The 1,141,015-nt window shown below is 41.7% G+C and overlaps 8 protein-coding genes and 1 long non-coding RNA gene across 16 annotated transcripts; 5 read left to right on the top strand and 4 right to left on the bottom strand.

The window, feature by feature from the left end:
* Positions 1-21,205: 21,205 nt before the first annotated feature.
* Positions 21,206-29,751, top strand: star (steroidogenic acute regulatory protein). The gene is made up of 7 exons (XM_072267238.1): positions 21,206-21,269; positions 22,872-22,985; positions 26,722-26,849; positions 27,413-27,571; positions 28,017-28,201; positions 28,841-28,934; positions 29,641-29,751. Exons 1-7 carry the CDS (start codon positions 21,206-21,208, stop codon positions 29,749-29,751), a joined length of 855 nt encoding a protein of 284 aa, XP_072123339.1.
* Positions 29,752-36,863: 7,112 nt separating this feature from the next.
* On the bottom strand, positions 36,864-74,122 carry ash2l (ash2 like, histone lysine methyltransferase complex subunit). Of its 5 annotated transcripts, none has more exons than XM_072266511.1 (18): positions 74,020-74,122; positions 73,201-73,264; positions 72,334-72,482; positions 66,563-66,651; positions 62,565-62,659; positions 61,462-61,557; positions 59,475-59,570; positions 58,243-58,318; positions 56,828-56,845; positions 55,573-55,635; positions 52,729-52,816; positions 49,711-49,928; positions 48,724-48,891; positions 46,709-46,902; positions 45,345-45,437; positions 44,248-44,346; positions 43,291-43,350; positions 36,864-38,317 (listed from the first exon to the last, which is right to left on the bottom strand). In XM_072266511.1, the coding sequence occupies exons 1-18, from the start codon at positions 74,112-74,114 to the stop codon at positions 38,210-38,212; spliced, it is 1,869 nt and encodes a 622-aa protein (XP_072122612.1). In that variant the 5' UTR covers positions 74,115-74,122; the 3' UTR covers positions 36,864-38,209. The 5 variants fall into 5 exon arrangements, with proteins under 5 accessions (XP_072122612.1, XP_072122616.1, XP_072122614.1 ...); XM_072266515.1 differs by lacking the exon at positions 74,020-74,122 and adding an exon at positions 73,801-73,834; XM_072266513.1 differs by lacking the exon at positions 74,020-74,122 and adding an exon at positions 73,389-73,664.
* Positions 74,123-87,278: 13,156 nt separating this feature from the next.
* LOC140202094 (nodal homolog) lies at positions 87,279-100,794 on the top strand. Its single transcript, XM_072266953.1, has 4 exons — positions 87,279-87,393; positions 88,547-88,777; positions 93,694-94,490; positions 100,577-100,794. The coding sequence occupies exons 1-4, from the start codon at positions 87,279-87,281 to the stop codon at positions 100,727-100,729; spliced, it is 1,296 nt and encodes a 431-aa protein (XP_072123054.1). The 3' UTR covers positions 100,730-100,794.
* Positions 100,795-149,085: 48,291 nt separating this feature from the next.
* LOC140201815 (eukaryotic translation initiation factor 4E-binding protein 2-like) lies at positions 149,086-164,738 on the bottom strand. Its single transcript, XM_072266509.1, has 3 exons — positions 164,533-164,738; positions 151,402-151,572; positions 149,086-149,550 (listed from the first exon to the last, which is right to left on the bottom strand). The coding sequence occupies exons 1-3, from the start codon at positions 164,663-164,665 to the stop codon at positions 149,519-149,521; spliced, it is 336 nt and encodes a 111-aa protein (XP_072122610.1). The 5' UTR covers positions 164,666-164,738; the 3' UTR covers positions 149,086-149,518.
* An 11,055-nt stretch (positions 164,739-175,793) lies between these two features.
* Positions 175,794-266,628, bottom strand: LOC140201814 (rho-related BTB domain-containing protein 2-like). Of its 4 annotated transcripts, none has more exons than XM_072266506.1 (10): positions 266,237-266,628; positions 245,905-246,106; positions 242,233-242,336; positions 241,049-241,234; positions 237,551-238,542; positions 224,977-225,095; positions 212,706-212,856; positions 192,914-193,002; positions 187,586-187,691; positions 175,794-185,448 (listed from the first exon to the last, which is right to left on the bottom strand). In XM_072266506.1, the coding sequence occupies exons 2-10, from the start codon at positions 246,094-246,096 to the stop codon at positions 185,255-185,257; spliced, it is 2,133 nt and encodes a 710-aa protein (XP_072122607.1). In that variant the 5' UTR covers positions 246,097-246,106; positions 266,237-266,628; the 3' UTR covers positions 175,794-185,254. The 4 variants fall into 4 exon arrangements, with proteins under 4 accessions (XP_072122607.1, XP_072122608.1, XP_072122606.1 ...); XM_072266507.1 differs by having other exon boundaries at positions 245,905-246,099; XM_072266505.1 differs by lacking the exon at positions 266,237-266,628 and adding an exon at positions 261,157-261,292.
* Positions 266,629-291,148: 24,520 nt separating this feature from the next.
* LOC140202329 (uncharacterized) lies at positions 291,149-316,634 on the bottom strand. The gene is made up of 3 exons (XR_011887075.1): positions 316,557-316,634; positions 313,574-313,812; positions 291,149-291,489 (listed from the first exon to the last, which is right to left on the bottom strand). It is a non-coding gene; the product is annotated as an uncharacterized lncRNA (long non-coding RNA).
* A 487-nt stretch (positions 316,635-317,121) lies between these two features.
* On the top strand, positions 317,122-779,631 carry LOC140201813 (phosphatidylethanolamine-binding protein 4). The gene is made up of 7 exons (XM_072266504.1): positions 317,122-317,172; positions 321,525-321,650; positions 329,593-329,725; positions 484,202-484,300; positions 626,780-626,825; positions 665,492-665,608; positions 777,787-779,631. Exons 2-7 carry the CDS (start codon positions 321,526-321,528, stop codon positions 777,876-777,878), a joined length of 612 nt encoding a protein of 203 aa, XP_072122605.1. The 5' UTR covers positions 317,122-317,172; position 321,525; the 3' UTR covers positions 777,879-779,631.
* Positions 779,632-896,651: 117,020 nt separating this feature from the next.
* Positions 896,652-900,728, top strand: egr3 (early growth response 3). The gene is made up of 2 exons (XM_072266503.1): positions 896,652-897,050; positions 898,155-900,728. Exons 1-2 carry the CDS (start codon positions 896,888-896,890, stop codon positions 899,150-899,152), a joined length of 1,161 nt encoding a protein of 386 aa, XP_072122604.1. The 5' UTR covers positions 896,652-896,887; the 3' UTR covers positions 899,153-900,728.
* Positions 900,729-932,671: 31,943 nt separating this feature from the next.
* bin3 (bridging integrator 3) lies at positions 932,672-1,130,643 on the top strand. Its single transcript, XM_072266502.1, has 9 exons — positions 932,672-932,772; positions 978,099-978,147; positions 1,015,860-1,015,900; positions 1,016,612-1,016,673; positions 1,022,262-1,022,398; positions 1,025,483-1,025,523; positions 1,079,318-1,079,459; positions 1,082,208-1,082,342; positions 1,126,461-1,130,643. The coding sequence occupies exons 1-9, from the start codon at positions 932,765-932,767 to the stop codon at positions 1,126,605-1,126,607; spliced, it is 762 nt and encodes a 253-aa protein (XP_072122603.1). The 5' UTR covers positions 932,672-932,764; the 3' UTR covers positions 1,126,608-1,130,643.
* The last annotated feature ends 10,372 nt before the right edge of the window (positions 1,130,644-1,141,015 follow it).

Below are 1,141,015 nucleotides of genomic sequence, written 5' to 3'. Positions count from 1 at the left end.
ACAGAGAGAGTGATTAAAATCATGAAATGAGATCCCAGAGATCTAATCGGTGACTACGAAAGGTAAAACAGGTTTCGCAAGTTGCGCACCTTAAAATAGAGACTTTGCAAGATTCGGAGCTAAAGGAAATTCGGAGGCACTTCAGAAACTTAAATGCGGCACAGAATGGTGACTGGCAGATTGCGAAAATTCCTTTTTGATTCTGAGCACCAATAACAACATAAATCTACTTAATACAAGGCCATGTAAGGCGTGAAATGGAGCAACAATGTTTATCATTTTAAGTCTGAAGTTCACGTCTTATCTGGAACTCTGGAATGGAGAAGTAATACCTGTTAGTGCAGAATTCTTTTCCCCCTACCAATCGAATCAAAACTTAAAGGTACTGCAAGTGACCCAGATCAGATGGACACATCGGGTGGAAATGTTAACCCGATTTCGGCGATTCTGTTGCAGATCGGCATGTGCTACAGGTTCAATTACATCTTGTTTTCCCGCCGTTGTGGTAGTCCTCCTACCCCTTCTCCTCTTCTGTACTCATGACCTGCCCATCTCCTTCCGCTAATTCCCCTCCTCCTTCCTTTCATTCCATGGTCCACTCTCCTCTCCTATCAGATTCCTTCTTCAGCCCTTCACATTTTCCACCTATTGAATTGACTTTATTACTTACGTCCTTCATATACATGAGGAGTAAAAATCTTTCCCTTGCGTCTCCGTCTAAATGTGCACCGTGCAATTTACGGTGATTTATAATAAATAGTATGTTCAACAGGACACTCAATATAATATCCAAATACAATTGTGTCAGCATGAATTAACCAGTCTGATGGCCTGGTGGAAGAAGCTGTCCCGGAGCCTGTTGGTCCAGGATGGTAGCAGCTGGAACAGTTTGTGGTTGGGGTGACTTGGGTCCCCAATGGTCCTTCGGGCCCTTTTACACACCTGTCCCCTCTCCCCTCCCGACCTTTTACATCTGCTCCTCATCCTTTTTTCTCCGGTCCTGCCGAAGGGTCTCAGCCCGAAACGTCGACTGTACCCTTTTCCACAGATGCTGCCTGGCCTGATGAGTTCCTCCAGCATTTTCTGTGTGTGTGTTGCTTGGATTTCCAGCATCTGCACATTTTCTCTTCCAAGAGATAATGCATTTTAATACTGTCTGGGCATATTCTAAAACAAAAGAAAATCTACAAATGCTGAGCAAGAGGCAGGGGAGAGGTGGGAGGAACAGAAGGTGATAGGTGAAACCAGGAGGGGGAGGGGTGAAGTAAAGAGCTGGGAAGTCGGTTGGTGAAAGAGACACAGGGCCGGAGAAGGGGGAATCCGATGGGAGAGGACAGAAGGTGGCGGAAGAAAGAAAAGGGGGAGGAGCACCAGAGGGAGGTGATGGGCAGGTAAGGAGATACAGTGAGAGAGGGAAATTGGAATGGTGAAGGAGCAGGAGCAGTTGTCTGAATTAAATTTCATCTGCCACTGCTCTGCCCAACTTTCCAGCTGATCTTTTGCCCTCCTGTAAAATTAGGTCACCATCCCCACTATCCCCACTATCTACAACTCCAAACTTCCTTATGAGACCACAAACATTCCCATCCAAGTCATTAGTATTGATAGTGGTTTACTACTGTCACATGTAGCAGGACACGGTGAAAAGCTTGGTTCGCACACTGTCCATACAGATCAAATCATTACACAGTGCATTGAACTAAAATAACAATGCAGAATAAAGTGCAATGCAGGTAACCAATAAAGTGCACGATCATAATGAGGTAGATTTGCATTTATATGACTAGCAAGAAAGGTCCCAGCGCAGAATTGGTCCAAAGAACGTCTTTCAAAATTGTAGTGAAACCTAATCCTTCCTTGTATTTTTGATCACTTGCAACAACAAAGATTGTCCTCTAACATTTACAACATCATGTATTTCAGTACAAAGCCCAGGGCGCCTCTGCACATTCCACATGAAAACCAATGAAAGCTCAGTGAGCTGACACTTGGTTTTCTCTCATTCACCACAAATGTTATCAGACGCAGAGGTTATTTTCGTTCTGCAGCTACCTAATTCAGTCATTCCCATGGCTGCTCCCTTCAAACTCAGTTGGAGATAAAAGGCTTCAGGATGTCCTGGAATCATTAAGAACAAGTTCTCTCTTCTTATGTCTTGGGCTCTAGGTCAAGGCATAACTGACTGAAATTACATTTTTATGAGAAACTACGCCGAAGGGCCAAAGAGTCATACAAATGGAATCTGGCCCTTTGGCCCATCGGGTCTGGACTGTCCGTCAAGCAACCATTTACATCCTTCCTGAAGCCATTTTATTCTCCCCACATTCCCACAATCTACCCTCCCCGCTCCATCTGCCATACACTGAGAGTGATAGAGCACAGAAACAGGCCTTATGTCCATGCTGTCTGAGCCATCCTAATTCTAATCGTCGGCACTTGCTACCGTACCTTGGCAATTGAAATGCTCGGCCTGGTGTTCCAGAGGGAGGATGAGAGGTGATCTGGTAGAGATGTACAAGATGACAAGGGCCATAGATTGAATGGACAATCAGGGCAGAAATGGCTAATACGAGGAGGGGGGGCATAATTTAAGGTGATTGGAGGGAAATATTTTATTAGTTTATTGATTGAGCTATGGAATAGGCCCTTCCGGCCCTTTGAGCTGTGCAGCCCAGCAATCCCTAATTTAATCCTAGCCTAGTCACGGGACAGTTTACAATGACCAAAATTAACAGGTACAGCCCTTGGACTGGGGGAGGGAACCGGGGCACCCGGAGGAAACCCACGCAGTCACGGGGAGAACGTACAAACTCCCGACAGGCAGCGGCAGGAATTGAACCCCGTGTCACTGGTGCTGTAGAGCGCAGGAGAATGTTAGAGCTAAGCTTCTTACACGGAGAGTAGGTGCATGGAACATGGTGGTGGAGGTGACTACATTAGGGACATCTTAGAAACTCTCAGATAGGCACATGGATGAAAGAAAAATGGAGGGCTATGTGGGAGGAAAGGGTCCGATTGATCTCAGAGTAGGTTAAAATGTGGGCACTGTTCAATGTTGGTACTGTTCTATGTTTCTTAAATGCTGTTAGAGTACCTGACTCCACCATATATTCAGGTGGTGCATTCCACGTTACAACCACACTCTATGGAAGAACCAAATTCTTCCTCAAATCCCCTCTGAACCCATTACTCTTCACCCTAAACCTATGCCTTCCAGTTTTAGACATTTGTATTTTGGGGGAAAGTTTCTCTCCAAATTACTTTCCTAATTTTGTACCTCCTCTGCTCCAAGGGAAAGCAAACCCAGTCTAGTTAGTCTCTTCTTGTTTTTTTCTTGTGTCTTGTGGCACACTGGGCAGCATTTTTGCTGTTTTCATAGCGTTTGACTGTTTATACGGGCTGAGTTGCTAGCTCGATGCTCAACCCAGCATGGATGGAAAGGGTGCAAGGAGCCGGCTGGATTTGAACTCAGGACCTTGGCTTTGAAGTCAGGTGCTGATGCCTCTACACCACTGGCCATCAGTCTTCTTCTTAGTCAGGGGAAAATAGTTCAGGAACGAATGATATCCTTTATGATATTGGGTTGTTTTCTCTGAAGCACTGGAGGCTGAGGGGAGATCTGATAGAGGGTTTATAAGATTATGAAAGGCATGAATAGAGTGGACAGAGAGTATCTTTTTCCAAGGGTTGAAATGCTTCATAGCAGAGGGTATGCATTTAAGATGAGGGGGGTAATTTCAAAGGCGATGTGAGGGGCAAGTGTTTTTTACACAAGGAGCGGTGGGTGTCTGAAATGCACTTCCTGGGGCAATGGTAGGGGCAGATGCATTAGAGACTTTTAAGATACACTAAGTTTGGCACGTGAATGTGAGGAAAGTGAAAGTATATGGACATTGTGTCGGCAGGAAAGATGAGTTTAGTTAGCCATTTGATTACCAATTTAATTGGTTCGGCACAACAGTATGGGCTGAGGGCCTGTTCCTTTGCCACAGTGTTGTATGTTCTAATGCATTCACATCCTGGAACCTCTAGCCCCTGGTGGCTCAAAGTAGATTGGAGCATTTAGAATACTATTGAGAATCTTGTGGCCACACCAACCATCAAGCCCTATGTAAGTAGGGGAAAAGTTTCAGCCCCCTTAAAACAGTGGAAGCCCGAGATCTAACTGGGTCTAAGTGCACATGTCAGCGATTGTTGGTTGCAGAATAATGAAGCACTTGTGTAAAATGCTAGTGGGTCACATGGAACACACCCTGTGCACGGCTCGGGGAGTTTTTCACAGTCCACTGTACTACATAGTGAGCACGGCTGCTGAATTTGCTTCCTTTTCTTCCTGCTCCCAAGCCAGGCTTTACCATTAAATGTTTCTCTGAGAGAGAGAGAGAGAGACACCCTAGGACAACCTAGGACCCCACCCCCACCCCAAAGTGGAATTCTGCTTTGTACCCATGGCTCTTTAAACCTCTCTGCTCCCACCCCTCAGCCTCTTTCCCTCTCAGGCTCTCAAGAGGGAAATGCTGGAGAATCTGGCACATGGTCGAAACCAAAATCAGGGTTTGAAGTTGACCTCTGCTGCTGCCTGTCTGACCACCTGCACGTTCGCCAATGTGACCCCATAGTGACCTCCAGGCCCCCTGGTTTCCTCCCACATCGCAAAGACGCGCGGCTCGGCATGTTGATTGGCCGCTGTAAGTTGCCTCTTGGTTAGTAGGAGCGCTGGGTTAGGGGGGGAGAGAAGTTGGGCGTGTGAGGGAGAAAGTGGGGAATGGTATGAATGGGATAATGGGATGACTCAGCGTAAACCTGATGGGTCACATGACCTCCTTCACATCGTAAGACCGAGACACCGAACAGGCCAGCTGTTCCTGTGGTTGCAGAAAGTGAGATGGCTATCGGAGTTGGAAATGAAATGACAGATTAAACTGAGAGGGGGACAGTAGGGTTCAGGAGTGAAGGTCGGCAGAAGGAACAGAGAGCAGCGAGGTACTCAAAACAGGAGAAGGAGGAATAACATGAACTGATATTCTGCACCTCAGACCCTGCTCAGTCGGACTGCTGGGGGGGGGGGCGGGGGTGCTGCTTCTGGGTGAGGTCACAGTTTGGGAACTCGATGGTGTCAGGACCCACTCGTGAATCCGTCACAGTAGGGAAGAGAAAATGTAAACTAGGTCAGGACATCACTGAGACACGTTATCTGGTCATCCGCACATTATCTGGAGCTTGCTGTGTGCAAATCCGACTCCACAACTGTGACTGAACTTCAGCACTACCTCACTGGTGAGAAACGGTGTGATGATGAGGTTCTACAAGGCATTGGTCAGATGCATTTGGAGTATGGTGAGCAGTTTTGGGCCCTATTTCTAAGAAAAAATGTGCTGGCATTGGGGAGGGTCTGGAGGAGGTTCACGAGAATGAAAGGGTTAACACAGGAGGAGTGTTTGATGGCTCTAGGCCTGTACTTACCAGAGTTTAGAAGAATGAAGAGGATCTCATTGAAACCTACCGAATATTAAGTAGAGTAGACTTGGAGAGGATATTTCCAAAAGCGGGAGAGTTGTGTATCTAATATTTAAGTAATATTTGAGTAATATTGTAAATGTTCGTTTAAGCGTTCTTTGTTGTTTATATAATTCTTAAGGTTGTTACAGCTGGGGGTGGTAATGGGGACAAGCTCCCACTACCTGTTAAACGCTCCCAATCGCATATGCCTCGAATAGCAAAGTCCAGCTCCTGTCCTTCACGTGTGGCTTAGCTACTAAGCTTGGCGGAACCGTTTCTACTGACAGGAGAGGGGGCAAAGGAGGGTTATTGGTGCCTTAAAACCAGTTGCTTCGGTCAGATGGGGGGGCTCGTCAGCCGTGGTTGGCAAGTCATCCAGGAGAAGGGAAACTCTGATCCCAAGTCTCCCTTGCGTCTATACTCTGTCATGGGGAAGGCTTCGGGAGTAAATCCCGAGGGAAAAATCCAGAACAGGAGTTCCTAGGGCAATCCTACACTGAGTTCAATGCTGACCGGCAACTCCTGCGACTCTTCTGGTACCAAACTGTATCAGTCTCTGCCGTTCCTTTGGGTTCATCAGATGCGTGGAGAGCAGGGGCTTGCTAGATGGGCAACATCTTGCTCTGCATTTCGTACTGCCCAGGCCTGCATATCCAGTCAGCCAGGACACAATATCCATGGTCAACTCTGACCAACAGAGGCCATCACCTCATACGTAAAAGTACATCATTACCCCATCACGTCATTTGCACATGCCTTGCTAAAACTAAAAACGAAGTTTACCTGCATCTGTCGGGCTCCTTTGTTTTCCCTCTCAGTTAGTGCTATGGTTTGGAGTCGCAGGGCATGACAGTGCCGACGAGGAAGTTGTAGGGGATTGTGAGCGGAACGGTGGTGCTACCGGTAAAGCCGCTGCCTCACGGCACCAGCCTCCCAGGTTCAATCCCAACCTCCAGGGCTGTCTGTGTGGAGTTTGCAGGATCTTTCTGAGACTGCACTGTGTAGGTCCCCCTTGCACTTCCCACAGACGTGCTGTGAATTGCCCCTTGTGTGGGGGGGGGGGTGGGTGAGTGGTGGAGTCTGGGTTTATGAGGAGAATGAAATGGGATCGGTGCGTGACTTGTGCAAACGGGTGGACTGATGGTCGGTGCACACTCCGTGGGACGAAGGGTCTGTTCCTGTCCTGTGTGATTCCACGACTGAAGCAAACCTTCCAGCAACACTTTCACACCACAGCAGAGGAGCCAATGATACAACAGTGGTGGGGCATCGCCAACGTCGACAAGATGGCCGGCAGAGAGGAGGTGGAAGAGCTCGAGGCCAGAAGCCAGGTAAATAGCCTCTTCCTCAATGTCAACGAGACAAAGGAGATGGTTATCAGCTTCAGGAGAACTCACGCCACACACTCCCCTCTTTATGTCGGCAACACAATAGTGGAAACTGCAAACAGTTCCAAACTCCTGGGAGTGCTCATCCCTCATGGTCCCAGAACACATCCTCCACAGTCAAGAAAGCTCACCAACGGCTCTACCTTTTGAGGAGGCTGAAGAGAGCTGGAATATGCATATCTATACTCACGACCTTCTACAGGTGCGCAGTTCAGAACAACCTAGCATGCTGCGTTACTGACGGAGCAGTGCTGCGAAGATAATCAAGGACACGACCCACCCAGCCAACACACTTTTCGTCCCTCTTCCCTCCGGAAGAAGGCTCAAGAGCTTGAAGACTCGTACGGCCAGATTTGGGAACAGCTTCTTTCCAACTGTGATAAGACTGCTGAACAGATCCTGACCCGGATCTGAGCCGTATCCTCCAAATATCCGGACCTGCCTCTCGGTTTTTTTGCACTACCTTACTTTCCATTTTTCTATTTTCTGTTTATGACTTATAATTAAATTTTTAATATTTACTATCAATTTGTAATTCGGGGAGCGGGAAGTGCAGAATCAAATATCGCCGTGATGATTGTACGTTCTAGTATCAGTTGTTTGGCGACAATAAAGTATAAAGTAAGTACGGAAACTGCACTGGGGTGGATAGGAAAGATCTACGACAGGTAGTTAAATTGCTCAATGCCTCACATGCACCAGCAAAGACATGTATACAGGAAGATGCCAGAAAAAAGGGTCAACAATATCATGAAGGACCCCACCCATCCCTCTTATGGACTGTTGTTCCACTACCATCAGGGAAGAGGCCAGGACCAATAGAGTCAAAAGCAGTTACTTCCCCCCAGCAGTCACTCACACATTATGTTTCATAGGATTGCTTTTATATTTATTGTGTTTTTATTGTGTTCTTTATGCTTGTTGTGTTTTTTATATATTGCATCAGACATGGAGCAACAGTCACCTCATTTTCCTTTCCCCTCCCGATTACACTCCTAAACAATCTTGATTCCTGAGTATTCTTACACAAAGTGACTGTCAGTGTCCTAAGTTATGCCACTTTCAGAGGTTTTCAGGCAGAAATACGATCCTGGGCCACATAAGGAGGTGATAGTGTAAAATGAGCAAAAGCTTGGACAAAAAAAAGCAGAAGTAAGAGCAGGAGTAGGGCACTCGGCTCCTCGAGCCTGCCCCATCGTTCAAAACAATCATGGCTGACCTATGATCTGCTGGAGGATCTGAGGAGGGGGAGGAATAGTTGGGATGTTTGGGATCCAAACCCTACCTTGAGAGAGGAGAAGCGAGGTGACCAATATAAAGAGGAGAAAGGAGGTGATTGGTGGACCGCGGGGGTGGGAGGGGGGTACGGTATAAGATGACAGGCAGGTTGTGCCAGGGAGGGGGGCTGGGAGACACTAGCAGGTGAATGGCTGATCTATGCGGTCCTCAATTCCTTTTCTGTAGCTGATCCCTACAGCTCTCAATCCCTAGATTTTTTCAAATACTCATCTCCCTCCACTTTAAGAACTTCCAATGGTCTAGCTTTCACAACTTTTCAGAGCAGAGAATTCCAGAAGTTCACTTTCTTCTGAAAAAAGAAAGCTCTACATACCTTGGTTATAAACAACCGGTCCCAAATTTAAAAATTCTAACCCTTCTTTCAAGACTCTCCCTTCAAAATCTACCTTGTCATGACCCTCTTAGAATTTTATATATTTCTAGAGATAGATTTCAACAAGCATTTTAACTTTCCTACTTCATTGAGATTTGGAACAAAGCCATTAATCCCATCAAGTTTATGCCAGCTCTCAGGACGATCTACCAATTCCATTTTACCATTAATTTTCCTGCAACCTATTCTTTGTCCCTGTCACCACCCACAACATGCTCTTTTTTTGTTCCTGCTAGCAGGAAGAAGGTACGGGAGCCTCAGGACTCAAACCACCAGGTTCAGGAACAGTTATTACTCCTCAACCATCACAGGCAACCAAAGGGGATAACTTCACTTGCCCCATCACTGAAATGTTCCTACAACCTATAGACCCACTTTCAAGGACTCTTCATCTCATGTTTTCAACATTTATTGCTTAATTACCTGCTTCAACACAGCGACTCAGATGAGAGAGATGTGGTGTGAGAGAGGCATTTGGGGAAGAAATCCCAGAGCTTGTGGCCCAGATACTGCAGGGAGAATAGATGTAGCAATCAATGTCACACACTGGTAAAGCCCAGAGTCCATGCTGTGCACAGATTTCTCAGGTTAGAGGAGGATTCTGAAGTAAACAGGTACGAGGAGACAGGGACATGAAAGGGAAATGAAAATTTTAATGTTTGGAAGTTTCTTAAGCCAGAGACAAGGAAGGCTGGAAAGCGCGGAGATAAGAAGTTTTGTAGGACTCTGCTTAGGCCACATCTGGAGCATTACAATCATTTCTGGTCACCCCATTACCATAAGACCATAAGGCATAGGAGCAGAAATGGGCCATTTGGCCCATCAAGTCTTCTCTGACATTCCATCATGGCTGATTTACTATCCTTCTCAATCCCATTCTCCTGCCTTCTCATAACCTTTGATGCCCTGACTAATCAAGAATCTATCAACCTCCACTTTAAATATACCCAGTGACTTGGCCTCCATAGCTGTCTGTGGCAACAAATTCCACAGATTCACCACCCTGTGGCTAAAGAAATTCCTCCTCATTTCTGTTCTAAATGGACATCCCTCTATTCTGAGGCTATGCCATCTGGTCTTAGACTCTCCAACTATTGGAAACATCCTGTCCAATCCACCCCATCTAGGCCTTTCAATGTTGGGTAGGTTTCAATAAGATCCTCCCCATTCTTCTAAAATCCAGTGAGTACAGGCTTTAAGCCATCAAGCATGCCTCATACCGTATGTTAACCTTTTCATGCCTGGAAAAAATCTCGTGAACCTCCTCTGGGCCCTCTCCAATGCCTGCACCTCTCCTCTTAGATAAGGGACCCTTGCAGGAAGAACGTGAAAGCTTTGGACAGCAGGTTTACCAGGATGCTGCCTGGATCACAGTGCGTATGCTATGAAGGGGAGTTCTGACAGACCGGGGTTCTTTTCTCTGGAGTGGCTGAGGGCAGGCCTGATAGAGGTTTATAAAATAGTGAGAAGTATAAGTAGACCAGGCTGGGATCTCTTTCCCAGGGTTGATACTAGAGGGCATGCATTTAAGGTGAGGGGAATAAGTTCAAGGGAGATGTGTGGGCAAGTATTTTACTCAAACGGTGATGAGGGCTTGAATGTACTGGAAGGAGTAGTGATGGAGGCAGATTCGAGGGACATGCCTAATAGGCTGTTATACACACAAATGTGCAGAGAAATGAAAGGATATGGACCCTGCACAGCAGAAGGGATCTGGTGCCATTGGCTTAATTAGTTTGGTACAATATTGTGAGCCAAGGTTCCTGTGCTATACTCTCCTATGTTTTTATTCTCTGACTGAGCGTAATTTGTCCACGCCAAAAGCAGGGACTCTTAATGTTGTGGATGAGGTCAAGTCTATGGAGAATAGAACAAGGGAGGATGGCCAGGAGTACTCTGGAATAGTCAAATCCAGAGGGAACAGAGGTATGGGTGAGGAGTTCTACATGAAATGAGCTGGGTCAGAGGTGAAACCAGACCACTCATCATGTCCATGATCATTAGTCATGTCACTGCGTTGTGCTGTTCTAAACAGGAGAGCCCTTGACGCTGCTTTGCACTCTGTAAAAGTAGCCTTGCTCAGTATTCAGTCTCTGCATAAACAATGATGTCTTTTTTTCAGAACCTATCACCACTTGTCAGTTGTGTACATCAAGTCCTATCTCTCAAGGGCAAACAAACCGTTGCACCACGAGATAAAGCAAGGTTAATGGACAGCTCTATTACAGGGCCCATATTTAGCAGCTGTGAAGGACGAATCTTGTTTCCGTTGACGTTAAAGTGTTGTAACGTCTGACTGTGCTGGGGAATTTCTTCTAGTCTGACAGGAAAGTAGAGCAGACTGCACGAATTATCCAGAGGGACAAGATTTGTAACAAGTGTACCAAGGAGTTGGCCAAGGAGATATTGTCTGTGGAGGATGAATGAATTGCAATGACTACTTCATTGATTGATTTGAATGAAAGAGTCAAACTAATTCTCTACTTGAATTGACATCTGACAACTCTGAATAAATCTCACAGAGTCTTAAGAGCAAAAAAAAATTACAGCGTGGACGAAGACAATCATGGCCCATGTTGTCCAAAGCAGTTGAAGAAAGTTATTCAGACTGCTCCCACTTCCCAGGTCTCTCATAGCCTTGTAGGTCACAGAATATCAAATCCAACTATATACTGTAAATCCAACTTCCATGATGAGGCCACTCTCAATTTGAAGGAGCAACGCCTCATATTCTGTCTGGGTAGCCTCCGACCTGAACAGGAACATTGATTTCTCTTGCTTGCAATAATTTCCCTCCATCTCCTTTCTTCCATTCCCATTTTGGCTTCCCCCCTTATGCCTCATCTTCTCCTCAGCTGCCTGTAACCTCCCCCCGCCCCCACGCACACACTTACCCCATGGTCCACTCTCCTCTCCTATCAGATTCCTTCTTCTTCAGCCCTTTACCTTTCCCATCTATTGCCTCCCAGCACTTCACCCCACCCCACAGCTACTCAGCCACCTTCCCCCTAACCTGCTTCACCTATCACCAGTCAACTTGTACTCCTTCCCCTCGCTCCACCTCATTCTTCCCTCTCCCTTCCCAGTCTTCATGAAGGGTCGGCTGTTTATTCCTCACCATAGGTGCTGCCTGACCTACTGAGTTCCTCCAGCATTTTGTGTGTGTTGCTCCAGCTTCATATGTCACATCATGTTTTCCGAAAATGAATTCCAAAGGGAGGGAGGAGAAGATGGCGGCGCGACGCAGCACGCGCGGCCGTTTCGAATGATATCGTATGTGTTAACTAGGGGGCCATGCACAATCCGGATTTGATGGAGACAGCCGTGAGAAGCACAGAAGAACACATGGAGTAACTTCTGAAATGCCCGCTTCGCTGCCGCTGCTACTGTGTGATCGAGAGCCTCCGGAGGGGAAGGCCCCAAATCCTCAGCTTTGCCTATTGCCTGTTGCCGAGGCCAGGGTTGAAGCGCTCGGCGGAGATGGTGCTTGGTGCTCGGAGGCTCGGAGTTTTTGGACGGACTCGGAGTTGGACTGTGGTCGGATGCTTCCGGGATGCTGCAACAGCAAGTTTGCGGTGCTGGAGGTTCACCGTCTGCGTGAGATGATGGGACTTTCGAGAGACTTTGAGTCTTTTTACCGTGCCCATGGTCTGTTCTTATCAAATCATGGTATTGCTTTGCACTGTTGTAACTATATGTTATAATTATGTGGTTTTTGTCAGTTTTTAAGTCGGTTTGTCACGTGTTTCTGTGATATCATACTGGAAAAACATTGTATCATTTCTTAATGCATGCATTACCAGATGACAATAAAAGAGGACTGTGTGTCCTCATAATCTAATCTAATATAAAGACCCATACCCTTTGGGTGAAATAATTTTGCCTCAACTTCACTCTGATCCTTCTACCAATTGTCTTTAAGTAACATCCGGTGGTTCATTGACCTTTTTCAGGGGAAATACGTCCTTCCTGTTCATCTTGGTCTCCCTTAATTTTATAAGAAATCTCTACCTTGCTAGGACATTCCGAGGAATGTCACCACAAGCAACTCTTCAGATGTTGGAAATCCCAGAGCAACAAAGACAAAATGTTGGAGGAACTCATTAGGTCAGGCAGCATCTATAGAAAGGAATAAACAATTAATATTTAGGGCTGAACCCCCTCACTATTTCTTTCCATAGATGTTGCATGACTTGCTGAGTACAATGGGCATTTTGTGTGTGTTACTGAGAAACATGTGTTAGTGGAACAGAATGGGGAAATTTAGCAGGAAGACAACCAGTATCTGAGATACAACAAACAATCTGCTGGAGGAACTCAACTAGTCGAGCAGCATCTGTTGAAGGGTAGGAATGATCAATATTTTGGATTTCAGGACCCTTTTCCCCCTGATGCTGCTCAATATAAATAAATCTCTTGAACCAAAAAGTAGCATCATCAGGATAAAGACTTGTCACATGTACATCAAACTATCGAAACATACGGTGAAACACGCCGTTTGCAACAGATCAAATCATCAAGGATTGTTCTGGGGCAGCCTGCAAGTGTCGCCACGCTTCTGGTGCCAACATAGCATGCCCACAACTTGCTAACCCCAAGTCCACGTACATCTTTGGTCGTACCAGAGCTCCCGGAGGAAGACCACGTGGTCACAGGGAGAAAGTGCGAACTCCTTACCGACAGTGGCGGGATTCAGAACCGATCGGTGATTGCAGGTGTGGTAAAGTGATTGCACTAACTACTACACTACTGTGCTGCCCCAAGCACGGTCCTTACAACCCTCTCACCTGAGTAAGCTGTTGTTACAGTCAATCACAACAGTGAGCTTTATACAAGTATCCTGGCAAGAATGAACCAGCACCCTGATTTGTTCATTAATTTGATACCTAATCCAAAGGTTTAAAGCTTCAAAATAAATTTATTATCGAACTATGTACATGTCACCATATACTACCTTGAAATTTATTTTCTTGCAGACATTCGCAGTAGAACAAAGAAATACAATAGAATCAGTGAAAAGCTACACACAAGCAAAGACTGACAAGCAACCAATGTGCAAAAGAAGACAGACTGCGAAAATATACAAAAAAATCACAAATAATGAATAAATAGTACTCAGAATGCAAGTTGTAGAGTCCTTGAAATTTAAATCCATAGGTTGTGTTTAGTGATCAATTCAGTGAGTGAAATTACCCACTCTGGTTCAGGAGCCTGATGGTTGAAGGTTAAAACTGTTCCAGGTCATGGTGGTGTGGATCTGATGCTCCTGTACCTGCTTCCCAGTGGCAGCAGAGAGAAGGGATCATGGTCTAGATGGTAGAGTCTCTGATGGTGGTTGCTGCTTCCTTGTGGTAGTGCTCCTTGTAGGTGTGTTCGGTGGTGTTGAGGGCTTTTCCAGGGCTGTATTCACTAGTTTTTGTAGTAATTGACCTAATTGAACAGTAGCAGCAGAATTAATGACAAAAGAACATAAATGGTTTCTGTAGATGCTGAGGGGAAGCTGTAACCATGGAGCTCTGCGACACGTGGGGAAATGCAAACCACTTTGAATGCAATGCACCCTAAACATTCCATATTTCATCAATTATTTATTTTCCCTTTGACAAAGCAGGAAGCCATTTCAGTTCATTCAGCCTGTGCCAATTTTCAGAGCAATCCAATTCCCAACAACATTTTCCTAAAGTTACATGCACAGAGTTGGAGGAACTCAGCAGGTCAGAATCAGAATCAGGTTTATTATTGCTGATGTTCATCGTGAAATTAATTGGCTTGCAGTAGCAGTGCAGTGCAAAACATAAGACATAGGAGCAGAAGTAGACCACTTGGCCCATCAAGTTTGCTCCACCATTCCATTATGGCTGATTTATTATCCCTCTCGAACCCATTCTCCTGCCTTCTCCCCGTAACCTTTGACACCCAGTCTAATCGAGAACCCATCAATGTCCACCTTAAATATACTCAGTGATCTGGCCTCCACAGTTGTCAGTGGCAATGAATTCCACAGATTTATTACCCTCTGGCTAAAGGAATTCCTCCTCATCTCTGTTCTACATGGATGTCCCACTTTTCTGAGGCTGTGCTCTTTGGTATTTTCCTCCCCACTATAGGAAGCATCCTCTCCTCATCTGCTCTGTCTTGGCTTTCCAATATTCAATGTGGTTCGGTGAGAATCTCCCCATTCTTCTAAACTCCAGGAGTGCAGACCCAGATCCATAAAACGCCCCTCATACATCAACCCTTTCATTCCCAGAATCATTCTCTTGAACCTCTTCTATACCCTCTTCAATGCCAGCACACATTTTCTTAGAAAAGGGGCCCACAACTGCTCACAATACTCCAAGTCTGGTCTGACCAATGTCTTACAAAGCTCCAGCATTACATCCTTGCTTTTGTATTCTAGTCCTTGGAAATGAATACTAACATTACATTTGCCTTCCTTAGCACTAATTCAACCTGCAAGTTAACCTTTAGGGAGTCCTGCATAAGGACTTCCAAGTCCCTTTGCACCTCAGATTTTTGAACACTCTCCCCATTAGAAAATAGACTATGCTCGAAGTCCTTCTGCACACTCCTTGCTGCTTCAACACTACCTGCCCCTTCTCCTGTCTTCACATTATCCACAAATTGGCCACAAAGCCGTCAACTCTGTCATCCAAATCACTGACATACTAAATTAAATAAGTCATGCAAAAAGAGGGAAAAGAAGTAGTGAGGTAGTGTTCATGGCTCCGGTGTCCATTCAAAATTCAGACGGCAGAGGGGAAAAAGCTGTTCCTGAATCACTGAGTGTGTGCCTTCAGGCTCCTATACCACCGACCTGATGGTAGTGATGAGAAGAGGGCATGTCATAGGTAGTGGCGGTCCTTAATGATGGATGCTGCCTTTCTGAGGCATTACTCCTTAAAGGTGTCCCGAATGCTGTGGAGGCCAGTCTGCATGATGGAGCAGACTGAGTTTATAACTTTCTGCAGCTTATTTCGATCCTGTGCAGTGCCCACCGCAACCCCCACCCAGACGGTGAAGCGGCTGGTTAGAAGACTCTCCATGGTACATCTGTAGAGTTTTGCGAGTGTCTTTGGTGACATACCAAATCCCCCCAAACCCCTAATGAGCTGCTGGCGTGCCTTCTTTGTAACTGCATCGATATGTTGGGCCCAGGATAGATCCTCGGAGATGTTGACACCCAGGAACTTGAAATCGCTCACCCTTTCCACTTCTGATCCCTAGATGTGGACTGGTGTGTGTTCATTCGATCCTTCAGACTTGCTGATGCTGAGTGGAAAGTTGTTGCTACAACACTGCTCAACCAGCTGATCTGTCTCCCTCCTGTACGCCTCTTCATCACCATCTGAAATTCTGCCAACAATATCATCAGCAAATTTATAGACGGCACTTGATCTGTACCTAGCCACACCATCATGGGTGTAGAGAGAGTAGAACAGTGAGATAAGCACACATCATTGAGGCGTTCCAGTGTTGATTATCAGCAAGGTGACTGCTCATTCCAGCCCCACCCAAATGTCCTTGAAGTCTGCTATGAATCTTCATATTGGCTACCACTTTTCCAGACTGTTCCAAGCAGCTAGAAGTCTGGGAATTATTTATTTCAATGGATCAACAATTTAAAATATTGATTTTGATGAAGAATTTCAGCCCGAAATGTTGACTGTTTATTTCCCTCTTGACTTGCTGAGTTCCTCCAGCACTGTGAGTTGCTCAAGATTTCCAGCATCTGCAGAACCTCTTGTGTTCAAAGTGTCTTTGATACTTAGACTTTTACTGACAGAACATTTCCATACATTTGGATATGCCTAACGGTGAACTTTGCATAAGCCATTTCTAGATGTGGAGCCTGTGTTAAATTTAGAAAGCTAGTGTTTTTCACTAACTGTAAAACACATTAAGATGTCCGTAGGCATCATTTCACTGACCCTTCTTAACAACCAGTGCTTTATTTGAAGAAGCATAGCAAATGGTGGGAAGTTTCTTGGATGTGACATTCTGCCAAAAATTACCATATTGTATGATACAAGACATGCTTAAGGAATATGGGACAATGATAATCAGTTGGAGTAAAATTGATGAAAAGGATAAAAACTTAAATTCAGGAGTTTAAGGCCAGTTTTTCCAAGGACCGGAAACGGCCAAAGACATCCCACAGATTGCAATACAGGAATCACCTTTGGATATCTCCAGTGAGAACAATGTTTCATTTCGACGACCACATCGAGACCTGGAATCTGTCAACAAACCCCAGCTAGACAAGTTAACTGGGCTGTCTAGACTAACGTGCTATAATACAATGCAGTAGGGGTTCTTTGTAGAGACAGAATACTTTACAGATGCTGGAAATTCAGAGTAACGCACAAAATGATAGATAGACACGTAGAAGTTTTGTGATGCTCAAAAAAATACTTTATAAAACTAATTCTTCACAAGACCAAAGGAAATAAGGGGGATATTGTTTTTGAAAATGAAGATGTCATTCAATATTAGTAAGTACATGGTAATGCTTTCAGAAAAAACTTCTGTGATTCTAATATTAAATGCAACGATATATAGTCAGTGTTGTCAGCTAGAATATTTTAAGGGAAATATTCATCAAACAACAAAAATGCAAAAAGAAAGGTAAGGGCATGCAATATAAGGGTTTTATTTACTCCTTCACAAGATGTTTACAATACTGATATGGAAACATCTATTGTCCATCTCCAACTAAATCCCAAAAAGGTTTCAGAGAGCCATTAAAAGTCAACCACATCATTGGGTCTGGAGTCATTTACAGGCCAGACTGGATAGAGATGGCAGATTTCTCTTCTGAAGGACATTAGTGAGTCTTGTGTTCTTAGGAAAATCTGGTCATTTCATGATCAATGTTACTGGTGCAAACCCTTTTCAATTCCTCCAGGTTTACGTAATCACTTGATATGAGATTCTGTGGTCATTGTGGCAGGATTCAAACTCATGAAGGATATGGGCAAATGTGACTAGTTTTCATGGGCATCTAGGCTGGCATGGACAATTTTCCATAAAATGTGACTTTCTCTAGAGCAATGGTTCAGGCCTCCAGATACAAGTCCAACAACTTAACCATTATACCAGTACAGCTTCCAAGACATAAGAACATAAGAAACAGGAGCAGGAGTAGGCCATCAGGCCTGTTGAGCCTGTTCCGCCAATTAATAAGATCATGGCTGACCTGGCCATGAACTCATCTCTGCCTACCTGCCTTTCCCCATAACCTTTAATGTCTCTACTATGCAAAAAGGTATCCAACCTTGTCTTAAATATATTTACTGAGGTAGACTCCACTGCTTCATTGAGCAGAGGATTTCACAGATTCTCCACTCTTTGGGAAAGCAGTTCCTCCTCATCTCTGTCCTAAATTTACTTCACCAAATCTTGAGGCTATATCCCTTAGTTTTAGTCTCACCTACCAGTGGAAACAACTTTCCTGCCTCTATCTTAACTATCCCTTTATAATTCTATGTTTCTATAAGATCTCCTCTTATCCTTCTGAATTCCAGCAAATACAGTCCAGCGAGGCTATCTCTCTCCTTATAGTCTAATGCCCCTCATCTCTGGAATCAACCTGGTGAACCTCCTCTGCACCACCTCCAAAGCCAGGATGAGGCTGCAACAGGGGCAAGATAGTCGGGGGGAAAAATAGGGCGAATTGGAAAACCTAATATTTTAATTGGTAGGATGCAGACTATCTCTTGTTGACAGTGTTTTAAAATCTATAAGCAATGGACAGGATATAAAAAGTACTTTCTGTATTTAAAGCATCTAGAAGCAGGAGCCATTGACACAAGATTAACCAGAGGGCATCAGGGCAAATATGCCCCCACAATTGTTGGGCAGTGGAAGTCATTTCTGGAATTAATAGTTGAGGAAGAATCTATTGCTGTGAATTTACATTAGATCACAAAGAAAAATGAGGAGCTAAGAGGAAGGGAAGGTGAAAATAATTAGGACTATTTGGGATGTGGAGGGTGAACTTCAGCATGAACCGGTTGGGCCAAATGGCCTCACAGTGCTGTAACCTAGTTGCCTATCTCCGTATATGTTTATTGTAAGCCTTTCGAAGTACACCTTCTATTTAGCTGGAAAGTGCAGTGGGTCACCTGAACCTGAACAGTTAGTTACCTAAATACACTGAAAGGTGTTCATCCTATCCCCATGGTTGGCCCTGGGAAATATCATTCATCACAAAGTAATCCTGATGCAGAAAATCATTGACATTCAAGTCAGAATTAAAATAGAGAACATGCTGCTCAAGAAGACTAGTTTGCAAACGTCTGCAAAACCATGCAGGAAATGTAATGCAAATTAAATAGGAAGCCTGAATTTCTTTAGCACCTTTGACAACTTCAAAGCCAGTGAGTTGCTTTTGAGGTGCAGTCATCACTGCTACAGAGCAAACGCAGCAGGAAATTGTACACAGCACCTGCGTTAGCAATATTGACTGACAAAGACAGCAGGAATAATCCCACTTCCCTCTGACCTTCAGAATGACACCATATGAATTTCTCCATTCAAATGAAATGACCAACAGGGCACCATTTTAACAGCTCACCTTCCCCAAGGCCAGACTCTTCCATTGGACTGGGAAAACACTGAGATTATTGGTTCACGTTTCTGGCATGCAGCTTGAACCAACAAACGTGCAAACCAGGGGAGAAGGCTAACAACAATAGAGAGCTGGCGTTTTTATCTCTTACAACACAGAGGAACAGAGCAAGTCAGGCAACATCGATGGAAAGACACACACAATCGATGTTTCGGGCCCAGACCCTTCTTCAGGACTGGAAAGGAAGGGGGAAGACGTCAGAATTTTATCTCTGCTCTGTTCATAATAATCTTGTTGACTTTGATACAATTTCTGACGGATGTTTGGCTAGAGAGATACAATGGATCCACCAGCTCTAGTATCTAGAAACATTGTTACAATTAAATCGTTGAAGTCAAGTTCATCTGCAATAAAAACTATTATCTAGTATCCTCAAAAAAATAACTGTGCAGATGACTAGCAGACACAGATGTAATTGCTTTTTATCGCTACGCTTTCAAAGATCTGTTTGTATATTGATATCTTATTTTTTAAACAGTTGACGAAGGGCAATTTTGTTGGCTACGATTGGTTCGGACAGACTCCATTTATTTATTTATTTAATATTTAAGGTCGATCATTACACCAGTCTTGGAGAAAGGGGGTGAACCTTTAATTGCAAACTTGCTACTGAACAGCGACTTAGAAAGCATTCCCAACTATCCAATACTGATTGGAAGGATATTGTATAAACTAGTTGGATATTGTATAAACTACTGATTGGAAGGATATTGTATAAACTAGTAACCTGAAAGTGCATGACTGCTACTTTGAGTAACTAATCTTGGAAATAATATCGGTAAGTACAGCAAGGGCTGGTGAATAATGTTGTTAATGAACTTGTTTGAACTGTTGGTTCACAGTGAATATGTATTAATTTCCAACTGTTACAGTTTCCAACTGTTACTGTTTCTGAATGTTATTTTGGTACAAACTAAATACTTAGGTCAATATCTGTGACATAGCAATAACTGAGTCCTTGAGTGTACTGGTTCATGTAAAATTCCAATTATTTTAACATAAAACACCATTCCAATGCAGCTTTTTTCAAGATTAATGGCTCCAGACCATGACCTTTCATTGAAACTTGAGTTTAAGAGAAAGATTGACTGCTTCAGCTGGAATTCACCATTAGGGATGACTGTTGTCAGGGTTAAAATGTCCAATATGAGGGGGCATGCACTGAAGGTGAGAGAGGGATTTGAGGGGGAAGTTGTGGATGCTTGGAATGCACTGCCTGGTATGGTGGTAGAGGCAAATACGTTAGAGGCTTTTAAGAGTTGTTTGGATAGGCACATGGTGGTAAGGAAGATGGAAGGATAACAACATTGTGTACGTTAGAGGGATTAGTGTTTGATGTTTTTGATTTGCTTTTTAGCAGGTCAGCACAACATTGTGGGCCGAATGGTCTGTTTCTGTGCTGTACTCTTCTATGTTCCAAGCAGTAGAAAATCATAATAATCATTATAGAGTATCAATGTAATTTTATAAAGGGACACATTTGACAAATTCAATAGAGTTTTTCTTAGAGTAAGTGGTACTTCCTGATGTAACCTACAATTTCTATGATTTGGTCTTTGTACCAAGCCCCTTTACATCAAAAGGCAAGTTACAAAGTCTGTTAAAATAAGAGCGCCATATTTGGTGGGACCAAAAGCTAATGAACCACAAGCACCTGATGATTTCTACTGCAGAGTTTTGAAAGTGGTGGTTGTTGTTAGTTGGGGAATTAGTTTCATTTTACAAAAAGCTATTGATCCTGAAATGGTGCCTGGAGACTGGGGGGGGGGGGGGGGGGTGGTCAACGATGCAATAAAACCTTTGCTGCACCTTGATGTCACATTCAACTTAATTCGGTGAACATTCCCGGCACTTGGATGTAGCTGTTTAGAATGTACTTGACACTGTTCTTGTTGTCGTCATAAATTTTGTGCCTGATGTCAAGTTGTCCTTCACAGAGGATATATATAAAAAAGAGGACAACAGACCAAAGGCAGAAAAGCATTTGAGTGAAAGACCGACTTGAGACACAAGATGATTCCAGCCACTTTTAAGCTCTGTGCGGCAATCTCCTACCAGCATATACGAACAGTAACAGGTAACTGGAAACAACTAATTATATCCACTTAGTTAGTTAACTGGTAATATACTGATGCTCAGATCAATGGCAGTTCAACCAGAGCAGAACTGAACTGGAAAAGGAGGGGAGAATTTGAATTGACTTTTATCCTGTTTGACTGTTTTGGGGAATTAAAGACCAGAAGAATTGTAAGTGCTTTTAAAAGGTATGTATCTTATTAACCTCGCTGAACTTTCTTACAACAGCAGGAACTGCTGGCCACTAAACTGACAGGTCTTCCTGAAGCTACTACTCTTACAATCATCCACTCATAAAATCTGTACTGATCAAGACATCCTTCACACTCCTAATGCAAGGACACCAATCAACAAAGTAGCAATGATACCCTTGTTACTTATTGGACTTTGTATTTCCATAGCAATCTATCTTTCCAATAGATGGACAGTGGAAATTTATCTCTACAATCAGAAAGCTTTATTGCAATTGGCACACATCCTGTTCTTGCTGATCTAAGTTTGCCCTTGAGGTGGCCAACTCCAATTTTAGGATCCTCATTCTTGTTTCAGTTACCTTTATGTCAACCCCACCACATCCCTATGTAATTTCCTTAGCCCTCCAACTTTTCAAGATATCTGCAGCATTTCAATCCTAGCCTGTAGGATCCCAGAATTCAATCCTTCTACCATGGAAGCCAAGCCCTCAGACACCTGGACCCTACATTCACGAACTCCTTCCCCAAATCTCTCTGCCTCCTTTTCTTCCTTCAAGATCCAGTACATCTGTGATGGAGTTCTTAGTCGCTCATGACTTGGGGTCAGTCTTTTTTGACAATGCTTCTCTGATATGCCTTGGGTCCCGACATAGTATTAAAAGTGCTCTATAAATAGAAAATATTGAAAGGAGTTTCACTATTTCTGTCAATTACTGTACAAGAGACTATCAACAAGGTGCCGTTGCAATGAATGAACCAACCTATGCTGTGCCTTTGATCTCTTGATCTTAAAAGTTTTACCACAGATATTTGCTGATCTACATCTATAGTAGATCTAGACCAGCAAACTATTGACCCTTGATGAGATAGGAAATCTCTGTTGCTTCAGTCAGGAAGAGATTCCATACCCCTCTTTCTAGACGATACAAGCAATTTTCCAACAATCCTGCCAGTATTTATCCGATGAGAATGAATGAATCCAATCACTATCACGTCCCTGTTTCTTGGTTCTTGCTGTCCACAAATTGACTGTTGCATCTCTTGCACTGATTTTAACCCATCCTGAGACTGCAAAAGGTGCATTAAATGCAAGGTTTGATTTGTTTTTACTGTGTACATTGCAATATATCTTCTCACTGAAGCCAAGTATCAGAATATCTGATTTTGAAAATTGGTATTAGTTTATTATTGTTGTCATGTGTACCGAGAAGAGTGAAAAAATTTTGTTTAGTATGCATTCCAGACAGGTCATGCTGTTCACAAAAGATCAGGGTAGCAAAAAGAAAACAGAATGGAGAATACAGTATTGCAGTTACAAAGAAGATGCAGGAGCAGGTAGACAAATAAGGTGCAATTTTGTAGAGTGAGAATCTGAACTGAAAATTTAATGCCCTCTTTTTGATCTTAAGGCTTGAGGCATTCAGCAATGGCAGCCCTGGGACACAAGCTGAGTCACCTCAGGCTGGGGAACCAAGGGCCCAGCACATGGGTGGATCTGGTTCGGAGAAGGAGCTCCCTGACCAGTAAGTACAGATCTTTCAGTGCCGCGGCATCGACGGGTTCCTTTCCTTCCACAGGTACCGCTGGACCTGCTGAGTTCCTACAGCAGGGTTGCTTGCTGCTCCAGATTCCAGCATCCACAGTCCCTTGTGTCTCCAGAACTTTACCTGCTCAGCTTTCAGATGTACAGGTATGTCCATATATGCTGCCAGATAGGCTGAGTTCCTCCTGTATTTTGTATGACTTGCTGCAGATTTCCAGCATCTACAGTCTCTCTTGGAATCTGCAGAATAGAGAATCAGGTTTAATATCACCTGCATAGGTCGTGAAATGTGTTGTTTTTGTGGCAGCAGTACATTGCAATACACAATAATTAAAACTGTAAATTAAAGTGTGTGTGTGTATATATATATATATATATATATATATTCAAATTAAATAAGTAGCACAAAAAAGTAGTGAGGTAGTGTTCATGGGTTCAAAGTCCATTCAGAAATCTGATGGCAGAGGGGAAGGAGCTGTTCCTGAATCATTGAGTGTGTGTCTTCAGGCTTCTGTACCTCCTCCCTGATGGTAGCAATGAGAAGAGGGCAAGTCCTAGGTGATGGGGGTCCTTAATGATGGATGCTGCCTTTCTAAGGCATCGCTCCTTGAAACTGACCTGTATGCTATGGAGGATGGTGCCCGTGATGGAGCTGACTGAGCTCACAACCTCCTGCAGCTTCCTCCGATCCTGAGCGGTAGCTGTCCTCATACCAGACAGTGATGCAGCCAGTTAAAATGCTCGCCACGGTGCACCTGTAGAAATTTATGAGCGTTTTTGGTGACATGCCAAATCTCCTCAAATTCCTAATGTCTTGCCTTCGTTGTAACTGCATCGATATGTTGGGCCCAGGATAGATCCTCAGAGATGTTGACACCCGGGAACTTGAAGTTGCTTAGACCATAAGACCATAAGATACAGGAACAGAATTAGGCCACTTGGCCCATCGAGTCTGCTCCGCCATTTCATCATGGCTGATCCAATTTTCCTCTCAGGCTAAATCTCCTGCCTTTTCTCCGTATCCCTTTATGCCGTGATCAACCAAGAATCTATCCTTATATTATTCAGTGCAACATAGTGTTGCATTCACCGAGCAATCGCAGTGGAGGTAGACAGGTGCAAGGACAATGACGAGGTAGAGTGAGAGATCAAGGGTTCATGTTTATCAGATGAGAGATCTGATCACGAGTCTTATAAGAGTGGGATAGAAGCTGCCTTTGAGTCTGCTGGTAAGTGTTCTCAGGGTTTAGTGTTCTATGCCCAATGATGGGGATACAGATTGGGAAGAGAGGAAAGAATGGCAGGGATGGAGGGCGAATGTGTTGTCTCCTGGCCTGCTGGTAGGTGCCATGATTCTAAGATTTCTTTACAATTTCAAGGGGCGTGGGGTGGATCTGTCACCGCACTCCACTCCTGCACTCTCTATTACATGATGCTTTCTTGTTGAGTTCCCCAATATTATTCTTGGCAATGGTCCCTCAGGTCCTGTGCCAGTCAGACCACTAGATTCCAAAGGAATTTTGGGGCTGTAGATTATGAGCACAAGGAACATTGTCTTTTTAAACAGTTTAATGTCTAAAGAACACTCAGTGGCCACTTTATTAGGTACAACCGTACACCTGCTCATTAATGCAAATATCTAATCAGTCTATCATGTGGCAGCAACTCAACGCATAAAAGCATGCAGGCATGGACAAGAGGTTCAGTTGTTGTTCAGACCAAAGGTCAGAATGGGGAAGAAAAGTGATCTAAGTGACCTTGACCATGGAATGATTGTTGGTGCCAGACGGAGTGGTTTGAGTATCTCAGAAACTGCTGATCTCCTGGGAGTTTCAGGCACAACATCTCTAGAGTTTGCAGTGAGTAGAGTGAAAAACAACAAAAAAAAATCCAGTGTGTGGCAGTTCTGTGGGTGAAAATGCCTTGTTAATGAGAGAGGTCAGAGGAGAATGGCCAGACTGATTCAAGTTGACAGGAAGACAAGTAGTACATTACAGTAGTACACGTAACATGCATATAACACAATAACTTAGGAAAGGAAGGGTAACTTCTACAGCTGAATTGCATATAAATAAACAAAGTAAAGTGCATAAATTAAATATTGTCAGGTACAGAACAGATTAACTGGTGACGCTTCAAATGCAATGCGTCATGGCGTTCAGAAGCCTAATGGCCTGAGGGAAGAAACTGCTTCCCATCCTGACTGCTCTTGTCTTTATGCATCGGAGTCTCCTGCTTGATGGTGGAAAGTCAAAGAGGATGCTGGATGGAAGGATTGGATCTTTGACAATACTCAGGGCCCTGTGGATGCAGCGCCTCTGATAAATTATCCTTAAGGATGGTAAGGAGGCCCCTATTCTCACAGTCCTTTGTAGGGACTTCCGGTCCAATATTCAGCTGCTCCCATACCAGATGGAAATTCAGATTGTCAGGACGTTCTCGATTGTGCTCCTGTAAGACTCAGTTAAGATTGGGGATGGGAGCCTCGCTTGCTTCAATCTTCTTAGGAAGTGAAGGCATTGCTGTGCCTTCTTGTTCAGGGAGGTAACATTAAGGAACTGGGTGAGGTCATCTGTGATGTGAATTCCCAAGAACTTGGTGCACTTAGCTCTCTCTAGTGTTCTAATAGCTTTACATATGTATGTATTTATTTATATACTGAAACACCATTAAAATGCTATATATGTGTAATAGTGTTTTAATTGTGTTTCAGTATTAAATACATTTTCATTATTTTCTTCAATTTAAATATTTGTTTCTAAGGTAGATGACTATTTCTGGTGGTGAATAGAAATATCATGGGCAAACTGTCAGTTCTCCCTGATCTTATGCCCAGCTTCATTTCCCTCCCAACTTCCCTCTAAGGAGTCGTAAACACAAAGTAATCTGCAGATGCTGGGGTCAAAGCAACACTCACAACAAGCTGGGGGAACTCAGCAGGTCGGGCAGCATCCATAGAAACGATCAGTCGACGTTTTGGGCCGGAACCCTTCGTCAGGACAATCCTGATGAAAGGTTCTGGCCCGAAACGTTGACTGATCGTTTCTACGGATGCTGCCCGACCTGCTGAGTTCCTCCAGCTTGTTGTGAGTGTTCCCTCTAAGGAGATCAGGATTATCAGAACATTTCCACATAGCCTCCAGGGTGGAAGATTGGTTTACCTGTTGAGAACTGTGGTTCCTCATCAGTACAACACAAAGAGGTGCAAGGATAATTTCACTAAGATGTAATACATGGCGAAAGGGCAAATCTCACTTTGATGCATCAAGCATTCGGGTGAGTTACCTGCTCTAACTATGGCTACAGAATGCTGGCAATTTGATCGTCAGCTGGCATTGCATCCCTTGGCCAATTCCAGCTGTATTTACATTCCACCAAGAATGGGCAGCCAGATTGGGTTAAAGATACTCAAAGGTGAGCATAAACTGTGTTCCTCCATGCGTCAGCTCACACAGAATTTGATTGAACTACTTCAGATTTCCGAATGTGCAGCCATACTCAAGCACATCACAATTTAATATTATCTCGAGAAATATTGAAGAAAGGACAAGAAAGTCCAAAGGTAGATACACCACAGAAATTAGCTGTGACAATTAACACCAAGCTTAGTTTACTCAAGAATCAGCTGGAATCATTTTGATAACCTACCAATTCTGCTACAAGTGATCAGTCTTAATTTTTTCTCTCTCCCTCTCTCCACTTAACACTCAAATTAGGCTCCAGGCTTGAAGACAGTCCGTATTCTGAAGCGGAGATGGCCTATGTTAAGCAAGGTCAAGAAGCACTGCATAAATCCCTCTCCATCCTCCAGGATACAAGTGGGTGGAAGACGGAGATTGAAGCGGTACGTTGCAATATCCCCAGTCAATCAACGTCCAGAAGAAAAATCAGGCGCATCTCACAGACAGCACTGCCTCAGTGATGACGTGTTTAAATTCGTAATGAACTCAAGAAGTCACTGCAAATTGAGTCTGCTTCTTTATAGTTCTTACTAGAATGCCTTAGAACATTCTGGCAAAAATGTAGGCATGAGGTCAAAGAAGCAAACTCAACTTGTTCAGTAACCTCAGCCTAAAGGACAGATCACAAAATGTTCTTTCGTTCTAGGTTGAAAAGAATGTTGAGGTTAAATGAAGTTGGGTGGGAGAAGGTTCAAGTGGAACACAATTGTATTCATAGTCCAATGGATCAAATGGCCTGTTTTTGAGCAGCAAGACACCATTAACCCACACCTGTCCTCACAGTAAGGTCATGAATTTTACCCACTCATATCAAAGCAATAATTTGGAACACTGTCCACAAAATAGGACACCTGATGGGTAAATGGAGATGATAGAATGGATAATGGTGGAGCAGGCTTGAGGCTCTGAACTGATTGGAGAACCTAACTTCTTGTACTCTTAACAGATAAACGGCGACAAAGTGGTCAGTAAGATGCTTCCAGATATCGGCAAAGTCTTCAAGCTCGAGGTTGTGATGGATAAGCCCACCGATCTGCTCTACAGTGAGCTGTTCGACAGAGTTGAACAAATGGGAGAGTGGAACCCAAACATTAAACAAGTGAAGGTAGGATATTTGATAGTGGTCTAATCAAAGCCCACGTTAAAATCAGGTTTCCAAACTGGAGGTGAATTTGATTCCAGTACTACATACTTAACATAGGCACAATTCATTCCTCAGTAAGGTGAAGTAGTGGAGAATTGGTAGCGACGAAGATGAGAATTTACCTTTGACAATGAGTTGATCCAATCCAGAAAAGGCTGTGTAATGCAGATTCATCTGTAGCCCTCAAGGTGGAATTGCATAAGAACTTGAAGGTGAAATCTATGTGCACCGTTCTGGGCAAAGAGCCAGGACTGGAATGGATGGGGAGTAAAGTGATTAGCCATCGCAGGTGGAATGTTGAACATTCTCCAAAATCCAAACGTTTCCAATGATAACTGCCAATCTGCTGAGCTTTGGCTAGACAAGGTGGAGCACTGTTTTATAAATTAGTTTGATTATTTTTAAGATACTGAAGAGGATTAACAAGGAAACAATGGTTACCTATGAGGTTTCTGCGGAAACTGCGGGCAATGTGATCAGCCCGCGGGACTTCGTCAGCGTGCGCTATGCCAAGAGACGTGGCTCGACTTGTTTCCTAGCGGGGATGTCCACGCACTGCAACCTGATGCCTCAGCAGAACGGTTTCATAAGGTAACACATCACAGATCCATGTCCAGGGTGTCGGCAAAGAACTTCGGCATTTGTGAAGCTGTAAAATATTCCTCATTCCAGTACAAATTACTGCCTTTGGATACCTGGAGCCCCGTTTCAGTTCCAAATCATCCTTGTCCACATTACTTCCCCAGAGTCACTTAGTTTCTGTTATTGTTCTTCTAACTTACTCTTTGTTCAGAAACCAGAACTGATGCTCAGTCCAGAATAGATTCTATTTTTAAATTTATATGCAGTAGACCTCTCAATCTTCTCCTATTCTGAAATCATTTACCCTTCAGCCTCCGTAGACTGTTCAAATATACCGCACGGTCAAAGCTCCAAGCGTTGCAAACCTATTACATTGAAAATAGTGTCGTTACAAAGACTGCAAGATTTTGGTTAATGTGTAGTATCTCTGACATTTGCTGTCATTTTTGGATGATTACACTGCCTTGAAGCACTTTAGCATGTTCCACTTAGCTTGTTGGCTTCTGAGGATTAAGAGAACGGTGCCAATGTCTTCTCTCATGCAATCTCCACACGTTGCCCTGCCTAGTGGCTTGGCTTCCAGAGATCAAATTTATTGCTCTGTTGCTTCCAATACTATGTCTTTGACATACCCTGCTTCGATCACAGGGGTGAGAATGGACCGACCTGCATTGTCCTCCGTCCTTCCGCAGAAGATCCAAATAAGACCAAGTTCACGTGGCTCCTGAGCATCGATCTAAAGGCAAGCCATTTGAGGATGAAGGGGTAACAGGGTTGAGTGTTGATTTAAATATATAAGTTTGATGGTTTCCAAGAATACTGGGCTATGAAGTACAGAACAACCTCAAGTAAAAGGACACAGCTTAACTAATCAGGCTAGCTCCTTGTGAAGACCTTCCTGACTGTAGGATGGGAACATAGGGGTGGCTTGGTAGTTAATGTTGCTGCCTCAAACCTCCAGAACTTTGATCCACAGCTCAGATGCTGTCTTTGCAGAGTTTGACCAACACATAAAAGCTATAAATTACAATAAAAATATATGAAAAGAAATTAAACTAAATAAGTAGTGCAACAAAAAAGAGAGCAAAAATAGTGATGTAGTGTTAATGAATTGGTTCATTGTCCGTTCAGAAATCTGATGGCAGCAGTTGTTCCTAAAACATTGAGTGTGTGTCTTCAGGCTTCTGTACTTCCTCTCTGATGGTAGCAATAAGAAGAGATCACGTTCTGGGTGATGGGGATCCTTAATGACAATAGTGATTTTTGAAAAAGCAAGTACTGGGGTAAACGCTCTCCTGAGCGGTATCATTTTAACACAACTGAAAAATTCAGGCAGGGTTCGAGCACTCAAAATGTATTTCTGCGCCTCTGCAGTGGGGAAGAAAACAAGATGATATCTAAGAAATATCTGATTGACTGTACTTACATTTTATTTCCTTTTTTGGTAGGGCTGGTTGCCCAAGTCTCTCATCAATCAGGTCCTTTGTCAAACCCAAGCAGACTTTGCTCAATGCCTGCGCCAGCACATGAACTCCGGAGCTGCTGCAAACAGTTACTGAAACGCACTGCATTCTTTTGTGGGTGGAGATCGCCAACAAACACTTCTGTTGGACTGCAACCTACTTCTGCAAAGATCTTTTGGCTTCAGTCAAAATCCACTTTGTGGTTCGCTGGAACAAATATCCAAATCAAAGAAAGGATTCGCCAGTATTGAAAATCTTTAATATTTATGAGGCTTTAGTTAAGACAATGGTATTCATTATTTTTAACTCAGTCAAAGGAATGATGTTATTGATGGTCAAGTAAACCTTTTCTTTACCCTGGCTGTCAGTGCTCTCAAGCCAAAATGGGTTAGGTATAGAATGGTCCCACTGTTCAGAAAAATTCAAAATGGTTCCTGACAGCATTATATCTCATTACATGAAATACAAGTAAGCCATGTAGTGCTTTGGGTTTATTGTGTCATTCAGTAGAAATTTTCTGTAGGAAATTGTGTCCTCAATTGTTTTTTCAGGCCACAGAAGGTTTGGACCTTCTGGAGCTTCTGTGGAAAATGAGGTCCTGCAAAAGCATGGGTTCTTGGATTGGCACCTCCAAGTTACCCCCTGTAGATTTTAAACCACAAACTGATTGTACTGTACGTCAAACAACAAAACCCAGAATATTGCACAGTACCCGGTCTATTTCTGAGCTAATAGGCGATAGGAGTAGGCCAAAGCATTTTCCCTATGCACCGCTGAATATAATTGATTGAGATCTGTTGATATCGACTGCATTTTCCAAGCTGAGGGAAATATGACTCAGCCTTAAATATATTTAATGACATGGCTTCCATAGCTCCCTGCACTGCTACCTTCAAAGATGCACAACTCTGAAAGGGGAAAGGAAACACCTTTCCTCACCCTTAGGTGACCCTTCATTCCGAAACCACATTTCCTAGTTTTAGGTACCACCACCATTGGAAATACAGTTTCTATCCTGTTAAGCCCCTTCAGAACACTTATTTATCTAGAAATACAGCACAGTATTTCTGGCTCAATGGATTAGTGTCATCCAAATACACCCATGTGATCATATGGTAGCGTAGTAATTAGCACAACATTTCTCAATTCCCGTCATTGCCTGCAAGGAGTTTGTATGTTCTCCCTGTGATCGCTGGGTGCTCCAGTTTCCTCGTACTGTCCAAAGACGTACCAGTTGGTAGGTTAATTGGTCATTGTAAATTGTCTGGTGATTAGGTGAGGATTAAATTGGGGGATTGCTGGGCAGCACGGCTCAAAGTGCTGGAAGGGCCTATTCTGTGCTGTATCTCAATAAAATAAATAAAAAAGCAAAATAACCTGTATGTCTTTGGAATGTGGGACAAAACCAGAACATTCAGCATTCCAGAGAGTAGAAGCCTGGTTGATTCAACCTTTTATCAGGAATTACCTTCAGTCCAGGATTCAACCTAATGAACTAACTGTGCATCTCCTCCAAGCAAGTACATCTTTTCCAAAGTTAGGTACATCTTTTCCAAAGATCTGAGATGCAATGAACTACCAAATTCACTTTCTCCATTGTTACTCATTGAATTGTGCCCGAGAAATTCCCATGCACCTTCACAGTTCAGTCCCAGCACTGATCCTGTGAGGAAAGGTATCAAAATGAAAGGTGGCCTACACTGGATGACAGAACAGGCTTGAGAAACTACTCCTCAGACATTGTGCTATTTATACATCCACTTGAACTCTGCAGATACTTCCAGCATCAACAGCAGTACCCCAGAGAAGTTACTCTATTTATTGCAGAACAGAGATTTTAACAACTTGCATTGGAATGAACTGCTCTACACTATGGCCAGGGATAGTTTAGGCAGTATAAGAGGGGTTACACCAGGGGATGTTGAAGTTCCTGTAGAATCGACAGCAGGGGACTATGACAGTTAACTTAACTGGACTACATATGCTACTGTTTATACGCTGCACAAATCTCTTCCCAAACACAAAATAATCTGCAGATGCTGGGGTCAAAGCAACACTCACAACACGCTGGAACGCAGCAGGTCAGACAGCATCCGTAGAAAAGAATGTGCACCCATGCTGAGCTCGTCAATTTCATCGACTTTACTTCAAACTTCCACCCAGCCCTCAAATTCACTTGGTCCATCTCGGACACTTCTCTCCCCTTTCTCGATCTCTCGGTCTCCATCTCTGGAGACAGACTGTCCACTGACATCTTTTATAAGCACACTGACTCTCATAACTACCTCAACTAAACCTCTTCCCACCCCGCCACATGCAAAAATGCCATTCCCTATTCCTAGTTCCTCCGTCTCCGCTGCATCTGCTCCGGGGATGAGGTTTTCTATTCCAGGACATCTCAAATGTCCTCTTTCTTTAAGGATCGTGGTTTCCCTTCTGCTGTCATCAATGATGCCCTCACCCGCATCTCCTCTATTTCCCGCACTTCGGCTCTCACCCCATCCTCCCGCCGCCACAACAGGGACAGAGTTCCCCTTGTCCTTACCTACCACCCCACCAGCCTCCGGATCCAGCACATTATCCTCCGCAACTTCCGCCACCTTCAACAGGACCCCACCACTAAGCACATCTTTCCCTCTCCACCCCTCTCCACTTTCTGCAGGGATCGGTCCCTCCGCGACTCCCTGATCCACACGTCCCTCCCTATGGATCTCCCACCCGGCACTTATCCCTGTAAGCGTTAGTGCTACACCTGTCCCTACACCTCCTCTCTTGCCACCATTCAGGGTCCCAAACAGTCCTTCCAGGTGAGGCAACACTTCACTTGTGAGTCTGTTGGGGTCATCTATTGCATCCGGTGCACCCGGTGCGGCCTCCTCTACATCGGTGAAACCCGACGTAGATTGGGGGACCGCTTCGTCGAGCACCTCCACTCCTTCTGCCACAACAGACAGGATCTCCTGGTTGCCACCGAATTCAACTCTGCTTCCCATTCCCATTCAGATATGTCCATACACAGCCTCCTCTACTGCCATGATGAGGCTAAACTCAGGTTGGAGGAACAACACTTCATATGCCGTCTAGGTAGTCTCCAGCCCCTTGGTATGAACATAGAATTCTCCAACTTCTGGTAATTCCCTCCCCCTCCCTTCCCCTATCCCCATTTCACTCTGCCCCCTCCCCCAGCTGCCTATCACCTCCCTCATGGTTCCGCCTCCTTCTACTGCCCATTGTGTTTCCCCTATTCCTTCTTCACCTTTCCTGCCTATCCCCTCCCCCACCCCTTTATCTTTCCCCTTACTGGTTTTTCACCTGGAACCTACCAGCCTTCTCCTTCCCACCCTCCCCCCACCTTCTTTATAGGACCCCTGCCCCCTCCCTCTTCAGTTCTGACAAAGGCTTCCGGCCCGAAACGTTGACTGTTCTTTTCCACCGATGCTGCCTAACCTGCTGAGTTCCTCCAGCTTGTTGTGAGTGTTGCACAAATCTCTTCCTTCCTTGCAGCACGTTATTCTCCTTACCCAAAGTTAATGGCTCATTCCAAGCTTCTTGCACTTGAGAAATGGGAGAGAATATTTGATAATTGGACTGATGGCTTTGAAAATGTCAGATTTCTCTGCCAGAGACACTTCCATCCAAGGCAGTGTGGTTTCTGGGCTTTGCACTGTGTGCACACATGAATTCCAGTTCTTGTATTTAAAATTGTAATTCCATAGTACAATTAACATGACTATTTATTAATTTTGAAACTGCTTAGAGAAAGGTCTGCAGAGAAAGCAATATACATGGATTTATATTTATTATATTTAAATAAATTTCAACTTTTAGCACCATGAAGTTGGACAATTCTTTTCAAGGATTGTAGATACATTTATCATGATGTAATAATGGTTATCACATTATTGTAGGGTTGCTTGGGGATCAGTGCAGTGGATGGGGTACATGATGATTGAGTGAAGCAGGACTAAGTATGTCATAAAGCACACTTCCTCCCACCAAAGCTGGCTACTGAATGATCAAATGGTCATTGCACAAGATGAGATGATGTTCACATTGAATTATTATCTGGCAGGCTTTACATTTATCCTCTGGTACATCCTTCTTTTTCTTGTTGCTGGGATCAAGTTGCATCGACTCCAACATGAAAGAATTCCTAAGCAGTGGGGTTTCAAGTGCTTTTGAAGTCTCACCTCTGTCCCATTTGACTGAGCACGGAGCAAAAATATGACTCCATGCCTTCCTGGTCACACCAAACAGTGTACCTCAACTGACTCTATCTTCCTTTCTCAGCATCCTTTGTATTAAGTCCACAGGAATCTCCAATTCCATTCTGTTAACTTCTCCGGCTTTACTGTATTGCTGACATTTTCAATGTGGTTTCCTTCAGTAGTGTACACATCTATTTCACATTACCACATCACACAAACCATTCTGTTCCCTTTTGTCAATATGTCCAGCTGAGGGCAATTTTCTCATCAATTTCACACACCACTTCCCATATCCCTGGACATTAGGCAAGCTATTATTTCCCGCTGACGCTTATGCACCAAACCTCTTCTCATGACCAGGGTTCTCACCGTTGCTTAGAGCCTGGACATTTGGAGCTAACTCAAACATGGTTAGCCACAGCAATCCACCTGTGGTTATGTTAATGTACTTTCTGTTCCAGATTATGCATTCTGGCAGATGCAAATGACTGTGAGATGCTGCACTTATGGAGGACAAACCAGGGTAGGCCTTATAGAGTGAACGGTAAGGTAATATGGAGTGCAGTAGAACAGAGAGAGCTGGGAATACAGATCCACAATTCCTTGAAAGGATCTGTTATGTACCCCATAACTGGGTTGCCAAACCAGCAGGAATGGATCACTCAGTTGGAGTCTGGATTACTAGAACTAAGAAAGTTTTATTAAAGAACAAGCAACACAGTACTCTAATCAAAAGGATAATAAATGCAACAGTTCAGCAATGATAAACACACATGTACACAGAATTAGGATAACAGGATCAATCAAGCTCTATCGTTGTCTAGGGGTAAATGACCAGTTTCAAAGTGACGCAAAGTTCAGTTCAATTTAATTCAGTTCAGTTCACAGTAATCACTGCCGTGGGAGATGGACAGTGGGGGGAAGGAGAGAGAGAGCAAAACGAATGAATATTCAAACGGCTTCCACACAGACCTTCGATATTCTTCGCAGTCAGCTTTCGGGCGAGCCCTTTGTGATGTCTTCTTAGGTCACCGACCGTGACCCCTCCGTTTCCAGATACGATCATTTCTCTGCGGTGAACCTGGCACCCAGGCAAGGGCGGACACACACCAGGTTCCCGTCGATTGTGCCTTTCCACCCTGTGCGTCTATGGCTTGGTCCCGCGACCAGCCGTCCAAAACTTTCCACTGACTTGTGGGAGACGCACCGCTTCCAGGGTCTCGTTAACTCGGGGTGTCGTGTGTGTCTTGCCTTAGCGAACCTGTCCCTTTTTATCCCCCTGCTGGGGTATCACCTGTCCATCACTTCAAACAGTTCAGGGTTCAAAGAGGGAGCCGATCTTGACAGCTCTCCTTCCGTTAAGCTCTCCCATCCCTTCATTAACATCTCCAAATGCTGCTCCATTGTTTTCCTTATCTCTCTTTCTCCTGAAGACAGGCGGCAGACCAACTGCTGATCCCACTGGTGCCAGCACAGGACAGCTAACATCTTAATCTATGTGTATTCTCGTCACAGATCCTACAGTGCTTTTGACACAATGGCTTTCATAAATCAATGTATTGAATATAGAAGCTGAGACATTATGTTGAAGTTGTATAAAACATTGGTGACGCCAAACTTAAGAGTACCATGTGCTGTTCTGATCACTTACGTACAGGAAAGAGATTAACAAGATTGAAAGGATACAGAGAAAATTAACAAATAATGTCGCCAGGGTTTGAGGACCAGAGTTATAGGGAAATGTTGAATAGATTAAGACTTTATCTTCTGGATCCCCTCCTCCATCCCTATCTCCACTCTTGTCTGCAATCAGATTCCTTCATCTCCAGCCCTTGACCATTCTCACTCACTTGGCTTCACCCATGACCTTCCAGCTAGCCTCCCTCCCCTCCCTCTACCCTTTTAATTTTTTTTTTGATCAGCATAACAAAACTTTCAATTTCTAGATACACTTACATTTACATTTCTTCCCCTCAGATATCAGGTATCAGAACACTTCCATCAAAATATAGACATCATCACGACATCCTATACAAAAGCCCTTATTAGTATAGCAGACAGGCTTACATCTTATATACTGCAGAAAAGGTTGCCATGTTTTATGAAAACCATTTGTTTTTGAGTGTACCATACATGTCAAAAAGTCCTAAGGAATGTATTCCATGATTAATTTACACCAACCAAAAAGTCCAGGGGCCCTCCACCCTTTTATTCTGGCATCTTCCCCTTTCCTTCTCAGTCCTGAAAAGGAGTCTCAGCCCAAACTGTCAACCAACTATTCATTTCCACGGATGCTGCCTGACCTGCTGTCTCCAGCATTTTGTGTGTTGCTTAGGAAGTTTAAGTTTAGTACACACTAGATAGACCAAGGGCCTGCTTTCTGTGGTCCATTATTTTGATCAAACATACATTTAGTGGCCACTTTATTAGATATCACCTGCACCTAATAAAGTGGTGTCCCAGTGTATGTTCGTGGTCTACTCTTGCCTTAGGCCAGCCATTTCAAGGTCCAAAGTGATATCCATTCAGAGATGCTCTTCTGCACACCACTGCTGTACACGTGGTTACTGTTGCCTTCCTGTCAGCTTGAACCAGTCTGCCATTCTCCTTAACAAGGAGTTTTTGCCCACGGAACTGCCGCTCACTGGATATTTGTTGTTTAGCGCACCATTCTCTGTACAGTCCAGAGACAGTTGTGTGTGAAAATCCCAGGAGAACGGCAGTTTCTGAGATACTCATACCACCCATTTGGCACCAACAATCATTCCAATGGCAAAGTCTCTTAGACCACATTTCTTGCCATTCTGATGTTTGGTCTGAACAACAATTGAACCTACTGATAATGCCTGCATGCCTTTATGCATCGAGTTGCTGCCACATGATTAGCTGATTAGGTATTTGTATGAATGAGCAGGTGTACAGTGTACCTATAAAGTGCTCACAATGTATGTTTTGAGTCCAATGATAACAGCGAGATGAAGACTCTTCAAAACCACAGACTGAAAATACAGGTCAAGTTTATTTACAATTAAAATACACAATGTAATACACAATGGCACTTGAATCTGAGCATTCACACTTACAATTGCCACCATTCGATAAAAAGTATTACACATTACCACTAATTTCTTTGCACCACTATCAACCCCAACTGGTTGATATTATCCCCTGCCTCCTAGTACAATATTGGGATAAGCTGTGGTACCTGAAATGAACTGACAGAAAAATATAGACAAACAAAGAAATAAGCTGCAAGTACATTTGAGGAACAGCATGTTGACACATTTCAACAGCGAGTGGTATAAGAACTGTTTATTACAGCCAAAATTCAAGTTAATTTTTCTCAAAGCTTGGAATGAAATGGAAAGGAATGACTTCTCAAATATCAATCATCGACCCAATTTCAAAATATGGGCTGCCTTTTATATCACCATTAACTTAAGATGAAGTTGGAGGTAAGTTATGACATTAGTAGATGAAAATAACATTGGAAGGGGGCAAGTTAATATATCAACGACTGGAAAACCAATTGCTGGCATGTTTTTTCCCAAACGTTGAAAAGAAAGTGAACAAAGCTCACAACCAAAACTGTGATAACAACATGTGGTACAATCGCTAATCCCAAATACACAAACATCTATTTTGGCTTTCGAAGCAGATAAATGGTATCCAAATGCACAGCTATATTTTGTGCACCTATTTTTCTGAGAGATTCCTTCTGTGAACCCATTTTTCCAGCACCATCTCTAGACACATTTACAACTCACATTGTGAGACAGTGGTCTGCCCTGTGGAATCAATTTCATTAAGCACTGTGTAATCTTTCATTTTTTTTATTTTGGTTCACAAACAATCTGAAGCTTCGCACCTATTTGATAGTTAGGATTCCATGAAGCAGCAGTTTCCGTTGGTTAGGTATCAAAGTCATCAATCCAAAATATGGAAGTGCAGGAACCATTGAACTTTGAGAATATGCCATCATTTCTACTGTTATTTAGGATTGAAGGTTCGTTATCTCAATATAAAGAAAATGCATCTTAAAGAAGCAATCGTGTGCACAGGTAATTGCACTGGATTATCGGGGTTAATGCGCCAGTCATGAAATTGACAACTGTATACCTCACAATTTACATGTGTATGGACTTCTTTGTCATCAGGCAGTATGGTAAAGGTTAATACCAGGATTAGCTCAGCTAAATCCACGCATTTCAAAACTGTCCTGAATTGTACCACTGATGTGTGATGCAAATACGATGCCTCGTGCTTGAAGAGCCTCTTCTATTAGCTTCAGATGACCAACACATCATTAAATAATTCTTAAGTTTGTTTTTTTAGTGTTAAGAGAGCTAAGGTTCCCAGGGAGGGCTTCGTCTGCCATCCACCTCTCCTTCAGCATGGTAAAGTATGTCTGCCAGTGTGTGCTCAACCACAGCATACCAGCCCATGTCACTGATCTGCAAAATAGATAAATGACAAATGTTAGCTCAGACCACTGGTCTATTTCAGTCATGTGACACTTTAATAGACAAAAGGGCAGAAAGCAATCATTTTAGTTAATAATTCTAATAATAATGATTTAGTTAATAATTTTAGCTCTTGCAACCCAAATATAATAGAAAGAATCTTCAGGTTGTCAACTAGGTGGCAACGTTTATCTATAGTATTACTGGACCTCTGAACAGAATCACCACGTTGGAATAAATGTATCTACCATCAGCTGCATGCCTGAAATCTGTTTCAATTCAGCGGAGCAGTGTAAGGTGTGTTATCAAAGATAACTATAACAAAAAGGTAAATCGAGGCACATCAGTGACAAGGTAGCCTAGTGGTTAGCACAACGTTTTACAGAACCAGCGACCCAGGTTAAATTCTCACTGCCATCTGTAAGGAATTTGTACGTTCTTCCCATGTTTGCATGTGTTTTCTCCAGTTTCATCCCACAGTCCAAAGACACATCCGCTGGTCAGTTCGTTGGTCATCGTAAAATATCCTGTGATTAGCCTCGGGTTATAATAAGGAAGGTTGCTGGACAGAGCAACTCAAAGCACCAGAAGGGCCTATTCCATGCTGTATTTCAATAAATGGTCACCCCCAAGGCTGCAGAAGACAGATAAATGGGTGAAGGGAGAACATCAGAAAGTGGAGAGCACCCGTGGCTGTCCCTCTCAACAATATTCCATTTTGCGTTCTGTGGGGGGTGAGGGGAACGAGCTACCTTGAGGAAGCAACAGTGGCCGTGCCTCTGGCACTAAGTCTGGCCCTGTAGCTCAGAAGGGTAGGGAACTGAAGAAGATGGCAGTAGTAAAAGGGAACTCTATAGTCAGGAGGACAGACAGGTGACTGTGGACACGAAAAGGAAGCACAGATGGTAGCTTGCCTCCCACGTGCCAGGGTCTACGATGTTTCTGAATGCGTCCACTATATCCTGAAAAGTGAGGGTGAGCAGCCAGAAATCGTTGTATACATTGGTACCAACGACAGAGGCAGAAAAAGGGAGGAGATCCTGAAAAAACAATACAGAGAGTTAGGAAGGAAGCTGAGAAGCAGCATCTCAGGAACACTGCCTGTGCCACAAGACAGTTAGGATTGGAATAGAATGACGTGGCAGATAAATGCGTGGCTGAAGAATTGGAGCAGGGAGCAGGGATTCATATTTCTGGATAATTGGGATCTCTCCTGGGGCAGGCAGAACCTCTATAAAAGGGTCGGGTTGCACTTCAGTCTAAGGGGGGCCAATATTCTTGCAGACAGGTTTCCTAGAGCTGTTGGGAGTGGTTTAAACTAATCTGGCAGGCAGATGGGAACCTGTATGATAGGGGTGAGGATGAGCTAGCAGGTTTACAAGTAGATGATGGATGTAACATGAACCTAAGGGATAACAAGCCAATGACTGGGTATAAATGCAGACACAGCAAAGAGGTAGATTGTACCACAGAAGCAAATTTCAAAAGGGTGATGAATGTAGGACTGAAGGTGCTATATTTAGATAAGGTGGATGAACTTGTGGTGCAAGATTGGTCGGTGTGATGTGGGCATCACTGAGTTATGGCTGAAAGAAGGCCAAAGCTGGGGGCTTAACATCAAAGGATATATTTTGTATCGAAAGGACAGGCAGGAAGGCATAGATGGTGATGCGGCTCTCTTGGTAAGAGATGGAATTACATTTTTAGAAAGAGGTGACATAGGGTCAGAGGATGTTGAATCTTTGTGGGTGGAGTTAAGAAACTGCAAGGGTAAAAAAAATCCACTAGGAATTATATATAGCCCTCCAAATAGTAGCCAAGATGTAGGGTTGAGATTGCAAAGGGAGCTGGAAAAAGCATGTAATAAGGATAATGACACAATTGTAATGGGGGACTTCATGGCTTTTTAGAGCAGCTTGTGCTTGAGCCTGCTCGGGGAAAGGCTATCTTAGATTGGGTGTTGTGTAATAACCCAGATCTTAATAGGGAGCTTAATGTAAAGGAACCCTTAGGAGACAATGATCATAATATGTCTGAATTCATACTGCAATTTGAGAGGAAGAAGCACAAGTCAGATGTATTAGTATTGCAATGGAATAAAGGGAATTACAGAGGCATGAGCAAGGAGGTTGCCCAAGTGGATTGGAGTAAGATACTGGTAGTGATGATGGCAAAGCAGAGATGGCTGAACTTTCTGGGAATAGTTCAGAAGGCACAGGGTAGATATGTCCCACAGAAGAATTTGTTCTCAAATGGCAGGGGTGGGCAACCATGGCTGACACGGGAAGTTAAGGACTGCATAAAAACCAAGGAAAGGTCATATAAGGTAGCAAAAGTGAGTGGGAAGTTGGATGTTTGGGAAGCTTTTAAAACCCAACAAAAGGCAACTAAAAAAGCTATAAAATGGGAAAAGATTAAATATGAGGGTAGACTAGCCAATAATATAAAGCAGGATACCAAAAGTTTTTTCCAGTTATATAAAGAGTAAAAGGGAGGTGAGAGTTGATATCGGACCATTGGAAAATGATGCTGGTGAGGTAGTAATGGAGACAAAGATACGGCAGATGAACGTAATGGGTATTTATATCAGTCTTCACTGTGGAAGACACTAGCAGTGTGCCAGAGGTCTGTGAGTGTCAGGGATCAGGAGTGAATGCCATTGCTATTACTAAAGGAAAAAGTGCTATGCAAACCCAAAGGCCTCAAGGTGGATAAGTCACCTGGACCAGATGGACTACATCCCAAAGCCCTGAGAGAGGTTGCTGAACAGATAACGGCTGTATTGGTCAAGATCTTTCAAGAATCACTTGATTCTGGCATGGTCCCAAAGGACTGGAAGATTGCAAATGTCATTCCACTATTTTAGAAGGAAGGAAAGCAAAAGAAAGGAAATTACAGGCCAGTTAGCCCAACCTCAATGGTTGGGAAAGTGATGGAGTCTATTATTGAGGATGAGCCTTCGGGGTACTTGGAGACCAATGATAAAATAAGTCAAGTCAGCATGATTTCTGTAAAGGGAAATCTTGCTTGAGAAATCTGTTAAGAGTTCTTTGAAGAAGTAACACGCAGGATGAACAAAGGAGACAGTGGATGTCACTTACTTACTTGGATTTTCAGAAGGCATTTGATAAGGTGCCATAGAGAGGAGACTGCTTAACAAGATAAAATCCTATCGTGTTCCAGGAAAGATACTGGCATGGATAGCGGAGTGGCTGGCAGGCAGGAAGGAAGCAAGTGGAAATAAAAGGGGCCTTTTCTGCTTTTCTGGTTGGCTGCTGGAGTCTAGTGGTGTCAGTGTTGGGTCCTCTACTTTTCACATTGTTTGTTAATGATTTGGATTATGGAATTGATGGCTTTGCGGCAAAGTTTGTGGATGATACAAAGATAGGTGGAGGGGCAGGTAGTGTTGAGGAAGTAACCTGATTACAGCAGGACTTCGACAAATTGGATGAATGGGCAAAAAATGGCAGATGGAATACAGTGTTGCAAAATGTATGATAATGCATTTTGGTAAAAGGAACAATAGTGTAGATCATTATCTAAATGGGGAGAAGATTCAAACATCAGAGTTGCAGAGGGACTTAGGAGTCCTCGTGCAAGACTCCCAGAAGGTTAATATGCAGGTTGAGTCTGTGGTAAAGAAGGCAAATTCAATGTTGGCATTTATGTCAAGGGAAATAGAATATAAAAATAAGAAGATGCTGCTGAGCCTTTATAAGACACTAGTCAGGCCGCACTGAGTATTGTCGACAGTTTTGGGCCCCATATCTCAGAAAGGATATGTTGTCATTGGAGAGAGTCCAGCGGAGGTTCATGAGGATGATTCCGGGAATGAAGGGATTAATTAACATGAGTAGCATTTGGTAGCTTTGGGCCTGTACTCAATGGAATTTAAAAGAAAGTGGGGGTGGGGGGGGAGGGGGATCTCATTGAAACCTACCAAATGTTGAAAGGACGAGATAGGATGGATGTGGAGAGGATGTTTTCTATGGTGGGGGTATCCAGAACATACAGGGCACAGCCTCAAAATTGAGGGGTGACCTTTTAGAATGGAAGTAAGGAGGAATTTTATTTAGCCAGAGAATAGTGAATCTGTGTAATGCTCTGGCACAGAATGCAGTGGAAGCCAAATCCATGGGTAAATTTAGGACGTAAGTTGATTGTTTCATGATCAGTCAGAGTATCAAAGGATATGGCAAGAAGGCAGATGTATGTGGCTGAGTGGGATCCAGGATCAGCCATGATGGAATGGCGGATCAGATTCAATGGGCTGAATGGCCTAATTCTGCTCCTATGTCTTATGGTCTTATAAATAAAACCAGAGCAATCAAGAGCTCATCTCAACAAGCTGTGATCTAATGCACAAACAAAGTAGTTGGTTAATCTCTGCCGCAACTGGTTAACAAATTGGCAGCTATAAATTTCAAATCACTACAAAAAGCCGACTCCCCCATCATTTAGACTGGTCAGGGTGTGGAATTCTTTACTTGAAGAAATGGTGAAAGGAATCTCTGTAAGTGACCAGGTACTTTACAGGCTGAGAATGTGCTTCTTAGAGACAAAATAGTGGGTATGAGATAAAGCACAATTCCTCTTTCAAAAACTCCAGAGCTGGCATGATGGCCAAAATGGCCACCTTCTGTGCTATTAAGACCTTTATAAGTGGCTCAAGTCTGTTAAAGATTGATTTTCATTTACATGGCATCTTCCAGAATCTTTGAACTTTATCTTCTGGCCTGTCGCTGTTACAATGGAGGAAACACAGCACCAACCTGATACCTTCAACATTAAAAAAGCTGAAGCTTGAAATCCAAAACCTTTCCACATAATTCTCCAAAACACGAGTAAATCAGTAAAAATCAAATTATGTTTTCCCCCCAAAGAGGCACAGAACACTGTCAATCTCTAAATATGCATTTCTATTTCTAAAACGATATAATCACGAATTTACGTCCATAACTTACGGGTTTGAATGGAACGTCTTTTGGAGGATACTTGAAATTTGGTCCAAAGTTGATTGATACCTAAAGAGATCAGTCAAACATGATCTACATACTTCATTTTAAACTGTTTGAATCAGTCGACTGCTTGTTGGATTAAATGTAGTGATTGAAGTAACGTGAATATCAACTCAAAACATAGAAATGAGCAACAAAATTTCATCTAATTCTTCTCTAATGCACTTGCTTAATAATGCTCTAAATCAATTAGCAAGTCAGACACTAAAATTTAACTTACAGATGAAAAGATCTATTTGCTTGCACATAGACCCATTTAATCCATATCTTTTTTTAACAAAACGTAAATGGTTCCCAACCACAACCACCACTTAGCTCAGTTCCTCTATCTCTCACATCAAAATAACAAAAAATAAGACATACAAATTCAGGTGTCTAGCAGTAAATCTGCTTTGAGGTTTACCCAACTTTACTGAAATTAAGAAAGGGATGTCTTCCATGATGTCGATGATCAGACACTGTGACACATTTCACATAACCTACCAGCAGCTTTCAGTCCACAACTTCCTAGGTCACATGAAAGTCAAAGGACAAGTTCTTCAAAGACCCTCAGCCATTGCATTCCATGATGTTAAAGCAGTGAAACAGTTAATTTGTCACCGTGAATCAATTTGAATTTTATTTTCATTCTCTGTATTCGTTCTTGGGATGTGGGGACAGCTGCAAGATTGGCATTGATTACTCAGCCTTACTTGCTCCGGAGAAAGTGACAGTGAGACACCACCTTGAAAAGTTCATGAATGGCAAGGTCAAGGATTTCAACCGAGATATCCAAAAATGCAATGGCAAAAAGATACTGAAAACCACAGACCATCAATATAGATGATACACTAATGAACTATTACCACTAATAGATTATTTGACACCACCCCCCCCATCTACAGCTTGCGCAGATATACTTACTGTGCAGTTCTTGTACAAAGAAATTGCAGGATGATATACACCAGCATACACATCTTCAAAGGCAGTTCCTTCATTCTCTCCATTCTTGTAAAATATCATCTAATGAAAACAAAATATGCTTCATAACTCAACTAAATTATAGCAAATTAAATCCAAAGGATCCAAACATAACCCTCAGTACAAATTGAAATTATATTCAAAAGAGCGTGCTTCCAAAGATACACCATATTATCAGTACTATTGTGCTTCCCTGATTACACACAACTGAACATCAGTGCATTTTGGAAGAGAAATGGGCTGGAATACAAAACCTTTCAATTCCAAGATCACATCTCCACCTCCAGTCAAAACCACATCTTACACATGATCAGAAGATTCCATGTTCAAAGTAAATATATATAACCATATGCACCCTGAGATTCATCTTGTAGGAATACACATAAATGCTACAGAATCAATGAAAAACACAGACAACAATACAGACAAACAACTAATGAGCAAAAGACAATGAACTGTGTGAATACACAAAAAAAAACAACAAAATGACTAAATATCAAGAACATAAAATGAAGAGTCCTTGGAAGTGAGTCCATAGGTTGTGGAAACAGTTCAGTGTTGGGGTAAATGAAGTTAAGTGGTTATCCTCTCTGGTTCAAGAGCCTAATAGTTAAGGGGTAATAACAGCTTCTAAACCTGGTGGTATGAGTCCTAAAGGCTCTTGTACCTCCTACCTGAGAGCATGGCCTGAATGGTGGATTTCTTGATGTACCATTCTGGTCTGAACTCCGCCATATAAAGGTGGCCTGAACACAGAATCAAATCTCAAATGCGAACTTATGAAGTGCACATCTTTTTTTTCGCCTCTATATTACGAGATAAAATGAGGCATGCCCCTTACAACCCAACCCAGATAGAGATCAAGTGGGCTGCTCAGCCTCACTGCTCCAGGCTCTCAAGGAAGGCGGCAGAAATCAGACCTCAGTACCACAGTGAATGGTGGGGAGGGCAATTGAGACCAGAGAGAACATCAAGCACAGGAAGCTGTGGAACAATAGCAAGTTGATACAAAGCTGTGGGGCACAAGTATAAGATTTTACCTTGCTGCCTGTTGCTGGTTTGAGACTTTTCTCAGCTTTGTCCACAAAATCTTTCTCCTCAAAGTATAAATAGCTCTTGAATTTAATCAGAGCCTGCAATAAAAGGAAAAATGGGCATTAACTGCACAAAACATAACTCTGTCACACCAATTCACATGTGCCAGTGCTTCTTATTGCATACCAAAAGTAGTATTATTTACAGAAATGTTCTTTACATCTGGAGTACTAAATAACAGATAAGGATGGACTTCCGGATGATTCCCATATGTTGCCACAGATCAGGCAGCACAATTTGACCACAGTGTTGCTGTTATCTCATCATGGAACTTGTCAACTCAACCCTTCACTTTGATCTGCCAACTTTAAACTATTAAAATATATGCCACTATATCTCAGCTGCACAATGTCAGGACGCCCCACAAGGAAACTAAGCTGACCTCAAGTATATTTTCCTGCTCCGTGCCATAAGCCTCGATTTATCAGTAGTCCAAAATCTGAGAGCCTTGCATTTACAGTGACTCAGTATCCACAGCTCAAAGAATTTCAAAAGATTCACAGTCCTCAGAGGCTGTCAAATCTTTAGAACTGTAAGAGCACAGGTCACCATTTCGCCCATTGACTCCTGTGGAGCTGCCCTTCACCTCATTAATTATCTGGGCTATTTACAGAAATCAATGTACAGCAAGCTCCAAAACCTGTAAGGTGTTAACAACCAGATGATTTTTCTTTAATAAGAACCAAATTGAGGGACCAGTTCTGAAAAGGGTATTTGCACAGACCCCTACACTATTTCTTCAAGCTAAGGCCACAAGACTTTTTTTAACCCCATCTGATACAGCAAGTAGGAGCAACACACACAAAATGCTGGTGGAACACAGCAGGCCAGGCAGCATCTATAGGAATAAGTAGAGTCGACATTTCCGGTCAAGACCCTTCGTCAGGACTAACTGAAAGAAGAGATAGTAAGAGATTTGAAAGTGGGAGGAGGAGGGGGAGATCCGAAATGATAGGAGAAGACAGGAGGGGGAGGGAAGAAGCTAAGAGCTGGAAAGTTGATTAGCAAAAGGGATACAGAGTTGGACAAGGGGGAGGACCAGCAAGTGGGACCTTGGTTTTAACATTTCATCCAGCAGCCTGCACTTCTGATCCCGCAGCATTTCCTCAAAACAATTACCTCCTCAATTTTTTGCAAGATGGTAACAAACATCCCATTGCAAACCAGCATAGACATGCGGAATTTAGTTTTCTAGCTATAACTACAATCCCTATTTTAATTAAAATAAAAACATACTAAGCAAAAAGCATAGTGGGTGGCTTGTATTCATTGATTTTTTTGATCCATGTATGAAATTCATGCAATTTACCTTGTCTTTATAAGTATCTGGTAGTGCCCGGGCAGCCTCTGTGTCCTCGGGAAGGTAGAGGTAAAACCCAAGAACATCTCCTTGCCCGTAGCCTTCAGAATAGTGTCTGCCTATTGATTGATGGAACTTGGTCCCCTTCTTACTGCGCCAAGAGTAACTGAACTTATCGTAGCCCAAGGGTGCCTGGAGGTTGCCTGAAGGAAATTTGAAAAAGATTGTAATGTAGATTATGAACATTTGACTCTTCAGCTCTGATAACACCTTCCATCAATATGTTAAGACTCCTCAAAATTCTTTTGTTGGCATAACAGTCCAGGGCTTTACAATAGGCAACTGGCGCTTCCTTTTATCTAAAGTTTTTCAAAATCCGGTTTTCAAAATCAGAAGTTTGGACCAACCAGTCATTTTAATTTGCCTCATAAGCTCTCAAAATTATTTCATCACTGGTAGCTAGGCTCTCTGGTTGCAGAATTAGCTCCACCCCCAACCCACAAAAAAAAAGTTAGCCACCTTTTTTCCTGCAGATTGAACTTTTTGACCAAGCCTATGTGTTACTCCTGTGAAGTATCATGGGACGCTTTCTACTATTTTAAAACACCAGGGAAAGAACATTGTGGTTACATATTACTATGTCTTTTATGTAGGTTCATTTAAGAATAACCTACAGTCTTTTTACCAGGAAACAGATGTTAGAAACAGGATATATTTTGTAAAAGCATAATAACTGCCAAAACAAGTCACCCCAAAACACTTTTTAAAATAAATATCAGAATTTGAGGCCACCTTGCCATTCCACTCAATGAAAAATGCAACTGCGCCTTCATCAACAAAACTATCAGCCCACACTCAGTTCAACTAATTGTCATCTGCATTATTTTTGATGACTGTCAATGTGTGTTTGCTCCAATATACCTGATCAACTACTGATGGACACTATAGGTTGGGAACCCCTTATCTGAAATTCCAAAAGCTGAAAACCTCCAAAATATGAAACTTTGAGTGTTGATATGATGTCAGAAATGGAAAATTCCACAAAGCACTCGGAAGGTTCCTAGGTAGTGGGCAGGTCTCTGTGCATCACAAACAGTTCTGAGAAGTGACCTTACATATGTAATGAACAAATAGAAACATAGAAAAACTACAGCACAATACAGGCCCTTCGGCCCACAACATTGTGCCAAACATGAACTTACTTTAGAAATTACCTAGGGTTACCCATAGTCCTCTATTTTTCTAAGCTCCATGTACCTATCCAGGAGTCTCTTAAAAGACCATATTGTACCCACCTTCACCAGTCGCCGGCAGCTCATTCCAAGCATTCACCACTCTCCGCGTAAAAAACTTACCCCTGACATCCCCCCCGTACCTTCTTCGAAGCACTTTAAAACTGTACCCTCTCATGCCGTTAATGAAAAATCGAAAAACATTGCATAAACTGAAAATTGAGGATGTTGATTGTGTATTGAAAGTGTGAATTCATCAGCACTGGAGTGAACATATGCCCCTTAACTGTATGCTGATCGCGACAAACTGAAAATTGATGGTAATTGTGAATATTCAGCTGGCTGGTTGCAGAAATTCAAGAAAAGGCACAGTATTAATTTTTAAAAGATTTGTGGTGATAAAGTGTCTGCTGATCACGTAGCATCAGATAAATTCACTGATGAGTTTGCCAAGATCATTGCTGATGAAAATCTAACATGCTGAATGGATGCATCCGTACATTTGCGTGATGAACAAGTGTAAGGCAAAGACTGCTCACGGTAGCACAGAAATTCAGAGACACGAGGACGATCCCAAACTATCACATTAGGTATTCCAAAATCTGAAATCCGAAACCTTTCTGGCCCCAAGGATTTCGGGTAAGGGGTACTCAACTTGTACTAATTCAGCCCCTTCTCCATTTAGCTTTTAATTCTGTTAAAAGTTTGCACTAAACACCCAATTGGATAAATTCATGTGTAGATATTTCCTTTATTTCAACAGTCTTGCCCAGGTTTTTATAGCTCCAATACCTAAGGGCTGTGACCAGCCAAGTCTTGCAGCTGTCTCTTGGGGCATTTCATCCACTGTAATCTCAAAGTACCAGCCTCCCTTCCGAATTCCATGAGACGCTCGCACCATGGAGTAACCTTTCTCTCCTGTCACAGTTAGCCGGTCATCTGAGATCTTCAGCTGAGGAGCTGGAAAAGATAAAGTCAGGTTTCAAACACATTCTCCTTACTGCTTCCAGTAAGTGCTTACCAGTGCACTGAAATTCAATTAGAATGTCAGTATGTGTCAAATTTCTCCCCAAATATTAGTACATCTGTTAGGAACTAGTTTAGCAAATGGTAGTTTCGGAAAGTGGATCATAAAGGCACAAAGCATGGAAACAAGCTCTTCAGCCCAACTGGTCCATGCCTACCAAAACGCCCATCTAAGCTAGTCCCATTTGCCTGCATTTGGCCCATATCCCTCCGTGTCCATGTTTAGTCTGTAGTTTGATACAATATATATTCAAAGCTTCTGATCTGTGCATTGAATACCAAGAGGCATCTGGTACAGCAAAAGCTCATCACAAATAAATACTCATCTTGGTATAAGCAGGGTTGGGTCAGGACTTCCATTCAGAGGCAGTGGTCCCGGGCAGGTGGGCAGAGCGAGACCAGATCTGCCAAAGAATTCAGTGCTGCTTAAACATGATGGGGGAATCCGACGACACGTTACATCATGACCACCCTTATCCCAATTCCACCATTCCCCATCCCAAAATTGCAAGCAAAGATGAGAACAGATAGGTGACAGGTGTGCTATAAGAGACCACGTGAATGCCAGAAATACTGCAATCTAAGCAATCCCACTCTCTGGCTTTTTCCTTGGAGATCTTTTCTGCATTCCTTCCAAGCTAACACCCCACTTGGGAATGAGGCACCACCCCACAAGGCACACCTGTCTTCAACTCCTTAACACAACCTCCAAGATGAAAAAACAGTACACACTGAAAATCCCTGCATACAAACCTCGATCGTGGAGTGCCAGAAGAACCTTTTCATAGAGGCAAGCCCTGTAAAGGTCCCCAGGAATTGGTTTACCAGCCCAACAGTCTAGTTCAAGTTTCTCTGGGTCTGGCGCATGGGGATCGGGCTCAGCCAGGATATACCGATACCCATCCTTATTGAACGGATGTTCCAGTGGATATCCATGCGGGGGAAGTCGCTGAGCAGCAAATAGGGGGTCACTGAGGGAAATTAGACACAAAAAGAGAATTTAGTTCACTTAAAACAATTTCCTTGCACATCTCACGTGTTATTCCACTTGCTAGAATTTAGCTGATAAATAGGTGAGTGCATGGAATGCCCTGCCAGGGTTGGTGGTACAGCAGATATATTAGGAGTATTTAAGGATTTCTTAGATAAGCACAGGGATGATAGAAAAATGCAGAGCTATGTAGGGGGGGGGGAAGGATGAGATTGATCCTGGTGGGGGGGGGGGGGGGGAGGGGGGTTAAAAGCGCAGCATAATACTGGTATTCCAGAGTACATAATCCCACCCAAATACAGAGAAAAAAAATTTAAGTAGAAACGCTCTGCTCACAGCCGAAGATTGTTGGTGTAAATTTGCACATTTCCCAATATCATCAAACCAACTGCTAAGGGTCTTTATGACTTTAACAAATTTAGTTCATTAGGTGCTGGAGGGATATTGCATACCTGTACTCAACTTCACAACTACTAAGGAACAGGAATAAAGGACTAGTCACAAGAACATAGGAAAATAGCAGGAGAGGGTCACCAGGTCTCTCAAGCCTGACCCGCAATTCAATACCGCATTGGTTGTTCTAAGGCCAATTCCTCATCTGTACCTACCTTCACATTAAATACTTCTAATGATCTAGTCTCCACAATTCCCTGGGGGTGGAGAATTCCATAGATTCATCACCCTCTGCAAAAAGAAGTTTGTAGTTGGGCTCTGTATTTTGAAACTATTTTCCTTTGTCTGAGAACGCCCTATTAGTGAAAACATCTCGACATCTTCCCTGTCACCCCCCTCACGATGACCTTGTATGCCTCAGTGTCATCACTAAACTCCAAAGAATGCACACCAACACTGTTCAGCCTCTCTCGATAGGACTACCCTCTCATCCTGGGAATTAGCCTGATGAATCTTCCTCAGACTGTCGCCAAATTTTCTGTACCTTTTTAAAGAAAGTGAGATCAAAACTGCACAGGAGTAACTTCACCAGTACAGTGCAAAACAATACCATATCATTCCTATTTGCAAACCATTACCTCCTCAAAGAATACATGCCAAGTTGTTCAATACAATTTAGCCATCATATTAAAAAACATACTTAGTTTAATTATATTAAGCCTTTTAAAATAATTATTTATTTCTTTTTTGATAATTTATTAGACTATAGTAAATACAGCCCTCGAGTTTGCCCAATGAAAAGTGTCTGATCTGTGACTCCAACTCCACAGACCTATCCTTTCTCAGATCTCAAAATCAACCCTTAAATTTAAAATTAACAATTGCCTATCAAGTTGCTGTTTGCAAAGACAACTCCAGATATTTAGCATGCTCTGGGTGCAGAAGTGTTCCATAACTGTTACTTCAAGGTCTGGCTTTCATTTTAAATTCCACTACCTTGTCCTAAACCACCTAAATCAGTAGAAATGATTTCTCTCTACTCCGATTTAAACAAACCACCCTTAAAATTTTAGTTCATCCAATTTGTTCACTCAATGAACAAATCTTTGTTTGTCTTTTAGTTATAAACTAACAGCAAAGATTTTGTGCACAATCCGCTTCAGAACTCTCAACCTGAAAGGGCAATGAAAGCAGAGTCCTTGAGTGATTTATGGCAGGGTGGACAATTTATCAAACCGAGGTGAAAGGGTACTGTGGATGGATGTGAATGTGAAAAGTGGCGTACTCCTAACTTGCGTGCCAGCAAGCAAGATAAATACTGCTTCTTGTGTCTACCTGTGGCCTACAGATGGGAAGGATAAGAGAAAGTGCATGAAACTCAGAGAATCAGCATCATCTTTACACACAGTGGCACATTAAACTCAGTCTTGGGGTGGTTCAACACTTTACCCATCCCAAAACAGTCTTGTATAAAAGACCATAAGATACAAGAGCAGAATTAGGCTGCTTGGCCTATTGAACCTACTCCGCTATTTTCCCCTCAACCCTCGTCTCCTGCCATTCCCCTGCAGCCTTTAGTCCTTTTACAAATGAAGAATACATCAATCTCTGCCATAAATATACCCAATAAATTGTCCCCCACAACCCTCTGTGGCAATAAATTCCATAGATTCACCATCTTCTAGCTTAAGAAATTCCTCATCACAGTTCTAAAGGGACATCTCTTTATCACGAGGCTGTGCCCTAAGATCCTGATAATGGAAAATACTCCCCAAGTCTATTCTAACCCTATATTGTGACTTCCAAAGTAGCAGAATATTTGAAAGTGTTTTATGCCCACTAGAGTGATTTTTCCTAAACAGGAGAGTACTTCATGACTCACAATGCAGGAATGGTCAGAAGAGAGGAGTGCAAGTGGAACTCCTGGTGAACATCAACTCAATGCCCAATTCAAATGGCAAAAATCTCCACAAAACAGGAAGGAAAAAGACAGGAAAGGCTGGAACCACTCAGTAGGTCATGCAAGAGTTAACAATTCTGGTCCAAGCACCTTCAGCAGAACATGAAGGATCTTGAACCTGTAATGGTTACTCTCTCCTGCAGATGCTGCCTGATCTGTTGAATGTGTTTGTTTTTTATGTTTTTATGCCAGATTTCCAACTCATGCAGTTATTTTTATTTACAGGGAGAGACGATGATTGTGCATGGAAGTTATTGGATTGCTCCATGACATAGCATAGTGTCGCTCCAACGTGGAGTTGCCCTCCGTAGAAACATGCCTGGAATCCACTTTCTGAGGAAGTATATTCTTGTTTCAGTGCTGCACTCCCACCTGTCTAAACTGCTGAACGCCCTGGATAGTATCACGCCATTTAAAAGACCCTCACCTTCGGGTCCTCTTGGCAGCCCCTCCTGAAGCTCCGTCCTGCTTACGTTTTGCTCCTCTTCCTTTCCCACTTCCTCCAACAGAGCCGCCTTGAAAAGAAAACACTGAAGACTGTGATCTGGAAATTAACAACGTGCACCCAAAACCCAGAGCTAAGCAGCCGTTTGGAGAAGCACATAACGATTCTGAGTGTATTGAAAACAGACCAGCCCATAAGCATTTGGCTATCACATGCCTAAGGTAGGGGAGAGTCCCAAAAGAAAATATTTTTTTTTTGGCAGCACCAAAACTAATTTCAGCACGGTTACGCAAGGTTACTCACTATGCTGTCCTCCAAGGGTGTTACTGCCAGAATCTCACAGGGAACAAACAAATAAAATTAGATGATTTTAAAATTATTTCCTTCTATCTAATTAAAGGTTAACACCATTTCAGCTTCAAATACAGTATATTATCTGTCTGATCATTAGAACAAATCAAGGAACTACATTGAAATAATGTCAAATATACAATGTATACAACATGAAGTGTTCAGGTGGAATCAGTCTGGATTAGTAATGCCCACCATTGTTATGTCAGCTCTCCAGCACCCATCATACGCAATCCCTCTTGAAAGCAGTTGTGCTCCTAATAAAGCTGCTTCCTCCTGTCCATGCCCACAGCCTCTGTCTCCCTTCATGCTAGTTAACAGATCTTCACATTTCACAATGTAAGCAAAGTGGTGGGTTTCAAAAATAAATTCATAGCAGAACACGTGGAAACACTGAATGACAATTTGCCCAGCAGAACCAATTTCCAAGTTAAGACGCAGAGTAGTGGAAATAACTAGATATCTAGAGAATGCCCATCCACTTTTGACCTTTCTGTATGTCTACTTAAAAGTTCACATTTAATCCAATTTAAGACCCTGAAATTATGAACACTAATATTATTTCATATTCAGTATTGTGGCAAAAAAAACCCAGCAGCAATCTATATTAAGCATTAAGGAAGGGCGCCTTTAGAGCAAAACAAATCCCTGGCCCAGAAGGATTTACAGCTTCATTATGCAAGCTGGTTACACCTAGGGTAGAGTCAATCTCATTGATGCTACACAGCAGAATATACATTGATGCCACTGCCTCATTACCAGGGTTTGAATGATCTAGGTAGTTTTTTATCAGTGTTTGAGCCTAGATACATAAACAACAAGCTTTTGGTGATGCCTCTGTAGTTGACTTGCCTACATGATTGATACCTCTTTGTCTCACTCTAGTATCTTGCTCCTCAAAAAACTGTCAGGAGCAAGAACAGGTGAAAGCTTTCACAATGCATATTTGAAAACTATGTCGTGTTTAAATACTTCCAGAAAGTTAAAAATGTTTTCTCTATGCACAAATGTGGTGCAAATTTTCACATCCTCTACAAGGCACATTAATGTTTGGGATTAGGTTAGGTTCCTGACTTGTTCCATTCACAACAGGAGGGATGCTGGAAGAAAATTGTGATGGGAGAACTATTGATTTAAAAAAAAGGCAATTTTTTAAAAAAGAGGAAGAAATAACTCAGACCTGGAATTAAGATATGTGTAAATGCTAGGGAAATTGGTGCTGAAGCAAGAGAAAATTAATACAAAAAAATGTTACCAACTTCAAGTCGTACTTAGTTCATCAGTATGAGGACAAGAAGCTAACACACTACAACAATAGTTATCATTCATTCCAAGTTCCTTTCCAGGTTTAGCAATTATCACCATCAGAGTGAAATGCTTTGGAGAACAACTATTTTAAACCCCATTTAGAGCCTGAGATTCTGTCTTTTCACCATAAATTATGACCTGTTGAGTCAAATTCTTCAAAGCAATCCCTTTCTCCAATTGGAGGTCCCCCCCCCAAGAGTTCAAAGTTCAAAGTAAATTTATTATCAAGGTACATATATGTCACCACGTACAACCCTGAGATTGATTTATTTTCTACTTAAGGACTAATATCCTTATGAACCATCAATAAACTCTATAAACTACATTTATCCAATTCAATTAGCAGACATCATAATTTACTGATTAGGAAAAAGAAACATCATCAATAAGCTGATTCTAACCACGTCTCCAGATTTGAAAACTCTCAGACCAACATGTCAATTAAGCATTTCACCTTTTGTCACATACTGAGAGGCAATGCTGTTTACCGTTTGCTCCACCATTTCATGCACTTAGAAAGTGTAATTTAATCATATATTGCCCAATGTATATATTAAACAAATGATAATTCATACATTAACAAAAATATTCCCAAATTAACCCTAGAGGTACCTCACATACATGTATACATTAAGGAATTTTTGTTGGTGCTTTGGGTTAGATCAAGATATTCAACATTCTGTCCATATGTGGGAAAGTAACCAGACATTCATTTAATGAGGACAATTTCAAACAGCTGTCCAAGTTACAAAACACACCATTCGTTATTCAACTTCTGAGCTGATCTTGTAGCGAATAAAAATCAAGTTGAACATAGCCCAAGTTTAAAGCTCTCTCCACTGCTCCTGCAGCTGCAGAAAACTATCTACCCCCATCAGTTTGTCACTTCCGATTCTAAAATGCATTCACCAACAGTTGGAGATAGCAGGCCAAAATATTTCCAACTTTAAGGTTGTTTAAACTTGTATTTCAACTGCAATGTAACCCAAAGCCATCAGCTGCACATCTTGACTGAATCTTTATTGAAGATGTCATACAGAAGACTTTCTAATCTCAGTTAAGCTGGCAAGTGACAAGAACGGAGCTCACAGCTGCATTGTTACTGGGATCTTCTCCCCAACCGACCACGCTCTGACTTTGGCAGTTCCAGCAGAAGTCGCAACTCACCTTGAGAGGAGTCACGGGTGCGACCCCCAGTTGCGTCACTACCCACCGCACTGCTCAGTTGCCCTGCAAACACAAATTGTGAAGCCACGATTCTCGCGTGTCAGTCTGTTGGGTTTAGTCAGCAGAATGCTGCCAGTGTCCAGAAGCATAAGAGGAAGCTTAATGCAAGAAATGGAGACCAACACTTCAATAAAGGCTCTGCAAGAGCTCAATAAGGCTATTACACTGGGGTTGGGAAACTCAACAATGACTTTATTACTGATGTCTGCTCTCCTGATGTTGCCCACTTGTGCCAGGGAATAGACTCCAAACATTGGTCATGCTCCAGTGCCAGCTCTTTAGCCATGCCTTACCGAATATCCTGGTGATCAACAGTGATGACTATCTGACACAATGTTAATGTCGAACTAGATTTTGCTCTTAAGCAATAATCAGTCAGGGATTTTTTAAAAAATTGATTAGCTTTTCCTAAACCCTCCATTCATGGAGACTGAAGCACTGTCACAGAACTCACATTGCCTCTTAGTGCAAACTTGCCCCAAAACAGCAAAATCAACAAGACTTTGACTGCCCATTTACCCAATCAAAAGGCAAATAGGGAAAAAAAAGCAGCAAGAGTTGCCAGGAGGAGATAATGATCAAAAGAACAATGAGAAAGCACTATGTGGAGGGGCACGGGTGGGGGAGAAAGGATACTGCACACAGAAATCCAGTGCATTTAAATGTGACCCCGTTCCCTGGCTGGGTATGAACTACGGTAACTCACCTGGAGCTACATTGAATCATAATTTTACAGGGACCAACATCATCGGCTGACCTAACCTCCCTTCCCCGGAGGTCAACTACTAATGCAACATATAACATTCTACAACTTTTAGAATGCTCACCATGGCAAAAACAGAACATCTCCACCACCACCACCCACTCAAAATTTCAGTTTAAATGGATCATTTGATTTGAACTGTGCAAGAAATGCATCACTGCTAAAACATGGCCATCACCTTCATCTGCATTTCAATATTTCATTATTACTGTTCCAATTATGGCTTGCTTGCCAACATTTCAGTTTACATTCACTGTATTAGAAAACATATTTGCTTCCTGCTGCATTAGTGCTGTATTTTGCCCAGCTCAGATCAGAGGAAAAAGGAAAAGTATTTTTTTTTAAAAAAGGCACTGCAAATCGCTAAACAAGCATTTTAAGCCAGGTACAAAATACTTAAGTTTCAGAACTTCTTAAGACACAAACTTTCACCTCCAAATGAAGGTCCACCTGGAAGAGAAGTTAGAGCATGCATTTGAAGTCTGAAGTCAATAGAAGCATCAACTATGGATTCTTATGCATTTATCTTTTTGATATAATTTGAAAGTAATGTTTCATACTCAGGTCTTGGTTAAAGTGGTTAGTACAACTCATCTTCCCCGAGATTTCCTGCTGCCTCGAAGATAGCAAGACACCCAAGTATACAGCTGAGTTTCCCTCTGGAATTTCCAAGGAAAGCCCATCTCTCAATAGGCAAGTATCCCATTTCCACCACCAAAGTCTTGCACACAGCTAAATGCAACGTGTGACTCTTGAGAGTTTACTAGCCAAATGGTCTTGCAATAAATGAATGGGAAGCTTGAATAACTGCAAAATGTTGGTTGTACCTAGGATATAATTTTTTTGTAGTTAACTAAGGAATGTTAAGTCAAAATAAATATGACAAAAAAGCCCCCAATAGTATATAAAAGATCATACAATACTTCAGACCTACTTTAAATTCTGAACATAGCAAAAGGACTTCTGTAAAATATTTTGGTTGGGACAGTTGACCTTGCTCCCATGATTTCTTCTAACCATGGAGTTTTCTTCACATCATATCTGTGTCTGTTGCAGGCAAGATGATACAGACCAATTTTATGCTTTGTTTTATAACAAAGCACAAAATAATAAGAAGTTAAAATAATGAAGGCTGCACTCAGAACTTTTGCATAGACCACGCAGTTACTTTCAGCTAACATTTTGTTGTTCCTTTTATTGATGAAACAACTTTTATTGATAAAATTCCTAATCTAAAAACATGCACAAGTATCAATTCATCTGCAGCAACTTCAATAATCCTGCAGCACGCAAATCCAAGATGGTAGAAGGCTAATTTTCTGGACCAGCGTTTGCTTTCAATTCATCGCTTTCTTTAACATTCAACATTAATCTTTTCCAAAAAAAAGGTAACGAGGAAATAACGTATTCTTGCATGAGGAATAGGAACCAGTCAGAATGTGGTATACTCAGCTCTGTGGGTTTCATGTAATGGGAGAAATATAGCGGAGAAGTTTGTACTACTTCCAACACTTTGGCACTGAAAGGTGATGGTCTGACTGGAAAACCAAGAAATTGGAGGGGAATTGCAAAGAGCTTTGCCCTGCAGCTCCACAATCCCTGCAAGCTGTCTTCTAGATCTCCCTCGATGCAAATACTTTGGTACTGTATATCACACAAAACAGACACTGCATTTTAGAGAAGGGCTGTCCATTAAATTAATAATCCCACATATCTCAGTTGAATGGTTCAGGCACTAAACTAAGAAAAATCTCCCCAAGACAGAACTAAGCCAGAAAATACATTCATGTCATAAACTGGCAAAATCTCTAAAGGAGATGAGTTCAACTCTGAAGTAATCCACATACCATTGAGGGTGCTTCCTGGAGTTAAGGATCCCCCTTGTTTCTGTGTGTCATATGCTGGGCCAATGTTAGAAAGATCCTGTAAAAGAGTTACAGGTGTCAAGCCAAATTCAATTTATAAGCACATGTAACAACTTGAGCATTCAAAGAGTTGGATGGCCCAAGAGGCCTTGATAAAGTGCACTCAGTCGACATCAGTTAATTTTTAAACCATGAAGCACATGACAACACAAATACGAGGAAATTCGAGCAACACACATAAAAGTTGCTGGTGAACGCAGCAGGCCAGGCAGCATCTATAGGAAGAGGTACAGTCGACATTTCGGGCTGAGACCCTTCATCAGGACTAACTGAAAGAACGTGATAATTTCATTTGACTTTTCAGTAATGAAAACAACCCCAATTACAAATGAGCTTGGATCATGAGACTACACAAATAGAACCTTAAGAATAATAAAATTTGTACTTATAGAAGCAAAGCCCCAAACTGCTTCACAAACATGTAGTCAGATAAATATTGTTCTTTGTGTGTGCCAACTAAAATCTCAGACCAATGTATCAATGAGAGCCCTTAAAGGGGAGATGGAGATGTATAGATGTGGGGAAATTCAGAATTCCATGGTTGAAAAGAGCCATAAGATATTGCAGATGCTGGAAGCTGAAGCAGAAAAAAACAAACTGCTTAAATCAGTCAATTGAAGATGTGCAGTCCTAATGCAGGGTCGACACTGTTTGACCCACTGGGTTTTTCCAGCAATCTGAACCATGGATGAAGTCACAAAAATGTTGAATGGAATGGTCATGGGGATACAAGGGATCATAGCTGACAGAATACAATTTTTATAAGAGAGCTTTAATACAAAGGGTCATCAATGTTGTAAAGGACAAGGGGTGAAGGATTTGAATACAAGCATGAAGGCTTTAAGACAAGGATTGGCGGATTGGAACCGACATGAGTTCACAAATTATTAGAGCTCAATATCTCAGTACGAGAAGCACAGCAGTGAATGAGATTAAATTCACAGAGAAGAGACATTGTAAAACTAGATCAAAACACATTTGGACAGGCAGATTTGGAGACAAGCTTCACAAGTGAGGTTTCTAACGGCAGCAGGCCGATACATGAATGAAGAGAATTTGTTGCAAGTGTAGATTGTATTTGGATAATGATAAACATGAATGGCATTCTCACCCTATCACTGTGGCAGTGCACCTTACATAGCCATGGTTCTTACCTGGTCTAGTAAACCAAATTTGGGGTAATCATCCTGTGGATCTTTGCTGCCAGGATCTGGGTTCTCCTTCACTAGAAACACATCCCGCTCTTTGGTCTGAAAGTGCAAACATCCAAAACTGGTTAAAGGCGCCACAAAGTACATCTGAACATCTGGCTTTACCCACGGCTAGGTTTGCCACTGCAATTTTAGTTCCACTTCCAATGACGTGTGATGAGGAAACAACCTAGTCGTAAAGTTGTATCAGTTCACACTGCAGATGAAATCTTGTATCCCAATACTGGCATCATGAGAACAAGGACTCAGAAACACACTACAATACGTTCATCCACACCATTAGCTGCCAAGTCTTTCAACCACTATCACTCCTCTAAACTAATTTGCCTCTCTCTCCTCAAGAAACTTCATAAAAGCGCTCTAAACAGATTTCTGATCTCACCTATCTTGGTTTGGTGCTATTTTTTGGCGTGCCATGATTTAACATGCTTCTGTAAGAGATATTGGAAAGTTTCACACATTGCACTGTAGTAACTCACAGGGACAACTGCACCAAAACCTGTGACCTCAGCTGCCAACAAAGGAACAGAGGAATATCACCACCTGCAGCCTAATATGTATTATTGCTGCATCTAAATCCCATAACTGTGGGAGTGTCTTCATTGGAAAAGAACCGTAGTTATCGCTTCAAGGTTATTTCTCTTCTCAAAGACATTTAAATATCAGCCATAAATGCTGGCCAGAAACAGATTGAAAATTTATGTGCTGTATAAATCAAAACTGTCAGTGTTATTATGGTTACGGGAGTATCATGTCGGAATGAAACAGTGAACATGGTACAAGGTGCCTCCCTTGCTTCTGCAGGAGTGATAGAATGGTACACGTCTTCTTACTTATGCTAAAACGTTGCTTGCATCAAGCTCGTACAATGAACAGGGATTCTGATCTGAAGACTAGACTCAATAAGTTAGCCATCTGTTTCATAATAGACAATGATCATGAAACAGATTAAAGTTTTAGTTTTAGCTGATTTTTTCCTTAAACCAAAATCTGCTTCTGGCAAATGTACTGTCCATAATGCCAAGCTCAAGAGCACAAACAAAAGTTCACTATTGGATATCACCTTAGCTCACAGAGTTTAAGAAATCCTTAAAATACAATTCTATAAGTTGCAGGCATTCCTTTAACTCTAGAGATCTTTAAATCACTCCAACTTTAAGGTTCCTTAACCTTGCCTTCCTTAGAGCTTTTGTGAACTCATTATCAAATTTTACATGATAACGTTCCAGTGAATTGCTGTGGGATGTTGCACTCAATTTTATGACTGCTAGTGCAAGCTCTTCAGCCACTGTCAATGCCACCCTAGACACGTTAGTTGTTCAAAATCTGAAATAAACATCTTCATTAAGATACCATGGTGCAGAAGAGATTCACAATGATGTTGCTGGAATTGGTGGGCTTGAGTTACAAGGAGAAACTGGATAGACTGGGATTGTTTTCCCTGAAGTGGAGGAGGCATGATTAATTAAATCATGACAGGCTTAGATAAGGAGGATGGTCACAGTCTCTCTGCCCCAGAGCAGATGCATCTGAAACCTTGAGGCTTAAGGGGAGAGTGATAAGATTTAAAGGAGACCCGGGTGGTGCGTGTTTTTCCATACAAAGGGTGGTGGGTCTATGGAACATGCTACCAGAAGTGGTACAGGAAAGGTACAATTACAACATGTAAAAGATATTTGGACAGTTCTTGGACATGAAAGATTCAAAGGGACATGAGGCAAATGAGACTAGCTCAGAAAAGTACTTCAGTCAGCATGGTTGAACTGGGCCAAAGTACCCGTTTCTATGCTATGGAACTCTTATGAATGGAGAGATGATTTATAAATGCACAGGAAGAGGTTTATCAATAACTATTATCACCACTTCTTCATTTGTTTAAAAAAATTTCACAGCAAACATGTTCATTCAGTTCTTACGGGAACTCACTCACCATTGTCTTCACGATGTTATTTGGCCAAGTGATTTTGCTAGGCCTTTGTCGGGTAGTCAAACATTCCCAGTACTTGTCAATAAAAGGTATGATATCCTACAGGTAAGCAGAGGAGAATGAAAGAAAATAGGCTCAAACTGAAACTGCACTTAAGAAAAGAAAATATTAGACGTTACATTTCAAAATCTCCAAATACGTAAGCAGGTTTATAATTCAATTCCCTTTGCCTGCCGATCTGCAGGGAAATCTGCCTGTCTCAGGTCAGGTCCCTTGTGGTTTAAGGTGCAGGTGGAGCTTGCTCAAGAGCTGACGTGTCACAATGGCAAGGTCCGTAACTGACAGTCAGCAACATTTGATCTCGGAGGTTAGCTCCAAATCCTCCTCCAGACTGCTTCACCAGAAGTGCAGTGACACACAGAAATGCAGACTGCGCCGATGGACTGCTCCATGCAATCAGATGGAAAACATTGCTAGGGTGAATTGCAACAGGAAACCATTTCAGCAATTTCATCAGAACAAGAAACAGAGCAATGAAAAATAAGAGAAAATATATCCTTATCCAAAATAGTGAAGTAACTCTTATTGTTGAAGACTCCTGTCCAAACAACCCAGGTGAAAATCCAAACACAACCCCACCCTCTAACTAGTCAACCAACTCTACGTGGAAAGAATCCACGCAACTGCAAGGCCAGAAGGGAATTCTTTGCATTTTATTCTTTTCAAAATCAACACTTTCAGGAGTCTAATTTCTGCATTCTTGAGCTACACTTCAGACTGTGAGCCACATAAACATGGCAAAGCCTTCAGCTTAATCCCAAATTAGCCAACCTTCTCAAAAATTTCTCCCTCAGAAATGCAACAGCAGAACTTCTGGTTTCCCTGGTTCTTTTAAGATGTTAATAAATGTAAACAGCTCAAAAATGAGGAAGCTGTCTCTCTGGTTTAATAAAAGGAACCATGACATGCTTTGCTTTCCTCGGCACAACACTTCGGTTAAGAATTAGTTAAAAACTAAAATAAAATGGTAGAAACACTCAGATCAGGCAGCATCTACGGAAAGATGCTATAAAGGAACAATCTAGACTCAAGCACTAACTGCATACCTTATCCTTTGAAAACATGGTCTTGGGATGTTCATCCTGAGTTCGGGAACGCCAGGTCAAATTAGCAAGACCCGTGAGACACATTTCCTTCAAGTCTATGAGGAGGAAAGAAAAACTTACATTTGTCCTGTTCCATTCACAACCTATCCCGAACCACTCTGCAGTCTTTCATACACCTCTGAAATGCCAACTCTGTCGCACTACTGTTTTTGGGTTTTGTTGCATTGCAAGGATGAGGAATAAATATTTTTGAAAACACCTGAGAATTTTCCAGCTCTTATAAACGGTATCAAGGGAACTTATACGTGCACATGACATGACAGATGGGACTTCAGTTCGACCTCTCAGCTGTAAGACAACAAGGCTAACAGTGTAGCGTTCCCTGAGCCTTGGTAACTCATTATAGATTCCGGATGATTAAAACTTTATTAATAGGTATTATGTGCAAAACACTACAGAGACATGCCCAGTGACAGCACTTCAATACACTGATCCTCCTCAGCATCTTCCCCTTTGGAGAGTTCGTAACTCAGACCTTTAAGAAAAAACAGTGTGTTGTTTGGACAAATGAACAATTTAACCTTAGCGAGGTAAGGAGTTAGCCCACGTTTAGAGCGAAAATAGAATTGGAGTCATAGAGCATTGATACAGAGGTGGGGGCCTAGGTGGAATTATCAAATATCTACTTATACTAATCTACAGAATCAGTGCTGGGATCTTTGCTGATTGACGAGGGGAGGGCACTGGATGCTATCGGCATAGATTCTAGCAAAGCATTTGATAAGATCCCTTGTGGTAGGCTGATCCAGATGAAAATGCAAGAGATCCACAATGACTTGGTGGACCGAATTCAAAATTGGCTTGGTCATAAAAGACAGAGAATAGTGCTGGAGGGGTGTTATTCCGACTGGAGGTCCGTAGCCAATGGTGTTATGCAGAGATCAGTGCTGGTACCTCTTGTTGCTATATATATGTAACTGAGCTGGATTAAAAATACAGGTAGCTAATTAGTAAGTTTGCAGATGATAAAAAAGTTGGTGGAGTTATGGATAGTGAAGAAGGTTTTCACACGATTCAGCAGGATGTAGATCAGTTGCAGATATTGTATCGGCAGAGAAATGGCAGATGGAGTTTAATCAAGTTTGAAACGTTGCACTTTGTGAGATTAAATTTTAAAAAGAATTTATAGAGTAAATGGCAGGACTCTTAAGAGCACTGATATACAGAGGAATCTTGAGGTCCAAGTCCTTTGATCACAGAAAGTAGCAACACAAATCAAAAGGCTGGTAATTTAGTTAAGAGCTTTATTGTCATTGCTGAGGACATTCGGTTTACTGGCAATTCAATTACTAAAGAACGCTGACGACGTGCTTGCCTTCAGCTATCAGGAAATTCTGCAATTGTATAAAAGGATTCCTTTGATCACATTTGGAGTACTGAGTTCCATTCTAGTTTCTTCATTAGAGAATGGATGTGGAGGGTTTGGAGAGAATGCAGAGGAGGCTCACCAGGATGCTAACTGGATCAGAACATGTGCTTTAAGGAGAGGATGGTGAGACATGAATTGTCTTTTCTGAAGCATTGAAGCTTCAGGGGAGACTTGATAGAAGTTTATAACATTATAAAAAGCATAATCAATATTTCTTTCCAAAGGTAACAAATATTGATTACTGCAGGGCATAGCTTTAAGGTAAGAGGAGGAAAGTTAAGGGAGTTGTGCAGGGCAAGGTTTTTTTAAAAGCACATAATGATACGTGCCTAGAATGTGCTGCCTGGGATGGTGGTGAAAGTAGAAAGGATAGAGTTTAAGAAGCACTTGGACAGACTCATTAATATAAAGGGATAGCAGAGATATCATGGGCCAAAGGGCCTGTTCTGCGGGTACTGATCTATGTTCTTGTAATACATATGAATCATCTGGATGTGGAAATAGGAAGCAAGCTCATCAAATTAACAAATGCCATGGAGATTGATGCAAGTTTTTGGGTGTGTTCAGCTTATTTTTAGGCTACAGAACGATATTGATGTGATGGTGAAATGCCTAAGATATAGCTTCATCCAGATACAAGTGTGATGTAGTATTTCAGCTACTTCATTCAGATGAAGTGTCATCCTTGGAGTGGAGAAGGTTAAAAGACCATAAGACATAGGAGCAGAAGTAGACCACTTTGCCCATCCAGTTTGCTCCGCCATTTGATCATACCCAATTGATTATCACCTCTATAAGGCATAACTGAGCTACGTAAAGTTGAAGGATATAGATAAGGTAGACTGCAGGAATATCTTCCCCACAGTAGATTAAATTGAAGACATAGCTTTAGGATAAAGGTTATAGAAACTTACAAGGGTTCTGAGGGGGTTCTTTTCCCAACCAGTGTTAAGCATCTGGAATAAACTTCTTGAAAATGACGGAATCAGTCACTAGCAGCAGTTACAAAGTGACTGGATGAGTACTTGAATTACCTAGGCATAGAATTCTATGGGCTAAGATGTGATTTTACGAAAAGGCATTACCATGTTGTATGACTCTAGAACACACTCAGTAGGACATGTCCATAGCCATCTGGTCCTAGACACACTGTCTTGTGCAAAGTTTTTTTTTTACTACCTGCCTTATGCATGTCACAGGCAGAAGGCGGGAGAATAGAGTTGAGAGGAATAATAAATCAGCCGTGATTAATGGTGGAATAGATTTGATGGGCCAAATGGCTTAATTCAGCTCCTATGCCTTATGGTCTTAGTGAGAATCTTTAACTTCAACAGCTCCCTCCAGTTTCTTCTGCTTCAAGTAAAACAGATACCATCTATCCAATCTCTCCTCACCGCCAAAATATTCTAAGCAGGCAACATCCTGGTGAATCTGCCCTACACCATCTCCAATGCAATCAAGTCCTTTCTAAAATGTGGTGAACAGATCAGCATGCATATTCCAGCTGTGGCATAAGCATTGCTTTATAAAGCATTGCCCAGCTAATGAACGCAAGTGTAGCTCCTTCTGTCTTTATCACCTTCTCCACCTGTGCTGCTGTGTCCTTCAAAGATATTTGGACTGAAATGAAAAAAAGTGAAAGCAGGAAAGCATAAAGGCTTCAATTATAAGGGCAATTTGTAGATTCTGGATTTGATTTCTCCTCAACATATAAGTTTAAGAAATGATCTAACTGGTGTTTAACTTCAATGAGAAGAGTTCAATTGAATAATTTTTAAGACAGGCCAGATTAATCAAAATGTCAGCTATTCCACATAGAAAAAGTTAGTGAAGAGGATGCTTCCTACAGTGGGGGGGTGGGGGGGTGGAATCTAGGGCCAAAGGACACAGCCTCAGAATACAGGGATGCTTTAGAAGAGATGAGGAGGAAGTTCTTTAGCAAGAGGGTGGAGAATCTATGGAATTCATTGCCACAGATGGCTGTGGAAGCCAAGTCATTGGGTACACTTAAAATGGAGGTTGATAGATTTTTGATTAGTAAGGATGTCAGTTTGCAGACAGAAGGGAGGAGAATGGGGTTGAGAGGAATCATACATCAGCCACGATGGAAAGGTGGAACAGACTTGATGGGTCAAATGGTCTAATGTCTTTTGGTTTTAGTGGGAATCTACAAACACTCAAGGCCGAATGGCTGCTCTCTCGGGAGTTCTTTCCAACAAAGCTGTTGAGCATGGTGATCAACTGGAAGTTCTGTCAGACAAAGCCATTAAGGGGAATGGAACCAAGGAGGCTAGATGGAAGACAGGTACCAATCATCCATCCGTGAACTGACTACACGTTGGCAAAGACACATGATGGATATTAACCTCCTTCTGTCCCACATAGCACCTTATTGTGATGCAATTTTTCCCTAAATCCAATCCTAGGACCTTTCACATCAAACAAAATCAATCATTGCTACTAACTTTCACAGCATAGTCAACACCCAACACCTCTAATCACAATGCTTTAACAACAGGGCAGTAAACCAACAATCAAACAAAATGTTTTGCTTAATTTGCAACCTTACTTGCTTGTTTTCGGAGAAAGTATGTATTCCCACTGTGGTGACACTGGTTGCAATGAAAAATATAGTTGGTCATGAACGGAAGGCAAGAGCTGTAAAACAAAAGGTCAGAAATAAAAGATAAAAGAACTACAGATGCAGGAAATAGGAGACAAAAAAAAGTGCAGGAAATGCTCAACGAGTCAAGCAGAGTGTTAACATGGTTAACATTTCAGATTGATAAAATAATGAACCTGAAACATTAATTTTGTTTCTCTCTCCAGAGGCTGTGACCTGCCGAGCAACTCCAGCCATAATCCGTTTTTAATCAAAATTAGTTACAACTCATAAATCCATCTATATCAAGGATTTCAAGGCAAGCTTATTTCAATCAGCATAAATAAGACACAAAGGTGGAGTAGTTATATGACTGATTCAAATCCCTCATTGTAAATTCTTATTTACATTTTTTAAATGTGAAAAGAAATTCTGACACTCTGAAAGTACCACTGGGTTTGCTTTTCACCACAGAAAACCTGTTTTGTCTTTCCCTCACCTGACAATGTACAACATTGTTTCCATTGTTACCCAGTTCAGAAAGGACAAATGTAACTGGGAGAGAACAGTAAATGCTGGTGCCAAACACAAAAACAACGAAGCCTCACTGTACCTGGTCCCTTGCATGACCTCTGGTGGTGAAGAGCTTTGGAACAACCAATGAAGTAGAAATACAAAACTTCTAAAAACTACAGTACATATCATGCCTATGATTCCACCTTACTTGTGTAGACCAGATACTGTAAATCCAAGGACAGCCTCAAACTCCTCTGATGATATGAGGGGGATGGGGCAGATGGGAAAGAATGCCAGTTACATCACCAGTTGATTTTAACCCTAGAAAAATGCAGCACCCGGCTCAGTGGTGTTTTCATCTACTGAGCCACTTTCCAGTTCAACACAACCAGCTCAGGGAGATGCATCAAAGAACTGACAACACTTCTGCAACAGAAGAGGGAGAAAACCCAACCTGGGGTGGAGGGTGAGAATAGATCCCCATTAAAACAACAACGCACACTCTTCTTTGTGCAACTCAGCAGTTATATTGTCCCCAGTTGAGCAAAAGGGCAGTCAGCCCATGGTCAATGCCTTCACAAGAGCCTTTCCTGAACCCACTTCACCAAACACCATAATCTTTCCATCCCTTTATAACTATTACTTATCTAGCTACTCCTTCAATGTTTCAGTGTAATTCACTGCATTCCACATTCTAACATGCCCTGGAAAATTATTTTTTTTATAAATCCCCTTTTGAATTTACCAGGGTCTACTTCTGACTCATAGCACTGCTTGAATTTAAGGTTATAAGATATAGGAGCAGAATTACGCCATTTGGGCCATTGTGTCTACTCCATCATTTCATCATGGTTGATCCAATTTTCCTCTCAGCCCCAAACTCCTGTCTTCTCCCTGTATCCCTTCATGTCCTGATCAATCAAGAATCTATTCAACTCTCCCTTAGATACATAAAAACTTGGGCTCCACAGCTGCCTGTGGCAAAGGATTCACCACTCTCTGGCTAAAGAAGTTCCTTATTGCCATCCTAAAAGGACACCCCTCTATTCTGAGGCTATGTCCTCTGGTCTTAGACATTCCCACCGGAGGAAACATCCTCTCCACATCCACTCTATCAAGGTCTTTCACCATTCGATAGGTTTCAATGAGGTCATCGCTCATTTTTCCAAATTCTAGTGAATACAGGCCTAGAGCCATCAAATGCTCTTCTTATGACAAACCATTCAATCCTGGAATCATTTTTTGTGAACCCCCTTTGAGCCTCTCCATTTTCAGCACATCCTTTCTAAGGGCCCCAAAACTGCTCACAATACTCCAATTGAGGCCTCGCCAGTGCTCTATCAAGTCTCAACATTACATCCTTGCTTTTATATTCTAGACCTCTTGAAACGAACGCTAACATTGCATTTGCCTTCCTGACCACAGACCCATTCATAAATTAACCTTTAGTGAATCCTGCACAAGGACTCACAAATTTCATTGTCTCTGATCTTTGTATTTTCTCTCCATTTAAGAAAGCAGTAAACCCCTTCATTTCTTCCGCCAAAGTGCATGTCCATACACTTCCTTATACTGTATTCCATCTGCCATTTCTTTGCCCATTCATCTAATCTGTCTAAATCCTTCTGTAGCCTCCCTACTTCCTCAAAACTACCTGCCTCTCCAACTATCTTCATATCTGCAAACTTTGCACATAGCCATCAATCCCAACATTTAAATCAGGGGTCGGCAACCTTTTTGCCTCTGTGGGCCGGATCGCTTATTAATGAGCGGACGGTGGGCCAGATAAATGCTATAAGAAACTTGAAATATGGGAATTATCCATTTAAATACATCTAGTTATGTCTTGCCTCAAATTAATGAATAACACATGCTAGAAAATAATTTGTGCTTAACCAAGGATGTCAATTAGTAATCAAAGAACTCAGTTTAGTTTTTCTGTCCCACCATTGCTGGTCTCCCATCAGTTGTGATGCAAATTAGCTTCAACACATTAAGTCTCATTTCTGGCATCATTTTCAACAAAGCTTCAAAAAATGTCTGCTCCAATAACCGTGTTCTTCATAGGAATTAATTGAATAAATTTGAAAAGTTGAGGTCACTCCTCGCACAAACACTGCAAGTTGAGCAGTGTCTCTACTCTCTTCAAGTCTGTACTCTCATCAAGCGCAATTGAAAAAAAAATGCAATTCGTTGCAGGCATCCCTTAAACAACTTTTAACATCTGCGACATTTCTTCAACTCGCCATGAGATCATTCTTGCTGACAGGCTGATAGATGCAAATAAAGATTTCTTTTCAGGACAAGCAAAATCCACCACTGCCCGTAAACATTCTTTGACAAACTCTCCATCTGTAAAAGGCTTCATCTTTTCTGCAATACGTTTTGAGACTTCGTAGCTGGCACGGGTATTTCCTTCATTTTCACTGCTTTTTCTGCACTCAGCGTCTACCTTCCTGCGTTTTGCATTCATTGCCACTGGAATTTTTTTCTTTGATTTTATTTCGAAATGCGAGTTACTCAACAACTATCATATCACATGCAAATATCTGGATATTTAGCGTGGATTTCTTATTAAAACACAGTGATGCTGTTTCTGTTTACAAATTTGAACAATCCCATCCGAAAACCTGTACATGCACGGAGAGTATCTACTACATATTAATAAGGTGGTCTGCCTTCCTGTCATTTGTATATACCAGTGTTTGGTTTGGAACAAAACGGAATCTGGGGCCAGTGTAACAAGACGCTATGCATGTCCATCAGTGTGGTCACATGAAACACTCAGAATAAGAAAAAGAATCACTCGCGGGCAGGATAAGCATAGTATCTCAATATTTGCTCGCCTACCCCGATCTAAATCATTGAACACAGACTAAATCAGTCTGAACACAGACCACCATGGAACACCACTAGTGATCAGCAGACAACCAGAAAAGGCTCCCTTTATACCTACTCTTTGTTTCAGCCACTACTTTATACATGCTAGAATCTTTCCTGTAATACCACGGACTCGTAGCTTGTTAAGCAGTCCCACGTGTGGCACCTTGTCAAAGGCCTTCTGAAAATCATCAACCATTTCTCATTTGCCTTGTTACTTCTTCAAGGAATTCCAACAGATTTGCCAGGCAATATTTTCCTTTCAGGAAACCATGCTCTCTACAGCCTATTTTATCACGTGCCTCCAAATACCCTCAGACCTCATCCTTCATAATCAACTCCAAAACCTTCCAACCACTGAGGTCAGACTAACTGGCTTATAGTTTCCTTTCTTCTGCCTCTTTCCCTTCCAAGAGTGGAGTGACCTTTGTAATTTTCCCATCTTCTGGAACAATTTCGGAATCCAGGGATTCTTTAAAGATCATTACTAGTGCCATCACAATCTCTTCAGCCACCACTTTCAGAACACTGGGGTGTACACCATCTAGTCCAGGTGTACACCCCACTTATCTACCTTCAGACTTTTCAGTTTCCCAAGAACCTCCTTTCTAGTTATGGTAACTTAACACAGTCTCCTGGAACTTCCACCATACTGCTAGTGTCACTCACAGTGAAGTCCAACACAAAATACTTATTCAGTTCATTTGCCATTTTGTTGTCCCCCATCACTACCTCTCTAGCATCGCTTTCCAGCAGTTTGATATCCACTCTCATCTCTCTTTTACACTTTATGTATCTGAAGAAACTTTTGGTATCTTCTTTAATAATACTGGCCAGTTTATTTTCATAGTCCATCTTTACCTTCTTAATGACTTTTTTTAGTTGCCTTCTGTTGGGTTTTTAAAAGCTTCCCAATCCTGTAACTTCCAACTAATTTCTGCTCTATCATATGCCCGTTTTGGCTTTAATATTGGCTTTGACTTCTCTTGTTAGCCACTGTTGTGTCATCTTGCCTTTAGAATATTTCTTCCTCTTTGGGATGTATATACCCTGTACCTTACAAAATGCTTCCAGAAATTCTACCTATTGCTACTCTGCCGTCATCCCTGCCAGTGTTCTTTTCCAATCAATCCTGGCCAACCCTTCCCTCATGCCTCTGTAATTCCCTGTACTCTACTGTAACACTGATACATCTGACTTTCACTTCTCCTTCTCAAACTTCACAGTGAATTCGATCATATTATGATCATTTTTTCCCCAAGGGCTCTTTAACCTTAAGTTCTCTAATCAATTCTGGTTCATTGCACAAAACCCAGCCCAGAATAGCTGATCTCCTAATGGGCTCAACCACAAGCTGCTCTAAAAAGCCAACTCATAGGCACTCTAGAAATTACCCCACCTGGAATCCATTACCAACCTGAATTCTCCAATCTACCTGCACATTGAAGCCTCCCATAACTATTGTAACATTGCTCTTTTGCCATGCATTTTCTATCTCCAATTGTAATCTGTATACTACATCCTTACTACTGTTTGGGGGTCTATATACAACTCCCATCGACCAAGTGGTTAAGGTGTTCATCTACTGATTTGAAGGTCACAAGTCCGAGCCATGGCTGAGGTAGCATGTGTGTCCTTGAGCAAGGCACTTAACCACACATTGCTCTGCGATGACACCGGTGCCAAGCTGCATGGGTCAAGCTGTATGGGTCCTAATGCCCTTCCCTTGGACAACATCGGTGGCGTGGAGAGGAGAGATTTGCAGCATGGGCAACTGCTGGTCTTCCTTACAACCTTGCCCAGGCCTGCGCCCTGGAAACCTTCCAAGGCACAAGTCCATGGTCTCATGAGACTAACGGATGCCTATAAATACAACTCCCATCAGGGTCCATTTGCCCTTGCAGATCCTTAGCTCTATTCACAATATTTGACACCTTGTGACCCCATGTCACCTCTTTCTAATGATCTGTCCTTTCACTGTTAGATTTCTCCGACTTCTTTTCTACAGAGAACGAGCCGACATCCCAGTCCTGAAATGCAAAGCATCTTCCCTAGAATAATGGAAATCAAACTTTGTTAGGCTAAACCAAAGATTGAAATAAATTTTACATGACTTCCTTGCTTTTTAATTCTACTGCTTAGAACAAGGTATTGTATGAACTGTCCTCAAATCCATCCAACTGCAAAGTAGTAGGTTCAAGTCATGGATTCAAATTAAAATGACTAGTCAGATTAAACTGACTAGGGAATAATGCCCCAACAAGGCAACAAGCTTTAAACTGAATTCTTGATATACAGACAGGAACCTGTGAACCATGGAGAACAAAAAGTTTATTACATACGTTGTGTCTAGGCCAAATGTTTCCGCTGAAAACCACTTTACACAGATTCCACACTGGAGCTCCACTCCACCAAGATGCCGTACAGATTCTTCCTCTATTGTCCCTGCCTGTTGGGTATCAGTGGCTTCAGTGCTGTCAGCAGATACCTCCTGGAAATATAACACATGGTTGGATTATTGAAGAGGAAACTGAGCAGCAATCATGGCAGTTCAACCTATGCATACATGAGCTTAACAAACTAAGCAATTGGAATGCAATTAATATAGAAATCAACAACCCATCATGTCACAACCATGCAAAGAGAGCCTTGTGGCTTGAGAGTGGGTGGTCACGTTGCATGGCAATAATGGCAGGTATCGAAGCAAATCCTTCCCTGCAGCAACTTGCCATCCCTTCAGCTGTATGGTCCGAACAAAAGACAGTACACAATGAGAACATCACAGCCTCCAAGCTTCCCTCCAAATTGTTCACCATACTACATGTGAACATTCTACCCGCTCCTTCAGATAAATGTCAGATTTACAGGAAAGGCCCATCTGGGGTGAAGATGTGAACCCTTCCAAGCTGTTACTTTCCAGCACATTGCAACAGGCCAGTCTAAGATTTGTGACCCAACTGGCTGCTTCACGCACTTGCTTTAAAGTGTTCAAGATGATGATTTTAGAATTATAAATGAGCCATTCCTGAGCTAACATTTGCAACTGAAGGTCAAGGTGAGAGAGAGGGTTGGGTGGTGAGAGTGAAGGGGGAGCATCAAAGGAGGGAATCATGACTGTAAACACAGGTAGAGATAACAAACAACACACCAAACAATCAGTGATCAAACTCGGGAGAGCCAGTCTCATTCAAAAACACTACCATACTTACAATATCTTTACAACCAGACATATCTGTATCCATGCTAACAGTTACATCTGCCATCGCTGAATCACTGAAACAAGACAAACAGATCAAAATTCAACCAATAATGCAATGTGCAGCCCAACACATTTACACTAACGTTAAAAAAAACTTTGACACCTGCCCCCCCCCCTTGGCCTATGCACTCTGCTTACTCCAGTTGGTCCTCCCACTCCATTCCATCTTGACCAGTCTCCCGTTCAACTCATGCGGTCCCTACGCTCTCCTTACTCAGACCATTGTCAATCGCACTTCATTCCCTCTATAAAATGATCACGTCCTTCTGACCCCGGATATCTCTCACACTCCCCTCGATGACCCTGTACTTCCCATTCCCTCAGAGCCCAACGCCTTTGCCCTTCCATGACACATGTGGTCTCGCTCCCTCTAACCTGTAACCTTCATGCGCTCTCCCTTCTGGTATGTGTTCTCCTTCCCTGATCCCCAGGCTCCCCCCTTCACCCCGCTGCCTGACCCTGTTCACCGTGGCCTCCATCCCCTGACCTCGGGCACCCTACTCCACCCTCTGCCCCCAACCACCTAACCCCGGACTCCTTCCTTCCCTGCCTTTGTGACACGAGGCGCCAAAACTATCTCGGACTCCTGACCCCGGGCTTCCACTCATTCCCAAACCCCGCCCCCTGACCCCACGCCTCTCTCCCGCCCTCCTCCATTAACAGCTAAGGCTCCGCCTCCTCTCCTCATTTCAAATCTCTGAGCCCATGATGCCAGCCCCAGGACGGCCCTTCGACCCTACACCGAAGCCTCCTCTTCTTCCGGTGATACCTGCCGCAGCCGGCGGGTGCCCGGGGCCCGGCCGGGACGTCCTCCTCCGCTGCCGCTCCACCTGCCGCTGTTCCCGCCTCCCCAATCGCCGCCATCTTCCAGCCCGCCCCACTCTCGCGAGCATTCACCCCACTGCTCTCGCGAGATCTCTTATACGTCACCAGGCACCGGCTATGGAAATGGACGAGCAGTGGACGTTTCCCCCTTCCTATCCAGTGCTGATGAGGGATCTGCACTAACAGGTATTCATCTCCATGACTTGCTGAGTCCCTCCGGCACTTTGTGTGCGTTGCTCTGGGTTTCCAGCATCTGCTCAGTCCGCTTCTCTTAAAGGGGCAGAAGCAGCACTGATCTGAAAAAAGGTGCGTGACCAGCTCTCTGCTGCGATGAGGGTGCTGCACTCACTATTGTGCAGTACAAAGAGGGAAAATAAAATATATTTTAAAATACCGAGGAACCAGGGGTTTTACTCCTTTGGTTTGTTAGTTGTGTTGACACTGCATTATTCTCCAACCCTGTATTAATGGAAACTAGATGTAGATTAAACTATCCCCTTCTCCATGTATTCAGATTCCCAACCTCTGTATGTCTATTGCTACCAGTCAGTCATCGACTGGCATTGACTTCTCCCTCAAAGTCCACGGGCTGTCCAGCAATATCTTTTTTCTCTCTCCCACAGAATTTGCAACTATTTGTTTTCATTACTTGAAGGATTTTGTAAAAGTCCAGAATTCCAAAATCCGTTCATGGCCAGAGTGGTCTTTGAAGGTGGCACAAAGCTACAGAGAGAGGATCCTAATGTGCTGTATGGTGTGGAAACTGCACAGCAGCAGACAGGGAGGATCTAGATTGGGTAGTCAAAACTGCCCAATGCATCACTGGCACCAGCCTGCCTGTTATTGTAGGGTATCGTAATTGGTGGAAGTGTACATAATTCATAACCACCGACATTGAATTGGAGGTATCTTTAAGAGGCTGGTCTGACATGATGACAAATTACACGAAGTTCTGTTACCATGCTTTGTGTTCAGTTTTTTACAAGCTGAGGCCCAATTCACTCTGCAAGAAATCACTGTCCTTGTTTTATTTTTAAAGAACCCTTCATGTAGCGAATGCCTGATCAAATTCACATAGCCCTCACTAATGCACCCATGAAGGGCTATAAGAAGCTTTCTAAAATGGCTAATAGTCTACACTCAGCCAGGCAGCGCAGCACAATTCCTCAATTTCCTGCCTCAATAACCGCGGTCAACAAGGCCTCCAATGTAAGCATGCCGGGACTGTGTTTTTGCAACGCTGGCTTTGGTACGAAAGTCAGGAAGTTCTGACCCCCCTGCAGCTTTGACGATGCCAGTGCATTAGGACATCAGAGGTCTGTGAACACCATGGGTTCCTGCTGCCAGCGACATCTACTGTTCATTACAGACGTTTTTTCAGAGCAATGCTTCCTGTGTGACACAGGTGCTTGAGTTAAGTGTGCTGCCATCATCGCCTATTGATGAAAAAGCAAAGCGCAACGAAACCTCATTGGAAGCCGGCAATGGCAGCAGGATCCAGACTTACAGGACACAGCAGATGCTCTGCTTCAGTGGGTGACATTACACATGGGTCTTCGTCCTGGCTAACGTGGCTAGACCTCAGTCTGGTGCAGATTTCCTGTATGCCTGAGGACTGTTAGTCGATCTTAAGAACTGCTGGCTAGTGACCATCAAGGACTTTGGGTCGTTACCCTACTTGTCCAGTAAGTTACCCATAATGGCACTGTCAAATGCATGCACCACCACATATGACTGCAAAAACTTGGCATGTAGGCCAGTCAAATAACTCCTGGGCTTGGCCCCCCCCAGTCATCCCCAAGTCCAATGGTGGTTATGACACCACGTGGCAATTAGCAATGCCTTACCTTGGCCACCATGTCCGATCATTCCCCAGTCCCACTAATCTAAAAATTTTCATCACGTTTAGCTGGAAAGTTAATTTTTTCCAAAGTCGATTTAGTTAGAGTCTATCATCAGGTGCATGTGTGCTCGGAGGACATTCCCAAAATGGGTGTGATATCCCCGTTTGGCCTCTTTGAATTTGTGTGCACACGGTTTGGGCTGAAAAATGCAGTACAAACTTTCCAGGAGGACTCTGCATTAACAAGACATAAATTTTCTTATTGTTTACCTGGATGACATTCTTGCTGCCGGTGCATCCAAATCCGAACACGTATCTCATCTCCGCACACTTTTCAAGCGCTTACGCCAACATGGGTTAATTATTAACCCTGATAAATGCCTGCTTGGGTTGTCAACCATTGACTTTCTCAGCTATCAAAACCCCTCACATCAAAAGTAGCTGCCATTATACAGTACTGTAGATTTCCCACCACCCCGCACTACTAAGAAACTACAGGAGCTTTTAGGCACGGTGAATTCCTATGACCACGTCATTCCACAAACTGCTGAACTTATGCTCCCCCTGGATAGTGTGCTTAAAGGCAATACCCTTAATCACATTTGACCGGACAGTGGACGTGACCAGGGCATTTGATGATACCGAGCAAGCTCTTTCCAACTGGACTCTACTGGCGCACTGATGGCCATTACTACCGACACTTCAGAGTACGCTATGGGTGCCGTGCTCGAACAGCCGGTCAGAGGCACGTGGCAGTCGCTCACTTTCTTCAGACGCATCCCCCGAAAGGAAGTAATGCAAGTTTGATCGTAAGCTTCTTGGTCTCTATCTGGCTGTCCACCATTTTCGTTTTCTTCTAGAGAATCGCCATTTCACAACTCGTTGACTACAATCCCTCATGCACGTGATGGCCAAAGTATCAGACCCCTGGTCTGCACGGCGGCAACACCACTTGGCCTACATGTCAGTGTTCATAATTGATATACAACATATAAAAGGGAAAAATAACGCTGTAGCTGATTACCTCTCACAGCCAGCTGATGAAGCCGGAAGCCATACACATAGGGGTTGACCATGCCGGCATAGCAGCCAACCAAGCTACTGACCCAGAGGTCTGAGACCATACAGCACTGACAGGCCTGCGGTTGGCTGACATTAAGTTCGGGGAAGCTGGGGCAATGTCTCAACCAGTCACCCTCGCCCTATAGTGCCCGCAAACTGGAGGCAGACTTTTTAACTCCATATCAGATCTGGCCCAGAAGGCCTCTTGAAAACTCGTTGCACTAAAGCATCAGCATCCGTTATTTATTATATATATATATATTCTTTTTCTCCCTCTGTCCCTCTCACTATACCCCTTGCCCATCCTCTGGGCTTCCCCCCTCTCCCTTTCTTTCTCCCTAGGCCTCCTGTCCCACGATCCTCTCATATCCCTTTTGCCAATCAACTGTCCAGCTCTTGGCTCCATCCCTCCCCCTCCTGTCTTCTCCTATCATTCTGGATCTCCCCCTTCCTCCTCCCACTTTCAAATCTCTTACTAGCTCTTCCTTCAGTTAGTCCTGACGAAGGGTCTCGGCCCGAAACATCGACTGCACCTCTTCCTACAGATGCTGCCTGGCCTGCTGCGTTCACCAGCAACTTTGATGTGTGTTGCACTAAAATTTGCTTGGTACAGTCTTGGGACAGGTGTAATTGGAGTGCCAGCAGGCAAAAGTTAACCGTCATGTCCAGGTGCCATTGGCACATTTTGAGGTCCCTGAGCAACGGTTTGACCTTGTCGATGTGAACTTTGTTGGTTCTCTTCCCCTCCCCCCTCTGTGGTTTCTTGCACCTCCTTACCATGGTGGACCGTAGCACCAGGTGGCCAGAGGTCGTCCCTCTAGCATCGGCAATGGCCGGGCATTCATCAGCACTCGGGTAGCTGGCATAGGGTAATGTAATTGGTGGAAACGCACATAATTCACAACTACCAACATTGAGTTGGAGTTCATTTTAAGGGGCTGGTCTGATATGATGATCTGTTACCGTGCTTCGTGTTCAGTTTTTGAAGTACGATAAATGAGCTGTTACAGCTTTTCTTAAACATAAAACGCATCACATCATCTTATTTGTGAAAACCTACACTATCAGGGACATGTATACAGAAAGCTGCCAGAAAAAAGCCAGCAAGCCTAATAGGTTAGATTTACCACAGTACATAATTATCCACTTAAATGTTTATTTTCCTTTTATATCATCTCAATGTGTACTTAAGAATGTATAAATAATTGTAGTTTTATACATATAAAAAAATGGAAAAGGTTATATGTGTGAAAAAAGTACATGATATTTGTGAATTCCTTATCCAAATAAAAATAAAATTAAAAAAAAAGAAAAAAAAAGAAAAATCACACCCACCCTGTTCGTGAACTGCTTGTCCCACTCCCATCAAAACCAGGACCACCAGGCTCAAGAACAGTTTCCTCCAAGCAGTAAGGCTGATCAACACCTCCACCCATTAACCCACCACCACTACTTTATTATTTCCTATCAGAGTCCCCTTATGTACAGACACTCCTTTGCCCAGAGTCACTTTGTGGATGTATTTACAATGAATCTTTGTATATGAGGTATTTTTGTGCTTATATTTATTCTTTTTTTATTATTATTTTGTTCTTTATCTTTTATGTTTATTCTGTGCTGCAGCAGATCCAGAGTAACAATTTTTTGTTCTCCTTTACACTTGTGTACTGGAAATGACTTTAAACAATCTTAAATCTTGAAAAGAGTGGAATTATTAAATTTGTATTGGCACTTGTCACACAAAGTTTGCATCGAACCACTTTTTCAATATCATTTAAGATGAAACACAAGCATTGAGGGTCGAGTATTATCCCTTTTTAATCCTCTTCTCAATGCTAGATATAGAAGCTTTCACTGCGTGAAGATTCAGAAACAGGACCAACCGCAGCAAGATGTTTAGCAGAAACCAGTAATTAATTAGTGTCAGGGTGATGTATCCAATCTCAGGATCTGTGACTGCTCCTGGAAAATTAGTTTATAAAGAGTTCTTTTATTTTTAAGTCTTGAAAAGGTAATTTGTTCATCAGACAAGATACTTATTCCACTAACTACTTTTAAGTCATCAAATTGGCATGGTACAGTGCACTAGCAGATCTTACCGAACAGTGGTAGCTGTTCCTGTTAAGAACATACTAGCCACAGGATGGCAGCAGGACCTGAGGGCTGTCATGTTAATGGCCATGTAACAGATTAAACTGGGATTATTCTGAAGAGATGCTCTCCATGTCTCCCACCACCAGCTACCTTCTTGCTATGGCCTTAACCTTTATGATAGGGAAAAAAAAAATCAATTTTATAGAAAATTAGTTTAGTGGATACCAGTTAATTGGGACTCATCAGGAACAGTACATTTTGGCCCAATTAAACTGCTACCCCAATTAACTGAAGTTTCCTGGAATAGTTAAAAGGTAGAAAAAGAAATTTAACAGAGTAACAAATTATGTATTTAAAAGAATTACAGAATAAATTAGAACATTACCAATATTACTATAGTACTTTAAAACTGTGTATTAGTTCTTAATATTTATCAGAGGAGTTAGTGTACCCTGCTGTGTTTTGTTTTGATTGACTGTAAATGACCAAAATCACTGTAGAGTAGTGGTTAGCACAATGCTTCACAAGACAGGCGACCGGGTCCCATTGCTGCCTGTAAGGAGTTTGTACGTTCTCCCCATGACCATGTGGGTTCCTCCAGGTGCTCCGGTTTCCTCCCACACTCCTAAATAGTATTGTTTGGTGAGTTAATTGGTCATTGTAAATTGTCCCGTGACTAACGTATGATCAAATCAGAGGATTGCTGGGCAGCATTGTTCGAATATCCAGAAGGTCTACTCCATGCTGTATCTCAATAAATAAATAAATAAATAAATAAAATCAGTACAAATAATGGACTGTGTTCATTCAAAGTATCATCAAAATCTTCATTTTCATTGTAACATTGAAGATTATTGTCAATATCTGCAAATTCTTCATTGTTTCTAACCTGTTAATGTAGTAAAATAATACTGCGAAATGTCTGTGCGAGGACTGGCGCCCCACACAGCCTTTCGAACTGCATGAAAACGCCTGACGCTGGCCTCTCAGGTCTGAGTCGACGTCATCATCATAATGTAGTGAAATCATTTTCACTCCCAGCATTTCTGGCATCTCCAAGCCTTAATGCTTGAAACTGCAGTGAGCAAAACAGTTTGGAATTATCTGATTGCTTATTTCTCACCAACTATCAGTGACAAAAGTCACTATTTTTTGAAGACAAACACATACACATGACGCTATTTAAAAACTCTTTGCTCTAAGCACAGTGTAGTGTTTAACAGCCACAGCAAGTGCACTGACTCTAGTTAGAAACTGCTGTGTTCTTTTGAATGACTGTAAATGAATGAAATCAGTGCAGATACCTAGTGCAGATAATGGACTGCCTTCATTCAATGTTTTCAACAATTGTATCCTCCAAATCTTCATTCTCATTGTAACATTCAAGATGAGTGTCAATACCTTTAAATTCTTTGTAGTTCCTAACTTGTAGAGGTAATGAAATTGTACGATTTTCACTCCAGGCCACCTTTAGCATCTCCAAGCCTGAATACTTGAAACCACAGTGAGCAAAACAGGTCTGAATTGTCTTACTGCTTATTTCTCGCCAACTATCAATGAGAAAAAAAATCACTGTTCTTTGAACACAAACTCATGCCACAGGTGCTATTTAAAAACAGTTCACACTAAGCACGGTGTTGGTGTCTAACAGCCACAGCAAGTGCACGTGACTGACGCCAGTTAGAAACTGTTCAGCAACAGGACCTTCTAAATCAGAAGAAGTCCAGCACTGCTATCAGCTCTGAACTCACAGAAACCACTGGAACCCAAGTACATTCCTCTACAGCCCGGAGAAGTCTTGTCAGAAATGATCTTCATGGAAGAGTTGCTGCCAAAAAACCGTTCCTTTGAAGTGGAATCAAAGCCAAGATTCACCTATGCTCAAAAACATAAGGACTGGGGTGCTGAACATTGGCAGTAAGTGCTCTATCACGACGTCAAAGAGCACTACATGGATGAGTGCCTGCAGCCAACAGTGAAGCACGGTGGAGATTCCCTGCATGTTTGGGGCTTCTTTTCTGCAAAAGGAGTTGGTGATCTGGTCAGAGTTAATAGAATCCTCAATGCTGAGAAGTACAAACAGATTCTCATCCATCACTCAGTACCATCGGGGAGGCGTCTGATCAGTCCCAACTTCATTCTGCAGCAGGACAATGACCCCAAACAAATGGCCTGGGTCATTAAAAAACCGTCTTCAGTGAAAAGAACAACAAGGAATTCTGTAACAGGTGGCATGGCCTCCACAGAGCCCTGATCTCAACATCATCGAGGCTGTCTGGGATTTCCTGGAGAGACGGAAACAAGCGAGACAGCCAAAATCTGCAGAAGAACTGTGGCAAGTTCTCCAAGATGCTTGACAATTTTCTTTTAAAACTGCATGACAATATACCTAAGAAAATTGATACAGTTTTAAAGGCAAAGGGTATCTCACCAAATATTGATCTGATTTGGATTTTTACTGTTTACAGTTATTTATAGTAATTTGTTTGATATTTAGAAACTTTAGGTGTATAAGATGTCAAGAGGCATTGATCGTGTGGATAGCCAGAGGTTTTTTCCCAGGGCTGAAATGGCTAACTCGAGGGGCATGGTTTTAAGGTGCTTGGAAGTGGGTACAGAGGAGATGTCAGGGGTAAGCTTTTTTTACTCAATTGCTGGCAACAGTGGTGGAGACAGATCCAATAGGGTCTTTTAAGAGACTCTTGGGTACATGGAGCTTAGAAAAATAGAGGCCTATGTGATAGGGGAAATTCTAGGCAGTTCCTAGAGTAGGTTACATGGTCGACACGACATTGTGGGCCAAAGGGCCTGTAATGTGCTGTAGATTTCTATGTTCTATGTTAACAGTCTCCTCTCCTAATTAAGTAGCATAGTGTCCCAAATAAATGAAGGGAATCCCAGATATTTTCTTGATTAGTTTTTGTTCTTTATGAGTTGTCCCAAATAAGCAGCAGCCCCAATGAACCCGACGGCTCAATTAGCTGTATTTGGATCGGTATTGGTATATATTGTCTCATGTACCAAGATACAGTGAAAACCTTGTCTTGCAACCTTTCCATATAGATCACATCGTTACACAGTGCACCAAGCTAGAATAAGGTAAAATGATAACAGAACGCAGAATGAAGTGTAAAGGCTACCAAAAAAGTGCTGTACAGGTAAACTATAAAATGGAAGAGCATGATGAGATAGATTGTGAGGTCAAGAGTCTATCGTATCATTTTCCTGTTAACACCTTACATATCACAGGATGGCAGCAGGATTTAAAGATCACCATCTTGTTGCCCATGTAACAGCTCAAGATGGGTTTATTCCAAAGAACTGCCCGCAGTCCCCTATCACCAGGACCCTTCACCCCACACCCAAAACCTTCATGACTGGAAAATCTAATAATATTATGAACACAAGTTCTAATATAATTCAGTCAGGCACATCCTCTCCATGACCTTCTGAATAAGCAGTGGAGCATCTTTTGAATAGGCTCACTTAGCTCCACTGTCACAAGAATCATTACAGAAAATCGTTCCTACCAAATGCAATAAGCATATGCAACAGTTCATCTCTGTGCGACAGGAGAACACACATCATGGGACAATAGTCTCTGTTTTATTATTGCACATTGGTAAACTATTGTGTATATGATTATTCTGTACTTTATTGTTAGTTAATGTTATTACATTTATTATTATTATTGCTAAGTTATGTTTTTAAATGTTGCTGCTGTAATGCAATAATTTCCCACTCAGGATCAATAAAGTATTATTATTAATAAATTTGGCAGATGAATTCAACTTTTTTAAAAAGCACTCAATAGGAGACAAACGAGCATCGGTTACTGGTGTGCCCTGTCTGTACATAATTTACTAATGTACTTTTATTCACCTTATCAAAGAAGGGATATGATGATATTAGAGAAGGTTCATGAGACTGATCGCAGGAATGAAAGGGTTAATGTATGAGGAACATTTCATGGTTCTGGGCCTGTATTCACTGGAGATGGGGATTTCATTGAAACCTATCAAATATTGGAAGGCTTAGATAGAGTGGACTTGGAGAGGATGTTCCCTATAGTGGGGGAGTCTAGGACTAGAGGGCACAGCCCCAGAACACAAGGATGTCCTTTAAAACAGAGATAAGGGGGAATTTCTTTACCGACAGTGTGGTGAGTCTGTGGAATTTATTGACACAGATGGATGGCTGTGGAGTGCAAGTAAATTGGGTATAGTTAAAGCAGAAGTTAATAAGTTCTTGATTAGTCAGGGCATCAAAGATTACAGGGTGGAGGCAGGAGACTGTGTTTGAGGGGGATAATAAATCACCCATGATGGAATGGTAGAGCAAACTCAATGGGCCAAATGGCTTAATTCTGTACCTATACCTGATGGGCTACGGCTAGTAATTTTCCAGTCACAAGGTAATATTTGAGGGCTGTTGAAACTTGGGATTCTATTGCTTGAGGCTATTGAATATTTCCAGTTTTGGAATTAAATTCTTGTATCTGAGATTTGTCTACTCCCAGATTTAGAATCTACCCTAGTTAGCCAGTGTCATAGGAGAGACTTGGAGGGTGGGGGGGGGGCGGTGGAGAGGGAAGAAGAGGAGGTCCATCAGTACTAGAGAGTCATACTGGTACATGCTGATCAAAGTTCCCTAAGCTTGTTTTATTTTCCCATGTTTGGCCCATATCCCTTTAAACCTTTCCTATCCATGTAAAGTGAAACACAATAAGTTATTCAAAATATTACAGGAAACTCTAGATCTCGATTCGAAAGACCTCCGCCTAATCAGAAATCTGTACTGGGAACAAACTGCCACTGTAAGAATAGATGGAGAAGTGAGTCAGTTTACAAAAATCAAGAGAGGCGTTAGACAAGGGTGTGTTTTCTCCCCTGATTTGTTTAATGTGTACAGTGAAACAATATTACAAAAAATAAGAGACATCTTGGATATCAAAGTTGATGGTGAAAACATCAATAATTTTAGATATGCAGATGACACTGTGTTAATTGCAAGAACGGAGGAAGAACTACAAAACTTAATTGATATAGTTGTTGAAGAAAGTGCAAAAATGGGTCTATCTATCAAATGCAAAAAGGCAGAATCCAAAAAGGAGAATCCTATCTGCAGGCTGAGAATAAACAGGGAAGACATAGAACAAGTACAGAACTTTTGCTATTTAGGAAGGTGGGTGACATCAGATGGCAGGTGCAACATGGACATCAAAAGAAGAATAGGGATGGCAAAAGATACCTTTACAAAAATGAAGAGTATACTGACCAACACTAAACTAGATATGACAACCCATCCAGAGCACTCAAATGTTACGTTTATCCAGTTATGTTATATGGCTCAGAATGTTGGACAATATCTAGTAACATGAGGAAATGAATTGAAGCAGCAGAGATGTGGTTTTTGAGGAGGATGCAAAGAATATCATGGACGAAACAAATATCTAATGAGGATGTCATGAACAAAGCAAGCACAAAAAGAGAAATAATGTATGAGATCATGAAAAGGGAACGTAACTTCATTGGACATGTGATTCGGAAAGAGGAGTTAGAATGCATGGTAATTATGGGAAAGGTTGAAGGGAAGAAAGCAAGAGGAAGGCAAAGACAAATGATGCTGGAGACAGAAGCCAGAGAACTCGAAAGAAATACCAAAGAATTGATCCAACTTGACCCGAAACAGGAGTGTGTGGGCCATGGCAGTCAAAGCTCAAACTGGGCATGGCACCTGATGATGATGATGACCTATGTACTCATCCAAATACTTTTAAGCATTGTTAATATACCTGCCTCAACAATTCTGGTAGCTCACTCCATATACTGAACACCCTCTGAGTAGAAAAAGCAGGTTCTCAAGTTTTTATTAAAATTTTCCACTCTCGTCTCAAATCTACGCCCGTAACTTCTTTGTTTCCCAAGCCTGAGAAAAGAACTATATGCATTGACTCCATCTATACGCTTGAAAGTTTATAACATCCTAATTCTCCTACATTTGAAAGAAAAAAAGTTTTAACCTGCTCAACCAGTTTCTATAACTCAGTCCCTTAAGTCCTGGCAACATTCTCATAAATCTCCTCTGTACATAATGTCATCTTTTCTACAGTAGGGCAACCAAAACTGAATGTAATATTACAAACACAATCTCACCTACATCTTATACAACTTCAATATAATGTCCTGACTTCTATACTCTATGCCCTGTCTAATAAAGGCTATCACAACAAAAGCCTTCTCTACCTGCAATAACACTTACTAGGAATCATGTGCTTGTACTTTTAGCTCCCTCTTTTCCACAAATCTCCCTCAGGTTGTACTCTTCTCTGTGAAATCCTTTCCTGATTTGCCTCCCTAGAATGCAACACCTACAACTATATGAGTTAAACTCCATACACCATTCCTTGGTGTTCTTACCCGGTTAATCAAGAACTTGTTTTTGATAACCATCTTCACTGCCAGTGACACCACCTAATTTAGTGTAAACTTATTAACCATGCCTTGTACATTCTTATTCAAATCATTGATATAGATGACAAATAGCAATAGGCCAAGCAACAAGCCCTGGGGAACACCACGAGTCTTGGGCCTTCAGTCTGGAAAAACAACCTTCCACCATCACCCCTCACTTCCTACCATCAAGCCAGTTCTGCATCCAATTAACTAGATTTCCTGGGATCCTGTGCAATCTAACTTTCCATAGCAGCCTAACATGCAGAACCTTATCAAAGGCCTTACCGAAGTCTACATAAACTACCTCCACTACACTGTCCTCATCAACCTTTTTGGTTACTTCTTCAAAATACTCAACCAAATTCATGAGGCTGGAGCTCTCACAGCACATAGCTGTAACCCTAATCAATCCTTGTCTTTCCAAGTGCTCATTTCTCTTACCTCTCAGAATCCCCTCCAGTAACTTACCTACCACATACGTTGGGCTTACTGGTCTCAGGTTTTTCTGTGCAGCCCTTCTTAAGTAAAGGCACAACATCAACGGCCCTCCAGCCTTTCAGCATTTTGCCTGTCACTGATGATGCAAATATCTCAGCCAGGGCTCCTGCAATTTCTTCTCCAGCTCCCCAGTGTTCTTCAACATACCTGATCAGGCCCTGGAAATTTATCTACCTTCATATGCTTTAAGACATTCAGTACCTCCTCTGCCATTATTCAGAACATACCCACAACATCCCCATTGAGCATCTCAAGTAACTAACTCATTATGTCCTTCTCCATTGTAAAAAAAAAGGAAAAACATTAATTGAGGACCTCACCCGCCTTATGCAGCTCCACACAAAGATGTCCACCTTGATCTTTTATGAGGTGCCCAATTCTCTCCCCCTAACTACTCTTTTGCCTTGAAATACTTGCGTATCACCATTACATCCAGCAGGGGATTCAGGAGAAAAAATTTCAGCTGGAATGTAGATCTCATTCCTTGAGGGACATTGAGGAAGATAACCAAGAAATATTTGAGGAGAAGCAACTTAATCACAAGGGGGGCGTGGTCCTAGAGGTGAGACTTCGGGATGTCCCCTTATTGTAGTGAAGAGGCTTGTGAGTTCCTTTGATCCCAAGAGTGATGCCACCTGGAGCTTAGCTTCTGGTGGTAAGGTCATGGGGGAAGTTCCAAACAAAGACTGATTCAACCAAGACCTTAGTGGTGGAGCTGGCAGAAGGAGATGACACATCACAACAGCAGTGGAGGTGAGGGAAGGTTGCTACAGTGAAGGGTACCCAGTCATCGTGTATGTCAACGGATGCTGATCCCAATCTATCTGTGTGGCAGGTGCCCGTGCATCAGCCTTTCCATGTTAAACCAAGCCATGCACAGGCACTATCCATCATACTTGACTCAAGTGATCACACTAGAAGCGCATGAGGAAGCCCACAGGGAGCCGAAATACTAGCACAAACAAGAGAGGCAGAATGGCCTGTTCCTAAGGCATATTGAGTGTAGTGAGATTGAGCAGGAGCATCAGACCAGTTGGAAGGTGCAAGGACTAAGAAAGTTGGTCCATTTGGTGAGGTGGGAATGGTGGGTGCGATGGGGCAGTGGGATTTGATGGACATGAGAGAGAGAAAGGGAGTGAGGCTAGAGGAAGCGTCAGTGGATGGGTACGAGGTTATGTGGGTGGGCCGAGGATCTGGTGCGAGGGCGAGAGATTTAATACCACGTGCCCATTGCCGACAACTGAACCAATAATGATAACCCCGGGGATCCTATCAACCCTCGGGCTAGGAGTCCCCAGCCAACAGACGTCTCACTACGCTCCGTGGCTGGGACCCAAGCACGAAAGCAGCCAGGAATCCAGCCGAGGTGTGTTTGGGGGGGTGGGGGGGAATGAGCGTATAATTAAACGAACAGGCCTGGTATTCGGCCCATTAGCAGCTCGTTTTCTCCGCCAATTCAGAGATGCCGGCAGCTGACACCTCGGTGACTGAAACCAACCTGAACCTCCATCCCGCCCCTCCTCCCTCCATTGAGTCCGCGGTGCTGTCCTCAACTCATAGCTATTCAGTTATTTCTACCGAACAGATTGTGAGGGTGGAGAGAGAGAGATTCTTAACTGGTTTCATCATTACGGGAAAACAAAATCTTCACACAATTTTAGACATATATCTTTCATCCTTGTGCGCGCCGTTAAATTTATTGATACATTAAGAGACGTAACTCTCCAATCTGGATTAGGGAGATGTGAGTTAATTGCGATGGATTAAAAACAGGATTGGGATTGAATAGGGTCTTTTATTCCAGAGATGGTGATCTCGTTTGCGACAAATTGATTTGATCATTGGCACGGGGAAGCAACGAGCGATGCTGCTCTGCTGAGTTAAAGCGTTCTGGCCGGCAGATTAATCAGGAGGTCAGACAAAACACCCGCTCAAAGTTCAAAATAAGTTTATTTATCGAAGTACGTACTGTATATGTCACTATATACTATCCTCAGATTTATTTTCTGGTGGGCATTCCATCCCAAAACAAGGAGCTGTTAAAACTATTTTATTTGCACCCCCTCCCCAACCCATCTTGTTCGAATCTGAACCCGATTTAAAATCTGACAGACGCGAGGCAATATTTCGGAAATTTGTTTTTGTTTTCGCTAATTGTTATTTCACTCGCAAGAGGGGAATTACGGCCCACTTCCACATTTAACGCATTTGTTGCGGAAAAGGGGACTACCTTTGGCTATAAAACATGTAGTGAAGACGGCGTTCCATGGAGTCTGTAGTTCAGGCTGGGGTGAGCTGCGAACTTGTGTGTATTGGGGTGAAGGAAATTGAAGTCTGCCAATAAGAAGGCGGCGAGATCAATCCGCAGCCCTGGTCTATAAGAGGCGGGCAGTCACTAAGCAGGCAGTTTCCTCCAGCTTTTCCATCAGCCGGAGACTGACAGCAGCTTGAAGATCCGTTCCAGATGGCCGTCCTCCTCCTCCTCCTCCTGCTGATCTCTGCCCCGCTCCTTGCTGTAGTCGCTTGGCACGGGAGTCCGGCACAGGAGCGGGACACCCTGCGTCGCTTCTTGGGTAGAGCCCAATCCGTACCTGAACGGGGAGAGGCGAGTCCCGGGCACCGACCTCGGTACCCGTTCTACATGATCCAACTGTACAAGGCTGTGACCGGCAGAGGTGGCAGGGATCTCTCCGCCCAGGACCAGACGGCGGTGCAAGAGGCAGACGAAGTGGTCAGTCTGATGGCCAGGGGTGAGTGGGTCTAACATTTTCGAAACTCTGCAGGTGCTGAGACCTGAAACAAAACCAGATAGTTCGAGATACACTTGTCAGGTCGGATGGCATCTGTGGAGAGAGACGTTAATATGGTTAGTGTTATAGGTCAGAGCCTGCTTCGTCAACTCTCCGATCTGGGAAGGTGGATTCTGCTTTGAGGGCGTTACCTGCGACATGTCTCTGGGATTAGACGGCGTGAAACTCGTACACAGTTTTGGGATGGGATCCTGACCCGCCTCGTTAAAGGACAATGTTTTCTATCGCTTTTCAGGAAGTTCCAAAGCGTTTTGGAATTAGTGACTGTTGGAAGTGTGGTCGCTGTAGACGAGGGCTTGGGAGTAAGGCAAAGTCTAGTTGGCCAGTAGGTCCCTTGGGCCGCCAACCTCACAGGGGTTAGGGTATCATCTGGGTCCCTTTCCTCACGCCGCCGGGGGCATGTGGAGAAGCCTCCGTCCAGGCAGAGGCAGAGCAAGATCCACAGCTCATCCCCCGAATGAAGTGAGAATGTGGACGTGTTTGATGTTATGTGTGGAGGGGGTCGAGACAAAGGACACCTACGTCCTCGAGGAACGAGCTGACACTTTCCTAGAATATTCTGGATAGCACAGAAATGTCCTAGGTATCTGATATGGAATGTTTTTTTTATAATTAATGAAGGGTCTTGGCCCGAAACGTCGACTGTTAACTTCATCCATAGATGCTTCCTGACCTACTGAGTTCCTCCTGAAGTGTGTGTGTGTGTGTGTGTTAGTTGTAATGTAGGAAAAGGAGCGGGCAGTTCACAGCCAGCGAATTCCCCTAATGGCAAAACGGAACTGTCCAGACAAGAAATAGATTGAGGTTAGAAGTCCTGTCCAGGATACCCATTCTGACCTCTAGTCAACCTCCAGTTAACAACATTAAATAGTTTATCCAGTCATTAACAGGTTGCTGCTTGTGGGAACTTGCCTACAATGCAACCCTGGCTATAATCCAAAAAGTACTTTATTGGTGATGAAAGGCATTGTATAAAAGCAATTATACGCCACTCGGCCCCTCGAGTCCCATTACTTAATATATTTGTGTGTGAGCTGATTACATCTTCAGCCCTGTGTTCCAGTCTATCTGATCAAAGATCGAAAGATTAGATTTATTTGTCACTTGTACATGGAAATGTAGGGTACATAAAAGTCTTTGGCACACACAGTGTATATAGTCAGGGTGCTTAAGACTTGTGCACAGTACTGTAGTAATTTTATGTATTGTACTGTACTGCTGCCACCAAAAAAAAAACAAATTTCATGACCTGATTCTGATATGGGTCTCTATTGTGGACTGAGGATGGGAAGGGGGCAGGGAGAGGGGGATCATGGTTGGGAAAAGGGGAAAGGAGAGTGGAGGGAGCAGGAAGCAACTGAGAGATATTCTGTAATGGTCAGTAAACCAATTGTTTAGAATCAAATGACATTGCCTGGTGCCTCAGGGTTGGGTGTGTCTGCACCTGGGTGACCCACTACCCTGCCACCTGTCCCACACCCCTCCGGCGGCACTCCACCATCGCCATTCCCAACATCCTTTTGCTCTCGTTAGATTTATAAACCTGCTCTCTGCACCACTTTGACAAAAGTCTTGGGTACCCCACCTGTATATATGTGCCTAACACCTTTCCACGATACTGCACGGTGAAATGTGTCATTTGTGCCAACATCCAATACAGTCTGAGGATATTCTGGGCGTAGCCCACAAGTGTTGCCATGCTTCCAGCCCCAAAACAGCATGCCCACAATTTACTAGCCCTAACCAGTCTGTCATCTGACTATGGGAGGAAACTGGAGAGCCCAAAGGAAACCCACCTGGTCATGAAAATGTTTAAAGTTTTACAGACAGAGGTGGGACTGCTGATCACTGGCACGGTAAAGCGTTGAGCAAACTGCTATGCTGACATGTTGCCTCATGATTATCCTTCCCCCCCCCCTCGCGTTTATCGAGTGTCAATCCACCTCTGCCTCAGAGGTTCAGATATTCTGCTTCTCCATGAAGAAAGTTGCAAAGGAATGCCACCCCTGGGAGGGACTGAACTGGTGTCAATTCAGTGTGAAATTGACAACTTTTTTGTCACCTTTCGCACACCTCTTCATCCTTTCCAGGTATTGATCCAGTAAACCTCTAAACTCTAAACCGCTCCCTAAAAACAACCACCCTAAGTAAGGACACCAGTACTTCCAGCTGTGGCCTCACCAATGCTCCATATAACTGATAACACCACCTCTTTACTTTAACCATATGCTCAGTGGCCCCTCTGAGGGGCCTCCTGTACCTAATAAAGTGGCCACTGAGTGTATGCTCATTATCTTTTGCTGCCGTAGCCCATCCACTTGCAGGTTCAACACGTGCATTCAACTTGTGCTCTTCTGCACACTCTGTCATGACATATGATTATTTGAGTTATTGCCCCCTTTCCTGTCAGCTTGAACCTGTCAGGCCAGTCTCCTCTGACCTCTCTCATTAACGAGGTGTTTTCACCCAAAAAAGCTGCCACTCACTGGGCGTTCTTGTTTTTCACACCATTCTCTGTAAACTCTAGAGACTTGTGTGTGAAAACCCCAGGAGGTCAGCACTTTCTGAGATACTGGAATCACCCCATCTGGCACCAACATTCATCTCAAAGTCACTTATCATTTTTCTTTGCCAATCTGATGATTGATCTGAATGACAGCTGAACCTCTTGACTGTGCCTGCATGCTTTTATGCATTGAGCTGCTGCTACATGATTGGCTGATTAGATGCTTGCATTAATGAGTAGGTGCGCAAGTGTACCTAATAAAGTGGCCACTGAATGTACAACAACCACTTTACTTTTGTATTCAATTTCCCATTTGGTGAATGACAACCATTCAGTTCAGCTTTTCCACTGCTGCTGTACCTGCAATTTATCATATAAAGATATTATCCTACCAAAATATACAATTTCACATTTTCCCCTATTATAATCCATTTGTCAGATCTTCTTCTGATTTTGCCTATCAATATTCCTTTTGTAATCTTCAGTCATCTTCATGACACATTCCTATCTTTTCCCTAGTCAAGTTTATTGCTGCATGTACTCATACGGGATGATACAGATACGATGTAGAATTACAGGCACAGAGACAGGAGTGATACACAGCCCCTCACTCTGTTCCATCAACACACTTGCTCTTGTACAAGTCATCAATATCATTTGTAGAGACACGGAGATTGCGGATACTGGACATCTGGAGCAACACACAAAGCTGCTAGCTCATCAGGTCAGGAAATATTGATGGAGTGAAATTTGTTTTATGGCAGCAGTTCAGTACAAAAACTTGACTAAGTGCTGGTAATAGTGCAAAAGAGGAGTAGAGAAATTTATTGATTCATGGATTGACAGAGGGGAAGAAGCTGTTCCTAGAACTGTGTGTGTCTTCGGGCTCCTGTACCTGTTCCCTGATGGTAGTATTGAGAGGAGGGCATGTCCCAGATGGGGAGGGTCCTTGATGACGGATGGTGCTCTCCTGAGATGGTGGGGAGGGTTGCACCTGTGACGAATCTATTTATTTGTTTGTTTATTGAGATACAGCATGGAATAGGCCCTTCTGGCTCCTCCCATGCTGCCCAGCAATCCCCCGATTTAACCCTGGCCTAGTCATGGCACAATTTACAATGACCAATTAACCCACCAACCAATATGACTTTGGATTGCAGGAGCACTGGGAGAAAACTCACGGGGAGAAAGTACAAATTCCTCATGGGCAGTGGCGGGAAATGATCCCGGCTCGTCTGTACTGCAGAGTGTTGTACGAACCACCACACTACCCCGCCGCCCTTGGCTGCGCCGACAACCCTCTGCAGCCTCTGTGCATCGAAGCCTCCATATCGGGCAGTGATGCAAGCCGTCGGAGCGCTGCGCGGAGTTTCCACATTCTCCCTGTGGATGTGTGAGTTCTCCCTGGGTGCCCTGTTGTCTTCCCGCGTCCCCGTGATTTGCAAATGGTATTGTGTACGCACTCACCTAGTGTGTTGGAGCGGTAGAATCTGGAGGAATTGATGAGAACGTGGATGATTTACTTTAAAATTAATATAGGATTGGTGTAACGTGTAACCATTAGGTTGGCATGGACTTAATGGGCCAAAGGGCCTGTTCTGTATGGAATGAATCTGGCTGACTCTTTGACCAATTTCAGTGTTCTTTCCTTCTATATTAGAAACAAGTGTAGGGAATCTACAATTAAATGTATGTTTGTAACTACTGCATTGAATGTAGACCAGCACAGCACAGGAACAAACCTTTCGGCCCACTGAATGTACTGAACTAACTAAATGCCGAACTAAACTAACCCCTTCTGCCTACACAATGTCCCTCTTTGCCCCGTTCCCCATTCTCTGCACATTCATGTGCCTATCTGTGAGCCTTTGAGATGTCTCTAATATACTTTGCATTTCTACCTCCACCACCCCCGTCACCACATTCCAGACACACACTGTTCTGTGTATTTAAGAAGATCTGCGCACTTCACCTTTGAACTCAACCCCCTCAAACTTAAATGTACTGAATGTCCTCTGTATTAGACATTTTGACCCTGGAGTAAAAGATATTGCTATCTAACCTGTGCCTCATGACCTTAAAAACTTCTTTTAGGTCTCCTCGGTGTCCACCACACCAGAGAAACCAACCCAATTTTGACCTTCCCTTCTAGCACCTGCCCTCTGATCCAGTCAGCATCCTGGTAAACCTTTTCTGAACCCTCAACAAAGTCCCCACATCATTTCAGTAATGGAGCAGCCAGACAGAGCAAATGTTGCTCCAGATGAACCCTGCTTCTTCAGAGGATGGAATTGCACGACCTCTTTCCCTGCTGTGGGTTTCGTTAACTTGATAATTCTATCTCTTTCAGCTTGGAATCACAGTGAAGATGGCTGGGTTATCAATTTTGACATGACCTCCATTTCGGCCCACGAGACTGTACAGTTTGCCGAGCTTCGGATCCGCCCACCTCTGTTCTCCACCTGTCAAAACACCACAGTTGTCATTAATCACAGCCACATCTACAATTGCCATGGCAACAGGACTTGCTACGACCACTTGACTCTCGGCTCCTTCACTGCAGGCCCTTCCAGCGCCAGGTCGGGTTGGCAGGTCTTCAACATCACCGGCCTCCTCAACACCTGGCTGGGCCACGAGTCTTTCGAGGGATCCGGGCAATGGGATATTCACCAGCCTCTCTCCGGGGACTGCCAGGAGAGTGAAGAGCGCCGGCGGTTGCTGCCGGCAAAGCGGGCCAAGCCAGAAGCCGCGGCGGGCCAGAGGAGGCCTCCCAAGCGGAATGCTCACCAGATCATGATGGTGGTGTTTCTCAAGAGGAATAATGCCAGGCTCGGAGGGCCGACCTCCACACTGCTGAGTACCGTGCTGCAGTCGGAGCACCGGCTGGGCGGCAGGCACCGGCAAGAGGCCGGCAGCAAGAGGCACAAGAGGAACAGGAAGGAAAGGCTGAACATGGGCAACAGCACGGTGGAGCTGAGGAAGGACCAGTCCCTGTGTCGGAGGATGGACATGGAGGTGAACTTTGATCAGATAGGATGGGGCGAGTGGGTCATCTACCCCAAAAGCTTTAATGCCTACCGGTGTGGCGGGGAATGCCCATCGCCAGTGGATGAGACGTTCATGCCCACGAACCACGCATACATGCAGGTGAGACAGAAGAGGTGACTCACCAGCAGTAGTTCCGCCAGGAGGAGATGCCCTGCCTTGGTGATTTTTCTTTCATCTTGGGTGACACCAGATGCCTTTCACTCCTTCCCAGAACCCCCTGTCCAACATTATTAACCATTTCTGGTTATCTGCTCCTCTATCTCAAACCACAACTAGACCCACTATAATAACACATCAAATATTTTGTAAAACATGTTTATTGAAAGTTAGACACAAGTATCTCACTCCTACTCCACTGTCGCTCCATCAGACTTCATTCACTGTTGAGATATTGGATAGATACTTTAATAATCTCCACTATCCCTTCCCTAGATAATCCATCTACTGCAGACTCTAATCCCAGGTGTATCATCTCTCTCTGAAACAAAAATTAACTTTGAAAACACTGATTATAGTGGTGCTAGAAAGTTTGTGAAAGCTGTAGAATTTTCTCTATTTCTGCATAAATATGACCTAAAATGTGGTCGGATCTTCATGCAAGGTACGAAACGCCGACTGTACCTCTTCCTAGAGATGCTGCCTGGCCCGCTGCGTTCACCAGCAACTTTTGTGTGTGTTGTCAGATCTTCATGCAAGTCCTAAAACTAGATAAAAAGAACCCAATTAAATAAATAACACAAACGTTATACGAGGGGTGATTGATAAGTTTGTGGCCTAAGGTAGAAGGAGTCCATTTTAGAAAACCTAGCACATTTATTTTTCCTACATTTATACACTTAGTTCAGCGTCGTGGAGCATATGGATCCGTTCTTTGTAGAAGTCGGCGTCTTGGACCTCCAGAAAATGGTCCACAGCAGGGGTGATTAATAAGTTCGTGGCCTAAAGTAAAAGGAGATGAGAAACTTCAAACTTTCTGCATTTTCACCCAGAGTTGAACTGCATGTACATGTAACGAGAGCTGTATAACTCATCTCCTTCTATCTTAGGCCACGGGCTTATCAACCACCTCTGCTGTGGACCACCTGGAGGTCCAAGAAGCTCTCGTTACAAGCACGTGCAGTTCAACTCTTTGAGTGATTATGCAACAAGTTTGAAGTTAATAACTCATCTCCTTCTACCTTAGGCCACGAACTTATCAATCATGCCTGCTGTGGACCACTTCTACAAAGAAGGGATCCATATGCTCTACGACCGCTGGACTAAGTGTGTACGTGTAGGAGGGGACTATGTTGAAAGATAAATCGACTAGGTTTTCTAAAACTGACTCCTACCTTAGGCTACAAACTTATCAATCACCCCTCATAGTTCATTTATTTATTGAGGAAAAGTGATCCAGTATTACATGTATTTGTTGGAAAAAAGTATGTGAATCTCTGGGGTAATGCCTTCTACAAAAGCTATTTGGAGTTGGTGTTCCAATCAATGAGATGAGATTGGAGGTGCCGTGCCCTGCCCTATTTTTAAAAAAAAAACACACACACAAATTCAGGTTACTGACAGAGCTGCCTCTTCTCAAGAAAGATCTGTTTATGTGCCCCATGCCTCGATCAAAACAACTTTCAGAGGACCTTTAGGAGAAGAATTGTGGAGATGCATGAAGCTGGAAAAGGCTACAAAAGCATTTCTAAGGACCTGATTATTCCTCAGCCCACAGTAAGAGAAATTGTCTACAAGTGGAGAAAACTCAGTACTGTTGCTACTCTCCCTAGGAATGGGCATCCTGCAAAGATTACACTAAGAGCACAATGTGGAATGCAGAAGGAGGTGAAAAAGAACCCAAGGGAAACAGCAAGAGACCCGCAGAAATCTGAAGAACTTGCTAAAGTCTCTGTTCATGTGTTCACTATAAGCAAAACATTGAATGGAAGGACATCACGGAGGAAACCACTACTCTCCAAAAAACAAAACCATTGCTGCATGTCTCAAGTGTGCATATTCTACAATGCTTCTGGGACAATGTTCTGTGGACAGATGAGACAAAAGTTGAACTTTTAGGCAGAAATGCACATTGCCATGTTTGGAGCAAAAAGGGCACTGCACACCAACACCAAAACCTCATCCTAACTGTGAAGCATGGTGGAAGCAGCATCATGGTTTAGGGACGCTTTGCTGCTCAGACTGCACAGCTTGCTATTGTTCAGGTAACAATGAAATGAAAATTGTATCGAGACCTTTTCACAGGAGAATGTCATGGTAACAGTCTGTCACCTGAAGCTTAATAGTAGTTGGATGATACAACAAGACAATGATCCGAAAGACAAGAGTAAATCAACAACAGAATGGTTTAAAAAGAAGAAAACTCATGTTTTGGAATGGCCAAGTCAAGGTCCTGACCTTAATCCTACAGAAATGTTGCAGATGGACCTGAAGCAGGCAGTTCATGCACGGAAATCCACCACCATCCCAGAGCTGAAGCAGCCTTATAAGGAGGAATGGCCTAAAATTCCTCCAAGCCGATGTGCAGGATAGATCAACAGTTATCGGAATTGGTTGAAGTTATTTCTGTACCAGTCACTGAAAGCAAAGGTTCACATGCTCTTTCCCAACATATACATTTTTCTCAATAAATGAACAAGTATAAAGTTGTTTTTTGTGTTATTTAATTGGTTCTTTTCATCTAGTTTTAGTTCTTGTGTGAAGATCTGATCACATTTCAGGTCATATTTATGGAGAAATCCACAAACTTTCTAGCACAACTAAGTCTAAATCATTTGATGTGATTACTTATTCATGGTGTGGAAAATCGAGCATGTCCACCTTCTGAATTATTTCTGTGCCCGCTTCTTGACTCTCTTCCTTAATTGATGTTCCTACCTTTCATTAACTTCACACACTCCCTTTCAGGAACTGTTTTGTACTGTACATAATGTAACCTAATCTTCTAAAAATTTACAGTTGTGCCACAACATGGGCCCAAATGTTGAATCCACTAATGGGAGATGGGGGGGAATTTGTGGTCCTCTTGTACTTGGTGTATGCTGATTACCCACAATCCATCACACTGAGAGGATGTGTCACCATGTTGGTGAAGGAGAGGATCCGTTTGATCTAGCTGATGGTGCTGAGGTTTTCCAGTGGGGGTTTGGACTGACTTGTTCGCTTGACCATTTTCATCCTTGCCTGATCTCTGTGAGAGTCCTGCCCACAGCAATGTGGCTCAATCTTGAATAACCTCTGAAGTGGCTAATTTACTTGGTCATATTAAACCATTCCTGGCCACTTAAGATTCCCTATCCCTATTCCATTCTCCTGGCAATTAGGGATGGATTTTTGCATCACTACACTTCTAGATAATGAGGGGCCAAGTCAAAGATTTGGCATGACCTTATTGAGTGGCAGGAGGGGCTGAATAGCCTATTTCCTGATTCTAGGTTTTAATGTAGTTCTAGTGAAGGTCCTCTCTCAAGAATGAACAACAACTTAAAAAACTATTAATTTCCCTGCTAAGGGTTTCCTTTAGAGTTGAAACTCTTGATTCTGTCTTGGTACCACCTCACACTGATACTGAATCTACAGCAACTGTTGTGAAGGAAGGCTTGGGGTCACGCTGATGCTGGAAGAACACAAGAAGCGTCAAAGAACAGAAAAGATCATTTAGTCCATTAAACGTCCCCAATCTGCCCCATTCTCCCATCATAATATGACTTAAATATTCCTCTGGCAGCATATTCAGTGTCTGAATGAGCCAGAATGACCAAGTCCTCCCAATCCCTACATTGGGACCACTCATTCTGACTCTTTAAACTCTTACTGTAAACCAGCTGAGTTCACAATGGGTCTGACACTTCGTTCATGTTCTAATTCTGGTGTGAACTCTGATTACGTTGCTTGGAATGAATTGGCAGTCCAGTCTGCCTCATAGTGGCTTTTGAGTTTAACCTATCTGTCTCATTTATTATTTTATTATCTTCACTGAGGACATTAAAGTCCCTTTTGTACCCCTTGTCTACTTCCAGCCTTGGATATACCATTAGTCTCGTAATCCCCTCCATGTCCAACTTGCCTGAATCTAGTATCTCCCACGCTAGTGCTCCCTGTCCTCGCAGTCTGACGGGGTTTGGAAATTTGTGCATCCTTTGTTGAACTTTGATGCAACGGAGACCAATCATCCATCTCTGGGCCTCTTATTCTGGCCCTTTTGTGTATCTACCTGATGCAAGTGAGCTTAACAAGAGTACTTCACTTTTGTGAACGTCTTCATTCACCAAATCTTTCCCCATTACTCTCTGTGCTTTACCACGCACCTCTCACCTCCCTTTAAAATTATTCTTGTCAACAAAACCTCAAGACCTAGATATAGAATCATACAGTAAGGCAATGTGCCCTTTGGCCCATCTGCTGACGAAGATTTCCATCCGAGCTAGTCCTATTTGCCTCCATTGGGTCCATAGCCCTCCAAACCAGGGTTTTCAACCTGGGGTTCACAGACCCCTCGGTTAATGCTCGGGGTCCATGCTATATAAAAGATTGAGAACCCCTGCTCTTAAACCTTTCCAATCCATGTACCTGTCCAAGTATCTTTTAAATGTTAATGTAGCTGCTTCACCTACCTCTGACGTGTCATTCTGTGTACTGACTACCTTCCAGGTGGAAATTTGTCTGTTGGGTTTCTATTAGATCTCTTCTTTTACCTTAAACCTATCCTCTCTAGTTCTTGATGTTTGCAAATCCTGGGTAAAGGCCTGTGTGCATTCGCCCCATCTCTGCCCCTCATAATTTTACGCAACTCTCTATGACCTGGATTCCTACCCTTTTTATGCCACGGACCCCTACCATTAACCAAGGAGTCTGCGGACTCCAGGTCAGAACCCCTGCCCCAAGATCGTCCCTCATTCTCCTACATACCAATGGATAAAGTCCCAATCTGCTCAGCCCCTCTCCATTAATCAGTTCCTCAAGTCCTGGCAACATTATTCCTATTATCCCATCCCCATGTGACCCACAAATTATGATGTTGTTTAATCTCTAATCATGGGTAGATGCTGTTCAGCCCATTATGTCTACTTGGTCCCTTTTTTTTTTGACATGGTTCTCCAACTGGTCACCTTCCCCAGCCCCAAACCCATCTTGTAGACAATAGGTGCAAGAGTAAGCCATTGGGCCCTTTGAGCCAGCACCGCCATTCACTGTGATCATGGCTGATCATCCACAATCAGTACGCAGTTCCTGCCTTATCCCCATAACATTTGATTCTGCTATCTTTAAGAGCTCTATCCATCTCTTTCTTGAGAACATCCAGAGACTTGGCCTCCACTGCCTTCTGGGGCAGAGCATTCCACATATCCAGCACTCTCTGGGTGAAAAAGATTTTCCTCAACTCCGTTCTAAATGGCCTACCCCTTATTCTTAAACTGTGGCCTCTGGTTCTGGACTCGCCCATCAGCGGGAACATGCTTCCTGCCTCCAGCACGTCCAATCCCTTAATAATCTTATATGTTTCAATCAAATCCCCTCTCATCTTTCTAATTTCCAGTGTATACAAGCCCAGTTGCTCCAATCTTTCAACATATGACAGTCCTGCCATCCTGGGAATTAACCTCGTGAACCTTTATGTGCAATTATCCACTTCTCTTTTCAAATGCTTCTGTTACATCTGCATCCCCACCCACTTTCAGAGAAATTGCCACAGTTCCTTGATGCCTTGCCAAAGAAAGAGGTTGTTTTCCTTTATTTAAAGTATATCTATTGTTAAAGTGCATATATGTCACCATGTACAACTGAGACTCATTTTCTGGCAGGCATTCAAAGTAAAGGTGAATAAACGCAATACAGAGAAAAACTGCACACAGGATGGGCAAACTACCAATGTGCAAAAGATGACTAACTGTGCAAATACAATAAATAAATAAATAAACAATAAATATCGAGAACATGAGATGAAGTGTTCTTGAAAGTGAGTCCATAGGTTGTGGGAAGAGTTCAGTGCTGGGGTGAGTGAAGTTCAGTGAGGATCTTCCCTATAGAAATCCTTTGTTTATAAGACTCCTACATCTTGGATATTAAATCATTTACTGGGCCACCTCTCTGCTTGGAGTGATTTATTGATCTGTCCTAAAGAGCCATAAAAGTTGACGTTGCTGTCCATTCCAAGTTGACTATTGTTCTGTTTGTGTTTTTGTCTGCAGAGTCTACTGAAATCCTTCCATCCTGAGCGTGTGCCCTGTACGTCCTGCGTTCCAATCAAAATGAGTGCCTTGTCCATGCTTTACTACAAGGACTGGGAGGTGGTGCTGAGTCACCATAAGGACATGATTGTGGAGGAATGTGGCTGCCATTGAACGAAGCCACACAAATGTTTGGCTCGTCAATTTAAAAAAAATGTAAATAATGAAAATACTGTATATAGGCTACAAGATATATTTTTGTATAAACATAAATGTAATATGAAAACCTTGATGGTACTTTGATCGTTCAATAAATTAGAAAGTGATCTGGATGATCCCAAAGCTTCACTGTGCTGGACACAGGCTGCAGTGTGCTCCATCCCCATTTCAATACATTTCAGATTGAGACAGCGGGAGATGCAAAACGGAGCCAGGTCTTTCAACCCACCAAATCTGCTTGACTGTCAAGCTATTTGTACTAATCCTACTCTCATCCTCACTTTTATTCTTACATCAACTCTTTCTCCCACCCCTTTATATATATCCATTAGTCTCATGAGACCATGGATTTGCGCCTTGGAAGGTTTCCAGGGCGCAGCCCTGGGCAGGGTTGTATGGAAGACCAGCAGTTGCCCATGCTGCAAGTCTCCCCTCTCCACGCCACCGATGTTGTCCAAGGGAAGGGCACTAGGGTCCATACAGCTTGGCACCGGTGTCGTCGCAGAGCAATGTGTGGTTAAGTGCCTTGCTCAAGGACACAACACGCTGCCTCAGCCACGGCTCAAACTAGCGACCTTCAGATCACTAGACGAACGCCTTAACCATGTGGCCACGCGCCCACCCCTACTGGTGCAGTTTACAGTGACCAATTAACCAAGCAACCTGCAGGCCTTTGTGATGTTGGAGGAAACCGGAACACCTGGAGGAAATGTGTGTGGTCACAGAGTGTCTGTAACGGTGCTATGCTAACAATCATGCTACTGTGGGGCAGGGCAGCAAGGTTGAGTAGTGGTCAGGGTAATGCTACTACAGCACCAGTGACCTGAATTCATTCTGCCTAGGAGGAGTTTGTCTGTTCTCCCCATAACTGCGTAGCTTTCTTCCGAGGACTCCGGTTTCCCCACACGTGCAATCTGTGCCACATACTTAGTTGAACCAGAAGGGCCTGTTCCTTCACCTCTAATTAAGAAAGACAACAGCCAAGGATGGGATTGAGCCTGGGTGGTTGGCACTGTGAAGCAGAGACTGGTATTTGTGCCACTCTTTTTATGGGAATCTGCAGGGGTGTGCCACCATTTACAGAGGCTTCCTTGTGAGCGTGTCAGTATTTCCAGGGGTTACAACAGTACAAAGGCCCCTGTAGGGTGCACCACTACAATCAGGATCGATCCCCTCCAAGTCCTACATTAATTCCCATTTGATAATCTCTTCATGTTCTCATCAGCTCGAGATTCAAGTTTTCAAGATATAAGTTTATTTATCACACGTACATCAAAAGTCAAAACCAACACGTCCAAGGGGGTACTGAGAGCAGCTCACAAGTGCCACCACACAGCATGCCCACAAAACTACCCCCAGGTTCTACTACTCATTACAAGCATCTCACAGCGACCAGTTAGCCTATCGACCAGCGTGGGAGGAATCCGCAGCACACAGAGGAACTTCCAAACTCCACGTGAATAACAGCTGAACTCAGGGTCGAACCTGGGTCCCTGGCATTCTGAGAAAGTGGCTCCAGCATCTGTATCACTGCCCCACTCTGAAAACCATCTCAGATCCTGGGCTTCAAAAACTACAGGCAGACAGCCGAGGTGGAGGGAAATTACCTTGAATATTGTTTGGGCCAGTTTTACGAAGAATGTGAAGGGCCACAGGAGGACATAAAATAGATCTACTCGGCGGGCTCCAGGGAGGAGAGAGATCAGCTTCGAAGTCCAATGGGAGAAGTTAGGCTTGTTCTCTTCAGAACAAAGAGGATCTAGAGCAGATTTGATAGGGGTAGGCAAAATCATGATGGGTGCAGGGTAAACAGGCATTCCTGGCAGTGGATATTTTGAGAGATGGCACAGGTATAAAATGATGGCAAGGCTGTAGGAAGGGACCATGAAGGCAATTTTGTTTGTGGAGAGACTTGTAATGACCCTGGAATAAGGGAAGAGGAAGCCCATCATTCAGGGCTTTTGAAAGGAAGGCATTTTGCAGTCTCTGGGCTTGGGATTGAGCCCAGCTCCTACTCCAGAGATTTTTGATGGAGTCTTCTGTGTTGTTACAGAATAATAAGCACTTAATTTATGGATGCCCCTAAATGGCAGGATGGATTGGGTAGGTTTGCTGGCTGCTGTGGAACTGTATGCACCTTCTGCTGGGAGGGAAGGGGGCATTTCTTGTGACTTCTCTACCCAACACCTTCCTCCCTGAGCCACAATAAACAGGGGCCTCGTGGAGCCCAGCAAAGCTGGGAGCACCAAGCCAGCTCAGTGGTCACTGACACCGGCTGGTGGCCACTCTTCCTGCCGTGCTCGCTCGTCCATCACCACTATTTCAGTGGGCCCCTGCCCCACCCTGTAGTTGCTTGTTTCCAACTCACAGAAAGCTTGGGTTACAAAAAATTCTCAGGAATGGGAAACTGCTTGTTCTTCGATTCTGTGAAGTCGCAGGGACTATTTTTCAATATTGGCCGCCACGGTAGCATAGCGGTTTGCATGAGCTACTGCAGCTCGGGGAGAGGGGGGGTCAAAGTTCAGCATTCAAAGGTCAGTCCCGGCATCTTCTGTAAGGGGTTTGCACGTCCTCCCCGTGGAATGTGTGGCTTTTCCCCGGGTGCTCTGGTTTCCTCCCACAGTCCAAAGATGAACTAAATAGGTTAATTGGTCATTGTAAATTGTCCCATGAATAGGCAAGCGTTAAAGCAGGTTTGTCGGGGATTGCTGGGCAGCATGGCTCGAAGGGCCAGCAGAACCTATCCCGTGCTGTACCCCTAAATAAATAAATAAATATTTCAATATTGAATCAGCCAAATACAAATTACTGCTATTTACATAAGGGCTTTGAGCAGAGGGACCCTTTACGCAGTAGGAATGTTAGCTTTAGAAGCTTTAAGCAGCTAATCTGTTAGTTCACAGGCAGCCCACTGAGAAGGAGCTGGTGTATGTTCTACCAGTAACATTCACTGAGAGGGAACAGGTGGTGACTTGCCTCACAATCGGTGTCTAGGGCTGGCAGGCCTGGTGTCAATGACCCCAGTGACATCCTACTACCGTGCTGTGAGAGCTTGCGGCCCCCCTCCCTCCCTCCCTCGGCCTGTCTGGAGAGCTTGTGTTTATTAGCAGTCACACCAGGAACCTACTGGGAATTCCGGAAGGGGCCAAAGTAAAGCCTCCGAAGAAGGCCTGGTCAGCGATTCGCGGGAACGTGCGGTGATCGGAGGATGCGGAGGGGAGTTGCAGGCAAGGTATCGGGGCTTGTTCTATGTATCCAGCAGAGAAAGCCCTGCATTTGCAAAACACTTCTCGTCCTCAGAAATTCTTGTAGTATTAATGCAGGAAACGGAACAGGAAAGTCAGGTATGGTGGCGTGGCATGGCTGGCAAAGCCACTGCCTCATAGCACCAGTGACCCGGGTTCAATGCCAACATCAAGTACTGTCTGCGCGGAGTTTGCATGCGCTCCCTGTGATTTATTCCACATCCCAAAGATGCGCAGGTTGGTAGGTTAATCAGCGGCTGTAAGTTACCCCTTGTGTTGGTGAGTAGTTGTGTCCGAGGGGAAGTTGATGAAAATGTGGAGGAGAATTTTTAAAAATAGGGAATAATGTAGGATTGTTGGAAGTAGGCGGCTGATGGTCAGTGAGATTTCATTAGGCCGAAGGGCCTGTTCCATACTGGATCTTTCCAAGATCCCACAAACGTGATGAAACAATCAGTGATTTTGATAGGTGGATGGGTATTGGCACTGGGAAGAAATTTATTTATGTATTTATTGAGATAGTGTGTGAAATAGACCCTTCTGGCCCTTTGAGCCTCACTGCCTAGCCATCTCCTGATTTAATCCGTGCCTAATCACAGGACAATTTCCAATGACCAATTAACCTGCTGACCGGAATGTCGTTGGACTGTGGGAGGAAACCAGAGCACCCGGAGGAAACCCACGCGGTCACAGGGCGAACGTACAAACTCCTGGCAGGCAGCGGCGGCAAATCTCTCTTCTTGCAGTGGCAGCTGTCTGAGCTTTGCCATCACCTGAGACACAGGCTTGTCCACTCTGGAACTGCAGGTCACGGGGCAGCACGGGAAGGGTCGAAGGTGGGCGGGCCCCTCTTCTCCGCCCTTTGCACCTTCCACCTTTGGGAGCTGGCTGCTGCAATCCCAACACGGAGCCCCTGTTTACCTCACACGGTTGGGTTTGTTGCACAGGTCAACGCCAGGCCCCACTACCTACATCACCACAGCAGTGGTAGTTCTGAGAACGAGAGTATCCTCAATCATAAGGGATAACGCATCTCTCAGATTCCTCCCTCACCTCATAATTCAACCTCTGAGTGATGTTACAAAGCACCACAGCACCAAATCAGGCTTTTCAGCCGACTTTGCCCATGCTAACCCTCAAGTACCTATACTTATCCCTTTACCCACACTCGATCCATTCCTGCAAATGCTTCCTAAATGACATGAGAATCTCTGCCTGCATCACTCATCACTCCCTCCGGCAGTGTGTTCCAGATTTTTAAAACCCTCTGTGGGAAAAAACTATTCTTCCTCAGCTCCCCTCTGAACCTCTTCCTTCTTCCCTTAAACCCATGCCCTCTGGTCTTAGACATCTGCTCTAGGGAAAAGTTTCTTCCTGTCACCCATGGCAACTCAAAGGCTGAGCTCAGCAGTGGGAGGAATGGAATGGAAATCTTTGCCTCTGGCCCTCAGCATGTTGCTGAGGATGGGGGTGGGGAGGGGAGGGGCTGAGTGGCTTGGAAGGGCGAAGTTGAAGCTATATTTGGTCCCGCCACCTTCCCAAGCCTTATCTTTGAGCGCCCGGCCTGCCACTCCAAAAGAATCAGCCTCCCGCTGTCCTCTGCACCGACACACAGCAGGCGACACTGCGGTTGCGCAGAAACGGGACGAGCTCGGCTACAGATGGTGCAAATGGCGTGCAGGATGCTGGGTGAGCACCGGGGCAGGTGGGGGCCTGAGGAGCTCAAGAGAGCGTCCGGGAGCGTGGAGCACTGAAAACAAGAGTTTTGGATGCAGCTCAGCACATCACAGAAACCAACATCTATCTATACTTCTGGGGGCCTCAGTAAAGCAGCCAGCTCAATCAAAGCCCATTCCACCCCAGACTTTCTGTCTTCTCCCCTCTTCCAGCAGCTAGAAGATAAAGCAACCTGAAGGCATCTACCAGCTGGCTCAAGAATGCATGGCCCGGTATGGGGGGTAGAGGCAAATAAATTGGAGGCTTCTAAGAGACATTTATGAATGTGAGAAAGATGGAGGGACTGTGTAGGTAAGAGAAATTGGATTTTGGGGTATTTTGATTTACTTTTTGGCTGCTTCAGCACAACATTGTGGGCTGAAGGGCCTGTACTGTGCTGTACTGTTCTATGTTTGAAGAGTAGCTTTGCCCCACTGCTATAAGACTATTGAATATCTCCCTCATATGATAAGATAGATTCTTGACCTCATGATCCACCTAGTGATGACCTTGCACCTTACCGTTTATGTGGTCCACACTCTGTTAGCAGCTGAATTCTGAATTCTGTTATTGTTTTACCTTGTTCTACCTCAATGCGCTGTGTAATGAACAGTATGCAAGACAAGCTCAGTACACATGACAATAATAAGCCAGGTCCAATTCTAATGCTGCTATCTCAGATACAAGAGGACATATATTTAAGGTGAGGGGGGGTAAACTTAAAGGAAATGTGTTTTTTTTATACAGAGAGCTGTAGATGCCTGGAATGGGCTGCCAGGAGAAGTGGATGAAACAGTGATGTTTAGGTCGGTAGATAAATATGTGGGGAATTGAGGGATGAGGAGCATGAATGGACAAAGCAACTCGGCTTAATTTAGCCTCATGTTTAGTGGGCCTGTGCGGTTCTCTTCTCGGTTTTACACTGTACTGGGAATATCAGCCTGTGCCTTGTCCTTAAGCTTCAGAGAGAAGGATTGAATCCACAACTTCTGACAGAGGCAGGTGTGCTCCCTCACAGTATGGGCCCCCGTGGCTTTGCCAGCAGCTGTCGCAAGCCATGTTTACTCGGGGCGGGGGGTGGTGGGCTACACCACACTGCCCCAGAACCTGCCGGTGCTTGTCAGACTTGTCACTGGTGACAGGCGGTCTGGCCAGGGTTCATTAACAAACGATTCTGCAAGCAGGAAGAAAGGAGGCTTCCCTTGAGTTTAGCCTGCTTGACAGCACCACTCTCGCCTCCTCCGGTGTTCCGGTGACTAATCCAATCCGATACCAGTAGACAACGCAAACAAAGAGCTGGCAAGAGTCAGCAAGTCAGGCAGCATCTATAGAGGGAAATAAACAATCAATGTTTTGGGCCAAAACCCTTCATTAGTCCTGATGAAGAGCCTCGGCTCAAAATATTGACTGCTTATTCCTCTCTGCCTGACCAGCTGAGCTGTGTGTGTTGGTCAGGGTTTCCAGCATCTGCGGAGTCTCTGTGTCTCTAATGCAGGCAGGATCAAGAGGGCAATCTATTCTCTCCGAACCAAAGCGGGGGCTATATTTAAATTAAAATTTAATTCAATTTCTAATTAAATTTTACTCATCATAAAACAGAGGAACATCGAGTTCACGAACCAACTTGTAAAATCGTAATCTTGCTTCAGCAATGGAACAGTACAGACCATCTCTACTTGCACCACTGTGGACTTAGCCATAGAGTCATACAGGAGAGATACAGGCACTTTGGCCCATCTGTTCCATGCTGACCAAGAAGCCCATTTAAGCCAGCCCCATTCGCTTGCTGTTTTCCCATCTCTCTCCGAACCTTTCCCATCCATGTGCTTGTCCAAGTTCCCTTTTAATGTTGTTAATGCACCAGTCACTTCCTCGGGCATCTCATTCTGCATATGGACCAGCCTCTGAGTGAAAATAAGTTGCCCCACTGGTTCCTATTAGATCTCTCCCCTCTTACTTAACCTAAGGCCTGTCACTCATGGTTCCCCAACCCTGGGGAAAAGATTGTGTGCACTCACCCTATCTGTGCCCCTCGTGATGGGTTTGATGACTTGTTTCTAATTGTGCATTTGCAATAATGTCTAGTTTTGATGTCTTTCTTCACTGCCTCGTATAATTTATGTATAATTAATGTCTGTGTATTGTCTGAACCTACATGCCCGTGATGTTGCGAGCATGCTTTCTTTTACCTCAGGATAGTTGTGTTTTTGACAAGAAATTCAACTTAGGCATAACTTTACTTTCATTCTTCGTCACAAACATTTCAATCCATTCACTGACAATATGTCAATGTCACTGATGTTCCATCTCTAAACACTGTACCAGTGGTCAGCTTGAGAGGCAGTTACACAGGGCCCGGTGGCAATAGGACCCTGTACGAGCGCCCTTCCCAAAGGGACTTAGTGGTGGTTACTCTGAGCTTCAGTGTGGCTCTCAGCACATACTCCGGCAGCCTGCAATGTGCCAGTCAGCAACACTTTTGCTTATTCTCCGCTCTAGAACACCAGATCGAAGGGTATCTTTCACCAAACTGAAGAGGAGGCCGTTCTCCTCGGGATCCCGGACCTGCGCTAAGCTCCCGTCTGCTGACCAAAAAGTGGGCTTTTGGATCCTTCCTGCTGGCCAGGGCCAAGGTGTCAGGTGATGTCAGAAACTACAAGGTTTTAAACTCAGTCTGACGCCTGCGTATGACAGTACGGTACAGGGGCACGGTGTAGTTGCCTGCAGAGAGCGAGAGGTTCTAAGCCAGCTTGCAATCAGAATCAGATCTGGGTTTATTATCACTCGCATATGATGTGAGGTTTTTTGTCTTGTGGCAGCCGTACATAAAGATGACTACAGGATTCAATATGAAATATATAAATAGAACAAGAGAGGAATAGTGGGGCAGTGTTCATGGGATCACAGACCGTTCAGAAATCTGATGGCGGAGGGGGAAGCTCTTTACGTTCAGGGGGACGGGGGTGGGGGGAGGGTCTTCCAATCCCATTCAGTGCCCTTTGACTTTCTTGGGAAAGGAAATGAGGGCATGGTGCAATATGTCCTAGTCAGATAGCGGGTGACCTTGCAGGGGTTCTGCAGGTGAGGGGGTGCCTTTTTTGGTGTTGTTGAATCCACCCTTGCTGGTGGAAAGGCAACATTCGGCTAGCTGAGCGTGAACACCACCTCACTACTTCTCTTGCCCGGCACTGCTGCCGCAAAACGGCTCCTTCCAGCACTTTTGTCTCTGATAACAAACCTGCTTCCAATTGTCCCGAGTGCAGGCCTGTCAGGCGTCACACTGGTTTTCAACGAAATAGGTCCTCGGCAACGAAAGGGCCGATCGGTCCATCCTCCTGTGCTGACTCCTAAGACTCACTGGTTGCGTCACCATCTGGCACGGAGGGGCCACTGCACGGGACTGGGAAAAGCTGGGAAGGGTTGCAAAACTCAGCCAGCTCCATCACGGGCACTGACCTCCCCAGCATCGAGGACATCTTCAAACGGCAATGACTCAAAAATGTGGCATCCGACATTAAGGATGTTTTTATTACGATGATCAGAGGGGAGGTACAGGAGTCTGAACAGCTTCTTCTCCTCCGTCACCAGATTTCTGAATGGACAACGAACCAACCCACGAATACTACCTCACTATTTTTGCTTTCTTTCTGTACCACTTATTTAATTATATTTATATATCTTTTATACTAATTTTTATGTCTTGCACTGTACTGCTACCACAAAACAACACATTTCATGACGTATGCTGGTGATATTATACCTGATTCTGAGTAGACCAACACTAGTTCTGTTGCAGAACTTCCTCTGCACATTTTTTAATCCATTCAAAGCCAAGCCCTGAACCCATATCAGACTCTCCCCACGTTCCTGTATCAATGCCAGTCTAATGCCAATGTTCTCAATTCCTCGGTCGCAGAATAATCCCACTACCCTACTTTCTCCACGGGTTTCTATATTGAACCCTGGCGACATTTCCACATTCACAGACCAACGTGGGTTGTAGTAATCCCACTGCCCAACATTCTCCCCACATTCCTGTGTCTGTCTCAGACTAACTCCTCCAACAGGACCACAACCTTGTCACAGGGTTTGGAGGCTTGCGTGCTTCAATAACCCGGAGAGCGATGTTGGCTGGAATCAGGGCTTTATGCTTTGGATCTTGGTAGGGTCACCATGCCAAACAGGTCAAAGGGTAGAGGCCAGACTAAGAGTGGTCCACCGGTCCTCCAGGTTCAGAGGTTCAGCTCAGGGCTAACAAGCCTGACTGGTCCAAAGAAAACATTGTTACAGAAACAGCAATGAAGGATTTTTCTATAATCTGTGTGAGACAGTATAACAGAGAGAGATGGAGGACCTTCGTTGCTGCCTTAAACACCAGTGGCGTAATAGGCAGTGACTTTTGTCCCAGATTAAACTTCCCCACTATTATATCACAACCCTGTGTCAATCCCCAACGAAGCCCCCTGCCCCACCCTCTCCCCATCCCATAAGATGTAGGGGCTCCCTGGTACCACAGTGCTTAGCGCGACGCTGTTCCAGTTTGGATGTCCAAGTCTGGACGCCATCTGTACCTTCTCCCAGTCACTGCACGTGTCTCCTCCAGGTGCTCCAGTTTTCTCCCGCTGTCCAAAGACACAGCAGGCTGACTGGTCCCGTGATTAGGCCAGGGTTAAATTTGTGGGTTGCTGGGCAGCGCCGCTCCTTGGGCAGGAAGTGCCTGTTCCACAGTGAATCACCGAGTAAATAAGTGGGGCCATTCGGCCCATTGAGTCTGCTCCACCATTCCATTGCATCTGCTTTATTATCCCTCTCAACCCCACTCTTCTGCCTTCTCCCTGTAACATTTAACGCCCTAACCAATCAAAAGCCTATCAACCTCCGCTTTAAATATACCCAATGACTCGGCCTCCACAGCCGACTGTGGCAATGAATTCCACAGATTCACCACCCCTTTGGCTCCTCAGCTCTGTTCTAAGGGGATGTCCTTCTATTCTGAGGCTGTGTCCTCTAGTTCTGTACTCTCCTACTGTAGGAAATATTCTCTCCACAACCCCTCTATCTAGGCCTTTCAATAGTCGATAGGTTTCAATGAGTTCCTCCCTTATTCTTCTCATAGATGTGTTTCTGTTTGAAAGAGGCATTGATTTTCCACCTCACCTAAATTATGTAAAAATCATTTCATATTAAACAACCAATTATGGAAAATAGTTCCTCCGAGCTCCTCACTTTTTTTTTATCCAACTTAAATGAATGTTCCTTCATTTCTGACACCTAAACAGGAACCTCTCCTTCTTGTTTTAAAAACCTCCCCTTAATCCCCTCTCAGCCTCTGCGTTGGGCAGGAAACTCTCACCGCTGTCCATTTCCCGTCATCAGCTGTGTCTTCTTGATGAAGATCGGACTGATTATATTATTGACGAAGGAGATCTTTCCCCGGTTTTATGTTATCAGCCTTCGTCCAGGCAGTGAATTCCTATCTCCAATTGGACAACTTGATCTGCCTGTTCACACTCAACCCCCTGCCTGGGAAGCCCCTCACATCAAAGAGTCGGTCATATCCTTTCGATAGTGCTCAAACCTCACAGCATTGAATAGAATATTGTTTTAAGCTCAGCTATGCACCAGAATCTGACTTCTCAGGACTCAACAAAAGGATTCAGCTGACCAGCTCCAGTATAAACAAGCCCCTCTGCCCTCTGAAGCCAGACACCTATTTGTTTGTTCAGACTAATGAAGATTAGCTCAATACACATCAGCCTGGGCACGAGAAGCTGTTACTGGTCCTCTGAGCGGTCCCGCCTCCATCTGTTTCTTGTACAATATCAGCAGCGACACTTCAAACCTGCATTCTACGCCTTTGTGAACCCTAGACACCATTATTCCACCTGGCTGGGGTCGAGAAGGGACACCCCCCCCACCCACCAGATTCTTCACGCACAGCTGGAGTTTCGACTCCGCTGCGCAGTGGCTGTGGTGAGGATGCGATCGTGATCCGTCCCCGTCAGGTGGGAAACGATGCGCCATTTTGGGGTCCACCCTGAGTGAGGCAGCACTCTGTGGTTGACTGGCTGTGGCCGGGGATACTGTATGTGTTTGTGTGATAGATAAATGAATTTGTATCTGAATCCGAGTCCGTTGTGGCACGGTAGGGTACGGTCAGTGCAATGATATCACAGCGCTAGCAACCCGGGTTCAGTTTCCACTGCTGTCCGTAAGGAGTTCACACATTCTCCCCGTGACTGCATGGGTTTCCTGCCACGTTCTAAAGACGTACGGGCTAGTAGGTTAATTGTTCACATGGGGGTGAAAGGCCCATTGGGCCGGAAGGGCCTGTCTCCATGCTGTATCTCTAAATTAAATGAAAGATCATCGACTCATTTAAAGTCTAGTCTGTGTCGATCCATTGGGTATATTTAAAGCAGAAAATGATAGGTTATGAAGGAAGGCAGAGGAAAGGGACTGAGGGGAATAAATCATCAGCCATGATGGAATGGCGGGGCAGACTCGATGGGCCAAATGGCCTAATTCTTCCCCTATGTCTTTTCGTCTTATGGTCTGCCTGAAACTTGGAGACACGGGTGATTAGGTGCTGGAATACGGAGGGAAAGAATACCCAGCAAAATGCTGGAACATAAACACAAGAGATTCTGCCAATACTGGAAATCTTCCAATCTTTTTTTATTGATTTAAAAGAATAAGGATAAATACAAACCAGAGGAGAGGTTATCTCAAATATATATTTCAATAGTAGTACAAATAAAGAAAGGAATACACACTGTCAAAATCACATATAGTATTAAGCTAATATAAAGAGAGAAAAGAACTGCTTCTCCTCTTAACAGTTCACAGAAAAAAAGTCTCATTTCAATAGTAGTACAAATAAAGAAAGGAATACACACTGTCAAAATCATATATAGTATTAAGCTAATATAAAGAGAGAAAAGAACTGCTTCTCCTCTTAACAGTTCACAGAAAAAAAGTCTCAAGATTTCTGTTATTGAGGAAAAAACCCTGCTAAACTAGCCTAAAACAAAAAAATGGGGGACTGGGCAGAATACTGAAATCTTGAGCAATGCGCATAAGACGGTGGAGGAACTCAGCGAGTCAGGCAGCATCTATGGAGGAGATAAATGGCCGATGATTCAGGACCGGAAAGGAAATGGGTAGAAGCCAGAATAAGAAGGTGGGAGGAAGGGGTAGAGCACAAGCTGGCAGGTGATAGGTGAGACCAGGTGAAGGGGAAAGTGTGCGGGTGGGGGAGAGGGGAAGAGGTGAGGAACTGGGAAGGGATAGGTGAAAGAGGTGAAGGGCTGAAGAGGAAGGAACCTGATTGAAAGGATAATGGACCGTGGAAGAGAGGGAAGGAGGAGGGGAACCGGAGGGAGCTGAAGGGCAGGTGAGGAGAAGAGGGGTAAAAGGATAACCAGAATGGGGAATGGAAAAAGAAAGAAGGAGTGCAGGGGTGAAATTACTGGAATTTGGAGAATTAATGTTTGTGCCATCAATTTGGAGGCCACCCATTTAGAATATGAGGTGTTGCTCCTCCAACTTGAGTTTAGCCTCCTCATGGCAGAACAGGAGGCCATGGACACACATGTAAGGACAACGGTATGTACAGGTAGGACCTATCACTTGCCAGCTCGGACTCCACTCCCTCCACCCATATTCTTCATATTCTGGCTTCTGCCCTCTTCCTCCCAGTCCTCATGAAAGATCTTCAGCCGAAACACCAACTCTTCATTCCCCCCATAGATGCTGCCAGACTTGCTGAGTTCCACCAATATTTTATGTGTGTGTCAACCAAACTGCTGGAGGAACTCAGAGGGGCAGAGACATGGGACAGTCCCAGCTCATCAGCAAATTCCGCACTCTGTACCCTCTGGTCCAAGTGAATGTGCCCGGCTCTTCCATCGAAACGTCTCACTGCTCCAAACTGTTCTAAAATGACACCATTCCCTCTCCAGCACATGCAGCCCAGAGAAAATTAATTGCATGCTCCACTTCTGTAATTTATGAAGAGATCTTGGCAGATTAAAGACTTGTATGAAAGCACAGTGGCTAAATAGGCCTTAATACTAATTAAATACTTTGTGAACTCAACAGCCAATCAGCACACAGCAAGCTCCACAAACAGCAGTGTAATTATGGACACATCTTTAGACTGAGTAACGTCGAGTGAAGAGAGAAAGATAAATATTGGCCAGGACAACAGTAATGTGCTCTTTGATGAATGTCCTGGGACTCTTCATGCCCACAAGAGTGTTCTATAATGTCCAGCCTTGGCATATTCCATAAGTAGAGTAACAGGTACCTGGAAAGAGCTCTGTCAGCATCCTAGGACTAAACATCACCAGGAGCCGGTCCAGGTCCAACCACATTGGCATCATTGGTCAAGAAAGCTCAGCAACGCCTCTACTTCCAGAGGAAGCTAAAGAAATTTGGCATGTTCCTGTCAACCCTTAACAATTTTTATTGATGCTCCATAGAAAGCATCCTGTCTGGATGCATCTCGGATTGGTATGGCAATTGCTCTTGCCATGACCACAAAAAACTGCCCAGAGCTGTGCACACTGCTCAGCGCATCACGGAAACCAGCCTTCTCGCTGCCTTGCTAAAGCTGAGAGGATCAAAATCCCCACCCACCCCAGACATTCTCTCTTCTCCCATCTCCCATCAGGCAGGAGTCTCGAAATACATACCACCAGGCTCAAAGACAGTTTCTCCTCCATGTTATAAGACCATTGAATGGATCCCTAGTTTGATAAGATGGACGCTTGACCCCACAATCTTCCTGGACATGATCTTCTGCCTTATTGTCCACCTGCACTGTACTTTTCTCTGTTGCTGCTGCACTTTATTCTGCTTTCTGTTCCCTCAATGCACTGTGTAATGATATGATCTGTTTGATCAGTACACAAGACCAGCTAAGTACATGTGCCAATAATAAACAAATTCTAATTCCAATTGCAATTCCAAATCCTCACCGGATCTGGGCCGTACCCTCCAAATATCCGGACCCGCCTCTCGGTTTTTTTGCACTATATTACTTTCCCTTTTCCATTTTCTATTTATGATTTATAATTTAAATGTTTAATATTTATTATCAATTTGTACTTCAGGGAGCACGAAGCGCAGAATCAAATATTGCTGTGATGATTGTACGTTCTAGTATCAATTGTTTGGCGACAATAAAGTAATGTGTTGTATACAACTTATTGATTTGAAACGTGACTAATGGAAGCTTGCGGCGGGGTGATACTGCTTCCTGGCTGGGTTGGGAGGTGCCAGCATGCACCTGTTAATCTCATTTCACCAAAGTTCAAAGTACATATATGTCACCATATACAACCCTGACATTTATTTTCTTGCAGGCATACTCAATAAGTCTATAATAGAATAATAACCAATAGAATCAAAGAAAGACCACATCAACTTGGGCATTCAACCAGTGTGCAAAAGACAAAAAAACTGTGCATATACAAAAACAATAAGAAATAAATATTGAGAACATGAGATGAAGAGTGCTTGAAAGTGAGTCCATAGGCTGTGGGAACATTTCAACGATAGTGCAAGTGAAGCTGAGTGAACTTACCCCCTTTGGTTCAAGAGCCTGATGGTCGAGATGTAATAACTGTCCCTGAACCTGGTGGTGTGAGTCCTCAGGCTTCCTGTACCTTCTTCCTGATGGTAGCAGTGAGAAGAGAGCATGTCCTGTGTGATGGGGGTCCCTGATGATGGATGCTGCTTCCTGGTGACAACACTCCATGGAGATGTTCTCAATGGTGCAGAGGGCTTTACCCCTGATGGATTGGGCCATACCCACTATCTTTTGTAGGATTTTTTTTCCATTCCAAGGTACAAATACCTACTACTCAACCAGAATAATCTCTCAATATGCAGACATCCCACCTCTCCTGGAAGTTCCGGGAGTCTCCCACATATTGATAGTGGCTCCCTGATGCCCACAAATTATATACAATATCCCAGAAATCAATTTTTTTGAGAGCAAGCGAGTGTGGGAGCGACCACAAGAGAGAGAGAGAGAGAGAGATCTTGCCATGGGAGAGTGTTCCAAAAAAGAAAATACAAAACATACGTCACCCCAGACTACACTAAAGTGTACCCCTGCCTCATAGGGGTCAAAAATAATGACAGTGTTGCTCGCTGCACTGTTTGCTACAGTGACTTTTCTATTGCCCATGGTGGGTTAAGACTGTAAAAGACATGTTGAGGTGAGTTTAGCAGGTGTCATTCGTACATTAGCATAGCTAACATTATTTAAACTAGCTGGCTAGCTGCTAAGGAGCTACTCTATTGCAGACATCCCACCTCTCCCAGAAATTCCGGGAGTCTCCCGCAAATTGATGGTGGTACCTCCCCGAAATGAGTTTTTGCAGGGTGGGATGTCTGCAGTATGGGGCAGAGATTTGGATGCCTCGTGCCAGTGTTAACTCCCAATAGGCGTGTAGGGGACAGCAAGTTACACACTATGCCAATCCATAACTCTCTGTCACTCCCAGATTTAGCAGGTCATGCATGTCTCTAGGACTTGGAGCTTGTGCACCTTGAGTATACTTAGCAAATCTTATAAACAGCCACTGGGCTAAAGACAATTTCATGCTAAAATTGGGGACTGGATTTTAACACAGCTTTCCGTCTCTTGATAACTTTGCACCCAAACAGTTAAAGCTGAGAGAAGCTCCCGAATCAGTTATCCTTACGCATGACAACAGTGAACAGACTTCAAAAGGCTTCACGGGCTGTGAAATGCTTCACAACACCCTGAGGTGCTGCAGAAACGCAAGACTTTCTTGCTTGCTGTGTCAACTAACCTGATTGCTCTTCTTGGGACTCAAACATTTAATATGTTTGCCATGACCCAGCTAATCCAAGCTGGCATGCTGGGGAAGGCCTACATGCAGGGTTTTGACTGAAAACTTCAAAAATTCTGTTCCACTCCCGCCCCCACTGATGCTGCTCAATCCGCTGAGTTCCTCCAGCAGATTCTAGGAAATCTGCAGATGCTGGAATTTCAAGCAACACACATAAAAATTGCTGGTGAACGCGCAGGCCAGGCAGCATCTCTAGGAAGAGGTACCGTCGACGTTTCAGGACTAACTGAAAGAAGGGCTAGTAAGAGGCTAGTAAGAGACTTACTAGCTCTTCTTTCAGTTAGTCCTGATGAAGGGTCTCGGCCCTAAATGTCGACTGTACCTCTTCCTAGAGATGCTGCCTGGCCTGCTGCGTTCACCAGCAACTTTGATGTGTGTTCCTCCAGCGGGTTGTTTGTTAGGCTTTACACTGCCAGCTGTGTCTTGTGCATTAATTTAACTATCTCACTCCCGAGCTACATCACGGTGTTTGGAACGTACTAGCAGGATAGAACTGCATCATTTGATGCAGACGTTTAACACCAACTCCTCCAAGAGGACCACAAAGTTGTCGTAGGGTTGGGAGGCTTGTGTGCCTCAATGACCCAGAGAGCTCTGTTGGCTGGAGTCAGGGCTTTATGTTTTGGCTCTTGGTAGGGTCACCCATGCCAAACAGGTCAAAGGGTAGAGGCCAGACTGAGAGTGGTCCACGGGTTCTCCAGGTTTGGGGGTTCAGCTCATTGGTAACAACCCTAACTGTACAAAAACAATTGTTACAGAAATCCTTCTATACAGACAGTGTTGGAGGACCTTCATTGTTGCCCTAAATGCCAGCGGCGTAACAGGCAGTGAATAAATTAACTATATCTGGGGCCAAAGGAGACAAGTGTCCAGAGGTCAAGTAGCAGAGAGCAAAGAGAGAGGGAAAAAAACGACAACTTAACGAGACTAACATGAACCAGATTCAACTCAAGAGGCATCTTAGAGGCATCAACTTCTACCCTTCCCTCCATCTGCGGACCACCCAACACCTCCCCCCCCCCATCCCTCCCTTCCCACAGCCAGTAATGAGGGAACACATTCAGTCAGCCTGATTAGCTGCAATCAACATCTTCAGAGGAACAAAGAATAAACAAATGCCTGTCTGGTTCTCACAGCAGTGAGGGAGCTATACTGATCACACGGGGCGGGCAGGCAAGGGGAAACAATCTGCAAGCCCTCAGATCAAGTATTTAGACAGCAAAGGGTATGTAGGAGTATTGACTAATTTGAATTGATATCTAAGGCCATCTCATAATCTCGAAACGATCTACGTTAAGTGACATAACACACCATGTTCCTTCGAGGGTTTGCGTAAGTCATTATGGGATCACTGATATTTAACCATTCACGCAGACGTTAATCCACCAATTACTGCAGATCTTAAAGTTTGCCCGACAAATGAGCCTATGCTGGAAAAGTCTTTAAGCACTGGTCTGCATGAGTGGGAGAGTTCAAAGTAAATTTTATTACATATATGCCATCTATGTCACCACATACAACCCTGAGGTTCATTTTTCCTGCAGGCATTCTCAGCAAATCTATAGAATAGTAACTGTAAACAAGAGAAATCTGCAGAAGCTGGAAATCCACACACAACACAATGTTGGAGGAACTCAGCAGGCCAGGCAGCATCTATGAAAAAGAGTACTGTATTATCATCGACGTTTTGGGCCGAGACGTTTCATCAGGACTGGAGAAAAAAAAGATGAGGAATCAGAGTTCATTATAACAGGATCAATGAAAGATCAACCAGAAGACAACAAATTGTGCAAATGCAAAGATAAATAAAAAGCAATAAATAACAAGAACATGAGATAACAAGATAAAGGGTCATTAAAGTGAGATCATTGGTTGTGGGAAGATCACAATGGATGGGGCAAGTGAGTGTAGTTATCCCCTTTTGTTCAAGAGCCAGCTGGTTGAGGGGTAGTAACTGTTCCTGAACCTGGTGGTGCGAGTCCTGATGTTCTTGTACCTTCTACCTGATGGCAGCAGTGAAGAAAGAACATGCCCTGGGTAGTGAGTGGAGAGGATATGTTGCTGACATGCAGGGCAGGTGTACAGGCAGGGCACACGGCCCTGCGAACAGGAACACTGACACAATAAAGCCATTTAATCACGAAGTGTTTCGGGTAGCAGCATAGTGACGCAGCTGGTTGAGTCGCTGCCTTGTGGTGTCAGAGACCCGGGTTTGCTCCTGATATCCGTGTGTGGCATTTGCATCCTCTCCCTGTTGACTGGATGTGTTTTCCCTGAGTGTCCCAGTTCCCCCTGACTTTCCGAAGTTGCTGTGGTAAGTTGCCCCTAGTGTGTGGGTGAGTGATAGAACCTGGGGGGAGAGATGATGAGAACGTGGGGCAATTAAAAAAAGGAGGATTAATGAAGACCTAGTATAAGTAGGTATTACTACTCTTCAAGATATTAATGGGGCAAGTACTATCCTTGGCTTTCAAGAACTGATATCTCGATATAATATTGATAAACATTCTCTTTTCTTCTACTTTCAAGTATGATCAGCTTGTAAAGCCTACAGTGTTCCCTGGGGGTCAGATTTAAAAGACCACCCCATTTTAAGTTGGATACAGCGTGCTCCAGGACAGATAGTGTCATATATCTATGATAAATTAAACTCCCAGAATTATATGCCCACATCGAGAATGAAAACCTAGGATAGGGACATATCTGAATTGGAACAAGACTTAGACTGGGATGCGATTTGGGATAATGCTGCCGGTGCTTCGAAACACCCGAATCATGGGATATACACTTGAAATTTTGTCATAGAGCATATTTAACACTGAGAATTAGACATCAAATGAGACTAGTTCCTGACCCATATTGCTCATTTTGCCCCCACGGAACCGTTGGCTCGTTTATTCATGTTGTATGGGAATGTCCAGGGGTTTTTGGTTTGTGGGGGAAGGTTATCAGTACTCTTTCACAACTAACGGGGGTACAATTACCAATGGACCCCGCTGTACATCTTCTAAATGATGACTCCCACCTTTCCCTTACGGAAAAAACACGCAAAATCTGGCTGGCAGGCCTGACTGCAGCTAAGAAGATGGTAGTCCAGCGTTGGAAACCTCCCCATGATATTTCAAATACTCACTGGCTTCAGAGCTTTTGGACATTTCTTACCTGGAACTTTCATCAGCAAGAGTAAATGATGCACGACCAAACATAATCTTAATGTGGACAAGTTTGATATCTAAGTTAAAAGATCTTTTGTTAAAATAGGAATGCTTTGTCTGTGTATGTACTACAATGCAGTTGGTTGGTGGAGAGAAGAGGGATGGGGGGAGAGAGGGGTGGAGGGGGGTGGCTGGGTTAAACAGTCAAAATGTAATTGGCAATTGGTATAATTGAATGTAATTTGTTGGTGTTGCAATAAAAAATTAATTTTAAAAGAAGACCGAGTGTAAGTGGGGGGGGGAATAGATGGCAGAGAATAGATGGGCTGAAGGGCCTGTTTCTGTGCTGTCCCTCTCTATCACTCCATGAGCCCCTTGAATATATTCTGCCAGCCTCCTTGTTTGCTAGTCCTCCAGGGCCGAGGGTGACTGCTTCTCCTCTACTTGTGCGGGTTCTGAAGTCGATGTCGGAGCCACAGACTCTTCCACAGCCAGGGCAGGACGTCTCTGAACGGAAAGACGGTGGGGTAATTGGAAAGGTGGTATGTCCGTTCTGCCATTTACAGGGGGGCTCCCATGCGCACGGCGCTCACGGTTTCCTCCGGGCGCACTGCTCTCCTCCCACACTCCAGACATGCATGGGCTGGGGTTGGTGCCTCATGGCCGTGTACCGCTAGCGCTGCGAGCGTGATGACACTAAAGCGCTGCCCCCAGCGCCGTCCTCGCTGATTTGATTTGATGCAAACGATGCGTTTCACTGTACATGCAACAAATCAAGCTAATCCTTAATCCTATGAATAGAGACAAGAATCTCGGCAGGAAACCTGGTTGAGTGCTGTCACAGCAACAACCTCTCACTCAGCACCGGTAAAACTACAGAGCTGAGCAGGGCAGGGGAGGAGGGACAACGTGCACCAGTCTACATTGGTGGGGGTGGTGGAGAGGGGCAGCTTTAAACAATGAAACGTTAATATATCAGATGCCCTATCTTAGACCCAGCACAAAGATAAAACCATGAGGAAGGCACTCCAATGTTTTCACTTTTTTTAGAAGGTTAAGGAGGTTCTGTTTCTCACGGAACACTCTAACAGACTTGGCGACGGCACTGTTGAAAGTACTTCAGCTGGTTTTGTCATCTGGTATAGCAATCTGAACGCCTAAGTATGTAAGAAGCTGCGGAGAGAAATGGGTTCTGCCCAACACATCATGGGCACATCCCTCCTCCTGCCCCACCACATGTAACATTTACGGGGATACTGCTTCGAGAAGGCAACATCCATCACAAAGATCCCCACCATCTGGGCCACGCCATCTTCTCACAGCCATCTTCACCTGAAGTCCCACACCTACGAGTTCAAGGACTGTTACTTCATTTTAACCCCTCTGTCCTTGGACCAGCCCTAATCAGTTCACTTGGCACTGTGGACTGTCGTTTTAGTTTTAATTGGTTCTTTCTTGCAAAAGTTGTACACAACTTCTGTTTTGATTGTGAGTGTTGTGCATCAGGTGCTCTGCGCAAGCAAGCTTTTCACTGCGCCTGTGCATGTGGCAGTAAACACACATCAAAGTTGCTGGTGAACGCAGCAGGCCAGGCAGCATCTCTAGGAAGAGGTACAGTTGACATTTCGGGCCGAGACCCTTCTTCCTGGCAAAGGGTCTCGGCCCGAAACGTCGACTGTACCTCTTCCTAGAGATGCTGCCTGGCCTGCTGCGTTCACCAGCAACTTTGATGTGTGTTGCTTGAATTTCCAGCATCTGCAGAATTCCTCGTGTTCATGTGGCAGTAAAGTTGACTTTGACTCAGCAGCATCCAGAATCCACTCTCCTCACGCTAAGTGATTAGAGGACAGGGATTCCCATTCAGAGGGAACATTGGAACGCTTTGAGGCAGCTCTGAAAATAACCTTGAACATTCCTGTCTGTCCGCCTGATAACCTCTCCAGAGCTTGGAATTTAGTGCCTGTCTGGGGTGTCTGGTGCCAGGCACGTGATCAGTTTGAAACTTTCACTGGCCACAGGTGAGGCGCCAGGTGACAAGAAGATAGTCCCTTTATTCAAGAGCAGCAGCAGGGACCAGCCTGATCATTCCAGGTCTATGAGTCTAATATCATTGGTATCTAAATTGTATCTAAAAATGCTGAGGGACAGGAGTCATCTACACTTGGAAAGGCAGGGACTGACCAGGGATAGTCAGCACCGACTTGTTTGTGGGAGATCCTGCCCAACTAACTTGATTGAGCTCATCGTTTAAAAGAAATAACACAATATATTGATGAGGGTAATGCGATTGATGTGGTCACATAAACTTCATTTGGGTCTTTGACAAGGTCCTGTGTACGATGCTGGTCCAAATGGTTAAAGCCCAGGGAATGCAGGGCTCACTGGCAAATCAGATGGAAAATTGGCTGGATAGTAGGAGACAGGGTAATGGTGGAGGAATGCTTTAGTGACTGGAATCCTGTAACCAGTGGTGTACCACGGGAGACAGTGCTAAGATCCCTACTCTTTGGATAACAATTCATGATTTGTATATGTTTATGTTTAAAGTCAGGGATATGAACGTAGGAATATGATTAGAAGATCCAAAAATTGGGGACGTTGTGGGCAGTAGAGTGGGTAGCCTGAGCTTGCAGGACGAGATTGATCAGAGATCAGAAATCAGATTTCAATTTCCGCCGCTGTCTGTTAGGAGCTTGCACATTCTCCCCGTGACCGCGTGGGTGCTCTGGCTTCCTCCCACAGTCCAGCGATGTACAGATTAGGGCCATTAAGCTGTAAGCAGGCTGTATTAGTGCCGGAACATGGCAACACTTGCCAGCTGCCCCCCAGCACATATCGGACTGTGTTAGTCTTTGATGCAAATGATGTACATGTGACAAATAAAACTTTGGGAGGTCTAACAAAGGTAATAAGGGTAGGACATACACCATGAATGGTAGGACCCAGGGAGTACTGAAGAACAAAGAAGCCTTACTGTACAAGTTTATGGATCCCTAAAGGTGATGGCACAGGTAGATAATGTGGTGAAGAAGGAACGTGGGATGCGTGGCTTTGTTTGCCGGGGCACAGAACATAAGTGCAGGGAGGTCTTGCTATAACTTTATCGGACATCAGTTAGGCTTCGGCTTGTGTGCAGTTCTGGTCACCTCACTACAAGAAAGATGTGATGGTATTGGAGATGGTGCAGAGGAGATTCACCACAATGTTGCCCAGGATGGAGGGCTTCTGGCTGAGAAGAGACTGAATAGTCTGGATTTGTTATTCTTAGAGCTGAGGGGGAACCTGATAGAGATGTATAAATTACAGTATGTGAGGCATAGATATGATGGATAATGAGAAACTTCTCACCATAACAGAGGCATTTAAAACCAGAAGGCACAATTTTCAGTGAAGAGTCATAGGTTTTAGTCATAGCACAGAAAGAGGTCCTTCAGCCCACGGAGACCATGCAATATCTGATCCCATTTACCAGTGCTTGGCTCATCAACACAAAGAAGGCTACAGACCAAACATCAGAAAGCACATTGGGTTAGGTATTATATAAGTGCAAAATCTCTTTAGGATAATTTGGGATGACACAATAAAGTTAGGTTAAATGGGTATTTTATGTTCTGTTAGCAAAAATGTCCAAAATAATAACTTTTCAGCCCTTCAATGTTATCAAACCTTCCAATGATCCTTGCCACTGTGATCAACACTGTGAGTCATGCAGCACAGAAACAGGCCATTCAGCCCAACTCATCCATGCCAGCCAAGATGCCCATATACACTTTTACCCAAATGAGGGCTATATTTTTCTAAAGCAGGGGCTCCCAACCGGGAGACCACAGACCCCTTGCTTAATGGTGTTGGTCCGTGGAATAAAAAAGGTGGTGATTCCCTGCTCTAAACCTTTACTATCCATGTACAATACCTGTCCAAGCATCCTTTAAACGTTGTTACTATACCTGCCTCAACCACGTTCCATACGGCATGCTCTGCGTGAAGAAGCTCCCCCACCCCCGGTCCATTTTAAATCTCTTCCCTTTCACCTTAAACCGATGCCCCCTAGTTTTCGATTCCCTTTCCCTAGGGAACAAAAATGTGTGCATTCATCCTATTGATGTCGTTCATTGTTTTATACACCTCTGTAAAGTCACTCCTCAATCTCCCATGCCTCGAAGGAATGAAGTCTTCCCCTGCTCTACCTCTCCCTAGAATGCAGGCCCTCGAGTCCCAGCAACATTCTCAAGAACCTTCACTGCACTCTCTTCAGATTAATGGCGTCTTTTCTGTAACAGGGTAATTAAAATTGTGCACAGCACCTTTGGTGCAGCCTCAATGATGCCTTGTGCAAATGCAACATAACATTTCACTTCCTATTTTAAGTGCTCCGACTGAAGAAGGCCAGTGTGTCAAATGCCTTTTTCACCACCCTGTGGACACCTCTTGCAGGGATCTGTATTTTGGTACTCCTGGGTCACTCTTTTCTAAAACAATTCCCACTGTGAAAGTCCTCCCATAGTCTGATTGGTCAAAATGAAACACTTAACCGAATTAACTCCATTTGCCATTCCTTGCTCCACCTGCCTTGTTGATCAAGATTTTCTTGTAGTATCTGATATCCTTCTTCACCGTATACAATGCCACCTATTTTCGTGTCATTTACAAAATCACTGACCATGCCTTGTACATTCAAATCCAAATCATTTACCTGTGAGGAAGAGAAAAGAGAGAAATCAGTCACCAGCAGGGGGCAGCTTGCCACAGTCTCCGGGAGGACAGATCCAATCCACAGTAAGCTGTGCTTTGAATGCTCCAAAACAGGACAATGCTCTCATGGCAGATTCTCTGAAACAATTTGACACCGAGTCACTAACAATCATGAGGTAAAGGCAGATGTCCAAAGAGTTGGGTTTAAAGGGCACGTACCAGTAGGCTCAAAGTCAGCTTCTAACTCACGGTTGTAAGACTGTTGGACGTTCACCTAATGTGATGAAGTGGACCCTAGACCTCACGATCTACAATCATGGTCTTCACCTTGTTATGTGCCTGCACTGGACTTTTCCCATAACTGTAACACCTTCTGTTATTGTAGTTCCTTAACGTATTGATCTGTACGCTGACATGCAAAGTTTAAAAAAGATTATGTTAATTCGTGATACAATGCAGGGTAGACCCTTCTGGCCCTCCGAGCCACACCACCCCAGCAACCCCCAACAAACCTTATTCATCCTAGTCTAATCACGGGACAATTTACAATGACCAATTCACCTACCCGGCAGATGTAATCTACCCGATAAGTCTTTGGACTGTGGGAGGAAACCGGAGCATCCGGTGAAAACCCACTCATTCCATGGGGAGGACATATAGATACTCCTTACAGAACAGCACCGGCATTGAAATCTGACCTCTAGACCTCCCTGATCTGTAACGGCATTGCACTAACCCTTATGCTGCTCTGGACCTCAATACATGTGACAACTAACCAATTTACCAATTTTTAATTTAAGCTGAAAAGGACAGTTAAGGAGGCAATTCCAGAGACTCAGCCCGAGTGTCTGGAGAGATAATGCAAGTCTCAGGATGATGAGAACTAGAACCGATTCATAAAATTATAGAGCACGACAGCGCAGAAGTTGTGACATGTCTAGTGTGGTAGTGCTTGCCGCTCTCACTTTCAGCTCCCACCGCTGGCTAGCAGTCTTGCGAGAAGGAGAGCTGAATGTGTAAGTGTCTCCCTGCCAGTACATAGCCTGTCCAACAACAAACCTCATGTAGTGCCTCCTCACTGGCAACACACGGAAACTGAACTCCTTTTGGACTGAGGCTGAACTGCAGAGGACGGGGAGGAGGTCTGGCCCCTGCACACGTAGCACACAGGCCCACCGGTGTGTGGACACGCCCTGGTCCTCGTGAACCAGATCCCCAGCTATGGGTAAATAACCTCACTGCCTTGTGGGCAGCCTCGGGAGAGATGAAGGCTATGGGAGTAAACCCAGATGGCAAATCCGGAGTGGAGCCCCTAAGGCAGCTGGTCGTCATTGAACATCCTTCCAGCAGGTTCTGCAGCCAAGCTGGTGTCAAACATATTGCCTCATAAGCTTTCCTTTGGACCAAGCTAGTGAGGCCAAGAAGGGGACCTTGACGACTGGGCATCACAGGATCTCCATACCTTCCGCCCAGGCTTGTGATGATGATCACCATCACCCATTGTCCTTTGAGACAGACGGATGCCAAATACCACAACCACAGCATAGAAACATGCCCTTCAACCCCTCTAGTCTGTGCTGACCTAGTTTTCTGCTGTCCCATCTAACACGCAGACCATAACCCTGCATACCCCTCTCATTCATGAACCTGTTCAAACATCTCTTGAGCATTACGATTGAACCCACATCTAACAGTTCCACTATCTTATTCCACACTCAGAACACAATCTGAGTGTAGTGCCCCCTGAAATATTTCACTTTTCTCCTTAAACCTAGTTCTAGTCTCACCCAGTATGAGGGGAAAAAACCTGCCTACATTCACCCTATCAATAACACCACCGTCCCCCACCCATAACTTTGTGTCGCCCTGTAAAATCTCCTCTCATTCTCCTATGCTCCAGGGAATATCCCGGACCAGATGGTGTACACCCCAGGGTTCTGAAAGAGCTGGCTGAAGAGATCATGGAGGCATTAGTAATGATCTTTCAAGAATCACTAGATTCTGGAATGGTTCCAGAAGCTGGGAAATTTGCAAATGTCACTTCACTCTTCAAGACGGGTGCGAGGCAGAAGAAAGGAAATTATAGGCCAGTTTGTCTAACCTCAGTGGTTGGGAAGATGTTGGAGTCGACTGTTAAGGATGTGGTTCAGGGGCACTTGGAGACACATGGTAAAATAGGCCATTGTCAGCGTGGTTTCCTCAAGGGAAAATCTTGCCTGACAGATCTGTTGGAATTCTTAGAAGAACTAGCAAGCAGGATAGACAAAGGAGAATTGGTTAATGTCGTGTATTAGGATTTTCAGAAGGCCTTTGACAAGGTGCACCACATGAGGCTGCTTAACAAGCTACAAGCCTATGATATTACAGCGAGGATTCTAGCATGGATAAATCAGTGGCTGACTGGCAGGACACAAAGACTGGGAATAAAGGGAGCCTTTTCTGGCTGGCTGCTGGTGACTAGTGGTCTGTGTTGAGACTGATTGTTTTTACGTTATATGTTAATGATTTGGATCATGGAATTGATAGCTTTGTTGCAAAGCTTGCAGACAATATGAAGATAGGTGGAGGGGCAAATAGTTTTGAGGAAGTAGAGAGGTTACAGAAGGACTTAGACAGAGAATGGCAAAGAAATGGCAGATGGAATATTGTGTGGGGAAGTGTATGGTCATGCACTTTGGTAGAAGAAATGAAAGGGTTGACTGTTCTCTAAATGGAGAGAAAATACAAAACACTGAGGCACAAGGGGACCTGTGAGTGCTTGTGCAGGATTACCTAAAGGTTAATTTGCAGGTTGATTCTGTGGTGAGGAAGGTACATGCAATGTTAGCATTTCAAGAGGACTAGAATATAAAAGCAAGGATGTAATGTTGAGCTGTTATAAAGCACTGGTGAGGCCTCACTTAGGTATTGTGAGCATTTTTGAGCCCCTCATTTTAGAAAGGATGTGCTGAAACTGGAGAGGGTTCAAAGGAGGTTCACGAAAATGATTCGGGGATTGAATAGTTTGTCATATAAAGAGTGCTCAATGGCTCTGGGCCTGTATTCACTGGAATTCAGAAGAATGAGGGGCGACCTCATTGAAACCCATTGAATGGTGAAAGGCCTTGATAGAGTGGATGTGGAGAGGATGTTTCCTATGGTGAGTGAGTCTAAGACCAGAGGACACAGCCTCAGAATAGACGGGCGTCCTTTTAGAATGGAGACGAGGAGGGGTTTCTTTAGCCAGAGAGTGGTGAATCTGTGGAATTCATTGCCACAGGCAGCTGTGGAGCCCAAGTTTGTATGTATATTTAAGGCAGATGTTGATAGATTCTTGATTGGTCAGGGCATAAAGGGATATGGGGAGGAGGCAGGAGACTGGGGCTGAGAGGGAAAATTGGATCAGCCATGATGAAATGGTGAAGCAGACTCAATGGGCCAAATGGCCTAATTCTGCTCCTGTATCTCATGGTCTTATAAAATCCCAGCTTATTCAACCTTTCCCTTAACTCAGGTCTTCAAGTCCCAGCAACATCTTTGTAAATTTTCTCCACACTTTTCCGAGCTCATAGATATCTTTCCTGTAGGTGAGTGATCTGTAGATGTTTGAATTGTAGGTGTGTAGGAAGTCTGGGGTTGTGTAGGTTACAGAAATAGTATGGAGTGACGTAATGGAGGAATCTGAGGGATGAGGATATTAACAATTGAAACATTTCTCATTTCTGGTCCAGAATCCAGTGTGGGTCAGGGTTCAAAATGGTGAACATTATATGATCTGAGTAAGGACATGGTCAGAAGGGCTTTGGATGAGCTTATAGAGGCTAAGGTGAAGGAGTTACACTTGTTGCAATGTTGAGAGGGCCATTCAGATAGCACGCCTAAATACCAAACTTCAGAAACAGTCACACACGAGGAAATCTGCAGATGCTGAGAATTCAAGTAACGCCCACAAAAAATGCTGGTGAATGCAGCAGGCCAGGCAGCATCTGTAGGAAGAGGGACAGTCGATGTTTCGGGCCGAGACCCTTCGTCAGGACTGAAAGAACAGATAGTAAGAGATTTGAAAGTGGGAGGGGGAAGGAGAGATCGAAAATGATAGGAGAAGACAGGAGGGGGAGGGATGGAGCCAAGAGCTGGAAAGTTGATTGGCAAAAGGGATACAAGGCTGGAGAAGGAAGAGGATCATGGGACGGGAAGCCTGAGGAGAAAGAGAAGGGGGGAGGGGAGCCCAGAGGATGGAGAGCAGGCAAGGAGTTATAGTGAGAGGGACAGAGGGAGAAAAAAGAGAGAGAGAGAAAAAAAGGGGGAAATAAATAAATAAACAAACAAATAAATAAATAAGGGATGGGGTACAAAAGGGAAGAGGGGCATTAATGGAAGTTAGAGAAGTCAATGTTCATGCCATCAGGTTGGAGGCTATCCAGACAGAATATCCCTTTTGCCAATCAACTTTCCAGATCTTAGCTCCATCCCTCCTCCTATCAATGATAGGTCTTCTCCTATCATTTCGGATCTCCCCCTCCCCCTCCCACTTTCAAATTTCTTACTATCTCTTCTTTCAGTTAGCCCTGACAAAGGATCTCGGCCCGAAATATCGACTGTACCTATTCCGATAGATGCTGCCTGGCCTGCTGCGTTCACCAGCATTTTTTGTGGGTGTTCAGAAACAGTCATTCTGTTTTGAGTTGAGTTAGGAAGAGGTTATCAGACAGAACAGAGGAAAACATTATGCTGAAACCTCCTTGAAGAAATGCAACATTTCCACCAACTCCTGGAATCTCTAGCTTGTGACTGTTCAAAGTGGAGAGGGAGAATTCAGGTTGGAATTGAGAACCTTGTAAACAGATGCGGGCTCTGCATCAGAAGTTAAAGCGGCGGATTGCCCCACAAACTACCTCCCTGCCCAACCTTTCTGCCGTTGCCTTCCCAGTCTACGGATGACTTTGTGGTGTCCCACGAGTCCATAAAACTGATCTCAAGGAACTGCATAATGAGAAGCATACAGAAGGAAACTGACAAGGTCTGTGTTAGAATAGCCAAGTCTAGAGATTGCAGCGTTGTGGATACAGATTTCAGCACTAGATGAAGTAGCAACAGTAAACCAACAGTGTAACACTCTCAGTAACGGTGTAGAACCAGTAACCCAGTATGTTAAAATTGTGGTCAAAAATGAGACTGAGATTGTGAATGAACCAGCCTAATGAATGGGATAGAACCACTGTCTTTGGAACATAATTTATAGAGGTGATGTTAAAGCAAAGACAATGGCCTTGGTCTTTCCAAAATTGCTCTTGTCCTGTTATTTAAGAGAAAATCAACCTCTCTAATCCACATTTTTTTTTCTGCAACAGTTAACTAATTTCTCACAGTCTCTCTGGAAAATGTTTGTTATTCACTGCTAGTAAGAATTGTACTTTTTTGCTGATGTATGCATACTTTGAGGAGAATTGAGATCATCACTGCATTTATAATCACACTGTATCATCTTGTACCCCGAGCACCCCACTCCTTATGGTTACTGAGCGGCTGTCAGTTCCACTCAGCAAGATCCCACAGACTGTAAACGAGAGAAATGGCCAGTTTCAGAAGCCCAGACCAAGAGTCCCTGTGAAAATTGGCAGCGGAATCAAGTACACTTCTTCTGGCTAAGCAATGCCTCCTTTCAAACATCCCAAATAAATGAAAATGAAAATGTCTGTAAATGCTGGAAATCTAAAATGAAAACATAAAGTACTCAGCATGTCAGATTGTGCTGGGGGTAGAGAAGCAGAGTTAAAGGAATATGGTATAGGAGCCACAGGACTTACCAGGTTCAGGAACAGTTCTTAACCCTCAACCATCAGGCTCTTGAATCGAAGTAACTTCACTCTACTGCAATTGTCACGTTATTGAAATGTCCCCACAGCCTATTGACTCACTTTCAGGAACTCTTTATCTCATATTCTCAATATTTATTGCTTATTTATTTATTATTATCATTTCTTCCTTTTTATATTTGTGTGGTGTGTTGTCTTTTGCACACTGGTTGAATGCCCAGATTGGTGCAATCTTTCATTAATTCTATTATGGTTATTATTCTACTATGGAATTATTGACCACAAGAAAATTAATCTCAGGGTTGTATAAGGTGACATATATGTACTTGGATAATAAATTTACTTTGTACTTTGAATCATTATACTAGTGCCTAAGAGCAATGTGAACTGCCTTAATGACCATCGCCTGGTCGCACTCCCATCTACAGTGCTGAAATGCTTTGGGAGGTTGGTCATGGCTAGAATCAACTCCTGCCTCAGCAAGGACCTGGACCCACTGCAGTTTTCCTATTGCCACAATAGGTCTGCGGTAATCTCAATGGCTCTTTACGTGGCCTTAGATCACCTGGACGACACAAACACCTATGTCAGGATGCTGTTTGTTCATTTTAGCTCAGTGTTTAACACCATCATTCCTGCAGTCCGGGGTCTCTGTACCTCCCGCTGCAATTGGATCATTGGCTTCCTAACCGGAAGCCCACAATCTGTGCAGATTGGTGGTAATATCTCCTCCTCGCTGATGATCAACACTGGCACCCCTCAGGGGTGTGTGCTTAGCCCACTGCTCTACTCTCTGTGTGGCTAGGCAAAGCTCAAATACCATCTATAAATATGCTGATGATACAACCATCGTTCCATTGTTGGAGATGAGAGGGTGTACAGGAGCGAGATATACCAGCTAGTTCAATGCTGTGCAGCAACAACATTGCACTCAATGTCAGTATGATGAAAGAGTCAATTGTGGACTTCAGGAAGGGTAAGATGAGTTTGAAGAGATTTGGTTTCTCACCTAAAATACTGGAAAACATCTATAGATATACTGTGGAGAGCATTCTGACAGGCTGGTATGGGGAGGGGGTGCTACTGCACAAGACCATAGGAAGCTACAGAAAGTTGTAAAATTAGTCAGCTCCCTCCTCCATCCGTAGGATCCAAGACATCTTCAAGGAGCAGCGCCTCAGAAAGGCGACGTCCATTATTAAGGAACCCCATCACCCAGCACATGCCCTCTTCTCATTGTTACCATCAGGAGGGAGGTACAGAAGCCTGAAGGCACACACTTAGTGAGTCAGGAACTGCTTCTTTCCCTCTGCCATCCGACTCCTAAATTGACATTGAACCCATGAACACTATCTCATTTTTTTAAACTATATATTACTTCTGTTTTTGCACTATAGTACTTTTAATCAATTTAATATACATATATATACTTACTGTAAATGATTTATTTATTTACTTAGACCATAAGGCTTAGGGGCAGAATTAGGCCATTTGGTCCATCAAGTCTGATCATGGCTGATCCATTTTTCCTCTCCTCAGCCCCACTCCTTGGCCTTCTCCCTGTAATGTTTGATGCTGCGTCAAATCAAGAACCTATCAAGCTCTGCCTTAAATACACCCAATAACCTAGCCTCCACAGCCACCTGTGGTAATAAATTCCACAAATTCACCACCCTCTGGTGAAGAAATTTCTCCGCATCCTTTTTAAATGGACGCCCCTCTATCCTGAGGTTGTGCTCTCTTGTGCTAGACTCCCACACCATGGGAAACATCCTTTCCACATCTACTTTGTCTAGGCCTTTTAACATCTGAAAGGTTTCAATGAGATTCCCCACCCCCCCATCCATTGAAATTACAGCATGTACAGACCCAGAGCCATCAAACATTCCTCCTATGATAACCCTTTCATTCCCGGAATCTATCTATTCCATCATCTAAATCATTGATATACAGTATAAAAAGAAGCGGTCCCAACACTGACCCCTGCAGAATACCACTGGGCACTGGGAGCCAAGTAAAAAAGATTCATTTTATTCCCAATCGCTGCCTCCTACCAATTACCCAGTGCTCTAACCATGCCAGTATCTTTCCTGCAATACCATGGGCTCTTAACTTGGTATGCAGCCTTATGTGCAGTACTTTGCTAAAGACCTTCTAAAAGTCCAAATATACAACATCCACTACATCTCTTTTAACTATCCTATGTGTAATCTCCTTAAGGAATTCCAACAGGTTCGTCAGGCAAGATGTTCCCTTAAGGAAACCATGCTGACTTTGTCCTATCTTGTCCTGTGTACCAAGTACTCCATAACCTCATCCTTAACAATTGACTCCAGCATCTTCCCAATTACTGAGGTCAGGCTAACTGCTCTGTAATTTCCCTTCTGCTACCTTCCTTCTTTCTTGAAGACTGGATTGACATTTACAATTGTCCAGTCCTCTGGCACCATGCCAGAGTCCAATGATTTTTGGAAGATCTTTACTAATGCTTCCACAATCTCTACCGCTACTTCTTTCAGAACCTGAGGGCGCAGTTCATCTGGTCTGGGTGACCTATGTACCCTAGATCTTTCAGCTTTTTGAGCACCTTCTCCCTTGTAATAGTAACTGCACTCACTTCTCTTCCCTCACACCCTTCAACATCTGGGACACTGCTAGTGTCTTCCACAGTGAAGACTGATGCAAAATACTCATTTATTTCATCTGCCATCTCCTTGGCCTCCATTATTGTTTCTCCAGCCTTATTTTCTAGCAGCCCTATATCCACTCTCATCTCTTGTTTTTTACATACTTGAAAAAGCTTTTACTATTTACTGTCATATTGTTTGCTAACTTCCTTTCATATTTCGTCTTTTCCCTCCTAATGATTCCTTTAGTTGCTCCCTGTTGGGTTTTAAAAGCTTCCCAATCCTGTCCTCCCACTAATTTTTGCTTTCTTGTATGCCCTCTCTTTTGCTCTTACATTAGCTTTGACTTCCCTTGTCAGCCATGGTTGTACTATTTTACTATTTGAATATTTCTTTATTTTTAGAATGTGTCTATCTTGCACCCTTCTCTTTTTCATAGAAACTCACACCATTGTTGTTCTGCTGTCATCTCGGTCAGCATCTCCTTCCAATTTATTTTGGCCAGCTCCTCTCTCATACCACTTTGCTCCACTGAAATACTGCTACGTCAGACTTTACTTTCTTTCTATCAAATTTCAAGTTGAACTCAGTCATATTGTGATCAATGCCTCCTAAGGGTTGTTTTACCTTAAGCTCTCTAATCACCTTCAGTTCATTACATAACACCCATTCCAGTACAGCTGATCCCCCAGTAGGCTCAACGACAAACTGCTCTAAAAAGCCATCTCATATGAACTCAACAGCCTCACTCTCTTGAGATCCATTTCCAACCTGATTTTCCCAATCGAGCTGCATGTTGAAATCCCCCATGACTATCACAGCATTACCTTTTTGACATGCCTTTTCTATTTCCCGTTGTAATCTGTGGTCCACATCCCAGCTACTGTTGGGAGGCCCGTATATAACTGCCATCAGGGTCCTTTTCACTATGTAGTTTCTTAACTCAGCCCACAAAGATTCAACATCTTCTGATCCTGTGTCTACTGATGTGATGCCATTCTTTACCAGCAGAGCCACGTCACCCCTCTGCCTACCTTCCTATCCCTCCGATACAACGTGTAACCTTGGACATTTAGCTCCCAACTACAACCATTTATCTGCTCTTTCTGTCTTATCACGTATTGCATTGTTCTGCTACTGCTAAGCTAACAAATTTCACAATACATGCTGGTGATGATAAACCCGCTTCTGGTTCTGATTCTAACCTTAATGATTCAGGTCGAATCTTTCATCAGAACTGGGAATGAAACAAAAGCAGCTTGTTCAGCTGCAACGAGCGTGGGTGGGATGGCTCTGATTGGGTGATACAGGATTAACATGCCATGAGCTGTGGTCAATGAGTGAATGGGAGTAGCTAGCGAGTGAGAACGTAGGGGTTGTGAAACGCAGAGCAGGAAGACGTGCCAGGCAAGTCAGGCTGTCTGACCAGATGAACATTTCCATTCATTCTGTTATTATAGTTTTCAGCAGGATTTTGAGGATTTGCAGAGTTGCAGGAGATAAGAAAGATAGCAAAGTCACACCAGGGCAAACTGTGAAGAGATTTAGAACTTAGAAAGCAGGTTCATGATCACTTGAATACGAATAAAATTTCCATCTATGAGAAACTATGCGCGTTGTGAAGAGAGATTTACACTATAAATCTAAGGTTTTCCTCAACTCAAAATTGATTCCTGCTGGGTACTTTATCAAAATTACATTCAACTCTCTGGTTCTTCACGAGATGGTGAATATTAACAGATTACTCAGCTGCCTGAACCATCACCATCAAACATGATCACGTTTAATTGGAAGCATAGTAAAATAATTATTAGTGTACAGTGTGAACTCTGCAGGTGATTAGGTAATTACCACTCAATTGCTTCTCATTATGTAAGGTGCTTTGTCCAGTGTTGTATATAGGCCAATTGAGATAACTATGATGCTCACATTGGAATAGGTAAGAATAAGGCCTTCTAATTGCTCCAAGTGTGGTGCAACAGTAAAATCAGTCCAGGGCAATACAAGCATCATGTGCATCTGTAATTACAATACTAAAGCGGCTCCAACTGATGTATTAAATTCTTGCAGGAAAGGTAAACTGTCATTTATTTGGATTGAAAGGAAACTAGATTACTCTGAGAATTGGAGCATAGCCATGCAGGTAGGAAGAACACTAACTTCTTAGACCATAAGACATAGGACCAGAATCAGGCCATTTGGCCCATCAAGTCTGCTCAGCCATTCCATTGTGGCTGATTTACTATCCTGCTCAATCCCATTCTCCTGCCTTCTCCCCATAACTTCTGATGCCCTTAATAGGTCAACAATTTTAATAACTAATGAGATTCACTTGAAGCAGATATCCAACAAACGCTGGAAAATTGAGTTTAATAAAAAAGTGAATGGCTTTTATCTGTTAAACTTTGCATAGAGGGCTTATTACAGATATTAATAACGATTGTTAGTGAGGACAATGTTTATCTGAATGTCTTAAATTTCGATGCAGATTTCTGTAGCCATTTGTTTGATCTTTTACAGAAGCCCTGTTCTCTCTGTGAATGTCTCTCTTTCTCTCCCACCACCTTCAACCTCGCAACTACCTCCCAATTATACTGTAGCCAGAACTGGGATAATTTACGATAATGATTCTAGGAATGAAAGGGTTACTGTATGAGGAACGTCTGGCAGCTCTTGGGCTGTATTCCCTGGAGTTCAGGGGAATGAGGGGGAATCTCATAGAAACATTCCGAATGTTAAAAGGCCTGAACAGATTAGGTTATGGCAAAGTTAATTCCCATGGTAGGGGAGCCTAGAACAAGAGGGCACAACTTCAGGATTGAGGAAGCTCCATTTAGAACAGAGATTTGGAGAAATTACTTTAGTCATCGGGTGGTAAATCTGTGGGATTTGTTGCCACGAGCGGCTGTGGAGACCAAGTCACTGGGTGTATTTAAGGCAGAGATAGATAGGTTCTTGATTAGCCAGCACAGCAAACGGTATGGAGAGAAGGCAGGGGAATGGGGATGACAGAAAGAGTCGGATCAGCCCATGATTGAATGGTGGAGAACACTCAATGAGCTGAATGGCCTACTTCTTCTCCTATATCTTATGGTCTTAATGACATAAATCCTCAGATTTTTTAAAAAAAGATCACATTTACTCATGTAATTTTTTAAAAAAGCTCCCCCTAGGGACTGACTTTGTGAATCAAAAGAAGATGTGGTCTTTCTGGGAGCACTGATGTGGATTTGGAACAACACCAATTTAGGGACCTCTGACTCATCTAGGAAGTAGTCACCAAAGTAGGTGGAGTGAATGAGGGATGGGATGGGAGATGGGTGGAGATACAAGACTCACCACAATACCACAGAATGATGACAGAGACACTAGCTGGCCACTATGGTGGTAAAAGACAGAGTTAGATTTGCGATTGAACCCTTTAATATTCTCTGTCCAAGCAGTCAGCAAATCAGCAGGTCAGACAATGCTCCTTGCTCAGTACAAGCTGTCCTCAGCTTGCAAATGGGTTTCATTTTTATGTGTCCATGCCTATTTTTATCCATAACGCAGAAAACATACAATGTCACTCAGTATGATAACTATACCTCCATATTATTGTAATGAATGACATTGAACGCATAAAAGACTGATGAGAAAGAACAATATTTGAAGGCCATGTGAGAGAGGAAACTTTTTAGCAAAGAGTTTGTGTACATTTCAGACTTTGGAATTCAATATCATGGGAGCTCATTCATACAGTACTGTGCAAAAGTCATGTAAAAAATCTGTAAAGTGAAGTTTATGAATATAAAGTGAAAAGTTTATGAATATCAAAAAAATTACCATAAAGAGCAGTAAACAGTTGTAAAAACCAAATCAAATCAATATTTAGTATGATCATCCTTTGCCTTTAAAATTGCATCATTCTCTGTCATGCAGTTTTATAAGAAAATTGGCTGGTAGGCTGTTTGAAGCATCTTGGAGAACTTTGTCACAGTTTTTCCACAGACTTCTGCTGTCTTGCTTGTTTCTGTCTCTCCAGGTAATCCCAGACAGCCTCGATGATTTTGAGATCAGGGCTATGTGGAGGTCATACCATCTAAAACAATATAGAAAATCAAGGGTGCCTAAGACTTTTGCATAGTACAGTATGTATAGGTATTGGGTATTAATATCCTAAGGATGACCTGTATGTCCTTCTTTTGTAGTTGAATCATTGCTGTGACACAACTGAAATGTGCTAAGACTCCCTCCTCCGTCAGTTCCAGTATAAAAGGACATTTCTCTTTAACATTTACTGTTTTACCTGCTCACTTGTTTCACTGCGTCTTAGGCATCCAATGCTACCACTTAACATGAATTGGCACAATTAATTTTCAACTTGAAATTATTACCTATACACTTTCATAAAATTATTTTAATTTTGTTACATAACACAGGAACAGAGAAACCTAAAATAAATCCTTAATTCCAGGAAATATGAAATTGTCCCAAGTCCATAACTCTCTGCAGTGGTAGCAGTAGTATGCAAAAGAGATTCATCAGAATATTGGCCGGAATGGAGACGTAATAAGACAGATTATTCTTAGTGGAATGGTAGAAGTCCAAGGAGTAACATTAGAGAAGTTGTTAAAATTTGAGTGACTGGGATAGGATAGTTGGTCAGAATCATTTTCCCCAAGGCATGGGAGTTGGGAACTAGAGGGTCCTGGTTTAAATTGAAAGGAGAGAAATCTAAAGAAGATCCAACGGGTAGTCTTTTTTCCTCACACAGAAAAATGAGCTGCCAGAGAGGTGTTAGATGCAGATACAATTATATTTAAATATGTTGGATAGACACTTCAATAGGAAAGGATTGCATGCTTAATGTAGATAAATGGATTTAGGGGAGCATCAGGGTCAGCATTAATAAGGGGGCCAGATGTGCTGCTCATCTTGGATTTTATGATTCTGAATGACTTCTTGATTCATGAGCTGCTCTTGCTTAATGATTTAGCTACACTTACACTTACAATACGTTGGAGGAACTCAGCAGGTCGGGCAGCATCCGTGGAAACGATTAGTCAATGTTTTGGGCCGGAACCCTTCGTCAAGACTGAAGAGGGAAGGGGCAGAGGTTCTATAAAGAAGGTGGGGGGAGGGTGGGAAGGAGAAGGCTGGTAGGTTCCAGATGAAAAACCAGTAAGGGGAAAGATAAAGGGGTGGGGGAGGGGATAGGCAGGAAAGGTGAAGAAGGAATAGGGGAAAACACAATGGGTAGTTGAAGGAGGCGGAACCATGAGGGAGGTGATAAGCAGCTGGGGGAGGAGGCAGAGTGAAATAGGGATAGGGGAAGGGAGGGGGTGGGGGAGGGAATTACCAGAAGTTGGAGAATTCTATGTTCCTACCAAGGGGCTGGAGACTACTAGACGGTATATGAGGTGTTGCTCCTCCAACCTGAGTTCAGCCTCATCATGGCAGTAGAGGAGGGCATGTATGGACATATCTGAATGGGAATGGGAAGCAGAGTTGAAGTGGGTGGCAACCGGGAGATCCTGTCTGTTGTGGCGGACGGAGCAGAGGTGCTTGACGAAGCGGTCCCCCAATCTGCGTCGGGTCTCACCGATGTAGAGGAGGCCGCACCGGGAGCACCGGATGCAGTCGATGACCCCAGCAGACTCACAAGTGAAGTGAAGTGAAATGATTTAGCTATCATGCTTTGAAGAAGCATGAAATATTAATTGTTTCTCTCTTTGCAGATGAAGCATTTCAAGCATTTTCTGATTGATCTGCAAGAAATTAAAATATAAAGATCTCCCTAGGCGTCAGGGAGTGGAGAGTGCTGAGACTTGAGCAATCTGGCCCACTTTTGGAAATGCATTGAATGGCTTTTATCTGTAATATTGGCAAAGAATAAAAGCCAAATTTGCTGATATTTTTGAGATTAAGAGAAGTCGAACTCCTTTGTTTGATGGTCGAACAGAACCTCATGAACTTCTGAGGAAAAGCTTGTTGTATCTAGCTTTGCAATGGTGAAGTAACTGCTTATTTCATGGTACTAATTCCTTACTGGAACTATTATCATTTCCCTTTTGAATTCATGGAGGTTGTTGGAGCAGGAACATCACAAGCGCAAGTGCGTGGACGTCAGCCAGTTAGAACAGAGAGAAGAGTTTAAAAGGAGACAGCTTTACAGAGCAGGCACAGGAGTAGAGGGAGATAGAGTAGGAGGGCTTTGGCGATAATGGGTCGAGGTGAGGCAGGTTGCCTGTGTAGAATACAGACAGGAAGTATGTGTGTGAGGCTGGTGTTCTGTGCTGGGTGTCAGATGTGGGAAGTCCGAGAGACTCTCAGCCTCCCGAACAGCCACATCTGCGCCAGGTGCATCAAGCTGCAGCTCCTTAGGGACCATATTAGGGAACTGGAGATGCAGCTCGGTGACCTTCATCTAGTCAGGGAGAGTGAGGACGTGATAGAGAGGAGCTATAGACAAGTAGTCACACCAGGGCCTCGGGAGACAGACAAGTGGGTAACAGTCAGGAGAGGGAAGGGCAAGAGTCAGATACTAGAGAGTACCCCTGTGGCTGTCCCCCTTAACAATAAGTACTCCTGCTTGAGTACTGTTGAGGGGTTGGGGGGGGGCTGCAGCCTGCCTGGGGGAAGCAACAGTGGCCACGCCTCTGGCACAGAGTCTGGCCCCGTGGCTCAGAAGAGTAGGGAAAGGAAGAGGATGGCAGCAGTGATAGGGGACTCTATAGTTAGGGGTCAGACAGGCGATTCTATGGATGCAGGAAAAGAAACACGGATTGTAGTTTGCCTCCCAGGTGTCAGGGTCTGGGGTGTTTCTGATTGTGTCCACGATATCCTGAAGTGGGAAGGAGGACAGCCAGAGGTCATGGTACATATTGATACCAACAACATAGGTAGGAAAAGAGAGGAGGTCCTGAAAGGAGACCACAGGACCTTGGGAAGGAAGTTGAGAAGCAGGACCACTAAGGTAGTGATCTCAGGATTACTGCCTGTGCCACGTGACAGTGAATATAGGAATTGAATGAGGCGGAGGTGGAGGCTGTGTGGCTGAGGGATTGGAGCAGGGGGCAAGGATTCAGATTTCTGGATGATTGGGACCTCTTGGGGCAGGTGTGACCTGTACAAAAAGGACTGGTTGTGCTTAAATCCCAGGGAGACCAATATCCTGGGAGGGAGGTTTGCAAAGGCTATTGTGGAGAGTTTAAACTAGAATTACTGGGGGGTGGGAACTGAACTGAAGAGACGGAGGAAGAGGCGGTTGGCTCACAAATAGAGAAAGCTTGGAGACAGTGTGAGAGGGAGGATAGGCAGGTGATAGAGAAGGGACACATTCAGACCAATGGTTTGAGATGTGTCTACTTTAATGCAAGGAGTATTATGAACAAAGCGGATGAGCTTAGAGCGTGGATCAGTACTTGGAGCTATGATGTTGTGGCCATTACAGAGATTTGGATGACTTAGGGGCGGGAATGGTTACTTCAAGTGCCAGGCTTTAGATGTTTCAGAAAGGACAGGGAGGGAGGCAAAAGAGGTGTGGGGGTGGCACTGTAGATCAGAGATAGTATCATGGCTGCAGAAAAGGAGGAAGTCATGGAGGGATTGTCTACGGAGTCTCTGTGGGTGGGTGGAAGCTAGGAACAGGAAGGAGTCAATAACTCTATTGGGTGTTTTTTATAGACCACCCAATAGTAACAAGGACATCGAGGAGCATATAGGGAGACAGATTCTGGAAAGGTGTAATAATAACAGGGTTGTCGTGGTGGGAGATGTTAATTTTCCAAATATCGATTGGTATCTCCCTAGAGCAACGGGTTTAGATGGGGTGGAGTTTTGTTAGGTGTGTTTGAGAAGGTTTCTTGACACAATATGTAGATAAGCCTACAAGAAGAGAGGCTGTACTTGATCAGGTTTTGGGAAATGAACCTGGTCAGGTGTCAGATCTCTCAGTGGGAGAGCATTTTGGAGATAGTGATCACAATTCTGTCTCCTTTACCATACCATTGGAGAGGGATAGGGACAGACAAGTTAGGAAAGTGTTTAATTGGAGTAGGGGGCAATATGAGGCTATTAGGCAGGAACTTGGAAGCATAAATTGGGAACAGATGTTCTCAGGGAAATGTACAGAAGAAATGTGGCAAATGTTCAGGGGGTATTTGCGAGGGGTTCTACATAGGTATGTTCCAATATGACAGGGAAAGGATGGTAGGGTACAGGAACCGTGGTGTACAAAGGCTGTTGGAAGTCTAGTCAAGAAGAAAAGCTTACAAAAGGTTCAAAAAACTACGTAATGATAGAGATCCAGAAGATTATAAGGCTAGCAGGAAGGAGCTTAAGAATGAAATTAGGAGAGCCAGAAGGGGGCATAAAAAGGCCTTGGCAGACAGGAATAAGGAAAACCCCAAGGCATTCTACAAGTATGGGAAGAGCAAGAGGATAAGATGTGAGAGAATGGGACCAATCAAGTGTGACAGTGGACAACTATGTATGGAACCAGAGGAGATAACAGAGGTACTTAATGAATACTTTACGGAAAAGGATCTTGCGATTGTAGGGATGAATTACAGCAGACTGGAAAGCTTGTGCATGTAGATATTAAGAAAGAGGATGTGGTGGCGCTTTTGGAAAGCATCAAGTTGGATAAGTCACCAGTACCCACCAGACTACTGTGGGAGGCGAGGAAGGAGATTGCTGAGCTTCTGGAAATGATCTTTGCATCATCAATGGGGATGGGACAGGTTCTGGAGGACTGGAGGGTTGCAGATGTTGTTCCCTTATTCAGGAAAGGGAGTAGAGATAGCCCAGGAAATTGTAGACCAGTGAGTCTTACTTCAGTGGTTGGCAAGTTAACGGAGAAGATCCTGAGAGGAAGGACTTATGAACATTTGGAGAGGCATATGATTAAGAATAGTCAGCATGGCTTTGTCAAAGGCAGGTCGTGCCTTACGAGCCTGATTGAATTGTTTGAGGATGTGACTAAACACATTGTTGAAGGTAGAGCAGTAGATGTCGTGTATATGGATTTCAGCAAGGCATTTGACAAGGTACCCTGTGCAAGGCTTATTGAGAAAGTAAGGAGGCATGGGATCTAAGGGGACATCGCTTTGTGGATCCAGAAGGCAACAAGTGGTTGTAGACGGGTCATATTCTGCATGGAGGTCAGTCACTAGTGGAGTGCCTCAGAGATCTGTTCTGGGACTCCTACTCTTCATGATTTTTACAAATGACCTGGATGAAGAAGTGGAAAGATGGATTAGTACATTGGATCTTGGAGTCCGAGTCCATAGGTCACTCAAAGCTGCTGCACAGGTTGATTCTGTGGTTAAGAAAGCATATGGTGCAATGGCCTTCATCAATCGTGGGATTGAGTTTAGGAGCAGAGAGGTAATGTTGCAGCTATATAGGACCCTGGTCAGACCCCACTTGGAGTGCTAAGCTCAGTTCTGGTTGCCTCACTACATGAAGGATGTGGAAACCATAGAAAGGGTGCAGTGGAGATTTACAAGGATGTTGCCTGGATTGGGGAGCATATCTTATGAGAATAGATTGAGTGAACTTGGCCTTTTCTCCTTGGAGAGACGGAGGATGAGAGGTAACCTGATAGAGGTATATAAGATAATGAGAGGCATTGATCCTGTGGATAGTCAGAGGTTTTTTCCAGGGCTGAAGTGGCTAGCATGAGAGGCCATAGTTTTAAGGTGTTTGGAGGTGGGTACAGAGGAGATGTCAGGGGTAATTTTTTTCACGCAGAGTGGTGAGTGCATGGAACGGGCTGCTGGCGTCGGTGGTGGAGGCAGATATGATAGGGTCTTTTTACAGACTCCTGGAGCTTAGAAAAATAGAGGGCTATGGGTAACCCGGGGTAATTTCTAAGGTAAGGACATGTTCGGCACAGCTTTGTGGGCCAAAAGGGCCTGTATTGTGCTGTAGGTTTTCTGTGTTTCTAAGGTACTGGAGGTTTGGAGGATAGCTAATGTTGTTCACTGCTTAAGTAAGGCTCTAAAACTAAACCAGGAAGTTGAGCCTGCCATCAGTCGTAGAAAAGTTATTGTAAGGTATTCTAAGAGACCGGATATGAGTATTTGGATACCCAGGATCTGATTAAGGATAGTCAGCATGGCTTTGTGAGTGGAAGGTCGTGTTTTCAAGGACATTACTAAGAAGGTTGATGAAGACAAGGCAGGAAAGTTGATGATGTTGTCTACATGGACTTTAGCAAGACACTTAACAAGGTCCCATATGAGAAGTTGGTCAAGAAGGTTCAGTTGCTTGGCAATCAAGATAAGGTAGTAAATTGGATTAGAAATTGGCTTGGTGGGCCGGCTGGTGGCACAACGACATCGGCACCAGACCCAGGAGCGGAGGTTCCCGGGTTTGAAACTAGTCGGGTCCGATCCCCAATAAGCTTTCCATCCGTGCTGGGTTGAGTGTCAAGATCGCAACTCGACCTCGTAAAATAAAGGGAAAGTACTGCGAAAATGTCTGTGTGATGAGTGGCATGCCACACAGTCTCTCTCTCGCTCCACGCCTTGTAAAAAAGCCATGAAAAAGACATCATCACGAGCACACGCTAAAAAAGAAGAAATTGGCTTGGCGGGAAAAGCCAGAGAGCTGGTGTTAGATGGTTACCTCTCTGGCTGGAGGTCTGTGACTAGTGCAGTGCCACAGGAATTGGTGCTGGGTCTGTTGCTCTTTCTCATCTACTGTATATTATTGATCTGGATGATAAAGTAGTTAACTGGATCAGCCAATTTCTAGATGACACCAAGATTGGGGTGTAGTGGACTAGCAAAGCTTGCAGTGGGATCTTGACCAGCTGGAAAAATGGCAGATGGAATTTAATGCAGACAACTGCGAGGTGCTGCACTTCTGTTGGACCAGTCATGGTAGGTCTTACACAATGAATAAGAAGGCACTGAGGAGTGTGGTAGAACAAAGGGACCTGGGAATACAGGTCCATAATAGTCTTCAGTGAGCCTCAATATTACTTAAAATTTAATGTTGCATTAGCATTTGGAAGTAACATGGTTCTGATCACCATTACTAATCCCTTTGGTATCATGTGAATCTATGAAGTGGTAACTAGGAGGAATTACTTATCTTGAAAACTGCAGACTCAATGTAACCAAGAAGTTCAAGTTGTAAGTGGGAATAGGTATTTGTCAATCCTGGCCAATTTAGAGTATGACTATTCTAGCATGCAAGCGTGTAGTACCTCTTTCCTTAATAATTCTGCATTTAAAAGACAATATATTAGCAAGAACCATTCACTATCCTCATGCCCACTTTGTCTAAGTGTGGATAACACATGTCAAACGCCTTCTATAAATTTATTACTTGATACCACTGTAAGTAGAATCTCAGATGGCAATGAGGAGACTTCCAGGAGTCAAATAACTTGGCTGGTTGAAACAGCAACCTCACACTTACTGTCAGGAAGACCAAGGAAGTGGGTTTCAGGAAGTGGAAGTAAAGAGAACACACAATAGTCGTCATTGAGGAGTCAGCAGTGGAAAGGGTGAGCAGCTTCATGTTCCTGGGTGTCAACATCTCAGAGGGTCTATTTTGAGCCCAACACAGATGCAATCATGTAGAAGGCACACTAGTGGCTCTACTTCATTACGAGTCAGAGAAGACAGAAGATGTTTCAACAATTCAGGAACAGCTTCTCCCCCTCTCTGCCATCAGATTTCTGAATGATCAAAGCATCTAGGAGGACTACCTCATTATTTCTTTTTCTGCACTCTTTTATTTTTGTAATTTATAGATTTTTGCTTTTCCTTGTTACTGCTGTTGCAAAACATCAAATTTCATGTCATATGTCAGTGATAATAAATCTAATTCTGGACTATAAAATCAACATCTATTTATAGTAGTAGCCTGCATAATTGGACAATAATTGTGAACAGAAGTGAAGTTAAAGAGATACCAGCTTTCAAATCATAAATAAATTGTAAAGCTTTCCTGCCTTGTTGAGTGCAGAAAATGTCACAAAACTTAAGACTTCTCTACAAAAGCACATTAAATGGTTGCAGACTGCATATTGGAAATGGTGTCTCAAAATGATTTATGCTACAAATTAAACTTAATTTGACCTTGGGCCAAGCTCTGTAGCCAGCTTCCAGTTGGTGTAACTGCCTTCTTCCCCCTCACAAGGTGTTGGATTGGGAGACCAGATTAAACTTTAGGGATAATATCCTAAAAATTGAGAATGAGGGAGCCACTGAAATCTTCCCGTTGGCCACACTATAATAAAGAGCATTTTGGAAGGAATATTAACTGACATGCAAATCCTTCTACTCCTTCACACAATAAACCTCAAGGAGGAATGGAAAGTTCTAACAAGACTGCTCATGCACTGACAGGAGATGATGGCACGCTCATGTAATAAAGCTGTTCAGAGGGCTTGTCTCCTCCATGACTTTCAATCACAAAGACTATGAAGAGAGAGCTCATCAGGCACAAGCAACCAAAATGCGAGGCAAGACATTGCAAGAAGCATCAGGAACAAAGGTGATGAACTTAGAGCTTGGATACATACATGGAATTATGATGTAGTGGCCATTACAGAGACTTGGCTGGCACCAGGGCAGGAATGGATTCTCAATATTCCTGGATTTCAGTGCTTTAAAAGGGATAGAGAGGGTGGAAAAAGGGGAGGAGGGGTGGCATTACTGGTCAGGGATACTATTACAGCTACAGAAAGGGTGGGTAATGTAGCAGGATCCTTTTTTGAGTCAATATGGGTGGAAGTCAGGAACAGGAAGGGAGCAGTTACTCTACTGGGGGTATTCTATAGGGCCCCTGGTAGCAGCAGAGATACAGAGGAGCAGATTGGGAGGCAGATTTTGGAAAGGTGCAAAAGTAACAGGGTTGTTATCATGGGTGACTTTAACTTCCCTAATATTGATTGGCACCTGATTAGTTCCAAGGGTTTAGATGAGGCAGAATTTGTTAAGTATGTCCAGGATGGATTCCTGTCACAGTATGTGGACAGGCCGGCCAGGGGGAATGCCATACTAGATCTAGTACTAGGTAATGAACCGGGTCAGGTCACAGATCTCTCAGTGGGTGAGCATCTGGTGGACAGTGACCACCGCTCCATGGCCTTTATAATTATCATGGAAAAGGATAGAATCAGAGTGGACAGGAAAATTTTTAATTGGGGAAAGGCAAATTATGAGGCTATAAGGCTAGAACTTGCGAGTGTGAATTGGGATGATGTTTTTGCAGGGAAATGTACTATGGACATGTGGTCGATGTTTAGAGATCTCTTGCGGGATGTAAGGGATAAATTTATCCCGGTGAGGAAGATAAAAGAATGGTAGGGTGAAGGAACCATGGGTGACAAGTGAGGTGGAAAATCTAGTCAGGAGAAAGAAGGCAGCATACATGAGGTTTAGGAAGCAAGGATCAGCTGGGTCTATTGAGGAATATAGGGAAGCAAGAAAGGAGCTTAAGAAGGGGCTGAGAAGAGCAAGAAGGGGGCATGAGAAGGCCTTGGCGAGTAGGGTAAAGGAAAACCCCAAGGCATTCTTCAATTATGTGAAGAACAAAAGGATGACAGGAGTGAAGGTAGGACCGATTAGAGATAAAGGTGGGAAGATGTGCCTGGAGACTGTGGAAGTGAACGAGGTCCTCAATGAATACTTCTCTTCGATATTCACCAATGAGAGGGAACTTGATGATGGTGAGGACAATATGAGTGAGGTTGATGTTCTGGAGCATGCTGATATTAAGGGAGAGGAGGTGTTGGAGTTGTTAAAATACATTAGGACGGATAAGTCCCCAGGGCCTGACGGAATATTCCCCAGGCTGCTCCACGAGGTGAGAGAAGAGATTGCTGAGCCTCTGGCTAGGATCTTTATGTCCTCGTTGTCCACGGGAATGGTACCGGAGGATTGGAGGGAGGCGAATGTTGTTCCCTTGTTCAAAAAAGGTAGTAGGGATAGTCTGGGTAATTATAGACCAGTGAGCCTTACGTCTGTGGTGGGAAGGCTGTTGGAAAAGATTCTTAGAGATAGGATCTATAGGCATTTAGAGAATCATGGTCTGATCAGGGACAGTCAGCATGGCTTTGTGAAGGGCAGATCGTGTCTAACAAGCCTGATAGAGTTCTTTGAGGTGGTGACCAGGCATATAGATGAGGGTAGTGCAGTGGATATGATCTATATGGATTTTAGTAAGGCATTTGACAAGGTTCCACACGGTAGGCTTATTCAGAAAGTTAGAAGGCATGGGATCCAGGGAAGTTTGGCCAGGTGGATCCAGAATTGGCTTGCCTGCAGAAGGCAGAGGGTGGTGGTGGAGGGAGTACATTCAGATTGGAGGATTGTGACTAGTGGTGTCACACAAGGATCTGTTCTGGGACCTCTACTTTTCGTGATTTTTATTAATGACCTGGATGTGGGGGTAGAAGGGTGGGTTGGCAAGTTTGCAGACGACACAAAAGTTGGTGGTGTTGTAGATAGCGTAGAGGATTGTCAAAGATTGCAGAGAGACATTGATAGGATGCAGAAGTGGGCTGAGAAGTGGCAGATGGAGTTCAACCCGGAGAAGTCTGAGGTGGTACACTTTGGAAGGACAAACTCCAAGGCAGAGTAAATGGCAGGATACTCGGTAGTGTGGAGGAGCAGAGGGATCTCGGGGTACATGTCCACAGATCCGTGAAAGTTGCCTCACAGGTGGATAGGGTAGTTAAGAAAGCTTATGGGGTGTTAGCTTTCATAAGTCAAGGGATAGAGTTTAAGAGTCGCGATGTAATGATGCAGCTCTATAAAACTCTGGTTAGGCCACACTTGGAGTACTGTGTTCAGTTCTGGTCACCTCACTATAGGAAGGATGTGGAAGCATTGGAAAGGGTACAGAGGAGATTTACCAGGATGCTGCCTGGTTTAGAAAGTATGCATTATGATCACAGATTAAGGGAGCTAGGGCTTTACTCTTTGGAGAGAAGGAGGATGAGAGGAGACATGATAGAGGTATACAAGATAATAAGAGGAATAGATAGAGTGGATAGCCAGTGCCTCTTCCCCAGGGCACCACTGCTCAATACAAGAGGACATGGCTTTAAGGTAAGGGGTGGGAAGTTCAAGGGGGATATTAGAGGAAGGTTTTTTACTCAGAGAGTGGTTGGTGCGTGGAATGCACTGCCTGAGTCAGTGGTGGAGGCAGATACACTAGTGAAGTTTAAGAGACTACTAGACAGGTATATGGAGAAATCTAAGGTGGGGGCTTATATGGGAGGCAGGGCTTGAGGGTCGGCACAACATTGTGGGCCGAAGGACCTGTAATGTGCTGTACTATTCTATGTTCTATAAAGAGGTATAGCACATTTCTGTGGGCAGAGCTAGATAAGTAATCTGAATAACTTCTGGAGGATTATTTACATGAATGTAGACCAAATTTTCTGATGTTGTTTGGACTGTGATCCAACAATTGAACTCATGAAGTCCAGCTGTGCAGTGTCCTTCATATAGTTATAAAGGGAAATCTGGGAACCAAAGCCAGATCAAGTTGGACTTAATTCAGTTTCTCTATTTAATTCAATGCCAAGGAAAGGATCCTTTGTATTGAGTTCATTAACTTAAATGCACTTCAGTTGGTTTAATTATTTCTACGTTTAAAAATTTAAATTAGATTAACTTTTACTTTTAATGTTTAATCATTAATAGTCTTGTTTTTAAATAATTGTGAATTTCAAACGACTGACATTCAAAATATTCGAAGTCCATTTTAGAGATCTTCTGACAAAAGATCACTGACGTGAATTGTTGACTACCCCTCTCTCCGCACAGTATTGTGCTTCTGAATTCAAAGTATTTTGACAGCTAGATCTGAGGCCATGAATACTTGTCACATTATTCTGGGGGCAGAACTTGCTATTTGCCACAGGCATTCCTTCTATAATTAGAGCTGGCTTTGAAAAACGAGCTTGTGCCCCAGGTAAAAGAAAATGGCAAAGCAGGGAGTGTAACTGGCTCATTGTGATGGGCCACACAGTACTTCCCTGCTGACCTGTTCTCAAGTACACAATAGTAAAATAAAATGGAAAGCTAGTTTTACTTTCAAGTTGTACTTTATTTGGCCAAGTGTGTTGCTTTGTTCCTGGGCACTTTGGAAAGAGTAGCACTCCACAATTGTACTTTGTTAACAAACTAGGAGCCATGCCGAGAAAGTGCTCAAGTCAGGTCACAACAAATTTAAATTTACTTAAATTTTATTTCATTGGCTTTCCTTCTCCTGCTCTTTCCCCTCCTCTCAACACGAGTTACATCTCTGAAAGGTTAACCTTTAACCTTGATTACCAAAGGTGTATAAAATTGGAACCAGATTAAACAGATCAAGAACCAGAGAGATGCCCACTCTTTACAAAGCTTGTTGCCAATTAGAACAGTAGATGCTCTACCGCGTAAAACACGCGGCACTTACACTTTTCACAGCATTTGAAGTAAGTGTCTACAGCTTCACAGAAGTGGACGGGTTCCATCAGTGGCAAGAACTGTTTGCATATTTTTTTTTGTTAATATGTAGAGCTGGTGGCTTGGAGAAAACAACGGGCCAGTGCACAAGCCCAGATGGAGAGGTTCCAGGACCAAAGCTCCTCACCCCGGAAGAAATCAAAAGGGTGTTCCTTAAATGTCCATCTCAAATTGGGCATCATCTCCTGTTACAGAAAACACAAAGAATGCTAAGTGACCTTCTAATCAATTCAAATTCAATAATCATCCTTTGGATTATTTTTCCTGCTTTATTCCCTCATCTCCACCAGCCATCCGCAGCACCTCTGGCACCACTGAGCACTAGTTTCAAAATTAGTACCTCTACTTGTTCTTCACCCATAGTCCACATTAATAAGCTTAGTTGCACCATGATAAGGTTGATATCCTCATGCACATATTTCACTGAATGGTTATCAATATTGAGTTCTACTGATTTTCCTTGCTGGCCCATTAACAAGAAAGCCTAATGAAGTCCCCCAATTTTGTCCTGGGCCAGTTCCTGCAACAGCAATTGCTAATCAAGGTCTACTATAGTTCATTAAAGTTTGTATGATACCAATTGTGAACCTTGTGACTTAGTGTTGCTGCCTCTTGGCTCCATGTTCGAGTCTGACCCTACTTGCAGGGTATGCAGAATTTGCATATTATACAGCACAGAACCAGGCACTTCGGCCCATTCAGTCCATGCTAACCATCCAGTACCCTTCTATAGCAATCCAATATACCAGCACTTAGTCCTTAGGCTTCCATGCCTTGGTCATTCAAGAGCTTGTCTCGATACCTCCCTCTGCCTTCATCACTTCCTCTCCTACTATACAACAGATTCCACTGCTGTTTGGGAGAAAAAAAATCCTTCTTCAACCCCCTCTTGACCTTCACTCCTCACCCTAAACCTATGCCCTCAAATTTTAGAACCTCCCTCTAACTTCCATGTTGCTTATCTTTGATTAATACATTTCCAAATGTAGCTTGACCATGTCCCTCAACACTTATCTTCAATAACTTCCCTACTATTGATGTTAGATTCAATGGTCTGGCATGAGTTGCTAGGGGACTTATTCTTGCTGCCCTTGTTGAATAAAGGTACTACATCTGCTGTTTTCCAGTCCTCTGGCAACTCGCCTGTACCAGTGAAGATTTAAAAATCTATCAAGGTCCCAGTAATCTTACCTCCCATGCCCTCCCCGTTACTGCACGTACAGCCATTGGGTGCCGGATCTGATTTGCTCCCCAGATCTCAAGAGCTACCTCATTTTTTTTCGCACTATTTATTTGACTCGAGTCCAAACTGACTGCTGTAAGTTACTCCTGGTGCAAAAAAGTGGAAGTGACAGGATAAGTTGCAGCGCTGTAGGGAAATATGGACAGAGGAACAGGACTAATGAGATTATTCTGTTGGGAGCTGACACGAATGGCTCTCAAGCCCTGTCCAGTAAGCAAGCTAAAGAGATTTTCACTAACAGGTGACTTCAACTAAGTTATTGCTACTTCAACTAAGTTATTGCTACTGCAACTTTCAACACATTTTTTTGTGAAGAGTATGCAGTAAATATTAGGCTTAAGCTGTCCTCTGAAGATTTAACAAAATATTTCAGGTGAAATTTCCCAGCTTTGAAAAACAAACTTGTTGTGGCAGTATCTAACTTACAACCCGTAGAAACTGTGTGTATTATTATACCCATGATTGTTACTGCCTGCTGTCTCACCGCACAAAATACTATCCAACCTCAAGCAAGTGGTGTAGGTGCTTCTGCTAAAGCAGGCACAGGCAGAATCAACCACTGATCATCATTCTAAAACAGCACAGGTAACATTCATTTAGACTGTGTACAAGTTTGAGGAATCAGATACTTTTCAACCGCTTCAATCTGCCCACGCCAACAGTGACAAGAGTGAACGCTTCACCCTTTTGTACTGTCTGGATGACTATAATTAATGTCATTAACTTAATACAAAGAAAATTGTACCCTCCCCCCACCAAATCAGCTTTCACTGAAATCTGAGCAATCCCTTACCACCGGCCCCCTTCTCTTCGTGGTTGTTTACATGGTTCACTGCTGGCTTCACCTCTGTGGTATTCGGACTTGTGACACCTGGGATGTTTGGGAGGTCACGCGGAGGTGTCCTGGCAACAGGGGAGTTGCGGCATTCCATGAGGAACTTGCGGTCATAAATAATACGTGTGCCTGCAACATAACAGTGATGCACCTGTTAGAACAGGGACGGAGGACAACTCTGTAACCATTACAAGTTTTATGGAATGTGGTCATCTTTTCCAATATGCAAGGCGGCCGCAAAGACTACATCTACGATTGAAATTATTTTATCTGTCCACAAGACACCAGACTGCTTTCATGTCAGCACCTAGCTTTAATGAGACTGCACTTTGAATGGCCCTGTACAGCAATTCTAATCCAAGTTTTATGCCTACTCACAGCTCAATACCAACATATAAAACTACTGCACACAAGTGAAACCGTAGAGTATGGGAAAGGTTTTCATTTTAGAAGTTATTTTTAATTAACACCTCAATGATCTTTTGGTCTTTACAGTAGCTGTTCTCTTATGTATTCCATTGTCTGCAAAGCATTTAAGAACAGCCTGCAGTCTTGAGGAGAAGCGCTCCTTTTATTTTTAAATCTGTCTGAGTTAAACTCTCATCTTTCTACAGTCCTTTCAAGAATTTTAATTTTAGGGATGATCAAATTTCAACCACAATTCCTGGTGGAGAGACTTACCAACCAGTTGTAGGATATGTATACACTCAGCAGATGGGAGTGTGTAATGGAACTGAGTGTATATCAAAAGACCTGAGTAAAAGGCAAACGTGACCAATTTGGGGATTTTATGCACATTACAGTTACACGTACACACCTACTTTTCTAGCCTTAATCATTTGTCAGTTTCAGGCAGTGTTTTTGGGCGTACTTATTAAAACCGTCAGAAGACTCTCAATCTTACTATAACACAAGCAAGTCTTCCTGCAGCATCACAGCTGTCCTATATGATATTCTGATAAAATTAGGCACTAAGTGCATTTAGCCTATCATGTCTATGCTGAGCAAGGACCACTCTTTTTGGGTGAATCTTTCTTTCCAGTTCTTAACCCACAAATCATTGATTATCCAGTTACTTTCAAGTACAGTAAGTTTCCACTTCTACCAACTTTGAAGTAGCAAACTCACCACCCTCACTGTTTACAGTGAATTGTTTTTTTAACCTTCTAATCCTTTCACCAGATTCAGATTAGTTTATTGTCATATTAAATATTGCCAGGGTACAATTAAATTCCTTCTTCCCGTGAAGCTCACAAGTAAACAGTGTATAACAATAAATGCAATGATTGTGTGCGAACAGAAAATAGTGCAATGGTTGTCTTGCAAACCGAAGAAGTGCAAAGAGAAATGATGAAGCGACCACACCAGACTGAGTGAGGTAGAATTACAAATGTCAGAACATGGCAGCACCACTAGCAAAAGGGTGTGAAAGAGGTGACTTGGTTCAGAGTCTGATCACAGTGGGGAAGAATGAACTGCATTATTGTTGATTTAAGGGAAATAAGTACTTCCTCATCAGTCATGCCAAAGCCACTCATCATACAAATCTTCACTCATCTCTTCTGTTCTAAAGAAACCCCTGAGAGTGTCTCCTCCAAACATTAATTCTCCAGCTGTAGCAACATTCCCGCATGTTCTTTCACATCCTTCCTCTGGTGTGGTGACATAACAAATCCTGTACAGTCACTGTGAAAAATTTACCCTCAGTCAATAGAGGCAAATGTCCTGCTTTCTTTCTGAATCACATAAATCTACTTTTGGGATGTGTGGCATCTACATTTCTCATTCATTGTGTACTCTTTTCACTTGTTCATAAGCTCCAAATACACTATCTGCCTTTTATTTTATAGTTTTCACTGACATTGTAAGAAGTTTGTACGTTCTCCCCATGACCGTGTGGGTTTCTTCCAGGTGCTCTGGTTTCCTCCCACAGTCCAAAGGCGTATCGGTTGGTTGGTTAATTGGTCATTGTAATTTGTCCCGTGATTTGGCTAGGATTGAGCTGGGGGACTTGCTGGGCGGCATGGCTCAAAGGGCCACAAAGGCCGATTCCACACTGTAGCTTAATAAATACATTTTTGCCACCACTGATATTATCCTGCAACTTAGAACTGTCTGCCTATTGGCTGTACAGCTTATTTTGGTATTCCACTGGCAAACTTCATAACTATGACCACAATATTCAAATTTGAATCATTAATTATTCCACAATAAAAGGGTCAGATCCTGAATCCTGCTACATATAGCCATGCAGTTACTAAAACCAGCTGACCATTACTATTTTGCATCTCCTAACAAATCAACTTTTAATCTAGCTTGCATTTTACATTGAATCCCTTGGGTTTTAATTTTGTGATCAATCTACCTCAAGGTCTTTGTCAAATGGCTAATATCCATATATACTACATCAAATGTGCCAATCTTAATAGTACTCTTTGTTACAGCATCACGCTGGCCACCCACGATGTCCCAGTACCTTGAAGTAATCAGTAGCTCCCTTAATGCCAACCAAGAGGCTAACCTTGGGAACTTTTCCCCAACATTTTGCAATTAAGCTAAAAAACCTGTAATTACTTGACCTGCCCCTTTCTCCCTTTGGTGAAGAGGAGGAGCACATCAGTAACTTCTTGCTCCAGCACCATACTGCAGCCAAGACAGAACTGCAAGATGACAACCACAGCACACACCATTTCCTTCACTCCTTCCTTTACAGCTTATGCAAGACTGCTGAATTATTCACTCCTGTGGGTACTCGACCTCTTACTATATCCTCTCCAGCTCACTATTTCTATAACTTCCAGCAATTCATATTCTACCTCTTCACTACCAGTGCTTTCACTATCTTTCATTTTTATGAAAATGAATGCAATGTAATCATCCCAAAGTTCACCGCCCTGACAACTGATTTGGTCTCTAATAGGAAACAAGAGAAAATCTGCAGATGCTGGAATTCCCAGCAACACACACAAAATGCTGGGGAAACTCAGCAGGCCTGGCAGAATATATGGTAAAAAGTACAGTCGACATTTTGGGCCAAAACTCTTCGGAAGTACTGATGAAAAAAAGCTGAGGAGTAGATTTAAAAGGAGGGGGGAGGGGGACAGAGAAACAGGAGGTGATAGGTGAAACCTGGAGGGGGAGGGAGCTGAGAAGTTGATTGGTGAAAGAGACAGAAGAAGATAAGGTGAGAGAAGGAAAAGGGGATGGGAAATGGAGAAAGGACAGCGGGACATTACCTGACGTTTGAGAAATCGATGTTCACGCCATCAGGATGGAGTCTACCCAAATTATCAATAAGGTGTTATTCCTCCAACCTAAGTGTGGCCTCATCATGACAGCGGAGGAGGCCATGGATGGAATTATCAAAATGGGAAAGGAAAGTGGAATTAAAGTGGGTGGCCACTGGGAAATCTCACTTGTTCTGGTGGACGGAGCGCAGATGCTCAGCGAAGTGGTTTCCCAATCTATATCGTGTTTCACCGATATACAGAAGGCCAGACCAGGAGCACCAACCACAGTAAGTGGCCCCAACAGACTCACAGGTGAAGTGTTGCTTCACCTGGAAGGACTGTTTAGGGCCCTGAACGGTAGTGAGGGAGGAGGTGTAGGGGCAGGTGTAGCACTTGTTCTGTTTGCAAGGATAAGTGCCAGGAAGGACATCAGTGGGGAGGGACAAACGAACAAGGGAGTCGCATAGGGAGTAATCCCTGCAGAAAGAAGAAAGTGGGATGGGGGAAGGACGATGTGCTTGGTAGTGGGATCCTGTTGGAGGCAGCAGAAGTTTCGGAGAATTATGTGCTGGACGTGGTGGCTGGTGGGGTGAGGGGTAAGGACAAGAGGAACTCTATCCCTGGTAGGGTGGCAGCAGGATGCGGTAAGATTGGAAGTGCATGAAATGGAAGAGATGCAGTTGAAAGTAGCATTGCTGGTGGAGGAATGGAACTCTTTCTTTGAAAAAGGAGGATATCTCCTTCGTTCTAGAATGAAAAGCCTCATCCTGAGAACAGATGTGGTAGAGACTGAGGAATTGAGAAAAGGGAATGGCATTTTTACAAGTAGTAGGATGGGACGAGGTGTAGTCCAGGTACACTGACTGTACTTTTTTCCCCCATAGACGCCGCCCGACCTGCTGAGTTCTTCCAGCATTTTGTATGTGTTGCTTGGTCTCTAATAGGATCGACTTTTATCTTTGTTACCCTCCTTCTCCTTAAATACAGATAAAATACCTCAGGGTTTTACTAGATCTTATCTCCCACGCACTGTCTTTGCCTTCCAAATTTCCCTTTCAACTTCACCTGCATCCTCTACATTACTCTGGGTTTTCTGTGATCGAATGAATGAAGGACTCATAGACAAATGCACATCATCAAAATGTAAAATTAGCCACCTGATATAGCAACACGAAGCTTATGACTAAAGGCGAGAATATAACAACACAAATGAGCAACCACCCAATTAACCATTAAAAGCAGGTGATCACTCGGGCATAGACAGTGCAGATTTTAAATACAAGACTGGGGTTGGGCTTGTGAAATCCCTTCCCTCATTTCACATTTTAGGGTATGTCTGTAGACATGGGGTAATTTGATTACAGCAGCAAGTATCAGGCAGGATGAGAGGCATTTCTAGGGGTTGTGGGGGAAATGAGAATAAATGCCACCAATCCCTAAGCGATATGGCTCAGAACAAAAACACTGACATATTGCCTGGGGTAACCAACAAGCAAAGAGCACCAGAAACTGAACTGAGATTGATGCAGCCACTTCTATACATTTGCCTGATTTTATTTTACTTCTCAGTGACTTAACTCAGCATATATTAAGATCACATTGAAGCAATAAATACAAACTCATGGTTACCAGAAATATTATACACTTGTGGAAATAGCATTAGAAAATATAACAAGCCTATAAAACAGGAATGTAGAAATGTTTCCCGTAACTACTATTCGGATTAGCTAGCTGGTGGCGTAGTGGCAACCGCACTGGACTTCGAGGCAAGTGGTCCCGGGTTCAAATCCGGCCAACTCCTTGCACACTTCACATCTGTGCTGATTTGAGCACTGAGCTAGCAACTCGGCCTCATAAAAACAAACAAAAATACTAAAAACGGCAATGTTGGGGCCAATGCACTACAAGACACAGAAGGGAACAACAACAACAACTACTATTTGGATGCTACAAATCCATTATATGGATTCCAAATTATTTTTACCTTGAATTTGGTCCCAACAGATAGTCTAATTTGAGTTGGCACTGTGTCTTTTTTAAAATGTACCCAGGCGCATTTCAATCCACGATAGCATTTGGATATAATACAAGGTCATTAAGGAGAAACACTTGTGAGAAAATTGGTATTTGGTAAACACAGGATCATATGGCCTCTTTCTTTAAGAGGAGATGGTGGGAAAGCAAACTTAGTAATGAATCACGCTTCTATACAGATGATGAAATGTTGCGTTTTTCTATTAAAGGAGAGAATTTCACAATGGATACATAAGATAATAACTAATATTTCCTGGATTACTGCATTAAGTACACCGTGCAGTGTTTAGTTTATACTGTCAAGTGGGGAAGACCCAACACGAGGAAGGTTAGGATAAAACCAGGAACAAGTTAGCACAAGAGAATTGTTCAATTTCTCAATCACTGGTAGCCTTGCCACAGCTACACTGTACACTGTACAAGCTAGTGCAGGTGAGCAAACAGTTCATTGTTCTCACCTCCACCCACGATTATATCTTAGCTGTCAACATGTATAGTCATGTTACATTAACAGGGCTAGGTGGTACTCATGCCCTGTTTCACAAACAATTTCAGGACCAGTGTCAACCAAAGAGTAAATGGGTTGCACAGAAAGCCTAAGTGAAAACTTGAGAAAATTTTCTCAAAAAATATATTTTGATTTTCATTAGTGATCAGTTACAAAATCATAAATCAGTTTATCTGCCAATAATGATTTGAAAGTTATCCTTTATTTGCTTCTCATATCTTTAAACACAGTAGGATTACTTGAATTGGTTTGACACATATTAGTTTTTGGAACTAAACCAATGTTATCCAATGCCTTCAATTAATCGTTAGGTTGTTATAATTGACAAAACTAACTGTAAGTGCAACATGCACAGGTCACACTTCTCTGTGCTGATGGCAATGCAAAAGATCTTGCTGCACTGATTTATGCAGCAGTATCTATATGTCCAATCCATCAATATTTAAGCCCGCTCTAATATTTAACCACGAAAAGGATTTAAGGCCAAATTACCATGAATGCACACTGGACACAGCAGCACTTCCCCAAATGTAGCCAGGCATGTAGGTCTCAGTTCACAGGAACTGAGAGGTCAAGTATCTAACCATCGCCTTATTGACAGAATGTGGATTTAGCAGTTAAACTGTTTACTAATTCCTATTACCACTAAATTGCAAGAAGCAAATGATATAAACCTTCAGACATAAAAGCGTAACTAATCAACACCTCACTTGACAAACCTTAAGTTGTCCCAAAGCATCACAGCATTAAGGATTAATCACTTTTTGATGATAAATCATGCTTCTCAGTATCCTGATTTGGAAGTTGGACTCATGCTCACCACCAAAACCAATTTTCCCAGTGCAACATTTAACACTTTTGGTTACAGGGGGCTAAGAACTCAGGGTCATTCACTACCAATTAATCTGCAGTACTGCCATTTAAACAAAACAGCAGAGCACTATTTCGTAAGTATGAAGAAATAAACAGAGTCTTGACTGATAAAGCTTCCTGCATGTTACTGATAGAGATCTGGAACTGATCACACCACATCCTCTAGAAGAACAGCGTCCAGTAAAAGATAACAAGCAAACATTTATCTTCTCATTAATTTTGTCTTATGCCTCACCAGCAGAACACAGCGCCTTGCTGAGGAACGTGATAATGAACAAGATTCCAACTGCCAGTTCATTTGTGTTAAAGGGTAAGTTCGAGACAAATCATCAATTGCTCTAGTTGTCCAACCTCAAACATTAACTATTTGCACTACAGCTGGAGATGAAATTAGGAATCTTGCTCTTTGGTAAAGGGATGAGAACAGCTGAACATTATTCAGCACCATAAGTAAACGATCATCAGTGTTTGCTTAGCCTCTGAGCTGTGCCAACTAGCTGTGCTGGAAAGATGCAGCAGCAACCGTCATCATAGAGTCATGGAAAAGTACAGCACATAAGCAGACCTTTCAGCCCATCTAGTCCATACTGAACCATTTAAACTGCCTACTCTCATTGACCTGCACCCATACCATAGCCCTCAATACCTCTACCATCTATGAACCTATCCAAACTTCTCCTAAACTTCTCACTTGCACTGGATAGTGAACTGAAGAGAAGTGACAGTGACAGGATGGCAGAGGAGACGTCGCAAGGCAGCTTATGGCGAACGTTGGAATGGTTAAACCAGGTGTCTTGCATATCTGTTAAATTGAGCTGGCTGTCACCAGGATGAGAGTTTTAATGCAGAAATGGGCATCAAAAGATACTGTATTCACTTCTTTTAGAGAAGGCAATGGAGAACAACCCCCTTCCAGTCCAATGAGCTGCATTACCCAACAATCCACCTATTTAAGCCTCACCTAATCACAGGACAATTTACAATGACCAGTTAACCTACTATTGGACTGTAAGAGGAAACCGACGTGTTCAGAAGAGGAACATACAAACTCCTTATGGATGGTGCTGGAATTGAACTCCAAACTCGCAATGCTCCGAGCTGTAATAGCGTCACTACCATGGTACCCTAAACCGTGGTTTTCAACAGAAAGGAAACAACACATCTCTATAATCCCATCAATACTCATCAGGAACAGCAAACAATCCAAACTGGTCTCACAGTAGCATATACTGAGCAACTGCTGTATTCTACACCCGGTACCTGATACAATTCCAATTTATTTTCCTCTCTTGTACAATATCCAACAAAGAACAACAATTAGAGAACAGCACCTGCAGAAAAAAGTCACCACAGCACCCTTGTACAAATATGGTTAAGGGAATTTTTCAGATATCACTTGCTTTTGAAAGGGAATCTCCAAATTGTCTGGGTAGCTGAAGACCTGGTAGTTGCCACACAAAACAATGTAGATTAGAAACCAGCACGGGTCCATGGAGGCGGCTATCAGATTATGCTAAAGTAAATCATACTGCCTGTCCAACTTGAAGTATGCCTGATATGCACTGCTTTTGATATCCCATCAGGCAAAGAACACTCAGAAACAACTCTTACTGCCTGTGAACCCTAGCAAACCAGGCGTTGGAGAAACTCAGGAATTGTTGAAACCCTGAATCAGGACTGGGAGTGCAGAGGCAAGATGGTCAGTATAAAGGGGCAAGGCAAGAACGAACTCTGAAGTGATCCGTGGACTGAGGACGGGTACAAAATTGGAGTCTTCTGGATATCGTGAACTTCCAACCTGTTCAATAACATGGACAAATTTCAAGAAGCGGCTCCTCAAGAAGGTGGCATCCATCACTAATGACCCTCATCATGCAGGACATGCCCTCTTCTCATTACTACCATTGGGGAGGTGGCTCAAGAGTATGAAGTCCTATGTTCAATGATTTAGAAACTGTTTCTTCCCTGCCCCATCAGATTTCTGAATGATCCATGAACCCAACCTCATTATCTCCCCTTTTTTGCACTATTTATTACATTTATAGTAATATTTATAACATTGTACTGTACTACTGCTTCAAAACACCAAATTTCACATCAAGGACATAAGTGATAATATACCTGATTCTGATTGATTGACACCAACTCCTCATAATGGAGCATGCAATTGAGAAAATCAGCCAGCATTCCACTGGTGACTTTTGGCGTTGAGAAGTGAGTGAATGCTTAAAGGCAGAGAGAGTCTCAGCTGGGTGATTTCCATGCAACACACATCAAAGTTGCTGGTGAACGCAGCAGGCCAGGCAGCATCTCTAGGAAGAGGTACAGTCGACGTTTTGGGCCGAGACCCTTCGTCAGGACCAACAAAGGGTCTCGGCCCGAAACGTGGATTGTACCTCTTCCTAGAGATGCTGCCTGGCCTGCTGCGTTCACCAGCAACTTTGATGTGTGTTGCTTGAATTTCCAGCATCTGCAGATTTCCTCGTGTTTGGGTGATTTCCATTATTGTTTCATGCATCAGACCCACCACTTGCTGAGGAGTTTTTATGACTGAAAACAAACTGAGATAAAATCATGGACAATAAAGGTGGTAGGGCTGGAGACAATGGGACCAAGAATACCAATCAAAAGGTTAATTGGAAACTAGACCACCATTTTATTGATTCTTCTAATAAAATTAAGAATGCAAACACACTCCTTACATAATGACAGTAAGCTAATTTTGCAGGGCACAAATCTTCAGCCAGTATCAAAAATCACAAAAGCCATAGACTGAATAAAGCTGTATTTAATAGGGTGTTGTAATCAGCTGCTTCACATCAGACTATCAATAATGGTTTCAGCATTTATTTACCCTAGGTTTGATCACAATTAATTACCATTGCTGCAGTGCTGGAAGTAACTGTATAAATGTATCAAAATTAAGTGATCTTCAGATGTAACATATTCTTACTTTATGGTTTGTAAGACCTAAACATCTTCAATCAAATTTGTTATGATAACATGTTGACAACTGATAAAAGAGGAAGAAAATTCAGCAGCAAGAAACCCCCCCAAAAAACTACACTATCTAGTACAGATTAAAATGATCTTTTGTGGAGGGTTAATGGGACAGGGCAGAGTAGTTATATACAGTGTCTATAAAAAGTATTCACCCCCCCCCCCAGAAGTTTTCATGTTTTATTGTTTTACAACACTGAATCACAGTGGATTTAATGACTCTTTCATGTGGAAGTGAAAACAGATCTCTACAAAGTGATGTAAATTAATTACAAATATAAAACACAAAATAATTGATTGAATAAGTATTCACCCCCATTTGATATGACAAAGCAAACCATCACTGGTGCAGCCAATTGGTTTGAGAAGTCACATCAATAGTTAAATAGAGATCTGTTTTTGGAGACCTGTGTGCAGTCAAGATGTCTCAATTGGTTGCAGAAAAACACACCTGTATCTGGAAGGTCCACATCCTGGCAAAAACTACACCATGAAGACAAAACACTCCAAGCAACTCTGCATAAGTGTTATTGAAAAGCACATGTCAGGAGATGGATACAAGAAAATTCCCAAGTCACAGAATATTCCTTGGAGTACAGTTAAGTCAATCATCAAGAAATGGAAAGAATATGGCACAGCTGTAAAACTCCCTAGAATAGGCCGTCCTCACAAACCGAGTTACTGTGCAAGGAGACTAGTGAAAGAAGCCACCAAAAGACCTACGACAACTCTGGAGAAGTTACAAGCTTCAGTGGCTGAGGTGAGGGAGTGGCAAACAGAAAGCCACTGTTGAAAAATACTCACATAAACTCTTGGCTAGAGTTTGCCAGAAGACATGTGGGAGACTCTAAAGTCAGCCGGAAGAAGTTTTCTATGGCCTGATGAAACCAAAATTGATATTGTTGGCCATCAAACTAAATGCTATGTTTGGAGTAAGCCAAACACCGCACATCATCAAAAGCACACCATCCCTACCAGAAAGCATGGTGGTGGCTGCATCATGCTGTGGGGATGCTTCACTACAGCAGGCCCTGGAAGGCTTGTGAAGATAGAGGGTAAAATTAATGCAGCAAAATACGGGAAAATCCTGGAGGGAAACCTGATGCAGTCTGCAAGAGAACTGCATCTTGGGAGATTTGTTTTCCAGAAGACAATGACTCCAAGCATAAAGCCAAAGCTACACAGGAATGGCTTAAAAACAACAAAGTTATTATCCTGGAGTGGCCAAGTCAGAGTCCAGACCTCAAACTAATTGAGAATTTGTAGCTTGGCTGTTCACTCACGATCACAAAGCAATCTGACAGAGCTTGAGCAATCTTGTAAAGAACAAAGAAAAAATTGAAGTGTTCAGATGTGCAAAGCTGATAGAGACCTACCCATACAGGATCAAGGCTGTAATTACTGCCAAAGGTCCATCTACCGACGAAGGGGGTGAATACTTATGCAATTATTTTGTGTTTTATATTTGTAATTAGATTAGATCACGTTGTAGTGATCTGTTTTCTGTTGATCAGCATCAAAGAACCCAAATTAAATCCACTGTAATTCAGTGGTGTAAAACCATAAAACATGAAAACTTCCAGGGGAGGGGGAATACTTTCACAGGTACTGCATATAAATTATTTATTCCTTACACACCAAATAAAATGCTTGCATTTCTATTATTCCTGTCATCTCCCTGTTAGAACATTTTGAGGTAAGCAAGCCTTAAAGAACCTTTTTGTGATATGTAATAACTGCTGTGGAGTAGAAACTATTACATCCAACTTGTGTTGAACAGCAGCCCACAAACAGCAATATGATAATGTCAGATTATCCGTTTTAGTGATACTAAGTGGGAGAAAATATTGATCAGGGGTAAATTCCTCATAATTCTTCAAAATAACTTGATGAGATCTCTTTCTTTAAGCTTTGTGGCCTTCTCACGTGAACAACAAATACCTTCAAAACCATAATTCCAAACAGACTCATCTCCAAACTCCTCAACCTTGTAACTCTGCACCCATCTCTGCAACTGGCCAACAGATCACAATCAGCAAGGATAAGTCACACCACCTCCACGATGAACTTCATTCCCCACAATGCCTTAACTACACTCCCCATACACTCATGACAGCATAGCCAAATTCTACTCTAACTTCATTGACAAATTTGCAGATTATGCCACCGTAATGAGCCGGATCTCAGACAATGATGAGACCTAGCACAGGAAGGGGAGAGAGAGCCCAGTGGCAAGGTGTCGACAACAACTTCTCCCCCAATGTTAACAAAACAAAGAAGCTAGTTTCACCGATTTCACAAAGCTGAGTGCCCCTTTCTGTGGCAAATGGTGCTGAGGTGGGTATGGTTGAGAGCTTCAAATTTCTAGTTGTAAATATCACCAACACTTTATCTTAGTCCAGTCCTGTTGACATTACAGCCAAGAAAGTACTTCCACAGAAGGCTAAAGAAATTTGACATATTCCTATTGACTCTTACCAAATTTACTGATGTGCCACAGAAAGCATCCTATCCAGATGCATTACACGGCATGCTTTGGATTTCCAGCATCTGCAGACACTCTTGTGTTTATGATAACATTAATAGCTCTGCCCCAGACCAGATGAAACTAGAGTTGTGAATATATCCCAGAACATCATGCAAACCAGCCTCCATCTACACTCCCCACTGCCTTAGAAAGGCAGCCAACATAATCAAGGACCCTGTCTTGCTCTCTCCTCCCACTCCCATCAGAGAAGACACAAAACCTTGACAACGCATACAAGCCTAAAGGTGATTTTACCCCACTGTTATCAGACTCTTGATGGACCTCTCATATGCTAAGCTGAAGATGAGTTCTTGATTTCCCAATCTGTTAGCCTTGATTTTTCTATTCAAACCTCGGACACGGTGTTTGAAACACAACATGCAAAAAAAGTATGAACCCTCCTGAAATCTAAACATTGATTAAAAAGGTTATATTTAACCTGGTCCTCAAACACGTAAAGTTACACACACAAACTGCTGGAGGAACTCAGCAGGCCAGACCAGCATCTGCAGACTTTCACAAACAAGAGAAAATCTGCAGATGCTGGAAATCCGAGCAACACACACAAACTGCTGGAGGAACTCAGCAGGCCAGGCAGCATCTATGGAAAAAAAGTATAGTCGACGTTTGGGGCCGAAACCCTTCGGCAGGACTGCAGATTTTCTCCTGTTTGTCAACTTGTAATGTTAGTCGCTTTAATACACGTTGTTCTACGTCAGATTTCAAATTTAAGAACACGTGTTGCACTGGCTTCTTCCAGAGAAACGCAATGATATGTAACTGGAAGTTGATTTTTCAACCATCGAACGGGATCGGGTTTGGTGATAGTGGGAGGAAAGGAGGAAGTTTAGAAGAGGGTCGGAGGTGAGGGCGAGGTCAGGAGTGCGGCGATGGGCCGAAGCCCGCCACGGCCTTACCTCCTGGGGTGGTGCTGAAGAGGGTGCCCCCGGGGGTGGTACTGAAATCGTGCGGCAGCTGAGCCGCATCGCTGACGATCACCCTCCGGGTGGGAATGGCGCGGCTCTCGGTCTTCTGAGCTGGGCCGGACATCCTCGCGTCGCCTCAGCCACTCGCACCGGACGGGGCACAGGAAGGCGGGCCCTGATCTCACTCACTCACTCACCCACCCACCCACCCACCACACACACACTCCCTCCCTCCCTCACACACACACTCCCTCCCTCCCTCACACACCCACTCCCTCCGCCCGCCGAGACCTCACACAACCCTCCCCAACCCCACTCACTCACTCTCGCCACCAAGCCCCAGCACCCCGCCACCGACAACATCCGCTCGGGCGTGGCGGAAAGAACCGAGCGCCTTCGGGGCCAGCCGACTGCTGCAACACCTTCGGCGACGGGCGGAAAGAGCCGAGCTGCTTCGCGAGAATTGTCCTCCAGGCTCCCAGCACGATTATTGCGTCACTTGCCACGAAAGGATGGAAAGGGCCGAAGGACTTCGGGCGATCTGTTTCCAAGCGCCGGAGCTGAGCGTTGCATCATCTTCGGTAGTGTGGCGGAAAGAGCCGAAGACCTGGCCTTCTGTTAATCGGGGAGCGGGTCGACAGCGAAAGTACTCTGGCTTATTGACAATCTTCAAATTTCAAAGTAAATGTGTTATAAAAGTACATACATGGCTCCAAATACAACCCTGAGATTCATGAGAACTGGGCTGCAAGTTGAAGACAGGAGGGTATGGAACTGAGGGGGGTGTATCTGGGACACCAGGTAGCACTGTTGAGCCCTCTGGAGACGTCGTGGGCTTATCAACGAAACGTCAAAGGAGGAGGGTGCCCACCTGATGACCCTGATGATGTACCTACGCGCCTTCCTTGTCACCACTCCAAGCCCACTGCCAACATCGAGAGTGCCAACTTATCATAGGGAGTGAAACATCACGTCCTAGTAGCTCTACTACTTGCCGACATAATCAATGAAAACAATAATAGAATCATTGAAAGACTGCCCCAACAAACAGCTGGTGTGCAAGACAACAAAGTACAGATACAAAAAGGAGGGAAAATAATACAGAAATATATAAATAATCAATACATATCAAGAACTTGAGATGAAGAGTTCTTGAAAGTGAGTCCATAGTTTGTGGGAACAGTTCAATTACGGGGCAAGTGAAGTTGAGTGATTTCTGATTTAAGAACCTGATGGTTGAGGGGTAATAACTGTTCCTGATCCTGGTGGTGTGAGCCCTGTGGTCCTGTACCCTCTTCCTGCTGTTGTAACGAGAAGGGGGGACGACCTGGGTGGTGTGGGTCTTTTTTGATGGATGCCGTCTGCCTATGACAATGCTCCATGCAGATGTGCTCAGTGGTGGAGTGGGCTTTATGTGTGATGGACTGGGCCGTATCCACTACTTTTTGAAGGACTTTCTATTCAAGAGCAATGGTGTTTCCATACCAGACTGTGAGGCACTGTCAAGGTCTTTCTTTCCTTTGGTATACTCTCCACCACGCATGTACAGAAGTTTGTCAAAGTTTTAGGTGTCATGTCATATCTTCGCAAACTCCTAAGGAAGTAGAGGTGCTGTCATGATTCCTCATGATTGCCCTTACGTGGCTGGGCCCAGGACAGGTCTTCTGAATTGATAACACCGAGGAATTTAAAGTTGTTGACTCTCTCCACCGATGACTGACTCGTGGAAAAACAGCTTCCTCCTCCTAAAGTCAATAAGCAGCTTCTTGGTCTTGCTGACATTGAGAAAGAGGTTGTTGTCGCGCCACTCGGCCAGATTTTCAATCTCCCTCCTATGTCCTGACGAAGGGTCTCGGCCTGAAACGTCGACTGTACCTCTTCCTATAGATGCTGCCTGGCCTGCTGCGTTCACCAGCAACTTTGATGTGTGTTGCTCCCTCCTATGTGCTGCTTTGATTCAGCCCACGACACTCAAGCCCTGCCACAACTGTCGAGCATCTATCGTCGATTCAAGTTCAGTCCGGAAGTTCCACTTCGCCCCTGAGATTGCTTACCGGAGATCGTACCTGTACCTCTTGCCATTGTCTTTGTCACCGGACTTGATCTGGCCCTCAGCAGATCGTGTATCTCATGGTTCATCTAGTTTGGGGGAAAGTCTGAATGACTTTGTGGGAACGCACTCGTGTACGACTCTCTTTTATAAAGTCCGTGACAATCGCAATGACTCGTTCAGCTCCCTGATGAGTCCTCGAACCAGCCCCGTCTACTGACTCGAAGGGATCACTTAGCCGCTCCTCTGCCTCCCACAGCCACGTCTTCTCCAGGCTCCAAGTTGTAAACATTTCAGCGGCTTTCCGATAAGGATTGCAGTGGTGTTCTTTTTTTGACTTTTAACCACTGACTTTTAATCCGTTCAACAACTAATTCAACCAGTAACTTTTTGGAGGGGATAAATTGCTTTTTTAAGGCTACTGCAGTGCAGCTGCAAATAAATATTTATGTTTCCGAATTGCTTTTCGCACCCTTCAAGGTGCTTCACATTCACAACCAATGAAGTATTTTTGGAATGTCGAAAACAATGTGACAATAATCCAATAACCCACTTTTAACTGAGGGATAAATAGCAAAAGATACAAAAGTATGATAAAAGTACCCTCAAACTCAAGGAGATTTTCTCTCCCGCTGTTATAAGCCTCTCCAATAAAGGTAAACTCACGATGTTACAAGCTACCATGTCGTGACCCTTGCACTTGCTGTTCCCTTTGCTACCACCTGAATGTGCTGATGTATGGAATGATTTGTCTGGATGGCAGGAAAATAAAGGTTTTTCACTGATCCAGCTATAATAATAAAGCAATTAGCAACACTAGGCTGGGCCGTGGCCCAGCTGCTGCCTCAATGTGCCGGAGACCAGGTTCAATCCCGACCTCTGGCGCTGACAATGTGGAGTCTGCATGTTCTCCCTGTGAGTGCCCTGGTTTCCTCCCTCAAAGATTTATGGCCTAGCAGATTAATGGGCCACGGTGATCTGTCCCCAGTCTGCAGAGTCTAGGGGGGATATTGGGGACGGATAAGGGGAGACTAAAATGGGATTGGTGTAAACAGGTGCCTGATAGTTTGTGCAGTGCCGGTGGGCTAAAAGGCCTGTTACCTTCCTGACCTACTGGCATCGGGGTAATTCTCCTCAACGTCAGAGCAGTGCCCTAGATTCCTTAAAGTTTGCCCCTGTTTAACATTGCAGCACCCTCAACACTGATACACAGGAACATCTCCAGGGATTTTGAAAACACAACAGAACAGTCCTTTAGTACACAGTTGTACCAACCTATATAAACCTATTTCATGACTAATCTAATACTTTCCTCCTACATAACCCATAACCTTTCACTTTTCTTACATCCATGTGCCCATCTACGAGTCTCTTAAATGTCTCTATTGTATAAGCCTCTACCCCCCTGACAGCGTATTCCAGATACTCTGTGTAAACAAACTATCTCTGTCATCTCCCTTAAATTTTCCTGTATTTACCTTAAAGGGTTTCCTCTGGTATTAGCCATTGCCACCCTGGGAGAAAGGCACTGGCTGTCCACAATATCAATGTCTCTCATGATCTTAGACACCTCTGTTAAATCGCCTTTCATCACCTTTTGCTCTAAAGAAAAAAGCCCTAGTTTGCTCAATGTTCTCTCGTAAGACATGTTCTCAAATCCAGGCAGCATCCTGGTAAATTTCCTTTGTACCCTCCCTAAAGTTTCCACACCCTTCCTATAATGAGGTGACCAGAACTGAACACAATACTCCAAGCGTGGTCTAACTAGAGTTTTATGGAGGAGCTCTTGAACTCAGTCCCTCGACTAATGAAGGCTAACACACCATATGCCTTTGTAACCACCCTATCAACAACAAGTGTGGCAACTTTGAATGAACTATGGGCATGGACCCCAATCTGTTTGTCCAATTTTTGTGCTTAAGATTGCTGCACACAGTCTCCAGCCCCACTGCAAGAGAAGGGCCCTTGACTGCCATTTTGAAATACACCAGGCTGAGTTTGCTGATGACCTTTGGCCTTGTTGCATCTGGATATTTGCAACCCATTTTGGGCTGTAATGCAGTGACACAAAAAAAAGGAAACCATTTAAAATACACAAAGTTGATTTTTAAAATGTGGGTGCGGAATTAAATCCCATAGGGTGGAGAACAGATTAACCTTGTATTGTGCGAAGTTAGTGATACTTAATTCCTGTCAACGAATTTAATTTTAGATCAGTTGTTGTAAATCACTGAAAATTGGCTCAATGCTGCTTTGTTTTGCCTCACTGCTCAAGACCAATTCTTAATGCAAAGACTTGGCCCTTCTCTTCATCCCCAAATATTCCAAAGCATTTTCCAACATTTGAGTGGTAGTCACAGTTATGGTGCAAAAAGCAGGAGTCAAACTGCATCCAGCAAACAGATAATGTTTTAGTGATATTAAATGAAGGGTAACACTGTTCCCCCCCCGCCCCCGATCTTATACTTTCTCCAACTGGGGAAGGCACTGGACTTGTACAAGAATATGTGCTTTCGATACTGCAGCAATCCTTCAATACTGGATTGGTGTGCTAGATGAAAATTTGTACCCTGAATGGGGATGCATTTACAAATTTCCAATTGTTAAGCCATAATTCACAATTTTTAAAGAAAGTTAGGATCAAATCACACTTGCCGTATCAGTGTTCTGATTCAAGATTTTTTATTGTCATTTCCCATACACAAGTGCAAGGCGAATTAAATAATAGTTACTCCAGCATAAATAAAATATAAATAATAAAAAAATATAAATACACAAGATGGCTTCTATACATAGATTGATTGTATGCCCATAAAGTGATGCTTTAGGGTGAAGGATCTTCCGCTGCAACTGTTATTTCTGTTTCTCTTTCCGCAGCTGCTGTCTGACCTGCTCAGTGTTTCCATTGTTTTCTGCTTTATTTCGGACTTCTAGCAACCGCAGTTCATTGAGTTGCTACCACTTGTCACATTGCAGATTTGCTTGGTACAGCTAACATGCCAGTTATTTTGTAAGTGAGGTTGTAAGTAGTTAGCATTTTAGGATTCATAAATGGAGTTTGGACTACAAAAGTAGGGAAGTTGCGTTGAATCTGTAGAAAACATTTCTTAGGTAATAACCGGAGTACTGTTTTAAATCTGGTTATCTAACTATGGGAGGTGTGTATGCAAATCTGCCTTTTTACCAGTGGACTTTAGGTTCAGACCCAAGTAATAACTGTCAAACACAGTTTACTTAAAAGTACGTACTGTTTATTAGCAAGCTTGCGTTGCTCAGTTGACAAAACAAAGTCCCCGCTCATAGAGCCTGGGAAGGTCCGCCATCAAGTGAGCCCCAAATACTGTCTGGGGCTGCTTGTTAAACATTCATTATCGCATACATACTCCGATAAGGGTACACAGAGCAGCTTTCTCATGCGACAAACACTTCTCTGTTCATATTTTATTCTCACAGCTCATCTCGTCCAGCTCGATTTTAGTCAGGTTAAAATCAGTTAGATATTAGCCCTTTTAATTCGGTATATAATTCCTCATGTAGGGCTGAGAGAAGGTATAGAGTGATCTCAGGAATGAGGGATAAGTTCCAAAGTTGGACTGACAAAGCTAGATTATTCTCTTCAGAGCAAATAAAAATGGGGGTGGGGTGGGGTTAAGTAGATACGTGCAAGGTCAGGACTGGTTAAGGGGAGTTGTTTCCATTGGCTGACAGATAAACTGGGGGGGGGGTGAGCAGATTAATTTTTTTGTTAGCAAAATATACAACACAGGATATGAGGAAAAAATTCATGTCCCCCAGTTTTGGCCTTTGAGGGAGAATAATGTAGAGGGTTATGAGAAAAGTTGATAGATCATAATTGATTGAACTACCAGGAGCAGCCCAGACTTGATCAGCTGAATAACTTCCTTTTATCCCACAGGAGTAAGAAGTCAATGTTTCAGGTTGATCTCTTTCATCAGGACTCAGTTCGAAATATCATCTCTTCGGTCCTTTCCATTGTTGCTGCCTGACCCGCCAAGCTCCTCCAGCATTTTTGTGTGTGGAACTGTGGATTCCCAGCAAATGCTTCTATCCCAGAACAATTCCATAATTCTCTAAATTTCACATTACCCACTTTTTTTTGCTGAAAGATCAACAATCCCAGATAGCTGTTCCAATTTGAATCCAAAGAGAGTTGCTCACTGTCCAGAGGGAGGACTAAAAGAAAATTGAATCCAAAGGGAGTTACCCACTCTCGACGGAAGACTAAAGAAAGAATCAGACAGAAAAGTCAGGTGAGAAAATTTAAGTGTCAGTCAATTCTTTCATTTGCAACTCATCAGTTCCAGTAAAGCACCCTTTGAAATTCTATCCCAAGCTGCTTCAGCACTTTTACCTACCAGCACTTGCTGAATATACTTCCACGGACATCCAAATCTATTCAGAAAAATTGGTTGACAAATTTTCTTTGATTATAAGCTCTGTGAATTCATTAATTAGTTTCACTTGGGAAGCATTATTTCATGTGATGCATTATGCAATTGATTGATGTCAGCCTTGCAGTGTTAACGGACACAGCTTCCTGGCTGTGTATTCTTCCAGGTGAGAGAAAGACAATTGCGTGGCCAAAGTTGGCCCCAACACGCATTCTGTGTAGTTAACTGTGCTGGTGGGTGGTGGGGGGGGCAACAATTTTTAAATTTTCATTTCAAATGTTGCTACAGGATATCATTTCGTTTCTACAATATCCCAGATCATTTCCCATCAGCAGTGCCAATAGTTTCCAAAAGAGGCTAACTGAGAGAAACACTTATCTAGAAATCTGACTGCAGGCAGTAGCTATTCAGTTCCAGTGACTTAAGCAGAATAAAAACATGCTGGAAATCTTGATCAAACGGGGAGATCAGCACAGGTACCCTAATCTTAAAGATCCTGCAGATGTTGAAGTAACACATACAAAATGCTGAAGCAATTCAGCAGGCCAGGCAGCATCTATACAGAGAAATAAACAGTCAACGCTTTGGGCTGAGAGCCTTCATCAGGACCAGCTCTACTCTTGAGTGAGAGGACTTCTGCAGGAGATTTTCGAGCACAGACCCCTACAGAATACAGACTCAGCAACAGAAGGATATTACGTGCAAGGAATTATCTAAAATCAGTTTATAAGTACCTTAGCATTTCACTGCTAATTTAATTATATGGATGAAGGAAATCAAAAGCTGCATATCCAAGCTTTTGGATGACAGTAGTTTAAGAGCGAGTTGTGTAGCAGGATTTTCAAAAGTATAGCAGATAGAATTCAAAGTTGGAGATGCTTCATTTGGATCTAAGAAATACTAATCAGAGTATTTCCTTAGTAAGCTAGAGGTGGAACAGGAGAGAGCAACCGTACGTAGGTGATTGCACATGCAAATCGGAAGGCAATGAAGAAGAAATGCAAACATCTCATCAAAAAGCATTTTGGATCATTAGCCTCAATTTTAAGGGAGCAGGAATACAAATATGGCTAAATACTATTTCATTTGCAGGGTGAAAGCCCACATGCCGGACAACCTCCATTTCTGGTTGTCACCTCTAGGGTACTATTACCCTTCGAGCATTTATTGAAGGCTTCACCACAATTATACCAGTGAAAGGACTATATTTGAAGGGTAGTTTGCATTCCCGAAAAGGATGATTTTACCCTGTTGGAAAAATTCAGAATGCAAAGCAATAGAAGAACTGGGAAGAAAAATGTTTTAAATACAAGAGATTCTGCAAATGCTGGTAATCTAGAGCAACGTACACAAAATGCTGTAGAAACTCAGCAGGTCAGGCAGCATCTATGGAGAGGAATAAACAGTCAACGTTTTGGGCTGAGTCCTTTCATCTGGAAATGAGTTGCAAATGAAAGAATTGACTGACACTTTAAATTTTCTCACCTGATTTTTCTGTCTGATTCTTTCTTTAGTCTTCCCTTGAGAGTTAGCAACTCTCTTTGGATTCAAATTGGGACAGCTATTTGGATTGTTGATCTCTTAGCAGAAAAGTGGGAAATGTGATATTCAGAGAATCATGAAATTGTTCTGGGATAGAAGCACAAGAGATTCTGCAGTGCTAGAAATTCAGAGGAACACAAAATCCTAGAGGAGCTCAGCAGGTCAGGCAGCATCTATGGAAAGGAGTAAAGAGATGATGCTTCATACTGAGTCTTGATGAAGGGCCTCGGCCTGCAACATTGACTCTTTACTCCTTTGGGGCAGAAGGAGGCCATTCAGCCTATCAAGTTTGTGCTTGCTCCTGATAGCTCAATCAACTATGATCTACACATAAAATTGCGAAGGGTCTCGGCCTGAAACGTCGACTGTACCTCTTCCTATAGATGCTGCCTGGCCTGCTGCATTCACCAGCAATTTTTATGTGTGTTGCTTGAAATTCCAGCATCTGCAGACTTCCTCGTGTCAACTATGATCTATCATTTTCCCCCATAACCTTCCAGTTTATTCTCCCTTAAAGGCCAAACAGACATGAAACTTCTCCTCATATCTTCTCTTGTATATTTAGCCAAAAAATTCAATCTGTTCCTCTCCCCCTCAATCCTGAAGAAGGGTCTTGGACTGAGACGTTGGAATGTTTATTCCTCTCCATACCATAGATGTTGCCTGATCTCTTGAGTTCTTCCAGCATTGTGTGTGTTGCTCAAGAAAAATGTAATGTTGGGCTTTATTTCAAAAGGAGCGCATTCAAGAGTTGATACCCTTATTAATTGATGAACCTATCAACATCTGATTTATACATACCAAATGGCTTGGCTTCCACAGCCATCTGTGGCAATGAATTCCATGCATTCACCACCCTCTGTCTGAAGAAATTCCTCACCTCCGTTGTAAAGGGACATGCTTTTATTCTGAATTGGTGCCTCCTGGTGCTAAACTCTCTTGCCATTGGAAGCATCCCCACGTGTCTGCTCTGTCTTGGCCTTTATATACCTTTTATGCAATTTATGACAATACTGTGGTTTTATATGGTTTCTATATGGCATATTTTGTGCCTTTTTCAATTTATGGACCAAATCAATTTATGCTAAAACAAGAACCTGTTCACTACCCAGGACCAGCCTTTGTGTGTGTCAAAGGGAGAGTATGCTTGGAAGATGGAATAAAACAGAGGTGAACCAGGTTGAATCCTGAGTCGATGGGTTTGGCAATGTGATGAGTGATTAAGCAGACTGCCCTATACCATTGTTTTTTTCAGTAGGATGAAAGGTAATCTCTGTGGAATGAAATGTCTCACAAGGCTTAGCAGGATGGGTGCAGGATATTACACCCAAGCCTGGGGTGTCTAGAACAGGGATCAGCTATTTGGGACTGGACTAATGAGAAGCAAAATGAGGAAGTATATTTCTAACAAATAACGGTCTAGGGTACTGCTGATAACATGAGATTGCTAAGACTAAGAACAGTAGACTTTTGTTGGTTAGCTTTAGCAATGCTCTCGTACAAAGGTGTTCATATGTACACTCAGTGGCTATATTATTAGGTACAGCTGCTTGTTTACGCAAACATCTCATCAGCCAAACATCTGGCAGCAACTCAATGCATAAAAGCTTGCAGACATGGTCAAGAGGTTCAGTTGGTGTATAGGCCAAACATCAGGATGGGTAAGAAATGTGGGCTAAGTGACTTTGACTGTGGAATGATTGTTGGTGCCAGATGGGGTGGTTTGAGTATCTCAGAAACTGCTGATGTCCTGGGATTTTCACGCACAGCAGTTTCTATACATTGCAGAGAATGGCACAAGAAACAACAAAAAAAACGCCCAGTGAGCAGCAGTTCTGTGGGAGCAAAACATCTGGTTAATGAGAGGGGTCAGAGGAGAATGGCCCGACTGGTTCAACCTGACAGGAAGGTGACACGAACTCAAATAACCTCAGAGATGTACAGAACAGCATCTCCGAATGTACAGCACGTCCAACATTGAAGTGGATGGGCTACAGTGGCCACTGAATGTACACAGGCGTGTGCATGTGCGTGCGCGGCACCTGGGTGTGTTTTTGTGTTAAGAATGCAGCAGAGCTTGGTCTTGTGGTTTTCCGCCTGGTGCTCAGGTTCCCTCCCACATCCCACCGATGTTCCGGTAGGGAAATTGGCTGCTGCAATATCACCCTGAGTCGATGGGAATGGGAGAGAGAAATGGAAATAAGCTGAGGGGGAGGGGGGGAAATGGGACAGAATGGATGGTTGAACCAGGAGCTGGCATGGCCTTCAGAGTCATGTCCTGGGTCCACCTCCCAGTGCACTAAGACCACACTGTTTTGAGACTGTCTGGTAGGTGGAGTACAATGGCCAGCCCATGTTCACACAGTTCGTGCACACATATTGACGTTTTACTTATTTATTTAAGGGATACAGGGTGGGACAGGCCCTTCTGGCTGATCGAGCCGCACAACCCAGCAACCCACCTAACAGCCCTAGCCTAATCACAGGACAATCTACAATGACCAATTAATCCTGCCCGTTGTGTGCCAATACAGCGTACAACAGGCTCTTCTGGCGAAATGAACCGCACGACCCAGCAACCCACCTAACAACCCTAGCCTAATCACAGGACAATTGACAATGACCAATTAACCTACTAAATGGTATGTCTTTGGACTGTGGGAGGAAACTGCAGCACCTGGAGGAAACTCATGTGCTTCGCGGGGAGAATACACAGCCTCCCGACGGATGTTGATGGAATTGAACTTCGAACTTGGGAACCCGTTGAGCTGAAATGATGTCGTGCTAACTACTATGCTACTTCTCAGAAGTGGACTGGAAGCAAGTCACCCTCCTCTACAGGCCCTCCGTTGGTCAGGTCGACTGTGGATATTGCGACCTAGCTGTCAAAGTCAATATGCAAGCCAGGGCAGTACAATATGGAGAACAAGCTGTTGCCCATGCAGTAGGCTCCCCCTCTCCGTGCAACTGATAAATCCAAAGGAACAGTGACCGATCCAGTCATCCCCAAGTGTCAGCCTAGAAGGAAGGTCATCATGGTGGTGAGAACACTTCCAGATTACTTGGTTGCCTGCAAATGGCTTTGACACTTCACAAAGTTCACAAAATCTACCGTATCCCGGGATCAAAGAGAATCTTTCACAGCCGATGTGGACATCTGGTGACAATACTCAGCAAACTGTGTGCTTTAGAATGGGTAAATCTGCAGAGCACAACAATAAAATGACCAACAAGGTAGTGAACTGAGAGCAAAGTTTTTTTTAATACATGAACATTACACGTGCCACATAATGCCACTTCCTAGTTCTCCGTTCAGCAATACATAAGCAACACCAACCCGGTACAAAAATATTTCTTCGCAATGAAAATATCTAACAGCAATTATCAATTCAGGATAAGAAAAGACAATACATTAATTCATCTGGTTACTACATTTAACAATTATCTTACATTAAAATATCTAATAATAAGGTACCAATTTGACATATTGCACAGCCAGGGCTGAGCACCACTCGTGGACTGAGCATCTCGCATTTCAGAGTTACTTAAACACCTGACAGTGGAAAAGCAGTTGACAGAAACAAAGGGGGAGAATAGTTTAACCTCCCCATTGGGAAGCTGGAAGGGGTTTTACATCCTGGCTGCACTCTTCTACCTCCGGTCCCTTGCACATTTCTGATATTAATCATTTAAATATTGATGGACATGTCTTCAAGGCTCTTAGCGCTGGGATTCCTATTCTAAAACCTCTCCCACATTCTCCTTAATGAATTCTTAAAGCTTTCCTCTTGGTCTGAGCCCTTGGCCACCTGCTCTGGCATCTCCTTAACGCTGCTGGGTGTCAAATCTTGTTTGTTAACACCCCTGTGAGGCACTGCAGGGTGTTTTACCAAGTTGGGGATCTGCATAAATTCCCTCTGCCCAATTCACTCTCAACTGAGGGCAACAGGGATGTAAAACCAGACCCTCCTGGGATTTCCTGCTTGGCCAGTTAGGTTAAAGTTAGCTCCCCAAAGTCTTCCCAATCCACAATTTTCAATCTCACAGGAAAACATTCCCGTGAACTCCTTAATCTGGAAAACCAAATATCTGCACAGAACATGACGTCTCATTTTCACGAGACCAATTTATGGCGGCAGTAGTGATGTTCTGTCCCAGGAGGCAAGTTCAGGATATATACATTAATTTGTAATCCCTCAAGGCACTTGCTCATGCTGGAGCTGGAGTTGCCAGAAGCTCTCCAGGTGCTAGTTAAAGGGGCTTTTCAGCTTTCCAGAGCCACGAAGGGAGCCCCAATGTAAAGACGGCAGAGGCCGTCGCTGCTGCGCTCAGTTCCGCCCTCATAAGAAAAGTACCCTCCCCTGCTCCAGACGATGCGTACACTTTGCAGTGTGGGTGGGATCACGAGAGGCACTGAGGCAAATTGGGACACCAACAATTGCCACACCAGCTGTAACCCTCTCATTCAGCACAAGGTCACCATTGCAACCTTCTTGGCCTGTCAGTGTGAGCAAAGAAATAATCCAGTCCCAGTCCCAAGTGAGATTTGAATTCAAATATATTATTTCCATTTGTTACATCAACCGTGCTCACACACACTGAGCTACCAAACCTTTCCCAATAGTAAGACAATTGGCCTTAAAAAGGAGGATTTGCTCCTGGTGGGGTAATGAAATCAAAAGGGTATGTGGAGGTCCTTAAGGCTAAACAGCCTTGTTTTCATGCTGTAAATTCTATATTTATACTAATCATAATGTCTGAAACACTCATGAAGAGGTAACAGCAGTGACAGAGAAAGATTTGGAGAAATGGTACCTGGGAGAGCTATAGGATCCCCGTTTGATTCTGATTCCCATTTCTGTTTGCACGTTCCCTCCAGGGTGCTGGTGTTCCAAAGATGTGCTGACATGTAAACTGCCTCCTGTGTAAATTGTCCCTGCTATAGGTGTGCGAGGAGTCATAGAGTTACACAGCATGGAAACGAGTCCTTCACCACAACTGGTCCATGCTGACCCAAGTGTTCCATCCAAGCCAATTCCAGTTGCTGGTGTCTGGCCCATAACCTTCTAAGCCTTTCTAATCCATGTACATGTCCAACTCTCTTTTAAAAGTTATCATTGTACCTGCCTCAAACTCTTCATTTGGCAGGTCATTCCACATACATACTGCGTAAAAAAAAAGTTGCCCCACAAGCTTTTGTTGAACCTTTTCCCCTCTCACCTTAAACCTACGCCCTCTAGTTTTTGATTCTCCAGCTCTGAGAAAAAGATTGAGTGCATTCACCCTACCTATACCCCTCATGATTTCATACACCTCTGTAACACCACCTCTCAATGAATGAGGTCCTAGTCTATCCAAGCTCTCCCTATAACCCAGTCCCTCAGGTCCCAGAAGCATCCTTGTAAATGTTTTCTGCACTCTTTCCCACCTAATAAGACCTTTCCTGAACTGATGGACTTTTGAGAGAGAATAGGTGAGATGGGAAAAATGGGGAATGAGATCATAGCTGTCAGATTTCATACCTGAGAACTTAAGGGAAGTTCCTAGGTTCCAGTAGCAAGGGCCTGAAATCCTGGTCAACATAGCTGAAAAAGCTCTTTACCCCTGGGTACGTGGCTGTTTCCAGTTCCCAGGTAGCACACTACCTTCAACATTGTTTAATTCATGGTAGCTCCCACCTCCCCATCACTCACCAACAATTTACAATCTCTCTTTTGTGTCTACACACACGTTTGGGGAGCTCCGCAGTGGAGCCAAGCCCGCCCACAAGGCGTTGAGCTTGTGCACATGGGCAACAGCATCCCTACCCTTTATCTTAAATTGACTGGATGGTGTGGGGAAAAAAACAGGATCTCAAAGAGAAAGAAAAATCAAAGAGCAGAGGAAGAGGCTGAGAAAAGAGAAGGGATTGGAGCACGGTGAGAGCGTGGGATAGAAGGGGGAAGGTGAATGGGGGATGAGGAACAGGGGATTAAAGCGGAAACATAAGAGCAAGAGGAGGGGCAAAAGTGATGGAAACTGGAGAGTGTACACTTTCAAAGTTATCAGGTACACACTCAGACCCCTTGTGCACAGAACTGGCAGATCTTGTTAGTTCCAAGCACCATGTGGCAGTACAGCTTGCCAGTTGAATAGAGCGTTTGTATCATTCCGGAACAACGTCTGAATGTGCTGCAACAGTGCTCTCCAGTCATATGAACTACATGTTATTTTGGAGCTTTGATGCAACTCTCAGACTGCTGAAAGCTTTCACTTTGCTACATTATATAACCTACATTTTTATGTCCTGCCTGCTTTGCTGTACTCACTCACGTGTAGCCTCTAAAAATTTGTACTAAACACAAGGGACATCACTTAAAACCTACAGAGACAGATAGCATGGTACAGGCCCTTCGGCCCATTTGGTCCAGGACATCCGTCTAAACTAGCTCCATTTGGCCATGCTTGACCCTCTAAAACTTTTCTATCCATGTACCTCTCTGTGTCTTTCAAACATGTTAATATAGCCGTCTCAACCACTTCCTCAGGCAGCTTAGTTATTGATAGTATTTTCCAGATGCATTTAAAGTGACTGAACAAAATATTGCAAGGAATTTTAAAAAACCATTAAGACCGACCGAGTCCAAAGGATTCCAAGTGTATCATGAAGATCAACTTCTTAGAGGCAAAATGAGCTTTTGTCAGTTTGCAGTGGTTACTAAAATCTACGTGTGACACCCAGTGGAAGAAAGACATTACTGCAGAGGTGTTTACAACATCAAGCAGGGAGCTTTGGGCATATAGTCCTTTTGGTGTCAGAATTTTCCCTTTCATTGGATCACTCAACCTGTACTGGCTCTTGGGCTAAATATTTTGTCTCCCTCTTCATCCTCCCTTTGCAGTTGTTGATACAATTGTAAGATATGACTGAATTTGTTCTGATGTCCCTTTCAGACAAGATAATAGGAATCATGAAGCAATACAGCAGAAAGTCAAGCCCTTCCACCCAACTTGTCCATGCCAACCAAGGTGCCTACCTAAACTATTCCCAGTTGCCTGTTTTGGGCCCAAATCCCTCCAAAGCTTTCCTATCCATGTCCCTGTCCAAATGGCCTTTAATCATTGTAATTGCAAGCATCAGGATTGTAAAGTCTGGCTTCTGATAACTTTGTCAGCTACCTTTTCTACAGATGATGGGCTATTCTCACTGTCACTAACTGTTGTTTCAAACATACTTGATTCAGCTTAACAGTTAAGTTTTACTGACCCTTTCCAAAGAGTGTGCTCAGAATTAAGATTATGTGCTGGTTTTATTCTCAGTAACTAGGGTTACATTTTTAAACTACCAAATAGGAGAATTTTTGCAAACAAACAAAAACATTTTGTGGACATTTTCACATTTCTAAAAAAATACAATGAAGCCCTTTAATAGTATCACAGCAGATAAGGTTACATCCTTTGTTAAAAGCGCTTTTCAACAATCCCACCACCCAGAGTGATGGCTAACAATGATGTTATTGTGTGTAATATTTATAATGAAGAGGTTTCTTATGTTTTATATTATGTATACACAACTTGCTCTGCGACAGCTACATTCAAAGCTGTACACAGTGTGTTACTTTGCAATCTGCATTATTGTGAAATGTGGATGGCCTGGTTTTTCCATTACAGGTAGAGAGGTGAACTGAATCAAAGCTCAGAGTGCATAGGACACTAGAAGAGAAGTGGTTATTTGAGTGCTGGCGGAAATACACTCCCAGAAATGGTGATGTCAGGAAGCCGTTCTTCACAAAGAGTAATGGAAATATTTAACTTTCCAGAACCAATAAGCCATTTGAGGCTGTACTTATTAGATGTTTGATAGGGAAGGCTATTAAGGTCTATGTCACCAAAGCATGTAGATGAAGCTGAGATACAGATCGGCCAAGATCTATCCAATCTCTGAGGATCTGAATGTTCCTCTCCCATTCTCCTGTTCCTAGCAGGTGTGATATATCAAACATGATCATGTTTTTGTCCTACAATAATTGGCTCATGTAATATATGTTAAAACACAGACTCTAGTATCTCCTACCATACAGAAGTCCCACACCACCAGGTTCATGAACAGCTACTTCAACCATATGGTTCTTGTCACTCTAGTCACAACTCCAGTCACTACAGTTAAGCAACATTTTGAAAACTTTGCACTAAAATATACTTCGTTTTTTTTTTGCTCCAATTATGTTCTTTCTTGTACAAAGTATACAATTTATGTCTTACTTGTGAATGATACGATGTTATGAGCCTGTGATGCTGCTTTCAGCGCACTTGTGCACAGGCCAATAAAGTTGACTTTGATTTTGACAGTGCCCAGTGTCATTATGAAGAATGTGACAACCCTTTAAAGTGCACTATTGTTGTGCATATCATAACAAATGGAAAAGTAATGGTTCCAGTCGTTTCAGGAACAAAGAATGCAAATCTCTGCGAGGTGACGTTGAACCTAACTCATAGGGTGGAGAACTATGTGATCTATATTTCCACAGTGACTTCAGCGGAGCATCAAATTGAAACTGATGCAAAACTAGTGATGTACCTGATTCAGTCAATTTCTCAATGCATGTGTTTGAATAAGATCGTCCCCATCTTAACTGCACCTACAATGCAGTCACCTGCAGTAAGCAGCATTCATATTTGTGCTGTGGGAGGAAACCGGAGCACCCGGAGGAAATCCACACAGTCACAGGGAGAACATAAAGCTCCTATTAATATTTTAAAAATTGTGATATTTCATCCGTTAAATTAAAATAATTCAAAACTCAATTGTTTAGCAGCAGCAATTACAAATTGAAAAGATTTTATTTCATGCAAGGTATTTTGAAAATTCAATCATAGATGTGCTCAGCAATTGGTTTTGTGCCTTGCCAATACATCTGACTGCAAGTCAAATTTATGAATCAAAGGAGTTAAGCAAAGGTTTGAAGAATCAGACAGGACCGTAACTACCTGCTAAAAGCAAACCACTCTTCATAAGACATGCACAATATGAATATATTTCAATACCACGCCCCACAGCATTGGCAACAACAATCTCATGGATCAGAAAGACATCAAGTTTGCCTAGGTACAGTTATGCAGCACAATTAACAACTTCTGTAACGTCCCTCGACATTAATGAATATTGTCTGAAACCAGCAATTCACCTTGTCCTCTAATATAAATCTTAGCATTTCTGTCATCTTTCCACCTAGTTTCATTTTGGAGCCGATTGATTTCAGCTGGTCTGGTGTCTTTTTTTCTGCAGGCTCACCCTTCCAAGTCTCTCACCAGTTTTAGCACTCCTCCAGATCAAAGCAACGTCGACAAGCTTTTACTGCCATCAGCTGTCTCACTCCAAGAGCACCAGGTAGATTTCTCCTTCATTCCCCACCTTCCCTTCCATTCAATGAAGTGACCTGCCTTGTAGATTTTGACAGCACAGAAGGAAGCCATAGCTTCTGAAACTGCACCCTCATCTCTCTTACTTTGACTCATCACTTTGCATTGCTAACGTCTCTTGTTCTTACCATTCACCCATTGCAAGGTTACAATTAAGTCAAGCGCCTGTCAGTTAATGAACTTTAATCACAGTTCACGCAGGAAAAAATTCTCACTATTTCCACTCTAGTTCTTTCAGAAAGTCTGGAGTCCCTGGTTACTGAACTAATACTATTACTGATTAAGCGGTCTCCACCTGCCTTTTGTATCCTCAGGTAATATTTGTTCACACATTTTTCTTGTCTTTGTTTCATTAACTATTCAGGGATCTCAATGAATAAAACATTGTTCTACAGGGATGTTAAATAGGCAAACTATTTGACCAAACTATTTCACCAGTGACAGATCTCCATCACATACCTTCAGTTTTTTTTCCTGTTTGGATCTTATTGATTGGTTTGTGCAATAGAATATCAAACCCTAGACCTGGAAAGAAATTTCAATACAGAGCTTCTAACTGATATTCTACATTCAGGGCCACTTTTTTTGTAGGTACACCTGCTCATTCATGAAAATATCTAAACAGCCATTCATGTGGCAGCAACTCAATGCATAAAAGCGTGCACACATGGTCAAGAGGTTCAGTTGTTGTTCAGATCAATCATCAGAATGTGGAAGAAAAGTGATCTAAGTAACTTTGACTGTGGAATAATTGTTGGTGCCAGATGGGGTAGTTTGAGTATTTCAGAAACTGCTGATCTCCAGAGAATGGTGTGAAAAATATTTTTAAAAAACCTCCAGTGAGTGGCAGTTCTGTGGGCGAAAATGCCTTGTTCATGAGAAAGGTCAAAGGAGAATGGCCAGACTGGTTGAAACTGTCAGAAAGGCGGCAGTAATTTAAATAACCACATGTTACAACAGTGGGGGTAGAAGGGCATTTCTGAATGCACAACATATCAAGCCTTGAAGTGAATGGGCTACAGCAGAGGACCATACCGGATTCCACTCCTGGACCTAACAAAGCAGCCACTGAGTATATGTTTACTGTTTGTTAAGTTCCCAATTCAATCAGAATTCTAATAATAAAATTGTTAATGTTTCAGTTGATGAATTTTCATTGAAACTTTATAGTTCGATGGACCAATGCCTTACCTTAACAACAAACAACTTTCAACCACAATTTGGCACATTCCACAACATGGTTTACAAGGGAGAGAGAAGAGTTCTAACCACATTTATGCAATGATTCCAGTTTATTTATACAACAAGTTCCACAGTCAAAAGAGAAAACCTATCAATAACAACATTTAAAATATCTTCACATTTCTCTTACCCTTGAACTGGCCTAAGCAAAATCCTATTTCCTTACAGCATTTTCTTATTGAATTCTCAACAAGCAATAAAATAATGTAAACGTTTGATCCTTTCAAATGTCTACAGAGATTTAGATCCTTACAACAAATATGAAATTATAGGGAAACGAGCCTCATGATGCAGAAATTTTCACCACTCAAAGGGAGCTCTGTCAGTAAAATTACAACTCAGCATTGGGTTGGTTGGAGACTCAGAGCTTGGCTACACTGAGTTCAGATACTCAGAAGTATTTCACAAAATGTAACGGACACTTTAACTTGCTTCGACTATTGTCACACAGAATTGATATCCAGCGGCCTTTTTTGGGGATCCTCCTCAGGCAAGCGGACACACCTTGTTGCTGCATGGCAAACTACTTGTTACATTTGCCTTATTTCGAACCATTAAACACACTCTGCTTTTGGTGCATAATATCTTGGATAATCAAGGTGCTGCACCAAGGATAATGTGCAGTGCAAGCACATGATCCCTGGAGTGGCCAGAGGCCATTTAAATGGTACATGGGTGCAATGTGCCAAAGTCATTGAAGCTTTTTTTGCAAATCCAAAATATCAATACCTGATCTTCTGTTTAATCACTGAAATTACAGATTGCATGACCTGTCCTGTCAGAACCTAAACCTAAAGGAATAGTCAAAAGATTATCATCTTTTTTTCCAGATCCCTTTCCAGGTCCTCATTGACTTTACAAAAGGAGAATGTCCTTGGAACAAGCCAACGTTCATGAAGCAACAGTGAATGCATGTCACTGCACAGTAGTTACACAAACTTAATCCAGCTACACACTTCTTTGTTGCTAATATGATCCTGGATCAGACTTCCTCAGGTTGTCCTGTTGATTTAGTGCAGTTTAGTCAAAAGATGGTGGTAGAAAAACTGTGATTTTTTAAAAATTTAAAATACCACAACTTGAAAATTATCACAAGCAAAGAAAAAAACATTTTTTCCCCCAATATAATTGTAACTCACCAGAGGGTTGTGAGGAAAAATTATTCTACATGTTTTGTAGCAGTCCCACAACACCTCATGTTGTAACTAGAGGGAGACACAAGGTGGCTTGTTAATTCCACTTTCTCATGCACTGCTTCTCAACCCTGTGACTTGTAAGTACAGTACAAAAGGAACAGCACTGTTCCTGATTCAGATCTATTTGCTAATAAATTCGGTTTATATTTTTTATATCTTTGAATACAAAATGTGTGTGTCTTCTACATAAGATCAGTGTGCAAATGAGGAAATAACAAATTCAGGGATTACTTTCCTAATCAACTGTTCAAAAAAAAAGAATTAAGCGCAGAATCTTATTCCTCAGTTTCTCTGAAATGAAGCCCTGATTTAAGAGAAGGTATTAGGTGTGAATATGAACTTAGCAGAGCATCCAATTTGTACCCAAATATGATTCCTGGAATATATATCAATTTGTAATCAATCTGGCTCAGCTAGAGCAATATCCATGCAAGGAAGAGTATCATGCTTTCTAGAACTGAACCCGTTGTGCTAAACAACCACACCCATGCCAGCAACAAGGTTTAATAACAATCACCAGTTACTGCTCCAGGGTCTAATGTATTCTCCTATTCTCCACAGTCTGATCTGATCGATGTAGCAGAAAAGGTCTGCACCACCAAACCTGCTCAGTCACTACTTGGGTCTATTGCGTCTTTGTATATGTGTGCATGTTTGGACGTGAGAGACAGAGAGTGAGAAGTTAGCGCTGACCATCAGGGAATTAAAAAAACTCACTTTGATTGCCATGATCTACCCAGACTGCAGTGGTCTGGTTGCTGGTTGTTAAAACCTGGTAAGCATTCAGCTGACTCGGAAGAAGGCCTTCAAACTGTTGGATGCTGGATTAGCTGTTAGTTTAAAACAGGGGTCCCTTGATCCATGCCATGTCTTCAAATGACAGTGGAGGAGGATGAGGCTGCAGATGGCGAGCTTGTATTCCAGAAAAACCACTTGCGCTTTAACTGACGCTTCTGGCACAAGTAGTCCTCCTTATCGCGCTCTCTCCTTGCTCGTTGGTAATGATCGTCTTCTTTGAGATACCAGACAGGAGGCCAACGGTGCTTTTCGAAGTAGTCCTGGTTCTCTGAAAGAAAATGTCAATATAATGGTTAGTAAGGGTGCTCCCACCTTACCTTCCATTTGAAGGACTACGGCAGCAGATCCAGCACATCCACATTGTCCCAGTGCTGATTTTCACAGCTTCCTCCAATTGCTCAGGGGGGCAATTGCCACCACCCCAGGCCCAAGCTGAGCCTGATTGCTTTTTCTACGTCAATCCTGACCCACCCAACACTGTCAGTACAGCAGACTCCAGTGTGCTGGGAATATTACCCTGGCCTTGTTCAGGTGCTGGACCATGCTGTGCTGATAGGAATGTGGCCTGAACCACCTTTGACACACGTGCTTTGTGACAGGATACACCTGACCCTACATTGGCCCTGAAATTAGTGTTTTGTCCTGTCAGGTTCAGCTGGTGCAGCTGATCTCCATTTTAAACCCTCAAGAAAACAAGGATAAAATTTCATTTATATAGCAGGCATCAAAATCTAAGGATACCCAACACACATTGAAGCCAATGCCATACTTCTCAAAAGCACTGTACTAAAATGTAAGAAACAGGTCTGCAAATTTGTATATAGCACCTAGTAACATTGTGATAACTGAATAATTTATTTGAACATTATTGCTTGAGGGATAAATACTAGGCAGGATACTGGGAACTACTTATTCAAGCAGTGCATTATGTTCATTTGGTGCAACAAAAGAGACCTCAGTTTCATTAAAAACAAAGGACGTTGTAAATGCTGAGCAAGCCAATCAGCATGGAGAGAGAAACAAAGTTAGTGGTAGGTTGATGACTTCATCAGATCCAGGAAAAAGTTTAAAATTACAAACACAAGAAATTCTGCAGATGCCGGATATCCAGAGTAACACCCACTGGATGGGAGTTAACAGCTGAGGTTTTGGGCCGAGACGCTTCAGCAGGGCTGGGAAGGAAGCGGGAAAGAAGCCAGAATAAGAAGGTAGGGGGTGGGGAAGTAGTACAAACTGGCAAGTGATAGGTGAAACTAGGTGAGGGGAAGGTAGGTGGGTTAATGCTGTCTACAAACTTGACATTCTTAGTCTTTGCAGACATCCATGAAAACCAGAAAAAAACCCAAAAGCATCAACACATCATGGGTGGGGAGAAGGGATGAGGTGAGATTCTTGGGGATGAAGTGAGAATCTTGGAGGTGATAGTTGGAAAAGGTAAAGGGCTGAAGAAGAAGGTTTATCCGTTTCGCAAGATGCTGCCTGATTTGTCGAGTTCCTCCAGCATCTTGTGTGTGTTACTCAAGGTGTGAAATTAAACTCACTTTAAATTGCGGAGAAGTAGGAGGAGCAGTGGGAAAGAAAGGTTGCTTGTAATAGGGTAGAGAGATTAAAAGACACAAATGGTGGTGGATATTGGCTGCGAGTGGTTGAGGGAGGCTTCTTGATCCCAGCTGATCTGATGGGAGGAGGTAGAAATAGGCAATGAATGAGAACATTGCAGTGGGAGAAAAATACAGGAATGGTGGGAATTATGATGCTGCAGTGGCAAATCTTAAATAAAATGGAATGCCACAATATCCAGTAGCTTACGCAATACCTGTGGAGGGAGAGGAACTTTGGGTAACTTTTCTTTAGAAATGGCCAGTCCTGATACAAACTGGAAAAGGTTAATATCAAAAGATGCAGCAGCAAGCCCCACCCCCAACCCCCGTGATTGTAATGGGAAAGTGTAATGAGAAGGAGTGGACGTTGCTGGAGATAGAGGATGAACCATAGAGTCATAAGGAGAAGAGTTTATTTGGAATGCTGAGAGGGTTGGGTCCGACTGCTTGTGGGACTTTCCCATTAGAGTCTGCCACTTAGAAAGATATGTATCTCTAACAGGGCATTAAGAGCCTTTTTCAACAACAAAAAACAACTGTTACATTTCTGAATAAAGTACTTTATTGATGTTACAAATAATATGATGCCAGTAAATACTTAAACCACTGTGTGTTGGATATAACTAAATAATTAACCGCAATTAAAAATAAGTTATTAACGACAGTCCTCATAAGTTGATAGTGAATGAAGAGCTCAGAGGGTTTGAGTTGAGAGACAGGTTGCAGAAACTAGCCTCAAATTCCCTCGAGTGTAACAGATCAAACAGCATTTTTACTGAGTGAGGAAAGGTATCGGAATCTTACCGGGAGACTTTGCCTTCATTTCCCTGGGAAACTTGCGACAGACGTTGTTGTAGTTTGTACAGATGTGGTGCAGGCACCATTCAGACAGTTGATGGGCACAGTGGAACTGCACATGAAACAAGTACCAGTCAATTCATTAAATCTATTGCACAATTACACATGTTATCAGTAACAGGGCGTCATTTGACTAAACCACAAAATACTCTGCAGATGCTGGGGTCAAAGCAACACTCACAACACGCTGGAGGAACTCAGCAGGTCGGATAGCATCCATGGAAATGATCAGACAACGTTTCGGGCCGGAACCCTTCATCAGGACTGTAGGGGGAAGGGGCAGAGGCCCTATAAAGAAGGTGGGGGGAGGGTGGGAAGCCCTCACTCTTTCACTATAGCCTTTTTTTCTGGCGTCTCAGAGTATCATCAGACAGATTAACTGGCTGTTGTTTTGAAAACTGGCCAGAAAAAAAGGCTACAGTGAAAGAGTGAGGGTTTCCCAATTGTTAAAAGTACCATATCAACGGTACAAATGACTCTTATCATTAATACTTACCCATCATTAACATTTAAGAATATTGCACACATTTTTAAGTGGTTTAAATATTATCAACTTTCCTCTCAGTCATTTGATTCCATCCTGTGGTTCTTGAAGCTGTTCTCCATCATTCTAGAATCATCGAAATTCACAGCACAGAAGGAGACAATTATTTCTGTGTAATCCAAACCAAAGGGCTATTTTGAATAATCCTGCTTCCTCGATTTTAGTTTATAGCTATATGGTTTATGGTTCTTCAAATACTCTCCTGGAAGTTTGTAATTAGAAACATAGAAAACCTACAGCACAATACAGGCCCTTCAGCCCACAGTGCTGTGTTTTAGAAATTACACTGGACAACAAAGATTTTGCTTCCTGAATACCTTTAGGTGTATCTTATGTATTTTGGGCTACTGATCATGAAAATCACCATGAAATTTCTGTATCACGCACCATTTTTTGAAATCACTTATGTTTAATATTTCAATTCATAATTCAAGTCAATTAAAATGTTGCTGACAATGTAAGCTGGAAAGTTTCCTGTCTTGTCCAGGCATGTTGGGCATGCCTAGGTAGTACGGCTGCTGCATGGCAGGACAGGTTTTAGAAATAATTATTCGGTTCAGGACTGTAAAGACGGAATTTGCTGTCACCAGGCTCAAAAATTTCTACAAACGTATGAAGGATTTTGATATTTGAGACAGATGCTTCCCAGAATAACTGAGGCCAGGATTAAGGAAAGCATTTTTGTTGGTCTACAAATCAAACAGGTCATCAATGACAGGCAATTTAAAGAATTTCTAGTAGGACCGGAGAAAATCACATGGAAGGCATTCAAGGAAGTTGTTGAAATTTTTCTCGGCATCTACAGAGCACCAAACTACATGCAGCTGGTTGAAAGTATGCTTCAAGCATATAAAACAATGAAATGCAACACGTCACTAAAGATTCATTTTCTGCGTTCCCATTTAGATTTCTTCCCTGCAAATCTTAGTGCTGTTAGTGACGAGCATGGTGAAAGGTTTCACCAGGACATTGTGGTCATGGAGAAAAGATACCAGGGCAACTGGAATCCATCAATGCTGACGAATTATTGTTGGACACTTAAGCGAGAAGTCTCAGACACTAAGTACAAATGAAAACCATTAACAAAATATTTTTAACTTAGTTGAACTGTTGCAAAGCATCAGCACCATTATGCAATTAAATACATTATATTCAATAAAAGTTAATTTGTTGTTTCTCCAAATTCCTACATGATACAAGTAGTCTGAAATTATATTTGCGTTCATCTTCAAGCAGTCTATCATAAACAAAAAAAAATTCTGAGGAAGCAACACTTTTGAAAAAATTTGTTGTCCAGTGTTACCTAGAGTTACCCATAGCCCTCTATTTTTCTAAGCTCCATGTACCTATCCAGGAGTCTCTTAAAAGACCCTATCATATCTGCCTCCACCACCGTCGCCAGCAGCCCATTCCACGCACTCACCACTCTCTGCGTAAAAAACTTACCCCTGACATTTCCTCTGTATCTACTTCCAAGCACTTTAAAACCGTGCCCTCTTGTGTTAGCCATTTCAACCCTGGGAAAAAGCCTCTGACTATTCACATGATCAATGCCTCTCATCATCTTATACACCTCTATCAGGTCACCTCTCATCCTCTGTCGCTCCAAGGAGGAAAGGCTAAGTTCACTCAACCTATTCTCATAAGACATGCTCCCCAATCCAGGCAACACCTTGTAAATCTCCTCTGCACCCCTTCTATGGTTTCCACACCCTTCTTGTAGTGAGGCGACCAGAACTGAGCACAGTACTCCAAGTGGGGTCAGATCAGGGTCCTATTTAGCTGTAATATTACCTCTTGGCTCTTAAACTCAATCCCACGGTTGATGAAGGCCAATGCACCGTATGCCTTCTTAACCACACAGTCAACCTACGTAGCAGCTTTGAGCGTCCTATGGATTCAGATCCCAAGATCCCTCTGACTCTCCACACTGCCAAGAGTCTTACCATTAATACTATATTCTGCCATCATATTTGACCTACCAAAATGAACCATCTCACACTTATCTGGGTTGAACTCCATCTGCCACTTCTCAGCCCAGTTTTGCATCCTATTGATTACCCACTATAACCTCTGATAGCCCTCCATACTATCCACAACACCTCCAACCTTTGAGTCATCAGCAAATTTACTAACCCATCTCCACACTTCCTCATTCAAATCATTTATAAAAATCCACGAAGAGAAGGGGTCCCAGAACAGATCCCTGAGGCACACCACTGGTCACCGACCTCCATGCAGAATATGACCTGCCTACAACCACTCTTTGCCTTCTGTGAGGAAGCCAATTCTGGATCCAGAAAGCAAAGTCCCCTTGGATCCCATACCTCCTTACTTTCTCAATAAGCCTTGCATTGGGTACCTTATCAAATGCCTTACTGAAATCCTTATACACTACATCTACTGGTCTACCTTCATCAATGTGTTTAGTCACATACTTAAAAAAATTCGAGCTGCCTTTGACAAAGCCATGCTGACTATTCCTAATCATATTATGCCTCTCCAATTATTCATAAATCCAGCCTCATAGGATCTTTGCCATTAATTTACCAACCGCCAAGGATAAGACTCACTGGTCTATAATTTCCTGGGCTATCTCTACTCTCTTTCTTGAATAAGGGAATAACATCTGCAACCCTCCAATCCTCTGGAACCTCTCCCATCCCCACTGATGATGCAAAGATCATCGCTAGAGGCTCAGCAATCTTCCTCCCTCGCCTCCCAGAGTAGCCTGGGGTACATCTTGTCTGGTCCTGGAGACTTCTCCAACTTGATGTTTTCCAGAAGTTCCAGTACCTCCTCTTTCCTAATGTCAAGCTTTTCAATCTGCTGTAAGTCATCCCTACAATCACCAAGATCCTTTTCCATAGTGAATACTGAAGTAAAGTATTCATTAAGTACCTCTGCTATCCCCTCCGGTTCCATACATACCTTTCCACTGTCGCACTTGATTGGTCCTATTCTCTCACATCTTATCCTCTTGCTCTTCACATACTTGTAGAATTGTGATGATTGGTAAATATTCTGTCTTTAAACCCACTCTAAATTTTCTGAAATATACAGTACTTCTTTCTTTAATCCCCTTAGATCAATTTCCTGACTCTTTCAAATCAATGTCCCCTGTTTTTAATAAACTCCTTGCAAGGGGAAATACATCCTTCCTGTCAACTGTACCCAAGCCTCTCATAATTTTATGCACCTTCATCAGACCTACCATTCTTCTCCTTTGTTTTAAATTTAACAAACCCAGCCTCACCAAACTCATTTCTTAATTAAAATGTAGCTGTCCTGTCAACATGCTCATAAACCTCTGCATCCTTTCCTGTATTATTCCATGCTTTCCATAAGGCGGTTAGCAGAACTCAACATGGTATGCGAGCCCTTCCTAAACTAGTAATGCGTACATTTCTAGCATCACCTTTCTACTCTTATATTCTACTTTTTGACTGATAAAGACAGGTATCCAGTGTGCTCAATCACCTCACTCATTTGTCAGGCTACCTCTAGAAACCTGTGGTCATGATTCAGGAGACTCTGTTCCATACACTTCCATGTCTATTACCATTCTCTTACCTTAACTGCCCTTTCCCAAGTGTAAATACCTCAAGCTTCTCGGGAATGAATTTCGTACGCTACTTCCCATCCACCTAAGCAATCTACTTACATCTTTCTCCACCTGAGAACTTCCACATAATTAACCAAAACGACCAAATTTTGTATTACCTGCAAATTCCTTCAGCATGGCCCCCACAATAAAGCCTGTTGTACATCAGGAAAAGAAATGCACCCCATACCAAGTTTATAAGAGTCTAAATTTTCATAGCTTTTTAATCAGTACCACCAATCATTATGATTTATTTACTGGCACTAAGCTAATTTTGGTTTCCACTCACTACTTTCCTTGGGATTTTACATTTCTGACTGGTCTGCTATGAAGGACTTCATCAAGTTCCTTGCTAAGGTCCGTGAACACCACATCAAGGATGTAACACTCCTCTAACCTCCTCAAAATGTTCTATGAAGTTCGTCAGGTATGATGTTACCTGGACAAATCCAAATGGCTGACCTTGATTTACCTGTACCTTTGGAGTGGGAACATCTTTACCACATAGATTTGTGAAATGGTTACACTAGGCAAAGTGCAGAGGAGGTTCCCCAGGATGTTGCCTGGGATGAAATATTTCAGTTGTGAGGAGAGACCTGACAGGCTGGGTTAATTTTCCTTGGAACAGAGGAAGTTGAGGAAGAACGTGATAGAATTATACATTATTAGGAGCATAACTTCTCCGTGGCAGAGTTATTAAAACTAGAGGATGTTGGTTTAGCGTAAGGAGGTAAGAGGTTTGAAGGGGAACTGAAGACTATTTTCTCCTCAGAGGGTAGTGGGAGTCTGGAATATAGTGCCTGAATGGGTGGTGGAGGCAGGTATTCCCACAGTTAAGAAGTATCTAAACAAGTACTCCAATTGCCAAACGTAGACGGCTAATGGCAGAATGTGGAATTAGTGTAATAGGTGTGTGATGTTGGGCATCAATGGGAAGTACATCTGTTTCTGTACTGTCTCACTTTATGACTGCTCCAAAAGGACAACCTGCTACTACCTTTGAAGAACTGTAACTGGGCAAACAATGGCTGATTTGCCTTACCTTAATGAGGAACATTTAGACTTGTTTTAAGTCACAGGGATATTTTTACGTTCTCACTTAATGTAGATCACAAACAGTTTTTACCTGAGCAATTTCCAAGAACAGTAAAACATCTCCATCTATGTCCACACCCATCTGTGTTGCTTCAATCAACCCATATACAGTGTACTGCTCTGCAACATAAGAATTGAATCATTCAATTAATCAGAGTCATAGAATAGTACAACACAGAAAAAGGCTCTTCGGTCCATCTAGTCTGTGCAGAAATTTTTAAGACTGCCTACTCCCATCAACCCACATCGGGACCAGAGCCCTCAATACCCCTACCATTGAACTGCATTAATCCACACAAAGTGAGAGATCTCCTGACATGCACCTTTTAGACACTGGAATGGTATGGGATACCCAACCACTGACCTGCTTCCACACTGACAGCATTTATGTCGCTGGACCTGTTGGGTTTCAGGTCAAAGGTGGACACCAGGATATTGACCGTGGGTAGGTTCGGCATGGCAATAGCATGCAACGTCATGGGTGGATGGTCAGGTTTTCTCTTTTGGATACAGACATTGGCATGTTTGCAGCATATAGCATGTTCCTTGCCCTTATCAACATATGCAAGAACATAAGAGACACAAGAGACTGCAGATGTTCGAGTCCAGAGGATCATACAAAATATTGGAAAAACTCAGTGGGTCGGGCAGCATCTGTGGACAGAAATGGACAGTAGACATTTTGGGTCCAGATAAAGGGTCTCGGCGAGAAACTTTGATTGTCTACTTCCCTCCAAATTGCTACCTGTTCTATTGAGCTCCTCCAGTGTTTTGTGTGATACATGGATATTGTCTCATGTCTTGTTGCTCGTAGATATAGATTGGTGATGTGGTGAAGAACTTCTGCAGTTACGTCTTGGAGCTGGGCTGACGGACCATCTTCCTTTGAGCAATAGACTCCAGCTATTGAAATGTTCACCTTAATTCCCATTAACTTGTTTCATTGGTGATATCAAAGTCAAAGTAAAATTTATTATCAAACTACGTATATGTTACCATACATTACCATGAGACTCATTTTCTTTCAGGTACTTACAGGAAAATTTTAAAAGTTAAGCAGAGTATATGAAAAATTATACATAAACAAAGACCGACAACCAATGTGCAAACGAAGAGAAGTTATGCAAATAAAATATAATGCTGAGGACACGAGTTGCAGTGTCCTTGAAAGTGAGTCGTTCTTTCTTTTCCAAAATTTTTTATTGATTCCTATATAGAGGAATAAAGAGTTCAAAAGAATAAATATTATAAAACAAAAGAAAAAATATAATAATACCAGATACAGTATATTAAATCACATTAATGACCTCCTTACTCAATATTCATATGGATTAGATTAATTCATATATTAGAATATAAACAACTTTATTTAAAAAAAGGATCTACACCCACTACCAAAGTCAAAGCTGTTTGTGGAAAAAAAAGAAAAAAAACTTATCAGGTAGTGAAATATACTATTAACCAACTTCTGTACTTTAACAAGAAGTCAAAGATTATGAAGATAATTTAAAAACAGCCCCCACAAATTTTGAAAATCTTGGTTAGATTCAGAAATTGAACAACGAATCTTTTCTAAATTTAGGCATGCCATAACATCCCGTAACCACTGAGCGTGATTAGGCAGAACAGCATCCTTCCATTTCCACAAAGCGCCCTTCTAGCAATAAGAGAGATAAAAGCCAGAATGTACAGATCAGATGTCTTCAGAAAGCGAATCTGTAGGTTGTGGAATTAGTTCAGAGTTGCGGTGAGTGAAGTTATCCACGCTGGTTCAGGAGCATTATGGTCGTAGGCTAAGAACTGTTTCTGAGCCAGATGGTATGGGGTCCACATCACATTTGATCAAATGCTCCCTTGGTAAAATGGACAGACACCTTCGTCTCATCCGCAATCCAGATCTTTGTCCATAGTTGGACCAAAGCTGTGCTAAGCCTCAGTGAACCAGGAAAAACACTCACTATGCTTCGTTGACTACCGACGTTACAGATGGTTGAGAGCAGACTGATTAGATGGTGATTAGCCAGACTCGCTTGGACCTGTCTTTTGTCAGCAGACTATATGTGAACTATTTTTGGCATGACAGTGCTGTAACTGAACTAGCACAGCTCAGCTAGAACACAAATAATTCTTAGGTATTACAGCACAGTATGATAACTTCTGCTGTGGTTACAGCTGTCAATCATTTCTTGATATCCTGTGGAAAGAGTCCCATTGGTTAAAAAGCTCCTTCTGTTTGACAGGAATCCCAGGAGGGAGCTGAAATGTGTTACTTGCTCAGCAATTCTCATTGGATACAGTTGAAAACACTTTAGCAAAACACACAAAGTGCTGGAGGAACTCAGCAGCTCAGGCATCATCGATGGAGAGGAATAAATAGTCGACGTTTCGGGTCAAGACCCTTCATCTGGACTGGAAAGGAAGGGGAAGAAGCCAGAATAAGAAGGTGGGGGAGTGGAAGGAGTACAAGCTAGAAGATGATAGGGTGAAGCAACACACACAAAATGCTGGAGGAACGCAGCAGGCCAGGTAGCATCTATGGACAGTACAGTTGACGTTTTGGGCCGAAACCCTTCAGATCCTGCTGAGAGGCCTTGCCCCGAAACATCGACTGTACTGTGTTCCATAGATGCTGCCCGGCCTGCTGAGTTCCTCCAGCATTTTGTGTGTGCTGCTCGGATTTCCAGCATCTGCAGATTTTCTCTTGCGGGTGATAGGTGAAGCCGAGCGAGGGAGAGGGGATTGAAGTGAAAAGCTGGGAGGTGATAGGTGGAAAAGGTGAAGGGCTGAAGAAAGAATCCAATAGGAGAGGTGATCATGGGAGAAAGGGAAGGAGGAGGGGCACCAGGGGAAAGTGCTAGGCCGGTGAGGAGAAGAGAAGGGATGAGAGGGGAGACAAATTGGGGAATGGAAGAAGAGAGAAGGGGGAGGGGGATAATTACCAGAAGTTACAGAAATCGATGTTCATGCTTTCACATTGGAGGCTATCCAGACAGAACATGAGGAGTTGCTTCTCCAACCTGAGATTGCCTTCATTGTGGTGGGAGAGGAGGCCATGGACTGACTTGTTGGAAAGGGAATGGGGATAGGGATTAAATGGATGGCCACTGGAAAATCCTGCTTTTTGTGGATGGAACAAAGATGCCTGGTCTACATTCTGTCTCACTAACGTAGAGGAGGTGGCATCGGGAGCAATGGATACAGTAGATGACCCCCGACAGTTCTGCAGGTGAAATGTTGCCTCACCTGGAAGGAATGGTGGTGAGGGAGGAGCTCAATAGGCAGGTGTATCACTTCTTCTGCTTGTGCTAGGTGGGAGATTAGTGGGGAGGGATGAATGGACAGAGGAATCGTGGAGAGAGTGAGCCCTGTGGAAAGCAGAGAGTGGGGGGTGAGGTGAAACGTTTGGTGGTGAAATCCTGTTGAACCTTAAAGCAAATGCTCTTGGTACTCAAATGTTGGAGCCTCCCTTCACCATCTTTCTGGGAGTGCACATAACGGACTAACTCAGCTGGTAGCTCAATGCCACCCCTTAGGTCAAGAAAGCAAGTTGCGTCTCCATTTCCTGAGGAGATTGAAGTGAGCGAGGTAAGCCCACCCCATTCTAACCAATTTTTACCGCAGCACCACTGAGACTGCCCTGACCAGCTGCATCACCACTTGGTACAGGAATTGCAAGACATTTGACTGCAAGATCCTACAAAGGATTTTGAGGACTGCCAAGAGTATCATCAAAGTCTCTCTTCTACCCATCAGAGATACTTATCAGGTATGCCTCTTTCACCTCAGACGGCTGAACAAGTTCAGCATGAGTCCCCAAATCTTCAGGACTTTTCTCCAGGGACACAACTGACAGCACCTTGGCTGGCTGTGTCACAGCCTGGGACAGAAACTGCACTTCCCTCAACCACAGAGCACTGCAGACAGCCCAGCACATCTGTGGATGTGCACTTCCCTCTATTCAGAACATTTACAGCAGCAGGTCCATAAAAAGGGCCCAGAAGACCATCAGGGACTCCAACCACCCCAACCACAAACTGTTTCAGTTGCTACCATCCGACGAACAGTACCGCAGCATTAAGACCAGGACCAACAGGCTCTGGGGTGGCTTCTTTCACCAGGACATCAGAGTTATCAATACAGATTGATCTGATTGCATATCCGACTCGACATTGATTGTGTATCTGACTGTATATACATGTATACAAAACAATTACATATACAATCTTAGTGTCTGGGTAATATACTCCCACATTTCCCTTCCTTATCGCTTGTACATTGTGACGGAGATGCAATATAAAGATTTTTACTCCCTTGGATGTAAGAAATAAAATAAATACAAATACACAGGGTCCCTTACGTTGTCAAGGTTCCCTCCCATCCGTCCCACAATCTCTTTGACCTCCTACTATCGGGCAGGAGGTACAGTAGCATTAAGACAAGGACTGTCAGGATGAGAAACAGCTTCTTCCCCCAGGCCACGAGACCACTGAACTCCCGGCCAATACCCAGGTCTCCAAGGCAGAGTACAAAGTAAATGGCAGGATACTTGGTAGTGTGGAGGGGCAGAGGGATCTCGGGGTACATGTCCACAGATCCCTGAAAGTTGCCTCACAGGTGGATAGGGTAGTTAAGAAAGCTTATGGGGTGTTAGCTTTCATAAGTCGAGGGATAGAGTTTAAGAGTCGCGATGTAATGATGCAGCTCTATAAAACTCTGGTTAGGCCACACTTGGAGTACTGTGTCCAGTTCTGGTCGCCTCACTATAGGAAGGATGTAGAAGCATTGGAAAGGGTACAGAGGAGATTTACCAGAATGCTGCCTGGTTTGGAGAGTATGCATTATGATCAGAGATTAAGGGAGCTAGGGCTTTACTCTTTGGAGAGAAGATGAGAGGAGACATGATAGAGGTGTACAAGATACTAAGTGGAATAGATAGAGTGGATAGCCAGTGCCTCTTCCCCAGGGCACCACTGCTCAATACAAGAGGACATGGCTTTAAGGTAAGGGGTGGGAAGTTCAAGGGGGATATTAGAGGAAGGTTTTTTACTCAGAGAGTGGTTGGTGCGTGGAATGCACTGCCTGAGTCAGTGGTGGAGGCAGGTACACTAGTGAAGTTTAAGAGACTACTAGACAGGTATATGGAGGAATCTAAGGTGGGGGCTTATATGGGAGGCAAGGTTTGAGGGTCGGCACAACATTGTGGGCCGAAGGGCCTGTACTGTGGTGTACTATTCTATGTTCTATGTTCTATGTCTCACAACTTATGAAGCCAGTCGTGTTATACTGTTTAGTTTTAACTTGTGTTGTAAAGGCACCTTTTTCAAAATGTCATCTTCTGGAATATATTTTAATATCTGTTAATTTATTTGTGGTAATATTACTTTACGTGCTGTGAGTTTGTTATATGTACTGTATTGTGCACCTTGGTCTGGAGGAACATTATTTTGTTTGGCGGTATACATGTATACAGTTGAATGCTAATAAACTTGAACTTAACACTTAGGACTATTTCAGCAGCAGCAAGTCAAACCACTAGAACTTTTGGTATAACAGCACCTTCAACGTAAAGACTCGACCAGTCAAAAATGCGATTTACCATCATCTTTTCAAATGCAATCCATGTTGGGTAATAAACATGGGTCTTCTCAGCTCCCCCCATAAACAAATTTCTTTAGCTCTGTCTTCCAATTGTATCTAGGTTCTCTGTATTCACTTGTCTGTACTCAGCAGATGACCTGAACTGAAAAGAACGTCTCGAAAGCAAAAGCTTTAACCCAGAGTATTAGCTGAGGTCTTGTGTGACTCACTGTAAGGCACTGTTAACCATATTAGTATTTCATAGGAAAGCCTGCCTTTTGCATTTGTGATGAAATTTTGGTTTCAGTTCAACGTAGGAGATCGTTTGATCTTTGTGCCTGTGCTGGGTTTGAGAAAGAAGTTTCCAATTAGCAGCGCGTAAGTCTCCTTGCCCAGACTTCAGCAATACTTTCTTTCCCAGTCTGTACTCAATTTTCTTTTGAAATGCAAAAAGGAGTCTGTTCATAATGATTCAGATCACGCTTAACAAGTTGAAACAACTCACTGTGTGAAAAAAAGTCTTCTAACTTTCTCTGTGGATAACTTGTCAATGATCTTCACTTCAGATCTACTTATCACATTGGGTTCTGCTGTTTCATTGGAGCTTACACAGTAATTCTCTATTTCTGCTGGTGTTGCCTTTACTGCCCGTTAACTGGGACATACGTCACCCTTCGTTGTCCATGAAAACAGGGCAAAGCAGTAACGAGAGCTGTACAACTGAGCAAATAGACAGAAGTTGGCATTGCTAGCATATGCCTAGATACGTGCCGCAGTATTCAGCTGTGCGGTGAAATTGAGTTTATCAGCTTCAATCGGAATCGGAAGAAGATAGCTCCAGTGACCAACATGATCAAGGTTCACGAAACTACTACTTATGTCTTCTTTTCCTTTCAAATGTGATTCTGCTACTGTTGGAGCCTGTGATCTACAATTCAGCAGTGTGATATTGGGATGATTGAGCAATCTGGCACCTTGCTGTCTCTCTGAGAGGGTTCTGTGAGGCTTCAAGTGGAGCATGCAGCCTCAAGGCCAAGAAGCCAGGAGTCGGGCCGTGGGCCCACGATTGACTCCATTTCTCACCGATTAAAGCACTGAGGAAGATTGAAATCATTGAGGCGAGTATGGAAGGGTGAGCAAGTTTTCAGCGCTGTCTACTAGCCTCTCGCTCGGTGCTGCCGTAAGAAGGTGTCGGCATGTGACGGTCTCTCTCTCCCCCCCCCCTCACTCGCAGCTCCCGGAGGAAGGTTCCTGCGTTCGAATTATTGGTCTTTCCCTCGATGCTGTCGGATGGAGGTTTAATCAACGCGGTTTGTGGAATGGACCCTGTAGTTCATGTTATGATGTGCTTCTGGTTTCTGGTTACACCTTTATCGTTGCTATTTTGGGTGATTTTGAATCGGGGTGGTCTGCAGATAACGAACACTGAGTTGAACCGAACATGCCTGGAGTCTTTTGATTTTTATTTTGTGTTTCTCGCTCGCTCTTTTCCTGTTGCTGCTTGCACAATTTGCTTTTTTTTGCATGGGGCATTGGATGACGTTCTTTTTTGAAAGGACTCCATGGCTTTCCTTGTTTTATGGCTGTCTGTGGGGAAGACGAATGCCAGGGCTGTCTATTGTATGCATACTTTGATAATAAATGTACTTTGAATCCTTTGAATCTTCACTGGGTGGGCATTCATATGCTTCAGGATGAGGTTTTAAATAAAGAGATTGGGGATCTAGAGACTACTGATTTCATTCACTGTTTAGGAGAGCATTGAACTGCCCACAAAGTTGTGCTGAACATGTCCCTACCTTAGAAATTACTAGGCTTACGTATAGCCCTCTATTTTTCTAAGCCCCATGTACCTATCCAAAAGTCTCTTAAAAGACCCTATCGTATCCACCTCCACCACCGTTGCCGGCAGCCCATTCCACGCACTCACCACTCTCTGAGTGAAAAACTTACCCCTGACATCTCCTCTGCACCTACTCCCTAGCACCTTAAACCTGTCTCCTCTTGTGACAACTATTTCAGCCCTGGGAAAAAGCCTCTGACTATCCACACAATCAATGCCTCTCATCATCTTATACACCTCTATCAGGTCACCTCTCATCCTCCGTCGCTCCAGAGAGAAAAGACCCAGTTCGCTCAAGCTAGTCTCATAAGGCATGCTCCCCAATCCAGGCAACATCCTTGTAAATCTCCTCTGCACCCTTTCTATGGCTTCCTGTAGTAAGGCGACCAGAATTGAGCACAGTACTTCAAGTGGGATCTGACCAGGGTCCCATATAGCTGCAACATTACCTCTCTGCTCCTAAATTCAATTCCAATCCTAAATTCATATGATGCATGTTAGGATGCACTGGGGTGTCCCGAATGCCGTAGTAAAGAAGCAATCTTTCTTTCTCAGCGATAACTTGAGAATGTGTGCAAGTTAGAAGCTGAAGTGCGCTTAATGGGAAAGTATTAAAAGTGACTGAATTTTCTGTAATAGTGGGTGGAGAGCAGAGTTGGCAGTCTGTTTTACCCGTCAATTCTGTGTGTGTCTCTGACGGACAATTGCATAAAAGGTGGAGTCAGTATTATCTCAAAGATAACATTGCAGCCCAGCCCAGCCCAGCCCAGATAGTAGTGAGATATTGAGTGAGTCAGAATGACAGTCAAATAAAGAGGGAAGATTACATTGATGGGATTATTCTGTAAATTCCCCAACAGTCAGCAGGAATAAGAGGGAAAGAATTAGGGAAATCACAGACAGGCAAAAGAATAATAGGGTTGCAACAGAAGGGAGTTTAACTTCCCTAATATTGACTGGGACTGCTTTAGAACTATGGGAACAGATGGGTATAATTTGCTAAGATTATCCAGGGAAATTTTCTGAAGCAATTTGTAGATGGCCCTACTAAAGAGAAGAATGAAGAACCCAGCACTGAGCCCTGTGGCACACCACTGGACACAGGCTTCCAATTATAACAACCACCCTCTGCCTCCTACAGCCAATAAATTTTGTACTGAATTTGCTACATCAAACTAGATCCAATGTATTCGAAATATCTGGACCAACCTACCACCGCAGAATCGTTCAAATTCTAGGTAGATAACATCTACCTCCTTGCCCTTGACGATCCTCAAGCACTTCCTCAAAAATAATCACATTTGTAAGTTGTGACCTCCCACAAACTAACGCTACGTCCACACTACGCCAGATAATTTTGAAAACGCTGGTTTTGAGTAAAAACGATAGGTGTCCACACTAAGCGTTTTTCAAAATATCTCTGTCCACACTAACATGGATATTTGGGCGAATCTCCTCCTACTGGGCACGCGCAGGACACACAGAAAACAAGCGAAGAGTAAACGATATACTTGGTGTGCGTTTGTCCAGTTACAGAGTAGAAAAACTTAAAAGGAATTGCTCTTGGCTCTTGCACAGGAGGACTTAAAATTTAAAAAAACACAAATACTGGAGTGTATGGAGGCAACTGACGGGGAGTTCACGGACAGTATAACCCGGCTGACAATGAACATTGAAAAACTGACTAACTCTGTTGCATACCTTGTTAAATGTATAAAACATGTCTGCATCAGTGTTATCTTGTATTTCCATACAATGTTACATTAGGCTGTTACATATTTATTGTCAGAGAAGTACTTGCATAAACAGGTAAACCACCTTCATACAAGCAAGGACAGAAAACAGGGCAAAGTGAGTATACTTATTTATCCAGTAAGTTATGGGTCACAAGTATTTGGTGAGTACATTTCTAACTCTTCTGGCTTCAGTCTCATTGCTGTCTGTTCTGAAATTGTTAGGTTCTGCGAAGCGCAGAATCAAATATCGCTGTGATGATTGTACGCTCTAGAATCAATTGTTTGGTGACAATAAAGTAGTAATAAGAATAATAAGAAGAAAACAATTAAATGCCGCGCTGTCGCCATCTGTTCCGGCACGTCATGACAGCGGTTTTAAAAAGCTCCGGTTACGCCGTACACACTGCATCGGATATTAGGCGTTTTCAGATTTACTCACTCTGGAGACTGTTTCTGAAAATCTCCATTTTCGGGGTCTGAAAACGCCGTTTCAGTGTGGACGGAAGGTCAAAATGAAGAGAAAAAGCTTGGTTTAAAAAATTATCCGGCGTAGTGTGGACGTAGCCTAAACCCTGTTGAATAACCTTAATTAGTCTCTGTCTTTTCAAATGCAAATAAATTCCATCCCTCAGCATTCCTTCCAGTAACCTTCCAACCACTGATGTAAACTCCACAGCCTATAATTCACTGATTAGTCATCGCAGCCCTTCTTAAACTAAGGCACATTAGTCCTTCTCCAGTCTTCCAGTACCTCATAAAAAGAGATGACTGATTCCTGTGGCCTGACCAGGTGACTAAGTGGGAAGCAAGTAACCTTTTTCCTTCCATCACATGTCGCCCGAGGATATACATACCTGGTCAAGCCCCAGGGATTTATCCACTTTTTTGAGCTACAAATTTATTTGCATTTGGAAAGGCAGAGACTAATTATGGTTTTTGAACCATCTTTGCCCTCCTAATTTCCTTTATAATCCCACGTCCCTTGCACTCCTCAAGGGACTTGCGTACTCCCAGCTGCCTACATGTGACATGCCTTCCTTTTTCCAGCGCCTCAATAGTCCTTGTGAACCAGGTTTTCCTTACAGTGTCAGACTTGCCCTTTGCTCTAACAGGAACTTGCTGGCCCTGAACGCTTCCTATCTCACTTTAAACAGACTCCCATTTGTCAGATGTCTCTTAGCCCGCTAAAAGCCTCTCCCAATCAAATGCTGGAATTTCCTGTCTAATACCATCAAAATTAGCCTTTCTCCAATTTAGGACCATAACTTGTTGGACCACTCGTATCATTTATGATAATTATCTCAAAACAAATATAATATGGTACTGGTGCTCCCCCAATGACGCAAAAACTCCTTGCCCCAACCTCACTTGCCAAGAGGAGGTCGAGTAGCTAGCCTCTTCTCTAGTAGGGCCATCTACATATTGTCATGTACATTAATGATTCAGATGAGAATGTTGGTGGCACGCTTAGTAAATTTGCAGATAACACCAAAATTAGTGGTTATAATGGGTAGGTAGGATAGGCCGTCTAAGGTTACAGAAGAATCTGGATCATCTGGGAAAGTGGTCGAGGGAATAGCTGATGGAATTTAAGTCTGACAAATGCAAAGTGATGCATTCTGGGAAGACAAACTAGGCCAGAACTTCTCCAGTGAAAAGCAGGACACCGAAGTGTTACCGGATGGCAAGGGTTTGGGGCACCCCTCACGGTTTTGTAAAAGTGGCGATACAAGCTGACAGGTTAGTGCTAGGCATGCTTGCCTTCATCAGCCAAGGCATGGAATTGTGATGTCATGTTACAGCTGTACAAGTCATTGGTTAGGTCACACTTGGGATACTGATGCAGTTCTGATCACCATACTATAGAAAGAATGTGATTAAGCGAGAGAGAATGCAGAAAAGATAGACAGGAATGAGGGCCTGAGTTATAAGAGGCTGGATGGTCTAGGTCTTCTCTGGAGAGGAGGAGGCTTGAGGGGTGACCTTATGGAGGATAATAAAACTATAGGAGGGTAGATAGTCACAGTATTTTTCCCCACAGTAAGAGAGTCTAAAGGTAAAGGGGAGAGGGAAAAGATTTAAAGGAGATTTCTCAGGAGACCATTTAACCCACTCAATTCAATTCAATCACACATTATGACACATTTGTGACTTAATGTACTTGCCTTTGTCCCATATCCTTTACAACCTCTGTTTAACAAAAAAACATGCATTAATTTGGATGGATTTCAGCTTGCTAATATTAAAATATTTTCAAAAACACAGGAGACAGGAGTGCAATCAGTAACCCAAGCCTGTTCCACCATTCAATAAGATTGTGGCTAATCCACCCTTGGCCCCAACACCACTTTCCTGCACTCTCTCCATGCCCCTTGGCTCCCTTGTGCTTCAAATGTCTGACAACCTCTGCCTGGCCTGCTGAGTTCCTCCAGCACTGTGTGTGTGTGTTGCTTGGATTTCCAGCATCTGTAGATTTTCTCTTGTTTGTGATCGGATCCGTCTTGAATATATTCAGTGAGCTCTCTGAGATAGAGAATTCCAAAAATTCAATGCTCGGAGGAAAGAAATTCCTCCTCATATCCATCTTAAGTGTTGGCATCTCTTTCTTAATTTACACCCAGTTGTAGATTCTCCCCCACCCCCCCACCCCACCAGTGAATAAACTTGCTCTCAATATCCACCCTGTTAAGCACCTCAGGATCTCAGGTTTCAATGGATCACCTCACATTCTTTGAAACCACCTGCTTAACTTTTTGTCAGACACCAACCCCCAGCCCACAAATCAACCCAGTGAGCCAAGCCTACACCGTTTCCATTGTAAGTCTACTTAAGATCCCAGATGTTGTTTTATTGGCTTGCAGGAGGGGAGGGGAGGGGGAAGTGTAAAATATTCAGATTAGTTAACAACATAGGAATAGGTGGGAGAGCTTGCAGGACGGTTGCTGGGCTCTTCACCGAAATTGAGTGGGGAAAAAAATCTGGCAAATGAGCTTAACGTGAGAAAGTGTAAGGTTATGCATTGCAGAAAGAGATGTCTAAAGCCGGACCTATTTAAATAGAAAAAGACAGCAAACTACAGAGGGATCTAGATGTTCTTGTGTATGAATCATAAAAGATTAGCAGGTAGGTGTGGCAAACAGATAGGAAGGCAATTGTCCTTTATTGCAAGGGGGTGGACGTTTGGAAATAGAGAAGTATTATAACAATTGTTAACAATTAACAATTGGTGAAGCCACACCTGGAATATTGTCACAGTTTCGACCCCCTCCCTTATTTGATAAAGGATTTATCAGCCTCAGAGGAAGTCCAAAAGAGATTTACTAGGCTAATTCCAGGGATGAATTACAAGCAGCTAAATAAATTAGTTCTATATTCTTTGTGGTTTAGAAGAATGAGGGGCGATCTTATTGAAACATATAGGATACTAAGGGGGCATAACAGGGTGGATATTGAGACACATCCACCTGAACATAGTGATGTGGTTACAAGATTAGGGGGCAGGCAGCTACAACTGAGGTCTACAGGAACTTTGTCACGCAGAGAACGGCAAATCGTTGACATTCTAACACCCATAGGGTTATGTAGGCTTTTTGTCGAAATGAGTCCATACCAACAATGGTACCCACTCAGTTAGCCCCAGTTTCCTGCTTTGGGCCCATATCCCTCTAATTCCGACTCCTTCACTAACCTATCCAAGTGCTTCTTAAATGGTGACTTTGAACTTGCTTCAACTACTTCATCTGGCTTTGGACTCCCCTACTCTGAGAAAAGACTGTTACCTTCCACCGTATCTATGCCTCTCATAATCCTGAACATCTCTATAAGGTATATGAGGCGGGAGGAGAGAGAGCAGCGTGCCGCGTGTGCGCAGCCCTCCAGTGATAAATGATATCGTACCCGTTAAATAGGGGCCGTGGACAATTCTGATTTGATGGAGAGTGGACGTGAAAGCACAGAGGAACACCTGGAGAAACTTCTGAAACGCCAGTTCGCTGCCGTTGTTACTGCACGATCGGGAATCTTCCGGAGGGAAGGCCTCAAATTCCCCAGCTTTGCCTGCTGTTGGCTACCAAGATTGAGGTCGAATTGTTCGGACAGAGATGGCGCTTGGTACTCGGTGTCGGAGGGCTGATCAGAGCTCGAGGTTTTCGGATGACTCAGAGTCGGACTGTGGTCGAGCATGGCAGGCAGAGTTTTTCTTCCTTCTCCCGTCTGCGTGAGACGTGGGACATTTGAGAAACTTTGAACTTTTTACTGTGCTCATGGATTTCTTCATCAAGTTATGGTATTGTTGCACTGTTGTAACTATATGTTATAATTATGTGGTTTTGTCAGTTTTTTCAGTCTTGGTCTGTCCTGTATTTTGTGATATCACACCGGAGGAAATATTGTATCATTTCTTAATGCATGCATTACTAAATGACAATAAGAGAGGACTGCGTGTCTTCATAATCTTAAAAAAGGGTCATCCCTCATTCTCCTGTGCTCTAAGGAATGATGACCTGGCATTGTCATCCTCGTCCTATACCTCATGCCCTCTATTTCAGGAAACATCCTCATCAATTTTTTCTCACACTCTCGCCAGTTTGACCACATCTCCCCTGTGATAGCGCAACCCAAACCGCACACAGTACCCCAAGTGCGGCCTCGCCAATGACTTATACAACTGCGACGCGTATACTCAGTGCTCTGACTGATGGAGGTCAGAAAATTAAACACCTCCCTCACCACCCTGTCTACCTGTTTTCAACAGACTATGCACGTACTCTGACGTCCCTCTGTTCCGTTACACCATTCATAATTCTACGTTCTACATTAATAAATTCTACACTGGTTTGCCTTTCTAGAATGCATCACTCACATTTATCTGTATTGAAATCTTTTTGCCACTCCTCTGCCCACTTTCCTTAACTCATCAAGACGCCCTTGTAATCTACAATAACCTTCTTCACGACCTACAATGCCTCTTAATTTTGTGTCATCCACAAACTTACCGAGCACACCTTATGCACTTGCATACAAATAATTTATGTAAATAATGAATAACAAGGGCCCCAACACCGACCCCTGTAGCTCACTACTGCTCACCTTCAACCACCGCCTCTACTTTCTACCTCTGAGCCAACTTTGAATCTACTTTACTAGCTCTCCCTTAATTCCATGGGACATAACCTTACATACCAGCCAACCATGCAGCCCTTGTTGAAGGCCTTGCTAAAGTCCAAATATACGACATCTATTACTCTCCACGTCTTCTTCACTTATCTGTTCAAAAAACTCTTCAGCATGACATCCTACACACAAAGTCACATTGACTCTCCCTAATCAGAGTCTGTCTATCCAAATACTGATAGAACCTGTCCCTCAGAATTCCCTTCACTAACTTCCCCACTACTGATGTTAAGCTGACTGACCTGTAATTCCCTGACTTGTCCTACTACCTTCCTTGAACAATGGAAAAGCATTAGCCATCTTCTGGTCTTTGGGAACTTCGCCAGTACCTAACTATGAATCAAATATCTCTGCAAATGCTTTTCCAGCCTCCCACAAAGTCCGAGGATGCACAGGTTCAGGCCCTGGGGATTTATACACCTTGATGTGTTGTAAGGCTACAAATAGCATAGTGTTTAGCTATTAGAGCGCCAGTGACCCAGGTTCAATGCCTGCTGCTGACTGTAAGGGGTTTGTATGTTCTGCCCGTCACTGTGTGGGTTTCCCCTGGGTGATCCGGTTTCCTCCCATATTCCAAAGTCGTACGGGTTAATAGGTTAAGTGGTCACATGGGTGTTTTTGGGTGACGTTGGCTCATTGGGCAGAAAACCCTCTAACAGTACTGTATCTCTAAATAAAAAATAATATTCAAAAAGTATCTCATCTCTGGTAATACAAACGTAGTCCAAAACATTTCCACCTGTTCTCCTTACATCTTGAGCAACTACGATTTTCTCATCAACAAGCACCAAGGAGAAATATTTGTCAAAAACCTCACATATCTTCAGCAGCTCAAGACACTGGCAGCCCTGCTGATCTCTAATGTGACCTACTCTCTCCCTGGCACATTTTAATTACAAACGTATTATATAGCTACAGAACCTATCGGGACTTCCCATAACCTTAACCCCCCCCAGATCCATCTCATACCCTCTCTTTAACCTCCTGACTTCCTTCTTAATAGTATTCTTAATCATTTTATAGTCACAAGGGATTCGCTCTTGTCCTAACCTCCTAAACCCAATTTAAGCTTCCTGGTTCTTTTTTGACCAGAGCCTCAATATTTCTTATCAGCTGAGGTTCTTTGAACTTCTGCAATTGTCTTTATTTTGGATTTGGGGCACAGAAGAAGCATTGCAAAATAGGAGCAAGAATAGACCATTTACCCTTTGAGCCTGCGGCCAGTTCAGTGCAATCATGGCGGATCACCCATCTCAATACAATATTGCTGTCCCCTCCCCTTAACCTCTGATGCCTTTTCACTCTGGACAATCATTTCAGACGTGAGTTTCTTACCCTTTTACTTAATATGAAGATCCGCCTTGCTACAATGATTCATTCCTAAAGTATGCCTTACTATGAATTATTCACTAACCCTGCCTTGGGAATCACTACCAGATCTAAAATAGCTCGCACCCTGATAATTATGCAACATTTTACTTTGAGATATATTCTATGAACTTGTCTATCCTTGCCAATTTGATTGCTCGAGATGACCCTGATCATCAAAGTTACCCGTAATTATTGTAGTACCATTTTATTTTAACAAACTCCCACTATTTCTTTATACAGTGTCCTACTGTTCAGGGGCCTACTTCTTATCCTTATTATTTCTTCTCTCCACTCATAACTTGAGTTTCTGGGCCATTATCATTCCTTGCCGCTGCAGTGACCTCATTTTGAATCACATGAGTAATCCATCAGTTTTTCCTTTCTGCCTATAATGAAACATCCCTTGAAATTTTACTTCTAAAACTGGGTTAAAACAAACTTAGAAAATAGTTGAAAACATCATTGCTAGCAGCAGTAACTGTATTAATTATATTCCGGTACCCTGCTCTCTTTATTCTGCTTTATCTTTCATTGTCTCTCAGGGTTTGAAGTGACATCCATAACACGTAGGATGGGAATGTGTAGAAAATGTAGGCAAGGGTGCTCTCCTCAGAGGAACCATGTTATTTAGTCAGATTGCAGCTGGTATCATCTTTATTGACAAAACCCTACTTTGTTGCTTTCCAAAATATCTTAAAGAAGGGGCAAACTATAAGGTGTGATAAAGGTTCAAGGTAAACCTTACTTGTCACATGAACATTGAAACATAAGAGTGAAATGTATTGTTTGTGTCAATGGTCAACAGAACCAAAGGTTGTGCCAGGGAGGGCAGCCCTCAAATATCGCCATGCGTCTGCCGTCAATGTAGCATGCCCGCAACTTGCTAACCGTAACCCGTACATCATTTGGAATGTGGGAGAAAACTGAAGCACCTGAAGGAATCCCAAGTGGTCATGGGGAGAAAGTACAAACTCCTTACAGACAGAGAAAGATGGGTAGCAATTTCAAGCTCCTGGCTCTGTGTCAGCATCTCTGAGGATCTGTCCTGGGTCCAGCATTTCAGAAAGAAGGTGTGACAGCAGCCATATTTCAATTGGAGTTTGAGGAGATCTTGAATGTCACCGGACGCTCGCAGATTTCTACAGACGTACTGTGGAGAGCATTCTAACTGGCTGCATCACTGTCTGGTATGGGAATTCCACTAAATGGGATCAACTTAAGCTGCAGAAAGTTATAAACTCAGTCAGGCCATCGTGGGCATTAGCCTCCCCAACATTCAGGACATCTTCAAGGAGCGATGCCTCAAAAAGGCGGCATCCATCCTTTAGGACCTCCATCATCCTGGACATGCTCTCTTCTCATTGCCACCATCAGGGAGGAGGTACAGGAGCCTGAAGACACACACTCAGCAATTCATGAACAGCTTCTTCCCTTCCGCCATCAATTTCTGAATGGACATTTGAACCCATGAACACTACCTCATCTCTTTTCTCCCCTCTCTCAATTTGTGCTAATAATTTAACTTTTTAAAATATATATACATCTTACTGTAATTTACAGTTTTTATGTATTACAATTCATTGCTGCTGCATGACAATAAATTTCAGTGATATTAAACCTGATTCTAATTCTGATTCTGATATTAGTTGCTGTTTAGAGGACAAATACTAGTCAGACTACTGGGGAGAAATCCCCTACTCATCATCATAACATGCCTTCCCTGGGAGGACAAAGGAATCGTACTATAATGTCTCATCTGAAAAGTAGCACTTTTAGCAATGGATCACTCTTGATGGTGCATGTGGACAGTGTAAATGCACTGTTAACTTTTGTTCTGCAGCTTGAACGCATGAGCTTTTGACATACTGTTGGTGAGATTACTGTTGCTGAACTAACAGCAGTCACAATCACAGCAAGAAAGTTATTTAACAGGTTATTATTTTTATTAAAGTCCAACCTTTCTGCAATTTTATTCAATCTCGTGTTGGCGCGTGGCCAAGTGGTTAAGGCGTCGGTCTAGTGATCTGAAGGTCGCTAGTTCGAGCCTCAGCTGAGGCAGCGTGTTGTGTCCTTGAGCAAGGCACTTAACCACACATTGCTCTGTGACAACACCGGTGCCAAGCTGTATCGGCCCTAGTGCCCTTCCCTCAGACAACATCAGTGGCGTGGAGAGGGGAGACTTGCAGCATGGGCAACTGCCGGTGTTCCATACAACCGTGCCCAGGCCTGCGCCCTGGAAGGCACAAATCCATGGTCTCACAAGACTAACGGTTGCCTATCTATCTTATCTTAATACTCTGGAATAGTACAGTTGCGAAGCTGAGTTTGATCCTGACCTGGAGTGATTTTTGTGTGCAGAACCCATGTTCTCCCTGTAACTACACGACTTTTTCTAGGTGATTCACTCCCTCCCACAAGCCAAAGACATGCAGGTCAGTGGGATGGCTGGCTCCAGTGTCAGCTGATTAGAGTAGGATCAGTGTAATTGAGTGCAACAAAGTTGAAAGTAAGTTTATTATCACCACATACTACCCTATTTGGTTGCAGGCATTCGCAGTAAAATCTGTGCTGACCAGTTGACGAGTCTGTGGTGGCCAGTGCTATCATGTTTGCTGTTGTGTGCTGGGGCAGCTGGCTGAGAGTAGCAGACACCAACAGAATCAACAAACTCATTCGTAAGGCCAGTGATGTTGTGGGGATGGAACTGGTCTCTCTCACGGTGTTGTCTGAAAAGAGGATGCTGTCTAAGTTGCATGCCATCTTGGTCAATGTCTCCCATCCACTACATAATGTACTGGGTGGGCACAGGAGTGCATTCAGCCAGAGACTCATTCCACCGAGATGCAACACAGAGCATCATAGGAAGTCATTCCTGCCTGTGGCCATCAAACTTTACAATTCCTCCCTTGGAGGGTCAGACACCCTGAGCCAATAGGCTGGTCCTGGACTTATTTCATAATTTACTGGCATAATTTACATATTACTATTTAACTATTTATGGTCCTATTACTATTTATTATTTATGGTGCAACTGTAACGAAAACCAATTTCCCCCGGGATCAATAAGGTATGACTATGACTATGACTAGAACAAAGGATCAAAAATTACCCAAAAAGATTGACAAACAATCGATATGCAAAAAAAAGGACAAACTGTGAAAATACAAAATATTCAAATAATAAAAATATATACAGGTAAATAAGTAACACTGCGAACATGACTTGCAGAGTGAGTCCGTCAGTTGTGGGATCAGATCAGAGTGGAGGTGAGTGAAGTTATCCATGTTGGTTCAGGTGAGCCTGAATGTTGAAAGGTACTAACTACTCCTGAACCTGGTGGTGTGGGACCTAAGGCTCCTTCTTTCCTTCCCGACAGCAGCAATGGGGAGAGAGCATGGCCTGGATGGTGGGGCAGGCAGTGCTCCTTGCAGATGTGCTCAATGGTGAGGGGGGCTTTGCCTGGACTGACTGGGCTATACCCACCATATTTTGTCAGCTTAAAGATCAACGAAGACATGGTGGCCCACTTCCACACCGTCTGACCATCTCATTAGGAATCCCGAACGATCTGCTCCACTACATGGCCTGTAAGGGCGTGCGAGGGGTTTGGTCGGTTGGAGAGTGGGGAAGGTATTTGTTTTGCTGTTGTCATCTTGTTTTGTTCCATTGTTGTTGATGCTGAATAGTTTGTGGGCTATCTATCTATAAATTAATTATTGAGATACAGCCTTTCGGCCCCTCAAGTTGTGCCACCCGGCAACCCCCGAATTAACCCCAGCCTAATCACGGGACAATTTACAATGACTAATTAACCTATCATCATGTACATCTTTGGAATGAAGGAAGAAACTGGAGCACCCGGAGGAAATTGACACGGTCACAGGGAAGAACGTGCAAACTTCTTATGGACAGCAGCGAGAGCTGAACCCATGTCGCTGGTACTGTAAAGCGTTGTGCTAATCACCATGCTACTGTGCACGTTTTGTTGGCACCGGAACGCGTGGTGACGTTTGCAGGCTGGCCCCAGCACATCCTCGGCTGTGTTGGTTGTTAATGTAGTTCACGGTGTGCTTCGCGGTACACAGAATAAATACATCTGATCATGCTGAGATCAAAACCCTTACCTGTTAATGCTACCAGGTGAGGTAGACAGAGGCGGTTTGCCAATACAATGAGCTCCATGGAATCCAGGTCCAGGCTAGAACAGAACTGTCCAGTGTACAGATATTCCAACACCGCTCGCATACAGCTCTTGCTTGTATTTGGGAAGTACACCTGTTAGGATGATACAAAAACTCATCAGTACCCCAACCGCAATAAACATCAGCACCTCGCAGTGATCTTGTCTTGGAAGTTTCTGCCTTCATCGCAGATCCGGGTAACACTTTGCCCCCACATTCGAATTCAGAAAGCCCCACAAAGAATTGCAGAGTTAGAGTTCTGAGCACAGTAACAGGCTCTTCAGCTCTGCGCTGATCAAGCACCCATGTTGATCCTGACCCACCAGCAGTCCTGATTTATTCTTCCCAGATTTCCATCGACTACCCCAAGCCTTTCCATTGATCTAACATTAGGGGCAAATTAGTAGCTGATTGACCTACTGACCTGCATGTTTTTGGAATGTAGGAGGATACCGAACACTGGGACAGTAGTTGGGGGGGGGTAGAATGTGCAAACTCCACACAGACAGCACTGCAGGTCGGGATAGAAACCAGGTCATTGGGGCAGTTCCAGCTATCCAACTATGCCAAAAGTGTCAGCTGTGGCTTAGAGGGTGTACTACTGTCTTTCAGTCAGAAAATTCTGAGTTCGAATTGCACTCAGAAACCCTGAGGACACAATTCCGGCTGATACAGCAGTACAGTAGTAATCGGTGGACGGAACAAAGGTGGTGGGCGGGGGTAGATGTGGAATTTCCTATTTTCTTCTACATCCTGCACAGCTCATTCAGTATTTAGCCAGTGACCAGGAACCTGTGCGAGCAGGAGGCACGCGGGCCGGTCAATCGGCGCTTCCGAACTTTGAGCTTGGAGTTTGGCGTCCCATCTGGGAAATTGACACTAAAGGTCGGAGCTCAAAGGTCAATCAGTGGTCTGGGAGTCAGAGCCTGACAGCTGAACCCTGGATGCTGGAGGCTGAAGGCCTGTCTTGGGGTTGTGTGTGGGTTGGTGGGAGGGAGGAAAGGATATTGTTTTGCTGTTGTTTTTTTGTTGCTAGTTCTGTTTTGTTCTGCATTGTGGGAATGCTATGCTGGCGCCAGAATGTGTACTGATACTTGCAGGCGGTCCCCAGCACATCCTTAGATTGTGTCGGTCATTAACACAATGGCGCTTTTCACTGTACGTTTTGATGTACGGGATAAATAAATTTGAAGCTGAAGTAGTTTGAATATATAATGTTTAACACTACTGAGCAGCTGTCATGAGATAGCTAGATAGATAGACATACCTTATTGATCCCGAGGGAAATTGAGTTTCGTTACAGTTGCACCAACCAAGAATAGAGTATAAATATAGCAATATAAAACCTTAAGTAATTAAATAATAATATGTAAATTATGCCAGATGGAAATAAGTCCAGGACAAGTCTATTGTCTCAGGGCGTCTGACCCTCCAAGGGAGGAGTTGTAAAGTTTGATGGCCACCGGCAGGAATGACTTCCTATGACGCTCTGTGTCGCATCTCGGTGGAATGAGTCTCTGGCTGAATGTACTCCTGTGCCCAACCAGTAAATTATGTAGTGGATGGGAGACATTGTCCAAGATGGCATGCAACTTGGACAGCATCCTCTTTTCAGACACCACCCTGAGAGAGTCCAGTTCCATGCCCACAACATCACTGGCCTTACGAATGAGTTTGTTGATTCTGTTGGTGTCTGCTACCCTCAGCCTGCTGCCCCAGCACACAACAGCAAACATGATCGCACTGGAGCTTCTCATTCATAAACATGATAGCATTAGAGCTTATCAAGCCCACAGCAACCTTGCTGGTGAAGAGAAGCCCCATGGTGGCTAGTGTTCTTTGATATTCTCCACAGTCTGGTCGGGAAATGCCAATGCCCAAGAATGGAAATGTCAACAAATAGTGGTGGAACATCACTGGCAAAGCCCTCGCCACCACTGAGCACATCTGCAAGGAGCACTGGCACAAGAAAGCATCATCCATCATCAAGGACCCCCAACATCCAGGCCACGTTCCCTTCTCGCTGCTGTCATCGGGAAAGACGTACAGGAGCCTTCAGGAACAGTTATTACCCTTCAGCCATCAGGCTCCCGAACCAGCGTGGATAATCTCACTCCCTTCCAACTCTCAATTAATTCTGCAACGTACAGACTCACTTTCAAGGACTCTTACAATTTATTGTTATTGTTTTTTTTAAAAAAAAATTTGCACATGTGTACTGAGAGCAATTTTGTGGCTGCTGTTCATTTGCAGCAGGGAGGAAATCTGGCTGGCTGCATCACATAATGAAAACGATCTCTGTCAGATCTCGGAGTGCCAACTGGCCAGCAGAGCCCTGGAGTCAGCACAAGGTGATCTTTAGGACACAGCGACAAGCAAGCTTCAACTTTGTTACCGGTGGTAAAATTTTTTGGAGGTGGGGAGAGCTGAAAGGCAGTCAAAAATAATCCAATAAGGAAATGGAGAGATAAAATTGTGGCAAGATTCAGCAGATCAGGGTGCACCGACAAACAGTGAGAGTGAATGGTTCCTGCTGAAGCCCCTTCTTGAGAACTGATTTTAAATATTAAATTGTCTCTCTATCTACAGGGTCAGCTTGGGTCAGCTGTGGTTTGGTGGCTATACCATGGCCTTTGAGTCGAAAGGTTACAGGGTCAGGTTTCAGTCAAAAGGTCTGAGCATGTAGGCACAGCAATATAGCAACGAGGGACTGCCTTAACTGTTCACATTTTCTGTGTGCTTTTTCTTCAGATTGTTGACATCTTTTTCCCTTCTGTGTTGTTGGATAACAAGGAGTTCAATCACTTTTTCACCATTGAGGGAAAACCACGAGAATGACTTGCCAAGTAACCACTGGTAGAGCAAGAACCTTTATGATAAATTACCCAAGAATAAATGTCCAAGCAGAGCTGACAAGCCTGCTTGCTAACGACTGCCACTTGGTTGGTGCAGCATATTTTAATAAATCACACTCCTTCAGGACAGGCAGTGAGCACAAGAGATGGGAATGAATATAAAGAGGAAGTAAAGTCCAATGTTGCTGAATTACATGAATTTTAAAGTCATTCAGCATTGTTCAATCTCCACAGTTGACACTGTTACAAAGCCACACCCCATTCAATAATGGACTCTGGTTCCTCAGATCCAATATAATGAATCAAATATATTACATATATTCATTGCAAAACTTAATTGTGATTTTGGAAATGTCTGCCTATACTCAGACACTGTCACCTTTGAACTAAAACACACACACGAATGGTTTTTTAGCATTATCGAAAATGTCTCTGTCATTTTGTAATGCCAGGCATCTTTGTGATGTGAATCCCATCAATCTGACAGGAAGTGGCATTATGGACAACGTAAGGATGTGATAGGAAGTTATATTAGTGCAGGTTCCTCCTTTGTCCTGCAATGACTTTTAATTAGCTGTTTGTGGTTGTGATTACTTCATAGCCAAATGTATAGAGCAGTCAGTGGTTGGCTGCAAACCAGAGTTAGACAATTGCCACTTTGCTCTGTTTTAACTCAACTAATATGGTGCAATGCAGTTTCCAGAGTAACACACACAAAATGCTGGAGGAACTCAGCAGGTCAGACAGCATTCATGTAGAGGAATAAATAGTTGACGTTTCGGGCCGCAACCCTTCATCAAGACATCCAGACCTGAAACATCAGCTGTTTCTTCCTCTCCACTGACGCGGCCTGACCTGCTGAGTTCCTTCAGCATTTTGAGAGCATTGCTCCAGTTTTCCAGCATCTGCAGAATTTTTGGTCTTAATGCAATTTCCAGGATCGTCTGAATGGATCAGCTGCTGCCTGGATGAACTCAATGACCTAATCCTGAATCGCTGTGGCTTCATCTTTACAGCAGAGGAGGCTGTGGATAGACATATCAGTAGTCCATTCATTCCCTCCATCCCTCCCCACCGATCTCCCTACCGGCACTTATCCTCGTAAGCGGAACAAGTGCTACACATGTCCTTATACTTCCTCCCTCACCACCATTCAGGGCCCCAGTCAGTCCTTCCAGGTGAGGCAACACTGTGAGTCGGCTGGGGTGATATACTGTGGCCGATGTTCCCGATGCAGGCTTCTATATATCGGCGAGACCCGACGCAGACTGGGAGATTGTTTCGCTGGACACCTACGCTCTGTACGCCAGGTAAAGCAGGATCTCCCAATGGCCACACATTTCAATTCCACGTCCCAATCCCATTCTGATATGTCTACCCACGGCCTCCTCTACTGTAAAGATGAAGCCACACTCAGGTTGGAGGAACAACACCTTATATTCCGTCTGGGTAGCCTCCAACCTGATGGCATGAACACTGACTTCTCTAACTTCCGCTAATGCCCCACCTCCCCCTCGTACCCTATCGGTTATTTATTTATATACACACATTCTTTTTTTCTCTCTCTCCTTTTTCTCCCTCTGTCCCTCTCACTATACCCCTTGCCCATCCTCTGGGCTTCCCCTCTCCCCCTTTCTTTCTCCCTGGGCCTCCTGTCCCATGATCCTCTCATATCCCTTTTGCCAATCACCTGTCCAGCTCTTGGCTCCATCCCTCCCCCTCCTGTCTTCTCCTATCATTTTGGATCTCCCCCTCCCCCTCCCACTTTCAAATCTCTTACTAGCTCTTCCTTCAGTTAGTCCTAACGAAGGGTCTCGGCCCGAAACGTCAACTGTACCTCTTCCTAGAGTTGCTGCCTGGCCTGCTGCGTTCACCAGCAACTTTGATGTGTGTTGCTTCACACACATTCAGGGGTTTTCAATAAACAAACTAAATTTCCTTTGAAATTCTTGTTTAATGGGACTGTTTTAAAAAGTGGTTATGTTGATATTTATCACACAACAAAATCTTCTGCACTTATTACGTAAATGCAATTGCTTTGTCATCAGCTCTATAAATAACCGTAACCTTTGAACAGGCAATGCAGTGCTACAGGCAGGAATGAAGGTCAGAATCTGCAGGCTGCATCAACCAACATCACTCTTAATTACTGCTGAACAGTAAAGAAATCCACATTCTTCAGGCAGCACCAGATCAGACATTATCTGTACATGCCAGCCCTTTATTATTGTACAGCCTCTCATTATGAGACAAACAACATAAATGTCACTTTTTAAACAGCAAATTGAATTATATAGCCTATAATGAAGTCAATGTACAGCTATACTGTGCAACTAAGACATAAAGGTAGCTAATATTATCAAATAATATTTCCTTGCTTGTATTACTGCCAAAAACCACCTGATACATCTTTTCTCTAAACTTGGGGTAAAGAAAATACTATCAGCCACACAGCTTAATTTTGAATGAGCCGTGGCCAACCTGTATTAACAACTGCTGTTGGGGGAATCTTACTGGAACCAAATCTATTGTAGTTTTTCCCTGCGTTTTATGAAATATTAATTAACTGGTTATGAAATATGGAGTGTTCTAATACTCTGAAAATTGTGGCTTAAATGTGTCAATCTCCTCTGACTGAGAAGAAGCTACATTACTGGACGATCATGTGTCTGCCCTGTGAGCTGGATGTGAAAGACATTATTTCAATGAATAGTATAATTTCACCAGCAACACAAGCACAAGAATATCTGCTGATGCCGGAAATCCAAGGCAAAACACACAAAATGCTGGAGGAACTCAGCAGGTCAGGCAGCATCTGTGGAAAGGAATAAACAGTCGACTTTTCGGGCAGAGAACCTTCATCGGGACTGGAGAAGTCAGAGTAAGAAGGTGGGGGGAGGGGAGGAAGTAGTACAAAGTGGTAGACAATATGTGAAACCAGGAGAGCGGGTGGAGGTGAAGTAAAGGGCTGAGAAGTTGATTGGTGAAAGAGATAAAAGGCAGGAGGAGGGGGAACCTGATAGGAGAGGGTAGAAGATCATGGAAGAAAGGAAATGAAGAGGAGCGACAGAGGGAGGTGATGGACAGGTAAGGAGAATGGAGAGTCACCAGCACCATGTCTGATATTTAATTGTAAAGGAACATTACAGAGAAAAAAAACATTATACTTATTTGAGACTTTGATTTTCCTTTGTTGAATGGAATTAAATTGGATAGATTATTCAAGGAACTAGCACAGGCATGACCACCTCAATGACCTCCTGTTATTTCTGCTCTCGGAACTGAATGCATGTGGGTGGCGATAGTTACACTCTGGCCTGACTCAAATTAGTTACTCCTCAGAGATAAAGTAATCTGCCACGTGAAATGCAGATAAGAGACTGCAAACAATAAAGAAAACAACCTTGCAACTGTTCAAGCAAATTTGATTTGGATTTAAGTGGATATGAAGCAACCAGCCTCAGAAAATGAATTATAGAATCCAAAAGTTCAGAGTAAATTTATTATCAAAGTATATATGTGTGCGTGTGTGTGTGTGTGTGTATGTATATATATATATATATATGTATACAAAAGTAAACAAACTGAACAAATATGAAAAAATAAATAATACTGAAAAACTTGAGTTGTAGAGTGTTTGAAAGTGAGTCCATAAGTTGGGGAATTAGTTCAGAGCTGAGGTAAGTGAAGTTATCTCCGCCGGTTCAGGACTCTGATGGTTGAAGGGTAATAACTAATTCTGAACCTAGTGGTGTAGGACCTAGGGGCTTCTGTACCTCCTTCCTGATGGCGAGAAGCGAGTGTGGCCTGGATGGCGGGGTCCACTGCTTTCTTGTGGCAATGCTCCTTGTAGATGTATTCAGTGGTGAGAAAGTCTTTGCCCCTGATGGACTGTGCTGTATATGCCACTTTGGGGTAGTAATCATCGGATTGCTACCAGTGCCATGGGTCAACAAGTACAGAAACAGAAAGATAGAGCAGATCAATACATGTCTGGAGAGGTAGAGCTTTAGATTCTTCAGGGAGTTAGATTTTCTTACAAGCTCTGTTGCTGTTGAGGGTTACACCTCAACAGGAAAATAACCTTTTCCCTCATACTAACTCTGTGCATGATCTATATGGATGGTTTTTCCACCGTACCTCAGTGCATGTGATCATAATAATGAGCCATTAACAGTTTCTATACAGTGTGGCTGCATATATATCAATACATTATAGAATCTGGAAAGAAAATACTGCAACATACCAGGTGATATTAATTATAATACAGATTAGATATATCACATTGACAAGAATTGTCTCAGTGACAATTTCATCAAGTGTATTTGGGATAATTTCATAGAGCAATAGGCAACCAACAAGGGACCCAGCTGCTTCAGATCTAGCATTCTGTAATGAGACAGGATTAATTCATGATCTCATTATGAAGGAAAATGTGATCAAAGCATGGCATAATTTCAGTTAAGACAAAGTTAAGGATAGTGTCAAATTAAAAGAAAGGGGTTAGAATATTTGTAACATTATTGGTAAGTCAGCAAAGGATGATGAAAAATAATAGGGTGAAGAAAAACTAGCAAATATTAAACATATAGTAAAAGCTTCCACACTTATATACTATAACAAAGGGAAATAGTTAAACATTGGCCCTTATAGGATGAAATGAAGGAATAAATGGGAAATAAATAAACTGTAGGAACTTTTGAAAGTTAAAATGAAATGCGGAGGCTTGATAACGCATTGGTCAAACCCTGTTTAGAGTATTATGAGCCATTTCAGGAGTCTTATCTAAGAAAGGGTGTTGGCATTGGAGAGGGTCCTGATGAGGTTAACGAGATCTTGGGCACGAAAGGATTAACGTATGAAGAGCGTTTGATGGCTCTGGGTCTGTACTCACTGGAGTTTAGAAGAATGAGGGGGGAATCTCATTGAAACCTATTGAATATTGAAAGGCCTAGATAAAGTGGATGTAGAGAAGGTGTTTCCAGCTCTGGGGGAGTCTTGGACCAGAGGGCTTAGCTTCAGAAAATAAGAATGTCCCTTTAGATCAAAGATGAGGAGGAAGTTCTTTAGCAAGAGGGTGGTGAAATTATGGAATTCATTGCCACAGGAGGATGTGGAGACCAAGTCATTGGGTTTACTTAAAGTGAAGGTTCATAAGTTCGTGATTAGCAAAGGTAAATTGAGGAATGTCTGCGGCAGAGTAGCGTAATGGTTAGCAACACGCTTTACTGTACCAGTGACCCAGGTTCAGTTCCTGATGCTGCCTGCAAGGAGTTTGTATGTTCTCCCGGTGACCATGTGTGATCCCTCAGGGTGCTCCGGTTTCCTCCCACAGCCCAAACACATACCGGTTGGTAGGTTAATTGGTCATTGTAAATGGTTCCGTAATTAGGCTAAGGTTAAGTCGGCGTTTGCTGGGCAATGCGGCTCCAAGAGCCTATTCTGCGCTGTACCTTGTGGAGAGGGATTATAAATCAGTCATGAAGCATACTTGATGGGCCAAATGTCCTCATTCTGCTTCTATGTATTATAGTCTTACAGTTACTTTGGACTGGATTACATGCTGGAAGACATTAAAAACATCCCAGTGTTAATTAAAAATAATCGAAGGGCCATGGGGAAGGAGGAACTTAAAACTATGTCATCAGACAAACAATATTAGGCAACTAATGAGCTAAAGTCCTGGATCATATCGCCTGTATTCTGGGGGCTTAGAGGAACGGGCTGGGTGAAAATAAAGAACTACTGATGATGTATATCCAAAACAAAAACAGAAAATACTGGGCGGGGGGGTGGGGGAAGAATCAGCAGTTCAGGCAGCATTTTTGGAAATAGAAACATTTAAAGTTTTACATTGAAGACTCCTTGCCTGTACAAAGAGAGATATCAATTTGGTCTAAGCAACAGAGAAAATAGGTATAACAATGGGAATGCTAGTGGGTGCACTGATTATAATCAAACAAAATCTGTACATTAGGAAAGATCCCAGTGTACAGGTAAACCACAAATAAAATGGCATGACGGAAGGAAGAAAGTTAAAATCTGTTGCTGTGAGAATGTTGGGATACAATTTCATCAAGCCATGATGAAAAGTGGAAAAGAATCAAGCAAAAATCAACAAGCTTTTATGAAAGTAAAATATTTGACAAATCTGCTGGGACTCTGAGGATGTTACAGACAGGGTAGTTAAAGGGAACTAGTAGGTGGAATATATTTGGATTTCTATATACCCCAAAAGAGAAGAGTGCTTGAGGTTGACTTGAAGAAAGGAACGGTTACACAAGACACAGAGTTAGGATAAATGGGTCATTTTCAAATCGACAATCAGTTTGGATGACAACTTAAGTGTCAAAGCCAAATTGAAAAGGTCAAGTGTCGGGGCCCGAGGCAAGGGACGGTCCAGTTCAGCTTGCTCTCCATTCTCTTTGTGGACTCAGTTTTGCTTGTGTTTATTGTTTGCACAATGTTTTTTCCCTCTCTCTGCACGTTGGGTGTTTGATGGTCTTTTTTATTAATAGGATCTTTTGGGTTTCTTTGTTTTGTGACTGCCTGTTAGGAGATGAATTTCAAATTGTATAATGTATACATATTTTGATAATAAATGTGCTTTAACTAGTGGGATGCCACTGGAATCAGTGCTGGAGTCTCAACTAGTTATTATTTGTAATGATGATTTAAATGAAAGACTTGAGTGCACTGTGGGCAAATTTCTGACAACACAAAATAGCTTCGTCTGAGAGGTTTGGAGGCTTGCATGCCTCAATGACCTGGAGAGTTATGTTGGCTGGAGTCAGGGCCTTGTGCTTTGGCTCTTGGCAGGGTCACCCATACTAAAGAGGTCAAAGGGTAGAGGTCACACTAAGAGCAAGGCCATCGGTGCTCTAGGTTCTGGGGTTCAGCTCAGGGCTAACAACCCTGACCAGTCAAAAAAAGAATAGTTACGGAAACAGCAAAGAAGAATCCTATATCTGTGCGTGACAGTATTGACAGATAGAGTGGCATAACGGGCAGGAAGTATAAAATAGTTAGGTGAACAAGTGAGGAGGCTTGTAAGTGCATCTAGATTGATGAAATGAGTGGGCAGGGAGTTGACAGACAGCATTAAGTGGAAACGTGTAAGATTATATGGAAAAGTGAAAAGGCAAATTAATATTTAAATGAATGATACTACAAAAAGCTGCAATACAAAAGGAATGGGTGGTGATGTGGGTGTGCTCCTGGTACATGAAACACAATAAGCCAGCATGCAGGTACAACAGATAGCTGGGAAGGCAAATGGAATGTAGGCCTTTGTTAGAAGTAGGGCAGTTATACAGGTGAAGGTGACTGTAGCTGCAGTATTGTGTGCAGTTTTGGTCCCTGTACTGAAGAACCGATACGCTTGCACTGGAGGCAGTGCTGAGAGCAGGTTGATTTCTGGGATGAAGGGCTGACAAATCTATTCAGAGACAGGCCCTTCTGACATTCCGGGCCTAAACCGCCCAATTATACCCATGTGGCCTACTGACCTACGTGACTTTGGAATGCGGGGCGAAACCCGCGTGGCCATGGGGGAGAACACGCAACTCCTTACGGATAGCGGAGTCAAACCGGGGTCGCTGGCGCTGCAGCAGCCGCGTCATGCCCCTGAAAATAAGGTTGAGCTGTAACAGTCGTACAGGCGATCCTACTGAAACATTCAGGCTCCTGAGAGCTCAGAGGGAGCTACATGTTTCAGTGTACAAGGCAGCGGGACGATTAGTGTCACCACCGATCAGGAGTTCTGGGTTCATTTCCTGCTGCTGGCTGTAAGGATTCCACACGTTCTCCCCGTGACCTTGCGGGACTTTTCCCCCCAGGATTCCAGATTTCGTCCCGCATTCCAAAGGTGTAGGGGTAGGGTAGGTAAATTCTGGGCATACTATATTGGCACCAGAAGCATGCCAACACTTGTGGGCTGACCACGCAATGCCTAGATTGACACATTTCACTGCACGTTTTGATGTTTTGAAGCACAGGTGACAAATAAAGTTCAACTTTATCTTTAAATAAGTTGGAGCTTAAGAATAGAAGGGTTTGTAACAGCTTTACAGAGTGTTGGTGAGGCCACATCTAGAATACTGCCCCCCAGTTTTGGTCTCTATACCTAGAGAAGTACATATTGGCATTGGAGACAGTCTAAAGCAGAACCATCTGGCTAATTTCTGGGATGTCAGGATTGTCCTAACAAGAAAGACTAGGCATTTTGGGTTTGTATTCCTTGAAGTTCAGAAGAATGAGGGGCAAACATTCAAACAGGCAAGATCTTAAGGGGGTTCGACAGGGTAGATATTGAGATGTTGCCTTTAGTGGGACAAAAGGGGTATAGCTACAAAGTAACAGATGAGTCATTTCAAACTGAGGTGTGTAGAAACCTCCAGGGTAAAATTCTGGAGAAACTTCTGAATGAACCTCTGGAATTCTCTGCTCCTGGGGAGGTGGAGGCCATATCATTGGATTATATTTAAGGTGGAAATCAATAAGTATTTGAAAGATCAAGGAATTAAGGGCTATGGGGGAACTGGCACAGAAGAGGAGTTGAGATCAGTATAGATCAGTCATGATCATATTGAATGGAGGGACAGAATTGAGGAGCAAAGTGGCCTAATGCTATTTCTAGTTTCTAATGGATTAGTGGGTTGACCCTACTGGCCTGAAAAGTTAGAATTCTCTTCCCAGATAGGCGAGAGAGGGGGATAGTTGAATATATTCAAGGTGATGATTGACTGTTACTTAGCATAACTTGGTCACACAGTTCAGAAACCGGCCCTTCAGCCCACCAAGTTCGACCAACTAACAAGCACCCTTTGCACCAATTCTATAAAATTTTCCCTACATTCCCCTCAGTTCCTCCCAAATTCCACCACTTAGCGACACACAAGGGTCAACTTAATGTGGCCAATGAACCCACCAAACCACCTAACTGGAGGAATCCCACATAACTCTGGGGAGAATGACGAACTCCACAGAGACTGTATTAAGTGTCACAACTGAACCTGGTCGCTGGTACTATGAAATGGCAGCTCTGTTAGCTGCACCCCTGTGTTACCTTGCTACAAGTTACCATGGAACGAAAGATATGGGGACAGAGTAGGTGAGAAGTATTGAGACCAAGATTGGATCAGCCACGTTCCCAGTGAATGAAGTCGGGCTAATAAGCTCCAAATGCCTCATACTCTTCTGTAGTTTTTCACTCCATCAGATGATTTATTATGTGATAGATTGGCAGCCTGTTTCATAACTCTTGCCAGTGTTATTTCTATCCAACTTGCGAAGTCAGATCTTTACTCCACCTTTGAGCCAGTATACTTCGTGCGATAGTACCGAGTCCGAGTCCTTACCTCTTTGGTTGAACTCTCCACAAACGGGCCTCCAAACATTGCTGCCATCCAGTCGCAACTGGAGATCAGCAAGGGCTTATGGGCACAGATTGTTCCATCGTCCATCTTAAATACCACATCTGTTATAAAACAACAACAATAGAAAGGTTCGCGGTGACATTGTCCTTTTGAATTGTATAGAAAAACTTGAACAGTTAACACCACACAAATATTTATGATAAATTAAGGAAGGTTGCATCAATTCTCCTTGAGTGGTTGCAATCACAAACATAATGGTGCATAGAAATCCATTACGATAAGACCATAGGAGCAGAATTAGGCCATTCGGCCCATTGAGTCTTCTCTTTCACTCCATCATCGCTGATTTATTATCCCTCTCAACCCTGTTCTCCTGCCTTCCCTTTAACACCCTGACTAATCAAGAACCTATCAACCTCTGCTTTAAATGTACTCAGTGACTTGGCGTCCACAGCTGTCTGTGGCAATGAACTCCACAGATTTACTACCCTCTGGCTAAAGAAATTCCTCCTCATCTCTGTTCTAAATGGACATCCCTCTAATCTGAGGCTATGCCCTCTCATCCTAGACTCCCTCCACTATAGGAAACATCTTCACTACATATCTAGCCTTTCATTATTCGATAGGTTTCAATGAGTTCTTCACTCAGTCTTCTAAACTCCGTTGAGTACAAACCAGGGCCATCAAATGCTCCTCATATATTAACCTTTTCATTCCCAGAATCATTCTCATGACACACCTTTGACCCTCCCCTCCCAAATCCAGCACATCTCTTCTTAGATAAGGGACCCAAAACTGCTCACAATACTCCAAGTGTGCTCTGAGCAACACCTTATAATGATCTCTTAAACCTGCTTTGCCACTCAATTATTTGATTGCTAATCTGTTCTTTGGTCTTAATGTGACTTTCCCACTTGATCCCCATAACTGGTGAAGCATAACTCCACAGTCCAAGCATCTTATAGCATTGTGAGCAGTTTTGGGCCTTTATCTGAGAAAGGATGTGGTGGCATTGGAGAGGGTCCAGAGGAGTTTCACAACAACGATAGGTATGAGCAGCGTTTCGTGGCTCTGGACCTGTATTCACAGGAGTTTAGAAGAGTGAGGGAGGATCTCATTGGGGTGGCACTGTAGTGTCATGGTTAGCACAACATTGGGTTCAATTCTCGCTGCTGCCCGTAAAATGTTTGTATATTTTCACTGTGACTGTGTAGGTTTCCTCCAGGTGCTCCAGTTTCCTCCCACAGTCCAAAGACGTGCCGGTTGGCGGGTTAATTGTAAATAGTCCTGTGATTAGGCTAGGATTAAATCAGAGGACTGTTGGGCAGTGTAGCTCGAAGGGCCAGAAGGGCCTATTCTGCATCGTATCTCAGTCAATACATTTTTTAAATCCCGAGGATCATCCCTGATGAAGGTGGCAGAATTTGTCATTGAAACTTCGGTTATAATCGACACCTGTACCCACTGAAAGCCCAAGAAGAGTTTACTCGTCATATATGCAGGGAAAGCACTAGATCCTTTTTCAACAAAAAAAAATCTATCTGCAGCTCTCTCTTTCACTACCACCTTGTCAAGGAGACCTACAGGTGGGTAGTGCATACTCTTCTTGCCATTGAAACACAGATCCTGAAAAAAAAAAAATCAGAACTGACAAGTTGACTTTCCCTAAATTGGATAGCTCAGTGCAAAAAATTTCCACCCAGGAAGTTTTCGAGCAACACAGCAAAATGCTGGAGGAACTCAGCAGGCCAGGCAGCATCTATGGAAAAAGAACAGTCGATGGTTTCTATAGATAGATACTTTTTTCCATAGATGCTGCCTGGCCCGCTGAGTTCCTCCAGCATTATATGTGTGTTGCTCGGATTTCCAGCATCAGCAGATTTTCTCTTGTTTGTGCCCAGAAAGTTTTCAATGATTTTTGGCAGTGCATCTGTGCCCATTTTTGAGAAAGTCGACACAATCAAAGATAATAGTTAGAAAGCCAACACATTTCTTTATAGATGACATGGTTCTCATTAACAAGCACAGTACTGTAACCAGCGTCGGCTGGGTAAAATGCTTTGGAACAGTGTGTTCAAAGCTCTTGAATATGTTTGCACTGTTCTTCGCAATGCAAGCCATGGTCTTTAATGAAAGCTCAGCCTGAAACTACTGACATTCAAGTGTATGGTCATGCATTTTGGCAGAGGGAATAAAGGTATAAACTATTTTCTATACAGGGAGCAGATTCAGAAATCGGAGGTACAAAGGGACTTGAGAGTCCAAGTGCAGGATTGATTCCCTTGCAGGTGAGCCGATAGTAGGAAAGGCAAATGGAATGTTGTTATTCATTTCGAGAGGACTAGAATATAGAAGCAAGGATGTAATACTGATGCTTTATAAAGCACTGGTCAGACTGCACTTGGAGTATTGAGAGCAGTTTTGGGCCCTTATCTGAGAAGGGATATGGTGGCAATGGAGAGGGTCCAGAGGAGTTTCACAATAATGATCTTGAGAATGAAATGTTAATGTATGAGAAGCATTTCATGACTCTGGACCTATACTCTCTGGAGTTTAGAAGAATGAAGAGGGATCTTATTGAAACCTATAGAATATTGAAAGGCCTAGATAGAGTGGACATGGAGAGGATGTTTTCAATAGTAGGGAAGTCCAGGACCAAGGGCACCGCCTCAGAATAAAGGTTGTCCCTTTAGAACAGAGATGAGGAGGAAAATCTTTAGCCAGAGGGTTGCAACAGATGGCTGTGGAGGCCAAGTAATTGGATATATTTAAAGCAGAGATTGATAGGTTCTTGATTAGTAAGTGCGTCAAAAGCTAAGAGGAGAATGCAGGAAAACAGGGTTGAGAGGGAAAATAAAATCAGCCGTGGTGAATGGTGGAAGAGACTTGAGGGGCTGAATGGCCCAATTCTCTTCCTATGCTTTTGGTCTTATTCCTCTCAGACTGAACATCCACTGAGTAAAATCCATTAGCAGAGGTCCCTCAGAATCTTGCTCTCTTCTTTAACTGCATATCAATTACTTCCTTCATTCAATACTAAGTACATCCACTCTTGCACTAATCGAGCCGCCTACTTTTAATAATGCCCTTTGCAGTTGATTACTTGGGCAATGCACTGTCTGAATACTGCAGCCCACTCTATTCTTGTGGAAGCTAATGGACATCACAAATCTGAAGTAATCTGTCTTTTATACTTTCCCAAATCCAGTCAGAAGTTAAAAACACTTATTTTTTCTTTAATTGGTCTCAACCACACTCTGTAGACATCCTTGATTTAATTATTTCCAATTTCAAATTACATTTCTTCTGATGAAAGATCAGTTATTCATTTACCTTATCTAATTTCCTGCCCTTTTTAAAGTATTGTCAGCCTTGGCTTTCACCTAGTTTCCTCAGCGAAGTAAGATTGTTCATAGCATTTGACAGCATCTGTACTCTGATGTATTTCAACCACAAGGTATTGACAGCAGTACACTGCAGAATAAATTGGACAATATGGAAAAGAGGCAATGGGGATTTGCTCACTTGACTACGTGAAAGCATCATGCAACTTTTATGTGACTAGCTCATTAATTATTGTAGTATTTAGCCAGTATTAACTGCACTGTTCTCACTACATTCTCAGCTGGGAGCCCAACTTCTGGAAATGCTGGCATCAGATGAAGCTAACCTGACCTATTTAAAGACTGCCTGCATCTCTTAAGTGAGTGGAATATTATGGCTTTTAAACTGGCCCGAGAGAATCCAAAGCAACACACACAAAATGCTTGGAGGAACTCAGCAGGTCTGGCAGCATCCACAGGAAAGAGCAAATAGTCAACGTCTTGGGTGAGTCTCTTCATCAGGATTGATGAAGAGTCTTGGCCCAAAACATCGACTGTTTGCTCTTTTCCATAGATGCTGCCTGACCTGCAGTGTTTTGTGTGTGTTACTTTGGATTTCCAGCATCTGCTGATTTCATCATGTTTGGGAGAGAATACAATGACTTGCTCAAGCATCCATTGAATAACCTGGAGGTAGTGTGGCATGACGCTGTGCTAAAAGCACTGGTGTGAAAGAAGAATTATCTTCCACCACCGAGCACCAGGTAGCCCATCAGTTGGATGTTGAAAGGGAAATGGTACAGAATAGTCTGAGCTAGCTTATGCACCAAGAATCTCGATGCAGCACCTCAAAAGCTCAAGGAATTCATGAGCATTGGTGCCACTAAATTTGCTGTTTTGTGCTCTGGGCCTGACATTCATTCCATCATGGAGTGACTTCCAGGAACAGAATACAATGTGCTAATGCTCCTGGGTTTGTTTTGGCCACCTGCAAAGGAGTGAATTTTTAGTAAATGACTTCACATGTGCAAGCAAGATTAGCAAATTTAAATGCCATATCCCACCAAGTGCAATTCTTGCCTTGCACCTTGTTCCATGGATCAGGCTGCCATCACTCACCTAATAATTTCTATTATGTCAGAGAGCAGATGGTATAGAAGCAGCCTTACAGCTAACACAGATACCACAAGCTTCTGGCACATCACTCACTGTGGACTTTACAAACTTCTAATAATTTTGGAAACACCAGATGTTTCTCAAACCAACATTCACTAGAAATCAAATTGAAGTAATTAATTATGATAAAATATGGCACTGGATATTACCTCCAGCTGCACAATTCTGTGTCCAGCTCCACGAGGTTAGCATTCTTGAGATCTTATATGGATGTGTTAACTCACATAATTGACTGACATCATGATCTACATTATTTGCATACATCTGCCAGACACAGGTCTTGTACACATTAATACTTCTGTCATTCAATATGTATGACACTTACAGGCCTGTATGTTGCACACTGTTCGATAACCAATTTTGGACCCAGAAGTTCGAAGTAATGGATGCCTTGCCTGAATTTAGGCATACTCAGTATGAGCTGTATCTTAATCCTGGTTGTATTTAATCCTGGTTCCACATTCGTAGATACCCCTCCTAACAAGAGTCATTGAGTTTGATTTGTGATTTGCAATTGATAGCCACGTTCAGAAACTTTGTACAGGACAGTATCTCATATCTCTACTTTCTTTTGAATGAAAAGTTTCCTAATATTTTGAACCCAGTAGTCTCTTTCCTTTAAGTCCCTCTCTTCTTCGGCCTCACACCATTCCCATCCCATCAACTAAATTCAGCTAGGAAGAAACTTTCCTCCTTGGTTCCTCCTTTGTCGAATGGGACATATTTGTGATATTACTTATGATATGTTTTCATAAATTCTATTGCATTCCTTTATTTTCCTGCAAATGCCTGCAAGAAAATGAAACTCAAGGTATGTAACTTTTAAAAGGGCAGGTAGTAATCAGTTCAGTGCCTAGCAATATGAATGGGCACCCACTATATTCTGTAATCGGAAGTGGATAAGCAAAGGACAGATTTTTCCTCGTGTGCAGATTTCAGAGGGAAAAACTTTAAAAGCATGTTAAAGGAAGCGTTATCACCAGTATTAAAACGATTAGCTTTATTTGTCACATGTACATCGAAACAGAGTGAAACGTTCATTTGCCTCAAATCAAATCAGCGAGGATTGTGCTGGGAAGCCCGCAAGTGTCGCCACACCTTCTGGTGCACGTTCACAACTTGTGAATCTTAACTGCATTTTCTTTGGAAAGTAGGAAGAAACCAGAGCACCTGGAGGTAATCTACGCATTCATCGGGAGAACGTACAAACTCCTTAAGGCAGTGGCAGGAATTGAACCCGCATCAGTGATCGCTTGCGCTGTAATGGCGTCACACTAACCACTATGATTAGTAAACTGGTTTATTATTGTCATGCATACTAAGGTAGGGTGAAGAACTTACTTTACATGGCATCCAAATAGATCATTCTGTTACAACAAGGGAGAAAAATAACAAAATGCAGAATAAAGTGCTACAGTTAGAGAGAAAGTGCAGTGCAGGTAACGTGGCCAGTTCCGATTACAGAATACAGCGGGTGCCCGTTCATATTGATCAGCACTGCACTTCGTTATTACTTGCCCCTTTAAAGTGCCAGGGCCATAGCGAGCTTGATTTTGGGTTTAGGAGACCATTCAGTAGTCATATATTCGACATATAGAGCCATCCTTAGGGCTGGGGGCTATGTGCTTTCAGGCTTTGCTGCCTTCTGCCCAATGGGAGAGGGGAGAAGAGGGAATATCCAGTGTGTGTGCAGTGTTAGTGTCAAAAACCCCACTGCAACTACAAAACAATTATTTGCATTCACATTGCAACTTTAACAACAATGAGTGCCCCAAGGTCCTTTACAGCACCATTTCCATGCAAATTGGATATGGGCCACTCAAGTAGGTACTTAGAACACAAACAGTTTGACTAAAGGAGCACCTCAAGAAAAAGTCAGCAGTAAATTAATATCAGGCAGCTGAAAGATTAAACACCAAGGGTTAAGTGATTAAAATTGGGGGTGCAAAGAATGGAAGGAGCAAATAGATCTTATAGGTCTTTGTAGTTGATAAAACACACAGTGACAGAAAGAAGCTGTGGAAGTATTTTAAAATTTGGAGATTTTAAAGCTAAGCTATTGCTGGACCAGGAGCTAGCATAAGTAGCAAATTCAAAGGGTGCTGAGTGTACATGGTTTGGTGTATTTGAGGAGTCAATTTACATATCTTTACTTCTTAAATATTTTGGGCAGCTATTTTTCCAAAACTGTCTTTAGGGTGTAAACATGAAATACTGTGAATGAAACCTCAGATAAGGAAAAGCTCAGCAAATTTCCCTTCACATTCTAACTACTCATAATCCTTCACTAACATAAAAAAGAATTAATTTAATATGAATTAAATTCGCAGTGGATTTCACATGAACAGATTTCACGGAAATGCCTTCAGCACAATTCCTAGGCAGTGGCAATTCTCTAGGGAAAGAAAATGCAAAAGAGCTGATCCCTGATGAATCTTCCAAACATTTTATCAAATGGAAAGAGACATATGAAATTTATTTGCAATCTCTTGAGACTTGTTGAGATCTGTTTACTGAAATCCTCAGCTGTCTAAAGCCTGAGGATTGGTGCCTATTCTTTTGAACACATGGGCTGTTCCCCAGCCAAGGATGATAGAAAACCGCTGTGGCTTTAATTATATTTAAGTACATTCACCATCTGCTACCTCTGTGTAAATCAGAATACACCGTCAACAGGTTATCTAACAACACTGGTTTGCCCATTAACATATTATGTTATTATTATTCACTCATGTTAATTCCCTCAAAATGTCCTCAGGCCATTATTCGCAATTTTTTTTTGCCACTGGAGAAAAAGTTACATAGAATTTTTGCTTGTGACAGAAGGAGTGGCAAACTTTTGTGCCCAGCAAGTTGAGGAATAGAAGTGGTGGAGCGTCATCCTAAATTTCATCCAGAAGACAAATTCAGTCCAATGTGTCCATGCCTTGCCCTTCCCTCAATCTCTCACTATGCACTTTCATCACCCCCTTACAATCTGCTCACCATTAAATATTTATCTAGTTTTCCCTTATAGTCACAGGGTCAAACAAGACGACAACACAGAAATAAGCAAGCCCTAGTCTGTGCTGAACTGTTATGCTCCATACTGAAACGATTCAGAAGGATTCGTTTATCTTAAGCAGAGAGTTGTGGACATCATTGCAATCAGCCTCCCCTCTATGGACTATATTCTTTGCTGCCTCAGTAAAGCAGCCAACATTATCAAAGACTCCACTCACCCTAGATACTCCCTCATCTCCCCTCTCCCATCAAGCAGACGATATAAAAGCCTGAAAGCACATAGTATCACACTCAAGGACAGATTCTACCCTATTTTTATAAGACTATTAAGTAGTTCTTATTGTAGTAAGTTGGGCTCTTGACCTCATAATCTATTCCGTTGTGACCTTGCACTTTATGGTTTATCTGCACTGCATTTTCCCTGTAGCTCTTACACTTTATTTTGTGTTGTTATTGTTTAACCTTGTTCTCCCTCAATGAACTGTGTAGTGATTTGCTCTGTATGAACAGTGTGCAAGTCAAGTTTTCCACTGTATCTTGGTACATGTGACAACAGTAAAATAACAAATAAACCAGTGGCTGTTTCACCAGGCTCAACATTCTCCAGATAAGGAATTTCACGGGAAATTATTGGTGACTGTGTTGCAGTTACGTCATGTGATGGAGGAAGAGATTTGAGGGTGTGTTCAGAGCCTCCCTGGAGTATGGGATGTCCCCACTGTCTCCTAGGAACCTCTAGTCCAGGGCTGCTCAAAGTGGAGGAGGTGCAACTGGGATGGAATTGAGAACCTCAAGCTGGAGAAGCAGGGGCTCTGTGCAAAATCAGATCATTTTACAAGCTACTTTCTGCTCTACTCTCTCTATACCCATAACTGTGTGGCAAGGCACAGTTCAAACACCTCCTATAAATTTGCTATACTGTGTCGATATCTCTGAGGACCTAGACTGGACCCAACATATCGATGCAGCTATAAAGAAGGCAAGACAGCAGCTATACTTCATGAGGAGTTTGAACAGATTTGGTCTGTCACCAAAAACGTTCTCAAATTTCTGCAGATGTACCATGGAGAGTATTCTGACTGGCTGCATCACTGTCTGGTATGGGGGGGGGGCTATTGCACAGGATCAAAGTAAGCTGCAGAGTTTTAAAATTAGTCAGCTCCATCATGGATACTAGCCTCTGTAGTATCCAGTCATCTTCAAGGAACGGTGCCTCAGAAAGACAGTGTTCATCATTAAGGTTCTCCACCACCCAGGATGTGCCCCCTTCTCATTGTTACCATCAGGGAGGAGGTACAGAAGCCTGAAGGCAGACACTCAGTGATTCAGGAACAGCTTCTTCTCCTCTGCCATCCAGTTTCTAAATGGACATCGAACCCGTGAACACTACCTCACTACTTCTTTTTACTTTCTAATTTTTTGCACGAATTAATAAACATAACTATTATTATATATATACACTTACTGTAATTCACAGTTTTTCTTTTTCTCTCTTATATATTGTATTGCAGTGCTACCACAAATTTAGCAAATTTCACAACATATGCTGGTGATATTAAACCTGATTAATATTACATGTGAACATGCAGAGAATGCATGGATATAGATGAGGCACAGGCAACAAGGATTGGTTTAATTCAGCATTATGTTCAGTGCAGACATTGTGGGCCAAAGAGGCACTGTCTACACTACGTTTTAGTCAGACACTACATGCCCTCGTGAAAGTGTCATTGAGCCTGATGCAAGAGTCAGAGTGAAAGTTCTTCAACGTCCCAGCCACCTTAACACATTGGTTCTTGCTCTCCAGTGATAAATATTTATTTAATACAAACACGAGGAATTCTGCAGATGCTGGAAATTCAAGCAACACACATCAAAGTTGCTGGTGAACGCAGCATCTCTAGGAAGAGGTACAGTCGACGTTTCGGGACGAGGTCCTGACGAAGGGTCTCGGCCCGAAACGTCGACTGTACCTCTTCCTAGGGATGCTGCCTGGCCTGCTGCATTCACCAGCAACTTTGATGTGTGTTGCATTTATTTAATGCCTTTTTTTTGGACATTGAGATTCAAATCTTGCTGATAGAAAAGGTGCTTCCAATGCATAACAGGGCAAGTTGGGACTGACCGAGGTATAGCAACAAGGTAGGTTCTTTAGTTGTACAGAAATAAATTACAGTAAAACTTTGATAATTCAGTACACGATTGTACAGAAATTACTTATTTGTAGAATGCCATTTTTATCTGTTACTATCGTTATTAAAGTTACTATCTGTAGCTGCATGCAATTGTGAGGTTGTCTGGGTGCATGGGCTAGATGTGTGGATGGGATTAGGGCAGACGTTCCAAACCTCTTATGCCATGGACCAATACCATTAAGTAAGGGATCCGTGGACCCCAGGTTGGAATCCTTGAATTAGAGACTTGGTAGGTATCTGGCCAGAGCCAGGGTCCAGAAAGTGGGTGAGGGTCAGACAGCAAACTGTGGTTCAAAGTGGGTGGATATTGTACACTTTCTCCTCTTTCCCACAGCATCTTTAAATTCACCGGGTCCAGTTTCCCACATACTGTACTTTAAATTCAACGGATTCACTGGAAAATTTATGTATCATGTGATTAAGTGTGTTGATAGAAGTAACATCCTATTGTGAGGAAAATCAACCTGTTCAACACCAAAGTCTCAAAGTTGCCGGATTACAAGAGGTTTAGCTATCAGGAACCTGGAGGCATTGAGAAGTTCAGCTTAGAAAACGACCCTTCGGCTCACCAAGTTCATCAGTGCTGTTGGCCACCAACTCACATCAACCTGACAGAGATTGACAATAAACAACTTGGAGAATCTACATATAGAACTAAACTTCTCATTCACTGCGTGTGGAAGCAAGTCCAAGGGCAACTTTGACATATTAGTTAAAGCAATTTCCTTCCACATGGAGAGAACAGCATGAACATGTTGAAAGGAAAGGTAGATGACAGCAGAATATAGAACTCAGTTCAGCAATGACAGCTCAGGATTGTGATGAAAATAGTGGGTTAGTAGAAAAGGTGATGATCACAGCAGCTGAAGAGCCAGTCTCACAAAACGGCACAGGCAGCCTCTGCATAATGGCAGATGGTGGGGTAGAGGGTGATGCATTCTTTGCAAATGGTCTCTAGCACTTTTTCCATGATGCAAAGGTGAGTCATCTGCACACGTATCAAGAAATGAAAACTGTAAATAAATGTTTGTGTTTATTATTTCACTTTATCTCTTTATGCCAATCCTATTAGAGGGAACTTTATTCTGCATCTTAAATTTTTGGGTGGTTATTTGTAAATGCTGTAAAGGCGATTTTTTGTAAATTGAATGACCATACTGTGTGTATTGCCTAGATCGTAATTTTGTCTAAATTTCTCCAGAGTAAATAAAACTTCCAGCACATGCAACATTTCCTTTGATGTGTTCCACCACTAATCCTTTTGTCTTAACCTAACTATTTGGCAGCACGCTGCTTGATGTAAGGTTGCTAAATAGGTTGTTCAACCCACGATAGGAGGCATTTTCATTGTCCAAAGAAAACTGGCATGTCTATAGCTGAAACAGAAGCTAGGCTCCTCATATATGCTCATCAGTCCCCTGATTGGGGTATTACTGCTGAGACTGGTTTGACAGAACAATTCTCAGGCCGGGTACAGCACTGAACAGATCTCACTTTGGCAAATCATTTCTCTAACAAATGAACTAGCCAGGCATTTTAATCTTAACCAGCTGTGACGTTGATTACAGTGGATTTCAACATTACGTATGGTGGGGCGGCACAGTAGCGTAGCGGTTAGCAAAACGCTTTACAGCACTAGTTGGCACAGTGGCAATAGACAATAGACAATAGGGGCAGGAGTAGGCCATTCAGCCTTTGAGCCAGCACCACCATTCACTGATCATCCACAATCAGTATCCAGTTCCTGCCTTATCCCCGTAACTTTTGATTTCGCTACCTTTTAAGAGCTCTATCCATCTCTTTCTTGAGAGCATCCAGAGACTTGGCCTCCACAGCCTTCTGGGGCAGAGCATTCCATACATCCACCACTCTCTGGGTGAAAAAGATTTTCCTTAACTCCGTTCTAAATGGCCTACCCCTTATTCTTAAACTGTGGCCTCTGGTTCTAGACTCACCCATCAGCGGGAACATGCTTCCTGCCTCCAGCGTGTCCAATCCCTTAACAATCTTATATGTTTCAATAAGATCCCCTCTCAGCCTTCTAAATTCCAGAGTATACAAGCCCAGTCGCTCCAACCTTTCGACATATGACAGTCCAGCCATCCCGGGAATTAACCTTGTGAACCTATGCTGCACTCCCTCAATCGCAAGAATGTCCCTCCTCAAATTTGGAGACCAAAACTGCACACAGTACTCCAGGTGTGGTCTCACCAGGGCCCTGTACAGCTGGAGAAGGACCTCTTTGCTCTTATGCTCAATTCCCCTTGGCGTAATGGTTCGCACAACACTTTGCAGTACAGGCAACCCGAGTTCATTTCCCTCCGCTGTCTGTCAGGAGTTTGTACGTTCTCCCTGTGACTGTGTGAGTTTCCTCCGGATACTCTGGGTTTCCTCCCATATCCCAAAAATGTACAATTCGGGCCAGTGAGTTGAAAGCGTGCCCCATTGGCACCGGAGGTGCGGCAGCAGAATCCTCGCTGATTTGATTTGATGCAAAATGATGCATTTCACTGTTAGTTTCAACGTAGATGTGACAAAACTAATAAAGCTAACAAATACCTAAAGGTATCCCCCATCGAGATGGCAGACAAACAAAAATACCCATTTTGGCCTAGAGCATCCTTTCTTATGTAAGCTGATGCCTTCAACTTTCATCTCTTGGCTGTTAAACAGAAGTTTCCTTCAAGTTATCTTGTTGCAGCGGTAAGAAAATGACGTGGAATTCTGGGTACAAGGCCTCATCATGGACCTGTGATGCTAGACACTTGCTTGTAAAATACATCAACATCCCCACCATAGCAAAAATTAAAATCAAAAAAAACTTTCTGAACACAGCAGGCAGAAACTGGACACACTTACCTGAGAAAGTCCCTTTGGCAAGGCATTCTTTCACTCGATTGGCTCTCCTTACATGGAATGCTTTGGTAATCTCTTGGTTCATGAAGGCCTCATTATTCAAGATATTGGCCACCATCATGCGCAAGTCAAACACCTCCAGAAGCTCAGCAATGTGGGCAATCTGCATCAGCTCCTTTTCGTTCTCATCCAGCTGACCGGTGTACAAGTAGCGCATCACTGCCCTGAACGCGTCAGGGTGAACAGAGTAGTCCATCCTGACGACAGTCATCAGCCGATTGTTAAAATTGATGGGATCTTCCGCCACCTCTTCTTGGATGCTAATGAAAGCTCTGCTCCATGATGAGAGAATCTTCCCCCTTCTGAGCCAAGCCTTCCCTCTTGAGCTGTTATCGTAAGCATTAAGTTTCAAGATGCTGTCACTTGTGGAAGCCCTTAGGCTTGATAATGGCTGGATGGCAGTAACTTCATCTGTGCTTTCACTCACGTCAAAACTGGCAGCTCTCATGAGATATTCCCTGCCCTGCCTGTCACTGTGACTCACTGATCTTTCACTGATGGGCTCCTGTTCTTCACTGAGATCCATTAAAAACAAGTCATAGAACTTTGAGGAGGAGGTAGACAAGTAAATCTTGTGAGCATAGATTTTAACTTTGTCCTGAAGCACTAAGATGACATCTGCACAAAGGGGATTAGCCAACAGCAGGGCAGGATGTTCTTCATTGGTTGTGGGTGGGTCGGGGACAGTGATGATGGGGGGAGGTGGCTTGGGAGGCAGGAACGGTGCCTGCAGTAAAGGCCTTTGAACATTTCTTAGGTGGGACTTCCAGAACTGGAGATGTCGCCTGGAAATCAAGGCAGCTCTGATGGCATTATCAAACACATCCTTAATGCCAAACTGGGCAACCACACTGGTTTCATAGTAGGGGATTCCGAGTTCTTTGGCAACCTCTCGACCCTTTTCAGGAGGCAAGATCTCATTGTGTTTTATTGGCCTGTGAATCCAAGAGAAATGAAACACAAGTTGGATAGGTCATTCAGAAGTTGACATATTATGCTCATTTGTTAAGGCACAATACTGAAATTTCTCTACAAATATCAAAGCATGCCATCTGAGGGATTTTCAAGTATGCTTCAAAGAAAATATTCACTAGAACTGTATATTGCTTTGGCCAATCTGCATTATAGCTCAGGATATATTGAGGAAGAGTGCACTATTGAATACAGTACACTTCTAAGACTGAATACCATGTATCTAATGAAAGAGAGCAAACAGAAAATGGTTGATTTTTTCTTTTAAAGTAACATTCAAACCATAATCTCAATTGTAGGAGTTTTAAATGGGATCAGCGTAGCATAGCAACATTGTTCTAGTGGGAAAAGAATCATCCACAGGTAAAAGATCAAGAGCCAGCAGTCTCCCAAAATTTCTTGTTTTTCAAAAGATGGATTTTTATTTATGTGGCGCCTCCAGAAGGGTCCGGAAGCACATCACCAATGTAATAGTGATCAAATATTCTGTTTTAGTGATGCCAGTTGAGGAATAAATATTTGTCAGGACCTAGGGTAATCTTTAGGTCTGCCGGACTCACTACTGAATTCTTAGTCTTTCTCTGTTGTAGCAGGACTGACCTTTTCTGCTTGTCATTCGCCTCTCAAATCTTCCTTCTTTCATTTGGATATTTTTACCAGCCTGGCACATCTCAGAACACTCGACTGTACAACATCATCCAGCCCTCGCTACTCACAGAAAAAGGAGCGTAACATACATCCACTGGCTACATTTTCAGTTGAATACAGACATTCCCTTTATTCCACCCTTCCCTATTACTCAGACTAACTTTTTCCCAGATGTGATACAGGGTTTTCAACCTGCAGTGTTAACTGCTTCCCTTTCCACAGATGCTGCCAGACCTGCTGAGTGTTTTTATTCCAGGGGCAGCCCTGCTGCTGGTCCTCAGAATAGCATCTAAGAGGTTCAGGTAGGAGAACAGTCATTGTTTCAATAATTTATGCAAAGAATGGCACTTCTAATTTGTGCAAAATCCCTTCAGGACTGTACGGGAATATCAGTCTAGTTTCCTTTACTGGAATTCACGAAGTAGGATTTGACTCAATAAGACCATAAGATATAGGAGCAGAATTAGGCCATTTGGCCCATCAAGTCTGCTCCGCCATTTCATCATGGCTGATCCAGTTTTCCTCAAACCTATAGACATGCAGATAAAATCAGTACAAAAGTCTTAGGCACATGTTAAAAAAAAGTCTGTAGAGCGAAGATGCTTTCAAAAATAATGAAATGAAAAGTTTGTAAATATATCAAAAAAATTACTATAAAGACCAGTAAGCAGTAAAAAAAAACTAAATCAAATCAGTATTTGCTGAGACTACCCTTTAAAACTGCACCGATTCTCTAAGGTACACAGTCGCGCAGTTTAATAAGAAAATTGGCTGGTAAGTTGTTCCCAGCATCTTGGGGAATTTGCCACAGTTCTTCTGCAGACTTTGGCTGTCTCGCTTGCTTCTGTCTCTCCAGGTAATCCCAGACAGCCTTGATGATGCTGAGATCAGGGTTCTGTGGGGCCATACCATCTGAAACCATATAAAAAAATCTAGGGTGCCTAAGCCTTTTGCACAGTACTGTAGATTCTACTAAGTTACATGGGGCACCACAGTAGTGTAGCAGCTAGCGCGATGCCGTTACCAACTGGGGCGTCGGAGTACGGAGCTCAATTCTGGTGTCCTCTGTAAGAGAGTTTGTCTGTTCTTCCAGCGTGTGTGAAATTCCCCTGGGTGCTCCGGTTTCCTACCACTGTCCAAAGACATGCCAGCTAGTAGGTTATTTATTCATGGTAAATCGTCCTGTGATTAGGCTAGGGTTGAATCAGTGGGTTGCTGGGCAGCGCAGCTCAGTGGACCAAAAACAAATAGAAGTAACTGAAATTGTTCTCCATTGAAATGTCACTCAGACGCATAATCAAATATAGAGAGGCAATAATCACATGATACCGATGTGAATTATTGAAAAGTTAATACAATAGACATTATAAGATAATTTTAAATCAACTGCATAATATTCAGTTCTACTTAATTCAATAAAACATCAGTCAAGATGCATAGCAGCCATCTGCCTTGACAGCCTACACGGATAACCAAGATTCTGATTTACTCCCCACTTCATTCAATTATTTATTCTTTACTTCCTTGAACACAGTGACTCATGACAAATTCTTGATCCTCTTTGGAAACTCTCACAGGTTTGAATGAGACTGTCATGGCGAACTGGCAAATGAATCCTGTGGAAAAATTCTGCTTTCGCATTTCCGTCGTGGGCATTTGACTCCAGTCCAAAGCAGGAACCCTGAGCGAGATCCAATCCTTAACTCAGCTGGGAAGCAATGGATCAATCATCCTGAGATCTTGTCATCATGGTGGAAAGCTTTATTCTAAATTTATTGCATTCTTGCCAATGCACTTTGATGTAGGTGTTAATGGACGTACCTTGCAAGAGGTCTCCGCGCGCGATTAACTGCTTCCAAGTCCGTGTACCGCAAGTCCAGCTGGCAGCCAACCAAGATAACAGGTGCTCGTGGGCAGAAGTGTTTTATTTCCTGGTACCACATGGTTTTGACGTGGTGCAGTGAGTTGGGATTAGCAATTGAAAAACAAAGCACAACCACATCAGACCTGAAAGCAAAACGACACAAGTACACAAATGCGCATGAGAGTAACACGTGGCTTTGTACAGGATAGATTCAAAATCTCATAAGCTGCAATTTATCACAGAGACCACCACTCTGTCCAAACAGTTCATGCTGTGCTTATAGGAGCCTCTTTATGCCTACCTTCATCTCCCCCACCTGTCTCTCCTGTTTCTATCACACTTTCTCGTCAACGTACTTGTCTACTGATTGGGCTAACAAGCACATTTATTTATGAATAAAACAGATGTGAACATCTGTTGCACATGGATAAAATCTTATAATCAGCTTCAGGTTCTCCTTGCTTTTAGGTAAGTACACATACCAGTAGAATCATTGCAGGTTGGATACATTTGTCAAAGACTATATTTTTAAAAACATAATATATAAAATATGGCCAAGGAACATTATTGCAGATTAATTAGATTGGGCAGACACTTAGAAAGAGACAGCAGTGCCTTTCTGAGAGAAAAATTGATCAACTTGGCAGCTCCAGCTGGTAGATTGGGGAATATAATTTCACTATTTCATTTGCTTATGGTTAGTTTTGTTCAGAGTATTAGCACTGGACTGATAAAAGGCCTTCTGGGTTTATGCAATCTCCCAGTTCTTTCTTCATAACTGTTAACCCCAAAGGAGGTTTGACAGATGAGGTACCTTCTTAGGGACGTGGAGAAATTCAACACTGTTTTAATTTCTCAGAACATTCTGAACTAAAACAGAAAATGCCTTGAACCTGAAATGTTAGCTCGGTTTCTCTCTCCACAGATGCTGCCTGACCTGCTGAGTGCTTCTGGAATTTTCTGTTTTCATTTCAGATTTCTAGCATCTGCAGTCTCAGAATATTCCAGACGTTGTGCCAATGTTTGCTTCACTACTTTTGGGCCAATTCCTCAATTAGATATCTGATTATTGGGGGGGGGGGAAGTTTTCCTCACCAAATCTAACTCAAGCAAGGCCTTTTCACCTTTTGCATTGCTATACCTGCCATAGGCAAACCGTCTGTCCTTGTGATGGTCACCAAATGTATCCCAGAGTCGCAATGATACACTGACATCATCAACTACATCACGGGAACGTTCCAGGACCTACGGAAAACAGAACAAGTTGATTCTGTTGGTGAAATGATCTTATGGAATTTATGTACAAGATCACTAACCCTCGATCTTACGCGTTCTGCGGTATAGGGCAAGAAAATGAGCTGCAAACGCTGAAGCAATTGAGAATGATTTAAAGAAGATTTAGGCACCTCAGTAATCTTATTACACAATAGCCTCCTCCCAACAATCAATGAAGTCACGGGTACATCAGATTACATTGTGACAACAGTGGTGTAAAGGTCAAAAGAGGTTGCATATTGTATAATGATTCCTGGGATCAGACTACACCCTGAACACCACATCTAATATTGGTCGTTAAAAGACACGGGAGAAATTATGATCTGTTTTCGTGATTGATTTGAAATGTAAGATCATTGTGAAATGGAATTGGCACACAGGATGATGATTTGCTGGCCTCTGAGGTGTAACGTGTGTATGCAGACTAGCAGAGCCTAGGAGTGGAATCATTCACTGCGAAATCCATGTTTGACACAGTTGCTGCAAACTGAGCATGCATGTATGCTGAGGAAGCCAAGCTGCGTATCATTGAATATAAGAGGGTAGTGCAGTGGCGCAGCAGGTAGAGCTGCAGTCTCACGGCTCTGACGACAGGGTTCAATCCTGACCTCTGACGCTGTTTGGCATTTGTAAGTTCTCTTTGCGACTGTGTGGGTTTTCACTAGGTGCTCCAGCTTCCTCCCACACCCTGAAGATGTGCAGGTCGCTAGGATGATTAGCCATTGCAATCCGTGTGAGGAGCTGAGAGGAATAAAACTGGAGTCGTGTATGATTGATGTCACTCGATGTTTGATGATCTGTGCAGGATCAGTGGGCTGAAGGGCCTGTTTCTGTGTTGTATATGATTCTAAGACTTCAAATGGGATGAAGGCAGCCAGCAGAAAGGAAGTTATGGGGCCTGTCCTTATTCAAGTTGCTTTTGGTCAGCATGCAACTGGTTGGTCATCATTAGTTGTAATGCTTCCATGGTCAAAGGAAGACTTGTTCTTTATAGGTGGGGTGGGAAGGTGGAGTGATGAAGGAGCTTCCTACAGCTCTGATCTTCCCTCAAAAATTCACCTCCACTACTGCAACGCAGTGCATCAATCTTTGTCAGACCAGTAACAGCCACCTCAGGAATCCTGTATCAGCCTCGCCCAAAAGAGCGGGACATCAGAAATGTAGGTTTAGGATTGTGAAACATAGTGTGCTTACTATATGTTCCCATGCTTAAAACCTGTGATTTACTCTCCGCAGCCCAACGAGAAACAATGTCACTCTGATGCACAAAGCCATCTGGTATGTTTTCTCACATGCCAAAAACATTCAAGCCCTGCATCTTAACGAAAGAAAAACTAAGGACGATTTGCAGTGTGAAAAGGCTGAGGGGAGAAGAAAATGTTGAAATAACAACTTGGAGAGGAGCTGTCCAAGAAGCATCGTTTCAGAGATGTGGAAGATAGCTTATCGGAAAAATTACTTTATGATCTTTAGTATTATTATTTTATGTCAACCTGAAAGGGCAGGTGAGGGTAGACTGACTCAGTACAACACCCAATCAGGGAGTCAACATGTTGCATTCCTTCGCTGCCAATGTGTCACCTTTATATTACATGCTCAAATTTCTAGACCTTGGACTAAACCTACGACCACCGGAACCTGGCGATAGTGCCACAGGCATTCTCACTGTTTTTTAAGTCTGCCTCTCTCAGATCTCTTTTTGATCCAAACACATCAACTAGCTTTCATGTTTGTGCAAAACAGCAGAATGGTTGATGATATTTATGTTTTGTAGTTACTTAAGAATAAATTCTGAACACATTCCCTCATCAGACCTGAAATGACTTATTAAAATGATATGAAGATATTGTGTATAGTCTTGGATTACAACCAAGGAAACGAAGATTAAAATCCTGTGATGGCTAAATCTGATGAAATATTAATTCTGCTACTCTGTGAGCTGCTAGTTATTTCCAGCCTTTTCTGTTACAATATAACATTCACAAGAGGCACAGTATTTAGCTTTGGTTTACCAGTCATTTGTATACAACAAATAAAATTCATCAGAGCTGCACGTCTGCTAAAACCTAACTGAATCCAGTTGGATGTAATCAGAAAAGGGAGCTTGCTGCCTCTACCTGCTTGGACCTTCGACATGACCAACTCCTCAGGGAAACACGCACAACTCCTGGAACACTCAAGATGCTAGAATGTGGAACATGTAACAGTGCAGCTTCCGAGACAGGCACTTCAGCCCACGGTGTTTGTGCCCGCCATGCTGCCAATTTAAACTAATCCCAGTTTGGCCTCCATCCCTCCATTCCCTGCTTGTTCATGCGCCTGTTTAAATGCCTTTTAAACCAATGCCAGTTCCATTTGATTCAAACATTTTAATGTTAATTATAGCCCAAGCTCATTTAAATTAAACCCTTTTTTTTTCTCTCCCCATTCCATTATCACTTTGACTTGACCGTGTGCCTACATTTTGTCAGGCTCTCTGTTAAACATCAACTAATGAGACAACACTGATTGTGGCTACTGACCCTACTTGTCCCTGTGTCAGATTGGCAGAATCCACTCAACAACTGAAATGTAAGCAAAAAGGCTGAAAATACTCAACAGGTAGGGCAGCATCAAAGCGGAGAGAAATAGGCTAACCTCTCACCTGGTTGATATCTTACCATAACTGGAAAATGTTATTGATGTAATAACTTTTAGGCAAGTGCAGTGCAGGGAAAGGCAGGGAAGGCATGAAGGAAAAGTCTGTGATAGGATAGAGAACTCTTAATTACACAAGGAATGATGGTGCAAGTGGGAATCAGACAATAACAAAAACAAAAGGACAGTGTAGTCTGGAAGAAGGAAAAGTGATCTGGCTGATCGGTGCAGGATCCTGAAAGGGATTGATAGAGTGGGTGCCAAGAAACTCCTTCCCCAATCTGGATAACTCAGAGCAGGGGTGATATAGTCACTGGAGAAAGGGCCATACATTTAAAGCAAATGATTCAGAGGAATTTCTTTGTTCAGATCATTGTAAAGCTTAATAATTCTCCACACTAATGGGCTATAGAAGGTCAGCATACAGTATATTCATGACCTAGTCCAATGGGTGATTAGAATCCAGAGGGATCTTGAGCTATTGAGACTGAGAGGCAAGATGGTCACCATAATAGTTGAATAGCAGAGTAGGATGAAGGGTCTGTGGGTGACTCTTCCTCCTATTTTTTAATATTTATTTTCCTTATAGGATGATACTAGAGGTGGCGTAAATATAGCCATTAACAATACCTGCCTTCTTAAAAAAAACAAAGGCAGGTTAATTCAGTTCCATGTTCAGCCCGCAGGATTGCAAAGTACTCATATGGAAGAAATTGTGCTTCACCTTGAGCTTTAGCTGATGCGTCATAGCATTGTATGTAAGCATTGCTGTATTTACATTGTGGATTCTTATGTTCAATTACAAGCTTCATAAGATTTATGAAAGGTGCATTTTGCAGTCAACTGGGATTGACCTTGCTTAGGCTGAAACACACAATAATAAAGTGCATCTATTTCTTACCTCTTGGCAGACCCGGTACTGGTCAATAGCCCAGACTGTTGGTACATGTGTCGCCAGTAGCTGGTATTGAGTCAAGGTGGCATTACATGCTCTCGCACAGATAAGCCTGGTCTTTCCAACTGCATTGTCACCCACAACCACACATTTGATTGTTTCTACGTTTGGCCTTTCGTAGTCCATATCTCTATCCATCAACTGTAGGCTAGACACAATGAAAAGAATAGTCAGATTAAAAAAAATGTACCAAAATGGAAAGTTCAACGTAATATTTTTTCTATGTTCCTGAAGGCTGAAGGTCGTTTGGCTAATGATGGCTGTGTTGGCTGTTGGAGCAATGTGGGTCTCAGTCTCTTGTTCTGCTTTACACTCATGTTGTTCTTAAGTTGTGCACATGAGCAGGGGCAAATTACAATACCTCCCATTCTGATATGTCTCTCCCAGTGGCCACACATTTTAATTCCACATCCCATCCCCATTCTGATATGTCTATTCATGCCCTCCTCTACTGTCAAGATGAAGCCACACTCAGGTTGGAGGAACAACACCTTATATTCCGTCTGGGTAGCCTCCAACTTGATGGCATGAACATTGACTTCTCTAACTTCCGTTAATGCCCCACTTCCCCTTCATACCCCATCCATCATTCATTTATTATCATTATTATTATTTTTATACTTTTTTCCCTTTTTTTTCTCTCTCTCTTTTTTCTCCCTCTGTCCCTCTCACTATAACTCCTTGCCCATCCTCTGGGTTCCCCCCCACTTTCTTTCCCCCTAGGCCTCCCGTCCCATGATCCTCTCCCTTCTCCAGCCTCGTATCCCTTTTGCCAATCAACTTTTCAGCTCTTAGCTCCATCCTTCCCCCTCCTGTCTTCTCCTATCATTTCGGATCTCCCCCTCCTCCTCCCACTTTCAAATCTCTTACTATCTCTTCTTTCAGTTAGTCCTGACGAAGGATCTCGGCCCGAAACGTCGACTGTACCTCTTCCTATAGACGCTGCCTGGCCTGCTGCGTTCACCAGCATTTTTTGTGTGTGTTGCTTACAATACTCTAGGTGGTGTGAGAATAAAGAGAAACTCTGGTGTGTCCCAGATTACAACAGTGACTGTATTTGGCATTAAATTCTGTAGAGTTCAGAAGAATGAAAGAAGAATTCATCAAAACATAAAAAATGATTAAAAATGGTCTTACAGCGTGGGGGGGGGGGTGGATTTCCCTTGGTTGAGGAGTCTAGCAGTAGGAGGTATAGTTTCAGACAAGGAATAGACAATTTAGGATGGAGAGTCAGTCACTCAGAGGACCCTTGGAATTTTCTACATCTTAGGGTAACGTAAACACAGGGATTGTGACTGACTGATTTCACAGGATTTGGGGAATCTGACACAATGGAGATAGTGCTGAATCTGGGACAATGGAGAAGATCAAGTGTGGTTTTAACAAATTGTGAAGCAGGTTTGCAGAGTGGAACAATCTTTCTCTGCTCATTTTTATATTCTTATGTAATGTACTTCGTTTGTTTGCTTTGTGCCGTTTTATCATGACGTGGGCGATCATGGTCTTTTCATGATTGTGATTGTTCTTGGCAACTTTTTCGACAGAAGTGGCTTGCCAATGGCTTCTTCTGGGCAGTCTTTGCAGGATGGGTGACTCCGGCCATAATCAATATGCCTCGGGGATTATCTGCCTGGCATCAGTGGTCACATAACCAGGACTTGTGATTTGCACCAGCTGCTCCCCTGGCTTCATGTGACCCTGATCGGGGGACTAAGCAGGTGCTACACCTTGCCCAAGGGTGACCTGCAGGAAGGCCTTACACCTCCTTTGGTAGAGACAGATCTCCATGCCACCACCCACACAATGTACCTAATTGTCTGTAAAAATGCCGGGACCTTTTTTTACAAAATACACAACACACAAAAAGCCAATTAAGTTATCTTACAAATAAAGTTTTCTCACAGCTATAATGCAGTTCACAAATAGTCATTCACCCTCAAAGCATGGAGGTCTTTTAGTTAACCTGAACAATACATAGAGTTAACGTGTAGATTTATTGCACATTGGTCTGTGGGAACACTGCATCAATAATATCACAGGAGTGATTATACCATTTTATGAATATCTCTACACACAGCAGAGACATTAGCAATCCTTTCAAACCGGGAAAAAATCATTTCTTCTCATAAATAATACTTCAAATGCTCTATAATAAATGAAACTGGAAAGCTCAGAAATCCAGAAAAAAGAAAACTTGTTTATCATCTTACAATTATAAAATGGCTTCATCATTAATCATGAATTTACTGTATTTCAATCCTTCTATTAGTGCAATTGTTTTACAGCGCCAGCGATCATTCGATTGGGGTTCAACTCCCGCCACTGCTTGTAAGCAGTTTGCACATTCTCCCTGTGAATGCATGGTTTCCTCCGGGTGCTCTGGTTTTCTCCCATACTCTAAAGCTGTTACGGGTTGGGGTTAATGAGTGGTGGGCATGCTTCCTTGGTGCTAGAAGTGTGCCAACACCAGTGGGCTGCCCCCAACAAGGTCCTCGGACTGTCTTGGTCATTGACACGAAATGGTGCATTTCACTGCATGCTTTGATGTACACGTGATAAATAAAGCTAACCTGATCTTTAATCATTAATGCAGGAACATTTCTCCAACACAATGTTACATCCCCTCACTGAGTATAGGACTGATTCTGTCTATTCCTTTTAATGGATATACAATGAGAAGATCATTCCATCTCGCCACCGCTTTGCTCACTACAGTACAAGTTACAGAACAACTGAGAAGTGCAATCAGCTCCTCAGCCGACTCTTCCAACAGATGGCTGAAGATCAGGATTCCTCACTGCTGGATGCCACAGTGTTCAGGCAAATGATTGGGAGCAAGGACCTTCTGTGGCCCAGCAGACTCAGCTCGTCCTTGGCTGAACTCGCCAAGCCACACCGTGAGGTCCCATCCACTGGTTTCTGATATTTACAACCTACTTAGCCCAGAGCATTAGAGGCAAAGTTACGGATGTACGACTTGATGTTTGGCAAAGGCTGGAATCTCCGTTACTTCCATGGAGTTTTAATCAGTAAGCTTAGACTTCAAGTTCTATTCCAAGGAATTCAACTAAAATTGTAGGCTGACAATCTAGCAGCCTATGAAAGGGTGATGAATTATCAAAGGGATTGCTAATCTGAGGCCTCACATTCCACTGTCAATGTACGTATATGTCACCATATACAAACCCAAGATTAAATTTCTCGCAGGCATTCACAGTATAATAAAAAAATTACAATAGATTCAATGAAAAACAACAGACAAAGACAGACAGACAATCAATGTGCTAAACAGGACAATCTGTGCAAATACAAAAACAAACAGTGTGAGAGCATTATCTCATTTCTGGTTGTGAGTGCTTGCTGTTGTGTTTACCACATCAGAATAGTAACTACACTTTAGTAACTACACTATAAAGTGCTGAAAGGCCCAAGGTTATGAATGGCACTCTATAAGTACAAGATCTTCTAACTCAATCACAGGGGAATTGGTAGAAAATCCTCAAAATTGTTTATGTTTCTGCTCTCCTTCTATGTCAGGAGCTGCGGCATTAGAGACACCTGGTCTAGGAAGGGCATCTACCTTTGCAATATGAATAAGGCGGAGTAAAGCATTAAGAAGGCAGAGCAAATACAAGTCTTCCCACCAGGATTATGCCGACTCGGATTCCAGAAACGTAATCAACCCATCTCCGCTGTCATCTATTTTTCATGTCACTGAATGCAATTCCAAAGGCTATAATAGGTGTGATCTATTTAAGGCTTAGCCAGGGACTGGGAAACTGGAGCGCAGTTGAATTTATTCTGCACACCACATATTGCAGATCTAATTTCAGTTGCATTAGGCTGGGGCACTAAAAGGCTTTCAGTTATTATGTCACGCTGCATCCATGATGTTACAAAAGGCTATGGAACAACAAGAAATGCCGTGACAAAAACAAGGAATGCTGGACGCTCAGCAGATCAGGCAGCCTCTTTGGAGAGAGAGATAAACAGGGCTATTGTTCCAGATCTGAGATTATTCATTAGAGTTAGTTTTTTTGTGAATACTGCAATAGTCTAAGATCAAGGCCTGAGCATTTTGGACTAAATCACTATAAAGAAGCCACTGCATCTCCACAATTTTTTGTTGGCTGAGATGCCAGCATTCCTTTGCTGAAGCTTCCGAGTTTGGGCCAATCCAACAGATCCCAGTATATAGGGATGTGACTTCCCATGTTGTACTGAATGATTGCTGAAGGTCATACAACCATATAGTGATAAAACGTGAAAATTGGCCATTCAGCCCAACTTGTCCATGGAGACCAAGATTACCATTTGGTCCCATTTGCCCGTTTGTCCCATATCCTTGTAAACCTTTGCTATCCATCTACCTGTCCAGCTTGCTTTTAAATACTGTTATAATACCTTCCCAACCACTTCGTCTGGGAGCTCATTCCATATACGCACCACCCTCTTGGTGAAGAAGTTGCCCCTCAGGTCCCTTTTAGACCGATGCCCTTTTGTTTTTGATTCCATTTCCCTGGGAATAAATGGGCTTACCCTATCTCTGCCCTTCATGACAGTATCCACTTCTATAAGGCCACATTTCAGTCTCCTACATTCCAAGGAATAATGTCCTAGCCTGTTGAACCTCTACATATAACTCAAGTCCTTGAACCCTAGCAACGTTCCTTTAAATCTTCTTTTCACTCTTTCTTGCTTAATGATGCATTTCCTAAAGCATGGCAGCCAGAACTTCAAATGTGGCCTTATCAACACCTTGTACAGCTATAACTGGTACTCAATATTTTGACCAATGAAGGCAAGCGTGCCATGTCTGCCTATGACACCACTTTCAGTACACTTTGCACCTTTAGTCCAAGATCCCGCTGCTCAACAAAACCCAAGGCCTTACTGTTCATTGTAAAAATCCTGCCCTGGTCTGACTTCCAAAAATGCAACACCTTGCACTTATTTCGGGCCAGCAGAAAGTCTTGAATGATACCGTACAGTGAGTCCGACCTCACACATCATGAAAACTCTAGAGAGGCTGGTCCTAGCTCACCTCTGACCTCTGGTCAGGTCAGCCCTCGATTCCCTGCAGTTTGCCTACCAGGAGCACATTGGAATTGATGATGCCATCGTCTACCTGCTGAACAGAGCCTACTCCCACTTGGATAAGCAGAGCAACACTCTGAGCACTGGTTTTGATTTCTCAAGTGTCTTCAATACCACGCAGCCCTCATGGCTGGGGGAAAAGCTCCGTTCAATGCAGGTTGGTACTTCCATTGTATCCTGGATAATGGACTACCTGACTGTCAGACCACAGTTTGTGCGGCTTCAGAGCTGTGTGTCACACATGGCTATAAGCAGTACTGGGGCCACACAGTGGACTGTATTGGCTCCCTTCCTGTTTACTCTGTATACCTCGGACCTTAGATACAACACTGACTCATGTCTTCTGCAGAAATTCTCTGATGACCCAACAATAGCTGGGTGTATAAAGGGAGGATGGGAGGATGAATACAGAGCCCTGGTGGAGGACTTTCTCAAATGGTGCAAGCTGAGTCATCTGCAGCACAACATCAGTAAGACAAAGGAGACAGTGATGGACTAAGCCTGCATTGCTCCCTGTTACTATTGATGGTGAGGATGTAGAAGTGGTGAGGACCTACAAGTACCTGAGGTTGCAGCTGGATGACAGACTTGAATGGAACACCAATGCAGAGGCTGTGTACACAAAGGGCCAGAGTTGCCTCTACTTCCTGGGGAGACTGAGGTCCTTTGGAGTACGCAGGCCTCTCCTTCACTTGTTCTACCAGTCCATTGTCACCAGTACAATTTTCTATGCGGTGGTGTGCTGTGGCAATGGCATCAACACGAGTGATACCAACAGGCTCAATAAACTGATTAGGAAGGCTGGCTCTGTTATAGGAGTCAAACTGGCCACACTGGAGGCTGTGGTAGAACAAAGGACCCGACAGAAAATCCTGGCAATTCCGGACAATGTTTCTCGCCCTCTGCATGCCACCCCAGCAGAACAGAGGAGCACTTTTAGTAATAGACTAAGACAACTGCACTGCTCCGAAGAGTGCTATACCAGGTCATTCTTGCCCTTGGCCATTATAGCCAATAATGAGTCAACCTATAGCTGGGGAAGTAATGACCCACTCCTGTTAGACTGTTTGAGATAATTTTTAAAAAATTCTTTCTTACTTCTCTTGTAATGTTTGTATATCTGTGCACTTGTAATGCTACTGTGACACTGTAATTTCCTTTGGGATCAATAATCTATCTATCCGAATTGACCACCATTGGTTGTTTCTCAACCCACTGACCTAGCTGATCAAGATCCTCCTGTAAATTTTGATTACTTTTTTCACTGGCTACACTACTAACTACTTCAGTGTCATCTGCAAATTTACTAACCATGTCTTGTATACCCTTATCTAAAATAATTTATGATTTTATAATATTAAAATACTAAATGACAATGGGTCCTTCACCAATCCCTGGAGCACACCGCTTGTGACTACCTCCAAAGCAAAAAGCAAACTTCTCCCATTCTAACCTTCCAGACTAGCATTCCATACGGCATCTTGTCAAAAGCCTTGCTAGAGTCCATACAGACATCCAGTGCCCTGCCTTCATCAATTTTCTCAGTTACTCCAACAAGTGTTGATAGCTGAAGAAAATAAACATACTATTGTGCATCCTTGATTTGTCTCACACACACACACACACACACACACACTTGCTTGTTACTTTCTGACTGATAGATTTGCATATATTTAATTCTATCACTTCAGTATGAAGACGATGCTATAATTTTAAAATAATGTGTTTAAGCTAATGAAAATTAGATGAAGAGTACCACAAAATTAGAACTGAACAGCTGACGGTAATCAGGCACTCGAGATATCACCAAAGAAGAAAGAGCCCACCACAACACATTTCTAATCAGAGTTGGGGACTTCATTCATTCAGGCTTGTTTGAGGAAATGCCTACCCAATGCCTACCCATCAGTATGTAACCTGCAGCACCAAGGGCTCCCACCACACTGAACCACTGCTAAACTACGACAAGGAATGCTTACCGCTCCATGATCAGACTGTATTTCAAGAAATCTGATCACTTACCTGTCCTTCTCCTACCTGCATACAGAGGCTAAAGAGCACGGCTCCAGAGGTAAGGAAGATAAAGAGATGGTCATGGGGAGGTGGAGGAGTTGCTATGGGATTGCTGAGAGTTGGTGGCCTGGGCCGTGTTCAAGGACTCGTCCGGTGGGGGGGGGGGGGCTGAACGAAAACACCACGGTTGTCATTGCATGCAAGTGCAATTATGAAGAAGACATGGGAGCCCCTCTACTTCCTTTTAAGCAACACACATCAAAGTTGCTTGAATTTCCAGCATCTGCAGAATTCCTCGTGTCTACTTCCTTTTATTTTCTTTTGTGTTTCCACAGATTGTTGTCTTTTGCACATTGGTTATTTGTTCATCCTGTTGGGTGAGGTCTTTCAGTGATCCTATTAAGTTTCTTGGAATTACTGAGTATGCCCATAAAAAAATGGGTTGTATATGGTGACATATATATACTTTGAACTCCTAACATACAAGAGATTAAAACTGCCACACCTTTAATATATTTAAAACCCTCATGTAAATAGATATTAAAAGTAGATCAATTAATTTCAAAGCAAGATACTGCAGAGTCTATAAATCTGAAACAGAAACAATGTAATTATTTAAAATTAAATTAAAGGCATCCGTTAGTCTTGCGAGACCATGGATCTGCGCCTGGAAAGTCTTCACTCTCCAGAGCACAGGCCTGGGCAAGGTTATATGGAAGACCAGCAGTTGTCCATGCTGCAAGTCCCCCCTCTCCACGACACCAATGTTGTCCAATTAGGACCCACACAGCTTGGCACCAGTGTCGTCGCAGAACAAAGTATGTTTAAGCGCCTTGCTCAAGGACACAACACGTTCCCTCGGCTGGGGCTCGAACTCACGACCTTCAGGTAGCTTGTCCAATGCCTTAACCACTTGGCCACGCGCCCACTACTATTTAAACTGGTGAATATAAAAATCAGTAAGACAGACATCAACAATTTGAGCATTAGCCAATGATGGCGATTTGAAAAGCAATGGTTTGTAGGCTTGAAATTCTTATTTATCAGTTTTTGATGCCAGGAGAAGCTGGATAAAACAAATCAGTTCTGAGTTATTTATTTTTTACTTCAGGAGATGGCAAGTATGGCTTCAGTACCCAGAACCGGAGGTCTGTGGGAATTTGGAAGTCAAGCCCTGAGGCACTCTGTGGTAGTAGTAGGCCAATGATTCTGGAGGTCAGGTTGGCTGAGGACCAAAGGTCAAACCCATGACTGGCAAGTCCTGGGGTCAAGGCCTGAAGGTCAAACTGTGATTGGTGAGTCCTGGGGTTGAAGTCCAAAGGTCACCTCTGCGATTAGCCAGTCCAGGGGTCAAGCCCCAAAGGTCAAACCCATGATTACTGAGTCCTGGGGCCGAGACCCAGAACTCAGCAATCATGCGTTTGACCTTCATGGAAATCTGGAGGGCATAACTAAAGGTCGAAGTGAGTCTGGAGATGGAAAGCCCAAAAGTCCTAAGACCCAACTTGGCGAGTCTGGAGGCAGAGGGTGAGTCTGGTCTACGGACTGAAGGTTGGAGGCCCGATGTTTGTAAGTCTGGGAGTCTGGGCCAGAGACTGGAAGTTGGAGGCTCAATGTTTCAGGGTCCAGGGCCAAGGGCTGTATGCCTGGAGGTAGCCTGTCCAGGGGTTGGAGGCCTGTGTGTGAGGGTGGAGAAGGACCTAATTTGCTGTTGTGGTCTTATTTTGATCTGTTTTTGCTGTTGCTGCTTGTGTTGTTCTGTGTTGAGTGTAGTGTTGGGCATGTTAGTTGGCACAGGAATGTGTGGCGACACTTGCAGGCTGGCCCCAACACATCCTTGGGTGATGGATCACTTCAAATAGTCATAAATTACATCACAGTACATGCCGATCAAGGATAAGGACGTTAGTTCGCAACCTGAGTGAACAAATTTGGTTTTAAATGACAATTCATTGGGACTTTTTTTAAACATATAGTTCACAATTTCATAACCAGCTAAACTTAAACTGCTAAAATGGAATTTGAATTTACTTATTCATCTCCTCCTTTGGACCACTAGTCCAAAAGCATAACCAATTATATTGGTACCATTGACAGTAATTATCACAAGCAGTACGCACCGGAAAAAAGACTCGAGGATAATCAAGAATTAAGATACTCATTGCTTCATTGATACTATTCATTGCAACCAAGATTCAAAACAGTTAAGTTTACTTAATCTGAATCATCAAGATATATCCACTTATCAATTTTGGTGCATCAATGCACATCCGTAAACATTTTAACCAGAAGATACTCATACACTCATCAGCAGATACATTAGAAACCAAAGCAAGGGATATTAATGGGTCCTACAACCCAGCAAAACCACTCCAGTACTCAGTGAGATACCTGTTTAATCTTTACATCACTTTAACACCGACTTTACATGAAGTCTGTCTCATCACAAGACAAAGGAGCAGAAGTAGGCCATTTGGCCCATCGAGTCTGCTCCGCAAACTCTGCTCATGGGTCAGCTAATTCTGCCCATTTGTTGTTGTTCCTTTCTGAGCCTTATGCTGCATCGGGTGGCAACCTTGCCACTTCCTTAGCGTTTTTGTCTGTTTTTATGAGGCGAGTTGCCAGATCGATGCTCAATCCAGCATGGATGGAAAGCGTGTAAGGAGCCGGCCAGATTCGAACTCAGGACCATTCACCTCGAAGTCCAGAGCGGTTGCCTCTATGCCACCTGCCAGCTAATTCTGCTAAGTCCAATATTATATGTAGGAATGGCCACACAGGAGTAAAAAATTCTTCCTCGTAAACTCCAACAACCATTCTAATTCCTTGTTGTAATTATATATATATATATATATATATATATTTTTTTTTTTTTTTTTTTTTTTAAAACCAGATTCAAATTGTGCAGAAATACATTGACTTTCATTTCTTCCAATGTATCTTTCAATCTCTGGATAAGGCAATAACTGCACAGCAAACCATTTCTGGAATTTGAGCACAGTAGGAGCCCATTTACAGGATCACAAGATCATAAATGGAGCAATATAGTTGCAATCTTTCGTCAAACAACAATATTCTTGTTTTACATTAGAATGGAGGCTCGACACATTTACCCTCCTTTGAGATTTTAATACTCTTCCTTCCAAATGAGCTGAGATCAGCCAATCCAGAACAAATGCAATTTTGAGCCCGTCCACATCCTCGTTGTCTCTGTGATGCACAAGCCTGGGCAATACAATACGAAGAGCAAGCTGTTGCCGATGCAGCAGGCTAACCTCTGACAAATGCAAAGGAACGGCAGAGACTGATATAGTTTGGCATGAATGACATTACAGGAGTTGCCAATCAGAGTTGAATTCAACGTTCAGCATTAGAGACTCCAGCTCTGTTTTTTTCCTGGGTTTACTCCCAAAGCCTTCCCCATGAGTGGGAATAGCCTTAAGGTTTGAGATCAGCTTTCCTTTTCCTAGGTAGGCCAACAAACACAACTGATGAGCCCCATCTGCCTGAGGTGACCGGTTTTGAGATGCCAGTAATCTTACGATCCTGTTAATGGGCTCCCACATTGTTAGATTTAGATTATGAAGACACGCAGTCCTCTTTTATTGTCATTTAGTAATGCATGCATTAAGAAATGATACAATATTTCCTCCGGTGTGATATCACAAAACACAGGACAGACCAAGACTGAAAAAACTGACAAAACCACATAATTATAACATATAGTTACAACGGTGCAACAATACCATAACTTGATGAAGAACAGTCCATGAGCACAGTAAAAAGTTCAAAGTCTCTCAAATGTCCCACATCTCACGTAGACGGGAGAAGGAAGAAAAACTCTCCCTGCCATGCTCGACCACAGTCCGACTCTGAGTCGTCTGAAAACTTCGAGCCTCCGATCAGCTCTCCGACACCGAGTACCGAGCACCATCTCTATCCAAACGATACGACCTCAATCTCGGTCGCCAACAGCAGGCAAAGCTGGGGATTTTGAGGCCTTCCTTCCGGAAGATTCTCGGTCACACAGTAACAACAGCAGCGGACCTGCGTTTCAGAAATTTCTCCGGATGTTCCTCTGTGCTTTCACGTCCGCCTCCATCAAATCAGAATTGTCCACAGCCCCTATTTAACGGATACGATATCATTTTCACCAGAGGGCTGTGCACGCGCGGCGCGCTGCTCTCTCCTCCTCCCGCCATAAAGTTCCCAAAACGATTTGCCATGCAGTCATGAGGTGGAAGATACATTGGAAGGAATAAGAATCAGTGTATTTCTGGATAATTTGAATCTGGTAAAAATATAGAGATACAGCTAAGAGTTGGAACGTTAGTTGGAGTTTATGAAGAAAGAAATTTTTACTCCAGGGAGACCATTTCTATAAATAGCATGTCTCTTTACCGAAAGGAGGGCTGGGCAGAACGAGCTAGTCAATGCCCTGTCCCTGCCCCTTCTCCTGTCAGTAGAAACAGTTCCACCGCCTTTATAGCTAAGTCACACATGATGGCCAGGAGCTGGACATGGTTGTCAAAAGCTATTTGCAATGCATGCCATTGGGAGCATTTAATAGGTAGTGAGGGCTTATCCCCACTACCTCCCCTGGCTTTGTCTACCTAAGGGAACCAAATGCTATTTATTAAAAAATAACACAGTATAGGGGTAATTACTTTTCATGGTAGGCATTATCAAATGGATTATACCAATAACCTTGCTAATGATTGTCGTAGAACTAAATATCAAGAGGTCATTATGATGGATTCTCTGTGAATGTCGTCCCCTTTCTGTTGTCACCCAAATTAAATTCCTCCTCTTCGGATCCCTATATACCTAGAGCTGTGGCTTGCATTTTTTTCCCCGAAAATAGTACCTTATCCTTGAGTGGTTTAACTGTGATTCCTGTTAATAAACCACATACATTCAGGTCTGAAAACTGTAGTCATTTTACAATTTCTCTTTACCACTGATCTACAGGTGATATGGAGCAAACAACTATCTCAGTTCCAGCATGAAATGTGCGACACCAAAAGAAGAGTTTCCATTTTGTGTTAAACGTGGACATTTGCAACTGCAAGTTATACCATAATCAAAATGCTGGGAGTTAAAACAAAGTCTACTTTTCGCAAAAGAGTAGCTGGTGGCATGCATAAGCTTCCATTTATGTAGCAACTTTCTCTAGCTTTTGAAAAATGCCAGAGCTGGTCAAGGGCCCAGTGAAATTGCCTGGCCCTCATACCACCAGAGTAGAATGGCACGGTAGTGTAGTGGTTAGCACAACGCTTTACAGTATAGGTGACCTGGGTTCCCACCGCTGCCCGTAAGGAATTTGTGCATTCTCCCCATGACTGTGTGGGTTTCCTCCCACAGTCCAAAGATGTATCAGTTGGTAGGTTAATTGGCCATTATAAACTGACCTGTGATTAGGCCAGGGTTCATTTGGGGATTGCTGGGTGGCATGGCTCAAAAGGCCTGAAAAGCCTATTCCGTACTGTATCCCAATAAATAAATAAATGTTTTGTGGGTGAATGGGGTGGGGATGAGGCTGGGGTTGGTCACTGAAAATTTCTTTAATCCTATTTCCACTCTTGGCTAAAATTAAGTCTTTCAGGATTTTTGTTGGTTTACCAGTGATCTGATCTCAGTGGCAAGGCTACAAATATTTATCCATCCTCTAATATGTCTAAAACAGATGGTCTAGTCGTTAACTTTATAGGACTTCCTGGAAGCTTCACTGTGCTTAAACCGGCTGTAGTTCTTCCCCCATCAATAGTGATGGATCAAAAACAAAACCTCATCTTAAGCACACCGAGACATTCTGTATATTAAAGGCGTTATATTAATGGAAGTTAAATCAGGTAAGGATCCAACTTTCAGCTCAAAGTGGAAACGCTCAGCAGGTTGGGTAGTTGCCATGGAGAGAACAAATTTTCAGCACTCTTATCAGCCTTAAAAACATTACAGATGTCTTAATGGTACAGGGAACAGGGAGTACTGCAAAGCATTGGAGTTGGATGCCTGGAAAATCATATAGTTACAAGATGAAGTGCTTGTCCTTTGGTTTCTAATAAGTTGAATTGGAAACGCAAGTAAGAAATGAAGGAGGGAAGGAAACAGGAAATGGGAAAGTCTGTCAACAACACAAGTTTACCCACTTTTATTTTTTTTTAAATCAGAACACAAGTGTTTCTTTTAAATTATGTAAAAAAAATGCCATGGTTGTTGTACTTCAGGCACTTAAAATGATAATTTTTTAAAAAGCTTCATTGGTTAAATTGAATGGGTTGTGAATTAATTAAGAGGAGAATATATTCTGATAGACATGGTATGAGTACATATCTGAAGGGTCAGAGAGTCATATCTTTCCCACTGATTTAGAATCAGAATCAGGTTTGATATCACTGGCATGTGCCGTGAAATTTGTTAACTGAGCAGCAGCAGTACAATGCAACACATGATACTACAGAAAGAAAAAAAAAGTAAATTAATTAGTGAATTATATATGTACATAAAATAGCTCTGGTGGAAGTAAATGTTTCCTGAATAGTAGTATCGGGCTAAGTTAGTTTTAATTTAACGTTGCGTGTGTAGGAGCAGCACTCTGTGGTGCAGGAATCAATAATGGGTGACAGTCCCTGGCTTTGTCTCGTTGCTTTTCAAACCCAATGTGCCATATCCCACACAACAAGGCCATGACAGCAAAAAGTTTGACTTTAAACACACCAAGCAAAAACTGCACTAGAGTTTCGAGGCTTTGCCTAGTCCATCTTGTCTCATATGACACGCTCACCAACTCAAGGATCAGACTGATTAATCTTTGCTGCATTTCCCCTATTAGAGGCGGATTGGGCATGAGACGAGAAGGGAGGCCAATTCCATCATCAAAGAACTTCTTTGGACCCCTAAAGAGCGGACAAAATGCAGGAGACCAAAGGCAACTTCGTACTACACTGTAGAGGCAGAAATGAACCACATCTGGGGCACCAAAGAGAAGACGGCCAAGGACAGACAGAGATGGAGGTCCCTTATTGCTGCCCTAAATGCCAGGGGCATAACAGGCAGTTAATATTTCCTCTACCGAAGCAGCCCAAAACTGTACACTACCCTCACCAAATTTAGAGCAACACTGCACAATTCCCAGTCCCATGGCTGCTCCATCTGGTGCATTAGGTTAAGATAATTTCCAATGCAGTGAGAAAATGAAGGCCACTGTTTACGTAATAAATCCTCAGGCTGAAACTCACTGCAGGACTAAGCAAAAGTGGCAGCACATGGCTTCACTTCGACCACAATGAATATGAAACACACAAAATCTCAGCAGGGCCATTATGCTGATTTCCATTTCCAGAATCACCACATCTGTGCCAAGTCATCCCAATAAATCAATATAGTTTTGAATATTGATTTCAGTAAAACATTTGCAAAAATATCATTTAAATGTCTATTTGAAAAACTATGGCTGAAGATTCCAACATTATGCTTTCACACTTTTTCAAACACAAGTTTACTTTGCAATTATTCCTGCTTGATATTTTGAGTGAAATGTTTGATTCAGGACACAACTTGTGACGGAGCAAGGAGCCAGCGTCTGTAAAGCTATTTTTAGATTTGATTTGGTGCAGAGTAGAAGAATATTCATATCTTGTCTTCTGTTATGAAGTAACACGTCAAAGGCAGTAACACTCATCATTTGACTGAAGAAATTTCTACTCATTTCAGTTCTAAGTAGCCGACCACTTACATCAAGACTACCTCTTAGCCTTAGGGTCCCAAGTGTTAAGAAACAAAATCCCATGGAATCCTCTAATAATCTTGTACATTTTAATGAGGTCATTTCTCATTTTTCTAAAGTCTCTAGAGCAATGTTTCCTCTATATTTTTTTACAGCTGTGTGGACCAACCATTGCCCTGAGCAGGAATTTTTTTTAAAAAACACGGCTTGAAAACTGCTTGACAGTTTAATAAAACATTACATAAAGAAAATTCCAGCTGCGCGGCCACAAACGCTATGTGCACAGGAACATTTTAGTTACTGCACGGCCACGCACCCACGCAGTTTAGAGGGAACAGTGCTCTAGAGAATAGAGAACCAACCTGTTCAATCTCTTCTCATCTGACAGCCTTGCCATCCAGGCTCCAAGTTTGGTGAATCTTCATTGTGATCTCTCTACAGCAAGTATATCCTTTTTTTTAGGTTAAAATAATCCCCAATGCTGTGAGCAAATGAGAACAACCATTTACGTAACAAGTCCCAGGCCTAAGAATGACTGTGCTGCTAAATGTATTTAGGGAACACAAGTGATTTACCACATGGTCATATAAATAATTCAGTGGCCTCACACTTGCAGTTTATAACCCAGCTCTATAGACACCAACTTTCCAAAATAGCTTCCTACGCTTTGACTTACTACAGACAGGTTTATCACATATTGATTGCAAAAAAAAAATTAAGTTATTCAGTATTTACTCATTATGCAAATTATGATCATTAAACAAAAGTGAGAGACTTATAGGGATCAACTCTGGGAATTTACTTGCCTGCATGGATGCAAAGTATTCATTATCTGAAAATAATTGGTTGAAATAAAACACTTGTTACATTTCAGCTGAATACTGATTGCAGTCTTCATCCGATATCAAATATTTAATTAATTTATTCATTGAGATACAGCACTGAGTAGGCCTTTCAAGGCACACCGCCCAGCAGCGGCCCCCCCACCCCCGACTTCACCCTGACCTAATCACTGGACTATTTACAATGACTAATTAACCTACCAATAGATACTCCTCTGGACTGTGGGAGGAAACTGGAGCACCTGGAGGAAACCCACGCGGTCATGCGGAGAATGTACAAACTGCTTACAGGCAGCAGCTGGAATTGAACCTGGGTCGCCTGTGTGGTAAAGCATTGTGCTAACCACTGCGCTACTGTGCCACCCAACTGTTCTGTGGCTCTGAGATATTAGATAATATTAGGCGTATATAAAAATATTAGACATGGAAAAATCATAAGGGCATAATTGTCAGTGAATGATATATTTTCAGTAGGATGCCGTGCACAATTCTGATTTGATGGAGACAGACGTGAGAAGGCACAGAGGAACATCTGGAGAAATTTCTGAAATGCCCAGTTCGCTGCCGCTGCTACTGTGCGATCAAGAATCTCAGGAGGGAAGGCCCCAAAATCCCCGGCTTTGCCTGCTGCTGGCGACTGAGGCTGAGATCGAAGCGTTCGGCAGAGATGATGCTCAGTACTTGGTGTTGGAGGGCTGATCAGAGCTCGAAGTTTTCGGACGACTCAGAGTTGGACTGTGGTCGGGCATGGCAGGGAGAGTTTTCTTCCTTCTCCCGTCTGCGTGAGATGTGGGACTTTCGAGAGACTTTGAACTTTTTTACTGTGCCATGGCCTGTTCTTCATCAAGTTATGGTATTGTTGCACTGTTGTAACTATATGTTATAATTATGTGGTTTTTGTTAGTTTTTCAGTCTTGGTCTGTCCTGTGTTTCTGTGATATCACACCGGAGGAATATTGTATCATTTCTTGATGCATGCATTACTAAATGACAATAAAAGAGGACTGCGTGTCCTCATAATCTAATCTAATTGTCAGTCTTCCTCCCAGGGAAAGGGAATCAACAACTAGAGTGCAGATGTTTAAGGTGACAAAGGAAAGATTTTAAAAGATTTCCTCATGCTGAGTGTTGCATACATATATAATGAGCTGCCAGAGAAGGAGGCTGAAGCATTACGATAACAACATTTAAAAGACACTTGGACAGGTATTTGGAGATGAAAGATCTAGACCGGGTTCAAATTTGAGCATACAGGACCTGCTTTGATGGGCAACTTGGTCAGCAGGGGGATGAGTTGGGCTGAAGGCTGCTTGCATACTGCGTGACTCCATGTCTAGGTGGTGGAGTTTAACTGGACTCAACCACCCGAACAGTACTATAACACTGAGGAATATGTCTGGACTCTTTCAATTTTGCTTTTCATATCCTGTGTTTTTCGCATGTTTTCCTTTTGTTGCCATTTGCGCAATTTCTGGGGTTTTTTTGTGCGTGGGGGGGGGATTTGATGTTTTTCTTTGAATGGGTTCCATAGCTGTCTTTGTTTCGTGGCTGTCTGTGCAGAAGACGAATACTGTATACATACTTTGATAATAAATGTATTTTGAATCTTTGAATACTTCTTCATTCATTGATACTATTGAGTCACGTTCTGAGATCTTGCTCTTCCTAAAACGGCTTGTGCATTCTCCGTACTACAACCATATCTACATATCACTGACTAGAAAGCACTCAGGGGTGGGTGTTCAGAGGTCATGAATGTCACAGTAGAAATGCAATGTTTTCCAGTTTATTTGCCTTTTCAGTACTAAAGCCATTCTGAGCATTCTTCTCAATTATCTATTAAATCTTGCTTAGCATTGAAAACAACCTACTTCATACCTTATTAGAATCAAGGTGCTACCTTGACATACATCTGAAGCAAGTTCCACACTATGTTTCATTCTCTTAATACTTGAAAGTGTGGTTGGTAAATACAACCCCCTCTGGCATAAACTAGCACATGGTAAAGTGGAGGGGGGGGGAATGGAGAAATGTTGTTTAGTGACAGGAATTGGCACAGCCATAATGTTTGTTCACTCCTAATACTCTCTGGTAAAATTTCCACAGCCCACTTCAGGCACACAATTACAGCATTTCCATTCCACTAATTCCCACTAATGGAACCAATATTTTCAGAGAATTAACGGGGATAGGATGGGAAAACAATGCCAATCTCCTCATATCTGCAACATTAACATAATAGACATGTAGGAACAGGGACAACTCTGAAGACTCCGGTTTAACCTTAACCTAATTGCACGACAATTTACAATGTCCAATTAGCCTACCTGGTACGTCTTTGGACCCGGAGAAAAACCCACACATTCCACAGGGAGGACGTACAAAAACTCCTTACAGTGGACACTGAGATTAAACTCTGAACTCCGACACCTTGAGCTGTAATAGCATCATGCTAATCACTATGGCGTTTCCTATTTAATTACAGACTGACTTCATCTGCCTTGCACTCTTTAGTTTAGAAGCTCATTTTATGCCCGAAATTCCAGTAAATTGGTATGACTCAAACTTTCAAGAAGCATTTGAATTTATGTTTTGAACTTAATCCTCAAGGAATACTTATTCATTAAATTTACAATGGAATTTTTTTTTGTGGCAGCAGTTGAATAACCACCTGTTAAATCATGTACTAAACCTGTTCTAATCCAATAATGGAACTAAAAAACTCCGGATGCTGCAAACCTGAAACAAAAACCCAGAAAACTACTCAGCAAGTGAGGCATTCGTGGAGAGGAAAAAGGAGTTAATAAGGTTTATAATCCTCAAGACCATAAGACATAGGCCATTTGGCCCATCGAATCTGCTCCACCATTCCATCATGGCTGATTTATCATTCCTCTCAACCCCATCCATCTGCCTTCTCCCAGTAACTTTTGATACTCTAATCAATCCAGAACCTATCAACTTCTGCTTTAAATATACTCAATGACTTGGCCTCCACCAACTGCCTGTGGCAATGAATACACTGTCCTCCTTACCTCTGTTATAAATGGATATTCTTCTGTTCTGAGGCTGAACCCTCTAGTCCACGACTCCCCCACTATAGGAAACATCCTGTCTGCATCCACTCTGTCTAGGTTTTTCAACTTTTGATAGGTTTCAATGAGATCCCCACTCAATCTTCTAAACTTCAGTGAGTACAAACCAGGGCTATCAAAGGCTCCCCATACATTAACTACTTCATTCCCAGGGTCGTTCTTGCGAACCTCCTCCAGGCCCTCTTAAATACCAGCACATCTTTTCTTAGATCAGCAGTCTAAAACTGCTCACAATACTTCAAGTGCAGTTTGATCAATGCATTATAAGGTCTCAGCATTACATCTTTGCTTTTATATTCTAGTCCTCTCAAATGAATAGCAACACACACTAAATGTTGGAGGAACTCAGCAAGCCAAGCAGCATCTACAGAAAAGAGTAAACAGTTGACATTTTCGGCTGACAACCTTCTTCAGGACCGAAGGATACTCTCAAATGAACGCTAACATTGCACTTGCCTTCTATACCACTGACTAAGCCTGAAAGTTAATCTTTAGGGAACCCTGCATGTGGACTCCCAAACTTTGTACCTTTGATTTTCCCCCACTTATAAAATAGTTCACGCCTTTATTCTTTCTAACAAAGTGCATGACTGTACACGTCCCTACACTATACTCCATCTGCCACTTCTTTACCCATTCTCCAAATCGAATTCCTTCTGCTTCCTCAACAATACCTGCCCCTCCTCCTATTTTCATATCGTCCGCAAACTTGGCCACGTCCCAATAATTGACATACAACAGGGTCAGAACTCCACCTGACATATGCAAGCAGCAATAAGTAAAGCAGACAAACTATACTGCATTTTGTCAGGGATTGGTCACGTTATTTAAGAGATCCGGAGATAGCCTTTTAAAGTCACAACCTGAGCAATAGTATAGCAGTTTGTAGGTGACTAGCAGATTTAACAGCAGGTCGAATCAACCCTACCCTGAATTAGTACACCCTTCGATTCTACTTATGAGTCATAGTTATGTATGGACGTTCAGGCTCTAAATTGCATTACTCGTGATAATTTTCCCACATAACTAAGGACCCTTCAAAAGTATTATTAATCTCTCCGGCAAGTCTCAGGCTGATATGTAAGATATTCTTCCCGAAGTAGCCAACACGAAAGAGGTTCGCAGTTCAAAACTGTATGAACGGGTCCGACATGCGTAGGATTGATACAGGAGTTACACTCGTGCAAGAAAAATTATAGACCAAGAGAACTTAAGTGGCCAATGCGTCGTATCCAGCAGGACATCGTATTCATCACTCGTGTCTCCTGTCCGGCACTTGGTACTTGGGATAAGTCCTGGCCAGGAGATGTGAACCAAATATTCTAGAATGAACTAAGAACAGATACCGTACCCACTCCGCCGATGTCTGTTTCCAGGACAACCAGCCCAACTTAGCCACTGGTGCGCTTGGCCAGACTCTTGACAATGGCAACAAACACACACACACGCCTCCAAATATAGAAACGGGTAAAAATATCCGAAATATAATGAAATTCACAACGCACCGTTTTTGTAAGTAAATCTTCCCTCAATGAGGAAGTAGATCCCTCTCTGCTCCTTGTTCTTCAGAGATTCGGAGGCATCTTAGTCATTGTATCCACTTGAAGAGCGTATCAATTAAAAATAAATAGTTCGACATCGTAACTAAATGAATGTTTACGCTATTAAGCAAAAACATAAAAACGTTCGCACAACAAAACAGAAACGGGATGGAGAATCAGTATAACCGCTGAGAAAATCATGCTTCCGCAAAAATAAGAAACCCTGTCTATAAATATTGGACGTAGATGTAATATCAGGTTAAAAAAAACTGGAAAATGAGTCTTCCGCTAATTCGGCTCACGCTGCAGCTATTATTCCATTCATAAAAATAAAATGATTCTGCAGCGAACACAATGCAAGTTGCAGGAAAGAGCAGCGCCCGCCTTCTCGGACCCTTGCTATTGGCTCAATCACCTCCCCACCTACCCGGACGTCACAATAGTTTTGCCCACAATCGAACTCTCAATTGGATCTTCGCTGATGCCAATCATATGACGTACTTTAGCACAGGAAGGGTAGGACCTTCCGAACAACGCCTCAACTGAGAAGCCGGCGTGAGATGTAAACGACCCAGAAACCAACGTGTTTCACTGAAAGGCGAGGGAAGCAGGCGAATGTTCTTTACAACTGCATTTCATCGATTGCTTCCAGGTGGTTCTTGAAAATAATAGTTTATCGAAGGGGACGCATTTTTCTCAAAGTATTAAAATTACTTTTGTCATTTTTCTATGACTGCAATTATTCTTTATAATTTATTTCTTGTCGGTGAGAAGCAGACAAATCATGTTTTTGAGGAGTAAAGTGTTTTCTTAAACTACTGTAACATTTAAACAAAGCAAACCACCTTCCCATAATTGTTATTCCCTCTGCACCTACAATTTCTAGAAATTTTCCCTTTTCTTCAAAATATTAACTTTTTAACGACATCGGAGCACAAAGAATCGTCTGTGATTGTTGTTGGACAGTTATGGTATTGCTGACTTTCACGTTTGGCTTCCCTTTTGGGGCGGTGCGAAAGCTATTTTACTTGAAACCGATAAAAGTACTTTTGAAGTTCATTTTGCGGATGATATGTTATGGATAGTGTAGGAGACTTGGCAAAGAATGCGGCACGATAGCGATCAGTTGCAGATATGTGCTGAGAAATAGCAGATGGAGTTGAACCCAGATAAATGTGAGGTGTTGCACCTTGGTAGGTCAAATAAAGGGGGAAAGTGCTGGGCAAGATCCTAACTGTGTTGCTGAACAGAGAGATCGAAGTCCGTAGCTCTATGAAAGTGAAGAAGGCTTATGGAATGCTTGCTTTTATTAATTGAGGCATTGAGTTCAAACGTCAGGAGGTTATGTTACTGTACCACTTAATAAAACTCTGTTAGGCCACATCTGGAGTATTGCATACAGTTATGTCGCCCTATTACATCTGCGGGGAGGATGTTGAGGCCTTGGAGAGGCTGCAGAAGAGGTTTCCCAGGATGCTGCCTGGTTTAGAGGGCACGTGCTATTAGGAGAGGCTGGATAAACTTTGGTTGTTTACTCAGCAGCTGAGGGGAGATCTGATAGAGGTTTACAAGGTTATGAGAGGCACAGATAGAGTGGACGGAGAGTATTCGTTTCCCAGGGTTGAAATGTATGTATTGAAGGTGTATGGGGGGTGGGTTCAAAAGGCATGTGAGGGGTAAGTTTTTTACTAAGAGCGGTGGATGCCTGGAATGAGCTGCCTGGTTTGGTGGAGGCAAGTACACTGGAGGATTTTAAGAGATGTTTGGATAGGCACATGGGTCGTAAGGAAGATGGGGGGATATGGACATGGTGTAGGTATGAGAGATTAGTGCTTTTGTTTTGCTTTTTGGCTGGTTTGGCACAACATTGCGGGCCAAATGGCCTGTTCCTGTTCTCTGCTTTATGTTCTATTGTCACAGTTGCAGGATTGCTCAAGAGAGAAATATTGACCATTACATGGGGGGGGGGGAGATAACTCCAGTGGAATACTGTCATTGGATCCAGCTGAGAAAGGAAGTCGTCAATAAAAGATGACACGTCTGGCAGTGGAGTTCTTGCCCCGCGCTGCCACTGGAACTTAACCTAGATTTTCATGCTCACGTTTTGAGTGTGAGACTTGAATCAAGAGTCCCACTGAGCCAAAACTGACAATGGAAGTGAGAACATGTAATTTTTAAAAGTGTTAATATTGTGACTGCATTGCATGTGGGAAGGGAGGACAAATGGAAATACATTCAGGGTTTGCTCAGATGACTTTTATATAACGTTTGGAAGCCAGAGATGTCAGTGTGCTACCTATAGTAAACAAAATGTTGGAAGTACACAGCATGTCAGACATAATTCCAATCATTGACATCAGGCCTGTGGCAATGAATCTCTGGCTGACTGGGTCTTTTGCAGCTCGTTTTTCCACCACCTCTCATTTTACATGAAGATATCTAATTATAAATCATTGTCATTCATTTGAGTAATTTATACAAACATCTTAAATCTTAACACAGACCGTTTATGCGTTTTAAAAATGAGCTGTCATCTGTGATAAAATGGGTAGTACATATCATCTGAGGAGATAGTGCACTGCTCGACAATGTGATTCGTGAAACCAACCTTTGACCAGTCTTTGGTCTTAACTATCAAAATAAAATTAAAATGAAACTTCATTTTACACAGTTCAATATTACCAAGATATTGGCTCAATATTACCATGTTATTGCATTTGTTACATTGATAGCTAGGACGGCCATTTTGTTGAAGTGGAAGGATACATCAGCTCCCACTTTGTCACAATGGTTCTCTCAAGTGATGCTATGTCTTAGCTGGGAGAAAATTAGAAGTCTAACCTTTGAACCTTTATTTGATTTTGAGAAAAGATGGGGCTCGTTTGCTCGTTATTATCATGAGTTAATTGATATAATTTTTCCACTATCTAATTGTAAATTCTTTTAGTATATTTTCTTTTCTTGCTGGCGGTTTGATGTTTATTTTTAGAAGCTTTTTGTACGACGCATGGCTCCGGGGTTCTCTTTTTTTTCTCACTTTTCTGCTCAGTAGGTTTTTTTTTGTTATCACAAAATTTTGTTTTCAATCTTTAAGATGATGGGTTTTTTTTGTGGCATTGTAAGTGCTGTTACTTCGATGTACTCACGTTATTTTTTCCTATATATATATACAATAAAAAGATTTGAAAAGAAAGATATTAACATGCCAGCTAATTTTCTAAGGATACAATTACATTGTTATTTCTGCGCTGCTCTAGGCTGTAACATGAATACACCAATGCAAAGGTAACAGGAAAAGTCTAGGGTCAGGTCCTGATCACAAAATTGCACGAGGTTCAGTGCCGACAGGAGCTACATTTTCAATAACGTCGTACCTCGTGTGGTAAAAGATCTATGATGCTTCACGGGAACATAAATAAAAACTGAATTTGATAGCCAGCAAATCTTGTCAGACAGATGAAGAAAAACTTAGTCAAAGATGAGTGTTTAGAGTGATGGCTCTCCACAGAGAAGTGATGAAATTCAAGGACATTCAAGCAGTCAGAATTGGAGAAGCACAGACCCTCGTCTCAGCTTGGAGATGTGGGCAGGCCATCAACGCCAGCATTAATTGCCTACCTCTAATTGCTCTTGAGAAGGCAGTGGTGAGCTGTGGGAAGAAAGTGTCAGGATTTAGACCCAGCAATATACATTTCTGAATCAGGATAGCATGCACCTTTACGGGGAACCTGCAGCTGGCGGTGTGCCTGTGCAAATGTAGCACTTTCCTTTCATGCTGGTATACAGAGGTTGTGGATTTGAGAGATGTTGTAGCTTGAAGGCGTTTTGTGTACCATACACACCATTGCCACTGTGCCCTGGTGGTGAAAGGAATATTTAGGATATTTTCTATGGTTCCCAATGCAGTCCACAAGTAGAAGAGAAATGAATATTTAGGGTATTTAATATGGTTAAAGGAATCAATATTTAGAATCTTTAATATAGTTTTCAATCCAGTTCACAAGTAGAAGAGGTTACAGAGGGAGTGAGTGACAAAACCATGGCAATATTTGAAAACACGTGAGAAAAGTTTGCCTAACTTAACTGGATTTCAAGATTCAATTTTCTTTATCATGTGTGCGTTGAAACATACGATGAAATGTGCCACTTGCGTTAACAACCAACACATCCGAGGGTCTGCAGGGAGCAGCCCACAATTGTCACCACACATTCTGGCACCAACATAGCATGCCCACCCGCTGCTTTGTAGAACAACAGGGAACACAACACGCAACAAAACAAGCCCTGGTCTTCAGTCCTGCTCACGCATGTACACAGTCGTCTAACCCATCTTCTTTCGCTTCTGTTTTCAGATTCTCCGTATTCTCTTCAATTAATAATTATTGTCTTTGATTGTTTGATAGAACTGACAATAGTGTCCTATTTTGGTTTGCTTTCAAAATCCACTTATTCAAAATCACAAGTGATCACCTCTGTTACCCAAAGTCAGTCAACATCATAAGTGCCCCTGAACTTTACCCAATTGAATCAGGCTGAAAAGTGTGAAATAAGGTAAGAGACTTCAAGGCAACAAAACCAAAGGAATCTTAACAAGTAGTTCAGAGTTCAAAATAAATTTATTACCAAGTATGTCATTGTCACCATATACTACCTTGAGATTCATTTTTCTAGCAGGTATTTACAGAAAAAAAGAAAATACAATAGAATTTATGAAAAATCTATACATTGGCAGATGAAGACTGACAAACAACCAATGTGTACAAGAAGACAGACAGTGCAAATAAAATCATAATGCTGAGAACATGAGTTGTAAAGAGTTCTTGAAAATGCCTCTGTAGGTTGGAGCATCAGTTCAGAGAAGTGGAATTTTAAGTTTCCATCCCAGTTCAGGAGTCTGAATGTTGTAGGGTAATAACTGTTCCTGAACCTGGTGGTGTGGGACCTAAAGTTTCTGCACTTTCTGCTCAATGGTGGTGAAAGAAGGCATAGCCTGGACAGTGAGGGTCTTTGATTATGGATGCTGCTTTCTTGTGGCAGCACTTCATATATACAATGGTGGGTAGTGCTTTGCTTGTGATGTACTGGGCAACCACTTTCTGTACCTAGTAAATGGTGTTTCTATACCAGACCATAATTTAAACAGGAAACTTGTTAGGAAGTCTTAATGTTACCAGTGTATGGACAGTTTACAAATCTTGTTGATTATGACTTATCTATATGAATCACTAACTTGTAATTTGAGACTAATTAGTTCAAAATTATTTCAATCTAATTTTACATCAATAAATAAATAATTATACAGTTAACTCTTCCATAGCATTAAATCTCCTGCATTTTAACATTGCATGCATTCAGAGTCAAACACTCCCCAATGTTTTGATGTTGAAAATCAGGCTGGAAACATTGACTCTGGTTCTTTCTCCACAGGTGTTGCCTGACCTGCTGAGTATTTCCACCATTTTCTCTTTTTATTGCAGATATTCCGTATATGCAGCTTTTGGTTATTTGCAAAGTCAAAATGGTTTCTGTACCTTTAATAGTATTCATTGTGCAAACTTAGACAATTGTATCAAACAGTAGTTAAAACAAGTTCCAATCTGTTGATGTCTTGACTACATTGTAAAACACAATACCAGGAAAAGCAGTGCAGTAGAATATGATATCTTGGATAAATTCAAGAACAAGTCAGATGCTATGTCAGACTGAATATAGCTGGATGGGTTGTAACAATGGAGAACTCCAAAAATTAAGAGGAGGAGTGGCTGCTTAACCCCTACCTGATCTGCAATTCAATAATAACTCAGACAAATGATATTCCTGAAGAAAAAATGTAAATGTTGGAAATCCTCTGACTGTAGTATCGAAGAGAGAAAGTGTCAATATCTTTTCCTCAGAATTAGAGAAGTTAAAAATACAACATATTTGCAGATGCAGATTTGCTGCTTGAAAATCGGCCGCATCTGCTTTGGCATTTTGATCCACGGTCTCCTTCCATCTCCAACTCTCTACCGGCAGATTCCAACCATTTATCCAGTAATATGTAAAATAATCTCAAGGAACAGTGACTAGGGATATTGCGACCTTTTAGACAGAAATATTGAGTTAAATATTTACAGATAATAACACATTTTACCTTCAGATTTCTAGAATTCATTTAATTTTCTCTTAATAATTTCAGATAATTATTCTGCCTTTACATTTCCTCAATGATGACCCTTCAACCCCTTACTTATCCTGTTACCACTTCTTTTCACCTTATACTAGCACTCCTTTTATCATTTAATCTTAAGACACTTATATAGACCTTTCCTTTGGTTCTTTTCTCCCCTGCTGACTTTTTCTATCTTTCAAAAAAATTTTCCTCCCTAACTTTTTGATGAAAGATCATTGATGAGAAATTTTAGCTTTGTGTTTTGTTGACCAACTAAGTATATCTAGCATATCTAAGTATATCTATAATCACAAGGAATTCTACAGATGCTGGAAATCCAGAGAAACACACAGGATGCTGGAGGAACTCAACAGGTCAGGCAGCATTTATGGAGGGGAATAAACAGTTGACATTTCAGACAGGAAGCCTTCAGTGTCTAACATTTACTGTTTCGACAGTAAGATATAGGTAGGTCTTTCTGGAGTTAGGTAGGTTCAAATCTGTTCCCAGATTGGTTCAAACTTGAGGTGTCCCTTAAAATGAGTTAGCTTGTGACAGCATTGTCTGATCTGCATTAATAATGTGGTCATGCATCAATGACATTTTCTCTCCTAGTGTTTTTCCTTCCATTTTAGGCTTTAAAATTGAAAAAAAAAATTAGTAACAGGTCAGCGAAACTCAGATACGCATATAATGCATTTTTTGAAATAATTGGCTCTTTTGTTTTCCTATATGATTTTTATTCTCTGGGTGGCTGGATAATTTACTGGCTTGGTGTATATTCCTAATGCAGGCAGCTCCTTCAAGTCACTAAAATTGCTATGGCAACCTGGAGGCAAGAAGACTTGATATAATGTTTTCATTGGGCAAAGAAATCTCAAGGTGCATATTTTACTTAGAACATATTAGGGCTATGAGAACATCTTACTTCTTAATATTACATTTTAAAGAAGAGCTCTGTGTTGTTACTGTAGAGCACAGGTGCTCATTTGACATTCATATGGTAGTTGAATTGAATGGCAGAGTTGAAATCTCTGCTTACGCTTCATCTATTGCAGCTGATCTTAAACCTCATGATCTGTTGGATGAGCTCCATGAGTAGAAAATAGAAAGTGAGATAGTGGTTGGAGGGTCATGAGGTTTATAAACCCAAATATCAACAGTTCTGATTAATGGCCTGTTCCTGGACTTAAAATTCTAGATAATTAAAGCCATAATGAAGTTCAGGTTCAGGTTCAAGTTAACTTTGACCTTCAACCACTTCATGTATACTGCGAAATGAAACATCGTTCCTCCAGACCAAGGTGCACAGCACAGTACATATAACTCACACACAACACATAAAGCAATATTACCACAAATAAATTAACAAGTAACAAAATATATTACAGTAGATAGACATTTAGCGTTTATGGTACAAATCAAAAAATAAGCAGTATAACCCTACTGATACTTCATAACTGAAGAGAACTGGGTGGTGACAGGGAGCATAGTAGTCTCACGGCCTGGGGGAAGAAGCTGTTTCCCATTCTAACAGTCCTTGTCCTAGTGCTGTGGTACCTCTTGCCTGATGGTAAGGGGTCAAAAGTTTTGTAGGTTGGATGGGAGGGATCCTTGCATGTACTCAGCGCTTCTGAAAAATACCTTGGATGGGTGGAAAGAGAGACCCCAATGATCCTCTCAGCATAACCAATTTCCCCCGGGATCAATAAAGTATGACTAAAACTAAAAACTAAAACTAATAAAAACTGTGTAAATGTTTGCCATAGAGGGAGTACAAAGAAGGTTCACCAGATTGACTCCTGGGATGGCAGGACTTTCATATGAAGAAAGACTGGATGAACTGGGCTTGTACTCGTTGGAATTTAGAAGATTGAGGGGGGATCTGATTGAAACATATAAAATCCTAAAGGGATTGGACAGGCTAGATGCAGGAAGATTGTTCCCGATGTTGGGGAAGTCCAGAACAGGGGGTCACAGTTTGAGGATAAAGGGGAAGCCTTTTAGGACCGAGATTAGGAAAAACTTCTTCACTCAGAGAGTGGTGAATCTGTGGAATTCTCTGCCACAGGAAGCAGTTGAGGCCAGTACATTGGCTATATTTAAGAGGGAGTTAGATATGGCCCTTGTGGCTATGGGGATCAGGGGGTATGGAGGGAAGGCTGGGGCGGGGTTCTGAGTTGGATGATCAGCCATGATCATAATAAATGGCGGTGCAGGCTCGAAGGGCCGAATGGCCTACTCCTGCACCTATTTTCTATGTTTCTATGTTTCTATCTCATGATTACATCTTTAAATCAAATCTCAGGTACAGGTTTATCTGAACTCAGGAAAGCCAATCCTGCTATTTTTGGCACATTCCATTTTCTAATTTAGCAGTAAAGTGCCCAATTGGAGCGGAGCCAAGTTTCCACTTTGCCACTCAATTGAAGGAAGTAGCAATTTCAGATTTGGAGTTGGCCCAGATTGAATAAGAGGCCACTTACTTATCCCTAGTGATCAATTAAGATTTTTGTTCCAACACTGACCTCATCTTGAATTCATAATTAGATGTTGTGTAATGCAAAAATACTGTATGGTGCAGTAAGGCCCAATGAATCTGGGAGATGAAGTCTGAGTGACATTCAACTAAACTCATGACCACTATAAGTAGATCATATATTATAATCGGGTGTAGTTTCTAAGGTAACTAAATGGATATTCATGCAATAACAGACTGCAGTGCAAAACAGTTGTTAGTCAAAAATTTAACCTCGCAAAGTCTTACGTTCAGAATCAGATTTAATATCACCAGCATAAGTTGTCAAATTGGTTAACTTTAAGGCAGCAGTACAATGAAATACATGATAGTAGAGAAAAAAGAAAACTGAATTACAGTAAAAATATATAAAATAGTTAAATTAAATAAGTAGTGAAAAAAAGGAAATAAAAAAATAGTAAGGTAGTGTGCATGGATTTAATGTCCATTCAGAATTCAGATGGCAGAGCAACGGAAGCTTCCCCTGAATCGCTGAGTGTGTGCCTTCAGGCTTCTGTACTTCCTTCCCAATGGCAGCAATGAGAAGAGGGCATGTCCTAGGAGGTGGAGGTACTTAATGATGGATGCCACAGTTCTGAAGCACCATTCCTTGCAGGTGACCTGGATACCTTGGAGGCTAGTGCCCATGATGGAGCTGACTAATCTTACAGCTCTCCATCACTTATTTAGATCCCATGCAGTAGCTTCTCCCACCCATCTCCCCCATACCAGACTGTGATGCAGCCAGTTAGAATGCTCTCCACAGTACATCTCTAGAAATTTGTTAGTGTTTCTGGTGACGTACCTCTTTGCAAAATACAGTTGTGTCACAATAATCATATAATAATTACAGCATAATATTTGTCACCGTGGACAATGAAAGAAATTGGCATGTTTTACACTTGCACTTGCTTCTCTGTGTTTTTAAAAGTACGCTAATTATAACTTTTACTCCCTGTGATGCAGAGCTCAGAACATCTCAAAACACCAGAAGTTGATTAGATATTTTAAAGTGTAGTCACTGTTGTAATGTAGAAATTATATTAAGTATCTTGGAGAATCTATGATCATTGTGACAGCTCATTTTCATTCGCACTAAAACTAAATAGGGCTGAAGAACTAGTCTGCCAAAGTTTCTTAGGAAATCAGCAATTTTTGAGAAGGAAAGAACATTAAATAGCCGGCACTCATGTCGCACAATCTTGCTGCAGTGATACAGCAGCAATTTTGAAAGCAGTGGCATATTTTCACATAAATTCAGATGTTATATATATAAGTGTTAGGAAGGTAATTTTTTAAATTAAAATGTCATATCAAATTTGTTTTTGGATGTGAAATTATTATTTAACTCCCATATCCTTGGCTTTCATTAGCTCCAAGACATCCCCAACACAAGCGATGCATTTCACCGTATCTTTTAGTGTTTTGATACATGCATAATAAATAAAGCTAATCTTTATAATCTTTAATTATGTATTTGTCTGTGGCCTGCATGCTATTATAGTATACCTTTGAAACCATGTATTAGATAACATGATCCATTTTGGAATATATCTTGGCACCTTTAAAATGTGTAAAATATAACAATTTAATTGTAAAGTATTACAAATGTTTGCAAAATTAGAGGTTTTCAACATCTCTCAGGATTGCAGCAGTCAAATAGTTAATGGTGCTATGGAGCAGTCAATAAATTTAAATTAGAGCAAGTGAATGCACGTCATTGGTTGTTTAACCTCCACAGAGAACTCTGCAGGTACAGTACATGTGCAGTGATTAGTGAAACTCAAAGGGTTACAGCCATTTGGGGCACCATGGTAGCATAGTGGATAGCGTGATGTTATTACAGCTCGGCGCAGTGGAGTTCAGAGTTCAGTCCCGCCGTCCTCTGTAAGGAGTTTGTACATCCTCCCAGTTGGTTTCCTCCGGGTGCTCCAGTTTCCCCTCCCACCGTTCAAAGACGTGCTGGTTAGTAGGTTAATTGATCATTGTAAATTGTCTCGTGGTTAGTCTCGGGTTAAATCGGGGGTTGCTGGCGGTGTGGCTTGAAGAGCCAGAAAGGCCTATTCCCCGCTGTATCTCTAAATAAATAAATATTTCATTCACTGCTTCTTGGAGTTAAGTAATCTAGTGCATCCAATGAATTATGTTGTGCTTCTGAAAAATGGATGATGTGTTAATGAAATAACGATATCTATACTATGTCCAAGTGTTAGAAGTTAATTCAGATAAATGTGACTTTAAAAAACTATTACCAAATTACATTGGCTAAATTCTTTTCTTTCATTTAGTATCATTCTTTCATTTTCTCTGTTTCATTTGCACCACATATTACTTGTCAATCACAGCACAGTCATTAATGAGTACTGTTAAAATATATTACCAGTTTGTAAAAAAATACATAAGGGTCAGAGCATAAAACTATTCTGATTTTCCTGACCGTTACTTATTAGCTTCTGCTGTCTCTGGTTTGTGTCAGTGCCCTGATATAATGGTGAATTTGCAATACAAGAAAGTAGCAGCATCCATCATCAACAAGCCCTACCACCCAGGCCATGTTCCTCAGGACCCACACCACCAGGTTCAGGAACAACTATTACACTTCGACCATCAGGCTTTTGAACCAGAGGGGATAACTTCATTCATCCCATCACTGAACTGTTCCCACAACCTGTGAACTCACTTTCAGTTTCTTGATATTTATTGCTTATTTATTTATTATAATTATTATTTCTTTTATTTTCTTTTATATTTGCACAGTTTATTGCCTTTTTGCACATTGGTTATTTATTCTGTTTGGTGTGGACTATCATTGATTCCATTGTACCTTGGATTCACTGTGTATGGCCGTAAGAAAACGAATCTCAGGGTTGTACGTGTACTTTGATCATAAATTTACTTTGAAACTTTTGAACTTTGACAAGAACTTTGACTCTCTATTAAACAGCACAATGGTAGCAATTCAATTAATAGATCACAATGGTTGAAAAATGGCAGCCCACCTTCACTCTTCTTAACTTTAAGTAGGAATGGGAATTTATTGCTGGCCTAAATAGAATTACAGAGATTACACCACAAGGAAACAGGCCATTTATGGCAACTGGTTAATTCAGCACATAAATACCCAATGATTCAATAAAATTAAATGTTTTTTTGCAATCTTGTAAATTGTAACACTATATCTCCTGCATTCTGTTATTGCCCACTCTCTTTGATAGACTGATATGAAGAAGTGATCTGTATGGATGGAATACATATTTTCACTCCACTTTATGTGACAATAATAAACCACAGTGAAGAAAGTCCACCTTTTATTGAATATTTAAATTTTGTCCTCTGAGCAGACACAACTAACAATCCATCCAATACTTTAAATTTGATGGTAGCACATAGCGTTGCATTAGCACCAAACGTCTGGAGTGTCAAGTAGGGTGAAACCTTAATAATGATGAAATCCAGAAAATCAGCTCTTCACCCAGTGGCAGTGGCAGATTTGCTTCTGGCAATGGCTTACAAGTTTCAATTAGACATTTTGTACCAACAACTGGAGTGTTTGTATAAAATGCAAACTTGAATTGCAGTGTAGTGTCATAGTAGAAACTGTGCAACACAACATTCCACATTAACAGCTTGATTTAGTTTCAACACAGGATGCATTTGTTGATTTACAATTGCAGACATACAAGAAGTATCTTAAAATGTATTTTTAAAATGCTTTTATTTGAGAAAATATGCATAATTTGTCACATGCTCTGAATGAAAATAGATTGTAAATATCCTTAAATCCATTAGTTACATTTAGTTGAGTGGATATGATGATAAAGCCAAATTAGTAGAAAACTATTTTTGTTAATCTTTATAAATCCGAGATAATTGGTTTAAAGTAATACTGTGCAAACGATCATTTTAATGCCATGTGTGAGAAATAAGGCAGCATTTCTTTTTGCCTTTGATGCCAAAACATTACATCATGGTTCACAAACTCTGTTTACAGATCAGCTTCTGACGTCACAGGTGAAGGTGAAGCCTTGAAGAGGAACTGCAGATATTCAGTAATAGAGTCATGTAACAGTGTGTGGTACAAGGGAAATTTCATTCTGGTAAGAATCCGTTTCACAGGAAACATTTCACAGTAAACAGAACTGATTTAAGGCAAATAGTCCCTTCTTATTAGAGAGATAAATACCTTTGAAGCACTGGGAAAAACAATGTGGCAATAAAAGTGGAAACACACACCAAATGCAGTCACTTGCAGAAGAATTAATTTTCTGGCCTAGAGTTCTGTAATTTCACTGGTTGCAATGCTCCCAAATCACTGATTTTGTAATGCTTCTTTTCATTTAGAGAAGTTAAACATAGAACACAGAATTTGGTCTAAACTGGTATTTGTGCTTACAAGCCACTAAATGCCATCAAATTTAATCTAATTTTTTAATTCCATTCTCCATCACCCACTTACCTGGCTTCCTTAAGAATATATCAAACCCATTCTTCTAAACTATTCCATTTGATTATGAATTCCACATTCTTACAGCTGACACACATCAAAGTTGCTGGTGAAAGTAGCAGGCCAGGCAGCATCTCTAGGAAGAAGTTCAGTCGATGTTTCGGGCCGAGACCCTTCGTCAGGACTAACTGAAAGAAGAGTTAGTAAGAGATTTGAAAGTGGGAGGGGGAGATCCAGTGATAGGAGAAGACAGGAGGGGGAGGGATGGAGCCAAGAGCTGGACAGGTGATTGGCAAAAGGGATATGAGAGGATCATGGGACAGGAGGCCCAGGGAGAAAGGAAACGGGGAGGGGAGGAAAAACCCAGAGGATGGGCAAGGGGTATAGTGAGAGTGACAGAGGGAGAAAAAGGAGAGAGATAGAAAGAATGTGTGTATATAAATAAATAACGGATGGGGTACGAGGGGGAGGTGGGGCATTAGCGGAAGTTTGAGAAGTCAGTGTTCATGCCATCAGGTTGGAGGCTACCCAGACGGAATATAAGGTGTCGTTCCTCCAACCTGAGTGTGGCTTCATCTTTACAGTAGAGGAGGCCGTGGATAGACATATCAGAATGGGAATGGGATGTGGAATTGAAATGTGTGGCCATTGGGAGATCCTGAATGGGACGTGGAATTGAAAACGTCGACCGAAATGTCGACTGTACCTCTTCCTAGAGATGCTGCCTGGCCTGTTATGTTCACCAGCAACTTTGATGTGTGTTGCTTGAATTTCCAGCATCTGCAGATTTCCTCATGTTTGCGTTCTTACAACTGAGTTTCTTCAGAAATCTTTCTATCTATGAGTGACTTTTACCTGAATGGATCCTGGTTTAGTAGCCACTTACAGATGGAAATTGCACACTTTATTGAATCATTTTGTAATTTCACCATCTAAGCCTGTCAAGAATGCATTTTCTGTGATTAATTAAAAAATATATTTTTATTCCTGAAGATTTCAAAGCACAAGAGCCACCAAATAATTTCTCTTTCAATATGCTTAAGAACCATTGACCCCAAATAATTTGGTTAATAGGAGGTCTTATTTTCTTTGTGACTAGACCTCTAGTTATTGGGAAGTACTTTAGTCAGTGCTTTCATTCTCATATCAGTAAATATAAGCTTCGTTTGTCACACTTTGTACCTCAAAACATACAGTGAAATACGTTGTTTGCGTCACCTCCTCCACGATCTCAGTCAGCACAAGTGCACCACAAAGATATATGTTTTAGTCCCTTGCTCTACTGGCTTTACTGTTATGACTGTGTGGTTAAGCACAGCTCCAATGGCATATTCAAAATTTGCTAATGACGCCACTGTCGTAGGCTGAATCAGCATATGAGGGAGATTGAAAATCTAGCTGATTGGTGCCATAACCACAACCTCTTACTCAATGTCAGCAAGCCCAAGGGACTGATTATTGATTTCAGGAGGAGGAAACCAGAGGACCATGAGCCAGTCCTCATTGCAGGAAAGTAGGTGGAGAGGGTCAGTAGATTTAAATTCCTCAGTGTTAATATTTCGGAGGACTTCTCCTGGGCCCAGCATGCAAGGGCAATTACAAAGAAAGCACAGCAGCACCTCTACTTCCTTAGGAGTTTGCAAAGATTCAGCATGACATCTAAAACTTTGACAAGCTTCTATAGATGGGTAGTGGAGAGTATATTGACTGGCTACATCACAGGCCTGCATGGAAACACCATTGCCCTTGAACAGAAAATCCTACAAAAAGTAGTGGATAGGGCCCAGTCCATCACGGGTAAAGCCCTCCCCAGCATTGAGCACATCTACACAGAGCGTTGTGGCAGGAAAGCAGCATCCATCATCAGCGACCCCCACCACCCAGAAACATGCTCTCTTCTCGCTGCTACCATCAGGAAGAAGATACAGGAGCCTCAGGATTTACACCACCAGGTTCAGGAACAGTTATTACACCTGAATCATTAAGCTCTTGAACCAAAGGGGATAACTTCCCTTTGGATAACTCCATCATTGAAATGTTGCCCCAACTTATGGATTCACTTTCAACAACTCTTCATCTCATGTTCTTGATTATTTAATCACTTATTTATTATTATTAATTTCTTTTTGTATTTGTACAGTTTGTTATCTTTCGCACACTGGTTGAGTGACCAAGCTCGTGCAATCTTACATTGATTCTATTATGGATTTATTGTGCATGCCTGCAAGAAAATGAAACTTAGGGTTATATATGGTGACACGTGTACTTTAATAATAAATTCACTTTGATATTTGAACTTTGAAATCAAATCAGCCCGTACTTCCGGTGCCAACATTTTAACATTTAGATTAAAGACTGTCACAAGCCTTGTGGCCCATCAGGCCGGTGCTTATGCTGATTTCCATGGTGTGAAGCAACTGAGAGTATGAAACTCCACCACCCACCCCCCCCGGATAGGACGCCAGTCTATCGTGAGGTTAAGACCCAGCATTTTTTGCCGGTACCCATTCTCAGCTGAGTAGACTGGAGCATTGTGTGGTTAAGTGCCTTGCTCAAAGACACACACGTTGCCTCGGCCGAGGTTCGAACCCACGACCTTCAGATCGCTAGTCCAACACCCTAACCACTTGGCCACGTGCCACACTTCCAGTACCAACATTGCATGCCCACAATTTGCTAACCCTAACCGTATGTCACTGGAATGTGGGAGGAAACCAGAGTACCTGGAGGAAACACATATGCTTGTGGGGAGAATGTACAAATTCCTTACAGAGTGAGGCAGGAACTGAAATCCAGTGATCATAGGTGCTGTAAAGCAATGATGCTAACTGCTATAGTACCATGTTTCCATAGTAAGTAAATTAATATTAAGAAATAAATAACTTGATTAAAAACCTTAATATTTTAGAAATAACAGGCCTGAAAATCATAATGGGGTCAACTAGTTAATTTCAGTTTCTGAGAATTGATAAGGAGAGGGCTGCAAGTAACAGCCAAGGAACAGAATTTGTGATTGGAACCAAAGACAGTGGTTTCAATATTTAGCTGGGGGAGCTATTGCTATTGCTAATTCATTACTGCACCCTGAGTTAGCAGTTTGACAACTTAGAGATAAATATCTCTAGATGTATATCTCAGCTAAACTGAGATAGAGCTGGGTGTTTTCATCGTACATTTGAGGTTGTTATGTTGCAAGATGATGTTCAGCAGGCATTATGTAACTGTATCATAAAGGGAGGGGAATGTCGACTCAGACCATGAGAGGCCTGTGTCGGGCATTTTCATGTCTTACAAGGCACAGATTGGAAGTCTGTGTGGGGCGCCACTCCTCAAACAGACACTAGAGCAATGTAGTGCCTTGCTCAAGGGCACAACTGAGGCTCAAACTAGCGACCTTGAGATCACTAGACGAATGCCTTAACCACTTGGCCACGTGCCCAACACAATAAAGATACTGTTTAAAGTTTCAGGTGGTGCTGATGATCAACCATCATAGGGTGATCAACCAAACCCTAAGTGAACTGGAGTCCAGTACAATCAGTGGTGTAGGTTTCTGCGTTGTACAGGGACATCTGCTTTGAAATGGCAGATATGAGTTGTTACTTCTGCTTTGTTTGTTAGGAATGCACAGTCACCCCAAGTTCCATCTTTCCAAAATCCAGTGGGTTCTGCCCATTGGTAACTCTACAGGTGGTAACCCTATAGTTGTACCTAGTGTGTTCTCCTAGTAAAATAAAATCTTGCAACTTCTGCTTCAATTTCACCGTTATCTTTCTCATTCCTCCTTTTACAGTTTGAAACATCCTTCCTTCCAAATTTTTACCCTCTGAAAAGTTAAAAGTTCTTATTGTAACTGCTCAACCATTTACTGTCTCCTGATTCCAGCTAGTAGATACCAGACTGTGTAAAAACACTGTTCCTCAAATTCCTATTGAATCTTTCCACTCTCACCTATGCCCTTTAGTTCTTGATTTACAAACCTTGGGGAAAAAGCCTGAGTGCACTCACACCACCTGTATCATTTATGGTTTTATACACCTTCATAACAGCATCTCTTAGTCTCCTATGCTATAATAATCTTTGCCCTTATAATTTTTGTGAAAATTCTTCATTCTGCACTATGCCCCCTATTTTAATGTCAACTGGAATCTTTCTAACCATTCCTGTACATTCTCGTCAAAGTCATTGATATAGATTATGAAAAACAGTGGGCCCAGCACTGATCCCCGAGGCACAGCACTAGTTACGGTAAAAACAGAGGAGAAATATTCATTAAGGTCCATCTCCTGAAGCTCCACCCAAAGGTGCCCTCTTTGGTCTCTGAGGAGCCCTATTCTCTCTATAGTTGCTCTTTTTTCCTTACTAGTCTTATAAAATCTCTCCAGATTTTCCTTAAACTTTTCTTCCAAAGTTATCTCATGTCCCATTTCTGCCCTCCTCATTTCCTTCTTGAGTACACTCCCGCATCCATTATACTCCTCCAGGAATTTGTTTGATCCCAGCTGTCTGCACCTGACCCATATCTCTTTATATTTCCTGGTCAAGGCGTCAGTCATCCTGTGTTCCCCTCTCCTACCAGCTCTGACATAGTTGCTCAGAATGTAAAGGCACCCACAACAATCATTTCTACCCACTTTGAACATGCATTAACATGAATTCAAGAAAACAAAAGAAGTGGGCCACTCAGCCCCTCAAAACCATACTGCCATCCATTATGCCATGATCATGGATGGTCTACATGATTGTTCTGTGCCAGTTTCATAAAGCCCTCAGTTCCCTGGCCTTTCAAAAATATATCTAATTCCTCTTTAAATGATCCGGCCTCTATACTCTTCAGGGTAGAATTCCAGAGAATCCCTTCCTCCCTTCCACACAATTATTGCCTAATCTTATAGACCTGTCCCATCATTCAAGATTCTCCCAGTAGTGGAAACATCTCAACATCTATCCTGTCCCCCTTCAGTTCCTATATCTGTCAGATAGACTACACTTCATTATGCTAAATTCTGAAGAATATAGATCGAATATATTTAGCTGCTCAATTCTTTCTTTCCAGGAACTAGCCCAGGTAAATGTTATGAGGAGTAGACTCCTCAGCTTTTTTTCTACAGTCTTGGCCTGAAACGTCCATAGATGCTGCCTGGCCTGCTGAGTTCCTCCAGCATTTTGTGTGTGTTGCTTGGATTTCCAGCATCTGCGGATTTTTTCTTGTTTGTGAGAGCAGCATGACTGTGCTTTGGAAACTAGCCTTGATGAAAAACCAGCCAGCCATTTATGTGCATTCTCCATATGGTGGTAAAAACTACATCGGTGGTGTAAAATGTTAAGTCACAGGACAGCAAAGCTTCAGTAAATGATTGAGAAGAACCCCACAGCAATGCTTCAACTCTTGGAACATAGCTACTTGTTTCTTTGTCTACTTCCAACTTGTCTTGTGATTTGACAATTTCTGTAAAGGTCTTAATACTTTGATCAAGATGGTAAGAAATGCTTACAGTAGTTGAGGAGTCCTAAATAGACCTTCACCTCCATTAAATTGGTTGGACTATGTGCACTCGACACTGCTTCATCCTTGACCTCTAGGTAAAGCTTTTGGCATTTATCACAACCAAAATAAACATTCTTTAAAGTGGCAAAGACAGAGTCGCTGTTCAGCTGATCTCAGAGTCAGTCTTGATCAAGGTCAAGGATTAAGGACCAAGGATCAACTTATTTGTCATATATATTTACATATATTGTTGTGATAAGTTGGCATAAAATCTAACACAAAACAAAAACATTTAACAATTATATAAAATAAAAAAAACTATATAAAAATAAAGTTAGAGATTATGGTATAGAAATGGAATAAAATATACCTATCTACATAAATACCACAATGTCAGCAGCATTATAAAAAGCGAGGGGACTCGGCCCGAAATGTTGCCTGTTCATTTCCCTTCATAGATGCTTGCTGACCTGCTGAGTTCCTCCAATAGTTTGTGTGTGTTGCTCCAGATTTCCAGCATCTGTAGACTCTCTTGTGTCTCAGTAAAATATGTTTTCTGGAGTCTCCTTCCTCCCTGCTTTGTCTGTCCACACACCAAGATGTCATCTAAATAGCCTTCAACAGCAGGAAATTTATCAATGACCTTTGGAAATTGTCTGGAGCTGATGCTGTTTCAAATCTTGAAGTATTGTAATAGAACAGTCCAGGCTGAGTATTAATCATTGTGCTTTCTTTTGAAGTTTTACCTGATTTGATCCATTTAGAATTTGACAAGATTATGAAGAGCAAATCATCAGTCTACTGTCTACATGACCACTGTCTACCTTTGCTCATTATTATCAAATAGTGCCATCTGTCTTCACTATAAGAAGTGTCCAACCAAATAACTAACCTGCATTAATAATAAAACCTATTTGACATCCTTCAAGTCTCCTCCAACGCTTTTCTTTATACTATAAAATACAGGTTGTTCTAACCGTATGTCCTTGATCCTTTCTCCAGGGTAGCTGCAATTAAAGTCAGACAATCTTTCAACACCCAGCCAATGTTGGTTATATGGAGACACAAGAGACTACAGATGCTGGAATCTGGAGCAAAAATAAAGCAACAGACTGAGGAACTCAGAGAGTCAGGCAGCATCTGTAGATGGAAATAAGACAGTCAACATTGTGGATCAAGACTCTTCACCTGGAATCAGAGAGTTAAAGGGAAAAATGGGGCAAGAGCTGACTAATGATAGGTGGTTCCAGGTGAGGAGGGGTGAGTGGTGATGGAGAAGGGCAAGGTGGAAATAGACAGAGGCTGAGCAGTGATAGGTGAAGCAACTAGAAGCTGCAGATGATGGAATCCTGCAAACATATAGACACCACTGCAGAATCACTGTCAATTTCCATACATTAATGCCAACATACAGAAAGGTTTGATAGCTTTTTGGCTTAATCTGCAAAATAGATCTAGGTCACCAACTTGTTTATTTGTTTTGTGGTGTTTATTGCTCTTTACTATTGCTCCTGAAAGTTTTGTAATGCTTGATCACTCATGTTTACCATGGTCTTATTTTGCTTTCAAGCCATCTGTTTACAAATGCTATTTTAACGTTACAGTTATGGCAAACAGACCTCTATGTCTGTAATAAGACAAGTCTAGTGCCTGTTAAACTTGTACATGCGAGTTATTGTCTGTAATAACTCAAGTCTAATAACTTAGTAGACTTGAGTTATTACAGACATAATAACTCACTGGGAGTGATGGGACACAAATGCTATCCAACTACTTAAACAAACTCTTCATATGTCTGGTCTCATAACTTGGTTAGGCACTCTTACGAGTTGGCTTATTTGAATACAGCCAGAGAGGGGCGCATTAAGTTGGGGTCACTACTGTCTCCTGGCCAAATTGGAAGAAGAAGAAATTAGCTGATGAGGTATTTTTCACAGAAAGAGGCAGGAATTACAACTTAATTTAGTGGTCCCTGAATGACCCGAAGTCATTCAAATAGTTATATAAATACAATTTTTCATGTTGCTATATATTGCATTGTAACTGAGATGTATACTGGAGTTCACCTATTTTAAGTGCCTACAAGGAAATAAATTATTACTGTTTTGGCCTGTGGCAATGCACTCCTGTCAGCCAGACTGATGATATAAATATCAAAAGCTCTTTGTGTGCGCCCTCACAAGGAGGGACTGAGGAGGTGTGAAAATCTATGATAGAAGGAGTTTACATCACCATGACAAGAACAGTAGAAGAAAATCAATGAGGCTTGTTTGTCACCAAGCTGAAAGAAATAATGGATGCCACAATATTGCTGCTCTAAGCAAGGGGAATATGTAGTTCGATTGATTCTGCAAAATAAAGAGACCAACCTTCATATTGTCCCAAAACATAATTGCAACATGCTTTGGCTGATAAGCAATTTCTATCTTTTCCAGAGAAATGACAGATTAGTGACTATGATTTCTGGGTAAGTCTATAGCTATCAAGTAAGTCTTAAGTATAATTGTTCAACTGTCTTTTAAGAGTTGTCATTGTACCTGCTTCAGTTACCTCCTTTGGCACTTCATTCCATAAACACACCCATCTGTGTGTGAAAATATGGCCCTTCAAATTCCTATTGAATCGTTGACCTCTCAACTTAAACCTATGCCCTCTCCTATTATTGATCCCTGACCTTGGGAAAAAGACTTAGCTCATTCCCCCGTCTCTGCCCCTCGTGATTCTATACACCTCTATAAGAATAGCACATAGTCTCCTATGCTCCAAAGAATAAAGTGCTAGCCTGTCCACCCTCCCTCTATAATCCAATCCCTCAAGTCCTGGCAAAATTCTTGTAAATCTTTTCCGCACTCTTTCCAGTTTAATAACATCTTTCTGTCACAACCACGGATTCTGCTGGAGGGTCAGGGTGCCCACGCAGGCAGGCTGCTGAATGGGGAGGCAATCACGTTTGTGAGTATGCACAGTTCAGCTAACTAGCGTTTCACTGTGGTGCTATGTAACTCCCTCCCTCATGTTTCAGTCTTGTTGAGTCTTGACCAAATTACAAGAACATCAAGTCTCCCTGCTTACCTTTGTCCTTGTTCTGGGAGAGAAGACTACAGTTTAGACTGATGCTACAAAGGAGCATTTAGTTCTTAGTTACTGCTTCTGGGTCACAGTGTCGGCGTTAGCTTTCAGTTTGAGAGTTTTAGTTAATGGTCCTGTTGGCCTAGCATTTATTATTTTATTCTAATCTGTTCTTATTAAACTTCACTGAATTGTATAATGAGCTACAGTGCCTCTCCCTCTGCACTTGCACCACAACTGCAAACCCTTGTCACTTTGCTATAGCAGGGTGACCAGAATTCTTCAAATATGGCCTCCCCGGCGTCCCGTACAACTGAACCACTACCTATCAATTTCTATACACAATGTCCTGACTGATGAGAGCCTTCTTCACTTCTTTACTAAGTCCTTTGCAAAGAAACTCATTAGACGTATTCTTGTAATCTTCTCTTCTTTCTGCAGCTAGAGATAATGCAATGGCCTGAAGAGAAAGGAGTTAATGGGACTAGCTTACTTTGCACTCTACATACCTCTTGATTTACCTGCACTCCTGCAGTGAGAATATTGGCAGAATTTCATGGGCCTACCTTATCAAATGAGTCCAGGCTGGCACAGGTGAACATAACTAAGTGGATTAGGTGATATTACAAGATTTCCACCATCCAGGCCAAGCCATCTTCTCACAACTACCATTGGCCAGGAGGGCAGTACGAAGAACAGAAGTCCCACACCACCATTATTTGTTTTTTAAACCAACTGGCACAACCCCAAACTCTTGTCACTAGAGTTTAGCAATACAATGATGACTTTACACTAAAATTGATATTGTTTTTTCCTATTTCTTAATTTTATTCAGTCATACGACCCGGCTGGTGGTGTAGTGGCATCAGTGCCAGACTTCGGGACGAAAGGTCCCAAGTTCGAATCCAGCTGGCTCCCCTGTAACTTTCCATCCGTGCTGGGTTACGAGCTGGTGATCTCTTTGGAAACTCACCCGGCAGAAAGTAATGGCAAACCACGGCTGTAACTTGCCTCGTACGCGGTTCCCCACTACGTCAGAGATGCGTGGAGGGAAATCGTCCGCTAACCGGAGAAACTCCAACATACTTTTCCTTTTTATGCAGTGATACAGCACAGTAACAGGCCCCTATGACCCAGAGAGCCTGAGCTGCCCAATTACACCCATGAGACCAATTATAATTTTGTTGGCTAGGCGTGACTGTGTGGCTAGGCATAGCTCAAATACCATCTACAAATTTGCTGACGATACAACCATTGTTGGTAGAATCTCAGGTGGTGACAAGAGGGCGTATAGGAGTGAGATATGCCAACTAGTGGAGTGGTGCTGCAGCAACAACCTGGCACTCAACGTCAGTAAGACGGAAGAGTTGATTGTGGACTTCAGGAAGGGTAAGACGAAGGAGCACATACCAATCCTCATAGAGGGATCAGAAGTGGAGAGAGTGAGCAGCTTCAAGTTCCTGGGTGTCAAGATCTCTGATGATCTAACCTGGCCCCAACACATTGATGTAGTCATAAAGAAGGCAAGACAGCAGCAATACATTATTGGGAGTCTGAAGCGATTTGGCAGGTCAACAAATACACTCAAAAACTTCTATAGTTGTACCATGGAGAGCAATCTGACAGAATGCATCACTGTCTGGTGTGGAGGGGCTACTGCACAGGACTGAAAGAAGTGCAGAAGGTTGTAAATCTTGTCAGCTCCATCTTGGGTACTAGCCTACAAAGTACCCAGGACATCTCAGCGGTGTCTCAGAAAGGCAGCGTCCATTATTAAGGACCTCCAGCACCCAGGGCATGCCCTTTTCTCACTGTTACCATCAGGTAGGAGATACAGAAGCCTGAAGGCACACACTCAGCGATTCAGGAACAGCTTCTTCCCCTCTGCCATCCGTTTCCTAAATGGACTTTGAAGCTTTGGACAGTACCTCACTTTTTAAATATACAGTATTTCTGTTTTTGCACATTTTTTAAATAACCTATTCAATATGTACAATTTACTTGTTTATTATTATTATGTTTTATTTAATTTATTATTACTTTTTATTTCTGTCTCTGCTAGATTATGTATTGTATTGAACTGCTGCTGCTAAGTTAACAAATTTCATGTCACATGCCGGTGATAATAAACCTGATTCTGATTCTTTCTTGTGTAAACTGTTTATGTTCAATTTGTGTTTTCCTTGTCAATGCTGCTTATGTGATGCTATGTGTTAATGTTGCTGCTGCTAGTAAGCTTACATTGCACCTGTGTAGACAGGTAATAGTGCATATCACAATAAACCCAACTTTGACTTTGAAATGGTAGAAGTCGCAGCAGATAAGGCAGCAACTATGATCAAACAGCATTAATATTACATCAGAACTATGCATTTGAAAAAAACATGCCTAAAATTGAAGAGAAGCAGAAAATGGGGTGAACAAAGAGAGGATGTGCTGGCCTATGGTGTATTGGACTTTTAGGCGAATGATCCTGAGTTTGAGCCTGGCTGGCTTCTTGCACGCTTTCCATCAGTGCTGGGTTGAGCATCGAGCTAGCAACTCGGCCTTGTAAAACAAAAGTCAAGATGCTATGGAAACGGCAAAAATACTGCCCGATGCACCACATGAGAGGACGCAATGCAAATAATGGTGCTGCCAGCGGAGAGAGGGTGTTGAACAGTTGTTAATTGCAAATGAAGTGTCTAGACAAAATGTACATTGTGCAAACTGAATGAGAGCAGAGGAAGAGAAAAATGCAGAAACTGAGATAAAGATAACTGTAGTTATCGGAAATCTGAAATAAAAGAGCCGTCTCTCTCACACCCAAGATATGATCACTGGCTGATGGTGCCTGATGCATACAAAGAGTTTAAATCACTCTCCCAAACTTCTGTTTGAAAGCAATGAAGTATTCTAAAGAGGCTGCTGCAGCAAGTGCCCAGTCTATGTTATTGAATTCCATTTGCCTGCATTTCATTGTCAGTTTGTGAATGAATAGTTATTTTATCCTTTGTGGGATGGATCCATGGTTAATTTAGTGATCGTTTGACAGGAATCCAGGATAGATTTCTTCATAGAATGTTGCACTAGAATACTAAGTATAACAAATCTACTTCAAATAATTTTATGGAGCAGCAACGCATTGATTCATGGGTAAACCTTGCAGTTTGATTCTGAAATTTATTACTTATGGTTGTTCAATAACTTTTATAAATTTCTTCTATGACTCTTACATAAAACAGACACTTTGGTCCTTTAAGTAGCTGCAGCAGTGTGACAACATTCTTCCTCCATGGTAAGGATGCTGAGAGGGAATGCAATAACTGTCAATATTTAATTAGATGGAAATAAATAAATTCTCTCTTGGTCCAGTTCGGAGAACATCCAGCTTCACATTATTCCTGTTGCTAACTTGGCAGATGGAAGTTTTGTAAAAGTACTGAATTTCCATTGTTGAAAGTAAACCTATTGCTGGGGGTTGAGAAAATAGTGCCAAGTCCATTAACGGTAAGTGATATATCACTATGGTCGATTTCTGATGGCCATTGATTGAACGCTTCTATTTCTGTCAAAATAAAATAAAATCACCGAGTTGATTAATCTCCTTATATTAACAATGATATAACTTCTGGCCTTTAACCAGAACTGTGTACAATTGGCATCATAAATGCTGAGGTGAGCATTTCAACATAAAACCACAAACTTCGCAATATCTGCCTCCTATCGAGAGCTGATTGGTGTGAAATTAAGAACATAAATGTCAAAGGAAAGTGCAGGTGTTATAGGTGGATCTGGACTCAGAAATTCACTTCAAACCCCCAATCCACCCAGTTCCAAGCCCTATCCTACCCTTCACTACTTGATAATATCTCAGTATCTGTCATATATGTGGGGAAAAAAGCTTTGACAGTAGCTTTAAGGTATGGACACTCCCTCATCCTATTTCTCAAGTTGTTCCTCATTCTTTCTTCCTGATGCTAATGGGAAGAAATATTATCTCATAGCCAAGAGGGGTAGCTGGCTAATGTGTTAAAGTAATGATCATACAGGAAATCTCTTAGAGAATACTTTACTATATTAATAAAAAAATAGAAAAAATATTGGTATTATTCACCAGGAACAACACTTAAATATGGTAACTTTTCTGTGATTACTATTTGTGGCTATCATCACAATTATGTTGCGAATTCTGTAATGGACTATATAAAAAAATGAAGAAAGACACAGCAAGTGATGTAATGACAACATGTTGAACTTGAAAGGAGCCCGATCAAAAGCCATATACCTATCTATCAACAGAAATAAGTTTTGTCTGTCCAACATTTTAAGATTTACCCATGTATCTAATGCACAGCCAATCATAGGTCTTGTGGCATGTGATACTGTACATTGCTGGATTTTGACCTTCTAGTTTACAGTCAGTTTCTAGCACATTGTCACTTTCACGAGGTTCACCCCTGATTATTCTCATCACTTCTTCATAGCAGTTTCAAGAGGGAGATTACCAATCTGTTTCCATTACAAAACATGGATTCTTAATCACTCCTTCCACCAACTTCCCTCTCATCCCATTCTGTTCCTGTCATACATCTGCATTATTTTAGGATCTATGTACCACATTGTATGACTTTGATACATTATTGTAGCAGACAATGCTGTTTGACTGAATGTTGCTTTCTTCAATAAGAGATGTTCTGCTGCAACTCTATTGCTTGACTATGCAGCCGAGTCTGGGATTTTCTGCATGGGAAGAATTTAACAGAGTGAAATATCAGAGCCCAACACAGTGAGTGTGCAATTCCCTTATGTTGGGCCTAAAATTTATATGATAGTATCATTAAGTGTTTTATGAAGGTATATAAAATCATGAGGGACCATTAAATAAGGCAAACAACAGGAATTCTGCAGGTGCTGGAAATTCAAGCAACACACATCAAAGTTGCTGGTGAACGCAGCAGGCCAGGCAGCATCTGTAGGAAGAGGTGCAGTCGACGTTTCAGGCCGAGACCCTTCGTCAGGACTAACTGAAGAAAGAGTGAGTAAGGGATTTGAAAGTTGGAGGGGGAGGGGGAGATCCAAAATGATAGGAGAAGACAGTAGGAGGAGGGATGGAGCCAAAAGCTGGACAAGTGATTGGCAAAAGGGGATACGAGAGGATCATGGGACAGGAGGTCCGGGAAGAAAGACAAGGCTGGGGGGGGGGAACCCAGAGGATGGGCAAGAGGTATATTCAGAGGGACAGAGGGAGAAAAAGGAGAGTGAGAGAAAGAATATGTGCATAAAAATAAGTAACAGATGGGGTACGAGGGGGAGGTGGGGCCTAGCGGAAGTTAGAGAAGTCGATGTTCATGCCATCAGGTTGGAGGCTACTCAGACGGAATATAAGATGTTGTTCCTCCAACCTGAGTGTGGCTTCATCTTTAAAGTAGAGGAGGCCGTGGATAGACATGTCAGAATGGGAATGGGATGTGGAATTAAAATGTGTGGCTACTGGGAGATCCTGCTTTCTCTGGCGGACAGAGCGTAGATGTTCAGCAAAGTGGTCTTCCACTCTGCGTCGGATCTCGCCAATATATAAAAGGCCACATCGGGAGCACCGGACGCAGTATATCACCCCAGTCGACTCACAGGTGAAGTGTTGCCTCACCTGGAAGGACTGTTTGGGGCCCTGAATGGTGGTAAGGGAGGAAGTGTAAGGGCATGTGTAGCACTTGTTCCGCTTACATGGATAAGTGCCAGGAGGGAGATCAGTGGGGAGGGATGGGGGGGACGAATGGACAAGGGAGTTGGGTAGGGAGCGATCCCTGTGGAATGCAGTGAGAGGGGGGGAGGGAAAGATGTGCTTGGTGGTGGGATCCCGTTGGAGGTGGTGGAAGTTACGGAGAATAATATGTTGGACCCGGAGGCTGGTGGGGTGGTAGGTGAGGACCAGGGGAACCCTATTCCTAGTGGGGTGGCGGGAGGATGGAGTGAGAGCAGATGTACATGAAATGGGGGAGATGCGTTTAAGAGCGGAGTTGATAGTGGAGGAAGGGAAGCCCCTTTCTTTAAAAAAGGAAGACATCTCCCTCGTCCTAGAATGAAAAGCCTCATCCTGAGAGCAGATGCGGCGGAGACGGAGGAATTGCGAGAAGAGGATGGCATTTTTGCAAGAGACAGGGTGAGAAGAGGAATAGTCCAGATAGCTGTGAGAGTCAGTAGGCTTATAGTAGACATCAGTGGATAAGCTGTCTCCAGAGACAGAGACAGAGACAGAAAGATCTAGAAAGGGGAGGGAGGTGTCGGAAATGGACCAGGTAAACTTGAGGGCAGGGTGAAAGTTGGAGGCAAAGTTAATAAAGTCAACGAGTTCTGCATGCGTGCAGGAAGCAGCGCCAATGCAGTCGTCGATGTAGCGAAGGAAAAGTGGGGGACTGATACCAGAATAGGCACGGAACATAGATTGTTCCACAAACCCAACAAGAAGGCAGGCATAGCTAGGACCCATACGGGTGCCCATAGCTACACCTTTAGTTTGGAGGAAGTGGGAGGAGCCAAAGGAGAAATTATTAAGAGTAAGGACTAATTCTGCTAGATGGAGCAGAGTGGTGGTAGAGGGGAACTGATTAGGTCGATGGTCATTTTATTTTTCCCAAGGTAGGGGAGAGAATAGATTTAAGGTGAGAGGAGAAAGATTTAATAGGGACACGAGGGTGGTAGCAAAGTGGAATCAGAATCAGCTTTAATATTACTGGCATGGGTCATGAAATTTGTTAACTTTGCAGCAGCAGTACAATGCAATACATAATAATTGAGTTAAATTTAACGTGCAAAAATAGAAATCAAGATGTAGTGAGGTAGCGTTCATGGTTTCAATGTCCATTTAGAAATCGGATGTCAGAGGGGAAGAAGCTGTTCCTGAACTGTTGAGTCTGTGCCTTCACATTTCTCTACCTCCTTCCTGATGGTCGCAATGAGAGCAAGGCCTGACCTGGGTGATGGGGGTCCTTAATATGGATGCTGCCTTTTTGAGGCATCACTTCTTGAAAGGGTCCTTAATACTGTGGAGGCTGGTGCTCATGATGGAACTGACTAAGTTTACAACTCTCTGCAGTTTACTTTGCTCATGTGCAGTGTCCTCCCACCATACCAGATAGTGAGGCAGCCAGTTAGAATGTTCTCCATGCTACATCTGTAGAAATTTGAGAGTGTTTTTGGTGACATGCCAAATCTTCTCAAGCTCCTAATGAAATAGGTGAAATGAGCTGCCTGAAGAAGTGGTAGAGGCAGGTTCAATTACAATGTTTAAAAAACATTTTGACAGGTATGTCGGTATGGGCCAAACATAGTCAAATGGGACAAAAACACGAGGAAATCTGCAGAGGCTGGAATTTCAAGCAACACACATAAAAATTGCCGGTGAACACAGCAGCAGGCCAGGCAACATCTATAGGAAGAGGTACAGTCGACATTTCGGGCCGAGACCCTTCGTCAGGACTAACTGAAAGAAGAGATAGTAAGAGATTTGAAAGGGGGAGGGGGAGATCTGAAATGATAGAAGACAGGAGGGTGATCCTGCCCCTCCCACTTTGAAACCTCTTACTAGCTCTTCTTTCAGTTAGTCCTGACGAAGGGTCTTGGCCCGAAACGTCAACCGTACCTCTTTCTATAGATGCTGCCTGGCCTGCTGCGTTCACCAGCAATTTTTACAAATGGGACAAACTTAGGCAAGCAACTTAGTTGGCATGAATGAGGTGGGCCCATTTCTTTTTCTGTGCTATATAAGATCAGACTATGTATTTTTTCACTAACGTTATAAGCTATTTAAAGCCAATGTACTCATGCTGAGTGCTTCGTCATATTTTAAGTAACAGTCCTGATAAAGAATTTACAGAGCTGTGTAACTATGCTTCAGCATAGCAATTTGCAATTTGAATTTTATGAGTTTTGGAAATGTTCAGTGGTTAGATTTATTGGTGCTACTTAATCATCAGTAAATTATAAACAGAAACATAAAATAAAAAGACTCAAAAACTTCTATAAATGTACCGTGGAGAGCATTCTGACAGGCTGCATCACTGTCTGGTAATGGGGAGGCTACTGCACAGGACTGAAAGAAGCTGCAGAGGGTTGTAAATTTAATTGGCTCCATCTTGGGTGCTAGCCTACAAAGTACCAAGGACATCTTCAAGGAGTGGTGTCTCAGAAAGGCAGCGTACATCATTAAGGACCCCCAGCACCCAGGGCATACCCTTTTCTCATTGTTACCATCAGGGAGGAGGTACAGGAGCCTGAAGGCACACACTCAGAGATTCAGGAACATCATCTTCCCCTCTGCCATCCAATTCCTAAATTGACATTGAACCCATGAACACTACCTAATAAAATCTATATTATTTCTGTTTTTTGCATGATTTTTAACCTAATCAATATACGTATACTGTAATTGATTTATTTATTTATTTCTTCTTCTTCTTATTTTTTTCTTCTATATTATGGACTGCATTGAACTGCTGCTGCTAAGTTAACAAATTTCACGACACATGCTGGTGATAATAAACCTGATTCTAATTCTGACAGTACAGATCCTGCAGATGCTGGAAATCCAGAGCAACACACACACATGTGGGAGGAACTGAGCAGGTACCCCACTCCTTTCTCTCTTCAACCACCACCCTCCCCCACAAACTCTGGCTCCTCTCTTACTTCTCTTTTTGTCACCTGCCTATCACCTCCCACTGGTGCCCCTTCCTCCTTCCCTTTCTCCAATGGTCCACTCTCCTCTCCCACTAGATTTTTTCTTTTCCAGCCCCTTACCTTTTCCACCTATCACCTCCCTGCTTCTTATTCCACTCCCCCCACCCATCTTACTTCACCTTCTAGCTTGTACCCCCCCCCTCCACTTTCTTATTTTGGCTTCTTCCCCCTTCCTCTTCATCCCTGATGAAGGGCCTTGGCCTGAAACATCGACTATATATTCATTTCCATAGATGCTGCTGACCTCCAGCATGTGTGTGTTAATCATCAGTAGTTGTTTTTACTACTTTCCTTCAGTTACGTTCCCACCTCTTCAAAAACTGCTGACTTCACTTTGATGTATGATTCCATGGGTACTGTGTGCTTTCTGCTTTCTTTCTCCAAGGGGCATTATTTATTTATGCACCTTAAAGCAATCTTTGTATCAGCAGAAGGGGTAGGACCACTGTTGCTTTTATCCTCATTGCATCATTCACATAAGCCTGGGCTGTCTGACTATCATTAATCCAACAACAAAGACAAGGCCAGGAATAACTGTGAGGACAGCTTTGTATGTGGACAATAGAATTTTCCATGCAATAACTGTAAGCAAACTACTTCTGAGAGAAGAGAAAAAGAAACGTGTCATCTCTGTCTTAAATGGGTGACTTTTTATTTTTAAACCTAATTCTAGATGCTTGAACAAAAGGAAGCTTCCTCTACACACCTATCAGGTCATGTCCCCTTCAGATATTACATTATTCAATAAGGTCGCTCTCACTCATCTAAATTCCAAAGGGTACATGTCAGTTTATTACAAGTTTTCCACAAAAGGCAACTCATTCACTCCGGGTACCTGTTTAATTATTGTTCTCTGACCTCCTTCCAATGCATTAAAATCCTTCCTTAAATAAGGAGACAGAACTGTACTCACCTCGCCAGTATATGGTTTAGCCAGTCACCTTCACTTTTAGCTCTTACTGCAGATATCCAAAATCTTGTATTTTTAATTACTTTTGTCATTACTGCCAAATCATAAAATTGCAGGTGGTATCGTCAGCCAAAGAATAGTTAAAGCATCTTTTCAGCACTTATCTGTCTTTAGTATGTTTGTGAACTTAGTATTTATCTGCTAAAATCAAAAATAATAACTTCACTGTTAAAATTCATTAACTGAATACTTCTAAGGCAGAGGTAGAAAGATTACCACAAATACAAAGGAACATGGAATTAATCTTAATAAATGGAGGCACAGCTTCGGTGGGCTGAGTATACCCCTGTTTTTAGTTCATATGATAATAGAAGGCAAGGTAAAGATAGTATTTTGGATATGCCCATTTTAACAAATCAATTTCCAATAGAAACTCATTGACCTCCTTTGCCCATTCTTGGTCTGACTCCTGTCCTTTTCCTTTCCAGTCCTGACTCGACTGTTTACTCTTTTTTTTATAGATGATGCCTGGCCTGCTAAATTCCTCCAGCATTTTGTGTGTGTGTTGCAACATTAGTTTATTTCTTAGTGGTGACCAAATCGTTACGTAGAGATAATTTTGTCATTATTATTTTTAATCTACTGCATTATTGACGGTTTTCAGTTTGGATTCTTGCTATAAATCTTGCAGTAACCTGCAACAGTATGTTGTTGTTCTTTATGAAATACTGACACTATAAACCTTCTCATTGCCTCCATCCTTTTTCTATGTGTCTTGCATTGTTCAAATAAAACCATTTCATGTTAGCAACCTTTGGTAAATTTGAATATTTCATACAATATCTTCAGAATTAGTGCAATAAGTCAAAATAAAGCCGTCTTTGAACAAATCCAACAAGAAGGATTAAGTGAAACTATTTTGAAAACAAAAAGGCTTCAATATAGATATTGCAATTTATGTTAACCTTAACAATGTAATCAGCGGAGAAAATTTTTTTATAAGTGAAAATGCAGGGAAATAAATTATTCTTCACTTTTCACTGTGGATTAAATACTTCAGGTGCAGTATGCCAAAGACAGATGCTGCACAAGGCTCCTCCTGTGTTGCCCTGACAACCCAGATTTTTGTTTTAAGGCTTGCAAATATATTTTTAGTGACTGAACTCATACTTAGGTTGCTTAGAATCAATCTCAGAGTAATAGGGCAAATTGACAACACTTGTTGACTTGATCAGTTTCTGTTCTAATCGATCAACTATTAAATACTAGGAATTTGCCATAAGACAACAATGTATCTTTTGGTCAGTGTTTAGTGCAAAGGAGAAAGATTGAGTTTGAATTGGTTATAAAATCAACAGTGCTATTTTATAAAAGTTGGACCCTCAGTTTTTGGTGGAGCAGAATCTGAAACTCCCCCCGCACTTTTTTTGTGACATCTCAATAGTCAAATGTTCTATTGCCAAGTCATTGAACTAAAGTTCAGGCCTCATACTTACAAATTTGCTGCAATTGAGCATTGCACCTAAGAGGTTTACCAAGGTTCTCAAAGACGGGCCTTGCTTCTTCACAGAAGTGCATATGCACCGACAACCCAAAAGCATGAGCACTGAATTCTCCGGTTTCAGATATTCTGTTATCCCTCTGTGTCTTTCTCTCTCCTTCTCAGCCACTCAGGTTTTCTCCCTTCCTCCCCAGCCCTTCATCACCCGGTTTCCACATCCACTCCATCTGCCCATCACCCTCCCACTGGAAGGAAGAATTGCAAAATGGTCGCCTTTGCCACAATCAACAAAATAACACTGAAGAGAAGATTAATTCCAATTACAAACAGAACACATATTTAACATTACAGTTCCAAATGGAATAAAAATGTACTATTAGAAATTTTATTAGCATATAAAAGTAGAATTACAATTTCACATTCTGCATCCAGGGAAAACTACAGGTTGCAACTCTAATAAAGCAACGCTGTTAATATTATGGGTAACTCAAAAAACAATCTACCTGTATGTGCTTAAAAATGATCACAAGCTACTGCATTGCTCTCAGTGATGAGATGATTTCCTAAATCATTTACTGCCTGTAATTACCAGTTTCCTGGACTGGTATCCATTGGTAGGGACATAAATCTGGGTTTGAAAAATGAATCCTTTTGGCAATGTATTGGATTCTGGGGAATGAATTAGTTGTTATCCATTGGGAAGCACTCACTCTTATGGTTGGCAAGCACCTGAAGTGCTAAATGCATGGCCTAAATCTGGTTCATGATTACTGGGACCCTGTGTTCCTCCTGCCAACTCCTGTACAAACCCCTGTGTGAATTAGGCATTCTCTCTCTGACTCCTTCACTTGGCAGATGAGAGGAATGGCATTGTTACAATAGTCCTAGCACACATTTTAGGATTGCTCTGGCCAGGGATTGTCCTGACAAATCCCCAAGCCCTCTAATTGCAGATAACATTCTGCAAACACTGGAATATATATCTTGTACATGTGTGTGTGTGTGTGTGTGTTTGTGTGTGTGTGTGTGTAAATATATATAATTAACATAATATACATTTATATATACCCTGAACCAAAAACTGAAAAGAGACACTAAATATTAAGTTTATTTTAAATTTCGGTGCTTGATCATTTAAGAGGCACTTTGATGGTAAATAGTCAATAGTCAGAGTTGTGGGTCGAATGCAGGACATTGGGACTAGCTGGGTGGACACCATGGTCAACACAGACTCATTGAGCTGAAGGGACTGTATCCATGCTCAGTTGTTCTATGACTCCATAACCGTTGAAAGTATTGCCAGCAATGTTACCAGGCAACGCACACACAAAATGCTGGAGGAACTCAGTGGGCCAGGCAGCATCTATGGAAAACAGCGCAGTTGATGTTTTGGGCCGAAACCCTTCCGCAGGACTGGAGAAAAAAAGCTGAGGGGTGGATTTGAAAGGGGGGGGGAGTTGAGAGAGAAATGCCAAAAGCGGGAGGGATGAAGCAAAGAGGTAGGAAGTTGATTGGGGAAAGAGACAGAAGGCCATGGAAGAAAGAAGAAAGTGGCGGGGGGGGGGAGAGGATCACCAGAGGGAGGCGATTGGTGGTGGGGGGCGAAGTGGAGGCATTACTGGCATATTACCAGGCATATGCTTAAAGTACATGAATATGCTTCTTTTAACTACTATTTTGGAAGAGGTAAAATTTAGCTTGAATTTATGGTTAAAAGAAGTGCTGCACAAATACACTGAGCATTGATTCCTTATACTGCCAGCAGAGATATCTAAGCTTTGTTCTCTTTTCACTTTTTCCAGATTAATGGCTTGCTCTCAGAAGTATTACATTTGCATTAAGTTACTCGGGTTTAACAATGAAAGTTCCATTTTTACCTCATTGATTTGATGTTATCTTCTTACTGCAAAGGTTAGCCTGATAACAGGAGAAATAATTCCATAATTTTCTCACCTAAATATTTTACCACCATGAGGGAATGTAAGAATTGGAGCAGACTTTTCTATCTTCCAAACCTGAACCAACATTCAATCATGTGATTGTTCCACTGTAAAGACTTCATACTTCTGTTACATCTCCCAATTACATGTTTGCCTCAGCTGTTGCTGACTGTCTCATCTACCGCTGATATTGAAATTCATACCAAGTTCTGTTCACCTGTCATTGCTTGTGATCCAGAACGACACCCAGCTTGGCAATACTTCAGTCGTAACGTTTCCATCCATGCTTTCAAATCTCTCCAGGGCCTTATCCATTTTCATCCCTTCCACCCTTTCAACCTAATGTCTTTCCCCCCATTCTTGTTTAACCTCGTCATCATTGGTGGCCAAGTACTCAGATGCTTAAGCTTGAGAATTCTAGTCCTCCACGTCAATCTCCATCTTTCTCCCTCTCCCCTTTCAACATACAGTTTTATGGCTAACTTCTTGCTGAATTTTAGGGCACCTATTATAATAACTCAGTATGTGATGCAAGGTCAAATTTTGTTCTGTTAAACCCTTTGTGTGCTTTTGTTATAATAAAGGGACTGCATACGTGTAAGTTCTTGTTGAGGTTACTGCTGATTATATCTGAACTCAGCATGCCATTTGATTTTCCATTCCCACTAGCACAAATGTTTGTCAGTTTCAGACTTGAAAGTTTAGTTTTCGTGATCCATTCTTTGGGATGTGGGTGTCAGTGGCATGACCAGCATTCATTATCATCTGAGATGGTGCTGGTGAGCCACTGTCCTGAATTCCTACAGTCACTCTACTGAAATTGTGCCTGCACTGCTGTTGGATAGAGAGTCCAAAGATTTAGCCAATTCAAAGGAAAAGCTATGTACTCTTAAATCAGGATAGTGTACTACTACCATGGAAACTTGAAAAATATGTTGCTTCCATGTGTCTACAGCCCTTGTCTTTCTTTTTGGGAGATGTTGAAGTTTTGGAAAGTATTGTCAGGTAGTCCAGGCAGGTACCATCAATTAAATATGTTGCATTTAAGCACAACCACCATGTTGAAGGTAATAAATGTTAGGACAATGGGTGAGTTTCTATCAAGTAGCTGTTTTGTTCATGATAAGATTGAGGCTTTCATATGTTATTGGAATTGTATTCATACAGGTATGTTGTTCCTGACCTGTGCTTTGTAAGTCAGGAGAGGAGTCATTTGCCATAGTATATCCAATCTTGTACCTTTTCTTGTAACTATGATATTTATGTTGTGTTTCTGGATAGCAGGCACTTGGCACCAAAAAAGCAATTGATGACAATCAATAGGCGGTGCACAGATATATCAGTGCTGTCTCAATTCTGCTCAACAGACCCGGAATATCTAGCAGGTAAGTGCCATCCTGTTTACCTACCGTGGGAGATTTCTGGGATCATTTTGGCAGTGGTATACATTCCACCTCAGGCCAATGTTAATCAGGCTTCAGATGATCTGAACAATGGGATCAACATGCACGAAACAGCACACCCTAACACCTCCACCAACGTTTTGGGGGATTTTAACCAGGCCAGTCTGAAAAAATCACTAACCAATTACCATCAACAGATCACCTGTAAAACCAGAGGAAATAACACACTGGGTGACTGTTACACCACCACCAAGAATGTCTACTGTGCTATTCCACGCCCTCACTTTGGGAAGGCTGATCACCTGGCATCCCTGAGTATAGGCAGAGACTGAAGACTGCAGCACCAGTCGTGAAGACCAAGAAGGTATGGACAAGGGAAGCACAGGAGCACCTACAGGACTGCTTTGAATTGGTGCACTGGACTATTTTCAGGATTCACACTCGAATCTGGATGAGTATGCTGCAGTTGTTACCGACTTCATTAAAACCTGTGTGGATGAGTGTGTGCCTACAAAGATTTACTGTACATTCCCAAACCAAAAGCCATGGAAGAACCAGGAGGTACGTCTGCTGAAGGCTAGATCTGTGGTATTCAAGTCTGGCAACCCAGGCCTGTACCAAAAAAAATGGTATGATTTGCTGAGGGCTATTTCAAGGGCGAAGAGACAATTTTGAATGAGGTTGGAGGCGACATTGGATGCACAACAACTCTGGCAGGGTTTGCAAGACATTACTTCCTACAAAGCAAAACCCAATAGCATGAATGGCAATGATGCTTCACTACCAGATGAACTCAACGCCTTCTACGCCTGCTATGAAAGGAAGAATATAACTACAGCTGTGAAGATCCCTGCTGCACCTGATGACCCTGTGATCTCCGTCTCAGAGGCCAATGTTAGACTGTCTTTAAAGAGGGTGAACCCTCTCAAGGCAGAAGGTCCTAATGGAGTACCTGGTAAGGCTCTGAAAACCTGTGCCAAACAACTGGCCAGAGTATCCAAGGACATTTTCAACCTCTCACTGATATGGGTGGAAGTTCCCACTTGCTTCAAAAAGGCAACAATTATACCAGTGCCTAAGAAGAATAATGCGAGCTGCCTTAATGACTATCGCCTGGTAGCACTTACATCGACAGTGATGAAACGCTTTGAGAGGTTGGCCATGACTAGACTAAACTCCTGTCTCATAAAGGACCTGGACCCATTGCAATTTGCCTATTGCCACAATAGGTCAACAACAGGTGCAATCTCAATGGCTCTTCACATGGCCTTAGACCACCTGGATAACACAAACAATTATGTCAGGATGCTGTTCATTGACTATAGCTCAGCATTTAATACCATCATTCCCACAATCCTGACTGAGAAGTTACGGAACCTTGGTCACTGTAACTCACTCTGCAATTGGATCCTCGACTTCCCAACCGGAAGGCCACAATCTGTGCAGATTGGTGGTAATATATCCTCCTTGCTGACAATCAACACTGGCGCACCTCAGGGGTGTGTGCTTAGCCCACTGCTATACTCTCCCTATACCCATGACTGTGTGGCTAGGCATAGCGCAAATACCATCTATAAATTTGCTGATGATACAACCATTGTTGGTAGAATCTCAGGTGGTGACAAGAGGGCGTACAGGAGCGAGATATGCCAACGAGTGGAGTGTTGTCACAACAACCACCTGGCACTCAATGTCAGTAACATGAAAGAGCTGATTGTGGACTTCAGGAAGGGTAAGATGAAGGAACATATACCAATCTTCATAGAGGTATCAGAAGTGGAGAGAGTGAGCAGCTTCAAGTTCTTGGGTGTCAAGACCTCTGAGGACCTAACCTGGTCCTAACATATTGATCCACAGAAGGCAAGACAGTGACTTTTCTTCATTAGGAGTCTGAAGAGATTTGGTATGTCAACAAATACACTCAAAAACTTTTATAGATGTACCGTGGAGAGCATTCTGACAGGCTGTATCACTGTCTGGTATGGGGTGGGGGGGGGCTACTGCACAGGACTGAAAGAAGCCGCGGAGGGTTGTAAATTTAGTCAGCTCCATCTTGGGTACTAGCCTACAAAATACCCAGGACATATTCAAGGAGTGGTGTCTCAGAAAGGCAGTGTCCTTTATTAAGGACCTCCAGCACCCAGGGCATGCCCTTTTCTCACTGTTACCATCAGGTAGGAGGTACAGAAGCCTGAAGGTACACACTCAGCGATTCAGGAACAGCTTCTTCCCCTCTGCCATCCATTTCCTAAATGGACATTGAACCCGTACACTACCTCACTTTTTAAATATATATTATTTCTGCTTTTTTTTGCACGATCTTTAACCTATTCAATATATGTATAATGGAATTGATTGATTTATTTTTATTTTTATTTTTATTTCTTCTTCTATATTATGTATTGCATTGAACTGCTGCTTCTAAGTTAACAAATTTTACTACACATGCTGGTGATAATAAACCTGATTCTGATTCGTTGGAGATGATCATTGCATTGAATACTTGTGGCAAAGAAGGTTACCTGCCACTTTAGATTATGAGAACACTCAGTCCTTGTTTATCGTCATTTAGAAATGAATGCATGCATTAAGAAATGATACAATGTTCCTCCAGAGTGATATCACAGAAAAACAGGACAAATCAAAGACTAATACTGACAGAACCACATAATTATAACATATAGTTACAGCAGTGCAAAGCAATACCATAATTTGATAAAGAGTAGACCATGGGCACGGTAAAAAAAAGTCTCAAAGTCCCGATCGACTCCCGAGTCCCCAATGGCAGGCGGTAAAAGGGAGAAACTCCCTGCCATAAACCTCCAGGCACCGACAACTGCCGATGCATTGGAAGCACCCAACCACAGCCGACACTGAGTCCGTCCGTCCGAAAACTTTGAGCCTCTGACCAGCCCCTCCGATACAGCCTCCCGAGTGCCATCCTCTGCCGAGCGCCTTCGACCTCGCCCCGGCCACCGAAACAAGCAAAGCCGAGGATTCGGGGCCTTCTCCTCTGGGGATTCCAGACCACACAGTAGCAGCGGCAGCGAAGCGGGCATTTCAGTAGTTTCACCAGATGTTCCTCTGTCCTCTCACGTCTGTCTCCATCAAATCAGAATTGTGCACGGTACCTACTTGAAAAACAACAGACATCACCGCCAGAGTGGCTGCGCGCACTGCGTCGCGCCACCATCTTCTCCTCCTTCCCATGCCTCAGTGATGTCCAGGTTTTAATGCATGCAGGTTTGGAATGCTTTGTTTGCTGAACAATTGAAATTAACTGAGCTGGGACAAGTTTCCATCTGTGGGTGAAAGCTCCATACCTTTAGCTTTTTCAGAAAGGCCTGTTCCTAATTTCATAGTTGTCTCCTTGTCCTAGACTCTTCCACAAGAAGACGAAAATTCTCTGTATTTCTACCATCTCACCATGCACCCAAAAGTAACTTGCAAGAATTATATTGAGATCTTGCTGAGGAGATTTGGGCTAGGAAGTTACATTTCATTAAAAACGCAATTTAAGAGTTGTCCATCTGCAGGAACAACAACGTTATCTTTTCAACAACATTCAGGAGGATGCAATACATGAACAATGAAAGCCAATACTAATGTGCACACTGGCCATTGAGCACCATTGTCTGATGATCATCAGAGTTACTAGGAACTTATACTGCTTTTTGTGAAAAAAATCTCTATGTCTAGCTGATGATGGGTCCCTGAACTCCAGATCACCGAGTCACCGGCCCTTGTGACTCTTTCTTGTAAGGACCTCCATACCGGGGTCCACCAACATGGGACGGCCTAACATCCACAGGGGTCTTTCATCACATGTCCACGTCCTGGCTGTTGAGTGCGGAACAACTCGAGATGTCTTTCATCCCACGTCCACATTGCTGGCCTACGAGAGCGGTGGGAAGGCCTAGATACTGATGTCTTTCATCACCCATCCATGTCGCTGGCCTTCGAATGCAGAGCAGAGGCCTAGACTCCAGCCTGACCTTTACCTCCTCCACATCCCTGACCCTAAACCCTCATCCGACCTTCAGCTCCCCTCCTGTGCCCAAAACCATCCCTATGAGCTTAAAAACCAATTAAGTCTGAGCCATGACTTCTTCGGAGACCATCTTGACTGGAAGTTCCCATGCAACCCTGCATTTAATTGCAGGCCCTATTTTAATTGTAGTAAGGCATTTTTAATCTTACATTCAAATCTTGTCATAATAAACAGCAACGTTTGCCTCCATAACTGTTTGCTCCACCTATATGGTGTTTGTGACTTGTACAAGGCCATCCATGTCCCAATAAGCAACAACCAACATTGACTAATATTTCACCTTTTATAAAATACTCTGCATTTCAGTTATGTTTTATCACTCTCTTCCACATTATATGATATCTGACATTTTTGTACCCACTCTATTTGAAGCCTCCTCTGTACTGATAATCCCGCTTAGCTTTGAAACATTGGTAAATTTGGAAGCCTGACAGATGCTGAGATGGATTGTGAAATTCTGGAAACCCAGGATCATTTGTTCAATTTCACCACGAGTCACAGCTTGCCAAACTGAGAGGGATCTGTTTACTCTCATTCTGCTTTCTACTTGATAACCAATAATCCATCCATATCAGTATACCCAACGCTGTCTTCTCCAACTTTTTGACCAACCTCATGTGTGGGCAATTATCAAAATGCTTCTGGAAATCTAAATAGTTCAAGTTCACAGGTTCCCCCCATTCTATTAGTTACATCTTTAAAGAACCAGCAGGGTTCTAGCTTGCAATAATTGCAAGTTACATCTTTTCCCTTTCTTATTCAAGGAATATTGACATGTAAAAGTATATGCATTGTTGCTGCAGCTGAGTTAGGTTGATAAGTAAAGGTCAGGCATGATTTCCTTCTTTGCTGGCTCAGTAACATACTAGGCAATATTTTTAGCTACTGAGCCACACTATGTACCTCAGCAGCCAGATTTATAATAAAGTTAATATTAATTTTTCAGCATGTGAATTCTGGTAATAAGATGACATTAACCTGGTTGTACTTTATAAATAATACTTGCTTGTTTAAATTTGTTTGGGGTTCTGCTAAAAATTAGATCAGGAAAAAAATGCATAAGCTTACTCAGAGATGGCAGTGCCAAGCTAAAGGGAAATTCTTACAGATATTAAGTGAAAGGAGCACATCGACCTTTCACTGCTTGAGCTAAGTGTGAAATTTACTGCCAGAATGCATGACTAAGCTGCAAATTCCACTCAGCATAGATAACATAATTTAGAATTCATGTCCCTAAAAAAGCAATTTCCATCTACATGTAGGTAGTTGATATACAACTTGTTAAAACACATTCATAAAAATACTTTTAAATCACATAAGGGGCCTTGGCAAACTGAATTATAATTTCATGTGCAAATATTAAGACGGGCCCTAACAGGTGGCACGTTTTCTGACTATGAATGGAAAGATTTAACCTTAACACAATTTTAATCTTATAACAAAGGAGATTATGGTATAATCTCAAATACAAAATCTTCTTCACAAAGGTCTGGGCATTTTTTTTATTATTAAGTATTTTTCTAAAGCAGATTAAACTTTTCAATTTACCAGTAGATTATATTAAGTCACGGCAGTAATCCTATCTACTTTTCCCTTCATAACAACGTTCTCTTTCATGGTGAGTCCTGTTATTTCTATGGACAATGGATTTAATGCGATTGGTGTTGCAATCTGCTGAAAGTTTTGGGGGGCAGTGGTGAAGGAATAGAAAATTACAGTATTTCTAAGTTAGGATGGTGTCTGATTTGCATGGACAGCTGAGGTGGCTAAGCTTCCATGTGTTTGCTGGTTTTGTCCTTCTTGGTGTAAGAGACTCAAGGTTTAGTAGATGTTGTCACAGGAATAGTCGCAAATAATCAAAGTGCATTCATGTCGGTGGCATCAACCAAAACTATGCTGTGTAGGTGGGATGGTAGTAATATGTTTAGGGTGGGGGATCAGTCCTGACTATTACTAAGCTTCTCAGAATTGGAGTTGCACATGTCCAGTTACACACAGGGTGTTCTGTTACACTGCAGATCAATGTCATGAAGTTGGTGGTGTAGTCAGACAGTGAATTTCTTGCTGCAGGATAGCTAGCTTCTTCTGTCAAGGCACATACAGGGCAGTTTCAATTCGGTTTCAGGTCAACACTATCCTGAAGATGATTTGTTTGAAAGATATAGCAATTATAATGTTGTTGGTTGTTATGGGTAGATAGTTAGGTTACTTCTTGTTGTAGGTAGCCCATGCTGCTTTTTTTCTGCCAAGCAAACAAATCTCAAGGTTGAATAATTTATACATTTTTTGATAATAAATGTACTTTGAAATCTTTTGAAAGGCTGAATGTTGTCTAGGCCTTGATGCAGTCGAAGATAGGTTGGTTAATTTTCTGAGAAGTTCTGTGAAGAATTGGACATTGTGCTAATTTCTGTGAACAAGCCCACCTCTGACCAAAATAGCAAAGGACACTGATGAAATAGTTAAAGTTGTTTAGGCCTTGGACCTTACTCCGAGGAGCTTCTCCTTCTCCTGAGACAACTATGTGCTGAGATTACTAACCGACACTACCACCGTCTTTCTTTTTCGGAAGTATGATTTCAGCTGCTGCTGAGTTATTTCACTGCATTTCTACCAATTTCCATTTTACCAGGGAAGCTTGATGCCAGGTTTATTCAAATGCTGTTTTGATGTCAAAGGCAGCAATATTCACTCTGTCCCCCAGAATTCAGTTCTTTTGTCCAGGTTTGAACCAAAGCTGTACAGTAATGAGGTTTGCAGTGGAACAATTCTGATGAAATAGTGAATCCAATATTGAACAGGAATTGCTGAGTAACTACCACCTGATACCATCTTTAATGACATTACTCATTATTTTGCTGACAATTGAGAGTTATGATTAGGCAGAATAGATTGATCCTTTTTTAGTCATAGTCATACTTTATTGATCCCAGGGAGAAACTGGTTTTCGTTACAGTTGCACCATAAAAAATAAATAGTAATAGAACCATAAATAGTTAAATAGTAATATGTAAATTATGCCAGTAAATTATGAAATAAGTCCAGGACCAGCCTATCGGCACAGGGTGTCTGACCCTCCAAGGGAGGAGTTGTAAGGTTTGATGGCCACAGGCAGGAATGACTTCCTATGACGCTCTGTGCTGCATCTTGGAGGAATGAGTCTCTGGCTGAATGCACTCCTGTGCCCACCCAGTACATTATGTAGTGGATGGGAGACATTGACCAAGATGGCATGCAACTTAGACAGCATCCTCTTTTCAGACACCACCGTGAGAGAGTCCAGTTCCATCCCCACAACATCACTGGCCTTACGAATGAGTTTGTTGATTCTGTTGGTGTCTGCTACCCTCAACCTGCTGCCCCAGCACACAACAGCAAGCATGATAGCACTGGCCACCACAGACTCGTAGAACATCCTCAGCATCGTCCAGCAGATGTTAAAGGACCTCACTCTCCTCAGGAAATAGAGACGGCTCTGACCCTTCTTGTAGACAGCCTCAGTCTTCTTTGACCAGTCCAGTTTATTGTCAATTCATATCCCCAGGTATTTGTAATCCTCCACCATGTCCACACTTAAGGGACAAGACATTGAATTTTCCTATTTCTGGATAGACATCAGTGTTGTAACTATAATCAAACAGCTTGACTAGAAGCAAAGCTAGTTCTGGAGTTTTTTTTTCCCCACAAGGAAGTACAGAGCTCTAAGTCCCACACCACCACGTTCCAGAACAGTGACCTTCCTTCAACCACTGGGTTCTTGAATCAACTTGCTCAACTCTAATCACTACCTCAGTATAGCAACACTACAATGATTTTGACTACTTTGCAATACAGTTGGCTTTGTTCATTTTGCTGTGGTCTTTCTTTTGGTAAAAAAAGATTGTGTATAATTTATGTTTAATTTGTTTTTCTCATGAATGTTGCATATGGGACTGTGCTGCTGCTGCAAGTAAGATTTACGTTGCACTTATGCTTGCATGTATGTATGTATGTATGTATATGACACTAAACTCCACATTGATTCTGATCAAATTGGCTTCAGTAATATTCAGCACTAGGAGAGAATTAGATTATCCACATAGCACGAAAGGCTGAAGATAACAGCAAATGCTTTAACCTTGTCTTTGATTTCATCTGTGGATGTTCTTGGAGCCTCTGGTTCCCTTTAACTATTGAACTATTCACCAGCATTTCTGACTACATGTGACAGGACCTGATCTGAAATATTGGTTGTACAACCTTAGCTCTCACAATGGATGATGATTTTGTTGCACCCTGGTATAGAAACACCAATGTCCGTAAATGGAAAACCCTACAAACAATAACGGATATGGTCTGGTTACATCATGGATAAGGTGCCCTCCTCCCCCCACCATTGAGCACATCTACATGGAGTGTCGTCACAGGAAAGTAGCATTCATCATCATGGACCCCCACCAACTAGATCATGCTTTCTTCACACTGCTGCTACCAAGAAGAAGGTACAGGAGCCTCAGGAGGTTTTTGAACCAGAGGGGGTAACTTCACTCGCCCCATCACTAATCGGTTCTACAACTTATAGACTCACTTTCAAGGACACGTCATCTCATGTTCTTGATAGTTATTGCTTATTTTTTCATTAGTATTTGCACATTCTCTTGTCTTTTGCACATTGGTTGTTTGTCCATCTCGTTGGGTGTGGTCCTTCATTAATTCTATTATGTTTCTTGGTTTGACTATGCCCACAAGAAAACGAATCTCGGGGTTGTATATGGTGACATATATGTACTTTGATAATAAATTTACTTTGAACTTTGAAGTAGTCCTCTGATGGTTAACTCATTTAGCTGTTGTGACTCACAATATTCCCACTTGATCACATGGTACAATGTGGAAATCCATAACATTTCATGGCTCCAACGTGAGTTGCGAGACCTTTCCAAATTTCTCTCGCTGTGTATATTGGTAATACTTCATATGGTGAAAAGTGTCTAGGTGTGAATTCTTATGAAAGGACTCTTGCCACAGAAGTCACAGATATATAGATCTGTGAGGTCAGCACCTGCTGCCTACACAGTCCAACATCATTAGAACTAACTGTGAGCCAGTCTTCGTGGTAGTATATTTTCTACCCTTACTGATCAGTGCTTCTTTCAATAGCTGTTCGACATGATGGGATATTGATTCAATCGCTGAGAGAGGGTGGTTGGAGGTAATTAGAGATTGCCTTCCCGCTGCTTAACTTCATGCGTACAGAATCAAAGTCGAGGAATGCTTGTGTCACTCCTTGTCGACTTTGTACCACTAGGTCACTTTGTTTGATGGATCTGGCCTGATGGTGAGACAATACGTATTGAGGGTCTCTGGGAAGCTGGCAGAAGAATGTGATTCTGTGAGTAGAAAAATTGCCTGATTAATCAGTGAGATGACTCTCTCACTAGGTCTATGTGTTTGTACAAGGATGACTGGGCTGGAAATCCAAAGCTAAAGAAGTCGTCTATCCAAATTTTATTCCTATTGTCTCTTAACTGAATGGATTGATTAGCCATTTTAGAGGGCTGTCAGGATTCAACCATTTTGTTGTGGGTCTGGGGTCACTTCTAGAAAGCAGATTTCCTTCTCTGAAGGACATTCGTGAACCAGAATTACTGGTTATATTATACTTATAACTAATTTTATTTAAAAAGAAGTCCAGATTACTTCACTAAATTCTCTGGTTGGCAGCTACTTTAAAAAAGATGATCTTAACAATAAAAGAAAACACTAAGTTTACTTAATGTTCAGGACTATTTTCATCTTGAAAGTGCAGAAAAGTTAACAAGTTATATTTCTATGACAGTTACCTGGGGATTCAAGCTAAAAGGCTTACACACACACAGACTCTTATGTCAGCAGTCGTCTGTGAAAAGAGCTTGTTGTGTTCTAAAGAAATATTTTTATATTTTGCCAGTGTATTTTCTATTGCATATTAAATCAAAGCTATGCTGTTAGTTGAACATACTAATCTCAGAATAAAGAGAGGATGTTTATTCTAAATGCAAAGCATTCAAAAGATTAGAGAAGTCACAAAAAAAAGAAAAACCATACTGTATACAAAATCCTTTACAGAACAGAGTATGGAGTGCAAACTCAAGATAAAATGTTAAAATAATTCAGATATTGGGAAAGCTGTCATTAATAGGATATGCCTATATTGGGCGTCACACTTTAAGAAGGAATTTTAAAGTATGCAGAGAGCAGAAAATATTTTTGAAATCATACCAAGGATATATCGTGACAATTAAAAAAACAGAAACTTTTCCATGATTTGCAATCACATTTCCACTCAATTCTAGAATTTCCTCATGGCACAGGATATCTTACAGCCCATTGAAAGAATAGGCCCAACAATGTGGTTAAATTGAAAATTGAAATTGGTTAAAAAAATTGGTTTAATTAACTATAATTTTGCTCAGTTCGTTTCTGTTTACTGTATCGAGAAAAATATATTTTGAAAGAAATTTGGGCTAAGGTAATTTTTTAAAAATTATTTTTCCTTTTTAAGAGGATGTAGGATCTAGAAAAATTAACATGTATATCAAAAAGGCAGGGATGAAACTTGCAATTGACTCATTCTTTGACTCACACAGATTTATTTTTTCAACACTTTTTATACTTTCAGATGGTGTGAAGACTGTCATTCGGTCTGTTTGTTGGCCAACATCTTATGGCAAAGGTGCGTTGAGATGGCCTTCAGTTATTCCTTCGAAGAAGGAGATTGACAGATCTTCAGCCAGTAGCTGATTAACTGTATACAGCTGAAATAGGAATGCTTAAACTTTTGCCAACTCTGCTCGTCTTATTCAAGGTTTCAATATTTCCAATCTGCTACCAGTTCACAGGAGGCTTTTTAAAAATAATTATTTAAACTGTTGTAACTAATGAAAGAGAAAGAAAACCATGCACAATTTATTTTGATGTACCTGTGATTTTTCTCAGGAATTATTCCCAAGAGGGTTCTGGAGTACACTGTTGGCAATTGTCAGAGGATTGGGAACCCTACTGTGCCCCACCTTCATTACTTTCGACAACAACCAATTTCTTTTATTTCATTGTTTCCAAATGCTATTAATTTTGAAATATTTCTTACCTGCTTAATGAACAGACGCCCCCAAAGGAACATCAGACTGCAGCTGTATATCACTTAGACACTTGACTGACTTTGTTTCAATTTTTGCAGAAACTCTGACATTATGAGGTTGTAAAATATGCCTGCTGTATTCAAGTTTCAACAGGAGGAAACAGGATCCAAAATGTATCGTGAATTCTAATGATCACCTTTGATACTGTGTAATAAAGAAACAGCAAGATCCACCGGAGCCTGTAACACTGAAATAAAAGACAGAATCAGCTTTTTAGCATATAAAAGCACATTTGGGACTGCAAATTGGAAGTGCAGCAGGAGTAAAAGTAACAAACTTCTTACAGGTTTGGTCACCTGCACTTTCTACAGCATTTTAGCCATTTATTCTGAATCTTTTGACCATTAGCTAATCATTGTGCCATACCAGCTTACTTTCATTTTTGAAATTAGATACCTTTTATCTCGGATATGAGAATCTTCACTTAAAGATAAAAAAGAACAACCAAGTTAACACTTTGTCATGAACACTACAGAAGAAAATACAGGCAGTCCTTGGGTTATCGATTCCTAAAAATGTCTGTAAATTGATTTATCAATTTCAATAAGGGCTGATTAACATGAGTATTTATTTATTGTTTTCTCCAGTGACTGTTATAATGGAACAGAATCAGAATTTCTGATATTCAATGGATGTTATTATAAAGTATTTTACAATTATCAATAGATGCCATTTGCCTTGTCAGTTTCCAAAGCAAGTTTCTTATGTGGCCTGTCACTATGTTCTTACAGATGTTAATCAACCCTTATTGAAATTGATAAATCAATTTATTGCTGGGAGGTTACATGTAAACTGTCTTTGAAGACTGCCTGTGCTTTGCCTTGAGTAATTGCTACCCTGTTGCATAACTCCTGAAGATGTTTGCTTTTCTGTAATTCACTCCCCTGTCTTGAAGAATGCCATAAAAATGTGAGAATTTGGATAAAGTCAGATTACCCTCAGCTAGGTCTTCCATAACCCAGCCCAGCAACTGGAAGCAATGATTAGATGAAATACAACAAAGTCAGGTGGTACTTGTACTCTGGTTATTACAGAGTTCAAATACTTATTTTTAAAAACAGGAATAAAAAAAATGACAGAATTAACCATGGTGACCATGAAACTACAAGGTTGTTATAGTTACCAAATAGTTCACTTAACTTGCTCTCTGTAAGGAAATGTCCTGTCCCATGCCAAGTTAAACCCATATGCAAACTTCAAAACCATCATGAGGCCATTTCTTAACTGCCCTCCGAAGTCAATGTACAGTCAATATAATAGAATATTGTATCATTTCATTTCTGCATATCCTAAACGTCCTTCTTAAAGTGCAATGCCCTATATAGGCACACCATATTAACTACAGTTTTGCCAATATTTGAACTATTTTAACATTTTGTCTTGATTTTGCACTTCATATTCTGTTCTGTAAAGGATTTTGTGCACTATATGGTTTTTCTTTTTTTTGGGGATTTCTCTAATCTTTTGAATGTTTTGCATTTAGAATAAACATCCTCTCTTTATTCTGTGACAGTAGTGTTTGACTAACGGCATGGCTTTATATGATAATATGATATGCTCTCAGATACCCTGAACATCTGGATAAGTGATATCTGGATCTGTGCTGTAGAGAACAAGCAGCAGCTGCAAATGGAGAGACTGAACAACCAAAAGAGCCAACCACTAACAACAGCCACAACTAACTCTTGCCCACAGTGCACCAGAACATGTGGCTCCCAGATCAGCCTCTACAGCCACTTGAGGACCCACCAATAGAAAACCCCTTCGGAGCACATCATACTTGACCCGAGTGATTGCACCACCACCCTGAACATCCAGGAGCTATCAACCTGTTACACCTGAACTCAATAATTAAGCCCCAATGCCCTTCCAGGGTGAAGAATTCTACCTTCAAAAGAAATTGGCCAACCATTTATTCTGAGAAGTTGATCCCTGGTTCAAAACTCATCTGCTAAGGTAACATCCTCTTTACATCAAGCCTGATGACCACTTAAAGAATTTTAAACTTTTAAGGACATCTCCTCTCATTTTTCCAAATTCAAAAGAATTGAAGCCTAGTCTTTTTAATTTCTTGCCAAACTCACCATCCGAGGAACCAGTTCAGTAGATTTTCATTGTACTTGCTCCATGGCAGGTATGTTAATTTTTTTTTAGTCAAAGGGACCAAATCTTAAAGCATATTCCATGCATGGCCTCACTGATGCCCTCTATAACAGCAGTAGGCCACCTTTACTCTTGCACTTCTTTCCTTACAAAGGTCAATGTACCTGTTGCTCTCATAATTGCTTTCATAATTACTTTCTGCACATGCAGTAACCAGGGCTCAACTAAGTGTCATAAAGTCATAGAGTTCTCCAACATAGAAACTAGTCCTTCTGCTCCACTACATCCATGGTGACCTTTTTAGCCACCTGCATCCATTTTGTTTGTCTGCATTATGACCATATCTTCCTCAGTCTTGCATATTTAAGTGCCTGTCCAAATATCTCTTAAACATAGTGATTGTATTTGACTCCACCATCTCCTCTGGCAACTATGTATCCTCAAAAAGGGATCAGGATATATGTGACCTTGAATTGGCTTTTGCAACACCATTCCCTAAGTTGTCACCATTTAAGAAATACTCTGCTTTTTTGTTTTGAGTACCAAAGTAATGTAGACCTTTCCACATTATATTCGAGCTGGCAAGTTCTTGCCTCCTCACATAGCTTGCCCATGCAGTCTTTTCCCCACTAACGATCCCATCTCAATGCTACTTTCAACAATCTTAGAAATATTATACTTAATTACATCAGCCAAATGGTTAATATCGATTATAGTTAAGACCCTTCCATTGATCCCTACAGAACCCCTCAGTCACAGTCTGCCCATTTTGCTCTTTCACTACTTCTCAGTCTATCTGCAAATAGAAGAGAAAAAAAAAAGAATCACCTGGATATCCCACCGGTTTATCAAAAAGAGAAAACTTCAAAGTAGGGTCGTGGGAACAATGTCTTCTTGCCCGGCGCTATGACGCAATGTGACCGACGTCATGCACATCCAATCAACGTCTCCGCGGTCCTGCGTTCAGGCGAATAGGGCGGGCTCGGGGGCGTGACCTTGGGTGGGCTGGTGAGTCGCGCGCTGGATTTCGTCCGTTTTGCGTTCAAAACATTGCTGGCTTTGCCGGAGGTTTCGTGTTTCCCGTTTGCTCGCGGCCCTGCTTTTGCTTAAAACTTACTGATTATTGTTTGTTTTAAAAAGTACGGTGGTTGTCAACAGGTAAGCTTCTTTGCGGTTCTGTTGTCAAGATTATGTAATGAAGTTCTGGAAGCATGTTTTTTTTGCGCCAGTTCTTTCTTGTCAGTCGCATGTTTCCTTTTAAAGCAAGTAAACTCAATAAAAACGGGTTAGTAGTGGCCTTTGGAAATGTTTGGAGAAGGTGAAATGTGTGTTTCTTCTCCACTTACCGTGCTGTCAACTTTGTGTGGCTTTATCTTTTTGTAAGTATAGGTGTGGACGGTTTTGCTCTGGAAACAAATCGGAATGGAGTTTGCATTTGCTTGAAGTAAGTCAACATAAAAGACGTGATTAGAGTAAGGATCCAGGGAAGAAGAGTTTAAGGTAGACTACACTTGCAAGCATGACCTGTAACCAGCAAACATTAGGTTAAAAACCTGTCAAGCTTCTAGATTTGCACATGTAATGTGATTGTCGAACCGTGCTCACGCTTACCGGAACAGGACGCGGATGTTGGTGTCGAAGAATTGTGGCACCCTGGACTCAGAAAAGTGAAGATGTGGCAAGGTGCATGCCATGAATCTGCATTGCAAGCTCCTGCCTTGAGCTTGCATGCTAAGTGGAATTGAAGCAATTCATTGAGCCTGCTAGTGCATCATTCCTGTTCTTGTTCCTGCTAGCCACACAAAAGATGATGGTAGGGGAGCTGGTATGGCACATCGTGATTAAGTTCAGGGTCCTGGACCGTTGATCCAAAGATGTGAATTTGGATCATTATTGCCGCTAAGGGATTCATGAAATTAAATAAATCTGATTCACAAAGCTGATGTTATTAATGGTGAATGTGAAACTACAGGAAGAAATATTAGCATCCTTACCTATTTTGCCCATTTGTGACTCAGATTCACCAACATGGTTTGACAACTATTGCCTCACCTTGGGACAGAGTTATGCAGTACAGAAACAGGTCTTTCAACTCACCATGTCTCTGAAAATAATTAAATACCTATCAATACCAAGATAATTAGAGATAGATAATGCCCCATGAATAGATGATTTTAAAAAAAGGAGCACCAAGAGATCTGCTGGAGGAACTCAGCGGGTTAGCAGCCTCTGTAGAAGAAAGGAATTGTAGATATTTCAGGTCAGGATCCTGTTTCTCTACTCCCTTTCTCCTCTTTATATGGGGGTTCTTCCCTCAGCACACTCATTCGTGAGGTAGAAATATTGAGGGGTTCTTTCCCTCAACAGATGCTGTAGTTTGTCTAGTAAATTTGCTGCTTCAGATTTCAGTATCTGCAGTCTCTGGTGTGTCTGTCTCCAATCGTGAAGAAATGCTTTGAAATAAAGTTACAGTTGGTAAACCACAGTTCTGAATTTTACTGGTAAACCACTAGGAGCAAAAATTGACAGAATTTATCCAGTACAACTATCATCACCTCTTCAATTGTCTCCTTCAAACTCCCTTTTCCTTTTGCTGTCTCTTTAAATATGACACTGACCTGAACACCAGATGCTTTAATCACGCGCTCACCATATGTGCATATCTCTCCTTTTACCCGGCTTGACTGGTATTAATTAAAAGCCTTTCTTTGAATGTTTTGCTACATTAAAGATAGTATGTAAATATAGGTTGTTGTTTATTGTATCAAACGAAAATGAGTGAGGATTGTTTTATGTCTGCCACTCTTTTTGGTCATAATGTATTTTAATAGTGTGCTAGCTTTAAAATTCTCATCCTTGTTTTAGGATACTGCTGTGCATTTACTTCTCCCTGAACATGTTGAACAACATTGTCCAGAATTTTAACAGTGATATACCCCAGCACCACTACATACACAACTAACATCACTTTATGTACATACAATCAGTCTACGTATATAACAATTACTTGTACATTATGTTTTATAGAATTACTTTTTATATTGTGTGTTTTTTTGTGTTCTTTATGCTTGCTGTGTGTTTTTTATGCTGCATGGTATCTCTCTCACTCTCTCTCACCCTCTCTCACCATCCATCCCATAGGATGATGATGGTTCCTTTCAGCCAGCTAGTGGGGTGGTACTTCACTCCTCGGAAAGGAACAGTGTGTGCGTGAGTGGATTTTAGGTGAGTAGGGGGTTGCACAGGTCCAGACCCACCCTGTCGACATCCCCTCCTGGATCCGGTGGCATGGTGGGGTCCAAGATGGCTGGGGGAAGTTCTGTTGCAGTGAATGGCCAGACCAAGCTTCGATGCAGGGGATGCCCTTTCCGTGTTTCATGGCAAGTGTTTGCTAGATGGCCGTTGACCCTATGAGAGGGTTCATCCGCCCTTTGACAGGTCCTGTTTTTCATCCTGCAGTGTGTCGAGCCACCCTCCTCACCGGGCAAGCCTGGTGCGGGAGCCGGTTTAGTTGCCGACCACCCGACTAGGGTATCTAGAGTAACAATCATTTTGGTCTCCTTTACATTTGTTAGTAAAGAATGACAATAAACTATATTGAATTAGTAAACAATGCAACAAAGCATAAATTATGTGAATTGAAAAATGAAAACATTGCTTATCTGTGCTGTTTTGATTTAGAGCTATCAATCATAAAACAGTCAATAAGACTAGTAAGATTGTTAGAATCTGGAGCAATCATATAAATATTAATCAGAGTGACTATTAGAAAGTGAAATAACCATGCTGACTAGATGAAAAGATATTATTCTTCATAAAAAAAGACTGGTAAGACAGGAGAAAGTCCACTGTGAAGTCGCAGAGAGAAATAAACATTTTTCTTTTTAAAAATAGCTTATTTTTGAACAAAGTTATGAGAGAACTCAATATTTGTATAATGAAGGTAAGGAGTTTTAAGACAATGAGTTAGGTTCAGTGGTGTCAATATCAGAGTTGGAAGTTAGCTTTTTTAATTATGGTTTAACGTTTTGATGCCTTGTATGCCAGGATGTTGTTCTTTGACTCTAGCTGGGCATTTAACATGATCATCCTCCAGAGGCTGGTGGGTAAACTGTCCTCATTGGGACTTAGCACCCTTCTCCGTAACTGGACCTTGGACTTCTCGACAGAAAGACCCCAGTCAGTCCGAGTTAGAGCAGCATTTACAAACTCTATCACAATGAGCACTGATGCCCTCCCAGGGTTGTGTGCACAGTCTCCTGATGTTTACACTGCTGACTCAGGACTGCACATCCAGTTCTAGCTCAAACTGCATTATTAAGTTTGCTGATGATACTACAGTGATTGGCCTCATCAGCAGTTATAAGTCAGCATACAGAGAGGAGGTAGAGAAGCTTGTCAAACGGTGCAAGAGTAACAACCTGAGTCTCAACAAGGACAATCTTTTGAGATGATTGTGGACTTCCAGAAGGCACAGGTTGACCATTCTCCATTGCACATCAATAGCTCTGCTATGGAGAGAGTGATAAGCACAAAGTTCCTTGGTGTGCACATAAAGGACAATCTAACCTGGACCCACAATACCTCCTCAGTAGTCAAGAAGGCAATTTTGAGGAGGTTGAAGAATGCAAGGCTCTCCGCCCCCATTCTAAATTTGTACAGGAGCGCCATGGAAAGTGTCCTGTCTGGCTGCATCATTGTGTGGTGTGGAAGCTGCAAGACCTTATATATCCACGGCCTCCTCTACTGTAAAGATGAAGCCACACTCAGGTTGGAGGAACAACACCTTATATTCCGTCTGGGTAGCCTCCAACCTGATGGCATTAACATTGACTTCTCAAACTTCTGCTAATGCCCCACCTCCCCCTTGTACCCCATCCGTTATTTATTTATATACACACATTCTTTCTCTCTCTCTCCTTTTTCTCCCTCTGTTCCTCTGACTATACCCCTTGCCCAACCTCTGGGTTTTTCCCCCCCCCCTCCCTTTTCCTTCTCCCTGGGCTTCCTGTCCCATGATCCTCTCATATCCCTTTTGCCAATCACCTGTCCAGCTCTTGGCTCCATCCCTCCCCCTCCCACTTTCAAATCTCTTTCTAGCTCTTCCTTCAGTTAGTCCTGACGAAGGGTCTCAGCCCGAAACGTCGACTGTACCTCTTCCTAGAGATGCTGCCTGGCCTGCTGCGTTCACCAGCAACTTTGATGTGTGTTGCTTGAATTTCCAGCAACTGCAGAATTCCTCGTGTTTGCGACCTTACAGAGGACAGGTAAAACCACTGAGAGAATCACTGGGCTTACCCCCCCCCCCCCCCCGCCATTTGTGGCATTTACTGGGCGCATTGCATGCAAAGGACCTTGTTGAGGATCCATACCACTCATCCCACAATCTCTTTGTCCCACTACTGTTAGGAAGTAAATGTAGAAGCATCAGGGCCAGGACTGCTAGACTGGGTGGCGGCTTCTTCCCTCGGACTGTGAGACTAAGGAATACCCTCTCCACCAAGGTCTCGTCACTAGGGCATGTGCTGTTTACTGTGCTGTTTATAGTTTTGCTGTGCTGTGCTTTATTGCATGCATTTATGCATTTTGAATTACATTTAATTAACTTGTATATAGTATAATACTTCAGTTTATGTGATGTTTGTGATATATGTTGTGTGGGTGCACCATGGTCTGGAAGAGCATTATTTTATTTTTTTTTATATACCCACACCCACACCCACCACCACCACCAATAAACTTGAACTTAATTCATGGGTATTCACACAGCCATATATATGTGATTTGATTTTTCAGGATGAGGCAGCTTGTGTATCTTCTGATTGGACTGAACATTCTTTCACATCAGAAGGCAAATTCAGCAATGAATGAGGAAGAATCAATGTGTATTATTGAAAATGGTGGTGACAGCAACATTTGCAGGCAAGCACAAACAAATATAGTTTACCTCTGGAACAGTGTCTTTGACCAAAATTTAAAACTTAAATGCCTGGTTTGTATTAATCATAATATATTGAAAGTAGTGCATTCATGATACTTTATAACTGCATTATCTTATTTTAATTGTAGACTGTACAAAAGTGCATGAAATTCAGTTATGTTGTTCCTTTATGTAAGTTCTGCTATACCTGCACAGTGAACTAAACTTTTTGACATTGGTTGCTTTAAGTTTCGTTTCTGATCTTACCACCACATCAAGTTTCTTTGGGTATTTTATGTCCTTTCTGATTGAGGAGCAGCAATGAAATTCAGAAAATTAGTCAAAATGAGGAATCCATGTGGGTCATCATGTCATGCCAAGTTCTAGTCACATGAATGGCTAAATTTCTTGTTGGATGATGAATAAATATTGAATACCAGTAAACAGAATGATAGGAGAATCATAGATGCAGATTACAGTGGAATATGGGTAAGAATACAGTAGAACATGTGATTTGTATACTCCCACCACAAAGATGTGTACCATTTTTACTCCTGTTAGTTTTCACTTTGATCTTACAAGGAGGTAGATCAAATGGAAAGCTACATGTCTAATTAACTCTTTGTTAGGCAGAGACTTCCCTTGCCACTTCCTTGAGTAATGCTTTACAGCGCCAGCAGACAGAAAATTGGAGTTCTATTTCTGGCACTGTCTGGAAGGAGTTGGTGCGTTCTCCCCATAACGGTGTGGGTTTTCTCCGGGTTCTCTGCTTTCCTCCCACATTCCAAAGACGTACAGGTTATGGTTAGTAAGTGTTGAGTATTCTATGTTGGCGCTTGAAGTGCAGTTACACTTTGTGGGCATATCTATCCAAGTTTGGATGGTGTTGGTTATTAATATAAATGACACATTTCACTTTGTTTCAATTTTTTGATTTAGTCATAGTCATAGTCTTACTTTATTGATCCCGGGGGAAATTGGTTTTCGTTACAGTTGCACCATAAGTAATAAATAGTAATAGAACCATAAATAGTTAAATAGTAATATGTAAATTATGCCAGTAAATTATGAAATAAGTCCAGGTCCAGCCTATCGGCTCAGGGTGTCTGACCCTCCCAGGAAGGAGTTGTAAAGTTTGATGGCCACAGGCAGGAATGACTTCCTATGACGCTTTGTGCTGCATCTCGGTGGAATGAGTTTCTGGCTGAACGTACTCCTGTGCCCACCCAGTACATTATGTAGTGGATGGGAGACATTGACCAAGATGGCATGCAACTTGGACAGCATCCTCTTTTCAGACACCACCGTGAGAGAGTCCAGTTCCATCCCCACAACATCACTGGCCTTAAGAATGAGTTTGTTGATTATTTACATGTGACAAATAAAACGAATTTTTATTGTTTTCCTTTCCATGATTGGGTGGCACAGAATAACAATGTTAGAATCAACAGGTGGGATCTCTAGCAAATATTAGCATGTTCTATGATAACAAGCTTCAAGATTGTTTAATGTCATTTCCTGTACACATGTAAGAATGAAAAAATTGTCACTCCAGATCTGATGTAATGGAAAAAATACAGAAGATAAATTACACAACAATAATAAAAACACTTAATCAATATAAATACATAAGATAGTTTATATACATTGATTGTATGCCCGTTAAGTACATAAGGTGACTGATGGGAAGTAATAAATTAGTGGTGGAGTTAGTGGGTGGAGATGTTGATCAGTCTTAACTGCTTGGGGAAAGTGACTTTTTTGAGTTTGGTGGTCCTAGCATGGATGCTATGTAGCCTCCTCCCTGAAGGGAGTGGGACAGACAGCCCCATAAACAGAGTGTGTAGGATCCTTCATATAATGTTACTGGCTCTTTTCCTGCACCTTGCTGTACTTATGTCCTTGACGGTGGATAGGCTGGTGCCAGTGATGGGTTGGGCAGTTTTGACTACCCGTTGCAGAGCCTTCCTGTCCGCTGCAGTGCGGTTCTGTACCAAGCAGTGATGCAGCTTGTTAGGATGCTCTCTACAGACTATCTGTAGAATGACATGAGTATGGATGTGCAAAGTCAAGCTCTCTTCAGCCTCCTCATTGGTGAGCTTTCTTGACTGTGTAGGATCTGTTCTGGGACCATGAGAGGTTGTGTGTGTAACTTCAGAAATGTTACTTTCAGAAGTGCTGAACTTAAACTGAACACATAAGAGTTATGAGGAGAAGAAGAAGAAAAAGGGGATTGAATAGTAACCTTAAAGATAGGTAGGTTCCTGGAATCTTGAAGTGCAAACTGGGAAAGAACAAGTGTGAGATGCATTAAGCTGTGCGCACACGTAGATGTGCGATAGTTATAACATTCCAAAAACTCAGGAAATCTACATTGCACTGATTTTTTTCATATAACACTGGATTAGCTTTCATTTGGATTTCATTTATTGAATGCAGTTTATAAAATATGACACAGACATAATACAGGTTTATGCTATTTTTAAGGAATAATTTGCAAAAAAAATGTGTAATGGCATACCTCTAGTTGCTAGCAATATTCATTATGTAGTATGAAATTAAGGATGTTTCTGGAAAAGCAGTGTTTTATCTACAATAAAACAAAGGCATTCTTCATTAATACTGACTTGACAAATCCCGGAAAGGGCAGAAAAATGAATGGATTTGTCACAGCATGGAAATAGCCATCAGGTGCAAGATGCCTGCATTGGTGTTTTTTTAAAATATATCTCCAAATCTAATAGATTCCTTTTAATTTTCTCTAATTTCCTAACCTTTCTCTTTTGCAAAATCTTTAAAAACTCCATTTACTTTGATTTTTGTTTTAAATTTGTGCTGCCTTGTTTTCATCTGCCTGGCTATTGAAAATAGTTTACCAATAGCCCTTAATGTTAGGTTTCTGTTGTATTATTTCTGCTCTGGTAAATCTGCCTTTGGATTCTCCTAATAATTTGTCCACTCATTTAATATCTCTGTAATGCCTTACAGCATATTCACAGTTGCATTTTTATTTTCATCTTTTGTTTTTAAACATAGTTTTTAAGAAAACAAAATTGACGGTAATGCGTAGCTGGTAAACGTTGCTGGAAAAGACAATGTGGAAAAATTATATTATGTTTGAACAACAATACTTGGGTGATTGTGAGTCCCTGTCTGTCAAAAAGTATACACTCCATGTGCCCTCCTAATGTGATCTCTTGGATGAGGTATAAAGCCAGAAAGACATAAAACCAAACAACAGGAATTCTACAGATGCTGGAAATTCAAGCAACACACATCAAAGTTGCTGGTGAACGCAGCAGGCCAAGCAGCATATGTAGGAAGAGGTACAGTCGACGTTTCAGGCCGAGACCCTTCGTCAGGACTAACTGAAGGAAGAGTGAGTAAGGGATTTGAAAGTTGGAGGGAGAGGGGGAGATCCAAAATGATAGGAGAAGACAGGAGGGGGAGGGATAGAGCCAAGAGCTGGACAGGTGATAGGCAAAAGGGGATACGAGAGGATCACGGGACAGGAGGTCCGGGAAGAAAGACAAGGGGGTGGTCCCAGAGGATGGGCAAGAGGTATATTCAGAGGGACAGAGGGAGAAAAAGGAGAGTGAGAGAAAGAATGTGTGCATAAAAATAAGTAACAGATGGGGTACGAGGGGGAGGTGTGGCCTAGCGGAAGTTAGAGAAGTCGATGTTCATGCCATCAAGTTGGAGGCTACCCAGACGGAATATAAGGTGTTGTTCCTCCAACCTGAGTGTGGCTTCATCTTTACAGTAGAGGAGGCCGTGGATAGACATGTCAGAATGGGAATGGGATGTGGAATTAAAATGTGTGGCCACTGGGAGATCCTGCTTTCTCTGGCAGACAGAGCGTAGATATTCAGCAAAGCGGTCTCCCAGTCTGCGTCGGGTCTCGCCAATATATAAAAGGCCACATCGGGAGCACCGGACGCAGTATATCACCCCAGTCGACTCACAGGTGAAGTGTTACCTCACCGGGAAGGACTGTTTGGGGCCCTGAATGGTGGTAAGGGAGGAAGTGTAAGGGCATGTGTAGCACTTGTTCTGCTTACACGGATAAGTGCCAGGAGGGAGATCAGTGGGGAGGGATGGGGTGGACGAATGGACAAGGGAGTTGTGTAGGGAGCGGTCCCTGCGGAATGCAGAGAGGGGGAAAGATGTGCTTAGTGGTGGGATCCCGTTGGAAGTGGCGGAAGTTACGGAGAATAATATGTTGGACCCGGAGGCTGGTGGGGTGGTAGGTGAGGACCAGGGGAACCCTATTCCTAGTGGGGTGGCGGGAGGATGGAGTGAGAGCAGATGTACGTGAAATGGGGGAGATGCGTTTAAGAGCAGAGTTGATAGTGGAGGAAGGGAAGCCCCTTTCTTTAAAAAATGAAGACATCTCCCTCGTCCTAGAATGAAAAGCCTCATCCTGAGAGCAGATGCGGCGGAGACGGAGGAATTGCGAGAAGGGGATGGCGTTTTTGCAAGAGACAGGGTGAGAAGAGGAATAGTCCAGATAGCTGTGAGAGTCAGTAGGCTTATAGTAGACATCAGTGGATAAGCTGTCTCCAGAGACAGAGACAGAAAGATCTAGAAAGGGGAGGGAGGTGTCGGAAATGGACCAGGTAAACTTGAGGGCAGGGTGAAAGTTGGAGGCAAAGTTAATAAAGTCAACGAGTTCTGCATGCGTGCAGGAAGCAGCACCAATGCAGTCGTCGATGTAGCGAAGGAAAAGTGGGGGACAGATACCAGAATAGGCACGGAACATAGATTGTTCCACAAAGCCAACAAAAAGGCAGGCATAGCTAGGACCCATACGGGTGCCCATAGCTACACCTTTAGTTTGGAGGAAGTGGGAGGAGCCAAAGGAGAAATGATTAAGAGTAAGGACTAATTCCGCTAGACGGAGCAGAGTGGTGGTAGAGGGGAACTGATTAGGTCTGGAATCCAAAAAGAAGTGTAGAGCTTTGAGACCTTCCTGATGGGGGATGAAAGTATATAAGGACTGGACATCCATGGTGAAAATAAAGCGGTGGGGGCCAGGGAACTTAAAATCATCGAAAAGTTTAAGAGCGTGAGAAGTGTCACGAACATAGGTCGGAAGGGATTGAACAAGGGGTGATAAAACAGTGTCGAGGTATGCAGAAATGAGTTCGGTGGGGCAGGAGCAAGCTGAGACAATAGGTCGGCCAGGACAGGCAGGTTTGTGGATCTTGGGTAGGAGGTAGAAACGGGAAGTGCGGGGTGTGGGAACTATAAGGTCGGTAGCAGTGGATGGGAGATCCATCCCCCATCAGGAAGGTCTCAAAGCTCTACGCTTCTTTTTGGATTCCTGACGTAATCAGTTACCCTCTACCACCACTCTGCTCCATCTAGCAGAATTAGTCCTACTGACTCTCACAGCTATCTGGACTATTCCTCTTCTCACCCTGTCTCTTGCAAAAACGCCATCCCCTTCTCGCAATTCCTCCGTCTCCGCCGCATCTGTTCTCAGGATGAGGCTTTTCATTCTAGGACGAGGGAGATGTCTTCCTTTTTTAAAAAAAGGGGCTTCCCTTCCTCCACTATCAACTCTGCTCTTAAACGCATCTCCCCCATTTCACGTACATCTGCTCTCACTCCATCCTCCCGCCACCCCACTAGGAATAGGGTTCCCCTGGTCCTCACCTACCACCCCACCAGCTCCTAGCTCTATCCCTCCCCCTCCTGTCTTCTCCTATCATTTTGGATCTCCCCCTCCCCCTCCAACTTTCAAATCCCTTACTCACTCTTCCTTCAGTTAGTCCTGACAAAGGGTCTTGGCCTGAAACGTCGACTGCACCTCTTCCTACAGATGCTGCTTGGCCTGCTGCGTTCACCAGCAACTTTGATGTGTGTTGCAAGACATAAAACCAATTTGAGCGGTATTAGGGACTAATATTTTAGGTCCCCTTCTCAAACGTACAAATGCCCAACTTGTGTTCAGCCCCTACACATGAATCAGTGTTTGGAAGACCTGCAGAATCGACTTGCTGGTTGCTATGGGGCTGCAGTCATCTTCTGTTCCGTTTATGACCTTGTATCTGATTTGCAAACTTTTTGATTTACAATGACTGCACAGCAACAGGCTCCTCTTGGTAACCTGGGGAGGATCTGTATAGAAAATACTTGAAGGTTTTCAGGAAATTAGCATTCATCATATAAACTCAAACTATTGCCGGGGTCCACTGATTGATCCCAGGAAAACTGATGCCTTAAATACATTTGTGTTCCTTTTGTCTTCTGAGGTGGCGTTTTAGTAGTACCTAATTTGTGCCACTAGGTGGTACAGACGTGCTTTTGTATTCTATTGTTAAAAGTTGCAAGTTCACTTGCTTGTTGGTACAAAAGTAAACAAGGAATTGTGCTTGGAGTTAAAATCATTGAAGCAGACAGTTCATTACATTTCATTGTTCATATTCTAGTTGGTTTGTATTCTATAATTACCTATTGAAAAATAGAGCTTGATTTCCTTTGACCTGAGTTTGACTGAACTACACTTGCCATCGGACTAGATCATCATGGGGTTGGTGTTAACTTTTTCTGATAATAATCCAGCCCGCTCCACTAGTCAAACTCAACTTCCCTTAGTCTTTGCTCTATATCAAAACATTTCAGCTTTGGAATGGCTTCGATATGCTTTTCAGGGCCAGGTCAGTAATGTATTCAGGACATGTTAACATGATGGTAGTGAGTGGCAGCTGTGCTAGATAGACACTTCATTAAAGACTGGATTAGGAAGTTGACTTTAAATGGGAGGGTTATTTTCAGCATATGATTTCAAGTTTGACTCAATGTCAACATAAGGGTGTGACACTTGGCATGGGAATGTTGTCTAGAATTGATAGGTTCTTTTCTGGATATTGACTGCATGTTTGTTCTCTTGTCACAGTTAGGCAGTGACATTTGCCCTCAAAGAGTGGAGCAGGGAACTTACCTGGGCTCATAGTGTCTTTTTCCATGTCTGACGTCTCGGTGTGATATTGTTGCAAATGTCTCTAGATTATGTTGGGTAAAGAAAATGTAAAAGGTCTTGGGCTTGGGTTGCATTTGGATGGGTCATGGTTGAGTTGAGTCTTAATTTGTTACCTGAATAGACCTAAACTAGAAAAATAATTACCTTAATAAGAGATCAATTAGCCAAAGATATTTTTCTCTTGGCACTTAATCTATGTTAACCTCATTAAATTACAAATCCGGTTTTGAGTTCCTGACCCCAGTTTTCCTTGGCATTCATTATTTTTCATTGCTTTTGAAATTGCCTTAACATTTAAGAAGGATTCAAAAACTACTAAAATGAAATATGTGCTTATAAATATTTTAATTTTCCTTGAAGATAAAAGCAAATGTATTGAAACACTTTGAAACTCTAAATAATTAGAAACATCAAAATGAATAGAAATTTTAAAAAATTATCTTAATTTTAACTTTCTTTACAATTGTGCAATCCCTATTCAAGTGAGCAGGCTTATGGATCATGCATTAAGTTTTACCTGGAGCAGAATTCAAGAGCAGAATCTCTAGGATAGATTTTGGAGGGAAGCTGTGGTCTACCATTGGTCTCCATGTGGGGTCCAAGGACAAATGCAGCTGGGAATCATTGGCAAGTTCAAGCTTCTGCTTCTGTCTGGGAGGCTTGAAACATGCTGTAGTCATGCTGAGAAATGTTGGCAGTGCAGAACTGTTGGCCAACCCCAAATAAAATTTGGGCATAATATTCCGTAATTGAAGTCCTTCACCTCCCCTTACTTTTTCAGTGCCATTCCTAATAGCACGTACATTAATGGCTAGAACTGCAGGCAGACCTTCATTGAGGGAGGACACCTGTATAAGATTTAAGATTTAAGATTCCACCTTCCTTTTTGTAAAAGTAAAGATGTTTTTCTTGCATAACACTGATAATGTTTATTTTAAAAATCTGTTAATTTCCAGGGGAGGCCTTCAGGTGTTTTATCCAGAATTGGGAAATGTGACCTGTATCATCATCCCAAAATGCCATCAGTTCCGAAGGCACCTGAGTGAAGATTGGGGTGAACCACTTGTTAAGTTTTCTGAAGCCAAAGAGGTAAAGTGTTGCGATAAAAACAGCATTAGATGGATTGTCTCCATCTAAGGTCTTGCTGTGATACCAACTAGCTATTGGTTTTTTAAGAATACTCTGGGAAAATATCTGGAAAGTACACTTCCAACAACTTAAAAATTTGCAGTTCTCAGTTTGTACTGTAGTTGCCCTAAAGAGAGTGACTTGCCAAGCATTTTCAAAGAATGTTATAAAAATCAATAACAGTGCCGTGGATCTGACTCGTACATAAACCAGACTAGGTAATGGTGGAAGATTTCATCCCCTGAGGAATACTAATGAACTTGGCTTTTTATAACAATCGTATACTTTTTAAATATTATATCCTATACTTATATTAAACTTACTATCTTATACTTAGTATGATCCTATACATAGTATTTTTATGCATTACACTGTACTGTTGCCGCAAAGCAGCAAATTCCATGACATAGTCAATGATAATAAACTTGATTCTGCTTTTATGTCCTATACTTATAAGGTTAATTGTCTTGTTTTAATTCCAGAATATGAACTGAATTTAACTTCCATGGCCACCTTGGCAAAGTTTGGCAAAGTCTTTGAGTTATTAGTCCAGAGCTCTGGTCCAGTAACTTAACCACACATGGCTTTCTAGGTCTTGGATTGTCTCAAAACGTGTAGCAGTCATAGTATTTGTCATATCACAATCTAAGAATAAGCATTCACAGAGACAAAATTTATTACAAGTATTATCTTTATTATACCATTGAGATGCATTTGTCCTCAAAATCTAAGGGAATAATTTCCTATCTTAATTAATTTCATAGAGAGTGCTGGGTGCATGAAACACTCTACCACGCATGCTGGGAGAGGCAAATACGTCAGGGATATTTAAGAGACTCTTAGGTACGTGGATGAAAGAAGATTAATGCATGGGCTGCACGGTAGCATAGTGGTTAGCACAATGCTTTATGGTACAGGCAACTGGGTTCAATTCCTGTTGCTGCCTGTAAGGAGTTCGTACATTCTCCCCGACCTCATGGGTTTCCTTCCACAGTCCAAAGACGTACCGGTTGGTAAGTTAATAGGATATTGTAAATTGTCCTGTGATTAGGCTAGCATTAAATTGGGGATTCCTGAGCAGAGAGGCTCAAAGTGCTGGAAGGGCCTACCCCATGATACATCTAAGTAAATAAATAAATAAATAAATAAAAATGGAGGGCTATGTGGGAGGGTAGGTTAAAAGGTTAGGACAACGTTGCCTGTACTGTTCTATGCTCTATTTCATATTTTAGTTGTGGTGTAGCAGGCAAGTAGAATTGGACATATACTTAATTGGAAATGTGAAGTAAAAATCACTGAGGATCCTCAGCGGATGTATCAAATATGCATTTACTCTCACTCCTCCCCTATGTGTACTTTGTGATGTTCAGTCGAGTCCATAATTCAGTTCTGAACCAAAGACTTGGGGCAAACTGACACAAAAAATGACAGGGTTTAGCCATGACTGGAGAAAGGGACCAAGTCTGAGGTTGCAAGTGGTGGGAGATCGTGGAGCATAATATAATGGGAATTAATCTTAGAGAGTTAGTAAGGCACCTGATCCTGAAATGGAAAAAAGGAAAGAAGACTGTAGTGAGGAAGAGCATGAGGAGTGCTGTGTTAGGAGGAGGTTTGAAACCTCCTCTTGGGTGGCCCACTAGTTGTCCATGTATTTAAAGGTGTATTACTTTTCCCGTTTAGACCAAAACAACTTGTGGATACTGAACAGACTCTGTGAATTAACTTCACATGATAAGGCTGCATGGATATCACTGAAGAATGGCAATATGGCTAACCATTCTAATCTGTGTTGTCACGGAATTAAAGCACTAACTATCACATTGTTCCTTGCTCATCAGGTGACTTCAAATAATTATTTGATTTTGCAAATGCCAGTTACAGAAAAGTAGACGTGGAAGATTAGGCTGAAGATAAAATTATCTTTTCAGCAGATTAGTGTTGGAATTATCAGTTGTTCAAGTCATTGTACAGGGGTACAGAGAAAATAATGTAACAGTAGATGGCAATAGCACAACTGAGTTTCACTCAAGGTTTATCAACACAAATTGATGTGATTCTTTTTTTTGTTGTTTGCAATTCTTGCCATCCTATCAGTTGTCTGTAGTGCACTGAGTTATAAACGTTATGCAGTAATCAATTTTAAGATTGTAACTTGTGCAAAGAATGTAATGATCTTGATTGAATGCAATTACACATAGCAGACATCAAGTGCCTTGTAAGCTGTGATAATAACAAATAAAAACCTGAGAACTGGATTTATTAGCACCTGTCTTTCACGTCCAAACCATGTATAAAGATGATTTTACATGGTTTGTATTGCACTAACGATTACTTCTCGGTGAAATCCCATCAATAGCACACTTTTCTTGGGAATTCACCTTAGCATATATGATTTTGTTTTTCCAGCACAATTTATGCACCTAATGGTATAATAGTTTGCTCAGTGAATGTTTCTTTAATTTTGGAGGCAATCTACATCATTTGATAGTCGCCACAAAAACTGAGGAACAAGTTGTGCTGATGTCAAATGAAGGACCTACATTTTGACATTGGTGTCTTGATTCCAGGATCTGCAAAGCTTATATTTTTTATTGCTCGGATCTGTGCACTTGTCTCTTTTGCTATTTGCAGACTTTTATGCAGATTGCATCAGAGTTGTGTGCTGGGCTGCCTGTCTTTTTGAGCATGGAGCACCCTATAGTGCTGTGGAGCCATTTAAAGCAAGTGACTGCAAGACCACCATAGGGAGGGTGAGGGAAGTGGCAACCACATATGAAAGAACTCACCATTTTCCTCCTCCCCAGTAGGTTTCCTGCCTACCATGATATTTTTATGTTGCTTTTCTGTTGATGCAATGGGCACAGCGCTTTTTGAGGTCTCATGCTCTTTCCATTAACATAGCAGTCATGCAGTAATTGAAAGCTTTTCTAACAGTCCCTGATTTAAATTAAGCAGATCATGTTTTAGCAGTAATACTGTGTGAAACTGTTATAGAATTGCTTTTAATGCATGTTTGCCAAATTTCATAATATTTTCCAGACTGGATACTAGCACTTTAGGTCAACAAAAAGGGGTAGAAACCAATTTCTGGGCAGGTATGTTGTGCTGCACTGAGGCGGTTTATATTAATAATGGAGACCAAGAGGTAACTCTTAAAACATTAGTTAAAGATCTGTGTTTAAATTATTTTATTCTTTGCTTGAAAGTTTATGATATATAAATATAGTAAATAGAGTAATAGAGTAAATAGACTAAGGTACCGGTGACCCCTGTTTCCATCCAGGGGGTCAGTGTGGACATGGTGGAGGATTACAAATACCTGGGGATACGAATTGACAATAAACTGGACTGGTCTAGGAACACTGAGGCTGTCTACAAGAAGGGTCAGAGCCGTCTCTATTTCCTGAGGAGACTGAGGTCCTTTAACATCTGCCGGACGATGCTGAGGATGTTCTACGAGTCTGTGGTGGCTAGTGCTATCATGTTTGCTGTTGTGTGCTGGGGCAGCAGGCTGAGGGTAGCAGACACCAACAGAATCAACAAACTCATTCGTAAAGCCAGTGACATTGTGGGGATGGAACTGGACTCTCTCAAGGTGGTGTCTGAAAAGAGGATGCTGTCCAAGTTGTATGCCATCTTGGTCAATGTCCCCCATCCACTACATAATATACTGGGTGGGCACAGGAGTACATTCAGCCAGAGACTCATTCCACCGAGATGCAACACAGAGCGTCATAGGAAGTCATTCCTGCCTGTGGCCATCAAACTTTACAACTCCTCCCTTGGAGGGTCAGACACCCTGAGCCAATAGGCTGGTCCTGGACTTATTTCCTGGCATAATTTACATATTACTATTTAACTATTTATGGTTTTATTACTATTTATTATTTATGGTGCAACTGTAATGAAAACCAATTTCCCCCGGGATCAATAAAGTATGACTATGACTAAAGTGATTGAATCTTCTGTAAAGATCCATTATTTTCTCAATAATGGATGCATTTTAGCCTGCAACTCCAAATAATATAGTTTGTGGATTCCCGCAGTTGTGCCCAGGATCTCTTGAATGAATGTTGGGTGGGACTTATTTCACCTCCATGTCCCAAGAATTATTTCTTTATCACACTTACATAACAGATGTATAGCTGGGTCTTTGCTATTTGATTGAATCAGTGATAAATGTTAGTTGTCTTTACTGATATCTTTCTACTTCAAGTGTATTTCAATAAAAAAAATACATTGTCATGTAAAAATTACAACCTTCTTGACTTAATAACATAAGTTTGAATTAAATGTAGAAATACATAGTTCACAATAGATTAACAAGTAATCACTGGAAGATGTGTATATGATAAGACAGTTCATACTGAATAACGTTTTGCAATATGCATTTGCCACTTGTTCAGTATTTGTTTTGTTGGTTTGAAATTAAATGGCTAATCAATTAAATTGTCTCAAACATATCAGTCCAAACTTAGTTTATAAAAAGCTCCATGATAAAATTTTGGTTTCCAACAAAAATGTATATTTCTTCTCTGGTCCTTTAAGAGAACTATCAAAGAATATTGGATAATGAAGTTACACAATGTCAAATAATAGTCAAGCCGTGATTCCAATGCTTATTTTTGAAGACGGGATTTTAACATTTCATGAAGTTGCTAGAGAGCATTTGAAATTTATTAAGGTTTTCAGCAATGTATTTGAAATAGATCAATCATATTTTATTTTGATAGCTTAAAATTAATTCTGGCATTGAAGTAAATGTTAAAATTGTATTAACTGAAAGCAATGCTAATAATACATTTTTGAGAGTCAGAAGTTGAATTTAATATTGTTGATGACAACCTTTAGGTATTGGCTTGTGCTCTCCAGTTTACCCTTTTGGCAACTGATAGAGGGATCTAAATATGCTTGAATATTTTAATTATTTGGCGAGGCAAACCCACAAAGTTAATCTCTTGCATTCATTCAGGGCCCTTAGCAGTCCTTCCATGTGAGGCAACATTTCACTTGTGAATCTTTTGACGTTGTCTCTTGCAACCAGTGTTTCTGTTGTGGCCTCCTCTACATTAGTGAACCCAACATAAATTGGGGGAACACTTTGTCAAGCACCTCATCTCCATCCACCAAAAGTGAAATTTCCCAGGGGACAACCATTTTAGTTCCTCTTTTGCCACGATGAGGCCACTCTGAGGGTGGAGGAGCAACACCTCGTATTCTGTCTTGGTTGCCTCCAACCTGATTGCATGAACATTGATTTCTCCTTACGGTAAGATGCTTTCCCTCCCCCTTCCCTCTTCTTCCATTCCCAACACTGACCTCTTAACTTTTCTATTCACCTGCCTTTCACCTCCTTCTGGTGCCCCTCCTTCTTCCCCTTCTCCAATTTTCCTCTCTTCTGTCCTATCAGATGCCTTCTTCTCCAGCTGTTTACCTTTCCCACCCACCTGGCCTCACCTATCACCTTTTAGCTATCCTCCAACCCCTCTTCCGCCTTTTTATTCTGACGTCTTCCCCTTTCCTTTCTAGTCATGAAGAAGGATCTTCGCCTGAAACCAACTGTTTATTCCTTTCCATCAATGCTGCTTCACCTGCTGAGTTCCTTCATTTTGTGTGCATTAGACTAAGTTGTTCTGAACAACTGATACTATTTATAGTATTCTACTGGGTCATAAGTAACCATCTTCTACTCAATCACTGCCTCATTATTTATTTTGGAACCTCTTTCACTTTGATAGAAATACTATATTCACACCTGATTAACTTGTTTTATAGTATCATTTGTTAGGATATTTTGGTATTTGAAAAAAATGCCCTTTTAATGTATTTTTTTTGGTGCAGCTCTTCACTGCATGTAGTATCAAATTACATTAATATGTTTCTAATTATCTGTAACAACTATGCATCAATTAATATAGCACTGCAAATCACATTTTCATTCTGTTGGAATTTTAACTAATGTGGTACAGCAGTTAAGATTCTTGAAGGGCAGGAAGGTTAAATTACTTGGCTAAGGAGGGAAGTCTCATATTTCCGTAGAACCGCTCATAACACCAGGATATCCCAGCTAATGAAGTACTTACAGTGTGTAATCACTATTGTAAAGTAAAGAACCAAGAGACAAATTGTGGTTAATCTGGCCTGCTATCTGATCTCACATCCTTAATGCTATCCTTACCATTTATGACTATGCGCCTCAAATCAAGCTTGAGACCTCATTATACTGCTACCCTGCAAAGCCCATCCAGAGAGGCTGCTCCTGAGGACACTACAATCTTTCCTCATATCTTCACTAACCTGAAATATCCTTACAACCACTGGCAGCTTACTGTGGCTAAAAGCATTTTTAACTACCTTTCATGTATCTAATAATTATAGGTATTTAAAACCAAAATGGATTAGAGTAATTAAAATCAAAATATGAATTACTGTAAATTGGGAACATGATACAATTAAATAGAATAAAAATACCAACTTGCACTCATTTTTAATCAACATCAGTGACTCAATTTGAATGAATAAGGTTGTGCTATTTATTCCATCTGTCTTTGACATAAAAATGAGAGAATGGATGCAAAGTGTATCTGGCTCCTTAGCTCAGTATATCTTTGCTCCTGCCTTGGGCTCAAGGCTAAATGGGTGGGGCAGCAGATTAGGTGTGCTAGCAGTGCATTGTAGTGTACTGGTGAAGTCAGGGGTGAGTCATCTCACAGGGGCGTCAACTACTGTTGTGCATTCATTTGATGGACAAAAGTAAATCCATGTCATATAATTAATAATTCAGCAGTTTAGTAATTGTTATAATTGTGCTTGATAACCCACCTAAATTACTCAGTTGCTGCTTTTCTGATTGCACTCTTTTATGTGCCTTAGTAGGTTTTGTATGGTAAGAGTATCAAGCAATTTTAAATAATCTGCAATTGATAGAAAATGCAATATATGTATTGTCCTAATTTTTTGTTTCACTTCTATTATCATTATAGCTAAATTTTAGTCAAATGAAGAATGCTGCATGTAGAACAAATGCACTATTATTTGAGGGAGAATAAAACAAATTTAGATAACAGATATATTTCTTTCTTGTGTGGCTTGTAGTTACCTATTCAAAGCAACACATTGTTTAGTGGCTCTAAATGGGGTTATTCTTTATGTGACTCTGAATAGTTGGTGTGGACAGATTGTTTGATTGTTCTATTGAGGATTTAAACACCAAAGGTACCCATTGCCTGTAAATTTGCACTTTACGGTATGATTTACAAGATGATGATTGCATCCTGGTCAGGATCAATAAACCTCATCTAATATGAGCACTGTTGATGTTTTCTAAATGTATAGTAATGAAATATCTGAGGCTGTGCAGGAGCAGGGTTTATTTTTGTGCATTGGTGACGTGCTATTGTCTTTGATCACCAATGAAAATTCTCTCTTTATCCATAGCCTGCCATCTGTTTCTCAGCAATTGGCTGAAGCTGCATCAGACTATGCTCAATCTTAATATTCCTTATAACCCTGAGATGAGCCTTTACTGGGATTGAAGGCATTTATTTTCCCCATATCTATCTATCTATCTATCTATCTCCCTCCCCCTCTCCCTCCCCCTCTCCCTCCCCCTCTCCCTCCCCCTCTCCCTCCCCCTCTCCCTCCCCCTCTCCCTCCCCCTCTCCCTCTCCCTCCCCCTCCCCCTCCCCCTCCCCCTCCCCCTCCCCCTCCCCCTCCCCCTCCCCCTCCCCCTCCCCCTCCCCCTCCCCCTCCCCCTCCCTCACTGCTCCCAGAGGCAGGTGCCTGTGTTAAACTGGTCCCTCTCTCTCCCTCTCATTCATTGCTGCCAGAGTCTTGGGCCTTGCACAAGGTTTATTGATGCAGCTATGGATTGGACTCTCCAGTTCATGTTTCTGGGTCTGATTTCTGATTATTCCTTTTTTTATTGCTATTCTGTGCTATTTTGATCGGGCAGACTGGCTCTGTGGCCTATAGTCAATTAGTGACACAGCGCTAAATTGAGCTGAACTGAATTGAACAACATTCCTAGACTGTTTATACTTTATTGTCGCCAAACAATTGATAGTAGAACGTACAATCATCACAGCTATATTTGATTCTGCGCTTCCAGCTCCCTGGATTATAAATCGATAGTAAATATTAAAAATTTAAATTATAAATCGTAAATAGAAAAGGGAAAGTAAGGTAGTGCAAAAAAAAAACCGAGAGGCGGGTCCGGATATTTGGAGGGTACGACCCAGATCCGGGTCAGGATCCATTCAGCAGTCTTATCACAGTTGGAAAGAAGCTGTTCCCAAATCTGGCCGTACGAGTCTTCAAGCTCCTGAGCCTTCTCCCGGAGGGAAGAAGGACGAAAAGTGTGTTGGCTGGGTGGGTCGCGTTCTTGATTATCCTGGCAGCACTGCTGCGACAGCGTGTGGTGTAAAGTGAGTCCAAGGACGGAAGATTGGTTTGTGTGATGTGCTGGGCTGTGTTCACGATCTTCTGCAGCTTTTTCCGGTCTTGGACAGGACAACTTCCATACCAGGAAGTGTCAGTTACTCTGTGGATTGGTGTTTTATACTATGTGATTTTTGTTTGATCTTTGTTGTTTGTATGATTTGTTCTTTATTTTTGGAGGGTTTGATGTTTTCTTTGAACTGGTTCCATGGTGTTTCTTTGTTTTGTGGCTGGCCAGGAAGATGAATCTGAGGGTTGTATACTGTATATACACTTCGTTAATAAATGTACTTTGAATTTTTCAGGTCATTTCACTCTGCCATGCCTCAAATCACAGTGCACAGTTACTTCTAGATATTATTATTGCTACACTGCCTCCCTTTTCCTGTTCTCATGTGTTCATTTCAAGTGCGTTGTCAGGCAACCATACACATGTATACAGCTAAATGAAACATTATTCCTCTGGAGCCAAGGAGCAAGACACAACACATACATCCAGCACATAAAGTCGCAAAAGAATTTAACACAAGTCCTTGAGTGGCATGGCATGAATGTTGAGGGGTTGACATAAAGTACGAGGAGCATGTTTATGTAAGCCAGTATAGTGTTACTGGCACTATTATATTAAAATAAGCAGTATTAGAAATATGTAAAACAGCAGAGTTGGAGAGTTGGGCGGGTTGCAGGTCATTCATACAAGGGTGCATATGTGAGCTGGGTGGCAGTAGGGTGTTAAGACGTCCAGTAGCCTGCAGAAAGAAGCTGTTACCTATCCTGACAGTTCTGCTACTTGTGCTGCGATGCCCTAAATCCTAATTGCACCACACGTTGTTCACCAGTCACTTTTACACTTGCACAATTACATTGACTCCGGTTTAGGCAAAGTTTCAGTGTTAAAGTGTATACATCTAACTTCAGGTTTCTTCATTGCCTCTTCCCTCTTAATGTCCTCCATTTCTGTCCTTTAATATATCCTTGTATTTAATTGCTCCCACTACGAGTCCAGGGGTTTCACCAGAAAGGCACAGGCATAATAACTTCCTGCCTAATCCTCTTCATACCCCAGTCTATTTTATATTCTTGAGTTGGATTTGGCTTGCTTTCCAGACTTTCACCTGCAGCTTCTGTCTGCCCAGATATTTAGGCCAGATGGTGAGGATGAATGAGGAGACTCTTGCTTCCTCCCACTCAGTGACTGGCGTATGGCTGAGGGTTTGTCCTGAGAACGTTCTGGCAACCTTAGAAAAAAGGCAATGCCAAGGATGGAGTTTGCTTTTATTGTTATTTTTCAAAATCATTTACAAAATATGTATTTTTCAAAATTAAAATTATTAAAACATTAAAGTATTGTGCAAAAGTTTTGGGCGCATATATATAGCTTAAGACTCTTACAGGGTACTAAAGTAAACATGTATTGCACTACTGCTGCAGCAAAAGAAAAGCAAATTCCATGATATATGTGAGTGATGATAAACTTGATTCGAATATGGGCTGTATTGCTGGAACCAAACTTGGGAAGGGTCATGGTTGGGAAAAGGGGAAAGTAGAGGGGAAGGAGTGGGAAGCACTAGTGAGACATTCTCTAATGATCAATAAATTAATTGTTTGAAATCAAATGACTTTGACTGGTGTCTCAGGGCTGGGTGTGCCTGTGCCGACGCCACCCCACCCCCACCCTAGCCCTCTGACACTCCTATGCCCCCTTTCCCTCATCCCACCCACTGTGCTGCACCCTCGCCATTCCCAACATCCTTTGCTCCCACCAGATTTACAAACTTATTCTCCGCTCTAAGTTGACAAATACAGTACTGTAAATATAAATATTAAATAACATTCATCATCACCTCCAGGATGGAAATTCTATTCTTATAAATGGGGTTGCACTTTTACTTTAGGCCTTTGATATAAGATCAGAGGAGCAGATTCTCAAGAGCAATATTTTGGGGCTCTAGTTACAACTATTGCGCAATTTGTGGAGTTCAGGAATGACTTACCAACGTCTGTTGCTTAGCTTCTTCTAATTTGTGAATGATTCACACAGGTTTGGGCCATAAATACCTGCAGGTGGCTTAATGTAAGGTTTGCTTGTATAATGTACTAACAACCTACTGTATTAGGTTGAGTGCCCTATTTTGTTTACATAATTTTTTTTGTGAACTGGGAGTCTTATGATATTAAAAGCAATTTATAAGTACAAGCTGTTGTTCATTTGTGCTGACATCTTTGTTACAACTAAGGCATTGACTTTGTGCAATCAAACCTCCAAGGATAAATTATGGTCATTTTTAATGCAAAAATTGGCCAACGGTAGTCAGCTTCTAGGAATTATTTTAATTAAGGTTGACCAATCCATTAACAGTTGCTGTAATTTACAGTAATGATTTAGTTGTTGGATTAAGTAGATTTCTCCTCAGGATTATGGAAATAGAAGAATAAAACAGAAGAAAGAGATGTCAGAGAAATCCAGTTAAACCAGATTTGTCCCCATTTTGTCTTGCACAAGCAAACATATTGAAGGACAAAGGTTCATCTACAAGTCATGTATTGATGAAAAAGATGTCATAGTTCTAGAGAGGGTGCAGGGGAGATTCACCAGAATGTTCCCTGGGAGGGAGTGTTTTCACCAAGATACTGGAGAGGCTGGGCCTCTTTTCCCAGGAGGTTTAGAAGGGACATGAGTGAAGAAGATAGGATAAACTGCACATATGTTTTTCCCCTGATCTGATATGAGGATATACTTTTAGGGTAAGGGCTAAGGGATTTGGAGAGGATATGAGGAAGTTTTTTTTTCCACCCAGAGATGGCGAGTACATGAAGTGCGGTGCTGGAGGAAGTGGTGAAAGCAGTTCCTCACACCAATTAAGAGGTATCAAGATCAACACTTGAATCACCTGGGCATATGGGTCAATTGCTGGAAGCTGCGATTAATACAAATGTGTGCCCACTGGTCGGCATGGTGATGGTGGGGCAAGTGACCTTCTTCCATGGTTCCATGGTGCATGACTCTATGACTATCCCATTGATAGTGTTGGAGAAAGAAAACCTTCATTAATATCAAACCGTTCATGTGGTTGGGGATTTCCAAAGCAATTCACAACAATTGAAATACTTTTAAAGTAACACACACACACACACACACACACACTAAATGCTGGAAGGATGCAGCAGGTCAGGCAGCATCAGTGGAAGGAAATGAATAATCGACGTTTTGGGCCAAGACCCTTCATTAGGGCTGATGAAGCATCTTGGCCCAAAACAGCAATTGTTCATTTCCCTCCATAGATATTGCTTGATCTGCTGCGTTCCTTAGCATTTTGTTTTTGTTGCTCAAAATTTCCAGCATCTGTAGAGTCTCTAGTGTCTCTTTTTATAGTGTAGTTTATGTTCAATTGTGGATAATATGGCATCCAGTTTGTGCACAGTAAATTCCCAATAACAAGGTGACAATGTTTACATAGGAACTTATAAATTTTATTGCACCTGGGGCTGCCAAGAACTGGCCCAAATGACAAGGCACTGTGCATTTTTGGAATTAGTCCTTCATTTTTTTAGGCTGAAATCATGGTGTGGAATGTTGGTGAGGCAGGTAATGGCATATTTATTGTGGCCTGCTAGAAGAGACTTCAGACCTCAGTTTTGGAATGGAGCGAGCAGGGATCAGGATCATAGGTTTGGCACTTTATCTTTGTGGTTAAAGTAGGAAAAACAGTATTTTAGTGGGGATGGGAGCTAGCATTTGTGTGTTTGGGAACCTGCATGAAGTGGTGCTGACGCAGAGGTGCTGTGTTTGTTTTGTGTGAGTGGATTTTGGATTCAGAAATGAGTGCACGCAATTTCCTTACCTGCAATGCAAACATCCAGTATAATTGATGATATATAATGCTCTGAGGAGTGTCTAGTGATGAATGACCTTTGGCAATGTTTATAAGTTTCTTGTAATGCTTCTATGTGGAAGGTTGTCACTCTGTCCACCTCTGACTTGAGCAAAAAGTATCTGAACGTATTACATCCTCTATTGTAAAGATGAAGCCACACTCAGGTTGGAGGAACAACACCTTACATTCCGTCTGGGTAGCCTCCAACCTGATGGCATGAACATCGACTTCTCTAACTTCCGCTAATGCCCCACCTCCCCCTCGTACCCCATCTGATACTTATTTTTATACACACATTCTTTCTCTCACTCTCCTTTTTCTCCCTCTGTCCCTCTGAATATACCCCTTGTCCATCCTCTGGGTTCCCCCTCCCTTGTCTTTCTTCCCGGACCTCCTGTCCCATGATCCTCTCGTATCCCTTTTGCCTATCACCTGTCCAGCTCTTGGCTCCATCCCTCCCCCTCCTGTCTTCTCCTATCATTTTGGATCTCCCCCTCCAACTTTCAAATCCCTTACTCACCCTTCCTTCAGTCAGTCCTGACGAAGGGTCTTGGCCTGAAACGTCGACTGCACCTCTTCCTAGAGATGCTGCCTGGCCTGCTGCGTTCACCAGCAACTTTTATGTGTGTTGCTTGAACGTATTGCATGATAGTTCCCTGTTCTTACAGCTAGAGTCATAGAAACATACAGCAGGAAACAGACTAGTTGACATACCAAATATCACCAACCATTAAGTGCCAATTAACTAATGGTTTGAATCTTTTAAATCCACTTGACAGCAGAATTGTTTAGAAATTTTTCTGTACCTTTTAATTGTTCATAGTGGGTTATTGAGCCATTTACTTAGTGGAAGCTTTGGTAGTGCACAAAGCACAAGAATTGTGCACTACTGAATAAGCTTGGCACAGTCAAGATCTATGCTTTGCATGCTCCTCCAGGGCAAAAAAAAAATCAAATTGTAAGAGGCATTTATAACAACTTGGACAAATTAATGTACAAATGGCAATAAATAAGCTCAATTTGGAAGAGCTCCATTTCCAAAAAAAGATTGAAGCAAGCAAAGCTTCTCCCACCTATCTTAGCAGCATTTTACAGGAGCACCATTGAAAGCAACCTGACAAATTGTATCTCCATCTGGTGTAGCAGGAATTGACCAGAAGTCCCTACAAAGGACTGTGAGAACAGCTGAGAGAATCATAGGGGTCTCCCTACTATCCCTTGGGGACATTTATCAGAAACGCTGCATACGCAGGGCCCTTAGTACTGTATTGTTAAGGATCCCACCCATCCATTCAGCATCTTCTTTGACTTTCTACCATTGTGCAGGAGACTACAATGTATAAAAACAAGAATGAGAAACTATTTTTTCCTCTAGACCATTAGGCTTCTGAACTCTCTGCCTCATCATATTTGAAGTGTCACTGGTTAATCTGTAACAGTAGAATATTTAATATTAATGCACTTTAGTTTGTTCTTTAAATGTGATTCATCTGTAGATTTTATCCGTGCACTCATAAGTTACAGTGTGTTATGTGTAATAGTGTGCTTTATGCACTGGTTCGGAGAAATGTCTCATTTCTATATACATTATATGCTTATATACATGTATATAGTTTGTGTATAGTTAAGTGACAATAAGCTTGATAATGGTTCTTGCAAAGGTGTGAGTTGCACAGGGTATGAAATGTTTTAAAAAGATAGGAAAATAGAAAAGAAGAGTTGATGGGTGTGAAGCCCATCTACTTAGTATATACCTGAGTCATTTATGGTACCAAACAGTTTTAGAGGGGCAAATATGTTACCATTGTTCAAAAGGACATTTTAGAAAGTGCCTGTAACTGACAGAGCACTTTCTACCGTGTGTCTCCGAGGGTCTATCCTAGGAGCAACATATTGATACAGTCACAAAGAAGGCACAGCAGTGTCTACATTTCATTAGGAGTTTGAGGTGAATTGGTATGCCACCAAAGAAACTCGCAAGTTTCTACAGATGTATCGTGGAGAACATTCTAACTGGTTTCACTGTCTGGTATGGAGGGGCCACTGCACAGGATTGGAAAAAGTGGCAGAAAGCTGTAAACTCAGCCATCTCTGATACCCAGCATCCAGGGTACCTTCAGAAGGCGATGCCTCAAAAAGGCAGCATCCATCATTAAGCACCACCATCACCCAGGACATGTCCTCTTCTCATTGCTACCATCAAGGAGCAGGTACAGGGGCCGAAAGACACACACACACTCAACATTTCAGAAATAGTTTCTTCTCCTCTGCCATCAGATTTCTGAATGGATAATAAACCCATGAACACTTCCTCAGTATCTTTATCTCTGTCTTTTTGCACCACTTAATTTATTTTTATATACCCTTATTGTAATTTATAGTTTTTATTGTTATGTATTGCAATATACTGCTGCCAGAACAACAAATTTAATGACATATGCCAATGATATTAAACCCGATTCTGATTCTGAGAGCATTTCCATTAACATTGCAGGAAGAAGTTCCTGCAAACAATAATCAAGAAAATTGCAACATTTGGAGAAGTTTTAGATAATAAAGTTAGAGTTCTTTTTAAAAGCAAATCTGATTGAATGTTTTGATGATGTGATAGAGGTTAAGGAAAAGAGTTCAGTTTGTTTTGTCTGAATGAATTTTCAATAGGCCTTTGTCAAAGTTCCATAAAATAAGCTGTTTAGCAAAATTGAAATCCATAAAATAAAGACATTGGTGGTAGTATTGATACAAAAATGTCTCTCAAGGACAGAAACAGAGGGTACTGGCAGATGGTTATTTACCAGATTGGAGGATAATAGGCAGTGGATCTTTAAGAGTCAGTGCCAGGGTTTATTTATATTGCAGGTTAGGATTTGGATGTGCAAGGCAAAATTTGCAAATAGCAAAAGCTTGGTGGAGGGTATCAATATCATGCAAAAGGGTTTTGATGTGGAGTGGGAACATGAGTGACAGATGAATTTTGTTGTAGGGAAGTGAAATAATAAGTTTTATCAGAAAAACTTAATTTATTTAATGACACATTTCCAAAAGAAATGAAAAAACAGAGGGTATTTTTGAACTGATATACGTGCATAGATTGTTGAATGTGTAAAAATATTTTATGAGGTGGTTTGACACTTTCCAACAAACCTAAGTAGACCAGCCACATCAATAATGAGGCTACATGAGCAGGTCAGAAGTTATCGGTAGATCAAATAATAAACTGCTTGAAGAACTTAGTGGGTCAAGGCAGCTTGACACCATCTTCAGCCGCAGTCTCTCATGTCTCCAAGCCAGAAGCTGTGTATCTTACTGTTCGTATCATCCAGAAGGCACGAGAAAAGAATATGATGGTATACTGTCTATTTGCCTGGATGTATCCACCCTTGACAACTTGGGAAGGTTAGTGCTTTACAGGATGTATTAACCTAGGGAGATTGGCATCCATCCACCACACAGGAGACATTTATTCAAAGTTAAAAATTCAAAAGTAAATTTATGATCAAAGTACATATATGTTACCATAAAAAATCCTGAGATTAACTTTCTTGTGGGCATGCTCTATAAGTCTATTATAGAATCAATGAAAGACCACTCCAACGATGGGGCAAGTAAAGTTGAGTGAAGTTATCCCCTTTGGATCAAGAGCCTGATGGTTGAGGGATAGTAACTGTTCTTGAACCTGGTGGTGTGAGTCCTGAGGCTCCCATACCACCTTCCTGATGGCAGCAGCAAGAAGAGAGCATGCCCTGGATGGTGGGGGTCCTGATAATGGACACTGCTTTCCTGTGACAATGTTTAGTGTAGATGGGCTCATTGGTGGGGAGGGCTTTACCTGTGATAGACTGAGCCACATCCACCACTTTTTGTAGGATTTTGTGTTCAAGGGCAATGGTGTTTCTATACTAGGCTGTGATGCAGCCAGTCAATATACTTTCCACAACACATCTATGGAAGTTTGTCAAAGTGTTGGGTATCGTGCCAAATCTTCAGAAACTCCTAAGGAAGTAGAGGTGCTGCCGTGCTTTCTTCATAATTGCACTGGCGGCTGGCCCAGGGCAGGTCCACTGAAAATAATGATGCCAGGGCATTTAAAGTTGCTGACCCTCTCCACCTCTGATCCTCCAGTGAGGACTGGCTCAGAGATCTCTGGTTTCCTCCTCCTCAAGCTCCTTGGTCTTGCTGACATTGAGTAAGATGCTCCTAAAATGGGACACCACATTGTCTCCATACTTAATTCATTGGGTTTTCCCAGGAGAAAAGATAGCTGGCAGGATGCTTTCTGGCTGTTTGCATCGATTGTAAGGCATCACAATAAAATTATAGCGAGTCCTAGGAATGAATTGGAAGATCTCAGTCAGCACTATTATTCTGAGGGAATCACTATTGATGGCTCAGAGTAGGGCTACAAAGTTAGTGGATATGAATATAGAGCCAGCTTGTCAGCTAATGAAGCTACAGCACTTAGACACTGTGTGTCAAGCTGGTAGGCAGCCTGACTCTGTTAAGGTTTGAACCATGATGAGACAGGGTGATGATCCTACTGTTGGGCTGGGGAATGGGGATGTCTGACTGGATGATGAAAATGAGAGAGAGAGGGTAGCGTGGACCCTTTGGTTTAAACCTTGATGATCGCCCTCTCTCTTGTGTGTCCAAAATAGTGTGGGCCAGGCCAGCGATTTTGTTTCCACACCCGCTGTGGAGGGCATCGGGTGGCTTCTCACTCTCGGGAGGGGGAGGAGGCTCAGGACCGTGTGGGGGATGGTACAATAGGCACCTTTGAGATAACAGAACATTCTCTGCTAAGGAATTAGCGAGTTTAGTGGATAGGTACAGACAAAATGTTGCGGTGTCTTTGGCCACATAGTTATTGAGGATATAGAATGAGGGTGGCGGTGGGGTTACAGGAGTGATCCTATTTAACAAAGAGATGGGTGCTTTAGGGAGCCTATCATCCCAACACGCGATCAATAGTACCCCGAGAATGCTGCTCAATTCTCCCGAGTGTAAGGCATCACTGTGGGTTCAGGTAACGGCTGCAGTTAGAATTGGGTATCCCACTCTTACTGAATAGAATTTAAAACCCCAAGCGGAGTGGATCACAGTAGAGGAGGGTACTAAAGTTCTATGCCAATGGGCTCTTATCACAGAATTGTACTGCAATTGTGATAGCCCACCAGAGGATATTGAGTTAACTTCTGGAATGATAGAACACGTGGTTACTTCAAAGGTTTTTCCAATAAAAGGAGTAGAGCTGTTTAAATAGCTCCAGCTGTTGGTCATTTCAGAGGGAAAAGAGCATTTGGGGGAGCAATTCTAGTAATTCTGTTGTCTTAGTGTTTTCTACATGTCCAGTGACTAATCAGGAGCAAGTGCCTGTATTTCCCTGAGCAAGTATTTTCTTGCATTACGGAACGGCAAAGTGGTGGCTGTTGATTTGTGTCGTGATACGTTCCTGGGGATGGCGTTTGAGTTTGCACGCTGGTTCAATGGGTCAGACTGCTGAATTTATATGAGGACTCCTTACTACATCACAGAAGTGTTGCCACTGATATAGATCCCTTTGACAACAAAATTTCGCAAACATGAGAAAATCTGCAGATGCTGGAAATTCAAGCAACACACACGAAATGCTGGGTCTCGAAGGGTCTCAGCCCGAAACATCGACTGTACTTCTTCCTATGGACGCTGCCTGGCCTGCTGCGTTCCACCAGCATTTTATGTGTGTGTTGCTTGGGGGAAATTACAGTATCTGGCTTCTGTGTTGGAGGAGCTGGGAGGGAGTAGTCTGTTCCATCCAACCTTGAGTATGGTAACAATCTTAAGGGACTTGAGCCTTAATAGCCCTGATGGTATAAATACTTTAAGAGCTGGTATTTCCTTACATACTGTTTGTTGAATTGAAAAGTCCTGACTCTTAAAGTGATTTTCCCACCTGCCAGAGTGCTGGTGGGAACAGGTACAAGGTGCAAGGTGGATAGCAAGTGTGTGCAGGAACTGTGTCCTAGGACGGCTCTGTCTATGCCATCTGCTGTTGTGAAGGTGGGCACTTGTTGGATGCTGAAAGGCACTTACTGGGTATGCAGTTCTAAGGCTTACCCGTGATTCCCACAGGGTGGTGCGATCGATACTGTGGTTCTGTATGTACAGTATACCTCCCCAGTGCTCTGGTCAGTAAGAGGGCTATTATAAAGGAAGGAAGGTTTTGAATTATAGCCTTTCTCAGCATGGTGTGGCCAGACTGTCCCGGGAACTGATTATCTTAACCACCTGCTCACAGAGGAAGGTGGCACTTGTACTGTAATTGGTCAAGAATGCTGCACCTACATTCCTGATGGGTCGGGTAACATCACTCACCTGATCGATCATATCTCAGAGTCAGTGTATAAAATCGAGGGGGACCGGCTGGTTAGCTATTACACTCTGGGGTGGGCTGGTGGCCTTTTCGCATGCAGGGAGGCTGGTGGACTACTGTAGTACACTGCAAGGTGACTATTGGGTTTACAGTGCTGGGTATTGTACTCGTGTTTTATGTCTAACTTAGGGAATTCATAAGGGTCATACTAGTCTGAAGGTTGGATCATCACGTTCGCATCTTTCAAGGGTAGTGTGTCCTGTGGGGGGGGGAGGGGAAGGGGGTGGAGGGTAGTCATGGCTTATTCTGATTGTTGATTGTGATTGGTTAGTTTAGAAACTGCAGCTGCTTTTCCCATTGGATAGCTGCCTGGTGTCCAGTTTCAAACACCCTGGGTATATAGGGGGCATGATGGGAGGTTCGTTCTTTCTCTCCCTTTGTTTAAGGCAAGCAGTGCACATGTTTGATTGAATTTTTAATGTTTGCAAATAAATGCTTAATGTATTTATCCTCAGTCAGCATTTTCTGTCTCACTTGCTAGACCCGTGAACCTGATTCAACATTGCATGTTGTCAGCCAACTTAAATATGGCATTGGAGCTGTGCTTAGCCACAGTGATAAGTGTAAAGCGAGTAGAGGAGGGGGCCAAGCACACAACCTTGTGATGCACCTGTGCCGATGGAGATCATGGAGGAGATGTTGCCAATCTGAGCTGATTGTCGTCTGCAAGTAGGGAAATCAATGATCTGATTGCACAAAGAGGCATTGAGGCCAAGCTCTTGAAGCTTATTGATTAATGTTGAGGTGATGATAGTATTGAATGCCAAGCTGTAGTCGATAATGAGCATCCTGATGTATGCATCTTTGCTGTCCAGATGTTCCAGGGTTGAGTGAAGAGCCATCTGCTGTGGACTTATTGTTTCACTATTCAAATTGGAGCAGATCCAAGTTGCTTCTCAGGCAGGATTTGATATGTTTTATAGTACTGTACGAAAGTCTTAGGACATGTATATAGCGAGGGTGCCTAAGACTTTTGTACAGTACTTTATGTGTGTGTGTGTGTATATATATGTATGTATATATATTTGTGTGTGTATATTTATTTTCTTTTTTCATATGCTTGCAAGATGGAGCCTGCCAAAACCACGATGAATAGCAACGTCCTGCAGACAGTTCACGAAAACTACTACTTCTTTGAAATCTACTTCTACTACTAATCTGAGTATGATTGAAGTTTTTATTTACTTTTTGATCATGTGTTTTTGGGCCTGGTGCTTTTGCTGACTGTGATAAACCATGTATATATGTTGTAACTCGGTTACCTGTCTGGACACACCCCTCTGCTGACTGCTCCTGTGGCTCCTCCCACAGAGTCCTGTATAAAGGTGTTCGCCTTGCCCCTCCCCCTCAGTCCGGGGGCAGACACTCACTGTGGAGGTTGTATTGTACAGTGAATAAAAGCCTTTCAGTATTTTACCAAACCTCAGTCTTTTGGAGTAATTGAAGGTGCTTCACTGACTCCAAGGGAATTCGGCGTGGTTGCGAGCAAGGTTGGGAACAGAGTGTGCGGCCTAATGGTGAAGTGTGAACCCACGGTCAGCTCGAATTCATGACCAACACTCTGATTAATGCATCGAGGAAGACTGAAATGAATGAGGATGAGAGCGGAAGACGAACGGGTGTTCAGTGGTGTCTGCCTGTGTTTGACCAGTCTCCCTCTCCCTCTTGCTTGTTGCTGCCGGAGGAAGGTGCAGGAGTCTTGGGTCTTAGGCAAGGTTTGATCTGTACGGTTTGTGGATTGTACTCATATTTAGATGACTCTTAAGTTCATGTTATATGTGTTTCTGGTTACTTTTTTTAATGCAGTTTTTGTTGGGGTGGAATGGCTCTGTGGCCTGTAGTCAATGAATGACACAGTGCTAAATTGAACTGAACTGAACAACATTCCTAGACTGTTTGAGTGACTCTGTGGATTGATGTTTTATACCATGTGATTTTTGTTTGTTTTTTGTTGTTTACGTGATTTGTTTTTTTTTGTGGAGGCTTTGATGTTTTCTTTGAACTGGTTCCGTAGAATTTCTTTGTTTTGTGGCTGCCTGTGAGAAGGCAAATCTCAGGGCCATATACTGCATACATACTTTGATAATAGATGTACTTTGAATCTTTGTTTCTTCACCAGCCACTCAAAATAATTCATCGCAGTGGATGTAGGTGCTACTGGACGATAGTCGTTGAGGTATATTACCACTTTCTTCGTAGGCACTGGTATAATTGAAGCCTGCTCGAAGCCATTGGGTACCTGGGTACCTCAGACTGCCAAAGCAAGAGGCTAATGATCGCAGTGAACACCCCAGCTAGTTGATCTGCACTGGTTTTAAGTATGTGGCCAGGTACTCCATCTGTGTTGGATGCGTTTTGTGGGTTTACCCTCCTGAAGGCTGCTCGCACGTTGGCCTCAGAGACGGAAATCACAGCATCATCGGGGGCTGTGGGAGTTTGTGATAGTTCATCCATGTTTTGACAGTCACTGTGAGTTTAGAAGGCATTGAGCACATCTGGAAGTGAAACCCTGTTGTCTATGTCGCTTGATTCATCGTTGTTCGAGGTGATAGTATTCAAGCCCTGCCACAACTGCCGAGCACACTTCATTGATTCAAGTTTCGTTCGAAATTGTCACTTCACCCATGAGATGGCTTTCCAGAGATCGTACCTGGACCTTTTGTAACTTTCTTGGTCACCAGACTTGAATGGTCTGATCTGGCCCTCTACAGATTGTGGATGTCATAGTTCATCGAGGCCTTCTGGTTGGGGTAGACTCTGTTCTCCATTGATGCATCCTCTATAAGTGTCAATAAATGCACAGAAATTACTTGCCACTATTTTTTTTTGATGTCACTACCGTTAAGATCTCCAAGTCACCACCATCCTAACTTGGAAATATATTGCCATTCCTTCAGTGTCTTAAATCATGAAACACATTACTGAATAGTGTTGTCCATCAGAAGGACTACAGTGAGGGAAGGTAGCTCACCACCATCTTCTTGAGGTGATTAGGATAGGTAATTTATATTATTTTCACTAACAGTAGTCATGAAATTTGTTGTTTCATGGCAGCAGTATAGTGCAGGCATTATGTTAAGCAAGTGTAATTAGGACGAAACATGGCAGTGACTCTTAATTCCTTGGGACTTTGTGAAGATTTGGCACGCCATCTAAAACTTTGACAAATTTCTATAGATGAGTGGTGGAGAGTATATCGAGTGTCAGTATCACAGCTTGGTATGGAAAAACCAATATCCTTGAATGGAAAATCCAAGAAAGAGTAGTGGATATAGCCCAGTCCATCACGGGTGAAGCTGTCCACTATTGACCACATCTACACAGAGTGTTGTCACAGGAAAGCAGCATCCACTATCAGGGGACCCTAAAACCAGGTCATGCTCTTTTCTCACAACTGCCATCAGGAAGAAAGTACAGGAGCCTCAGGACTCATGCTAACAGGTTCAGGAGCAGTTATTATCCCTCAACCATTCGGCTCTTGAACCAAAGGGTTATCCCCTTCAACCATACTCACTTGTCCCATCACTGAATTGTTCCCACAACCTATGGACTCACTTTTAAGGACTTTTCATCTCATGTTCTCAATATTTATTGGTAATATATTTATTTTTATTATATTATGGATTTGTTGAGCATGCCTGCATAAAAATGAATCTCGGGGTTGTGTAAGGTGACATATATGTACTTTGATAATAAATTTACTTTGAACTTTGAAATAACTAGAAGTTACTAAAATAAGTAAATACGAATAGCGAGGGAATGTTCATGGACCATTCAGAAATCTGATGGCAGAGGGGAAGAAGCTGAACCTAAAATTTTGAGTGGGGTCTGTAGGCTCCTGTACATCCTCACTAATGGTAGTAATGAAAAGAGGGCATGTCCAATGGTGAGGGTACTTTATAATGGATGCTGTTTTCTTGAGTCATCGTCTTGTGAAGATGTCCTCAACAACAGGTAGGCTTGTACCCATGATTGAGCTGGCTGAGTCTACAACCTTCTGAAGCCACGTACATCCTGTTCATTGGCACCTCTATAGCAGCCAGTGATGCAACCAGTCAGAATGGTCTCCATGGTACATCTGTAGAAATTTGCTAGTCTTTGATGACTTGCCAAATCTCCTCAAACTCCTAATGAAGTATAGCCACTGGTCTGGCTTCATCATGGTTGCATTAATCTGGTTGTCCCAGGCTAGATCTTCTGAGATATTGTTGCCCAGTAACTTGAAACTGCTCACCCTTTCCACTATTGACCCCTCGATGAGAATTGGTGTGTGTTCTCTGATTGTCCCTTCCTGGTCTACAATCAGGCCCTTGATCTTCCTGATTTTGAGTACAGAGTTGTTGTTGTGACAAGACCGGATGGAATAAGGTACATTTTCAGTGCAGTGGTACTTAATGTGGTGCTGTTGACCTCTCAGTTGTTTCCTTGTTCTCCTCTCTTGCTTTGGAAGATTGCTAGCTGAAATTTTGATGTCAATTAGAAGTATGGTAGTAAATGCTCAGATGAATGAATCTGCAGATAGAAGTAACTGCACCAATGTTTTAATTTTTGATGGCTTTCCATTTTAATCTGTAGTACATGAATACAAAGTTATCCAAATTTAGCTATCGTAGCGGTACGTGATTGATCTTGGGAAGGTCTTGGCTATAACTGCACTAGAAGAATGAAAAGGGATCTTATAGAAACATAGAAAATTTTGAAAGGGATAGATAAGATAGAAGTAGGAAAGTTGTTTCCATTGGTAGGTGAGACTGGAACTGGGGACATTCCCTCAAGACTCAGGGGAGAAGATTTAGGACGGAGATGAGGAGAAATTGTTTTTCCCAGAGAGTGGTGAATCTGTAGAATGCTCTGCCCAGGGAAGCAGTTGAGACTTGTTCACTAAATATATTTAAGATACGGTTAGATAGGTTTTTACATAGTAAGGGAATTAAGGGTTACGGGGAAAAGGCAGGTAGATGAAGCTGAGTTTACGGACAGATCAGCCATGATGTTATTGAATGGCGGAGCAGGCTCGATAGGCCGAATGGCCTACTTCTGCCCCTATTTCTTATATTCTTATGTTTATTTCCCCCCACTGCTCTTGCATTTGCTTCCTCAGCAGTTGAGGATTTGTTAGTCGTAGATACTTCTGCAGTTGAGAGTAATTTTTGCTGGGAGCATTGTTTATTGTCGCTCTGGAGCTGGTTTGTATTTGATCCTGCAATTGTAATCTAGACAATGCGTGGAAGTAATTGGGCACTACGGTAGCATAGCTGTTAGTGCAACGCCATTACAGCTCAGGGCGTTGGAGTTTGGAGTTCAGTCCCGGTGTCCTCTGTAAAGAGTCTGTGCATCCTCCCTGTGGAACATGTGGGTTTCACCCGGGTGCTCCGGTTTCCTCCCATAGTCCAAAGATGTACTGGTTGGTTAATTGGTCATTGTAAATTGCCTTGTCGGGGGTGACTTGGTGGCATGGCTTGAATGGCCAAAGGGACTATTCCACACTGTATCTCTAAATAGTAAGCTTTGTGACTTGCTGAAGAGGCACTAGAATGCTTTGCTCCAAAATAGGGCTATTGAGAAAGGGATAGAAGTGAACAACTTTGAAATCCAGATACAGGAAGCTGTAACAGAAAAAGTACTGAAAGGAAGAATGCACTTAATGAGGGAGAGCTCTTCATTGTTAAGAAGGGTATGAAGTTAAATGGTGGATGGTTTGTCGATGAAAATAGAATGATTGAAGTTCAGAGAGATTGCAAATCGTATTACAAGATCATCCATATGCCTGGACGTAGCTTGTAACTAAGCTTCTTCTATATAAGCCTTCATCATGGACACTTAACCCTATAACTCCCTTTTGCTTTGTGCGGGCATGTCAAGATAATAGCATATTGAATGATAATAGATAGCAAGAATGTCGGCAAGGGTTGCATTTGAACATAAATCTCTGATCATTACCCTATAAATTTACTATTACTTGGTAGACTTCAACTTCTTTCTCTTTTTCTTGTGCTTTGTCTCATTCCATGCTACTACCAGTGTTGTGATCTCTTTCTAATTTTGATCTGTCCACATTGTTTGCTTTCTTTTTCCTCTTTTCCTGTTTAGACAGGAATTAGATAGTGTCAGTTTTTGAGCAATAATTCATCAATGAAGCTCCAGGCGCTGGAACTAGAAGATAAGACGAAATGAATTCATTGAGCGAGAAGCCTTTCTCATTCTAATATTTACGGTATGTATATGTAAAATGCTTTTGTTTTCTCTCCACTCTTTTCTGTCTCTTGTGTTTCAGACCTTTCATAATACTGTTCTTTTCACTTATTAATATTTGGAATCTTTGCCACTCCCACTCATTGAAATATTGCCCACATTGCTTGCTTTTTTTTGATGTCACGTCATCTGTTGCTATAAATTTTGTATACAGTATATGTACTTCCTTTGTAGCTGAATACTCACATATTTTTTCAGCAGCTAACTGACAAATTCACACCCTGCCTTGTTTTTTTTTAAAAAACTGGTGTTTCTGCCACTTGTCTTTTTGGTAACTTCTTGGCTCAGCTACAAATATACCACAACTACTTACCTTTTGCAAAACGGTGAGAGACATCAGAAGGGGGTATTGCAGCTTACATGACAAATAATCAAAAGTTGTATCAGCACAATGAAGGTGTCATATCTTAAAACTTTTGTTTCCAATTTAATGTGATCTACAGTACACTTAAAATGAACCTTCATAGATGTATGTACTGTAGCATTGAAGTGTGTCTATTCCTTTAATATTATGGCACCCATTCCCAGATCTAATCTACTTTGTAAAAGGTATGATGAATTGGCAGTGATTTAAGTATTGACTTCTACACACCAGTTGATGCTAATTCACTATAAAACTGCGTTAGTAGATATCAAAGTTCAATGCATGATTGTTCTCATTTAAACAATCAGGTTAAGAGTTTCTAACAGATGGAATTCCATTCCTTGCTTAGTAGTAAGGTTGACAGCTGCTGTGTTTGTGGTCAGATTCTTTGCTTGATTTATGAATATTGCTCAGCTAAACGAAAAAAAAAAGAACATTGGTAAAAGAAAATAGACAAATTACAGTTAAAGTAAATTTGTAAAATTTGCACCAAAGCAGTTGCTGTATCAAATGATAGATCACTTGAATGCTATTGTAACTGCCTGTGATATATGGCCATATTATCTACAAAACTGTGTTACGTGAGTTTTTTTATTGCTAGTGTTGGTGGCAGTCAGGAAAACAGATTACTTTTTAGGTCAAATCGATAAGTATTTCATTTACTGAGTTTTCAAACACACTTTAAGTTTATATGAAAACATACTGTAGATTCTCTCCATAGAATGTTTGCGCACATTTCAAAAATCTATTTGGCCCTTGCATTAACTTCCTGTTGAACTGATCAATTTTCTTTTCAGATTTTGGCAAAATATTCCTTTTAGGCAGGTAATGCAATCACTCAAATGTATGTTTGCAGAAGTGCGAGGAAGGTACCTTTATGAAATTTGGGACGATTTCTGCATTAGAGCATAGAATCGTGAATCCCATGTCATTGACGACAACACTGTTGTTGGCCAAATCAAAGGTAGTGAAGAATCGGTGTTTGGAGAGAGATTGAAATTCTAGTTGAATGGTGCCACAGCAACAGTCTGTCACACAACTTCAACAAAATCAAAGAGTTGATTATCAACTATAGGAAGAAAAAACTGGGGGTCCATGAGTTTGTCCTCGTTAGGCGATTGGAGGAGGAGTGGGTCAGTAACTTAAAATTCCTTAATGTTATCATATCAGAGGATCTGTCTCAGGATCAGCATGTACTATAAGAGCCATCACAAAGAAGACACAACAGTGGCTCTACTTTCTTAGAAGTCTGTATAGATCCGGCAGGTCACTGAAAACTTTGACAAACTTCAGTAGTTGGACAGTGGGGAGTATCATAACTAGTTGCATCATGAAAACTGCAATGTTTAAGAACAGAAAAGTTTACAGAAAATGGTTGATGTAGCCTAGTCTATCGAAGGCAAAGCCTTCCCCACAATTGAGCACATTTACATGGAGCGCTGCCACAAGAAAGCAGCATCCATTTTCAAGGACTCCACCATCCAGGCTATGTTCTCTTTTCGCTACTACTATGGGGCAGTAGGTACAGGAACCTTAGTTCCTACACCATCAGGTTCAGGAATAGTTAATAACCCTTCAACTATTAGACTCCTGAACCAGTGTGGATAACTCCTTCTACCACAACCCTGAACTGAATTTGCTGTCTACAGACTCACTTTCAAGGACTCTTACAACTCATGTTCTCAGTATTACATATTTATATTATTATTATTTTGCAACATAACCTCCTGACTTTTGAACTCAGCGCATCGACTAATAAAAACAAGCACTCAATAATATTGTTATCGAACTGTGTAGTTGCTTTCAAAGAACTCAGCTGAATTTAATGCAGAAGTCCTGGTCAGTTTGCAGCCCCCATTTAACTGGCTGTCCTAACTGCAGTGTTTTCCAAATAAGTCAGAGACAATTAGATAAATGCTTCAATACGCAACTAATTCTAAAGTTTAAAGAAAATTAGAACAGGTTATTTATACTGTTTTTGCTTCTACTTCAACCAAATAGATATTTTTATTTAGCACTCTGAAAAACATTAAAAATTGAATTAAAATTGTGTGATTTTTCTTTCTGTTTATTATGATGTTTAATCTGATCCCTGGCAGTTCCTGGTGTCAAGGGTTTTCATAAACTTGGTAACAGGAAGCCTCAGAAAAGTGAAAGTCCATGCCACAATGATAGCTTGAAAACAAAATTGAAGCCACATTAAATAATTTGCACCTATCTTGAAGGAAGGATAATAACTAGGGTGTAGAAGAAACTTACTAGAAAGAAAGCAGAGACATAAAGCTTGGAATCGTACAACTATTCTGAAACTCCCATATGCTCTTTCAGTCCAGATGAACGTTTTTGGCCCAAAATATTTATTGTCCATTTCCCTCCAAGGATCTGTCTGACCTGTTGAGATCTTCAAACAGTTTGTTTTTTTTTTGTATCCACTTTCTAGAATCTCCATTCTCTTGTGTCTCTAGACTTAAGTTGAAAATATATTTCTGAGAGAAGCAAAATTTGAGGAAGGCAGTGCCTCCTGATTAAAGAAGTCAAAGGCTTGGTGCATCTGACACCATACTTGACCTTATTTGTCCTAACTAAAGGCTTTTCAGAGGTAGTAATATAAGACAAATCACTGTGGTTTATGTCAAAGAACATAGAAATGGGATACTGCAGGGAGCGGGGTCTCAGAAAGGCAGCGCCCATTATTAAGGACCTTGGGCATGCCCTTTTCTCGCTGTTACCTTCAGGCAGGAGGTACAGAAGCCTGAAGGCACACACTCAGTGATTCAGGAACAGCTTCTTCCTCTCTGCCACCTGATTCCTAAATGGACATTGAATCCTTTGATACTACCTCACTTTTTTTAATAAACAGTATTTCTGTTTTTTTTCCCCACGTTTTTAATCTATTCAATATATATTTACCGTAATTGATTGATTTATTTATTTATTTCCCTCTTCTATATTATGTATCACATTGAACTGCTGCTGCTAAGTTAAGTCACATGCCGGTGATAATAAACCTGATTCTGAAATGTTGAATTTAAAAAGGCAAACACGAGGAAATCTGCAGATGCTGGAATTTCAAGCAACACACATAAAAATTGCTGGTGAACGCAGCAGGCCAGGCAGCATCTATAGGAAAACATACCTCTTCCTATAGATGCTGCCTGGCCTGCTGCGTTCACCAGCAATTTTTATGTGTGTTGTCTGAAATGTTGAAAATGGTTTTAGGCCCTTGTGGCATTGGGACTGGTTATGGGAAAAGATGGGGTTTGTGTGAGACAGCCGGGTTGCTCCTGCCTGGGTAAGTCAGATTTCGCTTAGTAGAGGGTTCAGAAGTCTAAGTAAAGGGATTTCAGGTAATTGAGTTGTTGGGAAAATGAGGAAAAAAGTCACTTAGAAGAAGGTAAATGTGAAACTTGCTGCTTGGAGTGTGGTAGAGGAAAAAGTCTTATCACAGTGTATGAGAGTTGTGACTTGCAGGACTATAGACCTATTACTGGATAGTGGAATTAGACTGGATAGAATTCTTTTGATGTGATGGACTGAATGATAACCTCCTGTGTCTCAAAACTTCTGTGTTCCTGTGAATAACGTAGGATAGGCTGTCTGGTCTGCTGCATCATTCTTCTGTTGTTTATAAAGCTGCAATGTACTCTCCCCATTTTTGATTATATTGTTTTAAGTTTGTACTGGGGTTTGTACTGATATTCTGACACGGAATTAATTGTAATGCATGTGTCCTTCATTCTGTGACTTAATTACATTCATTTTCAGGTAACAGTATTGATGCAATTAGCAGGCAAGTGGACCATTAGGTGAGATTTTTATGGTTAGTTATTAAAAGTACAAACTATTGCTTGTAAATCACCATTCTCAAACAGCATGTATACTGTAAGAGCATTTTTATTGCAATGATATTTCAGCTCTGTGCAAACCAAGGGTATATTCTGTTTATTGGTTCAAATTATTTCTGGGCTCTCATTTTCTTTCTCAGAACATCGGTTTCCAGTTTGATAAAATCAGACCTATGATTGGATTAAGCAGTGACCAAGTATCACAGCTGTAGCTATTGATAAGAAGATAGAGTATCTATCTCTTCAAAGTGAATGTGAGTAAATGTGCTAAGGGAAGTGTACTGTGTAGCCTTGGGAATGAACTCTCTGATGATAAATCATGTCGCTGCACATTAATAAAATAACTGATGATTTATTTTCATTCTAGGATTTTTGTTGTTCTCATTTGCTGAGGTACTTTGAATCCAAAATAATCTCTTGAATAATGATTTTCTCATGTGCTGATAAAGTGAAGAAAGAGTATTCTGTCCTGTAAACTATTTTTAGTTAAACTGATAAATCAGTGGAAATTCAGAATTGGTTGCATGATTCCTAGACATAGGTTTTTTTTGTTTATGGAAGAATTTTCATGTACTTTGTAGCTTTCAGGATGGGCTAAAGCTATTCACATTCAAGTAAGTACTTTTGAAATTAAGCCACTCTTAATGTAGGACAGATATAAGCAAATGTGAAGCACAGATCAGGCATTTGTTTCAGTGGTATTGCTTGAGGAATTAATATAGCCAAGTTAGCTTTTAAAAATATTTTATTTCGATAGTGTAGGTGAAATCTTTGTTAAATGCCTAAAGCAGAATAGTTGTTTTGCTGGTATCCAATCCATATTGCTCTGTAGAGCCAACCTAAATTTTGTGCACAAGATTCTAGCTCAACTTGAATTTGATACTTTGAAACTCAGAAACGAGTACGAGGGGTGATTGATAAGTTCGTGGTCTAAGGTAGAAGGAGTCAATTGTAGAAAACCTAGCACATTTATTTTTCAACATAGTCCCCTCCTACATTTACACACTTAGTCCAGCGGTCGTGGAGCATATGGATCTTGAACCTCCAGAAAGTGTCCACAGCAGGGGTGATTGATAAGTTCATGGTCTAAGGTAGAAGGAGATGTGTTATACAGCTCTCATTCCATGCACATGCAGTTCAACTCTGAGTGATTATGCAGAAAGTTTGAAGTTAATAACTTATCAGGGGTGACTGATAAGTTTGTGGCCTAAGGTAGAGGAGATGAGTTACTTACTTCAAACTGTCTGCATAATCACTCAAGGAGTTGAACTGCATGTGCATGGAATGAGAGCTGTATAACACATCTCCTTCTACTTTCGGCCACAAACTTATCAACCACCCCTGCTGTGGACACTTTCTGGAGATCCAAGATCCGTATGCTCCATGACTGCTGGACTAAGTGTTTAAATGTAGGAGGGGACTATGTTGAAAAATAAGTGTGCTAGGTTTTCTAAAATTGACTCCTACCTTAGGCCACGAGCTTATCAATCACCCCTTGTATTACTACTGCTAAGGTAATTAGACATTGAACTGAAATACACCAAACTTTAATGAACTAATTTTTTACACATTTCAGGCACAGTCTTGCAAAATATTTGAATAAAATATTTCCCAATTTTACGTTTTACTTCGAAAATAATTTGCAGTTTTGCTTAGCCATATTCGGTTTCTTGGTGATTACGATTTCTGCACAGGCGTTGGAAAGAAAGACAAAGGCACTTTGTCACTTTTCTTTCAAATGTTTCATAGTGCTTTACATGAAGTAACTTGTGGTGTAGAATCAGAATTAGAAGCATCCATGAGATGAATTACTGATTACATTCTTGTAGTTGAATGGGATAATGGCGAACTTTCTGAGATTCTATTGAGTAGTACTATGGAAATCTTGCATTGATCTGACCCACTAGAAGTGGTGGACTGACCTAATCATGGCACCTTGTTTGAAGGATGGCATTTGTGGAAGGAGAAACTGACTTAACATTTTAGGTTAAAGATCCTGCATCTATCTGATGACTTGCTGAATGTTGAAAAATATTTGCAACACACATGAAATGCTGGAGGAACTCCGCAGGCCAGACAGCATCTATGGGGGAAAAAGAAGTATAGTCAACGTTTCAGGCTGAGACTCTTTGGCAATATTTATTCTGTTGCACACATTAAAACAATAGCTATAGAACTGGTTTAGCAATATTAAATAAAATAAAAAATTACTCCATTTAAAGCTGATTTAAATCGAGATCTGAGGATAACTGAATATGTTCATGCTTAGGCTTGCTGGTGTAATAAAGCTGTAGATTATTTGTGAATGGTTGTATTAAGGATGCAATGACATGGAGTATCTTACTTTGTTAAATAATAACATTGGTCGTTAACTCCTTTGCTGCCTGGTCACACTTGCTTTTGTCTGACTTAACACTTTTGCTTTGGATAGAGTAGATAGAATGTTTTTATTTGTGCAGAGTATCAGTTCTACAGGCTTGAAATATTGAAGTCATTTTGATCTGTAAGCAGTTTACCCTGTTTCTTATTGTAAGGTTGCAGAGGTATTATAACTTAGATTAAATCAATTTTTAAAGTGAACCAATTCTAAGTAACATTCCAGTTAATGTAATGTAAAATAATATATATATATAATTTTGTAATATGTTTGAATATGGAGGTGTTGATAATCTTTCATCAGCTGATTTGAATACTGTTCTCCAATAATTGTTGCAGAGTATGAGCTTTACTGTGATCCACTAGATTTTGGGGGATTTTGCTCTGTTTAAAACTTGTGGATTTTGTTGATTAAGATGCTGACAACCAGGTGAACTAGCTCCTTGGGAACCTGTATGTTATTCCTTTGTATGCCAGGTATTATTCATATCTTGAGGGTCATAATCAGAATTTTGACAGGGTTTCTTTGCCTCTGTGAATTCATCCATTTCATATCCACAATTAGCAGTGAACTAAGATTGGTTATGGAACTTGAATGGGCTGAATACAGTTGTGAGGTTAATGATTAACCTAAATTCTTCATGCATGCCCATATTTTGGCAGCTGGGCCCAGTCTGTATCTGTCTAGCCGAACATGATAGTGGTACGTGAGTACATGATGGAAGACATTTCTTTGAAGAGGTGAGGTAATACCTTTGTACAAAGTGTGCTGTGCTCACTTTTGTCAATTCCTCTGTAGACAGATGAACCTGGTTAGGTGAGAAGAGTACATGATCAATTCAGTTCCCTTCATTGAATTAACACACAAAAGTTGCTGGTGAACACAGCAGGCCAGGCAGCATCTCTAGGAAGAGGTGCAGTCGACGTTTCAGGCCGAGACCCTTCGTCCTGATGAAGGGTCTCGGCCTGAAACGTCGACTGCACCTCTTCCTAGAGATGCTGCCTGGCCTGCTGCGTTCACCAGCAACTTTTATGTGTGTTGTTTGAATTTCCAGCATCTGCAGAATTCCTGTTGTTTTCCCTTCATTGAATTGTTCTTTTACTTTCTTTGGCATGCCCAGTCTGGCAGCTCTGTCTTTTAAGATCTGTAAGAGGAGGTAAGCTAGAACCTCTGTCTTTTTCAGAACATTTGGTTGACTTTTTTCAGGTTTTGGGCATTACCAGCAAAGCCAGCATTTAGTTCTATCCCTATTGCCTTTGAGAAGGTGTTCGTGGACCACTTGTTGGTCATTTAAATCTTTTTTCGTGTTTCAGCTAGATGCTCTTGAGTAGGAAATTCCAAGATTTACACATAACTGATGATGGATCATAGGGACGAAGCTTGACCGATGGTGCTACCCTGAATTTGCTACTCTTGTCTTTCTTATTCCATAAGACACAGGAGCAGAATTAGGCCATTCGCTTATTGAGTCTGCTCCACCATTCCACCGTGGCTGATTTATTATCCCTCTCAACCCCGTTCTCCCTGTAAGCTTTGATGCCCTGACTAATCAAGAACTTCTAAACCCCCATTTTAAATATACCAAATGATGGCCTCCACAGCCCTCTGTGGCAATGAATTCTACAGATTCACCACCCTCTGGCTAAAGAAATTCCTCCTCATCTTTGTACTAAGTGGATACCCCTCTATTCAGAGGCTGTGCCCTTTGTTTGGTGACTTCCCTGCTATAAAAAGCATAATTTCCACATTCCCCTCTGTCTAGGCCTTTCAATATTCATTAGCTTTCAAAGAAATACCCTTCATTCTTCTAAACTCCAGCCTTCAAATGCTGCTCATATGTTAACCCCTTCATTCCATTAATCCTTCTCGTGAACCACCTCTGGACCCCTCCCCCACCCCCATGCCAGCACATCTTTTCTTAAGATTGTGCTCAGTACTCAGTGCAGTCTGACCAATGCCTTTCAAAGCCTCAGCATTACATCCTTACTTTTATATTCTAGGTCTCTGAAAATGAATACTATCATTGCATTTGCCTTCCTAACCACTGACTCAACCTGCAAGCTAACCTTTAGGGTATCCGGCATGAGGATCTCCAGGACTGTTTGCATCTCTGATTCTTGAATTTTCTCCTTATTTAGGAAATAGGCTATACCTTTGTTCCTTCTACTAAAGTGCATTACACTGCACTATATTCCATCTGCCCCTTGTTTGCCCATTCTCCAAATTTGTTTGTCCTTCTGATGACTCTCTGCTTCCTCAACACTATCTGCCCCTCCACCTATCTTCATATTATCCGCAAACTTGGCCACTAAGCAATCAATTCCGTCATTCAGATCATTGACATAAAATGTGAAAATGTGATCTCAACACTGACCCTTGAGGAACAACATTAGTCACTGGCAGCCAACCAGAAAAGGTCCCCTTTATTGATACTCTTTGCCTCCTGCCAGTCACTCAATCTTCTATGCATGCTACTATCTTCCCTGTAATACCATGATCTCTAAGCAGCCTCATGTGTGGCACCTCGTCAAAGGCCTTCTGAAAATCCAAATAAACAACATCCACTGACTCTTTGACTATCCTACTTGTTATTTCCTCAAAGGATTCCAATAGATTTGTTAGGCCTATTTTATCATGTGCCTCCAAATATCCTGAAACCTCATCCTTAATAATGAACTACAACATCTTCCCAGTCACCAAGGTTAGGCTATCTGGCCTATTATTTACCTTCTTCTGCCTCCTTCCTTTCTTAGAGTGGTGTGATATTTGCAATTCTCCAGTCAACCATAACCATTGCAGAATCGAGTGATTCCTGAAAGATCATTACTAATGCCTCCATGATTTCTTCAGCTATCTCCTTCAGAACCCTGGGGTGCAGTCCATCTGGTCCAGGTGATTTATTTACCTTCAGATCTTTCAACTTCCCAAGCACCTTCTCTTTAGTGATAGCAACTACACTCAATTCTGCCCTCTGACACAGGCTATTTATTGGCATACTGTTAGTGTCTTCCATAGTGAAGACTGATGCAAAATACTTATTAAGTTCATCTGCAGTTTCTTTGTCCCCTATTACTACCTCTTCAGTGTCAATTTTCCAGTGGTCTGATATCCCCTCTCACCACTCTTTTACTCTTTATATATCTGAAAAATATTTTGGAATCTTTTTTATATTATAGGATAGCTTACCTTATTTAATCTTTTCTTTCCTTGTGGCTTTTAAAAACCAACCTCTGTTTTGGTTTTTAAAAGCTTCCCAATTCGTTAACTTCCCACTTAATTTTGCTGTATTTCTATGCCCTCGCTTTTGCTTTTATACTGTCTTTGCCTTCCCTTGTCAGCCACTGTTGCATCATTCTCCCTTTAGAATGCTTCTTCATCTTTGGGATGTATTTATTCTGCTCCTTCCAAATTGCTCCCTAAAACACCAGCCATTGCTGCTCTGCTGTCATCCCTGCTAATGGCCCCTTTCAATCAACTTTGGCTAGCTCCGGTATCATGCCTCTGTAATTCCCTTTACTCTATTGTAATACTGATACATTTGACTTTAGCTTCTCCTTCTTAAACTGAAAGGTAAGTTCTATCATAGTATGATCACTCCCTCTTAAGGGTTCGTTTACCTTAAGCTGCCTAATCAAATCTAATTCATTACACAGACCCCTGTCCAGAATTGTCTTTCTGTTAGTGAGCTCAACCACAAGCTGATCTAAAAGCTAACTCATGGGCATTCTACAAGGTTCAAAATTGTTTAATGGCAAATAAAAATTCCCTCTTTTGGGATCCAGCAGCAACTTGATTTTCCCAGCTTGCCTACATATAAAAATCGTCCATGATGATTGTTATATTTCTCTTTTTATATGCCTTTTCTATCTCCTGTTGTAATTTATATTCCATATCCTGGCTGTTGTTCAAGGGCCTGTATATACAGTGTCTATAAAAAGTATTCAAACCGCACCCCCCCCCCCCCCGCCTTGGAAGTTTTCATGTTTTATTGTTTTACAACATTGAATCACAATGGATTTTATTTGGCTTTTTTCGCGCTGATTAACAGTAAAAGAGTCTTTCATGTCAAAGTGAAAGCAGGTCTCTAGAAAGTGATCTAAATTAATTACAAATATTAAAGTCAAAATAATTGATTGCATAAGTATTCACCTCCTTTAATATGACACACCAAATCATCACTGGCGCAGCCAATTCGTTTTAGAAGTCACATAATTCATTAAATGGAGATCACTGTGTGCAATAAGGTGTTTCAATTGATTATAGTAAAAATACACCTGTATCTGGAAGGTCCAACTGCTGGTGAGTCAGTATCCTGGCAAAAACTACACCGTGAAGACAAAAGAACACTCCAAGCACTCCGCAAAAAAGGTTATTGAAAAGCACAAGTAAGGAGATGGGTACAAGAAAATTTCCCAGCCACTGAATATGCCTTGGAATACAGTTAAGTCAATCATCAAGAAATGGAAAGAATATGGCACAGTTGTAAATCTGCCTAGAGCAGGTTATCCTTAAAAACTAGTGACCGTGTAAGAAGGGGCCTAGTGAGGAAGGCCACCAAGAGACCTTGACAACTCAGGAGTTACAAGCTTCAGTGGCTGAGATGGAAGAGACTGCGCATACAACAACTGTTGCCTGGGCGCTTCACCAGTTGTGCTTATGGAAGAGTGGCAAAGAGAAAGCCACTGTTGAAAAACAAAGGTTCTATGGCTTGTTGAAACCAAAATTGAGCTTTTTGGCCATCAGACTAAATGCTATGTTTGGAAGCCAAACATTGCAAATCATCAAAAACACACTATCCCTACTGTGAAACATGGCGGTGGCTGCATCATGTTGTGGGGGTGCTTCACTGCAGCAAACCTGCGAAGGTAGAGGGTAAAATGACCGCTGCCAAATATAGGGAAATCCTGAGGAAAACCTATGCAATCTACAAGAGAAATACAACTCGGGAGAGGATTTGTTTTGCAGCAAGGCAATTAGCCCAAGCATAAAGCCAAAGCTACAAAGGAATGGCTTAAAAACATCAAAGTTAATGTCCTAGAGTGGCTAAGTCAGAGTCCAGACCTCAATTCAATTGAGAATTTGTGGCAGGACTTGAAAAAGACTGTTCACTCATGATCCCCATGCAATCTGACAGACCTTGACAGTTTTGTAAAGAAGAGTGGGGAAATATTGCAGTGTCTAGATGTGCAAAGCTATAGAGACCTATCCACACAGACTGAAGGTGATAATTGCTGCCAAAGTGCACCTGCTAAATACTGACTTGAATGGCCAGTATTCTTATGAAATCAATTATTTTGTGTTTTAAGCTTGTAATTAATTTACAGATCTGTTTTCACTTTGACACGAAAGAGTCTTTGTCTGTTGATCAGTGTCAAAAGAGCCAAATTAAATCCACTGTAATTCAAGGTTATATAACAATAAAACATGAAACCTTCGGGGAGTGGAGGGGGGTGCGAGTACAGTAATTTATAGACACTATAACCCCCAGCAACATCTTCTGACCCTTGTAGTTTCTTAACTCTATCCACAAGGATGTCTTCCAATCATATGTCATCTTTTTCTAAGGATTTGATTTCATATTTTGTCAACAGAGCCACCCCACCCCTGTGCCTACTTGCCTGTTGCTTTGATACAATTTGTATCCTTTGATGGTAATCTTCCATTTATGATGATCTTTCAGCCAAGACTCAATGATGCCCACCACACTGTACGCACCAATCTGTAGTTGCACTACAACATGATCTACCTTATTCTTTATACTCTGTTCATTCAAATATACACATTCTGTCCTGTGTTCATCAGTCCTTTTGATTTTTGACCCACATTACATTTTAACTCATACCGCTGCCTGCAATTTTGCATTATTATCTACCTGTTCTTCCTCACAGTCTCACTACTCAGTGCATGTAAATCAATCTGCCCATCCTCTTCCCTACATTCATGTTAGAATACACCCTGAAATTTGAGAAGGAGAAGTTAAAGTCAGATGTATCAGTATTACAGTGGAGTAAAGGGAATTACAGAGGCATGAGAGAGGAGTTGGCCAAAATTGATTGGGAGAAAAACGCTGGCAGGGATGACAGCAGAACAGCAATGACTGGAATTTCTGGAAGCAATTCGGAAGGTACCGAATATATACATCCCAAAGAGGAAGAAATATTTTAAGTGCAAGATGACACAACCATAGCTAAGAAGAGAGGTCAAAGCCAACATAAAAGCCAAAGACAGGGCATATAATAGAGAAAGAAATAGTGGGAAGTTAGAGGATTGGGAAGCTTTTAAAAACCAACAGAAGGCAACTAAAAAGTCATTAGGAAGGTAAGGATGGAATAGGAAAGAAAGCTAGCCAATAATTTTAAAGAGGATATCAAAAGTTTCTTCAGATACATAAAGTGTAAAAGAGAAGCAAGAGTGGATATTGGATCATTGGAAAATGATGCTGGAGAGGTAGTAATGGGGGCCAAGGAAATAGTGGACAAACTGATAAAGTGTTTTTCACTGTGGAAGACACTAGCAGTATGCTAGAAGTTCGAGAGAGTCAGAGGTTAAAAATGTTTGAAGTTGCCGTTACTAGGGAGAAGTTTATTGGGAAAATGAAAGGTCTGAAGGTAAATGAGTCACCTGGACCAGATGGTGGACATCCCAGGGTTCTGGAATAGTTCTGGAAGAATAAAATTGCAAATGTCATTCCACTCTTCAAGAAGAGAGAGGAGCAGAAGAAAGGGAATTATAGGCCAGTTAGTTGGGAAGATGTTGGAGTTGATCGTTAAGGATATGGTTTCAGGGTACTTGGAGATACATGATAAAATAGGCAGTAGTCTGAATGGTTTCCTCAAAAGAAAATCTTGCCTGACAAATCTTTTGGAATTCTTTGAAGAAATAACAAGCGGAATAAACAAAGGAAAATCAGTTGATGTTGTGTACTTGGATTTTCTGAATGCCTTTGATTAGGTGCCACACATGAGTCTGTGTAACAAGATGGGAGACCATAGTATTACAGGAAAGATCTAGCATGGATAAAGCAGTTGACTACTTGGCAGGAGGCAAAAAGTGGGAATGAAGGGATCCTTCTCTGATTGGTTGCCGGTGAGTTCCACAGGGGTCTGTGTTGGGACCACTTCTTTTTATATTATATGTCAATAACTTAGATACAAAATTGATGGCTTCGTTGCAAAGTTTGCAGGTGATAAGTTAGGTGGAGGGGCAGGTAGTTTTTGAGTAAGTGGAGAGGCTACAGAAGGACTTCAACAGATTAGGAGAATGGACAAAGAAGTGGCAAATGGAATGCAGTTTTGGGAAGTGTATGGTCATTCACTATGGCAGAAGAAATAGAAAGGTGGAACATTTTCTTAATGAAAAGAAAATTCAAAAATCTTAGGTGCAAAGGGACTTGGGAGTCCTTGTGCAGGATTCCCTAGGGATTAACTTGCAGATTAAGTCTGTGGTAAGGAAAGCAGATCTGTTCTTAGTATTGATTTCAAGAGGATGAGAATATAAAAGCAAGGCTAAAATATTGAGTCTTTATAAAGCACTGGTGAACCATCACTTGGAGTAATTGTGAGCAGTTTTGGGCCCCCTGTCTTAGAAAGGATGTGCTGACACTGGAGAGGGCTCAAACGAAGTTCATGAATATGATTCCAGGCTTGGATGGCTGGTCATATGAAGAGTGTTGAATGGACTGGACTTGTATTGACTGGAATTCTGAAGAATGAGGGGTGACCTCATTGAAACTTATCGAATGTTGAAAGGCCTTGACAGAATGGACGTGGAGAGGATATTTCCTATGGTGGGAGAGTCCAGGACCAGAAGACACAGGGGTGTCCCTTTAGAACGGCCATAAGGAGGAATTTCTTTCACTAGCGTGTGGTGAATCTGTGGAATTCATTGCCACAGGCAGTTGTGGAGGCCAAATCTTTACATATATTTAAGGCAGAGGTTGATAGGTTCTTGATTGCTCAGGGCATGTAGGGATATGGGTGGAAGGCAGGAGATTGGGGCTGAGAGGAAAATAGATCAGCCATGATGAAGTGACAGAGCAGACTCGATTGGCCAAATGTCCTAATTCTGCTCCTATATCTTATGGTATTAATATGGTTCCCATTCCTTCCAAAAGCAAACCTACCTGTAATGATATTTGTCCTCCTCAGGTTCAGGTGTAAACTGTCCTTTTTGTACACATCGTACCTTCCCCAGAAGATATGCCAATAATCCAGAAATCTGAAACACTGCCCCCTGCACCAATTCCTCAGCCACACGTTCATTTGCCAACTCATCCTATTCTTATCCTCACTGGGACACAGCACAGGCAGCAGTCTGGAGATTACTACCCTGGATGTCCTGTTTTTCAGCTTTCAACCTCACTCCCGATATTCTGTCTTCAGGAACTCTTCCCTTTTCCTACTTGTTGGTGCTAATATGTACCATGACTTCCAGCTTCTCACTCTCCTCCTTTACAATGCTATGGATCCAATCTGAGACATTCCTGACCCTGGCACTTGGGAGGCAACATGCCATCCAGGTGTCTCTTTCACATCCACAGAATCTCCTGTCACTACTGCACTCTTCTTCTCTCCTCTTGTCTTCTGAGCCACAGAGCCAGAATCATTGCTAAAGACATGTCCCTGCAGCTTTCCCTGGCAGGTCATTCGCCGCCGCCCCCCTCCCCCCCACCCCAACAGTATACAAAGCAGTATACTTATTATTGAGGGGAACGGCCACAGGAATACTCTGCACTGCCTGCCCATTTCCTTTCCCTCTCCTGACAGTCAACTAGGTACTTGCTTCCAGCTTGGGGGTGACTACCTTCTGTAGGTCCTCCTTATTCTCCCCTATAAGCTGAAGGTTATTGAGCTGTAGTTCCTTAAAAGGGTCACTAGGAAGCTGCAGCTTAATGTACTTCATGGAGGTGTCGTTATCAGGGTGACTGGAGTTCTCTTGAGTTCCCACATCTCATACAATTGTGGATCTATTCTCACCACAATAGCTGATAGATGAAGAAAGGAAAACAAAAACTTCATCAAAACTTATTTAAAGCCTCTGTTTGTTCTTGCCCTAGCCTGTTGAGCCAAAACCTGATGACTCTAACACCGTCCACTGATACAACAGTTGCGCTGCTTGTACCTCACTTTCTTTTATTGGCCTTTGCTGAGTGCCTAATTGCTCATCTTGGTTGCAGCCAAGTAGCCCTGAGCTCTTTGTATACTCGTGCAGCCTCAGCCAAGCAAGCGACTGCTTGCGATGACTGCAGCCCAACGAAAAGTCCTGAAAGGCCCCAAGCTCATTTTAAACTTTTTTTTTGTTGAGTTTGTGCATTTGGGATAGGTTATTGGGGTCTCCTATATAAGAAATTGCAGTGTGGATACTGATTGTTAGCATCTTAAAAAAAATCCACAGGTTTTAGATGGAGCAATATTTCCCAACACCCAATGGATCATAGTAAAGCTCAGGGCCTGCAGCAGTCATTTGATATTGCTCGTAGATATTCAGCCACCTGAGTAGTATGCTGGCACGGGAGTTTGTGCTGCTGTCATATAGCTTCAGCGACCTGGGTAATGTCTGTGTTGAGATTTTGCACTCTCTCTGACCATGTTGGTTTCCTCCAGGTGTTGTGTTTCCTCTCACCTCACAAAGATGTGCTAGTTAACTGACCACTTTAAATTACTCCTTAATGTGGAATGATTAAAAAATACTCAGCGGATTTAATAGGCGTATCTGAAAGAGAATCAGCTGCAGAGATACAGTGAAATAAGGAGAAGGGGAATGGGACAAATGGGATTGCTCCACTAAGAGATAGGTAGATACTTTATTGATCCCAAAGGAAATTACAGTGTCACTAGCATTACAAGTGCACAGTTATAAATATTAGAAGCAGAAAGAATAAAAAAAAGTTACCTCAAACAGTCTAACAGGAGTGGGTCATCACTTTCCCTGCTACAGGCTGACTCATTATGAAGCTGAATGGCCGAGGGTAAAAATGACCTCACATAGTACTCTTTGGAGCAGGGCAATTATCTTAGTCTATTACTAAAAGTGCTCCTCTATTCAGCCAAGGTGGCATGCCGAGGGTGAGAAATGAAAGACTGTTAGTATTAGGGTGGAAAATATGTTGGTAGTCACAAAACCTGCTTTATCCAATTATGATGATGATCTTCTTGATAGTTGTTGGAGTTGCAGTCATTAGGTATTTGATTACGCCCCTGTCTTGTGCTTTGTAGATGCTGGGAAGGCATTGCGATGCCAGGTTAGTCACTTTGTACAGGCTAGCTAACTTCTAAGGTATTATAGGTCTATTGAATTGAGCATGATGGACGGTGATCTTTGTGTTTAGTCTCAAAACACTGTCTTTGGCATAATGTCTTAATAAGAATTGTGCAATGGTCATTCACATTAAAGCTGCCATTGACAGATGCATGCAGAACAGATAGACTGATGAGGATGAAGTTAAGTTGATTAATCAGTTATGTTGGTTTGCTCACTACATGCCATGGGCAGCAGCTATATCCTTCAAGAGTGGCCAGCCAACTCAGTGTTCAAGGTACTAAGCTGTTCTTTGTGATAACTGTCTTCACATGGAACTGCACTGATCAACTGAGGGAGGACAGTTGGAGGAAGTCAAGAAAATGTTGCTATGAGACCTGATGCTATGAGACTTCATAGGCTCTGACTCACCACTGTGGACGCCCAGGGCTGTTGCTTATTGCTGTTTACCACTGTGCAGCCTCCTCTTGTGGGTGTATTCTGCTGGTGGGACGTACTGAATAATTGCAATTAAGTGGTCTGAAGTATTCTGCGATGCCGTTTTGTGAGTAAGTGGGCCAGACTGTAGCTGATCTGTTGGGCAATTTTCACAATTTAGACAGCAGCCCCTGATGTTGCTTGCAATACTTTGTAGGACTAGTCCAGGAGAGATTGTCCTATGCTCAAATGCAGTTCTTCAGACAATTCTAGCTTTACCTGCATTTGCTGCAATCTAGCTGTTATGGCTAGCTGGGCCATTTCAGATAAGAGACCAAATAAAGGTCAGCCATATTCCTGTGCCTGGAGTACGATCCAAGCCTGCCCAGGTAAGAACAGCAATATTCATTTTCTGAAGGATTTTCATGAACTAGGTCCCTTTTTCCACACAGTCTGTAATTTATAGATTGTATAAAAATCCACTGTATTTATTTATTTGCCTGAACTTAAATTCTACAATTGTAGAGGGCAGGAATGAATTTGGATCTGACGATGGTTAGTGCAAGTCTTTGAATGACTCATCAGCTAATTTCTGTGTTACACCATCAAAAGGATTTGGAAAGGACAATTAGATTTGAAGTTACAGCTACTGGAAAAGGATGAGCAGTTTGGGTATCACATCTCTAGAAGTGATAAAGAAGCTCAACAGAGTGGACAAGACAAACTATCTTTTGTGGGCGAATCCAGAAATAGGTGTAATTATAAGAAAGCTACAAATGGATCAAAAATAAAGTTTGAGAGGAATTTATTTGGCAGTTGTGCAATAATTATTGAAGACCTCCAGTGCAAATGAAAGGAATGTCTAATGCGTACATGAAGGAGATGGGAATGAACGAATTACTGATAAATTGGGAAGATTGATTTGAGTGAGAGAAAGATGCATGGAGTATTATCACCAGAATAGTCATGTATCAAGTGACCTATTTTATTGTGCTGAAGATTCACTGTGGCTACGGGCACTGTGGATCTGCATCACATAAATAGGCTTGTGTTTTGTGGTTCAATATTTTTGGAAATAGAACAGAAAAAAACAGATTACTATATCACAGTAAAAGGATAAAAATCTTATGGTAAGATCCACTAAGTGAAACACTAAAAAAATTACTGTCAGTTTAAGAAGTATCTTTTTTTTTCAAAAGGCTTTCACTTGTCAATTTTGAAATATTTTAAAAAAGCAGATTTTAGTAATCATCTTTTTTTCAAGAAGTGATTTGTATTGCTTTATATCTGGGGGTGGAAAATTTTAATGTTGCCATAGCTGCCTGTTACTGACTTTAAAGCCTTTGATAAGATAGCAAAGCCTCCAGCTGTCATCACCCCCTTTGGAGGAGGAGTTTTGTAGCCCCCACACACCTTCACCGGTATTTCTGTTAGTGGGCTGTGCCTCAGCTTTAAACTGAGATGAGCCTTGCCATTTGAGGAGAGCCCACATGCCAACCCACACAGAATCAACCAGATAGTTCAGTAGCAATTGCCTACCTTTTGGGAAGAGAGTTCTTTTTACAAAGGGGATCCCCTGTGAAACATGGATAAAGTGGACAATATTTTATTCTAAGCTCAACCCAGAGACAGCAGATGATTTATCTTAGTTTTAATTGTTATATGCTTATAGAAGGTAGTAGCTCAGTATTTTAAACCTAATCTACAATTATTTTATTTCCAGGAAAAGTGTTTCAAAGTTGTTTAATTCTGCCTGCAATTTTTCAAAGCTGATCAGGTTGAAGGCCTTTGTCTAGAAAATGGACAATTGAACATTGTCCGAATCTGAGACCTTTAAAAATTAGGAAGTGATTTGATGTAAGAGATGATAAGAAAATATTTCAACTTATGACACATCCAAAAAATGGTGGGGGCTGAAATTAAGATATTTGCTAAGTAAATCAAGTAAGGAATTTATAATTCTTTTCATTTAGGGGGTGCAATGTAAAATTGTTATCACTTGATATTAAAGCAAAATTTATTAATACAATATATGAAGGAACCAAAGAATTAAGACCATAAGACAAAGGAGCAGAATTAGGCCTCTCGACCCATTGAGTCTGCTCTACCAGTCCATCATGGTTGATTTATTATCCCTCTCACCCACTTTACTGAAGTGGAAGGAAAGTGAGACAAGAAAACATTCAATGGAGCATGAATACTGACCAGATGGACAGCCTTGCCTGTTGTAATGTAATTTTGCATAATTCAAAATAAAGCACATGTGAGGCAATACTTAATTTGTCACTGAGTGAACAAGGTCTTAGTTCATACTTGATATTTGAGTCTCAAACATCAGGAAAGTGAGTTTGTAAAAGAATCATGAAGATCAGGTAAACATTTTTCAAATATTCATACAAATCTATTAATAAAACGCCAGGTTTGGTTACTTACTCTGTGCTTTCGGGGTTGATAATAGATTGGGAAGGTGTAATAACTCATCTTTGGGTCTTTGTGGCCTATTAATGAATATTCATTGCTCTTGGCACTTACCTCAGTTAATTTATCCAAGGGAGGTGATATAAAAATACTATAAAAGAATTCATTAATATATTGTCTTTCCTCATTGAAAGAGATGTACATTGGTAATATATTGACCGCTGTAAGGCAGGAAATGCTTGATGAATTAGTACAAGGCAAATTGCATTATAATAAATTGCATTGTTAAATAATCTTTTTGAAACAATTTGATGGAAGAACTCTGCAGGTTGGGCAGCATTAGTTGAAACCCTTCATCTGGCATGAGAAATAATCCCACGGTTTCTCTAGGATATTGTGCCATACAATTTCTTCTGCTCAGCCAACAGTACATACATTCCCTTGATTTATGATTTCAGCTGAAATGTGGCTTCTCTGAAGCACAGGAATCCCTCTAGGATCATAGAAGAATATAGCTGGAAACAGGCTCTTCAGCCCAACTACACCATGCTGACCACACCATCTTCCCCACCAGGCCCAGTTGCCTGTACTTGGCTGTTAACCCTTCAAGAAAATGTCTCTTAAATATAGGAATTGTTCTTCCTTTGGCAGCTTTTTCCAGGTACTCAGTACCCTCTGTGTAAAGAAGGTACCTCTCAGGTTTTCTTTGAGTCTCTCCTCTCTTACTTTGTATCAATGCCCTCTAGTTTTGAAGTGTCCAACCCTGGGGAAAAGACCATGACCTTCCTGCTTCTGCATACCACTCATGGTTTTATGAGGTCACATTTCATTCTCCCATGTTCCAAGGAATAAACATCTAGCATGACCAAGCTCCCCTTTATTTCAGGCTCTCTAGTCCAGGTAGCATCACCATGAATCTTTTCTGCATCCTATCCAGTATATTTGTCTTGAAGTACCTTAGGAGCGAGGTGACAAGTTCATTTTGTAATCATTACTTTTAGTATTTGAATAGAAAATCTCATGAGATTTTCACTTATGTTACAGGAAAATATCAGTAGACTTAAACATTACTGATGTGTCATAAGAATAATCAAAAACTGAACGAGCCTTTTCATAATTCCATCCTGATTTGGGGCATCACCAACCATGGGTGGCATTCATTGCCTATTTTTAGCACTTGTGATTTGAGTTTTTTTGGTGTTAGTGAGGAAAATATTGGGCCATGAAGATTCAAACCCCTTCACCCCAACTCCCTTCCCCCCCACTCCCTCCCCCCTACTCCCTTTCCCTCACTATCCCTTCCTCCTCCCCCTATAGATGTATCTATACAGTTCTTTTGATGTTTGCTGGTAACATATTATAAACATCCACTTTCTTGAGCTTCTATGACTCTCTCCCAATAAACTCAAAGATAGTATCACACAAACACTGGCCTCAGTGACAAACTCTACCGTGATCTTCTTCTGTTTTTTTTTCTTTTACCTCATGTTGGTATTTAAATCATCTGGCTAATAGCTTCTGTGCTTCAGATCTTGAGGCAAATGGAACCCAAATAGTGTCACCAAGTATCTCTTGGAAGAAGCATTGAACATGAGGAATATAGAAGTCTCCATCTCAGATACATTCTGTGCTTTCTGTGCTCATTACCAAGTTGTATTCCACATAAATAAGTTTTACTTCATCCGTTGAAGGACATGGATTTTAACAGTAAGTTTCCTATCCAGTATTTGACCTACTTTCCACCCCCCCACCATTTTTCACCAAATTGCCATCTCAATGGATTCGTGCTGTCAAAGCCAGAGAATATAAAAAGGGGATTGTGATGGGGGAGTCAAGGATCATTGGCTGAAAAATATGATTCTTGAAACATGACTATGTCATGCTGTACTTTAGTAGTATGAAGGAGAACTCTCCCGGTTTTTTTGCTTGTTTTTTATGAGGAGAGCATTACAGGTCTGTCAGGTGTGGTGCCCCAGGCATTGGCAAGTGTCCTTTTTTGTTTTATTCATATGTTGTAGTCTACCAAACAGCTGTGAAAATGACATTACATACAAAAAGTATGACAGATTTTCTGCATTGAGGCTGTTACAGAACCAGATATCCTGATACAGCAATCAATGGTCACCATAATTGTCTCCAAGCTTTTATGTTGTAGTTGTCTCATGTCACATTTTACTAGTAGGTTTCTTCCTTTTGCTTTAGGAATTACTCTCTCTCTCGAGACTGATGCATGTGGATTTTCACCATGCCTATTCAAATCAAAAAGCTGGTAAATTTGGAAATACTATGGTAATTTCTACTATAAAATGTTAAAACAGTCACTTATTTCCAGCTTTCCCGTATGTGACTGGACCCTATTGTTCCCATCTCAATGGGAACATTGTTAGAATCAATAATTGATGAAAATTGTCCACTAAAAGCTTAGCATAACCTTGAACTGATCAGACAAGCCATTTTTTCCTTTCTTTTTCTCACATAATATTTAAAGAGGAAAAATAGGTAACTAAAACTAAGAAAAACAGTGAATCATTCCATATGGGCACCAAACTAATAATCCATAATGTATTCTGTAGAAACAGTCTTATTTTTAATATGTTCCATGTCTTTGCATGAGCAACTCCAGGGAAGATTTGTCAGTATTACATGATTTGGTCTGTTTTTGCAGGTTTTAATTTTTCCACACAAAATAGAATATTTAACATGATTGTAAAATCCATTTGATTTACTTAATTATAAAATTCAGAGCAACAAATTCTCAACCAGCTGCTGATAAAGCAAAAAAAGCTAATAGAATATTTTTTAAAAGAATAATAAATTATTCTTTTAATTTTCTAATTTAACCCAGAAGTCCTACCCTATGTTTCTAGTTCTGCCTGAAAGGCTAGTGATGAGATATGTGACCTACTTCTAGTGTCTGTAGATGTGACTGAGTTGGCAGATAGAAACAACAGTTAAACAGACTGAAATCAAAGCTTCACAAACAAGAGAAAATCTGCAGATCCTGGAAATGTGAGCAATACACTCAGGAGTGTCTGAAGGAAGAGAAGTGGGTGCAGTTACTATTACAAGAGAGTGCTCAAAAAGCTGAACGACCTAAAGGTACATACGTCACCAGGATCAGATGCACCCTAGGGTTCTGAAAGGGGTAGCATTAGAGATTATGGTGGCATTAGAAATGATATATCAAAAATCATTGAACACTAGCATGGTGCTGGAGGACTGGAAAATTGCAAATGTCACGCCACTCTTTAAGAAAGGAGGAAGGCAGCAGAAAGGAAATTATAGGCCAGTTAGCCTGACCTCAGTGGTTGGGAAGATGTTAGAGTTAACTGTTAGGGATGAGCTGGTTGAGTACTTGGTAGCACAAGACAGGATAGTACAAAGTCCGCATGGTTTCCTTCAGGGAAAATCCTGCCTGACGAACCTTTTGGAATTCTTTGAGGAGATTACAAGTAGGACAGATAAAGGGGATGCAGTGGATGTTGTATATTTGGACTTTCAGAAGGCCTTTGACAAGGTGCCTCACATGAGGCTGCTTACCAAGTTAAGAGCTTATGGTATTACAAGAAAGTTAGTAACATGGGTAGATCATTGGCTGATTGGTAGGAGGCAGTAAGTGGGAATAAAAGGATCCTTTTCTAGTTGGCTGCCAGTGAATGTTGGTTTTCTGCAGGGGTCAGTATTGGGACCACTTCTTTTTATGCTGTGTATAAATGATTTAGATGATGGAATAGATGGCTTTGTTGCCAATTTTGCGGATAATACGAAGATTTGTGGAGGGGCAGAAGTGTTGAGGAAACGGGTAGGATGCAGAAGGACTTATACAGATTAGGAGAATGGACAAGAAAGTGGCAAATGAAATACAGTGTTGGAAAATGCATGGTCATGCACTTTGGTGGTAGAAATAAATGTGCAGACTATTTTCTAAATGGGGAGAAAATCCAAAAATCTGAGATGCAAAGGGACTTGAGAGTCCTTGTGCAGAACATCCTAAAGGTTAACTTGCAGGTTGAGTCGATGGTGAGGAAGGCAAATGCCACGTTAACATTCATTTCAAGTGGTCTAGAATACAAGAGCAGGGATGTGATGCTGAGGCTTTATAAGGCACTGGTGACACCTCACCTTGAGTATTGTGAACATTTTTGGGCCCCTCATCTTAGAAAAGATGTGCTGGCATTGGAGAGTGTTCAGAGGAGGTTCACAAGGATGATTCCAGGAATGAAAAGGTTATCATACGAGGAATGTTTGATGACTCTAGGTCTGTACTTGCTGGAATTCAGATGGATGAGGGGGGATCTCATTGAAACCTTTTGAATGTCGAAAGACGTAGACGGAGTAGATGTGGAAAGGATGTTTCCCATGGTGGGAGAGTCTCGGACAAGAGGGACAGCCTCAACACCCTTTCAAAACAGAGATGCAGAGAAATTTTTTTAGCCAAAAGGTGGTGAATTTGTTGCCACATGCAGATGTGGAGGCCAGGTCGTTGGGTGTATTTAAGGCAGAGATTGATAGGTTCTTGATTGGACATGGCATCAAAGGTTATGGGGAGAAGGCCGGGAACTGGGGTTGAGGATGAGAAGAAAGAAGGATCAGCCATGATTGAATGGCGGACCAGACTCGATGGGCCAGATGGCCTAATTCTGCTCCATGTCTTATGGTCTTAAAATGCTGGAGGAACTCAGCAGGGCAGGCAGCATCTAGGAAAAGATTATAGTCAATATTTCAGGCCGAAATGTTAACTGTACTCTCTTCCTAGATGCAGCCTGACCTGCTGAGTTCCTTCATCATTTTGTGTATGTTGCTCTGAAATCAAAGCTTTCTTCTTTTGTACAGCTTTTCAATGATACAGGTGTGACTTATACTTTAAGATTAATCTTTATCTTGGTACACACAATATAAGTATAAAAATATTGTTATAGAATTCAATCAGAAAACATTTTCCCTACTTCAGAATAACTTTGATAATCTTGTTAACTGGTTTTGAATACTGTTAATAGATATGAGAAAGGGGCTACTGATAAACAGGCTAAGAAATATTTCACACAGATTCAAGGTCAGGACATGTGATATACTCTGTAATAAAATGTAGCTAATTTTAACAGTTTGGCCTCACTGATAGGATTGGTGGGTTCTTACAGACTGCAAAGAGAGGGGGCAGTGTACCTGGCTTTTGGGTGGGATTTTGGGTTAACATGTAAATTAATCCTTTAAAGGCACAGCGCATTCACATCCTGATGCAGGGTTTTGATCTGAGCCATGGGCAATTCCTTTCTCCTCACAGATGCTGCTTAGCTCACCGAGTTCCTTCAGCAGATCTTTTGTTGCTTTAGATTCCAACATCTCATGTGTCTGCTTTCACTTTTGTCATTGTTGTAAAGAGCTGTTTCTTTCATATCACTGATCACTGGAAATGTTCTTCAACCAACAATCTCCCTTTTGGTAATGTGATTGCTGATGGATATGGGGAATACTTTACAGTTTGAAGTTCAAAGTGCATTTATTATTGAAGAACATACATGTCACTATATACAACCCTGCGGGCATATCCAATAAATCTAATAACCATAATAGAATCGATGAAAGACTGCACTCAACAGGGAGCACAACCGGTGTGCAAAATACCACAAACTGAAAATACAAAAGGGGAATTAAGATAAGTAATAATAATAAATAAGCGATAAATGTTGAGAACATGAGATGAAGAGTCATTGAAATTGAGTCCATAGGTTGTGGGGAAAGTGAATTTGAGTGGTTATCCCCTCTGATTCAAGAGCCTGACAGTTGAGGGGTAATACTGTTCCTGAATCTGGTGCTGTGGGTGCTGAGGCTTCTTATTTTCTCCCTGATGGCAAAAGCGAGAAGAGAGCATATCCTGGGTGTTGGGGGTCCCTGATGATGGATGCTGCTTTCCTGTAACAACACTCCATGTAAATGTGCTCAAAGGTGAGGAGGGCTTTGCCTGTGATGGACGGGAATCAAGGGTTTAATGTGTCCAGTTTCCTGTTCATTATGTCCTTGAATTGTTCAGGGGGGAAGTAAGTATGCACTCAGTGACCACTTTATTATGCAGCTCCCGTCCCTAATAAAGTGACCACTGAGTTTATGTTCGTAGTCTTCTGCTGCTGTAGTCCATCCACTTAAAGCTTCGATGTGCACCCAGCATTGCTGTTCAGCATGCCACTGTTGTAACATGTGGTTATTTGAGTTATAACAGACACAAGTGCTGAAGTGGTTCACTGTAGTATGTTTAGCGGCACTCATTGGGCTCGGGCCTCAAGCTGTGAGGTCGCTTGCTTTTCAGCTGCCGGAGGAGAGGCTTCTGAGCCATTGTTCTCTACCGGGGGCGGTGTGAAGTAGTTGTGGTGACTAAAGGTTTAAAATAGACTGAGAGGTCTGGACTATATTGTGGTAGACCATATATATGTTGTAACTGGGTTACCTGTCTGGACACACCCCTCTGCTGACTGCCCCTGTGGCTCCTCCCACAAGACCCTGAATAAAGGTGATTTGGCCTTGCCCCTCCCCCTCAGTCCAGGGGCAGACACTCAGCATGGAGGTCGTATTGTACGGCGAATAAAAGCCTTTCAGTATTTACCCTACCTCAGTCTTTTGGAGTTATTGAAGGTGCTTCATATATATAGATATATATTTGTCTGGTTGTGTTTTGTATATGTGAGGACTGGGCCTTAAAGCACGGATTCGCCTAGTGAGAGTCGGGCGTCGGGGCAAGGACTGGGCGTCAAAGCCACAGTGTGGCCTAGCAGGCATCGGGTGCCAGTTGACAGATGATATGGGTGGGCTGGGGGGATCTGGACTATCTATAGACTCTTAATACGTGATTGTGATCTTGTGTGTGCTTACTGTGTGTGACTGTTGGCATTGTGTCTTTGCCCCTTGACTCTAAAGTAACGTCGTCTTAATTGGCTGTATTCTGGAGTATTCATATATGGTTAAAGGACAATTAAACTTGAATTGAATTACTGCTGCCTTCCTAACAACTTGAACTAGTTTGGCTATCCTCCTCTGATCGCTGTCATTCAGAAGACATTTTCACCCACAGAACTGCTGATCGCTGGATTTTTTTCTATTTTTGAACCATTCTCTGTAAGCTCTTGAGACTGTTGTGGATGAAAATCCCAGGAGATCAACTGTTTCTGAGATACTCAACCCCACCTGTCTTGCACCAACAATCATTCCATGCTCAAAGTCTGTTGTATCAAATTTCTTCCCTATTCTAATTTTGGTCTGAACAACAAATGAACTCCTTGACTATGTCTGCAAGCTTTTCTGCACCGAGTTGCTGCCATATGATTGACTGATTAGATATTTGCATGACACTGAGTATATATTCCTCTTGTACTATAGGAGTGCCAGATACTGTATACCTGTATCTGACGAGCTGTGTCTGCTGGGATTGAAATGGTCAAACAAAATTTGCACTAAGTCTAGCTGATATTGTCATTTCTGACTTAATAGTTTTGTAAAAGTGGAGTTTTTATGAAGTATCCTGAAGATGATTGAAAGGTAGAAATGTCTGTGGAACCCCCTTCAAACTGGTGCACAAAGAAATATTTTTCCTTCACAAATAGCTGAAAATTTTTAGACCAAATTTCAAAAATGAATTGAATTTAAAGTAGGATTTAAGGGCAATTTGAGATGATGACCAATTTAGTTTATTATAAGACCATAAGACATAGAAGCAGAATTAAGCCATTCAGGCTATTGAATCTTCTCCACCATTCCATCATGGCTGAACCCGGATTCCACTCAGCTCCATACACCTGCCTTCTTGCCATAACCTTTGATGCCCTGACCAGTCAAGAAAGTATCAATTTTCACTATAAATATAACCATGGTCTTGGCCTCCACAGCTTTCTGTGGCAGAGCATTGCACAGATTCACTACTCTTTGGCTTAAAAAAAATCCTCCTTAAATCTCTTCCAAAGGGTTACCTCTCAATTTTGAGGCTGTGTCCTCCAGCTCTGGACACCCCCACCATAGGAAATAACCTCTCCACATCCACCTTATCTGGACCTTTCAACATTTGGTAGCTTTCAATGAGATCCACCCCTCCCCCCATTTTTCTAAATTCCAATGAGTACTGGCCCAAAGCCATTGAACACTCCTCATATGTTAACCCCCTCGTTCCTGGAATAATCCTCGTGAACCGCCTTTGACTCATTCCAATGACAACACATTCTTTCTGAGATATTAAAACTGTTGACAATACTCCAAGTGCAGCCTAGCCAGTGGCTATAAATCCTCAGCATTATGTCCTTGTTTTTATATTCTATTCCCCTTGAAATGAATGCCAACATTGCATTTCCCTTCTTTACCACAGACTCAACCTGTAAATTAACCTTCTGGGAGTCTTGCATGAGGACTCTTAAGTCCCTGTGCACCTCTGATGTTTGAATTTTCTCCGCATTTAGATAATAGTCAGCACTTTGTTCCTTTTCCTGAAATGCCTTATCATACATTTCCCAACACTGTATTCCATCTGCCACCTTTTTGCCCATTCTTCCAATTTGTCTAAGTCCTGCTGCAATTGTGTTGCTTTCTCAGAACTACCTACCCCTCCATCTATCTTCCTATCATCTGCAAACTTTGCCATAAAGCCATCAATTCCATTATCTAAATCATCGACAAACAATGTGAAATGTAGCGGTCCCTCTGAGGAACATCACTAGTCACTAGCAGCCATCCAGAAAAGGCCCCCTTTATTCCCACTCGCAGCCTCCTGCCTGCCAGCCATTTCTTTATCCATGCCAGTATCTTTCTGATGAAACACTCTGGTTTCCTCGGTTGCATAAGTCCAGCCCACCAAACTCGTGGGACTGAGGCATGCGAACCCTTCCCCCACCCCTGTTTGTGTGGATGCTGTGTAATTTGCTACTCTGTTACAAATCAATGCCACAAAATAACAGACTGCATACGATTAAAGGAATTATATTTATGAATTTAACTAAACGGTTAGTAAAGAATAACAAAAAGAAAAGGTCCCATTCTAATTAAACAGTCAAAAGTGCGGAAGTTGAAGCTCATCTTGAACTTCTCTGTCACTCGTACGCTGGACCCTCGGTCAACATGAAAGCACACACCACCTTCTAAACGTCGCTTGCAATCCATCTCAAACAAGCGGGTCTCCCCAGCTACGACTGGTTCTCCCCAACATCTTCTCCCTTCATCTCCTCTGGAACAATATCCCAAGACCAACCTTATTGTCCCTCACCAAGAAAAATCCCCCGCTAATTGGATGGCACACATTCCGCATCATCCACTATCTTCAACAGTAACCCAAACAGGCTGAAAGCAGAACAAACAGCTCTTACAGAGCTGCTAAATGAAATACCTACAACATAACAGGAAAGATGTGAACCAGGGCACTACACCTGTAATCCCATAGGATTTTATCTTGTTAAGCAGCCTCATGCGTGACAGTTTATCAAATGCCTTCTGAAAATCCAAGTAAATGACATCCACTGCCTCTCCTTTGTCCACCTTGTTTGTTACTTCCTCGAAGGACTCTAACAGATTTGTCAGACAAGTTTTCCCTTTACAGAAACCGTGCTGACTTTGACTTATTTTATCATTAGTCTCCAAGTACCTTGAAACATCATTCTTAATAATAGACTCCAACACTTTCCCAACCACTGACCTTAGGTTAACTGGCCTATAATTTCCTTTCTTTTGCCTTCCTCCCTTCTTAAAGAGTGGAGTGACATTTGCAATTTTCTGGTCCTCTGGAAGGATGCCAGAATCAAGTGATTCTGGAAAGATCATAACCAATGCATCTTCTACCTCTTTAGCAACCTCTTTCAGAACTTGGGGATGTAGTCCATCAGGTTCAGGTGACTTGTCCACCTTAAGACCTTTCAGTTTGCCTAGCACTTTTTTTCTTTGTAATAGTAATGGCACTCGCTCCTACCCCCTGACACTCACGGACCTTTGGCACACTGCTAGTGTCTTCCACTGTGAAGACATGCAAAGTACTTATTAAGTTCATCCGCTATTTCTTTGTCCCCAATTACTACCTCACCAGTATCATTTTCCAGCAGTCCAGTATCAACCGCATCTCTCTTTTACTCTTTATATAACTGAACAAACCTTTAGTATCCTCTATGTTACTGACTAGTTTACCCTCACATTTAATCTTCTCCCTTCTTATGGCTTTTTTAATTGCCTTTGGTTGAATTTTAAAAAGTTCCCTGGGATTACCTGCTGGTCCCCACATTATGGTATGGCTGATGCCATCCGGGGTACGTGGTACCATACATACTCCACCATAATGCCCTGGATGGTGCAGTAAGAGGCGCATCACAGAGCAGAAAGATGATAGCCTTTCCTTGTATGGTATGGCCAGGCCTTTCTGGGACCTGACAGGCATGGCCTCTGTGATGGAGATGCTGGCCAACGAGACAGCTGCAGTACTCAACCATCTGGAAAATGCACTGATCAGTGTGTCAGCTGAGATTATGGCTACTCGGATGGTGGCCAAGCAAAGCCAGATGGCCTTGGACTACCTGTTCATTGAGAAAGGTGGCACCTGTGTTGTGATTGGTCAGGAGTGCTGCACTTACATCCCTGATGAGTCTGGGAGCATTACTCACCTGGCTGATCATACCCAGCAGTCAGTAAATAAGATCAGGAAAGTTGTGGGCCAGCTCCATAACTGCTATACTTCGTGGCGGGGGGGGGGGGGGGAGATTTGGTGGCTTTTTGGGGAATTGGGAAGTTGATGGACTGTGGCATTACACTGGGAGAGTTGATTATTCTAGGTAAGATATATTTTGTGTGTAGTGTAGTGGGATGTCCACCGGGGGTGACACTAGCCTGCAGGCCAAGTGCCACAGTGTTGCATTTTTCAAGGGGTATCATATTTCAGTCAGTGTCAATCATACCTGTGCATCCAAAACTGTTCCCCTGTGCTAGCTGGGGATTGGCCTGATTGTGGAGCTTTGCAGCCTTTTGGCTCCTCGGCACTGGCTGATGACATCATGGCACTGGTAGAGTATAAATCTAGTGTGCTGAAAATACCCAGCCTCTTTTTTTTTTCCTCTTCTGCATTGAGGGCTTACCGAAGTTCTGGCCAGTGCTGCAGGGAACAGCAGAAATGTGCTGCAGTGAGAAAGGGCCCAAGCACACAATTCAGGCAAATATTTGTAACTGGGTGTAGCTTGAAGGGTTTACTGAATGTTTAGTGTTGGTCTTGTCCTGTAAATAAATAGTTAACTTACTGGTAGTGAGTGTCTTTTGTCCCAACTCACAGACCTGATTTCACTCCACAGCTTGGAGAATACGAGTTCTTGAAATTTGACGTTAATAATATTTTCATTTTTACTGTAAGCTGAACTGTCTATTGTGACAGAGCGGCTCATAAATGTTTTTCATCCAAACATCGTTTAAAAGGGATAATCATTCAATGAAATACCATGTAACAACAATGTTACCTTTATTTCTGCAACTGTTCAAACTACAGTGTTATTCTGTATATTTCTCAATATTTCCACAAATGCAGTCTCAATTTTTATTTCTTTATTTTCGAACAACTCCGCTTGGTTCTTGTTTTGCTCTAATTTACGTTGACATGTTAAGAACAGATAATCCGAATCCTTGTAGCTTGTTCAGGAACGCTCAAAAAAAAGTACACAAAGTGACTTGCAATACAATTTTAAATAGACTTTTTTTCTGTTATGAACTTGACATCATTAAAAGATATAAGAATACATATTCAATCGTTCACTAGTCTTTGGTAATTTGATTTATTGTTGTCAAATGTACTGAGATACAGTCGAAAAACTGGTCTTCTCTACTGTTTGTACAAATCAATTCATTACAACAATGCATTGAGGTTGTACTAGGGAACCATTCAGTAGTCTTATAACAGTGTGACAGAAGCTGTCCTTGAGCCTGGTGGATTGTGCTTTCAGGCTTTTGTATCTTCTGCCCAATGGGAAGGGTGAGAAGAGAGAATGTGAGGATGGGTGGGGTTTTTCAATATGTTGGCTGCTTTACTGAGATAGTGAGAAGTGTAGACAGAGTCTACAGAGTGGTTTCAATGATGTGCTACGTGTCCATACCTCTGCAGTTTCTTGCGGTCATGGGCAGAGCAGTTGCCATACCAAACCATAATGGAACCAGATAAGATGTTTTCTATGGTACATCTATAAAAATTGATGAGGGTCAAAGGGAACATGCCAAATTTATTTAGCCTCTGGAAGAAGTAGAACTTTCTTGGACATAGCATCAATATGTATGGACCAGGATAGGTTATTGGTGATGGTCACTCAAAGGAACTTGAAGCTCCCAACCTTATTAACCTCAGCACCGTTGATGTTGACCTCAGCACCGTTGATGTAAGTAGGAGCATATGCACTGCCCCCCACTTCCTAAGGTCAATGACCAGCTCTTTTGATTTGCTGATATTGAGGGAAAGGCGGTCGTTATGATACCATGTCAATGGGCACTCTATCTCTTCCCTGTAGCAGTCTCAAATTGACAAGGCACGCTTGAATAGTATTTCATACTCTATATTTCTCTTAAAATTTGCAAAGGAAAGATAGCCCAGCTTCATTTTTCTCTGATCCTGTTAGTTATATACTTCAATTGTTTAAACTAAAACAAGAACGTGTCTGTTCTGATTCTCCAGTGCAGTTGATGAACTAACTTCAATCATGGACAGTTGCAATAGAGATGTTGTATGGAATTTATTCAACTATTTGAAATATCTTGTTTTCCTAATTATTTTAATTCACTTGTTTCAGTCGACCAATTAAAACCATTCACCTCATTGGAAATTGCCAAGGCTAAAACCATTCTAAAAGCAGCAATTAATGTATTCTGAACCAAACAGAATCAAGTTGAAGGAAACTAAGTCAGTCCAAACTAAGTCAGGCATGATGAGACACATGGTGGAATAGAGACAAGATTTCATTTCTTTTAGTGTAAGGAGTATTGTTGCTATAACAGAGAGACATGTTTGAAAGACGAGAAGGACTGGCAAATCAGCATTCCAGGCTGTAGAATCTGTAGGCTTCACAGGCCAGCTGGGGTGGAGTAGAGCAATATGTAGAATTGAATTGACTTTCTTTCTTATATCCTTCATATACATGAGGAGTAAAAATCTTTACGTTACATCTCTGTCTAAATCTGCAATTTGCAATTTATAGTAATTTATAATAAATAGTATGTATAACAGGACAGTCAGTATAACATAGAAATGCAGTTGTTCAGCATGAATTAATCAGTCTGATGGCCTGGTGTAAGAAGCTGTCCCGGAGCCTGTAGGTCCTGGCTTTTATGCTGCGGTACCATTTCCTGGGTGGTAGCAGCTGGAACAGTTTGTGGTTGGGGTGACTTGGGACCTCAATGATCCTTCGGGCCCTTTTTATGTACCTGTCTTTGAAAATGTCCTGAATGGTGAAAAGTTCACATCTACAGATGCACTGGGCTCTCTGCACCACTCTCTGCAGAGTCCTGTGATTGAGTGAAGTACAGTTCCCATACCAGGTAGTGATGCAGCCAGTCAGGATGCTCTCAATTGTGCCCTTATAGAAAGTTCTTAGGATTCGGGGCCCCATATCAAACTTCAACCGTCTGAGGTGAAAGAGGTGCCGTTGTGCCTTTTTCACCACACAGTCGCTATATACAGACCATGTGAGATCCTCGATGATGATTATGCCAAGTAACTTAGGCATGGAATATTGATTATTGTGTTAATGAGAGATGATTTCCTAGAAGGTTCTTCAAAGAAAGACATGTAGGTTGATATCCTTAGGAATAAAGTGAGGAAATATTACAGCTTCTGAATGGTTAAAGGGAGATAGAGGAGCAGAAATGTAGACAAATAACAGAGGTGTAAGAGTACAAGTTCTTTCGGCTACAAACTATTCTCAGGAAAGGAACCCTGGGGAACTTGGGGCAGACTTGATATGGATAGTCCTATTGGAGAAGGGGCAGCACTGGACCTAATGTTAGGAGACGTAACTTAGCAAGCAGTTGAAATATCAGTGGGAGAGCATCTAGAGTTAGTGGCCATAACTCTGTAAATTATGGAAAGGGGTTCAGTGTTCTGGAAGTTATAATCCTGAATTGGTGGGGGTGGGGAGAGGCTGATTTCAATTCCATAAAACAGTATCTTGCAAAAATAGACTGAAGGAAAGGTACCCAATAAGTCAGAGCCACTCAAAATTAAATAATGGGCTTTCAAGACCAGTATGTTCCCATAAGGATGAAAGGCAAGTCCATAAAATTCCGAATGTCAAATGACATGGCTCATGAATGAAATAAAAAATAGATGTGGCAGGTCTGAAATAATGCCCTTAAGGACAAAAGGGTAATCTGTGCTTGGAACCAGAGGGCATTGATGAGGTCTTAAATGAATACAAGTGAGAAGTATTCAGTAATGAGAAGGTCATTGCGGTTTAGGGAATTCAGAAAAGGGACTATAGGATTCTAGAACATGACGTCATTAAAAGGAATGCACCAATATTGTAGTAAGGAGGTGAGGGAGCAGCTGGCAGAGATTTTTAGATCTTTATTGGCCATGGATTTTTTGCCAAATGATCAGAGGACAGCAAGAAAAAACACGCGTACTTAAGAAGGACAACAGGGTTAAGATAGGTAATTATAGCCCTCTGAGTCTAACATCAAAAGATAGCATGGTTTTATTAGTGAGAGATCCTGTCTGATCAATTTGATTGAATTGGAAAAATGGATCCAAATTGACTATCTAATAGGAGATAGAGGGTTATTCTTGTGATTGGAAATCTGTTGTCAGAGGTATCAGTGTTGGTATCATTACAATGTACATTAGTGATGTGGATATGAATACAGGAGGTATATTAACTAAGTTTGCAGCTGATTGGTAGTATTGATAGGAGAATAATCAGGGACTATGGGAAAATAGAGGTCAGTTAATAGATAGACAGATACTTTATTGATCCCAAAGGAAATTACAGTGCCACAGTAGCATTACAAGTGTACAGAGAAGTAAGAAAGAATAAAAAAAAAGTTACCTTGAAAATAAGATGTACAAGATCTACAAGTCAAAGATTACAATATTTCCAAGTTCACACTGGTAAGATGATAGAGCAAGAATTACTGTAATATTATACAGTAATGAGTACACATTCACAATGTCCGGATAAGAAGTGATGGTAGCATTGCACAGTATTGTACAGGGTGTCCATGATAGCAGAGTGTTGTAATTAGAGCCAAGCAGAGCTTAAACAGAGCCTAGTAAACAGAGGTTAATATCAGTAACCGGAGGGAAGTGGTGGGGTCATCACTTCCCTGGCTATTGGTTGACTCATTATAGAGCCTAATGGCTGAGGGTAAGAAGAACCTCGTATAGCACTCTTTGGAGCTGTGCAGTTGTCTTAGTCTATTCCTGAAAATGTTCCTCTGTTCAGACAAGGTGCCATGCAGAGGGTGAGAAACATTGTCCAGAATTGCCAGGATTTTCTGGAGTGTCCTCTGTACTCCCACAGCCTCCAGTGTGTCTAGTTTGACTCCTATGACAGAGCCAGCCTTTCCAATCAGATTATTGAGCCTGTTGGCATCGCCCATGTTGATGCCATTGCCCCAGTACACCACCGCATAGAAAGAAGATTGTACTGGCGACAATAGACTGGTAGAACATAATAAGATAGGCAGTGCAATGGGGGCTGGAGTTTAATCCTGATAAGGGAGAGTTGATGCATTTTGTGAGGGCTAATAAGGGTAGGCCTGGGGGAAGAATTGAAGAATAGAGGGAGCTTGGTGTGCAAGTCCAAGAATCCCTAAAAGTGGCAACAATAGTGACATATTGGGACAAAGAAAGGATATGGCTATAAGAACAGGGAGTGTGAGCATAATTTTATAAAATATTGAGTATACCCTATCTGGAAGATTGTATACTGTTAAAGATTAGCTTTATTTGTCCCATTTACAAGGACATTAACAAGGACAAGTGTGTAAAAAGGGCCCATAGGATCATTGGGGACCCAAGCCATCTCAGCCACAATCTATTCCAGCTGCTACCATCCGGGAAGCGGTACCACAGCATAAAAGCCAGGACCAACAGGCTCCGGGACAGCTTCTTCCACCAGGCCATCAGACTGATGGTCATGAGGAGAACATATAAACTCCTTACAGTCAGTGGCGGGAATCAAACCGTAATCAGTGACTGCTGACAATGCACTAATTGCTATGCAGTGTGCCACTTCTGAAGTTGTCATTCTGGCCACCACTGTATAGATGGACCTATGGCACTAGAGAGGCTATGGAAAAGATTCACCAAATGTTATCTGGGATAGAATGATTGGATAGACTGGGGTTATTTATCTTGGAGTGCAGGAGGAAATGATAAACCTATGCAAAAATCCTGAGGGAAACAGGGTCCATAGAAGGATACTTGTTCCATAGCGCTAGTATCTAAAACTATAGGTCATTAGTTTAGCACGGTCTGTAAGAGGTTTACAGGAATCTGAGCCATAGAATCAGAGTACTGCAGCACAGCATGAAGCCCTTCAACCCATCTAGTCTATACCAAACTATTATTCTGTCTATTCCCATCGGCCCACGTCTGGACCTTTGCCTTCCAAACCCATCCCATCCACGTATTTAAACAAATTTCTCTTAAAGGTTGAAATAGAATACACATCCACCACTTCCACTGGCAGCTCATTTCACAGTCCTCACCACTCTCAGGTTCCCCTTAAGTATTTCACTTTTACCCTTAACCTATGACCTCACCCAACTTAGCCTTTATGCATTTGCCCTTTATATCCCTCATAATTTTGTATACCTCTGTCAAACCTCCCTTCATTCTCCTATGGTCCAGGAATAAAGTCCTGACCTATTCAACTTTTCCCTGTAACAAAGGTCCTCAAGTCTCAGCAACATCCTCGTAAATTTTTTCTGTGCTCTTTCAATCTTATTCATATCTTTCCTTTAGTTAAGTGTTTAGACCTACACACAACATTCCAAATATGGCCTTCAATGTACCAACTCCTGTACTCAATACTCTGATATATGAAGATCAATATACCAAAAGTTCTCTTTATGATCCTACCTACCCATGACACCTCTTTCAGGGAATTATGCACTTTGTATTCCCAGATCCCTCTGTTCTACCTTGCTCCCCAGTGCCCTTTTGTTCATTGTACAAGTCCTACTCTGATTTCTCTGGCCAAAGTGCCATGCTTCACAATTGCCTGCATTAAAATCTGCCCGCCATTTTTCAGACCATTTTTCCAGCTGGCCCAGATCCTGCTGCAAGCCTTGATAGCTTTCCTCACTGTCTACTACGCCCCCCATCTTGGTGACACTCACAAATCTGCCGATCAAGTTTACTACATTATTATCCATATCATTAATAGAGGTGACAAAGAGCAGACCTGGCACCGAACCCTGTGGCACAGCAGTAGTCACAGGGCTCCAGCAGAGAGACAACCATGTACTACCAATCTCTGGCTTCACCTGTGATGTCAATGTAAATTTAATTTGCTACTTCATCCAAATGTCAAGTGACTGAACCCTCTTCACCAGCTTTCCACGCAGGACCTTGTCAAATCCATTGTCTCCTTCATCAACTTTCCTGCTAACTTTCTTGAAAAACTCTATATGATTGGCTAGATGTGACTTGCCACATACAGAACTATCTTGACTACCCTTAATCAGATCATGTTTATCCAAATACTTATATATCCAGCCCCTTAGAATAAGTTACCCACCACTGACATTAGGCTTACTAGCCTATAACTTCCATCTTGGGAGAAGGAAAACCATTTTTACCCATAAGGGTAGTTGGAATCTAGAATGCACTGCCTGAGTGTGTGATGGAAGCAGCATATAATAAGTTTTTAGATGAATTCTTAAATCACTGGATTAAATTATTTCTAGATTAAATATGAGTCTGAAGATGCACTGGAGTAATTTACTGTTGAATTGAAGGGCTTCTGTTAATTTGTTGCAAACACTGAGATCTGAAGGAGATTTGAGACTAGTAAAAGACACACAAAGGTGTTTTTGTGGGGGATGAGTGAGTAGGTGAAAGAATATACAAATTGTAGATGATCTATACCAAGCATGCTCTAATTATGTGAACATGTTCAAAAAAGTAATTTTACCATCTTGTGGGTTGTGAGTTCTAAACACCTGGCATTCTGTAGGTGATTTCTTTTTTCTCCTCCAGTCTCTTCCATTCTTTCTAAAAGCTACTTAAAATGTCTCTAGTTAATGAAAGTTAATCTTTAAACAATGTGATAGCTTATTTTATTAAAACTCCTTACAGAAGTATTTGGATATGGAGATGATTTTAACTGAGTATTGGTGGATCCAATGGTAATTGATGTTCATGACATAAAACTCCTTCAGGAATTGGATTTCTTGTTGGTTGGTTTGTTTATGGTCAATGGTCAGACTATTAACTGATCTTAATCAATCATGCAAATAACACACAGCCCTTTCTGGTACTATTTACAAAAGCACAGAGCAAGTCATTTGGCTCAACATGCTCATGCCATCCATCAACTACCCATCTATGCAATTTTCATTTACCCGCACTAGGTATGTAGCGTACCTGGAATAACAATAATTGTTATTCCAGCAGTACAGTACTTCAGTGATTGAAGCAATTGAGGGAACATTTGGGATTGCCATTGCCTGATGTACAATAGTATAATTCATTGTACTTAGCATTGTGATTCAAGTGCATGTTCACTTGCTTCTTCAAAGTTGTCAATATTGTCTGCAGCTCTGTCCCAGACAGTGCATTTTGGACTAAAGCTACTCTCTGAATTTGTGTTCTCAGTAATGGGGAAAGTTTCTTGCTATTCAGCCTCTCACTTTGAGTTCCTCTGTCAGGCTCCCCCTGAGCCTCCTGTGCCTCAAAGAAAATGAGCCCAGCCTATCAGGTCTCTTCTCATAACTGAATTGCGCCGTCTAGGCAGTATTCTGGTGAATCTCCCTTGCACTTTCTCCAGGATAATTGCGTTTTTCCTATAGTATGGTAAACACCACTACCTATGATGATATTTCAGCTCTGGCTAACGAATGTTTTATAAACTTGTACCAAGACTTCCCTGCCTTTATTTTTTATGCCCTGGCTAATGAAGGCAGCATCTCATTAGTGATTGTAACAAAACGATTCTTGCTATTTCCCATGATGTGATCATCAATCACAGAAAAAATAAACAATTACATATAATGGCATCAGATTTCAGTGTTAAACTTTGCTGTTAGATTCATCTTTATCTTTTGAACAGTTTCCATGACAACATTAATAAGATTAGTGATGGCACCGGGACAGTGTGAAGTACAGAGGGTTTGCCAGTCTCTTGTTTGAAGTTAAATTAATTGTTATTCCAGCAGTACAGTACTTCAGTGATTGAAGCAATTGAGGGAACATTTGGGATTGCCATTGCCTAATGTACAATAGTATAAATTCATTGTACTTAGAGATACATAATTTGCTAGAATAAGATGAGAATAATGGAAATAGTCTTTTTGGTTTGAAGCACACTTCACTGGTTTCAAGCATGGTGAATTAAAGTCAAGACAATGGCCACATAGTGGCAAGATAAGGGGGTTGTCATTTAAATCTGAGGCTTGAGACCATCTGAGATGATTCATGGTGAGAAGTAATCATTTCTCCTATAAAGAATAGTAAATCTTTGTAATTCTCTATTCCAAAGGGTTATGTGTCTAAATATATCAAAAAGGAAGTAGATAATGGTTTCAAAGATTGGGAATCTTTCCATCTCTTCCACTAACCCCTTCCAGCTTCTCACTTCATTGCCCCACCCCCACCCAGTCACCTTGCCCTTCATCTGGTTTCTCCTATCACCTTCCAACATGTACTACTTCCCCTCTCCCCACCTTCTTATTCTGGCTTCTTCCCCTTTCCTTTCCAGTCCTGCTGAAGGATCTTGCCTTGAATTGTTGACTGTTTATTTCCCTCCATAGATACTGCATGACCTGCTGAGCTCCCCCACCATTTTGTGTGTGTTGCTCTATGACTAAATACCATTATTGATTTCACATGGCATAACCAAATTGATTAAAGACTGGCTTCAGTGAAGAGGGGAACTTCTGTGACACCACTCTCCTTTTTATATGGTCCTCTCTCCTCTCCGCTCTCAGAACTAATGCAGGGTTGCAACCCAAAATGTTGACCATTCCTTTAGCTCCCTCAGATATTGCTTGACCTACTGAGTTCTTCTGGTAGATTGTTTGTTGCTCCAGGTTTACAGTCCCTTGTCTTTCTGAAATATATTAGGTTATTCCTTGACTAGCCTGATCTAGAGGACAACCTGCCAAATTTGGACAGTCCCAGATAGTTTTCAAGAGAACATTGTAAAATTGAATGGAGTGGGAGCCACATTGCTTTCACTGAATTCAATGCCTAGCTTATTGATGGGTAGTGTAACTGATTTTACTCTTTCTCTAGCTGTGGGAAAGCAGAGTGGCTTGCAAACCCGTTTAAGAGTCAACCACGTTAATAAGTCTGGAGTCACAAAAAACATCAGCCTGGGTAGAGGATGATATATTTCCTTCCCAGAAGGACCTTTCTCAACTTGATTGTATATTTCTTTTTACAGCTGTCAGTTTGATTTGTTGTTAAACAATTTTATTTTAGTCCTGAATTGTTAACTGAATTTAAATTCCACAATACCTTGGCAGCTTTTGAATTTATTGTTCCAGCTCTCTTGACTATTGGACTGGTATTTTAACAGCTACACCACTATCATACTCGTACACTCAAACATACAACTAAAATTAATTGTACACTGACTGACATTAAATAATTAGTATGAATCATAACATGATCAATTTTAATTTTCTGTTTGAAAGAAAATATGAGTACATTGGTCGTGTAACAGTCAGGTTATCAGATCACTAATCCAGAGATCTGGATTATTATATCCAAATGCCATTAACCTGTTAACTAAATCTCTCTCATTCCTCAGTACTCTTTCCTATTAGCTCTTGTTGATAGGACACAGTTCATAAATTCACTGTCTTTCTTATTTGTGTTACTCTGCTTATCCCAGATACATGTAAATTAAAATCTCCTCTTTAAATTACTGAGTCTCTGCATTTATACAGTATACTGCTTGATAATGTGCAAAACAGGAGCCGCAAACTTGAGGTTGACAGCAAAGTTAGGGGCATAATAGACAGTGAGGAAGGCCATCAGAACTTGCAGCAGGATCGGGACCAGGGAAAATGGGCTGAAAAATGGCAGATGGAATTTAATGTAGACAATGAGTTGTACTTTTGGAGGACAAACCAGGGTAAGACTTAGGTAGGGCACTAGGTATGCAGCAAATTACAGATTGTAATTTCTTTGAAGTGTCATCACAGGTAGATAGGGCCATAAAGAGAAACTTTGGCACATTGGCCTTCATAAATCAGGGCATTTAGTACAGAAGTTAGGATGTTATGTTGAAGTCGTTTAAGACATTGGTGGGGCTGAATCTGGAGTATTGTGTGTACTCCTTTCCTGTAGGTATGTGACCAGATATCAATAAGATTGAACGAGTGCAGAGAAAAGTTGTTGGGACTTGGCTAGACCTCTTGTATGGTGAAGATCTTTTGATCATTCAATCTACTTCGTCATAGCCCTTGCTCCTTACTTGTCTACCTACACTGAACTTAATCTGTAATGGTAATTGTAACACTATATTCTATATTCTGTTATTGTATTTCCCTTTGCATTACTTTGGTATACTTATATTTTGGAATGATCTGCATGAGAGACATGTTTAAGTATGAAAAAGTTTTTCACCGTATTTTGGTATGTGTGAAAATCATAAACCAATCACCATTTGCTTTACCTGGATTACTAAGACCTGGACTAATAACTTAATTTTCATTCACCGGTGAGATCCAGCACTTAGGCAGCAAATTTATTGGAGGCATTGATGGAACATCATTTTTTTGCACAGTGGTTGTAATCAGAAGTCCCTTTCCTCCTTATTCTACCCTTCCTACCTACTGCAGCTCTGTATTTGCATAGATATATATATCTGGAGAAACACAATGGATCAATTATCAAAAAAATTGATTTTTTTGGAATTTTCTCATGACAATTTCCATGACAATGATCAGAGGTCCTGCTGTGATTGTCCATTGCTATGGAAACTTGTAGCTTGACAGTAAAAAATTGTGCTGTTGCAATGCAGATTGAAACCAGTCTCATTGAATAGATGGAAATACGTCTGTTAGTTTTAAAGTTTTGACATCTTTAATCAATTATTTAGTAATTTGTATTTGAACATTTTGGCAATGATTTATACTCGAGGCCTTGGAAATTATATCCTACCTGAAATTGTGTGTTAAAGCAATACAGGTTAAAGCAGTGCAGATCACAAGCTATCACCAGTTCTATGAGGCCCTTAGGTAAACACATGATATCATGCACAAGGTTTAAAATATTATGAGTTGTGCTTAAGATGGCATGCACATTGGAATATGGCTTATGTAAGAAGTTATGCAAAAAGAATCTTACGTATTGATTTTCTGTCAATGCCAAAAATAGAGACCATGAAGAAACAGGGTTATGTTGCAGGTTGGAATTGTGATCTAAACTAGTAGGAGGGTCAAACTTGAGTACTTTGGAAGAATATCCGTGTAGAAGGGAGAAGGCTGCGGAGAGGATATAGAATTGTGGTAGATGGTGGATCCTTTTGGGGAGACTGTCAGGATGAGTCAGTCAGAGAAACTCAGAAAGGAGCACCACCTTAGTACATGCACAGAAAGCAGGGAAAGAGATCAGGAAGAAACTTGATTTTTGTGGGCACCTGGCAGAGGCCCAGGTAAGATTGGATGCTTCAGATAGTGGTAAAGAAGACTTCAACCTTTGGGTTAGACCTATAGTATTTCAGTAAGCAAAGACCACAGTATTTGAGATATCACTGCAAATATAAAGAACATCAAAATGATGCATTTAATAATATTTTGCATACCAATAGATGTTTCTGCAATCTTGCATTTGTGTGTTATTTACACAGAGGATCTAAATATAACTTACCACTCCTATGATTTTCCGTTACATACAGCAGCGGAAAAACAAAGCATTGGGCTGTATGATAGAATTATTGGATCCATGGATATTCAACTGTTCACAAAGTATTTTCTGCCTTTCCCCCACCAGAGACCTTTCCTTTTGTTCATTTCTCCCTTCTCTTCACTTCCTTGTGTGCTAAGTATTTGATCTTTGATTTTGCTTCATTTCTGGCAATTAGTTATCGAATGTTAACCCAAATTCTTCTTGTACTGGCTAATGTATTTCAAGGTCTTTTACATTTTTCCATTAAATTTCTTGTATTTGCAGTAATCCACTTCTTGAACCTGCCAATTAAAGTTGCCTGAAATGCCTTTACCCATCATGGTTCACCATTGATTTTCATTTGATGGTTTATGAATCACATTGGTTTAATATTTTATTGAAGGTGCTATATTAATGCCAGTTTTGCTTGGTGGAAATTAATTAAAATAAATTAAAAATAAGGTAGGGACAAGTGGAGCAGCCATTGTTAGAGTGAGGATGCTTTGGCTCATCGTGCTTTGGCGAGAACAGGCGAGGATAAGGGGCAAACGAGTCTATAAGACACACTCAACCTGCAAATTAACCATTAGGGAATCCTGCAATAGGACTTCCAAGTCCCTTTGCGCTACAGATTTTGTATTTTCTCTCCATTTAGAAAACAGTCATCCCTTTCCTTTCTTCTACCAAAGTGCATGACTGTACATTTAGGGACACTGTACTTCATCTGCCATTTCTTTGCCCATTCTCCCAATCTGTCTAAGTCCTTCTATAGCCTCTCTGCTTACTTAAAACTATCTGTCCCTCCACTTATTTTCATGTTATTTCTATCATTCATTCTATCAATTCCATCATCCAAATCATTGACATATAACATAAAAAGAATCAGTCCCAACACAGACCCCTGTGGAACATCACTAGTCAGCAGCAGCCACCCAGAAAAGACTCCCTTTATTCCCACTCTTTGCCTCCTACCAGTTAGCCACTGCTTTATCCATGCCAGAATCTTCCTTGTAATACCATGGGCTCATAGCTTATTAAGCAGCCTCATGTGAGGTACCTTGACAAAGGCCTTCTGAAAATATAAATACACAATGTCAGTCGATTCTCCTTTGTCTATCCTGTTTGTTATTTTATGAAAGAATTCCAACAGATTTGTCAGGCAAGATTTTCCCTCAAGGAAACCATGCTGACTACAGCCTATTTTATCAAGTGCCTCCAAGTACTCTGAAACAACATCCTTAACAATTGACTCCTCCATCTTTCCAAGCAATAATGTCAAACTAACTGTCCTATAATTTCTTCTGCTTCCTTCCCTTGAAGAGTGGAGTGGTATTGCAACTTTCCAGTCTTCTGGAACCATTCCAGAGTATAGTGAATCTTGAAAGATCATTACTAATGCATCCACAGTCTCTTCAGCCACCTCTTTCAAAATCTTGGGGTGTACACTATCTGTCCAGGTGACTTATTTAGCTTTAGACCTTTCAGTTTCTCAAGAACCTTCTCCCTAGTAATGGTATCTTCACACACTTCATACCCCCGACACCTGGAACTTCTGGTATACTGCTAGTGTCTTTCATAGAGAAGACTGATGCAGAATACTTATTCAGTTCTTCCACCATTACGACCTCTCCAGCATCGTTTTCCAGTGGTCTGATATCTACTCTCTCCTCTCTTTTACACTTTATGTATGGGAAGAAACTTCTGGTATGCTCTTCAATGTTATTGGGTAGCTTACTTTCGTATTCCATCTTTACCTTCTTTGACTTTTTTAGTTGCCTTCTGTTGGTATTTGAAAGCTTTTCAATCCTCTAACTTCCCACTAATTTTTGCTCTATTATATGCCCACTCTTTGGCTTTTATGTTGGTTTTGACTTCCAATCAAGGTTGTGTCACCTTTCCTTTCGAAAAACTTCTTCCTCTTTGGGACGTGTACATCCTGTGCCTTCCCCCATGACTATTGTAACATTGTCCTTTTGGTATGCATTTTCTATCTCCCTTTATAATTTGTAGACCACATCTTTACCACTGTTGGGGGGTCTGTACATAACCCCCATCAGAGTCTTTTTACCCCTGTAGTTACTTAGCTCTATCCACAATGGTTTATCACCATTTGGCCCTATGTTTCCTCTTTCTAATGATTTGATTTCATTTTTTTTTTACCAAAAGGGCAACACATTATACATTGCCTGTTTGTTAATCAAGTACCTCATCTTCAGTACTATCACTCTGGTTCCCACCCCCTGCCAAATTAGTTTAAACCCACCCAAACAACTCTAGTCAACCTGCTCACCAGGATATTTAACCCCTTGGGATCAGGTGTAACCCCTCCCTTTTGTACAGGTCATACATTTCCCTGAAGAGGTTCCCAATGATCCAGTAATCTGAACCCCTGCTCCCTGCACTAGTTCCTCAGACATGCATTCATCTGCCAAATCATCCTATTCTTATCCTCACTGGTTGGTTGCACAGGCAGCAATCTAGAGATTACTACTCTGGAGTTCCTGTTTCTCAGCTTTCTACCTAGCTCCCTAAAATCTCTTTTCAGGACCTCCTCACCTTGTCTACCTCTGTTCTTGGTGCCAATATTCACCAGTCTTCTGCCTGCTCACCCTCGACTTTGAGAATGCCATGGATCTGATTTGAGACATCCCTGATCCTGATACCAAGGAGGTAAAATACCATGCAGATGTCTCTATTCCAGACTAAGAAATCTCCTTTCAACACTGCAGTCCTCTTCATCTCTCTGTTCTTCTGAGCCATAGCACCAGACTCAGTGTCAGAGATCCAGTCACTGTGGCTCCTCCCCTGCCTCCTCATTAGTACTTTAAGTTATATATTTATTATTGAGGGGAAGGGCCACAGGTGTACTGTGCACTGGCTGTGCATTTCCCCTCCTTCTGGCAGTCATGTAGTTACTTGTCTCCTGCAATCTACGGATGACTATCACCTCTTCATTCCTTAATACATTCCCTGAAGAACTGCAACTCAGTGCAACTGGTGCAGATGTATTTATCCAAGAGACTGGAGGTCTCGCAGATTTCCCACACAGAGTACAAGACACTGCCCCTGGATCCTTTCTTCTAATCTATTATGCCCTAACAGATAGGAATGAACAAATAAGGACAGAGAGAGAGAGAAAGTGAGTTACAAGACAATTTATCTCACCTAAGCCTGATGAGCCAAAGTCACTCTAAACAATGGCACACTCCAAAAGACTGGCCGCTCTGCTTGTACTTGAGTTCTGTTTATTGGCCCTATTTAATGAGTCCTTCTTGCTGATTGATTGGCCCCCAACTCAGAGAAACTGCTGCAAAACTCTGCCTTTGAAATCTTGATCACCTTCCTGACGAAAAGGTACTTCTTTTTACGCAGCCCTGATGTGGATTGTCCAACTCAGAGAAAACTGGCGTGAAGGTCTCCTCTTAAAGCTTTACCGTGGACCTGACTGAAAAGTGGCTCTTTTTTACGCACTGCCTCTTGCTGATTGGTCGCTTCTCATCTCAGAGACCCTGCTGTGAATCTCTGTCTTTGAAATCTCGATTGCCCTTCTGATTAAAAGGTAGCTCTTTCAATGCAGCCCAGACATATTGATTCTTTGTCTGTTAGTACACAGTTAGAGCAGTGAGGATGGCTCCAGCCTCCCAGGTAAGCACATCTGCACCAGGTGCACCGAGCTGCAGCTCCTCAGAGAACTTGTTAAAGAACTGGAGCTGCAGCTTGATAACCTTTGGCTCATATGGGAAATCAAGGTAGTGATAAATTGGAGCTACAGGGTGGTAGTCACCCCTAAGGTGTAGGAGGCAGGAAAATGAGTGACTGTCAGGAGAGGGAGGGGAAATGGGCAGACAGTGCCGAGTACCCCATGGCCATTCCGCTCAGTAATAAGTATACTGTTTTGGGTACCATTGGTGGGGGATTGACCTACGGAGGAAAGCCGCAGCAACCAGGTCTCTGGCTTTGAGCAGCCTCGAGGGGGTCAGCTGTTCTGGATTGGGTATTGTGTAATGAACTGGATTTGATTAAGGAGCTTAAGGTAAAGGAACCCTTAGGAAATAGTGATCATAATATGATAGAATTCACCCTGAAATTTGAGAGGGAGAAGCTGAGGTCAGATATATTGTATTTCAGTGGAGTAAGGGGAATAACAGAGGCATGAGAGAGGAGCTGGCCAAAATTGATTGGAAGGGGACTAGCAGTGATGAAGGCAGAGCAGCAATGGCTGGATTTTCTGGGAGCACTTTGGGAGGCACAGGATAGATGCATCCCAAGAAAGGAGAAATATTCTAATGGCAGGATGACACAACTTTGGCTGACATGAGAAGTCAAAGCCAACATAAAAGCAAAAGAGAGGGCATATAATGGAACAAAAATTAATAGGAAGTTAGAGGATTGGGAAGCTTTTAAAAACCAACAGATGGCAAGTAAAAAACTATGTGAAGGGGAAAGATTAAATGTGAAGATAAGCTAGCCAATAATATCAAAGAGGATACCAAAAGTTTTTTTCAGATATATAAAGAGTAAAAGAGATGCAAGTGTAGATATTGGACCACTGGAAAGTGATGCTGGAGAGGTTGTAATGGGGGACAAGGAAGTGATGGATGAACTAAATAAGCACTTTGCATCAGTTCTCACTGTGGAAGCCACTAGCAGTATGCTGGAAGGTGGAGTGTCAAGGAGCAGAAGAGAGTGCAGTTGCTATTACTATGAAGAAGATGCTTGGGAAACTGAAAGGTATGAAGGTAGATAAGTCACCTGGACCAAATGGACTGCACCCCATGGTTCTGAAGGAGGTAGCTAAAGAGGTTGTGGAGGGATTAGCAATAATCTTTCAAGAAGCACTACATTCTGGAATGGTTCTGGACTACTGGAAAATTGAAAATGTTACTGCACTCTTCATGAAGGGAGGGAGGAAAAGAAAGGAAATGATAGGCCAATTAGCCTGCCCTCAGCAGTTGGGAAGATATTGGAGTTGATTTGTTACAGATTAGATTTTGGGGTATTTGGAGGTTCATGATAAAATAGGTCAAAGTTTGCATGGTTTCCTTAAGGGGAAATCTTGTCTAACAAATCTGCTGGAATTCTTGGAGGAAATGACAAGCGGAGTTGACAAAGGAGAATTGGTGGATGTTCTGTACTTGGATTTTCAGAAGGTCTTAGACAAGGTGCCACACACGAGGCTGTTTAGAGAAATAAGAGACCAGGCTATTACAGTAAAGATACAAGCATGGATGGAAGATTGGCTGGTTTTCAGGATGCAGACTAGGAATAAAGGGAGCCTTCTCTGACTGGCTGCCAGTGACTAGTGGTATTCTGAAGGGGTTGTGTTGGGTCTGCTTCTTTTTGTGTTGTAAGTCAATGGTTTGGATTGCAGAAATGATGACCCTGTGGCTATGTTTGTCGATGATATGAAAACAGGTGGAAGGGCAGATAGTACATGAGGGATCAGGGAGGCTGCTGAAGGATTTAGACAGATTAGGATAATGGGCAAAGAACTGGCAGATGGAATTCTGTGTCAGGAAGTGTATGGTCATACAGTTTGGTACAAGGAATGAAAATGATTCCAGGAATCAGGCTTATTGTTTGAGGAGTGCTTCATGGTTCTGGGCCTGTACTCACTAGAATTTAGAAGAATGAGGGGACGTGTCTCATTGAAACCTATTGAGTGTTAAAAGGCCTAGATAGAGTGGATGTAGAGAGAATATTTTCTATAGCAGGGGAGTTTTAGACCAGAGGGCACAACCTCAGAATAGAGAGATGCCCATTTAGAATGGAGATGAGGAGGAATTCATTGCCACAGCTGGCCATGGAGGACAGGTGATTGAGTATTTAAGATGGAAGTTGATAGATTCTTGATGAGTCAGGCCATGAAATGTTATGGGGAGAAGGCAGGAGAATAGGGTTGAGAGGGAAATGGATCAGCCATGATCAAATGGTGGAGCAGACTCAGTGGGCCAAATAGCCTAATTCTGCTCCTATTGTCTAATGATCTAAATTTTTTATTGAAATATATATATGTCTCCATATACAGGACTGAGATTCATTTTTTGGCTAGATTACTGAATAATTCTATAATAGAATAATAATTATAATAGAATCAATGAAACACCCAATAGGGCAACCAACAGGACAAACAACCGACGAGTAAAAGAGAACAATCTGTGCAAACACCAAAGGGAAATAAATAAATAAATAAGCTATAAATATCAAGAAAATGAGATGAAGAGCCCTTGAAAGTGAGTCCCTACGTTGTGGAAACAGTTCAGTGAAGCTATCCCCTCTGGTTCAAGAGCCTGATGATTAAGGGGTAATAACTATTCCTGAACCTAGCAGTGTGGGTCCTAAGGCTCCTGTACCTCTTTCCTGATGGCAGTGGTGAGAAGAGAGCATGGCCTTTGCTACAAGAATCACCCCTTGTAATATTGATCAGTGAGGCACAGAGAATCTGTAGTTACCGACAAGTAACTTTTATTGTTTCAACTAAAAGTATGTGGGTTCACAAACTGTCTCTGTGTGCACCCTACTAGAATTCCCTGACAGTCCCTGAACAGTCAATTAAGAGAAAAGGATATTATCCAGGAAAGGAGTCTACGTTGGCCAGGCATTCCTCGTGGTCCCGATCTCCACATGTCCGTGGGGTCCTCCTTCTCCGCGATGGTTTGTCTCTGGCTGCTGAAGAGTTATTGCGCCTGCGTATTTGGAGCTCCTGAGTCTTATACGGTTCCTCATCAACTGAACCATTGGATCTCCGTCCCATTGGCTCAAGGTGACCTGACCTACCTGAGTCACCTTCTAACTGGTCACTGTACAGGGCTACAGCCAACATTGTTCCATGGCTCTGCCCACCCCAGCCTTGTGTATTTGTGTCTTTTCACTCTGACTGGTCCAAACCAGTTAAATGAGGCAACCCAGACAGAGTCTAATGAGATAATCGATTGCAGGTCTGGAATTTTACATAACAAGTAGCTACTCCTCTGAGAATGGTCTCAGGTATATTGCTCTGATTAGATTGTCCCAGAGCTAGGATCAGTTCAGAGTCCACGCCCTTTACACAACAGATGGCTACTTGTTTGAGAATGGTCTCAGGTTTGGCAGATCATTACCTGAAGCTTCCTGTGTCCACATTCAGTTGCTCTGATTAGGTTATCCAAGAGCAAGAAACTGTTCAGAGTCCACAAAATGGGGGAAACAAAGACAAGTGGCTTATCTGCTTCCCCTGTCCTTGATCAGAACAGTTTCTTCTGGCCAACATCTCCCTCCTCTGGATCCAAAGGTATCTATCTTAGGATCATTATCCTCTTCTCATTCAGTTGACTGCCCATAGGACTGTCATAGGACCCAGCAGGTGTGCAACACTTACATTCTATAAAAATATTAACATTTACTAACTAAATTCACCCACTTTATACTGACAATCGACTCTGCTGTTTCATGAAAGCATTGTCCTTGATTTTTCCTGTTATTTCATCCTTCCATCTTCTCAGTTGATATACATTGAGCAATATAATTATCAGGGTACATAAAATTAGTATTACAGCAGCCTGTGATACTATTCTTACCCATGGATGTATTTGAACATTTGTCCACCAATTCCAAAATTTACTCCAAAAGCCTGGGTCACTCAGTAGTTCATTTGCCTCACCAGTGTGTGTTTTATTTAGTTTAGTGTGTTAGTCCATTGATTGATCATATCCCTTGCCTCCTCCACAACACGTGTCCAGTCTGCGGTCAAGTGAGGAATTGGTGGCAATTCAGTAACAGCATAGTCCCACAGGTATTCATCTGTATCAGTACGTTGGATCTTGAAGTTCTCCTTCATTACTGTGTCTCCTGCTGGCTGAGGCAAGTTTCGTCCTTCAGTGGTCAGATCTAAAGTCACGTTCCCTATGGCGACATTGTGACTTTCCAAAGGACATTGTTTCCATCCCTTGGTATAACTTGTGGCCCCTGTTGCTATATTATATGTCTGTTTCACCAATGCATATTGGAAGAAGACTGATTATTCACAGGCAAAATAGACAAAGAGCAATTTTCATAAGTACTGAAACTGCAATTTGTAAGCTTTGTCATTTCTTCTGGACAAGACCAGTGGTCTCCCCTTTGACGGCATCATGATAAATCTATCCCTTTCCCAGTACCATTCATAACAATAGCATGTGTTGATGGGTTACTTAAGGATATCCATGTTCAGTATTCTCATGATATTTGCCAACATTGTGAACCCTTTTCGAAGGGTAGGTTGAATTATTTCCATGTTGAGGAATATGGAATACTGCTCCAGCATATAACCTTCCTTTACCATCATCACAGGTACCCAGTACTCTGTTGGTTATTGTAAGGCTTCTAATATGACATAGTGGCATCCTTTCTTCAACCCATTCTTTTAGCTGCTCATCTGAGACCCAATTTTGTACTTGATGTGCATCAAGTTGTAACAAATTAGTGCCAATCATGGTAAGCAACCAACTAGCATATGTTGCACAGATCTCAGTTTTATGCATTTCCTTAGACATGAGGTCCATGCGGTCAATAATCAGATTTGTTGTACCTTGAAGGGGCTTCAGAAATTTAACTGTATCCAGAGTTACCTGGGATGCACCTTGGATGGTGGGTGTCCTTGATTATGAATGCTGCTTTCCTGTAACAGTGCTCTGTGTAAATGTGCTCAACAGTGGGGAAGGCATTACCCGTGATGGACTGGGCTGTAACCACAAAATGCTGGGGGAACTCAGCAGGCCAGGCAGCACCTATGGGGAAAAAAAGCACAGTCGATGTTTCAGCTGAAACCCTTCGGCAGGACTGGAGAAAAAAAGCTGAGGAGTAGATTTGAAAGGAGGAGGGAATGGAGAGAGAAACACCAAGCAATAGGTGAAACTTGCAGGGGGAGGAATGAAGCAAAGCACTAGGAAGTTGATTGGTGAAAGAGACAGAAAGTTGGGGGGGGGGCGGGGCGGAGAATGAGCACCAGAGGGAGGTGATGGGCGGGCAAGGAGTTAACATGAGAGAGGGAGAAAGGATGGGAAATGGTGAAAGGGGGGTCATTATTGGAAGTTAGAGAAATCAATGTTCATGCTGTCAGGTTGGAGGCTACCCAAACGGAATATAAGGTATTGTTCCTCCGACCTCAGTGTGGCCTTATCATGACAGTGGAGGAGGCCATGGATGGACATATTGGAATGGGAAGTGGAATTAAAATGGGTGGCCACTGGGAGATCCCGCTTGTTCTGGCAGATGGAGCGTAGGTGCTTGGCGAAGCAGTCTTCCAGTCTCCAACGGATCTCACTGATATAGAAGAGGTCACACCGGGAGCACCGAACACAGTATATAACCCCAACTGACTCACAGGTGAAGTGTCGTCTCACCTGGAAGGACTGTTTGGGGTCCTGAATGGTGGTGAGGGACAGGTGTAGCACTTGTTCTGCTTACAAGGATAAGTGCCGGGAGGGACGAATGGACAAGGGAGTCATGTAGGGAACGATCCCTGTGGAAAACAGAAAGTGGGGGGTGGGAGGAGGATATGTTTGGTGGTGAGATCCAGTTGGAGGTGGTGGAAGTTTCGGAAAATTATGTGTTGGATGCAGAGGCTGGTTGGGTGGTAGGTGAGGACAAGAGGAACCTTATCCCTCGTAGGGTGGCTGGAGCATGGGGTAAGAGCAGACATGTGTGAAGTGGAAGAGATGCAGCTGAGGGCAGTGTTGATGATGGGGGAAGGGAAGCCAATTTCTTTGAATGAAAAGCCTCATTCTGAGAGTGGATGTGGCAGAGACGGAGGAACTGAGTGAAGGGGATGGCATTTTTACAAGGACCAGGGTGGGACGAGGTATAGTACAGGTAGCTGTGAGAGCCTGTAGGTTTATAACAGACATTGGTGGATAAGCTGTGAAGACAGTGAAATCAAGAAAGGGGAGGGAAGTGTTGGAAATGGACCAGGTGAATTTGAGGGCAGGGTGGAAGTTGGACAACTGCATTGGTGCTGCTTCCTGCACCTGTGCTAACCTCATTGATTTCATCCACTTTGCCTCCAACTTCTACACTGCCTATGACAGTGATGTTATCAGCATTATTAAATATAGCATTGGCGTTGTGCTTAGCCTCTCAGTCATAAGTAGAAAGCGAGTAGAACATGGGGTTAAACGGACAGACTTGTGCTGATGGAGATTGTGGAGGAGATGTTGTTGCTAATCCAAAGTGACTGGGGTCTGCAAGTGAGGATCCAATTGTTCAAAGAATTATTGAGGCCAAGGGCTTGAAGTTTATTAATTTTGAGCTTATTTAATGCTGAGCAGTAGTTGATAAGGAGCATCGTGATGTTTGCATCTTTGCTGTTCAGATGTTCTAGGATTGAATGAAGAGCCAATGAAATCCCATTTGCTGTCAATGTGTTGGGATAGTAGGCTAATTAGAGCAGATTGAAGTCGCTTCTCAGTCAGAAATTGATATGTTTCATCACCATCCTCTCAAAACACTTCAGCACAGTGGATATAAATGTGACTGGATGATAGTCTTTGAGGCAGGTTACCATGTTCTTTTTAGGCACTGGTATAAACAAAGCTTGCTTGAAGCAGGTGGCTACCTCAGATTACTGAAGCAAGAGGTTAAAGATACTGGTGAACACTCCAGTCAGTTAATCAACGGAGGTCTTTAGTATTTGGCCAGTTACCCCGTCTGGTCCGGATGATTTCTGTGGGTTCACCCTCCTGAAGGTTGCTTTTGTGCTGGCCTCAGAGACTAAAATCACAGGGTCTCAGGGACTGTGGGAGTTCATGAAGTTTCCTCTACATTTCAATAGTCAAAGCGAGCATAAAGGCATTGAGCTCACCTGGGAGTGAAACCTTGTTGTCACTTATGTCGCTTGGTTTCACTTTAAAATGCTGTGCATTATATGACCATATTCAACTCTACATAATCATGGTGAACAGGGGTAAAGCAGCAGTTTGAAGATGACTTATCTTCCATGTTTCAAAAATTGTGTAATTAAAATACAGGTTGAGGTCAGATGGGATTATTTGGTATAAATTCGATTTCACCTTAAATTAGGACTTGGTATTTTCATCACAAGAAAAAAAACAGTGCAAAGGAGTAATTGGTCTAAAACAAGAACAAGAGGTTGAGAGGTTTTTGGCTTGTCTTCTGTGTTACTTCCTCCTAATCTTTTCCCCGCTCCTCAGCCAGAATTACAATTAAAGTTAAAATGGTTGGAGTTAAGTTGACTTAGATCTTCTTCCACTTCATCAATTCTACAGTAAAAGTCATGGGTTTAATTTTGAATCAGCCATCACCACCTCATCTTCTCAATTAAATAAATGCTGAAACGAAATTATTTCTACACAGCCGACAGTATGAAAGTTTCTGATTTAGAGATTGATGCGTGCATTCCATTTCTACATCCCAGTATTCTCTAATTGTAAGTTACTATATAATTAATACATTGGTTCCTGTCAGTGTACTTGCAAGGAAATTCCAGAAATAACCCAAGCTATAAAACATCAGAAATCAGGCTGTTGTCATTTCACTTTCATTGCTGAAAATGGAAACCAATTTGGCTAAATTGCTGTAAGTTGCTTGATGTTCTTGTCTCTTTTCTATTTATTCCACCAGATTTTCTATGGTGATTTGGGTGATGATTGTCTTATTTTAAGACAAATTGAAGAAATTATTAGAGATATTTCAAGATCCTGAGACTACTGCTGAACATCAGGGCAATGTTTTGCAGATAGTCACTAACCTAATTTCCGCAAGAGGCCTTCATGCTTCAGTCACCAGCCTCAAACTCTTACTTCTGACTCCTCTGCAAAATCCACGAGCAGGACTGTACTGAAGGCCCATAGTTTCAGCCTTTTCTTTCCCACAGAAGCTATTTTTACTGATCTTGACTTTTGTCTTTCTCTCTATTGTTCATTCTCTTCCCTTTGAATGGAAAGACAGTGAGAAATGTCATAATAGTGAAGGTTTTATCTTTATTGACCTTCACTATTGACATTTTTCACTTTCTTTCGGAAAAGCTCATGGATGACAAATTCTTCTATACTTGAATCCCACAGCAGGCTGGCTTAATATACCCTTTGCTTTTCCATTAATCAGAAGCCCAAACAATTCTGCTGTATCTTTGCTCCCCTTCACCTGGATTAACTTATTCTCTCATTGAATAACTTCTTTGTCTTCACTCAACCTGAGTCTTCCTATCCATTTTCTATCTTGTTTATCTCCACTGTAGATGATAAGTAAGTGACCTTGTCCTTTATAAGCTCTCAGACTTACTAGTACCTTGACAACATCTTCATTTAACCTGCTTCCTGTAAGAGTTTCATTCCTTTCTTAAAGTTTCTCTGGCCCTGTTGAATTGCTTCTTTTGTTGACACCCTCTGAGATATCTTCCCTTTTCCTTATTATAGCTTCCTTTTCACCATAACACCACTCCCTCTCCCCCCTTGTGTTCTCCTTTTCTTTACCTTCCATCCTAACACCCTGCAGATTCAATGGATCGTCAGCCACCTTCAGTAGATGCCCCTCCTCTCCCCTCATTTGTTAGCATTCCCTGTTTCTTTTTTCCATTTCCACCAACACCCACACTCTTCTCATGTCAACTTCACTCATACCTGTTGGAGATGCAGAATCTGTCCTCCTACTGCCTCCCTTCCCACCATTCTGGGACCCAGTGATGAAACAGCAGTTCATATGCATTTATTCCACTGTACTGCGTTCAGTGCTGATAATGTAATTTCCTCAACACTGGAGAAATCAAATGCAGATTGGGTGAGAATGCTCTCCAGAACACCTTCATGCAGGTCTCAGTGAGATTCCACTTGTTTGTCACATGAATTCTCCATCCGCTCTTATTCTAGCTTAGTCTCTTATACTATTCCAGTGGAAGCCTGAGTAAATTGGAGAAACAGTATCTGAATCTCTGATTAGACACACTACATTCCTCGACACCCGTGATTGAATTAAATAATTTAACATAACTGATCTTTCCAAACTTTATCACGTTTGGTTTATTCTAATAAAAACACATCAACTTCGAAAATTTTTTTCCCTCTCTCAACTAATGCTGCCTGACCTGCTGAGTATTTGCTGCACTGTCCTTTAATTCATATTTTCAGCAAATAATGTGTTTCTTTCCCCCTACTCTTACAGCACCTTCCCGCTTTTTGCCCTGTTCTTGTTCATCTCTTTCTATTTACAACTCCTCCAAACAGATCAACAGGCCTTCAGCACTCTCTCAGCTGGCAGTAACACCATCTGTGTTATTTTGTATTTGTTTATAGCCTATCACAGCTATTCCCTTTGTTCTCTCCAACACTCCGCCTATTGGTAATTCGAAACACATTTGATTTCTGACTTTTCCTTGTTCTGATAAAAGGTCGATGACCAGAAAGCTTAACTTTGTTTCTGTTTCTCTGATGTACTAAGTATTATCACCATTTTCTTTTTTTTTGTTCTGGATTTCTATTATTTGCAGTTTTTATATATTTCGGTAGAACTGGCTTGTTTGTAGCAATTTCAAGCTAGAATAATGTATTTTAGAGTTTGTTCATAATGAGGATGGAAATGAATAGCAAGTAATAGTCTCAAATGCTCAGGCAGGGCAAAATAGGACTTTGGATTAATGTTAGTACAGTTTCATATAATCCTTTATGAATTATGGCCTACACTTATCCAGGTAGGACCAATTTTCCATTAATTCACAGGTTTGATTATTAGTGACAAATGGCACATTTATTTCCTTGAGCTGGTCTTGAAACACATTGGACTGTGACGTAATTAAAAAAACAACACAATTAAATGTTTTCTTTTTAAGGCAGAGGAGATGATGTCTGATGACTGAAGAAGTAATCAAATAACATGCTGGTATGAACTTGCATTCTTGAATGAATGTGTGTTATGTATAAATACCTTACATGAACATGTGTATTGTATATTCATTATATTTTAAACATTAACACATTTAATTATTTGCAAACACAAAAGATGCTGCCGATGCTAGAAATCCAGAGTAACTGGATTACCTGGTGAGGTAGTAGTAATGGTTGGGGGTGGGGGACAAAGAAATGACTGATGAACTTGGTAGGTACGTTGCATCTGTCTTCACTGTGGAAGACACTAGCAGTGTGCCAGAGGTCTGTGAGTGTCATTGCTATTACAAAGGGGAAAAGTGCCATGCCAACTCAAAGGTCTTAAGGTGGATAAGTCACCTGGACCAGATGGACTACATCCCAAAGTCCTGAGAGAGGTTGCTGAAGAGATAATAGATGCAATAGTCATGATCTTTCAAGAATCACTTGATTCTGGCATGGTCCAGGAGGACTGGAAGATTGCAAATGAAATTCCACTCTTTAAGAAGGAAGGAAGGTGAAAGAAAGACCATTTAGCCTAACCTCATAGGTTGGGAAAGTGTTAGAGTTTATTATGAGGTTTCAAGGTACCTGGAGACTACTGATAAAATAAGTAAAAGTCAGCATGGTTTTTGCAAAGAGAAATCTTGCCTGACGAATCTGTTAGAGTTCGTCGAGGAAGTAACAAGCAGGGTGGACAAAGGAGAGGCAGTGGATGTCATTTTACTTGGGTTTTCAGAAGGTGTTTGGTAAAGTGCCACACATGAGGCAGCGTAACAAGAAAAAATCCTGTGGTGTTACAGCAAAGATACTGGCATGGATAGTGGAATGGCTGACAGGCAGGAGGCAGTGAGTGGGAATACATGGAGCCTTTTCTGGTTGGCTGCCAGTGATTAGTGGTGTTCCTTAGGGGTTAGTATTGGAACCGCGGCTTTTCACTTTATTTGTCAATGTTTTAGATAATGGAATTGATGGCTTTGTGGCAAAGTTTGTGGATGATACGAAGATAGGTGGAAGGGTAGGTAGCGTTGAGGAAGCAATGCGATTGCAGCAGGACTTGGACAAATTGGAAAAATGGGCAAACAGGTGGGAGATGGAATACAATGTTGGGAAATGTATGTTAATGCATTTTGGTAAAAGGAACAATAGTGCAGACTATTATCTAAATGGGGAGAAGGTTTAGACATCAGGAGTGCATAGGGATTTAGGAGTCCTTGTGCAAGACTCCCAGAAGATTAATTTACAGGTTGAATCTGTGGTAAAGAAGGCAAATGCAATGTTGACATTTATTTTAAGGGGAATAGAATACAAAAACAAGGAGATAATGCTGAGGATTTATAAGACACTAATCAGGCCATGCTTGGAGTATTGTCAACTGTTCTGGGCCCCATATTTCAGAAAGGATGTTTTGTCATTGGAGAAAGTCCAGAGGAGGTTCACGAGGATGAATCCAATGAATGGAGGGTTGTCATATGAGGAGCATTTTGCAGCTTTGGGCCTGTACTCACTGGAATTTAGAGGAATGTGGCGGGATCTCTTTGAAATCCGAGTTGCCACTGCAACACGGGTATGTTTATACTAAGTAGTGGCGGGGAGGGGATGAACTGGAAATATAAGGATGGAGTTAAAGGGAAAGTGAGAATAAAAAAAGTTAAGAAAGACAACAGAATCAACGGAGCAGAAAGCTCAAGAAGGGATCGTACAGTATGGCCAAGTGAAATAGGAATTGATATGGGAGGTGAGGGGAGTAATGAATTAAAAGTATTGTATATGAATGCACGGAGTAGAAGAAATAAAGTGGATGAGCTTGAGGCACAGTTGGAAATTGGTAAGTATGATGTTGTGGGAATAACAGAGACATGGCTTCGAGTGGACAGGGCCTGGGAAATGAATATTCAAACGTATACGTCCTTTCGAAACGACAGATTGATGGGCAGAGGGGGTGGGTGGCTCTGTTGGTGAGGAATGATATTCAGTCCCTTCCGAGGGGAGGCATAGAATCAGGGGATGTAGAGTTAGTATGGATAGAACTGAGAAATTCTAAGGGTAGAAAGACCCTAATGGGAGTTATCTACAGGCCCCCAAACAGTAGTCTGGATGTAGGGTGTAAGTTGAATCAAGAGTTAAAATTGGCGTGTCGCAAGGGTAATGCTACAGTTGTTATGGGGGACTTCAACATGCAGGTAGACTGGAAGAATCAGGTTGGTACTGGACCCCAAGAAAGGGAATTTGTGGAGTCCCTCCAAGATGGATTCTTAGAACAGCTTGTACTGGAGCCTACCAGAGAGAAGGCAATTCTAGATTTAGTGTTGTGCAATGAACCAGATTTGATCAGGGTCCTCGAGGTAAAGGAGCTATTAGGAGGTAGTGACCATAATATGATAAGTTTTAATCTACAAATTGAGAGGGAGAAGTGTCAGTGTTACAGTTGAACAAAGAGAACTATGGAGCTATGAGGGAGGAGCTGGCCAAAGTTCAATGGAACAGTACCTTAGCAGGGATGACAGTGGGATAACAATGGCAGGTATTTCTGAGAATAATGCAGAAGGTGCAGGATCAGTTCATTCCAAAGAGGAAGAAAGATCCTAAGGGGAGTAAGGGGAGGCCATGGCTGACAAGGGAAGTAAAGGAGAGTATAAAAATAAAAGAGAAGAAGTATATCATAGCAAAGATGAGTGGGAAGCCAGAGGATTGGGAAACTTTTAAAGAGCAACAGAAGATAACTAAAAAGGCAATACGCCGAGAAAAAATGAGGTACGAAGGTAAACTAGCCAAGAATATAAAGGCTTCTTTAGGTATGTGAAAAGGAAAAAAGTAGTTAAGACCAAAATTGGGCCCCTGAAGACAGAAATGGGTGAATTTATTATGGGGAGCAAGGAAGTGGCAGACGAGTTGAACAGGTACTTTGGATCTGTCTTCACTAGGGAAGACACAAATGATCTCCCAGATATAATAGTGGCCAAAGGACCTAGGGTAATGGATGAACTGAGGGAAATTTATATTAGGCAGGAAATGGTGTTGGATAGACTGTTGGGTCTGAAGGCTGATAAGTCTCCAGGACCTGATGGTCTGCATCCCAGGGTACTTAAGGAGGTGGCTTTAGAAATTGTGGACGGATTGGTAATCATTTTCCAATGTTCTATAGATTCAGGATCAGTTCCTGTGGATTGGAGGGTGGCTAATGTTGTCCCACTTTTCAAGATAGGAGGGAGAGGGAAAACAGGGAATTATAGACCGGTTAGTCTGACGTCAGTGGTGGGAAAGGTGCTGGAGTCAATTATAAAAGATGAAATTACGACACATTTGGATAGCAGTAACAGGATAGGTCTGAGTCAGCATGGATTTACGAAGGGGAAATCGTGCTTGACTAATCTTCTGGAATTTTTTGAGGATGTAACTATGAAAATGGACAAGGGAGAGCCAGTGGATGTAGTGTACCTGGCCTTTCAGAAAGCCTTTGATAAAGTCCCACATAGGATATTAGTGGGCAAAATTAGGCAACATGGTATTGGGGGCAGAGTTGAAAATTGGCTGGCTGACAGGAAACAAAGAGTAGCGATTAACGGGTCCCTTTCGGAATGGCAGGCAGTGACCAGTGGGGTACCCTAGGGTTCAGTGCTGGGACCGTAGCTGTTTACAATATACATTAATGATTTAGATGAAGGGATTAAAAGTAATATTAGCAAGTTTGCAGATGATGCAAAGCTGGGTGGCAGTGTGAAATGTGAGGAGGATGTTATGAGAATGCGGGGTGACTTGGACAGGCTGGGTGAGTGGGCGGATGCATGGCAGATGCAGTTTAATGTGGATAAATTTGAGGTTATCCACTTTGGTGGTAAGAATGGGAAGGCAGATTATTATCTAAACGGAGTCAAGTTAGGAAAAGAAGAAGTACAACGGGATCTAGGTGTTCTTGTACATCAGTCACTGAAAGCAAGCATCCAGGTACAGCAGACAGTGAAGAAAGCTAATGGCATGCTGGCCTTCATAATAAGAGGAATTGAGTATCGTAGCAAAGAGGTCCTTCTGCAGCTGTACAGGGCCCTGGTGAGACCACACCTGGAGTATTGTGTGCAGTTTTGGTCTCCAAATTTGAAGAAGGACATTCTTGCTATGGAGGGAGTGCAGCGTAGGTTCACAAGGTTAATTTCTGGGATGGCGGGACTGTCATATGTTGAAAGATTGGAGCGACTGGGCTTGTATACACTGGAATTTAGAAGGATGAGAGGGGATCTGATTGAAACATATAAGATTATTAAGGGATTAGACATGCTGGAGGCAGGAAGCATGTTCCCACTGATGGGTGAGTCCAGAACTAGAGGCCACAGTTTAAGAATAAGGGGTAGGCCATTTAGAACCAAGTTGAGGAAAAACTTTTTTCACCCAGAGAGTGGTGGATATGTGGAATGCTCTGCCCCAGAAGGCAGGGGAGGCCAAGTCTCTGGATGCTTTCAAGAAAGAGATGGATAGAGCTCTTAAGGATAGTGGAATCAAAGGTTGTGGGGATAAGGCAGGAACTGGATACAGATTGTGGATGATCAGCCATGATCACAGTGAATGGTGGTGCTGGCTCGAAGGGCCGAATGGCCTACTACTTCTCCTATTGTCTATTAATCTACCGAATGTTGAAAGAACTAGATAGTTTAGATGTTGGGAGGATGTTTCCTATGGTGGGATTATCCTGAACTGGAGGGCACAGCCTCAAAATTGAGGGGCGGCCCTTTAGAAAAGAGGTAAAGGGGATTTTTTTTTAGCCAGAGAGTAGTAAATCTGTGGGATGCTCTGCCGCAGACTGTAGAGGAGGCCAAGTCCATGGGTATCTTTAAGGCGGAAGTTGATAGTTTCCTGATCGGTCAGGGCCTCAAAGGATATGGTGAGAAAGCAGGTGTATGGGGTGAGTAGGATCCAGGATCAGCTATGATGGAATGATGGAGCAGACTCAATGGGCTGAATGGCCTAATTCTGCTCTCATGTTTTATGGTCTTTTGGCCTAACACACACAAAATGCTGAAGGATCTCATTAGGTCTGTCAGCATCCATGGAGAGGAATCAAGACGTCATATTTTGGGCTGTGACCCTTTGTCAGGACTGGAAAGGAAGGGGGAAGTCAGAATAAGAGGGTGGGGGAGGCAAAGGAATAGAAGCTGAATTTGATTGCTGAAGCCAGGTGAGGGGAAAGGTAAGTGGGTGGGGAGGAGGATGAAATGCGAAGTATGGTGGTGATATGTGGAAAATGTGAAGGGCTAAAAAAGGAAGAGTCTGATAGGTGAGGAGAATGGACATTGGGATAAAGGGAAGGAGAAAGGGGATGACGGGAGCGACAGACAGGTAAATAGAAGAGATTAGATAAATAGAAGAGAAGAACATATTTGCACAATTTACATGATATATTCAGTCATCAGACATAATCAGCTCTTTTTGATCAGTTGGAATGTTTATCAGTTTCTAGTTATAATTAGGAAATATAATACTTTTAAATTGCCCACAAAAAGATGACAAAATATTTCCCCCTAGCCTCGTTAACTTCGCTTTCTCTTTCTTCTCAAGACAGTAATCAATTCTGCAACAGAAATGCACAGGCTGAAGCAAAGTAAACTCATTCTTGTCGCTCTGAGGAGGTCAAGGCTAAGCCTAATTTTGTCTATACTATTTCATAAAAGTCCATCAAACTATACATCCTATGATAATGTGATAATCAAAACATTTGAGAATCCTTGTCACAATTGTTGAATAAGATGTTAAACCAAATTCCAGCTTGTGCCTTCAGAAGCGTGTTCAAGATTTTATGAACTTATTCTGCTTTTGAAATGGTGAATTTTTGAACAGCTTCCTGGAAGATGTGGATTAACATTCATATTTGTCAGATAGTGCCAGAATAAAACAGAAGGTAGAAAATTATTATTGCACAAGACCACATTTTTCAGATCAAAAGCGTGACCTGGCATACCTGCTGTAATAAAACGGCTTTCACAGCTCACAGATTGCTTCAGTTGATGCTAATTGGTGTTGCCATGTGACACATTTGTTCATTTAATTTGTCATGTGAGTAGTGCCAAAACTGGCAGTGTAACCAAGAGTCAAAAGGCTCTTCTTTCCTTTTTGCTGCTAATACTGATAATTCTAAGTATATATGTCAGACATATAGTCAATAAGATTTTGTACTAATGAATTGATGTCAATCAGAAATGTTATCTTGTGGATATTTTAAGAATCTTTTCTGAGTAAGTTTTGAATACGAGCTGTTTTATGGAGTATTACTGTAGGTTATTCCTTTATTCACTATTCTTTACCCCTTCTTTAATGAAGAACATTTTAAAAGAGTTATTCAAAGTAAGATTTCATCCTGACCTCTGAATCACATCAAGTCGACCTCTATGTTTCTAATTCCTGTAACATAGTTTGAAAATGATGATCAGGATGTACACTGGCTTATTTCAAAGTTTTGTGTGCCTTGACTTCACATTTCCTGACTGGTACATGAAGTTTCAGTCCTTCCCCCATCCTGCCTTGTAAACTGGAATGTAATAAAAAAAATGGAATATTGAATATTTGATGGATTATCAATCATTGAAATTTCAAATCTCAGCTTTCTTATTTTTCCGTAGTTTGGTTGTCTAATGCCTATTTTTTTGTTTGCTTATCAGGAAGCGCCAAAGATTTTCCATTGTATATTTACAATATTTCAATTTACAATATTATTCGACTGGTGAATCGTGGTGAGCAGTCTGAGTGGCTGCATCACCATCTGGTATGGGGTGGGGAGGGATGCTACTGCACAGGATCAAAGTAAGTTGCAGTAACTTGTAAGATCAGTCAGCTTGAGTACTAGCCTCCATAATATCCAAGACATCTTCAAGGTGCCTCAGGAAGGTGGCTTCCATCATGAAGGGCCACCACCACCCAGGACATGCCCTCTTCTCATTGTTCCTGTCAGGAAGGAGGTACAGAAGCCTGAAGGCACACACTCAGTGATTCAGGAACAGCTTCTTTCCCTCTGCGATCTGATTTCTGAATGGATATTGAACCCATGAAGACTAATTTACTATTTTTTTTTGTTTTTGCACTGCTTATTTTTAACTGAACTATTTAATATATATGCTTTCTGGAATTAAAAAAATATATATTCATCATGTATCGCATTATGCTGCTGACATAAAGTTAATGAATTTCATGCCGTACTGGAGATATTAAATCTGATTCTGATTCTGAAATATTCATTGTCAGTGACAATTTCCAAATTGGATAATGTCATTCTATAGTGGCATATTGGGAGTAGTAGTTAAGACTTTGGGAGTAGTACTACGTAATAAGACTGACAGTTATAAGCTTTTATTTTTGAATTAATCAGTTTCATAGATTTTTTTTTCCCAAAGACAGATAAAGTATAGCTGATTTAATTTTTAAAGCAGCTTTTTCTTGTTCTCTCGTCATCAGTTGCGGTTGATTTTATTAAGTAGCTCAATATGTTTGTATCCTCAAATATATTATGTAATTTGTATCCAATTTATGATTAATTGTGACGTAACTACTAATCTGGCTTTGTGGGAACCGTTGGTTTTGAAAAAAAATCTTTTGATGTAAATCTGTATTTTAAATATATATTTGTTCTTCAACTAGATTTTCTTTGTTGCTATTATATTTCTCCTGATTCCTTTGATAAAGTCACGGCATTTGTTCATGTTTGGGTTGATTTTCTGCAGTGGCACCGCAAGTGTTTGTGTTATGCCTCCTAGTGATTTGAAAATTGAGACCCCAGAACAGTGTGGAACTGTGCTCCAAATACAAATAAAGATATTTTATGATCCCATGTGTTTCCAGGAAAGGTCTGGAAGGATTAAATCAGTTGATTCCTTGGCAGTTAAATTAAATACCATTGGAAAATGGGCACTGGGATTATGAATTATGATTAAATCATGCCCTTTTGATCAGGAACAGATTTACACAAAATTTGCACTGATGCTTACCGTTATGTTTTGTAACTCCAAAACTAATTGAAGGAAAAACCCGGGAGCTGGGAGATGCATGTCTACTTCATTTTACTTCAATGAGGCATGAATTTATGATACGTGGAGTAATGACGTATGCCATTCACATACTTCTACATGTAACCTACAATGAATTATGTAACAAAGAATACTTAATGAGTTATGTAACAAACAAAGAATGCTTAATCAAACAATATGTTTACAATATTACTCAAATATTACAGTAATATTAAATGAACAGCACACCTCCTTGCTTGGCTATAAAGTCCAACTCTATACAGAATGCATCTAAACTCAAATATGTAATGTATTGTTCTCTAGTTCATCTGTATGTGTGTATATTATCTTGTCACACACAAACAGTATACTATATAATTCAGCTACCATATATAGACATCCACAGCATAATAGATTTTATATTGTCCCAGTCAAGCCTAAAGATATAATCGCTGTGGAGGATTTCTTAATCTTGTGGAATAACATCTTTCCTGAGAAGGGTTGTCACTCTGTTGGACTGGTGGGACTTGTGGCTGTGAAACAATCTTAGGTTCTGGGACTTCCTCCATGATGGTTGTAGGAGTTAACTCTGTGTCTGTAGGAAGTGGTTCTGACATGTCTTCTGGACATGTTGGCATCCCGAACAATGCATGTCAAGCTGCTCGATCTGCTGATCTATCCCAGGCCATGACAAAGCTTTGAGCCAACATTTCCATTTTGACCACATCTAGATGACAGGCATGTGGCTCCTCCAACTCTTTGGCTCTCAGCTTGGATAGTACAACACTCTCAGTCCCCGCATAAGGCAACCCCATCACGGACAAGTTCATTCTGGTGCTGGTTTAAAAAAAACAAGGATTCATGCTGCATATTTCAGCCATTTTGAGTGGCTATGTAGACCCGAGACAGTGTGGGGTATTTCTGTTTCTCCTTTGGATCATCTCTGCCACAATATGGAGTCTTTCGATTTGCATTAGGGAGAATACATAAAGAGGAGTGTCTGTCCTCTTTTGTAAATTTTTCAGTATTTCCTTTACCACGGTTAAACTGGACAATCCATCAACATTTCCATGAATAGTTGCTCTCTTGAATTCGATCTTGTAATTGGGTCCTCTAAGAAACAGAGCCCATCTCTGCATTTGTGCTGCCGCTGTTAGTGGACCACCATTTGTGGATTGAAAATGGGCACGCATAGTGGTTGATGATCAATAATCAGGGTAAACTCTCTCCCATACAAGTACTGATTGAAACATTTTACACTCCATGCCAGACTCAAGGTCTACCTGTCAATCAGTGTGTAATTTTTCTCTGCAGCGGTAAGGGAATATGATGCAAAGGCTATGAGGTGCTCACTTCCATCACTCATAACATCTAAAATGACTGCACCTACACCATAAGGCGAGGCATCACAGACAAGCTTCACTGGATGTTGTGGATCATAATGTGTGAGTACAGTGCCTGATGTCACCATTTCCTTTAGATTTTTGAAAGCCACCTCGCTCTGCTTTGTCCATTGCCATTTCTTCCCGATCTGCACAGCTTGGTGGGGTGGAGTACAGTAGCCACATTTGGTAGGAACCTGTTGAAGTAGTTGACAAATCCTAAAAAGGACCACAATTGTGACACGTCCTCTGGCCTCGCGCCGTCCATCACTGCTTGATTTTTCTCAGCAGACGTGTGATCCCTGTGTGTCTATGGTGTAATCAGTGATACTTGGTTTAAAGAATGCACACTTGGTGTGTTGTGCTCTAAGCCTGTAATCTTCTAATCTTTTTAACACTGTCTTGAGATGTTCCTTCCAACCTTACCAGTAACAAAGATGTCATCCATGTAAAACTGAGTGCCTGGACAGCCTTGCTTTTTGCCAGAATGCAGGTGCTGATGCTACTCCAGAATAAGTCTACTATAGTGATAAAACCCTTTGTGAGTGTTTATGGTATGAAACATTTTGGACTCTTCTTTCATCTCCTTCTGCAGGTAGTCCTCAGCTAAGTCCACTTTGCTGAAGTGTTTTCCCCCACAAAGGTTTACAAAGATATCCTCTATCCTGGGTGGAAGGTATTGACCTACTTTCAGTACTGGGTTGATGGGGACCTTAAAGTCACCACAGATCCTAACAGACCTTTTCTTCTTGACAACTCGGACCACTGACGTTACCCATGGTTTCCACTCTATCTTGGAAAAGATTCCTTCAGCCTCCATGTGATCTAGCTCACTGGCTATTTTATCACAAATGGTATAAGGAAACTGACAGGCTTTGTAAAACTTGGGTGCTGCATCTTCATTTAACACTATTTTACCCTTGATATGTTTTAATTTTTTCCCATTACCATTCTTGAACATGGCTATGGCATCATTGAGTAACTTCCGTAATTCTTTTTCAGCTGACTCCATTGCAGGGGATGATGGCATGCAAATTGGTTGCTGGATTACCAATCAAGTTGTAGTTCTCTCAGCCAATCACAGCTATACAATGCTGCCCCTCCTGTTTTTAGCACGCACATGCCTAATGTGGCTTGTTGGTTGTTGCATTTCACTGTAGCAAATGTCATTCCCACAGGAGCTATCTGTGCTCCAGTATAAGTTTTTAGTTGGATATCTGCAGACTTCAGATCAGTATTTTTGAAATGCCTTTCAAACTCATTTGGTGGAATGACTGAAACAGCCAAACCAGTGTCCAATTTCATTTTAATTAATTTGGCATTCTCTTCTGGTGAAAGCCATATTGCTTGTCTCTAGTTACTTTTAACATTTCAAATCTCAGGGCTACTCAGTCCTGTGTCAGTCTCATCGTTACGAGATTTTTCATCAACAGTAGGCAGATTGTGCTCTTTTTTCAAACCACAACTTGACTTTTTAGTTCTTTTTCTTCCCCGTGCAGTCTGCCTGACATGCTCTTTGTATGTGCCCTACTTCGTTGCATTTTCTGCAAATTTCACCTTTTCTGTTGTATTTTGCTTTTTCGCATTGTTCTGCTGTAAGCGAGCCTCTACCACAGGGGTCCCCAACCTTTTTTGCCCTGCGGACTGGTTTAATATTGACAACATTCTTGCGGACCGGCCGACCCGGGGGGTGGCGGGTAGGGTTGCCAACGGACAAGAGTAGCAGTCAAATATATTGTGTTTACCCCAAGAAAGACTACAATGACCATGAAGCCTTGCGTGGGTACCAGTGCACATGCGTGTACATGCCGATTTTTATCCCCTGCAAATCGTTTTTGGCGATTCTGTTCGGGTGGGGGGGAATGTTAATCACGATCGGAATATAGGTGATAGGTGGCTAATACACTCAATTTCGTTTCGAAAAGGGTTTATCTAATGAATTTAATATTAAACACACAGCGCATATTTTCCTCGCATGAATATAGTGATAAGTCAATTATCAGGGGAGGACAGGGGAGCTTGAAGTAAGTGTTGAACGAACTTCCAGTAGAAGTGGCAGAAACAGGTTCGATATTATCATTTAAAGAAAAATTGGATAGCCATATGGACAGGAAAGGAATGGAGGGTTATGGGCTGAGTGCAGGTCAGTGGAACTAGGTGAGAGTAGCATTCGGCATGGACTAGCAGGGCAGAGCTGGCCTGTTTCCGTGCTGTAATTGTTATATGGTTATACAAGTCACTGATAAGTCAAATAGCATCATAATGTTTTAAGTAACTTTTGGATATTAAACACAGCACTTATTTTCCCCATATGAACATATAAAATCATTGTAACACACCAATATTGCTGAATCAGTGGTAGCCCTGGGCTTGTTTTCTTGCAACAACATGGTCCTATCGAGGGATGATGGGAGACAGCGATACTGGAAAGGGGTTCCTTATGTCCAGTCTATTCTGCAATTTAGTTTTCGTTGCATTCATTGCAGAAAACTCTGCTTTGCAGAAAAATGTTGGAAATGGAAGCAATGTTTTCAGTGCTTTCATGGCTATCTCAGGATATTTAGCCTTGACTTTGATCCAGAACGCCGGCAGAGATGATATGTCAAACATACTTTTCAGCCCGCCGTCATTTGCAAGCTGGAGGAGTTGATCTCCTTCCCGTGCTGACACGGATGATGCGTGGGTAATGACCTCGCATGCGTAATGGCTCAACAGTGGGTGACAGGGAATGAGGAAAGGTGCAGCTGACTCATATCGCCAAATCATATCGTTTCCTCGTGGCCCAGTAGCGCATGCTTTGCGGCCCGGTGGTTTGGGACCGCTGCTCTACCACAATCGTAACACAATTTGTTTTGCCAGGCAGGTATGTGTTTAGATGTTGCAATTTTGTTTATGCTCACTTTCACTCCTGACTGCAGCTGAATTGCACCTCTGGCTGCCAGTAACACTGGCGCTCATGATTTCAACAGCTTTTAAATGTGAGTTATGCTTTAGTTGGGAGTCAGTTTTGAATGTGTTTTTTTAAAGATTCCACAAACTAAGTGATCTCTGAGTACATCCTAAAGCCCATCACTGAACTGACAATGCTCAGACAGCTTCTTCAATTCAACCACGTAAGCTGAACTGGACCACCCTTCCTTTTAATTCCACTTAAGAAACCTAAATTGGTTCTCAATGTTCACAATACCAGCAAAGTTCACTTTGGCTTGTTTGGTTGGAGCAGTTAAACTTCTAAGAAAACTATATGCGCTTCCACTTATTGCACTCAGAATGGCACTTGCTTTTCATTGGCTATTTCATTTGCTTCAAAAAACTGCTCAATTCATTCAGTACACATCACCCAGTTATCTGTTGTGCAATTGAATGTGTCTATCTTTCTGATATAGCCCAGCATTTCTCCTTTTGTAAATTTATAATTATTATCACTCATTCCTCGTTTTTTATGAATCTGTGAATTTCATCCATTGTTTGCCTTTTTTGTAAAACTTGACTGTTTCTCTCCTGTTTTGGAGAAGAAAATATGCTGTGCTTTTTATAGAACTCGAACGTCTCTTTCTCCCTGTATGAAGAAAACAATATGCTGCACTTTTGGAAAAATTCACACAGCTTGCTGTGCTTCTACAGGTAGATAGTTGTGTTGGGTTAATTTTAAAACCTCCTCTTCACCACTGTTATGTTTTGTAACTCCAAAACTAATCAAAAGAAAAACACAGATCCCGGAGATACATGTCTACTTTGTTTTGCTTCAGTGAGGCACGCACTTATGACGTGGTGGCATAATGATGTATACCACTCATGTACTTTTACATATAACCTGTAATGAATTATGTATCAAAGTATACTTAAACAATATATTCACAATATAACTGAAATATTAAATACATAGCATTTACTGATATTTTGGTGATTATCTATGTTAATCAGTGTCTTTGTTTTTAACCTATACCCATAGTGTAATCTCTTGAGGGACAGCATCTATTCAAGAAAGCAAGGGCTGATTGAATCCATTCATGTATCATTTAAGGAAGAGATATATTTTGTTTGTAACTGATAGAAGCTTTTCAAGAGGAATTAGGAGATTCATGGATGAGACAATTCTCAAGTTGATGTAGATTTTAGTGGAGGAATTAGAGAAAAGATAATGATTAATTTTCTTGGTTTGCATTCATTAGCCAACCTAGCAGAGGAGACAGCAGTTGAGAACTTTGCAAAATTTTGCACCAACAGTCTGAATGCAATGCCACAAAAATGTAATAATTTAGTTTTGTGATCAAAGTCTATGGAATTTGTTGCCACGGGCAGCAGTGGAGGCCAAGTCATTGGGTGTATTTATGGCAGAGATTGATAGGTATCTGAGTAGCCAGGGCATCAAAGGATATGGTGAGAAGGCAGGGGAGTGGGACTAAATAGGAGAAAATGGATCAGCTCATGGTAAAATGGTGGAGCAGACTCGATGGACCAAATGGCCTAGTTCTGCTCCTTTGTCTTATGGTCTTATGGTCTAAGTCAATGAACTCACTGTAAAATCCCACCATCAACACCACACAAGCTCCATGCATATGTTCCCATCACTACTGTGTAGATTGTTTTGTGAATCAGGGCTACAAGAACATTGAAACATCCAGTTCATTAGCAGAATATTCACTATGCGTGACCATTTGCTTGACTATTCCAAGTTGCACAGACTGTCATTTGTTGACCATGCTAAGCATATTGTGCAAGCATATCATAATTGTTTCATCCCCTTTTTGGGTGAAGGTAGAGCATAATTAATGTCCAGAGCAAAAGGCATTCTTCAATTCTTCTTTGCATTCTTCAAACAGAAGATCCACAAAAGAAGTTTTACTGGCCATTTAGCCATAGTCAGTTGCAGTATTAGCTCTATTGGTGAGACAAATTCTTCATATCTAGCTTTCATTTTCAAAATACCACTTTGTTGTTGTCCCACAATTTTTTTCTCCTTTGCATGCCATGCTACGGTAGACATATTTATCTTTGTCACCATAAGCTTGTACTGGTGTCTTTCTGTTTTCGGAGCTAAGTATTTCTATTTGGTTTGGAGTCAGAATTTTAGTTGGAAGGGAGTGATGAAGGTTTGTCATTCAATCTTATGCTTGCAGCCACCAGTTCCAATATTTAAAAACTCCAGGAGAGTTTACTTTATGTGCAGGATTTCCATGTAGTGAATCACTGAGCCAAGTGCCTTCAGCTAGTGTAGGACAAAAGGAAAAGCCAGCTTATAGCTTCCTGAAAAGCCACATGAATGAGTGTTTGGTTGACTTTAAAGGGACAGCATATTGAGGTTGGTGATTGGACATATAATACCAAAATGATTGATGTCTTTGGGCTATCTCGAAGGCATGAGTCATTAAGTAGTATGAGAGAGTCCTGCACTAAATCTTCCATAAAGTGCTACATGGAAACTGGAGTCTTTTAAACATAGAAATGGTTTAGTACCTCACTACAAGATAATCTTTTATTTAAAATAACTTCTAGAAGTTACCTGAAGTAGTGGCTGTAAGTGATTGATTGAATAACAGGGTGCTATTTCATCACTCCTTTCCTACTCATGTTACCAATTCCCTCTGAATGTGAGTTCTTGGCTCCGAAAGGTTGTTCACTTGCATATAATTTTGGAACAAGAAGGGGCTCCAGACATTATCTCTCCTCTTCCTTTTCCTTGTTTTCTTTTGCTTCCTTCCTACTACCCAGCTTCTGGAAGAGGGTTGAGCCCACTTGATGACCCGGTTGAGAAAGAAGCAACTTTGCAGAATGCTGCATAAAATATTTACTGTGCAGAATGCTACAAATATGCAGTACCTCTAAAGCGATTCAAGTAGCAGAATCATTTTAACAAACAAATTGAACAAAATGATTGATGGAGTAAATTTACAAAAAAAAATTATTAATAACTTTTACAACAAGGTATAACGAAAGAGAATGCTAAAACAAAGCAACACACATCAAAGTTGCAGGTGAACGCAGCAGGCCAGGCAGCATCTCTAGGAAGAGGTGCAGTCGACGTTTCAGGCCGAGACCCTTCTTCCTAGAGATGCTGCCTGGCCTGCTGTGTTCACCAGCAATTTTGATGTGTGTTGCTTGAATTTCCAGCATCTGCAGAATTCTTGTTGTTTGCTAAAACAAAGTGTGGGTCCCTATATAGCAATAACTGGAGAAACTTGAAGAGATACTTGAGAGCTTTTGTATCTTTGTTCAGTGCAAAGGAAGCAATAGCTAAAATAAGTGCGGCCAAAGTAGTTAGTAATGCAGTTCGTAATGACAGTAAAGAATCATAGATAACTAGTATCGTTAAGGAGAAGTACTGGAGAAATAAAGCATACCGAGATTTTCAAAAGGCATTTGATGAGTTGCTCAACAAGGCAAGGGCTGAGGATAATATGAATTTAAGATTGATTGAAAGAAAGAACAGTGAGAGAGGGAATAAATTATTTGTTTTTTGATTGACAGGGATATTGAAAAGCTGTTCACAATTCGGATTCATGTGTTGGATGAATAGTGTGTAATATATCTATATTTGCTGAAAATTAATATGAGTGCATGATGGTCAGCAAGGATTTAGTAGGCCAAAGAACCTATGACTCCATGTCGTGACTTGGCAATAAAGGAAGCTGTAAGGAGGATGCAAAGAATCAACACGATGATATGAATAAGTTATCATATTGTTAACATATTAGATGACCTGTCCTGGGTCTAGGCCATAGATGCAATCACAAGAAAGATGTGTTAACTTACTTACTTTCTTAGGAGCTTAAGAAGATTGGCTTATTACTAACACTTTTATAAGCTTCTACAGATCTATTGTTGAAAGTAACCTGATTGGTTACAGAATGGTTTAGTATAGTACTTCGAATGCTCAAGATGTAAGAAGCTGCAGAGAGTAGTTTATACTGCCCAATATATCATGGGACTATCCCTCCCGACCATTGGTAGTACCTACAAGGCATATGGTCTCAAGAAGGTAACATCCATCATTAAAGATTCCCACCATTGAGGCTGTGCCATCTTGTCGCATCTACCATTAGACAGGAGGTACAGATGCCTGAAGTCCCACATTACCAGGGTTAAGAACAGCTACTTCCATTTAACCATTTCATTTTTGAACCGATTTGTACAACCTTAATCATTACAGTTTAGCAACACTGTGACCACTTTGATTACTTTGCACTAAAGCAAACTTTGTTGTATTTTGTTCCAATTGTGTTCTTTCTTATAAAATGTGTTTAATTACATTTAGTTTGTTTTTCTTCTTGTGAATACTGCCGATGTGAAGTGCCTGAGTTGCTGCTGCAAGTAAGTTTTTCATTGCACCTGTGCATACATGAAACATAGACTAATGACTGCTTTGGAGGTACCACAGAAGGCTCTTGTGTCACCGGAGTCTGACAGTCTCTTGATTTCCAGGGTTTTCTCAGTCTGCTAAGAGTTCTTTAGCTCCCAAAACCTGTGCTGGATGATTGCCTTGTCTGGGGTAACCTTTTCTTTTGGCCTTGTGACTGATGTCATTCTACCAGGCGCAAAAGGCTTTCCTTTTCTTAGAGATAAGTTGTTCTATCTCTGTCATTATCATTATACCAATCCTGATTGAGCTGGGTGGACTTAAGTAGACATATTCACATCATGGCAATCCCTATCTCAAACAGTGACATAGTCAATGAGATGCTACTGTTTACTGTTACTGCAGTTGTAACAGATTAAACCCCCTTTCACTCAAAGAAGGGGAAGAATTTGTGAAAGGATCAGAAGGATAGCAACATAGAGAGAACTTTCAAGAACTTCTTAACCATGCCAGAACCTCTGAACTAGAGATTACGGACCAAATTCTCCAGAGACCTGTGAGAGACAACATGGGGGAACCTCCCTGTATGAAAGAACTCATGATGCCTGAAAAATAACAAAGCCACTGGCCCTGATGAAATCTCAGCAGAAATCCTCAAGGAAGGTGGACCAGTGCTCCTGCCCCACAGGCACACCCTGCTTCTGAACGTCTGGGAAAGGGAACAACTGCACTCAGAGCTCAGTGGTACTCTAATAGTGACTATATATAAGAAGGGAGACAAGTCAGAATGTGGCAGTTACAGAGGCATCTCCATCCTGTCACCAGCCATCCTGTCTTGTCTCTCCCCTTACGCTCTTTATTATCAGAGCTCAGCATTTGTGTATCATCCCCTCAAAATTAATCAATAACCTCCAAGACCTGGGCCTCGATATCGTTACTTGCAGATGCCAGTTTGTACAGATTGACAACAACATCTCCTCCACTGTCGTCATCAGCACAGGTGCACTACAAGGATATATTCTTAGCCCCCTGCCCTACTTGCTTTATGACTGTGAGGCTAAGTACAGCTCCAATTTTATATTTAAGTTAGCTGAAGACACCACAGTTGTTGGTTGACCAAATGAATCAACATAGAGGAGGGAGATCGAAAATCTGGTTGAATGGTGTCATAACAACGACCTCTCAGTCAATGTCAGCAAAACCAAAGAGCTGATTATTGTTTACGGGTGGAAGAAACTGGAGGTTCATGAGATTGCCCTCATAAAGTTATCAGAAGTGGAGAGGGTCAGTGACTTTAAATTCCTTGACGTTACCATATCAGACGATCTGTCCCGGGGTCAGCAGATAAGTGCTATTACAAAGAAGGCATGACAACATGTCTGCTTTCTTAGAAGTTTGTCCAGTTTCGACATGTCATCTAAAACTTTGACAGACTTCTACAGGTGCACAGTGGAGAGTATTCGGACTGTTGCATGATGACCTGGTTTGGAAACACCAATGCTCAAGAATGGAAATGTCTGCAAAATAAAATGGTGGATGCAGCCCAGTCCATCACAGGCAAAGCCTCTTCACCATTGAGAACATCTACAAGGAGCGCTGCCATAAGAAAGCAGCATCCATCATCAAAGACCCCACCATACAGGCCATGCTGTCTTCTTGGTGTGCTGCTATCGGGAAGGAAGTACAGGAGCCTTGGGTCTCACACCACCAGGTTCAGGTACAGTTACTACTGATTAAATATCAGGCTCCTGAAACATAATGAATAACTTCACTCACCTCAACTCCGAACTGATTCCACAACCTATGGACTCACTTTCAAGGATGCTGCACTCATGTTTTCAGTGTTATTTATGTACTTCTTTTTTGTATTTTCAGTTAGTCTTCTTTTGCATTGGTTGTTGTCACTGCTTGTGTGTAGTTTTTATTGATTCTGTTGTATTTCTTAGTATTTCTTACTGTGAATGCCTGAAATAAAATGAACCTCATGGTAGTATATGGTGACATGTATGTACTCTGACAATAAATTTACTTCGAATTTTTATGTTCTGAAGTACAGTGGAAAAACCTGTCTTGAATAACATTCATACAGATCAATCCATTACAACAGTGCACTGAGATAGTACAAGGTAAATTGAAGTAGTTGTTTCACATTACTCCTCCTCCAATTCCAACAGATTTCCATACTTTTCCTGCTGAAAACTTCTCTCCCATCTTTCCTCATCTGACATTATTGCTGCTAAGCGATGTCTCTCCTCATTCTCTCTATGACAATGTATTTTTAAAGGTACAGTAGCAACCAATTATTTCGGACGGAGATGAGAAACTTCTTAAGAGCATTATAAACCTTTGTTATTCTCAGGATCAAAGGTCTATGGATGCATTGAATATTTTTGAAGCTGATTAACAGATTGTTGGACACCAATAACCCCTTCTCTGGCAGCAACAGGTTTAGCCTAGACCTAAACCAAGTGCTTCTTTGGTTGCATCACTCTGCTCAAATCTCTCCATCTGCAATATCATCAAGGGCAATTATATCTTCCAATTAATCACCAATAATCCTGTAAATGATTGATAATTGTTTTAGGTAAAAGTGATATTTTCATTACTGAATGCTGGGTTGTTAACACATGCACCTGTAAATTATTCAAGTTCAATATGCTAATGCCAGCATCAATTTTGTTTTGCCCTGGATCGATAGTGCAAATTGACTTAACAGAAACATAGAAACATAGAAAACCTACAGCACAATAAAGTCCCTACAGCCCACAAAGCTGTGTGGGACATGTCCTTACCTGAGAAATTACCTAGGGTTACCCATAGCCATCTATTTTTCTGAGCTCCATATACCTGTCCAGGAGTCTCTTAAAAGACCCTATCATATCCGCCTCCACCACCGTCGCTGGCAGCCCATTCCACGCACTCACCACTCTGTGTTTTTAAAACAAATTATCCCTGACATCTTCTCTGTACCTACTTCCAAGCATCTTAAAACTGTGCCCTCTCGTGCTAGCCATTTCCTCCCTGGGAGAAAGCATCTGACTAGGCACACAATCAATGCCTCTCATCATCTTGTACACCTCTATCAGATCACCTCTCATCCTCCATCACTTCGAGGAAAAAAGGCAACGTTCACTCAACCTACTCAACTCATCCAAGAGAGATGAGGTCCTGAGGTGTGAGTTTTGGGAACTAGGCAGAAGGCTGAAGAACAGGACCTCAAGGGTGACGTTCTCAGGATTGCTACCAGTGCTACGTGACAGTGATGGTAAGAATTGGAGGAGATGGCAGTTGAATGCGTGGCTGAGGAGTTAGTGCAGGGAGCAGGGTTTTAGATTTTTAGATCATTGGGATCTCTTCTGGGGAAGGTGGGACCTGTACAGATTGGATGGGTTGCATCTGAACTCGAGGGGGAGCAATATCCTTGCAGGTAGGTTTGCTAGCATGGTTCGGGAGGGTTTAAACTAATTTGCAAGAGGGACGAGACCCAGAGCGATAGAGCAGTGAAAGAAGTGCATGGAGTAAAGCCAGATCTAACATATAGAGAGGCTTTGAGGAAAGAGAAGCAGAATAAACGGTGTAAAGACAGTAAGGTAGAAGTGCTGAAATGTGTGTACCTCCATGCAAGAAGCATCAGGAACAAAGGTGATGAACTGAGAGCTTGGATACATACATGGACCTGATTAGTTCCAAGGGTTTAGATGGGGCAGAATTTGTTAAGTGTGTCCAGGATGGATTCCTGTCACAGTATGTGGACAGGCCAACCAGGGGGAATGCCAAACTAGATCTACTACTAGGTAATGAACTGGGTCAGGTAACAGATCTCTCAGTGGGTGAGCAGCTGGGGGACAGTGACCACCGCTCCCTGGCCTTTAGCATTATCATGGAAAAGGATAGAATCAGAGGACAGGAAAATTTTTAATTGGGGAAAGGCAAATTATGAGACTATAAGGCTAGAACTTGCGGGTGTGAATTAGGATGATGTTTTTGCAGGGAAATGTACTATGGACATGTGGTCGATGTTTAGAGATCTCTTGCGGGATGTAAGGGATAAATTTGTCCCGGTGTCCCGGTGAGGAAGGTAAAGAATGGTGGGGTGAAGGAACCATGGGTGACAAGTGAGGTGGAAAATCTAGTCAGGTGGAAGAAAGCAGCATACATGAGGTTTAGGAAGGAAGGATCAGATCGGTCTATTGAGGAATATAAGGAAGCAAGAAAGGAGCTTAAGAAGGGGCTGAGAAGAGCAAGAAGGGGGCATGAGAAGGCCTTGGCAAGTAGGGTAACGGAAAACCCCAAGGCATTCTTCAATTATGTGAAGAGAAAAAGGATGACAGGAGTGAAGGTAGGACAGATTAGAGATAAAGGTGGGAAGATGTGCCTGGAGGCTGTGGAAGTGAGCAAGGTCCTCAATGAATACTTCTCTTCGGTATTCACCAATGAGAGGGAACTTGATGAAGGTGAGGACAATATGAGTGAGGTTGATGTTCTGGAGCATGTTGATATTAAGGGAGAGGAGGTGTTGGAGTTGTTAAAATACATTAGGGCAGATAAGTCCCCGGGGCCCGACAGAGTATTCCCCAGGTTGCTCCACGAGGCGAGAGAAGAGATTGCTGAGCCTCTGGCTAGGATCTTTATGTCCTCGTTGTCCACGGAATGGTACCGGAGGATTGGAGGGAGGCGAATGTTGTCCCCTTGTTCAAAAAAGGTAGTAGGGATAGTCTGGGTAATTATAGACCAGTGAATCTTACATAGAATAGAACATAGAACATAGAATAGTACAGCACAGCACAGTACAGGCCCTTCGGCCCACAATGTTGTGCCAACCCTCAAACCCTGCCTCCCGTATAAGCCACCACCTTAGATTCCTCCATATACCTGTCCAGTAGTCTCTTAAACTTCACTAGTGTATCTGCCTCCACCACTGATTCAGGCAATGCATTCCATGCACCAACCACTCTCTGAGTAAAAAACCTTCCTCTAATATCTCCCTTGAACTTCCCACCCCTCACCTTAAAGCCATGTCCTCTTGTATTGAGCAGTGGTGCCCTGGGGAAGAGACGCTGGCTATCCACTCTATCTATTCCTCTTATTATCTTGTACACCTCTATCATGTCTCCTCTCATCCTCCTTCTCTCCAAAGAGTAAAGCCCTAGCTCCCTTAATCTCTGATCATAATGCATACTTTCTAAGCCAGGCAGCATCCTGGTAAATCTCCTCTGTACCCTTTCCAATGCTTCCACATCCTTCCTATAGTGAGATGACCAGAACTGGACACAATACTCCAAGTGTGGCCTAACCTGAGTTTTATAGAGCTGCATCATTACCTCGCGACTCTTAAACTCTATCCCTTGACTTATGAAAGCTAGCACCCCATAAGCTTTCTTAACTACCCTATCCACCTGTGAGGCAACTTTAAGGGATCTGTGGACATGTACCCCGAGATCCCTCTGCTCCTCCACACTACCGAGTATCCTGCCATTTACTTTGTACTCTGCCTTGGAGTTTGTCCTTCCAAAGTGTACAACCTCACACTTCTCTGGGTTGAATTCCATCTGCCACTTCTCAGCCCACTTCTGCATTCAATCAATGTCTCTCTGCAATCTTTGACAATCCTCTACACTATCTACAACACCACCAACCTTTTTGTCATCTGCAAACTTGCCAACCCACCCTTCTACCCCCACATCCAGGTCGTTAATAAAAATCACGAAAAGTAGAGGTCCCAGAACAGATCCTTGTGGGACACCACTAGTCACAATCCTCCAATCTGAATATACTCCCTCCACCACCACCCTCTGCCTTCTGCAGGCAAGCCAATTCTGAATCCACCTGGCCAAACTTCCCTGGATCCCATGCCTTCTAACTTTCTGAATAAGCCTACCGTGTGGAACCTTGTCAAATGCCTTACTAAAATCCATATAGATCACTTCCACTGCACTGCCCTCATCTATATGCCTGGTCACCACCTCAAAGAACTCTATCAGGCTTGTTAGACACGATCTGCCCTCACAAAGCCATGCTGACTGTCCCTGATCAGACCATGATTCTCTAAATACCTATAGATCCTATCTCTAAGAATCTTTTCCAACAGCTTTCCCACCACAGACGCAAGGCTCACTGGTCTATAATTACCCGGACTATCCTTACTACCTTTTTTGAACAAGGGAACAACATTCGCCTCCCTCCAATCCTCCGGTACCATTCCGTGAACAACGAGGACATAAAGGTCCTAGCTAGAGGCTCAGCAATCTCTTCTCTCGCCTCATGGAGCAGCCTGGGGAATTTTCTGTCAGGCCCCAGGGACTTATCTGTCCTAATGTATTTTAACAACTCCAACACCTCCTCTCCCTTAATATCAACATGCTCCAGAACATCAACCTCACTCATATTGTCCTCACCATCATCAAGTTCCCTCTCATTGGTGAATACCGAAGAGAAGTATTCATTGAGGACCTCGCTCACTTCCACAGCCTCCAGGCACATCTTCCTACCTTTATCTCTAATCGGTCCTACCTTCACTCCTGTCATCCTTTTTTTCTTCACATAATTGAAGAATGCCTTGGGGTTTTCCTTTACCCTACTCGCCAAGGCCTTCTCATGCCTCCTTCTTGCTCTTCTCAGCCCCTTCTTAAGCTCCTTTCTTGCTTCCTTATGTTCCTCAATAGACCCAGCTGATCCTTGCTTCCTAAACCTCATGTATGCTGCCTTCTTCCTCCTGACTAGATTTTCCACCTCACTTGTCACCCATGGTTCCTTCACCCCACCATTCTTTATCTTCCTCACCGGGACACCGGGACAAATTTATCCCTTACATCCCGCAAGAGATCTCTAAACATCGACCACATGTCCATAGTACATTTCCCTGCAAAAACATCATCCCAATTCACACCCGCAAGTTCTAGCCTTATAGCCTCATAATTTGCCTTTCCCCAGTTAAAAATTTTCCAGTCCTCTTTGATTCTATCCTTTTCCATGATAATTATAAAGGCCAGGGAACGGTGGTCACTGTCCACCAGATGCTCACCCACTGAGAGATCTGTGACCTGACCCAGTTCATTACCTAGTACTAGATCTAGTATGGCATTCCCCCTGGTTGGCCTGTCCACATACTGTGACAGGAATCCATCCTGGACACACTTAACAAATTCTGCCCCATCTAAACCCTTGGAACTAATCAGGTGCCAATCAATATTAGGGAAGTTAAAATCACCCTTGATAACAACCCTGTTATTTTTGCACCTTTCCAAAATCTGCCTCCCAATCTGCTCCTCTGTATCTCTGCTGCTACCAGGGGGCCTATAGAATACCCCCAGTAGAGTAACTGCTCCCTTCCTGTTCCTGACTTCCACCCATATTGACTCAAAGGAGGATCCTGCTACATTACCCACCCTTTCTGTAGCTGTAATAGTATCCCTGACCAGTAATGCCACCCCTCCTCCCCTTTTTCCGCCCTCTCTATCCCTTTTAAAGCACTGAAATCCAGGAATATTGAGAATCCATTCCTGCCCTGGTGCCAGCCAAGTCTCTGTAATGGCCACTACATCATAATTCCATGTACGTATCCAAGCTCTCAGTTCATCACCTTTGTTCCTGATGCTTCTTGCATTGAGGTACACACATTTCAGCCCTTCTACCTTACTGTCTTTACACCATTTATTCTGCTTCTCTTTCCTCAAAGCCTCTCTGTATGTTAGATCTGGCTTTACTCCATGCACTTCTTTCACTGCTCTATTGCTCTGGGTCCCATCCCCCTTGCAAATTAGTTTAAACCCTCCCGAACCATGCTAGCAAACCTACCTGCAAGGATATTGCTCCCCCTCGAGTTCAGATGCAACCCATCCAATCTGTACAGGTCCCACCTTCCCCAGAAGCGATCCCAATGATCTAAAAATCTAAAACCCTGCTCCCTGCACCAACTCCACAGCCACGCATTCAACTGCCATCTCCTCCAATCTTACCATCTCTGTCACGTAGCACTGGCAGCAATCCTGAGAACGTCACCCTTGAGGTCCTGTTCTTCAGCCTTCTACCTAATTCCCGAAACTCACACTTCAGGACCTCATCCCTCTTCCTGCCTATGTCGTTGGTCCCAACATGTATCACGACTTCTGGTTGCTTTCCCTCTGGTACCAGGATGTCGTGCACCCGGTCAGAGACATCCCGGACCCTGGCACCCGGGAGGCAACAAACCATGTGGGTGTCCTTCTCACGTCCACAAAATCTCCTGTCTGCTCCCCTGACTATAGAGTCTCCAATGACGACAGCTCTCCTCTTCTCCTTCCCACCCTTCTGCACCACAGGGTCAGACTCAGTGCCAGAGGCCCTGCCACCGTGGCTCACACCTGGTCGGTCATCCCCGCCAACAGTATCCAGGACGGTAAACTTATTATTCAGGGGAATAGCTACAGGCGTGCTCTGCACTACCTGTCTGCTCACCTTCGCTTTCCCCCCTCTGACTGTCACCCAACGACCTGCTTCCGACAGCCTAGGTGTGACTACCTCCCTGTAGCTCTCATCTATGACTGCCTCATTCTCCCTTATGAGTCGAAGGTCATCCAGCTGCTGCTCCAGAATCCTTACACGGTCTTCCAGATCACCTAGCCGTATGCACTTCTGGCAGATGTGACTCTGCTGGAGAGGGGTGTTCCTCCAAGACTGCCTCATCTCACATGAGAGGCACATCACCGTCTCCGGGGACATGGTAAAAACTAACTGCGAGCTAGCTTGTCCTCCGCCTCTTCTCGTCGAAGCCTCTCGAGTCAAAACCTCAAAGCTCCACTCCTTCACTGGCCCACTCACGCTCTGGCCGCTTCGCTTGAGCTATCCCTCTATTTATCTGTTTGAGCTTTTCAAAATGTTTGGTCACCTGACTTCGACTGCCCAATTAGCTGCTTTCTGCTGAGTCTGAGCTTATTCAAATCTTACGTCTGTGGTGGGAAAGCTGTTGGAAAAGATTCTTAGATATAGGATCTGTAGGCATTTAGAGAATCATGGTCTGATCAGGGACAGTCAGCATGGCTTTGTGAACGGCAGATCATGTCTGACAAGCCTGATAGAGTTCTTTGAGGAGGTGACCAGGCATATAGATGAGGGTAGTGCAGTGGATGTGATCTATATGGATTTTAGTAAGGCATTTGACAAGGTTCCACACGGTAGGCTTATTCAGAAAGTTAGAAGGCATGGGATCCAGGGAAGTTTAGCCAGGTGGATTCAGAATTGGCTTGCCTGCAGAAGGCAGAGGGTGGTGGTGGAGGGAGTACATTCAGATTGGAGGATTGTGACTAGTGGTGTCCCACAAGGATCTGTTCTGGGACCTCTACTTTTCGTGATTTTTATTAACGACCTGGATGTGGGGGTAGAAGGGTTGGTTGGCAAGTTTGCAGACGACACAAAGGTTGGTGGTGTTGTAGATAGTGTAGAGGTTTGTCAAAGATTGCAGAGAGACATTGATAGGATGCAGAAGTGGGCTGAGAAGTGGCAGATGGAGTTCAACCCAGAGAAGCGTGAGGTGGTGCACTTCGGGAGGACAAACTCCAAGGCAGAGTACAAAGTAAATGGCAGGATACTTGGTAGTGTGGAGGAGCAGAGGGATCTCGGGGTACATGTCCACAGATCCCTGAAAGTTGCCTCACAGGTAGATAGGGTAGTTAAGAAAGCTTATGGGGTGTTAGCTTTCATAAGTCGAGGGATAGAGTTTAAGAGTCGCGACGTAATGATGCAGCTCTATAAAACTCTGGTTAGACCACACTTGGGGTACTGTGTCCAGTTCTGGTCACCTCACTATAGGAAGGATGTGGAAGCATTGGAAAGGATACAGAGGAGATTTACCAGGATGCTGCCTGGTTTAGAAAGTATGCATTATGATCAGAGATTAAGGGAGCTAGGGTTTTACTCTTTGGAGAGAAGGAGGATGAGAGGAGACATGATAGAGGTGTACAAGACAATAAAAGGAATAGATAGAGTGGATAGCCAGCGCCTCTTCCCCAGGGCACCACTGCTCAATGCAAGAGGACATGGCTTTAAGGTAAGGGGTGGGAAGTTCAAGGGAGATATTAGAGGAAGGTTTTTTTACTCAGAGAGTGGTTGGTGCATGGAATGCACTGCTTGAGTCAGTGGTGGAGGCAGATACACTAGTGAAGTTTAAGAGACTACTAGACAGGTATATGGAGGAATTTAAGGTAGGGGCTTATATGGGAGGCAGGGTTTTAGGGTTGGCACAACATTGTGGGCCGAAGGGCCTGTACTGTGCTGTACTATTCTATGTTCTATGTTCTTTTTTCACAAGGCATGCTCCCCAATCCAGGCAACATCCTTGTAAATCTCCTCTGCACCCCTTCTATGGTTTCCACATCCTTTCTATAATGAGGTGACCAGAACTGAACGTAGTACTCCAAGCATGGTCTGACCAGGGTCCTATATAGCTGCAACATTACCTCTCGGCTCCTAAACTCAATCCCACGATAGATGAAGGCCAATACACCGTATGCTTTCTTAACCACAGAGTCAACCTGCGCAGCAGCCTTGAATGTCCTATGGACTCAGACCCCAAGATCCCTCAGATCCTCCAACCTGCCAAGAGTCTTACCATTAATACTATATTCTGCTATTATATTTGACCTACCAAAATGAACCATTCACAGTTATCTGGGTTGAACTCCATCTGCCACTTCTCAGCCCAGTTTTTCATCCTGTCAATGTCCTGCTGTAACCTCTGAGAGCCCTCCACACTATCCACAACACCTCCAATCTTTGTGTCATCAGCAAAAATTCAATTAAAACTTTAACAAAATGTTTTAGGTACTTCATTAGATTTTTCTCCTGACTTATTAACAATTCTGAGCAGGAGATTATTACTGAATTTCTGGAACCTCCAGGGAGGTCCTAAAGGGTTGGCAGTCTCACCTGAAGCAAAGTATCGATGCATGGAGGTAAGCCTGCATTTGATCAGCATTCTCCCCCTTTACCCTTGCTTTACCCCCTATATGTTGATCCTGACTCGGGCTGTGTAGTTCAGATTCTGTTTGCTGATCATCAGTCTACACCTCTATAGAACCGAGTGATGTTCCTGGGTTTCATGTTTGCTGTAGGTGTAGTGACTCACACTGTGTGGTGTGAAATGGATGTCCCCTCAGCCTCTGACTCTACTAGTTGCTGTTTTCAGATGTATCTATGGTAACACAATAAGAAGCATTTATTGCTTTCAGCAACACACTCCTTGTATTGCATTCAACTGACACAATAGCATAGATGAGAATTTCATTGGTGTTGAGATCCTAACCTTGTACTATCAGGCTATATGTTTGATAAAGTAAATAAAGTGAAATTGTTTCTAGTGGCAGAAGGGTCAGCTAGCAGAAGACATGGATTAAAGATGATTGGCAAGAGAAGCAGTGGTAAGATGAAGTTCTTTATTTTGTGGCAAGTTGCTGTGATCTGGCATAATTTCTGAAAGATGAGGTGAACCAGATTCAGTAGTGTCAGTCAAAAGGGAATTGGATGTGTCGTCGGAAAGGAAAAAGTTGCAGGACTGTGCGGGAGGAAATATTGAGGAAAGGTAGAATGAAATGAATTGGATTGTTCTTTTTCAAAGTAGGCAACACAGGCAAAATTGAAAGAATTTCCCTTTCTGTGGATTTTGCAGTGTGTCAGCACTTGCATGTATGTGTGTCTATGTATATAATTATACTATGAAGAAACAACTTGGTGTTTTCATTAGCAATAAAAGTTTGAAAGAATATCTTTGTCAAATTCTCCTTTGGTGCAACAACATGTTAAAGATCCTAATGTTAAAGCTGGAGCAATATTCTTTTGGGAATCCTGCAACCAGAAAGCATAGGGCTAAGACACAGATGAAAAGGAATGTGCATTAATGACATCAATCCTGAAACAATGAAATAAGCATTGCTTGCCATTTTCATCTTTTATGTCCAAAACCTGAGAAAGGTGCAAATGCAACAAATTGCTGAACATTACTGGATGTAGAGGGATTGTATTTCATTTCAAGAGACTGTTTGCATTCGCAAGTGTTTCCGTGACTGGACATGTTGAATGGAATAGGTAAAAGAAATGGATGGCAATACTTTATACACAGAATATCTTGAAATTCTGGAACTCATTACATTTCAGAATGGTGGAAACTTGAGTCAGTCGGGGATTTCAGAAGGTAATTGGATAGGTACTTCAAGGAAAATAATTTGCAGGCCAATGGGCTTTGAATAAGGAATGCTTGAAGTAAGATAATATGATGGATGTCAACCAAATATTTGCAACCAACACTTCTGTCCTCTTTTAATTTTCTCCTTTAGTGCTGCCAGGAATAGGGCCCATATCCAGCTCCGCTGGCTTGGATTGGGAATGGTAACATTCAGATAGTGAATATGGATCCAGATGCCAGACTGCTGCCAATAATGAATCAGTACTGTATCAATTGAGCAGACTAGGCTGGTGCAGAAACCCTCAGCTCACTCAGAAGCAACAATGTTTCCATTGAGCTTCAGGCTAAGCATCATTTCAGCAACCATTTGTACGTATTTGGCACGAGCACTTTCATGTGAAATGAGTCAAAAGCATCCCTTAGAAGGTTGGAACAAATCAATTTAAAATGATTTCTGATTAAGAAACCAACATTTTAATTTTCATTATCTCTTACTTACCAACTTTAGGATAAATATTGCAAAAGTGGTATCATTAAATTATTTAATTAGTAAATGAAAATAAGTTCAAATCTGGCTGGGTCCCAACCTGGGCAGCAGCAGTATCTGCGTGGAAGAAAGGCCTGGCAATCTGCTTCCGTATCTTGCCACGAAAACCCTTTGGACAACTACACTATCCATAGGGTTGCCCTGAGTTGACGACGACTCAACAGCACTCAACAACAACAAAATGAAAATAAACAAATATGCTGGAAATTTGAGATGTTAATTGTTTCTCTTTCCACAGATGTTCCTTGACCTACTTGTTTCTGGTATTTTTTTTTTCATTTATTTTCAATAGGTTGTTAGCAGTACATCTGCTTTAATATCTCAACATTAAATCATATTGTTGGATATGTTACAGAAATTAGAAGTTCAACATTAAACCAATTTATGGCTAACTTGATACACATCAAAACTAAAATGAATTATTTCATATTTGATTATGCCTAATTGTTACCAAATAGCCTTTTCAAGTTCCACAAAATCAACTGCTTTATCCACCCTCCCATTTCACTGTTGGTTATTGTATTAGAAGAGCATTTCAGAATTGCCTAATATTGACTGTAACTTCACATCATGTACTCCTGTTTTACCCCAACTTAAACATATCCTAATGACTTTATGGAATTATCAGAACTAAATTCTCAAGTATAATGTACAAAAAGAAATCCCTTATTTCTGTTCATATTGTAGACGATAGGTCATAAATTTTGACAGCAGTTGCATGTCTTGTGTCTGACTGGTATGGTATGTACTGTACGTTGGGTACTGAGTGCTCCACGTTCAACAAGACTTCTAGGACGAACTAGCAATTGAAGACCTGCACCTATTTAAACTGCATAGGGTAAATGGTTAGAAAAGATGGAAGTAATATTGAAGTATGTTGCATACTTTGGTTAAGCAAAATTTAAGAGGCAATGAAACAAAAGAAGGAAACTGCAGTAGATGCAGATCAGCTGTTATCTAATGGGATAAATTAGTGGTAAATTGGATCAGCAAAGATTGATACAAAGATTGGAAGTGTAGTGGACAGTGAGGAAGGTTTTCAAAGCTTGCAGAGGGATTTGGACCAGCTGGAAAAATGGGCTGAAAAATGGCAGATGGAGTTTAATACAGACAAATGTGAGGTATTGCACATTGGAAGGACAAACCAAGGTAGAACATACAAGGTAAATGGTAGGGCACTGAGGAGTGCAGTAGAACAGAGGGATCTGGGAATACAGATACAAAATTCCCTAAAAGTGGCATCACAGGTAGATAGGGTCATAAAGAGAGCTTTTGGTACATTGGCCTTTATTAATCAAAGTATTGAGTATAAGAGCTGGAATGTTATGGTGAGGTTGTATAAGGCATTGGTGAGGCCGAATCTGGAGTATTGTGTTCAGTTTTGGTCACCAAATTACAGGAAGGATATTAATAAGGTTGAAAGAGTGCAGAGAAGGTTTACAAAGATGTTGCCAGGACTTGAGAAACTCAGTTACAGAGAAAGGTTGAATAGGTTAGGACTTCATTCCCTGGAGCGTAGAAGAATGAGGGAAGATTTGATAGAGGTATATAAAATTATGATGGGTATAGATAGAGTGAATGCAAGCAGGCTTTTTCCACTGAGGCAAGGGGAGAAAAAAACCAGAGGACATGGGTTAAGAGTGAAGGGGGAAAAGTTTAAAGGGAACATTGGGAGGGCTTCTTCACACAGAGAGTGGTGGGAGTGTGGAATGAGCTGCCAGACGAGGTGGTAAATGCGGGTTCTTTTTTAACATTTAAGAATAAATTGGACAGATACATGGATGGGAGGTGTATGGAGGGATATGGTCCGTATGCAGGTCAGTGGGACTAGGCAGAAAATGGTTCAGCACAGCCAAGAAGGGCCAAAAGGTCTGTTTCTGTGCTGTAGTTTTTCTATGGTTTCTATGGATAGTACAACAAGCTTGAGGAGCTAAATAGATTACTTTTGTTTTCCGAGGACTGGAAAATTGCAAAATGTCTGTACTCTCTTCAAGAAGGGAGAGAGGCAGAAGAAAGGAAACTGTAGGCCAGTTAGCCTGATCAGTGGTTGGGAAGATGTTGGAGTCAATTGTTAAGGGTGTGATTTCGGGGTACCTGAAGGCACATGATAAAATAGGCCAAAGTTAGCATGGTTTCCTTAAGAGAAAATCGCGTCTGACAAATCTGTTGGAATTCTTTGAAGAAATAACAAACCGAATAGACAAATAAGAATGAGTAGTTGTTATGTACTTGGATTTTCAGAAGGCCTTTGAAAAGGTGCCGCACATGAGGTTGCTAAACAAGATAAGAGCTCAGGGTATTACAGGAAAGATATGAACATGGATAAAGCATTGGGTGATTGGCAGAAAGCAAAGAGTGGGAATAAATGGATCCTTTTCAGATTGGCTGCTGGTAACTAGTAGTGTTCCACAGGGGTCTGTGGTGGGACCACTTCTTAGGTTGTATGTCAATAATTTGGATGATGAAATTTATGGCTTTGTGGCCAAATTTGCAGATGATACAAAGATAGATGGAGGGGTAGGTGGTGTTGAGGAAGCAGAGAGGCTGCAGATGGACTTAGAGTGATTAGGAGAATGGGCAAAAAGGTGGTAGATGGAATACAGTATTTGGGAAGTGTATGGTTATGGACTTCAATAGACAGAATAAAATCATAGACTATTTTCTAAATGGGGAGAAAATTCAAAAATGAGAGGTACAAAGGGATTTGGAGTCCTTGTGCAAGATTCCCTGAAGGTTAATTTGCAGGTTGAATCAGTGGTGAGGAAGGCCAATGTAATATTAGCATTCATGTCAAGAGGGCTGGAATATAAAAGCAAGGATGTAATGCTGAGGCTGCATAAAGCACTGGTGAGGCCTCACTTGGAGTGTTGTGAGCAGTTTTGGGCCCCTCATTTAAGAAAAGATGTGCTGACTTTGAAGAGGTTTCAGAGGAGGTTCTTGAGAATGATTCTGGGGATGAAAGGGTTATCATATGAGCAGAGCCTCAAAATAGAGAGACATCCATTTAAAATAGGGATGAGGAGGAATTTCTTTAGCCAGAGCATGGTGAATCTGTGAAATTTGTTCTCACAGGCGGCTGTGGAGGCCAGGTCACTGGGTGCATTTATGGCAGAGGTTGATAGATGCTTGATTAGTCAGAGTTTGAAAGGTTATGGGAAGAAGGTGGGAGAATGGGGATGAGAGGGAAATGGATCAGCTGTGATTCAAATGGCAGAGCAGACTCGATGGGCTGAATGGCTTAATTATGCTCCTATGTCTTATCGTCTTAAGCTCTTATACTAGTTTGAGATGTGAACTGCTGTGTTCTGTATACAGTACTTAAAATGCAAATTTGTTGAATGTCTTACAAATTTCCCACATACATTCTTTATGTAAATTGTTATGATCTGTTAAATAAAGGGAAAATAATTTCTTTTAAAATAACAAATTTGACACTGAGAGTTTTTATTTGCCTGAGGGTCAGTTAATTTTTTAAATGTAAACCCGCATTACGACAATCTTCATTTTTAAAACAACTGCTCTTTCAACACAGTTGTTGCCAAAGGATGTTTGATACTCAAATTAAATTAAAATATTCCTGTAATGTAATAAATATTTCACTGTCATCACCTTGTGAGGTCTTGATAATGACCCCAAGGAACTCAGCAATGGGTAGGGAATCAAAGATGCTGATAACAGAGATGGAAAAATTTAGATTAGCTAAGCTATGTTCCAAATAATTTACATTCCAATATTTTACTGTCTGATCACTTCTAGCTTTAAATAGTAAAGTATTGGGACTGCATTTAATGAGTTATGAACTGCTGGGATATTTTGCTCTACTGTCCTCTGCCATGTTTGGAGGCCAAATAATATGGCTTTGCGAGAGGGTGAAATTGTTATTTCGAATTGGTGAGAAAATACAATGAAAGTTAATACCCTATATTTACCAACTCTTTTTAAAATTATTAAATATTTTAGTAAGTTTTCTTGATACTAATATTGATGTTATCTAAAGATAGTGACATGGACCAAGCATTACTGAATCGACATTGATAACTTGTAAAAAAGCGACAGGTTCAACAATAGAATGCTTCTATGTACAGATGTGCTGTACATGGAAGGATAGGGTGGAGGTTTGCAAAATAAAAAGTACAGAAGATAAATTATTGAAAAGTAATTTTATATATAGGTAATGACGTGAAGCAAATCATGTTCTGTTGGATTCCCACAACACACTGCCTGATGTTTCAGGCTTAATGGTATGATTGCTCTCTTTCTGTGCTGAATGATTTTCTGAGCAGTGCTTCAACTAGAATGTCACTTTTGTTACAGAAACTGGAGCTAAGTACCTTAGCACATACATTAGAATCATGAAAAAATTAATGGTATAAAAGAAAGTAATTTTTCACATGCATGTGCCAAGTGAAATAGAGTTACCTGCCTAATCCCACCTCTTCTGCCTTTCTGGTGAAGTACTGTTGGATTAGGGTGTGGAATTATTATTTTTCTTGTAGTTTAACTTTTCTGTACTTGTATTTTTATATGATCACCTACATATGCACATGTAATGGTTCAGTGAATTTGTGAGCAGTTACAGTACAGCTGCTTCAGTAGTACGCATCACGCCTCTTGAATCGGCTATTTTATGTTAGACTTTGGCACTGGAATTTTGTACCTCTAGTCTAAGTATGTGATGACCACAACTGCTTTTTCCTTTGTTCTTTTTTGTTCTCACAGCTCCCCTCTTGTTCATTTTCCATTCTTATAAAATTTAACAAAATGATAGTAAGCAATAAGTTTTATGCCTCATTCTTGACTTTTGAAGAACCTTTGGATCACTAAGCTGTTAGGATCCAACAGTACATGTCTAAATGTGGTTTAAATGTGAAAATATGTCTCTTTCAGCTTTTCAGTTGTTGAATTCTGGACTCCTACTGCTAATTCTTTTTTCAGTTAGTCTGAAATCTTTGCTCGCTGTTTTTTGACCCTTCTGCAAAGTCAAATAGGTCCTTCCCATTCATTGAGACTTCTCATATTTTTAGCACATCAGTTAAATCTTCCCCCAGAGTCCTCTGGTCTTCCTTAAGAAATATATATTTTACAATCTTTTCACAGAGCTAAAATGTTCAAATCTTAGCAACATCTTAGCAGATAAAAATGGAGAATGGTGGAAACCCTCAGCAGTTTGGACAGCATATGTGGGGTAAATTTAGCATTTTAGATCAAAGGTGCTGCTTGATACATTGAATATTTCCACTATTTTGTGTTTTTATTTCAAATTTCCAGTATCTGCAATTTTATTTACGAAATTGTTGTAAATCCTCTACTCCTCGCTGTTGTAATAACACCTTTCTAATAATATAGTGATCAGAGCTATATGCCATAGTCAAGCTATTTGATGTCCTGATTTTTGCTATTTGATACAGTTTTGGTCTCACCTCCTTGGTTTTAAATGCTGTGCCTTTGCCGACAATGGAAAACATCCTAAGTGCCTTTCATGGACAGTTCATTGATATGCAGCAGACACAAAGAGGAACTCCCAGCAGGTCAGGCAGCATCTGTGGAAAAGAGTAAACAGGTGACGTTTCAGGCTGAGACCTATTGACATATACTATTAAAATCTTAAAGACCAATACTCACAAGCCTCTCTGTTACTTCACAGCTCTCAGTGTCTTGCCATCTATTGTACTTCTCTGGATTGAATTTTTTTTTTTATCATCTTCAATATATCATTCTCCTATGTTTGGATCTGAATTATTTACTGTATACTACAAACAACAAGAGACCAAGAATAGGGTTCTTCATACTGAAATTAGTCTTCTGGTTGCTAAGAAACTCGTCAAACATTTAGGATCTAATTTTCTACTTTCCCTTGGAATATATGACCAGCCATATACAGTAATGTGCAAAAGTCTTAGGCAGATATGTATCACTAGGGTGCGTAAGACTTTTACACAGTACTGTAGTAACTTCATGTATTGTATTGTACTGTACTGCTTCCACAAATAAAATCAAATTTCATGACATATGTGAGTGATTAATCTGATTCTGATGTGGGTCTCTATTGTGGACCAAGAGTGGGAAGGGGGCAGGGAGAGGGGAATCATAGTTGGGAAAGGGGGAAGGGAGAGAGGAGGGAGTTGGAAGCACGAAAGACACATTCTGTAATGATCAATAGACCAATTGCTCAGAATCAAAGACCTTGCCTGGTGTCTCAGGGCTGGGTGTGTCTGCACTCATGCCAACCCCCACCCTGGCATTTCTTTTCTATCGGGGTACTGTCCGATATCTCTCCCATGGCATTCCACCCTTGCCTTTCCCAACATCCTTTGCTCCCAACAGATTTAGAAACTCACTGTGTGCTCCACATTGACAAACACAGTGCTGTGCAAAAGTCTGATGCACCCTAGCTATATATATGTGTCTAAGACTTTTGCACAGTACTCTATATCTAAACTTGTCAAAAGCCTTTCTGAAATCATAGAGTCTTGGAATTCTACAGCATGGAAAAAAGCTCACTTGGACCTTCATGCGTCACTTTCATATAGTAAATTCTACATAATTTCAATTTATTCACCCCACCCTCACATCAACTCCTTCTATATTTAGCAAGGACCCTAGACACTCGCAGAAAGTTTCAGCAGCCAATGAAATAGACAATCTGCACAGTTTAGATATGTGGGAAGAAGCCAGAGCACCAGAAGGAAACCCCCATGATCACAGGGAAAAGGTGCAACTTGACACAGACAGCACCACAAGTCAGAATTGAATCCAGATTGAGCTGTGGACTACAACAAACATTGCCTGCTTTGACCCTCCTTGTTAATTCCTCAAAAAGTTCAGTCAAGTTAGCCAAACAGCATCTTTTAACAAATCCATGAGGACTACCTTTGGTTAATCTCTATCTTTTTAATTTAAGGTTTATACTATTCCTTAGAATTGTTTCAAATTATTTTGCCATAAATTATGTTAAACTAACTGGCTTCTAGTTAGTTAAGATTAAATTAGATTATGAGGACACTCAGTCTTCGTTTATTGTTATTTAGAAATGCATGCATTAAAATGATACAACGTTTATTCCTTTTAAAACAATAGATTGGCTGTTCCAGAGTGGTTTGCATTTGCTGGGGCACAGAAATGTTTAAGGTTGCAACCGGTGTCATCAGCAAACTTAATCAGTTGATATCCTTTCCACTGTGTATCTTGTACACATGCTTTATGGCAAGCCCTCAAATGTTTCCACATATTTACATAACTGGGTTCCCCAGATGCAAGATCCCCTTGATTGTACCCATGCTGATTTTTATTTTCTCTGTTATAATCCAGCCACATTTTCCAATTGGATTCATGTTCACCTCCTTAAGTGTTTGGCTGATGTGACACCATAAATATTAAATAATGGAAGTCTCTCACTGCTAAATTTGTCTGGTCATTGTGCCACCACACTGTGGTTGCCTTCACTGAAACTGTAAATTGTCTGTTTGTCATCTGTACCTCATCATGTTTTTATCAACTGCTTAATGTTTTACCTCTGTTGACCTATTCCAGTTCTCCCTTTGAGATGATAAGTTACTGCTCAATTACTGAGAGCATGTGAGCTGGAAATATTGATCAGCTCTGCCTCCACTGCTGAGTCATGGCACATAAATTTCTACAGTGCCTTTGCTCTATTGAGAACTGTGGTTGAATATGACAATGACTTGAAAGTCTCTATCCATGCTTTCCATGTTCCTATCTTTATTTTTCTCTATGGATGGAAAGATTATGATGATGCTAGACCCCACATACGTTATAAATGTGCAGCAGAACTTGGAATTTTCAACATTGGGTCCCACAGTGAGTTTGCAGAACTGACCTCTCATGCTTTTGATGATCCCATGCTGTTGAAGTTGAATGCCTTTCTAGTGTGTACTTGTGTGCACACATTTATGACGAGTTGCCCTATGAGCTCAAAAAGTTAAAGGGTTACCAATACAGCTGTGTAATTGGTGTTTGAGGTACAAGGAAATGTAGATGTGGGAAAATGCTGTAAACTGTGGTATTAAAAACAGAAAGTAGAATTAAACAGGCTAGAAGAGCTTCTTATGGATATTCAGATAATGATACAAGATGAGAATTATGAGCACTCTGCTGGAACCAGGAATAATGGTTCTGGTTTTGATTCTGTTTGTTACTCACTGCTGATGTTCTTCTTTCTGCTAGTCATTTCCCCAGGACAGTATGTTAAAAGAAAAAGGACTTTTGAAAAATCTGCTTAAAAGAGAGCTACTAACCAAGAATGGAACTAATGCCAATTAATACTTAATAAAACATCTTTGTATCAAGCTCTTGATTTCTCAAGTGACACTGATTTTTGGCCTGGAGGTCATCCTGAAATACTTATCTTTTCTGGGAATGTTAGAATGAAGAGAATCTTTGTAAAAGTAAGGCTGAACCTTCAATAAAAAGCATCGACCCAAAATTCTGGGAGACGTAGTAAAGATTTTGGCAGGTCAGCACTAAAAAGTAAGCCTAATTCTCAAAAACTAATTGCTTTATTCTACTTCTTGCTGTAAGTGAAGCTGTGGACCCAATAAGTGAGAGTGACATCCTCAGAGGAAAATCAATCTTTTCAAGTGACCCTGAAGCAGTGACTTTCTGTGAACATGTGTTTAACTGGGCAGGAAGGTGAAGGGGCTTTCTCTGAAAAGGATAAAATGTTCAATGAAATGGATGGATTGTAACACCATTCTGTCTAAGGTACATGACAACACTTAAACTAGTTAACTTTAATGACAGAACTATAACTCAGCAAATTTTACCCAGCAGATTCAATTACAGTCTCCTATTATAGTAAGTTCGAGCTTACTTCAACCTATCCCCTGTGACTACTGTTTTCAACCATCCAGGTGACCTACATGGTATCTTACCATATATTGGCTGAATTAATCCTTTGAGAAATGAATTTTCTTCAAGTAATTTGAAGTAGAACTGTTTTCCACACTACAGATTGCTTGAATTAAGTAACAACTCTCTTCCTGGTGAAGTGAAAGGGTGAGACATTTATTTTCTCCAGTTTCCAAAATTTGGAACTTGGATGCCAGAAATGTATAAGTATTGTGGGTGATCAAGGCATTCATCTCAGAATTAAACTACAGAAAACATTGAAGATTGTATATTTTCTCATTCATGAAATGTGATGGAAAAATAAACATTGTTTCTTATACCCACACATCCTTTCACTCTGTAGCTATGAGGATAGTGCTAACTTCATAACTCTTAATACATATGCAAAAGAAAAGAAAAATTATTCTTTAAAGCTGGGGTGTCCAGTCCAAGGAAATAAGAGATTGGAGAAAAACATGACTACTGAGAAAGGGTAATATATACACTTGGCAAACATAACCTTCGTGAAGGTTATGTTGAAAAAGATAAATGTAAACCCTTTAGGATCACTGCATGATAGTTCTTCCATCTTGTTTTCAGCAAATGTTTCTTCTTTTCCTTTCAGGGCTGTAAGCACTGCAATTAATAGGTATTGTGATTTTCTTTAAAGCTTTAGAGTTACTAAATTAAATTTAAAGAAACAAAGTGGATTATGTGAGACTGAGTAAAATATTTCTTTGAAAATGTATTCATGTGTGCATTTTTAAAGTGAAGGAGGGAAAACAGGAACTGCTAGAATATTAGTTTGACATTCGTATTCTGGAAAATGCTGTGATCTAGCTGTAATCTTAAGAGTCTTCTGAGCAGAGGTGTTTATAACTAAAAGTATGGGTTTAAGGGAAAAGGAGCGACTTAGAGGGGATTTCAGGAGCAATTTTTTCATCCATAGAGTGGTTGGGCCTGGAAACAAAAAATTGCTTGTGAGGGTGATGGAAGTAGATAGTCTCATAATATTATGAAAGATATATTGACGATTGAAGGGATCAGTGCTTAGCTTCAGTTAATCACAATATATACCAGTGATTCTGATGAAGGCACTGTGTGTGACATAAATTAGTGCGGGAAGGAGTGTGGAAGGAGATGTGACTTGAGAGAGGCTCCAATATGCTTAGGTAAGTTGGGTGAATGTGCCAATCACGACTGGTGCAATATAACTTCAATACATGGGAGGCTATCCATTTTGGTTGGAGGTCAGATGCCAGAAATGTAATTCATGTGATTTTCAATAGCTTGCAATGGCAGATTATAAATATAATTTCTTTTTCACTATATGCTGAATGGACTAATTCCCATTGACCAGCAGTGCCTTTGAAATGTTTTCATAATAGTAGCTTGCTTGAATAAAGTACAGTGTATACATTTTCTTAATGTTTTGAACAGCACTGATACTTCTGGACTGTAAGAGCAAAGCCAAATTAATTATAAAATATCATATTCCAACTTTCTTCATACTTTTAAATTCAGCTTTAAAACATGATACAATTTTTAAGAACACTGTGATATGGTATCAATTTTTTAACGGTTATTTAAGTTTGGTTACAGTAGTTTGTACTCTGGAGGTCATGTTGCAGTCTGGTGAAGTATGCACAATTCAGTAATAGCTTGATTTTTAAATAAATGAATTTGACCTAGAATTAAGTTATAGATCATTTGAAAGGGAGAATGCAGCTTTATCCAAAACCATTTTGAATCCAGATGGAGCCCAGTCACTAAAATTGGGTTTATTAACTGAGGCACGTTCAGTATTTGTCGTTCCCATGGAAACCATTTGCAGAATAAGGACTTGACATGTAATCCTATTAGAGGTAATATTTTTTTAGGCTTTAGGGACAATTTGGTAAATTTGTGCTTAATTGGAAGTGTCCACCATAATTAACGTTTTAGCAGAGAATAAATTATTAGCTGGAAACTGATAAGCTACAAAATTAAAATTTATATTATATTGCATAGTACCATCCAATTAGCTAGGAAAGATACAGAATTCTGCAAGAAAAAGTAATAATCAATTTTAGTTGCTTGGTACTTTTAGAAGATAAGCTAAAACTTGTTGAATTAAAATAGCTCAGTTTGATCTCAGTGAATCCAGTGCTTTATTTTCTTTTGAGCAACATGTACATTTTCATCTTGTTTTCTCTTAACTTCATCCTTTTCAAAGGTTTGGACTGAAATCAAATCAGAATCAAGTTTATTATCACTGATGTATGTCATTGAATTTCTTGCTTTGCAGCAGCAGTACAGTGCAAGACAATAAAAATTACTATAAGTTACAAGAAATGAATAAATAATGCAAAAGAGGAATAGTGAGGTAGTGTTCACAGACTGTTCAAAAATCTGATGGTTGAGGGGAAGAAACTGTTTCTGAAATGATGAGTGTGGGTCTTCAGGCTCCTGTACCTTCTCCCTGATGGTAGTAATGAGAAAAAGCATGTCCCAGATGATGAGGGTCCTTAATAATGATTGCTGCTGCCGTGAGGCACTGCCTTTTCCTTTTCCTTTCCTTGATGGTGAGGAGGATTGTGCCCATAATGGAGCTGCCTGAATCTACAATCTGCTGCAACCTCTTGCACATAGGAATCACACAGGCGGTTTGACAAACCAGTCACAATGTTCTCCACCATCCATCTGTAGAAATTTGCTAGTCTTTGGAGATGAACTATATACACATTTTGAAAGCTAGTGTATGCCTTTACATCATTTGCAGGTAATTCATTCTGTCAGTGAACCATCTTTCATGTCATCAAGTTTAGGACGTAGGACATGGAATGCTTCTCCTGTAGAAGTATTTGAATATATACACAGGCTATCCAAGGATCGTGACATTGAAAATACTGTTTCAGGGTTCTGGTGACGTCATCATCCAGAATGGCAGCCTAAGAAAAATAGCTCCTCCGGAAAAATACTTAATTTGCCCCGTTAATCCGCCAAATACAAGGTCTGTCAAAAATATCTGAACTGGTAAGAGGGGCAAGAATGGGGAAAAGGAATGGAGATTAAAAAAAAGCATGACTGCGGAGCCTGTGGACGAAGGGGGTGCAACAAGCAACTACATGAGCGCATGGTAGCGAGGCTGACGCTGGACCTCGTTCAAGCGAAGCGGCAAATTTAATAAAGATTCTGGAAAAGATAAGGGAATTCCAAAAAGACCTAAAACAGCAACTAAATGATATCAAGTCAGAGCTCACCAATGTTAATCAAAAAATAGCAGTGGCAGAGACACAAATTGAAAAGGTGGAAGACCACGTTCAAAACGTGGAACAGGTGCAAAGTAAGGTGATAAAAGTGTTAAATCAACAGGAAAATAAACTACTTGACCAAGAAGGAAGGTCACGACAGAAGAATATCAGGATATATAATGTTCCCGAAAGAGTGGAGGGGTTATCTATGGTGGAGTTTGTAGAAAAGTTACTACGGGACATGCTGGAGATTTCCTCGACTACGGAACCTGATATTGAGAGAGCACACCGCGTGCTTGTCCTGAGGCCTTCTGGAGACAGGGAAGATAAGCCATGGTCAATAGTAATTAGATTCTTTCGGCACAAAACCAAAGCAGGGATTCTGCGCAAGGCCTGGGGAAAGAAGAAGGTATTTTTGAACAGAAAATTAATATATTTTGGTCAAGATTACCCCCCAGCGGTTCTGCAGAAACGTAAGGAATATTCTGAAATGAAGCGATTGTTAAAGCAAAGAAAGATTAGCTTCCAGACTCCGTACACTGCTAAACTGTGAGTGTTTTATGAAGTCGGGACACAGCTGCATCAGACAGTGGAAGAGGCGACTGCAGACATGAAGGACAGAGGGTTGTCCGTCAGCATGATCAAACCGAGGGAGAGCCTGGCTGAACAGCTATCCCGCTCTGCTTGGGAAATAGTGAGAGAATTGAGAAAGCAGGGGACGGGAGGAGGGCGAGAGAAGAATATCAGGAAGAGACTGTGGGTTTTCAGAAGCCAGCCTTCACTCCCTCCAGAAGAGCCATAAGGTCTGATTAATTTCAAAAGTGTTGATAAGCTAAACAGAAGCAAAACAAGACGGCGCTATACTTACCTCAAGAAATACATATTACAATGTGGATTTTATATTCTCAATTATTTTATTTTTTATTCATTCATTCACTCCTTTTCCCCCACCTAAATAAGAATATATACATGGGAGGAATACACAGGGAAATCTTTTCTATGTAATCGACATAGTTTTTTTCACTTACTTTTATGGGTACTGCAGTGGGGGCCCTCAACTCTCAGGTAGGAGAGGCTATCCCCCACGGCAAGACATTTCCTCTAGCTCAACCCAGGGTCATCTACCAGAGACCTCAGCCTTGGAATCACACCTTCGTTACCTTTTTTTTTATTCGCATTTCTTGGTTCTTATTTGTTCAGGGAGTAGATCGATTAAGTTTTATTCTGCTAATTTCAATGATGTACTGACAGATAAATAACATGGCTAAGGACAAAGAAAAATTAATTTCTTTTAATGTCAATGGGCTGTTAAATCCAATCAAATGCAGTAAAGTTCTATCAAAAATTAGAAAGAACAAGCCCATGTAGTATATTTACAGGAAACTCACTTAAGTGATAGTGAGCATGGAAAACTAAAGAGAATGGGCTTCACTAATTTGTTTTTCTCGTCATATAAATCAGGACATAGGAGAGGAGTTGCTATTCTCATCTCAAGCAAGCTAAATTTTGAAAAAGTATTCGAAATGGGAGATAAGGAGGGCAGATAGATGTAAGTGACCATGCACCTATATATTTATCTGTTGATTTTGACCTACAACCAAAGAATACTACAGTATTTAGAAATTAAATTCAAGTCCACTCAATGATCCGTATTTTAAGGAGCAGATTAAAAAAGAAATTGGTCTTTACTTAGAATTCAATGATAATGGAGAGGTTTCACCTCCCATTCTATGGGATACTCGGAAGGATATCTTAAGAGGGAAAGTTATAGCGATATCTTCATACAAGAAAAAAATAAGGAATAAAACATTAGAGGAATTACAAAATAAGCTGAAGGAACTAGAGAAAATACACAAATTGAGTGGCACAGGATACATTAGAGGAAATTAAAAAAATTAGGAATGAAATTAGAAATGAGGCAACACTTCACCTGTGAGTCGACTGGGGTGATATACTGCGTCCGGTGCTCCCGATGTGGCCTTTTATATATTGGCGAGACCCGATGCAGACTGGGAGACCGCTTTGCTGAACATCTACGCTCTGTCCACCAGAGAAAGCTGGATCTCCCAGTGGCCACACATTTTAATTCCACATCCCATTCCCATTCTGACATGTCCATCCACGGCCTCCTCTACTGTAAAGATGAAGCCACACTCAGGTTGGAGGAACAACACCTTATATTCCGTCTGGGTAGCCTCCAACCTGATGGCATGAACATCGACTTCTCTAACTTCCGCTAAGGCCCCACCTCCCCCTCGTACCCCATCTGTTACTCATTTTTATGCACACATTCTTTCTCTCACTCTCCTTTTTCTCCCTCTGTCCCTCTGAATATACCCCTTGCCCATCCTCCCTTGTCTTTCTTCCCGGACCTCCTGTCCCATGATCCTCTCGTATCCCCTTTTGCCTATCACCTGTCCAGCTCTTGGCTCCATCCCTCCCCCTCCTGTCTTCTCCTATCATTTTGGATCTCCCCCTCCCCCTCCAACTTTCAAATCCCTTACTCACTCTTCCTTCAGTTAGTCCTGACGAAGGGTCTCGGCCTGAAACATCGACTGCACCTCTTCCTACAGATGCTGCCTGGCCTGCTGCGTTCACCAGCAACTTTGATGTGTGTTGCTTGAATTTCCAGCATCTGCAGAATTCCGGTTGTTTAGGAATGAAATTAATAGTTTGGCTACACAGGAAATCAGGAAAAATTTAATGTTTCTGAAACAGAGACACTATGAAAGTGGATCTAAATCTATGAAAATACTGGCGTGGAAACTGAAACAAAAAGATAGCAGAAAATACAATTCATAGAACTAGGGATCCAAGAACAAAAGTAATAAAAAAAAAAAATAAGCTAAGTGAAATTCAAAAGCTTTTGAAGTGTTTTACAAAACTCTATATTTCAAAGTTCCAGGGGGAGGCATAACCCAAATTGACACCTTTCTAAATCCTCTAGAGTTACTCACTTTAAGCAAAGAACAAAATAGAATAATGACTGCTGATATAAGTGAAGCTGAACTAAAAACTGCAATTAGTAGGCTTAAATTAAGCAAGTCACCAGGATTAGATGGATATACGGCAGAATGGTATAAAGAATTTAAAAAAGAGTTAATTCCTGTTTTGCTCCCCACACTGAACTGGGCTCTAAAAAAAGGTGCAAATGCCACCCAGATGGAAGGAGGCGATAATCTCAGCTATACTGAGAAACGGCAAAGGATAAAATGGAATGTGGGTCATTTAGACCAATATCTGTTCTTAATGTGGATTATAGATTATTTACCTCCATCATGGCCAAAACGATTAGATGAGTTTCTACCCACACTGATACATAATGATCAGGCAAGTTTTATCCAACAACACCAAACACAAGACAATATACGAAGGACACTTCACATTATGGATCATATAAAAAAAGGAAATTGAAGCAATAATGATAAGCATGGACACTGAAAAGGCATTTGATTTGGTTAATTGGAATTTTCTTTACAGAGTTTTACATAGATTTGGTTTACATGACACAATTATTAAAACTATACAGGCACTATATTGACAATCCTACTGCTAGGATTAAAATCAGTGGATATTTATCAAATAGTTTTACCCTAGAAAGGGGCACGAGACAGGGTTGTGCATGGTCACCGCTACTCTTCGCATTATATCTGGAACCATTAGCTCAATACATCAGACAAAATGAAGATACCAGGGGAATTACTATTAAAGGGACAGAACATAAATTGGCCTGTTACATGGGTGACATTTTGATCTATCTAGGGCAACCAACATACTCTTTACCTAAATTGATGCAATCCTTTGAACAATATGGTCAATTATCAGGATACAAGATCAACATAGATAAAACCCAAATACTTTCATATAACTATAGCCCACCAAGAGAAATTGAAAGTAGATATCCCTGGGCATGGCAAACAGAGTCTGTCAAATATTTGGGCATCATTATGCCAAAAGATTTGGCAAAATTATCAGAATGCAATTATCAGCCTATATATAAAAATATTAAAGAAGATATAACAATACGGAACCTAATTCCTTTTTTTAGTCTCAGTTCAAGGATTGAATCCATTAAAATGAATATATTGCCCGGACTATTATATCTCTTTCAGACCCTACCAATAGAGATTAAACAAAATCAATTCAATGAATGGCACAAGATGTTATCAAGATATATATGGCAAGGTAAAAGGCCTAGTGTTCGTCTCAAAACTTTGCAATTAGTCAAGGAAAAGGGGGGATGGGGCCTACCTTCTCTTAGAGATTATTATTTTGCAGCACAGTTGAGAATTGTGATATGCTGGTGCAACCCATCATATGACGCTCAATGAAAAAACATTGAAGAGAGGACACTTTGCATCCCCATATGGGCAATTTTGGCTGATAACAACCTACAAAGTTACATAAATGCTATTGATAACCCATGGGTGAAATGGACTCTTAAAACATGGGAAACTATTATAAAAGAAAGTAAACTGGAGGCAGATATTGCAATTCTTAAATGGTGTGCATATGACTTGGATTTTACACGGAATAAACTGGATGCTAGATTTAAGGACTGGACAGCTAAAGGAATAACAGTTCATTGCAATATAATAAAAATTTAAAATACTGTTCAGTTTTGAAATACTTAAAGAGAAACACTTATTAGAAAAACAAGACTTTTATCAGTATTTACAGGTGCAACAGTATGTTAATAGGAGGGTTAAAAATGTAACCAATGCAAGTACATGTTTGATAGAGCTATTTAGAAAAGCATATAATTCAGATAACGGTAGTAGAATCATTTCAAGTGTGTATAAGGGTTTGTCAAATCTTAAAACACGTTCGACTTCATACATTAAAACAAAATGGGAGAAGGAAGGAGGGATAATTATATCTGAGGAAGAATGGACAATAATATGGAGATATCAATGGAAGTGTACCAGTTCACAGAAATGGAGGGAGTTTGGTTGGAAAAATATGATAAGATATTTTATTACAACCTCTCAGAAATCCCATTATGATAGTAACCTCCCTGTTTGCTGGAGAAATTGTGGAAATCAAAATGCAAACTATTATCATATTTTCTGGCAATGCCCCGTTATCAAAGACTATTGGGGTGGGATACACAATGCCCTACAAGACATCTTTAAATGTGAAATACCCTTAGAAAGTAAGACCATATATTGTGGGTATATACCTCAAGAATGGTTGAAAAGAGATAAATATTTAATGAATGTACTGCTGGTGGCCGGTAAAAAGACTCTTACCGGGAAATGATTATTACAGGAGAACTCAACCTTAAACGCATGGATGGAAGTTACAATGGACATTTACAAAATGGAGAAGGTAACAGCATCTGTTAGTCATAAGTTGGAACAATTTGATTTATGCTGGGATAAATGGTTTAACTAGATATCACCTCATAGGCCTGATTTTATTCTCACAAATCAATGAGTATGTTGTAAAAAAAAGATCACTCCCTACTTGTACAGAGTTTTCTCGTTTTGCTTGTTCTTTCTTTCCTCTCTTTTCTATAGGTGTGTACCTCAGATAAATATTACGTGGAGATTTGTGGCAAATATGACTATATGATATATATGTATAGTATCTGAAATACATCTTATAGAGATGAACTTAAATAAAAAATAAATTACAAAAAAAAGAAAATGCTGTTTCAATGAAAAGGGTGCTTGCTGCAAAGTATCTGTTTTGGCTTAAAAATTGATTGGCAATTAGAGGGGAATTCTCCAATGACCATTTCGGGGATGGAACCAACCATGATGATTACTTTCCCCAGATAATAACGTGGGACCCATGACAAATGAAAAAGATAGTATTGTGTTGCCACACAATCTGGCACAATATAGCATGCCACAACGATGATGAGAAGGTCTCTATTCATCGACAGTATGAAAGTCTCTTCCAGCATTGGCTACATCAAGTGATCTTCCCTACACAGCAGCACATAATCAAAATCCCAGGCTTGAGCTGAGCAGGGTTTATGATGGATTTTGTGATCTCATTCCTTTTTGATGCTCTCTCTATTCTCCGCTGATGTTCCTATCTACTGCTGTTTCCACTGTTGGACAGCAACTCCTCCCACTCCCTGTAGCAGCTTGTGATGCTTGGCTCAATATTGTCTCTGAAATCCTGTTGTCTGTTTTAATTCTGTGTGGATTTCAGTCAGTTTAGGATGAGGACCAGATTTTCTCAGGTTGGGATTATCCTCCTTTATTCAGAGTTTCAAAGCAAATGTCGAGAGTAACTCAAAAGCTGCTCTGTGTCTTCTATAATGTATTGTTTCCTCAGTTCCCTTAGCAGAGATATCCTTAGTTTAACTGAAATCTTGCTGAATCTAATACTCTTACAACCCAAGCAAGGCTGCAGGACCGGATGGTGTCAGTACCAGGGTGCTCAAAGCCTGTGCCCCTCAGCTATGTGGAGTACTTTGCCATGTATTCAACCTGAGCCTGAGGCTCCAGAGGGTTCCTGTACTGTGGAAAACATCCTGCCTCGTCCCTGTGCCGAAGATGCCGTGCCCCAGTGGCCTCAATGACTACAGACCGGTGGCATTGACCTCCCGCATCATGAAGACCCTGGAGAGACTTGTTCTGGAGCTGCTCCAGCCTATGGTCAGGCCACACTTAGATCCCCTCCAGTTCGCCTACCAGCCCCGACTAGGAGTTGAGGATGCCATCGTCTACCTGCTGAACTGTGTTTACGCCCACCTAGACAAGCCAGCGAGCACTGTGAGGGTCATGTTTTTTGACTTCTCCAGTGCGTTCAACACCATCCGCCCTGCTCTGCTGGGGGAGAAGCTGACAGTGATGCAGGTGGATGCTCCCCTGGTATCATGGATTCTTGATTACCTGACTGGCAGACCACAGTACGTGTGCTTGCAACACTGTGTGTCCGACAGAGTGATCAGCAGCACTGGGGCTCCAAAGGGGACTGTCTTGCCTCCCTTTCTCTTCACCATTTACACCTCGGACTTCAACTACTGCACAGAGTCTTGTCATCTTCAGAAGTTTTCGGATGACTCTGCCATAGTCGGATGCATCAGCAAGGGAGATGAGGTTGAGTACAGGGCTACGGTAGGACACTTTGTCACATGGTGTGAGCAGAATTATCTGCAGCTTAATGTGAAAAAGGCTAAGGAGCTGGTGGTAGACCTGAGGAGAGCTAAGGTACCGGTGACCCCTGTTTCCATCCAGGGGGTCAGTGTGGACATGGTGGAGGATTACAAATACCTGGGGATACAAATTGACAATAAACTGGACTGATCAAAGAACACTGAGGCTGTCTACAAGAAGGGTCAGAGCCGTCTCTATTTCCTGAGGAGACTGAGGTCCTTTAACATCTGCTGGATGATGCTGAGGATGTTCTACGAGTCTGTGGTGGCCAATGCTATCATGTTTGCTGTTGTGTGCCGGGGCAGCAGGCTGAGGGTAGCAGACACCAACAGAATCAACAAGCTTATTCGTAAAGCCAGTGATGATGTGGGGATGGAACTGGACTCTCTGACGGTGGTGTCTGAAAAGAGGATGCTGTCTAAGTTGCATGCCATCTTGGTCAATGTCTCCCATCCACTACATAATGTACTGGGTGGGCACAGGAGTACATTCAGCCAGAGACTCATTCCTCCAAGATGCAGCACAGAGCGTCATAGGAAGTAATTCCTGCCTGTGGCCATCAAACTTTACAACTCCTCCCTTGGAGGGTCAGACACCCTGTGCCGATAGGCTGGTCCTGGACTTATTTCATAATTTACTGACATAATTTACATATTACTATTTAACTATTTATGGTTCTATTACTATTTATTATTTATGGTGCAACTGTAACGAAAACCAATTTTTCCCCCTGGGATCAATAAAGTATGACTATGACTATGATTTTAATTCCCAACCAGTCTAATCTGAAACTTCACTTTAGCTTTCCGTTTCAAATCTAGTGTCCCCGCTTTTGTACATGTTTTAAAATTGCATCCAATCAGGCCTCACAGTGTGATATTACTGTTAATAGTCCCATTTATAATCTTCTGGGACATGGGTACTGCCCCTAGAACTCAGCCCTACTACTGTAATGAAGGAACTGTCTTCTTACTGTTGTTTTCAGCATTCTGATGCCCTTGCTGTGCCTCCTCCAGGGAGCCACTGAAGGGAAGCATCTACCAGGGTTTAGGAGACTATCCCTCAGCTTAGTGCCGGAATTGGGACTAGCTGTTGCAGTTTTGGAATGTTTTGATCAAATACAGACACTTGATCACTGCAGGCTTATCACTGAATAGCTCAGTCATGCTAGAAGATCAAGGCTGAATTGCCCCTGAAGGAGGCTAAGGTATTTTCAAATTCTATGCTGTATCGGCATTTGGGCCCTGGGTGCCATGACAGAGAATGCTTTGGGCAAGGGTCCTTCACTTGATAATCAGGTGAGATTGGTGGTATGGTTGTGGACATGATCAGCAGGTCAGTCAGCTTCTGCAGAGAGATGAACAATTAACATTTTGGGTCAATTACCTTTCTTGAAGGGGGAAAGGGTGAAGGGGGAGAAGTTTAAAGGGAACATTAGGGGGGCTTCTTCACACAGAGAGTGGTGGGAGTGTGGAATGAGCTGTCAGATGAAGTGGTAAATGCAGGCTCACTTTTAACATTTTTTTTATTACTGATTTTTTTATTGCAACACCAGCAAATTACATTCAATACAACCAACTGCCAATTACATTTTGACTGTTTAACCCAGCCACCTCCCCCAACCTTCATCACCATCCTCCTCCCCTCATCCCTCTCCCCTCTGAATAGTAGTGCATACACCGACAAAGCATTCCTATTTTAACAAAAGATCTGTTAAGTTAGATATCAAATTTGTCCACATTAAGATTGTGTTTGGTCGTGCATCATTTACTCTTGCTGATGAAAGTTCCAGGTAAGAAATGTCCAAAAGCTCTGAAGCTAGTGAGTTTTTGAAATATCATTGGGAGGTTTCCAACGCTGGACTACCATCTTCTTAGCTGCAGTCAGGCCTGCCAGCCAGACTTTGCATGTTTTTTCCATAAGGGAAAGGTGGGAGTCATCATTTAGAAGGTGTTTCTAATTTATCTGTGTTGCTCATCTTCCCCTGGATCTGTTGTTGTAAGTTGGTGGTGGAGGATCCCTGAGTTACCCCCTTCCCACCCCCCCATCACCCCTCGCATTCTACCTTGTAACATCTGTGAGTGTCACTTTGCAATGTCAGACACTGAACATTAACATTAACCAACAAATTAGAAAGGCAAAGCAGTTCTCATAGACAATCATATCAAAGAGACAAGGAAAAAAAAACCTGGAAAAACCCGTTAACCTATATAATTAAAACCATTTCCATCTCAAGTATAGTATGTATAACATATAATCAAGACCCCAACAGGGGTTTTGCGAGAAACTGTGGCTTTAATAGACCGTCACTTAGTGATGGCGCCAGTGACGTCTTATCTGGCGCCCAGGAACGTAATCAAGTCTACTGGAGACATAACATTCTAAAGTTACTCAGAACAAACTGCTGTTTTTCAGCTTCGTTCTTGATGAAGTATGACATTTGGGTATATTGACTATCACCTTAGAAAGTAAAAGATAAAAGGTAAATCTAGGCAGAGTTGTATCACCTTACCATGTTATCCTTGTACTAACAAGTTAACTGAGCCATTACCTTAAAACTCTGACCTGCAATACTCAAACAAATTGGCCCCTTAATTAACTAAATACAAAAGTGCAACAATTGACTTTCCAAGAAAAGAATAACCAGAAAACTTCACATCTAGGACGTTAACTTGCCTGTGCCTGTTAGATTGCGCATACAGGCTAGTCTGAGCTCTTAATGCAGTTCCATCTCCTCCCAAGGGGTGTGTGGACTTTGCCCAGGGTCTTCTTCCATATCTCCCAGCACCAATGATTTCAGAGCTTCTTGCGCTTCCTCTGCCGAGTTAAACGGACATCTTCATGCTCTTGATATTCACTCTCAAAATCGCCCAGGTATATGAAGAACGAGTCGATCCCCTTCTGTCGAAGCTTAGCGTGGATCTCCTTGTATCCCTGCTGTTCCTGCATCATGCCGGGGCTGTAGTCGGCGAAGAACTGCAGCTGGGTGCCATGAGGGAGAGTAGGTTTGGCTTTTCTTGCACCCTCCAGGATAGCTTGCCAGTTGGTGTCCTGTGGAAGCCTAAAAACCATGGTCCGCAGTCTTGAGGTGTTGTTGGAAAAGATCCTATGTGCCCTATTGATCTCAATGGAGTGCTGTGGGAATTCTTGAGTGCTGAAATCCAATTAGGCAGCATCTCCTGGAGGTAACCTCTTGGATCGTCGCCCTCAGCGCCTGTCGGTAAGTTGACCAGCCACACATTGTTTCTCCTGGATCTGCCCTCCAAGCCGTTTAGCTTCTTCCATATCTTAGTCACCTCGCAAGACAGGAGCTAGTAACTTCCTCATTCTTGCGTAAGCAGACCTGAATGTTGTCTGTTTTGTTGAAGACTGTGCTAAATTTTTTAGCATGAATGTCCGCTTACTTCTTTAATGACCGGAGAATGTTGCCATTCTCTGCCATATGCTTCTGTATGGGGTCGAGAGCCTTTTCCAGCAACTCCCTTAGCTTGTGGGCTACCGTTTCTTGCAGCGATTCTACCTCCGTTGCCATTGTTTGCTTAATTAGCATAACTATTTCCTCTGATGAATTGCTTGCTTGGTGTCGTCTGCTGGTATCTTGTTTCCTGGTTGACTTTGGATCTTTTTTTTGAGGTCATGTCTTTAGTTAGATCTTTCTCCAACTCAACCTTGTATTAAGACCGTCTATGAGCCCTAAAGAACTTGAAAAAGGAGGGTTATATGTCAGTGCTCAGTGTTGTGCTGCCATCTTGCTTCATGCCTCACTGGAAGTCCCCCTCACTTTTAACATTTAAGAAAAACTTGGACAGGTACATGGATGAGAGCTGTATGGAGGGATATGGTCTAGGTGCAGGTCAGTGGGATTAGGCAGAAAAATGGTTCAGCACAGCCAAGAAGGGCCAAAAGGCCTGTTTCTGTGCTGTAATGTTCTATGGTTCTATTTATGACAGAAGAAAAACATGTTTTAAATTCCAGAGATCTGTGATAGATGGAGACTAGGATTGCCCAGGTGTTACAAATTCAAATGATGCTGTGTGGGAGAGGATGATGAATGCTTGTTAGTCACCACTGATCTGTCTGGAAGGGAGTGCATAGGAAATGAATAGGCAAGAGAGAGGTGAAAATAAACAACAGACACTGCTGGGACTGTGAGATGTAGACCATAGCATATACTGGAAAATTAATTTGAAAGAGAATTCAGACCAAGTGTCAACTGTGATATGAGAAAAATTAAGTAATGTTGCTAATGCAGTGCCTATAAAAAGTATTCAACCCCCTTGGAAGTTTTCATGTTTTATTGTTTTACAACATTGAATCACAGTGGATTTAATTTGGCTTTTTTGACACTGATCAACAGAAAAAGATTCTTTCATGTTAAAATGAAAATAGATCTCTACAAAGTGATCTAAATTAATTACAGATATAAAACAAAAAATCATTGATAGCATAAGTATTCACCCCCTTCATGTCAGTATTTATTAGATGCACCTTTGGCAGCAATTACAGACTTGAGTTGGTGTGGATAGGTCTCCATCAGCTTTGCACATCCAGACACAAATTTTCCCCATTCTTTACAAAACTGCTCAATCTCTGTCAGATTGCATGGGAGTTGTGAGTGAACTAACCTTTTCAAATCCAGCCACAAAATTTCAATCGTATTGAGGTCTGGACTCTCACTTGGCTGCTCCCGGACATTAACTTTGTTGTTTCTAAGCCATTCCTGTGTAACTTTGGCTTTATGTTTAAGGTGATTGTCTTGCTGGAAAACAAATCTTCTCCAAGTCGCAGTCTGCAGGAGAACTGTATCAGATTTTCCTCCAGGATTTCTATATATTTTGTCAAATTCATTTTACTCTCTAACTTCACAAGCCTTCTAGGGCCTGCTGTAGTGAAGCACCCCCACAGTATGATGCAGCTACCACCATGCTTCACAGTAGGGATGGTATGTTTTTAATGATATGCAGTGTTTGGCTTATGCCAAACATAGCATTTAGTCTGATGGCCAAAAGCTCAATTTTGGTTTCATGAAACCATAGAACCTTCTTCCAGCTAACTTCAGAGTCTCCCACATGCCTTCTGTTAAACTCTAGCTGAGATTTCACATGAGTTTTTTTTTAAATGGTGGTTTTTTCTTTGCCACTCTCAGTGAAGTTGTTGTCTCTCCCATTTCAGCCACTGAAGCTCATACTCCTCTATTTAGGTCTCTAGTCCCCTTCACAGTTACTCAATTTTTGAGGATGACCTACTCTAGGCAGATTTACAGCTGTACCATATTCTTTCCATTTCTTGATAATTGACTTAATTGTACTCCAAGGGATATTCACTGACTTGGAAATTTTCTTGTATCCATCTCCTGAGTTGTGCTTTTCAATAACCCTTTTAATGGAGTTGATTGGAGTGTTCTTTTGTCTTCTTGGTGTAGATTTTGCCAGGACACTAACTCACCAGCAGTTTGACCTACAGGTGTATTTTACTACAATCAATTGAAACACCTTGATTGCACACGGTGATCCCCATTTAACTAATTATGTGACTTCTAAAACCATTTGACTGCACCAATGATGGTTTGTGTTAATCACTTTTGTAGAGATCTGTTTTCACTTTGACATGAAAGAGTCTTTTTCTGCTAATCAGTATAAAAAAAAGCCAAATTAAGTCCACTGTGATTCAATGTTGTAAAACAATGAAACATGAAAACTCCCAATTGGGGAGGGTGAATACTTTTCAGAGGCACTGTAAACGACCTCGTGTCAGAGTTGGTCAGTGTTGACACAACAGAAAAGTTGGTTACCTGAAGTTGTTGAGTTTAATATAAAGATCTGAGGACAGCAGTGAGCATGCTCAGAAGATGAAATGCTGTTCCTCGAGGTTATGCTAGGGTTTGTTTGAACCCTTCAATTGCCAGAAAAGAAAAGGTGAATGTCGGTCTAGGATGGAAAATGCAAGTGATTGGAATCCCTTCGTTGCCCACACAAACTGAATGGAGGTATCTTGAATAAATAGTTTCCCAATCTGTGTGTGGTTTCTCCAAGATATAGATGACCTAATTGTGTAGTTGCACTGATGGAAATGCAAATAAATTGCTGGAAAGTCAGTTTGGATCCCTGTGTTCTGGGAGGGGTTGAGGTAATAAAAAAAATCTTGTGCTGCATTCCCGATAATTATGTGGGAAAATCCAATAGTTTTTTGCCCATTGTTATGAGGTTAACTTTTTCAAAATCCTTGATTTACTTATTCAGTTCCCTGGCTGCCATTGTGGAAATTGAGGTATTTTCTCTGTAACTGTGGTTGCTACTCGGCTGTGGTGTGTGTAAATGAACATGGGTGAGATGTGGTAGGACCTGGTGGTGGTGGGATTACTGGGTTGTGTAACGAGTGATGAAAAGGTGCGGTTAGTGCTTTGGGAGTTGATCAGTGAAAGAATGGAAATCACTGGGGTTGAATAGTGAGTAGCGTCGGCTGTTGAATGCAAAGAGTAGCTGGCAATTGGTGAACTGGAGGAGGGGACACTAAATTGGTTGAATTCGGAGTTGCTGAGTCAGGGACTTGGGATCGTTGTTAAACTTGGGGGATCAGATCTTTAAGAAAGGGTTGGTGGGACTGTTGGAAATTTGGGCGGGGGTAATGGGTTTCAAGAGGTGGGAGATATTTGTGTTGGTGACATGAAATGATGTAGGGAACCTGAGGAAGAGCGATTAAGTAAGTAGATTAAAAGGCACCTCCTTGAGTTAGGTTCAGGATACCAGGCCAAGACTGCTCATAGAGCTTGCCTCAATATTGAACTAATTTGAAGAAGACAGCATTGTTAACTTTTCGTTGAGTTGTGGATGCCCAATGAAAATTTGCCTTGGATATACTTGGACATATTTCTCACTGCAAGGATTGCACAGAAATTGATGAGATTGCATGGTATGTCCCACAGAAGGCATATTATTAGTGGAAGCATGATTTGTGATCAGATGTACTTGATCGAATTTTGTGAACTAAACATGGAAAACATTGCAGAATCTCATAATTTTCACCAGGATATTTTCATACCTTTCCTGGCAAATGACATACCATTTTTAATTGAATATTAGTTAGATTTTTATCATAAAGAAACCATGAAAAATTGTTGCTCTTGGTAGTTGATAATTTCAGATTCCATTATGAAAGAGATAAAGTTGAGCAAACTGATAAAACAAATTGCATTGTACTGGACTGGAGCTAAAGTACATTTAGGTAGAACTGAAAGGAAATCCCTTGCTTTACAAGACATGAAAGGGGATTTCATGCTTTAGAGTTTCATAATTTCTGATTTGGATAAAAATGTCTCCATTTATTCATGATGTAAATAGTATAAATATTTGCTTAACCAACACACATCAAAGTTGCTGGTGAACGCAGCAGGCCAGGCAGCATCTCTAGGAAGAGGTACAGTCGACGTTTCGGGCCAAGACCCTTCATCAGGACTAACTGAAGGAAGAGCTAGTAAGAGATTTAAAAGTGGGAAGGGTCTCGGCCTGAAACGTCGACTGTACCTCTTCCTAGAGATGCTGCCTGGCCTGCTGCGTTCACCAGCAACTTTGATGTGTGTTGCTTGAATTTCCAGCATCTGCAGAATTCCTCATGTTTAAATATTTACTTGTTTTCTTTGGTAAATCCAGTACAAAAGTAGATGAAGTTAAACTGCTGTAACTTTTTCAGTAATTTTTTTTCCCAAAAAAGAATCAATACTATTTACCAGCAAGAAATTAATTTTACGGTGTAACATTCTAGTGCCAGTGCTTCTCTGAAATCACTTGAACCCTTGTCCCTGAAAACTCAAATTGTAATATCTCATTTAAAGGAATATATCTTGTCTCTGCTTCCCATCTTTCGAAAGAAGATTTCTCAAGCTGAGGTCAGGAACTCAACTGATGATTTCAGAAAAGGAATGGTGTTTCTATGAAAAAAAATTCCCTTTTGAAAGAGCTGTAGTTTATTTTTGCCCCAAACCATGAACTTTACAACTCTAAAATTCACAGTTCATTTTTTCTACCTCATTAATTTTTCTGTTGAAAGTGCTGGATCATGAGGTCTGAGTTGAATGCTGTGAGGCTTAGATGAAAATAGTAAGTCAATCTTCTTGTGTGTATCAATGGAGGAAACAAGGTCATAATTAACATATTTTAAAGAAGATGTGAAGTATTAATTTAAAATATTGGGGATAGTAGGTATTGAAAATAGGTGCTGGAAGTTAAAGGGATATAAGCAGATTAATGAGTCGGTATAACACTGTAAAATGGACTTTAAAGAAAGAGGTTTGAACTTGTTAGCTTTAGAGCAAATAAAAAATTATAAGTGCTTTCCAAAACTGGGAATTCAGATAAAAGAAAAGAATCAAAGAATATTGCCATTGTTCATTAAAATAATTAAAAGTGTATACAAATCAAATCGGAGTTTAAGGAATATTGGCCATTAAGGAAATTAGGAGACAAAGTGCAGTCAGGTTGTAGTTCAGTCTGTCAGTGCTTGGAACAGTGAGATCTATTTTAGATCCCATACCTCAAGAAAGGTGAACTGAGAAATGTACTCAATAATGTACAGCCTGTATTCACCAGAAAAATACCAAGGCTTGGGGAGTTAAATCTTAAAGGACAAATATACGGTCCCTGTTTATGTTATCTTACTGAGAGATATGTAGGGCATTGGAGCAAATGAAATGCTAAAAATGTAGGTGTGATGAAACAATTTCCTTTGGCAAGAAAGCCAAGTAAAGGAAACCATATTAAAATTAAAGCTGACCATTTTGAAGTAAAATCAGAAAATACTTAGGCCACACAAGTAAACATTTATTAACTTGTCTTCCTAAATAACTGTGGAGTATGGAATGTTTGGTGTTTAAGTGAATGATATCCACAGGTTTGTTAAGTATTTCAGGAAATAGTGGTACATAAGGTAAATTAAGTTATGGCATGAAATAGTTGTGATTCAGTGGAATGGTGCAGTAGTGGTTAAGGGGCTGAATGGCTTTCTTTTGTCTTAATACTTTATAGAACAAAACTTTAGCTGCATTCATGATACTTAGGTCATGAGAAAGTCACATGTTTGAATTGCTGTTGCAACAATACTGTGGAAACTAACATAATTTTGTTTAGAGCTGTTTGCTTAATTGCAACTGTTACGATTTTACTTAATACCCATGACCATTGGTACATTGGAGTTACTCTCTATGCAGTCCTTAGGATGACAAGGAGAAAGTTACCCAAGCTTTTGTCAACAGCAACTTGTCTAAGCTTATTTCCTTAACATCTTTCCTATGCTTTCTCTAAGGAAAAATGGCTATATTATGTAAATGCAATAATTTACAAATCACGTATCATCTTCACTTTTCGATTATTATTGCTATTTCATGATTATTGCTGCCTATGCCACATGCTAATGAGTGCAAGAATAGCATAAGCAGGCATATTAATGCGTGGCTGAGAGACAGGTGTAGGGAGCAGTGCTTTGGGTTCCTGGATCATTGGGGCATCTTCTGAGGGAGGTACGAGCTGTACAACAAGGATGGATTACACCTGAACCCAAAGGGGTCCAATATCCTAGCAGGTAGGTTTAATAGATCTGTTAGGGAGGGTTTAAACTAATTTGGCAGAGGGATGGGAACTGGAGTGATAGGGCTGAGGAAGGAGAAAACAGAAATAAGTCAGAGATAGTGTCCAACAGAGATAGAAAGGGCAGGCAGGAGGTGAGGCATAATCACAGCCAGTAGGATTAGTTACAGGGCAATGAAGGCGTGGTGCAGTTAAAACAGAAAGCAACAAATACTGATCTGAAAGTGTTATATTTGAATGCACGCAGCATAAGAAATAAAATGGACGATCTTGAAATTCTGCTATAGATTGGCAAGAATGACATAACCATCTCTGAAACTTGGCTAAAGGATGACTGCCATTGGGAGTTGAATGTCCAAGGATATATGGTGTATCAGAATGATTGGTTAGTGGGCAGAGGGGGTGGTGTGCCCCTGTGTATAAGAAATAATATCATATCATGAGAAAGGGATGACATAGTATTGGAAGGTGTAGAGTCTCTATGGGTTGAGTTTAGAAATAGCAAGGGTAAAAGGAGCCTAATGGCAGTTGTATGCAGGTCTCCAAACAGCAGCCGGGATGTGGATTACAAATTACAGCAGGAGATAGAAAAGGCGTGTCAGAAGAGCAGTGTCATGATAATCGTTGGGGATTTTAACATGTGGATTGGGAATACCAGGCCAATACTGGACCTCAAGAGAGAGAATTTGTAGAACATCTAAGGGATGGCTTTTTAGAACAGCTTGTTGTTGAGCCCAAAAGGGTATCGGCTGTGCTGTATTGGGTGTTGTTCAATGATCCGGAGGTGATAAGAGAGCTTAAGGTTAAGGAACCTTAATAACCTGAAGGTTATTTCTTCAGCGGTTTGATCGGGACATAACTGCGCAAGCTCATGGACGTCAGCCGGTGAGGAGAGTTTAAAAGGAGACAACTTATAGAGCAGGTGTCAGAGGAGCTGGCATCAGAGTACAGGGAGACAGAGTAGAAAGATTTTGGCTCAACGGGGCTTTGGCGATAACAGGTCGAGGCGAGGTAGGTTGCCTGTGTAGAATACAGACAGGAAGAATGTGTGTGAGGCCGGTGTTCTGTACTCAGTGTCAAATCTGGGAAATCCTGGACACTCCCAGCCTCCTGGATGGCCACATTTGCATCAGATGCATCAAGCTGCAGCTCCTTAGGGACCATGTTAGGGAACTGAAGATGCACCAGTCTGATCAGGGAAAGGGAGAAGGTGATGGAGAGGAGCTATAGGCAGGTAGTCACACCGGAGCCTGTGGAGACAGATAAGTGGGTAAGAGTCAGGAGAGGGAAGGGCTGGAGTCAGGTGCCAGAGAGCACCCCTGTGACCATACCCCTTGACAATAAGTAGCCCTGCTTGCGTACTGTTGGGGAGACGGCCTACCTGGGGAAAGCAACAGTGGCTGTGTCTCTGGCACAGAGTCTGGCCCTGTGGCTCAGAGGAGTAGGGAAAGGAAGAGGATGACAGCAGTGATGGGGGACTCTATAGTTAGGGAGTCAGACAGGTGATTCTGTGGATGTAGGAAAGAAGCATGGATGGTAGTTTGCCTCCCAGGTGCCAGGGTCCGGGATGTTTCTGACTGCATCTATGATATCCTGAAGTGGGAAGGAGAACAGCCAGAGGTCATGGTACATATTGGTACCAACAACATAGGCAGGAAAAGGGAGGAGGTCCTGAAAGCAGACTACAGGGAGTTAGGGAGAAAGTTGAGAAGCCAGGCCACAAGGGTAGTCACCTCAAGATTACTGCCTGTGCCACATGACGGTGAGTATAGGAATAGAGTGAGGTGGAAGATAAATGCATGGCTGAGGGACAAGAGCAAGGGGCAGGGATTCAGGTTTCTGGATCACTGGGACCTCTTTTGGGGCAGGAGTGACCTGTACAAAAAGGACAGGTTGCACTTGAATCCCAGAGGAACCAATATTCTGGCGGGGAGATTTGCTAAGACTATTGAGGGGAGTTTAAACTAGAATTGCTGGGGGGTGGGAACCGAACTGAAGAGACGGAGGAAGAGGCGGTTGGCTCACAAATAGCGAAAGCTTGGAGACAGTGCAAAAGGGAGGATAGGCAGGTGATAGAGAAGGGATGCGCTCAGACCAATGGTTTGAGATTTGTCTATTTTAATGCAAGGAGTATTATGAACAAAGCGGATGAAATTAGAGCGAGGATCAGTACTTGGAGCTATGATGTTGTGGCCATTACAGAGACTTGAATGACTCAGGGGCAGGAATGCTTACTTCAAGTGCCAGGCTTTAGATGTTTCAGAAAGGACAAGGAGGGAGGCAAAAGAGATGGGGGCATGGCACTGTTGATCAGAGATAGTGTCATGGCCGTAGAAAAGGAGGAAGTCATGGAGGAATTTTCTACGGAGTCTCTGTGGATGGAAGCTAGGAACAGGAAGGGGTCAGTAACTCTACTGGGTGTTTTTTATAGACCACCCAATAGTAACAGGGACATCGAGGAGCAGATAGGGAGACAGATTCTGGAAAGGTGTAATAATAACAAGGTTGTCTTGGTGGGAGATTTTAATTTTCCAAATATCGATTGGCATGTCCCTAGAGCGACGGGTTTAGATGGGGTGGAGTTTGTTAGATGTATTCAAGAAGGTGCCTTGACACAATATGTAGATAAGCCTTCAAGAGGAGAAGCTGTACTTGATCAGGTTTTGGGAAATGAACCTGGTCAGGTGTCAGCTCTCTCAGTGGGAGAGCATTTTGGAGATAGTGATCACAATTCTATCTCCTTTACCGTAGCATTGGAGAGGGATAGGAACGGACAAGTTAGGAAAGTATTTAATTGGAGTAAGGGGAAATATGAGGCCATCAGGCAAGAACTGGGAAGCATAAATTGGGAACAGATGTTCTCAGGGAAATGTACGGAAGAAATGTGGCAAATGTTCAGGGGATATTTGCGTGGAGTTCTGCATAGGTACATTCCAATGTGACAGGGAAAGGATGGTAGGGTACAGGAACCTTGGTGTACAAAGGCTGTTGTAAATCTAGTCAAGAAGAAAAGAAGAGCTTATGAGAGGTTCAAAAATCTAGGTAATAATAGAGATCTAGAAGATCGTAAGGCTGGCAGGAAGGACCTTAAGAAAGAAATTAGGAGAGCTAGAAGGGGCCATGAGAAGGCCTTGGCGGATAGGATTAAGGAAATACCCAAGGCATTCTACAAGTATGTGAAGAGCAAGAGGATAAGACATGAGAGAATAGGACCAATCAAGTGTGACAGTGGAAAAGTGTGCATGGAACTGGAGGAGATAGCAGAAGTACTTAATGAGTACTTTGCTTCAGTATTCACTACGGAAAAGGATCTTGGCAATTATAGGGATGACTTACAGTGGACTGAAAAGCTTGAGCGTGTAGATATTAAGAAAGAGGATGTACAGGAGCTTTTGGAAAGCATCAAGTTGGATGAGTCACTGGGACCGGACGAGATGTATCCCAGGCTACTGTGGGAGGCGAGGGAAGGGATTGCTGAGCCTCTGGTGATGATCTTTGCATCATCAATGGGGATGGGAGAGGTTCCGGAGGATTGGAGGATTATGGATATTGTTCCATTATTCAAGAAAGGGAGTAGAGATAACCCAGGAAATTATAGACCAGTGTTACGTACCCCATAACTGGGTTGCCAAACCAGCGAAATGGATCACTCAGTTGGAGTCTGGATTACTAGAACTAAGAAAGTTTTATTAAAGAAACAAGCAACACAGTAATCGAAAGGGTAATAAATGCAACAGTTCAGCAATGATAAACACACGTGCACAGAATTAAGATAACAGGATCAATCAAGCCCTATCGTTGTCTAGGGGTAAATGACCAATTTCAAAGTGACACAAAGTCCAGTTCAATTTAGTTCAGTTCGCAGTAATCGTTGCCATGGCGATGGACAATGTGGGGGGAGGGAGAGAGAGAGAACGAGAACGACTGATCATTCAAAACGGCTTCCACTCACAGACCTGCGATATTGCTCACAAGCAGCTTTCGGGCGAGTCCTTTGTGATGTCACCTGAGGTCACCGACTGTGACCCCTCCTCCAGATGCGGTCGATCCTCTGCAGTGAACCCGGCACCCAAGCGAGGGTGGACACACACCGGGTTCCCGCTGATCGTACCTTTCCACCCTGTGCGTTTATGGCCCGGTACTTCCCACTGACTTGTGAGAGGCGCACCGCTTCCAGGGTCTCGTTACCTCGGGTGTCGTGTGTGTCCTGCCTTAGTGAACCTGTCCCTTTTTATCCCCCTGCTGGGGTATCGCCTGTCCATCACTTCAAACAGTTCAGGGTTCAAAAGGGGAGCTGCTCTAGACAGCTCTCTCTCCCGTCCCTTCATTACACATCTCCAGATTGCCTGTCCATCACTTCAAACAGTTCAGGGTTCAAAGGGGGAGCCGATCTTGACAATACCCAGACTGATGGCTCCTTCATTAACACCTCCAAATGCTGCTTCATTGTGTGCCTCCCCTCCCCTGAGGACAGGTGGCAGACCAAACTGCTGATGCCACTGGTGCTAGCCCAGGCCAGCAAACATCTTAATTTATGTGTATTCTCGTCACACCAGCGAGTCTTACTTCAGTGGTTGGTAAGTTGATGTAGAAGATGCTGAGAGGCAGGAATTATGGATGTTTGAAGAGGCATAATATGATTAAGAATAATCAGTATGACTTTGTGAAAGGCAGGTTGTGCCTTACGAGCCTGATTGAATTTTTTGAGGATGTGACTAAACAAATTGATGAAGGTAGAGCAGTAGATGTTGTGTATATGGACTTCAAGCAAGACATTTGACAAGGTTTATTGAGAAAGTAAGGAGGCATGGGATCTAAGGAGACATTGCTTTGTGGATCCAGAACTGGCTTGTCCACAGAAGGCAAAGACTGGTTTTATTCGGGTCATATTCTGGCAGTCGTTCACCAGTGGTGTGCATCAGGGATCTGTTCTGGGACCTGTACTCTTCATGATTTTTATAAATGACCTGGATGACGAAGTGGAGGGATGGGTTAGTAAATTTGCTGATGACACAAAGGTTGGAGATGTTGTGGATAGTGTGGAAGGCTGTCAGAGGTTACAGCGGGACATTGATAGGATGCAAAACTGAGCTGAGAAGTGGCAGATAGAGTTCAACCCAGATAACTGTGAGGTAGTTCATTTTGGTAAGTGAAATATAATGACAGAATATAGTATTAATGGTAAGACTCTTGGCAGTGTGGAGGATCAGAGGGATCTTGGACTCCGAGTCCGTAGGACACTCAAAGCTGCTGCGCAGGTTTACTCTGTGGTTAAGAAAGCATACTGTGCATTGGCCTTCATCAATCGTGGGATTGAGTTTAGGAGCTGAGAGGTAATGCTGCAGCTATATTGGACCCTGGTCAGACCCCACTTGGAGTACTGTGCACAGTTCTGGTCACCTCACTGCAGGAAGGATATGGAAACTATAGGTAGGGAGCAGAGGAGATTTACAAGGATGTTGCCTGGATTGGGGAGCATGCTTAATGAGAATAGGTTGAGTGAACTTTGCCTTTTTTCTTTGGAGCGACGGAGGATGAGAGGTGAACTGATAGAGGTGTATAAGATGATGAGAGGCATGGATAATGTGGATAGTCAAAGGCTTTTCCCCAGGGCTGAAATGACTAGCATGAGAGGGCACAGTTTTAAGGTGCTTGGAAGTAGGTACAGGGGAGATGTCAGGGGTAATTTTTTTACACAGAGTGGTGAGTGCGTGGAATGGACTGCTGGTGGCGACGGTGGAGGCGGATACGATAGGGCCTTGTAAGAGACTCCTGGACAGGTACATGGAGCTCAGAAAAATAGATGGCTATGGGTAACCTAGGTCATTTCTCAGGTAAGAACATGTTTGGCACAGCTTTGTTGTGCCTGTATTATGCCATAAGTTTTCTATGTTTCTATATTTCTAACCGTTAGGGAACAGTGATCACAATATGATCGAGTTCACTTTGAAATTTGAGAAGGAGAAACTAAAATGTGCTGGTACTTCAGTGGAAAAAGGAATTACAATGGCATGGGAGGGGAACTGGCCAAGGTTGATTGGAAAGGGACACTAGCAGGAAGGACAGCAGAGCAGCAATGTCTGGAGTTTCTGTGAAAAATTAGGAAAGTGCAAGAGAGATATATTCTAAATAAGGAGAAATTTTCGAATGGAAGGACACTACCGTGGCTGACAAGTGAAGTCAGAGCCAAAGTAAAAGCAAAAGAAAGAACATACAATGAAGCCAAAGTTAGTGGGAAGATAGACGATTGGGAAGCTTTTAAAAACTTGCAGAAGGAACCTAAAGCAACACACACAAAAGATGCTAGTGGAATGCAGCAGACCAGGCAGCATCTATAGGAAGAGATACAGTTGATGTTTTGGGCGGGGACCCTTCATCAGGACTAACTGAAAGAAGAGATAGTAAGGGATTTGAAAGTAGGAGGGGGTGGGGGAGATCCGAAATGAGAGGAGAGGACAGGAGGGGAGGGGTGGATCTAAGAGCTGGGAAGTTGACTGGCAAAAGGGATATCAGACTGAAGAAGGGAGAGGATCATGGGACGGGAAGCCTGGGGAGAGAGAGAGGGGGGAGTGGAGCCCAGAGGGTGGAGAGCAGGTAAGGAGTTATAGTGAGTGGGACAGAGGGAGAAAAAAGAGAGGAAGAAAAGGGGAAAAAATTATAAAAATGTATTAAATAAATAAGGGATGGGGTGTGAAGGGGAGGAGGGGCATTAACGGAAGTTAGAGAAGTCAATATTCATGCCATCAGGTTGGAGGCTACCCAGACGGAATATAAGGTGTTGTTTCTCCTACCTGAGTGTGGCTTCATCTTGACAGTAGAGGAGGCCATGGATAGACATATCAGAACGGGAATGGGACATGGAATTAAAATGTGTGGCGACTGGGAGATCTTGCTTTTTCTGGCAAACAGAGTGTAGGTATTCAGCGAAACGGTCTCCCAGCCCGCGTTGGGTCTTGCCAATATATCGAAGGCCGCACTGGGAGCACCGGCCACGGTGTATCAGACCAGCCGACTCACAGGTGAAGTGTTGCCTCATCTGGAAGGACTGCCTGGGGCCCTGAATGGTGGTGAGGGAGGAAGTGTAAGGGCATGTGTAGCACTTGTTCCGCTTACAAGGATAAGTGCTGGGAGTGCAATCGGTGGGAAGGGATTGGGGGGACGAATGGACAAGGGAGTCGCATAGGGAGCCATCCCTGCGGAAAGCAGAAAGAGATGGGGAGGGAAAGATGTGCTTGGTTGTGGGATCCCGTTGGAGGTGGCGGAAGTTACAGAGAATTATATGTTGGACCTGGAGGCTGGTGGGGTGGTAGGTAAGGACAAGGGGGATCCTATTCTTAGTGGGGTGGTGGGAGGATGAGGTGAGAGCAGACGTGTGTGGAATAGGAGAGATGCTTTTGAGAGCAGAGTTGATGGTGGAGGAAGGGAAGCCTCTCTTTAAAAAAGGAAGACATCTCCTTCATCCTGGAATGAAAAGCCTCATCCTGAGAGCAGATGCGGCGGAGATAGAGGAATTGCGAGAAGGGGATGGCACTTTTGCAAGAAACAGGGTGGGAAGAGGAATAGTCCAGATAGCTGCGAGAGTCCATACGCTTATAGTAGACATCAGTAGATAAGCTGTCTCCAGAGATAGAGACAGAAAGATCAAGAAAGGGGAGGGAGGTGTCGGAAATCGACCAGGTCAATGAGCTCAGCATGCGTGCAGGAAGCAGCACCAATGCAGTTGTCGATGTAGCGAAAGAAAAGAGGGGGACAGATACCAGTATAGGCTTGGAACATGGATTGTTCCACAAAGCCAACGAAAAGTCAGGCATAGCTTGGACCCATACGGGTGCCCATGGCTACACCTTTAGTTTGGAGGAAGTGGGAGGAGCCAAAGGAGAAATTGTTAAGAGTAAGGACTAATTCCACTAGATAGAGGAGAGTGGTGGTAGAGGGGAACTGGTTAGGTCTGGAATCCAAAAAGAAGTGGAGAGTTTTGAGACCTTCCTGGTGAGGGATGGAGGTATATAGGGACTGAACATCCATGGTGAGAATAAAGTGGTGGGGGCCACGGACCGTAAAATCATTGAAGAGATTCAGAGCATGAGAAGTGTCACGAACTTAGGTGGGAAAGGATTGAACAACGGGGGATTAAACAGGGTCGAGGTATGCAGAAATAAGTTTGGTGGGGCAGGAGCAAACTGAGACAATGGATCTACCTGGGCAGGCAGGTTTGTGGATCTTGGGTAGGAGTTAGAAACGGGAAATGTGGGCTGTGGGAGCTGTAAGGTTGGTAGCAGTGGATGGAAGATCCCCTGAGCTGATAAAGTTGGTGATGGTATGGGAGACAATGGCCTGGTGCTCCTTAGTGGGGTCATGATCGAGGGGTAAATAAGAGGAGGTATCTGCAATTTGATGCTGTGCCTCGGCAAGGTAGGGGTCAGTACGCCAGACTACAACAGCATCCCCTTTATCGGTGGGTTTTATAGTAAGGTTAGGGTTAGTGCGGAGGGAGTGGAGAGCAGAGCGTTTGTAAGGAGTGAGGTTGGAATGGGAACAAGGTGTGGTGAAGTCGAGACGGTTGACAGCAGTTAGCGATAAAGAGATCCAGAGCAGGCAGAAGACCAGAGCAGGGTGTCCATGAAGAGGAGGAGGATTGAAGATGGGAGAAAGAGTCATTGGTGGGGTTGGGAGAGTCCCTGACAAAAAAGTACGCTCGAAGACGGTGCCGGCAGAAGAGTTCGGTGTCATGGCGTACGCGGAACTCGCTGGGGTGTGGGCAAAGGGGGACAAAGGTAAGGCCCTTACTGAGGACAGAGCATTCTGCCTCAGAGAGTGGAAGGTTGGAAGGGATAGTAAAGATCCGGCATGGATGAGAGCTGGGATCACAGGGGGAGAGGGGGATGCTGGTGGTGTCAGTGGAAAGGGGAGGGTTGGGGTGAGAGGAAGATGGAGCCTTTCACCATGGATGTTCAGTCCCTATATACCTCCATCCCCCACCAGGAAGGTCTCAAAGCTCTCCACTTCTCACAGTGGAGAGCAGTGAGTCAGTATTGCACTGTATACTGCAAAAGATGAGTCGTAAGTGCTGTACAAAGTAATTGGGTCTGAGAACAATTGTAGAAGAATGGATTATGTTGAGGAGATGGAAGGATAATTTACTATTCATGGTTTGTGGAAACAATGGACTGATGAGCCCAACAACCTGGAGTTCATTACTGCTTTAATAATTGTTGATAAATAACTTTCTGTTAAACCACAGGCCAATATGATATCAATAAAGTTTCAATCAAGTGCCTCAGGTAGAAAATGTGTAGCATAGTATGATAGTTATGGTAGATTATTACTGTGAATAATTTTATTTTGTAAATAAAGACCTTTAAAAATTCAGATGGAGACTGATTAAGAATTAATTAATTATGGAGTACTGAAAGGTACTTTTTCAAGTCTTCTTTAGTCCTGTTAGCACAAGAAGAGCTAAACTAAGTGTTTGAAGTCAAATGATCAACCCATCATATGGTTTAACAGATTGCTGACAGTCAGTTATTAATACTGTGAAGTTTTACTAACACAATATGTTGTGCCCATAAAATGTTTTGACTTCATACAGCACAATTCCATATTGGTAAAATATTTGGTGTTTTCTCACTGCCAGGAGAAGATTTTTACGTTCAATTGATAGTGTTTTATTTGAAAAGAAATTATATTATTGGCCTTTGTTGTTGCAGCTCGGAATCATTCATATGATCAGTACAAGAATATTTGGTCAACCAAACAAAAATGGAGATGCCTTATCTTTTAACCTGAAATTTATATTTGAAAGATATTAGATGTTTAATTCCATATATAGAAAATAACCTCCAAATTATGAAGTTAATTGTTCATAAGTAAGATAAAATGTGTACCTTTTGGACCATTCTCATATTTCCATATTCTTCCCTTGAAAAAGTATTGAATTCCATTGTAAAGCTACAGACTGGCTAACAGTTCAGGAGGTCACAGAAGGAGCACAGCACTCATTATGTGTTATTCAAATGCTGGTTCGTTGTCAATGGCAGGGTTTTTTTTGATTGCTCTGTGATTTGGTGTCAGACAAAAACCTTCATTTACCATGACTGGAACAATGTTTCAGATTGTCACTTTGACTAGTATTTTATTTTTGAAGTCTGTACAATTAAAAACATCATTGAAGCAATGTTCCTTCAAATTTAGAGCTGACATATATTGTTTTAGCATTGGAAGCATTGTTTACTGAATTTCTCAATTCCCTGCATTATCAAATGTTGAATCCCTGTGGGTAAGTTAAGAAACTACAAAGGTAAAGGGACCCTGATGGCAGTTATATACAGACCTTCCAACTGTAGCTGGGATGTGGGCCATGGATTACAATGGAGAAATAGAAAAGGTGTGTCAAAACTAATGGATCTCAAGAAAGTGCGCTTGGTGAGTGCCTACGAGATGGCTTTTTAGAGCAATTTGTTGTTGAGCCTACTACCGGGTCAGCTAGACTGAATTGGATGTTATGTAATGAACCAAAAATCATTAGGGAGCTTAAGGTAAAAGAACCCTTGGGAGGTAGAGATCACAGTATGATTGAGTTCAACTTGAAATTTGATAGGGAGAAAGTAAAGTCTGATGTAGCAGTATTTCAGTGGAGTAAAGGAAATTACAGTGGTATGAGAGAGGAGTTGGACAAAGTAAATTGGAAAGAGATGCTGGCAGGGGTGGCAGCAGAGCAGCAATGGAATGCGTTTCTGGGAAAAATGAGGAAGGGACAGGACAGATGTATTCCAAAAATGAAGAAATACTCAAATAGTAAAATAGTACACCCGTGGCTGACAAGGGAAGTCAAAGCTAATGTAAAAACAAAAGAGAGAGCATACAACAAAGCAAAAATTAGGGGGAAGATAGAAGATTGGGAAGCTTTTAAAAATCAACAGAGAGAAAATAAAAAATCATTAGGAGGGAAAAGATGAAATATGAAAGTAAGCTAGCAAGCAATATCAAAGTGGATAGTAAAAGCTTTTTCAAGTATGTAAAAAATAAAAGAGAAATGAGAGTGGATGTAGGACCGCTAGAAAATGAGGCCGTAGAAGTAATAACGGGGACAAGGAGATGGCAGATGAACTAAATGAGTATTTTGTATCAGTCTTTCACTGTGGAAGACATCAGAAATGTGCCAGATGTTGAAGGGTGTGAGGGAAGAGAAGTGAGTACAGTTACTATTACAAGGGAGAAGGTGCTCAAAAAGCTGAAAGACCTAAGTCATCCAGATCAGATGAACTGCATCCTAGGATTCTGAAAGAGGTAGCGCTAGAGTTTGAGAGGCATTATAATGATCTTTCAAAAATCTTTGGACTCTGGCATGGTGCTAGAGGACTGGAAAATTGCAAATGTCACTCCAATCTTCAAGAAAGGAGGAAGGCAGCAGAAAGGAAATTATAGACCAGTTAGCCTGACATCAGTGGTTGGGAAGTGTTGGGAGTCAATTGTTAAGGATGAGGTTATGGAGTACCTGGTGACACAGGAAAAGGTTGGACAAAGTCAACATAGTTTCCTTAAGGGAAAATCTTGCCTGATGAACCTGTTGGAGTTCTTTGAGGAGATTACAAGTAGGATAGATAATGGGGATGCAGTGGATGTTGTATATTTGGACTTTCAGAAGGCCTTTGACAAGGTGCCATACATGAGCCTGCTTACCAGGTTAAGAGCCCATTGCATTACAGAAAAGTTACTGGCATGGTTAGAGCATTGGCTGATTGGTAGGAGGCAGTGAATGGGAATAAAAGGATCCTTTTCTGGTTGGCTACCAGCGACTAGTGGTGTTCTGCAGGGGTCGTTGTTGGGACTGCTCTTTATGCTGTATATAAATTATTTCAATGATGGAATAGATAGCTTTTTTGCCAAGTTTGCAAATGACACAAAAGTTGGTGGAGGGGCAGATAGTACTGAGGAAACAGGTAGACTGCAGAAGGACTTAGACACATTAGGAGAACAGGCAAAAGAGTGGCAAATGAAATACAATGTTGGAAAATGCATGGTCATGCACTTTGGCAGTAGAAATAAATGTGCGAACTATTTTGTAAATGGGGAGAAAATCCAAAAATCTGAGATGCAAAGGAAATTGGGAGTCCTTATGCAGAACACTCTGAAGGTTAACTGGCAGGTCGAGTCGGTGGTGAGGAAGGCAAATGCAATGCTAACATTCTGTTCAAGAGATCTAGCATACAAGAGCAAAGATGTGATGTTGAGGCTTTATTATGCACTGGTGAGGCCTCACCTTGTCTATTGTGAACAGTTTTCAATCGGTTTCAATAGGTACATGTAATGTCAGAGAAATTTATACAATATACATCCAGAAATTCTTTTTGGGTTCCTTTTCTAGGAATAGATGTGCTGACGTTGGAGAGGGTCCAGAGGATGATAACAAGGATGATCCTGGGAAAGAAAGGGTTATCATAATGAGGAACATTTGATGGCTGTGGGTCTGTACTCACTGGAATTTAGAAGGATGAGGGAGGATTCTCATTGAAACCTTTTGAATGTTGAAAGGCCTAGACAGAGTAGATGTGGTAAGGATGTTTCCCATGGTGGGGAGTCTAGGACAAGAGGGCACAGCCTCAGGATAGAAGGATGTCCAGTTAAAATAGAGATGTGGAGAAATTTCTTTAGCCAAAGGGTGGTGAATTCATGAAATTTGTTACCGCAGGCTGCTGTGGAGGCCACGTTGTTGGGTGTATTTAAAGCTGAGCTTGATAGGTTCTTGATTAGACGGCATTAAAGGTTACGGCAGAAGGCCAGGAGTGGGGCTGAGGAAGTGGGGCGGGGTGGGGGGGGGGGGGAGAAAAGGATAAGCCATGATTCGATGGGCTAAATGGCCTATTTCTGCTCCTAGTCTTATGGTCTTATATACGCCAGTTGTAGAATGCATGTGTCTATTTGCTATCTGCATTCTATTCTCTGTTGCACATTTTTATTGGTAACTAGTCACGTGGGTGGGGGGCATGGTAAAGGCAAAGGTAATAAGTGCTTTGTTCTGTGCAATTTAGTTTAGTACAGGAGTACAATGATGTCATATTTTTTGTTGACCCCTTAATTCTGTTTAATTGCGCTTCATTTTATTGCTTGAAGGTCGTATGTTTTGCTAGTTGTTATTAAAATATCAAACATAGTTTTTCAACTTTTTGGAACTTTATACTTGGATTGATTAGAGGGCGCTTCATTCAAGGATAACAACCCATGTTAGGTCGCCAGCATTGGTCTGTTAGAATATCCGCTACACCAGATTTAATCTCAGTAATTTGCTGACACTCTGGACAAAACACTACATTGGAGATGTTTGTTTGTAGCATTAGTTTTCGGTTGACCCAAGATGTCCAAGTTTCTCTTGAACAGAGTTGAGACATGTTGTACCATTTGCCCAATCTCAATGATAAGTACTGTGTGGATCGTTTGATGCTAATTTGGAGTAATGTTCAAATCTCCAATATTGAAGCCCCTGTTTTGATGAAAAATAATGCAAGTTTTATCACTAATTATGTCTTAAATTATACAACCTTTCAGCTTGTTTTGATTTCTTGTAAAATTATGGTGGAAATGTTTCATCAGAAATAGTCAAATGATAAACTTATAGTGTTATTTAATGGGAGCGAAGAGTTGTTCACGATTATTTTGATTAAATGACACTGTGGCAAGTAAACTATACTAAGAGATGACATTATGATCAAATGCCAGTCAGAGTAGTTACTAGCCAGATCTAATTATATTTGAATATTAATCAATACTGGCATACTTTTGGGCTTATGACATCTTCCACTAGAAAAAAATTGGATTAATGTTTCACACGGCTTGATGCGTTTTCAACAATTTTCTTTCACTTAAATCAATGTCTCACTCAACAACCTTGAAAAGAAAGAAAATACATTATTTTTCTTGCCACATGCAGTTAGGGAGCGCATAGGGAAGGAGAAGGTTGATGTGATTGAGGATGTCTTTCAAAGATCAGAACCACAAGAAACATGGCTAGAAGAATCAGAAAGATGAAGAAATATACTGATGTTGCACATACAGTTGATACAGTCTTTGCTTTTCACTTTGATGCCTACCAATTGTAAGATAGGCATTTTATCATTGGGTGGAGGGAAGGTAAAACTGACAAAATCCAACTTGAAATATAAATTCTTTGACTGTTCTGAGTAAATATAGAATGTATTTAAAAAGAAATGGCAACGTAGAGAAAGGATGCCTTTCAGACCTTTGCAAACAAGCTAAAATTAAAGTGTCCTAATTGCAAGAATTACTCTTATTCCTTTGAAAGGTCAACTACAGTCTTGTTAATGAACATAACATTATTATTTTTAAACCATTACATTTCTGATTCCAGAATTGGATTATCTGCTTGAAAACACTATTTATTTCATTATTTTCTTAGATATTTGGAGATCTACTTTTCTTTTGGACAGGCTGATGGAAAGTGAGTTGCAGATCAACAAGGCAGCATGGGTTTATGATTCTTAGGGGATGTGAAAAGCTTATTATTCATTATAACGGTTACGAGCAAATTCTGCAGATGGCATTGCAATATAAATCTATTCTTATCTCTACACCCATTCATTTATTTTGATATTCTCAGACTATAGTACTTCATCGGTTTTAAAAAAAAACACTTATTTGCTCCTTTGATTACGGTGGTTCATCCGGTCCTGTTAACTTTAGTGTTTGAGTCATAGGATTGTAATTTAGCGATTAGTGATGTGTTTGTTATAAAGTAGGATCTTTTCATTGTGTCCCGTTGTTTCTTGAACAGGGCATGATGTATGTGCTGATAATGGTGGATCCTGATGCTCCAAGCAAGAGCAATCCTGTATTCCGTCACTGGAGACATTGGCTGGTGACTAATATATGTGTAAGTAATATCTGATGATAATGATGTGGTGAATTTATTTCATTATATCCTGTTTTTGATATTTGATTTTTATACTTATGTTCATTAGTTTATAGCAACTTGGTGACCTGCTAAACTTTGAAATTGCAGTTTCAAATTCTGATCTGTAGTATAGGTAGTGAAGCTGCTGACTTGTACGCCTGTGATCCAGGCTCAACCTTGACCTCTGTGTGGAGTTTGCATAGAAGAACAGGCAAGACTACATGAGTTTTCTCTGGGTGCAGTGGCTTCTCCCCACATCTCAAAAGTATGCAAGTTAAGTACTGGCCACTCCAAATTGCTCTGAGTGTAGAGATAGGTGGTGAAATCTGATGGGACAAAGAGAATATAGATCAGAAGCAAAATTAGTGGGGAATGAGATAGCTGTTAGAGCTAACATAACCCTTGACGTGCAAAATGGCTCCTACTATGTTTTGAGGAAATATGAATTTGTCCCTGTATTTTGCCTTAATGTATGATGCATTTATCCTGTGTGTAACAATGGTAATCTATTTGATACTGTTAATAAATCTGTGTAATTATTAATTATTGTCTCTTCCTGTCAGATGACATCACATGTCAGGACTCCTCTGCATAACATCATTAGTGGTTTTAACCCTGGAATAGAGAGGTGTACAAAGAATTGATATCTAACTTCTAACTGCTTATGTATGAAACAGCATTTTTGACCAGTTGACTTCAATTTTCTGAAGCTAGCAGTTGAATTTTCTGGTTAAACAAAGTAGGTTCATCAGAAAAGCTGAAGACCATGAAATAAAAAGAAAAATTAACTACATGGATAAGAACTTGGCTTTGAACATGAAGTAGAGATTGGATATTATTTAGATTGGTGAAACGTGTATGCTGTTATTCACCAAGGGGTAGATCTGGGCATGGTTGCCAATATTCAGTAATTGATTGCCTCTCTGACTGGAGCCCTGTGACTAGTGGAGTGCCACAGGGAGTAGTGCTATGTCAGTTGCTCTTTGTATCAATATGAATGATCTGGATCATAATGTGGATAACTAGATCAGCAAATTTGTGGATGACACCAAGACTGGGAGTGTAGTAAACAGCAAGGAAGTCTACCATGGCAGAAGGACCAACTGGAAAAATGGGGTGAAAAATGGTAGATGGAAAGCTTCGGGCACATTGGCCTTCATAAATCAAAATCAAATATTGAGTACAGGAGATATGTTGAAGTTGTATAAGACATTGGTGAGGCCTAATTTGGAGTATTGTGTGCAGTTTTGGTCACCTACTGACAGGAAAGATGAAAATAAGATTGAAAGAGTACAGAGAAAATTAATAAGGATGTTGCGAGGTATGGAGGACTTGAGTTATAAGGAAAAAATTGACTAGGTTAGGATTTTATTCGTTGGAACATAGAAGACTGTGAGGAGATTTGATAGAGATATACAAAATTATGAGGGGTATAGATAGGGTAAATGCAGGCAAGCTTTTCTAACTGAGGTTGGGTGGGACTACAACTAGAGATCATGGATTAAGGGTGAAAGGTGAAAAGTGAAAAGTTTAAGGGAAACATGAGGTGAAACATTTTCACTCAGAGGATCATGAGGATATGTAATAAGCTGCCAGCACGAGTTGTATGCAAGCTGAATTTCAATGTTTAAGAGAAGTTGGGTAGGTACATGGATGGTAGGGGTATGGAGGGCTGTGGTCCCAGTGCAGATTGATGGGAGTAGGCAGTTTAAATGATATAAATAACCAGTCTCCGTGCTGCACTTTTCTATAACTCTTTTGAATTCCAACAATAAGAGATAGATTTTCTTTCATGCAGGTACTTTTGTGACACCAAAAGCACATGGTCCAGAGATCAGCACAGACTAGATGAACTAAATTATCTCCTGTAACTGTTGATGTTGTTTGAAATGATGTAAGTAAAAAAGAAGACATTAAATTTAATGCAAATCAAAATACAGAAAATGCTGGAAGAACTCAGCACGTTAGAAAGACCTATGTGGAAATAACCAAACAGTTGATGTTTTGGGCTGAGATTCTTCTTCAGGACTATTTATTATATATAAAAGGTTGTATTTTTTTAAAATCTGACCAGTAAACTTCAAAAGCAAGTCTGTAGACTTCTCTGAATAAAATTTATAAAAGAAAGTGTTTTCTCCAAAATGCTAGCCATCCACACTTTGTGTGGATATCCCAAAGGGTAAATGTTTCCCAGTCTGTGAATTAGGATGAGAAATTGTTTAGCTGTCTATCCTCAAAAACGATATTTTTCAAGCATCAGCTTTATCTCAAGTTCACATATCTGTAAAATTTGGAAGGTTGAGCAAAGTTGATAGTTCAAAAAATCAAGCTTGCAATGTCTCTTTTAAAGAGCTCTTTGAAATTGGAATTAGTAGCAGTGAGGGACTGGCCAGACCAGACTGGATCCTGGTGTCTTGATTCAACATTAGTCAACCCTGGTCCATTTCTTTGAGGAACTAAAGGGCAGGATAGACAAAGGAGAGACCGTGGATGTTGTGTACTTGGATTTTCAGAAGGCCTTTGACAAGGTTCTGCACATGAGGCTACTAAACAAGAGCCCACGGTATTGCAGGAAATATACTAGCATGGATAGAAGATTGGCTGACTGGCAGGTGGCAAAGAGTGGGAATGAAGAGGGTCTTTTCTGATCAGCTGCTTGATAGTGGTGGTGTTCTGCATGGATTGATGTTGGGACCAATTCTTTTCATGTTACATATCAATGATTTAGATAATGGAATTGATGGCTTCACGGCCAAGTTTGTGGATGATACAAAGGTAGGCACGCAGTGTTGAGGAAGCAGTGAATCTACAGAAGGAATTATTTAGACAGATTAAGAGAATAGGCAAACAATTAGTAGATGGAATACAGCACATTGAAATGCATGGTCATGCTTTTGATAAAAGGAATTAAGGTATAGACTATTTTCTAAATTGGGACAAATTCAGAAATCAGAGGTGCAGAGGAGCTTGGAAGTCCTTGGGCAGGATTCCCTAAAGATTAACTTGCAGGCTCAGTCAATGGTAAGGAAGGCAAATGCAATGTTAGCATTCATTTTGAGAGCATTTGAATATAAAAGCATCGAAGAGGGTCCAGAGGAGGTTCACAAGAATGATCCTGGGAATGAATGGGTTAATGTATGAGGAATGTTTGATTGTCTAGGCCTGTACTTGCTGGAGTGTAGTAGAAAGAGAGGGAAAGCTATTAAATATTGAAGGGTCGAGATAGAGTGGACATGGAGAGGATTTTTGCTGTAGTGGAGGAGTCCAGGGTACAGCCTCAGAAAAGAAGAATATCCCTTTAGAATAGAATGGAGGAGGAATTTCTCAAGCCAGTGGGTGGTGAATCTGTGGAATTCATTGCCTAATTGGCTGTGGAGGCCGAGTCATTGGGTATATTTAAAGCTGAGTTTGACAGTAAAGGTGTCAAAGGTTACGGGCAGAATGCAGGAGAGTAGTGTTGGGGAGGGATAATATAATCACCCATGATTGAATGGTGGAGTAATTTTGCTAGGCTGAATGGCCAGATTCTTCTTCTATGTGTTATGGTCATTGAGTGATTGCTGTGCTCAGTGTTAGGTGAGGACACAATCCAAGCATTGGCTGTGCTCTGAGAACTAGGCAGATAGTAATAAAAATTCAAATCTGTAGCTGGAGTCTTCAGTTGCTGCCCATGTCACTCCTGAATGATATTACTGATCCTTTCTTTTAACTATTTTCGGTGGTTATAGATCTTCCCAGCCCAAATCGCAGAGCTTCAGTTTTTACAGGAAAATTGTTGCCCCTTTTATATGCTATAGAGATCAAATAGCTTTCCTTTCCAATGTGGGATGTTCACTACAATCCTGCTGGCTTTCCCTGATGTATGTCATTGACCTAGGCTTGCATGTACTGAGCACCATTTCAAACATTTGAGAAGACCAGACCTGTAAGAGCATAGTTGTACATTTCAATAAGACATGGGTATCTTGTGGAATAGAATGAGAAGTCAAGCTAAAACTTAATATTACGTGTAAAGTGGTATGTTTTGCTTGGAAGTATGTGGGAATGATACAAGGAATTGGCAATAAATACTGGTTTTAATGATGATGTTGGGTTTGCAAAAAAAAACAAAACAAATAAATACAGAATACTTTTCTGAAGAGAGTGCTGTCACAATGTGTGTAATAGAATTGGTTGGACAAACTGAGGAAGTATTTGTAAGGAGAAATGGAACCCTGAGCATCATAAGCAGAGGAATGGGTATAAAGCAAGAAAGGGAATAATGTTGAAACACTGAAATACATTCTTCTGCCTTACTGTGGTTATACTAAGGATAAAAAAAATACAGGGTAGTCCTTGTTTTCTTCTGGTATCAGTCCACCAAATTTATGAATATTCCATTGGTTGCTTAAGAGACTATGCAGTGAATGATAATTGTAGATTAGCAGTCTGAAAGATTCGCAGAGCTGCAATGTGGATGTCTGTGCTAAGGATTGAAGGTATTCTCTGTGAAGAGTAGCAAACTGGTAGAAGGGTTCAATATCATGAAAGATCTGGACAAAGTGGATTAAAAGTGCCTGTTTCCACTGACAAAATATATAAATCATGCAGATTCATTATGCTTGGCAAAAATAAACAAAATGTTTGAGGAAACAAAAACATCTTCATGCAATGGCATTGATGATCTGGAAATCACTATGAAAGTGAGGGAAGCAGATTCGATAATGGTTTTTGGAAAGAAATTACTTGAATATTTAAATAGGAAAAAAAACAAAATTAGCTGGGCTACAGAGATGGAGAGTTAATGGTGCTAACTGGTTTGTGAGTATGGTCTCAGTAGGGCAAATTAACTCCTTTTCAATAACAATTGTTTGATTCTCTGAAAATGTATTTCGTGTTTAAGGTGGATTATTAATGTATTCAAAAATGAAACATGTTGAGCATATGGACATTTCTATTCCTGTGAATATTTTCTCTAGAAGCTACTGTAATATGATAATCATTTCGTAGAAATATCCTGTGCATATTGTGTTTACAACACTATGAATGTCTGTAACCACACATAGAATTTTGGCATGACTCACAGAATTAACATATAATGTTTGAGCTCTGGAACCAAAAAAGAATAGCTATATTAATTTTTAAAAGCTTGTTCATGAGAATTGAATGGGTGAGTAAACAGACAACAAGGCCATTAATTGGGATTTCAGTAGCTTCTGAGCTGAAGCACACGAGAAGCAAGCAAGCAATGTTACAGAGGCAGAAGTAAGTAGTTTAATATTAGAATAGATACAGGGATGAAAAAAGCTCTGTCAATGCTTTTTCATCAACAATGTTACAAAGGTCACTTCAGTTGTTTTGCAAAAGACCTTTCTGCATCTTTAAGTTAGGAATGGGATTGTTTATTGGCGCTTGTACTGTGTTAAATGTAATTCACAACTCTATATCTACTTCTCCTTGTCATTCAATAGCATTATATCCATTTCTATCTCCCAACTAGCACCCTCAATGTGTACATCTAACATTGATCAGAAACTTAATGGCAGGTCACATTATTTGGGGAATGACTCTCAAAGCTTTTGCACTATTAACAAGACACTACAAGAGTGTGATGAATATGCTTCATTGGTCTGGAGAGTACAGCTCCAACAGCACTAAAGATACTTGACACAATTTATGATAAAGCATTTCATTCAATGCAATTCTTCAGCCTGAAATTCATTCCCTTCAGCATCCATGAAGTGTAGACTCCCTGTGGAATGTGCGGGTTTTCTCCGGGTCCTCCTGTTTCCTTCCACAGTCTGAAGATATACCAGTTAGGTTAATTGGTCATTGTAAATTGTCCCGTGATTAGGTTAGGTTAATCGATTTGTTGGCCATTGCTGGGGCAGTGTGGCTCAAAGGGCTGGAAGGGCCTACTCCATGGTGTATCACTTAATAAATAGAATAAATAAATATTCCAATCATTGGAATATGGCATACCTTCTTAGCTGTCCACAAAGATGGAGGCGTGCATGGATGCAGCGGCCCCTCCGGCTCTAACCAATGGTGAAGACAGAGGAACTTTGTTTTGGTTGGTTGTATGTATACAGTCAGATAACGATAAACTTGAACTTGAAGATACTTCTTTGGTAGTCTTGAATAAATTACAAGATTGATCTAATTAAGATTCCTGGTATTAAATTGAATAGGTTTAGTGAACTGTGAAAGTACAATTTTCTGTTGTGCGTTTTTCAATGCATAAATATTTTTAGAAAGTACTTATTTTTTTTATTTAGTATATTTTGGATGTATCACATTTGGGTCCAATGGATGTTATATGTTTTTTGTTAGATTTGTACTTTTGAGCAATAGTCTGATAATCAGATACACATACAAAGTGTAAAGTTGCAACATCAAAGTGAAGATGAATTTTAATCATGTGTTGTGATAGGTGTGTTAGTAAAAGGAATGGACAGATCAAGTATGGACACTTCCCTCACTTTGTGTATTTGTTGAATCCTGAAGGTGAAGGAATTTCTCAGAGTTCTGGGGTATTGCCATTCCTAGTGGTGGTCTGCAATTATCTGGTGCTAAGACTCATTTTACTTGAACACGATTCAGTTGAGCTTTATTGTCAATTAATTACATTTAGTTATAAAATGGGTCCACTAAAAGTAAACCTACTCTGTGTTAAATTGTGAGGGGCAGCAAAACACTCTTATCACCTGTTTGGAGTTATTTTCAAAATGTACTAAAAGATACATTTAATGTCCGTGATTGTTTATCCTAATTTTTAAATTGGAAATTAATTCTGAGCGTAAAATAGATTCTCCTGCTTGCCAGCTTGACTCCAGTATAAATGCAATCAGAAGACTGTAAACATGCACCTCATTTGAAACAGTCTTCTGTATCCAAGCAACAGAGATCACACTAGTAAAGTGACATCAAAGCTAGTCTGTCATTCTGTCAGTCTGCTTTCAGGTGAAGCATCCTTTCTACAATGCTGTGCTTGAGAATCATAAACAATGTATTTATAATGTGCGTGTATGCACATATACAAGACCTTGAGGTGGGAGATGCAGAGACTTGTAACACAAAGATTTGTGGCCATTATTTCCCACACAATGATTGTTTTTGTATGTCTGACTCATTGGAATAGGTAACAAACCGAGGCTGGGGACAAAATTACAAAAAGGGAATGAAAATATCCTTTTTATCTATAACAACAAAAGCACTTTCTCCCAGTTCAGAAATTGTTAAAACGAGGAAACATAATTTTAAAGCAATTACAGGAGGGATGTCAGACGTAAGTTTTTTATACAGAGAGTGGAATGCCCTGCCTGGGTGGTGGTAGAGACTGATACATTGGGGACATTTAAAAGAACTCTTAGATAGGCACATGGATGCTAGGAAATATCCAGAGCTATGTAGGGGGGCAAGGTTAGATTGACCTTGGAGTAGGTTAAATGGTTAGCACAACATTGGGGGCCGAAGGGCTTGGACTATTATATTCTATGTTCTGTGTTCCTATATATACTGGCATTCTGTTAAGCTGTATATGTGACGAATAAAGCTAATCACTAATCTTTTTATCATTGGCCTATCAGCATCAACCACTATATAAATTCTACTTTAATCGATCTTTTTTATTCTCCCCATGTTTTTATTAATTCTCTCAACTGAAGGGCTATTGATGGGGTCTAATTAACTTATCAATCCCTGTGTCTTAAATATGCGGGAGGTAACCAGAGTATCTGGTGGAAATTCATGCTGTAACAGGGAGAATCTGCAACTCCATAAGATAGCAATGGAGCTCATGGTTCAACAAGGATCTCTGATATTGTGAGGCAGAAGATCTAATAACTGTGCCGCCGTGTCACTCCATAATGATCGAAAAAGTTGTTAGCATTCATTTGCAATTGGAAATTGAGAGGTTTACTAATGTATATCAACACACACTTTACATTATTAATGGTAAATCGTTTTTAAAAAAAAGCAAAGTCATGGGAGACAGCCTGTCTGTGCTTTCCAATTGCCTGATTTCTATTAAGATAATTATCTACGATGAGTCGATGGATGGCAAGGTTGTTCGCAAGCGAAAATACATGCTGCAGCTGATGGTGTAATTACGGTAGAGATTGAAACAGTAAGTGGAGTGTGAAGAAGCTGGGCAGTATTAACTTCTGAGAGATGCACAAGATTAGATTGGTGAGGAAAAGGCACGGGAGAAGTTACTACTCATAAGGGGCAGCAATGGTGGGCATATTGGAGGATTTAAAAGAGGTATGTGTACCAACTTTTCTAGTAAGGTAATTAGAGCTAGCCCACATACCTTTGGAGGAGAAACTGTAATATGAGAGCGAGGCATAAATTTCAAAGTTGCCCAGAATCAATTCTTAATGCCAGGCAATGTTTCAGTTAATAAAAAGGGATTCCATTATTTTGATAGCTTGTTTTCTTAGTGATGCCTAAAAATGAGTCTGCTACCTCTTTCAAGTCCTTTGTCTTACAGTGTATAGACAATATTACAATGTGTTTGCCTCACAGCAACCACTGTAAGATTTCAAGGAATCCAGTGCACTTTGCACTGCGGTCCACATTCTCTACAGCTGGACTAAAGCAAATGTAATGTAAAATAACTGCAGCAATTATATCATCTCTATAAATCTGAATTTGACAACTATTGTACTAGTATATCAAGAAAGTAATCTGCTCACGAACAGATCTTTTACATTTGTAATGGAGAGATAAAGAACAAAGTTAATTACAATGGAGAATGTGGTATGAAATTAATTTGTCATCTTGATAGAGATTTCAAGTTTTATTATGCTGTCAACAGTTATTATTTACAATCAATATGCCTAAGCTGTCTTAATTAATTATTTTGGTACCCATGCAGTATCTGCTGCCAATTCCAGTACTGGTTGACTGAGAAAAATGGATATTTGAAGATCAACACTTCAGACTTAAACTCATGATCTTCCAGGCAGCAGTAATCCCGGCTCTCTTGTATAGTTTCTGTGATGTGAACTGACAACTGGCATTTCAAGGCATCAATGCTATTTCCAGAAAATACTCCAAATTTACTGGAATGATAATCAAGCTCTCCCAGCATTCTCTTCCAGACCAGTATCCCTAGCATTGAGGCCCTACTTAGTCAACTCTGTTGGGACTGTTCATCTTGCTTGTATGCCCAACACCAGACTCTTGTAACAGACATTTTGTTCTGAGCTCTGTCATGGGAGATTGCCAGGTGGGAGAAGGAAATTAAAAGAAATGCTCAAAGCGTTCGTGCAACATTGCCACTGATTCCTGGGAACTCCTTGCATTGGTCAAGATGGTGCTGAGCTGTGGTCTCTTTCGAGGCTGTAGCTTAGACCTTATGGTTTTCTTAGATTCGTAGGGATGGTTTGGGGGAGAGCTCTGGAGTTAAGCGTCAGGTTAAGGTTTAAGGACAGAGATGTGAGGGAGTCAGAGGTCAGGCCGGAGCCTTCCATGGGTTGAAGGCCAGTGATTTCTGGACGGATGTTGGGCTGGCAAGTGCTGTGAATGAAGACCAGTGAGGAAGAGGGTTGCATCAATTTCAAGTACTTATCCACAATACAGTGTCTTTCTGTTGATTATAAAATTAATCTTTGTAACAAGTTGCTAGTAACTCACAGAATTTTAAGTATGATAAGACAAACCCGATTGAAAACTGAAGAAGTTCCGTTAAAGTTATGTGGAATTTTTGTTAGTCCAAATTCAATGTCTGTATTAGAAATAGGATACAAACAAAATGCCTAAGATTTACAAAGGAAACTCCAAATGAAAGATTAAAGCTCTAAGGAAAAACAAACTATGAAAAGGTCTTGGAAAAGGTAAAGGATGAAAACTTCCTCAAAGAAATTCAATCATGCTATGTGGACATTCCATAAGGAGAACGCTGGGCTATGCCAACATTGCCATTGAATTTTGTGTTTGCCAGACCACTTCAAAAGATAATTAAGAGACTACCCCATTGGTAGGTCTGAAATCATTAATCATTTCCCTAAACACTATTAATGAAACACTTTTATACCATTATTATTCTCAAAGAGCAGCTGAGCTATTTCTTCATGGTGAGACCAAAAATGCAAGGTCATGAATGCATGACTTTAGGGAGGGTTAAATGTGAAAGTTAGACAGGAATAGAGAAGTTAATAGTGTCAGCTGAAGAATGATTCATCTGGAAAACTTAACACCTGTAAGCCCAGCTTGGATAGATGGCCTGTTTCTGAATTGCACATTCTATATATTTGTTTTAAACTTGGCAATCAGAAACTCAGAATTTTGTAAGTTGACAGTTTTGTTTTATGTTCCTTATTTAAGTTGGTATACAAATGCTTGTTCAAAGTACAAAGTCATGTTTGTTGTCATATGCACAAGTACATGGGGCAATGAAAAATCTACTTGCAACAGCATCATAGACATACATCATATAAGCAGCATTCACAAGAAAATGTCATAAAGTAAACAAATGCACAATTTTTTACAAGAAGGAGCACAATTAGAACAAAAAGAAGACAACTTACATTTTAGTGCAAAGTGATCAAAGTGGTCATAATGTCGCCAGACTGTACTGCTATTTTGATTAGGGTTGTGCCAGTTGGTTCCAGAAGCAAATAGTTGAAGAGATGTAGTTGTTCCTGGATCTGGTGTTGTGGGACTTTAGGCTGCTGTACCCAATGGTAACTATAAGAAGGTGGCAGGACCCGGATGTTGGGTATCTTTGATGGATGTTGCCTTTTTGAGGCAGCACCTCCTGTATATATGACCAGCGGTGGAGAGCAATATGTCTGTGATGTAATGGGTTGAGTCCGCGACTCTCTCATTCCACTCAAAGACAAAGAACAGTGTTACTTTTCTCCTATAACTTATTCTTTTTCACCTATCCTCTGTGTTTGATTATACAATGTAAAATACTTAAAATATTTTTTCACTAATATGATCTCTGTACTCCAATGATTTTACACAGCTTGAAATTTAAATTTGAACTACAGTACTGTGGAAAAAGTCTTGAGCACATACAGTACATATGACTAGGGTGCCTAAGACTTTTACACAATACTGTATTTGTCAATGTGGAGCAGAGAGCAAGTTTATAAATGAACCTGGTCAGGGGTCAGATCTCTCGATGGGAGTGCATTTTGGAGGTAGTGATCACAATTTTATCTCCTTTACCATAGCACTGGAGAGGGATCGGAGCAGACATTTTGGGAAAACATTTAAGTGGGGTAGGGGGAAATATGATGCTATTAGGCATAAACTTGGGAGCAGATGTTCTCAGGGGAATGCATGGCAGAAATGTGGCAAATGTTCAGGGAACATTTAAATGGCGTTCTGCATAGGTATGTTCCATTGAGGCAGGGAAAGGATAGTAGAGTAAAAGAACCATGGTGTACAAAGGATGTAGAAAATCTAGTTAAGAAGAAAAGAAAAGCTTATGAAAGGTTCAAGAAACTAGATACAGATAGAGTTGTAGAAAATTACAAGATTGCCAGGAAGGAGCTTAAGAATGAAATTAGGAGAGCTAGAAGGGGCCAAGAGAAGGCCTTGGCGAGTAGGATTAAGGAAAACCCCAAGGCATTCTACAAGTATGTGAAGAGCAAGAGGATGAGCCATGTGAGAACACAACCAAAGAGGTGAGATAATGGAAACATATACATGGAGTTGGAGGAGGTATCGGAGGTAGTTAATGAATACTTTGCTCCAGTATTCACCAGGGAAAAGGGCCTTGGCAATTGTGGGGATGACTTACAGTGGACTGAAATGCTTGAGCATATAGTCATTAAGAGAGAGGATGTGCTAGAGGTTTTGAAAAGGATTAAGTTAGATAAGTCACCAGGACTGGATGAGATATACCCCAGGCTACTGTGGGAAGCGAGAGAGGAGATTGCTGACCCTCTGGCGATGATCTTTGCATCATCAATAGGGATGGGAGAAGCACCAGAGGATGGGAGGGTAGAACAGTTGTTCCTTTGGTCAAGAAAGGGAGTATAGATAACCCAAGAAGTTATAGACTAGTGAGTGTTACTTCAGTAGTGGGCAAGTTGTTGGAGAAGATCCTGAAGACAGGATTTATGAGCATTTGGAGAGACATAATTGGATTGGAGATAGTCAGCATGGCTTTGTCAAGGGCAGGTTGAGCCTTATGAGCCTGATTGAATTCTTTTGCATGGACATTGATGAAGGTAGAGCAATGGATGTAGTGTATATGAATTTTAGTAAGATATTTGATAAGTTTCCCTATGCAAGGCTCATTTTGAAAGTAAGGAGGCATGGGATCCAAGGAGACCTTTCTTTGTGGATCCAGAACTGGCTTGCCGACAGAAGGCAAAGGGTAGTTGTAGTTATTTTGTATTCTGCAAGGAGGACATGGTCCACAGGGATCTGTTCTGGGACCCCGCCTCTTTGTGATTTTTATAAGTGACCTGGATGAGGAAGGAGAAGGGTGGGTTAGTAAGTTTGCTGATGACACAAAGCTGGGGGTGTTGTAGATAGTCTAGAGGGTCGTCAGAGATTACAGCTCTTCATCGATAGAATGCAGAACTGGTCTGAGAAGTGGCAGATGGAGTTCAACCCAGATAAGTGTGAAGTGGTTCATTTTGGTAGGTCAAATTTAAAGTTGGAACATAATATTAATGATAAGACTCTTGGCAGTGTGGAGGATCAGAAAGATCTTGGGGTCCGTATAGGACACTCAAAGCTGCTGTGCAGGTTGACAGTGTTATTAAGAAGGCATATGGTGTGTTGGCCTTCATCAACCATGGGATTGAGTTCAAGAGCCGTGAGGTAATGTTACAGCTATACAAGACCTTAGACCCCGCTTGGAGTACTGTGTTCATTTCTGGTCACCTCACTACAGGAAGGATGTGGATACTATAGAGAGAGTGCAGAGGAGATTTACAAGGATGTTGCCTGGATTGGAGAGCTTGCCTTATGAGAATAGTTTGAGTGAACTTGGCCTTTTCTCCTTGGAGCAATGGAGGGTGAGAGGTGACCTGGTAGGAGTTTTTAAGATGATGAAAGGCATTGATTATGTGGATAGCCAGAGGCTTTTTCCCAGGGCTGAAATGGTTAACACAAGGGGGCATAACTTTAAGGTGTTTGGAAGTAGGTACCGAGGGGATGTCAGAGGTAGGTTTTTCGCACACAGGGTGGTGGGTGCGTGGAAGGTACTGCCAGCGAAGGTGGTAGAGGCGGATACAATAGGGTTTTTTAAAAGACTCTTAGATGGATAAATGGAGCTTAGGAAAATAGAGCGCTATGTGGTAGGGAAATTCTAGCAGCTTCTAGAGTAGGTTACACGGTCAGTATAACATTGTGGGCCAAAGGACCGGTAATGTGCTGTATATTTCTATGTTCTATGTTAAATCTGATGGAAACAAAGGATATTAGGAATGGTGAGGATGGAGTGCCGTGGGAATGAGTGTGAGACAGGTGGTGGAGGAGGGCATTGGCATGGGTGCAGACACACCCAGCCCTGAGACACCAGGCACAGTAATTTGATTCCAAACAATTGGTTTAATGCCTCTCTAGTACTTCCTGCTCCCTCCCCTCTCCCTACCCCTTTTCCCAACTATGATTCCCTTCCACCTTCCCACTCCCAGTTCACAATAGAGACCCATATGTACAGGTTCTTCTCTCTGGCTCTTTAAATGCAATTCACTTTATCAATTCAAAGGTTACTCAAAGGAATCTGCCCCCATTTTGTTTTGATATTGCTTGTTGCTCTTTAACTTTAAATGTCGCTTGCTCTTTAAGTACAGATAATTTTGAACCTCACATTGACAATCACTTGAAGGAACGTGTTCTGGACTACAGGACATCATTCCTATTGGAAGATTCTAGCATTTGCCCGAGTTTTCCCTGAACTCTACTTACGTTGATAATACAAAATGCATATCCATGGCATTTTGACTGTACCATTTCCCCCCTGTTTAAGTCTGTGATCCAGTTGATTTAATAATGTAAGTCTTTCTGATGCTTGACCAAAAATATTTTAGTGGGATATTGAGAATGTCAGCGGTCTGAAAAGAGAGTGAAATAGCTTTACCGTTGTGATGACTCTGGTATTTATCACTTTTACTCAGTGTTGCGGACAAAACTGGCTTGGTGAAAACGTCTTCGTTATGTGTTGACTTGTAAATTTCATTAATATCAACACCACAGAAATCTAGAAAAGAACAGATAGATAAATTCAAAATATATTCCAGCTCTGCCTGTAACTCCGCCTTCTTCAAGATTTTTTCTTAGCTGATTGGTTCCTCATGGGATGCCGGGATAGAAATTTTGGTTAATTTTTGACCCATTTTGGTTTACAGTGAATTAGGACTCCATTTATTGAAGAGCTGGTTGCAGTCCAGTTGTGCAAGTCATGTAATATTTCAGCAAAATAGCCTGGGATTAGTTCTTACAGAAAATTGTCAACTGATCAGTTATAGCAATTGCCTGGCCTTTTGTGAAAAAGTGTTTGTTCTTTGAGAGTGAAATGTCTTTGGGTTCTTCGACATATTTTTCCAATATAGAGCAGAATTGTGTTGATTATTCTATCACCGGTAAAATAAAGAACATTTTGGAAAGCAAAAGTGGGTACAGTATTACAGGTTGTAAGCGATTGAAGCCACTATTAAATGGATTCCCAAGTTTTATTTGCATGAGGAAAACATAAGTGATGCAAATGTTGTTTTTACTGTCACAAATAATTGCAGGTCATATGGTAATGATTAGCAGAAAAAGTCTGTTTAAAGTACTTAATGCACAGATGTTAATTTGAGCAGTTATTAATATTAAGATTTGGATATGTGCTGTGCAACAAAACACAAAGAATTGCAGAGGTTTTTTTTAACCATATTGCACCATACTTTTAAAGGAAGATCAGTAAGCATAAGCTAGTTCCAAAAGGTCGTTGCATTAACATGCAATCACAGATATTTTAGAATGCTTACATATTTAAAACACAAAGCAATGAATCACAAGGCTTTGAATCACAAGGCAATTTGGGTCATGATATTGAAATTATTCAAAATTGGCATTACACCTTGCACAGAGGTGGACCTTAGAAGAGGACTGTGCGGGAAAACCAGTCATATCACAGTGTTTAAATTCTACAAATTTTGATCTAGTTCTCTTTATCTTAAGAGTAATATCTCTCCTTTATAGATTTATCTAGCTTCATCTTAAAGGCATCAATGCTAATTGCATCAGTCAGTGCTTTGGTAGTAAGCTCCACAACAAAAGTACCTATTGAATATCTTACTGGATTTAATCATGGCCATTTTAAATGCCAGTTGGACTGAATAGGCTAAGAGTCCTTCTATTAAATTGATGTACTAAAGTGACAAACACTCTTCGAGATTCCCTTGTCTACTTGTTCATCTCCACTGATCTCCTTCCCAGCATTTATCCCTGCAAGTGTGACAAGTGCTACACCTGCCCCTACATCTCTTCCCTCACCATCATTCAGGACCCCCAAACAGTCCTTCTACTTGATACTAAAATGACAGTCTATGAGTTTGCTACAATCAGCTATCCCAATACTCTTTTGATATAACAGTGTGATTGCATTTTCATTGCAATGTGCATTGCTTTTCCAGTGATTGTAGCAAGTACCACATACTCATGGAAATGATGCTCTATCCTTTGAAGGACAGCTAACCATAAATTTATGGTACTGTTGGGAGTCATTCTTGAGTTTCATGTTCATATGGCTGTGATGGATGTTGAACTGGGCAGGTCTTTCAAGATGAAATGACCTTGGGATACTAGTTAACGAGGTTGAGAAGGGGAGTAGGTGCAATATAGAAGAGGAGCCAGAAGTGTTTGTAGGCCGCTTTGAGCAGAAAGGAAGCAGTACTGAGAGGAGGTCCTAAAATGAGTGCTAGTACTGAGTGCCTCAGGGCCTATGAGCAATACTGGGGGAAAAAATTCCTGTCCAATGCAGAGCCTTTGATTGCACTGTCACGAATCTGCTGATAACACCTTAGAAACTGTCCTTGCGGGAAGCAACTGTAAAATGCTCCTCCTAATCTAAGGTGCACACGATTCCCAGTAAAGTGACTTGTTCCAGATTTGAGCAGACATTTCCATTTAATTTACTCAGAAATGCTTTCCATATATGTTATGGGGTTTAAGTCCCAGTGATTTTGTTGGTGTGAATATCAAACTGAAGTACTGTGAAATCAAGCAACACACATAAAATGCTGGTGGAGCGCAGGAGGCCAGGCAGCATCTACAGGAAGAGGTACAGTCCACATTTCGGGCCGAGACCCTTTGTCAAGACTAACTGAAAGAAGAGATACTCTGAAATCAATTTTCTTTACCCTTAGTCATTTTTGGACTGGTAAGCAGTAGAGCATTGTACACTGAAAATTCTTGATCAGAGTTTTGTTTTGCTGCACCTGATGCCTTTAACAATGGCACTGGCTAAGATAATAACTTTGAACATTGAAGAGGAGGATGAGAATATAAAGAACAGCATCGGTGAGTCATATTTCTACATAACATTATATTACAAAGCTCATTGTGGAAGATAACAGGAATATTGAATAACAAAAGCACAATGAACAGGTTACAATTTAATATAGCTGCCAGGAGTTGGGTTAGCATATTTATTCTTTGATGTTGCATTTTACTCAGCAAGTTGCATTCAATAATTGCAGATAAACATTTGGCTCTGTTTCAGGAGATGATGAAAACTGGAATAGTCACATTGTGGAGATGAAATGTTAATTTATCTTCAAAGCCAAATCAAGTCAATTTAGATTGGTGCTGATATATTACTCTCCTGAGTTTAACCCTAGTTCAGTTCTATACTAGTTACTAAGGTTGACAATCAAACTGAGCCCCATTTTACTTGGATTAAATTTAAAATAATTTATGCAGTGGCTAATAGCAAATATTGGGGCCATACCTCTGCTTGATCTGATGGCTGGTTATACTTGGAAAGCTGCATTGATTTGGGAATGCAGCTCAGGTATGTCTTTTAAAGTCATATAATCCACAGGTCACTCTGGAAAACTAATTGCTTGTTGGTGGGTTGAATGGAATTTCATAATATCAGAAATGTTCAATATTAGAAGCATTCATTTAGGCAGGTTTAGATGCATTATTGGAGAAGTTTCAATTCTGAAATCAGTTTACAATTCAAGCAGTACAAGTTAATGTACAAACATACAAATTAGGAGCAAGGGTAGGCCTCTTGGCTCCTCAGGCCTGCTTCAACATTTAATTCAATCATAGCTGATTTGATTATAATCTGAACTCCACAATCCCATCTGCTTCAGTAACCTTTCATTCTGTTGTTTATCAAGAATTTATTTCCTTCTGCCTTTTAAATATTAGAGGACAACTTCCAATAACCTCTGAGAAAAGGGCTCCAAAGATTCATGACTTAGTGTTAGAAAAATAATTGTATGACTTCTGTACTTGTTGAGTTCCTAATTTGTAACTGGGAACCACTGGTTCCAGATTTTTATACAAGGGAAAACTTCCACATCTATCCTGGATGTAATTCTTGCATTTTTCCATGAAGCCATCTCCACTGGGCATACTTAGACTGTGTAGTGTTTCCTCATGAGTTGATCTGCTTGTTTCAGGTGTTAATCTGGCAAACCTTCTTTGAACTACTTACAGAGCAATAACATTCTTCCTTAATATGGAAACCAGTGTTGTGTACAGTATTCTAGATGTGGTCTTATCAATTCCCTATAATACTGGACATAACCTCCCATTTTTTTAAGCTCAGATCCTCTTTGATAACATTTTATTTTTCTAGTTACTTGCTGTATTTGTGCAGTAGCCTTTTATGGACAGAAGAATAAATAAGTGTAGTATTAATACATGACCTTTATCAAATTAAGTTTTAACCTGTGTCTTTTGAGTCTTTAATCAGATGAGATGGAAGTTGATGAAGTAGCATTCACCTGTCATATTTTGAAGGTTTGCCAGCTGCATCAGAACTTCTGAAATAAAACTTAACATTAAAAGTGTTTGATTTGTAAAATAAAGAAACAAACTGTTAAACAGATTATTTATAAGACATTTGAAACTCATTTGAGAAATACTGTAAAATTATATTGCAATCAGATTACAGTCAATTCAAATCTGAACTCCATCTAAGCCGAAGTACTTTCCACTCAATGACTATACTGGCCTGGAAGCACATTTACAATATGTAGCAAAACACATTGAAACCTTAAAAAGTAATCAAAACATCAAAAGCAAGTTAAATAAGTAAGAAAATAATTAATTTACCCAATCTATAGACTGATAATCTCCATTCAATTCAATGTGGTAACCACTCCTAAGGATGGGGAGGCAGATATTTTGGTATGGCACTTGATTTAATTGCATCATTAGATGTTCAATGATAGAATCTGTTGGCTTTAGCTGTAGCAAAACTTTTGAAACAGCTAATCACATCCAGTTCAATTCAGCCAATAAGTAGGACCCTCATAATATGTCTTTCTCGATTGATTTGTTTCAAGTATGCCTTTTGTAAACTCTATACTTGACTAAGTGCGAAAGAAACCTAGTCCTGGGTACACATTTCTAAACCCTTGCTCGGCCTGAATACTCTTAGATACAAGATTGGAGATTCCAGAAGGTGAATTCTTTGAACTACTTTTGTCAAAGTATTTTCTAAGGCTCAGAGATCAAAGGAAGAAGATAATAGTTGTTCAGCCTTGACTGCCTTAAGAAATTAAGTAAACTTTCAAGATGGCTGACGCAAAAGGAAAATAGAAATGTCACACAGGAGCAATGGGTAATTTATGGTAATTATTGAGATAAATTAAAATCATCTTTAGGAATTTTACTGTACTTTTCTTTGCCTGGGAATGCTTGTTGCAGATTATTTAATAGTAAGGAGAGCATTATATTTCCTTTTATTGTCCTTTTCCTTTATGTACTCTGCCTACACAGTGAATGTAAGGAAAAGCTTCTGTTGAATTTACTTTGTCATTGGCAGCATCGACTTTGGGTTGGATAAAATTCTATTATTGTAAACATCTGCTTCAATGTTCTCTCATTTTAAATACATCTGTATGAGAGTATAATTTTTATATCTAATGATGCATTCCTTTTTATCAGTGCTATTAAGTGCACAATTATGTTGATAGGAAATTCCTATTTGCGGATTACACAGAACACAGTGAAATATAAGTAATTTTGAATATTGATAAGCACATTGACTAGCTGGACAGATCAGAAGCCAACAATGCCAGGTTAAATGCCAAGAAAGACTGGTTAGAAACCAAGCATAACCTCTACCCAAGTGAAATGGAGGTTGAGATAAGGTAGGCAATTCAGACTCCCCAAGTCTGGAATTATGCCGTCTCAGTGGATGCATAGCATTGTCTGTGAGAATATGAAGGTTAGCTTTTTTAATTCATGTAGACTTTGAAAGTCTGACACAGCACATTCATTACGTGCTGTTAGCTCCTAACCCTCAAGAAACACACAGTACTCACAGGATTCTACATGATACCTGATGAAAGAAAAAGAACTGTCCTTGTGATTCCAACATTGTTTGGATTGCAGAAATCTGAAAAATATGGCACAGATCAGTTATTACCACCTGGATAGATCTCGAGGCCAGGAAGTTTAATGTGGTCTCACTAGGAGACCAAAATCACTACTGTTCTGAAATTTCATCTCTTCATTGACTACCAACGCAGCCATATCTTGGGACTGCATGCTTAGTCTTCTGCTCTGCTCTCTCTATGGCTACAAGGGTGTCAAGGGGTCTTTAATGATGTACCGTGTCTTCTGGAGGCATCGACTCTGAAAGAGGTCTTGGACAGAAGGTAGGGAGACCCCAATAACCTTCTCTGCTCCCATAACCTCCCTCTGCAAGGCTTTTTTGTCGACAGCACTGCAGCTGGAGTACCAGGTTGTGATGCAAAAGGTCAGCACACTCTCAACCCCGCCTCCGTAGAATGTAGTTAAGATGTTAGTGGGGAGTGATGCTTGTTTAAGCTTCTTCAGAAAGTGCAGTCTCTGCTGGGCCCATGTCACAATCCCGGTGGTGCTCCTGGACCAGGTGAGATTGTCTGAGATCTGCAGCCCAAGGAACTTGATGTTTTCCACTCTCTCCGCTGTGGAACCGCTGATGCTGAGGGGTGTGTGCTTAGGCTGAGACTGTCTGAAATCGATGATCATCTCCTTGGTTTTGCTGACATTAAGCATCAAGTTGCTATCCCTGCACCAGCTCTCTAGGTGTTTGACTTGCTCGCTGTACATAGTTTCATCATTTTTGCTGATGAGCCCCACCACTGTGGTATCATCTGCAAACTTAATGATCAGGTTCTCCTTGAATCTGGCTGCACAGTCATGTGTTAGCAGTGTAAACAGCAATGGGCTAAGCGCACAGCCTTGTGGGGATCCAGTGCTGTGTGATGGAGTCAGAGATGTTTCTACCAACACAGACTGACTGTGGTCTCTCTGTCAAGAAATCGAGAATCCTGCGACACATGGCAGTGCTAAGGCCAAGCAGCGACAGATTCTCCACTAGTCTCTGCGGGATGATGGTATTGAACGCTGCACTGAAATCAATGTACAGGATTCTGGCATAAGTGTCTTTGTTGTCCAAGTGAGAGAGAACTGTGTGCAGTGTGGTGGATATTGCATCCTCCGTAGAGCGACTTGGACCATAAGCGAACTGTAGAGGATCCAGTGATGAAGGGAGGCTGGCTGTGATATCTGGCTGTGTCATCAAAATTCGTAGAAGTATCTTGGTGATATGACTCATTAAACTTATGGTCCTATGTAATTCACATTCTATTGCTCCAGGTTTCTTAGGAAGAGTGATAAATACTGATTTTTCCACCTCTTCTGGTATTATTCCAGTCTCATAAATGTCATTGACTAAATCAGTAAGTTTTTCAATTCCATAATCTTCAAGGGCGATAATTTGTTCTCTTACTAATTCATCAGGACCTGCTGCCTTTCCTTTCTTCATCTTATTTATTGCATTACGAACTTCAGATTTTAAAATACTTGGACCTTCAATGTTTTTCTTAATTTCTGGTTTTTTGCCTCAATCGTCTTCAAACAATTCCTGAATATACTCAGCCATCTGTTCATAATCTCACCTTTTTCCATGATAATGGTACCGTCCTTTGCTTTCAAACATCCACCTGAAGAACCGAGGAGCTTTTTACCAGTGATTTTCTTGATTTGTTGATGTAACCTTTTTGGATCGGTGATAGGGATTCTTCCTATTTGCTCACATTCCTGGTTTAACCATTCTTCTTTGGCTTTTTGACATAAGCTTTTAACTTTTCTATCTAAGGACTTATATTCTATAGGATTTGCTTTCTTCTGTTTCCTTTCTTCCATTAGATTTTTGATTTCATCTGTCATCCATTTATTCTTTGTGCTTTTTTCTTTTTTAGGAATCACTGACTTTGCTGATTCTACCAAGGCATCCTTTAGAGAGTTAAATTTCATTTCTACATGATTGCTATCATCTTCAACAGATTCTATTTCTAGACTTTGAAATGTATTCCTTACCTCAATTGTAAATTTTTGTCGTAAGTTTTCTTCTTTAATTAATTGTAAGTAGTTAAGGGATTGTTCAGGTTTTTGCTTCTTTAGTTTTTTAAGTTTTACTTTTACATGAGAACTATTACAGTCACTATTACAGTCTGCACCTGGATATGTTTTGCATTGAGTCACTGAGTTTCTAAATCTTTGGTTTCTAGTAATAAAGTCAATTTGATTTCTAGTGTTATCACCTGGACTTTTCCAGGTCCACAAGTGTCTTGGATGGTTTTTAAAGTAGGTATTCATAATGACCTGATTATTCATCTTGCACCATTCTACCCATTTCTCACCTTTCATTTCTTTCCCCTAGTCCAAATTTTCCTATGATATTTCCATCAGCACCTTGTCCTACTTTAGCATTTAGATCTCCCATGACAATAACAATATCTTGAGATTTGCATCCATTCTTTGCTTGTTCAAGCTCTTCATAGAATTTATCTATATCCTCATTTGTTCCGTCTGTTGTTAGTGCATATACCTGTATAATTGCTAAATCAAATGGTTGTCCTCTGAATCTAACAAAGAGCACTCTTTCTGATATTGCCCAATGTCCTAAAACACTTTTTGTCATGTTTTCATCCATAAGAGTTCCTACCCCATTAGTATGGGATGTTCCACAAGAATAAACTAGTGTTTTATTTCTAATCTGACATGTTCCAGCACCTATCCAACGAACTTCGCTAATTCCCATGATGTTAATCTTTAGTCTTTCCATTTCATTTATCACATTGTCTAATCTTCCTGCTTGATATAGGTTTCTTACATTCCAAGTAGCAATAATAATTCTGGATGTCAACATCTCGGATGATCTATACTGGGCTCAGCACTTAGATGCAACAATGTGGAAGGTCCACCAGCATTTCTACTTTATTAGAAGTTTCAGGAGATTCAGAATGTCATTGAAGGCTCTGCCAAACTTCTGCAGATGTACAGTGGAAAGCATTCTAACTGATGCCACATGGCCTGGTATGGAATCTCCAATGCACAGGAATGAAAGAGGCTATAGAGAGTGGTTGACTCCGCCAGTTCCATCATAATTAAAGTCCTCCCCACCAATGAGAACATTTACAAGGGATATTGTTTGAGGAAAGCAACATTCATCATTAAGAACTCCATGATCCAGGCCTTGCCCTTCTTCTCGTTACTACCAACAGGCAGGAAGCACAGGAGCTAAAGAACTACACCTCAGTGTTCAATAACAGCTTCTTCCCCATTACCATCAGGTTCTTGAACTGACCTGAAAAAAATGATCAATGAGGGGGGAATGTCATTGTAACCTAGTGGACACTGAAAGAGTTGGATAGAGTGGATGTGGAGAGGATGCTGCCATTACTAGGAGAGTTGAACGGCTGAAGGTACAGCCTCAGAATAAAGAATTTCCCTTTAAAACTGAGGTAAGGAGGAATTTCTTCAGCCAGATGGTGGTGAATCTGTGGAATTTGTTGCCACGGAGGGCTGTGCAGGTCTAGTCTCTGGTTGTATTTAAGACAGAGGTAGGTTATTTTGGTAAAGGCATTAAGAATAATGGGGAAAAAGAGGGAGAACGGGGTTGAAAAAAAGTCAAGACTGAATGATGAAGCAGACTAGATGGTTTAACACTAATATGCATTGGACTATACTTCCCTCAACTTTCACTACTGTTGTTATGCTTATTTTTGTTTATTTTCTTTTACAAGTTATATATAATCTGTTATTTTAAAAAATTATGTTGGTTATGTTTGTAATGTACTTTTCTGAAAATGTAATTTTTATGGCTTTTACTGTATACCCTGGATATGTATGCCCATGACAATGAACTCTAGTGTGAACTTGCCCTCTTTTGCCATCCACAGAAGGCCTGAACATATGATTGCAACATTGGATTCTTTGGTCTGTCCAGGAAAAATTTGGGTATTTTAGAAAAGTGCTATGGTCACCTTGAAGTGCATGAGGAGTCTAACAGTACAGCAAGGTTAGCTCGCTGGTAGTGATTTTAACAGATTGGTTATTGGGTTGTGCTGATTAAACATTATTTTTATTTATTTGTTGTAGATAATATATAACAGAAGCACTTACAAATTAAAATTACTACACTTGCCTGTTTATTTGCACAGAACCTGGGCCTCTGTACCTCCCTCTGCAATTGGATCGTCGACTTCCTAACCGGGAGACCACAATCTGTGCGGATTGGTGATAATATCTCCTCCTCGCTGATGATCAACACTGGTGCACATCAGGGATGTGTGTTTAGCCCACTGCTAAACTCTATCTATACCCATGACTGTGTGGCCAGGCATAGCTCAAATATCATCTATAAATTTGCTGATGATACAACCATTGTTGGTAGAATCTCAGATGGAGATGAGAGGGTGTACAGGAGCCAGATATGCCAACTAGTGGAGTGGGTTTCGCAGCAACAACCTTACACTCAACATCGGTAAAATGAAAGAGCTGATTGTGAACTTCAGGAAGCGTAAGATAAAAAGGAACACATGCCAATCCTCATAGAGGGGATCAGAAGTGGAGAGAGTAAGCAGTTTCAAGGTCCTGGGTGTCAAGATCTCTGAAGACTTAACCTGTTCCTAACATATTGATGTAGTTATAAAGAAGGCAAGACAGCGACTATCCGTTACTGGGAGTTTGAAGAGATTCAGCATGTCAAATACACTCAAAACCTTCCATAGATGTACCTTGGAGAGCATTCTGACAGGCTGCATCACTGTCTGGTATGGAGGGGGGGGGCAGTGGATGCTACTGCACAGGATCGACAGAAACTGCAGAGGGTTGTAAGTTTAGTCGGCTCTATCTTGGGTACTAGCCTGCAAGGTACCCAAGGACATCTTCAAGGAGCAGTGTCTCAGAAAGTGCACACCAAAGTCCATTATTAAGGAGCTCCAGCACCCAGGGCATGTCATTTTCTCACTGTTACCATCAGGAAGGAGGTACAGAAGCCTGAAGGCACATGCTCAGTGATTTAGGAACAGCTTCTTCCCCCCTGCCATCCGATTCCTAAATGGATGTTGAACCCATGAACACTGCCTCACTTTTTTAATATATATTATCTCTTTTTTTTTGCATGATTTTAATCTATTTACTGTAATTGATTTATTATTATTATTATTCTCCTCTTCCATGTTATGTATTACATTGAACTGCTGCTGCTAAGTTAACAGATTTCACGACACACACCACGTGATAATAAACCTGATTCTGATTCTGTCGTTAATAGCCACGTTATTGCTGATACAAAAATGGGGCAATGATGCCAATTTTGTTAGATTCAAATCCAGACCAAATTATTGTCTGCCTAGAAGTAAATATGCAAGAACCTTTTGCACATTTTCTCCTTTAGAAGCAAGGTTTCCTTCAGGATCACTGTACAATGCAAGATGTACTCCATTCTTTGCCTCCAAGAGAGAGAAATTGGTTCAGGGTGTTGTGTGTGTGTGTGTGTGTATATATATATACGCACATGACCCCCCCCACCACACACACAACACACACACGCACCCACCCACCCACCCCCTTTCTGGGATCTTCATGTGCCTCATTGGCTATTTGATTTGACTCAAACACTATGGTTAAGTTTCAGAGTATTATCCGTCGGCTGTGAAGCTCTTTCAAGCTGCTAGGAGACTATAAACAGATTATTTCTTCTTTGCTTGTCACACCAAAAGCAATTAATTACTTTTGAGTTGGTAAATTAGGTAATAGAAGTAAACAAGATAATTTTATTTCTTGCTAAATTATTTAATACAGCTTGATTAAAAAAAAAAAGTCATCCTTGCAATAATGACATAGAGGTCAATTTCACCAGACTTTGACAGAAAAATAATAAAGTAATAAACAAGTACTTTGCACTTCTGATTTCACAATGTTTTATTATTAGGCTGGCACTGTAAAATTGGATGGTTCCAAGTTGCTGCACACTACATTTTAGAATGATTTTTAGGGCAGAAAAAGATTGAGAAAATATGAGAATTCTTCAAGGTAAATAAATGTATTCATAAGGGAACAACTGATAAAATTACATTGACAGATATAAACACAGCTTGGGTCTTGCAGTTGTAAACCTTATCATAGATTGATGAGTGTATTAGAGAAGTCTTTTAATACCATTTCCATGTCCATTTCAGGATAGAGGTTATCTCAAAGGTGGTTATGCCGGCTAGCTCCAGGAAGATGTTCTCAATGACTGAAACAGGATAAACTCTTCTCTTTCAAGTAATATATTTGCATGTCAGCATCTTTATCCCTGGGGGAGGGGGGTGGGATAGAATATTAACTGGAAGATGGCAGATGTTTCACAAGGTAACAATGTGTCATGGTTAGCTGCTATAAAACACATCAACCTTCTGGCCTATCTGACCAACAGAATTTTATCTTTGTAGACAAGTATGAGGTGTTGCACTTCTGGGGGGCACCCTAGAGTAAGACTTATACAGCGAATGATAGTGCAGTAGAACAAAGGGACATCACAGGTAGATATGGTCATAAAGGGAACTTTTGGCATATTCATCATCATCAGGTGCCGTACCCAGTTTGAGCTTTGACTGCCATGGCCCACACACCCCCGTTTCGGGTCAAGTGGATCAATTCATTGTTATTCATTTCCAGTTCTCTGCTTGTTGTCTCCATCATCATTTGTCTTTGTCTTCCTCTTGCTTTCTTCCCTTCAATCTTTCCCGTAATTACAGTGCATTCTAACTCCTCTTTCCTAATCACATGTCCAATGAAGTTACGTTGCTTTTTCATGATCTCATACGTTATTTCTCTTTTTGTATTTGCTCTGTTCATGACATCCTCGTTAGATATTTGTTTCGTCCATGATATTCTTTGCATCCTCCTCAAAAACCACATCTCCGATGCTTCAATTCATTTCCTCATGTTACTAGATATTGTCCAACATTCTGAGCCATATAACATAACTGGATAAACGTAACATTTCAATACTCTGAGGCAGGTTGTCATGCCTAGTTTAGTATTGGTCAGTATACTCTTCATTCTCGTAAAGGTGTCTTTTGCCTTCCCTATTCTTCTTTTGATGTCCATGTCACACCTGCCATCTGATGTCACCCAGATTCCTAAGTAGCAAAAGTTCTGTACTTTTTTTTAATGTCTTTCCTGTTTATTCTCAGCCTGCAGATAGGATTCTCCTTCTTTTTGGATATCACCATGCATTCTGTCTTTTTGCAATTGACAGATAGACCTATTTTTGCACTTTCTTCAACAATTATATCAATTAAGTTTTGTAGTTCTTCCTCCATACTTGCAATTGACACAGTATCATCTGCATATCTGAAATTATTGATGTTTTCACTGCCAACTTTGATTCCCAGGATGTCTCTTATTTTTTGTAATATTGTTTCACTGTACACATTAAATAAATCAGGGGAGAAAACACACCCTTGTCTAACGTCTCTCTTGATTTTTGTAAACTGACTTACTTCTCCATCTATTCTTACAGCGGCAGGTTGTTCCCAGTACAGATTTCTGATTAGGCGGAGGTCTTTCGAATCTAGATCTAGAGTTTTCGGTATTATTTCAAATAACTTATTGTGCTTCACTTTATCAAATGTTTTTGTGTAGTCGATAAAACAAACAAATCTTTTTGCACTTGAATAGCTCGTTCTGATAGTATCCTTAACATCAATATTGCGTTTCTTGTACCATTGTCTTTCATAAAACCACATTGTTCTTTACCTATTTCAGCTTGTACCTTACTTTTAGCTCTTGTCATCGAAATTCTTAGAAGTATCTTGGTGATATGACTCATTAAACTTATGGTCCTATGTAATTCACATTCTATTGCTCCAGGTTTCTTAGGAAGAATGATAAATACTGATTTTTTTCATCTCTTCTGGTATTATTCCAGTCTCATAAATGTCATTGAATAAATCAGTAAGTTTTTCAATTCCATAATCTTCAAGGGCGATAATTTGTTCTATTACTAATTCATCAGGACCTGCTGCCTTTCCTTTCTTCATCTTATTTATCGCATTACGAACTTCAGATTTTAAAATACTTGGACCTTCAATGTTTGGCACATTAGCCTTCCTAAATCAGGGCATTAAGTACAGGAGTTGTGAAGTTATATTGAAGTTGTACAAGACATTGTTTTTTTAAAAATACTTTATTTTTAAAAAAACAATGAAATCAACAAGAACACACCAGTTGAGACATGTATAAAAATGAAATAAGCCAAAAAAAAGGGACATAACATTAGAGGGATGCCTATTGTACAAAGTGCTTAAAAATACTAAACATTAAATCTCAAATGAGGGCAGTGAGAAATCAGCTGGGGGGAAATCGCTCATCTGCCCTCGGCCTCGTCCAGGTAAGCAAGAAATGGATCCCAGATAGCCAAAAATTTTTGGATTAAATTGGTTCTCAAGAACTTAAGTTTCTCCATCTGTATGACTGCGATCATATCAGCCATCCATCTCCAAAAGGAAGGGGGAGAAGGTGATTTCCATTCCCTCAAGCTAAATCTTTTGTCAACAATCATCCCCAGCATAAGAGACTGTTGTATGGCTACAGGGAAACAAATAGTAGATTGCGAGCAGCCAAATGTAGCGAGACCAGCTTCCAATGGGAAGGATCTTTTATAAGCCTTTGGGTACCAGTCGAATATTTTGGACCAAAATCCAGTCAGTAATGGGCAAAACCAAAAGGTGTGTGACAACATGGCTTCCATCCCTTGGTATCTATCACACATTCATGAGACAGATGGGTAAATCCTGTGCAATCTAAGTTTAGAGTAGTGGAGATGGTGGACAACTTTAAACTGGATCAGTTGGTCCTTGCTGTTAACAGAGCAAGCCTGTATCATAGACAAACACTTATCCCAGGCAGTTTCAGATAATTCAATGCCCAACTCCTTTCTCCAGGCATCTCTAATCTTCATAGTAGACACTAACAGTGCAATTATCAGACAAACGTACAAGCTTAGAAACGAGATGCCTGGAGTCAGGAGGGTTCTTTAAAATATCAAAAAACATATGTTTCCCTGGAAGGATTTCAAAATTACAAATCTTAGATTGAATGTAGTGTTTAATTTGTAAGTAATGAAAAAGGTGCGAATGAGGCAGCTCAAATTTCTCTTTCAGCAGACTAAATGTTGCAAACCATCCCTCTAAGTACAGGTCTTCAATAGAAATTAGACCCTTCTCCCTCCAAGCATGGTAGGTTTTATCTTACCATGAGGGTAGAAAGGAGTGATTGAAACATTGGTGTTCGTACAGAGGTCTCTGGTAAATTCAGAGTGCTCCTAATCTGATTTAGAATTCTGACTGAATTTTTAAAAGCAAAACTCAAACTTTTTGAAGTCCCAGGCTTCTCTAACTTAGAGAACAGCATGGCTGGCGAGGAGGAATTGACAACAGAATTAGATTCCATACGTAGCCACGAGGGAGCCCCAGTGGCTGGGTTATCCGGAGGCCCCTGTTGCCAAAACATTAAAGCCCTAGCATTGACAGCCCAATAATAGTGTCTAAATGCAGGTAAACCCAGCCCTCCTTCAGACTTGGGCTTTTGTAAATGAATTTTGTAAATCCTGTGACTCTTATAATTCCAGATATAAGACAATATTATGGAGTCCAATTCTTTAAAGAAAGCTGATTTAAGAAAAATGAGGAGATTTTGACAAAGATAGAGAAACCTAGGAAGGGAAAGACATTGTTAAGTCCAAATTTAGAATACTTTATGCAGTTCTGGTCACCTACCTACAGGAAAGTTATCAACAAGCTTGAAAGAATATAGGGAAAATTTACACAGATGTTGCTGGGACTTGAGGACCTGAGTTGAATGGGTTAGGCTTTATTCTTTGGAGTATATTTAAGGAGAACTTGAGGGGGAACTACTTCACTTGGAGGTTGTTACAAATGTGGAAGAAGCTGCCAGTGGAAATTGAGGATGCAGGTTCAATAGTAACATTTAAGAGAAGTTTGGATCTGAACTTACTGAGAAAAACTTTCATACTGATGCTTTGGGATAAAACTTGAACTCTGTGTTCTTTGACTTTTCCTGCAGCTAATCGGGATATTCAATATCACCACAATAAGTCAATTATTGAAAGGATAATTGCTATGTGCAGTGCCTTTAAATGTTGCCATTTTGATGATATGGCTCTGAAAAGTATATAAGTGATAAATGAAAGCAAAAGAACCCATATTTTTGCCATTCTTTGGATTAAAATAAGCATGATTACAAACAAGTATGAGGGACTTGTTGATTGGCTTGACTCAGTTGTGTCTTCCTTTTGTATACTAATGTTGATACCAGCATGGATAGAAGGTTGGCTGACTGCTGGGAGGCAAAGAATGGGAATAAGTTGGGCCTTTTCTGGTTGGCTGCTGTTTGTAGGGGTCAGTGATGGGCTCACTTCTTTTCAGCTTGTATGTCAATGACTTGGATCCTGAAGTTAGTGGTTTGTGGTCAGATGTGCTGACAATTGAAAGGTAGGTGGAGAGGCAGGTAGTGTGGAATCAGGGAGTCTGCAGAAGGACCTAGACAGAGTGGGAGAATGGGCAAAGAATTGGGAGATGGAATATAGTGTAGGGAAGTCATGCACTTTGATAGAAGGGATAAAGGCATAGACCATTTTCTAACAAGGAGAAAATGCAAAAATCAGTGGACAAGGGGAATTGGGAGTCCTTGTGCAGGATTCCCTAAAGATTAACTTGTGGGTTGAGTTGGTGGTAAGGAAGGTAAATGCAGCGTTGGCATTCATTTTAAGAGGACTAGAATATAAAAACAAAGATGTAGTACTGAGGCGTTATAAGGCATTTGTCAGACTGTACTTGGAATATTGTGAGCAGAAATCTAAGAAAAGATGAGCTGGCATTGGAGAGTGTCCAGAGGAAGGTCATGAGAATTATTCCAGTAATGAAAGTGTTAATGTATGAGGAGCATTTGATGGCTCTGACTTGTACTCGCTAGAGATCAGAAGAATGAGGGGAGATCTCATTGAAAACTATCGAATGTTGAAAGCCCTAGAAGGAGTTGAAAAGGAGAAGAAGTTTCGTATAGTGGGGAAGTCCAGAACCATAGCCTCAGAATAGAGGGTTGTCCGTTTGGAACAGAGGTGAGGAATTTATTTAGCCAGAGGGTAGTAAATCTATGGAATTCATTGTCATGGATGGCTGTGGAGGCCATGTCATTGGGTATACTTAAGCGGAGGTTCTTGATTAGTCAGGAGTTCAAAGTTTATGGGGAGAGGTCAGGAGAATATGTTTGGAATAATAAATCAGCATATTGAATGATGGAATGGTGGAGCAGACCCAATGGGCTAAATAGCCTACTTCTGTTCCCATGTCTTATGGTGTAGCCAACTCTTTTTATTTTGTTGGAAAGTAGACTTCATCCCAAATAAGGAAACTATTCCCCTGCAATTTTTGCATGCCTAACAACCTCCCTTTGAATCTTTTTGTCATTAACCTACAGTAAAGGGGAATTTTTATAATAGCCAAGTAACCAGTATGTTTTTGGTATGTAGGAGGAATCAAGATCTCTTGGCGAAACTCCACACGATCATGGCGAGGATGTTCAAGCTTCACACACACAGTATCTGAGATCAGGATTAAACCTGGAGCCACTACTGTGTCATGTTGCTGGCTTAACCTGCAAATACTGATGTAATGCCCTGGATAAGAACATGTTTTATTGTATTTCGACTGCTATGCTATGAGGTATTCTTATTTTAGCAGTTTTTCTGCCAATACAGTGTGTTCTTTTAGATAAGCTTCATTGACCAGTGCTTTGGCTTTGGCGAAAGGTAAGGAGCCATTTGCCCATCTTAGGAATGTTGTGTCAGCCAGGGGGGTTTGTTTGGTAAGTTGTTGTAAGACCTTGCCAGTGGGATGCCATGGAAGATTCGAGAGAGCTGGGCAGGATCAGATTTCTGAAGGATGGTAGTCTGGTTTCGGATCTTTTGTGAGCAGGTTCAGAGAAGAGCACAAGAGAAGAGGCTTGGAGGATCCCACCCATAGGGGAGATCTTACTGCAAGGACTGCTTTGAGCAGATGAATGGATTCAAGGAGGACGTGCAATGCTTCTGAGTTAGCCAATTTGTTTGTGACATTCTTCAAGGAAAGTTCGACCTGCAGCTGCTGATGGGAGTTCAGCACCATGAGTAAAGTGATAAACCTACTACTACAGAAATGAGCTCCAACGTTTATGTGCATATTAGACTGTTAAAGTTGAAATATTGGTAAATATACTTCCACTGTAATTGTATGCTGATGTACAATCTGTTATTTCCAGGCAAATGATAACTTTGCATGAGGCAGTATTTACACAGCATTCACCACAATTTTCCTTTTCTCATTAGAACATTCCAACATTTCTGTGTGGTTGAACCTGAATCATACTTAGCCTAGACTTGTGTTGCTTATCTCCTGCTGGGAGGGTTACACTGAATACCAATACTGACATCACTTAACTCTCTCTGGACCTTGCCCCTATTACAGAACTTGAGTTGGATTCTAATGTAATCTTCAGCGATACCTGATCTACTGAATATTTCCAGCCTTCTCTGTGTTGATACCTCATTAATGAGAGTGACTTGTTCGATTTAAGCAATAGCTTACAGCACTAAATTTGTAATATAACTGATCAACTCTTTGAAATGATATTTTATTTACTCTATACATTTGTATGGTTGAATGACAATTGAACGTGAACTCTAGCTTTGTGCAAAAAGTGCAAATCCTGACTGATGTTGAATATGGTTTCCCTCTGCCAGTATTTATTTTTTTTGTCTCAACAAACCACCTTTGCTCTTTCTGCCTGGCGATTATACAGTTGCTAATTTTATACTTAATTTTAATAAAGGGATTGTCTTGTTTTATCAGTTCCAACCCGAGCTACCTTAATCTCCCCTTCTGTGTTTTTACAATTTCTTTTCCCCAATTAACCTGGCAAACTGACCATGAGGCTCTTCAGTTTCTGAGCAGTACAAAAAGTGCATTTTATGTTGATTAGAAACCATTTCCTTACCAATTAATCAGAATTAATTTTTACATTACTGAGTGATTGATTTGGTAGAGACAATCGAATGTTAGCTCAGTCATGTTTGTGGTCAAGGATCAAGTTCTGTTTCCTACTTTCCCTTACATTTCTTTTCGACAGCCAAGCAGGCATAAAGATTTTTAAAAAAAATGATCTGCATAAGTGTATATTTCAATTCATACTAAAATACATGCACATAAATATTTTAATTAAGTACTTCCATTGGTAAAATCAATCAAAATGGAAGAAATAAATGATTTATTTAACTTTTATCCTTTAAAGTCTACTCTCTCATCAGTTTTTACACCCTCTCTCCTATTTAAACAATCTGTTTGTGTGCCAGCTGCCTGTTTAAATTAAGAGAGGATATCCCATACTTTAATTTGGCATGATGCAAAGTTTGCAGAAATGTGCCTGAGCCTATTGCCAAAACAAGCACATTTTTACCATTTTGTTCAAAACTGGGCTTTACAGCTACACAAGCAGAATTTTTGGTAATTGAATCATATTTGTCCTGTCCTCAAATTATGACATTATGTTACTAATGTCATTCGAAAAGCCAGATATGAATAATTAGTATTAAAATAATATCCCAAAAAGTAAATATTGTTCTGCTAAATCTAATGGAGCTTTTTAAAAAGAAAATTTAACTCTCAATATAGACAAAGGAGTTTATTTGGGCACTTCAGAGGCAGTTGCTATGGTGGCTTGCAGGGTTGATATACACTTAGTGGCCACTTTATTAGGTACAGGGGTTCTCTAATAAAGTGGCCACTGTGTATATCATTGTTCTATTTGTACATTTGTGGTCTTCTGCTGATGTAGCCCATCTATTTCAAGGTTTGACGTATTGTGAGTTCATCTGCACACCTCTGTTGTAACTTGAGTTATTGTCGCCTTCCTGTAAGCTTGAACCAGTCTGGCCATTCTCCTGTGACCTCTCTCATTAACAAAGCATTTTCGCTCACTGACCTGCTGCTCACTGGATTTTTTTTGTTTCTCGTACCACTTTCTGCTGTGCATGAAAATCCCAGGAGAATCTCAAACCGCCCCATCTGACACCAACAATCACTCCATGGTCAAAGTCAGTTAGATCACATTTCTTCCCCATTCTGATGTTTGGTCTGAACAACTGCTGAGCCTCTTGATCACGTCTGCATGCTTTTATGCATGGAGTTGCTGCCACATGATTGGCTGACTAGATATTTATATTAATGAGCAAGTTTACAGGTGTACCTAATAAAGTGGCCACTGAATAAAGGTTCATGGGATTGGGATAATGTTTTTACCACAGACAAAAGTTGGTTAAAGGGTATAGAATACAGAATAAAAATGAATAAGTCTTGGCGGTAGTAATAGTAATAAATCATTACACACATCATTATTACCTTTTATGGCCTATTTTAATCACACAGAATAAAAGACAGTAGTTGATATATTCAAGTTTGCTGATAGTACTAATCCAGATGGAAAAATGAACTCGGAAGACTACAAATGTCTGTCAGTATATAGACTGTTGAAATGAGTGGGCAAAAAGGTGACAGATGGTGCACAATATGGGAAAGTGTGAGGTTATTCATATTCGAAGGAAAGCATACTACATTTTAAATAGTGAAGAACCAGTGAATGTCAGTATATAGAGGGTTCTTGGTGTCTTCGTTTATGGAGCACAAGAAGTTTACATGCAGATACAACATGTACATGGCTTTATAGCGGGACTGTATTTGGAGTACTGAGTGTGGCTTTTTGTCTGTGGATGATTGACCTGAGTATTAGTCAACATTGTAATCAGGATAAGGAGTCGGCTATTTTGGAATGAAAGAAGGAGAATATTTTTCATGATAGTGAGTGCAAATCAATGAATTTCTCCATACCAGATGGCTCTGCTGTTGAATCTATTTGGAGTTGTGATTGGTAAGTTTTTGGAATCAAGAGATACAAAAATTGGATAAGAGAGTTGGCCTGAGAAACAAGATTGGTGATGATCTTATTGGGTGGCAGAGCAGATTTGGGGGGCTAAATGTAAAATCTCTGATGGTTGTTTGTTCTAATATATTTTCTAACATAAAGCATGGCAGTTGGAAACAGGTGTTGTTTTACCTTGTGAAATAATTCTTATTTCATTGAATTATGCAAAAATTATAGGAACATAATCAAAGAGGAGCAAATCTGCAGATGCTGGAAATCCAAGCAACATACACAAAATGCTAGAGGAACTCAGGCCAGGCAGCATCATCAAAATGGTTTATTGGCTGCTGTTATTAGACATTGTGGTGCATTGCTTAACATTTACAGAAAGATTGAGGGATATAACTAAAACACTAAGAGTACTTTCAATGATTCCAGCGTCATGGCTGCACAGTTCTTGTGTCATCATTTAACTATTGTGTTCTGGAACTGAGCTCTGGGGATAATGGTGTATTTTTAACATGAGATAGATAGATAGATAAATATACTTTATTGATCCCGGGGGAAATTGGGTTTTGTTACAGCCGCACCAACCAAGAATAGAGCATAAATATAGCAATACAAAAACCACAAACAATCAAAGAACAAAATGCAAACTATGCCAGATGGAAAATAAGTCCAGGACCAGTCTATTGGCTAATAAGTTTAATGTCCATTTTGACTGAAGTATAAATTATTTGTCATTCTAAATGTTAAAATAAGTTTTTGAGAAAATATAGATAAATAAACCCCACCATAAAATAGACCTGAATTAAATGAGCAACACGCGCAAATTGCTAGAGGAGCTCAGCAGTTCAGGCAGCATCTATGCTGCAGGATTTCCTAATCTGGGGTCCATTGACTCCTCAATTAACAGTAGGGGTCCATGGCATCAAAAAGACTGGGAATCCTGGAGCTATGGGGAGGAATAAACAGAAGGCCAACAACTTTCATGTGGAAGACCCATCATCATTTTTCCAGCATATGCAAAATCTTTTGTGTTCATGATGTAATTGAGTTGGGCCTGCCTCTTGGACATCACTTAGATACTCAGTGGTCTGCACTTGAGTCTTTCAGAAAGTCGAATATGCTACATAAAGCCTTCTGAATCTAACCAGCAAGTCTTTGTAAAGGGTCTTTGTATGGCACTATCAGGTATTATTGGCCGGCCAGAACATATCCCTGTCATGAAGCTGCTGGGAATTTGATTGATGTACAGTTTACATCATGAGCCAAAGTTTCCATTTTGTCAATTCCTTTGAATGTCTTGTTTTGCTAATCCTGTTACTGAATTCTCACTGTTATGACACCTTGTTTCCTACTTTCTGACCCTGTTTGTGACCCCACCAAGCAGACTATAGCCTCTTCTCATACCCAGGCGGAAGCTACAGAAGCCTTATGTCCTACATCCAGGTTTAGGAACAACCATCAGGCTCCTGAACCAGTGTGTATATCTTCAATCACTGCCATTCTAATCTGATTCTATGACCTATGGACTCACTTTCAAAGATTCTGTACTTGTTCTCAGTATTTTTTTTATCTGTACAGTTTGTCTTCTGCACATTAATTGTTTGTCAGTCTTTGTTTTTTGTGAAATTCTCTGTATTTCTTTTTTCTTGTAAATGGCTCCAAGAAAATGAATGTCAAGGTAGTACAGTGACATGCAAAAGTTTGGGCACCCCTGGTCAAAATTTCTGTTACTGTGAATAGTTAAGTGAATAGAAGATGAACTAAAGTTCATAAAGTTAAAGATGAAACCTTCTTTTCAACATTTTAAGCAAGTGTATTATTTTTGTTCTGTACAATTTTAGAGTGGAAAAAAAGGAAAGGAGCACCATGCAAAAGTTTTGGCACCCCAAGAGATTTGAGCTCTCAGATAACTTTTACCAAGGTCTCAGACCTTAATTAGCTTGTTAGGCTATGGCTTGTTCACAGTCATCGTTAGGAAAGGCCAGGTGATGCAAATTTCAAAGCTTCATAAATACCCTGACTCCTCAAACCTTGTCCCAGCAATCAGCAGCCATGGGCTCCTCTAAGCGGCAGCCTAGCACTCTAAAAATTAAAATAAATGATGCCCACAAAGCAGGAGAAGGCTATAAGAAGATAGCAAAACGTTTTCAGGTAGCTGTTTCCTCAGTTTGTAATGTAATTAAGAAATGGCAGTTAACAGGAACGGTGGAGGTCAAGTTGAGGTCTGGAAGACCAAGAAAACTTTCTGAGAGAACTGCTCGTAGGATTGATGGAAAGGCAAATCAAAACCCCTGTTTGACAGCAAGAGACCTTCAGGAAGATTTAGCAGACTCTGGAGTGGTGGTGCACTGTTCTACTGTGCAGCGACATCTGCACAAATATGACTTTCATGGAAGAGTCATTAGAAGAAAACCTTTTCTGCCTCCTCACCACAAAATTCAGCATCAGAAGTTTGCAAAGGAACATCTAAACAAGCCTGATGCATTTTGAAACAAGTCCTGTGGACTGATGAAGTTAAAATATAACTTTTTTGACTGCACTGAGCAAAGGTATGTTTGGAGAAAAAAGGGTGCAGAATTTCATGAAAAGAGCACCTGTCCAACTGTTAAGCACGGGGGTGGATCGATCATGCTTTGGGCTTGTGTTGCAGCCAGTGGCACGAGGAATATTTTGCTGGTATAGGGAAGAATGAATCCAATTAAATACCAGTAAATTCTGGAAGCGAACATCACACCGTCTGTAAAAAAGCTGAAGGTGAAAAGGGGATGGCTCTACAACTGGATAATGATCCTAAACACACCCCAAAATCCACAATGGACTACCTCAAGAGGCGCAAGCTGAAGTTTTTGCCATAGCCCTTACAGTCCCCCAACCTAAATATCATCGAAAATCTGTGGATAGACCACAGAAGAGCAGTGCATGCAAGACAGCCCAAGAATCTCACAGAACTAGAAGCGTATTGCAAGGAAGAATGGGTGAAAATCCCCCAAACAAGAATTGAAAGACTCTTAGCTGGCTACAGAAAGCGTTTACAAGCTGTGGTACTTGCCAAAGGGGGTGTTACTAGGCACTGCCATGCAGGGTGCCCAGACTTTTGCTTCGGGCCCTTTTCCCTTTTTATTATTTTGAAACTGTAAAAGATGGAAATAAAAAAAAGTAATCTTGCTTAAAATATTAAAGAAATGTGTCATCTTTAACTTTATGCCTTTTGGAAATCAGGTTATCTTTTACTTGCTTAGCTATTCACAGTAACAGAAATTTTGACCGGGAATGCCCAAACTTTTGCATGCCACTGTATATGATTACATAATAAATTTACTTTGAACATTGCAGACTTATCCTCTGCATGACAGATGCTGCTAAGATTTATAACAACAAATATTGATATACTGCATACCATTTTTTTCCAAGTCAGTAATATTAATTGCAGTTGCTGGTCAAGTTGAGTTCATTCCAGCAGCCCAGTCAGTGGAAGAGCAGGCCTTGGAGATGCTTGTTTAAAAGGAGAGCTTCGCAGGCATTTTGTCTCATTCTGGCAGCCCAATCAATGGCAGTAGCAGGTGTTGACAATGCTTGTTTAAAAGTACAGAAGGGTCAGGCAGGGCAGCCATTGTTGGGAGTAGGCCAGTGGTGAGAGTAGGAGTGTCAGGCTTTGGCTAAGTTTCTGCTGAAGTTCCCTTTTCTCCCCTCTTACTGTATCTAGTGTAGTAAATGGCTGTTGTTTGTTCTTCCTGCCAGATGCTGGAGTCCTGGGAGACCCAGAGTCTCCCAGAGAACTACATCTGTGTGAAGTGCATCCAGCTGCAGCTCCTTGAAGACCGTGTTAGGGGTTTGGAACAGCAGCTTGATGACCTTCAGCTTGTACGGGAGAGTGAGGAGGTAAACAATCAGAGATACAGGGAAGTAGTCACCCCGAAGCTGCAGGAGACGAGTAGCTGGGTGACTGTCAGGAGAAATGGAAATGTGAATAGGCAGTTGGCGCTGAGCATCCCTGTGGCCATTCCCATCAATAATAGGTATACCGTTTTGGATACTGTTGTGGGGCATGATCTCTCAGCAGAATGCCATGGAGACCAGGTTATTGGCACTGAGCATGGGTCCATGGTATAGAAGGGAAAGAGAAAGGAGAGGATAGCAGTAGTGATAGGGACTCAGTGGTCAGGGGAACAGACAGGAGATTCTATGGATGTGAATGCTACACCCGAATGGTATGTTGCCTCCCAGCTGCCAGAGTCAGGGATGTCTCAGATCACGTCCACAGTAATTTGGGGGAGAAGGGAGAGCAGCTAGATGGCTTGGTACATATTGGTAAAAATAATATAGGAAGGAAAAGCAACGAGGCCCTGAAAAGAAAATTTAGAGAACAAGGCAGAAAACTGAGAAGCAGGACCTCCAGAGTAATAATTTCTGGATTGCTGCCTGTGCCACACACCAGTGAGGATAGAAACAGGATGATCTGGCAGATTAATGTGTGGCTGAGAAGCTGGTGTCGGGGGCAGGGCTTCAGGTTCTTGGATCCTTGGGATCTCTTCTGGGGGAGGTACGAAAGTGATGGGTTGCACCTGAACCTGAGGGAGAACCAATACTCTCACAGGCAAGTTTGTTAGAGCTGTTGGGGAGGGCTTAAACTGATTTGGCAGAGGGGTGGGAACTGGTGTGAAGGTACTCAGGATAGGATGGATAGTGAAAAAGCAAATTTAGCATGCAGTCAGACTGTCAGGAATGGCAAGTAGATGAAAGGACATAATTGCAGCCGACAGGCATTAGGGATGCAGAATCAAAAAGGGTAGCAAATACAGTATTCGAAGTGTTATATCTCAATGCACAGAGTATAAGAAATAAGGTGGATGATCTCGTTGCACTTTTATAGATTGTCAGGTGTGATGCTGTGGCCATCACTGAATTGTGTCTGAAGGATGGTTGTAGTTGGGAGTTAAATGTCCAAGGTTACACATTGTATTAGAGGGAGAGGAAGGTAGGCAGAGGGGGTGGCATGTCTCTTCTGGTAAAGAATGGCATCAAATCAGTAGAAAGATGTGACATAGGATCTGAAGATGTTGAATCCTTGTAGGTTGAGTTAAGAAACTGCAAAGGTAAAAGGACCCTGATGGCAGTTATGTACAAGCCTCCCAACAGTAGTTGGGATGTGGACCATAGATTACAACGGGAAATAGAAAAGACATTTCAAAAGGGCAGTGTTTTGATAGTCATAGGAGATTTCAGCATGCAAGTCGATAGGGAAAATCAGGTTGGTAATAGACCTCAAGGGAGTGAGTTTGTTGAATGCCTGCAAGAAGGCTTTTTAGAGCAGTTTACGTTGAGCCTAGTAGTGGATAAACTATACTGGATTAGGTATTATGTTATGAACTGGGAATGATTAGGGAGCTTAAGGTAAGAGAACCCTTAGGAGACAGTGATCACAATATGATTGAGTTCAACTTGAAACTTGATAGGAAGAAAGTTAAGTCTGACGTAGCAGTATTTCAGTGGGGGTAAAGGAAATTACAGTCGTATGAGAGAGGAATTGTCCAAAGTAAATTGGAAGGAGATGCTGGCAGGGATGACAGCAGAGCAGCAATGGCGTGAGTTTCTGGGAAAAATGAGGAAAGTGCAGGATAGATGTATTCTAAAAATGAAGAAATACTCATGGCAAAATAGTAGAACCATGGCTCACAAGGGAAATCCAAGCTAATGTAAAAGCAAACGAGAGGACATAAAACAAAGCAAAAATCGGTGGGAAGATAGAAGATTGGGAAGCTTTTAAAAACCTACAGAGAGCAACTAAAAGAATCATTAGGAGGGAAAAATGAAATTTGAAAGCAGGCTAGCAAACAATATCAAAGTGGATAGTAAAAGCTTTTTCAAAGATGTTAAAAAAAAATAAAAGAGAGATAAGAGTGGATATACAAGAGCAGAGATGTGATGCAGAGGCTTTTTAAAGCACTCGTAAGGCCTCACCTTGAGTATTGTGAACAGTTCTGGGCTCCTCATCTAAGAAAAGATGTGCTGGCATTGGAGAGGGTTCAGAGGAGCTTCATAAGGATGATTCTGGGAGTGAAAGGGTTATCATATGAGGAGCATTTGATGGCTCTGGGTCTGTCCTCACTGGAATTTGAAAGGATGAGCGGGGATCTCACTGAAACCTTTCGAATGTTGAAAGGCCTAGTTGTAGTAAATGTGGAAAGGGTATTTCCCATCGTTGGGGAGTCTAGGACAAAAGAGCACAGCCTCAGGATAGAGATGCGGAGAAATTTCTTTAGCCAGAGGATGGTGAATTTGTGGAATTTGTTAGCACAGGCAGCTGTGGAGGCCAGGTCATGGGTCTATTTAAGGCAGAGCTTGATAGGTTCTTGATTGGACATGGTATCAACTATTATAGGGAATGGGGCTGAGGAGGGGATAAAAGAATCAGCCATGATTGAATGGTGGAGCAGACTCAATGGGCTCAAATGACCTAATTCTGCTCCTATGTCTTATGGATCTATGGTCTTATTGTCTAAGCTTGTTGTATCTGGGACCCCACTGATAGGATCAGGGAAATCTGACAATGATCTGTTCAATCCTACGCCCCTATGTCCCCTATTTCATGTATTTCACCTCAGTTTCAACCAAGAGTTATGGTTATAGTAGGCTGGGTTGTATTTGGTATAAGGAGCAGCTGTCTTTGATAACAGCAAGGGCACTGATGGAGTGGTAGAGTTGGGAATGCAAATACTATTGCCATTAATGAGGTGTGCTCCACAAAGCCACTGTAACTTACCCATGGTGATACTTAAGTCAACCCATTAATACTGGAGGACAGATAACTGCTCTACTGCCAAAGCTCCTCTGAACAGTTGTATGCTGAACTTGCCTGACAGACAGTGAGTGAATGTGGAGTAGAAGCTGAGATATCAATGATCAGATGCTATATTATAGCTGTGTCCCAGGAGCACAGTGGTTTGATCCTGAACCTTGCTGCTGTTTGTGTGGAATTTTCATGTTCTCCTTGTGACCCCTTGGGCTTTCTTCCGGGTGCTCAAGTTTCCTCCCACATCCCAAACACATGCAGGTTAATGGGTTGATTGCCATGATGTATAGGTGAATGGTCTAGAATCAAGGGGGTAGCGAGTTCAGAGATGTGGGGAGAATAAAATGGGGTTAATATAGGATAAATATAAATGGTGCTTGATGGTCAGTGTAGAATCAATGCCTCAAATTGATTGAGTTCTGTTGTTCCTCCATCTATTAGAGATGGAAGACCCATCCCAATGAAGTGCTGTGCATCAGTTGGCCCCTTCCCGCAGTGGTGCCCAATCTCTTATTGCTTGCAGTCTTTGTCTAAAATGGAGAGATGAAGCATCGAGTCAAAGACAACTTTGGTAACCTTCAGTTTTGGGGTGGATACGTTCTGTGTATATGAGAAGAGTTGTGGCTTTGGGTGTATTTGGAGAGATGTAAGTAATGGGAACAAAACTGAACAAATTTAAAGTGTCCAAGTGTTGGTATTAAAAGTTGAACCAAAAGCTTAGAAAATGTAACCAATCTTTGGTTGCTCAAAGAGAAGCACAGAGTACACAAGGAAGGAAACTGCCAAATGACTAAACTACAGCTGGATCAGTGTTTGTTGCAACTAATATATCAGGCCGTCAGTTCTCCTTTGTGCTTCCTCATGGCTTCTGCAGGCCTCCACTGCCAGGTAAAGGAACAAAGCACATTCACTTGAGGTGTAAGAATGACTTAATTAGCTTTTGCTAGTTTCAGGTGTTTTGATCAGTTCACAAAATCGGGCCACCTCCATCTTGTTTATTATCTGTTCTATACAAATTCACGATAATGAGTTCCGAACATAGACTTTGTGTACATACATCAGTGCATTGAATGTGCATAGGTTAGCACATCTTGACTGCAGTGTACGTTTTCCAGTGCCATTCAGTATCTCCATGTTATTTTTGGCAAACTGATTCCATATTCAAGTGATCCTTTACAACCTATACCAGATTGCTCTAGATTTTTGGTCTGCAATGTGTTATATTCATTGTCACGACCACATGGACTGTGCCATTCTATCTTGCTCAGAAAAATAGCAACATTGTTATTTGGACTCCATCCACGTTCTTATTCTCCTAATTAGACTGGGTGCTGCAGGGGGCGCACCGAAACAATCTGGATACAGAAATTGTCTTGTTCTAATTGGGCACTTGCAAATGGGGCCGAATAAAGCAATCACTTGCATAAATGCATTAGTTTCCTACTTCCTACTCCTAACAGCCACATTTAGTTAACAGAAAAGATTTACGGGTTCTTTAAACGGAATGTACTCTGTTATCAATTTATATATTTATACCTTCTGAATAAGTGTGTTGAATTTAACACAATATGTGTTACATTCCAACACATTTCTGTTTATTCAGGGACTTCATAAAATGTGTTAAAAGTTTCACATTCAATATCTAGTTGAATTAATACAGTACACTTCCAAGTGTTGACACATGACTGAGCAAAATAGACAGGATTCTAGTCTGCTGAGTTTTTTAGCCTTACTGACTGACCTGTAATGGATTAGCAACCTAATTAAACATTACTTAAGGGTTGGCTAATTAATGTCAATATAATTAGGGCTTACTGAAAACCAGAACAAGCAGGGAACATTTTTTAAAATTTTAACAACATTTTCTCTATTCACTCCAGTTTAAAATTAAACATTTTTAAGAGATGTGTGATATTTGAGGCACAGCAATTTTGTCTTCTCCAATGTGTGACAGTTGTATTTAAGCCACTTTAAGTTATAATTTTCCATGTCCTTGGTGCTTTATGTCTGTTTTGAAGACTGAAAAAAAATGCCTGATTGTGATTCTGGCTAAATATCACGAAGACTTCAGCATGCTACTGTCTTATGTTACCAATGAACTTGTTACATTTTCTGTACTTTCTTTCCACACAATGTACACCCCACTCCCACCAGTTGGTTTCTATAAGTGCAGAAGATTGAAAATGGATAATTACCTAGGAATTGATGAATTAACATGATAAACCGGTACTGGATTGCTGGAAATTGTGGGTTTGTTCTGTTGTGCTTTTGTCGTCTTAACCCAGAAGCTCTAACTCACATTATTGCCCAGTTTTGCAGCAACAGAGATGGCTTGACAGTGCTGTATTCAAAATATGCCAGATCAGACTGTTATTATATGTTGACAAGGGCACTCGTTTACTGTGTGATTAAGTGAAATTCCATTGTACTCTTTGTTTTTCCAGGAATATTTTAGTTTTAAACTTTGATGGGGACTAATTAATTCCTCGGCTACTGGTAAAAGTCAATAAATGAATGTAATGCTGGTGGACATTTTTCAAGTTTGTGTGGTACAAGTATTCTGTGAAATGTTAATCAGAGCTCCCCCTTCTGTTACTAAAGTAGTACCACAAAATTCTTAACATAAAAGGAAACCAAATTTTCTATTTTTTTAAAACGTCGTTTTTTAAAAAATTGCTTACCTCTTATATCCTGTGAAACATACCAGGTGAGCAACTGGAAAGGATGTAGGAGCTCATTGAGATGAACGTATCCTACTAAATTGGAATTATTGATACAATCTGCTTTGTATTTTAAATACCGATAACCTCACTGGACATTGTAAATACTTTTTCATCACTGTCAATTTTAGAAATACCTGTAACTCTGCAGCCTATCTACATCAGCCAGATATATGCTGAGTGAATAGTCACTGGTAATGAGCAGTGATCAATAGATATGCCGTGGCAGTCATCGCGTTGTTGTGTCATGGAAGACCTAAATGCAAAGAGATGCCACTTCTGGTGAGACAGTATTATCACAGGAAAGAAAGCTTCAGTGCTAATGTCAGAAACCTCCTTAGTACCAATTAGTGTCAACTAACTTATATCATTGCAGCAAGATATCAGATTTGTGTCATTGTCATAGAATGTGTTTCTTCATGCATCTGCACACAGAGAGTGGCCTAGTTTTGAGTGCTCTAGTTTTGCAGTTCTGTTTATTATATTCTTTTCTACAGAGTTTGGGATATGATGAACTGGCCATAAGTTTTATCCACTTCATCACTTTAAATGTTCTCTGCTAGTTAGTGTTTTTTTTAACCTGAGAATGCTTTCATGCAGTGCAGTAGGTTGGTGCATTCCTGTGCTTATTGGTAATTTTTGCTGTCTGAGATATAAAAGTCTGAATTTGAATTTACAGTCTCAGAAATCTTTTCTGAAAGAATAATACAAATGGAAGGGGATGAATCATATTTGGAGGAGTTGGCCAAGGAAGAGGTTTTTGTGTAGCTGAAAACTCATCAGCTCTGATTTGGTAGTGTGAAAATAGTGTAGCATGACACATCTTCCTATCGTGCCAGCATGGTCATCCTCTTCTAAGTCAACTATTATAATGAAGTATTGCTGGGTTTGGCAGTCAAACATTGTAGTGTCCACACATCTATTGCCATGCAGTTGAAATCTTTGTATCCATAATATGATGGGACTACACTACACAAGCACCACTGCAAAAGGTTGTGTAAAAGGATACTATGTGGCAAGTGGCTGACAGAGAGACAGGAGATGGGAATCGAAAACTAGATATTCATTAAAGATCTTATCTCCCCAGCAGGGATTTATGTCAGGAATTTTTTGGGAACTGTTTTGTAGAGAAGTTTGCAGTGCCGGCAAATCCTCGTGCATAGTCAGTCTCATCTTCTGGACTTAAATTTTCCCCCTTTGCACATGGAGCTTGGGTGTTACTGCCACATTGTAGCTGTGATTAGCAAACTGTGTGATGTGAAAATACATTGGCTGAAGGGCTTGGAATGAACTTGAGGGAAGGATCTGAGCATGAGTGTGACCATGACCATGACTTTGACTTCATCTGTGAGAGAAGTCCATTCGCAAGTGTGAAGCTGTTCTTATAAGGTCAATTGAATTTTCAGATCTCCATGGAGACTGTCTTGGTAAAGCCTTATCTGCATAAACAATAATCCTCTGGATACGAGTATGGAATATTGGCCTTGGAAGTCCTGAGTGTATAAGTTCTTCAGTTATTGCTGGGGACCATGGCTAGAAGGGCCGGAAGGGCCTGTTACATGCTGTGTCTCAATAAATAAATAAATAAATAAATAATCAGTATTTCCTTCCAAGAGCAGCCTCTGTATCTCTGATGCCCATTTTCTACTTCTGGCCATTCAGTATTAGGAATGTTTAGGAAATATATTTTGGCCAGGGCTGCAATTGACTGTACAAGGGTCAGTTTTAAGCATGAACAGTATATAAAAAAAGGCAGTGAAGCTACAAAATGTAGGGGTAACTAGAAGAAGAAAGTAATTTGGATGTAGTTTGCCCTTTAAATAAGGAATTTCAGGAAAAGCAATGTTAGCAAATGTTGCCATTCTGTTACTAAACCGGAGCCTTTGACTCTTTTAGACTTGAGGTTTAAAGTCATTTTATTTTTGTGTGTGCCATACTCTGCCAGAGCCTCAGCGACCATTTTTCAAGTGGTTGCCTTAGAGGAAAGATTCTGTGAGTGGTCCCCCACGTCCTTCTCACAGCATAGTTTTTTTACGAGGCCGAGTTGCGAGCTCGACACTCAACCCGGCATGGATGGAAAGCGTGCCTGGGAGCGGCCCGAATGGATTTGAACTCAGCAACTTTCACTCCGGAGTCTGGTGCTGATGTCACTGTGCCACCAGCCGGCCTTGAAAGTCATAGAGGAAGGCTAAAAACAAAACAGCTGGTGATGCTGAGGTATGAATTTCACATTGCAACAGTATTTCTGGTGTTAATGAAAATCCCAATAGAAATCTAGGGATTGAATTTCCTTCCAGGCACCAAGAGGCTCAGATAGGGACAAAATATTGTTGTCTGGGTTAATCCTATTTTCAGCTGAGCAGCACTTTTTGAACATTGTGAGAATTCGTGTCTAGGCTTTTAACACCTCAGAGGTTATCAATCATTCTCAGCTTTGGTGGAAAATGCAGGACTCTAAGAGCTACATAACTATTGCACTCACATTTCCTATGTGGCAGGTACTGAAACGTTATTCAATAAATCTACTAATTTTTGGGCTGGCAGCAGACAAGTGGTGTAAATGTGTTTGGATCATTGCAAATTTCCTTTATCTCAGAGAAGTTGCAAATAACGCGATTATTTCATAATGGCATCAGAAGTAATCTGGCAAGGCAGTCAATTGTGCTGGTAATCAGTATAAAAACAGAAGGGTCTCCACCACTTCCTCACCAGTTATTATGGTCTTGCTTATATAAACAGCAGCTTGATAACAATTTGTTTTAAAAAAGCTCTTTGGTGTCCAGAGGCTTTGCTGCCAACTGCAGAGCAATTAAAATCAGATGCTTAAGAGGGCAGAACTAGACAAATGCAAAATCCCTTACTGTCAATGCTTTCAGGTCTGCCCTGTATTTCTCATTCCCCAATGATCCTTGTACAGAGAACTTGCTTTTCAACCTTATTTCTAAGAAGGCTAAGGAATAACCAAATAGAGGTTTTTAAAAAAAAAATTTCAAAGGACTTTGGTAGAAAAGATGTAGTAAAGGAAACCATATCCCATTCGTAAAAATAGACCATAAATATAAGGTAGCCAGTAATAAGTCAGTGATAAATACACTGCACAACCCATGAGAAATTTGTCAACTCTCTTTCTTGGTATGCACTAGAACTGTACCTGAATCAGGGCTTAAATGATGTTTCATAGAGTTCTGACATGGCTTTCCTTTTCTTACCTTTATTTGCTGAAGCATGGAATATAAGAATCAATTATATCTCCTTGATTTTCTTCTTGTCTTGCTTCCTTTAGGAATTTATAAATATTTATTTTTAGTACCCTACTGGTTATTATTTATCATTCCCTGTTTGTTGTTTGCTCTTCCCAAATACTTTACTGCCCAGTTCTGTGGTGTGTATTTCATTTTGCCTCTTCTGCCTCCTAAGCAGTCCCTTTGTATCTAATTACAACTTGGAACTTTCTTCCTCCTTACCAGCCATACTGCTAACTTCTAATTGTGACCCCTATATATATGTTCACTCATGTAACATAACACCAAAGAAAAGGATGGTGAGGAAAATCTCAAACAACAGGAATTCTGCAGCTGCTGGAAATTCAAGCAACACACATAAAAGTTGCTGGTGAATGCAGCAGGCCAGGCAGCATCTCTAGGAAGAGGTGCAGTCGACGTTTCAGGCCGAGACCTGACGAAGGGTCTTGGCCTGAAACGTCGACTGCACCTCTTCCTAGAGATGCTGCCTGGCCTGCTGCATTCACCAGCAACTTTTATGTGTGTTGTGAGGAAAATCTATTGTCTTCTCATCACTAAAATTTCTGTTGACTCTTTTTGATTTCTCTCACTGAGCCAGATTTTAATTCAATGAGCTACTTTCCCTGGGATCCCATTGTCTTTCATTTTCTTGACCAAGCTACTTGTGATACTTTCAGAAATGTTTTGGTGGAATCCATATACAGTACACTGTATTGAGTGTACTACTCTCATCGACTCTCCTTATTAACTCTTTAAAGAAATTGAATAAATATAATCACATAGAACTTTCTCTTAATAAATCAGTTCTGAGCATCCACAAGTAACCTGAGCTTTCCTAAAAGTTCAGTTGCACTGTTCCTTAGAACTTTTTCCAGTGTCAGGTTGACTGGCCTAAAATTACTTAGTCTATTATCTCTACATTTTTAAACTTTCTTTACTTTCCTGTCTTCTTGCACCATGTCTGTATCAAGCTCTACATGATTGACAATCATGCATTTAGCTGCCAAGGTCTTGTTTTAAGATTTCCTTCTCAAGTTGCTCCAACATTCTATAGTTTTTCCCCTTAAGATTCATTATCATCTAACTCTCAGATTAAGCTTTTGATCACCAGCATTAAAATATGTTGATAGTACCACAGTAAAGTGTCTTGTTAGGCAATACAAGCATCATACTTTTGTTGTTGCAAGGTTGGCTGCAAGTAATAAAACTTGGAGTTTGTTTTGCATTGGTCCTAATTATAATAAATCGGATAACAATTACATAGATTTTGTTATCCCAAATAAAATCACTTCACTTCATACTTGGAATGCAAAGTTGTTGTTATGTGGTGTGCTATTACTGAAAGAAATTGTGATATTGTCTCTTGATGGAAATGCAATTGCACGATTATGTGTTTGACGCTGAACACTTCGTATTGTGACAACCACCAGAGGCACTCCCCGCAGATGCACTCTGAATTCATTCTGCTATTGACAGTTTGCTGTATAGCAAGTACAGTAGACAACTTGGTATCAGACTTTAAAGATACTGCACCCATTGCAATTAAACAGTAGCAACACCCAAAGTGGCTACTATAAAGCACAGAGAGAGTTCATGGAAGGGGAGATGGTCCCTAGATTCTCCAGGAAGGATTTGGAGATTGTGACTAATGAGATAAATGGTAGAAAGGATGTCCTCTGTGCTAAGGTGCGCAAGAACCACTTAAGGGAGCCGTTTACCATGAGTGAAGAGGTGGCTGACACCCTGTTCTCCAGGAGTCACACAGAATATTTAAAGGAATAATATAAAAAGAAATATCATGACAAACAAATTTCACGACACATATTAGTGATAATAAACCTGATTCTGGTTCTTACCAGTTACATCAGTGTATGAAAATGCAGTTCACTTGTACTGCCACAGACACACACACACACACACACACACACACACACACACACAGATATTTGGATTTTATGCTGTAATTTGAAATAAGAACAAAATACTGAGCAGGTCAGACAGATTCTATGACAAATGCAATAGAATTAAGGTTTTAGGTCATTACTTTTCATCACTCAGAAAGACAGGGCAACTTGAATGTTTCGCTGCTATGGATGCTGCCTGACCTGTTGCTTATTTCCAACACTTTGTTTCTATTTCTGATTTCCATCTGATTTTTGATGCTATTTCTTGATATAGATTCAATGTTGCATCTCATTTTATGCAAAGATTGCAAAGAGGCAAAGGAGGGAAACCCACTCAAGCTCATGCATCTCCAGGATGGGGGAAAGGATCCTCCTGCACATGGCTAGATTCAACTAAGACAACAAAAAATAGTGATTGTGTGCACATGAAATGTGTGGCCACTTCAGAAATTCTTCTCTATATCTGCAGTGGGACCCAGCTGCATTTTGTGTGTGCATCTTCTTCTTGTTTTGTCTTTCCAAGGTATAGGGAGAGGCCCACATTGCTACCCTGTTACAACTGCCAGAGATGGGCAGGGAGTAACTAGAGGAGCAGTAACAGAACAGGAAGGAGGGAAGAAAGAAAAGGATGACGATGACTTTAACCACAGGATGTCATTGCGAAGTAGCCTAGCGTCAGGAGGACAGTTTGTTGTGCAAAGCTAACTAAACACAGCTGCAAGGCAGTTACAAAAAAAATCACTCAAATAATTTTTTAAAATAAGTAAAGTACGTAAGTTTTGTTTAGCCTTTGAAAAAATTCTAGTACTTCACATATTCCAATTTCTTTGATCAAGGTGGTACTTAGTAACTCTGGTCTTAGAGCAACAGCCCTATGTTAAAGCAAAATCTGACTGGTGATGCATTTGAATCTTGAGACATTACAGGTGCAGATTCAAAAGAGGACGTAGCTTTGGAATTTTGATCAATGAGTAATGAAGAAGGATATCCTACATTTGTCTTTCAATCAGGCCATTATAGTAGATCTTAAGAACAAAAGATGGGGCAGTCACCTGTACTATAGATTCTGCAAAAGGCAGCAAGAACAGATGTGTAAGGAAACCACAGGGAAGTAAAGGTGGTAGAGGATTTCAACTTCCACAGAATTAACTGGGATTTCTTTTGTGTGAAGGACATGAAAAGAGTTGTGAATATTTTAAAGGCATCTAGAAGAGGTTTTTGAGTTATTAGGTGTACAATCCTACTGGAGAAGGGACAGCACTGAACATTAAGTTCAAAGTAAATGTATTATCAAAGTACATATATGTCACCATATTCAACCGTGAGATTCATTTTTATGTGGGCATACACAGTAAATCCAAGAAGTACAATAGAATCAATGAAAGACCATACCCAATAGAATGGACAAGCAAGAAATGTGCAAAAGACAAACCGTGCCAGTACAAGTAAGAAAAAAAAGCAATAAATATTAAGACCATGAGGCGAAGAGTCCTTGAAAGTGAGTCCATAGGTTGTAGGAACAGTTCAGTAATGAAGTGTGAAGTTATCCCCTCTGTTTCAAGAGCCTGATGGTTGAGAGGTAATAACTGCTCCTGAACCTGGTGGTGTAGGTCCTGAGGCTCCTGGTACCTTCCTCCTGATGGCAGCAGTGAGAAGAGAACATAGCCTAGGTGGTGGGGGTCCTTGGTGATGGATGCTTCGTTCTTGCGATGGAGCTCCATGTTGATATGCTCAATGGTGGACTGGGCCTGCTTTTTGCTGGATTTTCTGTTCAAGGGCATTGGTGTTTCCATACCAGGCCATGATGCAACCAGTCGATATGCATTCATCAACACGAGGAAATCTGCAGATGCTGGAAATTCAAGCAACACACACAAAAAGTGCTGGTGGACGCAGCAGGCCAGGCAGCATCTATAGGAAGCGTACAGTCAACGTTTCGGGCAGAGACCCTTCGTCAGGAATATATATACATAGAAGTTTGTCTAAATTTTAGATGTCATGCCGTATCTTCGAAAACTTCTGAGCAAATAGAGGTGCTGCCATGCTCTCTTTGTAATTGTACTTGCGTGCTGGCTCCAGGACAGATCCTCTGAAATGATTACACCGAAGAATTTATATTTGCTGACCCTCTCCACTTCTGATCTCCTGATGAGGACTAGCTCATGGACCTCCAGCTTCCTCCTCCTGAAGTCAATAATCAGCTCCTTGGCTTTGGTGACATTGAGTAGGAGGTTGTTGTGTAGCACTTTTTAGCTATATTTTCAATTTCCTTTCTATATGTTGACTTGTCACCACCTTCGATTCAGCCATTGACAGTCAGTAAACTTAAATATGGCATTGGAGCATCTTTGATGTATCATCTTTGCTATGCAGATATTCCAGGATTCAGTGAAGAGCCAATAAAATGGTATCTGCAGTGGATCTGTGGAACATATCTTGGGGATTGAGCCAGGCAGGTGGTTGAATTATCATTGGGAGAGCACTTTGGAAATAGAAACCAGATTAAACTGTAAGTTTCAAGTCAGTTATGGAAAGAAGTAAGTATGGTCTGCAAATTAGTGCTCTGAATTGAGGTAAAACTGATTTCAATATTATAAGTCAGAACCCTAGCAAAAGTAGACTGGGAGCAGCTGTTTGCAAGTAGGTCTACACTGGACACATGGGAGTCATTCACAAGTGAAATATTAAAAATTCTTTGCTAGTCTGTTCCTATAAAGCTAAAATGTACAAACAGGAAATGTACCCTAATTCAAAATGGACAGCAGAGTAACCCAAGTAATTACTGTCAGTCATTGGAGGGAAAATTATAGAAACAATTATAAGAAATAATTAATGTTCATTTTGAAAGGCAATTTTCAAAGGGGTAACAAAATGGATTTGATGGGGCAGTATGTTTGGTGTAGACCACATGGACTTCACTAAGGCACCTGATAGGTCATATATGGGAGACTGTCCAAAAGGATAGAGCCTATGGAACACCCTTGGCCTCGAAAAGGCTGCTGGGTTCGAGCAGTTGCTCTTCCCTGATGCTTTTTGAGGTGTTATCGAAATTCTGAGATTTATGGATTGGACTGTAATTCAAACTAACTGTAGTTCATATTGGCCTTTTGCATTTCTATATTTTTTATCATGCTCTTGCCCATTCTTTCTTATTGTCGATTGCCAGGCTGGGGGTTTAGGGTTTGGTGTTCTAGTTGCTGTTTCTCCTTGTGGACGATCTGTTAGTTTTTGTGTGAGGGAGGGTTATGGGAGTTTGTGGTTTGTGAGTTTTTGTTTCTTTTTCTTTTCACGTGTGTGTGTGTGTGTGGCGGGGAGGTGTTACTGTCTTTCAACTATAGTTTTTCTGTATTTTATGGCTATCTGGAAAATACAAATTTCAGAGTTGTATTCTGATACATATGTAATTTGATAATAAAATGAACCTTTGAACCCAGGGCAAAGTGATAAATTAGATCCAGACTTGGCTGGGTAATAGGAGGCAGAAGGTGAACATGAAAGTGTTGTTTTTGTGTTTGGCTGCCTGTGACCAGTGGCGTACTACAAGGTTGAGTGTTGTTTGCTATTACATTAACAACTTGGATATGAATGCAGGAGGTATAACTAGTAAGTATTCATAAAACATTAAAATTGGTTGCATTTTCAATAATGAGGAGGATAGTTGTAGGTTCCAGGATGACATTGATCATTCAGTAAGATGTGCATAGGCAAATACCATTCAATTCTGAAATAACATGAGAAGATACACTTCATGAGGATTAATATGGTAGGATATGCACAATGAATTGTATGACCCTAAAGAGTATTGAGGAACAAGGGAAACTTGCTCTACAAGTGCAAGGATTCCTGAAAGTGGCAGGAGAAGTACATAAAATAGTGAAAAGGTGTCATATGGAATTCTTGCTCTCATTAGGACATAGAATATAATAGCATGGAGGTTACGATCCAATTTTATATAATATACAATGTGTTCTGCCAACTGGAGCATTGCATACGGTTCTAGTTGCAACTATGAGGAGGAGGCGGCATTTGTAGCAGAGAAAATGCATGTGATATATGAGAGAATATCTGTGTGATCACTGTCATTCAGAGTCCATATCGATTCAAAATAGCTCTTGTAATGTTGAGACTTGGACTTCTTGGCTCCATATTACATATGTGTGATAAAGCTTCCTCAGTTTCTATATCAGTCATGTAATCGTGCTAATACAACAGTGAGACTAAAATGTCTTGTCCATGAGAGAGCTCAGAGGAGTATGGCCAGGCTAGTTGAAGCTGAGAGGAAGGTGACAATGTCTCAAGTAACTACGCGTTGCAACAGTGGTGTGCGGAAGAACATCTCTGAATGCACAACATGTTGATCCTTTTATGTGGATGGGCCACAGCAGCAGAAGACCACAAACATATACTGAGTGGCTACTTTATTAGGTACAGGAGGTACCTAATAAATTGGCTACTGAGTGCATGATCAGCTATGGTTCTGCCTGGTCAGAATTGAAAAATAGAAATGCATGTCAGAATTGCAGTGTGAACATCCATCCCCAGGATTAGTCAGTGAGTATTAATTTGTGTGAAGAAAGTGAAAATTTATGCTTCTGATTTTCACCTGGAATTTTAATTGTCATTGTTTTACTCAGAGAGTTCAACTGGATCAGCCTCATGACTAAATCTGACTTTCATGAGGATTTTCTCACTGCTAATTGAGTAAAGGGTTTTTTAGCTTGGAATGTTAATTTGTTGTTTTTTTTTAAAAAAAAAGAACTGTTTGTGCCCTTCAGTACCTGACTACATTTAAATGAACATTGCTCTTAGCTGTTGTGAGTCAGCTCTTAGTGGCACTCGTATCTACAGGCAGTGAAGTTAACAAGGGAAGCCAATTGTCTATTGGTCAATGTGAAAAACATTGTTCAGTAAGGTTTTCTGTGTGTTTATCGAGAGCAATTTATGTCTTATACAGGTTAAAGAAGTAAGTATCATGTAGTTTCAAGAACTGTCAGTCCTACTCAAACACATTAGATTAAATCAGGGGTTCCCAACATGAGGTCCATGGACCCTTGCCTTAGGAGGAAAATAATATGAGGAACAGCTTACTAACTGTGTGTTCTGAAAGCTGCTCTGACCAAACTAAAGGACTTTTCTCTTTGGAGCAAGGGAATCTAAGAGATGATTTGATAGAGTTAACAAGGTGATAAGAGGTATAGATTGAGTTGATAGTGAGAGACTATTCCCCAGGGTGGAAATGCTAATACAAGAGGACATAATTTTAAGTTGTTTGGAGGAAAATATAGGAGGGAGCGGCATCAGATTAGGCCACTGGACCATGATGCCGCTGAGGTAGTAATGGTGGGGGGAATGGCAGATGAACTTAATGAGTACTTTGCATCAGTCTTCACTGTGGAAGACACTAGCAGCATGCCAGAGGTCCATGAGTGTCAGGGAGAAGGTGTGAGTGCCACTGCTATTACAAAGGGAAAAGTGCAAGGCAAACTCAAAGGTCTTTAGGTGAAAAAGGTCACCTGGACCAGATGGACTATGTCTCAGAGTCCTGAGAAAGGTTGCTGAAGAGGTAAAGGATGCATTGGTCATGACCTTTCAAGAATCACTTGATTCTGGCACAGTCCTGGACTAGGATTGCATATGTCACTCCACTCCTTAAGAAGGGAGGAAGGCAAAAAAGGAAATTATAGGCCAGTTAGCCTAACCTCTGGTTGGGAAAGTGTTGGAGTCTATTATTAAGGATGAGGTTTCGGAGTACTTGGAGACTAATAATAAAATGTCAAAGTCAGCATGGTTTCCGTGAACGGAGATCTTGCTTGATAAATCTGTTAGAATTTTTCAAGGAAGTAATGAGCAGAGTGGACAAAGGAGAGGCAGTGGATGTCATCTACTTCGATTTTCAGAAGGCATTTGATAAGGTGCTACACGTGAGGTTGTTTAACAAGATAAAATCCTATGGCATTGCAGGAAAGATACTGGCATGGATAGAGGAACGGCTGACAGGCAGGAGGCAGTGAGTGGGAATAAAAAGGGCTTTTTCTGGTTGGCTGCCAGTGTCTAGTGGTGTTCCTCAGGGGTCAGTATTGGGACCACTACTTCTCACATTATTTGTCAATGATTTGGATAATGCAATTGATGGCTTTGTGGCAAAGCTTGTGGATGATACAAAGATAGGTATAAGGGTAGTTGGTGCTGAGGAAGCAATATGATTGCAGCAGGACTTGGACAAATTGGAAGAATGGGCAAAAAGTGGCAGATGGAATACAGCGTTGGGAAATGTACGAGAATGCATTTTGGTAAAAGGAACAATAGTGCAGACTATTATCTAAATGTGGAGAAGGTTTAAACATCAGAGGCGCAGAGGGACTTAGGAGTCTTCATGCAAAACTCCCAGAAGGTTAATTTACAGGTTGAGTCTGGTAAAGAAGGCAAATGCAATGTTGGCATTTATTTCAAAGGGGATAGAATATTAAAACAAGGAGATAATGCCGAGGCTTTATAAGACACTAGTCAGGCTGTACTTGGAGTAGTCTCAATAGTTTTGGGCCCCATGTCTTAGAAAAGATGTGTTGTCAGTGGAGAGAGTCTAGAGGAGGTTCTCAAGGATGATCCCGGAATGAAGGAGTTAACAAATGAGGAGCGTTTGGCAGCTTTGGGTCTGTACTCACTGGAATTTAAAAGAATGTTGTGGGGGGGGGGGAATCTCACTGAAACCTACCAAATGTTGAAAGGAATAGATAGGGTGGACATGATGAGGATGGTTTCTATGGTGGGTGAATCCAGAACTAGAGGGCATAGCGTCAAAGCTGAGAGGCAACCTTTTGGGTAGCAGGAAAAGTGGTGGTGGCAGAAAAAAGCAGCATCTATCTTTCAGGACCCCCATGACCCAGGACATGCCCTCTTGTCATTGCTACCATTGAGGAGGAGGTACAGGAGCCTGAAGACGTACATTTCATGTTTTAGGAACTGCTTCTTATCCTTGGCCATCCAGATTTCTGAATGGATAATGAACCCATGAACTCTTCCTCTACTTTTCTCCCTCTCATTTTTCACCACCTATTTAATTTATTTTTATATATACTTATAAAAACTATATATAGTTTTTATTCCTGTGTATTGCAATGTACTGCTGCCTCAAAACAACAAATTTCATGACAAATGCTGATAATATTAAAACTGAATCTGATTTTGATTCTGTTGTAATGCTCTATGTTCTTAAATTTGTGAAATGTGTACCATGCATGTTTGGAAAATAAAATGAATTTTGAAGTATAGTATGATAGGCCCCAGATATGAGGTGTCAGAGGGTACAGGGCAGTTGTCTCTCTGTGATCCTGGACGAAGCTGCAGTGAGCATTCAGGATAAGGCTTCAGGCTCAGCATATGGATGAATAATGCTGTGGGAGGAAACTAGATGTTATTTTAAGCATTTAGAACTTTCACAAACATAGTGTACTTGCTGCTTAGTCACAGTGTTCCCTTGTGTTAATTTTCAGATGATGATTTCACAGCCTTTAAGTAAGCCATGCTTGGGAGTATGTCAGTACTCAGGGAAGCCCTTTATCTTGTTCCCAAGGTGATGGCTAGTTAATTTATGTTCTAATGATTTGTCACTGGGATGAGCCAGGAACTCCCTCCTCCACCCCACACAACTACTCCCACACAGACACATTGAAGCTGCATAACTAATTGGATTTCCTTCCACCTACAAGGTATAGCCTTCTCCTTCTGTTCACTGCCTGACACCTCCTTGGCATCACTGTTTTAGAAATGTCACCAAATATTTGAAAATCAACCATCCTAGAATAGGCCAACTCTTTTTTTCCCAAAGTTAACAACTGTATTCTTGCATTTACCCTTTGAGAACCAAAGTATTTTAAAACAAAATATATTTTTATCTTTGACAGTATGGTTTCAATAATTTTGATCCTGGGACCAAAATATAGTGTTTGTGGGGGTGGTATGATCAGATGTAACTGGCATTTCACAAATTAATACTGAGTATAGTTTGTAAATCATGGCGTTGATTTAGCTTTGGCATTTACAGAGACTGTGTCTTTGGAAATAACTCGTTGAAAGTTTTCACATAATTTCTGCATTTATGAACCATGTTGCAAATAGGGAATAAAAACCTTTGTTTGCCATTATCCTGTAGAATTGGAAATTGATTATGCACAAATTTTCTTCATTTTGCTATGTGGATTTTACTGGAAAAGCAGGAACTTACTGCCCTTGAGATGGTAAGCCAGCTTGTAGAACTTCTGGCAAAAGTATTCCTTCAAAGTCCCCACAGGGCACTTACAGAGTTTAGACTCAGTGTCAATAAAAGAAAGGTAATATATTTCTAAGTAAGTTCACTGTGTGAATTGGAGTAGAACTTGCAGGTGATCATACTCAGAGATGTCTGCTGTTCTTGTCTTACCTTGCTGGCAAAGGTCACAGGTTTGGAAGCTGCTATCACAGTAGTCTAGGTGCCTAACTTCCCTTGCAGCCACATTTGCTGGCAGTGGAGGGTTGGATATTTGTGTTAATCACTGAGCTGTCAATGCTTTGCCTTGTCCCGCTCTCAAGATTCTTGAATATGATTGAAACTGCACTCATCCAGGCAAGTTGGAAACACCCTGTCACATTCGACATCAATAAGCACAAGGTGGGAAAGGTTTTGGGTCCCATATTGCAGGGATGTCTGCAGTTTACGTGTTAATGTGTTTGCAGTTACAGCCACTATGTTTAGGTGTGTGTTGAATTTTAGAGTTGTAGAGAGACGCAGCACCAAAAACAGGCCGTTTGGTCCACTGAGTCCACACCAACTATCAAGCACAACCGATTTTACAGTAATCCTAGCATAATCCAATTTGTTCTCCCCACATTCATGTTAACTGCCCCTATACCTCAGATTCTACCACTAAGGTCAATTTGCAATGGGCATATTTGGGCATTTGGGTGTAACTGGAGCACTTAGAGGAAGCCCATGTGGTCAGAGGGAGAGTGTGCAAACTCAGCACAGATAGCCTCTGGAAGCCATGAAAGAACTGAGGTTTCTGGAGCAGTGAGACGGCAGCTGTACTAGCTGCATTACTGTATAGACAGTGGTCTGGATGATTCTTGGGATGCTGATGATGTGGAATTCCACAAATGATAATTTTAGTGGTTAAATTCTTGCTCTTTACAGATATTCACTATCTGGCAATTTTGTGCCACAGGTGTTACTTATTGCTTATTAAACTGTCTGAAAATTATCTAGGTCTTGCAGTAGGAAGGCATGGACTGTTTCATTTACTGAAAAGCTGCAAATGGAATTATGTAAAATGAAATCCATCCAATACACACCTTCACTTTTCTGGCAATGGAAAGAAGGTCGTTGATGAAACACTGAGGTTAGGTAACGTGGTCATAACGTCATAGAAAGAGGCTCTTAGATCACCAACTATCACACCCAGTCCTACACTAATCATTCTTTTCCCTCTCCACATTCCCATCCACTCCTCCCAGATTCTAGCACTCATCGGCACACTAGGGGCAATTTACAGGTGGTCAATTAACCCAATCACTCATCTTTGGGTTGGGAGTCAGTGGAGTACTCCGAAAGACGTTCATGTAGTGTTGGAGAGAATGAATGGACACTGGAGTCTGGGGTTGAACCTGGGTCACTGGACCTCCCTTAGCTGTACCTGAACAACTTCCCTTGGGAATGAACAACTTCCCTTCGGAACGTCTGCAATAATGTCCTGAGGATCAGTTAGTTGTCCTTCAGTAATACTTAACAAGGGTATTCTTGGGCATGATTCACATAAAACTACTGCACAGTTGAGTTTTGAAGTTGGGCTATAAGAATAGACTGCATAAGCAAACTTTGTCAATAAACTTGCTTGTTTTAATACAGATTTCCATATAAAAGTTGACCTCTGAGCATAGGGAATTAAGAAGATGTGCGCCTCCAACTTGCTAAGAGTTCTAGGCAGCAGATCACCTCTGTATGATGAAGACTGCTCTGTGCAGCTGTCCTAGATATATGCCGGTACACATCTTTGTGCTCTCACTTGTCTTCCTTACCCATATCTCATTTGTTGCAACTGAATTAATTACACTGTCAATCTGTGTATTCCCCTTAGATTCTCAATATATAGCCTGACCTTTATGATACCATTTCTTATTGTAATATAACTTTCCATCTTCTATTCGTGCTTCATGTCTTTGTGCTGGTGATTCAACAGGAGTGTTGGGAAGATGCTCAGGAGAAGACGAAGATGCTGGTCTTTTCAGAGACTTAAGCTTATTGTGAGTTCACAGATCTTCCATTATCTGTTCATCTGTTACCAAGTAATTTAACTGCGCATGTGCAGGTTTTTGTCTTTTGTTTGTAATTGGAACAAGGTCATTAGATCTCCTCCTTAGTTTCCTAGTCATTATTGGCTTTACCTCCATAGAATCTCCTGTGAGTTCCTTCACTGCCCTTTTCTTCTCTTTAATATAATTCCTTTCCACTTGTTCCCTCTCCAGTTGCAGAAAAAACTCTGCGTTTCATATTTTTTCCTTGTATTGTTGATCTAGTTTCTTCATCATTTTCTAATACTCCTGCAAAGTGCCTTCCTGTAACTGCTGTAGCTGTCTTTTGAGAGATGTCAATTTCTCCAGGTACACCTGCTCTTTTACTTCCAGGTAGTCTTCATCATCCTGCTAATTGGCAATATCTGTCTCCCTTGCATCCTCTGTATCTTCATCCGAGTCGCGGCCACGGATACTGCGTTCATCCTTATTGTCGACACTGTCTAGCTCTTCCTCGTCATTGTAATAGTCAACAATGTGAACATCTTCCCCCCCGAGCTGCCCTCCTTTGTTGACACATCTAGTGCCTTGATGGTGTGCCAATCTAACTGGATTTTCCTGAGCCATTCACATCCTAGCAACAGTGGTCCTCCGTTTTTCAGTACATAGAGGTTCAGTTGCTGTGTTTAATCTCTGTTGGTCACTGTCACTTTAATTTTGCCTTCAGGAGGCACTTTCTGTCCTGTGTAAGTTTTTAGTAGAAGTTTCGTTTGTTTCAGAAGTATGTGTGAAAACAGTCATTTGTAGTCGTGTACAGAGATCACTGTTAAAGCTGAGCCTGTGTCCAACTCCATTTTCAGTCTCACGCCTGCCACTTGTGGAGTGATCCATATTACTCTTCGATCATCTGTCTCTTTCACACTGTGAAGTCGCAGACATCAATTCACTTCTGTCTGAGTCATTTTCATCAGAACTGCCTTCTTTCATTTTGTGTACATTCTTGTACTTTCCTTTCTGGGTTTTCTTGTTTCTCTGTATTCTGTCCCTTTTCTGCTGTTTACTAGCTTTGTGTACTCTGCCAATGTGGTGCTGCTGTTTCCGTTGATATTGCAATGTTCAGCACCTTCTCTAAGGTAAGGTCTTTTTCACACAGGAGCTTCTTCTGTGTGGTTTCACAGTGCATGCCACACACTAACCTGTCCCTCAATGCATCTGATAGACCAGATCCAAATTGACAATGTTCTGATAATTTGCACAATTCAGCACAATATTCAGAAATGCTTTCATTTTTGCTCTGATTCCAATTGTGAAATTTAAATCTTTCAGCAATGACCAGCAGTTTGGGGTTTAAATGCTGTTGGAGAGTGTCTACTATTTACTTGAACTTTTTGTCAGCTGGCTTTTCAGGGGTTAACAAGGTCTGTAGCAGCCCGTATGTTTTTGCTCCCATAATACTAAGTAAGATGCTGGCTTTATTTTCATCATTAACATCGTAGTATCACAATATAACTCCACTATTTCAATATAAGTTGCCCAGTCTTCAATGCCACTATCAAATGCTGTAATGGTTCCAATCATCACCATCTTTGTTATGCTAATTAAGCCACGTTCTCCCCTTATTTTCCTTCTTGACTCGCGTGCCCTTTTTGCTAATGCCACGAGCGCACTCCATCTAAATGTACGTGTTGCTTCTTTTTATCTCCCTTCTGGGGCAGGCAGACTCTCAGTCCCTGAGGTCAGTGCCGGCTGTGGTCTCAGCTGGACGTGCTGCAGCTCTGAATGTGTCTCTTGGTCTCCCGATATTCCCAACCCCGGCTGTGCTTCTGTTTCCTTTTGGACTCATGACCTCGCTCTGCCTTGGCTCATACCTTGTGCTCTTCTTCCGAGGGTCGTTATCAATTAAAACGCGGCGTTCCGATACGATGTAGGTTCATTTACCTTGTCGCCAATTTGTTGTGTATGTGGTCGGGTTATACAACAAGCTATAAATAAAAATGCTGGAGACGCGAGCTAAGTCAACCGGGTTCTTTACTGACCGAAACCGAACTGAACACACATATACAGATCAATAGGCGCCTAATAGCACATGCTCAGTACGTGCCTAATAGCGCATGTAACGACGTGTCCCTACAACATAAAGTAGTCCCATATTATACAGTAGCTATGTGTTGGCGCATGGCCAGGTGGTTAAGGCGTCAGTCTAGTGATCTGAAGGTCGCTAGTTTGAGCCTCAGCTGAGGCAGCGTGTTGTGTCCTTGAGCAAGGCACTTAACCACACATTGCTCTGCAACGACACCAGTGCCAAGCTGTATCTGCCCTAGTTCCCTTCCCTTGGACAACATTGGTGGTGTGGAGAGGGGAGACTTGCAGCATGGGCAACTGCCGGTCTTCCATAAACCTTGCCCAGGCCTGCACCCTGGAAACCTTCCAAGGTGCAAATCCATGGTCTCATGAGACTAACGGATGCCTATAATATATAGTACAGATAGAAACTAGGATGTCCTTTTAATAGAATGTTACATGTGTGGATAAATTTGAAACTTAGGTCCGGGTCTTGACAGGAAGTATGTAGGTCTCATAGCTTGGAGTTCAAGAAGTTTAAATTGTTCATCTTGACAGTATCGTTATCTTGCCTTCCCTTGTCATTTCTTTCTTGTTTAAGATCAACCAATTCTAATTCAGTGACCAGGGAGAGGGAATTATTTGATGGGCAGGGAAGGAACCTTGGTTTTCTATTCAACAAAGATGCTGTCATGGGTTCATGTTACACTTATTAGTTCAGCTTAATGGAGGCTACAAAGGCAAGTGGGAGACAAATGGAAAATAAAAAGATTAAGAGGTGAGTTTGGGATAGATTAGGAATGCAGCTGAAGAAGTCTCGTTGATATCCACAAGCAACTTGCACTTACTGTTGGAAGAAAATGTGAAAAACTGTATTTAAGTAGATAGTTGATAATAAACTAAAGAAGCTGGTGATCATGATCCTGGAGTAGTGTTTTGTAGTGGTAAAGGAGTTTAACACCCAATAATGCATTCATTGAACCACGGGATTCTCAACAGTTTCCAGACAAACAAGTCTATCACCCTTGGCTTTGGAGGGTCAAAAAGGAAGGCTATTCCATGGATCAAGCAGGATGTTAGCAGGGATGTAGGCAGGGAATAATTTTTGATGTGGGCAGGGAATAATTTAAATTCAGTGGCGATCAATGAAAAGCCAAAGGCAAAGAAGTTGTATTTCTTCAAAAAAATCACTTGTATCTATTTCCTTGCATCCTTCACAATCAATGTGTCCTGTGCTATTTCTAAAAATTCGTCATTGCAAACAACCACAGGTATCATACTGGTATACAGAGTAGCAGATGGAATAGATTAGATTATGAGGACGCGCAGTCCTCTTTTATTGTCATTTAGTAATGCATGCATTAAGAAATGATACAATATTCCTCCGGTGTGATATCACAGAAACACAGGACAGACCAAGACTGAAAAACTGACAAAAACCATATAATTATAACATATAGTTACAACAGTGCAACAATACCATAACTTGATGAAGAACAGGCCATGGCACAGTAAAAAAGTTCAAAGTCTCTCAAATGTCCCACATCTCACGCAGACGGGAGAAGGAAGAAAACTCTCCCTACCATGCCCGACCACAGTCCGACTCTGTGTCGTCCGAAAACTTCGAGCCTCCGATCAGCCCTCCGACACCAAGTACCAAGCACCATTTCTATCTGAACGCTTTGACCTCAGCCTCAGTCGCCAGCAGCAGGCAAAGCTGGGGATTTTGGGGGCTTCCCTCTGGAAGATTCTTGATCGCACAGTAACAGCGCCAGCGAACCGGCATTTCACAAATTTCTCCAGATGTTCTTCTGTGCTTTCATATCTGTCTCATCAAATCAGAATTGTCCACGGCCCCTATTTAACAGATACGATATCATTTCACAAGAGAGCTGTGTGCGCTGCGTCGCGCTGCCATCTTCTCCTCCCGCCTAGAATAGAAAGATGTTAGGTGTGTAAAGATTCTAAGCTGCCTTGTCTGTGATAGAGGTTTTGGTAAAATATCTGGTCAAAGAGGAAACAACAGGAATTCTGCAGATGCTGGAAATTCAAGCAACACACATCAAAGATGCTGGTGGACGCAGCAGGCCAGGCAGCATCTCCAGGAAGAGGTACAGTCGACGTTTCAGGCCGAGACCCTTCGTCAGGACGAACTGAAGGAAGAGTGAGTAAGGGATTTGAAAGTTGAAGGGGGAGGGGGAGATCCAAAATGATAGGAGAAGACAGGAGGGGGAGGGATGGAGCCAAGAGCTGGACAGGTGATTGGCAAAAGGGGATACGAGAGGATCATGGGACAGGAGGTCCGGGAAGAAAGACAAGGGAAGGGGGGGGGGACCTAGAGGATGGGCAAGAGGTATATTCAGAGGGACAGAGGGAGAAAAAGGAGAGTGAGAGAAAGAATGTGTGCATAAAAATAAGTAACAGATGGGGTACGAGGGGGAGGTGGGGCCTAGCGGAAGTTAGAGAAGTCGATGTTCATGCCATCAGGTTGGAGGCTACCCAGACGGAATATAAGGTGTTGTTCCTCCAACCTGAGTGTGGCTTCATCTTTACAGTAGAGGAGGCCGTGGATAGACATGTCAGAATGGAAATGGGATGTGGAATTAAAATGTGTGGCCACTGAGAGATCCTGCTTTCTCTGGCGGACAGAGCATAGATGTTCAGCAAAGCGGTCTCCCAGTCTGCGTCGGGTCTCGCCAATATATAAAAGGCCACATCGGGAGCACCGGACGCAGTATATCACCCCAGTCGGCTCACAGGTGAAGTGTTGCCTCACCTGGAAGGACTGTTTGAGGCCCTGAATGGTGGTAAGGGAGGAAGTGTAAGGGCATGTGAAGCACTTGTTCTGCTTACACAGATAAGTGCCAGGAGGGAGATCAGTGGGGAGGGATGGGGGGGATGAATGGACAAGGGAGTTGTGTAAGGAGCGATCCCTGTGGAATGCAGAGAGAGTGGGGGGAGGGAAAGATGTGCTTAGTGGTGGGATCCCGTTGGAGGTGGCGGAAGTTACGGAGAATAATATGTTGGACTCGGAGGCTGGTGGGGTGGTAGGTGAGGACCAGGGGAACCCTATTCCTAGTGGGGTGGCGGGAGGTGGAGTGAGAGAGCAGATGTACGTGAAATGGGGGAGATGCGTTTAAGAGCAGAGTTGATAGTGGAGGAAGGGAAGCCCCTTTCTTTAAAAAATGAAGACATCTCCCTCGTCCTAGAATGAAAAGCCTCATCCTGAGAGCAGATGCGGCGAAGACGGAGGAATTGCGAGAGGGGGATGGCGTTTTTGCAACAGACAGGGTGAGAAGAGGAATAGTCCAGATAGCTGTGAGAGTCAGTAGGCTTATAGTAGACATCAGTGGATAAGCTGTCTCCAGAGACAGAGACAGAAGGATCTAGAAAGGGGAGGGAGGTGTCGGAAATGGACCAGGTAAACTTGAGGGCAGGGTGAAAGTTGGAGGCAAAGTTAATAAAGTCAACGAGTTCTGCATGCGTGCAGGAAGCAGCGCCAATGCAGTCGTCGATGTAGCGAAGGAAAAGTGGGGGACAGATACCAGAATAGGCACGGAACATAGATTGTTCCACAAAGCCAACAAAAAGGCAGGCATAGCTAGGACCCATACGGGTGCCCATAGCTACACCTTTAGTTTGGAGGAAGTGGGAGGAGCCAAAGGAGAAATTATAAAGAGTAAGGACTAATTCCGCTAGACGGAGCAGAGTGGTGGTAGAGGGGAACTGATTAGGTCTGGAATCCAAAAAGAAGCGTAGAGCTTTGAGACCTTCCTGATGGGGGATGGATTATATACGCTTCTTTTTGGATTCCAGACCTAATCAGTTCCCCTCTACCACCACTCTGCTCCGTCTAGCGGAATTAGTCCTTACTCTTAATCGTTTCTCCTTTGGCTCCTCCCACTTCCTCCAAACTAAAGGTGTAGCTATGGGCACCCGTATGGGTCCTAGCTATGCCTGCCTTTTTGTTGGCTTTGTGGAACAATCTAGGTTCCGTGCCTATTCTGGTATCTGTCCCCCACTTTTCCTTCGCTACATCGACGACTGCATTGGCGCAGCTTCCTGCACGCATGCAGAACTCGTTGATTTTATTAACTTTGCCTCCAACTTTCACCCTGCCCTCAAGTTTACCTGGTCCATTTCCGACACCTCCCTCCCCTTTCTAGATCTTTCTGTCTCTGTCTCTGGAGACAGCTTATCCACTGATGTCTACTATAAACCTACTGACTCTCACAGCTATCTGGACTATTCCTCTTCTCACCCTGTCTCTTGCAAAAACGCCATCCCCTTCTCGCAATTCCTCCGTCTCCGCCGCATCTGCTCTCAGGATGAGGCTTTTCATTCTAGGACGAGGGAGATGTCTTCATTTTTTAAAGAAAGGGGCTTCCCTTCCTCCACTATCAACTCTGCTCTTAAACGCATCTCCCCCATTTCACGTACATCTGCTCTCACTCCATCCTCCCGCCACCCCACTAGGAATAGGGTTCCCCTGGTCCTCACCTACCACCCCACCAGCCTCCGAGTCCAACATATTATTCTCCGTAACTTCCGCCACCTCCAACGGGATCCCACCACTAAGCACATCTTTCCCTCCCCCCCTCTCTCTGCATTCCGCAGGAATTGCTCCCTACACAACTCCCTTGTCTAGTCGTTCCCCCCATCCCTCCCCACTGACCTCCCTCCTGGCACTTATCCGTGTAAGCGGAACAAGTGCTACACATGCCCTTACACTTCCTCCCTTACTACCATTCAGGGCCTCAAACAGTCCTTCCAGGTGAGGCAACACTTCACCTGTGAGTCGACTGGGGTGATATACTGCGTCCAGTGCTCCCGATGTGGCCTTTTATATATTGGCGAGACCCGACACAGACTGGGAGACCGCTTTGCTGAACATCTACGCTCTGTCCGCTAGAGAAAGCAGGATCTCCCAGTGGCCACACATTTTAATTCCACATCCCATTCCCATTCTGACATGTCTATCCACGGCCTCCTCTACAGTAAAGATGAAGCCACACTCAGATTGGAGGAACAACACCTTATATTCCGTCTGGGTAGCCTCCAACCTGATGGCATGAACATCGACTTCTCTAACTTCCGCTAGGCCCCACCTCCCCCTCGTACCCCATCTGTTACTTATTTTTATGCACACATTCTTTCTCTCACTCTCCTTTTTCTCCCTCTGTCCCTCTGAATATACCTCTTGCCCATCCTCTGGGACCACCCCCTTGTCTTTCTTCCTGGACCTCCTGTCCCATGAACCTCTCGTATCCCCTTTTGCCTATCACCTGTCCAGCTCTTGGCTCCATCCCTCCCCCTCCTGTCTTCTCCTATCATTTTGGATCTCCCCCTCCCCCTCCAACTTTCAAATCCCTTACTCACTCTTCCTTCAGTTAGTCCTGACGAAGGGTCTCGGCCTGAAACGTCGACTACACCTCTTCCTACAGATGCTGCCTGGCCTGCTGCGTTCACCAGCAACTTTGATGTGTGTTGGTCAAAGAGGAATCTGTGTTTGAGCAAGGCAGGTGGGTTTCAAGGAAGGTGGTAAAATGAAAATAGATAAAGTAAGAGCTGAAATGAAAATTGAATTCATTGAAGCTGCTGCTCATTGCAGAGACTGATGTTAAATAAAATTGCATATTCAAAACAATTTGTGTAATGACTGTTACCACTGAGATATCTTTACGTTAAATTAGAAACTCTGCTCTACAGTATTCCTGTAGTAACAGTTCTTTAAAAGAGGACATAGAAATTGACGGGAAGGAATATATCTGCTGTCGCTGGAGGTCATTTCATCTCGGCAGCTCATGTCACTCAATGGACTGTTTAGTGCAGGAGTGCAGTGTGCACCCATATTCAACTATGTAGAGTGTAAAATCTGTACATTTTCGCCTGTCAGAACTGTTCAGCTATGATTCTTTTTTATTGTCATTAGTGACTATAGTTGGTTCTAAGCAAATAGCCTGAAGGTAAATACAAACTAAATTAGCTGCAATTTATTTGTATGTTGGCAATGTTCAAAATTAACAAGATATTCATAAATTTGCTGTAGTGGGTTATTAAATTAAAATAATAGCCAATTTGTCATGAATCCAGTTACCAGAATATCAACTGGTGCTCTTATAAAATATTATATTTATTTGATTCATATTCTATTTTTGATGTAGGTTTTCTTAGAGTTTGATGACTAGTTTAAAGCCTGGTACCTGAGCTATTATATTAAATAGCTGTCATGGAAGCTGCCTGAGCTGGGTTACCACATTGTGTTTCTGGGATGGCCCTGGGCATTGAAATGATAGTAATCTGCGGTCCCCTCCATCAAAGTCTCTGGTTGTAGTGTTAATTAACATCTTCAAGAACAGAGTCAATAGATTTTAATTAAGTGCACGTATCAAAGAATATGAATAAATAGAGTCGGGCTAGAGAAAGGGTTGATTTGATTGAATGGGGGAGCAAGCTAAAATAGCCAAATAACCTATTAAATTACTATTTCATAAAATAGTTAGCCATGAATTAGAAAGAAATTGCATACCATTGTTTACCAGTTTTTTTTTTAAGTGCCAAAAATCTTTGTAGATCTGGCAATATCTGATTTCATTACCAACTGGCCATGATATTATTTTAAGATTTTGGCTACTGATTTTGGATTTGCCACCTAAGCAAATAATTTATCCATATCCATCCTATTAAATCTCTTTATTGTTTTAAAGACCATTTAATTAACTTCACAATGATCTACATCAAAAGCAAAGCATGGTAGTTATTCAATCTGTGTTCATATTTTAATCCTTTAAATTGCAATGAATTTGCATTACACCCTTCTAAAATTAAGAATGCATGAGATTTCAGTGTATTGGTTAGAATTCAAAATTTCAGATGGTCTTATGTACAACTGAAGCTCCATTTCCTCATTTTTATATTCTATCACAGTCCAATAATGGCCATCATTTCATTTTATTTTTATTGCCTTAGCCTTTGGTGATTTGTATACATGACACTATTCAGCAATACCCTGATTTGACCTTCATGAATAAAATATGGATAAGTTCTTACATCCTCACCTTTAGCCATACATTTGCCTCTTTTAATACTATAATGATTTAGCCTTCAGGAACATCTATGGCACCAGATGTCTTGGATCGCATATGAATTTCAAGGAAGGGAGTTTTGGCGGCTTTAAGCACATTAAAAAAAAACCCAGGGCCTGCCTGATCACATGGTCAGATCTTGTGGAGAGGTAGGGAAGAAATTGCAGAGGCTCTAGCAGGGATATTGGTTTCATCTTTAGCCGGGAGTGAAATATTGGAGATATACAGCACAGATTTGTTCATGGGAAGTTGTGCCTGACAAATCTTTTAGAGTTTCTACAAGTGGTACCAAGAGGATAGGTGAAGGTAGGGCAGTGGATGTTTATTCTGATACAAGTAAGAAGTCACAACCTCTCAATCAAAGTCAGCAAGGCCAAGGAACTGATTCCAACCCTCAGCAAGGGGATGTCAGGAGAACATGCAGCTTCCTCATTCAGTGTTCAGTGGGGAAAGGGTGAGCAGCTTTAAGTTCCAGGGTGTCAACATCTTTATTTTTATTTAGTGATACAGTGTAGAGTGGACCCATCTGGCCCTTTGAGCCATGCCGCCCCAGTAACCCCCAAAAACAGCGATAACCTTAACTTACTCAATTTACAATAACCAATTAACCTACCCTGTACGTGTTAGCACTGTGGGAGGAAACATAAGCATTTGGGGAATACTCATTCCAAAGGGAGGATGTACAGAGACTCTGAGGATTTGACTTGGGCTCTACACGTTCACACAGTCATGAAGAAAGCATGCCATCAGTTCTACATCATTAGGAATTTTTGGAAGCAAAGTTTTACAGCATGATTCACATCATCTGAAGAAAGGAATAATGAGGTGATGTTGATGGGTTCATGGACCATTCAGAAATCTGATGAAGAAAGGGAAGAAGCTATTCTTAAAACGTTGAGTGTGGGTATTCAGGCTCTTGTACCTCCTTCCTGAAGGTATTAAAGCATAAAGGGCATGGCCTGGATAGTGGGGAGTCTTTACTGTTGGAGGCTGTCTTTTTGAGATGGGAAGTGAGATAAACGCATACTCACTACCAAACATCTGTAGAAATTTGCACCAGTCTTTGTTGACATACCAAATCTCCTCAAACTCCTAACAAAGTAGAGATGATGGCATGCCGCCTTTAAGATTGCATCAGGGTTTTGGGCCCAGGACAGATCCTTGGAGATGTTGACACCCAGGAACTTAAAGGTGCTTACCATTTCGCTGCTGCCTCCTCAATAAGGACTAGTGTGCATTCCCCTTATGTCACCTTCCTGAAGTCCATGAAGAATTCCATGGTCTTGCTGATGTTGAGTGAAGAGGTTGTGATGATTTTCTTTTATCAAAGTTCAAAATAGATTTATTATTGAAGTAAATCCAGTATATGTCACCATGTACACCCTGAGATTCACACTCAGTAAATTGAAGAACTGTAATAGAATCAATGAAAGACCGCACCCAGCAAGGCAGACAAACAACCAAAGTGCGAAAGACAACAAACTGTGCAAATAGAAAAGAGAAAAAAAAGCAATAAATATTGAGGACATGAGATGAAGAGTCCTTGACAGTAAAGTCAGAAATTGAAAAATAATCAGTTTTAGTCCACATATTAGTTCTATCATGTTTTTGGACAGTATGTGGACCATTTTGAAAACATTCTGTCTTTTGCCTAATGGTTCCTGTTAAGCATGCCAACCTGTTAATTTTACATAAGATAAAATCTACAAACTACTGAATTAAATTATGTTGTCCAGGGACAACAAACTAAAGATCCCAGAAACATGTAAGAATCTTTATGGAATGTTCCAAACTGTAAACCTGGTTGAAAAAATGTTTCAGTATCCCACACATGCTGGCTGACACCAGTGTGAAATTAGTTGATTGAGTATTTCATCAATTAACAATCTAATTTATTTTAAATGCCTAATTTGTAGAGCCTCATTGTTTCTCAATTTATCATTTCAATATTAATGCTAATTACAATTATAGTATGTCAAAGTGCATTGAAACTCATTTATGTAGAATATTAACTCAATCATCATTGTGCTTGGTGGTGCTTTGAATAACTACAAAATATTTCCCGCTAATCTTTGGGTGGATAAATCTGCATGCCTACAATGTTTTAGCAATAATTATTTTCTGCTTCAAACATCCTAAATTGGCTTTTTCCACTATTTCTTATGCCTCTTCCATCTTTCTACATTTACTTAGAAGTACATTGGGATAATCTCATCTTCACTATTTAATATCTATATACCTAATTGCAGTCCACAATTTCCCTGCATATTTCTACATTTTAAGGGTTAATTTTATGTTGCTATTTTGTAGTTTATGCTGTTGTCTGAGGATTCCATTGACAAAATATTTTCAAACTATTCAGGATGTCAAAGATTGTATGACAGTGTTTTGAAAAATATTTGGTAGTCAGTATTCCAACTTCAAAATAGAAAGGTCCACAATAACACACACAAAATGCTGGAGGAACTCAGCAGGCCAGGCAGCATCTATGGAAAAAGGTAGAGTCAACGTTTCGAGCTGAAACCCTTTGGCAAGACTGGAGAAAAAAAACTGAGAAGTAGATTTAAAAGGAGGGGGAAGGGGAGAGAGAAACACCAGGTGATATAGGTGAAATCTGGAGGGGGAGGAATGAAGTAAGGAGCTGGGAAAGTTGATTGGTGAAAGAGATAGAAGGCCATGGAAGAAAGAAACAAGGGAGGGAGGAGCACCAGAGGGAGGCAAGGAGATAAAGTGAGAGAGGGAAATGGTGAAGGGGTGAGGGGTGGGGGACAGTCCCGGAAGTTTAAGAAATCAATGTTAGTGCCATCAGGTTAGAGGCTACCCAAACGGAATATAAAGTGGTGTCCCTCCAACCTGAGTGTGGCCTCATTGTGGCAGTGTAGGAAGCCATGGATGGATGTAACGGATGAGAAAGGGAAGTGGAATTAAAATGGCTGGCCACTGGGAGATCCCACTTGTTTTGGCAGATGGAGTGTAGATGTCGGTGAAGTGGTCTCCTAATCTACATTGGGTCTCACCAATATGCAGGAGGCCACACTGGGAGCACCAAACACAGTATTTGACCCCCAACAGACTCACAGGTGAAGTGTCGTCTCACATGGAAGGACTATTTAGGGCTCTGAACGGTAGTGAGGGAGGAGGTGGAGCGCTTGTTCCGCTTGCAAGGATAAGTGCCAGGAGAGAGATCAGTGGGGAGGGACAAATGGACAAGTTGCGTAGGGAGTTGCGTGGGGAGGTGGGGACCAGAAGAAAAGATGTGCTTGGTGGTGGGATCCCATTGCAGGTGGTGGAAGTTTCAGGGAATTATGTCCTGGATGCGGAGGCTGGTGGGCTGGTAGGTGAGGACAAGAGGAACCCTAACCCTGGTGGGGTGGTGGGAGGATGGAGTCTCTGGAGACAGACTGTCCACTGACATCTTCTACAAGCCCACCGACTCTCATAACTACCTCAACTATACCTCTTCCCACCCCGCCACATGCAAAAATGCCATTCCCTATTCCCAGTTCCTCCGCCTCCGCCGCATCTGCTCCGAGGATAAGGTTTTCCGTTCCAGGACATCTCAAATATCCTCTTTCTTTAAGGATCGTGGTTTCCCTTCTGCTGTCATCAATGATGCCCTTACCTGCATCTCCTCCATTTCCCGCACTTCGGCTCTCACCCCGTCCTCCTGCCACCACAACAGGGACAGAGTTCCCCTTGTCCTCACCTACCACCCCACTAGCCTCCGGATCCAACACATTATCCTCCTCAACTTTCGCCACCTTCAACAGGACCCCACCACTAAGCACATCTCTCTCTCTCTCCACCCCTCTCCGCCTTCTGCAGGAATCGGTCCCTCCGCGACTCCCTGATTCACACGTCCCTCCCCACGGATCTCCGACCTGGCACTTATCCCTGTAAGCGTTAGTGCTACACCTGTCCCTACAACTCCTCTCTTGCCACCATTCAGGGCCCCAAACAGTACTTCCAAGTGAGGCAACACTTCACTTGTGAGTCTGTTGGCGTCATCTATTGCATCCGGTGCTCCCGGTGCGGCCTCCTCTACATCGGTGAAACCCGACGCAGATTGGGGGACCGCTTCGTCGAGCACCTCCGCTCCGTCCGCCAAAACAGACAAGATCTCCCAGTAGCCACCCACTTCAACTCTGCTTCCCACTCCCATTCAGATATGTCCATACATGGCCTCCTCTACTGCCATGATGAGGCTAAACTCAGGTTGGAGGAGCAACACCTCATATACCGTCTAGGTAGTCTCCAGCCCTTTGATATGAACATAGAATTCTCCAACTTCCGGTAATTCCCTCCCCCTCCCTTCCCCTATCCCTATGTCACTCTGCCCCCTCCCCCAGCTGCCTACCACCTCCCTCATGGTTCCGCCTCCTTCTACTACCCATTGTGTTTTCCCCTATTCTTTCTTCACCTTTCCTGCCTATCACCTCCCTGCCTCCTTCCCCCACCCCTTTATCTTTCCCCCACCCCTTTATCTTTCCCCTTACTGGTTTTTCACCTGGAACCTACCAGCCTTCTCCTTCCCACCGTCCCTCCACCTTCTTTATGGGCCTCTGCCCCTTCCCTCTTCAGTTCCGACGAAGGGTTCCAGCCCGAAACATCGACTCATCGTTTCCACGGATGCTGCCCAACCTGCTGAGTTCCTCCAGCATGCTGTGAGTGTTGCTTTGACCCCAGCATCTGCAGATTATTTTATGAGTAAGAGCAGACGTGTGTGAAATTTAAGAGGTATAGTTGAGGGCAGTGTTGATGCTAACAAGGTTAACAGTAGTTATTTTCTATGCAATGTCTGTGTTTTATTATGCATTGGTTGGTATAATTACATCACAGAATATTTTTAAAAAACAGAGATTGATGCATTGAATTCGTGAAAGAACTACATATACAGTACTGTGCAAAAGTCTAAGGTACATTTAAAATCTGTAAAGCGAAGAAGGTGCTTTCAAAAAATAATGAAATGTTTCTAAATATCAAAAAATTACGATAAAGAGTAGTAAATGGCACGCGTGGCCTCTCCGGTGATGAATATCTGTAACCTGTTAAGTAGGAAGACATGCACAATTCTGATTTGATGGAGGCAGATGTGAGAGCACAGAGGAACATCTGGTGAAACTTCTGAAATGCCTGCTTTGCTGCCGCTGCTACTGTGTGATCTGAAATCTCCGGAGGGGAAGGCCCCGAATCCTCAGCTTTGCCTGGGTGCTTGACGGCCAGGGCCGGGGTCGAAGCTCTCAGCAGAGATGGTGCTCGGTGTCGGAGGGCTGGTTGGAGGCTCGAAGTTTTCGGACGGACTCAGAGTCGGACTGTGGTCGGATGCTTCCAGGATGCTGCTTTGGCAAGTTTGCGGTGCTGGAAGCTCATGGCAAGGAGAGTTCCTTTCTTCTACCGTCTGCATGAGATGTTGGGGCTATCGGGACTTTGAGACTTTCTTTTACTGTGCCCATGGTCTGCTCTTATCAAATTATGGTATTGCTTTGCACTGTTGTAACTACATGTTATAATTATGTGGGTTTTGTCAGTTTTAGTCTTGGTCTGTCTTGTGTTTCTGTGATATCATACCGGAGGAACATTGTATCATTTTTTAATACATGCATTTCTAAATGACAATAAACGAGGACTGAGTGTCCTCATAATCTAAACAATAAAAAACTAAATCAAATCAATATTTGTTGTGACCACCCTTTGCCTTTAAAACTACATCAATTGTTTTAACTACACTGACATAAAACGATCAGCTGGTGGGTGGTTGCAAACACTCTGGAGAACTTGGCACAGTTCTGCAGACTTTGGCTGTTTGCTTGCTGCTGCCTCTCCAGGTAATCCCAGACAGCCTTGATGTGTTGAGATCAGAGCTCTGTGGAGCCTATACCATCTGTTGCAGAACTCTTTGTTCTTCTTTTCGCTGAAGATAGTTCTTTATGACCTCGGCCCTGTATTTGGGGTCAATATCCTGCTGCAGAATGAAGTTGGGACTGATCGGATGCCTCCCTGATAGTATTGCAGGATGAATGAGATTGTGCTTGTACTTCTCAGCATTGAGAATTCCATTAATTCTGACCAGATCGCCAACTCCTTTTGCAGAAATGAAGCCCAAACCTGCAGAGAACCTCTGCCATGCTCCACTGTTGGCTGCAGGCATTCAGCCATGTAGCGCTTTCCAGGTCTTTGATGGACAAACGCCCTCCTGTTTGAGCCAAAAATTTCAAATTTTGCCTTGCCAGTCCAGAGCACTTGCTCCTGTTGTTCAGCACCCCAGTCCCTGTGTTTTAATGCATAGGTAAGTCTCTTGGCTATGTTTCCACTTCGGAGGAATGGCTTTTTGGCAGCAACTCTTCCCCGAAGACCACTTCTGACAAGACTTCTCCAGACTATAGAGGGGTGTAGTTAGATTCCAGTGGCCTCTGATAGCAGTGCTGGACTTTTTCTGATTTGGAAGGTGCACAATTTGATGTATCTCTCATCTGCTGCACTCAGTTTCTGTGGCTGCGTTTCTGGTTCTCAACTGTGCCCATTTCTTCGTGCTTCTTCAGAAGAGCTTGAACAGTACATCTTGAAGCTCCTGTTTGCCACTAAATTTCTGCTTGGGAGGGACCTTGCTGATGCAGGATGACCACCTTGTGTCTTGTTACTATGCTCACGCTTGTCATGGTGTAAGAATTGAATTGATTTGAGTGTTAAGCTGTTACATCCGAAACACCCACAACTTTTTAGTTTTGTTGTTCTTCACCCAGTTTGATTCCTTGTACATCCGTTTCTGTTTCAGTTAATCAGTTTCGTTAATTCAACTCATGTCATTGATCATTACCACCTGTATGTTATCTTTGTTTAATCATGCACTGGGCTATAAACTACAAAGTAGCTCCAAAACATAAAAATAATTTAAAAGAAAAATGCATGAATTCCAGAATGCAAGTCTGGCTTTGTTTTTTTTTACTTTAGCAAGCTGTGTATATAATATGCGGTAGTGTGATGCACTTACTTTGACATATAACCCTTAACAAATTACTTAAACAGCAAAGAATGCTGAATCAAACAATATATTTATAATATTACTTAAATATTACTGAAATATTAAATACACAATACTCCCTTATAAGCTTAGCTATAAACTCCAACTCAATTTCGAATGCTTCTCATATACTATTGCTGTGGAGGCTTTCTTACTCTTGTGGGATAATGTCTTTCCTGACAAGAGGGATCACAGTGCTTGGCAGCTGAGACTCGTGGCTGTGAAACAATCTTAGGTTCCGGGACCTCCTCTGTAGTGGTTGTAGAAGTTGACTCTGGGACTGCAGGAAGTGGTTCTGACAGCTCTGGCCACCTTTCTTCTCTAGGAGAGTGGTCCAGTTCTGACCTTAATCTTTCTGAGTACCCACTTTAGACCACCTCTGTAGTTCTTTGCCAGGACTGCTTGTCCAGAAGTGAAACATCGAACTTCCTTGTTTGAGGAGCCTTTAATTTGCCTCAACTGTTTGTCCTGCATACTCCTTTAGGAATTGGGTTTCAGGAGATCCAAGTGTGAACGGAAGGGACATCCCAGGAATGGTATAGCTGGTGAGTTGGTCGTTGTGGAGTATGCTTCATTGCGATCTGCAAGAAGGAAATTGGCAAGCTTCTGATTCAGTGTTGGTGTAGTGTGTTCTGCTGACATTGCTCATAGAATGTTCTTTAGACTCTGAACAAACTTTTCTGCCAAGCTGTCTGTAGCTGGGTGGTATGGTGCAGAAGAAATTTATCTTATTCTGTTCTTTTTCAACTGTTCCACAACAAACTATGGTCCTTTATCACTGATTAAGTGTTCTGGAAGTGGTTTCTGAACACATCAACAGTGTGTGAGACTGTAGTCAAGGCTATTAGGAAAACTTCTGGCCACTACTACCTAGAAATTTGTGTCTATGAATGCTCTATAAATAAATAAACAGTAAATATCAAAAACCTGAGATGAAAGGTCCTTGAAAGTGGCTGCATTGGTGGTAGGAACATTTCAATGATGAGGCAAGTGAAGTTATTTCCTTTGGTTCAAGAGCCTGATGCCTGAGGGGTTGTAACTGATCCTGATCCTGGTGTGAGTCTTTTTTTTTTTGTAATTTATTTTTTATTGATTTTCATCATCAAACAAACATTTCCATAAGATGTATTTCAGATACTGTACATCTATATCATATAACCATATTTGTCACAAATCTCCACATAATATTTATCTGAGGTATACACTTATAGAAAGGAGAGGAAAGAAAGAACAATCGAAAGAAGAAAACTATGTATAGAGTAGGAAGTGATTTTTTTACAACATATTCATTGACTTGTGAGAATAAAATCAGGCCTATGAGGTGTTATGTAGTTTCCAGTATGAATAAAATTGTTACAGCTTATGATTAACAGATGCTGTTATCTTTTCCATTTTGTAAATATCCATTGTAATTTCCATCCATACATTTAAAGTTGGGCTCTCCTGAGATAAACATTTCCTGGTAAAGGTCTTTTTACCAGCCACGAGCAGTACATTCATTAAATATTTATCTCTTTTCAGCCATTCTTGAGGTATATACCCAAAATATATGGTCCTACTTTCTAAGGGTATTTCACATTTAAAGGTGTCTTGTAGGGCATTATGTATCCCACTCCAACAGTCTTTGATAACGGGGCATTCCCAGAAAATGTGATAATGATTTCCACAATTTCTCCAGCAAGCAGGGGAGTTACTATTATAATGAGATTTCTGAGAGGGTGTAATAAAATATCTTATCAAGTTTTGCCACCTGAACTCCCTCCATTTCTGTGAACTGGTACCTCCATATTATTGTTCAGTCTTCCTCAGATATTATTATCCCTCCTTCTCCCATTTTGTTTTAATGTATGAAGTCGAATGTGTTTTAAGATTTGACAAACCCTTATAAACGCTTGAAATTATTCTATTACAGTTGTCTGAATTATATGCTTTTTTAAATAGCTCTATCAGACATGTACTTGCCTTGGTTTCATTTTTAACCGTCCTATTACCATACTGTCGCCTCTGTAAATACCGGTAAAAGTCTTGTTTTTCTAATAAGTGTTTCTCTTTGAGCATTTCAAAACTGAACAGTGTTCCTTCTTTCATTATATTGCAAATAGCTGTTATTCCTTTAGCCGTCCAGTCCTTAAATCTAACATGCAGTTTATTCGGCGTAAAATCCGAGTCATATGCACACCATTTAAGAATTGCAATGTCTCTCTCTAGTTTATATTCTTTTATAATAGTTTTCCATATTTTAAGAGTCCATTTCACCCACGGGTTGTCAATATTATTTATGTAACTTTGTAGGTTGTTATCAGCCAAAATTGCCTGTATGGGGATGCAAAGTGTCCTCTCTTCAATGTTTTTCCATTGAGCGTCATATGATGGGTTATACCAGCATATCACGGCTCTCAACTGTGCTGAAAAATAATAATCTCTCAGAGAAGGTAGGCCCCATCCCCCCTTTTCCTTGGCTAATTGCAAAGTTTTGAGACAAACCCTAGGCCTTTTACCTTGCCATATATATCTTGATAGCATCTTGTTCCGTTCATTGAATTGATTTTGGTTACTCTCTATTGGTAGGGTCTGAAAGAGATATAGTAGTCTGGGCAGTATATTCATTTTAATAGATTCAATCCTTGAACTGAGACCAAGAAAAGGAATTAGGTTCCATCTTATTACATCTTCCTTAATTATAGGCTGATAATAGTTATACGAAAGTATTTGGGTTTTATCTATGTTGATCTTGTATCCTGATAATTGACCATATTGTTCAAAGGATTGCATCAATTTAGGTAAAGAGTATGTTGGTTGCCCTAGATAGATCAAAATGTCATCCTTGTAACAGGCCAATTTATGCTTTGTCCCTTTAATAGTAATTCCCCTGATATCTTCATTTTGTCTGATGTATTGAGCTAATGGTTCCAGATATAATGCGAAGATTAGTGGTAACCATGCACAACCCTGTCTCGTGCCCTTTTCTACGGTAAAACTATTAGATAAATATCCATTTGATTTTAATCCTGGCAGTAGGATTGTCATATAGTGCCTGTATAGTTTTAATAATTGTGTCATGTAGACCAAATCTATGTAAAACTCTGTAAAGAAAATTCCAATTAACCAAATCAAATGCCTTTTCAGTGTCCATGCTTATCAGTATTGCTTCAATTTCATTTTTTAAAATATGATCCATAATGTGAAGTGTCCTTCGTATATTGTCTTGTGTTTGGCGTTGTTGTATAAAACCTGTCTGATCATTATGTATCAGTGTGGGTAGAAACTCTTCTAATCATTTGGCCATGATGGAGGTAAATAATCTACAATCCACATTAAGAACAGATATTGGTCTAAATGACCCACATTCTATTTTACCCTTGCCTTCTTTCGGTATAACTGAGATTATCGCCTCCTTCCAGCTGGGTGGCATTTGCGCCTTTCTTAGGGTCTAGTTCAGTGTGGGGAGTAAAATAGGAATTAACTCACTTCTAAACTCTTTATACCACCCTGCCATATATCCATCTGATCCTGGTGACTTGCTTAATTTAAGCCCACTAATTGCAGTTTTTAGTTCAGCTTCAGTTATATCAGCAGTCATCATTCTATTTTGTTCTTTGCTTAAAGTGGGTAACTCTTAAAGAATTCAGGAAGGTGTCAATTTGGGTTATGCTTCCCCCTGGAACTTTGGAATATAGAATTTTGTAAAACATTTCAAAAGCTTCTTGAATTTCACTTAGCTTATTTTTTTTTTAATCACTTTTGTTCTTGGATCCCTTATTCCATGAATTGTATTTTCTGCTATCTTTTTTTCAGTTTCCACGCCAGTATTATCATAGATTTAGATCCACTTTCATAGTGTCTCTGTTTCAGAAACATTATTTTTTTTCTAATTTCTTGTGTAGCCAAACTATTAATTTCATTCTTAATTTTTAAAAAATTTCCTCTAGTGTATCCTGTGCCAAACTCAATTTGTGTTTTTTCTAGTTCCTTCAGCTTATTTTGTAAGTCCTCTAATGTTCTATTCCTTATTTTTTTCTTATATCAAGATATTGCTATAATTTTCCCTCTTAGACATCCTTCAGAGTATCCCATAGAATGGGAGGTGAAACCTCTCCATTATCATTGAATTCTAAGTAAAGACCAATATCTTTTTTAATCTGTTCCTTAAAATAAGGATCATTGAGTGGACTTGAATTTAGTTTCCAAATACTGTAGTACTCTTTGTTTGTAGGTCAAAATCAACAGATAAATATACAGGTGCATGGTCACTTACATCTATTGTCCCAATTCCACAGGTGATTATTTTGTCTGTATCTTTTCCAAATGTTATGAAGTAGTCTATTCTTGTATATACGGAATGGGGGGCAGAATAATGAGTGTAATCCCTTCTGTCAGGGAAAAGGTCCCTCCATATATCAATTAGACCAACATCCTCAAAAAGAGTGTTAACTTTCTTATGTAAGGACTTTGTTTCATGAGTTTTTCTATTGGAAGAGTCTAACTTTGGTTGTAATTGTAAATTTAAGTCTCCCCCACATATCAAGAGACCTTCTGTTTCCGTTACCATAATATTAGTAATTTTCTGGAAGAAATTAATATCACTTCCTGGGGGTGCATATATATTCAATAAGGTAACTGGATTTCCATCTATATTCCCCCCTACCAGAACATATCTGCCCTCCTTATCAACCATTTCGAATACTTTTTCAAAATGTAGCGTACCTGAGAATAGCAACTCCTCTTCTATGTCCTGATTTATATAAGGAGAAAAACAAATTAGTGAAGCTCATTCTCTTTAATTTTCCACCCTCATTATCACTTAAGTGAGTTTCCTGTAAATATACTACATGGGCTTGTTCTTTTTTCATTTTTGATAGAATTTTACTGCGCTTGACTGGATTCCACAGCCCATTACCATTAAAAGAAATGAATTTTACTTTGTTCTTAGCCATGTGTATTTATCTGTTAGTATATCATTGAAATTTGCAGAATATAACTTAATCAATCTACTCCCTGAACAAATAAGAACCAAGAAACGCGAATAATTTTAAAAAAGGTAACGAAGGTGTGATTCCAAGGCAGGGGTCTCTAGATGACCCTGGGTTGGGCTAGAAGAAAAGTCTAGCCATGGGGGATAGCTTCTCCTACCTGTGGGTTGAGGGCCCTCGTTGCAGTACCTATAAAAGTAAGTAAGAAAAACTATGTCCATTTCACAGAAATGATTTCCCTGTGTATTCCTCCCATGTATATAATTCTCATTTAGGTGGGGAAAAAGGAACGAATAAATGAATTTAAAAAATTGAGTAATATAAAATCCACATTATAACACGGATTTCTCGAGATAGGTATAGCACAATCTAATTTTGCTTCCGTTTAGTTTATCAGCACTTTTAAAGTTAGCCAAACCTTATGGCTCTTCTAGGGGAGATGAGGGCTGCCCTCGGAGAACTGACAGTCTCTTCCTAATATCCTTCTCTGGTCCTGCTCCTGTCCCCTGCTTTCTAGGTTCTCTTACTATTTCCCAAGCAGCTCAGGACATCTGCTCAGCCAGATTTTCCCTTAGTTTGACCACGCTAATGGACAGTCCTCTGTTGTTCGTGTCTGTAGTTGCCTCCTCCACTGTCTGGTACAGTTGCATCCCTTCTTGGTAAAATACCCTCAGCAAAGCAGGGTACGGGGTTTGGAATTTAATCTTTTCTTGCTTTAATATTCGTTTCGCTTCCGAATGTTCCTTCCGTTTCTGTAGGACCGCCGGGGGGGGGGGTAATCATGATCGAGGTATATTAACTTCCCGTTCCAAAAAACCCTCTTCTTACCCCAGGCCCTTCGTAGAATCTCCACCTTGCTCCTGAATCGAAGGAATTTAAGTACTATCGAGCGCGGTTTACTTCGTCTGTCTCTGGGAGGCCGCTGGATGAGCGAACAATGTGCCCTCTCAATTTCAATCTCCGTAGTCTGGGGAATATCCAGTGCTTCCTGCAGCAGCTTGTCTACAAAGTCCATCATCGACAATCCCTCTACTCCTTCGGGAACATTTTAAATCCTGATATTTTTCCGTCATGATCTTCCCTCCTGGTCAAGCAATTTACTTTCCTGTTGATTTAATATTTTTATCGTCTTACTTAGTATCTGTTCCATGTTTTGCACGTGATCTTCCACCTTCTCAATTCAAGTCTCTGCCACCGCTATTTTCTGATTGACGTTCGCGAGCTCTGACTTTATATCATTGAGTTGCTGCTTTATGTCTTCTTGGACTTCCCTTATCTCTTCCAGAATCCTTATCATATCTCCCGCTTCGCCTGCATGAGGCCCGTTGTCAGCTTCGCCGCCACACGCACGTGTAGGAGAGCCGTGCACTGTACCTCTCTCTTCCATAGGCTCTGCAGTGATGCTTTTTTAAAATCTCCATTCTTTCTCCCATTCTTGCCCCCCTTATCAATTCTGATATTTTCAGAAGATCTTATACTTGATGGATTAACGGGGCAAAATATGCGTTTTTCTGGAAGAGCTGTTGATTTAAGCTGCCATTCTGAATGATGACGTCACCGGAACCTCTCCCTGGTGTGAGTCTTAAGACTTTTGTACCTTTTTCCTGATGGCAACAGCGAGTTAGACAGCATGTCCTGGGTGGTGGGGGTCCCTAATAATGGATGCTGTTTTCTTGCGATTGCATTTCATGTAGATGTGCTCAATGGTTGGGAGGGCTTTACCCATGATGGACTGAGCCATATTCACTACGGTTTGTAGGATTTTCCGTTCAAAGGAATTGGTGTTTCCATACCAGGGTGTGATGCAGCCAGTCACTGTATTGCACTACACGTCTATAGAAGATAATTAAAATTTTAGATGTCATGCCAAATCTCCACAAACTCCGAGGGAAATAGACATGCTGCTGTGCTTTGTTCATAATTACACTTACATTCTGGGCCCAGGCAGGATTAGTCCTCTGAAATAATAACATTGAGGAATTTAAAGTTGCTAACCCTTTCCACCTCTGATTCTCCGATGAGGACTGGCTCATGGACCTCTGGTTTTCTTCTCTTGAAGTCTGTAATCGATTCCTTGGTCTTGAAGATATTAAGTGAGAGGTTGTTGTTATGACACCACTCAGTCAGATTTTCAATCCCCCTATTTGCTGATTCTTCACTAAATTTGATTTGGCCTACAACAGTGGTGTCATTAGTGAACTTGAATATGGCATTGGAGCCACACTTACGGTTTATGAAGCCATGAATTTTTCTGTTTCCTGCCTTTTTCAAAAATCGACTGAGTTCCCCCCCCCCCCGCTTGCGAAGACAAAAACAGCATGATTTGCTGCTTTCACTTTACTCAACCGTTTCTTGCTCCACTTTTGTAAACTCAAATGTCTCGCTGCAACTTCAACAGGTATGTAGTCATCTTGGGTTCACTTAAAACGTCCTTATCACCACTGTTATGTTTTGTAGCTCCAGAGCATGTAATTAATTGAAAAGAAAACAAAGAAGTCCCGAATGCAAGCTTCATTTCTTTCTTTAAGCAAGGCACGCACATATGACATATGCCATGTTTACTTCTACATATAACCTGCAATGAATTAAACAACAAGGAACACTTAATCAAACGATATATTTACAATATTATTCAAATATTTCTGAAATAGTTAATACACAACAGTTTTTATATCAGAAGTGGTTTATTACTTAATGTGACTTTCTTTAATGAAATACAAAAATTTCTCTGACATTTAATTTTTTGGAAAATGTATCTTTGGAAATCTAGAATTTGCTCTTTTCTACTGACACACTGATGCAGAAGACAAAAATAAATATCTAAACTTTTATATAAAAAATTTGGTTTGCCTATGGCTTTTGCATGGTACTCGAGTTACAAAGTCCTGCAAATCTGAGGTATTTATCTAAACCTTTCGTTAATTAATACCGTATGTATTCACCACTCATCTTGCCAATTAATTCCATATTATAATTCACTGCTTAAGAAACTTACCATTTCTATGATTCTTTAAGAAACTCTTTTAAAGACATTCTAAATAATGGTAGTAGGTCGGTAGTATACTGGCAGGTGTTGATCCCAGGGAATCATGGTATTTTGCGCCTCTGGTGGACTGTGTCCTCTCCAGAGTACAAACCTGGGTGGGAAGATTTGAAGAACCAGTTGTTGCCCATGCAGGCCCCCCTCTGATGTAGTCCAAGGGAAAAGCAAGCGCTGATACAGCTTGGCACCAGTGTTGTTGCAGAGATTGCCAGTGTGAAGTTGTGAGCAACAACAAGCTTCCTTAGGGACCCCACCTCCGGATTTCTTCCTCAGGGTTTACTCTCAAAGTCTTTTCCATGGATGGGTATAGCCGCAAGGCAGCGGAGGTTCAAAATCAGAGTTTTCCTTCCCCTAGGTGGGCTGCCATCCAGGGCTGACGAGCCTCACCTGCAGGAAAATAATGGCATACTTATTAATTTATATTCACTTTACCAATTTAACACTTTATCAACTAGTATTGAATAAGCAATTTGCTAGTATTTATCCAGCTCTATTTAATCTATTTGCAGATAAGTTTTGATGACTTAGTCCAATTATTAAGCAGGAATTATATACACAACGAGCTCTTTTGGAAAGTGGATATAGAAGGGTGGGCAGTTGTCAGATTATCTATTTCATTTTTAAGGGAAAATAAAATCCTGGAAACATGAAGCAAGTCTATTGGTAGGTCCAAAATAACGACCAAATTCAAGATTCCGATTGAAGATTACTCTTCAGCATTACAAAGGTGAGCTTTGGAAAGAACGTTGTGAACCAGTATTTCAGCTGAAATCTCAACTTGCAAAAGTAAAATGTTTCCTCCCACATTCCAAGGGCATATGGGTTAGGATTAGTAAATTGTGGGTATGCTATGTTGGGACTGGAGGAGTGGTGACACTTGTGAGCCTTCCCCAGCACATGTTTGGTCTATGCTGGTTGTTGACACAAACAGTACATTTCACTGTATGTTTCTATGAACATGTGACAACTAAGGCTAATCTTTAATGAGCACTCTGTACATATGAATAAACATTTGCTAGGGTATATAATTGCTGGCTGCAGCTGAGCTGCAGCATTTTTTTCCGGGTGGAAATGAGGCATTTTTCTGTGTCTTCTCTCCCCACCCTATCCTCCAACCCATCATGCATGTAAGAGAGAGGTGTGGAACATGTCATAAACCAAATCACCAATAATTTTTATGAAATGAAAGCAGAAATTCAGGCTTTGTCCTGCCTTAAACCAACATTAAGAAACTAAATTGAATGTTTATCAGCGACCTTGGAGTTAAACATTCCCAAATTCTGTGAATACAATAGTTTCAAATTATGCATAATGAAATGTACAAAGCACTTTTAGCAGGTTGATTTGTGAGTAAGTAGCCATCTATTGTTTTAATCCAACATCTGCATGCTAATAAAAGCATGCTAGTTTACAGGTCTTTCATCAGCTTTTTAAAATGCTTTAGTCTTTCTCTTTTACTGACTTTCCCATCTAACACTTCATTCTTATAATGAAGATGCAATACGACATTTATGCTCTTGGTATTCTATTTGACCATAACACAAAATAATTCAGATATAGAAATCATTCCAATGTCATTAGATGTGATATCCTCGGAATTAGACACACCAATGCCTGCTTTTCATGTGCAAATCTCACATAAATATGATCTTACCAAGGGTAGATGCTCAACTGGTCAATACCTGGTGAAATTGCACCCATCAGAAATTGGCTGGAGTATCTTTGGGCATGTTTCACCTTGGTATGCCTAAGGCTTTCCTGGTGCCATTTGCACACCCAGTGACATCATATCTCATGCAAAGCACATTTCCTCTTCTACCAAAGTAAATTGGAAGCCTTTACACACAATCAGAGTATAACTTGGAGTAAATTGTTTTACAATGTAGTATTTGTGTTCATTGTATTCCTCTGCAAGTCTTTTGTCCACCTCCACTGCACTTTCTCTGTAAATAATGATGTGCCTGGGTGGCATACTGTCCACTATATTTTGGTACATGTGACAACATCAAATCAATTATCCCTGTGAGCAGTTGCAGAACTCACAGCACATGTTTAACCTATAAGGAGTGGTTTCGATAGCAATTGCAGTGGTAGCCAATTCCCTCTGCTCAGTAATGTTTTATTTGTCTAAATAAAGAAGCATTTCAGAAGTTCTCATGTGTCAGAATCATTTATAATCTTGACTTACTACCTTTTGTTATCTCTCTCCTGACTTCAGGGCTTTGATGTCTCTCCCACTCTTGCCCTCCACAACTACCATAATACATAATAATACTAAACTCTGGCTGCCATAGGAAAAATTATCTGTAGCATGATTTCTTAACCAGGGTTCCATAAGAGGTTGCTAGGGGTTCTGTGAGAGATTGTGATAAAACAGAACATTGTTTTCTGAACTTTGTGTGATGCTAGTGCGCACAGTGGTGGGCAGTGACCGAGCAGCCCCATTAGCAATCTCAACCCAGTATGGCAGTACGTAGTTGGACTGTGTTTATTTGGTTGAGTCCATTTTCGGTTTTTGATGCAGATAGAGGAGGCTGTTGATAATTGGCGAGTGCTGCATTGCACGGAGGGGAAGATGGTAGGCTGTTGAGGAGCATGAATTGCGTTTTCCGAGCATTAAATGGATTCGCCCAACTTGGGCTGTGACATTAGTCTCTCCCTCTCCAGCTTCCCCTTACATACCACCGAATGACTTATGGGAGTAAACAAACTACCATTGTAGTAGAAAATTGGAGGAAAATTTTTATTCTAAAGATGGTCCAGTGTGGCAATTTTTGAAGAGGAGCTGTGAGATGGGATTCTAGGCCTAGGCCTACAGACAATACTGATAAGGTTAATGATAAGAGTTACAATCTTCTGAGTCACTTCACTGTACTAGTGCAACAACGGACACAAAAAAGGTCCACCTTTACAATGAAAACTACTGATCAATGGTTATACATGGACTAGTGATTCAAGTTGTCCTATTCCATTGTGCCTAGTCTGTGGCAAACAACTTACAAATGTAGCTACGAGGAAACCTCCAGATGCTGGAATTTCAAGCAACACACATAAAAGTTGCTGGTGAACGCAGCAGGCCAGGCAGCATCTCTAGGAAGAGGTACAGTCTCGGCCCGAAACGTCAACTGTACCTCTTCCTAGAGATGCTGCCTGGCCTGCTGTGTTCACCAGCAACTTTTATGTGTGTCGTTCCAAATGTAGCCATGGCGCCAGTAAAATTGAAAAGACATATAAATATAAATTACAGCCATATGACATGTAAAGTTGCTGATTATTTTAAACGACTACTGGAATCTCAAAACAAACAGTTTAAAGCTTTAGAAAATAAAAGTCACAGTCAGTAAAAGGGTTCAGGAAGCAAGTTATTTAGTAGTTTTAAGACTATTTTACTTGAGAATGTTTAAAAAACTGTTTGAAAACCTGGACAAAGAGCACACCAATCTCTTGTTACAGACAGAAATCTGGCAGCTCAGCAGAGGAAGAGTTCTCAACAGGGGTTGGAGCTGAAAGGTTATTTGCAGGGGTACTTTCAGGAAAATAATAGGCCAGATTTTGCTAAGTGCTTTGAAGATGAAGAATGGCTGCAGAAACTAGCCTACTTAAGAGACATTTTTCATCATGTGAACTAGTTGAACAAGTCTCTGCAAGGCCCTGGAGAAAATGTTTTGACTTCAAGTGACAAGATTCTTGGATTTAAAAGGAAACTGAATCTTTGGAAAATTGATGTTGCAAAAGGAAATCTTGAAATGTTTTCACTGCTCTTTGGGGTTGAAAGTGAGGAAGGATATCAGAAAGTCTCGAGTCTTATTGAAAACCACCTGGAAGAACTGCAGAGCAAAATCAAATAGTATTTTTGAATACAAGTGTATAAATTGGTGAGGGACCCTTTCTCTGAATCTTCTGCTCAGCCTGAGAACTTGACTTTGAAAAAAGAAGAACTTTGTGAGCTGCACTCTGATCATGCACTCAAGATTAGATTTACTGACCTGCCCCGGACAAGTTCTGGATTTCTGTGAAAGAAGAGTATCCTGCCATTTGCGGGAAAGCAGTGAACACTTTGCTGCAGTTTTCAACTTCTTACATGTGTGAGCAAGCTTTTTTTTGTTTAACAAGCGTCATGAGCAAGGATGGAAAGCTTCTAATTTCAGTTGAAGATGAAATCCTTGTGTGCTTATCTCAAGTTCAACACAGAATTGAGAAATTTATTATGTTTGCCTTCTGAGTTGTTAAAAGTTATGAAAGGGAAAGAGAGAGAGATTAATTTATAGAAAGGTAAGCTAAGCTTAAGGGCTGTGCTTTTCAGGAAAGGTTGACTTAAAATTCATTCCCTACTCAAAAGAGCATTGACAATTATTTTTAGATTAATAATATCTACAACTTACTGGTTACAGTAATGCACCATGAGGTGTAGATATAGTAATTTTTATGCAGGGGTTCCCTGAGATCTGAAAATTATTTCAAGGGTTCCTTCAGGGCAAAAAAATTGAGAAAGACTGATCTGTAGGATAACACCTATTATTGTTGTCCACCAAAATGTTTCCAACTGTGCGAACTTGGTTAGTGATTGATCAATTGCTGCACAGGTCCTGTTTTAACACACGATTCAGGATGCAAATGACTGCAGCACTGTTTCTAACGATTTTCCACAGAGGATATGAATGAGTGTTAGTACTGTTCCAGCACACACTTAGCACACTGAAGACGTGTGAAATCCAATCTCTAGGCGTATTTGTTTTCAGTTATTTTCATGACATCATGTTGTGCAGCTTTGACCTACCTCCCTTGAGCTGCATTGGCAAGCACTGTCATTTGCGATCACGAATCTTCGATCCTGGAATTTACATTTTGTCAAATTCAAACCTCTCAGAAGGTTTTTCCTTTTCTTACTTGATTTCAATTTATCAATATTTTCTGTTATAGTTTCTTTGCCCCCTCAAAATAATTAACAAAATAGAATTTTGACAGCTAATAGTTCCTAAACTACATAGCCATAAATTTATTGAATAAATTTTAAAATGAATAATTGCCAATTTATTAAACGTTAGATACTTTAGTACAGATTCAGTGCTTATTGCATTAAGTGAGCTAGTAGATTTTGCATACCAATGTAATATAAAAATACAGTATATGAAATTAGCCATAGTCATAGAGCACCACAACGCAGAAGCAGGCCCATCTAGTCCAAGCAGAATTGCTATTCTGCCTAGTCCATCGACCTGCACCTCGAGCATATTCCTCCATTCCATATATCAATCTAAATTTCTTTTAAATGTTGCATTCAAACCCATGTCCACCACTTCCCCTGGCATGTTCACACCACCCTCTGAGTGAACAGATTTCCCCTCAGTTTTCCTTTAATCATTTCACATTTCACCTACTAGTTCCGTTCTCATCCAGCGTTAATGGAAAACGTCTTCTTGCTTTTACCCTATCTGTACTCCTCATAATTTTTTATAGCTCTATCAAATCTCACCTCATTCTCCTACACTCCAGGGAAAAAAAATAACTTTTGCCTATAAACTCAGGTCCTTGAGTCTGACAACATTCTTGTAAATTTTTTCTGTACTCTTTCAATCTTATTGCCATCTTTCCTGTAGGTAGATGACCAGAACTGCGCACAGTACTCCAAATTTGGCCTCACCAATATCTTATAAATTTTTGACATAATATTCCAACTCCTGCACTCAGTCCTTCAATTTATGAAGCCAAAATTTCTCTCCACAGCCCTGTCTTCCTGTGATGCGTCTTTCATGGAATTATGGATCTGTATTCCCAGGTCCCTTTGTTCTACCACACCCCTTAGTGCCCTACCATTCACTGTGTGAGTACCAGCTGGTTTGTCCTCCAACACTTCACACTTGCCTGCATTAAATTCCACCTGGTATTTTTCAGCTCATTTTTCCAGCTGGTCTAGATCCCATTGCAAGCTTTGATAGCCTACTGTACCTTGTTGTTCAGAATGCCCCAATGTGATGTCATCTGAAAATTCTCTGATCTAGTTTACCATGTTATTATTAATTCATTATTATATATGACAAATAACAATGCACCTGGCATTGGATCCTGCTGCACACCACTAGTCACAGGTCTCAGGCAGAGAGGCCACTGACACTACAACTACCTAGCTTCTCCTGCTAAGCCAATGTTGAATCTAATTTACTACTTCACAGGCCTCCAGTCTGAGAGGCAACCATCTACTATTACTCTCTGGCTTCTCCCACTATGTCAATGTTGAATCCAATTTACTACTCCATCCTGAATGAACCTTCAAAGACCATGCTAAAGTACATGTAAGCAATATCCACTGCCTTTTCTTCATGAACTTTCCTGGTAACCCCCTTGAAAAATTCTATAAGATTTGTTAGACACAATCTACCACCCCAAAGCCACGATGACGATTCCTAATCAGTCCCTGTCTATCCAAATACTGGTATATCTGTTCCCTTAGAATAATTTCCAGTAACTTACTGACTATTGATGTCAGGCTGATTGGCCTATAATCTCCCAGCTTATTCTTAGAGTTTTTCTTAAACAAAGGAACAACATTTGCTATCTTCCAATCCTCTTTAAATACTTTAAATTCACTTTAAGTACCTCTGCTAGGGCCTCTGCAATTTCTGTGCTAGCCTCTCACAAGATCCGAGGGGGCACTTTATCAGGCCCTGTAGACCTCTCCAATCTAATTTCACTCAAGGCAGCTGGCACCTTATTTTCTGTAATCTGGATGTGGTCCATCACCTCACTACAGTTTTGCCTCAGTTCTATAGATTCTGTGTTCATGTCCCAAGTAAATACAGGAGGGCAAAAAAAATTTAAGATCTCCCCCATTTCTTTCAGCTCTATGAATAGATGAACACACTGATCATCAAGTGCAGAAGTTTGGTCTCTTTCTATCCATTTGCTCTTAATGTATCTGTAGAAGCTCTTGGGATTTTCCTTTACCTTGTCTGCCAGAGCAACCTCATGCCTTCTTTTAGACCTCCTGATTTTTCCCTTAGTGTTCTCTTGTATTTTATATACTCCTCAGGAACCTTGTTTGTTCATTGCTACCTATATCTGGTATGCATCTTCTACTTCCTAAAAAGGGTCTCAATATCCCTCAAAAACCAATGTTTCTTATACCTGTTAATCCTGTCTTTTATTCTAACAGGAACATACAAATTCAGTACTCTCAATACTTATTTTTGTAGGCCTCCCACTTACCAAGCATCCCTCTGCCAGAAAACAACCTATCCCAATCCACACATGCTAGATCCCTATTGGCGCCATCAAAACTGGCCTTTCCGCAATTTAGAATCTCAACCCAAGAATCAGTCCTACCCTCCTCCATAGCTATCTTAAAACTAATGGAATTATGATCACTAAATTCAAAGTGTTCCCATATGCACATTTGCCCAGTCTTGTTTCCTCTAGTCAGGACCTCTATATATCGGTTAAGAAAACTTTACTGAACACATATGACAAGCTCTCTCCCATCCAGCCCTTTTACAGTAGTGGAGTCCCAGTCAATATGTGGAAAGTTAAAATTGTTTACTCTCACAATCTTAGTTTTCTCACAATTGTCTGCTATCTCTACAAATTTGCTCCTCTAAATCCTGCTGACGATTTGGAGGTCCACAGTAAAACCCCATTAATGTAGTTATCCCTTTCTTATTCCTCAGTCCTAATCATATAGCCTCAGTAGACAAGCCCTCCAGTCTATCCTGTCTGAACATCGCCATGACATTTTCCCTGACAAAATTGCCACCTCTCCTTCTGCTTTTAATATCCTCTCCTCTATCACGTCTAAAATCTAAATCTAAAACAAAGGAACCTGGAAACATTAAACTGCCAGTCCTGCCTCTCCTATGATCACATCTCACTAATGGCTACAATAACATAATTCCACATACTAATCCATACTCTAAACTCATCTGCCTTACCTACAATACTCTTTACTTTGAAATAGTCCTACAACTTTGCTAGCTCATCACCCTCCCAATAGTATCCAAAATAATACACTTGTTAGAGAAGAAAAACCGCAGGAGTGCCCTGCACTGGCTAACTACCCTCTCCTAGATCTTCCCCTTATTGGTTGAAGACTACACAACTGACCTGGGATCCATTCTTACTAGTCTAGCAGGCACTAATAAAGAAAGAAAGGGAAACTTGTCAAAAAAAACGCTCACCTTTGCCTCTTCTTGCCAAATCCTTTTGAACCACAGTCAGTCTTAGCTCCCCACTCTAACTCTGGCCCACTCATATGATGGCCGCTCCCACAATGGCCACTCCGCTTAAAACTAACTTCTTTTGATTGATCTTTGCCAAGTGCCTAATAACCCAAACGATCTCAAGTTCAGAAAGTCCTAACAGGCCCTGCTTGGTATTTAAATCTGGAGCTAAACTCCACAAGCAGTGGCTTCTGTGGTCTCAAGCTCCACAGAAAGTCCCAACAGACGTAAATAAATTTTTATACGATTTTCTTTTTTTTGCTGATTGTAGTATTTTTTTTATTTTCCCTCTGCACTTTAATTTAATTGTGGGTACAACAATCCACTGTGGTTAGAAGTATTGTATATTGACCAGGAAGCTAAGTGAGTAATCCATTGTAAAGAACGTATGCTTACCAAAAATAATAGTCTATTCCTTGGCAAAGCCCTTTAAGTGATAGAAGTACTTTACTATTATCTCTTCCTGCAGTCTGTTAACTGCAGTGTCTCTAAAATATCATAATTTGCGGCAAGCTTCTCAACTTCACATAGTCCACCTCTGACTCTTCCCGTTCTGGATCTCTTAAGGACAAGTTACATGAGCGTCCCATCCAAGCCCACAAACACCTACAGCTATCCTGGCTATACTTCCACCCACTCTATTGTACATCTGTCAGAACTTCATTCCGTTTTTTTCAGTTCCTCTGTCTATTGCATTTGGTTCCAATGATGAGACATTAATACACTGGTGCCTCTGAAATATTTTACTTTTTCATGAGCTGTGGGCTTCCCTTAACTATTGTGAACAGAACCCTTGACTGCACCTCATCTACATCCTGCACCTTTGCTCTTTAGCCCTCTCCTTCTGGACAAAGCAAGAACCAAAATCCTTCAATTCTCATTTCCATTCCCATCAGCCTTCGCTTTAAACAGATCATCATTTACAATTTTGCCAATTAGATCCCATCATCAAATGTATCTCATCCTCTCTCCTTTCAGCATTTCATTGAAATTGTTCCCTTCATAAATTCCTTGTCAGCTCTTTGGTCCCACTGACAACTCCTTCTCTTATGTTACCTCTTCCCTTCTCACTAATCCGATGAAGTGGGAATTCACTTGCACTTCTTCCAATCCAGTATATGGTATTTAGTATTCACAATGTAGTTGCCTCAACATTGGAGAATGCAAAAGCATATTGAATGATTATTTTCTGGCGCACCCTATATTCAGTCCATAGGAATAATCTTGAGTTTTCAATTGCCTGTTACTTTAATTCCTCATCCCAATCCCCCTCTAACCCACCACGTGTGCCCCACCCCCACCTCCTTGCACTGTTATAACATGGCTCAACATAAGTTTCACTAACAGCACTTCATCTTCCACATGGGTTTGCTGCAGCCCTCCAATTCAATGTTGAATTCCCCAACATTTTGGTGATTTACCCTTTCTTTCTGTCAATAGCAGAACTAGCTCATTCTCCCAGACATCATTTTGGCTTAGTTTTTTTCTCATTCTAATAGCTTGGTTGGGCCTTCAGCATATGTACTGCTGTCTTGTTGTTTGCAACACAAGACAAATAAATGTGCTACATTGTGATTTTGGTTTCATCTCAGTGAAATTTGCCTTGTTCTACCCATCCCGCTGCCTCTTCTATTCAAAGTTAGCTTATTTCCTCCCTTCCTATTTTGAATAATATTCTTTGACCTGAAATGCAAATAGTTTCTCCTTCTACTCATACTGCTGGATTTGCTGAGGACTTTCACATACCAGCTTGTTATCTTTGCTCCAGTGAGAAGACCATCAATTCCTCCTTTGTTCTCTAGCTCCCGATTTATTTGCCTTGAAACCAGTCTCTCATTACTACATATCTTGTAGATTAATTATGCCTTTTTCCTTGTTAGCTGTTGGTTTCAAACTTAACACCATTGTAGCTCAGCTCATTCCTGATATCCTGACCTTTAAAATCTGCAGGCTTCAACTATGTTTCTGCTTCAGTACAGTCTTTGCATTTAGCTTCATATTTGACTGAATTAACCATGATGCTTTGTTTCTCAGCTTTGTATCACGGCAATACACTTCATAGCTCCTTTCAAATATTTTTAAGCACTGATTTATATCAACAAGAATTAAGAGGCTGACTTGTATCAATAACATTTCCACGGTATATTTACATTTGATACCTCCTACAATTACCTGTTGAACAAAATTACAGAGCTCTTTGCCCTGTCACAGATTTGAGAAGTGTCTCTCAATTAATGTGGCAAAAAAGAAGTTAATGGAAGGAATCTTTTCATATACTGTATGTTCAAAAAAGGTAGTAGGGATAGTCCAGGTAATTATAGACCAGTGAGCCTTACGTCTGTGGTGGGAAAGCTGTTGGAAAAGATACTTAGAGATAGGATGTATGGGCAATTAGAGAATCATGGTCTGATCAGGAACAGTCAGCATGGCTTTGTGAAGAGCAGATCGTGTCTAACAAGCCTGATAGAGTTCTTTGAGGAGGTGACCAGGCATATAGACGAGGGTAGTGCAGTGGATGTGATCTATATGGATTTTAGTAAGGCATTTGACAAAGTTCCAGATGGTAGGTTTATTCAGAAAGTCAGAAGGCATGGGATCCAGGGAAGATTGGCCAGGTGGATTCAGAATTGGCTTGCCTGCAGAAGGCAGAGGGTCGTGGTGGAGGGAGTACATTCAGATTGGAGAATTGTGACTAGTGGTGTCCCACAAGGATCTATTATGGGACCTCTACTTTTCGTGATTTTTTATTAATGACCTGGATGTGGGTTGGCAAGCTTGCAGACGACACAAAGGTTGGTGGTGTTGTAGATAGTGTAGAGGATTGTTGAAGATTGCAGTGAGACATTGATAGGATGCAGAAGTGGGCTGAGAAGTGGCAGATGGAGTCCAATCCGGAGAAGTGTGAGGTGGGACACTTTGGAAGGGCAAATTCCAAGGCAGAGTACAAAGTAAATGGCAGGATACTTGGTAGTGTGGAGGAGCAGAGGGATCTGGGGGTACATGTCCACAGATCCCTAAAGGTTGCCTCACTGGTAGATAGGGTAGTTAAGAAAGCTTATGGGGTGTTAGCTTTCATAAGTCGAGGGATAGAGTTTAAGGGTCGCGATGTAATGATGCAGCTCTATAAAACTCTGGTTAGGCCACACTTGGAGTATTGTGTCCAGTTCTGATCATCTCACTATAGGAAGGATGTGGAAGCATTGGAAAAGGTACAGAGGAGATTTACCAGGATGCTGCCTGGTTTAGAGAGTATGCACTATGATCAGAGATTAAGGGAGCTAGGGCTTTACTCTTTGGAGAGAAGGAGGATGAGAGGAGACATGATAGAGGTGTACAAGATATTAAGAGGAATAGACAGAGTGGATAGCCAGCGCCCCTTCCCCAGGGCACCACTGCTCAATGCAAGGGGACATGGCTTTAAGGTAAGGGGTGGGAAGTTCAAGGGGGATATTAGAGGAAGATTTTTTACTCAGAGAGTGGTTGGTGCGTGGAATGCACTGCCTGAGTCAGTGGTGGAGGCAGATACACTCGTGAAGTTTAAGAGACTGCTAGACAGGTATATGGAGGAATTCGAGCTGGGGGTTATATGGGAGGCAGGGTTTTAGGGTTGGCACAACATTGTGGGCCGAAGGGCCTGTAATGTGCTGTACTATTCTATGTTCTATGTTCTAAACTTCTCTGTTTGCAGTATTATGTCCAAAAGATACATAATGATTCCGAAAATTACCCCAGAAGGTAACATGTCAGACTCATTTTTAACATTTGTTGGCATTTGCTGATGAAGATATCATCTGCAGTAGTGGAAAGAGAGGGAATATTTGTTCAGTCCTTGCATTTCAACTTGACAAATCTGATTTAATAACCATTACAAAATGTAGCAAAGTTTGCATATGGTACACCAAAAACTAATTAACAGATCTGAACTGTTAAGGATCAAATTTTAAATCATTGTAAGAGAAACTGAAGCAAAATACCTTTGAGATAACTCAATTTCACTGGTAATTAACTTAATTATCCTATGTACTTCATTTCCTCATTGAAATTAAATTCCAATTCAGAGCAAGTTGTAAAGGAACTTCCTTCTTGGGTACGTGCTCTAAAGGCATAATAACATTATCTTTCTCTGGAATGTTGTTATATTTTCAAGAAGTTGAATTTTGGAACTATTCTGGCTTAGCACCTGCTGCATTATTCTGGCATTTTCCTCCTTCCTTTCCAGTCCTGATGAAAGGTCTTGGTCCAAAACATTGGCTCTTTACTCCTTTCCATAGATGCTGCCTGATCTGCTGAGTTCCTCCAGCATTCTGTGTGTGTTACTCTGGACTTCCAGTACCTGCATAATCTCTTGTGTTTAAGATTCACTAAAGCACTAGGGAAGTACAAACTCATAAATCATCAAAGGAAAATAAATCACTGGGTTCAAATTTTAAAGCACAGGCAATATGCTAATCGTATATAGAAATTCTTCTGGGTCCTATTTGAAATGTGGAATATGCTTTTCGACTCCGAACCACAAGGCAATTCAGAAGTACTAGAAAAGTGCAAAGAACATTTGCAAGAGTGAAACCAGATCTAAGAGAATATTTAGAGTAAAGATAGAATAATTTGGGGATCTTTTATCTGACTGTGAGATGAATGAAAGGTGAATCCATAGAAATCCTTAAACTGTTGATTTGACGCTATGCCACTTAATTCAGACGGGGAACTATTGTTGAACAGTTACTAACTAGCATCAGTCTGTACAGTTGTGTGGCCATGAAACACCACACCACACTCAGAGTGACCAGTTTTAAAGTTGCACTTGTTGCATGTGTTTTGTTCAAAAAGCAATTTTTTTTTAACTTATAGTTGGTGAGAAGTATGCAGTAAGACAATTCAGAAATGTTTTGCTCATTGCAGTTTCAACCATTCAGGCTTCGATATGCCGGAAAATTAAAACAATTTCACTAGTTCATCAAGTTAGGACCTACGAAGCATTTGAAGGTATTGGCAACCATCTAGAATATACTGCAATGAGAATGAAGATTTGGAGGCTAAAATCATCAATAGCATTTTATGAAGGTAGTCCACTGTCTGCATTAGGTGTCATTTTGTTTATTTACAGTCGTTTAAAAGAAGACAGCAGTGTGTGTATGTTTATTAGATTAATTTCTCTGTTGAAAACTATTAGGAATTAACATAGTTTTATAGAACTGTAGTGTTCTAATTTGTTCTATATTTCATTTAAATATAATTTGTTACTCAGTTAAATGCTGGTGTATCTCTTTTAAACCTTTTTAATTATTTCCTAATGAAAATTTGGCTAATTGGGGCAGTCATTTAATTGGGCTGAAATATACTGGTTCTGATGTGTTCCACTTATATAATCCACTTTATAAAGATTTATGCCATACATCTAACAGTTATTAATAAATCTGTAATGTACACCAAGGCAAACTGTTACTCTTTTGAGAATGACGGCCTCACTAAGTGTATAACTGAATTGAATCCAAAAGCAGGGTAGATAATTACGTGGTCGAGAAATGAGTGGAAAGATATGTTGATTGGGTGAAAAGAGGTACAATGAGAGGAAGTTGATGTGAAGCATGGAGATTGGCACAGACCTGTTCAACCAAATGGCTTTAAGTTGTTAGAGTGGCGGCCCTGATAGTAGCCGTAAAGGCAGTTCAGTGATTAATGCTAAAGGCTGATCAACACCTCCACCTACTAATTCCACAACTTATTTATCAATTCCTGTCAGTCACCTTATGTACAGTCTAGGGTAACTTTATGATCATAAAATTAATCTATGTATGTAGGCAATTTCATGCATTTACATTTAATGTGTTTATTATTATTATGTTCTTGATCTGTTTTATTTTTTGTGCTGCATTGGATCTGGAGTGACAATTGTTTTGTTCCCCTTGCACCTGTGTACAGGAAATGACATTAAACAATCTTGAATTTTGAGTCTGATACATTGTGAAACGTACAACTACTCCTGGAGTACGCACAAGGGAAATTCTGAAGTTGCTGTCAGTGATTCCCTGCTTTTCCATGTGCTAAGATGTTTTACAACCTCCTCTGGGTGATTTTCAGATCTGAAGAGATTATCAAATACTTGCAAACTACTGCCAGTGCAGACAAAGAAGTTGCAATGCTTTGTGCATGGGATGTTAGTGAGTTTTAAAATGCTATACTGATCTATGATATCTACTTAGCTGCCACTTTCATATGTGTGGATCCCTCAGACTAGCACTTGAAGTTCAAAGTTCAAAATAAATTTTGTTATCAGAGTACATACATGTCACCACACACAGCTCTGAGGTTCATTTTCCTGTGAGCTTACTCAGCAAATCTATAGAGAAGTAACTATAACAGGATCAATGAAAGATCAAGTAGAGCGCAGAAGACAACAAACTGTTCAATGCAAATATAAAGAAATAGCAATAAATAACGAGAGTATGAAATAACAAGTGTCCTTAAAATGAGATCATTGGTTGTAGGAACATCTCAATAGATGAATATCCCCTTTTGTTCAAGAGCCTGATGGCTGAGCCTGGTGATGCGAGACCTGACACTCTCGTAATTCCTACCTGAAGACAGAGCATGGCCTGAATGTTGAGGATCTTTGATGATGGATGAGGTTTGGTTTGGTTGAGTTGAAGAAAGCAAAGCCTACACAGCAACCAAGCAGGCGCCAGAAGGAGATTAGTTGGTTGAGGAGAGAGCTTAGATCATTGAGACAGAGGTGGAAGGTAGCAAGTGAGGGTGACAAGCCAGGGCTTGCTGATCTCCGAGAGCATTTTCGAATAAAGTTAGCATCACTCCATCGTGCAGAGTCACAATGTAAAAAGAGAAAGAAGAGAGAAGGCAAGAAAGTCATTCTTTGAGAACCCTCACGAGTTCACAAATAAACTGTTTGAACAAAGTAAGAACAGGCAGCTTAACATCTCTCAACAAGAACTTGAGGATCACCTGGCAAGCACTTACTCTAACGAACAGCGGGAGGCTCCTTTGCTTGACATTTCAGAGCTTATGAAGCCTACCAAGCCAGGAGTGAAGTTCGATCTGTCAGAACCCAAAGCGGCAGAAATCGGACAGTTCATCAGAAAGGTAAGGTCAGGCTCAGTGTCAGGACCTAATGGAGTGCCGTATAAGGTGTTCAAGAAGTGTGAAGAGCTGGGGAAATACTTGTGGAGGTTGTTAAAGGTGGTGTGGAGACAAGGTGTTGTTCCTTTGTCATGGAGTGAGGCTGAAGGAGTATACATCCTGAAGGAAGAGAATTCTACTACATTGAATTATTTCCGACCAATTTCACTCCTGAATGTAGAGGAGAAGATTATGTTTGGCATTCTGGCAGAAAGAATATCTTCATTTGTGATAGAGAATGGATTGGTAAATGCATCTGTGCAGAAGGCAGGAATACCAGGCTTCCCAGGATGCCTTGAACATTCTAGTATGATATGGCATACCATCCAGGAGTTGAAAAGGTTGAGAAGAAATCTGGCTGTAGTTTGGCTTGATCTGGCAAATGCGTATGGTTCTGCTCCCCATGTCCTGATTGAGTTTGCGATGGAATTCCTATGGATTCCTGCTAAGGTGAGGAACTTTGTTATGCAGTACTACAATGATTTCCGGATAAGGTTTTCCACTCAGCAGTTTACAACTAGGTGGCAGAGCTTGGATGTTGGAATCCCAATGGGATGTGCGATTTCACCCATCCTTCTTGTGTTAGCCATGGAGGTCATTGTGAAGGCTGCAGAGTCAGTGGGACCAGGTGTCGCACTTGATGGCGGAGGGGAGTTACCACCAATATGAGCGGTCATGGACGATCTTACCCTTTTGGGTCCCAGCACGGAGGCAGTGGAAAATGTACTATCTAGACTCGAGAAGCTAATGGATTGGGAAAGAATGAAGTTCATGACCAAGAAGTCAATGAGCCTTGTTCTTAGGAGAGGAAAGCTGGTTGACTTTCATTTCACCCTTTGTGGAGAGGAGATTCATCCATTCAGGACCAACCAGTTAAGAGCCTTGGGCGATGGTACACAGAGGAGCTGAGAGACACCAAGAGGGTTCAAGAGACAGGAGAACAGATCAGCAGAGGTCTGATGTCTGTCGACAAGTGTGGCTTGCCTGGCAAGTTGAAGTTGTGGTGCTTGCAGTACGGACTGATGCCACAGATAATGTGGCCACTAACTGTCTATGAAGTGGCAATGTCCCATGTTGAGGCAATGGAATGGAAGATCAACAAGTATGTGAAGAGGTGGCTTGGAGTACCGAGCAGCCTCACCAATGTTGCAATCCACAGTAGCCAGACAAAGCTTACCATCCCAGTGCAATCCCTTGTTGAAGAGGTCAAGATAGCTAAGGTAAGATCATTCTTGATGTTTCGAGACTCAAAAGACCCTGTCATCAAGAACACCCAGCCGGATGTGAGATCAGGCAGGAAGTGGTCGGCCCATGTAGCAGTTGATGAGGCAGAGTCTAGATTGAAGCACAAGGAGATGGTTGGGGCTATCCAGCTAGGCTGCCATGGACTTGGATGGACAACCCACAAGTGGTGGTCATTTTTTACAGGTAAGGAGCACCGTGAGCTTGTAACACAGGAAATACGAGAAGTAGAAGAGGAGAAGAAGTTAGCTAAAACAGCTAGCCTGGCCAAACAAGGGGCTTGGACCTGGTGGGAAAGTGTTGAACAACGACATATATCTTGGAATGTTCTGTGGCAGATGGAACCGCTCCGCATTTCTTTTCTATGCAGAGTGGCATACGATCTGCTCCCAACACCTGCCAACCTGAGCACCTAGAATGAAGATAAGACAGACAAGTGTGCTGCTTATGGCGAGAAGGGAACACTTCAGCATATTTTGAGTGCATGCAGAGTCAATCTTTCCAGCGGCATGTACACTTGGAGACATAACAACATTCTCAAAGTTGTAACAGAAGCGGTTGAGCAGAGAGTACTGCAGCACAACTTATCTCATGCCCCATGCTGCACAGAACACCGCATATCATTTATGAAAGAAGGTTCCAAGTCAAGGGTGTACAGCGCAGGCTCACGATCAAGCATACTTTCTTCAGCCAATGATTGGTGTGTCAAGGCCGACCTGGATGGGAAAGGCAGTTTCCCGGAGCAAATAGCTTTCACCATGTTGCATCCAGATATAATCGTATGGTCTGACACCAGTAGAGAAGTGGTTATTGGTGAACTCACAGTCCCCTGGGAAGACAACATCGATGAAGCCCATGAGTGCAATTTAACCAAATATGCAGAATTAAGATCAGAGTGCAGAGACAGAGGGTGGAAGGTCTCATGCTATCCATTCGAAGTAGGCTGCCGTGGGTTTATTGCGTTCACTCTCCAGAAGTGGCTGCGTGACCTTGGCTTCACTAGAAGAGAGATCAGGTCAACCAGCAGGGCTGTAGCTGAGGCAGCAGAGAAAGGATCAACATGAGTGTGGACCAAGTATGTCCAGAGGGGCAGATAGTCAGACAGTGTATACATCTTTTGCAAGCCCCTCAGTAGTTGCATAGACACCTGAAGAGCAGACTATCTGTTGGATGGAAGTGACCAACAGCTCTGATAGATGCAGATGCCAAATTTTTAAGCTTACCACCTCGAGGGAGTCTTGATCATAAGCGGGCCGAAACTCCTGAAGACAGGTGGCAGATCAACTGATGATCCCATTGGTGATAGCACAGGACAGTTAACATCTTAGTCCACGTGTATTTTCAATTCTTAAATGCTTTCCTCTGACAGCTTTTTATGTTGATGTGCTCAATGGTTGGGAGGACTTTACCCGTGATATACTGGGCTGAATCCACTACCTTTTGCAAGATTTTCCATTCAAGGGCATTTGTATTTCCATACCAGGTGGTGATGCAACCAGTCAATACACTCTTCACTGCACATCTATCGAAGTTTGACAAAGTTTTTGATGTCATACTGAATCTCCACAGACTCCTAAGGAAGTAGAGGGGCTCTTGTGCTTTCTTTGCAATTATATTTATATGTTTAGTCCCTGACAGGTCCTCTGAGATAGTGACACCCAGGAATTTAAAGTTACTACTGACCCCCTCCACTTCTGATCCTCCAATGAGGACCAGCTCATAGACCTCTGGTTTCCCTCTCCTAAAGTCTACAATTAGTTCCTTGGTCTTGCAGACATTGAGTGAGAGGTTGTAATTATCACACCACTCAGCTAAATTTTCAACCCCCTCCCACCCCAGTATGTTGATTCATCACCACCTTGGATACGGTCCACAACAGTGATGTCATCAGCAAACTTGAATATGGTGTTGGAGCTATGCTTAGCCACACAGTCATAGGTGTTAAGCATGTAGAGCAGGGGGGTATACACACAGACTTGTGGTGCACCTGTGCAGATGGAGATTGTGGAGGAGATGTCTTTTGCCAATCCAGAACAAAATAGCGTAGCAATTGCTCTGCAGTAACATGCACAAAAACCCAATATGTTAGTGCATCCATATCTGAAATTCAGTTCCACTGAATTTTTACGTGTTTAATGTTAAACCAGCTTAATTACATCGCAATTCTGGAGGAAGGGGGCTAGAATTGATAACCTGGCAGCAATCAATATTTCGATAGGGGAAACCTGCAGCACAGAAATTGCCAAATCTTTATGGACATCATTCTTCAAAATTCGAAGTGAAATATATTCCACTGTCATTGATTGAAATAATCTGAATTCTGTAGATTTCCGTGGGGATTGCAGTTCCCAATGAAACATGGTCAAGATGTGGAATTTGACAGTTTACTTTCAAATATAATATTAAAATATACAGTAATTAATGTACTACTTGTCTGAAGTAAATTAATTGCATAATCTGGACACTGTTCAGTGTGACAGCATGATGTTAATGTACAACACTCTGGATTCATTCAACCAGTTTGTTTTATAGCTTGATAATGATTTAATATGCTGGAATTTTAAAAAAAAATATACTTCAACGTAGCCAACTAGCACAACTTTTATTATTCTTAGTGCATTGCTTCAGCCTAAAACTAATAAAGCCTGGTAGAAACCTATTAATATTCTGCAATATTAATAGATACAAAGACAAAAAACAAATGAGAGGAGAGGAGATTCCAGAATTTTCTGAAATTTCTAACATTTATTACTTGATTTAATCACTGGTTAACTGAATGGGTGGTCACTCAATTGTTCTTTTTCTTCAAGTTGTAGCTAAAACTTGTTGGGTTTACTTAGCTCAAACTATGCTGCATTACATACATTCCAGGCTGGGATAATGGGAAATAGTGAATAGGATTGCCAAAGTATATACAAAATGGCAAAGAAGATTTGTAATATCCTTTTATTACTGCTAGATTTAACCACATCCCATTCCATTACTTGGGTACCTTAGTATTAGGAATGTATGTTCTCTGGGTGTGATTAAGAATTGAGGAAGTACAGTTTGCTCTTTACAAAGCTGCTCCCAGAGTAAATGTAATTAGCCTTAACTAACTCTTTCATGCAAAACCTGTGGGATCAGATAGAAAACTACCGAAACAATATGTTAGCCTATGAAAGTTTTTCCAGGGCATTTGTGGTATTGATATTCTGTAATTCATCAAATCTTAACATTTCCAAGAAACACTAAATGAAAATTGACCCCACACAAACATAGTACAGAAAGAGGAGATGTTCAATTTATCATGCCTGTGTTGATTGTTTGAAAGAGATATTTGATTACCCTGCTTTACATCTCTTTTCAAGAATATATGCAAGTTCCTTTCAAAAGTTACTTTGAAATGTGTTTCTGTAACTTGTTCTAATTCTAAATTCCAGATCATACAATCATATCATAAAATAAATAATATCCTTCAAGTTATCTTACTCTCTGTCCATGGTTACCATTGATCTAATGCTAGGGACAAACACAGGTAAGGTTGACAAAAGAACACATTTTTCATATTTAGGATCTGGGCATCACTAGCAAGGCCACTATTTGTCTATTACTAATTACCCTTGTGAAGGTAGTTGGGCCTAGGAGCATGCCGATGAACTTGGTTCAGTGTTGGGGTGAGTGAAGTTAACCATGCAAGTTCAGGAGCCTGATGGTTGAGGAATAGTAACTGTCCCTGAACCTGTTGGTGTGAGACCTAAGGCTACTGTACCTCTTCCCAGTTGGTAGCAGTGAGAAGAGAGCATTACCTGGGTGGTGGGGCTCCTTGATGCGGGCTGCTGCTTTCCTGCATTAGTGCTCCTCTTCATAGATGTGCTCAGAGGTGGGCTTTACCTCTGATGGACTGATTTGTCCTGGGTCCAGTATGCATATGCCATTCTTTATAATGACATTAATGTGGTGGACCCAGGACAAATCCTCTAAAATGATATCATAGAAGAATTTAAAGTTACTGACCCTCTCCACCACTAATCCCCTGATGAGAACTGGCTCATGGACCTCTGGTTTCCTCCTCCTGTAGTTAATACTCAGCTTTTTGGTTTCACTGACATTGAATGAGAGGTGGTTGTTGTAGCACCATTTTGCTGGATTTTCAATCTTCCCTCTTGTATGCTACTTCATCACCATCTTTTATTCAGCCAACAGTGGTGTCATCAGCAAACTTAAGTATAGCATTGGAGCTGTACTTAGCCTCATAGTATTATCAATAAAGCAAGTAGAGCAGGGGGCTAAGCACACAGCCTTGTGGTGCACCTCTGTCGAAGATGATGATGATTGTGGAGGAGATATTGCCAATACAAACTGACTGGGGTCTGCAAGTGAGGAAATTGAGGATGTATTGAGCCACAAGGAGGTATTGAGCCCCATGTCTTGGAGCTATTGATTAGTGTTGAGGGGGCGATAGTCTTGGATGTAGAGCTGTCACTAAAGAGGAGTATCCTTATGTAAGCATTTTCACTGTCTGAATGTTCCTGGGCTGAGTGAAGAGGGAATGAAATGCCATCTACTGATCTGTTGTGACTGTAGGCAAATTGGACTGGATTCAAGTCACTACTAAGGAAGGAGTTGATATGTTTCATCGTTGACCTCCCAAAGCACTTCATCACAGTAGATGTAAGAGCTACTGGAAGATAGTCATTGAGATAGGTTACCACGTTCTTCTTGGGCACTGGTATGATCGAAGCCTCACACTGCCAAATGAGAGGTTAAAGGTACCAGTAAATACTCCAGACAGTTGATTAGTACAGGCCTTCAGTACATGGCAAGGTGCACCATCCTGGCCGGATGTTTTCCGTGAGTTAATCCTTCTGAAGGATGCTCTCACATTGGCCTCAGAGACTGAAATCACAGGCTTATCGGGGGCTGTGGCAGTTCATGAAGGGCCTCCATGTTTTGTTGATATTAAAGCGAAATCTTGTTGTTTTGGTTTTACTTTGTCAGAGGTGCTAGCACTCAAGCCTGTCACAGCTGTTAAGCAGCCGCCTTTAATTCAAGTCTGGTCCAGAATTGCCACTTTGCGAGTGAGATGGCTTCTGTAAGTCCTACGTGGAACTTTTGCACTTTTCTTGCTTGCCAGACCTGCATGCCACTGATCTAGCCCTCATTAAATTGCAGATCTTATGATTCATCTAGGTCTTCTGGTTGGGGAAGACTAAATGATTTTGTGGGGACACACTCGTGGATGAATGTCTTTCTAAAGTCCATGACAATCATGGTGTACTCATTCAGACCCTCTGAGTCCTTGAACATGGCCCAGTCCACTGACTTGAAGCAATCCCATAGCTGCTCCTCTAACGCCTATGATCACCTCCTTGCTTTCCCTACCTCTGGTACCTTGCTGTTTAGCCTCTGCCTGTATGCAGGGAAGAGGGGTACAGGCAGATGATCAGATTTCCCGAAACATGGTCTAGGGATGGAACAGCAATTATTCCTGATTGTAGTGTAACAGTAATTGGAACTCCTGCTACTGCAGATGATTATAGTGCAGAGATCTCTTCAAGCCCATCATAAACATGATAAGGTCTGCAGATGCTCGAAATCCAAAGCAACACACACAAAATGCTGGAGGATCTCAGCAGGTCAGGCAGCATCTGTGGAATGAATGAACCGTCGATATTTTGGGCTAAGACCCTTCTTCAGGACCGAAATGAAAGGAGGAAGACTCCAGAATAAAAAGGTGGGAGGAGGGGAAGGAGGCTAGCTGGAAGGTGATAGCCAAGCCAAAGTCCCCGGCAATAACGTGAAATGCAATATGAAAGGTTATGGACATCAAAGCTTCACACAATACTCTTAAAGAGGGTTCACAATCCAATCTGAGCAAGACTGTCTTACTTTTATAGTCCAGTCCTTCTGAAATCGAGATTAAAATACTAATCGCCTTGTTAATTGCTTCCTATACAAGTATTTTAATTTACATGTCTCATACCATCACATATAGATAGCATCTGCAATATTTACTAGTTTTATAATGGTTAAAAACATTCAGATTTTCTATCAGTTTCAAGTTGAATAAACTCAATTTTGTCAATCTTACCTCTTTTTCATTCCCTTAAACTGTCTATATCATTTTAGAAATTCTGTGCTCCCTCAAAGCTCAATTTTCCACTTATCTTTGTATTATCAAAGTGTCACTGCAGGACTGGTCTCAGTGGACTTGTAGCTGTCGGCCTTGAAAGGACCAGTGTTGTTCCTGCTCTGCTTTCCGTCACATAACTTATTCACCATCCTGGCCTTGTCACCATCTATCCGATGAGGCCTCAGCTTATGTAAAGAAAATCATATTTTCAGAAGGTAAATTAAACAGTGTTCTAATCCTTCAATATGTTTTACCACTTAAAGGAAATTAGTGAGTATTTCTGATCACATCAGCTTTACTAAGTTTGCAGTGTGGGCAAATGGCCACATCTATAATCAAGGCTGCAATACTGCCCCGTTTTTATATAATACCCAAACAAGATAAGTTAAATTAAATAATTTCTAGATAGCTGAACAAAAACTACTTGGGATTAATATTCCTCCTGTGTAATAAGGTATAATTCAATATGAAAATAGTTTATTTTAAATTACAAGAAAAAGCAGAAAATGTTTTACTATCAATTATTTAATGAAAGCGCTTATGACAGGTTTATGTCTGTACCAATTGACTGAACAATTTTAACTCAGTTAATAGAAATTTGGGCATGTTTCATTAAAATGCCTCGAGTTGTAGCTTCAATTTCCACTGGCAAGACTTAATTTGTAAACCAGGCTGCATGAAGTGGTGATTTCTTGGAGGTGCTGGCTTTTCATGAAAATTCCTTTCATGTATTGTAAAATTTCCCTCTGCTGTCCAATTTTTAAATGAACATTGAACCAATGAATACTAGTTATTTTGCACTACTTGCTTTAATTTAACTATTTAATATACATATATAGTTACCGTAATTCTGTTTTTTCTATACTTATCAGGTATTGCATTGTACTGCTGCTGCCGACATGTGCCGGTGATATTAGACCTGATTCTGATATCAGATGAAAAGTTCTATTCTGGTAAAGTCTACCCCTCTCAATATCCCATTATCCCATTGCAATAATGGCACTACTGGAGATGCAGGACATTTCTTTCCAGTAGCTGACCAATTTTCTTATTGGACTTTGAAAGTGAATTTTGAAACTCTCCTTGGTTCCTCCCTTCCAACCTCCAGTGAAAAAGATAGGTAACTAATTTTCCAATGAATATCCTGAACTGAACGTTTAATATGTTTTCTGAAAATAAAACATTTAGATCAGGAAAGGTGATACTAAGTTTACTAGCTTTCCAGTTGATTGACTTGAAAATGTGGGATGACTTTGGCTGCCTATCTTAATTCACGAACACAACCTTCTTCCAATATTTCCCAAAAAGACTTTGATAACAACAACAATACAATACTTTACAAATATAAACACTATACCAGAATCCCACGATCCTGATTCATTTGAAAGAAAATTCTTTTCATGTAATGTAAAATTACATTAAATTATAAATGGTTTGACTAATCATGCATGATTTTGATATTCAAAATTTATAAAGAGAAAATACATCATCTCTTCCAATAAACCAAAACTGATGTCACTCATGTTGAATTTTCAATCTGAATTTGAAAAACTATCTGAAATTAAAAACCTGTAGGTATCACACAGTAGAAATTAATGAATGTCAAGAGCCCTTTTGGCATTCAGCTGTCTCTGGACCAGTTGCTTGGTGCAGACAGTGGCAGGGTATAGAAGTTTACTGGGCTACAATAAATATATTTTGATAATTGCTAGATTAGGAAATAGATTGTTGCGAGATTTTAAAAAAGGCAGTTCAGATTAACAGTCAATTACTATGAAAATAGTTGAATACAGATAGGACGTAAATTGGGGTTGTGGGGCAGATGGAATTGTTTGGCTTTATAGAGAAAAAAATAAAACCACTATGAAATGATAGGAAACAATCTTGCCTCTTATATTTGTGAGGCAGCAATCTCCCACTTCTGATATTCTATCAGATTTTCTGAGAATCCCAACACGGAGTTGTTAAATCCAAATCAACTAATAAACTATGGCACTGAACCATATTTGTGTATTATGGATACCGATCCGACCCTAAATACACAATAGAATGTAGTCCACGATTCATTTATATGAAATCAAGCACCTCACACCCACCTTTATCATTTTGCTGACCATTCTAGGGAGGAGTTATAGTTACTACAAATGGCACCATTATGTTTGAAAACATTAAATATGCAGATTTTTAAAAGTAAAATTGTGAGACTGTACATCAGTCTTTGATCCTTCGTTCCATGCAGGACAGAATTTTGAAGTGCAAGAGTATTTTCCTCTAGCTTCAATATCAAAACCGATGGGTTAAAGAATTTCAAAGTAAATGCAGGATAACATACACTGAACTAGAACAGCTGCGTTCTGGTGCATTTAACACATCATGATAGAAATTGCTGTATGCCCTGCTTGTTTTGCAGGTGTAAAACCAGTACTAAGAATGACAATTTATTAGCAGGATGATCTATGCAGGTGTGAGTCACACTTTTAAATTAAGAAGGCCAATTTTGTTTTAGAGGTGTATTCAAATAAGATTTAAATCTTTTGAACATGTTAATGAAGGATTTAGGCCTTTTACAAAATTAATATGGATATTATCTGGGTGAAGATCAAGAGGGATTTGGACAGAGCAGAGAACAGGCAGCGATAGACCTTGCAGTTTAAATTGGCATCATGGTTGGCACAGATTTTGTAGGCCGAAGGGTCTGTTCTGATATTTGTGGGCTGAGGACCCTGATCAGCACAAATAAAGAATGGTATTACTTCTCAAGCAATATTCATTTGTAACTTACAACTGAAACTTAGTCACAATTTTCTGCCTTCGGAACAATGTGGATACCTGCAACAAATCATGTTTCTAAGCTGTTTAACGTCCTATTTGTTTCCATCTTATTTACTTCTATGGTCAACTGAACTTGTTTGGAGGTTTACTTGGTCCACATGAGGTAAATATAAATCATCTTTCCCATGCTGGGAGTGTTACACCATTCAGTTACTATCTCCTTGGTATATGTGAGTTTAAGGTGGTAATGTTGGACTTATTCCATGAGCTGAAGCTACAGGACAACTACCAGAGGTCAGGTAGCTACTCAAGAAGAGTAAAAATTTCAGCTATAAATTTATGACTGCTCTGCTCCTTAGAGATAAAGATTAGGTTGGTTGCACCTGGTTATTCCAAACTGAACCAGGTGATTTCCGGAAGGCTTTTGATTAAATTGCATTGGAACTTAGAGCAAATGGAATTGGGGATGATAAACATATGTCTATTGAGAACTGCTTATTGCACAGAAGATAAAAAGTTGGGCAGGAGGTACAAGAAGGAGCCTTAGGACCCACCACCAGGTTCAGAAACAGTTATTACCTTACAGCCATCAGGTTCCTGAACTAAGGTGGATAACTTCACTCACTTCTGCTCTGTGCTGATTCCACAACCTACAATTTAAGGACTCTAAAATTGAAGTTCTCAGAATTATTTACTTCTATATTTGTACGATTTGTTGTCTTTTGCACATTGTTTGATTGTTAGTCTTTGTTTATGTACAGTTTTTCAGAAATTCTGTTGCATTTTTTATTAATGTAAATTCTGGCAGAATAATGAATATCAAGATGGTATATGGTGACATATGTACCTTGATTATAATTTTACTTTGACTTTGATAGAGTGGGAATAAGCAGTTCCTTTCCAAACTGACAGCTGTTACTGTTGAGTACTATACAATTCTGTGCTTGGTCTCTGGCTTTTTATTCAGTATTTATATCAATGATTTGGCCAATGGAATGGTACGTCATGCTGCTAAATTCAAGGGATCAAACTAAGTGCAATTGTCAATATAAAGGAGGGCATAAAGTCGTTTTGGAGAGACATGGGCAAGTTGAGTGAGTGAGGAAGAATATTACAGATGGGAAATAATGTGTAATATTTTGAGGTTATGCACTTTGGTGCACTCATCATCAACTACAAGCAAAACATAATATGGAGAATGTGTAATAAGATGGGGAGAAATTCCTTCGCTTAGAGTGTGGTAGGTCTTTGGAACTATCAGTTATCAGTGGCTCCAGTTATGTTCATTCTAACAGAGATTTATAGATTTCTGGGTAGCAAGAAATATCTGGAAATTGGCAGTGATGTTGATCGTGGTGAAAGGGGCACAACAGGAGCTCCTATTTTGTATGTCTTTATGATCGGTGTCAACGTGTTGCCTATTAAATTATGGTGGTCTACAAAGATCTCTATAACTCACATCTTTTTATGGTGTCAAGAGGAGCAGGATTTGCCAAAACCAAGATACAGTTATGGACAGCACTGCACCTTGAGCATGCTCCACTATTCAATAAAAATTCTACATAAACTCCACTTTCCTTTCCACTACTATGCATACGCCTGACTCCTTTAGTGCCTGAAAATCCATCAATCAATCTCAGTTACTGAGCATCAACCAAACACTTGAGCATAGAATTCCAAAGATTTGCAAACCATTTCTTCTCTGTATTAAATGATTACCCTTATACTGAGAGCACTCACATAGCAGCAGTAGGTTTTCTGAACTCTCGATATCTGCCCTATCATACTGCTAAAACTGAAATATGAGCCAATTCAAATAAATTGCTTCTCAGAGAAAAATACTTCCAACCAGGAGTCAATTAAGTAAAACTATACTCCAACATCTCTAAGTACATACATCTGTATGAATGAAATTGTACTAATTAGTCGAGATAGGTTTCAACAAAGTTTTGCAGAAGTTCTAGCACTTGGTTTCACCTATTACCTTCCAGCTTGCACTCCTTCCCCTCTCCACCTTCTTATTCTGGCTTTTTGCCCCTTCCGTTCCAGTCCTGATGAAGGGTCTCAGCCCAGAATGTCAACTGTTTACTCCCCTCCATAGATGTTTCCTGAGCTGATGAGTTCCTCAAAAAATTTTGTGTGTGTTTCTTTAGCATTCTACTCAGTTTAGAAATATTCCTCCATCTCATGCAGTGTACGTGCAGTTCTATCCTTTCTCTGGTTGGATGTAGTCTTAATCCTGCAAGGCAACAAAGCGGTGATCAATAAAGCTTAAATTTGCAATATGCCAATGGAATGTCATGTGTGTTTTTCAATGTAATGAGTGACCACGTGCAGGGAAGAACATAAATGGCAATCCAGGAAGCATATACAGCAAGTAAGGTTGCAATGTACTTTGTAAAGGGATGTCTGGTATATTTTTTACTCTACATCCTCTGTGACTTTAGCAGAGACAGAGAAAGGCCGGTTAGAACCCCGCCTTAATGCTGTGATTGTCTCGGACAATGTTCTCGGGGTTTTGAAACCAAATGAGCTAATCCACTTACATTTGTCAGCATCAGTTATTTATCAAGACACTAAACAACATGTATGGGTACTAAATGACTGGGAGATAGTGAGGAGGGGAATAGCTTTGATTAAAACACTCCCTTTCATGTTGTCAGTCACTATCATTCTTCTCATGCCTTCAGTAATGACCAATTGAGTGATAACCTGCATGTGTTTGCTGAGTTGCCACGTGCTCCATAGGATGTTGCATGGGATGGAGTGTTTCAATTAAGAGCAGAGAATGGATAGGCTGGGTTTGATTTCATTGGCATAGAGGAAGCTGAGTGCTAATCTGATAAAGTTATTCAAAATTATGAGCAGCAGAGGTCGGATGAGAAACTGTTCTCTAAAATAAAGATATCTTATATCAGAAGGCATGTTTTAAATTGAGTGGTGAGAGGATTAGAGGGGATCTGAGGATTTTGTTTTGATCCAGATCATAATTGCAACCTGTAATGGTACTACCTGAGAAGCTAGTGGAGGCAGGGATTATCACAATATTTATCACAATAATACCACCCAAGACATACCCTCTTCTTACTGCTACTGTTAGGAAGGAGGTACAGAAGCTTGAAGACACACACACTCAGCAATTCAGAAATCAGCTTCTTCCCCTCTGCTATCCGATTTCTAAATGTACGTTAAACTCATGAACACTACTTCACTACTTTTTTTATTTCTGTTATTTTGTACTAATTTTTAACTTAACTTTTTATTAGACATATATATACTTAATGTAACTCAGTTTTTTTCTCTACATTTTATTTATCATGTATTTCATTGTACTGTTGCTATAAAGTTATCAAATTTTATGGCACATGTCATTGATATTAAATCAGATTCTGAATACTTAAGGGGCCACTGGCCTTCGAGCATGGAGCAGAAGCCTAGAGTGCAGATGTCCTTTGTCACCAGACCACATCGCTGGTATTTTAGCACAGTGTGGAGACTTGGACTGTGGATGTCCTTCCTCATCTGTCCATATCAGGGAACTTCGCCAGCAGAGTTCTAATTCTATATCTATGTCGGCAAATCCTAATTTGACCTCTAACATCCCGACATCACTGTTCTTAAACCCTAATCTCTAACCCCTCCCCATCTCTAAACCCTATTTATTCCCCTCTTTTTCCCCAAACCATTCATATAGACTTAATGAAAACAACTTAACCTGAGCCATCATCTCAACAGAGGCTGTAGCTTGGTGCTATCTTGAAAAACATTAATGGCTTGGCATCGCCCTGTTGATGCTATTGTGCCAGCTCACCACCATATAGAAGATTGTACTGGTGACAACAGACTGATAGGACGGACATGTGAAGGTGAGGCCTGCATATGCTAAAGGACCTCAGTCTCTTCAGGAAGTAGAGGTGACTCTGGCTCTTGTACACAGCCTCTGTTTTGGTGCTCCACTCAAGTCTGTCGTCCAGGTGCAATGCCAGCTACTAGTAAGTCCTCACCACTTCCATGTCCTTACCATCAATAGTAACAAGGAGGAGTGCAGGCTTGGTCTTCCTAAAGTACATAACCATCTCTTTTTGCTTACTGATGTTGAGCAGCAGATGATTCAGCTTGCACCATTTAACAAAGTCCTCCACCAGGATCCTTTATTCATCCTCCCGTACTCCCTTTATACACCCAACTATTGCTGAGTCATCAGAGAATTTCTGCAGATGATATGGCTCAGTGTTGTTTCTGAAGTCCAAGGTATACAGGGTAAACAGGAAGGGAACCATTTGTGCATGTTTTAGCCAAGGTTGTGACAAAGTCTAGAGCCAATTGGACCATATGAAAGTTGAACTGAGCATTGTTGAACATATTGTTAGAGATTCAATGCCACCAGGTAGTTTTTCAATGGCACCTTCCACCACTTACTGATTTGGCAGCTAGCTATGGATAGAAAAGCCTTGATACTTCTCTATATTTTTGAACTGTTGCATTGTAACTGTACTGGAACAACTTGGGTGAAGGTGGGCTGATCTTAAAATGTAAGCTTTGAAAACTGCAGCTGGGATGTTGTCTTGCCCTTTATCCTTTGTTTTAGCCATGTTGCCAGCCATTTCTTGATGTCATGTGTAGTGTTAATTGAATCGGCTGAGGACTGAATTCTTTGGTGGTAGGAATTTCAGGAGGAAGCAGAGCTACATTATCTGACTGAATCATCAGTACTTTTACTAAAGGTTGTTGCAAATGATTCAGCCTTCTCCTTCACACTCTGATACTGAGCTTTGTCATCACTGAGTTTCCTGAAGTTTCCTACTCCAGCTGACTGTTAATTTTTCAATTAACATTCATAACCCATGCTCTGACCTGGTTCTGAAGTACAGTAATGTGATTGCTGTGAGTCCATCTATTGCTTGATAGTTTGCACACAGTCCTTTAATGGAACGTTTTCAGGTTGGAGCCTCTCATGTACTTGGTATACCTCATGCTGCCCCTTGCATTCCCCTCTACATTCTTTGAATCAAGAATCTGTCTTGCCTTGAGGTTACTGATTATGGTTAATTGCTATTAATGGGGTACAGCAGAATGTCAGTACAAGGCCAGTCCTGTTGATCTCTTTCCTGATGTGAAAAGCCATTAAACTACTGACACATTGAATTTATGGCTCAGTGACCAACTCTACCTTGTAGCTTTTTCCCTTCACCAGGGATATCTCTGCAATCCTGTCTTATACCATGAGCTGCAGTATATCCCATTTGATATTTTGACATTTTTTTATGTAATTGAAGGATCCATGAAAAGCCATGTTTGAAATGTGACTTTGAATAATGGTGAAATGGAAATGACTGTGACATTATTGTGCACATTATGCAGAATTGATCATGATCGAGAGGTAAAATGTTAAGATGGTGGCTTGGTTAATGTAGCATTCACGTAGAGTCACTGAGAACTTCAATATCTACCGCTATCTGGTGACATGTCTGCCTTACCTGTGTCTTTAATATATGAAAATTAATTCTAAAACTTTTTTAGACATTTTGAAATTCCAGATTTACTTCCATTAGGATTGTCTTTTAAAAATGAACTATTGAAATCTGTCAAGGTGTCAGAATGTGTAGAAGTTCGTAATAGTTGGTTGAGCTTAATAGTAAATCATTTCATTTGTAAGTACATTGAAAATAAGCACTATTGTTCTTGAACTGAAGTTGATGAATTTGTCGCAGGTGGGCAGATGGACAATTCAGTCACAAGTTAGATATCTATTGGTGATTAGACTGAATATGTCCAGATGATCATGTCTCAAATCTATTCCATCCTTCATAGTTAACTATCAGTTATTAATATATTTCATATATATTTTGTGGCTTGTCAGGTATTTCTTACCAATCATGATAGTACTGGAGTAGTTATAATACTAGATTAGATTTCATGAACAATCAACCTGGAGGTTTGTGCTAAAATGACATCATGACAAGTAGAATTAAAAAGATAAGTAATTAAATTAGCTCTGAAACAAAAATATGGTACTAATAATGATGCATGCAAGGCTCTCAGATTGTTGTATAATTCCATGTAGTTTACCAATGGAAATCCACCATTTTTCTATTCTCTGGCCAATATACAACTGGAGTTCACCAAGATTCAGTTCATGGGGGGAATTAGGGATGAATAATAAATAATTAACTTGCCAATAACACTCACATCCCATGAATGAAAGTAAAGTGGGAACAATAGTGTATCTTACACAGAAACATAGAAAATAGGTGCAGGAGTAGGCCATTCGGCCCTTTGAGCCTGCATCGCCATTCAGTATGATCATGGCTAATCATCCAGAACCCTGTACCTGCCTTCCCTCCATACCCCCCGATCCCTTTAGCCACAAGGGTCATATCTAACTCCCTCTTAAATATAGCCAATGAACTGGCCTCAACTGTTTCCTGTGGCAGAGAATTCCACAGGTTCACCACTCTTTGTGTAAAGAAGTTTTTCCTCATCTCGGCCCTAAAAGGTTTCCCCTTTATCCTTAAACTGTGACCCTTCAACATCGGGAACAATCTTCCTGCATCTAGCCTGTCCAATCCCTTTAGAATTTTATACGTTTCAATAAGATGTCCCGTCAATCTTCTAAATTCCAGAGAGTATAAGCCTAGTCGATCCAGTCCTTCATCATATGAAAGTCCTGCCATCCCAGGAATCAATCTGGTGAACCTTCTTTGTACTCCTTCTATGGCATGAATGCCTTTCCTCAGATTAGGAGACCAAAACTGCACACAATACTCCAGGTATGGTGTCACCAAGGCCTTCTACAACTGCAGTAGTACCTCCCTGCTCCTGTACTCGAATCCTCTTGCTATGAAAGCCAGCATACCATTCGCCTTTTTCACCGCCTGCTGTACCTGCATGGCCACTTTCAATGACTGGTGTACAATGACACCCAGGTCTTGTTGCACCTCCCCTTTTCCTAATTAGCCACCATTCAGGTAATAATCTGTTTTCCTGTTCTTGCCACCAAAGTGGATAACCTCACATTTATCTACATTAAATTGCACCTGCCATGAATTTGCCCACTCACCTAACCTATCCAAGTTACCCTGCATCCTCTTAGCATCCTCCTCACAGCTAACACTGCCGCCCAGCTTTGTGTCATCCGCAAACATGGAGATGCTGCATTTATTTCCCTCATCCAAGTCATTAATATATATTGTAAACAACTGGGGTCCCAGCACTGCGCCTTGCGGTACCCCACTAGTCACTGCCTGCCATTCTGAAAAGGTCCCGTTTATTCCCACTCTTTGCTTCCTGTCTGCCAACCAATTCTCTATCCACATCAATACCTTACCCCTAATACCGTGTGCTTTAAGTTTGCACACTAATCTCCTGTGTGGGACCTTGTCAAAAGCCTTTTGAAAATCCAAATATACCACATCCACTGGTTCTCCCCTATCCACTCTACTAGTTACATCCTCAAAAAATTCTATGAGATTCGTCAGACATGATTTTCCTTTCACAAATCCATGCTGACTTTGTCCAATGATTTCACCGCTTTCCAAATGTGCTGTTATCACATCTTTGATAACTGACTCTAGCATTTTCCCCACCACCGATGTCAGGCTCACTGGTCTATAATTTCCTGGTTTCTCTCTCCCTTTTTTAAAAAACGGGGTTACATTAGCCACCCTCCAATCCTCAGGAACTAATCCAGAATCTAAAGAGTTTTGAAAAATTATCACTAATTTATCCACTATTTCTTGGGCTACTTCCTTAAGCACTCTGGGATACAGACCATCTGGCCCTGGGGATTTATCTGCTTCAATCCCTTCATTTTAACTAACACCACTTCCCTACTAACGTGTATTTCCCTCAGTTCCTCCATCTCACTGGACCCTCGATCCCCTGCTATTTCCGGAAGATTATTTATGTCCTCCTTAGTGAAGACAGAACCAAAGTAGTTATTCAATTGGTCTGCTATGTCCTTGTTCCCCATGGTCAATTCACCTGTTTCTGACTGTAAGGGACCTACATTTGTCTTAACCAATCTTTTTCTTTTCACATATCTATTAAAGCTTTTACAGTCAGTTTTTATGTTCCCTGCCAGCTTTCTCTCATAATCTTTTTTCTGTTTCCTAATTAAGCCCTTTGTCCTCCTCTGCTGGACTCCGAATTTCTGCCAGTCCTCAGGTGTGGCACTTTTTCTGGCTAATTTGTATGCTTCTTCTTTGGAATTGATACTATGCTTAATTTCTCTTGTCAGCCACGGGTGCACTACCTTCCCTGGTTTATTCTTCTGCCAAACTGGGATGAACAATTGCTGTAGTTCATCCATGTGATATTTAAATGCTTCCCATTGCATATCCACCGTCAATCCTTTAAGTATCATTTGCCAGTCTATCTTAGCTAATTCACGTCTCATACCTTCAAAGTTACCATTCTTTAAGCTCAGAACCTTTTGTTTCTGAATTAACTATGTCACTCTCCATCTTAATGAAGAATTCCACCATATTATGGTCACTCTTTCCCAAGGGGCCTCGCATGACAAGATTGCTAACTAACTCTTCCTCATTACTCAATACCCAGTCTAGAATGGCCTGCTCTGTAGTTGGTTTCTTGACATGTTGGTTCAGAAAACCATCCCACATACATTCCAGGAAATCATCTTCCTCAGCACCCTTACCAATTTGGTTCACCCAGTCTATATGTAGATTGAAGTCACCCATTATAACTGCTGTTCCTTTATTGCACGCATTTCTAATTTCCTGTTTAATGCCATCCAGAACCTCACTACTACTGTTAGGTGGCCTGTACACAACTCCCACCAGTGTTTTCTGCCCCTTAGTGTTATACAACTCTACGCATCTCGATTCCACATCCTCCAGGCTAATGTCCTTCGTTACTATTGCGTTAATCTCCTCTCTAACCAGCAATGCTACCCCACCTCCTTTTCTTTCATGTTTATTCCTCCTGAATATTGAATATCCCTGAATGTTGAGCTCCAATCCTTAGTCACCCTGGAGCCTTGTCTCTGTGATTCCAATGATACCATATTCATTAATAACAATCTGCACCTTCAATTCATCCACCTTGTTACGAATGCTACTTGCATTGACACACAAAGCCTTCAGGCTTGTTCTTATAACACTCTTAGCCCTTATAAAATTATGTTGAAAAGTAACTCCTTTTGATTTTTGCCCTGGATTTGCCTGCCTGCCACTTCTACTTTTCACCTTACTACTTTTTGCTTCTATCCTCAGTTTACATCCCTCTGTCTCTCTGCAATTGTTCCCATCCCCCTGCCACATTAGTTTCAATCCTCCTGAACAACAGTAGCAAACGCTCCCCCTAGGACATTGGTTCCAGTCCAGCCCAGGTGCAGATTGTCCTGTTTGTACTGGTTCCACCTCCTCCAGAACTGGTTCCAATGCCCCAGAAATCTGAATCTCTCCCCCTTGCACTATTTTTCAAACCACGTATTCATCTGATATATCCTCATATTTCTACTCTGACCAGCACGTGGCACTGGTAGTAATCTAGAGATTATTACCTTTGTGGTTCTACTTTTTAGTTTATCTCCTAACTCCCTAAATTCACCTTGTAGGACCTCATCCCATTTTTTACCTATATTATTGCTACCTATGTGCACCATCAATATCCTTCTGAAAATTTATTTCTAAATCTGAATAAAAGGAGAGGCAACACTTAACAAGTAATATTGGTCTAACACTTTGTGTGTGTTGCTCAAGATTTCCAGCTTCTGCAGAATTTCCTGTGTTTATGGTAGCAGAGACAGCAGTTTTAGGAAATCTGATGTTAAGACCAAAGTCCAAAAAAACGTAAAATTGAAAATTCCATCCTCTGTATGCTCATGGTATGCTTCACAATATACTCCTTGTTGGTGTTATGCCTATCTTTATTAATCCTAGTGCATCCAGTAGTACTGTCTGTCCAGACTGAATTTCTCTGGCTGCTTTATGCTCCCTGTACACTCAGTGGCCACTTTATTAGATACCTAATAAAGTGGCCATTGAGTACGATCATGCTTCTCTGCTACTTTAGCCCATCCACTTCAAGGTTCGACATGTTGTGCATTCAGAAATGCTCTTCTGCAAGCCACTGCTGTAACACGTGGTTACTTCAGTTACTGTCACATTCTTAGCAGCTTAAATCAGTCTGGTCATTCTCTCCTGACCTCTCTGAATAACATCTTTTGGCCCACAGAACTGCCACTCACTGGATGCTTTTTTTTGTCACACCATTCTCTTTAAACTCCAGAGACTGTTGTGTGTGCAAATCCCAGATGATCAACAGATTCTGTGATACTCAAACCACCCTTTCAGGCACCAATAATCCTTACACAGTCAATGTGATTTAGGTCACATTACTTCCCCATTCTGATGTTTGGTCTGAACAACTGAACCTCTTGACAATGTCTGCATTCTGTTATGCATTGAGTGATTGGCTGATTAAATACTTGTTTTAATGGACAGGTGTACCTAGTAAGGTGGTCGTTGAGTGTGTTTTAGTGTATTGCAGAGCCACAGGGAAAACAATGATTCATGCTCAGTGATTCAGGTGAACATTCAGAGGAAAGAAAGACTTGAGATGTTGAGATGTTACTTGAGTTGTTGAGTTGTTTGCTTTTAATTCTGTGCTCCTTGGTAAATAAGAGCTATGTTTTGTAGTGCTTCACAAAGCAGGACTATTGATTTGTTTCATTTGTGGCTTTAAAATTGTACTCACATCCTCATAATGCATATTGCACATTTCTTCTTACTTACTAGAAATATTTAACCAGAATCCTCACAACATTTTTTGAAATGTTTCTTTTAAATAAATATGTTTGAATAATTACATTTTATTTTGTGAAAGCATACATTTGAGGCCCGTATTTAAAAGTAAATTTGCAAAAAGGGAGCGATACACCTGTTGTCATATAATAACCAATAAAACAAATTCAGATGGATGTGGCATATTTCAGCATTAATGATTTTTTTTCTGTTCCTTTCCCTTCTATATAAATATAATTAGTTTATCATTTAAAGCATACATTAATAGATTTTATCTTTAAGCACGAAATGCTATCACTCGCAATTTTTTGAATTTTTTAAATAGTCCATTGGCTTTTTTTTGCTTTTGAATTATGGGATTTATTCTTTCCAATTATATGAAAATTTCCATGCTTGAGTGCAGTTTTTGCAAATATATTATTCTGTTTCAGATGTTGCTCTTAGAGACTGAAGTTTACAGAAGGAGTTAAATTCTGAGTGAATTATTTTGAACATATTGTAGGTTCCTTCTATAAGTGTATTGAGTGAATAGTTAATGAATAGCATGTATTAAAGAGTTAACCATTTCACGATAGTGGGTCTCAGTGCTGTTTTGGACATGCATACTTAATACAAGGTTGATTTGACAAACGTGGGAATAGCAATTATAAATTAGAAGGAGGTTTGGGGTCCAGTTCTCCATGGGTTTTGTATGTTCAGTAAGGTTATCACTAATTTGTATTTTATTTATTTACTTTTGATTTGGATCTCTTGATGAAAAAAACATCACTCAGTCTTGTAAACCCTTTGCAAAATAAGATAGACTTTCAGAGTCCTGCTGCCCTTTGAGTGAAGTGAATTATTTCTAGATTTCATTCTGAATGAATTTTAAGGCTCTGATCTAATTTTAAGTCTCATCAGAAAACATTGTGCTTTAATTATTTTATGAACTCCTTTTATCATTTTTAAACCCTTCATCAGATCACTTCTTGGATCATTAGTATTGAATGCAAACTAAATTTATCATATCTCCTCATGATTTTTTCCTTTAGCTCCCTCTGTTCTAAAATGAATCTGTTCTCTGGAGCCATTGCACTACTTGCAGAGCACAGAACAGAGCTCTCGAAAGACAGGGTTATCAAAGCATCGTTCACCATGGCCGACGAGGACAACCAGGCAAAAATCAAGAGTCTGGCTAGTCTCCAAGTGCTGAAGGATGTCATGGGAGAGGAGGAGTTCGACATCCGACCAATGGGGATTTGCTCAACTGAATTATCAGTCATTCACCTTTAGGTACCATAATAGCAATCTCAAAAGGTTCAATAAAATTTGTCTTTTATGACTTAACATCCATCATGCTAGTTATCTGCCTTGCTCAAATGCATTTTATCACACTTTTCTTAATATCAACATTAAATTATTCATCTATACTTCTATAACTGTTTTTAACTGTTCCTAAGTAGTGGAATTGTTTGCTATTTTGTAATTTAGTGACAAAAGAGAAGTGTTCCATTTAATCAGGTGCTCGAAAGTTTGTGAGCCCTGTAGAATTTACCCTGTTTCTGCATAAGTATGACCTAGAATGTGATCAGATCTTCACATAAGTCCTAAAGCTAGATAAAGAGAACCCAATTAAATAAATAACACAAAAACATTATACTTATTTATTTATTGAGAAAAATGATCCAATATTACATGTACTTGTTGGAAAAAAAAGACCTTTGCTTTCAGTAACTGGGTGACCCCCTTGTACACTGATAGTACATCAGTACTGAGACACCAAATGGCCTTCTCAATTCAATGGTTCAGTTTAATACCAAAGAATATATACAATCTACAACCTAAAATTCTTGCTCTCCACAGACATCCTCGAAATAGAAGAAGAATCTCAAAGAATGACAGAAAAAAGATAAGTACCCCAAAGCCCCCTCCCCTTCCCCCATTTATTTTAGCAGAAAGCATCAGCGTTCCCACCACCCAGCATACAAGCAAAAGCAAAGCCCCCAAAGAGAGACCATGGTCTACAATCCATCAAAAACTAACTGTTCATTCCAACAATTCAACATCCCTCAGGCTCTCTCTCTCACTAACAAGTGAGAGACAGGTAGCCCTCCTTCCATAACGAGAGGAGAGACAACAGGCACTGTTTTGATGTTACAGTCACAGTCTGTAGTGTCTGTTTCATTTTGAGTTCCTGACCCAAGAACCAGCAGCAAACTCTCACTCACAATAAATATATCTATATCTATACCAGACAACAGGGTGACCTGTTGGGGCACCCTTTCAGAGAATGGTAGTGCAGTCTGATGTGACCAGAATGAACATTAAATTTTCCTGAATGCTATTGCTATCTCTTTGATTTGGAAATTAAAGAAGAAAACTTAGTTTACTAAAGAAGAAAGACGCATAGCAAGACAAATATGTGACCAGAATGAACATTACTTTTCCTCGAATTCTATTGCTATCGCTTTGCTTTGGAAATTAAAGAAGAAAGACACAGTTCATTAAAGAAGAAAGACGCGTAGCAAGACAAATGTAGCTCCTCCTCGTTTAACGAAGACAACATTTCTGGTTGATCTGCCACCCTTCAAGAATACTCTAATGTTGTCATTTCTTTTTCCCCGGCTTAAAGCCACATACAGCTGACCATGCTGGAATACCGGTTTCTCCAGATAAATCAACGCATTCTCCATGGTTTGGCCTTGGTGGATTCAAGTTCCTCATTGAAATGATGGGGGATCCCCTCTTCAATTCCAGTTTATATCGTGGCAATCCAGAGAGTTCGACCGAATCAAGGAATTCTGTTGGAAAATGAGTGGCGTTAGCTCCTTCACTTACGACATTGAAGGAACAGTACTCTTTCATGATTCCAGGGAAGCGTCTAATGCATGTGAAGTTTATTTTTTGCATCATTTCATTGAGAGGAGCCGAGATAGAATTCCTCGAGAAGAGTTCTGCAGGATTGTTGAATGTCGGGGAGATGAAATCAATACATTCTTCAATAGTTTTTGCTGGCAGAATCATATCTTCATGTAATTTGATTTCATTGTTTCATTTTTCTCAATCTTGTCTTCTCCAACATCCAATAAGAACTCAGAATATCGTCCTTCTCCCTCACTCGCATGTTTCCCTTCAACTGAAAGTTGATGAAGCTTCTCCATAAGTAGGATTTTTTATGCATGAATTCTCCACACCAGCATCATTTCCTCGTTTCACAACTGCTAGAAGCTGATGGAAATCACCACAGCAAATGGTTAAAATACCCCCGAAGGCCTCATTCTTGCCAGATACATGACGAAGAGTCTGGTCCACGGCTTCGAAGCTCTCCCTCCTAATCCTGGGGCACTCATCCCAGACAATAAGCCTCGCATTTCGGAGTAAATTTGCAGTATTGGTGTTTTTATCGATATTGCGAAGGGCATCTTCATTGACTTTGAGGAGTATCTTGAATGTGCTATCCTACCACCAAGCGCCAATGTTGCTGCAATACCGGATGATGCTACAGCAATAGCAACACCTCCATCTCCCCAACACACAGCCCTTTAATCCTTTGTCTCTTCATCTCTTCTACCCTTTGTTCTTTCTCTCTGATCCTGGAGTCGTGCTGTCCTGACCTGATCCGATTCTTGTGCTCTCCTCCTTCTGTGCCTACTGTTGTCATTTTGGAGATGTGCATGCCTCTCCTCCTCTGTTTCTTCTTCTCTCATCTTTTTTGTCCTGACTCTTTGATCCTGGAGTCATACGGCCCTGTCCTCATCCGATTCTTGTTCTCTCCCTCTCCTTGCCGCTTCCCAACGACGTTTGGCATAATTTCTTGACCATAATTTCCCCCTTCTCTTTCCACACGGCATAATTAGGCTGACCATATTTTTTTACATTAATGCTGGATAGAACAAACGAAGCAGTAACACCAAAACTTCCAGGATGCTGATTTCTCTTGATGTGGTTGGCACTCTCCTGAATGGACGTGATATAGTCACCTCTGCCCTTTGATTGCAGCAAAGGGTTTGATGGGTGTTTCGAAGTATAGTGAAACCCCATTATAACGCGATCGTTTGGGTCCGTACAATGTCATCGCGAAAAATGCGGGGTCGTGCTAAATCAGGGTTCAAGAAAATTAGCCTTGAAACTGACCCAATGTTGACCTAACATCCTGAAACACCCCTATTTTTGCCCTATTTGACCCGTTTTTTGCATGTTTACCTTCTGGCAAGTAAATTACCTTTGAATTAAAGAATTCTGTGAATAAACCGTTGTTGTTACTCTAGAAATTAAATCACAAATTAATTTTTAGTAAAATACATAAAAGAACAAATAAATACACTCAAGAATATTAGCAATCATCATTTACAGTTTATTTCTTAAAAAGTGATTGCATGTTCCTTGCTTGAACATAGCATGTCGCTGGTTGTGAGCAAAATCTAGAATATTTCTGAGTTGGAAGTTTTTTATGTGGTCCACCTCTTGGGTCTTCAGCCAGTGGAGGCTAGCCTCGAGGTGTTCAATAGCTTCAGACACTTAAACTCGGGGTTTCGCTATACTTCATTGCAATAAGATTTAATTATCTCTTATTGAAGGGTGGCAGTTAGATCTGCCCCAATCCTGCACATGCTGATGGTGATTAGCAGAACGTGACCCCTTGAAATAGAGCTGCCCTGCCCTTTTGCTCTGGTAGGTGTTGCTGCTGAGGCTGGCCGTGCACAAGCGTCAGGCTGTCGCATCCGGATTTCCATGATAGCCGATCAGGTCTCGGGTGAAAGCGAGCCTGGTGATTTTTGGGCAAATGAGCAATTTTATACGAATATACAACCCTGAACTTGGCCTGCATTCTGTAAGTTAGCGCATTTTAATTCGATTTAGCCAAAAAAAGTGCCGCTGTATTGCACCGTTTGCGCTAATTGGAGGTCACAAACAGACAGACAGAGCATGAAAGTTTTAGTAGTATATAGATGAACCTAGTGCAGAGGCTTCCAACAGCCTCTCTCACTGTCCTGATGTACTGGCTCCCCACGATGCTTCAGTTCACAACACCGGCAAGAATTTGTGTCCGCCTGGCTTTGCAGGGCCGCGCCCTGAAGGCGCCTAACGTCAGGCAACACATATTGAAACGCGGCCGATTCACAAGCTCTAAGAATGGGAACATGCCACCATGCAGAACCTCTGTTTGAGTGCTGCAGTAGATCACCAATTCCAACAGGACCCCATCCACCTTGAATAGGACAGTAGAAATATTAGAAGAGAAAGAACTTAGCTGTTACGCTGATGGGCTGGGAGAAGTCGCCCTCTGGCACCACCTTTAGCTCTGTCCATTCCTGCTCCTATTTTCTATTTCTGAAATATATCACAACATAATCATTTATTGCTTCCAGAATATTAATGTTCACAAAGCCAACTAAATGTACCATTAAACTCTACTACCTTCACAATATGTGCTATTTCCAGTCTATGAGAAAATATTAAGCATGCTTTATTTGTTGAAGATGTTATATTTCTGTTACTATCGCTCAGACTTTGGACGCTTTGCTCCACAGACAGATGGAAACAGAAGCATCATTCCTGGAAAGCACACGCTGGCAAATTTCTCTTAGCAGAATACATTTGTCCTCTCTTTCCTTGGGCTCTCTAATAAGCCATCCTTGCCCTTACGGCCTTCAGCTTCTGAGAGTCCACTGCTAAAGCCCCCATCACAGGTATCAAAGAGGAGCAACTTTCACCCCAGATGTTATCTGTAACATGTTTATTTCCTCTGCACTACAGGTCAGAGTAGTTCCTGTGCCAAATGACTTGTCAATAAAGCTGCAGGTAATTCATGATTCAACAGAGCATCAGCCTGCTGCCAAGGCTTTGTTCTGTGATTCCTGAATATGGAGTGTTAATTATTTTCCCATTCTTCAGTTTTTTAGGTGAACCATTATTTCATGGGCATGGATATAACTAACTAACATTGGATGTATGTATGTTTCATGCATAAATGTGTGAACTGATACAGTACACATACTGCCATTTGAAGGTAACATTGTGCACTATAATCAGTATTGGTACCAGTTGAATTTAATGATTGATATTACATACAAAATCAATTATGCTGTGCTTAAAAAATACAACATCCAATTGAATCTCTAGGCCTTGATATTCTCAAGTTAACATTGGTACAGCAGTGATAAGCAGGTGCCTGAGATAGGTATGCTATTTATATCATGCTGGATAAATGGTTGGAGCTTGGCTGTCACCAAAATCACTTTCCAAAACATAGAATTTTCCCTCATCAACATAACTTCTCCTACTTCAAACACACAGTGGTGACTGTCCTGGCAGTCGTCCAATTAAATATGTCATTATGATCTGTGCTGTCATGGAAACAAGGCATTTGTGTGTATCTGTGTGTGTGTTTGTGTATATGTGAGAAAGAGATAACTAGTCAACCCTGAATTGGTGTAAATCCAAAGTAAAAAGAATAATAGGATTTTTTTTGTCAAGACTAATTTAAAAGTAATGAAAATTGTTTCAACTTGTTTTATTTATAATATTGCTGGTTTTCTTGATATGCCTACAAGAGGTGAAAGACAGGATTGTCTCAGAATAAGATTTTAAGGAAACACAGAGCAGCCTAAAACAAGTAATTATTCAAACTTTATAATTCATGTTTTTCAGTTTGATAAAAATATCAAGCAGAAATGAACAACATACCAGTTGTCTCCATGAAAATCTAGTTATCTGTGAAAGAGTTTTTCTGCTGCATTATTTTACATCAGGGCAGCTGTGTTCATTTTCATGGATATACTGTACAAAATGGCAATTGATTCCTCTTGTAAATAAAAGTTATCTGATTCTCATATTTAATGCCAGTAATTAACTAAAAGATACACACTTACCTAATTCCTCCAGGTAGCTCTCTTTCCAGCTACATGTGTTTCACTGTTTTTCAGTGGAGGAGCATTCAGATCTCCAAAGGTTGTCAGTCTCAAGAAATTACAGAGCTGGTGAGTCGGGCCATGGAGAGATGAGAAAATGGTTCAAAGTTTACAATTGGCTTGGAGTATAGCAATAGCCTGGTGTATTCAGTAAGGACAGGAGTGATAAGTGAAAAGGACTACCTGTAATTTGGGGTATGAGCACTCAAGTTTTGGAGGGCTGTCAGAGGTTGATAGAATGGAAAACTGGGCTGAGAAATGGCAGATGGAGTTCAACCCAGATAAGTGTGAGGTGGTTCATTTTGGTAGGTCAAATATGATGACAGGATATCATACTAACAGTAAGACTCTTGGCAGTGTGGAGAATCAGAGGGATCTTGGGGTCTGAGTCCATAGGACACTCAGAGTTGCTGTGCAGGTAGACCCTGTGGTTAAGAAAGCATACATTGGCTTTCATCAATCGTGGGATTGAATTTAGGAGCTGAGAGGTAGTGTTGCAGCTATATAAGACCCTGGTCAGACCCCACTTGGAGTACTATGCTCAGTTCCGGTCGCCTCACTATAGGAAGGATGTGGAAACCATAGAAAGGGTGCAAAGAAGATTTACAAGGATGTTGCCTGGATTGGGGAGCATGCCTAATGAGAATAGGTTGAGTGAACTTGGCCTTTTTTCCTTAGAGCGACAGAGGATGAGAGGTGACCTGATAGAGGTGTATAAGATGATGAGAGGCATTGATCATGTGGATAGTTGGAGGCTTTTTCCCAGGGCTGAAATGGCTAGCACGAGAGGGCACAGTTTTAAGGTGCTTGGAAGTAGGTACAGAGGAGATGTCAGGGGTAAGTTTTTTACACAGAGAGTGGTGAGTACGTGGAATGGGCTGCCGGCAATGGTGGTGGAGGCAGATACGATAGGGTCTTTGAAGAGACTCCTGGACAGGTACATGGAGCTCAGAAAAACAGAGGGCTATGGGTAATCCTAGGTAATTTCTAAGGTTAAGGACTTGTTCGGCACAGCTTTGTGGGCCGAAGGGCCTGTATTGTGCTGTGGGTTTTCTATGTTTCTGTGTTTCTACAATCTGTGGCAGATGATAAAGGAGACCAATCAAGACCAGGGCTTCTTTTTGGGGAAGACACTGAATGACCTTGTAGGGATTCACTTGTCTACAGCTGTTTTAATAAATTCCATGCAACTACGGTCTTTTCATTCAGATTCACAGGTAAGACCTTGAACACAGCCTAGTCCACAGACTTGAAACAATGCTCCTCTGCCTGCCATGACTACTACTTTGTTGTCCTAATCTCTGGAGCTTTGCTCTTTAGCCTCTACCTGTACAGCCCAGTGATCCAAATTACTGAAATGCGGAATGGGCATGGAACAGTAGACATTCCTTGTCTTAGTACAACAGTGGTCTAGTGTGTTAGGAACTTAGGTGCTACAGGTTAGAAAGGCAAGAAGAAAACAGCGAAGAACAGCTAGGTGTTTTCGTTGTTCACGGATTTGCTGCTTCTCGGTATTAAAGTATGAGAAATAGAAAGAGGTCAAAAATAGATAGTTGTGGTACAGCAAGAGATAATATTGCAGGGATAACCACTGCTGATTCTCTGTCTACCACTCATTTAGTAAGAATGGAACAAAGTGAATACAGTTCCCATCCCATTACTCAGTATTACAGAAATATTGGAGGGAAATGGTCATATGAACAAACAAAATAGGAACAAGAGGGAGTCCTCAAGCCTGTCCAGCCGTTATATATGATTGCAAGGCACCATGGTAGCAAAACTAGTGGAATTGTTGCCTCTGGTCCCATGCCTCAGATTGAACCTCAAGTTCTGCTGGTGTGTAGTTTACCCAATCTCCCTGTTGGGGGTTTGGGGCTTCTCTTCCTGTTGCTCAGGTTTCCTTTCATATTCCAAGGACAGCTGGGTTGGTAGGTTAAACGGCCGTTGTAAGTTTCTCCTAATGTGTGAGTGGTAAATGTGGAGAAGTTGATGGGAATGTGGATTTCTTTGGAGAAAACTACCAAAGGAGGATGGCGAAATGCCAAGGTATGGTTGTTGGTAGGAATCACACTGCCAGAGCAATGAATGGTGCAGCCTTGGTAAGAAGACAAATTATTCCCAGGTTAAAAGGTTTTACAGAGTGGAATGGTATCATTGTCCATCACACGTTTTTATCAAAGCCATGATATCGAAGCACTTGTAGCTTATTTATATGTCTTGTTATATTATAAAACAGTTCAACAATCACCGAGCTAACAGTAGACATGAAGGATTTGCAGCTGCTGGAAATCTTGAGCAACATAAACAGAATGCCGGAGGAACTTGACAGGTCAAACAGCATCCGTGGAAGGATATAAGCAGCTGACATTTTGGGCTGAGTGTTCCTCCAGTATTTTCTCTGTGATGCCAGGGTAACAGCTCCTGAGAGTCCGGTAAAGTCACATTCTCTGTGGGTTGTAAAGTGATTTGTATATGAATTAGTTATATAGTGATTAAAAAGTCATTAAAACAAAAATAAAGTCAAACCAGAGAAGTTTTAGGTCTGCTACATGGACCTAACATCTGGGTCCAGGTCATCTGACTCAGTTATGAGGATAATTGCTGGAATGTAGCTTCATTTTTGGTGTGAAGCTGGGAACTTCAGTGAAGTTTCTTGACGATCACCAAACTGTCACTCTTCCACACCAGGGCTTGTTGGCAAATATCCTGGCTGGCACCCTTCTCTTTCAGCTTTCGGTGCACTTTGTTCCCTGAATGGTGAGAGGCTTCTGACAGCAAATTCTGGAGAAGAGTTGTCTGGGTAAGTTTGGGAGGGACAATGTTGTGGTGGTGAGGGGGGGGATCAGGAAGATGTTGTATTGGAGAAGTTGCTTATGTTGAGCTTTGGTCTTCCAGTGGAATAGACACAGCTCCTTCCCATGCTATGGCAGTGTTCTGTTCCTATGAACTGTCTTTAATGTTAAGTATAACTTGCACTATAATGCAATTCAAGTCTGAGGGCTTCCTATTTAATAACCCCACAAGTGCAACTCTGCAGTTCTAAAGTGCAGAATTTGAGATCATAGAGAGTTCAGAGATAGAACACATCTTCAAGGATTATATCATCATGCCTCTGATAACAGTCACCCCTCCAACTGTGATGAAAATTAGAGTTGGCACAGGGATGATTATCATTTAATTACAGCATAAATTTAGGAGGATACTCACTGTGATTGACTTTTGCTAACATTGAGGTCTGAAGCTCTTTATGGTGGGCACTCATTATCACATTACTAACTCAATGTTGAATAAATATTGAAAGACCAAGGGGAGCTCCCAAGACCCACCTCAGGATTCAATGACTTCTGTGGTTGGGAACTACATAACCAGTATATGCGTTGAGTATTGGTGAGCAAGGCAGACTTCTGGAATGAGCTTTGTGCAGAGTTGGTTGTGGGGGGGGGGGGGTGCGCGGTGGTGTGAGTAAGATCCCAGGCAGCAGAAATTGTTCTACGGCTGTGCAACAGCTGTCAAATCTATTGTGCTGGCCTCTCAAATATCAATTGTATGTATGGACTGTAGATAAATTGAGCATTCATAAACAGGGGAGAATCTGTATCGATAGGTTTTTAAGTAAGGTAAGACAGGATAGAAGTATTTTGTTTTTATGTTTCTTTTAATAAATACTTTTATTCTAAAAAGGGTGGGCGGCAAACACCAGATTTGATAGGCAGCTCTCTTGTAAATGGAACTGAGGGCTTAACAGACAAACCAGCCAACTGAAGGCAGAGGAATGTGAATGCTTACCTCAGACATAAGATATCTGCGGTGATACACCCCTGCACAACCCCACACAACCAACTCTGTACAATGCCCATTCCAGAAATCTGCCTTGCCCACTAATACACCACAAATAGACTTGTTATGTAGTTCCCATCCACGGAAGTCATTGGATTCTGAAGTGGCTCCTTGGTCAAAGTATACTTACTCAAAGTATACAGTTAATAATGTGATAATAAGACCCCACCTTAAAGAGCATCAGACCTCAGTGTTGACAAAAGTCAATCATAGTGGGTATCTTCTTAATTTATGCTGCATTTAAATGATAGTCATCCCTATGACATTCTAATTTTCCCCACAGTTGAAGCGGACTCTGATGTCAGAAACATGATGATATAATCTTTGAAAATGCCTTCTGTCTCCGACCTCCAGGATTAATAATTCTATATTTTTGACAAAGTTTAAAGTTCTACTTGCATGGCTATTAAATAGGAAGGCCTCATTCTTATACTGTAGTGGGAGTTGTGCTCCCACTATAAAAGTATAGAATAGACTTCAAAATATATATAAATGTTCCACAAAGCTTTGTGCATGCAGTTGAACGCAGTGGTCTAGGCTTCGACTCCTTACATGTTATACAACATTTCCCTCAAATATTTAATTCTGAGTGAGGATTTATCAATAATTGCACTGTAAATACCGGTGAGCTATGATACTTCTATACAGAGGGAAATTCCACTGGATTTTTACATAAATAGTTACACTGAGCCTGTTTAGACCTGAGGTATATTGGTGTAGCATAATCCAATTTCTCACTTCCTACATTTGCAGTTTATTATTTGTGTAAATATTTATTTAGTCTGAAGTTTTATTTTTGACTTGTGGCTGGCAAATTAGTGTATTAGGTAACTGTTAGAGTTCAACACTTGATGTATGAAAGCAGTTTCTTAAGCACTGTGCAATGGAATTGCATCTTATTTTCATATTTGCCAATATTTTTCTGCTACAGAATAGAACCATAGGATATAGCAAAAGTACGAATATTTATCAAGTTAGTTGGTTCACTGAGTCTTTTATCTTAATGGCTGCCCTTGTGGGTGTACCAAGTTTGAGTGGTATCTAGCTTTCTGCTTGAATGTTCTCTTCCATATAGGTCCTCAGATCCTGAGGTGGGTCAATTTACCTGTTGCCAAGAATTTCAGACCATTAACTAAATTCCAGCTGCAGCTATGATTAAGATAAGTCAACTCACCAAGAATCACTATGCACTTTTAAAGCAATATTACTGTGAGCAATAACAAAAGCCAGGCAATTTTACATTTTGGGCTCTCTACCCCAAAAGTTGATTTCATTCCACATGGCATTGTCCATAAACCATATATTACTGCTTGCTGAAGAGACCTATAAAATGTTTACAGTTATTACTGATAGTGGAAGAGCTCTTGTGGACTATAAGTTTGAAGCTAAAATGCAGTGGTTTGTCAATGACAGGTAAGTTTTAAAATTTCAATGAAAATTTGAGACTTTTCAATTTTCAGCTGTTTTGGCCCCATTTTACTGGAAAGTATCACAAACAAATATATGAATTTTCTGAAGTGTAATTATTTGAAATTACTCTGGAGATCAGAAAACCCCCCAAATAAAATTCCCATTATCAGTATCAAGCATTGCAAGGTCTAATATAGCATTAGACTATATAGTTATGCCAGTATAACCCAGCTATAATCTCCAGTTTGCATTCACCAAAGACTCTGCAGTATTGCCAGTTTTAAATTAAGAAAAGTTGGAGCATTTTGTGTACATGCATTTGCATACGACTTGAAATTGATACCAAAGAACTGAACCAAGAAATTCTTTTGCATAACTGGAGACTTATGTGCACTTAAGCTAACATTCAGACACTGACACGATCAGGTCCTTTATGTGTGAGTCAGGCAATTTACCAAATTTGTGTCTGTGATGTGCATTTGCATGGAAACTGCTGGACATGTGTCATTAGATCAAAACTGAGTCACATACATCTTGGATCAATTAGGCAGTATTCACTTACACATGGGCAGCATGAGCCACTAATACTGAAGCAGGTCTTACCAAACAACTCAAGACCTGCTTTTGCATCAATTAAAGCAGTACAAAATTATCCAGTGTGTGACCAAGTTTTTCTTGTGGCAGTATCCTATTGATAAATATTTTTATGGCTTTATGTAATTCTGATCTTCAAAAAATTCCACGGAACAAAATAATTTCTAGGTATGAATCCCCTTTAATATACACATTACTATGCATTTGTAGTAAATCTTGTTTCAATAGTGATTGGCAGAAGATTGACATGATTAATAATGCAGTGTTCTCATGTACTGAATCTCAGATCCTTTTGTCTTTATCTTGGTATAATTTAGTTATTTTTGAAGAGAGGTATTATTTTATAGCACTGTTTCAAACATTGGTTTTGTCTAGAATGAAACATGATAGCTATAACTTCAGGGGATTCTGCATCACTAAAAATGTGACTGGGCACTTGCCTCTTGATCCATGCATCAAATGATATTTAGACCACCTTGTCTGAGGAATGCCTATTTTTGAGCATGCACATTATAACTAGGTATTCTTTGCCGTACTCTGGCAGCACACCGGAGTAAGTCCCATTATCTTTCTTCTTCACACTCCCTATCTCCATAGGAACTACTTGCTTAAACATCTCAACAACCCGCATCATCCCACTGTTCTTGAACTGAGTGGTTTTCTGTACAATTTCAGCCAACTGTATTACTGTAAATCTGGGATCACATGTAGAACACAACAAGTAAGCAAGGCAAATTTCCTTCCTCAAAGAACAATCATGAACCTGGCAAATTATTATAATAACCCAGTATTTTCATCATTACTATTTCTAGAGCCACTATTAATAACTAATTATTTGAGATTCATTAATTAATTGAATTTTAATTCCTCAGCTGCTGTATGGAATTTGAACACATGCCTTGTCAGTGATCTAACTACATTGACACTGGACCACGAATCATGTCACCTAGAGTAAGAGTGCAAAACTTGACCAATGTAAAATAGACCCATTACAACATAATAATGGCTAGCATTTGCTTAAATTGCAGCTCCTAGGAAATCACATTTGTCACTACAAGGCACAAAGCAATATCAAGATTGTCAGCCAGTTGATGAAATAAGATGACTTTTATACAGTATTTTTGTCAGGTTATTACTTAGCCGAAGAGCTAATCAGTCTTTGACCATTGGTGTTGGCACTACATGGATTGCAGCATCCAGAGAAATGTGACTGAAATAAGCCAGGCTTTTCATTCAGATTGGAGTGGTGTTCTGGCTAGATGCTGTTACAGCAGGTCTGTTCAGTCATCTTAATCTTCATTTTGTCATTGAAGTTCTATACTCAAGAGCATAGAGCAAAGGTTGTGCCAGGGAGGATGGGTGGAAGGGAGATAGTTGAGGGAGGAGGCATGGGGTGTGTAAGGCATATGGTTAAGTAGAGCAAAGAAGGCAAAAAGGAAGAGGCTGTCCTGTTGAGGAAGGAACCGATCATTTGGCACTGCCTCAAATGACCAAGCAAGTTAATAAAGGGATGATCTGTTTGTCCCAGCCCTGGAAGACTATAGAGAATTTGGGCTAGATAAGCTAGTTTTGAATTTTCTCCTCCCTTGCTCAAAACATTGCTTGTGGGAACATTTGTTCTTTGCTAATTGGAGGAACTGGAAAATATGAGCTTTGTTTAATTGTTTAATTGTTTGAGAACTCCATTAACTTGGGTATTGATTTTTTTCAGCCCCCAATAAAATTGCAATTTTTAGAAATTTGATCACTTGATGAAATAACCATTCAATTCTGGAGGATGGGAAAACTGACAGGGTACCAGGAATGTGTAATGTCGCATTTATGATCAGGATGCCTTTCCTCAGTATGTTTATCGATGAAGGGATCCTGTGACAGGATATGATCATAGACTTGTGAATCCTTCCATTTCATTTTACAAATCAAATACAAGGTATGTTTGTGATCTTCTGCTGTAACCCATCCACTTCAAGGTTTGATTGCTGTGCATTTGGAGATACTTCTCTGCACATCACTGTTGTAACATGTGGTTATTTAGGCTATGGTCGTTGTCTTGTCAGCTTCAATCATTCTCCTCTGACCTCTTCATAAAGTGAAGTTTTCACCCATAGAACTGCTGCTTACTGGATTTTTTTTTTAAAAGTTTTTTTCCGACCATTCTCTGTAAACTCTCGAGACTGTTGTGCATGAAAATTCCAGGAGATCAGCAGTTTCTGAGATACTCAGACCACCCTGTCTGGTACCAACAACCATTCCACAGACAACATCACTTAGATCACATTTCTTCCCCATTCTGATGTTTGGTCTGAATATCAAATAAACTTCTTAACCAGGTTTGCATGCTTTTTTGCATTGAGTTGCTGCCTCATGTTTTGGCTGATTAGATATTTGTATTAATGAGCAAGTGTATCGGTGTACCTAATAAAGTGGCCTCTGATTCACTCAAAGATGCACTACAATAGTAGGTTATTTCATAGCAGAACACATCACCCATTTCATTATTTGCTCTACGTGTATCTAATTTACTTAATGAATAACAGATCATAAGGACAATTTCTCTTTTATAGGCACCCATTCTAGCATCATATCAAGTATCCAGGAAAGGGTTGCCATGACACTAAAATCATTGTTAGTGATGAAGCTTTGAATAATATGTGTCAATTTAAAAAAAGCAACTTTTGTGGCACAAAATATGGCTGTTTGTCCGATCAAGGCTGTGTAGGCTGAAATGGATCCCACTCTCCATCAGTTGGTACATAGCCCTACAGGTCATGGTTCTTGTTGATCTGCTGACTCAGGTATTTGTAAAAATAATGGGAGTTCTTGCTTCCACTATCCATTCAGGCAGTGAATGCTGGACCCCAGACACTTATTGAGTGAAATAATTTTCCCATCTTTCCTTGAATCATACTACCAACAATCCCAACATCTATTTTCCTAGTTAGATGGCTGTCTGCTAAGGGTGTAACATCTGTTCTACTGCTACTTTCCAAAGCACTTGTAATAAGCTACTAACTCTTCTCTTTGCTCTAAAGTCAACAATCCCGTCTGGAGACAATTATAATAGCTATTCTTATAATTAACTATTATTTTCCAGTCCTGGAAAAGACCTTTTAAATTTCCTCTGCAACTTTTTCAGGAGTTTTCATATTCTTTCTACAGTGTCACGAACAGAGCTACTGTATAAAGAATGCTCCAGCTGTGCCAGGTGCCACCTTGACTTAGCATTTACCAATTCATGTAACTTTGGTAAGGAATATGATGTAAAAATCAACAAAACTCTTTCATTTTTTGATTCTTTATATACTGTGGGATATGGGGAGCATTTATCAAGATAATCTGCTAAGGAGTTTGTGGATCATCTAAAAAATATCATTGTGGATGAGGAGAAAGGCCAAAGCTGTCATACAATAACAAAGTTAAGTAAAATATCATGAAACTCAGCAATCATATTGACAGCTGGGAGAACTCCACCCCTAACCATTTCATCTGCAGAAGGCTGGGTACAATTACCTTGAAGAGCCAGCAGAGAGCCGCAGGTGAACCAGAAACAAAGTCTGTTACAACTTCCATCTGGCCAATGGAGCTGTAGTTACTACAAGATGATATGCTGCTCATCTACCAGATCCTCTCCAAAGCCAAGCACCATTGATAAACAGATTGGTCATGTCTCTTTTAATTTATAGAACTAGTACGCTGAGACTTAAAGTGACAGTAGAAGCATTGATACTACGAGTTTCGCTGAGGGACAGGAAGCAGTGGTAAGAATGAATAGTGGGAATTATGCAGTGGGATTTGAAACCACAGCCTTATGGCTTAGATGTGACTACTTTCATTGTGCCATGGGTACCAAGGTTAGGTGATGGTACTGAGTCATGTATGAATGAAAGGATTTTTGAAAAAAAGAGGAAGAGAAGTTGTACTGACAAAAGTACTTACTGCAATATGTACAGTACACTCTGTCAGAGGCTTCACTTCACAGACTTTAGCCTTGGTTATTGCCCAGTTAAAAGCTGAAACTGTACTGAGCATTAGCTTGGGATCTATAGAAAAGTTGGAATGATAAATAACACTGGTAAAATCTGGTTGATGCAGCACTTTATATATTTGCTGAGGGAAAATCAAATGGATATGATTAAAGCTATTCATCTTGACGTTCTTTGACTTTTAACTTTGCACTTTTATCCAAGTAAGCTCTTAAAGCACTGAGACACACTTCTAGAAGAAAGATTGGATGATTTGGGAAAAGAATCTACTGGATGAAGTATAGTCCATTTTATTGTAAGAGGTTTCTTCTTCAATTTACCCATTTCCTAAGTAGAAACTTGAATTCAACTGGAAAAATGAACAAGATATACTGTATTTCTAAAATTCATGCATACACTTGGTTTTGTCCATGAATTCGACACAATTCCATTGAGAAAAAAATAGTATATCGGCAAGGGGAATTCTCATCCAGTTGCCAAATATCTTTGAAAGTGCTGCTGCTTTCCCCACACTTAATCAGTTTGCTAGTGTGTTGTTGAATTTGGGAGGAAGTGGGTTCACTGAAATTGCTGCCTGATGTATATTTCACAATCATACCTGTACTGATTTAAGAATAATCACATGCCTCAATATCTTTGACCTTTCAAATGCAGTTGGGTCACTAGATGACATATTAGGGGAAAGTAAGTAAATGTGATCTGAAACAGGCTCACAAACCATCAAGCTCTTGTGTGCAATTTGAAGATCTGCTCCACGGAAATCAGGACCCTTGTTTTTAGTGATGATTCCTGTCTTCACTTAGTTTTTTTTATTCTTAACTATATGGTTATACATTTGTGGAATATGATGTCTTCCACCAGAAGCCAAATTTGGCAAAATGAAGCACCTTAAAATGACTTCATTTTGATGAAGATATTTGCAATATATATTTGATTCTTTTTTGAAAATTATTGATATCTGTGTGTTGTTGGAGTGAAATTGCTATCCTTATGGCACAGAAAATAGGCAGCATCACGGGGAGTCTTGACATAAGAAAAATGCAGTACTTCTCCACACCACATTAATCATCTCCTGAATAGATCTGCAAGCAGATTAAACTGATACTGAACATCAAATTGACAGATGTTTTTGATATCCTGTATGATATCATGACGTGGGAAAGGAATTTTCTTGTTTAAATATACTCCACTTTATTGTGAGGAGTTGCATGATACTCCAGTTTATTCATTACTGCTGTAAATATTTAGTGAGCTGTGTTTTACAGCACTGAAATACAGTGTTAAGTGCTGCAGATTTAGCAATATTTCAAGCAACACACATAATAATTGCTGGTGAATGCAGCAGGCCTGGCAGCATCTATAGGAAGAGGTACATTCGACGTTTCGGGCCGAGACGTCGCTGAACACCTACGCTCTGTCGGCCAGATAAAGCAGGATCTCCCAGTGGCCACACATTTTAATTCCACATCCCATTTCCATTCTGATATGTCTACCCACGGCCTCCTCTGCTGTCAAGCTGAAGCCACACTCAGGTTGGAGGAACAACACCTTATATTCTGTCTGGGTAGCCTCCAACCTGATGGCATGAACATTGACTTCTCTAACTTCCATTAATGCCCCACCTCCCCCTCCTACCCCATCTGTTATTTATTTATCTTTTATTATTATGTATTTTTTTCTCTCTCTCTTTCTCCCTCTGTCCTTCTCACTTGCTGGACTTCCCCCTCCCCCTTTCTTTCACCATGATCCTCTCATATCCCTTTTGCCAATCAACTTTCCAGCTCTTGGCTCCATCCCTCCCCCTCCTGTCTTCTATCATTTCAGATCTCCCCATCACCCTCCCACTTTCAAATCTCTTACTATCTCTTCTTTCAGTTAGTCCTGACGAAGGGTCTCGGCCTGAAATGTCAACTGTACCTCTTCCTATAGATGCTGCCTGGCCTGCTGCATTCACCAGCAATTTTTATGTGTGTTGCTTGAAATTCCAGCATCTGCAGATTTCCTTGTGTTAGCAATAATTCATTTTACTTTTGTAGCTGATTAAATGTAAGGGCAGTCCCTCTCAGTGAAGTGTTCTCCTGCTTTGGTCTGCTGTTACATAGAGAATGAGGAAAGTGAAGATGTGTTACAATAATACACTTTCCTTATTGTTTTCAGCAAATAGGAAACCCTAGTTGATGATAGATCTTGGGGCTGTAGTTAGGAAAACAAAAGGAAACGTGTCAGATAAAGGCATCAGGAAACAAGTACATCTCTTGAGGAGTATAATGAAAGTCAGAATATACTGAAGGAAATCAGGTGGGCATAAAGGGGACATGAGAGATCCTTGGCAAATAAGGTAAAGTGGAATCCTAAGACCAAAGGGTTAACTGGGGAGAGGACAGAGCCCCTCAAGGATCCATGCTGTTATCTCTATGTGGATTTGGGTGGGGTCTTAAATAAATACTTCTGTACGTATTGTGAAGAGTTTCAGTGGTTATAAGTTCAGGGAAGGAAAGTGGGATGTCCTTAAATACACCACAACAAAGTATTTAAGGCAAATAAATCCCCAGGCCTAACCAAGTGTATCCTAGGATATTGTAGGAAGCAAGCTAAGAAATTGATGGTGCCCTGGCAGAAATTTTTGTGGCTTCCTTAGTCATGGTTGAGGTACCAGAAGACTGAAGGTTGGGAATGTTGTGCCTTTAATTAAAAAGAACTGCAAGGACAACCCAGGATCTGCAGCCTGGTGGGCCTAACATCATTGATGAGGAAGTTACTGGAAAGATGCTCAAAGACAGGAATTACTTACAAGAAAGACAAGAACTGATTAGAGATAGTCAACCTGGCTTTCTGAATCATGTCTCACAAATTTGACTTAGTTTTTAAAGAGGTGACTAAGAGAATTGTCAAGGGTAGGGCAGTAGGAAATGTCCACCTGAACATTAACAAGGTCTTCTATGGCGGACTGGTCTAGAAGATGAAATCGCTTGAGATCCAAAGTGGGCTGGACAACTGAATAAAAAAAAATTGTCTTGATGGAAGAAAACAGGATGGTAATGGAGGGTTCTTTTTTAGATCGGAGGCCTGTGACCAGAGGAGAACTGCAGAGGTTGAAGCCACTGCTATTGTCGTCATATGGACAATTTATTGAAAATGTAAACACAAGAGATTCTACAGATGGTGGAAATCCAGAGCAATGCACACAAAATGCTGGGGAAACTCAGAAGGAATTGATAGGAGAGAAGAGAGGACAAGGAAGAAAGGGAAGGAGGGGACCAAGGGGATGTGATAGGGAGGTGAAGAGAAGAGGTAAGAGGCCAGAGTGTGAAATGGAAAGGGGGCGGGAGAGCAAATTTTACTGGAAGGAGAAATCAATGTTCATGTCATTAGGTTGGAGGCTACCCAGACAGAATGTGAGGTTGTTACTCCTCCACCCTACAAGTGGCCTCATCGTGGCAAAGGAGAAGGTGCTTTGAAGAAGGAGGATATCTCTGATATCCTGGAAAGGAAAGCCTCATTCTGGGAACAGATGCGTCAGAGATGAAAGAACTAAGAGAAAGGAATGGCATTTTCATAGGAGGCAGGGTCAGAAGAGGTATAGTCAAGTTAGCCATGGGAATTGGTAGGTTTATGAAAGATGGTAGTAGGAGGTTTGTCTCCAGAGATAGAGACAGAGAGATTGAGAAAGGGGAACAAGGTGTCATAAATGGACATGAAAATGTGGGTGGCCTGATTAGTAAGTTTGCAGATGATACCAAAATTGGGGCTGTTGTGGACAATGAAGAAGGTTATGTAAGATGCTTACAGGACATTGATCAACTGGGAATCTTTTTCCCATGGTAAGGGAGTCTAAAACAAGAAGATTTAAGGTGGGCATAAACACAAGAAGTTCTGCAGATGCTGGAAGTCCAGATTAATACAAAATGCTGGAAGAATGTTACAGCTATATAAGACCTTAGTTAGACCTCACTTGGGGTACTGTGTTCAATTCTGGTCACCTCACCACAGAAAGGATATGGATACTATATAGAGAGTGCAGAGGAGATGTACAGGGATGTTGCCTAGATTGGAGAGCATGCCTTATGAGAATAGGTTGAGTGAACTTGGCCTTTTTTCCTTGGAGTGAGGGAGGATGAGCGGTGACCTGATAGAGGTGTATTAGATGATGAGAGGCATTGATCCTTTGGTTAGCCAGAGGCTTTATCCTAGGGCTGAATGGCTAACAGGAGGGGGCATAGTTTTAAGGTGCTTGGAAGTTGGTGCAAGGGAGATGTCACAGGTAAGTTTTTCCACACAGAGAGTGGTGGGTGTGTGGAATGCACTGCCAGTGACGGTGGTAGCGGCAGCTACAATAGGGTTTTTTAAGTGACTCTTAGATAGGTACATGGAGCTTAGAAAAATAGGGGGCTTTGGGGTAGGAAATTCTAGGCAGTTTCTAGAGTAATTTACATGGTTGGTACAACATTGTGGGCTGAAGGGCCTGTAATGTGCTGTAGATTTCTATGTTTTTTATATTTAATTCAACAGGTCAACCAGCATCAATGGAGAGGAATAAAGAGTCAATGCTTCGGGCCAAGACTCTTCATCAGGTTTAAGATGAGAGAAGAAAGATTTAAAGAGGATCTGAGTGATAATTTTTTATACTGATGGCAATGATATATGGAACAAGCTGCCAGAGGAAGTGGTGGAAGTGGGTACAGTTGGATCATTTAGAAGATATTTAGTCAAGTTCATGGATAGGAAAAGGTTAAAAGTGATATGGTCCAATTGTGGGCCAATGTGAAGGCAATTTGGTGGGCATGGGTGAGTTGGGCCAAAGGGTCTGTTTCTGTGCTGTATAACTCTGCAGTCTGGCTTGATAGAGTAGGCAGAGTTGAACAGTGAAGTTTGAGGGCATTGTATAAACTCTTTGGGTATCTGGCAGTAAATATCAGAAATTTCTAGCTGTAGTCATGGAGAAGTTGAATATTCAAGGACTATAGACCCAAGAGTTTCAATATAGTTCTAAATTTCTGAGATGAAGTCATTAAGGGTGGACAGATGGATGCAGTCAGTAATGCTTGTGAGGTTGGGATATTTGTCCCTGTAGTTATGGCTGCAGATCCTGATCATGATCTTCATGGAAGAGTGGAGTGTCTATAAGAAAGGTTTGTCAGTCAGCTGCATGTAAACCATTCTACTGCTGCCTAATGCACATTCATCTTAAATACAACCTATATGTAACTCAAGACTGTCAGACAGTTTCAGCTATGTTAAAATTATGTGCTCACAATTCACATACAAAATTGGAATCAAAGTGGCATATTTAATCTAAAATATGATGTGTCTAATTTTGTCACCTACATTAGCATCTATTTTTCTGAGATAAACGGTACTTTAGTAAGATAATTTTGGTGCAAAGGGCAGTTTGAAACCAAAATTTAAGTTAAATTTGTCTCTCTGGTGCAACATTCCATGTTTCTTTAAGTTTTGTCCAACATTGAGGAGCACTGCTTCTTAAGATAAGGGAGTATGGTAACCAGGAGGAGGCTTCCTTGCCTGTATTTGTCCTGCCACTTGAGACTTAATAAGCTTTGGAAACAATGATTGAGGATGCACTATCTTTGGTGGATCTGCACTATCAGTAGGACACAGCACAGCAGGATTGTGATGGATCAATAAGACTGGTAATTGGTATGAGTTTGTCAGTGTACTGGCTTTGACCTCCTTAGCTTCTCCATTAATGCCATTACTTGACTGTAGACTGAGTTGGAATTAGGGTCCTTTTTGGGCCATGAAAGAGTGAGTTTTATTCTATTAGCCTGCATAATACCAAGAATATTTACTGTTCTCATGGGATAACAAACCAGGCCTTGGCTTCAGTAGGCTAATGAATGTTCAGTGAATCCACTGTTAAGTTGTGGGGAAATTCTGAATCTGTGTTGGATAATTAATTTTGGATTTTGTACTCTAACAAGATGTTTCAAGAATTCCTTCTCATTTCCCACTGACAGGGTAGCGATCTCCTGGATGGAAATGCTAAAGGCATGGTTCTCTCAGGTAAGCAATATTTGATCACCATTCCCTTAATGTGCCATTTTCCACCCACTTCACAACCAATAACCCCCACACAGCCACCTATAGCTAGAAGTACTGGGCTGGCACAATACTCCTCCAGTCCTGTGACATAAGGATTGCTCAGTGATTTAGTCAGAAGAGGAGGTGTGCTTATTAATTCTTACAGAATAAGGAAAATAACTGAACTGTTTATGGAGATCTTAAAGGTATATTCTCGGTAAATTTTAAACTCAAGAAATTTTACAGATGCTGGAAATTCAGAACAACACACACACAATGCTGGAGGAACTCAGCAGGTCAGGCATCATCTATCGCAATGAATAAGCAATCGAAGTTTCAGGCCAAGACACTTCATCAGTCCTGATGAAGGGTCTCAGCCCAAAACATTGACTGTTTATTCATTTCCATCGATGCTGCCTGACCTGCTGAGCTCCTCCAGCATTGTGTGTGTGTGTGTGTGTGTTGTACTGATAAGTTTTGTCAGCTCTAATTCCCACAACAGTTTCCGAATACCGTTTTGGATGGATGATTAAAGTTAAAACAAAAAAAAATAGTGACTCATGCTGTGTGCATTTGTAACTGGAAAGGTGAAATTAAGGACACTGTATATACCTTTTTCAGTGCAACACAAATCCTATAGCACCTTGCTTATTTATGTTCAGGGATCTGCAGCATTTATATGATGCCTTTTAGGTAACAAAACATCACAAGCCAATTAACAGAATCACTAGCAAGACAAACTTTGGCAACAATCCAGAAAAGAAGATAATACAAGTCAGAAGCTAGGTTTTAATGAGGGAAAAAACAGACATAAAAGGCAAGGAGATCTGAAAATAAAATTGCATGGAAGGGTAGTTAACATCAGGGATCATCAAGATGTTTTGGAGTGGAGAAAGATTATAGAAGCAGAAGGGCTGACTACAGGGCAGTTTCAAAACTGAGTAAACATTAAAATATTGAGGCAGGAGAACAGCAAGAAGCAATTCAGGGCATGTTTTGCAGTCTTAAGTCATTTTAAGATTTGTAAAGTAGAATGTGAGAGGTTGACTGTAATATATTGCAACAAAGGTTCCAAAGAGGATATCAACAATCTACAGGTTGAGGCAGAATAGATCCAGACAATGTCGCAGAAATGGAAATAGGTGATCTTGGCGATAATGAGAATATGGTCTGATGGCAAATTTATAAATATGTTCTAAAAAATGAAACTGAATGCTGTAGATCCACCAATGAGGTCACTCTTACAAGTTCTCTAAATACTATTCAGTCTTACTGTTACTGCTGTGTTAAAATAGATAAACCAGATGGACTGCCCAGTTCTGAAACCATGACATAGTGTGCTCTATCAGCCGGGTAGAAATGTACATCATCGCAATCTGTATCCTCATCGCCAGCATTTATTTCACTCTACCTTTACTTTTAAGCCATTGGATCAATCCAGATTCAGTGGCCAGCACACAACTGCATGCCAAAAGTATCAGGCATACCTGCAAATGAGTTGCTATCCTGCTTAAGTGACAAAACAGGATTTTGTGTGTGTGCGCGCGTGCTAAACAGGAAGAGTGTCATGCTATGGACAGAGCTAAGAGATCTCATAACCAGGAGAACAAATCAAAGGTCTACAGTCTTGCTTATCACATGCATTCATTACAGTTGGTGATCAATTAAACAACTAGTAGGAGGTGTATGTGCCAAGAACATCCTCTTTTCATTGATGGTGGTGCCCAGCACATTGCCCTATTGATAATTCAATTTGACTTCATCCTTAGAGCCTCCAAAACAGTTAAACAAGTCTTCAGTCAATTCCAGGTGATAGTTTAAAAAAAAGGTGACTGCACTAGATAGAATAAAGGCTATGGGGCCAAATAATAACATCAAGTCTTAGCATCATGTCTTAGAATATATGAGGTCCAGAACTGGCTTTACCTCTTTAAACTCTTCCAATACAGTTATATGATGATGCCATCATAGCTTTGATCCATAAATGGACAATGAAACTGAATTCCAGTCCCGAGGTTAAGATTGGCTGCTCCTGGGCTCAAAGGCTGCATTTGAGTGAGTGTGGCAGCATAGAACACCAGTAAAACTAAAGTCAATGGATATGAAGGAGAGCACTCATGGTGGTTGGAATCACACAGGGTTGCTGGAGGTCAGTTATCTCAGCCCCTACACATTGGTATGAATTTGTCAGAGTGTTGGCTTTGGCTCATCTTTAGCTGCTCCATTAATGACCTTCCTTCATTCATATGAAGTGGAAATGTTCACTGATTATTGAACATTACTCAATTCCATTCATGACTCTTCACAAATGAAGCTGTGTTAAGTACAGGAAGATCTGGATCCGAGCAGATAAGCAGGAAGTGACATTCATGCCACAAAAGTGCTAAGCAATGATTATCTCCAACAAGGCAGAGTCTAACAAATTAAATTACATTATATTTGCTGACTCACCCCCACCTTTAGTAATCACCATGGATCAGAAACTCAACTGGCATTGTCTCTAAACATAAGACTCAGAGGCTGGGGAACCTGCAACAAGTGACTCACCATCTAATACCTCATTTCCACATTTACAAGGTAAAAGTCAGAAGTGTGAGTAAATATTCTCCACTTTCACATCAACAACACTATGAACCTTGACAAGGTCCAGTTCATAAAGTCTAATTGGCTGGTGAAGAGTATCAGATCGATTTTGAGAATGTGGTAAGTGCACATGCTGATTGATCACACAGTGAATCAATTGACCCTTCAACCATGCAGAAGGCTGTCTGTTTTTGCACAAGCCTTGGAGTGCGCACTATTTTCACCTTGGTGGGCCAGCACTGTAAGTTACCCAGCATGTACCATGGCTAACAAGACTCAGTAGAAATGTTTAATCCTACTACTCCATTGTTGTTCTTGCTTACATGACAGTTGGTGTTCTATCCACCACCTTAAACAATCATTCTTTCTGATAGCAAACTATGGCTGCAATGTATATCATCTTCAAAATATACCTTTGCCATAATGATATTACTTTCCAAACCTACAACTTCTACCACAAAGAAGGGTAAGTGCTTCAAATGCCACCATGACTCACTTGTTCCCCTCCAAGTTGCATTCCATCCTGAGTTGGAAATATCTTATCCTTCCTTCATTGTCACTGAGGCTAACCTAGGAACTACATGCCCAAAAGGATGGCGAGTATTCTTTCACTAAGTAATTCACAGGATAACCCATCATTATTTTTCAAAGTAAATAGAGATGTACAGTAAATTTTGGCCTTGCCAGTGATACCCAGATCCCAAAAGCTGAATAATTTTTTCTTAAAGTGCACCATTAATCAAAGGCCCTACTCACAATTGACAACAAGACAGGTTTTCTACCTTTGGTAACTCCCTGTAACATGCATGCAATTTAAATGAGTATTCATACTCACCGAGTGGTTATTATCCATAGAGGTTTGGCTGCGTGTTTCTTCATTTTAGAAATGGTCACAAAATCACCACACCATGTCCCACCGAGTGTGCCTAGCCAGTTACTATGATTTGAATCAATTGAAACATATAAAAAAAAATTCTTCTAACGTATTACACCTACATTAAACTTCCACAAAGTGCTCTTTTGTGTACTAGCAACCTTAGTGACCAAAAATGCTGCGTTAAGAGAAGTGCTGGCTGACAAGAGAAATTTGGGATAGTATTGGCTGACAAGAGAAATTAGGGATAGTATCAATTCCAAAGAAGAAGCATACAAATTAGCCAGAAAAAGTGGCTCAGCTGAGGACTGGGAGAAATTCAGAGTTCAGCAGAGGAGGACAAAGGGCTTAATTAGGAAGGGGAAAAAAGATTATGAGAGAAAACTGGCAGGGAACATAAAAACAGACTGTAAAAGCTTTTATAGATATGTAAAAAGGAAAAGACTGGTAAAGACAAATGTAGGTCCCCGACAGACAGAAACAGCTGAATTGATTATGGGGAGCAAGGACATGGCAGACCAATTGAATAATTACTTTGGTTCTGTCTTCACTAAGGAGGACATAAATAATCTTCCAGAAATAGTAGGGGACAGAGGGTCCAGTGAGATGGAGGAACTGAGCGAAATACATGTTAGTAGGGAAGTGGTGTTAGGTAAATTGAAGGGATTAAAGGCAGATAAATCCCCAGGGCCAGATGGTCTGCATCCCACAGTGCTTAAGGAAGTAGCCCAAGAAATAGTGGATGCATTAGTGATAATTTTTCAAAACTCATTAGGTTCTGGACTAGTTCCTGAGGATTGGAGGATGGCTAATGTAACCCCACTTTTTAAAAAAAGGTGGGAGAGAGAAACCGGGGGATTATAGACCGGTTAGCCTGACATCGGTGGTGGGGAAAATGCTAGAGTCAGTTATCAAAGATGTGATAACAGCACATTTGGAAAGCGGTGAAATCATTGGACAAAGTCAGCATGGATTTGTGAAAGGAAAATCATGTCTTACGAATCTCATAGAATTTTTTGAGGATGTAACTAGTAGAGTGGATAGGGGAGAACCAGTGGATGTGGTATATTTGGATTTTCAAAAGGCTTTTGACAAGGTCCCACACAGGAGATTAGTGTGCAAACTTAAAGCACACGGTATTGGGGGTAAGGTATTGATGTGGATAGAGAATTGGTTGGCAGACAGGAAGCAAAGAGTGGGAATAAACGGGACCTTTTCAGAATGGCAGGCAGTGACTAGTGGGGTACCGCAAGGCTCAGTGCTGGGACCCCAGTTGTTTTCAATATATATTAATGACTTGGATGAGGGAATTAAATGCAACATCTCCAAGTTTGCGGATGACACGAAGCTGGGCGGCAGTGTTAGCTGTGAGGAGGATGCTAAGAGGATGCAGGGTAACTTGGATAGGTTGGGTGAGTGGGCAAATTCATGGCAGATGCAATTTAATGTGGATAAATGTGAAGTTATCCACTTTGGTGGCAAAAATAGGAAAACAGATTATTATCTGAACGGTGGCCGATTAGGAAAAGGGGAGGTGCAAACGAGACCTGGGTGTCATTATACACCAGTCATTGAAAATGGGCATGCAGGTACAGCAGGCGGTGAAAAAGGGGAATGGTATGCTGGCATTTATAGCAAGAGGATTCGAGTACAGGAGCAGGGAGGTACTACTGCAGTTGTACAAGGCCTTGGTGAGATCACACCTGGAGTATTGTGTGCAGTTTGGTCCCCTAATCTGAGGAAAGACATCCTTGCCATAGAGGGAGTACAAAGAAGGTTCACCAGATTGATTCCTGGGATGGCAGGACTTTCATATGAAGAAAGACTGGATGAACTGGGCTTGTACTCATTGGAATTTAGAAGATTGAGGGGGGATCTGATTGAAACGTATAAAATCCTAAAGGGATTGGACAGGCTAGATGCAGGAAGATTGTTCCTGATGTTGGGGAAGTCCAGAACGAGGTGCCTCAGTTTGAGGATAAAGGGGAAGCTTTTTAGGACTGAGATTAGGAAAAACTTCTTCACACAGAGAGTGGTGAATCTGTGGAATTCTCTGCCACAGGAAACAGTTGAGGTCAGTTCATTGGCTATATTTAAGAGGGAGTTAGGTATGACCCTTGTGGCTAAAGGGATCGGGGGGTATGGAGGGAAGGCAGGTACAGGGTTCTGGATGATTAGCCATGATCATACTGAATGGCGATGCAGGCTCGAAGGGCTGAATGGCCTACTCCTGCACCTATTTTCTATGTTTCTATGTTAAAGTGAAGTGTAACAATGATCGCATTTCTTCTAATGACACTGGAAACAAGCTTTGTTTAAATATGAATACTAACTATGTTAAAATAGTTTTTTATGTTGTCTTTAATCTTAGCAGAAATTGAAAGAAACACAGGGAAGAATTCATGTTATAAAATATTTGAATCATCTTTGTAAAAGATTTCTTTGGTTATAACTTTTGAAAATAATTAACACGTTTATAACAACTGATATGTAGGAGCTTAAATGTCTGTTCCAAAATATCCACAAATTAGTTAAAATCTCAGGCAAACTTTAAATCTAGTACATTATGTACCTCTAGTGGCTCTTTCCCTCTCCAACATCACCTCATGCTGTTCATACAATTTGCTTTCTAGGCACCTTCAGTTTTTATGCAAGCTGCCTATGGGCACCAAAAAAATCTAAGAAGAAACTCATTCTGTCAACACAACTTCATCACCCTATCCCAACAATCACATTAGTAGTAGTCCAATTTCTTATTGCTTCCAAATTACATACCACAGCACTTTGAAATTGTTTCTGTAAGAAACTTTACTTTGTTGGAATGTAAACCTACTCGCATATGCCCGTCTTTCCTCATCTACTTACATTGTCATATGTGAATTTTACTGTCTAAAATTTTCTATATTTTCATTCTTAGTGAGCTTGCGTTATGCTCACTTGCCTCGAGACAAGAAACTCACAAACTTATCTCTTATTTTGATGTTATTTCAATAAATATTCCTGTAATGCACTTGATCATGCTCTACACTGCCTACCCTTTTATATTCTACAACCATTTGAATTGTGCTGTTTGCAATGTAACTCCAACAGAGAGCTGCTACTGGTAGCATTTCCAAATAATAAGACTGACACAGATTGTAACCCACTTAAACATATGGAGCTATGTTTATTTTTCAGAGTGATATTCTCAAAAGTAGAATTCATTTTTAAAACATAATGAGTGATTGCCATTCTTAAAGAGTGAATGTGTTGGTGATGGGGGGTAAGTGTTGAGTGAAAGCTAGTTTGGGTTTGTTTCTCAGATCTACTAATGGCATGATTCAGGGACTGAATGTGGGACCTTTCTGGTTGTCTTCCTATCACAGTCCCAAGATTGATGAAGATGAGGTAATAAATACCGGTCTTAACAGTGAAGCTCACACATCACAAATGAAATATAAAATAATACTTGTAATGCAGTCGCTCATAACACTGCAAAGTGGGCAAGATTTTCCTTTTACTATTTGCTGAGGCATGTAACAAATAATGTTGTGTTATTTAGATTGGAATAAACATTGATAAGTGAATTTTGTTCAATCACTTTTTTAATAGCAATGATATTTTCATTTTTGATTCTTCCCAAATATCCCAATGTATCTAGAATACATCAAATATATCTGCCTCCATAATTCAGCCAGCAAATAGGGATAAGCAATAAATGCTGGCATTACTAGTGATAATCACATCCTGAAGGAATAAATAAAACTATAGAATCTACATCAGTACAGTAACTATGTGCCTAGTGGCTGAGATAACATAGAAACCCATCCCAAACATTACTGCTGTCCCTAGAATGAGTTATGAAATTTTGTCATTGTGAAACTTTGGAAAAAAAAGGATACTGCCAAATGCAGCATGCAGAAAATTTGTGATAAATTTAATGAAATGCAGCAATGTCTTTGAATTTTATTGCAATAGTTTTCCGGAGGAAATGCAGCCTAGTGCATCTGACTGACTTCCTAGTCTTTTTTCTCATATTCTTAAATATTTACTTCTTTTATGTGTTTTCTAATTTGGTTTCAAATGCCATTAATTAACTATATGAATGATCACTTGGATGCTCTTTCTAAAAATGCTTGCCTGAAATGCCTGAAATAAGGATTCCTGCTTCGTTTTCATATTTCCAATATTATTCCTAGTTTATGCCTCATTATTCAAAACTCCATTTTACACATGTACAGTGGGTTCTGGTTAATTGGAACACACCAGGACCAGCGCCTTTTGGCCCAATTAAGTGGCTGCCTCAATTAATTGAAGTTTCATGGAAATAATTTAAAAGGTATAAAAAAGGGACAAACTACTGTTTAACTGAATACACATAAAAGTTGCTGGTGAACGCAGCAGGCCAGGCAGCATCTATAGGAAGAGGTACAGTCGACGTTTCGGGCTGAGACCCTTCATCAGGACTAACTGAAAGAAGAGCTAGTAAGAAATTTGAGAGGGGGAGGGGGAGATCCAAAATGATAGGAGAAGACGGGAGGGGGAGGGATGGAGCCAAGAGCTGGACAGAAAATTGGCAAAAGGGATATGAGAGGATCATGGAACGGGAGGCCAAGGGAGAAAGAAAGGGGGAGGGGGGAAGTCCAGACGATGGAGAATAATGGATGGAGTACGAGGGGGAGGTGGGGCATTAACAGAAGTTAGATAAGTCAATGTTCATGCCATCAAGTTGGAGGCTACCCAGACGGAATATAAGGTGTTGTTCCTCCAACCTGAATGTGGCTTCATCTTTACAGTAGAGGAGGCTGTGGATAGACATATCAGAATGGGAATGGGACGTGGAATTAAAATGTGTGGCCACTGGGAGATCCTGCTTTCTCTGGCGGACAGAGCATAGGTGTTCAGTGAAACGATCTCCCAGTCTGCGTCGGGTCTCGCCAATATATAGAAGGCCACATCGGGAGCACGGGACGCAGTATATCACCCCAGCCAACTCACAGGTGAAGTGTCGCCTCACCTGGAAGGACTGTCTGGGGCCCTGAATGGTAGTGAGGGAGGAGGTGTAGGGGCATGTGTAGCACTTGTTCCACTTACAAGAATAAGTGCCAGGAGGGAGATCGGTGGGGAGGTTTGGGGGGGATGAATGGACAAGGGAGTCGCGTAGGGAGCGATCCCTGCGGAAAACGGGGGCGGGGGAGGGAAAGATGTGCTGAGTGGTGGGATCCTATTGGAGGTGGCAAAGGTTACGGGGAATTATATGTTGAACCCGGAGGCTGGTGGGGTGGTAGGTGAGGACAAGGGGAACCATATTCCTAGTGGGGTGGCAGGAGGATGGGGTGAGAGCAGATGTGCGTGAAATGGGAGAGATGCGTTTGAGAGTAGAGTTGATGGTGGAGGAAGGGAAGCCCCTTTCTTTAAAAAAGGAGGGCATCTCCTTTGTCCTGGAATGAAAAGCCTCATCCTGAGAGCAGATGCGGCGGGGACGGAGAAATTGCGAGAAGGGGATGGCATTTTTGCAAGAAACAGGGTGAGAAGAGGAATAGTCCAGATAGCTGTGAGAGTCCGTAGGCTTATAGTAGGCATCAGTAGATAATCCATGGCTTATAGTAGGCATCAGTAGATAAACTTATACTAGGCATCAGTAGACACATCTGCTCTCATCCCATCCTCCAGCCACCCGACTAGGAATAGGGTTCCCCTTGTCCTCACCTACCACCCCACCAGCCTCTGGGTCCAACATATAATTCTCCGTAACTTCCGCCACCTCCAATGGGATCCCACCACTGAGCAAGTCTTTCCCTCCCCCTCTTTCTGCTTTCCGCAGGGATCGCTCCCTACGCGACTCCCTTGTCCATTCGTCCCCCCGCATCCCTCCCCACTGATTTCCCTCCCGGCACTTATCCTTGTAAGCGGAACAAGTGCTACACATGCCCTTACACTTCCTCCCTCACTACCATTCAGGGCCCCAGACAGTCCTTCCAGGTGAGGCAACACTTCACCTGTGAGTCGGCTGGGGTGATATACTGCATCCGGTGCTCCCGATGCAGCCTTCTATATATTGGCGAGACCTGACGCAGACTGGGAGATTGTTTTGCTGAACACCTATGCTCTGTCCACCAGAGAAAGCAGGATCTCCCAGTGGCCACACATTTTAATTCCACGTCCCATTCCCATTCTGATATGTCTATCCACGGCCTCTTCTACTGTAAAGATGAAGTCACACTCAGGTTGGAGGAACAACACCTTATATTCCGTCCGGGTAGCCTCCAACCTGATGGCATGAACATTGACTTATCTAACTTCCGTTAATGCCCCACCTCCCCCTCATACCCCATCTGTTATTGCCCATCCTCTGGGCTCCCCCCCCCCTTCTTTCTCCCTAGGCCTCCATTCCCATGATCCTCTCATATCCCTTTTGCCAATCACCTGTCCAGCTCTTGGCTCCATCCCTCCCCCTCCTGTCTTCTCCTATCATTTCGGATCTCCCCCTCCCCCTCGCACTTCCAAATCTCTTACCAGCTCTTCTTTCAGTTAGTCCTGACGACGGATCTCGGCCCGAAACATCGACTGTACCTCTTCCTATAGATGCTGCCCAGCCTGCTGCGTTCACCAGCAACTTTTATGTGTGTTGCTTGAAATTCCAGCACCTGCAGATTTGCTCATGTTTGCGTTTAACTGAATAACAAGTTATGTATTTAAATGAAATACATAACAAATTAAAACACTACCAATGCTATTACAGTACTATAAAACTGTGTAATACACACAAAATGCTGGAGGAACTCAGCAGACCAGGCAGAAAAAGAGTAAACAGTTGACATTTTGGGCTGAGGGTCAAGGGTCAAAGTTCTCGGCCCGAAATGTCGACTGTTTACTCTTTTTCATAGATGCTGCTGGATCTGCTAAATTCCTCCAGCATTTTGTGTATATTACTTTGATTTCCAGCATCTGCAGCTTTCCTCTTGCTAGTGACTATAAAACTGTGTATTAGTTCCTAATAGATATCAATGAAGGACTCCCTCCAGTTATTTTGATTGACTTTAAATGAACAGAGTCAGTGCAGACCTATTCATAATGGACTGACTTCATACAATGCATCCTCCAAATCTTCATTTTAAGTGTAACATTGAGATGATTGTCTGTATCTCCAAGTTCTTCATAGTACCCAACTTGTTGAAGTAGTGAAATAGTTTCATTTTCACTCCTGGCTGTCTCTGGCATCTCCAAGTCTGAAACCATAGTGAAACGGTTTTGAATCATCATACTGCTTATTTCCCGCCAGTTATCAGTGACAAGGGTTGCTGCTTTTTGAAGGCAAACCCATGCAACTGACACAGTTTAAAATCTATTCACTCTAAACATGGTGTAGTGCCCAATGGCATGCAAATGCATATGACTTATGCTAGTTAGAAACTGTTCAGCAACAACCCCGTCCCAAATAAATGAAGGGAATTCCAGCTATTTCCTCAATTAGTTTTTGTTCTTTAAGATATGTCTCAAATATGTAACTGCCCCGATTAACCGTTGGCCCAATTAACTGGAATTCACTGTACTAAGTTATGCATTAGTTACCTATGATGCAACATATCATCAAATTATTGCATTTATATTGCTCCTTTAACTTAGTAAACTTCCCATTCATTTGTCACATTCTGACAGGTTTTCTAATTTCATCACTTTGCTTTCACAATCCTTGGCCTTTCCCAGTAGCTCCAGTCTTTTCCTTTCTACCTTCTACAGTCCCTTCCATTGAGTGATCACAGGTATTATCACTGACAAATTGTAATGCATACCAGCCTTTACTAAATGATGAGCTTTTGCAATATTAGGCCGTTGCATAAGTTGCAGTTTTGTCAATGATGGTTGTTGAAGTTTATGAAATGTCTGATTGTGTATCCTGTTTCAAAGGAGCTGCTGATCTTTGCTTCTGCATTGTGTTAAAATTATAAGAAGAAAATGAAAATTCATGTGGCTGCCTGTAAAATTAATAAAGTAATGAAGTTCAAAGTAAATTTATTATCAAGGCACCTATATGTAACCATATACTACCTTGAGCTTTATTTTCTTTTGGGCATTATTTTCTTGCAGGAAGATAAAGAGATACAGTAGAATTTCTGAAAATCTACACATAAACAAAAACTGACAAAAAAACCAATGTGCAAAAGATAACAAATCATGGTGGTAATAAAATTAAGTAATTTTGAGCGCCTGAGTTGGCGAGTCCTTGAATGTAATAGACAGAATCTGGTAAAAACTAGTGCCAGATGTGAGCAAGGAACCACAGGAAAGAATTGAGAATTTTGGAAATTACCAAAGTCTAAAACTTGAGTTGTGGGAGAGTTTAAAAACCTCTACTTCAGTTTTTCTGACACAATTAGGATTTGTTCTCATGACTGCAGAACCCACCCGCAGGTTGTTTGAAATGTAGCCTTAAATAAACACTTTTGATCATTAATTTGGTCATGGAATTATGACTGTTGCAGTGGGTAATTAAAGAAGCAAGAGCAATATATTAAAGACTAAATAAACGTAAAATATTCAGACCCAGAAATAGTGCATTTGGTCTAACAGGTCCATGATAGTAATTATGCACCACACACCCGCCTTCGCCCTTTTGCAACAAGTCTCAACAGAAGGTGCCTGTCTATCCTATTTGTAGATCATTATTTCTTCAGCTCAAATGGATTCAACAGAATTGTGCAGACTTTAAGTGATTTTTAAAGATGCTGGCTGCCAGAGATCAAGAAAGGTATCAACAAACTTGCAAACTGTTGAAAATTTAGTGCTGCTGGACAATAGTTTCTGGAGTATGCATATACATACACACACACAGATAGACACACAGATGTGCACACATACAGGCACACAGACTCTCCCTCTCTTTCACACACACACACACACACACACACACACACACACACACACACAAAACACTTACTTGCCCACCCCTATGTTTCTTTGCTCCATTCAGCATCTCTCAAATCATAAGATACCCCAGCAGGGAACTCTATCATAATGAGAACTGCTAATGAGGCTCCATCATTGCCAAGCAGCTTGCATATCGCTCTTCAGGAATTGAGGGAGAAATCAGTAGATCATCACTTGCCTGTAAATGAGTTAACTGAGCCAAAAACTGCCATGGTTTTGTTGATGTTATTAGCCTCTCTAAACTATTGGCTGGGAACAAATTCTCTTTTAATGAGATGAGAAATGGTTCAATCACGGTGGCAGTATTACCCACCTACCTAGCCCAGTAAAGAAAAAACAAACTTTCAGCAACATTGAATATGGTGAGCAAAGGATACAGTAGTTGGAGAGAGGCAGACATTCAGTACATGGAAAGATTGCTGTTAACCCACCAGACATGCATTTATCTTCTGACAATATGAAATAAAATCATGTACTGCAGTAATGTTAAAATATTAGCTTTAAAATTAATTCATTCTGAAAAAAATGAGTACAAAACCAATACTTCACATTTAGCCCTTGCCTTTCACACTGATATGGTTTTGCTTTTAATTTGAGCCTGTTTTGAATGCACACCACCTAGTTTTTGAGTGAAGTCGCCATTCAGGATGAAAATGCCTATTTATCAACACACACACAATGCTGGAGGAACTCAGCAGGCCAGGCAGCATTGATGGAAAAAGTATAGTTGACATTTTGAACCGAGACCGTTCATCAGGACTGGGGAAAAAAAAGTTAGAAGGTGGGGAAGGGGAGGGGGAAAGGAGTTGAAGTAAGGAGCTGGGAAGTTGATTGGGTGAAAGCGATACAGGGCTGGAGAAGAGAGAATCTGATAGCAGCGGACAGAAGGCCATGGAAGAAAGAAAAGGGGGAGGGGCACCAGAGGGAGGTGATGGGCAGGTAAGGAGATGAGGTGAGAGAGGAAAAGGGATTGGTGAACGGTGAGTATTACTGGAAGTTCAAGAAATCAAAGTTCATGCCATCAGGTTGAAAGCTACTCATGTAATTTACTCATGTACTCATGTACTTACATGACGGAATGTAAGGTATTGCTCCGGAGTATGGTCTCATCACGACAGTAGAGGAGGCCATGGACTGTCAGTGCTTATCGGTTCAATGTCTATTCAGCAATCTGATGCCAGTAGGGAAGAAGCTGTTACTGAATTGTTGAGTGTGTGCCTTCAGGCTCCTGTTGCTCTTCCCTGATGGTAGCAGTGAGCAGAGAGCATGTCCTGGGTGATGAGGGTCCCTAATGATTGATGCCGGCTTTTTGAGGCATCACTCCTTGAAGATCTCCTGGATGCTGGGAGGCTCGTGCCCACGATGGAGCTAAATTTTTAACTTTCTGCAGTTTATTTCATCGAGTGCACTACAATCCTTTCCATACCAGGCAGCGATACAACCAGTTAGAATGCTGTCCATGGTACATCTGTAGAAATTTGCGGGTGATTTTGGTGACATACCAAATCTTCTCAAACTCAATTGGTTTCAATAGGTACATTTAATGTCAGAAAAATGTATACAATATACATCCGGAAATTCTTTTTCTTCGCAAACATCCATGAAAACACAGGAGTGCCCCAAAGAATGAATGACAGTTAAATGTTAGAACCCCAAAAGCCTCCCCAGCTTTCCTCCCATGCACAAGCAACAGCAAAGTGACAATCCCCCCCACCCCCAGCAAAAAAGCATCAGTGCCCCCCACCAGGCCCTCAAGTGTGCAGCAAAGCATCAATAAAGATGCCTGCTGCGTTCACCAGCAAGTTTTATGTGTGTTGCTTGACATTCCAGCATCTGCAGATTTCATTTAGTCCTGACGAAGGGTCTCGGCCCGAAACGTTGACTGTCCCTCTTCCTAGAGATGCTGCCTGGCCTGCTGCATTCACCAGAAACTTTTATATGTGTTGCAATAAAGACACAGACTTGCAGTACCCCAAAGACTACTCGTTCACCTGGTAATTTTACATACCACGGGCTCTCTCTGTCCCTAATAAGGGAGAGAGACAGCTAATGAAATATAGCTGCTATTGTGCCTTCTTTGTAACTGTATCAATATGTTAGCTCTGGGATAGATTCTCAGAGATGATGACACTCAGGAGCCTGACATTGCTCACCTTTTCCACTTCTCATCTCTCGAAGAGTACTGACGTGTGTCCCTTGTCATACCCTTTCTGAAGACCACAATCAATTCTTACTGATGTTGAGTGCAATATTGTTGCTGTGAAATCACTCAACCAACTAATCTATCTCACTCCTGTACACTTTCTCACTACCATCTGAAATTCTGCCAATTGATGTGTCATCAGCAAGTTTATAGATGGCATTTGAGCTGTGCCTAGCCACATAGTCATGAGTGTAAAGAGAGTAGAGTAGAGCAGTGGGCTAAACACACATCCTTGAGATGCGCCAGTGTTGATTATCAGCAAGGTGGAGATGTGATTTCTGACCTGTACAGACTGTGAACTTCCAGTCAATATCCCCTCTATGGTGTGTGGATGTGCGCACACACACATCTTTTGCTACAAGCGCACAAAGGAACTTAAACTGCGCACAAAAAAGTTGTCACCCTCTATCTCATTGGCATGTTAAGTATATTTCACGATCGTACGCAATCACATTTCCTTTTCCGGTTTCTGATGCAGACGGTGTTGACAACATGGAGTTTGCGATGATTTGTCTGCAAATTTTAGAATTGGCTCATTTATACTGTTTTTTATTGAAGAAATATGCACATGTTGTTGTCACTGGGCAAAAAATTGCACAGCACAGGAATTTTGCACACACTGGTCATTACAAATTAGAGGGATCATTGCTTCCAGTGAAGAAGTTAAGGATCCAGGTGCAGAGGGAGGTACAAAGGCCCAGGTTTTTTGATGTTTTTTTTATCAGAAACTGTTGGAATGATTGTGTTAAATGCTGAGCTGTAGTAAAAAAACAGCAGCCTGATGTAAGTTTTATTATTGTCCAGATGATCCAAGACCACGTGAAGAGCCAATGAGATCCCATCCATTGTAGACCTATTGTGGCGATAGGCAAGTTGCAGTAGCTTCAGGTCCTTGCTTAGGCAGAACTTGATTCTATCCATGACCAACCTATCAAAGCACTTCATCACCATCGATGTGAGTGCTACTGGACGATAGTCGTTAAGGCAGTTCACCCGGCTCTCTTTGAGCACTGGTATGATTGTTGTTTATTTGAAGCAGGTGAGAATTTCCGACTATAGCAATGAGAGATTGAAAATGTCTTTGAACACACTCACCAAATTTTCAGAAGCCTCCCAAGTATATCATCAGGGCCTATCGCTTTGTGAGGGTTCACCCTCTTGAAAGACAGCCTGATGTCGTCCTCCAAGACAGGGATCACGGTCTCTAGATGCTGCAGGGATCCTCTAGCTGTAGTTTTATTGTCCCTTTCAAAGTGAGCATAAAAAGTGTTGAGCTCATCTAGGAGTGAAGCATTACTGCCACTCACGATATTAGGTTTAACTTTGTCGGAATTAATGGCCTGCAAACCCTGTCTGAGTTGAGGTGCATCCGATTCCACCTATAGTCTCAATCAGAATTGTTCTTTTGCTCTTGAGGTGACCCTCTGCAAATTGTACCTGGTCTTCTTGTATAGCCCTGGATTACCAGACTTGAATGACACAGATCTAGCCTTCAGCAGACTATGAATCTCCTGGTTCATCCACGGCTTTTGATTCAGGTATGTTCTTATAGGCACATACTCATCCACACAGGTTTTAATAAAGCCAGTGACAACAGTGGCATATCCATTCAGACTCTAAGATAAATCCCTGAATACTGTCCAGTCCATTGACTCAAAGCAGTCCTGTAAGCACTCCTCTGCCTCCCTTATCCGTACCTTCTTGGTCCTCACTACTATTGCTGCAGTCTTCAGTCTTAGGGAGTAGAAATGCAGCCACGTGATCAGACTTTTCCAGATGTGGGCGTAGGATGGCATGGTAAGTTCTCTTGATGGTGGCATAACAGTGGTCCAGTGTGTTGGCTCCTGTGGTTCCACGTGTGATATTTTGATCATGGTTATTTAGACACCTTTTTAACCTGCCCCAACTAAAATCCCCTAAAATGATCGGGCATGCATCAGGATGCACGGTTTCATGCCTGTTGATTATGTCGCTCAGTTCGTCCTTTTTGACACGGGTTTGAGGTGGAATGTACATGGCTACCGAGATGTTGGCTGAAAATTCCCACTGCGGATAAAATGGACGACTCTTGATTGCGAGGTGTTCCAGGTTGGATGTGCAGGAGTGGGACAAAATTGCCACATTTGTGCACCATGTGGAGTTAATCATAAAGCATACACCAACTCCTCTGCCTTTGAAAAACTCAACAGTCCTATCTCGGCAAGGGATCGTGAAGCCAATGAGCTGTATCATTGCTTCTGGAACGGTGGAGGTATCCAAATCTCCAAGAAACAGAACACAACAATTCCTGAGGTCCCTCTGGAGTATGCCTATTTTTACAGTCCAAAGACATGCTTGATTAGTATGTTATTGGTCAGTGTAAATTGTCCCCTGATTAGGCTTGGGTTAAATCGGTGGGATTTTGGGTAGGCCAAAAACGCTTGTTACACTCTGTATCTCTAAAATAGAAAATAAAAAAAATTGCAGTCATTAAACAGGGAAGGAAATCAATGGCCCCATGACACTTTCTATCAGTCAGGTTGCAGTTAAGGGAATGAATTGATTAAAGGGCCAGTGAACCAAGTTAGAAAATTACTATTAACACTAAACATGTGGAATGGCACAGAACGCTATAGATAGTAAGATTCCCTTCACCACCTTAATGTTCTGGGTTATATGTTAGTTAAAATCTTTTCTCAAAATCATTCCAGCGTAAGTATTTCAGTAAATTGTTCAGATGTGATGAGGAAAGGTGCAGAAAAATTTTGCTTGTTGCAGTGGATTTCATGTAATCTTTAGTTTTCATTTATTTTGTGCACATAAAAATCAGCATACTGCAGACTATTTTGTTCAATGTGTGCAGAGGTCAAAAGGGCCTGAGCATTCCCCTTTAACAATGGAATGGAAATTGTACAAAGTGAAATGTTTCGCAGCTAATGTGCATGAAGTGATTAGGTATAAGAACCTTTAACTTCATGTTGTTATCTAAGACAATGAATTTCTTCCCTTAATGCGGGGGTATGCCCCTAAAGTAATACTTCTCAGAAGAAGCACGTCAGAGCTTTTACTAACATTAGAGATGCTTTCTGGAAAAGTCAGATGTGGATAATAACAGAGGAGTTGTGATGAAAGTATTCTTATGACTGCTATGCATTGGCTAGTTGACTCAATTAGATGGGCTAAGATAGGATACATGCTTGCATTATTCTGGGTGGAAATCTTTATTTTGTGTTTCCAACTGAAGGTTAAGTGTCATTTGCAGTCATGTAAGTGAAACCATTGATTTCTTTTTTTTTAACAGAGAGATGAAACTTTCAATCCATAAATGCTTTATACTTATCACTAATTAACTCTGCAATCCTGGTAAATTTCAAGAAAAGGATCTGATTCTTCATAAAGAAGTCAAAAATCTCTTTGCAGATTTGATTGCAACAGACTTCAGGACAGCCCCTCAAGCTGTGGACACCTTGGAGTTCCCGCAGGCAGGCTGTTTGTGAGACATTATCTAAAAAGGTCTGTCTCTGAGGAGTACTTGAGAGCTTTGACATTGATCTTCTTATAACAACACCTCCTGATGACAGTATTTTGGCCAGATTGAAATTAAGCCAGTGGATAAAGTGATGATCAGTCCAGGAATTATTGATGCCTGTAATGGCCAGGGTAATGCAAGCATTTTTGGAGATCCTCCCTCAAATAATGATGCAATGTAACAGGTGTCAGTGTTTGGATAACTGTGTCATTATGAGATCTTGAAATGATAAACTTCACAATATATTTCAGAACCTGATTCTGACTCTGTTCTACCCCAGTGATAGAATACAGTGTTCCAAGCATGTCAGGAGAATTGCTCCATTGGAGTTGTTCTTCCCTACTTTTTCCTTACCAATTATGCCTTGCCAGAGTTCATATACCCTCCCATTCTGATGTTGAAGTCAACTGGAGAATCAGTCTATGGACCAATTACAACTATGCCAGAAGTTCTGAGTGGAGCCTAAAGCCCATTCATACCATGAAAGTGATTGCTAGTTTCAGACTGAATCATCACATGCTGTCTGACATTCGAGGTCTGAGCTTCCAATGCACTGCTGTAAAATTCATCTTCAGTTAAAGAGCTGCAGATCAAAGATTGGACTTGAAAGTTCAGTGGTGCTATTTTAGCCCTGGATACAGTTGTTTAATTAGGCTTTGAGGATGTCAAGGTTCTGCAGCTATTCTCCCCTCTCCCCCCCCCCCCCCCCACCCCGCACATTACTCAGAAAACAGATGTGCTCCTCTGGAGAAGTTTCAATGACTCTCTGAAGAGTCAATCACCTATCATTATGTTGAGAATAGCATTCATAATCTCAGTATTGCCACTCTGTTTACTATCAGCAGGCTGAGATTGCTGCTGCCTAGTACAATGTGGTGCTTTGTGAAGTTGACCTTTCTTGATCCTGATTGCATGTAAAACAAAGGTGCGCAGAAGGCCATTACAAGGTGTGGACAATGATGATTAGTCATTGATTGTATTGTTTGGTCTTCATTGGATACATAAGTCTGATTATGTAGAATAAGACCATAAGACCTATGAAATGGGAGCAGATTTAAGCCATTTGGTCATTGAGTCTTTCTGCCATTTGATCATTGCTGAGTTATTTTCCCTCTCACTCCCATTCTCCTGCCTTCTCCCCATCACCTTTACTAATCAACACTTATTAACCAATGCCTTAAATATGCCCAATGACCTGGCCTCATAGCTGTCTGTGGCAATGAACTCCATCCTCTGAAGAAAGCACCCTCTAAAGATATTCCCCTTCACCTCTATTCTAAAAATGATGTTCTTCCGTTCCGAGGCTGTACCCTTTGGCCCTGCTCTTCCACTATTAGAAACATCCTCTTCATGTCCACTCTATCTAGGCCTTTCAATATTTGGCAGGTATAGATTTGGTACAGCATTACTTTTAAGGATTTATCATTGCAAAGAGATTACAATGAACAATAATGGAAAGAAGATAACATGAGTCTGATGTATTGAAGTTTTTTATTTACCTATCTGATATAGAAGTCTATGTCAGGTCACCTTTTAATGGTTGTGAGAAGATGATACGTATTGCTCCTTGTGTTGTTAGGGATTTATTGTAGCGATGTGCTACACACAGAGCTAGAAATAATGACACACAGTCTGTAAGTTGCACTCGAGACTAGTTTATTCAAACTTTGTGGCACTGGCTTCGCTTTTACGCAGTTCTGTTCCTGCCCTCTCCGGGCGGAAATAACATCAGAGGTGCATTACAAAAGTCTCTTCCCGCATGCGGGCTTTCTGCCCTTGCTGGTGAAGAAGGCCCAGCGCCATTTTGGGGCTGGCCTCTCTGCTAACGCGCCTGCCATTTTGTGAGCCGGTTCGCCTGCGTAGAAAGTGGGTTGCCACATAACCCACCCCACCAAAACCGGCGATACACCCCCCACTGTCCACAGTCTGGATCAATCTCTGTTTGAGCGGTCTGCCTCTGCGCCGTGGTGCCTGAACGTCGACCGGCTGCGCCAAGTCCACATGGGCCGGTTTGAGTCGGTCCACCGTGAAAACCTCCTCTTTCCCCCCAATGTCCAGAACGTACGTGGACCCATTGTTCCTGATCACCTTGAACGGCCCCTCGTATGGCCGCTGTAGCAGTGCCCAGTGTGCGCCCCTTCGTACAAATACAAACTTACAGTTCTGCAGGTCGGGATCTGTCCATGCTGTGAAGTCAGTACAGGGCCAGGTTGCTGTGCCTTTCGCGTAGTCTGTCCAGGACTGCTGCGGGTTCTTCCTCTTGCCCCCTTGGGGCTGGTATGAACTCTCCTGGGATGACCAGGGGTGCGCCGTACACCAGCTCGGCCGACGAGGTGTGCAGATCCTTTTTGGGCGCTGTACGGATTCCAAGCAGGACCCAGGGAAGCTCATCCACGCAGTTAGGCCCTTTCAGGCGGCCATGAGAGCCGACTTCAAGTGAGGTTGGAAGCGTTCCACTAGTCCGTTCGACTATGGGTGGTAGGCAGTTGTGTGGTGTAACTGTGTTCCCAACAGGCTGGCCACAGCCGATCACAGGCTGGAGGTGAACTGGGTGCCTCTATCGGAGGTAATGTGGGCCGGTATCCCGAAGTGTGCTACCCAGGTTGCAATCAGCGCTCGGGCACTGGAATCGGTGGTGGTGTCGGTGAGCAGGACTGCCTCTGGCCATCTCGTGAACCGGTCTACCATAGTTAGGAGGTATCGCGCTCCTTGCAACACTGGCAGGGGCCCCATGATATCCACATGGATGTGGTCGAACCTCCGGCGGGTGGGTTCGAACCGCTGCGGCAGAGCCTTAGTGTGCCGCTGCATCTTGGCTATTTGACACTGCATGCACGTTTTGGCCCATTCGCTGACCTGTTTGCGAAGTCCAGGCCACATGAACTTGCTGGAGACCAAACGGACGGTTGTCCTGATAGATGGGTGCACCAAGCAGTGTATGGAGTTGAAAACTCGCCGCCACCAGGCTGCTGGGACGATGGGGCGAGGTTGGCAGGTAGCCACGTCACACAGGAGGGTCCTCTTTCCTGGGCCTACGAGGAAGTCTTGCAGCTGTAAACCAGAGACTGTGGTCCTGTAGCTGGACATCTCGTCGTCTGCCTGCTGCGCCACCGCCAGTGCTGCATAGTCCACCCCCTGGGACAGGGCCGGGATAGCTGGTCTGGAGAGTGCGTCTGCCATGACGTTGTCCTTTCCCGAGACATGCTGGATGTCCGTCGTGTACTCGGAGACGTAGGACAGATGTTGCTGCTGGAGGGCCGACCAGGAATCAGACACCTTCATGAACGTGAAGGTCAACGGTTTGTGGTCCGTGAACGAGGTGGACGGCCTGCCTTCTAAGAAGTGCCTGAAATGCCAGATTGCCAGATATCGTGCCAACAGCTCCCGGTCAAAGGCACTGTACTTGAGTTCGGGTGGCCGTAGGTGCCTGCTGAAGAATGCCAGGGGTTGCCAGTGGCGCCAGCACCCCACCGACTGCTGTGTTGGATGCGTCCACTGTGAGGGCAGTTGGAACGTCCGTTCTGGGGTGCACCAGCATCGCGGCATCTGCCAAGGCTTCCTTGGCTTTAACGAAAGCGGCCACGGCCTCTTCGTCCCAAGTAATATCCTTGCCTTTACCCGACATCAGGGTGAACAAAGGGCGCATGATACGGGCTGCTGAGGGGAGGAAGCGGTGGTAGAAGTTCACCATACCAATGAACTCCTGCAGGCCTTTGACTGCGAAGTGGTGGATTGCATCTACCTTGATGGGTAGAGGTGTTGCCCCGTCTTTGGTAATCCTGTGGCCCAGGAAGTCGATGGTGTTGAGTCTGAACTGGCATTTGGCCGGTTTGATCGTGAGGTCGAAATCACTCAGGTGGGAGTAGAGCTGGCGGAGGTGGGACAGATGCTCCTGACAACTACTGCTGGCTTATGAGGATGTCGTCTAAATAGATGAACACAAAGTCCAGGTCGTGTTCCACCACATCCATTAGTCGCTGGGACGTCTGTGCAGCATTCTTCAGGCCAAACGGCATTTGGAGGAATTCGAACAGGCCGAATGGGGTGATGAGTGCTGTTTTGGGGATGTCGTCAGGGTGTACCAGGATTTGATAGTATCCCCAGACGAGGTCTACTTTGGAAAAGGTGCTTTCCCCATGCAGGTTTGCTTCAAAGTCCTGTATGTGCGGCACAGGGTAGTGGTCTGGAGTTGTAGCTTCATTCAGTCTGCGGTAGTCGCCACATGGTCTCCAGCCCCTGGCTGCTTTGGGCATCATGTGCAGGAGGGAGGCCCGTGGGCTGTCAGACCGCCTTATGATCCCCAATTCCTCCATCCTCTTGAACTCCTCCTTCGCCAGGCAGAGCTTGTCCGGGGGGAGCCTTCGTGTGCGGGCGTGGAGGGGTGGTCCCTGGGTCGGAATGTGGTGCTGTACTCCGTGTCTGGGCATGGTTGCCGTGAACTGCGGTACCAGAACCGATGGAAAGTCCGCCAGGATTCTGGTGACTTCGTTGTCAGACAGCGTGATGGAGTCCAGGTGTGGGGCCGGCAACTTGGCTTCACCCAGGGAGAACACCTGGAAAGTCTTTGCATGGACCAGTCTTTTCCCTTGCAAGTCGACCAGCAGGCTGTGAGCTCACAAGAAGTCCACCCCCAAGAGTGGCTGGGCCACGGCGGCCAGTGTGGAGTCCCACGTGAACTGGCTGGCGCCAAACTGCAGCTGCACTGTGCGGGTGCCATAGGTCCGTATCGTGCTGCTGTTTGCGGCCCTCAGGGTGGGACCCGGCTCCCTGTTGTAGCTGTCGTACCCCGTCAGGGTAAGACGCTGATCTCCGCTCCGGTGTCGACCGAGAATTGGCACCCCGACTGTTTGTCCCAGACATACAGGAGGCTGTCCTGGTGGCCAGTGGCCGTAGCCATTAGCAGCAGCTGACCCTGGCGTTTCCTGGGAACTTGCAGGGTGAACGACAACGGTGGGCTTCTATGCCCCACCGCTGGTGGTAGAAACACCACTGTTCATTGGCCTCCTCACTCTTGCCTCTGGATTGTGTGCGCTCCATTGCCGGGCCTGGTCTGGCCTGCTGTTGGGCGCATGGCTTGGTAATCTGTCCGACGGACACCCCGCTCTCCCTCTTGGCTTTCCACAGCACGTCTGGCCAGGCTGCCACCTTCCGGGGGTCACTGAAATCTGCGTTGGCCAGCATCAGATGTATGTCCTCGGGCATTTGTTCTAGGAACACCTGCTCAAACATGAGGCAGAGCTTGTGTCCTTCAGCCAGGGCCAGCATCTCATTCATTAATGCTGATGGTGGTCTGTCTCCCAAACCGTCCAGGTGCAGCAAGCGGGCACCTCGCTCACGCCGTGAGAGGCCAAAGGTCCCTATGAGCAGCACTTTGAATGCTGCATATTTGCCTTCTTCCGGAGGTGACTGTATGAAATCCTCAACCTGGGTGGTTGCCTCCTGGTCAAGGGAGCTCACCATGTAATAGTAACACGTGGAATCAGAAGATATATGCCAAATCTGGAACTGGGCTTCTGCTTGGGCAAACCACACGCGTGGTCGCAGAGTCCAGAAAGTTGGCAGTTTTAGTGAAACTGTGTGACAGATGAAGAGTTGATCATATTTGGTCCAATTCCCGTTTGGACCATTGGGGTCACCAATGTAGCGATGTGCTACACACAGAGCTAGAAATAACGGCACGCAGTCTGTAAGTTGCACTCGAGACTACTTTATTCAAACTTCGCGGCACTGGCTTTTACGCAGTTCCGTTCCTGCCCTCTCCGGGCGGAAATGGCGTCAAAGGTGCATTACAAAAGTCTCTTCCCGCACACAGGCTTTCTCCCCTTGCTGGTGAAAAAGAAGGCCCAGCGCTATTTTGGGGCTGGCCTCTCTGTCAATGCGCGCGCCATTTTGTGAGCCGGTTCGCCTGCGTAGAAAGTGGGTCGCCACATTATAGGATTTTCACTCAGCAGCACAGAGAAGGATGATTGTGTTTTGGCACCAAACTACAGAGGTGAGACTGATCCCAACTATGAATTATCCTCTTACGTGGTAGACATCCAGGATTTGGTGCATTTATCACTAGTATGTAGCTTGGTGTACCATTGATAGAGAATAGAACTGTTAAGAGAAGTACTGTAGATAAGTTATCAAACAAAGTGGTTGTTTTGTACCAGACCATATCAAGCTTTCTAGGTGATAGTAAAGTTCCACTCTCTAGCTAAGATCAATCAGTCTATCATCTCTATCATGTCTTGGAATGGTAGAAGACCATTGGCAGAGAAAAGGTACAGCACCTCTACTTCAGAGTTATTTTGGTAGCTTTGGAACTGTCTGGTCTAGTTGTAATACTGATCAGTGGATTCACTCAGGATTTGACAGTGACGATTTTGTGATGGAATTGTCATTGAATACCAAGTGGAAATGAATAGACTTTTCTGCTCAGCCTATTTTTATGCAGGTTTGTAAACATCGAGCATTCAAGTGCTTTGTGATGGTAATGTGTTTTGTGTTCATGGCATGGAATATTAAATGGTCCATTTGGCATACAAGTTGCTATGTGAGTACACCCTGATAAAATACTGATAATCATGTGTGCTTGAAAAATACAAACATTTGGCAGAGATATTGCATCAAGCTTACGATGAACTATGCACTCAGTGGCCACTATATTAGGTACTCACATATATACATGCTCTTAATGCAATTATCTAATCAGCCAATCATGCGGTAGCAAGTCAATGCATAAAAGCACGTAGATATGGTCAGGAAGTTCAGGTTCAGTTGTTGTTTAGACAAAACATCAGAATGGGGAAGAAATGTGATCCAAGTGGCTTTGACCCTGGAATGATTATTGGTGCATTCAGGGTGATTTGAGTATCTCAGAAATTGCTTATCTCCTGGGATTTTCATGCACATCAGTCTCTAGAGTTTACATAGAACGGTTCAAAAAAACCCAATGAGCAGCAGTCAGAGGATAATGGCCAGACTGGTTCAAGCTGACAGGAAGGCAACAGTAACTCTTATAACTATGCATTACAAGACTGGTGTGCAGAAGAGCATCTGTGAATGCACAGCATGTCAACCCTTGAAGTGGGTGTGCTACAGCAGCAGAACACGTGGACATACGCTCAGTGGCGACTTTATTAGACACAAGAAGTGCCACTGAGTGTAGTTAAAATACTAAAATGAAATTGCATAAAATGTGAGCAATAATTTGTCTTGAAATCAAGCTAATATTTTTTCTGTATGCTATTCATGTAGATTTAAAGTTAATTCTTTCTGTCCCATCCACGCAATGAGTAGTAATTTCTGTCCTTACTTTGTGGCATGGCTCAGAATGGGAGCAGAGCAGAATGGGAGAATATTCCTACATTGTTTCATCATTTCTACTACTGTTATCTGACTCTTCATTGGTTTTATGTCAATATTTCTGATTGCTTACTTGGAATAAGTTACTCTAAACAATGTTAAATAAAATTAAGCATAGGAAATACAATACCTGGATTTACTTCGGATCATTGTCTAGTTCCTTAAAACTGTTAATTTTATATAGCTGACCATTTTAATACAAGGTGGAATTTAATGAACTGTGTGATAAAAACTGATTTTGCATGGAAATTGCAGTAATCTTCCTTGCAGTGAACATGTTTTTGTAACATGCATTTGCTGCCCACTAACAATGAAATTCTGCATTAAACAGTTATCACTTAACTGAAAGCAAGCTATTGTGATGCTGCAGTGCAGTATTGATAGTTTCTTTCTGGGATTACAAAATGATTATGGATGAGGAAGGCCATTTGGTCCTTAGTAATTCATCCACTCTAATTCCAGTCTGTTGACCAAACTACTGCTTTATAAACGGACGCGAATATTTTTGTCTCTAATGGATGAAAGAGAAATGGAGGGCTATGTGGGAGGGAAGTGTTAGATAGAGTAGGTTAAAAGGTGGACACAACATTGTGACTGGAGGGACTGCACTGTGCTGTATTGTTCACTGTTCTAACGTATTTAGAATTCTGTTTGTATGTTGGAATACAGAAATTATGTGAATTTAATGTAGCTTCTGGAAATCTGAGTCAAAATTTAATAACTACTGAAAAGACATCACGGGGAAAGAAACAGTTCTAGTTCATCATAACTGGAAAAGTGAAAGAAAAAGTGTGTTTTCAGACGGGGAGATGGGCAGGAGTAGAGAAAACTGAGGGAATGTTTGATACGAGGTTGTTTGGATAATATTTCTTTTTGGACTGCCAGACAGTACTCTCCTGTATTGCAAAGCAAGATATGAAGATGAATTCACTATAGAGCATTCATTGAGGACATTGTGGATAGCACATTCAACAAGCTAGTCACAACACAAGCAATGGCTACGTGGGCTGCAAAGTGGTGACTGAACACCAGGAAGATCTGCAGGCGTGGCAGGTATTGCAGAGATCCCCAGCGGCCACCCTCCACAGATATACAGTGCCGTGTACTGTTTGAGCGATAGCATCTCAGGAGAATGGATCTTCAGCTAAGCTTGTGGCACCATGGTTGGCACTGCTGAACAGCAGGCATGGAAGAAGACTACCAGAGCTATGATGATAGGGGGCTTGATTGCAAAAGGAGCAGTCAAGTGTTTCTGTACCCTCAAACAAAGTTATAACAGGGCATAGACAGGATGCAGAGCTGGGCTCAGAATTGGCAGAAGGAGTTAGAGTGAAGTGATACATTTTGGGAGGTCTGACTTGAAGGTGGAGTACAAGGTTAATGACAGGATTCTTAATAGTGTGGAGGAACAGAGGGATCTTGGGGTCCAAGCCCATAGATCCTTCAAAGTTGCCAGATAAATTGATAAGCTGGTTAAGAAAATATATTGTGTGTTAGCCTTCATTAATCAGGGAATTTAGTTCAAATCCACAAGGTAATATTGCAGCTGTATAAAACTCTATTTAGACCAAACTTGGAGTGTTGTCTTCAGTTCTGGTCTCCTTATCATAGACAGGATGTAGGAGCTTTAAAGACACCACGGAGGACATTTACCGGGATGCTGTCTGGATCTTATGAGGATAGGTTGAGCAAGCTAGGGCTTTTCTCTTTGGAGTGAAAGGGGATGAGAAGTAACTTGGTCGACATGTATAAGATTATAAGAAGCACAGATAGAATGGAGAGCCCCCATCTTTTCCCAGGGCAGAAATAACTAATACCAGAGGACATCCTTTTAAAGTTAGGGGAGATATCAGAGGTAAGTTTTTTTACACAGAGAGTGGTAACTGCTTAGAATGCACTGCTGGGGTAGTGGTAATGAGACTGATATATTGGGACAGTTAAGACATAAACACAAGATATTCTGCAGATGCTGGAAGTCCAGAGCAACACACACACATTGCTGGAGGAACTCAGCAGGGCAGGCAGCATTTATGGGGGTGGAGGAATAACCAATCAAGGCCAAAACCCTTCATTGGGACTGGAAAGGAAGGTGGAAGAAGCCAGAATAAGAAAGTGGGGGGAGAAGAGGTGGCACAAGCTGACAGGTGATAGGTGAAGCCAGGTGAGTGGGTGGGGGAAGGGGTTGAAGTAAAAAGCTTGGAGGTGATAGATGGAAAAGGTAAAGGGCTGAAGAAGAAGGAATCTGGTAGGAAAGGAGAGAGGATCATGGAAAAAAGGGGAGATGATGGGCACCAGAAAGAGGTGATGAACAGGTGAGGAGAGGACAAGAGACAGGAGGAGAGCCAGAATGGGGAATGGGAAAAGAAAAGAAATAGGAGAGGAAAGAAACTAATGGAAATTAAAGAAATGGTTGTTCATGCTGTCAAGTTGGAGGCTACCAAAATGGAATACAAGGTGTTGCTCCTCCATCCTGAAAGAGGCCTCATTCTGGCATAAAAGGAGCCCATGAATCAATATGTCAGAATGGTAATGGGAAATGGAATTTAAATGGCCACTGGGAAATCTGGCGCACTGTGGGACAAAGTGAAGGTGCTTGATGAAGTGGTCCCCCAAACAACGCCGGTTCTCACTGATGTACAAGAGGCTACACTGGGAGCACCATATACAATTGATGACCCAGGCAGACTTGCAGGTTAAAGATTGACTGTCCATTTGAATTGAATTAACTTTCTTACTTACATCCTTCATACGCGAGGAGTAAAAATCTTTACGTTTCGTCTCCGGTCAAATGTGCAACGTGCAATTATAGTAATTTATCATAAATATTATGTACAACAGGATAGTTAATATAACATAGAAATACAATTGCGTCAGCATGAATTAATCAGTCTGATGGCCTGGTGGAGAAGCTGTCCCGGAGCCTGTTGGTCCTGGCTATTATGCTGCGGTACCATTTCCCGGATAGTAACAGCTGGAACAGTTTGTGGTTGGGGTGACTCAGGTCTCCAGTGATCCTTCAGGCCGTTTTACACACCTGTCTTTGTTAATGTCCTGAATAGTGGGAAGTTCACATCTACAGATGCGCTGGCTGTCTGTACTACTCTCTGCAGAGTCCTGCGATTGAGGGAAGTACATTTCCCATGCCAGGCAGTGATGCAACCAATCAGGATGCTCTCAATTGTGCCCCTATAGAAAGTTCTTAGAATATGGGGGGCCATACCAAATTTCTTCAATCGTCCGAGATGAAAGATACGCTGTTGTGCCTTTTTCACCACACAGCCAGTATGTACAGACCACGCGAGATCCTTGGTGATGTTTATACCGAGGAACTTAAAGCTATTCACCCTCTCAACCCCAGATCCGTTGATGTCTATAGGGGTTAGCCTGTTTCCCTTCCTCCTGTAATCCACAACCAGCTCCTTTGTTTTCGCGATGTTGAGGGAGAGGTTGTTTTCTTGACACCACTGTGTCAGGGTAATGACTTCCTGCCTCATTATTATTTCCCTCCATGGATGCTGCCAAACCCACTGAGTTCCTTCAGCGCCATTTGTGCCACTCCTGTACAAGCGGAATGGGTTGCATCTGGACTGGGACAGGTCCAATATCCTTTCTGGTAGGCTGTCTTTGTGCTTCTTTTAAAACTATTCTTTAAAGTGATGTGGATACACAGGCTGAGCCAACACTTAAATTGCCCTTGAGAAGGTGGTGGCACGTGGCTTTTCTTTAAACTGCAGCAAGTCCTGGAGGTGTGGGTACACCCACATGCAGTAAGCAATAAATATGGTGTGGGTCCTTCAGGCCCTTCGAGCCACACTACTGCTGTAACCCTGACAAACTCAGTTGACCCTTACCTAATCACGGGACAATTTAGAATGACCATTTAACCTATCCAGTGCATCTTTGCACTGTAGGAGGAAACTGGAGCACCCAGGGAAAACTCATGCATTCCATAAGGGGAATGTACAGAGCAGCGCCGGAATTGAACTCTGAACTCTGGGACACCCGAGCTGTAATAGCACCGTGCTAACAACTATGCTACCATGGCACTGTAGCATGGATTTTCAGCATCATGAAGGAATGGTGATATATTTCTAGTTGAGTATGCTGTGTGGTTTGGAGGGCAACTTCCAGTTGTTGAGATGCTTTTACTGTCCTTGTCCTTCAAGCAACTAGTGGTTGTGGGTTTGGAAGCCTCTCACTAAAGAGTCTTACTGAGTTGCTGCAATGCATCCTGTAGTTGGTGCAAGATGCTGCTACTGCCTGTTACTGGAGGAGTGACTAAATACTTGTGGATAGGATATCATGTGGGATTTTATGTTCTCCATGCTGTTAACCTTCTTGAGTGTCTTTGGAGTTGCACTCATTCAGGCAAATGGAGAGCACTCCATCGTTTGAGCCTTGTAGATGGTGGACAGGCCTGGGGAGATATTAGGTGAGTTATTCACCACAGGATCCCTGCTTTTGTGGTCACGTTCTGTAAATAACTTGTCCAGTTCAGTTTCTGATCAATGGTAACCCACAGGATATTGAGCGTGAAATTCATTAATGGCAATACCATTGATTAAGGGATGATAGCTATGCTTTCTCTTGTTGCTTGACACTTATATGTGGAACAAATGTTACTTGCTACCTGTCAGCCAAACCAGGCAATGATTGGCTGGGGATCTGTCTACAGAAGAGTTTACCCAATCTGGAATATGGATTGAGAGAAGATCCTGAAATCTCTCTGACATGCCCTTATGGAGCTCAACCAGGTGGGCACAGACTACTTGAAGATCATCATCCTGCAGTCAGGATTGTAAACCTGTGATCTCAGGAATGCTACCCATACCATGTGCTAGTGAGGCAAATAGTAGGAAGATCATACAGTTTAACATGTGGCTAAGGAGTCAGTGGCAGGAGGGAGGGTTTCAGATTTTTGGATCATTGGGCTCTCTTCCACGGAAGGTGAGACCTATAGTGCTGTGGGGGGGGGGGGGCGCGGTGGCGAGGTTAAACTAGAGTTGCTGTGGAATGGGAGCTAAAGCACCAGAACAGATGGTGGAGTGGTTGTGGAGAAAAATGTTGTTAAGCCTACATATAAGGTCAGGAATCAACAGGTTGTGCACGGCGGGACTAATATTCTGAGCTGTGCATACTTCAGTGCAAGGAGTATTGTAGGAAAGGTGGATGAGGTTAGGCATGGATCAACATACGTAATTATGACATTGTAGTAATTAGTGAGACTAGGATGCAAAGGGGCAGGACTGGTTGCTCAATGTTTTGGGGTTCCGTTCTTTTAAATGTGACAGAGTGGGAGGGATTAGAGGGGTAGTGACTCATTACTAGTCAGGGAAAATGTCTCAGCGGTGCTCAGTCAGTGCTGGAAAGCTCATCTAGTGAGGCTATATGAATAGAACTGAGGAATAAGAAGGGAACGACCAACTTAATGGGATTACATTATACACCATCCAACAGTGCATGGGATTCAGAGGAACAAATTTGCAGAGAGATTGCAGACTGGTGCAAGAAACATAAGGTTGTGATACTAGGTGATTTTAACTTACCACATACTGACTGGGACTCCCGTACTGTAAAATGGCTGGATAGGAAAAAGTGTGTTAAATGTGTTCAGGAAAGTTTTCTTTATCAGCACATAGAAGTCCCAACTAGAGTGACTGCAATACTAGATCTCCTATTCAGGAATGAGACAGGGCAAATGACAGAATTTAATGCAGACAAGTGCTAGGTGTTGCACTTTGGTAGGACCAGCCAGGGAAGGTCTTAAAAAGTGAACTGAGGAGTGCTGTAGAACAAAGAGATGTGGGAATACAGGTCCATAATTCATTGAAAGTGGTGATACAGGTAGAAAGGGTCATAAAAGAAAGCTTTTGGCTCATTGGCCTTCATAAATTGAAGTACTGTATTGAGTACAGGAGATGGGATGTTATGTTGAGGTTGTACAAGATATTGGTGAGGCCTAATTTGAAGTGTTGTGTAGAGTGTTGGTCACCTACCTACAGGAAAGATGTAAATAAGATTGAAAGAATACCGAGAAGATTTACAAGAATGTTGCTGGAACTGGAGGACCTGAGTTATAAGGAAGGATTGAATAGGTTAGGACATTATTCCTTGGAATATAGAAAATTGAGGGGAGATTTGATAGGGGTATACAGAATTATGAGGGGTAAATGCAGGCAGACGTTTTTCACTGAGAAGAGAAAATCTGCGAATGCTGGAAATCAAAGCAACACACACAAAATGCTGGAGGAACTCAGCATTGCAGGTAACATCTGTGAAAAAGAGTAAACAATCAACGTTTCAGGCTGATAGTCTTTATCAGGACTGGGGAAAATAAAAGGATGACAAGTGCACATCTTGTCCATACCGAAACGTTTAAATTGTCTAGCCCGATTGACCTTTAGCTGGATCATAGATCTCACCTTTTTTCCCAGTCCTGTTGAAGGGTCTCAGCCCTAAAAATCGACAAGTTACTCTTGTCCATAGATCCTGCCAGGCCTGCTGAGTTCCTCTGGCATTTTGTGTGTGTTTTTCCAATGAGGTTGGGTGGGACTACAACGAGAGGTCATGGGTTAAGAGTAAAAGATGAAAAGTTTAAGGTGAACGTGAGGGGAAACTTACTCACACGGAGGGTCATAAGAGTGTGGAACAAGCTGCCGGTGCAAGTGGTGCATGCGAGCCTGATTTCAGCATTTAAAAGAGGTTTGGGGAGGTACATGAATAGTAGGGTATGGATGGCTATGATCCAAGTACAGATTAATGGCACGAGGTAGTTAAACATTTTAGTAAGGGCCAGATGGGCCGAAGTGCCTGTGTCTGTGCTGTACTTTTCTATGATTCTAAGAATGAAGTGTTGGAAGGACCAACCAGGCAAGGTCTTACATAGTGAAAGCCAGGGCACTGAGGAGTGCAGTTCAACAGAGGGATCTGGGAATACAGATCCATAATTCCTTGAAAGTGGCATTACAGGTAGATAGGGTCATAAAAAAAAGCTTTTGGTATGTTTGGCCTTCATAAATCAATGTATTGAGTTCAGGAGATGGAAATTGTACCTAATTAGGCCTCACTGAGAAGTTAAGGTCTAATTTGGAGTATTACATGAAGCTTTGGTCACCTACTTACAGGAAAGTTGAAAATAAGATTGAAAGAGTGCAGAGAAAATTTACAAAGATGTTGCTGGGATGGTGGGTGATTCAAATGCATCCTTTGGAATGATGGTAGAGGCAAATACAACAGAGGCATTCTAGAGGCTGTTAGGCAGATAAATTAATGTCCAAGAAAAAGAAGGATATGGACATTGTGTAGACAGAAGGAATTAGATTAGTTAGGCATTTAATTATCAATTTAATTGCTTTGGCCCAACTTTGGGGGTGGAGGGGACTGTTCTTGTGCTGGACTATTCTATGCTCTATTTGTAATATCTTTAAAAAACATAAATATAAAGTCAGTTGGAGTCCAGAAAATCTGCTTATTTTGTGCCATCAAAGTCCTGGGTGTGTCTGATAGAGTTTTACTGTATCCAGTCATGGGATTCTTTGTAAACATGTTGGATGTTTAACTCTCCAAGGAAATGACTTTTAGGGAGGAACTGATATGATTGCAAATGCAGCTTCATCAGAAACACAAATGACATTCTGATCAGGTACAGTGCAGGTTAATACGTAAATAAATCTTGTATATTTGAAACCACAGAAAGGTGTCCTGCACCTGTGGAACTAAAGCAAGGAAAGAATTATAGTGGAATAATGAACACTGCAGCTAAAACATGCAGAAGAGAAATAACAAACCGTGTTGCACTGCCTGGGCAATCACCAATCTGTTCCAAATTCCTTACCTATGTCATTTTGCAGAGTTCAGAAATAATTCGCAGGTTCAGTTCTTTCCTATTTGATCTTGTTGCCTAGGACTTGTTCCTCACTAAATGAATGCTGCCATCAAAGGCTTTGAGAAGGTTAGAAGCCATCTTGGTTTATCAACCTCTGTTCTTTTCAGGAATGGAAAGTACTGACAGATGTTCAGTTGTTGCCTGTTCCTACTTGTTCAGAGGAGGTCAAGTGGGTCTCCTTGAAGCACTGCAGTTTCAGTGGCATTAATAATAATCTAAGTTAGGAATTTTCAAAACTTCGATGCAGAACTGATTTTTTTAAGTCAGAGCAGAGTTGGAAATTCCTGAAAATTTGGTGATTTTGTCTCTGTGTCAGAGATCAAAGGGCTGGAGGGTGCGGCAAATTTGTCTTGCTGCACTACACTTTATGGACAAACCAGAGAAAATCGGCAGATTCTTCAAATCCAAGCAACACACACACACACACAAAATGCTGGAGGAACTCAGCAGGCCGGGCAGCATCTATGGAGCATAGTAGAGTCGATGAATTGGGCCGAGACCCTTTATCAGAACTGGAGAAGAAAAGATGAGGAGTTAGAATAAGAAGATGGTAGAGGGGAGGAAGAAACAGCTGATAAGCGAAACTTGGAGTGCGGGTAAGTGGTGAAGTAAAGAGCTAGGAAGTTGATTGGTGAAAGAGATACAGGGCTGGGGAAGGGGGAAACTGATAGAAGAGACAAAAGGCCACGGAAGAAAGGAAAGGGGAAGGAGCACCAGAGGAAGGTGATGGGCAGGTACGGAGATAAGGTGAGAAAGGAAATAGGAATGGGGAATGGCGAAGGGGGGGGGGTCATTACCATAAGTTCAAGAAATTTATGTTCATACCATCAGTTTGGAGGCTACCCAGACAGAATATAAAGTGTTGTTCCTCAAACCTGAGTGTGGCCTCATCACAAGAGTAGAGGAGGCCATGGACTGACATGTTGGAATGGGAATATGGTGGAATTAAAATGGGTGGCCACTGGGAGCTCCTAGTTATTCTGGTGGATGGAGCACAGGTGCCAGTGATGTGGTTTCCCAATCTACATAGGGTCTTACCGATGTAGAGGAGGCCACACCGGGAGCATGGATACAATAGATGACCCCAACAGACTCACAGGTGAACTGTTGCCTCATCTGGAAGGACTGTTTGGGACCCTGAATGGTAGTGAGGGAGGAGGTGTAGGGGCAGGTGTGGCACCTGTTCTGCTTGCGAGGATAAGTGCCAGGAGGAAAATGAGTGGGTAGGGACAAATGGATAAGGGAGTCACTAGGGAGTGATTCCTGCGGAAAGCAGAAAGTGGGAGAGAGCGAAAGATGTGCTTGGTGGTGGGATTCCATTGGGGATGGCGGAATTTACAGGATCTCCCAGTGGCTACCCATTTTAATTCCATTTCCCATTCCCATGTCAGTCCATGGCCTCCTCAACTATAACGCTGAGGCCACACTCAGGTTGGAGGTGTAACACCTTATATTCTGTCTGGGTAGCCTCCAGCCTGATGGCATGAACATTGACTTCTTGAAATTCCAGTAATTCTCCTCTCCCCCTCTCCTTCACCATTCTCCATTCCCATTTCCCTCTCTCAGGCTACATCCACACTAGACCGGATAAATCCGTAACCAAAGCTTTTTCTCTTCATTTTGACCCTCCATCCACACTGAAACGGTGTTTTCCTGCCCCGAAAACGAAGATTTTCTAAAACACCCTCTGGGGTGTGTAAATTTGAAAACGCTGATTGTGCAGAGCAGTGTGGACGGGGTAAACGGATATTTTTAAAAACACTGCCATGACGTGCCGGATGGCGGCAGCGCGACATTTCATTGTTTTCTTGAACGCAACCCCCCACACAACCTAACAACTTCAGAACAGACGGCAACGAGACTGAAGCCAGAAGAGTTAGAAATGTACTCACCAAATACTTTGACCCATAGCTTACTGAATAAATAAGTATACTCACTTCACCCTGTTTTCTGTCCTTGCCTGTATGAAGGTGGTTTACCTATTTATGCAAGTACTTCTCTGACAATAGATGTGTAACAGCCTAACGTAACATTGTATGGAAATACAAGATAACATTGATGCAGACATGTTTTATACATTTAACAAGGTGCTTTATTAATGCAACAGAGTTAGTCAGTTTTTCAATGTTCATGGTCAGCCAGGACATACTGTCCGTGAACTCCCTGTCGGTTGCCTCCATACGCTCCAGTATTTGTTTACTTTTCAGTTTTAAGTCCTCTTGCGCGAGAGCCAAAACCAATTCCTTTTAAGTTTTTCTAGTCTGTAACTGGACAAACGCACACCAAGTATACCGTTTCCTCTTTGCTTGTTTTCTGTGTGTCCTGTGCATGCCCAGTAGAAGGAAATTCGCCCAAATATCTGTTCTAATGTGGACGGAGATATTTTTAAAAACACCTGGTGTGGACGCCTATCGTTTTTAACATGAAACCGGCGTTTACAAAATTATCCGGTCTGGTGTGGACGTAGCCTCACTTTTAATCTCCTTACCTGTCCATCACCTCCCTCTAGTGCTCGTCCCACTATTCTTTCTGACAATGGCCTTCTGTCCTCTCCTGTCAGTTTCCCCTTTCTCCAACCCTGTATCTCTTTCACCAATCAACTTCCCAGCTCTTTACTTCAACCCTACCCCTTCCCACTCAGTTTCACCTATCACTTTCTGTTTCTTCCTCCCCTCCACCCCCCCACCCCCACCCCCACCTTCCTACTCTGACGCCTCAACTTTTTTTCTCCAGTCCTGATGAAGGGCCTGGGTCAGAAACATCAACTGTACTCTTTTCCATAGATGCTACCTGGCTTGTTGAGTTTATCCAGCATTTTGTGTGTGTTACACTTTATGGATCCTGGTAACAGCAATGAAGGGGAGAGCTATTGTTTTCAACAGCTGGCTTGTTGATCCAGTGAACTTTTCTGGTATGGCTGATGTGCGTACGTTCATCAAAATGAATTTTCCAACACACTTCTGAGTTCAACTTCACAGATGGTGTAAAAAGCTGCAGTGGATCCAAATGAACCATTCATCAAAGGGTATCAGCCTATTCCCTGTAACCTGGCAGTAATAATTAAGCTTCTCTGTAAATGATATCCACAAAAAAAGTTTAAAGATATTTAGAACATTTGGCAGAAGAAGGAAAATTATTGGAAAAAAATCTGAGGAGCACGATCAATCTACATTTGGAAGGGAAGTGGTTGATCAGGAATAATCAGCAGAGTTTTGTCAATGGTAAATCTTCTTTGAAAAATTTGGATTTTTTTAAAGTAGGAATATATATTGATAAGGGCAGTGTAGGCAATGCCTACTTGGACTTCAGTAAAGCAAGAAGTGGAGTCCATAATGGACTTGCACCCATTTTTCAGAATTCTTGGCCTTGAGGCTGCAGGCTTCAATCGAAACTTTATGGAACCCTCTCAGAGACTGCAAAGCACCATCAGCCCAAAAACACACCACCAAAATGTAGCTTAAAAGCTCCAACAGTAGCAGAATCACATTTGAAAGAAAAAGAAGATGTAAAAGAAGTGAAGGAGGTAGCTTGGTGAACCATCTGGAGGATGTCACCCTTGGTCGTGTTATTTGCTGGCGCCATCTTCTTTCTGGCAGGTCATTGACAAGATCTCACAATGAAAATTGGTCCAGAAATTTAGAACCCATGGAAACTAAGGGAAAATGGCAAACTAGACCCAAAATTGGCTTACTAATTTTAAGAGTGATGATGGAGGATTCTTTCATGATTGGAAGCCTGTAACTCATTTTGTACCATAGTTGCCATTTATGCCAGTGGTTTGCATATGAATACAGAAGGTATGAGTAGTAAATCTGCAGACTATGGTGTTTAGGCTTAGGTTATAAAGTAGTGTTCACCAGCTAGAACAATTGGAAATAGAATTTCATCCTGATAAGTGTGAGATGATGCATTTTTGGAAGTCTATAAGGATAGGACTTATACAAAGGATGTTTCGGCACTAGGGTGTAGAACCTTGGTGTTAAAGTCCACATATTCCTAAAGTGGAAGTAGTAATCAAGAAGACACACATGATGCTCGTCTTCATTATTTGATGTGGGGGGTGGGGTTGAATTTAAGAGCTTGGAGGTCTTGGTGAAATCCTATAAAATATTGGTTAGGCCCCAAGTGAAGTATTGTGTGTAGTTCTGACCACAGTACAGAGAGGCTACGATTGCATCAGAGAGGGTGCAGAGATAATTTACCCGGATTCTGTTTGGCATAGAATGCTTCAATTAAGAAGAAAGCCTACGTGGATGGGATTTATTTTCATTGGAACGGAGGAGGCTGAGGGTGGACCTGTTAAAAATATGCAAAATTATGAGAGGGATAGATAGAATAGGTAGTAAAAAATAATTTCTCATGAAGTTGCCTAAAACCAGAGAGCATCAAGTATGGATTAAGAGAGTTACAGGAGATCTGAGGACGTGCTTTCTCCCCAGAAGGTATTTGGAATCTGGAACACTACCGAAGAAGATGCCAAGGACAGGTAACTCACAATATGTTATAAATATCAGGACAAGCACTTTAATCACAAGGCATTGAAGACTACAAGTTAAGCACTATTACTTAAGGTTAGAAACGATGCACTGTATACTGATAGCTGGCATGGACACGGTGGCATGAACAGCTTATTTTTCTGTTGTGTTCCTCCATGACGCTAAGGTGAGATAATGTGAGTACACTTGTTGCCTCAAATGAAGGGTAAATGCCAACGGCAAGGACTGGTTTTGTTGAATGGTGTTTTTATCTTACAATCTTGATAGTAAGCTAACACACAGATATTTTTAAAAATTAAAACTTAGAATTATTTCAAAGAATAAAATTAAGTTGCAACAAATGTGTTGTTTAGCAAAATGGCTTACAATGTTACTTTGGAATAAATCTTATAAATATCAACTGAAGAGATTTAATGGAGTAGCATTACTGTCCTTGTACAGTACAAGACAGGTTTTAGTACAATATGATTATTTGAACTAATAATCTTTTGGAATTCCTGTAGATTTTATAGAAAGACTTCAACTTCAATCATTTTGATGTTGCTATGTGGTTCAAAGGGTAAATTCCCAGCATTCCTCCACATCATTCAAATAGAGCTCTGTATTGTTTATATGCACAAGGAGTATTGTTATCATATCAAGATATTTACAAATTATGTACCATTTGACATCTTTTATGCTGATTATAATAGAGAGCAGAATAAATGTAATTCATATTTGAGGAAATTGATGTGCTTGATAAATGCATCTAATTTACTAAATAAGTTGTGCAATTACTTTCTCGGTGAAGAAACCCTTAATGTTGGTTTTTATGACTTTAATTTTGTTTCATTGTATCACAGAGTATAGGCCACCCACCCCTCCATCTGGCACTGGGTACCACCGTTACCAGTTCTTCCTTTATGAACAGCCTGATGATGCAGTTATTACACTGAATGAACATGAAAAAAAATCCTTTGGTAAGTCTATTTAAAAAGAAAGTGAGGGGCAACATTTTCTTTTCTCTGGTGGTAACAGCATATGCTCCAGTTATTAAAAAAGTGGACATGCAAGGTGTTTGCAGGACTCCATGACACTGAGAGATGCATGCAAGAATTTTTAATGATTATGACTATATTTTGAAATATTCGGACACTTAACTGCAACAAAGCCTCCCATTGCAAAGCTGACTCTAAGCCCTTGTGAACCATTTGCATTAAATTGATAGTTGCAAAGTGCATCACAAACTTCTGTGGAGGTGGGTAAATTTGAATGAGGCCCTGATATTGCCTTGGGAAGCTTTTGGAACAGTAATATTTGCTGGAACTGAATAAAAAGGAGAGACTAAAGATGATTTTTATACACCAGACCAAATAATTGTTCAGCATTCCATTTACTCATGGGGAGCTACGGCACCTGAGAAAATAATACTATTTCATATGGTTATAGTTTGACGCATTCATTTGTAATTGCATTGATCTTGGAAGCAAGTGAAGCTTTATCATTGAGACTAATGGAAATATCCCACTGATGTTATCTTTACCACCAATACTCCGATATCTAATAACTTTATGATTTTATCTAAATCTGACTAAAGTAACTGTAATTTCTCACACCTGTAAATTAACTCAACACCCCTACTAACCTGTTTGAAAGGCATTCCTTTTCAATTTCAACTTGACTAAATATATCCTGATGATATATTTCTTTTGTTATATGTAAGCTGTGCAGACAGAGATACAGCAGCTGTTTGCAGGGTTTTGTTGGGCTACAACATGCTAGAAAGTGCCAGCCGAACTAAACTTAAACTACTAAATATCTTCACAAGTGTAACCAGTTTCAAGATGCCTGTACAAATATGCGTACTGCTGTTCCTTGGAGATTTTTGTTGACTATACTCCAGAGTTGGACTTTTCATCAAGTCCGGATTGTGAATTTGCTTCAGTTCTTCAGCACTTAAGCTGGAGGTTCTGTTGACTGAACCCGCGCCATATAGTTAAAAAGTCAATGTTATTATTTGCAATGGAATTGGAACATCTTTGAGATGTAAGTGTTGTGTAATTCATGTTTTATTAAATGAGCTTATTTATTGGTATTGCTTTATAATTATGACACATACAAAGATACAGTGAAAAGCTTGTTTTGCATGCTGTTCATACAGATCAAATTATTACATAGTGCATTGAAGCAGAACAAGTTAAAATAATAATAGAATGTAAAATAAAATATTATAGCTACAGAGAAAGTGTAGTGTTGGGAAACAAAGTGTAAGATCATAATGAGATAAATTGCAACAGAATTGTATGACTTATCATATGAGAAGTCTGTTCAAGAGTCTGATAACAGTGGGACAGAAGCTGTCCTTGACGTGGTGGTACGTCCTTTCAGACTTTCATATCTTCTGCCTGATGGGAGAGGGGAGGAGAGAGAATGTTTGAGGGAGGTGGGCTCTTTGGTTATACTGGCTGCTTTACTGAAGCAGTGCGAGGAATAGATAGAGTACACAGAGGGGAGGCTGATTTCCGTGATGTGTTGTGCCATGTCCACAACTCTCTGCAGTTTCTTGTTGTCATGTGCAGAGCAGTTGCCATACCAATCTGCTATGCATCCGGATGCTTTCAGTGGAGCGCCGATATAAACTGCCAAAGAGCCAACAGGAGCATAGTTGAAATTCTTTAGCCACCTGAAAAAATGGAGGGAGTGGTGAGCTCTCTTGATCATGACATCAACGTCGCTGGACTAAAACAGGCTATTTGTGATGTTCACTCCTGGGAACTTGAAGCTCTGAACCACGACACTGTTGATGTAGGCAGGATTCAAGTTTATTGGTCATGTGTACTTTGAACATATAGTGAAATGCCTCATTTAACAGCCAACACTGAAGTGTGTTCTGAGAGCAGCCCATTAGTGTCGCCACACATTCTGACACCAACATAGCATGACTGCGATGCTCAGTGGAACAACAGAGACCACAACAAGCAACAAAAATAAACAGCAAAAATCATCCCTGTTTCTCCTTCCCACACACACAGTCCTTTAACCCCAGGACAGGCCACGGACTCAGCCCTGCTCACACTGGTCTTCAACCTCCCCAGTGAATCACAAAGCTTCACCGACTTGGCTCCAACCAATGGGCGTCGACTTCTGGACTTCCGATTCAACCTTTGGCCTCAGTCCTCAGCATCAATCCCAGGACATGTCAGTCAGCAAGCACTAGGCCTTGAACTCTGGTCTGACTGATTTATGAACCCGGGGTGGGGGGGGGGGGGTGTCATCAGAACATGTTCCACCTGACCGCATGGAACTCAAACTCTGGAACCCGCCAACAGCTTGCGACCAGTGGTGGGGGAGGTTGGGGTGGGTGCAGGTGGAGCCTACCTTGTATTATTCCGGTCCATGAAACACCAATAAAAAAGCATAGGTACCAGGAAGGAACCAGATATTTCCATATATTAGCACCCTAACATTCAAAGTGACACACCTTTCATTATCTTGGTCCATGTGACAAGCATCTCACTGACAATCAAAACTGGCGCACCTCAGGAATGTGTGCCCACTGCTCTGACCTCTCTACACCCGCGACTGTGTGGCTAGGCACAGCTCAAATGCCGTCTATAAATTTGCTGACGATACAACTATTGATGGCAGAATCTTAGATGCTGACGAGAGGGTGTAAGGAGTGAGATATACCAGTTAGTGAATGGTGTCACAGCAACAACATTGCACTCTGCATCAATAAGACCAAAGAACTGATTGGGGACCTCAGAAAGGGTAAAATGAAGGAACACACATTAGTCCTCATGGAGGGAGCAGAAGTGCAGAGAGTGAGCAATTTCAAGTTCCTGAATGTCAATATCTCTAAGGACCTAACCTGGACCCAACGTAGCAGTGTAACTTTTAAGAAGGCAAGACTGTGGCTATGTTTCATTAGTTTGAGCAGATTTAGTATGTCACCAAAAACACTTGCAAATTTCTACAGATGTACTGTGGAGAGTATTCTAACTGGCTGCATCACCGTCTTGTATGGGGAGGCTACCACATAGGATTGAAGTAAACTGCAGAGAGTTCTACAATTAGTCGGCTCCATCATGGCACTAGCCTCCATAGTATCCAGGACAGCTCCAAGGAGTGGTGCCTCAGAAAGGCGGCATCCATCATTGAGGACCCTCACCACCCAGCTCTCTTCTCATTGCTGCCATCAGGAAGGAGGCAAAAAAGCCTGAAGGAACACACTTAATGATTCAGGAACTCAGGAACAACTTCTTCACCTTTGCCATCTGATTCCTGAAATGACACAACCTCACTACACTTTTATTTCCTATTTTTGCACTACTTATTTAATTTAATTATAATTTTTATAGTGTAATTCACTATTTTATTCCTTCTCTCTATTTTCAAATATTGTATTATACTGCTGCCACAAAGTTGAGAAATTTCATTGCATATGTCTGTGATATTAAACCTGATTCTGATTCTGACATGCTGGTGTCTGATCAACCTTAGCTGGGTTGCCTGGGAGAGGGTGTCTGATGTTGAAAGGCCCAAAACATCGGATGACCCCAGGTTACTTCACTGTTAATGTGCCTCAGTGCACACCAGGTTAATAAGGGCAAGTAGTGTTGGACCAGGTTAATGAAGGCGAGGGCAAGATCAAAGTGGCAGGGTCGAGTGACAGTGAATCTCCAGTAACTGGATTAAGAAATGCAAGAGGGATAATTTTTCCACAGCCGCCATAACTATACCCTAACTCTGCTGGTTTGACATCTGACCACACATGTCCCACATCCATGTCACTGGTTTTTGAACACAGAGAGGACACTTAAACTCCAGCATGACCTCTAATTCTCTTATATCCCAGTTCTTAAACCCTAACACTCCTCTCTATTCCCAAAACCATCCTTACAAACCTTAAAAACAATTAAGCAATTAAAAAACAACTAAATCTGAGCTACGTCTTGACGGAGGTCGCAACTCAGCATCATCAGAGCTTGTGCACTGCCTCCTGTCCTGAAATCAATACCCAACTCTTGTTGGCATTGAAGGAGAGTTTGTTGTCATGGCACCATGACACTAAGCTCTCTATTTTCTTCCTGTACTGTTAAGTCGTTGTTATTTGAGATACAGACCACGACAGTGGTATTATCTGTAAATTCGTAAGCAGAATTAGAGCAGAATCTGACCATGTAGTCATGAGCGTACAGGGAGGAGAATAGGGCACTGAGGACATCACCTTTAGAGAGGGAAATGAGCAGTTTATTTCCTGCAGTTCACTGCCTGGTTTAAATATATATTTAAAACACTCATGGTTCCTCATGACATGCTGTGATAGAATGTAATTATTTTTTCGAGATACGGTGTGGACCAGCCCTTCCGGCCCGACGAGCTGCACCGCCCAGCAACCCATCTATGTAACCTCAGCCTAATCACAGGACAAGTTGCAATGACCAATTAACCCACTAACCGATACGTCTTTGAACTGTGGGAGGAAACTCATGCACTCATGGGAAGAACGTAAAAACTTTCTCACAGAGGACACCAGAGTTAAACTCTGAACTCCAGTGCCCCAAACTGTATTAGTGTCGTGCTAACAACTACGCTACCGTGGGATCATGTTGGTCAGTCTTGTTGGTTAAATTCATTCTTTTTTATCTCAAGTTACTGATATCCGATTGCTCATGACATCAGTCACTTCTAACCAGCTTTAAAGTCAAAAATAGTCAAAGGGAGATTGAAAATTTGGCTGAGTGGTTTAATAACAACAACCTCTTACTCAAACAAGAGAAAACCTGCAGATGCTGGAAGTCCAAGCAACATACGTAAAACGCTTAAGTAATTCAGCAGGTCAGACAGCATTTACGGAAAAGAATAAACAATTGATCTTTTGGGCCGAGACTCTTCATCAGGACAGGAGAAAAAAAATGAGAAGTCCAAGTAAGAGGGTGGTGGGGGGAGGGAGGAAGAAATACGAGGTGGTAGGTGATAGGTGCCTGGTGGTGTCATGGCATCAGCACTGGACTTCAAGGCAGATGGTCCTGAGTTCAAGTCCAGCCAGGTCCTAACCTGGGCAGCAGCAGTATCTGCACGGAAGAAAGTCCTGGTAATCTACTTACGTATCTTGCCATCAAAACCCTATGGACCCTATGGTCCATGAGGTCACGAAGAGTCGGACTCGACTTAATGACTGAACAACAGCAACTGGTGATGGGTGAAACCGGGAGGGGAGGAGGGGTAAAGTAAAGAGCTGGGACTTTGACTGGTGAAAGAGGTGAAGGGCTGGAGAAGGGGAAATCTGATAGGTGAGGACAGAAGTCCATGGAAGGAAGGGAAGAGGGATGAGCACTGGGGGAGGTGAAGTGCAGGTAAGGAGATAAGATGAGAGAGAGATATGGGAATGAGGGAATGGTGAAGGAGGGGGAGTGCTGTTACTGGAAGTTCGAGAAGTCAATGGTTATGCCATCAGCTTGGAGGCTACGCAGACAGAATATAAGGTGTTGCTGCTCTAACCTGAGTGTATCCTCATCGTGGCAGTAGAGGAGGCAATGGACTGACATGCCGGAATGGGAAGAGGAATTAAAATGGGTGGCTTCTGGGAGATCCAGCTACTTTTGGCAGACGGAGCATAGATGCTCGGTGAAGTGGTCTCCCGATTTACATCTGGTCTCATCAGTCTACAGGAGGACACACTGGGTGCACCGTATACAGTATATGACCCCAACAGACTCACAGGTAATGTGTCGTCTCACCTGGAAGCACTGTTTGGGGCCCTGAAAGATAGTGAGGGAGGAGGTGTAACAATGGTTCCGCTTACAAGGATAAGTACCAGGAGGGAGATCAGTGGGCAGGGACAAATGGACAAGGGAGACACGTAGGGAACGATCCCTGCAGAAAGCAGAAAGTCGGGGGAAGATGTACTTGGTGATGGTATCCTGTTGAGATGGTGGAAGTTACAGAAAATTATGTGCTGGACACTGAGGCTGGTTAGGTAGTAAGTGAGGAAACCTATCCCTGATGGGCTGGCAGAAGGATGGGGTGAGGGCATAAGTGCACGAAATGGAAGAGATGTGGTTGAGGGCAGCATTGATAGTGGAGGAAGGGAAGCCCCTTTCTTTGAAGAAGGAGGACATCTCCTTAGTTCTGTAATGAAAAACCTCATCTTGAGACAGAGGAATTGAGAGAAGGGGATGGCATTTTTGTAAGTTATAAAGTGGGAAGAGGTATAGTCCAGGTAGCAGTGGGTTTATAAAAGATATCAGTAGATAAGCTGTCTCCAGAGATAGAGAGAGATCGAGAAAGGGGAGGGAGGTGTTGGAAATGGACCAGGTAAATGTGAGAGCATGGTGGAAATTGGAGGCAAAGTTGATGAAGTCAGCAAACTCCACATGAGTGCAGGGAGCAGCACCTATGCAGTCGCCGATGTAGCACAGGAAAAGCTGGGAAACGATACCAGTGTAAGCTTGGAAAATAGACTATTCCATGTAGCTGACAAAAAGGCAGGCATAGCTGGGATTCATACCAGTGCCACGGCTGTACCTTTTGGTTGAAGAAAGTGAGAGGAGCTGAAGGAGAAATTGTTGAGAGTGAGGATCAGTTCCTGATGACGGAGGAGAGTGGTGATGGAGGGGAACTGGTTGGGTCTGGTGTCCAGAAAGAAATGGAGAGCTTTGAGACCTTCCTGGTGGTGGATGGAGGTGTATAGGGACTGGACATTCATAGTTAAAATAAGATGATGAGGGCCAAGGAACTTGAAATCATTGAAAAGTTCAAAAGTATGTCAGGTGTCACGGATGTAGGTCAGAACTGAACCAGGAGGGGATAAAACTGAGTCGAGGTATGACCCTTACTCAACGTCAGCAAGATGAAGGCACTAATTGTAGAGGAGAGCGAAACCAGAGGTCCATGAGCCAGTACTCATCACAGGATCAGAGGTGGAGGGGGTCAGTAACTTTAAATTTCTGGGTGTCATTATCTCAGAGAACCTGTCCTAGACACATCAAATTGCAAAAAAAGGACATCACCTCCTCCACTTTGGAGTCTCCAGAGATTCGGCACGTCATCAAAAACCTTGGCAAATTTCTATAGATGTGTGGTGGAAAGTGTGCTGACTGGCTGTATAATGGTCTGGTGTGAAAACGCCACTGCCTTTGAGTGGAAAATCCGACAAAAGGTAGTGGATTCAGCCCAGTACATTTCGGGTAAAGCCCTCCCAACATTGAGCACATCTACATGAAATGTTGCTGTAGAAAAGCAGCATCCATCATCAAAGATCCTCACCACACAAGCCCATGCTCTTTTCTCGTTGCTGCCATCAAGTATATGGTACAAGTGCCTCAGAACTCGCACCATCAAGTTCAAGAACAGTTACCAACCCTCAACCAACAGGCTCTTGTCAAAAGAGGATAACTACACTCATTCTATTTCTGGTGTACCTACAACCGATGGTCTCGCTTTAAAGATTCTTTATATTGTTATTTCATGCTGATTATTTATTGCTATTTATTTATATTTGCATTTGCATAGCTTGTTGTTCAATGATCCAGCTTACAGTTACTATTCTATAGATTTGCTAAGTATGCCCAAAGCAAAAAGAATCTCAGGGTTGTATGTGGTAACATGTATGTACTCTGATACTAAATTTTTCTATGACTTTACTTTGACTTTTCAATGACCGTGCCCTCCTATTTGGAGATTTCTAAAGGTTAATTTCCTTGTGTCAGTCCTACATAACCTACCCCTTATTCTCAAAGAGTATCATGTTATACTTGCCTCCTTAGTCAGGGAAGTACCTTCTCTGCATCTAGCCTGTCAAGCCCTTTAACAAGTTTATAAGTTTTAATAGTATGTCAATAGATAATAGGTGCAGGAGTAGGCCATTCGGCCCTTCAAGACAGCACCGCCAGTCACTGTGATCAGTACCCCGTTCCTGCCTTCTCCCCATATCCCTTGACTCCGCTATCATTAAGAGCTCTATCTAACTCTTTCTTGAAAGCATCCGGAGAATTGACCTCCACTGCCTTCTGAGGCAGAGCATTCCACAGATCCACAACCCTCTGTGTGAAAAAGTTTTTCCTCAACTCCGTTCTAAATGGCCTACCCCTTATTCTCAAATTATGGCCTCTGGTTCTGGACTCCCCCAACATCGGGAACATGTTTCCTGCCTCTAGCATGTCTAATCCCTTAATAATCTTATATGTTTCAATCATTGTCCTCTCATTCTTCTAAACTATGTAGTCCCACTTTCTCCTTAGAAGGCAAACCTACCACCTGTGGAACCAGTTTAGTGAATCATTACTACACTCCCTCTATGATGAGTACATTATATCCTATGTAAGGAGATGAAAGTGCTAAGATCCTGTACAATTGCAATACGACTTCCTTGCTACAAAGGAAGCAAGTCATGCTCGAAAGTCAGTGTTAGATACTAAGAACATCAAGAACTGCAGAACTATCCCATCAGTGTGTTGCTCCAAGGCAATGGAGCTGGACTTATTGCATACCATCATTGTGTTGTCACCTGGAATTGTTGTGCACCGTTGTGCTGAGATGGTGAACAATCCAACAAATGGAGTGAGTGATTGTCTTGGAAATTTTTATTGGGATCACAAGACCCTGTTGGACATTGTTAATGTAGAATGCTGCAAGATTAGTTCCCTGCTTAATTGGTGAGACTGATGATGGGGTACTATATTGCTTCAGTTGTGACGAGGACTAGAACTAGGCCGCAGACTCCTCAATCTCCTGGAATGCAGTAGCCTGTTGCAGTTGCCCAGGGGAGGAGAGCTGAGGCAGTGTGAGAGAGATCAGGGACTTCTGCTGGGCCCTCTGGAATCTGGGCTGGGTTGGGGGCTGGCCCCTTCTATAGGGCTGCCCTCCAGCATTTGCTCATTGCTGCTCCCTGGTGTTCGCTTAGTGGAAGACCACGACAATCTACAATCATGTCACTCAGTGTCTTTGGCTATATATTTTTTACTTGTAACTGTATGTTTTTCTGAAATCGTAACCACTTGTGCTATGTCCAGTGTGCTGTGTGCTGTTGGCAATGTGTTTTGCATCCTGGCCCTGGAGGAACGATACTTGATTTGGCTATATTCATGGATGGTTGAATGATAATCAAACTTGAACTTGCTCCTGCATTCAAGCTCACTCATTATAAACATAGCAAACTATTTGCCTTCTTGTTTCCTATACGTTTGCATGTTGACCTTTAGTGATTTGTGTACGGGCATATTCCAGTCCCATTGAACATCAGCAATAACTAATAAAAAAAAAATACACTGCTTTCAAACTCACCAACTTCTATAGTATAATTTTTAGACCTAATAATTTCTTCAGTTCTTCATTCTCGCGGGATCCTTGATTCTCTAGAATATTCAACATTTTTTGAGTGATAAGAAGATATTTTAACTTTATCTCTAACAGTGTGTCATTGGAAGGATCACCACATATGATAGATATAGACTGAGCTTTAGTTAGCTTGCTTCATTTGCACAAACTCACCCAGATGAAATTTCATGATTTGTCTAATGTGTTAGAAGTTCATCAGTAACCTATCCCTCCTCCAGTCTCTCTGAATAGTAGTTCCTTCTGCGAACCAATTAGTATACAACATGCATATATCATTCTTAAGAGGCATTTTGATCTCCCTTTATAAGTTGATGTCTCTTCCTAGCCACATTTAAATAAATATTTATAAGCCTTGATGGTCTTTCATTGGTCTTCATATTGTTAACGTTGTGTTAAACAACTCCTTTACTGTAAGATACATTTAATCAGCTTTTTGATTTAATTATTGCTAATAATCGATTTGAATATGAACTATCTGTAAATTATTAACTTCCATCCATAGTCAAACTGCGTTTCCACCTCATCCTTCTGGATTCAGGGTCAGTGAGGTACATCATCCTTTTACTTCTGCAAACCGATCTTCCAGTGTGCACATTCACACAAGTTTCTTGTAATTGCTCAGCAGTCTTTAAACACTCCACATTTACACTAGCCGAGTCATATCACCTTGGTCAAATTTCAAATAAATGTAATTGTCTGATAAAATTCAATTTGCTATAACATCAATACCAGCTATTTCTGGATCTGATATATTTTTTGGATACATTAAATAATTTGTTCAGGTGTTTTCTTTGTTGCCATTTTACATTGTAACTTTATTATTGTTTGCCAGATCCTTCATGTTTCCTTGTCGTTATTCCTGCTTTCTTGCTGCCAAACACATTATAGTATTGGTGTTCATAGAGTTTATATCAGTTTGGCCAATAGTGCACTATATTGTTGCTTTCAAACGTTTGGTTTTGTACAATCTCACAGATGCTGCTGTTCTTCATTCCACTTTCTCACATGGGGTTTTTCTGTTGCACACATGGGCAGTGTTGTATATATATATGTTCCTTTGCCATTGAGGGACTATCCCTGGTGGTTACCCCAGATGACTCCGTAGTACGTTTTACCCAGATTTATTAGTCTTCATTTAATTCTATCATATGTATCAAAGCTAAATTACCCTTCCACCTGTTTTCTATTCCCCACAACTGATATTATTGTTAAAACAATATGTGTAATACAGCTGTTTAGAATTTGTGCCAATTTCAGATGCTCTCCCCACATAAGTAACAGTTGGTCTGCCAGTCATAATCTTATCCTCCCCATAGAAATTAAAATACAAGTTTGCTCCGCATTGGCCCTATTTATATGATCTAGGGCATGCAGACTTAGTTGATTAGAAGAGTTACTTATTTATTTACAAATGTTGCAAATAAGCCCTTGGTACATATGACTCCTAAAGTTAGATACTGTGCTGGTTGGCTGAGAAGCTGAGATTGATAGCAATGCCACTACTCCCGCAGGAAAAACATCATCCGCCATCTCAGCCCCCTCATAAAAATCCAGTTTTCTCTCTTTGACCTCTGTTGAGTTCATTTTAGTTTCACCAGAATTATTTTACTTCCTTACATAATTTGATAGTATTTTGCATTATTGTGTGGTCCATAATATGGTGGTACAAATACTCCTTGCTGATAGGTGAAGGCAGGTTCTCCCACAACACTTAAGAAGTGTCTAGACGAGCATTTGAATTTGTGGAAGTCAATGGACCAACTGCTGGTAAATGGGTTTAGAATCAGAGGTACATAACGGTCAGCATAAACATGGGGCTTTCCAGAATGACTCTTACGCAAACATAATTTCTCACCATCTCCTGATTGCCTGTTTCCCATTCTTGTGATTTGTGGGGATCTAATTTAATTTTATTGGCTTGATATTTCCTACTAATATTTATAAAGCTCATTGAATTGTCCTGGTAGCTCTCCTACAAAACTTGAAAGTGCTTCATTCTGCTGTCTTTTAGCCACACTCCATGTGAACAATTGTACCAATGTTCTAATAGGTTACTCTATATTAAGTTACAGGTTGAGTATCCTGCGTGGGTGATGCTTCCCCTGATTTTCATTAACACTTCATCCCAATCTTTTCAACTGATCACCTAATCAGAATCAGGTTTATTATCACTGACATATGTTGTCAAGTTTGTTGTTTTGTGGCAGCAATACGTTGTATGAATAACAATTACTATTCATTATAAAGTAAATGAATAGTTCAAAAAAAGGAATTATGAGGTAATGTTAATGTACTCATGGACCATTCAGAAATTTGATGGCAGTGGGGAAAAAAGCTGTTCTTAAGTCATTGAGTGAGGGCCTTCAGGCTCTTGTATCTACTCCCCGATGTTACTAATGAAAAGAGAATCCTCTCCTGCCTTTCTTATATCATTCTATTTCTGCACCCAACATTTCCTGAAATCTGCAGATTATGACTTTCTTACACTTCCCTTCAATATTCAACAATTTTAAGGTCACACACGTCACCTGTCTGGTAAAGTGATCTGATGCCATGATCCTTAGTATTTATATCTAATGAATACCTCCTACACCATGATCTTAGCTGTGTTAGCACAATAACTGTTTTGCTTCTAAGCGGCTTTACTAATTAATGAAGGTATCCACAAATTGGAAATTGGGAGAGGGCCAACAATTCTATATGTATATACTACCAGGTCTCCCCCGGTCTTTGTGGGTGTGCCGAAGTGATACTCTTCCGTTTGTGAGTCTGGATTATAAATCGCATAGATTAAACAATTGCAACAAAAATCTTCCACCTCTGGAGGCCACCATTCCGTTCCTTGACACTGTTTCTATTTTCCTGCACTGCACATTCCTATTCTCATTCCACTCTCAGGAATCTCATTCAGTTCTGCACTCAGGAAATTCTACCTGCGGAGTGAGGATACAATTCATCTGTCACCTGCAAATAGCATCCCTTCTTTTGTGCTCTCTTCCCATGATGTCTCTCAATGGCTTTATATCTCTTCTGCGCGTCTAACACTTTCTATCCCAAAGTAGCCCTTCAAATACCACCTTTCTTTGCCAATCTGTTCACTTCTCAAAATCTAGAGTCATAGATTCATACAGCATGGAAGAAGGCCTTTGGTCCACTGAATCCACGCTGACTGTTAAAGTTGCATTTATGTTTAACACATTTTATTTTCTCTGCCCTCCCTCTCAGTCCCCCACCCTCAGGTTCTATGATTCACCTTTGCAGTGGGAAATTTGTAGACCTTACTAACCTGCACGCCTTTAAGATGTAGGAGGGAACTGAAGCATCTGTGGAGAAACACTCACAACCACAAGGAGGGTGGGCAAACTCCATGCAGACAGTTGTGGAAAGATCCCGGCCCGATACGTTGACTGTTTCCTTCCCTGCATAAATGCTGCCCGATTTGCTGAGTTCCTCCAGCATTTTGTGTGTGTGTAGCACCAGAGGCCAGGATTGAACACAGATGACTGGAGCCGTGAGGCAGCCTCTCTACTAGCTATTCCCCTGTGCTGCATCGACGCCACAAAGTAACTCCTCTGCTACTAATTTAAAACCTCACTTCTTCTAAATAACCAGCAAGTCTGTCAGAGAATTTCAGACAAACATAGAATCTGAACTGGGAACTCAGTTGGGTGAGTCATCTCAGATGCAGTAACAGCCAACTCTGCCTGCTGTGCACTCAGATGACTTAGTAATTTAAGTGACACCATTACTTCATCACTCAAATTTCAAATTCCACATCTCTTCCTTTCTCCCTTCTGCATATACATGAATCCACCTACCTAGATTAACACTCAGTGGCCATTTTAAGAGGCGGCACCTGTGCTGAGTAAAGTGGCCACTCAGAGTATGTTTGTGGTCTTCTGTACACCATTGTTGTAACGTGTGGTTATTTGAGTTACCTTAAGACCATAAGACATATGGTTGCTGTGGCTGTGCCCTGATACATCATTCCGCTCCTCTCCAGCCAATATCCAAAGGAATATACTTGTTGCTGAGGGGAATGGCCACAGGGGAACCTTGTGCTGACTGCTTACTCCCCTTTCTTCTCCTGGTGGCCACCCATCTACTATCTGAAGTCTGCACTGTGGGAGTTACCATCTCAGTAAAAGTCTCATCTATGAGGTAACCTCCTGGATGGCCCTAAGTACATCCAGCTGCAGCTCCTATTCCTTGACCTTGTCAGTCAGGAGCTGAAGTTGGGTGCACTTCCCTCAGATGTAGTCATCAGCGAGACCACTAGGTACTCTGCATTCCCACATCTTACAGGAGGAGCATTTCACTGCCTTAACTACCATATTATACCTCTAACTTCTCAAGCTTGAGTGCTATTCTTGCCTAAGACTGTTGAGCCAAAACCTGACCACTCTAAGACTGACACTCACAGAATGGCCACTCTGCTTACACCTCGTTTTGTTTTACTGGCTTCTGCCAAATGCCTAAGAGATTGCATTGACTGTAGCCCTCCAAAAAATTCCAAATGGCCCAGAGCTCATTTTAAAACTTGCACCGCCTCACCAACAAAAAAGTTTTTGCAATGATTCCAACCCACTGAAAAGTTCCAAAAGGCCCAAACTCTCTCTAAAACTCACACTGTCTCACCGATAAATGACTTCTTGTGATGATTGCAGCCTGCCGAAAGGTTACTGTTGACTTGATGTCAGCTTGAACCAGTCAGGCCACTGTCCTCTGACATCTCCTTTTAACAAGGCTTTTTCACCCAGAGCTTCCACTCACACCATTTGTTGTAAACTAGAGACTGTTGTGCGTAAAAAAACCCTGGAGTTTCTGAGATACTCAAACCCATCTGGCACCACCAATCATTCCACAGTCAAAGTTACTTAGATCACATTCTTCCTCTTTCGGATACTTGGACTGAACTGCAACTGAACCTCTTGACCATGTCTGCATGCTTTTATGCATTGAGTTGAGGGACGTGATTGGTTGATTAGATACCTGCATTAATGAGCAGTTGTACGGGTATATCTAATAAAGTGGCCACTGTGTGTATCCCTCCTGCAGGTGAATGTGCTTTTTAAATTCTATTTGTTTCCTATGCTCCTTCTATGGTATGTTTATCTGATTTCTCTACATAACACCATGTTTACTATTGAGGTCAAGTGATTGAGTGGCTATTCCTTCAGGTCACATCATCCATCCAGTCAAAGTAGTGTTGCACCCTGACCCTTCTTTGAACATTTCATTCATCAGTATTCTTGTCAGAATGCACTTGGTTATTAAAGTTTCTGTAAGCACAGCAAAGTGCTTAACCTCCCGATAAGTAGCTTTAGAAAAGTCATTCACATGATGAGTATGGTATCTCTGCTGAAAATAAAGTCCGAAAGGCATATGGTCATAGAGTCATAGAAAGGTACATCACAGAAATAGCCACTTGGCTTACTCTGAGTCCCTATTGACAATCAGCTACCCATTCACACGAATTCTATTGTAAACATTTTATTTTCACCACAGTCCTAGCAATTACCCCCACTCTGCCCAGGTTGAAGCCCTAACATACACTGGAGGTAATTTACAATGGCCAATTAACCTACCAAACTATATGTGAATGGAAACTGGAGAATCTGCAAGAAGTCCATGTGATCACAGGAAGAACATGCATTTCTACAGTCTGCACACCCTGTGCTAAGTTTCCTGAAGGCATATTGTAACAGCAGAACACTTAAGTAGCTGTAAGTATTAGACAGAAATCTTGTTAAAAGCTTGTGGTTTTGAAAACTGGATCTAGCTACAACCTTCTGCTGAGCACACTGAAAGCTTTCTCACACTCCTTTGTCCACTCTTATTAATTGGAGTCTAAGGTTAACACATACAAATGTCTGGCTGTACTCACACAGGATATTGCCAGTGGTTTTCATAGGACCATGTCCCCAACATGTTCTCAAAGCCAAAACTTCCTCCAATATTGGTACTGTACTCCTGCACAGCTCTACTTACTACATTATCCATGCTCTACTTCTCTGATTTCAATATGGCACTCCCAAAACGGTACTTCCCTTTTCTCCACAGGAGCTCTTTAGAGTTTACCTTTAGCTCACGTCATGTTAGGCACTCCAGTAGTAGCACCAAATGTCCCTCAGCACTGCCTGCAAACAGTAACAACTATCCACGTAATGAATCAGTGTGTCCCTTCTGGAAACCCCTTCTAAGCTCTTAGCCATTTGCTGATGGAACATAGATTGTTTGCATAGTTATGGAACCCTTGTGGCAGGTGTGTCCAGATGTACTACCATCATTAAAGGTAAAGCCACATTTATACACTGATCATCTTTTCTCATAAGAGTACATCAACACACAACTAAGATATCTAGAACTATGTATATTGTTATGCAGCTGCTGATTAGATCTGCCTCAGCAACCACCTTTGGAACACATGCTGCTGCATTCTCGTTTAACTGTCTATAATCAATTGTAATTCTCTGTAGTGGATCTAGTTTCTTAACAATCCAAATTTGTGAATTTATGTGTATCGTCACAAGTTGTAAAGCCACTTGAGCCATAAGAGATTTTTCTGACACCATTGAATCTCTGCGTTTTTAGAGAAATTTCATTATTCTGCCAGGTTTTAATTGGCTGTCCCTCAGCTATCATCTCTACTGTTGGTATTGTCCTACTATTTTGTTTCTGTGCAGCATATTCTACCTCCTCTTATTCCAGACTGGCTTCCATTCAATGACTTCCATTTCATAGATCCATATCGATTCCATCAATCTTATTATTAAGTTCTGAGTGGCACTTCTTGAATAGACCATAGCACTTCCCTCAGCAAAAACAGATAATGCTGGAATTACTCAGCAGCTGTGGAAAGAGAAGCAGAGTCAACACCCCAGATCAGCATTTTCCTTACTGCTGATGTCAGGCTAACTGTCTGTAGTTCCCTGTATCCTGTAACCTTCCTTTATTAAATAGTGAGGCTACATTTGCCTTATTCTAAAATCCATGGAATTTTGGAAGGTGACAAGTGGTGCATCCAGTACTCTGTGCCCAACTCTTTCAACATGCTAGCAGGCAGAAGGATCACTGTATCAGTTGTCAAGAAGTCAAGGACAGGCGAACAGGAAAGCAAACAAAATACACCTTAAAAATAAATAAAATCATGCGGAATAACTAGTAATGATAAGTGAAATGATTCACAAAAAAAAGACACTATGGAATGCCTGGAAAATTTAACCTACCATGATTAGTTTTCAAAACTAAAATATTGATTTGTATTTTACAGCAGGTGTATTGCCCTAAAGAATATATGAGTAAAATTATTAGCAGGAAAGCTCTAGTATCATCTGTTATTCGAGTTTTGTGCCTAAGGGAAATGACATAGTATGTAATAACGTCTATTTAACAATACAGTGGTATGAACACTGTTTACTGTTTTCTCGTGGAATCTGGTTTTCGTTGCACTTATGGAGTAGAGTATAATTCATTCACAACTTCTTTGATCTGAGATATGAACACAGCCTTCTCTTGGTAATTAGATTTTAAAAATTCATGAGAAACATGCAGTCCTTTGCACAATTTCTCTATAAATGTGTTTAATATTTTTTGCTTAGATTTCGATTTTGTCAATTATTTACTGATCCTCTGACCTCTGAAGTTATTGCTCTGTTACCACTTACATAAAAACTAAAGAACGTATGAAATAGAAGTGGGAATGGGCCATTTGGTCCATCACGCTTGTTCTGTCATTCAATGACATTATTAGCTTTAGTGCCACTTAATTCCGTAAACCCCATTTCCTGCCCAACTTTACACATCAGCTGAGGTTCAATTCTGTAGGGTAAAGATGAGCAAAGGTTCACCACTACCAGATGAAGAGATCTGTTCTCAGACTATCTATCAAGATAACATCATCCCAACATTTAACTTGAAAAGCTCTGTAAGGGATTTTGTTGGTTTCAATAAGATCACCTCTCAGTCTGCTTCATCTCTCATCAAAAGGAAATCCTGCCACCCAGAAATCAATCTGATGAGCCTTCATTATAATCTCTTCAATCCAGACATCTCCTTCCTTAGGTAGGGAGACCAAATCTATAAGTAGTGTTCTTGGGATGGTCTCCCCAGAACTCTTGGACTTTCTGTTAAGAAGCCTTAATGTTTGTGCTCAATTGTTACAGAGAGGCACTACTTGGAAACAGGCTTTTTGCCCATATCCCCATCAGATCCTACCACTCACATAAACAAAGATAACACTTTACACAATGTTCTAAGGTGTGTGCATGTGTGCGCACACACACATCTTTTGCTACTAGTGCACAAAGGAACTAAAACTGCGCACAAAAGGTTGTCACCCTCTACCCCATTGGCATGTTAAGTATATTTCACGAGTGTACACAATCACATTTCCTTTCCCGGTTTCTGATGCAGACAGTGTTGACAGTCTGGAGCTTGTGATGATTTGTTTGCAAGTTTTAGAAATGGCTTATTTGTACATTGAAGAAATTATTGATTCACTATGTCAAATTCCAATGAAGCAAAGGGTGTGAAGTGACAAAGAACTGCTAGTTCATTTAACGTGGAATGGTGTAATGAAACAATAGAGACTGCTACACCAAAAGCTCATGAGGTCGAGACCATAAACCTAAAAGAAATATTTATGTACAATACAGAAAGTGGTGTTACCTGTATGTATTGTTGCGATGCAAAAGTTGCTGGAGTATTTACAAGTAGAAAAAAGTGAAGTTATATTTTATTTCTTTTAAACAATGAACAACAAACTGGACTTGATAGTTTATTATCCTTAGAATAGCTTCAGGTTTAATTCCACTTAAAAATTCAGTGCACACATGTTGTTGTCACTGGAAAAAAAATTGCCAGCACATGATTTTTGTGTACATTGGTCATTACAAATTAGAAGAAACATTGACTATATGGTGGACTTTTAACCTAACAATCTGCATGTCTTTGAGATGCAGGATGTCACCACAGAGTCAAAGTTAAAAGTAGATTTATTATCCAGGTACAGATATGTCACCATATACAACCCTGAGATTCATATTTTTAGTGGGCTTACTCAATAAATCAAAGAACCATAACAGAATCAATGAAAGACTACACCCAACAGTGTGGACAAACAATCGATGTGCAAAAGACAACAAAATGTGCAAATACAAAAATAATAATAATAATAAATAAGTGAGCAATAAATATCGATAACATGAGATGAAACATAGAAACATAGAAAATAGGTGCAGGAGTAGGCCATTCAGCTCTTCGAGCCTGCACCACCATTCAGTATGATCATGGCTGATCATTCAACTCAGAACCCTGCACCAGCCTTCCCTCCATACCCCCTGATCCCTTTAGCCACAAGGGCCATATCTAACTCCCTCTTAAATATAGCCAATGAACTGACCTCAACTGTTTCCTGTGGCAGAGAATTCCACAGATTCACCATTCTCTGTGTGAAGAAGTTTTTCCTCATCTCGGTCCTAAAAGGCTTCCCCTTTATCCTCAAACTGTGACCCCTCATTCTGGACTTCCCCAAATCGGGAACAATCTTCCTGCATCTAGCCTGTCCAATCCCTTTCGGATTTTATACGTTTTAATCAGATCCCCCCTCAATCTTCTAAATTCCAACGAGTATAAGCCTAGTTCATCCAGTCTTTCATCATATGAAAGTCCTGCCATCCCAGGAATCAATCTGGTGAACCTTCTTTGTACTCCCTCTATGGCAAGGATGTCTTTCCTCAGATTAGGGGACCAAAACTGCACACAATACTCCAGGTGTGGTCTCACCAAGGCCTTGTACAACTGCAGTAGTACCTCCCAGCTCCTGTACTCGAATCCTCTCGCTATAAATGCCAGCATACCATTCCCCTTTTTCACTGCCTGCTGTACCTGCATGCCCACTTTCAATGACTGGTGTATAATGACACCCAGGTCTCGTTTGCACCTCCCCTTTTCCTAATCGGCCACCATTCAGATAATAATCTGTTTTCCTGTTTTTGCCACCAAAGTGGATAACTTCACATTTATCCACATTAAATTGCATCTGCCATGAATTTGCCCACTCACCTAACCTATCCAAGTCACCCTGCATCCTCTTAGCATCCTCCTCACAGCTAACACTGCCGCCCAGCTTTGTGTCATCCGCAAACTTTGAGATGCTGCACTTAATTCCCTCATCCAAGTCATTAATATATATTGTAAACAACTGGGGTCCCAGCACTGAGCCTTGCGGTACCCCACTAGTCACTGCCCCTGCCATTCTGAAAAGGTCCCGTTTATTCCCACTCTTTGCTTCCTGTCTGCCAACCAATTCTCTATCCACATCAATACCTTACCCCCAATACCGTGTGCTTTAAGTTTGCACACTAATCTCCCGTGTGAGACCTTGTCAAAAGCCTTTTGAAAATCCAAATATACCACATCCACTGGTTCTCCCCTATCCACTCTACTAGTTACATCCTCAAAAAATTCTATGAGATTCGTCAGACATGATTTTCCTTTCACAAATCCATGCTGACTTTGTCCGATGATTTCACCGCTTTCCAAATGTGCTGTTATCACATCTTTGATAACTGACTCTAGCAGTTTCCCCACCACCGACATTAGGCTAACCGGTCTATAATTCCCTGGTTTCTCTCTCCCTCCTTTTTTAAAAAGTGGGGTTACATTAGCCACCCTCCAATCCTCAGGAACTAGTCCAGAATCTAAAGAGTTTTGAAAAATTATCACTAATGCATCCACTATTTCTTGGGCTACTTCCTTAAGCACTCTGGGATGCAGACCATCTGGCCCTGGGGATTTATCCGCCTTTAATCTCTTCAATTTACCTAACACCACTTCCCTACTAACATGTATTTCCCTCAGTTCCTCCATCTCACTGGACCCTCTGTCCCCTACTATTTCCGGAAGATTATTTATGTCCTCCTTAGTGAAGACAGAACCAAAGTAATTATTCAATTGGTCTGCTATGTCCTTGCTCCCCATAATCAATTCACCTGTTTCTGTCTGTAGGGGACCTACATTTGTCTTAACCAATCTTTTTCTTTTCACATATCTATAAAAGCTTTTACAGTCAGTTTTTATGTTCCCTGCCAGTTGTCTCTCATAATCTTTTTTCCCCTTCCTAATTAAGCCCTTTGTCCTCCTCTGCTGAACTCTGAATTTCTCCCAGTCCTCAGGTGAGCCACTTTTTCTGGCTAATTTGTATGCTTCTTCTTTGGAATTGATACTATCCCTAATTTCCCTTGTCAGCCACGGGTGCACTACCTTCCTTGATTTATTCTTTTGCCAAACTGGGATGAACAATTGTTGTAGTTCATCCATGCGATCTTTAAATGCTTGCCATTGCATATCCACCGTCAACCCTTTAAGTGTCATTTGCCAGTCTATCTTAGCTAATTCACATCTCATACCTTCAAAGTTACCCTTCTTTAAGTTCAGAACCTTTGTTTCTGAATTAACTATGTCACTCTCCATCTTAATGAAGAATTCCACCATATTATGGTCACTCTTACCCAAGGGGCCTCTCACGACAAGATTGCTAGTTAACCCTTCCTCATTGCTCAATACCCAGTCCAGAATAACCTGCTCTCTAGTTGGTTCCTCGACATGTTGGTTCAAAAAACCATCCCGCATACATTCCAAGAAATCCTCTTCCTCAGCACCCTTACCAATTTGGTTCACCCAATCTACATGTAGATTGAAGTCACCCATTATAACTGCTGTTCCTTTATTGCACACATTTCTAATTTCCTGTTTAATACCATCCCCAACCTCACTACTACTGTTAGGTGGCCTGTACACAACTCCCACCAGCGTTTTCTGCCCCTTAGTGTTATGCAGCTCTATCCATATCGATTCCACATCTTCCCGGCTTATGTCCTTCCTTTCTATTGCGTTAATCTCCTCTCTAACCAGCAAAGCCACCCCACCTCCTTTTCTTTCATATCTATCCCTCCTGAATATTGAATATCCCTGAATGTTGAGCTCCCATCCTTGGTCACCCTGGAGCCATGTCTCTGTGATCCCAACTATATCATATTCATTAATAACAATCCGCACTTTTAATTCATCCACCTTGTTACGAATGCTCCTTGCATTGACACACAAAGCCTTCAGGCGCGCTTTTACAACTCTCTTAGCCCTTATACAATTATGTTGAAAAGCAGCCCTTTTTGATGCTTGCCCTGGATTTGTCGGCCTGCCACTTTTTCTTTTCACCTTACTACTTTTTGCTTCTACCCTCATTTTACATCCCTCTGTCTCTCTGCACTGGTTCCCATCCCCCTGTTGTGAACTAACCTCCTCTCGCATTGCCTCTTTAATTTGATTCCCACCCTGCAACCATTTTGTTTCTATGTTTCTATGTTTCTAATGGCAGCAGCGAATAGAGAGCACGAGCTGGGTTGTGAGGGTCCCTGATGATGGATGTTCCTTTCCTGCTACAGTGCTTCATGTCGATGTGCTCAATGGTGGGGAGGGCTTTGCCCGTGATGGACTGGGCCATATCCACTATTTCTTGTAGGGTTACAAAAAAATCCCTACAGAAGTCATAAAGTGAAAGTACAAACTCTGCAGAGGTAGTACCAGAAGTCAGAATTAAGTCTGGGTTTCTGGTACTCTGAGGTACAATATCTGTTACCTGTGCCACTGGGGTGCCCTGTGCTTCTGCAATACAGGTCAACATTCTATTTACTTTCTGTATCTAATTGTTAACTTTAAACGTTTGTGTCCGTCAAGTCCCTCCAAAGCATCGGCAATTTCAATCTTTCATCATTTGTAAAGCAGCTGTCTTCATATTTTTTTGAAGCAAAGTCAATGACCACACCAATATTCCACCAGCCATGAGTTCACCCATTTACTTATCTGTATATATCGCAACCCCTCACCCCACAAATAATCTGCATTCTTTTTCACATCCATATGGTATGATCCTCCTTCTTGGATATATTGCACATGATTCCCCTATTCAAATCATTGCTACCGATTGAGCAGCCAGGTCCCTGTACAAATCACTGCAGCACCCGACATATCACAGCCTAACAGTCTGAAAATAAACCAAATAAACCATTCATTTACATAAAGCATTTAATGAAAACAAATTATTTCAGTGCTTTTGAACTTTTTTCAGTTTTTTATCATTATTTTGCTCAAATGTGGTTGAAGGTTTCACTGAAATAATGCTATGATAAAGTTGGATTAACTAATAAAGTTTTTTTTGGAAACATTATGGATTAGTTAAAGGAGAAGGGGAAATGGTACTTCCAGTGTATGCTAGTTGCTCTGTAAGATTATCCAACCAAGGATTGCTTATAAATCTGCTTTCTTGGAAAGCATAATTTAATTTTAATAGCTTCAAATATCATGCCAAACTTGGGGGCCGATGTTCCAATTTTGCTCATTTTTTTGTGTGTAGAGGAGGGATTTGGGGGTTGATGAGTGTGCTGCCATTCTTTTATTTCTTGGTTTCATGGCTATCTGGAGAATAAGAATTTCAGAGTTGTATACTTTGATAATAAATGAACCTTTGAAATTTCCAGACAGATGAGTATGTACTTGGATGTCACATGTTACCTACTGAGCTCAGTATAGCTCACAAAAGTTGAGCGATGCAGAGATCTACATTCTTTTATCACTTTATTTGAACACTGGAAATAAAATGTGAGGATGAGAGGTGACCTGATAGAGGTGTATAAGATGATGAGAGGCATTAATCATGTGGATAGTCAAAGGCTTTATCCCAGGGCTGAAATGGCTGTCACAAGAGGGCACAGGTTTAAGGTGCTGGGGAGTAGGTACAGGGGAGCTGTCAGGGGTAAATTTTTTACACAGAGAGTGGTGAGTGCATGGAATGGGCTGCCGGCAACGTTGGTGGAGGTGGATACGATAGGGTCTTTTAAGAGACTTTTGGATAGGTACATGGAGCTTAGAAAAATAGAGGGCTATGGGTAACCCTAGTAATTTCTAAGTTAGGGACATGTTCGGCACAACTTTGTTGGTCAAAGGGCCTGTATCGTGCTGTATGTTTTCTAAGTTTCTATGTAAAATATGCATCAAGTACTTTATATTAATTATTTCTCATTCTTAAACTGAGATATGAGAAAAGAAGAACATTCAGCTATTTAGAATATTTGAGCATATGCTGGAATTAGGTCAGACCTTCGCCAACTTGTGTATCAACTCCATTACTTTATTTATCCAACCTTACACTATATCCCCAAACACCCTTACCAAATAAAAAAACCTGTATGTAATATTTTATAAATAAATAAATAGTGGATTCCAGTTAATTGGGACACATTGGGACCAATACATTTTGGCTCAATTAGCCTGAGTTTCTTGGAAATAATTAAAAAAGGCATAAAAAAGATAAATGACCATTTAACTGAGCAACAAATTATGTATTTAAATGAAATACAGACCAAGTTAGAACACTTTCAATACTACTACAGTACTATAAAATTGCATATTAGTTCCTAATAGTTTTTGACAGAGGAATTCATCAAGTGTACACATTCTTTTGATTGACTGGAAATGAAAAAGATCAGCGCAGACATCTAGTGTAGGTAATGGACTGCTTTCATACAAACTTTTCAAGAAATTCATCCTCCAAATCTGTATTTTTAATGTAACATTAAAGATGACAGTGGATACCTTCAAATTTTATGTAGTTCCTAACTTGTTGAAGTAGTGAAGTTGTTTTATTTTTACTCCTGGCTGTTTCTGGCATCTCCAAGCCTGAATGCTTGAAAGTGCAGTGAGCAAAACAGTTTTGAACTGTCTTACTGCTTATTTCTCACCAATTATCAGTGACAGAAATCACTGCTTTTTGATCACACACAACTGACACTATTTAAAAACTATTTACTCTAACGGAATGTAGTGTCTAATGGCCATGTATATGTATGACTAATGCTAGTTGGAAATGGTTTGGTAACAGTTTCCTGCCCCAATTAAGCAGCATAGTGTCCCAAATAAACAAAGAGCATACCATCAATTTTCTCAATTAGTTTTTATTCTTTCAGAGTTGGCCCAGATAAGCAGCTGCCCCAATTAACCAATGGAGATCGAGCAAGAGAGGGAGAGAAAGATAGAGCGAGCAACATTAACAATTGCTCTCCTTTCCTCAGCATCCATCATCTTTTAGAGAGAGAATTCCAGCTTTCCACATCTTATCTCAACCACTCCCAGAATGCTAATACAGGTTGAGTCTGTGGTAAAGAAGGTAATTGCAGTGTTGGCATTTATTTCAAGGGGGATAGAATATAAAAGCAAGGAGATAACACTGAGCTTTTGTAAGACACTAGTCAGGCCGCACTTGGAATATTGTCAACGGTTTTGGGCTCCATATCTCAGAAAGGATGTCTTGTCATTGGAGAGTCCAGAGAAGGTTCACGAGGATCATTCCAGGAATGAAGGGGTTAACATATGAGGAGCATTTGGCAGCTTTGGGCCTGGACTCACTGGAATTTAGAAAATTGCGGGGAGGTTTCATTGAAACCTACCGAATGTTGAAATGGGTAGATAGGGTGGATGTGGAGAGGGTGTTTCCTATGGTGGGGGTACCCAGAACTAGAGTGCACAGCCTCAAAATTGAGGGGCAACCTTTTAGAATAGAGGGAAGGAGGAATTCTTTTTAGCCAGAGAGTAGTGACTCTGTGGCATGTTCTGCCACAGACTGCGGTGGAGGCCAAGTCCGTGGGTATTTAAGGTGGAAGTTGATCATTTCCTGATCAGTCAGGGCATCAAAGGATATGACGAGAAGGCAGGTGTATGGGGTTGAGTGGATCCAAGTTCAGCCATGATAGAATGGCAGAACAGACTCGATGGGCTGAATTGCCTAATTCTACTCCTATGTCTTATGGTGAGTGCGTGGAATGGGCTGCCGGCAACAGTGGTGGAGGCAGATACCATAGCGTCTTTTAAGAGACTCCTGGACAGATACATGCCCCTCAGAAAAATAGAGGGCAATGGGTAATCCTAGGTAATTTCTAAGGGAAGGACGTGTTCGGCACAGCTTTATGGGCCGGAGGGCCTGTATTGTGCTGTAGGTTTTCTGGATTCTGGATGAACTGAACAGCTTAGTAACAATTTTATGGATGTTCCTCCGGTTTGGGGAATCCCATGATGAAATTTTCTGCTTCCCCATCAAATCCTTCAGTCATCTTGGAACCTCAACAAGATCATCCCTTAACCATGAATACACATAAGAATAATGCTCCTGGCCCTTGGTGAATTTGTAATGCATCTCTTCACTCTGTCCTGCTCTGGAAGGCCAAACTGAACACAATACTTTCAAAGGAATCTCCCCAAATCTGCATAGATATCAGCAGACCTTCAGCCTCTTTATATTCTAGATCCTTTACTTTGTTCATTGCTAGCTCTTAGTTAACCTCTTCCACTGCCATCAGCACAGCCTTCAATCCTACCCCCAATGCCCAATGGTCGAGTTCCCAGTTAACTTATGGAAACAGAAGCACAAACAAAACTGGGCTCACATTTCTATTACGTTTTTGAGCTCTCGCTGGTTTCTGTATTGTCGATCACTTTCAAAAATGGAAATGGCAAATCTAATTTATTGAACTATTCCAAAAGTCTGCAACCTGCTGAACTATTTGACAAAGACTTCATTATTTCACAGAGTGTCCAAAACCACAAAAAAAACAAATTAAAACCATTGATAATGATATCTAAGGATGTAGTGTTTTGCTCAATTGGATCAACAGGTTTTGTGAAAGGTTTAGAAAAGAGCCAATAAAAAACAGCAAATGTGCATGTTTAAATAAAGGTCCAGTTACAGTTACTTTCTTAATGCAAAATATGAGACTTCTAAGTTTCACACTGATCTCTGGCGTAATGTCTTCCTTATTTTCTGTACTGTTTCCCAAGTACATGGCCTGTCAGTGTTGTGTTAATGTAAAAATGAAAGTGCTTCCTTCCTCTTTCCAACATTGTCAGAGGCTCTAATCTTAGTGGCAAGCACAAAGTGTTTCCAGTGAGCTAAGTTTTTCCACTGGATATCTTTAAGTATTGTATGTCTCATGCTTAGCAGCTTGACATTTTGCTGAAGGAAGGCTGTGTACAATTTAATTCATTTGTGCCATGTGGACATTGCTGGCAAAGCTTAGATTTATTGGCAGCTTGACTTTTGATATGCTGCTGCTGCTGCTGCTGGCTGAGTCTTCTGCCCTTGGGTTCACACCCTCGCCTGATAGTACAGTATGTTGCATACTGGCCTGAGATTAAGGATTACGATGGACTATATTTCTGTTGTATTTAATAGCCCACAGGAACTCTGCTGCATCTGGTCTTAACCTACCTAATTCAGCATGGTAGTGGGAGCCATCTGAAGTAGCGTTCTTATTATGAACACAAGGGATTTTGCCTATGCTGGAGATCCTGAGTAACACATGCAAAATGCTGGAGGAACTCAGCAGGTCATGTAGCATCTATGGCAAGGAATAGAGTCAACGTTACCGGCTGAGATCTTTCATCACATTCTGATGAAGGATCTTAGTCCGAAATGTTGATTCTTTATTCCTTTCCATAGTTGCTGCCTGACCTGCTGAGATCCTCCAGCATTTGGCGTGTGTTACTCTTCTTCGAATGAATTCATCTACTCAAGGAGGGTGTGGTCAATGCCTTTATTAATGCACTCATGGACAAATGAATCTAAAAATGACTGAGGACAACATTCTTCATAGTTAGGACTGTCGCCATGATGCTGTTGGAGAAGCTAGAGGCAGGATGGGAAATAAGTGAACTTGCAGCCTTGTAGAGCTACAACAAAATTAGCACCTTTTTGCCTTTAGTTTTATGTAGATTGGTATAGCTAAGACCATTTGTATTAACTACGAACTTTGAACTAGGAGTTTCTCAAACTTTTGGCTTTGCATCTAAATATAGTACCTGGTCGCTCTGCTTTTTTCTTCTCCATGCTTGTATTAGGTACAGAATGCCTGAACCCAAGAGACGTTGTGTGACCTAAGCAATAAATAAATCCACATGTTGGATTTATTCACTCAGGGTGCCCTGACAGTCATTGACAGGAGGCAGACTTGTATTCAGCCAAGATATCAGTGTTTTCCAATCAATTCCTTAAAAGCTATTAAGATTGCTTTAATTATTTCTTAAACAAATTATCTTCTTAAGAAATTGAAAAATTAATTAGGACTCATTAAAAACTAAGAAATTAATAAACATTAAATTAAAGAAAAATAAAATAAATGAAGTAAAAATGGACAACTAACTTTCTCCATCCTCTATAGATGGCCAGGAATTTTCATTTCCTCAGTATGGTGTTCTACTTTACCCCATCTCTGGCTGGACTATAGGCCTACACCGGGTTCCAGTTCAATTTTAAAGACAATTTTGTCCATAAGTCAGAAATTCACAAAAAACACTCAACACAGCAACCAGCTTCCATGTTATTATAAGGAATGGCCTCAAAAGCACATAAGACTGATTATATAAAAGACCAATTACTAAAAGTGGGGAGAGAACGATAGAGCAAACTAGTTCTGCTGGTTCACAGAAATATAGTTACCTATGTATATTGTATTTCTGTATTTAATATTATGGGAGCACGTTCGTATGTAGGGGTGTCCATGAACTGGGCTTTTGTAACCCAGGGGCAACATCTAGCATAGCAGCGGCCAGGGAATCATACCACAAACACTGTTAAATTCCATGTGGATTCCAACAACCGAGCAGAGTGACAGCTATGCTGGTCCTATCTCTCAATCAGTACAGCCCAGGCTTGCAGTAAGTCAGCAATAGACTGGGTCTTACTCACCTGTGAGTGACTAGGCACTAACAAGCAATTTGCTGCAGGATCACAGCAGGCTGACCAGCATGTGCAGGAGGAAAAGAACTGTCAATGTTTTGGGTCAAAACCCTGCATCAGGCGACCTGAGCCTAACTGCCCCACCTCGACCAACCACAGACCTGACAAAAGGGCACACTGGAATTTTTAGTCCACTTTTATTGTGCTTCCGCACATGAAAAAATGTCAATATTTTGTTTGACCACTTCTAGAAAACAAAATGGTATTTTGCCATGAAAAAAGACAGATTGATACAGCTCAAAAAGGACAATTAGTAGGACTAAAAATGACAGATTGATTGGGCATCTAAGAGACATCTGCTATTAGTCTTGCCTTTGGTTCATCAAATGAGTGAAAGAAAGTTGTAACCAGCAACATTGAATTATTTGGTCTTGTGATTTTCATAGTGTTAATCACTAAAAATATTTGACACAAGAATTGGGGCACAATGATCTCCTTCAAACTATCATTTTGTTCATACGAATTATAATTTCTTTAATGTAATGTGTAATTCTATGACCATGTTTGAAATTTTATAAATACATGAGATCAGTACAGTTCGTACATTTTATACCTCCCACAATGGTACTATAGTTTTCCCCCCAGAATACCATTTTGATATTGGGATTGAAAGACTATATTAACAGCAATATTGAGTTTGAGCAGAGAATGCATTTGTGGAGAATGAAGTTGAATGAATGTCTCAGCTTGATGACTTTCCATATAAAAAAAAGAAATTCATTTTATTGTTAATTTTTTGAGTAGGAGAGCAACACAAGGCCACAACCACATACATGTATTTCAGACTGCTGATTAGAATGTATTTCAAGGGAAGGTTCATTTAAGTTTATTAAATCAGCCTGAACAATGGCAGAAAACAAAGTGTGAAATGTGCTTCCCTATGCCCAGTATTGTTTTATCTCAGGAATATTTAAAATGGAATTGAATATTAACAGTTGGGCAATCAATTGCCCAGATTTTTAGCATACACTCACAGCAAAGCATCAGCCCTGTCAGTTACCACATCTTAAAATCATGAGAGACAAGTATTAAACGCGAAGCTCTCAGGTGGCTATTAAAGTCTACAACTGACTGCAAAATCTGGACTGTTCCTCTTCTCACCCTGTTTCTTGCAAAAACGCCATCCCCTTCTCGCAATTCCTCCGTCTCCGCTGCATCTGCTCTCAGGATGAGGCTTTTCATTCTAGGACGAGGGAGATGTCTTCATTTTTTAAAGAAAGGGGCTTCCCTTCCTCCACTATCAACTCTGCTCTTAAACGCATCTCCCCCATTTCACATACGTCTGCTCTCACTCCATCCTCCCGCCACCCCACTAGGAATAGGGTTCCCCTGGTCCTCACCTACCACCCCACCAGCCTCCGGGTCCAACATATTATTCTCCGTAACTTCCGCCACCTCCAACGGGATCCCACCACTAAGCACATCTTTCCCTCCCCCCCTCTCTCTGCATTCCGCAGGGATCGCTCCCTACGCAACTCCCTTGTCCATTCGTCCCCCCCATCCCTCCCCACTGATCTCCCTCCTGGCACTTATCCATGTAAGCGGAACAAGTGCTACACATGCCCTTACACTTCCTCCCTTACCACCATTCAGGGCCCCAAACAGTCCTTCCAGGTGAGGCAACACTTCACCTGTGAGTCGGCTGGGGTGATATACTGCGTCCGGTGCTCCCGATGTGGCCTTCTATATATTGGCGAAACCCGACGCAGACTGGGAGACCACTTTGCTGAACAGCTACGCTCTGTCTGCCAGAGAAAGCAGGATCTCCCAGTGGCCACACATTTTAATTCCACATCCTATTCCCATTCTGACATGTCTATCCACGGCCTCCTCGACTGTAAAGATGAAGCCACACTCAGGTTGGAGGAGCAACACCTTATATTCCGTCTGGGTAGCCTCCAACCTGATGGCGTGAACATCGACTTCTCTAACTTCCGCTAATGCCCCACCTCCCCCCCCGTACCCCATCTGTTACTTATTTTTATACACGCATTCTTTCTCTCACTCTCCTTTTTCTCCCTCTGTCCCTCTGAATATACCCCTTGCCCATCCTCTGGGTCCCCCCCTCCCCTTGTCTTTCTTCCCGGACCTCCTGTCCCATGATCCCCTCCTATCCCTTTTGCCTATCACCTGTCCAGCTCTTGGCTCCATCCCTCCCCCTCCTGTCTTCTCCTATCATTTTGGATCTCCCCCTCCCCCTCCAACTTTCAAATCCCTTACTCCCTCTTCCTTCAGTTAGTCCTGACGAAGGGTCTCGGCCTGAAACGTCGACTGCACCTCTTCCTAGAGATGCTGCCTGGCCTGCTGCATTCACCAGCAACTTTGATGTGTGTTGCTTGAATTTCTAGCATCTGCAGAATTCCTGTTCTTTGCAAACTCTTGTTATTGTTTGTTTGCTCTGTTTGTAAGGAAATTCATTTACTTGTCTTTTATTCTTATGCTTGAACTAAGATTTCCAATATGGCAATATGTTTCTAATCATTTTCCTCTCCAATCTACCCTTGTCCCTGTTACTGCACAATTTTTGAACCTCTGCCGTAGAGGGTACCCTACGGTCAGTGTTCTCACTATTTGATCCAGCTTCAGCTGAGACATTCTCCAACAAGAAATCAGCTGCCAGAGGTTCATAGTAACACATACAAAATGCTGGAGGAACTCAGCAGGTCAGGCAGCGTCTATGGAGGGGAATAAATGCTCAACGTTTCAGGCCATGGCCCTTCATCAGGACTGGAAAGGAAGGGGGAAGAAGCCAGAATAAGAAGGTGGGAGAATGGGAAGGAGTACAAACTGGTGAAACTAGGTGAGGCGAAGGTAGGTGGCTGGATGAGGGGGGAATGAATGAGAAGATGGAAGGTGAAAGGTGGAAAAGATAAAGGGCTGAAGAGGAATCTGATAGGAGAGAAGTGTAGACCATTGGAGAAAGGGAAAGAGGAGTGGCACAAGAGAGAGGTGATAAGCATGAGCTGCCTGAGGTGTACCCTTCATATTTAAAGAGTAACAGCTGGAAACACTATAATTTTAAATCTTAAAATAGAACATGAGTGGTGAATATCTGAAGGCTTTGAGCAAACCAGAATTCAACAAAATTGAACTGAGCAGTATATTTTTAGAATGACAGAAGCATGGCTAATTCCTCACTTCGGCATCATTTTCCTGCACTAACCATGTTTTTAATGGTTCCCTTAATAACAAAAGAAACGTCTATTTATTTCTGTATCTTCTATGCATTTCACATGCTAGTAGACTCAGGTGCCTGGACAGAGGCAATGGCAATAGTGTGAAGTACCACATGTGGAATTTTCCATCCATTCATGTGTGGCCCCCACCACCCTCTTTATCTTTGCTTACAGGGCACTGCATGTTTAAAGTTAGGCACTGGAAACCCACCTCAGCTAAATCCATTTCAAGTGAGGTGTTTACTTAATTCTCCCTTGGCATCTCCAACTACTTCTTCCTCTTCCCACACCGCTCCATCTAGTTTGCATCTCATCTGTTGCTGTATCCTATCGTCAACAGTTTGACAACTGGATCTCTCCACACCTTCACTAATCCCAGGAAGAGAACTCTCTTGATTATAACACCTCCACCAACTAGCCCTCAGTCAACTCCTCTGGCGTTCTCCACTTCAAATCCTTTACCGATTCTGACTCCCCAGTCTTCTACCTGACTCGCTAAAACCCCCAATCTTTTCCCTCAGTCCCTTCCAACTCCTCAGGACTTGACAACTGATTCCTACAGTATTTCACATTTTGCACTGATGGAGCTTGCAGTGTAAAGGTGTTTTGTCCTGTGCAACACATGCGGTAGTGCCAATGCCTTCAGCCTCATAGGCGACTTAAATTTCCTAATGGCAGGCTCTCACATAAAACGCTTACTGGCCTGCCATGGGCCGATTGTTTAATGTGACAGCACAGCATTTCAATTTTTAACATGCAGCATCAGAACTGACAGATACTTCATTAACTATTACTAAAAAAGGAAAGCCACCATTGTTAATATTAAAAATAAAATAACATTGTTTAAAAGTACAAGAACAGCAGTAAAACAGATTTTCGTTACAATCATTCATTAAGTGTTGCTTAATCAAACTTAGGGTCAATTGCCCTCTTTATTGGAATGAGAATTGTTTCACTAATGTCACATGTACAGAGGTAGAATGAAAAGCTTGTCTTGCATACTGTTTCTACAGATCAGCTCATGACACAGTACATTGAGATAGTACAAGATAAAGCATTAACAGAATTCAGAATGAAATGCAACAGCTACAGAGAGAGTGCAGAGCAGGTAGACAATAAGGAGCAAGAACATGCAAGCAACGCACAGAAAATGTTGGAGGAACTCAGCAGGCCATGCAGTATCTATGGAAAAGAGAACAATCGACGTTTCGGGCCAAGACTCTTCAACAGGACTGGAGAGAAAAGATGAGGAGACAGAGTTAGAAGGTGGGGGAAGGGAGGGAGAAACACAAGGTGATAGGTGAAACTGTGGGGGGGGGAGTGGTAAAGTAAAGAGTTGGGAAGTTGACTGGTGAGAGAGATCCAGGGCTGGAGAAGGGAGAATATAACAGGAAAGACCATAAGACATAAGAGAAGAACTAGGCCATCTGGCCCATTGAGTCTGCTCTGCCATTCAATCATGACTGATGCTTTTATTTTTAATCTCCTCCTCAACCCCTGTTCCCAGCCTTCTCCCTGTAACCTTTGATGCCATGTCCAGTCAAGAACCTATCAATCTCTGCCCTTAAATGCCCCCAACGACCTGGCCTCCACAGCTGCATGTGGCAACAAATTCCACAAATTCACCACCCTTTGGCTAAAGAAATTTATCTGCATCTCTGTTTTGAAAGGACGCCCCTCTATCCTGAGGCTGTGCCCTCTCCCAACATGGGAAACATCCTTTCCACATCCACTCTGTCTAGGCCTTTCAACATTCGAAAGGTTTCAATGAGATTCCCCCTCATCCTTCTGAATTCCAGTGAGTACAGACACAGAGACATCAAATGTTCCTCATATGATAACCCTTTCATTCTTGGAATCATCCTTTTGAACCTCCTCTGGAGCCTTTCCAATGCCAGCACATCTTTTCTAAGATGGAAAAGGAAAGGAAAGGTATGTTGCATCTGGAGTTTCACTGGTTAGCAGGCGATTTCCCTCCACGCCTCTCTGACGTAGTGGGGAACCGCGTACGAGGCAAGTTACAGCAGTGGCTTGCTGTTGCCTTCTGCCAGGTGGGTTTCCAAAGCAATCACCAGCTCGTAACCCAGCACAGATGGAAAGCGTGCAGGGGAGCCGGCTGGATTCGAACTCGGGACCTTTCATTCCGAAGTCCAGCACTGATGCCACTACGCCACCAGCCGAGTCTTTCTAAATGGGGGGCCCAAAACTGTTCATAATACTCAAGGTGAGGCTTCACCAGTGCCTTATAAAGATTCAGCATCACGTCCTTGCTCTTGAATTCTAGACCTCTTGAAATGAATGCTAACATGGCACTTCCTTCCTCACCACCGACTCAACCTGCAAATTAACCTTTAAGGTGTTCTGCACAAGGACTCCCAAGTCCCTCTGCACCTCAGATTCTTGGATTTTCTCCCCATTTAGAAAATAGTCTGCTCATTTATTTCTACTACCAAACTGCATGACCATGCATTTTCTAACATTGTATTTCATTTGCCACTTTCTTGCCCATTCTCCTAATCTGTCTAAGTCCTTCTGCATCCTACCTGTTTCCTCAACACTACCTGCCCCTCCAGCAATATTCCTATCATCTGCAAACTTAGCAGCAAAGCCATCTGTTCCATCATCTAAATCATTTATATACAGCATAAAAAGAAGTGGTCCCAACACCAACCCCTGCGGAACACCACAAGTTACTGGCAGCCGATGAGAAAAGGATCCTTTTATTCCCACTCATTGCTTCCTACCAATTAGCCAATGCTCTAACCATGTTAGTAACTTTAACAATTGACTCTAACATCTTCCCAACCACTGAGGTTAGGCTAACTGGTCTGTAATTTCCTTTCTGCTGCCTTCCTCTTTTCTTAAAGAGTGGAGTGACGTTTGCAATTTTCCAGTCCTCTGGCACCATGCCAGAGTCCAATGATTTTTGAAAAATCATTTCAAATGCCACTACAATCACTAACGCTACCTCTTTCATATCCCTAGGGTGCAGTTCCTCTGGTCTGGGTGACTTATGTACCTTTAGGTCTTTCAATTTTTTGAGCACGTTCTCTCTTGTAACAGTAACCACACCCACTTCTCTTCCTTCACACAGTACAACATCAGTGAAGACTGATGCAAAATACTCATTTAGTTCATTAGCCATCTCCTTGTTCCCCTGTTATTATTTCTCTGGCCTCATTTTCTAGCAGTTCTATATCCACTCTCATTTCTCTTTTATTTTTAACATACTTGAAGAAGCTTTTACTATCCACTTTGATATTACTTGCTAGCTTGCTTTCATATTTCATTTTTTCCCTGCTAATGACTTTTTTAGTTGCTCTCTGTAGGTTTTTAAAAACTTCCCAATCCTCTATCTTCCTACTAATTTTTGCTTTGTTGTATGCCCTTTCTTTTACTTTTACAATAGCTTTGACTTCCCTGGTCAACCACGGTTGTACTATTTTACCATTTGAGTATTTCTTCATTTTTGGAATACACATGTCAGGACACTTCCCTCATTATTCCCAGAAGTGCACACCATTGCTAGTCTGCTAACATCCCTGCCAGCAGCTCCTTCCAATTTACTTTGGCCAACTCCTCTCTCATACCACTGTAATTTCCCTTACTCCACTGAAATACTGCTACATCAGACTTTACTTTCTCCCTATCAAATTTCAGGTTGAACACAATCATATTGTGATCACTGGTTCTTGAGGGTTCTTTTACCTTAAGCTCCATAATCACCTCCAGTTCATTACATTACTCCCAATCCAGTATAACTGATCCCCTAGTAGGCTGAACGACAAACTGTTCAAAAAGCTATCTCTTAGGCATTCAACAAACTCACTCTCTTGACATCCATTACATGCAGGTGGATTGATTTTCCCAATCGACCTGCATGTTAAAATCTGCCATGACTATCATAAATTTGCCCTTTTGACTCGCCTTTTTTATTTCTTGTTGTAACTTGTGGTCCACACCCCTGCCACTGTTGGGAGGACTGTATATAACTGCCATCAATGTCCTTTTACCCTTGCAGTTTCTTAACTCAACCCACAAGGATTCAACATCTTCCGATCCTATGTCACATCTTTCTATTGATTTGATGCCTTTCTTTACCAGTAGAACCACACCATCCCCTCTGCCTACCTTCCTCTCCCTCTGATATAATGTGTAACCTTGGATATTCAGCCCCCAACTACACAACCATTCAGTGATGGCCACAACATCAAACCTGGCAATCTGTAATATTGCAACAAGATCATCTACCTTTCTTTCTTATACTGCATGCATTTAGATACAACACCTTGAGTACCGTATTTGCCACCCTTTCTGATTCTGCATCCCTAATGATGTGATACTCAGCCTGTTGGCTGCAACTAAGTCCCATCCCCTGCCCGCACTTCCTGATAATCTGACTGCATGCTATCTTTGTTTTTTTACTATTCATCCTATCCTGAGTCCCTTCAGTCTGGTTCCCACTCCCCTGCCAAGTTAGTTTAAACCTCTCCAACAGGTCTAACAAACTTGCCTGTGAGAATATTGATCCCACGAAAGGACAGAAGGCCATGGAAGAAAGAAAAGGGGGAGGAGCACCAGAGGGAGGCAATGGGCGAGCAAGGAGATAAGGTGAGAGAGGGAATGGGAAATGTTGAAGGATTGAGGGGGCCATTGCTGGAAGTTCAAAAAAATTGATGTTCATGCCATAAGACATCAGGTCAGAATTAGATCTTCAGCCCATCGAGTTTGCTCTGCCATTCCATCGTGGCTGGTCTGGGATCCCACCCAACCCCAAACACCTGCCTTTTCGCCATATCCTTTAATGCCCTGATCGGTCAGGAAACTATCAATTTCCGCTTTAAATATACCCACAGACTTGGACTCCGCTGCAGTTTGTGGCAGAGCATTCCACAGATTCACTTCTCTTTGGTAAAAAAAAGTCCTCCTTACCTCTGTTCTAAAAGGTCACCCCTCAACTTTGAGGCTATGCCCTCTAGTTCTGGATACCCCCCACCAGGAACTATCTTGTCCACATCCACCCTCTCTAGTCCTCTTAACATTTGGAAGGTTTCAATGAGATCCCCCCACAATCTTCTAAATTCCAGTGGGTACTGGCCCAAAGCTGCCAAAGGCTTCTCAGGTGCTAACTCTTTCATCGGGTTGGAGGCTACCCAGACGGAATAGAAGGTGTTGCTCCACCAATCTGAGTGTGGCCTCATTGCGACAGCAGAGGAGGACATAGATGGACATGTCGGAATGGGAGTGTGAAGTGGAATTAACGTGGGTGCCACTGGGAGTTCCCACTTTTACTGGCGGATGGAACATAGGTGCTTGGCGAAGCCGTCTTCCAATCTATTTCAGGTCTCACCGATATACAAGAGGCCACACCCGGAGCACTGGATATAGTATTAAACCCCAACAGCCTCATGGGTGAAGTGTCGCCTCTCCTGGAAGGATTGTTTGGGGCCCTGAATGGTAGTGAGGGTGGTGGTGTAGGAGCAGGTGTAGCACTTGTTCCGCCTGCAAGGATAAGTGGCAGGAAGGTGATCAGTGCAGAGGGATGAATGGACAAGGAAGTCACATCGAGAGCGATCCCTGCGGAAAGTAGGAAATGTTGGGGGTTGGGGGGGGAGATGCGCTTGGTTGTGGGATACGGTTGGAGATGGCTGGAGAAGAACATACAAGGCAGATTATGAAGCCAAGAGTCTACCTTATCATACTAGAGAACTATTCAGTGGTCTTATTACAGTGCGGTAGAAGCTGTGATTGAGCCTATGCTTTCAAGTTTTTGTATCTCCTGCCTGATAGTGTGATGGTATTGGGTTCACTGTCTGCAAAGCCCTAAACTCAGAAGATTTTAAGCCTTATCCAATATTTTTATTTATGGGTATTCTCACTATTGGATAAGGTAGTCTTTGGAGAGTATTTTGATACAGTGGATATGTACTGTATCAAAATACTGTCCAAAGACTACCTTACTTCCCTGTCTAGTCTCTGCAGTGAGGTATAGCTGCCAGTACCTATTATATGAGTGATGGGTTCCCCTCCCTACCAAGGAGGACTACTTCCAGGTAATGAAGTAGTTTAAACACAGTTTATTTTGTTTTTAATAATGCACATTTAATTTTTGACAAATAGTTCTTAACACACATTTAACACTTGCAGAGGATTTCTGATTTCTGAATTACAAAATTTTTGTAAAGTGCAAAGGATTTCCAAACTCAGGTGCAATTCTTACAAACTAATGCTTCCTGCGGTGCACCAAATGGATGAAGTATGGCCTCATCACATGAAAATTTGCTTTGTCTAATGAAAAAAAATATGGTATCTGAAGGCAATAGACACTGAGAAGATGCTTCTTGCTTTTATCAATGGGCTGCATGGTGTGTCAAAAGTAAGGAAGTATGTGAAATCAGTCAGTGTGCATGGATCTAGGGGAAGATCCATGTAAAGCAATGCATATTTCATAAGTATAAAGAAGGATATTGCATTGGTTCTCATGGCATTATCAATGGGTAATAAATTTGCTTGATATACAGAATATTGTACTCCATTAAATAGTCTCTGTGTGTTATGTTTAGTTGTGGCAAATAATTCTAGAGCCGGAGGTCACCAGATATTGTCACATCTCATCTCATTCATTTGATGAGATTTGGTTTTTCATTCAGACCAGCCACATTTCTGTAAAGTTATATTTCTCTCTTTCTGCTTTTTCTCTCTTTGATATAATGGCTGGATCAGGAACAGCTGTTTGAAATGAAGCTTGATCCTCAGTAGCAACCTATCCAAGTTACTGTATAAGAAGGTGATAATGTGCAGGAAACTAGAGGATTGAAGTGAGGTGAATTAGAGGGGTAAAGACTACATGGACCAGAAAACTACTGTTGCTCTCTTCTCCCTTCTACCTGATCAACCAATCTCTTCTGTGTCTGAAAATCTGGGTGTCTGGTGTCCTGCTGTGTCATGCAAGAGATTGCCATAGGGTCTACATTTAGTTCTGTTACTGACTGGCTTGAACCACTGCTTAACAGTCAGTAGAAAGTGAGTCCTTGATGAGGTAAAAAGATAATCAACAGTGCAGTTTGCACTGGTAGCAAAAACACCTCTGTGGCCTGCATTAGGTTAAATAAGTGTTGTGAATTATTAATCACAGTGCAAATGGTTCGTAGAAGCAACAAGATTACTTCACAATGTAATAAGGGAAATTATCAATACAAAGCCTTTTTAGTTTCTATAACTTCATCTTATATGACCACATTGTTGTGGATGTGGTGCTGTTCATGCCAGATAGTACTTATAGTTCAGATTTATTCACCAGGAAAGTTGTCTTCGCTGTGGAAAAAGTGAAGATTCTGTTAACATTATCCCAATTGTATCTTTCACTGAGTTAAATATTATTCATTGTTCCAAATTTGTGTTTGCAATTGTTTTCAGACTGATCTGTGATACATTTAATCTGAATGATGTCAAGTCGGAAATTTATAAATAAGATTTGAAGGGGTGTACCAAGGGTAGTTCTGTTAGACACCATAGAAACAGTTACATTGCTCTCTCAATGCCATTTATTATTCTATAAGGTACTTCAATTTTGGTTCAAAGCATTTTTTATGAATTGCTACTGATTTAATACATTTAAAATCTTCATTTTTGCCCATGCACCTGTTCTTGCCATTTGCAATGAAGTCCGCTGATGTTTATTTCTTAACTTAAAATTCGTTTTCTTCTTAGGCAGTTCATTGAGATTGAGGCTGACTTGTTTTCACTTCATTTTTGTGGGTTTGTAATGCCAGATGTGGAAATCACACGTAGATGAGTGGGTAATTGTGAGGAAAGTCTCTGTCTGTTGGATTTTCGCAGTGCCATTCTGAATTCTCCTTCCCAAACTTAAGTGCTCATGAGCCAGTTAATGGAGATGTTGCATTTTCTCAAGTGTATTGTTGAATCTTTCCCTCTGTCCACTTGCTAATTTCTTCTTGTAGAATGCTTGTTTTCGGGGGGGGGGTGGCGGGGAGGGGTTGGGGGAGGTAGACAACATAAACTGACCAGCATAGCCACCTGCGTTTATGTAGGTCCTTGGTGCAGGAGATGTTAACCCAGATGGCGACACCAACATTGGTTTGCTAATCCCATCACTGAGTTTGGAGGAGTTTGTAGGATTTTGCCAATGCTATAGGCATCCAAATATGAAGGGAAAACGGGGATGACGGCTGTCTGATCATTCAGGATTTTTCTTTCAAGGCTACTTTTTATCTTTGGCTGCTCATAGACATGCTGTGTTTTTGCATTATTACCAATTTGTATTTGAAAATTCCAGCAATCCTTTCCAAATCTAATTACAGCTTGTTGGAAATGCATTCTATACATTGCTAATCTTTTGAGGGATTCTCTAAAAATGGATCTTAATGAGACAATGAAATCTCTGAGCTTGCATACCGAGTTCCTGCTGTTATATATTTATAAAAGGGTTTATCTCTTGAATTAATTTTGCCTTATGCCACAGTGATCCTGAGTGGGTTAAAACACACCATCCTATTCATTATTACCTAATTTGAAGGTAGGTTGATATACTATGCCAAACTCTTTAATACCTTCAAAGATCTGTTCTCAACTGCCTAGTTTCCATGGATACATGATTTACATGATTCCTTCCCAGGAGACAGAGTATTCCTCAGTAAAATCACAGTTGTTCCTTTTGAAAAATGTAATATTTGTGAATTTCTTTATTAACTTGGGGCAGCAGACATTTTCCTCATGGAGGACCCTGTGCAGACAGCTATTTCAGGCCTTCCCATCTGTAAGACAATGATACAGTTAAAAATGCAAACTACTGTCAAATTAGTCTCACTTTTGTCAAATGCTTATTGCCTACATTTAAAAAGATTAAAATAGAAACAATTGAACAAAATAAAGGAAACGAACAAAGGGGAAAACATGAGTGAATAACATGATAATCCACCTTTCAAATCATGGAAAGTGCACAAAGGGTCTTCTAAGTGAAAAATAGTGGGGAAATATTTCACTGGTGGGGTATAATGTGGGGAATTGTGAGGGTCTCCAATTTTGTTGGAAGAATAACAAAAGCAGAATATTGTTCCATAGCCTTTCTCAAAGCTGGAGACCAAACACAGCCTCAGCACAGATCACCAACAGTTTTGCTTGCCAAGGTGTCTGACTGCCGATTGAAAGTCGATCTTGGCAAGCAATTAAAGTTTCTTGAATTCATCATGTCACCATCACTGAGGCCTGATATGGTCATTCTGTCTGAAACCTCGAAGCAGGTGGTCATGGGTAGTGCCTTGGGAAGACTGGATTGAGGAGGCACTCCAGCGTAAGAAAGCCAAATACCAGGAGATGGTAGAACGATGCTAGAGACAGGGGTGGAGGGCACGATGCGACTCTATAGAGGTGGGGTGTAGAGCTTTTGCTGGCTGCTCGCTGTGCAGAACCTACGCTGTCTTTGGCATTACAGGGTTGCAAAGAAAAGACCCATCGGGCTTTTGAGTGAGCCTCCAGATGGCTATGGATCAAGAGATGTGACCCATGGACCAGTGCTGCTGGGTCACAAACTGAGGCCTGATCAACCCTGGCTAGGTTGCCTGGGCAAGCATGTCTGATGTTGAAAGACCTGAAACACACGATGACCCCAGGCTACTTCACTGATGATGTGTCCCAGCATCATAATGGAAGGAGATATTATCGGTGATTGTATTCAGGGCTGAGGTAGACATACTTCTGGTTTTGGGGTTATGGAACAAGCATGAAGGTGGAGCCAAGGTGATCATTAAACCAGCCCAGCAGTTCTAAAAGACCATGTAGCCCACACATGCACTTGTTTTTTAATGTTCTCCCAAGAACTTCAGTTTAGTTTGTAATTCTTGTAGCTGTATATACTTTGATAGCGTGAATCCATGAACAATTCTTACTGAAGAGCACCAGGTAGTAATGAGGCTTGCACAGAGCTAGGGAGTTGGTAGATATGTCTTGTCAGGAATGTTATAAAGGACCATTGGGGGTGGGTGTAATTAATTCACTCCTTCAGGCTATTATGTGAGATCCTGATCTGTGTTGTACATTAATTCCATGACCTTTAATAACCTAATAAAAATCTTACAATCCCTGTGACTGTGGTCTCACAGCTTTCTCATTGTATGTTTCCATAATACTTAAGTAAACAACAGTGCTTTCTAAAACAAGGGATAATTTGCCATTCCACTCACAGTATTCTGGTAGCAGCCTTCAGTTAACTAAAGCCAGATTCTCACTGTACTCACTGTACACCCATGATTGTGTAGCCAAGTTTCCGTCGAACTCAATATATAAGTTTGCTGATAACAAAAATTGTAGTCCGTATCTTGGGTAATGATGAGTTTGAGTACAGAGAGGAAATTAAGAACCTGGTGGCATGGTGCGATGACAATAACCTATCCCTCAGCGTCAGCAAAACGAAGGAATTGGTTGTTGACCTCAGAAGGAGTAGCGGACCGCATGACCCAATTTACATCGGTGGTGCGCAAGTGGAACAGGTCAAAAGCTTTAAGTTCCTCGGGGTCAATATCACAAATGACCTGACTTGGTCCAACCAAGCAGAGTCCACTGCCAAGAGGGCCCACCAGCGCCTTTACTTCCTGAGAAAACTAAAGAAATTTGGCCTGTCCTCTAAGACCCTCACTAATTTTTATAGATGCACCGTAGAAAGCATTCTTCTAGGGTGCATCACAACCTAGTATGGAAGTATGGAAGACCGGAGGAAGCTGCAGAAGATTGTGAACACGGCACAGCACATCATATCACACAAACCAATCTTCCGTCCTTGGACTCACTTTACACCACACGCTGTCGGAGCAGAGCTGCCAGGATAATCAGGGACACGACCCACCCAGCCAACACACTTTTCGTCCCTCTTCCCTCCGGGAGAAGACTCAGGAGCTTGAAGACTCGTACGGCCAGATTTGGGAACAGCTTCTTTCCAATTGTGATAAGACTGCTGAACGGATCCTGACCCGGAGCTGGGCCGTACCCTCCAAATATCCGGACCCGCCTTTCGGTTTTTTTGCACTACCTTACTTTCCATTTTTATATTTTCTATTTATGATTTACAATTTAAATTTTTAATATTTACTATCGATTTGTAATCCAGGGAGTGGGAAGCGCAGAATCAAACATCGCTATGATGGTTGTACGTTCTAGTATCAATTGTTTGGCGACAATAAAGTATAAGTAAGTAAGTAAGATTCAAGAATGACAATTTGAGGCTGGCTATTAGTGGAGTCTAAGAAGGATGTTCCCAGCCTTCTAACACAGAAGAAAACTTGGAGTAATTTGGATTGGGATGCAAACCAATCATAAAGGGAACAAACACAGGGGTGAAGGAAATGTGCAACTGATGTTGAATTAATAAGTAACTTACTCTGTCTCCAGTTTCCAAACCAAATGGATCGTGCTGAAAATGCAGTGATTGAGCCAAATGTTGAGTTATTTTGAGAAAAAGGTGCATCTTGTAATCCTTCTCCCATTATCTGAGTAAAGGAATTGGTAAAAGGTTCTTGAATGAAGGATAATAATTCTTCAGCGCATGCCACATTACAGCTTTGAGTTGAGTAAAATTGATCACCAGTTATAATTGTAAATGATTCAATGCTATGAACTAGCAAATTCAACAGCAGTATATCAATCAGATTGGAATATCTGCAGTGTATAAATACATTGTAAAAAGGCGGACTATAATAAACAGAAATTACTTTCATGTACATTGAAAGTTGGTTGAATGGTTCACATCTTGATAAATGCCTCAGTTCTTTTGTATCATGCCCAAATTGTTCAGAATAAAAATTAACTGAAGCACCTTGTGTTCCTGCCCTGCTGCTCTTTCAGAGTAAGATCTCTAAACAAATCTTGAATGGAATAAAGATTGTGAACTCCTCCATAAAAGTAAAGCAGTGAAGTTGGGTGGAAGAAGGATGACAGAGGACTGTTTTGCTGATTTTTCTCTGCTGTAAGCTGGATGGATCAGGAGAGGAGTACCAGTGAGGAGAGGCAGTTTTATTAAAAAGTGGAAATAATTATAATTAGAGCATGGAAATGGAGAGGGTCAGTAGTTTTAAATTGCTTGGCATTAACATATCAGAAGATCTGCCCTGGTTTTAGCATATAAATGTCATCACAAAGATAGTAAGATAGCATCTCTATTTTCTTAGAAGTTTGCATAGATTTGGCATGTCACCAAAAACTTTGACAAATGTCTATAGGTGCACAGCAGAGAGCATCTTAACTGGTTGCTTCATGGCCTGGTATGGATACATCAGTGTCTTTCCACCAGAAATCAGAGTTGTGTTTGATGACTTAAGATGTTTGTTTAGAACTTCAATTAAAACAAAGAGAAAAATCATGCACAAATCATGTACACTGTGATATCAGTCCAAGTTATGAGTCCTTTCTCTGCTGTGACTAAGGTCTATTCACGATGCAGGATTCAATCTTTGAGTGTGTCACTGGAAGGCAAAACAGTGTGTGGGCAAAATTGTGAGCATGTTTGGGCCCTGTATCTAAGGAAGAATATGCTGGCCCTTTTGAGGGAGGTTCGCAAGAATAATGTCAGAAATGAAAGGTTTAATATATGAGGTGTGTTTGTTATTTCCAGGAATGTACTTGATGGAGTTCAGAAGAATGAGGGAAGATCTTGAAACTTAACAGATACTGAAAGGCTGGATGGAGTGGATGTGAAGAGGATGCTTCCATTAGTAGGACAGTGTAGGATCTAAGGGCACAGAATCAGAATAAGGGATGTCCCTTTAAAACTGGGATGAGGAGCAATTTCTACATCCAGAAGATGGTGAATATGTGGAATGTGTTGCCATTGAGGGCAATGGAGGCATATTATTGGCGGAGCTTGATAGGGTCTTGGTTGGTAAGGGGTTAAAGGGTTACAGGGAGAAGGCCACAAAATGGAGTTGAAAAAGTCAGCCATGATTAAATGACAGTGCAAGTTCAAAGGGCCAAATGACCTAATTCTGCTTTTATATCTTAATGTTTTATGGTAGGTGCATTGTCATTCCTCATCCCTATCTTCCCACGCTTTCTCCATCACCTCCATGCAACCCTTTATGCTGTGGTATTGATGCAGGCATGGAGCGAGGTTTTTAAAAAAAGCATCCTTCTCCCTGTGTTTCCTAGCACGGCACCCATGGTATCTGAGAGAACCACTGGTCAGATCAGGTTTTAACAGATTTGCACCCAAAGATTCAATATCTACCTTTTTAGGAAGAATGGAGCCCAGGTCATTATGGATCATTTGCACTCTAAAATCTGGCAGCTGAAATTTGTTGCAGAGTACATTAAAGTAAGCTTGTGGACATCTGTAACAAGGGGTCATAATTCAGTAAGAAATTGGGTTTTCTGTATCCCCTTTCACATCCTCAACATATCACAGATTGCTTTGAAGTAAGTTAAGCAGAACTGAGTCACAGCTGTCAAAGGAAGTTAATATTAGATTCCTCATTTTTTGGGTGGTCTCATGATATGGGACTCAGGCCATAAGGGATGAAAAACAAACAATATGTTCTTTGGATTTGGTGTTTCTTAAACGGTAAAGTGAAATTTATTGGGGCTAAGTAGTGTGCTATGAACCACTCAGACCTTTAAGTATTAGTTATAGAACTTCTGGCCAAAATGTTTCTGTATTCTATAAGTTTTGCTTGTTTCAGAACCTGATAATTGGTGTCCAGATTTCAGATTTCACATTTATTTATCACAAGTACATCAAAACAGACAGTGAAATCCATCATTTATATTAACAAGCAGCACAGCTAAGGATGTGCTGGGGGCCGCCCGCAAGTGTCGCCACACATTCTGGCGCCAGCATACCACGCCACAACGTTTAGCGGAACAACACAGGGAGCAGCAGCAGCAACATCAACAACAAATCAAAACATAACAAGAAAACAACCCTCCCACCCAGCCTGCCACACACACAGCCAGGCCTCCAATCCCAGAACAGGCCACCTCTGGCCCGCCAGTCCTTGACTCCAGTAGGATGATGGACATCTGGAAGCAGCAGTTTAATGAGACAGGTAGCATTTTCTGAAGTTAGACTTCCATTGTTGTCAAAAATTAATGAGATCCGTGGCTTTTTTTGTCAGAGGGCAAAATTTCTTGAGGGCAGAACTTTAAAAATAAAAATTGGGGGCAAAGAATGGAGATACCAGATCTTTCCTTTCCCCGTCTTGCATTCTCAATTTCATTATAAACAATGCTAGAATTTTTACTGGAAAAAGCCCGTCAGTGGGAGTCATTTTCTTTCTTATGTGTCTTGCATTTGGCGTAAAATCCCTGTAGAGCAATATATAAAAGTATTTATTTGATTAATAGATAAGAGTTCTGTAATACCTCTCTTTCCCATCACCACCCCCTCCTTCTGCACAACTTTTGAAGAAGCTTGGGTGACTCATGAAGATCATTAATGATTACTTCCATGCATAGACACAGGCTTATCATTACCATTTATCTGTGTGATGTTGGGATTTCTGTTGTTTTAACTCTTCACAACGAGTAATGTGTTCACAGTACATTTTTCAACAGTACATTTGCTTTTGACCATTGAGTACAAAATCTCATGTTGTGTATGTGCTTGGGTGTACTGAGGCTGCTTGTAGCCAGATCTGTGAAAGCAGAAATGAGCACAGTAGCACTCGGCTTAAATTTTTTCAGGGAAAGTCAATACTCTTTACATTATTTACCCACTTACTCATGTTAGAATTTGCATACTAACAATTTCTACTACTGGCAAACATACAGTCTCTGGTAAATGAAATCAAACACCTCAGAGCAAGATTGCTGTTACAGAGGGATGTCAGAGACAGTTGTATTTTTTTGTTTCACGGAGACTTGGATATCCCCCACCACTCCGGTCACAGCGATACAGCTCACTGGCTTCATGACTCAACACCAAGATAGGAGTGCTGAGCCTTTCAAGGGAAGAGGAGGTGGAGTATGCTTTATGATTAACTCCTGATGGTGCATAAATGTGGCACCTCAGTCCTGCTCACCCAACCTGAGACATCTGGTGATCAAGTATCATCCATTTTATCTGCCACAGGAGTTTTCAGCCATCATCTTGGTAGTGGTGTACATCCACCTCAGGCCTGTGGCAAACAAGCTCTAGGTGAACTGAGCGACATAATCAACAGGTATAAACAGTGCACCCTGGTGCTTTCCCCATCACTTTAGGGTACTTAATGCCAGCTTGAAAATGGCTAAATAATTATCACTAACCAATCACATGTGCTCTCTTCTCATTGCTGCCATCAAAGTTCAAAGTACATTTATTATCAAAGTACGTATACATTATACAACCTTGAGATTCATCTCCTTACAGGCCACACTCAGTAATTCAGGAACAGCTTCTTCCCTCTGCCATCAATTTCTGAATGAACATTGAAGTCATGAACCCTACCACACTACTTTTTATTTCTCTTTTTGCACTACTTATTTAATTTAACTTTATTATATATATACATTATATATATATATATACACACTTACAGCAATTGAAAATTTTTATTAGTAAGTATTGCAATGTACTGCTGCTGCATAACTACAAATTTCATGACATATGCCAGTGATATTAAATCTGATTCTGATTCTTGCTGTTAGAATGATTTGTTTATGACAGTGCTGTAATGCTTAAGTTTCCTGAGGAGTATCTCAGAGGCTTAGACTAATAATTCACCATCTGAGGTCAGATTCCAACTTGCAGTTGGTGGAGTCTGAAAAGAAGTTTGTCATTGATAATGATGGCCATGTAACTATTGGGTTGTCTTTAAAAACCCACCTGGTTCTGTAATATTCTTCAGAGAAGAAAATCTGTTAACCTTACCTGATCTTGTCTGTAAATGGATCCTGAACCATGAGTTTGATAGGATACTCTCTTAATTGGCAGAGTAAAGTATAGTTTACAGGCTCTTAAGAATGAGGAATAAATGATAGCCTCTCCTTTGAGGCCAGATTCTGAAACCAAGGAAATTTAAAAGAAAAAAATTGTTTGGCTGTGACAATTGGAAATGGTTACTTCAGAAACAAACTCACTGTATGAAAACATGAAAATGAAACTTATTCAGATCATTTATCAGTGCAGAAATGCACTCGCCAGTAGAGTCTGTTCAAAAAGAATTAATATATAATAAGTGTCCTGGCCAACTGTATTTTTCACTTCCACTGATCAGACTAGAACTGGTTACACCACTTAAGGAATTGCTAGTATTTATTTTCAAGTGTCGAATTAAAGTATGAAAGCATTTCTGAGGTAACAAATCAGCCATGATCTTACTCGATGGTGCAGCAGACTAGAGAGAGACCAACAGGCTTCTTTCAAACTTAGTAAGCTGTTTCCTCTGGAAATGCTCTTAGATGAGATTTAGGAAAGTGGATCCTGCAGAAGCATAAACCAACATAAAAGAGAGTATCAATAAGTGAAAATGGTAGAGATGAAGTCAAGAGTGTTTGACCAGAAGGAACTTAAAAGTAAAGAAGAAGCAGATTTGTCAATGATGTGTCCTATGTTGCAGCTGTTAAGTGTATTAATGATAGTATTTGTCTTTGTGAGAATATGTTCTGATACTAAAAGACCAGATGGTTCATCTGTCATTTTCATCATAACAAGTGCAATGTAACCAGTACAATTTGACACTTCTGCTTAAAATTTCCACCCCTGTGCACCCTAGAAATTTAACTCAGAACTCCTAGAAAAAATCAGTGCTGTTTACTTGAATGTTAATATTACAAAGAGGGAAATTTTGGATCTCTCCACTTTAACTCCTAAGTTTTAGGTGGGATTTTCATTCCCCCGGCTCTGTTTTATAATTTTAGAACTCTATTAAATTACATCAGCAGTCACAATGCATGGAAGGTTCTTCTGGAGTGGGATTATCCATAAGCCTGTTCTGAAATATAACAATGTACTGTATTTGGTCACAGAATAACCAAGTTTTATTTAGCAATAAACAGTCTGTTGGAGGTACGCACACAGTCCTGCCGAAGGGTTTCGGCCCGATATGTCAACTGTACTCTTTTCCATAGATGCTGCCTGGCCTGCTGATTTCCTCCAGCATTTTGTGTGTGTTGCTTGGATTTCCAGCATCTGCAAGTTTTCTCTTGTTTGAATCTGTTGGAGAAATTCTGTCAAGCAGTATCTGTGGGAGGAAAGGAATTGTCCATATTTCATGCCGATACCTTGGATCAGGACCACAGAATTTCTCCAGCAGATTGTTTGCTGCTCCAGATTCCAGCATCTGCAGTCTGTTATGTCTCCAAACAAAATTTTTGAACCACATTGCCTCTGAAACCTTGCTGTTTGATTAAAGGAGTAGCTCATACAGGATTCTTTGTCCTTCCTGAGATCTATTGCCCCCTAGAAGTTGGACAGGGTCTTCCTGAACTGGAAACCCTGGATCAGTTGTTCCGTGTGAGCAGCACTTTCCACCCGACATAGAGCTTGCATTGTCGGCAATCAGCCAGAGCTCAAGAAAAGCAGCTACGATCTGCGCAGCTATCAAGGCTGTGAAACAGCAGTATAGGGACAAGATTGAGTCAAGATTCATAATGAATAGCATGCGTGATTTGTGGCGAGGGTTGCACACCATCACAGACTTCTAAGCTAATCGTTGTGGTGCTAACAACATCGTGGCCTCTCTCCCAGATGAGCTCAATCACTTTTACGCTCAGTTCGATGTCACTAACTCTGAGCCTCTGAGGGAAGCCACTGCTACAACCTGCAACCTGGTCATCTCTGAGGCTGAAGTACGCAGATGTTTCCAACAAGTGGACAGTCACAAGGCTGCGGGACCGGACAGCATCCCAGGGCGAGTACTCAGGATATGTGCAGCACAAGTGGCAAGTGTGCTTACAGACGTCTTAATCTCTCCCTCTCCCAGTGCAGAGTGCCCTCCTGCTTCAAATTATCCACCATTGTCCCTGTACCAAAAAAGACCAAAGACACATACCTGAACGACTTGCATCCTGTCACACTCACCTCAATAATAAGCAAATGCTTTGAGAGGCTGGTCAAGGACTACATCTGCAGCTTGCTACCACCCACACTGGACCCCCTACAATTTGCCTATTGACACAACTGATTGACAGACGACCCAATAACCACTGCTCTACATATCGTCCTTACACATTTGGAGAAGAAGGATGCTTATGTGAGAATGCTGTTCTTGGACTACAGTTTAGCACTCAACACCATAATTCCATCCAGGCTTGACAGGAAACTCCCAGAGACCTCAACCTTGACCCTGCCTTGTGCAGCTGGATCCTGGACTTCCTGTCCGATCACTGGCAGGTGGTAAGAGTGAACTCCCTCACCTCCACCCCTCTGACTCTCAACACAGGAGCCCCTCAGGGCTGTGTACTAAGTCCCTTCCTTTACTGCCTGTATACCCACGACTGTGTCGCCACCCACAGCTCTAATCTGCTAATTGAATTTGCTGACGACACTACATTGATTGGCCTGATCTCAAACAATAATGTGGTGCCCTACAGGGAAGAAGTCATCTCTCTGACAGAGTGGTGTCAAGAAAACAACCTCTCCAAAAATGTCACAAAAACAAAGGAACTGGTTATGGATTACAGGAGGAATGGAGATGGGTTAACCCCTATTGACATCAATGGATCTGGGGTTGAGAGGGTAAACAGCTTTAAGTTCCTCGGTATCCACATCACTGAGGACCTCACATGGTCTGTACATACAAGCTGTGTGGTGAAAAAGACACAATAGTGCCTCTTTTACCTCAGACGGTTGAAGAAGTTTGGTATGGTTCCCCAAATCCTGACAACTTTCTACTGGAACACAATTGAGAGCATCCTGAATGGCTGCATCATGGCCTGTACCTCCCTTAATCGCAGGATTCTGCCGACAGCCCAGCTCATCTGTAGTTGTGAACTTCCCATGATTCAGGACATTTATAGACACAAGTGTGAAAAAAGGGCCCGAAGGATCACTGGGGATCTGAGTCACCTCAACCACAATCTATTCCAGATGCTACCATCCGGGAAATGGTACCACAGCATTAAAGCCAGGACCAACAAGCTCTGGGACAGCTTTTTCCACCAGGCCATCAGACTGATTAACTCATGCTGATTTGAGTGTATTTCTATGTTATATTGACTGTTCTATTTATTATAAATTACTATAATTGCACATTGCACATTTAGATGGAGACATAACGTAAAGATTTTTACTCCTCACGTATGTGAAGGATGTAAGAAATAAAGTCGATTCAATTCAGTATATCAGACTTGTGCTTCTCCCTCAAACCTCAGCCTGTAATTATCAAAAGGCATGAAGCCCATTCCTTCCATTATTTAACGAACACAAATCAGCTTTTTACATTACTGGAGAGATTTTTCTTCATCTCTTGTATGTCACTACACAATTTAACAATGTTTAGGTGTACTTACTCCACAAATTTGTCGTCGAATATTGGTTATTACTTTAAACGTTTTTGAAGATGGAATTCTTCGCCCTTAATTGATCAATTTTCAGTTGTCTTTCTTTTGGAAGGTAGAATGGAAATAAATCAAATCTATGAATTGCAGGGAATCAGAGGTAAAAGTCCAAATTTGATGAAAAAAGAGTTTCACCTATTATGTGGGGGCTTCTTCAGACCTTCGGCTTCTTCATAGCCATTTTTTGAAGTTGAACTGTTTGAACTCTTGTCTTAACCTGCTAGGGACCATTCCTTCAGCAAAGTTATTGTATGTCATGAGACACTTGTCTGAAGAAGTTATTTGTGATGGACTAGGGGAGGTGGAGAGCTGAAAGCTGCAACTGTGGTCAGGGATCATGGGAAGATTCAGATGTTCTTTGTATGGTAAGGGCAGAATCAGGCAAATGATGGGAAGTTGCGGAGTCAGGCAGCTGACTGGGGTAGGAAGAAGTGGGTAAAGGAAATTAATTATGGTGGAAGGTTAAAGAAGGCATATATTTAGAAGAGGATACATGCTTCAGGCCACCTGACTATGATTCAAGTAGAGTGGAGCTTTTTAATGAAAAAAACCTCAATCTTCCAGCTTCCATGTTTTCAGGGGCCTCATATGCATACTAGAATTTGCACAAATGATGTGAAATTAGCTGTGTGTGCCATTTGATGTCACTGCACATTCCCAGCGGCTTCAGTCGTGTATGACAGAAGTATGACAACAAGTTAGCATGCAATGGCACACTCCATCTGAAAATGTCCTCATTTATTGCTCCTGTTTTATAACAAGCCAGAGAGCAAAATTTTTATATCTGTGTGCCATGATAGTGTAGTCGTTGGTGCAATGCTATTACAGCTTGGGGCATTCTGGAGCTTGGAGTTCAACTGTGGTGCTGTTCTGTAGGGAGTCTCTGTACATCCACCCCACTGAACGCTTGGGTTTCCCCCGGGTGCTCCGGTTTCCTCTCACAATCCAAAGACGTATAGGGTAGGTTAATTGGTCATTGTTAATTGTCCCGTGATTAGGTTAGGGTCAATTGGGTTTGTCAGGGGTTGCTGGGCGGCGTGGCTTGAAAAGCTAGAAGGGCCTTCTTCATGCTGTATTGTTAAGTGAAAATAAAATATAACCTTGACAGTAATTCCATTCTGTGGTAATGTTTAAATAGTCAGCATTTGTTTCTCAGGTCAAAGGAGTATAGAAGCAAAGTTGTTGATTGCATAGATGTAATATGGCAACCAAGATTTCCCTCCAAGCTGTCTCACATGCATGTATTTGGTCCCTATCCCTCCAAACCTTACCCATCCATGTACCTGTCCAAGTACCTTTTAAATGTTGTTAACGTACCTGGCTCAACCACTTCCCCCTTGCAGTTCATTCCACATACTGACCGCTCTCTGGGTGAAAATATTTCCTCCCTCGCTTCTATAAATTCTCTTCCCTCTCACCTTAAACCTCTGCTCTCCAGTTCTTGATTCCCAAACCCTGGGGGTTGGGCGGAGAAAACTGTGTGCATTCAACTTATCTGTGCCCCTCATGATTTCATGCACAAGATCACCCCTCATGTGCTCCAATGAACGAAGACCTAGCCTGCTAAACCTCTCTCCGTAATGCAGTCCCTCGAGTCCTTGGCAACATCTTCATACATTTTCTCTGCACCCTTTCCAGCTTAAATGCATATTTCCTGTAGCAGGGAGACCAAAGCTGAACACAGCATTCGAAGTGCAGCCTCGCAAAGACCTTGTCCAACTGCAGCACATCTCAACTTCTGTACTCAGTGCCCTGACTGATGAAAGTTGCCACACCAAAAGCCGCCTTGGCCGTCTGTGATGCCACTTGTGATAAATTGTTCAGTTGCCTGCACAATCATACAAAGGAACCAAATGTGCAGAGGTTAGCAAAGCTGGCAGTAATGATAGTGAGCAAAATGCATTTCTCGCCTAAATACGCAAATGCTCCCTGCCAATACATTTTACAATTTTTTTTTCCTCGCTGTTCCGGTGATAGGGTTAAATAGTTTGAAGTGTGAAAAGGCTTATGTGAAATAGAGTAGTTTGAATTCTCTGTTTTGTGCTGTCAATTCTACGGAATTCTCTTTAATTTTCCAAGTGTTAGCATTGATTCAACAGCTACCTTGGCCCACGTTCACAGAATAAACAATCCAATATCTGGAACGGTCTAAAGCACTATCAAATTGACAATAAATTGCAAGTATGTAAATTAGAATTGACTTCTGTACAAGTTGTTATATTGTTTCTGCATTATCTGCTGACCAGGAACCACACACTGATTTTTGGCATCTGCATTTGTCTGGCTGAGTGCTCACGGTCTGTTGCACTGTAACTCTGCCTGAGATTAAATTGAAAATAATATCTGTAACAAAGCCAGGAACAATGGTAAATAAGCATATGGGACATCTTTGTAGTTCATCGCCCTTGGGAATAATCCAATTGTTATCTCATTTCTCCATCTGAGAAACAAGAAAAGTCACAAGTGTGTTTTATTTCACAGAAACATCTGCCGGAAGAATATTTTAATCATATCCAGTGCACAGCTGAAATAGTTTCAAAATCAGCAATGGCAACATTAATTTTTATTGATCCATTTTTTCTGTGTGGGCTTTGTTTTCATGCAGAATCTCAATATTGGAATTTGGCAGATATGCATCCTGTTTATTATATTTATATTTCAAGGCCCCCAGCACTAATGCTGGAATATAGAAGAGTTTTCCCTTCCACTCCTTTTGGCACCAAGTGATGACAGAAGATGTAGATAAATCATGTATAAAATGCATTATCACTTAGTTGGTAGCACTCCTGTCTATTCAGAAGACTGAAGATTCAATCCATCAAGTCATAAGAGTTGTATAGCATTGAAACAATCCCCTACAGCCCAACCCATCCACACTGACCAAGTTGATAACTTGAGCTAGTCCCATTTCACTGCATTTGGCCCATATCCATCAAAACCTTTCCTGTCCGTGTAACACACACGAAATGCAGGTAAGGCAGCATCTATATGGAAAAGACTAAACAGTAAACAGGATGATGAAGGGTCTCGGCCTGAAATGTTGATAGTTTATTTCCCTCCATTGATGCTGCCTGACCTGCTGAGTTCCTCTGGTTCTCCATCATCTGTAGAACCTCTTATGTTCCTGGCTTTGTAACTGTGTAAATGTCCTTTAAATGGTGCCATTGTACCCACCTCTGCCACTTCCTCTGGCAGCTCTTTCCATGTACCCACTATCCTCTGTTTGGAAAATGTTGCCCCTCAGATCCCTTTTAGGTCTTCCCCTTTTCACTTTAAACCTGTACTCTCTAGTTTTAGACTCCCCTACCCTGAGGAAAAAGACTACGGACCTTCACCCCACCCATGCCTCTCATGATTTTATAAACCTTTTTCAGGTCACACTCAGCCTCCTGCACTCCAATAGGAAAAGTCCCAGCTCATTCAGTCTCCCTAATACCTTGAACCCTCTGGTCTAGTAACATCCTGATAAATCTTTTCTGCAGCTTTCCGACTGATTGACTTACCCAGTTAGCCTGAACTGCACGCAGTATTCCAAGTGCACTCTCACCGGCACACTGTACAACTTGAGCACAGCCCAGAAACTTAATTATAAAAATCCAGATTGCCAATCTCGTACAAAATAGACCTGTTCAGTATTCAGGCTTGAACTGATAATTGCTAAGTATCATTTGTGCCAAACGAGCACACTGGGAACTAGTTTTGAAGCAGGAAAATGAACACTTCATTCCCCAAGGTTACTTCAGTGGTGCTGTGCAATATTCCCTATGTGTCTGATTGAGTGGAGCTGCAGTACTGTTCAAGAAGGTTGACATCAAACAAGACATATCCATCTTCATGAATGACATCCATCAGCCATAAAGCAGTGTGGCATACTGTAGTGCCCACTTTTTCCCTACAAAAAAACAACAGAACTAAGTATTTTCGAATGTTGTCACACACACTTATTCTAAAAACCATTCTTATTGTTGTGTTAAAATGCACTCAGAGCTTCTAAAGCACTTTGCCATGAATTTATCGAACTCTAGCAGATTTTCCTATAACCTTCTGAGGACATCCCTTAATAAAGACCAAGTGCTGTCTGTGCTACCTTGTCTGTATTTCTTCGAGAAGCCACAACGAGTATGATAGTTGGTATCTTTGTCATTGGTATCTTACAGGAGTACCCACTTAAAAACAAGAGAAAATCTGCAGAAGCTGGAAATCCAAAATTTATGGAAAAAAGTATAGTCATGGATGCTGCCTGACCTGCTGAGTTCCTTCAGCATTTTGGGTGTGTTGCTAGCAAGGAGAGGCTGATGGCAGGACAAAATTGTAGTCAATGGGATGAGTTACAATGTAAAGGGGGGACAAAATCAAAAAGGGTGATGAATACACGACTGAAAGTGTTATACTTCACTGCACACAGTGAACAGAATAAGGTAGATGAACTTGTAGCACAGTAACAGATTGGCATGTATGATGTTGTGGGCATCTCAGAATGATGACTTAAAGAAGGTTATAGCTGGGAGCTTAACATATAAAGATACACATTGTATTGAAAGGACAGGCAAGTAGGCTGAGGCAGTGGGGTGGCTCTGTTGGTTAAAAAAAAATCAAATCAAATCATTAGAAAGAGATGACATAGGGTCAGAAGGTGTAGAATCGTTGTGGGTAGAGCTAAGGAACTACAGGGGTGAAAAAACCCTGATGGGAGTTAGATACTGACCTCCAAACAGTAGTAACAATGTGATACACAAATTACAATGGGAGATAGAAAATGCATGTCAACAGGGCAATGTTACGATAATCATGGGAGATTTCAATATGTAGGTAGATTGGGAAAATCAGATTGACACTAGATGCCCACAAGGGGAATTTCTAGAACACCTATGAGATGGTTTTTAGAGCAGTCATGGTTGAGCCCAACAGGGGATCAGCTATTCTGGACTGATGTTGTGCAATGATTAGAGAGCTTAAGGTAAAGGGACCCTTAGAGCCAGTGATTGTAATATGATAAAATTCACCCTGCAATTTGAGAAGGGGAAGCTAAAGGCAGATGTTTCAGTATTGCAGTGGAGTAAAGGGAATTACAGAGGCATGAGACAGGAGCTGGCCAAAATTGATTAGAAGGGAACGCTGGCAGGGATGATGGCAGAGTAGCAATGGTTTGAATTTCTGGGAGCAATTTGGAAGTCGCAGGATATATAGATCCCAAAGAAGAAGTACTCTGAAGGCAGGATGATGCAATCGTGGCTGATGAGAAGTCAACGCCTATATAAAATCGAAAGAGAAGGCATATATTAGAGAAAAAAATTGTGAAAGTTAGAGGATTGGGAAGCTTTCAAAAACCAACAGAAGGCAACTAAAAAATCATAAGGAAGCAAAAGATGGAATACTAAGATAAACTAGCCAATAGTATTAACATCGATACAAAAAAATCCTTCAGATATATGAAGTGCAAAAGAGAGATGAGAGTAGATGTTGGAGCAATGGAAAATGCTGCTAGAGAGGCAGTAATGCGGGACAAGGAAATGGCAGATGAACTGAATAAGCATTCTGCATCAGTCTTCACTGTGGAAAACACTAGTATTCTGGAAATTTGAGAGTGCCAATGGGCAGAAGTGTATGAAGTTGCCATTACTTAGGAGAAGGTACTTGGGAAACTGAAAGGTCTGAAACTAGATAAGTCACCTGGATCAGACTCCAGGGTGCTGTAAGAGTTGGCTGAAGAGATTGTGGAGGCATTAGAAATCATCTTTCAAGAATCAATGGGTTCTGGCATGGTTTTGGAGGACTGGAAAACTGCAAAGTGACTCCATTCTTCAAGAAAGAAGAGAGGCAGAAGAAAGGAAATTGTAGGCCAGTTAGTTTCAGGGTACTTGGAAGCATATGATAAAATAGTCTGTAGTCAGCATGATTTCCTTAAGCTAATATCTTGCTTGACAAATCTGTTGGAATTTGAAGAAATAGCAAGCAGGATAGATAAAGGTTGATGTTGTGTACTTGGATTTTAGGAAGGCCTTTGACAAGGTGCCATATATAAGTCTGTTTAACAAATTAAGAGCACATGTTATTACAGTGAAGTTACTGGCATGGATAAAGCAGCAGCTCATTGGCAGGAGGTAAAGAATAGAATTAAATGGTTGGCTGCTGCTGACTAGTGGTGTTCCACAGGAGTCTTTGTTGTGTCCTCAACTTTATATCTTATGTAATTCTTGGTTCAAGTAGCAACTTAATTAAGGGAAGACAGCCCTTGGCCCAGCCAAACTTAAGAAATCTTTTTTGGGTGGATGCTGCACGATGTGTTCCCTGTTACAACTCAGTACCATGAAATAACAAACAGTACACAGTATGCAATTAAATGATTGTGCTTTATAATTCTTAATTTGACTATATGGTTTGTAAAGAAACAAAAATAAGAAAAGGGCCCATTCTTATGAAACAGTCTAATGCGCTACGTTGGAACTTATGGTTCCGTTCATTTGTTCCCTGTCGACATCCTCCGGGCATAGCCGACCCTCAGATCCTCACTCAAAGTCCACTCCGTCTGGCGGTCCACCAACTCTCCCTATTCACATCTTCTCTCCTCATCTCTCCCCAGCAAAAGACCACGAAATCCCTGCTCCCAGACACACAAGAAAAAACCACATCCTGCTTATTGGCTAGCATACATTCTAAAGCCCCCGTTATATCTAGTCATAACCCAAACATTGCTGCTACAGAGAAGCCATTACCTTAGCAATGAAACATTACAGAGAGGCTATTACATTAGCGGTGTAACCTTACAGCGTGATACTGTTATGTCAATGATTTGGATGATGGAATTGATGGTTTTGGGCCCTGTTTGCAGATGATAAGAAGAGGTAAAGGTGCAGGTAGTTTTGAGGAAGTAGAGAGGCTACGGAAGGACTTAGACAGATTAGGAGAATGGACAAAGAAGTGGCGGATGGAATGTCTTGGAGTGTATGGTCATGCACTTTGGTAGAAGAAATAAAAGCGTAGATTGTTTTCCAAATGGAGAGAAAAATCAAAAATCTGAGCTACAAGGGAACTTGGGAACTCTCATGTAGCATTCCCTAAAGGTTAATTTGCAGGTTGAGTCAGTGGTGATGAAGGCAAATATAATGTTAGCATTCTTTTTGGGAGGACTAGGATGTAACGTTAAAACTTTAGAAGGCTTTGGTGAGTCCTCACTTGGAGTATTGTGAGCAGTTTTGGGCTCCTTAACTAAGAAAAGATTTGCTGACATTGGAGAGGGTTCAAAGGAGGTTCACAAAAATGGTTTTGGGATTGAAAGGCTTATCATATGAGGAACGTTTGATGACTCTCAGCCTATACTCACCGTAATTTAGAAGAATGTGGGGGGGGGGAATCTCATTGAAACCTACAGAATGTTGGAAGTGGATGTAGAGAGGATGTTTGCTATAGTAGGGGAGTCTAAGACCACTGCAGCCTCAAAATAGAGGGACATACATTTAGAACGGAGATGACAAGGAATTTCTTCAGCCAGAGGGGGGGTGAATCTGTGAAATTTGTAGCCATAGGCATCTGCGGAGGTCAAGTCATTGGGTATATAAGGCAGAGGTTGACAGATTCTTGATTAGTCAGGGCATGAAGGCAGGAGATTGGGACTGAGAGGGAAATGGATCAGCTGTGATAAAATGGTGGAGCAGACATGATGAGCCAAATGGCCTAATTTTGCTCCTATATCTTAATGGTCTTATGAGACTGTATATACTGCTTAATGAGAACTGTGTAAAATGGCTCTTTTCTAAACCTACAGGTTCCAGTGTGTACCATTTAATTTCAGATATCCCCAGTGTTACAGCAGGGTTCTGTTCCTGCATGAACAAGTTTCCATATGACAGAAGATGCCTGCAGCCCCATAGCAACTGGCAAATCCATCCCACTGGTCTACAAAACACTCATTCATATGTATGGGCTGTATGTATGTTGGACACTTATTGTCCAGAAGGACTTAGATGGTTGTAAGCAAGAAGGAGCAAAATTGTGTGCAAAATTTCAAAAATTCTGATTTTATAGGTGTTACACATGCAAAATGCTGGAGGGACCCAGCAGGTCAGGCAGCTTCTATGGAGAGGAATAAACAGAGAGGGTCTCAGTCTGAAACATTGACTGTTAATTCCCCTCCATAAATGCTGCCTAACCTGCTGAGTTCCTCCAGCATTTTCTGTGTATTGTTCTGACTTTCCAGCATTGCCAGCATCTCTTGTGTTTACATTTTCCAGGTGTTAGTGTCCTTCAACTTGCTGCTCAAAGCATCCTCACTTTGCTTTAGTTTGGAAAAGTAGAATTAATTCTAGTGTTAGATTTAATTCACGTAGTTCATGATGGTAGCATGTTGGGGATTGTTTCATGAAAATAATTAGCAAATAATGAATGTAGACCTTAGTAAGCAGTGACAGGGAACAGCCTACATTAATTGTTCCGTTAAACTCATTTACATGGTAGGGAAATCCCCTTTGAAACAGATTTGGAAAGTAGTAATATATTGTGTACTTATACATCAGTGAAATATTTGCTTGTGCTCATGGTGGAACGATGGGATTTTCTGTGACCACAACTGTAGGTGGCAGCTTTTTGTGGGAGGTGGATTGCTACCTCGAATCATTCTTTCAGCTTACAGTACCTGTTTAGCTGATTAGCTCACGCTGCAATGATTTCTGGAACAGATTATGCATTTGATTTTGCACAAAGTTGCACTTAAACAATTGTCATTTTCAGAATTGTGTTGCGGTTGAATTAAAGGTCCTCACTTTTCGAGATATTTACTGTTAACCACATTAAACAGTCATGACACCAATGACGTTTAAAGAATAAGACTGGAAACATCAGTGATAATGTTAATGAATTATCATCTGATAACTAAAATTATTGTGTTTAGTAAGCAGCGATTGCTGGTGACATTTATCAATGTATTGTCCTCGGAGTTTATACTGAACAAGTGAGTTAGCAATGAGCCCTTCCCTGTACCCCACCTGACTGATGAGGCCAAAAGCTTTCCAGATATCGGCCTCAGGCCACATTATAATGAAGAGAGTGAGACACAGGAGCCTGTCAGCACAGTGCGGTGGATAATCTTAAGTTTAAGCTTAAAATAAGCGGGCTGGACTCGAAGCAGGAGTCCTAGGGATCAGAGTCAGTTCATGATTAGGAATGACAGAGAACAATTGTCATGAATTAGGCTTGAGTCATGAGAGGAGTACCTCAAAATCATTCATTTAATGAGAGATCAGAATTAACAGTACTGCTCCTCCCTGTTACATATTCAGATAGTTTATTCTGATGTCAGTCAGTCCCTGAATGTAGCTCATAATGATGCTGGCAGCCTCAGTCATGAAGCAGGGACCTTAAATTAGATGCTTGACCACTTATTTGCATATCCACACCAGCTGAACACCTGCTTCCTTTCCTAATATGTCGAGCGGTGCACTTGCAATGGAAGATATTCACGTACTTTAGACTTATCATGCTTGAAACTTAATGGTTCTTGTAGACCTTGCAACCATGACCTTGAGAACTGCCATTCTCAGTGATGGGTGCAAAACCAGCATCTTCAGTTTTAGCAATGAGCATTGAAAACCCAAAACAAAGTGATTTAGCTGATGATCTTGTTGTGTTCGCTTGCCTATAACAACTGATGAGACTTGAAGCCAGGAGGTAAGACAAAGCCGGAACATGAAATAAGCTTTATTCAGTAAAACCACACAGCTACAAAAACTCAACAGTGCATCCCAAAACATGACTTTATAAACAAGAACATTTGAGACGGCCAATCAGTGAGAAGCAGCCTGGGTTGTCAACCTGGAAGTTGGTTGCTTCGGGTCACTGTAACACCTCTCTCTTGAAGATGATTGCCTGTGCGATTTGAGTTGAGGGTTGATTTGGGTTGGACCAGAGCAACCAGTTTGCACTGGTGATCAGTCCTTCTTAGTGGTTGCAGTTGTAGTTTCCTTGTTGCAATGTTGCTTGCGGCTGTGCTGACACTTGTAGTTGGTTTGGTGTGGGTAAATCTAACCTTTCCGGGAGGAGATGAAAGTCAGGCTCTGTGTCTGATAGTCTGTGCAGAGAACCTGGTCTGCCTTCAGCAGCATGTAACTACAGCTGGTTGATGTGGCGATGGCAGGGATGTCCATCTACAATAACTTTGTAGAGCACTTTCCCCATTTGCTTGACGATCTGACCTGGTACCCATGGGTTGTGCCTTTGCGATATTGTCTGGCCCACACTGCAGTTCTGAGATTGAAGGGCCACCTATCAACCAAGGTCTGTATGACCGTCTTTTGCACCTCACCATCTGCTGTCTTAGATGTTGGACACTTTGGCAGCATTGCATCCAATGCTGTGTACACTTTCCTTCCCAAAAGCGCTACAGCAGGAGACTACTCCAGGCCTGGGTACGGTGAAATTCAATACGTCAGCAGAGTCTGTGAGAGCCTTGGCCGATGCTTCTACTCTTGATTTCAGAAATGGCTGTTTGAAGGTATCTACAAACTTCCCTGCCTGGCTGTTGGACTGTGGATCATACGGTGGGTGGGTGGGGGGGGAGGTAAGCGGATGTGGATAAATCCACTGTCCTTGCAGAATGCAGCAAACTGCTGTGAACAGAATTGGGTGTCATTGTTAGGAACAGATATTTCTGTCATTGTTGACTTCATAGGTAATACTGCTGGCCATTTGGAGTAGATGTCAGCCAGGTTATGGTAGTTACACTCATTGATGGGCCAACTAAGTCAATATGACTCTGGACAGAGGAAAATGAGAGGTTGCTGATCTTTGTCATCTCGAAGGGGTTCAAGATGTTTGTGAGACAGATCTGCAGTCTAAAGATCCGGCTGAAGATTGACATCTTACAGACATTCATGAACGGATAGAGGCAGAAGGTGACAGTCAGGTAAGAAACAAAGTGTGACTGCATACCATGGGGAAGGTGCCATAACTTCCTGGCGTATCCTGGCATGTCCAAGTATGATCAGGCACATAGAATAAAATTCACGATATTGCCACATTACTGTGTTTATAGTCATGATGAATGTCAAGTGGTCTTAACAAAACTCACGTTCTCTAATACCATTAGATCAACGGCTTCACATCCCTCATTGTCATCATACCTTGAAATGAACAATCAAGCCAAATTGGACAGCCCATTCCATCGGGCAATAACTGTTCCCCGCTAGAGGTGGGAAAAGACAATCCATTCATTCTGTGGACATGACATGTTAAACTACGAAAAGTGCACTCAATCAGCTCATGTCCTGATGAAGGGTCTCAGCCCGAAACATCAACTGTACCTCTTCCTATAGATGCTGCCTGGCCTGCTGCGTTCCACTAGCTTTTTGTGTGTGTTGTTTAAGTCAATATGTACTCAGCTCCAAAGATTGGTAGCCTGAGGCCATGGCTGTGGATTGTCTCTACTTGGGTCCTTTGCTGCCATGGAGCTCTGATTACATTGTTTACATGCAGATGTGATATCTTCATCAATGCTCAGCCAGTACACAAAGCTTCTCACTGGGACTTTCATTAGATTGATGCCTTGGGTGACCATGGTGGAATTGCTTTAGTGCTTTTGGTAGATGTGTTCCTAGAATCACTATTCTGTCTCCAAACATTAGGCAGGAGTTATACATGAGATGGACCTCGCGGTCAACTAAAATCACAGCCATGGCTGTGTCTTCATTTCCGGTAGCCTCCTGATTCATAAATCTGGAAGAGGGCATTAGTCTGATCAAGTTCCTGGGTTGATCTGTACTTGATTTCAAAATCGTAGGCTAGTAACATCGTTGTCCACCTTTGTAGGCTCTGTGCATACTGGGATGCTTTTCTTAGACCCGAACATGGACAACAGTGGCTTATGATTAGTCAGGAGTGTGAAGCATCTGCCATAAAGCATTTTGTGGAATTTTTCCACCGCGAAGCTGATTCCCAAAGTTTCCTTCTTACATTGTCTATAGTTCCTTTCTGCTATCAGGAAAGAAATGGGATGTGTCAGCATCCACCGCATAGTTGGATACATTCCTTATGATGTACCCACCCCATAGTTCAACACAACCCTCATGATACCAATTGGCAGCTCTAGGTTGAACTGCATCAAGAGAAGGTCAGATAACAACATATTCTTAACCTGATCAAAAGCCTCTTGGTATTGTTTGAACCATTTCTACATGACATCCTTGTTGAGCCGGTGCATTGCTGTGAGGGATGCTGAATAATGGATGATCATGCCCAAAAATGATTGTAAGGTGCTGGCATGCGATCGTGGAGGCATCCTTAAGATAGCAGTGATGTTTTCGGGATGCAGGTGATCACCGTGCTCATCTATGAAAACATCAGGAGGTTGCATTTTCGTGCTCAAAGTCTTGTAGTTTGTTCAAGATGTGGTTCAGGCATTGGTATAGTTTTCTCTGATGCGTGTCCATCACAATGATGGACATACATCACAGTGATGTCACTGAGGTAAATGGCAACACCATCTATATCAGTCAGTTGTGTCCATAAGCTGTTGAAAATTGAAAGAACTACCTTTACCTCAAAAGGCAGATGGAGGAAGGAAATCGACGCCTTATGTGTAGTTGGTGAGAATCTCCTCTGAATTTTCTGCCATTTCTACATGGAAATAGGCTTTGGCCAAGTCCATCTTCATAAAGACCATCATTCATTGCAAAGAGATGTGTACTGGTGTGTGAACCACTTTGAGACCAGCTGAGAAGTTTGCACACAACCTCACTGTACCATTGGCTTTCTTAATGATGACTATTGGAGCTGCCCAATGAGAGCATTTGACAGCTTTGATCACAGTGGCTTTTGCATGCGATCTAGCTCTTGCTCCACAATTGGTAAGGCTGCGTATGGTACGATTGTTTATGACAGAAGACTTGTTTTGTGTCTGGATAGAGATGGAGTTCTGCTTGCAGTTTAGTGCTGCGATCTAAACCATCTTGAAACACTGCTGCATCAAGCTATTGCAGCTGTTGTAAGACCTCATGTATTGATGATTTGGTTGGCCAGCAGCTTCATACAGACCTCATCCACAGGGATGCACCAGAGATCAAATTTGTCCATCCAGTTAGTGCCAAGGACATTCAGGCTGGTCTGTTAGGTAGCACATACCTTTGTCCTGGTTATCATTCAGCTTCACCCTTGCAGTGCAGTTTGCCAATTAGCTGGAAGGCTCCACCTGATGGAGTGATGAATTGCTTTGACTGGTGGAGACCCAAGTGCCCCACACATATGTTTGGAGATAATGGTGATACCTGATGCCATATCAAGTTGTAGTTGAATGGCCATATGTGGTGAAGTCATTGGCATCATATCTAATGAGTTTTAGACAATGGTAGTGAACACTGCAGAGAGTTGACTGCTCTCCAAAAATGCTTGTTAGCTGTTAGACAATTTCATCAAATGAAGTCATTGGCATCATGTTTAACGGGTTTAGACAGTGGTAGCAAACACCGAAAAGAGTTGACTGCTCTCCAGAAATGCTTGTTAGCTGTTAGGCAGTTTCATCAAATGATAGGTCACATTGAAAGTTGGAATAATGCTCATGTTCAACAGTACCCAATTTGAGGAGCAGGGTGCATGTCTTTCACAAATCGTCTTTACTGGCGAACTCAACACAAAATGTATCTTCATTGTATTTAAACACGGATTCAAATGTAACTCCCAAAGTGGCATTGAACTTGAAGTTGGGAATGGATGCACAACTGACTCACATGTGTTCTGTTCAATGTTTGACATAAATGTCATTGGACACACTGATAACCTGTCTGTCAAGGTTTCAATTAACTTCAGTTAGGCTGCCTCAAAGTGAGTTTGCTGCTGCTGTAGAATTCTGCGCAAGTCTTCTGCTGAAATTGCCATGTCAGTGTAATACAGCTCCTCGTCGCCAACTTGTTGTGTTTGCTCGCCTATAACCACTGGGACCTGAAGCCAGGAGATAGAACAAAACCAGAACACTAAACAAACTGTATTCAGTAAAGCCACACAACTACAAAAATTCAACAGTGCACCCCATAGCATGACTACTTAGACGGTTTACCCAAGAACATTCAAGATGTTGTTTGGAACAACAATCAATCAGTGAAAGTCAGATTGGGATTGGTTATCAGCTGACCAATAGCCATAGGCTATTTTTGTTCGCCATAACAGACCACAACGGAAGTCACTGATATATAAAAGGCCCCAGAATGAAAGGAACCAATCTTCCAGTGAGAACACAACAAATCAGTAGATGAAGCTCTGTGTTATCAGTAGCAGAATTCAGGATGTGAATTTTTTGTGACATCCATGACTCCCAAAAAGAAAACAGCTTTTGAATGGTGCCAGTGATCCATCTTAGGAAAACCTGTCAATAGATAGGTTCCCCTGGCTACCATCACCAGAACATTTTAGTTCATTGCAATTGACAGACTCTGGGCAAAAGAATCATTTGGAAAATGTAGCAATGGCTACATACACTGTTACCATGGTTACTCAGATATTGTATTAAATTTTAACCTTGGTATAACGTTTGAATTGATTTTGAAATTCTGCAGGAGTTCAGATGCTTACACAACCCAAAATTTTCATTTTCTGCCATCATTACCTTAAAACCTTTTAGGACGTCATCCATGAAATTCCTTTGCCCTTAAATAAATATGCTGTCTTGACTTACAGCAGAGTGCATGTACTTTGTCCTCCAGTACGCTGGACTAAGGTTTATAGCAAGAGGTGTGCACATCTTGGTTGACAACAGGGCTTCGCTTCCAGATGAGGTCAATGCCCTCTATGCTTGTTTGACAGTCAAAATATGTAGGAACCATCACAGACTCCCACAGCCCCCAGTGTTCCTATGATTTCAGTCTCCGAGGCTGAAGCACAAGCAGTCTCCAAAAGGGTGAACCCACGAAAAAGCAGCCGTTCCAGATGGGGTACCTGGCCAAGTACTAAAAACCTGTGCTGATCAACAGGCTGAGTGTTCACTGAGATCTTTAACCTCTCGTTTCGGCAGTATGACGTACCCATCTATTTCAAGCCAGCTTCGAATGTACTGGTGCCTAAAAAGAACGTTGTAACCTGCCTCAATAACTAGCGTCCAGTAGCACTTATGTCCACAATGATGAAGTGTTTTGAGAGGTTGGTGATAAAACATATCAACTCCTGCCTGAAAAGTGACTTGGATCCACTCCAATTTGTCTTGCAATGCAAATAGGTACACAGCAGATGCTATCTCATTGGCTCTTCACTCAACCCTGGAACATCTGGACAGCAAAGAGGCATACATCAAGATGCTCTTTATTGACTACAGCATTCAATACCATCATCCTGTCAAAACTAATCAAAAAGCTCCAAGACCTTGCCCTCAACATTTCCTTGTCCAATTGGATCTTCGATTTCCTCACTCACAGACCCCAGTCAGTTTGGATTGGCAACAACATCTCCTCCTCAGTCTCCATCAGCACAGGTGCACCACAAAGCTGTGTGCTTAGACCTCTGCTCTGCTCGCTTTACACTTAGGACTGTGTGGCTATGCACAGCCCAAAGCCATATTCACGTTTGCTGGTGACCACACTATCTTAGGCTGAATCAAAGGTGGTGATGAATCAGTATATAGGAGCGAGATTGAAAATCTGGCTGAGTGATGCCATAACAACTCAATGTCAGCAAGACCAAGGAGTGATTATTGACTACAGGAGCAGGAAATCACCGGTCCATGAGCAAGACCAAGGAGTGATTATTGACTACAGGAGCAGGAAATCACCGGTCCATGAGCAAGTCCTCATTGAAGGATCAGAGGTGGAGAGAGTCAGCAACTTTAAATTCCTTGGTGTTATAATTTCAGAGAACCTTTCCTGGGCATCACATCTAAAACTTTGACAAACTTCTATAAATGTGTAATGGAGATTATGTTGACTGGCTGCATCACACGAACAGAAGATCCCACAAAAAGTAGTGGATACAGCCCAACCCATCACAGTTGAATCCCTCCGCACCATTGAGCACGTCCACACAAAGCGATGTCGCAGGAAAGCAGCTTTCATCATCAGGGTCCCTCACAGGACAGCTCTCATCTCATTGCTGCAGTCAGGAAGAAGGTAGCTCAGGACTCACACCACTGTCGACTTTTTATCAACAGAACTAGGTTAGGAAAGTCACTTTTTGAACTCTTAATTAATCGAAGTTTGCACTTTATTATCTCTGCCCATGGAACAACATAACTCTGTTGCCCTCGGGCCAACAATTTAGAACATGAATTCTACTGTTTTCTCTGTACCAATACTCACTCAGGCCACTTTTCCAATTTATAATACCAAAACAGGGGATCTTCCATTCGCCAGATGATCAATCCGTCTTCTCCCAGCCCCTGGCATGGGGATTGTGGTAAACCATGTATATATGTTGTAACTTGGTTACCTGTCTGGACACACCCCTTTGCTGACTGCCCCTGTGGCTCCTCCCACAGAGTCCTGTATAAAGGTATTCGCCTTGCCCCTCCCCCTCAGTCCGGGGGCAGACACTCACTGTGGAGGTCGTATTGTACAGCGAATAAAAGCCTTTCAGTATTTTACCAAACCTCAGTCTTTTGGAGTAATTGAAGGTGCTTCAGGGATTCCTCCTAGCAATGGTGAATCTTCGGAATTGTCACTACTTTGTATTTGAAGTCTCTGCTTTTATATTCATTACTTACCGGTCCAAATGTTGCATTTCAGTGTTATTGGCTATGGAGCATTTAACTAACCTATAACACCTTCTTAATCACTCTGGTCCAAGCCTGAATCCATTAATTGCCCACTTCTGCAAATGACAACTAGTAACTGATGGCACTTTATACCTCTTTGTTTTACGTTTGTAAATCAATGAGCAAACCAGTAACCAGCCTGAATCATTCAGGGCAGACGCAGACCCTGAGTTTGTCTGTTTCTAAGTCCTCGACTCATTCAAGTTCAACACTTTCTTCCATATTTTAATCCTGCCATGGCCACTACCACCAGGTCAGGAACAGTTATTACCCCCTCAACCATTAGGTTCTTGACCACTGAAATGTTGCCACAACCTACAGACTCACTTTCTAGGACTCTTCATTGCATGTTCTCAATATTTATTGCCTCTTGTATTTACACAGTTTGTTGTCTTTTGCACAGCCAAGTTGGCCTGGTTTTTCATTGATTCTGTTATGGATTTATTGAGTCACCAACATTTTTCAATCTTTAAAATAATGTTTTTTTTTCCTTGAGACATTTTAAATGTTGCTTACTTTGATGTACTCGTGTTATTTTTGAATAATATAATAATAATAAAAAGATTTGGAAAGAAACGATTTATTGAGTATGCCCATAAGAAAATAAATCTCATGGCTGTATATTGTGCCATAAATGTACTTCAGTATTAAATTTACTTTGAACTTTACTTTGAACTTTGATATTTATATCTAAAATGTATAATTGGGCAGGGTCCCTTTTAAGTTCCATTGTCTTACTAGGCTGGAGGAAAGAGTGGCTGAAATAGTGCTTATTTCTGTTTCAGAATCAAGAAACAATGGAAAGAGCCACCTGTTAGACAGCACATGTTCAGTTAATTTTATCCTTCAGATCCCTCCTTCCCTCATTTCATCGTGCTTTCTGCTTCAGAAGTGCCCCTCTTAATTGTGCCTTCACCAAGGTGAGCAAGAGGAAGAAAAGTTTGTAGTTGTTCTTGACATCTCCAACTACAGCTCAGAAGAGACCTAACATCTCATTCACTATAGCAGGGGTTCCCAACCTGGGGTCCACAAACCCCTTGCTTAATGGTGTTGGTCCGTGGCATAAAAGAGTTCAGAACCCTTGCACTAGAGAGTAGCTTAGAGTCAGTTGTTTCTCATGAAACAAGCAAGCTACAGCCTGTTTTGAGAGCAGGAGAGATGAGTGTGTCAATGCAGGAAAGCAAGGTCTCATACCAGTTCAGCTCTGGATATCTCAGATGAGGTTTCTAATATATGAGGTGGATATTGCAAATTCATACAGATTTGCTTTATGTGATGTCAGATCGGCTCGAGATCTTAAGGAGCATGGATCATTCTTTCTCCAACTTTTGCAGGCCTTTCAGCGAAGTTTTGAGCCAAATGGTGCCTTTCGGATAGTAATGGGCACCTCTTTGCCAGCAGGCATAGATTCAGCCATGCGGGAGTGGTTGACGGCAACACATACGGAGGTCGCCCAGTGCATAGACCCAGTACTTCCATCCAGTGAAGACTCAGTCTGCTGCCATCAAAGCACTGGAATCACCAATTGGCATAGGTCTCAGGACAAATGGCAGTGATGTATCCTTACAAGGTCATCTGGTGTCCTGAACCAGAAAGTTGCTAATGACTCTTTAGAACAAGAACACGTCAACCTGTTCAAAATACACTATGTGATTTCCTCTAATGTCACCTTGATTCTGTATTTGCCCTGCAGCTCAGCAGGTCAGAGAAGGTGAAGTCTCTAACTGGAACATCTTGACTTGTAGCTGCTCTGCTCAGCCTCCTGCTTGCCGTCTCCTCCATTGCAAGGGTTTAATCTAACCACCAATTCCTCAGTAACCAACAGCCCTGAATGGATATGATTCAGAAAGATTTTTATTATGAAATCAGCCTGAGATTGTTCATCAGTCCTCTTCCAGATCTAGAGCTGTGCTTGTGCAGTATAACAGGTCACATTAGCAGTTATGGAGCATATGGCATCATGAACATGCAGGAGGTATGCTGAGAAATGTGGAGATCTTGGAGTCCATTTTGCAATCACTTTATGTGCAATATTGACAGATTATACCCACTTGAAAGCTATGACTGTTCAAGACATTTTCTTATTATTGTAATGGATCTTTGACCAGATCTTGACATTCAATATCACAGCCATTGGATGTAGCCATTCTGTATTTGAATAACAAGGCAGCTAGTTTATGTCCTAGCTTTATGGGTGAATTTTTTGGTTATTTGCATTTTCTGGTATGCATTGCATTTGTGCTACATCTTCTTTCTGACAAAGCTTCCAATTAGGCAACCAAGTGTGCTGATAGTAGCAGACTCTAACAGGGAGGCCTGCATCTGAGGAAGCAAATAGATTAATGCTGTTTTGATACAATATGTAATGTTGATGTATTGGAAGTTCAACTTCTTTACTTGGGGAGGTAAATTTTTTTCTGTATATTTTCTTTCTGGTGTGTGCTACTTTGAAGGATATAGGACTTAATTATCTTTGATTCTCGGCAAGACCTATGCTTCTCAAATGTGATTTTTTTGTTGGAGAGATGCCCACTACTTTCCCACAGGCAAAACTGAGCTCAAACTCTGCTGAAAGCCCTGCAGAAAGTTCTAAGGTCTCTAGCAGATCAGACACCACACAAAGCACATCCATCTGAATCTGGATTGGGCACCTCATGTATTTGAATGTACTGTCAAGGTTAAAGTGACCTTGCAATATTTCACATACAGCTGCAGAAGCCATTTTAGTTGTTGCTGGTGATTTAAGTTCCTGATGGTAGGGTTTCAAAATACTTCCTTGGTAGAATTTGGGAATTGTTGTGCAATTTATAATTATGCATTTATGGCGTTGTGGTTGCCCGTATCTACTGGAGAGTCATCGTGGCAGGTTGTCACTATCTACTAACATAACTTTTCCTCCACTTTCTGCTATTGCCATTGCAGTTTAGATCAGCAAGTTAGCATTGTGTCTTTGTAATGATGAGGTCGTGGTCCATACAGCAGACAATGTTGAAAAGAGGCATGTTCTAGATAGAACTATATGGTTCCCCTTGGTCAACCAGGGACTATATCATCTTTAATACCCTAGTGCCTCTGCAACATGACTGTGTTGTTGTTCGTCCATCGTTGATGTCAATGAAGACCTCGACACCATGGTGATGGTGTTGAGACTAGCGCTTGATTTGGATTTAAGTGAGGGAGAGTTGCGCAGCATCAGCCTCACTGTCTCTTCCCAATTCCCATCTGGATCCAGTGTCAAGACAAAAGTCGAGATAGCTGGAGATGGGACTAGGTGCAGTGGATGACCAGGACAACTTCTGGTCTTGCCGTGCTCTACACGTTCCATGACGTTTGTAGAGACCGCCTTCTTGACCGTTGGACCTTCCATTGGTCTCGTCAGCTCAATCCGCCGGAGTCCATCTTCACATGCTGGGATAGACAACTCCCTATCTCACCAAGGGTTTGAGACCCGTCGGCTACCCTCACCTGGTTTAGCTGGCTTGTCGAAGCCGTTGCCAGGGGTGTGGTTGCTGTCACATGCAAACAGCTACAGGGAGCCACAGGTGAGAGCTGAGTGCCAGGTGGGGACCAAAGGTGGACTAACCACCTTGAAAAGGACGTAACATGTTCCCCACCAGAGATGCTACCCCTCCCTGACACCCCATACACCCCGCAACATGACTAAGGAAATAAGGAAGGAAAGGACACCTTGTTTAGCAAAATCTATCATTCTATCATGACATTCTATCATTCCCTAACTCTGAAGAAGTTGCATTTCTGAGTGCCCACAAAGTCTGCTGCTATGTACTCAAGGATAAGGAAATGCATCCATTTCCTTGAGTGGAAAGCATGTGTATTATGCAGTACTGAGCTGAAAAGTGTGTTGTGTGGTACGTATTAGTCTCTGGGGACTGGGTTGTTTGGCTTGACAGAGACCCTAACATCTATAGCCATGGGTATGTGATTGGAACTCTGCCTGCAGAGGGTGATCATTCTGAGTTACCACTACCCTCAAAATGGTCACAAGCACATGCAAAGATAGGAGCAGGAATAGGCCACTAGGCCCTTCAATCTGGCTCCATTTAGTATGACCATGGCTGATCTACATTGGTGTTATCTCCATTGTGTCAGTTCCCATATGTCTCTTCTGCAATAGTTATCCACCTCCACCTCCACTTTAATTCTGTCTAATGATACAGCTTCCATCATCAGTATTCAGATGTACTGGATATGAAGCAAGGTTTCCGCCATGCTGCTTGACGTATGGGGTCTTTGGAAACTGTTCTTTCAACCTCTTTTTAGGCAAGCCTGATGCCTTCAGGCTGTCTCCACATACTCCCAAAAGCACGTACAGCAGGTCATTCACTGTAATACTCTAGGCAAAGAACTAAAATGTAGAGCACAGCACATGACAGCACAGGAATGGGCCCTTTGATATCTGTGTTGGCTATGCTGTCAATCTAAACCAATCCTATCTTGCTGCACATGGCCTAATCCCTCCATTTCTTACCAATTCATGTTGCTGTTGTGTCTGTTTTTACCAATTTACAGCACATTCCAGGCACCCAGCACTCTTAAAAAGAGCATGCCTCTCAAATTTCCTTTAACTTTGCCCCCTCTCACCTTAAGCTATGCCCTCTAGTATATAACAGTTCCATCCCAAGAAAAAGACTCTCTCTACCCTGTCAGTGTCTCTAATAATTTTATATCCTTTCACCAGGTTATCCCCCAGTCTCTGACTCTCCAGGGAAAGCAATCCAAGGAAAAAGAATTTTTTTTTATGCTTTGCAGAAGTTCAGAAATCTATTGCTGCTAGATTCATGAGGGCTGTTCAAGGTTATCTGCACCTGATTCTGTGATAAAGGGAAAGATGGTTTACTTTCCCATGAGGTTGCTGTTAAAAGCTTGTTTCTTGTGAGTGGGTTGTGTATTTTCTTAATCAGGAAGACATGATATTTCAGTGAGGAGGTTCAAAAGAACACTGAATGCTGATTCACATCATCACTACTATTTGAAGTTTTTTCATTCTTTCCAAACAAAAAACAGTTTCAATAAGATTGCATGATGCATGCACTAAAGGGAAAGTTTTAAAATCCTGTAGTGATTACAAAGCAAGTGCTGCATGATGTAGCAAAAAAAAGCAGATGCTGGAATCTGAAATCAAATGTTCGAAATACTCAGCAGTTCAGGCAACATCTATGGAGAGAGAAACAAAGTTAATTTTTCAGGTAAATTACCTTCATCAGAACTGGAAAAGCAAGAAAAATTTTACTCATCTGTAGAGCAGGTGTTCACAGACTTTTTAATGCCTTGGACCAATATAATTAAGCAAGGGGTCCATGGACCCCAGCCTGAGAACCCATGCTATAGAGAGATGAAGTTATGCAGAGAACAGAGGAGACATTTGCAATAGATTGGAAACGAAAATTCTTTAGATGATACAAAGCCTTTAGTACCATCTAGTTAATAAATAAATGAGGTTGATTAGAGGGGAGAAAGTAAACTATGAGAACAGAAATGGCAACTACTGAAAATCTGGAACAAACGAGAATATTGGAACTGGCCAACAGCCAGAGAGCTTCTGTGGAGAGGAAAGCTGTCATAGGCCAATAACCTTACATCACAGCAGGCCATTTATAAATGAAACTCTTGGTAAGCTTGAAGTAAATATACATCTGTGCATTTTTCTGTCCTGATTGAGGTTTACTCCAATAGGTTTACTGTGTGTTTCTGTCCTGACTGAGGCTTACTGTGTGTGGCCATTTAAAATGTGACCACTGATGGTAGTGCGATCTCTCGTGGAGTATGACGTTCTCCAAAGAGATTGCGTATTGGTAGGTACTCAGTTGGCTGTAGAGGCCAATCCGGGATCAACATAACTGGGGTGTTGCCATGGATTTCCTTAATGGAGAAAGCACGTGCATGGTTTTGCTTAGCATGGGGAGACGAATGCATGGGCAGCCACCACACAGTCCTGACAGATTGGGGATAGGGTCCAGTGGCATGGAATGCAACAGGGCTGAGGACCATTCACTGCTGCAGCCTTCCTCCACCTTCGCTACCGCTGTGACGTGCCATTATCTTCCATCAGCTGCACTGTTGACATCTTGGTTGGATTGCTCTTTGTCTGGAACCTTTCCCCCTTAACCTTATCACCACGTGTAATCCTACCAGGAGCTAAGCAGATGTTTTAACTCCAGACAGCACCACTCTCAGGATCTCAGAAACTCACCACCCTCTCCACCATGACAAGATGACAATCCTCGGAGAAGATCATTGATATATCATAAATAACCAGGGTCGCCTTAAGTAATTTGCAGAGAAAGTTATTGTAGGGCTGTTAAAGTTCGTACAATACCATCAATATGACGTTTTAAGCAATTATCAATAATGGAAGACAGGTCCAGGAGTCTTAAATACTGGAAATTATGTATCAATTTGGATAAATTTTAAAACAGAAGAAAGTGTGCCCATTCCTCCATTAGATCATGGACAGAAGATTCAATATAATTCTATTGTAGTTCTTCGTTGTGCCACTTGGCGCCACTGAAGTGTTATTTAAACACAATGCATGTTATATACTGTATATACTTCAGTTTATATAACACCTTTCACAAGCTTGATGACTCAATGTACTTGACAGCTTACTGATACTGTAGTCATTAGTTGTGATGTAAAAATCGTGGAAGTCAATTTGCACATAGCAAGCTCTCTCAAACAGCAGCACAACGATGGAGATGTAAGAGAAAATGTAAGTAGTAGTAGTAGTCATACTTTAGTAATCAGATCAAGTTGAATAAGGTATATTTGCTGTGAAAAATGTGTTCTATGTACAGTGCTAATGCCCATCAGTTTTTCTCACAAAACTTGCAAAATTTGGCCAAAAACACTGGTTGGAAAAACAGTATTTTTCAGATCTGGAACTATATGGTAAAAAGGGAGCTGAATTGTTTTACAAGGCACACAATGCAATTTAGCAGACTTTCTTTGCCTGATCCCACAAAGGCTTCAGCTTCTAGGTATGATTCCCCAGGAAATGCATACGACAGACGTATACACAATGGTGACAAGGGTTGACAGAGATGCTAACTGAGAGAAGATCAGTGCGCCTCCATTCCTTGATTCACCTAGTTCAGAAGCCAATTCTATGGCACAGGGAGCCCGGGAAACTGCAAAATAGCATTAGGAGAGTGTAGAAGAGGTGTCTGAGAATTGCGTCTGGTCACAATCTCTCTCTCCCTCTCTCTCTCTCTCTCTCTCTCTCTCTCTCTCTCTCTCTCTCTCTCTCTCTCTCTCTCTCACACACACACACACACACACACACACACACACACACACACACACACACACACACACACATACATACACGTGCATATTCTCTTGAGACCCACCACAAGTTACTATCATTCCGATGCAACCCACACCCTCACACTACCATTCGCAACCCAGTTAGTACCTTCAGACAGGAAGGAGGCAACAAATATGGGAGGTGTGGCCTCACTTAGAGCACTGTTAAAGTTCAAAGTAAATTTATTATCAAAGTATGTATATGCCACCATTTTCTTGCAGGCACACTCTATATGTAAGTCCATAATAGAATGATAGCCATAATTAACATAGAACATAGAATAGTACAGCGCAGTACAGGCCCTTCAGCCCACACTGTTGTGCCAACCCTCAAACCTTGCCTCCCATATAACCCTCCACCTTAAATTCCTCCATATACCTGTCTAGTAGTCTTTTAAATTTCACTAGTGTATCTGCCTCCACCACTGACTCAGGCAGTGTATTCCATGCACCAACAACTCTCCGAGTAAAAAACCTTCCTCTAATATCCCCCTTGAACTTTCCACCCCTTACCTTAAAGCCATGTCCCTTTGTATTGAGCAATGGTGCCCTGGGGAAGAGGCACTGGCTATCCACTCTATCTATTCCTCTTAATATCTTGTATACCTCTATCATGTCTCCTCTCATCCTCCTTCTCTCCAAAGAGTAAAACCCTAGCTCCCTTAAGCTCTGATCATAATCCATACTCTCCAAACCAGGCAGCATCCTGGTAAATCTCCTCTGTACCCTTTCCAATGCTTCCACCTCCTTCCTACAGTGAGGTGACCAGAACTGGACACAGTACTCCAAGTGTGACCTAACCAGAGTTTTATAGAGCTGCATCATTACCTCACGACTCTTAAACTCTATCCCTCGACTTATGAAAGCTAACACCCCATAAGTTTTCTTAACTACCCTATCCACCTGTGAGGCAACTTTCAGGGATCTGTGGTCATGTACCCCCAGATCCCTCTGCTCCTCCACACTACCAAGTATACTGCCATTTACTTTGTACTCTGCCTTGGAGTTTGTCCTTCCAAAGTGTACCACCTCACACTTCTCCGGGTTGAACTCTACCTGCCACTTCTCAGCCCACTTCTGCAACCTATTAATGTCTCTCTGCAATCTTCGACAATCCTCAACACTATCTACAACACCACCAACCTTTGTGTCATCTGCAAACTTGCCAACCCACCCTTCTACTCCCACAATTGAATGAATGAAAGATGCACCAAATTGGGTTTTCAACCAGTGTGCAAAAGACAACAAACTGTGCAAGTACAAAGAAAGAAATAATACTAATAAATATAAAAGTAATAAATATCGAGAACATGATATGAGGAGTCCTTGAAAATGAGTCCATATGTAATGTTTTTTTCTGAAATTAGAAAAGATTAAATTCACTTTGAGGGGGTCTGTGAAAAAGTTCTATTCGAAATGGGGACCCTTTCTTATCATATTTTGGGAGTCTTAAGGAATTACCTACTAGTTGAGGGCATTTGATTGTACTTGGGAAGTTGCCTCCCATTTAACACGCTTATAATTTACCTCACAGGGTGGTTGATGAATTGTAAATATGAGTGTATTTTGGATCATCTGACATGTTGCAGATGTGTGTGAGCTGTCGTCTTGGAGAAGTGTGGAGGTATGGTTGTGAAATGTCCGTACTTGTATTTGTGAATTGTTGTGTTGTAAATATATTAGCTGCCATGATATGTTTGGGGAGGGCGGGTGGGGGGAGGTTTGTTTGGGGGTACGATATAAAAGCAAAATGGAGGAAATTGTAATCCATTATATATTCTGCATTGTGTCATTCTTTCAATAAAAATTTTAAAAAAAGAAAATGAGTCCATAGGTTTTGGGAATATTTCAATGATGGGGCAAGTGAAATTGAGTGAAGTTATCCTCTTTGGTTCAGGGGTTGAGGGATAATAACGGTTCCTGAACCTGGTCACGTGAATCCTAAGACTCCTGAACTCCAAATGGCAGCAGTGAGGAGAGAACATTACTTGTATTGGTGGGGGGGTCCCTGACGACGGATGCTGTTTCCCTGTGGCAATGCTCCGCGTAGATGTGCTCAGTGGTGGGAGGAATTTACATGTGATGAACTGGGCCGTATCCATTACTTTTTGTCGGATTTTCCATGCAAGGGCATTGCTGTTTCCATATCATACTGTGATTCAGCCAGTCAATATATTCTCCACCGCACATCTATAGCAGTTTGTCGAAGTTTTAGATGTCATGCAGAATCTTTGCAAACTCCTAAGGATGTAGAGGCACTGTTATGTTTTCTTTGTAATTCTGCTTACATATTGGGCCCAGGATGGGTCCTTCGACATAATGACGTGAGGAATTTAAAGTTACTGGCCCTCTCCACCTCTGATCCTCCAGTGGGGACTGGCTCATGGACCCCTGGTTTCCTCCTCCTGAAGTCAATAATCAGCTTCTTGGTCTTGCTGATATTGAGTAAGAGATTGTTGTGGTTACACGACTGAGCCAGATTTTCAGAATTCCTCCTAAATGATAATTCGTCACCACCTTTGATTTGGCCTATGACATCAATATTCTTTAATATGGCATTGGAGCTGTGCTCAGCCACACAGTCATAAGTGTAAAGTGAGTAGAGCAGGGGGCTAAACACACAGCCTTGTAGTGCACCTGTGCTGATGGAGACTCTGGAGGAGATGGTGTTGCCAATTCGAACTGACTGGCATTTGCAAGTGGGAATTTGAGGATCTGATTACACAAAGTGGTGTTGAGGCTATTAGAGTTTATTGATTAGCTTTGAGCAGATAATGGTTTTGAATGCAGAGGTGTAATCGATAAAGAGCATCCTAATTTATACATCTTTGCTGTCCAGATATTCCATGGTTAAGTGAGGAGCCAATGAAGTGGTATCTGCTGTGGACCTGTTGCTCCAGTGGGCAAATTGGAGCAGATCCAAGTTGCTTCTCAGGCAGGATTTGAAGTGTTTCATGACTAACCTCTCAAAACACTTTATCACTGTGGACGTAAGTGCTACTGGGTGATGTTACTGAGGCAGCTTACCATGTTCTTTTTAGCTACCAGAATAATTGAAGCATGCTTGAAGTGGGTAGGTACCTCAGGCTGTCAAACTGAGAGGTTAAAGATCCCAATGAACACTGCAGCCAGTTGATCAGCACAAGTGTTTAATGCTTTTCCAGGTACTCTGTCTGGGCTGGATGTTTTCTGTGGGTTCACCCTCCTGAAGTATGAACTCATGTTGGCCTCAAAGTCTGATGTCACAAAGTCATTGGGGTTTGAGGGAGTTCATGAAGGTTGCTACATGTTTTGACAATCAAAGCGAGCATTGAAGGCATTGAGTTCCTCTGGAAGCAAAGCCCTTTTATCGCCTATGCCACTTGATTTTGTTTTATAAGAGGTAACAGCATTCAAGCCCGGCCACAATTGTTGAGCATTCTTCATAATTCAGGTTTAGTATGGAATTGCCAGTGCGATGGCTTTCCAGAGATCATACCTGGACCTCTTCTAACTTTCTTGGTCACTGGATTTGAATGCTTCTGGCCCTCAGCAGTCTGTGTATCTCATGGTTCTTCCAAGGCTTCTGGTTGGAGAAGACTCTTAATGATTTTGTGGGGACATACGCTTCCACAAATGTTTTAATAAAGTCTGTGACAACCTTGGTGTATTCATTCAGATCCACAGATTAAGTCCCATTCACTGACTTGAAGTAACCCCTTAGCCACTCCCCTGCCTCCCCATGACCACCTCTTTGTTGTCCCAACCTCTGGAGCTTTGCTCTTCAGCCTCTGCCTGTATGCATGTAGGAGAAGGGCAACCAAGTGTTCAGATCCACCAAAATGCAGTCTGGATATGGAATGGTAGGCATTCCTTGCCTTAGTATAGCAGTGGTCAAGTGTGTTGGGACCTCTGGTGCTACAGGTTACATGCTGATGGTAATTGGGCAGGGTTTGCTTGATTATGATTTGAAATGTGTTGAGGTGACTGTTTCTTGTTTGGAGACGACATCATGCAGTATCTCAAGTGCTTGATCATAGTCAGCCATTGGTAGTATGTAAACTGCAGTCAGGATTATGGAGGAGAGCTCTCTAGGTAAATAGAATAGACGACATTTGACTGTTAGCTTTTCTAGTTAGGGGGAACACAAGTCTGATAAAACTGCTACATCAGAGCACCACCAAGAGTTATCATGAAGCATACACTACCGCCTTTTGCCTTTTCTGAATCAGCAGTTTGATCGTCCTGTGAATCTAAAAGTCTTTGGGTCTGATCGCTGTATCTGGAGTGCTGGGAATAAGCCATGTCTCAGTTATACATAGAACACAACAATCTCTCATTTCACTCTAAAACAGCAATCTTGCCCTCTGGACCTCAATTTCATTATTCACAACTGCAAATTTGCTAACAAGATGCTTGGTAGAAGGGAGTCTCATTCTTCTGTGTTTCAGCTTGGTTTGGAGTCCCCCCCCGCCGCCCTGCTTCCAACCATGGTGATGAACCATGCCATACCTCCTTGGTCCACCAAGTTCCTCAGAAGATCATAAAATCTGCAGTCCATTAAGTTGATTTAAAAATACATTGCTAAAGGGAAATTATGTTCTGCAGATTGCAGTGACAGTAATTCAAAAGAGGTATATTTGGAAGGAATATATGTAGCCTGCAGAATGTTGCCGTGGTTCACTGATGCCAAACAGAGACTGGTGGATGGAGATGCCACAGAGTCAAAACAACCGTTCATTCAGGCAGGACCGTAAGTAAGCCATGCTATTGTGCCATTGTTTTATTCTGTTGTCAAAGTTAGTATTGTATTCCCTGGCAGTGCACAGCATCACAGACATTTATATGCTGCAGAGGAGGAAGAATGAATGAGCAGGGGATACTGAAGAGAGAGGAAAAGCAGGATGAAATGCCAGAGTAAGACCACAAAACATAAGACATAAGAGCAGAATCAAGCCATTCGGCCCATCACATCTGCTTCACCATTCCATCATGGCGGATTATTATCCTTCTCAGTGGCATTTTCCTGCCTTCTCCTCTTAACCTTTGACACCCTTACTAATCAAGAATCTATCAACCTTCATTTTAAATATACCCCGTGAGTTGGTCTCCACAGCTGTCTGGGACAACAAATTCCACAGATTTACCACTCTGTAGCTCAAGAAATTCGTCCTCATCTCTGTTCTAAGAGTTGAAAGAGGTTGGTGGCTGAGAGGAAAAATGAGTTAATAGGAAGATTTCTTATCTTGTAACTGACATTCCAAGCACCTATTCAGGGGTCAGCACTGTGAGGAGTTGGAATATCCTTAAAAAGAAAGTATTCAAGCACTGATCAATGAGTTAAGAGTCTAGCAGAAGACTTAAGGAATAAGATGTGGAGCAAGACAAGGCACAAAGTCACCTGGCAAAACAACCTCTGAATCTGCATGTTTACCTGTTCCCCGCAGTCACCCTTCCAGACTGCTTCCTTACGTGGCTGTGGGAAACTGGGCTTTCCAGGGCAAGAGCTTCTCACAGGTCTGCAAGGCCATCTGTTTACACTTCCACTGAGGGAATCACCTTCTAGAAAGCAGACTGCAGCCACGCAGGAGACACCATGACAAAGTGCTGGCAATGACAAAGTCACACAAAGTTGCAAAACTCAAGGGCATGAGGATCTGTATCTTAAATTGATTTTAAATTTATGTTAAAATTCAACTGGCTTTGTTAAAAATGTCAGTGAATATAGAAGTACAAATGAGAAATGTCTTATTTTATTTGGTATCATATCTATTTGCAGGCAGGTGTAACAGACAATGGGCTGGCACAGCACAGTTGCACAGACTGCTATACTTCATCAAGGAAGTTTGTTAAATGGCTGCGAGGCAGGTGGCGGTTCTCCGGTCTATTTCTCATTGAACGGTGCCTTCACACTGAGGATTATAGCTGAATGGCAGCTTTCCCTTACATTGTTCAAGTTCTGTACTCATGCCATTGGTTACGTGTTGGTCTAAAAGTGACAGTGTCTGATTCCAAATAACAGTTTACCTGTGTTTCATTCTGTTGTGTTTGGTACCATCTCTAGTTAATGTGGCCTCCTTTGAGGCAGGAGCTCTTGCTACAGGCAGTAATGTATGAGAACAGTTGCTAAGATGTAATACTGGTTCATTTTACTTCTGTTTGTACACCACTGTTACAGTCTCCTATGTCTAGACCTATATCTTTGCAGGGGAGGACATGTCAGTATGAGTTTTTTTAAGTCGTACATAATTCAACCCCGCTGATATGAAGCATATGAGTGCTGATAGTAAGAGGATAAGATCCAAGAATCACCGGTCGATATGGGCTCCTATTTAAAAATGGCTATTTCTCTAATATATGGAAACCATAAGACCATAGGGTACAAAAACAGAATTTTGCCATTCATCTGATCGAGAGTACTCCGCTATTCAATCATGGCTGATTTTTTTCAACCCTATGTCCTAATTTATCCTCATAACCCTTAACCCCTTTACTAATCAAGAACTGATCAATATCTGACTTAAATTGATTTGGCCTCAACAGCCCTCATTGGCAATGAATTGCACAGATTCACCACCATCCTCATCCCAGTTTTAAAGGGATATACTTCATTTGGACTCTGCTGTCAGATCCTGACTCTCCTACTAATAGAAACATATTATCCACTCTCTCCAGGCCTTGTTTCAAACTCATTAGTGACTGATGTCCGCAGCATTGAGAGTGACTGAATCGTGAAAGAAATGCACCATCTCTGTCAGAGGTCTATTAGAGGGAAGGGGGTGAAGGAGGATGGGAGAGAGCCAGCCTTTGTAAGCTAATCAAGGCCAGGCAGCTGGCTGAGAATTGTGACATTGAGTGGATGGGGATTGGTTTAGCCTTAAGAAATCTAGAACCTGGAAGGGAAGGTATGGATTGACCAAGGTTTAGAGATTGAGGGGTTAATGAGTTTGGGTTTTCAGGGTATCAAGGTATCAGGCCCTTAAAAGGAATGGGTTTTGAGTATTGAGTATTTTGATCATCAAAGGATCTGCGCTATCAATAGCTGGTGCTGTCAGTGTCATGGTCCATTGGGGAGAAACATATAGATAAGTAACGGCATTTACCTCAGTATGGTCCCATGTCAGGACAGCATAAAAAAACTAGCTTTGTTGCAATGCAGCGTAGGGAGCAGACCTAAGAGCAGGACACAGACATGGAGGTAACATTAACAGAAGTGTGTTTGTTAATAGTTGCCAGGAAAGCCAGGGAGCAAGGATAGAATGCTTACGCGGACGAGGATGTGGGACAACAACAGGAGGAGCTCAGACACGGAGCCTGGACTTGGACTTGGATTCGGACATGGAGCCTGGACTTGGACTAGGACTTGGACACCAAGCCTGGACTTGGACTTGGACGTGGACACAGAGCCTGAACTTGGACTCGGACTTGGACACTGAGCCTGGACTTGGACTTGACTTGGACTTGGACACTGAGCCTGGACTTGGACTTGACTTGGACTCGGACTTGGACACAGAGCCTGGACTTGGACTTGACTGGGACACCGAGCCTGGACTAGGACACTGAGCCTGGACTTGGACTCGGACTTGGATACCAAGCCTGGACTTGAACTTGACTTGGACACAGAGCCTGGACTAGGACTTGACTTAGACACCGAGCCAAAACCAAACAATGACAGACAATTTGTATCATGGCTCGGAGCAGCGGCAAATGGCCTGCAATACTCAGCCGGACACAAGACGACAAAAACAAACAATGACAGACAATTCGTATCGCGGCTTGGAGTAGTGATAAATGGCCTGCAATATTCAACTGGGCAGCAGGTTCTCAACTCAACCCAGGAACTGTGAAAGGCAGTCTCTCGACTCAACCTAGGAACTGTGGATAGCAGGCTCTCGATTCGACCTGGAAACTGTGGATAGCAGGCTCTCGACTCGACCCAGGAACTGCGGACGACAGGCCTTGGACTCGACCCAGGAACTGCGGATGGCAGGCTCTCGACGACACATTCTCGGCGGCGTGGAACGAGCATAGCTGCACTGCTAAGGTGACGAAACAGCAGCGAGTAGAAGTAAGCCGGAGTTTTATGCTGAATGAGGAACAGGTGCCCTAATGAATGAGGCCAGTGGAACACAAGGAAAAGGAAATTAACTGAAATGAGGAATCAACGACCGGACCATGACAGTATTCCCCCTCAGTGGGAGCCTCCAGGTGATCTAACAGGCTTGCCCGGATTATTGACGACCTGGGCGGGCTGGGCGGGTGGGGGGGTGGTTTGGCAGGAGGGGACTCTGGTTAGTGAGAGTTTGTAAGACAGTGTCTGTGTTCACTGGGTCCTTGTTTGGCTGGTCCGTTCTGTTGCCATGTGGCATAGGGAGCAGACCCAAGAGCAGGACACAGACACGGAGGTAACATTAACAGAAGTGTATTTATTAATAGTTGCCAGGAAAGCCGGGGAGCGAGGATAGAATGCTTATGCAGATGAGGATGCAGGACAACAACAGCAGGAGCTCGGACACGGAGCCTGGACTTGGACTTGGATTCGGACATGGAGCCTGGACTTGGACTTGGATTCGGACGTGGAGCCTGGACTTTGACTTGGACTTGGACACTGAGCTTGGATTTGGATTTGGACTTGAACACCGAGACTGGATTTGGACTCGGACTTGGGCACAGAGCATGGACTAGGACTTGGACTTGGACGGAGAGCCTGGACTTGGACTCGGACCTGGACACCGAGCCTGGACTTGGACTTGACTTGGACACCGAGCCAAAACCAAACAACAACAGACAATTCGTATCGCAGCTTTGAGTAGTGACAAACGGCCTGCAATACTCAGCAGGACAGCAGGCTCTCGACTCGATCCAGGAACTACGGACAATAGGCTCTAGACTCGACCCAGGAACTGCAGACGACAGGCCCTAGACTCGACCCAGGAACAGCGGACATGTTTCTATGTTTAAGATAGAGGTGGAGCAGAGGAGAGAGATCTGAGGGAAAAATTGAAGTAAGAGAAAAGGGGTAGAAAGAGAAATGAAGAGAGGGGAGAGGGGATGGGAGGAGAGAGAGGAAATAATGGAGGAGAGAAGAACTACAGTGAGTAGCAGGAAGAGCATGGGGGCATAAATAATGGGAGGTAGAAAAAAGAAAAATAGAAAAAGCAGGAGAAGAGAGGTGTGGAGAGAGGAAAGAGAGATGGATGGAAAGAGGGCAGACAGTGTGGGAAGTACAGTATAAAAAGAAGAGTGAAGTGGGAAGAGAAGGGGAGAGAAAAGAAAAAAGTGTGAGAAATGAGAGAGAAGAAGGAATGGGGAGATAGTGTGAGGAGATGAGACATTAAGTAGTACAGCTGGGAGAGGGAGAGAGGATTTGAAGCAAGGGAAGAAATGAGGTAAGAGGAGGGAGGGGTTGAGAGAATGGATCACAGAGGAATAGATGGTGAGGAGGTGGGGGAAGAGGGACAATGAGACTTTGGAAGGAAAAATCAAAAAGGAGTAGGGAAAGTTGGAGAATTCAGGAAAGGAAAAGGAGGGGTAAGGGAAGGGAGAATAACCTAAAAGAATGGAGAGTGGTGAAGGAGGGAGAGGGGTACAGAAGACACAAAAAGGGGAGACACTGTAAGATAGAAGAGTGAAGGGGGAGGTGAGAAGTAAGGAAAGCATATACAAAGAATGGGAGTGCAGAGAAGGTGGAAGGTATGGAAAGATGAGAGTAGGGTGTGCAGAGAGACCAGAGAAAGAGATTGGAATGGTGAAAGGGGTGAGGTGAAAAAAGAGAAAGAGCAGAAAGAGGAGAGAGATGAGGGAGAGGTGGAAAGGAATGAGAAGCAAGAGTAAGGAGATTATAAAGTGGGAAGGAAAAAAGGAGTAATGAAGATTGTAAGAAGAGCAAGGAGAAATAGAGAGGGGTAGAAGAGCAGAGAGAGAGAGGAGAGAAAGCAGAAAGGAGGTAGAGATTTCCTTTCCTCATTTCTTTCACTCCTATCCCCTCCCTATTCTTTTCTTTCTCCTTTTATCTTATCATCTTATTCTTCACTTCTGTCCCCTCTGCTCCACCTTACTTTCTTTGCCTCTTTTTTTTGACTCCTTCTTACTTCACTCCTTTCCTCCTTTCCGTTCCCTCCATCGTCACCTTATTTTCCACCTCATCCCTCTTCACCCTCAAAGACAGAAAAGAACTCTTTAGAAATAACTTTTGGTTTAAACCTTTGTAAAACTTTCTAATTCCACATTATTTTCAGAAATATGGTTTCACAGTTCTAGCAGAACAGTTAGAAGTTTTAATTTTTGACAGCCAGTGTTTTTAATAACCTGAAAAATTGGCAGTTTGGTTTCTATTGGAATTACTCGAATGAAACGGGCAATATTACTGTAGTACAATTTTAATGAAACTCTTGTTTCATGTGTCATGATTCCCATGATCATTAGCTTCCAGTTTGACCAAACTATACTGTTCAAAAGCCAAAAAGGCCCACACAGTGGAGATAAAAAGCAATAACTGATTGTCACCATTTAGCAGTCCTTTCCAAGCACTGAAGAATTTTTAGGCTAGCGCCTTTAAAGATTTTCTCTTCGGTTGCAAAGCATAATTTTGCTCTTTTCATCTCATCAAGAAGATAATATGGTGTGGAGAAATTGTAATTGTTGATTATTATTCTGCACAGCATATTTAATACTGAGGTTACACAAGATAACATCAGCTAGGTTTAGGAACTGAAACACTTACTTCCTGTTATTTATTTTCCATAAATTTATTTTTTATGAATATCTAAATTTAACTTTCCATTAACAAGTACTTCCTGGTTGTATCTAAAGCATGAATTGATGCCTCATGGAACATGTCTGAAGTGTGTAATTATTTTTGAGATGTGGAACCAAAACTGCTGATCACTTTGGTTAGCAGGTTAAAACAAATGACTCACTGCTCATGACTCATGAAACCAGTCCTGATGCAGGGTCTCGACCCGAAACATCAGCCTTCCCTCTACTATTTAACCTAGCTCTTCCAACAGTTTGATTTTTGTTCCAGGTTCTAGAGTCTGCAGCCTCTTGAGTCTCCAAGTCATTGCTTTACCATTTGGCCAGATAATAGCTGAATATATTTGGTCACGTTATCAATCATAACAGGAAAAGACTTTAAGGGGGAGCTAATCTAGAGCAAGCAACATCGTGTACGCAGCCATGTTGTGCATTTTCAGTTATTACAGCGACCTGATGGATAATTTTTGTTTTTGCATAATTAATTAACTGTACCGAGGTTATGCTGAGATAGGGTAAAGGGAAACTCCAGTATAGGTACAGTACACTCAGATTTACTTCATGTTTTGAAAGTAAACCTACATGTAATGTGTTCACTTCAGTTTAACGGCAGTTCAGTATCAAAGTATCTTAACATCAGTATCTTCCTTTTTCAGTTTTAGTAGCCATTATTGAAACTCTAAGAGTAGCTGAAGCTGACAAACTATCATTTTTGTCTTGCACTGAAAATACCACCAATTCGAGGCGTACTTAATTTCCACATTAGCCTGTTGATTTTTAAAAAATTAATATGTAAACAGTCAAAATGTCCTGACTTCTCTAAAACTTAATTGTTCAGCAAGTGCAGGAACAAGTGTGGGTATCTGTAACAAGAATTTTCTTTATAATTACATACTTAACTACAAATTTACTATATTTCAGTAGGATTAAATACAGTTTGTCACCATGTCACTGTTATCTTTAGAGATGTAATCTTCATTTGCAACGTTCCCAGATGGCTGTGCTTGATTTTTCTTTGTAACATTCTGCAGCATCATTTTCACCTCAGATTGGTGGTGTTGATATTAAGGAGGATAGATTTAGGCTTTGGAATCATATTGATCAGCTAGTAAACTGGGTAGGGAAATAGTGAGGTAATGGAGAGTCAAATAAGGGAAGGAAGGAACAATGGAATGAAAGTCCAAAAATTCCTGAAGGGCCCAGCACAGGTAGAGAGGTCATTGAAGAGGGAATCCAGGATGATTACCTTCACTAACCAGGGCATGAAGTATAAGAGGAGGAAGGTCTTGGTCAGGCCACAGTTGGAGTGCTATCTGTAGTTCAGGTTGACACACTGTAAGAATATCACCAGCATATGTCGTGAATTTGTTAACTTGACCTTGTTCCCAGTGATACTGTGCACCAGTGTTATAGTGATAGATAGGTCCGTCCCCTTTAGTATTGTGCCCCAATTTTTCAGTGACAACTTTGTTCACTAATAGTGTTCCTGTGTTGCAGGTTACAGATCTGTACCAACCAGCAGGTCATTTTAATGTATACGTGACTAACACTATATTCACCAATATTGTGCTCCAGTGTTATTTTGACAGATCTATACTCCCTATAATGTAGCCAGGGTTGAATTATGTATAGGCTGAACCTGGATGAGCCTTACATAAGGGTGAGCCAGGAACCAAGCTCAGTAACAGACTTAGGATGAGCGATCCCACTCTGTTGGGTGTGAGCCAGAGACTAGACCTAATTCAGTACGTGCACAGACCAGGTACAGTGAGGTCAGCCCATGGGCCCTCCAGATTCTGATCTGTGGCCCTAGAACAAAGACTGGAAGTAAACTGGGTTAGTTTCAAGTACTGGCCTGTAGCAGGTGGGGCTTGAGGGCTGAGCCAGTCAGCAGGTGGAGCTGAATCCTCATTTGCCTTTGTCAGCTGCAGTCCACCTTATTCTAAAACATTCCTAGTCACCCTACAGAGAAGGGTGTCTCTTTTATAGGTGGTTTATAACCAATGGACATAAGATTTAAAAGTAAGTTGAAGAGGAATTTTTTCATCCAGATGGTAAAGAAAGGTACTCACAACATCTAAGTATGCCAGTGATCTTTAGGCCTTAACAAGGACCAAACAATTTCTCATCCATTAAACTTGCAATGGTGTTGTTGGTACTCGGTATCTCAATATAGATATACAGTATTTGCCGTATTTACAGTATTTATCTGATGCAACCAAGGTATTTGAGGTGAAACAAGGATGATTGTGGGGCTCTCAGATATAGGTGCAAATACCTTTCAGAGGTATTAGAGACATTCCTGGCATTTCATTTATTAGCTGCGTGGTAGAGGAAGGAAATCAACCAACAGTAGGAAACAATTTACCTCCAGATATTTTGTTGAAACTAAGATTGATATTATGAAGTGTTAGCTTTTTGGATAATCAGTCTGGTAGCTAAAGTAAAAAGCTAGAATGATGAATATTTGAAACAGTTGCAGATTTTGAATCCTGATGAATGCCTGATTACATAACATCTGCCCATTATTACTTTATGTACATTGAAGCTTAATATCAAAAAAAAGTCCCCCTCAATTTACACTATGATGCAGTTATACAACCACTAAGCTGCTATTTTTATCCCTTTGTAATTCTCTGACTAGTATTCCTCCTTTCAGAGATTGCATGGGGGAGGTCTTAAGCACAGAATTCTCCACCACCTTCAGAGCCTTTTCTGATTGGATGTTTGGAGATTTAAGCAGGCAGCATAACTTCCACCCCCAGAGGAATGCCTTGCTGACTCACGGTGTCAACCATGAGCACATGAAAATAACTCGCCCCCTCTCTTCCCCGATTCTCTTCCACTACCCTGGAGCAGAATTAAATGCTTCGTGCCTAACCTGCAGATAAAAAAGAATGGACATATACAGTTTTTTTTCCACATAAATGAAATATGAAGAGGGATAATGCAGAAATATCTACTCCCTTTAAAGACCTAAAACACTTAGCAAACAGTTTTGAAGCACATGCTGATAAGTTAATTGTCCACTATAGGTTGCCCCAAGTCTGTAAATGTGGTAGAATATAGAAAGAGTGAATGGGGATGTGGGGAGAATTAAAAGGGATTAGTGTAGGATTGGTGTGAATGTATGTGGGCCTAATTCGCTGGAGAGTGTGGTTCCATGCTGGATTGCTCTATGACTAGTCACTGTTGTACAAATTAAATAAAGGAAAAGGGGGAAAAGAAGGGAGTAGAACCAACAAGTAAGATTTAGTGTGGAGAGGTTAAGGGAGGGAATTCCACAGCAAGTTAAAAGTACACCCACTGAGGATGAAGTGATTAAAATGGAAATAGTCAGAATCAGGTTTATTATGAATGATATATGTCATGAAATGTGTAGTTTTATGGTAGCAGTACAATGTATAACATCAAAATTACTGTAACTTACAAAATAATTGAATACTGTAAAGTATCAAGGAAGTGTTAATGGGTTCATGGACTGTTCAGAAATCTGGTGGTAATGGGGGATGAGGTTGTTCTTAAAATATTGATGTGGATCTCTGGGCTCCTGTGCTTCCTCCTTGATGGTAGTATCTCAAAGAGGGCATGTCATGGATGGTGAGGGTCTTTAATGATGGAGGCCACCTTCCTGAGGCATCACCTCCTGAAGATGTCCCCGATGGCAGGGTGGTTGTGCTCGTGATGAAACAGTCTGAGTCTACAACTCTCTGAAGCCTCTTGTGATCCTGTGCACTGGAGAGCCAGTCAGAATGCTTTCCGCTGTACATCTGCAGAAATTTTCAAGTGTCTTTGGTGACCATTCCGTTTTGAAGAGGTGTCACTTTGACCTGAGACAACAGAGAGAACATTGTTTAAATGATTTGTCTAGGCCTGGATTTTCAGATGGCACATGTAGCCTGTAAGAACTTGGAGCCAATTTTGCCCTGTGGATGGCAGAGTAATGAAGTTAGTAGAGCTGCTGCTTCACAGCTATAGTAATGCAGGTTCACTCTGGACTTCCTTTACTGTCTGTGTAGAGTTTGACCGTAAGGCATAGGAGCAAAATTTAGCTATTCGGCCCATCGCGTCTACTCCATTGTTGTATCATGGCTGAATTATTATCTCTCTCCATCCCAATCTCCTCCTGTCTTCCTGTAACCTTTGATACCATTTCGAATCAAGAGCCTAACAACCTCCACTTTAAGTATACCCAATGGCTTTGTCTCCAGTGTTTTCTGTGGTAATGAATTCCACAGAGTCACCATTGTCTGGCTAAATAAATTCCTCCTCATCTTTTCTTGTTCTAAAGGGACATCCTTCCATTCTATGGGTGTGCCTTCTAGTCCTAGAATCCCCTACTATAGGAGCATCCACTCTATCTAGGCCTTCCGATATTTAAGGTTTCAATGGGAACCTCCAATGAGTATACACCCAGAGCCATCGAACACTCCTCATATATTAACCTTTTCATTCCTGGGATCATTCTTGTGAACCTCCTCTGGACTCTCTCCAATGCCAGCACATCCTTTCTTAAATAAGGGGCCCAAAACTGCTCTTAATACTCTAAGTGCCTTCTGCCCATTATGTTATAAAGCCTCAGAATTACATCCTTACTTTTATATTTTAGTCCTCTTGAAATGAATGTTAACATTGCATTTGTCTTCTTTACCATTAACTCAATCTATAAATTGATTCCCCAGGAGTCCTGCATAAGTTCCTTTGTACTTCTGATTTGTGAACTTTTTCCTCATTTAGAAAATAGTCTTTAATAGTCTACGTCCAGTCCCGCCAAAGGATTTCGGCCGAAAACATCAACTGTATTCTTTTCCATAGAAGCCGCCTGGCCTGCTGAGTTCCTCCAACATGTTGTGTGCGTTGCTTGGACCTTACACTTTCCTGTTCTGTATTCCATTTGCCACGCTATTGCCTATTCTCCTATCTGTTTAAGTCCTTCTGCAGACTCCCTGCTTCCTCAACACTACCTCCCATTCCACCTATCAGTGTATCATCTGCAAACTTGGCCACAAAGCCACAAAATCCGGCACTCAAGTCATTGATTGAAGCCCACTAGTTTGCACCCTCTCCCACTCACCACATGGGTTTCTTCCAAGTATTCCTATTTCCTCCCATGTCCCAAACAAGTGAATGTTGGTAGTTTAATTGTCCACTGTAAGTTGGCCTAGTGCAGGTGATAGAATTGATAAGAATGAGTTAGAAAAAAATATGAGGAAAAATTAATAGGGGGGTGGGCTTTTCAGAGATCGCATGCACTCAGGGGAACAAATGGCCTTTTTAAAACATATGGAAATAAGCCAGGAAATATGCAAATGTGATTTCTGTAGGAGCATGTGAGTTTACCAGTGGAGCTGTGAATGAAAAATGAGTCAGTGCATTCTTTCATTTTGGAAATTCTAAGGCGTGACATTCATTGTGATTATTTAGAGCTAACTTACAGCTCATTTCCAGTGCAAGGCTTGTCCCTTGCACTGACAGAGTTGGTCTTTGTCCATGTTTTAATACTGTCAGTGAACTGTGGTTGCCCCTATCATCTCCCTAGTCATAAAATCCAGCTGCCTGCCATCACAGTCTCCAGATCAGTTCTGGAAAGCTAGGAAATAGGAGTAGAGGACCAAGTACTTTAAAACTGTAGTGCCATTGAGCTGGATGGAGCATTTACTGTGCCTATAAAAAATATTTACCCACCTGGAAGTTTTCATGTCTTACTGTTTTACCACATTGGATCATTGTTGATTTAATTTGGCTTTTTTTGACACTGGTCAACAGAAAAAGACTCATGTCAAAGTGAAAACAGATATCTGCAAAGTAATCTTAATTTATTACAAATATAAAACACAATAATTGATTGCATAAGTGTTCACTCCCTTCAAGTCAGTATTTAGTAGATGCACCTTTGGCAGCAATTGCAGTCTTAAGGCTGCGGGGATTAGGTCTCTACCAGCTTTGCACATCTGGACACTGCAAATTTTCAACATTCTTTTTAGATTATGAGGACACTCAGTCCTTGTTCATTGTCATTTAGAAATGCATGCATTAAGGAATGATACAATGTTGCTCCAGAGTGATATCACAAAAAAAGGACAAACCAAAAACTAACACTGACAAGACCACATAATTATAACATACAGTTACAGCAGTGCAAAGCAATACCATAATTTGATAAATAACAGACCATGAGAATGGTAAAAAAAAGTCTCAAAGTTCTGATCGACTCCCGATAGCAGGCGGCAGAAGGGAGAAACTCTCTCTCCCATAAACCTCCAGGCACCGACAACTATCGATGTGTTGGAAGCACCCGATCCCAGCCGACTCTGAGTCCGTCTGAAAACTTCGAGCCTCCGACCAGTCCTTCGACACCGAGCACCATCTCTGCCGAGCGCCTCGACCCCGTCCCAGCCGCTGAGCAAAAAGCAAAGCCGAGGATTCGAGGCCTTCCCCTCCGGAGATTCAGGATCACACAGTAACAGCGGCAGTGAAAAAGGCATCTCAGAAGTTTCTCCGGATGTTCCTCCGTTCTCTCACGTCTGTCTCCATCAAATTAGAATTGTGCACGGCACCCGGCACCCTACTTGACAGATTACAGATATCATTCACCAGAGTGGCCGCGCAAGCTGCGTGGCGCCGCCATCTTCCCCTCCTCCTTTACAAAACTGCTCAAGCTCTGTAAGATTGCCTGGGGATTGTGAATAAAAAGCCATTTTCAAGTGCAGCCTCAAATTCTCAAATGGATTGAGGTCTGGACTCTGATATGGCCACTCCAGGACATTAACTTTGCTGTTTTTAAGCCATTTCTGTGTAGTTTTGGCTTTACGCATGGGGTCATTGTCTTGCTGGAAAACAAATCTTCTCCCAAGTCGCAGTTCTCTTGCAGACTGCATCAGGTTTTCCTCCAGGATTTGCCTGTACTTTGATGCCCTCATTTTACCCTCTGTCCTTCACAAGCCTTCCAAAGTCTGCTGCCGTGAAGCATCCCAGCAGTATGATGCAGCTACCACCATGCTTTATGATAGGGATGGTGTGTTTTTGATGATGTGTGGTGTTTGGCTTACACCAAACATAGCGTTTAGTCTGATGTCCAAAAAGCTCAGTTTTGGTTTCATTAGACCATAGAACCTTCCTCCAGCTGACTTCGGAGTCTTCCACATGCCTTTTGGCAAGCTCTAGCCAAGAGTTCATGTGAGTTTTTTCAATGGTGACTTTCTCTTTGCCACTTTCCCATAAAGCTGTGACTGGTGAAGCACCCAGGCAATAGTTGTTGTATACACAGTCTCTCCCATCTCAGCTACTCCTTCAGAGTTGTCATAGATCTCTTTGTGGCCTCCCTCACTAGTCCCCTTCTTGTATGATCACTCTAGGTAGAGTGAGGATGGCCTACTCTTGGCAGATTTACAGCTGTGTCATATTCTTTCCATTTCTTGATGATTGCTAACTGTACTCCAAGGGATATTCAGTGACTTGGATCTTCTTGTATCCATCTCCTCACTTGTGCTTTTCAAAAACCTTTCATATTAAAAGGGGTGAATACTTATGTAATCAATTATTTTGTGTTTTATATTTGTAATTAATTTAGATCACTTTGTAGAGTTCTCTTGTCATTTTGACACAAAAGAGTCTTCTTCTGTTGTCACTGTCAAAAAAGCCAAATTAAATCTGATGTGATTCAGTGTTGTAAAACAATAAAACATGAAACATCCAAGGGGTGAATACTTTTTATAGGGAATATATGTTCCTCCTGGATCGACAAGACAATTAGTAACAAATTAATTCTTAGCCAGACTTCAGCTAATGAAAGCCGTTGGACAGGCTGCTGTTAACTTAGTCAGAGTTAAGCTTTCTTTAAGTTCATAAATTGGAGGGATTTAGAGGGACATGGGCCAAACGGAGGAAAATGAGACTAGCTTAATGGGCAGCATGGTCAGCATGGACAAGTTGGGCCAAAGGGCATGTTTCCAATTTATATTGCTCCATGACTCTGCAACCTTTGCCCTAAAATTTGCTTCACTGTGTGCCACCTTACACCCAGAAATGAAACAAGTTTCTCTTTCAATAAGTTGATAGATTCTGGCATGGTTCCGGAGGACTGGAAGATTGCAAATGTCACTCGGCTATTTAAGAAGGGGGCAAAGAAGCAAAAAGGAAATTCTCGACCTGTTAGCTTGACATCGGTGGTTGGGAAGTTGTTGGAGTCGATTGTCAAGGTTGAGGTTACGGAGTACCTGGAGGCATATGACAAGATAGGCAGAACTCAGCATGGTTTCCTTAAAGGAAAATCCTGCCTGACAAACCTATTACAATTTTTTGAGGAAATTACAAGTAGGCTAGACAAGGGAGATGCAGTGGATGTTGTATATTTGGATTTTCAGAAGGCCTTTGATGAGGTGCCTCACATAAGGCTGCTTTGGATTATGAAATAGATGACTTTGTGGCTAAGTTTGCTGATGATACAAAGATAGGTGGAGGGGCCGGTAGTGCTGAGGAAACAGAGAGTCTGCAGAGAGACTTGGATAGATTGGAAGAATGGGCAGAGAAGTGGCAAATGAAGTACAATGTTGGAAAGTGTATGGTTATGCACTTTGGCAGAAGAAATAAACGGGCAGACTATTATTTAAGTGGGGAGCGAATTCAAAGTTCTGAGATGCAACGGGACTTGGGAGTCCTCGTACAGGATACCCTTAAGGTTAACCTCCAGGTTGAGCCGGTGGTGAAGCAGGGTGGTGAATCTATGGAATTTGTTGCCACAGGTGGCAGTGGAGGCCAAGTCATTGGGTGTATTTAAGGCAGAGATTGATACGTATCTGAGTAGCCAGGGCATCAAAGGTTATGATGAGAAGGCGGGGGAGTGGGACTAAATAGGAGAATGGATCAGCTCATGATAAAATGGCGGAGCAGACTCGATGGGCTGAATGGCCAACTTCTGCTCCTTTGTCTTATGGTCTTAAGTCCATAAGACATAGGAGTAGAATTAGGCCATTTGGTCTCTAGAGCCTGCTCTGCTATTTGATTATGGTTGATTTATTTTCTCTCTCAACCCCATTCTCCTGCTTTTTCATGCTACCTTTTTGCCCTTCTGATTTGCTTTTTGAGTATATTCCTACATACTCGTCCTGTATTCATTTGATCCCAGCTGCCTGTTTCTGACTCTTGCATTCTTTTTCTTGACTAGACCCTGAGTATCCTTTGTCATCCATGGTACCCCTCTCCTGTCACCTTTACCTTCACTCTTAACAGGAATGTGCAGATCTTGATCTCTTGTTATCTCACTTTTTTAAAGTCCCCATTTGCCAGGCTCCCCTTTGTCTGTAAACAATGAACTCCAATCAATTTTTGCAAGTTCCTCCCTCATACAGACAACATTTGCATTGTCCCAATTAAGAAATTTAGCACATGAACCAGATTTGTACCTTTCCACAACTAATTTAAATTTAATGGAACTACGGTCACTGGTCACTGGTCACAAAGTGCTCCTCCACTGACACCCCAGTTACTTGTTCTGCATTTGTTCACTATTAGTCCCAGCCTATTTTTGGTCAACTTCTGCATCATAATATTGTAGGTTATTTTATTTGGATTGGTATTCCAGTCTCAGGAACAACAGTCATTTTCTGACTCTGAGGAATTCTTCCATCACGCAACCTCTCCTCCCCATTTCCTTGTCATTTTTGCTTGCCCTTCCTAAATATTGATTAGCCTTTAGATGTCCTCTACCCATCGTCTACCCTGCTGCAGCCATAGTTCTGCAATTGCAATTATACATCGATTTGTACGTCCATGCATCCATTTTATTTTGGATGCTCTGTCTCTGAAGACACAAAGTCATTAAGGTTTTCTTTTTAACATTCTTGTCATTATTATGCTCCATGGCTCTGTCTGTTTTTGCCCTTGATTTTCTACCTTCCACTTTTACTTTTCCCCTTCCTGACTTTTATTTCTTTCTGAGTTTTCCCATCCTCTCCCTGTCTGTACAGAGATTTCCATTCCAACTAGTTATCCTAGTTTAACTGTCCCCAACAGCACTAGCGGCCACGCTCCCAAGGATGGTTCTCTCATACTGTTTACATTTTTTACATGGGAAGTAATGTAAAAATTGCTTTTAGTTTCTTAACGTCTAAAAGTAGTCTATGCTTTCTTATTTTTTTCCCTTTCCCAGAGATTCAGTGATTACTGCATCATATTATTACAATATTAAAGTATTCTACAATTCACAGTATTTACAGTTTCAAATTAAAGCACAGTCATCTCTTTTGGAACACACTTGAGTCGATACAGTGCCCACTGGTGTCAGGAGGCCCCCAGTGTATCTGTGGATAACGGTATGCTCTTTCTCCAGCGACATACGGGCCGACGTACAACATTGTGGTTTGCTCCCACAACATACTATTTTCCGTGCTTCAATCTGCTTAGTATGTATCACAAATCACAGTGTGATTTCAATATTTAATTTCACACTGTCCCTTTCTGTCATAATAGATCATTTCTGTATTACAGGTTGGCTACTTGTATTCAGCCTTCTTCTCTCTGACCCTAATCTTAAGCTTTTGCAGTAGATAGCTGTTAGCAAAATAATTTTTGTCTGGCTTCAATGTCCTTGCTGTCCATCAGTTTTGATTAGCAAATGCTTGTGGCAAGAATAAGATTTGAGACTTCTGGTAAGATGGTGGCATATTCAGATGCAGTGGCTTCTACCGTGCCAACCAAGGATGTTATTGTCTTTTTTAAATATATTTTTTACATTTGCAAGACCCTGCTGGACATTAAGAACTTAGGGTACTGTAGGTCTACCCCATCAGTGAGTTGCATGTTGGCAGAGCAACTGAAGGAGCTGGACTTGGTGCAGACCATGATGCTACCTGCAACAGTGAGGCGTCAGTGTGCAATATAACAGTGAGTGACCGTCTTGGTCACTTTTCTTGTGATCGCAAGACCCTGTTGGACATTGTTAATGTGAAATGTTGCTAGTCCAGTTAATTGGCTTACTGGCGAATGGCGGGGCCAGACGGTGAGGGAGCTTCATGGCCTTGATCGTAGTAAGGACGAGGCCTGAAGCTGCGATGTTGCCTGTCTGCAGCCGCTCGGGGGAGACATCAGAGTTGGGAGCTCCACTAGGATGCTGGGGGTGGTGTGGTGTGCTGTCCGTGCTGGAGTCGGTGCTGCTCCCAGTGTTCATTCAGCAGAAGACAAGCTGTGCTGTGTTTGACTGCGGATTGCTCCAACATTCACGGACTCAGGAACCTGGACTGTATTTTGTCGTGTGACATATTTTACTGCTATCTTATATGTGCTTGCTGTCTTCTGTGTGCTATATGTGCCTTGTTCTGTGTATGACTATGGGTACCGTGTTCTGCACTTTGCCCCTGTAGTAACACTCTTTCATTTAACTGTATTCACGGGTAGTCATGTATGGTTGAATGAGAATTAAAATTGACATTCAACTTGGATTTAAATATTGTGACCCCCCCCCCCACCCCTTACATGCACACATGTTACAATAGCCTTTGGGATTGATAGTCAGGACTTGCACTAGGGATGAATTCAGCATTTCTGTAAGGGAAGCAGAGAAGGGAAAGGGCATCGCTGATGAACCATAAAGTAACATTACCTCTGCCCTATTAAAGAACTCAGGTTTGGCCCAAATCCTAAGAGAATGCTCTAGACCACTATCCGTTTTTCTAAATGCAATTGCTGACTAGGACTAAATTAAGATTGGTTTTCTCCTTTTGGTTGAAACTACTGATATCTTTGATATAGAATGCACACAAACACCTAATACGTATGACTCTTAATCAAACCATTTGTATTGGACTGAGACTTTATTATGTAGGGTTGAGAGGCTAATGTACTTACTTACTTTTCCATCCAGTAGTTCTTCAGATTTCATTTTACAAAGATTTCTTTGAGAAATTAGCTTGTAATGTTATCATTGCTGTGGTGATACTGTATGCTGCAGATAGCTCTATTAAAGAATATAATTCTTGTATGGAAATTGGAGGCGGGGGGGTCACCAAAGGCTAACAAATGTGCCTCTAAAACTCACAGGGATACTTAAGTCTCAAAATATGCAGGCAGAAAACCTGAAATAAAACAGAAAATGCTCAAAACACTCAGCAAGTTCAACAGCAAAAATGGAATGTGAAACAGTTAAAGTTTCAGGTCAGAGACCCTTCATCAGAACGTGGATAATTGATTGTACCAAAGCCAGGAGACTAGTAGACTCATCTAATTTAATTTTGAAGAAGTACCAAAAGAGGTCATGAAAGCATGTTAACTGTAGGAAATCATACTTGTTTAAAAAATATTGTTCCCTCCAAATTCAGCTTGGTTGAATTCACCAGTGCACAGATTTGGAAATCCCCAATTACCCAGCAGTACAGCATCTGACTGGAGATGGCAGTAATGTATGTTTAAGTATGAGTCACACTGGTGGATGTGTATGGGTGTCTCACTCATCCACTCATTGCAAGGGTGACTAAGAAGAAACTGCTAGGATCATGAAAGGTAGAAGTCAGCAAAGCAAGAAAATGTCACAAGTAGGTTGTAGCAGTTCAACAGGATACCACAAACTTTTAAGACACCTCCACAAAATATCAGACTTCTTATTTGACCTTTATATTTGTGCTGTAGTGTTATCGACCATAGAAATAAAGTAAGTTCAAGCCAAATTGTTACAGAGATAAACATTTGTTATTAGGATATGGTTTCTTGCTGCTTCCTCAGGGTTTGAATATATAATTTTATGTTTATAAATCCTTAAACAAAGCTATTCATCTTGTTTCCTAAAGTATCATTTCCTACAACTGAGGAGCTGCTTTGAAAGTTTTTATCAATTTAAATTTCAGCCTTTATAGTGGAATTTTAAAAAATACAATAATTCTCAGCAATCATTTTGGCCCTGAAGATTCCTGTGGGAATACTGTAGCAGAAGCAGTTAATTACCCAGCCGCCCTGTTAGATATTCATTACAAAATCAGGATACAACATAATGTTCATACACCTCTTGCTCAGAATAGATAAAACTACTTTGGAATCAAGATGAAACTTGTGTCTCTTCCTGACATCTTGGTCAGCATGGAAAACTTGGGCTAAAAGTCATGTTTCATACTATGTAAATGTTCCTGACAATGGTCTAAACTTGACAAATTGTTCTCAGTTTAATGGCAGCTGTCATGGAAAATAAGCAGTATGGCTCAGGACAAAACTGCTCATGATGTTGTGCAGAAAATGTTGTGATATTTTTCTCTTAAGATGTCCATGCAGCTAAATCTGCTTTTAATTTGTAAATGAATAATCTTTCCAAATGTTATTGTAATCAATGGAGGAAAATAAAACTCAGGAAGGATGGAAAACCAAATTCTATTGGGTTTCTTGCACATAAATTGGACTCATGACTCCCAGCCAAGAGATCTTTAAAGACTGCAGAACAGATTAAGAGTATTTTATGAGACTGTGAGTAGAGGCATGAGGTTTCAAACCCAAGAAAGTAGGCTCAATTTTATCTAGTTTTGAGCTTAATTAAATTTGATGTCCACTTCTAGTGGAACATGAAGAGGATATGGACAAGTTTATGAGAATGGCTTCAGTGTTGAGGGGATTCAGTTATATGGATGGACTGGAAAGTTTATAGTTTCACACCTTCAATCAGAGGGCAGAGTCATTTAAAATCATTCAGGATTGAGAAAAGTTAAGTTAAAAGTCTGAAAGATGAAGTATTTAGGTGAGTAAATAACAAATCAGAAGCAAAGACATAAATCAGACATTAGAAAAAGAAAACTATTTTTAACCATCATGTCATTAGGATATGGAATGTACTGCGTACTGTACAGATCCAGTGGGAATGAAGGAATGGTAATCTATCTCCTGATCAGTTTTGTGTACCATTTGGAGGGGAACTGCAGGTAATGGTGTTCACAAATATCTGCATGTCTTATTCTGCACAGTGACAGAAATCCTGGGTTTGGCAGTGGTAGTTGAAGTGAACAGTATGACTATAGTGCAACTAATTTATACTGGTAGAGAAGGAGTGAATGTTTAGTGTAGTGAATGCAATAACAGATAAGTGCTACACCTGCCCATTCACCTCCTCCCTCACCTCCACTCAGGACGCCAAACAGTTCTTCCAGGCAACACTTCACCTGCAAATCTGCTGGGGTCATTTACTGTATTTTGGTGCTCCCAATGCGGCCTCCTCTACTTTGGTGAGACCTGTTGTAAATTGGGGACCGCTTTGTCGAGCACCTGCACCCCAGTGGAACTTCCCAGTGGCCAGACGTTCAAATTCCAATTCCCATTCCTGTTCTGGCATGTCCGTCCATAGCCTCCTTTTGCGCAGTGATGAGGCCACCCACAGGGTGGTTCCGTCTAGGTAGCCTCCAACCTGATGGCATGAATATTGATTTCTCCTCACCCTTCCCTTTTAATCTATTCCCCACTCTAGCTGCTTACCTCTTCTCACCTGCCTATCACCGCCCCTGGTTCCTTCCTCCTTCCCCTTCTCTATGGTCCATTCTCCTCCTCAATCAGAATCCTTCATCTCCAGCCCTTTCCTACCCGCCTGGCTTCACCTGTCATCTTCGAGCTATCCTCCTTCCCCTACACCCACTTTTTTATTCTGTAATCTCCCCCCTTCTCTTCCAGTCCTGAAGAAGGGCCCAGCCTGAAAGGTCAGCTGTTTATTCATTTCCCTAGATGCTGCTTGACCTGCTGAGTTCCTCCAGCATTTTGTGTGCGTTACCAAGTAAGTGTACTATTTTTGTCCAGGGTGTTGCCAAACTTCTTGAATATTGATGGGACTGCCTTTATCTAGACCAATGAAGATTATTTCATCACACGCTTGTACTGTGTTGATGGTGAAAAGACTTTAGTGAGTCTCCAGCTGCTGAATATCCAGCTTCAGTATTTCTGTGGCATGCTCCGTTGCTTCTGATCAGTGGTCAGTCCATTGGTATTAAGGAAGTTACACAGTTATACATGAAGGATGGTAGATGGTTTGACTCTCTATGGGAATGGCTTTGATAAATTGTATGGTATGAATGCTATTTTCTACTTACCAGCATTTGTCTGGATGATATCATTGTCTGACTGCATGCAGGCAAGGATGGATTCGTTAATGATATTAAGATGGAAGGAAGTATATTGATGGCTAAAAATGGATAGCCCTAGAGCAATATCCTGAGGCTGAGATGATTGACTGCAAACATTAATATTTGAGAAGCATTCGATGGCACTGAGCCTGTACTTGCTTGAAGTTTAGAGGAATGAGGAGAAATCTTATTGAAACCTATTGAATATTAAAAGATGGAGAGTGGACATGGGGGGTGTCTAGGATCAGAGTGCACAGCCTCAGAATAGAAAGATAACCCTTTCGAAAAGAGATGAGAAGGAACTTCTTTAGCCAGCGAGCAGTGAATGTGTAGAGTTCATTGCCACAGATGGCAGTGGAGGCCAAGTCATTGGGTAAATTTAAAGCGCAGGTTGATAGATCCTTAATTGTTAAGTGTGTCAAAGGTTACAGGGAGAAGGCAGGAGAATGCGGTTGAGCCATGATGGAATGGCATTGCAGATCTTTAATGCCTAAAAATTCGCACCTAAACAATAGTCGACTTCTGAAACTCCACTCCATTGAAGTCACTGTTACGATTTAGTTGCCAACCAGAGATTTTTTAATACATAAACTGATATGCAAAGCATTCAGGAAATATTTTTCCCCACAGCAGGTGATGGAAAATGGAACGTGCTGCTCCAAAATATTGTGGATTTTGGGTCAGTTGGAGTTTCCAAAACTGACATCAGTGGGTTTTGTTTCATGTAATGCAGGTAGAACATAAGTCTCTATTGTACTGAAGAATATATACAGCCAAACTTTGGCATAAAATTGATAATACCAGAGGCAGTGCATTTAAGAAACTGCAGAAAATGTCCTTGATAAGATTCAGCAGGAACCCCCAATTACTGCTGTGGATGTGGTCCTTTGCCTCACCTGATGTCGGCTTTGAACGAACTGAATCACATCAGATGCGTGTGGTACTGGAAGTAGTAAAATTTGAGGTGAGGGATACACGGCACTGTGTCGTGCTTTAATGTAATGATTTTTCACTTTTTCACTCTGTTTATCTACTTTGTTTGTCTACTATAAGCCTACTGACTCTCACAGCTATCTGGACTATTCCTCTTCTCACCCTGTCTCCTGAAAGAATGCCATCCTCTTCTCGCAATTCCTCTGTCTCCGCCACATCTGCTCTTAGGATGAGGCTTTTCATTCCAGGACAAAGGAGATGTCCTTTTTTAAAGAAAGGGGCTTCCCTTCCTCCACCATCAACTCTGCTCTTAAACGCATCTCCCCCATTTCACGCACATCTGCTCTCACTCCATCCTCCCGCCACCCCACTAGGAATAGGGTTCCCCTTGTCCTCACCTACCACCCCACCAGCCTCCGTGTCCAACATATAATTCTCCGTAACTTCCGTCACCTCCAACGGGATCCCAGCACTAAGCACATCTTCCCCTCCCCCCCCCCCCCCCACTTTCTGCAGGGATCGCTCCCTACGTGACTCCCTTGTCCATTCATCCCCCCCATCCCTCCCCACCGATCTCCCTCCTGGCACTTATCCTTGTAAGTGGAACAAGTGCTACACATGCCCTTACACTTCCTCCTTCACTACCATTCAGGGCCACAGACAGTCCTTCCAGGTGAGGTGACATTTCACCTGTGAGTTGGCTGGGGTGACATACTGCGTCCGGTGCTCCCGATGCGGCCTTCTATATATTGGCGAGATCCGATGCAGAGTGGGAGATTGTTTCACTGAACACCTATGCTCTGTCCACCAAAGAAAGCAGGATCTCCCAGTGGCCACACATTTTAATTCCACATCCCATTCCCATTCTGATATGTCTATCCACGGCCTCCTCTACTGTAAAGATGAAGCCACACTCAGGTTGGAGGAACAACACCTTATATTCCATCTGGGTAGCCTCCAACCTGATGGCATGAACATTGATTTCTCAAACTTCCGCTAATGCCTCACCTCCCCCTCATACCCCATTATTTATTTATTAATATACACACATTCTTTTTCTCTCTGTCCTTTTTCTCCCTCTGTCTCTCTCACTATACCCCTTGTCCATCCTCTGGGCTTCCACCCTCCCCGGACCTCCTGTCCCATGATCCTCTCATATCTCTTTTGCCAATCACCTGTCCAGCTCTTGGCTCCATCCCTCCCGCTCCTGTCTTCTCCTGTCATTTTGGATCTCCCCCTCCCTCTCCCACTTTCAAATCTCTTACCAGCTCTTCTTTCAGTTAGTCCTGACGAAGGGTCTCGGCCCGACACGTCAACTGTACCGCTTCCTAGAGATGCTGCCTGGCCTGCTGCGTTCACCAGCAACTTTTATGTATGTTCTTTTTCGTAGGCATTTATTTATTCTGGGAAACAGATCCCTCAGCAACACGTGGTGCCTATTCTGATATGCAGTTATATTCCTACATCTGAGCCTCCACTTCATCCTAACATAAATAACTGTGAAACTAAATGAGTGACCATCCGCTAATTTTGCACAATTAAATCTGGCTTTCAAAACACAGTGACAAAATCATAGGCCTTGTTTTCTTCAATTTCTGTATATAATTATGTTCTTCCAATTAACAGTATTAAACCGGAGGTCACAAATATAATACTGACTCCCCAATTTGTCTAGAGGATGATGAGAATAATTTGCAGCCTACGTTGAGCATACAAACACTCAAAATAGGGCAATCCTGTCCTCTTTAGTCAAAAGAACAATACTGCTAATTGAGTCAAGGAAATGATTTTATCTTTGCATGCATGCATGCAACACAATCTGATATTTAAACATATCCAATGAGTGACTCAAACTTTGCAACTGCAATATCAAAGATAGTAAATCATATATAGATAATCATCTGCAACATTAAAGGCCAATATGACAGATAAGGCATAGTGCAGCATTAATGCCTTTTCATAATCACTATTATGCGTCTAGGTACTGATTCACAGCATAAGGCACTCATCAAGCATGCTAAAGACATGGGGTGCAAGACAGATTAAACTAAGTAACCGATTTGCACTGATGTTTAGGATACAATTTAATCCTGCTAAACCTGTGATATACATACATAAGTGGATCTCTTCAGGACTACCAAATTATTCACCACTTTATATTTGTTGCAGAAACCTTGCTATTGCTAGAATTCCTGATTTGGAACTAGTGTTACTGATGGTAGGTAATTGGAAAAGTAGCAAATATGGAATCTTTATAGCCTTTAATATTTTAACAGCTTTCAAGGAATTTCATTATATGCCTTGTATTGTTTTGACAATGAAATAGAAAAGAACACTGGCTAATACATGTCAGTGCTATAGGAAATTGAATTCTTATTAGCTCTTCTGTTGTATTACCAGCATTGTTTCATTGGCATTGCGAGCTCTTGGGCAGAAATACTTTCTGTAATTATTGTTGACAAGGAAATCGTAAGTGCATGTTGCAGACTGTTCCAGTGTTATTCTCCTCCGGGGTTGCAGCTAAGCTGGTAGAAATCTGTACTCTTCCTAGTTTTCCTGCAGGCCAACTATGTGTGTAAACATGTGTGAGACCAGGTGCACAAGGCCATTCAATGGTACTTGTCATTATCCCAGCATACCTTTCTGTGATTTTGAACTTTGCCATTTTTTTAATTGATCTGTCAGCAAATGGAGACTCCCGTTAATTACTGTTTTAAACACAGCTTTATTTAGGGATGAAACATGCATAAAATAGACAAATAGATAGTTTATTGATCCCAAAGGAAATTATAGTGTCACAGTAGCATTACAAGTGCACAGATCTAAATAATAGAAGAAAAGTAGGAAGAATAAAAACTAAGTAACCACAAACAGTCTAACAGGAGGAGGGTCATCACTTCCCCAGCTGTAGGTTGACTCGTAATAGAGCCTAATGGCCGAAGGTGAGAATCACCTCATATAGTGCTCTATGGAGCAGTGCAGTTGTCTTAGTCTATTACTAAAAAGTGCTTCTCTGTTCAGCTAAGGTGGCATGCAGAGGGTGAGAAACATTGTCCAGGTGTTCAACATTGCAAGATAAATGGTGCACGTACATGTCCGCTATAAACAGTATACTGAATCATGAAGGTTACCAGAGTATCTTTCTACAAAGAGAAGGGAGGAGGGGAGGATGAGGCAATGCAACAGTCTGAGGTGACCTTTAGAACATTCTGTTTGTTGGCCAACTACAGGTACAGCATGGCATTTTTTGGAGAATATGGATTGTATCAGAAATAGCTAAATGAAAAATGAATTAGCTTCAAATCATCATAAAAAGACAGCAGTAAATTTTGATATGTTTGTTGTGGCCACCCTCACGTAATGTAATTGTCATTCTAAATGCCACAATGTAAAATCATACTGATATGGATGTACATTTGCAGGCACTAATGTTAGACCTGGACCAATAATACAGTGAACCACCCCCCCCCCCCCGCCAACTAACTATTTAAACTCCTGAACCACATTCCAGTTTGCTATGTGAAGACGCAATCACAGGCCAGTCTGCACGCCAGATCCCACAAGCAACAGTGAAGCAATGATCAGATAGTATTATTGTAGCTTGGTTGGTTGAAGTATAATTATTGGCCAGCACATTAGTGTATCAGAATCAGGTTTAATATCACCAGCATATGTCATGAAATCTGTTAACTAAGTGGCAGCAGTACAATATAAATATATTTTAAAAGTAACTAAATGAACTACAGTAAGTATATATATGTATATTAAATAGTTAAATTAAAAATAGTAGTGCAAGAGCAGAAATAATAAAAGTGAGGTAGTGTTTAAGGGTTCAATGTCCATTTAAAAATTGTATAACAGAGGGGAAGAAGCTGTTCCTGAATCGTTGAGTGTGTTCTTTCAGGCTTCTGTACCTCCTTCCTGATGGTAACAATGAGAAGAGGGCATGTCTTGGGTGGTGGGGGTCCTTAATGATGGACGCCACCTTTCTGAGGCATTACTCCTTAAAGATCAGATTTACAGTGGTAAGAACAGTGTCACGAGATCCACCTGAGAAACAGAGTGGGTCATATTTACAAATGCTTCAATGTTTTATCCATTTAGATACTGATATTTTGTTTTTCTTTTCAATCTTCTATCTATTTAATCCTAAAAAGACTATATATCTCGCCAAAACATGCCTTATTTAATTAAAGGTACAGGAATATTAAACAGATACAAGGGGGGAATATGCATTTAACTTCAATTTAAAGATTAAAAACTTAATTAAACAAAATTAACATAAGTCTCCACATTGCAAGCAAGTAACGATTTTAGAAGATTGTACAGCAGCCTATAAATAGAGTCACCAGAATGTTACACTACAGGAGGCAATTTGGTCCATCATGCTTCTGCTAATACTTTGCACAAGCTGTCAAATTAGTCCTGCTCCCTTATAAAAACAGAACATGCAGGTAACTTTCAGCAGGTCAGGCAGCATTTGAGCAAAGAGAAGCAGAGTTTAACCTTTCTTTTGGTCAAAGTCCTATCATCACAACCGGGAGCGAAAGAAAAACAAGTTCATTTTCAGTTGCCGAGTAAGTTGGGGTAGGGATAGAAGGGAGATGCTTGTGTTATGCTTTACTGTAACAGTGTAGGGGGTTACAGACAGAATAGTCTGAATGGGAATAGGGTGGAGAATTAAAGTGTCAGATAATAAGGATGAAGAGGTTAGGCCTTTATTAGGAGAATAAGAGGAGATTTGATAGAAGTATATAAAATTATCCAAGGGTACAAACTGGGTAAATGCAAGCAGGCTTTTTTACACTGAGGTTGGATGAGACAAGCTAGAGGTCATGGAATATGGGTGAAAGGTGAAATGGTTAAGGGGAGCATGAGGGGAATTTCTTCACTCAGAAGATGGTGCGTGTGTGGAAGGAAGTGAGGAATGCGAGTTCGAGCTCAACATTTAAGAGTACATGGATGGGAGGGATATGGAGGGCTCTGGACGGGTGAGCTTCAATGGGATTAGGCAGAATAATAGTTTGGCAAGGGCTAGATGGGCTCAAGTGCCTGCTTCTGTGCTGTAGTGGTCTATGACTCTGGACTGGACTGAATTCAGGTGTTCCACAAAGCAATTATCCAATCTGTGTTGTAGAGAAGACCATGTTATGAAAACTGACTGTATTATGCATTAGTGAAAGTGCCGGTGCATCATGGTTATCCTGGAAGGAATGTTTGGATCGCTCCAGGACGGAGGTGAAAGTACAGGTATAACGTCTCCTGTGGTTGCATGGGAGAGTGCCATAAGAAGGTCAGTGACCAGTTGTGGTGGAAGAGCAGGCCAGGAACTCACAAAAGGATTGATCCCTCCAAAATGAGGAGGGTGAGGGTGAGAGGGAGGGGAGAGGGTATAATGTTCCTGGTGTGGAATTTTATTGGAGCTGGTGGAAATTGCAAAAGATGATCCATTGAACGCAGAGACTAATGAGGTGGAAGATGAGGACCAGGGAAACTCCAGCACCCACAGCCTTTCTTTTATTTCAGTCTCCTATTCTATTGCCAAAGGCTACAATTCTTCTGCTTTTCAAGTATATATCAGTTTCCTTTCGAAAGCCATTATCGAATCATATTCAGCACCCTTACCAGTAGTGCAAACTCCCTCATGCCACCCCTGAGTAGAGGACAACACAGTTAATGCATTATAGCTTGTTCACTTTTCCATAATCATAGAATTAGAAAAAAAAAACATGAAAACAGCTTTCCAATCTGTTACTGTTGCTAGGAGATGTGGCACTTCTACAGTGATCGGTTGTTTAAATGGTGCCCCAGCCTTGCATGTGAAACTAAAATCATCACCATAGCAGAAGAGGAGAATCTCCTAGCAACTGGCTTACCTATAGGTAAAGTGACTGTTTATAGATCTTTTATCTAATTTCTGAGTCGGCTTTTGTTTTTATCTGTTTTATTTCTTACTGATACTTGGACCAATTTTATTATTTTAATATGGGTGTGAAATGAGTGCAAAACTCACCTATCTTTCTATCTGAGCCAAATAAGCTCTTTTACCTACAGTTGCTATTCCATCCCATTCTAAAAATGCATACTTAGTCCCCCGTGGTTTATTAAACCATAATCAATAAACCTCATTTCAATTTGATCCTGAAAAGGTTTTTATTATTTAAGATAGATAATGCCATAAAACTCCTTAAATCATTTGAAGCATAAATATAAAAGTCAAGAAGGGAAATTATATTTTGAACTTTTGTAGAATTGTAAACCAAAGAACAAGGCCATTCAGCTCAAGTCGGTACTGAATTATTTTGCATATCTTATGTAAATTTTATATAAGTATCTTTATGGACACAGCCACCTGCTATTAAAGGATACAGTGCCAAGGAGATACAGGATAAATACTCAATAGAATCAGGGAAGTTTTGAATAGAGAAGGGAGTCATTTGACTCATAATGTGATACTACCAAAGAAAAGCTACCCATCTTTTCGCTTTCCAGCTTTTCGACTGTACCCATGTAAATTAGGGAGAACTACTCAGAATCCGTAAGTTTTGCACTGGCCAAAACCTGTTGCTCTTCCTGTGCGGCCTGCTGCCTATAAGTGAATCCTGCCCTTTGGCACATTCTTTAGGAGTAAGTGCTAACGGACGCACTGCAGCTTGGTGCAGACAGCTGTATGGAGAAGAACTGCAATCTGCCACCGGGCACTGCAGGAGTAGGTCCTGCGTCACAGCCTCTCAGGCATGGATTGTTCAGAGAGGCCACATGAATGGCAATGGAGCTTTGTATACACAGGGCATTGTATTACACAATGTATCACATGCAAAATGCATTAAAAGAAAGATATTTACTGATTGCATTTTACTTACAACATATGCAATCCTGAGTAAAATTTATTTTTGAAATGAAAAAATTCTAACAAAATCCATGACACTAGCAAGGCCACTTAAAAAAAGATAAGGTTGAGATATCAGCAGTTGAGTTATCTTAAAGTGAGTGACATTGGCAGAGATCTCAGAAAGAGGCAATGTTTATTTCTATCGCATACTGTAAAAACTTATGTTTACTGGCAAGGAAGAGGTGATAAAATACAACTCACCAAAGTAAAAGAAAGATACGATTGACTTTTCTGCCCCAACTAAACTGTTTGCAGGAGAATGATGCATTCCCACATGTTGGTTTCTGAGGCAGATGTGAGATTTTAAGCGAGGAGTGTGAGGGTGAAGGGCCAGTCCAGTGCTAGCTAAATGAATACTGTGGAAGAGGGATTATTATTCGGTGAAACACCACCACAAACTGTTCTCACACACCTTTGTTTTAACTTGTCTCAAATCGAAAATAAACAGGGGTGTGACAGCTGGCTGTCAGTTCAACTTTTATAGTAACCCAAAAGGAGAATGAAAATAAAATTAATTAAAGAAAGTAGATGCGAAGAAAACGAATTCACACCTCAACAGTTGATAGACACATTTCTTCATGTAAATTGAAGCATTACTGTGAAAAAATATTGCATTTAACTTTAATGATTTGTGAAACACAACATAGGATGTAGAAAAATAAACTATGTACGAAACAAAACGTAACTTTGCTGGAAAAATTCTGCGAGTCATTGGAATGAGTATGCTAGCTGTTTTCACATTTATGAATTTATAAGAAGCAGCATGTAATTATACTCTATTATTAAGTAGCCAGTGGAGAAATTAAGGAACAACATAGAGCAGGAATTTACTCAAGGGTAAACTGTGTAATTTTAGGCAGCAATTAAATAATTAGACAAGCAGCAACCCCAATGGTAAAAATCCAAACTTCATCAGAATCTCAGCATCAAAATTTGTGGTTAGTAAAAAATTTAATAGGAAAACAGTATCCTACACAGAAAATGAGATGAGATCAAATATGTATGTTTGCACATACAAAGATCTATAAATACCAGGGAGAGGCAGTTCACTGGAAAACGTTCTTGACGTGTATGGTAAAAGGCAGTCCTGTTACAAAGTGAAGCGTTTTCCTTTATGTATCAATTGACCTTTCCTGGAAAGTGTCTGGATTATATATGTCCGATAATAATGGGGGTCTAATTTACAGACCCAGCCGAAGATGGTGAAAGCCATGTCAAGCATAACTTCAGTTCAATTGAAGTTAACATTTTTGATCACCACCTGGATTGGCTTCAAAAAATTTTGGAAGCCCAAATGATGATGTAACCTTTGACTGGAAAGCTCAGCCCATGGAGTCAAAGTAGCATAGCTGGAGAACTGCCAGCAGAAGATGACACCTCAACTTATGGTATCTTCTGGACACATTGATCCCTGGAGAGCTTATGTATATAGGAATAGAACAGGAGCACAAGTAAGCTGTACTCTCAGCTTCACTTTGCCACTAATTCATGTCATGGCTGGGTTAACCCTTGAATTCCGTGGCATTTAAATATCTATCTCAGCACCATATACACTTAGTAGCCACTTTATTGGGTACACCTGTACACCTGCACTTTAATGCAAATATCTAATCAGCCAATGATGCATAAAATGCATAAAAGCATGCGGAAATGGTCAAGATTGAGTTGTTCTTCAGAACAAACATCAGAACGGGGGAAAGGTGTGATCTAAGTAAGTTTGACTGTGAAATGATTGTTGTTGCCAGATGGGGTGGCTTCAGTATCTCAGAAACTGCTTATCTCCTAGGATTTATAGACACAGTAGTCTCTTGAGTTTACAGAGAATGGTGTGAAAAATATAAAACATCTAGTGAGTGGCAGTTCTGTGGGCAAAAACTTCTTTCAATGAAAGAGTCAGAGAAGAATGGCCAGATTGGTTCAAGCTGACAGGAAGGCAACAGTAGCTCAAATAACCACGTATTACAACAGTGGTGCGCAGAAGAGCATCTTTGAATGCACAACACGTCAGGCATTGAAGTGGATGGACTACAGCAGTAGAAGACCACACTGGCTTCCACTCCTGTACCAAATAAAGTGGCCACTGAGTGATATTTAGTGACTCAGCATCCACAGCCATGTGAGAAACAAAATTACTCCTCATCTCAGACTGACATGGGAACCCATTACCTTGAGGCTTTCTGCACTCCCTTCAAAGCAGGTATGTCTCTGATAAGAAGCAACTCTTCTGTAGGCTCTTGGGGTTGGGGTGTCTCAAAAGAAACCCTTCATCCCACGTACATTGGGGAATCTCTGACAAGTCTGTAGTCCCTTTGGAAGTTGTACCCCTCTTCACTAACTCAAAAAGGGGGAGAATCAGAATTTCTTTCCACCACCTAAAAGGTGAACTTTGCCCCCTTGAAAGCGCTGAGACAATGAGTAGATGAGTTCCTAAAAAAGGGGGAAATTGAAGTGGCTTGCATGGGAACAGTTAAAGCTGGTTTGCTGTGACCAGTTCAAGCTATCTTGTAATCGACTTGTGATGCAGTCCAGTAGGGTGGTTCAAAAAGATAGTTACACAATGATTTACATCATCTATGCATGCTCTGCGTGCTTCATGTTCTGGCATGTCAAATGCGTGGAAATCCAGACAAGTGTTTTAAAAACTGTGAATAGTGTGTGTTTCACTGGACCTAGGGAGAACAGGATGGTCGTCCCAGCTCCCAACTTCTACCGCCCACTGTTCACTGCCCGATTACCACACAACTTTATCTTCCAGGCTTACCTTAGCCAAGCATAGTATTATGTTTACCAACAATACCAGAGTAGTAGTAGTAGTTAAGAACTGACAAATTTGATTGTGTCAGGTGCCCTATTAACCTTTTGTAGCAAGGTTGTATTTATTTCTATTTTATTTAGCGATACAGCGTGGAGTAGGCCCTTCTGGCTTTTCAAGCCACGCCACCCCAGCAACCCCTCAATCTTCAATTAATTCAAACCTAATCACGGGAATTTTACGCAACAATGGTCAATTAACCTATCCAGTACAGCTTTGGACTGAGTGAGAAAACTCTCAGAGTGCCCAGAGAAAACTCACGCATTCCACAGGGTGGATATTGCAGACTCCTTAATAATGCCAGAATTGAACTCTGAACTCTGGAATGCCTCGGGCTGTAATAGTGCCGCGCTAACCCCTACCCTGACACATATTAAAAATATATTGTGATTTTCCCAGCAGGAATCATAAAAAATCTCTCCAATCAGAAGCAAAATGTAATTAAGTAGCTGATATTTTAAGAAGCAAGATATGGTGGAAGTCATACAGTGTAGCCATATATATTTCTTTCGAAGGTTTTCTGAAACCTAGATTTTCTTATACCTAGGGCATCTTAAGCCAACGTTCAGCATTTTTAATCTATTTGCAGCTTATGCAACTACCATTTTACATACATTCCAAACTCAGGAGAATGTCTACAAATCCCTTGATATGCTCATCCTGACAGATTAATTTGTATGTTTACAGGCAAGTTGAAATATATCTTTTACATGCTGCAGGAGATGTATTCCAACTTGCCTATAAACATAGAAATGAACGTGCAGGATTGTTGGCATCAACTCTTCCCTTCATGCTGGATTTACACTAATACTGATTTATTTTTGGCCTAGGTTATTGGAACCTGAAATCATTCATTACCAGATCCAATCTTGGAAAACCGGTGGCTTCAACCCAATTCATGACCCAGAACTATAAAGACTAAAGAGAGGGCATTTCTCCAAAAGCTTGCAAAGAGGAGCTCAGCTCTGAATAACCCCTGCTGCCAGAACTATTTCTTCACTACTGTTGCTTAACAACTAACAAGGCTTGATAAAATGGTATTTTTTGCTGTTTGTGTAAGGGATATAATGCACACTTGTCATGATTACAATTAAAGTTTGAAGCATTTGAAAATACAAACGTTTGTATTTTAACATTAATAACAAGAACAGAAAATTCCATGATATGTAGATAAACAATCGGTAACTCAGAGAGCAAATCTCTACATGTTCATACTGAGAAACAATGATTGCACTTTCTTCCAGGTGTTTACTTATTTCTTGTGCTCTGCTGGGTTCCCTGTGGTGACTGTCGAGCTGAGTTCAGTGGTGCCATTTAGATCTTTGTATATTTAACTCCACGCTAGCTAGAAAGTGTTGAGCAGCATTGAAGTGAAAAAATACCTGCTCATAAAGAAATGTTATAAAGTTAATTTAGGGAGATAAGTTCAGGTGAAATGGTCAATGAAATCTAATTCCCCCATAAACAACAGGAATTCTGCAGATGTTGGAAATTCAAGCAACACACATCAAAGTTGCTGGTGAACGCAGCAGGCCAAGCAGCATCTCTAGGAAGAGGTGCAGTCGACGTTTCAGGCCGAGACCCTTTGTCAGGACTTGCTGCCTTCACCAGCAACTTTGATGTGTGTTGCTCTAATTCCCCCACACTTACTTTAAAAAAATCATCAGCTTGATGGGTGGAGAGACATTTTTTGTGTTTGTTCTGAATTTGCAATGAATTTATGTATTAAGGATATGAAACAGTTTGAAAGTACATGGGTTAAAACTTGGGTCAAACCAGGATTTAAAAAGGAATAATTATCACCCCACAACTGAGGATGAACATGCTTCTTTTTAGCCATAACCTCTGCTCTGATCATATTGTCAGACAATTACAGTGAAAAAGTGTGTCCACCTTATCTTAGATTATTGTATGATGAAATTCTCCCATGGCAACATCTGATTGCCGATTGCCTTTATTATCATACTTAGAACTTGATGTTATACATTAATCACCATCAGAGTGATAAAGTGCAGAATTTCCTGACTTCAGACCACACATTGCTTTCAACATATTTGAATCTCTCCACTGTCATTTCCTTCCATGGTTTCCATTATATTAATTTTCTGTTTTTCCTTTCTCAATTATGTACCTTAGTAAAACCTCATCTCAAAAAAAGCTCCATTCTAGAATGGAAAGCCAAGAATTTTCTGTCTTAGGCATATTCATCTGAGCAAATGTGAGAAGAGATTGCGAGAGTCATTCTTAGCCTCAGTCTCAGTAAGACATCTGGAACTGAACACCAATCTATCTCGCTTGCTCTTTCAATAATATAAAATTGCAAATTCATTTTATGTAACAGATATAAATCTGATGCTGTGGAGAAAGTTTCTTAGCTACCTGATTTGCTCAACAGAACACTAACTAATTTGCCTTGTGAGTGAGGAAAGAACATGATTTTCTAAATTACAAAATCCAGATAATAAACCAAACCTCAAGTTTTTTTGTAAGTTCCTTCATTTTTGATAAAATCTTTAAAGTTTGTGAGAGGAAATACTATCATGTCGTAAGTTTAGCTTGGGATCTCAATACAAACTACCAAACCTGTTACTTTATACTGCTGATGAAGTTTCAATTGTACTCACTTTTCGTCTGTGTGCCCCTTCTGTAGTTCCTAATCAAAATGATGAATAAAATTCTGCTTAATGTAATAAAAATCCCACCAGCCTGCTAATTGTAAAGAATTAACAAAATCAGAAAAAAAAAATCCTTCTTTTTCCCTCCTCACAACTTGGGTATCCACACGAGTTTACATTATTGGAAGAATGAAATGTATGGTTTAAACAAGATATATGAAGTTTGCAATATTTTGCGTACTCTCATGGACCAATGCCAAGTTCCTGGGTGAGGTAAGGTGGTGAGAGCACCACTCCCCAGAGAACAAGATAGGGCCTGAGTCAGGTTAACGTAGGGCCAGGAGAGATATTTTCACTGAGGATCAGAATTTTATGTGAAAAGGGGAGGGTTAGTATCAGTACAGGATATCATGAAACTACTGGATTGTTTGAAAAATCTCAGGTGTTCATTATTATCCTCTATAGAAGTCATTTGTTGAAGCCCAGTCTGCCCTATTATCACTTCACGTTCCTAGAACTTGCCTCTTAATTACCCTTGAAAATGACCCATCATGTTAACAGTTCAAAAGGTTGAACGATAACTTTGACTAAATGAATAAAACAAAATCTTTCTTCACTCCCACTCTCTTTAAGTTAAAGATGTTCTTTTGAAGAGTCGGTATGGATTGAGTAACCACTGAACAAATTGGCCCAACACATTAGCAACTGACAGTGGGGAATGATTATGTTGTTCATAAACATTTCTCGTCATATTAGGTTCTTCAAGGTGTGCTGGCGTTCATCGGAAGGAGAAATCGATGTTCATACCATCAGGTTAGACATGAAATACAAGGTTTTGCTCCTCCACCCTGAGGGGGGCCTCATCTTGCCACAAGAGGAGGTGTTGGAATGACACTTTGGAATGGGAATGGGAATCAGAATTCCCAAGATGAAGTGTGCCTGCGTCTTTATGTCAGCTTTGGCCCAGTGGGTACCTCTGTGTCAGAAGGCCTTAAGTTCAAATACTATTTCAGAGACCCAAGCATAAAATCCACACCTGGCAGTCCAAGGGTACTGAGGGAGTACGTACAGTGCTGGATTACATAAGGATTCCATTTCCGAGAATCGCCGTAATCTGATTTCTCTGTATATCAGAACTATTTTCTATAGCCACCTGTGTCATACATATGCTATAATTCTTTATCTTGATTGAATAATCACCCTAGTACTACCCATAATTGAACTAATGGAACATTCATTGTATCCAGTCACACAAAATGCTAGAGGATCTCAGCGGGTCAGGCAGCATTCTATGGAAAAGAGTAAATATTCGATGTTTTGAGGGCTGAAAGGGAAAGGGGGAGATGTGTGAATTAAAAGGTAGAGGGGAGGGGAAAGAGGCTAGCTGGAAAGTGATAGGTGAAGCCGAGTGGGTGGGAAAGGTCAAGGTCTGAAGAAGAGAGAATCTGATAGGAGAGGAGAGTGGACCACAGACGAAAGGGGTGGTGGAGGGGATCTAAGGGGAAATAATAGGCAAGTGAGAAGTAAGAGGTCAGGGTGTGGAATAGAAGAAGGTAGGTGTGGGTGTGGGGGGTGGGGAATTGTTCACAATAAGGAGAAATCCATACTCATACCATCATGTTACAGGCTACCCAGATGGAATACAGGGTTTTGCTCCTCCACCCTGAGGGTGGCTTCATCTTGGCACAAGCGGGCATCATGGATGAATATGTTGGAACTGGAATGGAAATTTAAATGTTTGGCCACCGGGTGGTCCTGCCTGTGGCGGAAGTGCTTGACAAAGCGGTCCCCCAATTTACGACAGGTCTCAGCGATGTAGAGGAGCACTGGAAACAATAGACGACTCCAGCGGATTCGCAGGTGAAGTATTGCCTCACCTGGAAGGACTCTTTGGCACCCTGAATGGAGGTGAAGGAAGAGGTGTATGGGCAGGTGGAGCACTTTTGCCAGCTTGAAAAATACCTCAAAACGCGTGTGAGGGAATTTGCGTTTCTGTATGTTAGGTCATCTGTAACCCAGTGAGCCCCTGTACTTGATATCAGGTGGAACTCCGTCTGTTTGAGACAGTAATTTGAGGTTCTGAAGACTCTCAGGTGGGCACAGTAGATCTTTGGAACTATTTTGATGAGCAGTCAGTAAGTTAGGAAGTAAACAGAAAACAGATAGTCGGAACAAACAGCTCTATATCCGGTGGCAGGCGTGGGGTACCACAGGGATTATTGCTTAGCCCAAGCTGTTTACTATATGCACCAGTGATCTGGATAATGGAACTAAATATATTATTCTAAGTTTGCAGATAGCATATAGCTGGGGAGGGATGGGATTGGGAGATGTGTGCGTAAAGACGATGCAAAGAGGATCCTGCGTGTTTTAAATACTGTTAAGTTGGGTTAAGTTGGGTTAAATACTGTTAAGTAGCCATATGCATGGGATATGTAGTTAGCCACGAATAACTGTGAGATTATCTACCATTCCTTTAATCAGGCCATGGCCTCATCTCACTACTACCCTCAGGAAGGAAATACAGAACCTTGGGTCCCACACCACCAGGTTCAGGAACAGTTATAAGCCTACAACCATAAGGCCCCTGAACGGATGTGGATAACTTCACTCTGACTGATTCTACAACATACAGGCTCACTTTCAAGGACTCTTTACAACTCACCTCAGTATTATTATTTTTATTGGCACAGATTGCCTTCTTTTGCATGTTGGTTATTTGTCAGTATTTGTTTATGCGTAATTATTTGTAAGTACTCTTTTATTTCCTTTTTACCTGTAAATGCCAGCAAGAAAATGAATCTCAAGGTTGTATACATACCTTGATAATAAATTTACTCTGATCTTTGAACTTTGACTTTAGTTCTTAAAAACATTGGCTACTTCCTAGAATTTTGCCCAGTCCCCTCCTTTTCCTTGTGAAAGCAAACACCTATCTATCAGATGACTCGCCATACCCTACATTGAATTCGGCTAGCTTCAATGTCTCAGAAGGCAGCATTATTTTGTGTACAATCTCCCCACTTCAGAAGCCCAAACCTGAGAGGTGGGCTCCTAGGTCAGCACTGTCCACCCGTTGTGAACCTGAGCCTGCTTCATCCTCAGGGTCTCAAATGGAAATCCCCAGCATCAGTATTCCTCTTCAGCAGGAGCATCGAGTGTCAGAAAGTGGGAGGCTCAGACCCCGAAGGCATGCGGATGTGATGGCTCTTTGGGGACAGCAATGGAAACACAAGTGGAACAAGCTGTGCAACAATATATGCAACGCATGTGACTCACTAGTACCAGCTGAGCTAATATTATCTCTTTGTTCATTCATGGGATTTGGCCATTGCTGACAAACATCTACAGTTAGGCACAGGTACATACATATAGTTAGGATGCCTAAGACTTTTGCACAGTACTGTATTTGTCAATGTGCAGCAGAGTGAGTTTATAAGTCTAGCAGGAGCAAAGGATGTTGGGAACGGTGAGGGTGAAGTGCCGCGGGACAAATGGCAGAGAAGGAGTGCCAGGGGTGGGGTTGGTGCGGGCGCAGACATGCCCAGCCCTGAGATGCCACCAAGCAAGGTAATTTGATTCCAAACAATTGGTTTACAGTTCATTACAGAACATCTTGTCTGGTGCTTCCTGCTCCCTCCCCTCTCCCTTCCTCTTTTCCCAACCATGATTCCTCTCTCCCTGCTCCCTTCCCATTTGGAGTCCACAATACAGACCCATACCAGAATCAGGTTTATCATCACTCACATATGTCATGAAATTATTTTTTTTTTGCCGCAGCAGTACAGTGGAATACATTACTGCAGCACTGTACTAAAGTCTTCAGCACCCTAGTTATACATAGCAACACACACAAAATGCTGGAGAAACTCAGGACAGCAGCATTGATACAAATGAGTAAACAATTGACAGGATGACAGAATACAAAGGTAGGAGAAGGGGAAGAAGGATGGCTAGAAGGTGATAGGTGAAGCCAGGTGGGTAGGAAAGGTAAAGGGCTGGAGAGGAAGGAATCTGATAGGAGAGGAGAGTGGACCATAGCAGGAGGGGATAGCCAGGTGAGAAGAGGTAAGAGGCCAGAGTGCGAAAGAGGTGTTGCTCGTCCACCTGAGGGTGGCTTCATTGTGGCACAAGAAGAAATGTCTCACCGGGAAGGACATTTTGGAGCCCTGAATAGAGGTAAGTGAAGATGTGAATGGGCAGGTGTAGCACTCTGGCTGCTTTCAGGGGATAGGTGCCAGGAGGGATGAATGGTCAAGGAGATCATGGAAGGAGCGATCCCTGCAGAAAGCGGAGAGGGGAGAAGGTAATCATATGTTTGGTAGTGGTATCCCTTTGGAGGTGGCAAGTTTGCAGAGAAGACCTCCAACCTGATGGCATGAATTTCGATCTCTCCTTCTGATAAAAAGAATTCCCTCCCACTCCCCACTTCTTCAGTTCTCGAGTCTGGCCCCTTACCTCTGCTCACCTGCCTATCACGTCCCCCTGGGTCCCCTCCTCCTTCCACTTCTCCTACGGTCCACTCTCCTTTCCTATCAGATTCCTTGCTTTCTGTCCTTTCCCCTTTCCTACCCTCCTGGCTTCACCTATCACCTTCTATCTATCCTATGTCCCCTCCCCCCACCTTTTTATTCTGCCCTTCCTCCCCCTCCTTTCCAGTCCTGAAGGGTCTCAGCCTAATACGACAACTGCTTTTTCATGTCCATAGATGCTGCCTGGCCTGCTGAGTCCCTCCAGCATTTTGTGTGTGCTGCTTTGGATTTCCAGCATCTGCAGAACGTTTCATGTTTATGATGAGCTACATACAGTCCATGTGTCCAAGACTTCTGTTCAGTGCTGTATGTATATTCCTGCTGCAGCTTCACTTGAACTGGGTGCCCATCGGTTTATTTAAGAGGGAAGTAAAGAGTTAACTATAACTGCAAATCTACAGTCACATGTAGACCCAGAACCGGGAAGGGCAATTAGGTTTTTATGACAATTCAGCTGTTTCATGGTCACTCAAAGGAGTACTTAGTTGACATCATTCAAAGAGGCTTTTAAAGAAGGTTTTTGTCACACTGGCCATCATCATTCAGAGCACTGAGTACAGGAGCAGACACAATGGGCCAAATGGCCTAATTATGTTCCTATGTCTGATGGTCTTAAGTTGATATATTTTGTTGCAGTTCTACAAGACACTGGTGAGTTGACAATCAGAGGATTGTGTTGAATTTTGGTTGCCCTGCTATAGGAAAGGTAGTCAGAGTGCAGGAAAGATTTTCAAGGATGTTGCAAGGACTTGAGGGACTGTAAATCTACAGTTACATGTAGACCCAGAATTGGGAAGGACTAAGGTCAGACAATTAGGATTTTATAACAATTTAGCTGTTTCATGGTCACACAAAGGGGAAACGTTGGACAAGCTAGAACTATTTTTCTTGGAGCACAGGAGACTGAGGGGTAATCTTCTGGGGATATATAAAATCATAATAGGGTGATCTAGTACATGATAGGGTGAATGTACTGGGTCTTTTTCTCAGGATTGAAGAATAAAACGCTAAAGGGCATAGGTTTAAGGTGAGGGGAGAGATTTAATAGAAACTTGGTGTTTTTTTTTACATGGAGTTTGTCCTTAAATGGAACAAATTGTGCTCAGCTCAGTGCATTAAGAACTTAAGAAATATGAGTAAGGCTAAGAAACATGGCTGCTCAAGTATAGTCTGATCTGGGTCTCAACTCCACACTCCTGTCTGTACCCCTTAACTTTAGACTTCCTTAAAGACTTCCAAAAAGTTATCTCTGCTTGGAATACATTAAATGTTTCTGCCTCCATAGCTCTCAATTTCAAATTTCAGAGTAGCAACCCTTTGATAGAAGAAATTCATCCTCATTTACTTATTCTGTCATCTAGTTCTAACTCACCTAAAAGAGACATCTAGCCTGCCATAACCACTCCTAGTGACCTAAACCTTTTGTAGTGACCTCAATGCTGGGTACAGTTGTAGAAAGACTTCGTACTGCCTCAACAATAAAGGCCAGTATTGTATTTGTCTCCATATTACTTGGACGTGCAAGCTGCCTTCCTTTGACCATATATGGAGACCCCTAGATCCCCCTGTACAGCAAAAAATAAGGAGCTGGAGGAACCCAGCAAGTCAAGCCCCAGTCCTGATCAAGGATATCAACCCAAAATGTCAACGGTCCCTTTGTCTCTACAGATGCTGCTTATCCAGCTGAGCTGCCGCAGCAGTTTGTTTTTTGCTCAACAATATAATATTGCAGTCTCTTGTGTCTGCCTCCGTACAGCAGTCTTACTGGCTCTTCACTTAAACAATATTTTCCTGATCAATTCTTCCTATTAAATTGGATAGCTTTGCTATTTTCCATTTAGCCTATAATCAATATTCTTATTGTAATCCTCACTACATTTTTATTAAAGGTTTTCTTTTAAGAAAAGCTTTATTTGTCACATGTACCTTGAACCATTGAAACGTACAATGAAATGCGTTATTTGCGTCCTCCACCAGCATAATCCAAGGATGTGCAGGTGGGAAGCCCACAAATGTTGCAATGCCTCCAGCACCAAAAACGCATGCTCACAAATAACTTAGCCGTAAGTCTTTTGGGATGTGGGAGGATACCGGAGCATCTGGAGGAAGCCCATGTGATCGCGGGGAGAACATACAGACAGTAGCAGGAATTGTACCCCTATCGCTGGTGCTGTAAAGCATGACACTAACTGCTATGTTACGTGCACTTATCTACGTTTCATCCTATCTTTAAAAGTCAAAGGCCCCACGCACCCCATGGCACTACTGACTGTTTAGCAACCTGAAAATGGTCCACTTGTCTTGAGACTCTTACATTTTATCCAAACAGCAGCCAGCTTGGCCAATTTCCTTACTGTACTCGAGAGCCTCAAGGCTGTTCAGGGAGGTCCTTTGTTACTGAACCAGGCCCAAAAAGTGCTGTGAGGTCCCACTTCTGAACAAGTTACCCAAGTTACTCTTACTTCATTGTACATCGTAGGATTCCTATGCATTACATTCATTCAATTCCAATGTAATATAAAATAAGAGGGAAAGCCTGTGAACTTACAGCAGTTTTCCATAAAGTACGTGATCTTTCAAAAGCATGACGATTGTGCAGGTGTCAGTGAGACCCCAATATTCCTAACCGTGTTATTTTGCAACAAAATGGAGTTATGCAAGGCGCAAAGAGTAGCACAATCCGATCCAGTTCCTCACTGGATTGGATCTTTAAGTGTTTTTCCAATCCCCAATCACCTTTGTCCTTGCTGAACTCCACTACTTCCCACCCCACAGTGATTCATTTCTGGTATCTGTTTTCCCAGACCTCCAGGTCTCTGCTACCTGAGTAAACTTCTGCATAAGGTTCCCTCCAGTTCGTTAACACCCTTTGAAAATGTTCCTTCCACACCACAACTGAAAGTCAGTGAACCTGGTCTCCCTGACAGTCCCCCAGTAAACCTTCTTAGTTTACTCTATTGAGCAATGAAATCCAATCCAAATGTCCTTAACTCAGTCTCCCATCTCTTGTTGGTCATTGTCAACCACTCACAATAATGTACATGTCGTTTCCAGACCTCCATTGTCCACCATTCACAGTAATATACATATCTTTGGCAAGAAGTGTTGCTGTAAAGCTGCTCTTTATTGATTATACAAGGGATATTCACCGCTTACTCATACCCTACAAATATCTCCTACTCTTACTCCTAAAAGATTACTCCTTTTTAGTGAGTGTACGCAGTATTTTCCTGTCTGTATGCAGATTTCTCTTCCAATGAAACTGATTACTTTACATCAGATCTGGCCAGCGCTAGTGAAAAACTCATTAACATTCATCTGCCTTTCAGAGGAACCAGCTTTTCACTCAGTACTGTATTAGTCTGATCATGCATATTGGCAAGAATCCCAACCACATCTATTCAGATTACCACACTCCTCCAGTTACAACTCCCACTGATTTTCTAATCCTCCTAGTTTATCTCATTCTCAGGCATCCAATCTTTTGCAACTGGAATTTCTACTGAACTAAATAGATCAATCCCCACCCCTTCTACTCCTCCCTTCTACCTAACACAGAACTTTCCCCTTCTATTTACAGAGACATGTGCTTTAGATGTGGATTTGCATCAGCTGTTTACGAAGTTAGTCAGCATTTCTGTCGCAGTGAGGAGGACATCAGACAGCAGCATTTGTGTTTTTTTTTCATCATTCTGTTTCTTCCTGCTTCTGTTTTAGAACTTCCCTGCAGCGTACAAGGACAGACCTCCTGGTCAGGAGTTTGCTTGGTACGTTAGGCCTCAGCCTCAGCCTCAGCCTCAGCCTGTGCGCCCTTGTAGGCTGCTGTTTGGCCTGAGTGGATATCAGCCTCAGGTCAAGCTGACTCATGAAGTACTTAGCAAACATTAGTGGCCTCTTTCTAATAACGCAGCTGAGCTTGGGGTTTCAAACTGGCAGGAAAAGTAAATGGAACTAAACACTCTAACTTTCTCCCATATATTTAAATTAATGGTGCAAACAATGAATAAAACAGTATATAAATAAAACAATTTACCAGTGCCCCATGGTATTGTGGGTAGGAGACGTGAACAAGTGCAGCATCCATGCCCAGCTACATATATGATGACCCTTTCACTATAGACTATCTACAGTGTGGAAAGCATCCGTTCATTTGGGTAGTCATTGCAACCCGCTATTCAGAGGTGCCCCAGCACTGAAATCTTCACTTTGACCTTGTTTTGGTGATATATGATGCCAGGTTTTGGATTTCTCAATCCACACAGAATAGCACACTGAAGTATACATTGTTAACTTTACATAACGATGTGAGGCTTCTATCAGTATTGTTGCATCTGCAGGTTCTTCTATATTGCTAGTTAGAAAGATTAATAATGAGGATAGAACTTCAACTAAATATCCTTTATGGAAGAACACCACCACACATCTGTCTACAGTGGTTGACACAACAATGTACCAAAATTGTATCAGCATGGTGCATATAGTGCCTATAAAAAGTATTCACCTCACCCCCTCCCCACCCCCTTGAAAGTTTTCGTGTTTTATTGTTTTACAACATTGAATCACAGTGAATTTAATTTGGCTTTTTTGACACTGATCAACAGAAAACACTTTTTCATGTCAAAGTGAAAACAGATCTCTACAAATATAAAACATAAGATAATTGTGACAAAAAGATGCTAGTTGAAAAGAAGGATACTGCGAATAAATAGGTTCTGAGCTGGTGTTTAAAAGTGTCAATGGAGTCTGCAGTCAATCTAGATTTAGGTATTAAGTTCTACAGTTTAGGAGCATAGTTCAAAAATACTGACCTGCCAATTATCCTTTGAGGGAGGTTGTTTAAATTTAAGATACCAGAGGAAGAAGACCTGAGAGCCTGAATAGGATTATAAAACGAAAATGATTCTGTGATGTACTCCAGTCCCAGACCACTAAGAGCTTTGAAAACAAGAAAGAGAACTTTAAAATCAATTCTAACAGAAACAGGAAGCCAATGGAGAGCAGGCAGGATGGGAATGATATGTTCCTTCATTCTGGTTTTAGTTAAAACTCTAGCAGCAGGGTTCTGATTGAGCCGAAGTTTGTCAATAGATTGATTTGGAAGGCCAGTAAAAAGTGCATTGCTGTGATTTAGCCTTTTTGGTATAAAGGCGTGAATTAGTCTTGCAGCATCACCACGTGATTGAAATATCCAGACATGGACCTTTCACCAACTACCAGCACTAATCTCTCGGCAACTCCATTTTGCCAGTCCTGTATCGGAGTGTCATACCGCCTTCACCATGTGAAACCATCTGACCTGAATCTTATGACTTATATCAACACTTCTGGCTCTTTATTCCTTCTACTTGACCTTCCAGGTCAGGCCTTACCAAACTCAACCATGTATGCAATTAGAAACCCATAAACCATTGACACCCTGGACACAGTGGCAGATCTCTTAATCTCCGACGCTGTCTAGGTGGAGTTTGCACATTTTCTATGGTTTTCCTCTGGGTGCTCCAGTTTCCTCCCATATTCCAAAGGCATGCTTGATAGGTTAGTTGCCCCCTCTGTAGATTGCCCCTAGTGTGTGGGCAAGTGGCCTAATCTGGGGGTAAAGGGAGCCTTGATGGAATATGGGGGAATAAAATGGGTTAAGAAAGGGCGAGTGTAAAAGTGGATGTTGACGTTTGATGCAGACTCAATGAATGACAGTGCCCTCTTAAATCCTGAAAGGATGTGCTGGCATTGGAGAGGGTCCAGAGGAGATTGCTCTTGGAAATCAAAGGGTTAACGTACAAAGAGTATTTGATGGCTCTGGGCTTGTACTCACTAGAGTTTAGAATAGAGGCCCCTTACCAGCCCTTTGGCTCTCAGACCAGCCTCTCCCTTGCCGGCCATTACACAACAACTACAAAGAATTTTGATTTACCATGCACAGTGATATAAAATAGGAGCTGCAAATTGCAAAAATTATTCAAATTAGTCATGTCTATTTAAACCTACAAATAAAATTATTTATAGTAAAATAAACTTTCATCAATTGTCCAACTGTTCACTGAGTGCTTTCTCACCTTTCAATGACATGAATGATCTTGGTGCAGTGGTATGATTTTTTGAACCTCAGCTTCAGCTCGAAGTCAGTTTATAGTGAGATTAGCTCTTCCCCCATCCTTCCGGTTAATTCCTCATTACAAATGTTGAGGAGTGGATTTACTACCGGATCTGGAATTTGGATCAAAAGAAGATCCTGAAATCTCTTTGACATGTCTTTATGCAGCTCACCTGTTTGGGTGCAGTATACTTGATACCATCATCTGGTATTCTTTCTTTTTCTTCCAACTCAGAGAGGCTCGGAAATTGGAAAATGTTGTGACGGCTAATGTTGCAAGTAAATGGGGTTAACTTGGATAGAAATGTGAAGATGATGGACTTAACTTTGCTAAGATTCACATCATTTCCTTGCAAGTGAAGACCGATTTCATCAAACTTTGCAAATTATTCTGCCAAATAAGCAATGTAATGCCTAATATTCTTGAATTGATTACTGAATTAAGCATTCGAGCCTTCAAAGAACTTTACCACAGTTTCTAAAAGTCCATAAAAGCGTCTCAGTTTCCTTTTGAGAGCCAGCTGGCATCTGTGTGCAAACTGTTCATCACTCTCAATACAAGCTCTCAAAATAGTTGAGAATTGAGAGCATGGGACTTGACATTTTTACTGCTGTGATAACTGTATTTAATGATTTGTTCAGCCAATCACTTAGTTTTTTTGTGACAAGATGTTATCTGTGGATTACCCAGTGAATGGTAAATATGTCTTTGATGGTGTCCCATCTGTTGCAAAAACAAGAATATCGGTGAGCAGAATATCCTTCTCTTTGAAAAAATGCTCAATGGCCCAAAATATTGACCCCCCCCCCTTCATATCTGTTTCTAGTCCCTTTGTAAATAATAGCTCTTGAACAATACTTCCATCTTTTATGATGCAAATGTACCAAGAAGCAAAGATTCATTGCCTGGTAAAGTTGACTCATCCAACTGCAGAGCAAGTTCTGTTGTCCTAAGTATGTTGTATAATGTGTCTTTCACATTCTCAAACATTTTTGAATAGAGTTGTCACTGAGTAGAATTGCATTAATTATTTGGTCTGGTGACTTCTCAAGTCAAGTCAAGTCACTTTTTATTGTCATTTCAACCATAACTGCTGGTACAGAACAGAAAAAAAAAGAGACAGTGTTTTCCAGGACCATGGTGCTACATGAAACAATACAAAAACTACACTGAACTACGTAAGAAAAAACACAAAAACTACACTAGACTACAGACCTATCCAGGACTGCATAAAGTGCACAAAACAGTGCAGGCACTACAATAAATAATAATAAACAATAAACAAGACCAGTAGCCACAGTAGAGGGTATAATAGGTTGATGTCAAGCCAGGCTCTGGGTATCGAGGAATCTAATGGCTTGGGGGAAGAAACTGTTCCATAGTCTGGTCGTGAGAGCCTGAATTCTTCGGTGCCTTTTTCCAGATGGCAGGAGGGAGATGAGGGGTCCGTGGGGTCCTTCATAATGCTGTTTGCTTTGCGGATGCAGCTTGTGGTGTAAATGTCTGTGATGGCGGTAAGAAAGACCCCGATGATCTCCTCAGCTGACCTCACTATCTGCTGCAGGGTCATGCGATCCGAGATGGTGCAATTTCGGAACCAGGCAGTGATGCAGCTGCTCAGGATGCTCTCAATACAACCTCTGTAGAATGTGGTGAGGATGGGGGGTGGGAGATGGACTTTTCTCAGCCTTCGCAGAGACGCTGCTGGGCTTTCTTTGCTATGGAGCTGGTGTTGAGGGACCAGGTGAGATTCTCCGCCAGGTGACCACCAAGAAATTTGGTGCTCTTAATGATCTCTACGGAGGAGTCATCGATGTTCAGCGGAGAGTGGTCGCTCTGTGTCCTCCTGAAGTCAATAAAGATCTCTTTTGTTTTGTTTACCTTCAGAGACAGGTTGTTGGCTCTGCACCAGTCTGTTAGCCGCTGCACCTCCTCTCTGTATGCTGACTCATCGTTCTTGCTGATGAGACCCACCACGGTCGTGTCATCGGTGAACTTGATGATGTGGTTCGAGCTGCATGGTGCAGCCCAGTCGTGGGTCAGCAGAGTGAACAGCAGTGGACTGAGCACACAGGAGGGCCCCCGCGCTCAGTGTGATGGTGCGATACTTCTGCACAACTACTCAGAAACTCCCTGACTGCTGGCAAAATCAGGTCTTCTCCAATTGTATGGGGCCCCATACAGTGAGCAAGGAAATGTTGTATAAAGCATGCAAATCATCACCGTTTTATTGTGAAGTGCTGGCAAATATGCTTTGAAATGTGTTTCACTTATGAAAGTTTTCACAAAGCAACTGAAAATAAGCCAAGTTCTTGTTTGTGTTATCAAACTGTATTCTCGTCGAAAGTTCAAGGACCCTCGACGGTGCCATTGCTTCATTTGAATAAACAAAGGTACCTTGCTTGGTGCTGATATAAATCCCTATTTCAGGTACTCCACACTATACTGTCTACACTCCATTTTTGTTTGGTGTGCTTCTGCCATTTTCATTACGGATTAATGACTCCGGTCGATCACCTTTTGTTTAGGACCAACCTCACACACTGCGATCAATAAAGGAGAAAGTTATGATATCATCATAGCTCAGGCAAAACTTGACTCCCTGCCTGAAGGTACATAATGTAGAGCCGCGATACCTTGATTGGGCCATGGGCTAGAGCAATATGGTCAAGACCACTCGAAAGGGCAGATTCTGAACTTTACCCCATTGAATGCCATACCCTAATTCACAGTAATTATGTCACTGCGCAGAGTGTGGGAATTATACTAACACTGTAATACAGTAGGTAATAGTGTTACATTGGTTTTCAACATCTATGATGTGCTTCAAGCAAAGTTTTAAGACAATGTGGGTTAGCAAGAGATGAGATGATTCCATGTTTATGTAACCAATTATGAGGCTTTGAGGGTTCCCCCCCCCCCACTGTCCCCTTTATCTTTATTGCCCTCTTAGAAACTCCCACCACCCCCAGGAGCTGATATCACCCAGATAGGGAACCACTAGTTTAGAAGAATGGGAGGAGGGAGGGAGGGGAATCTCATTAAAACATCGAATATTACAAGGCCTAGATAGATTGGTCACAAAGGGTGGACATGGAGAAGATGTTTGCTATAGTGGGGGGAGTCTAGGACTAGTAGGCACAGGCTCAGAACAGAATGATGCCCTTTTAAGCAGAGATGATGAGGGATTTCTTTAGCCAGAGGGTGATAAATCTGTGTATTTCATTGCTACAAACTATGGAGGCTATGTCATTGGGTATATTTAAAGTGGAGGTTGATAGAATGTTAATTACTAAGGGCATCAATGGTAATGGGGAGAAGGCAGGATAATGGAGATGAGAGGGATAATAAATAAGCCATGATGAAATGACAGAGCAGACTGGATGGGCTGAATGGCCTAATTCAGCTCTAATGTCAAAAAGTTCAAAGTTCAAAATTCAAAGCTTCGAAGTAAATTTATGTTCAAAACACATACAGTATATGTCACCATATACAATGCTGGGAATCATTTTATAGTGCGTATACTCAAATCTACAGCAGAAAAATTACCATAATGGAATCAATGGAAGACTGCACCAACTTGGACAATCAACCAGTGCGCAAAAGATAACAAACTGCGCAAAACAAAAAGAAAGAAATAATACTAATAATACTAAATAAGCAATAAATATCGAGAAAATGAGATGAAGACTCCTTAAAAGTGACTCCACATGTTGGGGGAACATTTCAGTAATGGGGAAAGTGAAGAGGAGTGAAGTTATCCCATTTAGTTCAAGAGCCTGATGATTGTGGTGTACGAACTGTCTCTGAACCGGGTGGTGTGAGTCCTGAGGCTCCTGTACCTTCTTCCTGAGGGCAGCAGCGAGAAGAGAGCATGACCTGGGTGGTGGGGGTCCCTGATGATGGATGCTGCTTTCCTGTGATAGTGCTCTGTGTAAATGTACTCAATGGTGGGGAGGGCTTGACCCAATATGAACTGGATCATATGCAGTACTTTTTGTAGTATTCTCCATTCAAGGGTGTTGGTGTTTCCAGACCAGGCTGTTATGCCTCCAGTCAATATACTCACCAGTACACATTAATAGAAGTTTGTCAAAGGTTTAGATGTCATGCCAAATCTTCACAAACTTGTAAGGAAGTAGAGGTGCTGCCATGCTTTATTAATAATTACACTTAAGTGCTGAGCCCAGGACAGGCCACTGAAATTATTACATTACGGAATTTAAAGTTGCTGACCCTCTCCACTTCTGATCTTCTGATGAGGACTGGCTCAACGACCTCTAATTTCCTCCTCCTGAAGTCAATCATCAGCTCCTTGGTCTTGTTGTGGAACTACTCAGCTAGATTTTCAGTATCCCTCCTGTATGCTGATTCATCACCGCCTTTGATCTGGCCATGACAGTGATGTTATCAGCAAACTTAGAAATGGCATTGGACCTCTGCTTAGCCTCAGAGTCATAAGTAGAAAGCATGTACTGTAGAGCAAGGGGCTACACACGTAGCCTTGCAGTGCTCCCGTGGTGATGGAGATCATGGAGGAGATGTTGTTGGCATTCCGAACTGACTGAGGTCTGCAAGTGTGGAAATTGAGGATCCAATTTCACCGGGAGGTACAGAGGTCAAGATCTTGAAGCTTATGTCCTATTACGGTCAATCTATGGTCTTATTGTTATGTCCGTGCCTGTGTTTCCCTGTAGAAGCTGAACATGGTGTCCACAGGTACAATGGAGGATTTCCGGGACCATTGGACACCGTAGGGACTTGAGTCCATTCTGGAAAATAATTTTGTGTTATACAGTAATTTGAAATTGTATATAGAGTGTATTGTGAAGCTCTGTAATTTTGTGACTATAATAACATTGTCCTGAAAAAATAATGAATCAAAACGTACAAAGGGTTTCATCATAAAGACATTCATCCAATAACTTATCTTTTTAATCCAAAATTTACAATGTGAAAATCTCATGTATATAAAGAAAATTCCAACAATTTCAAATGGCTTCTCATTCTGCAAGGATTTGAGAAATAATTGTTTAAAATCCCCAGAGACGTGAAACAAACCGGAGAAGATGTCAGCTGGGTCTGTTTAAAGTTAACAAGTGGTGAGGCAGTTAAAGAGGTGTGATTAGCACACCCAAGGGACAACTATCAGCTGTGCTTTTCGTTTAACTGTAACATTGAAGCAGGATTTCTCTTGGCTGTTGAAAAGGTGAAGGTTCAGGTAAATTGCTTTTCTCTACTGAACCAGCTTTAGATCCCACTGGGAATTCGTTAATTGTTCCCTTGTTTTAAACACTGTAATCAAGTTGGGCCGGAGATCGGCTTTAAATGCATTGAATTTTCTGCAGCACTTCTTTGACCTCAGTAAAGCTGACGGGGGCTTTCCTGTTTGTACATCTGCTACCGGTGCAAAACCCCTGTTGTTTAGATGTGAGGGAGATTTCCCCCTTGCCCCTTTTACCCTCTTACACCCATCCATTCTCCTCAACAATTCTGTCCAGCAGCTCCTCAGGACCACACAGAGCCCCCGGCAACCCACCACAAACACCTGCACCCCCCCCCCCCACTCTCAAAGATAATTTCTTCTCACAGATTTGGAACAGGCTTGAGGAAGTGACAGCTCACACTCTCTCCCCTCTCAAACTTGGTCATTTTCCACAAGGTATCTTTCCACCATATGCATCACCTGCTAGAATTCAGATTTCCATTCCACTTTGACAAATGCCTTCAACTATATTCCCCAAACTGCCTCATCCCTCAACACTCCCAAACCAGGGAACCTCCTTCTGCAGTGCTCCAGAGGTATCAATTGCTGGCACCCATTCCTGCCTTGTGTGAAGCTCAGTGTAGTAATGCTTAGACATGAGAGTAATCCTGTCACTGGAGCCCAACTCTAGGCTGCTCCTCTTGCTGGTAAGTTATCGCCCGTGACAGTGGAATATGATTAACAGCATACAAATGGAGTATTAAATCATGAGGGGCATATTTGGAGCAGAGGGCCATAGACTTTTTTTCCCCCAAGGGTAGAGGAGTCCAAAACTAAAGGACATCGTTTAAAGATGAGGGGGGAAAATTTAAAGTGGATCTGAGAGTCATGTTTTTCACACAGAGAGTGATGGATCTATGGAATGAGCTGCCAGATGATGTGGTTGGGACAGGAACAACTGCAACATAATGCTTATTTCAAGATACAGCACGGTAACAGGCTGTTGTGGCCCATGACACCGCGACGCCCAATTGCACCATGTGACCTCGTTGGAATGAGGAAACAGGAGCAAGTCGAAAAGAAACCCAGGCGGTGACAGGGAGAGCACATCAACTCCTTACAGACTGCAGCGCAAATTGAACCCTGGTCACTGGCATTATAAAGCATCATGGTAACCACTACGCCACTGGACACTGGACAGCTACATGGATTGGCAGGGTTTAAAGGGATATGGACGAGACACAGGCTAGTGTCGAGAGGTATCTTGCCAGCGTGGATTGGTACTGCTGAAGGGCCTATTTTCATGCTGTATGATTGAAATTCTGAGTCACCACAAGCACTGTACCACTATGTGACTTTATAATTGTCATAAATGTGCAAAGGATTGAAGCTGGATGAGGAACAGCCCTGTGGGAAACTTTCCACTAATTTGCAACTAATCCTTGACAAATTTCCTATTCTTGGAATTCTCAGAGTATAACTTCGGAGAACATTCCTGATTATAACTCAGCGTGTATCGGAATGATTCTCCAGCTCAATTAAATAAAATGGATTCATTCATTATTGCATGTGATCAATAAGCTGAAAATGAATGATCGAAGTGTCTGTGTGTTACTAGTTTTCTCTCATTGGACACAGATTGGTGTGACAACTGTTTCATGTAGGTATAATTCACGACTCATGAGTTGTTCCCACTCGTGAAAAAATGTCTGTTGCAAGCCATGAATGGTCATACACTGCACGACATTTAACTACAGAAAGAAGAAGAAAATAATAACAGGCCAAAAATAACACAACATCCAATTTGTTCCAGTGAGAGTAACTCTTGGGCTTATTTTGATCTCAAGTGTGGTTTTCACCTAGTTTGGTCTTCACAGCCAGCTGTAATATAAGTCACTCCTCATAAATGCACCAAAATAATTTGAACAATCTTAGTAAGAAACTAATTAGCTGAATTCTTCTCTCATTGTTGTGTCGTTAGAAATTCAAATATAGACCAAGCCGTTTTGCCTTATACCAAGACCTACTCAATCAGAAGGGAGAGATGGATCAGGCCATGAAGGCACTAAAGGAAGAGGTAGTTCTGAATTTGAAGCAGCTGAACAGGTTTGCTTCAGGCTCGTAACCCTCATTATCTGCTGAGAGGCAAGAAGAGAGTCAGAGGTTGACAGAGGGATTGAAGAGGCACCTGACTGATCTAGTGGAGGACAGGAGTAACTGAGAGGGAGGGTGTGATACGAGGGGAAAAGACATTGAAATGGGTGGGAGGAGAGGAAGAAAGAGGAAAAGCCTAATAAAGGATGAGGGGATGATGAGGGAATGAAGCAGTGAGTGAGACAGGGAAAGGTGGTTGAGGGAGTGAAGGTAGAAAGGAGGAAAGAAAGGGGCAAGAAAGAGTGGGGAAGGGCAAGGAGAGGGATTGAAGGAATGCTGACCTGAGTGTGGGGAGTGTCTAGAGGAGATGGGGAGATAGGACAGTGAGAGAAAGAGCCTCTGTGTTTCTCCCACTTCCTGCCCATTGGCTGGGTGCCCAGGACTTCCGTCAGGCTGAGGTGTCCATTGCCAAGAATTGCAATGCGTGGGCCTCTGACTGTATCTGTATGTACAGGTCATGAAGTCAAATCCAAACATTACCAAATATGTCCTGAGTGGAAATCCCCTTCTCCGCTGAATAAGGGTTTGGGTCCCAGTGCAGAGATCTGAGTGCTGAATCTAGATTTAAGCCAAAGCCTGAAATCCTCCCAGGGTCAGTAATACAAGATTCATAACCACCATTCAATGCATACCCAGTGCTTGTTAGCTTCCTGCCTAATATCCCTTAATATACATCACCTTTCATAAATTATCTGGTCGATATTCGAGATCTGACTGCATCCTTATTCTTTTGCTGCTTGACCATCACTTTGTTTTGGTGGTCATGAGGTATCTCAAACATTAAAATGTGGCTGTCTTGGAAAATCGTTTGGGAAGCCGTATATCTTGGGGCTTTGACGGGTGAAGGCATAGCCACCAGTGAAAACATAATTAAGTTCAGGGGTTGACAAAGGCATGAGCTAGGGAATACAGTTAGTTTTGCTGTTGTTGGGTTGGTAGGATTTACTGGGATCAATGGAGTAGCAGCATAGCGAGAGTTAAGAAATTCATATCTTTTTCTGAGATTGAGAAATTGTTCATTGTTACATAAGTATACCCTACTCACCAATAACTTCAAATCTTCACAACAGCCTTTGGAGTTTCTGGTATTAGATTTCAAGGTCATGAATGATATTATGGAAAAACCAAAGTTGGTGATTTTTATATGGACTGTCACTAAAAATTGTATACAAATGGAGTTGAGTGACATCCCCAGAGATTCCAGGAGAGCCAAAGGAAAAAGATAATGGAGTATTTTCACTTGGCTAATGCCTTCTCTCCTCTGTAGTTAGCCTTTCTTCAATGCAAGAGGCTTCTGGATGAGAGGGAAGATTGTGGAAAATTTGCCTCCCTGGAGATCAGAGAAACAGGAAGTGATCAAGAGATTTAGACCATCAGATATAGGAGCAGAGGTAGGCCATTTGATCCATCAAGTCTTCTCTGCCATTTTCCTCTCAGTCCCAGTCTCCTGCCTTCTCCCCATATCCCTTCATGCCCTGACTAATCAAAAATTTATCGACCTTAGCCTCACTGACTCAGTCTTCAGTGACTTGGCCTCCACAGCTGCCTGTGGCAACAAATTTCACAGATTCACCACTCTGGCTAAAGAAATTCCTCCTCATCCCCGTTCTAAAAGGATGCCCCTCTATCCTGAAGCTGGGTCCTCTAGTCTTTGACACCCCCGCCATAGGAAACATCCTCTCCTCACCCACTCTGTCGAGGCCTTTCCCCATTCAATTGGTTTCAATGAGATCACCCCTTATTCTTCTGAATTTTTGAGATCCACCTTTGAACCCTCTCCAATGTCAGCACATCCTTTCTTAGACAAGGGGGCCAAAACTGCTCATAACCCTCCAAATGAGGCCCTCACCATTACATCCCTGCTTTTATATGCTAATCCTCTCAAAATGAATACTAACATTGTATTTACCTTCTTCATCATGGACTCAACTTGCAAATTAACCTTTATGGAATCCTGCACAAGGACTCCCCAGTCCCTTTGCACCTCAGATTTTTGAATTTTCTCTCCATTTAGAAAATGCTTTAATTTCTTAGACCAAATACTTGACCATACATTTCCAGACACTGTATTCCATCTGCCACTATTTTGCTCATTCTCCTAATCTAAGTCCTTTCTGTAGCCTCTCTTTCCTCAAAACTACCTTCCCCTTCACATATCTTCATATCTTCCACAAAAACAGCTACTCAGCTATCAATTCTATCATCCAAATCATTGACCTATAACATAAAAGAAGCGATTCCAACACAGACCTTTGTGGAACACCACTAGTCACCAGCAACCAAACAGAAAAGGCTCCTTTTATTCCCTCTCTTTTCCTCCTACCAATCAGCCAATCCTCTGTCCGGGCCAGATTTCTGGGACGAGAGGGAAGATTGTAGAGAATATGTTTCCTTGAAGATCAGACAGCCAGAAATTATCTTACTGAGTTGAAAGTTGTATCATTAGCTTCCCGTTAAAAACTCTAAACAATTCTCCTTCCAATCCACTTCACTGAAAAGCAGTTTCTCCAGGGTGTAAAATATGACACAACAATTAGTGTGGCAGGAACTCTGCAGGCTGGAATCTACAGCTATTTACCAATTTATTGCAGGGACCCAAAGATGAACTGTTTAAAAAAAACAGAGATAGTAATTGAGGGAACATGTTACCTTGACTTAAATTTACCCTGAACTTTCAAGTTCTGAACTTTGAACCACTGAACTAAGCTAGGAAACTAAACAGTTTGGGCTATGGTGATCTGTCAAGGAACCTACAGAAAGACAGGCCATGTTTTCTTTGAAAGTAAAGAATGAAGTAACTGGCTTTTTAAGTTGGACTTTGAACAATATTGTGGGGTTAGTTTGAAAATTGTATCTTTTGTACTCGTGGCCGTCCTCAGGTTATGACTGGGTTCCCATTCCTGAGAATTGTTCATGAGTCAGTGATGAACAGCAACTGAGCGTAGGAGGGGATCACAGAGACAGTGGTGATGTGTGCGAGCAGGGACAAGAATGAGCGGCTGCCAGCCAGCCTCACCAACGCGGTGAGCGCACTTGGCACTCCCAGCTCCACTCAGCTTCACCCTGCCCCTGATTGTTGTGGCTCAGGGGAAGGGACTGGGAAGAGAAGTTACTGGGAGCTTCCCACCCAGCAGAAGATGCCTGCAGCCCCACAGCACCCAGCAAATCTGTCCCCATCCATCATGCTGGTCTCCCTAACACTGGCCTGCAAGTCAGGTGATTGAAACCGGGGTGGGAATATGTACAGAGAGGAAGTTTCAACATCAACTAACAAAGTCTCATTTCTCTCTGCCAAGCAGCATGGTGTGAGTCTGAGGTGAGATGTGAGCATCTGTGTCAGTTGCAGTAGGGATCTGCAGACGTGATGGTGAAGTTACTACATTAAACATCTCACATAGATCTGTGAAACTCGGCGGACGACACTGGGCATGAGTGCAATTACCTCTCAGTTGAAGTTTGTAGTTAAAATGTGATTAAGTTTCAGATGACACCACACTCAGTGCGGCAGAAAGTGAAGAAGATCATCTGGGAAAGTGGGCAAGGGAATGCAGATAGAATTTTGTAGTTTGCTGGATGTGGAAAGATGAGTTGCATGTGGACTTCTTCAAAACAGAGGGGACTAGCAACATAGCAAATCTTATTACTAAACACCTACCCTGCCCAAGTCCTGTGCAGAACAACATACTGGTGAGGGTGACATGGTTCCAACGTTGAGGAGCATGGTCAAAGTGTGGTGTGTTACAGGGAAGGATGTTGTAGTAATAAGGGAAATGCCACAGCGCAAGGAACTAAGCTCATGTGTTTTCAGAGTTAAATAACGAAAGGAAAGGAAACAAGCAGTTTAAATTTGGCAAATTATTCATATGATGACCTTTAAACATAGCCCTGGCCAATGTTTGTGATTAGGATGTGATACAGTGTAAAACATTCTGAGAGATCAAGTTATATCAGATTGTAATTTAATTGAAGTTCAAATTATAGCAAGGAAGAATCTTGGCATCTCTCTGTTTCTCAATCTCACTATCCATTTTTCCAATTCTGAGGTAAATTCGGCAGATAATTTGGTTGGGGGTACGCAATGGTACCACTATCAGTCCTCACCTGGTGACTTAGTGGATTCTGTTGACTTCCCTCTCAGAGGCAAGAGGGAGAAACATAAACGTCCGTTGGAAACTGCCTAAATTTCAATCATCCATACTGCAGCTGCCACCTCCTTCCAGCTTCAGCAGGGTCATGGCTGAGTGTTGAGTCACTACATTTCGAATCCATTGACAGAAATCCTTTAGGTTCACCACTGCCGCTTCCTGCCTCTCACTTCCTTAATCAAAGAAGAAAGCTTGCCACATTTTCTGACGTCTGGCCACATGATGTCTTGTCAGTGTGCTCATACGAAATTAGGGTTTTCTGGTACCACATTCAATATGGAGAGTCTTCAAACTGAAGCCTCAGTGACCCGTTCTGCAGTTGCAAGAGCATTCCTCTCTCACTTAACACATGAAAACCAAATCTACCCATTGCCCTCCCTCTCCTTGTCTGCTATCTAGACTAAATAGGAAGAGTGTGGAAGCTTCAGAGAGTGCCCTGAGAAGATTTACCAAGATGCTGCCTGATCCAGAGCGCATGTGTTGTGAGGCTGTGTTCCCTGGAGTTCAGGAGAATGAGGGGGGATCTCATTGAAACATTCCGAATGTTAAAAGGTCTTAACAGATTAGATATGGCAAAGTTATTTCCCATGGTAGGAGAGTCCAGGACAAGAGGGCATGACTTCAGGATTGAAGGACGTCCGTTTAGAACAGAAATGTGGAGAAATTACTTTAGTCAGAGGGTGGTAAATCTCTGGAGCTGCCTCGAGCAGCTGGGGAGGCCAAGTCATTGGGTGCATTTAAGGCAGAGATAGACAGGTTCTTGATTAGCCAGGGCATCAAAGGGTATCGGGAGAAAGCAGGGGAGTGGGGATGACTGGAAGAATTGGATCAGCCCTTGATTGAATGGCGGAGCAGATCCGATGGGCTGAATGGCCTGCTTCTGCTCCATATCTTATGGTCTTATAGGATAGGTGGAGTGAGCTAGAGCTTTTCTCCTTGGAGAGAAGGAGGGTGAGAGGTGGCTTGATCAAGGTGTACAAGATGACAAGAGGCATAGAAAAGTGACAATTTCCTGGTGGGGGGGGGAGTTAGAATGGCTAATCCGAGGAGGAAAGTATAGAGGGGAGGTCAGACATCAGAGAGAGTATTAGAGAGGCACATGTTTGAATGAAATATGGAGGGGTATGTGGGAGGGAAGGGTTAGATTGATCGTGGAGTAGCTAAAAGCACAATATTGTGGGCCAAACGGTCTGTACTGTGCTGTAGTATTATATGGCTTCTCTCTCAGTTCTGAAGCATTAACTGTTTTCCTTTCCACTGATGTTGCCTGATCTGCTGATCTCTAGCACTTGCTGTTTTAATTTTGGCAACTGACTGATAGCTTTTGTACCAAAGCATTGCCAGTATCTTCCCAGCATAACGATCGCTACTGCGCTGCAGAAACAATTCATTCCCTGGGGAACATATTGCGCACTCACTGAGGGGTTAGGCAGGGCAGTTTATAAATCTGTTCCAGATGGCATAGAGTCACAGAGCACTACAGTACAGAATCAGGCCCTTTGGCCCATCTGATCTGTGCTGAACTGTTATTCTGCCTGATCCCATTGACCCACATTTAGACCTTAGCCCTCCATGCCCCTCCCATCCGTGTACTTATCCAAACTTCTCTTAAAAATTGAAATCAAACCCGCATCCACCATTTCCACTGGCAATTCCACACTCACACCACCTTCTGACTGAAGAAGTTGTCCCTCATGCTCCCCTTAAATATTTCACCTTTTACCCTTAACCTTGGACCTCTAGTTCTACTCTCAGTGCCAACCTTATATATACCCCTCATAATTTTTTATTTAGCGCCTCTATCAAATCTCCCCATACTCCTACGCTGAAGTAAATGAGTCTGAACCATTCCAAATTTCCCTAGGGCTCGGGTCCGCAAGTTCCCAGTAAGATCCTCACATCTTCATCAACTTTAATTCCGTTATTGGCTACAGGACATTTACCATCAACATTTTTTGCCCAGAGCCCTGTGTGTTCCACTTTCTTAGCCCACCTACCTAATCCCTACAGCCAAATGTTTTCCATCTAAAGAGGTGGGCAAGTGGTGGATTCTGGACTGTAACCCAGTCCCAATTGGTCCATTTGATATAATTCATACAGCATGTGCATATTGTTTACTGCATGAATTAATCTAAAGAGGAAATGTGATAGCACAAAGACTTATCTGAATGTAAATGAACAGGTGTAGATACCAGTTGTTGGAATAGCATAGTAAGTAGAATTCATCCAAGGTTTTTAATGAAGATGTGAGCGTGAGGGGAGAGGGGACAGTTGTATATTTCGGTAGGAGTGTGTTGATGAGATAGTAGTGTTTTGTGACAGTAACCTGAGTACCCAGTGGCCCCTGCTCGATCCACTCCCTCTGCCCACATAAATACACATGTGCTTTTGTCTGACGGCTGGCCGCACCTTTTGCTTCAGTTTCAGTTCTGTCACATTGCCCCAGGCTGCTCAAAAACACTAATTAATGTAAAACCATAGAGGCCTGCTGAAAATCAAACATAGCTTCGGATATTTATTTTGCATCAAAATTTCCTTTTTTTTCACAACGAGCACGATGACTAGGTGCTATATGTGGAAAGCTTCTGCTGCTAATTTTGTTGAAAGTGGAGAGGAAATGCACAACACTGGGGAGGAAGTGGGCAGCCGAATTCTTCACCACAGACTTGTTACTTGCTTCTGTAATGGAACAGTGTTAGTGAATGATTATTCTAAATCTATTTATGTCATTTACATTACTTATTGATTTTTAATAGATTGGCTGTAATGTTTCCTTTGACAGGGACTGGTGTTTGACATTTGCATTTGTTCCCATTGCATGGGTGTTGCTGTAAACACATCACCAGCCATTACTATTACAAACTGTACAAATGTATCAGCAGCGATATAAAGAAAGCATTCTAGTTTTTAATTTCCAATGCATCCCTCAAGCCTCAAAAAAGTTAGAACTCATTGAGTACTACATGAAGAACTGACCACTGATGAATTGTAAGAACTGCTGAGTGTTACAAGGTTATCGTGTCATAAAGTTTGAAAAACACAGAATCAGGTCCTTCAGCCCATACATCTATGCTGACCATCAAATCTGTCTATACTCATCCCAATTGCCTGCATTAAATCCATCTCCCTTTGAGCCTTGCTTATTCAGGTAGCTGCCCACGTGCCTCTTAAATATTGTTACTATTCTTATCCACACCAACCCCTCATACCTTGGTTTGCATCGCTGCCCCCAGGAGGGGCCACTGGTTCATGTTGTTTCCCTCAGAGGGGCCACTAGTTTGTGTCATTTTCCTCGGAGTAAAAATGCTCTCGGGGATGTTATTGAGATTCTGAGATTTATGGATTGGACTACAATTCATATTGACGGGCATGTGGCCGAGTGGTCAAGGCATTCGTCTAGTGATCTGAAGGTTGCTAGTTTGAGCCTCAGCTGTGGTGGCATGTTTGTGTCCTTGAGCAAGGCACTTAACCACACATTGCTCTAGTGTCTGAATGAGGAGTGGCACCCCGCACAGACTTCCAATCTGCAACTTGTTAGGCATGAAAATAGCCGACGCAGGCCTCTCAGGGTCTGAGTCGACATTTCCACCCTCCCTCATATTGACCTCTTCCAGTTCTACATGTTACTCTTGTTCTTGCCCATCCTTTCTTGTTGCCAGTTGGCAAGCTGGGGGCTTTGGGTCATCTGTTAGTTTTTGTGCAAGGGAAGGGTTTGGGGTTTGCAAATTTTTGTTTCTTTTTCTTTTTATGTGATGTTTTTCTTTCGACTACTTCTATGGTTTTCTGTGTTTTGTGGCTATCCGGAGAAAGCAGATCTCAGAGTTGTATTCTGCATAACAAAATGAACCTTTGAACCTTTTGAACCTTATTTGAGATAATAGCTATTCATTCTGTGAAAATTTTTCCCCACAGATCCACTTTAAATCTCTCTCTCACATTAAACCTATGTTCTATAATTGTATACACCCTGACTATGGGAAACTGACTCTGGATATCTACCCTATCTCTGCCTCTCATTACTTTACAGAACACATGTCACCTCAGCCTCCTACACCCCGGGGAAAACCGTTTAGGCTATGCGATCTCGCCTTTCAACACAGGCCCTCCGGTTGCCACAAAACCCTTATGAATGTTTGTTGCTTCCTCTCTTGCTTAATCAGTGTGATGACCAGAGCTACACATAATAGTCCAAGTGGGGCCTAATCGATGTTTAGTACTGTTGTAGCATGAGGTTCCAACTCATACTCAGTTCCTTGGCTGATGAAGGCAAGCACACTTATGTGCCTTCCTCACCACCCTGTCTACCAGGGAACTTTTAGGGAATTATGTACCTGTAATTCTAAGTCTTTGTTCATCTACACTCCCCAAGACTGCACCACTCCCTATGTGTGTCCCACCTTGGTTTAACTTTCCAAAATGCTTCACTTTACACTTAGTGCAGCACACTGCCTGAGATCCCATTTGACCAGCATCTTGTGCGTGTGATGCTCCAGGTTGGGAGCATTTGCAGCATCTCTTCTTTCTCACTTTACCCTTGCCCAAACTGAATTCCATCTGCCATTGCCTTGGCCCACTTTCCCAGCTGATCTCAACCCCACTGCAAACTTAGACAACCACCTTCACTGTCCACCACGTCACTAAATGTGGTGTCACCTTCCAACCTGTTGTCCATTCCATCTACATTCTCAGCCAGATTGTTAATATATACGACAAAAAAAAAACAGGGAGGAGCACTAACCCTTCATCACTCCTCTGCTCACTGGAGTCCACTCTAAAAGATCAACCCTCCACTACCACCAAGCCAATTCTTTCATGCAATTTAATAGCTCACCCTGGAGCACAAGTTCTAACCATACAGACCAGCCTGACACATGGCATCTTGTCAAAGGCCTTACTAAAGGCCATATGGACAGTACCCACCGGTCTACCTTCGTCAATCCAACCGGCTCTTCAAAAGTACAAGAGATTCTGCAGATGCTGGGAGTCCTGAGCAAAACACACAAAATGCTAGAGGAACTCAGCAGGTCAGGCAGCATCAATGGAGGGAAATAAACAGTTGATGCTTTGGAGTGAAAAGGGTCTTGACTCGAAACATTGACTGTTCATTTCCCTCCATAGGTGCTGCCTGACCTGCTGAGTTCCTCCAGCATTTTGTCTGTGTACCTCTTCAAAAAAATTCGGTCAGATTTGTGAGACTCAACATCCCATGCACAAAGACATCTGACTATTCCTAGCCAGTCCTTGCCTTTTTAAATGCAAATAAAGCCTGTCCCCTCAGAATCTCACCTAATAATTTTCCCACCTAATAAGGTTCACCAACCTGTTGTTAGTCGGCTGGTGGCGTAGTGACATCAGCACAGGACTTCGGGGCGAGAGGTCCCAAGTTCGATTCCAGCCAGCACCCTTGCATGCTCTCCATCTGTGCTGGGTTAAGAGCTGGTGATCTCTTTAAAAAAAACTTCACCCAGCAGAAGGCAATCGTGTAACTTTCCTCGTACACGATTTCCCAATACGTCAGAGCGGCGTGGGAGGAAATCGCCCGCTAACTGGAAAAAATTCCGGATGCGACATACCATGAAGCCTGTTTTTCCCTGGCTTAACCCTTTTGCCCTCCAATCCTCTGGCACCTCGCCTATGACTAAGAAATATACAAATTCTCTCCCACAACCCCAGAAATCCCCTCTCCTGCTTCCTAGGATTCTCCTGATCAGGCCCAGCTTTATTCATTTCAAGACTTCCAAGGACACCTCCTTCATAATTTTGATATGTTCCAGGACATTTCTGTCCCATCCTCTGGACTCTCTGGCTTCCATGTATTTCTCCATGGTAAATGTGGACAAGAGGTATTCATTTAAGACTTCACCTATTGTCTGTGGTTTTAGCACCTCTTTTACCTTAATATACTTATAGAATCTTTTGGGATTCTCCTTTATCTGCCAGTGATATCTCATGGCCCCTTTCTGCCCTCCTAATCTTCTTAAGTGTACTCCTACATCTGTTCTACAATTAAAATATATGAGGTATTTAGAAAGGAAAGGTTTAGAGGGATATGGGCCAAATGTGCGAAAATGAGACTGGCTGAAGTGGACAATTTTATGGACCTGGATGAGGTGGGCCAAAGGGCTTGGTTTACAACTCTTCAAGGTTCTTCCTTGATTGCAGCTGGCAATGCCTGATGGATGTCTTCTTTTTTCCCGACCAACCCTTGTCAAACAGGGTTCCCTAATCTTTTCAGACTTGTCCTCAATCCAACGCTGGCTCTGAACTCTTCTCGAACTCTTGCTTTCAAATCCTCCCCATTTGCCCGACGCGCCTGTACGGTTATTGTGGTTCATCGTGAAGCATTCTCTCCTCTGCTAGTAAGCGCTCAGTTCAGAGCCCACACCCAGTGCAGTAATGAGGGGGTGCCATACACTCAAAGGGTTCATCTTTCAAATGAGACTTTCAGCCAGGATGCCATCTGCTGTTCCAGCTGGATGCGATTGCTCCCATGGCACTGTTTTGAAGAGGAGGGGAGTTCTCCCCAGTGAATTCTGCCAATATTTATCCCTCAATCGAAATCACTAGAACAGATTATCTTCACATTATCACACTGCTGTTTGTGGGAATTTACTCTGCTGCCAAGTTTCATACATTGCCACAGTGAATGCACTTGAATAGTACTTAAACAACTGTAATGTGCTTTCGGATAACATGAAAGTTGTTGCAAGAATGCAAAGCTTTTCTTTCATGCACATACCAAGCTACCATCTATGCAACAACATTCTAGTGTGTGCTTTTCCTGCATTGTCACCTCCGCTACACCACTGGTTCAGAACAATTTTACAATTTGCTTTGGCAAGAAGACACTAAGAAATCTCGCCAACAGCTATTTCTCTAAATAAACTCAACTCAACACTGTTAATAAGGCTGTAATTTATAAATAAACCAAATATCATTTCAATAGCAGAAGGGGAGGGGGAGAAACACATACAAAATGCTGGAGGAACTCAGCAGGTCGGGCAGCATCTATGGACTTTCACTCAGACCAGACTACTGGTATTTTGTTCAGTCCGTAGGTCCTAAGGGTTAAACTTGAGTCGCCAGGAATGATTTCTGCCACATGACAGACAAGCCAAAGATGGCACCCGAGCAGCTTGTACTGTCGGAGTCTGCCAGAACATCACTTCAAAGCCAAAGTTCTTCATCAAGGCTTGAAAGTGTTGGTTGCAGTCACTGGGACACAGGACGCAGTGCCGCAAATCAAAATTGGCCGAAACAGAGGCCTACTTTTCACACAAGATTGTAGATAAAAGATTCTGTTTTCCACATCCAAATGTTCCATCATTAAGAACTCTCACTATCCAAGGCATCCCCTCTTCTCATTACTACCATCAGGGAGGAGGTACAGGAGCCTGAAGACACACACTCAACCTTTTGGGAACAGCTTCTTTCCTTTTGCCATCAGATTTCTGAACGGGCTACGAGCCCATCAACGCTACCTCACTCACTGCACTACTTAATTATTTCTTTTATACTTCTTACTGTGACTTACAGTTTTTTTTTCATTTATTGGACTGCACTGCTGACAGAAGACAGCAAATTTTACAACATACAGTATGTCAGTGATAATAAGTCCGAGTCTAATTCTGTTTCTGATTTTGATTTGGATTCAGATTCAGATTCTGCTACATGCTGGGGCAGTTGTTTATCCTTTCTGATTTTAATTTCTTTTTTGCTCTCATTAACAGCTTATATTTAGTGTTTATAGATACAGCCATGCAACACAGCGACGGGTCATAGCAAGACCTTCTGTCACCCGTTCACACTAATCCGACACATGAGGAGTAATTTACAGCATCCAATTAGCCTTGCTACCCTCACATCTCTGGGACATAGTGTGTCCAGGTGGGGGGTGGAATCCAAAGGTGCCAGGCTTCTCACAGACAGCACCCCAGGTTAGGACTGAACCCAGAATCTGGAGATGTGAGACAGTGACGCTATTCTTTGCAACATAGGAGGCCTTTCAGCCCCTTGAGTTCATGCTGGCACTCATTGCAATCCCATCACCCACTTATTTTCCTGTAACCTATTCTATCTCACAAGCCCACTTACTCCATCTGGTTCTCCCATCACTCACGTACACACCAGGGACAATTTTTAGCAGACAATTAACCCACTACCACATAGAAAATGAGGACACTCAAAGCTGCTGCGCAGGTTGACTCTGTGGTTAAGAAAGCGTACTGTGCATTGGCCTTCATCAATCGTGGGATTGAGTTTAGGAGCTGAGAGATGATATTGCAGCTATATAGGACCCTGGTGAGACCCCACTTGGAGTACTGTGCTCAGTTCTGGTCACCTCACTATAGGAAGGACGTGGAAACCATAGAAAGGGTGCAGAGGAGATTTACAAGGACGTTGCCTGGATTGGAGAACACGCCTTATGAGAATGGGTTGAATGGACTCACCCTTTTTTCCTTGGAGCGACGGAGGATGAGAGGTGACCTGATAGAGGTGTACAAGATGATGAGAGACATTGATCGTGTGGATAGTCAGAGGCTTTTTCCCAGGGCGGAAATGGCTAGAATGAGAGGGTACAGTTTTAAGGTGCTTGGAAGTAGGTACAGAGGAGATATTGGGGGGTAAGTTTTTTACGCAGAGAGTGGTGAGTGTGTGGAATGGGCTGCCAGTGACAGCGATGGAGGTGGATACGATAGGGCCTTTTAAGAGACTCCTGGACAGGTACATGGAGCTCAGAAAAATAGAGGGCGATGGGTAGCCCTAGGTAATTTCTAAGGTAAGGACATGTTCGGCACAGCTTTGTGGGCCGAAGGGCCTGTATTGTGCTGTAGGTTTTCTACGTTTCTATGTTTCTAAAATGACTCTAGTTTTTTTTTCCCAATCTCTCCTTGTAGCACGTGCCTTCTGATTCAGGCAGCATCCTGGTAAACCTCTTCAGCACCATCTCCAAGGCCTTCACATCCTTCCTATAATGGGGTGACCAGCGCTGAATGCAATGAGGCCTGACCAGAATTTTATAGCTTCCTGACTTTTGAAGCCAGTGCCTTAACGAACAAAGGCAAGCATGCGGTACACCTGTTTAATGTCTGCAGTTAATGCAAGGGGCTTCTGCTGAAAGTTGGAGCAGATGGCAGGTTTGATCAAAAACTCCAGGAGGATGATGCAAAAGCACATTAACTGGATAAAATAGTGAGGGAGATGGTTCTGGAAGTCTGCGCCTTTAGCCTGTGTCAGCAGCATTCAGCCTAACGCGATGTGTAACCCGCCTGCGGTTTGCCCCCTTCCATAGATGCGAGTTACTCTTTGCAAGGAATTCTGGCACCTCAAGTCCACATACCCTGTCTTTCTTACAACCAACCCAGGACAATTTCACCATAATGGATGAATGAAGTTAAAACAACCCAGATACCAAGGGAAGATCTAAATAGAAACCATTCCACGCGAGCATTAGTATTTAATGCACAACAGCCAGTGTGGTATGTTGTTTTTTTTTAATGGAACCAGCATGGAATTGGACTCAGGATATTCCTAGATGGTGATACCCTGACTGACCTCTACACAAGCTCGATCCCGCTGTGCTGCAGTTCACCAAGATTCCCACTAAGTTAAAAAAAAAACAGTTCCTTTCCACCCTGTCTTATTGCCGCTGTGCTCTGGGCACAGCTGGGGGGACTACCACAACAAATCCCGACCAAGTGTCCCACAGCCCAGCGACGGCACAGCAGGGTATTGCTGCTTTACCAGCGGGGCTCTCAATTCTGTGAGCATTTCGAACCTTGGCATGTTGTATCGCTGCTAACGGAGTTAAATGGATCTTACTCAATAACACAGAAAACAGTGCTGTTCGTCGCTGCAAAGCCTTGTGAGGATGTGTTGTTTGCACTGGGTTTGACGCGCATGTTTACTTTCAAAAATAGGAAAATATTGCAGGAAGTCATTGAAGTGGCTGCAGCTATTGTCTCGTTCTTAGCTGCTAACTTCATGATGATGCCTGTGACGTGGAGACATGGGAAGTGGTTGAGGTCTGTTTTTTTTTTTCTGCCTTTCTATTTCTGCCAAATTCATCAAGGCCTCACTTCCCTTTTCCAATAATAGTTTTGGAAACTAAGCTAATCTCAGACACATGTGTAAACGGGTCAGTGCCCATGACCTCAGTCTCAGTTCTTAATTCCTCGCCAAGTGAGGTAATCTGTCAGCAGTGACATGTTCCTAAAGTGAGGCACCTGGAGCCCGAGGAGAAACCATTATCAGGTTCCTAACCAGCACGGACAGGAAACCTCAAGGGCATCTGGAATAATCTCCGGGGCAATGCGACAGAAAAGACATGGGGGAGTAATTGAGCGAATGATGACCTGTGCACACTTTGCCTGTTAGTCACAATGATGTGGACATTGAGAAAGGAAGGGTGGTTTGACTAACAGCCCAGAACCTTTCAATCAGAGGTGTGGCGATGATGTGTAGGTAACCTGGAGCCCTGGGCTTATATGGAATGGACACAGGCCTTTCAGCCCAACTCATCCATGCTGACCAAATTGCTTAAAGGAGCTGGTCCCATTTGCCCTGTGCTTGGCCTTTCTTCCTCTAAAGCTTTCCTGCCTATGGACCAGTCTGAATGCCTTTTAGAGGCGCAGTAATTGAACCCACTTCCACAGCTTCCTCTGGCAGCTCATTCCATGCACGCAGCACCCTCCATGTGGAAAAACCTGCCCATTTCCCTCCGCCGATTCTGCCTGACCCAATGAGGTCTTTCAGTATCTCGTGTGTAGCTGCAGACTCTACCATCTGCAGTCTCTTGTGTCTCCATTTTATGGGATTGTGCAGCAGGGCTGTGGGAAAGAGGGAGGAAGGCCAGTGAATAAAGTCTCAGATAATACATCCGACCTTTCTTGAGTCAGCAGCCAAAATGAAGATGTCAAATGTTGATTACAGATTGAGCTCCACCATTATCTTTCAATTTCTGTCAGCAATCCCAACATTTCATTATTCCTCATTAGGTGTGCAATGCAGAGAATTCCAGTGGCATATCCCATCATGGACATATTCCTCAGCACCACTGCTGGTATCTGCAGGAGATGCTGACTCAAGTAAACAACGTCTATCATCAAAGATCCCCACCTTCCCGGCCAATGAATAGGCAGCAATCCTAGCTTCTTGTTATTCCTCATAAAGTGGAGAGCACAGAGAATTCCAGAGAGTGGGATTGAGATTGACACAGGCTCAGAGAAGAAAGACATCCTTTTAGCCAGAGGGTGGTGAATCTGTGGAATTCGTTGCCACAGGCAGCTGTGGAGGTCAATATTGGATGTATTTAAAGTGCAGCTTGATAGGTTCTTGATTGGTAAGGGTGTCAGAGGTTACAGGGAGAAGGCAGGAGAACGGTGTTGAGAGGAATAATGAATTAGTGATGTTCAAATGGCAGAGCAGACCATGGGCAATGGCCTAATTCTGCTTTTATGCTCTTATGCCACAAGTGGTGATATCAGAAACAGCAACACACTGACAAACAGATCACATGTAGTTATTGGGACCATTGTGTTTTCTCGACTCATTGTCAATGGAATGCCATAGAAATAAATTTGTTGCCTCCTCAGATCTCCTCTGCGCTAGCAACAGTGGGAAGCAGTTTACTTTTCCTGAAGCAGCTTGCAACGTACCCGAGTCAAACACCAAGGAAAGCATCAAAGGAAATAGAAAGTGTACAGTCGTTCAAACTTTGATGATCAGCCTGGGCTCCATGTCACCAATGCTGCTTGCAGGGCACCATTGATTATGACATCTAAATTCCTTCAATATTCCTATGCCCTGGTGATACTCTGAAAAAGATTTGCAGTGTGCAATAGCAATGTTCTTCTCGCAGTAACACACACAAAATGCCTGAAGAATTTAGCAGTTCAAGCAGCATTATGGAAAGGAATAAAGAGTCGACATTTCAGGTGAGGCCCTTCATCAAGATTGGAAAGGAAGGTGAAGGAAAGCGAGAATTAGGTGGGGGAGAGGGGCAGGAATACTAGCTAGAAGGTGATAGGTAAAGTCAGGTGAGGGGGAAGGTAGGTGAGTGGAGGGCGGGGAGATGAAGTAAGAAGCTGTGAGGTGATAGGTGGAAAAGATAAAGGGCTGAAGAAGAAGAAATCTGAATGGACCATGGGAGGAAGGGAAGGAGGTCGGACACAAGAGGGAGGTGATAGGCAGATGAAGAGAAGGAGTAAGAGGGGAGCCAAAAGGGCGAATGTAAAAAGAGAGAAGGGGGGAGAAATTACTGAAAGTTTTTCTAGCATCCTCTCTTCCCCTGAAATGATGTTTCTGCCCCTATAGGTTGCAGTGAAGCCGAAGGTCAGTTTTGTTCTTGCAACACCTCTTTGGGGTAATGGTCGTTCCAGTTGACTCTCCCTCCCGACCCATCCTTGTTTAGTACCTTACTGTTCTAACACTTCTCTAAGCTGTACAATGTTGAATGCGAATCACCTTCGTGTGCTGTCGGTACAGCGGAAGCAGTGTCGGGAAGCCAGATGCAAAGGCATTCGCTGTTTCTCAGGAATCTCCTTCCAGAGATATTGAGGTGGCCTTGAGTGGTTTACATTTTCATAAAGAAGACCACACAATGTCTGAACACCGTTTATCAGCTGCTCACCGTCTTCCTTTTGATTTCCTGTGCAGATATCAATTTGTTGGAAGCTCATTTTCCAGTGGAGTGTTGATGAAACAGGTTGTGAATATTCGCATTGATTGCTAACGAGGATGAAGGGAATTGTAAATATTGCCAAATCTCACAGCCTGCTAATGTACCTTCTTGATAGCTCTGACACGCCAGTTATATTTATCATATTTAAGTCTGTCGAGGGGAGTTTAATTTTAAATTTAGAACCTTATCACCAGTTTTAAGACACCAAATGCCTGTTCTGAATTAGTCTTCCAGTTTCGTCCCAATTACTAAAGTCAGAAATATAAACTTTAAAGGGCCACATAATAGGGCGGAGATTGAAAATATGTGATCCGAAGTTGCAGACGGCAAGATTATATAATTATAGATCTTCACAAAAAGTCTTTGTGAAACTTTTCTAAGGTTGCATACCAGATCAGTTTACCTTTAAGTTACTGGGCTAACAATCACAATCCCTAGGCTGATGATATGGGAAGATGTGTCATGTTTGGTTAACTAAAATATTCTCTTTTGGAAAATGAATATATTTTCAGTCTTAGCTTCATGAACAAACCAGTTTTCCCAAAAGCACAACCATAAGACCATAAGACATAGAAGCAGAATTAGGCCATTTGGCCCATCGAGTCTGCTCTGCCATTCAATCATGGCTGATAATTTTTACCTCCTCCTCAACCCCATTTCCCAGCCTTCTCCCCATAACCCTTGATGCCATGTCCAATCAAGAACCTATCAAATTTTGCCTTAATGACTTGGCCTCCACAGCTGCCCGTGGCAACAAATTCCACAAATTCACCACACTCTGGCTAAAGAAGTTTCTCTGCATCATCTCTGTTTTGAATGGACACCCCTCTATCCTGAGGCTATGCCCCCTTATCCTAGACTCCCACACCATGGGAATCATCCTTTCCACATCTACTCTAGATCTTTCAACATTCGAAAGATTTCAAATAGATCCCCCCTCATCCTGCTGAATTCCAGCGTGTACAGACCCAGAGCCATCAAACATTCCTCGTATGATAACCCTTTCATTACTGGAATCATCCTTGTGAACCTCCACTGGACCCTCTCCAATGCCAGTACATCTCTTCTAAGATAAGGAGCCCAAAATTGTATACAATACTCGAGGTGAGGCCTCACCAGTACCTTATAAAGCCTCAGCATCACATCCTTGCTCTTGTATTCTAGACCTCTTGAAATGAAGGCTAACGTTGCATTTGCCTTTTTCACTATTGACTCAACCTGCAAGTTAACCTTTAGGGTGTTATGCACAAGGACTCCCAATTCCCTTTGTATCTCAGATTTTTGGTTTTTCTCCCCGTTTAGAAAATAGTCTGCACATTTAATTCTACTACCAAAATACATGCCCATGCATTTTCCAACATTAAAATTCATTTGCCATTTTCTTGTCAATTCTCCCTAAACTCTTTAGGTCCTTCTGCATCCCACCTGTTTCCCCAACACTATGTGCCCCTCCACCAATCTTTGTATCATCTGACAACTTGGCAACAAAGCCATCTATTCCATCATCTAAATCATTTATATACAGCATAAAAAGAAGTGGTCCCAACACCAACCCCTGTGAAACACCTCTAGTCACAGGCAGCCAACCAGACAAGGATCCTTTTACTCCCACTCGCTGCCTTCTTCCAATTAGCCAATGCTCTAACCATGTTAGTAACTTTACTGTAATACCATGGGCTCTTAACTTTGTAAGCAGCCTCATGTGTGGCACCTTGTCAAAGTCATAGTCATAGTCATACTTTATTAATCCCAGGGGAAATTGGTTTTCATTACAGTTGCTCCATAAATAATAAATTGTAATAGAACCATAAATAGTTAAATAGTAATACGTAAATTATACCAGTAAATTATGAAATAAATCCGGGACTGTTGGCTCAGGATGTCTGACCCTCCAAGGGAGGAGTTGTAAAGTTTGATGGCCACAGGCAGGAATGACTTCCTATGACGCTCAGTGCTGCATCTCGGTGGAATGAGTCTCTGGCTGAACGTACTCCTGTGCCCACCCAGTACATTATGTAGTGGATGGGAGACATTGACCAAGATGGCATGCAACTTAGACAACATCCTCTTTTCAGACACCACTGTGAGAGAGTCCAGTTCCATCTCCACAACATCACTGGCCTTACGAATGAGTTTGCTGATTCTGTTGGTGTCTCCCACCCTCAGCCTACTGCCCCAGCACACAACAGCAAACATGATAGCACTGGCCACCACAGACTCGTAGAACATCCTCAGCATCATCCGGCAGATGTTAAAGGACCTCAGTCTCCTCAGGAAATAGAGATGGCTCTGACCCTTCTTGTAGACAGCCTCAGTGTTCTTTGACCAGTCCAGTTTATTGTCAATTCGTATCCCCAGGTATTTGTAATCCTCCACCATGTCCACACTGACCCCTTGGATGGAAACAGGGGTATTAGCTCTCTTTAGGTCTACCACCAGCTCCTTAGTCTTTTTCCTCAGGTCTACCACCAGCTCCCTAGTTTTAGTCTTAGTCTTGGACTTGTAGAAAGGCCTTCTACAAGTCCAAATATACAACATGCACTGCATCCCCTTTATCTATCCTTCTTGTAATCTCCTCAAAGAATTCCAGTAGGTTCATCAGGCAGGATTTTTCCTTAAGGAAAGCATGCTGACTTTGTCCCAGCTTGTCTTGTGTCACCAAGTACTCCATCACTTCATCCTAACAATTGACTCTAACATTTTCTCCACCACTTAGGTCAGGCTAACTGGTCTATAACTTCCTTTCTGCTGCTTTCCTTCTTCCTTAGAGAGTCGAGTGACATTTACAATTTTCCAGTCCTCTGGCACTGTGCCAGAGTCCAATGAGTTTTGAAAGATCATCGCTAATGTCACCACAATTTCTGACGCTACCCTCTTTCAGAACCCTAGACTTTGACCCGGGAACAATGAAGGAGTGGCGATATGTTTCCAAGTCAAGATAGTGAGTGACTTGGAGGGGGATTTCCAAGTGGTGGTGTTCCCAGGTATCTGCTGTTCTCATCCTTCTAGATGGTAGTGGTCATGGGTCTGGAAGGTGCTGCCTTAGGAACTTTGGTGTGTTGTTGCAGTGCATCTTGTAGGTAGCACACACTATTGCAACTGTTCTTCGATGGTGGAGGGATTGGATGCTTGTGGAAGGGGTACAAATCAAGTGGGCTGCCTTGTACTGGATGATACAAACTTCTTGAGTGTAGATGAAGGCTGCATTCATCCAGCCCAGTGACAAGTATTCCATTACACTCGTGACCTGAGCCTTGTAGATGGTGGACTGGCTTTGACGAGTCAGGAGATGAGTTACATGCTGCAGAATTCCTAGCCTTTGACCTGCTCTGGTAGTCAGGGTGTTTATATGGCTAGACCAGTTCACTTTCCTGTCAATGGTATCCCCTAGGATGTTGATAGTAGGGGATTCAGTGATGGTGATGCCACTGAATGTCAAGGGGCGAATGCTGAGTTCTGCTTGGAACTGGGAGCATTTCCTGACTTAAACTGGGCAGATGTTGAAACTCCTGAGCACAGCTGGTAATCCAGCCTTCTGCTACGCTGCTCAACACAAAACACATGCACGACACCACATTTCCTGGCTTGCGGGGCCGCACCAGTGTACATTCAACAGGCCTATTGATTTCAGTGGAAGAACTGTCTCACGTGAAGAGTAGGAAATACAAGTTAACTTCCTTTTCAGAAACACAGAAGACCATAGATACTGGAACCTGGAGGGACTCAGCAGATCGAGCAGCTGTTCAGGGAGAGGAATTTTGACCGAAAACCCTGCATCAGAACTAAAAGTGGAGAGGGAACGTAGTGGGTGTGTAGGAAAGGGGGTCTTGTGAGGCAGAGTTGATTGCTGGCTGATAACTTCCTCTAGTTCAGGTGTACTAAATATGTTGGAACTCTGGAGTTGTTCAGACTTTTAAAAACATTGTTTAAATTCTTCTCTAATATCTTCAATATTGAAATAATGCCTGGATGTTTATCATCAGTTGTCAGTATCGAAGGCCTTCACAAGCATTCAGCTGAGGTAGACGGTGGTCTAAGGACTAGGCTTTACCAGCTGCTGATGGCAGAACACACCAGGTAGGTTTGGAGATGCCTGGGTAACCTGCAGTCTCACCAGCTGGGAGTCAAATCCCTGTGGAAGGCTGCATTTGGAAACCTGTTCCAAGAATGGAAGACACCTTATCCGCTGCTCATGATGGAAAGGGTGTGGAAAAGATGGAGTGATGTGATGTCAGGGAAGCTTTGCTTTTGAGGAATACTCAAACTTTCTGGGTTAGTTCACCCAAGATCTTATTAAAGGGCACAGCAGCCTTGCTGGGCCAGATGTCCTTTTCTTGCCTGTAGTTCATAGGTTCTTTTATTTCAAAGTCCAAATTGAGTTTAATGTGGTATGCACAAGTACACGGAAGCAATGGAAAACAGACTTACTGCATCATCACAGACACAAAACTTCATACAGGCAGCATTTACAAAAAAAACCCACAAATTACACACAGTTTTTACCAAGATAGAACCAAAAAAAGTCCACTTTAGTGCAAAGTGATTAGATTAGATTAGATTTGATTATGAGGACACGCAGTCCTCTTTTATTGTCAATTACTAATGCATGCATTAAGAAATGATACAATTTGTTCCTCCAGAATGATATCACAGAAATACAAAACAAACCAAGACTAAAAGAAACTGACAAAAACCACATAATTATAACACACAGTTACAACAGTGCAAAGCAATACCGTAATTTGATGAAGAACAGACCGCGGTAAAAAAAAGTCTTAAAGTCTTAAAGTCTCTCGGAAGTCCCACCATCTCACGCAGACGGTTGAAGGGAGAAACTCTCCCTTCCATGAGCTTCCAGCGCCGCAAACTAGCTGATGCAGCATCCTGGAAGCACCCGACCACAGTCCGATTCTGAGTCCATCCGAAAATTTTGAGCCTCCAACCAGCCCTCCGACACCGAGCACCAAGCACCATCTCTGCCAAGCGCTTCAACCCCGGCCCTGGCAACAGGCAGTAGGCAAAGCCGAGGACTTGGGGCCTTCCCCTCCGGAGATTCTCGATCACACAGTAGCAGCGGCAGCGAAGCAGGCATTTCAGAAGTTTCTCCAGATGTTCCTCTGTGCTTCTCACGTCCATCTCCATCAAATCAGGATTGTGCATGGCCCCAATTTAACAAATACAATATCAATTCGGAGCGGCCACATGCGCTGCGTCGTGTCGCCATCTTCTCCTCCCCTGATCAAACTGGTCGTAGTATTGCTGTATTGTACTGATTACAGTTTTGCTGGTTGGCTCAACACCAAATGGTTGGTGGAAGTAGCTGTTCTTGAACCTGCTGGTGTGGGACTTCAGGCTACTGTACCCCCCACCTGACGGCAGCTGCGAGATTGGAGATGGTGGGGACCTTTAATGATGGATACTACCGATGGTGGAGAGGGATGTGCCCGTGAGGTAACTGACGGTGGAGAGAGATGTGCCTGTGAGGTAACTGATGGTGGAGAGAGATGTGCCTGTGAGGTAACCAATGGTGGAGAGAGATGTGCCCGTGATGTACCCGATGGTGGAGAGAGATGTGCCCGTGAGGTAACTGATGGTGGAGAGAGATGTGCCTGTGAGGTAACTGATGGTGGAGAGAGATGTGCCTGTGATGTACCCGATGGTGGAGAGAGATGTGCCCGTGAGGTAACTGATGGTGGAGAGAGATGTGCCCGTGAGGTAACTGACGGTGGAGAGAGATGTGCCTGTGAGGTAACTGATGGTGGAGAGAGATGTGCCCGTGATGTACCCGATGGTGGAGAGAGATGTGCCCGTGAGGTAACTGATGGTGGAGAGAGATGTGCCTGTGAGGTAACTGATGGTGGAGAGAGATGTGCCTGTGATGTACCCGATGGTGGAGAGAGATGTGCCCGTGAGGTAACTGATGGTGGAGAGAGATGTGCCCGTGAGGTAACTGATGGTGGAGAGAGATGTGCCCGTGAGGTAACTGATGGTGGAGAGGGATGTGCCCGTGAGGTAACTGATGGTGGAGAGGGATGTGCCCGTGAGGTAACTGATGGTGGAGAGAGATGTGCCTGTGAGGTAACTGATGGTGGAGAGAGATGTGCCCATGATGTACCCGATGGTGGAGAGAGATGTGCCTGTGAGGTAACCAATGGTGGAGAGAGATGTGCCCATGAGGTAACTGATGGTGGAGAGAGATGTGCCCGTGAGGTAACTGATGGTGGAGAGAGATGTGCCCGTGATGTACCCAATGGTGGAGAGAGATGTGCCCGTGAGGTAACTGACGTTGGAGAGAGATGTGCCCGTGAGGTAACTGATGGTGGAGAGAGATGTGCCTGTGAGGTAACTGATGGTGGAGAGAGATGTGCCCGTGATGTACCCGATGGTGGAGAGAGATGTGCCTGTGAGGTAACTGATGGTGGAGAGAGATGTGCCCGTGAGGTAACTGATGGTGGAGAGAGATGTGCCCGTGATGTACCCGATGGTGGAGAGAGATGTGCCTGTGAGGTAACTGATGGTGGAGAGGGATGTGCCCGTGATGTACCCAATGGTGGAGAGAGATGTGCCTGTGAGGTAACTGATGGTGGAGAGAGATGTGCCTGTGAGGTAACCAATGGTGGAGAGAGATGTGCCCGTGATGTACCCGATGGTGGAGAGAGATGTGCCCGTGAGGTAACTGATGGTGGAGAGAGATGTGCCCGTGAGGTAACTGATGGTGGAGAGAGATGTGCCCGTGAGGTACCCGATGGTGGAGAGAGATGTGCCCGTGATGTACCCAATGGTGGAGAGAGATGTGCCTGTGAGGTAACTAACGTTGGAGAGAGATGTGCCCGTGAGGTAACTGATGGTGGAGAGAGATGTGCCTGTGAGGTAACTGATAGTGGAGAGAGATGTGCCCATGATGTACCCGATGATGGAGAGAGATGTGCCCGTGATGTACCCGATGGTGGAGAGTGATGTGCCCGTGATGTACCCGCTGGTGGAGAGAGATGTGCCCGTGAGGTACCCGATGGTGGAGAGGGATGTTCCCGTGATGTATTGGACTGAGTCGACTGCTCTGCCATTTTGTACTTTGCTGCACTAGACTGTGGTACAATCACTCAGAACACTTTCACAGTACATCTGTAGAAGTTTATTAGAGTATTTACATATTGGAAGTGTCTAAGACCAGAGGTGAGGAGTAAGAGGTTTAGCAGGGATGTGACGAATAATTATTTCACCCAGAGGATGTTTGGAATCTGTAATTCACTGCCTGAGGGGGCGGTGGAGGATTCAGGGAGTTGCACAACATTTAAGTTCTCCAAACAAGGACATCCTCTTTTAGTTTCAGACACCAAAACCACACGCTCTTTCTCCAAATGAGGCCTCACTAAAGGCCTGAACGGCTTCAATTTGACTTCCTTACTTTTGTACTCCCTTTACACTAAAGGTCAACACCCCTTTCAACATTGTAATTGCCTCCCAAAGCAATGAGTTTATTTCCTGCTTTCAGTGCGTCCCCCTGCATTTCGACGCTTTCAGCTTCCTTGCCTTTGAAGGCCCATCTGTTTCTCCCACCACACCTTCTCATGCTAGGCCTCAGCTGATGCAACCTGGCTAACTTTCATTGCCTCTGGTCCATGGGTGGGGATCAGCACTGGCTGCAATGATCCCAGTTTCCGAGCCACTCTAGTTCACCTCCCAGTGGTGAGTTTTTTGGAAACGGGCGAAGACCTGAGAGCCCAGATGGGGAAGGAAATTGGGGTGGGGGGGGGGGGAACTTAACAGAATCTGACTGCCACTATTTCTATCTTCAGTCATGCCCTTCAAGAAATTTGATCAGCGTTTCCAGCTCTGAATCACCCTTGTGCACCTGAGTGTGTAATAGAAGAAGCACTCTGTGCTTTTGGAGCGTTGCCATGGAGACTGGTTCACATTATTTAGCCATATAGGTGTAAATGGACAGCACAGATATATTGGGCCAGAAGGGACTTACTGTGCTGTATCTCTAAATAATTTACGATATAGGCACTTGGACAAGTTGGTGCGTGGCCAAGTGGTTAAGGTGTCGGTCTAGTGATCTGAAGGTCGGTAGTTCAAGCCTCAGCTGAACTCAGCCTCAGTTCAAACCACACATTGCTCTGCGACAACACCGGTGCCAAGCTGTATCGGCCCTAGTGCCCTTCCCTTGGACAACATCGGTGGTGTGGAGAGGGGAGACTTGCAGCATGGGCAACTGCCAGTCTTCCATACAACCTTGCCCAGGCCTGCACCCTGGAAACCTTCCAAGGCACAAATCCATTGTCTCACGAGACTAACGGATGCGTATGTCAGTGTGAATTCTGGGTGAGTACATTCTTCTAATTGGCTCCTTTCCATAAGCACCGTCCAGCGTGATTGGCAACCAGCTTCCCACCAAACAATCCTACTGCCCAGTACAATCAGTCCCAAAGCTCTGTGATGGGCCTGACCCCCTGGTCTCTAACCAATCCATTTCTCTCTTTCCTCATCAACTGCCCTCCTGTGTCTGCAGTCCTGTGTCTCAAAGCTCTCCTCCCCCTGTCCCATTCCAGCCCCCGACCCCGCTTATCCCCCGACTTCATCCATCCCCAATACCCAATCTTGGCCTTAAATGCTGCTTTTCACTGCTATACATCCACCCACAGCTGTTTTGTGACCAAGCTTTGGGCAGTGATGCTCATTGCCCGTGCGCCCCCCGCCCCGAATCTCGTGATTACCCTCCCTCAGGGGGTCATGCAATTTCCAGACCACAGATTCCAAAATCAGCAGGCCATTACCTAATCACAGATCATCTGAGGCCGCGTTAGCAGAATTCAGACCAACAACTAAACTCAGAAATAGCTCCCTCTGAAACAAAAAAGGTGCGAGCTGTAAATCCAGAATTATATGTGATCGGTTTGGTTCCGTTTTATCCCATGCAGACAACCACCACGTGACAGCTGAGGGAGTAACAAAAATTAGCCCTTGCAGATTATGACCCAGAAATTTGAGATGGGCCAAGGGTCTCTTTCTCTGCTGTAGTACTCTGTGATTACATCTCTATGAAATAAGATTTGCTCTCACAGGTGGATAGGGTAGTTAAGAAAGCTTATGGGGTGTTATCTTTCATAAGTCGAGGGATAGAGTTTAAGAGTCACGATGTAATGATGCAGCTCTATAAAACTCTGGTTAGGCCACACTTGGAGTATTGTGTCCAGTTCTGGTCACCTCACTATAGGAAGGATGTGGAAGCATTGGAAAGGGTACAGAGGAGATTTACCAGGATGCTGCCTGGTTTCGAGAGTATGCATTATGATCAGAGATTAAGGGAGCTAGGGCTTTACTCTTTGGAGAGAAGAAGAATGAGAGGAGACATGATAGAGGTGTACAAGATAATAAGAGGAATAGATAGAGTGGATAGCCAGCGCCTCTTCCCCAGGGCACCACTGCTCAATACAAGAGGACATGGCTTTAAGGTAAGGGGTGGGAAGTTCAAGGGGGATATTAGAGGAAGGTTTTTTTACTCAGAGAGTGGTTGGTGCGTGGAATGCACTGCCTGAGTCAGTGGTGGAGGCAGATACACTAGTAAAGTTTAAGAGACGACTAGACAGGTATATGGAGGAATTTAAGGTGGGGGCTTACATGGGAGGCAAGATTTGAGGGTCGGCACAACATTGTGGGCCGAAGGGCCTGTACTGTGCTGTACTATTCTATGTCTAAGCTACATGACAAAAATAAACAAATAAATGCTAAGTTTATTTGTTTCCATTCTTGTTTCTTGATGCATTAGCTGATGATATGACTTCAGGTAACAGAAAATAATTCGGACCGTTCAAACCCCCATTGGAGGCCATATGTATTTGGTCCTGGGACTCCATAGTATTTGTTGGGTTGTGTTTTCTGATATTGCATTTCAATAGCTGTGCAATTGAGAACGAAGTCACGAAGGTACTGTATCTGTGCACAGCGGAGGAAGTACAGGTGTGCAGTTGAAGGAGTTTTCTATACTTAACTCAACAGCAAGTTTGGAGTATAAACTCCCTGTGCTACAGGGCACACCAGTAGGCACAGAATAGGAATGGAATTCAGGGATCGTATTCAGATTGCACTGGAGGACATGTGCTGGCACTGGTGCTCAATTAATCCACGACGTTTTGATCCAATATTAGACCTGTGTCTTTATTTGCATGTGGGGACACAACCAGCCCCAGCACACTTCAGTGTTTATTCACAGGGACTGGGCATGAATGGCCTGCAGCTTAGTCAGGGGATAGGGTAGCACAGATGGCAACTTTCAGAGAGCAGGGCACACGGGGCTTCGACTCTTGAGGAATGACAATTACAAGGATGTTGCCGGGACTTCAGCACCCGGGTTATAGGGAAGGTTGAATAGATTAGAATGTTATTCCCTGGTGTTTAAGAGAATAAAGAGAGATTTAATAGAGTTACTGTATATAAAGTTATGAGGGGCATAGTGAGGGTAATTGCAGACAGGCTTTTTCCACTGAGTTTGAGCGAGATTAGAACTAGACATCATAGATTAAAGGTGAAAGGTCAAATCAAGTTTAATTGTCATTCGAACAAGGCATGGATAAAAGTGAATGAAACAGGGTTCCTATGGGGCCACGGTGCAGACATACAGGCACATTCAAAATAGCGAGAAAGATATAAAAAAGAACATAGTTACATTTTAGTCCAAGACCCTGAGTGTCAAGTCCCGCAGATTGATTGTTCCCGGCAGTCCAGCCTGTAATTCCACTGATCTAACACAGGAGGGTAGCACTGACGGGCGAGCCCACGTCCAACCGAGCACAGACGCCATGCTACAATGCAAGCCTGCAGTTTGAGGCCTAGTCCTTGTTGCAACCAGGACGACACTGCCGCCTCCCCCCCCTGTCTTTTACCTCCAAACAAGGGTAGCAGGCCTGTGGCAATCAATGTCCAGCAGGGTCTTGCAGTTGCAAAAGAAACGTCCAGAACAGTCACTCATGGTTTCGCTACATGCTGTCTTCGCACCAACTCCAGTGCCTCCAAGTAGCAGGCAGCAGCGTGGTCTGCACCCAAGTCTGTTCTTCCAAACCCAAACCGCATCCTCCTGCGACCCAGCAGCCCGTCTCAAATCCCTCGGGCCGACCCAACTTGGCCTGATGGCTGACTGTTACAACAGCCCAGCTGGCTACTCTGAACAATGATACTCACTGATGCGGTAGACCTACACATAGTTATTGGAGTCAAGGATAGTATTACTATGTATAAGAACACATTTAACAAAGAAAAAAACAACTTTGGTTGGTCCCTGAGAGGCTACTGCATGTATATGTGCCGCCATCTCACCAGCAGTAGTATCGGTGAAATGTTTTGAAATATGTAAGGGGGGATTTCTTCACACAAAGGGTAGTGAGAGTGTGGAACGAGCTGCCAGTGGAAGTGATGGATGCATGTTCGATTTCAACATTTCAGAAGAGTTTTGATAAGAACGTGGATGGAAGGGGTAGAGAGGGCTATGGTCCAGATGCAGGTTGATAGGACTATGCAGAATAAAACTTTGTCATGGACTAGATGAGCTGAAAGGCCTGCCTTGGTACTGCGCTGCTCTGTGATCTGTGATCTGTGAACATAGATCATAGAACATCAAATCTTATAGGACAGGAACAGGCCCTCAGTGCATGATGTCGTGCCTAGCTAATTAACTTCATGCTACCAAATTACATAAACTAATCATTCCTGTCCACACCCCTCCATTGTCTATATATTCATGAGCCTGTCTAAGAGCTTCATCGACCCCTCTATCATGCCTGCCTCCACCACCACCCCTGTGTAAAAATCCTTGCTCCACACATCTCCCTTGAACTATCCTGCCTCTCGCATTAAATGCATACCCTCTTGTATTAGACAATTCGACCCTGGGCCAAACGTTCCAGCTGGGTACTCTGTCTGTGCCTCTCGTAATTTCATTAAATTCTGTCCGGTGTCCGCTTGGGGGCGGCACGATAATGTAGCGGTTATGTAACGCTATTACGGAGCGAGCAACCTTGGTTCAGTTCTGCTGCTCTCTGTACAGAGTGTGTCCATCATGCTCTTGGCTGCATGGGTTTCCTCCGGGTGCTCCGGTTTCCTCCCACATTCCCAAGTCGTACGGGCTAGCAGGTTAAGTGGTCACGTGGGTGTAACTGGACAGTGTGGGCTTGTTGGGCTGGAATTGCCTGAGACACACCGTGCCTCTCAAACAAGTTAACTTATACTCCACCACTCCAGAGAAGTCAAAGTCCATTCATGATCAAAGTATGCATACTATATACTACCTGGAGATTCCTCTCCTTACAGGCAGCCACAAAATGAAGAAACCCAACAGAACCTATTTAAAAAAAGATGTCAAACACCCAATGTGCAGCAAAAAATAACATGCGAACAACCAAAGCAAGCAGACAACTGAAGTTCAGGGAAGTGAGTCCATAGCCATGAAGTCAGTCATTACTGAAGTCTTAGTTCTGTGCAGAGATGAGTAAACCTCGTGGAGCAGCAAGCTGAACCTGTCCTTCACCTCTGATTCTGACACCCCAACCTTTTCGATCTGGCCTGGCCCTTATATCACCCAAACCCCGGCTATCCCTAACTCTCAGACCCGGGCCATGCTGCTTCGGTACGCTCTCGGACCTGGGCCTTGCCACCTCAGTTCGGCCCACACCCAGCCTTTCCATTCGGCCCTGCTCTGAAAGTGGTCAAACCTCAGTTCTTTCCTTGCTGTCAGGCCTGGTCTCGGGCCCCCGCTTGCCTTGCCTTGGTTCTACTGCATCGAGTCCGCTCCAGCAGTAGCCAAACATCGGCTCATTCCCCACTCTTGTGCCCAGGCCAAGCCACCTCAATTCGGCCCAGGCAGGTTTTGCCGCAGCCATCCTGCACCTTTGAGATTTCAGTTCGCACAGCAAAAATGCCAGGTCGTACAGGTGGTTCAAAAGCTCAAGTCCGAAAGGGAAGTTACAGACTATTGATCGCATGGATCGATTACCTGATTAAAAAAGTGATTAATAAAGTAGTTAGCAGTTTTCTTTGTTTCGTTTCCTGCTGGCAAGCAGTTGTGGAGCTCCACCAGCCCTACGTTAAATTGGAGATGTCCAAGGTCTCCTTGTAACAGACGCCCTCTAATCCAATTCTTGTGAACCTCTTCTGCATCCTTTCTGTAATGGAATGATTGGAACTGAATAAAACAGATGCAGCCCAGTTGTATAAGTCTTCAGGGTGAACATGATACTGATTGAAGCTGGGCCTGTATCTCTTACTGAGGAGGAACTGACTAACTCCATCCTTGGCTGAAGTCATTCCAATGGTTTTCGAAACTTGCTGAAGCAGCAGAGTCTCCCTGATATTGTGACAGGGCTCTGGGTGGGTGGAGAGGAGGAGGGTGGTCCACTGCCTGCACGGACCCCTCAGTGATCCAGGTCACTAGGTGAGCTTGAGACGCGGCTGAGGATCTTGTTTCCTCTATTACACATCCAACCACCTTTTCAATACCCATCTCGCCCTAGTTTGGCAATGCCTCAAGGCTCGTTAACATCTCACACCTTCACACATCCAACTATTTAATTGAGAGCAAACACATCACCCAGACAGGCTGGAACAAGCCCACAGAACACTTCTCTCTCTCCTGTAGGTAAGTGCAGGGAAACAGCCCGAGCTGATTGGTTTGGAAGTCTTCCTGAATGAGTCACGGGTGCCTGGGCAGAGATCCACATGGTAAGCAATAACTCTGCTCACGTTGATGAGGGTGTGGATCTCCCACTTGCCCTCTCCCCTCACTATTAGCCCCCTTCTCAGTTAACCATGGCTGCTAATGGACCAGCCTGGCTGCTGAACCTTAAGGCAATGAAGAAGCCAACCGTCATTTGATCAGTTGCAAGTGGCCTTGAGTTCAAGTGCTGACCATTACACCCAGAAGAAGGTACTTTACATGTGGTTTGACTGGCTGGCAGCCCAGTGACGGGACAGATTAGCCCGGTTATCAGGTGCCTGAGAGTGCGTTCAGCCCTGAGGTTTCTAGCGAGAATGTAACGGGGGCATTTTAAGAATGCAGAGTACGTGGGGCTTTCCAGGAATTTCTCCGACCACTCTCCTACCTGTTATGTTTTGTAACTCCAAAAGGTAAAACTAGTTCAAAAGAAACCAGGAGCCCGGCACATGAGTCTAACTTCATTTTTACTTTAAGCAAGGTGCGCATGTATGACATGGTAATGTCAAGGCATATGCAATTCACTTGTTTTTGCATATAACCCATAATGAATTGTTCACATGAACAAGAACTTTTAATCAAACAATATATTTACTCAAACACGAGGAAATCTGCAGATGCTGGAAATTCCAGCCACACACAACTTGAATATATTTACTCAAATAACACTGAAATATTAAATACACAGCACTCCACCCTGCTTAGCTATAAACTTCAACGCAATGTAGAATACTCCTCAACTTTTGTGAGGGCCTCCAATGGTCAGAGTTGACCAAGGATATTGCGTCCTAACTGTCTATATATGCAAGCCTGGGCAGTACGATATGGAGAGCAAGCTGTTGCCCATGTAGCAAGCTCCTCCTGTCCACACATCTGAGGAACCCAAAGGAACGGCAGAGACAGATAGAGTTTGGTACCAGAGGCATTGCAGGAGTTGCCAGTCAGCATTGAACACAATGTAGGACGGCCTTAGGGACTCTTGCTCTGGGTTTTTCCCTCAGGGTTTACTCCCAGAGCCTTCCCCATGGACGGGTGTAGCTGCAAGGCAGTGGAGGTTTGAGGTCAGAGTCTTCCTTCTCCTGGATGAGCTGCCGACCATGGCTGATGAGCCCCATCTGCCCAAAGCGACTGGTTTTAAAGCACCAGTAACCTACCACTGGGCAACCATTTTAATTCCACTTCCCATTCCCCTTCCGATATGTCAATCCATGGCTTCCTCTACTATCGCGATGAGGCCACACTCAGGTTGTAGGAACAACACCTTATATACCACCTGGGTAGCCTCCAACCTGATAGCATGAACACTGATTACACAAACTTCTGGTAATGGATCTCCCCCCCCCCCCGACTTCACCATTCCCCATTCCCTTCTCCTTCTCCCCCCTCACCTATCTCCTTGCCTGCCCATTGCCCCCATCTAGTGCTCCTCCCCCTTGCCCCCATGGCCTTCTATTCTCTCCTATCGGAGTCCCCCTTCTCCAAACCTGTATCTCTTTCACCAATCAACTTCCCAGCTCTTTACTTCATCCCTCCCCCTCCCGGTTTCACCTACCACCTTGTGTTTCTCTCTCCCCTCCCCCACCTTCTACATCTACTCCTCATCCTTTTTTTCTCCAATTCTGCCGAAGGGTCTCGGCCCGAAATGTCGACAGGTTTTTTTTCCATAGGAGCTGCCTGGGCTGCTGAGTTCCTTCGGCATTTTGTATGCGTTGCTTAGTAACCCACCTTTGCCCCTTCTCCTGTCAGTAGAAACGGTTCCGCCGGGCTTAGTAGCTAAACCATACGTGAAGGCCAGGAGCTGGACTTGGGTGTCAGAGGCTGTTTGAGGTGCACACCATTGGGAACATTTAATAGGTAGTGGGAGCTTGTCCGCATTACCACCCTGGCTATAACAAGGAATCCTATACATACTATGTACACAGTATACTCTGTATGAAATACAACTATGTAATATACTATATATTATATAATATGTAATATATATTACCTATATAAAATATAATATACTGTATATACTTAATACAATTACTGTATACAGACATGCACAGCCTAGTAATTTTTAAATATTCCCATTCAGGCCTACAGATTTAATTGCTGTGGCGTTCTTCTTACTTTTATGGGTAACATCTTTCCTGATAAATGGGATCAGCCTGCTTGGCAGGTGAAACTTGTGACTACGAAACAATCTCAGTTCTAGGGCCTCCTCTGTGGTGGTTGTAGGAGATGACTCTGGAACTGTGGGAAACACTTCTGACAGATCAGGATAACTTTCTTCTGGATGTGTTGGCATCCCAAACATTGCACGGTAAGCTTCACCGGACAATGTGGACCATAATGTGCGAGTACGGTGTCTGACCTCACCATCTCCTTTACCTTTTGGAAAGCCACATCACACCGCTTCGTTAATGGCCATTCAAAAGGTACACTTAATGTCAAAGAAATGTATACAATATACATCCTGAAATTCTTATTCTTTGCCAACAGCCATGAAAACAGAGGAGCGCCCCAAAGAATGAATGGCAGTATGACAGTTAAATGTTAGGACCCCAAAGCTCTGCCCTCCCACGCACAAGCGGTTTCTCCCTGATTCACAATAATGAGTTCAAGGGATGGAGCGCAGTAGCCAGGTTTGGCAGAAACTTGTTATAGTAATTGACAAATCCTAAAAAGGACCACAACCGTGACACTTTTTTCGCCTTTGGGGCATCCAGCACTGCTTGAATATAGTACACTTGTATAAACCTTGTGTGTCACTTTTGTGACCGTAATAAGTGCTTCTTGTTTTAAAAAGTTCACACTTGTTGTATTGTGCCCTGAGCCCGTAATCTTCTAATATTTTTAACTCTGTCTTGAGATTTTCAAGATGTTCCTTATCATCCTTACTGGTAACAATGATGTCATCCAGGTAACACTGAATACCTGAACTGCCTTGCAATACCTGGTTCATAGTGTTCTGCCAGTGTGCAGCTGCAGATGCTACTCCAAAAATAAGCCAACTATGATGATAAAGTCCAGTGTGAATGTTTATGGTGAGAAACACTTTGGAGTCTTTATCCATCAGCTAAGTCCATTTTGCTGGAAGTGTTTACCTCCAGAAAGGTTTCAAAAATATCCTCTATCCTGGGCAGAAAGTATTGATCTACTTTCAGTACTAGATTTATGGTGTCTCTAAAATCACCACAGAACCAGACAGACCCACCCTTCTTGGTTACTGGGGCCACTGGCATTGCCTGTGGGCTTCACTCAACCTTGGAAAGAATCCCTTCAGCCTCCATGCAATCTAGCCTCACTGGCTACTTTATCACGGATAGTATGAGGAACCAGATGGGCTTTGCAAAACTTGGGTGTGGCATTTTCATTTAACACTATGTAGCACTCTTGATATGTTTGAGTTTTCCATTGTCAGCCCTAATGCTACTGCTTCATCCAGGAACTTTCTTAATTAGCTTTAATTTGTCTCTATTGCAGGGGATATGGCATGCAAATGATAGATCGCCAACCAAGCTGTCGGCTCAGCCAATCGCATCCCCACCATGCTGGTCCTCCTCTTTTTAGTACATACGGTCCAATGTGGCTTGTTGGTTGTTATATTTCACTGTTCCAAATGTCATTACCACAGGAGTTAACTCTTCTCCAGTATACTTTATACTTTATTGTTGCCAAACAATTGATACTAGAACGTACAATCATCATAGCAATATTGGATTCTGCGCTTCCCGCTCCCTGGATTACAAATCGATAGTAAATATTAAAAATTTTAAATTATAAATCATAAATAGAAAATAGAAAAATGGAAAGTAAGGTAGTGCAAAAAAACCGAGAGGCAGGTCCGGATATTTGGAGGGTACGGCCCAGATCCGGGTCAGGATCCATTCAGCAGTCTTATCACAGTTGGAAAGAAGCTGTTCCCAAATCTGGTGGTATGAGTCTTCAAGCTCCTGAGCCTTCTCCCGGAGGGAAGGGGGACAAAAGGTGTGTTGGCTGGGTGGGTCGTGTCCTTGATTATCCTGGCAGCACTGATCCGACAGCGTGTGGTGTAAAGTGAGTCCACGGACGGAAGATTGGTTTGTGAGATGTGCTGGGCTGTGTTCAATGGGATATCTGCAGGATTCAGCTCAGTGTCTTTGAAATACCCTTCAAACTCATTTTGTGGAATAACTGAAACAGCTGTGCCAGTGTCCAATTTCATTTTAATTTATTTGCCTTCGACTTCTGGTGCAAGCCATATTGCTTGTCTTTTATTAGTATTCACATTGTACATCTTAAGGCTACTCAGTTATGTGTCACAATAAGTGGATCAATAATTCCATTCAATATCAGAGAATGTATGCAACATTCAACCTTAAATTGTTGCTCTTCTTAGACATCCATGAAAACAGAAGAGTTCCCCAAAGAATGAACGACAGTTAAAAACATTACAAACTCAAAGCCTCCCACTCACCCCTTCTGTGGACGAGCAGCAGCTAAATATCTGCTCTCCCCCACTTACTTCAGCAAAAACAAAGCATCAGCACCCTCCACCCACAGGGCTAGAAATAGCAAAGCCCCCGATAAAGATCATGATCTGCAGTACAACAGAAACTATCACTCCCCCGACTATTCAACATACCACAGGCTCAGTCTCTCCCTAATAAAGGGACAGAGAGGTGTTCCCTTTCACAGCGAGAGGAGAGACCAGCAAAGGCAAATAACTTGGTGATTTATGGTGTCAAAATCAGCCGCATCGCTTTTTATTCCGAGTTCTCTGACTCGAGAATTGGCAACGAGCTCACCCCACAAATGAGAGAAATAGAGAGACAGAGAGAGAGAGTGATCTGAATACAGAACCCCCAGCAGCTCATCCATTGTTCCCAATTTTTCATTTTCTCCCACAATGCTTCAGTTGGCAGCACTGGCATAAGAATTAGCTCATCCCCAGGGCCGGAAAGCCTCAGATCCCTAAAGGTACACTTGTCTACTAGTCCGTGTTCTTGAGATATTGAGAAACGGTCAGTCGGTGAGCCCTGAGAGCAGGTCCCATTTCCGCAAAGAACCAAAGTTTCAGTGTAGCTCAAGGTCAGGGTCTTTAACAGATCCACATCCACCTTGAAAAGGAAAACAAGAGACATTAAATGTAGAAATCAAACTGTTTCTGCAGCTGAGCTTTCATCAACAGAATGCAGATAGGTGCTCCTTTTGAAACTGCAACTTGACCTTTTATCTTTTTCTCTTCCCCGTGCAATCTATTTATTTCTCTCTGCCCGACATACTCTTTGTGCAGTATGTGTCCTACTTTGTTGCCTTTTCTGCAAGTTTTGCCTTTAAATCTGCATTGGTTTGGTGCTACAACGGTAACATAATTTGCTCAGCCAGGTGGGTTTCTGTTTGACGTTGCAATTATGTTCACGCTCACTTTCATTCCTGATTGCTGTCTGCTGTTTCCATTGATTCAACTATTTCAACTGCTCTTTTAAATGTAAGTTATTCTTCAATTAGGAGCCGTTTTTGAATGATATATTGTAAGGTTTCATAAACTAAATGATCTCTCAGTGAATCGTTAACTCCATCACTGAACTGACAAAACTAATTCTAAGGTATCAGGGAGCCAAGAATGCAGGGGTAACTCCATTTTTACTTTAAATGAGGCATGCACGTATGATGTGATAGCATCATAAGACCCTAAGATATAGGAGCAGAATAAGGCCACTTGGCCCATTGAGTCTGTTCTGCCATTTCATCATGGCTGATCCATTTTGCTTCTCAGCCTCAATCTCCTGCATTTCTCCCAACCCATATCCCTTCATCCTTGATCAGTCAAAAATCTATCAACCTCTGCCCTAAGTATATATAAAGGCGGCCTCCAGAGCTGCCTGTGGCAAAGAATTCCACAGATTCACCCCTCTATGGCTAAAGAAGTTCCTCCTCATATACATCCTAAAATGACTCCCTCTATTTTGAGGATGTGTCCTCTGGTCTTAGACACTCCCACCATGGGAAACATCATCGCCACATCCACTCTAACCAATTCGATAGGTTTCAACTAGGTCACCCCTCATTCTTCTGAATTCCAGTGAATATAGGCCCAGAGCTTTCAACCACTCTTCATATGACGAGCCGTTTAATCCAAGAGTAATTTTTGTGAACCTCCTTTGAACCCTCTCTGGTTTCAGCACATCTTTTCTAAGATAGGGGCCTAAAACTGCGCACAATATTCCAAGTGAGATCTCACCAGTGCTTTATAAAATCTCAACATTACATCCTTGCTTTTATATTCTAGTCCTCTTGAAATGAATGCTAACATTGCATTTGCCTTCCTTACCACTGACTCAATCTGCACCTTTTTCAATTTTGTCTGCCTTTTACAGTGCAACTCATCCTGTTGACTGCAATTTTGCCCTATCATCAGCCTCTCCTTGCTAGGAGTCTCACTACACATTGCCTCTGGTTATAAACCAAGCCGGCTGGTGGTGTAGTGGTATTAGTGCTGGACTTCAGAGCAAAGGCTCCCGAGTTCAAATCTAGCTGGATCCCTTGCACGCTTTCCACCTGTGCTGGATTGCATGTCGAGCTAGCAAATCGGCCTCGTAAAAATAAACAAGCCTGCTAAAAAAACACGTGACAGCATCCCGATAACTCCACTCAGAGTTAAGGGTTTTCTTCTTCTTCTTCATCTATACCTCATCTTCAGTTCTATCACTTTGGCTCCCATCCCCTGCCAGATTATCTTTAATCTACCCAAAAAACTCTAGGCAACCTGCCCACAAGGATGTTGGATCCCCTTGGGTTCAGGTTAACCCGTCCCTTTTGTACAGGTCATACCTTCCCCAGAAGAGATCCCAATGATCCATAAATCTGAATTACTGCCCCCTGCATAAGTTTCCCAGCCATGCAGTCACCTGCCATACCATCCTATTCTTACCATGACTGGCACGTGGCACAGGCAGCAATCCAGAGATTACTACCCTGGAGGTCCTGTTTCTCAGCTTTCTACCTAGTTCCTTAAAACCTCTCTTCAGGACCTCCTCACCTTGTCCAGCTACATTATTGGTGCCAATATGCACCAAGTCTTCTGTCTGCTCGCCCTCACCCTTGAGAATGCATTGGACCTGATCCAAGACACCCCTGATCCTGGCACCAGGGAGGCAACATACCATCAAGGTGTTTCTATTGCACCCACAGAACCCTGTCTCTGTTCCTCTGACTAAAGAATAATCTATCAACACTGCAGTCCCCTTCCCCTCTCTGCGCTTCTGAGCCACAACACCAGACTCATTGCCAGAGACCTGGTCACTGTGGCTCCGCTCAACAATATCTAAAGTTATATAGTTGATACTATATTGAGAGGAATGGCCACAGGTGTACTCTGCACTGGCTGTGCATGTCCTCTCTTTCTCCTGATAATCACCCAGTTACCTGTCTCCTGCTACCTAGGGGTGACTACCCCCTGTAACCTTTGCTTATCTCCTCCTCATTCTCCCATATGAGTCCCGAAGGTTATTGAGCTGTAGCTCCAGTTCTTTAATGCGTTTTCTCAGGAGCTGCAACTCGATACACCTGGTGCAGGTGTGTTTATCTGGGAGACTGGACGTCTCCCAGACTTCCCACATCTCAGACGCCATACAGAACACTGCCTCGGAGACGTTCTCACTATTCTAAGCACCAATAGATGAAAGAACAGAGAGGAAGGGAGTAACTTACAGGACAATCTACCTCACTCAAGTATGGTCTCACCAAAGCCTGATGAGGAAAGCCACTCTGAAGACTGGCAGGATCCAAAGCAATGGCCATTCTGCTTGCTCTTGAATTGTTTGTATTGGCCTTTTCCAATGAATCCCTCTTGCTGATTGGTCGCTCCTCTACTCAAAAAAAAATTGCCATGAACCTCCAACTTCAAAATCTTGATCACCGCACTGATTTAAAAAGTAGCTCTTTTCACGCACCCCTGGTGTGGGTGGTCCAACTCAGAGAAAATTGGCTCAAAGATCTACTTTTTTATCTGATGTATGCAATTCACATATTTTTACTTAAAACCCATAATGAATTATTTAAATGGACAAGAATGCTTAATCAAATAGTATATTTGCAAGTTTACTCAAATACGACTGAAATATTAAATGCACAACATACTCTCCAGCTCTTTCACAGTTAAGAGCCTGGTCAGAGCATTATGGAGACATTGCTGCTTCCACAAGCACTGCAAACCAAAGTGAAGAAAGGCCTGGATAGAGTGGAGATGGAGGCAGATGATAGGGCAATACTGTAGCCAGCCGGATGAGCTGCAGTGTAACATAGGACAAAGTCGGAAAGGGTGACAAGTACAGGACTGAGGGTGTTATATTTGAATGCATGCAGTATATGGAATACAGCAGATGATCTTGTAGCACAGTTAGAGATTGGCAGGTATGACGTTGTGGGCATCACTGAGTCATGGCTGAAAGAAGATTATAGTTGGGAGCTTAACATCAAAGGATACACATTATATCGAAAGGATGGGCAGGTAGGGAGAGGGGGTGGCGTGGCACTGTTGCTAAAAATTGAAATCAAATCCTTAGAAAGAGGTGACATAGGATCAGAAGATGTAGAAGCCTTGTGGGGAGTGTTAGGAAACTGCAAGGGTAAAGAGACCCTGATGGGAGTTACATGCAGGCCTCCGAACAATAGCCAGGATATGGGCTACCAATTACAACGGGAGATAGAAGAGGCTTGCCAAAAAGGTAATGTTAAGGTAGTAATGGGGAATGCAATGTGTAGGTAGATTGGGAAGATCAAGTTGGTGCTGGTTCCCAAGAGAAAGAGAATCCCTACGAGGTGTTTTTTTAGAGCAGCTTGTGGTTGAGCCTACTGGAGTAAAGGCTATTCTGGAATAGGTATCTATAATGAACAAGATTTGATTAGGGAGCTTAAGGTAAAAAAAAAACCCTTAGGAGGCAGTAATAGAATTCACCATGTAATTTGAGAGGGGGAAGCTAAAGTCAGATGTACAAGTATTATGGTAGAGTAAAGGGAAATATAGAGATGAGAGAGAGCTGGCCTAAGTTGATTGGAAGGGGACACTAGCAGGGATGATGGCAGAACTGCAATGGCTGGAGTTTCTGGGAGCAGTTCAGAAGGCACAGGATAGATACATCCCAAAGAAGAAGAAATAATCTAAAGGCAGAATGATGCAACCGTGGCTGACAACAGAAGTCAAAAGTGACATAAAAGCAAAAGCTTATAATGGAACAAAAAATAGTGGAAAGTTATGGGAAGCTTTTAAAAATAAACAGAGGGCAATTTTAAAAAAAACAATAAGGAGGGAAAAGATGAAATATAAAGGTCAACGAGCCAATAATGTGAAAGAGGATGCCAATTTTTTTTCCAGATATATAAAGGGTAAAAGAGAGGCGTGAGTAGATATTGGACCACTGCAAAATGATGCTGCAGAGGTAGTAATGGGGGACAGGGAAATGGAGGATGAACTAAATAAGTATTTTGCATCAGTTTTCACTGTGGAAGGCACCAGCAGTATGCCGGAAGTTTGAGAGTTTCAGGGAACAGCAGAAAGCAAATTATAGGCAGGTTAGCCTGGCCTCAGTAGCTGGGAAGATATTGGAATTGATTGTTAAGGATCTCAGGGTACTTAGAGGCTCATGATAAAATAGGCCAGAAAATAAACTTTGAATTTGGGCCTCTGGTTTACTTGGTTCTCCCTTGGAGACCTCATGAGCAGAAGCCATATCTGACTCAACGTCTGAGCTATTCTGCTGAGGAGAATGGCAGAGTGAAGCTCTTACAATGTTCACAGCCCATTGAACATGGGCCTTGGATCCATTCCGTAACTAGTGACCTGCCCTTCTCATTACTTGCAGACCCGACCATAATGCAGCATCTGATAGCTTTCGCTTCACCACCCGCCCCCCCCCCCCATCCTGAGGTCACGAAAGAAGGTTTGACTTCCAACATGTTTGATTGTGCTGAATTCCATTGTCTGACGGGACTTTGATGGGGAGCAGCAACCCATGTGGATGAGAGATCCACGAGGGTTGAGTGGCCTGCATCCCAGTGAGGAGGCTTTGCACTTGGGACTGACAAGAGTCAGTGAAACAGAAACTGTCTATCCTGCGTGATGAAGAGAAAAGCCACAGAAACAGTGCATGGAAGGGGTGCACCAGGTTGTTGGTCAATGGCATTGATCCTTGACTTAATCCCTTCCAAATTAGTATTGTTGGGCGATTTGCTCATGTCACATACTCATGTTGTCATGTGATTCCTGAGGTTAACCACACTTGAAGGAAAGTGACATGCGGACTGTGATGACGAGGATTTTTCCCTTAGGTGTCACTAGGAGGTCAGCCTGGGAGGTGGGAAACCACTTCCTTGACGTGCTTCGGCCCTTGCGGAGCACCCACAGTTTGGTTCAGCAGGAGCTGCTGAGTTCGGATAGCCGGTGAGGAAGAAGTGGACATATTTTTGCAAGTGAGAATGTTGTGTGCCTTGGAGGCAGAGTTGTGTGCTTTGTGTGTCCGTGTGATTGTTCTCCCCTCCGTGGACTCCCGTCTATGTTTCTAGCTGTGGACGTCCAGCTTCTGCAGGATCTCATGTTTGCCTTTCCTGCTGTGGATTTCAAGCATCTGCAAGATCTCTTGTGTTTACATTTCTCGAGGCCAACATAATAATAGAGCCCACCCAGAACACCTGGAGTGGATGGTGGCACAGTGGTTGGTGTAGCAGTTAATGTAATACCATTACAACGCCAGCAACCCGGTTCCGATTCTTGCTGCTGCTTGTAATCCTCCCCATGACCGCATGGTTTTCCGCCAAGTGCTCTAGTTTCCTCCCATATCCAAAAGATATATGGGTTGGTGGGTTAATGGGTTGGTGGCTCAGTAAACATGAGCATAATTGAGTGCCACAGGCTTACTCAGCCAGAAGGGCCTTTTACCATGTAAAAAACACATCCTCTCTTCTCCCCCCCCCCCTTCCATCGAGCAGCAGATCTAAAAGCCTGAAAGTACATACCAGTAGGCTTAAGGACAACATCTACCCCACTATTATAAGACTATCAAAGAGCTCGCTAGTACAATAAGATACCCTTGACTTTGCAATCAGGCCTCATTATGACATTCTGCATATTGTCTGTTTGCTCTGCACTTTGCCTGTAGTTCTTACACTTTATTCTGCATTGTTATTGTTTGGCCATACTCGACCTCAATGCACTATAGAACATAGAACATAGAATAGTACAGCACAGTACAGGCCCTTTGGCCCACAATGTTGTGCCGACCCTCAAACCCTGCCTCCCATATAACCCCCCACCTTAAATTCCTCCATGTACCTGTCTGGTAGTCCCCTATCCAATGATCTGATCTGTAGGAACAGTATGCAAGATAAGCTTTTCACTGCATCTCGGTACATTTGACAATAACAAGACCAAAAGACACAGGGAGAGAATTTGGCCATTCGGCCCATCGAGTCCCCTCCGCCGTTCGACCGAGTCTGATTGATTTTCCCTCGCAACCCCATTATCCTGCCTTCTGCCCATAAAATTTGACAGTCTTACTAATTAAGAGGCGATCAACCTCAGCTTTAAGTGTTCCAAATGACTTGGCCTCCACAGCCGTCTTTGGCAATGAATTTCACAGATTCACTACCCTCTCAGTAAAGAAATTTCTTCCTATTTCTGTTCTAAGGGACATCATTGTATTCTGAGGTTCTGCTCTCTGGTCCTAGGCTCTCCAACTACTGGAAATATCAATAAATAAGCAAATTCTGATTCCAATTCTCTAATCCTCCAGGTGTGAGCCGATGTGGTTTTGGGACGTGATGTCAACGAACCTCAGCAAATCTTGTGTACGCAGAAGCTCCAACAGCAGCACACTGGGTGAGATACCAATCAAATTTTGTCCATGGTAGTATTGAAATATTAGTATTAAGGTGCTTTTGTTTTCATGCCATCCAGTCAGATTTAATTTATAATTACATCCAGTTAGTAAAAAGAAAACAGAATGCCAAATAGACATTCAGTGGCCATGTTATTAAGTACAGGAGATACAGAGTTCTCACAGAGTATATGTTCAAGGACTTTTGCTGCTGTAATCCAGCCACTTGAAGGTTCAACCTGTTGAACATTTAAAGATGCTCTTCTGACCACCACTGTTGTAACATGTAGTTATTTGAGTTATTATTGCCTTCCTGCCAGCTTGAACCATTCACCTTTGACCTCTCTCACAAAAAAGTGTTTTTGCCATTCAGAATCACTGCTTACTGATGTTACTTTTTTGTTTTTTTGCACCGTTCTCTGTAAACTCTTGAAACAGTTGTGTTTGAAAATCCCACGCGATCAGCAGTTTCAGAGATGCTCGAGCCACCACCTACGGTCAAAATCACTTCGATCACATTTCTTCCCCGTTCTGATGTTTGGTCTGAACAACTGAACCTCTTGACCATGTCTGCGTGCTTTTGTGCATTGAGATGCTGCCGCGTGATTAGCTGATTAGATATTTGCATTAACGAGCATGTATACAGGTAACGAGTGCACGTTGCTGTTACAGAGAAAGTGCAGTGCAGGTAGGCAAATAAAGTACAAGGGCCCCAATGAAGTAGATTTGGGAGACCAAGAGTTCATCTTTTAGTGCATGAGCATCCAGGCAAGTGGAGAGTATTCTGCCACAATCTGGGGCATCAGTGGATGAGCCATAGTGTCAGACCTGGGTTATAATATGCCTCTGGTTTAGCCAAAGTAATCAGGTGTCTGGTCTACTGGTCTTCAAATTGTAAACAGGAGAGAAATGTGGTACACACGAGATTGAATGTCAAGGTAAAGTGATCAGATTGTTTCCTTTTGGGGGTGGCTGTAGCCTGAACTTGGAATGCCTGGATGATAGTCATTTGTCAGCCCATGCCTCAGTGTAGTCCAGGCCTTACATTGATAACGTGAATTTTCACTGACTTTTCCCCAAGGTAGGCAGTCTAAAACTAGAGGGCATGGATTTAAGGGAAGAAGCTGAAGATTTAAAGAGACCTGAAGGGTATATTTTTTTCACACAGAGGGTGGTGGGTGTGTGGAACAGGCTGACAGAGGAAGCAGTGGAGCTGGATACGATTACAACATATATAGAACATAGCACATAGAGCCTCTCAGTGCAATACAAGCCCCTCGCCCCATGATGTTATGCCAACGTTTTAGCCCTTCCCGCTTACATAACCCACCATTTTTTATTATCTATGTGCCTACCTAAGAATTTATTAAATCCCCTTAATATATCTGCCTCTACCATTACCCCTGGCGGGGTATTCCATGCACCCACCACTCTCTGTGTAAAGAGCTTACTTCTGTTATCCCTCAGTACTTTCCTCCAATCTCCTTAAAATTATGTCCCCTTGTATTAGCCATTTCCTCTCTGGGAAAAATTCTCTGGCTATCTACACAGTCTACGCCTCTTATCATCTTGTACACCTCCGTCAAATAACCCGTCATCTTCCTTCACCCCAAACAGAAAATGCCTAGCTTGCTCCACCTATTTTCATAAGATATACTCTCTAGTCCAAGTATATTTAAAAAAACATTCAGATAGATGCATAGTTAGCAAAGGTTTGGAGGGATGTGGACCAAACATAGACAAATAGGACTAGATTACTTGGTCGGTATGGACAAGTTGGGCCAAAAGGCCTGCCTCTGTCCGCATAACTCTATGACTCTACATTAACTGAACCATTATTGATGATACTGAGTTTCTGGCAGGACGTGAAGGGCGATATGCTGGTTTCTCACGCAACAGTGAGTGAGGGGTTCTCTTCGGTAACAGCTCCTCTGCTCTGTCTTCCTTTCCTCCTTCCTCCCCATCTTCTTGTGGCTTTGCACAAGAGCTGAGTCTGAACACCTGACCGACTGTGCAGTGTGGCACAAGGTACCTCTCGCTACAGCAGATCCGAGTGCACCTGCACACTGCTCGGGGCATATGAGACACTGAGGGGTATCGCTGGAGACCATGGCATTTAGGGAATAGCCCTTGATCTCCAATATTGACTGAAATATGATGGGCACGGTATCTCTGCCCACCTACAATGGGCAAGGTGAAAGGATCGTCAAATTCCCAATATAACGACCATGGAGATGTACATAAAAGGAAAGTTAACCCTTGAGACTCTGGTGACCTGGGTGATTTTGTGTATTTCTTAATGCTACAATCCTTCATCCCCTTCAGGAAGCCTCCTGTGTTGGTGATCCATGAACCTCGGCTGCTACTAGCTGCCATAATGAAGGAGGCATATTCACCTCCTCGGGCACAAACTCCCTTGGGCACTGCAGATTGGGAATTGTGGCTGGTCTGTCACTACTCTCTCCAAACACAGTTGAAGGTACAAAGGCAGAGAGATGTGGCTACGACTCATGCCTTGTTGACCATCTTTGAAAGCACCTTCATCTGCTTTTGGAAGATCCTGCAGATACCACTGGGACAGAATCCTTCCCCCCAGCTTATCCTTCTGCCCCAGAAAGATGAACACTGCTCTTTCAGACCCTGCTTCAGCACCTCCAAGTCTCAAACCTTCCCCCAAATTGTAATACACTCCAACCAAGTTACAGATAGAGTAGACAGCCATAGCTGTTTTCCATCCACACTCCTGTATGGGTCAGAATGCTGGTGTATGGCAGAGAATGACCTTGCCAAGCTGTCATCATTCCACACCATATCTTCTGGTATAGAACGATCTCCATCCACGCCCAGCTCCTTCAGTGTCACCAAGAGGACATGGCCACAATCGTCATGAGGAAACGCTGGAGACGGATTAGGCATGCGATGAGGAGAGAGGCCAACTCCATCATCAAGACAGCACTTCACTAGTCCTCTGAAGGGCAGAGGGCACGCAGGAGACCAAAGACAACTTGGTGCTGTAGAGGCAGGATTGATGACCCTGAACCACATCTGGGGTACAATAGAGAAGATGGCCAGGTGGAGGACCTTCATTGCTGCCCAGATACCAATGGTGTAGAATGCAGTAACTAGACAGCCAGTGTCTTTTCCCAGGGTTGAAATTTCTAATACTAGAAGGCATGGATTTAAGGAATAAGGGTAAAGGGTGTGTGTGGGGCAATTTTATTATGCCTGGAATGGTAGGTGCTTGGAATTTGCTGCTGGGGTGGTGGAGACAAATACTATAGCAGTATTTAAGAGGCTCTTAGATAGGTATATAAACATGCTGAGAATGGAGGAATGTGAACCGTGTGTAGGGAGAAGGGATTAGTTTAATTAATTGTTTAATTACAATTTAAGTTGGTTTGGCACATTGTGGGCCAAAGGGCTTGTTCCTGTGAAGTATAATTCAATGTTCTGTGTTTTAACTTCCCTCCCAGTCAATCCCCAACAGATGGAAAGTCATTGAGTGGTGATGTGGGCTCCTCCTGCTGCCAGCCAACGTTAGCCCTACTGCACGATCATGAATGTTATGGAATGCCAGCTCCGCACCCTTGCAGTGTGCGCGCCTACACTTGCGCCAGCCCGTTTGCCAAGTAGCAAGATGCTTGCTAAAAATGTATGCTTTCATTTCACAAAGAAAATTGGAAGCAAATCTGCACCCATATGGTGGAATAAAGTGGAGTTGCGTGGCCAAATGTTGCAGCCACAAACAGTGGGCCGAGTCCCGTCAAATGGTAATCCCAGTTTCAGAAAGAGATGCCATCAAATGTATACATTCACAGGCTGCAATTATTTTAATCACATGAGCATAATTCATTCTAATATAAACAGCTCCTTTTCATTCAGTGTTCATTTTCTTTTGCCTTGTTTTCTTTAACAATGTCCAGTTATTAACCACAATTAGAAGTAGCTTGGCAGAAAGGCCGAAGTGCCTGTGATGAAGGGTATCACATAAAGGAAATGGTAGATCTCAAGTAAGAACTTTACAGTAACTCTTACACTAGTGTGTCCGTACATTTTCTGGTTCCCATAAACAAGAACATCTGGCTGAACAGATGTTGCACCACAGCAGTTCCTGTCATTTGTTATAAACCCTTAATTTGAAAACAAAATGTTTCCTTTATGCAAATGCTTTTTAATTATGTTGTATTTTTTCCAATGTCTATAGAAGCTATATTTTCCCAGTGAGAATGAGAAATGATTTTTTCTCTGCTGCAGCCTTAGATCCCACTTCTCTTTAGAAACTGAAACACACATCGACACACTGCCTCTTTTTGATACCTGACATACAACCCGATTTTGGAACTGGTGAATGAGAGAGTGGGACTTTAGAATCAAATGAGCTTGCCTCCAGTTGACTCACTGGGATAATTTAACACTAAAAAGAAATAGGTCGTAGAAGGAATGTCTGGTTTAAATTCTCAATTGGGATAAACAGTTTTACTGGCCTGAAGTGAATCTGATGTAATTCAGGATGTTGGTCCAAAAAAAAAGGTAAATGATAAGTGACAAAGAATGAGGTTTCTTTATTTCAAAAATTAACTTTTTTTCAGGGAAAAATATATACAAGAAAACAAAACAATGTATGGTTGTATTCAGACTTAGTGTTATCCAGTCTTTGCATTCTTCATGTTAATAGAACATAGAACATACAGCAGTAGAGCTCAAGAACAGTCCTTTTGGCCAAAAATGTTATGCTGAACCAATCAGTAATCAAATGGTTAGCTAAACTTATCTCTTCTGCCGACACAATCCCTCCATTTTCCTCACATTCATGAGCCTATCTCCTCAACTCTTAAAAGCTCCTAATGTATCTGTCTTTACCTCTACCCCAGGCGGTGCATTCCAAGCATCCACCACTCTGTGTTTTTACAAAAATTTGCCCCCCTCCCAACGTCTCCTGCCTCTACCACCACAATGGAAGGTATTCCAGCTGCTGTCTATGAGGAGTTTGTACGTTCTCACCGCAACCATCCGGGTTTCCTCCCACAGTCCAAAGACGTACCTGTTGATAGGTTAATTGGTCACTGTGAATTGTCCCATGATTAGGCTAGGGTTAAATCAGGGGTTGCTGGGCAGCACGGCTCGATGGGCCGGAAGGGCCTGTTCTGCGTTGTATCTCAATAAATAAATAAATAAAACAAAAACAACACACTCTCTTAGATGGAAACATAGATGGAAGAAAAATGGCGGACTACGTCGGAGAGAACTGTTTGATCTTGGAGTAAATTAAAAGGTTGACCCAGCATGATGGGCCGAAGGGCCTGTAATGTGCTGTATTCTTCTATGATCTATATTCTATATTCTTGAAAAGGACCATTCCCATTCATGTGACCTCTTTGAATAATGCATTCATCAACTGTTTGAGAGACTGGTACACGGGATCCAGCCCATCAGCGCCCAGTGGTAGAAAAATCGTAGATTACGAACTCTCCCCACCAAGCCTTTGCACTGGCTGCACCGAATCCCAGTGTGTCCCTTACACACGTATACCTGCAGTGTGGAAGATGCCAGTTGGCATCATTCCCTTATGAACCTCTCACTGTGCTGGAAGACCTATAGGTGAATTGTTCACTGAGTTGATGCCCTTCCAGCAGCTGTTGATGACTATCTTGGTGTGTGTCACTACAGACAGCCCAGAGATCAGAAAGTGCTCTGGTATGCTGCCGTTCGGGACAAACTTCACAGTGGCCCTCGCATCCTATTCCAGGCCTCCCTTGCAAACGTGCCGTCTGCAAGGAGGGAGGTGATTGCCTTCTCCTCATCACACCCATTCCGAGGCAGTGTGCATTAGGAGTCTGAACGTGACCATGCAAGAAAGATCCAATGGGGAAAAGTCCTCTGATTGGCAGCCAAGTGAGGTCTTGGTGATTTTCGGTGAGTTCCAGTAATGTGGCTTCGACAGTGTGCTCATGGAACCATCCCACAAGATCCACCGTGCCCTTCTCCCACAGAGCTGCGAGGTGCTCTATACTGACCACTGACTGACGGACTTGTGGTTGAAGGTGTTTTTCTGAAGAAACTTTACTACGAAAGACAGTAGTGTTGAGTTGTAGGGTCACAGCCATTGTGCCTCAGTACTCAACACTTAGTTACTTGCATAATGGAGTGTGGCTTTTACCAATATAACAACTTTCCCTTGTTAAATAATGTAACTTTGGACAGTCCACAGCATAGTAATCAGACAAAATGGAATATTGACCTGGTAGTAATGGGACAGACATTTTGAAGGTGTCTTATAACTCATCAAATAAGGACCTGTGTAGTTGGAGCCACTGCGGTGAAAAATGGTTCTGCTCATCTGACTGGGCCAGTGGAACAATTTAACCAGGTTCTTGACATCACAGAAACCAAAACTTGCCAGTGACCAGCCACTTAGTTTCTGAAAAGTTGTAAACACTCTGTTCAGTGAGAATCAAAACTTACGGTTACTGCAACTGAATGATCAGTTCCTGTTTAAATTTCCTTTTTCACTCAAACATCAAAATTAATACAGGCTGACTAACATAATGGTACTAAATTATATGCTGCCAGCAATATCTCAGAAGAGATTTATTGTGTCTATTTTGATGGAAGGTCACTGACCTGAAATATTAACACTTTTCCCTTTCCACCAACATTGCCGGACCTCACGACAAAATCAAGATCAAATTTATTCTCATTTGTACAGGCATGCACAGGGACAGTGAAAAACTTGCTTAACCTGATAAAAGTTTGTAGGATTGTGAAAGTCTTATTGTAATTTGTAATGTATTTTATGTACTGTACTGTACTGCTGCCACAAAACAGCAAATTTCACAGCATATGTCAGTGAGAATTAACCCTGATTTTAATTCTGACTCTGAGATAGCTGCTATCTTTTACCCAGGATTGAAATTCTAATACCATAGGGCATGCACCTAGGGTAATGGTTGTAAGTTCAAAGGAGATGTGCAGAGCCAACGAAGTCCTGACGAAGGGTCTCGGCCTGAAACGTCAACTGCACCTCTTCCTACAGATGCTGCCTGGCCTGCTGCGTTTACCAGCAACTTTGATGTGTTGTGCAGAGCCAAGTTTTTTTACAGGGATGACTGTTGTGTATTTAATATTTCAGTAATATTTGAGTAATATTATAAATATATTGTTTGATTAAGCATGCTTTGTGAATTGATTATGGGTTATATGTAAAAGTGTGTAAATGGCATACATCATTATGCCACCACATCATAAGTAAGCACCTCATTAAAGTACAAACGAAGTGTACATGTTCTCCTAGGCTCCCCTGTTTAAATTTCAATTAATGTCCGAAGTTACAAAACGTATCTGTGGCAATGTTTTAAAACGAATCTAAGACAACTACCCACCTGTTAAAACACAGCAAGAAGTTTGAGTTTTAAAAAATAAAGCACAACACGCTTCCTTCACAAGAGGAGAGAGATGGTCAAGTCATGAAGAGGCAGAACAATGAAATTTTACGAGTTCATAAGCAATAAGTGAGTGAGTGAGGTCTCAGTCAGTCAAGGCTGACCACGGATGTTGCGTTTTGCTGTCTAGATTTGCAAGCCTGGGCAGTATGATATGGAGAACAAGCTTCCGCTCTCCATGCATCTGACAAATCCAAAGGAATGACAGAGACCGATACAGTTTGGTACCAGCTGCATCACAAGAGTTGCCAGTCAGCATTGAACTCCACGAAGGACTGCCTTCGGGGATCCAGCTCCGGACTTTTCCTTCAGGGTTTACTCTTGAAGCCTTCCCCATGAGTGGGTATAGCTGTAAGGCAGCGGAGGTTTGAGATCAGAGTTTTCCTTCTCGTAGATGAGCTGCCAACCTCGGCTGATGAGCCCCATCTGCCCAAAGTCACTGGTTTTAGCCCACCTTTGCCTCTTCTCCTGTCAGTAGAAAAGGTTCTGCCAGGCTTAGTAGCTAAACCACACAGGAAGGCCAGGAGCTGGACTTGCTTGTCAGAAGCTATTTGAGGCGCATGCCATGGGGAGCATTTAATAAGTTGTGGGAGCTTTTCCCCATTACCACCCCCAGCTATAACAAATTTAAGGAACCAGGCAATGAGCACTGGGTGATAATAATCATAAATAAAAGAAAAAGCAGAAAAGGCTGGCTACATTGGAAAGATTGACACACTCGATTACAGAAAGGGCAAATGACTGAGGTATACTGGACAGATTGAGCAGTACTTTGAAGCAAATGAAATAGCCAATGAGAAACAAGTGCCAGTTTTGTGGGAGATATTGGTGGAAAAGCATGCAGTCTGCTCAAAAAGTTTGACTGCTCCAACTGAACCAGTTGAAATGAGCTTTGCTGATATCGTGAAAGTGATGCTGGACTATTTAGAACTGAAACTACTGTTGCTTGCAGAACACTTTAGGATTCATCAGCAGAATCAAAAGGAGGGAGAATCCATTTCGTATTATGTGGCTGACTTGAAGAGATTATCCACGCATGGTCAGCTCCGAATGGGCTTAATGATGCCCTGAGTGCTTGTTTAGTTTGCGGAATGTTACAAGAAGCATACAAATATGGGTCCTAACTGAAGTTTAACTCACATTTAAAAAATGTGGTTGAAGTGCGGTAGCCGTATCAATGGAAACAGCAGCCAGAGATGCAGTTGAATTGCAGTCAGGAATGAAAGTGGGTGTGAACAAAATTGTAATATCTACACAGAAACCTGCCCGGCTAAACAAATTGTGTTACCATTGCGGCAGGGGCTCACATACACCAGACTAATGCAGGTTTAAAAGCGAAACTTGCAGAAGATGTAACAAGGTAGGGCACATACGAAGATAATGCTGGGAAAATAAGAATAAATAGACTGCACAGGAAAGAAAAAAAAGAGAAAAAGTTAAGTTGCAGTTTCAGAAATGAGCACTAATCTGCATGCTGTTGATGGAGTATCTCATAATGGTGAGAGTGTCACAGGACTGAGTACCCTTGAGATTTACAGTGTGAAAATTAACAGTAGACAAGCAATATGGCTTACACCAGAAGTCAATGGCAAATTAATTCAAATGGGATTGGACACTAGCTTGGCTGTTTCAGTCACTCCACATAATGAGCTCGAACGGCATTTCAAAAATACTGAAGTGGAACCTGCAGACGTCCAACTAAGAACTTGCACTGGAGAAAAGATAACTCCTGAGGGAATGACATTTGTAACAGTGAAATACTATAGCCAACAAGCTACAGTGGGCTTGTATGTGGTAAAAGGAGGAGGGCCAACATTGCAGGGATGCGACTGGATGAGACAACTACAACTTGACTGGCGATCCATCCAGCATTTGCATGCCACATCCCCTGCGATAGAGTCAATGGAATGCTAATTAAGAAAGCTACTGGATGATGGCATAGTAGTAGTCAGGATTGACGTTGGAAAACTCGAACATATCAAGGATAAAGTATCGTTAAATGAAAATGCCACACTCAAGCTTTGCAAAGCCAGTCCAGCTCCTATACCCCAGCCATGATAGAGTAACCATTGAGCTAGATCGCATGGATGCTGAAAGAATTCCTTCCAAGGTTGAGTGGAGCCCATGGGCAGCACCACTGGTCCCAGTAGCCAAGAAGGACGGGTCTGTCAGAATGTCTGGTGACTTTAAGGACACCATCAACCCAGTACTGAAAGTAGATCAATACCCTCTGCCCAGGATAGAGGATATTTTGCAAATCTTTCTGGAGGGAAGCACAATAAAGTGGACTTAGCTGAGTCCTACCTACAGATGGAGAGGGAAAAAGAGTCTGAAGTGTTTCTCAGTGTAAACACACACAGGACTTTATCGTTATAACAGGCTTTTTCTTGGAGTAGCATCTGCACTTGCACTCTGACAGAAACTTTGGACCAGGTGCTGCAAGGCTGCCCAGGCATTCAGTGTTACCTGCATGATGTCGGGAGGAGAAGATGGCAGCGTGACGACAGTGCGCGCGGCCTCTCCAGTGATGAATATCTGTTATCTGTCAAGAAGGGGACCGTGCACAATTCTGATTTGATGGAGACAGACGTGAGAGCATGGACGAACATCCGGAAAACTTCTGAAATGCCTGCTTTGCTGCCGCTGCTACTGTGTGGTAACCAGAATCTCCGGAGCAGAAGGCCCAGAATCCTCGGCTTTGCTTGTTTCAGCAGCTGGGGCGAGGTCGAAGGCGCTCGGCAGAGGATGGCGCTCAGGAGGTTGTATCAGAGGGGCTGGCCGGAGGCCCGAAGTTTTCGGACGGATGGACTCAGTGTCGGTTGCGGTCGGCTGCTTCCAAGGCATCGGCAAGTTGACGGTGCCTAGAGGTTTATGTCAGGGAGTTTTTCCCTTTTGCCGCCTGCTATCGGGGACTCGGGAGTCGATCAACTCGGGAACTTTGAGACTATTTTTACCGTGCCCATGGTTTGTTCTTCATCAAATTACGGTATTGCTTTGCACTGCTGTAACTATATGTTATAATTATGTGGTTCTGTCAGTGTTAGTCTTTGGTTTGTCCTGTTTTTCTGTGATATCACTCTGGAGAAACATTGTATCATTTCTTAATGCATGTATACATTTCTAAATGCCAATAAAAGAGGACTGAGTGTTTTCATAATCTAATGTCATTGTTACTGATAAGGATGACAAAATTGGACATTTCCAAAATTTCAAGACAGTATTAAAAAGATGAGAAGATTAAGGGCTCAGAGCACAATGCAACAAGTGTGAATTCTTTAAAGCAAGCATTACTTACTGTGGTCGCACCAGTGATGCGAAAGGTTTACGCAGTGCACTGACAAACTTCAAGCAGTGGGGGTTACCTTAAGGGCAAAGGACATGTCACAGTCGCAGTCGTTTTCAGAATTTTTAAAATTTCTATAACAGGTTCCTACCAAATCTGGCTGCTATGCTTCACCACTTGAACTCATTCCTACAGATTGGGAAGAAATGCCAGTGGACAAAGCAGTGTGAGGTGGCTTTCCGAAAGAAAAAGAAAGTGGTGATGTCAGACACTGTACTCACACATTACAATCCACATCGTCCAGTGAAACCTGCCTGTGATGTCTCGTCGTATGGAATAGGTGCAGTCATGTCACGTGTTATGAGAGATGGAAGCGAATGTTCCATAACCTTTACATCACGTTCCTGTAACGCTACAGAGAAAAATTACGCACAGCTTGACAGAGAGGCCTTGAGTATGGTTTGGGGTGTAAAACATCTCAACCAGTATTTGTATGAGAGAGAGTTTGCCCTAATTACTGACCATCAACCACTAGTGTCCATTTTCAGTCCACAGGAGGGTGCTCCACTAACAGCAAGCAGCGTAAGTGCAGAGATGGGCTCTGTTTCTTGTGGGACACAATTACAAGATCAAATTCAAGAGGATGACAAATCATGGAAATGATGCTGGATTGTTCTGTTTACCCCTGGAAAAGGAAATACCTGAACAATTTACAAAAGTGGACACTCCCCTTGATGTTATCTCCCAGATGCAAATCACAAGCCTCCCTATTGCAAAAGAGATAATCCAAAGACCCCACATTGTCTCAGGTCTACATGTCAACCCAAAGTGGCTGGAATGTGCAACAAAAATTCCAGTTTCCCAATTTGTACCAGCGCCAGGATGAACTTGTTCTTGATGGGGGTGGGGAGTGTTGCCTTGTGTGGGAATTGAGTGTTGTTGTACCAACCAAGCTGATAGCTGAAGTGTTGGAGGATCTACACGCCAGTCATCTACTGTAGGTGTGGTTGAAATGAAAGCGTTGGCTTGAAGTTTTGTCTGGTGGCCTGGGATAGATCAGCAGATCGAGCAGCTTGCCATACATGACCAGAGGATGCCAGCATGACCAGAAGATGCCAACAGCAACACCTCTCCATCCTTGTAATGGCCTGCATTGCCCTGGCAGAGGATTCATGGGGATTCTGCCAGACCATTCACTGGCACAAATTTCTTGGTAGTAGTGGAAGCAGCTACAAAGTTCCCAATAACCTCAACTGCAAACTTGCACATTGTTGATGTGTTCAGAAGCCTCTTCTCAAGGACAAGTGTCCCAGAACATGTAGTTAGTGGCAATGGACCACAGTTTGTTGCAGAACAATTTCAGTCATTCCTGAAAATGAATGGAGGGAATAAGACATTACATTTGCACTGTACCGCCCAGCTGCAAATGGCTTGGTAGAAAGTTTTGTCCAGGGTCTAAAGAACGCAATGCAAGCAATGTAGAACACACTATACTGACAATGAATGAGAGGCCTGCCAATTTCCTCCTTGCATATCACAGTGCAGTACAGTCCACAACCAAAAACTCACCAGCCATGCTGTTTCTGTGTCATCCCCTGCGCTCACGCCTGGATCTCCTCAATCCTAATCTCAGAAGGAGAATGCAAGGCAAATGGCAGAGTCAAGTTGAGGGCTTGTCAAACAAGAAGGCTGGATGTTTCTCTCCTGGATGAGCAGTCCTGGCAAGAGACTACTGAGATGATCAAAAGTGCATATTTGGAAAGAATAACGACAGGATGGACCACTCACCTACGCAGTGAAGATTGTGTCTGATGTCATCTGGAGATGACACATCGATCAGTTGAGGAAAACAGGGTCAATTGTTAGAGAAGAAAGGTGTTCAGAGCTGTCAGAACCACTTCCTGCAGTCCCAGAGTCACCTCCTACAAACACCGCGGAGGAGACCCCAGAACCTGAGATGGTTTCACAGCCACAAGTCTCACCTGCCAAACGGAGTGACTCCTTCTTGTCAAGAAAGACACTATCCCACAAGAGTAAAAAATACTCCACAGTGATTAAATCTTTAGACCTGAATAGGAAATTTAAAATTTACTATGTTGTGGATGTCTATATAGTGGTTGTATTATACAGTATACTGTGTATGTAGTTGAGATGCATTCTGTATTGAGATGGAATGTATAACTAAGCAGAGTTGTGTATTTAATATTTCAGTGATTTTGAGTAATATTGTAAATATATTATTGGATTAAGTATTCTTTGTTGTTTAAATAATTCATTACTGGTTTTATGTAAAAGTACGTAAATGGCAAGCGTCATTATGCCACCATATCATAAGTGAATGCCTCACTAAAGTAAAAGTGAAGCATACACATTCTCCTGGGCTCCCATGTTTTTCTTTTGATTGATTTCAGAAGTTACAAAACACAGCAGTGGGTGCAGACAAAACACTTCCTGGGGTGGTAGTGGAGGCAAGCACGATAGTGACATTTAAGTGGCTCTTAGACAGGCACATGAATTGAGGGACGTGGATCTTGTGTTGGCAGAAGGAACTAGTTTAGTTAGATGTTTTATTAGTTTGGCATAACATTGTGGGCAAAAAGGTCTGTTGCTATGCTGTATGTCCTTGTAGCAGCATCACAGGCACATCACACTTAGGGACTTAGCACTTACGAGAAATACATAAATTAAACATAAATAATACAAAATTATACAAGAAAGAATGCAATTTAAATAAAATATGTCCATTTTAGTGCTAAGTGGTCATAGTGTTACTATACTGAGGTAGGGATTTTGCTTGTGCAGTTTAGTTCAAGAACCGAACGGTTGAAGGTAAGTACTGTTCTTTAGCCTCACTGTGTGAGACTTCAGGCTCCTGTACCTCCTGCCTGATGCAGGTTTCCGACATACTTTGCATGTTGCAGCCACAGTATTTTGCATCAGTAAAGTTCAGACTTTCCACCACGCCTCATAATAAATAATAAAAAAGGAAAACACAAGGTCCTGCTTCAATCACCAATGACTGCAGCAAATTTCTACAGATGTAATGTGGAGAGCATTCTAACAGGTTGCATCCGAGTCTGGTATGGAGGGGCCACTGCAAAGGACTGGAAGCCGTTGCAAAGGGTTGTAAACTCAGCCAGCTCCACGATGAGAAGTTACCTCTGCGCCCACCCCTCCATCAATGACATCTTCAGAAGGCGATACCTCAAAAAGCTGGCATCCATCACTGAGGACCCCTACCACCTAAGACATGCCTTCTTCTCCTTCCTACCATCACTGACAAGATACAGGAGCCTGAAAGAGATACACTCAACATTTTAAGGATAGCGTCTTCCCCACTGCCATCTGATTTCTGAACAGTCTATGAAACCATGATCACTGCCTCACTAATTTACTCTCTTCATGCACGACTTATTTTTTATATATTTAGTAGTAAGTATAATATTTTTATGTACTTCACAGGACTGCTGCCAAAAAACAACGATTTTCCTGACATACGTCAGTGATAATAAATTTGATTCTGCTGAAATCTTTGGCCTGCCCAGATTTCAGGCTGCTTGGAGTAATCACCATATCCCCACCACAGGTAAACTAACATCTCCCAGGAATTTTACTCCTACTCACTGATTGTCTTTTGAAATCTGCCTTTGTTTGTATATCGGATCAAGATTAGATTGGAAGCAAAAATACGAAGTGCCGGAAACACCCAACAAGTAAGACAGTATCCACAGACACATCCCAAGTCAATGGTTGACCTGAATGTTGCCTCTGCTTCTCTCTCCAAGTTAACTTCCTTGGTCATTTCTGCTGTTTTCTATTTTAATTCAGATTTCCAGCATCTGCAGGCCTTTTTGTTCATCAGCCCTTTTTTATTTCTTTTTTCCACCTCGATGTACATAGGATCTGTCAGGATAGCACACAAGTCAAACCTTTTCACTGTTCCTCGGCAGTGTGACATCAAGAAACGAATGACTATGATTGAAGAGCTGCTCACCGTACATAAGAAATAGGAGCAGGAGTCGGCTATCTGGCCCGTCGAGCCTGCTCCGCCATTCAATAAGATCATGGCTGATCTGGCCATGGACTGATCTCCACCTACCTGCCTTTTCCCCATAACCCTTAATTCCCTTATAATGCAAACATCTATCCAACCTTGTCTTAAGTATATTTACTGAGGTAGCCTCCATGGCTTCACTAGGCAGAGAATTCCACAGATTCACCACTCTCTGGGAAAGTGCAGTTCGTCGTCATCTCCATCCTAAATCTACTCCCCCGAATCTTGAGGCTATGTCCCCTAGTTCTAATCTTACCTACCAGTGGCAACAACTTTCCTGCCTCTATCTTATCTATCCCTTTCATAATTTTATATGTTTCTATAAGATCGCTTCTCATTCTTCCGGATTCCAGCGAGTACAGTCCCAGGCGACTTAATCTCTCCTCGTAGTTTAACCCCCTCATCTCTGGAATCAACCTGGTGAACCTCCTCTGCACCGTGTCCAAAGCCAGTAAATCCTTCCTCAAGAAAGGAGACCAGAACTGCATACAGTACTCCAGATGATCCTCCAGCAATGAAGGCCAACATTCCATTTGCCTGCTGCACCTGCAAGTTAATCTTTGGTGATTCATGCACAAGCACTCCCAAGTCCCTCAGCACAGCAGCATGCTACAATTTTTTTTTACCATTTTTACCATACTAATCTGCTCTTTCATTTTCCTTTCCAACGTGGATGACCTTGCATTTACCAACATTGTACTCCATCTGCCAGAACCTTGCCCACTCACTTAACCTATCTATATCTCTCTGCACACTTTCCCTATCTTCTGCACAGTTTGCTTTTCCACTCAATTTAGTATCATCAGCAAAGTCAGATAAACGACACTCGGTCCCCTCTTCCAGATCGTTAATCTATATCATGAACAGTTGCACTGACCCCTGTGGCACACCACTCATCTCTAGTTGCCAAGCAGAATAACTTTCTGCTTCTTATTAGTTAACCAATCCTCTATCCATGCTAGTACATCACCCCCAACTATGCATTCTTATCTTATAGATAAATCTTTTATGGGACACCTTATCAAATGCCTTCTGGAAATCCAAGTAAATAATATCCATCGGTTCCCCTCCATCATGTGCCTCCAAATACCCTGAGACCACATCCTTAATAATTGACTCCAACATCTTCCCAACCACTGACTAACTAGTCTACAGTTTCCCTTCTTCTACCTCGCTCCCTTCCTGAAGAGTGGAGTGGCATTTGCAATTTTCCAGTCTTCCAGAACCCTTCCAGAATCAATTGATTCTTGGAAGATCATTACTAATGCCTCCACAGTCTCTTCAGTAACCTCTTTCAGAACCCGGGGTGTGTATGCCACCTGATTCAGGTGACTCATATACCTTCAGACCTCTCAGGTTCCCAAGAACATTCTCCCTCGTTATGGCAACTTCACACACTTCTGCCCTCTGACACGATTGAACTTCCACCATGCTACTAGTGTTGCCCACAGTGAAAACTGATGCAAAATTCTTATTCAGTTCATCCGCCATTTCTTTGTCTCCCAATTACTACCTCTCCACCGCCCCTTTTCCAGTGGTTCAATATCCACTCTCATCTCTCTTTTATATTTTATGTAGCTGAAGAAACTTTTGGTATCCTCTTTAATATTATTGGCCACCATCTTTTTATTCTTTGTGACTTTTTAGTTGGCTTCTGTTGGTTTTTAAATGCTTCCCAATTGTCTAACCTTACTAATTTTGCTCTATTGTCTGCCCTGTCTTTGGCTTTTATGGTGGTTTTGACTTCTCTTGTTAGCCACAATTGTGTCATCTTGCCCTTAGAATACTTCTTCCTCTTTGGGAGGTATAGATCCTGCATCATTCTAATTGCTTCGTGAAATTCCAGCCATTGCTACTCTGCTGTCATCCCTGTCAGTGTTCTTTTCCTATCAATTTTGGCTAGCTCCTCTCTCATGCCTCTGTAATTCCCTTTAATCCACTGTAATACTGATACATCTGAGTTTAGCTTCTCCTTCTCAAATTGCAGGGTGAATTCTATCATATTATAGAACAGGAAAGCAGATTACTATTTGAATAGTGTCAAGTTAGGAAAAGAGGAAGTACAACGAGATCTAAGTGTCCTTGTTCATCAGTCACTGAAAGTAAGCATGCAGGTACAGCAGGCAGTGAAGAAAGCTAATGGCATGTTGCCCTTCATAACAAGGGGAGTTGAGTATGGGAGCAAAGAGGTCCTTCTGCAGTTGTACAGGGCCCTGGGTGAGACCACACCTGGAGTATTGTGCACAGTTTTGGTCTCCAAATTTAAGGAAGAACATTCTTGCTATTGAGGGAGTGCAGCGGAGGTTCATGAGGTTAATTCCCAGGATAACGGGGAAATATGTTGAAAGATTAAAGCGACTGGGCTTGTATACACTGGAATTTAGAAGGATGAGAGGGGATCGGATTGAAACATATAAGATTATTAAGGGATTAGACACGCTGGAGGCAGGAAACATGTTCCTGGTGTTGGGGGAGTCCAGAACCAGAGGCCACAATTTGAGATTAAGGGGTAGGCCATTTAGAACAGAGTTGAGGAAAAACCTTTTCACCCAGAGAGCTGTGGATCTGTGGAATGCTCTGCCTCAGAAGGCAGTGGAGGCCAATTCTCTGGATGCTTTCAAGAAAGAGTTAGATAGAGCTCTTAATGATAGCGGAGTCAAGGGATATGAGGAGAAGGCAGGAATGGGGTACTGATAGTGGATGATCAGCCATGATCACAGTGAATGGTGGTGCTGGCTTGAAGGGCCAAATGGCCTATTCCTGCACCTATTGTCTACTATCTATTGTCTATTATGATCACTGGAACCTAAGGGTTCCTTTACCCTAAGCTCTCTAATCAATTCCAGTTCATTGCACAACACCCAATCTAGAATAACTGATCCCCTAGTGGGCTCAACCACAAGCTGCTCTAAAAAGCCATCTCTTAGGCATTCTAGACTTTCCCCCTCTTGGGATTCAGCACCAACCTGATTTTCCCAATCTACCTGCATATTGAAATCCCCAATGACTATTGTAAAATTGCCCTTTTGGCATGCATTTTCTATCTCCCATTGTAATTCATAGACCACATCCTTAATACTGTTTGGGGGTCTGTACATAACTCCCATCAGGGTCTTACTACCCTTGCAGTTCCTTAGCTCTATCCACAATGATTTGACACCATTTGTCCCAATGTCACCTCTTCCTAATGACGATTTCATTTTTTAACCAGCAGAGCCACACCATTCCCTCTGCCTTCTGCCTGTCCTTTTGATGCAATGGGGGGACATTAGGTTCCTAGCTATCATCTTCTTTCAGCCGATTCAGCGATGCCCAAAAAAACTTTGACAAACCTCCGTGGATGCACAGTGAAAAGCATCCTAACTGTTGCATCATGGCCTGCTATTAAAACACCAATGCCCAGGAATGCAAAAGGCCACAGAAAGTGCTGAATACCTCACAGTCCATCACCGGAAAAGCCCTTTCCACCTTGAGCACATTTACATGCATTGCTGCCTCAAGGAAGCAGCATGCATCATCAAAGACCCTCACCATCCAGGACATGCACTGCTCTCACTAGTACCATCAGGCAAGAGGTACAGAAACCTTGGGACCCACACCACCAAGTTCAGGTACAGTTATTACCCTGCATCCATCAGGCTTCTGAATCAGTACTACTCAATATATAAGTTTGCTGATGACACAACAATTGTAGGTCGTATCTCGGATAATGATGAGTTTGAGTACAGTGAGGAAATTAAGAAACTGGTGGCATGGTGCGAAGACAATAACCTGTCCCTCAACATCAGCAAGACGAAGGATTTGGTTGTTGATTTTGGAAGGAGTAGCGGACCGCACGACCCAATTTACATTGGTGGTGCACAAGTGGAACAGGTCAAAAGCTTTAAGTTCCTCAGGGTCAATATCGCAAATGAACTGACTCGGCCCAACCAAGCAGAGTTCACTGCCAAGAAGGCCCACCAGCGCCTTTACTTCCTGAGAAAACTAAAGAAATTTGGCCTGTCCCCTAAAACCCTCACTAATTTTTATAGATGCACTGTAGAAAGAATTCTTCTAGGGTGCATCACAACCTGGTATGGAAGTTGTCCTGTCCAAGACCGAAAGAAGCTGCAGAAGATTGTGAACACGGCGCAGCACATCACACAAACCAATCTTCTGTCCGTGGACTCACTTTACATCGCACGCTGTCGGAGCAGTGCTGCCAGGATAATCAAGGACACGTCCCACCCAGCCAACACATTTTTCGTCCCTCTTCCCTCTAGGAGGAGGTTCAGGAGCTTGAAGACTCGTACCGCCAGATTTGGAAACAGCTTCTTTCCAACTGTGATAAGACTGCTGAACGGATCCTGACCCGGATCTGGGCCGTACCCTCCAAATATCCGTACCTGCCTCTGGGTTTTTTTGCACTACCTTACTTCCCATTTTTCTATTTTCTATTTATGATTTATAATTTAAATTTTTAATATTTACTAATTTTAACTATTTTTAATATTTAATGTTTGTAATCCAGGGAGTGTGAAGCGCAGAATCAAATATCGCTGCGATGATTGTACGTTCTAGTACCAATTGTTTGGCGCCAACAAAGTATAAAGTATAAAGTATTTTTTTATTTCCCTGCAAATCCCTGCAAGAAAATTAATCTTCAGGTAGTATGTAACATATATAGTACTGTGCAAACATCTTAGGCATATATCTATAGCCAGGGTGTCTAAGACTTTTGCAGAGTAGTAAATTTATTTTGAAATTTGAACTTATAATGTATCCTTGGGCTTTAGTAACAGAAAGATGACCATGCTTATAAATTCTGCCTTGAAAGGAAAAAGAATATTTTTGCTTCGGTACAGTGGAAAGCAATGATCTCCAAGCTCCTAATTTATGCCAGTTTTTGTCAGAGAATGCTAATCTCCAGTATTCTCTAAATATTTCCGTATCTTATTGTATTTTCCCCTCTCTCTTGCTGCTTTCTTGCCAACACAATAATTCCCTCCTCTTGGTCATCAGACCTCCATAGAGCTTCATCCGATTGGGTCTTCCTAAAATGTGGCAAGAAAACATTGAGCAACCTTTAAACCTGAAGTCCGTGGCCTTCAATTATCTTGGCCGCCCCCTCACACTCTCTTTCTTCCTTGCTCAGTGTTTACCTACTGGCTTTTGGCAAATGTGGATTAGAACTCAGAATAAATTACTGAAGAAAAAATTAATAAGGAGTGGTAAACCCGCCCACAAGCTTATTACAGCCTCCAAATTACACATTAAATGGTGGAGAACATGACTCATCAAGCTGAGGAAACGGCTTGAGCAGAACAGCAAGACAAATTAGTGAGTCTGGATTTATTTTAGCATTGCATTGGTAATTTACATATTTATGTTAGACAAACATAAGCAAATGATGAACATCTGCTGCTATTCTTTCTAGCATCTGCTTTTCCCAGAGCTGTTGATACACTCTTGCTTCACTTGTCCGAACTTCGCCTGCTGGAAACATGAGGTGGACCAAAGGTATGATGCAAGGGTCCTAGCGCACGTCATTTCACCGTAAAACATGTGTTCACTGACCAGTGCTACTACCTGGGCCTCTGAGGTAAGTAATTTAAAATTTATATCACTGGCTTCAAATGGGTCCACCACTCCCTGTCAGCTTTCACCTTTCCTTGCAACCTCTCACCTCTTCCTGTGACCTCCCACCTCTTCTTGTGACCTTCTAACTCTTCCTGTGACCTTGCTTCTCCCTATGAACCCCACCTCCATCTGAGACCTTGAGCATTCTCTGTAAACTCTCACCTCTTCCTGTGGCCTCTGCCTCTTTCTGTGACCCCCCCACCAAACATTTCCTGTGACGTTGACCATACCCTGTATCTGCGACCTCTCCCTGTGACCTCCAGCAGCCCTACAGACCTACACATTACCTGGGCTCCCTGACACAGGGTCAGTCCTGCCTTGGATCACTGTCAGGAAATCTGAGACCTCCATCTTCCTTTAGATGCATTCTTACTTAAATGTCCATTGTACTGCTCACTGCCACCCTGCCCATCCCTCAGGCTTCCTCTTCATCATCTTTCCAACTGAGAGCCCACCCACCCCAAATCCTCATTGGAACTGACTGCCCCATTCTGCCTATCCACCAACTCACCCCCCCCAACCCTAAGCAACTCCTGCCCCCTCTCCACAAACCCCCGGCACTCCTCACTCACTCCTCAATTCCCTGGTCAGTCACCACTTTAACTCATCTTCTTCATGGTCACCATTTTTCCTGTGGAGGAAGGACTTGTTTCTGCATGAGCTGCTCTATCACAGACAACATACTTCACTGCTTGTTCTTAGTACAATATCCCAGTCTTGCATGTAGATAGTCAGGTCTCTTCCACAACGGAAGCTATCTTGATGCACAATGGCTGTGAGGGTGTGTGGGGGGGCTTCAGGGCTTTGATATTTCTATCATTCATTCTATGGGGTTTCTTGTTTTGTGGATGTTTGTGAAGAGTAAGAATTTTAGGTGTATACTATATACATTCTCTGATATTTAACTGAACTTTTAAACCCTTGAACAATTTGGGTATATTACAATTTCTCTCTGAGGTGGACAATGCAATTGGATGGAAACACACACAAAATTCTCGGGGAACACAGCAGATCAGACAGCATCAATGGAGGTGAATGAACTGTCTACACTTTGGGCCGAGGAACGTTGAATGATTATTCCCCTTCATAGATACTGCCTGACTTGCGGAATTCCTCCAGCTTTTTATATGCGTCGTTAAAGACCTGCAGAATCTCTTGTGTTTACGGGGTCTTCTTGGGAATGATAATGATGTCGGTGACGCATCTGATGAGAGAGGAGCCCGAACTGGGAAGTGCAAATGTGCCCACAGGTCGGGCACGTTACGGCCATTGAAGGGTATCTCCTTGCGGCCCTGGCGCCTTTGATTGAGGTCCTTCAGCCGCAGCCCTTCGGATGTGCTGATGCCTTTGTAGACAGCCAGGCGCCAGGCATTGCAGTCTTTGGCCAAGGCCTCCCAACCAGTCACAGGGATATTCCACGCCTTCAAGGATGCTTTCACGCAGACTTTATAGTACTTCGTGGTGCCTTCCTGTTTTCTGGTGCCATTCGCCAGCTTGGAAAAGAATACCATCTTTGGAAGGCAGTTGTCTTCCATCCAGACCGCCTGTCCAACCCTTCAAAGTTGAGCCTTCATGATCAGTGTCTCTGTGCCAGACATCTCTGCCCTTCGTAGCGCTTCTGTGGTGGGGACTCTGTCTTGCCACGAGATGCCCACGATCTTGCGAAGGCATCGCAGGTGGAACTAGTCAAGCATCTTGTTGTGCCTGTGGTATGGGGTCCATGTGTCACAGCCATACAGCAGAGAAGTCAGGATGACTGTCATCTTGGTCTTCAGCCTGGTACCAAGTTCTCCCCATACACTTGTCCATAGCCTGCCAAAGGATGCACCAATTTTTGCCTCTCGATCTAGACTGCAGGAGAAAGTAAGGCAGCTTCCTGAGATGAGCTGTGTGCTGTCAATCTCAATTCGTGGATCTGCAGGGTGGGTATGGGGTGCGGACAGAGGTAGAACTTTATGGGGTGCTGAAGAAGGGGTATAGTATGATTCATACTTTGGTCAGATTGTTAAATGTAAGTCACATTACAGCCGTGTAAAACTTCGGTTCAGCCACATTTGGAGTATTGTTTGCAGTTCCAGTTGTCCCATGGCAGGAAGAATGCGAAGGCTTTGGTGAGGTGCAGAACAGACTCACAAGAATGTTGACTGGATTAGGGAGTATTCGCTATATTGAGAGTTTGGACAAACCTGGAGCATTGGAGGCTGTGGTGAGACTCGATAGGAGTTTATGAAATTCTGAGAAAGATGGAGAATATGTAGTGTACAAATCCCAAGATTGAAATGTCTACTAGAGATTATAATTCTAGGGTGAGAGGCTGAAGTTTAAAGGAGATAGGCTTTGACACAGAGAGTGGTAGTTGCCTCGAACACCCTGCGGGGATAGCGGTGGAAACAGACATAACTGAGGCTTTTAAGAGGTACATTATCACATAGGGAATGACGGGATAAGGATCACCTGCAGGTAGATGGCTTTAGTTTATTTCGGCATCACGGTTGGCACACACACTGTGGGCCAAAGGAACTGTTTTTTTTTATGTTCTGGCCTCTGATAATCAGATTGAAGTTCCAAGGGAATTCCTCAGTACTAGCGGTGTCTCTGTCTGACCTTCTCGGGTTGGCTCAGTGTTATCTCTATGATGCATGTGATCCTCGTATATAATCCTAGTGCCCGCTCTTGTATCACCCCCACTGGGTCTCTGTCCCAGATTGTTCCACCCACCAGGTAGTGGGAACACCTTCACCATATGGACAGTAATATTTGTTTGCTCAAGGCAATCTACCTTATAGCGCAGGGAGCAAGGGAATATCTCTTAATAACTCAGCTTTATTAACTTTTTATCTTCAATTTCCCCTCAAAAGCTGATTTCACTAATTACATGTTTGTTTCACATTGGATGGAGTGGAACTCTGAATTCACTCAGGTCTAATACACCAGCCTAGCATGATCTAATTTTACATCACAAAACAAACATGCTGACAAGTGACTCAATGAGTATAATGGAGCAGGGGCCATGAGGGAGTGAAGTATTACTGTGACACAATGCAAAACATATACTAGTCTACATTGATATCTTTTCTCTGGAGGCACAAGCTGTTTATCCCTAATCTGCTGAACCAATAAATCATGACAATGATCAGCATGCAGCTAAGGCAGAAATGTTATCAGAACATACACTTTATTAGGTACACCGGTACACCTGCTCAGCAATGCAAAATATCTCATCAGTCAATCAATGTATAAAAGAATGCAGACACAATCAAGCAGTTCAGACCAAGCAGAACAATGGGGAAGAAAGTGGCATTGACTTGGTGGTGCCAGACAGGGTGGTTTGAGTATCTCAGAATCTGCTGATCTTCTGGGATTTTCTCTCACAGAACAGAGAATGGTGGAAAAAATCAGAAAGAAAACATCCGGTGGGGGGGGGGGGGGGTGAGCAGCTCTGTGGGTGAAAACACCTTGTTTATGAGAGAAATCAGTGGAGAATGGTTCAAGCTGACAGAAAGGCAACAGTGGCTCAAGTAACAACAGTAGTGTGTAGAAGAGTATGTCTGAATGCACAACATGAAGCGGATGGGCTACAGCAGCAGATCACAATGAGCATACCCTCAGTGCCCACTTTATTAGGCAATTTCTGTACCTAACAAAATGTCCAGTGTGTGTGTGCCTCATCAGTGGTCAGTGCCTGTTGCCATACTTCACACAAGCAGGTCGAAATTCTGCAACCTTAGCTCTTTGGTAATCTCCAATAATTACAATCCCAGCTCTGCTACACTTTGGTCATAATACATCAATCTGGTACATAAGTTGCCCTTTCACCCTGTCCTATGGCTTTTAGTTTTCATACAACTTATTGGTTTATTACAGTCACATGTACATTGAAAAACTTAGTTCTCCATACAGGTAATTGGAAAATGTAAGTATCTTGAGGTAGTACAAGAGAAAGGCAATAACAAAATGCAGAATACAGAGAAAGTGTAGTGACAGTGGACAAAAAGTTACAGGGACCATGATGCGGTAGATTATGAGGTCAAGAATTCATCTTCGATGTACCAGAGGCCCATTCAAGAATCTTATATCAGCAAGATAGAAACTGTCCTTAAGCCTGGTCGGGCATGACTTCAAACTTTTGCGCCTTCTGCCCGATGGAGGGACGGAGACGAGAGAATGTCTGTGGTGGGGTGGGTGGGGGGGGGTGGTCTTTGATTGTGTTAGCTGCTTTTCCAAGGAGGGGAGACTGGTTTTAGACATGGACTGAGCTGCATCAGAATCAGAATCAGGTTTAATATCTCTGGCATATGTCTTGAAATTTGTTGACTTTGTAGCAGCAATGCAATACAATACATGATAACGTAGAAGAAAAAGCACTGAATTACAGTAAGCATATATATATATATGTATATTAAATAGTTAAATTAAATAAATAGTGCAAAAACAGAAATAAAAAAGTAGTGAGGTACTTACATAGAACATAGAATAGTACAGCACAGTACAAGCCCTTCGGCCCACAATGTTGTGCCAACCCTCAAACCCTGCCTCCCATATAACCCCCCACCTTAAATTCCTTCATATACCTGTCTAGTAGTCCCGTAAACTTCACTAGTGTATCTGCCTCCACCACCGACTCAAGCAGTGTATTCCACGCACCAACCACTCTCTGAGTGAAAAACCTTCCCCTAATATCCCCCTTGAACTTCCCACCCCTTAGCTTAAAGCCATGTCCTCTTGTATTGAGCAGTGGTGCCCTGGGGAAGAGGCGCTGGCTATCCACTCTATCTATTCCTCTTAATATCTTGTACACCACTATCATGTCTCCTCTCATCCTCCTTCTCTCCAAAGAGTAAAGCCCTAGCTCCCTTAATCTCTGATCATAATGCATACTCTCTAAACCAGACAGCATCCTGGTAAATCTCCTCTGTACCCTTTCCAATGCTTCCACATCCTTCCTATAGTGAGGTGACCAGAACTGGACACAGTACTCCAAGTGTGGCCTAACCAGAGTTTTATAGAGCTGCATCATTACATCGCGACTCTTAAACCCTATCCCTCGACTTATGAAAGCTAACACCCCATAAGCTTTCTTAACTACACTATCTACCTGTGAGGCAACTTTCAGGGATTTGTAGACATGTACCCCCAGATCCCTCTGCTCCTCCACACTACCAAGTATCCTGCCATTTACTTTGTACTCTGCCTTGGAGTTTGTCCTTCCAAAGTGTACCACCTCACACTTCTCCGGGTTGAACTCCATCTGCCACTTCTCAGCCCACTTCTGCATCCTATCAATGTCTCTCTGCAATCTTCGACAATCCTCTACACTATCTGCAACACCACCAACCTTTCTGTCGTCTGCAAACTTGCCAACCCACCCTTCTACCCCTACATCCAGGTCGTTAATAAAAATCACAAAAAGTAGAGGTCCCAGAACTGATCCTTGTGGGACACCACTAGTCACAATCCTCCAATCTGAATGTACTCCCTCCACCACGACCCTCTGCCTTCTGCAGGCTATCCAATTCTGAATCCACCTGGCCAAACTTCCCTGGATCCCATGCCATCTGACTTTCTGAATAAGCCTACCATGTGGAACCTTGTCAAATGCCTTACTAAAATCCATGTAGATCACATTCACTGCACTACCCTCATCTATATGCCTGGTCACCTCCTCAAAGAACTCTATCAGGCTTGTTAGACACGATCTGCCCTTCACAAAGCCATGCTGACTGTCCCTGATCAGACCATGATTCTCTAAATACCGATCTTATCCTATCTCTAAGAATCTTTTCCAACAGCTTTCCCACCACAGACGTAAGGCTCACTGGTCTATAATTACCCGAACTATTCCTACTTCCTTTTTTGAACAAGAGGACATACAAGGATATTGCCTGGATTGGAGAGCGTTCCTTATGAGAACAGGTTAAGTGAACTTGGCCTTTTCTCCTCGGAGTGATGACGGATGAGAGGTGACCTGATAGAGGTGTATAAGATGATGAGAGGCATTGATCATGTGGATAGTCAGAGGCTTTTTCCCAGGGCTGAGGCTAACACTAGGGGCATAGTTTTAAGGTGCTTGGAAGGCGATACAGAGAGAAAGTCAGGGGTAAGTTTTTCACACAGAGAGTTGTGGGTGTGTGGAATTCACTGCTGGTGATGGTAGTGGAGGCGGATACAATAAGGTCTTTTAAGAGACTCTTCGAAAGGTACACTGAGCTTGGAAAAATAGAGGGCTCTGTGGTAAGGTAATTCTAGGCAGTTTCTAGAGTAGGATATGTGGTCCGCACAACATTGTGGGCCAAAAGGCCTGTAATGTGCTGTAGATTTTTATATTCTATGTTCTATGAGGTAGTGTTCATGGGTTCAATGTCCATTCAGAAATTGGATGGCAGAAGGGAAGAAGCTGTTTCTGAATTGCTGAGTGTGTGCCTTCAGGCTTCTGTACCCGCTTCTTGATGGTAACAGTGAGAAGAGGTCATGTCCTGGGTGATGGAAGTCCCTAATAATGGACGGCACCTTTTTGAGATACCACTCCTTGAAGATGTTTTGGATACTACGGAGGCTAGTACCCATGATGGAGCTGACTAATTTTACAACTCTCTGCAATTTCTTGCAGTCTCGGGCAAAGCAGTTGCCATGCTGCGTTTTCAATTGTACATCTATAAAAATTGGTGATAGTCAACAGCGGCATGCAGAATTTCCTGAACCTTCAGGCCTGGATATGAAAGAAGAGAGATACAGTGGAGTCGCTGACAGTAATGTAGGCTTAGTTGGACATAACTAACATCAATATCTGTGGGTAAACAACAACAAGGTCTGTTTTAGTAATATTGACTCTGGGATAAATAATGATCATAACACTCCAGAAATAACTTCAAAACAGTGTCTTGGGATTCTTTATGTCCACTGAGAAGGGTCCCAGTTTAGTATCTCCTCAGAAAGTCTGCAGTGTGCAATCCCTCATGTCAGACTTGAATCACATGAAACGAAATCATTTGCTCTGTCATAGCAAAGGAGGGTGGTTCAGCATAATCTCGTTATCCTGCTCCCTGTCACCACTTGCAGGTTTCTTTGCTCAAATCGTGACTTGGACCCACAACTTTCTAAATTATTGACTAAGAGTGCTTCCCACAGAGTCACAGCTGGCACTGAAGACAGGAGTGGCCACACATTTTAATTCCACGTCCCATTCCCATCCTGATATGTCTGTCAATGGCTTCCTCTACTGTCAAGATAAAGCCACACTCAGGTTGGAGGAACAACACCTTATATTCCGTCTGGGTAGCCTCCAAACTGATGGCATGAACATCGACTTCTCTAACTTCTGTTAATGTCCCACCTCCCCTTCGTACCCCATCTGTTATTTATTTGTATATTATTATTTTTTTTTCTCCCTCTGTCCCTCTCACTATACTCCTTGCCCATCCTCTGGGCTTCCCCCCTCCCCCTTTCTTTCTCCCTAGGCCTCCCGTCCCATGATCCTCTCATATCCCTTTTGCCAATCAACTGTCCAGCTCTTAGCTCCATCCCTCCCCCTCCTGTCCTCTCCTATCATTTCAGATCTTCCCCTCCCACTTTCAAATCCCTTATTATCCCTTCTTTCAGATAGTCCTGACGAAGGGTCTCGGCCCGAAACGTCGACTGTACCTCTTCCTAGAGATGCTGCCTGGCCTGCTGTGTTCACCAGCAATTTTTATGTGTGTTGCTTCAAGAGGTTAAAGATTCGCTTTATTTGTCACCAGTATATCAAAACTGTGAAACATACAGTGAAAAGCATCGTTTGCGTCAATGGCCAATACAGTCCGAGGGTGTGTTGGTGGCAGCCCACAAGTGTTGCCATGCCACATTACCAACACAGCATGCCCACAACTTATTAACCTAACAGGTACGTCTTTGGAATCTGAGAAGAAACCGGAGCACCTGGTGACGGGGAGAGTGTAAAGCGGAGCTCTAGGCTACTGTGGATGGATTTGTTGCACGATTGGTAACAGGAGTTGAAAGTGAGGATTCTTGGGTTGTAGAGAGAAAGAGCTTGGAATATAGGTCTACCCCAACCCTATCCCTCAAAGACATGCATTCTTCACCCTGTTTTAATATTCTCGGACAAATTCTGTGCCAGCAAGGGCTCAGTTTCAAGGTAGTCATAGACTGCTCAGGCACTTATGGTTGGGAGCTATTAGAACAGAGCATTGCACTCACCCAGGGAAGATTTGGTTCACGGACCACAGTAGTCAATTCTCAAAGTCAACCCTTTATCAATGCTCATGTCTCCTACACACCAATGCATTAATACAGTAAAAAATAAATTCAGTTTCTGAAAAAGCTCCAATTTTAGGCATCAAAATTAAATTTGGAGCACCTCACTGCTCTACTCACTTCTGCTTATTAGGGGAATTCTCCCTCATGTGCTCTGTTGGTGCCGGAAGCACGGCGACATTGTGGCTGCCCACAGCACATCCTCGGACTGTGTTGGTCACTGACGTAAATGACGCATCTCACTGCACAACCTTACGGTGCTCACATGACAAAGCTCAACTGAAGGTCCTGTAAAGTGAGTAATCTTCTTCATTCTGGGATCCTCTTGTGCAAAATCTGCCTGATCTCCTGCCTACAGTGACGACACATCAATTACTATAAAAGGCTTCCACATAAGCACAGGCTAAGAGTGCTGTGAAAATGGAAAACTTCTTTATTTTTAGATACTGCAGAGTTAATGAGGCTTCCCTGCCCCCCTTCAAAGAGTGAGAGTAAGGCACCATGAATCATAGAACACAGCCCCAGAAATCGCTGTTACTTGAGAAGTTATCTTTTGTCTGAACTCTCTCCGGAATAAAAAAGTCTCTTACCAATCTATTCTTGGTCTGTTTACTGAGTCAATATGACCCCATGGGATTGATAATGTGATGATCTTACATTAGAGTGGGGGAGTTACCCAGCTCAACAGCAGAACTCGTTCTGAGTGAGGGATAAATACAGAGGACACCAGGGATAACTCCGTCTTCTCCAAAACAGTTCCATGGGATTGTCTATGTCCACCTGGCAAAGCAAACAGAGCTTCGGGTTAACTTCACCTCCGAACAACAGCACCTTGAATGGTGTTGCACTTCCTCGATCCTGTCCTGGTGGAGTCAGAGCCAAGAGGAAAACAATCCCTTCCATACTTCTCATCCATGGCAAACAAGTTTCCAAACTGATCAAGTCCTATTTGCCCGTGTTTGGCCCATGCCTTTCCTATCCACCATACTGTGCAAAAGTCTTAGGCATGTGTAAAAAAAAGCCATCTGTAAAGTGCAGGTGCTTTCAAAAATAATGAAACGAAAAGTTTCTAAATATCGAAAAAAATTGCAATAAAGAGCAGTAAACAGTAAAAAACTAAATCAAATCAATATTTAGTGTGACCATCATTTGCCTTTAAAACTGTGTCAGATCTCTTAGGTACACTGCTCTGTGGTTTTATAAGAAAATTAACTGGTAGATTGTTTCAAACATCTTGGAGAACTTGCCACAGTTCTTCTGTAGACTTTGGCTGTTTTTCTTGCTTCTGTCTCAGACAGCCTCGATGATGTTGAGATCGGGGCTCTGTAAAGGCTGTACCATCTGAATCCATATAAACATCTAGGGCACTTAAGACTTTTGCACAGTACTGTATGTATCTGTCCAAATCCCTTATAAATGTAGTAAATGTAGCCGTCTTTACGGCTTCCTCTGGCAGCTTGTCCCATGCACCCACCACTCTCTGTGTGAGAAACTTACCCCTCAATACCTTTTAAATATTTCCCTCTCAATTTCAATCTATGCCTTCCAGTATTGGATTCCTCTAATCTCGGGAATAAAATGTGGATATTCACTTTATCTACTCTCCTCGTGATCTTATGAATTCTATTAGGGAATTCCTCAGTGCCCAGTGCTCTGGGGGGTAAAAATGCGCTAACCTAACTTCAGTCTCTCCTCAAACCCTCCAGTGCCAATGATATCCTCATAACACTTTTTTGTGCCTTTTCCAGTTTAATGACCTCCATTCCACAGCAGTGTCTAGAATTGTATGCAATACTCCATGTGTGGCCATACTGATGGTTTGTATAGCTGTAACACAGATTCGTAGAGTTATAGAAAAGTACAGTACAGAAACAGGACCTTCAGCCCATCTAATCCATGCCAAACCATTTAAACTGCCTACTCCCATCAACCTGCACTGGGGCATAGCCCTCTATATTCTTACCATCCATGTACCCATCCAAACTTCTCTTAAATTTTGAAATTAAGCTCACATCCTCCAGACCTGGCAACATCCTTGTAAATTTTCTCTGTACTCTCTCAACCTTATTTACATCTTTCCTGTAGGTAGGTGACCAAAACTGCACACGATACTTCAAATTAGGCCTCCCCAATGTCTTATAAACTTCAACCTAACATCCCATCTCCTGTACTCAATACTTTGATTTATGAAGGCCAATGTGCCAAAAGCTTTCTTTACAACCCTATCTACCTGTGATGCCACTTTCAATGAATTATGAATCTGTATTCCCAGACGCCTTTGATCTACCGCACTCATAAGTGCCCTATCGTTCACTGTGTAAGATCTACCCTGGTAGGTCATACTGAAATGTAACACCTCGCACATTGCTGCATTAAATTCTATCTGCCGTTTTTCAGCCCATTTTTTCAGCTGGTTGAGATCCCACTGCAAGCCATGATAGCCTTCCTCACTGTCCATTATACCCTCAGTCTTGGTGTCATCCGCAGATTTGCTGATCCGGTTAACCACATTATCATCTAGATCGTTGATATAGATGACAAACAATAACAGGCCTATCACAGATCCCTGCAGCACTCCAGTAGTCACAGGCCTCCAGTCAGAGAGGCAACCATCTACTACCACTCTCTGGCTTCTTCCACAGACCAAAGTCTAATCCAATTTACTACCTCATCTTACTACCAATTTACTACCTAATGAATGAACCTTCTTGACCAATGTCCCATGCTGGACCTTGTCAAAGGCCTGGCTAAAGTCCATGTAGACAGAATCCACTGCTTTGCCTTCATCATTTTTCCTGATAACTTCCTCAAAAAAATCTATAAGATTGGTTGGACATGACCTACCACGCATGAAGCCATGCTGACTATCCTGAATCCATCTATATCTATCCAAATACTCATATATCCAGTCACAGAATAACTTACAACAACTTTCCCACTATTGATGTCAGGCTCACTGGCCAATACTTTCCTGCTTTAGTTTTATAGCCTTTCTTAAACAACAGAACAACATTGGCTATCCTCTGACCCTCTGGTACCTCACCTGAGGCTAAAGATGATTTAAATATCTCTGCCAGGGACCTGACAATTTCTGCACTTGCCTCCTGCAGGAACCAAGGGAACACCTTGTCAGGCCCTGGGATGCTAATTTGCCTCAGGACAGCAAACACCTCTTCTTCTGTAACCTGTACAGGGTCCATGAAGTTGATGCCGCTTTGCCTCACTTCTATAGATTCTGTGTCCATCTCCTGAGTAAATACAGATGCAAAAAAAATCATTTTAGATCTCCCCATCTCTTTTGGCTCCACACATGGATTGTCATTCTAATCTTCCAGAGGACAAATTTTGTCCCTTCCAATCATTTTGTTCTTAACATACCAACGGAATCCCTTAGGATTCTCCTTCGTCTTGTTTGTTCGGGCAGCCTCATGCTCTAATTTGATGTCTCCAGTGCTGTGCTCAATATCCTGAAGAATGAAGGCAAATATGCCAGACACTTTCTTCACCAGATTGGCAACCTCTGTTGCCACAAGGTTTGTCAGCTTAGAATCATTAAGCTCCATTGGATTTGAGTCCAATTAGTTAGAATTTAGGGATAAGCAAAGTGCCTCTTTAGGTTTTCCAATGTTGGACTTCTGGCAATAACGGAATGCAAAATGCACTTGTAACACAAAGCAGGAGCTGCTCATAGTTCTACCTTCTCACATTCAGGGGTAAACTTCACCGTTTTCTTTATGATGCTAAGTCACTTCTTCATTAATTTGTCAACCATCAATGATATTCCTCTGTGTGATTTGTAACAGAGAAGGGAATAGAAATTCATATTGGGATACTGGTGCTGACACATCAGAAACTTATTGCAAATATCTTCCGATATTTCCACACAAGTATCCCACAATGAGTCTCTGTTTGATTCTCCGTAAATACACTTTTACCTATTTAACACAACAGACCAGAATTGATTTATTTATTTCAGAATCAGATTCATGTTTATTATCATGTGTCGTGAAATCTGTTAACATAGCAGCAGCAGTATATCCAGTCACTTAGAAAGCAATGCAATGCATGATAATGTAGAAAGAAAAAAAGTAAGAAAATCAATTACAGTAAGTATACTGTATGTATATTAAATAGTTTGGTTAAAAGTAGTGCAAGACAAAAATAATATATAAAAAAGTGAGGTAGTGTTCATGGATTCAATGTCCATTCAGAAATCGGGTGGCAGAGGGGAAGGAGCTGTTCCTGAATCGTTGAGTGTGTGCCTTCAGGCTTCTGTACCTCCTTCCTGATGGTAACAGTGAGAAAAGGGCATGTCCTGGGTGCTGGGGCTCCTTAATAGTGGATGTTGCCTTTCTGAGGCACTGCCCCTTGAAGATGTCTTGGATTCTATGGAGGCCAGTTCCCATGAGGGAGCTGATTTTACATCTCTCTATTTATTTAGAGATACAGCTCGGTAACTGGCCCTTCCAGCCCAACGAGTCCCCGCTGCCCGGTTACACCCATGTGACCAGTTATCCTACTAACCCGTATGTCTTTGAAAAGTCGGAGAAAGCTGGAACACCTGGGTGAAACCCACGCAATTACGGGGAGAATGTACAAACCCCATACAGAGAGCCGCGGAATTGAACCCAGGTCACTGGCTCTGTTGTAGAAGCCCGCTACACTACTGTGCTGCCCTTCTTTATAATATTTACCTATATTATAAATTAATTATAATACCATTAAATATTACAAGAAATTTCATTCACCAGCTTCTGCCATCAATATGGTGAGAAGGCATTTCCAAGAAATCATGGAGTAGATTTTATGCAATTAAAGGATTTATCCATATTGTGGACAAAAGTTTCCGGTCCCTTTTAATATTTCTGTCAGCTCTCCTTTATCAATAAACCCATCTCTGCCGAACTGATACACATAATCGGAAATATATTAGAAAAGAAGAGATTGTTGATTTGAAGATTTGAAGCTCTCCTTCCATTTCTGAAGGGAACAATGCTTTTATGTGCGTTACCTATCTCTGGTGCTGCTGAGTCCACAGTGCATATACAGTGGAAGCTTCACATCTGATTGATGAGGCATCTCACTGATTACAGGTTGTCATTGCAAAAGTAATCTATTTATCCCAATTCTCTCTTTTCTGTTAGCCAATTTCCCATGGATACTATTGCCTTACTTCTGACGCTGTTGCTTCCAATCTCATCCAGTACCTTTCCATGTGGGATCATACTGGATGTGTTCTGGCATTCCAAGTGCATTATATGCACTATATTCCTTTGATCTACACGGTAGCTATTGGTAAAATTTTGGGCGAGGATGCTGAAGGGACAATTATTTCAGGGAAGGAAAGGTTAAGGAAGGGAGTTCCTCCAGCATTTTGTGTGTTTTGCTCGGATTTCCAGCATCTGCATATTTTCTCTTGTTTGCGAGTCTCTTTCACAGTTTGCGGCGGTACTAAAGCAATTGTCTGAACACTGTGATTTTGGCCAGTCGCTGAATGCCATATTACATGATAGACCCATATGTGGTATGTGTAGTGAGACAATTCAGAAACATTTGCTCACAGAAGACAAGTTAACATTACACAAGGCAATTGCATCGATGGAGACAGCAGCTAAAGAAGCATAGCTATTAAGCGCATCTTCATAAAGTTCCTACTGACTTGCCAAAGCTGTGGCAAAAAGGGAGAGGACACAAAAAGACGTTGTCAATGAAAAACACTGTAATGAAGAAGAAAGAAAAAGAAACGTGAACAAGATGGAGCATCCCGAGGACAGACTGAGTGATTCTCTTTCTGTTGTTGAAGAAAAGGCTTTGCATATTTTATCTGTTTCAGGACACAAAGGTAGTTACTGGGTGACCCTGCGGTTGGATGGGGCCACAGGGAGGGTGCAGGTGAACACGGGTGCTGCAATATCGCTGCTGTCAGGGACAGTTTACAAGGAGCAATTGCAGCATCTCACCCCAGAAAGGGCAAGGTTGACTTTAAGGACTTACACTGGTGAGGGGAGTAGTACAAGCTACAGTGGACGTTAATGGACGGAGAAAGAAACTTCCATTGTACGTTGTTAAGGGTCATTACCCAGTGCTCTGGGCCACACATGGTTGAGCAGCTCAAACTCAACTGGCATGAAGTGGACTTGATTGGTGGGAGCACTGGTCGACAAGAGGTATTGAAGAAACACGCATAACAGAGAATTGGGTAATGAAAGGAATCAACGTAAAGCTGGCTGTTAAGCCCAACACAACATGCAGATGCCTGAAGGCAAGACCTGTTCCATACACCCTCAAACCAAAGCCAGAGGCTGAACTGGTACCCTCATGGGAACAGGCGGTGTCTAGGCAGACTGAATTTCCAGTTTAGTGACTAAACCTCTGCATATGGGGCAGTGTAACCCCTAGGGCTATGTCTGGGAATATAGGTGGTCTACCCTCTTTCCCTAATTTAGAAAGAAGGTGTTTTTTGTTGTTGGTTGAATTTGATGATTTCTCCATTGAATGTTAATAGTTCAGCTGCTGGTCTGTCTATAGGAAGGTGGAGAAACCATAAATATAAGGGAGAAGGAATTTGTTACGTATTCATGTATATTTTGATCCTTACATTTTGAAGGTTCTATGTACTGAAGGAAGTTAGATTCGTAGCATTTGCAGCATTAATAAGGTAGCTGGATTTCTATGTCTCCAAGAGATACTTTTAGACTATTTATGTTAAAAAAAGATATCTAAGGAAATATGAGTTCTATTTTCTATGTTTCTATGTTACCCAAATGGGAAAAGGGGGTACAAAAATTAGATTAGATTAGATTAGATTAGATTAGATTCAACTTTACTGTCATTGTGCCGAGTGCAGATGCAAAGCTGATGAAATGCAATTAGCATCTGACCAGAAATGCAAAGAATAGTGTTATTTACAAAATAACTGCAAATAAAAAGTAAGTGCTACAGCACACAAATATAAAAGTACTGAGACAGTACAATATGGGTGCGATACTGCTTAGCACTGCTATGAGAGGTTCAGCAGGGTCACAGCCTCAGAGAAGAAGCTCTTCCTGTGCCTGCTGGTGCAGGAGCGGAGGCTCCTGTAGCGCCTACCGGATGGGAGGAGAGTAAAAAGTCCATGGTTAGGGTGAGATGCATCCTTGATAATGCTTTTCGCTCTGCCCAGGCAGTGTTTATGGTAGACGTTCTCAATGGTGGGCAATTGGGTGCCGATAATCCGCTGGGCAGAGAACAGTTCAGGTTTATTAGGAATCGGGTAAATAATATCAAGAAGAACATGAGAGTATTGAGAGTTCTCATAGCTATTTATATCTGTTAGGGCTTAAGGTCATCATTTGAGTTTATAACTTTTGCAGTCAGCAAATCCAATACCATTACAAGAGGGCAGGGGAGGTGAAGTCAGTGAATTTGACATGGGGAGTGACAGACATTTGAAATACAAAGGAATTAAGAGATACTGGAAGCAGAGGGAAATTGGTGTTATGATAAGATACACCTCATTCTCCTATACTCCAATGAAAGGAGTCCCAGCCTGCTCAACTTCTGTCTGTAACTCAGTCTTTCAGATCCCAGTGACATCCTTGTAAGTCTCCACTGCACTCAATCGTACTGAATTACATATTTCCTATAGCTAGGTAACCAAAACTGAACCCAATATTTCAAATGCAGCCTCACCTAAATTGGTGTTGAAGCAAAGACCAGCTCAAGGGACAATTCGCTGATTCTTGGTCCCTTTTATTGTGTTCTTATCTCCTGATATGGCTTTGCGTGAATGCTTATTTGATAAAGCACTTGGGATCATGTTAGTGTTGAGGGTTCTATAAAAATGCAAATGCAAAATTGTTTCATCTTCAAAATTAGTTCAGTTCCCTTTGCTTCTCAATTTCTCTATTAAACCAAATTTGAGTGGCAGAGCAACATAACCAATTAATTAAACTACAGAGTGCATCTTGTTTATTTTTATTTTGGACATAGTAGGATGCCATTCCATTCATCAAATTGTCACTGACTCTCAGAGAAATCCCATCAATTTTAATACAACAATTACGTCCCTGTAGCCTATTGTCATAGGCATGCTCAACAATTCCCCTCAAATCTCATACTGTCATCTGCTTGCTGTGGTCATGTACCCTACCAACCTGCAAGCCTCCGAGTTGTGGGAAGAAACCAGAGTGCCCAAACGAAGGTGCAAACTCTACACAAGGAATATGGAGGTCAGAGGTGAACCAAGGTCACCGGAGCTGTTCTTGCCACTGTTCTTCCATTTTATACTTTTCTCTACAGTTCACATGCCCAGCACACAGGGTCAAGCAGACAACAGGACAGCTCTCGGTGAAGTTTGTGGAGGAAGGAGATGTAGGTCAGTGTGTTAAGAGGGCATCTCTGCTCAACTTCAGGTAGCACTGACGGATCTCATGTGGCATCTTGTCACAGAAGCACTCCCTCAGACCAATTCCAGCCAAGGCGATTTGAAGTGGGAGCAGATTCAATGACCCTTTGAATCAAACAGTGGCACAGCCACCAGAAACACCTTCTTGCAGCTGTAGGGACCTGGGCTTGATCCTGACCTCTGGTGGTGCTGATTGTGTGGAGTTTGCATGTTCTCCCTATGATTTCACTGATTTTTTTCTCTCTCCTGGTTTCCTCACACATCCCAAAGATATGCTATTTATTCAGCAATGGTAAACTGACTCTGGTGTAGGTAAGTGACGAAACAATCAAATAGGAACTGATGGCAATATGAGAGATAGGAAGTTTAGAGATCTCAGGAGAAATAGGGAAGGAGCAGTAGGACAGAAGGAATTGCTCTGTTGGGACCTGGAATAGACTCAATGGGCCAAAGAGCCTCTTTCTGTGCCTTAACTAGGTAAGAAGTGAAAGTGCCACACTGTCCCACAGCTGGAAAAGTCTCCATGAGTTTTTGTCAGTGACTTCCATTACCCTACCAATAGTTTTGATCAGCTTTGAAGAGACTCCACTCTCAAGAAAAAAAAAATTTGAGAGATCTTTTTGTGGTGGTTTTGAACAATGAAAATTCCAGCATCATCCTATCACTTTCAGGGATGTCAGCACTGAAAATGCTGACTTCTACCTCTTCTGAACAAAATAAAACTGTCAAACACTTCTTGTGAGTATAATTGCTCAGTAGATTTTGACAGAGCAGTAATTCATTACAGTGGTGATAATGTGGGGTCAAATTAGTCAAGATAGATGAACGTAAACTGAGAATATTCTAAAATATTGAAGTTAAATGCCCAGTTGTCAGAACTATATTTTCAAAAAAAAAAATTAAATGTACAATTGTCTTTCCCAATTTCTGCATTTCTTCAAGCAATCTTTTTCAAACAGTATTGCTGGCATCATTTGAGAATTTACTGAGTGAGTTACACAATGTGACAGTGGAGAAGCTGCACTTATAAAGTTTATAAAGTTTATCTACCACTCCACTAACTTTAATACTGGAGTAGAAGCAGTAGCTTTTGTGTTTACTCTGTGTGTACACACCTGAACACTTTGTGATTATTGAATTAACATTGTGATATATTTTTAGGTGGTGTTGATGATATTAATCAAAATTAAACTATTGAGTGAAATGTTGGTAGTACTGGCAATTGGCCGTGTGCTAGTCACCAGGCGCTGATAGGCTTTAAGATTGATTAGGTTAACAAGAAGGTGGGGCAAGACATGATAAAATCCTATGTACATTGACAAACAAATCCAATATTCAGTAGTTGAAACTTCAAAACTTCCATTTACACACCTCTTCATTGGCTAATTTCATGAGGATTTGTGCTTAGCATGTTCATTGTAAATTATAGATGGTGCATTTGAACCTTTTACCCAATGTTGCTTATGCCCGGTTCTATCTTTGTGCAGGAGTGGAATATTGGCATTTGCAGTCCTTGATACTTATGACCTGAGAGAGGATGATGTGGTTATTTAATTGTGAATGACAGCTTTCTCTTTAAGCAGCAATTATCAAGGGTCAAGTTATCATTTAAGGATTTCTAATGAGGCCGTATGCCCGGTATTGTGTTTGACATACAAAGGACATCAGCCAGCGAATTGTTATGGCCTCCCACCTCATTGTCTGCCTACACTGCATTTTCTCCATAATAGTAACACCGTACACTGGGTTTCCTTATTGCTTTTATCTTAGCACTGATCTTGTGCAATAATTTATACGGACTACATGCAAAACCATTTTTTTTCACTGTATCTCGATACATGTGATAAAAACAAACCAATTGTCAATTTGCCAACTTCACTAGAGTTGTTCCTCTTCCAAGGTTTTGAATTACCCTCAATATCTCAGAATGTTCGAAAATTAGTCATCCCCTCTTGAAGTGTCTGAAGGTAATATATTGAAGCACGGTGGCCAAACAAAGCAATATGACGTTAGATACTTTGATTTATTGCTGATATTGGTTGAAGGGTAAACATCATCCAATAACTGGGCTGAACCGAGGATCACTGGAGGGGGATTTAACCTTGATTTTCTGGCCAAGAGTTTAACACTGAATTGCAGCTGATAGTGGACGATCAGACTGATTCTCCAGGTGCTCTGCTGCCCCTAGTCCAACGTTAGTGTGCAACCGGGAGATTGCCAGTGGAGCTTAGACAAGACAAGGTCTTGGCCCAAAACACTGATTGTTTATTCTTCTCCGTAGGTGCTGCCAGACCAGCTGAGATCCTCCAACATTTTGTGCATGAAGTTCAGGATTACCAGCATTTCCCTGCAAGTTCCAATGTTTCTTGATTATAGGCCATGGTAAAGATTAAAAGATTCACAGTTGCTTGAGATGATTTAACATAAAGCAATGGTCTGAGTCAAAGTTTGCAGGTCGACCACCAATTATCCTTTCAGTGTATACTTTCAAATAGTTCTGTTTATTGTCAGAGAATGTATACAATATACAACCAGAAATACCCTGTACTTGTCTTTGCAGACATCCACAAAAAAGAACCACAAATGAATGAACAACAGAAAAACATTACAACCCCAAAGTCCTCTGCCCCACCCTCCCCTGCATGATCAGCAGCAAGTTTCAATGCATCAACCTTTAATTTATTAGGCATTTCAATATTTCTATCAGTAAAGACATGACCTGCATGATTAGCCTTTAAAGATAACTTTGACAGGTGCAAACATGGGTTCTCAGTTTATTCACTGCCACAGAATTTTTCCATTCTCAAAAATCATGCACTCCAGAAATTGAGTTCCCACAGTTTCCTCACTATTAACATAAAAAGGTCTTTTGGATACTTACAAAATAAAGCAGAATGTCTATATTTGGGTTTATTTTGGCAAACTGACCCTAACTGTCCAGGGACTCATTCTGACTCGGAAGTTCTGTATAGTTTGCGATATTGATTTCAATAAATAGAACATTTCTATTTTAACAAAGCAGTGCTATTTATTCAAGTACAAATTGTTCAGATCTGGATGCAGGGAAAAAAATGTAATTACTGCTGTGGAAGACATTGGTCACGAATACAGCTGGCCAACCAGTCAATGCCTGGGTAAGTTCCATACAAATTGGGGTGCCTCTGCTTCTGTACCTGATCCCGGGTGTTAAATGTATGAAGTCATGGCTCCCTAAGTTGCCCCCCTCATCCATCAGGCTCTTGAAGCAGAAGGCATAACTTCACTCAACATCACTCACCCCATTACTGAACTGTTCCCACAACCAGGGATTCATTTTCAATGACCCTTCATCTCATGTTCTTGATATTTATTGCTTATTTATTCATTATTATTATTACTTCATCTGGTATTTGCACAGTTTGTTGTCTTTTGTTTGTTGTTTGTCCTTCCTGTTGGGAGTGCTCTTTCATTGATTCTATTGTGTTTCTTGTACCTACTGTGTATGCCTGCAAGAAAATGAATCTCAGGGTTGTATATGTGACATACATGTACATTGGTAGTAAATTTACTTTGAACTTTGAACTTCCGTATTGATGAGTCAATGCTCGCACTGCGGGTAATGATTCAAGATGAAACTATGATTTTCATCTTCACTTTCCTGAATATTAAAGATTCCATGAACCATAATAACAATTGTTGCAGAAGTCAAACCTGGAAGGAACTTACATTAATTGACAAATGTTATAAGTTTAAGTTTAACTAAGTTAGCTTCAAGTTTGATTGTCAATAAACCATACACATGAATAGCGGCGAACAAGACAATGTTTCTCCAGGGCGGAGGTGCAAAACACAGTACCAACAGTCACACCCAGCACAAGATACATGTAAAACATGTAAATACAGTAGGAGTAAAATATACAGTCACAAAAAATGATACTAATATAACCCAAATCCCTGGGTGTTATGGCCTGTAGATTGATGGTGTTTTGGGGCCATACTTTCCACAAGAACAAGCAGCAGCTCCTCGTCTCACAAGAATGCAGTGCAGCTTGTCTTTCTCCAAGTGAATACTAGAGGAAAGCACTGACAGGAGGGTCTAGCCCCTAACCCGGTTAAATCATAAACTCCTGATTTCAGAGCAAATGAATGTTATTCTGCAAAGTGAGCAAACATGGCAACCAATCTTCACACAACAAGACCCCACTAATGGTAAGGAGATCATTACTTTTAACTAGTTAAGGGATGTGGGGGTCACTGAGAAGGCCAGCACTTTTAGCCCACCACTAGATGCCTGTGGTTAACCATTTTCTTGATCATCTCCAGTTCTTATGATGCCTTGGGGGGGCGGGGGGGGGGGAAGGTTGGTGTTGCAGTGTAAACTGTCCTAGTGATGTTACTCTAGCAATGTGCTAGCCAAGACGTGCTGAGGAAGATTTCAGTTCTTCAAGGATGTGAGAAGGGCCTATGGTTCACAGGCCCTCTGAGAGCTGTTACCTCAGACTGTGCAACACTCACTCTGTAGTACGCAAATGTGTTGGGGCCAAGGCCAAGCCATCGTGTGTGACCTTAGGCTTCAGTTTCCTGAGACCAACAAACTGAAAACATCTGCTGGAAACAGGGAAAGTGTGTAAACTCCACACAGTTAGCAAGGAGTCAGAACTGAAGAAAGGCTACCAGAGCTGAAACCACTTCCAGGGTCTAATAGCTCAGGTACTGCCCCTTGGGTGGGTCCTGGCAGAGGGGCAGCAGATAAGAGGGTAAGGTGTGACCAGAGGAGTTCGGTGGACTGATTGGAACGTAGGTTTATCAAATCAGTCGGTGGATTCCCGTGGTTACATTGTAAAGAGATGGAACAAAGAGATCTTCTGTTTCTTGTTTTATACAATCAGCAGGTTAATCTTGCTTTTCAAGATATTAAAGAGATCTGAAAAAGTTGACCGAAGTAATACCAGCTGATGGGGAAGTGTATAACTAAGGGACACAGTCTGCCGATTACAGCCCAGCCTTTCAGAAGTGAAGTTTGGAAACACTCCAACACAAAAAGGCTGGTGGAAATTGGAACTCGCTTCCACAAAGGGCTATTGCGGATGGGTCAGCCATTAATCTTAAATCCAAAACTTTTAGATTGCTATTGATCAAAGCCATGAAACGATATGGGGAAAAGGCAGATCATTGGAACAAGGCGGTGATCCAGCTACAGCAGTGAATGGACGAGAAGGACCAAGGGATGAATAATCTCTTTTTATCCATTAATTTTTTTATTTAGCGATACAGCACGGCAATGGGTCCTTTCGCCCAATGTGTCCATATGATTAATTAACCTACTAAAGTATACATCTTTGGAACGTGGGAGGAAACTGGAAACCCACATGGTCACAGGGGGAACATACAAACTCCATACAGACAGGGCAGGAATTGAAGCCGGTCACTGGCGCTGTAATAGCGTTACGCTAACCAATACACTACGGTGCTGCTCTGTTGGTCCCTAAGTAGGAGCTAACTGGGTGACGGCGGGATGGGACCTAGCAACGAAGCCTGGCAGGACACACTGTGGTCCTCCTGATACAGGTTAATGTAACGCTTCCTAAATTGGAAACTTGCATCTATCAGGCTCAAACGCAGCATCAGACCTGCTGTTGTAAGACCCTGGACTGCTTGATCTCATAGTCTATCTCATCATGGCCCTAGAACCTTATTATCTACCTGCCAGGCTCCTTCTCTGCATTGGTAACACAATATTTTGCATTCTGTAATCACTTTTCCTTTTGTAATGTCTTGATGTATATATGCTTTGCAATCATCTGTATGGATGCCATGCAAAAGAAATTTCCACTGTGTGTCGATTCATGGGACAATAATTAGATTATGAGGACACGCAGTCCTCTTTTATTGTCATTTAGTAATGCATGCATTAAGAAATGATACAATGTTCCTCCGGTGTGATATCACAGAAACACAAGACAGACCAAGACTGAAAAACTGACAAAAACCACATAATTATAACATATAGTTACAACAGTGCAAGCAATACCGTAACTTGATGAAGAACAGGCCATGGGCACGGTATAAAAAGTTCAAAGTCTCTCGAAAGTCCCATGATCTCACGCAGATGGGAGAAGGAAGAAAAAAAACTCTCCCTGCCATGAGCTTCCAGCGCCGCAAACTTGCCGATGCAGCACCCTGGAAGCACCCGACCGCAGTCCGACTCTGAGTCGACCGAAAACTTCGAGCCTCCGACCAGCCCTCCGACACTGAGCATCGAGCACCATCTCTGGCGAGCACTTCGACCCCAGCCCCGGCCGCCAGCAACAGGCTAAGCCGAGGATTTGGGGCCTACCCTCTGGAGATTCTCGATTGCACGGTAGCAGCGGCAGCGAACTGGGCATTTCAGAAGTTTCTCCAGATGTTCCTCCATGCTTCTCACGTCTGCCTCCATCAAATCAGAATTGTGCACGGCCCCCTATTTAATAAATACGATATCATTTCACCGGAGAGGCCGCGCGCACTGCATCGTGCTGCCATCTTCTCCTCCCACCAATAATACACCAATTACTAATTTTTATGGTGACCAGTTACTGTTCCTTAAAGGACTACTGGTGAAGGCTTATTTTATTGAACAAATCAACCAAAGGGCTGTAGCACAGTAGTGTAGCAACTAGCATAATTCTTTACAGCACCAGTGATCAGGGTGCAATTCCCACTGTCGTCTGTAAGAAGTTTGTAAGTTCTCCCCATGACTGTAGGGGTTTCCTTCTGGTGCTTCAGTTTCCTCCCACATTCCAAAGATGTACAGGTTAGTAAGGGTTAGCAAGCTGTGGGTATGCTACATCAACACCTGCAGGCTGGCCCCAGCACTGTTGGTCATTAACGCAAATGATGCATTTCACTCCATGTTTCGGTGTTTCAATATACAAGAGGCAAATAGAGCCAATCTTAATTGGTGGGATTGAGGGGAAATTTAATCCAAGGGAGAAATCAAACTGGCTTTAAGTTCATTGTTGGACATATAAAATGTAACATATTTCTGGTCAAGCCCATCAGCAACAATTTTGATGTCAGCATTAGTATAACATAGTGCGCAACTGGGGTTCAGAAAGCACCTATGCATGGACGGATTACTGATGGCATAGAAGGTAACCTTATGATACACGGATATGTCAATATTTTGGTGAAATGGGCAGTAAAAGACTCAGGGTGTGAGAGTGTGGAGCAAGCTGTCAGCAGAAGAGATGGAGCGGGTTTGAGTGCAACATTTAAGAGAAGTTTGGGTAAGTACAGGGATGGGAGGGATTTGGAGGGCCATGGTGCAGGTGTGGGTGGATAGGTCTAGGCAGAGTAACAGTTCAGCATGGACTAGATGGGCCAAACAGCCTATTTCTGTGCTGTAATGCTCCATGACCCTATGACTATTTCACTATTTCTACAGATGTACCATGGAGAGCATTCTGACTGGTTGCATCACCGACTGGCATGGAAGTACCGATGCATAGGATCAGAAAAGCTGCAGTGGGTTACAAACTCAGCCAGCTCTATCATATGTGCTAGCCTCCCCAGCATTTAGGTCATCTTCAAAAGGCAATGCCTCAGGAAGGTGACATCCATCAGGCAGGACCATCGCTATCCAGAACATCTATCATGGAGGACCATCACTATCCAGAACATTCATCAGGCAAGACCATTGCTATCCAGAACATCCATCATAGAGGACCATTGCTATCCAGAACATCCATCATAGAGGACCATTGCTATCCAGAACATCCATCATAGAGGACCATTGCTATCCAGAACATCCATCAGGCAGTACCATCGCTATCCAGAACATCCATCATGGAGGACCATCGCTATCCAGAACATCCATCAGGGAGGACTATCGCTATCCAGAACATCCATCAGGCAGGACCATCGCTATCCAGGAGATCTATCAGGGAGGACCATCGCTATCCAGAACCTCCATCAGGGAGGACCATCGCTATCCAGAACATCTATCAGGGAGGACCATTGCTATCCAGAACATCCATCATGGAGGACCATTGCTATCCAGAACATCCATTATGGAGGAGCCTGAAGACAAACCGTCAATATTTTTAAGAACAGCTTCTTCCCCTCCGCCATCAGTTTGCAAATGGGCCACAAACCCATGAACACCACCTCAACTATTTTGCTCCCATTTTTCATCATGTATTTATTTTTGTATTCTTGTTTATAGTAATTATGTTACAATTTATAATCATTTTTGTCTTGCGCTGTACTGCTACAAAGCAACAAGTTTCATGACGGATGTCAGAGATGATAAACCTAATTCTGACTCTAATTCAATGTCATGGAATTTCTTGAGTCATACATTGAAGTCCTCTAATGGGACAAGTACTACTGATGCGAAACCATGTGAAATTGATGCAGAGCTCTAGGAGGTACAATACTGCACTTCGTACGTGTATGAAAGCACTGTGGGAGATGCCAGCTCTGGGCTGAGATGTATAAAATACAGCAGCCTATTTCAAAGCAAAGTAATTAAATTAACCCTGTGCTGCTCAATGGCTGTGTTGTGGGCCAATCTGAGCTCTCAGCCAGAGTAGCTAAAGCTAATATGGGTGATAATGTATAGCCGATAATGGGATCTTGATGTGCACACATAAGCAGTTGCACTTTTTACAGGGCAACAGCAATCGCCCATAAGAAGTGCATGATTCTGGAATGGCTTGAAAAGAATCTTACAGCTACAAGAGAAAAATAAACATTTTAGAAGAATAAAATCTTCAAGGTGCAAGGGAACTATAAACATTTTTTAAGAATAAAATAATCAGAAGATGATTGACAAGGTCATCATGTGATCAGATGTTGACTGCAAAGGAAACTTTTAGCAGTTTACAGACACGATCTAAACACACCAATTAAGTTCAAGCTTTTACTGAGTTCCTGGTGCCTATTCTTTTTATATAACACATACGGAACAGGTCCGTGCATCTAATTATGTTATTAATTGCCTGTAATGCTCATTGAGATGTTGCTATTTTAATCACTGATTTGAGAGCAGGCCAGTATAATGTTGACAAGAGGGCTTCTAACATCATGCTAAAGATTATTGAAAATAATTTTCAAATGATTATGGGGAAATTGTATATATTATATACAGTTTTATGCCACAGGGAAAGACTTGATTGCTTGAAATTATGATTAATTTGCCACTTCTTTTCTTTCTTTTGAGGTTAAGCTACATTACAAATGCTTAATGCAACTGTTTCCTTGCTGTGTACAAAAATTCCTGTGGTTGTAATTTAAAAATTAATAATCATGTGTGAATGATATACAAACTACATTGTTTCAACTGATTCACCTATATGTTTAGTTATTTAAATGTTGTATTTCATGCTGACATATTATTGTTTCCACAGCAGGGTACATTTTGAATTGGAAAGCTTAAGATGTGCCACCATCTCCTATTCGGTTTGATAAAGACGCAGCATGAATAACCTAGAGCCTGCGTAGTAGTCTGCAGTTCAGTGGTTGTAGTGCTAGGCAGTGGCAGGATGCTGGGTCAGATTCAGAGAGGAAGATCTGTGAGAGATTTAATGGAAGGATACAAGACCTTAGGGATTTCAGCAACCTGAGAGAATGGAAAAATGGAAATGTTCTCCTTGGGATTCTAAGGTTCAAGAGAGATTAAATGGAGTGGCTCACGTGTTGGTAACAGAAATTGAACAGGGTGGTTCATAAATAAGGAGAATCATAGTGTCATTGAGTCATACAGTGAAGAAACTGGCCTACATTGAACAAGATCTCCATCGAGCACTTTTGCTCCATCCACAACGGGGAATATTTCCGAGTAACCAACCATTTTAATTTCACTCCCCATTCCCATTCTGACATGTTGTGTCCTCCACCACCGTGAAGAGGCCATTCTCAGGTTGGAGGAGCAATACCGCACATTCCATTTGGGTCACCTCCAACCTGATGGTATGAACATCAATTTTGCCAGCTTCCAGTAATTTCTCCCCTTTTTCCCCTCTGTCCTTTTCCATTCCCTATTCTGGCTTCCCTCTTACTCCTTATCCTCAGCTACTTGTCACTTCCCACTGGTGCCCCTCCTCCTTCCTTTTCTCCCAGGGTACACTGTATTCTCCTAACTCATTTTTCTTTCTTCAGCCATTTACCTCTTCCATCTACTACCTCCCAGCTTCTCAGTTCATCCTCCTTCCCCCCCCCCACCTACCTTCCCCCTCACCTGGCTTCACCTATCACCTTCCAGCTGGACTCCTTCCCCTCTCTCTGTCTTTTATTCTGGCTTCTTTCCTCTTCCTTTCCAGTCCTACTGAGGGGTCTCGGTCCAAAACGTTGACTCTTTACTCCTTTGCGTAGATGCTGCCCAATCTGCAGAGTTCCTCCAGCATTTGTGAGCAATATACCTGATCCAGAGGTATCAGGGAATAGAATTAGGTACAGTCAAGATAACTAGAGAGAAAGTGCTTGGGAAGCTAAATGGACTAAGAATAGATAAGTCTCCTGGCCCGGATGAGGTGCACCCAAGGGTTCCGAAGGAGGTGGCTTTGAAGATTGTGGAAGCATTGGAAATGATCTTCCAGGAATCAGTAGACTCTGGCATGGTTTCGGAGGACTGGAAGGTCGCAAATGTAGTTCCGCTATTTAAGAAAGGAAGGAGGCAGCAAAAAGAAAATTACAGACCTATTAGTCTGACATCGGTGGTTGGAAAGATATTGGAGTCAATCCTCAAGGACGAGGTTATGAAATACCTCGAGGTTCATGACAAGATACACCGAAGCCAGCATTGAAGATCCTGCCTTACCAACCTATTGGAATGTTTTGAGGTAATCTCGAATAAGATTGACAAGGGAGAGGCTGTGGATGTTGTGTATTTGGATTTTCAAAAGGCCTGCGATAAGGTGCCACATATGAGGCTGCTTAATAAGATGAGAGCCCATGGAATTATAGGAAAGATATTAAAGTGGGTGGAGCATTGGCTGATAGGCAGAAAGCAAAGGGTGGGAATAAAGGGATCCTATTCTGATTGGTTGCCGGTTACTAGTGGTGTTCTGCAGGGGTCGGTGTTGGGGCCGCTTCTTTTTACAACGTATATCGATGATTTGGATTATGAATTAAATGGTTTTGTGGCCAAGTTTGCAGATGACGCCAAGATAGGTGGAGGAGCAGGAAATGTTGAAGAAACGGAAAGGTTGCAGAGAGACTTAGTCAGTTTAAGAGAGTGGGCAAAGAAATGGCAGATGAGATACAACGTTGACAAATGTACGGTTGTACATTTCGGAAGAAGAAATAATTGGGCAGATTATTATTTAGATGGGGAGAAAATTCAAAGATCGGAAGTGCAAAGGGACTTGAGGGTCCTCGTGCAGGATACCCTAAAGGTTAACCACCAAGTTGGATTGGCGGTAAGGAAAGCGAATACTATGTTGGCATTCATTTCAAGAGAAATAGTGTATAAGAGTAAGGAGGTGTTGATGAGGCTCTATGAGACATTAGTGAGACCTCATTTGGAATACTGTGTGCAGTTTTGGGCCCCCTATCTTAGAAAGGATATACTGATGTTGGAGAGAGTTCAGAGAAGATTTACGAGGATGATTCCTGGAATGCAGGGGCTAACATATGAGGATCGTCTGTCGGCTCTTGGATTGTATTCATTAGAGTATAGAAGAATGAGAGGGGATCTCATAGAAACGTTTCGAATGTTGAAAGGGTTGGACAGAGTAGATGTGGAAAGGTTGTTTCCCTTGGTGGGTGAGTCCAGGACAAGAGGCCATAGTCTTAGAATTAGAGGGTACCCAGTTAAAACAGAGATGAGGAGAAATTTTTTTAGCCAGAGGGTCGTGGATTTGTGGAATTCATTGCCACATAAGGCTGTGGAGGCCCGATCATTAAGGAGGAGATTGACAGGTATCTAATTAGTCAGGGTATCAAGGGATATGGGGAAAAAGCTAGAAATTGGAACTAGATGGGTGAATAGTTTAGCTCATGGGGGAGCTGCGGAGCAGACTCAATGGGCCGAATGGCCTACTTCTGCTCCTTTGTCTTGTGATCTTGTGATCTTGTGATTTGTGTGTGTTGCTTTGGATTTCCAACATCTCTAGAATCTCTTGTGTTCATCTAAATTAATCCCATTTTCTCACATTTGGTCCATATCACTCCAAAGCTTTTCTATCCATGTACCTGTCTAATTGATTTTTAAAAATTGTTAATGTATCTACCTCAACAACTTTCTAGCATCTCATTCCATACACAGACTATCCCCTGTGTAAAAGGTTTGCCCCTCAAATTCGAATCTGTGCCTTCTATTTTTTGATTTTCCAACCCTGGGAAAAAGGCTGATGGCATTCACCCTATCCATGGCCCTCATGATTTTATACACTTTTACAAATTCACCCCTCAAGTCGCTTATGCTTCAAGGAAAAATGTCCAAACCTGTCCAAGCTCCCCCTCGGATCCTGGCAACATCCTTGTAAAGCTTTTCTGCAGTTCTTCCAGGTGAATAACATCTTTCCTATCATAGGATGACCGGAAGTGAACACAATACTTCAAATGCAGCCTCAACAGTACCCTATAAACTGCAGCATAACTTCCCAACGTCTACACTCAGTGTCCTGACTGATGAAAGCCAGCATGCCAAAAGCCTTCTTCACCACCCTGTCTGTGACATGCATCTGAGCTCTATGGACCCTCTGATAAACAACATTCCCCCAAACATCCAATTATTTCTATAAAAATGTAGTAGAAACAGATCTCAGCCTGAAATGTTGACTGTTTATTCCCCTCCATAGATGGAGCCCGACCTGCTGAGTTCCTCTACCATTTTGTATGGGTTGCTCTGGATCTCCAACTTCTCCAGAATCTCTTGTGCTTACAACTTTCAAAGATATGTGTGTAAATACTCACAAGTGAAACATCCATAGAGTCATACAGCATAGAATCAGACCCTTTGACCCAACTCATCCATGCCTAGTTACCTACCGAATCACTTCCCGGCATTTGGCCCAAATCCCTCTGAGCCTTTCCTATCATGTACCTCTTCAACTGTCTTCAACACAGTAATTGTACCTGCCTCTGTCACTGGGCTATGGAAAACAGAAGGAGTGAGACTCTTTTAAGGACACAATACAGGCATAATGAATTGCATGAACTCTTTCTGTGCTTTGATTTTAGGGTTATTAATTTGCAAATATTACCCATGCGGATAGAATTATGCACTTAACAAGTGAAGGGTGTTTCCTTCAGATAGGCAAATTGAACAAGAATTCCGACAGCTCTTATCAGTGGGTGATGCATAGGATCAGAAGCAAATCTCGCCCTGTCAAGACACCCACTTTCACATTCTTTTGAGCAGTTCGTGATCTCCTCGATTAAGGTAGTCACAGTTTGCATTTCCACTTTCAGCTTTGTCGGCAGTGCCTTCCCGCTGTTATCTGAAAATGCTCACAATGATGGATTAGAGGGGATCCAGTTATGCAGAACATACTTGTGTATTCATAATATTTAAACGTGACATCAACATTCATGTACATCAAGGCTGAAGGTGGTTGGGTAATTAAGTCCTCGTATCAATCAAAATTAGTGCCTGAGCGACTGAGAGTGAGATTGATAACGTATTTATGTGTTCTACTGCTCCATTTTCCTAGCACTTCCTAGGGAAAAAAAATGTCTGGAAAAAAAAGATTTTCGCCGTAGTTTCTGTGCTCTCTGGTATTTAAATACACAGTGTATTCACTAAACTGACTTAATTTGCTGTATATGTTATACAGACAGTGTCAATACAACCTTCAAATTAAATATGACTGCACCCATCCTCTTCATTATGTATTTGAATGAGGTGATCGCACTGATCAGCACTGTTGCTATTCGGAATACGTTGTAATTAGTTGTGCAATGTCATTTGATTGGTTTGAACTGATCAGTAATAAATTGGTAATAATGACTGGTAAAAGTTAGTTCTACCAATTGGTTTAAATTGGTTATAATAATTAATTACGTTTGTTATACTGGTCAGTGTAAGATGAATATACTGATCTCGACAAAACAGCTACATCGGGAATTGAGGGGCGTTTGTTCGGACTCAATACAGCAAGGGTGAACAATGGCTGTGCTGTAGCGGCTATCTCGATCGCTGAGTTCACCTGGGGTCCACGTCGCGGCTCTCACACGGGGGCTGGTGTTTTGAAAGCAAATGATTCATAAATCTGCAGCGAGCACGTTGATTTCCATAAAACAGCATCTATGCAAATGAACCCGTCAGACGTGGGTTTCGCCAGCTTTCACTTGGCAGGTCTCGAAGAAATTTCACAAAATTCGGACTCTTTTGAAGTTGAGTGTGTGTTCATCCGTGGGTAATCAGATCTCACGCCTATTGTACCAACGGGGTCTGAACTGGTACGGATTCCGTGCAGATATTATCCAGTTACAAAAATAGGCAATTAAGTCTTTCTTTAAACTACACCGAAGAGATCCGTCCCGGGACAATATCATCGCTGGAATCTTGGAATACTCATTGACTTAATTCCTGAATAGTTCACTTTACCAAGCAGTGGTTTATAGTTTATCAACCCGCTTTAGATCCTGTGAAGCAAAACATAAAAGAAAGCCCTCGATTTTCACCAAGCAGACATTGCCCTTTTAAGAGTGAGAGTCAAAGCGGTCCGACAGACTGCGTTGGGAGACCTTTCCATTGCAGTGCGTAGGAGGTCAGGTATCCGATTCCTGCCTAGACCTGTGTGCATTGGAAGCACAGACGTCATTCGGGGGAATCCCTGCTTTCGCGCTGTGCAGTGTACGTTCTGCTCAACACCCAGCGCTCCTTCGAGACATCAGCGTGGTCAAGTTTAGTTTGACGTGCTGCCCTCTGCAGGCCTGCTTGACGCGCGCCGCGAGGGTATCCCCACGACGCCCTTCTTTAAAACAGCAGTCCTCCAGCGCAGTCCGCGCTTCTCCAAGACGCCTTTAAGCACTTTGGAAAACGAGCTCACCTGTGGCGGTCAAATTGTACACAGCGGGCTCCCACAGAACAGCCATGTAAGATTGAACTTGTTACACTGAATTTGAATGATGTGTAAGCACTGACCAAGGCGAGCAGAAGTCGCCTTTACATTTTGTAGGGTATCTTCTGAATTTCTCATCCAGAAGAATGCAGTCATTCAATCCTTCGCTGAAGACCCAGATTACAGTTTTGAGCTCAAGTCTCAAGGGATGGGGCTTGAAGCCTCATTTCTTTGTTCCACAGTGAGAGGCGTGCAGGGCACGCATCAAATCAATAAAACGCCCCATGAAATACAATTAGAATGCTAATTACAATGCTTCACAAAAATTACAGAAAGACTCGCAGACTTGATGAAGGGTCTCGGCCCGAAACGTTGATTCTATTCCTTTCTATAGATGCTGCCTGACCTGCTGAGTTCCTCCATCATTGTGTGTGTGCGTGTTTGATTGATCTGCCATCCCAGATTGATTCCTGGGATGGCAGGACTTTCATATGATGAAAGACTGGATCGAATAGGCTTATACTCGTTGGAATTTAGAAGATTGAGGCGGGGGCGGGGGTCTTATTGAAACATATCAAATCCTAAAGGGATTGGACAGGCTAGATGCAGGAAGATTGTTCCCGATGTTGGGGAAGTCCAGAACGAGGGGTTACAGTTTGAGGATAAAGGGAAAGCCTTTTAGGACCGAGATTAGGAAAAACTTCTTCACGCAGAGAGTGGTGAATCCGTGAAATTCTCTGCCACAGGAAACAGTTGAGGCCAGTTCATTGGCTATATTTAAGAGGGAGAGGGAGTTAGATATGGCCCTTGTGGCTAAAGGGATCGGGGGGTATATGGGGAAGGCTGGTACAGGGTTCTGAGTTGGATGATCAGCCATGATCATACTGAATGGCGGTTCAGGCTCGAAGGGCCGAATGGCCTACTCCTGCACCTATTTTCTATGTTTCTATGTTACTCTGGAGTTCCAGCATCTGTAGAATCGCTTATGTTACAGTAAGATTAGGAGATTTGCTGTTAAAAGGGGGACATTAAATGCAACTGAATCTGTTGGAAGGCAAAACTGGAGGCAGAAAAATGCAACGAATCCCTTAATGACGTGCGCATCCTTCTTAAACGGGGAGATTTCACTGAAGAGGCATTCTATTGGCACGTTGTGTTGCTTCTCGGGCGAAGTGGCAGATTGCCTGATCGCGGATTGGTTTAACGAGAGATGGGTACAGTACCACACGGACTACCGCACGGAATCGACAAAGTGAGGCCTTGCTCTAATGGTAAGGTGGTCCAAGGTGATTATCGATCAGCTACTGCTGCATGGCTTAGTAAGTGATAAACCGACGGAAAGTGAAGGGAACATCATCAACGTCAGGGCCTCTTTCAACATCATTGAAGCCCGTAGCGCTGCCAATAAAGGTGGAGTCTTCATATCTGATTGTCCTCAGAAACTTATTATCCTGCAATTCGGGCTGCGGTGGGTCCACTATACACCCTGCGCCAGTAGGGTTGAATAAGTCTGCATTACCACATTAAACATTCGGTATTTCTCTGCTGTAATATTGCACCTTATTGCTGATGAAATAAAAAGTATTAATCTGCGGGAATAACGGGGAACTCTTCAATCTTTTGTCAGTTCCAGAGCCAAGATCGCCTCATTCTCTGTTACTGATTTGCGACATGCCAACTTGGCATGCGCGCATTCAGGAGCTCTGGTCCAAGTCGGCTCCTTTACCGAATGTGGGGGAGGATGTACCTTATAATAATTATCTGGAAACTGTCCCCACCGTCCTGCCCCAACCGCCGCCCCCACCCCCACCCCAGTGCTCTGAAAACTAAGATGCACAAGAAGATCTTGCAAATTATTGATATCTCGGAAGCCAGGTCTTTGCAAAGGCCAACACTGATGCTGAATTTCGCCACTGTTTTCGGTGCGTCAGCACAGTGTTCTGGTGTCTGCAGGAATGAAGGCCGGGACCTCACACCTGGCACTGAGCTCAAGGTCCAGTGAGCAGCGGAATTCACTCCGCGCGTGTGTGCTGCAGGCACCTCAGGCACGCTGAGGAGATCTCTGCAAAACCCTTCAGATCCATTGGCAAGATAGGCAACCCAAAGTCTACGCCCTTTTTTTTTCCGGCTTTGAGGCTCCATCTCTGCCCGGTAGCGTATATCTAAAATAGGCACTATGGACACCGAAATTCCCAGGAAAGAGCAAAAGCTTCAATAACACTCTTAAAATCTCCCTGGAAATAAATAGGTAGCGTGTCCTCTGACTCGTGAGAATCTCTGGCCCGATAATCCTCACTCTGGTGAAGGATCGTTGGGGAAGGCATTGGTTTCACTGGGTGTCAACAGTGGTAGAACTATGAGGGAGTACCCAAGAGGAATCAGTAGTCAGCATCACATCCCACCTCTCCTGCCTAAACCTCTGCATCCTCTGTGGCAGAGTATGTGTACTCCACATAAAAGGGCTCCTTGTCCACCTGCGACAACTTTGGTTGCAAGGAATTACCCAAGAAGAAGATTCTGCGCCCACTACATGACAGCGCACCCATTGTGAAGGAGGATCAGTACTGTACCGTGTGACAGCAGTGAGGGAGGCCAAATCTGAAAACTGCCTGGCGTGGTCGTTGACTTCTTCAGATCTGCTAAGTCTTGAGAATTCTGAATACTGGAAGAGCTTTCACAAACTGCCCCATGTGCTCTGATGTGCAACATAATGGCATTGCTGTAATGAACTTCTTTCAGATCGATAAGTTTTCATCCTATCTGAAACCCGTTTCTCTCGCCAAGGACGCTGTTAACTTGCTGAATATTTCCAGTAAACTCTGACTTTGTATCACTTTCCGTACAATTTTGCCTCATTTTATTTTGCGTCTCTGGAAATGTCATTCATTCAAACCCTTCACATTTTTACCACAACTTTCATTGTCTGCATCTGATGTGGTTCCACATATTTAAAAATCATTTTTAAAAAAGTAGACTTAGACTGTAGCTTCCCTGTATCTCCCTACACGTTAAAGTTTTGAAATCAGTAGCCACATGGAAGTCAGTCAGTAAACCATGGCTCACTGCACAGCGAGCGAGTCCTCTCCGCGCTAGCACTGTCAATCAGAGCAGCATGGGTGCGGGAGCCGCAAGCCAGGTTGAGAAAGTGGCATCCAATACTCAATTCATTTGGGTTACTGCAGACAGTGACTGCTTGCACTGGTCATTGCTAAGGCAAGAGAGCATGTGGGGTCGCGTGTGTCTGTAAACCTGTCAGTCAGCATCAGGCCTCGCAAAAGTATCGCCAATATTTAGAATATTCGCAGAATTTTGGCTTCAGCGTGGCGTTAGGGGATGGTGTGGTGGAAACAGTGATATCAAGTCCCTTGGTAGTAGTCAGTGATCTCAATATCAGGTGAAAATCGGAATTCCTTTTGTTTTAATGAAGGGGCGGCTAAGATTGTCTTGCATCTTTTGCAAGTTGCTTAAATAGCGGAACTGTTGTTGAACAGTGAGGCTGAGCGGTAATGAATATCTTAAAGTTGAAAGGCAAACCCTTTATATATATTAATATGACTTTAACATCACATGTTAAATGACCTCTCAAGTATTGCACCTGATATATACTATACAACATATGCATTCATTTATATTTAAAAGTATACAATTATGACGAGTTGCACATTATATATAGTTTATTGCAGACATAAATTTTCCTGTTATTATTAGGGTTGAATAATTGGATAGAAAACTTGCACTGTGCATGGGGGTCAAATCCAGTGCCTTTTTGAATAATCACTTTATTAATTTTATATCAATTAATCTTTCCTTCTGAACGCCATTGTTAGTTGTCTCTCGGGAGGATGGAGATGAAATCAGGCAATGAGATGAGTTTTGTTTAGGGTAGGGTTGCTGATGTGGGAGAGGTGGCGTGGTGGGTGGGTGAGGGAGGGAGAGGGAAAGCCGGCCGAAGCAGCTGGTTGGTGATAATTGTAGGATGAGCCATCAGACTGATTGTCAGAGAGCTCACCCTCGGTGCTTGAATTACCGCCGTGCCAGGGGTTGTATATATATTCATCCTAAATGTCGCTACAAGAAATCAAAATGGCTCTGGCGCTCAGAAAGGCAGGGGGAGGGGTGCGGAAAACAAGAGAAAAACAAATTCTCACTTTCAAATCAGGAAGTGGATGAATGCGGCCTTATTTTTAATTATTTTCCTACATTACAATTTCACCAAGCAAGCGGCCCAGAAGTAACCATTACGTTGGTTCTTTTTAAGGATGTGGGTTCCGATCAGACAGTATTTTCCACTCCAGGGACAGAACGACACACTCGCCGGAAAGTGAGCCAAATTTGGACGGGGAGTGCCGTGACGTCAGCCGGGTTTGCCCTTATATGGAGTTCCAGTCCGAGCTCATTAAAAAAATGGCAAAAGACTGTAAAAGTGCAAGGCTCTCGGCTGCAGGCCGACTGCAAGGATGCAAGGGGCTCTCGGCTGATCGAGATCGATGCAATGGTCATTTTAAGCGCTTCCCAGAGCTTAGAGCCCTCTTTAACTTTTGCAAACATTTCCCCCGAGAGCAGCGGTTGTTGGTTCAATGCAAGCCCGAATGTTCCATGAAACAAGCTTACACCTGCTACGTCACCACAGCTAACTCTTTGCATGTCCATGTAAGGGCATCTACGTCATGGTGCTTTCCTTTTCCTCTATATATACTGGAGGACCATATTTCACCAGCAGTACAGTATTGCTTTGCAAGCTTTCAACAGAGAAACACCAGATACAGAAGGAGAGGAGAATATAATTTTTTCTCAATGTTAATTCACTGACTACAGCTGTCATCTAATCCTGCTTGGAGATCCTTCTATTGCCAGGTGGATTTCTTTTTTCAAAAACGGAATTTGTATATACACATACGTTGGTGGTGATCTGGGACTTATTTATTTATTTCTTGGAAGAGGATACCCCCGCTGTTTGCTCTCTGATATGACAGGGAAGATAGTAGAGAAGATCCCGGTGACGATGAACGGCTTGTTAAACCATCTGCAGGATAGTATCTACCCTGAGGATGATATTTCCTCGGCCGTGCCCACCTCCATGAACATTTTTAGCTCGGAATCAAGCAACGCCTACAATCAGATGGCTGGGGGTAAGGCAACTTACTGTTTAATTTATCGAAAGGCAATGTAAATAAAGTGATATTGACGCGGTCGTGGAAGTATTAAATACTCTTGCGTGCATTAAGTGGAGAATAAATTAATAGGTAGATATTCAGTTATATCTTTGATTTGATTGCACAGATAGACGTATTTGCAACAATGCTGTGTTATGCTCAAGTGCAATTAATGTGCTCTCACAGTGGGTTACTACGCTCTATCGTGACTGCCCTGAATGTTTTCTGCATTACCTGGAATGCTGTACTAAAGTCATGGATGCTTACAGTTATAATAGTTGTGCGGATCCTATTATACGATAATATCGGCTGTTACGGCGGCACAGAAATGGTTAAATACATCGTGATAAATTTAACGCAAAGTGTTCAATATCTCTAGCAACAGTTCTACAGTTAATATTGCATTTTATACTTTGGAATGATATAATTAATAACAATTGATTAAATAGCTAAACAATGTACATATTGCTGCATGAATACAGTTAATAAATCAACGCATTATTTCTAATATATTGAATATAGAGGAATCGAATGCATTCCACTGAACTAACTAAAGCCCTCTCCATAATACGACTTTACAACTATCTGCCAAACACGTTCTATTTAATATAATTTATCTCACACAATAAAACCTGCAATGCGAGAAATTGAACCCCATACATTGCTGTGGTTTTAATGTGTACAGTAACCTACCAATATATCTAACTGCTAATATATCCAACTCTGTACGAGAGGAGTTACCTGCTAAATAAAATGTAGGGCTTTATTATCTACACATCTCTGCACTGTGTTCGCTGCGATTTGAGGTGGAGAACGGGTTGCACTCAGTGCGTACGCGCAGTCACTTTGGTGTTCTGGCATTTCTTCCTTGGTGCCGGCTTCACTGCGGTTTACTACCGTCAACATCTGAACAAACGCTCACATCATTCATAGTGGTTCAAATGAATTGTGCGGGCGTTTGACTGAACTTTAAGATCAGGTGTCGTGCCCGCTGCTCCCAAAATGTATACATATATATGAATCACTCCAAAATACTTCTATAGTTACTTGGAAACTAATGGTGAACGTTCTCATTTTTAGATGCTCTTCTGGACGTTACCATGGACAAAGGAAGTCAGGACATGTCCTACGCTCCCACTTTCCAGAGCTCCGGTCGCAATCAGACTCTCACATACCTGGGTAAATTTGCTTTCGACTCCCCACCCGGGCCACTTGGAGGTTCGAACTGGTGCTCAGAAAACATCATCAGCTTGGCGGGCCTGTTCGGAGTCTCTCATTCGCCCTCGACCAGCACCCAGACATCGACTGCCTGCACCATGGTGCAGAACCAAGGCGAAATGGAACAACTTTATCAGGGACCAACGCCTTATCCACAATGCAGTGAGATGTACCAGGAGCAGGTCTATCACACTCCCCCGACAACCACCACCAACCTCTACTCCAACCAGGATTATCACTCCAAACCTGCTCAGGACAGTAATATATTCCCAGTCATTCCGGATTACAACCTGTTTCACCACCAGAATGACCTGTCTTCCATTACGGATCACAAACATTTCCCATCTTCAGTGGATCCCATTAGGATCCCTCCTCCTCTCACTCCACTCACCACCATCAAAGCCTACACGGATTCTAAGCAGATGCCCGCCAGCTTCGGTTCTCACCCGCAGCCCTTGACCCTGAAGCCCATTCGGCCGAGGAAGTACCCCAACCGACCCAGCAAGACTCCCGTCCACGAGAGACCCCACGCCTGCCCAGCCGAGGGTTGCGACCGACGCTTCTCCAGGTCGGACGAGCTGACCAGACACCTGCGGATCCACACGGGCCACAAGCCCTTCCAGTGTCGCATCTGCATGAGGAGCTTCAGCCGCAGCGACCACCTCACCACCCACATCAGGACCCACACAGGGGAGAAGCCCTTCTCGTGTGACTTCTGTGGGCGCAAGTTTGCCCGGAGTGACGAGCGCAAGAGGCACGCCAAGATCCACCTCAAACAGAAGGATAAAAAAATGGACAAGAACCCCACGGCGCCCAACCCGGCAGCAGCAGCCGGCGTTCCGGTGACAACCTGTGCTTAGACTAGCATCTCTCAATGCGTAAAAACGCAAAAGGTTGAATTGTACTCACGTTGCTGTAAGCGGCGTCCATTGTCACGCCAAGCCAGTGCATTGGACTTTTGCACGTTTTACTACGGGGCCAATTTTCCTGGTGGCGCAAAGTGACTTGCGCCCAACGCGCCTGCTGGTGCACAACTCGAGATGCGAACCGGTGCATCTTTTCTGGAAGTTCCAGCGAGCTCTGGCGGATCCGCTCTGCGCACATTTTGATGAGTATACATTCCAGTCCATCCGCCAATGTTTTAGCGTATTTTTCGGCGCAGCTCCGGAACGCCCGAAAGCAGGACGGCGGAATATTGTGAAGCAACAATCAGGAACAATATTGACGAAGATTAAGTTAATGTCAGATCTTTAACGCGGTTAGAGGTCCCTTGGTCTCTTCCGACGTGTTATTTGAAGAATATGACTACTATTGGAGAACACTGACCCTACACCATAAAAAAACACAGTTGACTTTTATTGAGCACATTTTTGATCACAAGTTGAACACATGTCCTTATTGTGTGGAAACTGAAGTCTGTTTATAAATCGTTGTGATAAACTAATACAATTCAGCATTGCATTCTGTGGGATCACTTACTTTACTCAGATACTTTTTAAATAAACAAGCAAACAAAAAAATCCTTGGTGTTTACTAGCCGGACATCCTTCCCGGTGAACTTGTAACGATGACTGCAAAGTAATCACACAATATAAATATTCCGAAGAATAAGTCAAGACGCACCTTTGTTTCTTCAATGGCCGTCCACTGCCGTGTAATGACCCGCCGCCAGACAGCCTGTGTTGTGTTCTGCAATTTGCTGCAATTAATGAATTGCCGCTATCATGTTTGACTTTGTGTATACAGCATTCACAATGTGTATACTTTGTGCGTGCACCTCAGTTGTAGATGACCAACAGGATTACTGGGGTTGGCTCTGGGGAGGAATTTTCATGAGAGCGCAAGAGCCATCCATAAACACCTCACCACGTGTACAATCGGAACTTCTGTTGTATTGGTCCTCTCCTTCGCCTTCTTTGTCATTTTATTACAAAAAAAGGGAGCACTTTTGCACCCAGTCATTAATTTCAAAGCATGTTACTGCACGATGGCATTTTTCCATGGGAACCATGCACAAAGCAAATGGTTCCCTTTTGCTCTTTACAGTTTTAAATGTCTGCATGTGGGGAAAAAGTTGTCAGACAAGGGATCAAAGTGGTTTGATATAACAGTTAAGAAGACACCTGTGAGAAATGTTTTTTTCCTGGAAAATTTTTGCATAAAGTACAGTATTTTGAACAGAGATGTATTATATTTTGTGGCTTTATTTTTAAGATTTTATTGTATCTTATAATAAGGTACAGGCTTGATTTTGTGAAGAGATGGTGATTACTCACCAATGTTCTCATTGGCTTATTGTCTATTGTAATGCAAATACTGTAGTTTAAAGTATAGGCATTTGAGAGATAGCTGATGTATTGTTGTACCATTTGCACTGTGCGCAAATGTTGAGATATAAATATATTGTGTTTGCTGAGCAAAGTCCCTCTTGTGTTTTATTGAGAGTTTCATTAACTCTACAGGACATCAAATTCAGACATTCTTTTACCTATTTCTCACTCTATCTCTATGAGTCCTCAAAGAAGGCCAGAAAGTGCTGGAAATACTCAGCAGGTCGGGCAGCCTGTGTAGAGAAAGAAACAGAAGTAATGGTTCAGGTCAATTTTGTGTTTATTTCCAATATTTTCTTTGAGCATCAACAGTTTTTCTTATGCTTGATTCTAAAATATCCCATTCTAAATGTCCAGTTAAATCATAAACAATTCAAATCTCTGTCAGAGAGTAAGCAGGGGGTGAGCCAAAAGATTAAAATAACACTCAAAAGGATTGAAGGGGAGATGTTCTAGTTCTTGCAAGAAGCCAAACCCTGAGGTTATAAATATAAGATTAGTAAATTCAATAAACAATTCAAAAGTATTTTCTTCACCCAGAGAACAGTCAAATAGGGAACTCGTTCCCATTAGGAATAGTTGAGGCAGAAACTATGGATACATTGAAAAGGAAGTTGGATATGTGTGACAAAGAAGAGATAATAACAGATAGGGTTAAAGTAAGTATGATGAAGTAGAATGAAGCCCAGAATCTGGATTAGAACATAAAAAGCAAAATAAAATAGATGCAGGAAAGCTGTTTAAAAATCCTGGAAACACACAACAGATCAGGCAGCGTCTGTGGAGAATGAAATGGAATGGAATTATGTTTTAGGTTGATGACTATTAATCAATACCGATCAAACATCTTTTCAGTTACAAGGGAGGGATTGCAGAGGGGAAGGGAGGGGTATGGTGGTGGGGGGTGTGAGAGCAGAAAGTAACAAAGTGAATGCTTATGATACAATGGAAGTTAGGAGAGGAGAAATGACCCATTGGCAATTCTTACTGGAAGAGAGAGGGAGGGGTGATGGTTTCACTATTTCTACAGCCGGTATACATTAACACTTTGCATAAAATATCAATTGAATTCCATAGATATTTCAATATAATTAAGGTAAATAAGTATGAAAAAAAAGTTTGGAGTGCTGAAACAACTGGTTCACTTCCCAACTACGTTGCTGCAAAAAACAACCAGATCCACACATTATTTCCACATATAAATAACCAAATAAATCAATAAGAAAGATAAATGCTTTAAAAATCATTTACAAGTTTCAGTAATTAGTTGCAAAATAATTGACTTTTATTGTATTAATTAATATCTGTTATCAAATTACAAAGATTCTATAGAATTGATTTTTGGAATTTCAGTGAGCCTTTGCTTAAAAGAATGAATTTAAAGCTGCATTCAATTTATTGCCATGTAAAATTAACTGAAAGGTCTGATGATGAATAGCTGCTTTCTTAAAAGGGGTGTTTTCAAAGGGAAAGTAAAAATAATCACAAACAGTGTAAGATTGATTTCAAAAAACTGTGGAACTATTTAATAAATGTTGCACATAAAAGTATTTAATTATTTACTGCATTTCATTATATAGCATAGGGTTCATGCTGGAATAAGTTGGGACTAATAGTAAAAGTTAAATATGATTTGTTGTCATTTGAGTTAGTTCAGGGAAGCCAGGTTGAAAGACCCAGGAGAATGTTCTGAGACTGTGGAGAAGACAGCATAAATTTAGTCCTATTAAAGCTGAGCTTTATTATTGCAGGCCATGAAGGCAGGAGTATTCCATGCAGAAAATAGAAAATGTTTGTGATAAATGCACATATCAGGAGCCTAGCTGAGTCACAATGAGGGACAGCTATTTACACAAGAAAACTTTACCTTATTTAATTTCCCATCCTTCTACCAATCATCTTAAATTTGAACTTTCTGCTTCCCATCAATGGGAACACTGGTGGTAGAAGGATGCTGAAGCTGGTTCTGAAAGGAAAGACAAAAAAGAAAATTGACAGCAATGTAAATAATATTTACAGCTTTGGTTTCTCTAAAAACATTCATTATACTTTCCAAACAATATTTTCCTTAATATCTGTCTTAAATATATTTCCCACTAACTTAAATTTAAGTTTTCAATATATGAAATCATTTTGAATTATTGAACTTTAGCCTAAACTCTAGCATTTGGATTAAAAGTAATTTAAAACTTAATTGAGGAACTTCTTTTCAGTCTGCAGGAGTTAATTATCTCTTATTCTTCCTCAAAGAATACTCTCTTTAGACTTTGGGTCAATTTTGCTGAACTTTGCCTTACCTTCTCCAACACAGACATTTTTGAAATGCAGTGATTAAATCTGTGCACCCTACAGAAAATATGATCTGGACTCGCATTATAACCCTTCAGCATCACCCTGTTAGTTTACATTCCTTTGCGCTGTCTTCTGGCTATTTGTCAATTTATCTGTCCTTGTTTCTTCATCGGTAGTGATGTTTATTCAGTTCCCTCTCCAACTTAATATCCTTCACTGTAAATCCACATTATGTACTGTTTTATCCAATATGCTACACTTTATTTTACTTCCTTTACTAATTTCCTGCCTAGGATCTTAAATCTTTCTGTGAGTTATGTCTGCCTAGAGCTCTCTCATATTCCTTTCATAAATCTTTCTGGTCCTCTGCATCTCTTTCTTTCGTTAAAGCTCCTGCTTTGACCAAAATTTTTGGCAATCACAGAAAAGCACAGCAAAGGAGGAGGCCTTTTTAACCCGTGTATTCTGTGCTGGTTCTTTCGAAGAAAAATCATGTAGTTTCCCACTCCCCTGAACCTTTCCCAAAATCTGCATAATTTTTAATCTTTGCAGGATTGTATTCAATTCCCTTTCAGAAGTGTGCAAACCTGATCCATTATTACTCAATAAAAATGAAATCAAATTTTCGTCAATTGAATAGCTTGGTCTGAAATTCCATCAGATTAAGCTTTTGCTTTATATAGTTTACCATGTTGGAAATGATGATATAAACAGCAGTTGTAGTTGTCTACAAGCTGACAAATGCTAATCTGCATGGTTTACATTACTTAAAATGACTGCAAAAACACAACATCCGGTGCCTCCCTGTACTTATGCCACATCTCTCACAGTTTTCCAACACTTGACTATTCCTCCATTCTGACTTTATTCCTGAGACTGTGTGGTTTGTTGCTTTCATTTTTCACATGGCATCTCCTCAACATCTTTCAAACTTTTGGGTTAAGACACACAACTGGGCAGGTCTAATTCAATATTAACTCACCCAGAGGAGTCAGAGCTGGCTGCTTAGATATGGGCTTTCAGACCAACATATTGTGGAAGTTTGGTAAATATTTCTTTCCATTTAAATTCTGACATGATGCCTATAAAAAGCATAGCTTGCATTCCTACAGCATTTATTTCAATCTCAGAATGTCCCAAAGTCCTTTCTATTGCATGCATCTATTTAATATGCAACCACTCTTGTAATGTGCTGCCGGTTGCTTGTCACGTTCCATTGATTGTGTCAGTTGTGTGAAAACACTGCACCGCTCTTTTGCACCATTGTTTCAAGACATTCCTTTTCGCCCTTTGAATCACCCAGGAACCAGAAGTACTGTGTAAAAGTCTTAGGCACAGATATATGGTATAGCTAGGGTGCCTAAAAGGCTTTTGCACTGTCCTGTATTTGTCAATGTGGAATGGAGAGCGAGTTTGTAAATCTGGCGGGAGCAAAGGGAGCTGGGAATGGCGAGGGTGGTGAGCAGTGGGAGGGGTGTGGGACAGGTGGCAGAGGAGTGCCAGGGATGGGGATGGCGCAGGTGCAGACACTTCCAGCCCTGAGACACCAGGCGAGGACATTGGATTCTAAACAATTGATTTATTGATTGTTACAGAATGTCTCTCTGTTTTATCCCGCTCCCTTCCCCTTTTCCCAACCACAATCCTCCTCTCCTTGCCCCCTTCCTACTTCCAGGCCACAACAGAGTCCCATATCAGAATCAGGTTTGACATCACTCATGTATGTCATTAATTTATTTTTGTGGCAGCGGTACAGTGCAATACAAAAAACTACTATACAGTACTGTGCAAAAGTCTTAGGCGCCCTAGCTATATATATATCTGCCTAAAACTTCTGCTCAGTTCTGTATTTCCCATTTGTCTCAGAGGATTTATTATTTTCAATTCCTTTAATCAAACATGTTTCTCCTTCACACTGGTTTTAAAATACACTGGAGAATTCTCTGTGGAAACTGAGTCTCTGTTTTTCACCTTAGTGAGCACTTCTGAACAGTAATCATTAAATCATTTATTTTTTTTCTTTAATTTTCCATTGCTTCACTAAAAGCTTTATCACCCCCTGTAGGATTTGCTTTATCATTTTGATTCTAAATCAAATACGTAATTGATGCTTGCTGGAGAAATTCATCTCTAACCCTCTTGCTGGCTCCTTCTCGTGCTTTAGGCTGCTCTTTGATTTTCTATTCTGATATCCTATTCCGCTTAATGAAAGAGTACCTTGGTGCATTTATAATAAAGGGTCTCTTAGCCTAAACCCCTTTGCTAACTGCACATCCGATGCTCTCTTTTTGAAAGCTTCTCGCTTTTTGTCAGCACATCCTTCTATTGCAAAATTTCTCTCCTTTGCCATTTTGCATAGATTAGTTTTGGTCTGAAGTAAACTGAAAACTGCTGAAAATACTTGCCAGGTCTGCAATTGACCATGTTTAGTATTACTGCTTTAAAAATGTCTGCTCTTTCCTCAAAATAAATGCAAATTATCCCACTTATTATTGTTTATCTCTCAGTCTATTGAGAATTGTCTGCTATTGACAGTCAAATGCTCTCATAGTTAATCAAAATTTTGTGATCACATTTCCTTCTAAGTTTGACTGATCTGCTACAATGGCGATTCTCCACATTAGATGCAAAAATCTGCCCTGACTCGTGGTTCACTTCAACTATACACTGTATAAGTATTAGTATTTTCTGTTGTGGGGACATCCTAAGATCATAAAGCCCATAAATGTTAATTTTTGTTTAAGCTTTTGATGGGGTCCATTAGCAGTTGTGTGAAGAGCACTTTTTTCCTAGTATAACTAGATCAGGTCCTGTTTCCACACTCCCACTTATTTTGAATGGAAACAGAACTCCCCTTCCCACCACTTTTCCATACTGCCTCTCTCCCCATTTCCTTTTAGTCCAGATGAAAGGTCTCACCCCAAAACACTGACTGTATATTTCCCTCCATAGATTCTGCCTGACCTGCTGAGTTCTTGTATGTTGTCCATTGCAGCTCTTGATTTTTTGTTACCTCATCAGATCCTTTATTGCTATCTGTTATTCAGGAACAGTTATTACCCTTCAAACATCAAGCTTCTGAACTTGAGTGGATAACTTCACTCAACTCTGAAGTGATTTCACAACCGATGGACTCACTTTCAAAGACTTTACAACCCATGTTCTGAGTAATTTTTATTTCTTTTATTTTCACAGTCTGTCTTCTTTTGCACATTAGTTGTTTGCCAGCCTTTGTAGATTTCATTGATTCTATTGTACTTCTCTGTTCTATGAATGCCTGCAAGAAAATGAATCTCATGGTAGCATACATATTTTGAAAGTAAACTTACTTTGAACTTTCAACTTTGAAATAAATCTGGTCACCTTCCATTACCAATCCTTCCCCTGTATCAGCCCTTGATTATATGCTGAACAAACCTCAATTACCTCAGTGTTCACATGGTGGATGATAAACTGGATTGCTTTCATCTGCGGCTGCACTAGCATGTGGTGAAGACTGTTATGGTCTTGATCTTGCAGAAACGTGGCTCCAGAACAATGTGCCTTTGCACCATCAATTTACAGGCCATGGTACTTAGGGACTTGGGCTATATATCTTGCGACGGTATGCATTTCTCATATCGTAACTGTATCTGCTTTATGTGCTGTGTGTGACTGTTGGTACTGTGTTTTGCATCTTGGCCCCAGAAAAACACTGTTTCATTTGGCTGTATTCATGTGTGTGGTTGAATGACAACTAAACTTGTAACACACCAGTAGGCTAGACAAGGGAGATGTAGTGGATGTTGTATATTTGGATTTTCAGAAGGCCTTTGACAAGGTGCCACACGTGAGGCTAATACTTAACAAGATAAGAGCCCATGGAATTATGGGAAAGTTACATACGTGGATAGAGCATTGGCTGATTGGCAGGAAACAGAGAGTAGGAATAAAGGGATCCTATTCTGGTTGGCTGCTGGTTACCAGTGGTGTTCCACAGCGATCAGTGTTGGGGCCGCTTCTTTTTACATTGTACATCAATGATTTGGGTTATGGAATAGACTTAGTGGCTAAGTTTGCTGACGATACGAAGATAGGTGGAGAGGCTGGTAGTGCTGAGGAAACGGAGAGTCTGCAGAGAGACTTGGATAGATTGGAAGAATGGGCAGAGAAGTGGCAAATGAAGTACAATGTTGGAAAGTGTATGGTTATGCACTTTGGCAGAAAAAATAAACAGGCAGACTACTATTTAAATGGGGAAAGAATTCAAAGTTCTGAGATGCAACGGGACTTGGGAGTCCTCGTACAGGATACCCTTAAAGTTAACCTCCAGGTTGAGTCAGTAGTGAAGAAGGTGAATGCAATGTTGACATTCATTTCTAGAGGAATAGAGTATAGGAGCAGGGATGTGATGTTGAGGCTCTATAAGGCGCTGGTGAGACCTCACTTGGAGTACTGTGGGCAGTTTTGGTCTCCTTATTTAAGAAAGGATGTGCTGACGTTGCAGAGGGTACAGAGAAGATTCACTAGAATGATTCCGGGAATGAGAGGGTTAACATATGAGGAACGTTTGTCCGCTCTTGGACTGTATTCCTTGGAGTTTAGAAGAATGAGAGGAGACCTCACAGAAACATTTCGAATGTTGAAAGGCATGGGCAGAGTGGATGTGGCAAAGTTGTTTCCCATGATGGGGGAGTCTAGTACGAGAGGGCATGACTTAAGGATTGAAGGGCGCCCATTCAGAACAGAAAAGCGAAGAAATTTTTTTAGTCAGAGGGTGGTGAATCTATGGAATTTGTTGCCACGGGCAGCAGTGGAGGCCAAGCCATTGGGTGTGTTTAAGGCAGAGATTGATAGGTATCTGAGTAGCCAGGGCATCAAAGGTTATGGTGAGAAGGCGGGGGAGTGGAACTAAATAGAAGAAAATGGATCAGCTCATGATAAAATGGCGGAGCAGACTCGATGGGCTGAATGGCCGACTTCTGCTCCTTTGTCTTATGGTCTTATGGACATTCTAGTTCTAAGTTGTTCCACAACTGTTTTGAATTTAGAGGCATTCCTCCAGTTTCAAAGCCTGCCGCAGTTCTATTTTTGGGCTGAGAAATAATTCTAATCCTGCCTTTATGATAATTTCCCTTCACCCTTTACAGTCAAATCCTTCTAAACATGGCTGTTTTCAATATCTTTTATGTTCCTTTCCTTTATTTCAGTTAGTTTCTAGAATTTATAAGCTTCTTTCCTGACCAGAACCTGAACAACAAGCAGCTCGTTCTCCAGGTTGTGCTGTACAAGTCTTGACTGCCAAGGTCAGTTAGACATTGACAGCATCGATCCAAGCCTTTCAGTTCTTTGGGCCTCTGCTGGTAGTTATTCCTCTCACTCAAACTTCCTCTCAACACTATCCCACGAGATGATTTATCTGTTCCTTTTCATTTATGTTTATCCAGCTTCTTCTTAAACATATTTTACTTATCTTCTATTTAGAGATACAGAGCAGAACATGCCCTCCTGCACCACCCAGCAACCTACCTACTTACTTACTCACTCTTCTCCAGCCCTTGACCTTTCCCACTTACCTGGCTTCATCTATCATCTTTCAGCTAGCCTCCTTCCCACCCCACCCCGACCTTTTTATTCTAGTATCTCCCTCAACTTCTTTCTCAGTCCTGAAGAAGGGCTTTGGCCTGAAACGTGGACTATCTACTAATCTCCATCGATGCTGCCTGACCTGCTGAGTTCCTCCGGCATTGTGTGTGTGTGTGTGTGTGTGTGTGTGTGTGTGTGTGTGTGTTGCTTTGGATATCCAATATCTGCAGACTGTATTGTGTTTATTTTTTAATCCTAACCTAATTACGGGAAATTAACAATGGCCATTTAGCATATTGACCATCTTTGGAAAATGGCAGGAAATCCACGATCTCACGGGAAGGACGTACAAACTTCTTACAGACGGTGTCGGAAATTATCTTCAAACTCCGATGCCCAGAGCGCTGTAAGTCCTGGGGGGGACGTCATTAAAAGGGATGGTTGGTGACTGCAGATTGGAGTGAAAGGTAGCTTTGATGGTCAGTCTGGAGGGAAAGAATTAGCAGCACTATTAAAGCTGCTGTCTCACAGCCCCAGTGATCCTGGTTCAATCCTCCACTCAATTTGTTGGAGTCATGGGCACTCCTTGTGGCAGTGTCACTCTTTGCTGGGTACTCCCAAATTTCAAGTGTGTGCAGATAGATTAATTAGCTGCTTTAAATTGCCCCTAGTGTGTAGGTGAAGGCTGGAATCACTATAGGGGGACATAGTGCTGTTGACGGAACTGTAGGAAAAACAGGATAAGCAACAATTAGTGGGGGAATGTGACTTACCATGGACTCAATGGTAGACAAGGGGCCTCCTTCTCTAAACGATACAGAAGAAATTGTAATGATGAGAGAGTAGGGTTTTTTTAGATTATGAGGACACGCAGTCCTCTTTATTGTCATTTAGTAATGCATGCATTAAGAAATGATACAATGTTCCTCCAGAATGATATCACAGAAACACAAGACAAACCAAGACTAAAAAAACTGACAAAAACCACATAATTATATAAAGAGTTGGAACAGAGTGAACCATGTAAAATGGAAAACACATAAGGATATTGAAGTTTTGGTCACCTGCCTACAGGAAAAATGTAAATAAGGTTGAAAGAGTACAGAGAAAATTTGCAAGGAGGTTGCCAGGTCTGGGGGTCCTGAGTTATAAGGAAAGATTGAATAGGTTAGGACTTTATTCCTTGGAATGTAGATGACTGAGAGGCGACTTGATAGAGGCATAGCAAATTATGAGGGGTATAGAGAGGGTATATGCAAGCAGGATTTTTCCTCTGAGGTTGGGTGCGACTATAGCTAGAGGTTAAGGGTAAAAGGTGAAAAGTTGAAGGGAACATGAGGGGAAACTCCTTCACTCAGAGGGTGGTGAGAGTGTGGAACAAACGGCCAGTGCAAATGGTGTGTGCAAGCTCGACTTTAACATTTAAGAGAAGTTTGGTTAGGTACATGGATGGTAAGGATGTGAAGGTCTATGGTCGATGGGAGTAGGCAGTCTACATAATTTGGCATGGACTAAATGGGCTGAAGAGCCAGCTTCTCCACTGTACTTTTCTATGACTATATTAGGTAAGGTTTTATGCTTTGTGGTAAATCTGATCAACACTGCGCACTAGCTTGTCACTTTTCCAGTTGCGAGGATGACCTTGATAAAATCAATCTGACCAACTCTGTTGTGGGAACCAGTGGTTGTAAACGTCTTCTCTGTATCCATTAATATCATGGAAGTGTGGGGGACAATGAGAGCCGTGCTTGCCCTGAAGCTGAAAGCTTCCTATACACCTTACTTTGCTATTCCACTTCAGCCAGGAAATTCAGAGAAAGGACCCATGAAGGAGGCTAGAGAGAAGGACAGAGAAACAGAAACATTAGGCAGAGAGAGAGCAGATAAGGCAGCAGCAGTCTGTGAACAACACAGTGATAAAGCTGAGAGACAATATTCTCTGCCTCACAGGGTGGAACGCTCTGGGACATTCATGAGAAATGCTGTGACTGACCTGAACCTGAACTTGAATAGGTATGATATTTTCGAAAAAAAAACTGAGTTTCTAGTTGAGCAAGAGGGTCTTGTTGGACACAAGTAGCCCTCCTGATGACACTTGAATCCGACTAAACACAACCCAGGGGAAGTCAGGCACTGATTTATTAAGAACTGAATTGCGAAATGGAGTAAAGTGTCAAAGTTTTTCTCGCTCCCTGCAGTGAAGTACCTCATCTCAATTTCCAGCTTTGACAGAGACTTAACTTGTGAACTGTGGTATAATTTTTAGCAGTTGTGTCAACACCCTGGGGTGCTGCATATTGCTGCTGCAACGTATGACAACAACTTGTAACTCCTGTACATTGCAACATGTCATTCTAATTCATTATCTCAATACAGCAATTTACAACTTCTAACACACTGGTACAAAAGCTCCAGTGCCTACAATGAGATGCCACATCAAGATTTCTCATTTGCACATCACTCTTTTCCAATGCATACACACACTACTAACACACACTGCCATTCTCATTCATAACACCGTAAAGGCCATTTGGCCCATCATATCAGGCTGCTATTCAATCATGTCTGATTTATTACCCCTCTCAACTCTATGCTCCTGCCTTCTCCCTGTAGCCTTTAATCCCCTTACCAATCAAGGAACTAGCAAACTCCAATTTAAATATGCCCAATGACTTGGGCTCCACAACTGTCTATGGCAATGAATTGCACAGATTCACCACTGTCTTACTAAAGAAATTCCTCCTCATCTTTGTTACAGAGCTACCTTTGTATTCTGAGGCTGTGCCCTCTGGTTCGAGACTCTTCCAGTATTGGAAACATCCTCTCCACATTCACTCTATCTTGGTCTTTCCATATCAGATAGGTTTCAATGAGATACCCGCACCCCATTTTTCTTAGCTCCAGTGAGTACAGGCCCAGCGCCATCAAACACTCATAAGATAACTCTTTCATTCCTGGGATCCCTCCTCCTGAACAATTTTCTACTATGATCTCAGCAAGTAACAATGCTCTATAATGCAATTTATTTCAATATCATAATTTACCATCAATTAAATCATGGAAATAAAGCGTAAAGGAGGCAGAGCTGCATTTCTTTCATGCTCCCAGAATGCATTAGGGTTATCAAGAATTACCTTTGGAAGTATACACACCGTTGTATACAGTCCTTCCAGGTGAGGCGACACTTCACCTGTGAGTAGGCTGGGGTGATATACTGCGTCCGGTGCTCCCGATGTGGCCTTCTATATACTAGCGAGACCCAACGCAGACTGGGAGATTGTTTTGCTAAGCACCTACGCTCTGTCCGCCAGAGAAAGCTGGATCTCCCAGTGGCTACACATTTTAATTCCACATCCCATTCCCATTCGGATATGTCTATCCACGGCCTCCTCTACTGTAAAGATGAAGCCACACTCAGGTTGGAGGAACGACACCTTATATTCCATCTGGGTAGCCTCCAACCTGATGGCATGAACATTGACTTCTCTAACTTCCGCTAATGCCCCACCTCCCCCTCGTACCCCATCCGTTATTTATTTATATACACACATTTTTTCTCTCTCTCTCTCCTTTTTCTCCCTCTGTCCCTCTGACTATACCCCTTGCCCATCCTCTGGGTTTCCCCCCTCCCCCTTTTCTTTCTCCCTGGGCCTCCTGTCCCATGATCCTCTCATATCCCTTTTGCCAATTACCTGTCCAGCTCTTGGCTCCATCCCTCCCCCTCCTGTCTTCTCCTATCATTTCGGATCTCCCCTCCCCCTCCCACTTTCAAATCTCTTACTAGCTCTTCTTTCAGTTAGTCCTGACGAAGGATCTTGGCCTGAAACGTCGACTGTACCTCTTCCTAGCGATGCTGCCTGGCCCGCTGCGTTCACCAGCAACTTTGATGTGTGTTACACCGTTGTAGTGTTGGAAACGTGGTGGGCCATTTAAAAAGTAAGATCTCAGAAACAGCACCACGATAATGAGCAGATAGTTTATATAGGTGTAAATTTTGACCAGAACATCAGAGAAAATGTGATGGGAGACCCAGGCGAGGACGGTTGGGACCCAAGTGCTGGAGTATCCAAGACTAGAACCGAGACACGATACAGGACTAAAACGAGGAAAAGGTTCTAAACTAGATGCTGGACGAGAATCCAAAGTTGAGCTGATGATTGAGCACGGAACCTCAGTTCAGGTGCTCTTTAAATATTAAAATCCTGGCCAAAACATGGCAGGGCGGGCCTGAAGCTTTAAAGGGGCCGCGCCAGCTATACATATCCCGAAGAATTAGAGTGTCAAAACCCCGAAGGCTGGCGCGGCCGGGTGCATGTCGTAACAGAAAACTTACATACAACATCAGGACAAGTGAATGGTTTGTTTACAATAATCAAAATAAGCCCTTAAATAAAACTGAATTCCTTCAAATTTTTACTTCAGGCAAAACATGCAACATGTTAGTACAGTCAGACAGAGCCTCTGATGAGCATAGCTGTGTGATTATCAGCAGCTACGTTTCATTTGAAGGTAAGATCATAAGAATTAGGAGCAGCGGTGGAGAATTTGTCCTTACAGAATTTCATCATTCGCAGCATCATGGCTGATTATTGTGCCACTTCTACTTTCCCATCCTCTCCCACATCACGTGATCCACTCATTGTTCAAGCTTCTGACTTCTCATCTGTGCATTCAGACCCCGCTTATTCTTCGATCAAAAGTCATGCAGCATGGAAACGGGCCTTTCGGCCCAACTCACCCGTGCTGACTGTGTTGCCCAGTGAGGAAGTCCCAGCTGCCTGTGTTTGGCCTATAGTCGTCCAGACCTCTCCAGTCCAGGCACTTACCTCGGTGGCTTTTAAATATTGCGAACGCGCCTGCCTCAACTGCCATTCCTGTTAGCCCATTCCAAATATACGCCACCCTTTTGCGTGAAGATACCCCTTTTAAATTTCTCACCTATGATCATAAACCTATGCTGCCTTCTTTTTCTAACCCCTCTCTGGACAAATGATGACATACTTTCATTGTGTTTATGCCCCTTATGACTTTAATTACCTTTATCAGATCACCCCTCAATCTACTTCATTCCAGGCAATGAAGTCTAAGTCTACGCAACCTCTCATTGTTTGATCCAGATACCTTAGTCCAGGCAACATCCTGGTACATCTTTTCTCCCACTCCTTCTGGTTTAATAACATCTTTCCTATAACAGGGTGACCAAAACTAATTCTCCAAGCGTGGCCTTGCCGATGTCTTATAGTCATAGTCATAGTCATACTTTATTGATCCCGAGGGAAATTGGTTTTTGTTACAGTTGCACCATAGATAATAAATAGTGATAGAACCATAAATAGTTAAATAGCAATATGTAAATTATGCCAGTAAATTATGAAATAAGTCCAGGACCAGCCTATTGGCTCAAGGTGACTGACCCTCCAAGGGAGGAGTTGTAAAGTTTGATGGCCACAGGTAGGAATGACTTCCTATGATGCTCTGTGCTGCATCTCGGTGGAATGAGTCTCTGGCTGAATGTACTCCTGTGCCTACCCAGTACATTATGTAGTGGATGGGAGACATTGACCAAGATGGCATGCAACTTAGATAGCATCCTCTTTTCAGACACCACTGTGAGAGAGTCCAGTTCCATCCCCACAACATCACTGGCCTTCCGAATAAGTTTGTTGATTCTGTTGGTGTCTGCTACTCTCATCTGCAACTCTCGTCTGCAACATAATTCCTACACTCAATGCCCTCACTGATGAAAGTTGAAAATCCAGGTGAAGTAGATCTTTCATTTCAAATATTTTTTAGGTATTGAAGGGCTTTCAAATCAGGAATTGGAGGTACAGAATTTTTTATATGATTTTATGGTCACTTTATCCTGCCACAAAAATCAAGTTGGCACAAAAAAAAAAGAAATTTGCCGGTTGTACACCCTCTGTGGAGAGGATCATAATGCTGAGGTCATGAGAGTTCAATTGATTGATTCCTGTTTTCAATTCAGATTTCTGACTCTGCTAAATATTTCCAGCAGCTTTTGTGTGTGTGTGTTAGGCTGGTGGTTGATATAAATGTTTTAATTGATCTAAGGAAAAAGTGATTAGGGATCTGATGGTTGGAGGAAATTCAGAAGTTCTAACTCAGACCCCTTCCCCTTTCCCACGTATTTTCCAGTGTGAGGACTTTCTGCATGGGAACATGGGGACAGGACAAAGCTGCTCTACTATTCACCATGGTCTTGCCGTACAGCACACTGCTGTCTGAACTCTGAGACCCGGGATCATGGTTGCCAGGCATTAGGATACCCCAGATTTGGATTTCCAAAGCTTATGATGTTGGAAATTATTAATCACCACCCCAATGCAAGGTCTATGTTGCTGTCAAGTGGTGATTCCTGCACACTGACTAAGCAACTGCAGAGCAATGTAAATAATCATCCTGTACATTTGTAATAGACTTCAATCAACAATAATAAACAGCGTCTATCTCATTCCTTTGACATGACTATTTATCTCAATTCTACAACATTATTATTCAGACAATCAAGTACAATTTCACACAAAAAATATGGGGACGATTCAGGTCATATTCTCAAATACACTGCACTCAACCTTAGTGGTCTACCTTTAGATGGCATGATTGAAATAGGAACAGGCCATCTGACCCTTCATCCCTGATCTGCTGTTTACTGCCAGGGCTTATTTTTACTTCATCCCTTGATTCACTCAATATTCAAAACATAAGAAGCTAAAACTTTACTGATCTGCCTCTCTATCCCCTGCCCCTCCTTGAGCATACTCTTTGTCTCCATGCCTCTTAATAAGTTACATATTTGGGAGCATTCCTCTGATGTGCCCTTAAGCATTTTACAATGTTAAATGAATGATAAAAATACAAATTGTTGCAATATGTTCTATTAGTTCTGAGAAAGCTCATGAAAATTGATTAAAGGATACACACAGGAGCTGGTCAATCAGCACTTTGAGCCTGATTAGTCATTCAATTACACCAAGAATGATATATATGTTGATTCTGTGTAGCCATCTTGCTTGATCCCTTTATATTGAGCAATAGCGCAGGAGTGTTGCACACAATTGTTCAATTACTACTTATTGACAATCAGCAGACTATCGTTTGCGTTGAGGTATGTTTTGACCCAAGTAAAGCTCAAAGCAAAGCATCAGGAAAGCCCAGCTGCTAATTTGTTTTACTTGGGAAGGTTTGATCTGAAGTCTTTTCAAATCCTTCCGAGTTGCCTTGAGCAGGTGATTTGGGACATTTTTACCTTTGATGACTGTACAATCTAGTGATCCTGGCTCACTCAAGAGTTCAGCTAACTGGTGGGATCATACAGAAAGCAGTATTTTAAATGCATAAGAAGTAGGATCCCTTGATGCTTTCCTTTTGTTCAGCAGGATCATGGCCATTCCTCCACCCGAGTATCTCAAATCTATTTCAATGCTACTCTCCATTCCCATTCCCATGTTAGTCCACTGCCTCCTCTACTGCTGTGATGAGGCCACACTCAGGTTGGAGGAGCAACATCCTATATTCCGTCTGGGTAACCTCCAACCACATGGCATGAAAGTAGAGTTCTTGAACTTTCAGTTATTGCACCACCTCCCCTTCCCCCCACTGTCTCCTTCACCATTCCTCATTCCTGTTTCCTTCTCCCACCATATCTCCGTGCCTGCCCATCACCTCCCTCTACTGTTCCTCCTCCTTCCCTTTCTTCCATGGTCTTCTACCTTCTCCTATCAGATTCCCCCTCCTCCAACCCTTTATCTCTTTCACAAATCAACTTCTCGGCTCTTTACTTCACCCCCTCCCCCTCTCCTGGTTTCACCCACCATCTACCACCTTGTACATCTTCCTCCCCTCCCCACACCCTCTTACCCTGACTTCTCATCATTTTTTCCAGTCCTGATGAAGGGTTTCAGCTTGAAATGTTGACTGTTTACTCTTTTCCATAGATGCTGCCTAGCCTGCTGAGTTTCTCCAGCATTTTGCGTGTGTTGCTCAAATCTATTGACCTTACCATGGAATGTACATTCATCCACATCCACCGACCTCTGAGGCCGAGGGTTCTGAAGACTCAGAACAGTACGGGTGAAGACACTTCTCCTCCTCACTGTTCTAAATGGCTGACTCCTTCTTGTAGATACTTACTCTTCAGCCTAAGGAAACCACCTCTTGATAACTACCTGATCATTAGCTTGTAGAATGCTGGAATTATTAGTCTTGTGGTTAAGTTACTGGACTTGCAGGCAAAGTTCTGCATTATTGATCCAAAGACTTGAGGTCAAATCCCACCTCAGCAGCCTGGGAATTAAGGCACACATGATTAAATAAATCAGGAATTGAAACCCAGTAACGATAACCATTTTGTAAAAACCATTCTGGTTCAATGATGTATTTAAAGGGAAAGAAACAAACAATAGTCTGCAGGAAGTGGGTCTTTCAACTCAAAGTCCCTGCCGACCATCAATCATCCATTCACACCTAATCCTATATTATTTTTTCTGTCTTCCTGCCAGTCCCCGCAGATTCTACAGCTCATACACCGGGGTCATGTACCATGGCTCCATCACCTTCCAATCATCATGTCTGAGATGTGGGAGAGTCTGGAGCAAAAGAGGAAACCCATATAATCACAGGCTGAACAAACATACAGATGGCACTGGAGGTCAGGATCGAATCCAGGTTGCTGGAGCCCAGAGACCACAGCTCCATTAGCTAGGCCACTATACTATCCTTAAAATTTGCCATCCTTACCGTGTCTGGGCTATATTTGTCTCAAGACCCTTTTAACAGCCTTTTGAAATGGTTGAACAACCTCTCAGTTCAAAAGGCAATGGGTAGTAAATGTACTTAAACACCAGAGAAACACACACAAAATGCTGGCAAACTTGGCAGGTCAGGAATTAATATACGGCATTTCAGGCCAAGACCCTTCATCGGGACTAGAATGGAAGGGTGAAGAAGCTAGAATAAAAAGGTGGGGGGAAGAGGAAAGTACAAGCTACAAGGTGATAGGTGAAGCCAGGTGAGGGGGAAGATAGGTGATTCGGGAGGTGGGGGGGGGTGGGTAATGAAGTGAGAAGCTAGGAATTGATAGGTGGAAAAGGTAGATGGCTGAAGAACGAGGAATCTGAAAGGAGAGGAGAGTGGACCATGGATATACTTAAATAAAAGTGATGTCTGCATCATTTGAACAAACAAAGCACAACCAATTCAACAGCTTTGTGGCCACAAGTTGTTTATTTCCTGATTTGCAAGTGTGAGCTCAGAGGAAACTAATTTAAAAAATCATACTTAATTATTAAAGGAAGATGAATATTATTTCCTCTGCTCACGACAGCAGTGAGATGGAAACATGTTATTTATGCTTGGCATACTGAAGAAATCTTCCTCCCAAACTGAGAGTGACAATAATTCATCTATTTATTGCTTGTTTTCTTCATTAAAAATACCTTAAGGTTTCAATACCATCTCATTAAATCAGCCATACTAACAACAGCACCAATTAATGAGTCACTTGTCCAATTGTATATTGCCCTACAAATTCATTCCAAACATTTCTCTGATAAAATTTCCAAACGTTGGTGTTAGGAATGGATTCAGGGAACTTGTTTTATTTCCATAAGGCTAACTTTCTCTTCTTGATGATGTAGTATCCACACAAGGCAGGTTTCTAGGCTTCCAGCTTGATTATTTTGGATGAAGTTTTGTTGGATATTCCAGAACAGAACTCGGGGTGACCATTCAGTTCCATGAGCCAATTCTTCCTCTCAGTCTTATACTTGTTGATTGGCATCTAAATAGTACCTGTCTCTTGCCACTTTTATGATCCCGGCTCAACAAAAAGAAAATGATTGAATTAGCTCTATCTGTCACATGTGCATTGACTATACGGTGAAATGCATTGTTAGTGTTAAATCAAACAAGCAAGGATTGTGCTGGCACGCTTCCGTTCCCAACATAGTATGCCCACAACTCTCTAACTCTAACCATACGTCTTTGGAATGTGGGTGGAAACTGGAGCACCCGCAAGAAACCCATGTGGTCATGGGGAGAGCATACAAATTCCTTACAGGCAGCATTGAGAATCAAACCCTGAGCTTACAGCTGGTGCTGTAAAACGATTGTGCTAACTACTGTAATGCCTCACACAGGACAAAAAAGTTCTTCCTTGTCCAATTTTACCAAGAATCACAGCTATTTTTGGGAAATGAGTTCCAGATTCCCACTACCCTTGGAGTGAAAACCAGCTTTTTAGTTCTAACAGGAATTAATCTAGTTCTAATTTTATTGTTGTGCACTTTCACTCTAGCTTAACCTATGAGTGTAAATAGCTTTGCTGCATGGACCTTATTATATAGTCTTAGATCCATAGTTACACAGTATGGAAAGAAGCTCTTCAGCCAAACTTGTCCATGCCGACCAAGACGTGTATCCAAGCAAGTTTCATTTGTCTGCATTTAGCTTGTATCCCTCTAATTGATTCCTCTACATGTGCCTGTCCAAATATATTTTTAAAAATTTTATCCCTCTCTATGGCTTCCTCTACTGAGTCCCTTTATTACTTCAATGTGTATGTCAGGTGCCACCTTAGCAAAGGGATTCGTGTAAATTTATGAATGTCTGCCCAGTTTTTACAGCAGGGATGTCATGGAGTCAAATGGCATACAAGATTGGCACTAGTTGAACCATTCTGGGTCTCGGCACTTCAGTCAAAAGCCTTTCCTGAACCTCATTAAGATGCATTAACTGTCTGGTTTAGAGATAAAAAAAACCCTGTTGTGAATTCCCATGGTATCGCCTGTCAGTGCCAGTTAAAGTATTCATGAACTATTGGTATGCTGTTTGTTAGTTGATTCCTTTTTGTCTGTTCAACTCTGCATGTCGAGTGGTGATGTTCATTCTCTTACTTTGTTTTTGTACAATCTACTCGGTTGCATTATTAGGTCTCCTTCTCAGAAGGCAAGAACATGGGAAATCAGGACAGGAACAGCCCAGAAGTATTTCGGACCTGATCTGCCATTCAACAATATCATATTTGATCATGCAACTTAACCCCATTTTCTCATGAGTCACTATTTACTTGCCAAAACTCCACTGATTTCATCTGTGAATTTAGCCAAAGGCTGAGATTACTTGGTTATTTGCGGCAGTGAATTGAACAGTGACAACTGAGAGCAAGTCGGGTCCAGAGGTAGAAGGAACTTGGAAGGGAAGGTGGGTGGTGTTAATTGGTGTTTGGATTGGAGGAAACAGAAAAGACCCATGAGAAGGAGGTCCATAACTTTCCAACTTGAACCCCAGGTTATACCAAAGTTTGAAAAATCTGTGCTTTACTCAATAGGTTGTTACTATAAACTGCCAACTACTAAAGGTTTAAAGTTGTAGGGAGCACCATAGCACAACTAGTAATCCAACTGCCTCAGAATGTCAGAGACCCAGGTTCAATCCTGCCCTCTCTGTGGAATTTGCACATTCTCGCTTTGACCATGTGGATTTCCTTCAGCTGTTTTAGTTACTTCCCATACCTCAAAAATGTGCAGGTTTATCATAAATTGGCCTGTGTAAGTATTCCCTACAGATGAAAGGTAGAATTTGGGGGGAGTTGTTAAGAATGTGGGAAGAGTAAAAAGTGGAATTATTGCAGAATGAGTGTAAATGGGTGGTAGATGGTCAGTTGGAACTTGATGGGCTGAAGGACCTGTTTCTGTGTTCTATTTGACACATTGGAATGGTAACATGATAAATTACTGGACTCATAATTCTTAAATCCTTTGGATTTAAGGATTCAAAGGCATTGTTTCAAATCCACCATTGGTTGACTAATTCAATTCGGAATTAAAATAATTGGTATTAATAATGGCGACCATGAAACTAGTAAATTGTCATAACTGACTGATGTCCTTCAGAGAAGGAAGTTTGCCACCTCTACTGAATCTGGTCTATTTGAGGGTCTTCATCCACATTTTTGAATTGACCCTTAACGGCTTCTGAAGTGATCCAGCAACCTGCTCGGTTGACCCAAAGCAAAATGGCACTAATAGTGACAGTTTGAGATACTGATTTTCCACCATCTTCTTGAAAAAATCACACATGGGCATTGAATGCTGATCTTACTAGTGATGCCCACATCAACCAGAAAAAAAGAGCAACAGACCCAAACTGCTGGAGGAACTCAGCAGATCAGGCAGCATCTACAGAAAAGAGTCAACAGTCGACGTTTCGGGCTGAGACCCTTCATCAGCTGCTGAATTCCTCCAGAATTTTGTGTGCGTTGCTTAGGATTTCCAGCATCTGCAGATTTTCTCAGGCTTGTGAAGAAAATAAAAATATCCTTAGAGCAAGGCAAGGGTGCATGGAGATTGTGGCTGTCATCTTTTGTAGGCTGCCACTGGATGTATAAGCATTATCTTGCACCTTGCAGGTCACTCCTGGGAGGTCATTATAAAGAGTTAGTTTAATTTCATTTCCTTTTGGGAGGGGGATATAGACAGAGTGCTTGCAAGGTGATGCAGGCTTGCAGGTTTCCTGGAATGGCGGGTAGACTGTCTGCTTGATATTGATTTGCAAAAACAGCATAACAAGAGAAGTTCCATCTTTTCCAAGTCCACTTGACTGCAGGCTGTGAGTTTTGTAGGTTATACCAGGAGCTTTTCAACATTTATGCTGTAACAGTCCTCTGCATTTCAATCAACCTGCAAGCAACTCACGGCTAGACACGTCAAAGATTAAAATATTGTCCTTGGATGTATGCAATTGTGTCTTATATACAATAAGAATATAAGACTCCAGCAAGTTCACACTTATTCTCCAGATGCTTTGTAAGAAATGGGAGTAGGGAGGGGTGGGGTGGTTGCTGTCATTTCTCCAGACATGTATGAGTTGGTTTAGACATTTGACAAAATAACCAGATGGGACAGCTGGTTGGTGATCCTGTGGGCAACATTTATCATGTATCAATAATGCAATAAATCAGGTCATTAAATCACTCTCATGGGGCTATTCGTGGTATCTTGCTGTGTGCAAAATGCACTTCCTGCACTACAGAAGTGACTCCACTTTTAAACTAGTTGTGAAAACAGCAGTGAAAATGGAACCATTTCTTTAGAAAAGCCGTAGCCCTGTTCTGTTTCTTCTTCTGGTTGATACCAGCAGCATTGTTTGTTTAAGTGGCAGACTGCAATGATTCAATCCTGTATCAAGATGCATCTTCAGAGATCAGTCCCACCTTACATTCTGTATTGACCTGACTTGGAAGTGCACTCTGACTTGCTTTCTGGTAAGATTCAGACTAGTCCCCAATTCAATTGAATTGTCTCTATTTCTTACATTCTTCACATATGTGAGGAGTAAAAATCTTTACGTTGCGTCTCCATCTGAATGTGCAATGTGTAAATTATACTAATTTGTAATAAATAGTATGTACGGTAAGATATACAACAGAACAGTCAGTATAGCTTAAAAATACATTGTATCAGTGTGAATTAATCAGCTTGATGGCCTGGTGGAAGAAGCTGCCTCAGAGCCTGTTGGTCCTGGCTTTAATGCTGTGGTACCGCTTCCCAGATGGTAGCAGCTGGAACAGTTTGTGGTTGAGGCGACTCAGGTCCCCAATGGTCCTTCGGGCCCTTTTTATGCACCTGTTGCTGCAAATGTCCTGAATGGTGGGTAGTTCACATCCTGACGCCTTGGGCTGCCCGCACCACTCTCTGCAGAGCCCTGCGACTGAGTGAAGTACAGTTCCCATACCAGGCAGTGATACAGCCAGTCAGGATGCTCTCAATTGTGCTCCTGTAGAAATTCCTTAGGATTTGAGGCATGTAGAACACAAGATTATCATAAGCCACAGAGACTTCCAGCCACCATCTTGTGCCAACTGTGCATTTATCTTTCATTTAGCATTTAAAAAAAACATGTTGGTGTGTCTGCAGGTATTAAAATCTCTTGCACAATCTCTGGAAAAAAAGGTGGCTGAGGAATGAGCTGAAAGATAATGGAGGGGGAGGCTTGTTTCCACCTGTGGGCGGACTAAATCTGGAGGTAGATATGTAGGAGCGTCATTATTAAATCCAACAGTGAATTCCGGAGAAACTAGGGAGTGTGACAAGTCTGGAAATTGATTACACAGGGAGAGGCTGAATTGAATAGCAAAGATGAATTTAAGGGAGTTCAAGGGACATTCATGAGGAAGAAAAGGAAGGACTTGCTGATAGGGTAGATGGTGTGGATAGAAGATATTGTGGACAAAATACTGGCAAAGGCCACTTGGATGAAATTACCTCCTTCCGATAATGTTGAACATGTCTTAAAAGTGAAAAGTATGCATTTCTTCTGATGTATTTTCATAACCTTTGGCTGACTCCAAGCAGTTTACATTCATTTGAAATACTGTAAAGCGGGAAATGGAATAGTCACTTTGAGTACAGTGGGGTTTGTGGGACCTTTGCTTGTTATGTTGGTTGAAATGTCGACATTGACTGTATCACTGCGGAAAGCAACCATGCATGTCTTTGAATAAATGCCATGGGATTCTCCTCATCTAGAACTCTGACACTCTTCCAGGCCATCATTAAAAACACCACTGAAGGTGTTGTGCTTAATTCTCTGACAATCATCTGACATCTGCCCATTGAGCCACCGTTATCAATGCTGCAGGGCTCGGGATTCACGACCTAACCCCCTCTTGAAGCAGCTCCAGGCTGAGTGGGGAGGAAAAAAAACTCCTCGCTTATCAAAGTTCAACTTTCTAAAAAAAAAGACTTTCAAGTTCTTTTCACATCATTGGGACAATTAAAAACAGATTCCATGTAATGAAATGCTTGTGAAATGTGGGCAGTATTGCATTGTGGGAATAACCACACAGATGACACCTCCCAACATATAAATCTGGGTTGACTGCTTTTGCTTCCAACAGGAAATGTTGTTAGGCTTTGTTAGTAAGCATATTCAAATACAGCTTTCTCATAGCCTTGACATTGCTCGAGATTTGCTGAGATACAAACTTCTTTCCTGAAGTGTTTTGCTGGGCATTTTGGAACATTGACATTTGTACCTCACACCATTCTCCTCATGGTTCATTAATATGTTATACTTCATACTTGATTGTCGCTTAACAATTGATACTAGAACGTACAATCATCACAGCGATATTTGATTCTGTGCTTCCCGCTCCCTGGATTACAAATCGAATTACATTTAATTTATATTCTTCTCTGCTTGTGCCTCTAGTTCAATATAAATACTTGTAGAATATTAGCTCATCCTGCCATATGATCAACATCACTCATCAAGTTTAATGTTTTGATGTGAGGGAAAGAGTTAGAAATAAATACTGTAGACGATGAATGAAGATCTAAAGAGAACAGCACTGAAAAGCATAACAACCAGCCTTGCTGTATTATTCACTACATCGTGAAAAATCTGATCGACCTACATTGCTTACATTTATTTAATGTTATTATTGAAAACTTGAAAAGAATGTCCTACATTCTATTCCATCTTAAGCCACAGCCAATGATTCAACTTCTTTCTCTTGCTATCAGATTTTCTGAATCAGAATCAGAATCAGGTTTATTATCACCGGCATGTGACGTGAAATTTGGTACCTTAGCAGCAGCAGTTCAATGCAATACATAATCTAGGAGAGAGAGAAAAAAATAATGATACATAAAATAAGAAATAATACGATAAAGAAGTAAATCAATTGCGTATATTGAATAGATTTTTAATAAGTGCAAAAACAGAAATACTGTATATTAAAAAAAGTGAGGTAGTGTCCAAAGCTTCAATGTCCATTTAGGACCATGAGCACTACCTTGTTATTTCTCTTAGTGCTCTGTTTATTTATTTATTTTGCCGTTTATCATTATCTTATGTCTCTGCGCTGCACTGTTGTTGCAAGACAGCAAATTCCACAGCATATAAATAAACCCGATTTTGGGGCCACATACTGTACTAGTGAGTATAAGAATATGAGGATATGTGTGGTTTAAGTGATGGTGTAAGAAGAAGACTTCAGATTTTCAAGTTCAAGGTTATTGTTATCCTGCCGCACATACATATGCCACCAAACATTCCTCCGGGCCAGGATGCACACACTGTGCATATAACGCACACACAACATGTGATTGCAGACTTCAGGAGAGGGAAACCAGAGGTCCATGAGCCTGTCCTCTTTGAAGGATCGGAGGTGGAGAAGGTCAGTAACTTTAAATTGCTCAGTATCACTATCTCAGAGGACCTATCTTGGACCCATCATATAACTGTAAGCACGACAGCAGCTCTACCTCTTTATAAAGCTGAAGAGATTCAGCATGAGATCAAAAACCTTGACAAATTTCTATAGATGCAGTGGAAAGTGTATTGACTGGCCAAGTTATGGCCTGGTATGGGAACGCCAATGCCTTTGAAAGGAAAATCCTACAAAAGATTTGGCTCAGTACATCATGCGTAAAGCCCTCCCAACCATTGAGCACATCTACATGAGACGCTGTTGCAGGAAAGCAGCGTCTATCATCAAAGATCCTCACCACCCAGACATGTTCTTTTCTCACTGCTGCCATCAGGTAGAGGTACAAGTGACTCAGGATTTACACCACCAAGTTCAAGAAGATATTACCCCTCAAACATTAGGCTCCTGGACAAAAGAGGTTAATTACTTTCATCAATTGAGATGTTCTCATAGCCAATGATCTCACTTAACAGACTCTTTACCTTGTTATTTCATGCTCTCGTTACTTATTGCTATTTATTTATAGTTGCATTTCAACAGTTTGCTATCTTCCATGCTCTTGCTCTTTCTTTGATACTGCTTACAGTTATTATTCTATAGATTTGTTGAGTATGCCCTTAGGAAAAAGAACCTCAGCGTTCTACATGGTGACTTGTATTTACTCTGATAAAAAATTTTACTTTTAATTTTTAAAAATAGCATTACCACAAATAAATTAACAAATTATAAGGTGAAGTTAGAAAGTAAACGGTATAATGCTACTGGCGCATCAGATGTGATGAGGCCTGGGTCGTGGCAGGGAGCTCAGTAGTCTCTCAGCCTGGGGGTAAAAGCTGTTTCCCATCCTAGCAGCGCTTGTCCGAATGCTACGGTACCTTCTGCCTGATGGTAGGGGGTCAAAGAGACTGTTGGACAGGTAGAAGGGATCAGTGACAATGCAGCACTCCTGGTCACGATCTCTGATGGGTGGAAGAGATACCCTCGGTGATCGTCTCAGCAGTCCTCGCAATCCTTTGTAGGGACTTGTGGTCAGATACCTTGCAATTCCCTTATGAGATGGCGGTCAGGTCATTCTCAGCGGTGCTCCTGTAAAAACTGGCTAGAATGAGGGGGAGGGAGCCTCGCTTGTTTTAATTTCCCCAGGAAGTGGAGACACTACTGTGCTTTTTTGACTGAAGAGGTGTTGTTGAGGGACCATGTAAGATCTTTCATTATGCTCATGACTGGAAACTTGGTGCTCTTAACTCTCTCCATGGAGGAGCTATTTCTGTGTAGTGAATGACTTATTGCATTTGCAGTCTGTTGTCTTTTGCACATTGGTTGTTTGTCAGTCCTGTTGGACCTTCATTGATTCTATTGTGTTTCTAGTACTTACAGTGAATGCCCACAAGAAAATGAATCTCAGGGTTGTATACGTACTTTGATAATAAATTTACTTTCGACTTTGATTAAGGAGACCATCACTACAACAGAGTTTGAGCACCGGGGTCCTGTCATCAGCTAGTTCAGGAGGTCGATACTGAAGATCGGAGCTCAAAGTTCGATCGGAAGTCCGGAGGTAGTAGCCCAATGGCTGAAGCCTGGAAGCCTGACCTGGAGTTGGAGGGCACTCTGTGTGCATGGATGGGAAGGACGGTGGGAGAGAGGAAAGGAGCTTGCTTTGTTATTTTTGGTGTTCTGTGTTGTTTTGCCAAGCATTGTAGGCATGCTATGTCGGCGCTGGAACACGTGGTGACTCTTGCGGGGAGACCTCAGTACATCCTTAGGTGTGTTGGTTGTTAACACAAATGATGTGTTTCACTGTATGCTTTGATGTGCATGTGATAAATAAACCTGAATCTGAATAATGAAGCAGGATGTTCTTCAATAGAAGGAATGTGGGTAGAACTTGGAAATTAGAAAGGATGATTGTATTTCTGAGGGTATACTGCACGACTCCTGAGAGACAGAGGATCAGATATGTAGGCAAATCACAAGTGGTGTAAGAACATTGGGGTTACAGTAAATGTGATTAAAACTTCACTAACACTAACTGGGATTACATTTGTGTGAGCGAGGTGGAATTTTTAAAGTGCCCTGGAGAGCTTTTTCAGCTAATATGCGATGAGCTCTACTATAGGAGTAGTCCTGGAGTAAATCTATTGGAGAATATATTACAAAAAAATGTTCAGTTACTTACTTTGGTAGGAAAAAATAGTAAAAGTGTAATATTTTACAAAGGAACTTAGATATCATTATACACCAATCTCTGAAAGCCAACATCAAGGAGAAGCAATCAATTGGGAAGGTAAATCATATGTTGGCCTTTACTGTCAGGAACGGTGTCCTATTGGGACTCTACTTGGAATATTATGTATAGGTCTGGTCTCTCTGTCTGCCTACCTAACGAAAGATATATCCAAGATACAAGGAGTATCATGATGGTTTACCAGATTAATTACTGGGATGGAGGTGGGGTATGGGTTTGATTCAGAAACATGGTTTATACACTACAGAGTTAAGAGCAAACAAAGTCTGGCCATTCAGGACTGAAATGAGAGGCAAATTCTTCAATAGAAGATACTGAATTTGCAGCATTCTCTTTTCACAAGGACTAAAGAAGTTCAGAGACTTCATATATTCAAGAAGAAATGGATAGATTTGGAACACTCAGGGAATGTATTGGTGCAGGAAAACAGCACTGAAGTCAGAGATCAGCCATGATCCTAATGAATAGCGGAGTGGGCATGAAGGCAGAAAGGCTGCCACTTACTTGCCTATCTCTTTACATTTTCATTGCTTAATGAAGAGAAAAATCTCTTTACATTTTCATTGCTTAATGAAGAGAACATGGCTTTACGTAGCTGAACTGCTAGGCATGTGTATTTTCAAATTCTCAGTTACAAACGTACTGGCAATTAGAAGTTGCCTGGAATGGGTCACTATTTGCACACTTTCTCTAGAAGTGTTGCAGCATTTGCACACATTCTGGGAGTGTGTGAGCACTCGACTGGCAGTTTGAGAGTATATTAGCATTCACAAATACACGCATACACTTAAGGAATGTCAGTATTTATTCACACACACTATGTCGGCATCTATAGCTATCCTCTGGATATGTGTCAGGATATTTTCGTTGTGGATATGAGTGTGATTTATGCGCACTCTTTCAGCATCTTTGCACACCTTCTGGGAGTATCTGTGAATTCTCTCTGCCAGTTACATTTACATTGTCTACCCACAAATATGATAATATTTGCAGTTCCTTGTCAGAAATGTGCTATTCTCCAAGAGCGTTTGCACACTGTCTCGGTCTGTATTTTGGTACTTACTGTGGAAATGTGTCAGCATTTGTGCCACCTTTCTGGGAGTATGTTGGTATTTGTCTCTGCTTTGGATATGTGTCAATAATTGAACACTGTCACTGGGGTATGTTAGTACTTCACAATAGTGTGTCACTACTCATAAACATGCTCCGAGATGTGTCAGTATCTGCAGTCCTTCTGCTACGTGTGCGAATATTTGTGGTCTACTCCTGGCAGTGTGTCAATATTTACAGGATCACTGTAGTAGTTTGTAATATTTGCACACTATCTCTCCTGAAGTGTGTCAGTGTATGTGTACTGTCTTGAGGCAATGCACACATACATTCAGTCTCACTGGGAATGTGCCAGTATTTGCAGTCTTTCCAAGAATGTGTCACTCATTGTGGTCTCTATCTGGGATTGTGTCTATATTTGCTGTTGCTGTCTGGGAGTGCGTGAGTACTTGTGCATTTTCTCTTAAAGCATCAGCGTTTTTTGCACTCTCCCCAAGTGTGTGCTAGTATTTTCTTTTACAGGGAGTGTTTCAGTATTTGTGGACTCTGAGTGCGCCAGAAACTTGAGCACCTTTCCTTCAACTGTCCCAGTATTTGCACACGCTGTGATTGTACCTGTGCTCCCACCTCCTTGAAGTACGCCTCTGGTTGTGCTCCCTTCTCTGGGAGGGTGTCACTGTTTGCACATTAGTAATTAGTAATCATGATCTGTTTCTGGAAATGAGTGTTTGGGCAGTGCCTCTCTAAAATGGTTCAAGTGGTTCTATTTTAATATCAGAGAATGTTTACAGTGTATGACCCGAAACTCTTACTCTCCAGACATCTACAAAACAAGAAACCCCATAGAATGAATGATAGAAACATTGGAACACTAAAGCCCCCCCCAACCGTGTAAACGTCTACAAAATTTTCCTGCGACCGTATCTATGAGAGTGTGTTACTACTTGGGCCCTGTCTCTGGGAGTGTTGCCTTCATTTGTGATTTTTGCTAAATGCTTCTCTCCAATGATACGTCCTGAGAGGCTAGGCACATTCTACAGCTCTGCCTTTAGCAACACAAAACACAAAGATGCATGATTACCATCTAACCAGCAACCCACTTGACAGTCTCAACCTGCCACAGATATTCTCTTGTCTTATCCTTCCCTTCCATCATCTTCTCTGCATTTTAAATTACTTTTTAAAAAATTTATCTTTCCTAGTTTTGTTGAAGGACATTATACTGGAAATGTTAGTTCTGTTTCTCTTTCCACCATGCTGCCTGAAATGCTGAGTGTTTCTGTTTTATTTACTCACTTCTTCCTTGCGTTAGTATTTTGTGCAGTCTCGTTGAGATTCATTTTCTTGAAGGCATTTACAGGAAAATAAAGAAATATAGTAGAATTTATGAATAAACAATATATCAACAAAGACGGACCAACAACCAGTGTGAAGAAGAAGAAAAACTGTGTAAATAAAAATAAAGAAAAATGAGAACGTGTGTTGTAGAGTCCGGTGGCTCCCCCACCGGACTTAGTCTGGTGAGGACGGTGTGAGGACACCCAGCGGGACTAAAAAAACACAAGACCTGGCCAAGGGCAGATGAGCTCCTTGTGAGCCAACGGCCATCTTCTGTGGAAGAGATTAAAGCCTCACCACCTATCTACGAATTGTATGCGATGCACCTAGTCAGAAGAGACACGATGAACTTGGGTGCTGCACCGTGTGCCTGGACCTGCCCAAGGCCTCTGCCTAAGGAAGGGCCGAGCTCGAAGAAGCGGCCGCAGCTGGAGGCCAACATGGCCTCGGGCTCGAGTTCAGCGGGGCGGTGCCAAGGTGCCAAACTGGAAGAGAGCTGTACTCGGTGCTGTTGCAAGATCGAGGAAGATGGAGGTGCATAGCCGAAACCCCGGATTCGGGACGGCACCCACTGACTGACTGTTGTCGAGTCCTTGAAAGTGAGACCGAGTCTGTAGATTGTGGAATCAGTTCAGGGTTTTGTTGTGTTACGTTAGCTCAGGAGCCATTATAAGATTATTAAGATTATGAAGATGCTGTCAAAGCCCGAGAACTTCAATTATGAGAGAAGATTGGCCATAATGGCTTTATTTTTGATGAAATAGGTGAGACTGTGAGATGATTTAAATGAGTTTGAAGCTGTGCAAAGACTGGATAAAACGGAGTTTTTTCATATACAGTAAAACTCCAATAATCTGCTGCTCTGGCATACCAGGTGCTGAACCCTGTGCTTCCCTCCACACATGGGGGGCCCAGCTACTGCTCTTCCTTCCACTCACTGAATCCCAAGTACCCATGTCCCCCTCCTGATTCACTGGGGATCCAGTTCCTATGTAATTGCTCTAGCCTCAGTTCCTGCACTCACTGCTGGCCTGACAGTTTTATTGTACCGGTTAACATACAGTATGTTGCAGACCACAGTTTTGGGTTAATTTGCAGAAGGATTACAGAGAAACTGTGGGAATCAAAATTCACTGTTTGCAGAGGTGATGGAAGATGAAAGTTTGAATTAAGTTAAACAGAATGCATCAGCTGGGAGTAAGTTGACTAGTGTTCTTTATTATTTTATTTACTGGTACATTGCAGAGTAGGCTCTTTTGCCCTTTGAGCTCTGTAACCCCTGATAAACTTGATTAACGCTAACCTAATCACGGGCAATTCACATTGACCAATTAACCTAGCCAGTATGTTTGGAGTGCGGGAAGATCCTGGAGCACCCGGGGAAAGCAGGCCGATTCCATAGGGAGGATGTACAGAGGCTCCGTACAGAATGCCGCTGTAATTGAACTCTGGAACTCACCAAGCTGTAATAGCGTCGTGCCGTCTGCTACGCTACTCGAGACACAATGGGCTAAATGGCCATGTTCTATGTTACAGAGTTCCAAAACAATCTCTGTAGCGGTGGGGGTGGGGAGAATGCACATCCATGTTTAAGCGTTGCCACCTTTCATTCATTCGTATTCCTGAAGGTTCACTACACTTCAAATCAGCCAGCAAACACTATTCTGTCATTGGTTAGGGAATATATCCAACTCTGCATCTGTATGTTGATTGGAAAGCAAATCCAAACTGGGCGAATGGTGGCTGGTGATCAATAGAACTTATTCACATCTCCACTCAGTTTAAGTAATACACCAGTATTATTAAAGGAAGTGAAATTCTTTGATAACATTATTCATTTAAAATTGTGTTTTACCTTGATTATTAACTACAGCACTGCTCGAGCATTATATCCTCTATCTCTGGACTCCAGCCCAATATTGCACATGAGCAATCCTATCCATCTTGAGTCATACGACAGAAACACAAAAATTGTTATGGCACAGAAAAAATGTCTTTTGCCCTAAAGGCTCTATCCCAGCTCTGAGAAGAGCTAACCTGTCACATCCACTACAGAAGCATGAAGTCCCACACCACCAGGTTCAAGAACTTGAAAGTTCCAACAACTATCAGGTTCTTGAAGCAAACTGCACAGCACTAACTCTAGATCAGCAATAGAACATTATGGATCAGCTCTTGCACCACTGTGGCCTGACTGTGTCTTTTTAAATACTTTAGCACCTTGCAGTCTAAACAGTCTTTTTTTCATTCCTTTTTCACTGTCCTGTATAATTAATGCACAGTCTGTATTTTGTGCATTATCTGTGCCCGTGATGCCGCTGCATCAAACTTTTGCTTACTGTGTTTGTGCATGAGACTTAACTCAACTTGAACTTAAAATGTCAACGATTTCTTCCCCCCCACCCCCGACAGATGCTGCTAGACCTGCTGAGTTCCTTCAGCAGATTGTTTGATGCTAGAGATCCCTGCCTCAGCAGTTTACTGTGTCACCACTTACATTATCATGTTCTTCCCCACAGTCCTATGTAACACTTTCTTTCAATTACCCACCCAGTTCCCTTTTGAATGGAGGCACAAGAAGACTGCAGATGCTGCCATCTGGAGCAAAAGATGAAGGGAAATATCAAGCTTCTACTTTCCTCTACAGATATTGCCTGGCCTGAGTTTATCCACCAGTATGTTTTTTGCTCCCTTTTGAATACTCTGATTGGCTCCATTTCCACCATCCTGAGGGCTGAGTGCTGACAAATGGTAGTAGATCTTCAATCTTTACAGATAAATCGGGTTGAATTACTTCATTTGGTGTCGTGTCTCCTGTGTGTCAAGGTTCTCGTTTTTTCACCGCAAATTGCATATATGAGCAGCTCCTATCTGGTGTCATAAACAGAATGGATGATAGGATGGTGTGCAGGTTGTGTCCTCGTTATCGCAATGTCATAAATTTGGAAGCTGACTGTGCCCAGATTAGCTGTAGTTACTACTTCAAAAAATACACTTCTGAGATGTGAAGTCTCATCTAGAAGGCTTGAAAGCTTCCGTGAAAATGCAAACCTATCCTTTTGCCACTCGATCCACGCAGACGCCCCGCGTTGTTCCTGTGTCAGTAGTGATCCCATTACCTCTGCAAAGTTTCTGTTGACTCCTCCCAAGCAGCGAGCTCCAGATCGCACTTGCTGCAGAAAAGTAAAATAACTCTTGTGCTGTACACACTTGTGTTTTTATTACTGTTCTTCAGCGGCGCTAAATTCACTGAAAGGACCGCTGGCTCTTGCTGTGCACGACCGGCGCGCCTTCCGGCTCTCTCGCAGCAGGGCTTCTGCGTCATCGCCGGTGAACCCGTGCCCTCTGACCTCCCCCCGGTCGTAGCTGACGCGGTGACGGCGACGGTCGGTCGGGAAGTTGGAGCGGCGGCAGAATGAGTTGGTAAGTGAGGTCGTGGGGGCCGGGGGAGGACGAGAGCCGGGGGTCGGCCGGCACTGGAGCCCATCCCCGCCCACTGGAGGCCGCGTTGCCCGATCACGACTGGGCCTGCGGGTCAGACGGTGGAGTTCACCGTCCATCATTCTCTGCGGGAGGGGCGAGGAGAGTGTAGGGGAGGGGAGGAGAGGGAGGAGTTAGGCGGGATAGAGGAGAGAGGAATGGGTTGGTGTGAGGAAGGGAGGTGAGGAAAGAGGAGAGGAGGGAAGGCAGTGGTGAGGTGGAGTTCCCAAATCCAGGGAGGATAACAAGGACCGAAAGATCCCTTATTCTGGGCGAGGAAGTGTAAAGGGAGCCATGATTCTTTAATCATAGGGAGGAAGGTGCAGAATGGGGACCCCAACCCTGGAGGATTCAAGAAGGGAACAACCCCGTAGACAACGTGACAGCTCTTGTTAAGCTGAGGTGGCGATTAGGAGAGTGATTGCTTAAAGCTTTGCTGCTGGGACCAGGAAGAGCATCATGGAAACAGGCCCTTCAACCCAGCTGGCCCATCCCTCTGGACTGTCCTTATATGTACCTGTCCAAGTGCTGTCCATCTTGCCTCATCCAAATCCATAGGATATGGTGGAAATAAGCCTGTTTACTATTTCTTTCTTTCAATAGCCCTGCTCATCTGGAAGGTGGTTTGATAAGACTGTTCAAGGACTAACTAAACATGTTGAATTAAATGCAGAGCAGTTCACCACTATCCTATTTCTGCCTGAACTGAAATTAAACTGCGCAGAATATGCTGTATCACCAAGCAGCTTTGTTAGCTGAATTATTGGATCTTTTCATGTTGTGAGGAAGGAGAAACACATTGTGTTGATACTGCTGTCTGTTATAATGAAGTAAATGTTAAAATACTGATGATAGCTTGTTTCTGGCACTTAGAGATCATGTTGTCAGTAGTCCAGATCTCAGAAGCATATAGGAGAGCAGGGATTGCTGTTACCTGATAAACGATGAGCTTTCTGAAGTTTTAAGCTTCAAACACCATTTTCCTTAATCAACATGTGCTGGTTCTGGCCCTTCAAAGACAGTGGTGAATTTCCTCCTTAATAGCTGTCTTAGCAGAAGTGGTGCCCAAGATGAGGGGAGAGGTGCATTTTTTTTGAGGGTTTCAGTGTAACTCTTTACTGACAGGGTCTTTATCTTATGGGTGCTGTAACAGCTCACAATGGAGAAGGAACATTGGGATGGTGGTGAGAACACTAAAGGCTACATGTTCATCAGATGGGGTAGACCTGTTGTCATCACCAGCTGCTCTATCTGTGGAAAAGTTTGCTGTTCATGTGTTGGTCTCATTAACCACCTCAGAGCCCACAAAACCAAAGAGCAAGTCCTGCTGAGGGGTTTCAGCCCAAAACATCGACTGTACTTTTCTCCCCCATCAATGCTGCCTGGTCTGCTGAGTTCCTCCAGCATTTTACGTGTGTTGCCTGAATTTCCAGTGTCTGCAGATTTTATCTTGTTTGAGCAAGTAGTCATCCTTGATCCTGAGAACAACCCAAGGTTGTAGTATTATTAATATAGATTTTGAATAGGGTGTATGTCCTTCCAGTCAGAATTTACAGTCTTTGTTATGAGGTACAAGCTTAGCAGAGTGGCATGTAAATTCTAATCCATAGAATATACAACAGGCAGTCTTCTGGGCTGTCATATCTGTTCCAGTCAGTATGGCGCTTTCTGGCCTGTTCCTACCTTCCGGCAATTTGTCCATATTGTAGTAGATCATAGTTCTTTGAGCACTTGTCTAAGTACTGTATGTATGCAGGTCAATGAGGCAGGCCTCATTAGGGGAACCGAGGTGGAGAGGGTCAGTAGCTTTAAGTTCCATGGTGTTAACATATCAGAGGATTTGTCCTGGGATCAGCATACAAGTGTCATTATAAAGCAATGGCAGCACCTTTACTTTCTTAGAAGTTTACATGAATTAGGCATATTACCAAAAAATTTGGCAGACTTCTGTAGATGCACAGTCCGAGAGTATCTTAATGGGTTGCATCACAGCCTGGTATGGAAACAGTAATGGTCAGGAATGGAAAAGGCTCCAGAAAGTGGTGGATGCAGCCTGGTACATGACAGGGAAGGCCCTCCCCACCATTAGGTACACTTACGTGAAGTGCTACCACAGGAAATCGGCGTCCATCATCACAGACGCTCACCATCCAGGCCGGGCTCTCTCTTGCTGCTCTCTGAGGGTAGGAGGTACAGAAGTCTTAGGTACCACACCACCAGGCTCAGGAACAGTTATCATCTATTACCCCCTGAAGTGGCGTGCACAACTTCACTCACCTTAACTCACCTTAACTCTGAATTGGTTCTATGACCTACAGACTCATTTTCAATAGCTCTTTACAACTTATGTTCTCAGTATTATTTTTATTTGCATACACTGCCACCAAAGCCATCTTCACGTCCCCCTCACTCTCCACTTTCTGTAGGGATCACTCCCTCCACGATTCCCTTGTCCATTCATCCCTCCACACAATATTCCTCCCGGCAAACAACAGGAATTCTGCAGATGCTGGAAATTCAAGCAACACACATCAAAGTTGCTGGTGAACGCAGGGTCCTGACGAAGGGTCTCGGCCTGAAACGTCAACTGCACCTCTTCCTACAGATGCTGCCTGGCCTGCTGTATTCCTCCCGGCACTTACCTTTGCAAGCAGAAGTGCTACACCTGCCTATTCACCTCCTTTCAGGGCACCGGTCTCTCCAGGTGAGACAGTACTTGTGAATCTGTTGGGGTTCTCTACTGTAGTGACCTCCTCTACATTGATGAGACCCGATGTAGATTGGGTAACTGCTTTGTCGAGCATCTCTGCTCCGTCCATAAAATGCGGGATTACCCAGTGACCAACCATCTTAATTCCTTTTCCCATTCCAACATGTCGGTCCATGACCTCCTCTTCTGCCATGATGAGGATAGAGGGACAACACCTCATATTCTGTCGAGGTAGCCTCCAACTTGATGTCATGAATATCAATTTCTCTGACTTCCGGTAATTTTTTTTCCTCCTCTTAAATTCTCCACTATAGTCGCTTACTACTTCTCCTCACCTGCCTATCACCTCCCCCAGGTGTCCCTCCTCTTTCCCTTTCTTCCATGATCCACTCCCCTCCTTGTCAGATTCCTCCTTCTCCAGCCCTTTTGCCACCTATCATCTTCAGCGTCCTACTTGCTTCCCCCATTCCCCACTCATCTGGCTTTGTCTGTCATCTTCTAGCTTGTCCTTCCTCTCCCACCACCTGCCTGTCTAGTCCCAATGAAAGGCCTCGGTCCAAAACATCGACTGTTTATTCATTTCCATATGTGCTGCCTGGTTGCTGAGTTCCTCCAGCATTTTATGTGTGTTGCTCTGGATTTCCAGTATCTACAGAATCTCTTGTGATTTTCATTTGCAAAGTTTGTCTTTTGCATATTGGTTCTTTGTATTTTTGTTGCAGTTATTAAATTCTATTGTTTCTTTTTTTCCTTGTAAGTGCCTGTAAGAAAATGAACTTTAGAGACTTCCGGTAGAGCTCATGGAGTGAAGTCGTGCTCTTGACTCGCTCCATTACCTCTGAGTTTTTTTTCTTATGATCAGCTATATTTAACTAACCATTAAGACATCGACTTTTACAATAATCTGAAACAAATTGGGCTTTTTGGTATTCGGATGCTTTTAAGGTCTGCTATGTCCAAGAACAGAAAAAATGGGAAAAATGGCAAACCTCCAGTTAGACCGTAAGGTACCGATCTCCTTCCGACTGAACCACCGTTGACTCTGAAAGCTATATCGGATCTAATTCAAAGGGAAATTTCAACCTCTATAACGGAGCTGGTTCGCGCTGAAATTTCAATTAATTTCCAGAAAATTGCGGATTTAATCGATAAAATGCAAACATCTATCAAGGAACATCAGTGGGCTATATCTAATCTTCAAAAATCCACGCAACAAAATGAACTCAAGATGGAGAAAATTGAAGAAACAATTACTTCAATGAAGAAAAAACTGGACTTTCTGACTTTTAAAAACTCTGACTTAGAATCCAGAATGTGACGGCAGAATATTTGAATTATTGGTGTTCGTGAAGCTGTTGAATCTGACAACCCTATAAAGTTTTTTTCTCAACTTTTAAAAGATGCATTTCTTACCGTATTTCCTGACCAACCACCGTTATTGGATCGGGCTCACGGAGTTCCATCATATTCGTCTAAGTCAGATAAACCTCGACATGTCATTTTACGTTTTCATTATTTTCAAGACAAGGAGAAACTGCTTCGATTTGTTCGATCTAAAGGTTATATTGATTTTTAGGATCTTCAGTTCCGATTTGTGGAGGACTTCAGCAAACAGATTCGGGATCAACGGGTTTGTTACAGATCTGTGATGTCGGAACTCTACAAGATGGATTTAAAACCAGCGCTGCTTTACCCAGCACGTTTAAGGATTCGCACGCCTGACGGAGCCCTTCATTTTGAATCTCCATCGGATGCCCAGAGTTATCTGGATCAATTTTCACCTTCAACATCTTAATCGTAATTTTTAATTATCTCCGTTTGATCGGAGGTTGTGAATCTGTCGGGTTTAATTTTTGGTTGCTTTATATGGGCAGAAAAGTTTTTTTTGATTAATTAATATGGTTGCCAAACTTTCTTTCTAACTGCATCATTCCTTTCTTTTTCCTTGGGGATTATGGGTGGTTATTCCCTCAGCATCATTTCGTGTATTTCCTTTGAGGCCTTAAATTTCGTAGACTTTAAATGTACTTTTTTCTGTAGGTTTTCCTAACTAGTTTTATATTAATAATTTTGTTTCTTTTTTTTGGTTATCATAGGGTCTGTGGTCTGTTATGGTTTTCTTTATATTTTCTGGCTTTTTCTCTGTTTTATATCGTGTTTGTCTTAACTGTTCTACTTTTTTTATTCTTTTACTGTTTTATAACTAGCTGATCTTTTTATATTTACACTTTTTTTAGTGAGCGTCTATTGGAAGCCATGGGGGTAGTTCTAGTGCTTGCTTCTTTCTGGCGGGTCTGCTTTAGATTTAGCCTTGGGGTCACGGGGTGGGGGGTGGTGGGAGGGGCTTCACGTTTTAGTTTTTTCCTTCTTGGGCTATTTACATCACTGAAGCATTGGTTGCGTTCTCCTACCCGTTATCTCTGGTTTGTTCTGTTCTCTTCCCTGGCTCGTAGGTCGAACCTATCGTCAATCCTCTTTTTTGCGGGTTGACTTTAGGGTTTATGGAGTCTATTATTAATTTTGTCTCCTGGAATACTAATGGTCTTAATCATCCTATTAAAAGGAAAAAAGTTTTTAAAGTATTCCGGAGACTTAAAGCACATGTTCTATTTTTACAAGAGACCCATGTGCGGAGGGGGGACAGACTATGTTTTTTTAAATTCTGGAAGGGACAACAGTTTCATTCGAATTCTAACGCTAAGATTCGAGACGTCTCTATTTTTATAGACTTCTCAGTTACTTTTGTACAACACGATATTATCTCTGATCCGAATGGTAGATTTCTACTGGTTAGTGGTCTACTATTCAATAAAAAGGTAGTTTTAGTTAACGTTTATGCTCCCAATATGGACTGTCCGGAATTTTATAAATCATTATTTAATCGGTTCCTGAATTTGAATGAGTTTTCATTGCTCTGGGGCGGAGATCTTAATACTTGCTTATCTCCAGTTTTGGACCGTTCGGCTCCTCTACGGACCTTACCTAATAAATCTGCAACTTTGATTAACTCATTCCTCTCTGATTCTGGGTCGACGGACATTTGGCGTTTTTTGCATCCTCAGGAAAAAAATTTTTCTTTTTTTTCACATGTTCACCATTCCTATTCAAGAATTTATTATTTTTTTATTGACTCTCGGCTTATCTCTTCAGTGATTAAATGTGATTATGATTCTATAACCATTTCGGATCATGCTCCACTTAAGCTTTCTATTAAAATTCAGGTCAATACACAAAATAATAGACAATGGCGTTTTAATTCGTTGCTGCTTCAGGACTCGGATTTTGTTAACTTTATGAATGAACAGATTGATTTCTTTTTTACAATCAACTACACAGAGGATATTTCTGTGAACATTCTTTGGGATACTTTTAAAGCTTATATTCGTGGTCAGATTATCTCGTATTCTGCTGCTTTGAGGAAGAAGTTGAAGCAGGAGGAGTTGGTAATTGTGGACAAGATTAAGGAAATTGATAAGAAATATGTTACAGCTCCCTCTGAGGAGCTGTATAAACAAAGAACTGAACTTCAAATGGAGCACAGCTTATTACTTTCGTCCTCTATTGTAAACCAATTAAAGAAAACAAGAAGTGAATTTTATGTACACAGTGACAAAGTTGGTAAACTGTTGGCTAACCAACTGAAGTCTAATTATACTAAATCTCAAATTAATCAGATTTATAATCAAAATGATCGACTAATATTTGATCATGCGGAGATCAATCAAACCTTCTTTGATTTTTATTCTTCCTTATATCAATCTGAGTCTTTACGAGACTCTAAATATATGAATGACTTTTTAGATAACCTAGATTTCCCTGAGATTTCACAGGATATGTCTTCTATGCTTGATACTCCCATTACTACTGATGAGATTAAGAATGTTATTTCCTCTATGAACCTGGGGAAAGCTCCTGGCCCTGATGGATTTACCGTGGAATTTTATAAGTTTTTTGCACCATCATTAATCCCTTGGTTCTGTAGGGTTTTGGAGGCTTCATTAAAACTTGGTAAACTTCCCGAATCCTTTTATAGAGCGTCAATCTCTCTAATATTAAAGAAGGATAACGATCCTGCTCAATGTGCATCTTATAGACCAATATTTTTATTAAATGTTGATTCTAAAATTTTTTCTAAATTATTAGCAAACAGATTAGAAAAAGTACTCCCTTTTATTATTTCGGAAGACCAAACGGGTTTTATTAAAGGTCGTTACTCTTTCTATAACATTCGCACACTGTTAAATACTGTTTATACCCCCTCACAAAATGTTCCTGAGTGTGTTATATCTTTAGATGCTGAAAAAGCTTTTGATAGAGTAGAATGGCCTTACTTATTTAAGGTGCTTGAAATGTTTAATTTTAGCTCGAAATTTATATCCTGGATTAAACTGTTATATCATTCTCCTATGGCCTCGGTCCGTACTAACTCTTTAAGCTCACCTTTTTTCCCTCTTTTTCGAGGTAATTGACAAGGTTGTCCTCTTAGTCCTTTATTATTTGATATTGCATTAGAACCCCTTGCAATTGCCATTCGAGAATCTCCAAATATTATTGGGATAACTCGGGGCTTAAAATCCCATAAAATATCACTCTATGCTGATGACTTACTTTTATATATTTCTAATCCTCAAAAATCTATCCCTGCTGCTTTAGATTTATTAGCACAATTTAGTCTTTTTTCAGGTTATAAATTAAACCTTAGTAAGAGTGAACTTTTTCCGATTAATAAACAACTTCCCTTGTATCATAACTTTCTGTTTAAATTGATTAATAATTATTTCTCATATCTTGGGATTAAAATTACTTGTAAATACAAAGATTTATTTAAGACTAATTTTTTACCCTAAATTAATCATATTACTCAACTTTCATCTAAATGGTTTCCATTATATTTAACTTTGATTGGTCGTATTAATGCAGTTAAGATGTTTACTCTGCCAAAATTTTTATATATATTTCAGGCATTATCGATTTTTGTTCCAAAATCTTTTTTTGATAAAGTTGACTCTAAAATTTCTTCATTTATTTGGCAAAATAAAAACCCGAGATTGGGTAAAATACACTTACAGAAAGCCAAGAGAGATGGAGGTTAAGATGTTTACTCTGCCAAAATTTTTGTATATATTTCAAGCATTACCGATTTTTGTTCCAAAATCTTTTTTTTGATAAAGTTGACTCTAAAATTTCTTCATTTATTTGGCAAAATAAAAACCCAAGATTGGGTAAAATACATTTACAGAAAGCCAAGAGAGATGGAGGTCTAGCATTACCTAACTTTAGATTCTATTATTGGGCAATTAATATTCGACATATGAAATTTTGGTTACTTGACCAAGATACACTAACCATTCCTAAATGGGTAGTATTGGAATTACAATCTGCTCAGGGCTATGCAGTTGGCCCTATTTTAGGTTCCTCTCTTCCTTTTGATTTGGAACGCCTCAAACTGGTCTCTAACCCGATAGTTAAGTATACCTTGCGTATTTGGTTTCAATTCAGAAAATTTTTTTGATCTCAACCAATTTGGGCTAGCGATCCCTATTTTAGGTAACATATTTTTTCCTCCCTCTTTCACGGATCGTGCGTTTCAAATTTGGAAGACTAAGGGTATTTCATGGTTTTTGGATTTGTTTTTAGATGGTTCCCTTATGTCTTTGAACAATTATCTAATAAATATAATTTACCAAGAATATATTTTTTTAGATATCTCCAAGTTAGAAATTTCCTAAGTACTATACTCTTTTCCTTTCCAACGCTACCTCCTACATATATTTTAGATACTATAATTAACCTTAATCCATGTCAGGTGTAACGGCTATTATTTATAATATTACTATGAAACTTAGGAAAGCTCCATTTGATAAGATTAGGTCAGATTGGGAACAAGAATTGGGTTCTATTATTTCCGTGGATGACAGGGGGCAGATTTTCCAATTAGTCAATACTTCCTCTATCTGTGCTAAACATTCCCTAATTCAATTTAAAGTTGTTCATAGAGCACATATGTCCAAAGATAAATTAGCTCGTTTCTATTCTCATATTAATCCTTTTTGTGATAGATGTCCGGGGCAGATAGCCTCTTTAACTCATATGTTTTGGTCTTGTCCTACTCTGGAAACTTTTTGGAGAGACATTTTTAATATTATCTCAAAGGTATTGAATATAGATATTTCTCCTCATCCTATTACTGCTGTCTTTGGATTACCTAAAATTTCCAGTAATCTTTCCCCTTCAGCCCGTAGAATGATTGCTTTTCTTACTTTAATGGCGAAAAGATGTATTTTACAACATTGGAAAGAGCCTAATGCTCCAACTACCTTTTTTTGGTTTTCCCAGATGATATTATGCTGAAATTTGGAGAAAATTAGAAGTAATTTTTATGATTCCTCACTTAAATTTGAACAGACCTGGAGATCTTTTATTCAATATTTTCATTTAATGTAATTTTTTTTCTCTTTTGTTCCATATTTATATTCCCTTCTTGCCTTTTTTTTAACTGTTTTTAATGGAGGTCGGGTTTGAGGACGTGATTTTAAGTTCTTTAACTCCACCTGTTTCCAAGTTAGCCCATTGCTTTGTTTTGCTTTTAGTTTAGTTGCACGGTGGGTTTTTTTTTGGGGGTCTTTTTTTGGTTTTTTTTCCTTTTCTCTATTGATATACATACATAAAAATCAGTATACTATTATTTTACCATATTATTTTATGTTTAAATTGCACTGTTTGTATCAATTTTTTCTTCTGTATTAATATCTCCTGTAATTTCTAACAGTGTATTAGTGCCTTTATGGTTTACCCTTTGTATACTTATTCAATAAAAAGATTTAAAAAGAAAGAAAGAAAATGAACTTTAAAGTAACACATGGTGGCATTCAAGATTGTTAAATATTATTTACAATGCACAAGTATAAAGCAGAATTAAATAATCACTACTCTTGATCCAATGCAGCACAAAAAACAAGATAAAGAACACAACAATAATAAAAACAAAAGAAATATAAATACATAAGATGCTTATATATATTGATTGTATGTCTATAAAATGCTTGGCACAGGAGTGTCTGTACATAAGATGACTGTCAAGAAATGATGAAGTAGTGGCGATTGAGGCTGTGGAGGGGTGTGTTAGTGGGTGGAGGTGTTGCTCAGCCTTACTGCTGGGGAAAATGACTGATTCGAGTTTGGTAGCACTGGTGTGAATACAGTGGAGCCGCTTACCTGTTGAGAGTGGAACAAACAGTCCATCAGCAGGGTGGGTGGGATCCTTCATGATGTTACTGGCTCTTTTCCATTACCTTTCTGTGTATATGTCCTCGAATGCAGTTAGGTTGGTGCCAGTGATGTATTCGACAGTAGAGCTTTCCTGTCCACTGCAGTCCAGTTTCTGTATCATGAAGTGTGTTAGGATGTTCTCTACTGTATATCTGTAGAATGACACTAGTATAGATGTTTAAGAACGCAAACACGAGGAAATCTGCAGATGCTGGAATTTCAAGCAACACGCATAAAAATTGCTGGTGAACGCAGCAGGCCAGGCAGCATCTCTAGGAAGAGGTACGGTCGACGTTTCGGGCCGAGACGTCGACCGTACCTCTTCCTAGAGATGCTGCCTGGCCTGCTGCGTTCACCAGCAATTTTTATGTGTGTTGCTAGTATAGATGTGCGTACTCCAGCCTCCTCTGAAAGTAGGGGCGTTGGTAAGCTTTCCTGATTGTGTGGTTATTTGCCTGGCACCAGGCCTCGAGCTCTTCCACCTCCTCACTGTAGGCCGTCTCATCATTGTTGGTGATGACCCCCAGCACTGTTGTCTTCAGTGAACTTGACAATGTGGTTCCTTGGGTGTTTGCCCATACATTCATGTGTGAGCAGAGTGCACAGCACTGGGTTCAGCACATAGTCCTGGAGGGGCACCTGTGCTGAGGATGATGGGGAGGGAAGTGCAGTAGTGCATCTTGACTATCTGCTTAGAAAGTCCAACGCCCAGTTGCACAGTGATGTATTTAGACTGAGGAATATGTTCACCACGGTCTGTGCTGCAGTGGTGTTGAATGCTGAACTGAAATCCAGAAGTCAAGTGAAGTTTATCGTCATTTAACTACATACATCTATAGTACATATACAACCATATAATGTAGATAGAAACGAGACCACGTTTTCTTTGAACCAGGGTGCAAAGCTCAGTAGTACAGATAACACAGGATAACTTATGGAAGTAAGGATAAAATCTACAGATGAATCACAGATAAAGAACAAACTGAAGTGCATTAATATTAAATATTGTGCTGGAACAGACTAACCAGCAACACTTCAAATATGATGTGGCCTGGATTTCAGAAGCATAATAGCCCGAGGGAAGAAACTGTTTTCTCATGCTGACTGTTCTTGTTTTAGTGCATTGTAGTCTCCTGCCTGATGGTAGAAAGTCAAATAGGACACTGATGCATTGGTGGGATCCTTAATAGACTAAAGGCCCGCATATGCAGCGCTCCTGACAAATATCCCCAATAGATGATGGTGGATCTATGATCCTCTCAACTGTTCTCACTGTCTTTTGTAGGGACTTCTTGTCTGATGCTCGACTGCTCCCATAAGAGATGGAGGTGCAACTTGTCAGGATGCTGTCAGTGGTGCTTCTGTAAAATGCAGTTAAGATGGGGATGGAGCCTCAATCTTCTTAGGAAGTGGAGGCACTGCTATGCCTTCTTCTTCAGAGAGGGGATATGAAGGGACCAGGTGAGGGCATCTGTGATGTGAACTCCCAGGAACTTCTTGCACAGTGGAGGAGCCATGTGTTTGCAGAGGGGGATGATTTGTCTGCACTTTCCTGAAGTCCACAATGATTTCCTTTGTCTTCTCCACGTTCAGGCTTAGGTTGTCCTACTTGCACCAATCCACCAGCCGCTCCACTTCCTCTCTATACTCTGTCTCGTCCATCGTTCTTGATAAGTCAGAACGCTGCTGTGTCATCCGTAAATTTGATGACACAGTTTGAGCTGGATCCTGCGAGATAGTCATGCATCAGCAATGTGAACAGCAGCAGGCTGTTCAGTGTGAACACAGCCTCGGGAGTGCCAATGCTCAGCAAAATGGTACGAGAGAGGTTGCTGCCTACGTGGATTTACTGTGGCCTTACTGTTAAGAAGGCCAGTTTCCAGTTGCAGAGGGAAGCGTTGAGACCTAGCGAGGACAGTTTCCCTACTAGTTTCTGGGGTGTGATGGTGTTGAACGCCAAACTGAAGTCTATAAACAGCCTGACTTATGAGACCCCATTTTCCATTTGGGATGGGACAGAGTGGAGGGCAGAGGTCATTGAATCTTCAGTGGATTGATTTTTCTAAATGAACTGAAAAGGGTCCAGTGTAGGGAGAAATAAAATTCTGACTAAAGTGTTCTTGTTTTCTAGGTGTGTCAGATCTAGATATGACAGATGTCATTGCATCTGTCATAGAGCGGTTCTGTCATAAGCATATTGGTGAGTGTTCACTGTGCTAGGAAGTTTGATATGTGCCATTGCCAGCCATTCAAAACACTTAATGATGATCGGTGTTACCAGGCGGCAGTTATTTATTTCTGAAGGTGTAGTATTCTTTGGTACAGGGATAATGGTGGCTGATTTGAAGCACGTGGTAGCAGTAGTCGGAGTGAAGTATTGAGGATTGCTATGAAAATGTCAGTGTGTAGGTGTGCACACTCCTTGAGTACACAACCTGGGATGTTATCTGGCCCAGCCACTTTACAGAGTCCTCACCTCTGCTGCTAACATTGGAGGGGACTAGATTTCGTGGCCAGCGTTGTGTTGCATGCCTCAAAGCATACATAAAAGTTGTTTCGAGCAACAGGGAGGGAGTCAACACTTTTTCCTTGCATAGTTAGTAATGCCCAGCCATACGTGCTGGCGATTGTTAATGGACAGTGTTCCTGAATTTTTGAGCATAGCTAGTCTTTGCGCTCTTGATGCCCAAGATGAGATTTTCCCTGGTTGTTCTGGCAGACTTGAAGGCAGTGTCCTGGGTTTTTAAGTATGGAGCAGGGAATGCACCCTCAGCGTTTGGCTAGGGCTTCTCGTTGTGCCATGAGATGATTGTTCTTGAGCTACCTACGTTGCCTACTCAAAAATATAGATGGTGACAGATGAAGCATATTCCTTGAGCTGTGTGCTTTGAATTTCGCTACTGATGTTTGTCGTCTTTAAGAATTGGTTCCCAACATATGAAAGTCAGTTCATGATCCAGAGACTGGCTATGGATCTTTATAATCAGAACCAGTGTTGTTAAGTGGGGGGCAGGTTGGTTGATGACCTTTGTATTGTGAATGTTCACACTGAGAGCATCCTTTCCTATGCTTCAGGTGAATGAATTGATAATGACTTGGATTCTAAGCAAGCAGGTACAAGGATCCTCCGTTTGCTGCAGCTGCTGAGCTTGGGTGACCTTAGTTCTGTCATGTTGGCACAGTAGGTTGAACAGTTCCCCTTGTAGCATTGACACACTTACTTCAGTCTGTCTCACCAACTTGGTTGCAATTCATTTCCTAAACGCTTTCATTTGGCGTGGAGTAAGCCACAGTACCTTCCTTTTAACTCTGTCCAGGGCTCTTGTAATTAAGTGTGCCAAGAAAATCACTGTTCTTCATCCAATTCTTTTTTTCTCCTCTCATGGGTACAATTTGACAATATATTTGTAAATTGCCCCTGTACCTTCTCAATGCCTGTGATGTGGTGATTGGGATTATACCCAGTTTTGAAGCTATGGACTAGCTGATATTATAGGACAGGTCCTCCAGCCTGCCTTGTCCTTACTGACAATGAAGTATCCACTTATACTAATCCCATTTATCAGCTTTTATGCCTTTGGCTCGTCAATTGCTTGTCCAAATTATGTACAGTTTAGGATATTATACTTTTTCTTATATTCATTGTTTTGGCAAATAAAGGATATTTCTTGCATGCTTTTTAAAATCACACATGTTGATGCTTCCTACAACGTTTAAGGACCCAGACCAGTGTGAGGTAATGCAATAGACTTTCAAATGCTGGCATGAGATAGCTGGTACGGTAAGACGAAGGAACACATACCAATCCTCAGAGGGATCCGAAGTGGGGAGAGTGAGCATTTTAAAGTTCCTGGGTGTCAAGGTCTCTGAAGACCTAACCTGGTCCCAACATATCAATGCAGTTATAAAGAAGGCAGGACAGTGACTATACTTCATTAGGAGTTTGAGGAGATTTGGTATGACAACAAATATACTCAAACTTCCATAGATGTACCGTGGAGAGCATTCTGACAGGCTGCATCACTGTCTGGTATGGAGTGGCCACTGCATACCGAAAGAAGTTGTAGAGGGTTGTAAATTTAGTCAGCTCCATCTTGGGTACTAGCCTACAAAGTACCCAGGACATCAAGGAGCAGTATCTCAGAAAGGCAGCGTCCATTATTAAGGACCTCCAGCACCCAGGGCATGCCCTTTGCTCACTGTTACTATCAGGTAGGAGGTACAGAAGCCTGAAGGCACATGCTCAGCGATTCAGGAACAGCTTCTTCCCCTCTACCATCCGATTCCTAAATGGACATTGAACCCATGAACACTACCTCCCTTTAGTATATATTATTTCTGTTTTTTGCGCTATTTTGAATCTGTTTAATATAAGTATACTGTAAATGATTTATTTATTATTTTTTTTTCTTCTATATTATGTATTGCGTTGAACTGCTGCTGCGAAGTTAACAAATTTCAGGACACATTAGCTGGTGCTAATAAACCTGATTCTGAGTATTGGTACAGAGAGATGTTAGGGTGCAAGTTGAAAGTTCCCTGTAAATGACTGCACGGAGGAAGGAATTTAGCATGCTTGCTTTCATAGACTGAGGCATTGCGTACAAGAATTGGAATCACATTGCAGCTTTGCATAAGCCTAAGCCACACTTGGAGTATTATGTACAGTTCGGCTTACCACACTTTAGGAAGATGTAGGAGCATTAGAGTGCAGCGGAGATTTACCAGCTGTTACCTGGAATGCAGGGTTTTAGTTACAAGGAGAGATTGGATAGGCTGCACTTGTTCTCACTGGAGTGTAGAAAGCTCAGAAGTGAAAGCCCTGAGGTTTATCAGATTATGGGCGTGGGTAAGGTATTGATAGGGTAGATGGTCTTTCTTCACGGGGACACATCTAAAACTAGAGGGCATGGGTTAAGGGTGTGGGGAGAAATTTATTGGCGATCTAAAGGGCAAGTATTCCATATAGGGGAGCATGGGTATGTGGAACGAGCTGCTAGATGGGATGACAGAATATTTAACTAGTATAACTAAAATATTTAAGGGGCAACACACAAATTGCAGGAGGAACTTGGCAGGCCAGGCAGCATCTATGGAAAAAAGTACAGCTGATGTTTCGGGCCAAAACCCTTTGGAAGGACCGGAGGGAAAAAACGCTGAGGAAGAGATTTAAATGGTGGGGGTAAGGGAGAGAGAACCACCAGGTGCTAGGTGAAACCTGGAGGGGGAGGGATGAAGTAAGGAGCTGGGAAGTTAATTGGCAAGATGAGATGAGAGAGGGAAAAGGGGATGGGTAATGGAAAAGTGGGGGGTGGGGAGTGTTGGGGGTATTATCAGAAGTTTGAGAAATCAGTGTTCATGCCATCAGGTTGGAGGCTACCCAAACAGAATACAAGTTGTTCCTCCAACCTAAGTGTGGCCTCCAAATGGGGCATCTGGATAGATGCTTGGATAGGAATCATGTAGAGATATGGGCTGAATGCAGGCAAAGGGGATTAGTGTAGATAAGCATCATAGGCTGTATGGCCAAAGTGCCCATTTCTGTGCTGAGCAGGTCTGTGGTTATTTTATGGGCCTACGTAGAGGTCCTTCTGCTCCTCCACCATCACCATCATCGGCTGCCATGAGCTTTGACTGCCATGGCCCACACACTCCTGTTTCAGGTCTAGTGGATCAATTCATTGGTATTCATTTCCAGTTCTCTGGCTGCTGTCTCCATCATTTGTCTTTGTCTTCCTCTTGCTTTCTTCCCTTCAATCTTTCCCATAATTACCATGCATTCTAACTCTTTCCTAATCACGTGTCCAATGAAGTTACATTGTCTTTTCATGATCTCATACATTATTTCTCTTTGTGTTTGCTCTGTTCATGACATCCTCGTTAGATATTCATTTCATCCATGATATTCTTTGCATCCTCCTCAAAAACTACATCTCTGCTGCTTCAATTCATTTCCTCATGTTACTAGATATTGTCTAACATCCTGAGCCATATAACATAACTGGATAAACGTAACATTTCAGTGCTCTGAGGCGGGTTGTCATGCCTGGTTTAGTATTGGTCAGTATATTCTTCATTCTCGTAAAGGTGTCTTTTGCCATCCCTATTCTTCTTTTGATGTCCATGTCGCACCTGCCATCTGTTGTCACCCAGCTTCCTAAGTAGCAAAAGTTCTGTACTTGTTTTATGTCTTCCCCATTTATTCTCAGCCTGCAGATAGGATTCTCCTTTTTGGATATCAGCATACATTGTCTTTTTGCAATTGATAGACAGACCCATTTTTGCACTTTCTTCAACAATTATGTCAATTAAGGTTTGTAGTTCTTCCTCCGTACTTGCAATTAACAGTGTCATCTGCATATCTGAAATTATTGATGTTTTCACCATCAACTTTGATTCCCAAGATGTCTCATATTTTTTGTAATATTGTTTCACTGTACACATTAAATAAATCAGGGGAGAAAACACACCCTTGTCTAACACCTCTTGATTTTCGTAAACTGACTCACTTCTCCATCTATTCTTACAGCTGCAGTTTGTTCCCAGTACAGATTTCTGATTAGGCGGAGGTCTTTCGAATCTAGATCTAGAGTTTTCTGTAATATTTCAAATAACTTATTGTGCTTCACTTTATCAAATGCTTTTGTGTAGTCGATAAAACAAACAAAATCTTTTTGCACTTGAATAACTCGTGCTGGTAGTATCCTTAACATCAATATTGCATTTCTTGTACTTTTGTCTTTCACAAAACCACATTGTTCTTTGTCTATTTCAGCTTGTATCTTACTTTTAGCTCGTCATCAAAATTCTTAGAAGTATCTTGGTGATATGACGCATTACACTCATGGTCCTACGTAATTCACTTTCTATTGCTCAGCTTTCTTAGAAAGAGTGATAAATACTTATTTTTTCACTTCTTCTGGTATTATTCCAGTCTCATAAATGTCATTGATCAAATCAGCAAGTTTTTCAATTCCTTAATTTTCAAGGGTGATAATTTGTTCTATTACTAATTCATCAGGACCTGCTGCCTTTCCTTTCTTCATCTTATTTATTGCATTACAAACTTCAGATTAAAATACTTGGACCTTCAATGTTTTTCTTAATTTCTGGTTTTTCGCCTCAATCGTCTTCAAACAATTCCTGAATATACTCGGTCCGTCTGTTCATAATCTCATCTTTTTCCATGATAATGGTACTGTCCTTTGCTTTCAAACGTCCACTTGAAGAACAGAGGAGCTTTTTACCAGTGATATTCCTGATTTGTTGATGTAACCTTTTTGAATCAGTAGTAGGGATTCTTTCTATTTGCTCACATTCCTGGTTTAACCATTCTTCTTTGGCTTTTTGACATAAGCTTTTAATTTTTTTATCTAAGGACTTATATTCTATAGGATTTGCTTTCTCCTGTCTCATTTCTTCCATTAGATTTTTGACTTCATCTGTCATCCATTTATTCTTTGTGCTTTTTTCTTTTTTAGGAATCACTGACTTTGCAGATTCTACAAAGGCATCCTTTAGAGAGTTAAATTTAATTTCTACATCTTCAACAGATTCTATTTCTAGACTTTGAAATCTATTCCTTACTTCAATTGTAAATTTTTGTCTTAAGTTTTCTTCTTTAATTAATTGTTAAGTAGTCATGGGATTGTTCAGGTTTTTGCTTCTTTAGTTTTTTAAGTTTTACTTTTACATGACATACTACTGGGTTATGGTCACTATTACAGTCTGCACCTGGATATGTTTTGCATTGAGTCACTGAGTTTCTAAATCTTTGGTTTGCAGTAATAAAGTCAGTTTGATTTCTGGTTTTATCACCTGGACTTTTCATCTTGGATGGTTTTTAAAGTAGGTATTCATAATGACCTGATTATTCACCTTGCACCATTCTACCCATTTCTCACTTCTTTCATTTCTTTCCCCTAGTCCAAATCTTCCTATGATATTTCTATCAGCCCCTTGTCCTACTTTAGCATTTAGATCTCTCATGACAGTAACAATATCTTGAGATTTGCATCCATTCTTTGCTTGTTCAAGCTCTTCATAGAACTTATCTATATCCTCATTTGTTCCATCTGTTGTTGGTGCATATACCTGAATAATTGCTAAATCAAATGGTTGTCCTCTGATTCTAACAAGGAGCACTCTTTTTGATATTGCCCAATGTCCTAAAACACTTTTTGCCATGTTTTCATCCATAAGAATTCCTACCCCATTAGTATGGGATGTTCCACAAGAATAAACTAGTGTTTTATTTCTAATCTGACATGTTCCAGCACCTATCCACTGAACTTTGCTAATTCCCATGATGTTGATCTTTAGTCTTTCCATTTCATTTATTACATTGTGTAATCTTCCTGCTTGATATAGGGTTCTTACATTCCAAACGACAATAATTTTGTTTTGTGTTACTTGAATTTTATGAGCAGTAGCTTGATGACGGTCGGGGAACCCCTGCTGGTCAGAATCAACCCTACCAAGCAAAGCATCTTCAGAGTTGTCTTGAAGATCCTGTTGACGCTGTTGTTGTATGATACATTTTGTGAGTTTGACCATGGTTTTCTTAGCAAATAACAACAGCGGTTTGCTATTGCCTACCGTTGGGCGAACTAAAGAAATCGCTTTTTCTCTTCCCAACTGTTCATCTGCCTAAACTATAGCCGTTGATATTTGAGGTCCTAGCTCATCCGCCTTCTCCGTCGCAAGTTCAGTTACTGAACTTGCCGGATCTGCCGCTGGCCTTCGCTGGTATCCTGAGCAGGAACCCTTGCAGGTGCTCTCGTTCCAGGTCAGAGCAACCCTGGGAGCAATGAATGACTAAACTCCACTCTCCCCAAAGCTCTGAAAGTCCGCAATCAGAGCCTCATCACTGGTTACAGTTTAGAGTCAAACTCAGGACTGCTGCTGTTCATTAGCTCAGTCAAAATTTGTATCTCTTTCCCCACCCAGCTATATACAATCTATTATGGAAGATCAGCCCCAATACTTCCTAATTACAAGAGCAAAGCATGAGGGATTGAAATTCTCATAGTAATCTTATTTGGGGGAAAAGCGGTGGATCATTTATTCCCTAGTGAATGCCAGCTGTTAATGTTGCTGCCTCACATTCCAAGTTTGATTCCAACTTTGGGTACTGTCACTGGAGAGTTTGCATATTCTCTGTGATCACATCAGTTTAACACAATCCCAAATTTTTAACGGGCTAATGGCAAAAAAAAAAACTGATGGGCATGTGCAAGAGAAAATAATACTGTAGGGAGGGAAATAAAGAGGATTGCCCTTAGGGGAACCTGTGGTGATCCAATACTCTCTTAATATGTCATAAAATGAGACTGAAGTGGTCAAAAATCAAATGCTGGTATTGGTAGCACATCATTTGAAAATTATTATTAATGGAAACTCAAGCTTAATGGAAGGATTATAAAACAAAAACTGAGCAACATGCAAGAAACAAAAGTAAATGTTCAAAACCTGAATGGTGTGCAAAATAAGGGCTAGATATTGTCAAGTCTTCCAATCCACAGAGACAAAAAGCAAATGACATTTGCTTTCAGCCCTCGTGGTGGATACATGCCCAAAACTACCTAGCTGTCATTTCAGTTAGCAAAAATTGGACAACCCTTCCTATGCTCCCGAGAGATTATCAGCTGCTGTTTTGCAAGTCTGAATGAAAGGGTTCCTGCGGCAAAAAAGTGCTTCCTATTATTTTGGACATCTACAGTATTAAATGCTACCGAATAATACTCGCATTTAATACGACATAGCTCATAAGCTATTTCACTCAGGGCTCCAATGTGTTCTCCGATGACTGATATATTATTGATCTGGAAGACCATTTAATAACTATCTTATTCAGGATATTTGATCCTTACTTTAGGGAGAACTGATTATGCATGAATAAAAGAACCTATACCCTGGATTTGGGCCAGTGAGATTCATTATGCAGAATAAAGTGAATCTAATGCTGCATTATTTTAATGAGGCAATATTTAGTGGTGTTATTAAATTGAGATTGGGGCTCTTGAAGAATGGGGGGTGGGGGAGAGGAATCAAGTTGCCTCAAGAATCCATTACATGGCAGGACGAGAAGAATAAGTTAGTTCATGATTCGAGGGAATTGCCCATGCAGTCCTGACCAACAAAGTGTTGTACCAGACCGAGTGATGTCTAGATGCGGTGCTGTCCAGCCGATGGTACTGTGGGGTCACAGCCCCCCCATTTCACCCAAGCTCATGCCTCAGGAAGTTGTGGGTGGACAGATTTATGGTGGTTTGCTCCTCCATATCACCGAATAACCCACCATTGTTGGAAATTCCCTTGTTGTAGCTTATCAAAAGCATTACCTCATATCCATCTGCCAAGATAATGGGAGCACTCCTACTTCCCTACAATCTAAAGCTGTCCTTCTCACTTCATCCATTTTGTTATCAGGGTTTTGCTTCTGCAAGCCACCTGGTTGGGGATAATTGTTAGTCAGGTTTTTCTACAGTTTGCTGTTCAATCTCAACTCACCCATTTGGTGGACTGGATTTCAATCAAAAATAATTTTGATATTGCTATACTCAGCTCTGATCTGTAGTTGCACTACAAATTATGGACTCACGTTTTTGGAATAGTTGTGGACTTAAGTGTTTTGTCTCAAGAATTATTAATGAACAATCCTGTAGCACAATATTCTAGAAACATGGAAACGAAAACCTACAGCACAATACAGGCCCTTCGGCCCACAAAGTTATGCCGAACATGTCCCTACCTGAGAAATTACTAGGCTTACCCATAGCCCAATTCTGTGCTATCTGAAAGACTAGTGTACATACACGTATTATTGCCTCTATAACAAGTTGTATTTTGCTGTGCCTGGGTATCGAGTTTATTGAATTATATGGAGCTTTTAAATTATTTTGTACATGGTGTACTTAATGTTTCCATTGTAATCAAGGAATAAATGCATTGATTGTCCATGTAAAGAAAATACACTTGAGATCCAAGAGAGAAGTTGCAGAGTACATGCCCTTAAATTTAAGCACAAAATTTGAGTTCAGTGGGAACTCAAATAACATCAAATATCAGATGAGATGTCAACTGGAATATCTGCCTGCAGTTCACTTGGTATAAAAGGACCCGTGGCACTATTTTGACAAAAAGCACAAGAGTCTTTCCTTGGTGTCCTTGGGCAACAATCTCATTATTACTTAAAAACAGATTATTACATGAGAAATTTCTGTACACACCAATTGCTTCATTCCCCCCCCCCCCACCCCGTATATTACAGTGGTAATTTAGACTACCTCATTGGCGTGTGATGTCAGTAAGGCAGAAGTATAACTTTTTATTTATAAATCTGGTCAATGAATATTGGAGCTCATACTTAAAGAATTCCCTTGGCTGTAAGCATGTCTAATAATAAATAGTTTCTTTACAAAGATCTAAACAAAAACAAAGTCAGAGTCTGTGCAGACCAAGATGCCTACCTAACTAGTCCTATTTGATTTTGGCCCATAACCCTCTGAACCTTTACTATCCACATTTGTTGGAAGGTCTTTTAAATATTGTAATTGTACCTACTACTACAGCTTCCTCTGGCAGACCATTCCCTTAGCTGTGGTTTCACTAGATAGCAGATGGGGAGAGTGAGCATTACTAGTTAGATAAAAAGCATTTGGTTATTTGAGAGGTAAGCATGTCGTCTTCTGTTTCGGGTTTTGGAGTTGCTTGTCTACTGTAATATTGAAAGACCTACCACTAGCAGATGGTAAAACTAGCTAAAGAAATTAAAATATAGAACATAGAATAGTACAGCACAATACAGGCTCTTCGGCCCACAATGTTGTGCCGACCCTTAAACCCTACCTCCCATATAAGCCCCCACCTTAAATTCCTCCGTATACCTGTCTAGCAGTCTCTTAAATTTCACTAGTGTATCTGCCTCCACCACTGACTCAGGCAGTGCATTCCACACACCTATCACTCTGAGTAAAAAACCTTCCTATAATATCCCCCTTGAACTTCCCAACAATATAATAAAACAAAATTGTAAAGCAGAATCACTGTATTAGATTGTCACTTAGAGGACTGTTCATGGTTAGTTTACGTAAACGCGAGGAATTCTGCAGATGCTGGAAATTCAAGCAACACACATCAAAGTTGCTGGTGAACACAGCAGGCGAGGCAGCATCTCTAGGAAGGGGTACAGTTGACATTTTGGGCCGAGACCCTTCGTCCTGACGAAGGGTCTCGGCCCGAAACGTCGACTGTACCTCTTCCTAGAGATGCTGCCTCGCCTGCTGCGTTCACCAGCAACTTTGATGTGTGATGGTTAGTTTACATTGTGTTGTGCAGAATAACTAATACAAACATACAAATTATGAAACTAAAACTTGAGCAGAAAGAATAAATCTTAAATACGGACCTGCACATCCCAAACACGCAACAACCCAAGCCAACTGATAATGCAACCAAATTATGAGTTGATAAAAGTCTTTAAAATGTTGATAATCCTTGAGGGCCAAACAAGTACTCCGAGAGATAAAATCCTTACTCCTAGTAAGACTGAGGAATTCCAACACCTTCTTATTCCCTGGGAACCATGAGCCACAGGCACTAACGTTGAAGCCAAAGTATTCAACCTGGGCAACATTAAAATTATCCTTTAAAATCAGTTTAAGATGTCCATATTTTGCAGATCTTTCTAAAAAGGTGCCCAAATAACTTGTTATTATCATCAAGGCAGATGGACATGTCCACAACAGCAGCCCATTCAGCCTTCAAGACATGACGTTTGGGATCCAGGTGCGACCTTCTAGATTGAAGAATGATTGTTCCGTTAAAAACTGTAGCTGACCAAGGATCCTTTATTACATAACATGTCAAGAATTTTTATTATGATGGTGCATCCTCAGCACCTTCACAAATATGCATGTGCCTAAAGCATGAATAATGGTTTCTCTTGTCTACAGTTTTTAGGCATAGTTGGCCTTACCAAAGCAAGAGTGTTCTTAATGGGTACAAGTTTGACCAGAGAAGCAGGCCAGTAATTCTTTCGGACTACTGAGGCGCAAAGCCTCTCAACCAGCTGTTAGGGTCTTGTTAGATAAGTAACAAACCTCAATCCCTTGGTGGCCTAGCTCATTCCACCAAACTCCATGACTTGCTAATTGTTCCTATTAATCTCTGTGTACCCTTTCTTCCTCATTTCTCACAGCCTCATCTAAATAACTTGGTAGCACTGAGACAATAACTGCTTGTATTCCCTATACATTTCTTCAATATCGATCCCAGCAAATTCAAATTACCTTTCCATCTTTTAAATTTATAAAATCTGTATTTAAAAAAAAAGATAGCTAATGGTATGTGAATTTCAAACTTGGGGGACCAACAGACCACCATTTCTATATTTGTAATATTAAAGGCTATCAGTAAAACTTATGGGGAGATGTAAAAATTCCTTCGAGGCCCCTGACCGTCCCACCTACCTTGGAAAAAAACACTTTGGGAAGCCTCATGAAGGATTAAAGAATAAAGTTGAGGGATGGAATATGTTCTAAAGACTTCCATCTTTTGGGCCGGCTGAAGTCCAGCTTCAAGATGTCGTACCTCATCCCTCGAGTTTATTTATTTAGTCATGGCTGGTACATTCAATTCTGGCACCAAGGTATTTCTCAATGTTATGTGAACTAATAAATGAAATTTCTCCTCCATTGAAAATCCAGTGATTGGCAGCGTTAAAAAGGAATGTTTTATTTTAACATTCCATATAAAAGCCAACATTCTTGTTGAAATTAGCCTCACAGCTTGTCTTACAGAAGTTTTCCAGGATCTTGAGGTTTTTGGCCATGCTCTTGTGAAAAATCACTCACAAGGGCAACATCTGAAAAGGCTGAAGCTGTATAGGTCATTGTCAGCAATAAGATTGAAACATGGAACTATCTATCTAATAAACACAGGAGAAAGTCCATGATGATGTTAAGTAATAGGGAAGGATCTGAACTTAGCCTTGTCATTCTCAACAAGAGTGCTGGAAGCTGTCTACATACAAAAAGAGCAACAAACCCCATCCGGCCTAAAGCTGCAACGATAAGCTTATGGCCAGTGGAGCCAGATGCTTCTGCAAGATCAGCACTTCAGCTTGGTTTTTATGGTTCCTTTGGCCCCCTTCAGTAAATGCTTAAATTAGCAATATTTTTGTTATAGCTCGGATTGCTTGGATGAAATCCTTCTGACGGCTGCATCCATCAAAACATTGGCCAAAATCTTTAAGAATAGTCTCAAATGAATCAGACCAATTGCTAAAAGATGCCAGTTGTCCATTGATTAATTTTTCATTGCCAGACTTTGGAATTAGGTCTGTCTGTTCTTCATCATTAAGACAGGTATTCTACCCACCTTATTCCACGAGGAAAACAATTGCCAGCTCATTGGTCTCCATTTTCCCATCCTCAGCCAGACTAAGGCTGTCGAGCCATCTTTCGTATCCTTTTTAAAGCTGTTAATACTGGTGACTACCTCTGCTGAAGTAGTCAAGTTAAAATCCACAGCCTATTCGATACAAGGACTAAAACTACTCAAATGTCTTATTAGGTTTGGCAGAGAGACACAAAATGCCTCTCCAGATCTTTGATCCCAGTGGAGTAACAGACCTCGGCCAGACCACCCACCAGTTCTCTTGCCAGACCTATTCTTATATTTCTTGTACCATTTTGAAAATTCCTTTCTTCGTAGCAAGCATACCTTTTCTTAGCACGAGTTAAGGCCATCTTGCTTTTCTTCCTTGTTCTGAACTTAAAGCCTTTCTTCTTCCTCCATCTACTAAAATACTGGTAACTTTTTATACAATCCTAAAATGTTTAATCTTCATGTCAGGATCTTCCCTGGATAGAAGGATCTCAACCTCACGTAAGTTGTGAGATTGAAATATTATCCCCACTAAGACTATTAAAATCATTATCACTACAGTGATCTAATGGTGGGTTATCCAACACAGTCAAACCTGCTAAAATGTCCGTCTCTATCTGTATATTAGGTTCTGTCTCACTGGTAATAGATGCATTGACTACATTTGAATTAATCTCTTCTTCATGTTGCCTATTAATCTGTAAATACTACTCTCTCAGTTGGAGAAATTCCACTGTTCTTTTATCTGAAATCTTATTGGTCTTGGAACACATCTCACTGGTAATCAAAACATCAATATTTTTCTTGCCAATTTATTTTTGCTCCAAGGCCAATAGCAGATTTACCTCTTCACTGGTCCATATTGATTGAGGTATACCTTTCCTAACCCATTTCTGCGCAACTGGAAAGGCTAGGGGTACATTGGCTCCTTTCTTCACGAGTACATGTGGCGGTCGTGCTGGACTAGACCAATCTTTGAGTTGAAAGATGCATCACATTTGGTGCATTTGAATGACCCAAGTTCTCATGCACTGAACCAGCACTCCCCCCGACCTCAGAGGCTGGTCTACTCAAATATCGATACTGAGCACACTTTGGAAAGTGGCAGGTACTTGAGTGATAATCACTCAATTTACCACACTGCACTTTTGAAACACAATTCTTGTGGACACAGCTAAATGTTTCTTAAAAGCATTGAAAGCAGTAAAACCTTCATTACAAAAAGTACAATTAAAACTCCTACCAGTGTACATAATTATAACTTCATTACTAACACAATATGATTAGTCTTTATCACTATTACCACCCGACTCCAATGCCACCAGGCTTTTCTCTACTCGGGATGCTATCTTTATTCCCTTAACTTAATTACCAGGGTTAACAGTACCAGCACTTCTAAAATTACAATTAAAACTATCATTCAAATTACCTTTAAACTTAATGAATTCGTGAACACTATTCTATGCACCTTGAAAAAAGTTTTCAATCAGATCCATTTTTAAGTATTTCTCCTTGTCTTGATCTGTGCCCTCTAGTTTTAGACTGAGCTGGCCTGTGGCCAACCACCCCTCATGATATTATATACTTCTATAAGGTACTTCAAGGGATAAAAGTCCCAGCTTATTCAGTTTTATACCTCAAGCCCTCTAGTCCCAGTAACATGCTCATGTTTTTTCCACACTTTCCATTTTAATGAGATCTTTCCTATAGCTGGGTGACCAGACTGTGCACAACTGCCCCCCCCCCCCCATGTCTAGTCTCTCCAAGGACTTAGAATCTGTGCAATACAGCATTGATAAAGGCCCTTTGACCCATGTCCATGCTGACCACAGTGCCCACCCAGTTAGTCCCAATTTCCTATGTTTGGCCATATTCCCCCCATCCTCTCTCTTCTCCATGAGCTTCTTAAGTGATACTGTACCTGTCACAACCCCTGGTAGCAAATTCCATATTCTCACAGCCTAATGCATGAAAAAAAAAGGTGTCCCTGGAGTTGTTTTAAGTCTGCAGCCTCTAGTTTTGAAATTCCCTACTCTGGGAAGTCTTACTATCTACCTTGTCTGTGCCTTATTGTCCTGGCAAAAATCCTGAAATCTTAACCTGAATTCTTTCTAGTTTAATCACATCTTTCTAATAAAAGAGTGACCAAAACTGTACACAGTACTTCAGCTGGTGCTTCACTAATGACATAAAATGATATGGACTTCTGGCTTCCACCCCCTTCCTTTCCAGTCCTGAGGAAGGATCCAAAATATTGACTGTTTATTCCCTTCCAATTGATGCTGCTGACCTCCAGCATTGTGTGTGTATTGCTTCTATCTCTGACCTTGGTTACATGTGGCACTGGGAGTAACCCAGATATCACTACCTCAAGGCTCTACTGCATAATTTCTTACCGAACTCCCAGTAAGAATTATTTAGGATCTTATCCCTTGTTCTATCTGTGTCACTTGTATCAGCAAATGTAATGATCTCTTGCTGTTCAGCCACATTCATAAGAATTTTATGCAACCACTCAGATGTCCTTGATCATGGCCCAGGAAACAACATACAATCCAAGCATCTGTGCAGCCACAGAACCATTTGTCTGTCCCCCTCACAATGTCTCCTATACTGTGACTATAGCCTTTCCCCAGGTATTAGAACCTGACTACTACCACTTGTCCCTGAAAGAACATACCTCTCAACAGTATCCAAAAGGGTTATTCTTGTTTGTAAGGCAATGACCATAGTGGAATCCTGCACTGATTGGCTATTTCCCTTATTTTTCCTGGTAGTCACCCATCTAAGGAAACTTGTACCTTAATGTGAATCACCCTCCCAAATGGGCCTGAGTACATCCAAATCCAGTGTTAGTTCCTTCACCCATTCTGTCAGGAGTAGCACCTGGTTGCACTTCCCATAGATGTAATATCAGGGAGACCATGAGTTTCCCTGACTTCCCACCTCTGCCAACTACAAGTTAAGTAGTGAGGATCAATAGCAATCAGTGCCTCATCATTGATGCTCTTTTTTTTTTTAAAAAAAAGATCAACTCTCATCTTCAATACCTGGGCTACATGCTCATCCTCTTAAGCCAACATTTCAGCTCCCCTATTCTTCTTTTTTGTTTTATGGCGGTTGGCAACCAGTTTTCAGTGCATTACTGCCACCTGCTATACTTCTTGTGTTCCAAACAAATATGTCCTGGAGTTCTCTACTTTAGACAATCTAGTTCAGCCTGCAGTTCTCTATTAGCATCACTCTGTAGTTGCAATTCCTCGTGAATGCTTAATATGCTTATTAGATAATGCCGCAAACTGCTATTCTTCCCTAATTTTGTCACATGTTTTCGTGTAGTTGCATTACCCCAATTACATTGATTTCATCTACATCACTTGTAAGACTAAATTTGTCTTGTTAAAGAATAGTGACTATTGCACGTTATACTTTTAAAATTGCTGTTTTTCCAAGTCTATGTGCTTTTTCAGGTTTTCGTTTTCTTGGATCATAGCCTGCAGTTGTTTACTGAGACTTCGGAGTTCTTCTTCATTTGCTTCCATGTTTTAATTTTATAATCTGAATGTAGATAATTCACTTTGCAACAAATTCCTTTTCCTTTCGTATCCTTGTAATAATTTCCTCCATTTTCCAATCTCTTTCCAACTCACCGTTGTTCTTGTCCAGTACTTCTGTTTGTTGTTGGAGTTCTGCACATTTACCCTGGGCTTCAACCATAAAATCTGAGGATTTTCCTTAAGTTCTGAAACACTTCTTAAATTCTTGACCATTTGCGATAAATATACTGCCATTAAGATTCCATCTCCCCTGCCTGTGAACTGTTGGATCCTCCATTCAGCGTTTCTTTGACTTCTTTCCACCTAATCCCTTTAATACCAAGATACTTTTCTGCAGACTTGACGATAATTTTAATTTACTCAGCTCTTTTGCTTGTTTGCACTGAACAATTAATTGCATCCACCATAAAAAACATGAAATCCTTTTTACTTATTAATAGTAGTGTATCCTTTTTTTTCATATTACAGCTCTCACAATTCATCAGTTTATTATTCCTGTTTGTTTGACAGCCCTTTTTCCATCAAATTCTTCACTGCCTTTGCATAAGTGATTCCTTGAGTTACTTTTACATATTGTATCTCAGCCACCTTCTTGCTATAAATGCACCCTTAATAAGCTGCGCTGTGTTCCTCGCCACAATTGCAGCATTTCAACCTAGCTCCCGCTTCACATTTCCCATATTCATGTACTCCAGTGTATCTCCCACATCTTTGTTTTCCTCTGCAGACCACTGCAATGTGCCCGAATTTCTGACATTTATAGCTTCTTAAAGGCGGTGGTATATATATTCTAACCACATAACACATATGCCCTAAGTAAACATTAGTTGGCAACCTCTCTTCATCAAAGTTAATCATTACCAATGAACTATCACACTTTTTCCCATTTCTTGTAACTTTCAAACATTTGGCCTCAATAATTTTTGCTCCTTTTATGTTCTGTTTAATCTTATCCATAGTAACTTTGTTGGTATCCCCGAAATAACTCCTCTAGTCCACTTTCTATTGTTGGGTATTGAGCATTGTACTTCTTTGCCGTCTATTTTACATAATCTTATCACTTTGCCTTGCTGAGCGCTATCCTGACTAATCACCAATAGCAATCCATTTCATAAAATCTTTGCTGCTTTAATCTCACCTATAATTTTGTTGAGTATCTTCATCAAACAAATCAGGTTCCAATCACCAAAGGACACCCCATCTTCACTTAGTTTTATGATTGCTTTAATCTCTTCTTCTTTCCATTGTTTTGCTGTCTTGTTTTGATCATCCACTGACTCCTCAGAGTTTGATATCCCATACCTCTGCTTTCTTTTCTTCCTCTTTCCATTCCATTCCTCTTTCCCACCAACCTCAATCTCTAGTTCACTTCCACTCTCACCAAAAACTTCCTTCAACAGCTTGGCTCTTTCCTTGACGTTCTCTCTCCACCATTTTCCAGTCACAACTACCTCACTTATAAACAGTCAACCAGCCTTCCTCAGCTCCCCTATTCTTCCACTGACCCACTTTAAAATGGCCTTGCTGACACTGCCTTCTTTTCATTGGACACTGTTAATTAGCTAATCAGCCAATCAACTTACAATTGACTAACAATTAGCAAATTTACCTGTAAAAGTCCTTTAATGTGAAACTCACAAGAAAGCCATGAGACCTACATTGATACAACATAATGTCCCAATTTTGATACTCAGTGCCCTGACAGAAGAAGGCAAGCTTGCCAAATTCTTTCTTCACCACCCTGTCTATTTCTGTCACCACTTTCAGGGAACTCTGTATTTGCAACCCTTGGTCTCTCTCTGTTCTATAACACTATCCAGGCCCCTACCATTTACAGTACAAGTCCTACCCTGGTTTAACTTGCCAAAGTGCAACACCTCGCAGTTGCTGAGTTAAATGTGATCTACCGTTTATTGACTACTTCCCAGTACATCCAGATCCCTTTGATAAACAATACTGTGCCAATTTAGGTGTTACTCATAAGTTTATAACCATGTTAACATTGTCTTTCAAATTGTTAGCATAGGTGACAAAGAGTAGTGGACCCAGCATTGATCCCTCTGGCACGCCACTGGTTACAGGTCTCCAGTCTAAATAACAACCTTCCGCTACCACCCTCTATCTATTTCCATCAAGCTAATTCTGTATCTATTTGCTAGCTCAACCTGGATCCTATGTGATCTAACTTTCTAGATTAGCATACCACATAGGACCTTGTGAAAGCCCTTGCTGAAGTCCATATATACAAGGTCTACCACCCTGGCCTCATCAGTCTTCATTACCTCCTCAAAAAACTCAGATAAGTTTATGATACACTATTTTCCACGTACAAGGCCATGCTGACTATTCCTTATTAGTCTCTGCCTTTACAAATATTGGTGAATTCTCTCTCTCAGAATCCTCTTTCTACCACTGACACTGAAAAAATTGTCCTGCAGTTTCTTGGCTTTTCCTTCCAGTTCTTAAAAAAAGGGTACACTGTTGGCTGTCCTCCAGTCTAATGGTAACTTACTGCATGGCTATATATGGTACAAATCTCTGCCGGTTCTCTGCAATATTTCTAATTCTTATAGCTGTACATAGTTCAGTACAGCCATTCTTTTGCAAGGATGAAGTTTTTAAACTTGATCAGACGTTGATGCAATGTGTGGAGCAAATCTACCCATAATGGTTTCAAAGACCATTGTCAGCACGGTAACTGACCAAGTAATGGACTGCTGCATTGGTGTAGTGACCTGAGTATAATCTTGACTCTGTGACGTCCGTGTGGATTTCGTGCATTCTCCCTGTGATCGTGTGGGTTTTCTCTATGTGCTCTGCTTTTGACCTGTGTTCCAAATATGTAGTTCTTGAATCAGAATTGGGTTTATTATCACTGACATAGCTCATGAAATGTATTGTTTTGTGGTAGCAGTACAATGTAATACATAAAATATATACACTGTTTAAATTAAATAAGAGTACAAAAAGAGAGCAAAAATAGTGAGGTAGTGTTACGTGTAATGGGTTCATTGTCCATTCAGAAATCTGATGGTGGAGGGGAAGCTGTTCCTAAAACATTTGGGTGTGTGCCTTCAGGTTGCTTTACCTCCCCTGTGATGGTAGTAATGAGAGAGGGTCATGTCCTGGTTGTTAGGGGTCCTTAATGATAGGTGCTGCCTTTTTGAGGCACCATCTGTAAAAAAATCGGTAGATTAATTGGCCGCTATCAATCAGCCGCAGATGTAGGTGGGCGGTAGAGGAATCAGGGAGGAGTTGATGACCAAATGAGGTGAATAAGGACAGGGTAAGTGAGAAATGGGATTGATGTTGTTGAACCGAGTACCAGTATAGACTTGATGAGCTATATAGCCTTTGTGTTGTAAGAAAATTAATGAAATAACCCTATGGAGTTCAGGCTTATGTTTAGAACCGTTTCTTCAAACATATATGAAGTCTGTAACTCTCCTAATTGAGTTTACTTTCTGTATAAGGCTGCTTATGTCAAGTCAACTTGTTTCAGCCATTGACAGATAAAATTCCTCACATGACCCACACCCCCAACCCTAATTTAATGGTGATCCTCAGTTAAATCGAAACATTCAAAATAAAAAAAAAGATTTTATGCTTGGTAAGAGCAGGAAGATTGTAGAGGCAAGGCAAGTTAATGGGTAAAGCATAGAATTCTTGTGTGATCTACAGTAATTTGATAGTGGAACAGGAGAATGGCTGAATGGCCATTTTTTTTCTGAAGCACTTGATTGCAGAGGGCTATAATGCTATATGTGCTTTGTTCAAATGAGCAAACGTTAGCATATAAGAAAAAATCAGATTCCCACCCTGAAGTTAGCAAAACTATGTACAGTTTGTAGAAATTGTTAATGAGCTTCAAGATTGTTTAGGAGAAAGTGTAAGTGTAAAGGAGAAAAAATGATTTTTACTCTGGATCTGATGCAGCATAGAAAAAATGCAATAAGCATAGAAAACACAATAAATACACACTCAGTGGCCATTTTATTAGGTACACATGTATATCTGCTAGTTAATGCAAATATCTAACCAATCAGTCATAGGGCAGCAGCATAATGCATGAAAACATGTTGACATGGTCAAGAGGTTCAGTTTTGTTCAGACCAAACATTAGAACGAGGAAGAGATGTCGTCTAAGTGACTTTGACTGTGGAATGATTGTTGGTGCCAGATGGGGTGGTTTGAGTATCTCAGAAACTGCTGATCTCCTGGGATTTTCGTGGGCAACTTTCTCTGGAGTTTACTGAGAATGGTGTTTAAAACAAAAAAAAATCTAGTGAGCAGCATTCTGTGGACAGTAAATCAAATAACAGCGCATTACAGCAGTTGTTTGCCGAAGAGCATCTCTGAACACGCAACATGAAGTGGATGGGCCACTGCAATCAAAGACCATGAATATACACTCAGTGGTTTAGTTGATAGTGAGGTAGCTAATAAAGTGGTCACTTGAGTGTAAATATAAAAACAATCCTATAGAACTTGATGTAAAAGTAACTGTAATGGGGCAGTGTATGTGGGGAGGGGGAATGAAGGGGTTGAGGGACCGTGGAGAGGAGTAGTTGATGTGGACGTAGTGGGTTAATGGGTGACTCCAATAACTAATTCATTTGTTCTCAAGGACCCTTGCTTATAAATCTAATCAGTCATATTTATGCATTTCGTGGAACCAAATATCAGGGGAGCTGTGACTGAAATGGAGAGATCTCACCATGTTAGGTTACACCAGAGTGCTGTAGCAGGCAATCAAATTGAGAAACATTTTTTTCTCCACTGGTCTTTTCGTTGCATCTTTAACTTCCTCAATGTGTTCTGTTTTGTTTTCTCTTCCAGGGTTTCAGAAAAAACTCTAAAGTTTCATGCTGTCAATATCCTGATTTGTCTGGCTTGTGTCTGCCTGGGTGGTTTTATGTCCTGTATTTGCAAAAACTGTTGTTCTTGTCCATTTATGGCCTATTCTGTTTGGGAAATTGGCCCATTATAGCCCATTTTGTTTATGGAGTGAGATTGTTCAGAAATGACATCAGCAACCACATAAAGGGTAATGAAAATCTGGAATCTTGTTCCCTAAAATCATACACACCAATATCTTTTAGCATTTAAATACTGCTTTTAATATTGTAAAGCCTTGTTGAATATGACAATTTGGAATTCACTCTAAAGGTTTTACATTGAAAATGTCTCCAAGTAGACCTGGTATGGCTGTAAAAGTAAAGCTAGAGAATGGAAAATGGCCTTGAAAACACAGAACATAGCGTTATGTAAGGATGGAGGTGTTTCAGAAGAAATTACACCAAGTGAGACTCATTTAAGGCCAGTTTTGTTGGATCAGAGATGTACTTAAGTAATATACCTGGTTCAAGTTTAAGTTCGGTGTATTGTCATTCATCCATATTACCAAACAAAGCAACGTTCCTCCGGACCAAAGTGCACAACACAGTACATATAACTCATGCACATATCACATAAAGCAATATTCATCGTCATCATCATCATCATGTGCCATGTCATATGACGTGCCACGGTCTTAGGACCATGATTATTTTTGGCAAATTTTTCTACCGAAGTGGTTTGCCATTGACTTCTACTAGGCAGTATCTTTACAAAACGGATGAGCCCAGCCATTATAAATACTCTTCAGAGATTGTCTGCCTGGCTTCAGTGGTTGTGTTACCAGGACTTGTGATATACACCAGATGCCCATTCGATTATCCACCTGCTCCCATGGCCTCATGGGACCCTGATCAGGGGCACTAAGCAGGTGCTACACATTGCCCAAGGGTGATCTGCAGGCTAGAGGAGGGAAGGAACTCCTTACATCTGTGTTATTTGTCAAGTAGGGTGCCGTGCACAATCCTGATTTGATGGAGATGGATGTGAGAGCATGGAGGAACATCTGGTGAAACTCCTGAAATGCCTGCTTTGCTGCTGCTGCTACTGTGTGGTCCAGAATCACCAGAGGGGAAGGCCCTGAGTCCTCAGCTTTGCTTGTTGCTCGGCGGCTGGGGCAGGGTCGAAGCGCTCGGCAGAGGATGATGCTCAGAGAGGCTGTGTCGGAGGGGCTGGTCGGAAGCTCAAAGTTTTCAGACGGACTCAGAGTCCGCTGCAGTCGGATGCTTCCGATGGTGCTGCATCGGCAAGTTGGCGGTGCTTGGAGGTTCATGGCGGGGAGAGTCCCTCCCTTCTGCCGCCTGCGTGAGATGATGGGTCTATTGGGACTTCGAGACTTTTTTTTTACTGTGCCCGTGGTCTGCTCTTTATGAAATTATGGTATTGCTTTGCACTGTTGTAACTATATGTTATAATTATGTGGTTTTGTCAGTTTTAGTCTTGGTTTGTCCTGTGTTTTCCTGTGATATCATTCTGGTGGAACGTTGTATCATTTTTTAATGCATGCATTTCTAAATGACAATGAACGAGGACTTAGTGTCCTCATAATCTATCTAAAAATAGTTAGGTGTATTTGCGAAAATAAGGAATTGATAGTAAACATGACGGCATTGGTAGCCACAACCACATCCTAAGAAAGAATAATCCAAAATTGTAATAATACATTTATCTGATTTTTTTAAACTTTTTTTCTAAAAAATTAACAGGACAACATCTGACATACATCCTACCATTGAACATTTGGCACATTGTATTATACTCGCAGCTTTTGCAAAACAAAAACCCAATATTGGTGGGGCGACCGAAGAGCTGAGATTGCCGTGTTTATCTGCGTGGAGGTTAAGATAGAATTGGATTTGAGCCTTGCTGTCACAGTTCTGCAAGTTAAGTGCATCTCTCAGTGATGATGGTTTCAGTACTCAATCAGTAGGAGAGAACAAAAACCTGCTATTAATTCAGTTTTTAAGCTCTGCGTGCAACGACCATGTGGAGGTATTTGGAATGTTTCCTGGCCTGTTAGTATTCTTGAACATTGATTTTCTTCCTCTGTCAGCACTTGTGCTTGTCCGACCCTATTTGCATCTGAACATGAGGCCATTGGCACCGCAGGTTTGTCATTGCAAGCCTATACAATTGCCCTTGGTAAAACTCTGAATGGCTGGCAGCTCGTGCTCATTTCAATAGCAACAAAGTGCATGCAAATGCACTATGTCCAAAATGCTTGTTGTAATGTCATGAAAGGGTACTTTATTCATTATTAATAGGAATTTGAAACATGCCATTTCTCGTATGCTGCCCTGTGATCTCAAGTGTATAATCACTGCTCGGGTCAGCATTTATGACAATCTAGACAGTAGTTTGAACTGCACTCCATCTGTCCTGCAAGTGTATAAAATAATAATTCTTCTTCAAGACGGCCCGAATCTTAGAGCAGTTCTATTGTTGCCTGTTTTTGACCGGCTTCCAGAAAGTCAAATTGCGACATTTATTACATCTGTTGCTAAAGACAGTGGGGATTATTTTGTTGCCCTGCATTTATTTCCTTGTGTCAGTTACTTTGTGGTCCTCTGTTTACTTTGTGCACTATAGTTTTCAGTAGACTTGTTAATGCTGTGTCTTACAGTCTTACAGCAGCAAAATTAAGACTATTGACAAAGATCTGGTCTCATAAACAAACATGTATTTTATTCTACATACTCCTGTTCTTCTGTAGACCGGTCAGTGGCTTCACATGTGAGGATTTATGAGGAATAGAAACGAATTAAATTATTGGAACATGACTTTCACTGCTATCCTGCAGCCAAGGTGACGCATTCTCTTCTCAGTAGAGCTCATTTACAAATGCACCCGTCTCACTGGGGCTCGTACACTGATTTGGCTTGTTAGCTGACTCTGCTAATAGCCACATGGCTCAGCGGTGGATAAACAATACATGATCAGCGTCAATGTGATTTGGGGTTCAACCAAACAGGAACACTGGGATATTCGGATTAAAGGAAACTTGATTTGAACGAATGCTGTGTAAATATTGCCCATACACAGTTATCGGTACCCCAGAAAGGACAGATCGTATACCAGCATAAAGTTATAAAGTAAATATATTTACCGGTTCTCAACTTTATCAAACAGTTAACAGAGAAGGAAGAAGCAAGATAAAAGGGCCCATTACAGTTCAACCAGTCTAAATGTGCACATAAATGTTGGACCTTATTTCAGTAGTAACTGGGAGTATTGCTTTACTCACATTGCTGAATTCTTATCACCAACCACAGGTAGAACTTCCCTTCTTGGAGTCCTCTGTCTCACAAAGCACTCCTTGCAATAGGGCCTCTCCTTCGGATGGGATCTTCTAGGTGTCTTTGGTGGTGCTCTTCACTCCGTACCTCCTGTCAAAAGACCCCAAACCAAACCACTGTTCTTCAGAAAACTCTTCCCACCCAACTCTCTAGAACCTTTTCTCACATCCGATAACCCTGATTGGCTGACACAACATTCCTAAGTTGGCACAACATGGCTCCTTATCTTTAGCCGAAGCCAAAACACTCTTTATCAGCAGGACATGATGCTTTTACAGAAAACTGCTAAAATAAAATACCTGACAGCATAGCAGTAGAAATCTTAACTAGGGCATTATACAAGTATCATACAAGTTTAGGTTTTCATTTTTCAGGATGACAGTGTCAATGGCAGGGCCTTATAACCTATCTCTATGAAAATATGTTGAGCCATTTTTTTTTTAACTGGCTGCATACATCTGTTGAACATACTCCCACAATCCTGTTGTGAAGTGAGTTCTGGGATCTACACCCAGTGACAATGAAGAAATGGTGTTATATTTCCAAGCTACATTCACGTGTACCTTGGAAGGTAAACTGCTGGGGCTCCCATGTTGATACTTTTATCTTTCTTGGTGGTAAAGCTTGCAAGTTAGGACAGTGCTACAGGAGTTGAGCAGGTGAGTGACTAGATTTTATTGAACCTAGCAAACTCAGTAGCCAAGTTAGGAATTGTTCTTTCAGGTGATGAATGGTTGCCAATCAAGTGTGTTGATTCTATCCTTGATGGTTTTATAGGAGCTGAATGTCCAGGAAGGTGGAAGGCATTTCACCACAGTTCTCATTTTTGCGATGTAGATTCTGGAAATCTTTGGAATTTCAGGGGTGAGCCACTTTTGCAGGATGTCCAGTCTTGTTACTGGCCCATCTGAATTCTGGTCTGTGCTGACCTCAAGGATGTTGGTGGTGAGGACTAGGTGACACTTATGCCATGAGCAGTTGCTTAGATTGTTTCAGTGGAAATTGGACACTCTCTCAGTGGAAGTGTATTTGGTAAACTTGTGGCATTAGTGTTATTGTCACAGGTCTCTCTGTGCCTACACGTGCGGACTGCTTCATTTGCTGATGAAGTAGTAAATGGAATTGAGCAATGACAACAGCAAACGTTTCCTTCCATAGTGTCAGAAGTAGAAAATGATTGAAGAAGGAGCTACAGATGGTTGGGTCTTGGACACTGTATTTGTGTTTATGGACTGGGATGGCTAGCCTCCAACAATCAAAAGTATCTTCTTATGTATGATATATAACTCTAATTGCTGAAGTGTGTTCTCTTTAATGACTATTGACTTCAGTTTACCAGGACTCCTTGATGCCTCAACTACGTGCTTTGAATTCAAGAGTAGTTATTCTCACCTAGCCTCTGGGATTCAACTGTTTCATCCATGCTTAGCCTATTCCTGTGATGATGTGTCAAAATACTCTCAGTGGCCACTTTATTAGGTACACCTGTAGTCCTGCTCGTTAATGCAATTATTTAATCAGCCAATCATGTGGAAGCAACTCAATGCATAAAAGCATGCAGTCATGGTCAAGAGATTCATTTGCTATTCAGACCAAGCATCAGGATGGGGAAGAAATGTGATCTAAGAGACTTTGGCCATGGAATGATTGTTGGTGTCAGGCAAATTGGTCCTGATTATCTCAGAAACTGCTGATCTCCTGAGATTTTCACACATAACCATGTCTGGAGTTTACAGACAGTAGAGCAGCAAAACATAAAAAAAAATCCAGTCATTGGCAGTTCTGTGGGTGAAAAATTCTTGTTAATGAGAGAGGTCAGAGGAGAATGGCCAGACTGTTTCAAGCTGACAGGAAGGTATATAAAATAACCACGTGTTACAACAGTGGTGTGCTGAAGAACACCTCTGAGTGCACAACCTGTCAAACCTATTAGTGGATGGGATACAGCAGCAGAAGAGCACAAACATACACTGAGTAGCCACTTTATTAAGTACAGGAGGTATGTAATAAATGGCCAATGAGTGTATATGGTCCTGTTGAAATACAAACTCAGTAAGAGTGAGCAGAATATCAGAATCAAAGCAGTGCTTCATGACACTTTCCATCACCTTGCTGACATTTGAGAATGGATTGAATGGATGCCATTTAGCCGGAGTGAGTTTGTTTTGCTTTCTGTTATTAGAGTATATGCAGGTAATTTTCCATGCGGTTGGGTAGATGCCAGTGTTTCAAATATATTAGAAAAACTTTGCTAGAGACATGGCTGGTTCAGTAGTGCAATTCTTTGGTATTACAGACAGGACATGGCCTAGTCCTGTAGCCTTTGCTACACCCAGCTCAACATGATGAAAATGCAAAATTCATAGATATTTTTTATAAGCAGTGAATTTATGACACACAAGATCCTCACTGGTGTATTGTGGGTGTTGATGCTGTGTACGAGTCTGCTTTCACTCAATTTTAATCGTAATTTGCCAGTATATTCTTAACTTCCTTTCCCAAGTTAAATGCATTAGCGTTGAACAAGGCACTTGCTCTTGTACTATACTGCTCTTCAGCTTACAATGTCTGTGCTGACCCTCATGCCAAATTAAATTAGTCTCATCTGTTCGCACATCTACAGTACTCTGCAAAAGTCTTCGGCACTTAGATTTTGTATATACATTTTGTTTTAGATGTTTATTTTTTGTCTTCTGCATGTGTGTCAGTAGAAAAGAGCAAATTCTAGATTTCCAAATATTCATTTTCCAAAAAGTTAAATGTTACAGAGAAATTTTTGTACTTTGTTAAAGAAAATAACATTAAGTAATAGACCACTTTTTCAAATAAAAACTTGATTTTTTTTTTTGTAGGCATATAGCCCAGTGCATGATTAAACAAAGATAACAAACAGGTGCTAATAACATAAAGAATTGAATGAACTCAACTGATTAACTGAAACAGAGACGGGTGTAGAAGAGATACAAACTGGGCAAAGAACAACTAAACTAAAAGGTGAGGGTTTAACCTTCAAATCATCAAATTCTTACACAATGGCAAGAGTGAGCATAGCAACAAGACACAAGGTGGCCATACTGCATCCGTAAGGTCTCTCCCAAGTCGAAATTTCGCAGCAAATAGGAATTTTGAAGATGTGTTGTCCTAGCTCTTCTGAAGAAGCACAAAGAAACAGGCAAGGTTGAGGACCAGAATCACAGAGGCTGGCCACAGAAACTTGAGTGCAGCAGTTGAGAGAAGCACCAAACTGGCGATCTTTCTAAACCAGAAGAAGTCCAGCACTGCTTTCAGCTCTGAACTCACAGAAACACAGGAACCTAAGTACACCCCTCTACATTCCGGAGAAGTCTTGTCAAACGTGGTCTTCTTGGAAGTGTTGCTGCCAAAAAGCCATTCCTGTAAAATGGAAACAAAGCCAAAAGACTTGCCTGTGAGCAAAGGCAGAAGGACTGGGGTGCTGAACAATGGCAGCAAATGCTCTGGACTAACGAATCAAAATTTGAAATATTTGGCTCAAACATGAGGCAGTTTGTCCATAGAAGAACTGGAGAGTGCTACATGGATGAGTGTCAGCAGCTAATAGTGAAGCACAGGCGAGCTTCCCTACAGGTTTTAGGCTGCATTTCTGCAAATGGGGTTGGTGATCTGGTCAGAATTAGTGGAATCATCAATGCTGAGAAGTACAAGCAGATTCTCATCCATCACACATACTATCAGAGAGGTGTCTAATCAGTTCCAACTTCATTTTACAGCAGGACAATGATCCCAAACGTACAGCCAAGGTCATTACTATCTTCAGCAAAAACAAGAACAAGGAGTTCTGCAACAGATGGTACGGCCTTCACAGAACTCTCATCTCAACATCAACGAGGCTGTCTGGGATTACCTGGAGAGACAGAAGCAAGTAAGACAGTCAAAGTCTGCAGAAGATCTATGGAAAGATGCTTGGAACAGCTTAATACCTGATTTTCTTTTAAGACAGTGTACCTAAGAGAATTGATGCAGTTTTAAAAGTCACACCAAATAATTGATTTACTTTTTCACTGTTTACCGCTCTTTGTAGTAAACTTCTGGTATTTAGAAACTTTAAATTTCATTGCTTTTGAAAGCATCTTCGCTTTGCAGATTGTGCCTAAGATTTTTTGTACATTACTGTATATCCCTTCCATTGTCTGTCTGTTCATACACCTGACTAAATGCCTCTTAACCTGATAGTACCACCTCGCCTGTCTGCATGATCCCAGCATCTACAACTTTGTTTAAAATCAATTCCCCTCTCACATTAAAGCCTCTATTTGACATTCCAGTTACTCTAAAAGGATTCCAATAACATACCCAATCTATCCTTCAGAATTCTATATACATTTTATCAGGTGTCCCCTCCACCTCTGATGCTATGGAGAAAACAATCAGAGTTTTTGAAACCTCTCTTTATAGCTAATACTCTCTAATCCGGGCAACGTCCAGGTGAACCTCTTCTGCACCAGGTCCAAAGCCTTCACATCCTTCCTGTATTGCAGTGACCAGAACTGCACACAATATTTTAAACAAGCTCTGATCAAAGTTTTATATAGCTGTGACATGACTTCGCTACCGTTATACTCAATGCACCGACCAGTGATTGGGTATATTTAAAATATAAGTTGATAGATTTTTGACTAGGAAGGGAATCAAAGGTTATGGAGTGAAGGCAGAAGAATAGGGTTAAGAGGGTTAATAAATCTGCCATGATGGAATAATGGAGCAGACTTGATGGGCTGAATGGCCTAATTCTGCTCCTGTATCTTATTGTCTTTTATTTGTAAAGCAAGTGAGCCATATGCCCATCAGATCAGGGATAAAACTGTGTTGATATTATACATGGATAACCGAGAGCTGAGTTGGTCAGTTCCGCTCTCCATCTTGTTTTCAATGTAAAGTTAACTTATTCTCTCTTTCACAATTCTGACAAATGGTTTTGATCTGAATTAATCACTGTTTCCCTTTCCACAGATGGTGTCCGATCTGCTGAACATTTCCAGCATTTTCTGTTTTTGTTTTATCATCCTGATTTTCAGCTTCCTTGAAAGTCAATCTCTGATTGGCTATAACCTACGCTAAATGTGTCTCAGCCAGTTAGCTGATTTTGATTTCAGGTTTGAGCCAGTTCTATTAACAGATTGTCAAGTAAATCTTCTGTGTAATTTCCTTTTTTTCTCTCTTGGCTGGAGATGGCAAAAATCACTGACTGATGTTATTTTCCGAGGCACGTTAACGTTCAGTGCAAAGTGTAACAAAAGCATTTTCTGGCATTACAACATAGATGAGTTTTCTAAACTCAGAATTGTCTGTTCTGTGCTTCAAAAGGCTAAACTTCATAATGGATTAACCTATTTGAAGTGTGTTTGTAAATCTGTAATCGATGGGCAAAGTATAAATAATACTCAATATAAAACCATTATTTAAAATGTGGTAATTCGAGTATTGAGATTAAACTTATACTGAGAAATATATTTCTTTTACTAAAAAGCGTGCACTGTGAATACAATTCAACTCCTATAAATTTACTTAGCTTTGCTGGACCTCTGTATCTTTTCTCTTATCTCATTCCCAGTTAGTCTTGCTCATAGATCACTATGGCTTCTTGGGATTGAGACATTTGCTTGGATGTTATCATCTAATTGAAAATTTAATGTCCTTTGAGATCAAAATTGGGATGAGAAATTTGTCTTTGAAATAAATTGTATAACAGATCTCAATTCATTACGATTTTCTGTAATGTTTGGTTTCTGATTGAAACTGAGCTTGTGGAGAAGCTTCGGGGTACAGCTTTAGCCAAATACTGTGATCCAGAATCCACGCAGTGAGCGAGTGGTTTCTATATAGACACCAACAGATACCAACAGAATCAACAAACTCATTCGTAAGGCCAGTGATGTTGTGGGGATGGAACTGGACTCTCTGATGGTGGTGTCTGAAAAGAGGATGCTGTACAAGTTGCATGCCATCTTGGACAATGTCTCCCATCCACTATATAATGTACTGGGTGGGCACAGGAGTACATTCAGCCAGAGACTCATTCCACAGAGATGCAACACAGAGCGTCATAGGAAGTCATTCCTGCCTGTGGCCATCAAACTTTACAACTCCTCCCTTGGAGGGTCAGATACCCTGAGCCAATAGGCTGGTCCTGGACTTATTTCCTGGCATAATTTACATATTACTATTTAGCTATTTATGGTTTTATTACTATTTAATTATTTATGTTGCAACTGTAACGAAAACCAATTTCCCTCGATCAATAAAGTATGACTATGACTATATTTTAGTCAATGTTCATCTTTCACCCCTCTCACACTAGCTGAAATTGTACCTCACTTGCACATTTGAAATCAGCGGAACTCTTTGACAATTTGAAGGTACAGTACTTATTCACTTAATATTCTAGTAAGTGCTCATTTGATTATTGCGGCCCATGACATTATCGAGAATTAAACGATAACACAGAGCAAGACTATTTTGTCCCTTGAGCCAGATACATCTTGCATCATGTTGATCTATTTCAATACCTTCACTCCAGATATTTCAAGTTGTTGACATCAAGCCGATCATTTCTTGTGTTCATGATAATTTGCTTAAAGCTTGAGTTTGTAATTAATAAATAATGTTGCATTGTAAGAGGGAGGTTTATATATTTTTCTTTTTTTGGTTTTGGTTAACACTTATGACAAAGCAACTAATATTTAAGGACTCCATATTGCAGAAGTTTAATAATCTCAGCACTTACAAATAATTGAAGAATGTATAACAACTTTTATGCTTCTATTTATGTGTTCAAAAATGTTCTGTGGCATATTTAGAACTTTGAAATGTTACAGCTTTCTGAAACTCTGCTTTGACTACAGTTGGAGTATTGTGTTAATTTCTGGTAGCCTCATTATAGGAAGAATGTGGAAACTTTAGAGAGGAGATTTGCCAGGATGCTGCCAAGATTAAAGGGCATGTCTTATGAGGGTAGGTTGAGCTAGAGCTTGTCTCTTTGGAGCGAAGGAGGATGAGAGACTTGATATGGGTTTATAGGCTAAGGGACATAGATAGAATTGACAGCTAGTGACCTTTTTTCCTAGGACGAAAATGGCTAATATGAGGCATAATTTTAAGCTTATTGGAGGAAAATATTGTGGGGATGTCAGAGTTAAGTTTTTTTACACAGAAAATGGTGATGGTAGAACACATTGCCAGGAGTGGTGGTAGAAGCAGTTGTGTCAGGCACTTTTAAAAGGCTCTTAGATAGGCATAAGAATAACTGAAAAATGGAGAGCTATGTGCAAGGGAAGGGTTAGATAGAACTTTGATGGAACATCTATGTTCTGTGTTTTATGAAATGTAATTATTGGTGTGATGTAGGAAATACAGCAGTTAATTTGAACACATGAAGCTCCAATAAACTGCAATAATGAGCAGGTACTCTGTTCTCTGTTAATATTGTTGAGGTAGATATTAGAACATAGAACAGTATAGCACAGGAACAGGCCCTTTGGCCTCATTGTTGTGCTGAACCAATTAAAATTAGTGATCAAAAGAACAACTAAACTAATCTTTTCTGTCCACACCAAGTCCATTTTCTTCTATTTTTCTCATATTCATGTGCTGATCTAAAGTTCCCTTAAAAGTCCCTAATGTATCTGCCTCTACCACCACCCCGAGCAGTGCATTTGAGGCGCCTGCCACTCTGTGTAAAAAAAAAGCACTTGCCTCTCACATCTCCTTTAAAATTACCCCCTCTCACCTTCAGTGCAGAACCTCTGGTTTTAGACATTTCAACCTATGGAAAAAGATTCTGTCTATTATATCTATTCCTCATAATCATATAAATCTTTATCATATCTTCACTCAGCCTGTCCCGCTTCAGAGAAAACAACCCAAGTTTGTCCAGTCTCTCATTATAACATGATCCGGGAGGCATCGTGGTAAACTTCTGCACCCTCTCCAAAGTCTCGACATTCTTTCTATAATGGATTGACCAGAAATGTATGCAATACTCCAAATGCGGCCTAACTAGAATTTTATAAAGCTGCAACATAACTTCCTGACTTTTGAACACAATGCCTTGACTACTAAAGGCAAGCATAGCATATACCTTCTCAACCACTCTATCATCCTGTGTAACCCTTAACAATACCGTCTCTTTACATTTGACCCACTAAAGTGCAACATTTCACGTTTGGCCAGGTTAAATGCCAACTGCCATTTCTCTGCCCATATCTGCAAATGATCAATATCCCTCTATATTCACGGCTATTTTGTGGAACTTTAGATCCACAACACTGCCAATCTTTGTATCACCTGCAAACGTACTAACCCACCCATCTACATGTTCATCTAGTTTATTTAAATACACGTCAAACAGCAGAGGTCCCTGTACATATCCCTGTGGAACACCACTAATCACAGGTCTCCAGCTAGAATAAGTCCCTTCAACCACTACAATCTGTCTTCTATGGGCAACCCTAAATATAAATGGCCAGTTCAAACTGGATCCCATGCATCTTAATTTTGTAGATCAGCCTCCTTTGAGGGTCCTCTTCAAACACCTTACTAAAACCCATGTAGACAATATCCACAGCTCTGTCTTCATGAATTATCCTTGTCATGTCATCACAAAACTCAATCAAAGTTAGTAAGACATGACTTGCCTTGCACAAAGCCATGTTGTCTCTCCCTAATTTGGCCATGGTTTTCCAAATGCTCATAAATCCTATCCCTAAGAATTCACTCCAGTAACTTCCCTACTAATGGCATGAAACCCACCACTCTATAGTTTCCAGGATTATCCCTGGTTCTCTTCTTGAACATTGGACCAATTAGCTAAGATATTGTCCTTAACATCATTGCTCCTCCTCAGATAGGACCTTTATATCCCACCCAATAGGCAGTGATTAAGTTCCTCAGTTTAACATCTGATCTGAATGACTTTGCCTCCAGCTCTTGCTCTGCTGTGCTGGAGCACCAACCAAGACTTCTGAGCTTGCCTCTCTGGGGAAGCACTTGGACCAACAACCTTTTGATCTCAGTTGAAAGTATTGCTAACTGAACCACAGCTGACCATTAAAATAAAGTGGACTCTGAGGAAATGCAATTCTGAAATAGTAATAGCAGAATTATGTTTTGCAGGATTCCTTTCAAGATTGGTCAGCCCAAGAAACAGATTGTGCCAAAGACCGTAAGTAAACATTAAAAGTACACTACGCATTTGGCTTCTGCCTTTAGTGGCTCTATTACTTTTTATTTCATTTCGGTGGTTTTCTTTCTGTTGTCGTTGACCATTAAGTAACCTAAATTATTCTGTCTCTCCAAAATGAAATGGATTTGATTTCTCTACTTATAAATCGAGGAAACCTAACGGTACTTTGTGTTATTTATGTGCTGATAAGTGCATATATGGATAAAGCATGAAAATCTGAACATTGGTCTGTGAATTATGAGAGAGCAGTTTTGTGGCAAGAAACACCCAGTTCATGTTAAGCATAAGACACAGGAACAGAATTATGCTGTTCCGTCCATTGAGTCTACTCCACCATTTGATCATGGTTGGTTGATTTTTTAACTTTTCTCTCTCTCAAACCCATTTTCCTGCCTTCTCCCTGTAACCTATGATACTCTTACTAATCTGGTGAAAGAAATTCCTCCTCATCTCTGTTCTACAACGGTGTCCTTTTATTCCGATGCCTTGTCTTCCGGTGTTTGACTCTCCCATTACTGGAAACAACTTCTTCATATCCGCTCTCCAATGAGATCCCTTCTCGTGCTTCTAAACTCCAGTGAGTGCAGGCCCAGAAACTTCAACACTTCTCATTCATTAACTCTCTTACAGCTGGGATCATTCTCGTAAACGTCCGGTGGACCCTCTCAAACAGCAGCACGTCTTTACTTAACCTATGGGGTTCAGAATTGCTCATAATACTCCCAAGTATGGTCTGACTCACATTTCATGTGACAAATAAAGCAAATCTTTAAATCTTTATCTTTACAACTGCCTTATAAAGCTTTAATTCAAGTTCGGATTTAATTGTCATTTAATTATACACATGTATACAGCTAAACAAAACAGCATTCCTCCAGGGCCAAAGTACAAAACACAGTACATAAAGTCATACATAGCACATATTGTAACAATAGCACATACAGTCACAAAAATAATATTATGGCAAGGCTGGGGTGACATGGCCTAAGATTGATGGGGTATGGTATGTTGTCCTGGAGCTGTGTTTCTGCAAGAACAAGTATTGCAGCAGTTCCTCATCTTCCGCTGAGTCAACTGCAGATGAAAGCATCTTCCAGGGAGCAAACACTGGAGAGCAGCACTGATAACAGAGCTGGTCTGCAGGGGTCAGTCTTCAACCCAGAACAGATTCCGGTAGGCCCGTCATGCTTCTGTTCTCTCCCACCCTGCCGTTGGCACCTTCTCTCCTGAGTGGCTGTAACAGGTGATGTCACAGAATGAAAATCCAGCTGAGTGGTGCCACAGCAACAACCTCTCCCTCTATGTCAGCAAGACCAAGGAGCCGATTATTGATTTCAAAAGGAAGAAACTGGAGGTCTCTGAACCAGTCCTCATTTTAAATTTTGTGATGTTATCATTTCAGAGGATCTATTCTAGGTTGAGCACGAATGTGCCATTACAAAGAAAGCACAGCAGTGCCCCTACCTTCTTAGAAATTTGTAAAGATTTGGTATGTTATCTAAAAATTTGACCAACTCCTATATAGGTGTATTGACTGATTGCATCATAGCCTGGTATGGAATCACCAGTGCCCTTGAACAGAAGCACCTACAAAATGGAGTGGATATGGCCCAGTCCCTCATGGGTTTCTTCCCCACAATTGAGCACATCTACATGGAATGCTGTTGCATGAAAGCAGCATTCATCATCAAGGACCTCCACTATCCTGACCATGTACACTTCTCATTGCTGCATCAGAAAGAAGGTACACCAGCAGGTTCAGGAACAGTTATTACTGCTCAAGCATCAGGCTCTTGATCCAAATGGGATAACTTCACTCAATTTCACTCACCCTATCACTGAATTGTTCTCACAACTTATGGGCTCACTTTTAGGGGCTCTTCATTTCATTATATCTATTGCTTATTTATTTATTATTATTATTATTATTACATATTTTCTTTTTGAATTTGCAGTTTGCTGTCCTTTAGACATTGGGGGAGGTAATTGATTAATTCTGTTGTGTTTCTTGTTTTTACTGTGAATGCCTGCAAGAAAATGAGTTGTATATGGTGACATATATGTACTTTGACATTAAATATACTTTGAACTTTCATGATGTATATCCATGGATGTTTAACTCTCCCAGCTCTGATCCTCTTTCAGCCACGACACTGTGATGCCACAATGTAGTGCCTACCAATTTCTAACAACACTATAAGCTTAGTTTCCTTGTTTTTTACAGTGCGTGCACCAGATATAACACTTTCAGGTCTAGATTTACCATCCCTCTTCCCAAAATAGTCTACACATTCAACCCACCCCCTAGTATTTAGTTTAAAGCCTATCCATAGCCCTAATTATGCGTTTCTCCAGGATCCTCTACCCAGCATGGTTCAGGTGGAGTCCATCCACCAGAACAGCTTCCTTCTTCCTCAATATGTGTGGCAATGTCACAAGAATTCAAGCCTACTTCTTTCATACCAATCTCTGAGCCACACATTTACCTCTCTAATCTTATTGACCTGGTGCCATTTTGTATGTGGCTTTGGTAAAAATCCAGAGATTATCACCTTTTTGATTCTCCTTTTTTTAAAATTTAATTCTAATGTTCTCAAGTAGTCCCTGTTAGAAAGCCTTTCTTTGTTCAGCCTATGTCATTGGTACCCACATGGACTTTAACAAATGAGTCTTTCCCCTTCCACTCCAAGTCAAAGTTGATGTCATAAACCTGGGCATCAGGTAGACTTCCCATCTTAATGTTATTGCTACAGACAGCGCTCATAGGCACTAAAAATTAACTTGCACAGTTCATAAACATAAGATATTATACAGATGCTGGAAATCCAAATCAAAGAACACAAACTTCTGGAGGAACTCAGATCTGGCCGCATCTATAGAGATGAGTACACAGTTGACGTTTCAGGCTGAGACCTTTCATCAGGACTTGCATGAATGCAGACACTCACTTTTTCAGTGTTTATGATTACAATAAATAAATTGATAGCTTCTTTACTTTTGTCTTTTCTTTTGTGACTCTGATTGCTTGTCATCATTCTCCATTTCTCCTCGTCTTTCTTTCCCTAACTTTATTCTGCATTTTATACCCTATCTGATATTGAATTTAGTACCTGAACTTCATTTCTATGCAGCTGATGAGCAATTGTTTAATCTGATTTGTTGAAGAGCTATACAGCTACTTGTCTTATTCACTCAAGTATAAGAAGGTGGTTCAGTTTTTTTGAAGGTTTGGCTGACAAGCAGCTTTTCTGTGGAAAGTGCAAAGCCAGCTGTCTTCATCTTGTAACTCTCCTTTGTATGTGTTATACGGGACAGTCTAGCCCATTGTGTCCAGGTAATTCATTTATTTGCTACATGCTAGTAGAATGTACCATTGAACTTTAAGGGCAATCCCTTTGTTAAGCACTATTAAAGATATTCTGTGCTGTGTTCACTTCGTGTTACCCTTTATCAATTTAAAGACATATTACACTAAGCCACATAATACAGTGGATTCTGGTTAATTGGGACACATCATTATGGTACATTTTGGCCCAATTAAGCGGCTGCCTCAATTCGCCGGTTTCATGGAAATAGTTAGAAGGGTATAGAAACAGAAACTACCGTTTAACTGAGTAACAAATTATGTATTTAAATAAAATACAGAACAACTTAGAATATAACCAATACTTCTGGTGCTTGTCTTGTATCAGATGATACAGACACCTGTGCAGGAGAGTTCTTAAAGTGGAAAAGCTATTGCACTGGGTTCAGCCGTTCGAGTAGGTGTCACAACTGGGGTCTTCCCTGGTTGACCATGACTTCTTCTGTGCCTTGTCCTGTTCTTTGCTCTCCATGTAGCATTGCAGAACTGCCTTTCTTGCCATTGAATCTCACTGCAGATCTCATCTGCCCAGTTCACTGGAGCTGACTTCACATGCTAAGACAGGTATGTCCCTGTTTCACTGGAATGACACTCATTGGCTACCCTTACCTGGTTTACCCCACCTGTCAAAGAGATGTACTAGGATGTGGGCACTGTCAGGCAAACAGCTACTTGGAGCCACAGGTGAGAGTTAGTGTCCAGAGGGGACCAAAGGTAACATTCAAGATTATTATTGATACCTTCCAATTCTTTGTAGTTATTAACTTATTGAAGTAGTAAAATAATTTCATTTTCACTCCTGGCTGTTTCTGGTATTTCCAAGTCTGGGTGCTAGAAAACGCATTGAGCATAACAGTTCTGAATTGCCTTACTACTTATTTCTCAGCAGGGATCAATGACAAAAATCACTGATTTTTGAACACAAACACATTCATCTGATGCTGTTTAAAAACTGTTCGCTCTAAGCCAAGTGTAGTGTCTAATAACCGCAGAAGCCATGCGACTGACGCTATGACTTCTATAGATGTATAGTGGAGGCTATATTGACTGGCTGCATCATAGTCTGGTGTGGAAACACCAAAACCCTTGACCAGAAAATCCTACAAAAAGGAGTGGATACGGCCCAGTCCATCATGGGTAAAGCCCTCCTAACTATTGGTCACATCTACATGTCTCAAGAAAGCAGTATCCATCTTCAGGGACCCCACCACCCGACATGCGCTCTTCTCACTGCTGCCATCAGGAACAAGGTACAGGAGCCTCAAGACTCACAGCACCAGGTGGAGCAATAGTTACTGCCCCTCAACCATTAGGCCCTTGAACCAAAGAGGATAATTTGATTTAACATCACTTGCCCCATCATTGAAATGTTCCCACAATGAATGGGCTCGCTGTCAAGGACTCTTCATCTCATGTCCTCAATAGTTATTGCTTATTTATTTGTTCTATTATTTCTTTCTTTTTGTTTGTGCTCAGTTTGTTGTCTTTTGCACATTGGTTGAACACCCAAATTGGTGCTGTCGTTCATTGATTCTGTTATGGTTATTACTCTATGGATTTATTTTGAACTTTGAGTTTAAGTAAAATTGAGTTCAAGACAAAAGAACCTATAGTGTTAAATTTAATTGCAACAGTCATGTTTCATTTGTATTTTACTGAAAGGGAAGTGATAACATGAGGTTTAGAAAAGTCAGATCCATTGGTCAAGTATTAAATTCAAAGGGATATGTTTAAATTGGCATTGAGGTTGGTATAGACATCATAGGCAGCAGGGTCTGTTCTTGTGCTGTACTGTTCTAATATTATCCTATAATGCTCCAAAAATAATCTGCACAATAATGGAAATGATTTTCCTGTTGAAGGTTTTTAGCTATATTTCCAATTTTCTGACATTATTTGAAAGTTAAAACTGTCTCCCTTGTGGGTTTGTGAACAACTTGCACTAGATGATGACAGGTTGAACTGGCCAGTTTGAGTTTCCTCATTAGTTTTTGTTTCTTTCAGCTCTCCTGATAACTTGTTGATTTTGGCTTATTCCAGAGTACTGTGAATCATGCCAGTTTTAGAGCTGCGCACTTGGCATGGTGGTATAGCAGTTAGCATAATGCTTTACAATGTCAGCTGTAAGATTGGGGTTCAATTCCTGCCAATGTCCGTAAGGAGTGTGTATGTTCTCCCTGTGACACACGGGTTTCCTCTGGGTGCTCCAGTTTCTTCCCACATTCCTAAAATATATGAGCTAGAGTTAATAAGTTGTGGACGTGCTATGTTGGCACAGGAAACATGGCAACACTTGCAGGATGCCTCAGCCTATCTAGGACAGTGGTTGTTGATGTAAAATAGTGCATTTTGCTGTGTGGTTTGTATGATTTGATGTACATATGACAAATAAAGCTAATCTTTAAAAAAAACTTTCAATTCTGTTTCTATTGAGGGCTCATTGTATGCTAAAGTCAGATTAGATTGTTACAGATTTTTTTTTGATCATTTTCTTCCTTGGCAATAAGAAGCCATGCAGGTCAATTAAAAGTAATAGATAATTTGAGGCAAGAGGAAGGCAGTGTGAAGCTTTCTCAGACTAGTTGGGCTGTATGGCTTATTTGTGTCCCATTTGTTATTATGTATGGTTTAATATGTAACTTCTAAATACAATGTACAGTATATTGTGAATATTAAGGTGACATTGTACGCTTATTTGAAAAGTATTTATATATAGAGCATCATGCGTCATCACTCATTTTCCTTCAGGAATGCGCTGACTAATGTAAGTTAATAAGAATTGTTTATGGATATGATGTGTTACGTGAGATTACTTCCTCTTTTGAAACCGATGATTGACAATTTGAACTTTAAAGATACATACTTAATGATAATAATAACTTTATTGAAAAATATGTATTTCAAAGTGCTTTACAATAGGATAAAAGTATAAATATGAAAATAAAATAAGCATGAAAATAAAAGATGTTAGTTAAAAACAAGATTAAATACATAGGTTTTGAGTTGGCGTTTAAAAGTATCAATTGAGTCTGCATCCCTTAGGTATTGAATTACGTTAAGCTATGTTTAGGAGCGTAGTTCACAAAAGCTGACCTGCCAATTGTCTTTTGATAGAAATTACTTAAATTTAAGAGACTGGTGGTAGAAGAAGACTTGAGTGCTCGAATAGGATTATAAAACAAAAATGATTCTGTGAGGTACTCTGGTCCAAGACCATTAAGAGCTTTAAAAACAAGTAAGAAAACTTTAAAATCAATTCCAAAACATACAAGAAGCCAATACAGAGTGGTTAGTGTGGGAGGAATGTGTTCCATCATCCTGATCTTGGTGAAAAGTCAAGCAGCGGCATTCTGAATGTGTTGAAGTTAGTCAATAGATTGCTTTGGAAGACCAGTACATTGGAGTAATCTAGTCTGTTGAGTATAAGGACCTGAATTAATTTTTCAATATTATTACTTGACAGCAGCGAACGTACCTTTTCAATATTTCTTAAGTGTAGAAATGGTGTTCTGGTCATTTTCTTTATGTGGGATTTAAAACTCAAATCTGAATCAAGGCTACCACCCAGACTCGTTACTTCTGATTTTACAAGGCAAGCCAAATTCCCAGGTTTACCAAGATGTTTATCTCTGTTGGCTTTGAGACCAACCAGAAGTATTTCTGTTTTCTTCTCATTTTGCTTTACAAATGTTTTCTCTGATATGCCGGAGATTCCCATTTAGCATATATCCTAAGACCCTTAAATAACAAAAATGGTGAAGAAATCGTGCCTTAATACTGAACAACTTAAGAAGATAATTAATGTGCATAATTGAAGTATAAAGTTAACAGGGTGCCAATGATAGATGTTTGCTGTATTGCGAGCTAATCATTGCTCCTGAAACAGGAGATATTTTTATACTAATGGCATTACGTAAACCTTGTCTCAAGATGGAACACGTTACTGTGCTCAGAAGATTGCCCTGGCAAATAATGCGAGGCTTATTGTCACGATGAAAGGTTTATGTACACGTACCTACAATGAACAAGTTCTGTTAGCGTGAACCGCAGGTAGCATCCTTCTGATGTGGATGATACTTCTGTGAGCTAAACAGCTTTGTAACATGCTTCAACACAACCATAATCTATATATCATAAATTAAAGAGTAAGCAGTCTGTCTCATAAACAGCTCAGCACGATAGTGATATTAATGTATTAGAATTTAACCTGAGGCACGTGTGATGGTTTTATTGAGTCACGATTATATTTGGCATAATTTTCTGCTATGTGCCTTTGGGTGGAGTTGAGTCTTTTTGAACGTCATTGATCATGTAAGCTTGATAGCCTGTTTTTTTTTCTTCAAACATTCTTGAGTTTGGAAGTGGTTACAGTATTTGCAAAGTTCTATAGATATGTACAGGGTCAGCTTCCGTTATTGTGCATACCTGTTTGCAAATAGACTTTTCATTAGACTGAGTCTGTAAGAATACTTGGATTGTAAGAAGGAAGTTCTGTTGAAGTTAGGGACATACAGACATAGAGTACCACAGCACAAAACCAGGCCTTTCGGCCCATCTAATGTGTGTGAACAGTTATTATGCTTAGTCCGATCAACCTGCACCTGGACCTCCATACTCCTGTCATCAGTGTACTTATCCAAACTTTACATAAATGTTGCAATCGAACCCACATCCACCACTGCTGGCAGCTTGTTCCACACTCATACCATCATCTGGGTAAAGATAGTTCTCTTCAGGTTCCTTCCCCTTAAATAGTTCACTTTTCTCCTTCATCCAAACGAGTTGTACTCGTTCATTTGAACATGATGTTGCACCATACTTGGTGACCAAGTTGCATGTTTTTTTAATTCATCGACTGCTGTTTCACCTGGCCACCCTGGAAGGAGCTCTGATTATGACAGATCATGCCAAATTTTTAAGAAAAACCTTTGGGAAGATAATGCCTATGAAGTTATGTAAGTGCCATTTATTAAGAAGGTTATGGCTGAAGTTATACAGTAACTTTGTTAGGAGAGGTTAAATAAAAGGACTCAGTGTGGTCTGTGGACATGCAGTATTTTCTTGGAAGAATAAATTAAGTAAACCAATCCCAATTTGAAAATCTGGAAATATAATGCTGGTAGTAGTCAGGGAGACTGGGTGCATGAGTGAAGATAATTAATTCATGTTTTAGCATTTTTACTTATCATCAGGAACACTAAGTTAGTTTGGAAAGGTCATACTTTATACCTGAACAGCGAGCTGTTGGTCTCCCCTCTCGCTGTGGAAGGAGTGATGCCTCTGTCTCCCTCGTTAGTGAGAGAAAGAGAGCCTGTGGGATGTCAAACTGTTAGGATGAACAGTGTTTTTTTGATGGACTCTAGATCATGGTCTCTTTGGGAGCTTTGCTGTTGCTTGCATGGTGAGTGGCGGGGGGGTGCTTTCTGCTGGAACTTGGGAAGAGGGGGAGAGTTAATGCTTTGCTGCTGTTTGTGCATAGGAGGGGGAAGGGGGCTTTGGGGTTCTGCCATTAATTTTTTAGGGTTTTTCTTCTGTTTTGTAGATGCCTGTGAAGAGTAAGAATTTCAGGTTGTATACTGTATACATTCTCTGATATTAAATGAAGCCCTTGAACCATTGAAATATAAACTGTTTCTCTCCAAATACTAGAATAATACTTTAGCTCAATTGATCATTATGTGTAATTGATTTTTTTAATATTTAAGTTTCCATTAAAAAAAAGCTAATTGGATATTTCTTGATTCTTATTAGTTGGAACCAAATTAAATTTACAGGTGTCCCCCGCTTTTTGAACGTTCGCTTTACAAAACCTCACTGTTACAAAAGATCTACATTAGTACCCTGTTTTCGCTTTCAGAAGGTGTTTTCACTGTTACGAAAAATAATTCAGCGCGCGATTAAAGGCAGCGCACTCCGAGCAGCTGCTCTCCCCTGGATTCGGAACTGCATTGCTTAAACACATGCCCGTGAGCAACCGTTTGCAAGATGAGTTCTATGGTATCGGAAAAGCCTGAAAGAGCTCGTAAGGGTGTTACTCTTACGGTAAAACTAGACATAATTAAGCGTTTTGATCGTGGTGAACCAAGTAAAGACAATGTGAGTTTGGCTTGTGGAAGCTGACGAACATGATGTTGAAGGAGTTTTGGCATCCCATCACCACGAACTGACAGATGAAGAGCTGATGCAATTGGAAGAAAAAAGGATAACAATGGAAACCGAATGAGTAATGATAAAGTACAACTTTAATTTTGAAAGGGTACGTCGGTTTAGGGGATATTTGCAGGATGGTTTGAGTCCTTATTAAAGAACTGTGCGATACAAAAATGCGCGAGGCTCAGCAGTCAAGCAAGCCTTCCACATCAGCCACAGCAGACGACGAACCTCGGCCTTCAACATCGAGGCGGGCAATCATAGGAGAAGATGAGCTGCCTGCTCTAATGGAAATAGGCGACGAGATGACACCCCAGTGTCTCACCACCCCAACCCCCAGGCCACAGTCTTTACCGATTCACGGAGAATGCAAAGGTAGCCGGGAGGCACACAGCACATCTTTAAGAAAAAAGCCGAAATAAACATGCTAATTAATTAGGTGCCGCCGACATGTAATTGTCGGCCCAGATCAGAGACGACGCAATCAGAAATCGGCACTGATCTGGGCCGACAATTACGGGCGGCACCTAATTAATTAGCATGTTTGTTTTGGCTTTTTTCTTAAGGATGTGCTGTGTACCTCCTGGCTACTGCCGGACCCCTGCGTTCTTCCCGGCACTGTATCGCTCAGCGGCCCGGAGGGTGGGGGCCGCTGCACCACCCAAACTCCGACAAGTCTTAACACACCATCGTGCGCTCGGCGCTGTCTTCCCGATTCCCGTAAGTGATACTACACTGTACATACATTATTTCTACTTTATATCGGCTGTGTATTTTCACGTGTTAGTTGATATGATTTGGCAGCTTCATAGCTTAAAGGTTACTGGAGAGAGTGTTTCTGCCAACAGCGCTTGTGTGAGATTTTCTGCCGACGGCGCTTGTGTGAGATTTTCTGCCGACGGTGCTTGCGTGAGATTTTCGCTTCGGCGAACAGTTCAGTAATGACTGTGGAAAAGTATTTCTACTTTATATAGGCTGTGTATTTATCATATCATTCCTGCTTTTACTATATGTTACTGTTATTTTAGGTTTTATGTGTTATTTAGCATGATTTGGTAGGTTATTTTTGGGTCTGCGAACGCTCATAAAATTTTCCCATATAAATAAATGGTAATTGCTTCTTCGCTTTACGACATTTCAGCTTACGAACCGTTTCATAGGAACGCTCTACCTTTGGATGGCGGGGGAAACCTGTACTTCCAATTTAGTGACTTCATCACATGTATAAAAATACATAATGCCACCTACTTTGTATGATGACCATGCCCTACCTATCCAGCAAGACATACAAAAGCAAAATTGCACACATTAGAGTCCCAGTCAGTGTACATTCTTCAACACAATATCACAGAGCAGATTATCCTTTTCATTGTGATTTGTGGGAGCTTATTGTTCACAAATTAGCTGCCATCTTTCCCACATTGCCGTGGCTACTGCATATCACAAATATTTCGATAATGGTATAGGGCTTTGGAGCTGATGCAAATACAATGGTATAAATGGTTTCTTCCATTATTTACTCTGATATGAAGAGAGCAGAGGAAACCTTGGAGGGCTTCTGACTTGCCTTTCTTGTCTTTATAGCTATAGATGTTCATTCCTTGAGGGGGCATTGATTGATTCATCAGATCCTGGTAAAATTTAGGATAATAAATCTGATCTTCCCAATGGAAAAGGCGCCACCTATTCCAAACAAAATCCTAGAACTCAGCTGGTCAGACATCAGCTATGGAAAGGAATAAAAAGATGACATTTTGGGCCACGACTTTTCAGCAGGACTTCCTGCCTGACTTGCTAGGTGTCTCCAGCATTTTGTGTGTGTTACTCTTTATTTCCAGCGTGTGCAGGTTATCTTGCGTTCATGATTTGCTACCTTTTTCAAACTTGTTTAAAAACAAAACCAAGAGACCTGCAAGTCAACAGGAATTCTGCAGATGCTGGAAATTCAAGCAACACACATCAAAGTTGCTGGTGAACGCAGCAGGCCAGGCAGCATCTGTAGGAAGAGGTGCAGTCGACGTTTCAGGCCGAGACCCTTCGTCAGGACCTGCAAATCAGTGGGCCTCCTTTACACTGAATTCATTGCAGATAAAAGCAGCTTGAGCATCTTTGAATTTCATCAGTTCACTATTAGTGGCCAAATATTGACCAGACTGGATGCCATTTCCAAAATTTCTCTCCTTTCCTTCCTTAAAACATGTCTCTTTTTACTAAATATTGAGCACATATCCTACTATATTACATGCCTCAGTAAAATATTTGTCTGTTAATTCTCCTGTGATTTGGAATAGTTTATTGTGTTAAATATGTGGTATATTTATACATTGCCTTAAAATGCTGTAAAAATGTTTCATAGGATGTTATTGGACAAAATTTAAGGAATACCGAACGCTTGTTTAGGTTTCATATAAACTTAAATAATTTCAATTTATTTTGAGAATCTTTTGGCCACTGGTTCCATATTATTTATTATTTGGCATGCCCTAGATCTTTGCCTGATAACACTTAGGTTATAGGTTTTGAGATGCTTTACCTTTTTTAAGGGCATTGTATGAATACACCACCCCGAGCTACCTGTCAGCCTGGTCATCATATGGGAGACCAAGCATGAGAGGATGAACCCTGGGTGCCCTCCCAAGACTATGGTCAACAGGCTCCTAGAAGACAGCGGCGCGACTAATGTAGATGAACTGAACACACTGGTGAGGGAGGGGGAGAAGTGGAGAGTCCGTCATCGTGCCCGACGCTGGCCCCCTAGGCCTGAGTCGATGTAGTAGTAGTAGTATGAATAACTTAAGTTCATACATCTCCTTTTCTACTAGAATTGGTGGAATAATGGAATTAAGGGAATTAGAGACATGAGAGAGGAGCTGGCCAATGAAGGGGCACTAGCAAGAATGAAGGCATAACAGCAGTGGCTGGAGTTTCTGGGAACAATTTGGTAGGCGCAGGAGAGATGCATCCCACAGAAGAACTAGTTTTCTAATGGAAGGATGAGGCAACTGTGGCTGACAAGGGAAGACAGCATAAAAGCAAAAGGGAGACATATAACAGCAAAAATTAGTGGGAAATTAGAGGATGGAAAGATTTTAGAAAGCACCAGAAGGCACCTGAAAAAGCAATAAGGTGAGAAAAGATGAAATATGAAGGTAAGCTAGACAATAATATAAAAGTGCATATCAGAGGTTTTTTCTAGATAAGTAAAGAGTAAAAAAAAAAGGTGAGAATGGATGTCACATTGCTGGAAAATGATGCTGGAGGGTTGTAATAGGGAATAAAGGAATGGCAGGCAAATTTAATAACTATTTTGTGTCAGACTTCATAATGGAAGACATCAGCAATATGCTAGAAATTTGAGAGAGTCAGGGAGCAAAATTGCGTGCAGTTGCTATTACTAAGGAGAAGGTGCCTGGGAAGCTGAGAAGTCTGAAGGTAGATAAGTCACCTGGACCAAATTCTGAAAGACATAGCTGAAGAGATTATGGAGCCATTAGTGGTGATCTTTCAAGAATCACTGGATTTCCTGAGGACTGGAAAATTGCAGATATCACTCCACTCTTTAAGAAGGGAAAGAGGCAAAAGAAAGGAAATTATTGGCCATTAAGACTAACTGCAGTGACTAGTAAGATGTTGGAATCCATTATTAAGGATGAAGTTTTGGGGTACTTGGAGGCATATGATAAAGTAAGCCAAAATCAGCATGGTTTCCATAAGGGGAAATCTTGTGTGACAGATCTGTTGGAATTCTTTGAGGAAATTAAAGGGAGGGTAGACAAAAGGAAGTCAGTGGACATTGTTGACTTGGATTTTCAGAAGGCCTTTGAGAAAGTGTCACACATGAGACTGCTTAACAAGATATTGCAGGAATTACAGGATATTACATGGTGTTACGAGAAAGCTAGTAGCATGGATAGAAGATTGGCTGACTGGCAGCAGCCAAAGGGTGGGAATCAAGGGGAACTATTCTGTTCGGCTGCCAGTGATTAGTGGTGTTCCACAGTGGTCTATTGGGATCACTTAAGTACATTTTATATAAATGATTTAGATGACGATAAATGCTTTGTAGCTCAGGTCGTGGATGATATGAAGATAGGTGGAGGGGCAGGTAGTGTTGAGGAGGCAGAATGCCTGCAGAAGTACTTAGGCTGATTGGGAGAATGGGCAAGGAAGTGGCAGATGGAATATAGTATCCAGAAGTGTACGAGTTTGCACTTTGGTAGAAAAAATAAGGGTTAGTCTATTTCTAAACAGAGTGAAAACACAGAAATCAGAGGTGCAAAGGGATTTGGGTCTCTTTGTGCAGGATTCCCTAAAGGTTAACTTGCAGGTTGAGTCAATGGTAAAGAAGGCAAATGCAATTGCAGCATTCATCTTGAGAGGACTAGAATATAAGAGCAAGTTGGTAATCCTGGGGTTTTTTAAGGCATTGGCCAGACTGCACTCGGAATATTGTGAGCAATTTTGGTACACTTATCTAAGAAGTGATGTGCTGGCCTTGAAAAAAGTTCCCAAAAATGACTGTGGCAACAAAAATGTGAATGTATGAGGAGTGTTAGATGGCTCTGGCCTGTATTTGTTGGAGTCTCGAAAAATGATGGGGGAACTTGTTGAAACCTATCGAATATTGAAAGGCCTTGATGGAGTGGATGTGGTGAGGAAATTTCTTAGAGTGAGGGAAGTCTAGGACAAGAGGGCACCTCCTCAGAATAGATGGATGTCGCTTTAGAATAGAGATAAGAAGAAATTTCTTTAGTCAGATGGGGTGAATATGTGGAATTCATTGTCACTGATGGCTATGAAGGTCAATCACTGAGTATACTTAAAGCAGAGGTTGATAAGTATCTTGATTAGTATGAGCATCAAAGGTTATAGGAAAAAGCAGGAGAATGAGTTGAAATCAACTATAATGGAATGGTGGAGCAGACTCAATTGGCTGAATGGCCTAATTCTGTTCCTATGTCTTATGAGCTGTCTAGAGCCTGTTTGCCATGCAGTGTTTTATATATGTTCAGTATTGTTGAGAGGCTCCAGAGAAACCTACTGCTGAGCCTCACCCTCCCACACCAAATGAGGATTTTCTGTTCTTTTTCATGTTCTTTTTCATATTGGAGGATACCCTACCTGATTTCTTTTGACCAGACCATTCTAAACAATAATAACGTCACATCAAAATCAGGTTTAATATCACTGGCATTTGTCATGAAACTTGCTGTTATGCGGCAGCAGTACATTGCAATACATAATAATAAACAACTGTAGATTACAGTAGGAAATGTTACTGAATCATTGACGGTGTGCCTTCAGGCTGCTGTACCTTCTCTCTGATGATAGCAATAAGAAGAGGGCATGTCTTGGGTGATGGGGGTCCTTAATGATGGGTGCCGCCTTTTGTGGCGTTACTCCTTGAAGATACAAACAAGAGAAAATCTGCAGATGCTGGAAATCCAAGCAACACACACAAAATGCTGGAGGAACTCAGCAGACCAGGCAGCATATATGGAAAAAAGTACTGTCGACGTTTCGGTGAAATGTCAACTGTACTTTTTTCCATTGATGCTGCCTGGCCTGTTGCGTTCCTCCAGCATTTTGTGTGTGTTGTTCCTTGAAGATATCCTGGATGCTGGGGAGACTAGTGCCCACGATGGCGCTGACTGAATTTGGTCAGCTATTTCTCTGCTTGCAGCTTTGATTATTAATGCAGCCAATACACTCCTGCCCACAATCATCGTTTGGAACAGGAAGCCTCTTGACCCATCACTCCCCATCCTGCTTCATTCTCCTGCTCACCTGGCTTGAGCTGCCGCTCATCCCTAGTAATCTCCTTGTCTCTGGTGCCTGTGCTAGACCTGGCCATGATGATGGCTAGGCAAGAAAGCAAGTTAGTGGCTATAGGCCAGGCAGTGGAAGATTGCATGTTCATGAGAAGGAGAGATCTCTTTGCCACTTTCCTATTTGGTATATTTGCTTTAGGAAGTATACCAAATCTCTTTCTGGTTCTATTGATATACCTGTATTTAGGATATCAGTAAACTTAATAAATAAAAGTTTTTAGAACATTCCTGTTTATGTTCTTATGTTAAATGCTTAATTTGTCATTGATGGCAAGCAAAAAAGACCTGATGTATTGGATCAGTGGTGGAAGGAGGATGTATAAACAAGTATCCTTTATCTGGTGAACACAATGTTTGTACATTATTGGGGTTCATATAAATATTGGGTGACTAGCCAAGACCATACTGCATTTTTATCATGTATTTTGGAGTATTATAATCTCCAAAGTACATGCATGTTCTTTGAATAAAATATAAAATCTTTTGCATAAAGATTATAATGTAATCATATGTTTATCAGTCTGTAATCCAATTAAATTTTTGCATCTTCTGATTCCCTGTTGTCAAGTGTTTAATAAAATGGCTGCAGTTCCAAACACAGTGTCGTTGTGCTGTGTGACAATGTGATATTTGGTGGAATGGCCTACAGTGGGGTCCCCAACCTTTTTTGCACCACAGACCAGTTTAATATTGACAATATTTTTGCGGACCGGCCGACGGGGGTGGGGGGGTGGGGGGGTGTTCAAGTTCAACAGTACATGACAGGGAATGAAGAAAGGTGCAGCTGACTCATATCGTTTCATGGCACCAAATCATACCATTTCCTCGTGGCCCGGTAGCACATGCTTTGCGGCCCGGTGCTGGTCCGTGGCCCAGTGGTTGGGGACCACTGGCCTACAGAGTAGGACTCGCACGTTTTGCCACCCGCACGGTCCTTGTCCCTTAATGCAGATGGTAAATTGCAGTTCTGAATAGGAAATTATATTCTTTGCATGACGATAAATCTCTTTCAAACAGTCTACAACAGAGTCAGTCAAACAACAGAAGGCTCCAGGGTAGTTACTAAGTAGCAAAAGTTCTGTACTTGTTTTATGTCTTCCCCATTTACTCTCAGCCTGCAGATAGGATTCTCCTTCTTTTTGGATATCACCATACATTCTATCTTTTTGCAATTGATAGATAGATCCATTTTTGCACTTTCTTCAACAATTATATCAATTAAATTTTATAGTTCTTCCTCCGTACTTGCAATTAACACAGTGTCATCTGCATATCTGAAATTATTGATGTTTTCACCGCCAACTTTTGATTCCCAAGATGTCTCTTATTTTTTATAATATTGTTTCACTGTACACATTAAATAAATAGCCCAGGTTTTGAAGCTTGTTAATTAGTACCAAGGGGGTGATGGTTTGAATGCTGAGCTCTAATGAATAATTAGCAGCCTGACATAATTTGTTGTCCAGGTGGTCCAAGGTCAAACAGAGAGCCAGTGAGATTGCATCTGCCCGAGACCTGTTGTGGCAGTAAGCAAATTGCAGTAGGTCCAGGTCCTTGCTCAGATATGAGTAAGTTCTAGCTTGACCAAACTGTTAAAGTACTTCATCAAAGTAGATGCGAGCACTACCGGGCAATTGTCATTGAGGCAGCTCATCCTTCTCTTCTTGGGCATTTTGTTGTTATTGATATCTGAAGGTTAATGATAACTGTTTGTTAACCAGCAGTGCTGATAGAGAAACTGTTTTACCCCTTGGGTAAAACTGCTTAAGCATTGAATCTCTCAAAGGGATTTCTGTGCCATGATGTACTGTATGCTAGGTAACAAGCATGCCATTAGATAAAATTGTTTTGTTGTGCCAAATTTCTTTACAACAATAAACACTACAACAGTGACTACACGTCAAATATATTTCAGTGCTTATAAAAGTGCCATGGGGTACTTGATTGGAATGAAATCCACAGTTTACGATTTTTAAGTGACTGACTTATCATTGTGCTGTGCAGGTTAGTTGAGTTTCTTGGGTTCTCATCAATTATCGTCAATTTTATTTCTGAGTATGTCTGATTATGTTAGTTTTAAAGTCCTATCACCCAGAAACACAAGGGAGAAAGCTGTGACTTGGTTTTCCACAGTGAGCAGCCTCAGGTGAGCTTCGGTACTTTATACATGAATGGAAATGACCAAATGGTTATGATGTTCGTGACCATTCAGCAAGTGCATTTGAATTTGTATTGGCTGAACTTCCCCTAACCCTCCATAGATTTTTTAGATGAAAAGGTTTTTGGGGGAAAAGGCTGTTTAGTCCCTTGGTGCATCACCAGCATTCACTAGAATCATTGAGCATAAGACATCGGAGCAGAATTAGACTATTTGGTCCATCGAGTCTGCTCTACCATTCCACAAATTCATTACCCTTATTCATAGTTGATGCTGAGCTTGGCTTCCAAGTAGACCCATATAACCCTTAATCTGTCAATGGTTTCTACTTGACGATTGAATGTACATAGCCCTCTGAAGAATTCCAGAGACAACCAGCATCCCTCTTTTACATTCCTTGCTTGCATTTTTTGTTGCTATGTTGAAAGGCTCAATGAGCAATGCTTTGATAAAGTTTATGAGGTCTTTGAGATATTGAGCATCTATGGCTTACTAATGGCAGTAATGGGCCTTCTTTCCAGTGGAATTGTTTCCTGGATTTTATCCTGCCTCTTCCAACAAGCAGTGAGACATGAGTGCCTCATCTTTCATGAACCCTTGTGCACCATTCCTGGAGGGTTGTTTTCTGGGATCATTGCTACATATGGAAATTGGCAGTAATTCATCTGGGGTCACCATTGCTAGGTGTTTGGCTGCTAGTTTACTTAGTTCTGCACATTTGCTTTCGTTGTTTTTAGTGAAACATGGTTTGAGTGTAAGTGACAGCTAATATATGTGTTCTCATTGAAGGCTAGGTAAAGACTGACAACTTCTCCAGAGAATATTAGAATGGAAGAAGTAATCACTTGGTCCATCACCTCTTTGTGAGTTCTTTGAATGAGCTTTAAAATAGTCCAGCATATCTGTTCCCACCGTGCTGCTCTGCAATATTTTCGTCCTCTAATGTATACCAAATTTCTTCTAGGAATTTACAACTGAATCTATTTCAGCCATTCATTCAAGTACTCCAGATGATTGTATATCATTGCATATGTAAAGGGGAGAAAAAAAATTCTCCTTGTATGCTCTTTGTTTTGCCAGTTGCTTTAAATCTGTATTCTCTGATTACCAACATTCCTGCCACTAGAAACAATTCTCCCTTTCTACCCTGTCAAAACCCTTCATGATTTTACAATAATATCTTGAGCTATCACTGTAATTATGTATTGTGAGGACTATCTATATATCCCACTTTGTCTCTCAATTATCATGTTGTCCATATTGTCAGCAGTAATTATATTTGTGGCATTTGTAAATGTCGCAGTAGATAGAATTGGTGATTATTATTAGTGCCGTGCTAATCGCTGTGAATGGCCAATCCTTAACACTGTGAATGATTCATCAATCTGAGTGTTGGGCAGGTCAAATAGTGTCATCTGAATCATCTAGGCTGGAATGGAAATTGCTCCTTTTAATGCCAGTACTGGTGCTGAATGGGCCACAGTAGAACTGTGTTTGCATTGTTTGACTGGAGGGAGTTATTAAACCAAGAAGGTGCACTTCCACTGTAGAGGTTCTGAATTCTGTTGAAAATTTAGTAATTCCTTCAAATTATGTACATACATAGGTTAAATTTAGACTAAGGGCTCTCTTGCAGGTTCCAACCAAGATCCGAAATCTTCTAATGAAAAATAAATTAGGAAATATGATTTAAGCATCTTGAGAATTTCTATAGGCTACTTTCAGTTCCATTGCATCTCATAAATTCTAAAATAATTCCAGAGAATTATTCTCTGCCTTGCATTTGGAATTCTTTTCCTTTGAAGAAAAGGATCTCTCACTTCAGTGTTGTGAGATAAACCAATTAAAAGTTATGATTATTATTACAAAGAACCAAAGTACATTAACTAGGAGCAATTTAGTCAAGTCTTCAGCCCCCCCCCCATGCATTTTATAGTTTTGTTCACTTACTTTAACCATGCTTGTATTGACATTCTATTCTGTTGACCACATTATAAAGTCCCAATTTGTCTCTGTATTTGCCTTTGCAATATGAATTTGCCTTTCCCTGTTTTGATGTATTGATAAATCCAAAGGTACTGGAGTTGCTTAAAATGATTTTTATTTGCTTGGTTGATGCACCAGAGAAAGGCATCTTCGCATTCACTGAGTGTGCCTCCCAGTGTACCAGCTTCCCATTGGACACCCACATTTTAAGGTATGCAGAGCAGTAATTTTGGTTTAAACTTCTTATTTTAGAGATACAGCACAGGATAGGCCCTTCTGGCCTTTTGAGCCACGTTGCTAGCAACCACCAATTTAACCCTAGCCTAATCATGGGACAATTTACAATGAACAATTAACCTATTAACTGGTCTGTCTTTGGATTGTGGGAGGAAGTTGGAGCACATGGAGAAAGCTCATGAATGGGATAGGACGTACAACCTCCTTATAGAGGACCAATGTTCCCACTAATTTGTAATGACTAGTGTGCACAAAAATCTTGTGCTGTGCACTGAATTTTATATATAGAGGTATTATTATAACAGCTAGCATATATAGATAGAATGATACATCTTGCAATGCGCTCAAACACATCATCAGTGATGTAACCTGGGGTTACAGGGTGGTTCAGGTCTTTCAACATCAGACACCATTACTTGGGCAGCCCAGCCGGGGTTGATCAGGCCCCAGCTTGTGTCTGAGTAGCATTCTGCCATAGATCACTCCTAATTGATACACAGCCATCTTGAGGTTCGCTCTGCTGCCTCTGCGGTGTTCCTAATGGCTGGGCTCCTGACATGCCCAACCGGCGGTGGGGGCTGCAGAGGGATTGACCAGCAAACCCTCTGCAGCCCATCTCTCTATGGGCATACAGTGTGCCCACTGCTCCTTGCTGCAGGACTCCTCCACCATGTCTTGGTACTTTGTCTTTTTCCTTTCATGGGTCTCTCCTTCTGGTCTAACCAGGAACGGTCAGCTCTAACATGACCACCTGTCTAGATGACTGACGGCAGCATGATGTCTGGCCTAAGCATGGTCGAGGAGATGTCCTCAGGGAATCTGAGCTGTTTTCCTAGGTTGACTCTCAATCGCCTGTCCTTTGCTGTTCCTTGGAGGCCAGGATGCTCCTTGGATTGGGTTTGACCCTTCTCCCTTGCCTTGATAAAAGCAATTGCTTGCTTTGCTGGGCGATGGTGTTTGACCTGTACGATGGCTGTACAGAAGGTGTCAGCCACTGTCTTCACCACCTGGTCGTGGCGCCAAATATAACGCCCCTCCTTCAAGGCTTTTGGGCAGCAGCTGAGGATGTGCTCTAGTGGCCCCCTTCCTTGGCACAGGGAGCATGCTGGTGTTTCAGCCTTGCCCCGGCAGTAGATGTTCGCTGGGCTTGGCAAGATGTCACAGACAGACTGGATCAGGAACTTGATCTGGTGGTGTTCAGCTCACCAAATTTCCCTCCACAAGACGTTGTGCTCCGTTACCTGGTCCCATCTCGTCCATGCACCTTGTTGCCACATGCCAGCAATCTTACTGGCATATAGCTCCTCCAGAGCAGCCGCACCTCCTGCTGGACCAACTGGCACCTCACTCTTCCTTGCACCTTATCGTAGCGGACTGTTGGGAAGCGACTCAAGCTCGCCCGTCCCAATGCCACTGAGTCCACCAGCACACTATGGAGCAACCATGCTTCAGCTTGTTCAACTGCATCCTGCGCCCTCCACTTCCTGCCCATACTCACCTCAATGCCAGTGTGTAAGACCTTTGGGCCGCTGGACTCTCCGTATTGCAGCACTTCTCTTGTACGTGTGACCATGAACTCCTCGCGCACACTGCTGATGGGGAGTTGCAGTCTGTTTTCCTTCCCATACAAGGCAATGCTGCTTAGGTTCCCAGACATACCCAGCCACCGCTGTAAGTGCTGGCTGATTTTTCTCTCAAAGGTGTCAAGTGTTGACGGTGGGATATCATAGACTAGCAGAGGCCACAGGATCCGAGGGAGGATACCATGCCGGTAAATCCAAGCCTTAAATTTATCCGGCAGTGCTGACGTGTCCAATGGCATTCAACCATTGCTGCAGCTCTTCCCCGGCTGCTTTGATGGATGGTGGGTCCTTCAGTGAACTGTTACGCACCTTGCCAAAGCTCTTCACTGGTTTCTCTGATAGGCTTGGAATCTGGGCTCCTCCCAGGTTAAAGCAAAATTTGTCAACCATCTTTCCTCTCTTAAGTACTAAGGGTCTGGATTTCTTGGGATTAAAGCTCATCCTTGCCCAAGCGGTGAGCTTCTCTAGACCCTGGGGGATTTATCTTGCATCCTGGCATGGACATCATTGTTACAGTCAGGTCATCCATGAATGCTCTTATAGGTGGTTGATGGACACCAGACCTGGACGACGGGCACTTTACCTCTGCTGATCTGGCCAACATGTTCACTGCCAAGGAGAAAATGATCATATACACCATACATCCTGTCATGACAAACAAGAGAAAATCTGCAGATGCTGAAAATTCAAGCAACACGCACGAAATGCTGGAGGAACTCAGCAGGCCAGGCAGCATCTATGGAAAAAGTATAGTCAACATTTCGGGCTGAGACCCTTCATAAGGACTGGAACAAAAGATGGGTCAGTAAGAAAGTGGGGCAAGGGGAGGAAGAGCCACAAGGTGATAGGTGAAACTGGGAGGTGGGAGAGGGGTGAAATAAAGAGCTGGGTAGTTGATTGATGAAAGAGGTACAGGGCAGGAGAAGGGGGATTCTGATAGAAGACAGAAGACCATGGAAGAAAGAAAAGGAGAGGACACTAGAGGGAGGGAGGTGATAGGCAGGTAAAGAAACAAAGTGAGAGGGAAATGAGAATGGGGAAGGAGCCGGGGGAGGGGATGCGATGGGGGGAGCGAGTGTATTATCAGAAGTTCAAGAAATCTATGTTCATGCCATCAAGTTGGAGGCTACACAGAGAGAATATAAGGTGTCGCTCCTCCAACCTGAGTGTGGCATCATTGCGACAGCAGGGGAGGCCATGAACTTACATGTCGGAATGGGAATAGGAAGTGGAATTAAAATGGGTGGCCACTGAAAGACCTCACTTTTTCTGGTGGACAAAGTAGTCTCCCAATCTGTGTCGGGTCTCACCAATATACAGGAGGCCATACTGGATCACCTTCTCAAGACGATGCCAATCAGATGTGACTGCCCCAGAGATAATTCTTAGACTGAAATTAGTGTTGTCGTTCAGAGTGAGTTCCCTGGACCTAATTGGGACATGGTGGTGCTTGAGGGCAACTTCAACCTGCTTTTGCGATATGGAACCATACGCATTTGTGAGGTCCAGCCAGAACATGGGGAGATCTCCTTTGCCTTCCTGTCCTCTGATTAACTGAATAATCACTCCTGTCTTCTGTGAGCACCCCGGAACCTGTGCTATCCCGCCCTTCTGCACTGAGGTGTCAATGTAATGATGCTTCAGGTGGTAGTCTATTCGGCATCAGGCCATAACAGTGAAAAATATCTTCCTCTCAACTCTGGGCAGTGAGATGACTCGAAACTGCTTGATATTCTTGGAGTTCTCCTTGGGAATCTAGACACCGCCTGCGAATCTTCATTGGTGCGCCACTCCCTCCTTCCCTCCTCCTAATCATCCTGAGAATCCTCCACAGAGGTTTGGGACACCACTTGTATACCTTGTATGGTATTCCACTTAGTCCAGGTGCTAAGCTTGCCCTAGCTGTTCTTACTATTTCGTGGACCTCGGCTTCCTGCTGTCAAACTCAGTGGATGCCCCCAAGTCTTGCTCCCTAGTTGTGTCTGCATAGGTGTCCTGAAGATGCTGATCAATCTCCTTTTTCAGGCAAGGTAGATGTCTACTCCGCTTTTGTCCAAGGAGATTCTTAGTGAAACGTAATGGATCGGCTTTGAAGGCAGCCCTCTTTCTGGTCCTCTCCCTCCTGCGCTGTCTGTGCCATTCTGCCCTGCAGAGGGTGAGGAGCATCTTTCTCATGATGTTACGAAGGTCCTGCAGTGCTTCCTTCTCCTCCTCTGCTGCCTCCTTGAACAGCTCCTGTCTCAACTGGCTGATCTTGTTGGCCCTCAGGTTCATCGCATAGGGTTTGCTCACCCGATGCTTCTGCTCTGTGCCAAACCCCTCTGCAACGAAACCGACGCTGATCACTGAACTGAATCTGAGCCATCTGTCGGCATCTCCTCCTGAAGCATCAAGTATCTTGTCCACATTGTCATTGAACTGATGCCACTCATCCTCCTTGCTTGCCGGAGGCCACTTCACCTGGTGATGTTCTGATGCTGTGGTTGAGCTTGGGGTTTTGGGTACACGGAGGTTCTGGGTACTGTGGGATGACTCCAGGCCTGGGTCCTGCTGCATCACACCAGAGGTGATCCCTGTCTGCTGCACCTGCTGTCAATAAGAACTTTGATCTCCTCTGGGTTTGATCATTTTTGCTTTCGTACATCTGCACTCTCACAAAACATACATAGCAGGCCTGTAGCGGGTAATGAATGATTTTCAGACCGGAGCTTTTGCACGCCATCCATATGTGATTTGCTTGCTAACTGACACTTTAAAAAGTCAAGTTTCCACTTGCAAATTCTCTAGCAACTTTTGCATTGCAACAATACACCCAGGTAACACTAGTTTCTGTATTTTACATAAATATTTCTCATAGCTGCATGTTTTTGACTTTATGAGCTTTCAGTGCAGCGGTTTCTACTGTTTCATTAAGCCATTTTGCTTTAAATGAACTAGCAGTTCCTTGACGCTTCACACCTTTTGATTCTTTGGAATTTGACATAGTGAATCAGTAATTTCTTCAATAAAAACAGTTTAAGTAAGTCAGTTTAAAATCTGCAGACAAATCATTGTCAACACCATTTGCATGAGAAACCGGAAAGGAAAATGAGATTGTGTACAATTGTGAAATATACTTAACATGCCAACGAGCTAGGGGGTGACAACCTTTTGCACGCAGCTTAAATTTCTTTGTGCACTTGTAGCAGAAGTTGCGTGTGTGCATATGTGCGAACATCTTAGAGGGAACATTGCAGAGGGCAAACAAGAGAAAATTTGTAGATGTTGGAAGCCCGAGCAACACACACAGCAGGCCAGCAGCATCTATGGAAAAGAGTACAGTCGACGTTTCGGGCTAAAACCCTTCCGCGGGACTGAGAATGCCAGGATTGAAATCTAAACTCCGACGCCCTGAGCTTTAACAGTGTCGCTGTAACCGTTACACCACCATGACGCCATTGTTGACAACTTATAACGCTACTGTGACACCGAAGTTGACAACCTACTAGATGAACAAAATTTAAATGGGGTTAGAAGTATTGACTTAAATAGATAGGACTATATCTGACGTTTGAATGTTTCTCAGTGGTGATAAGTAGCCCTCAGGTGTGGCATCATGGAACCCTGGGAAAACTGACGTCAATGGGAGCAAAGAGGTAAACTTCTACCGGGTAAATTATACCCAGGACAAAGGAGAATCATCTCACTCACAGGCAGTTACAACTGGACATCATTGTGTTGCCCAGTCTTCAGCTGCCACATCGGCAACCTGATAAGTAATACATCACATGGTTGGTGGGTAGTGACCAATCCAACAGGAATGTCAACTCTCCTTGACATTCAGTGTGATTATCACTGCTAACCTCAATAACACTTCATGAACATTTGTTTATATCAAGATATAAAGTCAATATGGATGGATCTGAAAGTACAAAGGACAGAACACATTGGTTGAATTTGTCTGTAGGCCTTACTGATAGTGTAGGGAATGACATCAAGTAGGAAAGTACAGATGCATGTATAGAGTGTGACTTTAATCTACATATTGTTTGCTATACCAAATCAATAATACTTTAGAGGATGAATTCTAGACTATATAGAATATCTTCTTTTCTATCAGGGGACTCAGCAGTCATCAGTGCTCTCTGAGACTGGATTTGCACAAAGCTAAGTGGATTCATTAATAATCTTGTTGAATGTTGTCCTTTAGATCATTATATGACAGTGTTCTGGTGAATGATTTTCAACCAGAAATATTAAATCTTTTTTCTTTACCCACAGATATTACAGTACCTGACCTGATGAATGTTTACAGCATTGCTGGTTTTTATTTCAGATTTCTAATGTGCAGTTTATTAGATTTTAACCTAAGTACAAGAAAGACTGCAGGTGCTAGAAAGCCAAAGCAACACATACAAAATGCCAGAGGAACTCAGCAGGCCAGGTAGAATCTATGGAAATGAATCAACGTTTCAGACCGAGACCAATCATCAGCACTGAAAAGGAAGGGATAAGACACTAGAATAAAAAAGTAGGAGGAGGGAAAGGGGGCTAGCTGGAAGGTAATAGGTGAATCCAGGCGGATGGGAAAGGTCAAGGGCTGGAGAAGTAGGAATCTGATAGGAGAGGAGAGTGGACCATAGGAGAAAGTGAAGGAAGAGGGGACCCAGGGAGAAGTGATAGGCAGGTGAGAAGAAAGGCCAGACTGGGGAATAGAGGAAGAGGGGAGGGGGAGGGAATTTTTTTTAACTAGAAGGAGAAATTGATATTTATGTCATCAAGTTGGAGGCTACTCAGAGAGAATATAAGCTGTTGTTCCTCCACCCTGAGGATGGTCTCGGCTATACTCCTGGTTAATATACTTTGCAATTCCCCAATAACCAAGTTTTTAGCTTGATTTGAACAACACCATGAAGTGAATGCCCTGTTTACTAGGTGGAATAATATTCCAAAGTAACTCAGCTATCAAGAAAAGAGACCGTAAGACATAGCAGAATTAGGCCATCGAGTCTGCTCCCCCATTCGATCATGGCTGGTTTATTATCCCTCTGAACTACATGCCCTCCCCCCGTAATCTTTGATTCCTTGACTAATCAAGAACCTGTCAACCTCCACTTTAAATATACTCAATGACTTGGACCCCACAGGCGTCTGTGGCAATCAATTACACAGATTCACCACCCACTGGCTAAAAGAAAAAAATTCTTGTCATCTCTGTGATATGGAGTTATACTACAATTTAAAATTACCATAGAGGCATTTCATAAAAATGGCATGCATAATTAAATTCACATTTACTATGAAAATTACTACGATTTTACTGTGCCTATAAAAAATATTCATCACCCTCCCCTTTGGAAGTTTTCATGGTTTATTGTTATACAACATTGAATCACAATGGATTAATTTGGCTTTTTTGATACTGAGCTCAGAAAAAGACTCGTGTCGAAGTGAAAACAGATCTCTACAAAGTGATCTAAATTAATTACAAATATAAAACACAAAATAATTGATAGCATAAGTATTCACCCCCTTCAAGTCAATATTTATTAGATGCTCCTTTGGCAGCAATTGCAGTCTTGAGTTTGTGTGTATAGGTCTCTATCAGTTTTGCACATCTGGACACTGCAATTTCCCCCCATTCTTCTTGACAAAACTGCTCAAGCTCAGTCAGATTGCATGGGTATCATGAGTGAACAACCCTTTTCAAGTGCAGCCGCAAATTCTCAATTGGATCACCCACTCAGTTCTCAACTTGGCCACTCCAGGACATATATCTTGGTATTTTTAAGCCATCCCTCTGTAGCTTTGGCTTTATGCTTGGGGTTATTGACTTGCTGGAAAACACATCTTCTCCAAGTCACAGTCCTCTTGCAGACGGCATCAGGTTTTCCTCCAGGATTTCCCTGTACTCTGCTGCATTCGTTTACCTTCACAAGCCTTCCAGGGCCTGTTGCAGTGAAGCATCCCCACAGCATGATGCAGCTACCACCATGCTTCACGGTAGGGATGGTGTGTTTTTGATGATGTGTGGTGTTTGGATTATGCCAAACATAGTGTTTAGTCTGATGGCCAAAAACTCAATTTTAGTTTCATCAGACCATAGAACCTTTGCCCAGCTGACTTCAGAGTTTCCCACATGCCTTCTGGCAAAGTAGCTGAGATTTGGGCTTTCTCTTTGCCACTCTCCCATAAGGCCATGACGGGTGAAGCAGCTGGACAACAGTTGTTGTATGCGCAGTCTCTCCCATCTCAGCCACTGAAGCTTGTAGTTCCTCCAGAGTTGTCATAGGTCTCTTGGTAGCCTCCCTCACTAGTCTCCCTCTTGCATGAGCACTCAATTTTTGAGGACATCCTGCTCTAGGCAGATTTGCAGCTGTGCCATATTCTTTCCATTTCTTGATGATTGACTTAACTGTACTTCAAGGTATATTCAGCAACCTGAACATTTTCTTGTATCCATCTCCTGACTTGTGCTTTTTAATAACATTTTCACAGAGTTACTTGGAGTGTTCTTTTGTCTTCATGTTGTAGTTCTTGCCAGGATTACTGACTCATTAGCAGTTGAACCTTCCAGACACAGGTGTATTTTTACTATAATCATTGAAATGCCGTGACTACATACAGTGATCTCCATTTAACTAATTATGTGACTTCTAAAATCAATTGGCTGCGCCAGTGATGATTTGGTGTGTCATATTAAAGGGCTGAATACTTACGCAATCAATTATTTTGTGTTTTATATTTGTAATTAACTTAGATCACATTGTAGAGATTTGTTTTCACTTTGACATGAAAGACCCCTTTTCTGTTGATCTGGATGCTACATAACTGGAATACTGGAGTAGCTCTGAGGACTAAAGCTTTGGAATAATACTTTATTTGTAGAGGAACTGTAGTGTGAAGTGATATCTAAGGATTACATTATGAGCAATTACCAGTATTCCTTAGAAATTAGAAGACAAATGTATGATTTTAGTATAAAGTCTGTGCAATGTTAATAGTAGATCAAGAGAGTTGTCAAAATTTTGGAGGCATGTTTTTAGGAGTGAAGTTAGGAAAATTTGCTACATATGGAGGCTGGTAAAAATTTGAACTTGTCTTCCATAATAAGCAAATATCCAATCCATGGTTTATTTCAAATTTAAGATATATTTTTCTTAACCAAAGGTAATGAGGCAAAAAAAGATTCCTGGATTTAGATTGGTTGAGGTTCAGGCTTGGCTGACTAAGTTGTCAATTTATCTTCTGAAATCATTATTTCCAGTGGCAGAAAGATGGACAAACGTTTTTAAGTCATATCACGTGCCTAGGATTTGGAATACCTTGCCTTCTCAATTGGTAAAAACAGATTCACTCATAGCTTTCATAAGCGAAACAAATAAATAACTGCAGGAGGAAAGAAAATGAAGGATATGGGGAAGGAGTGGAGAAATTGAGCAAATTGGATTGCATTGGGAAAATGACACCATAAGTTAAATGCATTGAATATCCTCCTCTGGCGTAATGTTATTCCGTGTCTCTCTGGGTCCTAATCTTGCCACTGAGGGTAACCTGTGGGGGAGGCTACAGTTCCCTGGTTCAGAAACTCTTCAATCCTGTCTGCATCATCAGTGGGAGCTGGTCTTGTAGCTATTCAGTGATCAATTAGGGAGAGTTTTTCTTCCTTCTCCCGTCTGCGTGAGATGTGGGACATTTGAGAGACTTTGAACTTTTTACTGTGCTCATGGACTTCTTCATCAAGTTATGGTATTGTTGCACTGTTGTAACTATATGTTATAATTTTGTGGTTTTGTTAGTTTTTTCAGTCTTGGTCTGTCCTGTGTTTTGTGTTATCACACCGGAGGAAATATTGTATCATTTCTTAATGCATGCATTACTAAATGACAATAAAAGAGGACTGCGTGTCTTCATAATCTAAAGGAAATTATAAAGATATACACAGTGGATTCTGATTAATTGGGCCATCAGTTAATCAAGCAGCTCTTATTTGGGACAACTGTTAAAGAACAAAATTTAATCAAGAAAGTAGCCTGTATTCCCTTCATTTATTTGGGACACAATGCTGTGTAATTGGAACAGGATACTGTTGCTGAGTAGTTTCTAACAGTCTCAGTTGTGTGCACTTATGTGGCCATTAGACACTACACTATGCTTAGCATGAACAGTTTTTAAGTAATTCCAGTTGTGTGTGTTTTTGTTCAAAAAGCAGTGATTTTTGTCACTGATAGTAGTGAGAAATAAGCAGTAAGATAATTCAGGGCTGTTTTGCTCACTGTTGTTTCAAGCATTCAGGCTTGGAAATGAAAAAATGACCAGGAGTGAAAATGAAATGATTTCAGTAATTCAGCAAGTTATGAATTACCAAGGATTTCAAGGTATCAACAGTCATCTTGAATATTACAATAAAATTGAAGATTTTGAGGATGTAGTCATCAATAGCATTGTATAAAGGCGGTCCATTATCTGCACTAGGCGTCTGTGCTGATTTTATTCATTTACAGTCAGTCAAAAGAATATGACAGCATGCGTAGGATGCTGCCTCCATCAATAACTATTGGGAACTAATAGTATTATAGTACTGTAGTATTGGTAGTGTTCTAACTTATTCTGTATTTTGTTTAAATACATTTGTTACTCAGCTAATGCTAGTTTGACTTTTTTTAATACTTTTTAACTATTTCCTTGAAACTTTGATTAATTGGAACAGCCGCTTAACTGAGCCAAAATGTACTGGTCCAGATGTATCCCAGTTAACTGGACTCCACGAACTAAAACGGGCCCTTCAGCTCACAGAATCTAAGAAGACCATTAAGTACTCCTTTACACTAATCTCATTTTATTTACCCTCATTCTCACCAGCTCCTCCCAGACACAATTTACACTGGTTATTTAACCTAACAACCCTTTGGGTCTTTGGGACACATGAGGAAACCAGAATACTCAGCAGAAACCCAAGTGGTGATAGGAGGAACTTGCAACTCCATGCAGATAGCACCTGAGGTCAGGACAAAACATGGGTCTCTTCTGCTGTGAGGCAGAGACTTCTTTTTGTACCACTGTGCATCAGACCTTAAGGTGGCTCTGTGAGCTTCCTCTGTGGTTTAACAAAGTGATATCTTGTTTTTGTTAAGATAATATCAAAAGCATCTTGTGTATTTCTGTGCTTATACTCCAAACTGCAATTTCTTTGATGTAGTCTTTTTAACTTTTGAAGACACGAATGCTGGTGTGCTGTAGATAGTGCTGAAGGTTGTCCTGTGTGAAAATGGGACACTTGACAGGATGAAGATCTGCTCTGAGAGTTCAGTCCAGTAAAGTGTGAAGTGATTCACTTTGGAAGGTCCAATTTGATGACAGAGTTCAAAGTTAACGGGAAGATTCTTAGCATGGAAGAACAGAGGGATCCCAGTTCATAGATCTTTCAAAGTTGCCAGGCAAGTTGATAGGGTGGTTATGAAGATCTATGGTGCATTGGCCTTCGTAAGTAGGGGGATTGAGTTCGAGAGCTGTGGCATAACGTTGCAGCTCTATAAAACTCTGGTTAGATCATACTTGGAGTATTTTGTTCTGTTCTGGTTGCCTCATTATGGGAATGATATTGAAGCTTTTGGGAGGGTGCATAGGAGATTTGCCAGGATGCTGCCTGGATTGGAGAACATGTCTAATGAGGAAGGGTTGAGTGAGCTTGGGCTTTTCTATTTGGAGTGAAGGAGATGAGAGGAAACTCAAAAGATTTGTCTCAGATGATGAGGCACAAATAGAGCGGACAGCCAACGTCTTTCTCCCAGGGTGGCAATGACTAATACGAGAGGACATGCCTTTAAGGTGATTGGAAGAAAGTACAGGGGGATGTCAGAAGTAGGTATTGTACAGAGGAATGGTAAGTGCATGCACTGCCAGGGTGGTGATAGAGGTAGATACATTAGGGATTCATTAGATACGTTAGAGGTTCTTAGGTAAAAGAAAAATGGGGAGATATGTGGAAGGGAAGGGTCAGATTGATCTTGGAGTACGTTAAAAGGTTACGACAACTTCCTGGCTGAAGGGTCAATACTGTGTTGTACTATTCTTTGTTTCGAGTTCAAGTTAGCCAGAAATTTTTACTTTGTGCATTTTTTTTGCTTAAATTATTTATTCTGTTTTTCATTCACTTATCTCCTGCTCATTCGTTCGTGTCTAACCGTAGCCATTGTCAATACTCTTCAGAGATTGTCTGCCTGGTGTCAGTGGTCACAGAACCAGGACTTGAGATATGTACCAACTGCTCATACGACCATCCACCCATCATCTGCTCCCATGGCTTCACATGACCCTGATTGGTGTTGCGGGGGGTGGGGGGGGGGCAAGCGGTTATCACACCTTGTCCAAAGGTGACCTGCAGGGCTAACGGAGGGAAGGAACACCTTACACCTTCTTTGGTGGAGACGTATCTCCTCTCTGCCATTCATATCTCCTACTAACAAAGCAGAAAACTGGCTGATGAAAATTTGAAGGGAAAGCAATAAATGTTTCTCTCTTCACAGATGTTGTCTGACCTGCTGAGAAATTCTCAACTGGTCAGACAACATCCATGAAGAGAGAAACATTACCAATGGTAGAATTATTACCGGCTAGAGATGTGTACGTTAATTCCCTTTGAATTTTTCTGGTTGTGAAATGAAACAAATATATTTTATGTGCAACTAGCACATTCACTGATTATTTGAGAATGGGGATAGGGTGGTGAGTTGACTTGTGTCTCCGGTGCTTCCCTCCCTCACCCTTTCTACCCACTGACCCACCATAGATCTTTTTACATGTAGCAGCTGTACAAAAAAGTGATGGCATGGTCATAATATGAAATTATTGAACTCTGTTCTGGTTAGAAGATAGCTTGCGTTTGTACTTAATCAAAGGATAATCTAAGAACACTATTGATCTATATCTGTACAAAGTAGGATAAAGAGGTTAGGAGTATACATGGAGCAGTTAATTGAAACGATAAACATATGGCACCATGGTGTTACAGTTCTGACAAGGATTTATGAATTACATTAAAACATCTTAAGTTATTCTAATGCCTTTGACTGTGGATCAAGTCCTTTTGAATTGTCAGTGTTGGAGGATCTGTGATAGCAGTTTGTACACAATAGGTCCCATAAACAACAAATCTGATAATGAGGTTGTCTGTTTTAAAAGATGTTACATTATTAGTTACAATTCTGGGGTAAACATCTCCTTAAATTTTCAAAGTAGCTTGGTGAGACCTTTTATGTCAACCTGAAACCTTACAGCAATCTCTTGTGTCGATCTCAAAATCATAATGCTTCATATACCCTATGCAGTGCTCACTGTGCTTGGTTTAGTCTCCCCAAAGTAGAGGAGACAGGTAAGTGGAGAATATCAAATCTAGGAAGTCAAGAAAGACAATGTTAAGGACCTTGTCATCCATGGTGGCAGGCAATCCTTAGTTACGGTCAAAGCTATCGAAAGCAGTGGTGAAAGGTCACATCACTTGGGAGGAACAGTAGAGATAGAGAGATCACTTTATGATTCTCACAAATGTGTTTCTGTCTCAGTTGGTAGAAAGGATGTATGGTGAAAAAATACTGATTGAAGGTACATTCTAACAGGATAGATATGATCCAGACATTCTTCCTTTCGACATAAACTGTAACCTCAAAGTGGTGTGCGTTGTATTCTGACAGAGCAGATGAGTGATTGTCAGTTAATGGTGGAATTTTGAATTTGGATGCTCGGCAGTGGAATGCAACAATTCAAGGTTAGGTTTTTTGATCTAGGTATGAAATAGTAAGAATTAGGAATATGCTGTCTGTTAAGCTGGTGGAGATGCATTCAGCAGAAGCCTTCAAAAGGGAATTTGATAAGTACTCGAAGAAAAAGAATAAAGAGTGTTGGAGTGGAACTAACTGGATTGCTGTTAGAAGGAGCTGCTATAGACTTGGGCCAAATATCCTACTCGCTTAATCTCAGAGCAACAGTCCCGTGGTGAATTAATCAGCTTGTTAATTATTTTTTATAATTTCGATTTACAAATGCTTCCCCTTCCAGATTTGCAATGTAGATTTTGTAGAAATTTTGTTGCAGTTCATTCCATTGCTGAGCTTATGGCGATGATCTTAGATTGTTGGTCCTCTGGCAATGATCTTTGCATCATCAGTAGGGGTGGGGGAAGTACCACAGTATTGGAAGGTTGCAAATGTTGTTCCCTTGTTCAAGAAAGGGAGTAGAGATAACCCAGGAAATGACCAGCGAGTCTTACTTCAGTGGTGAGGAAGTTGTTGGAGAAGGTCCTGAGATGCAGGATTAATGAGCATTTGGAGAGACATCATCTGATTAGGGATAATCAGCATGGCTTCGTCAAGGGCAGATTGTGCCTTACAAGCCTGATTGAATTCTTTGAGGATGTAACAAAACATATTGATGAAGGTAGCGCAGCTGATGTAGTGTACATGGATTTCAGTAAGGCATTTGATAAGCTTTCCCATGCAAGGCTCATTCAGAAAATAATGAGGCATGGGATCCAAGGAGGCCTTGCTTTGTGGATGCAGAATTGGCTTGCCCAGAGAAGGCAAAGGGTGGTTGTAGATGGTTTGTATTCCGCATGGAGGACGGTGTTCCGCAGGGATCTGGGACTCCTTCTTGATTTTTATAAATGACCTGGATGAGGAAGTAGAAGGGTGGGTTAGTCAGTTTTCTGATGACACAAAGGTTGGAGATGTTGTGGATAGTCTGGAGGGTTGTCAGAGGTTACAGCGAGACATTGATAGGATGCAAAACTGAGCTGAGAAGTGGCAGATGGAGTTCAATCCAGATAAGTGTGAAGTTGTCCATTTTGGAATGTCAAATTTGAAGGCAGAATATAATATTAATGGTAAGACACTTGGCAGTGTGGAGGATCAGCGAGATCTTGGAGTTCATGTCCGTAGGACGTTCAAAGCTGTTCAATGTGAGCATTATAAAAATAAGTAATACTAATGAGGATAATGGTAATATAGAATTGTGCGCATGCGCCGGTCGGGCATGCAGCCTGGTATAGCCGTTCCGATCTATTCTTACTTTCTTCTTACTTTTTAATTTCCATTATTTTTTGTATTTTTTTTCTCACGGTAACACGTCGAAGCTGCACCCTCTCTAACATGCTGGTAGAAAGAGTTTTATTTGGGTTTTCTTTAGTGCTGGAAATGGTTACATCCCGACACGCGGGACAGAAGCAAGGTCACATTGTGTATTTCACGGACCAGCAAAGACCGGCCGGCTTAGCGAACAGAGAGGTGGACACCCCTGCTGAAATCCGGAGGAAAACACACAGAGGGGGATCACAAAGCCGAGGAAAGAGGACTGGGTCGAGACAACAGAGACTTTTGGAGAAGAGGAGTTCAGTGGGTAATACCATTCCGGCTGACCGGAAGTGCACTGAGAGCGGTAAGCATAAAGGAGTTCGGTGCTTACTGTTCTAGCTAACAACGGATGGTGCAATCTGGGGTATATTACGATCGAGGAACGTGTTTGCAGACTGGATATTGAACTTTTTACTGTTGGACTTCGGCCACATTCCACCGTGATACAACACTTGGCGGCACGAGAGGTCGTTCCTGCCTGTGGCCATCGAACGTGCAGCTCCTCCCGTGGAGGGTCAGACACCCTGAGCCATTAGACTGGTCCTGGACCTATTTTCCATCTGGCATAGTGTGCATTTTGGTGTTTGATTGTTGGGGTTTTTTGTATTGCTATATTTACGCCCTATTCTTGGTTGGTGCGGCTGTAACGAAACCAAATTTCCCTTGGGATTAATAAAGTATATCTATCTATCAATACTTTTGCTACAAAGCTGTTTGTAAAAAGAGATTGTTCCGGGTTGCGGGGTTTTAGTTCCGTTCTTTCTGCCCAGTGCGCATGTGTGTAGCACCCCCGCCATGAACTGCGTTTTCAGCGTAGCTTGTGCTGCATCAAAGTGACCAATTAAATTAGATACGTAGTGGTCCCCAACCACCGGGCCACGAAGAATGCAGCGGTAGAGCGGTGGTCGGAACGCACCCAGCACATCTTTAAGAAAAAAGCAGAAATAAGCAAGCTAATTAATTAGGTGCCACTCGACTCGTAAATGTTGGCCCAGAACAGAGGTGGTTGCCGACTACGCCGCCTCTGATCTGGGCCAACATTTACGAGTCGGGTGGCACCTAATTAATTAGCTTGTTTATTTCGGCTTTTTTTTAAAGATGTGCTGGGTGCGTTCCGGCCACCGCTGTACCGCTGCATTCTTCGCGGCCTGGAGGTTGGGGACCACTGGATAAAAGTACAGACTGTCGCAAACATCAATATACGGCACTCGCTTGTGATATCCTGATAGCATGGCGGAGGCGCCACGAAAGAAGGCGAAAACGTACAAATTCCATCCAGAATGGGAAGAGGAATTTCTATATAGCTTGGTGAAAGACAAGTGTGTATGTATGTTGTGCCACCAAACACAAGCACTGACTAAAAGAGGGAATCTGGAGCGGCACCTCAACACCAACCACCAGAAATTTAAAGACATCTACCCCCCAAAGAGCGCAATTCATGCCAGGAAAGTTGAGGAGCTGAAATCAGGGTTGAAGGCCCAGCAATCGTTTTTCACAAAACATGCTGCTCAAAATAAGGCTGCTGTTGAAGCATCATTTCATGTAAGTCACCTTTTGGCTAAACACAAGAAGCCTTTTACAGATGGCGATTTATTCAAGGAAGCAATGGCCATTACCGCAGAGACTGTTTTTAATGACTTTAGAAACAAAAACGACATCACAACCGCAATACATAATATACCACTTGGCCCTGCAACAGTGGCAAGGAGGGTAGAGTCACTGTCAGAGGATGCGGATATTTTTCACTACAATTCGATGAATCCCTGATGTAATGCAAACAGCTCAGCTTGTTGTATTTGTCAGAATGGCTTTCCAGGATTTTACAACAAATGAGGACTTCCTCACTCTTTTGCAATTAAGGGAGAGAACAAGAGGTGAGGATATTTACAATGAGTTTAAAAAATATGTCTGTGAAAATGACAACCCCATTCATAATCTGGTGGCAATTACCGCTGATGGGGCTCCAGCAATGCACAATGTGCACGTTGGTTTTATAGCACTAAAAGTCAGTGCCTACTTTGGGTCAACTTATATATGTGAAATTGCATTTTCACTGATGAAAAATTATTTAATCTAAGCACAGGAGCTGTTTTACTGACAGATACCTCACAGACTGCCTCAGACTGGCTGTCTGTAGTTATGAGCCAAATTTCAGGGAACTAGCAATGTATTCAGCCCCAGTCATCACACTGAGTGCAACAGTCAATTTTTATTCATTTATTTTTTGTGTTGAAATAAAATTAAATAATGAAACTTAGAGTTAAAGGTGTGAAGTGTTGTAATATTCTTAAAGAAAGATATGCTAGTTACAGTGTTTTCTTGTTTGAATTAATTTGAAAGTTTGACAGAAGTATTTTGTGTAATTCAAATACAATTAGCCCAAATAAAAGGCCTCAAATTGGCAGTACAATCTGAGCTATTTTTTCTCTAAACGATTTAGTAGGTAGATCTTGCCTTTCACTAAGGTCGAGGTAGGGGATCTTGGGCTTAAAAAGATTGGTGACCACTACCTTATGAGAATAGGTTGAGTGAACTTGGCCTTTTCTCCTTGGAGCAATGGGGGATGAGAGATGACCTGATAGAGATGTATAAGATGATGAGAGGCATTGATCGTGTGGATAGCCAGAGGCTTTTTCCCAATGAGGGGGCCTAGTTTTAAGGTGCTTGGAAGTAGATATAAGGGGGATGTCAGAGGTAAGTTTTTCACACAGAGTGGTGGGTGCATGGAATGCACTGCCAGCAACGGTGGTAGAGGTGGATACAATAAGGTCTTTTAAGAGGCTCTTAGATAGGTACATGGAGCTTAGAAAAATACAGTACTATGCAGTAGGGAAGCTCTAGGCAGTTTCTAGAGTAGGTTACATGGTCGCACAACTTCGTGGGCTGAAGGGCCTGTAATGTGCTGTAGGTTTCTATGTTTACAATCTATGTTCTTTCATTGAATCTTTTACATCTCAAGATTTAAGACTATTTAATGTCATTTGCAATACACAAGTACTAGAAAACAAAATAATTGTTATTCTGGATCCGATGCAGCATAAAAAACACAATAAGGTAAGGGACACAATAATAAAACAAAGTGTAATAAATATAAATACATAAGATGGCTTAAATACATAGACTAATTTTGTGTATGTAAAGTTACGCTAGGCACAGAAGTGTCTGTACAAAAGGTGACTGACAAGAAATGATAAAGTAGTGGTGATGGGGTGGGTTCCAATTTCCTTCTATTCTATTCTCTCCCAATTTACAATTTTTTTCCTTGATTTAACTTTGCAGGTAGAAAGAGATTTTGAACGAGAATATGGCAAGCTCCAGCAGTAAGTATAACAGTTAAAACTGAGCACACGTTGATACGATACAGTTTTTAATTTTTGTGCTGCTCTAGCACAATATTTGGTTGTTTACATTATGTTATTGATTTAGTGTTTGGATTTTTTTTTTACTCAGCAACCTTGGTGATGGTCTGTTGCTCAAGGTACCCAACACTAAGTTGATGAGAGCTCGTCTAAGAATGTGTGTCATAATTGTGCCATAGCACCAGGCCAGGTTACCTCAGTTGCTGGCAGGCTGTGCAGGCACCTTGCCCATTCTGGAAACTGATAAGAAGGGCTCTTTTTAGATCCATTTCAGGCTGCTCTGTGTCAAGGTAGTTCATGCCAAATACTATTCCTGCCATGGGGCCTCATCTCTTATGCCTTGACGTGGCAGTCTCAGCTGCAGAGGATGTTATGATGCAAAATGTGCAGCTGGTGGATGGAAAGATTGTTCAACAGAGGCGGACTAAATCAGCACGTACCTTGAAGAGCAGCTTGCACAGTGCATTCTCCTTTCTATGTGGCTTACTTCAGGAAGTTTCTGTCAAGTTTCTGTAACGGTGGGCATGACAGAGTTTAGCAAAGTGTCCATTTTATACAGATTGCAATGAAATATTTAGCTCAAATAGAAACTTGCGGCAACAGAAGTTTGTTTTTTGTTTCTGCTGTGAAATGTTAATCAGCTTCTGAGATTCACGGTGGTTCTACATTTAGGCTAGAAGACCAAATTAAGAAGCTTCACAAAGATATGAAGAAGAGTACCGAGGCAGATGTGGGTAAGTCTGAGTGCTGTACGAGGCAGAATTCGGAGGTGTGGGCACACCTGTGAACTACCTGGAGACAAGGAGGCAAGGCAGCCTTCTTGTGACATTCACAAACATGTTTATCTCAATGGCTACATTGTAGCTTTTGTATACAAGGGTAATAGGGATAGATTCTGGGTTTGAAGGCAGAGGGAGAAGTGATTTGTGGCTATGTGGTCTTAGAATGTAATTTCTGTGCTCGAGGATGTGAATTCCATTCCTGGGAATAGAGCATTAACATGATAATGGAATGCATTTTTGGTATGCACAGTGTATATAGGCATGATATTTTATGCGTAGGTAGGTAACAGGACTGAAGAGAGTATACATATAGATAGACACTTTATTGATCTCAAAGGAAATTACAGTGTCACAGTAGCATTACAAGTTCACAGATATAAATATTAGAAGAGAATTAGAAAGAATAAAAAATAAGTTACCTCAAACAGTCTAACAGAAGGTTATAGGTCTTAGGTTGACTCGTTATAGAGCCTACTGGCTGAGGATAAAAATGACCTCATACAGTGCATTTTGGAGCAGTGCATTTGTCTTAGTCTATTACTTAAAGTGCTCCTCTGTTCAGCCAAGGTTGCATACAGAGGGTGAGAAACATTGTCCAGATTTGGCAGGACTTTCTGTAGGGTCCTTTGTTCTACCACAGGCTCCAGTGTGTCCAGTTTGACGCCTATAACAGAGCCAGCCTTTCTAATCAGTTTATTGAGCCTGTTGGCATCGCCCGTGTAGATGCCATTGCCCCAGCACAGCACTGCATAGAAGATTGTACTGGCGGCAACTGACTGGTAGAACATGTGAAGGAGAGGCCTGCATACGCCAAAGGACCTCAGTCTTCTCAGGAAACAGAGGTAACCCTGGCCCTTCGTACGCGGCCTCTGTGTTGATGCTCTACTCACGTCTGTCATCCAGGTACTTGTAGGTTCTCACCACATCCACATTCTCACTGTCAATAGTAACAGGAAGCAGTGCAGGCTTAGTTTTCCTCAGGTTCATTACCATCTCCTTTGTCTTACTCATGTTGAGCTGCAGATGATTTAGCTTACACCATTTGACAAAGTCCTCCACTAGGGCCCTGTAGTCATCCTCCTGTCCTCTCTTTATATACCCAGCTATTGCTGATGACATGACTCAGTGTTGTATCTAAACTCTGATGTATATAGGGTAAACAGGAAGGGAGCCAATACAGTCTCCTAAGCTATAAGTGCCGCTTATAGCCATATCTGACATACTTGGTAGTTTGAAGCTACACCCAATTTCACATTCTCTGAGAAATAATACAGCTCCAGGTAACACATAACCATAAGACATAGAAGAAGAATAAGGCCATCCAGTCTATGCAGTCTTCTCCACCATTCCATCATGGCTGATTTATTATCTTTCTTAACCCCATTCTACTGCTTTCTCCCTGTAACCCATGTATGGTGTGTTGGCATTCATCAATCATGGGATTGAGTTCAAAAGCCGTGAGGTAATGTTACAGCTAAATAAAACCTTGGTCAGACCCCACCTGGAGTACTGTGTTTATTTCTGGTCACCTCACTACAGGAAGGATGTGGATATTATAAAGAGAGTGCAGAGGAGATTTACAAGGATGTTGCCTGGATTGGAGAGCATGCCTTATGGGAATAGGTTGAGTGAACTTGGCCTTTTCTCCTTGGAGCAATGGAGGATGAGAGGTGACCTGATAGAGGTGTATAAGATGATGAGAGGCATTGATTGTGTGAATAGCTAGAGGCTTTTTCCCAGGGCTGAAATGCCTAACATGAGGGGGCCTAGTTTTAAGGTGCTTTAAGGTACAGAGGGGATGTCAGGGGTGAGTTTTTCACACAGAGTTGTGGCTGCGTGGAATGCACTGCCGGTGTTGGTGGTGGAAGCAGATACAATAAGGTCTTTTAAGAGACCCTAGATAGGTACATGCAGTTTAGAAAAAGAAAGGGCTATGCAGTAGGGAAATTCTAGGCTGTTTCTTGAGTAGGTTAAATGGTCAGCACAACATTGTGGACCAAAGAGTCTGTGATGTGTTGTAGGTTTCTATGTTCTATATTAACCCTTAACACCCTTACTAATCATGAAGCTATCAACCTCTGCTTTAAATACAACCAATTATTTGGCCTCTTCAGCCATCTGTGGCAATGAATTCCTTGGATTCACCACTCTCTTTCTGAAGAAATTCCTCCTCATCTCTGTTCTAAAGGGACATCGTTCTATTCTGAGGCTGTGTCTCAGGGTCCTAGACTCCCCCTCTGTAGGAAACATCCTCTCCACATCCATGGCAGCATCTCTGGAAAAGGATACAGCCGAGGCTGAACACAAGACGTGCCTGGCCTTTTCTGTAGATGCTGCCGGGCCTGTTGAGTTCCTCCAGGAGTCTGCGTGTGTTGCTTGGATTTCCAACATGTGCAGATTTCTCTTTCTTTCAATATTCAATAGGTTTAATGAGATCCTCCCCTCATTCTTCTTAATTCCAGTGAGTACTAGCTGATGCAAATAAACTATTCACTTCTGCTATTCGTTGCAACATGGGCACGCTTCAGTCATTCAGTACAACTCATGGTATTGAAACTCATTTTTATTCACCTTGAATTTGGAAGAAAGAAGTGACATTTGAATTGCATCACTGCCAAATTCTTTACAGCCGATTTTAAACTGCAGTCATTCTTGTGGGTAATGATGCGTCACATTTCAGCATAATCAGCTTGCATTTACAGCAATGAAATAAACAATTTAGTGACTTCATGTATTGTTCCAGGGACAAACGTTAGTAAGGATAGTGAAGTAAAATGGCCTTGCACTTTTTTTCAAGATAATGCTCAGGATCTTTTGCATCATGCAGAGGCCTGTGCCTCCTCAGATAGCAACAGACTGAAAACGCAGGAGGAAATCAGGTGAGGCAGCATCTACAGAAAAGAGCAAACAGTGGAAGTTTCAGGCCGAGATCCTTCATCAGGCCTGGAGAGAAAGAGACCTCCTCAGGTTGCTCAGTATGGCTACAGTACTGTTTTGGAGAGTCAGTCTGGATCTTGTGTTCAACTCCGGAATCACCAAGTCTGACGAATATATGGCTGAGCTGGCATTATGCTTACTACCAGTGACCTTCATTACTGATAACTTGATGTATCACTCACGAGTCACTGCAAGAACTCTTGTTTGTTACTGAAAGGGAAAGATTTCTCGTGAAATGTACTCCTACAATCTGATGAAAATTTTCATAATGTGCGTCCTTCATCACTGGCAAGCAAGCTGGTATATGTTTACTAGAAACTAATTAAAACTTAATATGGCAACGAAACGAAAAGAGTAAATTAAATTAGTAGCCTAGCAGAGTGATCCTGGTTGGAAGAGTTAGTCATCTTACACTGTGAATATAGTGCCTTGAATACAATGCCACTGTACATTGAGTATATGATTACATATTAGAACTGAACAACAATTGCAGTACATTAGAACCTCAAGATGTGCTTTTGCTTGCACAAGCTCTTGCACCCATTATACTTTTAAAAATAACATGAGAGATTTAGATGTATGTTATGTAATGTAGCTAAATGGTCACTGACAAAGAAAAAGTGAATGTTGCATGACTCACACTAAAATGATAATTGACATTCTGCAACTCAAGCTGGATGTTGAGATTTTTTTTGTTAAAATGCTGAATGCTGGAAATAAAACAGCTTTAATGTATTTCTTGTCTTCAGCCTAATGTGGAATTATATTAGCGGCCTTTAGAGGAAAGCATCATTTTAGCAAAAGCCAACTTGAAACATTTTGGATTGTACTGCCTAAATTTATATTTTGTTCCCTAACCTTCCATTTTGTATCCATTGAATCTAGTAAATAAAAAGACAGGCTTTTTAAATTTGCCTTCCTTGACCTCAGGAAATCCCAATAGCTATGTAGCCATTGAAGTGCTTGCTTCCGAAACCGTTTGTACCATTTGTATAGAAGGAAACATAAGGCAACATTTACACACACCACATTTCCAAAAACAGTAATGAGATGATGATCAGGTAACTACAAGAGATTATAGTTGGATGGTAAATATTGGCCATGAGATCTTGTGTACACTGGAATTTAGAAGGATGACAGGGGATCTGATTGAAACATATAAGATTATTAAGGGAATGGACATGCTAGAGGCAGGAAACATGTTCCCGATGTTGGGGGAGTCCAGAACCAGAGGCCACAGTTTAAGAATAAGGGGTAGACCATTTAGAACAGAGTTGAGGAAAAACTTTTTCACACAGAGGGTTGTGGTTCTGTGGAATGCTCTGCCTCAGAAGGCAGTGGAGGCCAATTCTCTGATTCTTTCAAGGAAGAGTTAGGTAGAGCTCTTAAAGATAGCGGAGTCAAGGGATATGGGGAGAAGGCAGGTAAAGGATACTGTTTGCGGTTGATCAGCCATGATCACAGTGAATGGCAGTGCTGGCTCAAAGGGCTTCATGGCCTACTCCTGCACCTATTGTCTATTGTCTTTATCCAGTTGAGATGATGGACTGGGTCTGTAGTTTAATGTATAATTTGAAAGGTGTCCACTCAAACACTGTATCTAACATAATTTGAATCTCCAGTACTCACCTCTGGTGTTGATCTCGAACATGAATACACACTTTTAATTCAAAAGCAAAAATGAGATCCATTGCGCTACATTTAAAACTGTAACAACTCTTCAACTTAGTAGCACCATGATCAAGCTGTGAAGGTATATGACACTATTTGTTAGGTTTTGACCAGGTTTTTAGTGCTGGGAGTAGCAGACCAGGTCCGAATAGTATCATACCTGGCAATGATTCTGAGAAATGGAGAGCAGCTACACTTCGCTGAGTGAACTGTAAAAAAGACAAAACAAAAAAACAGAGATTTTAAATGCAGCAAAAGAATGACTTTTAAGTATACTTCATTTTCCTCCATCCTACTGATCACAGAAATATGAGATGACCTAAACCATTTCTAATTCAGTCATTTGAGATTTGAGTATTGAGATTCTCCTTTTCACTCTTGCATTCCCTCCCAACTTAACTACATAATAACCTGACTTGTCATTTCTTGTCTCTCCAAATGTTTCATTTCAGTTATTTTTTTCTTGTCTTATATTAATCCTAGCATGGGGGATGTTGGCACATGCCCATTTTAGAATAACACAAGTGTTGCAAGGCAGTGAAACTTCATACTCAGCTTAGGCTGATGCTGCCATTTCAAAATATATGTCATGTTGGCGTGTAAATCACAATCCTTTAAACTGATGAAATAAAAACCACACACAAAGGCGCTACCTTACTCTCCTTCATAAAGACATATTAATAGCTCAAAATTTGTATAAATCTTGGGAGTGGATAATCTCTTTAACATAAAGAAGGATGGATGAATAGTTTGCGCTATATTAGAGAACATTAAAGCATTATTAATAGCAGATAGAGGAATATCAATGTTAGTATGTTTATTTTGGTGTTTCAAGGAAAAGACATTGCATGGGTCTGGGTGATAAATATGATGCACTTACTTTACCTAATTAATACTTTTTCAATTAAGTACTGTAACATTCTCCTTGGCAGCAATGTCAAAATCCGCAGTGAAAATTTCATCAGATCTGTTAGCCAATCCTTTGTGTGATCAAGATCAAACTTTCATGGAGACGGTGACTGCTCTGGACACTGCGATGCGCAGAATGGACGCCTTCAATCAGGAGAAGGTTTGCATATTTTGTTTCACGTTATTTAAACGGCAAAGTAGAGCAAATTGCTCTATCAGGATAGTGTAGTGCTGGATGCACCAGTTAGACAGCTCAGAAATAGGTCTTTGGTCCACCTCATCTGTGTCAATCAAGTTGTTTACCTCATCTAGCCCACTTCCCCATGTTTGATCCATAACTCTCTAAACCTTGCTTATTCATGTACCTGTCTAAATAACTTTTAAGTGTAATTGTACCCACTTGTACCCCTTCCTCTGGTAGTTTGTTCCATATACACATCATCCTTTGTGTGAAAAAGTTGCCCCTCAAGTTCTTTTAAAATTCTTCCTCCCTCACTTTAAGCAAATACTTTGTAGATTTTAGGCTGCCTTATCCTGAGGAAAAGGCTGTGATCATTCACCTTATTTTTGCTCCTCTTGATTTTATAAACCTCTGGAAGGCCACCCCTCAGCCTCCTTTACTTCAGGGAAAATAGTCCCATCCTCTCCATTCCCTCCTGACTGTCCTACTTAAACAATTTGGAAAATCAAAATCTGAGTGATGAGTAAGTCTGCACGGCTAAAAATTGATTGTAAAAGTAGATCTGACTTGCCCTGATGCAGGATTTCAACCTCCCTTATTGACAGTTCATTTCCTCCACACAGATGCTGCTTGACTGGCTAAGTTTTTCCAGCAGATTATTTGTTGCTCTCATTTCCAGCTTCTGCAGTATCTTGTGTGCTCCATGAATGCTCCATGAAGGTTTGACTATATGTGACTTGAGTCAAACAAGAGGCAAATTTTAATGCCCTCTGAAGTAGCTAGCACTGTGATTGTGAAAACAATTAAGGGAGGATTGGCTTATAAAAGAGTCATATCAAGATTCTAAGGGCAGCATGTTCCTGTTATAGTGAAGAGCAGAAATACTGAAGTTCAGTGGACTGTGGCTGACAAAAGGTAAAGAGGCTCTGGTGAAGAAAAAGAATGAAGTGTGCATTACTTTAAGGCAGCTGGGTATAAATGAATGCTTTGATGAATATAACATATTTAGAGGAAGCTTAAGAGGGAAGTCAGGAAGGCAGGAAGATAGTCTGAGATAGAATTGGCAGGCAGAGTTAAATATAATCCTAAGAGGTTCTTCAGTTATATTGGCCACACTGGATCTTTATTCCCCAGAGCACAGGAGAATGCGCTGCAGGCAATAAAGAGAATGTCAGTGGTTAGGATTCAACACTTTCATGACTGCGGCCTGGGTTCGTAACCCTGGTCATAGAAGGTTCCTGGGGCACCACGGTAGCGTAGCAGTTAGCCTGAGGTTATTGCAGTTTGGAGCGTGAGAGTTCGGAGTTCAACTCCAGCGTTGTCTGTAAGCAAATTTATGCGTTCCTTCATGCATGCGTGTGGGTTTCCTCCAGGTGCTCTGGTGTCCTTCCGCAGTCCAAAGCTATACCAGTTAATAGGTTATTGGTCATTGTAAATTGTCCCATGATTTGGCTAGGGTTAAATCAGTGGGTTGCTGGGCAGCTTGAATGGCTGGAAAGACCTGTTCTGTACTGAATCTCTAAATAAAATTAATAAATAAAGAAATAAAATCAACAATAACGGGTGACATCATAGAAGCTTATAAAACCGTGAGGGGTATGGATAAGATGGACAGTCATAGTCTTTCTCCTAGGATTAGGGAGTGGAAAACTGGAGGACACAGAAGCTAGATAAGAGGGAAGAAACTTAAGGTAGTTTAAGAGAGGTAACGTTTTTACACAGAAGATAATGAGAACCTAGAATGAGCTGCCAAAGGAAGTGGCTGAGGGTGGATACAATTGCAATATTTAAGAGGCATTTGGATAAGCAGATGGAGGAAAAGGGGTTTAGGGATTAAGGGCTGAACACAGGAACTGGGAATAGCAGGGAGGGTGCTGTGGTTGACATGGACAGTTGACCCAAAGATCCCGTTTCCATGCTGTATGGAATGGATATGACTCTATGATCCATGAAGTACATGTTGTTGCTTTTATCTTCTCTCAAACTGTAATCCAAATCATGTCTTCTTCTTCCTTTCCTGAGCCATTTCTCTAGCGTATTCTTGAGTGTTGTTATGGTTTCGACCATTGCTAACTAGGTAGAATATTGCACTGTTTCACAGCCCTCTTAATTGTCTTCCATCTAAACTCTTTTGAATTTAACCTTGTATTACTTTTACTTAATAATGTACCTTTTCATAATTATAAACTAATATAGTTACACTTTGTGCCATAGTTTTCAAGACTTACTTTGTATTTGTGTTTCTTCATACTAAGCAGTAGTGTGCTGATCGGGGCTACTCTGTCTCTGCTTGCCCAACAACCTTCCTATCGTGTGGAACCCCAAAGAGCAGTCCAGTCGAGTCACCTTGGTTTGGGATATAGAGAAAGGATCTTTGTGTTGGCAGGAGAGTTGGTCACTGGGGGAATCTGATTTGCAAAACAAAAGGGCAAAATAATTAGCATTGTTTGATGCAAGATCCAGTCAAGGGTGCATTTCCTGAAAGGCTAGTGAAAATGGTGAAGATTAATTGCAGCTTTAAAACAAAAGTAGTTAACCCAAGGAGATGTTACAGGTCTGAGGGGAAAGTGCAGTGAAACAGTAATCTGAATCCATAGTCAATGGGACAGCAGAAGTGCTAAATGCCACCTTTGTGTTTAAGATTCCATGATGTGGCTTGGGGTTTTTGAGAGGCTTCCTTAAGGATTGTTTGGGAGAAATGACATTTCACTTGTATGTGAAGCTGTGGGCGAATCTATTTCCTATCTCCATTCCAACACAAGTAGAGTAATACCTGGGTGTTTGGATTTGTCTGGTCAATTTAATACTTCCATGTCTGTTCTAATGATCTTGGAGGTCAGTCCCAAAACCTGATGTAGTCATATAGAAGTAGTGAAAATCAGAAATTAAAAATTGAAATTTATGTAAATTGTCTTGTACGGTTTGGTATGAAAATTATTTGCACCCTAGTACATTGGAATTACCCACATGCTATTTTATCTTCATTTTTGCATGCATCCTTTACTTCTAACTTGTACTTCCTTTCATGGTTCAGTATATTTATGCAAAGTGTTTCTTTATCAGGTCAATCAGATTCAGAAAACGACCATTGAACCCTTAAAAAAGTAAGTATTTATTAAATGTATGTTCTTGTTGGAATATGCCTGGCATGGTTGTTTGAAAGAAAGAAATGATGGATATATTAACAGATGTAGTAAAAGGATAATCTATTTCTTCTGTTAATTATTGGTCACAGCTGATCTCTTGTGCAAGTTAATTCAGAAGTGAAACCATTCACCCACTTATCTGGTTCTTTTCTTAAGACCATTGTCAATTCCACATGCACCGCATTTTTTAAGGATTGAGACCACTGACTGCATAAAAGAGAGCTTTTCCTTGTACCTTCCATAGATCCTTTGCTCACTAATTTAAGTCTTTATCCTTTGGAACTTGAACCCTCCACTAAGTGAACTGTTTGCTCTAGTTCCTTCCCTAAACCTTGTCAAGATTTCGAACACCAACTAAGTGCCTTCTCAGTCTTCTTTGCTCCAGAGAGAACAATCTTAGCTTCTCCTGTCTTCCTTGTAAATTAAATCCCTCTTTCCTGGAACATCCTCTATCCAGCACTTCCTGCACTCTTCTGATGTTCAGTGGCCAGAATTTACTCTGATTGTGGCCAAACCACAATATAATGATCCAACATAATCTCCTTGTTCTGTTTGTCTGTATCAGGATAAGTTCAAGGAACGTTTATACTTGAACATCAGAGTATTAGTCCCATTGATCAGACATATGGGAGTGCAAAAGGACCGTAGGGAATAGATGAGGGGGTAGGTTGGGAAGTTTCTAGCAGATGAATCAGCCAGTGAGTGAGAGTCACAAGCCAAGCAAATCTGAGTCACCAAAATCACTGTCTATTCCCACTGAATAGCGAAGTGAAAAAGTATTCAACACACTCCAGAAGCAGAACCAAATATTTCTCATCTGTGAAGCCAGCAGTGATAACTGTAAATTCTAGATAGTGAACCCCATCCGTCCAGACTTGCATTATTCTATATTTATTCACAGCTAGTTGATTCTGTGGTGTATTTGCCTAAAGTATTAAGCAGACCCTGCCAGAAGAAGCAGGTATAAGTTACCAGATGAGGGCAATTCATACTTTTGAAATTCTTCAATTTTTTTGCCTGTGTACTTACCAGTTTGTAAAGAATCAACATATGATTCTTTACAAAAGTTCATATGAGTTGAGAACAGATTCAAAACTTTTGTGTGAAGGCCTGAAAGATTCTTTGTTTTTGCCCCCTTGGAACCTTCTGCTCCACTCAATGAATTACTGATTCCACCCTTGCTTGAGTGCAACAATTTTTTTTAGTCTGCTGCCTTGGGATCTGTGGGATAGAGACAGCAGAATAATATCCTGGAGCCCAGTGGAAATCTGTTTTGGAAGTCAATTGCATGCGGTTCTTCATTATATCCCCCTGCTGATTATAGCAGGCCAGTCCAAGCTTGATTTGAATTGACTAGTAATTTTTCAATGACTAGTGACTTTCCATCACTGGAGGCTAATTTCAATCAGAATCAGAATCAAATTCAGAGTTAATATCACTGGCATATTCGTGAAAAGTGTTGTTTTGCGGCAGCAGTACAGTGCAGTACATTGTCATAAAAAAGCTATAAATAGCAATAAGAAGTCCATATATAAAAAATAAATTAAATAAGTAGTGCAAAAGGGAAAAAATAGTGAGGTGGTGTTCATGGGTTCATTGTCCATTCAGAAACCTGATGGCAGAAGGAAAGAAGCTGGTCACTTCGAGTGTGTGTCTTCAGACTCCTGTACCACCTGCTTGAAAGGGCATGTCACAGGTGAAGGGAGTCCTTACTGATGACTGCAGCCTTTTTGAGGTATTGCCCTTTGAAGATATCTTCGATGCTGGGGAGGCTATTCCCATGTTGGAGATCACAGAGTTTACAACCTTCTGCAGCTTTTCCCAATCCTCTCTGATGGTCCCTCTGTACCAGATGACGATGCAGCAAGCTAGAATGCACATCATGGTACATTTGTAGAAATTTGTTGGACTCTTTAGTGACATTCCAACTCCCCTCAAACTCCTAAGGAAATGTTATTGCTGTTGTGCTTTGTTTGTAATTGCATCAGTATATTGGTCCCAGGATAGATCCAGATGTATTGACAACCAGGAACTTGAAGTTGTTCTCCATTTCCACTGCTGATCCCTCGATGAGGACTGGTGTGTGTTCCCTCAACTTCCTCTTCTTCAAGTCCATGATCAACTCCTTGGCCTTACTGATGTTGTATGCAAGGTTGCCGTTGCAACACCACTCAAACAGCTGATTTATCTCACTCTTGTATGCCTCCTCGACACCATCTGAAATTCTCTTAACAATAGTTGTGTCATCGGCAAATTTATAGATGGCATTTGAGCTGTGCCTACCCATACAGTTGTGGGTGTAGAGAGAGTAGAACAGTAGGCTAAGCACGCAACCTTGAGGTGCACCAGTGTTGATTGCCAGTGAGGAAGTGTTATTTCTGATCCACACTGACTGTGGCCTCCTGATGAGGAAGTCAAGGATCCAGCTGTGGAGGGAGGCACAGAGGCCTAGTTTTTGGAGCTTGTTGATTAGTACAGAGGGGATGATACGGTTAATCTGTAATCAATGAACAGCAGCCTGACATAGGTATTACTATTGTCCAGGTGATCCAAGGTTGAAAGGAGAGCCAGTCAGATTGCATCTGCTGTAGACCTATTGTGCCACAGGCAAATTGCTTAAGCAGGAGTTGATTCTGGCCACGACCAACAAAATGCAAGCACCACACCAACCATCTTTTGATTTTTCACAAGCTGAAGTCCATGATACAGGAATTATGATTTCATCATTAATGGCATGATGGAATTAGACTAAACAAGAATCTGTGGGAATCATGCATGTGTGCATACACACATACAACCTCTCTCACTCAGAAATATTATTTCGTCTCTTTGGCTTTCTTGCGTACAAACAATTTCAGGTCAATACGCTGCTGCCATCAACCTGCCAACTTAGAAAGTTTCACATCTATGAAGGACCATTATAATGGAGAGCATGTTATTGGTCAGAGAATGCCACTTGGATAAATATATGGAATTTGAACATGCAGTTGTGGCTGAATTGTCTGCAATGCTGAATAGGCTAAAAGTCGATAAATCTCCTGGACCAGATGGAATGCACCCTTGTGTTCTGAAGGAAGTAGCTGTGGAGATTGCGGAGGCATTAGCGATGATCTTTCAAAAGTCGATAGATTCTGGCATGATTCCGGAAGACTGGAAGATTGCAAATGTCACTCCGCTATTTAAGAAGGGGGCAAGGAAGCAAAAAGGAAATTATAGACCTGTTAGCTTGACGTCGGTGGTTGGGAAGTTGTTGGAGTCGATTGTCAAGGATGAGGTTACAGAGTACCTGGAGGCATATGACAAGATAGGCAGAACTCAGCATGGATTCCTTAAAGGAAAATCCTGCCTGACAAACCTACTACAATTTTTTGAGGAAATTACCAGTAGGCTAGATGAGGGAGATGCAGTGGATGTTGTATATTTGGATTTTCAGAAGGCCTTTGACAAGGTGCCACACATGAGGCTACTTAACAAGATAAGAGCCCATAGAATTACAGGAAAGTTACATCCGTGGATAGAGCATTGGCTGATTGGCAGGAAACAGAGAGTGGGAATAAAGGGATCCTATTCTGGTTGGCTGCCGGTTACCAGTGGTGTTCCACAGGGATCAGTGTTGGGGCTGCTTCTTTTTACATCGTACATTAACGATTTGCATTATGGAATAGATGGCTTTGTGGCTAAGTTTGCTGACGATACGAAGATAGGTGGAGGGCCGGTAGTGCTGAGGAAACGGAGAGTCTGCAGAGAGACTTGGATAGATTGGAAGAATGGGCAGAGAAGTGGCAAATGAAGTACAATGTTGGAAAGTGTATGGTTATGCACTTTGGTGGCAGAAAAAATAAACGGGCAGACTATTATTTAAGTGGGGAAAGAATTCAAAGTTCTGAGATGCAACGGGACTTGGGAGTCCTTGTACAGGATTCCCTTAAAGTTAACCTCCAGGTTGAGTCAGTAGTGAAGAAGGCAAATGCAATGTTGGCATTCATTTCTGGAGGAATAGAGTATAGGAGCAGGGATGTGATGTTGAGGCTCTATAAGGCGCTGGTGAGACCTCACTTGGAGTACTGTGGGCAGTTTTGGTCTCCTTATTTAAGAAAGGATGTGCTGACGTTGGAGAGGGTACAGAGAAGATTCACTAGAATGATTCCGGGAATGAGAGGGTTAACATATGAGGAACGTTTGTCCGCTCTTGGACTGTATTCCTTGGAGTTTAGAAGAATGAGGGGAGACCTCATGGAAACATTTCAAATGTTAAAAGGCATGGACAGAGTGGATGTGGCAAAGTTGTTTCCCATGATGGGGGAGTCTAGTACGAGAGGGCATGACTTCAGGATTGAAGGGCACCCTTTCAGAACAGAAATGTGAAGAAATTTTTTTAGTCAGAGGGTGGTGAATCTATGGAATTTGTTGCCATGGGCAGCAGTGGAGGCCAAGTCATTGGGTGTATTTAAGGCAGAGATTGATAGGTATCTGAGTAGCCAGGGCATCAAAGGTTATGGTGAGAAGGCGGGGCAGTGGGACTAAATAGGATAAAATGGATCAGCTCATGATAAAATGGTGGAGCAGACTCGATGGGCCGAATGGCCTACTTCTGCTCCTTTGTCTTATGGTCTTATGGTCTAATGTTGAAGCAATGCCTAGTGATTGCAAGCCATATTCTCAGGTAAAGTATTAGATTGGGGTCTGTTGTCTATTTAGACGGATGCTGATGACCTGCGATTCTCTGTGCGGCTTTCCTGCTCCTGATCTGCAACCAACAGCAGGCGCTCAATCAGTGAGGAAGTTTTGCAGTAGTGCAGTTACATCTCAAGTGTCTTACTAAATGTGATTTGCTTCAATGTAATTTTGAAGAAAATTTTAACTGCTCTATAAACACAAATCCTCATTTCTTTGTGGAACTTTCTTTAGATTGGAATAGCATACAAATAAGAGATAGATAATATATTTAGTATATGCAGTCAACAAAATAAATCATAAATAAGAACTGAAAACGCTTGAAACAGGCAGCAAGTTAGAAAAGTTAATGTGAAGAATTAATGTTTTACATCAGTGACCTTTTACCTGAACCAGAAAATGTTAGGAATCAAACTTTTTAAGGCTGCACGGAAAGGATGACAGAAGAAAGGGAAGGTTGATAAAGTGGTGGAGGTCAAGAGAGATTGAAGACACAAATAGCAGTGATGCTGTTTAATCGAGAGTGTATGGAAGGCTGGACTATTAATAGATGTAACTACCAAAGAGTGAATGAGAAGAAGAGGAGAAAAGGTGCTGGAACAGTGAGTTAATGGAACACTGCAGCTGCTGGAAACACTCAATATCAGGTATTGGTTAATTATTGTCACATAGATGGAGGTACAGAGAAACACTATTGTTTTGCATATCTGATGTGGATCTTGGGAAGGAGGTAGAAGTGGGCTGTGTATGAATGGCGAAATTAAGCTCTGTGCGACTCTAGCCAAATGGTCCTTATTGGAGCTGTGTTCTGCCAGAAAGTGTCGGAGAGCTGGCATTCAGCTTCTGTGAGGTAGACGTCAGTTTGTCCAGCAGCAACAGTGCCATTACTTGTTGCCCATCTATTTTCAGCAACCACAATGTTTTGTATCTCACAGTTCGGGCAAGTTTATTTCTTAACACAAGATTCTGCAGATGCTGGAAATCCAGAGCAAGCAAGCAAAAAAACACACACACACACACACACACACACACACACACACACACACACACACACGCGCACGCGCGCGCGCACAATGCTTGGAGAAACCATCCTTCCTTGTTCATCTGCTATATTATCAGCTTTCAGCCACCATCATGAGAATTTGTATCAACTACTCTCTGAATCTCTGTACTATCACAGATATTCATATTTTATGGTCCTCTCCTTCCTCTGGAGTTCAAAATATGTTCAGTTTCTAACCTTTATTGTTTTTGCTGCAAGGTCATTAACCAGAAATGTTAACCTATTTTTTTCCCTTGGCTAAGTATTTTCATCATTTTTTTATATCAGTTTTGCATCATCTGCAGCGTTTGCTTTTCTCAGTAATTCAGCTGTGTAGTCAAATGTTGGGATTTCAGACAGTGACTGTAGTGCAAAGGAACTTCACTTACATTTTGAGCAACACAAACGAAGTGTTGCATGATCTCAGCAAGTTAGGCAGATCTACTGTATAAAGGGGAGTAAATAGTTAAATAGTTAAATAAATAAATGTTTCAGGCAGATGTTTACCATTTGCTTTTTAATCTCTTTGGGTATCCTGAGATCATGATGAATGGCATATAAATAGAAGTCATTCTTTTTTTGACTTAATTAGAAAAAAAAACTCTTGTGAAATTAATAGGACAAAAATAATGATTGATGTCTAATCCAAATAAACATCTAATTTAAACTGAAAATAATTCACAGGGATGAATTAGTGTCCTTTCTAGACTCAAGTTAAATTTGGCCTCCATTGGGAAACCTGCAAGGCTGAGCATCATAAACATGTGCTTGTATGCATGTTTTGAACACTAAATGCTTTGCAACTGGAATAGAGTCTGACTTTTTATCCTGATGCAGGATTTCAGACCAAAATGCCACCAGTTCTTTTCCCTCCCATAGTTTGCTGCTCTATCTGCTGTGTTCTTCCAGTAGACTGTTGCTCCAGATTCCAGCATCTGCACTGTCTTGTGGCTGCCTTTTTATTTGGCTTTTATGTACTCAGACAGGCTGGAATGTACTACAATGACAAATTCATGGTAAGAAATATAATTTAAGTTTATGTATTCAGATTATACATAAGTAAACTTAGCAAAACATACAGTCCAGATAGATTTAAAACAAGCACCAAGTTTCTCTTAAACACCTGGAAAATGCCTTCATCATGAGCATGTTTTCACAGTCCAATAAACAACAAATCTGTTGGTGGATGCTGCCTTTTATAAGCTTACTGATGTGTTTGTACCTGGATGAGGTAATATGCTTGTCTTCCCAGTAGACCTCACATGTTGCCTTAGAAACGCATGTGTACCAGGTCAGAATAATAGCTGTCTTGCATACAAAGCCAGCATTAGACCTCACTATAAGGAGCTTTTGATCAGGTCAAAGCAAAGAGATAGTGGTGAATCACACACGAAGGATTGCCTGTACAGCTGACCTAGCTATTGTTTAATTAATTTCTTGATGAGGGTTGAACACTCATTCAAGGGCTTTATACAGGTTCTGATCTCCAAATCAGATTTCCCAGCTCACGCAGTTAAACTAAGTCATCAAGAAAAATAAAATCAAAATTATTCTCAGGTTGCTGGAAGGAGGGAGCACTAGGTAAGTTCATATATTTGATTGCCCAGTAAAGAGCTTTTATTGTACCTAGTGAACAAAGTGTACTGTCTATAGATCCCACCATAGTCTTCCTCCTCCATTTCTCGTTCAGCCCAACAGCTCACCAAGGTCTCAGCTCCTTCATTCCTGCCCTCTTTCATATCCCTGATTTTTATGACAGCAGTGGTGAACTGTTCCAGTAGCCCATAATTTGTTGTTAACATAAATTTGAGTTTGATGGTGCTCAGCATTATTTTTTGAGGTGAAGATCAGATTCTGAAATGTACCAAAGTTGCAGCTCTGGGTTGCATCACAATATTATTAGGAATAGATATTATAATGTATATCAAATAACATGGTTACTGTGCCTATGAATTTAAATCTCTGTGTTGTATATGTGACATATATGTACTTTAATAAATTTACTTTGAACTTTGGAATCTTATCTATATTCATCCAGGCACCCATTTAATGAACTTGGAACCTCTTCAATCTCTAGATGTTGAATGTTTCAATAGTTTAACTTGTAAAATAACTTTCTATGTCAATCTCCTTCGTATCTTTTTAAAGCTCTTAACCTAATCTTTCTTTCCCTTTCTACTTTCTATCTTTTTGTAACTGATTTGTTACTAAATTCATTGTTACTATTCTTTCACACTCCTTTCACTGTCAATTTCAATGGTTTCAATTAAGGAGACATACAATTGTTTGCACTATTCGTTTGGGTCCTAGATGCCCAGTTGTCCTCAAAGTTTGAATCCTGCAGATAATTCTGGAATATTTTAAAATACTGTGTTCCACTTCAAGATGGCCTAAAAAGCATAACCTGAACAACTAATGATACATTTATGCAAAGTTGTTCTGTCTATTTCCAATATGTTGAATTATCAGAGAAGTGCTGCAGTCTTAAGAGCAAATTTGTGCACAAGCAGTAAACCAAACAACTGTATATGCAAGCAAACTCAACAAAAGCAAATGCTAATTTTTTTCCTTCTGAATCTATATGTAGGAACTTGCTGTGCAGAAACTGGCAGACCCATTAGCCTCTGAAACAATAGTGACAATACTTTGGAAGTAATTAGCATTTTGGGACACACTTAAGAATTTGAAATGGCAAAAGACAAATGCATGCTTTTCCAAGGCACTCCTGAGCCTATTTAATATTAAACTTTGGAGTGCACAATTGCCAAGTATTTGTGTGTTTAATACAGTACTCCTTTCAAAAGCTTGCCAAGATCCATCAGCACTACACAGTACAATATCAGATTGGGACAGAGACTATGATGAAGGTCTGAATGCCTATTTTAAAATATTCCAGAATTATCTGTAATTTACGGGAGATTTCTGTAGCATTTGACTGAGACACTTAACAAAACTGACTGCAGGCTACGAAAGGGCATATAATAACATCTGTTCTGAATTAAACATTCTTGAAAGTTATTCTAATTTTCCATAAAGATGAGTTGGTGGAATTGCAGGATTTGCACTACGAGGGGTGATTGATAAGTTCGTGGCCTGAGGTAGAAGGAGTCAATTTTAGAAAACCTAGCACATTTATTTTTCAACATAGTCCCTGCCTGCATTTACACACTTAGTCCAGCGGTCGTGGAGCATATGGATCTTGGTCCTCCAGAAAGTGTCCACAGCAGGGGTGATTGATAAGTTCGTGGCCTAAGGTAGAAGGAGATGAGTTATATATACGGCTGTCGTTACATGCACATGCAGTTCAACTCTTTGAGTGATTATGCAGAAAGTTTGAAGTTAATAACTCATCTCCTTATACCTTAGGTCACAAGCTTATCAATCACCCCTAATGAGTTATTAACGAATGAGCAAGACATAGAGAGATGTAGAATTAAGGCAGGCAGGTGGCATTACATAGTTGGTAGACATGTGGTGAGCCAAAGGGCTTGTTTCTGTGCTGTGTAGCTCGATGACAGTGTAATTTCAGAATCATTTCATGGTGATTTTGCACTTTGTTGGGGTTTCAAAAAAAGACAATGATTTGTCCGGCAGCAGCAAATGCAGTAATAACAGAGAAGTGCAAAGATATCCCGCTGAAAGAAATTCTAAACACATTAAAATTTTCATGAATGAGGAAGATCAGAACAAGAAAAGATGAAAAGTTAGTTAAATCAATATCAGGTTTCTTATTCTGGCTGACTGACATCAGTCGTGAGATTTGTTGTTTTGTTGTAGCAAAACAGTGCAGGCATAACAAATTGCTGTAAATTACAGAAAAAAATAAAAAATAGTGTAAAAGAAAATGGTGAAGTGGTGTTCATGGGTTCATGAACTTTCAGAAATCTGATGGCGGGGGGAAGAAGCTGTTTCCAAAGCACTGAGTGTGGGTTATCAGGCTCCTGTACCTCCTCCCTGGTGGTAGTGATGAGAAGAGGGCATGTCCCAGATGGTGAGCGTCCTTAATCAGAATCTTAATGTGTTTATATCTTGTTGTGGTTATGTTGCTGCGTGAGTTGACCGGAGAAGTATTTGGTGACTCTAAAACAAAGTGTTCTTAAATTTTCAGGATCTTTATCATAATCTGTTCCTGTTTAATTTTTGTTGGTTAAGGGAAGCTGATCAGACTTTTTGTTCCAAAATAAAAGAATAAAGACTTGATGGATAAAACATTCAGCAGTAAGAAAAATCAAAAGCTAAATGTGTCTTTCCTATTTGTCAGTATTCCCTGATCTTGTTCTGTCTTGTATCTAGCAATGTAAGGCCTCAGAAGTTTAGTGTTGCACACTGTTTTATCAGCCTATGAGGAATTATGTTGTACCAGTGGCTTTTATGTGCCACTGCTATTAAGAATGCAACATTCCAAGCCACTCAGAATTAATTTCCTTGTTCTTTCAGGCTAACTCCATGAAGAGTGACGTTGTGTACAGGTGATAGAGAGCATGTGGAATTGAAGTTTGGTCTCTGACAGGCAGGCTCGGTAGCTTTCCATGTAGCAGATGGAATATGGTTTCTCTGTGTTACTGGGATTCTGTTAGAAGCTACACTGACCACAACATTTTGACCACTCTTTGACCAATTATTGAGCAATTGTTTAAAATAGCTGAACCCAGATAGGTTAGAGTGCTGCAGACACACAACATTACCGCAAAAATTTGGAATGGACAGAAGTAGTGGTGAAGATGGCTGTCATTTGTGGAACAAGGGAGAACGAGAAACAGAAATCGTACTAGGTCATTCAGCCCCTTGTGACTAAGTCACCTCCATGGGCACTAGCCTCTGTAGTATCCAGGACAGCTTCAAGAAGTGGTGCCTCAAAAAGGACCCCATCATTTTTAGCAGCCATCATTACGGACCCCCACCACTCAGGTCATGACCTCTTCTCATTGCTACCGTCAGGAAGGAGGCATGGGAGCCTGAAGGTGTGTACTCAGCAATTCAGAAACAGCCTGTTCCCCTCTACCACCGATTTCTGAATGGACATTGAGCCCAAGAACACTACCTCACTATTTTTTCACTACTTATTTAATTTTGCTTACTGTAATTCACGTTTTTTCCTCTATTATTATGTATTGCATTGTGTGACTGCCGCAAAGACAGCAACCTTCACAACATATGCCAGTGATATTAAACCTGATTCTGATTCTCCTCTACCATTCAATAAGATTGCGACTGATCTTGCAAATTTGTCACACTATGTGCACTAACCCCTCATTGTCCTTTCCTCCTTGCCCTTAACCTCTAGAAGAACTTGAAATGACTGTCCAACTCTTGTCTCCAGTAAATGAGGCTTCAATAGAGGCTTTCTTGACATCATTAATATTTCCTTTGGGTTCACATTTTTACAATGACAAGCTCTAGTGGACTGGTAGCATTCCAGGAATAAGTATTGTGTTCTTGCTATGTGGCCATGTATACAATGTTTGTTTTGTCTTGGAGGCACATTAGAGTAAGGAATTGCTAATAGTTTAAAAAAACCTCATCCATATTCTGATGCATTCAATGCCGATGGCTGCCACAGATTTCTGACCACAGACCATGTTTCAATCCATTGTGGTAATCTCCAACATTTCTTGTACAGACAATGAATCCCACTTTTACGTTGTTCTGGATATAAGATCTCAGCAATTTGATAAAATCACTGACAGATTTCCTGAGAACATAGCAGTTAACTTGTAAAATAAAAATGTCGGCTGTCGATTCTACTACTGTTACGTTGTACTTCACAGCAGTTTACTGACCCAGGGAAACCACTACGACACAGCAGTTAACTTCAGAAAAGCAGTTGTAAGACTCCTGTTCTGTCCATTGAAGTTAAGAATTTATTCAGTGGTTTATGCTTGGGAATTTAGCATAATTTTCTGTGCATCTCATATTTCTATGCTCTTTCTTTCACACACAATGATCTAGTATGGTGGGAAAAAAGACTCTTATCTAGTTATGATTGCAGAGATTTACTGATTAGCACTTCTTGCAAACCTTTTCCTTCTTTGGGATGAATACTCCTTACCCATTCATCGACTGTTTGTTAGATCATGCCTGAGCTTCAATGAATGGATTGAGATTTCCCTTTTATTAAGCCATTTTTTTTAATACTGCTAACACTGACTTACATTTTAAACCACTTGGCTAAAGCAGACTGGTTTCAATTTCACTTCCTGGTGGGTGGATGGACGGACGTGTAGGATCACATTGGGGAGGCAGGCATTCCTGAAGGCTTTTTAAATATCCGACGCTGCCTCTTTTCTCTGTCGCTCTGACTTGATTTTTGGCTTGAATTACACACCTGATAGTCTGAGGAAGGAGCCTTTGCATGACGTTGACTGCAGAATGCATGATGTAATTATGAATTCTTCCATCACATTGTATCTATTAACTTAATGATTTTGGAAGAGTTCTCTGCATTCCTTCAGCCTGAATATCTCCATGTATAATGTTTTATACAGTTGGCCAGTTTTTTTCACATTTCCATTTATCAGCTTGATTCCTTTGCAATTGCTGTTACACCTTTAACCCTACAATAGCCTTTTCATTCTCAAATCAAAGCCATATATTTAAGGGGAAAAAAAGTTTCCATTCTGAAAATGAACACCCATCAATATTGATTCTGTACATTATTCTAGCTAGAGAATAGTGTACTCAGCACAGGACCCAAATGATTGGAGTGATTATTATTGAAATGTATTAATTTACACAAAAAATTCAAATAGATGCAATAAATGTAACTGAACAATAATTTCTTGATGAGAATTCTTACTTTTATTCACAATTTAATGAACATCTTCCATTACTCTTTTAAGGTGTTTTGAACCAGTGCAATCAGATAGAATGTGAATGTCTTTCTTGAGCTTGAATGGTTTCAGGTCAGGAATGTTATTTCAATTGATAGCTGTAGTACAACTCCCAATGGGTTACAACTAAGCAAGGTGAAATAGTGCAGAAGTTACGTCATGAGTTGGCAATGAGTGTGTGTGTGTGTGTGTGTGTGTGTGTGTGTGTGTGAGAGAGAGAGAGAGAGGAGAGAAGTTCTGTTGGTTCTGAGATGGCTGAGCAATTCTGTGTACGATTTACAACAGCAGCCACAGTGGGCAAGTCTGCTTTATGGGGAGGGGTTAGCGTGATCTGTTATAACTTATATTTGCAATTTACCTTTATGTGCTCTTGATTTTTGAGACATGAGGTACTTAATGCCTTTATGAATATCCCTTTTCCAGTTTGAGTAGTTACGGGCAGGAGATTCCCACAAGTCTACAAGGATATTACTTTTACAGCAGCATGTAACGTAGCAGCTAGCACAGCACTTTATAACACCAGTGATCACTAATCAGGAGTTCAATTCCTCTTGCTGTCTGTAAGGAGTTTGTACGTTCTCTTTGGGTTTCCTCTGGGTGCTTTGGTTTCCTCCCACTTTCCTAAATGTATGATTAGGGTTAAGGTTAGTGTGTTGGGGACTTCAATGTTGGTAGTGGATTTATAGCGAAACTTGCAGGCTTCTCCCAGCACAATCCTCAGACGATGTTGTTCGTTGGCGCATATGATGTAATTGACTGTACGTTTTGATGTTTCGATGTACCTGTGACAAATAAAGCTAATCCTTAAATCTTTCTTTTACAAAATTGTCCATGAAGCATTCTGTCAATGTTTTCCAGTTGCAGCCTGAGAGTTCTGAAAGCCTGGTGTTGGGCATATGAATGGTATGGTCACCAACTGGAGCTGGTTGACTGTTGCCACAGCCTTGTTTCTGGGGATAGGAGTCTGGGAGAGGACATTGACTTAGTTTGCCCATCATGCAAATTGATTTGGAGGATTGCAGAGGTAATATTGGTCATATTTCTCCAGTGCCTTGAGGTGCTTACCATGTATTATCCCTGACTTTGAAATGTATGGTGGTGGGGCAGGATTACTGCTGTTTGTGAAACTAGGAGCTTGGTACTGAGATCTGATTTCTTGGTGTTGAAACATTGTTTTCCCCTGTCAACTGAAGACATTCCCGAACTTTTGTTGGGAGGTGTCCATTAACACTGTGCTCAATTTTGGAGTAGGCATTGTTGAACTTGTGTCTCCTATGAGTAATTTTGTCAATAGTCACCATCTTAATGGAGAGAAACTACCACAAGAGTCAATAACCTGAGCAAAGAATGGAATAAAATTTAATAAGGAGGATTTGCTTGAATTAAACAGGTACCTCAGCCTTGGATTTTTCTTCATTCTCGTTTGCATTTGTGAGTGATGTGGAAGTTTACCATGCGAGGAGCCACATTCATTGCATTGCACGAGTGTGTGCTGTAATGTTCAGTACATCTGGTTTGCTTAGGATTTAAGCAAAAACATCGTTGAAGCTTGCTGCCTCAATCTCCGCACTTCTTTTTGACAGCCTCTGATTTCTTTTCTTGCACCTTCGCTATTATGCGAGTCAGTGATGGCAAAACTGTCAGAAGGAAGAATTCAAGCTTTGATCAGTGGCTCGGAAAGCTAGCAATCGCTTCATTTTGATATTCGGGGCTGCCTACAATCTTGAAATGAGTTCAGTTATGTTGCTACTTTAGGTGCTATGTCACTAAGCAACAAGTAAACAGTTAATTGGCAGCTACTCTCTCCATCTGTGGATTTTAGTACCACTGAGAGGATTTTTTTTTAACCTTTTGTGAAATCAAATAAGGATGTCAGTCAGCAAAACACCAATCACAGCTCACTGAGTGAAATAAGGCAGAGAGCACAGAACAGTTTTTGCATTTGGTGATTCCAGATTTATTTCTTGAGTTGAAGGCAGCTGGTGGATGAGAGCAGACATTGTTTTCACTTTTCTCAAAGACTTGAAAAAAATTGCAGGTTTTATGGAACAGGCAACAAAGTATTTGAGGCCAGTGATCAGATCAGTCATACTCTTATTGAACAGCAGAGCAGGCTTGAGGTACCTTATGGTCCATGACTCCATTTACTCCTCTTATGATAGGGGATAAGCTGAGGAGTGGGACTATACCTAGATTGCTGTTTGAAAAATCTGGTGCAAAGTTGGTGGCCTGTTGGGTGTCATCCATTCACCACATGAGTTGGTGATTTTTAAATTGAGAGTGCTCAGTCCGGCTCAGGTCTTCCCCAGGTTACGGCAGATTTGCATTTCTCTGATCTGTTCTGAAGTCAGACAGTTTGTAAGTCAGAAATGCAGCTGTGAACCAGCTTCCCAGACAGTAGAAGACGCCTGCAGCAGCTGACAAATCCATCCTTCAGGTTTCCTGAGTGCTCATTTGTATGTATGGGCTATACATAAGACAGGCGTTGGTAAACTGGGGAGAACCTGTGTCTTAATTTTTACGATTCAGATTTATTTATCGCATCATAACATACAGTGAATGAAATATGTTGTTTGTCTTAACAACCAACACAGCTAGGGACGTACTGGGGGCAGCCCACAATTGGTGCCTGTCTACTGTCCTTAAGGGCTACAGTCTGCAAGATTCACAAAGCATAAAGTCACGGCAATCACACATGGCTTTTAGTTCACTTCGACGTTGTATACATTGTGTGCCCATGCCAGACTGCTGCCAGGCTGATTTAACACACAAGAGGGCCAAGCCGCCATTTGGCAGTACTTATTTGGATGTTCCAAGTCAGGAAACTCCAAAACAGTTTTGTTCTTCCTCAGATCTTTGACTTCATTAATATGTCAACAATGGGCCAATGTCTGTAATTGTAGCAAAGAGCTGATAGCCAAGGGTCAGGTAAGCATTTAAATTATTCAGTTGGATGAGAACAGCATAGAAATCGTAAGCACTGCCCCAGTACACGCTGAGTAATTTTTATATTAGTGAATGAATTAATTAATCAATCCCAAAAGTAGCAGTAAACACGAGTGATCTGTAAGACCATTCGGCAATTGAGCTACTCTGTCATTCAGTCATGGCTAATCTATTTTCTCTCTCGACCATATTCTTTTGCCTTCTCCCCATAATCTTTGACACCCTTACTATTCCAAAAAACTGTTAACCTATCTAATCACAAACAAGAACAATTAGCAGATGCTGGAAATCCAAACAATGCACACAAAATGTTGGAGGAACTCAGCAGGCAAGGTAGTATCTAGGGAAAAGAGTATAGTTGACTTTTCAGGTCAAGGCCCTGCTCCAGTCCTGAGGAAGGCTCTCGGCCTGAAACGTTGACTGTACTCTTTTCCATAGATGCTGCCTGGCCTGCTGAGTTCCTCCAGCATTTTGCATGTGAACCTATCTAATCGTCATTGCAAAACCATAGCAGCAGGGTGACAGTAAGAAATATATATTTTTAATTTTATCTATTTTTTGTGATGTGGATTTATTATTCATCTCTAAATGCCCTGGATGTTGTTGAGAATCTTGGGAGTTGATAGAGCTGCACTTGTCCAGTTAGAGAGTTTTCCATCACGCTCAGAACTTGTGCCTTGTAGGTGGTGAAAAGGCTTTGGGCTATCAGGAGGTGGGTCATTTGCCACAGGGTACCCTTTCTCTGATCTGCTGTTGTAACCACAGTGTTTGTGGCTCTTCTGTTTGAACTTGGGATCTCTGGAGACCTCAGGATATTAAAGGTGGAGCACCCAACAGTAATATTGCTATTAGATGTTGAGGGTGATGTTTAGCAAGGAATAGTATCAATTCTGCAGATTATTGTAGAATATTAAAATCAGTTTGAGTGGAATTAAAAGCCAATGGGGGCAGAAAGCATCAATGGGGATCCCTGAATAATAGTTGAGATGGGGTGGGGGAGGGATTATGTGGCAATTACAGATGCATATAATAGGGCAATAAGGTAATCACAGGGATCATAATCTGTTCATACATTGGGCAAACCAAATTAATATTAATGATTTAGAGTATGTGCACAAGATAGATGTTAAGATCAACATGTTGAAAAACTAGGAACAGAGTTTTTTAGATTGAATGGTATTCAACGAGAGAGAGAGATGTTGGTTGCAAAGTGTCTTCATGATGTGACAGAAATTTACATTAAATTTGTCAGTTACATTGTTCCATTTTAAATGAAGTTTTTAACTTAAAAGCCACTGTGAAAGTATGAGGGTTGTCTGTGGTAGATTGGGAAACCACATCAAAGTCTAAGACAGAGAGAATAGGAAATGGGTAACATTTACATTTAAGAAAATACAAATGGTTTATAATGCATATTGAGCATTCACGATACAAAAGGCAAAGAGACATTGGAATTGGTGCTCGAAGGCGGTGTGCAGTCTAACAGTGAGTGATTGCCTTAGTTGCTTTTCTTGTGATCGCAAGACTCTGTTGGTTCACTGGTTTATTGGCAAACGGCGGGTGTGGACAGCAGGGGAGCTGACTGGCCTCAGTTGTAGAGAGGACTAGGACTCAAGCTGTGGTGTCACGTGTTTCCATTTGTCCAGGAGAGAGGTGTCCGTACTGTCCTCCAGTGTTCGCTTGGCAGAAGACAAGCTATATTATGTTCAACTGCCGACTGCTGCAACATTTATGGATTCGGGGTCTTGGACTGTATATTTTTTGCATGTTATTTTTTACTGCTATTTTATATGTGCAAAATGTGCCTGGTGCTGTTTATGACTGTTGGTACTGTGTTTTACACCTTGATCCAAGAATAACGCTGCTTTATTTGGCTGTATTCATTGGTATTCATGTATGGTTGAAAGACCATTAAACTTGAACTTGAACTTAAACAATAATAAAACATTAGCGTTCATTTTGAGAGGAACTGAATATAAAAGCAAGGATGTAATGCTCAGGCATTGGTCGGAATGTACTTGGAGTATTGTGAGCAGTTTCGGGCACCTTATGTAAGAAAGGATGTGCTGGCACTAGAGAGCGTCCAGAGGAGGTTCACAAGAATTATCCCAGGAATGAAAGAGTTAATTTCTGAGGAGCGTTTGATTGCTCTGCCCCTATACTTGCTGGGGTTTAGAAGAATGAGGAAGATATTATTGAAGCCTATTGAATATTGAAAGGCCTAGATAGAGTAGACATGGAGAAAATGTTTGCTGTCGTGGGGAAGTCTAGGACCCTAGGGCACAGCATCAGAACATACGGACATCCCTTTAGAGCAGAGATGAGGAGGATTTTTTTTTTAGCCAGAGGGTGGTAAATCTGTTTAATTCATTGCTACAGATGGCTGTGGAGGCCATCATTGGGTATATTTAAGGCGGAGGTTGATAAGGTCTTGATTAGTAAGACCATCAGGCTATGGGGAGAAGGCAGGGGAATGTGGTTGAGAGGGATAATAAATCAGCCATGATGGAATAGAGGAGAAGACTCAATGGGCCAAATGGTCCAATTCTGCTGCTATGTCTCATGGTTTCACGGAATTTGAAAATAGCATTAAATGTAAGGAAAAGGTTCATAAAATGTTATAGAAAGCAATACCTGGGATTTGAGCATTTTGGAATTCAGCAATGGATGATCAGGTGATTGGTAAAGTAGAGGAAATAGGTTAGGAGAATAAACTGAGATACTTAAAAAGCATCTATAAAATGTTCTATCATAAAAGTGTGGTGAGGGAAGATAGGGGTGTGATTCTGACAGATGTGAGAATTTGTAATGGCGGATGAGGAAACGGCCCAAAACGTCAACTCTTTGTTCCTTTTCATAGACGCAACTTGACCTGCTGAATTCCTCTAGCATTTTGTGTGTGTGTGCAATGTAATTAAACTGATCGTTTCTTAGAGTTATAGAAATAGGCCCTTCGACCGATATAATTTGTGCCAAACCATTTAAACTACCTAGTCCCATTGAACTGCACCCGGACCATAGCTCTCCATATTGCCCCCATCCATGTACCTATCCACGCTTCTCTTAAATGTTGAAATTGAGCTCACATGCACTACTTGCAGCTCAATCCACTCTCTCAAAACCCTCTAAGTCAAGAAGTTTCCCTTCACGTTCCTTTTAAACATATCACCTTTCACCCTTAATCCATGACCTCTAGTTGTAGTCCCATCCAACCTACTGGAAAAAGCCTGCTTGCATTTACCCTATCTATGGTTGATTGGTTGGTTGGCATCCGTCTGTCTCGAAGGACAATGGTTGATGATCATCATCATCACAAGCCTGTGTGGAAGGTGCAAAGATCCTAAGATGCCCAGTTGTCAAGATCCCCCTCTCAGTCTCACCAGTATAGTCTAAAGGAAAGCTTATGAAGCAATGTGCTTGACACCGCCTCAGCTGCAGGAGCTGCCGGAAGGATGCTCAATGACATCCAGCCGCCTTAGGGGTCCACTCTGGATTTGCTGTCCCTTAGCCTTTGTCTCTCCCGAGGGCTGCCCACAAGGCAGTGGGGCTATTTACCCATAGCTGGGGATCTGGTTCATGAGCACCAGGGCATATCCACACACCGGTGGGCCTGCGTGCTACGTGTGCAGGGGCTAGACCTCCTCCCTGTCCTCTGTAGTTCAGTTTCCGTGTGTCGCCAGTGAGGGGGCACTACATGAGGTTTGTTGTTGGGGAGGCTATGTACTGGCAAGGAGAGACTTACACATTCTGCTCTCCCTTTCGCAGGACTGCTAGCCAGCGGTGGAAAGTGAAAGTGAGAGTGACTAGCACTACCTACTACACTGCCACATTAGATGCATCACAATAACCATTTTGGCACCTACCCTTCATAATTTTGTATAGCTCTATCAAATCTCTCCTCAACCTTTTATGTTCCAAGGAATAAAGTCCTAACCTATTCAATTTTTCCTTATGACTCAGGTCCTCCAGTCTCAGCAAGATCCTTATAAATTTTCTCTGTACTTTTTCAACCTTATTTACATCTTTCCTGTACGTAGGTGATCAAAACTGCACATAATACTCCAAATTAGGTTTCATCAACGTCTTATACAAGTTCAACATATTATCCCATCTCCTGTACTCAGTACTTTGATTTATGACGGCCAATGTGCCAAAAGTTTTCTTTACTGGTGCTGCCACTTTCAACAGATTATGGACATGTATTCCTAGATCCCTTTGTTCTAACACACTGCTAAGCGTCCTACTGTGTAAGGCCTACCCTGGTTGGTCCTACCGAAGTGCAACACCTCACACTTATCTGCATTGAATTCCATTTGCCATTTCTTCAGCCCATTTTTCCAGATGGTCCAGATCTCCCACTGCAACTTCTGATAGGTTCCTCACTGTCCACCACACCCCCAATGTGTCATCCACAAATTTGCTGATCCAGTTAACCACATTATCATCCATTCTGTTTAACTTCACAGAAAGAAAACACAAAAATGTCCAAGGATTGTTTTGTTGGACTCAAGTCCAGACAGAACATGTGTTGTAATGCAACAAAGACACAAATGCTAATGCTAGAAGTTTGACTAAAGCCCAATTTATACTTCTGAGTCAAATGTATGCCGTAGGTACCGCGCACCCTACACCGTAAGGTGACATGCACATCCCAAAAATGTAACTCACGCATTGCGGCGACGCAGACTGCAGCAACTGTGATTGGTAGCATCGCATTTCCTCCTACGCATTTCCAGTTGTTTCCTCCGCCATGTCTGTACACTGATGTGAAATAAATGGTTGGAGATGTTGAACCAAATCGTCAAATCTACCTGCCGACATCCAAAAATATTTGAAATACATTTCCTTGTCCATGTCTGTCACGAAGAAACTCAACACAGTGGCAGAGAAACCCCACCACCAACTAGCGTTTTGGCGGTGAATTGCAGAGCAACACACACACAACTACACATGCTCGCTACGGTGTAGGGCTACGCAAAAGTATAAATCAGGCCTATGGCGTAGCCCATACGCACAAGTATAAATCAGCCTTAAGAATAGTAGCTTGGGTGGCGGCTGCAATGAGACAAACGTAGTTAATGTTTCGTACATGCGGCCTTTACACTGGCAAATGCAGAGCCAGTGGAAGAGTGGCCATTAAAGAACAAAAGGAGTAAAGTCATGTGGACAGGTTGTATGCACTGAATGATTTCTGAGAATGATGGCTGTGTGTATTGGTTTGGTCAGTGACAGACTGATGATTATTAAATGCTTGTTTCTCATAAGGTAGGCAAGATTAAAGCTTCACATCTACCCTCCCTCATTCTCTGCTGCCTCTCTGCACCATTTCTTTCCATTACCTCCCACCTCTCTGCCGTTTTTTCCAGCCCCTACCCTCCTCTCTCCCTCTCCCTCTCCTCCACTGCTTCCCCTTCCCTGTTCCTCTTCCATTTCTCCCCTCTTCTGTCTCCCCTCCTCCTTCCTGTTCCCCATTTCCCCACCACCTTCACCCCCTCCTCCTCCCCCACTCTTCAATCTCTCCCCTTCACCACCTCTTCATATCCCCCCACTGACTCTTCCTTACCGCTCTTTGTCCACTCTCCCCTTTCACCCCCTTTCCAGCTCTCTCTCTCTCTCTCTCCATCCACCTCTCCCACTCTCTCCCCACTCACTCCACCCTCCTCATCCCCCTCTCCCTCCCCCTCACTCTCCCTTCCACCTCTTCATCCCCCTCTTCTTCCCCCCTTACTCCCCTCACCCTCTTTCTCCCCTTTGTCTCCTTTCCCCTCCCTTTCTTCTTGCCCCCTCTCTTTCTTCCTCTCTCACACACACTCTCCTCTTTCCCCCCCTTTCTCTCTCCCTCCCTCCCTCGCACCAAATAGGCCACTCTTTTACTGTCTTCCCTTCGGGATTTGAGCTCCATGTACATGAGTGTGGGAGGACTGGTCTAGAGTTCAGCCAGCTGGAACCAGTGAATGAATATTCCTGAGAGAGTCCTCCCACTTGCAATTCATGGAGAATATTGCAAGTGTGTCTGGCAGATTAGTCTCCCTCTTGATCCTTAAGTAGAGGGTTGCGATGCTTTTTCACTGCTACAGATTAGCAATGTTATAATTAGTATAACATGGCAGTTTATAAATTGTCATATTATAAGAAGTGAATGAAGGTCTGTAATTATTGGACAAGTATTGAATTCACACCCTTGGAGATAAAGCAACACTTCTCTTTTCTTGGTTTAGTGTTCTGTGTTATACCCAGCAGCTGGTGGTCTCAATGCTTGATAATTCAAAACTGAGTAACTCCTCAAATGAAAAAGAGAAAGCAGAGTGTTGATATTGATTCCTAGGAAAGTTTATTTCGTAAAGCAGGGAAAGAGGCTCATTAGACCTCTTGTGTTCTTTGAAGAAGCTGTGAAACAGCTCAGTTGATGTTCAAATGTGGCTTTTGTCCAAGAGAATGCTTGCATGGGCAAGGGAGTAGTTGTGTAATCGCAGTTTGGCAGAGGCCAAAACAGAAATATTTTTAAAACGGAAATGAATACATTTACAATGTCTTCTCCATAGGATCAGTAGCATCCGTTACTTACAGGCTGATGGACAGTTGCCCATTTTGGTGGCTCTTGATCGTAGAAAACATATCCAGCAGGTCAGGGTTTGGCATTAACTCACAAATCTGACTATAAAATTGTAGTCTCAATGTTTTTTTAAGAGCCTTTACAGCTCAAGTCCTTGCTGATGAAAATATTATAACGCTGTTGTTGTGCTGGGCAGATTGACTTGAAGAGGATGCTGATGCATATTGCCTGTGACAGCTACTAGTTGAAGACAGGCTGGCGGAACATTTCCTCTGGGCATTATTTGTCTTGCAGTGGTAAGGTTTTGGGTAGGTCTCAGTGGGAGTATTTTCACTTGTAGGAGGTAATTTGAATTTTTTTTTGACATCTTCTTTGTATTGGGGTTTGAGAAGTACATTTAGTCAACAATTACTGCCCCTCTCAGGCTTGTGTCGGATTTCAAGCATTAAGTTCAACTTATTTCTGTGTCATATTGTTTTTTCCATAGTAACCATCTTCAAAGATGTGAATTTTAGTAATCCACCATCTATACACTGACTCACTCACCTTAGCCATTAATGGAGATGAAATGGAAAGGAAATGGGATAAACCTCATATTTTTAAAAATATATATTGAACATATGTAAAATATTTAGTAATCTCTGCATTCATTCCAAAAAGAGAGGTTTATGTTTGAATAAGACTTCAATATATTGCAAATTGCTTTACGGCATTTGCTATCTATGTACTTGTCAGGTAGGAAACTTGTGCACTATAAAATTACACCAAACATGTTGAAAACCATGACCAGACAGACAACATGCTTTACTGGAGTATTGGCTAAAGAATTAGATTTTTAGTGCAAGAACTGTGGACAACCCTGTGCTCTTCAGTGTTTGAAGTTCAAAGTAAATTTGTTATCAAAGTATATATATGTCACCATATACAACCCTGAGATTCATTTTCTTTCAAGCATACTCAATAAAGTCATAATAGAATAATAAATAGAATCAATGTAAGACTGCACCAACTTGGGCGTTCAATCAGTGTGTCGAAGACAACAAACTGTGCAAGTACAAAAAGAAAGGAATAGTAATAAATAAATAAGCAATAAATATCAAGAACATGAGATGAAGAGTCCTTGAAAGTGAGTTCATAGGTTGCGGGGAGAGTGAAGGTATCTTTTTTGCTTCAAGAACCTGATGGTTGAGGGGCAGTAACTGCTTCTGAACTTGGTTGTGTGAGTCCTGAGGCTCCTGTACCTTTTTCTTGTTGGTAGCAGTAAGAAGAGAGCAAGTCCTGGGGGTTCCTGATGGTAGATGCTGCTATCCTGCAATAATGCTTCGTGTAGATGTGCTGAATGGTGGGGAGGGCTTTACCTGTTATGGACTGGGCAGTATCCACCACTTTTTGTAGGATTTTCTGGTCAAAGGCATTGGTGTTTCCATACCAGGCTGTGATGCAGCCAGTAATTATACTCTCCACTACATATCTATAGAAAATTGTTGAGGTTTTAGATGTCATGCTGTATCTTCACATACTCCTAGGAAAGCAAAGGTGCTGCCATGCTTTCTTCGTAACTTCTCTTACGTGCTAGACCCAGGACAGGTCCTTGGAAATAATAACATCACCAAGGAATTTAAAGTTGCTGACCCTCTCCACCTCTGATCCTCTGATGAAGACTGGCTCATGGGCATCTGTTTTCATCCTGCTGAAGTCAATAATCAGCTCCTTGGTCTTGCTGACATTAAGAGGTTGTTATTATGGTGCCACTCAGCCAGATTTTCATTCTCCCTCCTGTATGCTGATTCATCAACACCTTTGATTCGGCTTACGACAGTGGCGTCAACAGCAAGCTTGAATGTGGCATTGGAGCTGTGCTTAGCCACACAGTCATAAGTGCAATGCGAGTAGAGCACGGGGCTGAAAACACACAGCCTTGTGGTGTTCCTGTGCTGATGGAGATTGTGGAGAAAATGTCAATCCGCATTGACTGAGGTCCGGAAGTGAGGAAATCAAGGATCCAATTGCACAAGGAGGTGTTGAGGCCAAGATCTTGAAGCTTGTTGTTTAGTTGGGAGGGGATGATGGTATTGAATACTGAGCTGTAGTGGATAAAGAGCATCCTGATGTATGCATCTTTGCTGTTCAGATGTTCAGGGTTGAGTAAAAAGCCAATGAGATGGCATCTGCTGTGGAGCTGTTGCTCCACTAGGCAAATTTGAGTGTGTCCAAGCCACTTCTCAAATGGGAGTTGCTATGTTTCATCACCAACCTCTCAAAACACTTCATCATGATAGATGTAAGTGCTACTGGATGATAGTCATTGAGGTAGGTTACCACGTTCTTCTTGGGCACTGGTTTAAGTAAAGCCTGTTTGAAGCAGGTGGGAACCTCAGTCTGCCAAAGTGAGAGGTTAATGATCTCAGTGAACACTCCAGCTAGTTGATCTGCACAAGTTTTAAGTACTTGGCCAGATACCCCGTCTGGGCCAGATGCTTTTTGTGGGTTCATCCTTTTGAAGGCTGCTCGCACGTCAATCTCAGGGACTGAAATCACAGGATCATCAGGGGCTGTGGAAGTTTGTGATGGTTCCTCCATGTTCTGTTGGTCAATGTGAGCATAAAAGGCACTGAGCTCATCTGGAAGTGAAGCCCTGTTGTCGCCTATGTTGCTTGATTTAACTTTATAAGAGATGATAGTGTTCAAGTCCTGCCACAACTGCCGAGCATCTTTCATTGATTCAAGTTTGGTCTAGAATTGCCTCTTCACCCTTGAGATAGCTTTCTGGATATCGTCCCTGGACCTCTTGTAACTTTCTTGGTCACCAAACTTGAATGCCTCTGATCTGGGCTTCAGCATATTGCAGTTCTCATGGTTCATCCAGGGCTTCTGATTGGGGAAAACTCTGAATAATTTTGTGGGGACACACTCATCTACAATTGTTCTAATAAAGTCCGTGACGACCATGGTGTATTCATTCAGATCCACAGATGAGTCCTTGAACATGACCTAGTCCGCTGACTCAAAGTAATCCTGTAGCTGTTCCTCTGCCTCCAGCAACCATCTCTGGAGCTTTGCTCTTTAGCCTCTACCTGTATGCTGGTAGGAGAAGGACAGCTAATTGATCAGATTTACTGAAATGTGGTCTGGGCATGGAATGGTAGACAGTCCATAGTATAACAATGATCTAATGTGTTGGGACTTCTGGTACTGATGGTAATTGAATCAGAGTTTAATATCACGACCATATGTCATAAAATTTGTTGTCTCTGTGGCAACAACACAATACATAGTAATAGAGTAAGTATGTATGTATGAAATAGTTAAATAAGTGCAAAAAAAAAGTAGTAAGTTTCTGAATGGGTTCAATGTCCATTCAGAAATTGGATGGCAGAGGAGAAGAAGCTGTTCCTGAATCATTGAGGTAAGGTTTTCTCAAGCAAGCATGGTCGAAGTACCCGAATATGATTTGAAATGGATCGGGATGAACTATTTCTTGTTTGGAGACAGCATCATTCAGTGTCTCAAGCGCTTGATTATAGTCAGCCAATGGTGGTATGTAATCTGAGGTCAGGATTATGAAGGAGAACTCCCTAAGTAAATAGAATGGATGGCATTTGACCATTAGTTTTTCAAGGTTGAGTGAATACAAGTTTGACAAAACCATTACATCAGAGCACCACTGAGAGATTATCATGAAACACATACCTCCACCTTTTGCCTTTTCTGAATTAGCAGTTCGCATCATTCCATAAATTGAGAAGTGTTCAGATCTGATCACTGTATCTGGCACGCTGAAAGGAAGCCACGTCTCGCTCAAACGTAGAACACAACTTTTCCCTAAAGTCTACAATTTTGTTCTCCAGGGACTGCACATTTGCTAACAAAATGCTGGGTAGAGGGGGCCTCATCCCTTTGCATTTCACCCTGGCTTGAAATCCCCCCGTCTTGCCTCACTTCGGCCATGATGATGAACCTTAAATGTGCCATATGTGCTTGGTCTGCTGAGTCCTTCAGAAGAGCGTGAAACCTGCAGATCATTAAGTTGATTTAAAAGTTCATTGCTTAAAGGAAATTTACATATTTGTAGATTACAGTGAGAGTGATTCAAGGGTTATAATTAGAAGTATTGTATGTAGCCTGCAGAATGTCACAGTGCTATCTAGCATGTTTTTATTAAATGAGTGAGTGCCACACAATCCTTCAGATCCACCTTAGATGGAGTTTTAGTTTACTGTCAAAACTTCCCTCTAGAATGCCATTTGCGTACAAGTTTCTGGAGTTGGCGTAAACCAGAGACATGCTCTGGGGCACCATCATTAACAGCTAAGTCCCCAACAAAACTTTAAATTCTGTAGTATTTTTATAAGTTATTACACCTAACCTTTACCAGCTGCTTTATTTTCAAACTTTCAAATTCAGGATAAGTTTACTTCAGTAAGAATTGGTTTAATGCCATTTCAGATGAATTATAAATAATTTGGATCAGCCATTTCTGAAATTACCTTGTCTTTCCGGTCCTTGGTTAGCTTGTTATTCTTCATAGGGAACGTGGTCAGAGATGAGGTACAAACTTGGTCTTAAATCTTTGGCCTTTTAACTCTACAAAAACCACCATTAAAACCATTGAGGATCTGCTGGATAGCCAAACAGAAACTTCAGCTGTGGTGGAGGAAACACATTTTGTAGAGGCTTGGAGCTGTCAAATGAAGTTCAGATTTGTATTCCCTCAAATTCATATTGATCTCAAGTTGTTACAGTGTGTGGCAACGATAAAATTAATTAATACAGTCTTATCCTCAAACCAAGGATCAGATAAACCTGCACTTAAAGTGTTTGTTGAAATAGGAGTGAGTTGGATGATCTTGGTGGTGATGTCAACAAAGTATTATTTTGGCCACAGTTTTGAGTGTTGTGTGCAGACTTCCGTCTTCAGTTATAGAAAGATATTCAATTCATAGCAACTGGACAACAGAGGCTCACCAGTGAGAAACTGCAGTTGCAGAGGAGAGACTTTAGAAATGTAAACAATTCCCATTGGAATTGAGAGGTTTGGCAGAAGATTTACTAAAGTTTTATCTAAAGTCGTGGAAGGCATTTGATGGAGGAAAAGGCAGTGTTGTTTAGGCCATCAGTACTGAATTACCGTCAATCCAAGTTTGTCATTATGAAAATATGGGGACAAATCAGGAGAAGTGTAATTTCACAACAGCTGTTTGATTGCAGAACTTTATGAAGTTCTTGAGGGAATGGGGTTTAAACTTAACAACCTCAAAATAATGATCAAGTCAAGTTCATTTCATTTATATACATGTATGCAACAATGGTCTTCTGGACCAAGGTGCACAACACTGTACACATAACTCACATACACCACATAAAGTAATATTACCACAAGTAAATTAACAAATGATATGGCCCACTTACATTGCAGATTAAAAAGTAAACAGTATAACGCTACCGGTGCTTCATACATGATGAGACCTGGTCGTGGCTGGGAGTTCAGTAGTCTTACAGCCTGGGGGAAGAAGCTGTTTCCCATCCTAACAGTCCATGTCCTAATGCTAAGATAAACCCTGCCTGATTCCAAAGGGTCAAAGATATTGTTGGACAGATGGGAGGGATCAGCGACAATGATAAGGGCCTCTACCAACCTGCCCCTGCTGTACTAAACTACCTTTTGACAAAGTTGGAAAGAATCCATGGAAAATATTGGAGTGCTCCTCGTATCTCAGAAGCCGTCTGTCAAATAAGGCTGGCACCAATAAAGTAACCATTCTCTCTGTATGCCAATACAGTGTTTAACCACCTGAAGAATAAATTCAAAGTCAGCACAACATTAGTGGTCTTCTAAGCAGTTGTAATTGGAGAGACAGTACTAATGCTGCCTCTGCAAAATCCTCAGATCCATTGGCAGGATCAATAATGATGTCTTCTCCTAGTCTTTACTCAGCATTCATTCCTAATTGGTTCCAAAGACATTGACACCAGCCTGCTGAAACATATTTTCTTGTGGTAAAAGATCATCATATGACCAGAAAAAAAAACTTTGTCAACAGCTGCTTGGAAAAGTGCAAATAGTTCATTGAATTTCCATCTCACAACTGCTCAAAATGAAGAAGAAACATGAGGAATAATGTTGAGAACCTTGAATCCATGGATTGGGAGCATAAAGCTACTGAGTATAAGGATGGGGAAGGAGCAGACCTGTCTCTAAAACAGCCCATCATCCACTCTACCAAAGGTACGTCTGTTGCACATTGGCGTCATCAGCCACCACAGGACTGGAGTGGAAAAGAGCTCGACTCCCTAAAAATATACAAGGAATGATTCATGCAGAAATTTGTCTTTTAAAATGGACAAAGGACCTCAGAGGACCTGTCCAGGCCCAGCATGTAAGGACAATTATGAAGAAAGCATGGCAACGCCTCTATTTCTATAGATTTATGGTGGAGCGTATATGACTGGCGGCATCACAGCCTGGTATGGAAACACCAATGTCCTTGAACAGCAAATCCTACAGAAAGTAGTGGATACGGCCCAGTCCATCACGGGTAAAGACCATAAGACCTTAAGACATAGGAGCAGAATTAGGTTTTCTGGACAATCGAATCTGCTCCACCATACAATCATGGCTGATCCTTTTTTCCTATCTCCTCCTCAATCCTAGTTCCCGGCCTTCTCGTCGTAACCTTCGATACCATGTCCAATCAAGAACCTATTAATCTCTTCCTTAAATACACCCAACAACCTGGCCTCCACAGCTGCATGTGGCAACAAATTCCACAAACTTACCACACTTTGGCTAAAGAAATTTCTCCGCATCTGTTTTGAAAGGGCACCCCTCTATCCTGAGGCTCTGCCCTCTTGTCCTAGACTCTCCAACCATGGGAAACATCCTTTCCACATCTACTCTGTCTAGGCCTTTCAACATTCGAAAAATTTCAATGGGATCACCCCTCATCCTTCTGAATTCCAATGAGTACAGATCCAGAGCCACCAAATGTTGCTCGTATGATAACCTTTTCATTCCTGGAATCATCCTTGTGAACCTCCTCTGGACCCTCTCCTATGCCAGCACATCTTTTCTAAGATGAGGGGCCCAAAACTATTCACAATACTCAAGGTCAGGCCTCAGCAGCGCCTTATAAAGCCTCAGCATCACATCCTTGCTCTTGTATTCTAACGCAAACCCGAGGAATTCTGCAGATGCTGGAAATTCAAGCAACGCACATCTAAGTTGCTGGTGAACGCAGCAGGTCAGGCAGCATCTCTAGGAAGAGGTACAGTCGACGTTTCAGGCCGAGACTAAGCAAGTGGTGGTCTCAGCCTGAAACGTCGACTGTACCTCTTGTATTCTAAACCTCTTTAAATGAATGCTAACATGGAATTTGCCTTCCTCACCACTGAGTCTACCTGCAAGTTAACCTTTAAAGTGTTCTGCACAAGGACTCCCAAGTCCCTTTGCATCTCAGATATTTGGATTTTCTCCCTGTTTAGAAAATAGTCTGCACGTTTATATCTACTACCACACATTTTCCAGCATTGTATTTCAATTACCACTTTCTTGCTCATTCTCCTAATCTGTCTAAGTCCTTCTGCATCCTACCTGTTTCCTCAACACTACCTGCCCCTCCACCAATCTTTGCATCATCTACAAACTTGGCAACAAAGCCATCTATTCCATCATCTAAATCATTTGTATACAGCATAAAAAGAAGTGGTCCCAACACGATCACTGTGGAACACCACTGGTCACGGGCAGCCTACCAGAAAAGGATCCTTTTATTCCCAGTTGCTGCCTCCTCCCAATCAGCCAATGCTCTAACCATGTTAGTAACTATCCTGTAATACCATGGGCTCTTAACTTGGTAAGCAACCTCATGTGTGGGACCATGTCAAATACCTTCTGAAAGTCCAAATATACAACATCCACTGCATCCCCTTTATCTATCCTACTTGTAATCTCCTCAAAGAATTCCAGCAGGTTCGTCAGGCACGATTTTCCTTTAATGAAACCATGCTGACTTTCTACTATCTTGTCCTGTGTCACCAAGTACTCCATCACCTCATCCTTAACAATTGACTCCAACATCTTCCCAACCACTGACGTCAGGCTAGCTAGTCTATAATTTCCTTTCTACTGCCTTCCTCCATTCTTAAAGAGTGGAGTGACATTTGCAGTTTTCCAGTCCTCTGGCGCCGTGCCAGAGTCCGATGATTTTTGAAATATCATTTCTAATGCCACTACAGTCTCTAACTCTACCCCTTTCAGAGCCCTAGGGTGCAGTTTCTCTGGTCTGATTGACTTATGTACCTTTAGGTCTCTCAGCTTTTTGAGCACCTTCTTTCTTGTAACAGTAACTGCGCCCACTTCTCTTCCTTCACACAGTACAACATCGGGCATACTGCTAGTGTCTTCCACAGTGAAGACTCACGCAAAATACTCATTTAGTTCATCAGCCATCTCCTTCTCCCCTATTATTATTTCTCCTACCTCATTTTCTAGCGGTCCTATATCCACTCTCATTTCTCTTTTATTTTTAACATACTTGAAAAAACTTTTATTGTGCACTTTGATATTATTTGCTAGCTTGCTTTCATATTTCATCTTTTCCCTTCTAATGATTTTTTTAGTTGCTCTCTGTAGGTTTTTAAAAACTTCCCAATCCTCTATCTTCCCACTAATTTTTGCTTTGTTGTATGCCCCTTTTTTTGCTTTTACAATAGCTTTTACTTCCCTGGTCAGCCACGGTTGTATTATTTTATCATTTGAGTATTTCTTCATTTTTGGAATACACATGTCCTGCACCTTCCTCATTTTTCCCAGAAATGCACACCATTGCTGCTCTGCTGGCATCCCTGCCAGCAGCTCTTCCCAATTTATTTTGGCCAACTCCTTTCTCATACCACTGTTAATTTCCCGTACTCCACTGAAGTACTGCTACATCAGACTTTACTTTCTCTCTATTAAATTTCAAGTTGAACAAAATCATATTGTGCTCACTGGTTCCCAAGGGTTCTTTTACCTTAAGCTCTCCAATCATCTTCAGTTCATTACATAACACTCAATCCTGTGTAGCCAATCCCCTAGTAGGCTCAATGACAACAGCTCTAGAAAGTTATCTCTTAGGCATTCAACAAACTCACTCTCTTGAGATCCATTACCAGCCTGATTTTCCCAATCAACCTGCATGTTAAAATCTCCCATGACTAGCATAACATTGTCCTTTTGACTCGCCTTTTCTACTTCCTGTTGTAATCTGTGGGCCACCTCCCAACCACTGTTGGGAGGCCTGTATGTAACTGCTATCAACTGTTGCCATCATTTTACCCTTGCAGTTTCTTAACTCAACTCACAAGGATTCAACATCTTCCCATCCTATGTCACATCTTTCTACTGATTTGATGCAATTCTTTACCAGTAGAGCCACACCACCCCCTCTGCCTACCTTTCTATCACTCCGATATAACATGTAACCTTGGACATTCAGCTCCCAACTACAACCATCCTTCAGCCACCATTGAGCACATCTACCCAGAGCGTTGTAAACAGATAAGCAGTGTCTATCATCAGAGACCCCCACAACCCAGATCATACTCTCTTCTCGCTGCTACCATCAGAAAGAAGGTACAGGAGCCTCAAGACTCGCAGCAGCAGATTCAGGAACAGTTATTACTCCTTAAACATCAGGCAGTTGAACCAAAGGAAATAACTTGACTCAACTTTATTTGCCCTACCACATCCTATGGATTCCTTTTCAAGGACTCTTCTCTCTTATTTGTTTATTATTATTATTATTATTATTATTTCTTTTCTTTTTTCTTTTTGTATTTGCACAGTTTGTTGCATTTGCACGCTGGCTGTCCACCCTGTTCATGCAGTCTTTCAGTGATTCCATTGTGGTTGTTGTATTTAGTGAGTATGCCCGCAAGAAAATGAATCTCAGGGTTGTATATGGTACATTTATGTACTTTGATCATAAATTTACCTTGAACTCCGGAAGGGACAATTTTGGAAAGTGTTGGGTAGTTTTGTAATACCCTAGCAAAGACACAATGGGATGAATGGACACTACAAGACTATAAATTTTTGTTGTCTGGAAATTACCTGGCCTTCAGATTCATATGTGTTTCTGGAACTACTGTTTGGACATCACTGCCCAGCACTTTCCATAATTGTCAAGTTATCCAGACTTATTGATCATATTTACCCCCATACAACTGCCAGTTGTTAGATAACTTTGATTTGAAGAAACTTTCTCAGTCTGCTCAGAATTGCTTGAGTTTCAAATGGACTATTTTATATATTTTTTTAAAAAATGCGTTCTAAAATAAAGTAAACGAATGTTACTTTAAAAAAATAAGGCCGTGATGAAATCTTGAGGATTAGAGATTAGTTGTATTTGTCATATGTGCATCAAAACATCAAAAAATACAGTGAAATGCGTTGTTTGCGTTAATGACCAGTGCATTCAGAACATGCTGGGGCAGCCCACAAGTGTCGCTATGCTTCCAGCACCCCAGCGCCAACATAGCATACCCACAACATACTAACCATAACTCATACACCTTTGGAATGTGGGAGGAAACCAGAGCAACAGAATAAACCCAAATGGTCGTGGGAAGACTGTACAAACTCCTTACAGGCAGCAGTAGGAACTGAGCCCTGATCTTATGTGATGTAGTTGATAATGTTACGCCATCCACTGGACCACCCCGCCCCTTTTTAAATTATTAAATTTGTATTTAATTTTTAAAGTCATTAAATTCGTCCTCTCAGTTTAGGAAGCCTTTTGAATCCTTTTATAACTTTATTCCAGCATATTTTCTAATATCAATCAATTAACCAATATGAAATAATGTTCCTCATTAATCCACATTTCTGCTACAGTAATTTTCAGGTTGTGTTACAACTAAGTTTTATTTCAGTGAAAATATTCCTCTCGATGCTTATGCCTAGTTTCTCAGAAAATGGTTATTTTAGCCTCATCAAAGAAGATCCATTGTAGTTTATGTGAAATTTTCTGCAGTTTTGATAAACTGAGATAATTGGTTTCAGATTACACTTGGATTACACAATTAAATCCTTTCCCCTGTATAAGCAGCCTGTTTGCGTAGACCAGTGGCCTTTAGATACGTAAATAGTATGACACATGAAAGCATGTGGATACAAGAGGAATCTACAGATATGTAAAAGGTTAGTTGGGCAAGTAACGGCAAGCTGAGATGGTTGAGTAACATTTCATTGAAAAGGTGCAATTCCAGCTGAAATAAGATACATGTTTTGTGGGGGAAAGTCAACTGAGCCAAAACTATCTGCCATATTATCACACTTTCCTCATGCGGTTGCTGGTTCAAGTTCTGCTCTGGAAACAGTGCAAAAAATTTAGGCTGACATGCAGCAGTGTAGTTCAAAGGGATGCTGAGTGGTAGAGGTGTTGTCTTTGGAGTGAGATAATAGACTGCAGCTATCAGCTGACCAAGATGGATGTAGAAGATTCCAGGGCACTAGTGGAGTAGAAATGTTCCACGTTATCTGGGTCAGTGTTAGCCCCTTGCTCAACATATATTAAAAACATCATCTGGTGTTGGTGGGAGTTAGCCTTGGCCAAATTGGGTGATTCTAGCATTGCAACTGTGACTATACTTTAAAATGGCCTGCCGTGGCTTGAATTGAACCTGAATAGTGCCATATAAATGCGGTTCATTTTTTTTTAAATGACATAAATTTTCTGAAATGGGACAGGCAACCTCCATTATTTTTGTTTTATTGTTTTTCCAGAATAAAACAATTTGGTTAAAACATCAGAGTGGATCATATTACACATAGCTGTGACATTTTCTCTCTGGAAAAGGTGTGCTATATCTCTTAGTCATTAAAAATGTAATTCTGCTATAATATCCTGAAGGGTCTAAGTACACAGCCTCCACAATGCCTGTTTTTGTTTGAGCTTTTTGCTTGTACAAGTAACTGCTTGTACTGCTCATGACGAAAGGTCATATTAATCCTCTGTTAAGTGGGCTTGCGTGATGAAAGCATTGTTAGATATAAGTATGATATTTATTGACTCATTTGACTTTGGCACCAGTTTGGGATGCCACTGAAAGTGAAGTGAGCCAGTCATTGCAGTGGAAGTCTGTCTTAGTTCACAGGCAGAGGTTTCCTGCTACGAGCTTAGCTGCAATCACAGTCATTGTTTTGCTGTGGTTCTTTTCCCTCCATTGGTTGTGTTTGTGATATTGTAAAATTAATATTAGTAACACCATGTCAATCTCGCTGCGGATGCTATTTATTCCGCTGGCGACATTGTGCTTTATATTAATAGAACATAGAATAGTACAGCACAGTACAGGCCCTTCGGCCCACAATGTTGTGCCGACCCTCAAACCCTGCCTCCCATATAAGCCCCCACCTTAGAATCCTCCACATATCTGTCTAGTAGTCTCTTAGCAGCAAGTGAGGAGTTCTGGTTAGTTGGAAGAGCAGCTAAAGGTTGAAGAATTCTCAAATATACTTACTGTCATTAATACCTCTAGAAGGATAGATGTTAATGACTGATGTATTGCTCCTTGATAGAAAAGTGAGTGTCTGGAGAAAAGGATGTACCTTGTTCCAGGAGTTTGTGCAATCCAGTCTAGTTAAAATACATATTTTGAGAATAATACACACAAAATGCTGAAAGAACTCATCAGGCCAGGCAGCATCTCTGGAATAGAGTAAAGAGTTGATGTTTCAGGTCGAGACCCTTCATTAGGACTGGAAAAGGAGATGAGAAGTTAGCGGAGGGAGAGGAAGAAGTACAAGGCTAGTAGGTGATAGCTGAAACTGGGGGGGGGTGAAGTAAAGAGCTGGGAAGTCGATTGGTGAAAGAGATAAATAGCTGGAGAAGAAGGAATCTGATAGGAGAGAACAGAAGGCCATGGAAGAAAAGGAAGGGGGAGGGACACTAGAGGGAGGTAATGGGCAGGTAAGTAGATAAGGTAAGGGAGGGAAATGGGAATGGGGAATGGTGAAGGAGAAGTGGGGATATGGGCAATTACTGGAAGTTTGAGAAATCGATATTCATGCCATCAGGTTGAAGGTTACCCAGATGGAATTAAAGGTGTTGCTCCTCCACCCTGAGTGTGGCCTCATCATGGGTGTTGAGAATAGATGTGGAAGAGTCCACTGTTTCCTGGTTTTAGCCTGCTCAATATGATCGCCATCAATGTATCCTAAGATGACAGAAGGTATTACTCATTGTACATCAGCCCAGTAAGCTGTGTAATGATTCTGTTCAATAACACCATTGCTGGCAGCTCTGTCCTGTAAATTGAACCTCGGAGACAAAATTATCCATTGATTGGTCAGTCATTTTTGTTTAATTGGAATGTGATTAATCTGCTAATTGCCCACAGTACCTCAGTACAATTTGTCCAACCATTAACATAGATCCTCTATTGAGCAGTCTGTTAGATTGTGAAAATCCATGGTAATATTTTCATCAGCCAAAAATATCAATGCATGAGCATGCTGTTTGGCATTTTGTGGCCAAGAGTATTTGGTCATTGCTCTTTTATTTGTATGCAAGCAATCCCCTTACTACCTTATAAATATATTTAAAAAATATTATTCATGTAAACTCCTGACTGAAAAAAATATTATTTTTTAGTTTATTTCTTTATTAACATTTTTTTTTCATTTTACATTCTAAATTCATATTCATAATGCAAGTGGACTCTCTCAATTCAACAGTCCAAAATTAGGCACTGGATGGTGCTGTATGACCTTTCCCCAAAAATCATAAGAAGTGCTTTGTGAAAGAACTTTAAACCATTTTTATTTCAGTTATTGACATCCACAGTAACAAAACATCAGAAAAGCAGAACAATTACATTTCATAATGTTTAATTATTTATTCAGTTTTCACTTGTGCCCCCAATACGCTTGATCTTTGTATATTTGTCCAAAACTACAATACTGTAGACTGCAGTCGACTGCAGTCTGCATGTGTACTTTGAATTTCTGAATATACATCAGCATTGTTTCATTAATTGAACTTTTAGAATATTTTTTCTCTGTTTATATTGAGATTTAAATATGAAAAGAAAATGGAAGCTTTATTCAGGTTATAGATATCAAATCTGGCTTTCTTCCATCCTAATTTGAATTTAATCATGTAAAAATGCGTTGCACTTTTGAATCATCAGTTACCATTCTACTATAGAACAAGCAAAACCAGAAGCCACATGCCAAGCCCTAGATTAGTGGACCAGGTATGGTCTCAAGCCCATTCTGAGATGCAATGCCTTCCCAGTTAATAAATACCAAAGCAGTGGACTTCCCCCATTTTGTGCTGCTAAACCCCACTCTTTCTCAGTACAGCCAAAGCTTAGGTAGCAGCTTCAAGGTGCTGCGCATTACACACCACTGCTCATATCTGCAGTCTCCTTCAATAACAGAGATAAATGTTAAATATTTAGGTGAAGAAATACATGCTAAATATAAAGCAATTCACAATTTTCATGGAATTGTAGATATTTTTTATTTTCTATATCCTCAGCCATAATCCAAATTTGCCAAAACTAGTCCTATAATGAAGTCCTTTGACTTACCATGTGTGATACATGGGAAAATACAGTAGTATACTCAAGTAGGTGTAGTGATGTTCAGGTGTACGTTAGTATATTGGTGACACTAGTGATTAATAATCCTCTGATCCCTGAAAAATATTCATCATGTCAGTAGATAATTTTAAATTCAATTAACTAATTAAATCATTAGTGGTGTGTGTGAAACTACTGGACTGTCATTAAAAACACATCTGGCTTTATTGATGATTTTCAGGGAAGGAATTGAAGGAAATATTAATGCTTTTTTAATGAACATTTTTAAAAACTGGCAAGGTATAAAAGGCTATGGGCCAAATGCTGGTAAATATGGTTAGTATACAAATTAATTGACATGGATTTGGAGGACTGAGAGGTCTGTTTTTGTGCTCCTTAATTCTCTTTGGAGGCTGGGAGGCTGGATAAAGGCGGTGAGGCAGGCAGTAGTTGTAACTCCTAAATATGTACTCCTACATAACAGATTAACAGTTACTCATCACAAAATGTAGCACATTGTCTCCATGTCTCCTGTGGGATATTCAGTTCACCTGGGGAGGGAAAGCAAAATCAGACTGTCATTGGTTGTAATCCAATTTACTTTGTTATCAGCCTCCTGTTCTACTCCCAGAATTGTGAAATAACTGACCCCTGTCCTTCAAAGTAAGCTTGAAAATGGTTCATTTTTGCAGGAAGTAGTCCATGTTTCTTTTAGATAATGGTCTTGATTCTCAGAATCAGATTTTTGATGTCACTGGTTTTGTCGTGAAATTTGTTAACCTTGCGGCAGCAGTACAATGCAATATGTGATAAATAGATAAATACATGATAAGTAGTTAAGTTAAAACAAGTAGTGCAAGAACAGAAATAATTTCTTTAAAAAAATAATGGGGTAGTGTTCATGGATGCAGTAGCCCCCCACCCTCCCCAAACCAGACAGTGATGCAGAAGTTTTCAAGTGTTTTAGGTGACAATCCAATCTCCTCAAACAGCTCATGAAATATAGCTGCTGTCTTGCCTTCTTTATAGCTGCATCTATAAGTTGCAACCAGATGTTAATCTTTCAAATTAACAAATATTTGTTATTGACAGTGAAATTGCTGTTTTTTAAAAAAATTCCCATTTAAACATTTTAAATTAGACAAGTGCAAAGCTCCTATTTATGAGGTACATGATCAAAATTTCCCCAATTGTCTCTTTTCCAGAGATGGTCAGTGAAAGTCACTTTTTTCCATATCTTCTGAAATGATAACTCTTCTCTTTGGAAGTATCATCTCTAGGGTGGGAATTGTATTTTAATGTAGTGACAGGATAATTATGTTGTTACATCATTGCTGTTACATGGATGCCTTGTTGCCCAACTGAAGAGCCAACACGACTGATCTCCTTTTGCTTTAAGGAAATTCCACTGGGAAGAGGTGTGGTTAATAATTCTGGTCATATGTTCTACATACCTTTTACCATCCACACTGTTTCTTTTTAGCTATGACTTCAAAATGTTTTTGAAAATTAAAACACATAATTTACTCTAACCAGTTTATTTTTACACAGATTTTTGTACTGGAAAATTTCTTTAAAGGTACATTTACAAATGTTGACTTTTGGTGACTCAAGATCAGTGGATTCATTACAGTGGTGTCTGGTGTGTTGTCCATTTCAGCTAAAATAGGTGTGTGGTCAGCCACTGCTGATTTTCAAAGGAACTATAAAGTGCTGATATGGCTGATTGCACTTTCTTCAAAAAATAGTCCTGTACCATCGAACAGTTCTGGTTATGCAGCACTCACTGGTAGTTGTTCCTTAACAGCAAGTAATTCACTGCACATGAAAAAAAAACTAGTTGTTTAACAAGGATATGAGGAGTAAGATTACAAATATCAATTGCGCAAAATTATGTATAATACCATAACAGCATGATGTGCATTGCAATAGATATGTTTGTCTTTTCACATAGGTTCCATAGTACATTTTGCACTCTATAAACGCTGTACTAATAGATCCTGTATTGCTTTATGAAATTACTGTGGCATATTCATTACTTAGCCAATTGTTTCTGTTGCTGTGCTAACAAACTTGGACTTTAAATTTATTTTTCCCTATGCCTCGTAATTCAGTGGTTCCTCAAGGTTGTTTTAACTGGGGGTGATAGATGGGGTATGCTCCCAATGCCATGCATCTCAAGTAGCCTCTGACAACAAAGTCTGGCTCCTAGCCTTCACATGTGGCTTAGCTACTAAGCCTGACGGAACCGCCTCTACTGACAGGAGAAGGGGCAAAGGCAGGTTACTGTGTCTTAAAACCAGTTGCTTCAGGCAGATGAGACTTCTCAACATTGGTTGGCAGCTCATCTATGAGAAGGAAACCCCTGATGTCAAACCTCTGCTGCCTCGCAGTTATACCCACTCATGGGAGAGGCTTTGGGGGTAAACCTGGAGGAAAAATCAGGAGCCAGAGTCGCTAAGGCAGTCCTACGTTGAGTTCAATGTTGATTGACACTCCTGCAACAGTGTTGGTGCCAAACTGTATCGGTCTCTGCCGTTCCTTTGGATTCGTCAGCTGCGTGGAGATGGGGAGCCTGGGACTTGGACAACAGCTTGCTCTCCATATTGTATTGCTCAAGCTTGTGTGCTGGCTTGCGTATCAGCTAGACATCTGGGACACAACATCCAGGGTTGGCCCTGACTAACAAAGGGCCTCAAGAAATTAAATGCAAAAGTTTTCATTGCACTCTTGGAAAGTGTTTGGAATAACAACCTTATCTTTTGTTGTTTGAAGAACTTTGTGCTGTTTTGTAGGTACTGTGTTTTTTGCATGTCATGACTTCAGAAGTACTTCATGGTACTGACGTGTGTAGAGAGATCTTGAGTTTATGAAAGGCATTGTGCAAATGCAGGTTTTTCATTAGCGCTCCTTTGCTCTTCTTCAGTTGTTTTAATTCCTCCACCATAATCTTTAACCCATATTGCTGTTTTTCCAGGGTTCCTGTTTTTATTTCTAATTTGTAACATGTGCAGCATTTTACTTTTGTTGATTATTGTGGGTTTGCTGTTGTCAACAGTTTAGACCGAGTAAGAATGATAGCTTTCCTTCCATGAAGGCTATTGTAACCCATCGGATTCTTACAACCATTGCTAATGATAGTATTTTTTTAATTTCAAGGTTTACTTAATTAACTGTCTTTAAATTGCCCAGTTGGCATTGTGAGATTTGAACTCCTGAACCTCGATCACTCATCTCTAGTCATGCAGATTGCTGGAAACATCACACAGAAAAAATGTTGCTTCCTCCATTGAATCTAACCTGATTATGACCATGTCATACTAAGACAAAGACTTGCACTTTTAAACCCCATGAGTCATGGTGCTTTAGAGAGATTGGGAGTGTTGAGTTGAGAAGTTGAGATACACTTACAATGTAAACAAGATCACACTTGTAGTTTTGGGAAGAAATATAAGACATTTTTGAAAAAATACATCAAACATTATATTTTTCATTCCATTTTATTCCTGCTATTCAACCAAACCACCCCCTCAAATGCAATTCTGTATTAAGTCTTCAGGTTCAAATTTCAATCCTCAATTGATAAATACTAAATGCAACATTAAGTTGAAGTTTTTTGTGATGGGTCTTTCAAACCATTTTACTGCTTGATCTGGTCACACACTTTAAGCGTTGTAAAAAACATACTGCTTTATTAAATAGAGTACAGGGAGCTTACTGGCACAGGGCGGGACTTCCATTTTCCATCCTGCCCCTATGTGTAGCAGGCATTGGTTGCATCAGTGTCTTGGGGCGGGAGGGCACAGCTGTGCAGGACTGAAGTTGTAAACTTTTGTCAGCTCCATTAGCCTCTGTAGAATCCTGGACATCTCAAAGAGCAATGCATCAAAAATGCGGTCTCCATCATTAACGACCTTCATCACCCAGGACATGCCCTCTTCTCATTGCTACCATCAGGAAGGAGGTACAGAAGTCTGAAGGCACACACTCAATGATTCAACAACAGCTTCTTTCCCTCCCTAATCCAGTTTCTGAATGGACATTGAATCTATGAACGCTACCTCGCTACTTTTTAAAATTTTTGTTTTTGCACTATTTATTTACTTTAACTATTTTATATATATATATACATACACACACACACACACACACACACACACACACATACTTACTGTAATTCAGTTTTTTTCATTTTCTATTATCATTTATTGCATTGTACTATTGTTGCAAAGTCAACAAATTTCATGACATATGCCGGTGATATTAAACCTGATTCTGATTCTGATTTTGAAAAAGAAACTTTTAAAAAACCAAGATCTGCTGTTTCACTTTGCTGAGCTAGCTCTTAATTCCCTTATTTTAATAGTACCAGTAACTCAAGCTTTCCTCGACTCTAAATGTTCCCCTCATGAGATCAGTGTATCATTCAGCTCTAATGTTTTTAGCACAAGATATGATTTGATCGGGCAGGCATAATGAAAGACGACTGGTAACTTGATGAAATCATGCTGTTTTAAATATCCGGTGAACAGAACACAATGATGGGTTGTAACACTAAGGCAGCAGTGGCCATTAATATTTCACAAGATACTGTAGCACACCTAGCGGTGGAATCTGTTTCTTCCAACACTTGGATTTTGTGTTTGATCTTTGCAACAAAATACGTACATCAAATGTGGAATTTTCACCATGTTATTGAGCCAATCAGCTCAGCCATTCTGTGTCAATGCATTAATCAGCCTGCTATAGAGTCATTGAGAGCTAGCAGGGAAACAGACCATTCAGTCCATTATGTTTTCAATTCTGTCCAACCAGAAATAAATCTTAATTCTTGCTTTTCTATATGGCCTTCGTAAACCTGCATCAAGTTGTCTGTTTGTTCCAAGGGTTGAGATTAGAATAAAGTACAAGGATGATATTTTATTCAAGTTGCTTGGAAATCTTGATTACACTAGAGTTCACAAACACTTGGTTGTGGGTTGGTTTCAGATTTGGGAGCCACTGCTGCATATGCAAACCACTTTTTTTCATTTATCCTGGTCTTGGACCAGAGAACTCGACTCGCCCAAAATTAATGAATAGAAGCTTTCTTTGAATGCTGTAAGTTTCCTGCAAGCATTAATAAAATTTGACTCTTGTGGTGGTGCAGTCATTGCATAATTCAATGCACAGGTCACACAGATGCAGTGCTGGTATCTTTCCCATTTCATTCTGCTTTTGGAAACAGTTTAGTAAATGAGGATCAGATCGGCTGTGAGCTAATTGAATCATGGCATAGGCTCAGTTGATTGAAGGGTCTGTACTTGTGAAATGTTTGACTTTCAACTGGTTGCCCAGTGCTTCAACTTGCCTCTCTGCACTTCATCTCATCCATCTGTGTTGATGGGATCAAGTTTGTTGTGTTTTTATCACCAGCCATGATTCAAGGGAAAGCTTAGAAAATAAAATTGTTTGTAGTTGTGTATTAGTGTATCATTTTCTTTTCATGCCAAAATATCTCATGAGCGTGTTACATTTTATCCGCATAGTTCTTTGTTTTTATTGTATTCTTCAAATCTCTCAGTCTCTGCTTCTTAGTTGGTGTTTGACCAACTATATAATCCTTCTACCATTTTGTATAAAAGGCAAATTCACACTTGCTTCTCTGAGAAACCAACCATTGTCATAACTCTGAAAGAAACGTTGTTGCATTCAAATCCTCACAGTGCTGAAGTTCACTGGTTTCTGTTCACTAAGTCTTGCTTTGAATTTGGTTAGCAGATCTTGCAAAATCTTAAACATATCTTGTTTGTTTTTCTTATTCATTTCTTGTTAATTATGCAATTAGCCTTTTTGTTACATTCAGTAACAGGGAATCTCCTTGACCCTTCTATTTATGCATGTGAAATACGTATTTTATACCGCAAGGTTATCCACAATTGCACAAAAACCCTCAAGTTTGCTTATTGTGTATAAGCCTTTCTACCAGCTTTCATTTTATCTCTAGCCTTGACATTCTGTACATTTGGGTTTCATCCTTGTGAGGTAAGTATTGAGTATTACACTGGCTGACTAGGCCTAATGTTATTATTTTGTTTCCTCCGTTTAATCAAACTTGTAAATTATTATGCATTTGGTGGCTGATAGCACCACTTCCACATAAAGCCAGCCACACTGTTGCAGTAATCAAAAATCAAAAAAAAACTCTAGACGGGGGAATTCTGTAATAAAAACAGAAATTTCTAAAAATACGCAGAAGGTCAGGTCCATAATATTTCACCAGAGCATCCCAGTGTCTTTCCTACAGGGTGGGATCGAACATTATATTCACTTTTCTCTTGTGGTGTACCATATATTTTAATTGTTCTTAGGACAGCCCTCTATGCAACTTGTCTCCCTGCTCCTGATATGTTTTAATTAATGAGGCCTCATCCACCAGATTTAAAAAAAAGTATCTCCATTGACTGTGTACACTTTCTGCTACCTCAGGAAAGCAGCCAATGTAGTAGAAGACTCCTCCCAACCCAGTCATACCCCCGCCCCCCAAGTTGGGCAGAAGGTACAAAAAGCTTGAAAATTCTTTCCACTTGGTTCAAGGAGAGCTTCTTTCCCACTGTTACAAAACTCTTGAAGGAACGTCTTATACAATAAATATGAACTCTTGATTTCACAGTGTCCCTCGTCCTGACCTTTGCTCCTTAGCTGCCGACCTACACTGTGATCTCTCTCATTCTGCTTTCTGTTGTTTGCTCTACATTGTGTACTGACATTTGGAATGATTTATCTGGATGGCATGCAAAGCAAAGATTTTCTCTGTATCATGGTATGTATGATAATAAACCCATTACCTATTAATTCATCATAGTCCTTCATAGCTTCTTAAAAAAACAAATCTGAATTTCCTCACTTTGTGTCAAGGAGAAGAGTTTACATTCTGTCTTACTGGTATTTCAGATTTCATTTATCTCCTATTTATACCACCGTTAGACACACTGTTTGACTTCATACGTCCTTTTCACCAGCTTTCAGTCAGCACTACAATACCAGTGTCACTCTGTCTCTCTTGGCTTCAGTCCTATCACAGACCAATTGTTCTCTGTGCCCTCTCTCCGTTCCTGGCAACCTTAGACATGTGCTGTTATTAACCTTTCCCAACTCGGATGAAAGATCATCGGCCTGAAATGTTAACTGAATGCTTCCTGACGTGTTTTTTCTAATTTCCACTATATGCAGTGCTGGAAGTCTGGGACTAGCTCGGATACATTACCCTCCCTGAATTCTTCGTTTATTCTTCGTCCTGCAACACGAAACTGATTGTCCATTTATGTATAAGTAGGTTGCTGGATTTCAAAGGCAGCTGTGATGTATTATTTCACAATACAATACAATACATTAGAGGCTGTTTGGCTCAACTAGTTCAGGTTGGCATCTGTACTCTACTTCATCCTCCTCCATCATTATCACCCTCATGTTTGTATTTATTTATTGATTGATTGATTGAGGTACATGGGAATAGGCCCTTCTGGTCCTTGGAGCCATGCCGCCCAGCAATCCCATGGGATCCTTTACAATGACAAATCATCCTACCAACCAGTACGTCTTTGGACTGTGGGAGGAATTCGGAGCACCTGGAGGAAACCGGCGTACAAACTCTATAAAGGCAGCAGAGGGAATTGAACCCCAGTCGCCTGTAATGTTCTTCTTGCTATATAAGGCAAGACAGTGGCTATGTTTCATTCAGAGTTTGAGGAGATTTAGTTTGTCATGTAAAGCACTCGAAAGCTTCTACAGCTGTACTGTGGAGAGCATTCTGACAGACTGTATCACTTTCTGGTATGGGGTAGTGGGGGGGGTGGGGTTACTGCACAGGATTGAAAGCAGCTACAGAATGTTGTAAAATTAGTCAGCTCCATCATGGGTACTAGCCTCCGTAGTATCCAAGATATCTTCAAGGAATGGTGCCTCAGAAAGGTGGCACCCATTATTAAGGACCCCCATCACCCAGGACATGACCTGTTCTCATTGTTACCGTTCAGAAGGAGGTACAGAAGCCTGAAAGCACATAATCAGCAATCCAGGAACAGCTTCTTCCACTCTGCACTCTGCTATCCAATTTCTAAATGGACATTGAACCCATGAACACTACTTCAATTTTTTTTTTATTATTTCCGATTTTGTTCTATTTTAAATTTAACTATTTAATCCCCCTCTCGCTCTCTCGCTCTCACTCTCTCTCTCTCTCTATATATATATGTGTGTGTGTGTGTGTGTGTGTGTGTATATATGTATATATATGTGTATGTGTGTGTGTATATATATATATATATATATATATATAGGCCTATGGTCAGGCCACACTTAGATCCCCTCCAGTTCGCCTACCAGCCCCGACTAGGAGTTGAGGATGCCATCGTCTACCTGCTGAACCGTGTCTTCGCCCACCTGGACAAGCCGGTGAGCACTGTGAGAGTCATGTTTTTTGACTTCTCCAGTGCGTTCAACACCATCTGCCCTGCTCTGCTGGGGGAGAAGCTGACAGCGATGCAGGTGGATGCTTCCCTGGTATCATGGATTTTTGATTACCTGACTGGCAGACCACAGTACGTGTGCTTGCAACACTGTGTGTCCGACAGAGTGATCAGCAGCACTGGGGTTCCACAGGGGACTGTCTTGTCTCCCTTTCTCTTCACCATTTACACCTCAGACTTCAACTACTGCACAGAGTCTTGTCGTCTTCAGAAGTTTTCGGATGACTCTGCCATAGTTGGATACATCAGCAAGGGAGATGAGGCTGAGTACAGGGCTACGGTAGGAAACTTTGTCACATGGTGTGAGCAGAATTATCTGCAGCTTAATATGAAAAAGACTAAGGAGCTGGTGGTAGACCTGAGGAGAGCTAAGGTACCGGTGTCCCCTATTTCCATCCAGGAGGTCAGTGTGGACATGGTGGAGGATTACAAATACGTGGGGATACGAATTGACAATAAACTGGACTGGTCAAGGAACACTGAGGCTGTCTACAAGAAGGGTCAGAGCCGTCTGTATTTCCTGAGGAGACTGAAGTCCTTTAACATTGGCCGGACGATGCTAAGGATGTTCTACGAGTCTGTGGTGGCCAGTGCTATCATGTTTGCTGTTGTGTGCTGGGGCAGCTGGCTGAGAATAGCAGACACCAACAGAATCAACAAACTCATTCGTAAGGCCAGTGATGTTGTGGGGATGGAACTGGACTCTCTCACGGTGGTGTCTGAAAAGAGGATGCTGTCTAAGTTGCATGCCATCTTGGTCAATGTCTCCCACCCACTACATAATGTACTGGGTGGGCACAGGAGTGCATTCAGCCAGAGACTCATTCCTCCAAGATGCAGCACTGAGCGTCATAGGAAGTCATTCCTGCCTGTGGCCATCAAACTTTACAATTCCTCCCTTGGAGGGTCAGACACCCTGAGCCAATAGGCTGGTCCTGGTCTTATTTCATAATTTACTGGCATAATTTACATATTACTATTTATGGTTCTATTACTATTTATTATTCATGGTGCAGCTGTAACGAAAACCAATTTCCCCCGGGATCAATAAAGTATATATATATATATATATATATATATATATACACACACACACATACACACACACACACACACACACACACACACACACACACACACACACACACACACACACACGCTGTTATTCATTTATTTATTTTTTGTATTTATCATGTATTGCATTGTACTGCTGCCGCTAAGTTAAAAATTTTCACAACATATGCCAGTGATGTTAAACCGGATTCTGATTCTCATATCCCTGTCTAGCTGTCCCTTAAATATGCATTGCACCTGGGGAAGCAAATTCCACTTCCCAGCCCTCTTGTGCGTCTACTTCTGCGAGCAGGAGTGGCTTTATTATAAGCCCCAAGTTAGGTCGCCTAACTTGTGTTCAGCCCAAGCACTTTGAAATCTAAGCCTGGACTCAGAAGGCAGCAAAATGGCACTGCACCAAATAGGTAAATAAAATTCACCTGGTTTATGGTTTGAACGCAAATACCCAGCGCAAACATTGGTATTTGCTTCATTAGCTGCTTAATTTAAAAAAGTAAGTTCAAAGTCAGTACAGATGATGTTGGTTAATATAGGTCAAAAGCTTGACAGATGTCAAAACCTTGCACTGTAATTTAACTCAATAGGTTTTAAAATCATGGAAAGTGGTGCCATCATTGAAGCAGTTCCCTCCACACAGTTGTGTTACAATGAAGTTATGGTTTCATATCTATGCACTGAATCTGTTAAGCATTAAGTTTCCTTTGAATTATAACATGTTACTGTTAACCTGTGAGTGCCCTTCTTATTACTGAATGTTCCAAAGCAGTTTTGTCACAATATTGCTGGAAGGGAATCCTGCCCATATTATTATTGAGATGTGGTAATGATGCTCCATTCCTACCAGTAACCTGGGAATGCCAGAGGGGAAAAAGTACCTGAGGCTTGGAACTTCAGGTTTCAAGATTGTTTAGTGTCATTTCCAGTACACAAGTATAAAAGAGAACAAATAATTGTTACTCCAGGTCCAATGTAGCACGAAAAATCCACAAAAGATAAAGAACACAATAATAAAAAACATAGATATAAATACATAAGATAGCTTATGCACTGTACATTGATTGTATATCTATAAAGGTAGGAGGGGAGGAGAAGATGGCGGCGCGATGCAGCGCGTGGGGCCGTTCTGAAATGATATCGGTATTTTGTAAGTAGGTACCATGCACAATCCTGATTTGATGGAGACAGATGTGAGAAGCACGGGGGAACATCTGGAGAAACTTCTGAAATGCTTGCTTCACTGCCGCTGCTACTGTACGATCAAGAATCTCCGGAGGGGAGGACCCCAAATCCTCGGCTTTGCCTATTACTTGTTGCCGGGGCCAGGGGTCGAAGTGCTCGGCAGAGATGGTGCTCGGTGTCGGAGGGCTGGTCGGAGACTTGAAGTTTTCGGACAGACTCGAGTCAGCTGTGGTCGAGTGCTTCCAGGGTGCTGCATCGGCAAGTTTGCGGCGCTGGAAGTTCATGGCAGGGAGAGTTTCTTCCTTCTACCGTCTGCGTGAGATGATGGGACTTTCGAGAGACTTTGAGACTCTTTTTTTTACCGTGCCCATGGTCTGTTCTTTATCAAATTACGGTATTGCTTTGCACTGTTGTAACTGTATGTTATAATTATGTGGTTTTTGTCAGTTTTTTTAGTCTTGGTTTGTCTTGTGTTTCTGTGATATCATATTGGAGGAACATTGTATCATTTCTTAATGCATGCATTACTAAATGACAATAAAAGAGGACTGTGTGTCCTCATGATCTAATCTAGTCTAATCTAAAGTGACACTGGGAACAAGAGTGCCGACGGGAAAAGATGGTAGTTGTGGATATGGAAGGGTGGGTTAGCAGGTGGAAGTGTTGATCAGCCTTACTGTTTTTGTATCTAGTCGTCCTAGTGGGGATGCTGTGTAGCCTCTTCCCTGATGAGAGTGGGACCATGAGCAGGGTGGGTTGGATCCCTTATGATGTTACTGACCTATTTCTGACATATTTTCTTGATGTTAGGTAGGTTGGTGCTGGTGATGTGTTTGGCAGTTTTGACTACTTGTTGTAGAGCCTTGCTGTCCACCGCAGTGCAGTGCAGTTTCCGTACCATGCAGTGATATATCTTGTTCGGATGCTCTCTACCATGCATCCGTAGAATGATATCAGTATAGATATACATAGTCCAGCTCTTTTCAGCCTCCTCAGAAAGTAGAAGCATTGGTGCATTTTCCTGATTATATATGATGTGCGCTGAGACCATGAGGGGTTGTGCAAGATGTGCACTCCCGGGAGTTTGAAATTACTTGCAGGTTTCGCTGTTGTGCTGCCAATGTAAAGAGGGGTGTGAGTGGTGCGAGTTCTCCTGAGGTCGATGACCATCTCCGTTGTCTTGTTGACATTGAAGAAGAGGTTATTTGTCTGGCACCAGTCCTCGAGCTCCTCCACCTCCTCTCTGTAGGCCGTCTCATCGTTGTTGGTGGTGAGCCCCACCGCTATTGTGTCATGGGCGAACTTGACAATGTGATGACTCGGGTGTCTCGCCATGCTGTTATGTGTCAGCAGGGAAGTTAACCTCCGTAATAAGAGTATCTCATGCACATTTGTTTATGAAGTACTTGTGAGAGTGCTTAAAGTGTGTCCATTTTTTATTTTCTCATGTTTGGTTTTGTTGCAGTAAGTGTTAGTGTGCACTTAACTTGGATTTATAATATTTTTCATGGAATGTTGTTGAAGTGTTTCTTATCCAAGGATGTGCTTTGAAAGTCAGTCACAGGCAAATAGGACAGTGGGTAGTTTGTGCTACAGGGGCAAACTGAGGGAAACAGAGTGAAGGAACTCAGAATAGGACAGATGGTAAAAGAAGCAAAGGCAGCATGCAGTCAGACTGTCAGGAAGGGCAGGCAGATGATAGGACAAAATTGCAGCCATCAGGGTGAGTACCAGTACGTTAAGGATATGGAATCAAAAAGGGAAGCTAATACAATACTCGAAGTGTTATCTCAATGCACGAAGTGTAAGAAATAAAGCGGATGATCTTGTTGCTCTATTACAGATTGTCTGATATGATGTTGTGGCCGTCACTGAATTGTGGCTGAGGGATGTGTGTAGTTGGGAGTTGAATTCCAAGGTTACATGGTGTATAGGAGGGATAGGAAGGTAGGCAGAGGGGGTGGCGTGACTCTGCTGGTAAAGAATGGCATCAAATCAATAGAAAGATATGACATAGGTTTGGAAGGAGTTGAATCAAAAAATCTGAGATGTAATGGGACTTGGGAGTTCTTGTGCAGAACACCCTAAAGGTTAACTTGCAGGTTGGGTCAGTGGTGAGGAAGGCAAATGCCATGTTAGCATTCATTTCAAGAGGTCTAGAATAGAAGAGCAGGGGTTGATGCTGAGGCTTTATAAGACACTGGTGAGGCTTCACCTTGAGTATTGTGTACAGTTTTGGGCTCCTCGTCTAAGAAAAGATATCCTGACGAAGGGTTCCGGCCTGAAACGTCGACCGATCTTTTCCACTGATGCTGCCCGACCTGCTGAGTTCCTCCAGTATGTTGTGAGTGTTGCTTTGACCCCAGCATCTGCAGATTATTTTGTGTCTAAGAAAAGATATACTAGCATTGGAGAGGGTTTAGAGGAGGTTCACAAGGATGATTCCAGGAATAAAAGGGTTATCATACAAGGTCAAGCAGTATCTGTGGAAAGAGAGAGAGTGTTAAAGTTTCAGGTCAAAGACCCTCCGTTACAACTGTTTCACAATTTTTATGAACAGTTTTCAATTTGAAACTTTACCTCTTTATTTCTTTCCACATGTGCCACCTGAGTGTTCCCAGTATTTTCTGTAAGTATTTCAGCACAGAGAAATGGAAAGAACTACCTAACCTTCTTTGGATGAAGCTTTGGGATCTTCAGCATCCACCTAAATAGGCTAAAATTTTGATTTATAATTTATGAAAGTTCCTACAGTAGTACAGCATGGAAACAGGCCATGACCAGGAGAAGATCTGCAGATGCAGGCCAGGCCGCATCGATGGAAAAAAAGTATAGTCAATGTTTTGAGTCGAAACCCTTCGGCAGGACTGGAGAAAAAAAGCTGAGGAGTAGATATAAAAGGTGCAGGAGGGGGAGAGCAACACCAGGTGATAAGTGAAACCTGGAGGGGGAGGGATGAAGAAAAAAGCTGGGAAGTTGATTGGTGAAAGAGACAGAAGGTCATGGAAGAAAGAAAAAGCGGGGGGAGCACCACAGGGAGGTGATGGGCAGGCAAGAAGGTAAGGTGAGAGAGGGAAAAGGGGATGGGAAATGGTGAAGGCGGGGAGGGTGGGGGCATTACTGGAAGTTAGAGAAGTCGATGTTCATGCCATTTAGGTTGGAGGCTACCCCAACGGAATATAAGGTGTTGGTCCTCCAACCTAAGTGTGGCCTCATCATGAAGGTGGAGGAGGCTATGGATGGACATATCGGAATGAGAATAGGAAGTGGAATTAAAATATCTGGCTACTGGGAGATCCTGCTTGTTCTTTCAGATGGAGCGTAGCTGCTCAGTGAAGCGGTCTCCCAATCTACATCGGGTCTCACCGATGTACGGGAGGTCACACTGGGAGCACCGAACACAGCAAATGGCCCCAACAGACTCACAGATGAAGTGTTGCCTCACCTGGAAGGACTGTTTAGGGCCCTGAATGGTAATGAGGGAGGTGGTGTAGGGGCAGGTGTAGTACTTGTTCTGCTTGCAAGATAAGTGCCAGGAGGGAGATCGGGGGGAGGGATGAATGGACAAAGGAGTCGCGTAGGGAGCAATCCCTGCAGAAAGTGTGGGGGAGGGAAAGATGTGCTTGGTGGTGGGATCCAGTTGGAGTTGGTGGAAGTTTCGGAGAATTATGGACTGGATGCGGAGGCTGGTTGGGTGGTAGGTGAGGACAAGAGGAACCCTATCGCTGGTAGGCTGGCAGGAAGATGAGGTAAGAGCAGATGTGTGTGAAATGGAAGTCATGTGGTTGAGGGCAGTGTTGATGGTGGAAGAAGGGAAACCCCTTTCTTTGAAAAAGGAGGACATCGTTCTAGAATGAAAAGCCTCACCCTGAAAGCAGATGCGGCGGAGACAGAAGAATTGAGAAAAGGGGATGACGTTTTTACAAATAGCATTGAGGGACGAGGTGTAGTCCAGGTAGCTGTGAGAGTTTGTGGAGTCCACCTCCCCCTTTCACCATTTCCCATCCCCTTTTCCCTCTCTCACCTTATCATCGCCTCCCTGTGGTACTCCCTCCCCTTTTTCTTTCTTCCATGGCCTTCTGTCTCTTTCACCGATCAACTTCCCAGCTTTTTTCTTCATCCCTCCCCCTCTAGGTTTCACCTATCACCCAGTGTTGCTCTCTCCCCTCTCCCCCCACCTCCCACCTTTTATATCTACCCCTCAGCATTTTTTCTCCAGTCCTGCTGAAGGGTTTTGGCACAAAACATTGACTGTACATTTTTTCCATAGATGTTGCCTGGCCTGGTGAGTTCCTCCAGCATTTTGTGATGGAAAAAGACCATTCAGTCCACTACTTCCCTGCCAACCAGTGAGATCCCGTGTATATTAAACCCATTTTCCAGCAATTGACCCATATTTTTTAATGCCTATGTGATTCAAGTGCTTGTTTAGATATCTTCTAAATGCTGTCAGCAACCCTTTGTCCACTACTCCCTCTGCCAGTGCACTCAGGTACTTGCTGTGCTTTGGGTAGATAACGTCACCCTTAGATCTCCTTTGTATCTCTTAGCCCTTACCCTAAGTCATCGCCCTTTAGTTTTGTTTAACTGAGAAGGGGAAGATTCCTGCTCTCTACCCTATCTACACCCCTCAGACATTATGCTCCCTTCTTAATGTTTTCCACTGCAGAGAAAACAGACCGAGGCTCTCCAATCTCTTCTCATAATTAAAAGGCTCCAACCCAGGCAACATCCTGGTGAATCTCCTGCACCCTCTCCAGCGCTCTCATATCTTTCATGGTGCAGTGACCAGAAGTGAACTCAAACATGCAGCTGAAATCTGACTGATGTTTTATAAACTTGGAGCTTGACTTTCCTGCTCTTGTATTCAGTTCTTTGAATAATGGTGGGCAGTAGCCTTTAACCACGTTAACTACTTGTGTTGCTACCTTAAAGGATCTTTGGACTTGCACACTAAGGGCTTTTTGTTCCTCAATGTTCCCTAGGACCTTACCATTGATGGCCTCTTTGGTACTTTCAAAATGCATCACCTGACATCATGTGCTATTTCTCAGACGGTTTCACCACCACATCAATGAAAGCCCCATCGTGTAACACTACTCAGCATGCTGTCAACAACGCAACCAATCTCCACCACTCAACACAGTAGCGTAGCAGTTAGCATATCGCTTTACCGTGTTAGCAATCATCATTCGGGGTTCAATTCCTGGCGCTGCCTTCTGTCTGTACGGAGTTTGTATGTTCTTCCAATGACCATAAGTCATAGGAGCATGATTGACCTGTTTGGTCCATCAAGTCTGCTCTGCCAATCCATCTTAGCTGATTTACAATCACTCTCAACCCTATTCTCCTGCCTTCTCCCCATAACCTTTGACACCTTATTAATTAAGAAGCTACTGCCCCCTTCTTCAAATACACCCAGTGACTTGACCGTGTGGGTTTTCTCTGGGTGCTCCGTTTTCCTCCCACATTCCAAAGGTGTAAGTTAGGGTTAGGGGTAGTGAATTGTGGGCATGTTATGTTGGTGCCAGAAGCATAGCGACAATTGCTGTTTGCCTCCTGCACAGTTCTCGGGCTGTGTTGGTCATTGTCACAAAAACGATGCATTTCACTGTATATTTCGATGTATATGTAATAAATAAAACTTTATGTCATCAGTGAACTACCGATTATGCTACCTACGTTTAGGTCAACACCATTCACGTATATTAGAAATATCAAGGGTCCTAGCACTGATCCCTGTGGCACACCTTTAGTCACAGACGTCCAACCACAAAAATCAACCTTTAGCCATCACCCTCTCTCTCCTTATGGCTGAGACAGTTTTGGATCCATCTTGCCCTGGATGCCACAAGCCCTAACCTCTGCTGTGTGGGACCTTACAGAAGAGCATAGAAATCATATCTCTTAAACTGCCCTCAACAAAACATTTTGCTACCTCCTCAAAAAATTCAGGTATACTGGTTAGACAAGATCTGTCCTTGGTGATGTCATGCCGATTAGGTCCTGCCTTTCCAAGTGATCATTTAATCGTCTGCCACCAAAACGTATCTTGTAAGGTAGCCGTCCCTTGATGTTGATTGTAAATGGTTCAAATTTAAGCCTAGTAATTAGATTTGACGCCCCAACATTTAAGAGGCATTTAGGTAGGCCCATAAGCAGGGAGGTTATTGAGGGATACAGATCACATGCAGGTAGGTGTACCTTTTTAATTAGCATCATGGTTGGCACAGATACTGTGAGTGGAAGGGCCTGTTCCTGTGTTATACTGTTCTATGCTCTAACTTCTCTGACTGCGGGGCTTTACAACTGTACTTTGGTAAATAATATTTTTAATAGCTTTTCCCTATTTTATTTCTTTCTTGTTACTGTCTAGGTTCAGTAATGTTTTTCCAAGTCTCAACATGGCTGTAAAGAGACGAGAACAGATCTTGCAGGATTACAAAAGATTGCAATCCAAAGTGGAAAAGTATGAAGAGAAAGAGAAATCTGGTCCTGTGATTGTGAAGCTTCACCAGGTAAGTTGGAGCAAAATAATGGCTATTTTTCTTTGGAGATGGTAGATGCTGGAAGCTGGAATGAAAAACACCCTCCTATAAGAACTCAGCGGTCAAGCAGCATCTGTGAAGGCAATGGTATGGTTAATAATTTTAGTTGAGAAAGCAGGGTCCAAAACTAGACCATCCTTTTGCCTCCACGCTGCTTCTTGACCTACTTAGTTCTAGCAGCAGTTTTTTTGTTTGCTTGGCTTTTCTTTGTAAGCTTAAGGAATGGTTGGTAGGATCTTAAATAAACATCAGAGTCCCTTGAACTCTTTTTGCCAATGCTGGTTGAGACACAAGATAATTTTAAAGTAAGAATGGCTTCTTCTGTTCCAAGAAGAGATAGGGAGAGTGGAGAGGGAAATATCTAGTGCAGATACTTCTCCCTCTCCTTCTCCTTCTCCCTTCAAGATTAATCAGGTCAGACAAAGTATCTTCAACTGTAAATAATGCAACCAAAAAGCATTGTTCTGCAGTCTGAATCTCCTGGGTTGCTGGACTGGGTTGTTGTTTTCGTCACCCAGGCTCATTGTAGTATTGTCCCCAGCTATCCCACTGAGGACAGCAAACTCAACACAAAGCTGGTATTTGTTACATATGCACAGAACAACCATGACAATGAAGCAGTAGGATTAAACGTTTTTACTGAGTCATGTTAGCCACTGTACACACTAGGCAACTTACACTGTGGGAGCTACGAAGTAGGTCCACTGAGAGAGAAAAAAAGTGTTAAGTCTGTGGAAAAAGAGAGAGCCTTCTGCGCATAAGAGGTCCGATCAATTATGTGTGTACTTGCTGCATTCTCACAATCCATCCACTACAGTTCAGTGCTGAACCATTTTTAGCCTTTTATCATTTGATGGCCTAACAAAGTCATCAGACGATCTAAAAGAGTGGCTACAGAGGGCGAAAATGGAGATGGGGGAGTGAGGAAACCATGAAGGGACCGATATATGAAGGGAGAAAGAAGAGAGTGTAAAAAAGGGAATCAAAAATACCTGTGGACTGCCAGCTAGCACTATTAATTTTTATAACGAGTTCAGTTTAGAAAGAGGTGTTCTCTGTCTGTTGTACAATCTCTAATCCACTGTTGCAGTATATAGCAAACAAAGCGTCATTTTTATCATCGTACTTGTATGCTGAGAATCACATTTTGCAGCTATGGGTTCAAGATTACAAGTGTTATCAGTCAGGTGGGTTGCTTTGTCCTGTTAAGCTTGCTGAGTGTTGTTGGAGCTGCATTCTCACCAGCAGATGGAGAGTGTCCCATCACAGTCATTTGTGTCTTGTAGATGGTGGAAAAGCTTTGAGGTGCCAGAAGATGAGTTATCATGCTGATTGATGTTAATAAAGCAAATTTGTGAACAAGGCATACCTAGACATTTCCCCACACTGTCAGTTGGAAGCCAGTGGTGTAAGTACACTGGAAAAGGCACTAGATGGCTAGAGATATGACTAGTTCTTGAGTACAGGTCTTCAGTATACAGCCAGATTGTTGTCCGGTTCCATAGTCTTGGCTATATATGCTCAGTGGCCACTGGCTTGTTAATATAAATAACTAATCAGCTAATCATGTGGCAGCAACTTAATGCATTAAAGCATGCAGACATGGTCAAGAGGTTCAGTTGTTGTTCAGACCATTAGAATGGGGAAGAAATGTGAACTAAATGACTTTGACCGTGGAATAAGTGCTGGTATCAGTCACAGTAGTTTGAGTATCTCAAAAGCTGCTGACCTCCTGGGATCTTCATATACAACTGTCTCTAGTTTATAGAGAATGGTGGGAAAAACAAAAAAAGCACATCCAGCGAGTGGCAGTTCTGTGGATGAAAATGCCTTGTTAATAGGAGGGGTCAGAGGATAATGGCGAGACTGATTCAAGCTGATTGGAAAGTGACAGTAACTTAAACAACCATATGTTAGAACAGCAGTGTGCATCTCTGAACCTTCAGGTGGATGGGCTACAGCAGCAGAAGGCCATGAACGTACACTGAGTTACTCTATGTTATGCCAAGGGAAAATATACTCAGTGGTTATTTTATTACATATGGCTAAGAGTACTGAGTGAACGTACACTGAGTGTACGTTCACTCAGTACACTTAGCCATATGTAATAAAATAACCACTGAGTATATTTTCCCTTGGCATAACATAGAGTAAATGAAATTGGCTAGAGAATGGCTTCTGTGATGGTAGGGATCTTGGGAGGAAGCTGTGTTGGGTCAGTCACCTGACACTTAGTTGTCAGTACTTCATCCTTTTTTTTGCTCAAGAGTTTTGTGCTCATGTGCCATTTTCCTCATCTCATTGAGGATAGGAATGATCTTGGAGCTTGCTCCTCATGTTGGCTTTTTAATTGTCTATCATTGTTCATGACTAGACGTGGCATGTCTGCAGGACTTTGCTGTTAGTTATAAAATTATTTACAGTTGCTCTAACTTTTGTATGTTGTTAGCATGATAGTAGTTCCATATTGTGACATTACCAGCTCGACAACTCAATTTTAGTTGAAGCACTTTATGTAGATTCCACAGCCAAAAATAAATCTCTTCTAATCATGTTACCAGTGAATTCATGGTAAACTTAAATCAGAACCATCTGAAATTGGAAGAAGAAAATTTATTCCTTTGCCCATTGCTCCTGACAGTTCTCATTCCTCATTGCTGGCTTAAACGATGTGCGGTATACAAACATCACAATTCTCACGCTGTTGTCATTTCCTAGGCAAATGAAGAGCTAAGGCCGGTTCGTGAAGATTTTGAAGCCAAGAACAGGCAACTTCTTGAGGAGATGCCAAAGTTTTACAACAGTCGCATTGACTACTTTCAGCCAAGCTTCGAGGCGCTGATCCGTGCACAGGTAGACAATGAACAGGATTAACTGTCCTTTATTTCTACACATATCCTATTTCCAATGGATTCACTGTTATTTGTTCAGTGTTGCCAGTTGTCTGGCCAGTGGGTGGGTGGGTTCAATAGAGAGCTGATCACTTCCATTGATGGGTCCTTGTTCTGTAGAATTTGTGCTTCAGAAGATAGGAGAGGTTGAGTTCATCTTCTCAATTTGCTGCACTTCAAGTGCAATAGGTCCAGTCTTGCAACCTGCAGATTTTTCTTCATGTTGATCAGTATACAACATTGAAAATAAATTATAATTACCATGCAGTAATAGGTTTTCAGTCCAATCAAACAGTATTGGTGTTTCTTCTCCTTAGGCAGTGCTTGTGGTGTCAAGGATAATATACTTCTAATATGGTATTGTTGGTTCTGAAGTCGTTCATGAGGTTAATGTGGATCTCTCAGACTCTATAGCTAGTAGGATAAAAGGCACGATAGGGCACATGGTTGACTTGGGAGATGGTATTTCCCTTCCACTTTTTACATTGCACTTGGTGTGAACTTCAGATGTATGGACAATGCAAGTAAAGCTCATAAATCTGCAGGGCTATTGCACTTTGTCGAGGATATATCTGAGGAAATCCTCAGACCTTTTGTTCTGTCTGCTTGGTGAATCCTTGCAGTGCCAGAGCTCAGAAATGGGTATCTGTTTTTGGCATATGTGCATCATAATTAGTTCTTCAGCATAACGATATTGTCCTAGGAGAGAATGCAGATGTTGGTACGCTTATCCTGACAGGAATTTGCCCTCTTCAGGAGTAGCGTCCTAATCTCATGTTCTTGTTACATTCCTCTTTCTCTCTGGCCTACTTGCTTTAATGGCATTTTTTCCTCTGGTCATGTATTTAAGTTGCTAACTCAATAATTTACAGCTTTTCAGACCCCTGCAGAGTGAAAAATGGTTCTCCTGCTGCTAATCCTGAGTCTGTTAAAGTCAAGTGGCAGTTCCCTATTGTAAGCATCGCTGATTCTGAAATTTTCCTTAGCCACTTTTTCTAATCAGTAGTGTCACTCCCTTTAAAGACTTTGAGCTTTAGATAAATTGCATTTTATTCTTGTAAAAATTATTTATTTAAAAAATGGCTATTCTTAATAAAATGCCATGTAGCAATTGTATAATGCTGGTTGCGATTAGTAAACACCACAGCCTGAATGTCCTCTCTGGCAGTTCATCGTGCAAACAAGCCTGTCCTGCATTGACACAATCTACATTTCCCACTGTCTTGGCAAATCAGCCAACTGGGTGGCACAATACTCTAGCAGTTAGTATAACACTATTACAGCACGTGGCCAAGTGGTTAAGGCATTTGACTAGCGATCTGAAGGTCACTAGTTCGAGCCCCAGCCGAGGCAGCGTGTTGTGTCCTTGAGCAAGGCACTTAACCACACAGTGCTCTGCGATGACACTGGTGCCAAGCTGTATCGGCCCTTGCCCTTCCCTTGGACAACATCGGTGTCATGGAGAGGGGAGACTTGCAGCATGGGCAACTGCCGGTCTTCCATATAACCTTGCCCAGACCTATGCCCTGGAGAGTGAAGGCTTTCCAGGCGCAGATCCATGGTCTCGCAAGGCTAATGGATGTCTTATTACAGCACCAGCTGTAAGATCGGGATTCAATTGCCTCCGCTATCTGTAATGAGTTTGTATGTTCTCCCCTTGACTGCACAGATTTCCTCTGGGTGATCTGGGTTCCAACCACATTCCAAAGATATATGGGTTAGAGTGAATGAATTCTGGGCATGCGATGTTGATACCAGAAATGAGGTGTCACTTGCAGGCTATCCAGCACAATCCTTACTTATTTAATTTGAAGCAAACAGTGCACTTTACTGTATATATTTTTATGTACATGTGACAGATACAGCTAATCTGTGATACTTAACATAATCATGGACCGATCCCTCCCTGGTCATTCTCACTATCCCTCTCTTCAATCAGGCAGAAATTACACATTTTTGAGAGCACATGGCACCATGCTGAAGGACAGCTTCTATCTCCTATCATCAGGCTCTTGACCGACCTCTCATACACTGAAACATGAACTCTCGATCCTTGTGGCCCTTGCACTTTATTTGTCTACCTACACTGCACTTTCTCTGTAACTGCAACACTACACTCAGTGGCCAGTTTATTAGGTACAGCGGGTGTGTTTGTGGTCTTCTGCCCATCCACTTCAATGTTCAATGTGCTGCACATCACTGTTGTAATGCCTGGTTATTTGAGTTACTTTCGCTTTCCTCTCAGCTTGAACCAGATTGGCTATTCTCCTCTTCACCTCTCTCATTATCAAGGCATTTTCAGCCACAGAACTGCCACTTGCTGGATTTTTTTTGTTTTTCACACCATTCTCTGTAAACTCTAGAGACTGTTGTGTGTGAAAATCCCAGGAGCTGAGCAATTTCTGAGATATTCAAACCACCCTGTCTGGCACCAACAATCATTCCACGGTCAGAGTCATTTAGATTGCATTTCTTCCCTATTCTGATGTTTGGTCTGAATAACAACTGAACCTCTTGACCATTTTTGCATGCTTTTATGCATTGAATTGTTGCCACATGTTTGGCTGATTAGATAGTTACATAACAAGCGGGAGTACCTAATAAAGTGGCCACTGAGTACATATTTTGATTTTTTTTTTCATTTTACTCACTCAGTCTACTTGTATATACAGTTGTATGGAAAAGTTAGTACACCCTTTGCAATTACCTAGTTTTCTGCATTAAATACTAATAAAATCTGGCCTGATCTTCATCTAAGTCACAATAAGAGACGAACACAATCTGCCTAAACTAATAGCGTACAAGTAGTTGTAATTTTCATGTCTTTATTAAACACATTGTTTAATTATTCGCAGTCCAGGCTGGGAAAAAATATGTGAACCCTTCATTTAATAACTGGTAGAACCTCCTTTAGCGGCAATAATCTCTGCCAATGTTTCCTCTCACTTATGATCAGACCTGTACAGCGATGAGGAAGAATTTTAGACCATTCCTCCATACAAAACTGTTTCAGTTCACCAATATTTCTGGGATGCCTTGCATGAACAGCCCTCTTCAGGTCATGCCACAGCACCTCAATTGGGTTAAGGTCTGGAATCTGACTTGGCCATTACAAAAGACAAATTTTCTTCTTTTTAAACCATTCTATTGTTGATTTAATCTTGTGTTTCAGATCATTGTCTTGTTGCATCATCTATTAAGCTTAAGGTGACAGACAGCTACCCTGACATTCTCCTGTAAAATGTCTTTATACAGATTTATATTCATTGCTCCCTCAACAAATGCAGGCTGTCTTGGCAGCAAAACAGCCCCAAACAGTGATTGTTCCACCATGCTTCAGATTTGCGATGAGGTTTTGGTGTTGGTATGTCATATCCTTTTTCCACCAAACATAGCGGTGTGCATTTCTGTCAAAAAGTTCAACTTTTGTCTCATCTGTCCACAGAACATTGTTTGAGAAGTGTTGTGGAACATCCAGGTAGTCTTTTGCAAAAATTGAGGTGTGCAGCAGTGTTTTGTTTTTGGGGAGCAGTGGTCTCCTCCTTGGTGTCCTTCATGAATGCCATTCTTGTTCAGTGTTTTTCTTATAGTGGACACATGAACAGAGACTTTAGCAAGTTGTAGAGATTACTGCAGATCTTTTGCTGTTACTCTTCGTTTCTTTTTCCACTTCCTTCAGCATTAGTTGATTGGAACACCTGACTCCAAATAGTTTTTGTAGAAGGCATTATCCCAGTGGTTCGCATAATTTTTTTGAACCTGGACAGTGATTGTTTAAATGGTGTACTCAGTATTGACAGAGAATACGATTGTTTGTGTTATTAGTTTAGGAAGATTGCGTTTGTCTGTTATTGTGATTTAGATGAAGGTCAGACCACATTTTATGAGTAATGCAGCAAATCAGGTAATTGCAAAGGCTTCACAAACATTTTCTTGCAACTATAGCATGATCTGGCTGCATGGCATGCAAATAAAAGCTTTTCACTGTATTTCAATATATGTGAGGATACTATACCAATGCCAATACACACACAACAAAATACTATTCCCCATTAATTCCTGATGATGTCACAAGCCTTTTACGAAGTTGAACCTTTCCCAAGGATTCATGGAAAATGTTAGTTGTCTTATTGAGAATATTTTCATCTGATATTACTTTGTGTTATATAAACTTTCTAACTAAATTAATTCAATATTTTGAGAGCCTCCCACTATTCATTGTTGCTTCTTGTTCCTTGAAAGCATCTCATCTCCATATAAGGAACTGTTGTTGTGTTGAGTGCATCCCCTTTGGTTCAATCTGCTGCATTCTGCGGTTTTGCTACAATCTAATAATTTCCTCATCGTTTCCACAGAGGCTGACTTGGATTTTCCAAGTTCTGTACCAGCCTTTTTACAATATGCAAATAAAACAAAAAAGAAAAAATTAAATCATCTCTGTTGAATTTCAAGTTTTCCCTCTGCACGGCTTAATGTGAGTATTCCAAGTATAGTCCATTTCAAATGTACCTAAATGTTTTTTTTAAATACACAGCCCCTTCCTCATTTACCAGCTGCCTACACATCCCTGACAGCATCTGTTTTCACAGAACATAGAACATTAGGCTGGTGAGCACAAAACAGGTCCTTTGGCCCGGGAAGCTTCTTAAATGTCACTGTTTCCACCATACTCCCAGCAGCATATTCCAGTCATTTACCACTCTTGTTTTAAAAAAATGCCTCATGCATCTCCTTTAAACTCTCCCCCTCTCACCTATGCCTTCTAATATTTGACATTTTCCCTCTGGGAAAATGATTCCGGCCATCTCCCCTATCAATCAAGTCTCCCCTTAGCCTCTGATGCTCTAGAGAAACAATCCACGTTTGTCCATCCTCTCCTTGTAGCTGATACTCTGTCATCCAGACAACATCCTGGTGGACCTCTTCCGCGCCCTCTCCAAAACCTTCACATGCTTTCTATAATGTAGTGACTAGAAATGCACACAATACTCTTAAGCATGCCTTAACCAAAGTTTATACAGTTGCTGCATGACTTCCAGACTTTTATATGCAACGCTCAGAGTAATGAAGGCAAATGTTAACCATTTCTTTATCACCCTGTCTGTTTGTGTTACCATTTTCAGGGAGGTATGGATTTGCACCCAAGGATCCTTCAGGACATCAATGCTCTTTAAGTATCCTACCATTTACTGTAGGTTTTCCTCTTGCATTTGACCTCCTGGAGTGCAACACTTCACACTTGTCTGGACTAATCTCCAACTGTGCTTATGCAAATATAACTAAATAGTAATAAGTAATGAGAACATGAGATAATGAAATAAAGAGACCCCAAAGTGAGATTATTGGTTGTAGGAACATTTCAATGATGGGGCAAGTGACTGGTCATCCCCTTTTATTGAAGAACCTGATGGTTGAGGGGTAGTAACTGTTCCTGAATCTGGTGGTGCGAGTCCTGAGGCTCGTGTACTGTCTAGCTGATGCAGCAGCAAGAAGAGAGCATGGTGGCAATCTCTGAAGATGGATGCTACTTTCCTGTGACACTGTTTCATGTAGATATGCTCAATGGTTGGGAGGGCTTTACCTGTGGTGCACTGGGCCGAATCCACTACCTTTTGCAGGATTTCCCATTCAGGCTGTGATGCAACCAGTCACTATACTCTCCACTGCACATCTGTGGAAGTTTGTCAAAGTTTTAGATGTCAAATGAGGTTTCATAGGGATAGGTGCTTGTGGCCTTAGCTGTTTGGAATTTATATGATTTGGATGCATATTTAAATTTGCTGTTGTTTTGAAGTATTTGTGCGTATGCGCCGGTCGTGCATGCAGCCTGGTACAGCCGTTCCGATCTATTCTTACTTTCTTCTTCTTACTTTTTAATTTACGTTATTTTTTGTATTTTTTTTCTCACGGTAACACGTCGAAGCTGCACCCTCTCTAACATGCCGGTAGAGAGAGTTTTATTTCGGTTTCTTTTAGCGCTGGAAATGGTTACATCCCGACACGCGGGACAGAAGCAAGGTCGCATTGTGTATTCCAGGGACCAGCTAATCCTGGCCGGTTTAACAAGCAGAGCGGTGGACACCCCTGCTGAAATCCGGAGGAAAATACACAGAGGGGGATCACAAAGCCGAGGAAAGAGAACCGGGTTGAGACAACAGAGACTTTTGGAAAAGAGGAGTTTGGTGGGTAATACCGTTCCGGCTGACCGGAAGTGCACTGAGAGCGATAAGCGTAAAGGAGTTGGGTGCTTACTGTTCTGGTTAACAACAGATAGTGCAATCTGGGGCATATTACGATCAAGGAATGTGTTTGCAGACTGGATATTGAACTTTTTTACTGTTGGACTTCGGCCACATTCCACCGTGATACAACACTTGGCGGCACGGGAGGTCATTCCTGCTTGTAACCATCGAACGTGCAGCTCCTCCCGTGGAGGGTCAGACACTCTGAGCCAATAGACTGGTCCTGGACTTATTTTCCATCTGGATAGTTTGCATTTTGTTGTTTGATTGTTGGGGGGTTTGTATTGCTATATTTATGCTCTATTCTTGGTTGGTGCAGCTGTAACGAAACCAAATTTCCCTCGGGATTAATAAAGTATATCTATCTATCTATATATCTAAGAGGGGACAAAGAGGATTCAGGTGATATAAGCAGGTCAGGTGAAAAGATGTTACAAATGTAAGGAGAAGTGAAGCAAACATGCTTATGCTCTTTAAAATCATCTCTATACTTGGATGAACAAAAACCTCTTCACCCCAGATGGTGAAGAATCTCTACAGATGAAGGCTTTTGCAGCTCAGTCATTGGATGTATTCAAGACAGTGATCAATAATTTTTTAGATATTAAGGGAATCATGGGATATGAGGTAAATGCAAGAAAATAGTGTTGAATGTAAACAATCAACAATATAGAATGGCAGAGCTGGAATGAGAGACAGATGAACACCTAGCTCCGCGTCTTATGTCCTTATGAGATGTGGACATTGGAACTGGACTTAAAGCATTTTGTTATGGGATGATCCTAGTATATATGCAGGCATAGCTGCTTCGATGATGTAGATTCACATGATTTGAAATAGTGCTGAACTGGTCTGCAAATCTGAGGTTATAGCAACTAATAAATTATTAGTTTTGTGGGTAGGAAGGTAGAGAAAATAAATAATCTAATCCTTTACTCTGTCTTCTGCTGGTGGTGTGTGGAGCAATAGGTGAACCATGAACACATCTTTCAGTTTTGTGCAATCTACAAATGGACATTACATATGTTATCATGGTTCAGGCATTAAAAGTTAATATACAACCGTCCAATTTAATTGTGTTCTTCTCTTGTCTCAGAAAAAAAATAACCTTGACTCTCAACTGATTGGTTGCAGTGACAATTTTATTACTCATTTTTGTGTGTGATCAATATTCTTAGAATTATTAATTTAACCTAATTAAATGGAAAAATCTATAGATGTTTTGTGGAACACACACAAAATGCTGGAGGAACTCATTAATTCAGGTAACATCTATGGATGGAAATCAACTATCGATGTTTTGGGCCAAGACCCTTCATCAGGATATTTTGAGGGCCCGTACTAGGAAAAATAGTCTCAATTATTCTTTAGGTTCAGAATCAAAAAGTTTTTTATTTAGTCCAACATGTTGCATGTCTTCAAAGATGAAATTCTGCCAAATATTCTGTAAATAAATATACTGTTATCCTGCCCGATCCTATATAGATAGTGTAGAAGGTTGTCGGAGATTACAAATGGACATTGAGAGGATGCATAGCTGGGGTGAGAAATGGCAGCTGGAGCTCCATCCAGAAAAGTGTGAACTGATTCACTTTGAAAGGTCGAACTTGAGGGCAGAGCACAAGGTTAATAATCGGATTCGTAACAATGTTGAGAAGCAGAAGGATCTTGAGGTCCGTGGCCATAGATCCCTCAAAGTTGCTGCGCAGTTTGATAGGGTTGTTAAAAAGGCTTATGGTCGGCCTTCATTAGTTGAGCAATTGAGTTCAAGAGCTGCAAAATATTGCTGCTGGTTGAACCACACTTGGAGTATTGTGTTCAGTTCTGGTCACCTCTTTATAGGAAGGTTGTGAAACCTTTAGAGAGAGTGTAGAGTAGATTTACCAGGATGGTACCTATTAGAGAGCATGTCTTAGGAAAGGTTGAGCAGACTTGGGCTTTTCTGTTTGGACTGATAAAGGATGAAGGGTTGCTTTATAAAGGTGTATAAGATGACAAGAGGCATAGTTGGCATGGGCAGCAGTGGATTATATGAGGGGGTATAATTTTAAGGTGATAGATGTCAGAGTTAGGTTTTTCAAATAGAATGCACAGCCTGGGGTGATGGGAGAAGCAGGTGCATTAGGGACATTTAAGAGACTTCTAGATAAGCACATGGATGATAAAAATGAGGGGGCTATGTGGGAGGGAAGAGATAGATTGATCTTCGAGTAGGTTAAAAACTCAGTACAACATTGTAGGCTGAAGGGCCTGTACTGTTTGTACTGTTCTGTGTTGTGTTCAGTGTCCTCATATTGCTTAAACATTATAAGATTAGAATATTTCATTGAAATGTCTGTCACCCATTTTGAAGAAAAATCACAGCACTTCATTTTCGATCTGATGTTCATGGTCAGAACTGGGGCGCCATGGTACTACTACTACTACGTCGACTCAGGCCTAGGGGGCCGGCGTCGGGCACGATGACGGACCCTCCACCTCTCCCTCTCCCTCATCAGTATGTTCAGTTCATCTACATTAGTTGCACCGCTGTCTTCTAGGAGCGTGTTGACCATAGTCTTGGGAGGGCACCCAGGGTTCATCCTCCTGTGCTTGGGCTCCCATATGATGACTAGGCTGGCAGGTAGCTCGGGGTGGCGTAGACAGTGCCCCGCTAGTTGCAGTCTTCTCGCCTCGATCTTAGTGGAGACCATCGGTAGGTTGTTATAGAGCTCAACGTTCGTCATGTGCTGTTGCCAACTCACATCAAGAGCCATCCGGAGCATTCGTGTATAGCAACCATCCAGAGACTTTCACATTGTCTTGGTGAGTGTCCACGTCTCGCATCCGTACGTGAGAATGGACTCTATGACTGCTATGAAAATCCTCTTTTTAAGCCCTCTGGTCAGGTTCGACTTCCAGATTTCCTTCATGTCGTTCATAGCCATGGTAGCGTAGTGGTTAGTGGTTAGTGTGATGCTAATACAGCTCAGGGCATTTAGAGTTCAGAGTTCAATTCCAATGTCTTCTCGAAGAAGTCTGTATGTCCTCCCCATGGAATGCGTGGGTTTCCTCCAACCGTCCAAAGATGTACCAGTTGGTAGGTTAATTCATTGTAAGTTATCCTGTGATTAGGCCAGGGTTAAGTTGGGAGTTGCTGGGTGGCGTGGCTTGAAGGATCAGAAGGGCCTATTCCACACTGTATCTCAATAAATAAATTAATTAATTAACTTGTAACTGGCTGAGGAAGAATTCGCTCACAATCTCCATGCAGTCTGACAGAGCTTGAGCAGTTTTTAAAAGAATAGGGAAAAACTGCCATGTCAAGATGTGCAAAGCTGATAGAGACCTATCCACACAGACTCAAGGCTGTGATTGCTGCCAAAGGCACACTAGTAAATACTGAGTTGAAGGGGGTGAATACTTATGCAATCAATTATTTTGCATTTTATATTTGCAATTAATTTGGTTCACTCTTTAAAGATTTGTTTTCACTTTGACACAAAGCAGTCTTTTTCTGTTGATCAGTGTCTTTGAAAAAAGCCAAATTAAATCCACTATGATTCAGTGATGTAAAGCAATAAAACATGAAAACTTCTAGGGGGTGTGGATACTTTTTATAGGCACTGTATATAGATGTAATTGCTTTAGCTATTCATGATAGAACACTCGCTTGTCCCAAGAATCAGCCAAGTGGATCTCTTTTAGACTCCTGTCGTTGCCAGTGTATCCTGTCTGAGACAGTTGCAAAACAATGCACAATGTTCCAGATGAGACCTCACCAGTACCTTATTCAATTGTAACAATACTTCCCAATTTCTAAATTCCAACAACATTGCAATAAAGGTCAATATGCCTCTTGCCTTTCTAACCACATGCTGCGCTTGTCTGCTGACTTTTTATGATTCATACGCATGAACACCTAGATAGATCTCTGTGGCATCTAGAAAATGTTAGGTGTGGGGGGGAAGAAAGGGGCAGCTGTTCCAGATGCAGAAAGGAAGATAATACCAATCTGATTGTAAATTTAAACAAAAAAATTAATTTGCCACATTTTAAAATTATTTCAGATTTCTAGCAGTTGCATTTTACTGATATTCAAAAATTATCAAATTTTGTTGTGCTCAGTGGCAATTCTTATCCATGTAGAAATATGTCCAAGAAAGCAATATCCAAGTATTCTCCTTTTCCTGAAAAGACTGACTTTTTCGATGATTCAACCTTTGGAGTTTGGAGTGAATGTGAACGAAGATCTGTTTTAGACTTTAGCTTTGCAATTCTGCATGAAATGTCTTTATGTGTTCCCTGTTTTGTAGGCAGTTCCTTAGCTACTAATTTGCATATCTTTAAATGTGTTCTTTTTTTGATAATGTCAGTAAAGTCCCCATGCACTGTCCTTATAATTCCTGTTTTTGTTCAGAAGTTATCCCCGCTTTGGTTGGGAAATTTGAGTTACTCTGAAAGGTTATTTCCTACCTGTGTGGAATTCTTCTTTTCTGGCAGACAGGAGGAAATTATTGACATTTGGAAAAGCCAGCTTTTAGGAGAGTAAAATCATCATGTTGACCTCACAATTATGGTGCCCCTCCAAGCTTGTTGGATGTTCACATAGTTGTTTGATTCAGGTAATATTAGAGTGACTAAAGTTGCCTTTTGGAAATGAATATTAGACATGCAAGGTTTCTTGCATATGATTGCAATAAGCTCATTAACAGAGACGAGGAATTTCAATGCTCAGAAAGTTGTTGTAATATACCTAAAAATACTGTGGATACAATTTCAAAATTAGTTATCAAGCACATATCTCTGGTTGAGAAGAAAAGATCTTTTTGGTCTATGAGCAAGAAACGAATTGATTCACCTTTTCCAAAAGGCACACTGATGGAAGAGTTTCCTGTGCTATACATTTTTATAAAACTTAAATGTTTTTATAGAACTTAGAACATTGGATTTCATTGCACTTGAATTGTGTCCCTCGGAGAGGCTGTGTCATTATTTTCTGACCAATATGTAGACAGCTGTCCTTGATGTCTCTGATATATAGAATATTACAGCACAGAGGGGACAACGCAGACCTTCTTTGTTTGGCAGCCTCTTTGCCAGGAGCTATCTAGTTGGTCCTGTTCCGCTTCTCTTTCCTCGCCCTGCAGGTTTCACTCCTTCAATCTTATATCCAATTCCTTTTGAAAGTTCTGATTATTAATGCAGCCCTTTATGGCAGCAGGTTCCGGGCCATCATAATTAGCTGGGTAAGATAATTTCTGCTCGAACCTCTCTAGCTGTTTGCAAATTATGTGAGATGTTATTTCTCTGATTACTGACACTTATGACAATAGAAACATTATTTCTTACTTACTCATCAAAACTCCACGGGATGGGGAAATTTTTATGAACTACTTGATAGCATTTCTGTTGTAAGTAGAACAGTTGCAGTTTTTCTGGTACCACCATGGTACTTGATCACTACAGGCATCACTATGGTAAATTTCTTCCGTACTCTCTCCAGAGTTTTGACATCCTTCAAAGTAAATTAAATATACTGTTCTACCTGGGGCTTAATAAGTAGGTTCTAAAGATTTAGAGTAGATCTTCCTTTCATGCTTAACATCTTGAATTATAAAGCTTATTATTCTGTTTGCATTTTTGGAAGGAAGTGCCGTATCCACCTGTCCTTCCACTTTCAAAGTCCTCTGTGTGTAGATAACCAATTATCTGCCCCATTATAACTGTATCATTGGGTCAAGAACGCTCTCCTAATTCTTGCTATTCTGTGAATTAGATTTTATCTGCTCTGTCTGCTCCATTAACTCCATAAGCCGAAATCTGATGTGTCGGTATTTCAGTGGAGTAAAGGAAATTACAGTGGCATGAGAGAGAAACTGGCCAAAGTTGACTGGAAAGGGACACTGGCGGGAAAGACGGCAGAGCAGCAGTGGCTGGAGATTATGCGAGAAGTGAGGAAGGTGCAAGACAGGTATATTCCAAGAAAGAAGAAATTTTCGAATGGAAAAAGGATGCAACCGTGGTTAACAAGAGAAGTCAAAGCCAAAGTTAAAGCAAAGGAGAGGGTGTACAAGGAAGCAAAAATTAGTGGGAAGACAGAGGATTGGGAAGTTTTTAAAACCTTACAAAAGGAAACTAAGAAGGTCATTAAGAGGGAAAAGATTAACTATGAAAGGAAGCTAGCAAATAATATCAAAGAGGATACTAAAAGCTTTTTCAAGTATATAACGGGTAAAAGACAGGTGAGAGTAGATATAGGACCGATAGAAAATGATGCTGGAGAAATTGTAATGGGAGATAAGGAGATGGCAGAGGAACTGAACGAGTATTTTGCATCAGTCTTCACTGAGGAAGACATCAGCAGTATACCGGACACTCAAGGGTGACAGGGAAGAGAAGTGTGCACAGTCACAATTACGACAGAGAAAGTACTCAGGAAGCTGAATAGTCCAACGGTAGATAAATCTCCCGGACCAGGTGGAATACATCCGCGTGTTCTGAAGGAAGTAGCTGTAGAGATTGCGGAGGCATTAGCAATGATCTTTCAAAAGTCGATAGATTCTGGCATGGTTCCGGAGGACTGGAAGATTGCAAATGTCACTCCGCTATTTCAGAAGGGGACAAGGAAGCAAAAAGGAAATTATAGACCTGTTAGCTTGACATCGGTGGTTGGGAAGTTGTTGGAGTCGATTGTCAAGGATGAGGTTACAGGGTACCTGGAGGCATATGACAAGATAGACAGGGCTCAGCATGGATTCCTTAAAGGAAAATCCTGCCTGACAAGCCTATTACAATTTTTTGAGGAAATTACCAGTAGGCTAGACGAGGGAGATGCAGTGGGTGTTGTATATTTGGATTTTCAGAAGGCCTTTGACAAGGTGCCACACATGAGGCTGCTTAACAAGATAAGAGTCCATGGAATTACGGGAAAGTTACATACGTGGATAGAGCGTTGGCTGATTGGCAGGAAACAGAGAGTGGGAATAAAGGGAGCCTATTCTGGTTGGCTGCTGGTTACCAGTGGTGTTCCACAGGGGTCCGTGTTGGGGCCGCTTCTTTTTACATTGTACATCAGCGATTTGGATTATGGAATAGATGGCTTTGTGGCGAAGTTTGCTGACAATACGAAGATAGGTGGAGAGGCCGGTAGTGCTGAGGAAACAGAGAGTCTGCAGAGAGACTTGGATAGATTGGAAGAATGGGCAAAGTGGCAAATGAAATGCAATGTTGGAAAGTGTATGGTTATGCACTTTGGCAGAAAAAATAAACGGGCAGGCTATTATTTAAATGGAGAAAGAATTCAAAGTTCTGAGATGCAACGGGACTTGGGAGTCCTCGTACAGGATTCCCTTAAGGTTAACCTCCAGGTTGAGTCGGTAGTGAAGAAGGCGAATGCAATGTTGGCATTCATTTCTAGAGGAGTAGAGTATAGGAGCAGGGATATGATGTTGAGGCTCTATAAGGCGCTGGTGAAACTTCACTTGGCGTACTGTGGGCAGTTTTGGTCTCCTTATTCAAGAAAGGATGTGCTAACGTTGGAGAGGGTACAGAGAAGATTCACTAGAATGATTCTGGGAATGAGAGGGTTAACATATGAGGAACGTTTGTCCGCTCTTGGACTGTATTCCTTGGAGTTTAGAAGAATGAGGGGGGACCTCATAGAAACATTTCGAATGTTGAAAGGCATGGACAGAGTGGATGTGGCAAAGTTGTTTCCCATGATGGGGGAGTCTAGTACGAGAGGGCATGACTTAAGGATTGAAGGGCACCCATTCAGAACAGAAATGCAAAGAAATTTTTTTAGTCAGAGGGTGGTGAATCTATGGAATTTGTTGCCACGGGCGGCAGTGGAGGCCAAGTCATTGGGTGTATTTAAGGCAGAGATTGATAGGTATCTGAGCAGCCAGGACATCAAAGATTATGGTGAGAAGGCGGGGGAGTGGGACTAAATGGGAAAATGGATCAGCTCATGATAAAATGGCGGAGCAGGCTCGATGGGCCGAATGGCCGACTTCTGCTCCTTTGTCTTATGGTCTTATGGTCTTATTTACGAATTTTATGTTATTAATAAACTTCAAAATGTGAGTATATATTTGTTACACTGTTACAGCTATATTATTTATGGTAATGTACTGCAAGCACAGCCTGTTCCAAATGTATCTGCAAACATTGTGAGCTTTTCTTTGATTGCAGGGCCCTGGATTCGATCTTTGTTTTGATAGGTAAAGGAAGTAGGAGCTTATTCAGTGCTTGGCTGAAAGGACAAGATACCACATTGTTGAAAAGTGAACTTGGAAGGCAGCTGTTTGTACTAAAGATGTACTGGATTATTTTTGTGTAGGGTGTGGACCACAATGTTAAACTTTCTAGGGCTTTTGTTTTGCTGCAAATTTCACATATTCAAGTAATATGATGCTTAGTTTGCTAGTGGAATTCAAAGATCTGAATTATTCAGCTTTAGCTCTTACAGGTGATAAGGCCTTCTACTTTAAGAGTGAAAGAATCTAAATGGCCCACAGTGCAATTATAGCCATGAGTCACAAACCCTGGTACATATCACACCAACTGGCCCATTTGGGTCTATTGAATGAAACATCTAATTACTGCGTTTTTGTCAGGATGCATGGATTAATGAACTAGACATCTGAATGTGTTGCTTTTCTGTAATGTGAAAGAAGAAAGGTGTCTCTGGTTTTAAAGAAAGCTAAGGTTGGAAGTCATGAACCCATGAGATTCAGCAGTTGCTTGAAATCCAGAGTAACACACACAAAATGCTGGAGGAACTCATCAGGTCAGGCAGCATCTATGGAAAGGCATTTCTGGCTGAGACCCTTCATCAGGACTGGGATTGGAAACCATAATAGGATTCAAGACAATTTCAGTGCATTTAACATGATTTATAGGGAACTTGCATCACTTTCAAATTATTACTTCAGTTGTCTCACCATGTTAATACATCCTCTTTCCATAATCTGCATCCTCCCAAGTTTCTTAGAAAGCATCGGATGTGAAAGTGCAGCTGTAAGTTCTTAGCACAAGGTTGGAGGAAAGGGGATCTCCCAAGGAATCAAGGTTTTACTTGTTTTGTAGAATATGCTCCAGCTTTTATGTAAAGCATTGAATGGTGACTATATTTCTGATCAGATAATGTTCATGAGTGTGATCTTACAGACAAAATTTCACTGAATCAGCATAGATTCCTGAAAAAAAGGTGGTTTATAATTAGGAAATTTATTCCAGCAGACAAAGCCATCTTTCTTTCCTGATGGTCATTTAGTTTCAGTTGCACAGTGCAATTTGAATTTTTATTTCAGCAAAAAAAGTTAGATCCTTGCATTCTTAAACTTGCATGCACTCTCTCTGTACAGATGTGCACTTTAATGTACATACACTCACTCTCTCCTGTGCACATACACTCCCTTAAAAGCATGCACACTGTAGTTCAGCCCACTGTGTATCCTTGAAACATATCTGGTTCTGTTTCACATGCTTCCTTGAAACTTAGACCATAAAATATAGGAGCAGAAGTAGGCCATTCAGCCCATCGAGTCTGCTCTGCCATTCAATCATGGGCTGATCCAGTTCTTCCAGTCATCCCCACAACCTTGCCTTCTCCCCGTATCCTTTGATGCCCTGGCAAATCAAGAATCTGCCTTAAATGCACCCAATGACTTGGCTTCCAGAGCTGCTCGTGACAACAGATTCCACATATTTACTACCCTCTGACTAAAGTAATTTCTCCGCATCTTTGTTCTAAGTGGACGTCCTTCAATCCTGAAGTCCTAGACTCTCTTACCATGGGAAATACCTTTGCCTTATCTAATCAGTTTAGGCCTTATAACATTCAGAATGTTTCTATGAGATCCCCCCTCATTCTCCTGAACTCCAGGAAATACAGCCCAAGAGATGCCAGATATTCCTCATACGGTAACCCTTTCATTCCTGGAATCATTCTCGTGAATCTTCTCTGAACCCTCTCCAATGTCAATATATCCTTTCTAAAATAAGGAGCCAAAACTGCACACAATACTCCAAGTGTGGTCTCACGAGTGCCTTATAGAGCCCCAACCTCACATCCCTGCTCTTATATTCTATACCTCTAGAAATGAATGCCAACATTGTATTTGCCTTCTTCACAATCGACTCAACCTGGAGGTTAACCTTTAGGGTATCCTGCACAAGGACTCAGAAGTCCCTTTGCATCTCTGCATTTTGAATTCCCTCCCTATCTAAATAACAATCTGCCCATTTATTTCTTCCAGCAAAGTGCTTTCCAGTTTACAGGATTTATTGGAAATATGATTCGATTTTTAAATAATTGTGTAAAAGTGTATTGATGTATTAATACATTAACATTCTTCAGTTAAAAAAAAGCTCATCTGGCCCTACTGAAGCTTGAAGAGTTTTAATGGACACTTACTGCAGAATGTATTGAATCCTGAGGAGATTCTCATGTTCACTTGTGCTGCCCCAGTATCAATCGTGATTCATCTACTTTGTCACTCTCCAGTGTGGATCATTGAATTGATAAAAATGTCTCTTGTAAGTGGTCATCCTTTGCATAAGTAACACCAATCTACACTGAAGTGACAAAATTGAGTTTTTGTAATCTAGTTTGACGATATTTTTATTTTTAAAAAGTTTTTTTTAAAAAAAATCACTTAAAATGGCATTAGCCAATTATATCACTGGATTTTTTTTTTCCCCTGAAACTCCCTTGGTGTGAATAATGAATGGAGCCATAGGTCTCAGATGATGAGTTACCATTTATTGTGTTGGCCTATTCACATTCACTGCTGCTGGTCTGTAAATAACCATCAGTGCTCTTACATATCGTTCATTTTACAATTGCCTGTAGTTCGACATTAGATGAAGGACTGTACCAAGCTCATTAAAGAAGATACATGTCAGTATGAACATTAACTGAATGCTTGAGGTTCTTCGTACACTTGCTTTCAGAATTATATTCCACTGAAAAGACTGGAACCACATTGTGGAAATGGGCTGTAATATGCAGTTTATTTATTCTGTTTCTCTCTCTTGCTGCATGAAGCTCAACAGTAGTTGTACTTTCTACCTGATATACTAATAGAGTGGACTATAGAATTATAGAGCAGATATCTCCAGTCATCAGTTCACTGCAATTCATCGTGTAGTTTTCTTGAGCAGTCCCTCTGTGCTCGTTCTGTGGGTTCTGAAGTGGCAGATGAGATGAATAGAAAGCGACTCTGGGTGGTCGATGGGGCTGGGGGTAGGTAGCTGCTTGACACAGTACTCCCTCCATCACTTGCAGAGGCTTTGGTATGTTCCCAATTCAAGGCCTTCATGTTCTCAATATGACCCTCAATCACCTTCCATTTTGAGTCACATGGGCTGGCGCCTTAATAATCAATGCTGAAGTTGCATCTTTGACTCCTTTTCCTGTGTCGGCCTGATAATCTCCTTTGTCAGAGCTAGGAATAGAATGAGGTCTGGAAGGTCCCATTCTACCTCTTTACTGTAAGCAGCAAGTACATTATAAAAACTGTTGCAGGGTTTGCTGAGGGTACTGCTCCTTGGTTAAGAAAGGAATCAGATTCAGGAACACCTTCTTCCCCTCTGCCATCCAGTTTCTAAATGAATATTGAAATCATGAACACCATCTCACTTCTTTATGTTTCTGTTTTTGTACTATTTTTAATTTAACTAATAAACATATATATACTTACTGTAAAAATGTATTTATTCTATACTTGCCATGTATTGCATTGTTCTGCTGCTGCTGTTAACAAATTTCACGACATATGCCGGTGATATTAAACTTGATTCTGATTCTGATTCTTGGGGGTGGGGGCATTGTATTTGGGATCTCAGGGGACCACTAACATCAATTTTGTGAAATTGTGCAAAACAATTCCTCTGGCAAATCATTGCTGCTTCCTCGTGGAGATTGTGGTAATCTTCATGATGAGTCAAGATAACTAACATAGCACCATCAACTGCTGCATATTTCTATTTCACTGCCTTCCTGTCCATGTTGCTTGTTGCATTGCTGCCCTTCTCATGTCTTCCTTGTCCCAGAAGCACCATGATTATTCTAATAGGCGGAACAAGCTGTACAGATGTCATGGTTATTGCCTGAGCTCAGCTCTGATTAAATAGTGTCCACTTTTGCTTCATTCAGGCACAATCTGAGATGCTGAGGTCTTGCATCAAGTGCCTAGATTGCTCTGGGCTGCTTTGCTACTTTGTAGACCTTATTCCTGAGGTAGTGGTCTATCAGCAATTATAGAGGATGAAGTAGGAGGGAAAATGGTAAATGAAGCCATCAGTTGAGAGGATTTCAGCCCTGGTACAGATTGTTAGAGCTTCGTTAACCTTATGATATAGCATATCTTCTCCAGATAAAGATTGAATTTTGTTTTAAAATCATATGTGCATCAAATCATACAGCAAAATGTATCCATTGTGTCAAATCAAATCATGAGGATTGTGCTGGGCATCCTTCACATACGTGAGGAGTAAAAATCTTTATGTTACATCTCTGTCTGAATGTGCAATGTGAAAATTATTGTAATTTGTAATAGATAGTATGTACTGTAAGATATACAACAGAACAGTCAATATAGCTTAGAAATACAATTATGTCAGCCTGCATTAATCAGTCTGATGGCCTGGTGGAAGAAGCTGTCCCAGAGCCTGTTGGTCCTGGCTTTAATGCTACAGTACCGTTTCCTGGATGGTAGCAGCTGGAACAGTTTTTGGTTGGGGTAGCTCGGGTTCCCAATGATCCTTTGGGCCCTTTCTACACACCTGTTGCTGTAAATGTCCTGAATAGTGGGAAGTTCATATCCACAGGTGTGCTGATGATGCCATGCTTTTGGCACCAAGATAACATGCACACAACTCACTAGCCTTAACAGTATGTCTTTGGAACGTGGGAGTAAATTGGAGCACCTGGACGAAATGCGCGGTCATAGGGAGAACGTACAAACTCCTTACAGACAGTGGCAGTAGTTGAACCCCGATCTTACAGCCATTGCTGTAACAGTGTTAACTAATAGTTCAACACTGTGCTTCTATGACACCCCTATATTAAAAGTTCTCTCACTCCTTCACGTTTACATGTGCATCTCATCTTTGTCCTGTCTTTCAAAAGTAGTTGCAAATGTTGTCAAAGAAAACAGCTTTAGACCTTTCAGTGTTTTTTCATTGACAACCTGTGTTCTTCCCTTTACAGTGATCGTGCCACTTGAACTTGTTGGTCTGATCCAGTGCTGCAGTTTGAGAAATGGCATGAGATGGCTGGATGGTAAAACTCAATGGGCACAAGATGGCTGTGTGTCACGATGTATTTCTTGTCCTGTTGCATTGACAGCCTGATGTAACATCCTTTTTGTCCTTGTCCTGGCTTCTGACAGAGCTGTTGGAAAAGCTGCAATAACGCACAAGCAGACCCCTGACTACCATGAGTACCAGGCATTCTGTGTGCACGAAATTCTCTGTGAGTGAAATTTCTTTATGAGGCCAGGAACATCAGTGAGTGGCTCCGACTTTCTTTTTTGTTATAGTGCAATCCTGTGGAGTATAGAAGGGATGCCAGTGTCCTCTGTAGACCAAACCCTTGTAGCAGCTTCTGAAAGACAGTGACACTAGCACAATCTTCCCATGGAACTTCTCTCAAAGGAACTTTAGCTGTGTGTTGGCTCCAGTGTGTCCTGTTCTGCTGTGAAGAAAGCCTCTGGGCTGCTGCACGAGTCTTTCAATTTACATACAGTACCAAGTTCCCCGTGTCCTGCACATGTTTCATCCTGTGCAGGCAACAATTTAGTAGCAGCTGTGTATGGTACCAAATGTTTAGGGTCGTAAACGGTGGGACAAACTTGCTGCAGTATTTCAAGTGGATCCCCTCATCAAACTTCATTCACTGTATGTGTGTCTGTATCCTTAGTACTTGCAGTATTACGCCCATGCTCTTTGAGAATGGCAAAGAGAAAGTGCCTGATCACACATTCACTGAAGTTACCAAGTGGGTGAATGTAGAGGATCTTTCTGGCAGCAACTTCCAGTGGAGTACAAGAACAGCTCTGTCTGCTGGCATTTGGTTTACAGCACACCAGCTGATGATCAATAATGCTGGATAGAATGAGATAAGATAAAGTATGTCCCTTCTTTTGTGTATCCTCATCATTTCCCACTTCTCCTCCTATTGCCTACTCTGTTGCTTCTGTCCAGCAGTGGATGGGATGCATACACTGGAAGATTTACCACCTATCACTATTCTTTCTAATCCTGCCCTCTCTTCCCTGTGAAACAGGCACCAGAAGAGATGGCTACTTATGTGCAACAGGGAGTGGCAGCTGGTGACTGTGGAGCCTTTGCTCCAGAAATAAGGTCTTCAGAGAAGGGAAGGAGTAATTTGCTCTGGGGAAAAAAATTAAAACACATCTGTCCATATCATTTCTTATCCCTTCCCTAGAAATGGAACTAATTAGAACAAGGAGCATTTCACTGGTGATGTAGCTGATGTGGGTGCTCTGAAACATGACCCAGAATTTAGGCGGTTGATAAATTGTGCATTGTTGATTGCTCAGAACTTTGTAAGACTGGAATGTGGCATCCTATTGCTCCTACTTGTCATTTGAGAGAAAATCCCACATAATAGGTAGCTCTGAGTATATGATAGCAACTGTAGAGTTCCAGATAAGAAATAGTCATACTCCTGACCTCAGGTTGAGAGGCATATAAAACTGCAATAATGCTGCTTAGCTCCAGTGGACAAGATGACTACTGGGAGAAGACTCCGTCTTAATTTGATTAGCAACTTAGTTTAAAGTGTACTGGAATTGGATTTAATATAATTGCCTATGATTAATTTCAATGGCCTGTTTCTCAGCTCTTCTGTATGTGTCATGAATATGGTTTCTCATGCTGTCATTGTACTGATGAGTTCCCTTTAATCCCTTGCTGCACTGCCACCAGCTGTAATACTGCCAGCACTTACACTTCATCTAAACTAGATTGGATTGATGGCACATTGCTCTTCAAAAAGTGTTTCTTGGCTCATTTAATCCATGATGCCTCCATGATGCGTGGCATGTTAGTACATCAACTCACAGTGTGACAGAACGCAGGATACAGGCTCCCTTCAGTAATTGTTAATCTAACTGTTCGTGTGCAGCTGGCAACAGAATTTCAATATTTTCACTCGATCCGATAATAATGAATCTTCTTGTTGAATGACCATGAGCCACAGTGATGTTTGTCAAGGAGAGACGTCTCTATATTTCCTCAGAGAGTGGTGGTATAGAGATTTTATTTTACTGGACTGGATTAATGATGTGAAGAGGAGTTCAAATCCCACCTCAGCTGTAGACAGTCTTAAATATAGTTAATAAAATAAATACTGGACATAAAGTAAGGATCAGTGATAGTGATTGAGAAACTGCCAGGTTATTATTTTTTTATAAATCCTCTGTTTTAATTCTCTTTGGGTGAGAAAATTGCCTCCTGACTTATATGGCCTTTAAACCCACAGAAGCATGGTTGGCTCTGAAGTGGCTGATCGAGACACTCAGTTGAGTGACATTTGAGAAGTGTAGCAAGCATTGGTGGCTCTAACCACATATAATGAAACAAAATGGATTGTTTAGTGTAGACTGTGGCTTGGAAATGGTGCCCCCAGGGTGCGGCCCTGTGGACAACCAATTCCAGACTGGTATTGATGGCTGAGGCATCGTGGGAGATGGAACATCAGGATTTTGCTGGGTGGAGGTCTCTGTAGTCAAGCGGTCGCACTCTCGCCTTCTTTTTCTCGACGGTGGGAGAGTTTGCTGCCAATTCTCGAGTCGGAGACTCTCAGAATAAAAAAACGACGCTGCAGACTGTAATATTGTAACAGCGACTGTCAGTTTCCCCTATCGATGTGAAAATGTGTGATATCTCTGTGTCCCTTGGTAGTGAGAGAGGGAGCCTGTAGCATGTACAACTGTCAGGTGAACAATAGTTTTTGTTGACTGCAGATCATGGTCTTTCTTTAGCTGCTTTGCTATTGCTTGGTGGGTGGTGGGCACTGTCGCTTTTGGCTGAAACAGGCTGGGGGGGAGAGGTTGATGCTTGCTGCTGCTTGGGGGGGAAGGGGCAGAGGGGGTTTGGGGTTCTAACATTTTTCTGACATTCATTGTTTTGGAGTGCTTCTGTGTTTTGTGGATGTCTGCAAAGACCAGTATTTCTGGTTGTATACTGTATACATTCTCTGATAATAAACAAAACCATTTGACATGGCCATTCAATACTGCCAGTCCTCTTGATCAACCTGTCTGAAGCTGTGCTCACCTGTTTGCCTGGTGCATATGATTTTGTCATTTGTGCTAAATGACTTGGAGCCATGGCAGGATTATATGAAACCACATTTTTAAGACTGGTGGCCAAAGGTTCTTAAGGGAAGCTGGGATGCACTTCTTGAGAAGCAAAGACTCTCAGAACTTTTAAGAAACATATGGATGAGCACTTGAGTTGTTGAGGCATTGAAGGCATTGAAGACCAACGGCTGGTAAATGGAATTAGCATAGAGAGTATTTGATGGCTGGCATGGATATGGTGGGCTGAAGGACCTCTTGGTATTGTAGTACTCTATGACTATGCTCATAACTTGCCATATGTCTCATTCAAATATGACAAAGTCAGAGACCAACCCTGGTTCAGTGTGGAATGTAGAACAACATGCAAAGAGCACCAACGCACAAATCGAAAAATAAGTTACCATTCTGGTGAATCTGTTTCTTTGCTATATACATGATAATCAATGAAGATCACATCCAAAAAAACTGAGTATAGCAATCATATTATACACTCAGTGGCCATTTTATAAGGTATCCCCTGTACTTAATAAAGTAGCCACTGACCGTATGTTCTCATTCTTCGGCTTCTGTAGCCCATCCACTTCAAGATTTGACATGTTGTGTGTTCACAGATGCTCTTCTGCACACCACTGTCGTAATATGTGATCATTTGAGTTACTGTTGCCTTCCTGTCAGCTTGAACCAGTCTGGCCGTCCTCCTCTGACCTCTCTCATTATCAATGCATTTTCACCCACAGAACTGCCACTCACTGGATATTTTTTTGTTTTTTTTTTTGCATCATTTGCTGTGTGTGAAAGTCACAGGAGATAAACAGTTTCTGAGATACTCAAACCCACCCTTGCTTGGAAAGCTACTGTCACTCCTTCATTGCTGGGTCTAACTCCTGAAACTTCCAATCCAGTAACACTGTCTGAATACTTCCACAGAATGGTGACGGTAATTCAAGAAGGCAGCTCACAATTGGGACAAATGTGCAGTCAATACATGCAAGCTTGCTGTGACACCCACATCTTGTAAATGAGTAAATATGTACTGATTTTTTAAAAGACTGTTGATAAAGTACCACACAAGGTGGTTGCGTAACGTGAATTTGCTCATGGGAAGTTGGGTGACATGTAAACTTGGATAGCTCGGTTGATTTTTTTGGTTTTCTGACTATTGATAGTGGATACTGACCTCAAAGCTATTCAAATAGTATATAAATGACTCAGATGAACCAGCGTATTGGGGCATGAACTATTTATAATTGTAGACATTAATTTAGGGGCCAGATTTATGTTAACAGATTTGCTGGTGCAAAGCTAGGTGGCAAAGTGAACTGTGGGGATACAATGGTCTATAAAGGGATGTTGGCATGTTAAATGAATGGGCAAAAAGGAAGCAGCATATAATGTGGGAGAATACAAGGTAATTAAGTTTCATGTAAGCTGAGAAGCAGTATTTTCTAAATGGTGAGGAACTGGCAAATGTTGTTGAATAGAAGGATTTTCAAATGCAGGTTCATGACCTTCAGGAAGTAAACAACCAGATGCAGGAAGCAAATAAAGAGGTAAACTGTACATTGTTCGTCATCCAGGGTATTGGAAGACAAAAGTAAGGAAGTCTCACAATGATTGTAGGTGTCTTTGGTTGGAGTTCTTTAAGTATATTTTAATTTTGATCTCCAAAGATAAAGAATAATATCCTTGCCTTGAAGTTACATTAATATGATTTGTTTGAAGCAACACAAGACGCTTGGCAGGTCGGGCAGCCTCAAAGGAAGGAAATGGACAGTTGATGTTCTGGGTTGAGACACTTCATCAGCTCTGGATAGAAGGAGGAGAGACTGCCAGTGTAAAAGATGTTTGGGACAAGAGCTGGCAGGTGATAGACGAATTACTCCCCTCACCTGGATCCACCTATCACCTTCTAGCCTTTGCTCCCACCCTTCCCCATGCTGACTGTCTCCCCTCTTTCTTTCTAGAGCTGATGAAGGGTTTCAACCTAAAACATCAACTGTCCATTTCCTTCCTTTGATGATGCCTGAGCCACTGAGTTCTGAGTTTCTCCAGCTTTTTGTGTGTTGCTCCAGATTCTGTACATCTAACATGAGCTTTTAAATTGTTTCTAATGAAAAGGTAGAGGAAACTATATATATATAGGTTTTCTCAGGGACAAGAAATGAGTTATTTGAGACATACGAAGTTATGAAAGTGCGTAATGTGGAAGCTGCCAAAATTATTTTCTTAGATTGTTTCTAGTAAAGAGACAAAGGAAACTATATATGGTGGTGTTCTCCAGAACGAGAGGTGAGTTAAGTTGAGGCATACAAAATTATGAAAGAGGTTAATATGGTAGCTGCCAAAAGTTGCATCTGCAGACTGTAAACCTAACACAAGGAATCGGTGATTTATGACAAAGTGCAAGAGAAATTTCTCTACTCAGAAAATTGGAAATGTCATCACGCTCACTCCTAATCCAACAACCCGGTTTGAAACAATACAATAAGAACAGACACTTGCACATGAGCCTGGATTAAATTATTAGCCAGCTCTGGTCCTCACTTTTGATTGCCGTTGCCTTTATTTCCCTGAAGGTGAATAACGGTAGTTCCAATTGTAATGCGCATCTTAAAGGCACTGGAGCAGTTCCCTTTAGAGACTTCGGCCCAAAACTCAGCTGCCTCCACATTGTATTTCCTGTTCGTCCTCCTGCAGTGTTGCACACTTACAAATTTCAAGCCCAGGCCTGATGTCTGTTCTGTGTTGTGAGTCCACTAAGTGCAACAATCTGTTTTTCACCTGGTTATGTGATTCCATATTGGGACAGGAAATGAGAAAATTCTTTGGGTGATTGTTGAGATTTTGCTCACAGTAAAAGCTGTGTGTTAAAGTAATCCAAATCATATCTTTCCTGTCATTTATGACTTCAAGGGTTTGTATAGATGAGATCAGGCAAAAACAAAATTGATGATTTTCACAACCTCAGATTGCCCCAAAGCTCAGTATAGGAATGAAGTATTTCTGAAGTGTTGATGGAAACTCTCGGTTTTTCAGTCATCAGGTCATAAGTCCACTCCAGAGACTCCAGCACAAATATCTAGACTTGTGTTCCAGTCCAATATTGAAAGAAAGCTACATTGCCAGAGATGCTGTTTCTCAGATGGGACATTAAAATCAGAATCAGGCTTATTATCACTGACTTAAGTCATGAAATTTGCTGTATTGTTGCAGCTGTACATTATAATACATAAAATATACTATAAATTATAATGATACAGTAAATATATAGAAATTAAGTAAGTAGTACTAAATGAGCACAAAAAATAGTGTGGTTGTGTTCATGAGTTCTTTGTCCATTCAAAAATCTGATGGTGGAGGGAAAGAAGTGGTTCCTAAAACACTGACTGTTTTCTGGCTTCTGTATTTCCTCTCTGATTGTAGTAATGATGATATTGATGGGAACATGTCTGCTCCATAATGAGATCCTTTCTTTGTATGTTGAAGATGAGCAAGGGAGTTCTCTATGGTGTACTAGGAACTAGCTATTTCTTAAGCAATATCATTAAACTAGATTGTCATGATCCTACTTAATTAAGGTCCTTGCTTTGTGTAGACAGAATTTCACATGGGAAGCAGAATTTTGCCATTGACACCTCAAGCCTATTTTGCTATCCATCAAGATTCTGCTGAATTTCTTTGCATTTGTCCCACACCCCTCATCACCGTTGTAGTTTGAATCTTGTCACTTTCCACCTTCTCTCATGAATTTCAAAGATTCATGACCCTATAGAGAAGAAATTCTTCATCCTCAGCTGAAGTGGATGACGCTTTTTTCCTGAAACTATACCCTCTAATTCTAATACACCTAAAAGAAAAAAACAGCAACCATCCTGTCAAATCAACTCAGAATCCTTCATTTTTCAGTAAGGTCACCTTACATTTTCCTTCAGTCCCAGCCTAAGTAACATTTCTTCATATGTAACCCCTTTCATCCCAAGTTTCAGCCTATTGTGTATATATATCTCCTTAAGTGTGGAGACCGAACTATGTGGCATACTCCATATGCAACCTCTCCATTGTCCTGTAATGTATCGAAACGTTGCTAATTTTATACCCCATTCCCCTTGCAATACAGGCCAACATTCGATTAGCCTTCCTATTTACTTGCTATATTTGCATGCTAAATGGTGTATTTACTATACCAAGACCCTCAGATCCAATTGTACGTCAACATTTTCTTGTCCCAAGTAATAGTTTGCTTTTCCAGGGTAGATAATCTCACATTTTCCCACATTTTACTTTACGTGTCAACTTTTTACTCATTAATTTACCTGTTCATATTCCTTTGCAAGCTTTTAGTGTATTCCTCACAACTTTATAATCCACCTATCATCACCAAATGTTTCTGTGGTAGGCTTGGTCCCTTCATTCTAAGTAATACATATAGATTATAAATAGATGAGATCCCTGGCAGTACCATTTCTCCCACTGTTTCCACTTTTATTAGCTAGCCACCCTGCCAATTTATTACCCTAACTCTGTGTATACTTATCTTGTGCAGTAAGTGATATTTTTTAATCAAATTCCTTGTGTAAATCCAAATAGGTTCTATTCATTGGTTACCCTTTATCCAATATGCTTCTTACACCTCTAGTAAGTTTGTCAAACATAATTTCCCTTTAATAAAAGCATATTGATTCTGCTGTCATATGATTGTCCAAATATCATAGTGTTACCTTCTTAGTAATAGATGACATCAGTCCCCAACAACAAAATAGATTAAAGTTGGCCAACAGTTTCCTGCTTTCTGCCTCATTCGATTCTTGAATAGTGGCATTATGTTTGTTATTTTCTAATCTATTACAACATCTGAATCCGGGAATTATGGTTGGATTACAACCAATACATCCAGCACTTCCGTACCCACTTAATTAAGACTCTTTGATGCAGTCAATCCAGGGGATGTGGGCTTTTAGCCTCTTTAGCTTACCTTGTCTGGTGATACAGATTGCTGTAAGTTCCTCCCTTCCAGAAGCCCCTTTATTATCTATTCTTATTGGGCTGTCTTTTAGTGTCTTCTGCCATTAATCCAAAATAATTACTTAGCATCTCTGCTGCTTAGCTTTCTCCCATTATTGATTCCCCTGACTCATCTTTTAAAGGACTAGCGTTTAGCTACCTTCTTTATATACTGCATTTCCAACATCAATAACAACACTTCAAGACTAATTAATTCATTGCAATGTTCTCTGGGCAGTTTTGAGGTTGTGAACTTTTCTATATAGGTGCTGGCCTTTTCCTTCCTACCTGGTCGCTCACTCTGCTCCAGTTTTTGAGCTGAGAAGATCCAATGTGCTGTGCTTTAGCAGTTCCCTATAGTGATGTTTCCATGCTACAAGCGAATTTGTGTTCGGTCAATTCTCTTAGGTCCATACAGACCTCAATCTGAACTTGCATATAACTGAATCCGATGGAGATCTGTAGGATCAGAGTCGATTTTTCAAGTGGTTGACTATTTGTGAATAATCAAGCAAACTACAGTGAAAAAATATATCAATTTACTGCCTCCAGGAATCAGTGGTGTAGTCCCCATAATTCAGAGCATGTGCAACTTACTGTTTAAATACTTACGGTATCTGACAACCAGACTGTAGTAAGTTATGAGCCAGATGTACGTATATCACATCCTTCATTACATCTGCGCTCATGGAATTACAGGTGGTCATTCAACCCATTCAGCTGGCGCTAGCAGTGAAAGTCATGCCTTTCATTTTATTTTACTTGCTCATGCCATATTAATCATTACAAAACTGTATATACAAATTTTTAAACATTGTACTTTGAAAAAAACCTCTTGTCCTCTGCTGCCATCACTAGTTCTAGCCCATTCAGTGACCTAACAACCTCTGCATGAGGATCTCTGATGTAACTTACAGATCTATTTCGCCACTACACCGATGGTTTCATTTCTCAGTGGGGCTTTCACTTGGTTGTATGGATTCAATTTCGAGGTCATTCTTCAGTTTGATCATCGATGGTAATTAATTTGAAGTTTATTTATTGAGATATGACACAGAGTGGGCCCTTCTGGCCCCTCAAGCCAAGCTGGCCAGCAATCCCCAACTTAATCCTAGCCTAACCACGGGACAATTTACAATGACCAATTAACCTACCAACTGATACGTCTTTGGACTGTAGGAGGAAACCGGAGCACCCGGAGCAAACCCACACGGTCACGGGGAGAATGTGCAAACTCCCTACAGGCAGCGATGGGAATTGAACCTGGGTCACCTGTACTATAAAGTGCTGCGCTACCATGCTGCCCAAATTTAGGTCCAGCAACTTGTCTCCTACCCAAAGCGGATAGTATTGGAAGTTGGAGCAAACAACAAACTGCAGAGGAATTCAGCGGGTCAGACAGCATCTATGAAAGGAAATGCATGGCTGATGTTTCAGGTCTAGGCCCTTTGAACCTGAAATGTTGACTATAGGCTTCCCTTTTCAGATGCTTCTCAACCTGTTGAGTTCCTGCAGCAGTTTGTTTTGTGCTCCCAATTCCAGAATCTGCGGTTTCTTATCTCCAAAGCTGGCAATTAATAATTGTACTATCTCCTCGCTTCCTTCCATCACCATTTCCCCAACCCACCCAGTCGCAGAAAAAACAACATTCTTATCTGTTGTCCACTTATGGTACTGATCACCCCTGAAAAAGTAACTTCAGGCGTTATTATTAAACTTTCACCTTACGTGTGCTTCTTCTAAAGAAAAATGGCAGATGGATGACTTTGAAATTGAGAAAGATGAGTCAAAGTGCTAAGTGTTGTAATTGAGGGATTTGTGTCCAAATACAAAATTTCATAAAAACTTGTGGACTAGTATTTAAAAAATAAGAACAATTTGGGATGTGTGGGCTGTCTCAGAAGAATGAGGAGTGGAACTGACGATAGTTCTCAGGGTTCTCTGTGAAGATTTGTGCTCAATTCTTGGCACTACAGCTGAGCAAGGACATCCGTCTTGGATGGGGTACTGCACATATTTACAGAATTGCACCAGGGTTGAAAGGGTTAAATTCCACGGGATGAAATCTCCTGTTACAAAGGCTTCTTTTGCTGAGTCTAGGCTTGTGTTCTCTTGGGATTATCAAATTCTAACAGGTACTGCAGTGCTTCATGATGGGATGTAATGGAGAGAAACTATTGCTGTAGTCAAGAAAAAGTGGGGATAAACTTTAAATAAAATTTAGGATTGCTGCCATGAACAATTTAGTTGCAAAATATTAATAAGACTGCTTCAAAACATGGATGACATATGAAGGGGAAGGGTGCAAAAAGGAAGAAGTTAGTGGAAAAAATTTACAGTTTTGTTTAGGTAACTGCATTAAGAAATATGAAACTAAAAAGTTAAGATTGAAACCAGTTCAAAGATCACTATTTTATAATGACTTAATTTGAGAATCTTATTACATTATGAAATCTTCAGTCTGTTTCAGTCTCTGCTTTCAGTGCTGAAAAGCCCAAAATCCTGCAATATTTCTCTGGTGCCTGAGATCAGACTTGTGGTACTTCTCTGAATCGTGTATGGGGATTGAACATCCCTCTTGTGTGTTGTTTGACCTAAAGTCAAGCAGTACACAAGGCACCCAACTGAAATTCTCCCCACCCACGTCTGGTCAGATGTGGGAACTTGTAAAAAAAACCATGTGACCTCATGAGGGCTTACTGTGAAAGTGAACCACCAGTCTCCAGAGTATACAGTTTGCTGTTTGTTCCGTTCAGTCTGTGCTGTTTCTTATTATAAAAATGGCCTTATGTCCTGAGCACTGCCTTCTCTGTCTGAACACAAGGGATCAACAACAAAAATCTCTCTTTAACTAACTTCAAAATATGATCATTTTGATCATTTCAGCCAGTTAGTATTTAACCCATGTACTATATTGACAGACTTTTCTGTTTAATCAACAAATATTATTACAACTTTTTTTATATAAAACATGAATTCAATCAGAACTACTGACTTTTTCAAACATTGGAGGGAAGGAAGGATCAGTAAGAGACAATTTCTTGAAGAATGTGATTAGATTACTAGATGCCTTCTTGGATGTGGGGGCTGCTCTGGGTGAAGTTCACAAGCCAGTAACAGCTGTATTACTCACTGCAGCCCACACGACCATTAGTTGGTAGCTGGAAACAAGCTGAGCAGTGCATCCGTGTGGGATGGAGGTGTTTGACCCAAATTGACAGAAGGTAAGTTCAGGTGACACTGAAGAGATTTGTCTCTGGAATGTAATAAACCGTCTCACTGCAGAATATTTTCAGAATTTTTCTCAAGGTGTACTATTGATCATTTTAGGCTGAGTTCCTCGACTGATTTATAGTTAAGAAAGGCACTTGTGATACGTTTGTGTGCGCACCATTCCGATACAAAACCGTACACACTTATAAGTAATTAGTAAACCACTAACTGTCTGTTTGCAAAAAAATATAATAAATAGCTGATTTGAAATCATTGACTACAACCAAATGTAACTCTGTTTCTTTACTGGGTGTTTTACAGCAATACATCAGGTACCATTGTTTGCAGTATCTGCATTGACAGGTTTTGGGTTTCAAATAGCAGGGAGAAAAGAGAATAGAGTTAACACCTGGCCCCTGTCTCTGTGTGACTAGTCTATGCACGTGGTCTAAGCAATTGGATGAGCATGTCCTTTTCCTGGCCCTCTGCCTCTAGCTGAGTGTGAAACACCTCCTCTAGCGCACTCCTCAGAGATCAGAACTGGGTTGGAAACTTGAACTACACTGTGAAATCCTACCAATATATGGAGCAACTCGGTATTGTAAGCATCCTCAGTGGGCTGGTAGGACTCGGGATATTAATAAGGAAAATTCCCTTACCTGCTGAGTTCCTGCAAACGCTATAGTAGGGGAGCGTACTTTGAGCATATTGTATATTCATAGTAGATTTAGAGCAAGTTCAGTTGTTTCCTTTTTGAATTGATTGTATCTCACAAATGATACTTACAGTATCAAGCTTTGAAACTAAAAGAAGGTCTTAAAACATTTTGGTTGGGTGTAATTAGTCATTTAGCCCACTGTGGCTGAGTCAACCATCAAGCACCCATTAACACTAATCCTATTGTTTAATTCTTCCCACATTCACATCAACGCCACACCTGCATATGAGGGTCAATGTACTGTGGCCAATTGGCCTACCAACCCACGTGTTTTTGGGATGTGGGTGGAAACCAGAGAGCATCCTGAGAAATTGCAAGGATTCGTAGGAGGAGGGACCGGACAAACTCCACACAGACAGCATTAGGGGTCAGGATAGATTTCGGCATGCTGGAGATGTGAGGCAACAGCTGCAGTACACCACTTTCTGTCAGACCATGAGGCATTGTATTGCTCAAGAAAACGTGTTGAGTGTTGGGAATAAGATGAAAGTGTTGGGAATTTGAATGTTTTAAAACCTCGGGTTTTTAAGTTCTCTAAACTTTCTAGAGAAGAAATAGTGTCTTGTGATCCTATTTCCATCTTTGCCATACTCATTAGAGTATGCAGCAGGCACATAGGATTGGAGCCAGTTACATTTATTGGGCTAGTTCAAAAACCACTAAGTACTAGTTTGCAAAACATATAAAACATTAATTTTTCTGATTAAAAAATTGACTGCAACCAAATGTAACCGTTTTCTTTAATAAAACTTTTTAAAGTTAAGATATCCAGATTCAATAATTGCCTCATCTAATGTGAAGATATCAATATAACTCACTTTAAATAAGGAAAAGGAGATTAAGCCCCCTCTTTCCTTTGCTGAGTCAATCACAGAAGTGATCCGTGTAGCAGCCTGCAATTTCCTGTTGGCCAGAAACTGTGTGAATAAAAAATTTGAAAAACAAACAGAAAACAGCAGATCTTTTCACATTTCTGGAGTCCTCTACAAACCACTAACTCTCTGCCCTGACCCAAGCTTGTATGTATTCAGGACTTTCTGCCAACTGATGGCAACTCCCACAAACCGATGTTTAGGAGCTTTCTAAGTGCGATCAAGTGTGGGGCTTGTTTCAAAATCCACCCCTAACCCAAAGCAGCTTTCATTTAATTTCAGGTCATGAATTAGTGTGGTGTCCTTTTGAAAGGAGTTTGCTTTGGAAGGTGAGATGTTTTCGTAATTGTTCAGCATAAAAGTATGGAGTTAACCTCATCCATAAATAATCTTGCACGCTAAATGAATCAGCAAACTAATAAATGATGAATGGAAAAGCAACGAAAGCAGCAAGTGCAACTCAGCAGATCAGGCAGCATCTGTGGAACAATGCATTGTTTCAGGTTGCTGATCTTTCACCAAAAAGCATTTGAGATGGAATAGATTTTAAGCAAGTTCAAGTTTTTTGCCATTCGACCAGAGGGCATGCATTGAAGGTGAGGGGGGTAGGTTCAAGGGAGATGTGAGGGTTAAGTTTTTTTACTCAAAGTCGTGGATGCCTGGAATGCACTGCCTGGTATAGTGGTAGAAGCAAATACATTGGAGGCTTTAAGAAAGAAATGTTTGGATAAGCACATGGGTGTAAGGAAGATGGAGGGATGTGAACATGGTGTAGGTAGGAAGAATTAGTGTTTGGGTGTTTTTGATTTGCTTTTTAGCTGGTTCGGCACAACATAGTGGGCCGAATGGCCTGTTCCTGTGCTGTACTCTTCTATGTTCTAACTGTATACATGCATACCGCCAAACAAAACAGCATTCCTCTGGACCAAGGTGTTCAACACAGTACATATAACTCATACATTAAGTAATATTTCCAGAAATAAATTAACAAATAAAAAAATATATTCCACTCCTGAATGTTTGGCATTTATGTAATAAATTTAATGACACAATTGTAGTGGGTGACGTCAGTCTGCAGGAGGATTGGGGAAGTCAGATTTGTGTGAGATTGCAAGAGAGGGAATGTATTGAATGCTTATGAAATGACTTTTTAGAGCAGATGATGGTTGAGCCTACTGAGGGAACTGCTATCTTAGTTTGGGTGTTGTGTAATAACCTAGATCTTATTAGGGAGGTTAATGTAAAGAAACCATTAGAAGGCAGTGATCATAATATGATTGCATTCCTACTGCAATTTGTGAGGAAGAAGCATAGGTCACATATGTAGTATCACAATGGAATAAAGGGAATTACAGAGGCATGAGCGAGGGGATTCCCCTGGTGGCTTGGAGAAGGGTACTGGTGGGAATGATGCCAGAGCAGAAATGGCTGACATTTCCAGGAATAGTTCATAATGCACAGGATGGATATGTCCCGCAGAAGTAGTTCTCAAACAGCGGGGCTAGGCTACCGTGGCTGACAAAGGAAGTTAAGGACTATATAATTGGATAGCTATGTGGACAGGAAAGGAATGGAGGGTTATGGGCTGAGTGCAGGTTGGTGGGACTACGTGAGAGTAAGCGTTCGGCATGGACTAGAAGGGCCGAGATGGCCTGTTTCCGTGCTGTAATTGTTATATGGTTATAAGATTGACGTTTACCATAAGACGTATTTACATCACAAGTTAAAAAGCAAACAGTATGGTGCTACTGACACTTCATACATACTGAGCATTTGATGGCTCTGGGCCTGTATTCACTAGAATTCAGAAGAATGAGAGGTGACCTTATTCAAACCTATTGAATGATAAAAGGCCTTAGTAGAATGGATGTGGAGAGGAGGTTTCCTATGGTGGGAGAGTGTAAGACCAGAGGATGCAACCTCAGAATAGAGCGGTATCTTTTTAGAATGGAGATAGGGAGGAATGTCTTTGGCCAGAGAGTGGTGAATCTGTGGAATTCTTTGCCATAGGCAATTGTGGAGGCCAAGTTGTCATGTATATTTAAGACAGAGGTTGATAGATTCTTGATTGATCGGGGCATGAAGGGATACGGGGAAAAAGCAGGATATTGGAACTGAGAGGAAAATTGGATCAGCCATGATGAAATTGCAGAGCAGATGCAATGGGCCAAATGTCCCAATTCTGCTTCTATGTCTTAAGGTCTTATAATAAGACCTGGGTGGATGGTAGCATGGAGTTCAGTAGTCTCACATACTGGAGAAAGAAGTTGTTTCCCATCCTAGCAGTCCTTGTTCTAATACTAGATGGTGGGCGGGGGGTGGGGGGGGGGGGAGTCAAAGAGATTGTGGGACAGATGTGAGGAACCCTTTGCAATGCTAAGGGCCCTGTGTATGCAACAATCCTGATAAATATCTCTGATGGGTGGAGGAGAGACCCTGATGATCCTCTCAGCAGTCCTCAAAATCCTTTGTGGGATCTTGCAGTCAAATGCTTTGCCATTCCTGTACCAGACAGTGATGCAGCAGGTCAGGGCACTCTCACTGGTGCTGCTGTAAAAACTGCTTAGCATGGGGAGTGGGAAGTGGGGAGGGGGTAGAATCTCATCTGCCTTAATCTCCTCAGCAATTAAGGAGGCAGCAAAGGTTGGGGCATTTCATAACACAGTGTAGATACTGGAAGGAAAAACAAGGGTGGTCCTGGGACATATGAAGAAATCAGAATCAGGTTTAATATCACTGGCATATCAAAGGTACATTTAATGTCAGAGAAATGTATACAATATATATCCTGAAACGCTTTTTCTTGAATGAATTGACTTTATTTCTTACATCTTTCACGTACATGAGGAGTAAAAATCTTTACATTATGTCTCCATCGCAACCGTCTACGAGAACAGAGGATGAATGATAGTTAAATGTTAGAACCCCAAAGTGCCCCCCCCAGCTCCCCTCCCTCCCACGCGTAAGCGGCAGCAAGCAATGATCCCCCCCCACCAGCAAAAAAAAGCATCAGCGCCCACCACCGAGCACTCAAGCGTGCAGCGAAGCAACAGCAAAGACACAGACTTGTGGTACCCCAAAGACTACTCGTTCCCCTGGTTTTTGACATACCACTGTGTGTGTGTGTGTGTGTGTGTGTGTGTGTGTGTGTGTGTGTGTGTGTGTGTGTGTGTGTGTGAGACATAACAAACAACTCGCTGGTTTACGATGTTAAAAGTCCGTTGCGTTGCTTTTTCTGAGCTCTGTGCCCAAAGATCTCCTGCCGGGACACCAACCTTCGAACTGCCCGTCTCCAGAGCTATGAGATCTTGGCCCTCCGAAGGCAAGCTGAGCTCTTTGGCCATGTCCTTGGCATGTCAAATAACAGCCAGTTGTGAAACCCCAAGAGCGGGTCCCATTCCCGCAAAGAACCAAAGTCAGCATGTAATTCCTGGTCAGGGTCTTCAAATGAACCCTGAAAGGGAAAGATAGAGATATTAAAGATGGAAATAGAGCTGTTTTCGAAGATGAAAGCAAAGGAGTCACCGTTAGTCACCATTGTTTCCTCCTAAGCTCCTTCCCTTGTCATAGAATTTGTCTTTGCAGCAGCAGTACATAATAATAGAGAAAAAAATTAATTACTGTAAGTATATATTAAATAGTTAAATAAGTAGTGCAAAAATAAAAATTTTAAGAAGTAGTGTGGTAGTGTTCATGGGTTCAATGTCCATTCAGAAATCTGTTGGCAGAGGGGAAGCACCTGTTCCTGAATTGTTGAGTATGTGCCTTTAGGCTCCTGTTCCTCCTCCTCAATGGTAGCAATGAGAAGAGCGCATGTCCTGGGTGAAGGGGGCCCTTAATGATGGATGCTGACTTTTTGAGGCATTGCTTCCTGGAGATGTCCTGGATACTATGGAGACTACTGAACGTGACCCGTGATGGAACTGACTAAGATTACAACTCTCTGGAGCTTCAATCCTGTGCAGTAGCCCTATCACCTCCCCCCACCGCCCCCATCCCATACCAGATAAAATGAGATGAGGCTTTGGCAATGCATCTGGGGTAAAAACAGAATTGATCTCAGAATCTGTGCTCATTCTGAGCATTGGTTGTCATGTGTTGTTTCAAAGAGAATTTAATGCCATACAGTGCCTGTAAGAAAGTTTTCAACCCCTTTGGAAGTGTTCATGGTTTATTGTTTTACAACATTGAATCACAGTGGATTTAATTTGGCATTTTTTTGACACTGATCAACAGAAAAAAATCTCTTTCGTGTTAAAGTGGAAACAGATACCTACAAAGTGATCTAAATTAATTACAAATATGAAACACAAAATAATCTGAAGGGGACATAAGTATTCGCCCCCTTCGAGTCAGTATTTAGTAGATGTACCTTTGGCAGCAATTACAGCCTTGAGACTGTGGATAGGTCTCTATCACCTTCACACAAATGGAAACTACAATTTTTCTCCATTCCTCTTTACAAAACTGTTCAAGCTTTGTCAGATTGCATGGGGATCGTGAGTGAACAGCCCTTTTCAAGTCCAGCCACAAATTCTCAATTGGGTTGAGGTCTGGACCCTGACTTGGCCACTCCAGGGCATTAACTTTGTTGTTTTCAAGTCGTTCCTGTGTAGCTTTGGCTTTATGCAGCCACCACCATGCTTCATGGTAGGGATGGTATGTTTTTGATGATGCGCTGTGTTTAGCTCACGCCTAACATAGCATTTAGACTGATGGCTAAAAAGTTCAATTTTGGTTTCATCAGACTATAGAACCTTCTTCCAACTGACTTCAGAGTCTCCCACATGCCTTCTGGCAAACTCTAGCTGAGATTTAATGTGAGTTTTAATCAACAGTGGCTTTCTCTTTGCCACTCTTCCATAAGGCCATGATGGGTGAAGCACCTGGTAGCAGTTGTTGTATGCACAGTCTCTTCCCATCTCAGCCACTGAAGCTTGTAACTCCTCCAGAGTTGTCATAGGTCTCTTGGTGGCTTCCCTTACTAGTCCCCTTCTTGCATGGTTACTCAGTTTTTGAGGATGGACTGCTCAAGGCAGATTTACAGCTGAGCCATATTCTTTCCATTTCTTGGTGATTGACTTAACTGTACTCTGAGGAATATTCAGTGACTTGGAAATGTTCCTGTATCCATTTCCTGACTTGTGCCTTTCAATAACCTTTTTGCAGAGTTGCTTGGAGTGTTGTTTTGTCTTCATGGTGTAGTTTTTGCCAGGATACTGACTCAACAACAGTTGGACCTGCCAGATCCAGGTGTAAAACCAATTGGCTGCACCAGTGATGATTTGGTGTATCATGTTAAAGGTGGTGAATACTTACACAATCAATTATTTTGTGTTTTATATTTGTAATTAATTTAGATCACTTTGCAGGGATCTGTTTTCACTTTGACACGAAAGAGTCTCTTTCTGTTGATCAGCATCAAAAAGTGTCAAATTAAATCCACTGTGATTCAATGTTGTAAAACAATAAAACATGAACACTTATAGCGGGTGGGGGGGGTGGTGCGGTGAATACTTTTTATAGCCACTGTAGGCTGAGTATACTGCCTGAAAATTCAACCCTGGTAAGGAATATAATATTAAAGACAATAAATGAATTTCAGAAGAGAAAACAACTTGAAAACAATATTCAGTTCTACTATTTGGGAATGAATCTCCAGGCACTGTAGCTTAATTTAGCTATTTTGTTAGGATGAAAATATCTGTGTCTCCCACATTTCTGAAGGTATTTTATAACTTAATGAATAGAATATGCTTGTACTGCCTATACAGAGCCTTCCACATTTATTCTTTGTGATAATACCCAACGGTGGAGCTCTTTCTTTTGTCTGTCTAGACCAACTTGATTCTCTTCTTTATTTGTTTTTCAATACAGTCAACCATTGATTTATCAGTACTGTTTCTCAAGTGACTATTAATTTTGAGAAATCTGCAGTTTAGCAGATCACTGTCTCAGAACGAGAAGGATAATGTTTTCTGCACGGTTTCAATTTGATTTCAATGTTATTTGTTCAGAAGTAACCCTCACTGATATTAATTAGTGTCCAAGAAACCATTAAAATTTCAAACCAGATGCCGAAAAGAAGCTTTCAGGCTGAAAGAAGGCCATAGTCGGGAGCTTAACATCAAAGTATATTTTTTTGTATCGATAGGACAGACAGGAAGGCATAGGTGGTGGTGTGGCTCTTTTGGTAAGAGATGGAATTACATCTTTAGAAAGAGCTGACATGCAGTCAGGGAATGTTGAATCTTTGTTAGTAGAGCTAAGGAACTGAAAGGGTAAAAAGCAACATGATGAGAGTGATAGATAGGCCTCCAAATAGTAGCCAAGATGTGGGGTTGAGATTACAAAGGGAGCTGGAAGAGGCATGTAATAAGGGTTATGACACAATTGTAATGGGGGACTTTAATATGCAAGTGGATTGGGAAAATCAGGCTGGTGTCGGATCGCAAGGGAGGGAATTTGCTGAATGCCTAAGAGATGACTTTTTAGAGCAGCTATTGCTTGAGCCTACTCAGGGAAAGGCTAGATTGGGTGTTGTGTAATAACCCAGATCTCATTAGGGAGTGTAACCTAAAGGAACCCTTAGGAGGCAGTGATCATAATATGATTGAATTCATAATGCAATTTAAGACGGAGAGGCATAAGTCATAAGTATTGCAATAGAATAAAGGGAATTACTGAGGATTGAGAGAGGAGCTTGCCCAGGTGGATTGGAGGAGAATACTGGCAGGGATGATGGCAGAGCAGAGGCGGCTGAAGTTTCTGGGAATAGCTCACAAGGCGCAGGATAGATATGTACCACAGATGAAGACGTTATCAAATGGCAGGGGTGGGCAACTGTGGCTGACAAAGGAAGTTAAAAACTGCATAAAAGCCAATGAAATGGCAAGTAAGGTAGCAGAAGTGAGTGGGAAGTTGGAGGAGTGGGAAGCTTTTAAAATCCAACAAAAGGCAACTAAAAAAGCATCAAGAAGGGAAAAGATGAATTATAAGGACAGGCTAGCCAATAATATAAAGGATACCAAAAGATTTTTTCTGTTATATAAACAGTAAAAGGGATGTGAGAGTTAATATTGGACCACTGGAAAATGCTGCTGATGAGGTAGTAATGGGGGCAAAGAAACGGCAGTTGAACTTAATGAGTTCTTTGCATCCATCTTCACTGTGGAAGACACTAGTAGTGTGCCAGAGGTCCGTGAGTGCCAATGCTATTACAAAGGAAAAAATGCCAGGAAAACTCAAAGGTCTTAAAGTGGATAAGTCACCTGGGCCAGATGGACGACATCCCAGAGTCTTGAGAGAGGTTGCTGAAGAGTTAACAGATGCATTGGTCATGATCTTTGAAGAATCACTTGATTCTGGCATGGTCCCAGAAGACTGGAAGATTGCAAATGTCACTCCACTCTTTAAGAAGGGAGGAAGGCAAAAGGAAGGAAATGATAGGCCAGTTAGCCTAACCTTACTAGTTGGGAAAATGTTGGAGTTTATTATTAAGGATGAGGTTTTGAGGTACTTGGAGACTAATGATAAAATAAGTCAAAGTCAGCATGGTTTCTGTAAAGGGAAATTTTGCCTAAGAAATCTGTTAGGGTTCTTTGAGGAAGTAAGAAACAAGGTGGACAAAGGAGAGGCAGCGGATGTAATTTATTTGGATTTTCAGAGGGCATTTGATAAGGTGCTTAACAAGATAAAACCTTATGGTGTTAGAGGGAAAATACTGGCATGTTTAGCAGAGTGGCTAACTGGCAGGAGGCGGTGTGTGGTAATAAAAGAGGCCTTTTCTAGTTGGCTGCCCGTGACTAGTGGTGTTCCTCAGGGGTCTGCTTTGGGACTGCTACTTTTCACATTGTTTGTCAATGATTTAGATAATGGAACTGATGGCTTTGTGGTAGAGTTTGCAGATGATACAAAGGTAGGTGAAAGGGTAGGTAGTGCTGAGGAAGCAATGTGATTGCAGTAAATTGGAAGAATGGGCAAAAAAGTGGCAGATGGAATACAGTGATGGGAAATGTATGATAATACATTTTGGTAAAAGGAACAATAGTGCGGACTATTATCTAAATGGGGAGAAGGGTCAAACATCAGAGGTGCACAGAGACTTAGGAGTCTTTGTGCAAGACTCCCAGAAGGTTAGTTTACTGGTTGAGTCTGTGGTAAAGAAGGCAAATGCAATGTTGGCATTTATTTCAAAGGGAATTGAATATAAAAGCAAGGAGGTAATGCTGAGCTTTCATAAGACACTAGTCAGGCTGCACTTGGAGTATTGTCAACAGTTTTGGGTCCCATATCTCAGAAAAGATGTCATCGGAGAGAGCCCTGAGGAGGTTTATGATGATGAGTCTGGGAATGAAGTTAACATATGAGGAGTGTTTGGCAGCTTTGGGCCTGTACTCACTGGAATTTTAAGAATGAGGGGGTACCTCATTGAAATCTACTGAATGTTAAAAGGATTAGATAGGGTGGATGTTTCTTATAGTGGGGGTATCCAGAACTAGAGGGCACAGCCTCAGAATTGAGGGGCAAGCCTTTAGACAGAGGTAAGGAGGAATTTTTTTTATCCAGAGAGTAGTAAATCTGTGGAATGCTCTGCCACAGACTGTGGTGAGGCCATGTCTGTGTGTATATTGAAAACGGAAATTGCTCGTTTCCTGATTAGTCAGGACATCAAAGGATATGGCGAGAAGGCAGGTGTATGGGGTTGAGTAGGATCCGGGACCAGCCATGATGGAATGGCCTAATTCTGGTGCTATGTCTTATGGTCTTACTGTGTGAAGTATTTCCTTCATGGAGGGACTGGTTGTGCAGGGATGTAGTGCCTTTTTCTGTCTGTTCATGGCAGCTTCCTCAAGCTTAATGGCTTTCCTGTGTCTTCTCTATGGAAATAGTCCAATCCATGTAATTATGTCTTTCATCTAGCTGATTGTTATTTGAGGATTTTTAAGTAGTTGGTGACATATTGCTCACTTACATGGAAGTAATTCCAAGACCAACGGTAGTGTAGTGGTTAGCGCAATGCTTTGCGGCACCGGTGGTTTCTGATTCGGGCTAATTTCCTGCCGTAAGGAGATCGTATGTTCGCCCTGTACCCGTCTGGGTTTCCTCCAGTGCTCCAGTGTTCCACATTCCAAAAGAATTACAGTTAGAGTTAGCGATGCCATGTTGTGTCGTATGTGTGGTGACTCTTGTAGGCTGCCCAACACAGTCCTCGCTGATTTACTTTGAAGCAATGACACATTTCACTATATGTTTTGATAAGTTGATGTACATGCGACAAATAAAGCTAATTTAAGAAAAGAAGTGTTCAATGCATTTGGAGTTAAATCCTGAGTAGTAAAATTTCCATTTCTGCTTTCTTTATCAACTCAACAGAAGGTCAAAGGGGTGTTGAATCTTTCATATGACTAAATTCAGATTACCTGCTTGAAATTTAAAGATTTGTTCACTCAGGGTGTCACAGATATTGAAGTGAATTTCTAATTCCTATCGTAGCACAAGTAATTTACAAGCTTTTGTAGGATCAGCTTGTTGGTGCTGAGTGGCATACCCGCTGCAGGGAATTATCTCTGGATTATCTTGATGGCTTTGAGGGCAGATGAAACTATTGATGTCTGCTGCACCATAGGTCACTCCAGTTCTGTCCAACACCTTGAGACTGTCTTAGAAACAATGCTAGAAAGTCAGCCATTAAGAGATGCAGGAGCCCTTGTTCATCCAAAGCATTGATATACACTCAGTGGCCACTTTATTAGGTACACCTGCACGTTAAAGCAGATATCTAACCAGTCAAGTGGGCACGTGGCCAAGTGGTTAAGGCATTGGACTAGCGACCTGAAGGTCGTGAGTTCGAGCCCCAGCCGAGGGAACGTGTTATGTCCTTGAGCAAGGCACTTAATCACACATTGCTCTGCGACGACACTGGTGCCAAGCTGTATGGGCCCTAATGCCCTTCCCTTGGACAACATTGGTGTCATGGAGAGGGGAGACTTGCAGCATGGGCAACTGCTGGTCTTCCATACAACCTTGCCCAAGCCTGCGCCCTGGAGAGTGAAGACTTCCCAGGCACAGATCCACGATCTCGCAAGACTAACGGATGCCTACTTAATCAGTCAATGATGTGGCAGCAACTCCATGCATAAAAGCACACAGACATGGTCAAAAGGTTCAGTTGTTCAGCCCAAACATCTGAATGGAGAAGAAATGTGATATATATGACTTTGATCATGTAATGAGTGTTGGTGCCAGATGGGGTGGTTTAAGTATCTCAGAAACTGCTGAACTTCTGTGATTTTCACACACCGTCTCTAGCGTTTACAGAGAATGAGAAATAAAAATAAAATCCAGAGGTGGTAGTTCTGTGGGCGAAAACGCCTTGTTAATGAGAGAGGTCAGGGGAGAATGGCCAGAATGGTTCAAGCTGGCAGGAAGGTGACAGTAACTCAGATGACCACACTTTACAACAGTGGTGTGCAGAAGGGCATCTCTGGATGCACAACACTCGAACCTTGAAATGGATGAGCTACAGCAGTGGAAGACAACAGTATGCACTCAATGGCCATTTTATTAGGTACAGGAGATGCTTAATAAAATGGCCACTGAATGTTGATGCTGGGCAAGGACCCAGCACTGATCTGTACAACACTCTGCTAGTTACTGCCGCCTAACATGAAAATGACTTTTTTATTCCACCTCCTTGTTTTTTATGAACTAGATCTCAGATCAACACCAGCAATTCCATGTGCTCAAATTTTGTTCAATTTAACTCTTTTGTAATTAACTTCCTCATAATCCAGTCTCCTGTCTCAATTTGGTTAATATACCTGTGTCTATAATTAATTAAATAGCATTAAATTGTAACTGCAAACATTCATTAAACTGGTTTCTTGCCTGCTCAAAGACAATCATAGATCCTTTGTAGTATGTGAATGTTAATTGTAAGGTCAACCTTTACTGTTTTCACCACTGAGATTTGGCAGTGAGGTATTGTCTTTAACCCCTGTTTGAAGCCACATATAAATTATACCAGGTAAAGATACTGTCTTGCGGCTGCAGTGACCCCAGGTTCGATCCTGACCTCAGTTCTGTCTGTGTTATATTGCATGTTCTCCCTGTGACCACGTGGTTTTCCGGGACAGCTCCAGTTTCTTCCCACATATCAAAGGCATGCTGGTTAGTGAGTTAAATGGCTTCTGTTAATTGTCCCTAGTGTAGGTGAGTGGCCAGAGAGTTTGGAGGGGAAGATTTTAGTTAGTGGAGAGGAGTGATTTATGGTTGGCATGGATGTGTTGGGCTGATAGGCCTGTTTCTGTTATGTAACTCTGAAAGCAAACCAGCCCACATCTGGTCATTATTCCGTTGGCTGTTCATGGAAGCTTACTGCGCACAACCACTTTTCCACGTTGTGAGAGTGAGTTCACTTTGGAAGTACTGAATTAATTGTAAGGCAGTTTTGAAAGCTCTGAAAGCTGTTATGAAAGTCTGTCTATTTTTGTCAGATAGACCATTTACTGCAGCACACTGCTCAAATGTGAGCCAGCTAATTCCGTTGCAGATGAATTGCGCAATAGAGATAGAACCAAGATTGGGTACACTTGGTGGATAGATTAGCAGAATGAGATGGTGGTCACTGAAGCTTTGGTGTGTTATGAAATGTGAAGACTGTACTGTTTTAACATCGATTTCACCAGATGTTTGTGTTTCTTTTTGCAGGTTGTATATTACACAGAAATGTCCAAGATATTCGGAGACCTCACTGGCCAAATTGACCAGCAGGGTATCAGTGATGAAGAGCGGCAGAAGGAGAACGAAGCTAAGCTCAGTGAGCTGCGGGCTCTCTCCATAGTGGCAGATGACTGAACTGGAAAAGCTGTACATGAACTGCATACTGATTTGATACTGGCTTCAGTTTCTGGTGTTTAGAATAATCCAATCAATGTGTAAGTGAGGAATCATTTGAGAAACTTAGGAAAATATGGAACATCTTTGGATAATGATCCCAATCCTGGATTTTTATTCTATTCCCCCTGTCTTTGTGTGTCTAAGCCAAAGAATAATCTCTCTGGGTTTTATCAGTCCTCGGTTTGACGGTACAGTACAATTCATACTTGTTCCCTCCTCACTGGGAAGTGCCTGGCTTTCAGTCCCTGCCTATCCTGCAAAACCTGTTTTGGAGGGAGTGGATGAACCTTTCCATTCCTTGGAGAGTTGGAAGGAACAATCGGTTTTAATTCTGGGGGAAATTAACTGCTCAAGAGTTAAGTGGTGAAGTACCCCACCTTTATATTAAGAAGCACCCCAACTCCCAGACTGGACCAAATGTCCGGCAAGCTGATTATAAACCATTCACTAAGTCTGTAATAACTGGCAGTGGCCCACTAATGTTATTTTGAGCAGGGAATCTGTGTGTTTTAGTGAGATAGAGAGAGAATATTGTATGTAGTTCATTTGAAAAAATCTAATCGATATACAACCCTGAATTTAGAAGTAGGATAAGAAGTAGGTCACTCAGAGGCCCCAGACCTGCTCTGTCGTTCAGTACAATTATTACTGATCTGATCTTTGGTCTCAACTCCATTTTTCTTCCCTGTCTCCAGAAGACTGGATTCCTACTTAATTCGAATATTTTTGCATCTCAGTCTTTAACCACAGAACTGTAATATTCCAAAAATTCACAACCCTCTGAAGGGAGAAATTCTCCCTCATCACAGCCTTAAATAGTGGCGCAGCACACTGAGAATCTGGCCCTGGTTCTGGACTCTGATATCAGAAGAGATGCTCTCATCATCACCATTATATGCCCAGTTGTATGACATAGGCCACCATGGTCCCATGAGCATGATTGTTCTTGGCAAATTGTTCTGCAGAAGTGGCTTTACAAGACAGGTGACCCCAGCCATTAACAATACACTTCAGAAATTGTCTACCTGGCGTCAGTGGTCACATAACCGGGATTTGTGATATGCACCAGCTGCTCATACGACCATCCACCACCCCCCCTGTGGCTTCATGTGACTCTGATCGGGGAGCTAATCAGGTGCTGCACTTTACCCAAGGATGACCTGCAGGCTAATGGAGGGAATGAGTGCCTTACACCACCTTTAGGTAGAAATGTATTTCCACCCTGCCATCCTGATGCTCTCATAGCACCCACTAAATATAGTTTCAATGAGATCCCAGTTTGTTTAGCTGACCTGCAGTCAATCTGGGATCAGTCTGGCCAAACTTTAGTTCCTGAATGAACCCCTCATCCCATCAATCCGCAAACTTTCACATCCTCACCTCAAAGTCAACAATATCCTTTCTTTACTAAGAAAACCACAGCTGTATGTAGTCACTGAGTGTGGTCTCAACCAAAACCATGTGTAGTAATAGCAATAGTTCCCTTGAATTTTCTCTGCAATAAGAGCTCATCGTTCCTATTTTCCTTCCTCATTGCTTGCATATTAACTTTGTGCTTCTAGAATGAACTGTAATACTTAATGTCTCACACTACTTCAATATTGTTCCACCTTTTTATTCTTCCTACCAAAAATAGAATTTATTTTCTGAAGTTTAATCGCAATTTTGATTTGCTTTGGCTTCTCCTTTCCTTTCCAGTCCTGATGAAGGGTCATGGCCCAAAAGATTGACTGTTTATTCTCCTGCCTGGATGCTGCCTGGCTTGCTGAGTTCGTCCAGCATGTTGTGTGTTGCTTAAAATTTAATAGTCCGTTTGCCATGTTTTTGCACACTCCTTTAAACATTCTACATCCGTTTGCATGGTAATCGAGTCATTCAGCTCAGAAACGTGTCTGTTCCAGCTATCAAGTACCCATCCATAGTAATCCCATTTACCAGCACTTGGTCCAAAGCCTCGGCAATTCAAGTGGTAGTCTAGATAGAGAGTATCTTCTTCCACCACCCCCTCAGGCAGTGCGTTCCAACCCCTCCCCACATCCCCTCAGGAGAAAATGTCCTTTCTCAGATACCCTTTTAAACCTCTTACCCTTTACCTAAGCATATGACTTCTCATTATAGTTTCCTCTGTTGTGGGGTAATGTTTCCAGCTATCGACCCTATCTTATGCCTCAGTCAGATTTCCCCTCAGCCTCCTATGCTTGAGGGAGAACAAGCACAGCCTATCCATTTTTCTTCATAACTTAGGCACTCCATCCCAGGCAACGTCCTGGTGAGTCTCCTCTGCACCCTTTCCAGTGTAGTCACATCCTCCTATATTGTGGCAATCAGAACTGTACATAATACTTAGTTGTGGCCTGGTCAATACACCGCAACTTCTTTACTCTTATATTCTATGGCCCTATCACCTTCAGGAAGACTTGACATGTACACTGAGATCCCTTTGCAACATTCCCTCTACTTTTGAACCAACCATTCCCTCTGCATGAACCAACCATTCCCCTGAGCAGGAAAATTTTTACATGGCCTGAAAACTGTAACAGCAAAGGCTATGTGCGTGGAAACATTTCAGTTACTGCACGGCCACGCACTCTCACAGCTTAGAGGGAACAGTATCCTTTTGTTAATCAATAATCTCTTAAAGGCACTATCGTGCGTCATGTATGCCCCACTCTTCCCAAACTGCATCACCTCGCTCAGCCTGTCTTACCAATAGATAATTTTTTAAGTTCAGACCACAAGTCAGACCAAAAATTGAAACCACTGAATTTTTTATGTACCATCTGCAAATTTACTGATCACACCCCTTCATTCTTATGTATATTGTCAGTATATATAGCACACATTTAGGGTCCAAGTACCTAACCCTGTGATGCACCACTGGTTTCAGAATTCCACTTACAGAAACATCTCTCTGCTTCCTATTACCAAGCCAGTTTTGATCCCATTTGCTAACTTGCCCTGGATCCCTTGGGCTCTAATATTTCAACCACTATCTATCTGGGGCCTTGTTAAAGTCCTTAACAGAAATCCATGCATCTGTTCCACTCCCCTCATCAATACATTTTACCTCTCTTTGAAAAATGTAATCATATTGGTCAGACAGGATCTCTTCCTAACAAAATAAAGCTGATTACCTTTAATTAATCCTTGCCTTAGTCCTGTCTCCCAGAAATTCTTTCCAATAACATCTCTGCCACTGCATTAGACTTACAAGTATGTAATTATCTGGCTCATCCCTGCTTCCCTTCTCGAATAAAGCTAGCACATTTGCTGTCTTCAGGTCACCTGGCACCTTTATTGTGCTAGTGAAAATATACACGTCTCTGTCTACAACCCCTGCAATCTTCTCCTTTGCTTTCTTTAGCAAACTCTTCAGGGCCAGGGGTTGGGGTGGGGGATATCCCTTGTAAGGCTACTAAGACATCAAAATGTTCCTGCTTTTGAATAATATGTTCAAGAAATCCTGAATACAACATCCACTGGCTCCCATTTACCTACTCCATCATGTTCAAAGAGCTCTAAAAAATTATAGTCAAACTTTCCTTAATAAAAAAAAGCTGACTCAATCTAATAATCTTCCGCTTTCCAAAGTACATTGTTTTTGCTTCCGGTATAATGAATAACTGTGTATAACACAGAATCATTTTGAATGTAACTTAAGGCACTTTATATGAAAGAAATTTACCATTCAACCCCCCCCCCCCCCACCCCCATGATGCCCAAAGTGCAGTTCAGAATCTGAATGTGACTCTGGTCCTTAAAATCCAGCCAGGCCAGAGACCTCTCAATTGCATTGTTGTTGAATGACCCTGAGCCAGAACACTAGAACTCTGCACTAGCTGAGGTTTTGAGGTCCTTTTAAATTGCTGAATCTAATTTTTATGTGGGGTCCATATTGCAATTTGGATAACACCTTCTCCTGCCAACCCTACCCACTCTTACTGAAGCAACACACACAAAATGCAGGTGGGATGCAGCAGGCCAGACAGCATCCACAGGAATTAGCCTGTGCTTCTTCCTATGGATGCTGTCTGGCCTGCTGCGTTCCACCAGCACTTTGTGTGTGTTTCTTGAATTTCCAGCATCTGCAGATTTCCTCGTGTTTCCACTCTTACTGAAGTCATTTTTGCACTTTGAAATGAAGCACACATATTGTCAATTTTTTTTTTTACCCATTCCAAAATGGCTACACCGTATGTTCCCTGGTTTCCTCTCCATTTTGTGGCAAATGCTCATGATTCATTGCTGGAGAAATACCTTGCCGCTGTTGAGCAATTAGCACTCTCAGCACGTGTAACCCAGGCACAGAACGAGGTCAGTGTGGGACTGCACTTCCGATCAAAGCTGACGGTGATTGTTGTTTGATTGATTGTTCCTGATGTAATGGGAAAAAATGAAGAGCCCTGTGAAAGCTGGTCATTTTGCACCTAAAGGTAGCTTCAGTGGAATGTAATTTTGTAACATTTGTAAATATAATTGGATGCTGTGTTTTCTGCATTAAAAGTTAATTTGACCATGGTAGCACAAGTCTTCCTTACTCTGGGAACATCTATCTAGCAGGGGCAGAGTGGTCAATACTGAGAAATGGGGTTTTTCAAACCACTTTCTCAGGGACAGTGCAGAGAGATGCAGTGGTTCTCACAAGGACTTCTGCTCCTGTCAGACCCACAAGTTGAGAAGGAGAAATAAGTCAGAGCAGGTTACCACTGGCAGGTTCGTGAAAACATTGCAGTCCAACAGGAAGCACATCACGAAAAGCGCAAGAACTTGCCATCAGGTGAGAAGGATAAGGCTGGAAGTTCAAATGTATAATCGGAGTGTATATACCTTATAAAACCTTGAGATTCATCTTCTTGTAGGCACCTACAATAGAATCCACGGAAAACCACACACAACAAACATCCAACATGCGAGTAGGAAAAATAAACAGGTAATACATAGAACCCGAGCTGCAGTCCACAGCTGCGGAGTTAGCTCAGAGCTGAGGCAACTGAAGCCAGAGTGGGACCCCAATATCTGCAGAGCAACAACTGCTCCCGAACCTGACGGTGCAAGACCCAAGCCTCCTGCACTTCCACCTGATGGTAGGAATGAGAAGAGAGGGAGATGGATGAGACGTAGGCAGATGGTGGTAATGGGGTCCTGCTCCTTGACTCTTTAATCGGCGCAGAATAATGGAGCTGAGCATGGGTGTATCTACCACCCCAGATGCAGCTACATTCTTGCGAGTCAAGTTCGCCGAATCCTTCAGCAGATCGCACAATCGCTAGTTTGCCTAGACGGTTCAAAAGCACATTTCCTAAAGGGAAATTACAGGTCGCAGATTGATGAGAAGAAGTGTACCTAGTAGTTTTATGAGCTGCCCATATAATGCTGCTTAATGTTGCTGGCTGCATCTTGGAAAGGTAATGCTGAGGCATTTGATGATCACAGTGATTTCATACAGCAATATGGAAATAGAACATAGAATAATGGATCACTGAGCTTGCTTTACCATTCCCACAATCAACCATCCGTCTTCTTTCTCATCATATCTATTTTTTCCTTCTCTTTGAACAATCTCCTTCTCTTTGAACAATCTCCTTCTCGTGTATATTTAAGGATGATTACCTCCGTTAATGAATCCCAAAGTTCCTCAAGCCTCCTTTTGGATTTAAGTGGTTGAAGCAGAGGAAACATCTCTGTTTCAGTCCTTTAGGGATTTTTATAAATTTCTACATTACCACTCTGTTTCTGGCTCTTGCTGGCCTGCTTCGGACTCCGTGCCTTCCATTCAGTTTATGGTATTAGAGACATTTTGTGGAAAGACATGTTTAAGGATTAAATGTTTCAGTAAAAGTCGTTCGCGTTTAATGTCTTGGCTTCCATCATTTATATTTTGCCTTTATCTGAAATTGATTTGTGTCTGTGGGTTGCTAATACTCAATTAATCCTATCATAGGATGGGAAGTGACTGTTTGTCATTTAAGGAATCTACTTTAAACAAAGTAAGGGATTGCATAATAATTACAACTGGGCTCTTCCCGTATGTACGTGAAAGCTATTGTGTTATGTTTTCTGGCGACTTTATTAGTATAGTATTTCAGTTGCCTGTCCGTACAATACTTAGATATTCAACATTAACATTTTAATTGCTGAAACACTATAGAAACAAGTGTGTTTCTACTTTTGCACAAATTATTTCCTTAAACTTTTCCTTACATTTCATAATTTGGCCCAGTCCAGATGAAGGGCTGACCTGAAAAGTTGACCGTCCATTCCTTCCCCTGCCCCAACCAAATAGATGTGCCTGACCTGCTGAGTTCCTCCGGCATCTTGGTGCACCAGATTTCAGCATCTGCTGTCTTGGGTGTCTCTTCAATTACCCTGTTCTCTCGCACCCTGTTTCCTTACTCATTAGTGACAGCAGGTTCTTTCTCTCTCTTTATCTCACTCTCACACACTCTCTCTCTCACTCTCCCAATCCCTTTCTCTCTCACTTTCAAACACACTTTGATACTGGTTGCTTTTTCCCCTTGAAACGCAGTCAGATACGTACAGACTGGGAGGACTACGCCTCAAATCTTCACACTCCTGGAATACGTCTGATCAGTTTCTTCGAAGTCAAGATCCATAAGAAGGATCAGCCATAAAGAGAAAATGACAGATGCTGCCAGCTGTCCTCAGCTTAACGTAGCTGTCCTCAAAGTTGTGATACACTAGGTTCTTTTAAATATAAAGGCAGTGGGCAATTTGTGAGTTGATGCATTGAGATATATTGACCCCTGCTGGAATATTAGTAACCATTCCTGACTCAGTTCATTGGTAACATTTTAAAATCTACATAAAAATTGTATCAACTACAGATCTATTAATTTCTGGAAAATGATGAAAAGCTGATGTGATATTTGGATATCAAGGTGACTGGGTATTTAACGTCAGGGATCTGGGTTTGATCCTGGGCCTGGGCACTGTCATTGTAGGTAAGTGGTGTGAAAGGAGTAATTTGAAAAGCCAGTTAACCTATTGCCATTTCATTGGCATGTGAATTGACATGTAGGGTTACAGGGAAATGAAGGACAGGACAGGTGGGATTACAATTCCTCCCTTGGAGGGTCAGACACCCTGAGCCAATAGGCTGGTCCTGGACTTATTTCCTGGCATAATTTACATATTACTATTTAATTATTTATGATGCAACTGTAACAAAAACCAATTTCCTCCAGGATCAATGAAGTATGACTATGACTATATTGGGAGACTGTGTAGACTCAATTGGGTTGAGGTGCACTCGTAAAAATATCACATCAAACAGGTTTAGGGGCGAGAATTAAAAGTATTAATGTTCCTTTTGTCAGCTTGGGTTATAAATAAACACATTATACCTTGTAAAAGGACTGTTAAAATAAATTAGGCCACTCCGTGTCTGAACATTGGGGGTAGTTTGAGGGACCTGGAGAGAGTTAGCATGGGACACAAGAAGTGCAGTGGTTTGAATGCACAGGAAGGTAAGAAGCTGCAGAGGGTAGTGGTCTCAACCCAATATATATATAATAGTCAAATTAAATAAGGAGTGGAAAAATGGAAATTAAAAAATTGGTGAGGTGGTGTTCATGGGTTCAATGCCCATTCAGAAATCAGATGTCAGAGGGGAAGGAGCTGATCCTGAATCATTGAGTGTGTGCCTTCACACTTACATACCTCCTTCCTGATGGTAGCAATGAAACCAAGGCATGACCTAGGTGATGGGGGTCCTTAATGGTGGAAGTCACCTTTATGAGGCATCACTCCTTGAAGGTAGCCTGGATACTACAGAAGCTAGTGCCCATGATGGAGCTGACTAAGTTTAGTCAGCTTACTTCAATCCCGTGCAATAGCTCCCCATACCAGACTCTGATGCAGCCAGTTAGAATTCTCTCCACTGTACAACTGTAGAAATCTGCTCAAACTCCCAATGAAATATAGCTGCTGTCATGCCTTCTTTTAGCTGCATCAATATGTTGGGTCCAGGTTAGATCCTCAGAGATGTTGACACTCAGGAACTTGAAACTGATGACTATTTCCAGTTCTGATCCCTCTATGAGGACTGGTATGTGTTCCCTCATCTTTCACTTCCTGAACCCCACCATCAGTTCTTTGGTCTTACCGAACTTGAGTGTAAGGTTTTTGCTGCAACACCTCAACTAGCTGATATATCTCGCTCCTGTACACCCTCTTATCACCTTCTGAAATTTTGCCCACAATGATTGAATCATCACCAGATTTATAGATGGCATTTGAGCTGTGCAGTCATGTGTGTAGAGGGAGTAGAGCAGTGGGCTAAGCACATATCCCTGAGGTGTGCAAGTGTTGATTGTCAGTGAGAAGGAGATGTTATTTCTGATCCAGTCTCAGATTGTGGTCTTCTGACTGTGAAATCAAGGATCCATGTTCTCATAGCTACCATTGAGCAGGAGATAAGGGACACGAGAAAATTGCAAATGCTGGAAATCTAAGCGACAAAATGCTGGAGGAACTCGGCAGACCAGGCAGCATTTATGGAAAAGAGTAAACAGGCAATCGAGATGGAAAAAATGATGAGAAGTCGGAGGAAGGTGGGGGGAGGGGAGGAAGAAGTACAAGGTCGTAGGTACAGGCGAAACCAGGAGAGGGAGATACAGAAGCCTGAAATCCCATAAGACCAGAAGACATAGAAGTCGGCCATTTGGCCCATCGAGTCTGCTCCGCCATTTTATCATGAGCTTATTCATTCTCTCATTTAGTCCCGCTCCCCTGCCTTCTCACCATAACCTTTGATGCCCTGGCTACTCAGATACCTATCAATCTCTGCCTTAAATACACCCAATGACTGCTGCCTGTGGCAACAAATTCCATAGATTCACCACCCTCTGGCTAAAAAAATTTCTTCACATCTCTGTTCTGAATGGGCTTAAGTCATGCCCTCTCGTACGAGACTCCCCCGCCATGGGAAACAATTTTGCCACATTCACTCTGTCCATGCCTTTCAACATTCGAAATGTTTCTATGAGGTCCCCCCTCATTCTTCTAAGCTCCAAGGAATACAGTCCAAGAGCGGACAAAAATTCCTCATATGTTAACCCTAATCCCATACCATCAGGTTCAAGAACAGCTATTTCCTTCACAGGCACAAACCCTAATCACCTCAGTTTAGCTACACTTTGGTCTCTTGGCACTAAAATGGACTTTGTTTTTAATTGTGTTCTTTCTTGTAAAAATTGTGCATAAATTGTACATAAATTATGTTCTTTTCTTGTCAATGCTGCCTATATGAAGCTGTTCGCCTGTGATGCTGCTGCAAATAAATTTTTAATTGTACCTGTGCATCATCCATGGCAATCAGTTTGACATTGCGGTCTCCCTGCTCCAGAAACCGGTGCCAATGTTGACCATGTGGAGTTTGCACGGGTTTCTGTCGGGTTGTTTGGTTTCCTCCTACATCCATGCTGGTCACCTACTGCAGGTTACCCCGAATTGGTGGGTAATCAGAGGATAAGGGACAGGGAGGGTTGACTGGGCATATGAGGGGGAACAGATGACAGGAAAATTAGCGAGGACAAATCTCAAGGTGTATAATTTATACATTCTTTGACAATAAGTGTGCTTTCAATCTTTGAATGGATTGCTCTGACAGTTGGCATAGATTTAACAGGTCATATGACAAGGAACTGGGGTTGAGTGAGACTAGCACACTTGAGGCCATGGCTTAAGGCTGAAAGGTGAAATGTTCGAGGGGAATATGAGGAAAATCTTTTTCACTGGCAGGGTGGTGAGAGTGTTGAATGAGCTGCCGTCAGAAGTGGTGGATGTGGGTTCAGCTTGAAGGTGGAAAAGAAATTTGGATAAGTGCATGGATAGGAGATGTCAACGCTCCAGGTGAAGATCAATGGGACTAGCCAGAATAATAGTTTCAGCACAGACTACATGGGTTAAAGGACCTGTTCTTTTGCTGTAATGTTTCATAACTCTATGACTCTATGAAATTTGGAAATTCCCCAGTACCATGTTAGTATTGGTGATGTGTAAGTTAGTATAAGTTCGAATGCTGCCTGGGTGAAGTCACTGATCATACAATAACAATGATTCTGCATACCTGAGCAAACTTATGGGAATGCAAGACTGACAACTTGATCATATCTTCCAGCTATTCAGAGAGCTATCCTTATCGGAGTCTGTTAGACAGGCTGCAAGTGAATTGAACATTGAGGGATATTATCAGCTTTAGTTCTGGAGTGGGGATACCATTCACTGGGGAAATCCTCTGACCTCTGAAGAATGTCTGGAAGAGTTGTGATAGCAGCAAGGATAATTCATAATGATAAGGCATCAGAAAATAGTTACAGCTTACTCACGGCTTTGTCTGTAAGCAGGTTTCATGGTTAAAAATAACCAAGTTATTCATTCTCCATATATCAGGATACTTATCTTAAACCAACACAACCTGTGGCAGGTCAATTTCGCTCTTAGCGAGAAGCCGATTCTCTTCCTAAAGTTGCTCCAGTGAGCTGAGTTCACTCCCAAACCCCAGTGGTGTTTTAATGGGGAATTAAATAAAATGGATTAAAATACTGGATGTACTTGATAGTTGACATGGACATAATGGGCCAAAGGCCCTACTTCCAAGCTGTACCTCTATTTCTGTTTTTCGTCTTTGAAGAGAGGACACCATGAAACACATACAAGTTGTCTTAAGTAAAGAATGATACTAAATTAGGCATTCTCTGGGCAAAAAGATTTCCTGCTACATCTTCATCAGTGTATGTATAATGTGTGTGAGTTTTACCTTTTGGTCATGTCTCTTCAGTAGCCTAGCGCTGTGACCCAGTGAAGAGAGGCTGTTGCTCAAATGTTGATTCCATTTAAAATGAATTTATTCCAAGTCACTTTGTGTTTCTTCCCACTCCCTACCAGGAGACCAGTGATGATCGACAATAGCGAAATGCACAGCGTTTTCCATTTGGAAGTTCTTGTCTTGAACTTAGTCACAGAGTGATAACAGTGTAGGTATAGCAACACACATCAAAGTTGCTGGTGAACGCAGCAGGCCAGGCAGCATCTCTAGGAAGAGGTGCAGTCGACGTTTCAGGCCGAGACCCTTCGTCAGGACAGTATAAGTATATACTGACCCTTTGTCAGCACAGTGTAAGTATAGGGTCGCTTTGAGAGGCTGGTCTGAGATGATGATGCAGTTACATTAGAATTTTTAGAGTGTTTCTGGTTATTTGAGAAAATCTACACAAAGAACCTTCAGCCCGACAAGTCTGCGCCAGCCATCAACTGCCCAATTACCACAACCCTGCATCAATCTCCATTGTTGTCCTCCTTACGGTCCCAAAAGATCCCACTCACCTACGCCCCAGGGGAAGATTTACCGCAGGCACTTAACCTACCGACCCGCACATCTCTGGGACGTGGGAACAAACCGTAGCATTCTAAAAGCCACACAGTCACAGGGAGAACATAGAAACAGACAGCACCGGAGGTAAGGATTGAACCTGGATTTCTGAAGCTGTGAGGCAGCGCCTCTACCCACAGCACTTGTTGCTCTGCTCCTCGAGTCTCAGACAGTTGAAATATTACTATGACAGGATTCAGACAGAACTAGTCATTCACTCCTTGCATCTAGCCTGAAAATGTGACTCCTTTTCTTCCCATCCTTGCCTAATCTGAAGACGTACACCCTCACAGATGTCACAAGTGGCTCATCTGCCTGTGCAATCCTAACTATTTCGTGTGTCCCCGAATCTGTCTCCCTTGGAAACAAGGAGCAGGAGCCAGTAAAAGTAATTAGGAGCACTACCAGGGCTGATTCTCTCTACCTTGCCTCAGGAACTGTTTCTTCAAGAGATCTCTGACACATTGGGAAACCTCTACAGAAGAGGCCTTGAGATAAATATATATATTTAAATTTCTTAGCCCTTATTACTGTCTTCAAAGAGTGACGAACAATTATTTTCTGAGGGCAACTTGTTAATCGTTCTATAAAGTTTCTATGAGCTAATTAAAAGGGTGAGATTCGGACGAAACTAATCTTGTGATATGGAAGAGAAATGAGAATAGAAGTCACAACGGGAACTTAGATTCACTTTTCTCCAGAAAAATCTCACCATTAAATATTCAGTACATGAAAGAAACAATTCGGAAAGATCGCTTCGAAGGAAGGCAATCTCCTTCAATGCGTTATTGAAAGATTTGTGGTTCAAGAGATGGGAGTTCACAACCCAGCCTTTCTTTTATAACTACAGGGACTCTACCCTAAAATGGTGATTGAATACTTTCATGAGGTAGAACATAATCAAGTCTCAAGTATTTTGCCGAGTTTGTAATTTGACCAATCTGACGAGGTACTCTGAGCATCTTTGAACCTTGATTAAAACTTTCCTCAAGTTTGATGCTAGTCTGCCCTCCGATGGTCCGAAGTAGAATTGCAAGCTGCAATACCTATTCAGTGCAGAAAAGTGCGTCCCACTGGGAAATTACTCCATGTTACCGAGATTCACCCAACAGTTGGTTCTGTGGTTGTATCAAAGAAAGAGGCACAAACGTGGTCAATGTTGCATGCACGTGCATCCTGCAACTGGTAATCTGTGTTCTGGCATCATTCTGTCCTGTTCTGCTTAGAAGCTGTTGAGAAAGACTGCCTACAGTTAACTGAATTGAGATAATATGCAGAAGATCCCTGCACAAATGACAAGATGATCAAAGGTTTTCATTTTCAATCAAACTTCATTTGAATTGAGACATTTTGTGCAATTTATAATCGTGCTTCATTAAAATGTGCATAACATACATTAACACGAGGAATTCTGCAGATGCTGGAAATTCAAGCACCTCACCAAGGGTCTTGGCCTGAAACGTCGACTGTACCTCTTCCTAGAGATGCTGCCTGGCCTGCTGCGTTCACCAGCAACTTTGATGTGTGTTGCATAACATACAATGCTGAGTTTAACAAATATTTGAATGAAGTAATACATGATAACCATTGTGTTTCTATTACACTTCCAAGAATCACAGTTGTGTAAATTTAAGTTCCACAATGGTTTGTGGCAGATAATATCTTGGGTTCAATTCTCAACAATAATAAGGAATGAGGTTTTTTTTTTCTCTGTTGTAGAAAGTAGTAAATTCCATGTTATTTCAACTCACAACTTGATTATCCTAGGAATCAAAGTGGCTTATTTTTAGTAGGGTTGACTAAGGGCATTTTTTACAGGTCTCTGCTGCTAGAGACCTTGCTAAGACCAAGAAGGTAGAACACATCGCTCCCTATCACTACAATGGCTTCCTGTCCATCAGAGGATTGACTTTAAAATATTACTACTGGTTTATAAAGCACTGAATGGTCTCGGGCCAAAATACATCTCTCTTGCTGCACTATGAACCTTCGAGCTCTCAGGTCGTCTGTGGAGGGTCTGCTTACTGTCCCCAGGGTCAAAACTAAACATGGTGGAGAAGCTTACTACGCTGCACATAACTGTAATGACCTTCCAGAAGATCTGAAGTCTGCCCCAACTTTAAGCTCTTTTAAATCGAGGCTTAAAACTTTTCTTAACTAGAACCTCCTGCACTGTAACTTCTTTTTATCATATCTATTTTTGTGTGATTTTATTCTCTTATATATTGCCTGAAATTCGATGTTTTATTTTTATATCCTGTTCTATGTAAAGCACCTTGTGTTTGAAAAATGCTTTAGGAATGAACTTGCTTGCTTGTTCCAGATATAGCTTTCTTGAGAGGAGAAAATCAAGACTTTATATTATATCTCAGGTGTAACACCACTGGGATTGTGAAACGGGCCCAGCAGAGATTGCACTCTCTGAGGAAGCTTAAACAAGCATCACTCCCCACTAACATCTTAACTACATTCTACAGAGGCGTGGTTGAGAGTGTGCTGACCTTTTGCATCACAACCTGGTACTCCAGCTGCAGTGCTGTCAACAAAAAAGCCTTAAAGAGGGTGGTTAGGGGAGCAGAGAAGGTTATTGGGCTCTCCCTACTTTCTGTCCAAGACCTCTTTCAGAGTCGATGCCTCCAGAAGACACGGTACATCATTAAAGACCCCTCACACCTTCTCCATGAACAGTTTGTTCTTCTGCCAGCAGACAAACATTACAGGAGCATCAAAACTAAAACCACAAGGCTACTAAACAGCTTCCTCCCACAGGCAGTCAGACTGCTAAATAGCTGCTCCACCTGACTCTGCTTTGGACACTTTTAACTTGCACTGGACACTTATAACTTGATTTTAACTGACATGTGGCTGTTGTGTTTTAATAGTTATTGTTATGTTTATTATTTAGTGTTGTGTTTGTTATGTTATGATTGCACTGCTCCTGAGAAATGCTGTCTCATTCTGCCCTGCAGAGCTG

Source organism: Mobula birostris, chromosome 8, assembly GCF_030028105.1.
Source record: "Mobula birostris isolate sMobBir1 chromosome 8, sMobBir1.hap1, whole genome shotgun sequence".
Taxonomy (NCBI): Eukaryota; Metazoa; Chordata; class Chondrichthyes; order Myliobatiformes; family Myliobatidae; genus Mobula; species Mobula birostris.
This window is presented reverse-complemented; position numbering and strand designations above follow the sequence as displayed.

Excerpts from the sequence above, each read along its gene's own strand:
- ash2l (XM_072266511.1), bottom strand. The coding sequence starts at position 74,114 with ATGGCGGCGATTGGGGAGGCGGGAACAGCGGCAGGTGGAGCGGCAGCG. Across the intron at positions 73,265-74,019 it reads GCACCCGCCGGCTGCGGCAG|TGATTCAGCGATGGCAGATG; the intron begins GTATCACCGGAA and ends GTCTTGTTTCAG. Across the intron at positions 58,319-59,474 it reads AATTTGGTTTACTAGACCAG|GATCTTTCTAACATTGGCCC; the intron begins GTAAGAACCATG and ends ACTCTTTTACAG.
- LOC140201813 (XM_072266504.1), top strand. The coding sequence starts at position 321,526 with ATGAGGCAGCTTGTGTATCTTCTGATTGGACTGAACATTCTTTCACAT. Across the intron at positions 329,726-484,201 it reads AGTTTTCTGAAGCCAAAGAG|GGCATGATGTATGTGCTGAT; the intron begins GTAAAGTGTTGC and ends TTTCTTGAACAG. Across the intron at positions 626,826-665,491 it reads TAAAGGCATGGTTCTCTCAG|AGTATAGGCCACCCACCCCT; the intron begins GTAAGCAATATT and ends ATTGTATCACAG.
- bin3 (XM_072266502.1), top strand. Across the intron at positions 1,016,674-1,022,261 it reads GAGTACCGAGGCAGATGTGG|CAATGTCAAAATCCGCAGTG; the intron begins GTAAGTCTGAGT and ends TCTCCTTGGCAG. Across the intron at positions 1,022,399-1,025,482 it reads ACGCCTTCAATCAGGAGAAG|GTCAATCAGATTCAGAAAAC; the intron begins GTTTGCATATTT and ends TTTCTTTATCAG.
- star (XM_072267238.1), top strand. The coding sequence starts at position 21,206 with ATGATTCCAGCCACTTTTAAGCTCTGTGCGGCAATCTCCTACCAGCAT. Across the intron at positions 28,202-28,840 it reads CAGCAGAACGGTTTCATAAG|GGGTGAGAATGGACCGACCT; the intron begins GTAACACATCAC and ends CTTCGATCACAG. Across the intron at positions 28,935-29,640 it reads TCCTGAGCATCGATCTAAAG|GGCTGGTTGCCCAAGTCTCT; the intron begins GCAAGCCATTTG and ends CTTTTTTGGTAG.
- LOC140202094 (XM_072266953.1), top strand. The coding sequence starts at position 87,279 with ATGATAACCCCGGGGATCCTATCAACCCTCGGGCTAGGAGTCCCCAGC. Across the intron at positions 87,394-88,546 it reads CAGCCAGGAATCCAGCCGAG|TCGCTTGGCACGGGAGTCCG; the intron begins GTGTGTTTGGGG and ends TCCTTGCTGTAG. Across the intron at positions 88,778-93,693 it reads GGTCAGTCTGATGGCCAGGG|CTTGGAATCACAGTGAAGAT; the intron begins GTGAGTGGGTCT and ends TATCTCTTTCAG.
- egr3 (XM_072266503.1), top strand. The coding sequence starts at position 896,888 with ATGACAGGGAAGATAGTAGAGAAGATCCCGGTGACGATGAACGGCTTG. Across the intron at positions 897,051-898,154 it reads CTACAATCAGATGGCTGGGG|ATGCTCTTCTGGACGTTACC; the intron begins GTAAGGCAACTT and ends TCTCATTTTTAG.
- LOC140201815 (XM_072266509.1), bottom strand. The coding sequence starts at position 164,665 with ATGTCCGGCCCAGCTCAGAAGACCGAGAGCCGCGCCATTCCCACCCGG. Across the intron at positions 151,573-164,532 it reads CTTCAGCACCACCCCAGGAG|GCACACGTATTATTTATGAC; the intron begins GTAAGGCCGTGG and ends GTTATGTTGCAG. Across the intron at positions 149,551-151,401 it reads CGAAGAGAAGGGGGCCGGTG|GAGATGATGCCCAATTTGAG; the intron begins GTAAGGGATTGC and ends TTTCTGTAACAG.
- LOC140201814 (XM_072266505.1), bottom strand. The coding sequence starts at position 261,191 with ATGGCAAGGCTGTCAGATGAGAAGAGATTGAACAG. Across the intron at positions 246,107-261,156 it reads GATGAGAAGAGATTGAACAG|CCTACAGTTGATGGATAGAG; the intron begins GTTGGTTCTCTA and ends CATTGTGTCTAG. Across the intron at positions 187,692-192,913 it reads TGTTCTTGGAAATTGCTCAG|TTCCACTGTGCCCATCAACT; the intron begins GTAAAAACTGTT and ends TTTCATGTGCAG.